General features: G+C 41.9%; 8 protein-coding genes across 59 annotated transcripts; 2 read left to right on the forward strand and 6 right to left on the reverse strand.

Moving 5' to 3' along the window:
* The first annotated feature begins 7,767 nt into the window (after nt 1-7,767).
* Nucleotides 7,768-717,035, forward strand: CELF4 (CUGBP Elav-like family member 4). 50 transcript variants are annotated; one of them, XM_031043795.2, is made up of 15 exons: nt 12,904-13,198; nt 108,344-108,426; nt 415,959-416,010; nt 447,508-447,523; nt 597,568-597,578; nt 616,320-616,448; nt 620,869-620,948; nt 636,947-637,087; nt 647,573-647,720; nt 652,690-652,839; nt 664,859-664,921; nt 665,184-665,189; nt 666,603-666,683; nt 672,670-672,753; nt 694,417-694,544. In XM_031043795.2, exons 1-15 carry the CDS (start codon nt 12,919-12,921, stop codon nt 694,542-694,544), a joined length of 1,452 nt encoding a protein of 483 aa, XP_030899655.1. In that variant the 5' UTR covers nt 12,904-12,918. The 50 variants fall into 50 exon arrangements, with proteins under 50 accessions (XP_033928487.1, XP_033928488.1, XP_030899655.1 ...); XM_031043756.2 differs by having other exon boundaries at nt 12,919-13,198; nt 636,947-637,090; XM_031043758.2 differs by having other exon boundaries at nt 12,919-13,198; nt 616,323-616,448; nt 636,947-637,090.
* A 47,574-nt stretch (nt 717,036-764,609) lies between these two features.
* Nucleotides 764,610-833,959, reverse strand: KIAA1328 (KIAA1328 ortholog). The gene is made up of 5 exons (XM_034073211.1): nt 833,278-833,959; nt 830,533-830,628; nt 813,028-813,209; nt 806,157-806,244; nt 764,610-767,988 (listed from the first exon to the last, which is right to left on the reverse strand). The coding sequence occupies exons 1-5, from the start codon at nt 833,904-833,906 to the stop codon at nt 767,772-767,774; spliced, it is 1,212 nt and encodes a 403-aa protein (XP_033929102.1). The 5' UTR covers nt 833,907-833,959; the 3' UTR covers nt 764,610-767,771.
* A 94,215-nt stretch (nt 833,960-928,174) lies between these two features.
* LOC115945514 (protein hinderin-like) lies at nt 928,175-947,216 on the reverse strand. Its single transcript, XM_034073213.1, has 5 exons — nt 947,159-947,216; nt 943,434-943,469; nt 942,087-942,226; nt 937,207-937,301; nt 928,175-928,365 (listed from the first exon to the last, which is right to left on the reverse strand). Exons 1-5 carry the CDS (start codon nt 947,208-947,210, stop codon nt 928,239-928,241), a joined length of 450 nt encoding a protein of 149 aa, XP_033929104.1. The 5' UTR covers nt 947,211-947,216; the 3' UTR covers nt 928,175-928,238.
* A 217-nt stretch (nt 947,217-947,433) lies between these two features.
* TPGS2 (tubulin polyglutamylase complex subunit 2) lies at nt 947,434-968,201 on the forward strand. Of its 2 annotated transcripts, none has more exons than XM_034073073.1 (7): nt 947,434-947,571; nt 951,910-951,989; nt 960,640-960,727; nt 962,329-962,460; nt 964,075-964,188; nt 965,645-965,805; nt 967,818-968,201. In XM_034073073.1, the coding sequence occupies exons 1-7, from the start codon at nt 947,499-947,501 to the stop codon at nt 968,043-968,045; spliced, it is 876 nt and encodes a 291-aa protein (XP_033928964.1). In that variant the 5' UTR covers nt 947,434-947,498; the 3' UTR covers nt 968,046-968,201. The 2 variants fall into 2 exon arrangements, with proteins under 2 accessions (XP_033928964.1, XP_030899658.2); XM_031043798.2 differs by lacking the exon at nt 947,434-947,571 and adding an exon at nt 959,380-959,458 and having other exon boundaries at nt 951,926-951,989.
* Nucleotides 968,202-972,465: 4,264 nt separating this feature from the next.
* LOC101873279 (aquaporin-7) lies at nt 972,466-988,161 on the reverse strand. The gene is given in 9 exon segments (XM_034072651.1): nt 972,466-972,988; nt 973,844-974,061; nt 975,687-975,805; nt 976,518-976,655; nt 978,619-978,745; nt 982,176-982,284; nt 985,478-985,536; nt 985,538-985,604; nt 988,001-988,161. Coding segments are annotated over 9 exon segments (1,158 nt in total). The 3' UTR covers nt 972,466-972,828.
* A 21,079-nt stretch (nt 988,162-1,009,240) lies between these two features.
* LOC101872114 (phospholipase A2 inhibitor subunit gamma B-like) lies at nt 1,009,241-1,015,765 on the reverse strand. 2 transcript variants are annotated; one of them, XM_034072950.1, is made up of 6 exons: nt 1,015,657-1,015,765; nt 1,013,616-1,013,730; nt 1,012,561-1,012,677; nt 1,011,265-1,011,414; nt 1,010,983-1,011,123; nt 1,009,241-1,009,613 (listed from the first exon to the last, which is right to left on the reverse strand). In XM_034072950.1, the coding sequence occupies exons 2-6, from the start codon at nt 1,013,662-1,013,664 to the stop codon at nt 1,009,390-1,009,392; spliced, it is 681 nt and encodes a 226-aa protein (XP_033928841.1). In that variant the 5' UTR covers nt 1,013,665-1,013,730; nt 1,015,657-1,015,765; the 3' UTR covers nt 1,009,241-1,009,389. The 2 variants fall into 2 exon arrangements, with proteins under 2 accessions (XP_033928841.1, XP_005143214.2); XM_005143157.3 differs by lacking the exon at nt 1,015,657-1,015,765 and having other exon boundaries at nt 1,013,616-1,013,927.
* A 33,278-nt stretch (nt 1,015,766-1,049,043) lies between these two features.
* On the reverse strand, nt 1,049,044-1,062,066 carry LOC101871826 (aquaporin-3). Its single transcript, XM_005143155.3, has 6 exons — nt 1,061,881-1,062,066; nt 1,053,656-1,053,782; nt 1,053,349-1,053,486; nt 1,052,243-1,052,358; nt 1,051,291-1,051,508; nt 1,049,044-1,050,625 (listed from the first exon to the last, which is right to left on the reverse strand). Exons 1-6 carry the CDS (start codon nt 1,061,986-1,061,988, stop codon nt 1,050,457-1,050,459), a joined length of 876 nt encoding a protein of 291 aa, XP_005143212.1. The 5' UTR covers nt 1,061,989-1,062,066; the 3' UTR covers nt 1,049,044-1,050,456.
* A 45,655-nt stretch (nt 1,062,067-1,107,721) lies between these two features.
* On the reverse strand, nt 1,107,722-1,134,727 carry NOL6 (nucleolar protein 6). Its single transcript, XM_034073077.1, has 26 exons — nt 1,134,588-1,134,727; nt 1,134,297-1,134,503; nt 1,133,232-1,133,348; nt 1,132,795-1,132,974; nt 1,132,040-1,132,208; nt 1,131,165-1,131,299; nt 1,130,864-1,131,027; nt 1,129,652-1,129,772; nt 1,129,273-1,129,331; nt 1,129,017-1,129,118; nt 1,128,395-1,128,510; nt 1,127,819-1,127,996; nt 1,127,295-1,127,417; nt 1,126,974-1,127,122; nt 1,126,151-1,126,226; nt 1,123,575-1,123,715; nt 1,123,167-1,123,284; nt 1,122,796-1,122,950; nt 1,122,407-1,122,570; nt 1,121,833-1,121,985; nt 1,120,569-1,120,666; nt 1,119,650-1,119,774; nt 1,119,399-1,119,488; nt 1,117,184-1,117,381; nt 1,109,289-1,109,390; nt 1,107,722-1,108,137 (listed from the first exon to the last, which is right to left on the reverse strand). The coding sequence occupies exons 1-26, from the start codon at nt 1,134,657-1,134,659 to the stop codon at nt 1,107,988-1,107,990; spliced, it is 3,462 nt and encodes a 1,153-aa protein (XP_033928968.1). The 5' UTR covers nt 1,134,660-1,134,727; the 3' UTR covers nt 1,107,722-1,107,987.
* Nucleotides 1,134,728-1,153,433: the final 18,706 nt, after the last annotated feature.

Raw genomic sequence — 1,153,433 nt, forward strand, 5'->3', positions numbered from 1 at the left:
TGAAGAAAGAGGGTACTTATTATGTAGATAGTTCAGGAACATCATTCAGCAGAAAAGCAATAGAAAATTTCAAGCAAAGGAAGGCATGAACTGATATTTTTCTCCTCTGTCACTTGCTTTTCATTATGAGTCATTTCTACAGAGTCTGTGTGTAAGCGTGTGTATATTTTTACACATAAAAACATAATATCTGTATGACTTATATAAAATCATGTGTGTGCTTCCCCAGTAACTCTGAAGGCAGGCAGGAGCTGTAAATTCTTTTTAAAAAAAAGGAAGTTAAATGAATGCATAGCTGACCCAGCTCAGTGTGCAGTGACTGAGGGTAGAATAGAATTTGGTTTCACAAATTGAACTTCCTTTCATAGCCAATGTGTCCTAAAGTGCTTTACATACAGTACAATGAGAGTGATGCCGGGAGTGAAGGCAAACACAGCAGTCACTGTAGGCACAAAAATAGCTCACGTGTAGCCTTCTGTATTAGAATCTGTTTCAGCAGGAGAATGCTGGTCTTGGGAACGTTATTAACTCTATATTCTTCTGTTTCCTTGTTGATGAGGGACGCTGAACTTCCCCCTGCATAGCCTCTGAGAGGATGGTTTAAAACGTGTCATATCTTTCACCCTCTTTAAAAAAGACTGTTAACATCATGTCCAAACCCTCCTATTGTACAATGATTTTCTGATTGTCTTTTGACAGATTGGTCTGATTTGACAGATTGGTCAGAATGTCTGATTGGTCTTTTCTTTCTTTTCCTCCATCTTGGACTTTGGCTGACTGAGTGTGTAATGGATTCCCGACTGTACTTCAATCCAAAAAATGGATAAGGGCCAACAACAGCATTACATTCAGCCCTTTGCCTTTATTTTATCTACAAGCATTGAGTTGTGTTGCAGAACAACGTTTAATTGTTGCTGAGATTCCCAGGCACCTCAGTCCATCATCATGCAAATTATCTCCCAGGAAATTATTGTGTCTAGGGAAGCTCTTATGTGTCATATGGTACTTACGCACTGCAGTGATCTTTCCTTTGTGAGTTCATGGACCACTTATGAGCTCAGGACTGAGGTGATTTAGTTCACTAGTGTTAGTGACTAGTTGAGAGTCTTGCCATGTTACATTCTGTATACTTTTGGATAGACAAAAGCATCTCCACCTGCAAATTTTGACTTGTCAAGAATGAAAATGTCATCCAAAGATTCATTTGGAGGCTCACCTCCCCTTTTCCGGTGTCTTGTATAAACCAGACCCTAAATTTCTTAATATTAAAACCACATAATGACTCTTCATTACTGAGTCCATTGCTTAGTACAAACGGGAAACTGGAGGTCAGCATATATACATGATGTCTCTATTGAGAGCAGCACTAGATTCAGAAGTGAAACTCAGTTTCTATCATTCACATTGTTCATTTCCAGTACAATGCAAATATAAGAAACCTTGGAGAGTCTACTGATCACTTATGGTTCATATTAGGCTGATATATATAAAGATCGTGTCCAAACTGACAAGCAAATCGTTTTGCTGTTGTTGCTAAATCATCATTATTCCAATCCCCTGATTGCCCAGACCAGAAAGATCTGAAAAAAAACACACAATAGTTTCCATCCAGACTGCATGTTTCACTTGTCTTTCCATGGAAACCATGGCACAGGAGCTTTGCTAAGGTCCTGAACATGAGTTCAGGAACAGAAGAATATTGTTGGGTCTAAACACTGTTTTGTACTCAGACTGGCTTCAACTCACATGTAAATCCATTAAGAACTTCCAGTTTATACAAGCTTAAGTATGAGAAAAAAATGGTCTTACTAATGTCACAATAGAAATTAAACCCATCGAAAGCTATATATAGCAGAAACGTCCCAGAATATTAAGGTCAATATTAGGGTGCATGTTGAGACTGTTCAGCTGACAAATTGTTTTATCAGAAGGCACATTGCCCTCACAAGCTCACATGACATTACTGAGTTCTGATTTTCAAACCTTCAATAGGCTCTACAGCACGTATAGTAGAATCAATGAAATGTGGTAACTGTGGATGATTTGGTATATAATCTGCTGCTGATCAGGTTGAGTACTTTGGAAGAAGGGAAAGGGAGTACAGCAGCTGAAAGAGTTCTTTAAAAATGTATACTTATATATTTGAAGTGTATATTTGAGGGGTAATAATAAAGAATTCCTTGCAACTTCCAGTGTTTAGAAAGACTTGGGATGAGCTTTCATATTTTGAAACCAAGGTGCATGCTGGGGGCTCTGGTGGCTTTGGGTCCTATGTGCTTAGGCAGAGATTCACCCTCACATGGTTCCTATTTTCATAACAAATGCAATAGGGGAATTGAATGGCAGCAAGATTTCTTATTGGATTGCTTGACACTAAAAAAAAATCAGATCCTGAGCTAATATAGATGAAGATAATTTATAACAATCATTGAGACAGGATTCACATTTGCTTAAAAAGACTCTTGCTTTCAGATTAAAAAGGGCTGTGAAACCTGATCTAGGTTTTCTGTAAAGCTCAAGAGAGGCAAAGATAAAGCTGATGGCCTTTGGACAGCAGCACTTGCTCCCTTGGAAAGCAAATTCCCTTCAGAATACTGTCACCAAAAATTGTACCTAAATCTTCAGTTAAGCATAAACTCCTATGTGTTCTAAACCCCAGACTAGTCCCCTTTCTGTAATGGAAACACAGAAGCTACCAGCAAGGCTCTTGCCTTAATTTGACCTCTTGAGATGACTGTGGAAGACAATCAGGCTTTCAGGCTCTTACAGCTTGATTGGACCACATGTTGTTGGACCACATGTTGCTCAGGCCTGAGGCTCACAGGCCATATGGAGTTACAGAAGTTCAACACAGCTGATTCAGCTGTGTGTGTGGAAAAAAAAGAGATCACCTAGAGATAGACATCTCTTTGCTAAAAAAGTCCTGTTCTGTGAAAACTGAACCCCAAGGATACTGAATATGTTGTGGAGGGATGTAATTTCATTACATGATTTTCAGCCATGTAAAAACTTTAAAGTATCTGATTTCCCCATGGCTTGACCCTGGATATTCAAAGGTTCAGAATTCTCTCTCAGGTGCATTGCTAAGGAAGCCTCTCTCCCCACTGATTTCATAGGCAATAGTAATAACACACATGGCTTCCACATGTTATGCATTTCTCTCTCTGATGAAAGAATGGTACATCCTCACCTTCATGTCCTATTCTGTGGGGTCTTGGTTTTGTTCAAGTTGCTTTGCAAGCAAACAGACATCATGCTCCCTTTTGACTAGTCAGTTGGAAATTTCCTGCAGCTAAAACCAAGAAAAAAGATAATATTTCCTTTCCTCTGCACAGACTGTGAAGAAGACCAGGCCTTCTCTGTTCAGAATCAATTGCCCCTGGAAAGCAATTGTCAGTCTGGGACTTAGCAGGGCTCTCCTAGGTCTCTTCTTAGTGCCTCTCTGGCTGAGCCCCAGCAGAAGCACAGCATGAGCCAACTCATGGAAGCAGAACTACAGGACAGGAACTTCCCAGTTTTGACTCTGAGTTGTCAACTCTTTGGATATCAGTATTTCATTTGCCTTTATTCATCAAAGTCACAACATCTTCAGACCCATTGCCTTATTTCCTGTCACAGCATGAGAGCTGATAGTGATAGAAGGTTTCCATGAGGAGCCAATGTGGTTGGAGCTGAAATGTTGTGTGAGACTTCTAGCTGACTTTGAAGACTCTGGAAGCATGGCAAGATTCAGAGACTTTTTATACCATTATGATCTCTGGAAATATCTACATTTTTTTGTTATTTCTTCTTATGCTCAGCCTATTTATGCCTTTACTGCTTCAAGCTGCTGCATCTGGTTTCCTTAAGCGCCTGTTCAGAGCTTCCTCAGAAAGGCCCAGTTCTTTTCTGTTAACCTCTGGATTTCTTATCCCCACCCATTTTCTTATCAGGACATTTCTACTTCTTCCAGGAAACTGTAGTTTTCACCTCTGCATTCCTTCTCAGTTTCAGTCCCTGCTTTGACCTTCTCCAAGTATTTTTCTCATCTGCTTCCTGCTAGAGATCTCACACTTTTGCTTTCAGAATTCAAATCTACCTTTTGCTCTTCAGCTAAAGGTCTGGAGGACGAACAGCTCTCAATAATACCTATCTTTCAGCACCAGCTACAGAGGTAACTGGGGTTCCTAAATTAAATAGGTACATGCAGAAAGCACAACGGATGAAAAACTGTCCGTTCTAATTTCAGTCCCAGCACAGCCCACCAGCTGGAAACACAGGAAAAGACCTCTTCACCTTCCTATTGCAGTCAACAGAAAGAATGAAGCCTGAATTTTGTATTATGCTGTCATTTGTGCTGTAACTGTTACTTTAAGATCATGGGGAGGTACGTACAATGAGTAGTTTTCCTGAGATGCTGAGATGAAAGCAGCTTCCAGGTAGAAAAATCATTTTGAAGTGACCGAGATCTACACTTTCCTAGAGAATACACACTTATATGCACACACAGCTGCCAGGCAATCTCTTGGTTTTGTTCCATAAGCTTATTAATGCTGGGTTGGATAACAGTTAACTAGAAACATAAGCAACCTCTCCCTTTGCTGTTGAAGCCCTGGATGGTTTGTATATCCTTGCTTATTTCCTTTATAGCCACCATCTGCATGTCTAGCCTTTAGAAGACAGCCCATGGTGTAGGTGATTTACTATCCTGGACAGTAAGGAACAAAAATAATACAAAATAGAAGTTTAAAAAGGCATAGGACCAGATCTAAAGTTTAGTACATTCATAAATTCTAGGATGGATTTAGAAAATTGACCATTAAGAATCTGACCATATTTGCAACACCAGTAACAAATAAAGCAGGTAGAAATATCATTTATCAGACAGCAAAGAGCTGATAGATTTATAGATATATACAGAGAGACATTAAAATAGTCAGAAAGACAGACAGACAGAGGTAATACAAAGTGTATATATATATACATGTATTTTTTTCTAAGGATACTACAAAATTCTATCAGAAAAATTAGGAGAACCATTTTTGTGCATCTGGCTGTAAAGTGCCATCCTGTCTACAGTATTTCCATACAAGTGAGTGTGTGGATGCATACATACTTGTGTGCACAAACACATCCCCACACACACACATGCTGTCAACACTTGGTCATCAGCCATGAATCTGCATTAGAATGAGGTACATGAAATCAGCAGCACTGATGCTAGACCCTGACTGACATTTCCTCCAGCTACTTAGAGAATAAAATAGGATCAGGAATGGGTTTTGTAAAACAAGTATTCATTCATGCAAACAATTCCAATATTGAGACTACTTACAACATCCGTTGTTCAAAGTGAGACTGGGCATACCTTCAGAAGTAAAAGGTGCCACAGGTTATCAGGGTGTGTTCTGAATCTGAGCACTGACTTTGTCATTGTTTCCCATGGGGCTGTAAAACACCTCTTGAAAAGTGAACACTGACTTGGGATTCTAATGTCACACACTTCACCTCCCTGTTTGGTTCTCTCTGAAGTTCAGCAAGCAGCTGGGTGCCCAACTATGAATTAGCTGCTTAAAGTAATTTTCAGACTTAGGCCTGATTTGCAAGAATATGCACTGACTGTGACTAGAGTTCTGGGAAGAAAACACTGTCCAAAAGCTGCTTTTAAATCCACCTTTAACCTAAATAAAGATAAAATTTCCAAATCCCAAACTGAAGATATATGCACATAGAAAAAAAAAAAGAAAAAAAAGGTTTATTTTTTTTCTTGCAGCTCTTTGCCTCATGTTCATCATCTTAATTAATACATATAATTGTGAACAGACATATATGCAAGCACAGACACACACAAAAACCTGCACACAAGCCCTAATGAAAAGGAAATTATTCTGGTTGCAAAGGCAAGCACTTAAATATTAAGAGCCCCCAGAATTGAGGTTACGTGCACAACCTGGATTTTCCTTTGTTGTACAGATGCATTCTAATTCAGCCTTTAATTACATGATCACTCACAGTGTAGATGGCATGTGCAGTGCCGTTTGTTGACTGCAGAGGACTGGGGGATTCTGCCTCCCCTTTCAAACACACAGGAGAGTGGGCTTTGTGGGGCAAATATTCTCCTCCAGGCAAGATCGCTTGTTCTTTTAATTCACCCCTGTTTCAGATCCACTCCTTCCCCCTCTGTACTCCCCCTTCCAGTTTCAGTCATGTATGCAGTTTCACTTTATAGATCTTTTTCCTGCCTTAGCTTCCCAGTACCCTGACCCGGAATTTACCAGCCTCACAAGCTCTCAGATCCAATCTGCTTTCCCACAGTTTATTTTCCAGTATTTTCTTACATTGTACTCTGTATATTAATCCCTCCCTTTCCCCTGTTATTCTACCACAGATGGTTCTGCATTAGATTTACCTCCCCTCCCATTTCTCTCAGTTTTTCCCAGAATCTTCTTTCTGAGAAGCAAACTGCTGTATCTCAGTACAACCTTTCCTCCTGAGTACTCCATGGCTAACAGAGTTAATACAAATAAATAGCTAGAGAATTCTATAACCCTAGGTCTAAACAGCAGGACACCACGTACCTACACAGCTAAACTCTCTTTTCCCCAAAACACACCTTACCTTGTCTGTAGTGCCTATAGGGAACACACTACCGGCCTGTGACTACCTCCAAGCTGCACCCAAAAAGTATCTTAGAGGCTGATATGAGGCAACTAAGATTAAGTCAGTCAATCAAATTCTTAAACCTATGCTCTGGTCTTGGTTCCTTTGCTCATACAGATACCACCTTTGAGTATGAACCTCAGACTGTTTCCCATTTGTGCCACACCAGTGTACTCCAACTCCCTTTGCCCTTCCAGCTTTCCCAAACTTCCCCCAGCTATCTCTGTTTAGTTTCTGCTCTAGTCTCACTGTGGATCACCCAAAAGTGCAGCAGAGACAGAACTCCCTGCTTTTGTCTCAGATATCCAGACCCCAATTTTTCCTGGCTTGTCCCAGGCCTGTGCTGTGACAGGAATAACTCTCATCTCTGCTGAAGAATACCCGGTGATAACAGAGTCACTAGGGAATCTGGTTTTGGAAATCTGCATCTCTAGTGAGCATGTGAAAATTGCCATTTCCCCAAGGCTTTTAATTGGACACTTTGGGACAGATTTTCCCCTAGACAGCCAAAAGACTTGAGAAAGAGCTTCACCTCCTGTCAGGTCTCAGTATCATGCTGTAAAAGCATGAGCTTTGCAAAACATATCATTTGACTTAGTTCAAACCAGCCGAGTTCTCCTCTGTGTTGTTTTCAGGGAAGGACAAATAACTCTGGCTGAGATTTTCCAGAAATAATTAAAGAATTTGAACTGAATGTAGGCACCCAACTTAGAGTTCCAGACAAAATATGTGCAGTTTATCAAAACTGAACAGGATTTTATTATACAATGTCTCAGGCAACCTTTGTAATTGGTGGTGCTACCATGTCCTATTAAACTGAAATCTCCCTTCCTCACAGGGGCGCTGTAAGCATTAATTTGTTAATGATTGCACACTGATTTGATGATGAAAATGACCATATTAAAATGAAGCATTATGGTCCCCACAATACAAGCCTTCCTGCTTTCAGTACTCATTACGTACAGGGACATACGTATTACGGAAAAGGATGGGGAGATAATAAACTTGATACTCTTTTCAAAGGACTACTACAACATATTTACAGTGTTCACAGCATGGGGAATAGGAATATTCTGGAGAGCTCTGTTTAAATAGCAAAATCCATTGGGTGGAATGTAATGATGTGTGTGTGTGTGTCTGCACAAATCCTGTGTCTAAACACGCATGCAAACACATGCATATACACTTTCTCCTATTTTCCTGTTCTCTGTTAACCCCTGGGACTTATGCAGCCTTCATTTTACCACCTCTTTACCACCTGGAACTCACCAGTGCTACTTAAGTAACAAAAGGCCTCCATAAACAAAGATCCCTTTTTATTACAGTCATACCTTTTGTTGCCTACATTAACTACAATCCTGTACTGAGCTCCTTTAGATACAAATAGTTTTTCATTTCTCTCCTTAATCAACCTCCTTGATTCTAACTAAAGCAGAGGGAAAAAAATAAAGAAAAAAGAAAACTCAACCCACACTGATTCATGCATTAATTCAGGGACCAATCTTGCAAATGTTCACATGAGTAATCCTTCCTCAAATGAATAACCCCTCTGACCACAGCAGACTGATTAACAACAATGCAGATTAAGGTTTTCAGGATTGGGCCCATCCCCTGATGCTTAGGTTCTCACCCGAAGTTCGGTGGATGATGGTCCCTCTCCTTTTGTTAGATGCATTAAAGGCCCACATGCAGCTCTCAATTATTTTATTTGATTACGTAGCTAATAGGCCCTGATCCTGTCAGCGCTCCCTATAAAGACTAACAAGCTGATGTAAACAACCCCAGCTGAGTTAGAAGACTTGGCAGGATCGGGACCTTTAATAATAGCTGAGAGCTGTATCTTTGAATCGTGATCAGAACATGTATCTTTGCTATTAACAGTCTCACGTTTTATTTGGAAAAACCTCAATAAAATAAGCTAGCAGAGAATCTGGGAGTATATGGGCTGACAGAGCTACCTAGATGCAAAAAGGATAAATTACTATTTAAAACCAAAATTCACACATATGATTTTTTTTTTAATAAAACTTGCCTACCATTTATTCTAAATCCTTCAGCAAACGATGGTTCTGTGTGCCATGGGCCCGGGGTTTTGAAGTTCAGCAGAAGAATCCCCCTCCAGCAACCTTTCGGCCTATTCCTGCCTTTCTTCTTCACTTGCTTGTTTCCTGGAGAATGAAGATAGTCAGGACTGATGCATCATTGTGCCCCCCTTCCCTGCACCAAGCAGTGTTCATTAAAAACTTGCTGCTAGCGAGGGCCTGATCCAGCCCTCCTGGAAGTCATTGGGAAGCTGTCTATTGACGTCATGGGGACGAGGAGCATACTAATGCATGCAGTACCTTTACTAATGCGGGCAGTCCTGTTAACAACACAGAAGTTGTTCACAGGATTAACAGCAATCAATCAGGCCCTTTGAAAGACACATTAAAAGCCAAAGCCTGGTCTGCAAGCCCTCTCTCAGACGAGGTGTGTGTGTACCTGTAGCTAGTCCTGCTGCATCTCTCTGCTCCTGGCCCAGGGTTATCAGTGCATTTTTCCAGCTGTGCCAATTTGGGGCAGCATTTCTTCCGAGGAGGTAAAAATTGCTGGCAATCTCCCCCAGAATAAATAGTGTTTGTGTTCCCAAAAAATGACACTGACCAGAGCGAGCAGCAGGAGCAAAATGGGCTGTAAATGGGCTTGGGAGGGGGTTGTTTTTTTTCCTGCAAGTAGACACATTAAAAAATAAAAAGAAAAAGAAAAAATTTAACGGGTTTTATTTTTGTTCCAAGTAGATAAATAATTTTTAGTCTCTGGTAGAAACTGAAGCTTGTTACAAAAGACCTTATTTTTACAAAAACTATCGACTGCCCTGCTTACGGTTTGCCGAACTGGACTCACTGTGATTACACTGGGAACATTTCTCACTTGGGAACTGTTCAGCAAGGGCTGTTTTATAGACAACAGTTTCACTCCTCCTTTTGCCTGTATCTGTTTAAAATCCAGTACAGCCCCTTGTACATGTGTAAAGGTGCTTATGGGGTATAGCTTATTTCCATCCGCAGCAGCAGCTGTGTTCATCTCGGAGCCCTTGTAGCAATATTTGTGTCCGTGTTATTTCATCCTGCCACCCCTCACAGCTGTGCCTGTGCACCAGGGGGCTGTACTTGAACAGCATCCATTTCTGAATGACTATACTTAACAGCTCTGTGGAAACGGGGCGTGGACCAGCTCAAAGTTTTAAAAAATATGTGTTGTTACAAAAGGGGCACCCTCTCTGAGCTGCAAAACGACTCTTTTCATCGCCCTGTTCTTTTAATTGGCTTTACATTTGGGATAAGCAGTGATTTCAGGTAGAGTGGCCTGCTTGTGAACAAGGTGTTAACAGAGCTATCCCTGGGATGGATCAGTGCCGGGTACTGTTTCACTTTTCAGTACAGCAGATATTCCTTCTTTAAAAAAGGTCTAACAAGTCGTATCTCAGTGAGGTCTGTGGGGTTTTAAGGTTCGGAAAGAGTGGGCGTCAAGATTTGTGGTGTCCTGGTTCAGGGTGGAGGGTGCAAGAAGATTTTATTTCATGCGGGTTTTGTTGTTTGTTGTCATTCTTTTATCACAGTCCGAGGCAGCAGGCAGGATGTGAAATCAGGTGAGTCACAGGGCTGGGAATTCGGGAGAGGGGCTGTATTAGGGGTTTACCCTCCCCGCAACTCCTGGGCTGTCAGATCCTCATGTCTTTAGCTTTCAAACGTTCTAAGTGCGTGCCCTGGAAGGGAAGACAGACAGTTTCCCCCTTTAGACCCCAATAAATAGCACGCCTGGTCAGACAGCAGACAATGCGAGGTGCCTGCCACCAGCCCTGCGTTCGGTGTCTGACAGCAGCTGCTTCTCCGTTACCGGCCAAAGAGATTTATTTAAAGAGCCGCTAAAAAGCAACCGGGGCTTTGCTCGGGTGTGCCCCCAGGTGCGAGTCCCGGGAGAAGGGAAAGCGAAGGGAAAAGAAGGGAAAAGGGGGGTCCGCCAACGGGGCAGCTCTGTGGGGTCCTGCCCGTGTCCCCGTCCGCCGCGCTCCCCTCGCGGGGCCGCGGGTTGCCCAGGGGAGGGGCGCAGCGCTCCGCACCCCAGGGATCGGTCCCCTCAGCGCTGCTCCCCTGGCAGGGGCGCTCGTTTAAGGCACGGGAGGACTCGCAGTCAGCGGAGTAGTTGTAACAGAGGAGCCACCAGCGCCGCTCTCATCTTTAATAAGAATTTCTTATAATATCTATTTTTTGAGGGGGGCGGACACAGTTTTGCTCTCTGTTATTAAAACCAAAGCCAAATAAAATGAAAACTGCTGCAAAGGTGTTGTGGTGAGTTGTTTATTTTTTTTTTTTTTTTTGCTTGTTTGGTTGGTTGGGTGGGTTGGGGGTTTATTTTCTTTTTTCTTTTCCGTTTGTTTTTAAAACAGAAATAAAAATAAATTCCGGTCAATAAAGCATGCAGGTACGTTGCAAATTTAAGCTGGCTACCCCCCTTCCGTTTACAGTCACACGTGTTACCGGAGCTCTGCCCGTTCGCTCCCGGGGGACGGGCGGCCGTGGGGGTCCCGTTCCCATTCCACTCCTCCCACTACCCCCCCTCTACTCCCGCTCCCCGGGGCTGCCGCTGCCTCCGCCGCTGGGATAAACCGGGGGCGGGGGAACAATGGCTGTGAGCCCCAGCGGGGGGCCTGCCAGCATCCCCGGCTACAGAGGATAGAAGGGGACCGAGCGGCTGCAGCCCGACCGGAGCCAGGGCTGGGGCGGGGGTTCAGACCAGGTAACTCGCAAGCTGCTCCGAGCTCGCCTGCTGGTGTTTCTCCGAGCTCCATCCCCGCACAGCTTGCACGGGAAGCGGGGGAAAGGGGAGGGGAAAAAAAAAAAAAAACCCCAGGAAAAAAAAAGAAAAAAGAAAGAAAAATTGCTCCGAGCACACGCAGAGCCTTGTTTTGTTACTGCCCGGATTACTGTTATTATTATTTGGGGGATAAGGGGGAGTTGTGTCCTTAATCCGAGCCTCCCTGCCCTCCCCACCCCCAGATGCTGTGAAAGGAGAGCTGATTTCATTTCCACCATACAGTACACTTTGTCTAGAGAGCATTGTTCGGACAAGCAACTCCCGATCCCTGATGACTACAAAATACAATTTATGTTTCCATCAGAGAGACAGAATATCCTGATGGCTTGAAAGTCGGGCAGGAAAATCTTATCTAATCAATCCCTTTCCCATACACCCCCCCCCCCCCCCCCCCCCCCTTCTGCAGCTCGTATAGGAGATAACGCCCGCACTGATCGTACATGAAATAAATACCGGCAGCATGAAAATTAACAATAGTCATCTCAGTATTTTTCGCCTCCCTCCAAAGAACTACAATAATACCGTTTGCGCTTTTCCTAGCTTGATGTCATCATCATAATCGGCATAATTAAAAAAAGGAAAAGCTTAAAGAGCATGCATGTATTTTTAGATGCAACAAGAACAGACATAGTAAAGAGAGCTTGTAACATCACAACCACAACAACAACAGCAAAAGCAACCTCTGAGCCCGAGGATTCGTCCGTATCTGAACTGCTTTTATTATCAATTGCGAAATCGTAATAGGAGTAAATAATAAGAGACACCATCATAACAGGAAGAAGTCAGAACACCTTGGGTTTGTTATATTTTTTTCCCCCTTCTCAGATAAAAAGGCGGATTTCACGATGATCACTGAAATTATAAAGACAGCGACTGAGCGGAGGGCTTGGAAAGGAAAAGGAAAAAAAAAATCATCATCATTGGTCCTAAAAACGCAACCGTTCCCCTTTGCTCACTTGGCACAATAGAAATGGACTGTCTCTCAAAGAGCCATGCGCCTAGTGCTATTTATAGCCAGGGGCTGTGTTGGAAGATACCATTCAGCTTCTCCCGGGCAGACAGACAGGGGGGTGGTTGGATGGGAGGAGGGGGTTTAGCCAGAGTAAAGGCAAAAGCGATCCCCCACCCCCAGCCTCCCTTCCCCGCACACACACACATCCACACACTCACACCCCACCCCCTAGTCTGGCTGGGAATTTGAACCGATCCAGCCTGTTTAAACGGAAAGGACACAGATCTTCAATGTAAAAAAAAAATCAGATCAGACCCAGAGAGAGAGAGAGACGGAGAGGGAGGAGTGTGTGTGAGAGTGTGTGTGAAAGAGGGAGAGGGAGCAAGAGAGCGAGAGAGAGGGAGAGAGAGAGGGAGAGAGAGGGAGGGAGAGAGAAAAGAAGAGGGGGAAAAAAAGGAAAGAAGATTTTCTCTATGTATATAAAGATGGCCACGTTAGCAAACGGACAACCAGACAATACCAGCCTGAGTAGCAATCACAGCAACCCCAGCACCAACGGGCATATGAACGGATTAAACCATAGTCCCGGAAACCCATCCACCATCCCAATGAAGGACCACGATGCCATTAAGCTCTTTATTGGGCAGATCCCCCGTAACCTGGACGAGAAAGACCTCAAACCGCTCTTCGAGGAGTTCGGGAAGATCTATGAACTGACAGTGCTGAAGGACAGGTTCACTGGCATGCACAAAGGTGAGTTACCTCCTGAACTTTCCCGGGAGAGACCGGGAGAGGAAGGCAGGCTTCCTATCCTCTCCGGGTCTCTCTTTCCCTCTTTCCTTTCGATTTCATTTCATTTTATTCCATTTTCGATTGGCCCGGGGGCGGAGGTGGCAAGCAACGGGGGCAGGGAAAGAAATAATAAACCTTCCTGGAAAGAGAAGAGAGAGATGCAGCGAAGGAAGTCAGCTCAGTTTGGGTCATTTGTCAGTATTTTTACCTTTTTCTTCCCGTTTTGGGGGGTTGAGGTGCAGCTGCCCACGGGCGCCGGGCGCCCGGGCGGGCAGAGAGCGGCGGCCGGGCTGGCGGGGAGCTGTCCGCTCGCTGGTGGTGCTGAAAACCGGGAGCAGGATTTCTTTATTTATCCGTGGGAACCGCACATTTTCCACCCAGGAGTGTGTATGTGTCCGTGTGTGTGTCCCTGTGTTTGCGCTGAGCTGGAAAGCCCCTATTTTACAACTGTTGTGTATCGGGCACCAGCACCTTCCCTTTTTCTTCTTTTCTTATTTTTTTATTTCATTTTTGTTTTTACTGCTGTTACAATTGGTATCTGCGGTCCACTCCAAAGCCAAAAGTGGAAGGGAGCGAGTTGCTCCAGAGATGAGGGGAGTATTTAATTTTGGCTTTGCTCAGTGTGGGAACAGGGATTTAAACAACAATAAAAAAGCCCATCTCAAGCGGGGCGGGGGTGTGTGTACGAAATCACGACTGGTGTGTGTGTGTTGGAGAGGGTGAACCAGGAGGGACAGGTGGCAGTTTAGTTTCAAAGGAGAGAAGTCTCCAAGCAGGCATATTCCAAACACTACTTTAATGTGCTTAAAGTCCATCCCGGGAACTTTTAAGATTTTCTTTAAAGGCAGTGGAGGCATACTCCCCATGCGATGCCTCACTCACTCCATCCCCTCTCTGTTCCTTCCTCTGCTTAGCTCAGGCTTTCCGGAGGTGCATTTCAGATTAGATGATGCTACGTTTTAGGGGTGGAGGAGGGTGTGTGTAGTGAGGGAAAGATGCTTGGATCCTCGGCTAGGAAAGTAGGACTCACTGGGAGGAAGTTGAAGATAATTTGAATGGTAGCCCCGCTTAGGAGCAGAAGGGACCCAGGAGTGAAGCAAGCCACTTTATTAACTCAGGTTCTGTATATACGTGTGTGTGTGTGTTTGTTTCATTGAATATGTAGTTATTAAGAAAAAAATAAAAAAAAAGAAAGAAAACTAAAACCAAAAAGATCAGATCAGAACTGGTTCGGGTGTGACTAGAGATTTAGTGCGGGAGGAGAAAGGGTTTTGCAGAGGATTACAGGGGGAGTGGAAGTTGCATGTCTTACATGAGGGATTCAATAACAGTGTCTACTCCAGCTTGGTGGACTCCTGGCAGGGAGAGTCACTGGTAATGGCATTACTGTCTTCTCAGCTTTCCAGATGCCTTGGCAAATTGTAAATCTTGAACTTAAAGGCATGTTTAGCTGACATCTCTTCCCCTTCCCAATCGCTCCCCTCCTCTCTTCCACCCTCAGGAAACACGAATGAAAATATACCCTGATGGTCCAAAGTACCATTTTCACACAGACTAAAGATAACGTTCAGGACTTGGGGACGGGGGAGTCAGTCTAAGTTAAAGGATATTTCTTCCTTCTTTGCTTGCCGGTTGCTCTAAACATCCTTCTTATATTTACAATTATCAGTGTAGCCCTTTCGAACCATGCTTTCTTCTCGGACTAGCTTCCTAGAAGCCACATAAAGGTCTGATGGGCATCATTTAAACATGACATCCATACTATAATAATTATTAATAACAATAAAAATACCAGTAAAAAGCACATGGAAGGAAAGGTCCTGAGAGGTTTTGTCTAATATACGAGGCATAGTGAGAGTAGGCACTGAGCTCGTGTGTGCGCGCATGTGTTTGCAAAAATTATCTAAGGTTTCTGTAAACCAAAAATAACAACAGTAAAAGCTGCACTAAAGGGAATCACTCAACATAGTGCAGAGGGTATCTTTGAGCTAACACCTTGATAAAGGATTTTTGTGATGAGAGAGGTTATTTTGATTTACTGGTGAGATATTATTCTTTTGTTATGTTCTATCTTAAACCTGTAATTAATCAATCTATGAGCTAACTTTAATTTCTAGTTCATAGATGTGCATTCTCCCTGTTCCAGTTCAGTTTGCTTTTACTGTATGCCTGCATTCACAGAGACAAACTCAGGAAGCGGAGGAGAGAAGAAGAGAGAGGGATCATTTATCTTTCTTGGATGTGTTTAACATATATTCCTGAATTAAGCAAGATACTAACTTCATTCCCCTTAATTTCATTTCTGTTCTAAAGCAGCAACCTAGGAAAAAAGCCAGGTGGGAAATCTTGTCACTTCATCAAACCAAACTGCACGAGTTCATCTTGACAGAAACAGCAATTTTTAACCTCCTAGAAGTTTTGGACTTTGGAAGGAAAAATGATGATGATGATTGTTATTTTGCAGGTTAGGGTTTGAGTGAAGCTTCAACAGACACTGAGTTGGCAGCATTTCAGGGATCGGTTTTATTTAGTACATCCGAGAAGAGTTTGAACTCCTTTCTAGCGATGCCGCTGATTTATTAGCTAATCCTGATCAAAATGTGCCTCTGGCTACCTGGAAAAAAATTACTTTCTTGCCAGTAGTGATTAATTACTATTAAGTCAAAAAGCATGATGGGGCTTTGAAGGATGAAGATTGTGTTTGGTTTTTGTTTTATTTTATTTTTCATTTTATTTAATTTTTAATCTATTTTTTCTTTTCCCTTCTCTGAATACAGTCATGTGAAGCATAGTATTCACTCAGATCTCCTCATTATGGCTTTGTTTTGCAGGCATGTGTGAAGAATTGTGTAAAGATAGTCCAACTTGTCTCTCAGGGGTAGGTTGGCAATGCGAAACCCCAAGATGCTTTCCATAAGTGATGCGTAATGCTTATACATTAATTGATCCATCACTCTCAGTTGATTTCATTCCTAATCCAAGGGAGGAGGTTGTGGCAGAGGTATACCTTGAAGGGTTAATACTGGGTTGTAGTTTATTTAAGTGTACGGAGAGCAAACCTTGGGTGTAGAGAGGGAGAAGGTGGGTTTGTGTTGGGAGGAGGCAAGAGACAGGAATTAGTTTCAAGTAAAAACATAGCAACCAGAGTAATTTCAGGTGTAAATACATTGAAATGAGAGTACAGTATGTGTATTCCTGAAAATGTTATGAAGAGATACTCTGGTGTTCCTGTATAACAGGAGGAAACTGAAAATTAAGAACCTGGAGATAAAGTACATGACTATGCCCCCTCCCAAAACACTATCACAAAAGGAGAGTGAAGTCCCAGGTTACTTCACCAGTAGCCCCGGCTGATAACAGGCCAGATACCAAGGAAGAGGCAGGGGAGCAGGATTCTCCTGCAGGCATAAGAAGAGAGAAAAGGGTACGGGGGAAGCAGCATGTGAGAGAAGGCGGGAAAGGCTTGCCAGATCCCCGAGAAAACTAGCTTTCATGGCACGAGCATTGCTGCTGCATATTACTCCTATCCTCACTTCTCTCCACACGGGGCAGGAACAAGCTTTTGCTGTGGTACTTTGCTGTAGGGTTGGGAAGAGGCTGTGTGCTGAGGTCCACGGGTAGAAATCTACCGGGGCTGAGCTGACCCACCCACATGCTCACACATACACACTCACACACACATGCACTAATCACACTTGAACCTTTTAGGAAGCCATTCATTCATAACTTCCCCCCTTCTTATCTAGCAGTGGAGTATGCTTAAAGGCTGAGTTACTGGGAGACATAAAGGTTAGTGCTCTCAGGACAGCCATATTATAATGCATTATCTTTGAAGTCATTTAAGGCCAATTTAAGTGGTATTTAGTATAATATTTATGAATTAATGTAATCTAAATATAAGACTGTCCCCATAGGTTTAAACAGCCTTTTCTATCTAAGCTTGCTTGTACCCAAGGCCTGAAATGCATTTTAATTTAAAACATACAGGTCTCCATAATATTCCATTTAGGAAGTCAGAAGAAATCAGCATTCCACACTTAACTGAGGTTTACTGAAACACATGCGTGTGAGTGTACTTAAAGAGTGGAGATAGTGTGCAGTGGGAAAGCAAGACTCTTCATAGACCGGAGATCTATAACGTTCTTTCAACCCTTACTTAGGAGTGGGGAAATCACAAAATCCCAAAACCTCCTTGAAATCCACTACTGCAGATCCCGTGGTTAGAATGGTGTTTCTACCTGACTCAAACCTCACTCAATAAACATTCAATGCACCTAGAAAAATGCAATATGAAAAGAATAGTTTAGTTTTTTTCCTGTTTTACCTTCTAGAAGTATAAATAATTTTTAAATTTAAGACACCTCAGAGGTAGGTAATCAAGGCTTCCATTCATTATATACATTCTGTTTGATTACAAAGATAGATGATAGAAAAATGAAAACCTTGTTAAGTCTAAAGATGTTTATGAAGGTTTTGGATGTCTTAGAAATTCAAAAGTGCCATGAAAATGAGCATTCAGTTAAGATGATATATTTATATATATGTATAGATTTGTATGTGTGCATACATACAGAAAAAAGAGATGTACACAAATTCATGCACATAGCCTTTGGGAAATGGAAATTCAGTTGAAAAGAAGCACAACGCAATACAGGTGCTGAATAAACTCCTCCATAATTGAAACATAAGGCTTGCCTGGCTGAAAGCAACACATACAGCATTTAGTATGGTAGTAAACCAAACAAGTCTTAGGGAGGTAAATGCACAAATAAACTGGAATAAAACAGATGAGGCTTTATGCCTTAGGTCTAAAGAATAACCCCTTAAAACAATCAAAATGCAATTGGATAGGTTGATGGAAAAGAGAGGAAAAAAAAACAACCCTCTGTACATTATAATCTCCCATACAGTTGAGATGCATGTGTTTAGGTAATATCAAATAGATAGCCCTGATCACTTCATAAATTAGAATGCTGCATGTTAACTCTTTTTCCAGGGGTCTGGACATGGATTCTGGTTTCTAAAAGCAGCTGCATCCAGTTATGATGCTGTTGTTACGGTTGTGTCAGCATTTCCAACACAAACTCCAATTTTCTGGGATCTCTCGCTTGGCTGTTAAGTTTTGCACTGAAAGCTGTTCTTCAGCTAGCCCCACTACCACATCAACTAATCACCCTTACAAGAATGGATTTGCTTTAAAGTTACATAATATGGGGGAAAGAAAGAAATTAAAGTTTGTGTTTCTAGAGATTTTGTTTCTTCTCTTGCCTTTCTTCAGATTAGACATATATTTTCTATACGTTTATGAATTACAATTGTTTTTATCCCTCAATATCTACACATACTGGTGCCTTCGGACATTTTAGGGTATGAGGAAAAGGTACTTCTTCTTTCTTAAAAAAAAAAAATAAAATAACATCAACAACCAGACTACATAGTATTTACATGACCAAAGCAAGGTTTTAGTTAAAAGGACTTTCTAATTTATAAAGTATAACAAGGATACTTTAGTTTTTGTTTTATACATACGTATTATTTTTCTTGTATTCAGCAGAAGAGATCATGAACATCAGCACTGAAGTAGGGGGAAAAATTGAGGATCCTTGTCACCTTGGATGAAAAGCGTGGTTCATCTGGTCCTGTATCCTGCATCGGCCAGTGGCCAGTGCCACAGACAGAGCCTTCTTTAGAAGGGGATTCAAACTGCATAGTATAATAAAAGCCAGGCAGATGATGGAATAGTCTTTTGAAGGAAGTTGTAGAGAGTATCTGGAAATTTTGCATGGGTAAAGAGTGAGTGAGGTTGCGCAAAGTGTCTTGTGCTCAACCAAAAAGTGAATTGTACCTGTCAAGGAGGGCGGGCAAAGGACTCTCTATTCAGGGTGGTCAAGAACAAGAGGAAAAAGGGGCTGGATGATCGAGGAGGGCATCCCTCAGCCTTAAGAGCTGGAAATACGCAGCCACATTTTTCAGCAGAACAACAGGGTGTTTTTTATCATTCATACCCTGTGTGTGTGCATACCAGCCGCACTGACCCGACAGACCATAACGACACTAAAGGAGCTGTTACCGTCCCTCCCGTCAATCAAGTGTGAACTGAGGCGGGTTTATGCGACAGGCATTAATGGTTCAAAGGGAGAAAAACTGGGGGAGATGATCTAGGCTGTTGGGCTGCTTACCTGCATTTAAAATAGAGAAAAAGCATCAGATGCCCAAAGACTCATGTAGGTATTGGCAATAGCCTTAAAATAATATTCCAAAAAAGCATAGGACTGCAGAGCTTAACATGACCTGTCCATCAAGTGCTGCCTCATTTCTGCCCTGTAAGAGTTTGTGCTAAGCAGGTGAGGTGTTAAGTGAGCTAAGTTGAATCGCAGCCTTAACAAATAGGCTGGTGTTTCATTAATCCCAGCATCATCTTTACTTAGGGAGGGAAGGCTTGTTGCCTGCTTGCTGGGCAGAAGTCAGTGAGATTTTTGCCATCGCTTCGTTCGTTTCGTGCTTGGAAATCCTGGTGCAAGCTCGCAGTTACGCAGTGTTTCACATTCTCTTTAAAATTCTGGATTGTGGATTTACATAGCAAATCATGACACTTACAGTTAATGCTACCAGATTCTGCGCTTTCTGGCTTGTCTCTTAACTTAGCTTTTTTTTCTGCAAGTGAAACTAAAACTAAAACAAAGCTGAGGAACTGATAAAATCCTGACCTCTACTGCATTTCTCACTCACTTAACTGCTCCACTGATGCCAGTATGACTGTTGCTGGGGTTTGTCATGGCAGACTGACCTTTCGGTATTAAAATTCTAAGTGAAAAAAAAGGAAAAATAATAACCATGTCAAGTTAAAGTTATGGGTTTTCTTCCACTGTCACTTCACTGACTGAGTTGGGGTATTCATATTATAGGGGATTCTCTCTCCTCATACCTCCTCAAGATGCTTAGTCGCATTTTGGGGATTGCAGGATCTTTTGAACCACCTTGTCTGCACTGCATCTCTTGGTGTGGGCTGGAGTCAGGATGTCACCACAGACACTGCATTTGTTTGCTTTTGTCACTCTGAGCCACAGCCTGAATGCACACACAGGTGAATGCAGCTTTTAATGGGCATTCATTATATCCAACTGACATTCCATTGAAGGAAGAGAGGGCTTATTATTGTCGCTCCTTAAAATAAAGATGGATGAGAGCTCTAAACCTCTCAAAGTGCCTGACCATACGTAGTAGCTAAAAATAAATAATATACGGCCATCTATTCCATGTAAATGAATGGCAAGACATATAGATATAGGCATTGTGTTAAGTTTGTCAAGCAGAAGCAGCCAAAAATATTGATCAAGGTAAAGGGGAAAAATTGATAATGAACTGGACTCCAAGAAGACTTTAATTGACAGTGACTTCTGTGAACCAGCTTTGGACAGTATATATAAACTGACCACGATGTAACTTTATTGCAATGTACTCTCCTTTAATTAATTACCACCTTTGTTAAGACTGGCTACAGATCAAAGGTTTAAAGATACTTAACAGGTTCTTAGTAACAAACCCTTCAGAAGCATTAGAAATATCCGACAGCTCAGCCAATGAGGCATGCAGATTTCGATCTACCTCACCCTTATCTGTTTATTTCTTCCTCCTTTGTTGAACATGGGCAATCATTGTTTAACATTAACTATTTCATAGATGTCTTTGTTGGCAGTGTTGATGCCTCCTGGGATATATATTTGCCAGTGAAAGGGGCCTTTGCCGTTAGTTCTCTAAAAGTATTTTAATGCCAGAAAGTTGCTTACGGTTCAATAGACCATGGTGCAATGCAGACACAGTTTGTAATGCAGGATATTCTTTCCTCTTTACATGATGAAGTTTGTAATTCCCTTATTTAAACCTGAAAACCATAAAAATACATAGTTTACATGAAAAGTGCAGCAAAGAATGAACTTTTACATGAAAAGCACATACACAGAGGTAGAAGTGTGCCTACCACATTTGTATATCGTACACACATGAAAACATTTATTAGATATGCGTATTAATAGAAAGGTAAACATGCTGATATAGGTCTTTAAATAATTCCTTTCTAAAAGGAAGAGATCGTGCTCTTGCTTGAAAGTGGCAGGTGACTTAACAAGTTATTCCTGGAATTATATGCAGAGTTTAGTATGATACATAGTTGTTTGTTCATTACTAATTTAATGATACAGTCACACTTAATTAATCTACCTCTGGTTTATTTGTACATTGTCTCCAAAATATTTTAGAGGCAACCAGGCTGACTTCCCAGTGCGCTGGGGCAGATAACTCTGGACATGAAGCTTCTTCAAACAGAATAAAAATGGACCTTTGCAGAGCTGGTATGATGAGATCTGACTGCGTATTTGGCCTGTTTCTAATTCAAATGCCTGTGTATATAATACAGAGAAACTGTGTATGCACACATGTATTGAGAAAGCAGACTTACATTTGCACATAGTTCCTCTCCTTTTCTGTCCCTAAGGATAGATTCACATCACATAATATGCATCACTCACTGCAAATACACACAAATATCTTTGTTGGATTCGGTAGCTTCTTGCAGATAGATGTATAAAGCAGTATCAGCCTAATAATATCCCTATAAAACAGTGCTTCCTTCCTAGGATCCAGAGGGATGAAGGTTGTCAGAAGATCAAAAGATATATCACAGTGTGCTTGTAGAAATCCCTTGATTATGTTTCCTCTCTATAATGCTCTAATTCACTATTTGATCAATTGTAAAAGGGCCGGTGCTTTAGGAGGGGAAAAAAAGTATTCGGCTACTAGATGCTTGAGGGTGAGTGAAACTCACACCTAAAATTATATGTAACAATACAGTAATGAGCTTATCAATACTTCTTTAAGGAATCTGACAGCCCTATAGGAGAGATTCAGTTCTATGAGCAAAGGTCACAATATCACAGATATTGCTTATTAAGACTATCAATAGCCTGGTTGACCAATCTAACTAGAGACTGTATAATGTACCTGCTGTTAACAGTCAGGGAGGAGAACTATGGAGAATTTACAGAATTGCCCCCATGTAATATTAATAATATTGATTGATTCTAATAATATAATAAGGTAAAGATGCACTTTGAAATGGTACATGGGAGGTGGGAAAATAAAGGGAAATACCTTTGTTGAGTAGATTAAACTGTCTTGCACGTCCATGAACACTAACCCAGAGGAAACTCAGTTTTCTTTCCTCTTATATACAGAGCTCTGTTTCTTGCCCATTGTTTCACCTGGCCCAGACAGACGCAAGATACCTCTTTCTCTAGGATCATGTCTTTGCCTGGCAGTCGCAGAGAAGCCGAGGGCTTGAGTAACTCAGGGCAGTCAAGACCATTTTTGTCAACCAGTTCAGCCCTCGTCAGAACAAGATTAATCCCAGAGAGCTCTTTTTCAACACAACAGTGCACTGAAAGTGCTTCCTAGATTTTATTTTTTCACACCTTTTTTCAGCATTTTAGGAATGGAGGGTGAGGCTGTGTGTGTGAATGTGGAGAAGTGGTGAAAGTAATTATTTCTATGATATGTATTATCTATAATTGATGGGAAAGGGCTCTGCAGAGCAGCTACCGACCTGCTCCAAAGCCTGCTGAAGTCTTCAGGAAAACTCTACCTTGCCTGCAGCAGTGTTTGGATTGGGCTCTAAGTTACGGGCAGTTCTGCAAGATACCACTCCTTGAGGCAGGAACAACTAATAGTACGAATGTGACTGCCTTAAGGTTGTTACTCATCTAAATCCAGATGCACAGACCTGCTTGCTTCTGAATTCCCTAACTACTCCCTCTTCAGCAATAGGCTGCCTTATCTAGGTAAGCTAGCTCACTGCTGTACCATTCAGCTTGAAGTGTCTCATTCCAGTTTTCGTATGGTAGTTTCAAGATGGTTTGCATTTCATTATGCCTTTTTTTTCAGTTTACAGGGGAAGTGTTTTTCTTTTGTGAGCTTTTAATTGCTTTTAAAAGCAATTTATTTGGTCGTAACCCATCTTCAATAATACACAGTTGAGGATGCAGTATTTCACCCTCTTTTATAAAGATATATTGTTGTTCAGTTATGCCATTCTGCTGATTTTGTTCTGTTTTGTGCATTTAGAGGGACTCTGGTAATATTTTTGCTTTGTTTTTCTTCTTTTTATCTTTCTTTTTTTTTATTAAGGATTTTTGTTTCTTCCTTTAAAGAAAAGAAATCTCATTCCAGATACTGGCAATAAATGAGAAAAGTAGGAGTGGAAGTGAGGAATGGGCAAGAGAGCCAACAAAAATCCTTTGGCAAAGTTTTTAAAGGCATTCCATTGCTGCATGTTTATTTGTAAGAGTCTGGATCCATTCAATTTCGATACAGAAGAAAAAGAGGGTCTTACAAAAGATTTAACACCAAGTTTAATCATCAACAGGGAAGAAAAAATTAAAAATAAGAGCCAACCTACAGAAACACTGAAAAGAAATCCACACTAAAGATCTTACAGTAGATAAGGGTGATGGAGTGGTGCTAAGTTTTACATTCTACCATGAGTTTGTAAAAGTTAACACCAAGTTAACCGAACAAATAAATAAACAAAAAAGCAAACATTGGGCCTCTTTTTCTGGGTTATTTGCTAGTGGCTAATACACCTCAGAGCTGCCCCTTTTAAATTGCTGCCTGTGTCTGCAGCTTCATTCAAAGGAAGGGCATTATCTGGTGGGTGAAGGCCGACAGTGAGGATGCCTGGGTCCTAATCTCGGTGTGGATAATTACTTACCAACACTCTCTGATGAAGTCACTTAAGCTCAGTGCCTTCAGGCCTGATCTGAAACCTGTTGAATCAGTGGAAATATTCCCATTGGTTCCAGTGTGCTATTGATCTTTCATTTCCTCATCTGCAATATTAGGCCAGTTGTATTTCTTTATTTTATTTTTCTTTTTTTTATAGAGAAGTTAATGACATAAAATTGACGTTTATTTTTTAATCAGTAAGGGTTTTGGTGCATCTCTAATGACAAATGTGTTACATCAGGGCCCCTTCCAGTGCAGATCAGGAAAACACACTTTCAAAAAACACGTGGTGGGGAGGTGGAAAATTAGCTTTGCTCATTTCATTTGTAAATACATATTTGCTCCTGCTTTGCTAAGAAAGGACCAATGGCAATTTTGTCAGGTTTTTTTTGTGTGTGTAGGATTCAGCGTTTGTAATTTCTCTGTCTAGAGGAATATCATCATTCACTGATTCAGGATCCTGATTTTTTTTTTCTTCTTCTAGTGAATCACATATATACTCTTCATTGTTATGGCAACTGAGGGAGCTGCAAAGCTCAAGGATTTGATGAAGGGCTGCATGCCACCTTTCTTCTCCAAGGGCCTGATCCAAACCTCTTGTTTGCAATATAATTTGTATCAAGCTGAAGGGATCTGCCTTCGCCGGGTCAGTAAAAAGACCAAGTTCCCTCTAGACAAGTGTACTTCTGCCTTTGGTATGTGCAGATGCAGTTGGCAGTTGCTGTCCATTTACTGAGAACCAACCCAACCCTCTCTGAAGTCAATAGTTAGACTCTGACCCAGCCTCACAAACAACAGACAGACACTATGTGAATCCTTAAGTACAGACATGAACGTCCCTGACTTTAGCAGAGCAAGGTAAACTAGAAGGGAGTTTTCACTGCTGTTATCCAAGAGGTATCTTATTGTGGGGAATAAATGAGATTTCAGTGACCTGAAGTACCCAGCCACAACAAAATTAATTTAGAAACCCTTTCATTTAAAAGGAGGGTTTCAGGAGATCATCTACCTTGAAGATCTGACAAGCAAACGAGTCAGGCTGCCTGTTTCTTTTTAATTATTTCAGTTGCAGCTTTAGTTAATCAATAGCAACATAGTTGGGGTAGGTTTTTTTGTTTATTTTTGTGTTTCCACCCCATCTGAGCTTATGTATTTTATGAAATAAATGGAGGATCTGGAGTGTGCATGTGTTGATTATCTAACCTCTAGTCTATTTGAAATCATCACAGTGCACTCAAGTCAATGGTATTCTGTCAAAGGTGGAGAGTAAGAGTGCTTGCAGTGTGAGTGTGTGAACGTGATGTTGTTTGATTGCCTGAAATCCAACTCAGTCTCAGTTTCAAAGGCCTGGGGGCAGCAGGGAAAGTATTTGTTTGTTTAATTATTTATATATTTACTCAGCTTTACTGTCAGTGTTTGCAGATAGCGAGGATGGGTGGGGGGGTGGTGGGGTGGGTGGGAGGGGTGGGGTGTGATGTGGAAATTGAGGAAGGGATGCTGGGCTCTTGTTTGGAGGGGAACGTGTTTTGTATTAGTCTCAATCTGTTCTTCTATACAATGGCTTCTTTGTGCTGTTAAATGATTATTTGTTAGTAACTGGTTCATTGAAAAAGGCCAAAAAGGTGTTGCTAGAATTGCATTTTATTTGTTTATTCATAAAAGGAGCTGCACAAGATGTGTGTGTTTCCCCTATCTTCTCCCCTACACTGATCCAGGGAGAGGACTTTTTGCAGCAGCTTCTTAATTCCTAATAGCTGAGCCATCAGTCAGTGCAGCAACCATGCTCCATGATACCTGAGAAAAGTCATTTATCCAACTGCTGGTGAGTGGCTCACTCTCAGGCTCAGTTCTCCATCCCTGGCCATTGTGTTTGCTGTCCAAGTGCTGCACATGGGCTTTTGCTGGCTGGGTTTGCCAAGGTGAGCTCCTCATCTTCTCTTCCCAAGCCTCCTCTCATTGCAGGTGTAGGCATGGGTGCTTGGAAAACAGGCACCATCCATCCCCAGGGTCAGGTCCCTTTCTCAGGTGCCAATCCAGACTCACTGCCCATTTCTCACATTATCCTTCTTATCCTACCTGTCCTCATAGTAATTTATTTTCCAACCTCTGCTGCTCCAGACCTGTTTCCTTAGCTCTTGTCGTTGCTGCTAGCACTCCTCTTGGTTCAGCTCTGCACCAATGTTTTGGCCTTGTGCTGTCGGTGGCTGTCACCCCTGTAGAGAACACTTCACTGGCTCATATCGCAAGTCACCACCCTGATTCTCTTAGACCATGTTAACTGCTTCTCCTGTCTTTTCTCAGTTCTCCCCTGAATAGGATTTGGGAAAAAGAAGAGCCATAGTGGGCAAGTATTTTCAAAAAAAAAACAAAAAACCAACAAAAAAACAAATAGGCAGTAGCAGAAAAACTCACACTCAAAAAGTATTGATTGATGGCTTGGCTTCGCAAGTGAAGATTTGGGAAGGGCTTTAATTGTGCTTACTACAAGCACGATGACCAAGGGCATGTGGGATATGCAAATCTGGCTGGAAGAAGGGTGCTTAGGCAATCAGGAAGTGTCTGACCAGGACTGTCATCTCCTGAGTAATCTCGAGTTACTCATGTGCTGGTCCATCTGCATGCAAGGCTGGATCTGCAGCTTCCCATGCACCTTGTCACCTATCCTTTTGATCCTCACCTGTCCATAGAGACAAGTGAGAGCAAGCCCTTTCAGCATGCACAGCGGATTTTTTTGGTGAGGTGCAGCTTGCACAGAACTGGCCTCACCCTTTACACCTGAGTTTCACCTGCCATGGCCTAGCTAGCTAGGATGGTGACAGAAAAGTCCACATACGCACACATGGAGATACACAGACGTATTTCTGTGCAAAAACCACTAAGAGAGTAGATAGTAAAGGTGTTTGGGTTTTTATATTTTATTTTGAGGTTCAAAGTACGATGTCCTCTTTCAAAGATTAAAAAAAGAAATAAACAGTGCAGTAAGTCTATAATTTCGCCAAGGCAATTACACCTTCTTTATTTTTTTTATTTTTTTACTTTTCTTGTTTCATTAAATCAGCAGCAGATTTCTCACACCTGAACAAAAATCCTGCATACATTTTCCTTTGAATTCTTAAAATCGTGATCTTATTCTTAACTATTTCTGGCAGCCACTTCTGGGACTACAGTTCAGCTTCTTGCAAAAATATTTTTCCCTGCTGTTTTGAAGCAAAACTACCTCTCAGCTACAGGACCCTTTTCTAGCAACCCCAAATTAAAGAAAGAAGGCAAAATAAGCCTTTGATGTAGTGCAACATCAGAGTCTTCTTCATTCAGAGGTAGGTAGGAAGGGATTAGAGGCCTATTTCTAGCCCAGCCCTCTTACTAACCTTAAGTGTCTCACCAGATCCTGCTCCTAGACCTTGCTCTTCTTCAGTTTGCTATGTGTAAAGAGGAATTTATGAAATCCAGCTTTGCAAAGAGCTTTGTGTGTATTTAAGGTAGAAGTCGTGCTGTAGCTTTAGTGGTGATGGTCTAAGGTTATAAATGAGACAACATTTGTAAGGAGAGGTAATATCTTTTATTAGTCAAGCTGATATAGCTGGAGAAAAAATGACAGACTTCCTTGTGTGCCTGAAAGCTTGTCTATTTTTTTCCGACTGTATCAGTTGGTCTAATAAAAGATATTACCTCTCCCGGCAAGCCTTGTCTCATTTGAGGTGTAAAGCATGTAGGCTGATTATTTAGGCCTGGTTTTTGCCTGTCTTGAGGGATCAGACATTTCCTCACCTAGGTGGCCAGGGGAAGAGCAGTTTGGGATGGTGGTCCCTTCTCTCACCTTCTGTGATCGGCAGCAGTGGCCATCTCACAAGCGTTAAGAGGTACAGAGAAACTGACAGCCCCTGTTTTCTGATCCTGGAGATGTCCTTTCTTTTTTCCTGTTCTGCTCCTTTATGAAGCACCACATGCCCTCTTCTCACCCCTGTGACTGTGATTTATTTATAAAATTGCTGTGTCTATATGTGTGTACGTGTGTATGAGGGCAATCACACAAACATCCCTAAGCTGCCGATCAAGCTGATGAGCATTTTCTAATGTATTTAGCAAGTAATAATGCAAGCCACAGGCGAAAAGTACAGCAAGAAGAACAGGTAAGATACTTAAGCCAGGGAAGACTTTGGAAGGAAGGGATTTTTCCCTCAGCTATGAATAAATTGCAGAACCCTCCATGTCTGGGAGAAGCATTTTGGCTTTTGTTGGTTGATTTCATAAAGCATAGCTGAAAATACTGAGTAGCTGAAAAGAATCCAGAGGCAGGTAGCAGGTTTTTACACACAGCAAAATCCTACTCATTTGCATAAGGCAGCAGTAGACAGAGGACAGCTATTACTTATGCTTGGCTTTATTACCAAGGAAAGCGTTGGATCATCTATTCAGATCAGGATAGTCAGCTATGCCAAAGGTTTAATCAAATATTAAACATGGTCAGTAAACTTAAACCAACGTTGGATGTGCAGTTCTGTTCCTTTTCAAGCAAGCACTCGAAGAGGAGAAAGTTTTCTCCTATTAGAGAAATCCTTTTATTGTTTTTTTTTTCTTGTGGTTTGGGGATCCTTTTTTTCAGTCAGGGACCCACACTGTTGTATGTCTTGGTAAAGACATGTGTATGTGGGGGTTTGTATGTGTATCTCTTACCCTGTCAAGTAGAGACTGAGTTGTTTTTCCCCGCAAGTTCACATCTTTCTCACTCAGATAATTTCCCGTACGCTTCTAAGAGTTCAACCCATATGCTTTCGCTGTCCATCTGTCCCTCTCCAAATACAATGCTTTCTCTCGCTCCCTCTCATCATCTGTTCAACAGTTAGAAAGGTGAGCACATGTAAATGTGCGTATTTGCAAACCCGTGCAAGTAGATGCTCGTATCTGGCTGCTTTTTGATAAATAATAAATGTACAAAGCCACATCTGCCTCCTTCCTACGTACATTTGGGTATATTTACACCATCCAGTCCTTATTTACTCTGACTGGGGGCACTCAAAGGTAGAACATTTTGTAGGGAGCTATGTTTTACGATGTTACCTCTCCCTTCTATTATTCATTCTCTCTGATTTTTATCTAATCTCTCTTTGATTGTCCTGGTGCAGCTTAAGAGACAAAGTGAATTTTTATTACATCATCAATATAATCTCCAGCTAATCAGCATCTGTGTGCATTACCATGCCCCCTTTGGCTTTTAATCTGTGTCCATAAATAATAAGAATAATAAACGGGGCTGTTTTTGTGTGCGTGCGTGTGTTTGTGTGTGTGTGTGTTGGTATCAGGGAAAGAGTCACAGCTGCACTTTTTCATTTCAGCCAGCTTGTTTTAGCAACATTGGACTCAGCTTTGTGCAGATTGTCTTGACTATTGCCCAGATTAATTTCCTGGTGCCTAATGCTTAAATCATGGAAACAATTATAGCGGATGAATCCATACACATCTTGCAACTGCTGAACTTTGCTGTTAACTTGTACATGCATTTCCATAGCATTACAGGCAACATGCCCAATGCTAGTGGAGTGTGGAGCTGTTAACATATCCCCCTATATGGGTGTTTAACCTCTAAATTTTTACTGCATACTTGCTACTCTTTCTTGGGTAGGAGGATTGTACCTTGCCTGTCTTTGAACAGGAAGCTCGGAGACAAGATTTTTGGCTTTCTATCGCTGATATTTTTCCACAGCTTGCTGTGTAGCACTTAGCCTGCCACTCAGGTCTGCAAATTTTGCAGAGTTGAGCTCTTATACATGTTTTTCTATTCCCTTTCCAGCTCTGGAAGAACAATGACAATAATACTTCCCCCAAAAGTGAGACTTGTACCACACTTTGAAATTCTCACTCTTTGTAGAGATGTCTTGTGCATCTTAAACAGAACCATTGTGCTTTTTTATTGAAAATACCCTGATTTGGAAGAGCAAAGCAATGGCACTGAGACTTCAGATTGGCTTTCTGGTGGCTTAGGGTGATACTTACATCTGATACACGAGCTGTAATGCTTGTGTTCTGTCCTGCAATACCAGAATTAGACCTTTCTGAGTTGTCCAAGACTGATCACAAACACTGTGCCAGAGTTCAATCAGATATGACAGAATCTTCAATAAAAAAGACACAAACACTCATGGACAAATTTTAGACCAATGTACTAAACAGGAGCAAAACCCCTTGGGAAAGGGCATGTATCTCATCCAGATGAAATGTAGTTACGGCATAGAGCTGTCCATCCAGCAAAGTGTGCCCTTAATTCAAACTGTGGAAAGCCTCCCAGAACGCAGTAGATTCTTAAAGTTGAGCAGGTGCTTAAACACTTTGCTAGATCCATGGAAATCTGCAGCTCAGATGAGATAATTAAGTGTAGAGGTTTATGGAAGCCAAGTGAAAAGCATAATTCTTTGACTCAGAAATAACACTCCGTCATGGCTGTGACCGAACACTGAAATCATGAATGAAACATATACCTTGAACACTTTGCAGTGTGGATCAAACCCTTTCTATGTTTCCAAATATTTCCTTCTTTTTTTTTTTTTTTTTTTTTTTTTTTTTATGGACAGATTTTGGTCAGATTTGGCCTGGGAATGGGATTTTCTCCAAGCAGGGAGAACAACAGACTTATTTTCAGTTTACATGATCCGTCTTCTTTTTTTATACCAAACTCTTTTCTCTGGCCCTTCCAGCTTCACTCCCTGTTTTGACAAACCATTTATCAGATGGGAAAAGAGGAAGGGGGGAACAAGAATATTTTTGGTTGCTTCTGTTTTGCATGATATAATCCCCCTCTCCGCTTAGCACCTCCGTAAATAGGAGCTCCGATCTGAAATTGGTCACAGCTTATCGCACTCAGGACTAGACCAGATTGGGTTCTGAGTCTCTGTCAACCATGTAATAAAGAGACTAGAGTTTTACACTTTAGACAGATAAAGTTCACACTTTGTATAACGTATCTTGATTTTTCTAGATCCATTATTGTTTTGCCTTTTGATTTTAGAGCTTTTTGCATGTATACTACTACGTACCTTTTTATTGTTTCACTATTTATCTATGCCCTCTTGCCCCTCCTTACACCACTCCTTACCCAGCTTCCCCAAACCCAGTGACTAAATCCCCTGGGCAGGTATGAAACTAACATCATTCCTGGATAAAATTCTGCCTTGAAGGATGAAGAGCATCCCCCGTTTGTAACTGGAAGGCATGAAAAAGAACACATCACTTATCTGAATTTGCTGTTCATCCAAGCACTGTTTATGGAGATTTACAGTACCTTGCCTGTGCAAAGAGCTCTATTGCATGGTGACTGCTGGAGGATTTTAGGTGGCAGTATTAGCTGCGGTATTAAAAATGCATCGGAAGGCACGGGGTGGGAGATTAGTTGGATAGAAAGACCCATGAATGAAGGGTTAATTACATTCAAAGAGGCCATCGTATGGAGCAGAAGAGGCAATAGGTTTCTCTTCTCAAAATTTACTAAATAGCTGGAAACACGGTTTAATGAATTTTAATGGGATCTTTCTGAATCCTATGCATATTGCATCTGCTGACTGTAGGAAGTCAAAGTATTGTTGAAAGGGAGGGTATTGCCCTACTTTAGGTTTCACAGTTCAGTATTTGAAAAAAAAATATTCTGCAACAAGCACTTTATTCAATATATATTTTTCTCCTTATTTAATTCCCCCCCTCCTTTCAAGTGGAAAAGACTTCCAGGATCTGTGAGACCTCAATACCATAGATTATTCTACTGTTATATAACACGTGCTTTACATTTATTGAGCCATCTTGTGCTGTCAAGATAAAGGAGGCCTTAGTATTTTTCCCTGCTTAGGAGCCATCGATGAAGACGTGGTGATGAATTCTGCTCTCAGTTATACCCATGTAAATCTAGAGGAACTGACTCCCGTGAATTTATTCCAGGATTACTGCAATATAAATGAGATCAGGATTTGGCCCAGTCTGGTAAGAGAAAGGAAGGAGAGAAAGAGTCAGAGTTGTCTTTATTCCTTTGCAGTGTGCATGGGCTGTGATGGGATTGTAGGCTGCACAATTCGTTTCTGTGACGGCTCCAGCAGGGGCAGCAGAAAAGCCTATTTATTTGACTCCGATGCAACGCAAACAAGATATTTACACTTTAGAGATAGCAGGTCACTTAACAGCATGTCAGAAATCTTGACTACAGCATCTTTATTGTATTGATTTGCAGCATTGTCTTCCACCGAAAGCTGAAGGGAAACTGAGGCAGGGACTGTAGAAAGACTGTCATTTCAGAGCCACTGTGTCTGGCTTCTGTCTGTACTTTTACATGTACCTTCGCTATGTGGAGGTTGCCGGTTGACTTGAATTTTCTCTGTTGCTCTTTCTCAAAATGCCAGGCACCCTCTCAGACAGCTGATAGGATAATGTTGCCCTACTTTTCGTTAACCTGGGGCCCAGTTCTCCTTCAGGGTGCAGAAAGAGTTGCTGAGACCCTCTCAAAAGAAGCTTTGAGGTTCCCTTGAAGCCAGCAGGAACTGACAGGGCTTAACACTTTGCAGGACTGTGTTTAGATCTGTTGAATTAGAGCAACTGCACTGTTTTGACTGCACCAGCATGACAGGGATGACAAAACTTCTCCATTAAAGGCATTACAATACCTGTATAGAAATGGCCATATATAAATACATATATACATAAATACATATACATATAAATTCACACAGGCACACATGAATAACAGGAAGAAAGTAAAAACATACTGGCATCAGGCATTTTTACACTAGTATGCCTGAGCCCACACTCCAGTGTCTACTGCAATAAAGTTTTCTGTGACAAGGTGCTGTTACTCTGGCTGTAAATACCCAGAGGGTATCCCAGCCCAGGAATCAGAGCTTCAGAGGAAAAGCAGAGACAACCTCAGATCTGGATCTGGAGTGAGACCTTTCAGATTGAGAACAGCAGGAGAACTTTGCACCCAGACTTTTGTAAAAAAGGCAGTTATTTCATTGTACTTCTCTGGGACTTGAGATCGTATCTCTTCCCAGTAGGGAATTGGTGTTGCTTTTTGCCCTTGTCTCCCCATCCCTTCCTCATGTGTTTCAGATCTTTTTCTACTTACAGACAATGTGATGGCTGTTTGAATGGCATAGATAAGTTAGCCACGCAGCTCAGAGCACCAGCCCTAAACCACCTTCCCTCCCTTTGATCAGAATCAAAACAAAAGACGTCAGCATCAAAATGATCCTTTGCCAGGTAGCAGTTACTTTGTGTGTGTTGCCTTAATTCATCTGCAAGGAACTCTCATCTCTTTGTATCGTGCCCAATCTGTGCTCGCCTTAATACTTTATCAATGTGCCAGCAGGCTGCTTCTATCATGGATAAAGCTGTGCAAAAGCTGTCAGTGTTTTTAAGTAAAGCATTAAACAATACTTCAGGTGACAGCAAATTTTCATATCTTTAACACCCCCCCATCCCCAATTCTTTCCTCTTCCGCTCCCTCACCAAACTCAGATGCTGAAGCCCTTATTTTTATGTTGGCTTTGTGCTGAAATTACGCAATCCAAATATGTATTCTTTTCTTTACTTTTTTCTTGATGGGAGCCGTTCACTCTAAAGCTTAGAGAAAGAGAAAGGTACGCAAATTCTTCTGAGGAGCTACAGAAAAAAAATGAACCTCCCCAACAAGTGGCCTGTCTTAGTGGTTCATACCCTCTCTGTTCCAGGTGAGTTGCTGAGGTGAGACCAGAAAAGCCATCCACCTTGCTGGGTCTTGCCACGAGGACAGCCCTTGATTCACAGCCCTATCACGACTTTTAACACACCATTACGGTGTTGTTGAAAGCTGGGAGTTCGAAGAGATGGGTTTTTTTTTCCTAGCTCAGCTGTTGGTTTACTCTGCAGACGCTGAGCAAGTCATTTCTAGAGAAAAATTAAAAGTGGCTGCCACTTTTTTTAGTGCCTACTTGTTTTGTATGCTTGATGTGTACATGCTTTGTGGAAGGGGGTCCCTACTTGCAATTGATGATTCAAGCCGGACTCTAAATTAGGGGCTGATTTAAAAAAAATCAAGATATTTAACTTGTTGGCACCGTTTCTGATCCTTGCTCTGCAAAACTGGATAAATAAAACTCCCCCATGAAGAACTTTTGAGACCTTCCAGATAGTTAACAAATTGGCATTCACTTGCAGCATCAGGGATCAGACCTTGTCGGACTTGCATATAGTGTATTTAAAAAATACTTCCTAACAAGCAGCATTTTGCCAGATTCTTGCTCAGGGGCATTGAGCTTTTTTTTTGTGAATAATAACCAAGCCACCCCTATTTTTATCTTCTTTTTCCTCTTCTTCAGAGAGGGGCAATAACTGAGACACCAGTACCTACAAGCAAACTACTCCTCATCTGTCTCCTTCAGCACTAACCCTCTTCTAATAAACCAGCTCAGATTTGATGTAGGCAGGACCAAGGTCAGCCTAGAGTGACTCCGGCTTTCTCTCCAGCACACCAGATACAATGCTGCCACATTGTGGCTCATTCCTATCTGTTCTACCACATATGGTCATCCGGTGCTCGGATCTTGCAAGAGAGCATCATGGCTTTCACTTCTTGGAGTGCCCATGGCACTCCAGCTTGCATGCTTCATGGTCACGGATGCCAGCCAGCCCCACTTGCCTACTCAATAAGCAGAGACGGAAAAAGACCCCCCCCCCCCCCACCAGTGGTCATAAATTACAAGATCCTTGCGTGCTCCTATTGGTTGCCTCGTATGGCTGTTGGTGCTTTGTACAAAGATGCTCCAAGTTGGAAGGGTGGGTGTAGGAATGACAAACTTCATTTCTGAGATAGACACTGCCTGCTTTATATTTTAAACTTCTCTCAAGACCCTTATAGACATAGCTGATGCGTTTACTGCAAAGAAAATATGCTCATGGGTATGTAGGCAGCATCAGTCCACTCTTTCCTTTCTTCATAGAATCATAGAGTCATAGAATAGTTAGGGTTGAAAAGAATCGTAAGATCATCTAGTTCCACCCCCCCTGCCATGAGCAGGGACACCTCACACTAAAACATCCCTCCCTAAACATCCCTTCTCTTTATTGGCTGTCAAGTTCTTGATTCTCTTTTTTTTTTTTCTCCCATTGCTTTTTTCTTTATTTCCTTCCCTCCTCTGGGGAAAACAAAAACACACACACACACAAAAACACAGCAGGGCAGGAAATTAAACCTTTCCACAAAGATGCTTTGGTAAGATGCTGGCTTTTAACTCATTTATTTTTCACTGATTATTTTTTATAGGGGAGAAAAGAAGGAGTGAGGGCGAAAAATGTGACAGAGAGGGCAACTGAATAGAGGAAAGAAGGACCTTTAATTTATTTTGAGAGCTTTGTCATTGGTTGTTGTTTTTTCCCCACACATGAGAAAACCAAAAGAGCTTTAAACCCATCAGCAACACTCACATGAATTAAACGCCAGGTGGAACTGCTCCCATTTCCCTGGATATGATAAAAATAATGGCTTCCTCCTGGCGTGATTCTCCCCATTTCGTCCTGGTTAAGAAAATCTTAGGTGTACTGCAGCACCACTAGGCATTCCAAGACTCCTTTTAATTAGGGAAATTAATTAATTGCTGTATACCAAAAAGTTGTTTCAAAACAAAGCCATAACAGCCCCCTCTTGTTCTTTTAGGTTGATATGAACTGTTACAGCCAGGAAGCACTGGATGTCTCTGGTTACCCGTTCATCCTCAGTGCTCCCATGATGGCACAGTTTGCCTCTGTGCAGTGAATCCTCAGAGATGATCTGGCCTTTGGGGATATTGAAATCCAAGGAGCAGGAGGGCAGTACAACAAGTTTTGGAACCTGCACTTTTAAAAAGTGCAGGAATATTAAGGGTAGTCGCTATTTCCAGGGAAAATATGCCACAGACAAGAAGAATCCAGTGCTTGCTAATAGCAGTTTTACTTTTTCTGGAAAAAGGCTTAGATTTTCAGGTTGGCTTTTAATGTTCAAGTGTGCTAACATACAGCTATGCCTGATTCCCTATGAATCCCAGTCGCTGACTGCAGGCAGGGAATTTTCCCACATCTCGTATGCAGTGTGGGGTGGCTTGGGGGAATAAAAACAGAGAAAAACTTCTGTCATTTCTCTATCTCTCCCTGGTAGGTATTAGTAAAGAATGTACCTGCCATCCTCATGCTGTGCAAGTATTCCCATACACCTGGTAGTGTATCTGGTACAAGTTTTAAGCGGCTTCTTATTCAGAAAGACTCCACAACCCTGAAAACAGTGGGTTCTCTGTGATTGTTTGGGTTTATGTTCCTATTGGCATAAAATCACATGAAGCACCGAACGTTGCCTGCTCTTACTAAAGGAAACGGACAATCTTAAAGTGAAGAATACTTGTATGAGAAGAACCAACCTAGTGAGGATGGGGAAGTGGTGGCAGATAAGAGTGGTTTAGTAACCAGAGGAGTGGAACTAGGACTCACATTCCCGTCCACCTGATTAACATTGAGATACTTGTACCTCTGACTGAAATAAGAGAACTGTGGGTCACTTCCAGGGTACCATTTACAGGGGTGTTTTGCTGTCTCAAGACCTAAGTACTTTTTATGTATCTTTTGGAGGGTCAAAGTTCTGAGACTCAGTTTCCTGAACTGCAGAATAAATGAAGAAACAACCCTATGTCTGAAAGGGTAGGATGCCAAGCTTAATTCATAGTTGTAAAATAACTGAGATATTTTGAGGAAGGGTCTCTGGAATGGCTGAATAATTTAAATGGCCACTGGACAGCAACACACAGCAGAAAACATGGCGTTTGCTAGTATTTTTAAAGCACAAGAGAACATTAGAATATAGACTGTAATATTGAACTCCTTAGATTATTTTCTTCCAGTTTAGTTCTCTTTTGTTATTTTTTTCCATAATCATGATCACATTTGTATTATATTTTTTTCAGCAATAGTTAAGATCAGGATCGTACTGTGCTAGATGCTGTACCAGCACATACAGACCTAACATATTCCAAACGGACCCAAACAAGCACTCATCCAGTAGAAGAAAGGAAGTATCAGATAGTGATCTTATAGGTTTTATTCCTAACCCAGAGTTGCACTGAGATTAAGACTCAGATCCTTAAAGGCACTTAGAGTACAGCTCCCATTGAAATCAATGGGTGTTAGATACCTAAATAGCTTTATGGATCTGAGCATAAATGACTTATCCAAGGGCAGAGCAGCAGTCTACAGCTGGGTTGGGAATTAAACACAGATTATACTAGTCCCAGTCTTACTTCTTAATCGCAAAATCATCTTTCATCTCCATATTTCATGCAATAAATCCCTGGCATTCACATCACAACATGGGTACCTAATGCCCATCCCATAAAAGCACTGGAAACCTGCAGTGACAAAAGCAGTGTTCTCCAAACCAAGCCCAGCTACAGAAACACCAGTACACTTTGTTTGCACTTGGGGTTGGCTTCTGCTTTCCCTTACACCATGGAAACTAACATGGCCTATGGAATTGCCTTTCTAGGTTTACACCCAGGTGGAAGAGAGCAGAATCCAACCCCAGCACTACATTTTTCACCTGGCTCTAGGGAGGGGATGGATTAGACAAACTGAACTTTCTGAAAAGATCAATATGGAACATCTCTTTCAATTACTCTCCAAGGTACTAAGCCTGTGAAGTCAGTTATGGTGCATTTATAAATCTTTCCAGGAGGGCCTGTCAGACATCCTGTTCTTCTACCTTTACTCCTCATATGCAATCCCTTATTGCCTGGGATTTTCTGGTAGGGTAGTGTTACTCACAGTGAATAGCAGGAAAGGGTCAGGCCCGAGTCTTTCAGAATCAGGACAGATGGGGACATTTTTGATCTTGCTTCCCCAGACATTAACATTCACATAATCAGAGACACAACTACAGAACAACAGGAGGGGCCAGATACAAACCTTGCGAAAGCCACTGCAAAGTCACCAGGGCCAGAAGACATTTCAGAAGCTGAACATATGCATTGTACGCTCCAAAATAATCACAGTTATCCTGATGGATAACTACTTTAGATGCAGTTATATAGGGGGATTGGGTGGGGGAAGCCGATACAGCTTCTTCTATTCATGGAACAGGTTTAAAGCCTACCCAAAAAATTATACTGAAGTTGTTGATTTAAGTTCAGGCATCTCCTACAAGCCTGCTGGCTCCTCTCTGATACTGCGGGGTTGAAGTGAGGATTTGGAGCATGCAGAGAGAGTTTTCTAGAGGACCATGAGTCACTCCACTGTAGCTGTGGTTTTCTGTACATTTACCTGCCAGGATGATAGGAAAACTGCCAGTTAAAAGAGCACCAGTGTCACTTGAGGTGCAATCTGTGCCCCTAACCATGCTTCTCCAAACTGAACTTTTATTTCATTTTCTTTCTTGGTCTGGTTAGGACCTTCTCTAGAGGTGTTAACTGAAAGGCAGTAACAGGCTCGGGCAGCAAAAGCTGTGAGTATTTGATATGTATATATGATTTAGACATGGCTTTAAAAAGGCTGCTGGATTAATACCTGTTAACTCCTGTCTTCAAAACTCTACTGTGGACCAGGGCTAAAGACACCACTGCCAGGGGAACCGGCTCCATTTCTGCAAGGCCATTTCTCTCTTGTCAGGTGCTGTGAGCCAGGTTTTGGGATGCACCCCAACACTCAGTATGAGCCTATGCCTCCTCTTAAGGTGCAAGAAAACCCACCTGATGGTGTAAAGAATGCAAACAGAGGCAGGGCAGTTCAACCCCTCTCTGCATTAAACGTACTCCCGTCTTTCACGCTGCATGGTCACATCTTGGGTTTGCCGTGACTCTGGGCTGGAGGTGTCCCCGTGTCACCTTCATTGTGTCCAAGAGCACCCCTGTGCAGGATACTGCACAGATGGGGGACAAAAAGACACCTCCTGCCTCAAGGCGCTGGGACGCTGAGCAGGGGACGAGAGACAGCAGATGGATACTGGCAGACGGGAGAAGTGTGAGGAGACGCTGAGATGTTATTCGGCAATGTGGCTGGCAGCCATCTCAGAGGCCCGACCACTCCAGGTGCCCAGGCAAGAGCCAGGGGTGAGGAGGGGCTCGGCAGCAGCTGCAGGGACGGCTTTTGGTCTTGGTTAATTAACCCAGCAAATGTGACAGCCACCCTGGGATGTCTCCCACCAGGTCCCTTCCTGCCCTTCCAGCTCTCTTTACCCCTACATGGGAGAAGGCAGGAGGGAAGGATGTCCTTGGATGTTGGCCACTCTGATAGGAGTGATGGGGATAGATAACTGGTCTAGGAGAGGAGGGGTTGTTTTACCCATGTGTCTTCGTACGGTGAATACCCCTGCAGCCCTTCACCATTAGCTTTTAAGGAATGAAGAGTTGCAGATGTGCACAAACAGGATGGGGCAGGGAATTAGGGGGAGATGGCAGTGAGTAAAAAAGGCTGTAAATACATCTGGGGAAAGTGTTTTCTTCTGTTATTTTGCTTCAAGATGACCAAACCTTTAGCAGGTGTACAGGTGAAGCTCTTGATTTTCCTTCCACCCACTGAGGATTTGGCCTTGTGAGAATAGGCAAAAGGGGTATTTAGGCACCGGTGTAGCAAACTTTCCCCATCAAGCCTGGAAGCTATGGCAGCCCAGAAGACCTCCTCACTGCCGCTGTGTGGAAATAAAGCTGCGGGGCGGCAGCGAGGAAGACGCTTCAGGAGCAGCTGCTGATTATGGCGAGTAAAACTGTTCATAACCTTATCCTAAGTGCAGGATCAGGCTGCAGTGAGGTTGAAAAGGATCACGCATCTGCGGTGACAGCATTTGGTGTAAGTGCCAGCCTTATTTTAACCCAACTGGTGCTGTTAATGAGGGAATGTATAGGCACCGAGGAATATTTGCATGCAGTGACTGCATAAGGATTGAATCTTTCAGAGTGAAATTCCTAGTGTGAGACAGCTTTGGTATATGTTATGAAGAATTAATATTTATAGACAATCTTAGCTGGGAATTTCTATACGGAGGAACATTTGCATTTCTGGGAAAGAACTTTGTAAGAACTTTTTTTTCTTCCTAAATAAGTAGAAATAACTTGTTGATATACAGCATAACATATGAAAGAGTGATTACTGTCATGTTCACAGATATTTGGGCAAAGTACATATCATAGATGAATTTCTACATGGTAGTGGTTACATCATCTAGAAAAAATAGACATGTATAAGACTACGTTAAAGATTTAGGGTTCTATCCTGTACCATTTAAGTCAATAGGAGTTTATCACCGATTTTAATGGAAGCTAGATAGGGTCTTATATGCCAATGCTGAGGAATAAATATCGACACAGATGGGTCAATATATTGGTGTCTTCAAAGTTCTAAAACTGTATTTCGTGATACCTATTGCAGTTTTTTGCAAATTCATTGTAACTGCAGTGCAGCCATCCTGCTGCTGAAGAATAGGACGTGGAGGGTACCAGTATTCATTGTGTAGTAGTGACACCTTCAGGTCACTACCAAAACCAGCCCCCTCTGTGCAAGGTGCTGCACATGCACTTGTGGAGAAATAAATCTTTAGTGAGGTATCTGAAGACTTGACCAAGGACATAGGGCACGTCAGTGATGGAAGTGGCAGTGATAGCCAGGGACTGCAGGTCCAGGGAGAAATAAGAGCTACAGACCTGTAAAGAGGTAATGGAGTCTGGCTTGGGAGGTTCGGGATATTTTTTACTGGGGGAGAAAAGGGGGAAAGAAAAGGAAGAAAAATAAAGTTTAGGTTAAGCTCAAAATTAATTTGTTTGAGTTTCTAAGTAAAAAAAAATAATCTCAAGGTGTTTTGCTTTTGAGCACTTTCGTGTTGGGGTATCTTCTGTACTACTGTTCAAAAACAACAACAAAAAAACAAGTCCTAGCTATTTAAGAAGAAAAATTATTCCCTCAGATAAACTCTATTTTTTAATAATAAAATAAAATGTTTTGACTTTATCCTTTTTATGTCCTGCTTGAAACAACTTGCCAAATTTCCTCTAAATCTGTGAACAGCTTTCCTTCCTGCTAAGCTATTTTTCCTCTACAAATATCAGCTGACAAAAAATCGTGCAAGTCTAGTCATCAAGCTAACGGTCTGCTCTCAATCTCTCCAAACTAAACAAAAAGTAGTCAAAATAAAGAAGAAATTAGGAAAGAGCCAAAGAGGCCAGAACACAAGCAAAAAGGAATTCTTCTCTTAATGCAGCAGCCTGGAGTACGGGTATATTACTCCAAGCTGCACAAGAACCACTAGAAACAGCCACCTCCCTATGAACAGAGAGAGTGCTGTACTCTGCCTCCATCTAATACGTGATATTTATAAGTGCTTCAGCTCCCCAGAGGCACTCAGTTATATTGCTATATATAGGACTGTTCCCAGATTACAGAATGCCTTCCCTTGACTGTAGCGTTATCAGACCACAGGGATTTTTTTTCTTTAAAAAAAAAACCAACCTAAATAAAACCACAAAAAAACAACAGCTCACTCCAAGCTATTTCCCGTTGTTTGCTTTGCCACCGGTGTTAATCATTGCATGGAAATGGGTACAATGTCCAGTTCAAAAGCAATCCTAGGCAAATATAGATAAATAGCTCCTCCCAGGAAGCAACAATATTTGTGGTAAGCATAATGTGGACGATAGATTTGTTTTCTAAACTAGTTAGCTGGAAAATCAGTTAGGGCTCTGCCTTGCATTGAGCCATGCTGCCAGTGGGGCTGGAGCTGGGCAGCAGCGGGGCTGCATGCAGATGCCGAGCTCAGGGCTGGTGGAAGTCCCCACTGATGGGGGACCATCAGCCATGGCTTGGGGTATACTGCATGCATCCCTTATACGTCAGATCAACAGAGGACATGAGTCTGTCACAGCTGCCTGCTCCCACTCAGGCTGTTTAGCTCAGAAAGTCGTGGTTTTAATCTGAAGTATTCACAGGACAGCAACTGTGGCCCCTGCCGGAGCAGTGAAGAGAGGAATTGGACACAGCTGGCTAAGAGTCTCATATAGGATGTTGTTTTACACCTTTTGAGAAAGGCATGGACATATCCTGCAAGGGTGCTGAGTCCTGTCTGTGTGGAGCTGGTTTCCCTTTCCCTTTGACCCATAGGGAAATTAGGTGTTCTGTCCCCCGTCACTCTTAAACCAGTGAGTGATTTCATATGCCTCTGCTTCTGCCATCACTGGCAACCTCCTCCATTTCTTACGTTTTTTTCATGCTTTCCTTCCCTGTCATTATTTTTGTCCAACAGCTATTTGCTCAGTAATCTCCCCCAAGAGATTAGCACACTAATAGGCAGTCAACAAAACAAGAAAGAAAGAAAGACACAGTACTTAAAGGATGAATACTTGGGAGAGAGCATCAGTCTTTTGATGTCCTGATTCCAGTCGGGTTTATTTGCTATATATACGTCTATAATAACTATATATCTTTGTACAGCTGTCCTACAGTTCAAACTGAGATTTCCAACTGCTTTGCAAACCTTATACTTCTCCTTTGCTTGCAAAGAGCAGGAAAGTGGCAGCATTCCCAGTACCCAAAGGAGTACCCTGGGGCACAGAGCAACCCACATATTTCATGTTTCGGACAGTAGGATGGTTAAGCTACAGTCAGTCCACTCATTATACACACTTTACTGTCCTCTACACTAGCAGTCCTCTATCCTGAAAACATCTCCACATCTTCTACTTTAACCCCATAGTTGTTCCTATTGGAGGCAACAGAAGTCTGTGTCCCCTGATGGTTGGATAAATAACATGGTGCAGAACTAGGGCCCTGTCTCCAAGCGTAGATGCTGTATTTCACTCAGTCATGGCTGGCTAAAAGAATATCATCCAATCTTTAGTGACCCCACTGCGCTGAGTGGATAACAGCCAGGCATTTAATACACATACAGGAAAGGTAGGAGAATTCAAGGGGGAAAAGATGGCTGTAACTGCGTCGCATTTTGCAGCATGGTCTGGCAACAGCTGCGAATATGCTTTGTAAAGAAAGTTCGATTTTTCAGGCATGCTCCTTCTTTGCTGGCTGCTTTTACTTTGTGTTTCTTCAGACAAATTCTTCTTTTAAACTGGCAGCAAAGACTTACTTAGGACTGCATTAGGGCTCTTGAAAACACCCTTTTTTTCTTCCCTGGAAATTGATACCACACACTTGGGCGATTTTATTTTTTTTAACAGATTGGTAGGCATTCTTTTCATGTCCCCCTTGTGATTTTATACAGAACACTTTTTCAGGCAGATCTTTTCGCACCCCTCCAAAGCAGTCAATGAAACCATTCGCGTGCATACAATTAAGCACAAACAGGGTGGGGTGGGAGGGAGGGGGGGGAGGCGGAAAAGAAAAAGCTACAACAGCCTAATAATTTCATCTGAAAAGTCCTCCAGATTGTTAATATTCTGAAGTAACAAATCCTTTTGAACAGAATTTCAAAAAGTCATGCATGCCTCTAACAGTCATTTTAAATACCCACAAATTTAGGAACATATGGAAGTCAATAATTTTAAAGTAATAATAACATCATTCATTCTGCCCCCATTTCAGCCGTGATCTTGCACAGCTGAAGCCAGTAGGAGCCTTATTATTGACTTTGCTGAGCATATGATGAAGTACATAACTGGGCGCAGCTTCACTCAGGTCAAACGGATTGCATGGGTATAGCAGAGTTTTTCCTGATTTCTGATGATGTGTAACATAAAAAATGCCTAGCAGACTCCAGTATCCAGAATCCATAGAGGGACAACAGGGGGACCTGTACTTCGAAAATGAAAATGCAAGAGGATGGATCAGTAAGAGTAGTATCTTCACAACAATAAAGGTCTCTTACGAACCCAATACCCTCCCAAAAGAAGGGGATAGAATAGTGCTACTTTGTGATTCCCAGTGTACACAGAAGAGGGAGTTGCTATTAGAGTTTGGAATGCCATGAAATTGCTACTTTTGATTTCAAAGGAAACAAGAAATTGAAGTTCAAAGGTTAATAGAGCTTTATTGCCAGCTCTGATGCATTCAGAAAAATGGAAGACAAGCTCCAAAATTATAATGTTGGATTAAAAGTCCTAAACCAGAACATATTCAATCATCTTAGCTCAAAACAGTGCATTCTTGGATTTTTAATTGTTGTTTTGCAATATTTCAATCTTTAAGATTCAGATTTTCTCAGTTAACACACAGGCTGGAAATGTACCTAAAAAAAAAGAAAATAAGTTGAGATTCTCATATATTCTCACACATTCTGGAACTGGTTGTGAGGAAGCACAGCAAAGCACACAGGCTTGTAGAAGCTGGAAGAGATAGCAATGCCAAAAAAAGAATAGCAAATTGGTTCTTTAAGTATGCACATGATACATTTACTTATTTTGAGGGTCAGGTCAAAATTATCCTTAAATTTTGATATGCATTGATATGTTTGTTATGCATTCCCATTCACCTACTCCTGAACTGCAATGGACAATAGTTACCAGATTTATAAATGAAGTTTAGATCTTTGAGGGTTGCTAAGAAAAAGCTTTTCACCATTAAAGATCCTAAGGGGAAATAAAGAAAAAGGAAAGAAGGATGTTTCCTTCTTAAGTACTTAAGTACAGTCATACTGATTTAGAGGTGTGGAGCAAGTAAAGCCATTCTGCACCCAGCAGTAGCCATTAACACATGCTTGGAGAGCAGCAAGATCAGGACAAGTGTATACAGTATTGTTCCTTATTCTTTCAGCCTCCCTTCATTTCCTGCCAAAGTGATTTCCAATGCCTGATGTTGTTCATTTGTTCATGTAATGAACTACAATGAGCTATTTATTTCATCCTTGTGTGGATCAGATCCACAATTCCTGAAAACTTTGTACTGTATGTGCCCTACATTTTCCACCTAAGACCATACATCTGGTTAATAGAGAAGAAAAGTAATTCAGAGAACACAATAAAGCCTTGAGCAGAGTATTTTGGAAGCACCCAAGAGAAAACACCAGTCCAAAGGTCTAGCTGGAGCCTACAAAGTTTGAATATGCTTTTTAGGTCTGCCTATAGGGATATATACCCCTAGTATAAGAAAAAGAGCCATTGCATAATTCTTTGGCGAAATGGTGTACCTGAAAACAAATCAAATTCCTGCAATAAAAGCTGAATCCATGTAAAAATCAGCCTGTTTAACATTTCACTTCAAGCTTCAGGCTCAACTAGAATAGATTTGAAGTCCATCCAGCCTTTCAGATGAGTCTGGAGTTTGAGAGAAATGGGGACTTTTGCTTTTGCAAAATTATCTTGTGGATGAAACATTGGTGAATCTTTCATTTGGAACCAGATATCGGTAGCCAGAACAAACTTTGAGCAGGTGTGACTGGAGAGAATGGAAAATAATTTCTTTTGTTCACATTTTTATCATGCCTGTACAACATTTCCGAAATGAAAAGTTGGTGTATTGAAAGTAGTGACTAAATTTGCCAGCACTCCTGTAAAAAAATCTTTATACCATCTAACATTCTACAAGGAAAGATTCATTTCTATGATTACCTTCCACAAACTGCTTATTTAAAAGTTTAATTCCCATTTTGTGTCTGTGAATTGTGCAATAATATCTCTTGCTATTTGTGTTTTCTGGCCCAGGCCAACATCAAAGGCAGCAGTATGAATTAAGGAGTGCTTTGGATTGCTATTCAAACCACTCTGTATTCCAAACCTGAGCTTCTACCTCCCCTCATCCCAGGTAGACATTTGCATCCTTTAAATGATCTTGTTTATTCTGCATGTTGGAATATAGTTATCTGAATATTAATTATGGGTTTAGTGAAGTTCGTCGGTTGAGTGCAGAAATTGAGAATTCTTCCTTCAGTTGCAGCCACCTGCTTAGATTTCTGTGTTTATCTGCTTCACTGAGTTTAAATCAGTTTCTGTAAGTGAAAGTCTGTTGCTTTGAGCAGATGTTAATGCTCAGAAATAGTGTACAGTCTGCCATTAGCATATGTAGCATAATGCTAATAAATAGAGGCATGTACCACCCTTGAAGGTGATTCTGATTTCTGTGGAAGATCTCTCCCCCCATACTGCCAGTCCCTTTCCTGAGGGAAGCCTCCAGTGTATACAGCTGCTATAAGTGAGGGACCTTTCTCCCACCCCCAGCAAGACCTTAGCAAATGGTCCATTCTGTTTATGCTACATTTGGATGATTAATGATATTGTATATTGTAACTAAATTGTACTGCTATTATCATCAGGTCACTGCTGACAATTAGATATATCATCTCTGGGGTTCATATACAGATAACAATTTTAACTATGTGGATAAGTAAAGGCTTGATGGTGTCCTAATGCTAATGTAAATATTACCGCATATTGGAAGTCAGTAATGCACCATATACGGGGATTGCATTACACAACAGCAGCCATCAGGTAGCTGAAGCAAAGGATTGTTGCAACAGCGGTTTTCTACTTTATCCTCCTTGTTAATTTTTTTTACCTTCCCTAAGGATCTGGAATAATCCATCTGTAAAACATGACAACCATGTAGGCTCAAAGGGACCCAGCAGCTTTCAAGCAAAACTGTAATCAAACTGATTTGGGATGGGAGTTCAGTTGCCTCGGTGCTCTCCAGGCTCCCTGCTCAATGCAGTACTTTGAGCTCCAGCAGTAGAGCAGCATCACTGGAAGAAATGTGAGGATATGGTCAGCTCAGCCAAGAGCAGAAGGAAATCTAAGAAAAAGAGGTACTGGAAGTGTCTTCATGTTTTGTCTTGAGAGCAGATCAATGCTCCTAATAGTGACAGCTGCAGGTAACCATTGGAGAGAGAGATTACACTGAGTCAAGATTAAAAATTTGAGAAAGGTCTTATTGGAGAAATGCAACATTGCAGCTCCTGGATAAAATTGAGAGGATATTGAAGAGGTCTGGAGGAGCAAGAATTCAAAGTGAGCAAAGCCTGTGTCCCTTTTACTGCTCATCCATCAGTAACTGGCACATGCCATGTTAGGGCTCAGCCTGGAAATTAATTATTGTCACTGATACCAAGGAACTTTATTGCACCAGCACTTTATAAATCCCGATATATACCAGGAGCAAAGAACACAGAAGTCATTGCAATAATACCAGCAGAAAACCGGAGTGTGAAAAGAATAAGCTTTACAGGCCTTGCATTTCCATGATTCTAATTCCCATTTGATAGAGAGGAAAACATAGCAATCTGCACTCAAAAAGAGAGGAGAATAGGTAGATCAGAGCCCCCAGCTGATTTACACTCACATTTTGCTTCCAAGATTGCAGTAGTGGATGTAAAAAGCAAAGTCTACCAATAATTCTGCTCTCCCACCAGGGTAAGAAAAGAAAGATTTTCCTAAATCCAAGAAATTACTGGAGTTAGATTTCATTGGACAGGAGTTATTTTTAAGTGGTTTGAGCTCTCGACTTTCATCATTTCAGACGGGTGATGTTTTTCATTTTCCACAGGTGAAGACATCAAAAAAGAGAAAGTTTTTTCACAGAAATAAAGGTACAAGCCAGAGTTCACAGCTCAGTGATTATAGCACACCCTGTCTGCTAATTATATGATAATTTTGTAAAATAAAACCAAACAACAACCGCAACAAAAACCACAATAAAAACCCCTAACAACCCCAACCCTAAACCAACCAACCAAAAAAACCCAAAGCAAGAAACAATAAAAAATTAAACATAATGATAGTTCGTCTTTTTAGAGAGCCAAGTTCATGCTGCAGGAACAGGTTTCTTGTTTTTACAGATTTTTACAAATAGCCAGAACTTGAAAAAGAACCCAAAGGAGACATTGAAGTACGCAGGACTGTGTTATGTGAATAAAGAGGTGGTGGCAAATCGAACCTGGTGATATTAGCTCCCAACTAATCATCACAGATCACAGCATCATTTCACTTGACAGTCTGTATTTCCTGAGCAAGGGATTAATCTTTAAGACAGTGTTTGGGTCTCTGAGTAGAGGCACCCAATATCTGCAAGCCTCAGAGCCAAAAAAGCAGAATTGCTCCCTCTACTCCAAGCACACCTCTGCTGTAAAATCAGCCCATTCAACAATTTAAGAGACAAAATAGGGACTGAGCTGTGTCAATTCATTTTTATTCCACTGATGATCCCTTGCACACTGTTTGCACTTATTGATCCAAAACTAAGGAAGAAGGCCAGCAACAGGAAAGAATAAAGGTAAGCCCGAAAAGTGCTGCTGTTCTAGAGCAACATAAAACACAGCTTGAAGCTGGAGGGCAGAGAAGGGACAAGAAAGCAGAGCAGCAAGAGAAAAGGAGAATAGAGAAAGGAAGAGAGAATTAGAGACAGAGCAAACAAGATTAAGTTTCATCTGACTTATTGGATGTACACTCTGAAAGCAAAAGGCAGGGAGAGGAAGGGCAGAGGGAGAGAACATGAACTGCAGCAAGTTCTGTCCTGAGGCTCCATGCAATGGTTTTGTCAGAGACTCTCTGAGGCTGGTGCCACTTCGTATGATGTGTAGCTTTAATGAAAGAAGGAGGGGGGCAGGAGCAAAGGGAAAAAGAAAAAGCGGCTGAGACTCTCTGTCTCTTCCTCAGTCTCCTTTTGCAGAGACCTATTGGCCATAACTCTTGCAGGGCAAATAACAAGCGTTCCCCATCCAAATGTAAGCACATTGGCACTTAATCCTATTTTATAAAGGTTATAGTTTTACATAAATCACTCTCTCTAAATGCACTTTAGTCATCCTCCTCGTGTTAAGTTTCCCTTTAAGCCTAACTAGGCAAGGAGGATTTCTCCCACTGGCCCTCTGGACATGACGCCACCAAGATTGAACTATGCTCTCCATCTTTAATATCCCTGGAGGGATTCATCTATAATGATGTCAGGGGCTAAGCATATTCCCTTGTCAGGGCGGGGGAATTAAATCTGTCCTTCCCCTGTCTCACTCAGGTCCAGCAGAGCTAAAAACAAGTTGTTTGGAGAGCAGAAAAAGCTGGTGACACTTCACTTCTGATGTCTCGCTCTGTAGATTCCCTAATGTCTACTAAAGGGTGAGCTTAGCAGCCTTTTCTTCAGTGACTTCACTATCAGTTATCCCATTAGTGAAGTTTATAATAGTCTCTGAGACCTCTCCTCTCTATCATATTGTGCTGAATTTGTCCAGTGAGTTTCAGCATTACATAGACAGACAGAGCCATCCGTAGGTAGGCAGACGGTATAGGTACTTGAAAAAAGTCACACTTCCTTAAGAAATCAGCTTAAAAGGTATCCACTAGCATAATTGCCACAAGTCATCTTTTCATGCAAATGCATCCCTGATGAGGAAAGCACATTCCAGCTCCTGAATATTTTCCTAAAAAGTTCAGTGCTTGTTTCCTGACATGGTTATACAAAGTATTGATTCATCAAGTATCCAAGGAACTTCATGAGCTTGGATCAAATTAGTTAGAAAGATTAAAGGAACCTCAGATCAGAGGTACACTGCTTCAGCTGCTGCCTTTGCATTTTTAGAGAGTCCATGAGGGTGAACTGTCCTGCCATGGACATTGAAGCTTCATGTGATAATTTAGAGTCAGAAGAAGAATTTAAAACAATAAGCATGAGAAAGTGAAGGAAATACAAGCAGGGCTGGTACTAGGCAGGGTGAAATAGTAAAACATTCATACAGTCAGTGGGAGAACACAGGCCATAGGGTGTTTATTTGTTTCTGTAGATTAAATCCATGCTGGTCTCTCCAAACTGACACACAACCTTATTTGGCCACCAGTGCATCCCTTCCCAACAAAGGCGTAAGTTAAGAGTGAGACCATGACTTTTGCTGTGGTAAGAAGTACTTGAAACAGAATGAGTGGAAGCACTTTAAGAGCACATAGCAGACCATGCTGCAGATAATCATGGAATTTTTAAATAAGTTGGGTTGGGAGGGACCTTCACAGTTCATCTAGTCCACCCCCCTGCAATGAGCAGAGACAAAAGCATAGAATCATAGAATAGTTAGGGTTGGAAAGGATCTTAAGATCATCTAGTTCCAACCCCCCTGCCATAGGCAGGAACACCTCACACTAAACCATATCACCCAAGGCTTCATCCAACCTGGCCTTGAGCACTGACAGGGATGGAGCATTCACAACCTCCCTGGGCAACCCATTCCAGTGCCTCATCACCCTAACAGGAAAGAATTTCTTCCTTATATCCAATCTAAACCTCCACTGTTTCAGCTTTAACCCATTACCCCTTGTCCTGTTACTACAGTCCCTAAAGAATAGTCCCTTCCCAGCATCCCTATAGACTGCCGTCAGATACTGGAAGGCTGCTATGAGGTCTCCACGCAGCCTTCTCTTCTTCAGGCTGAACAGCCCCAACTTTCTCAGCCTGTCTTCATACGGGAGGTGCTCCAGTCCCCTGATCATCCTCATGGCCCTCCTCTGGACTTGTTCCAACAGTTCCATGTCCTTTTTATGTTGAGGACACCAGAACTGCATGCAATACTCTAAGTGAGTTCTCACGAGAGCAGAGTAGAGGGGCAGGATCACTTCCTTCAACCTGCTGGTGACGCTTCTTTTGATGCAGCCCAGGATGTGGTTGCTTTCTGGGCTGTGAGTGCACACTGAAGCTGCCTCATGTTCATTTTCTCATCAACCAACACCCCCAAGTCCTTCTCCGCAGGGCTGCTCTGAGTTTTCTTTTTGCCCAACCTGTAGCTGTGTCTGGGATCGCTCCGACCCAGGTGTAGGATCTTGCACTTGGCATGGTTAAACTTTATGAAGTTGCCATCAGCCCACCTCACAAGCTTGTCAAGGTCCCTCTGGATGACATTCCTTTGCTCCAGCGTATCAACCAAACCACACAGCTTGGTGTCATCGGCAAACTTGCTGAGGGTGCACTCAATCCCACTGTCCATGTCACTGCAAAGACGTTAAACAAGACCAGTCCCAACACAGATCCCTGAGGGACACCACTCGTTACTGGTTTCCAGCCAGACATTGAACTGTTGACCACAACTCTTTGCGTGCGGCCATCCAGCCAGTTCTTTATCCACCGAGTGGTCCACCTATCAAACTGATGTCTCTCCAGTTCCATCATGCTGGATGTCTCAAATCACCAAATCACAATCCCTACCCATGCCTGGTCTGATCTACAAAGGCTTTAAGCTGACCCTTAAGTATGCAATATGGACAAGAAGGGTCCTGGTAGAAAGCAAGACTGGCTGTACCTACTTGTCACTGGAGCCACTAAGGAGCACCAGACTTGCTCTTGTCTTATTCCTCAGTGCTCTTATTATGAAATGCGTCGCTAATAACATTCCTTCAATTGGTAGTATCTGAGACAGCTAAATGTACTGGGAAACACAGAAAATCTGAAAGACTTTTTTGACCAAAAGTATTTGAGTTCTTTAAGCTAATATGGTTGAGCCATTCATATGGTTTCTGTCTAGAGCATTTTTAATTTTAATATCTCTTCTCTACCCAGAGACACATTTTCACAAAACTTCTTCCAGTTTAGTCATTCGGATTTTTGACTTAGTCAATTTATCTGAGGTTGGATAATAGGTTCAGAAATTATTGGAGTGGAGAGTCAGAGGCAGTAACACCACCATATAGGCCTTGTCTTCTGAAAACTAAGCTATAAATACACTTTCTCTCCCTGCAGAGGTGAGTAACATCAGCTGGCAGGCAGGTTGCCCTACTCAAGCTGTCTTGATCCTCCTCCACTGAACAATTCCTGGTAATCTGCAAAGATATACAGTACCTTGAGTTTCCCGTGAGCAATCCAGAAATCTTTTAGTTTTTCACATGCATAAAGTTAATCTAGTAATTGTGTTTAAGACAGGATTAGTGAGGTCTTGGTCTAATTGGGTGCCTCTGTCTAGCATCAGAAAAGAAGCTGGTATGCAAAGGGAAGCAGACCTTTTGGACTTTCTGGCCTTACAGCAGGTAGGAAACAGTATGTGACTTCCAATCAACAGATACAAAACCAAGAGTCATTGAACTAAATTCCGTGTGTCTGATTCAGGACAATGCTGTACAGAGGTGATGCACCGCTGATATCAGTGTTGTTTAATTCATCATGCCAAATATGATTCTAGCTCCAAACTCCAGATGATTTGAAGGGATTCCAAGTTCACCACCACATATCCCACCTTAAAGGAAAATTAACAGCAGATAGGAAATTAAAATCTTGAACTCCTTCACAGAGAACAATTGCACACTTTTGCAGTCTTTAAGCCCTTTACATCAGCCTCAGCTTAAGTAGCTATATAAGCCTAAACAGAGAGGAATGAATTTCACCCACAAACAATCATGAAGGAAAATTCTACTTGCAAGTCAGTGACTACCCATGCATTAGCAAATTCACAGGAAGTTCAAAGCTCCCTAGTTCTGTCACCAGCTTTGCACAGCTGGGAGGAACTCCATTTCCTTGCAATAGTAATGACATTCTACTACAAGAGAGTAAGAATAAATTTGTTTTCTATCAGACAACCAATAGAAATAATTCATAAGTTTTCCTTATGCAATAAGGTTGCATTTGGAAAGCTCAGCTGCAATCAATGCCCTACAGTGCAGGGTGCTGTTCATGCTTTAACAAAAGTGCAAGCCAAAAGAAACAGAAGAGAAGAAGTCATACACTCAAGGCCATGCAGCAACTCAGCAGCCAAGAGAAAAAATAAACCTAAGCTTTTTGACCACTAGCCCAGTGCTCCTTATGATGTGCCATACACTGTATCATCAGTGAGGTCAGCAGTTTTATATTCTTGTACACTTTATATCATCATCATGCAAGAACACCTCATAACCTATATTCTTATCTTGCCCCTAGAAAGTAAAAACTGCTTCAGTTTCCCTTTACCTAAAAGGGATTGAGATACAGGAAAAAGCCGGAGCCATGGCCACAGAAAATAAATAAATAAATAAAAAGCGGCTAGACCATAATTTGTGGTTCTTATGTCCCAACCTCAAATGCCCTGCTCAGTTTCTACTCAACCCCAAAAGTACCCATTCCATCAGCATAAATACGTCTTCTCTAACAAATCCATATTTTGGAACAGGGCCCAGATCTGAGGTCTCTTCTGAGCTGCGTAAATGCCCTTATGAGAACATCGTTCTCTCAAACTCTGTCTGGTCCAGAATTAAGGTACAAGAAGCCACAAAATATCTGTATCTCATGCTAATGCAGCATCCAAAGCACCACCTTGATTCTTTTTGGTGCACACTGTTTGCTTTGGGAGCAGTAGTAGCTGTGGCATCAAACCACTGCCACATACTTGGTGGGGTATTCACTCACCTGTACTGGTCCAGAGAGCCAACACCAGCATCCCCTAGCTATGCTTAGCACACCCAGATCAACTGCCTGCCTTCCCCTGTGCCTGAGATCCCCAATCAAAACCATTTTCTCTCCACATCCATAGATGAGACAAATGTTCACCTAAAACATTTAGGGCATTGGGTTTTTAAAGGATTTTCTGTTAAAATCTCCTTAGCACTAAAATACAGGCTAGGTCATGGAAACACAAAGCTTTTAGTTTCTCTAACAGCTGACAGAAAAAAGCCTTGCTTCTTTGCAGAGAAAAACAGGCTGGGGTCAAGGACAGAGAACCAAGGTGCTGTTTTCTAAAACATTGATTTGAAGCTGCTTTACACTTAAAGCAAAAGAGAAAGACAATAAATCCTAAGAACAAATCGGCTAAAACCACACCTATCATCTTAAAACTTACAGAGTTTTACCGTAAATCTAAACTGCTCACATTAAGGTCCTCCTGCTGAGCCAGCACAGGGGGACTATTCTCCTCAAAAGGAATGCCAGAGCCAAAAAAGTTAACTTAGTCCCCTCCTGCACAGAGTCCCACATGTTGGTTTATCCTCTTCCACAGCTGATGGCTGACTTAGATTTGAGACAGACACACACACTGGACTGCCCATGCAAGAGACCCTGTGCAGGTACAATGACAAGTCACACCTGTTCTGTCTTTGCATGTGCAAGTCCCAGACAGCATCTGAAATACATGGAGCCATTTCCATGTGCTGCCCCCCTTTTTGGCTGTATACCCACAGCTCAGAGTCATAAGGCAGGACAGTACATATGCTGTTTGGAAAACGAACAAAATCACAGCATCATCAGTGAAAAGCAGGAAAGACTTCAACACTACTGAAAGGTGAGTGACAAGAGAGTCTTCTCTCTTCCCTCTGTGCCAAAACAGCACTGATACCCTCCACCGCTGCCACAGCAACCCAAGAACAGGGAATACCAGTTTTATGCAGTCACAAAATAAACACCTGTTTTAGAAGACATTGTCCACATGTTGTCAATAGATATTTCATGTCCATTCTCCTTAACACTAGATACCTGCATAGGCCTCTACCTCCAAACCAGGTGTACCCGATGTTTAGAGTCAACCCCATTTTCCTTTTCTCTTTCTTTTTCCCTTTCTCTTTCTCTCCTGGTAAACCTCACCTCACTTCTGTAAAAGTATCAACCAGGCAACTGCTTTCTTTGCTATTCAAGCACTTTCCACTGTTTCTCCTAAAAAACACATAGATATCTCCTGAAAATTGCTCTTCTCCCTATCAGGATTACTTAAAGAGTGGGCAGCAATGCAGGGTTAGGGTAAAAGGTATTTGTTGCAGGGAATAGGCTTGCTTTGCTCAGAAGTGAAGGTGGACCTTGTCAGGCTTCTTTGCAAAGCTCTTCTGTCCCAGACAGCTTCCAAGGCTGAAGTGATTTCACCTGGGGGCAGAAGCTCGTAGCAAAATCAGACCTGGTTCCCACTCACTGCATTTGTCATGCAGATTCCCAGCTGGTGTAAATTAGCATTACTTTACTAAAGCCAATGAAATTACAGAGATCTTTATACAGTCTAGGTGTTGGTTGCAAGGCTGTTTTGGTTTTCTTGAGCTGTTTTTCCCTGGAACTGTTCTACATGAATTGGTGACCTATACACGATGAGTGTTATGTAGAGTTGCATCTCTAAAGTTATTTAGATAGCAGAGCTGCTGTTGAAATCCTTTTGGAGATAAGTAGTTGACTCTGTCTCTTAGGAATGCAAGTTTGTATCTATATGTCTATCTATCCTATGTGCTACCTAGAATGTAGTTTTCTAACTTTTTCCTTTCAGGAAAAATAGGAGCTTTCCTTGGTAAGTTAGAGCTATTGGTTAGTAACTGTTTTAACTGCTGAGGAATGCATATAAGCTTTGAAATTCACTTTCAACAGAAACAAGCAGAACATCGGGAAAGTTAAGTGGAAAAAACATTTGCTATTCTATTGGCAGCAGCATTTAAAAATGCTGGTTCCTAGACTAGCCCCTACCTCTTACAACTCTGTAACTCTTTCTATGTAAGAAGTTAGCAGAAATTTTAGCAAACTATACCAAAAAAGTTACTGCAATAAGCCTTACTTTTAAGCTTAACACACTTTCTTGTTCCTTGAATGTTTCTTAACATTATCGCTGCGAAAGTACTTATTTATATTTCACTGGGGAAAAAAAACCAACAAACAAACAAAAAACCCCAAAACAACAAACCCTCATAATTTTTAGCAAAGTCTTATTATAAAAAAAAATCTGAAACCCTCTCCCTTCATTTATTTATTAGAAATTATAACAATCATAGCAAAAGTCTACTGAGAGCACTTTAAAGTAATCTTTACAGTACTTATTAATTGTTTATATTTAATTTCCCCTAAAGACACTTGGAAAAGCAATTTACTCAAAAAGTAGGAGCACACAAGTTCAGGACAACCCCAGGAGCATCACATAATAGCATCTAAACAAGCCCCCAATGTCCTTTCTTTTTATCATTTCTTTCCCCAGGCTGTATCTTGTTAAAGTTTCCCTTCAATGAGAGCACTTTCTAGCCTCCTTTTTGGGGGGATGACCCTTTAAAATGAGGGGCAGAAGCACTGCAAAGGCCCTAAAGGGTTCAATTTGCAATAGGCAGTAAACTGCTAAATCTCTTTGTTCCAGATGGTGAGTATTCTTAATTCTTGTTTGTGAGCTTTGAGTTGGATTGAGTGTTCTCAAACAAAGCCAGTTATGTCTTTTTTTCCCCTTTCTTTAAAGCGTAGAAGTTCTGTTTTCCTTTCCTAACTGAATTTTTTTTCTCCTGAAAATTGCTCCAACCCACCTCCCTAACAAATCATCTCTGAGCAGACTTCAAACATGGAGGGTTTTTTTGTTTTCTGAAAGCTTTAGATAGACCTGTTCTTGCACAGTTGCTTGAAAGTAATTCTCATTAATACAATATGTTAAATCCTGATCTTGAGAAGACTTTGATGTGTGGGCTTAGGAGCTCCCGGGATTGGATCTATCCATTAAGAAGGGCTTGCCTTGGACAATGAGTTTGTGTATTAGGGCCTAGAGCTGTTAGTTTAAACACAAGTAATAAGATGAGGTTATTCCTGTGTGTAAGTCTATATATAGGACCACATTTTTAGGCTTGTGCTTTTACCTGTGCAACTGTGTTGCTCTTAAATCTCTGTGCCCCATTCCTGCACAGTGCTGGGGCACTGTTTTATCCCTCTAGGATGTTAATAAGCCTCACTGGCAAGGAACAGAGCATTAGTCTTTGATGGGTAGGTAGATTAAATATGCACGCATAATAGTAAATATTTATTTAGGTACCTGAGCTATTCTGATTAATGGCTGCATTTTTCTTTTAAACGATTTGAGTACTTTTTAATGGCAATTAATTAGTATTTATGGCATGATTATTTAATTTATTTCACTCTTCTGCTGCTAGTACTGTCAAAGAAGCTGGAAACTCCAGGTTTTTACAGCTTTTTCAGGTTGGTAAATATTAGAGTTTGCTTCTGTCTTCCTGGGGATGCCTGGGGATGCACAAACCAGCATGTCTCTGCTCTATTTCCTAGTACTTATTTACCAGGAGCAGAACTACCATCCAGGGAAATAGGACTCTGATCTTGCAAGCACTTCATGAAGTTTTTTAACTTTAAGTACACAAATAAACTTGTTGTGGTCAGCAGCAGCATAAGGATTACATGCATAAGTTTCCAGAATTGGGACCTCTAGGTCTCTCTAGTGACCTGCTTAGCTTGCAGTAATAACGGGGCAGCTCTCAATGGACTATGCTGAGAGATACCTAATGCTGTAATCTGGCTTTGTAGGCCCTATGTAAATAGTGGCAACTCAATTCATTTTTGACCCCAGTTGTTAAAATAAAAGTAAAATAAACAAAACTTTCATGAAAATGGAAACAAACCCCTCTGTGTATTGGTTGTGATAGGTGTGTCCACTGCAGAAACTATAAGCAAAGAGGATATAGCAATATTTACCTCTTTTCTTTGGCCTCAAAGGTCAGTTGCGATGACTGCAAGCATCTAACTCTGGGTCTTGCCATTGCTGTTCAGGGACCTGTAAAGGATCTCCACTGTTGTTGCCCTCACAAAAACCTACTGAGTTCAAAAACCATTATCATTTCTGCTTTGGGTGAGGATATAGAAGTCAGACAGGATTTGCTGTTGGTGACATAAACAGTTTAATTTCTCCTTTGGCTTTGAGGCATGCTTTGACAGGTTAGAGGGGTTTTTTTGTTAATGAGACCAATACAGTAGTCAAAACTTTGAAGAGCCCTGTTACAGGGCTGGCTGAGACAACTTCAGAGATGTAGGGCTCCTGAGATGATCTGGTTGTAGAAACTTCTCGCACCTATGGGAAAACTTTGTCTCTCTACAAACAGAAAGGGAAGGCTCAGCACCTTGCCTGGATTAGGCAGAGTTGGAGGCTGTCAGCCAGGAATGAGTTGATGAGAGCGGTCCTAATGAAGGAGTGGGTGAGACAATTAGTGCCAAGGGATAAATCTTACACAGACAGATCTCTTATTCTCTCATTCCCTACACTCCCCCTCCCTTGACAGCCCTGAGTCAAAGCAAAGCAAACAGATGGGGAAAAATACGATTAGTTGCAGAGCCACCAGAAATCCAAACAATATTCCATCACGGGTTCTAGGCCAGCACACTAATTTATCGAGTGCGTGGAGCTATTGGAAGTGGCCCGGTGTGCTAACTTGGCAATAGATCATGATAAAAAACGTAAGTGATCCGTTATCGCCAGGTTAATGCGCTTTACAATGCAATTCTGCCAGCTCGACAGAAACATCATTACATAACGATAATGATGCTCCACAAACAGAAGCCAGAGGAGGGGGAGGAAGAAATGAGACCTCAGGCTCTGGGTATTGCAAGAATTCCTGACAAAAAGGGCTGGGTTTTCAATTCATTTGAAAATAAAAATAAGGAAACTGAAGCAAGTTGAGTCTCAAAAAGTAAAGATGTTAAGGAATCATTAGTTCAGAGTAATGAATGCTTTTTTTTTTTTTCCAGTTCATCTGCCTGATTAGGAGTGTTGATAACCATGAAATTCACCAGATACTTACTATTGTTTCATTTCTCAGGAGCTGACAGGGCTGCTCAGATCTGGATGCACTTTGCTGATAATGTGGATGAATCAAAAAAACATCTTCCTGCCTGGCACATGGGCTTTTGCAGGCTTGAAAGAGAGACTGATGTCGGCAGGCAGGAGGAAGGGAGGGGAAGCTTAGATTGCACAGCACTCGGGACATGGATGCAAGGGGAACACATCAGTGTGTGCAAGTGTGGAAGGCAGAGTCAGGCAGGGTGCTGGACACAGAGATGGTGATACAAATGGGGACAGAGGCAAAAATAGAGTACAGGAGTGCGGTACTGATGGAACATGTGCAAGCTGAGGGCGAGCGAGTACACGCAGGCAGTGCCTTGGGTGAGATGAAACGCCTCTGTGCGGAGTCCCTGAGAGTAAGGAGGAATACATGCATGACGGAAAGCAACCACACGCAGGCGTGATGTGGCAGGTGATGTGGGTGATGCTCACGTGAGAGGTGGCACTACCATAGTACCAAGGGAAGGGAGTGTGAGTAATCACTGCATGAGCAGAGGTCGAGAGGGAAGTTATCCTTTCTTCACTTTCTCTTTCATTAGTCCCTGGGTGCAGGGTGGAGACCTAGTCTCCTATATGCTGCATTGCTTTACCCCGTATTGTTTTGCATTTTCTGTGTGTGACATGTTTGTCTCTGGCACTGAGAAAAGCTCTTGCAGTTGGTATGCTTGCCTGGGTATTTTTAGCAGGTGCTTTGCATTCTAAATCCTGCTGGCTTTAACATTGCTGGATGGACTTGGTATAATTTACCTTTGGTTTAGCAAGAAATAGGAGCTGACTCAGGGATTAAGGCGTGTCAAGTCAACACAAATAAAAAATTAAGCAGGGGAGGATTAACCAGAGATGAATGCAACACAAGAGCTGAGTGTTAACTGTGAGAATGGTGCAAAGGAAGAAGAAATTAAAACTCCTTTATTTGCCCCCTTCTCTGAAGACACAACCTGGCTTGAAGTCAGCATTGGCAACATATCCTGTTGATACGTGTCTCTGCAGCTTGCAGAGATTGCAACCCTTTGTTTAGAGCTCACTTTCTTTACAGCTCAGGTTTTGGAACTGCACCTCTTAGCTTAGGAAGTTCCTGCTTTGGTTCCTAGATGGCAGGCAAGGTGGCAGCCCTCAACCACATCTTGTGGTTTGCAGCTGCTGTGTGGTGTGTCTATGAGCAGAGGCTGGCTCCTGGCAGGATTACTTTGGAGATGGCTTATTTGACACAGATTTCCTTCTCTGGCAGCAGGACTTTGTTTGCAGACTCCAAACAGCTTAGCTGTACTGGAAAGTAGAGTTTCTGAAACACTAAAGCTCTCCATGCAAGCTTGTCATGACAGGGAGGATGCTGCTAAGTAAAGCTGTTTTAAAATATAGGTTCTTGTGACTTTACACAAAGGTGTAGTGGTGTTTGCAAGGTTGCACTGAAAAACCTATGGAAAACGAGGCTTGTCTTCCCTGGCCAATCCTTACTTCTTTTCCTGAAAATAAAGGACCCGGAAGGTTTCAACACCTGAACAAATTCTAAATCTTCTGTCTCTCCTGAGGATGAAGAGGGTTATTCTGTTCAAACTGCCAGGGTTCATGCTTTTGCCATATAGTAAATCCTCAGTATTTAGTCCTTCAGTGAGTGTAAGGTAAGCTCTCTTACATTACCACATTGTGTTCAGCATAACTGTTCCTATACACATATAGACTCTACAGAAAAGCTCCTACTGTACACTTCAGGCTTTCATGTTGCTCTGTTCATATCTCACCTTTCATAGCCAGTGTTGGGCTTTGGCCAGAAAATAACAGAAGTTAGATCAGTGTTTTTTGATCTTTTTGTTCCTATTCTACCTGTGCCCTCGCCTTGTCAGAAATAAATGGTTACAACAGACCTTGAAACAATATATTTTATAGCCTCAGGTTGGTTTCTTATGAATTATTGTCATCATTGAAAATCTCTTTATATTTCCTTTCTTTTTATACTGGCAAGAAGATGAGAGGACTAATTTAGAAGGAGATAATGAGAGCAGTTTTATGTGCACATGAACATGTACATATTCTCTCTGAAGGTAGTGTAAAAATTGTGATTAGTTGCTTAGATTAGTTTTGCTTCAAATTCCCAATCAAAATTAGATGTTTGTTGTGCTAGTCACAGCAATTTCACAAAACAAAGTCCTCTTCCTCCCACGGCAGCCTCTGATAGGGAGAGTGAGGGTAGGAAAGGGCTAAGGGCTCCACAATACATTAAAGTTAGCACAGGACAATTGGTGTGGATCCCTTCCCGGCAAGAGTTGTGTGGCAGCCCTGGAGTGACATCGCCTTGTTGAATGTGCAGAGTCCTAGCAAGCAACAGGGTGCAAATGAAGGATGATCTAGTTCCCAGACTTCTGAACTTCAGTGAATACAGAAGCTTGCACCTCGTATCATCATACTGGCCTGTATGATGGAATAGATGCCTGTGAGTTGAGATTCTGTGACTATTGTCCAGGAACACACAGGATACTGGTCCAAAATACTGCTTTCATAAAGGCTGGGTTTCCAAATTCTTTATGCTGTGTATTTAGGTGGGATGACAATGTACAGGTGTCTTCACAGTTTTAAAGACAACCTTGTCTAGTGACTCATTTAATTCATCTCCTGTGTTAAGTACAGCCCTCCTGTTGAACTACCTTCTCTGGTAGTATATGTGAGCCTAAGGGAAGCTGCTGCTAAGATTTCTTCAGCGAGTATGAAGTATTTTTTAATTCATTTTCTGTAAGAAGAGCAAAGAAAGAGTGGAAATACTTGAAATTCTTTTCCCCACCATGGTGTCATGAAGAGGAGATGGGAAGGAGGGATGATACTGGTGCAATGGAATATGAAGCACCTATCATTGTGCTTGAAGACTAAACCAATGAAAATCTCAGTCATACAAAATGCTTTATATCTGATCTTTTACTGTAAATGTCATGTAAAGAAAGGATCTCTGATATTTCAAGGAGCAGCAAAGTCTATGATGACATGCTGGTATCAAGATTTGCATATTTATTATAGATAAGCTGTCAAAATGTATGTTGTCAATTTCACCTTATACTCAGAATTTAATGATGCACATAAAGGACAGAAAATCTTTAATATTAATATTAATATGATTTTAGATTATAAGACTTCATTGTGGATATCAATCACCTAACCCTTAAGGACATGTCACTCAAGTTGATATAGTTTATAGAAAATTAATGTAATCCATTCTGTATGATCTATTGCAGGATCGGAGGGCTTGGGAAGTGTGCAGGAAGTAGGCAGGGGCATTTCATTATTAGTCTGCATTACTTTCTTAGATGCACTAAATTCCTTGAGTAAATTAACTCTCACTGACCTGCGCTCGTTTGCTGTCTTTCATGTTACTCTTGAGGTGTTATGTGACCTCTAACCTGAAGAGGAGTTTGCAGCTGCTTTAATGGTCTTCTGTTGTGTCAGTGTATGCATAAGTAGATTGTATTTCATCAATAAAAGTTGGTCTTGGAGAAATACTGTACTTCCAGTTGCTGCTTAATAGCTTTAAAGGGGATGGCCATTACAGCTTCCAAGCAACTAAGGGAGAAGGAAATGCAAAAAAGTAGTGAAGAAGTGTAAGTAGCTCCTGTGATTGGCATGGCTGGAGGTAGTTGCAGGAATGGGAGCTGTAAAAAGAGGTTTGAGGCCATCAAGTTTCTTAAACTTAATTGTTGCTCTATTATGGAAAATAACCCTGATATTTGGAGGAAGCCTTTAAAAAACATTTATAAGCATTGCTTTTTTAATTTTCATATCTTCTTCCTTGTGTTAAAAAAGGCTCAGTCATTGAAATCATTATCAAGTAAAGTTTTTTACACCTCCTTTGGGCAGAAGTTTGCAGATAGTATTCAGAGAGGAGGATTGCATCTTTCACTGGTACATGGGGCATTTGGTGCTGTGGTCTATTACCTGGGTAGTTGACACTAGCAACTCCAGTAGAGTTCACATGCAGGACCTTTAGAAAAAAACAAAACTCAGACCAGGTTGCAACAATTAAATCTGTTTTCCTTTGAGTAGGGGGTCTGAACAAGATCATTGCCAGCTTTCCCTTGCAATTCCTGTATGACTAGAAGAAATAATTTTTGGGTGAACTACCAAGGATCAATTTTAAGCTCTGTCACAGATGGGATAGAAGTTAAATATCTTAACAATGGCGCTCCTCTTTGTGTGTATCTCTGCTGTCTTGTCCTTTTTTTGCAAGCCTTATGTTCAGGTTCTAAATTTGTTGGGACATGGCTATATTTTATCACAAATATGCACAACTAGGTGTAGCCACTTGATCTTATTTTAACTTGCTAGTGATTGTGTAGCATGTCTGATCATCTCCCTGACCCTCATCTCCCTTGACATCAGTTCACAAGGGAGGAGAATTAAGCCTGCTGATGAAACCATGTATTCAGTATGGTTTAGTGTTGCTGGTCCAATAAGATGCCGTCCAACATTAGAAATGTGATGTTATTTGGATCCTTGACACTACCTGTGTTTGGGGTTTTAGGAAGTAAAACATGCATCACACACTTTTAGTGTTACCTTGTAAGCTGCAGGTTCTCTGAGGGGCACCTAAATTCATAGAGGGCACCTGGGCACTGGTGCCATGGTGGGATGGGGGAGAAGAAAGTAGAAACTACCATGTTAATATTCCAACCATCAGAGAATCTTATGTGAAATTTCATGTGTGAAAAGTAGGCAATATAAATGTCTGTCCTTTTTCCACTTCATAATACCTGCAGCAAACAGGTAGGGGAGCTCTTATATTTAGCACATGAAAGTACCAGGAAACCCTGACGATGAGGACTGGATCGATGTAGTTGCTGCTAGAATTTATACACATACATACTTATCTCTGAAAAAGGCAGTATGCGGAAGCTCAATAAATTAAAAAAAAAAAGAAAAAGAAAAAAAGGGCAGGTTGAAATAAAGGGTGTGACAAGGATGGCCTAAAAAAACCTGCATCTGCAGTGCTTTAGTAACACCTTACTTTCATCATGGCTTTTAATGGCGTTGAGTTTCCACATATCCTATGTTAGCAGCTTGGTTTCTGTCTAATACTGGGGTGGAGATGAAGAGATTGACTTGCATCTTGTTTGTATAAAGTAGTTAATGGATGAACACCTTGAGCATGTTTCCTTCTTTTAAACAGCTTCACTAGTACAACTTTCTCTGCACATTGGCAAAATGCTGAATAGGAATATCTTTCTCAATGTTTTCATGCCTCTGGAGCTACAGTAAAAACAATAAATTCCAAATTCTGTCCTATTTTGACTGCTGTTTACCTCTTCATTTTTATTGCATTTTTTTTTCTCCTTCTCCCTACCTCTTTTCTCCTCCTTGCATATTTAGGACACTTACTCATCTATGTACTTGTCTCATCTATTTCCTGCAGGCCTCCTGCATAGTAGTATAAACAATGAAATAACCTAATCAGCCAAAAACGCATGCTCTTCCTTGCTTTGTGCATTTTCTCCTTGTTGTATCTGTTTATCTCCTTGTCTCCAATATCTGCTTTTATCTATTAGTATGTCTTCTTTCCCATGTTTTATCCGTTAATACCTCTTGTTCAGCTGAGGATAAACTCAGTAATAATTGCACTATAAAATGAAGAGTACACTACATGTCTCTTATTGCTCAGGGGTCTGTTAATTGGAATTTATAAAGTTCAATAAACAGTAATCCAATAAGACCTAAACTCTTATTCATTTATCTTAGAGGTAATATCCAGCCTGCCAGCAGCATGCTGGAAGTGGCTGAGCCACAAGCCACGGTCACACATGCAGAATAGATTTGTCTCTTTACCTCTCCATAGTAGGTATCTGCAACTGTGAGTCTCCCAGCAACCATATCACCTTTGGTGGAGACTGATGGTGGAAGATATTTTTCTCTGTCTGGAAGGCTTTGAAGGGACATGGTAATAAGCAATTTATGCAAAGCATAACAAAATAGTGTTTTCCCTCATAACTGGACCTGCCTGGCAGATCCATGTAGAGATAGCCATAAGACTCCAGTTTTCCCTTTTTTTCAGTTGGACACTGCTCACTCAGAGTTAATCTAAAATGCTACTTCTTTTCTCTGAATTCTGCCTTTTAAATGTTTGCTATCTGCTAGTGGTATTTGCTTTCCTCTTTCACTCTGGCCTAAAGCACTGTTTATTAATCACACTGGGCATCACTGGTTTTTCAACTCATCCTCTGTTTTAGCGGAGGGTAAAGGCATTGAGCAGCTCTGTGATATCTTTCCATACTGAGCTCTGCACGTACAAGTCCTGTGTTTTCTGCAGTCCACTGCAGTTACAGCCAGTGGTGGAGTCCAGAGGCTAGTGATTGGGTCCTCTCCCTAAAGCTGTCTGAGGAGAGCAATGCAGATATGGGGTGAGATAGAGTCATGTTTCAAGGCCTCTTGTTGACTAACATGGGGCAGATTGAATAGCCCTGCATTTTGGTAGCAAACAATTAAGTCTTCTGTAATACAATCCCTGCGGATGTTGTACCAAATATATCTTGGTGATAATGCAACTTAAATAGCAATGTATTGATGGGGCAGGCTAAAGAGATAACATGATACCTGATCATGGGATCAGTGTATCTGCTTGGGAGCAAAAAGTGGTAGGACCTGAAAGTGTTTTTCACAGGATGCTGGGAATTGTAGGCAGCATGCAGGGGAGGTATCTGGCTGAGTCACAACAAGCCTTTTGAAGAGTGGTGAAACTGGTTTTTGGTAGTTGAAAGACGACTGTGGAAAAATGATTTGCCAAACAACTTTTTCTGAAAGCCTTCTGTGGTTTTTTTGTGTGGTTTTTTTTTTTTTGGGGGGGGGGGATTTTTTGTTTTTTCTTGGTTTTTTTTTTAACCCTGTAATTATTTCAGGCTTTTAATCTGAGTCTATAAAAGTAAATATATTGTTTAGAAAACCATTTGAAAACAGCTTTTCAGTATCTCAAAGTCTTTCCTAGGAAGCCTCACAGAAACCTTTCCAGCAGTGCCTTTGGTCCTCATAAATAGTAGCTCTAGGCCTGACAGAAGAGGACTGGACTGGGGATTACACAGCTGAGGGTAAGAAGTCTCATTGTTTCCTAACTCTTCTGCAACTTGAAGCAAGACAGCCTGTCAGCCTCTCACCAGCAAAGCAAGACTAATGCTGATAGCTTCTCTTATTAGAAGCACACATTGTGATTTTCCACTATTGGGTTGTCTGGGTGCTCAAAAAGTAGTTTGATCTTAGTTCCGTGGCAATTCTACCTCTACTTCCAGAGGCTGGAGTTCCCTAGTTGTAACTTGCAGTGGGCAAGAGCATCCTTCTAAGATCTTGAAGCAGTGGTATGATGGCAGCTGTTTCTACATTGTTGCCTATGCACTGATGAGCTCTTTGCAGCATGATGGGGTTGGCAGAAGTTCGTCAGTTCAAAGTGACTAGACAAATCTTCAGAAAACTCAGTTCAAGTCTGGCTTATTTTAGTCTAATGTTGCTACTTTGAGGTCAGCAAGTCTTCGAGATGCAGACAGCAGAAGTTAAGAGAGTATATTAGGGATAGAACATACATATTTTTTGTTTTCTTGTGCTTTTTCACTTAATAGCTATTACTGACCACTGCCAGAGACAGGATACTGGGGTAAATGGACATTGGGCCTGACGCAGCAGGCTGTGGTTCTAAACAGCTCTCTTGAGACCCCTCTTTCTGCATTCACTGGCTACATAAATAACTTTGGGCCATCACACTCTGTTCTGAGGGCCTCAGCTATACCTTTAAAGGGAGCTAAGAGGAATCTGTATCTCCAGGTTTACTCTAGTCAACTAAAGACTAGAAACATAACGATGTATAGCAAATGTTCTCCAAAACCCAGAACTGATGTTGGGCAAAGTAGTATATCTCATGCTCTTTTATTTTGCCCTGTTTTGGTAATGAAAAACTGGCTACTGAAGAATACTGGACTTGTATAAAGCCTTAGTTCATCAGTGTGGCAACTGCAGCAATACGTTAAATCCTTTCTTACTTCAGTGTTGCAACAGCTTAATATTAAGTGTTGGAACATGTCCCTGATTTAAGAGTATACACTTTCTTTAAGATGGTTGAAAAAAAATGCATGCTCTGGTGGTGAGGAGTGAAAAGGGATCTCAATTTTAGCAGCTTTAGTGCAGGAATGGACAAAAATCATACTCTTGATTCAAAGCTTCAAAGGTGTAAAGTGAAGTCTCATTATGACCTGTTGTGTCAAATGAAGCATGGTAGTTGTTCAGAGGTAATATCCTCATATATTATCATGCTTAAAAACAGGCAGTGTCATAAACATTTTTAAGCACCTAACACGCTACAGAAGCTGGGCACCCTGGTAAAGTCACTAGTTAACATCTCTAAATCATGTAAAGCTGTCAGAACTATATTCTTTTCTGATGTTTTCAAGGTGACCTGCCATTCTTACTTATAAACTGGATTTTTGTTTGTTTTGTTTTGTTTTAAAAAGGGAAATGCATCTCTGGGATGGTGCATAATAGCTTATTAACCATGTTGGGGCACTGTTCCTCATCACTGTCCCCTTAGTAGTTAAGGGCACATGGCCTGACCAGAATAACAGACTGAAGAATTTGGTTTTGACCATTATCACAATATTGCCAGCTCTTTCAGTAATGCAGTCAGGGGCCTTTCTTTCATTGTTCCTTTATAACCATGAAGCATAAGTTCAACACAAACACAGACAGGCCCATGACAACTTCCAGGAGTTTTTATAGCCACAACAGCAGTTTGAATGCTACCCTTTTGAGAAGGGCAGTAGGATTTGAAATGCCAGAGGCAGTGTTGATTCCTTGTGGACTTCACCTCTTTGAGAAAAGATAGTACTTCCAGGAATGTGGGTTGAAATTTCTGTAACTTATTTTAAATAGGTGTTTTAAGTTAGACTTTTAATGCTATATATAGACACCTAAGTGTGTGGCCTAGCTTTCAGAGGTACCAAATATGCAGCAGATCCCACTGAAATCAATGGGGCTATCTTTGAGCTCTGCAATTCTGAAAACTCATGCCACTGTTTTAGTAGGATCATTGATTTCTGGTTCCCATAATATGTCATGGTAAGATACACCTAGGCTGGGATTGTATGGAGCTCAGTGTTTTGAACAGCAGCTTCTCTCCTGCTTGTTTTATTCTCTGCACACTATAGTTAACCCCAGTCCACCCCTCAAACCTCCCTCCCTCTCTGAACTGCAGTACTGCTTCACTGACCATGTCAAAGGTTCACTTTGTTTTTGTAGAAGTCTTTTGGAGACCACTTAATGTCACTTAGTGTTTGGCTGCAGTGTTTGTTTTGAATCAGATTAATTAGATTTTCCACGACTGGTGTGTTAAGAGCTTCTTGATACATATGCTCTGAATGTTGTCTCTGGACATGTTTCATGGACAGTCTTTAGAAATGTTTATGCTATGGTGGTGTTTGTTGCTAATTGCTGTGATTTGTTGAGGCATGAGACAACTGACTGATTTTATTGTGAGCTAGGGAAGGCAGGAAAATAGTAAATTATATTCTAAGGGGAAAATAAAGTAGGAATCAAATGCATTGCAAGTTTTAATGAGATTTTCTTTAAGTAACAATTATTTTAAAAGGCAACTAAGAAAAAGGAGCTTTTCGAGAGCCAAACAAAAGTTGTCATGTTTTAAAAATAATAAAAATTTACAAAAGAAACTTAATTGCTCTCTGCAGCTATGTTAAAAGTGACAGATGCCTTTACAGGGAATCTGTGGTGTCCAATAATTGACAATGCTGTTGTCTCCCAAACTCCCCTGAAAACAACCCAACAAAATAACTCCTTGGCAATTCATTCCTAGGAAGTATAGCATCATTTCTAAAATCTTCAGTGACTGACAATGAGTTATAAAACCGTGTAGCTAAAAAAGTAGATTATGGCATCCTTGTTGCTCTCCTGTTTGCTAAACTTAAATGAATCTGTAAGAAGTGACCTATTACTTTGTTGATTAAGATTCTGCATGTTTTTTAGTGACGACATTTCCTTGAACTGATCAGAATGTCAAAATTGTGCCTGAAGCTGGGGTTTACCTCCAAAAATATGCTCATCTCCATCAGTGAGAGGAGTCTGGTTCTCTGACATGTTTTCTCTCCATGGATCAGTATTCTCCTTAATATCTGAAAGCTGATGGCTTCTGACGGAAGGTTTGGGATATAATATGGATTATAGTGCAGAGAAATTAATGGGAAAAGTGTTGTTTATGGAGCACTGGGACAAAGAGTGAGTCTTTCTTCCAAATACTGGGGAAAGTAAACCTTGTATGTTCCAGTTGTTGATAGTCATAGAGATTATGTTCATAACATAATAGATACAGACATGGAGTTGGGTATCTGAAGAGTCCAAAATTTCAATTTGACAGATTGCTTATATAGAATCATAGAATCATAGAATAGTTAGGGTTGGAAAGGACCTTAAGATCATCTACTTCCAACCCCCCTGCCATGGGCAGGGACACCTCACACTAAACCATATCACCCAAGGCTTCATCCAACCTGGCCTTGAACACTGCCAGGGATGAAGCATTCGCAGTCTCCCTGGGCAACCCATTCCAGTACCTCACCACCCTCACAGTAAAGAATTTCTTTCTTATATCCAATCTAAACCTCCCCTGTTTAAGTTTTAACCCATTATGCCTTGTCCTATCACTACAGTCCCTAATGAAGAGTCCCTCCCCAGCATCACTATAGACCTCCGTCAGATACTAGAAAATTGCTAAGAGGTCTCCACGCAGCCTTCTCCTCTCCAGGCTGAACAGCCCCAACTTTCTCAACCTATCTTTATACAGGGGGTGCTCCAGTCCCCTGATCATCCTCATGGCCCTCCTCTGACTTGTTCCAACAGTTCCATGTCCTTTTTATGTTGAGGGCACCAGAACTGCATGCAATACTCCAAGTGAGGTCTCATGAGAGCAGAGTAGAGGAGCAGGATCACCTCCTTCAACCTGCTGGTCACGCTCCTTTTGATGCAGCCCAGGATACGGTTGGCTTTCTGGGCTGCCAGCACACACTGAAGCCGGCTCATGTTCATTTTCTCATCAACTAACACCCCTAAGTCCTTCTCCGCAGGGCTGCTCTGAGTTTCTTCTTTGCCCAACCTGTAGCTGTGCCTGGGATTGCTCTGACCCGGGTGTAGGATCTTGCACTTGACATGGTTAAATTTCATGAGGTTGGCATCAGCCCTCCTCACAAGCTTGTCAAGGTCCCTCTGGATGACATTCCTTTGCTCCAGCGTATCAACCAAACCACACAGCTTGGTGTCATCGGCAAACTTGCTGAGGGTGCACTCAATCCCACTGTCCATGTCACTGCAAAGACGTTAAACAAGACCGGTCCCAACACCAATCCCTGAGGGACACCACTCGTTACTGGTCTCCAGCCGGACATTGAACTGTTGACCACAACTGTTCGCGTGCAGCCACCCAGCCAGTTCTTTATCCACAGAGTGCTCCACCTATCAAATTGATGACACTCCAATTTAGAGACAAGGATGTCGTGCACGATAGTGTCAAAGGCTTTGCACAAGTCCAGGTAGATGACATCAACTGCTCTACCCCTGTCCATCAGTTCCATAGCCCCATTATAGAAGGCCACCAAATTGGTCAGGTAAGATTTCCCCCTATTGAAGCCATGTTGGCTGTCACCAAGCACCTTGGTGTTTTTCATGTGCCTTAACATGCCTTCCAAGAGAATCTGCTCCCAGATTTTGCCAGACACAGAGGTGAGACTGACTGGTCTGTAATTCCCCGGGTCATCCATTTTCCCTTTTTCCAGTCGTCAGGAACTTCACCTGACTGCCATGATTTTTCAAATATGATGGCCAGTGGCTTAGCAACTTCATTTGCCAGCTCCTTCAGGATCCGCGGATGGATTTCATCAGGTCCCACGGACTTGTGTACATTCAGGTTCTTAAGACGGTCTTGAACCAGATCCTTTCCTACAGTGGGCCCAAGATCTTCATTCTCACAGTCCCTGCATCTGCCTTCCAAGACTTGGGTGGTGTGGTCAGAGCATTTGCCAGTGAAGACTGAGGCAAAGAAGTCATTCAGAACCTCAGCCTTCTCCAAATCCTGTGTAGCCAGTTCTCCTGATAGCTTCTGGAGGGGGTCCACATTGTCCCTACTCTGTTTTTTTATCTGCTACATACCTATGGAATCCCTTCCTGTTATCCTTAACATCCCTAGCCAAGTTTAATTCTAACTGGGCCTTAGCTTTCCTAACCTGGTCCCTAGCTTCCCGGACAGCATCCTTGTATTATTCCCAGGCCACCTGTCCATGGTTCCACCTTTTATAGGCCTCTTTTTTCCTGTGAATTTTTCTCAGCAGCTCCTTATCCATCCAAGGGGGTCTCCTGGCCCTCCTGCTGCACTTCCTTCTAGCTGGGATGCAACACTCCTGAGCTTGTAGCAGGTGATCCTTGAATATCAACTAAGAGTCTTGAGCCCCCCTGCCCTCTAGGTCTATATCCCATGGAACCTTACTGAGCAGGTTCCTGAAGAGCCCAAAGTCTGCTCTGTTGAAGTCCAGAGTCATGAACTTGCTGCACACTCTTCTTACTGCCTCGAGGATCTCAAATTTGACTGTCTCATGATCACTGCATCCAAGGCTGCCCTGAGTGTCATGATTCCAACCAGCCCTTCCCTGTTGGTGAGCACGAGGTCAAGCAGGGCAGCTCTCCTTGTTGGCTCCTCTATTACTTGCAGAAGGAGGTTGACTTCCACACAATCGAGGAACCTCCTGGATTGCTTGTGCCAGGCTGTATCCTCACTCCAACAGATCTCATGGTGTTTGAAGTCCCCCATGAGAACAAGGGCCTGCGAGTATAAGGCTTTTCCTATCTGTTTGTAGAGTGCTTCATCCACAAGTTCCTCTTGATCAGGTGGTTTGTAACAGATCCCCACAGTAAAGTCTACCATCATTTTTTCCCCTTAATCCTGACACACAAACTCTCTGTTAAATGATCACCTGTCCCCAGACAGAGTTCCATACTCTCCAGCCTATCCCTAACATAAAGAGAAACTCCCCCTCCCTGCCTGCTGGGCCTGTCTTTTCTAAAAAACCTGTAACCTTCCATTCCAACACCCCAGTCATAGGAGCCATCCCACCATGTTTCTGTGATGCCTATTATATCATACCCCCGTAGATGTACCCACATCTCTAATTCCTCTCATTTGTTCCCCATATTACAGGCGTTTGTATAGAGGCATCTGAGCTGAGCTCCAAATGAATATATTGAATAATATATATGAATATATTAGTAGCTTTTTAATTTTGATCATATTGTTGTCTGCTTGATGTATGTAAATTTGATAGCATGCATCTTTCACACTCTCTGCTTAGCTCAGGGCTGCTGCCAGTGTGGTCAGGGTGATATATTGCAATGAAGTTCTGGGATAGATGCTGTTGTGGAGTTAGTACAGTTTTAGCCTGTCAGCAGTTCTTGGGGTTCCTGTTCTTGGCATCTTGCCTATGCTCTGTTTCTTTGACTGTTGGAATGCCAACATTGCTCACAGATCTGTTCATATACCAGCCATTGTCTGAGACTGTTTTGTCTGAATTGTGTTGCATGTACACTCCTCAATTTTGAACACACCTAAACTGTTTTCTGGGTGGTCCTTTTCTCAATGGGAAAGAGGCTTTTCTCTTCCCTTTGAGAACAAGAACAAAAGATGTTTAATGGTTGGAGGCTTTCACACTGGATAATATATATCAAGAGAAAGAATAGAAAGGAGGGATCCTGTCTTGTACTTGAATATGCTTTTTGTTGTATTATAAAATTTACACTAGTTTGCAAATTTACCATTTTCAACAAAAATGTAACATGCTCCCTCTAGTTATCAGGTACGTATGGCATATATTATCTGCTGCTCAGGTAAGGGTTGTTACTTTGGAGTAAGAAGTGTATTTCAACAGTGCTTTGTGGGGTTTTTCCTCTGGAAGGAATTCCAATGGTAGGATTTGCAGGTGTGCTAAGAATAAGGTGCCAGGCCTTTTCCCCTTGCCTCTGCTGCACACCTGCATGAAACTTACCCTACCCATACCCAGATAATCTGCAACTCAGATCTCTTTTGTGTATCTGGAACAAATTGTGCTGGCCGTTTGCCATGCACTGAAATCACACAGTTTTTCATTACATTCTCAGAAGCCTTAATTAGTGAATAAGGCAGCTGTATGCTCTCAAAAATACATCTATCAGTACAAACTGCTGCCTGATGGTCCAAAATAAAACATGCCAAAATTTCTTTCATGCTTTCTGTTCTTTTTGAGCTCATGGGCAGGTAACTAGGGGGAGGGGAAGACCTGAGGATTTGTTACCTGTGCAATTTATGCTCATTACCAATAAAGAAGAAAAGACAAACTGCATCTTTAAATTGTCTGTCTGATTAAAATGATCTGTTTCTGTATGAAATCGCACTCTTTTTTTTTTGTCTTTTCTATTCATTCACCTGGTATTTTGCAACTCTTATTTTCATAAGCCCTGCTTGTTTAGAGGAATATTTTTGTGATCTTCACCCATTAGTTCCACAGTGCTGTTTGTCAGTGGAGCAGAAAAAGAATGCCTGTCTCCAGATACCTCTAAAGAGAGAGATGGCTTTAGGGTGGCCCTTATCTGTCTTAAAGATTTGACCAAAAAGAAGTGCTGGTATGTGTCTCTTCAAATGGATCTGGTCTTTTCTTAGTTGAATAAATTGGTCCAGGGGTTACTCTCACAAGCCCACTACCAATCCCTCTATCATGGGCAGAGGGAGGGGGCAAAATAGGTCCCTTCCCCTGGTTCCAAAGTATTTCTGATAAAAAAGTTTCTACCAGCTTTGAATCTGAGCTGCTGAAAAATGGTCAGGGTTTTATCCTCCAGAATTCCCTGTGGGGTAATGAAACACAATGCTTGCTTTACAGAGGGGAAAATAAAACCCACCTGTCACCTAGAAAGCTTGTGGTGGAGCTGAGAACTGAATTTGTATATTCCACATCAGCATGACATTGGTCTTATTTTGTGCCGTGTTTCACTCGAACACCTTAAAGGAGGGAGTGGGTTGGTTTAGAAGGGCATCAAGGGAATGCAAATGTGCATCAATTCCTCTGGTCTCCCTTAGCCAGGAAATTACCTAATCATGTGAACTAGCAGAAAGTGACAGAAAGCCCAAGGGAGGGGTCTAGAAATGAAATTAATATTTCTGATTTTTGCATAAGGGACTGGAAGCGTGGGAATACGTCAGTCATATTGTATTTTTGTCTTGTTTGTACTGTGTTTTTACAGCAGAGGCTGAAGCATCCTGCTTGAGAGGTTAGAGGGGGAAAGTTGTTTCCTTTGGAGACAGAGGGTGATGTGTGGTGGAACAATGAAATCTGACCTTGCTAATTATGTGCATCTTACATGTACTTGTTTACCATCTTTCTTTTGCCCCTCTGAACCCTCAGATCATCCCTCAGATCTTCCATGCACTTCTACTTCCTTGCTCATCCAGATCACCTCTGATCCATCTTCAACAAAGTTCTAGTACAAATCTTGGCTGCCCATGAAGGTCTCAATGCAAAATTCAAAGGTGAGGCAGACATTCATCTGGATGCTATCTGGGTCATCTGGAGAAGACTCAAGGTTCAGCCTATGAGTCTTGCTAGCCTGAGCTGGTGTTATGTCTCTTAGCTAGTCTACACCTCAGAGCTCATCTTCCTTTTGAAGATCTGTAGCTAGAGAAATCTTTACTGAGAGAAAGCTAATAAAAAGTTCAGCTTTTTTCAGTTGCAGGTTTCAGGAAATACCATACTCTTAAGTAGTACAGTGCAGGTAAAGGGAGAGCAAAAAGTGAACAAAATATCCTCAAAAAAGTCTAGATCTTGACCTCTGCCACCCACATTGTTTATCATTTTTTCTGCTTTCTGGACAGTACTTTGAGGTTTTAGCTGTAGTTACATAGGAACAAAGAGAGTTGGTAGTCAACAGGACTGATACATAGAGGGCATTGTTAATTATAATGCTCTTGCCATTGAATTAAAAAGTAAATTAAAACCAGCCCATCTGAACTTCTTGGTATGAGAGAAATACAGCTTCCTGCTCTGGTTTTCTGTCCATTAGCAGACTGGTAGCATCTCTCAGGTGTTATGTTCTTGCTCAGAGGTCTCAGTGGCTGTGTGAGGAGATACGGAATTAGACTTTTGAGACTTCTATTTAGCCTGAAAAAGAGGCAACATAAAAAAACAGGGTTATTCACAATGGCAGTAGTACTATTAATTGCTGCCTTAATAGCCAACGGGAAGAGTGGGAGTATGTATCTTACTACTAATGGTGAGCAGAGGGACACCATGAAAAAACCTTTGACAGCTCCAGTGGTTTCTGTGGTTTGCCTTATCCATGGTGTATTCATCTGACCTTGAAATGCACTTTGGTTGTGGGTAAGAGCTGAAGGAAACACAGGATGGTTGAACAAGCTGGACAGAGTATTAACCATGAGAGAGGTGAATTGCATACACAGCTTTATTATGCTTCTATTTGTTGACCCTAGCTATGTCACTTCATGCTCTTCCAAGCCTTTGTCTTATCATTAGCAAATAGAGTAAATATATGGACATATTTCAGTGTTTTTAGATTTACCTAGGAAAAATCCTTTCCAAGAGTGTGGTAGGATTAACACTGTAGGTAGAGAGCTGTACCCCTTTTCTGGATAAACAGGATGTCATCCTCTCAGGCTGTCAATGCAGTAGCTGTCACTTGTCAGAAGCACTAAATTCGGACTCAAAATGTATAATTGTAGAAAAAGTAAAATGTAGCAGGGTCAAAAGAGGGGGTGGTGGGAAAACAAGATAAGTTGTTTATGTGGAGAAGGAAGGTGTGTGTGTAGGGAAGTGTTTGGTGAGCTTCATAGACCACTTCTTCCCAGTTGCTAAGGGGTGGAATTGCTTTACATGGAGATTTCAAAGGCTAGCTTCTAGCAAAAAAACATTAGCTGCAATAGAAGCAAACCCATATATTATGGAACAGCACTTTCTGTAATTTTTTTGAGGCACACATTTGTAAACACATCTAAAATTAGAGTTCAGCATCAGAACAATGAGTACTAGCTCTTCATATTCTCTGCTCAGAGATTCTGATTATTTTTTTTCCTTCTCTGGATCATAATATAAGTGTGTGTGTATATAATTTATATTTTTAAAAGGAACTTTCTATATTTCCATCTGTTCCAATTAAACTGAATGGAACAGCTTTTGTAAGTAAACGGTGGGGGATGGAGAAGTGAGTAAAGAGTAGAAAATGGTTTAAAATGCAAACCTTGAATGGAAGAGGAGGAAGCATTTGTTGCTTAGCACCAGGATGAAAAATTATCTTCTCTGTACAAAAACTGGGAAGCAAAATTGTTGTTCTTGCCCCTCTCCCTTCTTGCCTCCTCTCAAATCACTTCCAACCATTAGCAAGAAATCTGAGTTGGGAGATTTGTATGCACAGAGTCACACAAGACGTTAGCATAGCATTGCTTCTGTAGCAGATGACATTTTCTGAAATAGAGATGCCTTTGGAGTTAGAGCAGACCCTACATCACCTCACCATGTTTTGGGTGAGCTGATACAGACCAAAGAGAGGGAAGATCACGGTCATTTTGCACAAGACCTCCTAGTGATTTTGGATAAGATGCTTTTAGTTAGAAGCTAGCATTTAAAATCTTCATGTAAAGCATTTCCACCCCTCAGAAATAAGGAAGAAGTGGTCCATGTCCTCCAAACACCTCTGGACCCATCCAGAGATCTCTTTCAGTCTTAACTATTCTGGGGTTGTGAAGATGGTCACTGGTGTGTGCACTTCCTTGGTTTTGAAAAGATTTAGGTTTGCTCCCTGTCTTGGCGATTTGCTGAATTCCTCTGTCCTGTGGAAATTCCTGACCAGAAACTAATTTTACAGTGAAGCACCTAAAAATCAGTCAGTCTACTTGGCTGGTGAGCAATGATAAGAGCAGGCCAACAGTATTCTTAAAGGAAGTCTGTTTTGGTTTTTTGGCTTTTTCTTCTTTTTTTTTTTTTTTTTTTCTCCTCTAAATAGAATATTTTTGAGTAGTTCTGACTGAAAACTTGTACTGCTTTGTCTCCAGGCTTTTTGGCTGCTTTGTAGCTCCACTTGCAGGTGAACTGAGGTTTCTAGAGCTAGTAGCAGCTTCTCTGTGTTTGTCCTTCTTCACCCTTTGTATGAGGGGCTCAGCAGAAAGCTGAGCAATGAGCAGAGGTGGAAGTTCTCATTCTCTGTCTTTCCTGGGGTTCTGCCTCACAGGGTGGTACTCTGAAGGTGCACCCATACTAAGGCCCTCGTTCAGCCAAGTGAGAAGCCCATCTGGGCTATTTAAGCCCTTGTCATTCCATGGGAGTGACTCGAGCTTCTTTAATGGATAGAAGTTGCATGTGGGTGGGCACCCTTGTGTTTTTTAGGTCTATAACCCCCTCCTTCCATTCCCCCTCTTCTCATGTCAGTGTTTTGTTGCCATGGAGACAGTAATTACTCCAGGAGGTTTCTAGACTCTGCTGAAGCTCCCATCAGTCTCGCCTCCCACCTGGGGAGCTCCTGACATTGAGTTAAAGGTCAAGTCCTCATGTAAATGTTTTCCTTTCCGAAATGAAATATTTTACCTATTTTGTGTGACTGTGGCAGCAGCACACAAAACAATTTGTCAGATCACTTACAAAGCCAGAGCTGGGACACTTAAATTCTATTCCCTTCAGGTATGTGGGAGTAGGGGTGGAAATGAAAAAACCTCATAAGTCATATTTTAGTCCAAGTTGAACGCTTGCTTCGCCTGCACAGAGCATCGCACGTGTGCCTTGCCATTCTCTTCCACCACCCTCCCTCCAGCTTTTCAGAGCTTCTTGTTCTCATTAATTTGTTGTTTGTGCTCCTGCCTACAAGTAAAAGCTGGGATGAAATAATTTTTATTGATGTCAGTCATAGGCTGACACAGCCCTAGAAAGGAGCCCCTGGGTCAGTGAGTTTGCCCCCCTGCTATTGCAGGGCATCGCATAATTTAATTATTTTCTTAAGCTACCTGCTAAAAGCCAGAACAACCACTTTTTAAATGATTGTGAAGAAGGAGAAGGAGTGAAAACACCTCGGGCCCTGATGTTTCTTGCACAGAGGGCAAAGAAATGGAGATGTGGTGTTAGAGCACCTAGAATAAAAAGCTGGAAAACATGGGTCTTTTGGTTTCTTTTCCTCAGTTAACCCATGCAGTTGGCTGCTTGGATGTTTTATCCATGTGTGTCAGGATCAAAGAACATCTGGTGCTGAAATACCAGTCCTTTTTCAAGAGAAAACTCTTACTGTCTCAGATGGTGCTCTGAAATTCATGTGCCCATGTTCTGCTTTTGGCTTTGTCCTGGACTCTTCCTAAGTAACCTCAGACAAATCATTTTCTTGTCAAGGTCTACACCATCAATCCATCCATGCTGCAGATCACCTACAGCTTTTCCGGGAGGGAAAGGCAGAAAGAAGTGAGCTTGTGGTGGGTCCTTCAGAAGTAAAAGCTCTGCTAAGCGGTCCTCCATCCAAACTGCTGCCTGTCCTCTGTGCCGCTAGCACAAGTGACACAGAGGTCGACTGTGCTCTTGTCAGAGGCAGACTGGAAAGCAGCAAGTGTAATTTATGAAGGTTTGGCATGCAGTTGAGTTTGAAGTGATGGAAAGCGTGGTGGATCACTGCACTGGTGCACTTGAGTTGTGCATCAGGCACGTATCTATGAAAGTTCACGTCCAGTTCATAGCCAGTCCTGAAAGCATAAAAAATGGCAGCACTCCCAGCTACAGCATTGTCAATGTCAGATGATGCCATGGGGTTTTGCTCTTGATACCTTCTAGAGCTTCTCAGCAAGGCATGCAACTGTAATTAGTCGACAAGCTGGCTGTGAGGAAACTCTACTCTTTTATAATACCCTTGTGTTTCACTGGCACCTTTGATCCTGAAGTGCTTTACAAAATTGTGCATATGCACTAAGGAAACCTTTAACTTTAGCACTGACATTCAGTTGCTGCTGGGGTGATGTGCAGTAGGTGGATAACACAGCAGTGCTGCCCAGCACCTGTAGTGGATGCTGGAGAAAGATGCAGCAATGCACAGAAGTGGGAGAGGAGTTTTGGGTAGGCAACTTGGGTGACTCTGGGTAGCATGCCTTTCATTCAAACATTGGAAAGAGCTTTTGAAGTATGTTAGCACATTGTTTCTAAACCAGTGTGTTGAGCTAGGAAGCTTATGATCAGGAAAGGTAATTCTGGAGGATCAAGTGTACTTGGCTAGTTTCTTTCAGGTACTGACTCAAACAACACAGGGCTTTTTTTAACAGCTAAAGCTCAGGATACAGTGTAAGATCAGCCAGTGAAGTTTAGCTGCAGAAGAAAACAACAGTGCAAGCAGATTTATGCTGGGATGTATAGACAGCAATTTTAGCATTAGTTGAGTTTAAAATGCATAAGACTGGACCTCTAAAGAGGTAGCTGTTTGAGCTGATTATTTTTTGTGAGACAAATATTCTGTTTGCAGTCTCTTTTAAAATAAAGCCAAAACTATTTTACAGGATTGTATGTGGGTTTTGTTTTTTTTTTTTTTTTGCAACTCAAGGCTCTAAGCAGAGCCTCTTCATGGGAAAGAGTTTACCCTGGAAAATAGTATCTTCCAGAATAGTTGTGTGGCTAGTTTAGACCCCTTACATCAGCAAATCCATTTGTTCTGGATAGAAATAAGCAGGATACAAAACAAAGAGAGTGCAAATGTTTGTCTTGAAGTCAAAATATGGTCTGGCCTACAGATGACCTGCTATCAAACAGAACTTACAATGCCAGAGGTCAGGGTTTGTTGGTCCAGTCAAGCAGGCTTTAAGCTTAGTAGTCAAGTACAGACTATTTGCAGTCAGGCTCCTTCTCTCCAGTTTTAGACCTTTATGTTGTTAAGTTAGGACATGAATGCAGCAGTTATGGGTTCACCTCCTCACAACCTTAGCCTCTTGTGTGATTTTCAGTGAGTTTTTCCAGTTAATACAATACCTTGGTTTCCTCATTTAGCAAGCTGAGATAACCTCTGTATTACCAGAATGTTCTATGGAAACTAAACCTTAGATCTGAACAAATGTCTCCTTTGACTTGTATTGTCAATTGAAAGCATAGTTTAGCTCAGTTGAGGAGGCCTGTATTTTGAAGCAGAAAAGATGAGTTAAATCTCTGAAGACTGAGCCACAGCACTGATTAAAGGCCTGAGCAGTGCTGCTGTGGAATAATACTCTTTACTGGTATGTGGATCTAACACTGTGGGGAGGTGGGCACTGATGTAGGTTGCAACTTGCCTAGATCCGGAGGATGTAATCAGCAACGTTGCTGGCTTCAAGATTTTTGGGTTCCCAGAGCTGTACTCTGAACCTTGGTCTCTCCCTAAACACAGCGTAAAATCATTGGACTGGACACAATATTAAAGTCTCCTGCTTCACAAACTATGATCTTCTCTGTGGTGTAGAGTTACTGTGCATCACACCAGCAGGCTGCTGTGTAGTAAATTCATTGTGTATTGTGCAAGGGACCATTAGTTAGCTTATTATTAATACATGTGTGGGCTTTAATATACTGGTACTGTATCTGTCAGCATCTCTACCAGGTTTAGTTTTGTCCTTTGTGTTTTCCCTAAACAAGCTTATACAATTAGTTTCTTCTTGTTTCCTAAATTATTTTTGCTGCTCCTAATTATTTCACACTCCATATAAAAGAATTATTGGGCTGGGTAATGGGAGACAAGGGATCATCTCGCCATTGCACTGCAGGCAGTGTGACGTTAAGGCAATTTGGATTTGTTTTTGTACTTCCTTATATTTGGTTGGCTGCTTAAGAAATAGGGGATATTTGGGATCCAATCAGGGTGTGGGTTTTTCAGCAGAGAGCTAGAGTTCTGCTGGGTTCTGTTGAAATAGGCTTAGACTAAATCACTGGCAATTCATTCAGAGATTTATATTCTTACCTGAGAATGTGGAGTTATTGGTTAGTTTACGAGTTTCTGTTCCTTTACAGACCATCATACTCTCTTCCCATCTTTAGGTATGTGTAAGTAGCATTTCCAAACATCCATGGCTATTTTCATCATGGACAGAAGAGAAGATAGGCTTCTGTTGAAGATCTCCTTCTCAGCCTCATATATATAGTGGAGAAGAAACATATGAGGAATGTGTGGGTAGGATAAAATTTACCATTGGGCAGTAAAAATACAGTTACATTCCTGGCTGCTGAAAAGACAGTCCCTCAAGTACTGGTTGAATGAGCTTGTGTGGGTCAAATATTTCTTATTTCTCAGACACTGATCAGCTATTCTGGTTAGGATTCAACACGTATACCAGCAATGGAGAGTGTCTGGAGACCCTGTGCACTGAGTGTACTGCTGAATTTGAGACAGTGCATCCTGCCCGTGTAGAGTAGTGATCCCTGCCCCGCGCCAAGCATACCTGTGCTTGAAAATTTCTACCAGAACTGGAGCAGCAGCTGCTCTGTCCAAAGCTCTAGGGTAAACAAGGCCTCTAGTATATTCATTGCCAAGTCATGCTTGGATTGCGGTGGTTAAATGCTCAAACACCATCTGCTTATATACTCTTGCTGCCTTCCACAGAGCAGCACCCTTGCTAACGTTTGCTTTCTGGTAAAGATGTGAAATGCAACATGCTTGCTTGTTCTTCCCAGGTTGAACTGGATCAAATGCATCCATTTCTTTTCCAGCAACCAACAGCACCGCAAAGATAGTTGCTTAAAATTTAAGGGCTTTTTTCCTCAATGGGTACTTCCCTTCCAGTGATCGCATCCTGTCTTTCATATGACATTATGCAGCAAGACCTTTGAAAAAACCTAGTTACTGGGAGGTGGGTTCTGAACTGGAGTTCGTAAAGAATTGGGGAGGAAACTAAACAGGGAAAAAGCTGTTATAATGAATATTATAAATATGTTTCTCTTAGTAGAAAAACATAGCTCTTAGTTTTGCCTTTTGTGGTGTGTGGGGAGGTGTTGAAAAGGGGAAGTTTAGTTTATCTGACTAATTTTATGGTGATTGAGGGCTGTAGGGAACAGTTCCCCACTAGTAAGGGGGTGATCTGTGCAGGGTGGCAGGGTTTTTCCTCTGCAAATGTCAATGAAACACTGGTGTCCCCAGCGTGAATGAGCCCTTGCTGCAGGGGAAGGGAACATCACAGCAAAAACAAGGGCATAAGCAGCCAAAATCTCTCTAAATAGAATATTTGTCAGTTTTCCACTAGGCACTAGTGGGTTTTTAAGCTCTTCCAAGCCTTAAACAAATTAAGACTGAGTGTAAAGTATAGATATATTTATATTTGTTCTATCTCTTCGTGGTGAGTTGAGGGGCTGGAGGAAGACTCATCAATTCAACGCATGTTCCATTAGAAACTTCTTGGGATTAGATCAGGTTAATGAAAGGAATAAATAGGGCTTTGACATGTTGTTTGGTTTTACAGGACTGTATTGTTTTATGATGTTTTATGAGAAGCACTTATACTACTCTTCAGGCGAGATATTATTGTTCCTTTTATAAAAAGTAAAAGAAAACCTACTTCTCTTTCTTTTTCTTTCTGTTGCTAAGTAGATGCTATGTTTATTTGCAGTCGTCATTTCCCAGTAGAAATGCTATGTTCTGGAGCACTGCCTAGAAAGAAATAGCTTCAGAACACAGATTTCAGAAGCAAAAGTTGTGATGGGGTGGAAGGTACCCAAATCATGAACAGCCAACAAAATCTGGGAGTATGCTCTCTTAGAGAGATGTTGAATAAGCAGTGCCCCAGAGAAATACACTTCAACCCAAAAAAAGCCCCTCAAGCCCTATTCTGATATATTGCTCTGATAATGCTTTCTGCTTCTTTAGAACTCTAGTCTCTCAAAAAAAAAAAAAAACAAACAATTAAAAACATTATTTTAGCACAAAATCCCTGGTCCTACAGAGAACATCTGCAGCAATGTTAGTGTTCAATTTTAATAGGTTAAGCTAAAGTACAGAAAGGTTATAACACCCACCTTCAGAGCTAAACTTTTAGTCTTTCAGTATGCTGGCTAAAATGGGGCAGTTGATCTTTCAATTTGTTTTGAGGTTTTGGAGGTCGTGGAGTACTTGTTAAGCTGCTTTGCTTCTGAGATCATACTGTTCTGTAGGGTTTTAATTTTTTCTGTTAGGGTTTTAAATGAAACCACAGTAGAAGTTTAAAACTGTGTCCTAAGCTCCATCTTCTCATGCTACTTTACTCTCCAGCTCAGCTGTGACATCCCAGTTTTCATACACAGTGACATCAGTATTTTAGATAGTATAATTTCCACTTGTAATATCCTCTCCCTTCCCCATAACAACAATCCCCAAGCATTTAATTTTACTTGTTAATCCTTCCCGCACTATGGAGATGCACAGGAATTACTATTTCTTTGCAGACAGGAGGCAGAGCTAAAGAAACAAAGCAGCGTGCTCAGTACCAGACACAGCTTGGGGGATGCACAGACTTGAACAGGGTCCTCTCATAACCTTGGCTTTATCTGAGGCTTTAGATGTTACTTGCAGACTGTCACAGGTTTTGTGATATGGACAAATGTCTGTTAGGCCTGTGTGACCCACTTATTCTGGTAACCTAATGAAGCTTTGAGTACAGACCTTTCCTCAGAGGCAAAAGGCCAATCCAGTCGCCCATGAAGTCTCTTTTCATTCTCCTATTCACCTTTAATATTTTGTTGTTAATGGATCATGCTAAAAAGGATTTGCCATTTCAATTTAGATTCTGCTGCTTTCTGCATTTAACGTTCTCACTGTAAGTGATGAATTATTGACTATTTAAATGTGACTACAAACATCCTGAAAGAGAAGGTGTGCTTTACTCTTTGCAATTTTGAACTCATACAGAACAGGTCAAAGCTTTCTGTTCTCCTTTTAGTTATCAATCGGTGAGCTATCTTCCCAGCTTTCACCTCTTATCCCAGTACCCTGGCCTGGTGTACTGTCTGGTGCTTAACAGCCCAAGAAGAGGCCCCAGGGTTAAATATTGTTAAGCATGTGAAATTTAACCTATATTATTGATATTGGGTTCAGACCAAAGTGTCTGCAAAGTGGCTTAAAAGGAACAGTTCATTATAGAATAAAGCACTTTGGCAGAAGACCAGTTTCACGTGCCCTAAAAATTGCTCTTGACTCCCCCTTCATATTTAAATGTACATAATTACAAAATTTGCCACACTTCAGAAACCAATATCCATTCTTTGAAAATAAGTTGGAAGAGACCTAGGTGTAAGGCAGGGTGCCATTATTTAGGACTTGACACTGTCTGCTGAGCATCTATAGCAATGCTCAGAGAAAGCTGTATCTCTGGGGCTGAAGTAGTCCTGTAGTGGCAAAGAGGGTACGTATGAAAGCAATGCTGAATGCATAGGCTTCAGGTAACAGCTTTTATAGACTGTACGGAGGTTCTAGATTTCCTCTGAGGGAGTAAGAGTCATCCTTACTTTGCTTTCTGCCAATCTCCTCTATGAGACACAGAAGACCACCTCAGAGGTTAGAGGTAATTCTTGGGCTCCCTAGGTGGAAACCAAGACACTTGTTTCTGCTTATGTGTTGAATTTTTTGGGGGTGGGGAAAGAATTGGGAGACCTGGATTTGAATTCCATGTCTATGGACCTGTGGAGCACTAAAACCTCCTGTTAACTGTCCAGTTCTTAACTGTAGAAGACAATGCTGGAGGAGCTGGGCAACCTCCTCTTGTACAAACATAGCGTATCTAACATGTGACAGTCAACTTCATAACTTTGATATAGATAACTTCTGTAGTATGTTTCTTCAGCTGGAGGTGGGGAGAGAAGAGGGTCAATCTTTCAAACAATCAAATTGACAAAACTCTCAACTCTCTTCTACCAAGCTACTTGAAATCAAATTTCTGCTTTCCACAGTTCTGCTCCCATAAGTGTCCTCTAGGCTTGGCACCGTGAGAGACCACCCATATCTGGAAAGCAGCCACCAACAGGAAGCCCCAACTCAGGCAATCAGAAAAATTAAATGCTTTTACAAACCAAGTTGCAGAAACCTCAGTGTAACAGTAAGAGGCAGGTGTGTATTGTGGGTGTAGGCAAGCTTTCACTCTCCAATGTATTCAGCCTTTAAAAAGTAAAACAACTTCCCCAGAGCAAATCCCCATGTTGCATTATGGCACTTGTGCATCTTCTCCTTTTGGAAGATCTGTGTAAAGGCTGGCGGGAGCATGGAGAGAAGACACACATCAATATGTTACATGAACTTCTTTTTCAATTTCTCCATGGCCTTGGAAAAAGAGCAGTGCAAAACTGCACACTTCAATTTTTTGATTGGTTTTATAAGATCCCTCTTAAAGAACTGGGCAGGTTGGGGATTTGAGAATAAAGTGGGAGGGGGAAGAGGACAAATATATTCATGTTGATCAGAAAAGCATGAAATGGTTAGGTTTTTGATGGCCTCTTTAAACATTCACCCTTGTCTGTTCTCATCCTCACACATCTACTTGAGAAACAAGAACCCCTGGTTAGAGAAGGCCGTGGCTGATGGACTGGTGTGGACACAACCATGTCTGTCAGATGGCTGATTATGACCTAACACTTAGCACTGAATTTACTTCTCTTTATACCTGTGCTATTTGTTCTCTGAAGCTTCCTTTAGCTTTGGAGAGTTTTTCAAAATCCTTAACTAAAAGGCACTACGTAAATGCTAAGCATTTGTGGTTTTGTACAATGTTGTGTATCTGCGTTTCTGCACACATTTATATGACAGGAGTGTCATGCATATAAATTCAAGCATACAACATTGTACAGTACTGTTAATAATAATCACCGCAGATTCATGCAGGGCCTTTTGTCTAAGGAGATCAAAACACATAAAGCTTCTCTCACACACACAGAAACCTGACAGACAAAGTTAGATAAGTGTTGACGGAGTTTGAAATAACTCTCTTCCACCTCCAGCAAGTCTTCTCTTGAGTTAAAGACGTAATCTTCAATGAAAGTTCCTAATATTTCTTGAAACCCAATGTAATCAGGTGTTCTGAAAAAAGAGGGATTTGAGAAAGTGTGTTCCTGTGTTTGGATTTTTTTAATATTTTAACTTATCACTTGATGTACTAGAGCACCATCTGAGCTCAGTGGCCCCATTGTATTAGCTACTAAACAAAATTAATTCTAATAAATTGTGTAAATGGAGGAGACAAGGGAAAACTGGCCAAAGACATTGCTTAGTGTAAAATTATGTAGGAGTGCTTATTGTAACTGATTAATGGCAGAAACTTCTTGCTGCTGCCTGTTTGGTTTTAGTCCCAAGTGTAACAATTAATAGTTAAAAATTAACTATGAGAGAATTAGCTACACGCATATATATATATTTTTCTTTTTTTTCTGGAAGAGGAAATGGATCTGCTGGAGGAGGGAGATCATTATTTTCAAGAAATATGCTGGCAGAAATGACTCAGTTCTGCAAATTTCCCTTTATTGCTTGCTTTTGAAAAATCTAAGTTCTTTTGGTAATGGGGAACTTATTTTAAGAATTTTTACAGTTGTGAGAAAGGAAAAATGACAGACCTTCAAATCATTTTGGGCCTTTCAGACTATGAAGCGTGATTTTTAACATATGGCTACAGGAAGAGGGTCTGGATGTGCTCTGGAAAATAATTTTCCACAAGCAATTGCCAACTCTGCAGAAGGACTTCCTGAACGGAGACTGAAAAGATGCTTCTGATTCCACTCAGGGTGTTCTCTTTAATGGAAATGTCTAACTTGCTGCAGTAAACCTTGAAGTCCCCATGAAAAATTCATGGAGGAGAGAAAGAAAAGCTAAAGACTTGCATAGTGCTGCAGGAAGAGACTGGCATTGAGGCTAGGTGACATGAGAAGTCCTGCCGTTCTGCCAGGTGATGCCCTGGAAATAGTGAGAAGTCCAACCCCCATCATGTTTTTGAGCTCTGCTGAGCTGGGAGCAAAGTATTACAGATGAGCCCAACCAGGTCTTGTAATTCAACTGCTTTTCCTTTTGGCCTTACGTTATGTCTCAGGGAAGTTCAAAGATGAGTAGAGCTCTGACAGTTGATGAGAATACTTTCTTCTCCTCTTGGAAGGAAGATGGATGAAAGTAGTTCGTAGCTTCCAACCATAGGCAATCCTTGTGCATTGGCAAGAAAAATTATCTTACCCCTTTTTTGCACAAAATCTCTGCTCTGTATGGGCATTGAGCTGAATTTACTCCTGATGGAGGTAAATGGAAAGGAGACCTTTCTACTGCAGAGTATGACAGGCAATATTTAGCTGTTCTCCTTGTGCAGGGTGACTATAACTTGTTCTTTTTCTTAGAGATGGAGTCTTAAAAGCAGAGTAATGATGCTGCAAATCCCGTTGGGTAATGGTATGCAAAGGGCAATAAGGCAATAAAACTGCTGGAGTAGCAATCTGAGCAATATGACCCTTATGTTAAGGAATTTGCCTTTAAAACTTGACCTAAAGAAAATAAATCTAATTGTCAGAGGAATGGAGCGAGATTTGAAAAATAAGTTTAAAATAAGTAAAATATTTGCCTTGTATCATGGGCAGTTGTGGGTGCTGTGTAGGACTTGTTTAGAACCCACAATTGGTGTGGACACTGGCATCTAGAAGGAGACAGGTTTTGTTTATGGTGCTTTGGTACATAAGAAGTTAAGAATACCCCTGAGGTCCAGTGATTGACATCATCAAATGCACTTGCTGTTCCTAAGCTCTTGTCTGTCTCAGGCTTGTTTGACAGCAGAGCCAAAGGTCAGAGAGAAATTAATCTGCTGTAAATGAAACTAAATGGATTGCAGGGTGCTGTTTGTGACAAGAGTAAGTGGTGAAAGACTTCAGCATGCAAAGGGCTGCAATTTAGACCTTGCCAGTGGACTGGGTCGTTCATCTTTCCCATGTAAAATGAGATGAACCTAATCCTTACAACAAAATAAGGATAACGAGCAAGAAGGGTGTTTTTAGCAATTTAACCCTAGGGCAGCTAGTATCTAAATAACTAACTATTAATGTGCTTTTCCTGCCCCCTATCAAAAGGAAGAATAATAGTAATACACATATGAAAAAAAAAAGAAAGGTAATTGTTGTCATTCTAGATAGTTCTAGCTGAACCTCTGGTAATTTATTTTTTGTTCTCTGAAAATACTGATGGTCAAATGGTAATAATAGCTGAGAGGTGCTGTGGATCAGTGGTGGGTGACAGAAAATCTGCATGCTGTTCCCTGATGGGTGACTTTGGCTGAGGCATCCTCTTTCTCTTGTAGCATTACATGACCTGGCGGAGGGATCCTTCATCTCTTTAGTCGTAGACGAGGTCATATCCTGTTTAACTCAATCCTTCTGGAGTCCCAAGAGCTTATTATTCACTGTCTCTCTCTTCAGTATTCTATTTAGTCCTCTGAAAAGAAATTGAGACACACATAGATATAAGAAATAACTTTGTGTTCAACCTGTCTGAATGTGGTCCCAGGTATGCATATGCCTCTTAACATGAAGAAACCAGTGACTCTGAGTGGGATTTGTAGGTATTAGAAAATATAAATAAGTTCCTCTTGCAGTGAAGTGAAATAAATGGGTGTACTTGCAGGGGAGTTAGCTTTCTATTGAGAAACATATAATGATCCCAGCTTCTGTGACAGCTGAGCCAAAATGTGTGTGTATATAAATGTATATCTCCGTGTTTAGATACATGCATGATGGATGCTCTGAGAAAAGGTAAACTAGCCAGAAAGGTATGAATAAATGTCTCGCCGGTGCTTTTCAGTAGGCAGCAACTGCTGCTGACATGCTGTGTCTCAGTGGGCAAACTGTAAGGGCTTTAAGTAAAAACAATTATTGAATGTATGATGTCTAAGTCTATTAGTTGTATACTATTATTGACTGACGTTAGATTAAAAAGCATGTCCTTATTACTCTCTCCTGTCATTAACTTGCCAGAAAAGGTCAGTCAAGAAGTATATTATTACTAAATTGTAGACTCACACATTTGTAGCTGCAGCAGAAATAAAGCCATGGAGGACTAGAGCCAAACTTTGGGCAGGCCCAGAGCCTAGTTTTGTTCTCACTCCCTACACTTTGTAACAAGGCCAGCTGCTCCCCATCCAGATCTGCTGCTGCTTTGTCTGTATTCTGTGCTGGAAGCAAGAGAATTTGCCTTACTATAGCTTTTCCTCAAATGCCTCAGGGTACCTCTACATTGTGTAAGGAAGCTGGATCTAAGCCCGCACTCAAGTCACAACCTGCTGGCCATCAATACAAGGCATGTGCAAGTCTGTGGTGTTCTTGATCTAAGGGACGGAGAGGTTAAAAAGAGGGAATAAAGGCCTTGTGTTCAAAGTGCATTTTTACCTGTGGCATGGAAAGACCGGTTTTGTGCGTCTGGCCTGTTTCGTTCTGTTATTTGATGTTTCCTGCAGCCATGCTAGTTTATCTGCATCAAACAGTGGAGAAGGTGCTGCCAAATGATTCCTGAAAGTGCCTGACGTCTGCTGCTGCAAAGCAGATGGGATCTGTAAGCAACCTGTCCTAAAGCAAATCTCTTTCAGTGGACATCACTAAAGCCCCAAGCAAGAGCATGGAAGGGTAGAAAGTGGGCATGGAAGGAAGTGGCCATCAAGCTTTTGCTGCCCCACATATCATAAAAGTAAAACCATAGTTTCAGTGACCTAGGATCCTGTATCTTCACTGATTTCAGTGGGATTCTGAAATGCCTAAATTTAAGTGCATGAACTCCATTCACAGAAACAGTCTCGAACTGCATAGAATGCCACTGAGCACAACTTACGTATTTCAGAAGTCTACTTTATGCTTCATGTGCTTCATGTGATCAGCATAAAACTGTGAGATTGGGAATGGGTTGGACTCCACTTCTTTTTTTTCTAGAGCTTTCTTGCTGCTTTAAACTTAACACAGAGATTTCAGTGCAAATCAAGCTCAGAGGCAAAACCAGGAGTTATTCTTTGTCCCACTATTGTGGACTTACAGATGTAGCAGTAGGTTACTAACCCAGAAGAACAACTTGCACTAAAATGAACCTTTGTTTAGAGTTTTTCTGTCCTTCTGCCTCCTGCCTTGGACAAACCCATTCATCACAGTCATTTGACTCTGTGATGACCCTTAAACTTCAAATCTGGGACTTTTCCTTCAGAAATAATGTGACGATGTTGGCCTTGTACCTTCTTCTCCCTCTTTCCCTATTCTTAACTAACCTCCCTGAAACTGTCTGGGTTAGCGTATGTTTTTATTCTTTGACTCTTGCATGCCTAAGGGAGTTGAGTCACAAATGGCTTGTGTTCACAAGATTGGTGGAATAAAGCCCAATCTTTAAAGATGCAACTTGGCAGCTTTTAAAAGGGCATAAGTAAAGGAATAAAACATTGGGTGAAGTTTCCAGAGTGATTGGAGAAAGTGATTCCTAAGTGAGTTAGGAGAATTTAAAGAAGATTCTGACATTTATTGTTCATCTCTTAAAGATACAGAATGATGAGCCATTACACATACATTTAAGCATCTTTGTAAGTGTACTTCAGAATATACGTTATTCTGACCCTGCAAGATTGGAAGCTGGGGGAGGGGGAGGAAGGGCAGGGAAGGAGCTAGGATGGTGTGATTCCGAAACAGGCTCATCTTTAAAGTAAAGCTCAGGAGTATTGTGTGGCAGAAGTAAAAGGGAGCTACAAAAAGACTTTGATATTGCAGTGGTAGGGAAAGAAGGAGCTGTTTGCACTTCATGAAGGGGTTTAAATGCTCAAGAACCATTTATGCATTTGGAAATATCAGCCCTTTTCCATGGAACAAAATCAGAAGGGTTTGATTAATCTGCTGAATGAGGGCTGCTCGTGTGTCGTGAAAGTGAGACAGAGGGCAGATTTTACAGAGGAACCCATTCTTTAATAATGTATGAAAACAAAGCAGGGGACACAAGGTGGAGAGACCTTAGTGCCTGCCACTAGGTCACTCTATATCTTTCCTACTGTCTATACTTCTCTCCAACACATCTGTAGTTCTTTTGGCTTCAAAACTCTTTTTCCTAAAAACTTTGGAAAAGTTAGTTTTTGAAGCTACTCAAAGATTTTTTATCTCTTGAATATCCTGTTTCTAGTCTGCTCTGTTTCAGCAGCGTCACACCAAATCCTGAAGCAAAGAGTGAGAATACCAAGCTCTGCATAATGCAGGTGCCCAGGAGAGCAGTAGGCAGGCTGGTTGCTATAACAGCTTGTAGCTGTAGAACATCTTCCATTCCAGAAAAGATCCCAAATCTCTTTATGGACTAAGTTGAGAGAAGGTAAAATGCTCTATGGACAAGTTGGGAAAAGCTGAAAGAGGCAAAATACTGGTACTAACAAACTTGGTATCTAGGATAAACAGCCCTGACCTACTAAGTACTCTAGATACACAGGTTGGTAAAGGTAATCAGAATTTTTCTGTTTCCTTTTAAACATTTTTTGAACATCTGTGAAATGGAGACAGCAATTTCTCCCTTTTCTGTTCAGAAGAGGAACTAAAATTTCAGAATACTCTTGCAAAATAGCTAGAAACTTGTTATGATTTAGGGTGTTTAACACACTGTACTCATCAGCTATTGTATTTTTGTATAGATGACATGTTATGTTAGGTGAAAGCTGAGACAAGAACTCACACCCTAGACCAAGTCTGTGCAGCCTGATTTCCTTGTGACAATGATAGAAATGGTCCTATGTCTTTAATAGCCATTATTGCAATGGTCTAATTCAGGAAACAATGAGGTGTTTGAGTAGTAAGGTTCAAAAAGTTCACAACTCTTGTGAATTATTTGGTGAATCTAAGACAACCTTAAGATCTCTCAAGAGTCCAGAGGTACTTGATTTGTATCCTATCAGAAAATAGTTTTCGTTGCATCCTGAGACTACTTTGCATATCAAGACTTTCCTGATCTCACCTGAAAGCCTTACCAGTTATCTTAAGGAAAAATAATGGCTAATGTCAAGACTACTGTTGAGGCAATCCTGGGACAGATTTAACTTTGCAGAAGTACAGCATAAGGGTCTTTTTATTGAAAAAGGAGGAATGCTTATGTTCTAAATCTTCTCCACCTGCCACCGTAATACTCAAAAGGATTCAGACTGAGCCAATATATACAGCATTATGATTCAAAAACATATTTTTTTTTAATATTTTTTTTTCTAAGGGCTTCTAGGAATGCATTGAACAAAAAGATGTTAATGCTGTGCATTGCGGTAGCTGGTTGGATGAACTGACCTCCCAAGCTCCATTTCATGGTGATTGGTATGAATTGATAGTTCAGTGATTCACCTACTATGCTATGTAGTCAAGACTGCTGCTCCCAATTTGTAGAGTCGAACAGCAAATATGGTTTGCATGACTAATATGCTTATCTGGATATGCCATCTCTTGCAACAGAAATTACAAATATATGGACTGATTTTTATATCAAAATGGTTTTCTGCTTATATGACTATTTTTTTAAATAATAGAGTGCTCTGCCTGAGTTTCCAATAGAAATAACTTTTCCATTATTTCCTCACCTTATTTCAATGACAAATTTCTAAGTTTCTCACTCTGCTTCTTCTATAAAAATTTCTAGGGGGTTTCTTCCCATTTTTCTTTTTTTTTTTTTTTCAGCCCAGGAGGATATGTTCCCTTTCACTGTAAACTGAAACCTATGCTTTTTGGAAAACAGAAGCCAGTCCTGTTTTAGAGCAAGGTAGTCTCTGTGATGCCTGGTAAATCACTGCACTGTAGCTGAGAATTTAGGTTGACAGGATGCAGCCTGGAATGCAGGACTGGGGGGAAAACCTGGCTCATCAGGATCTGTCCTTACTATTGCAGAAAACTGCATCACATAATCCCTTTCATAAGTTTATCGAGCTTCATCTTTAAACTAATTAGGTCGTTTGCTCTCACTATCCTTGTTGGAAAGCAGTTCCAGAGCATCACTCCTCTGATGGTTAGAAACCTTTTTCTAATTCCCAAATCAAATTTATTCATGGTCAATTTATACTTATTTGTCCTTGTGCAACATTGTCCTTTATTTTAAATGCTGCTTCTTCTTTTCTTCATAGTTACTGTAGGTATGCAGCTAGCAACCCTATCTATGCTGAGCTTTATTTCTTGTTGCTAAACAGAGAGGACAAGCTCTTATTGTCTCTGGCTGCAAGTTTTGTCTTCCACCTCTTGAAACACAGGTGCGGAGAACAGCGCACCTTGTTTATGCTGAGACCTACCAGACTTGTAAATGGCAGTGATACTCTTTTCCCTGATTTTTGAATATTCCTCTGGGCACAGGCTTTGTTTCTAACTGCTGGAGACAGGTTCAAAGCAGCACTCTGAGATGAAGCCACTGTCATTTTCTTGTTGCACTTCAAGGAAGGGGTGTTATCAGATCTTAAATGACCAGTCTGGGATAGCAACACCCCTCGACATGGATTTCAAATTATCATAACATGTCCTGTCATGTAATGCTGCTGAATGACCACTGAGTTTCTACCTTTCCAAGCAGTCTCTGAGCTTGCAAAGACCTATGTGGATCTTGGATACTGACCAAAACCAGAAGAAAGAGTATCTGCAAGTTGTTCTGGCTTGCTCTGCAATTACAAAGTAACATATAGAGCAAATCCATGTGTGAGAGAAAAGACCCATGTCATGTAGTCCTTCCTGGTGTGGGATGTGAGCTGCAAGTAAAGCCTTTACAAGTGGAGTTCTTCTGGGGACATAAGTTTCATGAGTTCTGCAGCAAATGTAGCCAAAGGGGTGTTGGTGGTGGTATGGCTGCAGGGAACTGCAGAAGTCCTAGACATGGTAACGCAGAACAGATGAGAGACTCTTGTGAATATCTGGCTGCGTTCCATGAAAGGCAATGACAAGGTAGAGTAACACAGTTGTCATCTATAAAGATCAGCCCCAGTCCAGTGTGTCAGTAGGTTGTCACTGAAGAATTCTCTGCAGCTGGACAGGCTTGAGCATGAGTCAACAAATGTCATGTTATCACACTGCTGTATTACATCATAGTATATGGATATCAAAGCAATATTTTGATATTGTGTGAGCTATAGATGCTACATTTTGTCCACTTAGCTGTTAAATTTTCTAAGATACTTAAGCCTTGAAACAAACATCTACAAAACATGTCCTCATCATCTCTGACTATGAAATTTTAATAAGATGCGCTCTTAGTAATGCATCTTTGTGAAGACAGGAGAGAAAAAAAAAAAACAAAGCAGTTCATGAGTGGAGTCTGAGTGGTGTGAAGAAAGGTTGTATGCATGTCGGTTTGGGAGGAAAAGATGTGGCATTTGGAGATATCCAGTATTGAGGCTGTTCAATAACATTTGGGATAAGAGGTTTCTGCTTTTCACATTTTTGCCCTTTTCTAGAGGTAAGGAACTCTGCCTTCTTAGGTATGGGATAACATTCTATGTATACTGATAAACCTAATTTGTTTAAATTAAATCACATGGTGATCATATCACAAGTTTCAATTCAGGCAGTGAATTAACTCAATTATACTTGAAAATGTGACTGCATGTATTTATTTTTATGAGGATGCTGATCTGCTAGGAGTTGTACAAGTACACAATAAAGACAGTCCAGTGACTCTGTACCTAGAGTACAGAGAATGAAAAAACAGTTTGTATTCATGTAGCTGACAACTCGTATAAGGCATACATATATTAATGTAGATTTGTTATAGGGGCAATTTAAATTATAATGTTTCCTGAATTCTGATTTACATTTAAAAAAAAAAAAAAGCCACACAAAAAAGCCCATACCACAAGAAAACCACCATAACTAAAAAATCCTATATTTTCCATTATAAAAATGAAAGGACCACACAGAAATTTTATAGCATTGGTGGGAAGAGGGGAAGAGAAGAAGCATATTGAATCTTTTTTTTTTTTTGCTTGGGGTTGGGGGAATATTATTTAGTATTCCTATGGGTATTTTCTTTATTATCATGCAGCAGGTATTATCAGGAGAAATTTGGTTTATCAGCAGAGGTAAAACTGCAGAAAAAATCCTGTGATAAATTATCTCCATATTAAACAACGTTGATTTAGTGGAACCAAAATATTTAACAAATGCTTAAACTCAAAGCTTCTGCCAGCTGATCTTCTTGGGTCTTGAAAGGTTCCCTGGCTGTTTGTAAATGGGTTAGTAAGATGTTGGGAGCCCTGTGGATCACACTTTAAAGCTGTAACCTCCTGATCCACCTTTTGGGCTGTTCAGTGAAATCAGATTATATGTCGTCCTGGAAGCATGCATGCTTTCAAGGCTGCAGTTTGTTGGGCAAAAGTTTACTACTTTTCCTGGAAAACTTTTTCACTAGAAATCATTTAAAAAAAAATCAACAAAATCTCCACAAAACAAACAAACAAACCTGCTTAAGTCTGTTTACAGGAGAAACAACTCTGTTAGAAATGGAATAGATGGCTGTGCAAAATGCAAGATTCAGTTTCAAAATTAATTACTGTATACACAGAGATGGCGTTTGGCCCAGAAGTCCCTGAGCCACAAGGCTGGAGACTAAGAATTCCTGGAGGAGACATACACATCCTTTTATACCCTTTTTGGGGCATCTGCTTCTAGCCATAGTTGGAGATATGGTGTTGTATGAGATGGCCTTTGTCTGACCTAGTACTGTCATCCTTATGTAATGTTCTAATCCACTCCTTTTGAAGACAACGCTATCTGTTGTTTGGGTTTTTTTAAACTCATTAAACTCTACTCTCCTACTTTCTGACATCAGCAGGGATTCTCCAGTGAGTTTCAGCTTCCCAGAGATGCTCAGCAGCTGATTCACTATTTTTAGCTTTCCTGATGGGAAAAAATAATAAAGTGAAACCACACCATTAATGTGTGTTTATTTCCAGGCATCCACTAGTCAGTGTTTCATAGACTGGTAACAGGGAAAGTTTTGGTAGGTCACTGTATTCAGGACATATCCTAGAAACTTTCTTTCATCCATCTTTAAGGAACTGGGCAAAATGGCTTCTACTAGTCTCTTTTGAGGAGACTGCACCACAGTCTGAATACTTTCCCATTGGGAACTGTTTGTTGCTACAGTGTTGATGGAGACATGCCTTTATTTTCATTGTTGGTTTAGAGCTTCTCTCATCTACGTTAAATCAATGAAGAAAAAAATACTAAGCAAGATGTCATACTAAATGTTTTAAGATAATAGTAGAATTATAATTGCTTTTTACAAATTAATTTATTTTCCAGAAATTGTTCTTTATAAAATAAAAAATACAACACTCAGAAAAAACTTACTGTCTGCTCAGCTCAGTCCAACCTCTTAAAAATTGTATGCAGTTGCCCAGCTGGGCATGGATGTATTGCATTTTAATACAACTTTCTATCCCAGTCAATTGACATTCTGATTTGTTTTCACCAAGGAAGTTTATTGAAACTGGTGTCTTAAAAGAATGGGTTTTCCCTTGGGTTAGACAATGTGTTAAACTGTTGGATAGAAATATAAAAGTTAGAAGTAGGAAGTAGGGGGGGAAATCGAGGTCTTCTGAATCCATTTGCTCTTGGATCAGTATTAACTTGTGTTTATAGTTTTGAGTAATAAAAATTCCATGAAGGACTGATTTGCTCTAATGGGTGGGAGAGACAGTTACTAATGTTTACTTTTACCTTTTGTGGGGTCATAAACTTCCATCTTTTAACTTGTAATTGTCCTAAATCTCATAAGGATCTGTGATCGTGATTTTGTTCTAAGGTTGCAAGCATTTCTCAATCCTTATGCCTCACAATGGAACAGGGAAACAAAAAGCTGTCAGATGGAACAGCAACATGAATGGTGTTGGAAAATTGCTGAGTTAAAAGTTTGCACCGAAAGGCACCCCTCCATCCCTCCCTATGTTGACTAAACTCTTTCTGACTTTTCTCTCCCTGTCTTTTCTACTGTCCCATCACCAGCACACACGCACACAGATATCTCTCAACTATTTTTAGGGGATTATACCACTACTGCATCTGATTATAAGATCAGCGAAATCTTAAGTTATATGGTCATGAATGACACTTGTGCATGAAAACTTATCTAAAAATTTAATTACATACATTTTTGACAGATCAGTTTGGTGCAAAAATCCCCTTGAGGTCTCTGTGTAGGGAGCAAACACTGATATTCCCAATAGTTAGGAAGTGTTCCTGATGTTTAGCCTAAATGTTCTGCTGTTGACTTTTACGGTGTTACCCCTAGTTATTATCCTCTAGTACCACACTGAACAACCTTTTTCCATACTCTGTGTTTACACCTTCAAGGCTTGTAGCTGGTTACCATCTATCCCCTTAAGTGATTATTTACCAAAATTGTACATATTTAGTTCTCTTAATATTCCCTCTTAAGCCAGTCCTTCCAACTTATTAAGAATTTCTAATACTCATCTTTGTACTACATCTTTTTCTTTTTTTCCCCTCTATGTGTTTCTGAACTACTTCAGGTGATCACAGCCGACAGAATCACTTTAAGATGTGGATTTTCTATTGACACCAAAGAAAGGAGGTGTCTTTGATCTGGAAGTAACATATACACTATTGTATGTGGAATTGTCCACTATCATCTGAAAATGTCTTTTGACATTACTGCCTTCCAGCTTCATATGTCTTGTTAAACATTCTGACGCTTGCCTCTGTAGCTATTCTTTACCTGTATTCTAAGAGCTGAACCCTGCAAGGTGCTAGGCATGGCTAACCCTCCACAGCAGGGATTCAGGTGACTGGACAAATCTTTAAGGGGTTTAGCACCCTTTAATATCAGTTGTGATTTAATCTCCATTCCTCTTTATATGTGAAATCTTCATTGCTGCGCTCTTCAGATTTAAGATCACATCTTCTACTTTGCTAGATAGCTCTTCCACAAACTGACATTTATCATGCATATTCCTCCCGCAGTCCTTAGTGCTTTGAATCTAATATGAATTTGGTTCTCAAAGCAAAAATTTCTCCTAGAAGCCATTTCAGAAGTTTAACTGAAACAATTGCAATATCTGCAGTGTTCACTATTTTTTAAGTTGATCAACAAAAAATAAAGTGATCAAATTCTCTCTCTGGTAGTGATTACTACACACTTTAACTTGTGCTCTCGGTTCATCAGGAAATTGTACTTCCTTCACTTCATGCAGACAAGAGCCCTTTTAAACCCAGTGCATTGAAGCTTTGTAAATTACACAGATCTAGTAATTAATTTCACTGTTGCTTTTTTCACTTCAAAGATTACATCGTTATACTTTTTGTAAGAATTGGAAGGTTTAGATGTAAATTCACATAATATTGTTTTCTAACTTCTTACCCAGCAGCTCAGTCCACAGCAGTGGATAGGAAAGTGCACTTGGATGCAAATGTCAATAGTGTTTCCTGTTTGCTTTTTTTTTGAGAGAATCTACTTGGGATGTAAAGTATTTGTGAGTACATGCAGGAATTTTTCTATGTTTTAAAAAAGCAGACTGCTAGTTTTCATAGTTCTGGGTAGCGTTTTGGGAGGTTTTGGTTCAAGGCTTTGGACACTCAGTTAAACTTCCTTCAAGCCTTTGTATGACTTGTTTTGTTTTTAAACAATTTACACCTGAGCCAGTCTCTTAAAGCAAGTTTGTACAATGCAACAATAGTTCAACTTAAAGCATTTTGTCAGAGAAGCAGTGGAGGCCCTTGTTCTTGACACCCATTTTTCCTGCCAAACTCCCAGAGCACCTCATTTCACCTTGCTTTTTCTCTTAAGTGCACAAGACACAAAGTATGTTCCTTACCCCTAAGTAGATGGAAGTCTTGATTAAGGAGATTACTTCATCTTTTACTGCTTGCATAAGTACTTGATCCTACTTCATGCTCTTCTACTACTTATAGTTAATGAACAAGTCAAATTGAGAAAGAAGGGTAAGGAGAAAGAAGGAGATGAGAAAATGAGAGATGTTTGTTCCTAACATCACTTAGAGGATACAAGAAACTATCCAAAGTCAAGACATGGAAAACAGCATCTGATTATGGGATCCTGGATGTTAATTTTTTTGACAGATGAAATTTTTCTCCAAAAGTGTCACAAAATCAGCCGGCTAACACTGTAACTCTTACAGGTTTCTGGAGACTTCTAGTCAGTCTTTGGATGATCATCTTGCAGGAACAGCTCCTGCTTAAAGATTTTTACTTCTATGTCAGCTGGAATCAGGAAACATACTCTTTGTGGGTTTCAATTTGATTTGTAATATAAAAGTCCTAAAGTGGCTTCAAATGTGCTTACCTGAATTGAAACTTCACAAAAACCTGTGGAACTTATCAAAGAAATTCTGATGTTGTCCTATTTACAGGTCTTGCATAGGAGGTGAGGAAACAAACTTGATTGTAAGCAACAAAAAGGTATTGAGGTTGATTTTGAAAGGTATCTTAGAAGTTCCATTCTCCAGTTCAAGGTGTTCATATTCAAAACCATGGGCTGGCAGATTTTGTAAGAACAATAGTCTCGAAAGATATTACATCAGTCTGTTTCTGAATGAGCTAAAAGTTGTCCAGTAGTAGATCTTTCCTGCAGTTGTTTTAGTGCCTTTTGCTTTGACCCTTGAGCTGGAAATGTCAGAAGTCTATATTGACACAGGTTCCCTGTCGCAGAGAAGAAAGAATATGAGGCTGTTTGGAGTACATACAAGTTTGTATATGGAACAGATGACTTGCATGTTTCTGAGACAAAAGTGTAAATAACTGATCATTTGATGATTCTATCAACAGCATGTTCACTGCATGGTCCTGACACCTCTTTAAGGGTGAAAATACCAACTTTTCTCATGTTTTTAAGTACAAACACATTCTCTGCACACAGCGTCGATCTTTTCCAAGAAATGTTTATTCTTCACTGTTGTAAAAGATGTAGTAGTAAATGAGTAGTAAAAACACCAAAAAAACAGAAAAGAAATGAAGCCCAAACAAACAAAAAAGCAAAACAACCCTATGTGAATGCAGGAAAAAAAAGACAAGCAGTAAAAGATGAAGTAACCTGTTACAACACTAAGGAAGAGAGGTAGGTGAAAGATGATGTGGCAGAACAGTCTAATTTGTTTAGGGATGGTTTTGCCTTAGTTTTATTTTGTGAAGATTCAAGGCATTCAAAGTGAATGTTGTTTAGCAGTAGCATAACCTCTGAAGACTAGTTGAGAATTTATGCAGTCTCCCCAAAAGAAATGGATCCAAAAATCAAAATAAAATGAAGAAGAGGGGATAAAGTTTCTGAAGCAGCCAAGTGTTTTAGAAAATCCACTGAGTTATTCATATGCTGCTAACAATAGAAAGAACTTGAAAGGCAGGACCCAGAACAGCAGGTACAGACTCTAATTAATGCATGTACTCTAAGGAGGTTTAACCCATAGCTGTCTGAATGTAAGTGGAAGTGTTTCAGTAGCAGGATTGTTTCTACCTATATACCTGACTGTCACAAGTGGATCACAAGGCAAAGAAAAGCTCCAACTTTTTATATTTAATTTGTTTATTGCCATAGTGGAAAAAAAAGAAGTCCTGCAAGTTCCATTATTTTTTTTTATTTTTTCCCCTGAGACTACAAAATAATGGATAACACAAATATGTTGGATTTTTCTTTGCATTAAAAGATGGGTTGAAGTGAGCCAACCCTAGAGGTAGTCAGGATTTTAACTTAAACTTGATGTTTTCTTACGGAGTGGAAGCTGGAACCTACTTATTCTCATTTGGTGATGCCTGGAGTTGGACCATGACTCTCATCAGTGACTGAGTTCTGAAATAATGGGAACACTGTTACTTGGTCCAGAAAACCACTTGATCATGAGTTTCACTTTAAAGTCAGCCTTTTTATACTTTAAAATAAAAAACATGTACCAGTTCTGTGATGGATAGGGCCTGAGGGTATGCATATTCTCTTACAACATGGAGTCCATAGTTAGTGGGTAACAAATGAGAATCTGGAGTGAGCCTGGTCTGTTTAAAAATAATTTTTTTACTGTAATTCAAAACACTTAATATTTTCAGGCCATACTAGGCACACCAGCACTCTCTTTGGCAGACAAGTACCTTTAGCACTAATCTACTTTATTTCTCTGGTTGGGAGTCTATTCACTAATAGTTTGCTGTGTGTATGGAATTCAGGCATCTGTTCTGGAAAGCAAAATGTTCTAGATGGCTAGACTGGCAGAAACTTGAGCTGTGAATCTTGGGTTGATGGACTCAGATGATCAAACTATCTCAGAAATTTTCAGGGTGAAATTTAAAGCTAAAATGTTGTCAACTAAGGGAAAACAGGACCTGGTATATGCTACGTCAAATCAACACTTCATTCTGTATCTTGACTGCACCAGTTGGCGAAGGACGGTTCAAAGCAACTTGCAAGGAACTTTCAGGACCCCCAGGGAAGCTCACACCTGTGTGGCCAGGAGCCAGAAACTGTTCCCTTATCCTGGGAAAGAAAGTTTAAGAAATGAACAGCTTTCCAGTTCTGCAGTGGGATGGAAGGAAGGTAGCTGTAGAATTACTTAAAAAGAAAGCTCCTCAGGGGTCTGCCAGTGGCAATGCACTCTGCTCTGATACATAGAATCCCTGAGCTCAAGATCCTGTTTGCCTGATTCAGACTCAAGTCTGGATTAGTGGCTGCTCTGGAGTAAGCTTCTCTTGTTACAGGCTTTGGTTAGAAATTTTATCATGCGGCTGAGAAACACTTCTTGGTAAAATATTTCACTGAAACTTCCTATGAGAAATTTTGGCTTTTTAAAACTGGTGTTTTCATTAAAAGCCCACATGCCATCAAAAATCAAGAGGAAACCATTGTTTGTGTTTTATTGAAATGTTTATATACGTTGTTACTGCTGTCTGCCTGGGCACTGGTAAATGTAATTAAGGGCTGCCTAGTCTGAGAAAGGATGCTGGTTTGGATGGTGCATATCCATGTCTCATTTTAAAATATCATAAACACATTTTAAGTGAGCAAATATTCTTTAAATACAGAATCTGGGTTTCCAGATTTGGACTGGTTTTGTTTGTTTGTTTGTTTTTGATTTTTAATATTGATTCATGGATTTATGAGTGTGCTTTGTACAGACTTTTACATACAGACCCCATCAAGTTATCTGTAGTAGGAAAATGACAGCATCATAATAGTTAATAGAAAATAACATAAGAGGAAAAAGAAAATTAGCATTCCACACAGCAGGGCATTTCGGATGTTAATCTGCCTTGCAATATAATTGACAGGGAAGCTGATATCTGGGAAGATTTTTATTCCTATCTTTTTCTGTAAACGGTTAGTGTTCAGTAGTTTTGCAGCAGGGGAGATGAAGAAAAAGAAAGTTCTTTCCAAGTGAATGTTCTTTAGCAGCAAAGATGTTAACTTTTGTCAGAAGGTAGTTAATCACTGAGAGAAAAACAGATGAAGAAATTGGATTAAACATTTCCAGCTCCAAAAGTCTTTATTGATTATGTCCCCCTCAAGAAAAATCAGTTCAATCTCTGAAACCCTCAAGTGATTAAACTTTGGGCAGTCCACTGTGGACAGAGCAAATGAAAATTGTTTCAAAACCAGATATGTAAACCTAGGATGGTCAAAGCAGAAAAAGATTTAGTTTTCACTTTGAAATCCTAGCTAGGAGATGTAATCTGAGATGTTGATTTTAAGGCAAGAGTTTTCTTAAGTGCTGCAGTCTTTCTCTGCATAACAGATAGCTGAATCTTGAAGCAAATACAAATTTTATTTTCAGATAAACAGCTGTCTTAAACAAAAAAACCTAGTGGCTGGAAGATGTGGGAGAGATCTCTGGTACATCATAGATAACTAGTACACCTGGGTCTAAATGCTTTAAAGGTAATTAGGGCATGGAGAGACTGAAGCATCACTAAATGAAATGTTCAACCCTGTGACCAATTTAGAGTTCCTGTCTTCAGATATGCCAGGGTTTGTTTTTTTTTTTTCTCTCAAGGCAGGTCCTCTACAAGACTGTAGCTATTCTTAAGTTTGAGTATGACTGTTAGCATGTAGTCTAAAGTATGCGATATTATTACTCTCTTTCATTTTCTGTATACAGCATGAAGGTCTGGAATAGTTGTGCTTGAACTGCAGTTTGCTTTCTAGAACGCTATAGCACTGTGCTAGAGTAAAGCCCGTATCTCCTCTGCCTTGGGGTTTTAGGAGGTTAGGTGGTATAGAAGAAAAGGTTCTACTGTAGTAGATGCTATGAATTGATTTCTTAGTTCTTTCTCGTGTAACTTTTAACAGAAGTTCACCAGTTCATGTGTTATATAGGAGTCTAACATGAAACAATATAGGTAGCCCAATTTAGGAAACTTCACCGTTAAGGTCTGTGAATGTTGTTCTAACTAGAAGTGTAACACTAACTGACTCAAACAAAGGCAAAAAAAAAAAAAAAAAAAGCAAAAAAAACCTGAAAGCCTTGGTTTTTATTAAAAAATTGGCTTAAGACCACTTAGACCAGACTTCTCAAAGCCTAGGATTAACCTAACTGTTTTGGATTATCACCAATTGAACAGAGTTCGGTGTCTGAGCAGTGGATTCTTCTGAGGAGGCAATAGATTATGGGTCAAATCATGAACCTAATTTTATGTTGGTGTAATTGCATAGTTCTGTTGAGTTACATGCAACCTCTCTGCTTGACTGGATTTACACCCCTGAGCTCAGAATCTGCTTTAACCTTTGGGTTTCATCCAAGAGTCTTAAAGCACCTAAGAAACTTTTTCATTTTCCCTTGTAATGCCAAAGAATAAACATAGGCCTATAAAGATGAAGGGCCCCTTCCCCAAAGCATTTTTCAGTCTGTAAGTATATTTTCATTAGATTTATACCAGACCTTTAATGCCTTATTTGGACAAACAGCAAATACCTGGAAATGGTCACAGTTATTGTCTAGCTCTTAGACAGTGCCTTTGGAACTAGAAGTATGGAAAAGCTAAAGGCGTGCTTTGTGTTAGGTTATCTAGCTCTAATAAAATCAGAAAATGTCACCAAAGCACATCACAGCACTAAAGGGTCATAAGTCGCAAAGTGCTTATTCTTTGATCTAAACAATGGACAAAAAAGAGAACCTGTGCCAGGATACCTGTGGCTGTCTGCCAGAATAAAACAAGAAAGGGGAAAATATCTCTTAATTACAGTTATTAATAAATCTCCAGTATGTAGCATATTAATTTCCCACTAAGTATAACAATCATTAATTAAGATATAGATAATGCATATACTTAAAGTAACTGGGAGGTTAGAGGTGGAGGTGGAAGCTGATGCTATGAGGATGTAAGCTGGAGGCAAAGCCTGCAACTGAGATGGATGCAGTTCCCCACATGAGGTTTCATGCTTCTTTTAATGCAGCCCAGGATATGTTAAATCCGTATGTCTCTAGTTCAGAGACAAGGATGTTGTGCAGGACAGCATCAAATGCTTTGCACAAGTCCAGATAGATGACATCATCCACTCATCCCTTAACCACCAGTGCTGTAACCTTGTCTTAAAAGAACACCAGATTAGTCAGGCATGATTTGACCTATGTGAAGCCATATTGTCTATCATCAATCACCTCCTTATTGTCCATGTGCCTTAACAGTTTCCAGGAGGATCTGCTCTATGATCTTGTGAGGCACCAGCATGAGAGTGATTGGCCTGCAGTTCCATCGGTCTTCTTTCCCTTTTCAAAAGCTGGGGTTTGGTTCCCTTTTTCTGGTTGGTGGGAACGTTGCTGGACTTTTAAAATATGACAGATAGTAGTTTAGCTGCTTCATCTGCTGTTTTCGTCAAGACATGTGGATGCACCTCATCACGTCCCATCGACTTCCGCACCTTCAGGTTCCTTGGATGATCTTGAACCTGATCTTCCACAGCAGGTGGAACTTCATTGTCCGAGTTTCTGCTTTTGCCTCCTGCAACTTGAGCTGGCTCTTGGTTTCCAGAATTTTTCTGTTCAGGTCAGAATATGTCCACTGACTGCTTTGTCTCCCAGACATAGGCAAAAGTCTTCAGGAAACTTGCTGTGGGGTTGAAGTTGTCATAAGCAATATCATTATCCTTCTATATTCTGTGCAATTATTATTTATGTTGTTGAATTCCCTTGAGATAAAATTAAAATATAGGGTTTTTTTTTATTTTTATTTTTATTTTTTTTTTTAGTTTTCATCTCAAGCTCTTGTTTTTGTTTCCCCCTTCTCTTTAACAACCTTGTTTCCCAGGAGACCACTTGATATGTCCTCATGTTTCTAAGAGACTGCAGTTCAATAGGTTGAGAGTTAATTGCCAGCTGGGAGTTTCCAGATGTTTATATGCTGGCCCAAAGAGCTGTCCACTGATAGCAAATGAGCAGCTGGAAAGACACAATCTAAACAAAGCACCTTTTGGTTGATTGACACATGCCTGGAAAACTTGGCATGTTTGTGAGAAATGGAATTGAAATTAGTTGCAGCTATGAGAAAATCCTTCATTATCAATAATTAGTCAATTAGATATTTTTGTTCAAATTCAGTTATAATTCTCAAGGACTGCACTCAGTCATTGCCCATACAAGTAGATGACAGAAATAATGTATCAACTTCACTTTACCTTTCCTTAAGAGATGTGTTCAGAAATTTCCATTATACTGTTAAACTTAGGCTTTTCAAGGGGGCTGGATGGTGCAAATGATTTGTAATGGTATATGAAGCCTTTCACCCAGAAATCAGATTCACATGCAGCCCAAGCAGCTAATGTCAAGTAGGTTGTTGAGCTACTTGAGAGCTTATTATCAAAATATGTTGTTTTGGTCTTGTGAGTTTTGGTTGTTTTGGGTTTTTTTTTTCAGTGAAATAAGTGGCTCTGTACACCAGCAAAAGTTTCAGTGGGAAAAACTGATTTTTCTGAAATTGTTTTGCAATTGAGTAATCAAAATAAGAAAGAAAAAAAATACCCATCCCCCCAAAAAAACCCAAACATAAAAAAACCAACAAATCACGCCAATTTTTTTCCCCCACTTTGATTTTTTTTTCTCTCTCTGTATAACCCGGTGTAGGTGCTTTCTACCCATTATTTCAATACTTGTTTGTTTAGTCCAGTAGAGTTAACCCGAGTGTTCAGTGCTCTGTTGTTTAAACAGCTGTCTCCAGGAAGGAGAAATCCGTTGTAGGGGTTATATGAGTGCCCATTGTAGCTTAAGAAAATTAACAACTGAAAAAGACACTACAGTTGTCATTTCATTAAGCATCACAAGTCAAAGGACAGGGCAAATATTTTAGTATTTCAGGGAGAGCCAAGAATTTTTATTGCCTTTTGTTCTAATGCACAGGAAGCAGAAATATGGAAATTCTTGAAGGATGGATTAACATGTATTATTTTACTGTAAGACACATGTTAATATTTTTGAAAAATAGTACTATGATTGCTGTAAAGACAAAAACCCCCACCATGAACTAGCCTTTTCAAGTTCAGGTTTGACGCCATTATGCACATTAATCTACTTTAATCCAGCTAGCCACTGAAGGGACAGAATTTCTTAATGTCTCTAAGCAATCAGGATTTACTTATTAATTTAAAGTAAATAAGTTATTTTTTTTTTCCAAACAGATTACCTTTTTGGCCAAGAAGAGTGAGACAATATGATTCATATGCATGGTGTATGAATGGCAATAGAAAGAAAGAAATGTCCAGAAGCCATTTTATGTCCCTGAAAGCTTGTTTTTTCGTTGTCAGTATAAGAGACTAGATTTATTCTTTTCCATTTTAAAGCCTTTCTGTCCTTAACACCTTGTTTGGGAAACCAGTGACGTTAGGAGGCATTCTACAAAGCACTATTTCTGTGAGTTTGGTACTTCTACTGCTTTCACAAGTATGTTTGGAAAGGACTTAACAAGGAAATCTCCCTGATGAGAACTTGCCTGCACAAATACTTTATGGGCATCTTGGAAGGAAACTTTGCTCCCTCAAAGAGGAGTAGTTGTCTGTTTACTCAGTCTGAATTACAGTTCTGGTATGGTAGGAGTTGCAGGACATTGTTACCCTGAACTGTTGTCATGACCATCACAATGAGGAGAAAAATATAGCTATCATTATGGGAGTTTTACACTGCATAGTTTATCTCTATAACAGTGTACTATGATGAGCCTAATTAGACTGTATCAGCTGCTCCATGTCTGCTACTAAAGGGAGAATTTCTTATTGTGTCTAGTCAACAGAGAGCTCTCAGCCTGTGATTTAGCACTGAAATTAAATTTAAGCATAGTTTCCCATTTGATTATCAAACTATGGGTGACTTTTAAGGATCCTTTTCAATCCATTACTTCTAAGAGCTATAAACTCTCTGCCAGTTTCTTCCTCTTTTCTTGAAGATGCAGACTAACCAAAACCTCATCTATTTAGAGGGGAACAAATCTGAATAATTCCAATTAGAGTATGCAAAGTTTTGCTGTTGCTCAGTTGCATTCCTTGACTGTCATCTTCTGCTTCTGAGTCTCAATTACTGAGAGGTAATATATGTGATTGGCTTGAATAAATTGAAAGTAACAAGACCTTCTGAAAGCAATATAGGGTAAGAAATAGAGCAAAACCCAGGAGTTTTTTCCATGCCAGATTGGAAGTCATCCATCTTGTGGCTTCATTGTGAGAGGAGTAGGAGTCGGGTGACTTCCACAAGACAATCTTTAAGAAAATTTTATATATATATATATGTATATATATATGGATCTCATTAGTCTCTTGTGCATGTTAATCTATTAAAAACATTGTAAAAAAGAAAACAATAATATTGTCTAAGGAACCAGCTTGGATAAAATAGTGAGCATTGAATCATAGCGATGATCAGAGCTGAAAAAGTTCGTACTCCACTGTTTACTCGCCTGTTGCATACAATTTATATTCATGGGGAAAAGGTGTGTGAGTCAAGATGAGGTTATGGGACACATTTGTTTCTTTGGCAGTCTCTCTGCACTTGTGCTGCTCTTGGAAGATGCCCGCAGTTTGATGGACATGCTGCCTGAACCTTGAAAGATGTGATACCTCCATCTCAAGGAGCTGGCGAGGTTGCAACATTCTGTAGTAGCTTCAGAGAAAATGTCCTCTGCATAACAAGCACTTCTTTTGCTGCAGGAACTGGCAGGTTTTCAGTATACTGCAGTAAGAAGGAATTATCTGATCATATCAGACACACACACAACTGGTATAATACATCTCAACACTGACCAGCTTTACCAGAAGGCAAGAATGGAGGTGGAAAGAGAAGGTAGAGCAGGGTTTTTTGCTCTACCCTACTGACAAGGCTTTATTTAGCCTTTGTAGCTGGCAAGACAATTTTGGGGAAGAATCAAATACAAGATCTTTTGGAGCTTCTCTGAAGTTCTAATGGTCTGTAAAGCATCATGGATGTTTTGGATAGATTGATTGGGTTTTGCTGTGTTTATGTTTTTTGTGTGGCTGGAAACCCATGAGACCTTGCAGCAGCAACTGCGGGATGGTGGCCTTGTGGTGTAATACAAACAGGAATACTACTTGTGTGCACAAGTCAGGTTAAATAATAGGTATTGACCACTGCATTAGGGAATCCCTAATCCTTATGTACCTTTTATCCAAAGTATTTGGTACAAAAGAAGGGCACGAGACCTTTACCATGATATAACAGTAAAAGGCCTCTTCCCAGTACTGTTGCTGGAGAAAGACTGGAATAACATGTCCCACCGTGTCGCCATGTGGGCTCTTTGAGACATCTAATCCTGTACAGCTCTCTGTATCTGACACTTCAGCATATATTCAGACAGAAATAAGCATTTGGAGCCACTGTGTTGCTGTATTTTTCATCAATGATGATAACTTCATTTCTTGACTCTTCACTATTAACCTACTAAAAAGATATTTTTACGATTGATTTACTGGGAATGGGATGATGACAGAAAAGTGGTTTGCTTTGTGTTTCAATTTTAAACAGATCCTCTCTGAAGCACTGCTCTTACCGAGGATGTGCTTTTTGTTTACAGGCTGTGCCTTCCTAACGTACTGCGAAAGGGAGTCTGCTCTAAAGGCCCAGAGTGCCCTGCATGAACAGAAGACTCTGCCAGGGGTGAGTCCAGATTGATAAATTTTGTTGTTTTGTTTGTTTTTTTTTTTCTCTAAATAAATAAAATGGGTCACATACGGAGTTCTCCTCTTGGGTTTGAAAGCATAATGTCTCCAATTGCTTGGATGATTCACTATGTGCATTGTGCTAATAAAATAAAGATACCACCAAACCACCCAAATAGTTTCCATGCACAAAACAAAATGCTTTTTGCTCCTGATCAGGAGTCAGGAAAATGGTAATTAACGGTTTGTTATCTGGATTTAGCCTTACTTAGCTGAGGAATGTTTTTTTTTAGGATTCTGACCACTAAAACGAAATATTAGAAGTGCTCACCAGGGGCTACCTCTGACTATTTTTCTTTTATGAATTAAGGTGTGGCAGCAAGAAAGCAAGAAACAATCTCTAACATTATTGAGTTATCACAGAATGAAAACATATTCCTGATGACAAAGTGGTTTGACTCAGTTACTTTAGTATTCAAGCAGCTGTAGCAGATTGGAAAGGCGGTGAGACAAGGAGAAAAGAGAGAGAGGAGAGACGAACACAAGATAATGAGGAAAATTATTCACATGAGCAAGATCTAAGGTTCAGACAACACAAGCAGAACTAAAAATAGAATCAGTATTTTGTGGGGAAGACCTGAAGTGCTGGGATGGGTTTCCAGTTTAGCAGTAACCTCAAGGAGGGGAGATAGAGACTATTTAGATTCAGGCAGGGTACATGGGTTGGAAACAGTCGAGTGCAGTACTCCTGCGGCTAGAAAAGGGCTGGTTCTACACTAACACAGAAGTCAGTGATCAAGAACCAAATAACCAATGAGATCCTAAGGGTTACATGCTGCATCTAAACTGGGAGGAAATTGTTCCATAAGTCTGCCTTTATTAGTTGGTGTTGATTTACTGAGCTCTGTGACACCATAACCTACCTTTCCACTAAATATAAGATACATCAGTAGCTCTGTATTGCAGAAGAAAGTGTTGATTCCACTCTGCTTGTTTTCATCATCTTGGATCTATTTACCTATCTCTATGCCACCTTGCCAGTATGGAGATGCCCACACACTTGCTCATCTACATCTATCTCTGCTTTAAAGGCCATACCTTATGTAAATATATACATACTTCATTCCCTAAAAATACATTTCTGTCAGCTGACAGCTCCTCCTGATTTTTTTTTCTAGAAACTCATTGGCTGCAGATTGAAAGTGACTTGATTCTTGTTTGTGTTTAAGTCGTTTTTTTTGTTTGTTTTTTTTTTCTCCCTCCTTCCAAACAAAGGATGCTTTCTTTTTACTCCTCTCTCCTCTGAATGATAGAACTGGAAGTACAAGAAATAAAAATACATTGAGTGAGGATGTTTCAGATAACTACCTGAATTTTTCTGAAATCTGCTTCAAATTAAATATGTACTTGTCAAAACTAGATATATGCTTGTGATGAAGAGGATGTCCTTTATTCAAGAGATACTAACAGTAATTCCAATAGTTTTTGTTAAGAGTGCTTACTACCCTCACTAGGAGCTAAACCACTCACATATGGAGCTCATATCTTCTGTTTGAGGTTAAAATCTCATCCTGAAGTTATATGATGGGAGTATCTTCAAGAAGACAGTGGGTCAGTGAGACTGATGACTCAGAATTTGGGAGGGAGGGCAAATTATGATTTAGGATTTCTTGTCAATTCTTTAATTACTTCTTATTATGTCCAAAGTTCTGAATCTTAGTCTGGATTTTCAAATCTCAAAACTCTTGAAGTCAAAACTGTTGGACAGTGGCTAAATCCAACCACCTTTTCCATTAGGATCAAGGTTTCCTTCAGACGTTATACTGACTGATTCTAGACTGCAGGCAAAACATTTCTTCTTTGGTTTATGTAATTTCCATCACATTTAGCTCATAGCGACCATGATAACTTCAAAAAGCTTTTTTGTTTTGCTTGACACTTGAGGTAACATATCAGGATCTGATTGAATTGGGGATGATGAATCCTCTGTTTAAAATAGCAACCAGGATTTTTAGTGTTCCGAGCACTGACTTCTCCCGTCTTTTTTATTTCCAGTTCTATTTGTCTCAGGATAAAGGTTTACTTTCCACCAGCAATCCAGCTCTGCATAGAGCTTTCTGCCAAGTTTCTGAACTCATCTTCTGAATGATGTCACTATAGTTTATTTAAGGAAACCAGTCTTGTCTCTTGATAAACTACCATGCCTGGATACTGTTTTATGGTTTCTATGTGCATGGCAGAGAATTATTTATGACTTACCTGACTCTTCTTGATAACATGTACCAACAATATCAAGCATAGTTCATCACCATAAAATAAAAAGCACTCATAAGGTCAGGGGTCTAAGTCCTCATTCACATGAGTTCACAAATGACACATATATAACACCTTCTCTTGACCCTCTACAGACTGTGACACAAACAGCACTACTGAGGAGGTATCAAAAATAATTAACAAGCCTGGTATAAGAAAAAACAAAATAGTTCTAACATGAGCTGTTGAATCAAGACACTTCTTTCCCATCCCCCAGTAACTTTGCATTTCTCTGCTCTTGCAATATTGCTGTTTGTGTTCTTTGTATTATAAAATACAGAATTGAATCATTTTTAATAATATGCACATGAATGTTAATGTATGGAAATGGTGAGGCATGAGGAGCTTGTGTCCAGATTCAGACACCTTGCCTCTTAGCTGTGTATCACTTTGTTTTTAGTGGAGTGACTACATGCACATATTTTACAGTAATTACTTTCTGGATGTGCTTTGTAAGATGACAGAAATATGTTTCACATATTTCTATGTTATATGTGGGACATAAAGTCATCCTCTGGAATAATCAAAAGACTTCCAAGCAGGTATGTGTTGATTAATAAAGTCTTTACAGCACTTTGGTTTTGGGCGGGAAGTAATAATGATAGATGTTTCGAAGCAACTAGAATGGAATGTAAACCATAAAATTATTAGTTGAATCCTCTTAATCTAAATTAATTAGGCTGTTTTGGACAGTTCAGAATTGTCTTGCCTAAACGAGAATGCTAAAGTAGCAGGGTGTGTATGCATGTGTAAAGAGCACTTTGTGAGTGTCAGACAATTCAAATTCTAGCTTTTACTTGTGATTGTTTATTTTACATATAATAGAATATCTGGATGATGAAGTATATTAGTCCTTTAATAATTTATAGAAATGCTTTGATGTTGCAGTAATTACATTAAAGGTCACATATCAAAGGTAATTTGGTTGAGCAGCTGTGATGGTTTCTCAGAAGCAATCAATATTGCTGTCCGTGGTGCTGATTTCACCAAGGGGACTGCCAGATTAAAGGAGGCTTATTACCAGACAGACAGACACGGGGGAAATCAAGAGCAGATTGGAGAGATGCACTATTCTCTTTCTCCACCTATAATTAACACTGTTCACCATAATCTGCACTAATCCTTTATAGTGGGAAACCACCACTACTTTATTTTTATATACATTTTCTTTTCCTTTTTTATCTCCAATATTGCAAAAAATAAATTAGGAAAAGAAAGAGTAATTTGGGGGAGTGGGAGAGAAAAAGTAGCAAAAGTAAAAGTTGATTAACTTTTGGTATTTCTGATGCTGATGTATATCTCAGTGGTAAAATGCAATATCAAAAACACAGCCTATGGTCTTGGGGGAAAGAACAGGGAGGGAGGGCAAAGTGATCTAGACAATGACAGTGCAGGGGATGTGAGAATTATCTGCCTGTAGATTTGGTATAATATTATCTATTTACCCCACAAAGCTGCACAGGAAATGAAATCAGAGAAATAAAATTATGTTTTAAGTGTAGTCATTTTGATTACAAATTATAGTGAAGCCAACTTTTTCTGCCTTTCCTTTTTTCTTTCTGAAGCAAATGGCAGAGGATAATGCTGAGAAATGTAATTACGCTATCAAGATCTACTTTTATTTATAGCACAAATAAACTGAGCTCATGTATGATAAGCACAGCAACATTTCTTTCCTCTAGTTCTTTGTGGCTCTCTCAGGCAATGGGATTGAATAGTCCATGTATACTTGGTGGAGGCACTGCCTCTTTGCATAATGTTAAAACCTCCTGGTAAGACTTGCAAAGAATAACTATGAAATTAAGTAGCTAAGAAACTGTTAACCTCAGCAATCTGCAGGGCTTATTCAGGCTGGGAAATAGACTGCATTTTTTTCCTGTATCCATTTCTCTTGAAAAAGAGAGTGGTACTACTGGTATGCTAAATTCTTCAGTCTGTAACATAATTAGTTTTCTTCCTAACTGTTCTGAGATCTTTTGTCTCTTCTGCCATCTAGAAAAAAAAAAAAAAACGCATTCTGCTTTATTTATCATATGCAAAAATATGCTTCTCCAACATTAGAAGATACGTGAGCTCATAAAACTCATAGTAAACCCAGTTTCAAACAAGCAAAAATTCTTCTCTAATGAAGCTAAAGTTGTGCTCAGCTTAACAAAGAAAAAATAAAGAAGTTTTTAAATTTTATTGGTCTCATCTGGCTCAAATTCTTATGTATATGTGAGAAAAGACAGCTGAGCATAGAGGGTTAAAGGGTGGATAAGGTGCCTTGCAAAATCTAGCCACTCTTGAGTCCTTGTAATAAAGCTTAGATGAGATGTGTGGACTTCAGAAGTCCTGTGCATATAGCATGTCTTTCCCTGTTCAAGCAGATCTTGCTGTAATTTGCAGTCCTATTGTCTTTTTTTAAGGTTTCAAAGCTTTTTCAAAAAGCTTGTTAGAAAACCATTAAACCACGTAACACCCTGCATACTGTGTTATTCCAAAAATGGTATTATATTCCACACCTTCCCATTTCCAAAATTTTCTCTACCAATGTAAATTGCAATTTGGTCAGCAGTGGCAGGCTGGACGGATTCCATTGATTAAAGTAGCCTGCTGAACACTCAGCCTGCTCACCATGCCCTTTAGATTTTGAAAGAAAACACATTTAATTGTTCCCTTGGGAGAAACATGTCTGTTTTCTGAAGTTAAAAATGAAGATGAAAAGGAATAAAACCAGATTTGAGGTAAGAGACTTGCAAAAACCAGTCGTGTAGAAAATCTCCAGTGCTTTAGAATCTTTGGGTGTCAATGTCATGGTTAAAGGATTTTTTTATTTTTATTTTTTTTTACCCTTGTTTTCTCTTCCTAACTGACCAGCCAGCAAAAGGACTTTTGGATCTTGCTTTAGGGAAAGGAGGTGACAAAAGAGGGAGAGGAAACTGTATGCACTTTTCATTTTCTAAAATCTGCAGTAGTTTGACAGTGTTGCTCAGTTCACCAGAAGAGATGAAACACCTGGGTCCTATCTGCTTGGTAAACATTGAAGTTCCATTTCACTAGTTAAAGATTAGTTTCTGTATCCCTATACAGCAGCCTCTAAAATACAAAGTAAACTCTCTCTCTCTGTCACCCAGCCCAAAGGGCTTTAGAGGAAAAGGAAACCGTACAAGCATTCTGAAAGAACCTGTGTGTTGGGTGCATGCTGTTACATCAGCTGAGACTGGTGCATTCATCACATTGTGGTGGCTAACCAAGCTTAGCCTGATATGTTAAATGGGAACAAGGCTTCTCAGTTGTGTTTGAGATTTGGTGGTAATTGAAAAATAGCGTACAATAAATAAATGATAAAAGTAGCATTGCCTTGTCCTTCTAATTTGAAACCTTTTGGTTCTTAAATGATGGTTTCCAAGTTATTCAACAAAAGCTTTTGCTGGACCTTCATTTGCTTTATGTGTTATTCAATGACAACTTTTCTCTCTGACGTCTCTGCCATAGGAGGATCAATCTAATTTTATGTTCAACTGTAAAGATGAATGATAAGTAGAAAGGATTCAGGCAAGTACAAGCTGAATAAATTATAAAGGGCAAATGATGACAGGACTGGGGGTCCCAGGAGACAGTGGTATGATAACAGAAACTAAAGACGAATTTATGATGGATGTAGTTAGCATGTACTGAGGCTGTTAATTCTTCAGGGTAGTTTTACAACTTCTTGTGATTGGAGCAATCAAAGTATTTCATTTTAAAGAGATGCTGTATATTTTCTCTTGTCTGTTCCACATATTTGTATGTATGGCCTCATCTATATGCATAGCAGTAAACTCCCATAGGCTAGTCAAGCTTACCTCCCATGAAAGGGCCCCTGCACTCCAAACCATAATGCCACTGTTTATGCATAAATAAATAGAAAATGTGTAACAATTTGAGGGCAAAGCTGGATCCCAGGAAAAAAAAAATGCTTTCATTTTCATAGAACACAGCAATCAAATCTTTTCAGATCCTGCAAGTAGCTGAGCACCTTCAGCTACCTCCGAAGCCAAGCCTAGGGATTGAATTAGCTCACAGATCCCTGATGAAAAATTATATACAACAAGTTTCAGGTAGGTCAAATTTTGGGGTTAAGCTACTTTAAGAGCAGCTGATGCAGCATCATAAAGTTAGAAGCAAATCTGATCTTGGAGCAGTTCTTGATTACATTTCATTCATACACTTATTTCTCTCTCTTGTTGCTTATTATTAAGGATATTTGCATGAAAATGATCTTTTTTCCTTCCTCTGAAGGGCTGTCTCTTGTCTGTGAGTAATGCTTACTCTGGCCTACATTTGTGAATGCTAGGGGTTTGATTCTGACTTCATTTACACAAGTGTAAATCAGCAGTGATCTGATTGAGGTCAAGGGATTTATATGGTGTAGGAAAGAGCAGACTCAGCTATATTTGTCACTGCTGAAATGATGTCATCGTGAACAGTACCATAGCTCTAAATGAGGAAACATATTTCTACTGAGAATCTTTGCATCCAAATATCTGATCTCATAAAATGCTGAGCATCCCTAATGCCTGCTGGGACACTCAGTAACTCCCACTGAGTTTTTACTAGAGAGATGTCCTATCTCCAAACCGTAGCAATTAAAGATGGTTGGTGCCTTGATGTTTCAACTGTGTTAGATTTTAACAAATCCAAACAGTGCACTACCCAGTTGCATCACCCTACTGATTCAAGTGATGGGGTACACTCAGAAATAATTTGCAAGCAGCAAGTCTTCATTTCTCATCCCTTGTTCTCAGACACAGAAAAATAGAGGAAGAGATGAATAGCCACATTTTAACAGGCAATTTACTTTCCATCTGTTCAGATCTATGGGTGATATTGTGTGACATTACCTAGTCCAGGGTTCCTTGTCCATAGACTAACCTTTTCTTAGACACCATCTTCCTCTATTTGCATTATGTAGCTATGGGGAAGCATGTGCTGGTTTTAGTCTGTAATGCAATGTAAGCTTGCAATAAAGCACTTGTATGAAGATTCTGTATAATTATATGATTTAGACTTCCATCTCTGGCAATATGCTAACCAGTACCATAAATTTACAAATGGTAATGGTACTACTCATAGCTTACATTAATGTAAGTTGCCTGTTCTGTGTTTCCTTATGCAGTGCATACATGTCTACTCAGTGAGACAAAAGTGATTTATTTTGTTTTTTTAAAGTACAAAGGTTGAAGAGCATACATGGCAGTAATGGATCATGTATGTATGTCTGACACCAAAATTATTATCTTTGAAACATATAGTGGTGCATTTTGGTTTAGATTAATTTAAATAGCGTGTACGATAGCAATGAAACACAAAACCATAGACTTTAATGCCATGGAGCAACTACATTACATGACTCCAGTTCCCGGAGGATAATGACACGATAAGGATTTGAATCTTGCCTGAAACATTAGTGCTACTTATGCTATATAGGTTAGGAACATCTATGCATTTGAAAACAGACTTTCAGTTGCAGTGCAGACAGACAGCAAGCTTTACTACAAGAAATCCAGCCACTGGCTGCAGATTTAAAAAAAAAAAAAGATCAAAAAGAAAAGAAAGCTATGTATCCCCTATTAAATAGTCTAAAATCACGATTCATGCACCAAGCTTAAAGCTGTGCTTGAAGTTAAAAATGCCTTCTAAAGAACTAGCTGAGCTGGAATGCTTTTGGGAGCTGCAAAAAATGTCCCATCTCTACAGTTATGAATAACTTTTGATATGACCTGACATGATGTAACCCATTTAGCTTCTGTGCTTTGCTTCTGCTGCACTTTTACTTTGGCAGGGGGAAAGTGGCAGGAAATGACTGACCATGAGATTGCACTATCAGTGCAGGCAAGTAGGTATCTGAAGTGACTTTGCTCTGTTGAGTAGCTGCAGTGAGAGACTTACAGTGGCACTGCATGTACGACTTGCTGCAGTTGGCCAGTTCCCAGCAATGTCAAATCTCTCTGATTAGTTTCTGTAAGTACAAGGACAAAATTAAGCCTAACCTATTTTTCAAAGAAGAAACGTGCATTTCCCGTTTTTCTCTTTAATGAGAACTTCTTATATCTTGTTTCCCATATTTTTCCCCCTGCCTTACTCACTGTCACCCTTAAAAAAAACAACAAAACTCATCTTTTTAAAATGCAGTTCTTCTTAAAAAAATATGCTGTCAAATTTCTTTGAGCTCTGAACCATATTTTGACCTTGATATGCATACATTTTCAACATTAAATGAATCCTAGAATGAAGTTATTTCCTTCCTTTACCCTTATCTATGGTAAACTACAGTCCTCAAAGCTTCTACTACTTTCTAGTACATATTTTCTTTAGCATGTTGCAAAAATTGACTGTTTTGATCACTGGCTTTGTAGGCAAGTTTTGGCAGAGCAAGTCTTGTCCAGCTATAACTAATCTGTTCAAAGCTCAGGTTTTTCTTTCAAACAGATGGAGTGAATTTATTTTTCCCTAGTTCTGTGAATGGCTCAGTCGTTTCTATGCTACTACAGTGACTTTGGATGGTAAATATGTAACTTATAAGACATGCTGGCATCAGTTTCTGATTTCGTTTAAAAATTTGATCAGTGGAATAGTATTTTGTTTCCAAGTGGGTAAAACTGGGATCAGATTTTTCTGGGTCTTTTTATTTATGGCTGGCTTAGTGTCAAGATCTTCCTTGGTAAACATCTGAGACATTGCTTCTGTCTTTTGCATTACTTTCTGGTGTCCTTTCTCAATAAAGTCACACTAGTATAGTGCCTCATGTCTGGCTGACAGCATTTTCTCCTTCTTTTCTTCTCTGACCTATCTTATTCTGCTCTTCTGTCCTTGCCGTCTCTTACTTCCCTTGTAGATTTGCTGGAAACATTACCCTGTGCTCACATAATGCCCGCCTGGTGAAATGAGTTGAGATTACAGCTGTTAAGGAGGAACACAGTACTTCCCAACTACTTCTGCCTGGGAGATCACTTTTTTTTTTTTTTTCTGTGCAAACAGAGAGATTCTTTCCACATTCTTTGACACTACACATATATAGATAGTAGAGTTGGCCTGCTGTAAATCTGATGTTTCTTGAAATTATGAGGTTTGGTGCATGTGAGCTTTTCAGTGTATGTTCGTATTGCCCAAGAGAAACAAGGCAGCCAGGAAAGGTTTGTTCATGTGGTGTTCTCTTGCCTTTTCTTCCTTAGAGCAACTGGGGAGTGATTAGGGATTGATTTATGTGCCCATGCTTATCCTGTGCAGTGGAAAGGAGATGGGGTACATGCCAGGGGGGTGAACATTGCAGGCTAGCTGTTTTGGTGGTAGTAGCCTGCTGCTGCCAGCTTGTTATTTTTTCTACCACTGCACCTTCATATCGCTTGATATTACATACATTTTCACCTGGGAAGGGAGAGGTTAAGACACTCCTGGGGTAGATATGCACAACATGTCAGTAGCATCCAACAAGCTGACTGCTGCTGAGGAGAGCCTAAGAAAAACCATATATTTGTGGGCTCTACATGTTCTTGGAAACTATAATACAGGCTCTACAAATGTGGATACACCACAAAAAGTAAAAGAAAGATGTGACTCCCTTCAAAGACAATGTCCCGTATATGAGTGGAGGTCCCAAATTTATCTATATTGCTATGTGTTTCTCTATAATTTTTATTCTAGTAAGCCTTAAACCTTTTCCATCAGCACTCTGAACCCAAGCTGCCATAGCACAGTGGTAATGCCTCTAAAGTGAGTCTGTCCAAACTAATTTCATTGTCCTTGTTGAGTGAAGTGCAACAATTAAGCAGACAGCACAAATAGGTCCAGATAAATTGGGTATTTACAATTATTTCACTTTGGATAATCTAATATGGTGTTCATTGTGCAGCTAAGAAATATGCTTTCCAGTGCAGGGGGAGCTCTCATTCTACACTCTTCTGTTGGGTGCAAATTCAGAGTAACTGCATGGACTCTTGTGGATTTTAAGATTCTTTACATCAGTGCAACTCAAATGAGAATCTTATCCTCTTTCTTCAGATGCCCTGTAAAGCTGCCTCCCTTCAGTTGTGCTTGCATTTTAGAGATACAGCCAGGGGAGCTGGAAGGTCATTTTTTTTTTTTTTTATTTTTTTTTCCTGGGCCATGGTTGTGTTGTTGAACTCATTTACTTTGGGGAATCCAGGTTTCTTTGAGAGCTTCTTTGCTTTCCAGCACTGAAACTCTGACTGACAACTCGAGTTACTCTCCAGATCTGGCATTGCTGCTAACAAAATGGATAGCATTGCAATCATATCCCCTCATTACCAATGCCTTTCTTTCATGGTATTAGCAGCTTGGGGCCTTATTCTGGCTTCCAGAATATTCAGCTGGAATTTTTACTAATTTTTACTAATTCCAGCTGAAAATCCATAGCAATCCCAGTTGAAAGGCAGGAGACTTATACCAGCAGATTGATTCTAAAAGGCAGATTGCTGCTACTTTCTGCTTCATTTCTTTCCTTCTCCTTCCCTCCTCCTGGTCCTTCCCCCTGCTAAAGCAACACACTATTCCTGGGCAATCTTTACCAACCTAATCATATTTGGGCTCAGTGTTCTTCCTGCAGATCCTGGAGTGTGCAGTGCTTAGGCCTTGGTTATTAGTTTACACAATAAGTGGAGCCTATTAGAAGAGGATAATCAGGGCTTGGAGAAGGCCACCTCACTCGTTATCTGAGGAGGTTATGGTAAGCCTCTGTAGTTATTAATCATACTTTCCCATGCAGACAGCTGAAGATTAAGAGTCACATTTATCCTCTTTGCTCCTTATTCTTTTGCTCTGATATTCAAAATGATCTTTAGAATCTTTGTTATGTTATTCATAGCCATCCAGTCAGCCAGGACTGGTCATGAGGCTTGAAGTCTTGCACCTATCCATGTTGGCCTGGTGATACAGATCAGAGCCACTGGAGGTCTCTCCATTTATATCTCGGAAAACATCCTTGAGAGTCCTAGAAAGTCTCTGATAGCTGTTATTGAATTGCAGTATCTTGTCCAGAGGCCAAGAGAGCTCTGAACAGAAGCCGACACTGTTGTAAGAGCCAAGTTTAACAGCAACCCTCTTGATTTCACTTGCTTCGCCTTTTAATACCAGCTCTAACCTTGAACTTAGACTAAAATGATATGCTACCCTGTAGTTTTTTGAAATCTAGCCTAATGTCCTTTTAATCAAAGTGAATGATCCTTTTTTCCTTACCTCATTTTTAAAGCACTTACAGGGATGAAATCAGATCTGTAGCAGGTGGACTCAACACTGATTAAAAAAAAAAACAAAATAAAATTTAAAAATGGAATCATTTATCCCATCAGAGAAAAATATCTTTTTAATTTTCTTTCTCTGGAAATATTTCTCTTTTCTGTCATTCTTTTTCTGCTAGCCTGTGCACACACAAATGTACCAAACAACACCCCAGAAAACCATCATCAAAACTCAGGTAATTGGAGAAGACAGTTGGAGTCTTTTCTCCCCATAAAGATTTTAGGCATGGAATATTTGCTTTAATACTGTTACAGTTAAAGCAACAGTTAGCAGCAAGCTTCATTCAGTATAGAATGAGTGCACAACCATCTAGTTGCAGATCAAATCAATGTATAGCTGCTTTCATCTGCTTGCATACCTATTTCTTTTCATTGTGTCCACTATCAGCTTTTAGAGAAGCTATGCTCCAACTTTCTTCTTGTTCCACTTGAATAAACCTGCTTTTCTGTATGTGGGATTAGCTTCTCAAGCAGGGGCCAGGTGACTGATATACAGAAATCCTAAACCACTAGGTCCATAGTATCTATTAAGTAAACAAAAATCATTATTTTGTCCACTTCCTAACACCTGGATTCACTCTTCTGAGCCTGGAGTGGGAGCTACTATGTATATCATTTGGTCTATTCTAAAATGACTTTTAAACCTGTGAGGAAAGGCACATTTCCAGAATGAACAGTTCATACAATTTCTTCTTTGGCTGAAGCAAATAAAACACCTAACCCTGATTGCTCCTTAAGAAGTCTTAAGTGGAAGTGAGTCTGCTTCTCTCACATTTGCAATTATAACACTTACATGCAATGCTTAAGTTTCCCAAATGCTGTGTTTAGATACTAATTCTACACCTCTAGAGGAAAACAGCATTGTTGTCTTGACTCAGAGGTCTACTAGTCTCTGCCATCTCATCTGGTTCTTCCTTTTATTTTATTTTTTTTTATTTTTTCCCCCCACTTTGTCCTAGCCTACACTGCACACTTACTTGGCAAAGCATGACTCTTGCTAGAACCTTATGTTTGATTTTTTTCTTTTTAATGAAAGTATTTTCTCTAGAAAATGTCAATTCAAGACCTTTCCATTTGAGGGATCATGGTGGTTTTGGTCATGCATTTATTTCAGACTGAGTTTTTAGATTTGTTAGAAAATTCTTGTTCAAATGATAAGGCCATAAAAGCAGAAATCAACCCAAACGGGCAAGCATGACATTTGCTTGACATACGGAGCTTCCCTGATACAAATCCCTGCCTTATCTAGTTCAAACTAAGAAGTGAACGGAGATTGACTTTCTTCTGTCCACCTGAATTAAGTTTCTTACTCACCTGATTCTTGGCTATTTGAGGACAAAACCTTTATTTTCCTCTCTATTTTTAAGGAAACTACTAAGCAATTTACCTTGAACTACAAAGGGTTTTTTTTTGAGTAGATAAGATTCTTGCATGCATCTCTGAGGTACAATATCTGACCTTGTTGATTTGAAGAAGAATATATAGGGTCTCAATGTGTTGTGACAAAAGGGAACCAGGCGTACTGTTTCCTGTAGCTGAACTCAGATTTCATTATGGGGTTGGCAGCTCCTCAATTGCCCATCGCAAAACTGGTCTTCCAAAAGACAAACTCTTTTGTCTTCCTTTAGACAGGAAAGTGAGGCCATGAGAAAGTGTAGAGATAATATACTGCTGAAGTGCGGGTTTGAGGGCTGAAACAGAACCTAGAAATCTAGTCTAAGTACTTTGCCATGTAAAAGAAGTCAATGAATCAGCTTCTGCCTTGATATCTTACCTACAAAACAGAGATAATTAACCTTCCCCCACTCTTCCATCTTTGATTATTAGACATTTAGAGTTCTCCATAGTAGGATTTTCCCTTTGATATGCAGGTGTGTTTGTGTACAGTGCATAGGAGTGACAGGTCCTGTTTTTTACTACAGTGCCCTAGACATTCCTGTGATGTTGACAAAGGATGATAACTATTGGGAGGGAAAAGCTTTCTTCCAATGTAACGTGATGGCTCAGGATGATTCTTGCCTTTTAGAAAGGGTCTGTCTCTTTCTTCTTTCTCATGATTGACCTGAAAATAAATAAGGGAAGAGTAACAGTCTTCCTATTGTGGGGTTGAGTTTTTTCTTTTTAAGAAAAGAAAATTTCTGTTGAACTCGTGCTGCACTTGTGCATACTGTATTTGACATCTGTAATAAATTTTGGATCAGATATACTTTTCAATATAAAGAGGCATCCTACAAACAGACTCACGCTTGTATTAGGGTCATGTCAAGAATAATAGAGACTATTGTCACTGTACTGAATCTCTGCATTGTATTAAGTATTTTCCACTTCTCTCTGGTTCTCTATGAGACATAATACAACGTGCCTATCATATTCCTCCATTTCTCACCAAAGGGCACAGAAAGGGAAGCTGATTAGCAGGGTGCAAGGGTCCTCAAAGTTACTTCCAGCATCAATGAGCACAGGGAAAAGGTGAAGTGTTCTGTTTGTCTTGCTTGATCGTATGAGTCCTTTTTTAATACCTTTATGAGGATTGCAGGAAGGAAGTAAGTAATGTTTTTGTCAAAGGGAATTTTAGGGGGCAGGTTTGCTATTACTTGTTGGAGAGATTGTGTGATGAGCTTTTTGTGAATGAACAGTGTCCTGGGTAGAGATGAGGGAATGACACATTGGCATATGAAAGAGGTGGTCTTAAGTTGTTAGGAAGACAACCACTGTTGTCTGCTGAAGGTCTTCCACACTGCTCACAGGTACACAAACTTTAAGCAGTTGCCTGTATGTAGAATAGGTCTGCGTTGTCTTGCCATTGAGATTCCTGTCACATCAGTATGATGTCCACTCACACCAAAGAAGTTCATGTTCTGTCACAGACCTGCACAGACCTCTGACCTACACACATATAGGAATTGGTCTTGGCCTTGATTGCTTCGTACATCTTGTCCTACCAATACTGGATCAGCACCCAGAGCAGCCTGGTGGCCCAGGGATTCTGATGTACTTACCTTTTCGTATATCAACATCCGTTTCTAGCCCTCAAGAACACTTTCAAAACTGAACTTTAGTGAAGCCTCATTCACTTTTAGTGAGACAACTGGAAATAAGAAGAGGCCACTGAATTTCATTTCACCTGTTAATCACAAAAAGCTTTGAAGTCAGACCGTATAGGCAAAGGAATTATTTGCTTCAAATTCCATGGCCAGAGCTGCTCTGAGATGCTTTCAGTGAATCTTTCCTGTTTCTGAATAGTATTTGCTGGGGTAGGTGGTGAAATCAAATTCCTTTCAAAGTTGTGACACCTGCTTTCCCCTGTCAAAAACCTGGTTTCACTTGACCAGTGCATCAAGGACTCAGTCACCTGCTTAGCACTGCACACCTGCACTTTCCTTCCCTTTCTTTCTCTCCTCTCCCTTTTTCCAAAGCCTAGTGACATCCTTTGCCGTATCCGAGGTGCTAGTGTAGATCAAAGTCCTCCCAGGATCAAACAACGTGCTGCATGCAATCCTCGTGGTTACAAACAAGGTCTTTCACTGACAGAAACACGTTTCAGTGCTGCATTTTCAGCAGTCTATCAGACTTGATTCAAAGGTAGCTTTTGATTTCACAAGGAAACTCTCTTCTGCCCTTCCCCCCAGTTCTTCAGAAGGAGGGGGAGGAGGAAAATAAAGCTCAGTTTGGCTGAAAGAAAAGGGAGAACAGCTTTCTTGAAACTTTGGAGAGAGAGTTAGATTACCATGCTGTACAGTTTGTTGTGTCAAGTAGAAGAGAAAAAACTTTAGTGGAGGATAAATGTGTTTAATGTGAAAAGCAAGAAAAGGAGGACTGAGAAACTCACCTGAGTGTTACATCATTCTGATGGTGGTTTTATTATCTGTGGTCCTCATTTCCCTATAAGATTCTTGCTGTTCAAATAGCCCTTCAGTATAAGAGCTTTGTTGTTTGAAGGAATAAGTGGGTGCAGAATATGTTTTGAAAGTTGGATAAATGGTTTTCAACACAGGATACTAATTACTATGGGCAACTATTTCCTATGAGTCTTTTCTTCGTACAGCTTCAACCAAACCTTCAAAGGAGATGCATTGAAAATATAAGTATTAATGTACAGCTTTCTGACTAACTTGGATTTTTTGTATTTTCTCTCTTGGGTCTTCTGAAAAGCTTTCTGAAAATTTAAGTGACATAGACACTAAAAATTGAATGCAAATAATAATTTTGCAAATCCCATTAGTAGAAGTTCACATTAATTTCCAGTACTCTGAAAACACTATTTGCTTGGGGCTTTGTTTTATTGCATTTTTTCAGAACACTTGGTAAAAATACTTCAAAAAATCTTTTTAAAAGACAATTCTGTTTAGACGTTGGAAAAAAAACAACATTTTTACTTTGCCACTTTATACAGTCAGGAAAATGCAAAAGTAAGGAGTGTAAACAGTGAGTAATATCCTCTCCACATTAATGCAAGAAAAATATATATTTTTGCTAGGGAAAATACTGATTAATATTTCTGAACAAATAATCCTTATTTCCCATAACTCACATTCTATTATTAAAAACCAACTAATAAAAAAGATATTTTTAATAATGAAGTTCAGGGATGTTATTGTTTACTCATAGTGTTACTGGGTTTGGTACTGTTCTTATTCATCCTGTTACATAGTGATAGAAAGAAGCACTTACTTGTAAGTGGCATACAGATGAAACATAGTGCTTTCAAGAAGAAAATTAGAAATCCTCCCTTGATGCCCACTTCATCAGTCTGTTTATTTGCCAGAAGAATCTTAGTTTCATTTCTAGCTAGTATTTCTTCTCTAATTTAGAGCATCCACTCTTCTTAGGGTACAAACAGTTGGTAGAAAGGTCCTCAGAAGATAAGAAAAAAATTTGATTATATCCTCTGAAATAGTGTTTATCGGGAAGTAAAAGTCACAAATCCATTTAAGTCTGTAATCATTCATTATGGGATCACATACTTGCTAGCTGGCCGTAATGGCTGCTCTTCTAGAGTGATGCGGGGTAAATAACTGTTAATTTCCTCGCAACATAAAGTGTACTTTTTTTGTCTTTTTTGATGTGAGGAGGTACTCATCTCCACTTTGAAGAGTTGTTTTGTTTATTGGGTTGGATGAGACATTCAGGAGAGAGCTTTCTAATCAGCATATACTTGAAGAAAGAGGCCAGCAAGCCTTTCTCTCCCACAGTTAATTCGTTCTAATTCTTTCCTCTTGTGCCTTGCAAAGTAAACTACACTAAGGTCTAAGTTTCTTTTGCAAGAAAAAGTCCCCACTGATCATTACAGATAGCTGATGTGGTAAGCCAGACTTGAAGCAGCACAGAATAAAAATTGTTAAAATATTTATAAACTTACATTCTTTAAAGTCTGAACTTTCCCAAGGCATGACATGGTTGCACAAAACAAGTGTTAGTGTGTATATATGCACTTTAATATGAAGAAAGGTACCTGCTACTTGGGAGACATAGAGTGAGTTGATGTGAACTTCAGTAAATTTATTTAACATATTTTGAAATCTATTCTATGAATGACTAAACACCTCTGGATCAAGACCTCACCTCCTTGCCTGCTCTCAGAGAAACACATTAAACAGAAAATCTAGGAAAACAGTTTCATGAGAAATATGAAAGCTAGTATGGTTAAATGGAGTTAAAATTTTACTTGTTTTAAAGGAATTCATGAATAGTTGTTTAGATTCCCTATGAAAATGAGCATTATAGAAACCTCCTTCAAAAGTACACTAGAGCAATTTAATGTAATGAAAATAGCTTCATTTAAATTAAAATACTGATGTAATTCTGATTAAGATTTAAATTTATGAAAAATAAAAAATTATTTAAAAGTAATTTAAAAGAAAAGGGGGACGCTCACTAAACTGGAGTACATAAAGAAGTGCTGAAACATCTTCCAGTGGGGACGGGAAGACTCTAGGAAGAAGAGATTCATAAAGTCCTATTATGTTTAAACTTTCTAGATTATGACTCGGACTGTGTGCCAGCTCATCATAGTCCTCAAAGGACTAGTACAGGAAACACTGACAACTTGCCACCACATACTTATTCATCACCACAGGCAAATCTCTCCACTGGTCAGACCTAAAACTGCTCTATACACCTAAGGTTGCTGAAGCATCTCTTTCACTAGCTGCCAGTTTCCTTACTTAAATAAAGTAAGGTTAGGATGCTAGGTTGGGTGAACTCTTTCATAATGCATGGCACTGCTCCCTGTTGTTCAGCACAGGCATTGGGGTGATAGAGAGCTAAGATATCTCTGGTGTCATAGGTAGATCAGCTTGGGTAAGGCTCTAATGACGTAAGGAACCAATTCTCTCTGGGTAGGCGGGGAGCTCTATGAACATGTTGAAGCCTGTGAGATCTACTACAGAAAGATGATGCACCCAGTAGCATATGGCCTGTGTGTACGTGTAGCATATCTGCTTACTGCTGACTCACTGGTGCCTCCGCAACCAGCACTCACGTGTCTAAGAGAGGTTGCCTCTCCATGTGGTGTCTGTTTGATGTCATCTCAGGGGTTCATAAGATTAAGCAGTTGTGTAGAAAAAGTAGAGGCTTTTTGAAGTTTGGAATTAAAGCACAATTTTACTTTTCCACAGGGAAGACACTAAGGAGGCTTTGCAGGCTTTTTCTATTGCTGATCCTGATATCTTTCTGCAGATTAGTCAATTCTGTGTAGAGAACCCAATTTAGTACTGGGGGATGGATGAAATAGACTGGATTTTCTAGCAATAGGTGGGTAGGTTTTTCTTAAATATATATTCAGTACCTGTTCTGTTTTCCTCCTATTGGACCCAGTGAAAAAACTTCATCTGGATTTCCTGGAAGTAAATCTAAGTCAATGGCATGATAAATCCCTCCTTTTGTGTGAGCTTTGGGTCCACTAGAAGTACACACTGGAGGAAGCGGAACAGGGATTAGTGAACTTTCTTCAAGTCTCACTAGTGATAGAACTCTTCTATTTCCAAGGAAGCCGTTTTTCTTATACTGGGAAGCTGGTGGGAGCTGTGCAGTGAGTAGGTGAATTCTCAGAAGCTGGCTTGGTGGTGGCAGACATGCAAGTTAAACTGGAAAATGCAGTCATGTGATTTGACTTTCAGATTAAGCTGAAGTGGGTGTGATATTCTGGGATTGCAGTGTTTTTGTGTGAGTTCACTGATTCCAGCCTCTTTATCCAGCTATTACCCTTCCCGCTCTCAAAACCTCTCTCCCTGGGATTTAGTACTTTAACTCTAGACTAGCTGGTTTGGCTGTCACAAGCCAGAGAGGGCAAAGTAAATTATAGGCATCCTTATAGATACTCAAGGCTATCCTATAGTTTCTTGGATGTATTTAGCATCAGATTTTTCTCATGGCTCACTGACTCTTTTATAACCTAGAGAGCCCTGATATGTGATCCTACAGGCTATGGGCAGATGTCATTTGTTGCCTTGAGTGGAAAGCGTGAATGAGATTATTGCTCATTGGTTTTGAAATCTCACCTGAATGTTCTCAAACTGGCTTTGCACATAATCAGCTGAGTGGTTAAAGCTTTTCAAATTGCTGATTTGTACAAACCTGCTTAATCTGAGTCTGAAAGCAAAAATGCTGCCTCCATGTACTTCACAGAGATGCATAGGTCACTGTGGCATTGCTACTGTAAGCTGGGTAGGGCTTTGTAGTTTAGATGCTCAGCTGTAGCTAGACTGGCTAGATGCCACTCACCTTGGGTATCGCAGACACTTGGGTAGGCTTTTGCTATTCTTTACATCTGCAGAGCAGATATTAACACTTCGAACTCCTGTTCTCACACTTGATAATCCACCTTGACAGATGACAACATTTCTTTTGTCAGTGCTTGTCTGTATTTCCCAGGTGGCCTTCTGCAGGGAGGGGAAAGCAGGGAGCAACATGGACGTAGTATCCATTTCAAGTGCCTATTCACAGGCTGCTGTATGCCATCTGAAAATGAAAGATTCAAGGCAGACTTTCAGGCATGCATTTCATGCAGATGGAAATAAAGCACTGGGAGTTCAGTATTTCTCCCTGTGCTTAGCAACTTAGAACTCTGTTCCTGTTCTGTGGTAAATAGAAGTAGTAAACCCATCTGCTAATTTGAGTCCCCATGATCCTGGAATAAAATATAACCCCATCCTGGGCCTTGAGGGTCAAGTTTTTTCCTAGGTTAACTATAAGAAATATGAATTAAATTGGGCAAATCACTTTGCCTTTCTAAAGCTTGGGCTTCCACCTGTGAAAGGAAGAAAAAGCTCTTGAAGTCTTATGTAAAGAGGCATAGAAAGTATTTATTACGAGTAGTGCTGCACACCCTGCACAGGAGGAATCATGGGGTTTTTTTCTTGACCATTTCACTGTTGTCAGATACTGGCACGAACTGCTAAAACACCAACTATTTTCCCACCTCTTGGCTCTTAAAAACTGTAAGCCCTTAAAACAAGTTTGAAAAACACTAACCAAGCGAAAACCTGAATTTATCATCACCTGATAGGTCTGGATAGGGCTATTCATGAGAACAATCCAAAGGCCTTCACCTTGACTTCCCAACATAGTTTGATGTGATTTTAATCTGATTATTATACTCTTGGTACATCTTGCAAGCTTGTAAAAGATACATTGCTGGCAGAAACATTTTCGTTACTGGGGAAACTTTTTGTTGTTGTTGATGTATGTGTTGCCTGCCATAAATACTCATCTGAGAGGCAAAGGTCATTTGGTAGCTGCTTAGCAGCTTTACTTTCTGAAATGAAACTCGAGTGTGTTGGATCTGCAGCAAAAAGTAGGCATTTAAAATAAATGAGGGAAGATCCATTTCCTAACATTGCAGCTGCCAAATTATTTTCTCGTGCTTTTTTATTTATTTATTTATTTTCATCTTGGTGTTATGTTTTGTTGTTTTTCACTTTTTTTTTTCATCTCAATGTTTAAGTTTTGGTAAAAGATGCAGTAGTGATAGCCCTAGTAACCAAGCACCCTGTTTCTTTATGGGTCTGCATAGAACAGCCTGTGGCATTAAGGAATGCACTCCAAGTGCCATGACCTTCTGTGTCAGTCCAGGGGATTTATCTGAAGATAAGCAGATGCAAATTTGGGTTTGTTGTTAGGCTAACCAGAACAATTTGGTAACCAAGGGCAGCTGGTAATCAAGCCTTGACTTAGGAATTCCATTATGTATACAGAAACAAACCTGAAGATCAAACTGAAATTCCAACATATGTTTTGTGTGCAACCTAAAGGCACCCTAAACAAAAAAATCATTTCAGCCCTGGGACATATTCACTTTCTAGTCTACTTTTCTGAAGTCTAGTTGTGTGGGTACTCATTTCTGCTATAGATTGTAGTATCTTTAGAAACCTCAGTGGCCTGTGTGATACAGTAAGTCAGACTAGGTGATACAGCACAAAATGCTCACTCTAAATGTCTATTTTATTCAGGGAACCAGCTTATTTTTCTGTAGATCTGCTAACCAGACTCAGTATATGATGGAGATATGCATACATGTGTGTATATATATGTATATGTACACATGTTCCAACAAATTAAACCAAAACCAAAAAAACTAAACAAAACCAAAACAGCATAAAAAAACCCAAACAAACAACAAAACAAACAAACACGAGAAGAACATTAAACCTGTCATTTAGAAGTTTTGGGGTTTTTTTAAGTGTTTTTGATAACGTGATTTTGGTCATGAAAACAGGTGCCATCAACAGCAGTGGCAGAACTGCCAGAGAATAGCAGCTCCTAGACATAAGACCAACCATCTACCCCTTCCAGCAGTGAGCAGCAAGTGGCCTGTGTTCAGAATCTGTAGTACAGTCCAGTTCACTGTTAAGATTGCAGCTATTTCCTTTCCTGTCTAAAACATAAACTGCTGCCAAATCTTACAATCAGAGATGATGAAAAAATAAGCAAACAAATCTCTTCTCCTGGAAAGCACTGAAATATTTTCTGAAACTATATTGCTTTCAGCATATTTCTTACTGTTCTCAGATCCAGGACAGTATTTTGACCAAGATGTTCTGTTTATCCTGTTTTGACGGCATCTGGGATTAAAAAACAATAAGCAAACCTGCTCTGAAAACAGTTGAAAACTCTTCTCTAAAACTACATCTAATCACTGGATAACATGCAGTCATCTTTTGTCTCTTAAAATGTCCATCTTTTCACAGGAGAGAAATGCACTTCAAAGCCTTGAAATGTTTGTTAAATGGAGCAGTTATTTTTTGGGCCAACCCTAATCATGGCTGGTTACACAGATCATCTCTAGCACACTAACACTGATAGGCAATTTTTGGTGAAGCTTGTGCGCTGCACACCTAAGCTGCTGACCGCAAGGAAAAATTTGCTGGTAGGTGACCTACTGTGACCCAAGCTGGCTAATGGATAATTGGTGTCACCTAGCTGCTAGAATGATTCTAAATCTGGACTTTTTTCTTTGTATCCTATCTAATGAGCAGCACCAAGCTTTCTGGTTGTGTAAGAGAGTTCACCCCAACTGCAATTATTACTTTACAAAAACAAAGTGGATGCCTGAGTCATAAAATGAAATTTTTTGACTGGGTGTGATTCATTTACCCTAACTTCAATCTAATGAAGGTTAAATGTCTTCCTTCTGCAGCCTTTGGAGAGCAGTAGTTGAATGTGCTGGTGATTCCACCTATTCTTTTCCATTAAATAGTGACCCAAGACCAAAGGCTTAAGCTGTCTGAGTGATGTTAGGTGAAACTGCTCGGACAACATGGCTTGTGAATTAAATCTGGTCCTCTGTTCTGATGCAAACCAGTAGCCAGTTTTCTAAAATGAAACTAGTCAGAAAGTGGGTTTTCATCCTATTAGCCCACATGCTTAGAAGATACAGCATTATGCTGCTTGTATAAGCTCTTCACTGCCTGTATTAAACTATTTATCTGAGGCAACTTCATATTTTCTTTTAGGATAAACTGGAGATAATACAATGTGCTTGTTTTAATTTGCAAGGTTAACTGATCTAATTATCTGTGTTTGTTTAAATCCTTTTGAGCACTAGGCCTTTGCAGGTGGCTGCTTTGTTTTCTACCAACAGGAAATCTCTTAAAATGAGATGATATAGCTCAGTGGGTCTTCTTGTATAAAGAATTTCCTCTTAATGCATTTATTAAAGACAAGGATAAATAGGGACCTTATTTACATGAAATAAATTCACAAGGATCTAATTTTTCCTTAAACTGAGAAGGCCAAATGACATCTACTTTTACTATGTTAGAGTAATATCCATATTCTACAAAGACATTAGACACCAACATGCTAGGTCAGAGGTTTTGGCAGACATTTCTATTCTTGTGGGAAGCAAGCCTTTTAGTGCTTGTGAGTTAAAACTTTTGCAAAGCATCCAAATTGTGAAAATTTTGAGGCTTCAGTGGTGCAAGGAGAAGCATCACAGCACAAACATTCTGCTTCCAGTTCAATGAGGGCAACCTTTGTGCTGCTCTGTTGCTATATGCCCAGTAATATGAAGAGAAGAAGCATGTGCTCTTGAAGATGTCTAGATAACATTTAAGTAAGACTGAAAGAATGGGGATATTTTTTTCTTCTCCATTCCTTACATGGTGATGACAATATTCCCTTCTAGCTTTTACATGGTTTAATGAAACAGTAAGCCTATTGGCTAAGTTCTCACCTTGTTTTATTGCTTCCACACACATGAGTTATTCAGTACTGAAGAGACTCCTGCAATAGACATTCTACTTAAAAATGGTGTTTTACTATCTGATATTTAAACCAGATGGTTGCAAATTAGAATATGATACAGTGATCCAGCTAGCAAGCTGACAGAGTTAAGGTGCATGGAGTGCTATCTGGGAAGAACAAGGGCTTGCTAGCTCAGGTACTGTGTGAATATGACCAGACTGCCTCCTGATCAGGGTAGGCTTACATCCATGCTTCTACCCTGGGATCCCTTGATCTTAAACTCTGGGATTAGCTTGAACAGAGTTAGCTTCTGCCTGTCTGCTCCTTACACTGTAGAGTCACCAAGGTATCCAAAATTTTGAAGGGCCAGTAAATTTCTTTAGTTTGTGCTGCAGAAGGCTTTTTCCTAGTAACTGTACATTGGCTCCTAATACTCACCGTATTAATGAATTACCATGTTCCCCCTATCAGCTCACAAATCCACCTTTGGGAAACAGATGGAGAACTCGTTTGCTCTGTTTCCTGAGTGAGCATTCCCTCAGTGGCCTTGGCACATCCATCTTATCTTTTGGGAGCTTTGTTCACTTTAGCAGAGCTGGTATCTTGTTTCATTTAAGCACCTGCCAGTGACAAACAGGAGAGAGAGACAGGTGCTAATCTCCCTGGGTATGCCAGTCCCATAGGAATGAGCCCATTTGATCATAGATGTGAACTGCTGATGGGTAACTCCATAGATGCTGCATCTCAACATAAAGGGAATTGGCAGAAGCCCTTCCCCAGTTTGGGATATTTTTAAAGCTTGGCTGGCTGGGGCACTGCAGAATATGCTGCACTGAACAGTCATGTTTTGGCTAGCATGCAAAACAGCACTGGTTTTCAGGCAAGATGTGTATGTGGAAGGACTTACTTTTGCTGATCCTGCTTACACTCCAGCCGGTCTTTTATAGGCTGTCAAAACACAGAGCCAAACTCAAGTCTTTGCTTGGGTTATATGTAGTCTTCACTTGAGCAGAGCCTGCACTAAGTGAGCAAAATCTAAATAAGGCTGTCAAGGCTTTGACCTAGAGTATTTACTCACACGAGTCCCAGCGAGAATTGCAGACTTAATACTACGTTGCAAATGTAAGCGCTTCAGCGCGTTCTCCTGTGCTCTGACAAAGTTAATTGTCTAATCTTGACACCAAATGCCCTGTACTTTTTTTAAGAGGTTTATGCATCAGACTAATTATGTGCTGTTAATTTGGCTGCTAGCAGCTTTCTGCTTTTAACATCCATTGGCTTCAGAAACTGTACAGGGTGGCATTTTCATGTAACTAGTGAAAGGGTTGTGAACTAGATGCTGAAAGACAAAGATGGCAAATACCAGTGGAATACACTGAAGGAGGAGGAAAGTGTTGATTCCTTCAACTTTTGCCCTGTTGGCCAGAAGTACCAGGATGAATGATCCACAAGTGCACTGCACAGAGAAATTTTGCAAGCGCGTGGATGATCTCTTAGAGTATGCAAGTGAAAATTACTATTTCTGGTAACAATTTGTAAATGCAAAAAGAGGTATAAAGGAGGAGCAGGGAGGCATAGGTTGGGACAGGCTATTTCCATCAGCACACTTGAAATTTTAGTTGTTTCTAATGCACCTTTAAAACTGGCATCTTAGGATTTAAGCTTTGAAATGAGGCAGATTTATGAGTTACCTAATTCTTGAGGACATACTAGTCTGTCATAGCTGAGATGCCTCCAAATCTGTGCAAAACTCTTGCATAGCTTCTGGAGATGCTCATCCATGTTCCTTCCCCTCCCAGTTTTCATCAGACGTTCCAGTGCCTGCAACTGGCAGGAAGAAAAGGGGCTCTGCACAGACTGCTTTTGTTCTCCCTCTAGAAAGTGCTGTGGAAAGATAGTCAGCTTTATACCATAGAGTTTTTACTGTACCGTTTCCCCAGGGCAGCAATATTTCAATGGTATAGTTAAGAAATGACTGGGCACTTACCTGAATTTCCTAATATAAATAAAAGGTGGCGGGCAAACTGTTGTGGCAATCAGATTAATATGATCAAAATTTGTATGTTTTGGCAGGAGGGGATTTTCTGAAGTCTTACAGTGTTAAGATCACATTTATCATTTCAGTTCTATCTCAGGTGAAACTTATGTCAAAGATTTGAAGACAACACTAAACAAATATGATCCAATTAGTAGAGGAAAGTGGCTGTCCAGTTTTATTTCAAAAGTGTTTAAGTATATCAGAGCATCTGTAATTGTCCTTGATTAGTAGCTACACAAACACACATTAGGATTTCGCCAGGACAGTCTCTGATTTGTAATTTGGGAACTGGCAGGACATAGGCTGTCCCATCACATAACCCTGATGAGATGTTTAATTCTGAGTTTGGGAATGATGAACCCTGACCTTAGGTTTCCAGCTGAAGTTCCCTGAGATTCAAAGTTCAGCTTCAGAAACAGTGTTGATCTCAGCATGATGCAGCTCTAAGGTGGTTGGTCTTTATTATCAACCTCAGACCTTCCAACAGCAGGCCAAGACCTTTCTGAAACCCAAAGCAAATAAAAGAAAGCAGACTTCTCTGCAAAGAAAAGTGTGAAACCAATTTCTCATAAGCTCCTCTGACGCTGTTGGGCCTGATTGTTAAAAGGATCCGTGACTGTGGAGTCTCTGATATTACTGCTCTTTATGTGGCAATTTCCCAGCTGGCATGGAAATCAGGCTGTCAACAAACCTGTTTTGATGAGAATTAGAAAACAAAACAAAACAAAACCCCAGGTGCCATTAGTTAGGTATTAGGATCTCATATTTTTATTAAAATCTAGGGTCTAAGGGATGAAGAATATCTTTTCCCTGAGATACTGTTATGTCTTAAGTCTGATGAGTTATCACTAAGCATCTGTGAGCTCTTTAGAGGCTATAGGTGTGGCTTTATCTGAGCAGGGAGGTAAAATATATGCATATGTTGATGGATCCATAGCCAGTGAACTTTTTAAAGCAGCAGGTGCTGCATAAAGTTGGAAAGCAACAAAATGAGGAGGCTTGGTTTCTGAAGAGCTCTGCTGGGCAGGTGAGAAGCATGAGCATGGGGGTGGCTGGTACCCCATGCTGAGAGGAAGAACAGAGAGTAGTCTCCAATGAGGACAGGGAGTAAGTGAGCCTGCTTGAGCCAAGCAGGAGACAGCAGGAGGAGGAAAGTTCACTGCCTGCTTAATTGCAGGGGGTGCCACAGTCCCACTGTGTACACAAAACCCTGTCAATAGCACTGAGGCACCACCGTGTTAATTAATGATTTACTTACACTGACCCTTAACCCTGAAGCAAATAAGGGGGATTTGTTTTGCTTCTATTAACTCCTCGGCTTGCTGAGCAGAGGCTCTGTAGTCCCCAGCATCGCATGGCCACACAGGAGCTCTCTGTGTCCTTTGTTGTGCGGGGGTCCAGCTTGTGAAGGAAGGAAATTCTTTCACCTCTTTCTCCTCATCCCTTTTCCTCTGGAGCAGTGGTGCCACCTCTTTGGCAGGAAGCAATCCTAGGTGACACTAGGAGAAGGGAGTCAGGCTTGTTTTTAAGTCACGATTGCAGGGCAGATAATCCCCTGCTCTATCTATGTACTTTGACAATCATTTGTCCCTGTGGACTTCCATTGGTCCTTGGGTTTCCCTGCCTGCTCAGTCTATGATGTGAGATCAAAATCCGGTTCTTTGTTTCCATGTGTCCCCAGTTATCTCCTAAACCTCGTCTACTTATTAAATCTGAACTGCCCAGGTACTGTGTGAGAAAGCAACCTTGAAACCGTATGAGGGCTTCCTGTCCTGATCCATGCTTTGAAATGGGCCCAGACTGGGTTGCAGAGAGTGTGAGAAGGATTGCAAATGAGAGAGAGTCACCACAGTTCCTCCCTAGGCATCTCTTGAAGGCAGAAACTACTAAGTCTCACCTTAAACACTGGAAGAGAAGAAGACAGACAGGGCAAGGGACATCTCATGGGGTTCAGCATGAGAGCGGGAGGCTCTGGGCCTCCTTTTCCACACTTTTAGTCTAAAAATATGTGTGGTGTAAGGGAAGTGTGTATAGCAGTGTCTCTGGAGCTGGACTTCATTTCTTAACAGTGACAACAGAGATAGAGGTCCAGCCATCTGCTACAATTACCACACTTGGTTTCACCAAATGGTTTCCAGCAGAGGCTGGAGTCTGACCTGTGACTGGTGTCAAAGCCAGCTATCAGCCACAGCAATGTCTTCCCGCATGACCCACAACCAAACCTTGTAGCCCTACTCCCATGGCAAGATTCAGGTGAATATAAAGATATAAGTAAGGGCTGTGAAAGGAAGAGGAACAGAACCAACCTTCCCTTCCCCTGAGTAGTAGCAGGGTAAATACATTACAGAATGTAAAGAGCTTGATACTATGGAAATAGGAACACTATAAGTTACTTACTTCACATACACACAACTCCCAGAGGGCATAACTAGGGTTGTTCTGGGTTTTTAGTATTATTGCTTCAGGCATTACACCTGAAAATGCCAGATACACTTAAATCAAGTGTGGTGGTGTCACTGCATAGTAATAGTGTTTTATCAGGAGGATGGACTGGCCTGCTTTCTCTCTCAAGAGTGTTTGGGAGAGCATGATGCAGAGTGGATCGGAAGGCAGATGGGTTCCTCTCTACTGGAGGATTACATTTTTATTAAAGTAACTGGTTGTTGCTTCAGTGGAGGGCCAGTGGCAGCGGCTGTGATCAATAGAACTGTGCTTTTTATGTAAGATTTACTCTTGCTCATCCCAGTTTTGCCGAGAATGTTCAGTTTGCAATCGATAACAAGCCATGATGACAAAGTAGTTCATTTCAATTGAATTTGATAACATTAAAAATGTAAAAAAAAAACCCTGACAACCAATATCCTTTCTACCTTTTTATAGGAAAAAGCTTTTTGATGAGAAAATCTGGTGCTGTTCTAGCAACCCAGCAGGGTGAGAATGACTCCCTGCCTCACTCCTGCTGATGCTGGTCCAGGGTTAGCATGGCTGAATTCAGCATCTTGTAGCACTGTGTTTAGGCTGGCCAGTAGACTGGATTACGAGTGTAATTTCCCAGGGCCTGGTATATACTAAGCATCAACCTGCACAACAACCTCCCTGTATTGCTAAAACTTCCCTCCCAGAAGTAAAAGACGTCTTATTTTCAAATGAAAAAATATTTCTAGAGGGAAGGGAAAAAAAACCCAAATCACACAACAAAAATCTCTCCTTGGCTTCGGATGTTCCTCCTCTGTCCACACAGATTTTGTAATTTTAAATTGTTTCCTGTACGTTTTAAGAATGCTTTGAAAGAGGAGCCTGATGGTGAGGGATGAGGAGGCCTGATGGTGAGCTGGGATGTGATACCAGGGAGGTAAGCTCACCTGATACACACTTCTCTTACCTGGAATCATGCTCCTTTTGGTTCTTGCTCTTAAGAGTCCACTTTGTAATTAGAAGAATGGCATTATGATAACTTTAAGCTCTGGAAGGTAACTGGTGCTATATTTTTTGTAATTTTCCATTTTCAAAGTCAGAACACACCAAGTAAAATCCCTCTGGTGCCTGAAATAGGTGATTATCTTTTATTCTGATTTGAAGAAATCCTGATGCAGGGACTAACTTCTGGAGACCAGCCAGCCCTTCTGATTCTGACTGGAGCACAATTGTGTTTGCTGGGCTTCTCTTGTGCATTTTGGCTTGTTTAATTTCCTAATAAGTTCCTTTCTTGGGCAAGGGAGTGAAAGGACTTCTTATTATGCCAGGAAGCAGTATCATTGCTGGCCTGTTGTGGTTCAGGTCAGAGTGACACAGCATGGAGGGATCCCACCAGTAACTTTCAGCATCACAATAAATGTCTGCAGAATTCAATTTACCTGAGAAGTGCTCAGAGTTGTAGATCTGACTTTTCCTCTCCAGCCTGCTGAAGTTTCTGCATTTCCAGTACATGATGTATATTAGGGAGGGCAGTCCTTAGACAGTAGCTTCTAATTGTACTTTTTTTTCCACTTTGTCCTTGCATTTAAAACATTCTTTTACTCAGAATCAGCAGAAACAGACTTTTTAACACCACAGACAAGTAGAAAGAGATGTATGTACTTTCAGGAATGTCCAGTACTGCCTCTTAGGTGAATGCATTGGGTTAAGTATCTTCTCAAAGCAGTTGGTCCCTCCTCTGAAAGCTTTCTAATGAGTGGCTGCAAAAGCAGAATAAGATGAAGGGGTGAACTAACTAAAGATGCAAACCGTTGTGCCACCTGTAGTCAGCTGGGTGCACCTGGGAGCAGCACGTTCTTCCAATGGGCTTAAAGGTGGTTGGAGCTGAAGTCTGACAAATGAGCTTGGAGATCTTGCACTGTGCATGGAGAAGGCAGGATGAAGTGACTGTAGGCCAAGCCGACGTATGGACTTTGCGCTGGTTGCTAGGCAAAGGCAACTCATGCCTGAGCCAGCAATCCCCAGCCTCTCCAGAGGAGCACAAGGGCTGGAGATGAAGGTTGCTGCTATTCCAGTGTCAAGGAGCAACACTTTCTTTTGTTAAGAGCATGGTCCTGCTTTATTTGTTTCCCCTCCAGCTGCTGGGCATTGGTGGCAAGGTTAACTCTGCCATGCTTGGAGAGAATTCCTCACTGCGCCCTGCTTCACATCTTTTGTTTTCTTCTGTTATAATTTCATAACCTCAGCAACAAACTTCTCCCCCTTCTCCCTCCTCATTCCCCCTCTCCCCTCCTCCCCTTACTCCAGTGGTTTATGAGTTTTGTGCTCTGTGGCCTATTAAGGTTCAGTTCCCAGCCAGTAAAAATGAGGAATTGGTTCCTGCCATTCTACGCAAGGAGTTTTAATGCACTCGGTCGCCTGGAAGCCTAAATGCAATAGTTTTGTATCGGTGATAGTTGTGTAACATAAAGCCTTAATAAAGGTTTATAAGGGAAGGGATATGAAATGGAGTGTATGGAGTCCAGCTATGTGTGCAGCTCTGTTGGGATGTTAAACAAGGAAGAATGTGTTTGCAGAGGAGCTGGGGAACTGCAATGTGCATGAATACTTACTGCTGTGACCCCCCTCTATTCCCAGCAGTATTGCCTTCTCCCTAAAGGAAAAAAACTCCCTGTCCTCTGGACTGCACTGGCCTGAAGAGTGAGAGTTGTGTTAGTTGGGTGGGTTTCCAGGGAGGCTGCATCTGTTTCATCCTGAAGCTGGTGAAAGTCCTCTGTTGTTTGCGTCCCCAGAGTGCAAGGGGAAGCACTTGCTTGTGCAGGTTCTCCCCAAATATGTGCATTCAGGGAAGGTGCCTGTGCGTGGAGCAAGCAACTAGAAAGACGCTTTCTCTCTCTCCACCTTACCCAAGGACTCCCTTGGGCTGACAAGTTGGCTTTTGTTTCTACTTCATCTTTTGTTTGACCTTTTGGCTGTGATCCTGGAAAAGCCGCTTGCTGTCACCTCTTCTTGCCATCTTACCTCTTTGGGTTGTAAGCTCTAAAAGATGCTGTCTGCCTCTGTGCAGCACCTAGCACAATCTTTCTTCGGTGGTCAGTGAGGCATTTAACACACATATTTAATAGTCTTGAGGGACTTTGATGGAAAATACAAAGCCAGCCTCATACCTATCTCTAGTCTTTCCTCCTGTTTCAGGGATGCTGGCACATGCAGTTATAACTAGCTTGCCTCTATCGACTGATAACATACAACCATTTTATGAGTTTTTCCATCAAGAGTCTTGAAAGTAGGTTCATGGGAATGCATATAATAGGGTTAGAGGGGTGCCCTTCAGCTTCCTTATGGTATGTATACCTGAAGGTATTTTTTGTGATTTTGTTCTTTAGCAAGGTATCAAATCTTTTCCTCTTCATTTTATTGAAATGCCTCATAGACGTAAGCTTTTAAAAGGGCAGAGATGATAGGGATTTGACATATTGGGGTTTGAGGTTTTTAACCCCAGATCTTTAAACAAATGGAAACAAAAACATAAGAGTGTATTTTCTTCTCAGTCAGACTTCTGTTCTTAATACTTTAAAGTTTGTATTTCCATTTAAGATTTAAGGGGAAGAAGGGGAAAAGTGGCACAGAAATTAATTTTACTGTTTCTGTTGCTTTTTCTCTTCTGACCTCTAGAACCAGTCACTGTCCCAGCCACTCCCAAATTCAAATCCTGTTATGGTTTTAGTTTTCCTGAAAAGGAGGAGACACAAGTATCTTACTTGAAAGACTTGCAAACATTTCACAACTCCAGAAATTTAAATTCAGATCTAATTACAACTGCTTTTATTGTCAATTTTTAATACACACATTTTTGGGTTTAGGTTGCAAACCCAATAATGTTTAAATGTGCATACGGTGATTTTATTTATTTTTTAGTAGGGTGGATGAAATATCTTGAGAATGTTTCATAAGGAATCTCAATTATCACCAGTCTAGTTCTTAATATTGCAAGAAAAATGCAGGAAGAGTTTAACCAAGAAAGGCAGTGAACTGTCTTAGGTGATTAGAAGCAGTACTTCTGCAAGGCGTGAATTCCCCATAAATGTATTAAAGGATATTAACCATAAAGCCTAAAAATGATGGATGAATATTGCAATGAACTTTTTCATTGCTGATCAGGTTAATAGATGGGGTGAAGAGGAAGGCTAGTATGAGGGCTTCTAAAGGTCCTCAGGAGTTATTGCAGAGGACAAAAAGTAGAGAGATGAAATAGAGAAAATAGATATGGATAATAACGGTGCTTCTGAACAGGTGCAGTTTTCTCTTGTGCTACAGAGGTGACAGAGTAATAGCAAGTGATAACTAAAATGGTGTTTCAGTAATTGCAAAGTCTTGGTACATGCCTTAGCATCCTGCTGCTGTCCTTGGGTTTCTCTGATGGGAGGACGAAGTAGTCTTAAATTGAATATACTTGTCTAATGTTCAAACTCATGAAAAGAACACAGGTTTTTTTTGTCGATGCTGATAGGCTGCCTCATATGTTGTTCATGTGCAGCTAGTTCAGGACAGTTTTAGTTCATCTAGCTTCATCTTCAGAGCTTCCATAAATTACACAACTTGTCTTACTGGCTTTCTCAATATTGAGGTCAATGTCCACAAAAATTTCAACCGTTTGTTGACCAGTTTTCACTGATGGATGTTACTTTGGCTTGCCACACACAGTGCCACCAGGAAACCATACCACAGATTGGAATGTATTTTGGTAGAAAGGTTAGTGATCTTAAATACCGTGCCCAGGGTTCACTTTTACTCCTTCAGCAAACTTCCTGTTTGACCTTGAGTAAATCACTTAGGGTTACGTTCTGAAGAGTATTTTAGATGTGTAGCTCATATTGAAATCAATATGGATCAATTGTAGATATGAGCTCTAGTTCCCTCTTTGCTTCATTTCCGTGTATGTAAAAGGGTGAGAATAGCAACTTCTACATGCCAAAGCAAGAGGACAAAATACATTAAATACTGAAAGCAGCTCAAATGCCATGGTGATGTCAAGGCACATAAGTACCAAGCTGCAAATGGTTCAGACTCAAATGCCAGCAGGAAGAACAACTTCAGCATTGGAAGTAAGTCATCAGGGTATCTGCAAGGCGAAAAAAAAGTGCTTGAAAGAATCCCCTGAACAAATTAAATCTTGAGGCCTAAAGACAAAGGGAGAGAGAATTAATTTTTCTACAGATATGAAATGTTCTGAATCAGATAAGTCTTGTCATTAGAAAAGGCACTAAGCAGCAAACGTCTGGATAATACTGCCAGCTCCAAGCTTCTCTTGGAACCTCTAAATACATTAAATCCATAAAACTAAATGAAAGCAGCTGCAGTTTTATAGAAATAAAAGGCTCTCATATTAAAAAGCTGAGAGCTTATGAAATGAAAGAAAAAATAATAATAAAATTTAAGGGGAGGGGGTGGAGGAGAGAGAAAAGTGGAAGTTAGAAACATAGGTTCCTAGGAAGGGATGATGCAAAAAGCTCTAAGTTAATATGTGAGAAGCCTTCAGAGACAAAATAACACACATTCAGTCTCAGTAAAAAAGAATAATAATTTTTTTCTTTTTTTTTTTTAAACAAAGGTTTTAATATTAAAATGTCATCTTGCAATAAAACCTTTTAGAGCATTGTGGCCTCTGAAATTTGGGGAGAGGCCCAGAGTGATTATGCTTTTTCTCATTTCTGCTTCATTATCCATCCCCTTTTTAAGTTACAAAAAAAAAATAAAAGATAAGTCTTTTTGTCCCCCTTTTATGTAAACTCATCAATGCATAGAAATAGCCAAGTATGTTTTGTGAGAAATTCTGCTGTTTTTTCTCCTTGTGGGAGCTGGAAACAATGTTTCTGTCCAGTAGTAATTCCTTGTGTCTTATGCATCCTTGAGGTTCTGAGAAGAGAATGAAACTGGAGGTGGGGAATAGTGCATACAAAAATAACTTTCATTTGTATGCAAATATGCTTTCATTAGGATCTTCGGTTCTTCTTTCTTAGATGTATTACAATAGTCTTTGGAGGCCTGCTGCACAAACACATGAATTCTTCCTCACTAGCATCCTTTTGTGCAAGAATGAAGTAAAGCTGTTGAGCCACGTTAGCATGATTTAAGCAGAACTGCCATTGTTGTGCTCACTTGTTGTATGTTTGTAGGCTTTTGTAGGGCTGTTTTAAGAGACTGATCTTGCCCAGTGTCTGATATCTAAAAGTCCATGCCTAAGTGGGCTCTCCTGGCAGCCCATTTTATAACCAGGAAAGGGACAGACACCTTCAGAAACACATTCTCTTTGTGTCTTTTCATTATCATTGCCTATAAGGCTAGGTTGACTCACTCAAACTTGAGGTCAAAGTTCAGATCATTGACTGATCTGGATCCCAGATGTATTGAAACCACTCTCAGCAGCTGGATACTTACCACTAGGGTTGTGCACCATGGTGCTGCTTTTTGTTATCTTTTCAGGAAAATATGTATGTGATCCAGAAGAACTAAAGTAGTCTTAGTGTGTGATGGTTTAGATATGTTATTTTCTCATGTTTGGATTATTTTTTTCATTTTTAAGGCATGGGAAGGAAGGACGAGGAGGCTTGTTTGAACATCTTATTCATAGGAATAATTGTTTGTAAAGTAGTTGGAAGGAAAGCAAATAATTATTTAATTCTGACACAGGGAAAGGCAGGAGTTTTGCTTTGTGACTTCCTTTCTAGGTCTCTGCTCCAAAGGGTTTTGTCCCTACTATTTAGTATTTTCTTAGCAATCTGCTGCTGAAATAAACAGTCCAAAAGGCTTCTTGTCTTTTCCTGAATCAGATCCATAACTATTTGGTTTTGGGTTATTTTTTTTTTGTTCTTAGCTCTGAATGTTTTCTAATGTTATTCCAAAGAATGACAGAATTTATTCAGAAAAGCTGTGAGACATAGATGAATGCATTTTAAACCAGCTGCCCTTAAGCAGAGAATATGGACTTGTAGTTAGAACAGACTTAAGTTCCCTCACTGTCTGTGTTACTGGTTTGATACAAGATGATGTGTGAAATGGGTAACATGCTTCTCCTGTCAGTCTTCTTACTTGAATAATAGCAATAAAAGATGTTACCTCTGATGATTTTGTGTATCAGACATATTGACGTTACCGATGCCTTACATATGTTAAAAAATAATGATGATAATCCTTTGAGATCTTAAGCTGGATTCTAATTCTCAGCAGAAAAAGTATTTTAAGTGCCAACATGTCTTAAATTCCTGTATCATTTTACTCTTGCCTTGTTCTGATGTGTTAGTCACACAATACTGTTTCCCAGCCCTTTTGCCTTGGCAGGAAGACACAAAGGCCAGGGAAAGTTGTGTGTTTTACTCTAATTTTCCTCAGAATCTCTTTCTTGGTATACTGAAACTCCAAGAGGGAAAACATTCCCATCCAGGAAGGCAAAGCTTGTCAGACATTACCATGACAACCTGAGTGTAATTAAGACCTGCTTCAGCTGCTAACAGCTGCGTGCATTTTATCTGTCTTGAAGACTTTATATATACATACATAGATAAATATATATCTATATGGAAGTGTACTATAAGGACATATGCATGTTTCTAGCTGTACATAAACCCACACCTAAATTGCTGCCCCTATGTACATCAATATTAATTGAGTTGGATGTGGCAATATGCAAAGTCCTTGCTGTTCCGAAGAATGCTGAAGCACAGGAGCTTCTCTATTGCCTTTCCTTTCACAACCACCCATTTTAATGAAGTGTGGACAAAAACATCCATAGCCAGAAAAGGAACACTTGTTCCAGGGTTAGACTTTCCAGCCTCTTTTGAGGTTAAGGATGGAGACTAATTTTTCTTCCCATTAAGGAGGAAATAAGAGCTGTTTCCAAGTGCCAAATGTCTCTTGCAAATGCATCGAGTTCTGAAATAAGTCACTTAACCTTTAGGTTACTCTTCCTGCTAGCAGCCATCCTCACACACACATTGCTTCTAGACTCAGAATAGTAAGTGTGTACTGTAGTGGGTTTTGACAGAGTGCTCCCTGGAGCATCACATCTTGAGGCTGGATGTGGACCTTCTGCATTTGAAAGCAGTCAGTGCTGCTCTGCCTGGTAAAGAGCCAGGGTCCTTGGTGCAGTGGACAGGAGTGCTCATAAATTACTGCAGATAGTCAATTCACTGGACAGGGAATGGGATCTGGGTGAATAGATACTCAGATGACTCAAATATAGGTGCCAGTCTGTGGCTGATGTCCTTTGATAGTAAACAGGGGCCAGGACCCCTTTGAGAACTATTCAGAGTGGATATGTTTCCTGTCAGCTTTGAAATAATTCTTTTGCACTAACTGGTTTTCTCTGCCTATTAGAGAAGTTGCACTGTGTCTGCTGGGATGGTGTGAAGACCTTTCATTGTGTCCATGTGTGTTATAGAAATATCACTTAATAATGCTGTGGTTTAGTTGGCTGTGCTTAAAGTAAATATGTTTGCTGCAAGTTTGACTGTTAAGAACATGGGGTTTTGTGAGATACCACACATAACTTGTCTGAGGCTGTGAATACACTAGACTCCCACACAAATTTAGTTACACATCATTTCTAGAAAAGGAGTTTAACTCTTTGTTAGTTAGTTTGCCTGTAGTAATGCAGTGAAGCATGGAAAGCATCATAATGTCATTCTTACCTGATGTCTGTATTAAGTGTCACAGATGACTCTTGTTTTGGTAGGAAACAATGCTCGAGGGCTTAAGCCTCCGATTTGTGGGAAAAAGAAGAAACATGAGGAGTTAAAAATGAAGAGTTGCTCTTGGGAAATATGATTCACAAAAATAAATGCAGTGTAATGAAGGCAACAGTGCTATTCAAAAGGCAATAAGCTCTGGACATGTCTTCTAAAAGCTAAACTTTTTTCAATGGCCTCTAGGTTTGCACCTGCTATAAACCATACAAATGTGGATGTCCAGATAGTGTTTGGCTGGCCTTTGGGTTGTTTGGTTTTTTGGGTTTTTTGCTTTTCTTTTTTTTAATTTATTTGAAATTATAATAATCTGTGCTGGTGAATACAGCTGTGTTCTCCTGCTCTTTCCTTTTGTGTGTATAAAATTATAGGTACCAAGGGACCCTGTGAACTTTCTGGTTTGGGAAAGAAACTCATTGTGATCTGCATTTTTGGGAATGTAAAATTTCCCCTGAGTAAGTGAATGGGGTTACGTCTCTGAATGCTTTTTGCCTGGAGACAGGGGTAGTTGGAGATTTCAGGCAGATAAACCAGCAGTATGTGATTATGGCCATAAGGGCCAGTGTCTAGGACACAGTTCTCAGAGGTCAGATAATTTCCTGCAGCTCTGTTTCAGACTACTTGGCTGCTGAAAAGCAAGTCACCTGGAATAGCTTTGTCTGAAATTAGTTATTTCAGTCCTGCATTCTACGGGTCTTGGTTCCTATTTCCACTGTAAATTATCATGTCAGGCAAACCATTCTTTCTATAGGAAGATATTCTGGGGTGATCATAAGACTTATAAGGAATATATTAGGGACTCTGATTAACAGATGCTTAATAATCCACTAAGAATGTGTTGAATCTATGTGTATACATGTGCATACATTCAGAAGCATAGGTAACTAGATATTCTGCTCAGGTTTGTATACGACAGTGCCCACATTCTGAGTGCAGGTGTACTACACTGAGCACTGATAACAGTCTAGCTAAAGCTACAAGGTAAATTTGAGAATAGTGTGCCACAAGTCAGCCTGAATCCAAAGAAATTAAAATCACCCAAATGCCATTATGTGGCTCTAGCAATGGTCTAAAGGACTCCTTAGAGATAAATTTGTTCAGCATTTCCTGGTATTTATATGAAGTACTTAAAAAAAAAAAAACAAAACCCAAAACCAAAACAAACACCCCAAAACCACAAAATAGAATTTCCTGGAGTTATGTAGGGGGACAAAAAAAAAAGTTGAATGGTGGGAAGATTGGGGTGACATGGGGTAGGAAATCTCTGTGGAGGGTGGAGATCATTGTTAGAGTTATTTGTTTCATTCGTGTGTGTATAATCAACATACTGCCCCCCCTAAAAGGACCTCAAAAACAAGTAACCAAAACAAACAATAAAACTAAAACCTGATTATGGAAATAGGGTTAGTTTTCAGTTAAAATGATTCCAAATTCAAAATACAAAGAATTATTTTCAGGTCCAGCTTTCACATCTGAACTTGAAAATCCTAATTTCAAGTTGGAACATACTTTATCAGACCAGAAAATCCACCTCTGAATGGAAGCAGAAGAAATAATAAACTGGCAATTGGGATCATATACCAAGATTAGCTTCCTACATAGCTGCGATGCTTTGAGTCATTTACTTGGGACTGGGATATACCCAGCTATATCCAAGTTTGTTTTGTCTTGATAGATATGTATGATGCACTTAAATCCCTCACTGATGTTTTTATAACTGGGTAGCCATTTTGTGAACTGTAAAGCAAATACCCTTAAAGGAAAATATCAGCAACACTACTTTTTGTGTGCAATTTTTGGTTTTATGCCACCATTGTTCTGCCCCACAAGAGATGACACCATCAGGAAGGTGTTTCAATGGCAGGTTGTGTGGGGAGACAGAGGAAGGTGAGGATGGGATGTGCAAGGGATAGAAAGGTCAAATATTTACAGAACTAGGTCACATTTTCCAAGCTTAACTTCTGGATAGCAATCACAAAGGAAAGCCTCATCCTTCAGAAACAAGAATGTGCCCTGAATAAGGAGAGAAGTCAGTAAGGAAATGAAAAACAGGCTCATCACACAGTCAAAGGATCTACTTGGAACTGGTAGATTCAGCAGTTTAAATGTGCCTTTGGACTGTAAATAGACACAAACCCCTATCTACCAGTCAAACAGACTCCAGTCCTTTTTAGCATAAGGTTCGCTTTAATTACGAAAGCATATTATCATTTATCATCACACTCTAATCCCTAACCATACACCTCCTTAGCCTCTCTTATCCAGTAACTTTACTTAGCCTGTCTTAACTGATATAAATCTATATCTCTATATCAAACATATTCATGCACCTCTGTCAAAAAAAAAAAAGGAAGGGGGGGAGTAAACACCCTCACCCCCCTCAAGTGCAGGCTTTAATTAGCCCTGTGTCTGTGCTTTTAATGCTCAGCCTTACTTTGCTGCTGCAGCTACAGCTCACCAAAGATGCCTCCATGCAACAGTAATGGACAGCCCCCCTGCCAGTCTTGCACGCTAGCCCATAAGTCTCTTTTTTTCATTGTGTAGGTGTTTGGTGTCACAGTGCTTTACGCATCTCCTCAGTTGCTGCTGAAGCTGCCTGAGGTCTGCCTCGATGGATCAGGGTTTTGATGTTGGTTTGCCTGTCTGTACACTTCGCTAATTAGAATAACAAAACTGATAGCAAATCTTCAGGCATCAACCATGCATTGCATCAATTAAAAACATCAAAAACAAAGTCTCTCCTGGTTCCTCTCCTTTTCACTTGATCTCTTACTCCATGGGATGGTGTAACTGTTTCCCTAAGTCTTTTTCCTAATTACTGTGTTCCTTCTTTTCTCTGTGAGCTTCCTTGCAGCCCCAATTCTCTCCTGACATTTTATTTGCTTGCCCTTTCTTTCACTGCTAGGGGACACCACTACTCTAATAAGGGAAAACAAGCATTTGCTGAGCTTACGTATCTGAAAGAAATGTGAGAGTTCTAACTAAATTTGTCTTCTTGTTTAATTTTATACTGACTTTTTATTTTCTTTAAAGTGCCAATTTTGTAGCATTTCTTCCAAAAGATACATAGGTATTATTATCAGTTTCATGTAAGGTAATTGACACATACAAGTTTCAGTTAGATGAGTTCATATGGTCTATTGGACAAACTCTAAGCTATTGTGCAAGTAGACTTACATCTTAGGTCATTGACCAAATGTGATTTTATGGAATTTGGATTAAAAACCTCATGTATATGAATTTTGAATTCAAATCTGAACTCTGCAAATTTAAACTAAATCCTCATGTCTAACAGATGCAGAAATGTAAAACAGTTAAAGGAAGCCCAAGACACTGCCCCAAATTTCTTCTTAGGCAGTTTAGTATGTACAAAACAGAAAGCAGAAGGAGATGTCTCACTCTAAAGATGATACTGTGTGCAGAGTCTGAAAAATGAGATCATGATATAAAGAGGCTACTTCTGTACTGATGTAATTTCCTTATGCCTTTCTAATGTAATTGTTTGTTTTTCTTTGATTAATGCAAAAATAGAAAGAGTGTATTGAATATTTCAGGGGTTCCATAATACACACTGTGGCTATTTTGGTCTTGTCGCCTCATTTTGTCCAGCTTGAATTCTACTGTGACACATGGTGGGGAAAAAAAGGAAGCCTTCAGTAGGATTCAACACCCAGTGTGCAGGCATAAATATAATCCCACACACCTCCCAGTGTGTGATGACCCAAAATTCAGACCATCGTTATTTTGTCTCTTTTAGCTCCTCGTTTAGTTTATCTTTTGATTATACTTCATGTATGAGTTTATGCTCTTGCCAATGCAAACTGGAATAAAAAATCTCATGCTAGAGGCCACTGCCTCCCCAATCATCATCTCCTTTTTGCTGACTTAGGCAGTTCAGAGAAGCCTCTTAAACACCAGGATGTTTCTGAATATGAACTCTAAGCATTTTGTGCCTCGATTTTCAGTCTCCTTGCTCTGCTTTCACAATATTTGTTTGCTTGGCATCACCTTAAAAGCCTACATTAACTTCTTTTTAAATCTCCCTGTCCAGTGACTGTGATGCACCTACTTTCTTTCCCTCCTTCTTCTCACTGTCTTTATTTGTGAATACTCAGAGCTGCTGTCGGGGGAGTGACTTGTACCAGGGCAGACTACATTTAATTCAAGTCACTCCTTACACCTACAAAGCTGCTTGCTGCTGCTCAGCATATGTTATGAATCCCCTCTTCGTGCCTGGTCCGTCCGCCTTGGCAATTTAATTCAGGTTGCTTAGCGTCATGCTTGGAGTCTCCAGTTTAGTCTCAAGTGTCAGCCAAGATGGCCGCTGTCATATTCACTTAAACATCCCATGTAGATGAGTAGATGAGCCCTTTGTATGACAGGAGAAAAGATTTGGTGGGTCAAAACCAGCACAGACCAGGAGACACAGCATTTCCTGTTTCTAACTGAGCTATCCTGACATTTCTGACTGGGCTTCAATGCCACAAAGGACTGACTGCAACATGCACTTCCATGATGTGTGCGTCTCTCTTTTTAATGAATTATTTCTCTTTAAAGAAGTGGTGGGGTTTTGATTTATCCGCACATGGTATTTGCAGTCAACCCAAAGTAGAACTCTGTTCTGAAGATTTTGGAGAATGTGTTATTCCAAATATCTGGAAGAAAATTAAAACCCCCAAAGTATTGCAGGCCCTATAAAGAAAGCAGTAGGAAACAGAAAAAGCAAAATGTAAGCAGTGTTAGCGCATCTGATCATGTGGGGCAGGATGCCTGCACTCCTTTGAATAAATCAACCCAAACTTACTGTCTAGAAGGAGAAAACAAGGGGGGGTGGGGGGGGAGGAAGAAGGAAGACGGAGGATGAAGGAGGATGGGGAACAGAGGGAAAGAAAGAAAAAGAAAAATCAATCGAAGCAGAGTGAGATTTTGTTTGCCAAGTTTCCAGCTGCTGCTCAGAGTGAATTTTTATGGCCAAGTTATAAACCTTTGAAAATAGGAGTTTCTAATGGAAATGCTGACAGACCCTTTATATGGTGACATTAACACTAGCCGCTCTGCAATTGTCCTTGCCTGCTTTTATTTATTTTCCGCTCCTTGTCCTTAAGGTCCTATCTCACTTATTGTGATCCTGATGAGGAAGGAAAGGGAGTGAGGTCAAAATGCCTTAGAAGCAAGAACTCTTTCTAAGCTGGTGAAGCAGGTTTGGGAAGGGTGATTTGACTGCGGCAGGGGGACAGGACAGAACACAGACTAAAAGTTAATGTACCCTCCCACCATCAGGTCTGTGGTAACATAAAATAGTGTTCAAGCTCTCAATATATATTGCTTTCTTTTTCTCTCTTTTTTTTAACTTTTCCTTCCTACCTCCAGTAAGTAAATGTGTTGTGAATCATGTTCCTTGCAGGCAATTAAAGAGGAATTTTTTTAAGCTAATAACAAAAGTTATCTTGACAGGAGGGGAAGAAAATGAACTGTAAGTTGCATTTTCATTTTGGTATTTTGTGTGTGTTTTGAATATTCAGGTCTCTTTCTCAGCTGAAATGAAAGCGGTATAGTAGGGGAAAACCAGTTCTTCCTTCATGTTTATAAAGACCTGAATATATTCCTATGGGCTTTGGAGTTAGTCAGGAATTTTAAATTTCCTTGTGTCTAAATGGGCTTAAAATGAGTCTCAAGCTATATTACTGAAGGAGGCAGTCACCTCTGGGCTGCTGAAATAGAAGTGGTTTGGAGTATGACCTTGTCCATATTTGCTGCCACAGGCTCTTCCTTCATGTGTGCAGGCTGGGACATGAAGCATCCATTGAACTGCAGGAAGCAGTGAGCTCTGTATGGAGCCAGCAAAGGGATTGACAGCACTAGGGACACCTGGGGATCTGGAACTCTCTGGCAGGCAAGGGAGAAGAAGACGTGCAAGGAGGGAAATGAGTCGATCTTGGCTCCCTCATCACCTCTTTGTGCCCTTTGACTTGCTGGACTAAAAACGAAAGTTCATACACTACCTGAGAGTAAGCCTTCTTGAAGAAGTTAAGCACAATAAAGGTCTTTTTTAATTAGAGAGGATACGCCAGTGTTTTAGAAGCAATGAAGAGGTGGGACATCACATTTGTGAGGAAATGTTTCTTTACAAACTTCAGCTCTTATGTGACTTCCTTACAATCAAAGGCACTTCCCAGCTGTGGTGGGTGGCCCCACAGTGAGAGGTAAATGTGTCTAGTTGAAGGATGAACGCATGTAGCATCTCTAAACATCCTCACTAAGAAAGTTTATAACACCTTATGATGGATACTTCTCTCAAGAGGAAAGGGAAGCAGTGTGTTTGCCTGGTGTCATGACCCTTTGAAATCTGTGTGTTTGAACTTCAGGGTCTGTGCCCTGACTGGAGCTGTATGCACCTGCAGAGCATTCGGCCATCACTGGATTTAATAGATCTCAGTCATGCTTCCCTGCACTCCCCAGAAGGTGGAAGTCAAATACATGCCGCATGCTTCAGTGCTCCTCAAACACATGTTTAGCATCTTAACTTTATTTCTTGGTTTCCATTTTGATGGTACACAAAGGGTTTGATGTTTTCATTGTTATACACAGTAGCTTAATTTTTTTCCTTGTAGCCTCTGGGCTGTTGCACCACTGTTATGAGATCCCTCCTAGGAACAGCAGGGCAAAAATGTTCTTATTATATGCTTGGATTTACCATTTCTTTTTTTTTTCCCTTCCCCCCTTTGTTCCCCCCACAGTTTCTTTTGCTTCTCTGGTTTTAATTAGCCTTGCTTTTCCAATTAACATCCTGGTCTGCTGCAGTGAGGCCAAAGGAGGGAACCAAAAAGGTATGGCAAGAGCCCCCTTTTCTGAGAGAGACTCGCGGCTGAGGCTTGGAGACTGGTTTTTCCCAAGGTGGAGCCGCATTGACTGATTCTTAATAAAAGGAGAATTTGGGGCCCAGAGGCACTGTGGGTTTGTAACGGGCATTGTTCCTTGAAAATATTAAGTTTGGTAGGAAGTAAGCTCCCCCTTGGCCTCTCCTAGTCTGAAGTACTGATATGGAAACTATCATCACATTTAGACCCCTTGCAACCTGTCCCTAGGTGGTAATGCTTTATGAATACCACTGAGCAAGCAAAAAGAAGAAAGGAAGAAAAAAAAAAGAAAATATTAAAAGAAAACGCTTTTGGCTTGTCCCACAGCACAATCATCTTGGCATTTTCAATACACTAAGAAAAATATAATTTAGGGATGGATGAATTCCTTAACTGGGACTTAGAGAATTTTTCAAATATTTGCTGAAATTTTCAGACTGCGATTTAGTGGTGTCACCTAGAATGGTATGGTTATCCTCTGTAGGCTAGCATTAGCTTTGGATGAAAGGAGTCTGAATTCACCTCGTTGTGGCCTCTTTCCTGTGTATGTCCAGGAAATGGAGGGATGCAGGCATTGCTGCAGTATGATCTCCTTGACCAGTGTGCTTCCCAAACAACTCGTTCTATTGATCCCAGACCTTCCATAATGGTCCCATCCTTCCACAATGTGCCACAGCAGGTCACAGTTGAAGGAAAAGGGGACTGCATCAAGCTTGTTCCCTGGAGTGAAGCATAGAGAGACAGTGATGGCGGCTTCCAGCTTTCTTTGTCCAGCCTACATGCCCTGGCTGTAACAGTACAGCTTTCTCAGGAAGATGAGGAACTAGGGTTAGATATGGAGTCACAAAGTCCTTACCCTTGTGCAACTTAGCAGAAACGAAAGCTAGTAGTGGCTGCTTTTCAGAATAGAGTTGTGGGAAGAAATCATGCGCATGCATGTTTGTACTCAGGCTGGGTACGTTTATGTGCGTGCCCTACATCTAAGTAAAGAAAGAATATCTTGAAAGAGTATCTCTTTCTAGAGAACGTTTTTGGTCTGATACAGACAATATCTACTCATTGGCTCAACCAAAGTGGTGAAAAATGGCTTTGATCAGGATAAAGAATCTACCTAAATTAGTACAAATTAACACTGCAGAAAACATTTTTCCACTGGTGCTCCTGAGCAGTCTGAACTGTCAGAGCTTTATTTTTTTCTCTCTGTCTCTGCTTATTTTGCTAGCTGTGATTATGCATCTTAAATTCCATTCAGATTTCTTTCCTCTGAGAGGATGAGACATTAAATATCTTTGCTAGAAATACAAAAAAAATTGTAGCCAATAGGTAAAGTACCCAGAGATTTCACACTTTACTGAAGTGCACTGAATAATTACAACAATGTGAGTCTCATTGCTTTGCCCAGCCCACCAAGAAATTAACAAGTCTTTCCCCTCTAGAGATAAAAATCTTATTTTGATCTGCCAAGAATATACTTTTGTTGCTGTTGCAATATAATTGTCAATGTGGGGGAGGAAGGGGGAGATCTTACTCAATGTAATGGATCTTGAATCTGAATCTTTGATCGCATCATCCTCTGCTGAGATTCTTTTTTGTTACTTTTAACAATTTTAATTTTCCCTCTTCCCACTAGGATGGCACAGCTCTAGTCACACTTCCAGAAGAGCTCTGCATTAGACCCTGCATTCAGTCCTGGAAGGATTATTATTAATAGTGATGTTTCTCAGCAAACCTGCCTCCCAAGGTTGTTCTAGCCAAGATTGTTTAGAAAACTCCACTGGGATACTTGTAAGGGACACCTTGGGTCTAATGTACTAGCGTTTAATGGACAAATCTATTTAGGTCCCTGTGTTAATATAAAACTGTTTTGTTAGTTGTGAAGCAGGAACAAAGCACTACTAATAACAGCTGTGAAACAGAGCTAATTTGGGCATCAGCGGCCACCTGAATACTGGAAATTCAGGGCACTCTTAAAGACTCTCTGTTCTTGATGAGGAAAATTAGATTGATGTATATTTCATTATTAAAACAGAAATGCTAGCTTCCTTTTTTTTTTTTTTTTTCCACTTCTTTAGAAACAAAAATTAAATTCTGCTTTAGAGAAGAGCACAAGCTGACAGCCAGGGAGACATATATTCCCTGTTTTTCCATGACTTGTTTCAGAAGGTTGATCCCAGGCTGATCTTATAATTCAAAAGGATGTGCAGCCTGTACTAATATGATAATAGCAATATTGGTGCTGTTAATTTTGTGATTCACTCTGCCTTATCCTGCTATGTCCTAGCTGTGGGACCGTACAGGCTTTCTGTTCTGTGGGGAGAAGGAGATGCTTGGGAGATGGTCTCTCCTTATGGTGGTACTCATTTTCCTTAACAAGGTGCTACAGTACCAGAGTTGCAACAGAACTGGGGACTTGATGGAGATTTCTGAGCAGAATAATTTTGTGCTTTCAGAGCTGCAGCTCCCAATGTGGCATGAAGTCATCTGAGTGTAGCCGGGTCCCCAGGCTTGCCCTGCTGTGACAGAGAGAAAGGGGGTTATTGAGAGCAGGAAGGAAGATAAAAGAGAGACTTCAACCCATGACCCAGCCACTTTTTTCCTATCTCCAATCTTCTAACTTTGTTTCCATAAATTCTGCTACTACTAGAATCAGCTTTCCCACAACAGATCACAAAGGTAGTCGTATTTTAGTTCCCATGAATGGTGTAGAAGTTCCAAATTTCCTACTTGCAAGACTAAAACCTCAAACACTATAGTTGATTCTGGTTAAGGATATGGCCCAAGAGTTGCTTTGTGTTCACTATGGGAGAGGAAGTAATGACCCTATTAGGAGAGGGAGTGGTGGTGGCGGTGGAGAGCCTTTTTCTCAAATATTTCTAATAGAAATCTTATAGAAGGGTAACAAGTTTTAGAAGGTTTAGTAATTTTCTCTGGGATAACTGGGTGGAGGAATGTTTTTGGGTAACAGGAAGCTAAAGGGTATTAGGAAGTTCATGGTATATATGTGTTTGATAACGATACAGCAAGAAACAACAAAAGGAGCCAAAGGTCAGTTGACCGGTGCATCTCCTGTTTCTGCACTGCTGTGCTTTGAAATGAAGCATTGCTTTATTTTTTCTTTCTGGTGTCTGTGGTGGATAATACTTACAGGTTGCATGCCGCCCCAGTAAACTGTGTGCATCAGCATAGCTCGCTCTAGCCATGACCCTGTGAATATCACTTTCAGTGGCATGGATCCATCCTGTTGCTTTTGCCTCTGTGGTGCCATGTAGGCTCTCCTGTAACTGACAGGTGCATTTCTCCAGGGACCTATTTGTCAACCTGGAATTCCTCTTCCTCTGCTTTAGCAAAATCTGTCAACATGATTAGCATGGGGACTGCTGATTCACCAAGTGGGAAAGAAGAAGAGATTGTCTATTTGCTAATGTCAGACATCAGTTCAAGGTAATTGCTGACCCTTGGTCAGGTCTCACAAAATGAAGCTAAGTGGTAGCTCAACCAGTTTACTTTGACAGAAGCAGCAAAAAATTACGATAAACTATATAGAGGTTTAAAGAAATTAAATATGGAAAATCCTTCCACCTAGAGACAGTTGGTAGCAAGGAATCTCCAGTGTATTATCTCATTGAAAGTGTCTTTATCCATCTTTGTGACTTTTCACTTAAAACACTAACTTAATCCTAACCAAATCCCTTTCAATTTTCAAGGAGAATTGGAAGAGGGTACAAAAAACCCTGCATCTCCAAAACAACAGAAAGCCTTAATGTTAACAGATGGGTAAAAAGTATGTAGAAATTACACTGCCAAAAGACCTTAGTTGATGGCAAGTTGGTATTTCCCTGACAAAATAATATGAAAGGTGTTTCATTTGTGGGAGAAATTAATTGTTGGCAGCATGAAAAATCCATACTGTATGCAGTATCCACCAATCTTTTCCTCTGTCAGATTTGATATTATATGTTGATAATGAACAAAAGTGTTGTGGGTTTTAAACAGTGGCTAATACTAAGCTTTTCCTGAGCTGATTACATTTTTCATGATGTGGGCTCTTTACATAAACAGGATGAAACTGGATATATTCTAAAGTCTGAGCCAGAAGATGACAGAAGTATCTCCTTAAATCCCTTGGACTTTGTGGGTACATTAAATTATTGCCTAACGTAGGGTCTTAACAAGCCATTGGTGCAAGTGCCTAGTGAGCAGCTGCTCCAGACCTCACTGTTGTTAGCAGGAATTCTGTTATTACCTTCAATGGGTTTGATACAGACCCTACTTGGTTTTTTATCCCCAAGAGGCGTTTGCAAGATCCAAACAGCTCCCCCTTGGTTTGATGAGAGACTCCTAGGAAAAAAAAATCTATTTGGCCCCAGTAGACTTTCTTTAAGATTTTGTAATTATACTAGTCTGGTTGTACTTTGCCTTGTGTTTCTACTCTTATCTCTCCGGATACTTGGCACCTACAGACAGTTATGGCAGAGCCTTCAAAGTACTGTGAATGGCCCATGAAAACAAGTGGCCTGGGATTTTCCTTCCCAGTCTGAAACTCACATGAAGGGAGTAGTGATAGAGATTTCCAGGCAAGTTTCCAACTGAGAACTGTGTTTCCCTCTTAGAGAGTGCTGTTCCCATCTCATTTTTTTATGTCTCTGGTCATTCATGTATGGTCCTGCTGCCTTTCTATGCTACCTATGGATGTGCAGCCCCTAGTGGAACCTCAGTCATGGTATTCTCAGAGCAGAATCTCTGACTGTAGCAGGTGGGAATAGGAAAGGTCTTAGACAGAAATACAGTGGCAGAGTTTGAGATAAATGAATCCTTGTCTGCTACAGTTCCCTCCTAAATTTCCTTACTAAGCATCCTGCTGGGGTGAGTCTCCATTTCTGGTCTGATGATAGAAACAGATGATCCTTTAATAGTTCCAGTGGTGGGAATGCTGTTCCCTTGCCTTCTGATGAGGAGTTTAGAAACCGACAGGTAATTAGCAGGAGCAGCTGTTCATCTGAATAGGCCTATGTCCAGATTTCCCCTCTTCAACTGTTGTACTCTGTGGAAACAGGAAAAAACGATAATCTGTTGAAGAGAAACTTCATTTCATATTGGGTTTTTTTCTCTTCATCATTTACAGTAGTCCAAATCTGATGATACTGCTGTAGCGGCACTACCATTTAAAGATGAATCCTGTAAAAGAACAAGACCTTTGACATTTGTGCCAATGAATGCAGAATTTGCCCTTTTGTTGTGCTGTGTGGCACCTAAATATATTTTGATCTCTTACTTGAAATCTAGAATTAAGAAATGTTACTTTGCAATGCTGTTTTAGTCCAGAGAGTTCTACTAAATGGGTTAAAACAATCTGTTGCACAGACAGCTCCAAAAGTAAAAAGATTAAAGCAAATCTTTGGGAATTTTTTTTGGGGGGATTTTCTGGTTTGGTAACTTCTATGTCAACATTTTGTGAGGCGGGTGGGAAAGAAAAGAAATATACTAGAGGTTTCAGTGTAAATTAAGACGTGCTTTCCAAATTGTTGAGAAGAACTGTTAATATTCACAGACACTTCCAGGGGTCAATTCTGCCTACCTAGGATTTGAATTGCCATCTGGCTATGCCAGTCTCTGTTCATTCAATATATAGTGAACTTAGGGACTGGGCTCCTAATATTAAGATGCTGTTTCCAATTCCACATTAATATTCTACTCAGATGTAAAAGATTGTACTTCCATTAGAATCATCTAATTCAAGGGATGTTTTTTTTAATGTGTACTGTTGCCTTGTCAAAATGAGTTCTGCTGATAACATAGTAATTCAGATTGTAAAGTTATGTGTCAATAATTGTTGCAGGCCCCAGTGAATGTTGGGACACCACAAGGTTTATTGTCCCACAAATACACACAGATATCTTTTGCCTTTGGGAGCTTTCCAGTCTAGGAAGAAGTAGGGAGAGATGGCAGAGAAGGAGGGTTAAAGAAGGTTTGTTCACAAGTAACCAGCAGTACAACTGTGAAGAGAACTGACGATACAGTCTTGTGTCTTTGACTGCTGCTCTCTGATTCACTCCTGCTGAAGTGTCAACTTAGGAGCTGATCTTCACTGTGCAGGCAACGAAATCCGTAGAGGTGTTTCTGAGGGACAGGTTACTTATGAGCCTGAAGTTAATGAGATAAATTGAACAGTTGGTGCCTCTTTCAGTTGCTGTCAGTTTTGCCCATTGAAATCTCCAACATGTATTTGATGTGCTCACAGGACAAATCCTAAGCAACAGTGATGGTGACTTCACTCTCTCCGACACCAGTTAGCCAATACAATATAAAAGTGTTAGTATTATGGGTTGTATTTTGGATTCAATATGCTGCTTCTCTATCTGGGTGAAGAGTTCCATGCAGAGCCACATCAATAACTCTGGAAACCCAACTCAAAGTTGCTAATTGGATCCTCTGCATTTTGCAAATTGAAGGAGAAATGCTGGAGCTGAGAAAGAGATTGGAGCACCTCTTTTTCCTGTTCACCCCGCAGCACTTCTGCAGCTACACACCATTGTTCTTCCAAGTAATTTCCAGGAACCCACACAAATGTGATTATGTGAACGCTACAGTGGCCTCTCCAAAGAGACAGTGTGATTAAATGTGTTGATTAGAAATTTGATCCACGCCTCCAATAGCAGTTGCATAGACTTAAAAACAAAAGAGGCAGGCATAGGTGAAAAAGATACCTTTCAAGAACAACTCTAAAGAAATTTGTTGACTGCTTACAGGAATATAATGTAACTAACAAGCAAAGTAATGAGTTAATAAGTTGTCTAGAAATGTTATTTAACGTATGCAAAACAAGTGCATGAATTTACATGTTCTGTGTCTATCCTGGACATTGTGGTAGCCACTGCCTACTGTGCTGCTGGCTACAGATGCTTAGGTACATCAGCCATCCTAGCCCTGGGCAAATTTTTGACCTTCATCTGTTCTGCCCCGCCTAGCAATATGGTCATTCTGGCAGAGTGTAAAGTAGCTTAGTTTTCTCTTAAAGAGAAATGTCTTTTTTTTACACTAAAGTACATATTTAGGGATTCATACTGTCCAGTGCAAGAGCGCGACTTAGGTATGACAGAGAACTGAGATGAAGAACTAAACATCCCTAAAACATTTACAGAACACAAAAAATTAGATGCCCAGCACAAAATCTACTCTCTTTGCAGCATATAAAGAACAGTGGGGTAAGAAGGCTACCTGCTGTGTTTAAAGCTTGTACCTTTAGTCTTAAGATGTACAATACTTGCAGAATCTGCAAAATCTAGAAACGGATATATATCTTCACAGACCTCATTGGCAGGCCTGTATTGCTTAGGTGTTGTGATCTGTTGCACTTGTGGTTCTGTAAGCCACAATGACTGCTCTGAAACCTTTTTTTTTTCTGTTTTTCTTTTCTTTTTTTCTTTTTTAATTATTGCCAGAGACAGTGTTCTGGTATTGTGTCATTGTTTTTCTTTCCTGTTTATCTTCTGCTTTTTTATCCTGAAATCAAGCTGTAAACTGTTCAGGGATTGTGAGTGTGCTTGCATAGTGGGGTTCCAGAATGAGCCAGAGGGCTGTACAAGCTAATATATGATGAACAATAAATTTCCTCATTTACAGAAAGCTAAATATGAAGCTGAGATTTCCCCATTTCCCAGTGATTTTAGGACAGAGTTGAACATTTCTGTTAAATCTTTAGCACAACAAGTGTGTGGGGCTTAACTAATTTGGGTCAAATTTAATAACTATTCTGGGTAATAACAAGATGTGAAATATGATAAAAAGCTTCATTTTGAAGGTGACAAAATGATTGCAAACTTATAAAGTTAATTTTATCTTTTTTTTCATAAACATTTTTTTTCATCTTTTAAAAGTGTTAAAATAACAAGAGAATCTGAAAGTAAGTCAATACTTTATACTCCTGGTTGAATCAAAATAAGTAATTTTATTTCAACATAAGGGTCTAAAATAATATTTACATTTTTAGTTTCTTTTTAATTGTCAGTCTCTTCTTCCCACAATACCTGGGAGACCTCAGCCTGATACTACGGTGTACATCTCTCAGAATATCAGTCTTTTTTAGCACTAGGTGGCCTCTCTCTCAACAGAAACTTTGCTGTTCTACTACCTGTGCATAAAAGTGTTGTCTTTGACCATGAACATTTTAACAAGACCAGTATAAGCTTGGTCCCTTGGGTCACTGAATAATTGAGCAGACAGGAAATGTCACAGAGAGTGACAAAATACAACTTTTGAGGCTGCTGTCATTTTTGTTAGACTGCACAGGAAAAGAGTGTTTTACTTTAAGAGTTTTACCAAGAGAAGACAGGTACAAAAAAAATTTATTTCTCTATGTGCTAGGCTAGAAACAGTGTTTTTCATTTCCAGTTTTTGTGAAACACCTATGGGCTCAGTACTTCCCCAGCTTGTTCCCACCTAAACTGGGGATAAGCTTCCTTCCACAAGTTAAACTCTGGCATGGCAGGTCTATACTTAACTTATTGTGTATGGCCAGAGGCTTTCTGTCTTGAAAAGAGCTCGATTTCCATCTTAGGCCTACAGAGTAATTTTCATCCTAGTCAGGACTCAGATCTCCTTTCTTTAGTGATGCTTTGACTTTCTCTATTGCTGCGTCTGCACTCCTTATACTGTTTCTTAGCCTTCCACAATTAAGGGTAGAAATAGCCATGTTTACCTATAACACTGCCAGCGGTTGCACCCAAGGCTCAACACTTCAAAGTTGTTTAGAAAGTATGCCAGACCTAGAAGATCAGCATGTACCATAATGAAAAAGGTGGACAACTACACAAGAGAGGGCTTAAGGCACAGAAGTCTTCAGTGCCAGGATTCTGGATATGACAGTGCAAAGTAGTTTAACCAGTCAACCAGTTAAACATCTTTTTTGTTTGAACTGATTATACATTTTTCTTGCCATGGTTTAAATCTATTTGTTTCCTATATTGCAAACTTTTTTAATCAAGTGAAAAAAATTATATCTGATATTATTAGTAGTAAGTAAGTCAATAATCTACATCTTTGAAATCACCAGAATACTTTTTGATTCTTTCTTAACCCTAGATTTCTAAGAACACAAGTTTTAAACTTTGTATTGCAGCTCTGTTTTCCATTCCTGTCTTCTTTCAAACCGTTGAACTGAGTGACCAAGTTGAGCTTGGAATAAGCCTTCTCGAAGGTATTCAGTTTCTACAAATTTAATGAAAATAAGACAGTGGATAGAGGATGGAAAGCCTAATTCCAGCTGAGTGTAAAGTCTCAGCTGGGATTAAGTACATTATTTTTAAACCAGGGAATCCAAACTGGAAGGAAGGCTGTGAAAATTAATGTTCATTGGTTCTATCATTTTTGCACCTACTTGAATAATTCCCAGCAGTCTCCTCTTTTAGAGATGCAATGTTATTAAGATAAATAATAAATTAAAAAAGAGTGGCACGGAGAGAAATGAGTAAAAGAATTGTATACTGATTACAGACAGAATCTCATACTTTTCACCTGGATGTCCAGTTTGACCTATCAAACCTCACAAAGTGGTTTCTAACCATGACTTTATGCAAGCGTTTTTACCAGGGTATGTCACTGCATCTTTCTTCAAAACTGTCAGGGCTCCATGACATGGAGAGCAGGAGCAAGCTATTTACTGGTACAGAAAAATACTACTAGAGCTTTATATGAAACACTTTCCCCCCTTTTAAATAAATGGGGGCTCTGTTGCTGACTTGAGAGTAGTTGCAAGAGTGTTTCCCACAGGAGCTGACTGCAGTGGAGTGTGAGACCAGCACCTAATTCTGCACAGAGGTGTAAGACGGAGGCCAAGAAGCCCACTCAAAGCTGTGGATGGGGGAACTTGTGGAGACACGATGCACCTACCTATTAAGGGGACAAGCTTGTACTTTTAACTTGAACTCAGTTTAGTGAGGTCCCATGCACTCAATGTGCCCTTCTCAAGCAATCCCCATCTAAACAATAAAATAGCTTTTCTGGACTTCCTGAATCTTAAGCCTTCACAGAGAGCAGATATGTTGATCCAACTTGAGCACATTATACCTTTTACTGCTGCTGCAGCAGAGCTGCCAGGATATAGCTGCCTTCAACAGAGCCATCTATCCAGTCCTTACTGGTAAATTGAAGTGTGGATCACATGTTGTTTCAGGCTAATAATGATACAAGGGAGTGCTACTGCAGCAGCTCCAGGCAAGCACAGCCTCTGCTATTCAAATATGAGAGAGGAGGGAATTTTCCAAAGCTCACCTAGGTTCTGCCCATCCCAAATGATCTGTTTATGCCAGTGGCTTCATATGTAATATCAGAGCCAAGAACTGCTGCCATTGAGACTTGGTAAACCTAGTGTAGCACAGCTGAGCTTTCGTTCAGTTACTTGGGATCCTCACTGGTATAGCAAAAGGTAAAAAACTATCTCACAGGAGTCTGGGTGCCTCTTTGTCCCTTAATTCTTTGTCCAAGCAATATAACATCGGCCTCTCTGGGCAGGGAAAAGATCATGTATTCGAGTTTCTTTCTTTCTCTTGTTGAAGTGAATGGGGAATTTTACCTTTAATTTCATGGAGTATAGAATTGGGCCCCTGGATTATAGAAAATCAACCTTTTAAGCCAAAAAGAATAAAATGTGAAGATGTATTTCTTTTTATCAGTGTTCTTACAACTTCGAGGAAAAGTATTAATCTGAATTATGGAACTGAATGTCACCTGTTCAAAGAGTTTTCTTAATATATTTGTGTTTTCCTCTCAAAACATCATTGCTGAAAGTTAAGAAAACACAATAAATATTAAAATTTATTTACTAAGTTATAGGTATTAATGTGAAGCATAGAATGAATATTTAATGTACAAAAGCCTTTGTTTAATATATGTGCAATCGATTTTTTTTTTAATTATTATTCTGTCATACTGATCATTGCTTATTTCACATTGAAATGTGCTTCTGATGATTAGTTCTAAATAGATACTTTTTCTGCGATTAGCATCATTGGACATCTCATTACAGGCAATCAAAGATTTTGATCTTAAATACCTTTTCATAATTAATTTGATGTTTTATTGTGTGTTATTGGCAATGTGATAGATGCAGGAGACAAATTCTGTGTTGTACAACACCAAGGCAAACTTGGACTAAATGACTTAGTACAAAGAATATTTACCATTCAGAAAAGAAAAGCTATCTTTAGCAGAAAAATCTCTCTAACTAAAAGTTCTTCTGTAATGTGCAATTTAGGATTGATATGTTATCTAATATATAACAGTGGATTACACCACCTTCCTTACTGCTGCATTCAAATATTGAACCTAGTTTGAAGTATTGATTCAGCTGCCTTCAGCCACTAGAAATATGACAGTTTATACCAGCTATCTGGTTAGTAATATCTCTATAAAGTGATAAATTTAAAAAATACACACTTAAAAATAGTACTTTAATTTTTGCTTGCTGCTTAAAAAGACCATCATAGTTGTCATTGAATGAAAATAAAGTGCTCTAGTTCTGAAAGACAATGTTTATAATTTTTTCCACTGCAGTCAGTCAGGTCATATGTAGAGTCCTTGTGCAGCTGATACTCTTGTTACAAGCAGCATTGTGGACATCTTCATTTTATTTTGACTTTTAAACAATTTTGCTCAAGGAAGCTTTTCATAATTCCACCTATATCCCATCACTGTGCTAGTTCAAATCTGGGCTTTCACATCTGAGGGGCAGATCTGTTTAAAAGCTCCTGTGTGTCAAAGCAGAGAAATAGAACTGTTAGGAATTATGCATACGGTGACAATGAGATTTCAAGCGGAAGAAAAATCCTATCTTAATTTTTGCACTGCAAGGTGGAGGCCAAGCTGACCTTCCCATCAAGAGACATGCTGCCAGCTCATGTCTTATTTCTGCTGTAGCTCTTCTGGCATCATATCTTGCTTCAAGCTTCTCTCTGTCCCATCCCACAGCAGATAACCCAGAGGATATTCCATCACTGAAGGGAAAATCTCCTGGGGGTGACACTATGCTAATACCAAATAAATAACAAAATCAAACCCAAACTTGTTAGTGTGTAGGTCACCCAAACAACCCTTTTAGGACAACTTCTAGATGCTAGAGGGAAAAGAATATGAATCAACAGGCAGGACAGAGACCTTGCTGCTGCTGAATGACTCATTCTGGGAGTGAATTGTCTTCATTAGCATAGTGTCACCCATTTATTTTTCTCTGTGGAGGGAAAGGGCTTCAGTTTCCTCTCTTCTCTACATGACCTTCTTCAAAGTTATTGTAGAAAACCTTTTAGAGATCCAGCACCAGCTTTGTCACTTTGCTGTCTTTTTTTATTTCCTTTTCTTTTTTCTTTTTTTTTTTCTGGTGATAATAAATGTTATTTGAAAGCAGAAGTTTTGTAGGCTGCTTACTGTATTCTGTATAGCTTCCTACATCAGGGTTACATTATGGCATTCTAATCGGGTTCCCACATCACACCCATTGCTGCTGAGTCCAAGTGATTTTTATTTATTGTTTTTTACCTTCTCTCTTGTGCTTTCCTTCATAAGAAGGACATAGGAGCTATCTGGGAAATGAAATGACTCACTTCAGCAAGAAATTCATTTGTATCGTACAGGAAGGGCAAAACAGATTTACTCAGCTCCTTGCAGAACATGAGGGCAAACCCTGGTGGATTTTCCACTGCCTCCTCTTCTGTTTCCAGCCTGGGAAAAAAATAATGTCAGAAATTGCCTTTTCTAACTCAGTTTGGGTGTTTTCTCTCATCTTTCTCTAGGAGGTAACTTCTTAGAGAGGGAGTAGACGGAGAATGAGGAAGGCAACTCAGTCTTAGAAGAGTAGAATGTAGCCTTGGACAGAACCTGCTGAGGTTATCCAGTTCATCTTTCTTATGCCAGAGAAGGATCAGCTGTTCTTTTCTGACTGCAGAATGGAAGTTTTATTGAATTCAGGGGATCTGAATTCCTGGGCCTTTTATTACCTAATCCCAGCATATGAGATTAAAATTAATAGCTCTAAAACTGAGAAATACATATGTGAAGAATAAAACTTTTAGCCATATTGATCAGACTACCAGTTTTATATGAGAATTAGTTGGTATTTAATCTATCTAGCAGCATATATCAAAATTACAAACTAAGGTTTGTAATACTTACAAAAAAATGGGAGGGGAGGTTTGGGGAGAAATAAATCAATGGGATAAACTGCAATTAGCCGTTTTGTTGGTAGATTACAGTTCCTTTCGCAAGTAAGAACTCAGTACAGCCACTATATATATTTAAATTGCATTAACTATCCTAAGAGCTGTAAAATACCTGGAGCATGGGAGATGTCTAATATAATAAAGAAAATAGTAAGTAACAATATATAACTAGAAGCTAGTGTAGAATTTTTATGGGTTGGGTTGTTTATAGGTTTATAACAGTGGCACTTGGTTGGAGCACGCACTAAGGAATACTTAACTAACAATCAGCAAAAGTGCCCTGTCAGACGATTTGCATTAGTCCTTTTCCTTTATAAGCATTAAGCATGTACTAACATAGTAACCTGATCAAAATATAAATGTTTTATTTGTGTTTACTTTAATAACTTTCATTACCAAGTTACACAAAGATTTTTTTACTGCTTCAATTTAGAAAATAATATCCCAGAAACTCTGAATTTTAAATTTTCATAAATATTCTGCAGAACATTCAAGTTCTTACAACTGAAATTTATTGTAACAGAACCTGTATTCTACTGGCAACAGAAGTTGTGGTCAGAAAAACAAGAAACACACAACTGTGTGAGACTGAAGTTTTGAAGAAACTTTTTGGCATTAATCAACCTGACATTTTTAGGATTTTTTTTTTCCTCCATCATGTTCTCCAAAATAAAAATTTTCAGGACTGTGCTGAAGAAACTCAGGCTAGTTCAGTAAAACTGGTTGATAGCAATCCCCTACAGCATACTCCATGCTTGGTGGTTTTATGACTGGCAGTTGACTTACTGGACTGTCCCTCCTCTTCACTGCCCTGCTTATTTTGCTTCAGATCCTGAAATCCTTGCTCCCCACTTTAAAGTGACTCTGCGAGATTACTTGGTGGCTTGGTCTCCCACCTGGGCCTATTTGAAGTGTATTTAGTAACACCTCTTTCGATACTGGTAGAGTCATAAAAACTTCCAAGAAGATTGCAGTTAGCTCATCACCTTCTAATGGATGTCTTATCCTGGTCCTGAAGCAAAGAAAGCACATACACTGCTTTGAAATGCACCTTGGCTATTCTGTGTTTCTAGTAATCAAGCATTAACACCAAATGTTTGCAATTAGACTGCCCATTGTAGAAACTTGGGAGTTCTTCTAATATGGAACAGCAAATTGCTCTGAGATGATGATATGCATTATCCCCAAAAGAAGAGATCCTATTTTCAGTGACATACTAACTTAATTCCGTTTTACAGATGCTATGCAGAAAAAAAAATAATGCTGTGTTTCAGTGGAGCTCTGGGCATTTGACTTTTGGTCTGTACTATGTTGAAGTTTTCTTTCCCCACACTGATCCCTTTTTTCCTTATAATCATGCACATAGCAGTATTCTTTAGCTAATTTAGGGATTTGCTTGCTGACATGTTTGTTATTAGTCTCAATCAAGCCATCAAGTTTGCTTCAAATACAGAGAAAGCCTGAAAGCACTTTAGGATGTGGTGAAAATAAGCAGCTTTGTGACAGAAAAGGAAGAGGGAAATAATAGGTGTCAGATTGGAATAAGCAAAGGGAAGTTCACATTTTTCTACTTCCTTTGTAGTCCAACAGAGAAAACTTTAATTCCAGAAGGACTTGTGTCAACTCTGTTGAACCACCTGGCTACAGCATACATCTTACATGACTTTAGAAATTACTTGGCTTGTCTGTGTTTCAGTTCCCCTTCCCTCTTACTTGCTTTTAGGCAGCACATTGCTAACAGTAAGATACTCATATTCACCTTCAAAGTGATGGTGCTGAAGGAGGCCTACAGGGATGCTGGGGATGGACTATTCATTAGGGACTGTAGTGATAGGACAAGGGGTAACGGGTTGAAACTTAAACAGCAGAGGTTTAGATTGGATATAAGGAAGAAATTCTTTACTGTGAGGGTGGTGAAGTACTGGAATGGGTTGGCCAGGGAGGTAGTGAATGCTCCATCCCTGGCAGTGTTCAAGACCAGGTTGGATGAAGCCTTGGGTGATATGGTTTAGTGTGAGGTGTCCCTGCCCATGGCAGGGGAGTTGGAACTAGATGATCTTGAGGTCCTTTCCAATCCTAACTATTCTATGATTCTATGATTCTATGATTGGAGTTGAAGAGAGGATCTGAGAGTGGTGACTTAACCCAGGGCCATGGCCAGTGCAGGAATGGAATCCCAGTCCTTTGAAGGTTGGTGGCTTCCTAGAGAGCTTCTAGGCTTGCCATGCTATGCTGATTGACAGAACAAAGGAGCCATATTGGTTTATGTGCTTCTGCAACTCACTTCAGGGTTGCCTAGCTTGTGTATGCATAGTCACCTCAGCAAACAAATTAATTTAATATATGTCTTGTTAGTTTTGCCATTTGGGTCTTCATGCAGTAGTGGGTGTAGGCTTAATATTGATTAAAACATTGGATGAAGCATACTGGACCTGAATTTCTGATCAAAAAAACTGACTCGGTCTTGGAGACTAATCCTGTTTGGTGCTCACTGTCTTCAGCACCCCACCAACTTCACCAGAATAAGAGCAAGTGGTGCACCTTGAAAGTTCAGTCTCCTTTAGTTTGTAGTTTAGCCTTTGGCAATGCATTAATTAAATGAGGATAATGCTTACTTTCCCCTTGAGGGTATTGTGGTGTAGAAAGGTATTTTGAGCCATTCTCATGAAAGACACTGAACAGAGTAAATGCCAAGTGTTATATACCTCTTGAGAATCAAAAGGTCACCCACTGAAGACCAGGCTAAATACCCACTGATTTTGATGAGAAGACAGGAAGGAGCCCAGAAAAACAATCCCAAGGGCGTTGACTGATCCTTCTGGCCTAGTCAATGCTGGGCTCATGTAAACTTTGATACTTTCTGGAGTTAAATAATTCGCTTCCTCCTTAGTTTCATTGTTATTAATTTAACCTATCTTGAGAAGCAATAGGTCAGATGGATTGCGGGTGAGGAAGCCACGTGGAACAGGCAAGGAGGAATTAATTAGATATGCTGATGGCAATGGACTGCTACCCTCTGTGGAACCCACAATGCTTAGAGCTATGGAACTAGCAGGCAATGAAAAATAAAACAAAAGGCTTTAAATTTACATTTCTCACTCTTATGTGTTCTTGCTGTTCATGTGGATTAGGACTTCAGTTCAAACATTCCCTGTAGAAACCAGGGCTTGCTGATGTAGAACAATCAACATTAGAAATACAAGTTAGGCAAACCCAGAAATATCCAGGTTCATCTTAAATTTCATCTGGAGCTGGGATGGGGTGCTATTTAATTTTTCACTCTGGTGCAGCAATATTTGTAGGATAAACAGAAACTGCTGTATCTAAATTAGCCAGTGTTTTTTCAGAGCTGTATCAGGAAAAAAAAATAAACTAACTACTAGTTACTACTCATAACACTGAATATTTTTACAATCCCTCTTCCTTGTCTGTGTTTTTGGTTTCTTCCAGGATCTTTCATTTCTGTTGTTGATTATCTCCAGGTTATTTCAAAATCACTCACCAGCCAGTGTTAACTTTGGGTTCAGGTGTACCAGTGACACATTCCTTCTTGAACATCCATCTAACTTAGATGATAAACGCAGTATCTTTGTATCCAGCACAGAGGAAGTGCACAGAGGTCAAGAATCAGAGCATCCCATGCAAATTGTGCAAGTTATGTTAGTCAGAGGGGGGAAAGCAGAGTCATTAAAAATAAGGGTAGAGTTAAGGACTAGAAAAAAAATAAGGATGACAGAGAAAGACTGCTGGTCTCTGTAACATAGAAAGTAGATGTGCTTCTATGGAGTCAGCTAACTTCTGTGTGTGGATGGTTTACAGATACTACTGGGAATAGTAAGTTTCAATACACAGAAGAGCTGCAGGAGGCTATCATCATGTGGAACTGTCCAGCAGAGATATTAGGTACAAGGGTGTTGCTTAAGGTTGTTGTGCTATCTGTCTGTAAAGGCTGTGAAGATAATGAATGATTGGAAGTTAATCTTTCATTTTGGTTCACCTGATCTTCTGGGCTTCCCCACAGTTTTGTTCACTAGGTTTGGAAACAGCAGCACAGATTTGACACCTAAAATTTGACGAAGAGAAGGAGAAGAAGGAAATCTTCTGTACCTCGTAACAGCATTATGCTTTTTGAGCAGGGCTGGAAACAAAGTCCAGATTTAAAATCCTGTAACAGCTGAAAACATGACTTTCAGCCTAAGTTTAGAGTTCAAATCCCTTTCTCTTCTGAGGCTGAGACTGTTTCCAGGGATGTTTGATTTTGTTGTCCTCCACATTTTTCCATCAGTCCAGAAGACAGAAGAAGAATTTACAATGAGAGTGAGTCCCATGTTCCAGAAAGTCAAAGGCTAGAAGGGATCATAAATTGTAAAGCCGCTCTCTAGTTGGCCCAATACTCACATGGGTCCTCCTTATCCCTTCTTGTTCTTCCTCGCACTCATACTGACCATGAATTTCAGGTCAGTTCAAATCTGTGTTGATACACAAGTCAGCAGGAGGCAATTTCTCTCTATTCACATCAGGTACAACATTCACTGGTGTCATTAAACTGGGAGCCTCTTTCTACAGCTTTGCTTCTCTGGAAAGAGCCTTCTGAATTCTGCTTTGGGGAATGCGTTAATGATGCCGGTAGGGAACACACTTCCAGGTTCTTTCTTACAGTGTATCAGGATTTTACTCTGTCAGAGGGTTTCTAGCTGTCTCTTAGGGCCCAGGAAGCATTGCTGCTCTAATTCCTGGGCCTGGTTTTCATCTGGTTTTATACTACTTGTACCCTGGTGTGACTCCACTGGCCTGCAGAGTCTTTTCTCTGATATATACTAGTGTAGTAGATTAACTCAGAGATCTGGAATTCACTCTTTCCTACCCTTCCTCTCGATTTCAGTTATGCAGGCCAGATACTGATTTTAGCTTAATCAGCATCAGCCTGAAACAATCTGATCGTGTACAGCTGTTGAATATATCTTGGGGGGGGGGGGCACCTTGGAGCCTGTCTGTGTGACCTAATGTCACCATTGAGCAGGTCTGGTTGGGAATACTCCTTCATAAATTTTCAGTGGTGTTCTGTTCTCAATCTCACCACCTCAGCAGCAAAACCTTTCCTCTGGGGTCTTGATTTAAAAGATTGTGCTACAAAACAAGGGTAAAAAAGTGACTTGTGCATTTGTGCAAAAGCACCAGATTTTGGTTGAAATTCTTGATAACAGGGATATGACTTTAAATCAATTCCTCTATTGTGGAAGATTCCTAATCCCTCTCCTACCTGGAACAACAAAACCAAAATTTTCTTCTAATGCATGCTATTTGATGTGAGGTACTGTTATTTGCTCAGATGCTGATTTAGAAGTTGCGAGACCTAACACCTAATCCCATCTTCAAAGCACTGTAACACAAATCAGGTTATTGTAACTCTATGCCTCAGTTTCTCATGTTATAAAAGGGAAATAGTTACCATTCTCCTAAACAGAATGCATTGAGGATCAGGCAAATTACATAAACCTAAAAACCTGAAACACAAATGCTGTTAATAAGAGATTAGTCTGTGTATTACTTAAAACTCTCAGAAGTTAATTCAAAGTAGTAGGTGTATTTGTGCGTGTGTGTGCTAAGAATGGAACTAATATAAGCATTTATGAAAAAGATGAGCAGGCTTAAGGTGATTTTACCTGAAAGACTGTCGTAAACATGAGGGGTGGCTCGAATTTAATGACAGAACTGTAGGTTTATTTGTAGAAGTAAATGTAAAACATCTGTTGGACCCATGTATTTAATCCTCCTGGGAGGGGCTTTGAAGCTATATCCCTCTGTATTTACATATTTTCTTTTTCCAGGTTGGTAACTAAAGATGAAAAGAAATCAAAATATGCCTAAAACAATCTCACACACCTATCAGACCATGGTGTTACAGGCTTGTGAAGACTGTAAGACTTGTTTATGGTTTATGTTGTCACCAGTGATCTCCAATAAAAACCCTGGCCTTTTATCGTACATTTGGTTCTTGTTATATCCTAGGTAATTAGACAGCAGATCCAGGTATTGAACACACATTCCTTCACTAGCTATCTAAAATTAAAGGTAATCATAAAGACATTATGGAACATATAGAGATTTCCTTTATTACGACATTAATGTGACATTATGCATCGCACACCATTTGATTAGCATATGGTGCCTCAGAGCAAATCAGTTAACACTGATGCATCTATTAAAGTGTCCAAGCAATATTCTGCATCTCCTAAGTGATGCACGATAAATATTCTGCTGTGTGGCTGCCCTCAGCCAGCCTTCTTTAGTGTCACACAGCTGTAAATCTCATGAATAGCAGGGTGTGTTGCGTATGCAATGCTGGGATGCCATCATGGGGGTTGGACGTCCCTTGCCAGAAGGAAGGGACAGAAACTTAGGGGCACATTTAGAGCCTGTATCATATAGCTAAGTACTACTGGCTTTCAGAGCAAGGTGCTTTTAAACTGTGTTATGGAGTAATGAAGGTTTTACCCACTGAGACACTGCTGTTAAATTACCTGATTCTGCTGCATTCGAGTAACCATTTAAGTATAGTCTTCTCATGAAGTTAGCTATGTAGTTTGGTGCCTTCCTCTGCTACTGTACAAGTGAACCACTTTCTAACTATTCTTCCTATCTTTTGTTAGGGAAAGATGGCAGACTTAAGTAGTGCACATTTGTGCCTGTTGTAGCCTGTAAAGTTTGAAATAAATATATTCATAGAATCACAGAATGGTTTGAGTCGGAAGGGACCTTAAAGATCATCTGCTTCCAACCTCCTTCCACAGGCAGGGACGCTTTCCACTAGACCAGGATTCATTTTATGGTTTGATAAATTTGAGTTTTGCTTTATGGCTCAGTGGTCAGGTTTTCATCTGAGATTTGGACTCAGTTCTCCTGCTCTTGTAGTAGAATTCTCATAGCCTAATTCTGTCTTTCCACATTGTTAATTATGCTTTTATTTAGAATTTATTTCTCTGTTTTGCAATTCAGAACCTCTATTATTAATTTTATGCAACACTGGAGGCATATGTCAGGAAGTACTATGTAAAATTTGATTTTTCTTTAAAAATATACATTATTGTATTGGTAAAAGAAGCAAGAATGACAGTCTTTGTTGAGTTCAGTGCAATTAAAGAGATTAAATATATATGAAAATATTTAAGAATCAGAATAAAAGTTGTTGGTTATTTTTTTTCTCTTCAGAAATTCAGCCACTGTTCTTATGAAATTCTAGTGGATTGTGTTCACATAACTTTACTGTGAGTCTTAAACAAAAATATATTAACCCTGTTTCCAGGATAGGAAAACTGCATCACAGGATAAATTACATGATATAATAGAAGAGCAGTAATAGCTTAGATATTAAATACGTGGCCTTGTTTGTCCTAGATTAGGTCCCTGGAAGTGTACATTATTCTTTAGAGATTGGTTTTTACTAAGCAATTTCTATTGTTCACATGGATATTCTGCCTGCAAGACTTCAACATCTTATCACTTACTCTGGATAACATAGTAGGAGCTAATCACTTTGCTCTTTTACTGTATTGGTCAGGCACTTCAGGAACATAAAGGACCATTTATAAGTGTGTCACATCCTATTTCCTCAAAAGAACAAACCAAAATCTCTGATGTTCTTTTGAACTTTTCCAAATTTTGCACTGCACTTTCTTTACCAGATAATTCTCATGCTGTGACAAGTTGGGGGAAGGCTGCTTGAAGACAGCTGAATCAGATATAAGTCAACAAAACTGTTCATTGGCAGGTCTATAAAGGGAGATCACCCTGATAAGAGAGTTGTTAGTCATGTGTGACCATTGGACTATTCTGTTCTGAGTTGACAATTGCCTGTCTTCCTCAATATCAGCTTCTATAAATTTATTTAATTTTTAAAGCAATAATAACCCTTCCTGCAGTGTTCACATAAATATATTTTCTTTTTAATGAAATACTTATTGGCAAGCAAAAGGGATTATTTAGGAAAAGTTCATTGAATTCTGAATGCTGCAAAAACTAGAGACACCTTTGAGTGTGAAGACCACAGTCCAGTGGGGAAGAATAAGGAAGGTGTAAGCGGAGAACAGAGGAAGAAAAAGTAGGTATTTAAGTTTAATAAAAATGATATAAGTGTTTCTTGATGTTCCTGCCTTCTGCCTTCCACTGTTTTCTTTCATCTGTGATGTTCCAAGGCATGCATCTCATGCACTCCTTGAACTGTAGTCATGTATGAAAATGTTTAGAGCAGGGACAGTCTCAGCATGTGGCACATGTAGATGAAGCTCCTATAGACAGGTAAGAGCAACCTCATGTTCACAAGCCCTGGGCCTCATGAGTGACTTCAATAACCCCAATATCTGCTGAAGGAACAATGCAGCAGGGCATAACCAATCCAGGAGGTTCCTGGAATGCATTGTTGATAACTTCCTTCTCTAGGTGACAGAGGAGCAAACAATGAGAGGGGCTATGCTGGTCCTTGTCCTCACCCACAGGGAAGAGCTGGTGTGGAATCTGAAGCTTGAGGGCAGCCTTGGCTTCAGTGATCATGAAATGGTGGACTTTGAGCTCTTTAGGACATTGAGGAGGGTGTGCAGCAAGCTCACTACCTTCTTCAGGAGAGTAAATTTTGGCCTCCTGAGTTACCTGCTTGGTGAAGTACCATGGGATTAAACCCTCTAGGGAAGAGGGACCCAAAAAAGCTGATTAATATTCAAGGATCACCTTCTCCCAGTTCAGGACTGATGTATCCTGACAAAGAGGAAGACAGAAAGAAAAACATAGAGGCCTGCATGGATGAGCAAGGAACTCCTGGACAAATTCAAATGCAAAAAAGAAGCCTACAGAGAGTTGAAGCAAGGACAGGTAGCCTGGGAGGAATACAGAGAACTTGTCTGAGCAGCCAGGGATCAGGTTAGGAAAGTTAAAGTCCTGACAGAATTAAATCTTGCCAGGGACGTTAACAGCAACAGTTAAACCTTCTGCAGGTACATTGGTGGTAAACTGAAAACAACAGAAAATGCGGACCCTCTCTGGTACAAAATGGGAGACCTGGGGTATGGAGAAGGCCAGGGTACTCAATGACTTTTTTGCCTCAGTCTTCACTGGCAAGTGCTCCAACCACACTGCCAAAGTTACAGAAGGCAATGGCAGAGACTGGGGGAACGAAGAGCCTCCTGCTGTCAGAGATCAGGTTCGAGGTTACCTAAGGAACCTGAAGGTGTACAAACCCATGGGGCCTGATAAGGTGCAGCCTCAGGTACTGAGGAAACTAGTAAATGAAGTTATAAGACTGTGGAACAGGTTGCCTAGGGAAGTTGGAGATGCCCTGTCCCTGTGCTCAAGGCCAGGTTGGATGGGAATTTGTGGAAGGTATCCCTGTCCAAGGCAGGATGGCTGGAACTACGTGATCTTTAAGGTCCCTTCCAACCCGAACTGTTCTATGATTCTATGAATTTTTCTTAAACCTAGTCTCAAAATGCACATATTCAGACACACAGGCAAGCAGCCCATTCTTGGGCTTTTCAGACTTGTTGTTTTACAGCATAAGGCTTGTGTGTAGCTTAAAGAAAGATGGAAAAAAGAATTTTTTTTTTTTATAGAAAGCTGTAAACTGCAAAGTATTTACTCAAGAAGCAAGAGCTGTTCCCAAGAGCTATTCCAATTGTTTTTAGAACTCTGTCTTTTTCTTTGTGTGGAAACATTTTAATATGTCCCTTTCTTCAGTTTTTAACATATTGCACGTGGATCTGTAGACAGATTGAACTCCCTGCTTAAGTTTTCCCTGACTGAAACAGCTGCAGGAAGGGTTGGATAAAATTTAGAGGCAGGGGTCATGGTTTTGATAAACACATTTCAAGAACTGGTGCTACAGGAATGCTATCTGTTACAGATAATATTTTCACTGATAGTAAAATTTCAGCTCAAATGCTTCTGTCTGCTTTGTCCAATATGAAATTTATCAAAATGGGGTAAAATCTTACTTTAAAACAAGCAGAAAAAGGTGATTGTCAGAAGTGGGTGCAAGATGGGGTGAGTTATATCCCTGCCCTACACACTCTCTCATAACATCTTTAACAAGAGACTAGATGGGGCATCTCAGTTACCCACTCCTCCCCTCTCCTAGTGCTACTACCAAAGTACAGCACTTGGTAAAGCTGTGTATTAATTCACTCAGGTTCTCCAAGAATTTATTCCTCTGTGGGTTGCAAATTTTCAGGTCTAAAGATGTTTGCAGTCCATTTTCATCTATTATTTTTTCTGGTGGTATTATGGATGACCAGCCCCACGAGCAGAAGCACCCATCTGCTTTATTGTGTCCTTTTAAACACCCAGGGTCTCTTCTGATGAGGCTATTTGTTTGTGTGTAACTACTCCAGCTACAGAGGTTTCCATGCCATCAAGGTAGAATGTGAGGAATAATAGTGGGGAATAATGCCTAATGGTGGGAATAGTAGCCAAGACTTTAGCTGCAGGGTGGTTTATTACACAGGATGAGAGCTTGGGTCTCTGATTCTTTGCTCTGGTGCTGATTTCTCTGAAACTATAAGCAATTTGCCTTACCTCTGAATCCTCTCCCCTCTGAATCACAGTGCTTACCTGCTTTGAGGTTTAATCAAGGAAGCTGTGCGAGTGCCAGATACCGTATAAAAGCAAGAGGCAATTATTAAAAGTGGGCTTTGACTTTTTAAAGTTAGGATAACAGATGCTGGGTAATAAATCTCATTAACGATGATAGGGAAATTGTCTTATTTTTGAACTCTGTTAATTTTTTCCTAACTTTCTTCACAGTTTAATGGTTATTCTGGTTTCACTGTTTGTTTTCCAGAAATGCTGGAAACAATTAAATGACACAATGAATTATTTTTTTCCCTAGGGTGTCCTACCACTTTCAGATCTATGTTTATGTTTAGAAATTATTGAAGCATATTGTTTTGATACGGCTTTAAGCAAAATGCTTGGCTTTCAGATTTTAAACAATGTTGAGGTATGAAATTTGTTAAGTGAGTGAATTAGCAGGTTTTTAACAAAGTTTTATATTTTGAAATTTATACGAGAGATTTCACTTACCTCTCATTTGTCATTATAGATATGTGCGCGTGTGCTTTCTACTGACATACAAATTATTGACTTAATTGATTGTGATTTCTCTCAATTTGGGATGGGAAAAAAATGCCTTCTGTTTGCTCATGATTGGAAATCTGCTTCCTGTCCACTTACATCAACAGCTTTGAACATGGAGCTGCAAATCCAGTCTGAAGTTGATTGCTGTCAGAAGTGCTTCTTCAGTTAAGAAGCTGGAGTGTAGCACTTGGTTCCACATGAGGAGAATCAGATGTGCTTTAGGATTTACTTTGCTGTTGAAGGCACCTCAATTCTGCAAGTTCAAAATGATGATGCATTTAAAGTTAGCTACTGAGTTTTACTTACCTGCTCTTCTTGGATGAAATCTGTCTTGCCACAAGCAAAGGCACAGAAAATAAGGATCCATGTTTGGGTAATTATTTGTTTTGGGATGATGGGTAAAGTATTCACATGGAGGTTTTTAGAAAAGCAGATCACAAAACTCTTGATTGAGTAGGAGGAGCCAAAAGTCTCAATGATAAATTAAGCCTCTACCTCAGTTTCCCTTTCCTAGATAATTGTAAGAGTCATAGAAATGCGTTTACGACTTGTGTGAAAGAAGACAGGTCTACACCAAAGGGAAATGCCATTACTAAGGGTATAGAGAAATACTGAAAGTCCAATGAAACAGAGGTCTGGGAGATTTTTATTCAGCCATATCTTGCTGAGGGAAAACTGTGATAAATATATGCGCAGATGGTGTACTCATGTAGTCCTGGGTTTGTTGGAGATGCTGACCCACTCAGATATGGGCACATCCATCTATCAGGCAGCTCCTCTCTGAGAAGTGTCCTGTGCTGATTCCCTGACTCATATTGTAAAGAGAGAGAGAGAGACCAGCCTCGTGCTTAGGATTTTATGATGGAGCATAAATCAGGTCTGCCTGTACTTGACCAAGGTTGAAACCCACAGTGCTGCATGGTAATTAGATTTTTAAAAGATTTTTTTTTCCCTCTGGTTTATTTATATAGCAGTAATTACCTCCAGCACACAGTCGGAGTGACTGCTTGTCTTTCATGACCATACTTTTACCCTTTCATTTGACTGTCCTGTGCTTCTGTGGCTAATACAGAGCTTCATTCATTATCCCTGAGCCCCTTCCCCTGCCAGCCCTTGTGCAGTGGCACAGTGGGGAGCACAAGGTTATTCTGTGGCAGCTTAAGTGGGAGTGGACCTGAAGAGCTGAACAGGAGACATGTCCCTCAGCACTAAGCCAGCAAGATTGCTCCCACACCTTCCTCAGAGTGAAAGCATACATGGGGGGAACAGGGCTTGCCTGGGGGCTTTGAGACTGTTTCCTTTTGTTACTGAGGTTTTCATCTTTTAGTCATTCTTCCAGCCCTGCCTCTTTCTGGGGTTATTCACCAGCTCTGCAGAAATCCTCCTTAATAAACATCTCATTTTCCAGCACTTCTTAGCTCTCTTTTTGCCTTCCTCTCCTTCTATCTCTTCCCACATCCCCTTCCCATGCAATAGCTTTTGAATTTGTTGCTGGATTTGAAATTAATTTGACAGCACTTTCTTTACTGGTTTAAAAGATGCTTAGTTCCTACATGTTTCATCTTGGTGTAAGAAAAAGACCATCCTTTAGCTTCCTGCAGAAAAACGAATCCCCAGCTTGACTTCATTGTTCCAGAGTTGTGGGAAAGCTGCTTTTTACATTGTCCAATTCCTGGAGCTTTTGTTGCTGCTTTATCTTCAATAAACATCAAGAAACCCAATGAATAAATACTTATGCACCAGAAATTAGGATTCGTTTGTTCAAAACTTGTGGAGATATTAGTACCTTGAGGCCATAATGCAAAGACCAACTTGTTTGGCCACATATTTGGGCCATGGAGAGTCCAAGCATTGCTCAGAGTAGTTAGTGCCCTGCCCCATTGGAAACAAGGCTGGGTTTTGGGCCTTGAAGTTTTGGGTGTGGATAATCAGTGATGCTTGTTTGCATCTGACAGCAATGATGACAAACCCAAGCTCTGACAGCAATGATGACAAACCCAAGATCTTTGCCCCATTGTCCTTTGGCCTCATGTAGACATTGAGGAGTTGGAGGAGAGAACTGGGTGTGGTAGCTGGAGCCTGTCTGCTAAATTATACTTCACGTTGCTCCTATTTGTCCATAGGCAGCTTCACTAGGTGTTTGGGGGTGTTTTAATCACAATTTTTTTACTGTATCTCTAGCAATGATTTCTTGTGTCTGCCATAGGCACCTACCCACCTTTATTTCCTAACCTTTAAAAATCTCAGTTTCAGGGCTGTGTTTTCACTACATTAACTGAACTGAAGCAAGAGTGTAGAAATAAGGGCTCTCTGAGTAGGGAAGTGAGGCATAGAGATTAGGGGTGCAGGATTTGCCTCCTTGAGCTCTAACCCTCTAAAAGCTGGAATGTTATTGAGTCTAAGCTAGTCATCCAGACTGCTCTGTTGTCTGCTGGACTAAGCACTTGGAGTGTAGGCTCCATCCCCTTCAAAAGTGGGGCAAAATATCTTTCAAGGTTGCTGTCTCTATTAACTTTTGAAAACAGCTAGATGACTGCCTTATAACAGAGGCTATGTACTGGGTGTAGGTGGCAAGGGTTTGGTAGTAGGGGGGCTACAGTGGTGGTTTCTGTCAGAAGCTGACAGAAGTTTCCCCTCTGTCTGATAGAGCCAATGCCAGCTGGCTCCAAGACAGACCCACCACTCGCTAGGGCTGAGCCCATCAACAGAGGTGATGGTGCCTCTGGGATAACAGTTAAGAAGGGGGAAAAGAGCCTTGTGTGATGATCACTGCAGCTGGAGAAAGGAGTGAAACAACTCTGCAGACACGAAGGTCACTGAAGGAGGAGGAGATGCTCCAGATGCCAGAGCAGAGATTTTGCTTGCAGCCTGTGGTGCAGCAAATGTTGAGGCAGGCCATGCTCCTGCAGTCCATGGAAGTCCATGTTGAAACAGATATACACCTGCAGCCCATGGAGGACCCCCAAGTCTGTTCCTGAAGGATTGCACCCCATGGAAGGGACCCACTTGGGAAGGAATCACATTGGAGAAGTCCATGAAGGACTGTCTCCCTTGGGAGTGACCCCACACTGGAGCAGGGGAAAGAGTGTGAGAAAGTTCTCTCCTGAGGAGGAAGGAGCAGCAAAGACAGCATGTGATGAACTGATCACAGCCCCCATTCCCTGTTCCCCTGTGTCACTGGGTGGGAGAAAGGAGATATCAGGAGTAAAGGTGATCTTGGGAAGAAGGGAGGGGTGGGGGGGAAGGTGTTTTAAGGTTTGGTTTAATTTCTCATTATCCTATTATGATTTGACTGTTAATGAACTGAACTAATTTCCCAAAGTCAAGTCCATTTTGCCCCTGATGGCAAATGGCAAATGATCTCTCCCTGCCCTTGTCTCAGACTACAAACTTTTGTTGTATTTGCTCTTCCCTGTCCAGCTGAGGTAGGGAGTGACAGCACATCTTTGGTGGGCATTTGGTGTCCAGCTGGGGTCAATTCACCACAGCCTAACTTCTATCTGGCTGCAGTTAGGGAAGGTGATTCCCATGTGAATCAGTTTGTCTGAGGTCATAAAAGGATCTGAAACCCAGAGTCACTGTCCTTCACCAGCATTTGATGTAGGAAGCACTGACGTGGATGCTTGCTGCAGCTCCCTGTTGCTTTACTCAGCCAGGCTGCAGAGGGACACTGTGTGCTCTTTGGAGGTTCCCAGTAGCTCTGGGTGTTCCCAGTTACTATTGCTCAATCTACAACAGCCTGCTCCTGGAGCAGCAGAAGCAGGGGGTTTCCAGGCAGTGTTTTTGTAGGGGTTGTCAGATGGCTTCAAGTAAAACAGCTGCGAAAGGGACTGTTTTCAGTCTCTGGACAAGGGAGATGGCGCATTAAGTGGTGATGCCGGCTACATCAGGCCAGCACAACCAAACAAATGCAACTCCCTTTACAGTGTGAAGAAAAATAGGTTTTAAAAGCATCACCAGCCTCCCAAAAAGCAAACAATGCTGGCGAGTCAGTAAATGATGGAGTTCATAAAGCACCATTTACTTTCCCATCCGTCTGCAGCAGTAAATTCAGATCAGACTCTTGATAGCTCTCTGGGCTCACAGGGGTCTTGATTTCTCTTTGAAAACCATGGATGATGGTCACTTCTCTTCCCCAGATTGTCAAGGAAGAGTTGGTATGATTGTCAGAGGCAATGTGCGCTTGATGGAAACGGTGATTCTGTTTCTAGTTCACAATTGTAGACACAGTTGCTACTGGTTGAATTTAACTCATTTCAAATTATTACAGTAACACTGAGCTAGCTTTCTTATTCTTATGGAAAGTGCCACTTATATTTCATAATTTACAAAGTTTTCTTTGAGAGCACATGATCTGCCTGTAGATATTACACAAGTCCTAGCTGCTGGTCCAGAAGACCAATGAGAAGGAGGAGAGATGCTGGTGTTTTATGTCTACGGGGAGGAGGCAGACAAAGCACTGCTACAGGGTGTTGTGTCAGCATCTGGACCTATGATCTTCGAACATACTGCTGAGCTGCTGCTGAATCTTGATGTTACTTTTTTGACTCATAAGCTTGGCTGCTTCAAAACATTTTCAGTGACCCATCTAGACCTTTAAGGCTCTTGTTTCTCTGCTGGCTGAGTTAGAGCACTCGAAGCTCGTGAGGAACCAGGTCTAGTTCCTTCTCTGCCTTGCTCAAGCTCCTCTCTTTCATCACCTCGCTGTAGGCCTGACCACCATGCCACATGTTCACGTTGCAGCAGAGATCCATCAGGGTCTGAATAGCAATATGCAACTTCTAACCATGGTACTGCTGTCAGATTGTCTGAGGAGCAGCACACCACAGACCTGTGCCAATACCACTTTCTGATAGTGATTGCGGGCTGTGCTGGGTTTTTTGTTTGATTTTTCAAGGTGCTAAAAGTACGCACAGTTTGAGCTCCCAGTGTTATTTTTCTACCCTCTGTAAGATAGCGCTTCACATTACTATTCATCTGCAAAAAGCCATTTTTAACAACTGCAGGTCAGGAGTCTGTTTTTCCTTCCCAGCTTCGGCCCACAGGGATTTTCATGATAACATTTAGTTTCAGAGCTGCGTGCTCTGTGGAGAAATGTGATTCAACAGCTGCCCTTCCTGAACTGTGTCCTTAAAGTAGAAGCAAACTTTTTATTAAGCCAGGGGTGGAGGGGAATAGTTTTGTATGTCTGCAGACAGGCTTATGTGTGTGTATATGCACATGTGAACAAAGTCTTTGTTTCCTCAGACAGCTTCTGATTCCAAATACCTTACAAATCTTGGTCTCTGGTCCTTTTTCTGCAGAAACAAGCTGTAAGCAGAGAGGGGAAGCATTGATAATTAGGTAGCAGGAGACATAAAGTCAGGGTGTGGGTAAGGAGGGGGATAAAGCACATGCTATTCTGCTGTTCTCTTTTCCATAAGATTGGATTTCACATTCCCACACCCTAGGGGACTTCTGTCTGTTTCAGTGCCAAGACCCAACCTGGTCCTTGCCCTGGCAAGGCTACTTAAGCGTGAAGGGACTGAGGATTAAATGCAGGTAGCTCCTAGATACCCTGAAGTACTGCCGAAGTCATCCAGACTGGTCTGTTACTCAGCCAGTTTTCTTTGTCTCCTTTGCTCTTTCAGCCCAGAAGTCTGCTGTCCCTCTTCTGTTTGTTTTGGTTTGGTTTGATTTTTTTTAGGGGAGTGTTCTTTAATTGCCTCATCCTTTCCATAGATTTTCCTTGTATGTGTTTTTTATAAAAGGTAATTTGTTTCCTCCTCATGCTCCATCTGCCCCCTAGAGAGAAGTTGGACCCGTTCCCTTTTCACCCACAGACTCCACTTCCCGTGTCGTCATTTGGTGCGTGAGTGTGTTTTAGGGTTCCTTTTAATTATCATTATTGTCCTGAAACAACCTACATGCAAAAGCTGCTTTGCATTCCTGAAGGCTGGCATGCAGTAATGCCTGGTTGGCTCTTCTTGGGCTGGGTGGGAGCTCCGTGACTGATCACAGCTCAGCTCCTCGCCTCCCTCTCTGCCCTCCACCCACCTGCCTGTGCCCCCGAGGAGCCAGTGTAGAGTCGCCTTCCCTGTCCCCCCCACAGCTGATTGAAAACCTCGCTCTGTGGATTAAGACACAAAGTTCCGAAGTGAATTAAATTCTTCAGTCTCAGCTCTTTCCTTTGATGAGAGACTGTGGAGAACAAAAATCTCCATGGGTGTTTTTTCACATGGTTCAGCACAACTGGGGCGTCTTGCTCTCAAGAGATGTGAGGCTGAAGGGAGATTGCAGGGTTGGTTGTTGGATCCTGTCCTCCACTCTTCCCTCCCTGCTTCCCACCAACTGCAAAGAGATGAGCAAATGCTCCAGTAGTAGAAATGGTGTGGATCTGTACACGAGTCTTTTCCTGCACCTTGGCCTGAAGGTACAGAATGGCCAGAACTGCTGTGGCCCCACATGTGTATTTCCTATCCTCACTGTCACTTGCATTAAAGACGGATGATTTTTACATCATTCCTGCCCTGGCAATGTTAATCTGATGTGGCTTTCACAGCTTTAGTTGCAAATCCAATCGCCTGATGGATGGGAGTGTTTACCCACCCCAAATCTCAACTTTCCTTCCTCCCCCACCTCCTAGCTAGTGTCAGCCAAGTCAGCAAGATCTCTGTCTATAAAATATACCAAGCAAGCTGCAACTTTGCAGTCTTACTGAGATTTATGGACAGGCTTAAATGATGGAGGATTTTTTTTTCCTTTTTTCATTTTTTGTCCTTTCAGGCTTTTATAAACAAACGTTTTCCATGAGTAGCTTTGTTTTCCTGAGGTTCATGTCAAGCCAGCGCGGCTGATGCAGAGACCTTGGTTGTCTTTCACAGTCACTTTAATTATAATGAGAATCGTAGAAAACAGAGGTGAATTTCAGTTTCTGAAGCATGGAATAAAACTCTTGCAAATGACTTTTAACACTTATAACTGCTTTTCGTCATCAAAATGAGAAAGAACTGGAATATTGGAGAATACTGAGGCAGGTGTAAAGCAACAAAGCAATGCAAAACTTCGACAAAGAAAAAAAAAAAGGAAAAGATACAATAAGCAGATGGATTTTGACCAGTTTTGGACAAAATAGGACTGTGGAGGGTTGAGTGTTATTTCTTTTACCATTGACTTCCTCATGTGACTGTAGCAAATTCGCTCTTTGAGGCAGTGCAATGAGTATTTGTGTTTTTCATAGGAATCTTAATCTGTGTACCACCTTGTATGACTGCAGGGTGTGTGGGGCATAAGTCATTGGTTGTGACTGCATAAGATTGATGTCATGTGGAGTGGTTAATCAAGGCACTTTTAATCTCTCTTAGTAGACTGAATGGGTCATGACTGTCCCTTTCTCTGACAACTGCAGTGACTTGCTGGCATTCTCCCTAGGCTGCCTAACCACTAACCATAAACCATTTACTTTCCAATGCATTAGTATCCTCTTTGTAATCTCTGTTCCCTTCTCTGACTTTCCTTGAAAGGACAATGTCAAGATAAAAATCAAATATTTACTCTTACACATGTCAACAAATCCTGTCTGTGTTACTTATAATGCTTCTGATTATGAAATCAGACACGATTTCTATCCTTTAATTGACCTGTCATCATTTAGGTTATTTACTTTATTTCTTGTGGTTCACCTTTTTATCAGATGGCAGCACCTGACACCATCAGGTACCAGCTACGAGTAAACTTGATGTAGAATCACCTCCCTAAAAATGCCATCTTGTTCTTTTGGTCTCTCATTGAAGTACTACAAAACATAATTTGAGGAAACCTTTAAGCACTATTTCACATTGATCCTTGACGTACAGCATACTGTGACAGAAACACTACGGCATGTGAGTCATGTGACCTGAACATTTCGTTTGTGGTAGCAGTAAAGTCAATTAATAGAGTAATGGAATGGGTTGGGTTGGAAGGTACATTAAAGATCAGCCAGTTCCAACCCCTTACCATGGGCAGGGACACCTTCCATTAGGCCAGGTTGCTGCATTCAACCTGGCCTTGAACACTTCCAAGGACTGCGATATCCACAGGTCCTCTGAGCAACCTGTGCCAGTGTCTCAGCACCCTCATAGTGAAAAATATTTTTCTAATATCTAATCTAAATCTACCCACTTTCATCCGAAGCCATTACCCCTTGTCCTGTCACTACATGCCCTAGTAGAATGTCCCTCCCCAGGTTTCTTGAAGGCCCATTTAGATACTGGAAAATCTGTTTGATTTAGTGTTATCTCTCAAGCTTTATACTTATCTATGTTACTGGGTAATTCAGCTAATCCAAAAGATGCATGGATGTTACTAATCAGAGGCTGAATCCCTCTGTGATAGATATTGGAAGGCCCTCCATTTTCAGCTGTCTTTGTTGGAAGATGGCCTTATGTTAATGTGTTTGAAAGGTGTGGTATGTAAACTACCTTTTTTCTAGAAAATCAAGTTCTAATAAACATACCCAAGTCCCTTTGAGAGATCTTGGCATAGGTTTTCCACCAAATTATTCCTTCTTGTCTACAAACTTACTCCTGCTGAAACTTTTCTTGGAGAGACTGAGAAGGGCAGAGTAAAGAGGAAAAGTAAAACCTTTCACCCTTCCCAAAGGTTTGAGAGGTGAGACCCACTTTTCCATGAAACAAAACCTGCAAGTTTCAGCACATATGTTGATATGGGGCTCAGGGTGCTTGGTAACTATACATATCATTTTATAGCACTGTCTGAAGTTTCTGCTGTTGAATGATGAGCGTGGACAGACTCAGGCTCTCTGGGATATGCAAGAATATTGCAATCTTTTCCTTTCCTTAGGGCTGGACGTTGGTGGTCATTATAATGGACAGGTGGCTATATTTGCATCACTTGGTGTATGACAGTCATTGCTTTGGTCAGCACATTGCCACCCTGAGCTGCCATAGTCTGACCTATAAAACCAAGAATGCAGCTAGAGTTGCACCCCACCTACATCAGGCAGAGATAAGTTGCTTATAGCTTGCTCCAGTGGACTATAGGAGATAACAACTAGTTCTGGCCTGGACCTTGCATTCTTCTGTCATCATACACTAAGGTTTAAGCACAGCTTAGAGCTTAATCCCAATGTATTTCATTGACAGTAGTTACCCTTAAAATGATTTTTACCTTTTACCTAATGACCATTGATAAGTAGGCTGTGCTTTGCACATGACAAGGAGTAAGTAATGACTGTAATTTAAATTGCTTGTAATAGATATGGTGAAGATTTTAGCATGTTCCCTTTTCTTTCTAGGATTTTTTTTAAAGGCAGATGGGTAACAAAATTCAGATGTAACCATCACTGCCTATGGCAGTAAACCATAGACAGAGCCTTGAATGCAATCCAGCTCTTCAATTTTGCTTCCTGTTTCTCTAACTATGACACAGTGGTGTATTAGCTGCAAGCATAAGATCAGACGTTGTGGGTATTACTTGTTTCTTTGCTTCTGCTTTTGCTGGTGTCTTTGGTTGAGTCCCTGAGTTTGTCTGCTCATGTATCTCACCAATGGAGAATGAAATCTGCCATCTACATGTTTTGTTGTAGCATGTTTTGTATCCTAGTGACCAAACATATCAAACCATTTAAGTCTTGCTCCTGCAAATTCAGTGGTATAACCTAAGAAACTTTTGAGGGAAGATTTTTTCACATCACTGACCTTTTTGAAGAGTTTCTTTCACAGGTTTCAAGTCTTACCCAGCCAGTTTCTGAGACAGCCTCCTTGGCCATTTAGGTGCAAAGCTGATGTGTCAGAAGAGGAGCATTGCTGGTTAGAGAATCACAATTAAAAGGAAAAGAAATGGCTTTTGCCAAATGTATTTCTGAAATGGAAAGTATCATTTTGTTTCACCACAGCTGTGCAGGGTGGGTAAACATAAGGATGATAATTGAAGGGGAGAGAAAACAGTTAAAAATTGCAATCAGTACATAACGGGCACGATCAGCTGAAGAGTTAAGTGACAGAGCCTTATTCACTCATATGAATTAATAATTAATTCAGTAACAAATCACTAATGTTGCAGTAGTCATGGTGAATAAGATAATAAATGTGTCCTGTCCAGGGAATGCAATGTTGTTAGAATTCAGCTGAAATTATTCATAAATGTGCTACTTTTCCTCATCTCCAACTACTGCTAGTTTAGCTTTTCTTTTTAATCTTCCTAAGCTGTCACATTAGATGGTGGAGCTAGTCACATTCTATATACAGTGGAATATTAAGGGGAACTGTGGAGACATTATGTCAAATTTCAATAGATAATAGACACAAATTGAGAAACAAAGTACCTCCATCCCTTTTTGCACTCCTAATCTAGCTTAATAAATAAATAAAATAGAAGCCCAAAGGCTATTTAACAATATTCAAATGTGACCCCTCCAGATTTTCTGCCCCCTCCCTCTCTTTCTGCTTAGACATGAGGCCTTAGAGTTGGGTGGGATACAGAAGAAGCTTCACAGACTTTTGTTGCCTTCTGGTAAAATACTCAGGCTCCTGTCCAGAGGATCTCCAAAGTATCTGGTCTACTGAGAGGATTCACAGCCCCTAAACACAAGTCTGAAAGAGCACCATAGGTTCTTCCATATGTAAAACACTTCACCTCAGTGAAGTGCACCTGGGTGGTGGGGAACAGTAAGTGAGGGTTTGTGGTAGTATCTGGGATGTCAGGACAAAGTTGTTAGCAGTGGAGAATTACTCAGTGAGCTATAAAGGAGAAGGTGAGGCAGATGGAGCAGGCTTGCAGAAGAGGAAAAGTGCTTAAGAGTTTCATAACTTAGATGATGTGAGCAATACAATTTCTCTAACTTATCAGAGAAAGTGACACTAAGAAGTAACTTCTGGGAAAGGAAGCCAGACAAAAGTGAAAAGGTATGCCTTTTTTTTTAATCAGTGAATGCAACTGAACTTTGTCATGACTTCACTTTTTATTGTTTGAACTTTTCAAATCAAGATTTGGATGCCTTAGAAAAGATGCTTTAGCCAAGAGCAAGGTGTTCAGTAATTGAGTGGAAATTGTGTATGGTGTCAAGGAGGTGAGATAGAGAAATCTGGCCTCAAACTCTGAACACAGTCTTTGAATACATTTGGAAAATGACAACAGTATGAAACAAAAAAACATCAGCATCAGAATGAAAAATGGGGGGTGGAAATTATCAAAATATTCAAAAGCTGCAAAGAAGGAAGACAGAAAATGCAGTGCAGAACTGAGGGCTAATGGCAGGCAGTCTAAAAGAAAGGATGGTAGGGTAATTTGCAGGGCAACAGAGATATAAGCTGTATAGGAGATCTCATGTTAAAATGAGGAAAACCTGAGGGATTCACATGCCTACAATGTGTAGAGCTTAGTCTGAATTGCAGTGGACACCTTTGAACAGCAATGTATGTCAGGAAGTCTTCAGTCCTTTTTTGTTCAGGTTCTTGGTATACAGACAAGCATATCCTTCAGACATAGACAGATGAATAGGTCTGAGCTACAGACCAGAGACATCACCACAGGACTGCCCAGTACACTATGAATACTGTGCTGAGAAAGTGAAGGGAGCACAGGAGAAACAGCTAAGTTCTCTTGAAACTGATTTCATCTATCCCTTGTAGCCAGTCATACAGTCATACATACATACACCTATAGCAATTACATATAAAGATCTCAAAAGTTCATGAAAAAACAAATGCCTTTCCAAGCTCCTCCCAGAAATGAGTAGTCTTGAATTCCACCTCCTGCTGAGATATAGTTTGCACCAGGAGACTCTTGCTACCATGCAGGAACACAATGACCTGCCTCTATCTGGAGACACAGAAGCCAGAGCTGGTTTATCCGTGCAGCCTGTGATTTCCCAGGCTGGATGCCAGCCAAGATGACGTTGTCAGATTGCTTGCTTTCAAAAAATACTGCTATGGGGTCCACAGTGATCACACAATAAGGGGACCTCCCACCTCCACCTCCTCTTTCCCCACTCCCTGGGTGCTAGCAGAGAACACTGAAGCCCAGCAGAATGAGCATTACTCCTCCTGTAATCACAGAGGAAAAGTCATGCTGTCTCTGCCTCCCCCCCAGGGTTACCTAACCAGCATGGTGTAAGGAGCAAAGGAGCTGTACATGTCTCACTGGGAATGATGTTGGAGAGAGGCGTAGGGGGCTGGGGTTGGTGCCACATGGCAAGTCACATGCAGCGTGCTGTCTTCACATCCTCCTCCAAAATGCTCTGTGTTTACTCGCTCTCTGCAGCACGTTACTTCTCTGTACAAATAAAACACATCTCACTGGGATGCTCGGGGAAGAGCATTCACACATGTGCGTGCACATGCCTGCAGATGGGTATGCATGTGTGTATACCTACAGGCTGCATTAGACAATGCTCTTCTCCCTTCCTCATTCTAGTAGCCGATTAATGGACATGCTCTGCTGAGGCTATAATGTCCCTTTAAGCAAAGCCTGAACTCTTTTTTCATGAAGCAAGAGGGATAAATAAAATGAAAATGGAGGTGCAGAGGACCAGAGTCCTTGGCTGGCTATTCACCCTGTCCACTTTGTCTCCCTTCACATCTAAGCTTCCTCTTTCTCCTGCCACCCAGCCCTCCCCCTTCCTCCATACACATAGACTCCTTTTATTCTCCGTAAGTTATTAAAAATGTAGACATCACTGGCTCCCAGGGTCAATATGTTGTTTTTAAATTTAAACATGAATTTCCATTTCATTGAGCCTTCAGGCCTAATGAGATGTGCTTTGACAGGAGCAGCTAGCTGGAAAAGGCATGATTGAGGGGTGAGCCAATAATATTAACTCACAGCAGAGTGTGCACACACAGCATCGGAGGCACGAGCCTTGATTCGCTACTATCCGGGGCTCCGGCTACAGCAGGCAAAGATTTCTGCTGCAAGCCCTGCAGTGAAATGTCAAATGCATTTAACCATCTGTGAGCTCTGCTTGCTTGGGCTGGCCCAAGTTGGACAGCCTGAATGGAGTTTCTTTCAGCTGGGATGACAGATGAGGCCAGGAGGGCTCTGGAAGTTGGGCGTGTCAGTTTGGAGGGCATCAGCTAAAGCAGAGGGAAGAGCATGAAGCTGTGGGGAAGGCATTGGTGTGGGACTTGGAAGATGTAGGTTTTCACTGACTTAGTGCATGAACCTGGGCAAATCACATTTCGAAGAGCATCAGGAAGGGGTGCTTGCATAGTTTAGCATTAGAGGTCCTTCCTTTCACTGTACTGTCAGTGGAGAGTGCAAAGTTCTCCTAGGGGAAAGCTCTCAGTGCACAAACTTGGTGTTGTTTCCCGTGGAGAACATGATTTGTCTAACTAAGCTCCTATAAAGTGTGTGTGTGAGTACGTGTCTGGATTGCACACTCTGAAGAGGGAGTAACTCCAACTGCTTCTCCACAAGGAAGACCTACCCCTTGTAGATTATAAAATGGCCCATATCACCATCACATTCTGAGTGCTGGCAGAGGACTTCTTAGATTGGCTGTGACACCAAACAGGTTTATCACAAATGACATTTTCCCATATTTCTGAAAACAAGCTTATTTGAAAATATGCAATAGAAACGGTACCTCTTACGCCCTAGAAAAATCTGTGGTCTACTATTCCTAATGTGTGTAAGATTATAGAGCATCTGTGGCAAACCAGCAAGGCATGCTTGAGAAAATGGTGATCACCCATGCAAGGTAAGTGAGGTAAGTCTGATTTTACCAGCTTCCTACCAGAAAAGGCATCAGTTGGAAAGACATCCTCAAAAAGAAAGTAAATAATTGTTTGTAAGTTGTGTCCAGATAAGGATTAATAAAAACCTTTTATGAGAGCTGTGTTTGGGAGTAAGTAGGTATTTGACCTAGCAACATATTTACGAAAATTTCCCTGAAAATAGTGATTTAACATTGACAAGTTAAAAGGGGAATGTGGAGAAGAAGTCAGGTTTTAGCCAAAACCATTATTTTGATTTTCAATGAAAAATTGATGTTTCACATAGATTGAATCCAATTAAAATGTTATTTTTCAACCTTTCTTTCTCTTCAAGTATATAGGAAAATCTATTTCCCAGTCAGACCTAATCCAGACCCCATGTGACTAAAAGTCACTCAGAAGGTCTCTCAGAGCGATTTCTAGGGCTTCCTGGGTTTTGTAGGGCTTCTTGGTTTTTGTTGACCTAGAATTAGAATTGAGACAATACTCTCTCATGTAGTTTACTGGGTTTGGTCCTGCTGAAATCTGCATCATCAGATTCTGACCTCTATGTGCATGTTTATAAAATATGAAGAAGAAAGGTAGGATGATATTAAGTGAAAGGTAAATCAGAGCACTAATCAGTAACAATGGCTGCTGAATATTCCAAATCTTTGAAAAGGGTGGTTCCTCCCTTCCCCTGATCCAGTGAGCACTCACTCATATGAATAACGTTACATGCGTGAGTAATCCCTTTGAACTCAATGAAACCCAAGTATGTGCAGGAGAACCAACCAGGACTGGGACCAGCAGCTTTAGCACTGAGTTAAGGCAAGCTGTAGTATTTTGTTTTGTTTGTACTGTTGCTTAATTGTAAAGTAGATGTAAATAGTAAGTCTTCCCAGTTCTAGTCTGTCTGGGCTTGGCTGGAAGAAATATCCTCTTGGTACCTAAACCCTTCTGGACTCATGCATTTCTGGCCTTTAAAATGTGATATTTAGCTTTCAGAAAGCAAATAACAACCATTGTACACTTTTTTACACCTTTCTCCTGAGATGCTTCTAAAGCACTTTTGACAACATTAACTGTTGAGACCTGGCAACTCCTCAGTTGAGGACAGGCTTTCAGATTTGCTGTTTCTCCTCTCCTTTTCTGATTCTGTAAATATTTTTCACCTGCATGGTGATATTTGGGCCTTCCATAAAACTTCACCTGATACAAGCAGGATTATGTAAAAAGCTGAATTTCCACTTCACGTCTTTTATAGAAAGAAATTCCTAACCTGTACAGTCTTAATATTAAGAAAGATTTTTTTTTGAGGGAGATAGTTCAGTATGTCTTAGTGTTTGGTTTTGAGGATACTGGGACCTCAATTCTAATTTTATAGACAAGTAGGTAGATATAGGAGATGTCTAATTTAGAGCATTGTGCCCCGTACCGCATTAATCATTAGTGTTAGAAGCAAGAATAAGAAGCAATGGTACCAAATCCTTTGCTTTATGTCCTGGCTGACACTTGTAGTAGGAGAGACACGAACTGCAGCAGCAGAGATGGTGTGAGGATTTGCTGCCTTAACATATAGAACGTTTTCCATAAGCTGAGTTTCATGAGTCAGCATTTCAGGGGGCAATAACTTACAGTAATAAACAGGGAAAGAACACCAAGTTTGTGTGGGTAAATCTGGTTCTAAAGTGAGTGATGTACTTTGTGGTAATCAGGTACACTTGTGATTCGAACCCTTTAAAATCTGTGAAATATATTCCCTGTTGAATGATTCCAGCTTGGTTTTTTATTTTTTTCCCTATCTTTTATTCAGTTTGGGTTTTTTTTCTTTCCCCCTCCCCTTCCCTCTGACTTTAGCTGTCTTTAAGGACAGGTACCTCTGGAGTATTTTGCATTGCCACTAGAGAAAAAGAGAATGAGTGCATCATGGAGAGGAAGAATACAAATTTCTCTGTTCTCTATTGATTTTTGTGAGTTGCACAGGGTAGCTGCTGTGGCCTTTATAGGAAGGCTCTAAGTGGGGAAGAGGTGGAAAATGATAAAGCAGATTCAAGAACAGCAGTTCCATGTAAATTTTTTCCCATCCTTGTGTCTTTCTGTTCAGTGGAGTCTTGGAGCAAATTCGGGCTTTTCATGTTCACAGAGAATTGGAAGCTTAGATCTCTGACCTTTTTAAAATCCATTTTGAGTCTCATCTTTCAGAGGTTTAAACAAAAGATTTTGACCTAAAGGGCCATTGTTTTACACTTTCGGATAGAGGGGATAAGAAAGACTAAGAGGAAGGAGGGCAGAAGCAGAGATTATCTGAAATGGGACCTTCTGATTCCAGCTGTAATTTTGCAAGTGGGAGAGGGAGGGAGAGACCTGTAAAGGATGCAAGCTGCTGCTTTAAATATGTAGAAGGAAATGAGGCAAGATTTGGGGTACAGACAGAACCGCTGCTGGGATAATACTGTTTTCCTTACTATAGTCCAGCTCAGTATTTAAGGACAAGGATCCTCCTGAATCATCTTTATCACCATAATCAACTGGTTTTATTGTTTTCATATTTAGACCGCAAAGAAATATCTCAAATAGCAGAACCTCAGAGAAGGACAAGTTATGGGATTCTACTGCTGGGCACAGTGGGAGTTGAGACCACTCAATATCTTAGCTTGAAATCTTCTTTCTTGATGGTGAACATTTTTCATGCAGTCCCTTCAACTTGATCATCAGTAGTAGCTGTGAAAAAGATCCCCCCAGTTTTCTTTACTTTCCTTCTCTCTCATTTTATTTTTAAATATGTCTGTTTCTGTTTAGAGCAGATTTTGTGTTACTTTTTGGCAAACAGACAGGATTAAATTCTTCACACCCCTTCTTTTCCCTACTGACCCACCCAAATACCGACCCACACAAAGAATTAAAAATGGAAATACACTGATAGAGAATCCTCCGTAACTGGGAACATTGAAAGGAGATGTGTCCTTTCCCTGCCCACTCTAGATGGACCCTTGTGGTAAGGTTACATGCTGTCATTGGAGTTTCATCTCTGCTTTTCCTCTTCAGTAGGAAACAACAGTGGGTGTAGAGAAGGGACATCTGACACACCAGATGCGTAAGGGGGAGGAAGGATTTGCTCCTCAGAGAGGTAGTGTGTGAGGGGCTAGTCCCAGATTGCAGAAAAGGCTAGAGCTCTGCTCCCTCTTGCTGTCTCTTGCAGAGCTGCAGTAGCCTGTAACACACATGAGCACATTCAGCAAATGCTTGGACTGGCTCCAGCTGTGGAGTGGTGTTGTGGGAAGAATGGAGTGAGTGAGGCAAACCTTCAGTTTGCTTGGATTTGAGCAATGCTTTTACTTTTCTTTCCAAAGAAAAGACAGCTTATTCAGTCATGCAGCCCACCCACATCTGTTTTTTCACCTGCTTCCACACTACCCCCATTTCTCTCTGCACACCTCTGTGATATTTTTGAACTTATCAATTGGTTTCGACTAGATTAAAAAAAAAAAAAAGCCATTAAATTTCTGGCGATAATTGCAATTCCACCACTTGTGCAAAAATTGGATGAGAAAAGGGATACAAACTCATTTCCCTGCTGATGAGATGGTGGGCAGAGTTCAGCCAGGGCAGCAGCTGTCCAGACTGCATCCGTGTACCCGCCAATGCAACTGGCATGCACAGTACTCCGTGCTAGCTACAGAGCTAGCAGTATTTAGGACATAGCAGAACTTATGGAAGAGGGTGAATTATTGAGATGGGAGAGCATGGGAGGCTTAAGATACAAATCTGTAGCAAGCCAAGCTTCATTAGTTTGTCTTCATACTTTGAGAAAGCAATTACTATTTCCAAAGCTTTCACGGTATAGGGAGGATGTGCCACTTAGCTTAAGAAAATGTGGTGTCCCTGAAAAATACCAATATTGTTGAAAGACCTGGGATATATACAGTCAGCCTTGAGTTTGTAGTATAGACATTAAGATGTAAATATAAGACAGAAGTTGCTCTATTGAAAAGAAGAGATCTTGACCAAGGAATAATAAAAATGTGGAACAAGTTGCAGGACATTGTGAAGATCAAAATATATTCCTGGAGTAGGATGTAAAAGTAAATCAATAGATAAATAGATAAATAGAATTCTAGGCAAATTTGTACTAGGCAAATTTCCAGTGAAGGAATCTATGGTGATCTCAGATACAATCACCCCCATAACCTCTTTCTGAGAAATGTCTGTAATTGCTTATATCCAGAGGATAAGAGGCCCTGGCTGGGAGGGCTTCACTTGTACTCATCCTTCATCCACAAACACATCCTGATTTCTGTCTGAAATAGGTGCTGAGCTTGAAGAATCATTAGTCGAGATTAACACTACTGTTGTCATTGTTTCATCCTCATTTGTTGGATAACGTGAGTGCTACTACAGCAAAGAGTGAGGTTTAATCTAGTATTCATTGGGAAGGAGCCATGAAGAGACTGACAAAGCTGCTGTGGGATGAGAAACCGTATAATTGTAGCAGATTTATGATGGCCTGTATAAACAGGCATTGGAACTTTGAATTCAAGAGGGAAGCCATTAACCCTTTTGCAGAGATTAAAAATAATGTTAGAGCGTGTTTTGAAGTGTGGAAAAATTTTCCTCCTGGTGACATACTTTCCTTTGGGTCTGATCTAAAAAGATCTCAGGGACTGAGCTTCAAATAGCAGAGAAGCATGAAGGGGAAGAAGCTACTCTCATACTTCATTAAAAGCAGGACAACTTTCCACCAGGGATCTAGCAAGCAGGGTCCCTGCAGGACCTGCAAAGGTGTGTTTTAAACAAGAGTGAGGCGGGGTAAGTGAAAACTGCAGTGATTAGATCCAAAGGGCCAAGTGTTCCCTGTGTGTAACAATCTGACTATTTAAACAGTGACATCAGCGGAGTTTCACTGATATATTCTGATATATTCTGTCTGTGGTTCCACCGAGTCTTTTTTTTGTAAAAACAAGAAATACTTGGTAATGAGGTATTCTCACATCATAAAATATTTCAGTACGACAAAGCTATCTGAAAATTTCAAAGTATTGGAAAATATGAAGCATTTTGCTTAAGAAAGGAAAAAAAAATGTGCAGCTTGATGAGAAGAGTAGCAGATTTCCTTAGGGTTTATAATCTTCAGTATACTGAAGCTGCTAAGACTTTGGGGAGATAGTGGAAATTGTTACTTCCCTAGTGCCTGAGTGGGAAAACTGAGGCAAAGAAGGTTGAAAGGACATCCTGGAAGAAGTCTGTGGTGAACTTCACAGTTTGCCTTTTAAAAAAATAAAAAATAAAAAATTCCCGTGTTTAGAGTCTCCTCTGTCAGTGTTGGGGCTAAATATATTTTTCTTTCCAAATCCAAGCTGAAATTATTTTTATAAGAGCTCAGTGGGAGTGACTTGCCACTTGCTGAACACAGTGATGAGCAACCACCAAGTAACTGATCAGTTAAAGTGAGAGGCTGTGCAGCACGCAAATGAATGGTTTTGCCCATTGTGTCACCTCTGTGAAGGACAGTGGTTACAGCTCCCTATAAGCTTTGGACTGATGCACCCCTAGAAATCCAGTGGTCCCAGCCCACAGCTTTTCCAGGTACTGTTTGTAGTCATGACAACTTTTGTTCCTGTGGTACAGCATACTTCATCCTACATTTCAGAACACAACACTGATGTGAAAAGTGCAGATGGACTGCACTTGACAAGATTAAGGAAGGGTGGCGAACCCTGTACCATACAGCATGGATTGTATAACAAATATGAAGAAGAAGACGGTCCCAATGGGGAAGCAGTACCCCAGATGCAGCCTCACCCCAAGGCCATTTCTCCATCCTGGATTCCAGCACCCCTCTGGAGCAGCCTTTCCAAGGATGCATTTCCACCCTCTCCACCACTGCTCCCCACCAGTTCTCCTCCAGCCAAGAAATGGGAATCCAGGGGTAATGCTGCTGGGACATTCATACAGACAAGTCAGTTGCAACACAGCACTTCAAACCTCACTGCCAGCAGCATGACTGGGTGCTGACTGGCTCCCTATTTCATGTTGAGGGATCCCTGGCTTGCCTGTTTCCCCAGACAAAGGGACTCTTTTAGAGGGACGATGAGGGGCCCAGGCACAGAAGGGGCTGTCCAGAGCTCCCCCAGAGCATGTCAGAAGAGCCATATATTTTCTTTTCCTACTCTTATAGCAAACAAAGCTTGTCCACAGTGAGCGGGATGTTGCAGCAAGGCTGTGGTGCTGCAGCAGCGGGGGTTTTGACAGCAGTACTTTTTCTGGGGTTAAAGTGAAAAACAAGCTGGTAGTGTGGGGCACTGGAGTTTGAAACAGGAGCTTATCATGAGCTCAGAATGAAAGCAGATGACAGTTACTTTTATCTATTTGTCTTCATTTCAGTGGATTCCCCCTTCACCCACTCCCACCCTCCTCCCATCTCTTTCTTTTGGGTGAATAGCAGTTTTTGAACAATCTGTAAGTAGTTGCCAGCTCAGCTCCTTTGCTTTTGAGCCATATTTATCACTCATTTCCTGTTTTCTTACAAAAAGAGTTCTGCTGCCTTTGAGTTTTGCAAAGGGGTCTCTTTTCTGCAAGAAAAGGAAGAAATGCAGGGAAGCTCTTTGCTCAAAATCTGGAATAGGAAAGAGCTTCCTCTCACCTTGTTGCTCCCACTGACCTTTTTCCCAGCTCTCGCTCAAATGAAATAATTATTTTATGTCTGTCAATCCCTTTTTGCTCTATAGATCATCTTTACATCACAGATTGTCATTACTGAGAAAAAATACTAGTGCAGTGCACTAGCTGGAAGGGATCTTGAAAGAGTATCTGTTCAGCTGCAAGGCAGGACCAGACATATCTAATTGATGGATAATTAGAATCCAGCAGTCTATGAGTAGATCCATCAGAAGATTTAGATTTCCAAGCTGCTCTTACTGAGTTATTCTTTACAAGGACTGGCTTCAGCTACTGCAGTTGCCATCTCAGGAATGCTTTACTCAGACCCACAGTCTCTTTGGTTCAGGCTAATAGATTTTAACCTGATTGTTCTGGGTTTTACTTTCAAAGCCATGACACATTTGTTTTTGATAGTTGGCCTGCCCTGAGAGAACTGGGCAATGCCCATCAGTGGAGTGAGCACTGGGACTCAAGAAAGCACAATGCACAATGGGCTTCTTTGCTGGCCTGCGTACTAGGGAGGCTTTTATCCACCACGTCACAAACACTGGAGCAGCAGTTCCCAAATGGCAGTTTTGGAAACCCCAGCTTAGTAGGTCATCAGGGGAAATGTGTGGGAACTTATGATCCAAACAGTAACGTGAACCATGGGTGTAAATCCGTGATGACACCCTGGGAGAGGGCAAAACCATGAAGATCCCAAAAGGGACCTGGCCATTCAAGAAGTTTAACCCAGCTGCAGAAATAAATCCTCTCCTTACTCTGTGGTTTATGTCTCTGAATGCATCCAAACCCTTACAAAGTCCCCATCTGGGCCAAGAAGGTAGAGAGAGAGGCTGGGAAGCACAGGGCATTCATTTTCTTTTCACCCTACCCACTACAATACATGTGTTGTATCTCCCAAAAATTCTATGGAGGGAAGATCTGGCTTTTTAGTTGCAGAAGAGCTGAGTACCAAAGATGGCAAATGACATTATTACACAGATACTGGGATATGAAAACAACCCAGGTGTCCTGATTTTCCCCAACTTTTCATGTTTTTTGCCCTGCTCCTTTCTGCAAAGCGGTTGTGCACTGAAGTGCATGGGAGCTGCCACACTTTATACTTGCTGAATCCAGCTTTCAAATTTGGGCCTGGCTAGGAGACCTTCCTCTTGACTCCCTGCAATTTACAGTCCTTCCTCTCCACATTTAATTGTGTTTGTAAATAACCAGTATATCTTTTTGTGGAAAAATAAAAGTGGAAAAGATCTGTTACAGGATAGATTTGCAAACTAAATCTTTCTTCTGCAAAAAAAGGGATAGAGGGGAGGAGTCCTTTGGTGTTTTATTTCCTGCACAATTAAAAAGCTCTCATACTGCTGTAAATAAAACTCCAGTAACCACAGTCAGCTGAAACTGTGAGGAAATCACTGATTTTCAAGCTGAACCAAACTGTCCTTTTATACACCTCTGCCATTTATTGGCACTGAGCTGAAACAGAGTTTGAATGTGTGTGGAGTGGCAGCTGACTGTTTGCTCTGTGCCATGTCTGTACAACACCCAGCAAAGGGATTTTCTGATTCAAAAGGAATATTTTGAGGACATTGCAATAGTAAAAATATACAATTGTGTGGTAGGTCATTACTGTGCTGACTGCATTTGTTCTTTAAGCAGCCGGAGAAAAGCCAGTATATCCCAATAGCTAAGAAAGGATTTGCACGCCTGCCTGGGGATCTCAGTGCTTTATCTGCTCTAGTGAACCAAGCCCCCGGCTCCCTAAAATGCAGAGAAATACAGCCACTCAGGACCTTTGTATTTGTCACAGAGTTGCACTGTCCTGGACCAAAAGGGAATTTAACGCGAGAAGGTAGGAGCAGAGCATAGGTCTTCTTGTCTCCTAAAGTAGCACGTTCATTAATTCCTATTCCTAACACTAGACCACTTTTTTTTGCTTGAGTCAGATGTTGATGAAATATGTTCTCTGGTCCATCAATGTTTTAATACTTTGAATCTTGACATAGAAAACACCTGCTTTTTTCCCAGCCACTTCATTTTCACATGAACTATCAGAGCACCATTTCTTGTCAGCTGAATATTATGATGGAGGAACCATCCTTCAGGATATCTGCCCCATGGGCTATGGAGGGATCCTTGTCAGTAGAGAGCTTACAGTACTCATAGTAGAAAGCAGCTCATCCCATGTTTTCATTTTGACATCTTCTCACCAGTAAGATGCGGGCAAATTGGAAGGAGTTCAGACAAGAGCCACAAAAATGATGAAGGACCAGTGAAGAGTTGACTTATGAGGAGAGATTAAAAGAACCAAATACATCTAGGGGTAACTGAGGGGAGGGGGAGGAAAGGAATGTGTTATTTATCTCTGTATTTTTGCAAGATGTAAATTCCAAGGCAGGAGATGAACTGGTTATGATGGTACAAAGGCAGATTTACTAGAAGTTGTAGTAGGAAATTAAGCAGAGGAAGTTTTCAGCTGAACATCAGGAGAATTTTGTTAAGGGTACGATAACAATGATAAATCCTTATATAGCATTTTGATAGCTAGATGGGGTAAATGGTGGCAAGCTGATTCTGGCATCCAATGTTTTTAGGCAATAGGGAAGAATTGCTTTCTAGCCTGGCTTGCTGTTTGAGAAAAGGCTTAGTGCAGAGAAGGAAAAGTTATCCATCCAATATGTGAAGTAGAGATGAGTAAAAATCCTTGTCTAAGTGTAAGTAGTTCTGGTACTGTAGCAGTAGTTTGCTAGGCATTACTGTGTTGCCTCGTTGAGTGTTGTGCAAACCAGTTGTTAGTCATCTATTACTGACATTTGTAAAGGCAAACTGGTAGAACTTTTTTTCTAGGCAGCCCAAGCACAAGATGTGACTTTCTTCTTGTAGCAGCGGTATGCAGAATAACATTGGAAAACTTGCCATTTAGTTGGTAAATAAACTGAAGTCAGCATCATTGCTTTCCAGACTGGGCTCAACTCACCACACAGCTCTATATTAGTGTTCACTGAACCTAACAGGAATTTCCTAACACCAGCCAGGGGAACACATCTTCTCAGTAGGGTGATGGAAAACCAGTAATTGAGGGCCTGAGGTGGCCATGTCACTGTTCTGGTGACAGTACCAGAATGTGCTTTGCAAGGGACAATCCCATATAAGTCTGATAGGTGTATGTAGGATGGAAAGCACTGGTGTTTTCTCCATTTCATACCAATAGCACTGGCCCTCATCTGATGCCTGCAAAAGCCACACTGGAGTCTTTCACTTGACTTTGTCAAGTAATGGGGAATCCCAAAGATCTTCCGATCTTTACACACTCTGCCAGAGAAATGTTTCACATGACTCAAGATGAAAGCAGGGTGGGTTTCTCTTAATCTTCTTTTTTTTTTCTTTTTTTAATGCAGTATTCAGTGTCTGGGACAGAAAAAAAAAAAGTATTGTCAGATGTGTAAATGCAAATTTAATGAGCACTTAAAACAATCCTTCCAAATCAATGCAAAAATATTCCACCGTGGAGTCATTTTGATTAAAAAAAAAAAGGATTGGGGGAGGAGGAGGTTGCCTGAAATAAGCAAAATTTCAAGCTAATGGGAATCTCATTCATTATTTAATCCACTCCTTATTTGAAATGTACAAAAAATGGAATCTAATATGGCGTATGTATGTTGTTGTCTTAGCGAAAAGACAGGGGCAAAGGCCTGCAATTTCACTTAATATATTAAATCCTACTGCAGGCTTTGAGCCAGATTAATAACTCTAGCGAGCTAGAAAATCCCAATATATATTTTTTCTAGCTCCATGCGTGATGCAGCTTGATTCATAAGCAGCTCTACCGCTGGGCTTTATTAAATACAAATAAAATATCTTTTCTATTGCAAAAGCCCACAAGGTGACAGAAAGAGGAGAAGCAACTGTCCTTGCTAGTTAAAATGTATTTTCTTTAGCTTCCTTCTCATTACGTCAGCCCCTAATTCCCAGGTCCCTAGAATATTTATAGTTATAACCCCATGCATAGAATCCAGGGAGATAGACTGAAAGGAAAGAATTTGTTCCCAATCACTGGGGCATGCTTGTGAAAAAGACCCTGCAGTATTTCTACCCTCACGTGGACACGACTCAATTTTATGCCCTCTCAGGAGAAGAGTTTGAGAAGTCAAATGTGTCCCCTTGTAGTCTGGTAGCCCTGTTTTGTGGCTGATTTACGTGTGCTACTGAATGGCTCTCTGGTAGGTCCACCATGGAACTTGGTCTGGAGCTTTTTTTGTCAGGCAGCATGTTTGAACCCCAGGCTTGGAATGCAAGAATAGTATCAGGGAAACCAAAATCACAAGGCTTGTTTAAGAATCATGAGATTGAAACATGGAAATAGAAGAGAGAGACTCTATACTTTTAAGGTTTTAAGCCTTTCCCTGCACATGCAGTGACAATAAAACAAAGGGCTTAGGAGAAAAAAAGAAACCGAAATTACAAGGATAGCATAGTCCTGCTTATAAATAGCAGCACAATTTAGGAAATCAAGGATGTACTTAAATACTGTCTTGAAGAGGCAAGAATTTACTCATGTACTTACCACCTTTTCCTAAATCTGGGTATCTGTGTGCATAATATAAAGCCAAGTTCTTGGGGTCCATACAGCAGAAAGTGGACAGGGTTTACCAGAAAGTCAAATTAGGTCCCATAAAAACTCATTGCTTCAATATCTTACAATGCTATAAAAAAACTGAATATGCCTTAAATTTAACAGTGATAATCCTTCCATGGGATGCCAGCAAAAATCTGGAAGCACCAAGTTTTTCATGCAGGTACATCTGCTGAACTAGATACAGTACAAACATGTAGGAGATGGATCCTGCTCTGGAGAGGTTAGGATCAAAGTAGGCAAGTGAAACAGTCAGAAATATATTATCTGTTCTGCAGTGGGCAAAGAGAGCTGGGTGGATGTAGGGCAGGGAAGAGGATATCAGTTAAAGGACTTTGGGGAAAGATGATGCCCTCTTAACATCTGATTTAAGCCATCACTTGATCTTTCTAAAGCAAACACAAGAATTATATCTAAGTTAATTTATTCCTCTAGAGAAAATGGAGCTTTAAGTGCACTGGAACAGGATAAAATAACCTCTCCAATGTAATTTCCTAACTTTTTTTTTTGTCTTTTTAAATCATTGATGGTCAAAGAGGTTTGTTTTGTTTTAATTAAAGGAAGAAGAAAAATGAGGACACAAGCTGGTGCTGCAGGTTATCACACATCTGACAGTGAAATAAGAAAGTAGTGGGTTTTATTGCTGCTGTTGTTTTTAGTGGGGGAAATACATGTAAAGTTATTTTTAAATCCACATTAGTAACTTAATGGATTTTTCCACTGTCTCCTGGCACAGAACAAGGATTCCAGTCCTGACTGTGCTGATCTGATGGAAGTGATGTCCAAAGGGACCAAGTATCAGGGCATGGCGCAGGAGAAGGGATGGTTTTCTGTCTGTATCTGCAAGTCATGTGTCACGATTCTGGTTGGGGGGTGCCTCTGAAACTGCCCTGGTGTCACTGCAGCATATCTGCTGTGCTGTGATCAACCAGTGAGGAGTGGATAACCTGAAGGGGTTTGAAACTGACATGGGCTACTCCAGTCCTATTCAATAATTGGGCCAGTACTCAGGACTATTGTTGGTGGTGATTTATTATAGCGTGCACTGCCATGAGAGCAGAAGGTCCTGTTTGAAGGTAAAAGACCTGAAGTACTTAGTGCTTACCATATGCAAAATGGAAAGATGGTCCTTGACCTGAACTGCTCAGAGATGTGAACGCCTGAGAGAGGCCACAGAAAACAGATGGAGGGAGAGCAGGGTAATATAGAATGGATTATGATTTGGTTGGGAAGTTGCAATGGTAGCACACTGGCTGCCTCATGGGTGTTGAGTGGTTTGGAAGTGTCACTGCAAAGGTGAGTTTCAAGGAGGGATGGCGAGGCGGACTCTGTAGTAAATGCCTCTGATGTTGGCAGGACTTTCACATCCCTGGTACACAAAGGTCTCTGGACAGTAGAAACAGCTGACATAGCTTTGGGGTTAAGCCAACACTATCATGCTGTTAGGATGTTTATCTGAACCAACCACTGCAAAAGGCTCTCCCATGCCTACCTCAATATTAAGGACTCAGAGGCTTTTGAGGACAGAAGGCATCATTTCTCCTGACCTTCTGGATGTAATAGAGGCTATGGGATTACAGTGACTCCTGCATCAGGCCCCCGTCATTTAGTCTGAATCACAGCAGCTCTCTCAGAAAAGCATGCAAACCTAATAAAGAGCCTTCAGGGGAGCTGAAGTCTTACTTTTATAGGGCCTGTATATGTGGTTGCACAGCATGTGAAATATAGTAAGTATATATTCTTGAGCTGGTTTTGACTGTTAAACGTGTATAAAAGCTTTCTGAAAAGCTCAGGGTTTTTGAGCACAATCATCTGTACTGCAGAGGCAGCAGCTGAAGGCTAATTTGAAAAATTCACACTGGACACTGGGCTGAGATGTGCCCTTTAAATGATGGTCAGTGACCCAGGAAGAATTTCCTGAGTGCAAGAGGACCTCAGCAGAATTGTTTCATGTCTGCAAGTGTGTGGCTAAGCAGTTTAAATGGAAATAGTACTAAGGGTATATTGCTTTCCTCTGGCTTGCATTTAAAGTGCTTACCCTGTGCTTCAAATGCCCATGATTTTACACAAACTTAAGTTCTGCAGAAGCACTTCCAAACTTTAAAAATAAAAAGTCAGTAAAATTCACAAATCTTATTTTAATTTAGGGTTTTATCCTCTTTGTGTCCCAAATGCCATGTTACGTTTTCCTCTTTCCCTTACCTAGTTTGCTACATTCAAAAGGTTCACAGATGTTAAAGTTAACTGAGAGCATAAGCAATGAGATTTTAGCTAAAGTAAAGAAGTTCAGAAGCAGGGTTTTGTCTGTGTACAGATTTGCTTTTGGAGCCCTGAGTGGGGCAGGAGAACTTTATGAAATTCAGGAGTTAGGGCGAAGGGTGGTATTTGTCTTCACAAATTCACTAGTTATCTTGTCTAGCTATATTCATTAGGGACTGTACTGATAGGACAAGGGGTAACGGGTTGAAACTTAAACAGCAGAGGTTTAGATTGGATATAAGGAAGAAATTCTTTACTGTAAGGATGGTGAGGCACTGGAATGGGTTGCCCAGGGAGGTTGTGAACGCTCCATCCCTGGCAGTGTTCAAGGCCAGATTGGATGAAGCCTTGGGTGATATGGTTTAGAGTGAGGTGTCCCTGCCCATGGCAGGGGGATTGGAACTGGATGATCTTAAGGTCCTTTCCAACCCTAGCTATTCTATGATTCTATGCTAGACAATGTGAATGGGAGGTTGTATGTTTTCTTTTGGGAACCATTTTGGACACATCAAAGTCCTGATCAATTTTGGCCACTTTAAATGGAACTGAAAAATAAAAAATAACTATAAATTATGGGAAAGTTTAAATTATCCCAGAAATTATGGCATCAGCTGAGCCTGATGTTGTTGCCAAAGTCCTCCTAAACTGCCCGCATCCATTACAACCCTTTTTCTCTGTTGAGATCATGTCTGTCGTGTTTGTAAGCTCTGAGTATACAATCCAAAACCACACTGTTTCAGGCATTGCTAAGAAATAGTACTAGGACTAGGACAGAAAATTGATTAGTCCCTTTTCTCTGTTCCAGCTCAAGAGTGATGCAGTAAATAGTGTTAATGCTGAAAAGTGAATGAGATTTCTAACACTGTTTCTGCTTTAATAGTTTTTTTCCATTTGCTAATAGCCCAGATAATAGCAACTGCCCTTCAATAACATGTGTTGGTTTGTTTGTATCTTTCTCCTGACAGCATCTTTTTAAAACAACACGTTACACTCATTCATGAAACAGTTATCAATTCTGTGCTTGTTTGTTTCTTTTTTTCTTCAGGCAAGCTAAATATGTCGCTGTTAACACTGGCTCTCAGGCATTGTGTACCTGCAGGCTGTGCTTAGCTCCCTCCTTTTAAGGGTCTCTGTCAATTAAAACTGCAGATGCAAATTTCGGGTGCTTTGGAACAGAGCTTTCAAATCCAAATGCTGATTTCACACTTGTTGTAAAGTAGAGCTGCACAGGACCAGTGTTGATGGCTAATTTTTCAGTGCATGACCGAGCTGTAGGCAAGAACAGGAGTGTCCGTGGAACACCAAGAATTTTAAGACAGATTGGATTCTGAGCTTTATAAGCACGATTATTTTAGTATTACCATTTCCAAAGCTGGTATCTTATTCATCTCATAAATTCCTCCTAAGCATACTTTTACCCACCACAATGTTCTTGTCAGTTCTAGTCTTCTTATCTCCTCATTGCTGTGTCTAAACACTTTCCAATAGTGTCCTAACCAGATGGACACTATTATGTCACTCAATTTTCTTTATCATCATCTTCCCAGCGGAGCGGGCTAGTGTTTTGATAGGGTTTCATTTATTTCTTCCTTTTCAATTCGTGTGCTGATCCATGTGAGCATTTGAAGGAGGAGGTTAAATTGGCTACAAGGAATTGATGTGTACATAATGCTCCTTTGTTCCCGTGTTTCTTCCAAAATACTAGATTTATCTCAAAAATTATTGTTCCTAGTTAAGTTATACACATGGAGAAAAAGTTTGTCAGGCTTTCAGAGGTTCTCAAATACAATTTATAACAGACAGCATTAGGTCTCTTGCACATAGTCCATACCTTTGAGGTGTTTCCCATGTGTCCTTTGATGATTAAGTGACAGTCTGTGATTTGCGATTGCTTGGCAAATTCCGTTTCTTTCATTGTACCACTCTTCCCATCCCACCAAATCAGTCTGTTTTATCGAAGCATTTCAATGCCTAAATTATTAGCAAAGTAGGGCAGAGATCATTTACTTTGGGGTGTCTATTCAGTACTTTTCCCAAGTATTTAATCTCAGATTGGTGGCTGTAAAGCTACAGTAAATTGTGATTGCAATTACTGAGTGGTGACAGTTAAATGGTATGTAAAAAGAACATTTTAGCTACACACTGTGTTTTATCCTAGTTTGTTACTGACATTTCATTCAAAGAATAAATCTCATGAAATTTTAGTTTTTTAGATATAGTCAGCTAGACCAGAAATGCTTGCAGAAGAGTACTACTCCATTATTTCTGACATGGCAACCTTGGAAAAATGTGTGCTTAACTATAATATGTTATTTTAAAATATTTGGGTGCGTCAAAAACCTATGCTTTTTATTTTTTAATTTTTGTTTAGATTAATTTAAGATTAATGAACGTAACTTCAAATTGTCAGTCATTTGGATCTCAGAATATCCATTTAGCTTTCTTGCTAAATAAAATATCTTAGTTTGAACTGCTATATTTAAAAAAAAAACTCACGTAATTCACACGAAATAATTATTTAACTAGTATGTCCTCAAATTCATTTGCACAGCCAAAATTCCTTGGTCACTGACAGTGTGCAAAGCCTGTACCTAATCCCTGGGTGACAGAACTCACAGTTATCTAGATGGAAAAGATCTCTTGCCACCTATTCCTGCAAAATACTCTTCTCCCCTTTGCTGTAATGATAGCTGTGATTGTTCGACATTTTCTAAGACTGGCTTACACTCCCAGTGCACTTGATTCTCATCAGATGCTTTGGCTTTAAGATTCTTTTACCCTTTTCAGATCTCTTTCTGTACCTCTTCTTTTGATTCAAAATTTTCCAAGTTGGGAAGCAAAGACTGCTGCTGTGGGGATGCCTGCTTCTCCCATCCCCAAGTGGGCCATCCCTTCCATGTTCTGCAGAGAAGTAAATAGACCTTGGCAAATAAAGGAGTGAAGGAAAAATTTCCAGAGTGTAAGTGGGATGGTTGATGAATTATAGGCAAGCATACAATTTGGTGTGTTTTGAGTGTGATTGGTCCAGACATCACTGTGGTTTCTTCTGAGGTTATATCCTTGAGATTAAGCAAAGCATAATAGTGAGATGGAGTTGAAGTTTATAGGGAAAGAGGTTAGAACATTAGTTAAACTTTTTGGTGTTTATCTCACTTTTCTTGCAAAACAATTTCTTTTAAAGCCAAAAATGGATACTTGAATGAAAAATGACCCATCTCCTTAGCCATCCAATACACTGCATTTCATGAAAATTGACCTCTCCATTAGATCAGCTAATCAGAGGAGCATAACCCAGGTTTAATGCTTGTCAAAGAGAAAACCAATTTAGTTTCAACTGCTTTGACAAGAGTGCATCTGCAGGACTTTGAGCAGACTGATCAGATGGGTTTTTTTATGGTTGTTGTGCCAAGTCTTTGTTAAACTTCAACTCACAACTGTTCCTTTACTACTGGTACTTTGTGCTATAAAGAAGTTACTGGGTGTTTCACAAGAGGTGCTGTCAAAGCCTGGACTTATGTGTATGCATGAGGACTATCATGTCACCCTCTTGGGGTACAGATAAGGGAGTATCCTTTCTTCAAACTGCTGAAAGTCCTGCATTTCTTATCTCTTTACAAGTGCCAAAGAAGCATCACCAAAAGAAATATGTCAATTTTCTCAAACTATTGTCTTCTGGATATAAAATTCATTTCAATCACAGAGAGAGTTCTAAAGTTAAATAAGATATTTTGCATGAATAATTTATTTTTTTTTAGCTAGCTCTGTGTGGTTCTGCCTCTTTCTGAAACTGATCTTTGTTAATGGGATCTAGTCTTGACCATATATAAAAGCATCAGTTATATGCTAGTGGTTGTGGTTGGTTTGTTCGTTGGTTACTTGATTTATTATTTGGTGAGGCATGGTTAAATACGTAGACATGGATGCAAGAAGGTTTGAGAACCTCCAGACTAGTATGATATGGATAGATCAAGCTGATAATGGTTGCATATTCCTGTGTGATTTTGGTCAGCATTCTTCATGAATAATCTGAATAGACTCTAACCTAGATCTGCATCCTAGTGTAAGGTTTCAGTGCAAAGTCCTTGTTAACTCACATTAGCCTCGATTTGTAAAGAGCTCATGATTTGTTTGTTTTGGTTTTTTTTTTTCTCCTTTGTTCATTCTATTGTTGCCTCTCTTTCAAACTTCCAGATTTAGTCTGCAACTTCTATGGATTTTGGATAGGATATAGGTTAAAAAAAAAAAAGTTATAATTCATTTGAGACCTATTATAAACATGCTCCCTATTCTAGTTCCAGGGATATTTGTGTCTCTCTAGACTCTGATCCAGTGGAAGTCATTGTCATATGAATACAGTTGATGAAAATAATTTTTGTAGGCTTTAAGCACAGAAAAAGAAGATAAAAATGCACAAACTGGTAAATAAAGGGAGGAAACATTTTAAGACAAAGTAATGCAGAGCTTCTAAATGCATTATTTAAACTAACCTTTTAATGATTAGATGTTAAGAGGAAAGTTTCTGTGGGAACGTGTTATCTCATCTGTCTCTACTTCAGTATTCATTACGCCCTCAGTTGAAACAGCTGGTACTAGCTAAATTATGCCATTTTGTTTGTTTTCTATTGTATGAAACTTTTACTCTGTATGTTTCAACTGCAACAAGATAAAATCAGTCTCTTTTTCTTTCCTCCTCCTTTTTTTCTTGGCCCAAAGAATGTTTAATTATTTATACAAGTGGAATACCTCCAAGAGAAGAGAGGGAGAGAAACAGGGAAGGGAGTAAAATGGAGAGAAATGCTGTTGTGGAGTTGATCCCAGACTTGAAATAAATATCACCCTTTTTGGACTTTATTATTTACCAGTTAGGGGGAAAGGAAAAAAAAAAAAAAAAGAGAAAAATCCTGAACCTCTGATAAATAATTCAGGCTCCTCCATCTGTGAAAATGTTGGATTTGGCCTGATTTTCCTTACAAACAAAGACCATCATCTGCTCCAGAAAACAAAATCGGCAGAATTTAGCTCTGAAGGGGCATTTTTGCCCTGCCAAGATCTGATATATTTTTTTCTCCACATGCATGCAATTAAAAATCCAAACCAGGAAATTATAACAGAAAATCAGGCAAGCTACCTTCCATCCCTGTTTCTGGTAAAATGTCAGCCTCTTAGGGTTATGTTGTTGAAAGACAGGTCAACACAAGAGAAGTTGCTGAGGTTTGTCATGTTCTATTGTTCAGTGTCTAAATCCCTTTGGCATCAAATGTTAGATACCTGATACTGACCCAGGAAGGAGACTCTATCATCAGGGGTTGTGATGGAGCTTGAAGAAGGACAAGAAGTAGCTCCACTTTGGTCTGCACCAGAATGGACATCTCTTTCAAATTTAAATTCCTTATGATGAATAGTTTTGGTGATTCCACCTTTCCCTGCAGATTTTGTCTTTAGAACTGTAGAGGGATGCCTGGATGCAAGTAAACGTTATTATTTGCAGGTCATCTGAAATTAATGGATTCATAGAGGCTAGCTAAAGCCCTATAGTTCCTGGGACAGATGTTTCAGGTAGTAAAGGACTGAGAATTAGAGCACCCTGAGGTTCAGGTGAAATGGGACCTCACCATGAGTCAGTCTGTGACCATAAAATGGCTGAAGTCTCATCTGTCTTCTACATCTGAAGTAGAAGGGGGGCAATGGCATGCAGCTGACCTCTCAGGGTTTGTATGCTCAGAGCGGTTAAATGCCAATGGAAAGGCCTCTAGGAAGTTGAGGTAGGAATGGAAGGCAGATGTGCTGAGCTGTATAGGGTAGGAAATAATCTCCAGACCTAAATCTATAGACTTTTGAAGGACAGGAAAGTTGCAAGGAAGAGAGGCTTGATCCACAACTTAGAAAAACGCAGCAAGAACAAATGGTTGAGGGAACTTTGAGAAGCTTTGGGTATAAAATGTAGTGTGACAAGGATGAGAACATCAAACCCATGGCGGATGCTTCTTTGCATTCATCTTCTTCCTCTGATTTCACAGAGGTTCAGGAAAAAACCCCAAACCAAACCAAAACCAAACCAACCTAAAAAATCCCAAACAAGCCAGTTAATTTGGCAATAGTATTCATGTATGTGTGAAATTTCTGATGGGAGCTTCTTGGGAGAGTTTGTGGTTAAATTGTCAGAATTTCCCTCCTAAAACTCTAAAAATGGTAATGAGCTTTGGTGCAAAAACTTGTAACTTTAAAATTATATTAGTCCAGCATAAATATCCTGAAAGTGTGGTCTTTCTGGAAAGCAAACAAAAAAACTCATGAAAGCAGAATGTCAGTTTTCCATCAACAGTTACAGCAGTGAACCTGGCTTTGTAACATCTGAAACAAATCAAGCTATCTTGCTCTGTCAGGCAGGTGGGGGTATCTATCTGCCTGCCACACATAGGAAAGTTTCTACTCAATAGTAAACACAAAAGACGTAGAGGAAGAATCTGTCATAAAGTGTTTAGGAAAAGGAAACAAAACCAACTCAACAGGCTTTAGTGTTCCTTTTCTGGATTCACATGATAATGATAAGCAAGCCACATTATAAAACAAAATTAAATAGATGTAGATTCTTGGAGAATATGCAGCTTGCTGGATGCTGTTCATAAGGCTGTGCTGAGCTGTGATATTACTTTTGGGAAAAAAAATCCTATCCATGTTACCATTTCTGATATGATTTTGATGTTTTGATGCCTTCAAGAAGGGTTGTTTGGATTTTCTTCCTAAACACAAGTGGTGATGTCCATAAAGCCAGACACTGTTCCTGAGGCTGCTGTGGTTAGATGGAGTAATGTTGTTGACCCTGAGCACCAGGATGCTGGAACGCATGCACATGTCGTGAGGTTCACTCAAAGGAGCAAAGTCAGGGCTGAGGTGAATAAAGTGAAGCCCAGAAGTGGAGAGAGGGAAGCGTAAGCATGGGGGTTTGGTGGAGTTCAGATAGGCCTGCAGTTTTGACAGCTCTCCCTAGCTGTCAGGTTAGCCTCTGATTCCCCTCCAGCTCTGTGGGGGTACAGTAAGCATTGTCTGAAGCTGTTGTGTCATGAGAGGGAAGTGTTAGTATCACCTGTGTTAGAGCAACAAACCCAACCGAATTCCCCAAAGAGAATCACACTTCTGTTTGGAATATAATTTTTTTCCCTTTCTCTTTCCTCCCAATGGTCCTCACAGTCTGAACAGCATTTTAAAGAGCTTTGGACAGACTGCAAAGAAACAAAGAGAGGCTTTCCTTGGGGTGCCCCTTCCAGCTGCTGCGCTGGTTTCTTTGATGGGGCGAGAGGAGTGGATGGAGACCTGCCTTGTCCCTTTCCTCACTGAGCCAGATTCAGTCTTGCAGGGAAGAAAAGATGAAATGAAACTTGCTTTTGGGATCAGGGGAGCAAGAAGGGAGAGGATTGAAACCTGCTTTTCCCCTTCTCTCGCTGAGACAGACCCTGTCTTGCAGGGAAGAAAGGAAGTAAATGAAACTTGCTTTCAGGATCAGGGAGCAAGATGGGAATAACTATTCAGTTATTTCCAGTCAGAGATTAGTTAATTTCTGGTGATGACACTCTGGTAGTCATTGGGGGATCAAGCTGTCCAGCACTGCACTGCCAGAAAAACAACACTTTCACAATGATCAACCTATTTTTATAACATCAGGAGTTAAATCCTGGGGAACAGCTCTGCGTGTGCATATATACATGTGTGCAAGATAGTTATGAAAGACCTGTCTTTGACCTCCTTGCTTTCAGCAGAAGGTTATTGTCTTAAATAGCACATCCAGATCACAATTCCCTTTGATCCTCTGAAACTTCAGCTCAGCCACCTGATATAATTTTCATCCCCCTCTCTAACTCCTTGCACTCCCTCCTCCCCATCCGCCTCCCCACAAGCATTCGAAGACATTATAGCAGGAACTAATTTTGTCTGGACTATTATTAGATCATGAGATCAGGGCAACATAGAGGTCGTAAAATGTTTCATTCTCTCTGAATGGCCATCGTGCCCCTATCAGGTACCATAACGTTAGGTTTGCTTATTGTGCAGATTGCTTGAGTTGCAAATTGCACATTATCCAGCTTAAACACCTGGCATTTACATTCATTATAACCCTGACACCCCCCCTTTATGGCCTCCCGCGAGGGCCTTCCAATTGGTCAGAAGCGCAAATGAATGTTTTATGATTATGATGAATAATGTGAGTGGCTGTGGAAGGGGGTGGGGAGAAAGGAAAGAACAAGAAAGAGATGGAGACAGAGGGAGAACTTTATAAAGCACTTTGATGTTGCAAAGCTTTTTGTTGGAGGGATGCAGTGATCTCTGTGGCTGGAAAAGGACTCACTGTAGCTGAATGAAGCTAAACCATAATACAATAGCTTTCAGAAATGGATAAATATGTGTCCTAGCTGAAGGAAGGGTGTGGGGTGGTGTTGGAGTCCAGGCACTGAACAAAGAGTTGGAGAGAGGGGTTAGATTCTGGGTGGTGTTTCTTGTTTCTCAGTGATTTTAAGCTAATACCTGCATAGATTTCCATTCATTAATTTCCCTGTAAAAATACATCAGAATTGGATTTGACTATCCACTACCCTCCTCCTTCTTTCCCTTCTACCCCCCACTCCAGTTCAGGGTATTTGCACTGAAATAGTGTCTTCCCCCCCCTCTTTCCACACCTCATGTTTTCCCTGAGATAAGGGACTTGGAGACTTGCTGGTAACTTGAGGTAGAGCCAAATGAAGTTTTGGGGTGGGTGACTGTAGCATCCAAATCAAAAGCTATCGTGTCAGTGTTTTCCTGCCTCGTTTACTGGCATGTGGAAGGGTCATAGCTTTGAATTAGGAAGCTGCAAACTAAATGTATGAAGCCATTTACTGGACTGCTTCTTGGGTCTTTGACTTTTTATTGGCTCTTTCGTTTCTGCTGTCAGTGGCTTCTGGGCCAACTCTATGTCAAGAAGTCACGCTGTGTTTTGAACCTAAGTGTTATATTTTCTATTTTATTTCCCAACCAAAACCTAGTTCCACTATCCTAATGCTGTTATGCCTCAAGATTGTTTTTCAAGGGATAGCTGAAGGTGGACAGAGTTTATCTCTTGCTTCTGAGGCCATCTTCGAAGCTGAGAATCCCTGACTATAATTTTGTTTTCAGGGAAGCTGTAGCTATTTTGCCACTGACTTCAGTGGAACCAGAACTTCAGGGCTAATTTCATAGTCTGTAGTCAGACAGAAAAGTTGCAAAAACAATCTCTGTCTTGTGGGTCCTTCATGGCCAAACAAGAGCCTGAAAATTGCTTCTGGCTTTGCTGGTGCCACGTTTCCCCTCAGGAGGCATGCAGAGATCATTCCAGGATGCTCCAAGCAGGCAGGGAGAGAGGGAAAAAAAAGTAAAAAGGTCTAAATGAGACTCCATGTCTCCAGAGATTGTTTCCGTGGCTTAAATGATTTTAATTAATAAATAAATAAATGGGATTGAAAGTTGCCAGGGAGAGAGACTGAGGTTCTGAGATATTTTTAACCCCCCGACTCCTCCTCCCTCCCCTGATTTTGTTTTGCTTTATCTCTGAATGGGGTCTGCTGGTTGCTGGGTTCTGTTGTGTATGTCTTAGTCTAGACTAATGAGACTTTGTTGCAATGGAAAGCTCATGGTGAGGGAAGAGATGGATTTGACTGTTGTATTTAGGGCTTGTGTGCATTGTAGGGTACCAGCTGGGTAAAGGAGGGCAATTTTAAAGGCCAGCTTTGTTACAGCTTCACAATTTAGAAGTAATCAAGTAGCATACTGATAATGAGAGTTTTTAAATGCAGTCTTGGGGGCTGCACAAAACTGATCTGGTTGAATGGCAAATTGCTCTGAGTTGCTTTCTCTCTCACTTTGTCTGCTACGGCTCACTTATTTATGATGTACACTGAGTTCAGGGAAGCCATGTACCCACAATGTTGGGCCCTACCTTCATATGTAAAGAAAAAGCAAGTCAGTCTGAGAAGACCCAAGCAGACAAGTCAGAAATACATGACAAAGACTAGCATGACATTCAGTATGGACAGAAAAGACATTGCTGGGGAATCTTCTGCCTGAGCTTTTTAAGACAACTTAGCAACACTTGAGATAATGGGATAGATGTCATTTATTGTCCTGTACAATGGACATGTATCTGTCATTAATCTTGCAACCTACTGGTATTTAACCTAGGATCTCACCATCTAAAAGCATAAGTGTAGCTGGATTGCATTGAAGAAGTTACTTATCTCATTAGCAGAACTACAAGTGGACGCATAAGCCTGGTGGCTGGTCCTTAAAAGTGATAGAAGGTGATAGAATCAGCAAGGAAGCTGAGTGTAGTCTTAGGTGGTTGTCAGCATATTTCAGCTTTCAAATCTACGCATTGTTTAATTTTTTCATAATACTCCTCTCATTTAATTATCAGCCATTGATGAAAATATGCTCTTTGCCTACCACAAGCATAATGAGACCAATTCAACAGTACTCTTGACATACCAATTTCTTATGGCAAAGTCATACAAAACACAATAGGAATGAAATAATCAGGATTTTATAGAAACAACTCTGAGAGGGCATATAATCTATTTGATAATGTTTTGACTTAATGGTTAGATAGTTAATGAATGTTTCAATACATCCTAAAGTTTTTATTATGATCATACTCAGTTCAATCCTACAGATGTGTATACACCCAAGTTTCCTCTCATATTTTCTGTAGACAGTATGTTTATCTGTAATATACAAGATACCTTTGCAAGTGAAAAAGACCAGTCCCAGTGAGGAGAGGACCTTGTGTGTTCAGCAGTCACTTGGAAATCATACTCGTACAATTGAATCATGCTAGGACTGCTTGACTGTTTCTACCTCCAGATAATGCTCAGCTTTGGGTGTTACAGAATAAGTGCTAAAATCCACATAAGTGCATAAGCACAGAATAAACTGAGTTTCTTCTCAACTCTGCTCCTATGCTGTTGACTTATGCCTAGGAGCATGAGGGTTATTTCCCTAGCATTTCTTATCCGAGACAGTGCAACTGTGGATGTTCTCATTATGCATATAAATGTCTAATCCTATTTGGAATAACAGTAAGGTCTTGGCTTCCTTGGAACCCTGTGGCAATTTGTTACATAGGGTAATTATGCAGTGTAGTTAAAAAATAAATAAAAATCTTTTGTCTGTTTTAAATGCATTCTCCCTTTCAGTTTACTAAGACTCACCCTCAAACTGGTAAAATATGCATATGTATATTTTATGCAGGAATTTCACAGAAAGCCTGCTGATCAGGATAATGGTTTCCTGGAAGAATGAGGACTATGCTTTCTGATCTCAGAAATTTCTTTCTGGGCACCTTTTTCTTCAAATTTTGAGCATATGTGTTTTCCTGAATATTGCTACCACATGAAAAAAGTATAGATTTAGGTACCTTCCATTTATGTAGCATGATTCTGGAGCTGCAGGTTGTGATTAAACAAAAAAAAAGGGTTTGAAAGATTATGAAAAAGGGATGCTGCTGTGCAGTGTACCTGGCAACATGATAGATCTGCCACCAGTAGGGGATCTTCACAGGAAAATTGAATAGTTTTTTGAGATATGCCATATCCTAGACAAAATAGAGGGGTCTGATGCAAAAACTATTGCTTGAGATTTGATAAGAATGTTTTGTGTATAAGATCAAACTAAAAATCATTGGGAGTTCTTGCATTTTTAGAGTTTCTGCTTTTAGAAGGAATGGTTAAATGTTTTTTGTTACTGATGTTAATTAAATTTCTTAGGCCAATTTTATGTTTATCTCTTGTTCCAAGTTGTTGAGTTGGTTTTTCCCCAGTTGTTATTAGCTTAGAAATTTATCGGTTGGTTTGTTTGGGTCATATAATGGTATTTTAAATAAAAGTGTTGTAGAAGTTGTTGTTCAGAATAAATTCCCTTTGAACTGAGTAGGATGTTATCAAATTTTAAGTGTTCTATAGAAAATGAGTCAATAAACCTTCTGTCATAAAATAAAAAGTAAGATCTTTTCAGGGGAGTTTTCATTATTCTTACAAGACATGGGAAACCTGATATGAATCTCTCAAATTTTACTGTGTGGCTCAAAATATTTAGGGATGGTTGATAGTTTGTGTTAAATTCTAACGGGTTGAGAAATGAGATAAAGATGGGGACTGTGGAAGGAAGTGGATGTCTTTTGGCCTTAATGATTTATGCTAGCTGATGTTTTAGCGTAGAGTTCTTAATGATAATTCAAATTTGCAATTTCCTCTTAACTGTTTTATACAATTGTTAACTTGTGAGTGCATTTGCATGGCAATCTCTGGGACAGCTCTCTGATTCAAATTCTCTTTTTAAAATTTGTTTTTCCATAGCTATATTGTTCCCCACTGTACCCACTTCCTCTTTTGTTATCTACAAGGGGCTAACACTTTGTGAAGCTACAGGAACAGCACAAAATTGTGACTCATAAAGTGATTTTCAAACATGAGAAACACAGCATTCAATTTCCCTGTCCAGAGCTGCATCCTTAAGTTGGCATTGATAAATCTTCTCTTTATTTTGTGTCACAGAATCCAAGCCCAGAAAGATTTTCTGATGCTTCTGGATCTTTCCCTTTCCATCTGTGTGGTGGCCAGATCCCTTTCTACCATGAGCGTTGGAAGGGCTGTGCCACAGATGCTGGGGACTGGTGCACAATTGGCAACGTAAACTGCCTAAAATCAGTTTATCTGTGCCACTTTATGCCAGTTGAGAGTCAGCAGAGAATGGGAGACACTTGTTGGGGTTTGCACTTTGGGCAGGCTCAGCTCTTCTTTCCCAGACTTTCTTGGCATCCTCTTATTCCCTTCTCCCTTCCAAAAACACATCCCAAACTACCATAGTGATGGTCCATTTCACCCTGTCCTCCCCCTCCTTTCCCAACTATATCACGCTGTGAGTCTGCAAAAGTTTAGCAATAATTAGTGCCGACCTCTAGCTGCTCACTGCTTGCTAGGAATCCCGGTTGTCAGCTCCGCCTGTCAGAGGGCTGCGAGGAAATGAAGCATTCGGAGGCACAGAGATGTGGGAAGGAGGAGGAGAGATGTCCCCGCGCTACAAAGCACATTGCTATTAAAGTGTCAGTTTTTTGGTTTACTGTTGCAGTTTGTGTGAAGAGTTTATGGATCAGCAGATAACAGTAATTATCACAGAGACTTTTCTGCTAAAGTCTAATCTAACCTTTTATAGTTTTGTACCACAGGGTCTCCTTCTCTTCACCCCCCCTTACATTTTAAGAGCTTATTGGGTGATTTTATTATTTTATTTTTATTTTTTATGGCCACTAAATCATCAAAGTTGACACCAGACACCTTCACACAAAAAAAGGATGCATAGATTAATTGAATGAGGGGGTGGATGGTAGGGTTTTATTAATAATACTAATCTAGAGAGTTTATTGTAGCAAAACCCTGGAGCAGATTAACCATATTAAAAGGAAATGGAAGGGGGAGGAGGGAAGAGTGAGCAAAGCTCAGAAGTGTTAGCCAAGGTGAGATGTCGTCCTCAAAATTAAAGCACTTGAAAATTTATTGAATCACATTCAGGCCTCACTAATACTGGTCCCAGTGCAGAGTCATTGTGTCAAAGGCAATGCCTTTACTCTCAGTTGGGGAACAGAATGGGAGGACTTATCCAGAAAGTGGCATAGTGAAGAAGAATTAAAAAACCCTATAATCACCATCATTGCTAGAAGGGATTCAGTAAGTACCCACAACACAACTTTTTAACAGATTTTTTTTTAATAAAAAAGAAAAGTGTCTGAGGTGGAAGTGCTGTGAACCTTGCTGAGGCATCTTTTGCTTTTCTTTTGTTGAAATACAATTTTTCAATGAAAATGTTTGAAATGCTTACAAAATATGGTGTGTCATTTCAGCTGAGAGACAAAGCCTTTCATTATTTTTATTGCTGCTGCCACAGTCTTTGCTGTGCAAGCATTATAAAGAGGTCCTGATGGGGTTAAACTCTCATTTTATAATACTTTATTCTCCTCTTTCTCTCTCTCCACTCCCACTCCTCCTGTAGAAGAAAAATAAAGGAAAAGAGAAGTAGCTCTAGAAACTAATAATGCAGGAGAGCAGGGGCCCATTCTACTTCCCTCTGCCCCTTGAGTTTTCCTTCAAAACACTTTAGAACTGCCAGCACAGGATTTTATTTTCTTTCTTCACAATTTCACAATATGATAAAAATCATCCCAAAAAAGTTATTTATTTTTGTTCATTTCATGTATATGTGTGTGGTTTTGACGGTTTCTCGATTCATAAATGTAATGTGGTGTTTTGCAGAGAATATACCAATAGTCAGAGCCTCAACACAGTAAACATTATTCAGACATCAAGGATGAGCTGGAAACTGCCCTAAAGAGCTTTCAAATCAGTGAGGAAGGCTGGAAAATCTTTGTGTTCAGGTGGAAAGTTGAGAAAGAATGGGTGAGACATCTGATGAAGAGTCAATGCTTGCAGCATGGTTGGCACTGGCCATCCTGAAGATGGTCAGTGCACAGCATTGTTGCAACTATCTGAAGCTATTTCAATGCTAAACTGCAGCCCAGATCTACCGATTCTTTGGGACCCTTGAGTCTCCAGACTTCTGCAAAATCATCCTATTCAGTTTCACTTCTGATCACATTTTTAAACAGGCAGTTGATAATCCTAAGGATGAGTGGGATAGGAATTGGAGTAGTATCTTTTGCATGTAAGATTTCAAGATCTTCCAGTCATGCGCAAGTTTTCTTGGTGTGATGCTGCCAACACAGGCTAAATGAGGCTGGGGTTAGCTGCTTGCTATTCCAGTGGGGAAAAGGAGAGTTAACCCAATATAAGCCACACAGTTATTGCACCCCTTTAAAAAGAAGTTGTAGTTAATGAATTTTACAGAGGGAACTAAGAGTGCAAGGAAGTTTTCTGTGATAGTAAAAAAGTCTTCAGTAGCTAATGGTTCCCACATGCAACAGAAAGAAATAAATCCCTTAGGCATCCTTATCCACCAGCACAAACATTGAAAGTAAAGAAAAGAAGTGGGGCTAGAAGAGAAGCTAAAGCCAAACTAGTGTTATCAAGACATCCGTGTGTCTAATGTAAAGTTACTAGGCAGGAGAGAGGCATAAATCATTATGAATCAGTTTAACCTCAGCCAAAAATATACAGCATTAAGTTGCACCAGAGTTTGAGTTAAATATGAGGATTTTAAATACAGTGGAGTGTCAGGGCTGTCTCCTCTCTGGGCTAGAGTTACAGTATTTCATCTGCCAGTCCAAGAAGCACTCATAGTAGGGGATCCATGCAGTCTATAGCTCTATATATTCAGATTTGTCATGGATGACTAAGGCAGTGGTAAGATACATTTTTTTTTTAATTGTGTCTTATACTGACTCTGTATTTCTGCTAATGATGGAGAGCATGGTTGGGTCAGTTCTGTCTCCGTTGTCCCACATGTTTGAATCACAGCTGGCTTTATTTAGGGTTTTACTATTCTGAATCAACTTCTAAGAGCTTTCCTCCACAGGAAACTCCCATGAGGGTTAAATTGTTTTCTAGTTAAGGTACCAACATGAGATTTGGGACATCTGGCCCCCTTCACTTTTGTGTTTGGTTCTTATTTATAAAGTGAGAGGATGTTTCACCACTGATGTATCTTGATGTTAATACACTAAAGGGCAATGTTTGCCTGGACACAGTAAGTCCATACAGTCAACTCAGGGAGCTTCTCTACTTTGTGTTTTGACCTGTCTCCATGCTCAGCAGGCAGAATATCAACTCCCCAAAGCTGTTGATGTAGAAAGTACCAACGAAGTATAACTGCCTGTAGGGACACCAAGAAACAGTCATGAAAGGGATAACATTGATAAGCAATAGAAACCTATCACTGGTGCAATTCATCTGCCATGTCCTGCTCACAACCAAATTGGTGGGAAATGTCCTCCATGTACAGGCCTGCTTGTGGTGCTCAGCACCAGGATAAACTCACCTTGTAGGAATATTAGATGTTTAAGTGTAATATCTTCCTGAATACCAAGCATATCACTTCTTTCCTTGTTTCTATCCTATCATCCAGAATCTTCTGGTTCAGCAAAAATGAAAAAGAAAAAAATCCCCCACAACAAAACATCCCCAAAACTTTACCCTTCCTCCTTATACTATATAAGCCCAAGTCCTCTTCAGCCTAAAACGACAGAGGAATGACACGAATAGTGAACAAAAGATGTAACAGTTCACTTAGCAGGAGAGCAGACTCCTGGTGTTTGAGGTTTCTGAGAATAATGTGTCAAACAGCAGATGTGCCATTGGTGATCGGGCTTTGCTCTTGCTAGATTTTGCACAGTTAGAATATTTGGACTGTTCTAGTCAACTGTGAAAATAAAGTTTTCTTTTTGTGTTTCATTCTAAGTCTGAGAGAGAGAGGAAAATAAAATGCCCCTCTTCCAGACCCACTGGAGAGTGGTTTTATTTATGTCATAATAGGAAATATATTTATCTTGCAGAAATAAAAAAAAAAAGATTTTCTCCTCTTCCCCAGAAACTTAAAATTGCTTCTCTTTTCCTTTCTCTGAATGCCTCAAATCTTGACACTCTTTATAATCTCTGGCCCCTTTCTTTGGCCCACAGCAGTATTCGCTATTGTTTATCTAAGGCCTCTCTCGCTCACCCAAATCTATGTTTTAAAGATTGAATTTCTTCCCAGAAGTACCCCTATCTATTGTCTCCAAAAACTGAAAATAAATTGTTTCTGAGAGGGTATATGGCAGCTTGGATTGCAAAGGCTACAGGCATCTTCTTTCCTGAGCTCCACACCATGTAGCCAGCGACGCCGTTATTGCTACTGGTCTTTTCATTTCTGAAATTAACCATGTAACCAAAGGCAGCAGCTCATTTCATGGCTTTGCTGGAAAGCGAAGGAGCCAGGGACAAATATTCAGGCCTTTTTACTTTGGCTGCAAATTGATTTCAGCTCTTGCTGTGGAGGTTGTGACTTACCTTTGGCATCGGGAATGGTGTTTGCTGAGGACTATCCAGGACAAATTAAAGCCTGCAAAAACTTTGTTTTGGACACTGTGGACTTTACTCCCATAGAGTGCAAAGAAAGGAAGGGGAGTTGACTTCTCAGACTTCTCCAAAGTCCATTCCAAGCATCTCAGCTCTGCACAGTAACCTTTTGGGATATACTTTTAGCTTCATTTTAGAACTGGGGAAGACAGAGCTACCTAAAGCTAGTAACAGACAAAGAGCATAAATACCTTTATTCATGGTTTGACACTCACAGGGCGACTAAAGGCCTTAAGTTTGATGATTTGAAACCTCGTAAGACTTATGGAGGTCTCTGGGATTAAGCACCCTGGTTTTGAAAGCTTTTTCATAATAGATTTGACAAAAGTGCTACTGCCATGTTGGGGACAGAAGCAGACACAAAACCTTGGAGTCTAGCTCTCCAGATGCCTCCCTGAAACATCAGTTACATTCCCTCTCTTCTCCTGCAGTACAACAGAGATTTGCAGCCTAGAGGGTTATGGAAAATGCATGGATTTCTGATGAAGTTGGCTGAAAGGAATTATATGTTCTTAAATACAGTAAGTAGGTTTTGATTTGGTTTGGCCTGGTTTATTTTGGTTGTTTTTTTTTTTTACCATCTTAAAGATCAAGATGTCTGCTAACATCAAAGAAATCAAAATCATTACTTTTTTTTTCCAAGGTGACTGGCTTATTTGAATGTTGAGGTGCTACAGTGAAAAATGCCTGAAAAAATAAAAAAGAGGGAGGTATCTTGAACATGTGAAAACTTTTCCCCAGAAATATCTTTAAAAGAGAAAATCCATCCCCAAAAGGTCCACATTAGCTGTGTTTCCCACTGCTCTGGGGAATATGTGAAGTCAGCTCAACTGGGTGATGTCAAATCAGTGAGATATCAGCCATGTAGTATGCATCTTCCCTCTCATTGTCAGATCTCTTCCCTTGCAAAAGCAGAAAGCCATGCAGCACTTCTCTGTGAAGGAGAGAGTATTGTTTTCTGTATATAAATACAGTGGTTCAGGAACCTCCCTCTGCAGTGGCACTTAAGAGTTGGAAGCCTCTTTAAATACTAGTGCCTCTGAGGACCATTCAGTCTGTAAGAGGCAGACAAACTAGTCAACTCTTTGCTTTGTATTCACAGGCATCCCATTTAACATGCTCCTTTGTACCCGCAGCAGGGAAAGCACTGAGAAATGGTTACCTTCACCCTGCTTTTTCTGCCATTGCTTGTACACACACCATGCCTCCTAAATCTGGCATGAACCATAACGTAGTGTCCAGAATCCCATTGTGTTCTCCAACACTGGTCATCTCAGTGACCCTAGAGCAAATTCATTCTGGCACTGTTACTTCATAAGGGTGCAGACTTGATGCTTCCCAACTGACTACACCTTACAGGTTTTATATAACTCTGAGGTCACCCTTCTGCCACCCTGTTCACTACTTCCCCCTACAAGTTTTCACTGAGAAACAGAGAACTCTTGATGTTAATGCTATTGATTAGTTAATTCCTTCTGGCTGCAGGTCTCTTTCAGCTTGAAGACCACTAGGAAGTACTACAGAATCTGAGAAAATCCTGGAAAAGAATAGGACTTTTCCAGTTTGATTAGATAAACAAAGTCTTGAAAGTTTTTCTCTTCTTGTAGATAGATTTCATTCACAAAAAAAAAAAGGAGGAAAATTCTTGTTTCATTCTTTCAAAAGTGTCTTTTGTAACAACAGTACACTAATATAAAATGCTTTTCCATCTCTCCACACTTATTGATTGGTTTGGATTATCAATACATCCTGATTATCTACATGGAATTGCTTCAAGAATTATCAGAGGTGACATGAAATTGATTAATTTAGTAAAGCTTTTCTTGCAGTTATATTCATCCCCTTTCCAATTACTTAACCACTTCCCACTCTTTTCTGTGGTGGAAGAGGAATTGCAGAGATGTTCTCATGTGCTGGGGGGACCTTTTTCCCCTTTGCAGAGGAGTTTACTTCAGAAACAGAAAATCACAATTCAGTGCTGTGTCTCCAGCAGTGAGAGGTCAGCACTTCCAGACCTTTCAATTAGAGGAGCAGAGAGTTGAAATACGGTACCAGCTCCAAGTCAAAGTTGTAGAACACAGTCAAAGTTATCTTTTGACAAATCTGATTAACTCACCTTGGTACAACTGCCCTTTTTATGATCTTGGGTGGGTTTGTAACTGGAGATGTTTTCTTGCACAGGAATTTCCCTGTGGTCTTTTTGTTAATTTCGTCTTGGGAAATGGACCAGGCTCTGGGCTTTCCAGAGCACTCTTTGCAAGATGAGCACTGTTTGTAAGACGAGCACTGTTTGTAAGATGGTCACTGATGTTTAATACCAGGGATGCTTTGGTTTTGACTCATTGGTTTATAATTCAGGCAATTTCTGGCTGCTCTCAGGACACTGATTCCATGTGAACTACTCTTCCCTGGGTCTGCTGTGTCATCTGTAATATGTGGGTAACAACTTTTCCAACATTTGCATGTTTTAATCTGGTCTTGACAGTAAATTCTTTGACTTCCAAGGAGCTATACTCATTTGCACCAAGAGAGAGTCTGCCTTGTAAATGTTATTGACCAACTCTGTGGGTGAATAACATGCTGAATTTCCCTGAAATTAGAGATGAGCGTAACTAGTTGGCTTGGTAAGAGCAGACTTGTTGTAAGATGCCCATCTCCGAAGGAGAAAAGCAAGTTGTTTTGCCACAACCTCATGCTGTGTATCTCGTGTATAAAGCAGGACCTGATAGAGTGAGATGCTTATCAGCTGCAGTGAAAGAAGAGGAAGAGCAGTGGAAGCAGTAGGAGGGAATCTTCACAACAGCTTTAAAGGAAACACATTTGAAATATAATGAAAGGTCTCATTGGGCTGTAAAAAAAAAAAAAAGAGAGAGAGGGAGAGAAAACAGCAACCAACCCTGCTGTTGTATTGTCTTGTTAACAGTGTGTCACTGAATTTAGCAGAAGGAAGCTTCTCCCACACATCTCCCCTTGCAAAAATGCAACTGTCACAACCTTCTGAGCTCTGAAGCACAGCTTTGATCCTGTGCAGCTCTGCCCCAGTTCTGCAATCCACATAAAGAAGAAAGAGGAATTACCTAGCAGATTTTCCAGGGGAATGAAGGACACTGTTGCCAAGACAGGGTTAATTGCCATGACGACAACACTTCCCCAGCACCTTTCCCTTCTCTGTTAGAAGGGGCCCCCCCTCCTCATGTCCTCCTCCCTTCACTGCGTGTGTTGTGTTAATCTAATTTGTTCAGCTCAGTGCCTAAACAAATAACTGCAAACCTGGTGCTTATTCAGATGCATGGCAAAAAGGGACACCTCTCCAAAATTATATTTACTTGGTTATCTGATGATACACAAGTTGTGTAAGAGAGGAGAAAGCCTGGGAAGGGAGCAGACAGGGTGCAATGTGTGGTAAAAGAGAACAGAATCCCAAAGTGCAGACTGATTTTTGACTGTGTCCTGCTGCAGTTGGGCTGATTGGACCCGGAAACGTTGGTCTTTGGAGCATGATGTGGAAAGAGTGTAGAGGAAATCTGCTTCTAAGAATTTCCACCAAAGTTCCAGCAGTGACTGGCAAAACGGAAAAGGAGAAAAGCTTCCTGGAATGACTGGGTCCAAAACCAAAATCTTATAACAAAATCTGTTCCAGGCAAGACCTGGGCCTCAGAGCAACAGTACAAGGTGTCTGAGACAATATTTTCCTGACTTAGTAGTTCCACTTGTACCATGCATCCTTTTTCCCTCTTTTCTTGTGATTTTTGAGTTCTCAGGAATCCTCAGGGATGCTCAGTCATTCACAGACAGGTCGTTTGGTTGGCCTAAAATTTAAGAATTGTAAATGCAATAAGAAGGAAACTTTTTCCACTGAAGTGTTCTTTACCTTGATTTCCAGAGAACATACACAGATTTAACTCAGAAAATCAGAAGTAAGCTGTTGGAGGCCAGCTTCCACATGGTCAAAACAGTCTGGGACTGTATGCCTTCCCCTGTGTGCATCTTTTCTTAAGTGTTAATGTTGCCTTTTGGATAGAGCAGGTTCTTCCTGGTAAGTGAGGAAGAGAGAGGACACAGCGGTGAGGGCTGGACATGGAATGTGGCACCTACATGCAAAAGTTGTCTTGCAAGTTTTTGAGCACCTTGAGCATCTGTTGCCTGTGTGGTGTGTGCAGGTAGCTCCTCATCTCTCGAAGTCACTTCTTTGTATTCTTTTGATTCAAGGATTTTTCAATGAACATGAATTTCTGCATGGATTCTCCATCCCTAGTGTTGTTCAAGTCCGGGTTGGACAGAGCCTTGGGTGGCATGGTTTAGTGTGAGGTGTCCCTGCCCATGGCAGGAGGGTTGGAACTAGATGATCTTAAGGTCCTTCCCAGCTCTAACTATTCTATGATTCTATGAATCAATAGCATTAGTTTATTTCCAACTAGACTGACTAGCCACAATTTTAACTAATCCATCCTTATCATTCAAATAAGTGTCCAAGTATGTTTGTGCTCCCTTTACACAGTGCCATCTGAGGGACAGGGCACAAAACCCTGTGACCTACTCCACAACCTCATCATCACCTACCTGCATTTTCTGTGCATCTGTTTCTCCTTCTAGCAATGTCTACGTGACTGTTATGCTTAGGATGTGCATACAACAGGTCCCAATGGGTGTTACAACACAGTGTTATGTATTACTAGCAATAAATAACAAATCACTGATGGGAAATATTAAGTATACTTTGTTTTCCTTTGTTTCACTGAACAGAAGGAACACCCATCAGCTCAGGACTGTTCAGATCCGTTAAGCAAAGACTTTCTTAATTTTACGTGAAGTCTTCTAGAGTTAAAAATGCTGGCTTGCTAGAAACTCTGCACATGCAAATAAGATTCAATGCCTCTCTGAGGGGTAGCATGTCCACACAGTTGCATGAGTCTTACATTTTAACAAGATCATCTCCTCTGTGTCATATTGGAGGGAAATCGAGCTGCAAAGCTTTTGGCCTTGGGATGACTGGGGATTCTTTCTTGCCAGGATTACAGCTGTGCATTCTGAGACTCTACTTTGTTTGGAGCTGGGTATCTTCTGGGGGAAGAGCCCTGCAGCAGTCCTCCTTTCTTCGTTTCAGCTCTGTTTTGTGTTGTGTTCTTGTTCTCCTCTGCCAGTGTTTCTCCAATTACGAAAGATTTTGGGAAAGTGTAAAAACTTCCCCTGTATCCTCCTGTTCCCCTTCCTCCTTCTCAGCATGAAATTTTGCCATCTCTGGCTTCATACAGAGAGTGGTGGCCAAAACATCAACATGCTAATCTCAGAGCCCTGGGCCATTTTTCTTACTGTTGGTAAAGAACACAGCCCACTGGCTGTGCCTTGAAGCTTGTATAGTGAGAAACTGAATTCTGTTACTGTCTTTCCCTCTCTTGCCCTTTTTTTCCTACCTTATTTTATAATTATATTTATTTGAAATTGAATTTTAAAGGTTCAGTCCCAAAGGCAGTGAGATGTAATTTCTGTTGGATATTAAAACTGTATAAAACTACTTATATATCCCCCCATGAAGAACAGCTGGTACTCAGAGAGGTGGAGAAAGAAAGAGGCTGACTCTAACCTTCTTGCCAGCTATGCAAAGAAATGATGATAATAAATAAAAAGTAATTCTTTTCCCTTACAAAAAAATAAAGCTGAAGTTACATGAAGCATAAATGTTTGTTGTGTAGATTATAAACAGGTATTCAACCATATAATTTAGAACAGTGCCATTGACTTCAGTGCCATAGTCTGCCTTGTGCTGGTGAAAGGTCTGGCATGGAACAGCTCAAGCTGTTACCGTCTGAGTGTGCAGGCTAAAGGACAGCCATGAAAACTGGAGCCTCACTGTATTTTGTACGGTGGAATCAAAGACCACATTTCTATCTCAAAGAAGTACTGAAACAAAATGATGTAGATAAAACTGCATTGTGTTAATCTGTGTAGAGGTGACAATAAGGTCTAAGGATTTACATAGAGCCATAGAGACAAAATAGAGAAGAACTTGCAAGACTAGATATCATTTGCAGCTGGAGAACTGGGACACAGATTGATTATGGTATTCGTTTGATCTACCTTGAGGGCCATGCAGTGTAGGCTTCCACTTCTCATCTCCCTTCACAGTTAATGGAAAGGTAGGAAAGACAGATGGTAAGTTTTAGGGCATGACTCACATTGGCCTTGACCAGATACCTGTGTTTAATTGGATAACTTGCACTCTAGACTGGTGAGGATCTTGGTCCCATCCTCAGTGTTTGTGAAGACAGCAATGGATGAGGCATGCACAGGGTGTACATTGGGTAACTACAATCTTAATGTTAATTACATTCAGTAGTACAATCAGTGACCTGTTCAGTGTTTCAGTGGCAGAGACAAGAAAGGATCTCAGGTCTCCTGAATGTGAATCTTTTGTTTATCCTTCACCCACTTCAACAATGGGGACAATATTTTTTCTGTTTTGGAGCAGCACGTATAACATTTTTCTTATACAGATTTATAAATTTGGCTTTTTTCTCAATTTCTATTGCCTTCTGCTTAAATTAATGAAGTTTAATTTGCAGACAGGCACTGAGAAAGCAATAGAAAAACAACAGTGGCCTCACCAGCCATGTACCTGTTAGTGTTAAGTGCTGAAACATCTCCACTGTCCCTACCAGGCTAGGGGACCATGAACGTGACTTGGAAAAGATGGATTCCTAGAGACCCTACAGAGGGCTACTCACCTGATCAATAATTCATTAGGTACAATTTGTAAATAACTGAGTTTAAAATATCCTTTCTTTCCTTGTAATCACTTCAACTAATCTGCTGAACCAGAGAACAGACAGCTTGCCAGGGAATGTTATCTCACACTCCTCATGTGCAGGAGGAAGAGGGCAAGCTTCTTTTACAAGTCACCTCACAGACTTTGGAAGGATTTTGGTCCAGGTGGTGTTGCCTGAACTATTCATTTGTCTCCAGCCACAACCTCATCTCCTTGACAAATTGCTCCCAAATCACTGTCCTGAGTATTGTACATCTTTTCTTGTATCTCAGCTATTAACAGAATCACGGAATCACAGAATCCCTCTCGTATAGAGCTCTATAGATCTTCATATTCGACCCAATGCAACCATGGGTGAGGTATTAATAGGTGGATAATTCAAACATGTTGAAGAAACAGTCTGTTTTGTATAGTGGACAAAGTGTACTCTGCCACCAATCCACTCTGTGGGCATAGTCACATTTCTTACCTCATTTTTCAATCTTCCATTGCCTTATCTATTTCAGCTACATGTTCTTGGACAGGACAGCTCAGCTACCACTACCGGCACGATATTGAAAACACAATCTGCCCCATATTACCCTAAAATAGTAGGAGTCCCTTCCTCCTCCACATATGTATGCATTTCCTGCTTAAAATGTCAATATTCCACAGAAACCCATCTGTTTTCAGACCTTTCTGTCTTGTAGGATTTTATTACAGTAGGACAAAAGAGAGGGGTGGAAAAAGGAACCTTTTGACTCTCCAAACAACAAGCTCTAGGGGAAAGATAGGGATAAAAATTTAGGCATAAGCTCAGTGTTTATGACAGATCCTCAGGTTTTGGCCATTAAGGTGATTAGTCCTGATTTAGACCAGCAAAGAGCAGCAGGAGCTTCTGGGGAAGGTGTTTTACTTTATGTGGCTACTTTTTACCACAAAAGCTCTATAAAAGAGCACATCCCAGGTTTTTTGCATGCCAGTACTTCTGGCTTACCAGTGTTACTTCTTGCCACGTCTTATAAGGAGGTAAATATTTTAAATTTGTGTATGGCACTGTGTCTTCAACCTGATGTGGCCATAAGCAGCAGCCTGTGACATCTTTCCCCTTTCCAAGTCTCCTGGGAGAGTTGGTTTCCTCTTCAATTATTGAGGTCAGACTGGGAGATCCAAGGCAGTGTGAAATCCCATGTCTCATTCTCTGGTACCAAACTATAAGAACAGTATCTAATGTACTTGTGTTTAAATATCTGTGTGTATTTCCATACACATGAGAAGCATATAGTGATACAGATGAGACACTGTTTGCCCTTTAGATTTTGGTCTCCTGACCTTCTTTTCCATTCCATTGACCTATAAATGCATAATAGTATTTAATTAGAAACACACAGGGAGAAGAACATTTTCAGTATCAACAATAACACTAAGAGCATCTACTTGCTTCTTTATTCCCTTTGTTTTCTTGGAGAAGTTAATCTGTAAATTAAGTCTGATTTAGCTTTTCTGAGAAATCTTGCTGTGGTGAAGATATTACAGTGACCTAAAGCATTTCACATTGGTTTGAACTCTGCAGCCCCCAGCAGAAAATGTTTAATTACCTTTATTTTAGCAAAAGCTGAACTGTTTATCCTTGGGGGTCTCTTGGACTCCCTCTGGTGGCTATCTACCACAACGTGAAAGGAAGGGAAAAAAAAGTTTATTCCATGCATTACATCTGGGTGCTGTTTGTGCTGCCACTGCAGTTTGCATTAATCTCTCTTACTATTTCCTAAGGCTGTGTCATCCTCCCTGTGCTTAGTGCTCTTCAGTTGAAACTCAGTAAGGGTGTGATCGGCTCAAGTTATTTTAATGCCTGGTTAGTGGAAATAACAAACCTAATCCTCACAGCAATTCCCAACAGCATTAAAAAAATAAAGAAATAAATGTCAACGTGCAAACAAACACCCAGATGTTTGCATCACTGCCTGGAGAAATCATCTGGGTAGTAAAGCTGAGAGGTGGGACTCCAGTTTAGTCTTGCACTAAGCAGTCTCTCACTCACTGCCATTGTCCACAAAGAGACACTCCTGTGGTTTGTTCCATGGTTTAAACCCGAAATGGAGAGTTTTGTCTAGGTACTCAGAGAAGCTGGAGGTTCATCTTGAATTAAGATACAGAAAAATACTAATTTTTCTTATTTTCTTGTTTTTATTTTATTTTGCTGAAAGAAACTTTCTACATGAAAATGAGAAGGACTGTGTGTTGTTTGCAGCACAGCTGTTTTGCTTTGTTTGGTATTTTTCTTCCCTAGTTTTTAAGTCAGCTTATTTTTTTCATTTGTTTGCTTGGTTTGTAGTTTTTGTGATTTGTTTTTTTCTGGCTGCTTTCACATGAAACTGGGTGCAGTTTTCTGTCAAACCCGTTCTGTGTTTTTTGGCTGAGCTCAGATGCTGGAGATCCTGCTTCGAACCGGGACTCAAAAGCCAGCGTATTCAGAGATTAAAATATTCTGGTGATAACTTTTTTTTCCTGAAATCTATGAATGCCAGTGCAATCTCATCCATGATAAGAGCCTTTACACATCCCAGAAACCAGGATCAGTTTTCCTGGTGCAGACACCCATGCAACAGTAAATCTGTTCGCAGTAGAGGAATAGCCAAAGACGCCCTTCATGAGCACAGCGAGCTCTCAAGTCGGCTAGAGTAGCTTCATCTGCATCATGGTGAGGATCACGGATCTTCTGCTGGTACCATTGTCCACAGAAATCTGAAGCACTTTTCCACTTGCAGCATATAGTCTCCCACTCAAGCTGAGTTTCAAGAATGGGATTTATTTACATGTCTGAAAGATATGTATTTAAATATGTGCTGATTATCTCCAGCTTTTCTGTGGTCTATGCAGGGTGTGAAAGGTCTGATCTTAAAATAATCATCTTAAATGCTTGGGTTCCATAACAGTTCACTCCAAATGAATTGTCTGTAATGGATGACTATCTCAGGTTTACATGTCAAAGATTCTGATGTCTACAGCAGAGTATATCAGAGGGTTCTTATGCTTGTATTTAGGAAAAGAGTGACTTTTGCTTTCTGGTTCAGGATGAAGTGGACAGTATAAAATACATTTTTCGTGAAATCTGTTCTATATTGCCAGAATTTGGCATTGTGCGGTCCATCCTTGCTTAGTACTATGAGCTGGTAAAGTAGCATGTGCTCCTGCACATCAGTGTGGAGGAAGGGACCTGCTCAGAATGCAGCTTCCTCAATGGTCCATTTAGGAAGCCTATGACAACACCTCAGGTGCCAAAGAAGGATAGCAACCTGATATATGATACTGTCATTTTTCATGGGGGACCCTACAGTTGACTCAGCTCTGGTCCCCAGAGTAACTCACCCAGTAAGTGACACTTGCAGCACCATGAATCAGTGTTATAAGAGGTCAGACTAGGCAGCTAATTATATATGTATTTCATTAAAAGAAATGCTTCAAGGTGTGGCTTTTTCATACCCACATCTGTAAACAAGTCTTGACTTGAGCATCTGTAACACATTTTTTTTACATTAGTGCAAAAACTGCTTTCTTTTTTTTTTCTTTTTCCAAAAGCAAAGAAATAAGCACTCTGCAAGTGACATTCACATATATTTTGTGTGATCCTTTTTGAGATCAAAACTGCACGAAAGTTCCTGGAAGGGACTTGGAGATACAGGAATGGCTTGACAGAGCTTGCAGTCCAAGCACTGCTGCTTTGTTGTGTTGTTCCCGGGAATACTGTTTTCATCTATTAGAGGAGGTCCTCCTTTGGGTTCACTGCATGGAAGCCAGTGCTGTTGCACTGATGGCCTGGTTTGCTGGCTGTGTTGAAGCTGATTCCTTATGGGAATGATAGTGAAGATGGGGATTCTCTCAATGGGCTTCAGTGGGCTTTGAATCAGGCTCTCATTAAGATGCAGCTCATGATAAGGAAAGCAGGAAATACCCAGCCAGGATCAGCTCTCACTTAATGTGAGCAAGAGCATGTGCAAGTTGGGAGGTTGGGATGAGGGTTGAGGTTCATGCCCTCGATTACTAAAGCTGACGATCTGGTGTCCCTTTCTGCTATCACAGCAAAACTCTACAAGAAGGTGTCTCTTCTTGGAGGGAATAACCTGCCCCAGGTCAAGGAAAAAACACTGGAGGGAAGGGTGGAAAGTCAGGCCTTGTGTTCCTAATGCATTTCTGTTTAACACAGAGTGAGCAATTAAAGTGTTTGAGTCAGCTGGTAATGCTGCTCGCAGCAGTTCCTCATCAGTGGCCAGTTGGTGAATTACTAATAGCCAGCGCGGTGTGCTGTTTATCGTGCACAAGGCTCCCTCCCTTGCAAAGGGCCATGGAGTACCAGGCAACAAACCCAGCTCCCCATACCAAAGATCTGCATAACAATCAAACAAATATATGGAAACGCCAAAATTGTACATGCAGGTACAATGACTGGGAGCAGGCCTGGGGAGCAGAGGAAGATGTAGAGCAGCCATTCCCTTTTCCCCACCGTCTGATATGTTGCAGATCTTGCTTGGTGAATTTTAAAGCATCAGCTTCCTTCAGGGAAGGACATGTGAGGGATTATTTTTCCCCATTTTCGTTTGCTTTTGGGTTTCTCTTGAGGAAAGTGAAAGGGGTTTGTCTTGATACTCACTCTCCAGGTGTTCCCAGTGGATTTTTCCCATGGCACATCCCAGTATGTGAGGTGACTTTATCTACCTCCCTGTCAGTACAATGCAGGACATCTCTTTGGTGGCTAGGGTTAAATAAAGAATAAGGAATCCAGACTTTTCTTGCCTAGCTATCGGAAAAAAAAGATGGTAGACAAAATACCTCTGTTTGCAGACGCAATATGCTTGGAGTGTTCTGCTGAGTGAAGGGTGCAGAAAACACTCAGTTTAGGAACTACTGACTTAAATTCTCCTATCAGGAATTTAAAATAACCAAAATCATTCATTTTAGCTCAAAACACAGCACTTAGGACCAGTAGCTTGTGGACATTAGACATGTAAGATCACAGCATTTTCTCTCTGCAAGGCTCTTAACATCAACCTTTATCAGATTTTCTTTGTGAGGTTTTGCATCCTTACTCCAGCTCAGGTTGAAATGATACCTCTAATCCTTCTCCTTCCAGTCACTGAAAAGCTTACATCTTCCCCAGTCTGGTCAGACCTCACTGGAAATACTTGTCAGTCTTTTATGAGATTTGCCTTAACTACAAGTCTTTAAGAAACCACAGTGAAGTGAGACAGACATGGTCTTCAGTGATCTTGCATGCATTTCATTACACCTCCTCTTATGGTGACAATTGCAATTGTCTTTAGGAGGAGCATCAATACTGATACAGGCATCCAGTTAATGTGGTTATTTGGAGGTATTTAATTACATCTTTGGAGAACTGTTTGTGTGCAACCCATGTACTCCCAGCCACAACAGGATCCACCAGGTCCAGCCAAATTTCTTGTCTCTCTGAGCTGTGTTTTTAGCTACACGTGCAAGGCTTTCATGCTCAAGGGGTCAAAGAACAGGCAATGGCCTGGTTTAGTTTATTAGCATATATGTGGGAGGCCAGAAAAGTAGGCCTGAGTAGTTTGTGTTGTCTTTCTAAAGGCAGGAATTCAGACCACAAAGAGGGAGGGTCTCAGCCTCACAGTCAAGAGCATGAAGTCACAGAATGTGGCCCTGGACTTGCACATGAAATATGGCTCAATCAAGATGTGTAGAGATTGTACAGGTCAAGACAGATTTTCACCATTATTAAACCCTATTTCAAGGGATCTGGGGGGAAAAATATGTCCTATAACATACCTTGCAAGGGCAGTGGGAAGCTGGAAAACTCCCCTGGACAAAGGAGAAGCTCACCAGTTGCTCGAATTTCTGCTCCTGAAGAATGCCTCCATAACTCGGCTCTGTTCCCCTATGCAACGCTATCACTATACAGTCAGATAGAATCTTGTTTATCCACTATGTGCCCTTCTCTCCCTCTTTCTGGGGCAAACATATGTGCATTTACATGCTCTGCTTTCCTGCATCCTCCTCACAGCCTCTGCCCTCTCTCACACCCACACACTATAAAAATCTGCCTTGGATCCAGTTAGTAAAAGGTAACTTTTTCCTGCCATCTGGGTGTTTCAGTGGCACAGATTCTTTTGGCCTGCCTACACACACTTGTGGGCGCATTACGCCCTCCTCTTTCCCCTTCCTCTTTCTCTCCCCCTTCCCACGAGCTGGCAGCAAAAACAAAAGGGAAATCTTCAAAACCACAATGTCAGCTGCCTGTGTCAGTGTGGGTTGAGAGGACGGATCACAGCACACTCATCTCCCAGTAGGCAAAGGGGACTGCATTTCAATAAATTTACATACTACAGAAGACTGTGTAAGAGATTGCTTTGGGGAGCTTTCTGCCAAGTAGCTTTGGGGACGCTGAGCCCTTGACTTGCTCAGGAAGGGTTTGATGCCACCTGCTCTAAAACTCTCATGTTCTCCATATCCTTTTAATTTCAATACTGAAGTCCATTATTTGTTTCACAAAGTGGTTTTGTTTTCTCCCAGTTTGAATGAAAGGCTGTTGGTTAGTAGAACTTAAAATGTTGGCTGTAGACTTACTCTAAGGGAGGAGCAATGCTGTATTTCCTCCTGTACTTACCTTTTTCCTCACCTGTCTGGTTACCACTCATAAATCATGACCTGTCTTGAGTGGGTCATTGAACTGCTCTGCTTTTCTTTAATCTTTTCCTTCTCTTCTGATTAAGTCCAGTGGAAATATTCTAATTTAGGAAAATAATCTGTGAAAAATAGAAGGTTTTACTGAAAACAGCATTTTAGTGTTCATTTCACTTTTCATGAACATTATATATAATTTTTTCCTGTGAAAAGATAATATTGAAGCACTTTGTGCAATTGGCTGTTCAGTGCAGATTACATCTTTTTGTTCAGAAGAGAAGTAGAAATGTTCCATAGACATTTCTTCTTCAGTTAAATATTTCGGAATTGTAGATTTCAACAACATACAAGTTGCAAGTTGTTGCTTTTTTTTTTTTTTTTTGCTTCAAGGGAAGGGGCAGCTATAGAAATAGCAGAATTTTGTATGTTTTTCAAATCCTTGTACCCCTCGTGAAAGGTTTCTTTCACTAGGAACTTAGCTGGCTTAAATACCAGCCCAGAGCAGTCCAAAGTGAAGGGTCTGCCTTCCAAATGGCTGCTGCTGTTGCTTATTGGAAGGGTCAGTGTGCTTCCCATTGTTCCACTGTCAGACTACCCTCATAGTGAAGATTTTTTTTCCTAGTATCTAATCTCAATGTATCCTCTTTCAGCTTGAAACCATTATTACTTGTTCTGTCACTACATGTTCATGTAGAAAGGCCCTCTTCAGATTTCTTGTAGGCCCCCTTAAAGTATTGAAGGGCCCCAATGGGGTCTTCAGGGCTACACAGTCTGCTGAAGTGTAAGTCTCCTCTAGGCATAAGATAGTCCTTCTGGGTGTTGCTGTGAGCTCAGGCTGATGACATGGAAAAGCCATCCTGCCATACCTACGAAGCAGATGAAGAGGTACTTTTCACCTTGTGACTATATTGGAATTTAGAGCTGGAGAAGATTAGTTTAAGGAACAGAAGGAGAAGGGAGCTAGTCGATATTTTATATATGCCCACTGTTGACATGAAAAAAGTGTCCCCAGACTCCTTCTTATTCATGAGCTTTCTGTTTGACAACTCAATTAGCCTTCCAATGGCTCTGCTCCCAGTCTATACGATGAGGATATAGCACACACAGTGCAGCAGTAAGCAAAAGTGCACAAATGCTAGTGAGATGTGCTGTGGGAAAGAGGATGGATGTGTTGCTAAGAGCAGGTTAAACAGGCGCATATGACAAAGAACCACATAAAATCCACCTCCAAACAGAAGTAGTGACTTGCTGCCTTTGCATTTTCGTGGCTGTGGAAGTGCATCATGCGCCCAATCCATGGGAGGTTAAGGCCTGGAGCAGGAGGCTCTGAACTGGGTCATTTTGGCACTTCCTGACAGAGGAACATTCATTTAATGCAGAGAGGGAATGGCTGAGAAGCTGTGTTCAGAGAGAAATGCTGTAATCTATTATGGGGCTTGGGCCACCATTGATCAATATGGCAAAGTCAATAATAGCTTTTGATTTCAGCATATTAGGCTGACTGTCAGATTCATGTTTATTGGAAGTTTTTACAAATAAGTCAGGCATATGACTTGAAAAAAGGAGAATATGAGTCAAAACTCCAAGTGGAAGACTGACTTGTTTTTCCCTCGGGGTTGTGTTTAAAGAACTATGCAGCTTTTAAGGAGGAAAAAACCTCACCTTTCCATATGCATGAAATGAAAGTATGAAATGCAAATAAAATCCATTAAAGTTGTTTTTTCAGTTAAGAAGGAAGAGGATTTTCTGAGGGTTAAACTTATAATGACCAAAGCCTCATAATATAATTATTTATTTTCCCCTGAAACTTCCATCTCTATAAATCAGCTGACTCCATTAGTGTCTCAAACTCTACTTGAAAAACAGGAGATACAAACACAAAATACTTTAGGCATTCCACATGACATCAAAAAAATCTTGTAACTTTGACATGAATTTATTTTAAAATTCCAGAAAGCATGAGGATTCTTATATAAATAATAATCCAATTAAAACAATAAAGTATGTTTTAAAGGAATAAATTTAGAATCCATTTTAGATCTGCCATGTAAGGTCCTGTTTCTTAGTTTTAACACAGTGAAGTTAAGATATTTGGACTTAAAAATATATTGATAAAATGCTATATATATAATTATTTCTGTTATTACAGATATTATACTGACAAGGAAAGGGGAAGTACCAAGATAAAAATACAGACCTACCTGAATTTAATCTCCTCTATCTTTTTTAATCAAGCATGTCCTAAAATACTTCCTGATAGTTAAGCAACACGATTACAGTGGTAGTGAATTAAAGAGAAAGGGAATTAAAACGTGTAAGGAAAGGAATGAGCTACAACAGAAACTAGTCGGAGTAGACAAGAAAAAAGGAAGCTTTTGCCTAATGTCAGGAAATGCAGAATATAGAAACAAAGTCTGAACATAGCAGTGGCAAGATTGACACAAAAGGTCTGTCCTGGATGAAATTAGAGTGATAAGAGCAAATGGAAGCAAGAGAGATTTATATGAATGGTGGAGAAATCCACAGAGCGACATTTTGACTTTTAGTTCTTATTTTTTAACAATAATAAATGAAGTTCAGCAAGAGAATTGAAGAGAAAAGTTCTTTAACAAAGAAAGAGGTGAGCAGGCCTGTTGGAGAATTGGTGAGGCTATGCATCTGAATTCAGCCTCAAAGGAATACTTAAGAAGAGTTAGTTGTGTCCTTATCTGAGTCTCCTCTGAGGTGTTAGTACATCCGATGCATTTTAAAATTTGATGGATTTCTGTGGGTCTTATCTTCTTTGTTCTGGTCGTACTTTGCCCTTCTGCTTTCCTTTGATCACTGCTCAGGATCAGTTTTGTGTAACATTACTAGGGCAGGGCACATTGTCTGCTTTGCTAGTTGATGACCCAGCTAGAGTGGTACAAGGACACTTACATGGACAAGAGTTTGTCTAGCATCAAGAGATGCTGGATGAGCAGATTTATCATAATTTATGAACTTTCAGAAAGCCTTGAAATCTTCCTGCTCCAGTAGTGTAATCCAGACTTTCAGTATGTAATCTGCTAGGTTCATGCATTTTGGCATCGTCAGATGGACATAGAGCTTGAGCGACATCCCAGAGGAAAACACCATGCTCTCACTATATGACAAAAGTGGTTTTAGTGAACAACCTAAGCTTGTTTGGAGTAATATTATCAAGCTGTCCACTTTTCATTTATTCTTATGACAGGGAAGAATTTTCAGCAGTACCCATGAACAGTGCCTGATTTTACTGATGGATTTTTTATCAAAAGATATGCGCAAACCTTATGAAAACTTCAGGAACAAAAACCTGTGAAGGTTCTAAACTGCTGACTGCAAACACAAGAGTACAGCCAGGGAAAAGATTAGTCATTATTTGCCATGTTTTTTATACACTTTCCCCAAACATCTGTTATAGGTCACTGTCAGAAACAGGTTATGTTGTTACAGAATTTTAGTGTGACCCAGGATGACAGATTTTACTTTCTGACTAAGAGCATTAATCCAACATCACCCACACAACTCTTATAAATCCTCTTACCTGCTCTTCAGCTCTTACTTACCAGAGCCCCAAGAATGGGGACATGACAAAGAAAATTCTTTCAGTTGCAGTGTGTATCTTCAAATTCATCCCAGTCTATCAGGATATCATTCATTCTCCTTTAAGCCCAGCCTTACGTGTTGCCATTCCCTTTCTCCGATCCAGAGAATTTTACTGAAAGCATAGCTGGACAAAACCTAGAGTGAGAAACAAGAGAGTTGTTACACTATCTACAAAGAAGTACAGAAAGGCTTGCATAGCATCACAGAACAAAGTGTGTCAATTCCCATATTATCATCATTGCATTATTCAACAGAGGATAATTCTTCTCCTTAACAAACAAACAAACAAACAAACAAAAACAAAAAAAAACCCATGAAAACACCAAAAAAAAAAACAACCCAGAGAAACGTATTATTTTTCAGCATGCCAAAACCATGTACTGAAGACAGGAAAGAGAACACACTCATAATCTTGCAATGCTTATGATGGTACAACATGTATTTTCATATTGAATAAGAGTTAAGTTTGCATCCAAGGCTTATTGCTGAATCTCTGTCAGGATATTTTGAATCATGTGTCTTGTGGGCATAAAGCTGTGTTCTGTAAAATTGGTGAGGCAAAGTGGGTTAGTGCATTTTTGTCTCCTGTGACACAAATTTGTTCTCTGCATTTGATGTACATGCATGAACTTGGAGCCATATCCTTCCTGTGTTACTCTTTCAAAATGAACAGGAATAGCTTAAGTTCCACAGTGTTGTACAGCAACATCTGGTCTTTTTTTGTTTATTTTAGTTGCAATTCTTGTCTATTTAGAATTTTAGTAGAAAGATTATGAAGTTTTGATGGTTTTCTTCAGGATATTGTTGAGTTTGATTAGTATATATTCATATGCTCTTTCACCTTTTCTCTGAGTTCTATAACAGTCTACATGCAGAATGGCTTTTTTGGAGCATCTTTCGTATGTTTAGCATGACTGAGTCTCTGTTTAAGGTCCTCAACTACTAGCCTACAGGCAAGAATGAGAGACAGAGAGTGAGAGAGAGTGAACACGTTCTTCTTTGTGGTAACTAACTCTCTATATAATGAGCCCCTAGCAAATTCTCCTTGCATACTTACCCACACCCCTGCAGTTACTTAAATGGGTGTTATTGGTCACTGGGTCCCAAGGTCATCCAACAGAATGGGCTTGTTAAAAATAGGAATGAAGGTTCAAGGCAGAGGGTCAAGAGAGATTAATTGAAAAATCTTCTGCAGGCCTGACATCATCCGTGGAATGGCAGTGCCCAGAGACCTCCAGCTGTCGTTGGGTTCCTTGCGAATGTAAATGAATGGCTTCCTTTGTGGCAGTGGGGTGGTTTCCTGGGTGGGTTGTTGATTTTCTTTATGGTTAGTTCCTTTTGTCATAGTCTTTTTTTTTATCTTTTCCAGTTCATCTTCTTAAGAAATCTTTCTCTGGGTATCTGCTAGTCTTCCTTTCTGCCTTTGTCCCTGACTGTAACCTTTGAACTTGTTGGACAGTTTCAATTAAATATGAAGTTTTGAATCAGCTTTGTGAAAACAGACTCCTGAGTAGAGGAAATGTTATTTTTTCTACTACCGCACTTTTTGAAAGGGATGCCTTAGTAGACCATAGAGAATGCCCACCGTCACACTTCAAAAAAGATTTTGCAAGAAGTCAAAGTTCATTGCTTCCTTTGCCAACAGAATTATACACATTTAGAGGTGTGTGGGTGTTGCTCTTCTTTATCCTGCAGAAGAAATTCAAAGATGTTGCCTAAAAAGGTCTGTAAATCTAGTCCTTGTTTCATCAGCACTTATCATACTCCTATTGTAACCCTCTGAGATCTAGCAGATCATGATAAAACCTGGGCTTTCTGGTGAGTCTTCATAGGTCAGCAAATATCCCACAGCTGAGGACCAGCTACAAGCCCAGTCATAGCTTATCTCAATGGTTTGAAGAGAGTGTCTTCTGCAAGGGGTCATAACTTAGAATTCATCAATAACTGTGTATAATGAATACGCATCTGACCTAATTGCCTAGACTCTATACACAGTCAGTGGAGAGAAACAGGCAATTCCAGAGAGTGATTCTCCTGACATCTACATTTGAATTAAATGGATCGTACTCTAAAATTGACTATTTCTTGTGGGTTGTGAAGGTGACCTAGATGACTATCTCAGATGTAAATGCCAATACTGTAGATGACCAAATCCGTAGTGATGAATCTTCTCCCAGTGTTCTGATGAAGATATGCCAGTACTGAGTTGCTTCTGGCTGTTCATGCTTTAAAGTATAAGATCACAGACTTATATGTCAGGAGAATACCCCTTTCCAAAGTTGTTTTTGTCTGAAGAAACAAGACAAGCAAAAGAATATGCCTGTTCAATGAATGTGGCTTAAGTTACATGCCTTGCCCAGTGTGACTAAAATTGTGGTTCTTATTACTATGGTCATAAGACTGAAGTGTCCTGAATCTTATTCCAGTACTTCTCCTTAAAATTAGCTGTTTTCTACAGTTCAGAACACGCTTTTTTTAGGAGTTTGAAGTCAAGATCATTTAAATTTTAGGTTACTCACAGAGCTGGACAGATTTTAGACCATGACTGCTTTAAAAGGTGCAGAATTTATTCTCTCCTCTAGTCAGAGGAGAGCTTTACTAGGGCAGAAGTCACACTGCAAATGACAAGTTCCCATCTAATTAGGGTATAGAACTGAATCTGCCAGTCTCAACTTTCATTAGTCACCTCCTCCTGCTCCGATCTGCTATGGAGAACCACTTCTCTCTCTCTTCCTTTCTTCTTTAAAGGAAAAAAATATTATTAGGCTTTAAGGGCCTAAAACTGTTGCTGCCTGCAAATCTCTAAAAATAATATAAATCAGTGCTGAGGGACCACTTGTATTTTGGCTGCATGAGGATGTTTAGCAGCAAAAGAAAAAGGGTAAAACTCATCAGTGCATAGATCTCAAAAACTAGGATGCTGTGTCTGCAGCCTCTCAGAAAGTTCAGAAACACATTAAAACCTTCATTTTTTATTTTCTTTCCTTTGACTTTTTCTCTCAAGTAAATTATTCTGCCTTAACACATCTCTCATTCACACTTTTCACTGAGCTTGAAATATAGCAAACAGGACCACTTCATTCTGACTCTCTCTAGAAACAGGTATGAGGCACAGACAGTGGGACTGAGTGTGTCCTCAGCAAGTTTGCCAGTTACATCAAGATGTGTGGCTCAGTTGATACACTGGAAGTAAGGGACGGGATCCACAGGGACCTTGACATGCTTGAGAGGTGGCAAATGCCAGCCTCATTAAGTTTAACCAGACCTAATGCAGGGTCCTACACCTGAGCCAGGACAATCCCAGGCACAGCCACAGGAGCAGATAATTGATTCAGAGCAGTCCTGAGGAGAAGGACTTGGGGGTGTTGGTTGATAAGAAAATGAACATAAGACAACTTCAGTGTGCGCTCACAGCCCAGAAAGCAACCGTATCGTGGGCTGCATCGAAAGTAGCATGACCCGCAGGTTGAAGGAGGTGATCCTGCCCCTCTACTCTGCTCTTGTGAGACCTCACTTGGAGTACTGTGTGCAGTTCTGGTGTCCTCAACATAAGAAGTACATGGAACTGTTGGAGCAAGTCCAGAGAAGGCCATGAGGATGATCAGGATGATCAGAGGCTGGAGCACCTCCTGTATAAAGACAGGCTAAGAACGTTGGTGCTGTTCAGCCTGGAGAAGAGAAGGCTGCGTGGAGACCTCATAGCAGCCTTCCAGTATCTGAAGGGGCCTACAAGGATGCTGGAGAAGGACTCTTCATCAGACGCTGTGGTGATAGGATGAGGTAATGGGCCTAAGGTTACACAGGTGAAGTTCAAGTTAGGTATAAGGAAGAAGTTCTTTACTGTTAAGGTGGTGAAGCACTGGAATGGATTGCCCAAAGAAGTGGTAAATGCTCCATCCCTGTCAGTGTTCAAGGCCAGGTTGGACAAAGCCTTGAGTGACATGGTCTAGTGTGAAGCATTCCAACCCCCCTGGCAGGGGGTTGGAACTGGATGATCTTAAGGTCCTTTCCAACCCAAATAATTCCGTGATTCTATGATTTTATGAACAGAAATGCAGGAGTTTAACTCTTTGAACTGAATTTCCATACTCACAGTTTACAATCTTAGGTACAAATGGCAGTCATACACCAGCCAGCTGTAGCTGTAGGAGGGAGAAGTTATTATCAGCACACAAAGAGAAACACAAAAGAGGCATGTTAAGGAGTGGTACTGAGGCAGAAAGAAGTCAGCCAGCATTACCAGGATGTGAACAGTTAAACAGAAGTCCTCTTATTTCAGACTTGACCTCTTAAGCCTTCTGCATTTTATCCAGAGCTGATGTGGCCATTGAAATTCACCTGGAAGAGCTGAAAGGCTCTTCCAGGCGTCTTCTTTACAGAATCATTTGTAAACACACATTTTAAAATTTCATGCTGTTAATGATTCCCTTGATGAACTGCTTGCTGAGGCAGCAGAGGATATTTGATGGATTAGAAATATCCTTCTGTCCAACTCCATCCTCATCCTCATATGAAACTATTGTCATTCAGGATCAAATCTGACCTATGATTAGGGTCTAATAAAGCTAATATTTAAGCCAGGTTCTCCACTGTTGCCATACCAATTTTCAGGATTCAAAGGACTTAATATGTTTAGCATGTACACATCCATCTAGCTGTTAAACACAAAAGGTGTTCTCTCACATGCAAGCTAGAGATGCAAGAACAGTGATACTGAAAAGTTAATCAATTCTTGAAGATGAGATAGCCAAAAAATGGAACGAGCAAGAAAAATACTCAGGTTGTCCCAGACTCCCTGCCCCACGTTCTACCTACCAGACAGGCATATTGGCTTGATTTAGACAGGGAAGCCAGTCACAGTCTTCTTAAGGTTGACTTAAGCACAGTTCCTGAATATCTTTCCTCATGGCTTCATGAACATCCCTCCGTTGTCCTGTTTTTATTCAAATGCACAGACCGTAAATCTGTTTAAGTAACACGATAATGACCAACAGAATGGTTATGATGTCACTAAAATGAGCTATATATAACCAACCTAGTGTATTAGTGGGAGCAGACAAGACAAGGAGATGGGAGAAAAGAGAGGGAGGAAAAGTGCTTGGAGTTAAATGCAGATGTTTATTAGCTACCTGCTCAGAGGCACTACTTGAAAGATAGCTGATCTGTTAGCTACCAATTCTGCTGTCTCTTCACCTGCTGTTGCTGATGTATTAGAAGTTTAATTTTGATAGCAGAAGTATTTCCTCCCCCCTCCCCTTGGTTTACACTAGAGACTTACACTGTCTGATCTGTTTCACTGACATAGCACAATGGAGATGATGCTAAGAGATATTAAAGTCAGGTATTATCAGTTCTGTAGCGTAATACTATTTCCATCTCATTCTCAATAGATTGTCTGCGTAGTGACATGCTGCCAAGGTGAAATGAATGAATGAACCTGGAGAGGTTCGTCGCACACTGAGCACAGGAAATGAAATAAATAGAAGGGAGAAAGATCCAATGTGAATTAAGAACAGGGATGTGGGATTTGAAAGGGTTGCCTTCTCTCTTCTGCTGCAGACTTGACATAGTAATGGCATGGGTCTGAGTTTGTGCCTGAAGACATAGGTCAGGCATTGAAATTTTTCTTGTTTGGTAGAAGTGGTCCTGTTATGTGGATGAATTAATGAGAAACATAAATAGCCCTGCTTCTGCTGTAAGCTGTCACTTGAAAGATCCTAATTTGATTGAAAAGAATCAAAACCAACCCTCAACACAAATCTCCAACTACTTCAGGATTGTACCAGATCACTAACATTTAAAAGATAGGATTATCATTGGAAGTACTAAGTTGATATCCGGGACATAAAGTCAGTTTTATGACACAGCTCTTCTTCATTCCTTGAACAACTCACATAACTCATCTTTCCCTTTCCCCCCTATTTCCCTATCTGCCAGTTAGGGTTAAATCCCAGCTTCTTCACTGGTGAAACTGTGAAACTTCTTCATGTTTGCCAGTCACATCCAAACATAGAGGACTACTTCTTTATATACATGGGCAGGGTCTGCCTACGTGGTGGGATCACACCCCCAGAGAGGGGCTGGCTAACTAGCTCAGCTGAGAAGTAGTCATTATGATTTTGTTATCTCAACCTGCTCATTGGACAAATTATATCACACTGCTATGGATATCCCTAAGCAGCTCTGACTTAGTCTAAAATTATAAATCTGGCTTCAAGGGGAAGGAAGACTATATGATTACAGTCTGTGTCTGTCCTTCAACTTTTGAACTGTGAGCTGATTTCAGATAAATTTAGCAGTGGGAGTAAGAAGTCATCAGAGAATCCAGTCACAAGCAAGTCATTGGCAAACAGGCTTTATAATTTCACAAAGTCTGAAATTACTTGTCTCTATTTAGGAATCAGATTAAAATATAGAGGAAGGAGCTTCCAGCTCTTTTTGTCATACCAGTAAACTGAAGTACACTATAGAAAATTAAGAGCATTAACAGTCAACCTTTTACTAATGACCAACACTGTAGAAAACTGATTTTATGGGTCTCTAGGCATCACCTCAAGACTGGTTTTGCATATGTGCTTGATTATGCGCTGTGATGGATTTAAGCTGAAAACTCTCACTTCAAAGCATTTCAAGCCTTTCCTCTGCCTGCCCCCATCTTCATCACTCCAGGTACAACTCCCACAGCCCATTAGTGAGAGTTGTCCCTGGTTCAGATTGCTGCACTCAGCCAAGATCAATGCAAGACAGTCCTGTTTCCCTCCTGTTTTTGCAGTCCAGTCTGTGCACCTGCTGTCCTTAGTTGGAAAAGCTTATCTATCTGCAGACTGTAGACTTTCTCCTGCAACTGAAACCTGGCAGGAATAACACATTAAGGATGCATCTAGTGGAACCAGCATCCAGAGAGGTGCCAATTGGTGCTTCATCCATTGCCTACAGGTCTTGAACTCCATCAGCCAGGCAGGAAGACCAGCAGAGAAAGAAACCACTTATCTGATTAAATCTTCATGAGCTGCTCTACAAGCTTCAGACAAGAAAGTCTTGCTCTTGTAACCCACCAAAACCAGAGTAAACAACAATGTGTTCAACTCCACACACACACACACACATACACTTTGCATCCTGGATTCCACTAAGATAATTCAAATTCACATTTTCATTTTGTCACAGATGTAGAATATTCAGCAGTGAATATCTCAGATTGCTTCCTGGCTCCCATGAGAACCTGGTCCCTACTTCATTTTCAGCTGACTGCAATAGAGCAGAGAAGAAAGCAAAGCTGCCTGTGTTGTATAGAATGAGTATCATGGTCCTGTGTTGCAGACATCTGAGCTTGTTAGAAGAGCAGTTAGATATAAAATTTTTCTTTGTCTTATAGTGACCTCCTAAAGTTGCTTTCAAATTAAGTGTGTTCAGAAAGTGCAATGAGACTGTTTTTAAACAGAAGTCTGCAGATAGCTAGAAGATCCATTAGCAGTTCCACATAAGTGTTTATTCCTGTTTTGGTCAGCTAACCCTCTGTTCTTACAACAGTTCAGGGTTGTTTCATAGAGCCTAATTTTGACTGCAAAGAAAGAGTTATACCCTGTGACAGATTTTTGAGGATTCAAGATGTTCTAACTATCATTTAGAATAAATGTATGATCAGTCATATTTACTAGTCACAGGGTAGGGGAAGAAGGGGGGAGATAAACCCACCCACATGAGAGAGATTGAATGTCGCTCAGTGTGGTACTGCTTTTGTCTAGGTGATAGGAAATCCTTTTACCTGCTGTTTTCTTCCTTTGGTGAAGAAGAATTTGAATCTGTGACTTCAGTCTTCCTAAATGAGCCCCCAATGACAGAGCTTTCATGCCTTCACCCCCTTTTCTTACAAATGTTTCATTATTTACACAAGATGAAACTCTTCCAACTGTAAGGACTGACAGGTTATGGTACACAGGATGTTAAAGCCTCGGGCAAAAGTTTCTGTTTTCTCTACTATAGAGGCTTGAACCCAGAGATCTCATTTGAGTATCTTAACAGGCTGTCTATTCAAGGTCTCTCTGACTGCCATCCATTTATTCTGGAATGAATAAAACCAAACTAGACATCAGCCACCAAATACTAAAATCCCAGGGGATTTAAAAACAAAGCAATACCTGACTGATTTCAGACATTTGTGTTTTTCTTCTCCACACTATTGAGGGGGATGGAAGGAGGAGCTGTTTGCTTTTTAATCAATCCTATTGACCATGACAGAAAATTAAAACTGCTGGTGAATTCTGTAACAAAGACATTAAAATACATGCACCTATCTTGCCTCATAGAATATACACTGATTTTAATAATTTATATCTCTAGAATTGTTTTTTATTTGTGTTAAACTCTTCAAACTCAAAGAGAACTTTTTCTTAAATTGAATGGCTGAAACTCTGTTAAATTTTATAGATATTTTCCGTAAGGTTAAAGGACAGATTTCAGGGGTTTAAACCTTTCAAGTCTATGGAGAGTTGCCCATGGGAGCTATTTTTGTGCTACTAGAGCTTGTCCTGGAATAAGAAGGACTAGAATAAAACTCTGTGACTTCATTCATTTTCGTTGCCTGCTGCATTATTGATAGTGAGGAAGAAGTGGGGAGTTAAATAAGGATGTATCAGTTGGTCCTAGTCTCTTACAGCCTGTCTTTCTGTCTGGGACTTTCAGCATCTCATATAATTTTGAAGGGTTTCAGAGCTCTTTTCAAGGACATCCTACAACTGGTTAAATAAAAAAAACCCAAACAACCAAACCAAGAAACCTATCACTATTCTGCACTTTAAGTAGACTTCTGGAGTCACAGTACTTCTAAAAGTCATTGGCTAAATTAAATTACATCTAAATTTGCAGAGGAAGTAAAAACATATTTTCATGCTGACGAAACCAGTTACAATTGATGATCCTTTGGTGCTCAGAGAAGTACCCCTTTCTCCAGAGCAAGAACTTTTCTAGGGCTTGGGAACCTCACAGAAGGGAGTGATTGCGAATACCTTGTCCATGCTGTACAGAAGTGTTTCACAGGGCTTGAAGAATTCTGATTTAGTGCAACTCTGAAAGAAAACATCAACAGAGAAACAAATATCAATTTAAACAAAATCAAACAAACAAAAGCCACCCAGAAGCCCCTAAAAAATCTCTACTCCAAAAAGACTTTGTTAACAAAGTGAATTGGATGTTGGTAGGCTGGATGTGGGTAGCTTGAAGAAGGGTCGGCTGCCAGTTGTTGATCATATGATGAAGCTGATGGGAATATTGGCTGAGCTTCTGCCCTGATTGTGTTCATTAGCATTCACACCATTCACTGGCCACCCCCTTGCACCAAAGACATTTTCTGAGCTTGCTAATTTTCATGAAAGCAAGTGGGGTCACTTTCCACCTTTTTTCCTCATCTCAACAAGGCTCGTCCCCTAGAGAGCTGAGAAGAAAGGCTCTTTCTTGTTGTCATCTGTGCAATTATCAGCTTTGAACACGATGGCAATTTGTTGTTGTTGTTGATTTCCTTTGTTATGCAAATGTACCAGCTTATTCTGTGAGTGCTTTTTTTTTTTTTTTCCCCCACACATAGCATAAAAAGGAATATTACACATTTAATTTCATGTTATCATTTGTTTCCCTTTGAGATTTCCTCCAGACATTTTTGGTGGTCTTCAGGCAAGTGGGAACTAAACAGTGGCATTTTGAATTCTGACTTTGTCACTTCTATTTACTTTTTATCATAAAAGGGTATTGTCAATAGGTCTTATGTGGCTCCTATAAAACCCATTTAAGAATTTAAATCTCCAGTAAAACACAGAATTTATGCTTCCTTTTATGATTTATGAGTAGAAGCCTAAATTCTGCTTTAATCAGTTTATGTGCTGCACGAGCCTTAAAGTTGTTAGTGCACAACTAAAGAGAATAAAAGCAGGAGGATGTAGACAGATGCCTGAGCCAAGAAGTTCAGAATAGAATTCAAATGAGGACTTCTCCAGGGCTTTAAGATACTGTATGTCTCTAGCTCTTATTATGGTCCCGCTCCTGTACGCATTCTATATTTCACCCTTTAGGAAGAAAAGCAATATCTGAAAGCAAAAATAAGGAATCTCTTTTTTTTTGACCAGATAACCAAACCTCAACTGGTTCACTCACAAATCCAAATCTCTCAGGTAGTCAAACACTTCTCTGACTGAGCTGTTCAAACCTCACCAGTCTGTACAGCTAAGCTGGAAACTGGTTGAACACAAACTTGTTTATTATTTTCTTCTTATCCATTTTCAGGCAAATTTAATGGTTGTAACATTTTTTTTTTTAATCAAAGTGAGAAATAACACTGGGAAGACTTATCTGTAATAATGCACAGTATCAGTGAAAGAGACTGATGAGTATTTAGGTGCTTTCAGGTTTTTTGATTCATTGCATTTCTTTCGTCTGGATTTTGAGAAAGAGTAAGTGGAACAGGATGAAACTCTTACCTCGTCTAGCCAATTACTGCTAATTTGTCCCTATCAATAGCTTCAGATTCGTATCTCTTGATTTACATATTTGGTAGGCTATTTATTGAATGTCAGTTTAATTTGTCTTCCCTTTGGTCTCACTGGAGTAAATCTAAAAGACTTCAGATAAATGAATGGCTCTAGAGTAATATTATCATAACAAAACTTAGAAAGTGCATAAGACATTCATAAAATCACCTATACCTCTAAAGAGTTAAAGTGTTAACGCAAATTTTTCCCTCAACCTGATGTCTTTTGCTCTGATGCTATCATCATTGCAAGCAGAGGCAATCTCTGAGATTGTATATCAAAAATGGGACCCAGAAGTTATCTATTTATTACAGAATACTTTTTGCTGACAAACTCAGTTATAGATGATTTTACGCCTAGTGAGTTCTAAAGGAGTTCTCACAGATCATTATTGAGGTTCTGAGGAATGAATATGAGAAAGGATGCATCAGAACATGGCCAGTTTAAAAATATCTTTTACTATAAGTATTAGTACTGTCTATTGATGAGAATTGTAGTGTGGATAGCAAGCTTTATCCTCACTAGATTTAACAACATGCTATGCTGGAGTTGAAATAGATTTATTCGTGTAACTGTGATGTATTCAGTTGACATACATAATAGTGTGGTATGTCTCCTGAACTTAAATACAGAAAGTTGAATCATGTAGCAACCTAGTCCCCTAAGTTCCTTTCAAAGTCTGCATTTTAGGTCCTTCTGAGAAACTATTACAAAACTGCATATGGAGCGATAATGTGGGCAGTCGGGTACCCCTGTGCTGTTTACTGCTAATTGCACCTTCTTGTTCGTGTTTTATTCTTGGGAATGATGAACAAATTCTATAGGAAAACAAGTCTATTGTTTCATTCCCATTCTTTAATGCCTCTTTTAAAGTGTTTCGGGGGGATTATTTACTGTCTTCTTGAGAAAAGATGATACAATTCAGAGGTTTACCTATATCTTTCCATAAAGGACTACCAGCGTTGTGAATGTGGACAACCGGGGGCTTCGAGGTATTCTCATTCCTGGCGCATGAATCAGGGTTAAAAGCTTGTACTTCTGGGGAGATGAAAGCAAAGAGGGAAAACAGTGGCCAGTCTAAATCCTCGAGGGGAGCTCATAATGAAGTTGTCTCATTAGAAGACCTACAGTCTGACTAGCACAAGCTTAGGGTAGTTCCTGTTGTCAGTGGATTACAAGACTGCAGCTGTGGACAGACTTCCACCTGAGGGACTGGTATCCCGGACCACTCAATCTTACATTAGCAGTAAGAGATGGCAGAGTCTGTAGCTTTTCTGGATTTAAAAGGGAATTAGTGTTACTACATACAGCCAAATGGGCTGAATGTGTAATTCTGTTGTCTGATGAAAATCTTTCACTAGGATCATGCCAAGGATGACTTTCACCAAAGTACAAAGCTTAAATAGACCTTAGCTTACCACATCCACTGCTCTGTAGACTTAAGCCAATCCTATCTCCATACCTGCAGTGGAACAAGGATGGGCTCCCTATTTTCAGGACTCATGAAGGATTTTTCACATTCCTTATTGCCAATCATGTGCTGGTTACCAAAAAAAGTTGTGACATCTACCCTATTTTTAAGATGCAGATTTTTCTAACAGCATAATCAGGACTTCCCTGGTGAATCCTTGCTTTGGATCTATACATTCACTCTTACAGTTCTGAGTGCTATGATAAAATGTCTTCACAAAGGACAAGCTATTTCCATAGTACCAGTCAGTATCATTTAGACTTCAGTGCCCTTGCTGACTAGGTTTATGAAGATGACAGCTACAGGTCATCCTAAACTCTTGGATCAGAAGAAGCAGCTGCTTCTGAGAATGGCCATTTTTTTCTTGTGCTATGTTCAGAGTGATAAACAAAGCCTCTTTTGAAATATTCATGCCACTGGCCCACCTGGGGTATAAAAGATCGTGAAGATAAATAATGAGCTAGTGTTTCACAAAATATATCCTCAGCAGAAGCCAGTATGGATCCTAATGACTTCTTAAAAGTCTCAGAAAAATAATCCCCTTAAACTTCTTCCAGCCATGGATAACAAGGTGTTTGCAGGAACACAGGATTTGACTTAGTGTCCCAGGAGATACTCACTAGACCTTTGACTCTGGAGGTATCAGATTGCAATGAGATATACCCATGAAATATTTTCCAGACAGATCTTAGTTCTCACACAACTTTGAGCTGGCCAAGCACAAGTCATCTCTAGGCTAAGTCATCTATGCAATCTAGTTGTGTTAGTATGATACTAGTTGCGTTAGTATGATACGGAGTTTGGCCTGTATTCTCTAATTTTCCACATAGCTGTTTAGCTTTTAGAATCATAGAATCAAGTAAGTTGGAAAACCCTGTTAAGATCATGAAGTCCAACCATTACCCAGCACTGCCAAGGCTGCCATTAAGCCATATCATGTACATGGTTTTTGAACATTTCCAGGATGGTGATTCCACCACTGCCCTGAGCAGCCTGTTCTTGACTACCCTTTCAGTGAAATTTTTCCTAATATCCAATCTAAACCTCCCCTGGGACTGCCTGAGGATATTCCTCTTATTCTATCACTTGTTTCTTGGAGGAAGAGATTGACTCCACATCACTATAACCTCCTTTCAGGTACTTGTAGAGAACAACTTGCTACATGGGAGATTGTGTGGAAGGACAATATCAGCTGGTTTATAAAGGGACAAGATGTTCATAGATAGTATGCCTGTTAAATGAAGACCAATAGGATGAGGCATGGGAGTACAAAAGGAATAGTCTGCAGAGAGAGGCTATTTTTGCATGCTTTCACTCAGTAGCATTTCTTACTACTTTTGCTGCAAACTGAGCAATGAGATAGATGAATAATTATTCTGTCTCAATGGAACAATGTCCCCTCAGAGGTAGCAAGTTTCAGAGGTTCATCAGCTACTGCATTAAGAAGCTTTTTCTTTTGTATGTTTAAAACCAACCTATTGCTACTTTCATGGTTCCCTTACTTCTTTTATTACATGTGTTGCACAACATTTCCACATTCAACTCATCCAGTGCTTTCACCTTTTGTAAATCTCAGTGATATCATGCCTCAGATTGCTGAATTGTTCCAGTCTTTCAATTTCCCTTCAGGAGGCATCTGCCCCATTACACTGATCCTCGTATTTGCCCTTCATTGTACCTTTCCTAATTTTAGTATGCTTATCTTGAGATGGGAAGCCCAAAAAATACGTGATGCTCAATATGTGGGTGCACCACACCTTTCCTGTATCCTGTCTCATTATCAATACCTTCATGATAGTCCCAAATATCTCATTGGCTTTTTCACTGCACCTTGAGATAAAGATTTCAGACACCTGTCAACACAAAGCCAAGATTTCTTACCTGAATTATAACTGCCAATTTGGTGCTCAGTATTGTGAACCATTAGTCATGTTTTAGGTATTATTTTTTTCTTTGCTGCATCAGCTTCAGTTTATCTACTTTGGAGTTCCTTTGTCAACCACTTATATAGTTTTATGAGATTTCTCTAAAATTCCCTGCCAACATGAAAACATTTTGACTTGTTTATCGTAACTACAAAGTTGGATATTCATCTAATTTTTTGTTTGTTTTTTTTTTTTTTTCTCCAAGTCATGGACATAGATGTTGAATAAGATTTCTTCCAGGACCATTCCCTATTGACTTTTTCTCTTGAAAAATATGTTCTCTTGAATCTATCTTTCCTTTCATCTCTGCGTTTCCTGTCACCTTGCTAGAAGTCCAGTAGGTTACTGAGATAGGGTTTCCCTTTAGAGGAATCAAGCTGACTATTTCCCAACAGAAAATATAATTAATATTCTCTATGATTTTATTGCTTATTATAGTCTCTGCCATCTTACCAGGGATGGAAATCAGACTCACCAGTGTATAGTTTCCTAGATTCTCCCTGGAGTTTTATCCAATCTGAATGAGGTCAATCTTTGTTTACAAGTTATAGCCTGTCAGTATTGGTTTTGATGTCTGGGTTAAGAATCTCCTCTCGCAGACTTTCTTGCAGTTAGCAGCAGAACTAGAATGAGAGAAATGCACTTATTTTTGGAGAAAACTGTCATTTCACTCTTCCCCAGTTTTTTGAATGAGTGAAATAATACTCAAACACTGACTTTATCATTAAAATAGAGTGAAACAAAGCTAGCTTTGTGACATGCAAAAGGGAAAGAGGGGAAAGGGAACACTACAAAAAATTTGCAAAAAGTCCCCTCTTGCTACAGTAGGAGCAAGAACTTGCTCCCAGGGATTTTTTGTTGGCTTTGTAGAATAAGAGTGTCATTCTTTATTCTGTTTCTGCTTTGGAACTAATGTATCTAGGACTTTTAGACTCTCAACACAAAACTGCCTCTGTAATAAGCAGACGTGAAATATGAATGAGTCTTTACAATTGATTACTACTACAGGGATGAAGAGCTAGGCCAGTCCAGCAAGACTTGAGATGTACCAATCACCTCTTATGTGTCTCATTTTGCTGATTCAAATGTCTCTGTAGTCAGGGTTGTTTGAACAGAAACAAATTTACTTGTAATGAGCCGTATAGTGATTCTCCTGTCTTTTTTTTTTCTTCCTTTTTCCTCTTGTCTCCACATTAATTTCCACAAAAAATCACATCTGATTTTATAATGAGCTAAGCAACTGTTTCTCATTTACACCAAATTTTACTGCTCCTCAGCTGAAGTTTAAAGGCATGGCCACCTCAATGTTATCAAAGGTTCTCCTCGCAATAAAATCTTCAGTAATTCTTCACCAGTTTCACGAAACTTTCAGTACCAAATTACTCAAAGAATACATAAGTTAGGAATACTTTCTACCAATTTTTTATAATTGTTTCTAGAACATCATAGATCCAAACAATGAAATACAAATTGCCCACAAAGGTATATTTGTTCTTTCTTTCGTTTTTTCCTGTAATCTGTGCCCTTTCTAAAGCAGCTGTTTTGGGTCTCTCATTTTCTATAGCCCTTCTCTGTCTGTCCATCACTCAGTATGTGTCTTTGCCAGCCAGCTCATTCTAGTTTCTGAAACTCTCTCTGTCCTGCCCTCAACCCCCTGCTGTGATATTTCCATATGTATGAAAGACAACTTCATTCCTATGGTTTCTCTCTTTCTTGTGCTTTTTGAGAATGTGGACTAGGAACTTTTTTCCTTGCTGAGGGACAAAGAAGCCTTTAAAACACTGTGAAATGTTTCTATATGAGCCAACACTTTTATGCTCAGATACTTGAGAAATGTGAGGGAAGATAGGAGGAAATCCCATATGGTCACAGTCTAGAAAAAAAATGTCGTCATATGTGAAAATGTCTCACCATGTCCTTGGTTCATGTCAAGGTCAGTAAAGACAACTGATATTGTCTAGTTTAGATTTCGGTTCATGAAAGGCTGTAGTGGTTGACTTCGTGGTTCCTGCAGCAGGTGGACAACCCATGTGGAACAGTCTGCATATTTAGGAACTGTTTCATCACTGTACAGATGATCATCAATGGTTATAGTCACAGATGCCTTTCTTCTCCTTTCTCCAGAAGGTGTATCTATGTTGAGTAAAATGAGTTTTCTTCTTGAAGCCAAGTGTGAGATGTGTTACTTATAGACAGAGTCGTCTTACACCTTTGAATTTCCTGTTTAAGCTGGAAGGGAACATTGCCAGGAACCCTGGCACCTTATGCTTGTAATTTTTTATAACCACCCACCTTCAGACCTTACACTTCCCTTCTCTTCTGCTTTTCCTAATATTAAACCTCTCTTTGCTATGATAAAAAGTAAAGGTATAAGAAACAGGCATTCCCATTATTGCTAACAGTATGATGACCTGTCCTCTGACATTCAAGATCAAGACAATATGCTGTGGGTTGCAGAATCTTCTCAAACACCACCAGCCATTCATCATCTGTCCTTTGGCAGAAGCACTGGCATGAATCTCCACAGCTGGCTGAATGTGGTGCAGTATTCAGTCATGCTGGATCTTAAACTGGTTTTCAACACATCTCTGTGAATCATGGGCAGCTGAAGAATCAAAAGTTTCTGTTGGAGACACCAGGGCAAAGAAACCTAAGTTTCACATCAGGTTTTGTTGGGTTTTTTTTTTTTCATTTGTTTACTGGAGGACTAAACTCATCAGAGACCTGAGTTCTCTAAATTGCAACCGAAGACATGTTTGGAAATAGTCTACACTACCTTCCTCATGGCCTTTCCCCTTTCTGGGACTAGAAGGAACTTGGTGGCCAGCATCAGTACCTGATTTGCTCAGGATGGAAATTAAAATCTTGTGAACCTGCCACAGTGGAAGACATTTGTCAGTGAAAATACAGTATGAGAATATAACATTTTGCTATTCCTGGACACATAGCCCCACTCAGCTGTCACAGGAGTAACCAGTGCAATGAGGTGAAATTCACATCTCTCAGCATAAGCTGAATAATGAGAGAGAAGTTTCCTGTGAATTCTTTACACTGAGTTAGGTTTGACCTGTCAGAACTCACATGGTACTTACAGTTCAGCTGAGTTCACCTGGCTTTTCAGTGCTGAGACACGTCCTAGAATATGACAGAAACTTTCACAATCACAGCCCAGCTTCAGACTTTTCCCTGTGGATGTCTGTCAACTCTCTCCATGGCCATGCAGCATCTTTTTAAGACCTTAGCAGTCAGTACAGTGTTAATGATAATTTTGACCTTTCTTAAGTTATTTGTTCTTTCTTTCAGAGTTTCTTTTTTCCAATTTTGCTGTAGTGGTCACTCTTTTGGTTTAATGATACTAATGGTGTGCAGTGCTTCAGTTCCCTAGAGATGGGTTCTTTTGAGAACAATGCACAAACAAGAGTTTTCAGCAAATCATTCATTGTTGAAATAGATACAAAATTCCAAACTTTGCCCAGAGGAACTGTCAATATGACAATTTTTACTTCCTCTACAACTCATGAAGAAGGTGTCTTCTTTATGCAGTTGATGGCTAAAGGAGATGTGATTTTTGCGTGTATTTTCTCTGGCAAATATACAGAGGTAGACAGTCCTTATAGCAGAAAAGGCAGTGGCTTATAAGCAATGCAGTAAGGAAGGTGATCAAGAAGTGACAAGTGTACGGACTTTTCTTAAGTTTCTGTCTTACTTGTCAAAATGTGTGAGAAGAAATGAAATGCAATTGTGGCTGAGCCTTGAGTAACATAGGAGGAGAAGATGGTAGCACCTCCAAGCATTTTTAATAGTTTGTATTTTCACAGTTGGGACAAAAAGTCAGGAAAAAGTTTCTGAGATCTTCAGCATTTCAAATTTCTCATCAAGGTGAAAGCAATGTGAAAGCAGAGAATTCCCTTGGTGTTCTGGCACTTGGATGCAAAGAATAGTCAGGAGGGGCAAAACCAATCCCCCAAAATTACATATAATAGAAAGCAAAAGGAGAGGTTGAAAAGTCAGAGCTAGTAAAGGGACCTCAGAGCTAAGTATGAAAGTGTTTGTTGTGAGTGTGAAACAAAGGTCATCACTGATATTCTTTAGGTTAAGACTTTTTCTTCTTTTTTAACCAACCCTAGATCTTCCTACACTGCTTCTTTACTTACTGCTTAAAATTTCTCATGGGAAATAAGTCCTCAGCTGCAGAGATGCTAGAAGAGCACAGCTGGGTGAGAAAGAATGGAAAGGCAGGAAGAATTAAGGCTGTAATTTCTCAGCCCTTTCTTCCATCGCCTCTATATTCCTTTCTCTAGGTCTAGTGATAGGTGTGCTAGGCCTTATGTAGGACAGCCTCTTAGAAGTCAAAAGGATGTTTCGCATTTACAGCAGTGCAAACACAATGAATATCTGCTCCCATTCATGTAGTTTTTCTAGGAGTTCATGATTCCTCTTCAGCTATTAGCTTTTCAAGAGAAATGCAGAAGCATATGGGAGGCATCATCATAGAGGATGTGTCACATAAAATACTGAGTCTCAGACTTCTCTGTCTCATATCCTACTCCTGTGTGAAGCAGAGGGTCAATGATAAAAGGGTAATGATGATCAACTTGAATTGGGATACATGGGATGAGATAAGGAACTGAACCTTCTGTTAATTTGAGGAAAAATTGCAAGGCCTCACCTAGCAAAGCTCCTGTCTATTTTACTGACACCAGCAGGTACTCCATGTTAGGATCTTAGATTTTCAAGAAGACCAGACACCTCTCAAGCCTTAAAACAATCCTCTTCATGTAGCAAAAAATTGGATAGCAGCTTAAAGCATTCACGTGCACCCTGAGAGTGTCCCAATGTTTTCTGACAGCTGACAAACTAAAAAGGACGAGGCTGTCAAAAGCAAAGAATGGGTCCCCTCCTTTTGGCTGCTGTCCCTCTGGTCTATTCAATTAGGATTGATCAAGCTGTGTCAAAGGTCCCTCCTCAGTTTCAGCTCTCACCGAGAGCTTTCATGATGACTAATGATAGGCTATCCTTAAAAAGAAAAGGGAAAGAAACAGAAAGGATAATACAAGGTTTTCTTTTTTGTTGTTGTTGATTCTTTCTTCTATCGTTATGTTCCAATTAGGCACATTACCTTTATGACCTACTAAATGAAATTCATGTAATTGACATTGTTGAATGATACATCAGCCCCCTCTGCCTTCCAACGTCTGCCCCTCAAATAACAAACACCACTTACTCAACCAAAAAGTATTTAACCATGTTTTGGTGAAAAACTAAAAAAGAAGAAATGTTTTTCTCCTCTGGAAGACATCTAAAATATTTGAATTCACATATGAATAGTAAAGGGAAACAGGGTAGCAATACTGATAAAAAAATATATATATTTCTTGGGTATCTTGCATAAATTTAAAAATAGCTGGGCTTCTGGCTTCCATCTCTGGTACTAGAATTCAGCTAGTAGTAGATGACCCAATCATCCTCTAGTAGTTCCCAGACCTCTTCAGATCATTCATAAAGGCAATATTTCTACTCTGTTTGGATGTTTAATACTAACATTAAGGTACCATTTCTACTTGAAGATATATACTATAATTTTCTTTGGGAGTATCTCTGAACTTATTTAGAGCATAGCAGCCATTTTCAGATTTTTTGTTGTCTGTCAATCATAAAATTGTATGTGATTTGTAACAGATATTTCCCAGATATTAAATAAGACCAGCACCAGAAAGACAGAATGATCTATGCCAAAGATTTTAGATGAAGATGATGGGATGATACCATGAGGAGAATTTGAATTTAGTAAAATAATTATCATTATTGAAATAGCAATGTAAAAACTGTATCTATCTCATTACCCTATAAACTAGACAAGGACTGCCAAAGGCTTCAAGCAAATATCAGTTATGTACAGAATTTAGGCCTCTATCTAGTTATAAATCCTTTATTTACATTAAAGGGTTAATTTTCTTTTAAAGCTAAAATAAATGAAAGAAAGGAGTCTTAAGAGATTTGAAAAGTAAATAAAGCCCATGAGCCAGATTCTGTTACAGTAACACAGGTCTAGGGATTTTCCTTTCAAAATCATACAGAACTTGATTTTCCCAACCCCAGCTTCTGTCTAGAATAAACCCTTGGCAATTTCTGCTTGGTCTTAAGAATGAATTGTTAGCCTGAGCATCTGAGTGAGTTCCAGTCACAACATGCCAGAAGTTAGTCAGGAATGAGTATCACTACTCTAAAGATGACTGAGCTGTTGTTTTTATCCTGCCACTTAAATTGTTCTTTAGGATTGGATAAACATGTGAATTTCTTACCATGGCCATGTTTAAATGGAAGTGACAATTTTTTCGTGAAATTCAGGTGTTTCATTCCACAGTGGATTATGCCACTTGCTGTTAGGATTTTGTGTCTTCTCTGACCTCAAAGAAGAATTCTTCATTATTGCTGGAAAGTTTTATCTGATTTACCAGTCTTTTTATAATACTTAGTATCTTTCTAAAAGGACAAAAGATGATTGACTTCCATCTTCATAAAATGAAACTCAAAGGCAGCCCTCTCTCTGCCTTTCCTTGAGGCCATTGAAAATATGCTCTTGGAAATGCAAAAAATCCACTAATGTTAGAAACATAAGTGAAATTAAAATAATGATGTTGTGCAGTATTCTGATTCTGTAGCATGACATTACATTTATCGGGAGCCTTTGTACTGAACAATCCTAAAGCATGACTGAAACACCACAACTTTAGTCATCATAGACTTGAAGCATGATCTATTATAATGGTTCAGTCTATGAGAAACTGAGGCAGACAGACTGAATTAATCCAAGTTCACAGACAGTAAAGAAGGGGCCTGATAATTTTGGTAATCAAAGGCTACAAGGATCATGTGCAGAGAGGTCCTGGAAAGGTGAGGCAGAGAGACAGCTATCTAATTACTTACATAGATCATCACTTAAAGCACTTATTATAATTGTGACTAGGCCCCCAGAAGTCATAAGAACCATCATCAGCAAGAAGATGTCATTACTGTGCATAAGAAGAGAAAAAACCCTGTCTCACAGAGCTTGCAGTCTTAATCACTAGCTCCTGATGTTGAAATGTAGCTCACTAAATGTATGACACTAAAACAAAGTCACAGAATCCAAGTTAATGAGACTTTCTGCCATTATTAACATTGATTACTTAAAGAAACAAACTTGCCAGCCCCACCAACAGGAGCTGAGGAGGTGGTGTTGTAAGGCAAGCAGGTTTTGGGAGTAGTAGAGGTTAGGGAGTATGGTAAAGGAAGAGGAGGAGAAGACAGTGGCAGGGAGGTCCAACCTAGAAAGAAAAAAGTGAGGAATAACATGTCCAAATTCACAAACAGATGAGGAGTGGGAGGGGAAATGGAGACAGAGGGGAAGGAGTAGAGCACAATTACATGATCACAAGCAACATTTTTGCCACTGAAGAAGTCACAACCACCTTGGTAATACAGCGTCCAGACAACCATGCTATTATTGCACAGTAGTCACCAAGTGAAAGGTCTGAGGTGAAGGCATGTGCACAAACTAGTAATAACTCAATACATAATGCACTGACGTGTTAGCTCATGTGACCCATGCGGCCAGCCTTCAGAACGAAGAAAATATGAAGCAATAAAAAGACTCTCTAATCTAAGGGACCAAGCATTGAAGAAAATAAGGATCAGAAGCTGAAACAACTGGATTTTTGGTTTTAAGCAGTGAGTACAATGGCTGTTGAAAAGCAAGTGGCATATATTCCATTATTTTGTGGTTTGCCTTTAAAAAAAAAGGAAAATAAAAAAGATTAAAGGCCTCTTTTGGAAGATAAATTTCAACTTAAAAAGTCATTGTACTTAATAAAAGCTAATGGGAAAACTCAGTGCCCAGATGTATGTAGAAGGTCAGACAAAAGCAGTGATGGAGAACTGTTGGCATTGGTGCTGTATCTGGCACTGGTGGAAACATGGACTGACATCAACCGGTCTATGATGCCATATTTTAACTAATTTGGCAAGAGGTCCCTGAAAACCTTGCAGTGGCAGTTGAAGGAGCTAGAGTTCTTCTGAATTTCTGAATGAATGCATTTACTTTCTAGAAACATAATTATGTTTTTTTTGGTCAGAGTTCTTTTGGAATGATGTAGGAAGAGCAGCACATCTTAACAACAGTTCAACATCTTGTAAATTATATATCCAAGCCCAATTCTTTTACAGTTATAGAGGAGACATTCCATCTGAAGGTTTAATTAATACTTATGTTTCTGAAGCATAGTAAAATTATTTCTGACTACAAACACTACTGTGAGCTACCTCTAGGGTTCACTTTTCCTTAATAAATAAATAAAGAAAGGACACTAGCTTTTGTGGCAGCTAACACTTCTTGGCTAGGCTTAGATTTTCTGTGTGTCATGGATTTACACTCTGAATGCCAAATGCTTCTAAAATATACATCAGGAAACTGAAGAACTGTTAAGCTTTCTAATCTTTACTGCTGAGAATCAACTTTTCATCACACGCAGAGAAACCAATTCCCATCTCCTCACCCTCCAGAAATTAGACTGTACAGGGAAAAAGCTCCAAGTCTCTGCTGTTTAATGGCAAATTGGCTTGGGGCACCGGCAGTACTAGTTCTAAAATCATTAAGTGAAACTGCCACCAATACATCTTTCACATTCAATCTAGAGACAAATGGATGGTGAGATTGTCAAAGATGGGCTTCAGTTACCAATGAACCTTATATATATATATATATATATATAATTATTATTATCTTTTTTACAAAATACCATTATTCCCTTCAGGGACAATGTATATTTCAAGGTGGAAAATAAAAGATAATGGGAGAACGCAGAGAATAATTTTGCTTTCTAAAACAATCAACTTCTCTCCCTACTGCCCCCTTCCTCAAGACCAAACTCCATTAGGTCTCCGCTTTGATGAGAAGGAGTAAGATTTGTAAAAGCTTCTGGGAAAAGCAGGAAAGAAACCTGAAAGGAAGAAAAATTATGTGTATTTTTGTTGAGGGGAGGGCAGGATGGCAAAGACGTTTGTGGCACCAGCAGTATTGATCCTGAGGCAAAGGTACCCCTCAGAATTTCCAGGTTACAAATGAACGTGTCTTTTCGTATCCTCATACCCCATTAATCGAAATAAGCTCTCCCCTTGAATCACAGGCTTGCTTCTGCTGCAGGTTAGTAAGAAACATTGACAGAGGGTTGGAAAAAAACCCTTCCCAGGGAGATTTGTCATGCACTCACCTCAAATGAGCAGACCTTGTGAAGGGGTACATGAACTGATGAATCCATGTCTGTAATGACATGCTTTGATGGCAATGGCTATCAGAATATTTTCATGCAGATCATGCCATTGACATTGTGGAAATCACATGAAGAAATATCTTCTGCCTTGCGGAGTTTGTTTCCTACAAGACACATAGCGGAATAAGATTCAGGGAAAACATTGACATAGGTACCTTGCCCTGTGGGAACTAAGCTAGGTTTTCAGCTTATTAAAGAGGCCAAGATGATCATGTTCTGATGACTTGCTATAGAGGCCTAATGCAAATGCTATGGCTTATGCAACATCTGAGTTCAAAGGAGTATTGAATATTTGAATCTTTGAACATTGGACTGCCATATCCATGCTGCCTCTGCAGCTGACAGAAGATAGTAGATTCCCTCTTTCTATCTGAAAGTCATATACCTAACTTTACCTGTGTTTCTAAGGCATCATCAATTTTAGGATGGAACAAGTGTCCTTCATGGAAGTACAGATGACTTTTTATTGATTACAGTGTTAGCTTAAATGACTAGCTTAGAGGGTAGGCTTAAAATCTGGATAGTTTAGATGACAGACTCTTCCCTCTCTCCTCTGAATCTTGTAAGAGAAAAAAGCAACCTCCTCAGTTTGGCTTAACCCCCAACCCCGGGATATTCATAGCAAGAAAGTCATTGGTGATTTTATGTGAAAAATAACTTTACCAATGGCATTTTGCTTCCCCATGAGGAAATATCATAGCCAAACATATGGGTGAAATTGCCACCATGCATGAGTCACAGGTGTAGAAGATAAATATCTGAGACTGTCAACAGAGTGATCATTTCATGTCCTTACAGATATTAACTCCCACTATAGTTAAAGTCATTGCTTGTGCAGAATGAGTACAGAAACACTGTTTATTGGCAAGAAGCATGTGGAAAATCTGAGTCATTGTACAGATTCCTGACATATGTAGGGTCCATGAGGGATGGCAGAGTTATAAAAGACGATGCCCCTCCAGCGCAAGACACATTTTATGCCACGCATTGCAGATCACAGGTTCTCAGCACCATCCAAAAGTCTTTGATGGTGATTTGTGTCTTGATTGAAAGGGTTTCTTATTTACTGCAGCAAAAAAAGTTTCTCAGCCTCCTTTAAAGTCCAATACATTTCTGACCTAAGTTGTTCCAAAGAAGTATGTATTTTTCAGGTATATAACATTAAAATGTCAGGTGTTTTTTTTGCATGATCTCATCTTGTAAGACTTTTGGATATTTAATATTTACTCCACATGGCTTTATTCTGTTTTATTTTATTGTTAACTATTAGACACAGTGATCATAAGGGTCCTTTCCAACCTAAATTGTTCTGTGATTTTATTTTAATACTGCTCCTATAATTAATTGCAAATTATGTTGTTAGAGTTCACATTCACCCCTTCCTTCCTTCTTCAGTCAACCCAACCTATGCCATGGAAACAAGTGACTTTTCTTTTACAAGAAGATAAAATTATGATAGATGAAATATAAGAAATAATTGAATTAGTGTCATAACAGCAGAGTAGATTTCAATTAGAAAAATACATTTCCATTGTAATAAAGTTCTGTCCATAAATTTCAGAAATCATGCATCTTTTTGTAGCCTTATATTTCTTTGCTCATTGAATGACTGTCACTGAGAACCTCAGTATGACTGTAGAAATGAAAGGTCTCCTTTCATAGAAGAGCAAAGGGAGGGGAACAAAAAAAATGTTCTGTAAATGGAATAACATTTTTAGCAATGAAATTAAAAGGTAAATGATACTTTGGCTCCCCAAGCATGCAACTGTTAAGTCAAGGTGGTTTGACATGCAAAGAGCAAAGCATGATTCTATACTACCTGCAGTACAGTGCATCCATGCCATCCTAACTAGATTAAAGCATTTCCTCCCATAATCCAAAAAGGAGGAAGAGGCCAGAGATTAATAAAATTTGAAGGGGCTGAATAGTGTAACATCTGAACTTCTTTAGATCATTGCTTACATGCAACAAAGCAGTGGGTATGGGTTTATGCTGAAGATTATCAGTACCACGTAGTACACAGCAAGGCTCCTATTATTACCTGGTTTTATCTGTCTGAGAAATAAGAAGGGGAATGTTGGGGTATTTTTTCCTGATGGTAACATGGTGTGCTACGCATAGTCCAAAATCCAAGAGAGATTGGTAGTAAGAATGGACTATGCTGCAGTGATCAAGATTTATCTTTAGTGAAGTATTAAAAAAAGCCTTTTACAACTGATTGTGTGCACACACGTGCATTTTGAGACATTAGTATCCCAGCAGTTAATTACAGTGTCAGCTGATCACGGAAAATTAATTATAGTGAAAGATGGCTGACCTTAGTGGCAAGTTAAAAAAACAAACAGCTAGACATTTTCTCACTGTTTCACTTCTTCATACTAGATTGCATTTATGGACAGGAATCCAGCTTAAATTTCTTTAGGCAGCAGCCAAGTCTGTACATACTGGGGTGGGCCAATATATTCCACAAAATTACTCAATAACTTTTCCCCCTTGTCTTTCCTGTTCCTTTCTCAAATTCTTTCACTGTAAAGAAAAAAAAAAAGTACATTTGTGATGTTTTGCTTCTATTTCATTATCAAAGATTGGAGTTATTTATAGAGTTTTGTCACTTTCAGATGGCCTGTATGGAGCTAGTATTCTGGGTAGCTACCAGGAGAGGACCTGGAAGGACTGTATCCCCTTTCTGTCCCACTGTTGCAACTGTACAAACACACCATACAGCTCTGGCATTGCTAGGAATGAGTGTTGCTAGTACCTCTTATTAGTGTTTATTATCATAACTGCTCATTGTATTGCCCATTATGTTAATGAATTAGAACAACAGACCTAAATGTTTGTTGTTGTATAAAGCTCATTAGTCTCTGAAAGGAACTCAATGCAACATGAAAGTTGAGGAGCTGGGTTGCAGGAATATTACCAATTAAGTCCTATATGAACATGCAATTAGGTAGGATGACATGCTTGATTTACGTTGCTTTATGGCTAAGCTGGATAAACAGCATATCGCTGAAGACTAGCAACCTGCTCTCTCTTTGCTCATCCCCACCCTGCTGGAACCTATTCTAATGTTTCCAGTGGGAATGCAGCACACAAGAGTGGTTGGGCAAGGTTATTGGTGCCATCCTGATGCACATTTAGCTCTCTGCTGAGCTAAAAGAATGGGTTCATGTTAGCAGCATGTGTTCATGTTATGGCACTTGTTAGCTTAGTTTCTCAACCCCTTCTCACTGACTTCTAGTCTTCATGGGGTATCTTTCTTCAGTACCTTGTGTAAGTCTGCAGTTATGACCAGTTTACAAAAGGCTTTACATTGCATCATGTTTCTTCAGATAGGGAATTGGACTTAATTTAGATTTCCACATCAGTCCTTGTCTTCTCTGACAACACACACAATTATTTGAGTCTGCTATGCTGCACATAATGCAGTATACACACAGCAGAGTGTACCATTTGTTGTGGTTCTTGTGTAACACCACTCCTCCTCAACCATTTTTTGTCCTAAATATATATTTGCATCATGACATACATTTATGACAACTGAGGGAAGATGCAATTGAAAGGCACTTTCAAAAGTTTTCACCTCCAGCTTCTCAGCCATAAATTGTTACTTCCCAACTGAGACTTGGTAACTGATCATATGAGCGCTTCTAATTGTTTCAGAGCAAGGTGAAACTTCAATAATGAATTAAACTATGGAATCAGCAACCATTAAATAGCGATATGTTGATTTATTTTCTTGGGTATTTTTTCAGTGTAAGGCATTTTATTTCCAAAATTAGAGGTTACATGCACAAGCAGAAACCCAACAGGAGCCAGAAGGCTGCCACTGAAAGACACACACAGCTGATCAGCAGTATCTTGCTGCTGTGTGAGGCACCTGTCTCTCACAAACGTGTCTTTCAAAAAACCACATCTCGCCACTCTTCTGGCTCACTCCATGCCATCTTTGGCACCTGCACAATCAGTTGTTGACCTGTGTTTTCAATGACAACATTTGGCATTGAAAGAAAACAGGAGAGACTGTAAGGTACAACTGAGAGACAGTTTAAGGTGCTGTCTCTTTATGCCTGAAATGCTGCACACAGAAAACCTGAATACTGGAGCTATACAGAGGGCTTCAGTTTACATCACTTCTTCCTAGCTGATATACGCAAACAAGATATTGCTACATTGGATGTTTATTATGTGGATATTCAGTGCCTTATAAACCTAGTTTGCTCTTGGCATTTTATTGACCAGAACAATATAAACATGAGGCATCTTCGGGTATGCGACTAGGTGATTACACACTTTTTGCCCCTAACTTTTCCTGTGTACAGGAGATGCAGTAGTAATGCATCTCTTGTTGTTTCTGCTGTGTAGCGGGCTTTAACATGTTATCTGTTTGTTAAAATTGAGATAGAAATGTCAAAATCCTGTCCTGTCCTAAATCATTGATAAGTATTACAGCTCTCTCATAGTCTTTTCCCTTATTCAGCAGGGAAAAATGCGCAACTTCCCCCCTTGCATTGCTTTAAAGTGCAAAGTTTTGACATTTCTGCTGGAAGAATAACAAGAAGAAACTTGGATTCCTAAATGGAGAAAAGAGTGTGCTTTAGAAACAAAGGTAGAAAGCATCTTGAAAATTGAGTGAGTACTTAAAAAGAAACCTGAAAGGCACAGTATGTCAGTTTTGAATGGAAGGAAGATGTGAGTATTAAGGGGATATCAGAAGTATGTTTCATTTTGGGGAAAAAAAAGAAAACAACATCTTGAAGGCAGAAAGGGGGAGACCAGGTGTTGGAGTAAAGGGTTAAAAATTGAAAAGCAGCATAAAGTGACAGGTAGACCTGCTGAAAAGTTGTGTTCAGAAAGCTCTCACCAGGATCTTTCATGGTGCTAGCCTGGAGGCAGAGAAGGAGCCAGCTCTACAGACTTCACCTGCATTTGACACCAGGAATATTGCTGGGGGCAATTCTAGAATTTTTTTCTGCTGTTACACATTTTGTTTTCCCAAATATCCTACTTGAGCATGTCTTTGTTGATGAATGGTTTGGGATCATCAGTTTTGGAGACTGGTTTTCTCTCCAGGCTGTTTTTCTCCAGGCCTCATTCAAGACATCTAAGGTCCATCCTGATGCACCTGTCTTCAACAATGTCATCATCTAGTTGTTTTCTCTCCCACAGTCCTCATGCAGCTGTAAGTGATGTGAATTGTTAGAAGCTCCATTCTCTAATGGAGAGCTCTCCATTAGAACTTGTGCCAACTTTACTTCAGATAAGTCACCTTAATATTCCTCTAGGCTATGTTTGTCCCTTTTAGCTTGATTCAAACAAGTCATCCATGGTCATAAGCTTCATAACAAGTGTAAAATATTCCAAAATCTCCTGCACATTCCTCCATTTTACAGAAAGTTTTCTAATGCAAGACAGAAATAGTGACATTTTTCTCTGACTCTTTATGCAATAGAGGTGATGAAAGGTAAGAGGAAGAGTTATTAGTGGGAATGAAGAAGGACCTCTTTTTGTTTTAATTTATTGTGTTTTCCATCTCCACAGAGGCTTTGTGGAAGGATTGTTCCAATCTGACTCTGTAGATGCTAGATCAGCTCTCCTATTCCATCTGCCTGCACTGTTTTCACTTGATTGAATAGAATAAAGGTGTGGAATGTCTAATATAGGTTGATGAAAGTGGAGGTGGCACTCCACAGCGATGGACTAGAGCTGGAAGGTCTGATTTTTCAAACTTGTCTAAGAACATCATTCCACTTTATCTCATTTTTAAACTTCAGGTCCAAAGATGGGGGAAAGGCAAAAAAGAAGGGGCAAAGACGCTTAAGGGCTAATTCTGAAACAGTGATCTTCACAAGTATAAACTCTGTGGTGATCATTTACATCAGGCAAGTTTAGAAATCAAAATTTGTCTTCTACCTGTTGCATGCAGATAAAGAAAGAGGAAACTTAAAAAATAAAAAATTGTCCTCCACCCCTGGTGCTTCTGAATGACAGCACGTCATGGCTCTGAAACTTGTAATAGGATGGGTATTTACCTGATTCAGCTCATCTCAGTTTGGGATCAGTATATCTGCCGTGCACCTTTGATTTCAGACATCATTCATGATTCATGGGAGGTTGCTATGAAATGTTTTGAACCTGATTTTTTGTAAGCTCTAATTTTTTATCATCTTTTCATTGAGGCTGTCATTTACTTGACTCTTTTGCAAACTGTAGGTCTTATTATTTTGTCACACTAAAGATCCTAAACCAAATGCTGCTCCACAAGGGCATCTTTGTTGAAAGAGCTGTCCCCAGTTTTCTAGCACAAGGGCTGTAAGACTAATTTGGACTGGATTTAAGCTATATGCAAAGTATGGATAATTATAATGAGGGAGGAAAAGCAACATAATCACTGCCATGTGCTTCCTAGCAAATCTGATGTGAAGAAGTGAATGAAAAAGAGTGTCAAGAGGGTCCTGAATAGGACTTTCTATTTCCCAGAGATCAGGATCCCAGACGGACTTGTGACTTAGCCTCAACACACCTAGCTTTAGGCAATTACCTGAGAAACTTATACCAGTTGTCTAAAAACTATAGCACATTAAATGTAGGAGAGGGTAATTCCCAGAGGGAATACAACCACTTAATATTTGAATTGCTTATTTTTTTCTCCACTGACTACACTGAGAGCTTAAGGTGGCTGAATTCCAAGCTTTAGTATTTTAGTTAAATACCTGAAGTTGCATTGAAGGATCTGGGCCACTGTGTCCAATTAAATCAGTTTTGAATCTAGATGGATTTTACCCTGATTGTAATTCAGAACCAAGACTATTTCCAAATTACAAATCTGTATGAACTGCATGGCAAAGCACAGGCTGTTATTTCCGAGCTGAGCTGAACAGCAGGATCTTCTGTGATATCTACGAGTGAGGTGAGAATACCTTTTAGTCACGGGACAAGTACACTGGTGGTGAAGTAGAACAGCTTAGAAAGGAAAGGTCGTCATCTTCAAAACCAAGCTAACAGCGAACAAACTCACTGCCTTAATGCATACCGATTAAAAGGAAATCAGGATGGGTAATTAACTCCTCTCTCAAGTGTTTGTACAATTCACTTTCCCTCTGCTACATTTCCTGAGCACTCCTGTTGCTAAGCTCTGAAGAAGTTGAATAATGACTTAGACCACTGAGTTAAAAGTTTATTTTCTTAAAAGATCTGTTCTCCCATTCAATCCATTTCACACACTGCCCTGTACTGAGAAGTACAATAAAATGAACTATAACCATAAATCCACGTATGTTTTGAGGTACCCCATTCATACTTTCTCACACTAACAATACAAGTCAGCCTGCAGCACCAGGGGAGATGTTAAATTTATGTTGTTGAATTTTCAGTCTTACCTCTATGGCTTCTTTGAATCTTCCATTCTCTGTATAACACCACCTGCTAATTTGTTTTCTGTTTATCTTTCAAACATGGGCTTCTTGCTTCTTACACCAGTCAGCATCCTGCCACCTTTCCTCCCTCCACCTCCCTCCTAAAGCAAACAGTGCATTCGGATCGAACCAGATTGATAGGTGTGTGACAGATGGATGGACAGAAAACTGGATCAGTCCGAACTCCTTGGCACTTGTGAAACTGACAACACAACCAAAGCAGTGTAACGGGGAGAGATAGATTAGCAAATGGAATAAATGGTCCCCGGGAAGTTTGCGATTAATCTTTGCCCTGTCAAGTAATGGCCTGATAATGCAGGAATTTAATGGGAACGACTTCTGGTAGTTCAGAAGCATCCATTAGTGTGGAGTAAAGCAGGAGACAGTAATGGGCATTGTTCCTTTTCTTAGCCTTTGCAAATGAGAGGAGACTATTAAAGTTGTACCATTTGCACCCCAGCTCCATTCTCCCAAATGACGAGTTCACACCTTTCTACTCTTCTGCTCATCAGGGATAACACTCACAAGTCTGCAACTCCCCTCCTAGAAATACTCAGCTTTGTTTGATCTGTTGCACAACTCTCTCCAACATGGACTCTGAGCTACCTAATGAAGTTGGCACTGGAAAAGAGAGATTGTATCAGCTGAAAGGTGTACACTTCTCAGAAAGGGATGTGCTCTCAATTCTGCCTTGAAAAAGTAGGTTTTGCTGTCTTCCTGCATCATTTATCTCTGCCTCAGTTTCTTTATGTGTAACAAGGCTGTTTTCAAACAATAGGGCACAGTGGAGGATTCTTCTAGAAAAGTTGAACATTTTGGGGCAGAACAAATGTTTGTGCCATCCCAGGCCTAAATTGTGTCTTGCATGCTATGGGTGTTGGGTTTATAGCATACAAGCTTAAGAGTAGTTCTGATTTGGGTGGGATCACACCACGTTCATCTCTGAGTATTCTACTTTTAAAAACAGTTGTAGGTGATCAGGGACATAATATAAGAATAGGCTATAATTTTTTTTCTCCTGAAATTAAAGTTGTAAGCATTTTCTGCTCTGAAGTCATTGCACTCAGTAGATAATGATAGACCTGTGAAATTCTTTAGTCTCTCTTTCTGAAGTCTGTTGCTGTCATTGGTTGCCTCAGCATCTACCTAATGCACCACTGAAGAAAAAATGAAGAAAAAATAAAAAATCATAAAAAAGACTTGCTTTCACCTTGTTTGTATTCTCACTTCATTAGCTTTAAGTATTTAGAGCAGGTGGTGACACTTTTGTCTTCAACCCTCCAATTCCAGCCAGGGGCTCATTTCACAAGATGTTGAGAGAGAAGGAAATGGAGCTGTTGGGCAAAGGAGCCCAAGAAAAAAGCAGGCAGATGTGTTACGTCGGTAGGGTGGTGTTTACTCTCCAAGGAGTCCGGTACAGACTGAGATACCCCAGGCCTAACTGACATGAATAACTGAGTCACCTTCACATTGGCAAGGAGGGGACGGGCTGGGGAGAGGAGAGAGGAGCCCAAGTGCTCAGTCACATCAGTGCAGCTGTAGCACCGGGGGAGGGAGGATGCAGGGGGGCAGAAGAAGCTCATTATGACTGATAAATAGAGGGCTCCTCTTGACAGCAATGTCATTGTGTTCACCTTTTTTTTACAGTCCCCTCTTTCCAGCTGTGTAATTAATTAATGGATTGGAAGTGCTTAATTTCCAGTGATCTACAGGTTGACCTTGCACCTTCCCTTGTCTGTCTGGGATTGTTGTCGGTCGGTCCAGCTTTAATGAAAGGCATCTGCCTCTCTAACCATCTTTGCATCAGACCCTGTGATCGCAATGGTGGATGTACTCTTCTCTACAAACTTGCTTCAATGCTACTAAGTAAAAGCAAGGGAAGTCCTTTTTTAACAAGTGTTTTTACACTGACTTTGCACTAAGATAAATGTTGGCAGAAGGTGCAGGTCTCCTGCACCCAGCAAAAGGGTAGAATAAAGATCACAACCATTTTATCTCCTGGGAGTAGGGATGATCATATCATCAGATTTCAGGCTGCTCAAAATTATGCATGCAATACAAACTAGCTTTTCTGTTTCTTCTGCAGACAGTGATAAGTAAGGTGCGTCTACTCTCACACTCACTGCAGCTAACTCTTTCAGAACAGGATAAGCCTATTCCAGGAGTGAAGAGGTCCTTATTTCAGGAAGAAGAAATATGGACAACTAGTTTAAAGTAGATACTTCATGTTCAAGGTAGTTAAAATTAGTTAAGACATGTTTTGTCCTCATTATTTCTGCCTGGTGTTTACAAATGAGACAAGTAGATCCGTTTCTTTACTTCTTATTTATATCTTTATGTACATATGTAAAGTAAAGGCATATAATGATGCAGTAGTTTACCAGAAAATTACAGCTGGTAATGGGGACTGAACAGCCTGTACCAACAGGGACTTTATGGCTTAAACCCATAACAGGACTCTCTTTATTTTTGCAGCGTGTGAATAAAATATCATTAGCTTTACAATCAACACCATGAGTGAAAAGTCTGGGTGAATACACTTGGTGACCTGGCTAGTAAATGTGCCTGATAATTTTGCAAAACAGACTTAGGCTATTGATCAAGTTGGTTGGAAATGATCTGTTCACCTTGGGGTCACTGGACTCCATTTGACTTAGGGCACTCCGAAGCAAAAGCGGCTGTTACCAAATGATAACAGCAAGTTGAAGGTCTCAACATAGTCTCAAGAGAAAGAAGTCCAGGGTATGGAGATCTCAATCTATTTAAGTTACACTAGGAATGGCTGACTAGGTTCACATCACAAAACCACTCTTCTCTTGATTTTAGTACTGAATATATAAGAATACAATTATTATGTCTGCCAGTCTGACATAATTCTGGAGGACTGTTTGAGAATCTTGCTTCAGTATTTCAGTTTCCCTATAAAAACAAATACTTTTTAAATTGAAGGTTCCCCAACCCTGTCAGTCTAAGACATCTAAAGCATTCAACTGCCTTAATAAAGTATAGTACCTAATTCAAGACTCTTCCCCAGCCTTACCTTCCCCAAGAGGAAATGCATCATACATAGGAGTATGATTTATCTAAGCAAGTTGCAGGAATGGGCCCATAATTACAAGGTCAGCCACTTTATTACTCTGGTGGTCAGCTCTCATGACTGCTTACAGATTTTGCTTCATATTTATTCACCTAAGCAAAAGCTCAGCCATTTTAAGAAGAGCTTGACTGACTCAGACCAAAAATCCATCTCATCCAGCTGCTTCTTCTCCAACACTGTCTGTAAATAGATGTGTAAATAAAAGTGTAAAAGGTATTTTCTGAAATGAGCTCTTTGCAGTTAGGAGCATTGGGTAGACTTTTCTTTCTTGAATTCTCCAGTAGCTTTTGAATTTATGCAAATATTTCGTATCTACATCTAGAAGCAAAGTGTTTAGTAAGTACTGCGTGAAGGAACAATTAATTTTCTGTATTTTGAACACACTACATGCTAACGACACATGACAGACCCTAATTTCTATGCTGAAAGAACATCAACCATTCACTGATCATCTGCTTTATATCATTCACTTTCTTCATGCTACTGATAATCTTACAGACCTCAATTACCTCCTGCCTCAGCTATGCCTCTTCCAACCTGAAAGGGGGTCATTCTGCTGTAACCTCTCCTCTCGTCTCCTCTCTTCTTCCCTCTCTTTTTCTCTTAACTCTTCCTTTCTTTCCTCCTTCCCTTCTTTCTTCCTTTCCTTCATTCCTCTTTTCCTCTATTCTTCCTATTTTTCTTTTCTCCTTTCCTTCTTTCTTTCCCCTGCCCCCTTCCATCTGTGAGCTATAGAGAAGTCCAACCCAGGAGGCAACCAGGGTGTAGGAAACACAAAACAGGCCACAGGAGAAAACAATCAGAAGTCAGTTTCTAAGACCAATTTCATTATGGTGCTGCCTTCTTTGCAGCCTGCAATTATGGTGTAATGATGGGATTTGGGGGGAAAGCATCTGGCAGTGGTTTCTCTCATACCCTCTCTATTCTTTCTCTCTGCCCTGTTCTCCACATCTGAGTTAGATGCTGTTTGTATTTCTCCTCTTCAAATGTGCATCAGCATTTCAAATGAAACTTTGGACCACCACCGTGGCAGCCTTTTAAAAGGATACAGCACAAGATTCCTCTGCCTCCTCTCCTCCGTTGGAGAGCAAAGGCAAACCAGAAGAGGGATATTAATGTGCAAATTAGCGCAACCTGACTGGCTCCAGATTGCTACTTAGAATTTGCATATTAATAAATGTTTTTGTGACAGCATTTAGCAGATCAAGAAGGGCAGAGATTAAAAAAAAAGTCAACAAGATTTTTAAGCTTTTCTTTTATATTTCCTTCTCCACACACTCTCAGCCTCCTGTATATATCTGTATCTCCTTATACCATATCCATATGTGCTTAGGTTGCATATCTATAGGTCAATGCATGTAAATCTGCCTCAGCTCTTGACAGATGTGAGATTTGCAGAACTGCCCTGTGTGAAGGCAGACAAATAATTCTGTGCTTGTAGAAGTGAGGACTGCTTTGCTTGTGTGTATATTTGAATTAGTGTGTTTTATACACACACACATGCACAGAGTTAAAGATAGATAGATGAAGGAACTGGACACTCTCCCTCCCCCACCACCTTTCAAATCTTTTTCCAACAGGCGCTTTTATCCCATTCAGTGAATAAATTGGGACTCTTGAAACTGTGATCTTGACAGATGTGAGCTTTTTTTCTGAGCTGCATTGGAGAAAGATAGATAGTGGAAACCTCCAGGGCATTTGGGCTTAGTGGAGCCAGTGAAAAGGGTTATTTCCAAGCATGCTGAATAATGCATCCCTCTGAATTCCTTAGTTCTGTCTTTCTGTCCTCTCTTCTGTCTTTCTCTCTCTCTCTCTTCCTTTAAATGCTTTGAGGATGAAATGCTGAATGCCCTCCCAGAGTTGTTCCACCACTGCCAGAAAGTTATGATCAAAATCTTTTCAAGCAATGGGCTTTCAAACTGACTCATGAAAGTAGTCTGGTGGTCAGAAAAATGGGGGAGGAGGAGGTGAAAGGAACAGATACATAAACAGAGCAACTTATACATAACTGGTGCATTAAAGGTATATTCCACATCTCCGTTAATTACTTGTCACATTAGTCTTAAGAAGATAACCTGGCTGATAGCCAGGCTATTTTATTTCAGAAATCTCTGTGTCAAGAACACTTATTCAAAGAGACTCTCACCCCTATTGTATTTGTCTTCCCGTCTCACTTTTGTTTATCTACGATTGAAAAATCAACTGCAAAACAAAAAGCAACTTGAAATTATCCCATTGTCAACTCCGTTCTTCCAAATTCTTTGATATATACCCAATTGGAGCTTGAAGTGGTCAAAGCAGGATGACAGTTTGAAGTGTGGAGAAACATGCTTTCAGTTTTAGTTGAATCAAGAGATTCAGTTTTTGTGTGAAACAAATAAAAAAAAATGTAATCTTTATAGTTCTAGGGGAAGCCTAAAAGCCTTTGTTCTTGCCCTGCTTACGGGACAGATGATGGAAGGTTCTGCAATTATTGTTGATCTTTTTTTTTTTCTAAATGCCCCTGGTCTTGCTTACTGTTTAAAAGGTTTGTGTTTGTTGTCTTTACTGGGGAGGGAGGGGGGTTGGTTTTGTTTTTTAGTGGTATTTTTTATTGTTTTTAACAAATATATTTTGATATGAAAAACCCAGTTTCCAAGCACAAAGGTTTTGTTCTGGTTTTGTTTTTCTTTTGGCACTTCCAGCATGAAGCACTTTGTCTCTGATTGTGTTGAAATACAGTGTTTTGACATTTTCCTGTGTGGATGTCAGCCTAAGCGTCTTGCCTGAAACCACAGAGGGAATTAAAACCACATCTCTTGAGTCTTTGGTTAGCCTTTAACCACTGGACCATCTTTTCTCCTAGCAGACTTTAGGAGTTTTGAGCAAAAGTGAACTCATGGATGGCAACATGGTGAGGGACATGTCCTTTTGTTAGAGGCTTATAAGCAGAGAGGACCCCAAGTAAGTTAAGGAGGTGAGAGAGGCAATCCCATTCCAGCTTTGGCATCATCTGTCTTTTCACTATTCCTTCACTAAAAAAACAAAGACTTAAGAGAAGCACAACAGTGGCATAAACACCCTTGGGCCACTCATCAGTGAGTTTGCTGGCAAAAGCAAAGCTGCCGTGTCTGCGCAATGCTTTTGTCAGAATTATCTGACTCCCAGTCAAGGTGCAAACAAACCTGAGATTTTCTGTCAATAGCAGAGTGTCAGCTGAGAATCTCAATGTCTTCTGAAAGAAAGTTTGGGAGCTGTTCCAAAAAAAATAAATAAATAAAAGGGGAAAGGAAGCTGGATTCCTACACCTACAATTAGAAAGTTGCTAGGACAGTCATAGTGAGGACAATCTGAGAGTATCTCCTGATGAGTATTTTCTAGTGTTCTATTTGGCTTGTTTTTTAATATCTCAAGTAAAGCAGCCTTTACCACTACTCTCAGGAATCTACTGTATCATGTCATCGCCATGAGTCTTCCCCCAGGTATTCAGACTTAATTTTTCCCATTTTTAATGCCACTCCACTGCTCTTTATAGTAATCCATCTTTGGTACAAATTGCTTCAGAAAGTTGTGGTTTTAGGTCTCTTTCTGAGTGACATTCATGTGGATGAGCTCCACCATCCCAGTGCTCCTATCCTCAAGCCCAATAACCATCTCCACCTATCTGAAAGGTATATGTTTGCATGTCCACAGCTCCTGAGAGACGAGGATTGTTAGACACTATATGTCCATACTGAGCTTGTGAGAGAACTGCAGGTTCATATGTACTTATGCCAGCCCTGATTTCACTGATCCTGAAGTCAATTTATTTGATCCAAACAGGATTTCCTTATAAGCCTTGCTTCCTTATCCTTACCTTACTCCTTGTTTCTTGCTTTACGATGGTTTCTACCTCCCTTTGTACTTTTGCTCTTTCCAGAGTACCCTGTAGTGTTTTGTTCCAGCTGCCCTTCATCAGTCCATCTTCTACAGCAACCCACAAAACACTTTTACCATAAAATCTTCAGATTGAAATCTTTGCTCTTAACACAAGCTTCTCCCTCGGGTGGGGGAGGTAGAAGAGAGAGGGCACAAAATATTTTTGACAGACGTCAGTTATGTCACTTTATTTATGGTTGGAAGGCAGTTAAGTGCTGGTGACAAAAATAACTTATATTTGTGCAGCAGAAGGAATAGAGCCTAGTTTCCAGTGTTATCCAAAGCAGTGTTATCCTGCTTTCTCTCATCACATCTCTTTTTTTGTGGGTTCTCCAATGTCTAATATAAAGAGATGAACATACTTCAGCTTTCTCTCAAAAGTGATTTACAGAGCTTTCCTTCACTCAGCTGTCTAGTCTCATAAGCATCTAGGGCAAGTAATGTCTTTTTTTGTCTTGAAGAATTTTCTTTCTCTCACTTTGTCAAATTTGGTTAAAATTGCCCAGTTGCTATGAGAAATGTTGACAAAGAGTGGGACAAGGAGATAGGTAATAAATAGTGTGGCTCTGTAAGCACTTTTTCCTTAGGAAAACTGGGTGCTCAGAATTCAACATGATCCTGTGGTGGACTTGTTCACTGCCTCTACCAATTCTTGTGTGGAGGGCAAATGGAAATGATCACGGTGATTTGTACCCTGGACAGCTCCATTCTGTCTGCATATGCTGAGAGGAACAGCTAAGTGTATGGTAGCCTTTCTTTTCAGGTCCTTTTTTAAGTCATAAGATTTCTGTTGTCCTGCTTGAGTAAGGTTTTTTGGAGGAACAGAAACTCACTGCAAAAATGTTATTTCTTTGTTATCAAATAGTGCATGAGTATAGCAGGAGGAGACCAGTCAGGGCCATCTATAAAAAGAACAGCTGTATAATCTTTCATTCTCACTTCTCCAACTACACTTTCACCTCTTTTTGTCTCTTTCCACCCCCACTCCGTCAGTTCTCTTTCTCGCCTCTCTCTGGTGTTCGTCAATAAATATTCAATTAATGTTTTCCTATGATAAAGATCTATGGGTGTCAGATAAGAACATCTTCACAGGATGAATGGTGCTGCTAAGTCTTGCGGCTAATTCTATGCAGATGCAGAAAGTCTGCTGGAAGTGACTTTACAAAATGGAGTGCTCAAGCATTACTGTTTTATTTTTTAATGCAGGTGAGAATTTAAAAGCCTATGTTTTCTACAATTAATTTTATGTACTATTCTTTTCAATTATTTATGTTCCCTGAATGATAAATGGGAGGGTGAAAAGTGAAAGGAGAATAAAGGTAGTGGGAATCTGAATAAAGAATCATTTTTCCTCATTAGTTATTTATTTATTTTAGACTGGAATATGACCTCAGCTGATAATTAAGAGAATGTATGCTCTAGATCAACTGGTGGTGGGAGATCAATTTATTACCTAGCAAGACTCAGAGAAAAGACTATAACAGAGGATGGAGGCTTAGTCCTAATTTTGCCATGGATTTATTTAATGCACTTTGCCAAATCCTTTAACTTCGCCCCTTGTGAATAGCAAGATGTAGCTGTTTTTTGCAAAACAAGAGTAGATAGCACAAGTAAGCACAAATTCTGTGGCTGATGGAAAAGCAAAACTTTCTTGAATTCAGCTGAACTTTTCTCACATATATATTGGTGTTGAAGCTGGCCCAGGTGAAAACGACATTCATTAGAGTCATGTATGTCCAAAGCCAGAAACATAACCCATTTTTTAGTGTTGGAGGCAGGCAAACACTGTTATGCTTTCATGCAACTTCTTGGGGTAGCATTTAAGCAGAAATAAAAATGTGCTGAAGAGAACAGCCTTCCTCAATAAAGCAATGCCTGCTTGAATCAGTGGGCATTTGAAACCTCTGGAGAGAGAGCTGACCCTCTCTGGTTTCCAGTCCATTTCCGAGGGTTTTGGAGAAGCAACGGGAAGGCATTTGGGGCCTTTGAGAAATTGATTCTAAAGACATAAGGGGATTATTTTAGAGCAAAAGGGAGGAGACCCCATTAAAATAGCACTGAAATGGAAAGGAAGCTGAACAAATGGAGATGTGTTAGGCTGAGCGTTGTTTGAAGTGAGACATTTTCCTTGAGTTATTGATTGGGTTTTATATCGTACTTAACCTAAATCAGATCCTTAAAAACACACAAAATCAACCTTTCAAAAAAAAAAAAAAAGAAAATAAAGAAAAAATAAAAAAACAACAAATAAAAAATATATAAAGGGTTATTTTAGGGCTTAGAATACAGCCAGGATTTTCCTTCTGCAAATTCTGCCTCCCAAAATAGTAGTGCTTGCTTGTAAGGGAAACATCTTGGCAGTAATGGATATTATTTTCTTTCAAGTTCATTTATAAGGTTAAAATCAGAAGGTTTGTGAGCTCTGAATGGTCCTTTTCTATTTTCTATATTTGTTTTAGCACAGAAGTGATGCTTTGGAATGAAAGCAATAGAGGTAAAAATTACGTGTTGAAAAAGTTTAGGAACGAAGCCACTTGAAACACTGCCAGCTTTCAGGGACAAATTCATGCCCATTTTAGAAATTTCAAACACTTGCATAAACATATTTTTATTCACAGTCATCCCATTGTGCTTTCACAGTCCTCCAAGGTGCGAGGGTAGTGGATCAGAGACCTTCTCCCAGTTTGAGAAAAATAAGGTAATCAAGCTGATTAATTTTATAGAGATTAGAATTTATAAAATTCACGACTATAAAAATCACTTATGAGAACCAAAAGTAAATATAAACTAGTTCTTTCTAACGTGTAGCCACAAGAGCAGTTTCTACAGGGATATCTGGAGTCATCTCTTCCACTCCTTCAGAGGTGCAAGTCCGCAACCATGACCTTCAGTGCTGACTGGAATTATGGCCTTTGTTACACCAGAACACTTCCCTCAGGCAAAAAAAAAACAGGAGAAACAAGAGAGAGTAATTTTTTTTACAAAAAGAAAAAATGATCCATCAGACTTAAAGAATAAATGTTTGTCTTTGTCATAGAGGCTGTTAGATTAGTTCAGCTTCCATAATCTATTTAACTATTGTCTTTAATGGGACAGCCATTTAGTGAACTAGTTAATTCCTGTAAACATGATGAGAAGGATCTGCATTGTTTGCATCAGCCTGCCACCTTATGAAACAAAATCATGTAACCATCTCAGTGGCATTTCTCTCTTTGCAGAAGAGACATTGTCATGAGGTGGACTATGGGAACTGATTCCACCACTACTGTCTATTCTACTACTATGATCCATTATCAGTTGGTGATGACAGCTGTGGAAAAATGTTGTCTTTGCCCTATTTCCCCCTCTCTTTGAGCATACTGGCATCACTATCAGTGCAATTTGTGAGTTCTGTGTAAAGAAACACTTGGAAGGTTGGGATCAAGCTGAAGCTATAGGTTCATTTTTATAATGGCAAACCAGATGTGTTAATGGAGTACTGTTACCCTGTTTGTTTCTGTGGCTGAAGAAGGACTTATTCCACTGAGTCATCAAAGAGTCATGCTGTTGGGAAGTGCTGACACTTTCTAGTGAAATAATAATTTGGCAGAATAAAATGTTACCAAAAGGGAACTGGGAAATGAAACCAACTTCTGAATCAGGAGCCAAATCCATAAAGGTCTTTTGAAACACTCTGCTCAGAATTGCTTTCTTAATAAATGTTTTAAGCTTTAAGGAAGGGGAGATCTTGACAGAACCTGGACCTGACCTAAATCCCAGTACACCACTCAAATAGCTTATGACTTGCAGCAGTTGGGCTTTCCATTTCTCTAAATGTTCTCTCTCCTTGTTTCTGTCCTTTTCCTGCAGATATTATTCCATTTGCTGTGCTCTTAGAATAAAAAGGGAGAAGAATTTTTTTTAATTCCTAGAAAGGGTTTTGACCTAGCAATTGCTGGGTGCTTAGATGTTTTGATGATGGTAAGTCATATAAACTGATAGCGAAAGCCATATCCAAAATACAGTCCAAGTAAGTGTGAAAACGTGGGTGATGAGCCTCTAATTTTATTCTTTTCATTTTTCTGTATGAGGTTGTGAGTTTACAGCTTGCCTGGATATTACCTAGATGCCTGTTGTATGAGAATGAGAGGTGCTGGAAAAACATAAGTTTATCTTCAAAAAATAATTCCTTAAATTCTCTTTAGCAACCAGTGACAGCCAAAAAAAAAAAAAAAATTGGAGCTCCTAATGAGGGTGGCAAAATTTGGAGAAAATTATCTTCTTGAAGTTATGCCCTATGCCCCAAAGTGATTTCAAACATGCTGATAGCATTCAGCTTTCCAGAAATCTCTCTCTTGTTTTCTTCTCATGTGTGATTTCTTCATCCTGATTTCACCATTTAGAAAAGAGGAAGACATGATGCAGAAGGACCACCACAACGCAAGCTTGCTATTTCTTGCTGGGTAGCAACAGGCTGCAGAATGGACATACAGCTTTTTCTGGATGTGGCAAAAGGTTTCTTTCAGCCCCTAATTTGCAGTGTCAGAGTAACCCATTATCAAGACGATTAAATTTAAAGAGACTGCAGTAAATGCTAGCATACAGAAGACATCAAGCATCATTAAAATGTAATTGGAAGCAAAGCTTAATGAGGTAAAAGGAAAGAAGTACCCAGAATCCTTTTGGATTTTCTGCCTCCCTCCCTTCCCCCCTTTACTTGCTTTGCCTGAGCCAGCAACTACTGTATTGAAAATTATAATTTGCAAGCTGCATTATTATTTGGTGTTCCTTGCAGTAGCTAAAAAGCCATGATGCTCCAGTGTAGCTTTGCAATGAGTGTATAAAGTTATACTCACTGCAATTCTAAACTAAAGGCAGGAATGCTTTTTCTTTCTCAAAGTCTAAAGTTACTGGTAGTAGGAAAGCTAATCTGGTTTTGCTCATCCAGAGCAGACAATAACGGCCAAATGGAAACATCTGTCTACAGTTTTGCATTGATTAGTAGGCAGCACTGGGTTTTCAAGTAGCAATGTCCCAGATTCCATGCTTCCTGAGGACATCAAGAACATGAAGCAGGGAAACCCAAAAAAGGAGAACTGAGAGGGGAACAGCAGCTACTGTGGCTAGCAAGCCAGAATGAAACCACATGACTATGGTAGGGATGTGGATAGTAAATGTAACATTTGCATAGGAGGTAATAGCTCAATAAGACAGTGGGCTGGCTTCCCAGGTCCTTAAGAGCTACCTGCTACACAGCATCTGCATCTCAGCTGGTACCATTGCAATGTGCACTGGTAGAGCCCTCCTGAGAGGGAATTGCTCTGTTCATCTCTGTCTTGCAGCAAGGTAGAGGCCAAGCCTGGATTTTGAAAAGCCTGAGCTGGTTTGGGTCCATCTTCCTTTTACTCTTTAAAAAATGTATTTATTTCCTTTTTTTTCCCCCTCTTTTCACTCTGAGTTATCAAGTCAACCAATGTTTTCTGGAGAAGAAAATGAACCAGTTCAGTTCATTGGGAATCACCATCCTGGGCTTGAGTTAGTGGTTCCTGCCCTTGTACACAGCTGCAGCTTTTCTGGAAGCATCATCTTTCCAACTCAAGGCTTATACAGAAGTAGGCAAACAACACAGATATTTTTCCAAAGCCATCTGATCCAGTTAAGGTGCCAGGACCTGGCCCTTTAACTAGCCAGATATATTAGCCTGAATCAGATCCATGACGGATTTTTGTTTGGGTTTTGTCATTTAAAATCAAAAGACTTTGGTTTCCAATACTGACTTTAGAAGTGAATTCTGCACCTTTGATAGGGAACATTAAAAATCAATCCCTGGAGAAAGCTGTCTGAGTTACAAATATAGCTTCAAACCTGCAGTGCAGGTTGCAGTTCAGCTCTACCTCACACTATTCACAGCAATAGTTTTAGTGACAAAAATCACCTTCTGAAAAACACAGTGATTTTATAGGGATTTCTTTCCTTCTCTCTCCTCTAATGTGTGATTTTGGCCTAACATATTGGAAGCCTCCATTCTGATCCCTGTTCTGATAGGATTTTGATAGTCAACCTTGTGCATTAGTTTTCTAATAAGGCTTCCAAAAGAAACAAAATGACCTCAGAGCTTCAGAGTGGTTCCAAGCAATGTCTGCACCAGAGGAGAGCTCTACAATACAAATGCCTGAGCTCATTTGGAGCCAGGAGGTATGTCCACACAGCAGCAAACCCAGCTGTCCTGTCCCCTCATCCAGAATTGGTGTCTGTACCAGACTACACTGTACTCTGCCCAACAATCAAAAGAAATGGTCTCCAAAGATTCTAGTATTTGTCTTCTCTGAAAATTATCCCTTCAACTTTTGTCCTTGCCTTTATTACTGTTCCTATTCTCTATCACGTCTGTTTTAAGTCCTCTAGAGACCAGACACTGTACCTTAATAGGAGCTTGTACAATGTGTAAAACAGCAGAGCTCTAATCTCATGCACTCGAAGACCAAGTAAACAACCCAAAGAAAGGAATTGTCTCAAAACATGTCAACAGAAGCTTTACTGAGTAGCACTTGTCACTACTGGAAAGGTAGAATGCTTGATATATGAGATTGCAACTGAATCATTGGTTGTTTGGCAAATAGGTTCCTCTTGTTTTGTTCCTCTCTCACGCTTAGTTTTAGTTGCAAATACAGCATCAATTTCTTTCAATATGAGGAAGGATTAGTAGAGTATAACCCACAACAACCAGACAGGTAGAACACTCTTAAGGATCATTAGATGGGCTGCAGTTAAATGGAGTCCGAGGATTTCAATAAGCTTCAGATTGAATTTTCCAGTCACCTTTAAGGTTGTTCTTATTGGCAAAATATTCTACACACTTAAAAAATGTAAATCTTCAAGTCTCCAGCTGCTTAAACAGGACCTTTTACTGCATAGTGTTGTCTTTAGACCAAGAAAAATGAAAAGTTGCAGGATGTTCGTAATTTTCCTGGGTTTATCAGAAGAGTATTGGCTTAAAATATAGAAATACAGGAAAAAAGGCAAAAGTCTACATTGCTACATGGTTCTGTTATAACAGTCAATGTATTTTGTATCCCAAAAGCCTTTGAGTAAGATCTCTAGATTTTCTTCAGTGAACATAAGTGCCATTAGTCTTTTTAGATCCAATGTATCTATGAGAGACGGAGTCAAGTTTTCTGTTTTCTGAACCTTCTGTGATGATATTATCAAAATAATTACTAGGGGGTGGGGATGAGAGGAAGATAGAACAATCATCCATTTTATAGTATGGTAGAGAACAAAAAGGAAACAGCTTGATATTTTACTGCATTTTGGTCACCCTTAGCCCAGGTTAAGATTGTAGTGCCAGCAGTTATAAAAATCTTGCTGTTTGGTTGGTTTGGGTTTGGGCAATATTCAAAAGTAAAAGAGAAAGAGTTGAGTTCATTCTTGCTTCCTCATTGCCTGCACAGGTAACTCTGGTTTTGACAGTGTTTTAAGGAAAATATTGTGTGCTACAGTCTTGATGCATAAAACTGAAGGAAATCTCTCCTTTCTCATATAGATGAGATTCAAAGAATTCTACAGATTATACATCAAAGTTTTGTGTCTTGATGTGATGATTATTTTTACATGCCTTGCTTAGCTTTGTAGGGCAATTCTCATTCTACTACACTTCTTGCTAAAAATAGGAATACTGTGTACTAGAAAACTAGCTAAGGTTTGGGATTTTTTCCCAAACAAAATTGTGGTTATCTTTTGAGACATCTGAGACATTTTGGAAGATTTCAGTTTCTTGCTTTATGTAAATTTTCAAAACTTTCATCAGAAAGAGGAACAGAGGGGAAAAGAGAGCATACTATTTGACCACCCTGTGTAGTAAGGAAATAAGCACTAAATTTAACTGTGTAGACATCAGTTATAATAGTTTTCCGTGTGGTGCAGCAACACATAGATGGCTCAGACAGAGATACTGGAAGTTTTGGATGGAGTCTGAAAAATTATTTAGCTTCATGTTTTAGCATTTTACAATTTTATAGGGTGCAGCTCCAGATTTCAACTTCAACTGTGTATCTATGGGAACTCTTGGAGGGTGAAATAATTTTACTGCTAAACCAGAGTTTTTCTGCAGTTTGAAAGCACTCTGGAATAGGTTGGGCTTTTCATTTTACCAGCCTAGTTCTTTATAGAGATTAACAATTGTACACTCATGATTTTGCAGTGGCAACACTGATCCTTATACAACTCAGTTATAGATAAATTCTTAGTCCCTAACAGTGGCCTATCAAGATTGGAGTTGTATTGTAATACTTGGGGCTCTGGGTAGACCCTCTAGAAATATTTAGGAGTAAGATCAGAGGTGAGGAGAGGGGATAACAGTTAAGCATCACCCTCCTCTTCTCCTTCGTCTACTCCCTCCCCCCCAAAAAAAGATAAAAGCTCTGTATACACATTATCATAGAAATAGGTTGCCCTGCAGCTGCTCCACTCCAGATATATTAACAGCTCTGGGATTCAAGAAACCATTGGACAAGCATAAGCTTAAAACCAGCAGAATGACCGCAATGGACTGTTTCATTAGCAACAGGATCACAGAGGAAGGATTTACTCAGGCGGAACAATTAAAAAGCATGGGGCTGTAATAAAAGTGAATAAGACTTCAACTCTTTCTCTGTCTCTGTCTTTAGGACTCTTTCTCCCTTTCTGTATCCCTCTTTTTTCCTCCTTCTCTCTTTTGTGATGTTGTTCTAATCCCAAAGGACTAGTATTATATCTTCCCTTGAATTAGCATTCCCATTCCCTGGGGAGGGCTGCTGTGGTGATGACTAAGGGAAGGGGTGATAAATGTTAACAGAAACACTTTTGCAGAGTGCTGATTTTTCTGTTTGTAAAGCATGCACCTGCACAAAAGATGCCGAGTGAGAGAAAATAGCTCCATCTCGATGGGAGACAAGTGCACCCGGAGACACACACTTACTTAACATACATTACAGGGATGCCCTGTAGTAGTATCACACTGGGAGTTGTATGGCAGAGCAGGAAGGGGAAGAAGGGAGGAGCTGTGCAGGGTAGATAGGATATTTGATTTGGAGTTAAGGCTGTAGATCATGTTTTGGAGCACTGGCACACAGACTCATTTAGCCCTTCCTTTCACAACCTTGTATATTTCATTTTCTTGTTTTCTGCCTCAGTTTGCCAGTATCAGTGGGGATAGGCAGCTGAGACAAAAGGATTTTGAGTCCCTGAATACCAGTCTCACTCCAGTGGTGCATTCACCTTTACAGAGCATTTTGCCTCATATCTGAACCCCCAGATTGTTACACATGCATTTAAGGAGATGTAGGGCACCCACAGGTGATAATTTAGAAGCTGAAGCTGTGCATGTGCTGTGGGGTCTATATGCAGAGATTACTATAAGCAAACTAGACTTATCCCTTCTGAAACTACACAGGATGTTCCTGTCCCACATCATGAGCCCTAACACAGGAATTTATCTGGACATGTGTATCCCCATCTTGCAACCTGAGTGAGGAAGAGAAGGAGAGCAGGAATTTAGCCTCGTGCTGGTGTATGCTCATCTTCAGAGAACTGCTTTGCTGCAAGGGCTGTTACTTTTTTAATAATACAGTAAACTCTGCTTTGGTATTGAAATAAAAATATTAGATATGAGCAACACATCTACATCTGATGAATTATAGGGCTAAATGTTCTCATGCATATGCCTGAACCACTTCCTGAGTCCCCATTCTTGGCAACATCAACTTTTGGGCTCTCTATTATTCATGGCCATACTGTACTTGCAACATTTTTAGCTGAATGGACAAAGTAAAGCCACAGGCATTTTCTGGGATAAAGGTCAGCGCACTCCCCATATTGTACATTCAGAAAAGAGTAACAAACCTGTTCATGGCAGTGATGGATGTGCAGAAACTTGGGAGAAATCTAGTTCGTTTATGATTATAACTATGCTAAGGATCTGATTTAAGGGTGCTGCACTGCAAGAACCTACAAGGCTACCACAAACTTTGAAAGTCTGTGACCAAATTTTGTAATGATAGTACTGAAATTTGTACAACGGGGGAAAAAGGTTTTTTTTCTTTTTCCTGTGTAAGAGTCACCAACAGTAAGAACAAATTGTGGATGAAAATGGTGGCTTTACCAATTAATATATTGCAAAGGTAGAATAAGAGGAAAAGGCTAGAACTTCCCTTTTTCATAGCGTGTCCTCTGGGTTTACTTCTTCACTGCTCTTAATCAGGGTTAGAGAGAGTGGGTATGACCTGGTTCTAGCATCTTTTCACAAAGCAGAGACTCAGCTCCTCAACATCATAGTACAGGCCTGCAGAAGGGAGGAAGAAAAGAAGGAAGAAAAGAAAATGTTATTTAATCTGCTTTCATTTCCTCAGGTAAACAGGCTGGTTCTTCAGAAGTGATGGGCATGGAGTTATAAGGAAAGGACAGGAAAACAAAGAGCCAATCTCCCATTACTTAATAAGACAGGTTCATCACTTGGTTTAGGTTGTACAGTCCAAAGTTACAGTTGGTGTTCTCATTCTTCTTCATGCGAAACACTGGGGTGAAAGAACAAATTCAGAGCAAGGAATATATGATTGAAATGTCCCAGCTGGCAAATTTGTTTTAAGGTCCTAAATGGCTAAACATACTTGATTTCTTCAGAAGTTCTTGGAGAACGAGTCACAGACAGGTGTTCAAAAGATGGGTCTGTCTGAGAATAAAAGAGGCCTTTGGCTACCAAGGTGTCCTGAAAACAGAAGCTGGGATGCCAGTCTCTGAGCTTCAAACTGCAGATCGTGCTGTTGTAAGATACTGGAAAAGGCATCTAAGCACCCTGCTCAGAAGGAGTTTCAACCCTTGACAAATAGCAAGCTGTCTGAGCCAGCAAAGCCCCTGACTTCATCCAGAGAGGGGAGGGGAAGAGAGGCAAAGGCAATGTTTAATTAGGAAGCTAATTTCATGACATCATGCCTCCTGGCCTTTATTCCATTAATGAAGCTGAAAGTAGGCCACAAACTACAGGGATTTATTCTTCCCTGTTGGGACCATGTTATATCTGTCTGTCTGCTTGCACGGAAAATGCAACATCATTCCCAGTTGTTAACTTATTCCATAAACATTCACCATCCACTCTGCTCTTCCTGTACCCTCATTTATACTGCATGCCTAATGCCCTGTATAAATTGGCTTTCTCTGCATACTAATTTGGGCATCTTTTTTATTTATATATTTATTTACTTATTTTAAGGCAATGGGTGTAGAAAGAGTAGATACACCCGTCTCTTGAGTATTCACCTGTGGGGTAAACTCAGAGTAAAAGGGCTACATCCGAAGGTAGCAAGAGCTCCCGAAATAGAAATGGTGAGATGGCATAACAAAGAATGAATGCTGATTTTACCTGTGCTGTGGGATGAACACTGAGGTCCTGATAACTCAGTCCTTATGTGGATGGGGAGGGGGAGAAGAGGATACTGAAAGCTGGACCAGTGTTTGGAAGAGTGCAGATTAAAATGCCTCGAGACCTGGCCCCTGCTCTGACTCAGGGCTCCTGGTGTTTTATGATAAGGAATCTGTAGCAGTGCCTGTCTCCCTCTCTCTCCAGCGTCTGCTGCTCCCCACAGACAAGGCGGTGGAGCAGAAGGCACGTCTGCTCCATGCTGCTACAGCTCACAGCCCGGGGTCCTAACACAACGTGCAACAGATGCCAGGTCTGGTTCCTGCCGGAGCTGTCCTCTGCTAAGATACTGGGAAAAGAAGAGGCTCTGGTTCTTGTGCTGTCGCTATCGAGCCACATAGCTGGGTTAGAGGAGACTGATGTCTGAAGTCAGCCCTGCGTAAATCATCAGAGCTCCTAAGCCACAACAGCAAAGGACAGGTTTTGATGATATAAGTAAATAGCTCCAATGGCGAGCTGCCACCAAAAGAGGCAATGCTGTTTCATTGCCCTTAGCTGTGAGTTTGTATTCTCTCTGCTGCACCAGGACAGCATTCATCAGGCTTGAGGTGAACCAGCTCATGTAGCTGCTCTGACCAGCTTTGGTGTAGCACCCATGTGAAGTCAGACAAGCACTGGTGCCATCCTGAGAAAAGGCTAAGAAAAGAGATTTTAACTCCTGAAAAATCAGATTTTACCAAGAAAAAACCTGTTCTGTGGGTCTGCAGTGACAGCTGAACTCCCATGCCCCTTTCGCAGACTGCACAGAAACCAAAGTGAAGGCTGGGAAAGCAAGTGAACTAGGATGTGAATCTCAGCACTGAAAAACATGAGTTATAAGTAAGAAATCACAGTCCTCTCAGCTCAGGCATGCACTCACCCTCTGTGTCTGACCAGTATCAGCACACGTTACATCAAGCCACTTTAAAGGCCTGCTCAGCAATCAGCTGGGTATATTCATATGTTAAAGCTCTGAGGACTACTGCGATAATCTGCTTTGACCTACATAACATGGGCTGGAGAAATTCACCCAGTAATTCCTGGAGTGAAAGGAATTGTTCTTCCCAGAGTAATTCCATTCAAACTAGGACTGAGTTGATTGTGTGTGTGTGTGTTTGTGTATGCCTGTGTTTAGCTGTGCATTATGTTGTGTCTGCTTTTAATTTTCTCCATCTCCCATTAGTGGCCTTTTCCCTTATTCTGAATGCTTAAGCCCCTGAGGATTTAACAGTATTCAGAGAATGCAAAATTCAAAGCTGTGAGCATGACAACTTGAAATATCACCACAAAAATGTATTTCCTTCACTCCAGAAGACAGAACCATAATAGCATGTGTCATACTCTGACCAAGCAAAGTGAAAAGCTGTGGTTCACATTTCAGATCTGCACCTCCAGAACTGGTTGAATAAACATCACTGTTGTTAGGTGCTTGCCTGCTTGGAAACACCAGCTAGCAGCGGCAAAGTCAGCACTGATGCTCTCTCTCATGGGTTCCCTTTATGCAATGAAAACTTAGTCCCAGATAGCTTCTGAACACAGTCACTGCAATAATTTTTTATTGTAAGGCTCCCTTATGATTGGCATCTATATATCCAAAGCAAGGCGCTTTTCTCCATCTGTCCTGTTCTGATTGTGGGATCAGCTGTCCCACATCTGCATGCAGGATGCAAGCCAGTGGCCCAGATTTGGGAAATTGTGTTTTCTGTTCTGGCAGACACCAAAAGGTGTATTTAGGCTGTGGTGAAAACTGTATGTTTGTTCAGGCTCTGACCACAGAGACTGTAGGAGGGATGCTTGCAGAGCCTACTTATTGTCATGTGGAGAAGGCTCCCTCCTTTGCAGGGATATTGTTGCCTTGAGGGAACATGAGCTGGGTGTTGCTATCACTTGCTGCAGGCCATAGATGAAATCCCAATATGATACAAAGCTCTGGGTAGAAGGATTAGCTCCTTCATGCAAAGGTATCTCCTTGCATTGTCTATTTTGTTGGAAAGTCCTATATAACTTATAGCATAGAGCTTTATTGTTCTTTCTTCCACAGAGTCTAAGCTACCTTTTGGCTGATGCTAACAAACAGTCCTTCATGTAAATACTGTCCTGCTGGTTCTTAAGCCAAGTATATCTTCAGGACAGTGCCGTTGCTTCTCCCTTGTCCTCGGACTTTGTCAAATGGAGGTGTCTGATGAACATGCGGTCCACTAAGCAACAGAGTAGGAAAGACAACTTGATGCTATGTAAGGTTTCTAGAGAGGGCTCTTGAGCTGAAGAATCCTTTTTATCTTATCCCTAACTCACACCAGCCCTGAGACAGTGGTCCTTCTTGTGTGATCCCAGGGAAGCCCTCTGCCCACCATCAGATGCAGGATTCAAAAAGTACCTCACATGCATCTCTCTCCATCCTCCTATAGGCCTTCATCCCACAATATAACCCCAGCATGGAGTGTTTTAGCCCTTCTTATCCCTGCCTCCTAGCTCTGAACAGCCTCCTCCTGCTCTGCTCCCATCTTTCAGTGAGAGCAATGAGAACGAGGAATCCAGCACAGGCCCTCCTGCTCAGCAGTGCAGAGTGTTACGACTGGGTCAGCCAGCCTGGCCCTCGTGTGTTGTTTTATAAATACATTCTTCAGTCACCAGGTCAGCCGCATAAAGACTTCTTTCTGAAATATGGGAGCCTGACAAGTGCTTAGCAGACGGCCCGACATCCTGAATCCGGTCTCTGTGAGATTCTCCTCTCAGCAGCGCCGGCACACGCTGTTCTGATGGTGCGGTGCCAAGTGACTTCTGGGTCAGTGCTGATCTTTGGAAATAAGTCTCAGTGGGGGATTGATGACAGAGTTCTTCTGACCTGAGGGAAATCGGTAGGAGGAAGGCACCAGACGTGGAGCTGGTCTGCAGGGGGGGAGAAGAGAAAGGGGGGTAGGGGAGGACAGAAGACAAGCAACTTGAATATTAAATCCTCTTGAGCCACAGAGCATGGTGAGGCAGCCGAGCCTTTAGCTGTGTTCCTTACAGGCTGTTTTCCAGGGAAGGAAAACAGCTTTAATCTGCTCGAAGAATCCCAGTTTGTGTTTGAAAGCATATGTTTGTGTTGGGAATCCAGCAAACAGCATTGCAGTGCTTAACTAGTAGGTCAATGCCGTGGACTGGGAATTCAGCTCTGCCTTCAGTGTGGAGAGTTTATCTACACAGATGTATGCTGTTGTGGTGATACTGAGGAACAGTATTTGCATGGGGAAAGCTTGGAGGACACTGGTTCTCCATAAGGCTTACCCGGACCTGTTCGTTGCTCTGAAAGTTGATGGGGTTCATGGGAGCTAATCTGCTTCTTGCTGCTGTTACTGCTCTTGCCTGAAACAAGGGACTCTCCTTCACCCTGGCCTGAGGACACTGACTTGATTCAGCTCTGACATTAGGAGAAGCTCTAACAAAGAGCTGTTGGTCAAACAGGTGAACATGAAGCAACGCAATGGCAATATTAGCAGCTGTGCCCTCAGGCAGGAGCCTACACTCCCTCCTCCCAGAACTGCTGGGGGTATGTAGATGAATGTCTCAGGGGTCTTGTTATGACTCATCTGGGTCTTGCACAGTTTTTGTTGCTAAAACCCTTGTTATCCTCAGGAGGGAATAGCGCACAACTGCTTCTGTGATGGACCCCTGTGTGTGTATCCTATAGGTGAACAAATGTTGCAACCAAAGCACACAGAGCAAATTCATCCTTCACCCTACTGCTGCTTCCCTGTCCCTGAAGAATTACCCTCTTCCTTGCAGACCAGAGAAATTCTTTATCCCAGTTTCTCACTTGGATCAGAATGGCTCTACAAATGGTTTCTCAAAGTGGAGAAACAAGAAATGGAAGGTTTTAAACTAGGGTGTGAATTATGTTAGGCCAACCAACAGCACAACCTCCATGTTGACCTTACTGTTTATTTTCAACTAGGTTCATTTTGGTTTAGTCACTTAGGGATAGCCTCATTTGGGATGATGAGCAAATGTTTACATAAGATATTTTTAACAAGCAGGCAAAACCTAGGTTTTTTTTTTAAAAAAAAACAGAGAATATGGATTACATCACTGTATCTTACTCTTGAAAGAAAAAGCTGTTCCTATGTGAGAGCACAGTACACAGAAGCATAGTGAAATAGTTACTCCTTATTACTCCTCTACCCTCCAAATTATCCCTTTGTCCCATAATACTATCCTTTACATTTAAAAATGTGGTATGGGAGCAGATTCTCAGCATTTCCATAAAAATGTATAGGCAGGCAGTACAATATGCTGCAGGCGAGACAAGAAATAAGTTGTTCTCTCATCCTTCAACTGATACTTCTCTGCATAGGATGAGACAAGGCAGGAGTTTCCTTCACCTCTCATAGTATGGAGCAAGCATGCACCACCTAAAGAGTTTGTGGCCATCTCCAGCTTTTCCTCTCTTGAACACTTCCTGAGTACACACTGGGGAAAATCTACAAGGGAGATCTGCACTGTTGCTTGGTAGCTTCAGCAGAGGCAGAAAGTAGAACATCAAAGATGGAGTAAAATTATGACTGAAATCTGATGTTGTTGCAGCTCTCTTGGCCAGACCACATCTGCAGAGATCAGGGCAGTTGTGTTACTTCAGGATTCTGGGAAGCCAAAATAGCAGTTTAGGCTTTAAGTAAACAGTAAGTTCGCATCTAGCATACTAAATTGCCTTAACTGCATGGTGAGTTTTAAAGAGGCCTGGCCGACTCCCACAACATCATGGGAATACATTGCTTGACAGCTAGGGAGAGGGGATTAATCCCAAGGCTTGAAGGCCTGGTGGTGCCTACTCAAACCTTATCAATCAAACTTGGAGCTACTTGTGTTCCGCATTAGGAAGAGTTCACTGAGACCTAATCGGCTTCTTCTCACTCCTTCTCACTCCATCCTATAATGGAAGAATAAAGGGTGACTTGGTGAAATTAATGGCTGGTAAATTTAGAATAAATAAAAAGAACCAGGATGCTGCGTGCTAGTCCCCTGTGGGATTTACAGCCACGGGAGGTCATTGAGACAAATACTGTGGCTGTATTATTAAAACAGGCTAGATAATTTTATTACCATTAATAACTTTTACAGTTATGTAAGCTGAGATAATGAGGCTAATCAAATCTCATGCTTCAGGGCATAAACTGATTGCCTGCAGGGGTCAGGAAGAAGTTTCTTTTTCCCCACACGCAGCACTGCACAATTGGCTAACTGCCGTATGCAGGGGAGTTGTTTTTGCTGGGACACCAGCATATTGGCTACGTTGGAATGGGTGACTAAGCCCAGTATAATGGCAGTCTCTCTCTTGCTGCCATCTCCTCTTCCTCCATGTGCTCCTGCTGCTTTTGTGTTGCCCTATCTCTTGGCACACCCCTCCTCCTCATTCCCTGAGCATCCTCTGCATCCTCACTCTGCACCCCAGGTTCTTGCCTCTGCCTCCACCTCCCTCTTTCCATGCTATCTGAACTTTCCCACTTCCCACACTGCCCACACCTTGCCTATGCACCCTGCCACAAGCTCCAACATGCTGGCTGGGAGCCCAGGCTAATAAGACTTCACTCAAATTGTCAGAGTCTGTCAAAGCTGACCCTTTGTTGAGAAAGAAAAGGGGTTTATGTGGAGCCTGGGATTCATGGTTCAGGTTGTGAACTCATGATATTTCATGCAGTTTCTTTGCAGCTTTTTTTTTAAGGGCTTAATGCATTCCCTGGTAACATTCTGCATCCTCTGATGAAAAGTTTTTCATAAGCAACCTCACAAAAACAAGGGCATACCTGCTGAATGTCCAGCAGAAAAAGGCTTCTTTCTTGGTACATAGAGAGACTCTGAGGAGAAAGGAGAGGTGATAAGTAGACAGGGAAGTGCTTTTGGATGTGTCTTCTGGGGAACAAGTGAAAATAACAGTCATGTCATTGTTATTTTAGGCGAGATGGGGAAAGGAGAAACGAGGGAGAAAGTGGCATCTAAGTCACATGCAGTGTTTTGGATCTGCAGTGATTACTCATGCAGATATCTGGGCTGGCGTCTGACAGGCAGATGAACAGTCTTAGGGCTCACAGAGCTGTGAGTAGATAAGATCAAACTTCAGGTGAAGAGGTTTGAGGTCTTCACTGTGCTGTTATCTATTTTACCAGAGCAGCTCAGTGCCAAATAGCCCCAGGGGCAGCTGCTCCTTCCCTGTTGGGGGGCAGGGAGGGGTGTGATGGGGTGTGGGGCTGGCTATGGCCAGGGCTCTTTCTGCAGCACAATGGTCTAAACTTTTCATCTGCTGGACACCACGAGTAATTATCAGGCCCATCTTCTCACAAATTCAGTGACAGTCACTTGATCATCTGATTTCCACTTTAAATGTATAAACAGGCCAGATGAGAGCTTGAAAGACTGTTAGGAAAGGACTTTTATAAAGTACATTTGCTACTGTTGCCTGAGTTGAGATAACTCTAGGGCAGACACAGAGCTATGAGCAGAATTGGTGCACACTCACTCTCCTCAGCCAGAACAGTGATATATTTTCTTCCTTAAGCATCCTTCCCAATTAACTCAATTAATAGCCACCCCATGCTAAATCCCTTATTCATATTTTGTCCCTGAAAATGCAGAGATGACAGTGAGAATAATGTTTTCCTCCTCAGCCGTGGGCATATACCCCCTGATCTCCAGAGTGCATATTCACCTCAGACAAATTGGGAAGCCACTATGCTTTGTCAAACCCTGTCTTTGACATAGCAAAACAGCCTGTTGTGTGTGCTTTGAAAATGTCTCTAATAGAGGCACAACATGGCTGTAACCTCGTCACTGAGAAAGTCTCCTTCTGAACTGTTATTTACTAACGTAGACAGATGCAGAATGCACTTTCCAATACCCCTTTCTAGCTGAATGCACTGAATACTAGTGCTTTATGTAATTCCATTCGGGCCACCAAGATTTTATTTTTTGCTACTAGTTGCTACAATATATGTGAATAAAAACGTATTATGGGGATGGATATTTTTCCCCTCCTCCTTTTTAATTAATCTTTCTTCCCTTAGATTTCTCTCGCTCACCTGCCTCCATAGCACATTGTCCTCATGTCTGAACTCACCTGAGTTGTGCGCCTCCCAGGAGTGATATTGTCAGTCCCAAAAATGTGAATTTCACAGAATGATTTGCTGGGACTGTAGATGTGAGACACCTTGTTCTGAAAGGGAGTGATGGTCCTAGACATTGTTATCACATACTTGGTAGCATGTTTTTCTTCCTCCTGTCTAGATAGATCCTTGGGATAGAGATTTCTGACAGCTGGTATGCCTTGGAGGATTTTGTGGAAGATCACCCTGTGAGAAACAACTACTTGATTTGGTATCTAAAGTTTCCCAATAAACAGAGATATGAGTTTCAATCCTGATGCAGTGGGGCTAATTCTTAAATATTTAAAACCAAGGCTGTAAGAGTCCTTGATTTTAAATTTATGGTCCCCTTTCACATATAAAATGTGGATATGGGATTTTGTACACCAAAAACTGGGCTGAAAAGCAGCAGGGCTTGTTTTAGAATTAGGAATTGAGAGCAAGCTGGAAGGGAAGGTTATCTTCTCTTAAATAAAAAAAAAGGAAAACTCTTGTTTCATAGAGCCAGGGAAGACTAGAAACATAAGCAGCGGTAGGGTGTAATTGCCCCACTGCAACCCCTAGGTAGGCAAGCTAAACTGCTGTTCACAACTATGGTGTTTACTCCAATTTTCAGCTCCACTGGTGCAAATACATGAGAGGTTGCACTGTTACAGCTATCCTGGTGGCTGCTGAAGAGATAAACTTCCTCACCCTGTCCTCCCCAGGACAGAAAACTCTCTTCACATCCAACTATACTGAAAGCCCTTTTTCTTACAAAATTATCTTTTCGTGAAGTTCACTGGAAGATTAAGTACCTCCTTCTGCTCCCACCCTCCCCTCTTTATATTTTTATCGCTCTGGATGGCCCAACCTTTCTCTCTTAAAGCTGTGCTCTGTGGTAATATAAAACCCAGATGAAAGCACAAAAGCACTGAAGACAGCAGCCAAGTTAGAATTTAGGTTGAGTCCTCTGAGCTCTTTTTCGGAATACTGCAGGCTTAATTTGTTGTTTGAGCATCTCCCATATTTATAATAATACCCTCTATTAAACAACACGCCGTTAGCCATAATTTCCTGTGTGATTTACATATTTATTATTTTTATTTTTTATATATATGCAGAGGGTGATTTTGTCTCGCAGAATCTACCACTCTCAGATGGCTGTGGTTGTTGCATTATTATTTTTTTCCACCCTTTACCAAGTGATTAGAGATGGATTGTGGTTTTCTTATTGCTATTTTTTAATAGTGTGTCCTGGCTAAAGATGGGTAGAGTGAAAATGGGTGCAATGCAGTAAACCTGGAATCGACACAAGGAACCCAGAAGGTCTGCTAGGTTCTTGCCTCATTAAGAACTCCATATCTGCTCACTGACTAACCTTGCAAATGAGTTCACGCTCAGTAAAGGAAATTGATTACTTTCCATTGCAATTAACATCTGGTCCTGGGTCAGATCATTAGGATAATTTGTTATAGAAAAAAAAAAACCAAAGAAGCTAGCTACAGGGTAATAAAGTTTCTTCTGGACCCAATTAAAGATGAATTCTCTGGTTATTTTGCAGGACATCAGCCATCTCTTGGGGGTAATACCAGGCAGAAGGAAGCATACAGAGTGGACAATAGGTGGTGGAACGCCACATATGAGAAAGAGATGTCAGGGGAATCATTTACTCCTGCCTCTAGGAAATGCTCCCATTTGCAGTTTGAGTTTCAGAAATGATGTATGACATCTATTTGGTGAGGAATGCAGGGCTGAAGGGTTAGCAGGGACTGTGAATCTCTAGGGATTCCATTCAGAGGAGGACATGTTCCAGTTTCAGACAGGTTCATGGACAGAAAAAAAACCCAATCTCTTTCTGAATTTCATACCCTTGTTTACTCTGACACTCATAAAGGTGTTGGGTTTCACTGGTGGAGTTTTCTCAATTTGAAACAAAACTCTGAATCTTACCCAAAACCCAATAAATGGTTTGCTCAGATTTGACACCAACTCTTTTTTTATCAAGCTCAAAAATCTTATAAATAAACAGGAGCCAAATCTCAGCCCCATGTGTTGATCAGGAAGAAAAAAACCACAAAACTAAGCAAACAGAAAAACCCAAACCCAATACCTAAGAAACCTAGTTTCCACTCATTTTCTTGCAACAACAGGTTTGCATGGCTCTAGGGAAAACATTTTAGGATCTGTGCTGAAGTTAGAAATAGAAACAATGCTGTTCATATTCCTAGCAGCAAATGCTTTTGTAACAGACCCGTTGGAGTCTGTGACTCTGTGGTGTTTCTTACACTTCTTTCTGTAGCTACTTAGAATTTCATCGTGACAGAAAAGCTCAAAAAATAGGTTTGTCTGTGTCAGAAATGCTCCCCCCCTTATCACTGACTTCAGGGAGAATCTTCATTAGCAACAGGATGATGGCTAAACGATGTTGTTCTAATTATATATCCAAAATTGGGCAGTGGTGCATCAGAGCTGGACAGGAATTGTTTCTTCCATTAGAGAAGACATTTTGTTATTGCTTTTTATATAGTATTTTCTGTTCCAGTGGTGATGGAAAGTAAAATTGGGAAAAAAATTGTGGCAAATAAACATTTTAGAAAATCAGATTAGATCAGGAGAATATATTTTAAGATTATGATTTTTAACTGTTTAATTTGCTTTTTATGTTTATTAGTCCTTTAGGTATGAACTGCAATCCAAAGCAAAAAGTAATTTTCTAGTGACATTTACCAGCACTTCTTGACTTAAAATTATTGAATCATGATTAAGTTTAAATTATATAAAAGTGAGAGGTTTCTTATTCTGCTGTTGGATTTTGGTGTTCTGGAGGGATGACGGGTGGGGACAGGGGGAAATTCCCCTTCCAGTTTTCTCTGCACAGGTTGGGAGATTTTCTTTATTAGCAAATATTCTTGCAAGCATTTTAATTTTTTTCTGATCAACAAAGTTCAAAAAAATGATGGGAAGAAAAATCAGATTATCAGCCTAATAATTACCCAATAAGACAATATAATGTTGAGGCATAAGACTGGTATATTCCACTCTGTTTTAATTACTTACTTATCATGTTAGCATGAAAAATAAGTAAACTCGACCATAAAATGAAAACCAATCTTCAATTTCTTCCTGAAAATTTAAACCAGATATTGCTGATGTTTACAATAGTTTGAGTTGATCTCTTTGCAGCACAGGATTATGAGACAGCAGAGCTCAGCTGAGTGCTTGGGAAGGACTCAAGTGACGCAGAGACTTCCTGACAGCTCTATGCAGGAGATGTAAATATAGGACCCCAGTGGCTTTGAAGCATCTTGCTGATAATTCATATGGCTACAGATCTATAAACCTGCTGGTTCTTGTGCACCTTTGCCACAGCTATCCATGTTAATGGAAATGGGAAATGAAGCATATATTTTTCTAGTAATGGATAAACATCAGGAGGTCCAGGGAGTTTGAATTCTTATTAGAGAATACTACTCGTGAAAAACCCTTCCAGCTCTGGAAGACTTTAGATCTAGATTCACTGAACTCTTTATAGCTGATACCTGGTTTTCTATGGATTTGATCTTAGATTTCAAAGCTTCTGAAAGCTGAAAAAGCCTTGTATTTTTAAGATCTGGCTCTGGAATTCAGTAATGCAGTCTGCCATCAGCTGTTGTCATGATTGTCTTATATTTCAAATCTTGTGCTGATACCAGCCTCAGCCTATGGTCATTTATGAAGAGAGCTCAGTCTCAACGCAGTGAAATTGCCTAGGAGAAGAGTCTTGTAGCATATATATTACATTAAAGAAATTGTAACATTGAGGTAGATGGTAACCAGAATATCTAGACTAGGGTTCAAATACAGACATCATGTGATATAATGACCTATATCTCTAAAAAGCTTTTGTTGTCTATGGAGAAGTGTTTGTGCTTACAAGATGATTTTCATATCAAAGCAGGTTTTTAAAATGTGGACTCTTTCCCACCCTGGAAGGTACTTGTTTTTCTTTAATGCCGCTAAAGGAAGCCAAATCCCACCAGCACTAAGGAAAAAGTTTAGATACGGTAAAAGGTTCGAGTGTTATCTAAAAAGAGTGGTTTACCTAAAATACGTGTGTGTTCATCTGAACAACTGACCCAAGATTTTAAAGTCAGTGGGTAGGTAGACAGGACAGTTACTGAAGTTTAGGCCACAGTTTACCTCACCCCCAAGTGGACATGCTTATTTCATTTGTGTGAATAGACTGAAGAGATTTCCACTGATTACCGGAGAAGCCAGACATCTATCTTCAGATACCTAAACTTAAGTGACAGGAATCCTACCCAAGATAATTAAAAAGCTTAGTTAATATCAATGCAATGTGAGCTGGGGTGCATTTAAATCCCTCTCTGGAAGGAAGAGTGGGTGAAGTTTCTGTTTCAGAGGGATTTGAGCATGGGTGGGCTAAGGAGGCTTGTATATGATCCTAGAACAGTTTTATCACTACCTTGGTAATTCCTCAATAAATAAAATTAATGAGTTCCGTTGTCATCCACATCCCTACTGAAGAGAATTCAGATAATTCTCCTATCTCTGGAACCTCTCTAGGAGTCTTGCTCCTCATCTGCTTTCTGATGATAATTTCGTTTAAAGAAAGGTCTATTTAATATGTTCCTCCCCAAAAAGTATTTGCAATTAATTCTTATCAAGGACAACAGCTGATTTGTAAGATTACTTCTAAATTGGTAATTAATTAACCTGTTACCAAAGGAGGGAGGGGTGCCCTGATTGTCAAGAGGTTAGAGCTGATAAGTGATGAATGGTTGGATTATATCAGGACCTTGGCTCCCCTCTCTGATCAGTTTGGATGTTACCTACCCATGCATTATATTTGAACATGAATCACAGCTCCTCAGTCTTTATATTTCCTAAGCCAAAGCCTGAAACACAGAACTATGGGTAGATCTCATTTATTATTGCTTAATTAAAGGCTCAATGCACAAAGAGACGCCTCTCGCTTCACTTTAGCTAGCCAACAAGATCATAATTGTACTGATGTCGAGGCCAGCTTTCTAAGTAGGTATTGGAAGTCACAGTGAGGAAGATCCGAGCTATTCTGTAGGGAATTATACACAACAAAAGTTACATTCATAATTTTTAATTAAGAAATTACTTTTTTTTTTTTTTTTTTTTTTTTTTCCACTGGGCTGTAACATTGATTCCCTCTCATTCTTCACATGGTTCCAAATTGGAGCACTACAAGTAACAAGGAACAATTAGCTATTTTTTTCTTGGTTTTATTTTAATGACAAAGAAAATGTATTTTAAAAATTTTTGGATTGACCAAAATGGTATCTTGTGGCCCTCCTAGCACAACACCTCTTTGTTTTCTTGGCACAATAAAATAAATATTTCAATTAAGCTGTGATAGATCCTTGCAGTTTTCTGATTTAAATATTTTTAAATACTTTCAGAGAGCTGTTTATAATTAAAATTTTCAAAATGAAAAGTTTAAATGACTCGGCTGTAAAACATCTGAAAAAAAAATACAATTCTTCTGTTCGCTGTCTACCTTTTCAGTTAAAATAGATTTCCCAAGGTGAAGTAGGTTCAAAGAAGCATTGGTGTATTTAGACTCTTGTTGCTCTTTGAAAGATATTCCACAGGTTTGCAAGGTGACAGACAAGGAGTAAAGATTAAAACGATCAAACTGCATTTTTTTGGCAGAATCTTTCTCCTCTAGGATGATGTAAGAGCTCAATAATACATGACCCATCTGTAGGGGAGTGTGCCAGAGCTGAATTTGAAGAAAAAAAACAGTTTTGACTTAACAAACTCAACTTGGAAACATTATGAGAGAAAGAGAGAATAAAATATGGAAAGCCCAGATGGTATTTTATACAGTCACTTTCCTGACTGTGAGTGTGTTTTAAGGAATTGTCCTGTACTCTAGGATGCCATAAATTCAGCTGGATATAGTGCTGCACTATTCAGTTCCTGTCTGAAAACTTGCATCCTCAGCTTTTGTTGTTTTTTTTTCTTTTTTGTGGGGTGGGGGCTGAGACTTGGAGGGATTGGTTTTGTTTTTCATCATAAAGAATCAAAAGCATTTTGCTTGTGAGATGGGAAAAGTACAGGCAGGAAGCATCCTTTCCTTGCTATCCCAACTCTGCCACACTCCCCAGTGAGCAGGGTATCTCCATCATATTCAAAGAATGAGAGGCCAGTTATGCCCAGAGAAGGAGGGAAGGGTGTAGGGGTCTGATGAGTAGTTATCTACCATCTTACATGGAAAATAAGCTGAAAGCTTCTTTGAGCTTTATAAGTTATTTGCTAGTGCTGCTAAATATGGCTTGCTGTCCCCATGTGAGGCATCCCACAGTGGTGCCTTAAAAGGCAGGATCTGCTCAGCCATGCAGACCAAGCAAGGGAGAAAGGTGCTTGTTCCCTGCAAGCACAAGTGGAGAGCAGCACCACGATCCCATCGGCTTCTGATATTCCACTGCTACCTGTCCCTGATACTGCATTTTGGTTTAGCAGGTACGGCAGGCAAGCTTACTGCAGGAGGTATGAACCTGTCTACAACTAAGGAACCTGCTGGGAGGAAAGGGAAAGATTTTACACATCCCTGAGCTTACCGTTTTTTCATCCTGCTCCCTACCATGGGGAAGGCTCTCACTAGTTGAAAACAATTCTCCAGACCACCAAAAGCCTTTTCCTCAGATTTAAAATCATTTGAATGTGCTTTTTCTCTGTGTGTGTTTTCATGGTATTTCATTAGTTTCATGATATTTCATATTTAATGATATTTCATTAGTTTCACGATATTTCTTTTGCTACCTAAAGACAGACATTAAGAAGAATAAATTGATGCAGCATTTGAGAGGAAAAATGGAAGCTGCCCTCTAGACACTGCAGTGCTTAGCCTTAAGATGAGACATGAAACAGGAGTCCTAGAGGATACTTGATAAAAGTAATAATAACAATAGGAGTTAAATTAATTAACTATATGGAAATGAAAGGTTGCCTACTATATTTAAATGTTATGACAGCTGTTATCGGCAGCATTGCAGAGGGCTCCCCAAAACACAGAGATGTCTTTGGAGATGTGAGTTCCTGCACTATTTCACAGGGTGCAAATGGTCCCAGTCCTGAATATCCCTATGCTAATTTGTAAATCCTAGAGGATATGCTCCAAATTTATATCAGCTCTCCTATCCAAACAGGACCTGTGGCTCTGTGTGCTTACTGTTTAATCTAGTTCCATAAGACAACGCAACACCAGCTGTGCTGGCAGATTTTAAGGTGTGTTTGCAAGGGTAGTGTACTGGAGTGTAAGTACAACTTTTAATTTTAATTTTTTTTTGTTTAGTTTTAAAAATTCACCCTCCTTATTCACCCCCCACAGAACGCAAAAGGATATTGTATGGTAAACTTATAACATGATCACAGCTTACAACAGCAAAGTAACTTGTGCATGAGCACGGCAAAAGGGTTTGTCTGCACTGGGAAACTGAGAAGTCAGGGAAGCTGGACTGGGAATTAAAGGGAGCACTGGTGTATTAAAAAATTTATGTTTATATTCTGAACTGCTTTTTAAGGGAGCCAGCAGAAGCCAGAGGCCTACAAGTGAAGAAACACTGCCTCACTTACTCTGGAAAGACCTTCCTGTGTAGACAAGCCATAAGAAAAAGGTGGTTTTAGTTTCTGATAACATGTCTGCAACATTAAACCACTTCATTTAGTCCTTTAACTAAAACTTAGCAAAGCTAACTGCATAAACAAATCCTTCTAAATAACTGCAAAATAACAGAAGATTACTTACCTGTATATAAGTGATGTTTAAATTAAAAAAGCATTTCTGTTTGAAGGATTATTTGTAAGGGGTCACACATTCAAACAATACCTGATAATCCTGTTGGCTTTTCCGAAAAACAATATTAGTACATCATAGGAGAGCAAGAGCCTTTGTTTTCCAAGCGTGGCTGCCCAGGGTTCCCCAGAAGTACACACAGCATACTGACCTAATATCCTGATTTAGTTTTAGTTAAAGAATTAAGCTTTTAGCAAATCTGGTGTACTTAAACTGTGTCTGTGGTCACCAACATGCTGTCTGCTTCATTTTCTGAAACTTGGGATAACTAACTTTATGATAGTGATGTTGAGTAGCCATTAATTCTCATTTCTTTCAGCTGTTCCTCAACTCCAGCTTATGAGTTCTTCAATAAAAATCTCCCAAAGTTACCTTGGCGACTCATACATTTGCCAAGCTGACAGATTTATGACAGTTACATATATAAATATTTATATGCTGCGGCAATGCAATTTTTAAAGGCAGATATATACACTCTCACCGAGACTTTCAAACAAGGCAAAACGCACTCGCACAATGTGACATAACCATATACAAGTCAGTGTGTATCAAAATGTGCTTGAATACACAGATATGCACGCTAATGATCATACAGACTTTCTGCCAAACATGTAGACTTTGTACTCACAGGCAGCCCTCAAAGACTTTTTCTAGCAAGTCATAACATGCTAACAGATGTGTTAGCCATAACATACACACACAAGCTCTCCAGACACCAGAATAAAACCTACTACCCCCTACATGCAACTGGACAAGGTAGAATGGGGATCACACCTCCAACAGGAACTGCATGCAGTTTGTATACTTAAACCTGACTTCTACATTCAGGCACATTTGTTACTGCATAAGAAAGTTGGATATAGGACATTCAAGAATCTCCTACTCCACAAACCCAAATTCAACTGTATATACATGATCATACACATAGAAGCCCCATGACTTCTAACATTTATAGAATAATTATCACTAGAAATTATTCCTTATTTTTCCCCTGTCACATGCTCATGTCCACATGCTGCTGCCTTCTCTTTAGACCTGACTGAACCTCTTTGTATTGCGTTGCCCTAGGCTGGTGACCAGAGCAGATCGTTGGCCTATAAATTCTGGTGATAAGTTCAGCTGGTTTATTGTCTAGCAGAATAGATGGAGATGATACAATGTCCAAAGGAAAAAAGAGGAGGGGGCTAAATAGAGAGGAGTCATTTATATGTAAACGATACAGCAATTTATAGGAGAAGCCAGTGATCTTTTATTTTTGTAAGGCTGAGGTTTTGCAATATCATAATGCTATTAACCCAAAACTACTCTGGAGGTACCATTTTACTAGCTCCATCTTCCTTTTCTTTGTCTGGAAGTCTAAATATAAAATCATTCCCCCTCCTCTTTCTTTAAAAATAGAATTGAGTTGAAGTCTTCCTCCTCCCCTGCTTTTGATGGGGAAATCTCAGTGGTTGTTTAGATTTTGCTTATACATTAATAAAATATTACAGGGAAGTAGTAGGAGAAAGACCAAAAAATCTTTTCTGTGACAACAAAATGCCTTTCTGTTCTGCTGTTTCCACTTGAATTGACTGCTGCTGCTTCTAATCTCCAAACCCTTGGCTTAGTGTGGAATGTGCAATGGAGGGAGAGACTATATACACACACATGCATAAGATATGTGTTGTGTCTTCCAGTCCCTTGCATTGACTATGGGGGAAGTGATGTGATGAAGGATTCAGGAGAGCCTATTAGGCCCCATCTTGCCACATTTGTCATGACTAGGCAGCTGTAGATGACAGAGCAACAAAAGTTGGCAGATTCCTAATTAAAACCCCAGCCCTGGAGATTTTCTTGTGTTTGGGGCACTCAGGACTTTGAGCAATATTTATCAGGGTGGGCTCTGGTTTTGTGTTTTTAGAGTGGGTTTCTTGAGGTGAAAAGAACAGAGCTAAAGCCAGTGCATAGTAAAGACATTGTTAGATCCTGAGAAGCATCAGGAATCTGAGCTCAGAGGGACACCAGGACAACCAGTAACGTTAATCTAGAAGTCTCTAACTGGGAATCCAGAACTACAATCAAAACCTGGAAAGGTATCATCTCTCTTTGTCTTGCCTTCCTATCTGCAAGCTCAAAAGCAGGCTTCTGAATTGCACTTATCTACCCCGCTTTTCATTCTGTGAGCAAGAGCAGTGACGGTAAAATGTGCTACTCACTATCCCGACTACTGACAACAGGCAAAGACATGGCAGTCTGGCTGCAAGTTCAGTCACCTGGCTAACCCTCAACCTTAGCCAAATCACACAGGGTAAGAGCTAGACATGCTGACATTAAATACTTGTGCCATTTCGTTCTCACCTGTATATGTCTTTCTAGATATTACTGCACTTCCAAAAGTCATAAGCAAAACTATTATTGCAAGATAATAGAAACTTTTGTAATTTCTTTAGCTAGGTTTTGGTTTTGAGGGAGTTTTGGTTTTTCGTTTTTTTTTTTTATCCAGGCCTTCAGATATGTAAATTCAGCTCCTCACTCTCAGTCTTGAAGGCCTGAAGTTCCTTCATCAGTCCTCCAACATTTTTCCTAGTTCTTCAGCCACAGCTTTCATTAGGATCTTGTTCAAAACCCTTTAATCCCAAGGAATATCTTCAATAGACATGCTTTTACACTCTATTCAGGCTTCTATGTAAGCTCTCCAGTTTTCCTTCCTTATGTGTATAACATTAGGAAACAGAGCGCTGCATCTATTCTTTTATTTTTCCCTTCTCTTTTTTAAAGGAAAGCATATTCATCACTTCTCTTTTCCATTACTGCAGTATTATACTGCATGTGTGAATATATATGGTCATAGATTTGTAGTTCAGCTGTTAACATTTCATGACTTCATAGCAAAAAATAGTTTTTAGAGTTTAATTTTATTTCATATTAAATATGAAGTATCAATAAGGCTACAAGCCTTACCAGAGCATTCAAATCTAGGAACAGGGACATGTTTGAATGGTTTGTTGCAAGTCACTGTTAGGAATGTTCCCACCTTAGAACATTTTCTAGGAATTAAAAATGATCATGTACTGTAAGTGCCCACTGTGCTTTTGAGGTTTGGAAATTAGGGAAGCACACTAAATTTGCTGAATAGAGTCTACTGTTTCTTGTTGTATTTTCTTCAGGGTAGTGAATCTTAAAATATACTGCCACATTTGCTGAATCTGTTTGTGTGTGTGTGTGTGTATAGCCATTTTGAAGTAGGAACAGAAGTACAGAGAATCCTTTAGGAATTTACTATAAGTCAGTAATGGATTTTGCTTGTTTTCAGGCCCGGTTTTAAAATGTCTTGTAAAAAAATAATATCCCCAATGCATATTGTGCAGGAATTAATGTGGGTCTAGAGCAAAATTACTCTGCCTCTTATGCATTAAAAAATCCCAGTGACACAGGGTTCAAAACATTACAAAAATGTGTTTCTCCCTCTTTCTCTTTCTCTAATATTTTAGCCACTCAGTATAATTTTTCATTATTGTGTTGTTTGATATATAAGAAAGGGGACCTTGAACCTAGAATAAGTGCTTCTAGTACAGTTGTAAGACATGTGATCTGCAAAGTATAATATTACGTAAGTCTGATAAAGAAGAATGCTTTTTATGCCACTAGCCAGAGTGGGTTTTGTAATAATGGGGGTTAACTCACTGGTGTACCATGAGTTTATACTGGCTGAGTACCATCACCCACATAAAAAAAAGCCACATATAAGCCTCATATTTGTAACTTAGCTAGATAAGATTTTTACCTTTAAGGGCTTTATTTTTTCCCTTTTTGTCACGCCACAGTTGCATTAATAAGATAATCATTCCAAACTTACACAAAGCACATTATCAAAGGAATAAAACTGTATAAAACTAACTCTTATATAGGTATATGTGTACTCTGGAAGGCTCTGCTTTAAGTGGAGCCTAGATCAGATGACCCCCTCCCTTCCAATCTAAATGACCCTGTGATTTTGCAACTGAGGGCAGAATTGTACAATTTTAAATGCTCCTCCACTGAATCCAGATATCAGCTCACTGTTTCTGGACACAGCCTAAGCTTGCAGTGACCTTCTAGTTAGGTAGATCACTGCAACCTACCAGATTTAAAAACAGGGCTTTATTTTTTGGAAATGTTTTTTGGATATGTTTTTTTTTCTGGAAAATCCTTCCACTCCATTTTGTTGCTGGCTTCAGTTTCAGGATATCTAGACTTTTATCCTTGTTCTGTTACAGATTCACAGTGAGACCACATGAAATTTATTTCTACTTCCATGCTTTACCTTCTCCATTCATAGAAAAGGGCTTATCTGAGCCTGGCTCTGAGAAGAACTGAGGAAAAGCATAGAGCATTATTATAGAAGGCCTAGTGAGTACCACTCAAGGTTTATTTTTCCTAGAACAGGACACTGCCAAAATAAGATTGTTTTCACCAGCAAGACCCACAGAAGAGGATCCGTCTTTTATATCTGCTGATGTCTTGGGTTTTTTCATACAGACATAATTCATTTCCTAGAAATATTGTAATTGAGTTAAGCAAACACGGCAGCCACTTTATGATTTTGTAGGAGGTGGTGTTTAGAGTGGGAGGATGACTAGAGGAAATAAGATTAAGTTAAGCAAGGAAAAAATTAAGGCGGAACATCAGGATAAATGTTTTTCCCATGTTGAGGTTTGATAGGCTCTGATTTCAATTTCACAATCCAAGAGAAGTAGTGGGGGGCTCATGGAGTCTTTGAGTGATAGAACATATCAGAAAATACATTTTTGTTTCTATTTACTGGACTTCAAAGTACATTATGATCTGGTCTGCCTTGAATTACACACTCTAATTAAAACAGGCCCTGATTTAATGGGCTAGATACACAGAACATTTAGGTACACAAATGCTGCTGTAAGCTTTGCATGCGGTTGCATTAATTTGCATGCCCGGTTACAAGAGTTCTGCTTAGAAATTGGTTAATTGCACCAATTGAAACGCTGATTGGGCATAATACTGAGCACAATAGCCTGATTTGCATATGCACTCATAGAGACTTGCATGTATAGTTATGTGTGCAACGGTGCTCATATTTTGTATATATAAGAGTGTATGTAAATTGCTTGAAAATCTGTCCCAGTAGATCTCTTCCATCTCTACTTTAGATCATTCTGTTTGCTAAGTAATATATCATCCCTCTCTGATGCAAAAATGCGTCAGCTCGGAGAGTGAATATCAATTAAAGGAGTAAATAAAATACTGTCAAAGGTGCCTTTTTGCTCTTAACTAAAAAACTCCATTTTGTAGCTATCATAACTAAAATTCTGGATTGTTTTAGGGCCCTTTTCTGTCTGTGAAAGGCAGCTTGTTCTTACAGTAATTCTCTTGTTTATTAGCCCCTTTTCACCTGGATTTGTTTATTAAACTATAAGCATGATTGAATCCCACATAAAGCACACCTATGCTATTACCATTAAATTCCATAAGACATGGGTTTAATTGAGGTCAAGGCTTCATGGTATTGGGAACTGTTGAACTGATGGTATCCTCCTCAAGACTAGGATCTGGTCTGAGGCAGCTATATTGTCCAGCAAACAAGTCCCAAACTGCAGACTCCAGAGGATGTCAACATTACATTTCTTGAAGCAGCAAAACTGTCTCAATTTATCTTTGGCATTTTTTTAGGGAGGGCAACAGGGTCACAGAATGTGAAGGTCACTCAGAATACTATTAACTAAGCCAGATCTTCTTGTGAACTAGATCGTGGTTCACTGGTGAGTCTCAGCTTTCTTTGCCCTCTCCTGCATCCAGACAACAGCCAGCTGGGGTGCTTGTTCTCTCCTGTTCAGCTCTTCACTGGCAGTCAAAAGAAATGAACCTTCCTGCAGCTTTATGTTGTTGTGTCATTCTTCTTTGGTAAAATAAAACATGACATCCAATAAAAAAGAATGGGAAGAGTTATCCAAAACTTTTAACTTAACACAATAGATGTACAGGATGATCTAACAGAGTATACTGGAGCTCTGATTTATTCATTCCCCTTATTGATCAGGAATGGAGGCAGGGCTTTGGGAGAGTTCTGAAGAAAACAGAGTTGAAGCTTTTGGACAAGTGATTCCAAAAGATTGGTGTTAGGCATGGACTTCAGTCTCAACACACAAATTAAAGGTCCTGGTTCTTGTTTTTATCTTATCTCCCTGTTAAGAAGAGAGATTATAGAGAAGAAGGAGTGTAGGATAAAAGCTGTGTATCTTTGTGTGTCTAACTCCTTGGGACTAAGCTAGAACATTCCTGTACAAGTCTAAACAAACCTTCTATGGTTTGTAACTTGGGTTCTACTTCCTATACCTCCATCAGGAACTGCATGAAGAAGAGCTGTATGGCCACGCTACATTCCTCCTCCTATCAGAGGTCTGAGGGATTTATCCTGCAGGGATTTCCACCCAGTGTAAAGTTATTTCAGGATGCCAGAGTGGATCAATAGGATTGGCAGGAGTTGGACCTCATAGACCTACTGCAGTAAAAAAAGACTGCAGTCTGTACAAGCAGAATGATCTCAGTTAAGGGACCTGACGCTCTTACAAGGAAAACATTAATCTGCACTTTAACATACAAACACTTTACAGAACAGCTTCTGAGGAATGAGTGTCCCAGAATAGCTAAAAATTGTCACACTCCAGGTGAATGAAATATCAGCTCCCTCAAGACAGGGATAGTGAGAAAGTGGATCATCCTTAATAGATAAAACATAAACTGACCCTCAGAACCTCCAGGTGTAGACCCATCATTATAGAGAAGCAGAAATACATGTTTGATTTGAAGGGAGTCCACAAGGCAGAAAGTAAGAGAAACCCTACTATTCAGAGAACAAGAGCTGAAGTGAGAAAAGCTTCCTCATCAATAGAGATAACCAGTTAATGTTTGATAAATAGACAACTAGAAAAAAAAAAAAAAGGAAGGAATAAACTGGGGTCCAGACACCATCACATACATTAAGCAAGAAAAGCTGTTTTAATGTAAAGCTGAGATCCAGGGTCTGTGGTGAAAGCATCTGGGTAAGCCCAGGTAATAACCAAAAAAGGAGATGCTACCATTTTCTTTTCAATGGAGTTGATGTGTCTAAGGCAGAAAATATCATTTCTCACTGGAGTTTGTTATTCTCCCTGTCATGAAAAACAAACCTAGTCCATCACTGACCCTCTGTCCTATAAAAGTCAACTCCTGCCATCGAAGCTCATGTCTTTGAATAATGAATCCTAAGAGCATCCGAAAAAGAATTCATAGCAAAGCCTACTTAGCTTTCCCATATGCCAGATTGCCAAGTTCAGATTTAGCCAGGAGTTTTGAGGAACTCAGGTAAAGAAATAAGAAGTGGAAAGCTTCATTATTATTGTTTGTTGTGGCTAAAGAAACAGAGAATTAATCCGTTAGCAGCAGAAAACTGACAGCTTTTCAAATCCCCTTTAAAAAATTTAAGATGCTTTGCAGGATATTTTTTGTTCATTCTAGTGTTATCTTCTCTGTTTCTTTCTATGTTTTGCTATTTCCACTTTGGCTGGTGCTGTAGTAATGTTTATTCTTGGAGGCCAAATGTTCAAATAACAAATTTCCAAAATAGTGGAAAGAATATTTCCACCAAGAAAACAGGAAAAAAGGAAATACCTTCATCTCTCAAGATAATGTCAAACATGATGAATGCATCTCTTTATCACATTAAAGTGTTTAATTCATGTAGAATTACAAAGGCATGAAAATGAGCAGGATTCCTTTTGAAGTCAAGACTGCTGACGTCACATTGGTGGTCATTTCTCAGGGAGACAACACTGGGCTTATTAATAATGAAACTGAGAACTGGGGGGAAGGGTGGGGTTATTTTGTTTTTTTCTCCTTTTTTTTCATTTCTTATGAAAAATAACCAAATGGACTTGCAGTATGGAGTATTCTGTCATTTAGAAGCACTGGTACCCCTTGAAGTAGCACTAGAATTTCTATTTGCTCAAAACCATTCTTGTCTCAGTCAATTGCTGTAGTCACCAGCATAATCTGCTCTCAGCCTACAACATTCTTGTGTTTCAGGTGAGCAGGTAGGAGGTTGAAACCCTGCCCCTGCTATGGTCCAGGAGTTTCCACATAGCCTTTACCCACTGACAGCAGCAGTAGTCAGATACACCACGAAGAGTTAGGATACCTCTGTTAGAGACTGTTCCAAGCTTTTGGGTCCTTTATGAGGTAATAGTAGAGTGTGAGTGTCTGAGATGCCAGAGGCTTACTGAGATCTCTGTGCTCTGTGTGGCTGCGGGAGGAAGGTTTGAATTCAGTGTAGGGCGGCTCAGCTTGGCACAATTGGTGTTAAGGTAAGATTTGCACTTAGACAGATGACAATGCATAGTATGCTGTTTACAGACATGAAAAAAGAAATAGAAAGATGTACTGGTTCACTGAAAAAAGGACTCAAACATAGAGTTTGCTTGGAATTTGGACATCCGTTCTTGTCTTCTTTTGTTAAGGAATATATGTCAGATCATAACAGGCAGTTAAATAAACATAAAATAGTATTCAGTATACTGTTGAAAGGATATTTTTAGCAAGAGGACCAAATACCTTAGACTCAATACCACCATAAATAGTATAATGACCTTAGCAGGTCCCTTAGCAGTGGTCCAATGGTTAAATTCATGAAGCTTTTTCTCTGGAAGTCTTCAGAGATTGCAGCAGACCCCACTGTAAAGTAGGAAGTTGATGAGTGTATTTAGAAATAATTCAATGTTTCCCATGCTTGAGTGAATGAGATTCCACACCACTTTCCTAAGTTTACAGAAGATGACTCCAGACCTTCATCAAAGAACTAAGAATAGTTAGGCTGAGAAAACTGGGGCTGTTCAGCCTGGAGAAGAGAAGGCTGCATGGAGACTTCATAGCAGCCTTCCGGTACCTGAATGTGGCTTATAAGGATGCTAGGGAGGGAGTCTTCATTAGGGACTGTAGTGATAGGACAAGGGGTTAAAACTTAAACAGGGGAAGTTTAGGTTGGATATAAGGAAGAAGTTCTTTACTGTTAGGGTGGTGAGGTACTGGAATGGGTTGCCCAAAGAAGCTGTGAATGCTCCATCCCTGATGGTATTTAAGGCCAGACTGGACAGAGCATTGGGTGACATGGTTTAGTATAAGGTGTCCCTGCCCATGGCAGGGGGGTTGGAACTAGATGATCTTAAGGTCCTTTCCAACCCTAACTAGTCTATGATTCTCCATACTCCCATACTCTCCAATTGCCCTGTATTAAAGATCTAAAATCTTCCCTTCACCTAGGGTGAGATCCATCTGTCTTGTCCCTGAAGGCCAAAAGAGAGACATCTAAGTCTGGACTAGTTATTCTAGACTCCCTGGATGGTCAGTGAAGAGAAATAGTCCTCTCCTGAGAATGATTCCTCACATCCTGAGATACACATCTCGGATAACTCAACCATTTCCAAGGCTTGCTTGTTTCTTTCCACTGACTACAAACAAAAGTCCCAACTGTCTGACTGCAGATGTCTGAGTATAGGTGAGATTCTTGTTAACTTGCACCCACCTGAGGAGTCCCAAATCTTGCTCCCTTCATATACTATGTTTTTAGTAATTTTAATCTTTTTCACTCGTGATACATGCCAAATAGCACCAGTATTTATGCTTCGAAAAAGAATTTAAGTGAGATAACCTGCACATAAGCTGTATCACATTTTAAGTGTCTCACCCACCAACACAGCACTTCTGAGGAGTCTGAGCAGCAGATGTCCTTTAATGGAAGTGCATAGTTCTCGCTTAGGTGAAACTAATTCTGATTTCTCTGTGTGTGTGTCAATGCTTGTGTACGTTTGTGTGAGTCTATGTGCAACAGCACATATAACAATGTAGTGTGTATGGGAAAAATAGGTGAACTTTGGCATTTCATCGAAGCATTGTATGCTACAGTAAATATCAGAGATAATGATATTGACTTTAAGGTATTGCAGCTTCAAATGTCAGTTCTACTCTATCTAACATTCTCTTGGATTTGATTTACATCTTTTCCTCCCACTTCAAAAACTGCAAAAGGAGGATGTAGGCAAGAGGGACTCTACACAGACACACTTTGTCTCTGCTTTTTGCCTTCTCTTTTGATAATTTTTATGTTACAGATTTTTGGCCAGGGCTGGAAAAAGAGCTCAACATCCCCTATTCCATGCTATAATTTTGATTGTAAATAAATGTGTTTCAGGTTAAGGGGTAAACCAAGGTATGAAATACCACCAGCTCAAAAGTGTGTTCTCTTGCCAAAGGTGCTGCAGCTGAATAAAAAGGTCAAGGAAGTATTAGTGACCATTTCAACAGAAATGAAACCAGCCCCAAAACTTGAAGAGTTCATAAAAATAACATTTAAACAGCACTTCCTAGCCGTTTACAGACATTAACAAAGTAATCCTCACTGCACCCTGGTGATATAAGGAGAAGTATGATGGTGGTATTGACACTGTCTAGCACTAAAATACACTTTGAAACCAAATCTGCACCCTATAATTGAATTGAAATCCTGTATTTTAGATCCTTAGAAATTGTAAAATATAGACTTAAAACTCAAAGTTAGCAAGAAACAGATTTTTAATCCAGAAAGAATTTGTTTCTTTCTGAGTCTATATAAAAGAAGTTAATGAACTGATAATTTTTAGAGTGGGACAGCACAAGAAGAGCCAAAATACTTGATTCAGCCCAGGTATTTTGCTTTGATACTTCCAAAATGCTGCATTTTCTTTTGGTCTTTGGTTTTATTTTATCTTTTAGGCAGTATAGTTGCAGTATATCATTAACCATGCAGGATAAATTAAAGGCTACTAAAGGGACCAATTCAATGTGGGTCACTTTTCCTAAGACCCCACATGGAAACAGTACCAGACAATTGCCTCAGTTATACCTTCAAGATTACTAGATGGATATGGTTACTTCAGTGTAAATCCTTTTCTTTCAGATATTTTTCTAACACTTCCCCTTTCAATATATGCCAAAGCTTATCCATTTTCTCTTAACTATACTTTGTTTTTATAAGCAGAGGAAATTACCTACATATCTCTGTGATTTTCATAATAGGAAGGCAGGAGGTAGAGACATCTCCTCTATATCTCGAGGATGAAGGTGCTGAAAGATTGTTTATTTCTTGAAGGGTGATTAACAGGAAAAGAAATAAATACACAAATATGAAGGGGAAAGATGCCAATGACTGAAGGAATTATTTAAGACGTTCCATAGGGGCATAACTAAGAGTAATGGGAAACAATTAAGCAAAGAAATACTCACAATAAATATCAGGAATAAAACAGTGTCATTGAAGTATATCAGCTCATGGTCTCCCAGAGAAAAGGATGGAAAGTCCATAGCTAAGACTAGCAGACACACTGGGTAAAAAAGAGTAGTATATGCAGGAAGGAGGATTCAGACACTGGCAAGGGAAACGGCTGGGTGACCTACACAAAAAATAAGTAATTTTTGTACTTCTGGTCCTGGCAATTACCATCCTATAAATAGAACTCCTCTTTAAAATAATCATGGAATCATAGAATCAACTATGGAAAAGACCTTTAAGATCAAATCCAACCATTACTCCAGGACTGCAAAGTTCACCACTAAATCATATCATTGAGAGCCTCATCTACATGGTTTTTGAACACTTCCAGGGATGGTGACTCCACCACTGGGCAGCCTGTTCTAACACCTGAGCACCCTCTCTGTGAAGAAATTCTTCCCAAAATCCGATCAAAACCTCCCCTGACACAGCTTGAGGCCATTTCCTCTTATCCTATCACTTGTACTTGTGAGAAGAGACTGAACCCACCTTATTACAACCTCCTTTCAAGTAGTTGTAGAGAGTGATAAGAACCCCCTGAGCCTTCTCTTCTCCAGACTAAGCCCCTCAGGTTCCTCAGCTGTTCCTTGTCACATTTGTGCTCCCAGCCCTGCACCGCCTCCATTGCCCTTCACTAGACCTGCTCCAGCACTTCGATGTCTCTCTTGTAGTGAGGTTCTTAGAGCTGAAGACAGGATTCAAGGTGTGGCCTCACCAGTGCCCAGTGTAGGGCAATGGTCACTGCCCTGGGCCTTCTGGCCACAGAATGTCATTGGCCTTCTTGTCTGCCTGGGCAATGGAATATAATCGAATGTAGAAATGGAGAAAATATAATGAAACTTCTAGAGGATGGTGGGGTCATGAGCCATGAGCAAGATGGGGTTGAGAATTAGTAACATCAGAGTGTAAAGCAAATGTGCAGGGAAGGTTATGTGATAAGATTTTAGTAATAAGTTTGATATAGTGTATTTGAAATAATGAAAAGGTCATTTAAACGTCTTAACCACCATTTCCCTGTTAGGACTGTCTGTGAAGGAAGGTGATGATAAACAGCAGATTTTCTAATAATGGATACTGGTCTGAAAGCATATTGCAATGCCTTTTCCCTTGTGGTGTCTTTGTTCCTGATGCAGAAAAGAACCAGCATTATAATGATGTTTCCTACTAACAGGAAGTTAATACTAGTCCTAAAAGCCTGCCATGGCACAGAAATGTTTCCAAGGGATGTACACAGATTTGCAGTGCCATTTGCTTGTAGGACTGTTATTTCAAAATTGTTCATTTTTAGGCTTCTCACATTTTAGATTATTTTAGACAGTGCTAGTCATAGCTGGTGGTAATATATTACTGTAATTTAGAGGAATATAGTTTTTCATATTATTATTACACTGTCTTTTTTTATATTATTAGAAAAAATGAAGCACAAAGAGGTCATTTCACTTGAGTATACTGGGGTCGATATAGCTGGGAACAGAAAGTGTGACTTTCAGGGCTGTAAAGGACCTCCAAGATCTTCTCATATCACTACAATGGTGCTCACTGGTCAGCGTGTAAAGGAAGAAGTTGGAGTGGGATTTTCCTAATGGATCTTTATAAATCTAAGTGATTAAAACCTCTACCCAGATTTCAGCTGGTAGCTGTCTAGGCTGGTCAGATGCATGGGATTTTCAATTTCTCTCTTTTGACTGTAAAGTAAAACTAGAAGATTAGTTCAAATACCAATATAGATGAATGAAGATAAGTGAGTTGACTCAGTTTTGTAACAAAGTCCAACTACTTGCTCTTGTAAGCCTTTCAGAAAGGCATTTCCAACTTCTACAGGATGTCTTTAGATGGTTGTTATTGTCATGTAGTTATGTTTGGTGCTTTTTTCAAGGCAGCTCTATTTTGAAACATGTACCTTTGGGCACCATATCATTGTATTTTCCCATAGCTTCCTACAAGCAAAAGTTGTGCTTTTTAGGTGAACTCCTACAGACAATAGGAGGTTCTTGCATTTAAAAGCTAGATACTTAATCTGGCCCATCCACATATCCTCTCATCTTCATACCCTAGAGCTACTATACTGTCTGACAAATGAGGAGATCAGCCCAGGCCAGCAACAACATGTGTAACCTTGTGATGGCCCTGCTGTGAAGAGCTTTCAGTTCTTCCAAAGATGGTTGTTCAGATCAGGAAACCCTTAGAGAAGGTCCTGGTCTTCCCACATACTTAATATGTTGTCTGTTGGATTCTCGCTGTGGCTGGGACCTGAAGGTGTCTTGTGCCCAGTGGGTAGGTGAAGCATCACTAAGGAGCAAAACTGCCTTTCTACTCTTCTGCCACTACTCCTGCTCCTGATTCAACATGGATCATGCAGTGCAATGAAAGCTCAGCTGGCCCAAGTAGAGGGGGAAGCAGGGACCATGTTTTAATCTGAGCAGACATGTCTTGTTTTATTGTGCCGCACTCCCAACACTAGCCATTTCCAGGGTATGGTGGTCTGTGCTGGATTCAATCTGAAAGGTCAGCTGGAGAGGGGAGGCCAGGCAGCCGCAGAGACCCAGCATGTCGGAACACTATGTTTAATTACACACAAATTTACTGCAGCATGTCAGGTGGGAGGCAGGGAGCTTGTCCCATGGAAAGGTCAGGCATTGTGTGGTGGCTTTACCTAAATTACACTAGGAGGAATGGAAGTAAGACCCTGACCTTGTATAATGAATATACAGCCAGACCCCAGTGGGCACAGTACATTCATGTGTTCGGTTCATCTTAACTTTAACTCCTTCTCCTGCTTTCCCAGACAAAGTAAAAGTAATTTTTTTTTCCCCCACACTTAGTGAAATGCCCTAGATTTTGCATTTAGCAAGAAGTGATAATATTTCAGGTTATAAGACACTACATAGATTAAGATGCTCAAAAAAAATTGAAAAACAAGGCTGGCTTTAGCTCTACAAAGCCTTCATTCTAGATATGAAATGGTTAACTGAAAGAAGGAAGAAAACCAAATTCCAGAAAGCTTAAACTGTCAGGATGCAGAATAATTTTTTCTTTGAGGGTAATTTGATGTTTTTTATCTCTCTTTGAATTTTAAATTCTTTGACCTTGGTATCTGAAGAATGCCTATATTTTTTTTTAATACTTTTTTCGTGTATAATTATCTGAAAAAGGAATGGATTTTTTTTACAGTTTTGTTGAGTGTTTTTTCGGTTAGTAGGTTGTTCAGGATTTTTGGCTTTCTTTTCTTCACTTATGCATTTATTTCTCCTGATTTGATTTTTATTTCTTTGTTGCTGGAGGAAGAGAAGGTGGAATGAAGCTGGGAAAAGAGCTGCCTTGACTGTTACTGTTGATCTGTATTTCAGTAGCGCCCAGTGGTCACCACGAAGATGAAGATGCCACTGTGCCAAATGCTGCATATGCACTCATTCAAATATAGTCCCCACTGAAAGACTGTCCAGTTCCATAAAGCTAACAAGCATTAAGTCAGGAATAAAAGCAGAAGTTGGGAGAAATGAAATTTGTTTTCCAAGGTTACAGTTGGTTACTGACAATCTGGATAGGAACTTTGTTCTTTCCTTTTCCAGTGTAGTTCTGAGTTTAGTTCCGATCTTGACATAGACCTATTCAAAGACATGATTATTATATAAACAGTCATCTAGGGAAGATGCCGATTAGAAATTCTTATGGGTAACTCACAGTGGCTAGATTGCAGTTTATATAAATAGCTGAACATTACTTAACTCCTTCTGTAACTAACCAAACATGATGGAGCCTATAGATTTCCTTTTTCTTGGAATGGAAAAACATAACTGATCTCATTTTATTCAAAGGAATTGTTCTACTACTGCCTTAAGCAATGAGTTTTGTATTGTTGTTTGGCAGCCTGATCTCCTGAGATATTCTTTTAGCTTATTCAAATGAGACGTGAAGAAAAGATAGCAGTGGTGACATCTACTAGTGCCATATTTTTGTATCTTACCATCATGCTGGTATTTACTCTGCATAAAAAGTAAGTGACCTGTCACTTATAAATGAAAGTAGTCAGGACCAATGAAGAATTTATTTCTGTGTTTGAACTTACCCATTTCATGGATAAAAGCAAACTAATCTCATCAGTCTCTCTCCTGATCAATTATAAGAATTTAGGTGACTCCATAAAAAAGAAATGATGGCATGCAAATGAAAAGTTACACAAAATGTTCAGAATGAGTTACACAGTAAGGAAAAAGAAAACAAAATTGTAATGAATAAATACATAAAATCCAATAATTAGGGACTCTATATGTCCATAGAAAGTTCTTCCTTAGCACCATCACACAGGTCAAGAACTACCAAAGCTTTTTGGTTGCTTAGAAATAACAGAAAATTAAGCAGTCAATTTCAAAATTAACAGAAATTTTGGGAGGAAAACAGTACTACACTAGCTGAAGGTTGGACTACGTGTCTTCAGGTGGATTTGTTGAGATTTTTTTTGACTCCATGTGCTAAATTTTGGTTAGTTTTAGGAGATTTTAGCATTCTCATGCCCTGCAAATTTTAAGAAACCTGGGAGGTTGTCAACAGCTCAGTTCAATACAATTGCAAGACAGCTTATTGAGAAAAGGTATGTTTTCCAGTCTCGAAAAGGGCGTATGCCTTTGGTGATGGCATATGAATGAACCAGTCATGCGTGTTATGGGGTTGTGAAATGTTACTGAAATAAGTGGAGGTCAAGATTACAGTTCAGAGCCCTCTCTGTTGAGTAGGGTATAGTCATATAATGAACATCTCCGTAACATTTTTAAATTTATAGATTCTTTCCACCTAACTGAGGAGTCTTGGTATTCTTGGAGCTCGATTCAGATCCTGGACTGAAGAGCTCTCTAGAGGGGCTTAATTCCCCCCATGTCTCTCCGTTTTCTATAAAGGCAAATGATGGAGTCTTGTCATCCTTAATTAGGTGGGCCAAAAACCAGTCAAAGTCTTTCATTTTTCAAATAGTGTCTACCTAAAGCTATTTTGCAGTTGCTTAATCTGAGCATCACAACATCATTAAATGTCCTGGTGAGTCATGGTAATGTTATTCATCTGTTTTATAGTGAGTGAGGGGAAGAACGAAATAGAGAAAGACTGATCAGCAAAAGCTTAGACAGCACTGAGTATCCAGGTCTGTAAGTTTTGTGCATATATACCTGTACATCAATAACTTAAGTTCCAGTGGAACAGATGTGACACTCCATTTTAACCAGGGAAGGGTAGAAGTTAGTTTCATTGATCTAGGAAGGATCAAAGTAAATTCTTTCCCACTATTCCTACCAATAGTGTGGAGTTTATTTCAGCTAATGGCTACCTGTATATCTGAGTTAATTGCGTGGAAGACCTCATCAACAGAAAGAAATAAATCATTTTGGGTGACATTATGACCTCTTTCATTTAAGAGATCCATATGTCCTCCTTTATCTATCATTGCATACACTGTATCCTAGAAACACAAGAGTTTAACTTCACCCCTTTTCATAATGCATCTGCAAAACTTCTGGTATTTCACTGATTTTACTGATCACTCACAGCCTTACTCATTCCCTTCCAATCTTGTTTCTCTCAGTAAGGAAATCAACACAAGTAGTCCTTGTATCTTCATACCTGGCTCAGGTCACAAGTTTGAGTTAGTGGCAATCTGAATCCATCACCCCCTGCAAGGCTGCTTAGGAAATATGACAGTCTGTCATGTACCTGTGCAGCGGTGGCAAGAACTGCCTGAGAGGGACGTCAGCCCTATCCCCGCCTTGCAACAGCCAGGGGTAAATACAACAAAGCCCTCTGGCACTTTCTGGGGGATGACATATTTAGAAAAAAAAAGACAGAGAAGATCACAGGTTTCTTATGCTATTTAAAAGTTACAGTCTGAAAGTTAAAAACCAAAAACTAAACAAAACAAAAAACCCCATCCAAACCTATCAAAGAGTATGAACCACAGAACCAGCAGAAAACCCTGTAAGCATAGACATGCACACAAAATGTTCTTCCTGCACAGAGTCAAAGCTGAATTTAATATTGAGAACACTTTTATTTTTTTTTCCCCTTTTAAACAAACCCCCCTAATAATTGCCTAGTGTTCGTAGGAATGTAAATTACTCTTTTTGGTCCCTATGTGGGGAGCAAGGAGATGAATGGGAGTCTAAATTGGTTTTGCTTCCTGTTCCCCGTAGTGGATGCGGGATTAGTCCACTGTGACTCTTTGCCCTTCCATTTCCTTGAAGACATGGGGAAACCTTCATTTTGCCAGGAGTTACTTACTTATTAAAATGAATCAAATAGGCCAGATTGTAGCAGGCATTTGAAAACCTGCTATCTGTCAAGAATTTTAAATTTAAAATTAACATTGAGTCCTCCTTTAAGACAAAAACCTTGACCTTAAGTTGCGTAGTGATTGGCAAGCACTCCCCATCCCCTGACTAGATTAACATTTAAATGCCATTTGTGTGAATATGAGTGGCGCCTTTGGAACAAACAAATTACTAATGTCTTCCTGCAGGAATGGAGCATCAGAAGTGCTTTATTAATTTGATATCCAATTGAAATACCATTCCTTATTCTGGAGAGGTCTGTGTGGCCTAGGAAAAGTAGCCAAAGGGATACATCTTGGCCCCTACAAATGATGTCCCCATTAACCTATTCTTCCTTCACTTACATTTCTGGGTATGCTCTGCAATGGGAGACAGAGCAAAAAAGGCTTAAATTTGTCTTATATGAAGATACATATATGTTTTGTGCTTGGTTCTTTGGGAAAGTGCAGTAAGGATCAATTTGTAACCATTAAGCTTCTCAGGCTGTAATATAGTACACTACTGCTGTACCAATGAATAAACAGGTCTGTTGAGGTATCCAGGTCTTTTACTCAAATTAACAGAACAGGTCAAAACTGGAAGTAGAGCTCAATCAAAAGTTCTGATTTGTGGCCTATTGAGCAGTTGGGATGTTGACGTTTTAGATGAACACTTTGTAACCCTAACAACTATCCATATCACATTCAGCTTGTACTAAATAGTGTTTTGTGGCCTCACAGACCACTTTGTAGCTCATGCAGGTTATAGCCTGTATGTCCACCTTGTTGGAGAGTACAAATAAGAGGTTCCACGCTATACATGATCCACAGAGAATAGCTTCATGCTAACTTATGATCCAAAGTTTGCAGGGTAACCTGCCAATGATTATGCTCCTGTACTGTGTTTCAGTGAGATATATGAGACCTGCGCACTTGGCAGGAGAGAGAAAATAATACTTCACCAGCCAGCACATTTATCTGCCAGCGCTAATTGTGCAAATGGGGAGAAATTTGTAAGATGCAAAGGTGCCACTCAGAGAACAGCAGAATTTGATGCTATATTGAATAAATAAATATGCATGTGCAAATTGTAAAATGTTGCAATTTTTTCTTCTTTTTTTTTTTCCCTAAGATAATGCCCACCATCTCCTTCAAATTATGTCAATTTGACATTGTAAATTTGCAAGATACTCACAGGAATCCTGATACACCAAACCTGGTGCTCATTCTGTTTAGAGTGTTTTTCCCCCTATCTCATTAACTCTGTCAGTTAATTGTTGTTAGTCTACTTTACCATATTCTATATTTAAATTTTGAATAAGAAAAGATGAAATTTTATTTAATTACTCCCTTGTCCCACCTTTTCTTACTATAACTCCCATTACAGTCTGTCTATACAGACGTCCTACACAGCATCTGTAGCTGCAGAGATTTTTATTTATATACATTGAGCTAATCAGCATGAGCTTCTGTTACGGTCAGTAGAGAGAAGCACACTCTTTTATGATGTGATGCCTCTCATCCTAATGTTGAAATCTGAAATCAGTCAAATGAGTTGTGTCCCAGAAGCATTCATTTCTCTTTGTTGATTATAAAGAATATCAAAAGTGACTAACTCAGATGGAGTCATCTATGTCCAATGACCACATCTGGCTGGATAAACTTAAACTTGCTCTGGCCTCCTGGAAATGTCCTAGAGGCACCAAATCCAAACTATTATCTGCTACACTTCAGCGGCACTCCTTATCCCATAACAACACTGTGATATCCGTGTTGTTATAAGTTCCTGCATGCATACAGTTTAGTGAAGGTGCATTTCCATCTGCATATGAAAAATCATGTAGACCTGTCTTAGGTACTTCTCTGGCTTCAGCTTTACCAAAAGGGGTTGGAGATATTTTGTTTTGAGTGCACCCTGCTCTTGGAAAGAACATCTGACTGTGTGGTGACAATATAATTGCCATTTTAGAGTTCAACCTCACATTCCCTGCCAGGTCAAAGATGCTTGCTCCAAAGAATATTTAATCTACAGGTACCTTCTTCATGCTTTTACATAGCAGCATGATGAAAAGCTCCTCCTGTTATGCAAAAAAAGACTTAGGGGAAATATGTTCTTGGAAGATTTCTAGCTCAGTCAGACTGAAACATTTATTTTTGTACAAAGTAAACATCACAACTTTCTTTAGGGGTGTTCAGTCTCTCAAGCTGTCTCAGATTTTTATCCCTGTTAAAAACAAACAACAACAAAAAACAAACTAAACCAAAACAAAACAAAAAAGCCCACATGAACTGTATATGTGCTGATCTGTGTCCAGCTGGATCATGTGATGATGAAGTGCAATAATTCATCTGCCTAACTTCAGCATATGACTCTTATTCACAAGTGCTGAAGAAAATACTAGTATGAGAACTTTGGGGGTTGACCTGTCAGCAGTTCTACTGTTTTCTTTAAATCCTGGGTTTGGTTTTCTGACACAGAGGTGATAAATCAGTGGACAGAGTGCAGGTGACCTAGTCAAAGGTGTGTAGCTAATGCAGTTAATCACCAGTTCTGCTCTTCATCATGTGGTTGCGTAATATATAAGATCACTACTGTAAAACTGTTGACAAACTTGCAGGCCATTGGTGCTAAAGATCTATGAAATGTGGGTAGCAGAGTCCTAAAATGAAAAAAAGTGTTCCTAAGAATTTGGCTTTTTATAAGCTGGATATATATTGCATAGCTTAACATGCTAATGTTAACATTTTTAAGTAAAAGACAAACGTAAAGGGGCTCCTTTTGTGTCAAAGCAGGATGATCTAGAATAAAAGTGGAAATGTGTGAAGAGGCTCTTAATGAGTAAATGTTCAATAACATGGCTGTGGAATGCCACATCAGGAGGTATTCCTGAAAATAAAAAAAGAGCTGAAGGAACAGAATAGATGATGTAGGATGAGATTTTGCCAGTTATTTTCTGTTATGTATTTCTTCTTCATCTGTCTAATTGAGTGTTCAAGAACCCAAAGAAAAAGGCTTTCTTTATTTTCCATGGTAGTTACAACCTAACATGCTTTTAATTTAAGAAAATTCTCCTTGGTGTTCATCTGCATTTTTCATTTTTCTTTTTATATTTGTGTATAACACTATGAGCAGATGTTCTGTTCAAAACTGATGACATTTTGGAACATAGTGCACCAGTTTACTCCTGCAGAATGGTCAGCCAATAGTCAAAAGCTCTTGAAGAAACCACTGACTTCCTTTAAGATTTTATCGTTCATCACTTTCTAAAGGAAAGTGAGAGTAAGCCAGAAATCTGAGTGGGAAGTATCTTCATGGATTTAGATGCCATGACTTCATCTGTCTGTGGAATAGCCTGTTTCAGAAGATTGACAGTATTTGGGAAGCAAGGGAAATACAAAGCAAATAAAAAAACAGCACATACTGGTTTTTTTTTTTTCATCCTCTTTTCAAGAAAAATGTACTTTCCCCACAAAAAAAATGCTAGTGATATTAAGGATTTCTTTTTACAAAAGAAGGGAGAAAGAATGATCTCAAAATTATCTTTTTTAAAATTGAAAAGTTGTCAAAAAAATCCTTAGGTGATATTTAACGTCATTGTTTACGAAACTGCTTTCACAAAGGGAACCTGATAGGGAAAAGAAAAAAAAATAAGCTTTAAGGAAAATAAGGAGACTCCTTTGCATATGAAGGTCTACTTCAAAATAAATAAACTTACTGAAGTTTCTATCACATCTATTAACATTCTGATGCTGGTTGTTTTTAGAAACAGCACAAATTGCTTTAGTGTTCATAGATGAAAATAAAAGAAAGTAGTGATGTGTGCTGTGAAATAGAGGGCAAAGTCTAGGTGAGTGCATATCTGCAGTTGGAAGAAGCAGAAAGATCAGGAAGGCATTTTGAAATGAGTTTGCTTTTATTCAATCACTTGCCCAGCATCTTTCTTAGTGCTTCAGAAAGCTTTCAATAAAAAACAAATAAAATGCATAATAAAATACGGACTCACAACAAAAATTCAAATGACCATCCCAGTACAAGCCCATAAATAAAAGATTCAGCTAGTGAGACACCACAAAATGCATTTTCAGAAGGCTTTTAAACTGATTAAGGAAGTTTACTTCATGTATATTGATAGTCGAGGGTACATTTTCCTACAAAGAGCAGGCAGGCAAGAAACAGTATACTAAGGGTAGCCCAGACTGCAGTTTTGCGAGGCTATAAAACCTGCCCTCCCAACAGGTTGTTCTTAGAAGTAGACAGATGTTAAATCTTAAAGAAAGATTCCTTTTCTTTCTTCCTCCTCTATTTTAATTCAAAAAAAAATTTTACAATCCTCAGAGTAACAGCTCATCTATCCACAAAATAAAATAGCATTTATTCTGTAAACCATGCATATGTGAACCTGGAATTCCTTTGACTTTGTTTCTGTTTATTAGATTTTTCAGATGTCTAAAAAGGTGCATGTGGTGGTTGAATCTTTTCTTGTCACAAAAGATGTTCGTGATGATTCTCAGTATTTTGGATTCTCTGGTATCTAAGAAGACTGAACTACTAACATAACCCTTCCCCTCAGTGACATTACTAGCTTGTGTTTCATTGTTTGAGGCTTTTTCTTTTTTTCTAGCCTGATGTACATTCAGCTGAACCATACAGTAATGTAATTGGGAAAGAGTCATAGACTGTCGCACACACAACTTGAACGTATCAGCTTAATTTCTTTAGAACACTGAACTTTGCCTACCAAAAAAAGAACTCTTGCACTCATTTCAAACCACAGTTGTCTCCAGGAACCAAAGATTTTATTCTATCTATCTTGGCTTTAAATCTATCTTGTGTCTTAGAGAAGATTGATTAGACATTTTAAGATCCTTTAAAATAAAAATGTTGTATTTTTAATGAAGAATAAGGATAGCATTAGAGTATTTCTTGACACCGTTATCAAAAACTGCCACAATACTGCCAAACATAATATATTCATACCACTAGTATGAAAGTCTTACTTTATACATAGGTGAGGATGGGTTAGGTAAATTGCTGGCATCTGTCTTTTTACCCTTTGTAAAATTCTTGCTCCCATCCTATCTGATCTTGTTGTCACAACAAGTGTAGTCTCAATATTGCTAAAATTAGGGATTTGTCAATCAGATATCTATAGCATAAGATGGGGTTGGCTCTGTTTTTCATGGGTCAGCATGGACCAGGATAGATATGAGAATACATTGACGGTTCTCTCTATACATATTCTATATCTCAGGAATCTCCTGAACTGAAAATTATTGGCATTTAGGAGATTATTCAAGATAAACATGATCTTTCTTACCTACATTTGCCTTATGCACCAGCTATTGGGAAGGGCTGATGAGAGAAACATTAGCTGGATGGGCCTATTCTCTGATCATGTAAAGCTGCTCTTGTTCCTTAAAAATACCTAATAGCATTCAGTATTACGAGTCTCCTGTGATAGCAGAATGGCATCCATCACCATAGGAAATGAGATGAAGAGAAACCTCAGGATACTTCACAAAAAACAGTAGATGTTCATGCAGAGGATGGGTCCAGGGTTACTAAATGCCCCAAAATAAATGTCCCAGCTCCTCTAATCCAATGTGTCTACAGTAATGTGGTAGAAACAGATGTATGATGGAGATGTGGTAGCCCTTTGGAAACCTTTATCTACATCCTCATTTACTTACTGGCTTTTGCTTATTCAATGAGAGACTGGTTTTGCTATGTAATATAGCAAGGTCCAGCTCTTATCCAATTGTACTATAGCACACAATGCACTTGCCCTCCAAAGCACTCAGAATATGAAACAAGACAGGCACAGAGTGGAGAATTTAAGCACAGGAAGATTAAGTGACTTGCCCACAAGCATCCCAGGAGTCTGTAGCTGAGCCATGGACTAACCCTTGCTGTCTAGCCCTACCTCTTGCTTCAGTCCATCACTTGCTTTGTTTTCATGTTTTTATCTGTCTCTTCTTTCCCTGAGGGCAAAAAAATTTCCCAACTCACTGGATCATTTTGTCAAGGGAGATAGATAACTTTCTAGTTCCTCCTTTTCCCCACCCTCTTCCCCCTATTAGCCAATCCAATTATAGAAAATCAAATATCTTGCTAGAGCCAGCCAAATTCAATTACACAGAAACTTCTGGGTAAATTTTGGCAGTGAATAGTTTGCTGGCTTTACCCAGACTTTTCTCTTTAATAAAATACTCCCAGTTAGTCAATACATCTTGTTATAAAATAAAACAAAGCCCCACATAAACATGTAAGCATATACACAAGTAGAGGCATATTCTTCATGCAGTTTCATGCATTTTCTGGGTATAGACTTTTCAGCCATCTCCCAGGACATCCATACCACTTTGGATTTGACCTCTTAAATCCTATCCACATTCTCATGTTTGGATGGTGGCAGGGGAAGTCCTGCCTTTTAAAGTTGGGACTCAGTGAGCAAATACTAAAGCATACTCAAAATATGTTCCTTGTTCACCTGGAAAAATATAACATTTAATGTGCAAGTACAGTTTAAAAATAAGACTTTTCATCCAAAAGCTGCAATTTTTTGATAAAGAATGCCAGAGCAGCATCTGGTGGGAGCTGGAATGACTCATACTCTCATTTACCTCTGCAGGCTCAACTCCATCTTTAGGTTGCATCTCTTGTCTCCTCTGCTTTAAAAGTAGCAGTTCATCGCCAGATATGAAGTACGTCTGGGGATAGCTGCCCACAGAATGGAAAGGAGACCTCATGCAATTGTCCAGTAGCTCATGAGGCCATATGAGAACAAACCTTTATCACAGTATTTTGTCTCTTTTGTAAAAACTCAAGGGTTCAAAACCAAAATAATATTTTCTTTAGGAGGCAAATTGTTTAAAAGGTTTTATGGGTAGCCAAATGAATGACTGGACAAATTAAAGGACATACTACAATAACAGAATGAATCAACCAGAAATGTAATACGTGAAAGGTGCAAGAAAAGTACCTTATAGGATTTCTTTAGAGATCCCTTCACTAAAAACTGAACCTACACACAAGCTTCAATGATTTTGGAAAATGAAAACAGGCAACATCGGCCAAACTAACAAGACTTCTACTGGCAGTTACAAGACCTCCACTTACATTTATAAGATACTGCCTAAAAGATATTATGTTATGCCTTTAAACATTTTTGAAGCTTCATGCAGAAAAATATTGCTAGTATCCTCTCTTCCTGAGACCAGTGGTTGTGATCTTGACCTTACACAACTCATCCAGTAAAATGAGACACTGGGCTGGCATTTGAAATGAGGCAAAGCTGATATCTTTACTTATTCTCTTGCATAATACTTCTTCCTGTTCCTCTCAGTAAAACCTTGTATTATTCAAATGGGGTATAAAGACAGAGGCCCAGCCAAGAAACATGCACTTAATTATGTCTAAAATAGAGAATGCTAAACATGTCTCCTGCATCCCTTCCAAGCTGGTTTAGTTACTAGATGTGTTTCATAAAGAAAATGTGAAACTACATGGAAGGACATTTTTCAGGTTGCTTTAATGATTACAACCAGATAACACAAAACTGGCCATCTCTGATTTCAGTGACTGTAGTAATTCTTTTCTCTTGTTTCTTCAAGGCTGGGAAGAGCTGCTGTACACTGTCGCATAGGTTTCTCAGTCTTGCCCAAGAATAAAACACAACTCAGTTTAAAAAAATCAAAATAATAATAAAAACAAATGTTCCTAGTCTATGAAACCAAGATTTTGGCAATTTAGGAGGAGGGGAAGCAGAAGAATGGGATTAGACTTCCATTAGGTAGCAAGAACATCCAGATTTACAATTGTGAGGATTTAAAAAAAATAATAAAAAAAATCCCAGAGCTTCAGAGTGGAGAAAAGCTTTCTTGCTTCAGTGCCTAAACCAACTTCTAATTATTGGGGTTTAGGAAGACGTTGTCCTTATGAGTATGTTATCCCTGTAGCTGCCTACTGAAGGGTGCTCTGCCTGTTACAGGAGAAGCATATAGTATTGACCACTGTCTGAGACAAGCTATTGAACTAGGAATGACTTGATCTGGTCTACTATTGTATGTACTTTATTAATCTAATCTCATCTCATCTAAACTAATCTTAATGCATTTTTCTTGTGTGTCTCAAAAAGTCCCAGGTATATCCATAAGTTTTTTTTTTAAATAAACTCCTCAATCTCATTTGCAAGTGCCTTTCTAATTTGAGACCCCCCCTACCTTATTAATCCAGATATGAAATCTTCACCCCAAAGCGTGATGTCACCCTTATGTACATTACATTCCTGTTCTGAACAGCCAGCTCTTCAATTCAGGGATCAATTACAAGTGCTTCAATATGGGATGAAACCCTCCTATGCGTTAGGAGCCGAAAGGGAGTAGTTAGTCCAAGTAAGTTTCAGGGAGACACAGGAGCGTATTTCAATGTTATAGAGTCAAGAAGAGCCATTTGTGATGAGCTGTTTGAGGACACTGCAGACTGTAGATGAGCAATCATTCCTTGGACACAAGATATAAAGGAGAGTCTGTGACTCGTACAACCAGGTATAAATCATGCCTTGGTATCCTTTTTTTTCTCCCACCAGTCAAACAGTCAGTGTTTTAAAGAAGACTGCTATATTTAATAGCACTGTCAACCTTGCAGGTTTTGTGGCCTGTTAATAAGAAATTCCAAAATGACATTTTATTTATTCCAAAATTAACCACTCTTCTCCGAGAGCTGAACAAAGCCAGCCACCATAGAATCTTACCTAAAATGGGGTGAAAATCTCCATGGCACGTTGCAGAAACAATAAGCTAAAGTCACCTGCAGGGTAAATGCAAAAGGTTTAAGAAGCAGCTCTACCACCTGCTTTCTTTTCAAGATTGATGGGGAGTGAATTTTAACCCTTGTGAACCGATATGGATGTTGAAGCAAACACAGTTTGAAGTCCTTCTTGAAGTAAATAATTTGTATTCTATGTATTACTCTTGCTTTTTTCTTTCTTTTCCTTTTTCCTCTGGGTGCCATCACTATGTGAAGATACACAGAGATGGCAGGAAATATCCTCTCAAAACAGAGCAAGAAAAGCCTTGAGGAACTTGATAGATAAAATTGCACTTATTTTTTCCCACTCTGCTGAGAGATTTACCCTGAAAACAAAGGTATGGCAGGAGCTCAGAGAGACAAGTCCAAATTAAGCCAAACTCATGCCAGAACAACTAAGCAACCTACATAGTCGTAATCTATTTCCCCTTTTTTCGTGAGAAATGGCTGTCCTAACAGATAATTTAACTTTAATACTTGCTTTTAAGAGGATATAGCATTGAGCTGATGGGTGTTTGCCCTGTACATACAGTCATTTTCTATTGTGTTTGAACATGCACTTTTGCCCTGTTCACCAAGCCATTATGCATTATAGAAAAAAGGAAAAAAAAAATAAAATCCTTCCCTGTCCACATTGTCCAAAAAGCAACTGACATGTAGTTGGAGTATTCAAAAGGGTTGGAGCTGTTGTTTTTGTTAAATCATTCACTCTTAAACGTAGACCATTCTCCTTCAAACTCTTCTGCCTCAGTCCTTCGATGCAGGTGATTTGATATTACGTGGAAAAAAAAGAAAGTGTCAGTTGAAAAATGAGGGGAATCATAAGCACCTAAACAACTAATTTCAACTTCCATGGAATCCTCTCTGATGCCAGTTCTATTTTTCATTCATCACGGTGTTGACCTGGTTAATTGTGCATTGAAAACAGCACCGTTTGCACCATTAACGTTAGGCTCATCTGTTCTATCAACAGAGGAACATAGTTCAAATAGATGTAAAACGCCTTTCAGCTGAAACTTGCTGTGTGAGATCTGGCTCCAAAATAGATTATCTTCCCTGTATTTTGAAGAATAAAGGGGTAAAAAAGAAAATAATTATTTCCTATTTGTGAAAACAGAACAATTTGTAGTATCAATAATAAGTAGAAGAAAGGAAGAGAGAGTGAAATTTTGCTACTGTTCAGATAATTCAACAAATGTTTGTTCCAGCATTCACTGAAGTCAGCAGGACTCTTTCTACTCCCTCCCTTGTCCAATCGCAGCATCATTAGCCACATTACTTCTGACTGTTGGGCATCTACATCTAGTATTGTCCTCTCAATTGCAGCATGTAAAAATAGAAAATTAGAGAACTTATGTTTCCACATCAGCCCCTGAGGAAGGGGACTGGGTGAAATTTCCACCTCAGTCACCCAATTACCTTCATGCCCAGATGCACAGGGTTTTGAGCATCTTTCCCTTGGTTCAGGAAGTATTTGCTGCACAGCATTTGCCAGGTGATGCTGTGAACGATAGACCTTCACAGGCAAGATGCACGTCATGTTGTTCCTGCAGCTATAACCTTTTCACTTCCTGTTTTTTTGCTGCCTCACATTTGCAACATTAACATTGCATTAACTTAGGGACTGCGTGTTTAATATGGGTATGCGGTTGTTTGCAAATCAGTTTGCAAAACACTTTGGGATCCTTCTGGATGAAAGGTACTATGAAAGGTCAGTCATTATTATTATTGTTATTATCTTTATTATCACTATCAGTTCACAAGGAGACAAACAGCTGCATTAGAATAACACTGGGTGTAGGTTTCTCAAAGCTACAATAGGGACTTGAGATGCATATGAGTTCCATGAATACACAGGTAGTGGCAGTCCTAATGGTGTATTCAGCATGAAGTGTTTTGGCCTTGTACAAAGGAAGAATAGATTCAGAACTACAGTTGCAGTCCTTAAACCAGTATATTAAGGTGATTTCAGCATCTTCCTTTCCTGCTGTGAAGGACGCTTCATATTAGGGCATGCGGTGGGGAATTCTGGGGGAAGTGATGGGAGTAAAATTTGTGGAAGCCCTGGAAGGCTGCAGCTGCCTCAGGATTTGCAGCAGGTTTTGACCCTATTGCATGGCATGGATATTCCAGGATAGCACTGGAGATGTTCATCTTCTCCATAATTCTGTGTGAATTCATGACAGGCTAAAACCTTTCCTCTGGGTAGGTGAGAAAAGGAAATCAAGAAGGAGTCTCTGTGACATTTTGAGAGATAGGGGTGTGTGTCAGAATAGATAATCATTTGCTGGCCTCTCAGAAAGGGGTTATATACATTGTCATCATACACTACCAATCCTGTGTTAGAGCCCCCTGTCCTCACCACTATTATACAAAGGGTTACTCTCTTTCGCATCTATACCAACAAAACTGCTTGTCTGGATAAACTTCAAACTAAATCTATTGGTGGTGACATTCCTATTTAGTACTGGATGTTTTGGAGGTGTGGGTTTTTTTTGTTTTAGTATTTTTTCTTTTATTTTAATACTTATTGTTTTGTCAATGGATAATTTCACAAACAGTTAAGTTCAAACTTTTTCTGAGGACTCTGTGATGGAACGATATCTACTGTGGAACCATGCTCCAACTTATGCATAGAAATATAGCACTGAAGTTTGAGTACCACTATAGATGGCAGAGTTTTTGCTTTTAATATTGCAATTTCATGTCGCAGTCTTTCTTTCTTTTGGCAGGATAAAAGCCAAGTGTTTGGCTCAAATCAGACACCACACTTTAAAACAATTATAAAGTAATTGACTGAAACTAGAAGTTATTGTTAACAGTTTGGATATCTGAAGTGGAAATGACCATAAAGGTTACTTACCTACCTACTTGAATGCACATAGCTATGTCATTTTTTAACATAATACTCTGATATATCAGAACTGAATGTGGTATATAAGAACCTATTTTATAAGAACAGTAACAGAAACAGCTACTATGTCCTAGACATATGTGTTAGTATTCAGGCACGTACTTCCAAACAAAATTAACCCTTGATCTGGATTTTAAACCAACTAATTTTTGTCCATTTTCTTAAGAAACAGTATTTATGCAATCAGCCTCTCTGTGTTCCTGTCCATCTGTTCCTCCTCCAGGAGCTGTGGAATCACTAAAATCTGACTGATCTGTGGTGTGTCTGCAGTCTCCCTGTTAGGTCTTGGATTTTAAAGCCTGTGGACCTAAAGCAGTATGAAATTTGGTCCTTCTGAACGACTTGGCTTGCTTTTTAGTTTAAGAGAGACACAAATCATTTTGTAATCTATGTGCTAATGAAAGAGTAGATGCTACAATTATCCTGCTGATTTTCTGGGCAGGACCATCTCAGATGACAGTTTACCAGGAAATGCCTCCCTTTTCACCAAACCAGGAAAGATTAAGGCCAACATGGATACCATACAGTCCAAACAAGGGGAAAGAACAACAAAACTTTTGCTCTTGTTATTTTTACAATAAACAACCTGCCTATATGCTGTTGTCTTATACTTAGGGTGAAAGCCACTTGAGACAGGAATTCTCTTTTCCTTTACAGTGCTGATTATGAAGGGGTTTTGGTTCAGTTCTGGAGCTCTATGTGTTTTTTTTGATACAAATAATTTAGAAAGCTTTTTTTTGTTTAACTAGGCTGAGTTATCCTACTGCCCTTTAGTTTTCTAATCCACAAAATAGAGCTGATAAATATCTCCCACATCCAGAACTGCTATTCAAAATTAACATTTGTACTGCTACTTTGAAAAGAGAAAAGTGTTTTTGCAAGTGCAAAGCAATTATTGAAGATGCATTTACAGATGTATGATGATAGAAAATTGTACATGAAAATCCAGCTGCAAATCCTAAACTTAACTATTTCACGATAACACGCTTCTTTGGTAAGCTTTATGGATTAAGGGACTAAGAGGAGTTTGGATTTGGAATGGATCAAGTCCCTTCCAAGGTTCCTACTGGCCATGTAGATCCAGTATAATCCCACTATTATCACTGTATTCTCATGTTCAGCTTGAAAAACAACCTTGATTTTCCCATCTCTTCAAAGATTCCTGGGCTGCAAAGTCGCTGATTATAATTGAGATGTTAACTGAGGAACCAGAGAATGAGTGGGGTTTTTTGCGGTGGATTTCTTTTTGCTAGGGAAAAGAGGTGGCAAAGGATGTTTTTGACAAATAGATGCCAATTTAATGCTGCTACGTACACTATTGCTACTCTCCCCTGCAGGGGCTTCCTTTTACAGTCCCACAATGTGCTAGTTTCCAGAGGCTGTGTCTCTGATTATCTCAAAGTTGACAGCATTTCAAACAGTCAGCAACCTTGTTTTAAACTAAGCTGTGTTGATTGGTCGAAAAAGACAGCCTGAAGGCCTCCTGATCCAGGAAGCAACTTACATGTGTGACATCTTCCCCATTCAGTCACTTCTTCAGATCCACTCAATACTAGTTTCTATCATGATGGTGCCCTCAGGAAATCTAACAATTAATAATAGCTAAGAAAAATGCAAAGTTTGATGCTTGTTTTACTATTCAATGAAAACTGTAGTTGCCCATGATAGATCTGCAATAGTATTTCTCTTCCTGTGTCTTACCTTTTGGCACTGCAAAATCTTTGGGTCAGAGGAAGTGATTTGGTAAGCCTATGGTTTAAATTAGCACTTCTGCTGGGAGAAAAAGAGCTTTCCCTTTACTACATTTATTTTTATTTTTATTTTTTTTTTATCTTGAAAATGCCTTGTAGGAAACTAAAGTTGACTTAAAGATTTTAAGACTTAGAAAGTTAGTTCACAGTTAAAATAAATTGTACTGTAATTTTAGACTTAGTTTGCTTGGTGTGATAATTTGTTGTGCTGTTACCGCCTAAACTAAAATGCCCTCTGCATTCAGATTTTTGTCTTTTAGTAAGCAATAATAAAAGACAATAGACTTTTCCTAAGTTTGCTTTGCAGAAGTTGGATATGTAGAATCCCTAAATCCATTCGTGAAGGAAGGATTTCAAGTCTCAAACTCTTCTTTAAACTCTTCTGGAGTCACCACTTTTTATTCGCAATCAATTTGGAAACTGGGCAGTAGGAAAAAAGCACTGTTTCGAAGTAGCACCCTCAGTAAAGCCATTCAGATAAGTCACATTTTCAGCCTTCATTCCTTCAACAATCTTCATGATCCAGGGAATTGCAGAGGGAACTTGCCATGCTAGAAATACTACTGATTTTTTTTGAGTGTGTTGCTGCTGCTGTGTTCTAGATGTACAGTCTTGCTTTCTTTTTGTTATAATTGTGTGATTGCACTTGGGGAAAGGAGGGAAGGTGACTGCAGGACCTTCAGGAAGAAAAGAGCATTTGGAGGAGCAGAACGTGAAGACAGGATGTTCCAAGCATAACAGGGACATAAAAAAGGAATGAGACATCATTTTGGACAAGCAGAAAGGGGGAGAGAAGACAAAAATGTTGAGTCGTTGGCAAGCATTAAATCAAGGAGGGGGTCCTTGAAGTCAAGGGCAATGACTTCCATTATATCAATACAATTAATGGCATCCTTATGTTCAGTTATTTGCATTAACAGCAAAGTTAATGCCGGCAGAGATCAATGCTGAGATTAGTGATGTCCAAATCAACATGCTTTTAAGCAAATTATTTCCACTGTCTGGATCCCTCCCCTTGTTAGTAGCATGAATCTTTGGTGGTGCCTGAAGTTCCATCAGCAGATGCCTCTTAAGGGATGCTGTCTCTTAAATATAGTCACCCTAACATTAGTAACACTTGCACAGTAAGCAGGAATATAAGGTCAATAGATCCACTCACTATGTGTGTCTTGTACATCAGCAGCTATGGCCAGAAGCAAAATCTTCCTTTTGCATTAGTTATTAATATTGCTCTTATTATTGAGAATATTTTAATTTCCTTTTCCTTTGTCACATAATTTGTTTCCTTTAATTCTTTAATTCTACCAAAAAGTCTCAGAGCTAAATCTCAAACCTAAATAGAAAGAAACACAGAAAATCCCATAAACCACCTCTATTATGTTGCAAAACCAAAATGATCAGGCAGCTCTGGCCAGTGGTAGCCCCATAATATGATGACAAGGTCCTTCAGATGACAACATGCTTCCTGCCAATAGATGGCCTGGGAGATTAAGGCCTTAAAGAGCAACTTTGAAAAGATTCCATTGGCAGGAAGGTAGTGAGAACAAAGATAAATCTGTCTGTCTCAAAGTATCCTCAAAACTTCTTAAGGAAAACATCCTTGACAGCAGGGACCCAGAGCGTTCTGCATCTAGCCCACAGTGAAAATTATTACTTAGTCCTGTGTACCTGGCTGGGTATTGATTCCCATCAAGTTCTTCTAATACATTCTTCTCAGCCTTTGGGCCCTGTTATAGAACTTAGAAATTCTCAAGATTTGCTTCTGCCCCTACAGACATTTGGACTTGACTGGCATGGAGAGCCTAGCATTTCAAACACGTGCATGTGCTGCAACAGTGCTTTCTGCAGCTCTACGGAGAACACACCCAGGTTAATCCATGCAGACGCTGGCAGTTCTGGGCTGGAAAGATGTTGACAAGAGCTAGTCAAAGCAATTTAGGCAACATTTTTCTATTGGAAAATTATGTTTGAAAAAAAATGCCTTTTTTTTTTTTTTCCCCAGAAAAAAATCATCAGGGAAGTCTCTTAGATTCAGGATTGAATTTCTTTCGAATATTAGTGGCATTGGGAGAGAGAGAACTCTGGAATAGCAAACTTTCAGGAAAGTATTCAAACAATTCCCTTTTTGCTGATCAATCAGCTATTCTCTATCATTTCCTTCTCTCCTTGTTTTTTTAACATTACAATATATCTCTCTGTTTTGTGAGGGAATTTTTCAGGTTACTAGCAAACGTGAAGTTCAAAAATTAGAGAGGATTCTTTAAGAATTACCTTCTGAAATACTGTTCTGTTGGAAGTCATGAAAACAAATTAATCTGACATGCAGATCATTGGCAAACTAATTTTGCTTGGAATAATGGAATAAAGTTTCTGGAATACAGGAAGGATACAAAACAGATGTCCAGAGCCCTGGGTTTACATATGAATGGAGCAGCAGTGGTATCAGCACACTTTCTGATGGCTGAATAGGCAGGTGAACTGTAATGTGTACTATTTTTATGTATCAGGTAGAATTGGATAAGCATTTCACGAAGAAATCTCTACTGTAATTAAATACTGTGGTTTTGGCACCTTAATGAACTGTATAACCTACTTGGTTTCTGATTTCTCTGATTTCTAGAGACTCCGTCACTTCTCTCACAGCACAACAAACCTCACCCCCCTACACATGATATTTCATGATGCAAGACATAGTGTCAGATAAACAGTGCTTTCTTGCAACCTTTTTATTTCCTGATAAGCCGCAGTCCTTGCTAGACTATTGAGAAAGGCCAGAGGAAGGTGAAGAGAAAGTCTTTGGGTTCTGGTTTAATTCAGAGCACCTGCTGTCTTCCTGGGTGCCAGAATTGTATAGCCTTGTTGGGAGCCAGGATATAATAGCTGTGTCTGACAAATAGCAGCACTGAACGTGCTACAGCAAAGGTTTTCTGTACTCTAATAATTGTAGGTGATGTCTTGGTGCAATATATCTTTGCCAGGGTGTAGTGATAGAATAAATATCTGGTTTTAACTATAGAATGAGCACAAGTTAATGCAGGATTGAAGGAAAGGATCAAGCTAAATGTAGTCTGTCTTTGATGTGTCGTCCTTCCAGCCCAGTCCGACCTGTGCTGGTGGGACGAATGACAGACTCTGGCCACTTGAACATCCAGTTCTGCTCCTGCACCCTGGTGCGGCAAGTTTGATACCAGGGTTTGTTGTCAGGGCTTTATCTGCCCTCATAACAGCTTCTAGTCAAAGTGGAGAAGCCAGAGAGGAAAGGAGTCTGAGAAATCAAACATTCCAGGATGCTGTTGGAGGGGAAATAAAATCAAGGTTGTGAGCTCACAGTCTTTGCAATCTGGTCAGTCTTGGTTGGCCAGGACAAAATTAATGTGAGTCCAGCCCAGCTCCTGGCAGGATTTCTCTCACACAGAAGGGTGTCAGAATGGCTGGTCACTGTGTTGACAGTCCTGCAAGGGCTAGGATTGAGAGGGGTCTGGTATCTAAACTAATGTCCACCATCTCTTTTCCTGCCCATACCTTGTATATTTTATCTTGCTTAGGTGATTGTAGGATATTTCACACATTCGTTTTCTTCCCTACTGTATTTTTTTTCTGGAAATAAAAATAAACAAAACCCCAGAAAAAGAAATCACATTGATACTATGCTTCAAGGGGCAGCCACCAGAAAAAGAAAACCAGGCTTTGCAAAGTGGTGTCAGGGAAGAAGCTGCCTTGTGGAGGGTCTGCTTGGGATATAAGAAATAAAGGTTTTCCCTCATGGGATCAGGAGTTTTCTTTAACTCAATTTTTCATTAAAGCTATGTTCAGAGTAACTAGTGAGGGGCCTTTGGACAGTGGTCAAGCATAGAAACAGAGAATCTTTGCTTCTGCTTGACTGTCACTGCAGCCAGGAAGGGTGACGTGGACACCAAGGGAGATAAAATCCTTTGCTTCAAGATGCATTGAAAGCCAGGTGCTGGCACAGGATGAGGATTCTCTCCTATTTTTCCCAAAGCCGCATTGCATTTACTCTGCCCTGCTTTTTCCTTCCATCTCTCTCTTTCTTATGGCTTTGTCGGCTCTTTCTGCTTGTACTGAGAGTACACTTTGTATAATTTATCTCTTTCCTAACGAGGAGATAAAGGCCTGGCTGCAGCTAATGGCATCAAATTAGCTCACCTGCAGTCTAAGTACTGGATCTCACTTACCAAACTTGCTCTGAGTGTATGAGAGCTCCTGTCAGCCTTTGAGGTGCATACCTTGGAGATGAGGTGGGGTGGTCAAGAGAGTATTCAAGAGGAAAGAGTCTTTAATCAGCTGAGAGTTAGTATATTTGAATTTTAAGTTGATTACTCTGCTACAATGAATGCTATACTCTTCTGTGTCTGCTTATGTGGAGCCAAAAGCAAACTGCCCTCATCCAAGAATAATACCTAAAGAGAAAAGGCCTTCTTGAACAGAATATCTGGTAATCACTTTACCTGTGTCCTTTTCATGCACACACGTAGTATGTTTTGGGCAGGCCAAGGAAACCACTACTTTGCTAGAGGGTTTAGTTGGTTTTAGTTACTTGTAAACATGTTTCTCGTGCAGCAAAGAAAAAGTGGTAACCAAAACAAATCTCACTGCAAAGGTGTGGGGTATTGGAACTTTCATGGGGAAAAGAAATAAATAAAACACAAAACTCCCCCAAAATCTACAGTGCACAAATACAGCTTCCTCTGTAAGGCATCAAAGCCTATGTATGACTCTAGGAATATTTTAAAAGGTAGGAAATTACTTTGTGTCAGACTTGGGCATTGTCATTTTACCCAAGAAGTCAAACTTTTATGAATTTTATAAATGGGTGTTGGAATATCAGGAATTTACAGAGTATTTAAAATGTGGCTGTCTTTTCTTGGATATGAATTCTACTGTCTGCGGGGCAAAAGATCTCAGATGAATAGTTTCATGTTCATGCTGCGCACATCAGTCCAAAGTAAATTCAGCGATATTCTGGTAGGGCTTTTTATGTGAGAACATATGTACTGTCCTGTTGAGTCAGATTAAAGATTCACAGCCTAGTGTCCTGTCTAACTGTGGCAAGTGGCACATACTCAGGGAAGAGGTAACAAAAAGAAAGTGCAGCCTGATAGTGATGGCACTGATTCATGAAACATTTGTATTTCAGACAGTGCTGTCACACCTGGAAAGGGCTCTCATTATCACACGCAAAAAATTAGGCATTTTGGCTACACTCGCTCCACAGGCTGTGGAGAGAAAGTGACATCTCAAGAAGACAGAAGCTATCTTATCCTAAGATATATAACTTTTCCACACAGAAAGTTTCTTACGTTTCAGTTAAAAACTCTTCATAACTGTTTTCTGAGTAGAGTGCTGTGCGCCCTCTAATACTTACTCTTCATTTCCTTACTCATTCTTTTCTTCTGCACCCTAAGCAGGCACAATTCTTTTCACTGTTTCTTCCGGGTGTTTTTTTAATCATCCTCCAACCCTTTCTCCTCTGAACTCACTGATCAATCAGCATATTTCAAGTACAGTGTCCATACCTCAGTTCAGCTCAGGTTTCTCACTGCAGAAGAACTGCAAAAACTGTTATCTGTTTTTTGTCTCCTGTAGCCGAGTTCTAGTCACTTGCGTTAAGGAGCACAGTGAACGGTGCTAATGCACTCCCCTATGCTTAAATACTGTGTCAGTGCCACTAGAGGATACTAAATATTTCATTGTTTGCTCTTGTTGATCATCATCATCATACTGTATGATTTCAGTATGTTCCACAGCATAACAGAGCTTTCTTTGCGTAATAAAGACTGGTTAATGCAAGGCAGAAGGACCCTTGGGTTGTTCTTATGCTCTTTTCTTGCCTTAGGTTTTTGAATTTTTAAACATGTTTGCTTGCTTTTCTAATCTACATGTCTATGTATTTAATGTATGTTAATGTAACACCTACCTGTGTATTTTTTCTTATAGCATTATAGATGTTTAGGTGATTGTATTCAGAGATAACTTCATGTGTGTCTGAGTGTATGAAAAACATGTATAAAGATAACACACCTGGAAGCATCTGGATGTTTTTTGCTCCTCGGATGAGGGGCTGGGTTTGGACGGGATACTTCTGTCATGGAGGGAAGGAGTGGAGGTGGGGGCAGAGCCCTGAAAATCTGATCTTACTCCTTGACTTTGAAGTCAACAGCTGGAGAGTGGTGAGGGGAAGATGAGTGTAACCTCTTCCCCACACACCCAACACCTCCCTGGATGAGAGCAGGCAAGCAGAGCCATCTTGTTGCCCTTAAACAATGTTCTGCTCTGGGCAAGCAACCAAGCTTGTGGCTAGAGCCATCCTTACGTATACCTGTGAGTGTCTGGGCATGAATTTCATCACACCATACAAACATGAGCAAGAAAGCAGCAGTCCCAAAAGTGGCCTAAAGAGCTGGAAAATGGCCAGAGCCTGCTGCATACAAGCCATATGCTGAAAGCATCTCTAACCTATTACAAGATCCTTGCATGCCTGGGCTTCATTTACTCCTGTGCCCCCTGTTCATATTCCTGAGTTCAGTGGCTTTCAGTGTGTAGGTCTAGCTCTCCCTCTTCTGCTCCACTTTCCAAGGCTAGCTAACCACAGGTGTTCTGTATTCACAGATTTCTGTTTATTCATGAGCTTGAAAGAAAATGTTAGAAAACAAAAGCTGTTTCTGGCTCTGAATGATCCCTCTGGTTGCTTGTTTTTTTGGATTCCCTATCACCACCTCCACCCTGTTACTTCCCCGCTCCTCCTCTCCTGTTGGAAATACAATCTCTAAATATGGAGACAAAAAATATACTGGAAATCAGCAACTGGGCACTTTCTCTCTGAATTTCACATGCTGATGCAGTTCTGTCTTAGCCAAAAATAGCAACAAAAACAACAACAACAAAAAGGAAAAAAAATGTTTAATGCAAATCATTTGCTACTGATTCTTTTCCAAAGTAGTACCATTTACTCTATAGTGTAGTGCAGCTGGCTGCTGGTCCCCTGTAGAGATCTCTGACTAAGGTACCATTTAGAAACAATTTGTCTGATCCATCATATATATTTTTGGCAGATCTTTTCCCTCATTTCTTCTAAGAAATTATGACAGATAAGCCTCAGATACAGAGATCTGCTGCTGGTAATTTTCTGCTACAGGATTATTTGAAGCTCAGACCATATGTAAATGTCCTCTTCATCCCTTGGTGCTTGCCCCAGGCTCAGGCAATGTGTGGCAGTCCTATGTGTAAACTGAGGACAAGGTGTGATAGGCTTAAACTGAAACAGGGGAAGTTCAGGTTAGATATAAGAAAGAAGTTCTTTACTGTGAGGGTGGTGAGGCATGGAATGGGTTGCCCAAAGAAGTGGTAAATGCTCCATCCCTGGCAGTGTTCAAGGCCAGGCTGGACAGAGCCCTGAGTGACGTGGTCTAATGTGAGGCATCCCTGACCATGGCAGAGGATTGGAACTGAATAATCTTAAGGTCCTTTCCAACACAAACCATTCTGTGGTTCTATTAATAAACATAAGGCTGTGTCCAATACTCTTCATTTCCTCTCCAGCTCCTCTTTGCTGTACTGTCTCTATAGCTTCATAGTACCGAGGTGGAAAAACTACTCATCTAAACCAACACGTACTGCTGACTTAGGAGCTGATGCTGTTCCCATTAGAGAGACTTTTCTCATTCTGATTTCACTTTCAAGCTTCCGGGTTAACTGTGGGTTCCAGTCACAATGCAATGTATATTTTTTTAATGATCTTGATCATGATTGCAAGTGTTTTAATGCCACTCTGATTCACAATTCATATGTGAGGAACTGTTGTTCTACCTTAAGTAGTGTAGCAGGATTTAAAGAAGGAACAAGAATTTTGCAGTTAGGTCACTGCACTGAGTTTCAGTAAATCCTGCTCCAATTCCCCTATTTTCCATGGACAAGATAGCTGTTATGACCTTTAGGAAGTCACTTCTCTCAGTTCTAGAGTTCCTGTAACTTTCCATCCTTTCCTATCCATCATCTCTGCTTACATTTTAAAGCCTTTATGCAGCTTAAGCTTCCTGGTAGCACTAAAATACAAATCATAAATTACAATCAGGTCATGCTCTTCAATATTGCATTTAAACAAAAACTTTTACTTTTTTCAGCTGCTTTCCAACCACTGTTATCTTAGCCACTTCAGTCTGAGGTGAGGGATGTTACTGGGTTGGATTCAACACACACAGCCTTTAGATGTCAGGAAGTCAGGTGCTGTGGCTAGTCTGGTTGTCTAGAATTTTTCTATAGTCAATGGAGAAAGAGGACTATTGCAAAAGGAAGTTATCTATATCCTCGAGCTATGCCTAAGAACAAATGAGTCTTTCTTTGGAGGTATGTGCTTCTCATTGATCATGAAAGAAGCTGGAATGATCAGGACAAACTAAATGCTATACCTTTAAGCTTGGGATTGACTGAGATGAAACAAATCATATGTTAAATGCATACACTGTTTAGTGTGTATACTGTGTATACTTTTTACTTTTTTATCCAATGCCCTGGATAAGCACAACCCTGCTGCTTTTTTGCTGATTCAATAGGATGTATGTTTCTTATTGATCATCTTTTCTTTCCCATATAAGCACAGGGCAGCATTGTTGTGAGTATAATTTTTTTAAATGAGGCTTTCTGAACAGGTGTTGTCATAATAGACCTAAGATAGAAAATGTAGCAGTAAACGTGTCATGTAAGGGGGAAACTGCTTGTTACTGTGAAATCATGAAACATTTCTTCTCATCCTGAGCTTATCATAGAATTCAGGTGTGATAATAGCCTGAAATTTCTTCATGTTGATTTTCCTTTTTAATTAAAAGAGCCCACTTGTACATCTCTGTTCCCCCTCTCCCCAAAGATATTTTTGTTGATATGCTTAAAACTTTAAGATTATGTTGGTCTTTCTGAAGGCTGAGAAATTAGCACTGTTGTACCAAAGTAAATCTAAGGATTTCTGCTATTTTTGCTTCATTTCACACATCATGTGGTGATTCTTGAAGGTGTAGTCTATGAAATATAGTGACATGATTATGCAAAGATTGCAGAATATGTTTTAGACAAGATTCATTACCAAGAAGCGTGAATAATCTGCCATGATGGAAAGTGAGATAAATTATTTCTAAGATTTTTACTTAAAATAAATCTATTTTAAAGGTGGATGCATACATATACACACATGCATAGCATTTTATATGCAATTATTTCAATGAACTCGGAGAGAAGAACAACAAATGCATTGTCAAAAACTGATTGACATCAAAGAGAAGCTATCTTATTTGAAACCAGCCTGCCTCAATAAGAATGAACTCAGACTTGCCAATTTGGAATTTTACTGTTCTGTTTTCTTTCTTCTTACATGTGTTTTTTCATATTCTAGTTAAAAACAGTACCGTCTTACAAGATTTACAATATGGGGGTTTTGTTCTTCTGTTAACTTATTGGCTAGCTATAAACTCATGATAAATTTGAGACATAAAATGTGCCAAAGTCTACAAACCCAGTGGATCACCACATGGGACAAATAAAAAACAGAGTTGTTATTTATCTGCCCTTGGAAATAATTAGTAAATGCAGCTCAATGCTCCCTCATACTCTGAGTACTCAGGCACAATCAGGACCTAGTTATATTTCAAGATGTCTACTTATGTCTCACTTATTATTCACTTATTCCTAAAAATCTTTCCTTTGCTCCAAACTGTGGATCAAAATGGTTCAGATGTCACTTGGATCACCCCAGGTTCCATGTAGCTGATATGGGAAGAGTTAGCTGCATACCCATACAACAAACAAACCTCCTGCCTACCTCCTGCAGAAAAAGCATTCATTTTTGCTAGTGTAGCTTGAGTTGATCCTGTCTTATAGTAGGGAAACTGACCTTTGGAGTTCCCTTCCAGCCTTGTTCTCTCTGATTTCCTTCAGGGAAAGGAAGCTATCCAAAGCAATTTAGGGTGGGGTCTCTGGAGACTGCAGTATACGTTCTGTAAAGGGCAAAGCCAAGAAGAACTCATTCTGCTAAAGTTATTCAGCGCTATCCCCTGCCAACATTTACTCAATTATCTTTCTGTTCTATAATAGCAATTAAGTTACGGCTCTTTCCTGGAACTTCTATATCCTTCCCTGGTGAATGTGTTTGTGTGTGTATTTTAAAGAAGAACAAATTGAGTCCAGTTCTGCTTTGCTCAAGGCAGAATTTATGATGGTCTTGTTGAAAAAATAATCCATGAGACAGGACAGGACAGTACGTCTGCTGTATTTCAGTTGTTAAATATACATTGCAAACTGAAGGCTCTACTCTCCATACTCTTAAAAATTCTGTCCTAGGTATATTGTTGACACTTGTCAGGATCATGCAATGCCTAAATGTTTTGCTCTTCTGTACTCACTCACTTTTTCCAAATTGCCTTAGTACTTGTAGACTGCATTTATGCAGACCTCAGGTGCATACATTTAATATTCCAACTCCATTTTCTTACTGCAGAGGTGGCTTGATGGTCATATATAAAGGAAGGATGATCACCTGCACAACATGGATGCCTGGTGAACTGAAGGCATAATTTACTTTCCTATCTGCTTTCTTTTGTGTTACTTTGGAGAAGATGGCTAGATAGGAATCTTCTCAGCTAATATTAGCTCTGTAAAAGGAACATGTTTGATCTAAGCTACTATTCTTAGCTCTTTGTATAGACAACACAGAAAGATAGGCATCCTTGTAAGGCAGTGGATGCCACTTCTTGCAACACAGGATGTTTCATTGCATGGGACAGCTGACTCCCTCTTAATGATATGGCAAGTGGAATGAACCCTGTGTTCAACTTTGGATGGTTAAGTTTAAGTGGGATGAATTTATCTGTTGGCCTCTATTGTGTACCTGGCAAACGAGGATAAACTGACTCCTCCAGAGGTGTTTTAAGCACGTATACACTCAAAGTTTTTGCTTAGTTAGTATTTCAGTGGGCCAGAGTAGGTGTTGAGACATCATGCCTTTTTTTGCCTCTAGGAGTTTTTCCCAAGGCCTAGTTAGCTCTACAAGTTAGCCATCAAAGTCAGATTACTCCTAGTTTTCATCGCTTACACTGATAAAATTACAGAAACACTGCTCCTGCATCAACCCCAGGAAGGCCATCAGCTGAATGTATGAGTAACAGCATAAAAGAGCAAAAATGATAGCCTTTTTCCTTGAAAGAGATTGTTTTACACTTAGGACACATAGGCACCATAAGTTTCAAGATTTAGAGGGTATTTTCAATCTGATTTTCATATATTATTGGTACACCTCTCTGCAGCATAACGATACCCCAGGTTGGGATCAAGGTCTGCTGTGCTGCTGTTTGCTAGAAGAGAATATATTCATGGCAACATGACACAAGTAAAGAGATAGAAGGTGATGAAATATTATGCCAGTGACTGATTTTGTGATCAGGAAAAAAATGCCATTTAAAGAAACACTTGACAGCCTTCCCTCCAACTCCCCAGTAGCAAATAGTTTCCAGCTCCCAATCAAGAAAAGACAAGGCAGAATGTGAGTGAGTGGAGGCCCAAGGTGCCTTTGCACTAATCCTCATGTCCTAAGGTTATTTGACTTTAATTTTACTTAGTGTCAAGTTTTACTTCTGTAAGGAGAAAGGGGAAAAAAAAAAGGAAAAGAAAGAAAAAAAGAAGAACTGCTGAATTTTCTGCTTCCTATGGAATGAAATGCTGGCACTTGTTGAGTTGCATCTTCATTGCTGCCTTGGGGGTATTTGATTTCATGAATCTGATTAAATTATTCTGCTCTCAGTATTTCTTTAATATTGCTTTATAAAATATACTCCTAGTGGTTTCAGTAGTGAGAGCACTTGCTGTACTTTCTTTAAAGATTGCACAGTCCCTCCTGAGGCTGGGGGAAAGAGCCCTTATTAAAGAGTTCAGTGATAAAAGCTTCTTCCTCTAGGAGAATTACTGTGAAACAACTGAAACCCACACATACTTTTTCATAATTATTACAGAGGCACCCATACTAATGCCTTTCAGCATAAGACATGGCCGTCTCTTATTTCATTGGCAGAAAAGCCTCTATCTGCAGAAATTCCAGAAGAATGTCATCTATTCATAGACACCATCTGATGGGAGCTGGTAATAAGCCTGTTTTCCCCTACAGTGGAAAATACCTGGAGTTTGCTCTGCGGTGAAATGCTGTATTTTAAATAATGGGGATTTCTGAGGCCCTGACCTTAGCTAGGGTAAAGCACTGCGTAAACATTCAGGGAGTGACAGTCGCTGTGGCAAGGACAGCATAGCCCTCTTGAGCAATGCAGATAAAATCAAAGTGTACAGGAAACAAGGCAGAAAGGAGGTTAAGTAAGGCCACACCAAAGGCGAGTGGCAGAGCTGAGTGAAAAGAAAACCTCTTCCCCACCCTTTGCCTGTCACTCATTGAGGATCCTGTTTTGATAGGAAATTAGCTGCCCTGCTGCTGTACTGTGCCCCTTGATCTGCTATCAGCTCTGGCCATGGGGGCTTAGGACACCGGGCTTTCAAAATCACATAAGAGTTTTAGGAGCATAAATCCAAAGTCAAGTCTTTGAAGCTGGAACTGAAGAACCCAGCCATTTTTTTTTTATGTATTACCCATGGAGCAAGTAAAGCATGAACAAAGGTACTATATACCAGGCCACTGTGTCGAAAGACAGGTGTAGTTGTAGGCAAAAGTCAAAAAGACTGATGCTAAGGCTTCTGATCAGGTTCTTTCCTCCTCAACCATATCAAGTGCTCTTAGAAATTTCTGTTTATTGTATTTCGTGGGTGTATGCAGGGTGATGTGCAATGGAATTTGACTTCATCCTCTACCTGGTTCCTAATTGAGAAACAGTCCATCTTGCAGCTGATGAAAGCTCTTTAGTGTTATTAAATATCTGCAAATAACTCTTAAGTTGTATTGTTTCTCTGAGAGTGACACATAATGTATATAATAATTGTTAGGAGCAACTCAGGCATCCACTGCTGGTTTGTAAGATAAATGACATTAATCAACAGGATGCCTACAGAACTTTTGGTGAGTCATTTGTTATGCTAATTGAGCCACTTAAAGTAAACTGTCAATGAATAAAGACTTTTGACAGCTGAGATGAGACGTGGGGCTAATTAGTCAGCTGCCATAAAAAAAAACCTGCCTGATTTTAATAATACAATATTTAAGAGAGAAGATAATGTTAATCATCTGACCAGACCTCTCTCCCAGAGGATATTGTAGCAAAAGGCATAGCCCATCAAGAAAATCAAGTTTCTCTAGGAAGAAAGCAAAACAAATGGCTGGCTGCGCAGAGATGACAACCTTTGCAAGAGAGCTGATGTGTCCCATAGGTCACAGCTAACTTTTTAATTAATACACAGAAGCCCAACTTTTGTTCTAAATTACCTGTGTCCTTTTAGATCAATCCCCTTGTTTTCTCTCAAAGTATTTTGCATTCACACCAGCAGCAGTGAGATCATTGGGTCTGACTGTAAGATTTAATCCTAACCTACAAATCAAATGGATTGATCAGATACACACACTGAGCGTCTAGAAGCAATGAGCAGCATTTTGGCAAGCCCTCTGGAGCTGGGCTGTAGCAGATGTAACAGTATGAAATTATGACTGAGATCACAGGACAAACTTCATGATGTTACCTCTGACTTTTCACAAGAGTGAAAAGTTTCAAGAGCTTATAATTGCTTCCATTGTTTATGGTACTGACACTTCCACTCTTGAAATTGTACCAATCAAGGGAAGGGAGCTTGGTCTTGGGATTGTCCAACATAGCAGCAGAAAGCTTTTGGAGTGAAAGCCTTTTGGTCATGGAGCATACCAGAAACTTTCTAAGCCTAGCAGATTTAGAAATACTTTAAAGGAAACTACTGTTTCTACAGCACTTGGCTGCTATACAATAAAAGTATCTAATCTTAATTCCACAGAGGATATTTCTTAGTCTATACATGTATACGTATCTACATCTCTACCATAATACATATAGTTTCATGTGTCATAACAATGTTAAAAAGTAAAAACATTTAGTTCTGTGGGTTGATTTTTATCTTTCTTTTTTCTGTCACTTTGACGTCCCCCTTTGACACATTCACACGAAAAATCTTGTGTATGCATGTTATTCAATAGACTTTGAATAAAACCTATACAGTGAAGTTAACTGAAAGTCTGTGACATGGATGTCACAAATTAGGAGCTGGTATTGTCACAAGCCTAAAGTGTTAAGATGTTTTTGCTGCTGCTTAAAGGAGGAGCTAGGGTGACACAGACTTCACTATGACGGAAAGCCAAGCATAGGAAGGACAGAAGTAAGAATAAGATTTCCCTTTGGTAAAAAAGACTATCATCTCAGTGAGCCTGGATCTGGTTTCTTCTACATTAAGCAGCAAAGGGATGTCTTTGTCTGCCAGCTAGCTCAAGGCAGACCAGCTTTATATCTGGGACTCGAAAGAAAAACTCCTTTGTAAGACTATTAATAATTGGGGTGTGGGGAAGGATTCAGAAAGGCTGACCTAATCTGGTCCCACCAAATTTCTTCCATCAACCACACAGAAAGCTTATCTTTCTCCAAGGCAATTCAGCTTAAGAAAGCATGAAGAACAAGTGCCATCACCCAAACCTCCAGACTTGCTTAATCTGACAGGTCTGAAATAGATCAAAGCTCTTCTTGCTTTCCTTCTTTCTGGAGTCCTGACACTTAATGTCTTGCCCTGTCTGGAGACTTGTCTGAGTTAGAGTGGGTGATGTCCTGTAAATTGCAGGGTTAGTGAGGTCTGGGAAAGGTGAAGTGGACATGGCAAGTCTTTAGATTGAGTTAACAAACTGAATGATCTGTGAGGCAAGGGGAACTGAAAAAGTGATAGCATCAGAAACACCACAGCCTCTGCTTCAAGCTCTGAGTAACTAGTAAGGCTATTTCCCCTCTGTGGCCAAACTAAAGAAGTGAGAAACCACAATGTGAATTGGCTCATTCAGACACACAGAAGTCCAAGTCTGTCCTGAGTCCAGCTGATTTGTCAAGTGTGTCCTATGTAGGGGTTCACTCAGAGTTCAGACATGGGCATCGATTACTTAGGACAGGTTTCTTACCCAGGATACAGCCGATTTCTCAAGGATCTTTCAAATTCAATTTTATGTGATTCTGTGCAGAAGACTTATTTCAATCAGTGGTCAGTGATACTTGTGTGTTCCCCTTTCAATCAACAGAAGATAAAACTCTTCCAAAGGCTCCTCTGGCTATTTGTCTCTGATTTTAGAAATATATTTTTGACTTCTGGCATCTGCATTATGTTTTTCCAAATGATAGCTATGGGAAGGACAAAGACAAAATGTGTCTTTTTTAAGCTCTCTTTTAAGCTCTCTTTCTTTTATGCTACAGGAACTTCATGCTATATTGACAGTTCAGAATTTTTTTTAAGAGAGACCAAATTTCAGTTTTTATTTTCCATATAAATAATCATAATAATAAACAAAAGCAAAACCAAAACAACAACAAAGCCCCACACACTTTAGGTGCAGAATTTTTATTCAGAAATCTACAAATTTCTGTTTAAGAAAGGCTGATTTCTCTGATCCTTGTTCAGAACTGCAAACCCTAGCTCTTGTGTACAACTTCTGTTTTCTTGCTTTTTCACTAATGTTGAGCTCTTTGAAAGAGATTCCTGAATAGGGCATGCTGGAGCATTGGAAATGCAGGGCAGAAGCCAGAGGTTTTCATGTGTGGAATAAGAAATGAGATTTACTTCACCTTTACCAAGTACAAAGATTTTAACTCCAGAGGTTGACATCTGTATGTGTTGGGAGGATCCTGCCTACAGATATTATCCTAGAATGCTTCTTTAACTGGACTCCAGACTGATAATGTATGCATCTGAAGTAATCCTATGCGTCGAATTCTGTGTGGGATTAAAATGAAACTCATATTTTGTCACTACCCATAGTCTCTATAACGACCTAAACCCTCCCAGGTTTTGCTGACAAATAAAGGGGTGTGAAGAAAAGATCCAACTTTACAGCTTTGACCTATTTCTAATCCTGTTCTGATTGCTAGTTACTGGGCTCCCTTCCAAACATACTGTTTACTTTAGGGCTGATTTTTCTCCATTCAGATTAAAATTCCAGTGAGTTTCTTTCATTCCTTTAGACTGTAACCCCAAATGGGCCATGGAATTTTATCCAGAATATAGTAGCTGGATAATGATGCTCTCAGAAACCCATAGAAACCAGGCAGCTTGTATATGAGGAGCTCGTATTGCACACAGAAACACTCATGCATATAATTCTTCCCATTCCCTCATATACACACATACAAATGTGCTCCCTAAACATGCTCATGGCTATTTCTGTGCTATGCACATATGGACTAAACAATTATACTCACCTATGAGCCTGTCATAAGGCAACAGAAATGCCAGCTGCCTTTGAAGTTTCCCGAAGAGCAAGAAAACGAGTCAACAGTGCTGGCCAGCATCACATCATTAATCATCTATTAGCCAAGGTTGTGTGCTCCTGTCACCTGTCACTTTGTAATGCATGCAAATCACTCCAAGAATAACATTTTCAGCCTGACATTTCCAGGGCCAGAGCTGGGATCAACCTGCTCTTTGTACTCAAGATGAAAAGGAAGTAAAGAAACAAGTGGTGAGATTGTTGTAAGGAGACAGGGAAAACTAAAGGAATACTGAAAAGTAATCAGAAATTGGTCCGGAGATTTGAATTAAAAACGTGAAGTTAAAACTTTGAGGCTTGTCCTGTTATCAGGAAATATTCAGTTTAAAATCGTATCTTTTGTCTATAGTTCTTAAAGAGGGGATTCCACAGAGATGATGCCATTTTCCTGCTAGACTGTAGAAACAGAGAATACTGCCTAAATTTATTGCAAAAAATAATTTGGAATTTACAAATTAGAAGTCACATCTACCTTTAGAAATCTGTATCTGAACTGTGTACTGTGAGTTCCTATTACTGTCAATGGATGGAAATAAGATTTTTTTTTTTTACATAATCCTCTGATCTTTAGTTTAGATATGTACCGTAGGAAGAAAATAATTGCTGAAGTGCATGGAAGTGTCTAATTCTTTCTTTTGATTAAAAAGGGGGCTAAGGGTGACTAGGTCAGATATATGCAACTACTGCAGGTATCTATGTTTAATAAGTTGGATCTCACCCCTATTAATTTTTAACTCAGTTTGAATTCTGATCATTCAGAAGACACAGAAAGTGTAATACCAAACTAATTTCCTTTATTATTTTTGTTATGATTATTGAAAGGGTAAGCTAATATAAACTTCTCGTAGTCTAGATCTGGCCAGCCTGAAAATGCAAGATCAAGCCTTTAGTATCTTTATTATGCATTATATTCATTAACCGGGTACCTTTTCATTAAATTTGTGTTGTATAACCAGCAACCAGAAAAGACCTACTCTTCTACTTACAAGTCTTACCTGCCATAGTGAAGACAGTTTAAATTCTCTTTAGGTAGGTTGCATCTGGCCAAATGGCAATATTACAGCAATATCCCTTTCAGTTGGTCCACAACGGCCTGTGAAGAGAAAAAGATGACTTGAGGGTTAAACATATCTCACTGTTAAATAAATATCTGGAATACATCAGCTGGAGATGTGCAGTAGTTCACGTGGAGATGTTCACAATTGTATCGCTTCAGATAGCAAAGAGGTTCCCATCCTTCATATCTGTTTTTCATTAGACATTCATGCTAGATTTCTGTCCAGCCTGTTCTTCATTATCATCTTTCCTTTTCAGTGTTTTCACTTCTCCTCCCAATGGCCCACTTCAGCAAAATCAGTCTGCCCTTTTCCATGTTCTTCCTTAAACAGATGAATGTTGCTTCAGTGTGATAAAAGGATACCCTCTGACTGCAGAGGAGTCCCGGGGCTTCTCTCCTGTGGTTTCCCTCTGGCAGGGATGGTAGCGCTCTGTACCTCACCACATCTTATTGTTCCAGAAGGCAGCCACACATTAATCTTGCTGCTGTGGAGGGGAGGCAGTACTGGGAAACCAGGATACGCCATCAACATACTCCACCAAGATTCAGTTCTTTGTCTTCAGAGGAAGCTGACTACCGAAATTTTCTTAGTGTCTGAATTTCCTTTCTTTTCTCTTCTGAGATAAATCAGCTTTATTCTTTAATTCCTTTGCTATTAGAGGTTGTGAAAGGGGCTATATTTCTGCAGGGATCAGCAGGGAGACTCTGTGGAGTCTAAATTAGGGTGCAGAACTTGAGGGATAGAGAGGCAATATCCTCAGGCAACCAACAGGATATGTATTTGGAGGAGATTTTGAGGCTTATTTCTTTGGATAGGTAAACTGCAGATCATGAAGGCAATTAATCACGGACTCATGGACGAGTACATCTGGAAGGGACCTCAAGAGGTCATCTCATCCGTCCCCCAGCATGGAGGCAGGATAGATGTACACAGACCATCCCTGACAGATGTGTGTCTGCCTCTCTCTGCTTCCACTCTGGATACTCTCACACCATTATCCATCTAGCGAAGAAGCCGAGTTAAGGCTATGAGGAGAAGCAGAAAATATAACTTTTTAAGCCTGAAGATTTACCTCTTGCTTCCTCTTGGGGCCTAAATCTAGTTTTTGGCAAGTGGGAGATCTGATCCTCACTGTAAAATCTTATGAAGGGAAGGTAGTGTGAGCAATTTGTTCATTTTGTCTCCCAGGTTCTGTTCTGAGATGTAAGACCTTTCTGATTGCTTGTTCAGTAGTAAAGCTCAAAATTAAATCTTATCTGGATGTGTGCATGTGTAAAAAATGAGAGCAGAAGAGGAAGAGGGAAAATTATGTAAAAGAAGAGTGAAGACAATAAAAGAGAGAAAAGGGACAGAGATGGAGATAAAATGTGTAAGATGAAGGGGAAAGGCAGAGAGTGGTAGGGACTGATACAAAAGGAGGACCGAAGAAACAGAAAACATACAGTCTGAAGTGAGACTGTGAAGAACTGCTGTTTCTTAAGCTGGCCATTTCTAACAGAGAGATCAGAAAGACTTTTTGTTGTTGTTGTCCTTAAGCGACTTCTCCCACTGGCTAACATCTCATTTTATGGCAGGTAAATGCACCCGCCTAATTGGTCCCTTGTTCAAGAATTGGAATATTGAGCTGAGCCTGCTCCTTCTGAAGTGGGATTCTGTCCAATTTATGGTCTTAGCAGATGTGATCTCTTCAGGGTTCCACTGTAATGATAAATTGAAACATTTGAATGCTGCGTTCCCAGGCCTGGGCATCCAGCTTTGTGAGTGGAGAGAGAGGATCTGATCAAGTTTCCTTCTGAAATGACAAATTGTGATTTCAAGAAACCTGACTTAGTCCCATTTCCAAACCTAACAGTTGTGGAGGCCTAGAGTGGGTTGGGCGAAGAAGGATGTATCAAGGTCACTTGAGTTTGAAGGACTCAGGTCTGGGAGTCAAGATGATCTTCAAGAAAGAAAGTCTGGAAGTGCACCTTGAGTCAGAAGCACTTTAAATTAAGGTGACACTTACAAACACTTTATTAATAATTAATAAGTGATTAATGAAAATTAGCTTTTTAGCTGATAAATTGCTCGAAGACATATTAGAGCATGTTTCAGAAAGACGTGGATAAATATTTTTATGAATTCCCATTTATAAATGCTTAGTAATGGGCTCTCAACTTTCAGGTGCCTCGGCATCATTTATCCCCATCATCCTGTGGCATGCTATAGAGACATCTTATAATCATTTATTTTCAGAATTTGTTCCTATTAATCATGTATTAATTATTATTAAGAAAACATTTGTGCACACTCCTCTTAATCTGAATTCTTGCTTGACTGGTTTTCCTAGGAGCGTGGAGACGCACCCAGATTACACAGCTCATCATCTTACTCTAGAGCCAAGCAGGTGGCATTCTGGCTGGTGCAGAATAGCAGTTTATTACATCAACATACTCCAGCTAAGGACTGAGACTAGCATTCTATGTCCTGGCTAAATTTTGTCTTATGGAGCAAAGAGAGTGTCTGCAAGGATGAAAGTCCACTACTACAAGCGCTAAGCAGCACTGCTATTTCTGTAGTACCTGGGCATTACAAGATAGGAATTCATTATTGAAATCTGTCCTCCTGTGAAGTAGACTGGTGGGGTTTGCTCCTGTTTGGTAGGTGGCAAACCAAAGTAAGCTGTACAAAAGTCCAGATGTTGGAAAGCTTTTAGGCACCTATGGAAATTAATGAGCTTGCAGCTGAAAACAGCTAATGTCTTGCTCAGTCCCATGCTGGTTGTTTACCCTCTGGGTCTTTCTACTGCAAGGTCAGGCTCGATCTGTCAGTGAAGAGTTTACAGAAACAGGGAGGAGATGGGCTGTGTACATCCTTTACACTGAGCTCTGGCTGAATATATTCCTCCATAAAAGTCAGAACAGCATGAAGGCTACTGTTATTTGTATTAGCCTTAAGGATTGACAAGACACGGGAAAGCCTGAGAAAGTTATGAGGATGGCTGAAAAATTGGCCCTAAATCACAGAATTATATCTGAAGCCAGACGGATTTTTCCACTGAGAGGCAACAGAGCAGTAGACATGACTGGCCGACTGGTGATTTCCAGATGAGTTTAGGCCAGTGATTCCTAAGACTGAACTCAGAGTCTGTTGTCTTTAAGATCCTTCAACATCGTTCTGAGCAACGAGAGATTAAAGGAGTAATCTGTTAAAGCCAAGTACTGGAGACAACACTTGCTAGGTACTTTGGTCTTACTGTCAGCACTGGGCTGGATGATCTCAGTTCTGTCCTGTGTAAGCATGGTAAATAGCAGCTATCTCAGTTTAGAAATTACTTCAAACAAGGACCTCATTTATTCACTACATTTTTAATAGTGAGAGAGGACAATATTCCAAAACATCACTTCCCCAGGAAAGTTTTTAAAAAACATGCCTTCCTTGGAGAGTGAAAAACAGAACAGAGCCCATTATCCCACATTTCATCTTGTGATTACTTTCGTATCTATCAAGCTGCAAATGAAGCCTCCTGTGCCAATTGGTTCAAAGTTATTGAGGGGAAAAGAAAAGAGAGAAAGATATGTAAATAGACATTATGTTACAGAATAATCCCCAAATCCCTCATTTCTTTAGGAAACAAAACTAAAAATAGTTTGGAAATTGAGTCAAAGTTCCCTGTGTCTGTCCCTGGATCCTGTGCAGAGCTCTGTGACAAAAGACCATTGTGCAGGACAGAACAGCCCTGTGACTCCTGAATTGAATTTGTTCTGCCTGTTCATGGCCAGTTTGCACTCAATTTTTATGCCTGTTGCAGCACACACGTTAACCAGCAGCATTTCTCACAGACAATGATTTCTCCATGAGCAGCTGTGGAATATGCACAGTGCAGTGACTTGCTGAATTCATAATTATGAATGCTCCTACTGGAAACACACAACTGCAAAAGTTGTGCTCTCCCAGGCAGAGAACAGAAACAATTTACCTGCCTGCCCTAAGCGCTTGTACTTCCCACGTCAGACTGTGGAGTACCACTAGATCATTTCACGACTTACTGCCCCAAAAACTTTTCAAAAGCAGGCAAATACTAATTCAAATATGGAGAATTAGAGACAGAAAAGTCACGTGGCTGAGTTGGGAATTGAGCTAAGAGCTAAAGTTGAGTATCCATTCTTCCGGCTGCAGTCCCTGTGTTATCAAATTCATCCACTTCAGTGGGGTACCCAGTGTGTTGCTTTGCTAACTAATGGCTGAAATCCGGCTGTAGTGCAAGAAATGTCTTTTCCATGGACCTTCGTAGATAGCTTTTACAAAGAGATAGAGTCAGTAGCTGCTCAAAAATAATTTAGTTAGAGCATGTGTATCAGAGAAATAAAACCTCAAAGAGCATTTCAGTCTTTTTCTCAACCCCACAGTTGTAACTGATTTTTAAAATGATGCATGTACTATAGGACTCAGTGTTACCTGATAGTAGAGGGAAAATCTAAGAAAAAAGAAATCTAGATTCTGTTCCCATTATGTTTTTCATTGGGCGTGTTGCATGACTTCGGTTATTCATTTTCCCCCTGCCTACCTGTAAAATTACGGCAATTTTGGGAAATTTGCTGAAAACTCCTTCCCACAGAAGGTGTGTGAGGCCTATGTGTTGCTAATCACTCCCATTTGGAGCTGTTATGAAAGAATAAAGAAAGGGCAGGTATGCAGAGGTAAAGAAATGCACATGGTGCATGCACATGGAGAGCTTGGAAGGGTCATGAGACTCGGGCTTGTCTCAGTGCATGAGCTGCAAAGAGCAAGCATGGATCATAGCACAAGAGCTGGAGATTTAAAGGTCTTTTACAGTCACACAGCTCAATCAGACTGCAGCAGCTGACACTGTGATCCCTCCTGCAGAGTAGCCATCACACATTCTTTCTCAGAGCAAATGCTGCAAGCTCCTGGTCTGAACTGATCTCTCCTGCCTTATGGGGACCGACATGTGCTCCAGTCCAACACCACCTGAACACCAGAAGCTGGAAAACCTTTGCATTCTTTATAAGATACTCCAGGGGTAGCTAGCAGTATGTCATGTCTCTGCAGGTGTTATGAGAAAAGAAGCAGAGACACAGGTGATTACAAATAAATTCAGAGATACAACATTCCATCCAGCTCCATGAGCGCTGGCCCTCTTTAATATTTAGCTATTTCTCAATAACTTAAAATGACAGCAGAGTTTCTCCTGCTGAGTCTTTAAAATATATTTGTATACATTATATACAGATCACTCCTTATTTCTTTCCCTCCTTATATCATTAAAATGGTGTTGTGTCTACTGCTCTGTAAATGTGTAAATGGCAGCTTCTCTTACTGATAGTGGAAAAGTTTGAATAGTGTGGTTTTGCTGTAGATGAAGGAAGGGAGAGGGAAGAGGAGGACTGTCTACATGTCTACTGGGTGATGAATGCGTGGTTGTGGGTGTTAAAGCAGAAACTATTTCCTCAGAGTCTTGGAGGTATGTTCTTTGACAGACTCCTACATCCATAAAAATGTTTATGTGTTTAAATTCTTCCTTAGGACCCTAATCTTCCTTTATTTTATTGGACTAAAATACCTAAATAGAAGTTAGGTACATGAATGTTTTTGCAGATCACTCAAATTTCTCCATTCCCAGTGTGTTAAGTTTTCTACATGGAGTCTTGTTATGTGTCAGGGGTGCAGAACTGCCTGAGGAGCACAACAACATACAGAAGGATGTGTGTTTGTTCTTCTAAGGCACATCATGAGCAATGGCCTGTGCTCAACATTCTTACTGGGCAATATGCCTATCACAGGATCTCCTCCAAGCAAGGAGCCAGTCTAGGAGAAACACCACCATGCAGTGGTTCTCTCACACATCACACAGATTACACACACCTCAGGGCCTACAGTAGGTCGGTCTACCGCAGAAAACAGGAGCCCACTGAGCACAAAAGGGTTTGTGGCACTTCATTGTGCAAGCATAATGTTGTATGCAACAGGAAAGCATCCACTGCAAGTGAGATGGATGAGTCAACTGGGCAGAGATTTGTCTACCCTTTGATAATCTGGGCATGGCTCTACTTCATAAAGGCTGCAGGACCCTCCTAAATAATGGAGACATTGCCTATAAAACTGGGATGCTGTAATTCTGCATGTGTAGATATGTATATCTAATGGAGAGAAAACACAATACAGATAAAAGCTCTCAGAATAATAAAGTCCACAATGAGCTATCAATCAATACAGAAAAACATACCTGTTCAGCCTCCTTTGGAGAGACATACCCAAGACCCATCTGTTCAATGATCTAAAAGGGAATGCTTAGAAGAAGCATTTAAGAAACAAATGTGGCATGGAGTGATGATTGCCTGCATTAACCCACTCCAAGTCTCTGACAATCACTAAACCAGAGAACATCCAACAGCTTTTCTGACTAAGGTATCCCAGAGAAGAAAACACATCTTGTGAGATCAGGATGCCTTTTAAGCTACACAGAGTTTGTTCTTTAACCTTTGAAAGCAGACTAAAGTTTTCATTTAAAATTGGCCCTGAAGCAAGCTTTATTTGTCCATGCAAGAATATCTCTAGTAAGGACAGAGCTCTCAGGTTCTAAAAGCCTGCAGGGGGCAAAGAAAGTCATGCACATTCACTTAGTGGGAGAAGGTTTTGCAGAGGGAGGGGCTCTAAAGAGAAAGTGGAAGAATCCACTCTGTCCTGGGGAAGAATTCCAAGACTGGAATGACTTGCTTCATCTGCACTCTCATGGTGCACTTCTGCTTCCAAGAGACTTTCTTAGTATTCCACCTTTGCCTGTTCATTATTATAGCTCTGGTTATAATTAAACTCTTTGTTTAATGATATACCAAGTCAAGATTGCAAGAAGTTTTCATCAAAGGGTTTCCAGAGGACATTTCCATTTACTCTGACTCCTGCCTCACCGCATCCTCTTAGGATAAGAGATGTCTTTCAGTAGCCTTCAGTCTATCCACAGGAAGATGAAGTCTAGATATACTTTTAGCCTTGTTGCAGCTGAGAACCATGACTATTGAAGGGGTTGAGGGTTGTTTCTGAGACTGGTGGAGTCAGAAGACTGATATTGGTTAGAGAAGAGCTATGTGCCTGGTGGTCTCATGGTTTAACCCTTTCACACGCTCAGTCATGAAGTGCTGTCAAAGCCTTTCAGACCAAGCAGCCTCTGGAACTGATATACTGAAATCTATCTTCTTGCTAAATACGAACCTGAGGAGCAGCCTTACTGACAGTGGTTTTCTAGGCATGGACTGCCTGGTTGCAGTGGGGAAGGTGTCCAGAAATGCTCAGGGAATGCAAATAGGATGACTATTAGCGTTTTTCCCTGTAAGACAAATATGCTCGACCTTGTGTTAGCTTTGTCCATCATGCAGTGGCAGCAATGTTCCCAAAGGCTTACATTCAAAACACCTGATCCTCAGCTGGTGACAAAAACAAACAGCAGAATAACTCCACTGATTTTAACAGAGCTGTGTCATTTTGTGCCAATTAAGCATCTACATCAAACCATCTTAGGCAGGCTTAAGGGGCTGAAAAATCACAAACTCCTAATTTTGTCTGAATAGTTCACTGACCTAAGAGACAGGCTGGATGCCATTGTCTTCAGATTCAGGATATTTACCCATTTCCAAGGATGAGCAGTACTGTCTGTATCAGGGAAATTACATCACACTGTAGCATTGTCATCCACTGTAAGAGACATGGATCTTATTGCTTTGACCAGGGTGGGTTAGACAGTAGGCTATGCGTTGCTATCCCGGGCTGTATGATGGCAATCATACTCAGTGTCCACATGGCCTGTATGTGCACACCATTTCTATGTGTGTGAAGGCTTTCTCTCTAGAAAGGGAGTACTCCTCATACACAGAAGAGAGAAAGGGTAATAAGGATAGGGAGAAACAGAAGTACATGTAAATGAATTCTGCTTCCCACTCCATTGCCAAATAGCTATAGGACAAGCCTAATTTGCCTCTCCTCTTCCAGCAATCGGATTTTTTTTCTTTTTGCTTCTGCATAATTGCCTTTAAAAGCACTTTTTACACTGTTTTCAATATTTCTTGAAGTTCTCTTGAACTATTTATAATTTTGGTCCCCACAAGGTTCTGTGGCTAAGAGTTCCTCCAGCAAAATATACATTGCATGAATAGGCAAACAAAAATTCTAACTTTGATTTCAGACTTATCCTTGGATAGTATTTTTTTTAACAAATAAATGACTATTAACTGTCCGTTTAAAATTACCTTTGACACATTGCATTCATATTTTTTGTGTACATCAATTTGATTTCCGCTCTGTTGTCTCATTCAGCTGCGGTATCTAGACCAATTCATCTTCCCCATCCTATGTAAAATATTCCTTTCCTCTGATCTTTACAGCCATCCTGTGCTCTGCCCTTTCTAGTTCTACTTTATTCTTTTTCCATATTTCTGGTGAATTCCATGCACCACCCTAGGAGACAGAAGCAAACTCATTTAAAGATCAAGACTTTGGAACATAATTTTGTTGCCTTTTCAATTCTATTAATGGACTTTGTGCTCACAGTTCACCTTCAAGAAGGAGAGGGAAAAAATAACAAAACATATGACAGAAGGTATTATTGATTGTTTAAAATAAGGGGAAAACCAAAAACAAAACTGCCCCCCCAAACTAACCCAAACTTCTGTCTTGGATGGATGGGTGTTCTCACTGCTAGGCTAAAGCTGAATGCACAGCTCCAGGGCATTACTCCAACATTTCAGTTCTTCAGCTAGGTGATACTTCTCGAGTGTTTGCACAAGAGATGCATCACGGAGTGGGGGAAGGAGGGGTGAAGAGGGAAGAGTCTGTCAGCAAGAGGCCCCATGCTAATCTTCTCCTTCAAGACAGGGCCCTTTTGGAAACCTGTTTTAATATTCATGGTCTTTAGGTAAATAGTCTCTGAGTCAGGCTGTCAGTTTCTGCAAATGTGGCTGTCTTGCTGAAGCTACTGCACATTTATCAGTGAGTAAACAGTGACAGGAGTAGGGGGATTAGAGAATTAAATTAGTGTGTAACCACTCTCCTTCTCAAGTTTTTGGCATTGCCTCATGTGTGTTTTGTTCCAAGAAGTTTTTTGTGGTTTTCTTTTATTCCTTTCCCAAATCTCTATCTCTCTCTTCCTCTCTTTCTTCCTCTTACACACGCCTATGTTAAATACCCTTGTATTTGAGATCCTTGAGATTTTCCTCTATTTCCATTTTTTTGTTTGTTTTTTCTTTTTTTTTAGTTTATTTTCCTTCTAAAATTAGATCTTTAAAGCAACAACAAACAAGGTGGTAAGAAAGGATTAGGAGATGCTTGCTGATGCTGACCAGCTCTGCTCTTTCCCTCCTAGTCCTTTGAAGTTTCTCTGGCTGGGTTTCCCAATTGAACAGCTCGGTTCCAGTGAGAAGAGCTGGCACTTCCCATCTGCACCAGTCTTATTTTTTCCTCCTTTCTTTCCCTTCCCTCCCCACTCCCCACAGGGCATGACATAGACTCTGCCACCTGCCTTGTACTCATCAGGTTATAAGCCAAATATGCAAGTGCCTTGGCAGCACCATGTTCTTGACATCCTTTGTTGCCATCCCCTGACACCGACACACAGACAGGCGGTGGTCACCCCTTCCCCCATCCCATCTGTGAAAGGAGGAGACGATTTACTCTCTTCTGGCAGCTGAAGGCAGACCGATTGCAGAGGATGCCAATTAGGCCTCGGAGACACTAACCAGGTCATGTCCAATGAATTCCCCACTGGCCATCAGAGGGGTGTTGATCCTAGTGTGGGTGCTGGGGGCTCCTGAGGAAAATGCACCCCTGATGTTTAAACAGCAGGAGCCCGATTAATCAGTGTCTTAAGGCACAGTGAACAATTTGGGGTGTCACCATTGCAGGTAGCACTTACATCGGTCCCATAACGTCTGTCCCTGTGTCATAGCACAAGCAGAGCATATGTTTAGCATCCTCTTCTGTTTGCCCTATCAAAGCCAGTCTATTGGGAGCACCATGGACATGGCACCGACTTCCAGGCTCCCTTCCCAGCTCAGAGCAGAAAAAAAGTGGGAAGGAAGGAGAAAGCAACCGCTTCCCTGTGTATCTCCTTGCCTTGTGTTAGGCTGATATCCACTGGCATGTACACTGCTACAGATGGGACAACAGTATCTTGTTGTGTATCCAGCCTACGGAGTTTGACTTGTATTTGCGTCTGCTGGGTTCAGCCAGGTTCGCCGAGGTGGGTGGCAGGGAGCCAGTGCTGTAGCTCTTTGGGTTTATTATTAACACCCAGCTCGAACCGATGCAGGCTCCTCTCACAAACCTCATAGTAAGCTTTCTCAGGGAAAGATTCCTTTACAAAGTACAAACTCTCCCCTGCTCTTTGGCAGCTTTTACTTCAAATTCAGTGGTTGACCAGGCTAGGATTGCTCCTGTGTGCGAGTCCTTTGCACTAAACCTTGTAAAAGCCACTGCATATGGTAGCTTGTGTATGATCAGTCCTTTAGCTGAAAGGGCTGGCCCATTTTATGCTCTGTTGGAGGGCTGGGGTGGCAGATGAGGCAGTTAAATTTGCTTCTGATGGGCAGAGGAGAGAGGCTGTTTCAGGTTTCCATAGTGTCCCTGAAGTCCATTACAAGGGATAAGATTGGACGAACTTCTTAATCTGCCCCTGTTTACCCTATAAAGAAAAGCCTTTTAAAAATGGCTGCTGGATGTTGCCATAAGGAAAAGGCATAGATGTAAAAAGGAGAACACAGGGCAAATAAAAAGTGTGGCTTTGGCATTTCTATCCCTGTGAACACCTACTGAAGTGTTAAAGCTGTGTAATAAGCCTCTGAACTAGGCAGAATGTCCCATTTTGGCAAATTTGCTATTGACCATGTGGACATCTTTGTGACATTTCCTACACCCCATCTCCATCACCATCAATCTCCTGCAGGGCAGGTCATCATTGAAGGGGGAGGAAAAGATGTCTCCCACAGATGGCTTGAGTTCAGAGGGTGTGTAGAGTGAGACGACTCTCATTTCCAGATGTCAGTGGAAGAAATAACATAAAATAAAGTAAAATAAAATAAGATAAAATGGAAGTTGCCCATGAAACCCCCTCCCTCCACACCCTTGTTTGCACACGCATTACTCTGATATTGGTATCTGCCCTTGGGGGCTTTACCATTTGGAAATTCCACAGTAGATGGAGAATACAGCTGCTGCCCCCAAGCAAGCACCCAGGTCAAACAAATGGACCTGCTGCTGTGGTGTAAAGGCCTCTAAGCCATGTGAGTGTGCTCCCTGCCCAGGATACGCTCCTCCTCGTGACACATGGCACATCTTGCTAACAGCAAACATGTAGAGATGCCATCCAGCTGGGATGGGAACAAGAGCAGATGCTCCTATTAAAAAGGCCGTAAGACTCAGTGCCCCTGTGCCCTGTTCAAAGGCAAAGTCCAAAGCAGCTTGTACAAACAGAGGTTCTTTTCCTTCTGTCACCTCTTCCTCTCTGGGGTTATGTGTAGTAATCAGACATCCCCAAAGATATTTCCACTTAGTGTCATGTTTTATGGGACATTGTTTATTGCCACAGGTCTTGTCTATGTGTTTGTAACAGTTGAAGCTGCTGCCAGGACTTCCCATGCTGGTTATGTTTATAAGGACCTAGCAGGGGATTATTTAAGGGGGTGGGGAAGAGAGTGTCCTGCTGATACAGGACATCACTCATGAGTGCAAACTTGAACCTCAGCTATGGGCTGAACCCAGAACAAGAACATTCCTGTGGTACCAGAAGAAAATCCTATATTCCTTGGCACAGGGAAGTGTCTCTGCGTGGATATTTTAGGAGAGGGAACTGAGATCAGGTGCATGGTGTGTCATCCCAGAAGACGTCTGCATTTCTCATGAGCTCCCCTGCGCTTTGTAGGGAGGGACTGTGTCAACAAGACAGTGTTCTTTCTTTCCCTGTACACTCCTATAATGGCCCTAGGGGGGAATTACAGACTCCCTAAGCTCCATATCTCCCAAGTGAGTATGGTCTCAGTGAGTCTGTTTTCCTTTTGCTAATGACCAGCCTTGCTGCATTGGGAGGGAGTGAGTCTGGGAGGATGCCCTGTCAGTCTTTACATACGTGTGTAAATCAGGATTGAACTGTGCCCTCAAAAAGGGATGAAGGTGCAGATAGCAGTCCTCCCTGAGCAACACCTGTGTTTCTTCAGGTCAGGTTAGAAGAGAGAAAGAGCACCACTTCCATTCCTGTATGTGGCATTAGCTCTTCCACCCCCCTGCTTTTAGAGCAAACAGCAAAGCAAGGTTAGGAGCAAGGTTCTTCTTAGCAAATTGGCATCTTTTTTGGGGATGGGAGGTGATAAAATTCCATCTTCCTCTCCCTTGAAAAGCTTCGTTGCTGCTCGTGGTTACCTAAAGGTTAACCACAGACCAGCCAGTCAGCCATTAAAACAAAACCAGAACAAAAAAGACTGTGTGTAGTGCTGCAACCTGAAAAATAGCCTGGGACGGTGCTGTAGCCCAGGGATGGTTGTTAATGTGATGCACTTGAGAGAAAACAGACCTCTGGCATAACCAGCAATATGATTAAGGGGTTACTTTGCTTCCAGTAATGCAATATTCCAGCCTAACGCAGGATTAATCAGCCTCTTCCTGTAGACTGGGTATGTGTGAGAAGTTACAGCCCTCGTTTAAACCCAACTGCAGAGGATTTTGTGGGGTTTTTGCTCGTTCTTTGCTCATTCTCATCTGCAAAATGCTGCTTTGGTGGTTTATATCAGTTGTAACAGCACCACATAACGTTTCCTGAGCCCAGCTGGCCCTTATTAAAAGATCAGAAGGTAATGAAGGTGCAGTGGAATGATATCAATGCGGCTGCTGAAAGAATTCAGTACGGGATTGCAGTTTGCTCTGGGGGGGTTCCAGGGAGGGAATAACAGTGGGTTAACCCTTTTCTTCTCCTTACCCCAGCCAGTCTCCAGCCCCCAGCACTCAGAGCTAGTGAGAAGCTCGTTTGTGGTGTTGCGAAGAAACTGTAAGGAGTGCCTTGACTTTTGGCTTGTTGCTCTTTTGCCATGTGGCTCCAAGGACAGTTTGCAGGTGATGTCCCCAGCATCAGGGTTGAACCTGCTGTGTGCACTGGGCCAGCTTGTCTTGCCTTTACTCCTCACTTCACTTCCTGGGATATTTCAGAGAGCAAAACCTTCGCCTTCGCAAAGCAAGGACTCTAGCTACTCAGGCTGATTGGATTAGCAGGAGCGATTGGATTAGCTGCTGATGAGTAGTTGTCACTTGAGCATACCTCACTACATTACTAAGCCAGCATCAACTGCCCTCTGCACACCTTCCCCCGCTTAATCTCCATTTACATCCTAAAGCACAGTTTAGCCAAGTCTAGTGAATTTTGGGGTATAGAGGGGATAAAAGTGGATGCCAAACTCACTGCAAATTTAGACGAATGTGGAAAACTGCATAGAACTGCAGGCTGAAGGAAAGCCTTAGCAAAAAAAAAAGGTAAACCAGAGCATGCCACAGCATATTGCCACATATTGGACATTAATATGTTAGGAAGGAAACAATGTAATACACAGGAACTAGCACATTTCCTGGAGTTCAGGGGTTTGGGGAATCCTTTGGATTTTTTTATTGGATTTCTCAAAAGCTGCCTAACCTCATCTTTCCTGTAATTCAGCTCATTCTGATGGTGATTCAGTTGAAAAAATAATAAAGAAACCTTTCCTCCAGCTAAAGGGGGAAATCAGCAGGTTGTATGTGTGAATTGTCAGAAGTCATGCACATGAGCTCACACACACCCTCGTCTTTGCATAATGTACAAACACCTATATCTGGTAATTAGCATGACAGATAAGATTAGGGGGAACTGTTAGGTAGATACAGGGGATAGCTTTTTTTTTCTTCTATAACTTTTTTCTCTTTCCACATTTCTAACACTTTCTTCTTTTTTTTTCACAGTTTCAATGTATTTTTCACTCTGCCTCATTTTTCACCATGTTAGTTTTTACTCTTACTTCCTTCCCCCACACACTTTCTGCTCCTTTGTTCACTGCCTCTCTTAATCAGAACATGAACTCAATAGCTTTAGAGATTGAACTGAAGTGTTCAAACCTGTGATGTTTTAGTGGCTTTGAAATTAAGCAAAACCAAATTGCTTCCACCTCCCCAGCTCATGAGCAGGTCTGGTAGCTTTGGTAACGTAACAAGCCAAAAAACTAAAAAACCTTTTTCCCAGCACTGTTTTGGTTCAGTATTTATCAGAAAAAAAGGTTGCTTTTCTTTTACTGTTTCCATGCTGGCTTTGTCCATAGAACTGAAGTTCCACTATCCCCTCCTTTTCCTCACAACAAAAGTTGTACATAGGAAACTCTTGGATCTGTAGGTGTCCAGATGGCAAGTGATCAGAGGAAATACTAAGATAGGCAAGTGGAGAGAGATTCCATCAGCTTCCAGAAGAAAAACAACCTGTCCTCTCATCTCCTTTCTGAAAAGAAGGACTACAGCAAAGCATCTTGAAAGGCAAACAGGTGGCCAATGTGTTGGCTGGACCAAAAAGGAGCGTAGGAAGTGTTGCCAGCCTGGTTATAATGATTTCTTTGCTCTTTCCTGCTCATCCTGTTTCACTTACATATGGTTTAGTTTTCCAACCCTTCTACCTGCTCAATCTTGCACATTCATTTGGACCTAAGATGCAGAGCGTGATAAAAACAATCCTACTTACAAGCACACAGCTCCTAGAAAGTGCAAAAACTGCTCTGTGGGGACCTGAGTGCCTCAGTTGTTTTGTCATCTTGCATCACTAATCTCTCCCACTACTTGTTAAGCTAAAGGAAAAAAAAAAATGTCACATTTCAGTCATCTCTTTTCCATATCAGATTCATGCACACATTCTAGGTTTGCATGATTGCACTGCTGAAGAGGAGGCCTTTGTGGCACGGTGATAAGGGTTTGCCCCATATTGAGGGGAGCAAGGAAGGCGAGATAAGGTCAGGAGGAGGAACTGAGCATAAACACCACAGTTACTGTTTCTGAAGCACTATTTGCCCAGATTAATACAATTTGTGAAATGACAATCCCTATGGTGGCTTTGTCCCTGCAAACATTTGCTTTTAGGATTAAGCCTCATTTGATTTTATTTTCTATTTCCTTCCCTGAGAGCCCCATGCCCATCTCCAAGTCCTGCTGACAGACATGGGGACTCTTTGTGCTGCTTCTTCCTCACTGAGGTGGAACAGGGAGAATTGCATTTCTTTGCATTTCCTCCTGCTGTCCTGGAAGAAAAGAGAGGATGGAGAGGGCTGGGGACAGGTCTTTTCTCATACAGATATCAATGGCCTTTACAATCCTCTCTAGGTTGTGGGGATTTGAAGAAAAGACCCTTATACCTATTGATTTCTTTTTTCCTGTATACGCATACATACATATATACACTACATACATGTTTTTAAATACAGCACCTTTGTGGAAGATAACTATATAAACACATTTTCATCTTAATCTGATAATGTGAGATGTGGGAATTTGTTCTTACAAAGCAGCAGCCCAAATGAGGGCTTTGAATCTGTAAGAATATTTCTACACCCCTCTCACACATCACTGCTCTTCTAAGATGTGTTTTCCCTTCTCCCTTTCCTATGAAGATTTCTAGCCTGGACATATACAGTGTTGTGAAATGTGCTCATCCCTCCCATCCATTCCTATGCATTTTCTTCTGGTTTATCCTTTTGTGTCTCTGCTCTGACACACCATTTCAGACTAGTCCTTATCCCATTATTCCTATCTCATTCCCCTGGTTACCTAGATTCACCTTAGCTCAGGTCTATTCCTATCAGGCTACCTTGCTTTCAGACCGGAAGCCCTACAGTAGTGAATATTCAGAGAATCAGAGAGGATAATAGGGAAAAAAGGGGGGGTTGCAGCCTTAGTGGGGTTGTACTGCTTGGTATGAATTGGGGCGAGAGCAATGGGAATACATAATAAAACTTCTAATCTTTCCCTAGCTAGATCTTTTTCCTTTAGGAAGGGTTTCAAGGACACTCATTCCTCTAGCCTTGGCTTTACCCATGCCTGGAGGCTGATGCCATTCCCTGCAGCGAGCACTGCTCTGCAGAGCTGTCTTGGGGAGAACATCATGCTGCTGTGCCAGTGAGGCTGCTCACCCCAAACCTCTGCCCCAGTGAGGCTGCTGGGAGCTGTCATCGAGGGCACAGGGCTCAGAGGCAGGGAGGATGGGGAGCAATTTCTGCCCCATTAACTCCCTTTTCCCTCAGTGAGGTTTACGTAAGAGGGGATGGCGTGTGCCTGCATGGGATGCACAATAGGAAGGACATCTGGACTCCCCTGCCTCTTGAGTAGTATTGTTTTGAACAATGTAACCAGGTAAATGCTTTGATAGACTAGACCACATCACCAAGATAGCATTACTAATTTGATTATGTCTCTGTGACATTATTAACCCACTCAACCATCCTTTGGATGCTTCACTGCATCCTCAACTTGCGCTACTTTTCCTTTCCAATGACAGGCTAAGGGTTCTCTCTCCCTAATCTATTGTTCTACATGGCTACTACTTTACACAATAATTTCTCATAATGCCCAGCTTTCCTAACAGCTAGCTAGCTCTCCTGCTTTTTTCTTTTATAGTTCAGCCCGTCTGCTTCTTTCTATCTTTCCCTGCCTGTGTAATCATACTGTCTTCCATAATTGCATAAAATACTCGTTTCTTATTTTGTAACCATCTACATAGGCTATACTCTTGAAGAATAGCTCAGCCTCTATTTCACGTTCTATTTTTTTAAATAAATCTCTAAATATATTTTACATTAAATTAGCACTGGATAAAAGGCAATTTCATTAAGTTTCCCACTCAAAGGTGGGATCTCTAATCTCCAAGCTTTGGAGATATACCGTTTTCACTTCCCTTTCTTCTGCTCCATGTATGTTTCTATCTTTATTTCACAGATTTCACAGTGTTAGGATGTAGAAGGTGCAACTGTCTCTCCTCTTTTATGATGTAGCTTATAGCCTGGTGGAAAGGAACTTTTCCCAAGTGTAAAGATTGAGTCCCTTTGGGACAAGAAAGAGACTCAGCAGAAATCGCCCATACAAGGGTGATCATCTCATCCTCGTAATGGCTAAGCTGTTTGAGCCTGAAGCAGATGATACTCTACCAGAAAAGTCTCCCCGTGTCTTGTGTAGCAAAGGGATAGCCACTAAAGAGAAGGCTCTCAAGCAGCCTAAATCCACAGTCTCGGTAATTGTGTTGTGCCTGCGTCTGCTTTCTCTTTGGGTGTAAGCTGCTATGTGGCCTGGTGTGGTTTTTGAAAGCTGTGGTGTACACACAGAAGTAAGCGTCACTCGAGATAGTGAGACTCAAATGCATTTTTAAGTCTGTGCTAAATCAGGACCTCAGTGTTCCTGGGAGGGGATTTCTTCTCTAAGGCGTTGTGCAGAGCTGTCTCTTCATATCACATGAATAACCGTGACATTGGGCTCTTAGTGTTAGAGATGCCTTCCTCTTTTAGTTATGCCAAGGAATCATTTTACTGGGATCTCAGCTCCCCAGACATCTCCCTTTTGCTCTGTTTCTCTGCTTCACGTCTGTGTTTTGCAGCAGCAATACTGTAGAGATAGTGGTAGTAACACAGTGGCTGGGATTTGGTGTAAGGACCTGGATACTTCTGCATTTGAAGGGCTAGGGGGTAAAAGACTAAACAATTAGCTCCATCTGCAGTAGTGCACTACAGGTTTTTGCACTGCCTGTCCTGTATTGACTCTCTAGTGCCCTCATGCCTATGGCATGAGAATTTGGTGAACACCCCTTAACAGGGGCATTGATACGATCCTTCTGCTCAACCTCAGCCACCTATGCTCATAACCCATTTCAGAAACCAGTCTCCTGGAAGCTGGTGGCACTTCGTCAAGTCTGGTTGGGTTTAGACAGGATTTTCAAAGCAGGCTCTGTGGAAGACAAGAGAGCAGGGCACATTTGGGTATACAGCAGGTGGGCAGATCACTGTATGGACAAAAGTCTCTATGTCTAAAAATCACCAAAACTGGATTAGGTGAGGGTGGCAGGACCACATGACCACAGGGAAACTGGAGGGGGACAGGTAGCTGTTAACACAGGCTGAGTTCCAGTGCCCAACGGCCCTCTAAAACAGAGGTTCAGAAATGAAAAGGTAATCAAAGGAACAACACTATGACACAGACTGCCATGAAGACTATTACCTCAGTACAGAGAAAGCCTCACCCCTGTGCTCTTTTCTGCCTTTAAGCTTTTGGGAGATTCACATTTAAGGGAATGCAGTGCTGAAATGATCCCTGATTGGAGCACAATACAAATATGAAACAATGATGGCTAATACTTAAATGAAGCCAGACAAAGCACCAAGAAAGTAATCCAGGAGGGAATAATCTTGCATCAATTCCTTGGAGCCCCAGTGCGGCAACTTATTAGATCTTTCATAGCTGGGGAAAAAAAAAAAAAGGAAAAGGAGAGAAAAAATCAAAGATTCCTTTAGCCAATTTGACTACAATATAATTGAAATTATTTAATAATAGTAACAATTAGAAAAATGGTGGTAGGAGTAATAAAAATTATAATACTAAGATGATGTCTAATAAAAAGGGAAATAGTTTCTTCACACACTCTCCTTTGAACAACACTGCACGTAAATCAGCAACATTTGTACCTTTTGTTCACTAGCAGCCAACAAGTAAAGTACCTTCCCTTACTGGCTGTAAGGTAGAGAAAGGAGACACTGGAGAGGTCTGGTGATTCCAGCTTTTATTTCAAATTGCTGATTTCTGAAGCGTGTTCACCCTGAGCTCTGTCTCATTTGCAGCATGCTCTGAGGAATCAGCCCTAATGCGTTCCCTGGCCTAGCCCATAACAGTGCAAGATGTGAAATAAAGGGGACTTTATATTATTTACAAAAATAAGCTAGTTGGTGTCAGGTATTGGGGATCAGCTCTGCGGGTGCTGCATTTTCTGCCAAACTGCAGGGAAAAGTCAGCGACTGGGTTAGATTTTTTTCACCCTTGTTTTTCCCCCCTCAATGCTGCTGAGCACTAGAGAACCAAGCTGAATGTTAACAGTTCCCCCTCCTCAAAATCACTCCTGCAGTGGGCTGTGAGCATCCAATACCAGCTGCATGTGCCCCCCGCAGCATTCACACATGTGTAAATCACACATTCCACAGACACATGAACCACGGGCGTGCTGATGCACTCATGGTGCGTGCTGCACCGCAGAGCTGAGCCAGCATGGCTATGGACAGTATGGCCACACAGGCACAGTTTGCCTGAATAATTCACACCCCACCACCATGCAGGCACAATCCTACTCCATGCCACAGAGCCCACAAGCCACAAGAGATGTCCATGCACTCACAATGCACTTCGATAGCTATGTCGCTTGCCACAGCACAACAAAAACAATGCACACTGCACCTACAACCATTTCCCAAGACAACTTTCCATCAAAAGTGTTTTCTATTCACAGGCAGGCAGACACACTGCAGACATACCACTGCACTGTGCACACACGTACTTCAGCAGCATAAACCTTGATACCTTCATGTAACTTACCGTGTGTCACACTGTTCACACATTTGTGTTCACCTTACACACTCTCTTGTTTACCATTTCCTTTGGTCCATGAGGCCTTACAGCAATCCACATGCCTGCACATAGTTACATCTGCAGCACATGGTGTGTTCAGACATGAAGCTTCTATCCTAAACACAGCCTCAAGGAACTACAGACTGGTGCCCCACACACCCCTCAAAACCAAGACAAGCACATACACCTATGGATGAGGGAGAAAATGGAAAAACGCCATACATTAAGAGGAAAATAACACTAACAAAGGCTAGATGGAGAAGCAATGCTCTTCTCTGCCTCCTGAAGGGCTTTCATCTGAAATCTTGGAAATGTTAATAAGAGTTAACCAGGTGAGACCGTCAACAGAAGGGACAGTGGCTGTGTTGGAAGCTGCTCCAAAACACCTGTCCCCTCTTACAGCGAGCACCGTTTGTTCTGCTGCTGGTAATTCCTGCTACACCGGCAAGGGGAAAAAACAGATTCCAGCACAGATTTCCCGTTTAATTGCTCTGTAATGCCATCTTGTGGCTTTTTGACTCATGAAGTCGGTTGTTTGTTACGTTCATTCCCAAATGAGGCAATTACACTGTAAAGGCGGAGATGAACAGGGACGGAGGGAAAGGGAAAAGGAGCAACTTATGATTATTCCCCCCCTGTGTCAGGGTCACGGATGATTGTGGGTGGTGGTTTTCTCTCCATACAATAACTTACACTGCTAAAGGACCCAAATAATGCTCTGAAACTACCTACATCCAGCTAATCTCAGCAGAGTCCTCTGAAACATTTTTCACATCAACTAGGGTATCAGCTGATATAATAAATATATATATATTTATTATTATTATGTAGAAAAAGTTCAGATAATTTAGCTCTGTAGTGAGAGGGAATGTAGAGAGATCCTGTTTTCGAAGGAGAAATGGAGAAGGTGGCATTCAGTTTTATCTCGTACGAGGCAGTAGCAGTACTATTGTGGGGGTTTCAAAACATGCTGCAGTCAGAGAGGAACCACACTCAGGGTGTGTTGGCCACTGTTGTGAAAGATGAAAGAGTTGTGAGGGAACCTGCAGGAAACCTGGAATGCTGGACAAGCTGGACAGCACACACAGATTTCTTTGTTAAAGCTAGAAACAGAACAAAGAGAGGGGGAAAATGTGAGTAAAAGAACGAGTATGGCAAGAAATCACATTACTCAGGGTCTGAAGTCACACTGAGTTCAGGATTTGTTCACCTGAGTGATAAGGCCAAATTCTGAACAAAAGCATGCAGCCGTAGGTTCAGACCTAGTGTCCTGTGTAGGCTTCTGGCAGGGGTCCTCTATGTGTGGTTGTGGTGTGGTTTGTGAATCAAGGTGAAGAACCTCAGAATTACAGTTCTTGTGTTGCTTCAAAAACTCACCTCTCCCAAACTAAAAGCAAGAACCAGAGCCCATTGTTGTTGTATTCAACACAAGGACACCAAGAGGGAAATATGCTTGCCAAATCTGAGATGCTTGCCCCATAAACTAAAAAAAACCCACCAATATCAGAAGTGTGATTTAATCCTGTTAACTCATAGCAAAAGCAGGAAGGCAGGACTACATCCTGGGTTGGAGAAGGTACCAGTACCTTTAAGAACACGTGTGCTGACTCCCTTTATGTCTCAGTTAACTTGTGTGTGTGTGTTGAAATGCGTCGCTGGAATGCACCTCTGTCTGTACCATGGATCCACCCTGTGCCAAAGACACACTGGGACTTTTCCAAACACACTTGCTGTGCTTTTGTTAAAGAGAGGTACCCAGAACACAAAATCTCCATCTTTCCTCTCCATCAGCTCCCTCCATTTCCCATTAGTTTTGGCAAGTGAAACCTCACATAAACAATGTTTTTTTTATGAGATTTGAGGCAGCAATCTTAGCAGAAATAACCATGTGGAAAGTTGGTTTTATTCAAGGGGAAAGGAGTCTTGAAAGGTGGCATTTGAGACAAATTTGAGGAAAAGAGAACAAAGAGAACCCTCACTACTGAGTAAGTCTCTGCTTCTTTATTTAAACCACCGCCTTGATTCATCTCTGTTCATTACAGGAATATTGGATGAAAATAGATTAATTAAAGAGAGAAGAGGAGAGAAGAGAAACACTGTAGTCTTTAGGTCTTAAATTCAGATTAACAGGGAAGACATAGTTCCTCCCTATCCAAACATAAACCAAGTGCTGCATTAGTTTCAAAGGAAAATATCTGGATTTTTATGACAGTGGTTGTGAGCAGTTTTCATCAAGGTAATTTTTTATTTACCAATTGTTGCAAGAATTTTCCAATCTGACCTGCAGTGGGTGCCTCATTAGAACAAGATGATTCATAAGCGACGGTTAATTCTCTCCGTTTGAGTAGAAGGGGCCTGGCTTAGTTGTAGGCATCAGCGTTTTTTCAGATCACTCCCATTCTTTGCTCTGTTTTGGAAGGATTTTCCACATCTCTATCTCCATTTCTAGCTTAAATTTAATCATAGTCAGTCCATATCCATTAGTTTAAACAGAAACACTCTCACTCATTTTGAAAAGGAGGCTCAGGGGAGGCCTTATTGCTCTCTACAACTGCCTGAAAGGAGGCTGTAGTGAGGTGGGGTCAGTCTCTTCTTCCAAGTAACAAGGGATAGGACAAGGGGAAATGGCCTCAAGCTGTGCCATGGGAGGCTTAGATTGGATATTAGGAAAAATTTCTTCACTGAAAGGGCTGCCGAGCACAGGAAGTGGCTGCTCAGGTCACTGGTGGAGTCACTGTCCCTGGAGGTATTTAAAAGACATGAATATGGGCCCTCAAGGGCATGGTTTAGTGTTGGACGTGGCCATGTTCGGTTAACAGGTGGACTTCATGATCTTAAAGGTCTTTTCCAACCCAAATGAGTCTGTGATTTTGGGCAGTCAAATAGCTCCAGGCTGCCATCAGCCTTTGTCAGCTTTGGGGAAGGTCAAGAGGGAAATGTTAGAAAGTGCCTAGGAGAGGCAACAGTAAAGGATAATTGTGGTTCCTTGTGTGCTACACAAGGAGCATTGCCTGGGCAATGTTTTACTTTCCAGGTTAGGTGCTTTGCTGTAAAATAGACCATGAAGTGGTGACGTCATCCACTGTGTCTAAATGAGGGGAAAAAGTGAGGAACTTTATACCAAAGCTTTAACCTTAGGATACAGGGATTTAAAACAGTTCTATTTTCTCACTGGGTGCAAACCTGGTTTTCTCTAACAAGCTACCTGTGAATTACCTATGAACCAGCCAAAAAGCCTATTTACCACCTGTACCTAAACATGTGGCAGGGAGTCTGGCACCTCTCCAGTGAGAACAAACATCAAGGACAAAATCATTTATAGGGTAGCTCTAGTCAGAGCTGTCTTGGTCTCTCGTTTGCAGCTGAGAGATTATACAGCATTGAAACCAAACACAGGCTGGGAAGTAATAGGCCTTGTTATCAGCAGCAGCAGAAGAAAGGGTTTTATTGTTGTTGGGTTGGGGTTTTTTTAAGTGTATTTCTCATGTAGATCTTATTGGGAAACTGCTCAATCTTTCAAATTAAACGCAAGATAAACCAAAACACTGTTCAAATGGAATAAAATAAAAGATCACCCATGAAATAGTCTAAATCCAGTTTAGTATTACTTTTAATTGAAAAACAGGCCTAGCATCACTGCCCAGCAGGCTGAAGATGTCTGGTATAGCCATAGTAACTGTATGTCTCTATTGCACTTGGTTATAAATGCTCCTTTATAAGGTGGAAGATGGGGTTACTCTCTGTGCTTTATCTAATCCTTTTCCCTGTGGTGTCCCTGCCAGCAGCAATACTGGTTGTTAGTAAATGTGAGAGTGACTTTGTCCTCTTAGATACCTTGTCTGCGAGGTCCTAGGAATGGTGATCAAACACCTGCCTTTGCTGCTGCATAGTTATTTGGCAATGCAGTAACTTTATTTCTGGTCAATCTGTGGAGGCAGAGGAGGGAGAACTGTGCAGAAACCCTTTTGGGGATGTGAAGCTTCTGGACACTTGGCTTCAAGCTCAACTCCCTTCAGGTGGTCATTCTGAGTGTCTGAATGTGCATAGTTTTGTGCTTTAAACCCTAAGTGCTGCTTGCCTTTCTGGCTGCTTCACTTTGCACAACTACAGCATCGGCTGTCATGCAGTTCCCTGGCTGCATTGTCCATCTTGCTCATCTCCCTCCCGTGTGATCAATCCATTCATTGAAAGGAATCCTGCATTGTAAGCTGTGCTTTATTGAGCTTAAATTCCACATTTCAGCTGTGATCCCTCCTTTCCTGCAATAAGTATAGTGAAAAAGGAGGCACTCCGCTGGTGAAAGGACATGCATAAAGCCTTTGCTGGTTTTTTAAACTGTGGGACAGAAAGTGATAAAGGAAAATGTATCACTAAGCCCTGCACTGTGTGTTGGCATCCTGCAGCATTCTCAGAGAGTTTTGGACTTGGTATTAGGAATATAGATTCAAAGTGGAGGTCTAATTTGGCTAGTCAGCGCTACCAGGAAGCAGTTAGCCTTGAGGAATGATGGAGGATAGCATAGATTTCTGATGGGTCTGGCTGAAGCAGCAGGATATCAGGTAAGTTTTTGTCCTAGGGTGGTGGTAGGGTTGCCAGACAGTCTGATTAAGTCAAACTCATCACAATTTGATTCATACAAGTAAGCAAGTAAAATGGTTAAGCCCAATTTTAAGGACTTATCATCTGGCACTCATAGCCTAGACCTGCTGTCTGAGCCAACCCTGACTTGCAGAAGGGACATGGTAGGACTGTTGTTTTCCCCAGATGACTCATGTCCTCAGAGAGAGCCCCTCTCTAGGGGCTGATATGAATAATAAGGACATGGAACCTGCAAAGGCAGCAGGGCGGTTTCCTATTCTAAGACTGATCTGGTAGTACAGGATGTTCCTTTTGTACCTTGAAGAGCACTGGCTGCTTCACCCCCTCCTTCTTGCCTCTTAAATTTGTTCTCCTCCCCACTTACTGCATTTAGCATCCCGTGAAGTAGGCACTCCAGCATTGCCAGTGAAATAAACTGCCTGCCACCTGCCTACCTATCTGCAGGTTCATTTTTTTTTCCCCTTCTCCCTGCTGTAAATATGTTGGCCAGAATCAGAGTTGGCCCCTACCATCTGCATCAGGTTGTATTTCAGCATTGCCCAGGCTTGTTGCAGTGAGGGCTTCTGGCTTATGGCTGAGAAGAACAATAACTCTGAGCTCCAGAGGAAGGAATATGAATCAGGATATCAGATATTCCTCTGTTTTTCTGGAACCTGAGGCTGGAAGAAAAAAGTTTGCAGGAGATAGATTGCTGCTTAAACTGGACAGAATTAGTAAAGCAGTAGCTACACAGCTAAATCAAACGGGCCAGAACCTGTTCTCTGGACCCAAGGGCAAGCAGCATAAAACAAACCCCAACCATGTGGCTAAATTCTCTTCCTCTCAAAATGGAGTGGCCTCATCCAGACTTCATCTGGAATCATTCCCAGTGTGAGCTATCCCTCTTATCAAAGCATTGTGTGGGAGAGCACTAGCTGGCATCAACTAATATCATGCCAAGGATCATACTAACAGTAAAACTGGTTGGGTGCTCTCAGTGCAGCGTCTAAACCCATGCCCAGACATATTTAATCTACTGCTGGAACTGTGGCATGAGATACCAGACACCTCAGGAGAGGGTTTGTCATAGAGCCAACATCACCAGCTTTGCTTCTGTTCTACTGAGAGTAAAGTCCAGACTACTCCAATGTCTCTGCAGTGTCAGAATGCTCAGACAAAAATCCTGTGAGTCTAATATTTCTCCTTAGCTCATTAGATTGTGTTGAAATACTTGTGTGGGTTCAGAACAAAGAGCTATTGGGGTAAAGTTTGAAGACCCATAAACTTGTCCAACACTGAAAGGCAAAGTGCAGGGAGCTGTGACTCCACACCTCTCTGGAGCTTAAAACCACTGGCTCTGCACTGTCCTTTTCAGGAGAATTTAGCCCAGAGGCTTGTCATACCAAGTCAGCCTTTGTCTGTGAGGCCATGCCTCCTTTAGAACACAAGGAATATCTTTAGCAAACCACGTGGGACTCACTTTTTCTCCACCTTCATTTCATATTCCAGCACTGTGATTAAATTAATTTTCCTGAGATAGACACCTCTTCACTTCTTCTGTGCAGTATACCTATTTCATTGTGCAGTAGTATTGTTTGCCAGGTTGAATCACACTGGGGATGCTTATGTAAGCCACACAAATACAGCACAAGTTTCTTTGTAAGCAGCCGGACCAGAAAGAGGTAAGATACAGCTGCCTGCAATACATCTGGTCTCAGATGTAGGTTGCAATATCTAAGCAAGTCATCCCAGATTCCCTTTAGAGCTAGTGGGGGATTTATCTGACTTACTTAGATGTCTACCATTAAATGAGACCAGTTGCAAGCTTGGACTTCATGTTTGCATCCATTGACTCTAAAAGGAATCTGGAGTGGCTCCTTCTGATGGAGACACCTGTGTCACAGATAACTGCTTCCATTCAGGTGAAACCCACTGTCACAGTGTAAGCTAACGAGATGCAATTTTACAGCTCAGGATGATCTGAAACTATTCTTCCTCTACATGTACAAAGGGTGGTAGATGCTAAGCAGCTTCCTTAGAAAATCTCACCTGGCAGGACAAGCTATGAGAAAGACAGAGTAGGAATCAAGGTGTGCTTCTTCCCATAGGAGTGTCTCTGTGTGTAGATGTTTCCCCCAACCAGAACTCCTCAGAACTTCTGTGTAGCTCTGAACAAGCCTGATTTCCAAGGGCTGCCTGTTGCTGAAGCAGACAACTCTGCCTGTGCTCCTCCATGGGAAACCTCACTCATTCAGTAGAGTAACACTCACTAAAGCAGGTACGGGTCTGGTGAATGCAAAGAGCGGAGAGGCACATAGGTGCTTAACAGCCACACATGGAACATACGGTTTATTGAGACATGCTGCAAATCAGGGATGGAACACCAATGAGGGTTACAGGATTATTTGTGTAAGATGTCATGGTGAACTGCCTCTGTTTATAGTGGCTGAAGAACAACTAAGTAATGGATTTGGCCTACCTCAGCTGCTCTACTGAAGGTCACCATGCCAACAATCTATATTCTGCTGAGCACAGGACACTGTCCTTCAGGCCTGATTACACAAACTGAATTCCCCTCAAACAAAAGCTGGAAGATGACTTGCTTTGCAATAGTTTCAGAAAAATGAGAATAACCTTAGACCAGTAAGACACTACCTGGGTCTGAGGCCATATTGCAGATGCTAATATTGGGTCAGGCTTAGCTCAGTTTCATCCTAGTCCATTGTGAGGGCAGCTGAGATTTTGCAGTAATATTACATTAGTCTGTCAAAGGCCATTCTGAGATGAGATGTTAGGGAATGGTCTCTTAAGAAGACAGGGGTGAAATCTGAAACACACAGCTATGGATCTGCATGCTTGTGTGGCACTTGTGCTTGTCTGTAAGGCCAGTTTTGCTCCTTCCCAGACACACACACAGAGCTAGCAGCTAGATTACTGATACTTTGCTTTGTGCATTGTCTAATTTTTCTTATTTGCTTCTCCCCTATTGTTCTATTTCTTATTTCACTTGTTTTTGTCTTCTTTCTTTCTCCTTTCTCCCCCTCATTTTCTCTTCCTTCTGTTTGATTTCCCTCTCCATCTCGTCATTCATTCTTTCCTCCCTTCTCTCATTTATTTGTTTAGAGCAAATTTTCAAATCTATAAACCCATTACAACAAAGAGACTGTGTTGAAGCAGCCTCCCAGCCTGCAGATGTAGTGGATCCTGGATTCCAATAACAGAACTTATTTGGAAAAAAACATTATCTGTAATGTGGAAATGGTTTGGCTTGAGGCTAAAATTTATCATCATTACCCTAATATCATCTCAAGCCTCATCTCTGGCAGCAGCTAAAGAAAACACCAAGGCTTAATTCAGTCAGTGCAAGGAAAGAGAGACAGAGGATGGAAAATATGATTTATGATGGAAATCAATGCAATCATAATACTTTATGCTTGTAAAATTGGGCTGTTCCAACAGTGCTCACAGATTGCATAGGCAGCTTTCACCAAAAAAAAATCATGGCAAGACAGAAAACAGCAGTGAGATGGTGCAGCTGGCACAAAGGGACCATACTCACAGTTTGGGGTGTGAATGGGAACAGGTTTTGTTTTGCTGGGGTTTTGTTTTCCTTCCTTCAGAGATCAGGCAACATCACTTACCAAAGGTCTATCTTCATAGGACAATAGAAAGATGCAGCTCCCAGAGGGTGGAGGGAGGGGGGGAAAGGAAAGGGAAGGATGACAATCTGGAATGCAAAAGGAGGGCTGACTAGTTCTCCAAGTAAATGGCAAGATCCTGGCAGGAGCAGTATCCCCAGTGTAAAAGTGAAAGCAACAACGTGACTCATACCTCTGCAGTGCGGAGAACCTCTCAGAGACCAGCTGAAGTGTATTTACAAAAATCTGAATCAGGCTATTCACCTCAGCTAAAGACAGGCAAAAGTGGTGAGGCCTGGAGTGGGGGAGAGGGGTTGCTTCTGATGTAGGAAACTAAAAAAGCATCCGAATTTCCAAATCTTACCAAATCTTGACTCCTTTCATCCTATATATATATATATGTATATATAAATTGCAGAGATGATGAAAAAACTGCTGATGTAAAGTTGAGTTAGTTCATCTGTAGTGTTAAGAACATGCCTTGTCAAAATGCTAGATGCAATTTCCCTGAACAATGCTTGAAGGATGTTTTGCACTTTGGTTGTATGGGTGGGAATATACCCCTGCAGCATTGCCTGTCTCTGGAGAAGCAGGACAGCTTAACATCCCAGCAGCCAGGATAATGAAATACACTTATACTTAGGGAATGAAAACCACTTTTTCGTTCATATCATTCCATCAAAGGTGAAGCAGGACTTTCAATTCTGTGTAAGCTGTGTCATAAAAATGGTCAAAAGTGACCATTTGCAATATTGTTTTTTAATGGAAAAAACATTTCCAAAGAAACCTACCTTTAGTAAGATGCTTCTGAAATTATTTTGATGTTTTCTGATTTCTGGAGAAAGCTGTTTGTCTTAAAGTTGGAAAAATACTTTTTGTGGATTCCTCCTTATAAATAATCATCATGTCCAGGTATCAATTATGATTCCACTCCTCTTTCTCTCCTCAGTGATGGTGGATGCATACAGTGATTTAGATCTATAGCCCATGCAGATTATGAACCTGTAACATGACAGACTTTGATCGTGGTGGTCTTGATCTGAGAACTGTCTCTCACAATGCTGGTATCCCTGAAGAAGTGAGCAGATATATAAAGTGAGCTCCTTCTTCCTCTCAGCCCAGCTACCCTGTTTCCTAAAGGAGATTCTTTTGAGGACTGACACAGAGGAGTGAGCTGCAATATGCAGTTCTGAACACCATACTTGTAGGGAAAGAGGGGACATGGAAAGCACCCTTCACTAGACACCAGAAAACCCGAATGGGGTCAGGGCTATGGTACAATCCATTAGGAAGACAGGCTTCATTGTCTTCAGAGCTCACAGGAAGTTTTTTCTGTGAAGCCTATGGCTGGCCAGACAAGGCAGATTCTTCCTGTCTCTTTTCATCCTTAAATTTAACTCCACAAGGGTTACATGGTGTCTACCTAGAACTAGCCAAGAGGAAATGTTGCTTAGTGTTACTCCATCCCTGAACTTTCATCAGGCTAGCTGAAGAGTACCTATTGTCATAGAGGGCTCCCAAAACACTCAGCTGCAGGCAGGTTCATGTTCTCAGAAGGACCATCACAATGAAAGGTGAGCAGTGCACAGAAGTAACACAGGGCAGCTTCCACTCACAGGGCCAGAGCTAGGCTTACCAATGACTTTGCCTTGTGCTGGTAGGGACATCCCTACCTGTAACTTTAAGTGCTTAAATCTTCCAAGTACTGTGCTCATTGCAGAAATGGATAAAGAAATAAAGGACAAGGGAGCCTTTATTCTTCTGCATCTCATCACACTGGCGCCTACAAGGACATTGATAGATGAGGCTCTTTGATGCCAGAGAACTTATGTTCCTCTCTGAACTGAGGTTTTCAAACAAAACCAATAGGAAGCTGGATTGCAGCATACATTGTTTTATTTCTTAGACACCCTGTTATTTCCTGTCAGGGTCCGGCTGTCATTTTCCTCACCTTTCACCCTAAAGCTTGCTGGCTAATTCCCTCTGTGTCCCCTCTCCTGCATCCACAGCTTTCCATCACCACCCCACAGATACACACACAGAGCACACATTCCCATTTCCCAGAGATCTAGTTTGTGAAGCAAGGTGTTGTCTGATGCACTAATTTCCCTGATGGATTAATAAATGGCTCTACCACCTTATGTAATTTTATCATATTTTCCTTACATTCTTTCTTGCTTCTGGAAAATCCTGACAGCAGTAGCAAGGGACTGGAGAGCAAAAGGTCTACTGAATGAAAGCAAATTGAAAGTCTCAGATACCTGCGGTGTCAGTGTTGGACAGTCATATTTGAAGGCACAGTTACTGCCTGCCATAGTAATATTGCTTGTCCCAGATGAATGTTAAGATAATCTATGGGCTAGGTTGACATACAGGACTTTACTTTGAAAACCTCTATTTTAAATGTGGAAGGAGAGATACTACACTGGTTTGTCTTCCAATACATTACTGAGATCAGAAGAGTAACACTTTATATTAACTCCTTTTGCTGTCTAGGATGCTAACCACAATATAAACCTTCTTTAACTCGCAGTGCTCTGTATCTACACACTGCCTAAAATACAGAAACATCCAACCAGATATGACAGAATTCCCTCTTCACACATACATGTCCTCTCCACAAATATGTATATATATACATATGTATATAAAATTGCTTGAATTATGCTAGACTGATACATATGCATACCCTCACACATGCACACACATCCTTCTCATGCATAAGTGATGAAATTTTTCATGAGACCAATGTGGTGGGACCAAAAAAGAACAAGAAAAATCTTGTTTGATGCGAAATTCTTAAGCATACTACCCATCCAAGTAAAACAAATAGGTCTTCAAGGACCTAACAGGTCTGGAAATTTCATCCACTAACAATGCAGTATCAGTTTAGCAAAAGAAAATCTTCCAGGACCAGTAAAGGAAGCACACAGGCATATAGTTTCTGTTCTCTAATGTATCGCTTACCTAAAAAACCCCAACCAATTATCCATCTCCTCACAGACTTATTTTTCTGTGTGACAGTTGAATTGGCAGTAGAACCACTGTTCTTGTGTAGGAGACACAGAAAAGCAGATCCTCTCTGCCAGTGTGCTTGAGAACCATATTCTGCTACTCAAACTGATAATGTTTCTCAGTCTATGACGATATTGAAACTGAGAGATATCAAAAGCTAGGAGAAAAGATTGAAGCAATCCAGCCGGAAAGACTGTAGGACCCTTGCTGGAAACTGAAAAGTGTATGTTGCTGAGCCACATACTAGCAGTCATTGTTTTTAATTCAGAGAACTTACTGTACTTCTACAAACTTGTCCAGACAAATCAGAATCCAAACAGGAATTAGTGGAGATGTTTAATGGCCTTTACCATCCAAAAAGTTAAGCTACATAGATCGAGTCATTTTGACAAAGCAGTGTCATTGAGCCCAATTATATTCTTGATAAATAAATGCCCATGTCACATAACTGTCACCATATTTAACCTTCAACTCTAAGTCTTGTTTACTTCTAAGCACAATGGTTAAGATTGAATAGTCAGAGAAGCTGTTACACCCTTGAAGGTTTATGTTCAGTTATACAAGAAAGGGGAGGAACATGAAGGTCTCATTAGCCAATAGAAGATCACAGGTGCTGTCAATCTAATATGTTTCTCTGCTGAAGTAATGAAAATATAGCTGATTTGAGTGGTTAATATTTCATTTTATATTACTCCAGGTTTTAAAATTATATTTTATGGCAGCTCAGGAATGGTTATCAGTAAAACCAGAGATAAGGTGCCTCTCGCTACCATCAGTGCTCTCTCATGGAGCTCTTGGGGAGGAAGCAACAGAGCAACATGGCTGAGCAAAGTGGGGAGTGACAATGTTTGGAAGAGATTTTATCAGGAGGGGGTGTTTATTTCTTTGTTGGTATAGGCAGGAAGCTTAAGATGTTATCTCCAGGCTACATTGTGTGCCATTTTAAACACAGTGCTCTTAATAAATACCGACAGCAAATCAGGACAAGAACAGACGCAAGTTGTTTCAGGCGACTTCTGTCAAGTGAACAGTAATGCACCAGGATTAGTGGCAATCCTCTCCATATTGAAGAGAGCAAGTTGCCTGCAGATGAAGTGCTCCAGGCATTGCAGTGGGTTTATCAAGGGGTCCTTGATATTCTGGAGCAGACATGCAGGCTGTACCATTATCAGTAGCTTCTCAGTTCAGCCATCTCCTGATGAAAACTGGGTGGCAGTAGTGGTGGGAGTGGAAGGCAGCTGATTCCAATTCCAGAAGCTTCCTAGGGAACCCACATCCTAGTGGTTCCCAGACTGCTTCCTTCACCCCTGGGACATTGCTAATGCAACTGTACTTGCTCTTAATACCAAAATGTTAATAGCAGAGTGTTGACAGGGCAGCAGTTTGAGCCAGTGAACCATCAACTTCCATTCCATCGGGTGCAATCAAAGTCAAAGTTCAGCGGGCTCAAAAATGCAATGGCAACTATCCTCAGTGTTATCATCCTCTTTTATACTGGTGTTCTCTGAAAGTCCCCAACTCAGAGGAAAACCCTTTCCAATATCATTTTACTACGTGAGTACTAACGTATTAAGGTATCGTATTCTTTTCTCCATTCTGACAAAGGGAATATGTGTTACTTGGTGTGGGTTAGCTCTGTATATAAGGAAGACACCTCTAACTTATTCCCAGATAAGGACTTATTTTGGACTGCCAATGCCAAAGTGTTACCATGTCCCTTCTTCCTTTGCTTTTCATCAGCTTTATGCCATCCCACTAGCTTAAGACTGCCTGGAAACTAGAATAAACAAATATTATTGAGTTACCGAGTTCAGGGAACCCTCATAAGAGAGCCAGCTGTGCTTTTTTTTATAAGAGCACCATCAAGGCTAGTTGCCAGAAAAACTTATCTGGTCACTGGCATCTGGTTTGAATTACTTTGCCCATTAACATGAGAGCTCACTTAGTCCCTGGGCACCTCAAAGGCTTTTTTCAGGCACAGATTGGATTGCTTGCTGGATTCCTGTCCATAGCTGAGCATCTAAATTTGTGATTCCAATTCAATTTAAAGGAAACATCCTGAGAAAAGCCTGTCCCTGTCCCTGTAGACTGGGAAATACTGAAAAGCCGGAAAATTAAGTTAAAAGCAGAAACTCACCTTCCATGAAGCCATTTCTTAAAAAGTGTCATCACTTCTTCTGGGATTTAGCTGTGCAGCACTTCTTGCTGGAGTTTTGAAAGAGGTAATTAACAAAATACATATTATGGTCTCTTTGAAGCTTCATTGTGGGGTCTTGCTAAGATAACTTCCACTGCGGAGCTCCCGTGTTCTCCCACTTCCATCTCAAGCTTAGGAAGCATAAGTAATAAGAAGCTAGTTTGAAAGTTCTCCCTATGTAAACTTCTAGCACAACAAGAGGTTCATATGGATTTGCAAGTTTTTCCCCTGCTCATTCTGAATTTTTACCTTACAGGAACTTTTCTTGGGTTTTTGTGGGTTTTTTTTTACCTTTTATTTAAAAAAAAAAAACAAAACAAACACTTATAGACCTTCCAGCAAAAACTCTGCATTACACATGATTCTGAAACAGTCTGTATTCTCCACACAGGTTTTATGCAGCATATAATATAACTTAATCAGACACATACAGAAAGAGGCGTACACACACACAGAGTGAGAGACAGCAGGCACACCTGAGACTGAAGTGCATCCTGTTCATAAAGGGAGATATAGTGCTGATGGCATTTCACACTGAGGTATCCAGGGACCATCACATGGCTTGATGAGACCAAGGAAGCTCAATAGACTTTCCAAACCTAATTAGTACTTAATGATCTGGAGAGACACGGATGTCCATCACCTCTGCTTCAGCCCCTCTGTTCTTCCTCAAATTCTTAATTAACCTTTAAGGAGATGATGTGCTGATGAGTTTCCTAAGATATAGCATTGATTCTTTTTTCCCACACACACATACACGCTCGTGCACACGTTCACCCACACTATACACTCCAGCACACATATTAAAGATGCTTTCTTACAAATGCTCAGCTTCGATGCACTCCACACAAGGGCTCTGCTGATCAGTGTTTATTAATGAAGCGCTGCCTTGAAAATTGTTAATTGATGGCAATGTACAGAACGTTGTCTGGAATTTAACCTTATTCATCATTTAAGTATGTTGGAAACTAGAGCGTGGTGTTAATTAACAGCATAAGAACAAAGTTGGATCGTTCTGCTGTGGATTTGAAAAATAAAATCATATGTGCAGAGAGAGAGAGAAAAAAGCTGTGATTAAATATAAAACCAGAGCAAGAAAGTGAGAGAAAACGGAGCCAAAGCCAGTGTCATGTTCAAGATGACTCACTTTGTGCCAGTAATGAAATAAAAATTTTCTTGTGTGCTTATGTAATATTTTACTGTTGTGTCATATTTAATCAACTCTGAGTTTTAACAAGCGAAGTTGAAGGTGGGGGGAAGCTGCTACCAATGGAGTGAAAACAGATTAATAAATTTTGAAAAGTTAATAGCCAAATTTTCAGATTAAAAAGGAAAAAAAAAAAAGAAATCAATGTTGGTAGCTCAAATCACCAGGGGGAAAATGACAAATGGAGAATGCCTTACTTAAAGTTCACTTAATAACAATCTGAATATGTGGTGATAATGCAGTATGCAGTACTAATAGCTGTACTCTTCCATTATTGTCTAGATGTTTTCGATGACTGTTCTCCAAGTGATATGCTTGGAGAACATATGCTTGATTAATGAAGAAGTATCTATCCAGATATTCATTTAACTGACTTATTACCATGGGGTCAGCACACTGCAATTTGAGTGTATTTAGCCCCTCAGTGACATTGGACTGTTGCTCTTTCTGAGGAGAGGCACTCAAACTATTTGAGTTTAGGCTCAAAATTTCGGTGTGCAGGTGTTAGCCACTGGTGTCCAGGACTGCTATGGACTACTCTTCTGGCTCATGCAGTAGTTTCTCCACCTGGAAAGACACCTGGCTTGCCCCACATCATAGCCAGTATAGAGGCTAATGGGAGGACAATGTGGACATCCCTGGCTGTGCAGAAGAGCCATGTGGTTATGTGCTTGTTTCTAGCATATGAAATCCGTTTTTCCATGATCACATAAAAAGTCTGTGTAGAGCAGGGACTGAAGTTGTACATCTTATTGGTCTTCTTGTGTAATTTCAGTGTTTACACCAATGTGGGGTCTTATCCCTAAATAGACATCTCTGTGACTCAGGTTCAAAAATGCTGAGGATGGTGCAAACACACATTGTGCTCCCCACTCCAGAAACCCTGTCGTCTAAAGAAAGATTGTGGTCTGAGAAAACAGGGGAAATTAAATACCACAAAGCATGTCAGTGACTACCAGATGCCATGAGAAGACAGAGATGTTGGCTTGACTAGATCTTGGTAGATGAGAAGACCTGGCATTGCAAGTCCAATTTGGATTAAACTCAGATTTCCTCTGATGCAATTAGTGACAACTCATGCACAGCACAGATCAATGGCTGATTGTGGTAAGGTATCCAAAGGGCACAGAAAGTTTCTGAGGTATCTGGATTATGTCAGTAGCAGGATGGTGTTTTGCAGAAAGCACCAGAGAAAATTTCCTGTTCTGCACTTCATGATCTCTAGCTGAGGTCTGGTTTTCTTGATATCACTCTGCTGTGCTCTTTCCCTGGCAGCTGGTTCACGCTTTATCCTTTCTTCTTCCACCACATGCTTGGGGGAGAAAAAGGAGTGTAAAGGACACAGCTCCCTTCACTCCCCCAATCACAAAAGCTCTTATTATTTCCTACTCATATGACTTTATTGTTCTTCTGAGAGCAAAAAACAAACAGCCATCCAAGAGACCAAGCTCCTTTCACATCTTATCTTATAGGAAACCTTGGCTGGAGAACCTGGTAGCATCTGGACCGCTAGAGGAGAGCTATTTTTTCCAACTATCTCAATTTCCTCTCTTCTATTGCTTTCTGAGAAGAATGGTTTTCCCAAGCTATGAAGATTTGTCTAGATGAGCAATGAAAAGAAAAATATATTGCCTAAACCAAGGACAAGAGAAGACTAATTAAAAAGAATAATGGCCTTATATTTAGGAAGACTGCTCAACAGCAGACCAGAGATCTTTTAGGTCTGGAAAATCAAATGAATAAATAAACAAATAAATAAATAAATGTAATTCAACAAAAGGAAAGAAACCCTCCTCTCCACTTTGTAGCTCAGGGTTATTATAGATTCAGGAGTGGCCATCTAGATCACCAAAGGCAGCCCAAAGCTGGCAGCTTAGTGACTGTGTTCTTAGCAATGCTTATACCCAGCCCTGGACATTAGAATCTGTTTAACTGAGCAAAACAAACATGTTAATCATGATCCTAGGGATTAGTTTGTAGCCTGATTGAAAACTGGTGCGGCATTTTTGGCTACCAGAATGCTTTTTATCAGAGCTGGTTTCATGCAGAGATTAGGCATCATCAGGGCTCTCTGAAGTGTACCTAGCCTACTCCCAAAGGCTTTTAGTGTCAGTGGTGAAGTACCTTGCAAACAAGCTCCTGGCATGGGTCTCTCAAAAATACCCATCCTCATCTAGCAGGGAGGGTGTTAAACTGTGGGCCATTGTCCTTGGTTCAGTTCCTTTCCTTACCACAGTGAGTTAAGACTATTAAGGGGTCTGCTGTATTCCCCACATTTCCCATCTATTGCATACGTAGGTTACAGACTGCATCCATGTTTGACTGTTGTATTTCAAACATAGGTCTTGGCATTCACTGTCTTGGTGTGAGTTTGTCCTTGGGGCACAATCATAATGCAGGGCAGTCCTCCTGCATGAGTCAACCCCATCAGAAAGGCCCTTCAGAATACAGTGCTCTTCATTTGCCAGGAGAAAAAGGGCTACAGAATAGCACAGCAGGACATCCCTTGCCTTTTAACCCTGAGGAAGAGGTCCTCCCTATCTGTCCTAGTTAATTCTTCAGTACTAATTCTTGTTTTCCATAGGGAAAGTGAGAAGTGCCTTTGATTCTAAAACCCGGTGAACTATCAACAACAATATCACCATTCAACCTACACTGGCTTGACTAGGGATCATGCCTTTACATGGCATGGGATCAGCATCCATTCCCACATATCCTGAAATAAGCAGCTACTTTTGGAAATACTGAAGGCTTTATCTGTCTCCTAGACCTAGAAAAGCTGTGCACAGAGAAGGTCAGAGAGGAGCCATGAAGCAAACAATTACAGCTCCTCTTGTGTTGTTAAGAGATACACTTTAATCAGGTTGCTCCAGTGGCACTGGTGAATGTGGAACTAACTGTTCCATGCACAGTACTATGCACTCAGTTCTCTGCAAGACATTCACAAACCAGTCTGAGCATCTATCTCACTGGTTGCTAGCAGGTACTTGCTGGAAAATGCGGGTTATTCCACACATTTGCTAGAACACTGTCATTTACATAAGACACACATGCTATCTTTCCCATTCTTTGGTGTCTTACTCCAGTGACTACACTTCTGAATGTCTATTAGCAAACAGCCTCAGCATCCAGCTGTGCTACTTGAATGACACCCTTGTAAGGAAAAACAAAAATAAAAGACCCAAACCTGAATGAGGAATCTGTCTCTTTAGGGAACTTTTATCAGTCTTTCTACCTGGACAAGAAATATGTTTTCATCTTTTTCCTGCTCCTGCTGTTGCCATGCCTGCTTCCTCCTTTCTCCCTCCATCCCTCCACAGTCATCCCTAAAGGCATAAATAACCCAAACCCCATGTAACTAACCATGACGTGTCAGGGCCCACTGTGCCAATTTCCCATCTGCTATCTCCTTGACCCACACTGCAGGTTTAATACATGCTCCTGCCTTGCTGAGTTGAATAGGTTGTATGTTTGAAATTAAGCAAGTGCTGAAGCCTTCTGCTGAATCTTGAACCTAGGCCATGCCACTGATGGTGTGCAGGCAATTGCCCCTTTACAAGTGGGGACCAGAATCCATTTCACAATGCAAACGCTGAGTGTTATTAAGATGAAAACACACAGATGTGAAAGTCATTGAAATAACAATGTTGAGAGCCTGCTGGTGACAAGGTAGAAAGGGTCTCTGCTTAATTTTCCTGTGACCAAGCTAAGGGCTGCTGGTTTGTATGAGCCCAAAATGCATGTTGATTCAATTCCCCATCCTTGTACTGGGGGTCCTTTGAAAAAGGAGTATGTGCTAAAATCAAATAAAACAGTCATTACAAATGCTAGTCATTAATGGCACGAACCTTCATATTCACCTGGCAAGACATCAGTAGCAGCTCAGCAGTGTTGTTCCCTGGGCACTGGCTGTTGGGTTTTAATGACATTATTCAATTAGAGCTGTTCAAATCAACAGTTTGAGAGCCGTCTGGCTGCTGTAGTAAAAATAACCAATAATAATTTGACCCTGACATCCTCTCTCATCTCATTGTCCAGTCCTCTTTGAGGGCAATTATTCATATGGTACATATCCTGTATATAGTCTGCCACTCTTCCTCCTGCAGTTCCTGTGTAATCAGTGTAACTTTCCTGGGTGTGCAAACTCCTTAATGCTGCACTGACTTGTAAGGTCACTCAACATCTATATACTACTATTGTTATGTGTGTGTTTTGTAAATGTTCACATTATAGTGGTTTCCATCATGGTTCTACACCTGTGAGCATTGGACCACCATGTGTTACCTTCTTCATGCTTTATTACTTTGATTGTGTACATCTTTGTTATCATGCAACTAATAACACTTATTATCTGTCTATTCATCTGTCTACTTGCTTGTAATCCAGTCTCCTAGCTGTCAAATGTAAAGACCCTCATAAATGTCAGGAGTAGTCCAACAAGACTGTGAATCTCCCCCGTTATGAAAATAGGTCTGCTTTTCTCCTTTCCATCCCTAAGTCAAGGCTAATAAAAGGCAGATGGACAGGTTTTTAGAAATCAAATTATAAGTTCATGCTGGTCTTTTATGGCAGACCCCTGAGAAGTTACCTTCTTCACCTTGGTTATTGAAGGGATTAAATACCACAACAGTAACGACACAAGTAGAGAGAAATTAGGTCTGTAGTAAAAATATAAACAGCTCAGTTTACGCTCCCTTTCCCCATTGGAAAAGAAAAAATGACAAAACCAATTATATAAGGTCCTTAAAATTATCCATGGAATATTTGGATTCCATGGACAAATAATAGGTGAATGCATAAATAAATATTTATTTTTTAAGAGGCCACCATGTTATGAATAGCCATCTTGGTAGCTTATGCCTGTATCTTCTTCCATAAACTGTAATCCTAAATTAGAGGATGCGGATATGGGATGTACAATAGTCTCTAGTCTTAGCGGGAAAGATAGTTCATCATTGGAAATTTTGCCTACAAAGTATCCTGAGAGGTTTGGTATGCACGGGGAAGCCATCTCGAAGCAGAGATTGATGGCAGCATAAGAAATGAAACCACACTTCCTCTGGCAGCATCTCCAGACTGAAATCTTTGGGGTGTTCAGGATCTGAAGAGAAAAAAAGATTCTTCATAGACACCAGATTTGTTTCATGGAAAAAGCCATAAAGATCAAACCCTAAATATCTCTGAAAAATGCAGCCGGATTTCACAGTAAATGGTGATCAAGATCCAAGAGGGGAGGCTTCCTCCAAAGTGCAGCCACCTCTCCCGCAGTTTCCTTTAGACAAAGAAGTGCTATGAGGAATAAGAGTGTCCCAATCTTGTTGAAAAGTCCCAGTGAGATCCTTGGGATCTTTATATACATCTGCAAGTCATATCTGGAAGCACTATCTTCCAGTTTCTTCTCCAGCCATAGGGAGACCACAAGGAAAATGAGCACTTTGTACAACTTCTGCTGATGTCCAACATCAGCATCCCCCTTGTCACCAGAAAGGTGATCTATGTTTTCATTCATTACCAACTTAAATTTAATTCTGGACAGTGCCCCTGAGGGGGGAAAAAAACAAAACAAAACAGAACAAAAACCACAACAAAAACCCTATACCTCTCCCATCACTATCCCTTTAGTTATCCAGTCCCCTACTGCAGCAAGAGACCTGCCACTAGCAAATTCCCCAACCACTCATTTATTTCCAGGGCTGTGCTGTGAAACTTCATTCTTCAAACATAATAAATCCAGCAGCTTCATGAGTTGAGCTATTGTGGATTTTTCCCTGTGACTGCAAATGGGAATGGTCTGTACAGATGAAAGCCCAGATCTCTGTTATTGCAAGTAAAAGACTCTGGGTGAAATATCTACCAAGGAGTATATTTTATGTGTTTTCTTTAACTGTCCATCCAGAAAGTGCTGAGTGATAGTCGGGTGCTGTTAGGAGGCACTGATAATGGCCTTACATTTATGAAGTACCATCCGTCCAGATGGACCCCCTAAGTACTTTATAAACTTTATTAACTGGTTGTTCCAGCTCCACATATCACCTTGTATCTATCCATCTGTTTACAGCTATAGCCATATAGAGAGCATTTCTCTCACCACTAAAGGGTGGCTATTTTGGGTTTGGGATGTAACAGATGTTTAAGAGCTCACATCAATGTGGAGTAACAACTTCATGGCTTAGCCTTGCTTCTCTTCTGCATCTCTGTTGACTTTGTTGTGAATTGAAACCAGGGGGTATCAAAGGAATCTAAGGAACCAGGTGAAAAAATACAAGCAGGTGATTTTCGATATAACAAAGCAGAGCTGGGCATCTCATTGCCATCAGCTGCTGCAGATGTTTAAAGTTTGAATAGATATGTGGAGAAGTTCACAAGTTCATGGTAAATCCTGGTTCCACACCCAGCTATAACACAGAGATCTGCAATGGCTCTGGGTACATTACTTTCAGCAGACCTAGTCTCCCTTATATCACAGCTGGATATTGGGTGCCCTTGGAAGCTTTCCCATTGCAAGGTCCACACAGAGGACACAGCAAAAAGGCTTCTTAGTTGGGCAGTGTTGCAACTGGACATCAGTCCAGTTTAGTGTGAGGTGTCCCTATCCCTGGCAGGGGACTTGGAACTAGATGATATTGAGGTCTTTCCAAAACTAACAATTCTAAGATTCTATTCTATCATAGGATGTCAGCTCTGTAATCTCTCGCTGCTTTATTACAAGGCTAATTTGCTCAGGTTTTAATCATTCTTTACTATCTCTATGGCTGTAAAGCCCTGCACTGAAGCCACCATTGCATTGGTATAGATCAGGAAATGGTAGCTGGGCCAACCAGTTTGTTGTTCACTGTAAAAGGCTTTTAAATTAGATAGCCTCTGCTCTCCCAAAGATCTGACACAACTGTTCATGGTCAGACTATGATTATTTTTCTTTTTTTTGTCCAGAGGATATGTCCAGACAGTGATCTGTATTTGTATGAAATTAGGATCCATTCAGTACCCTATAAAAATCTAAACTGAAAGATTAATTGTTAGGCATGATTACTACATTATTTATTATTGTTGTGTGATGTTGAGACTATGTTTGGAACAGATGGGAATTCAATTAACTTAGTTCTGCCTTTGTCCGTTGGATGAGACATTAATTTCAGGGCCACTCTTTACCTTTGAATAGCTACGAGAAAATAATTATTTTCATGGAACTTCATGGTTTTGAGGCAGTTTGTCACAATATATTTTGTTTTCTCATGAAAGGACACTACTGGCTGCTAAGCAACTGAGTAGCTCTGTTTACATGTACATTAATCTATATATATGCACATATATATACATATGCAGACACACAGAGTATTTATTCAAGGACAAAAGTCCTCATCAGACTAGCTTTCAACAGAGAGTAATTCTATTAATTAGGGCTGAAGTTACCGTCCCTCTTCAGCTTCCCCACCTTACTCCTCGTCTTCTTTCTTCTGTTGCGACTATTTTTTAATTAATGTGACAAAACGTTCACTCCTAACTAGAAGAAAAGAGAAAACCAAAAAGGCAGAAGTGATTAGAGGAGATCTGGTGAGAAAGACTATTTATTTGTCTAACCCTTTCAGAAAGAGGCAGGCTTGTCAATGATTTCTCTTCAGGATGGTGTCCCATAACCAGGGGAGGAAGCAAAAATGCTTATTAATGGGGCTTTTCTGCCAGCCAGAAATAATCATGCCTAACCAGATGTTTTTGAGAAGCCTCTGCTTACAGTCAGTTCTGTTGCACATCTCAATAGCATTTCTTTTTTGATATTTTTAATGTCTCTACTTTTTTTAAAAAAAATAAAAAAGTCTTATGAATCCTTAGACCAGGAATTATCTCTCAATCTGCCTATATTTTTGTTTTACACTGTATTGATCATTAGATTGTTTCTCCACCACAAATATCTATCCCTGGATTTGAAATGTTACTTACAACATCCTATGTAATTCCCACACTTCAAAATTGAGATTCCACCCCCCAAAGTTAATAGATGTAAATATCCAGGGTTCAAGATTATGTCTCTGTTCTTCATCTTCAAAGCAATTTAAAATGATTCATTTAATACCTGAAAAGGGGAAAGGCAATTAAGATGCTCAGTGTAGGGAAACTGAGGTATAAAAGACAATAATAGGGTTGAGATATAAACACAGAAACAACACTGGCAAAAATGTTGATTGAAATTGTGTGGGTATGGGTTTGAAAACCAGCTCTTCTGTCCAAATAAACACTATGAAATGCATGCCTTTTTTGCTGCTGTTTTATTTAAGTTGTCTGGGTGTTGATGAAATACCAGGGGAGGGTACTTCTGGGAAAAAAAAAACAGCTTTCAACTAAAAAAAATAAGGGGTTTGCATTTTCAAATGTTGCAATTTTTTATGGATATAAAATAATCTAAATGTTTGCAGGAAACTGGAAGAAAATAATTTTGCAAGTTTTAGTTTCTGTTGAATCTTTTTCCTGTTCAGCCTCCTCTCTGCCCCTTATCAAAATATGTGTGAGAAATTAAAAGCATCAGAAACTTGTGTGCTGTGAGCCCCATCATTTCTGGATCTGAGAATATATGAGGTTTTAAAGCCTCCAGCTGGCATCTGCCAGCTTTTCAAGGCAAGCTGTGGAGCTGGAGCCCACCTCTCCAGAGGTCCCTGATTCAGACTCAGTGGCTTTGTCAAGAGGGTGGTGACTGCTCTTGCACACACACAAATTGGCAGTTTTCTGAACCACACTGTGCAGAAATCCTTGACTTCTACTCATATGTGTCAGACAGTGCCTCTCATTTCAAATGACATTGGTTTATTTGACTTTTAAGTATCACGAACAGATGAAGAGATAATCAAAACATCTTTGGCCAGGTTTTTGGAAACTGGTTTTGAAAACTGAAACTCCTGAGCCATTCTGCCAGTTCTCACAATATTTTTGTCATTAAAAAACAACAACATTTGCTAATCTGTTTCCTAAATCCCTTGCCTTTAGAGGCATATGCATTGCTGCTGATTCACCTTAATAATTATTACATGTAACTTAAGTTTCTATCCACCAGTATCTGTAGAAAAACTCAACGTTTTCTTCCAAATCAAGAAAAATTATAAATGTGAGCATTTTCAAAGCCAAGCCTCAGAGCCGGCAACTGTATTGCAGGAGGTGTTCTTCATTTGATGGCACTGGCATAAAATCAAAAGTAAAATAAAAAGAAGGAAAACATTCCTGGATCAACAAATTTAATCCATTGCCACTGCATGAACTAGTCAAGGTCCATCTTGAACTTGTTCTTAAACCTTGCTCTCTAGTTTTCCTGTGAGGTTACTGGTCTAGGACTTCATACTGTTGATGGGAGACAATCCTGTTCCTAATTTCTAGGGTAAAATTATTCATAGCAGGTCCTTATATTTCCTCATGCCAACAAATTTATATTAATGCCTGTCTCATTTTTTTTAATTCATCCTTTGTAATTATTCTTAACTATAAGTTGTATTTTCTCCCCCATTTTGCATATTTGGATTGTTATCTACAAATATTCACTCTTCAAGGCTGTGTCAGTGAGTTGTGACAGATCAGTGAAATTATATGTTGTTCCATATTCCTGACTCAATAAGCAGACATATATCTGTGAGAATGGAGCACTCAGCTTTCTTAATATTTATATATATGTCTTGGAAATTTGGGGGAGTGTTGAATATTCATTGCTATACAACACAACTGTTCAAATCTTCATAGGAAGTGAACAAAATAGGTAAAGAAAAAGTTATAAGCAAATTGCTCTTGACCTTTAAAGAGGGAATTTACCTTCTCCCATCGCTTTTACTGTCTTGCACATTAGAATGGTGCGTGGTTAAATGACATCTGTGTTACCTCCTAGAAATGACTGCATTCCAACAGTGTCGTGCAGGAATTCAGTGCATTATAAAGTACCACAGGACATTTTGGAATGTGACTGTGGGTGTAGTTTGGTTGTGTCTAGACTGGTATGTTTTAAATGAATGCCAGGGAACAGCATATCTGCAAGGTGATGGTATTTCATAAGAATGGGTGGATGCTGTTGAGGTAAAAAGGTCTAGCAGCATTACTTAAGGGATTTCAGGGACTTTGCCAGGCAATTCCAGAACTTCAGGCCTTGTTTGCTTATATTTTTGGTTTAATTATCTGGAGTGAAAGGACATCTTTATTTGGTATTTGAACAGCAACTCATCACCTGCCCTCTCTAACCTCAGCTAACAGCATTATCTCCTCAGGTCAATTGAGAAAGGCCAGTGTTCTTGTTGCTGTAGGTGACAGGTTCAAACCCTTATAATCATCTGTGACAGCACTTGTTATATTTCTTTTTTTTATGAGACTTTTTTTTTAACCTCCAGCTTTCAGCTCCATTACACCACAGGTCTTTAGTTTTTGCTCTTCAACTCTTCCAGTTTTTACATCACTTCCTGATCCTCCATCACTAATTTTGCATTTCAATTTGTTTATCTGCCCGGGACAGCTTTCTTTACGTATTTAATTCACATGTCCATGGTCAAACTTTAATATCCATGCTCTTAATCTGGATTTGAAGTAAAGCCAGAAACATGTTACAGTCAAGTGCAAGCACACACAGATCTCTCATGCTTGGCCTCTTTTTCTCTAGCTTGTGAGCTGAAGAAACATACACACAAAAATACAAATACACATCCTCATGGCACAGCCATACCCTGTTCCTTCAGCTCAAAATGTCACTATCAAATTTAACAAGAAGCCATGTTAGTCCTTATCCCCCATTGCAAAGCCCTCTTCTTTCCTGTGGATTGGCAGCTACCAGCCTCTTATCTTAGACAGGAAGTAAATAAAAGAAAGGGAAAAGAAAAAAAAGACACCTTTCTCCTCTTGCATAAGCTGCACACCAACCTTCTTGTTATTGATATGTGGTGAAAGTGCTGTCTGGCAATGAAAATGTCACAGTGATAAGAAGGACTCTGGCTTTGGCAGTTCCTGGCAAATTGCTGTGCCTCTCTGGCTGGGCACAGCTTCTCTCTCTGCTTAGACTGGCACATGCTGACAGCATGGATCACAGGGTGAGGTACCCCAAGGTAATCTGATGCCCTCACTAGTAGTGTTTTATGAATGAATAGTGGATCTTCTCCCTCAGTTTCTCTCTTGCCATCATCTCTGTTTTGACTGGGGTTTGCTCTGCAAGGAGTGGAGGAAGGCATAAGGAAGCATAGTCACAAACTCTGACATTTCACATTTTCTGACTAGGAAAGAAACAGTATCATCAGGAGCTGGACCGGCTGGCAGAGAGCTGCAGTCACTGGTGGTACCTGATCTGAGCTGCTGGATGGAGGCACATCAGGGAGGATGGCCGTGCAGAGCAGACCAGTGATACTGGAGGGGAAAAGAGCAGTGAAGAGATAGCACACTTTGGTGGAGGCAGGTTTTCCATTGTTTGCATATACTTACCTACTCAATAGCATTCAGGTTTTACTGTACATCAGTAGTGTGCTTGTTACTGTACACTCAACTGGTTTGAGCAAATCCAAACCTTCATTTGTGTGAGGTGAACTATGAAGAGGTGAGAACAGCTGAACAGAGCACCAGGAGCACCAGGATAGATGTATAGTGGACACAACAGGCAATCAAACAGGCATTAAGCCTTGCTGGAGCCTTGTTTTTATCACATGCAATCACAACCTTTGTGTTCAGTCCCAGGCCACATGGATCATGTGAAAAACTCTGATGTCATTTGATAAAGTCAAATTAACTCTTCCCAGGACAGGGTGACAGGGCTGGTCCTCTTGGGGATAAATGTAATCCAGCCTTCCTATGGAAAGACAAGTACGGCCATGTGAGCTTAGTTAAGCCTGCTGCTTTGCAGCGGGAGATGAGGTTTTGTGGTCTGTACCACTACTTTGTTGTTTTTCTCAGGAGGTAGTTTGTTGCATTATTGTTGTTCCTGCTGCTGTTGCTTTAATCTTTCACAGGAGATTATATAAAAGAGCCTCTCCATGAACCAGAACACATCTCTGGGGAATATGATGACAGCATCCATATCTTAAAAAGCCATAAAGTAGAGATGCACTGTAGAAAGTAGTCGTTCCCAGTAATAAGTGCAGTATGACATCCAGGAAAGTACCCTATTGTGACAAGCTTGCACACTAGTGCAAATCTGAAGAAAAGTACATTTAAAAACACAGATGTTGCCATGCTTGTTATTTTAAAGGTTTTTTCTTTTGTAAACTACTTCTGCAGCCAGAATAAAGCCCCTTAACCCTTGGCAGACTGTAGCAGGTTCCTGATGCTCGCCAGCACCAGGACTAAGCTGATTTCTCTTGAAGTCTCCATCATAGATACCTTCCCCTAAAATAGCAGCTCCCCTGCCTTTTGCAGAATTCACACCTTGGTGTACTCCAGCCGTTGTAGACCCTGAACGGGTGAACAAATTGCTAAGGAGTTTTCTTTCTCCCTGATCTCAAACAGATTTTAGTTTATGGACTATATATAGTAGATGGGAGTCCCAGTAACAAACTTTTTTCAGGTCTTGCAGGAGCTGGGGCAAGAAGAAAGGTTAACTAGAGCTCTGTGGTTGCTCAGTTACACACCAACAGAATATCTAACTGCATTATTTGCAAAGTGTGGTGCACCATAGAGCTCATTAGAAACAACTGTATTTGTACCTGGAGCAAAAAGCACCAGGACTTGCTCCATCATCCATTCTGAAGCCCATTAGAGGGGAGGGGAAGGACTTTCCTTTCTGTGCTCCTCCACTAATGTGTTAGGAGAATTCAGGCCACTGAGCTTTAACTACATTGGGCCACACTTAGAGAGCTGAAATGTCACCTACATCCCCACAGCTAGTTAGTGAAAGAACAAGAGACTCCCAAGCATGATTTAGAGTGCCTAAGCAAGAAGATGTACAGATTCCTGTTTAGAGCCAGTGAACGGAAAGCCCTGGGCACTGTGCAGCTCAACCTTTCCAAATGTGACCCTTTGTGCCTTAACTTCCCCACTCTGATCAGTGGGTAAATGATGCCAGCAACCACTGTCCTGAGGTTTTATTAAAATCCAGGACCATTAAGTCAATAGATGCTGGAGAAGTGTTACTATTTCAACCATCCACAGCAAGGGAAAGCACATTCCCAAGCAGGGAGATCATAGAAGGCCTAATGAACATTAAGCAGAGCACTTGGTCTGCACTGGTGTTGTCACTGCTGGGCAACATCGTCCTGACAGAGCTCCTGTCCATCCAGGAACGTACATCCATTCATCATTAGTCCTAATGCAAGCTTGGGAGTTTTAAAGCCAGGGCTAAATCAGACCATCTTAATTTGCAGGCTTAATGCATTGCACATTATCCATATCCTTCCTATGGGATTTATCTTGATTAAGTGCTAATTTGTAACTGGTTGTATACCCAGCGAAGTGACTGATGAGAAGGGTACCTGGGCAGAGAGTCTGTTTTTGCGATGATGCAGACTGGGGATGGGAAGTGCTGTTTCCACCGCAGACACGCAGCCAAGCAACACATTTTATGCACATCCCCATCAGCCTAATACGTGAACTGTCCAGAAAGGTTTATTTTCTTCAGCTGTTCTTCAGCTGTGACAGAAGCAAAGGTCTGCTGTGAGAGAGAGGACCAGTCTTATAAAGGTTTTTGACTGTACTTGAATAATGTGCCCCTGGGCTGTTGTATAGCCGTGTCTGTGCAGGACAGCATGGGTCAGAAAAGGTTGCAGCTGCTTCAGATAACCAAGTGCAGGCAGCCATTCATGCATCCCAGGCTGCATATCTTTGGTTGCTTATGGAATGCCTCCTTTACATGCTGACAGCTGAGCAGCCACCAGCCCAATCCTCTGCAGTGACACTAGCCCCTGCCCAGCCCCTTCGTCTGTCTCATTGAGTCTACACTGTGATCATCAGCTCCAACTGGGTTAAATGCTGAGTGGATGAGACTTCTTTAGACATGATCACTATCCTGATTGGACCACAAAACAGCTGGGAGAGCCTATCAGCAATATGAAGAAACCTACTTGAGATGGGCAGGGCTTTCCCAAGGAGCTAGGAAGCTGAATTTCAAGGTATTTCCACTCCATTGACTTTTGCTTTCTAATGAGAAACAAACCTTCCACCTCCACCAGACAGATAGGCTAAATCTCATATCAATCCACATCAGCATGTAGATTTTACATGGTTTGAGGAGGGGACCTTTAAGCAGAAATGAGTTCTCAACTTTTGCTGTCACAGCACTAGCATTTCTCTAAACCAAAAGCCTTTATTTCAGCTGCTTCTTTGGTATCTGCAACTGTATATGGTTCTGTAGTCACCTGTCCTCCACAGTTCATAAAATCACAATGAATGTATGCATTAAACAAGTCTTGCGCACAGAAACACACACACAGAAGTCAGGTTAAGCTATTTCATAGACCTATTTTACAGAAGGGTGAAGTAAAACTTTATTCAACTCTCTCTGGCATAGTAATAAACAAACACAAGGAAGGCACCCAAAAGTCTTAATTTCTGTCTTATGCTGTGCAGAGCTGTTCTGCATTAGCAGCATTTCTTCTTCTGGCTATTTTTCCTAACACTGAAAATAGTGGACAGTTTCTCAGTTGATGGGTACTGCTTCCTTTTACTTGAGTAACTAATGACAGCAGTTGAGGAGAAAGGGGGGTGTTGGGTAGAAAGAAGTTAATTAATTTCGGGGGGTTTAATCTTTTCTTTTGTACCAAACCATAAAACAAAAATTCTTCGGGAGCCAGAACATGTACCTCCAGTAATCAAAAGAGAGGCAAGGATCTGACTAATAGATATTACGTTCCATTATATGGTCTTGAAGTCAATAAACATTAGGTTACCTTCATGCAGTGAAAAAAGACCAGATTTATTAAAAAATCTTATCTGGAGGGTTTGCATTTCAATAGGATGTGAATTTGCATATTTTAACAATAACCTCCCATCATTCTGTCTGATCTGTGCTCAGTTGGCCATACAGATCACTTTATCTTGAATAGATTATCACCGGTTTAATAAACCCTTCATAATATGCAGGTATAACAATGGTACTTCATTGGATAAAGGAGGTATTAAAGTTCTTTTTCTGGAAATAGGGGTGGCCCAGATAGTGATTAACTTTATAGCTCTGTACATCCCTGCACTGAATACACGATTGAAGGAGAGTATTTCCATTATTCACATTCAAAACGGACCAGATCTTCAGCGCTCCTGTTAACTCCTCCTTGCCCATGGGAGCTGTGCAGGAATGGTAGCTAAGGCTGACAGGGTTGCTATCCCAGCAGTGGCTACTACATGAGACATTAGGAAAAGGCAACACTTTCCCCCAAAGCCAAGTCGCTTTCCATGTACAGAGTATTACCAGTGCCAAACTGTCTCATAGAGGACAAACCTTCTCAGTGCTAGATGGAAATAGGGTCAACAAAACACTCAGCAGAAAGCCAAAATTCTTCTAGGCAGATAGCTTAGACACATACCCTGCTTTCAAGGAAAAAGCTGAATTATTCTTCTTGTCTCCTGTCCCAGGCTTTGACTTACTTTTTGCTTTCACTTTCCACACAGAAGCTCATTTTCCACTTACCGCCCTTTACAAAAGATGAGTCCGTCCCACAACTGCATCTTGTTGTCTCAAAATATTTGGTCAGGAACAGCATGCTCAGACCCTGCACAGGGGAAAAACGAATCTCTGCCAAATCACAGGGCTGGCTTTTGCCTCCTGCAGTCTCCACAGGGGCAGACTATTATTTATATATGCCTGCCATTCAAGGCTCCTGACCACTTTTCTTGTGAAACACAGAGTATCAATGTACTATCACATTAGTACTAATGCACTACAGGCAGGGGCACATGTATTTTCATGTTGTCCTGCAATTTTTGATTTCTTCATTTTTGGGTTTTTTTTAATTAATATTTGAACCATGACTTGGAAAAAAAAAACAAACAAAAAAAAAACCAAAAAACTGATACTATTCCTCTCTTGGGTACTCAGTGCAAAGCAAGCAGCTGTGAGCATTAACTGTACACACACAAAGCTCAGACAACCCACAGGCTACTGTGGCATTGAGCCCAAGCTTGTAGACCTTAATGAGAGATAATGTTCACCCAGGACCAGCTCTGTGGTCACGCAGCCCTGAGATCTGGACTGCTTCACATTTGACCAGCTGGGAGCACAGGAATAATGAATTTTGTGGCTGAGTGTCCATGCATGTGTGAGAAAGAGGATGTCACATACACGTTCCTCAAGATAATCTTGAGAGCAACTAGAACTTTTCACATTTTCTCCCAACTCTGTTTTCTTTTTTCTATGCTCAAGCTGTGTTCGTGCTTGCTTTTCCAAAGCTCCCATCATGAGCTTTTTGCTTCTCAAGAGCCGACATGCCGGTGTGCTGCCTGACAGTGGGAGCACAGCAAGGCTAGTGAATAATGGAAAGTTATTGACCTATAATAACCTGGCATTATTGACCATAAATGATTTAGTTAAAGCACACACACACACACGCGCACACACACACAGAAACACCACCTCATGTGGAGGAGCTGAATTTTGAGCTCCCTTTGTTCATTGCTGGCTCAGTGGAGCTTATCACAGGGCAGGGGAAAGGGACATTTTGAATCGGCAAGAAATTGTTAATCAGAACAGCATTTCTGATGATGGTCTAATAAGATTCTCGTGGGGAATAAGCATAACACCTGGAGCCACTAGCAAATTGTCCTGAGTCCTTACTCAAAGTTCTATGAAGGCACAAACCTTTCTTGAACTTCAGCAAAGTTCACAGATTTTAGGGCCAAGGAGGACAATTTTTATCAAGCAGTCTGACCCCTGCCCTATGGTAGGCTAGAGATTAGCAGCTAGCAGGACCAATAACCTGTCATTGAACAGGAGCACAGCATCTAGGGAGAAGGAAAACCATCCAGATTTGATGCCAGACTTCCCACTCTATTATTTTCCATTTCTGCTGAGCCAGCTCTTCCCCTCTGAAGTGGAAGCGCTGACATAAGCTCCTTTGGAGCCACAAAATGTTGGTTGTCCTGCCAGAAGCCCTGCTCAGGGCTCACACCTGCCCTCAGGTCCCCATCATCTGGTTGCATCTGCAGGGTCAGGCATCCCTGAAACCCCCACAGCATCCTGTGCCTGAATGGAGCCCTGCAGAAATGCAGATGTCTGGGCTGGAGTGCTTGGCTGGGTCAGATAAAGATGTGAGCGAGTAACTGCTTCATTGAGCCAGATTTCTGAATGAGATATAATCCCAGCCGCTAGCACAACTGCCATATGCCCTCCTAAGCTGGCTGTGCTTGTGTCAGGATCTGAATTTTGTGGCTGGCCCCTATTATGGAAAGTTTCTGCCCAGCTTTTGACAGATGAAACTTTGCAGCTTGGACCTGTTCCTGATTATCTATCAGTGCTCAACAGACAGCCATAAAAGCTTCTCATTAGTTTTGTGGGTGCTGTTCTTTATATACAAAATAGCCAGACTCACTGTGCCTGGTTCACTTTGTATTTCAGGTTCAGATGGACAAAAGAAAGGATTGATTTGGTTTCAGATTTGTCTATTTGGAGTTCTTGAGAGATGATACAAGAACAAAATTTTAACTCTCAGTGGTGCTGATCTGTGGTACTGAAGCAGCTATGAGTTGACATTTACAGCACAAAAAAAAGCATCAAGATGCAAGGATTAATTTTCTTGCTTTTCTAAGTTCATGGCGTATTTTTCTACTGCCTCCATAGGCAGTAGAGGTTCCTGGAGCTGCTTCCACAGACCAAAATCACTACAGACAGGCAATCGCTGGAGTCAAAGGTGTACTGAAGGTCTGTGTACTGAAGTAACTAACTGTTGAGTACATTTTAAGTACCTAATGAAGCAGGCTTCCCGGAGTAAATCCTTAATTTCTCTGTCTAGGAAATTGGGTCTGCATAATTTAGTTGTCTAAATTTAGGCAGGCAAGAGCTCCCTCTGGAGGTCTTTAAGCAGCTCGTTTCTCTTCATGGGCAAGGCCAGGTGCTTACTTCTGAAAGCCAATTTCACAAGTATTGTGATTTAAGTACAAGTTAAGTCTGCTCACTAAGCAAATAGGATCTGTCCCGAAATCTCCATTTTTTTCCATCCAGTATTAGAGCTAAACTAAGGGGTAAGGCAAGCTGTAAAGAAACAACTCAGTTTCTCTCTAAAGTCAGGCAAGGAGCATGACCTTTGTCTCTCAAAAAAAACAGTGTGAGTGGTGGGAGAAGCACAGTGTCCCATCTGCATGGTCACGCTGTTGCTTACTTGTGCATAGTCCTTAGAATAGACCAAAATATCTAACTACAGTGATACATGACGTGGGTCTACAGCTTTCTCAAGGGGGTCAGCAGAGCGGGAGGAGCAGATCTCCTCTTTGGTGAGCAACAGATCTCCTCTTTGGTGAGCAGCAGATCTCCTCTTTGGTGAGCAGCAACAGGACATGAGGAGATGGAATGAAGGGGAAGTTCACATTGGACATTAGGAAAAGGTTCTTCACTGAGAGGGTGGTCAGTCACTGGAACAGGCTCCCCACATTACCAACCCTGTCAGAGTTCAAGGAGCATCTGGAAGGTCCTTTTAGTCAAATGATTAGGGTGAGGAAGTCCTGAGAGGAGGCCTCAGTAATCTTTATAGGTCTCTTCCAACTAAAGATGTTCTGATTCTATGGCTTCCAGCTCTGTCCTTCCTTCCTCCCTCTATAATTGACTATTATACCGACATTATCTGTGCCTTGATACCTTGGATTTATGGAGCTTCTAACAAATATAAATTCCCCTTTGCACACACCCCATTTAATCAAAACCTTGCTGGTTTAAGCAGTCTGTTTTATTAAATTACCAACCTATGAAGCCATTAACTCAATTAGAAGCAGCAGTTCTGTAGTCTTGAACAACCAAGGGATAATATAGCAGTGGTATATGTTATGCAGAGTATGGCACGTTATAATAACACTGAGAGCTTATATAGCATTTTAGAACTTTACAATTTTGTAGGAATAATATCTAATTAATCCTTACAATGGGCCCTTAAGGTAAAGATTACTCTCTAACCCCTTTCTCCATGGAGGAAACTAAGTGGGAAAGAAGATGATAGGTTATAGACTTTGAAAAACAGTTCAAGGCCGTATCTTTTCACACTTTGCATTTACAGTAAGTAGACTTTAAACTTCCAAACTGCTTTCTTTCTGAGAAGGTCCATACCAAGTGACCACTACCTCCCTTTCTTGTCTCCATATTGTAATGTCTAATAGGCTACTTGTCTTAAAACATCTTTTCCTTTTTGGGGGGTGAAGCAAATAGGGGGGAAGACCACAAAGTGATACAGAAATCTTACATGAGTACGTTACACCCATTACACATAAGCACTTTTGGTAACTGTGTTAGTACTTCCTGTGGTCGTCTTGGGCTTCTAGGTGTTTTTGAGAATCAGATACAGTTTCAAAAGTGAGTGCCAATTCATGGCCATCATTTCCCACATCTGTGTTAAACCAGGAAATTCTATTTTCACTTCTCAATATAGAAACACCCACAAGTTCACCTGTGTCACCTTAGTTATGTGATCTGAAGGCAAATAAAGAGGATGATCGCAGGAGCTCATCTAATTAGACTAGAATGTTTTGGGTTGGAAGCAACCTTAGTGATCATCAATTTCCACTCAATCTCATAGGCAAGGACAATTTCCACTAGACCAGGTTGCTCAGGGCCCCATCCAACCTGGCCTTAATTTCCTTAAAGACACAAATTAAACCCCCTTGATTTGTAACTGGAACAATGACCTGCTGCCATCAAGAACAGATCCTAAATATAAAGATTTTGTCTAAAGATTTATGTATGTGTGTTTTTGTTCTATAAAATTTAGCAAAAGACTTATTTTGTTTTCTTTAATTTTTAGCAGAAAAATGTTTTGGGGACAATTTTGTATATTTTTACAAGGTTTTTAATAGTAAACATTGCAGAGAGGATGAATAGGAAAAAAGAACTGGACTTGATGTGAGTTTGAGAAACAAAATGACAGATTTAGGATTAATATCTGCTTTAAGCAAAGTACAGAGAGGAAAGAAACAGCTTAAAACAGTGAAAAGCCAATAATACTTCTAACAATGACAATTGTGTACTGCAAGGATGCATCAATCCTAAATTATCTTGAGCAACCATGTATGATAATACAAATAACAGAGATTTTATTTTCACATATTCATTTTCTTTAAGCTATATTTTGAGCATTAAGGATTTCTTTTATTTTGGAATTAAAATTCATTTTAAAAACTTGCTTGGGTCCAGAATTCGAGGATTTAAGGAAAGCAGATATATGTGGTGTAAAATTTAAAAAACTAGAAACATTGTCAGTGTTTGTAAGAAACGTTAGATAAGGGCTATCTTTAAATACAGAGAGGCTTGCACTATACCCTAATTCAAAGAATTAATAAGTAACTTATATAAAGTAGATGATTTAAAAAAAAAAAAAGACAAAAAAAAACCCCAAAACCGTAATTGTTCTCAGTGGTCATGGCTCCAATTTATCTCATTTCATATTTACACCATGTAACACCCAATTCACACTGCAGAGAGAGAAAGTACAATCTGGCCCAAATCTTCAAATATGCTTATCACCCAGTGGACCAAAATCTTTTAATTATCTGTCTGTGTATTTGAGAACATCCTGTGTTTGAAACAGAAGGTTTCCTAAGTAGTGTGATTTCTTGCTTGGTTTCCCTCTCTGAATTTTTTTTGCTTTGTGTCACATCTTCAGAATATTTCTCCGCTGTGATTTTGGAAGGACGCTGATAGAAAGCAGCAAGCCTTGTTTTCCTCCACGCTGTTTCAAACATGCTTAGGCTTAATAGTGATCCATGCAGAAATATCAGTCCCTGGGAGTTCAGACACACACTGTAAAAAGGTTAATGGTTAATACCACCAGAAAGTTTATAGCTGAACTTCTAGTGTATCTGATCAACGCTCTGTCTTTAACCAAATGCCACAGCAGAATAGGAAGGAGGGAGGAAAATGTAGCTGGATGAGTTGTCTCTTCTCAATGAGGCCTCTCTGGTTTGCCTCTTCCAACTTTAACCAAACTGAACACAAAATTAAGCAAGGGGGTCAAATTTGCAGGAAAGTGAAAAAAGCAAATGGGGGTGAAGAAGAAAGGAGTAAATAACTTGGATCTATTGGCTGTGATGCCAGAGGTGGCATGCTGCTTCTGGCCACTAACAGATGTGGACAGGTGAACCTTTACACCAAATCAATCATCATATTTATTCTAATTGTATCGTAATAGTCCCCCAGGAGCTCAGTTCAAATGAGCTTGACATTATTAAAATTTTAATGCCCAGTTTTCATAGCTGAATGAATATTTAAAGGGTATGTCCCAGGCTTAAGTTATGATGATGAAGAAATTAATGGAATGTCTTGTTTAATGCTTTGGTACATGTTGATGCAAAAAAAAAAAAAAAAAAAAAAAGAAAAAAAAAGAAAAAAAGTCTATGTTCAGGGTGGAAAAGAAAGAAAGGCAATGTTTAGGCATAATTAGAGGAGGAAAGCATCAGTGATTCATTAGTATCAGACATCACTCTTGTTGGATAGCTCTCAGCAGAGAGGAAATATTTATCATTCAGGAGGGGAAAAATGAGTGTGCGGTCAGGGACCAGAAGAGAAATAGCTGCACATGAATGACAGATCAGAGAGGAATCCCTGGGAGTCTCCAACCACATCCTTACATGGTGGAATGAGACTGCTAGCCTTTGTTGTGTGGAACAGACACAGAAAATCACCCTTGTTACCCAACCAGGGTGTTTGTTTATTGTAAGTACCCAGATTAACTTTGAAGGATGGCATAATTAATCAGCAATACTCATCAGTCTGGCAATTACGTTATAGATAATTGTCAAAACATAGGACCAGATGATACCAGTTACACATAGATGAGGGTGAGGGACAGCTCCTATTGCATTGGAGGGCCTGATTTTGTACAGGCAGAAACTAGTATAGGGGATTGCATTAATTCTGAGAATCTCAATTCTGGAAAGATTGAGGATTTTTTTAAGCTTTCCATGCTTTTCCCAACTCAGAAAATGTTTGGGAAGCTAAGGATTTTTTTTTTCCTCTCTTTCTGAAAGCTATGATAATACTTGTAAGGTTCCTGCTTGTGCTTATTATTTTTCTATAAGGAACAGAGGACTAACTGGGGCTGCCGGCTGGGCTTAAGATATCCCCACTATGGTTTCCCTAGATGTGAAAGAGGACTGAAGAAAAAGTTAATGCTCTAAGCCCTTTGACAAAAGATTTTCTTTAAAGGGGGACTGTCAAGATTAAGATAATCTTACCCTTGCTCTGAGTCTTTTCTTGTTTTGTTTTGGTTTTGATTTGTTCGGGGGTTTTTTTGTTATTATACATTATTTTCATTTTGCCAGCTCCTTCTGGAGCTGCAGCCCTCTTCCGGTACACAGCTAAGGGTTTTATCTTTAGGCAAGGTTTTCACACATCTAATTTGAGGTGTTATTTCAAATCAGTTTAGAGAAACCAGTGTAGAAGGTAGCATGGCTGCTGGGCTTTTTTCTGCTCAAATGGGACTTATTTCTGGTTATCTTAAAATAATTATACTGTGCTTGTTCATTAATAGAAGTGAAAGGAGAGCACAACCATATGACGTGTATAATGATAGAAATATGACTTGAGAAGGAAGCCCCTAAGATTCAGAAATGCCACAATGTCTTACTTGGAATAGGATTAGGTCTGGTCTACCTGGGGTGAGGACTGAGGAATGAACTTCAGTAATGGACCTAGGCAATCCGCTACTGAAGCAAGCTGCTTTGACCCTTGGGAGAAAGGAAATGGGGGTGGGAGGAAGCCAGTAAACACTTCACCCTTGAAAGAAGGACCATTTCTTTTTTTGGGGGGGGGGGGGAATCACTTTTTGGCTCAGAGTGGATCTAGTCCAGTACCAAGGAAAAACCTGCTCGCAACCTTAACCCTGTGAGAGCCAATTCCAGTTCCCAGGGAGGGTATGTTTCAGTTCTAGCCCTGGGGCTATCTGCACATTTATGTCAAAGAGAGAGCCTTTATTTCATGGTTCTGGCAGTGGGTGAAAGCAGCTAGTTAATTTACACTGCTTACTCAGTTGTTTGTTAAATGGCAGTGCTGTGGAAAGCATTTCTCCACGGGTAAAAGGGCTGGCTGTGGTTCTTATCTTTGTGGCCAGGCATACAAATCCACAAGCACAGAAGGTCTAATCTTCTTGGATGGACGGTGGCCAAGCTCCTTTTGCACTCAAAGCACTGAAGTCAATGGAGCTTGGCCTTGCCTAAAGTCTGCAGAATCAAGCCAAGCAACCATTAGTGGCAAAGGCGGCATTTGGGTCTTGCTTCAGAAGAAGTGATAAAGCCTACAGAATGAAGAGCACAGCAGGGAAGTGCCAACAGCCAGAGATCATGGGCTTAGGATAAGGAAAAAACGAGAACATTTGTTCAGCTCTAAGTGAGGGGGTATGGGTTATGTCTATAATGCCTTGAGTAATACATCTGCCTCTCTGGCCTGCTTGCCTGCCCCACTCACATTCATGCTGGAGAGGCCTCTGGCCTCTGTGCAGGGTGCCCAACATGAACAGAACATTGTGTTGCTCCACACAAAGAGGACACTTCACCTTTCCAATTGTCCACACTTCCTCACCAAGAAAGCTCCTGAGCATAATCCAAATGACAGGCAAGGCTAGGCAACCTCAGAGCAGACCAATGCAGACAGCAACTGTGAGACAATTCAGATACAAGGTCTGCGAGCAAGACTTCAACTAGGCATAGGGAAACCTACAACCACAAACACCCAAGCTGAGCACACATCTGGGACCTTGGCACATACGTCACTCGTTTCAGTTCTACATTGTCACCTAGATACACTTATTCATTAGCCATGGTGGGCAGCTTAAAGCAATCTTGGTTGGGGCTCCTTTCATATGTGTGGATTATGGTGTTGCTCTTCCCTGAAAGAGTTTGGGAGCACAATATCTAGGCTAAAAGAGAATGTGGTTTCTTTCTACTAAGTGCATTTAGAGCTGGCTAATAGAAAATGCCAAGGATATAGAAGAACTATTTTAGATAAAGGTGGTTTAGGCACTTTTTAAAATTGAATGTAAATTATCTTGAAATAAACTCAAGTGGGAAATTAGAAGAGAGGTGAGATTGTAGAATAGCTTATCCCTACTGATATTAGGGAAGAAAGGAGGAAAGGACAGCAAAAGACTTACTTAATTGTATATTAGAATTTCATGTGTTTATGAACAGAATTTCACATTGTGATTGTCCATGGTAACAGCAAAGAACTGGCTTTAATGAACAGGGTGCCCCTTGAGAACTTACACTATGATGTCAGGATACACAGGCAAATAGACCCTTTGTACAGCTTGCCATCACCAGTGGGCCAGTCCTTGGACTCTATATGCTTGAGTACAGTCAATGTAAAGTAACAATTCAAACATGTAAGGAGTCTGGGACTTCAGACACATTTCCTAAACTAAAGTCAGTATCCAGCAAGACACTTCTTCCCAAGAAAGAAAGGTCAAGTGCACAAACCAAATAAGATCCATGAGTGCAAATAAATACCCATCTGGATGTGTAGGGTATCAGTACCTTAGGGCATAGAGTGTGTGTGATGGCATGGTCTAGCAGGTGAAACACCACTTTTACTGTGTGGCTGCCAAAGCTTTAAGGGGATCTCCTGCTTTTTCTTTCACATGCAGATTTGTATTTGAAAATGATATTTATAAGCAGTGCTGTTTCTCTTGTTTTGGAAAATAAGGTTTTGCTGTTCCAAGCATCCTGTGTTTTGTTCCTCCTATTGACCTCAAACCTGCCACAAGTTGAGCTCTCCCTTTACCATTACAAAATTCATTCAAAACCAGAGGCACCATGACATTGATCACTACAGGCCCAGCTTTCCCACATACAAACTTGTTGTACTGGAAAGGTTTCATTTTGCTATTAAAAAAAATCAGCTGTTTCTTCCAACTCAAGCCCAAACAGCTTTGTAGGAAGAAAGTTTTGGATTTGAAATCATAGGCTTCTACACACAAACCTGAACTGAATTTAAGACTCATCTATACACGCAAGACAAGTGGAGAGATAAATCGATAGTTAGATGGATGGATTATAATGTCTTTTATATGATATATAGAAAATGCTCTCAGAGTTCAGGGATGGCCGGCAGCAATCATTCTCGGGGTAGGCACCAGAGCATTGACTGATTTGTAAAGGTCAGACCCCTCAAGATTTTTTTTTTCATATGTCATACATTCCCATTTCAGGTCTTCTCCTCTGTTTGTGTACATGTCTATGACACACATCTCATCAGGCAGGAAAAGAGGGTAGTAGGAAAGATTTAAGAGTCCGCTACCCCAAAAAGGCTTAGGATAGAGTCATTCCAGATGCAATGTGTTACTAGTGAGTGCTTCCCACAAGGCAAGCAGACGTGATTTTCACCAAATATCCTAGAATATTTCTTCTATCTGCTCCTTCATTAATCCAACACCATAACAGTTTCTACTGCCCACAAAAATGTATGTTTAATGTGTAATGATATAGCAATTCATTCAACCACAACTTACCTCTATTCCTGTGGAGGTAGGTTTTTGCTCTATGTGTTACAGTTGCAATATGCAGAAGGCTGGTTGTGTAGCAAAATTAATGTCGAAGCAGCTTTCCTTATTCTGTAACATTCACAGAAATTTCCTTGAGATGAGGCCCTGACTTTGCTTTTTGGGTTGGTTTATTTTTTCCTTCTGAAAGAGGAGATTGCTTTGGATTCATTCTTATGGCTATCTAGTTTAGATCACTGTAATTCAATTATGTCACTCAGTATCAGGTACAGAGTGATTTACTTGAACTTTGCAATTACACACACAATTCGATTGTGGGTGATTTTCTTGGCCTTTCCAACTTTGACACTAATATACTTTGCATTTCCTTCGGGCCTTCAATCACAGCAGGTTTTGCTCAATGTTTTAAAAGTTATGACCTGACCCTACAAACACATTCCTGCCACCACTCATATAAATAGCTGTGTTGACTCCAGAAAGATTGTGTACATGGCAAACCCCCAGAAAGTTGGCAGAAGTAGTAAAATGAAATTCCTCTTTAGTGTTTTGGAAGGGGGATTTTAAACAGAAAAATTCTCACACTGAAGAAATAAGTAATTATTTTCTGGAAATTTCCTTAGGAAGCAAGTTGTTCTGGGACGGGATTTTCTTCCATGAGGTTAGCCAGCATCTGCAAAGATGCAGCAGTGCCCAGTAAGCATTTACTAAGACCTTCTATGCCACATTGATTTAGAGACAGAACATCTGTAAGTGAGAAGAGTTTGTTATTTGACATTGTATCTGTCTACCTAATCCAGACATAGAAATGACTGGATGTTTGCTTGTTTGTTCAACACCAATATTTAGATACATTTTTTCATCAACCACATTCAGAGTACTTTTATCTCTATTTCACAGAAAAGAAAGCTGAGAAAAAGGCAGATGAGAAGGCTGAGTAAGAGACAGATGTAGTTGTAGTGATACATCCAGACTCATCCAGAAGGCCAATATGGAGCTGGAAACCCTAAGGTTAACATCTACTTTTTACACTCTACCAGAATGGATCTTTGGTAACTTCAGGAAACATGGGCAACAGAATATCTTTCCTCACAGTTTTTGATATAAAGCCTTAATCACCTCTCCTAATCTGTTCTTAAGGAGTGTTCAAACTTCTTAAGCCCTCTAATGAGAGGTGGAAAGACTGTTATGAGATAGATGATCCATGTGTTCATCTTCCATGGCCTTATAGATCATGCAAGCTCTAGAATAACATTTTTTTCTTCTGAAGTGACTTCTTTCTTAAGCTTCCTTAAGTGCAACCAGCAGATTACCTTCAACATGGTTCTCTTCTGCCTCAGACACCATCTTCCTGACCAGTAATGGCATTTCACTGATTTTCATCAGTCTCATCCTCACTTTTTCTTCCTTTCTCAGATATTTGAAGCTATTGAGGATATCTCTATCCTTTTTTGTTTTTTCCTTTCTTCTATTTCTTTCTGTGTTTGTCCATTCTCAAGATTGGTAGAGCCTTAGTCCTGGCTAGAAATATCAGGTATATTAATGGCTAATGTAAAAGTGAGTAAAACAAGAAAAGAAAGTGTAGTAGGAACAGTGAGAGGAAGAAAGATGGAGACAATGAGGAATCAGCTGTCTCTGCTTCCTACTCTTCTTTCCCAGGTGATCCTTCTACCTGCTCTAAATTAATATCAAAGCCAGAGGGAGCAGAAAAAGGTTGCTGGGGGAGAAAATGACAACCTTAGGAAAAGAAAAATCATGATGCAGAAAAGCGTCTGTCCCCTGTCTAATTCCTGCAGTGGCCTGTAGCTGATGGTGCTGAGAAAAATACAGTGGCAAGCTCTGACATTTCATTTCTGTGGAGAATTGAAAAAGGGCTTGCTGTAATTCATTGCTTCTTGTAACTCAAACCCTTTTTGACAGGAGTACCTGTGCTGTCTTTTAACAGTGGCACCACAGTGGCTGTAATTGGACATGAAAAATGATGTCGTGTTTCTACTTGCAGGGAGGATAGGGGTGGAGGTAGGTGGGGCAAGTGGCAAGTTGGTGTGAGATGATGACATCTGGCATTACTTGAATGTTTTGGTTTTAGTCAAAAGGAAGGAAAAGCCAAAATTAAGGGTATGAAGTGTAACAAGTACAATCATCTTGTCCCATGTGTGCAAAGGTCACAAAGTAAAGGTGGTTTTAAGCAGGGAAGAATGTACAAAGGATCAAAGAAAAAGGAGAACCTGATGTCCTAACTCCTCCAAGAACCAAAGTGCTTATGGCATTTGTGGCAACCCCTTTTCCTGTTATGGGGCCAATTCACAGTGGTAGTGGTACACAGTGCCCATAGTTCCAATGCAGACAGAGAATCTGTAGACACCAGCTTTGCCTGAGGCAACACTGGGAACACAGCTGTGAGTGAAACTCTGGTTTGCCATTCACTTGCCACTCTTTTAAAAATTAGGTCTTTCAAAAGTAACCAGAAACCCAATTTAATTCTTTAATTCTTTGTCTCTTGCCTAAACCTCTTTGTGTTTCCATGGTCCTCAGCACACCTTTGTTATGGCATCACTGTTGAGTGAGGCACTTCAGAGTAAATTTGTGGCCAGTTTGGATTCTGAATCATGAATGAGGAAAGATATGTTGTCCTGATTTACAATGCGTTTATGACTATTAAGCACTCTGGTACCACGGTATCAGGAATCTTCATAGTATATATAGAGAATAAAAATTTGTAGTCAGGTTTTAGATATTAGGAGGGAGGAGACAAACTCATTCTGGGTTAACCAATGGTAAATCAGTATACCTTTCTCAATGTGGCAGCCCAAAAAGGATTATGTAGAATAAGGAATCATGACCATATTTCAAAGGAAAACACAAAGACCACCTGTGAGCAGAGGAAATAATGACCACTGCAACACACAGAGGTGTAGCACATCCTAGAGAAGAGCCTAATAGAGTACAACCTGTCTGTCTCTCAGTTCAAATGTTGGATCAGCCCACCTAGGTCTTTCCTCATGTTGCCAAATCTCTTTTGAAGATTTCTAGTGGTAGGGATTAATAAAACCTCACAGCAGTGTCTGTAGTTCCTATGATCTCATGCAGATACCCATGGTATTAATCCTATTTGATGACTGGCAAAACTTATTCCTCCTATCACAATCTCAGAGTCCACCAAGACAGGACAGGTACTCAATTCATGACGATTCCTAGCAGTGAGCCTGAACCGCTAAATTCCCTTCTCCCTAAAAAGGCATTTCTCCAGACTGGGGAAGGTATCAGGAAGGTGCATCATTCTGCCATTTTATTTTCCCACTTAGCCTTTTTCTGCTCCCTGTGACACCTGGTTGCTCCCAGAATGTCTGTGTTTAATAAATAAATAAATGTTCCATAGATGAAGAGAGGAAACTTAATTATTTTCCTCTCAGTGTTTCTTCCTATAATTGGTGTCTTTCATGTCAAGATGATCTCAATTTGTATTATGGGCTCCGTGCAGGCAGCACTTTCTCTTTGGTCTATAAAGAAATTGTCAAGTGTATAAATCATAGTGTACATTAAATTACACTAGCCTTTTACTTATTAATTTCCCTAGGTTTTTCTTCCTCTATTCCCTCTCTCTTTTTTTTATTTTCGTGGGAATCATCTACTTTTTCTCATTTCCCAATCTCAGATAAAAAGACAAAAGAAACCCTAAAAGACACTCAAACAAATGTTTTGCTAATGGGTCTGATGATTTTCTCTGCCTTTTGCAAACTGACCGTGTGCAACTGTACATGTAGGAAGCACTCTGTCTAGTTTTAATAAAGACTGGATCTAAAGCTTACTGAAATTCAGTGTGGATTTTCATGGCCTTTAGCAAGCTTCCAATCAGTATGTACATTGGTAGATTTATGGAGTGCTCTGCATTGCAAAGCTGTACCCGTTTTGGATTCCAGACATTGCCTGTCAGGACTGTATGCAGCATACCTCCTATAAATTCCTGGGTACTGTGAGTATTTCTCTTAGTGACTGCTTAGGTTTGCGGTTTGGGCTGTCTTGGAGTGGGTACCAGGGACCTCTGCCCACTCTTCCCTAGCCAGTGGAGCTAGATTAGCCATTTTGTTCACCAAAGCAACCCCTGATATACAGTGTGAGTACAACTGCAAAAGTGAGCAGATATCGAGTCAGTCCTTGGTAAATAAATGGTGTTAATACCAACCTGTTGTAAATGCAAATCAAATGCAGTGATTGAGTAGCTGGCAGAAGTTAAGCACAGTAACTGGGTAGTTTGGCTTCATTATCCTGCATATGAGAACCAAGATGGGGTTTACGTCACCTAACTCTAACTGCATAGACTATCTTTATGACTAGTGGAGAGAAACAGCCATTAAGAAGACCACTCATCCTTGCCATCTCAGACACCAAGCTTAAAAGTGCCTTAAAATTACACTTTTTAGACATTTGAACATGACATAAATTACCCTCTTCACCTGCATGATGTCAGATCTTTAAATGCCTGTAACAGCTAGGTTACTGGAGCCCTGTGGCAGGATGTCCATCCTGTTGCCTTTAAGTATATCACCTCTGGTCCTGCTAATGTATTGCAATACGTGTGTGAGTGACAGGTCTTTATAGTCACAGAAGCAGTGGCTGATACAAGGTTTACCCAGTACCAGATTCTTTGTTGATTTTAATACTTCAGCTGTCTGGAGTTTTTTGGATGTTACAGGCATACTGGGGAGCAGAAATTGCTCAGTAGTGTCTGGAACCATTGATCCTTCTCTCCCAAGTGTGAGTCTAACTGTAGTCAGTTTATGGTTAAGTACATTTTCCTCTTGAGGAAGTAATGCAGCAAGATCTATTAGGTTCTCCATCGTCTTAACCTACTTGTCAGACAGCCTGATAACTTTTATTGCTAAATACGTGTGCAGAGCAATTAGAATAAATCTAAACTACTATTAACTACTTTAAAAAAAAAAGAAAGAAATTACAAAAAAAAGAAACTAAACTTATCAGCCTTGCTACCCATGAAGGGTACTGGGGGTAGCAAAAAATAAGGGAGGGACAGTATCACCTGAAGGTGCTCTGTGATACTCATCAGCCAGTCTGTGGTCTGACATCATTGAAAGCAATATGTTGGGAGACTCCCAGTGCCTTCTGACTTCCTGCTCCTTGTGATGCCTGTTTGCACTTTCCTTGGCTGCTAAATCAAGTGATAACTTCATGTCACTCATAGGTGGTCACACACAGAAAGATATTTTGTATAATCTGTTACACAGTGTATGAATTGCTCTAAGTGACATATAGGAAGAGGGAGGAAAGGCTTGCAGATGAAAATCTCAGCTGGTTCTGATCCAGTCTGCATCTCCAGCTACTAACAGGAGAGGTAAATACTGACCCCTGTTCATCAGATACTCACATCATGTTAGGCGCTACCAGTGAAGAGGATTGTGGACATCTGTTGCCCTCTCTCCTGGGAGTGAGAAGCTCTGGGGAAAATTATTGTCCCCAGTGCTTTTGTTGAGTGAGAGAGAAATAAGTTAAAGAACAGAAATCCTATTCACATCACAATGGCAAGGCTTTTGTACTTACGTCCTGATGTAAGAAAGGAAAAAGATTTTTGACAAAACATCAGAAGTTTTGACTCATATCCTACCCTCTCCAGATAATACCTCGATAACTAACACTCCTGCAGGATGTGGGCAAATCAGATCCAAATCCCATTCACCAAGTATGAAGCGGAGTCTGTTGTGTTACAGGTGACTCTCCTAATGAGCTAACAGTGGAGGTGGAATTCACCTTTCCATTTTCTTTTCATCATACCAATCTCAAGAAATCTTTGCAATTAACATTTCACTGGTTCCAACGCCTGGACAAAGCATTTCTGTTCTGATACAGTAGTAGTTCCAGAGGAAACTATTAGAAATTTAAAAATTTATGTTTAAAATTTCATGACCTGTGTGAAATGACTCAGATCTCCCTCCCACCATGATTCAACAGAGCCCCTGTCAGGTAAATGGGGTGACACTGATTTACTTCAGACCAAGAAGCAGCCTGCACTTTGTGGTTACTCCCTTGCTTAGTGTTTTTTTCCCCCATCATGGTGCAGATTCTGTTACCAGCTATGATGCATAGTTGAAAAAAAAAAACAAAACAAAGCAACCCTCAGTATATGAATACTTGATTCCACTATTAATTATGTGTTTCTCTTTGCTTTTTCTTACAGATGAACAGACCGATCCAGGTGAAACCAGCGGACAGCGAAAGCCGAGGAGGTAGTTGACTGCATTGCTTTCAGCCGTTGTGCTAAGTATAATTGTTGTCTCTGGCTTCTCTCAGGCAATGTGCTGATCAATTAGTAACGTAATCACTGCCAAAGAAATTCCCTCTGCAGCAAAGATTCTCTTTATTAAATCTCCTTTACTTCATCTCACTTTCCTCATATTCAATTATTATTTGATTTTAAAAGGCAGGCAGGTGCCAGCAATTGCCTGGGAAACAAATATCTGCCTCGTTAAGAAGCGAAGCATCAGGCCTGATTTAACAAAGTTTAACAGCGGTACTGCAATGTGAGTTTTTCTGACCCATGTTGGACTGAGCTGCAGAAGGGTTTACTTTTGTTAGGATGAAGCAGATATGTTTTCTCTGATTGTGTTGTTTCTGCTTAGGCTGAAGCACCTCTGCTTTTGGAAAAAGCAGATTCTGAGGTAACAGTTTTCTGCACCTGTATCAGCTTATCTGGATAAACCTGTTGTGGAAACTGAAGACTTCTCTCATTCCTAGGGAGTTATTCAGGATTTGCACAGGTGTAGCTGAAATCAGGAGCTGGTCTTTTGCTTTTCTATCCTGCACAGTGGATTTGGAAGGCTTTGCTAAGTGACTGTTCAATAGATCACCAGAGATAAGGTGTTTCCTGTAAAAGGTTTTCTACAAGAACTGATGTGGTGATACTTCACCGTACTCTTCTAATAGGGGCTGTTTGTCAGATCAAAACCAGAGCTTGCTGAAAAAGTGTGAGATGGCCTGTTATCCTGGATAAATTACTATTCTTGTCTTTTTTTCTTGTATCTGCACATTTATATATATTTGTATATATACACATATACACGCACACATACAATGATGCGGTGCTTCCTTCCTCTCTATCCCTATCTTTTTGGGAAAGAACAGAGACTTTTGCCCATATATGCAGTAAAAACATGACTGTTTATGTATCTTGTAAATGTGGGAGTAGACTTTGTCATCTAGTAATGAGATGGCTCTTAGATGTGTGAAAACTCTTTAATTTCCACCACAGACGTAAACTCTCCCTCATTTTTAGGACAACTGTCTTCATGCTGGCGTTAGTGGAAATCTCCAGCAACAGCTACTTAAGACGAGTAAAATGCTTCAGACAAAAAAGGCACTGAAATTATGTTCTTTTTTCAGTTGAAAGCTTTGGATTCCAGAGGCTCTGACTGCGTCAGTGTGAGGCTGAAACTCTCCAGTGACTCAAGTCATTGGAAGACTTTGTACATAGCTTGTAGTTAAAGGGCTGGTGTTACGGAGTGGTGAAACCAGCAGGATGACACAGACTCTGTGAGGAAGGGCTGTGGTGCTGTGTAATTGCAGAGCAGGAGAAGAGCTGAGTGCTGGAAAACTGCCAGGAAGCTCAAGGATAAATATTGCACTTTTAGTGTTTCTGTAAAGTAAATTTGAGGGAATTTGGCCAACAGTGGGCAGAAAGTATTTGATGGGCTCTGCAATGGCAAGTACTGCTATCAAGGGCCATGGCACATGTCTAAGTTGCTGCAAACACATCTCACATCGTGCAGCATCGTCGGTGGTTGTTAACAGAACCAGGTCAATTTGCCCCTTTCCCTTCCTGTCTGACTATCTGGCTCTGTGTCTGAGTAGGAGTGGGTAAGCCATGAGCAGTTGTCAATGCCAGTCTCCTAGGGGAAAAAGGAAAAGCTCAGCTGCCTGGGTAAATGAGGGGACATTATGCACATTCCAGTGAAGCTCGTGCCGACAGGGAGAGTGAAGGGAGGGCCTTTTGTCTATTTAATTAGACATACCAAAAAATAATAATTAGGCTGGCCAATTTGCTCAGTGCGCCTACAGGGTATATAGCTCCCAATCGTTCTTTTTGAAAAAAAAATGCAAATCACTAATAGAGAACACATGCCTGGCTTTCTGGGAAGGGTTTTCAACCTCTTTTGCTAAGAGCAGCTGCTTTCAGGGTGGGTGGTTTGAACTGCAGAGGGCTCTAGTGGTGGCTTGGTTCCACAGTCTCCATCACACCAGCGGTCCCTTTGCCGTTGTACTTTAGCTAATTATCTCCACAACACAAAGAACCATCATCTTTCCTCATCCCATACTGAACCTACCGGTGGTGATCACAATGCAGTAGTCAAGCGGGTGCACTCATCATTGATGTGAAAGGCACGTTGTCCTAATTCCCCAATGACTAGATGCTTCTGGGCTGGTGATGTTTCAGGATGGCATGACTCAAGGGCAACTATGGGAGAAAAGAACAGTTGGCACCCAAGGGAGGCATTGTATGAAAACTTACGTTCTCCATGAGCCCACCAGTTAAAGCAGGCACGGCAAACAGAATGCTAAAAAGGAGGCTGTGTATCTTAGGAACACATCAAAAGACTTCATTAGGGCTGCAAGATAAAGGTCAGCTTCAACAACAAAGAAACTTAAGTTGTAGCTTATTATACCCCATCCGTATATTAGGATGGGATGTGAGGGAAGAGTGGGGCTTGGCAGACAAAGCAGCTCTTCTGCACAGCACAAGAATACCTGAATACACCCTGAATATACCTAGAATTCTATCTTCTGGCTTATGGGTAATTTTGGTATGAGGTTAAGGTATTAAAGAAGGAATGCAGTGAATGCAGCCTTTTTTCAATCCGTATTTTGCAAGGAGGCTTTTATGGGAAAAAGGTGAGCAATATTCTTGAGGAAGCAAGATTGTGGTTTGTATAGGAGCAAATACCTGCATTTTGCTAAAACACAAATCTTCAAATTTTCCAGCAAGTTCTCCTTTTTTTTTTTTTCTCTCCCTCAATAAGATTGCACTCAGCATTTTTTTCCTGTTCTTCTGGAGTCTGGATTTTGTTGGTCTTTAACCTTTCATGTGTCTTTATTCTCAGCTGAGCTGAAAATGGGTGTATTAGCATTTAGTGTGTGTGAGCAAGAATTTAGACTATCAGGTTTGGGGAAGAATTCAAAATGTTGCTTGGCACACTCAACCCAACAAAATAGAAATGCTGAGTGCCCCTTATTAGTTGTGCTGGTTTTATTATTTTGTTTGTTAATTCCCATATTGGACTAAGAATAAGACAAAGCATGCAATCCTTTTCAATAAAAACTGGCATTATTTACATTTGCCTAATCTCATGGGAACTAGAAATGAATGCATCCTCAGTACATTTCTCTAGGGAAATAGTCTAAATTAATGGGAAAATTTTGCATTTTGTGTTCCTGTTTGTGCATGTGTGTGTATAGTCAAGTTGCAAAATTTTATATAGGGGTATTCCTACTACAAAATGCTCCATGAATCTTCAAATACCCAATCAGAAGGTCAGAGTCCTTTGACATTTTATAGAGACTTTAGCAGTGATGGAATTGATAGAATGTGATAAAAAGGCAACAAATCTGTATTTTGTTCTGAAAAGTCAGAGTGTAACTCTAGCTCTATTAAAGGTATCTTCAAAACTCTCATTGGCTTTTGTTTTGTCCAAATTTTAGCTTGACTATACAGAAGCTACTTTGCTGCAGATTAGGTAGTCCAGTATGTTTCTAGGGTTATTAAGTTATAGCTCCACATTAAATTCTGAAGATGCCCAATCTCAATTAACCTGAGAACTTTATTATTTGCATTCTGTTTGATTTTTCTTGGTTCAGCTCTAAAAATAGTCTGATGATATCAGTGACTTGAAGTTTCACAGACTTAAAGAGAGATTGCAAGCCTGTTTTGTGGTTTGGGGCAAAAGTTTGGAACCATTTCTTATTTTATCCACAATATCTCTAGCTCTCAATAGACAACTATCACTGCAGCTGTCAGGGTTAACCCATGATAAACACAGCCCCGAGGTCCCACTAGGTTGTACAGGGAGAAACATTTTTTAAAAGGAAAGGACTCTCCTGCTGCTCTACTTGCACTCCGTTAGTAATGCTTAGATGCTCCATTGCTCCCACATTCCTCTCAAAGGACAGAACAGGGTCCATAAAGGAAGGCATGCAAAGATGCACAGTGTGCTACCTCAGCCCAGAAACACTTCATAGTGGGTTTGGAGCCCTCCTGCATTTTATGGAAGAGATGCAGAAGGTCCCTAAACTAAAGAATACGAAAAGGCCAAGTTCAAAGTGGTTTAGAATTGAAAGGGTGCAGAGATGGTGTTGGGAGATTTCTAGGACGGTCTGCAGTTCATCATATTGCAGTGTTTTCTACATGCTAGACTTCACAAATCTACCAACGCTTCTGCCTGTGTTGTGCTTTCAAGCAAATTTTGTTGTGTATGTTTGGGGGAAGGCATGTGCAGTGTGTCTTTTTTTGTCTGCTGTTTGGAGGGCGTGAAAGCAGCAGCTGGAAAGTTTGGACTTCATATTTCAACTGAGTTGCCTTGTTTCTCTACCCATTACTCAATGTGCAGGCTCTGAAATTATCTGCTTGGTTATGGTTTATTCCAGCTTCGGAGTCCAAGCACTTATTTACAGTAAACAGCAAAAAAGTGGTGTCTTGCTCATGCTCTATGATCTTTTCCTTTTTATTCCCTTCCATCAGTTCAGCAATGATGATAGGGCTGGAATGGCCTCTCCTCAATTTCTAAACCTTATTTTCCCTTGGGACTAAAGTCTTATTTCATCCAGGTAATTTCTAACTTTCACCAGCTCTCTGCTACAGCTTGCAGGGTTTACTGTGACAAGCACTGCCCATGGTCCCAGTAACTATTTGGCATTTAGCTGCTTTCCATTTAACTGAACAGAACTCTGTGTCTTGTGCAGATGGCCAAAATCTCTCAGGAAGCTTCCTGTCCAGGAACTAACCAGATTCAGGCCTGTTTAGGTGCCACAATTAAGCAAGACTAGCTCCCTTCAGCTTAGTTTGGCTTCACACTGGAATAACAATGCCAGATGGAATTGTTTCCTTCTATCCTTTGGAAGTGCCATGCAAAGAGTAGAGTTGCTCAGACCTTCAGGCTATGGAAGGGTGTGAAGAAGAGAGTTAAAGATATGTAAGGAGATCCTGAACTCAAGAACTCTGGGCAAATGAGGGTCTAGCCCACACTCTGGGCCTTATATTCTTCTTTCTTTTCCTCTGTGCCCACAACATCTCTCTTCCCCTTCATCTTCCCTTGTCATTTGGAAGGAGGTTTCCAGCTCCATGACATACCCTCCTCCTAAGTCTCATATATCTCCTCATCCTGATAGTTGCCCCAAGCATAATTAATCCACTGTTTTTTTACACTTCTTGCAGGAAGAATGAAAAATAAATAAAAAATTATTTAAAACAACTCCAGCCAAACATCTAAATATCTTTCCTTTATTAATTATATATCCAGTATTAAACAACAGACTGGTGCTGAGTTGCAGCATCTCAGTGTGAGGGTAAAGAGAAGGAAGGATTGTTTAAAAATAATACCTTTAATATTCACTAAAAATGTCAACTAGGAGAGGAGTTCATGAATGAAAAGGAAAAAAATAAAACCCAGAACCTAACAAAAGGCTCTTGATATTAAATCGGAAGGCAGCTTTCTTGCCTCAGAGGCTATGGAAGTGTGAGGAGCAAAAAAAACCTTATGTTATTCAAAGGGTGGTCTCCTGAGGAGTGACTGTTGGAAGTGTTGTAGTACTGGGTGGGTGAGATGTCAATATCTCAAAGGATATTCTCCTCTCTGCCTATCTAGTCACGAGCTATGCCTAAGACATGAAGGCATCTTAGATATCCCACAGCTTTGAGCATCATTCTAGCCCTTTCTAGAGTATATGTCCTACTTTTCTTCCCGTGTAAACAGGGACACATCAAATCCAGGACAGAATCAAGAAAGTCAGCCAGATTTGGACACTCTTCTCTTAGTTCAGATCAAGTCTTTGAAAAGCAGGGATGAGCTTTAGACCCCATTGTGTGTGATGGACCCTTCTACAGCAATGCCCAAACCCACTGGGTCCTACAGAAATCAGTCCATTGGATTTTATTCCAGGTCTGAAAATCTGTTAAAATCAAGAATGTTTTTACTTCAGCCCTAAGACAAACCTGATATAGAAAGAGCAATTTAGTACTCACAGAAATCTCATTCTAGCTGTGTCTTGTTGTGGTCCTGATTACAGGCATTAGGAAATTAAAATCTTTTGGTTTATTGTGGAAATTCAGGATTGCATACCCCTACTGACAGCTGACATCCTGTTGTCCTCCCAGAGCTGTATTTTCATGCAGACAGAATGTACCAGCATGAAAATGAATCGGATAATTCAAAGTGGCCTTGGATGACTCCATTTGTGCTCTCCACTGTCTGGTAAAACTTAATTCTGGGGGAGAAAAAAGTCTCCAACAGATCCTTATGTGTAGTGTTTTATATTGGATGACTCTGTTGAAGGCTGATGTGCTCCATTCCTCCCCTGCTGAAAGAATGTGAGTGACATCAAACTTTTATTCACATCTGCCCTTTCCATTGTGGTTGTAATTGATGGAAGTGTGCCCATCAATAGGAACTGGAAAAGATCCACAGGACATTGCGTTCTAGCATATGTCCTAAGGACAACCTTTTGAAATCAAGTAGTAAAGGGGAAAAAAAACCCAAACCACAAACATTTTTCATGAACCATCTGTAACCTAATAGTTTACTGACAAGAAGGAGGAAAATATAGAGCAAAGTCTGGGGAGAGGCTGGGGAGCTCATCGCCTTGAGGTTTCAGTATTGGTTGTGTTCTCTGCTACCGTGTGATGTTTGATCAGCTACGTAACTTCACTCCCCTTCTGCCTCTCACCCTTCCTGTCTTACCTGCCTGTGTTGTGATATGCTTTTATTTGCTTATTTCTTGTGGCTAGTGCCTTTGGCATTCATGCATGTCAGGCTGTCAGTGACACAGGACTAAGGCTGTCAGTGTCATAGGACTAAGGCTGTCAGTGTCATGGGGTTAAGATATTAGTGAAAGCCTGTAGCTCTGCCCAAAATGATGTATACAGGATCAAAAATTAAGTAAGGTGAATGATCGAGGGTTGTCACACTGCAGAGTGAGTTTGGAGGTTTTTCAATAGCAGGGCAAAAATGGGGAAAGTAGAGGTGGGAAGGAGAGTAGAGGAAACAAAAAATGCAATGCTATAAAAAAAATTCTGTCTTTGTAAATACAGCTCAACCTGCTAGGTGAACTCAGGGACACATTACATTCCTAGTATCTTTTTTAATGTAAAGGTTGCTTGTCAATGGGTTTTTATACAGCATTAATAATACATTTATAGATACTCTCCACAATTAATTGCAAAGCATTTATGGTACTGAACAGTTAGAATGCATTATGATAATCACTCCTTGTGCATTGACTTTATTGTAAAGGTTTTGCTGATCATAATAATTGGCTTGTTATTACACCGGGATATAATAACACCTCTCTGTATAATAGTTTATAGCACATCAATAGCAAATGCATTCCCTTTATTGGAAGCAATGTGCATTTTATTAGAATATAGCTGAATAAGTGCAATCCATGTAGACAAATGAAGTTTCTAATGAACTCTCTCACAAAAGAGTCGAAATAGCAAGCCATTTATTATGTATTTTTCTATTGACGAACTTGTAGTTATGGTTACACGGGCATTTCTTTTAAAAATGGAAGGCGTGTTTTACTGTTTTTTCAGAGAAACATTTTGGGGAAAGAGAACATATAGGACATTTTTCTGCCTGATGAATAAATGATAACTGACGCACACGCCTTACAGATTTCATTTGCTTGTTAAGGTTTTCCAAGATTCTTCCTTGTGTTTGGTCTGACATTCACAAAGGATCAAAATGTTCTCACACTGAGTCCAAGCCCAGCTCTTGGAGTGGTGATTCAGCAGCACCCCCTATACAGTCAGCAGTGAGTTAGGTATGAGAAGTTTAGTGTTGTTCTTACTAGTGTGTGGATTCTTTTTCTGTATTTTACCAAGTGATACTTCGATGAAAGCACACAAGCAACCCCTAGGCAAGACCTGTAATGCATAATGTCCAGTCTCTCTCCCTATGCCAGAATTGTTGCTTATTGCTGTGCCAGGAAGGCAGAGGTATTAGGGGAGGTATGGTGCAAAATGAGATGTAAGGAAGAATGACAAAGAGAAGAATTAGTACCTATACAAGTCTACGTCAACAGAGCTAGTACAGAACCTACACCACAAGTGCGGTGAGGAATGACTGAGTGACCTGGGGGGTTTAGTCTGGAGAAGAGAAGGCTCAGGGGGGACCTTATCACTCTCTACAACTACCTGAAAGGAGACTGTAGTGAGGTGGGGGTCAGCCTTTTCTGCCAAGTAAGAAGTGATAGGACAGGAGGAAACCGCTTCAAACTGCACCAGGGGAGGTTTAGACTGGATATTAGTACCAATTTCTTCACCAGAATGGTGCTCAGGCATTGGAAAAGGCTGCCCAGGGCAGTGGTGGAGTTACCATCCCTGAAAGTGTTCAAAAACCATGTAAATGAGGACCTTAGTGGCTTGGTTTAGTGGTGGACATGGCAGTCCTTGGGGAACTGTTGGACTTGATCTTAAATATTCTTTTCCAACTCAGCTGATTCTCTGAAAGAAGACTGAGGCATCTGGCGGAAAACTCAGTGGTTACAGACCACTTAAAATTGGGATAGAAAGAAGCCTGTTTTATAGTTAACAACAAAAAATGCTAGAAGGTATACGAAGCTATTCTGCTGCCTTCCATCATTTCTCTAGGTCTTAATTTCAGTTCTTTCAGGCAGCTTACAGTTGCATGCATCTGATATACACATGTAATTAATGTGTATATTTTTACTTATCTAAGTCCAGCTGTAATCAGTGCCATTTATGTACCTAAGCACTTTTATACCCTGGGTCCAGATAAATAAGTGCTATTTTCAGATATGGTACTGCCCATAGAGTGATACTGTTGCCTGAAGTATTGCCAGAGTGTAAACTGAGTCCAGCATTTAGCAGCCTGTTTCTTCATGACTGCCACTTGTTTATTGCACACTTGCAAAGACCTTTGGCTCTGGAGTAATCCAGGGTCCTTCTGGAAACTGAGTTTTAGTGTGACATAGGAGCTAAGAAATGTCTGGACTGTAGTCAGTAACCTCAGCAGCTGGCATACAGAGGTTACAACTGAGCTATTTAAAATAAGACTGGCTCAAACCTGCAGTTTTGATATGGACTGAACTCTCTCTTCTCTGAGTGGAAATTTCAGCAAGAAGTGTTTTGCCCCTTGCCTGCTGACATCTCAGATTATAGTGTCACAACTTGGAGGAAGTTTCAAGACTCAGGAGATACTGGAGGTTAAGAAAACTTTTCTCCGTGGCATATACAACATTTTCCAATTTCTATGTTACATCTGCAGTATATATGTGAAATCACTTTGGGAGGCAGAAAATCTCCATGTACATAATTAAGCTCTCTCAGTGTACTGTATCAAGTACTTTTACCCAGAAACTGGGCCTCTTAAAAACGGTGGTTGTAGGGATAGAAGAATTTTTAGACAGGGCTTCTATGCCACTGTCCTTAAAATATTATTTTAAGCAGAATTCACTTTATCTAGCTTTAGTCCCTAAATATTATGCATGTAGTCTAAGTTAGTCACCTAGGCTCTTCCTATGGACAATGGAGGGAGATAGGTGATTCAACACTGTGATTAATCCAATCCTAAAACAGGTGGAATAGATGGTGGTCAAAAATTTCCCTTCTCTTTCTTCACTGAATCTAGAATGAACCTATGGCAATTAAGTCAGATTTAGATATCTCACTTTTAGACACCTGAAGAGAGGTAAGATGAATCGCAATGTTCACCTTTTCATGCCACAGTTTTCCATCTCTATCATATGAATGATGGTACTTGGCTTTTCTGAAACACTAGTTAAGATCTATGAATAAAAATTGCTATATAAAACCTATGGATTATAGGAGATGCTGGGGTTTTGTCCTAAAACAGAAAGAATTTTTCTCCATTAATATGTTTGCTTCATAATGTGAGAGGAAGAATAGGAGGGGTTGCATCCCGATCAGCCTAAGCAATACAAATAATCTGATAAATTTTAATTCCTCTTTAAAGTCAAGTTCCATTTTTATCTTAGTATTTTTGGCTTGCTACCACTCCCATTCTCAGGTCAGAAAGTGAACTGCAAAAAAAAGAAAATGCAAGAAGGAAAACAAAAGGCTTTGAATTGAAAGCAGTGTGTGACATCAGTATTTTTTAAAACGTGTTTTCATAATTGAGGAATATATTTTTATCCTTAAAACCTGCTTGTTTTGGAATCTGTGATGGAAAATTGATGTGGCCCTTGTAAGATCATTTGTAGAGAGGTAATTTTCAAGGCAACTGAAACATTTTTCCCCAGGGAAGATAAACAGTTAAGTTCAATTAATGAGGGACTGGTTCCTTTCTTTTCAATTTTAAGGACAGTCTTGCAGCCTGATCCTGAACAGAGTAGGAGAAAGCTCTACACAGGGCAATAGACTGCAGCTTGGAAGACTGAAGTTTAACTTCTTGACTTACTACAGATATTCCCCTTAACCTTGAAAAGGTTATTTAGGGTCAGGTTATTCTCATCCCTTTTCCAACTGGTGACTAATAACTATCTTTCACTGTCTGAATATAGCCATAAAATTGGCCAAACATCATGTTCCACTTTCCTTCTGTAAAATAGGATTGGTGTTTCAAGAATACATGCATTAAAGATTATTAAGTGCTCAGGTTCTCTAATTTGTTCCACGGAAGTAGCTTGGTTAGATAAATAGAGAAGTTAGAAAGTGTTAAATGTATTTCACTGCTCAGATCTCACATAAAGTCAATGGGCCTTGGGTGTCTATATTTTCCCTTTGAAAATCTCCCCATATAATGGTGTTCTTCCAAATAGTTGGAGACGCCTTTGTGGGCCTGATTCCTTGCACTTTTTCAGAGGAGTCAAATCAGACTCATTCCTGTAGGAGATGTTGCCTGCTCATGCTTGTGGGAAGTGCAGCATGACATGTCCCATGTCAGGATAGGTTTGTTTCATAACACAAGTCAAGACTGCTCCATGACCAGGACTAGAAGTATGTTATAAAGAAGGTATAAATAACTTACATATATTAGGACCAGCTTTAAAGGAAGGATTTTTTTCTCGTAGCATCAAACCTAGCATGTAAGAATTAATAGTTAGCAAAATACTTCCTGCCCATGAACTGCCATACAAACGGTAATTAATTCCCCCAAATCTTTATCTTATCCATCTCTTGAGTCATTGATGAAAGACTAAATTTATTGATTGTAAACCACAAAATACCAACACTTCCAAGCAGCCATCCAATTAACATGAAATTATGTTGCCACAATGTAATGCACATTGGATTACTTGCTTTCTTGGATTTTTTTTCCAAAATGACTATGACTAATATTATTTTGAGCAGCTAATGAAGAAGAGATGTGGGAGAATGGGCCAGAACCTCAGGCAAGGGGGAATGAAGACAGTGCAAATTTAATGACTTCAGAGATTGGACTAAACCAAAGCAGTGTCTCCAATCCCTAGATCAGAAATCTAATTATTTACTATCTATCTTGCGGCAGCGCTTGGAAGACCAGTTATGAATCATCACACCAGGTTCATTGTACAATACAAAACAGACAGAGGCCCTTTTTTTCTCGAGAGCTTACTCTCTAAAGATAAGACCAGATACAGTGTCTGGATGCAGATCTGTCGTATAGTGTCTTCTCAGATGCTGGTTTGCACAATTGGGAGTGAAACTAATACATAGGGCTAGGAGCTATGGAGTTACAGTCTACCTGGGGTAAGAAAACATTAAGAACGGCTTACAAGTCAAGCTTCTTTTGGTGGCACATTCTTTAAAACAAAGCAAGTGGCATCCTGAATAACACACTCAAGACCTTACAGTAATAGCATGGCCTCCTTGACAAGGACCCTCCCTTTCTGTACACACTCACACTGCATGGTCCTGGTTGGAGAATTTGGTCACAGCTAAGGTCAAGCAGCTGACTTTGATGTACAAGTTTGGTACTGGAAAGGAAACTGAAGTTCAGCTGATGCCTGAGAAACACATTGCACTGATGAAGCCTGCTGTGGCAGGTCAGTGGGTACTGTGGGAGAAACAGGGGTGATGGAGGAAACTGGGATATAACGGTCTATGAATACCAACTATATTTTTACAGGGAATTCTTCAAAGGGGCCACAGCCACTTAGAGAAAAACAGGGTTCAAACATCATGTCGCACAACAGAAATTCAAAACCTGATGCAAGCATATTATCCAGTGTTTGCAATAAGCTGAATTTATCCCTGCCTCTCCTTGATCTCAATGTGTGATCAAGCACTCTTCCCTGGTATTACAGGCAATGTGGTTTTTTATTAGAACCTGTTCCTTTATTGAAGTCTGGATTTTGAGAAGAAAGTCCAAAACACTGGAGCACTGGCCATTCTCCTGGTGTTTCTAGCTAGATTATAGGAAAATTAATAAGGTTTAGATCTAGAATGAATCGTTAGATCTCATTTAACCTCTGCATAAACTGATTATAAAATTTCAGCCAGATGTTCTGTGTTGAGACTTCTGACTTGCGTTTGACTGAAGAATAGAGAAATTTAGCCAGATAATGACTTTTTTTGAGGCTTCAGCACAACTTTGATATCAAACAGGTTGGAATTGTGGAGATGAACTTTCTGAAAAGCTTTTAATCATTTTGAAAATCAGTTCAATTAGCAAGGATACATTTTAAATATCAATCATATGTAACAAGTGAAGATAGCAGAATATATTTTCCAATCAAAATTTGAGTGGAAACTTGATTTTTGACCTAAATACACAAAAGTCCCCCACCTTCCGCACACAAAACTGTATTCAATGTTTTCCTGGGGCAAAGTTTTCCAGGTTTTTCTAAAAAAACCCTAGAAAAGGCACAGCAGGGTGATAATCCCAAAGCTGAACAAGTGAAAATCTTCATTGTGTCTATGGACACAAAGGAGCTCATTCAGAGCACTGAGAAGGAAGCTTCCAGGAAAGTGGGTAGTCACAATGAAGAAGAAGCAATTTGCAGGGCTCTTTCTATATGGTCCCAGATGAGCAATGCTGTTGTTTCCCTCTTACACATTTGCATATCAATACTAATGTTTCTTCTCCTTGAGTTTCTAGATTCCTAATCTTATCTTTTGCCAAAAAGGTGAGATATTTCCAGTGCTTTTCTAAAAGTTTTGCTGTCCCCATCTCAAAAGGAATTTCTCACCTAACTTGGTCAGTGCCCATAGAAAAGGGTCTTATTGCACACAGACATCGTAGAGTGACAGAATTTCCGTGGGCAAATAATCAGAGAAAAAAAAACCCTTCCATTTTTGCAGACATTAGTAACATGCTGACCTTTAACAACATCGCAAACCTTCACTCTCTCTTTAAAGTATTATATCCGTCCTTAGGGGGAAAGCTTGTAGCTAAGGATTGAAATCAGCAGTGGATCATAATGCTGGCTGTGCTATTCAATTGCCCTGCTGTATTTAGGATCCATTTATTTCTAGCTATTTTTTTTCTGTCTTGAATCTAAAAAAAGAAGTGACCAGGCTGGCAGTGACATGTGATTAATAGATTGCACCTTTAGAAAAGAGTTAGCAGAAGGAGATTAGCATTGCAGCCTATTATTTATTAATTAAATGCAGACACCCTATTTATACCAATGCTGATGACATTAGTTCATGTCCATGGTTTGGGACTGCATTATCCATCCAGTCTCCTAGCATAGGAATGATTGTAATTAAGCTGGTGGATGTTGCTGGGCTCCTTCTGTCACTTGCTTTCGTTTTGAGCAGAAAAGGACAGCCCAGAAGTTAAAGGACCAACACAAACTTTCTGTTAAAGTGTTTGCTCTGTCTCTGTCAGCCTGTGTCACCTTGGCCATATCTCTTGGCTTCTTTGGAGCACGGGAGAGCTGAACCTCCCCATAGCTCAGGGTGAAATGAAGATTAAGTGTGCAAGGCAGTACGCTGTGTGAGACCTTTCCCATTGCTTAGAGCAGAAAGGTTTACACCAGTGAGTGTATATATGTACCTGATGTTGCTATTTCAATTAGCAGAATGGGAAAGAACTCTCACAGGCAGTGTCATTTAACAGTGCCAGGGTAGAATATTCTACTTGACTCTTGTTTATGTAAGCTGGTGCTCCTGCCTGCAAAGTGTTCAAAGGAAAGTCCTGAAGCCAATTGCACCCTATGGTTTTCATTATTCCTCGTAGCTGTCTTCAAGATCCTGCCATTAAATGCAGGAAAACCAACAAATACGTCGCAGGACTCTGACAGCACCTCGCAGTGGCCCAGGAAACCCATAGACTGCTCTAAAGGACATGAAGCTTGGAACAAGCAGATTGCTATAAGAGTGTCCTCTCCTGCAGCCTAGAAAAAGGGAAAGACATGTTGGTACAGGATGTAGTTCTGCAGGCTTTATATCAAGAGATAATTCTTTATTGGCTCCAGGCAAATCATAAACAAATATATGGCCCTTGGTTGAACCCACTGCAATCACATGAGACATCAGAGTTCATAAACCACATATATTTTGCTTTTACAGTAAAGATGGAAATCCAGGGATATCCTCATATTCACCAGTTGGTGTCCTTGAAAAATTATAGTTTGGGTGTCCACAAGCCAAATGCTCAATTACGTCTGCAGAAGCATGTCATAAATGTTTAGATTTGGTAGTGTTTCTTGACAGGGTGCAATGTGCACTGACTTCCATGTTTTTGCCTGTCCCTTTTTTTCACTCATTAAAGAACAGGTGAAATGCATGGACTAGTCTCTTAGCAGTCCATGTAACCAGCTGCCTTCACTATCATCAGGTCTTTCTGCAGCCAGGGGAAGCAGTCTGATCTTGAATAGGGGTAAGGTTTTCTCTCTACTCTCTGAAAATTCATAAGTCTTCAGAATTACAAAGACAAGGTCTGAAACCAGAATGTGCTTAATGAAACCGTTCAGGATTTGCTCCAAAGCCTACTCAGACTCCAGAAGCCTTTGGAGGTACAAGTACCTGAGCCTTATATATTCTCCTGCCATCAGTTTGGTGTTGGCTGCTTTGAATTTTCGTCTGTCACGTTCCCTCCCTGAAAGCAGATCGTTGTAACAACAGTTAAAAGCAAATATTGAAGAGTGTTTCAGCATTATCTACACCATGATACATCTGAACACATGCAAAAGACACTCGAAAGATGAATGAAGAGAGTGAATGGGCTGATATATCCCGCACTGTTTCTCACGGTGTGAAGTCTGCCTTTCACAGCCTGATGAAGTGCAGAGACAGTTAGTGGATTTGCTACCAGGAAGGGCAGACATTTGTTTCCCCTCCTGAAAATTTATTTAGAGCTGAGATGTGAGCATAGGAAAAGTTACAGCCAAAAAAGCAACCACTGAAAATGCAAACTATTGTTTATTTTGGCAAGTTGGTGTTGAAAGAATAGGTTGAGGACTGCAGAAACTGGCACAGAAATTTGCAGAAAGGCTTCTCCCTGTATGTGTGTATGCTTCCAACTGTTTGGGGGTTTTTCTTTCTTTTTCTTTTTTCTATCCTTCATTTCTTGCAGCTTTCCACACTTAAACATTGTTTCCTATAGACATGCCTCAAATTGTAAGCCCATTGCAAACACTGGACCATAGGAAAGAGCAGGATGGAGTGCAAACTGAAGCTGCAGGTCCTTTGTGTCTCTGTTCCTGTAACCAGCAATGTAAAGCTCCTGTTTTACCCCAAAAGTGAAGAGGGCAGAAAGATGGCTTTAAAATGGATGCTGCTCTGCTGGTGATGTAGTTAATACTGAGCCCTTCTGCAGCTCTGTCAGTGACTCTCAAAGACACTTTCAGATGAAATCAGCCTCTTTGCCTTACTCAGTTATGGACAAGGAAACTAAGGAACAGTGAGTCATTGTGGTTTGGGAGCAGCACCTCATTACACAGCTTGGAGCAGAAGTCATGTCTTCTAAATCTTATTCTGTGCCTTACTTAAATCTGGCCTTCTTTATTCATTTTGTCTTCTTTCCCAATCTCATCTTTGCAAGAGCCGCCTGGCTTTTATAGCTGTTTTAGAAAGTGAATCAAAGGGCATAGGAATGCATCTGCAGAGAGTTTGGAAGGGAGTTCCCTGGGCCCAGCCTGTTAGGACTTTAGTACCCATCAATGTTCCTCTTCCCTGTGGATGGGGAACATCTTGCTGCTAGGATTGCAGGAAAAGAAAGGAAAGATAGTGCTATCTTACTGGACAGGTTGTAACCCCATTCCAAATGTCCCTGCATTCTCTGTGCTGTAGGAATCTGTCATCACTAGCCTGTCAGTTATATTATCTCCTGTGTGCAGCCGTTCAAACATGCAGTAAAACACATGAAAATGTCTGGTCACAAAAGGCTCAGCAACAGCTCTGTCCAAATAAAATCCCCCAGACAAACAGTGGGTTAGGATATTGTCCTTTCAAAGCTCCTTTGAAGGTCTGATCCCCTCCTCCCCCCTTTTTATGTAAATCTGTTCTACCTACACCACCCAAATGCCAGGAAATCTTAGAACAGTAAATACCCCTGCAGCACAAACAAAATTGTGCTTCAGAGGAATTGTTCAGCTCCTCAAAGCCACGGCCTTGCCCTTTAAATTGAAGGGCATGCTTCTGAAAAGCTCTCCTTCTCTTTCAGACCTTTGCTTTCAGCACACTTGCAGCTGTACCACCTTCACAGTGATGGTATCACAGCTTCTCAAGTTTAGCAAGGACACTTGGCCCAGGAAGGCATTAAAGTGACATCTTCAAAATCCAGAAGATGCTTTGCCATTGAGTTGTCATTAAAGCAACATCTTACGAAAGAAATAGGAGGCAATTTGCTCTAAGTTATACCATCTATTGGCTGAGACCAATAAAACCCCTGCTCCCTCATTCCAAAGGAAATAAGACTTGTACAATCAAGCTGTTTGTAAGTGTGTGCCTGGGCCCATCTACCAGTCAATCTGTCAAGGCTTCCTCCTTTGAGCTTTGAACCCACTGGATAATTCAGCCTACTGTTGATAGGGTGGAAGATGTCCCAGAGCTATTGTGTTCCTATAAATCTCATGAAAATAGGCAGCTAGGCAGAGCAGAGAGTTCTCATTAGTGCTTATAAGCCCATCTTTTATTAGACATCAATAAACTCATGGGGGTAGGGGCATTGGAAGAGGGTTTACACATTCGGCTGCCCATAAGCAACTTGTTTCAGTGTATGCACTCTGATACCCTGTCAAGAGGCCTCCTGTAGTAACAGCTTCTTGGTTTTAACAGGATGTCAGACAGATTTCCTAGCTCCTTTCTGCTGATTTCAACAGTGCTCTTCACACAGCAGAAAAGTCAAGACTGCTTGTTGCATTTCCCTTCCCTCCCCAGCCCAAGCCACCAGGGAAGGTTCCTGTGCATTGTTAAACAACTAGCACAGCTTCAGGGGTGGCTGCCTTTCAGTGAGGAGGTAACAGGAAAAACAGCACAGTCTTATGAAATTGTTCTGTTATATCAGCATAAAAAGTACTGTTCAAACACAAACTAGCATCTGTTTTTCAATCACATCTTCACATTGTATAGAAGGACTTGAAGGTTAAGAAAAGTGTATGAACAAATCTTTCTTTTCTTACAGGTCCAGCCTGTATCAGTTCTTCTTCCAAACCCTTTTGCATGAGTAGTGTTGAATTTTGTCTGTTTGTCATGTGGAATAAACAAATTTGAGCTGTTAATCAAAACATCTCTGTTTGTCACAGACTGAAGGAAAACATATTCTGAAGCAGACCTAAAAAGCCCAAGATGTGTGCCAGTATACCTAGCCTCAGTAAAGATGGTGTTCTAGCTTTAGTTCTGAAATCCCCATCTCTTCCTGGATGAAAGTCAAATCTCTGGGCATTACCTAAGCATACCTCTGGACACAGATATGCAGATGGAGGTGTTCATAGTATGTGGTGCAATGTACTACAGACAACCTATAGGTGAAACCCTCTAGCAAAGATTTTTGGTGTAGAATTGCTATACCTTGACTACAAAGTGCAAGAAAGCAGTGGACTTAGAAACCATAAATATATATATATTATAGAGTTATTTCTCTTTATGAGCATCAGAAAATTCTTCCTCCTCTCATTTCTTTAAATCAAAGGAGTTTTAAGTGCATACATATATTATTTGTTCTCTTTGTAGCTTCCTGCATAAAAGAAAAGTCAGCTTAATTCTTCCTTTCAAAGAAAATCATACTAATTTGGATATGTGGATTTGCACATAACTAGGTCCTATGTGGGCTGTGTGTGCACATGCATTGTTCAGGTCCTATGTCTTTTTAGATTTTTTGAAAGTAACAATTTTACAGAAAAATTATTAAGCTCATTTTAAATTTGCAAAAGTGTTTTTCTTTTTAGAATCTATTCTTTTTCTTTTTTTCTTAGAGGAGTAAGAATAACTTGTTTTCTTTCTTTCTTACCTTCCTTATTTTTTCTTTTCTTTTTTCTTTTCTTCTTCCTTCCTTCCTCCCTTCTTCCCTCCCTCCCTTCTTTCCTTCTTTCCTTCCTTTTTCCTTCCTTCCTTCTTTCTTTCCCTTCTTCTTTCTTTCTTTGCCTGCCTGCCTGCCTCTCTCAGGTAGTATCACTATAATTTCTAGAAGCTATAACAAGCAGGCAAAAGAATAGGACGAGGTTTTCTTCTTTTTAAAAGGCAGTGACTAAGCAGTAACTCCACAAAAGTTCTTAAAAGTCAGTTTGATTTACCGTGGGGTACATTAGAGCAGGCATTAGTATATATTATCCTGCCAGAGAAGTTGTTTATATGTATGGAAGACCAACAGGATGAAACTGCAAAAAAAAAGCTGGTTTCTATCCGTTCTCAATGAATGGAAACAGAAAATGGGAGAGGAGACAAAGGAAAGGAAGGGGAAGCCATTCCACCAGGTGTTAAAAGAGGATATTTCTGGTGGCAAGGATTCAATATGGTGCTCTTGCACACCATGGACTGCTTTCTTTGTGGATGGATGTGTGCAAAATGATGAACCAGACATAAACAAGCAGCTTGGCAGCAGAAGGTGTTGCCATCAGTGCAGTAGCCGATGTTTATTTGCTGAAGGTAAGCCACTTTCTGTGGCTACCACTAACACCCATACTTACAATTAGATTATTCTAATTATCTCCAATTATCTAAATATCTAATAATCTCATATTATTCACTTGAAACGTCAAGCTAGGAATTAAGTGAGGGATGTCTGTCTTGAGTATCTCTAGTGCTTCCTGACTGAAGAAACAAGTCTGGAGGAGGGCAGAGTTTTGTAGAGCTGCTTCTAGTTGCTTAAGCCTTATGGTTTTCCATTTTAACTTAGCCCCACTGAAGGGAGAATTATCTCAGAGCAATATCCAAGCCAAGCAGCACTGGATTATAGCCTTTGCCATTTAGCAGAGCAGCCAACACAAGGGAAAACCACCTTTGCACTCAGCTGATGTTAAAACAGTAATATTACTTGTCTTGTTCTTTGATATGCTGCAAAGATAATGTCCACCAGCCCCTGTGAGACATTCTATGGTAAAAGAACAGAACTATAAAAGCACCACAATCCATACAGCAGACAAAATCTCTATGTCATCTAGTACCTGGCAGAGCTTTCTGAAATAACAGGCCAAAAATGGCTGGGGGTTTGGGATAGTTTTCTGGAGATTCTTTCTACTTTCATACAAGTTCCCCTTCCCTGTTTCCAACCCTACACTGAGCCTTTGAATACTCTGCTGAGCTAGGAAACCAGGAGCAATGCTCTAATGACCAGCTTCCCTCAGGCCATGTTAATTATACCTGTTCTGACAGATCAAGCACATATTTTTAGGGGGAGTACATACTTCCCAAGATTAATTAACCCTTACAGTAATTGAGACTGATTTTTACAGGCTGGACAGTAAGTCCATGTTCAAGAAATATTATTGAGATTGCTTGAACAACTCCCTCAACCCTTTAAAGTTCTGTGGAAACTGTCCTCTCACTCAAATGGTGGAGGTCCTGGCTTGCATACCCAGAGTCTCCATATTCCTATGTGATGACGTATAACAGCATTGTTGCACTTGAAGATTATGCCCATCTTTAGGTCTCTTCCTTCATTAAGGATGAAATTCAGCTGGGACTTGGAAAGAATTCTTCCTCTCACTTGCGTTTTGAAGGGTTTGCTCAGACTCACTAGTAAGCTCTGGGATCAGTGAGCACTTTGAATTTGGGATGAACATTTCTTGATGTTTGCTTGATGCATCTTGATGGCTAATTTGCTTATCTTCTGGGGATATAAGCCATGAGTTAGATACAGGAATTAGATACAGGAATTTGTGGTATTAACTATTCTTGTGACTATCTTTAGTTCCTTTTCTTTTTTAATTTTTATGTAAAAAGCACAGTTCCTTCCCTCAAATTGTCCCATTTTTATAATTTGCTAAATAAAGAGATCCCATCCAGGGGCTGAGGAGTTTTTCCCATTTGCCAGAATCAGTCTTCAATGTTCAATATTCTTTTAATTTATTATTTTTTTCGTAAGTTAGGCTGTAAAACAAACCTGAAGATCTCATCTGACACCTAGTACAGTTCATGCTGACACAATGTGGATATCAGTAAGCTTTTTATCAAACCCCTAAAATTTTACAGAATGTCTGGGTGCACACATGTATGTTGGAGTTGAAGGGATTCTCCTCAGCAATTTTGATGTTGTTATTGATAAACTGCAGTAAACTTTTACTACTGAAGTGGAACATTCTCAACTGTAAGAGAAGTTGTTAGTAAAGAGGGTGCTAGGGATTAATGTCTATGTATGTGTGAGAGTGTGTATCAGGGTGAATAATAATAACCATTTTAGTCAGGTGTTCTTTTCAGTCCTTTTCTTTATGTCATCTGTTCTGTAGGTTTTAATATTTTTTCCCTTCAGGGGATATTTAAGTATGAAGCACTGTTAGCTATAAAGAAGGAAAACAAATGCAAAACCCAATGCAACTTGAAAACGGCATTCATTCCCAAAGGGTTGTGGTGCTTGGAATTTACCTAGCTTCTGTGTCTTCAATTATACTATTTCATAGAATTTTAACAAACACATTCACTTCAAAAACAGCAACAACAACGACAAAAATAACAACAAAATACCAAAGATGATCCTCTGATTCATCTCTTTATAGGAAATATCTTAATTATTTTCCTGCAAGGAGGAAATAAGGATCTGAAAGCCACTGATTTTGGAGGATCTAGATTAACATATTGAATCCTTTCTTCTTCCATTCTCCTTTCTTCTTTTCCCTCCTTCTTTTCCCACACAATCAAGTACTGCAATCCATAAAAAAAAACAAACTACATCTAAAATGTGACTCTGTGTGTGTTTTTTTGAGCCATACTCAGCACTAAACCCAGCTTAATAATGCTGAGGGAACATCATTGGGACTGTATAGTTCCATTTTCTGCAATGTGACTTCCAGACTGATTTCTATGTTTCAAAAGAAGTTGCATGACAGTTCTGAAAGTGTTGACTAGGTACAAAACATAACCCACAGGCAAAGTAGAGACTGCTGGAAATATATGATTCCTGGTTAAAAGGTTAACCCATGCCCGATGGAGCCATCTGGTGAATGCTCCATAAGAGGAATGTTTCAGTTTCAGTTCTTCCCCAAATAAATTTTATTCTTTCAAGTATGGGAGCTCATCAATCTGAGAGAGAAGTTTAGTCAATGAAACATCTTTCTGAAGGAATCCACATTGTTCAAGTCATTTAAAAATTGGCTGGACAATGAACTGCATGAATATAAGGGATTCATTTCACTCCGTCCAAGGAGAAGAGTGAACGTGTGGGACAGATGAACTAATAAGTCTTTTCTGTTGCTAATTGCTGTAATTCTGAGAAAGAAAATGGGATGAGACCATTGCAGCAGGAGAGCCAGGAGACCCCAGACTGGAGGGGTTACCACTTGTCATTCTTCATCATACATTCAGGGTCTCGTGATAAAAGGAGTGCACAAGGTATGAACACAGCTCACACAGCTCCATTTTCTCCATTGCCACCATATCTTTTTGAATTATGGTGTTAATTAACTTGCCTACTCTAACTTATAGCAAGCTAAATGTGTAGTGATTGTCACCAGTGGAAGAGAAGGGACTTTGTGCCCAGTTCTGGTAGCTTTGCTGTTCTGCAAAAGAGTGGTTTTCAAGGAGTCAGCTTTCTAGTCATCCGTAGGGAAGCAGAGTCTTCACAGTACGTGGACAGGGGGGTCCTCCCCTTCCCCTTGGTTTTCTAGGACTGTTCCTGGGCCTTGCTGGGATCCACTGAAGGCTGGGGAGCTGTAGTCCAGTCTGGAAACTTGTCCCTGCAAACACTTCGGCTCTGGTTCTCCACACATACTGTCATCAGCTTCAAACTGATGTCCTGTAGGCCTGGGGATTGAGGATTGTTTCTTTGTTTAAAGTAAAGCTGATTTCATTAAAATCAGTGCTTTTAATTAAAATTATATATATATATATATATACATTATATATATCTTTCTCTCCCTTTCTGCTTTTCCAATTAAAAACTAACCAAACTCAGTCCTGTCCTTAGGAGAGAGAATCTGTCAGTCTGGTACAGGAATAAGTGTGGCTCAGGGGAAGGAGTGTCCCAGACAGAGGATTGAAGGTTGTTATACAAATTAATGTGGTAATTACAGTATCATCTGGAGAAAGCAACTGTGACTATGTCCCTGTTCTGCTAAGTACTGTAAGCACAGTCATAAAAGAGAAGTCATGGCATGTTTATAATCTCAGCAGATGATTCAGAAAAAAATGTTCATTATTACTGTGTCATAGATAAGGAGCCATGCCTTGGTTAGGTCCAAACATGCCCCTCTAAAAGTTTGACCTAAAAGTAATTGGCAGGTCACATAAAGAGACCTCAGCAGAATAGTCTTGTTTAAGCTATGCTTCATAAAGGAAGTGATGTTAATAAGATATCAAATGAGCAGCCATAAAAAAGTATAAGCAGAGAGACAAAAAGTATAAGTATCCAAGAAACTTCTGCCCACGGCAAAATGACCCTATTACATGCAAAAAAGGAAGTTAGGCAGAGATTATTAAAAAATAATCCATTGTTCAGTAATGGCAAGCATTTCACACCTCACAAGGCAGAAGCAATAAATCCATTGATTCCTCCAAGACAATTTACAATTAAACACTGATTTGCAAATAAATAAATAAATAAATAAATGCAGAATTCATTGTGGCACCTTACGTCGCCAAATCAAAGCAATTGGAGTGGAATTGAGAATAATTACCAGATGTGTTGCTTTGTGCTCAAAACGGCATCCATTATTTACAACTACCAATGATGTTCCTTATTTATTCCTCCTGCTGGTCTAATGACTATTGCCATTCAGCGTTCTTTTATTTAATCATCAACATCCAAAAAAAGAAGTATCTTTTTTTCTCTTCTTTCATTTTTTTTTCTTTTGGCAGCAGTAAGAAGGGAGAAGTTTCCTAATCTACAACAATAGCAAATTGCTCTGGAGGAATGCATCATTTTTTTCAGCCTGGCCTGCAATGTAATTATGAGCATTGCCTTCAATTTATTGGCCTTTTACAGATGTGCAATCCAAATGGATGCTACTTTAACTCCTGGAGTAATGAATATTTGTTTTCTCCTTGCCTATTTCACATCTTTTCTATGGAGGATATTTCTGGATGGAAATTGACTGAGGGTCATAAGCATTAAGAGAGTTTGAAGTTCCCCAAGGGAACCCAGCAGAGTCATAAAGTTGCAGTACATGTAGCCGTGCATGCACAGAAAGAAAAGTGTTAGTAGGTGAAGACACTCCGGGGAAAAGGATTTTATTTTTTCTTTATTCTTCTGTTTCTTTCAATCCCATTTGCAGGCAGGGTGCTCTCCAGGCCCATTCTAGGTAAGGAAAATGGGAAAATATTCTTTGGGGAAAGAAGAAATGAAAAGATAGATATTAGCAGGCAATCTTATAATCTGGCCCTTCATATACTTTGTTCTGAATGGACCATTTCATGGGTGTCCCTATGCGTTTTCTAAGATGTATTTGCATGGACCTCTCTATTCACTTAGAGAAGGATTTCTGAAGGAATAGATGAAATCATGTTGAATTGTCCCAGCTATAGCTTGTTCTATAGAATGGCTCTCTTCTACAGTCACATTCCGATTTCAAGAGGTAAAACTTTTGGGACACCCCATTTTCCCCTACACTTCACTGATTGAATATTATTTGTTCTTATTTTATATTTTCTTATATTTTCTCTCTCTTTATTCAGAAAATATCACAGTGATTACATAGGACTTGGCATACTTATTGACCCTTATACATATTCAGATCACAGAATTGAATAGTTAGGGTTGGAAAGGACCTTAAGATCATCTTAAATTATGATCTTTGTCAGTCATCTCCAGGGAGCTCCCCAGGAGCAGAAAGTCCAGGCAGGTCTGATGCAACAAGAGGAGTGAATAAACTCATGACACAAGGGCACACAAGGAAAATCTTTTGTCCTTAATTTCAGAAGGAATCTCTTATGTCCTCTCTTCTCTATTCACCTCTGGGGTCGGTTATTGCACTTCCACTGTAAAGCCGGTATTATCACAATACACCTGCAGAGGTTTTACCCAGTGATGCAGTGAAAGGGTTAAGCTCATAGAGAGTAAACTGGAATCCAGATGACACTGGGGAAAGATGCAAGGTTGTAGAAACTAATGGAACTTCAGCCACTTCCAGTCTTCTGATGGGAATACTGAAAGTGGAAGGAGTATGCAAAGCATTTTGTATGTAGTAGGGGATTACAAGTCATCACTGAAGGGGCACAGACTGAGCAGCACTAACACATCCCTGTTAGTGTGAGCAGCACTGACACATCCTTGTTAGTGTCCAAATTCCGCATGGTGGGATCTCTGAAGATCTAAATGTGCAGAGCATAAGATCTCTGCCCTTTGATGGTATGTTATACATATAAAAGGTTTTGCAAGCAGAGCACTGGCTAAGAAATGTACAGCGATTTTCAGCATACACACACATACACAAAAGCAAATTCTTGAATGGCTCAAAATTTCCTGTCAGTTGGACACTCTCAGTGAAGACAGACATTGCTTCTCCTTGCTCTATGTCTTTAATCTTCCATTTTGCTCATTCTGCTCTTTAATCATCAGACGATTCATGACAGTAATTGTGGATGTCCCTGATAGTTCAGTAATAAATGTATTCTGAACAAACATGCCTGTCAGACTCTATTTAGCCTAGAGCATCAAGTTTATGACCTCATGAAAGAGAATCTTTCTTATGTTCTCCAAACAGCTCTCAAAGTTAATCTCTACTTGTTATAAACATTGACTATTTTTTGTTATTTTCCTCAAGCATTCAAGATAAGACCATGGAAATTAAATAGATGCCAAACTCTTCAGGTTTACACAGCACTTCAGACTCCAGAAAACACCTCTGGGTGAAGGTCTTAGTGTCTAGACCATTACATTTTGCCTCTTCAAATATGCCTTTTGGGCAGAGCAATGGTAGCAGAACAATATTGCAGGATATTGTTAATAAAAATATACCTCTCCCTCAAAGATATCTGCTGTGGCATGGAGGACAAGCTCCATTTCTTTATTCAGCTCTGAACATTGTTCATTTGCTGTGAGAGTCTGCTGGAATAAAGTGGAGTGGGAGAGGGGTTTCTTCTATTGTTAATTATTTGTGCTTCTGGTCTAGTGACCCAAACTATATTTAGGTCCCCATCAGAACCAAACCCTGAAAATTAAATGGACTGGAATGGAAAGGTGGTCTCTGTGTCAGTCTCTGGATTCTGTTTCACAAGATGCAATTTTCCTCGATTTCCAAAACCAATTTTCTCCCATCATCTTATGAAAGCAGAGGTCATCCTGTGAAATGTGATATCTCACCAGTTTTTATAAAGGAATGTGCCCTTCTCCACGAAAAGAGGGCTCCTTAAATCATACAACTGATCAGATTGCTGAAGCCTTGATTGGCTGACAGCCAGAGTGAAGAAATCCATGGGGAAGAGGCACATGGCACCATCCAAATATGCTGGACCTGAACTATGGTATTTTAATCACACCATTACAGGGAGGAAAGGGGAATCTCAAAGCAAGGCATTATGGGAGCTTTATTGACTTTTAAGGTCACCAGAAGATGGGAAATAATCAGCCATCCACATCTGAATTCCACAGTTTAGCATTTACTCCCAGGCACCACTTTACTGCTAATCTGAGTTCAAAAATAATTCATGACCTACCTCTGCCCTCATTGCATGCTTTCTCTCCACAGTGTCCTTACAGAAGCTGGCAGACTCCTGTTTTGTAGCCAGCACCAAAAGGCAGCTACTTCTTGAGTAAGTCACAGCAATGATGTGAAATATCTACTGCAGGACAGAAAGCCCAGTAAGTTCTGAGAGCAGGCCCATGGTCTGAGACAAGCTTCAGGCACAATGACGCCTTGGACTAGCAGATAAGACAGATAAGTGTGCTAGGCAGAACCTTAAAAGTGTGCAGGGACAAGCACAATTTTTGGGCATAGCTTATGTTTAAGCTGAACATCAGGTGTCTTTAAAGACCTAGAATGAGTGTTGTCTCGTTAGGGAGCTCATTTGTTCCCCAAAGTCCAGGTGAAATGAAAATGCAACAGAATTGGGCCTTATGAAAGGGGGTCAAACTTTTCTGACAGTCATACTTTAAAGGATGACAAGGCTCCAGGTTCTGCAAACATAGGTAGCACTTGACAAAGGCAAATGCTTCACTAGGAATAGGCAAGCTAAGTCAGTGCAGCACAAGCACAAACTACTTCAGGTGCAGCAGACTTAGTGGGAGGCCTATAACCTTGCCTACCCCATTGGCACTTTCTGATAAGTCTTGAGCTGCAGACCTTATCACAAGAAACTGCTGGATTAGTCTATAACCCCCTTATCATCAGTGCACATATTCACCCCAGACCCTACAAGAAGAATGTGGTTGTAGAATTGCAGCTGATGCATTTCCACTGGCAAAGTTCTGCACCATAAGGTGACAAACCCTCACTTTTGCATTTAATCTCAGAGCTGGTGAGAGGGATCTGAAAGACCAGGTAATACAGACCACATCTCACGAAACTTGCAGGCAGAGCCCTTGTTTTTTTGTATTGAGGAATACACAGTCACGTGAATGAAGTCAGATGATGGTCCTTCCACAAAGTGGCAACAAAATACGGAGCCATAGCTGGTGACTCAGAGTAGTCAGATCTGAATCAAAAGCAAAAAGCTCATTTCTCTGGATTTGCAATGCATAGATAACCTGTATCTAGGAACGGATAAGGCAAGCATAAGAGAACCTATTATTCTTCACAGCTGCCTGGGACTCAGAGATGAAATATGCTGGGGACTTCCTTGATATCAGGCAAAAAAGGGGAGTTGACAGGGCATTCTCTATTCAGACACCCATTCCTCAGGCTTGAGGGTTTCACACAGTTCAGACGATCAACCTCACTTCTGGCTTTTGATCTGAGTCAAACCTTTTGATCTGAATGAATTTCCCTCTGGCCAGGCTGTCCTGTTGACTTCTGCTTCCCAGAGGGTTATTAGAAACAGCCCCAGGCTGAGTGAGCTTATAGGTCTCCTCCAGCTTCCACTGCCAGCAGTGGAAAAGGGGATAGCCCACTGTCATGGTTTAAACCCAAATCTCACAGCTCGTTGACTCACTCCCCCTCCCTTGCTCCCCAACTCCCGGAGAGTTGGGGAGGAGAATCCAAAGAATGTAGCTCCCACAGGTTGAGATAAGAACATTTTAATAACTAAGGAATAACACAAATCACTACTGCCACTACCAATAATAATAATAATAATGAGAAAGGAAATAACAAGTGAAGAGAATACAACAGGTCACCAGCTGCTGACTCATAACTCACCCCACCCTGCCCGGCTGAGCAGCAACCCCTAAACCCTAACCTCCACCAACCCCCAGACTCCCAGCCCTTCTGGCTAAGTCTCAGTTACATCCTGGGTATGATGTGCTATGGTATGGAATACCTCTTTGGCTAGCCTGGGTCAGGTGTCCTGTCTCTCCTTCCTCCTGGCCTCCCCTCCTCCCTGGCAGAGCATGAGACTCGGAAAGTCCTTGGACAAATCAAACATTTGAGCAGTAACTAAAAACATCGCTGCTATCAGTACTGTTCCCAGCCCAAAAGTCAAAACACAGCAGTGTACCAGCTACCAAGAAGGAGAAAAAATGACTGCTACTGCTCAAACCAGGACACCCCCTTTAAACTAGACTGTCCAGAGGATGCGATTTACTGGTGTTTGCCGGTAGAGGTGCCTTTGCATCTCAGCCACATTAAACCTCTTAGGAGAAAAACAGTCTTACCCTGGGGGACTGCCTCTCCAGTGATTCCTAGACAAGCTGAGCACCTTACACCAACCCCAAAAGAGAGCAGAAAAAGCCTATAGTGGTGGCAGTTCTACACCTGAGAAACATCTACTTCTGCAGTACAGTGGGTAAGGCCTTCGGCTGAAGGGGTGCTCTGGTCCTGATGGATCCAACACCAACATTTGTAGGAAAACTATTACAAACACTATTAATGTTTTGGGGTTTTGCCACTGCTATGAAACATTTCACTTTGATTTTGTGGGAAAAGTAGACGTGCATTTCCTCTAAAAATCAAAGCTTTCATTCTGAGACTGCTCAGAAGTCCTGCTCCTGGGGACCTTATCCAGTCCGCTGTGCAAGGATGGTAATGTAAACTGGTAATCCCATTTTAGCTCTGTTCTGTGACAGGAATATTTACAACTGGTATTTATAACCAACCAAAGCATTGTTTACATCCATCCTATTTTGCAAGTGGGAAACTGAGGCACAGAAGGGCATAGGACTTGACTTAAGATGTCCAGAAATAGTAGGACTGAAAAATAATGCTAACAGAATTGGCAAAGCTTTTTTTCTCAAGTTGCTGCAGGACATCATTTTCTATCAAGGAGGGGATGAATGATTCAACTCTCCTCAAAGGGACCACTGGGCAGTATCATCTGCTTGCTCTTGCTTTCTCAGCTCCTCCCAGGAAAAGAGATATCAGTCAACAGCAACAGGGTCACTAGAACATTGTGGTAGGAGACCAAGAGTCTGAATTTGCAGAGAGGAGGGCACACTGGGGGTCCTTCACATGGGTACTTTATAATTTCCCAATTACTCCTCATTATCTGGTAAAAGCGAGTTCTGCCAAGTGATCCTGTTCCACTAAGCAAGCTGAGAACTGTAAATTCAGTGCATGAGTAGCTGACCCTTCATTGGTGGGAATCAGCACACCTCTAACCTAGGGTGAGGCATTCCAAGGCCATGTGCTTTGCTCAGCAGCTGTTGTCTGAGCAGTTTTTCAACACTTTGGAGAATATTGATATTGATTCTGGAAAACAAGAGTTAATCTGGAGAGACAGACAGACACACATAAATAAAGCACATTTGAGTTTAAAGAAAAAAGTTAGCGCCATGCCATTGAACTATTGACAAGGCTGTCACAAATATCATCTTGTCTCAGTGTAAATAAACAAGCTTAGTGCTGTTATTTTAGAATAAAAGGCCGGAATAGGTTTTGTATTGACTTTCTAATACCCACTCAAGAGTTGGAAGAAGAAAATTAAAGATAATAAAGTAAAAGTGCAAACCATAAAAGTGGAGACAGCCGGTGCATAGTAAACTGCGAATCTGACTCCTCTTCAGTGCAGGAAACCAATTGTGTAACTCAGTAAAGGTCAGCAGCGAAGATAAGAAATTGAGGTTGTCAGTGAATCCCCTTCTATATTTGGAAGGATGATGGTTGCAGGATGATATGATCTTGGTCTGCAGTGATTTAAAGGCTGGTGCTTTTGTCCTATCCTTTGTGCATGCACTTGAGAGCTGGATGGTGTTTCTGGGCCCTGTTTGAAATTGACCTGCTCCTGGGGACCTTATCCAGTCCACTGTGCGAGGATGGTAATGTAAACTGGTAATCCCATTTTAGCTCTGTTGTGTGACAGGAATATTTACAACTCCCAGCAACAGATCCAGGTGTGATCCCCACCTCTCTGCATTTTCCTTTCTTGCAAGAAAAGAACAAACCCATGCACTGGTGCTGCAGAAATCACTTGGTATATATTCTGGGGATTGTCCCTCACTTCTTACTGTGGGTGGTTTCCTAGACTGACCCCACCATCCTTATCCGGCTCTTCCTTGATCTTCTTTCCCTGGATACTTTCCAAGTTTCCACATTTTTGTGGACCTTTTTACTTCTTTTTGTCATGTAAAGAGGACAATGATAGGAGCATTAAAAAAAAAATGAGAAAACACTGGAAAGGGAAATCTGTTTCCCTTGGACCAGCAGTCCTCAGGTTTGTCCTTTGTGTCTCTCAGCATGCTTTACATGCTGCAGACCCAAAATGCTTCACTTAAGGACAACAAATAATGTGTGGGAGCCCACAGATCCCATCTGGCAAGTAATGGGCTGCTAAATAGTTTGAGGTGCTTATAGTGTGGGTGCTTTCAAAAGCATGTGCTGGTTCAGAACCTCTTTAAAAAAATCCTAAAAACATGTGTGTGCCCTGGAGTAAACCTTGAGCAGCTGCGCATAAAACAAAAAATGACTCATACGAAGGACTGAGAGATGTTTTAGGACCTCAGAAAGAAATGGACAGCAATAAGGAGGTACAGGAAAGTTTCAGACAGAAAGAGCACATTGATAGTGAAGTTAAAGAGGAGGAAAGGATGAGAGTTGGTAAGGAAAAGAGGTTGCATGAGGGACTGACAAGATTATGAGAAGTTGGGGCAAGTGGTCCAAAGATGTGACAGGAAAGTCAGTGGAGAGATTTTTTCTGACCCCTTACAAGCAGCAGACATGGAAGACGTTAACTGGAATCAAATAACATTAATTACTTTAGATTGCTGCTTCAACAGCATAAAAACCATCTCTGCCTGAATATCCTTTCATCCATGTGACCAAGGAATGGACGAGGCTTTCCCTAAACACGGTTAGTGTGTGTGATTTTGAATTGAATCAAAACATCTTATAGCTCTGAAATATTTCAGACTTCAGGTTCTGCTTGTTCAGCTCCATGATTTTTCAGTGAATGTCACCTCATAACATCCACCACACCAGAGTCATACAATTAGAGGGTGTAATAGCTCATGAGTTGTTGGATACATGCAAGGAATTAATGCAATCATTTAATTTTAACCAGTTTGGTTGTCATGTCCAAATAATACCATTAAATACACTTGGCATTCCTTTGTGAATTCCTTTGATATGAAGAGTCAAATGTGAAGCAAGCAGAGTGGAGTTTATTTATTATTATTATTAGTAGTAGTAGTATTTTTATGTTAATGGAGAAACTTTGGATGGAAAACTCAGAAATTCCAGATGTATGCAGAAGCTGAACTTCTTTGAAAAGAGAGAGCTGCAACTGTATGGATAAGCTCTAGACATTTGTATTGGGAGCATAAAGCAAAGGGCTGGTACAAATAATGACAGTTCTTCCCACTTTTATTCTTCTTCTCTAGTTTGACACTCCTACCTGGCCTTTCAGTTTGACACTTCCTACCTGCCTACCAGTGCAGAATTTCAGTTAGTGATTCCTACATCTGTCCCACAGTCTCTGGATCAGCCAGAGGTAGCTAGTTGCCTTGAACAGTCTCAAAGCAATGGAGAAGTTGCCACATCCTAAGTCTTAATGGTTAATTACCTTCACTATTGATTATGTTCACTAGTTCCCTTCAGTTATAACAAGATGGATATGAATTTGGATTCTTTTTTTCCTTCTGAATTTAGTTTCTCTGAGCTCATTTTACCTGTGTTAAAATAGAAGTAATAAAAAAAGAGCCAGATCATCCCCTGATGTAAACTAACACTACTGAACACAAAACCTTCTCTCTTGCCTGCTTCCGAGCAGCCTTCACACAGCAAATTTAATTGCCTTACTGGGTTTCTCAATTCCTACTTAAATTTGGTTTTGTGTTAGGCTCCATTGAAAATCCTGCCTGTGTCCCTCTGTACTTTTGGTAGACAGGATGCAAAAGTCCTGAAGATGACATTGTCTGTGGAATGATGCAAACCCACTATCTCTGCAGCATTGTTCTTACAAGAGTGTATCATATCAATAAAAGATTATCCGAGTGCAGGAATGAAAAAATAAAAATGAAGGAGAAAAGGATTGGGAATCATTCAGAGCAGGTCATTTTGGTTGGGCTGTAATCAACATGCCAGGCTTGATAAGACAGGTATTTGAGAGAGTATTGATTTCAGATCTTTTTTCTTTTTAATTTCATTTTGTATTTGTTTATACTTAACACTTAATAAGCTCCTTGCATCTTGCCGGTTACACGCAGCCTCTGGCCTGTGCATCTGTTGCTTCTTGAAAGTTCTGTAAAATTTCTGCAGCTACCAGGCCAGCCTTGAATTTCGTATGGCAGGTAAGGGCTCAGTTCTATGTTCCTCTCCCTCCATCATTCCAGTTAGTTTTGGCTTGACTAAGTAAATCCTGGTGTTCATGACTAAGACGAGTACAATTCCCTCACCGCTTTATCATTCTGAAATGTTCTTGCAATGGGGAGCATGCTTTAATACTGTGGTTTCTCTGCCAATTTGTGCATGTGTGGGCTCAGCATCAGTGGTTTTGCCTTCTGATAGCAACTCCAGGCTCTCTCTCCGAGTGGTTTGAGTGTCCCAAGTGACATATTTATACATAATAAGATACAGCAGTTATTGATCTGTAGATTTTGCCAGGCCATACAGAGAAGATAAGAGGGGAAGCACAGAGAAGAAGGCACAGAGGTGAAAATGACTTTTCTAAGGTCATATTACTGACTGTGTCAGAGCCTGCCTAGACCCCAGCTCTCCCAGTCTCTCTCTCTAGTGAGTTATCCCCTGCACCAGGAAACCTCTCCAGGGTGATTTAAAAGAGTGTGATTTTAACCAAGCTCAAGGCCTAGTGGTCTAATGAATCTTCTCCCAACGACTGGCATGCACATAATTCATCTTGTTCTTCAGGATTTTGTGACTAATACAAGAGCTGTTCACCCTAACCTGCCTCTATGATTCATTTCTGTTTTGTACAGCCTTTGTTACTCAAACTGTAACTCTCAAGTGCAAAGGGTAAAAACAAAATTAAAGGTGATATCTGACGGCAGATGGAAATTTAATAATATGAAGAGTAAAGGTTGTCCCAGGCTCTTGTTCTAAGTTGTGACAGTGTTTAGGATGGTTAGATATTGGCCAAAAATAGCAAAAATATTGAAATAAGAACTCATATCTGAACCTTTCTTGCTGTGTTTAATCCAGTCTTTCTTTCCAGGGTCAGTCTCTGTTACAGTGGTATCATGCTAGGATAGACATATAGAACTGTTTAAGTTGGAAAAGACCTTTAAGAGCATCAAGATCATCAACTGCTAATCTAGCATTGTCAAGTCTACCACTTAGCAGTGTCTCTAAGCAACACATCTACACATCTTTAAAATACCTCCAAGTATGGTGACTCCACCAGTGCCTTGGGCAGCCTGTTCCAATGCCTGAGCACCATTCTGGTGAAGAAATTATTGTTCCTAATATCCAGTCTAAATCTCCCCTGGTGCAACTTGAAAACATTTCCTCTTGCCCTATCAGTTATTACTTGGCAGAAGAGGCAAAACCCACCTCACTACAATCTCCTTTCAGTTAGTTGTAGAGAGTGATAAGGTCCCCCCTGAGCCTTCTCTTCTCCAGACTAAACCCCCTAAAGTCCCTCAGGCATTCCTTGTCACACTTGTGCTCCAGACTATTCGCCAGCTTTGTGGCCATTCTTTGGACACTCTTCAGCATCTCAAAAGTGTGATAGTAGGCAGATGGTTAATTTACACTGTGAGTTAAACCTTTTGTCGTTTGCAAATTTGATGTCTGTTCGCCGTGTGCTACAGGTGAGCTGGTACCCAGGTAGTACAAAGGAAAGACTAAGCTATACCTCCTTCTCTGCCTGTCTCCTGGTTTGGCACCACGTCAGATCCTTGAATGCATTCAAATTTTTCCTATTACCTTTTTTACTCAGTCAAATCTCTGCTTTCTGTGTTTATTTAATCAGCTTGATAAGATGATTAACAGTTTAAATATATGAAAAGTATGTTCTGCTTTAATATTTTGGGGTTTATTTTTTATAGCCTGCTTCAGAAGGTGTGGGCCTAAAGGAATGTAATAACTCCTGCACAAAATTGCATGCTTCCTTTTACTAAGGAGATGTCCATGAATTTCATGTTATTCTTATTAACCAAAGAAGATCAGTTTGGTTTTGAATCAGCTGTTTCACTCTAGAGAAGAATCAGGCTTCATGCTAAGAGATATAGAAAAACAGAGTTTAAACACTCAGTGACTTCTTTTATTATTTGAGTACAAAGCTGTCTGTTCCAAATAGCAGCATTGAGCTCAGCTTTGCTATACTCCACCAGCTGCCCTTTCCAGTAATGACTCCATGACTGCTAGTTAGCAGGAGGAATTTTATTTAGGACTCACGTTTTGATAAGATTTAAGACTTGGAAAAAAAAAAAAGCCAAACCAAAATCCCAAATGACAAGCACTGCTAAGTATGTGGTTAACTGATTACGAAGCTCAGATCTAAAGCAATACACGCTTTCAGGGAAATTGCACAACGTAAGCCCTTAGGGGACAGGCTCAAGTAAAACGAAATGGGGTTTGCAAATTCACTGAAATTAGGTGAAGCATTCAAGAGCCATCGCCATTTAAAGAAATTGATGAGCCCCTGTCTTTACGTGCAAGGCCACAGCATTAATCATTCACGCAGACAGAAATGGACTATAGTTTTCAAACAGGATTTGCTGAGAGGTGTTGGGTGGTTTGGAAAATCTGTTGTTATAGCTGGTGTTGCGTATAGTTAGGTAAATGTACAGGCATACAGCTCTCACAGCTCTCCCTACACCCAGTTACTACAATGCATCTATCTCATCCCGTAAGCAGTGCTGTTTTCAACTGACACTGACCATCTCTAGAGCCTTCATTCAGTTCATTTGGCATTTTTCTGAGACAAGGTTAAGGTGCCTGCCTGAACACAAACTATCCAGAACAAGTCATATAATGTAAGGGTGGTGGAGCACTGGAATGGGTTGCCCAAGGAAGCTGTGAATGCTCCATCCCTGGAGGTGTTCAAAGCCAGGCTGGACAAAGCCTGGGGTAACATGATTTAGTGTGAGGTGTCCCTGCCCATGGCAGGGGGGTTGGAACTGGATGACTTTAAGGTACTTTCCAACCCTAACTATTCTATGATTCTGTGATTCTATGTCCTTCTCCTTCTTGTCCATGCCTTAGTTCCATGATCTATGCAAAGTACAAAAGAGGTGTATAGATCTGACTTACAGAGTTTTCACAAGATAGAGGAAAAGAAGCATTTGCAAGATGAAATGAGTGAAAAGTCCCATTGGATTTCATTTACTATTGGATTTGGGGGAAGTCCAGACTGTTGCTATTTTCGAAGCTTTCATCTCGTTCATGCATTTCTTGGCTCCTTCCTCTCCCACCATTAAGGTCTGATCCTGATACCTTTTACAGGCAAAAGTAAAAACAACCCATGGAAACTGTGTCATTGATTGCCATGTAAAAATCTCACATTACATAAGGTATTGGGAGCAAGTAAAGATCTCAGGCTCAGATTTACAAAGCCTGCAGTTAACATTGGCCCAGGGAGAGGTGTCTCAGAGTGGAGGTCTGCATGCTCAGAACTGGTGTCCTTTAGAAAGCAGTTCACCAGAGCTCCCCTCTCCTGCTCATCTCTAGTGGCTGCTGTCCAAAAAGAGCTTAAAAAGATCCCAGTGTAACTTTCCCAGAAGAGATGTCACCTCAATGTCTTTGCTAATGTTTCGCTCTCCCTGTAACACAAGGCCCGTGTGTGAGCTGAGTGCATGATGACTTCCAGGGTTTAACTATGCAGAGCCAGACTGTGTCCTTGGTATACAGGCTCTGCAGAGATAACCCTCCTCAGTGACAATGTTATCAAATAGCATTCCATGCAGTGTCTGGATGGTGATCCATGGGATGAAGCCCACTCTCAAAGCCAGACCTCTATGACACCCATTTCCAAATCCTCTGCATTCAGTGTGCGTTAAGATGTTGCATAATCCCAAATTCCAGACTTCTTCCTGCCCACAAAAAAAAAGGAAAACAACAACAAATAAATGGGATGCTGGGATATGTGCAAGGTAATACAGCATCTATATCATAGAATCACCAAATGGTTTGGGTTGGAAGGGGCCTTAAAGTTTATCTAGCTGCTTCCATTGGCAGAGACACCTTCTGCTAGACCAGGTTGCTCTAAACTCCGTCCAGCCTGGCCTTGAACACTGGCAGGGATGGAACAGCCACAGCTTCTCTGGGCACCTTGTGCAAGTGCCTCAGCACCCTCACAGTAAAGAATTTATCATTTTATCTAATCTAAACCTACTCTCTTTCAGTTTAAAGCCATTCCCCCTTACCCTGTCACTACATGCCTTTGAACAATCTCACCTCTGTGGCTGCTGTGTTTGACAAATCCTCACTCATCCTGCTCTTCCCCAACACGGGTGAGCTCTGAAGCAGAAAGCAAAGTTATGGAATATGTCATGCTCAGATCTCTCATTCACCTTGCAATACTGGCATAGCCTATCAGTACTGGAGGTAGACCATTAAATTTTCATCTCTGTAGGCCTTCTTTAGTATAGCAGATCCTTAGTACTGGTGAAAGGACAGATGGCATCTTAGCAACAGTCACAAATTCCCCCTTTTCTTTCCCAAATCATAAAACCCTTTCCTTCCACCTCCTCCATCAGTCAAGGAGAAAAATTTTGTCTTTACAATTGCAGCACTTGGCTGTTCATTCACAGACTAACTGCTTCAGCTCTCTGCCTTATTGCTATTCAGATTTTTTTCCCCATCCCATCCCATCAGGCACTAATCCAGCAGAAGATATCAGCTGGTTAGCAGAATCATCTGGGAAAACTTGGGAGACCTTAATAGACTTCCCCTTCCCATTGCCAGCACCCTGCTACTAATTCAGATAATCCCCAAAGCATTGCTCATTTATTTTCCTTTCTCTTTGTTTTTTTTTTCTTGTGGTTTGTTTTTTCTCTCTCTTCTCCATTTTATTTTTTTTGTTTGTTTTTTTTTTTCCTTCTGGCCCCAGCTGCATCTCTGCAAATTCGATCTCCAAAATGGAAGCTTGGCTGAGCTGGAAGCTGTCAGCACCAATGGTTAGTAACTGGCTGCAGCCACTTGCCAGGGAAGAGGGAAGATGGATCCCTAAGCGTCAAAGCAGCATGAAAAGTGACTACATCTAAATACTTCAGCACATGATTTCTTTCCCATTACTTTGATTCAAATCTCCCTTAATCCTCAGCTGCGTTAATGCAGTTAGTAGGTTATGAGTGCCGCATGTGGATGCCACTGGATTTGATTCCTTCACACAATTGGTTGGTAAATAATTTAGTACCAGTTTTGCCTGGAACGGGACCTGAAAATAGCCACGCTGCTTATAGCTTCTGCTTTCTCTCTTTCTGCATTTCCCCCCCCTCATGAGCATCAGGGGGTTGTTTGTGCAAGCACAGCCTAGCAGAAACTGCCATTTTATATGTCACAGCTTCCCCCTGTCCCTGCTCATCAGAATCTCTCCTTATCTATTTTCTATAAAAGAGGGGAAGGAGGAGTGGGATCAGGCCAGAGAGCTGGAGCCACTTGAACACTCCTGTCGCAGAGGCTGCAAACAGTAAGAATTTGCCTCAAATTCTTTCATCAAACCCAGTTTTTCCTTTACATCTGGCGCTTTCGAGATAGTGTGGTATTAATTTATTTGAAATTCTTGCACTACTTAAACCCAGTCTAAGGTAGAGGTGGCAAAGGCAGACGGAAAATGAAAAGGAAGGAACTTCTGAGTTTGGGAAGAGTCCTGAATGAGCAAGGAAATAAGAATTCCTCGGAAATGGCCAGGGTTATCTGTGACAGAACAAGTGCTCTGATCTCTCTTTAGGCACAGCCATAGTAATTCCCTCATCCCCTTTCCTTTCTTGATACAATGCTTTTTCCTTTTATTCACCATTGACCATGGTGCACCCCACTGTGCACAGTTTTCCACCCTACTGCTTTGTACCAGACAGCAGCCTCCTCACAAACTCGGGACTGACTTTCACCCACCAGAAACATGCTGCAGAGCAAACTGTGAATCCGTGCCTCTCATCATTGCTCTTGGTTCTGCTGAGGTTCTACTTGATCTGAACCATGGAACATTTTCCTTCTCCTATGCTTATGAAATGCTCATAAAGGCAGCAGATGACCTCACTGGTGTTTTTGTGAGGCTCACTTGACTAATATCTCTGAAAGCAGTGCAGGGGACAAAAGAAACAGTGGACAAAATTTGCTGTTAAGTGTTCTGAAGAGAGGCTCTGGTTCAAACCGGATAGAAACTGATAGACGAAATATTTCAGTCTGGGTTATTCAGGAGATTGGACAAGATGAAAGATGTCCAGATTCTCAATTTTTTCATGACTGCTAAAATAAATGGTGTTGGGACCTCTCTCATTCACTAATGAAAACCAACATGGAGATATTGTGTTATCAAAGTCTTAGCTTCTAAACCACAGTGTTCATATCCACACTGCTGCTCGTAATTTCCCTTACCCCAGCAGCCTGAGGTGTTTGCAAAAACACTGCAGGAATGATCCCCATGCTCAATGGGGTGGAATAAACATTTTGCAGATAGGAACACTGGGGCACAAATAAACTCAGAAAGTGTCTCTTCCATTGCTTAAATGCAACAACCTTCTCTAACACTTAGGAACCAGAGGAGTGACCTGCTCATTGGAGGTGGTGTGCTCCACTGAGCATTTGCAGATCCCATTGGCTCCTAAATGAGCAATGGTTGCTTAGCAACTTTAAGATAAAGGCCAACTATTTTGATGCCTGAATAAGATTTAGGCATTAAATTTCAGGGACCCACATTTGAGAGCTCTGGTGTAGTAGAGGAAATGAAGAACACATATAGAGATGGTGGCTGAACAGCAGGGACAGATCCAAGCCTGCTCCTCAATGCCCATTCAAATCAGAAGCACTCACTTGCTCCCTCTCTAGAGATGTTCTAGACCTTCAGTGTTAGCAATCACACTTTCTGTCTTGGCATGGTTAAGGCTGGCTCACTGGAACAGAGTACTTCTGGAAACAGGTCAGGTGCTTTCAAAAGTCAGTGCTAGAAATGGCAGTACACCCTATGTGCCTGCAGCCAGAACTGGTTTCCTTACCAATAACTTCGGTGCCCCAGCAATGCCTTTGGTGACATGGGCAGTAAAGGGGCCCATAGGCTGGTGGTAGGGCACTAAGCTGTTAATTAGGAGTCTCCAGCTTGACTCCCAGCCCCTTCTCGAGGGTCCTGATTTTGCTCAGACTGCAAAGTGGTGAGAGTGATGCTTCAACCACCTTTGTTGAGAGCTTTGAGAAGCTTGTTTCTCTCCTACAAATGCTACGCAAGATCTAAATAGCACTGTTATTTCTAGCATGTTATCCTGATAGCGTGAGAGGCATAAACAAGATCCGCATTTGCTGATGGTGACTCACTGTGAGCCTTTGAGGGCTGTGTGGAAGGGCTTGCTCTGATGTTTTTGCTGTTCTGAGATAGATTATTGATTCCCTTTATCTGGTGTTCGTCTTACAAACTCAAGGTGATGAGCATCCTGTTAGTTTCAAGAGCACTGGTGCTATTTTTCCACTGCTTCAAGGGACATAGAATATGATTCAAGTACCCTCAAATGAGCAAAAAAACAGGTCAACCTGGTTCATATCAATTAAACTGCCAACTCCAGGGGAAGGCTAAAAAGTAAGATTGGGTAACAAAAGCAGAACTTGCCCAGTGAGAGGGTCACAAATTTTCCACTAGATTGTATTTTGCTTGGCTTGGATGATTCCTTTTGTTGCTAATTTTGTTAGGAAAAGGACAGATCATTGAAAAAAGTGTGGACCCAGAAAAAAATCTCAGAAATTTGTAAAGGTGTTGTATTTTGACATTGCTGCTAAGAGAAAAATTCTGGTCTTTCCAGTTATAAAATAAATTGTTACTTTAGAAATGAAAGCTTGTTCCCAGATAATTAATGTAAGAAAATGTTTGAAATCTAATAGATCTATGTATACAGCTATCAAGTTTAAAAAATAAGGGTCTGGCTTTAACACAATGAGGGTTTCACTATTCTTCTCAATTTCTAGCAGAAAAAGGTCTCTCCAGCAGCAGCTGCAGCATCGATATTCCTTTCTTTGCAGCAAACCCTCCAGACAGAAAATGCTAGACATAGAATTTACCATACCTCTTTATGAAAAGCCTGGCTGAGCTCTCCCTCTACACCCCACCTTCTGCCTGTCTTGAAAGCCATAAATATGAAGAGGCCAGCTGAAGTTAACTGCAAAATACCCACTTGCAAACAGGTGTAACAAAAGAGTCTGAAATGAGTGTTCTGCAGAAAGGAGAGGGAGAGAAGGAGGTGGGATGGGGGGCGGAAAAGAGGGGAACAGGGAAAGAAAAAACCCCACACATGATTGAAGGTCTTATAAATGTAAATGGTTTGGCAGAAAAGGTTTAGCAGCCCTGGGTAGAAGATTGCACTTGGTGTTCCAAGGCGCTTATTTTCAAAATCGCAGTGCTGGAGCTCTTTCGAAGCCCGTCCCCCTGTTTGCTTTTTCAATCAGTGAATATCAGGTTGCCTCTTTCTCTTTTTTTTCTTAATCTCTGTGCTTGGATGTGCCAGGCTTAAATGAAACCTCAGAGAGAGAGCGAATGGGAGGTGTGTGCTCCAGACCTTTGGAAAAGCTCATCCCTACTGCCTTTATCACTACTTATTTATGAATCTTCCCTCTCCTGAACCCCCTCCCTCACTTGTTTTCCCAAAGCAAATCCCACTTTCCTTTTCAGATGTTTATTTTTTTTCCCTTTACATTTATCTATATATTTTACACCCAGTAAGTCAATCAGTTTCAAATTATTGGTCCCCAAGACAGATGTTTGGTGAGTCATTTAGCTGCACGAAGTTCTTCAGACGGTTTGCTCTTCCACCTCCTGTTCATTTAAAGCATCTTTTGAGGCTGATTTTTCCTTTTCAAAATGTCTTTCACTGCCGAACGTGTGCTCCCACCGGGTAGTCTAATGATGTTGGACACAATATGTGTGAACATCTCTTTAGAGGCCATCTCCCCTAGGCTACATTCTTGCCTATAAAATCATTGTTTATTTAGTCCTTAGGCCTAGGAACCATCTGCAGTCCCCATGGCTCCTGTTGTTTTTAAAGTCCTATTAAGTTTCTGCACTTCTCCTCAGAGCATTATTTTATTTCTAAACAACAGACAACTTCCTGTCAACACGGCTTCTGCCAGGCAAATTAGAGATGACAGTTTCATTCTTCTGACTATGGCAAGCTCTCATCTGATGTTATTTAATGTGAAAAACAACTGTTATAGAGAGAGTGATTTAAAAACAATGAGGGGAAAAAATAATAATAATCTTAAAAGAAAAGATGGAAGAGGGTGGCCCAGAGACTGTGGGTTAACGTGCTCAGGTAGCATTTGCCAGTCAGGAAAACATAAGGAATTGGAAGGCTCTATATAATGGTTATAGCGAAAGAGAATCAATGAGTGTTGACTTGATGTCTTTTCCAATCTTTTTTTTTTCCTGGCAGGAACTGAAAACATTTTTGTTTGGCCTGGTAGGGTTTATTTTTGCTTTCTCTCCTTGCTGTCTTTCCCTCCTCCCATTCTCCCCTTTGCTGAGTAAGCATTCAACCAGGGAGAGTAACTGAGACTTGTTCCCTCAGGGAGAGCCCCTCCTGCTCACCCTCTCTTGGCCACAGCACCCAGGAGCTATGAGCTGACATTGGGTATGAGAAACTCAATCTTTGGCTGGCTAGCATCTCAGAAGCAGGTTGTTCTCAGGATCAAGAGGCACCTCCCCACTGCGAACCACTCTGTAGGACTTTGTCACTGTGTCTTAGTAGAGGTGCCTCACTTGAACAGCTCTGGTTAGAAAAAGATGAAGTAACTGTACTAATGTTAGTTCCAGAAGAAGGATATCTAAACAGCTACCTCTGCTCTAGCCCTAGAGCCCTCTTTTTCTGCAGGCAAGTCAACTAGCATAACTCATGTCCATGTATCTAGAAGCACACTTCTCCCTAAAACAAGATGGCATCATCTATTCTTCCTAATAGAAAGGTTGCTGGCTTGCAGTATCCCCCCAGAATGGACCCAGGTATTGTCTATGAGAGTGCTAGCTGGCCAGCCTAGCACCGTGACAGTCTGTACAGTGGTAGCAAAGCAATAATGGAACCAGAGCATAACACCTTACCCAAGCTCCCTCCTTGGACACTGAGAGAAGCATGGTGTTTTGTCGTTATCCACCCTCTAGATCTACTCCTAGGAGCACTAACCTGCTGGATATGGCTTCATGCTGACTGCTGCTGATGAAAGTGTAATCAGGGAGAAAGCAAAAAAAAAACAGTAAGAAAAAGAGGAAACCTGTGTGACCTCTTGAACCAGCCAACACCTTACTGCATTAGTTCTGCCACTTGTGCATCAGCTATGATAGCTGGGTAGGAAGGCTGCTTTTGGTAGCATTCATAAAGCTGAGACCTGTAGGGAGAGAACTGTAGATGGAAGTGGTTAGAAGGGGCTGATGTGTTTTAGGAGGAAACCACACCACAGTTATGCTGTGATTCTGGAGCCAAACACTCAGGCATGGAGGAAGGAGGTTACGATTGCTTCTGTAATCATAACTCTGCCTTCTTCTGAATGTGCGTCACAAGGTTGTGAATCAAACCCTCACTTGATGGAAGCCTGTGTAACTCCTTTGAAGTTTAAAAAACTGTGAAATTATATTGCATTATATTAGTGAAGAAATGGCACATTACACTACCAAGAAAAGAGGCTGACATCAATGGAGCTATACTGATTGACACCAGATGAATAGCTGCCTTTTGCAGCAATCACAGGTTGGTTTTTCAGATAGTACGATATCGCTTCAGGTGAGTGTTTCTGCAACCTTAGCTATAACATTGCCATATTTTCACAACCTGTTTGTCTCCTTGAATGCTCACACTGCTTCTTCTCAGTCAGAGCAGTCCACACTATCCTTATCAACTTAGATGGTTTATCTTCTCCTTATGGTTTGTATTCTAATCACCTGGTCTCCTACCATCAAGTCTAAATTTGCTTTTGAAACAGCAGGGTTTGTACTGAGGTACAATTCAGGGGGATATGGCAATTTCATTACTATGAAGCTCATTTAGTTACACACTTGGGTGGTCTGTATAGTCCAGTAAATATTCGCTGTTTATGCTGTGGCTGTGAATAATCTCTTGAGTGCTGTTGTGTTCTAAATAGGTTTTCATCCCATTCTCAACACCAGCATAGTAGAGTGCCTTCTAGTCATGCATTAAGTGATATGACTAGTTTCTCTCCAGTGCAACCTCTTTTGTCATTTTCTTCTCAGGGGGGCAAATTTAGGTACATGATCACTTTGGTTTTTGTTGGTTTTGTTTATGAAGTCTGTCTTTATGTCTACACTTGAGGTATGCAGTCAGGAAAGCAAGCTGAGGAAGCATCCCTATTTCTACAGCTGAAAGATGGCTGCAGTCTGTGATGGCCACAGTTTTTGTGGAAGCTGCTTCTATAGAGACCCTGAGAAACTTTTGACTGTGCTGCAAGCCTTTCTGTTTCAGAGCTGACACTGTCATTTAGAGCTTCTTACTTCAGTGGAAAGCTGTTGTTCATATGGCTCCAGATGAATATTCAGGCTATTGAGGGAGACCAAATGCATACAGGCTAAGAGGTGTAATAATGAGATTTTTCTCCAGTACTCCTCAGGAAAGTTGGGACTTCTGGCCTGAGGGGGCAAGCTCAGAAAAAGTTCATCATTCCACAGGAAGAGACAGTGGGGTGGAGAGCATTTGCAGAACTAAGTCTACCTCCACCTATTGTTCCTCCATCCTGAAGGTGCAGGAACCCTTCACAGATACAGAGTGGGCTCAGTAACACTGTTTTCTCTTCTGTGGTGTACTGACATTCAGTCCTTCTCTCTGTAACAGCCTTCCCAAATGACCCTGGCAAATCTCTTAATATGGATTTCATCTGGTTTGGTTTAGTATTGTGAAACCTTGTGATGGAGTTACAGGCAAGCTAGTCACCTGTGGCTCCCTTTAGAGCCAGCAGAGAAGAAAAGATAAGTCCAAATGGTGATAGTTCTCCACCTAGAACACAGAATAGGGCAGTTGACTTTTGGAGGAGCCATAGAACACCAGCTGTGACTTGGTAATGAAGGGCTAAATCTCAGGCATGGCCCCTCATGTGAAACCTACAACATGGAGAGCAGATCACACAGGGTCACGAAGGAAAAGAAATCCTTCAGATGGAGGAGAGTGTATTCCCATTCTGGGAAGAAAGCATAGAGGGGATGAGTTAGTGTATCAGTACATGAGAGAGATGGGGTATGTTTTGAGGATGGGGTGGGAACGCTGTGATGAGTAGTCATGTGAATCTGTTCCACTGCACAGCCAGACCATTGGCACATCCTCAAAGAAGCTTTTCCAGTTATCAGTGATGTCTCCACATATTGCGTATGTTTTTTTTTCCCTTTATACAGGGGAGAAGAGTAGAGGAAAAAGGGGGAGAAAGGGGGAGAGAAGGAAATTAGTTTGGGTATTACAATTGAACCCAGGCAGTATTTGGATGTGACTGCAATTAAAATGGAAGGTCTTTTAGATGTAGGAACTAAATCCTGCCTCATAGAGTCCATGGAGAATGCAGTATTCAGTAACCACTGAGGCAGGCATACATTATAAATACATCTGTAACTACTAGGATAGGTGTGAAAATGTAATTAACTGGAAACCTACTGAGTTTAAATGGACTTTTAGTTGGTTCAGGGCTTTTTTTTCTTCTTCTTTAGCCCTCCCCCTTCACATTCTTAAGTTAAGTTTAGACTTGTGGGTCCTCTAACTCCCACTGGCACAGTGTAATTTAGCAAAGGTTGTTCCAGCCGAATTTGAAATTAATAATTTCAAATAGGCAAATCAATGATATTTAAAAGCTCCCTCCTGTGTGTTTGTACAATCTGCACAGGTATAAAAGCTAATCACATCTTGCTGGGGAAGAACATTTGTTATTGGTTTTAAGTAGAGCTTGGCAGTTTGGGGGGGGATCAAACATCATGTTTCTTTCCAAGGTGTGCATGTGCCTCTGTAATTTAATATTTCTCATTAGCTTAGTGCTGGGGAAAGGTGTCAGTGCCGACAAGGAGGGGCCAACCAGCCCCCTGAGACACCATCCGTCTTGTATTACCATGAGATTTGCAAATAGAAAGAAGCGGATGTAAAGGGGATCTTGCAGGATCTGAAATAAACAAATAAAGATAAGTTTTCTGAGGGTTGGTTGGACAATGAAAGGCTAGGTTTAGTTCACCCAGCAGTTGTCCAGGAAGACGCCAAAACACAGACTTCCTTCAGATATCCATGCAAATGCTGTGTAATATCAGTTGCAGAAGTCCTTGTTGTCCTTTATCATGATCATAGCACTTTTAAATATCACATAGCTCATGAAAAAGTATCAGAAGAAATCTAGATTTTTTTATAAGAGCATTTCTTTCTAATACCGTTAATTTATTTTAGCATCCACCTGGAACTAAGATATTGTAAAACCACTACTGACATCTGTTCAGTTTAGTATAATTTTGAATGGTGTTACTATCTGCAAATATTACCCAGTTTCCAAGACCTTGAAGACCTTCAGCTGCAACAATTTCTTGCAGCAAGGAGTTCCATAGGTCACCTCTGCAGGAGGCAAGATATATTCTGATCTACGCCAACTCCAATGTATAATTTATATTCTGGATTAGTATTTTGCCTGTGCTTTTACATGAAAAGATCACATTCAGCCCAGTGCTGTCTCATATGGAGAAGAAAAGCCAGCTGGCTGTGCTGAAATACTCTTTCAAAAAGTTCCAAGAAGGAGGAAGACTCTCACATTTGTATTCTCCTTGCAACATCTCTTAATAATTTAATTCCCATTAGAAGTGCCTGTGTTGTAGGGGGGGGGGAAGATTTATAGAGAGATTTCACTCCAGGTTGGGTTTTTGTCTTTCTGTGTTTTCTTGGCATTTATCATGCATGTTTTAATTTGGATCTGAGTCTCGCTACCATCTGGTCATTATTGCAAAGAAATATTCATTTTCTCTGAGTGACATGGGCTTCATTCATCATGGAACTAGCTGATTGCCCCTTAGTTTTTTTCCCCATTACTTGGAATGAAGACTGAAGATACTTAGCACCAGACATAGCAGTAGTCAATAAAGTTTGCAAAGTCAGTGGCAGCTGATAACTGGGCATGGGGAAATTAAGAGACGTTTTAGGCCCTGATTCTTCCACTCATGCATGGGAAGTACAGCATAGAAGACTAAGACAGCATTGCAAATGATAGGAAACGAGTTAACAACTTCATTCCCCTTCTACTATCCAACTGTGAAGTGCTGTCATTGTCAGAGTGAAACTTTGAGGGGTTCGCTCCCATCTAAACACAGGGAAGACAAAATGGAGACAATTTGCCCCAGAGAAATGTTGTGACAGCTACACTCTGTTTTTCCCACAAAGGGAACAGACCTCCAGGCAAGAAAACCTCAGAAATAGTGGAAATTCTTCTCGAAGAGGTCTCATACTTCAAGCACTGGGGGGAAATTAGACACAATCACTTTTAGCTTCTTACTCTGCATGAGCCTTCCCTGGATGCCAGTCATTACAGACAATGGGAAGTAAGGAGGAAAGGGAGAGACTCTTAATTAGGTTTAGGGTTATTCAGCATGTGCATTGACCCATAACTGCATCTGCAAACTATTTGCAAATAAACTGCTTGTGACCATTCTTTCCCTTCCTTGGTATATCCCACATCCTGTTTTGTAGTTCTGTGAGCTAATCCATCTTTGGTTCCCTTTGTTTGCAAACAAACAGCCCTATGCAGCAATGCAAAGGGGGAAGCTGTATATGTGAGTGGTGATGGAGGGCTCAAGAGGGTGTCCTTCAGTTTCTGTATGCTGTGAAAGCCAGGTGTCAGACAGAGGCTTAGGCTACACAGTCTGAAGCCCTTGAACATCATTGTTAATATACCTTTGCAAATGGGGTATAGCTAAAAAAGGCTGGCCAGGGGCAGATGGCAACTTGGGATCAGTCAGGAGCAGAGACAGATGGCAACGTGTGACTGGTTGGAAGACAAATTATTGCATGAGATTAGCTGGAAATGGAAGGGAATTGTAAAATGGGACTGATTGGAAATGTAAGTCTGTACAGTCATTTGTAAAGTGCTGAAAATTAGACCACCATCCTAGCTCCTTTGGCTGTCTTGGACTACATAACTTTCTGAGCAGTGCAGAATCACACAGATCTGTAGAAAGTAAAGTGACCTCCTAGGGATAAGATCTGGCCAATATGATCTCACTATGACCTCTGGATTTGGTCCTAGAGGTTGGCTTCTCTTTTGGAGAGAACAGGACCACTGGTAGCAAGCATTGCAGTTTAGTGTTCATCAACAGTTGTCACTGTGCCCAAGGAAATATGTTTAACAGTTTTTGGACACACAGCACATTCTGTTGCACCATGTCTAGGATGGTTTCAAATGGAACAGCCAACAACTGGAGAAGATGATAGAACAGCTTGCTTCAATTTGGAGCATCTGCGTCAGTGAGATTTTGGGGTTATGAATACCCAGTCTACCTCCAGCTTATCAAGGCAGAGAGAGAGAGAAAGAAAGGAAGAACATCTGTGAATTTGCTAGAGGGTAAAACTAAGCCCCATATTGGGTACAGCAGCCTCAAAACATTAAAATGACTAGAGGAATTTGTGCTGGATCAAAATTAATTTCTATTCTTCCTAATAGGTGGTTGTTTAGAGGCTTTGTTCCTGTTCAAAGTGATTTAAAGTTGGTCATGACATATTCACACACAAGCAGGAGACTAAACAGAGTATTTATTTATTTATTTGACAGCAAAGAAGAGGAGCAACAGAATCATCCAGTGGTAAGAGTGGATAGGTAGGAAAGAACAGGGGGTGAGAGGCAGTAAAAATAGAAGGCAGTCCAGATGTTTACTGCACACTAAAATAGTGCCTTTCCTCTCTACTGATAGCATGGAATGTTATTTTGTTTCTTTGGAATTCATTTTCTGAAAGTGTCTGCATGAGGAACATCTGCTCCCTCAAATCCAGACCTACAATTTGAATAAATTATCAATATCTGGCAGCAGCCTGTTATTAATGGCTAGAGTTTTATAAGATTCTCCAGTATAATAATAGTGAAGCTAGCGGCTGGCATTCCTCCCAGAGAGACTCGTATTTGTCCCATTTTATTCTGTTCTGTTTTCTTTCTTTTCTGTTTTTCTCTCTGAATCTGAACATCATCAGTTGATTTTTACCATGGCTCTTGGCTCAAAAAAAAAAAAAAAAAAAAAAAGAGAGAAAAGCCATTAGTATCCTATACATCAAAAAGAAAAATGACATCCTCAAACATAAAAGACTCCCCTGAGTGTTTTGCTATTATTACCTGTACAAGGTTGCACATGTGGCTTCAGAAACATCTTCTTTCATCAGGAATCATCAGGTAGTAAGTTTCTCACTTCCATACAAGAGACAAGTTTTATTAACTTCCTCTTCAGCATATACCCTGGTAATTAATGATGCAGTGCACCTTTGAGGTGTCCTAATGTAGGCCGTTTATCAAAAACTGCAACTGTGTAGAAAGAGGACTATGTTCTTTCAATATGATAAATCCAAGCGCATGCTGGGATGTTCTACATCTCTCTTTTAAGTACAGCCGCTCCTTCTAATTGCAGGGTTTGACTTCCATCGCAAGTTCTGACAAATCACTGTCTGCAGAGAGCCCCTCCCATGCACATGTGAATGGCTATGCACCAAAGGAAAACCTAATCACTTCCCACATTCAACAGAGCACATGCTTAACCCATGGGAAGATCGTGCAGCCTATTTTTTTTTTACCACGCCAGGGAGCCTGTGACAAAAGTAATTTCTTTTAGAGCTTTCTACATTAATGGGGAAGAAGTAGAAAACAGCAGGGTGTCTGCATGGGGTTTCTGTTCTGTGTTGTCCCTTCAAACTAGCTTGTACTGTTTTGCTCAGTTTATTCCCCTGAGCTTGGCAGTGGAAGATGCCCCTTATGATCAATAGTGCAGGGTCAGGATCTGTGTCACTGAGGACATCACTGCATGTCTGGGCTTTTGGGAGGATTAAAACAGTTCTCCTAAGTAGTTTGCAGAGAGAATGGAGGTATCTTTATTTGGCCCATAGATATGGTAATTGAGTAAAGGGTAGGAAAACAGACTTCTAGGTGCTTTGGATTAGGTCGTTATACAAAAGTTCCGTCATCCCTTAGGGAAAAAAGATAAAATAAAAGGAAATAACGTGATCACACGGGGAAATACAGTTGCTGAGCAAGGAGCCTCCAGTCAAGTCACCAGCTTGCACTTTGTCACTGCTGTGATCTGTTTAGAAACACTGGTGCCAATATAAACACGAGAAAAGGCAGATTTCATATGATATTTCCTTGCATGAGGGTTCTGCCAACAGATCTGGACCAAGTAGCACCCTTTGTCTACCATCTACCATGGAAGATAGAGGATGGCTCTGAATGGGTCTGTAGATCCTCTAGATGTGGAGACATTGATGAGACTGGTAACACCTCCCAACTGCCCTTCAAGTACCCAGAGGTCTGGGGTGTTAACAGGATGCAGAAACAACCCTGGAAAGGGGATTCATCAAGACAGGCTCTGTACAGCATCCCTCATGGGCATGCAGAGCTTTGGGGTAAGTATTGGGGGAGCTCATGCCAATATTTTCAAACTAGATAATCCTTTAACACATATCCATGCACAACATCCTAATGCAGCTTTGTCCTTAGGACAGGTCAACTATTTTTCAGCCAAAAGTGGTCCTATCTGTGTAGCCTGATTGCTCTTGAACAGCATCAGTCCTGAATGCATGAGCTCCTATGCTGCCTCAGTGACAAGCTCCATCTCATGCAGGGATGGTAGAGATGAATTAGTTAATTATGTAAAGTGCTTTGGAGATGAAAAGTGACACCTGAGTGCTAAGTATTACTATTAATAACAAAACATATACCACCTACCAGGTATTATTTCTTCTTTTTCCCTAAATAATATAGTTCTGAAGTTCAAATAACACCAGCGAAAGTCAGTAGGAAAACACAAGACTTCCAGCAAAGAAGTATTTTGATCTAAGCAATTAAAAATTTCAGAGGAGCCCATTTTCTCCTTGTCTGCCTGTATTTTACTACATCTATACCACAGTGTCCCAATAGCGGTATCAAATCCTAGCAGACTGCAAGTCTTGCATAAAAATCTGCCCTTCCTTCTTCTGGTCTTTTGTGTAGACACCTGAAGCATCTCTGTTTAAAGTCAAAGAAGGCATCTCTGTAAGGTTAGCAATCTGCCTGATTCCTCTTCAACAAATCACTTATGCACATACTCAAAGTACACGCTTTAGGTTTGAGAAAGCTGGGTGCCACATTCTCAATGGAGCTCCAGTTTTACTGAGAGACGGCAGAGACGGGAAAGAGTGGGAGAAGATATATTTCCTCCAAAAGTTCAATACCACATGGAATGCTGGATTGTAGTGTATGAAATTAGATGAAAAGACTACAAAATAGGAAATTTTGTGCTGTACCAAGCAGAGTATAAACTACATTTCATACCTGTGTTGTTGTTTAAACCCATTCATTATGTTCTTGCTGAGTCACTCCAAAGCTAGACCTCAGTGGTAAAAGCAGCTGGTCTTACTGATTTTGGTCATTATAATAATTCATTAAAAAGACTCCAGGAGTGTTTTGTGAGACAATAGATAAGTTACAACCTCTGCTGTAGCAGTGTAGTTTGTTTTAAAAGGTTGCAGAGGATCCATATATATATGACAATCAAGGCAAATATTAATTAAACAACACTAAATCATACAGTGTATTTCTGCTGGGGGGGAAGATTTTACTCTGTATGCACCAAATAGCAAGCCAAATTTAATATATTTTGAGAAAAAAGTAATTTTTTTAATACATTCCTTTTTCCTCTTCTCTTCCCTGATCGTCGTTTTTCTCCTATTCCTTGTACAAAATTTGAAGGCATTCATGTAAAATGGCTCTTAGGAATATCACACACAATTTTATTTATGGTAAATGTATTACAATAAGTATGTTCTCTGTCATTGTCTGAGAGATTTATTTATTGTACCACACTTTTGAAACTGCTGATATTGATTGTTTCAAGAGGTTGCCTTAAAGGAAGAAGGGGAGAAAAACAACAACAAAAAAGCCTCACAAATGAAAAGAAATGGCCATGTTGCTATCAATTATTTCATAATGAGATATGAGGGAAGAATTTTAAACATTATCTCTAGCATTACAGTTGAACAAACAATATATTTACTGGAAATTATACTCCAATGATGAATGGCTTGTTTTAAAATAGAGGCTTCTCTAATGGAGGCCTTTCTGAGCAGTAGTGACACACAGTCCAACTCACAATTATTACTGCATTTTAATCAAAACTGAATTCCGTATTTCTGCCAGAGAGTGAGAAGAGTGAATCCCATTTGCAAATATCTGTATCCTGATGGTCCCCAAACAAGAACAAATTTTGAGCTGTCCAAAAATGTTCCAGCAATAATGCCATTTGCTAGCAATTCATCCTTTTCTTCCTGCTAAAATCCCTCTTTTGCTTGCTTTCTCAGTGCACAGGTACATTTTCAATTGCAAGGACTCAGTAAAAAGGAATGTAACAGTCACTTTTCCCACCACCACCAAACAAGTGCACCCTCCCCCTCCACATACCTCATCTTATGTAGAATAGGGAATTGGATATTAGTCACTGAAGTTTCTAGCTATGACAGACAGTAATTTACCATTTTATTGTGATTCAGTACCTTGGACAGAGGCACACATTGCCTGTCATGCTGTGTTCATCACCAACTGTAGAGACAAGTATTGCTTGTCAAATAGTAGAGCCCTTATAATGAGGACACCTAAGTGTAACATAAAAGATTCACAGGCAAAAGGACTTCTTATAGAGGGCTTAAAAACTCTAGTTAGATAATACACAAACTTTGTAAGTGATAGAAACAGATATTTCCCTTTTACATCTATTAGGCATACCAGAAATATTGCGAACAGAACAATATGTAAACCTTTGTGCAAAGAAGGCAAAGCAATTTATTTGCATTATCTCACCACTCCATAGATGGGACTAAGGAGAGGAGGGGGGGGCATGACATGCATAATAAAAACCCCACAGCCTAAAACAGGTGTGTGCAAGGGAAAAGCAAAAACCTTCTACCTTTCAGAAAAGCTGTTGGATGGTCACTAATGAGATTTCTGATGATTTTCATTTGTCTTCATTTCTAGCGAGCTTGACTCTGCATGGCATTTTTTCATAAAGTGAAAGGTAAGGTGGGACAGCAGGTTACAACACACGTCATGCCGTAAGCATCTGTCAGGGGGCAGAAAACTGACACTAGAGATTGGATTAATTCTCCATCAAAGATATTGGAAATAATGGACTGGATCCTAAGATGGGGTTAATGAACACAAACCCTGTGTTTTCAGTGAGGCTGTCCACTTTTACCTCTGTTGGGGAGCTACCCAACCCATGTTTTAGGGGTGTAATGCCTGTCTGTCATTGCCTGCATCTCTCTGAGGGTTAGAGCTGGTCCTCTGAACTTGAATTGCTTTGGGGTGTTGCTCTTGGCCAGTTAGGAAAGGGTCTCGAAAACACATGAGGGAAGGTTTGTAAAGCGTGCAAGCAATAGCTCGGATCATCTGCTGTTCAGGCCCATCAGTTTGCTGGAGAATGCAGGCAGCTCTGCCAACAGGAAGAACCTGAGACGCCGCAAGGGGCCTGAGAAGTTGAGCGTAAAGCCAGAGCTATGCTTGGCTTCAGACACTCTGTGCCAGTGGTGCACTTAAAGCAACCTCTGAAGCGCAGCATGTGTTTCACAGACTGGGGGCTTCTGTGAGTACAGCTCCCTTTTGCTTTTTATTCCTCTCCCTCCCACCCCAGCCCAAATGGGCTTTCTTAGCATGAGACTGCAAAGCATCCTCTGAGTGAGTACTTCCAAGTGTGAGCAGAGTTGTATGTGCATAAGTGGTCCCAGTGTACAGACCATATGATTCCCTTTGTGAGAGAAGACAGAGTGAGAGGTCCATGAGCTGTCTTTTCCACCTAGGTTATTCCTAGCATAGCCTACAGCTGGAACCATGTGAATAAACGTATGACAGCTTTTTACTGGCCAAAGGGACACGCTATAGCAGAGGAGGTCCTGCAGGAGATAGGAGTTTCCTCCCTCTCCTCCACCCCTATGCGATCTCTTTTTCAGAGCTAGGGAGATGAAAGGAATGAAGCTGGATACAAATGATGTTGCATGGAAGTTGTACCAGATGCTTTTATACTTTCTCATTTGCACAGTAATGTGAGCATACACAAGTTCATCTGTGTGCATCACAATATGCACTTTTTCAGCTTTAGGTGCTGTGTTGAAGAAATCTTCCTCCACACACAGTTCAGTATCTCATTTGCAGGCAAGATTATGTTTTCCTTTAAGGATAGTTAGAAACACAACCAATTTTAGGTACTAATACAAATTTAGGAAAGTGCGTCTTCTAATAAAGGCAGTTTAAATGTATTTAGAGGCTGAGTACTTGAACTTTTATATTGCCAGTATCAGATATACATTTGAATATTAGTGAAGCTAAACTGATTGATTGAATTACTTTAGGGAAGGGTGAGACACAAATGCAACATTTTAGTTAGCCTTGTTACATTTTCATTTACCTTAAGGGAAATCTTACATGCTTGAAGACTGGATATTAAGAACAGCCAGGTAAATTATTGCAAGGTTTTGTTTCATTGCTATATGCATATGTTACATGCTGACATTCATTTGCTAATGCTCTTTCCTATCTTTTGTCCCGCCTCTCCTAAAAAAAGAAAACAATATGTGAAATTGAAAAATGGTGCTCACTGAGGGGTTTAAAGACATTTGAAATTTGGAATATATTTTAAAGGTCAATTTCAGCAGTAATTATGTTATAATGGTGAAGCTTTTAGAGAACGCAAAACACAAGATTAATATATTGCCAGATAGAAAGTGGCAGAAGACTCTATCTTGTGTGTGCTTGTGAGTGAGTGTGTACGTGCGTGCACACGCATATAACATGTGTTGGAGCTTACAGGCTTCAGCAGTACATCAGAACAGCTTTCACAAATGCAAGGAACACCAATGCACTTTGTACATGTATAAAACTTGATATCAGGGGCACTTGCACAGAACATGGGTTCATACTTTTAGTCCTGGAAAGGGATTCCTTATTGCAAATTTGCTGTTTCGTTTAATGGCAACAACAGTAACATCAGCTGGAACCAGAACAGCGTGCAAGGTGCTGTACAGCCAGAGTAAAACCTGTAAAACCACTCAAACACATTTACTTAGTCAAGACAAAGTGAGACCTTTCATGTGCTTTGAGGGGAATTAGAGATGAAATTAGATCAAATGAAATCTTCTGTTTTATAATGGGTGTCTATGTAAAATGCAAATCTAATTAATTAGGTTTTAATTCTTGCATGGGTACTTTAACCACAGGATCATGTATGTAACTTTCTATTTTGTCAGATGATTTACTGGGTCACTGTACATTCCTTGTTGCTTGAAAATTTAATGCACCTCAGTTTACTCATTCTGAAAAGAAAGCCTCAAGTCATGGCAACGTTAAACATCGTATGAATTTTGAGCTCTCCCAGATTGAGTCGTGTCAGATGTTTCAGGTGCTCCGATGAAAATCAATGCATAAAGAATGGTGAGAACTTACTCAAAGTAGCCAACAAACTTTTTCCTTACAAAAAACGCACTGCTGGATGAAATCTCACCCCTCAGGAATGGCATAACTCTGAAAACTCGGTCTAGACTTTTCACTGGAGCCTGGTACAGATGGGCACTTTCATCCCATCAAAGTTTCTCAGTCGTCTGGCTTCTTTTTGGAAATCTGAGCTTGACAGCACATTTCTAAGATGGAAACAGCCACAGGGATGGATCAGAGCCTGAGCACAGAGGGGAGTGTTAATACTGTCTAGCTGTAGCTATCTGAAGCAAATCCTGCAAAACCTGGAGGCCTCTGTGTGTCTCTGTTCATTATACACGGGTGGGATTCATCTCCTTTATTTTTAGCATTTACAAGTCAGTGGAAGAAGTTTGAGCTGCTTTTCTTTTAGCACCAGTAGAGAAAAATGGGCAGGCAAAGAGTGTGGGTCACTCAGCTGGTCCTAGGCAGATATCCAGATTGTTGCTATTCTCTGACTACCTAGGGAGGACAAATGACAAGCTCAGGGTAGGCATCTAACTCTTAGACACTTAATCCTTAGATAAATCTTATCTGTATGCTACTGACCCCAGATGCTCCCATTTGCATGTAAGTTAGATGCCTAAAATTCCAAGAAGATGGTAAGGTCCCATTTCTACAGTGAAGGAGTGAATATGAAGGCACAGCCTCCATTGCACAGGCAATGTAATTGCTTGGGAATCCACAATGCACCTGGCCACTGCAGCAAGGCAAAGTAAAACAATAAACCAAAACGTGACGTAGATTGAGAGAACTAGTCATTTGCAAATGCACATCACAAATAGCATATTTATAACATTAATTAAATGTCTACAACTAAAATTATTTATAATAGAGATACAAGAACTCAATAGACTATTAGTGAAGTCGGCTCATTTCATTCCAGAAGGACTGGACAAAGACTTATTATACTGTATATGAAAATCTTAAGGAGTTGCAAGATTAGAAAAATTTATTTCCAAGATCCCTACATAACACAAATGTGTTATATAGCTTATGGTTTATGAGGGAAAACCTAGCTTGTCTTGACTCATCTTGACTTATTTCCCATATAAACAAAATTTTACTTGTGTCATAATTAAATCATAACATACAATGTTAAAGAAAGCTTCAGAAAACCTACATCTTAGTATGTTTTGGGATTATGTTTCTCAGCAGACTGTAAAGCAAAGAGCAGCTGCACGACTGAAGTCTAACAGGTTGCTGTCTTTATAGGCAACAATGCCTACACCTCTACCTATAAATAAACCAGTCAGGATGTTGGCATGAGCCCTGCCGTACAGTTTTCCACACTACTGAATCGTTAGTACATACTTTGGTAGTTTTGGCCCTTCTACATGAGAGCATAAGTCATGATAAGGACCATTCCCAAAAGCAGTGTGAATTAATTTCTACCAAGTCTGTCTCTTTTCACCCTATTCTGTCCTCCACTCTGTTCTCCAGGAGACTTCTTATGCTTGTGGGTGCTGACACATCCTTATATCATACCACATGGCATTAGCACATTCCCTCATTTTCAGGCTTTGAAAAACTTGGTCTGTTTTATGGGTTTTCTCTCCTATTACTCTGAGCAGAGACCATACAGAACAATACACCTGTGAGTGTAGTCAGACTATACCACTGTCCCTAACCCTGTTTTATTTAGCCACACAACCATACCTAGTGCCTCAGCTGCCTTTAGGAGGTAAGGACTAGTTCCAACAGCTAAAAATCTGTATCTGTGAGCATGAAGAAGCTCTTTTGTTCCTTCTCCAACTGTGATCTTAAGCCTTGAAGCTCAAGAGCTGGTTACCCAGAGCTAGTTAGATCATCTTCTTTCATATAGCAACCATTTACTTACAGGCCACTCAGCTGGACCAGCCAACAAATAACAAGGGAAATAAAGAAGAGCTGGTAAGAGCAGCTATAATTACCTGTTGGTTTTGTGATTTGGATTTCATTTTATGAAGCTATGAACACCCACCTGCCAGCTAAAATTAATAAAATAGGTCACTGCCAAATTTCGATGTTATTATGTTTAATTTTTTATTTTCTTTTCTTCTTCTTTCATTCTCCTTTCTGAATTTTCTTTGAGGTGAATGTGCTCATCCCTCATTGCTTCTTTGTCCTCAAGGTCAGGCATCATGAAAATTTCTTTTCACCCAATAGACCGAAGGGTAAATAAATCAGGAGAAATCAAGTCTCTTCATTCCCCGCAAGTAAGGAATCTGCCACCTGAAACTTCTCCCTGTCCTCTTAATAGCTGTTGTCCATTTAATAAACATCATAGCAAGGCAATGTCTCTTTATCATGTCCCTTCAGATGCCAAGACTCTGTGTTGTGCATTAAAGTTTGGAGCCACAGGGTGTGCCAAAAGCCAGGTCATATGTTTTGCTATGAAGTTCCTGCTATTTCAGCTTTGTCTATAAAGGGCAAATGGTAAATCATCTTCCTCATAGTTAATGGAGCATTCCTGCAACATGAAGGAAAAGGAAAAAAGTTTCAAGAATGGCTGATTTCCTCAGCCAAAATTTCCCCTGCTTCTTACCTGCCTAGGAGTCTTCATTTTCCTTTCTTTATTCTTCTAGTTACTTTTTACCTTAGTTTTCCTTCACATTATAAGCTATCCTGTAATTCCACTGCTGAAGTTTCAGATCCATACCATTTTTCAGCTCTCCAATTATTAAGAATTTGAACTATAACATTAAAACCATGCTACCTGTCTAGCCTCTTTCCTGAGTAGGTTTCTAAGCTCTTTGCAGACAGTAATTAACTGAACCTGACAACAATCCTGGAAGTTTAGGTTAGTGGAAGCATAGAGTGCCTGAATGGTCACATATTTAATTAGTGGCAGAGCTAGAAAGAGAGACCAGGTGTCTTGACTCCTCATTCCTTGATTTGACTGATGTTTTCTCACTCAAAGCACAGGAAAATATGGATCAGGCTATCCTTCTCCCCATCCCTCCTCATCTTATTGTAATTATCTATCCATATTTAATCTACTTTAACAATAACAGATTTCTCACCAGTCTTTTCTGGTTAACACTCTGCAATACTGTGATTACTCTCTAATACTCTGTCTTCTGATCCTACCCTTTCCCTTGAGATATACGCCCCTGCCTGCTATAGCATGGCGGAAAATAGGATTGGGTTATTAATGATTATTAAAGGCTCACCTTCAGCTACTCCAACTAGTGGGTCTAGCCAAGAAAGTCAATACTTTTACTTTTCCCTATTTAAAGTTACTCATCAGCAGGGACATCTTTGCCTGGGAAATGACTTGTTGAGCATTGTAGGACTCCTTGCTTATGGTGAGGTTTACAAGCACATTTGAACTGATTTTTCCCTCCAACATAAGCCCAAAGTTTATATCGTTCCTAAATCACTGTTAAGCTAACTTCCTTCCCAGATATCCTGACAAGTTTAAATGTATCTCTGACTTCAGGTAGGGACAATTTCTTATGACAAGGAAGACATACATCCCTTCTCTTTCTATCCGAAGTGCTCATATGGCTCCTGACATGCTATGTTCTAGCTTAAGCTCTTGTGCTCCCTTTTGTGTGCTTGGGATGGATGGGATCCCAGATGGACAGATGAGGAGATGGCGCTGCTGTGATGAGAGGAGCATAGGCTGCTAGGCTCAGGGCACTTGCACACATTCTTTATGCCTTCACAAAGACACACTTCAGATTACTTTGTCCATAGTTCAAAGGAAGCTGTACAAAGCTCGTCACTGTTTCCCTGCTACTGCTTCACAAGGGGTCCACCTTGGTGGTGGGGTCAGCCTTCTCCAGGCCCATGTAGGGTATCTTGGCATAAATGGGGACAGCTGACCCTCACATATACTGGATTCACTTGTCTCAGTTTCTGCTCTGTTTCTGGTATTCGTCATCCCTCCCCATGCTGCCATCTCCCTGCCTAATTAATAAGTGAGTCATCTTCTCTTGTGGCCCTGAAAAGCATTCAAACTGTCAGTGAGGCATTTATTTATTTATTTTGTTGTTGTTAAAGGCCCACACTTCTAAACAATGGAAGGATAAATAAAATCAACTCAGACAAGGTTATTTCACATTCCTAATTTCCAACACCTTTTTTTCTAAGCTGAAGCCCCACGATGCTTGTTCGTGTACTCCCCCCTTCCCTCTCCCACCTGCTAACAAAAAACAAAATACATTTTCGAATCAAGATAAAGCCATCAAAGAACTAACTAAACATGATTAGAAAGGACCTCTCCTTAATGGGAAAAAAATCATGATTTAGACCTGGCTGCTTTCCAAATATCCCTGTGCAATCAACCAAAGAAACACATTTTAGAAAACAGAATTGTAAAAGTAACTTTGAAGAATCGGTTGCCATGGAAACAGATCTGTAAATACTTAACTGCAAACATTAAGTGACACAGTGATATTCCAGAGCCCAGGATGCCTTAAAAGGATGGCAAATTTCACCCAGCTCTTTAAATAATCAACTCGGCTGTGCTTTGATTTTTCTTCTTTTTTTTCCTCTTTCCTTTCTTTTTTTCACACCATTCAGTGCAATCGCATCCCTGTTCTCAGGCGTGTGTGATAATAGAAATGCCAGAACTATTTTATAAAAGAGAGTCCTGATCTTTTATAACACGGAGGCAGAGAGGGAGGAGGGGGCACCAAATACGGAGTCAGAGTAACCTGTGGAGTCTGAAAATATAGCCCAGAGTCATTCTGTTTCCCTGTAACTGCAGGGTCAGAAGAAAGTGTGATTGATTGTGGCTTTTCACTGCAAGAAAAACCGCAAACGACCAGCAATTTCTTGTCAGGGAAGAATCAGATGCAAGGAAATAAAAGGGTTATGGGCAATTTTAATTTAAACAAGTGGGTGCATTTATGTTGTGCCCTAGCTTTAAATCTTTTCCCAGAGTTTCCTTATTCCTGAGTTCCTCAATATATTTCAGGACCCACCTCATGTTGCCTTCAGGACTAAAAGTGCCTTGCTCCCCAGTAGAGTCAGGGCCCCTCTCCTTTCTTGTCATGGAGCATCCATGGCCCATGGGCTTATCTGGTTCAATCAAGAGGGTGACTTCATCCAAAAGCCTCAGGTGTTCGAGGGGCAAACCTCTCTCCCCATGCTAAGATCAGAAAAGTCAATAGCATTGGTATTTCCTCCCACGAGAACAATGAAGGGTGGCTGCTGATAGACTTTTTCCAGTCACTGATTACAAAGACTTCTGCAAGCTTGCTTTTCCAAAATGTTGGATGTGTCCAGTTTTCAGATGTACTTCTAAAGGTCTATGTGCTCTCCCCAGCCTAAAGGAAAGTGAGATGGTCCATTGGTACCGTAACATGAAAGATAACATAAGGGATGGACATGACCCAGTGTGTGAGAGCACAGTGAACTGCCATTAAATATGTAGTCCCATCAAGTAATAGCCTTGCTCATCTGTTGAAGTTTTGACAATATAGGTTTTACTGCAGTTTTCAACCTTACATGGACAGAAGCTGACTGCAGGTTAATATAACTTGTGGAAATCTTTTGGGCATAGTGATTCCTCTTTGGCTTCTGACAGATTATGCTCAGAGCCTATGAGCATTCTACACTGCTGAAATAGCATATGTCTGTTCCAGTGTAAGGGGCTAGGAGAGAGAAGAAGATTTTTTTTTCCCACTACAATTCTGCTGTTGGCAAGCCCTTGGATTTGAACCAGAGATCCTCACTGCTGAGCAACAGCCTGTGAGTATCTGCAAACACGAGTTTAGCTGTTGCTTTAGGAGGACCTTTAATAACCCGCTTGTTTTCATCGTTCTGGTTGGGTTTGAGGTTTTCTCTTCCCTGTGGGCTGGCTATGTTATCCTACTGAAAGCTGAGCAGTATTATCCTTTAAGCTGATTTTTCTGCCCAGCTTAGGAAAAGAAAGGAGAGGCAGAGGAACAGAAAAAACGTAGAGGCCAAGGATGCAAGAAAAAGTGGAGGGGACAGACAAATGCAGTTTGAAAGGAGCTCTGATCTCTAAAGTGATCTCCTTTTGCTTACACATTTTATTTGCTGGCACTCTGTACAGGTGTAAGAGATTTGTCTCTCTTTGTGTTTGTGAGTACTGAAATGAACAGCGAAAACAGAAAGAGGGATAAGCCTAGATATAGATAAGTTAGCAATCGATTTGTATATATAGATATATAATTTTTTTTATATCTTTTAAAAAGGTGTCTTTATCTCAGACAGCTGAAAAGTTCCCCTCTGTCTCTCTCTGCCCAGCCTGCCTATCACTGTCTCTCACACGCATGCCATCTATCTGGGAACCTCTGAGAGAAACCTTTGTGATCTTTGCGGAAGGAAAAGCACATTTTCCTTTGCTTTCCTCCATTCCCTTCTGCCCCCTCCTCTGGGTGACTGCTTCAAGGAGATGTGTGTGTAGCAGGCAGAGGCCAGCACAGGGCAGGGAGAGGTGGCTCTCATTTACAAAATCCATAGTGGCATGGTGGTGATGGGGTGTGGGAGAAGAAGGGGGTATGGCATGTCACTTCGCTTTATCACTTCCTGGGCTCTCGCCTTGTCATTCGGCACTTGCCATGAATCTAAAGAGCGTTTGGCCTTAATAACTTCACACAAGTACTGCATTGCCAGTGACTTTAGAGACGGGTGACAACAGGCAAGGAATTATAATGAATTGCTGCAAATGCCCTCTTCACACAAATTATAGTTATTTTCCTCTGAGCTTGCATGGCTTCCAACATCAGGATTTTGGTTCAGAAGACAGGTTAAGGTGCTTATGTGTCTAGGGACAGAGATACTTTACCATCACACTTGGATCCGTTCTCTTTCTTTCCCTGGTATTAGTTTGCTTGTTGTTTGTTCATTTTTGTCGGTTTCACTGTTTTTTTACTCTAAGGCTGTCAGAAAACTGACTTCCTTTTCCTAGTGAAAGCAATACACTGCTCACACTTCATTCTGCACTTTGACAGGAAGTTTGGCCTTTTTGACTGTAACAGTTTAATTGTGGTTAGCACCTTCCTCTATCACTATAGTTATCCAGACTGGGCTGTGAAGGTCTCCTTCTCAAATGAGGACCATGCCACTTGGCTGTTTGGCCATTCTGTTAGGTGTGCTCTGGTGAAGAAGCTCCTAAATGCCATGCTTGCCTTTATTAGGACAACAGTTTTGGCCTCAGAAGGGTGGGCAACTATTCCTTCAAGCACACTTTGGCTGCTCAGCACCCAGTGTGCCCATGACTGTGGCGGCAGGAAAGCAGATTCAGGTCAACAGCCACTGCTACATGTAAGTAGAGTTAACTTAGTCAATCTATGGTGCGCTTTGGGTCCTAGTTATAGCAGGAAACAAAGTAAAGATCTCCACAAAACACCATGACTTCCCTGAGACTGGTGCTTATTGTCAGTGTATGGTCAGTACATAGTTCATAGCCATTTCTCACTTCTCCATTACAGTCTCTGGTTTATTTTAATAGGTATTTTGAGAAGTAGTGGAGCTAAGCAGTCCTTGGCATTTCTAAGAAAGAATTACCCAAAGTCTCCTCAGATAAATAAATTGCTCTAAAATGTCCTTGGTGTTAACACATAGCCAATCTCTCCATCTTAATGTTCATCCTGGATGGGTAGGCATCTCTTCACTAAGGTTCAGTGCATAGTTATCCTTAGGTTGAGGGCAGGAGAGTGTCTTACTTTGTCATTCCCCACGTTGAACAGCTGACTGGAGGTGGCACTGTCTCTCTGTCACCTTCTTTGTGCATGGGTTCAGGTGATTTCAGAGGTGGTCTGCAGAGAACAGAGGATATCTGCCACACAAAATCAAGAGTTACCTTCAGTGAGGTGTGAGAGCTGTTACGCAGTCACATGGTGAAGTTCTGGAAAGGTCATTTCTGTTCTTGCTGAGCATCTTCCAGAAACACTGGAGTAAATGGGAAGATATATTTTAGCTGCTCTGTTTTTTTATTATAACTTGGAAATATGAGTTTCTCCACATGAGTCAGAAATATAACTCTAACTGCACTTTAACCTGACCAACTTTAGGTACTCAAAGGAACTGCTGAACAGTTTTGATTGACAGCACAGATCAGCTGAACTTTTGGGGCAGTATAGGCAGCTTCTCCCTGATTCATTCTGCTTCAGTATAATCACCCATGCAATGAGGTCTTGCGTTAATTGTTCAATTCCTAGATTGGTTTTAAAAGACATTATTTTTGTTATTGCCTATGTTACTTTGTTTAATTAGCAGCTGTCATATGTCACAATCAACTAAATGATGATAATGCATGGAAGCACTATTTAAGCTGTACACAGGGATATTCTTAAGAAGTTAGAAAAAAAAAAGGGGGTGTCTGTTACTCAAGCCCATGTTATCCTGGAGATGTACACCTGCTGCTGCTGGGTCTCGGGTGCTTTGAGGACAGGCATTTGATCTCCTCCTGCTTTCATTCCTCCACATGGAAATGGGTTAGTCACTGTGAGGACTGCTGTGAGACCAGAAACAGTCCAGACACAAAGTGCCGTGAGAAACATGGGACTGAAAAGGAATAGTATTAAAGAGTGGGCTATTTCAGAAAAGGCACTGAAAGTAGCATGCTTGCATTTGCCATAGTCCAGAGTGTCTTTGAACAGTCACTGACTTGTTACTGGCAGCAAAAGCTCTGTGGTGTCAATTCAGTTAAAGGGACACTGCCAACAAACACTATCTCCTCAGGTGCGAAATGTGAATTACAAATAGTTTCAGGTGCTATATTTGCCCTTGAGTACCCTTCGCTGATTTCTGTTGTCTCACAAACATGTTTTAAAATGCCCCAAAGACTGACTGTTGGCTACTGAATGAGTGTTGCCAAGTCCATCACTGGTTGAAGGATGAGTTTCACTTCAGCAGCTTCCCTGTAAGAAGGTGCATGATGATGGTGTTCTGCATCATGCGCCTTGTCAATAAATTTATCAATTAAGTTTCAAGGTCTCCTGAGGCAGTATCAGTACCACACATCCACCACTGGCCTTTGTCAGAGATAGGATGTGTTAACCTGCATCTGATGTCTCTCCCTGCGTAGCCATTTGCAGGTTGTGAAGCATGGCATCTTTATGTCTTTACAGTTATGTCAAATGCTGAGCCAGGTGCTTCAGTGTTCAGATCACAATTGGATTGGGCAGCATTAGCAGTTAAGAAAATCTCTATTTAACTTGGAGATGACTAAACATTACTGGTGCCATCTCACAGTTTTGTAGTATTGTACTTATTTTTATTCATGGCTCTAAAATCAGGAATGAACCTTGATTTTCATCTGCAACTCATACTAGTGTAACCATACTGGATTGAAGTGTGATCACATACAGTCTAAAGTTAACGAGCTTGAGCTTATAAGTGCTTATAAGTTGTCATCTGCCTTTTGGGCTTCTCCTGGGGTGTTTTTACTTGCAGGGGTGGCAAAGGTAAAGACACTTATTTGATGAGTTATATCAGGCCAGCTGACAGAGGGCAATTGATTATGTATGACGCCAAAATCTCTAATACAGAAACTATGCAAAAAGCACTGCAGTGTTAATTTATCCAGATCAGGTGTGAGCACACAGTACATTTACATCAGTGAGCTAGCTAGCACTGCTGCAGACTTCAAGTTTTAACATTGCTTTTTCCGTTGGAGAATAGAAAATAGATTTTCTACAACTGGGCATTAATCTCAGATTCTATCAGAACCTTAGATTCAATCAGAAACTTTTTGAAACACAGTTAAAACATCAAAAACATCAAAGACATTTGAACCAGCAGCATATAAGATCAGCACTTTATTTCATGTGCCCAACGCTTTTCTAATCTTTTAGCTGGTGCCATATACCTGGATCACCGTACCATTTAACCAGGATCTTACTTAAAATAGCTAAATCAAACACTGTTATTCCTTTAAGCGGGCAACTGATTCCACCTTATTTTGAAACTTCCTAAATGAACTAAGCAGAAGTTCTGCCTTGCTTTAAACAAATGAACCTAAATAGGAAAGCTGACTTAAGCAATTGCAGTTTTGTCAACATTTGGCTTTGTCCTGCACTGGAATGAAAAGGCAGAATATCAAAACCCATCTTGGCACAAGCAGTTTTAGAAATGCAGAAACTTTTTAGTCTGACATCTTTGATTGAAGAAGAGCATTTAGACTTTTCTCAAATTGAAATTCAATTTCCAGGCAGCCAGACCTGAGCTGTCGCAGTGCCTCAGGCAAATGCTGTGGATGGGGGGCACCATGGGATTTGTAGCATGGCAGGGGAGCCCAGCCCTGTGAAGGATGGGGATGTGAGACAGCTAAACTATTGCTCTCACAAGAAATGGCTCTCAGCACTATTATTTGAATTGTGGGAAGATTCTGCTTTCATCAGAAGTCCTTCAATTATCTTTTTTCAAACAACAGAAAATTACCCCTATTTAAAGGAGAAAATGATCTGTGGGTTTAGCAGAAAAAAGGAGACATTTGACCTAAAACACATTCTTAAAAGGTAGAATTAAGTGTTCTGTGCATAATTTTGAAGAAAGAGGAGGAAAAAAAAAAGAGGAAAAAAGCCAACACTGATGCATCTGATGTGATGTTTGTGTTTTCAGTTTGTTTGACCAGTGCTCTTCCTTAAAGCATTTTGTCTACAAGGTTTTGAGACATTAATGGCAGGAACGCAACTTATTTTCAGTTGCATAATTTATGATGATGTGTTATTACTAATTAAATGCAATTATAATAATGAATGCAGTTCTCAGACTTGAGCAAACTCAGTGACCTGAGTAATTCAGGTTGCTTAGTTTAGACTTCTCCTGTAAGTCTTTGTTTTAAATGAAAAACAAAAATACCCTGAAGTCTCTCAGATTCCTGTTCCAAAGTGCTTTGAGTTACATCTCACCAGTAAGGTAGGCAAAAGTAGTCTAGGAAAAGGAAGTAATGGATATTCTTTACAAAGTGAGGAGCTTCAGAGTTGTAATTGTACAACATATGCAAGCACATGTCCTGAATGCATTCAGGAAAAGGGAAGGAGCTATATTTCACATCTGTGCGGTTCTTAAATCCAGCAAAAGATCAGTAATTGCAAGTGGATTGCACCATCTGCTTAGGTAAACACCTGTCTTCTTTATAGAGGAACCTTCTCTATGCCTCCTTCAAATTCCTTGTCTATTATTTCTTTTCATTTGCTATTTCCAGTACTGAGAGGAATTGCTGAAGAAAACGTACCATGGTGACTCTGAGCTATGCATTGTCTTCTTCTACCTTCTTCATGCTGGCTTAGCCAGGATTTTGACACCACTCAACCACACTGGTGATGATGGTGGTGCTGGTGGTGGTGAGAAATACAGTAAGAAAAAAAGAAAAAGAATTAAATACACAACTTGGTGAACTCAACCTCATTCCTCTAGACCCTCAGAGCAAGTGAGGGAAGTAGGGACTGTGTGAAGGCATTTTAAGGAGGTGGGAAAGGCAAGAAGGTAATGGGCTGGGTGGGATGGAAAACATTTTTAGGTTGTGTCGAAACATGGATTTGCAGACTAAAGTGAAAGATGTATTGTGTAGTGGAATGTGGATTTTCCAGAGACACAGACATGCCCAGCTTCTCCTCTATCTTTCCTTCCCACTGTTTTGCTAAAGTCCCGTCATCAGTGAGGAAAAGGAAAGATGTGCTTGCTGTTGGGAGGGCAGCACAGGAATGCTCGGTCCTAGATGGTAATCAGGCAAAGTCAATGCTTGCTCAGCTTAGCTTTGAAGGAGAAAGAAGGAAACTAAGAGGCAGAGAAAGAAGGAGAGAGATGACGAGAGACAATCTTGGTCCTTTGTTAATTTGTGGTAGCAGAGCAGACCCTGTAGTTGATGTCAGTGAGAGGAATTTCAGGTCTTTCCTTCTCAGAGAGAAACAAGGAAGGAAACAAAACAGGCAGAGATGGCCTTTAACCTTTCCCTCCATATAAAGCAGAGAGAAAGGGATGTTGGATGCAAGGAGGCCAAAGGAGTTCTGATCAGTACCACCCACCACTAGGAGAAAGGCTCATCCCTGCTTGTGTTCTCAACATGACAAAAGGAACTTGTTGAGAAAAAAGCCTATTACATATGTTGCTGTAATGAAGTTTAAATGCCCTTATTTACCAGCATCACTAGCTGAAACAAAGGCATCACCAGCTAAAAGTAAAGGAATCTCTCAGCTGGTGGTGCACAGGGTCAGGAAATAATTCTCTTGCTCTCTCTGCCTGGCTTTGCATTATTGACCCTGTGAATTATGGGGTGAAGTGAAGAGATGACTATCTCCCAAGGCAGCAAGCACCATCTGGGCAAAAGAAGGGACCAACACTGTACAGCTCAGTACAGCAAATTCTGTTGTCTCTTTTAATAACTACAATATTTCATCTGCAGAGACATCCACCAAACCCTAAAATGCTTAATGCTAATGCAGGTAACTATATGTTCTTTGCCAGGCTTTATCTCATCCCTGGCTAGGTTGAAATCTGATCAGTAGTGTAAATCCAATTCTTGAGAATGCTTGCTGGCAAATTGGAGAAGAAATTAACTCAACTGATAAATCTTATTTCTAGCTACCTTTACATTTTTAAATGCTATGAAACAAACTTAGATCCTGTCCTCTCTTTTCCCCCTCAGTTTCTAAAGATTGGTAAGCTAGGCTCAGTTTGTCACACAATGGTCAGGGTTGGAAGTGATCTCTGGAAGTCATCTAGTTCAGCACCAAGAGGGATTAGAGCTATTTTTACAGTATAAGTTACCAGAACTAAGGAGACGTGAGATAACCTGACTTTGCTGCTTTTGTCTGTTTAGTAAAACATTTCCTTGTCACACATCCTGCACTTTGTTCAGAAAAGAAAAATGCAGGGTTTACCAAAATAGAAAATACTTTCCTATTGCTGTCAAATGTGGGATCCTAAAACTCAGTGCCAGACAACAGTAGATTGATCGCTTTAGGTACTGAAGTACACAGCTTTTGAAGTAAGGGTAGAGGGCTCAGTAGAAAAGATTAGGTGTGGTCTGCAGGAGATCATCTCTGAATACACACTCCTCATTTTGGCTTTGCTCAAGCCAAGTGTTGACTGAGATACGACAAGATGCACATCTTGGCAGTTAGCAAATCTGGTGCCAGAGATGGTGACCTCAGCTTTCCAAAACCTTTCATACTTTTAGGAAATTTTAGGTCCTTCATCTGAGGGAGCTATGCCCACAGCCATGTCTTCTCTACTTGTGTGACCTTTCCAAATTCCACATAGGCTCCCTTATTCTTCCTTGGCAGTCTGAGGAGAAAGGTGACCTGTGGGCTTGCTCACATGAAACTTCTGTCTTCGACCCTCTTGGGATCCTGGAAAACCCTTGAAAGAAGTTCTGTGCTCCACCATCAGTACTGCTTTCCCTGGGCATGTTAATTCCCAACTATTGTACAACTGAAAAGAGAAAATTACACAAATCTTGGCATTTTACAAGAAAAAGCTTCAAAGCCTTTCACAGTTTCGCACCTGTGCCAACCTGCAGATAGATGTTCAAAAGTGATGAATAAGACCTCCTAAAAATCATAACACTGATCAGCTTAAAATGCATTACTTTCTTCTTTTCCTTTTTTTTTTTTTCATTTCATATGGTTAAATTTGTGATTTGTGGCTTCATTTCATTTCTATTGAGGTATTCAAAGTCTTCAGGGCCCTGGACATGGTTCGTATTTTCAAGCTTTTGTTGTTCACAGTACAACAAAATACTGCAAACAGCATTTTTTAACTGAAAGCTGTGATTTGCACACATAACAGCAGAACTCTGGGAGGAGTCATGGATCAACATAAAATATCCTGACACTCAAAGCAGTTTCTGGAGTTGGCAATATGGATTCATTACTGCTGTTCTAGTGGTTTCTTTGAAACCAGTAAGTATGTTTTTAAGGAGGTTAGAAATTCAAACTGAAAAAAAAGAAAAAGTCTAGCTAAAAGAAGTCAGTAGCAACCATTCTACTATGGCAAAGATGGTTCTTAAGCTGTGTAAGGATTTGTGGAAAATTATTTTTCATGAGGTATGTGCTAGTAATCTCTTTGATGCTTGCATCCCAGAGGAGGATATGCACATCCTCTAAAGCATTCCTAGAGATATTCCCTGTGAATTCATGCAAGAATTCACAAAGTTTAGCACCAATTTTCTTTAGCTCTGAGCAACCTCTTAGATGTATTTCACTTGCATTATAAGTGTAAAAGGCGGTGGCCACTCTGTGAACCTGGAGCGCAGGAGGGCTTAGATATATTTCCACCACACATCACTGCTAAAGAGAAGGTTTCCTCATGTAAGAGGGTCAAAAAAACCCTGAAGAAGAAAAGACAAAGCTTATGCAACATGCAGCAGAGGCTCCTCTGAGAGGACCCAGTGGCTTAAGAAAGACCCTTTGAATGATCAATTCCCTTATGTTGTTCATTGATTTTCTCCTGGTTTTCCCTTATCTTTCCTTTCCTGTTGATATCTCTTTAATTGATTTCTGATTACAGATTACACCAGTTACAAACCATTATTTGTCAGACAATGGAGCCAGGCTTCTCTTTGCGGCTTGTGGAAACACGTGCAGCTCTTGATACATTCAGGAGGTTCAAACTGTACCAGCTGTAGAGAACGTAAGATGATCTGATGGTAATTGGTAAAGAAGGAGTCTGTAGAGACACTTCTTCAAGCAACTACTTTGTTTACACTCCCTGGCCTTTATACTGTTAGGAAATCCTGTATCCTGCAAGAATTACAAGGCAGTAGAATCTGCAACTGAGTTCAAAATGTGCTTCTCGGACTCATTATCAACTCCAGCTCTGTTTGCAATGCTTAGCATATAAATTATTTAATTTAAACTAACTGCATAAATTATTCAAGTTTTTCCCCACCTTATCTTCAACAGACACTGCAGAAAGTTCAGTGGTGTCACACTTCACTGCCAATCAGATAGGAGTGCTAAAGGTAGCTCACAACATTGGCAGTGCCCAAATGACCATGAGGCTTTTAGGAGACAGCTAGGAAAAGCTAAATGATGGTGACACTGCAACAGCTCATCACTAGTGCTGGGCTGCATTCTGCTCCCCAGGGTAAATAAGGAGGGAGTTACAAAAGGAATTACAGGAGTGATGGGTATTCTGGAATTGGTGCAAGCTAATCCTCTTAAATACCTTCTGTCTTGTCTTTGGATACACCTGGGGCTTGTTGCCTCTGCTATGGGGAACCTGGGGGGGTCAACAGGGGCCTTTCCCTTATGAGACATTAGCTTGACCTGAATCCTTTATCCCATGGTGAAGTACTTACAAGGATGAAAATGAATATGGTCTTGATATCTACTGTCTTCTTCTTTCCTCTCATCTGCTGTATCAGCTCCATAGCCAAACTCCACGGTGGCTAGAATGAAACTCTGACCTGAAGGTATGTGCAAGCAGACTGCTTCTTTAGAGTTTCAGCCAGACATTTGGTTTAGGTATCTGGAGTAGACAAATATGGCTCTGAACTCCAAGCTAGCAATAAACTAGGGCCTGCTTTATAAGAGGGTCTGTCAAAGGCTGGTTCCCAGGCAATCATCAGGCAGAGCCAACAATAAAGGTAATTATAACAGGAAACTTGTACAGAGCCCTTAGTTTCAGTGGAACTTATCTGAATTTTTCTTTATACACATATGTTTCCTTTGGTGCTTTATTCTTTCTGTTCACTTAATTTCACATTTCAAATATGATTTGAGAAAGCAGCCTCCACCAGGTCTCCTAATTTTGCTCTGACTGATTTGTAGATCTGTGAGGACACAGTTGAGTTAGGTTTCTGACTATGCCCAGACATTCTGATACATCACTGCTGTGGGCTTTGTGAGGGCCATATTTCAACTGTGGGGAAACAAATTAATTCCTTCTTTTTTTTTTTACACAGTCTCCATGGACCATCCATGTCTAAACCATCCACTGGTCTAAACATACAAGACAAAATCCAAAATATTGATGACTACCTGTTTAGTCTTGAGTTACTGTAGCTATCAGTGACTGATATCAATCCAGGGTGCAAGGGAGTAAGACAGAGAAATATATAATAAATATATTAATTCATTTGGAGAACATATGAATGGCCATGGAATGATCCTTGTTGAAGGGAGAAAGGAGTATAGATCACATGGCAGAGGACATGACGTTAAAGAGACCTGCTGAAACATTTTGTGAAATATCAGAGCATCATCCTCTTCATCGTATGGCTCAAAACACCCTACAGACCAGGCACTGGTACCCCAGGGGAAAGCGTATGGTCTGTTTTGCCAGTTCAGCAAATTTGAACCTGCTAGAAAGGCAGGCCCAAGGCTGTGATGATTTGAGTGTGGTGGAGGGAGCAGATTGCCACCATTGTGATTTCAGTGTGTCTCATGATAGTTGGTGTTTTCCAATTAACCTCAGCCTTTACAAATGTGTGTTCATATGACAACCTGTTTTACTTTCATTTATAAAGCATAAAAGATTACATCTTGATCACAGAGTTGTGGAGAGCTCCTGGCAAACCTGAATTCGTAAAGCACAAAAGAACAGAAACAAAATTACCAGAAGTAATCCTTAAAAAACAAAGCAGAACAAAACCTATTTTTATCCATCCTCGTGACTCAGGGCAAACAGGGAGAACAGACTCTCCTATCTCATTTTTCAGCAGTTTGGGGTTGCTGAAATACAAGCGGGTGAGAGATATGTCATACTCATTAAAGATGGATGTGGCATGCTTCTTTCTTTTTTAGGCCACCAAGAGATGACATTCTGTGTGTGGTGATAACTAAGAGGATAAGGTGGTGTTTCTATTGGTTTCATGCTTGCCTGTATTGGACTAGATAGACGTAATCACCCTGGAGATACTGTATTTACTTCTCCTTCCTTATTTACTTTGTTCCTTTTATTTCACTTTAGGGGACTAGGCTGGAATTGACATTTCTTTCTCTTCAGCAGCCGCCTCCTCTCTCAATGCTGGGTCTCTGGGCACTGAGTTAAGCTAGACAGTGGAATGGACCTGCTGTAAATAGTGTTGATAAATTGGGTAGATAACACAGCGTGGCCCGGTTTACCCCAGTGTACAGAGTAATAAAAAGGAGCTTCTGCCTCTGAAAGGTCATCGTATCGACAAGGGGAACAGTTGTGGGAATGGCAGTTGTGAGACACTTGTCGGTAAAGCTGGTTTTCCACAGGAGATACTGAAGGGATTATGCTTAGGCCCTTTCCTTCCTATCCTCACCTCTGAGGCTGTCTGATTTAACAGAGCTGAGCACAACCACAGAGCTGACGATCTCTGATGCAAAGCATGTCTGAGCATCAAGGCTTGCAAAACCACACATGAACCAAATAAGCCTAAAACTGTCAACTGCATAAGAGCTTTTCCAACTTGGTCAAATCAAGTAGAAACCCCAGGACTACTCTAGCATATGCTTTGTCACCTCACCCTGTGTAGCTAGGAGGCCTTACTGAGAGGCATGGGATAATAAGAAACAGTTCTCCCCAGCAGATCAATGGTTTCAAGTGGCAATTCAAAAATGGTACCATATTTCAATTAAAGCAGGGGATAGGAATGTACTACCCCTATCAACATCACTGTACACCTAACAGACATTACTGAAACATCACTTTGGATGTGCCAGATCACCTGTGGGTCACGATCATGGAGAAAAACTTCTGTCACATACATCCATCACACAGCAGGTACAACAGAGATCAGCCAAAGTAATAGCTCCAAGGGAGAGCTAGGAAACTCAGAGCACTTGCCCGAAAGTGCTCAGACCCAAAAAGCTGGTCTGAAAAAATATGCCTTCCCCTTTGATGAGTGAGAGCAGTTGTGTATTCAAAAGCACCAAATCAGAGATAGAATCATAGAATCACAGAATGGGTTGGGTTGGAAAGAACCTTAAGATCATCCAGTTCCAACCCCCTGCCGTGGGCAGGGACACCTCACACTAGACCATATCACCCAAGACCTCATCCATCCTGGCCTTGAACACTGCCAGGGATGGGGCAGCCACAGCTTCTCCGGGCAGCCTGTGCCAGTTCCTCAGCGCCCTCACAGGGAAGAACTTCTCCCTTTTATCTAACCTAAATGTCCCCTGTTTCAGTTTAAATCCATTACCCCTTGTCCTGTCCCTCATGAAGAGTCCTTCCCCAGCATCCTTGCAGGCCCCCTTCAGACACTGGAAGCTGCTCTGAGGTCTCCGTGCAGCTTCTCTTCTCCAGGCTGAACAATTTTCTCAGCCTGTCTTTACATGTGATGATAGAACAGAAAGTACAGTGGGGTTGACATGTGTCCACAAGTAACAGCAAGTGGAATAATCTCTGCAGCCTTCCAGTCTTCTTTGTGTCACAACACTTTTAAACAGCTTTCCAATTAACATGCCCAATATCAGGACTGGAAATTCAAGTCTAATAAGGTCTCATTGAAAAGCATAGCATACAGCCTACTGACTGAATGCGATGGACCATGACAATTGTCACTAGGATGTGACATGATTATGTAATAGCTGCCATTCTGTGTCATATCGGAAGTCCACGTAGTCCAATAGCTTTCCCTGGCATTGGACAGTACAGCATGCTTAGGAAAAACTGTCAGAACAAAGTGTCTGCACAATGTTTTTTTTGCCCCAGTTGCTCTTCCAACCTCCAGCACTCCAGAGCTTATGGGATTCCTAAACCAAACGTATACATAAAGTGCTTTGTACATCAATGAGAGGGTATCCATGAAGGGAAGGCATTACTACTTGGTGGTGAAAAACATTTGTACTCCCCAAAGAAGCTAAGCAAGTATGACAAAATATTGATTCTATTGTTTCATTTCAAGAATGATGCCCATGGTGTATTAGGAAGGGGAGTATTTCTACAGTAGAGTGAGTTTCTCACCTCTGTAATGTATTGTCCTGCCCTAATGTTATTATACCAGAAGTGGTTTTCCGAATGGTGGAACAATGGGGTTTGCTCTGTGTTTTGACTGTTTACTTGGCAACAATATTGGCTTAATAGTAGATTTAAGCAGCACTCATGGTCTGCTCCCAGCTAAATGTTGAACTCTCTGCTGAGTTTTTTATAAATGAGAATGAGGTTTTGGGGACATTCCTATTTTACATTGAGAATTGGCCCATACAGAAAACTAGAATTTGATGTGTCATCTATTTACATCATTTACTACCATTCCAAATGCAAATTGACATGGATTTGGAAACCTCAGCTACATGGGGAACTGCGGGGACAGGGCTGAGTTTGGCCAGAGTGGGAAGTAATGCCTTGGGAAGATGACAGCAAACTGGCTCAGGGAATACCTAAGCAAGACCCAGACTATGCCCTTTGAAAAGACAATTGAATGATTTAATACCCCTGTACCTGGATAGTGGTCTTGTGAAGACCAGAATGGCAATCTTTGCTTTGGCCACGCAGCACAGTCTTCCAGGGAGCCAAGACCAGCTCATTAGATGGCAAGATCTGCACTCCTTGCAAGAAGCTGGTCTCCATCCAGTTCTGACAGTCTCAGCCAGCCTGTGCCATCTGGCTGGGACAGCTCCCCAGACTCATAGCAAAGCCCTTCTCAGAGCTTCAACCACATGGAGGGAATATTTCAGAGGCTGGAAACAGTGGTCACTGTGAAGTGTAATAGCTTTGAGCTCCAGTGGCCACTTTGTCACAGATGTTGCTGCAGTCCGTTGTGGTTTCCAGGCACTTCTGGAGAGCATGAAATAATTCAGTAATCATGAAATAAGAGCAGAAATAGGAAACTAGAATTGGTAACCACCCTCCTAATGATTAATGTGCTTCCTCTCTCCGGCTTCTGAATGCAATATCAGCAGGATGACCTGGACCTGAGTTCTTCTGAAGTGAAGTTAGTTTGGTTCAGTCTTGCAGGAGGCTGTGGGCTCTGACTGATGATGGGAAGCGAGATAATAGGGCCCTCAGCAACTCACCCTCACCATAGCCTCTTCCACTGGGCACATATGGGCTAATGCATTCAGCTTCTATTGCTAAGCTAGTCAGGGTTACAAACATGATTTTCATAATTGGGTTTTAACATACGTAGAAACCACCCAGCAGTGATAATAGTTTTGCACCAGAAGAGCCTTAAGACAGAGAACAGCTTCTCTGAAGTGTTAAGAATCCCAGCACATTTATCTTAATAAGTTTTATTACAGCCTGCCAGTTTAAACCTAATGACTAATTTATTGTATAAAATACCAGCAATATATTTTTTGATTTTGCTAATTAATTATCTCAAACAAAGGTGATATTTATAAAACTGTCCAGAAATTGTATGTGCATTAAAATTGCCTTGCAGCAGGAGATGAAATTATTACTAATATGGGATCAAATTATTACTGTATTGACTTAGTTACTTTATTACCTCATAATGGATTTCTTCATTATTTTCTCCGGGATTGTAGCATCCATGATTGCATTAAAGTCTGTTAATCTATGCAAATATCATTAGGAGCTTCTAATAACCATGGCAACTTTCTTCAGTTTCAAGGAATGTAGTAAGTACTCCCAACACATTGTTGTGTTCTGTTAGTGTGATGGGATTAACTCAGCCCCTGGTCCTTGGGACAGTGGGTGGGCAGCAGATCCCTTTGAGCCTTCTCTTCTGTAAGGATAGATGAAGTGGAAGGTGGGAATTGGTTTTGCTTAAGATATGGGACACCATTCTCAGCTCCACCGCTCTAACCCTGCCGGATGTCAAACGAACCACCTGTTAGTTTGTAAAAAGGCCACATTATATACTTTCCCTCTTTTTTCCCAGCTTTGCTATTTATCCTCAAAAGCAATAGCCCCCACATGAGCACATGTATTTTCAAACTACAGTGGAAACCAGCTATTTTGTAAAGGTCAGGCTATGGGCTGGCGGCTTTTCTATGTGCAGGACAAGGCAGAGCAAATAGGGTAGGTGAATTTTCAGCATTAGGCACAGCTTTTGAGTATCCCATGTGTGATCTAATGCCTTCACACTGATGTTTTAGAGGTGCTCAGTGAACCATTTTCAAGAAGGCTGAGTTGCTGCAGAGCTGTGAGTGCGTGTGTCTGTGTGTGTATCGACTGGTTAGAAAAACTGCAGACAAATATTAAGCCTTGAATTTTTCTCTTTCCAACAGCACTAAAAACTGAAAGATGCATGCATAAATAGAAGAATAGGCAAGGGCAGTTATGTATGCAGTAATAAGTGCACATCTGTTGAATGGTATAACTATTTATCTCTATTACCGATTAGTCCAATTTCATATTTCCCATGCTTAGATAATGAGGTTATAGACACCTCTGTAGTAAGGCACACAAAATTAAATAGAAGAAAATCAGTTTAAATTGGATCACTGAGTGGCACGGATGGATTTTCACCTCCTTACCTATATCTGTCTGTCTATCAGTCTGTCTAAATGATCTAGATCCGTAGCTTATGTGCAAGCAAGACAATCCTGACAGCAACTTTCCAGCAATGATTTCTAACAGATCAGTGCTATATTATTCCTGCAATATTAGGGCTTACATCGGGCTCTCCTGTCATTTCTGAATGACACCTGAAGCCTCCTTTTCAAATTGACCTTAGACTGAAATCAGTTTAGGTCCAATTATAAGAGCAACTGAACTCTGGGTGCCCTTGTTTTGCTCCATCAGCATGTACACCACGACTGAGAAGAATATAGGCTTTGAAAATGGGAAAGGCTTCATTTTTTTTTACACGGAAGCTACAATCCAAACTATAAACTGGCAAAACAGGCTTGAGATGATGGCAAGAAACCCCACAGTCTCTCGGTGGGGTTCCTGGGATCTTCTTTTCTTCCCTAAAAAGTAACAAGAGTCTCCCTCCCAAAATCTGTGTTTGTCTGTTTAAAATTAACAAACAAACCCACAACACTGCTGTGGTGTCAGAGCAAACCAATGTTGGATTAGGCATTTGTACCTCTGTAAATGGATTAACAAAATGTGATTGTTTGGTGTTTGGCTGTCAATCTGCATTTGGCTCAGAGGGGATAATTTAACTCAGAATGTGTTAAAAACTAATTCCGTAGATGGAAGCAGTCTTGGACCCCGAGAAAACTTCAGTTTTTGTGCTGATGAGCTGACATTATTTTGTTAAATAAAAGAGTCCCCAAACAGTGTTCAGTAAGGGAAAAAGCAGGGCAAATCCAGAAAAGGAGAAGTTATTTCTTGGGTATTATTTGGTTTTATTTTTCCCCTTTTCTACCTGTTTTTTTTTTTTTTTCCATAAGATGAGTGGCTATTCTTCATGGTAAGAGGCAAAAACAAAGGCAAAAGCAAACCCAGGAGAAATGCAGGCATTAAATTAGATGGATTGGTTGAAGCTGTTAGGCATTAATTGCGTTTCAGGATCACCTGGGCCCCTCTCCACAAGGCAGTGGAGCCCCTGTCTGCTGGGCTCTATAGAAGCACTGAACAAAGAATAGTAACAAAGCAGCGTTAACAGTTGTATTGAGGGTCTCTCTGGTTAGTTTCCTTTCCCAGCCCATCACAGAATATAAGCTCATTAATTCTCTGAGTTTAGGGAGGTTCTGTCAGTCAAGACTCTTTCACAAAACTGCTGAGCAAACCTCCCAGCTTGAATTGTTTGGGAGTTTTGAGAATAGAAACAAAAGGGATTTGTTTGCTCGTTTTTTCACAAGACAAGGGTCTTAACTCAGAAAAACACTTAGGTCAGCACTGCAGAGGGGTTACAGTAGATTCAGATATGAGGAGCCAGACTTGGTAAGAGGGTAAATATCTACCAATTACTACCTGAAGCATTAATTTGGGATGAAATAGGTCATACAGGAGAGTAGTTCATTTTTCCTGTGCTCAACATCCCTTTTATGCTAGATGTACACATAATACTCAATGGTTCTTGAGGGTTTAGGATTAAGAGCACTGCATTTTTTCCTATTTTAACTGAATGCAAAGATTTAACTCAAAATGGGATCAAAGCATCTGTCTTGGATTATGGGGAAAGTGGGAGGCAAAGCTTTCTCTTAATTACTTAAATTGGGCTTATTTGGACTGACAGACATTGGTTTTGAATAGCTTGTTGCCTGCTAATAAAAGGCTAGTTCTCAGTCTAACTGGGTGGCTTTAATGCAATTTGGAACTTGGAAAAAGTCTGTATCCTGGTGATGACCCCAATGCTGTCATCTTGAGCCCATCTCAAGCAGCGGTGGGGCACATAATTATCCCATGTAAATCAGAGTGGTTCCATTGGTGATGCTGATTTACACCATCTGAGGACCTGACTCAGCTATGTTATGGCTATGATCTGCACTGTCTAACCTCCCTGAATCCCTTGCATGGACTGTACACAGTAGTTAACATCAGGAAAGACTTTCTCACATTGTCTGAATACTAATTGTACTTCTGCGCTGCAGCTTATATTAAAATTAATATATAATTAAAAAAAAATACAGATAATTGAACTGACCCAAAACATAACCCCTTTCCTTATTTCTTAAGCACTCGAGTTTTAGCACAAATCTCTTTTACTTCAGGGGCTTGTGTTGTGCCATCAGCCAATGCAAAGAGCAATTAAACATTTAACATGATCACAAGGAGAAGAGAAAAGCTGCTGTTTAAATGCATCAAGAAAAAAAAAAGAAAAAGATTAAAAAAAAACCCACCAAAAATAAAAAACCTCAGGGAAACAGCTCATTGGCTTTGAAGTAAGAAAAAATTGCACTATGGTCAGTTCAGTTCTACAGCTTTGTTTATAGGGGATCTAGTATATTATTTTTAAAAGCAAAATACCTACTTTGCTGAGCATCTTAGAAGGAATGTTGGACAATCCTGAAACCACAGAGCTGCTGGGTAGACATAAAAGACTTCTAGAGAGTAAGCATTATGATTTTCACCTTCTTTGTGTCCTTACTTGGGAGGGTTGCCTGGAATTTGGAGAATGTCTGCTTCTAGAAGGACTCTACTGAATTTCTTCAAATAGAAAAAAGAAACAGACTTCAAAACTCTGCATCCCTACTGACATTCTTAATTTTTCTTTTTTAGCACATTTCCCACTCTGCTAAAAGCACATAATCCAGCCTGTGAATCATCTTGATCAGTGCTGCTGCCTATACTCAAAGTATTAATGAGTTAGTCCTGTTTGTCAGTATGTCTGTGAATGAGAGACATGGGATTAAGTCACTAGATGATATTTGTTTTCCGTAGCTTATAGAGAATGTTTATTCAGTTGTCATAAGGACATGGGGGTCATGCAGCCCAGTATGCAGCTTAGGCAGACAACTGCATTATACAGTCCCATTCATGGGGATGTTGAGTCCCTATCAAAAAAAGGATCCTGTTTTGACATTCTGATTGTCCTAGGAGCATGCCTGAAAAATGCCCTCTGCTTCAGCAGTACAGAAGCACTGCACACAAGCTCAGAGGTCTCAAATCCTGTTAAGGAGTGGATGGATCAGTGACAGGACTCTCAGACTGATGTCAATCTGACAATGTCTTAGCTAACATACAGAGGAGTTTTGGAGGCCTTAATTTATTAAGATTTTCCAGGTCTTTTCATGGGTCATTACCACTTTCACTCCAGCTTTTATCTGGACAGCCTTCTCAGTTCTAGTGAGAAGTATAGAAATTGGGCCAATGCCAGAAAATCGGATAAACAGGTAGTCATGTTACTTATCCACACTGTGCAGTGCTAAGATGAACGGTTTTGATGAAAAGTTTTTAGGTTGAATTCAGAGAAAGTGGGAAAACTGCTCAAATATCACCTGCTTTCTATCTGCAAAAGCATTTTCTTCTCAGCTCTTTCATGAACACCTAGACTCAGGCATGGCTGTGACACGGAGAGGCTCTCTATTTGCCATCTCAATTTTTTCTTGGATTGCAATATCAGACACAAAGCAACATTTTCTGTAGTAGATTGTGCCACAAATACAATAAGGGTCTAATATATTAATGAATAAGGATCTGTAATATGCTAATATTTCTGCATTACATTAATATTCTATTAGACTAATGCATTATTATGCTAATGAGTCTATTAAAAATGCAAAATATAATTATACGTTCTGTATGGCTCCACAGTTGAAATCTGATTCCTGCCCTAGACACACTTGTGTGTGTATTTCTAGAAACTGTATTACCTGCTGTGAAAAGTTAACTTGATCTACACCTAATGTATTTTATCACTTGCCCCAAGCAGCCTAGCCAAGATTGCCATATCTCCAATACCATTACCACATGAGACACACCAAGTGCTTTAGCAGGCCTGCATTTTTAGCTATGGGAGAGAGGAGCTTATAGCCATGCTTCATGCATTCTGTCTTGCTTTAGAGCCCGGTATTTACCTTTCCTTACACTGAGCAGGTGGCTGAGAGGGGGTCCTTCTCTGGCTGTGACCAAAAGGTCTCATTACCTGAATAAAACCCAGCATGTCGATCCCATAGTGAAGGGTGATATCTGAGACCTGGGGTTTAAGAAATCCCTTTCTCTGTAGTGTTTCATTTTGGCAAGTTTTAGCAGCTACCTATTCAGTGTGTTCTTTATACTTTAATGCTTTGATTCCCTTGACATCACTGAGGAAGTCTAAGCCACAGGCATAATTGGCTGTGACATCCCCTGGACAGTTAGTCTGCAACACTGCGATTCCTACATGCCCCATGATCCCAGCCTTGGTTATCCTCCTGCTTCACTGTCACTGTTGAGAGAGAATTTGCAGAGTGCCTCCCACTCTCTGTAAACATATCCACACTCCTGCACATTCCTGAATAATGGCACTCAGAGGAGAGGTCTCCTGCAGTTCTTTCTACCACAGCTAAATGTTCACTTGATTGCTTTTAGATGGGCCAATTAAGAATGAAAAGGGAAAGTGAACAGCATGGTTTTGTTTTAAAAATGTCAGGTTTGCCAAGTTTGTTATGAGGGAGCTCAGAATGAATATTGAATTTTCAAGGACTAGCCCTGATGAAGTTTTAGAAAAGAAAGTGGAAAGACATGTCCTTCCAATTGTCCCTTTCAGGATAACTTGCTGCCCCGTATCAATGTCTGTGTCTCATGGCACTAGTCATTTAACAGATGTTATGTTGGACATCCTTAATGAGAGAACGGGTTTTCTGTTGTTTGTCTGAAGACCTATTCACTTCCTTATTGCCACTGGAAAGAGGCAGGAAATTGAATGGAGAAAGATTCTGACTAAAAGAAATCTTTTCTAATGGTGAGGAAAGAAAAGATATAGAACTGGTTGTCTAGGGAGGCTGAGGCTCTCCATCACTAGAGGTAGATTTAAAAGAAGAGAAATGCAACTGTCAGTAATAGCACAGTTGAAGCTGCTCCTGCATTGTCTAACTTGAGCTAGACAGCTTCTCCAGGATCCTGACCCTCCTTCCATAAGCAACAGACCCAAGGCTTTGTGAAGAGCTTATTAACCTCATAGCCTTCAGGGTCTGTTTGGTATCTAAAGAGCAGAGAGTTTGGGATGTCATGAAATTGTCCTTAAGGAAGTGAAAAATAGGAGGAAGAGTTTACAAGTGCTTCATAAGACCGGGGAGCGTACTCAATTTCACAAGATTTAGGGCTACCATAACCATCTACATGCTTCATATAATCTATTGCACTGCATTGCTTGGTGTGTGAGTAACCTTGTACTGTGGTGGCTATAGCAAAGTTCCTGCTATCATCAACGGTGGTTGGATTTCCCAATTTAGGGCAAGGGGAAGAAGTCCAGGTCTGGGGTAGTGAAAATTCAACCATTTCAGCATAGCTTTTTATAGGTATTCAGTATGGTATGTATGCATGAGTGGTAACTTGACATGTAACTTTACACTGAATTTGTCATAGCAGACATGGTGAATGAGTTTGGTATGCAATTACACAAGATTTTAAATAGTTTCATTTTTATTGTATCATATAACTCATCTTACTTCCAAATGTCATGCAGTAACAGCAGAAACAACAGTGGAATGGTTATTTACTCAGTGAAGATACACAAAGCATTGAATTCCCAAGTCTGGTCTACAGAACAGGAAGCTCATATTCAAATGTTTATACTGTCCATATTTTCAACTTGCTGTTCCAGCGGCCCCGTAGCAAATTCCATTTATGTCATTGTCATTATTACCATTATTATTTTAATACATAGCCTGTGTGCCAACATCTCCTGTGGATTTTCCAAGATCAACACCAGGTGTTTTCAAGCTGCTTCATCAACTTGAAGTTCAGTGGAGCTACACTGATTTACATCAGCTGAGAATTTAGCCCAAAGTCCCTATTGAAAGTGACAGAAAGCTTTTTGCTGGGTTGTCCCTCCCTTGGAAAGATAAAGCTTTTCACAGGAAAGCTGTTATTTGGTATGTTCCTTTATGCAACAGCACTGTTAGCAGAGTAGAGACCAAAAAAGATGAGGACACTAATACGCATGGAACTGTTCAGAGTGCTGAAGCAAGCAACCTCTCCGCAGTGTGATGTTGGCTTCTGTTGAACAAGTCCACACAAATAATGGATTTTTAGGGAATCTGGTTTTTAGTTTCTTCAGATATCTTCAATCTAAATTTGCATAGAATAAAGGTTTAAATGTAAATTAAGACTCCAGGCTTTGACTATGCCTGTGTTAATCTGCTTAGCAAAATTCTCCCTGTCCTCCCCTCCATCCATCTTTCTGCTTCAATACATATCTGAAATATTCCTTTTTCTTTCTAATCCTAGTCAGACTAGGAGTTAGTTTGTCAAGTTGATTATCTTCCTGTTCAAGTGGCATGTTGAGTATTTTATACTTTTTCTTGACTCTAGCTGGTCCATCCACAAACTGACATTCGGATTTTTCCTGTATTTTAGAAGGTAACTCCACAAAGGGGGTAAGAGACCTGCATGTATGAGCAAGGATCTTCTGGCAAAACCAAAAAAAAAAGAAAAGTAAGCTTCTGAAATGTGGAAGGGACAGGCTATTTTGGAGGAATATAGGAATGCTGTCAAGAGTATGCAAGGATGCAAGGAGGAAGGCTAATTACATTTGGAATTAAATCTGGCAGGGGATATCAAGGACAACACGAAGGGCTTCTTCAAGTACGATCATAGCAAAAGGAAGATTAGGGAAAACAAGAGCCTGCTGCTGAGTGAGGTGGGTGCCTTGGTGATAAAGGATGCAGAGAAGGCAAATTTACTGAATGTGTTTGCTTCAGTTTTTACACCACTGCAGGCTGGGGGCTGACCTGCTGGAAAGCAGCTCCACAGAGAGGACCTTGGAAAAGAAGCTAACCATGACCCAGTGGTGTGCCCTTCTGGCCAAGAAGACCAATGGTATCCTGGGCTGCATTAGGAAAAGCTTTGCCCGCAGGTTGAGGAAGGTGATCTTCCCTCCCTACTCAGCCCCAGTGAGGCCACATCTGAAGTGCTGTGACCTGTTCTGGGCTCCTCAACTCAAGAAAGACAAAGGAGAGGGTGCACTGGAAGGCTAGAAAGATGAATAGGGGACTGGAGCATCCCTCTTATGATGAAAGGCTGAGATTGCTGGGCCTGCTTAGCCTGAAGAAGAGATAACTGAGAGAGGATCTTACCAATGCATACAAATAACTTAAGGGCAGGTGTCAAAGTAATGAAAACAATATTTTTAGTGGTGCCCACCAACAAGTTAAGGGGCAACAGGTACAAACCAAAACAAAAGAAATTTCACCTAACATGAGGAAAAACTTCTTTACACTGAGGGTGTCAGAACACTAAACAGGCTGCCCAGGAGGGTTGTAGGGTCTCCCTCTCTGGAGATAATCAAAACATGTCTGGACATGTTCTTGTGAAACCTGCTGTAGGTGACTCTGCCTTGGCAAGGTGTTGGAAAGGATGATGATCTCCAGCTGTCCCTTCCAACACCAAAACCTCAACAATTCTGTGATTCTATGACTTGTTGAACCATCATCATCTCTAAGAATTGTGCGAGACAAAGAGGAAGATAATCTTGGGAGGGGGAGGAGAGGGGCAAATTATGTTTCACATCTCTGTCTTAAAAACCAGTCCAGATATTCCTGTACAAGCCCCTGAAGTGAGGATTTGCTACAGGAATCCTGTTCTGCAGAAGCCCACTATCAACCTGTGAGTGATGTTGTCCTCTTGGGCTTGTTTCACATGAGGACCAGTAAGCAAAGATTGGCCTGTAAAGCTTACACAGATTGCAATTCCCTCTCCATCTAATGCTCTTCCTTTTGGTGGAGAAGCATTTTTTCCCCTCTTTCTCAGGTTTTCTCTCTCTACATCAAACTTTCCTTCAATCTGAATGCAGGCATGTGTAAAATATCAGGGTGAGAGGATTTACTCTCTAGGCACAGAAAACACCAGAGGTTAATTAAAAACAAAAGGAAGAATAACAAATAACCCCCATTCTCTGCTCTTCTCTACCCACGTGGACCCTTCGAACCCAAGGGTTCCTGCAGGAGTGAATTTAGCCAGGACCAAGATGGAGGCAAGAGCCCTGGAGGAGAAAAGGTTTTGTAATCTTTGAATGAAAGAAGGGGTGGAGGGAAACCATCCCATCAGTGTAATCCCAGTGGCAATTTCATCTAGGCCTGTTGTTTCTTAATGAGTTTTTATCCATCTTTAATTTGACGGGTCTTCTTTCCCAAATGAGGGCTGAGATGGCAAGGGGGAGGGAAAACAGAGCAGTAGGGCAGACAGCCAGCCCACTGACAATATATATTTTTCCCTTTGTCTCTTAAGCGATCGCTCAAATCTCTTTTTTCACACTTTTGTCTTTTCACCTATATTATGTTTCATTTCAAAATGCGTGTTGTACAAGAAACAAGGAAATAAGAACTGCTGCATCAAGTCAGGCTGCCTAACCCAGCACCATCTACCCACAGGAGCCATCCACAGCTAGGAGTATAAGAATAAGAACATGCTACACTACTTTCTCTGTGATACAGGCTCAGCATTTCCTTGCAGTTAGTTTCCAGGGTGGATTTTTCACTCATGAATTTCTCTAGTTATTTTTTGAACCCATATAAACTGTTAGTGTTTGTGCTTCCCTGCCCCAAGAGGTTCCATGGATTACTGAACAGTATTTTCCCGGTGTTCATTAGTATGTCCACACAACACCAGCATTTGGAGGTTAATTTGGAGATTACTATACTTAGTAGGCAATAAGCAATCGTAGATACATTTTGAGCATGGACATGTGAACTCATAACTATTTTTATGGCATACTGTCACTTTCTGTTATTTCATCTTTCTTTTGTACTGTTATTTTGGGCTGGGTTTTTTCGTCTTCCCCTGTTTGTGTTTGACATCTCTCATTTGTGTATGACATCTAGCATAGCTCAGACATGGAGGCAACAAAGTAGTCTTGAATGGGAAGAGACTATTTTGCAGAAGTTTCCAAATACCAAAGTCATGTTCTGTGTGTGAGGGAGGCAGGAAACCTAGAGTTTGGCAGTCAAACCCAGGTAGCAAGCAACTTCAAAATGCCTGTGCTATAAAAAGATTAGTAGAAAAAGAAGAAATCCTTTTTTTGATTTATGTTTTAATTTCTAGGAGCTGGGAAGCTCAACAAGAATAGAAAACTATCTTGTTTTTCTGGCTTGAGACACAGCAACATCAAACTGTAATAGCATTTACAGGGAAAAGTTGCAGAGTTCTTATGCCAAGGAACAGGCATGTCAGAGGCAGGATGAGCCTCGGGGATAGCCAACCTTAATGGAATGGCTTAGATAAGATCTAGTCCTTATGATAAAGAACAGGGTTATCTCTCTACCACAACATTTATCACAGATTGAACCCCAGACCAAGCTGAACAGCAGGCTTGTCCATTTTGGTGGCTAGGGTTTTCACACCTTCTCCTCCTGTCCCTCTGTCAGCCACACGCATGCCTCCCATTAGAGGATCAAACTTTGAATGAAATATTTTGCACATCTCTGCATTACATCCCGCTGGCCATGTCTTGACAGGCTGCATCAGTCAATAACAATGCAATATTAAAGGGTAATGACACAGCCATGCAGAGTAATGAGAGAAAGCAATTTCTCTCACTATTTAGCAATTTACTAATCGATTGAACTCAAAACCATTGCGTCCAAAACACAGGGTGTGGGCTAAGTCCAAGAGAGTCTAGCATGCATCTCTATAATGTAGTGGTTCTGCTCAGCTGGTGGACAAAAAATGCCTAAGCAAACCCACTGAGTTAAATTTTGTTCAGGGTCTGAAGACAGAGCAAAGGAAATAAACCTGGTCATGGACTTACAGTATGAAAAAACATTAGTAAAGTGGTGGAAGAAAGAGAACCACTGCTGTTTGGGTCCACACAGTGAGCATCAGTTGAGGCATGTGTGTTGTTTCTGCAAAGTAATTAATACAAGAATGTCTATTTCTATAGACTCTGTCTCAAGAGTGCAGCTCCACTTCAGAATCCTTCCTCTGAGAATCTCTACAAGCTCAGAAAACATCTGTGGTTCTCATGAGCTACCCCCAGAGAAGATTAGGATGGACAAACATCATCTACAATCAGGCAGAAAGTGAAACCCAGAAGAAACCTTGGCTTAAACAGCAGAATGAGAACAGGATTCTACCTGTATTCCCTCCTTGAGAAACAAGGGAAGGGCTTAGCTCTGCTGCAAACAGAGCCTGAAGACCAGCTGTGGCCAGGAATACAACATTTGGTAAAAGTGGGAGACAGATTTTATGAATTTTTTTGTTAAATTGAAAAGAAAGGTGAAATTTACAAATTGTTGCTCAAAAAAGCAGAAGAATAAAGTTGACGAGGAATTCTTAGGAAGCAGAGAGGCTTCTAGCAGTAGGGTCACTATTTTGGCTTCTTCCATCAGGCAACATCAGGCTGATGTGAGAGGACCCTTCTGCACCCTCATTGCTTCTTATTTCTAATGGAGGTATCCATATTCTCTCTCTAAAAAGCAGTGAATATGTCACTTTCTGATACGGCTCAAAGAACCTTGCAATTTTGCAAAGATATTTACAAAATGAATCCTACAAAAGGTGCATAAACCTTGGAGCAGCCCATCAGAAAGGTGGCAAATTCAGTATCTGGCTGATTGTCACATAGTGAAGTGTTCAGCTTTACTAAACCACAGGCATCCTGCACAAGCTGCATCCATATGGGGAAAAGGCAAATACTCATCATCCCAAGGGCACTCCTAAGTGAGGTGCTGCCCTAAGAGACTGTACTCAAGTAGCTGAGCAAGGGTGTGGGGGAAGATCAGGATGGAGACAGGAAGACAAATCACTGGGACTCCAGTGCAGAGATGGGTGGTTGCAGGTCTAGGCCAGAGAAGTGTGGGCCTTGGAGCACGGAGACAGGAGAGGGATGAGGAGACAAGGAAGTATTTTTTCTTTTCATTTTCTTTTCTCAGAGCTGTTTATAGGTGTAATCCTACAACTGCAGAGTGTAAATCCTATGCAAGCCCTAGCGATTATTGCAGCTGGAGTGCTCTGGGTGGTTTTGTAACCTCTCAGCTCTGCTTCAGCTGCTGAAATGTGGGAAGGAAGGGAAAGAAATGAAGGCAAGGGAAGGGAAGGAGAAGAGCTGTCTTCTAGCAAAACTCCTGATCCAAAAGCCCAAAGAATTTCCCAGAATTCTGTGGCTCATAAGCACTGTTTAAAATAAGGGGGAAGGAGGCACTGACAGCTTCAAAAACTTTTCCTGTCATGATGTCTTCCTGTACAAGGTGTGTGTAAATGTCCCATGTTGCTGCAAGTAGGAGCTGGGACAGCTTTTAACTCCAGCTGTCCTAGCACACAACCAGGTCCACCTGGCACATAGCAGTACGCTTTATGTGTGGCCCCCCCGTTAATGACGGAAGAGGGCAGTGCTCTGCCCCTTCATTTTGGAGCTTGGGACTTGCCCGTAGAGTGTCCCTAAGTGCTAGACAAATACAGGGGGCCTCTGTTGTTCTCCCTTGCTTCTTCAGTGGACCTTCCAGAAGGAAACTCAGGATAAGGGAGCAGAAAGATGGGGCCTTGAGCAACAAGATCTAGTGAAAGGTATCCCTGGTGTCAGGGGGTTGGAATTGGATGGGCTTTAAGATCCCTTGTAACTCAAACCAGTCTGTGATTCTGTGATTCTTTAGCCGGTGGAGTGTGATGCAAATGACAGAGACTTCTGCCAGGATTGCTGTTTGCAGGGCATGGTTTTGTCCATGGAGCAGTGCCAGCTTGGAGAGGGGGGTACATGAGCACATCCCTGCAGTCTCCTTAGCTAAACAGGCTGCTCATGCCTTGGGATGCATCTGTGCAGCACCTAACCCAATGGGGCTTCTAACTGCAACCATAATAGAAATAACATATAGTAATAAAGTAAATAGACAGTAAAACTGTCTTCTATAATGTTATTCTCCAGGCTAAATTAGATGCCAAAAATGAACAAACAGCCTCCAAGTGATATTAAAATGTCTTTCACTTTTAATAATTTAAGGGACATACTAGTGAGGAAGATAAGGAAACTTTAAAATATATTATTTTTCAGCCTGATGATCTCTCCCTCAGACTGTCTCCTGTCTGATCCACTGAGGACTCATTGATATATTCTAGGCTGAAGTAGAGCATTTTAATAAGTTATTAGGGGAAAAGTTGTCCTTTTTATTTTATTGTATTTAGTATGATTCCCTTTGGAAGAAATGGTTTGGTTTTGAGGGTTTTGCTTCTGTAAATATATTTCCTTCCTCCCTCCCTCCTACCTTCTTTTCTTCATTCTTTTCTTCTTCCCACATTCCTTCTCTTCCTCCCTACTACCTGCTCTCCATCTCGTCTCTTCTTTCACTGCTTTCTCTCCTCTCCATCCCTCCTTCCATCTCTTTTTCTCCTTCTCTCTCTTTCTTTCCTCCTCTCATTCTTTTCCCTGGTTCGAAAAGCCCTAGACTGTCTCCTTGAGTGTTAAGGACAAACAGGCAATAATTTATGTTATAGCGTGATATGAAAAAAATTACATTACACTATAAATTATAATATGAAGGGTGAAATGCCAGGAAGGATGCCAAATGCCGGTGGAAGTCCCATTAGACAACAGAGTTCTATTGCATACCGTTCCCCACAGAAATCTTAGAGGGTTTGCATGAAACTGTTTGCTGTGAGGGGGGAGAGGCTGGAAGGGGGAGGAAGAAGAAATATAATGTAACAGATAAAATGTGTAATCAGTCAACTGGAGATAGGAAATTCTTACTAATGCCTAGCAAGAAAGGTGACTTTTGTATAGAGCTGTAGCAATTTTGAATCTGGTCACCTGGGATATCGTAATGCTGCCTCAAGCTGGAACAAGGACTGTGGGGAGGAGCTGTGGGGAGTGTGTGTAGTGCTGGTTTTTGTGGGGTTTTGGATTTTATCCTCCCACAGAAGCCCCTGTGGGTGTCACATTGGGGTTTCAGGATGCCTTGGGGTTTCAGGTAGCACTGCTCATTGCTGTAAAGCTGTTGGGCTGCTGGGGGCAATGCAAAAGGCTACCTGAATCCATGCAGTGCTCTGGTGGTTCTTCCTTTAAGAATAAGACTGATTATAGCAGCCTTCCAGTATCTGAAGGGGGCCTATAAGGATGCTGGAGAGGACTATTCATTAGGGACTGTAGTGATAGGACAAAGGGTAACGGGTTGAAACTTAAGCAGGGTAAGTTATATTGGACATAAGGAAGAAGTTCTTTACTGTTAGGGTGGTGAGGTACTGGAATGGGTTGCTCAAGGAAGTTGTGAATGCTCCATCCCTGGCGTTGTTCAAGGCCAGGCTGGACAGAGCCTTGGGTGCCATGGTTTAGTGTGAGGTGTCCCTGCCCATGGCAGGGGGGTTGGAACTAGATGATCTTCAGGTCTTTTCCAACGCTAACTATTCTGTGAGTTTGTGATTCTATGAATTAGGGGTAGAAATTAAGAAGGGTTTTCAGAGGAAAATAGCATCAAGGGTCGTATGAGAGTCTGGAGCCCACCTTTGATCCTGTTGTGTGGGCTATTGTTTGTAAAGTCAGATGGAGACTGGTGAGGTACAGGAGAAAGGTCTTGCTGCTCCACACTTCTCTAACCACTCACCCCTACCCAGAACCAGAGAAGAACCCAGGGACTCATGAGCCATGAGTTAGACTTGTGCTGTTATCATCTGCCATTGTGCTGTCCATCCCTGGCTATTATTTAACTTAGGCTGCCTAAAACTCTTCACTTGCTGTTCCTTCCACCCCATCTCAGCCCATGTGTCTATCTCTTCCTTAGATGTGATGACACCAAAAAGAGAAGTTGGGACAAATGAAATTTTTTGGCAACAGGCTATAGACTGTCAATACAGAGAGAGTCAATTTACCCAGGGGTAGAACTGCTGGTGAAGCTGCTGTCTCATTCTTCTCTCTTGTCTGATGAAACATCTGAATCCAAAACTATGAGTCAAATTTTTTAACACTGCAGCGTTAATGGACACACTAGAATCCTTTCTCAATATCAAATAATGAAATGGGATGAGTTCATTGTAAGAAAGAGATTGCTTTCGTGGTGAACCAAGAATAAGAATATGTCTGGTTTCCTTTAAAGATACAAGAAATAAAACACAGAAAATTAATTATTATTTTATTTTCAAAAAAAGGCCCTAGAAAACCCAAAACCATACCCAGCAACCCAATCAATTGAGAGAAAAGCAGCTTTGAGTGCCTTATTGAACTGACCTACAGAAAAAGCTTCAGAGCTTCAAGCCCAAACAAGTCCCTGATAAGATGTGAAATGCAATGGAAAAATCATTTAGAGAGAACAACAGAGAAGCTGATTTTGCTCTAGTTTTACAGGTTGGTTCAATAAAAGTTCCTGAACTATTTTTTCTGTGTAATTCTAAAGAAGGGTCATTTAATTAATATATTTATCTGGAGAAAGATAAAAATAAGAAGAAAACAATCTTAAAACAAAGATTGTATTTTGCATTGAGCATTACAGGTCTTGGTTGAGTCTGTCTAGCACATGTGCTCTCTGGGTACCCACAACCCTTCCTTCTACACAGTTGCTCTCTTAGCTTCATCCTTTAATTTGGTGTATAAATTATCACAAAAACGATGCAATCCAGAGAGGAAAAACACATCCAAGCACATTTCTTACTCATGTTTTTCTTCTTTAGCTCTTTGTGATTCATTTACTGCATTTTCAACCAGCCCTCCTGGTTTTAAGAGAAGTTGAAAGACAGCTCAAATGTTTTATTATCTTGTTGCCAGCCTACGGAAGAGTATCTGGCAGTGCCCAGGATACCCCCTGCTGTGGGACTTGTGGATGAAAAACTGTGGGGCTCTGTCCTTGGCTCTGCGGCATCACTCATCCCTGCTCCAGTCTTTGCTGCGCATCCCCCCTGGGCATGGCACAGCTGTGCAAACCTCAGTGCAACACAGACTCCGGAGTCTGAAGCATCTCCACAGCCTCTGGTGGAGAGACCTCAGGCTGAAGCTGTCTCTCCATCTCTTGACAGCTCTATTTCTCATGCAGGCAGGGTTGCTAAGGGGACATGCAGCAAAACAGTTTGTCTGCTCCTAAGTTTGAACAGGGGAGCTATCCTCATCTCTTACTGCCCAGCCTGGGACACTGAATGGGAGAATGTGTTGGTAAAGATCTGGTGTCTCAACAAGACCCTGCTTAACCCGGGTGCTAAAGCCTTTCCACATCACCACTGATCTAGTCAAAGGGACAAAAGCGTCCTGCAGCTCCAAGTAAACTGAGAGGGTCCCCTTTGAGCTGTCATAGAATTGTAGAATAGTTTGGGTTGGAAGAGACTTTAAAACTCATTCACTTCCAACCCGCTGCCATGGGCAGAGACACCTTCCACTAGACCAAGTTACTGAAAGCCTTGTCCAACCTGGCCTTGGCCACACCTTAAGAATAATCTCAGTAGCAAGGTTTTGAGTGTAAGAATAGGGTTAAAACACTTTAAATGGTTTATTGGCCCTTTGGTGGTGCTCCCCATCTAAAAGCCATGCTGGTGAAGCCAGCAGTGTGTCTGAAGCTGGGCCTGGTGTGTTCGCATGATTGTTGTAAGTGGAGTTATTGGTGCCATCTGTGTTCCTATGGCTTTTCCACATTATTTTTGCATCACTAAAAGATGGAAAGCATTTCCCCGTCCCCTTTCCTAATAGCATGATTATTAAAAAGGCGTCCTGAACAGCAGGAGAAGGGTTAACAGAAAAACTTCTCAAGGTGAGCAGGAGAGCTAAGCCTTCATGCTTTCAGGGAAATTGAACTGTGGAGAAGTGGGGAAAAAGGCTTTCTTCCCGTACCCCACCACAAAATGCGGTCTGCCTCTAAAAAAATGAAAGACTTTTCCTTTTTTTTTTCATGTTCTTCCAAATATCACTTCTGCTTGTCACAATATTTATAAAAACCCTCTTGCTATCTCAAGCTGCACAGCCTTTGGCTCAGGTTCCTGCTTATGCAAAACAGGGTCATAAACATGTCACTGTGTATTTGATAAATCCATCTTCCTCTTGTCATTGTCACCAAGAAGCTGAGATGACGGGAGATTACTCCGTCAAATCGCCGTGGAAACGCCTGCAGAGTTTATGAATTTTCATAGGATGCAAGTCCTTTTTAATGGGAAGTGGGGCCAAGTGAAAGCTTGCTATTTTTAAGGAAAAGTGGTGCATCTGTGTGACTGCATCTGTGTTTTTGGAATATTCTCCATGGCCGAATCTTTACCTAACATACATTCGGAGTTATGCCAATGCATCCCCATTGAGAACATCGGCCTGAGTTTGTGCCCATTTCCTTGTGTCTGCTTCTCTCTATATGACCCCAATTCGTGTTTGTACAAGGGCTCCTTTAAGCCATACTGGATGTGTAAAAGGGATGTTAAATAAGTGCAAATGCCATTAGAGTGTATTTACTGATTTAGCACATTTCCTGTGAGCATCTTCATGACCGCATTTTGGAATGCTTGTCTTTGCCCCTCCTCCTGCCTTCTTTTTCTGCAATCTAGTGAAAATACCAGCCCATCTTTAGTGAGAATTGCCTCTATGTCAGGGTTCAAAGGCTAGGTGGCTTTTTCTTTCTGTAGCAAACCTTAAAAGCAAACACGATTCACAGTTTTCTAAATAGGAAAAGTGGATTTTTTTTTCTCAGTCCTCACTAGAGTAAAAGATTACTAAAGGTATTATACTAAAATATAGCAAAATAGGAGAAAATAGGTAAACAGGGATGTTAACCTTCAAATCTAGCAAAATAGGAAAAAATAAATAAACAGGGATATTAACCTTCAAAATGAAACTCATTTGCACGAGGTGCTGAACAACGCTGAGAAACAGAGAGGTGCTCACTGTGGGACTGAGCTCCTGCCTGGAGGATGTCAGTGTATCAGGATTAATGGCCAGCTCATGGACACAAACCAGAGCAGATCTGCCCCCTGACTTGCAGGACAAGGAGATGTCAGCTTAAATATTGCAGGCAAATCATTGAAATATTGGTAGGGAGGCATATCCAAAGGTCTCTGGTCCCTTCAAAGAAGGGTTGGCACCCACATGTGTTTGGTTTAGCAGTGCCATGGTCTGGCTGTGTCTCAAGAGTACATGAATGGGATTTACAGAGTTCACAAGTGTGTTACAGAAATTCAGTAAGGTCAAGTACCTAAGTCCTCTTTCTCTTGCCTTCTTTGACAAGATGGAGACGGAGAGCATCTGTTCACAGGTCCCAGGGAACATTGAGCCTTGGGGTCACACATTGAAGACATGCTGAAAGCACCACACAGGTCAGGCTTAAACTGAGTTGTTGCCCACAGTGCAGGGGTGCAGTCTATGTGGGTACAACTGACATTACTGTCCACCACATGACACAGGTATTGCTGGCAGCAGTGTATCCTACAGTCCCAGAGCCTTTTCACATTTCAGGTTTTTTTGCCTTCACTTTCCAGCATGTTCAAATAGCACAAGGTTCTGCTGGGGCAAGAGTATGAAAGACTTCCAAGTTAGTACCTCTTCATTAAACCACTACTACTGCAGTGCTAACAAAATCAGAACCCTCTCCAAATACCTGCCCATGTATGAAACTGAAAAAAGGGAAAGACATAGATGCTTCTTAGCATCCCCAGACTTAAAAGGAGCTAATCACACACCTTTGATCCTCATTGCAACAATTACATCCTCTATGTTTTGGTGAATTTACTCAAACTGGAATCTAAGTAGTAACCCTGACTGAGTCTTAACTAAAGTAACCACTATTTATAACCTGTCTGCACTGTGTATATCTGTGTATGTGAGTACAGCAGTGTGGTGTCTAAGGGGAGCTGGACTTGAATGAGATTTTCACCCAGTGATCATACAAGGGGTGAATTTGCCAATTTTTCTGTTTGCCTGTCAGGACCTTCAGTGAGTGATTTCCCCATGCAGTGATAGCAGGGGATGATGTTACCTGTGGTAAGGCTTGTATTACCAGTATCTGCGGTTCTGTGACTAACCCATTTGGTTTCTAACTCATGCCTACTGCATATTCCCATTGCTTCACCTCCACGTATTTCCTGTCAAAACCAAGTCTTGATCATCAGAGGCAAACTCCACCACACACACTGGATGAGACCCCTTTCCTGGTATCTTAAGATAGTGCCCTGCATTTCAGCAGTCTTCTGAGTGCTTTAGGGATCATGAACACTAAGTTGCATTAACAAGCCAATAGGAACTGAAGCAAGAATAAGAAAAAGGAAAATCTGGCAAAACGCTGCCTAATAACATACATTTTCTAGAAGCTGCTGACAGCCTTATATTTTTTATTTGGGGGTGAGAGCATACAGCATAAGGAAGCCTAATAAAAGCAGGAATATATCCTTGATTTGGCAATTTTAAATTTTCTGCTTTACAGTGAAGGCTGGGATTCCATCTCATCGTTTAGCAAGAAAACAGCAGCTTATCCTTATTGAACTTAGTGTTCTTACTTCTGGAGAATGGAAGTAATTTTCAGAGAATTTATGAGAGAAACCTACTCATTAGCTTATAAGTTAAAATTAATTAAAATTTTGATTCTTTAAGGAATGTAACATCTGTGCTCACATTCTATTCATCCAAATGTTGTCAATAAAAGAATAGCTCAGACTTCAAACTTCCTGTATAGTTGCAGTTAATTGAATTCTTATGCTTGGGGTATTCTTGAAGAAATTAGGAAGTAATTAGGCTATGGTATTAACAGTTGTATCTAATTGATCTGATGGCATAGACAACAAACAGACCAAGGTCAATAGCTTATTCAGCTCTTAATCTTGATGTGATCTCAGAGATGATGCAATAGACTCTGTCCTCTGTCATGAATTTTCTTGCTGGAGTTCTGCTGGCTGTACTGGGAGTTATGTCACCTTATTCAACCCAAATCTACCCTCTACGATGCAAAGACCACCACTGCATGCAGTGTGGGCATCTGTGTTTAAGAGACTTTGTATGCCCTTGAACCTCAAACCACTAGGCAACACTACAGCAGTTTCTGAACTCTGTCCAAGGCAGGGCATCCTGCATCTTTTGGTAACTCTGAACCAGGTCTCTATGTGTAAGGCTAAATAAAGTGGGCAAATCTCAATGCATAAACTAACCGAATGAGTGGAAAGGGATGTTGCAGACATTCACCTGCCACTTACCTACATTACCCAGTTGCTAAAAAGGCAGTCAAACAGTAAAGTCTAAATTCAGCAGTACAGGTTGGCTGCCTGCATGGCTGTAGCTCTGAGCAGCAGTTACAAATCCAGTTTAACAGGCCAGCGCTCTGACTCTTTGCATTGATCCAGCACACCAGTGGATTTGTTCTTAAAGAATGAAGTCAAAACTCCCTTTGGCTTTGCTAGGGTCTGGCTTTCACCCTGCAGAGCTACAAATCAATAGAAGCATTGGAAGGCAGAACTCACTGTAAATGCCTCTGAAGGGAGAGGTATGGAAAATGCAATTACCCAGAGAAGGAAATAACAAGACAAGCTTTTTTATTTGCCTTTTTTTCCCCTTTCCTTTCCTGCTGGAGAGCAGCATCCCAGGAATAGACAAGAAAAAGCATTTGGAGCATTGTACAGCTCTTCCAAACTGAAGTAGTAAGAATGCAGGACATTATTTTACAGAGTTACAAGGATACAGATGTGTGACACTTTAATATTTTCAGTTTGTTCAGCAATGTCATCATTAGAAAAAAAAAAAAACAACCCACATATCTGTTAACACTGTCTTAATACGGGATTAGAGGAACATGACTGTAGCTTCATGGTATCACTGATGACCAAGCATCAGTGTTAGTGGTGTTAGTAGCGGGTATGACACAAAAACTGAATCGCTATTAGGATGATTAAACCCTTTTAAGAATATTAATGCTAAGTTTCTGGTATATATTCTTAACCTTTAACATAATTTTAGTGGGAAGCTTGGATTCCTGCATGCTGTTCTGTTTTGCCTTTGAATGCATGTTGCAGTGGGCTGCTCTGATGTTGTTGCTGTGGTGCCGCTATTCTTCACTCAGAGGTAGCCCTACTTTGGCTCCTCTGGAAAAGGAAAGAGAACAGGGCATGGTTTTCTGCACATACATATCTCAATTTCTGTGTTTTAAATGCAGCTTTCTCTGGGGTTAAGCACAACAGCTTATTAACAACTTTCAGTAGTGAAGAATATGTTGTGCAAGTCAAACTGATTGAGGGCTATCTGACAGGGGGAAGGGGGAAGAAAACACGCTGAATTATAGATGGCAATTTATTTTATCATTACATATCCACTTTTGGACAGATTCATTCCTCTTGCACCTCCCATTGTTAGGCCATCCCTGTTGTACATTCATTTCCACTGTTTCTCCTTCCAAGTATTGTACATTCAAACCCTGTCTCAACTGTATGTTCAGGCTCCTTTTGCAGGAGATCCATCCATGGGCTCAGCTGTTTCACAAACAGATCTAATAGCTGTAGTGTGCTCAGATGAGCATGATGGGTAATAGCAGAGCAGATTGAACTATATTGTCCCAGGAGTTCATATATTTTTATACACTCGTAGGGTACACATCATCTTGCTATGACAATGAGACTAAGTCAAGCTTCTCGGGAACGCAATAAAGCAGATTACAATACTGCTCTTTCACTCATTTTCAATACACTTCCCCTCCCACTTTCTTTTAACGACGTTAATCAGTACCATGCTACTTTACACCCAATTCCCAAATGGTGGCTTGCTGTACATTTTCCCCTCCTTACTCCCCCTCCCAAACATCAAGCTCTTATCCCTCCTGAAACAGGCTTCCATGGTGATAAAACTAAGAATTTGTTAAATATCAAAGGTAGTTAAGGATGTGAATTTCAGCGGAAAAACTCCCAGCAATTCAGCTTAAAAATGGCAAGGTTAATAATTTTTTCCCTCCCCAAGCCATGTCACATTATTAAGAGGAATAAAGCTGACAAAGGATGTCATATTCAAATAGCCAGCTTTCTCATTTACTGCATCATTATTATTACCATACACCTTTCTCATGCAGACGTGCTAGGCAATTAAAAGCTCAGTTCTCCCCTCAGACACAGGTGGTGGGCTCCCCAGCAACTCGATATGAGCTATGATGTTCCTCCAGAGACTGAAGATGTGACCCTAGATGGGTGAATCACTGACTTAGCCAAAAGCTGCAGAAGAGCATTTGTGTCCTGTCCCCCTTCCATGCCCTCTTAACCAAGTGACAGCTGCATTCATCTCCTGTGATACGACACTTTGTGCAGCTTGTCCTGTTCCAGTCTGAAACATTCTGTTCTCATGTGCATCCAGCAGGTAAATTGGCCCATGCTTTTCTTTGCTGGTTCCCCCTGTAGTATTCCAGATCCCCAACATTTAAAATCAAAAAAGTCAAGCTTTACAGAAGCACAGAAACTGTTTAAAATCATTAGGTGCTTTTTAACAGGCAGGTATGTAATTCTTCAAGTTTGCATCATGTCTTGCCTTATCTGTTCATTTTTTTTGTTCCTCCAACAGTGATTATGATGTTTTGAAACTTGCTGTGAAAAAAGTGTATAATGCTCAGTTCATTATAGGATTGTAGGTGCTAGTTTTAAAAAAAAATTTGCTAAAATTTATGACGAGGTAAAATTTAGTACTTCAAACAACACACTGTACAATGGCAAAGTCAGTGAAAAGCTAAAATCCTCACACAGCCTCTCCAGGACCACAGACATGCAAGTGTAGGATAGACAAACTTTAGTCCAAAACAACACAGATATAGCTGATCCTGTCTTCTCACAAGAAAAATAAGTTCTTCCTAGGTGCCTTCTAGCCCAACAGTTGTGACAGTCTGTGCACTCAATTGCACTTTGCATTCAGACAGTTTTTCCCACCTTGAAAGATCCCACTGTGGGCAGCAAACCATATATAAGGAAACACATCTTCCCAACACTGACATCCGCCTGTCCCGAGGTAGCCACAAGCATCTATCTTAATGACCCGCAACACCACCAGACAACAGATATCAGAGAGAGTCTGAGATGATGGCCCAGTGTAAAATGAGCTGGAGCAGTCTCTGTATAGATTTACACCAGTGGAAAGTTGGGACCAGGGACAGAAAATCATTACTGCACACGATGAAAAGTAAATGTGTACCTTGGAAGGCCAAATACTGGATTGGAATTGGAGATTAATTGTAACATAGATGGAGCTTTAGAAAATGTATCGTAACGTACAATCATCCTTAATGATATTGACTTGTCTCACAAGGGTGTTGTGAAGCTTTTTGCGGTCATGTCAGTGAGGCATTCAGAGATGCTCTGCAAGCCGGAGCCATACGAATGACACTCAGAACACTGCCTTCATCTTAATGTCCTTAGTAATAAAGAAAAAGAGAGAAAAAGACAGATCTGAGAATAATGGAGGAAAAGGCTAGTTTGACAAACTGGCTGTGATTTCCTCTCCTTCTTTTCTACCCTCTCTCTACTCCACCACTCATCTTTTCCCTTCTGGACCCAAGAGGACAAACACAGAAGTACCAATTACTCTGTTATATCTGTCTTTTTCTCCCTTCATTAAAAAGAGATTGTTGTGTTCAGGGTAAAACACATGTAAAATAGACACCAACTAAGAATTAAACCATACTGAATTAAACCATTAAACCAACTAAGAATTAAACCATATGCAGGAGTCAGGATCAAATCTGAACTTGAACATAGCAAACATACTCCTAAGAAAGACACATTGCCAAGATCTTATAAATTGTCTTCCAAAGTGACAGAAACTTCCCAACACCATGATGGCAATTGGATGAAGTTAACATTTTTTGTGAGATTTTTACCTGATACCCGGGAAGTGGATGAAAGTCATTGGATCAGTGCTCCTTTGCACATCTCTGACTGAGGCCCTGTGTTTTACACACTCACTTAGACTTGGAGGGCTCCTTTATCCCAGCCACCAAGGTGAGTCACTTGCATATATATAAACTCAAATACTTTTCAGTCTCATTTTACCTCTCCTTTTTCTCCCTTCAGTGAACTGTCCCCACATGTTATAGTTTATTTCATTAGGAATAAGACATACATAGGCATTCTGGAAAAAAATATCTTGGTTCATTTAGTGGTTAATTCAGTGTTCTAGAAGATCTGCATTTGTTAATCCTTTGTGTCTCACTCAGTTAAACCAGTCCTGAATCCCAACCACTGATCAGAGTTTCCTTCCTCACGCTATACACACCAGCTTTAAAACCCCAGTTCTGTATCTGACCAGCTTCCCCATAATCAGCCTGAGTTTTTCTAACTGATACAGAGGTATTTAGGCTTCTTGTATCTGTTTGCCATGGATTACTATTTGGTCTGGTGTGCCTAACACAAATATGCTGGCTGCCCTGCTTCAGTGCTGACTTAATGTTTCAGATCCAGCACAGCAGCACCTGGTTATGCTTATTTTTCTTTCTTCTTTTTTGTAGACCATCTCATTTTGCTAAATCAGATGTGGCAGGCAGGGATTGCATCATGGGTTTACAACTGCTCTTTCACTCACTTGCCATGCGGCTGAACATTTAGTTAGTCTGGAGCAGCAGCAGCGCTGCATATATTTAAGTCCCACAGTTCCTCTAAGCAAAGAACCTGGCTCTTTTCAAACCCATTTCCAGGCATCCAGTGAGAAATTACATAGAGCATGTTGGCTTGGTTTCGGGAAAGAGAGAAGATAGGGTAAGAAATAAGAAAATGAACTGAAAGATACAGGAAAGTCACAGTGAGCTGTTAGCAGGACTGAAGAAGATACTGTTATCTTTAAGCTTTCATGTTTTGCTGTCCTGTTATCATTACCACATGATGCAATCTTAAAACATATATCTATTCCAGTAAATTAAACTAACCAAGGCCCATTTTCTGGCCCAAGGAACAAGTGCCACATTAAAGCTTTCATCCACCTACCTAAAATTCTCCCCCACCCAGAACAGGTTGAATGAATCTATATTTTTTCCTGGAAAGAATGCCTCGTCCGTGGTAATCTGTATGGCCATGTTACAGTGTTATGGTACATGCCTTGACTTGGTTTAACTGGTAGATAGGGACAAAGCCACAGTGTTAAGCTTTTGCCCATGATTTCAAAATCTGAGAGAGGAGGAAAAGCCTGCCCTACTACCTTTCATATCTGCAAACACCCCTCCAAGAGTACCTATCTGTAAATTCAAGGAAAATCCTAAACTTCATAAGAAGACAGTTCCAAGAGGAAAACCAGAACAGAGCCTAACTTATATCTAGATAGAGATTTGAAGCCCCTACATATGTGTATCCTGGGCTTTACATTTTTTCCTGTTATAAAGAACAGAGAACAGAATGGGACTGCAGCCGAGAAATATGTGTAACTAGTGAAGATCAGAGATGTTTCAGCCTGAAAAACAGCTCTCTGATCAAGATCACCCTGCATAAAAAAAAACCCACTCTATGTGAATATCACGCTACATCTCACTCCTGAGCAGAAGAGTGCTAGAAAAAGGGGAGATACCTACACATCTGTTAATCAGCAGAAACTAATGAATGGTAGTGAGGGGCTGAGGTAACTGTAAATTCAGAACAAGGGAAAACATTATCATGGTAAAAGCAATTCAGACGATGGAGTGAAGTGTGTGGGAATGTGTGGGAACCTCTCTGCCGCAGTGCTGCTTGAGGCTGGACAAGACACTAGTTTATCAGCAGGAGCTGATTGTGTCAATGTAGATTTCGCCCTTGCATAGGAGTGAGGTGCTCTGCTAACACCTAACCCTGCAAACCCCTAATTTTGCCCAAGCCCCTCCCAGAAGCTGGGTCTTTGCATCTTTGTGAAGCTGTCCACTTCCAAAAAAGTGCAGAATTTACTACAGGGAGAAAAAAATGGAGCCCATGTGCCATTAATAGGATCTATGGCAGCATTCTGTAATACATCAGTCCTACTTATAATAGCCGTATAACTCATACAAGGCTCTGGCTCATGTGAGGCATGGAGTTCTACATTACACAAGGGAGGAATAAGCAACATAGTCACATATCCTGTAGCTGGGTAAGATTACAAAACAAGCAGCAAGCTTTCCAGGCCTTAAATGCTAGAGGAAAGGAAAAAGCATAGAAGCAGTTCGAGCTCTGATTTTTATAAAAGCTAGGGCATTGTCTTTACAGGAGAACAGCAGTGGTACTCTGCAAAGCTCTGTGTGTATGTGTGTGTGATCAGCAATATCTCTTTGTTTCCTTAGCAGTGAAAGCAAGGAATGAACTTGTGATAAGAATTAAATTTTCCTTTTTCTTCTCTCAAGAAGTTTCACCAATGGAGAGGTGAAATGAAACATTTTCTCTGATGTTCCTACAGCTTGGCTGAATTTAAGGAATCTCTGTTCCTTTATACCAGCTGAGGATATATTAAAGAATAAAAATATGAGGAAAACTTTATTACTACAGACCAGGTTTCTTTAAGGAAATAGCGAGTTCTGAACTTGCAGTGTGGCAGCTCTTTTTTTGCAGCCCTCAATTCGCACGGTTAGGCATAGCGGGGTGACCAACTTGAGATCAGCCACAGAACATGTACAGTCTGAATCCAGTCCTTGTTTTTTTTTCTTTAAGACCTGAATTCAAAGCCTTAGGCTTACACTACAGCAGGTGATGAACATTACAGGTAGCTACAAGTGAACCTTTAAAGGCATAAGCTTTTCAGAGAAAGCAACCTTTGACGTGGAGACTCAGTATCAGACCTCAATAATTCATGTAGTTTAAACCCAGAAGAGACTGGTGTGACAATATAAGCTAGCCTGATACATAAAACAGGCCTACAAACTTCTCTGAATTATTTCCCATTCCAAGTCTAAGAGCTATTGTCAAAGTAAAATACATATTTTAGAGAAACACCCAATCCCATTTTAAAGTAGCTAGTGACCTAGTGACAGGTTACCTTCTATAGTAACTGGTAAAGACTTCCAGCAGTTAATTACTCGTTTATAGGGGCACCTTATTTCCTCTTTGCATGACAGGTTTCATCTTCTAGGATGTGGTTCTTTCTACATCCCCATCTGCTAACAAAAAGAGCCCTGTATTCTCACATTTCTGTTACACAGAAAGTGATTAACTCAGCTCTTAATTTTCTCTTTGAGGAGCTAACTGGTACATTTAATCTCTCATAAAACAGGCATATGACAGATGTATGTAAAACTGAGCGTCTTAAGTAAGAGGAACAGAGAATAGTCATCCCCTGCTTCTCCTGGTGTAACAACTGGGGCCATCGGAAATTTGTGGACAGCACACTTAAAATGGATCCAGGGAAGTTCATTTTTAACACGGCTCAGTCAGGTGGTGAAATTCCTTCCTGCAGAACATATAAATAAGCCAAAAAAATTCATTAGATGTGCTATCCTCACCTTGTTTTCTTCCCTTTCCCCAAGTATCTCTTCCTGCCAGTTCCATGGCAGTTTTGCATGTGCCTTCATTTATGTGTAGGTTTAGATGCTTTGTGGGTCAGCTCCAAGCTTCAATTTAGGAAATGCTTCGATAATAGATAATGAAGAAAAGCGTATGTGTCTTTAACAGGATTAGTTCTAGTATTTGCCAAGCATTCAAATTATCACAAATAGGAATGAGGAGGCTCCTTTCCACGCTGAAAAATTCATGGCTCAGGTCCAGCCCCTGACATATGAGTAAAGGCTACAGATTCTGTGGGAAGCTTGAGGTCCTGAGTAGGAGGTGAGAATTAAATGCTTTCATGGACGTGAGCTGAAGAGGCTATCTGAAAAGATAATGCTTGTGGATTGTCTTCTGCAGCACAGGGCTTCCCATGAGTATCCACTCTGGCCACCTGAATCTGTAAGCATGGAAGGAGCTGTGAGTACACTATGTTGCAGCTGGCCAGAGTGGATATGCACAGGAGAAGTCTTATCATTCTCCATCTGCAGCCTGGATCATGGGGAGGGTGGCTTATAGCAACAGAGGTTAAAAACTGGAAAGCCTACACTGAAATTAAGCCATAAGATCTGGCTGGACAGACAGAGGAAGAGGGGGGTATGGATAATTGCACCCGTAGGGCAATTAGAGTTACAAGGAGCAGTGGAGCTCCTCTTTAGTCCCAAGGGTGTGATTAATTGGCCCTAACAACCCCCCTGGAGTTGCTTTATTGCTATTATGAAGCCAAGTCTTTATTTTTTATTTTATTATTTTTTATTTATAAATGAAATATTTAAGTGCATCACTTTGATCGCCAGGATCTGCTAGTTAGTGCCGACTTCAGCCACAAGGTGCCAAGATTAAAGATTCATCAAAGGCAAAGGATTAACCCACCCTCCTGGAATGCCAAGTAGCTGGCCAGGGAGAGGATGCTGCTCTAAAGGCCTGAGCGAGTCCCTCTTTGCTTAGTTTGTTCTCTAGGGCTGTGGATTTGATGTCTCTCCCTTCACGCCATGACTGCTTAGCTTATTTACCCTTCTGTACCTGTAACTTGCCTAGAAGGAAGAGGTCGACACAAACATTAAAAAATACAAATACTCTGCTACCATGGAGTGTTACACTCTTAAAGAGAGATGATTGAAAAGAACACATCTCCAATGCCTAGGGTTGGGGACACAGCCTTCACTGAGAATGGGCTCAGATGCCACCTCATGCATAGACCACGTAGGTCCAAGTTTCTGAAGGACGTGAATCTCCTAATGAGGAGCATAGATGTCTGGTGGTCTTTTCAAAAGCAGCCAAAAAGGAGAAAGCAGAAACCCCATAATCCCTTTTTATATAGGATGAACATACATATACATTTTCCCTTAGACATCTCCTTTGTTACTGTATGGAAAAAGAATTTGAGGTGTCTGGACATTCATCTGAGGTTTCTGGGTGCTTGATTGTATGGACATGTGCAGTTTTATGGCCACATCAATTGCCTTTCTATGGATCTCTTCTTTTCTTTTCTTTTCTTTTCTTTTCTTTTCTTTTCTTTTCTTTTCTTTTCTTTTCTTTTCTTTTCTTTTCTTTTCTTTCTTTTCTTTTTTCTTTTCCTTTCATTTCTTTCTTTTCTTTTTTCTTTCATTTTCTTTCTTTTTTCTTTTCTTTCTTTTCTTTTCCTTTTTTCTTTTCTTTCTCCTTTTCTTTTTTTCTCTTCTTTTCTTTTCTTTTCTTCTCTTTTTTCTTTTTTCTTTTTCTTTTTCTTTTTCTTTTTCTTTTTCTTTTTCTTTTTCTTTTTCTTTTTCTTTTTCTTTTTCTTTTTCTTTTTCTTTTTCTTTTTCTTTCCTTTTCTTTTTTGTCTTTTTCTTTTCTTTTTTCTTTTTTCTTTTTTCTTTTTTCTTTCTTTTTCTTTTTTTTCTTTCTTTTTTCTTTTCTTTCTTTTTTCTTTTCTTTCTTTTTTCTTTCTTTTCTTTCTCCTTTTCTTTCTTTTTTCCTTCTTTTCTTTTTTCTTCTTTTTACTTTTCTTTTTTCTTTTGTTTTGTTTTTGTCCTTTTCCTTTTTCTCCTTCTCTCCTCTCTTCTCCTTCTTCTCCTCTCCTCTCCTCTCCTCTCCTCTCCTCTCCTCTCCTCTCCTCTCCTCTCCTCTCCTCTCCTCTCCTCTCCTCTCCTGCCTTCTTTTATCCTCCAATCTATTTTTCCTCTTTTTAACTGCCAAAATAAAACAATTGGCATGTGTTTGGGAGGACTAGAATTTTTTCTGGCATCTGGTTAGATAAGGTTTCCTTCCCTCTAATGTTCTTCCCATTTCTCTTCTATGATGTAGCTGAGGAGCCCAACAATCTGCCTTCCCTGCCAGATACCATCATGCAATTGGAAATACTATTGTTTTCTTTAGGCAGATGGTGATTCTCACCCTTTGATCCTTTCACTAAACTCATTAGAAAACCTGGCCTCAGATCAAACCTTAAAAAGAAGAAAAATCAGAGACAGAAATAAATGCCACAGTGATGAATGTAGTATGTAAGATGCTGGATAGAACAGATTAATAGCACCTATTTTCTTTCGCTTTTACTAATAATAATCTGATCATAGTAGTCTTTGTAAATACACACACAGACATATAGGTTTATTTATATAATCATATACACAGATATATATATATATATATATATATATATATATATATGTACTTGTGAACTTGTGTTTGTGTGCAAAAATAATCAAAGGCATTTCCAGTTGCTTCAACCCATATGTGGAATGTAAGAGCCTGGTGTGGGACTCACTGCACTGAAGTGTGTGTTCCTCTGGTACACTTTGCTGGATGTTGATAAGGGCTCTGCTGTATTTCTTGTTTTGAAAATAAAGGGTGTTTTCAGTGTTTGGGCCATAAGAAGTAGAATGAATCACAAAAAAGTGACAGCTGACATGGCCTCTGTGCTTATCAACCTGAGTCCAACCCCTCTACACTTGGCAATGCAGAGTGAACACAAAGAGTGTGCCTGGCCATGAGTTATCGGCATAGCTCTAAGCCCCTCCCTTGTGTAGAGGCAGATTTATTGTGCTGTGCAGAGAAAAGGTCCCAGGTGTGTATTTGAGAGGAGGCCAGAGAGAGAAAGAAGTCAAGCAACATACTCCAGCTCTCCTTCTTGTCTGCTGGAACAAACCCAAAGATCCACCTATAATATAGAGACACTGTGGGGTGACAACAATGCACAACAGTCTTCCTCTAGCACCTGCATTAAGGTGCCACAGAAGGCTAAAGTTGTGTCCATGCAGGAAGTGTTGCAACACAGCCTTCTTTGAACAAAACCCATTGGCACAAAGCTGAAATGGATTTGTGTGACTTTTGGCTTTGAATGAATTTGAGACGTGGGAGTGGTGGTCTCCACACCCTCTCTTTTCTGCTTAATGGGGAGGAATATGAAGGAATATCCTCAGATCCCTTAAGAACAAAGGAAACCATTCCTCCCAAAGGTGATGAATGTCTCCCTGTGTGGTAGTTTGTCTCCCAGGCTTCTAGGAGGTTCTAGACACCCCCAGATCCCGTAAGCAGGGGTACAGATGTGTCATTCATCCCAAATACCGACCTAGTAGAGTTTTCTCTGTAGCACACGGCTGGAGTCAAACACTGTGACTAGACTTTTTTTTTTTAATGGATTGTATAATTTTATGACTGTCAAGATGAACAAATAATTTGCAATGAATAATTTATCCAACAGATTTTGATTCTTTTGCAGCTTACTGAATATCCATGAGCAGACCTCGATTTCAGCTGGCTTATTTATTGTTTGAATTTATTTGACGTGTTCCCCCTTCTTATTTTTCCCTTTTTTTCTTTTTTTTTTTTTTTTTTTTTTAGCACTACCAACTGATGAGAGACAGCTCCTGAAAAGGTTTGATAGTCTGCAGTTGGAATTAGTTGTAGCAGCCATGAATCAGGGGGTGGACAGTCCAATGTGTAGTAATTTCACTTGAGCAATTTGGAATTAATTCTCAGACACTTTACAGACTTCCAAAGTGACTTTGGTCAAGGAAGTTGAGAACAATGTCACCACTACAAAGCTGTAATTCGAAGTCTGACAAAGGGAGGAACACAGTAATGGCAAGGCTGGTAGCCCAAGTATCTGCCTTGCCTGGCACCCTGTGTTTGAGTATGGCCAAAAGTATACGCCTCAAAAAAAAAAATAAAATCAGGCTGTGATTCTTCCCTAAAATATTCATTCCATCTCCCATGATTTGTATTTCAAAGACCTCTGAGCCAAAGGTAGTGTCTTTGTATTTGGTAGCCCTTGATCACAGAATTAGAGAATGGTTTGGGTTGGAAGGGACCTTAAAGATCACCCAATTCCAACTCCTTGCCATGGGCAGGGACAATGTATTGATGTATTTTTATTTCACTTCAGGGGCATGAACTGAGGCTGGTGAGGACATTGGCCTCTGGTGTAAATTTTACAGTTTATTTTATCACAGACTACCTAGGTTACTTTGATCCAGCCAATTAGGGTGACATTTATTTACCTTACCTAATGTTAGCCAGTTTAAAGACAGAGCTTAGTGTGAGCTAGCTGGCTAGATAAAGATGGGGAAGTGTTCAGATGCAGTGGTTAGGGGATCACCACAAACCCATTAGCCACATGAAATTGATGGCTCCCTAGGAGCATCAAAGTGCAGGCAGAAGTCCACTCATTACAGCAGGGAGGATGCTACCCCCATCAAGAGATTTTGATTATCTTCATGTCAGGGGTACACAACAAGTAAATGGAACAAATAACAAGACAAGATAACAAATTGACAATACTGAGAGGGAACACTGAAACTAGGATTATATCTGGCTTTGCCTATGAGAAGCAGCAGGGTTTTGAAGGCACTGAAGCAAAAGGTAGATTTTAATTCAGGCTCTTTCCATACTCAGGCTCTCGGCTGAGATGAAGGAGGTATTTTAATCCCTTGGGAGTGGAGCTATCAAATTGGCTGGATGGCTCCCTCTGTCACAAACAGCATATTTTATGCAATGTATCCACACTCTGATCTGTTATGGTAAATCAGCTTTTCCTTCTCTGATGTTGTGTGCAGTTTTGCATAGTTGGGTGGAGTGAAAGAGGCAGAAATGACCCAAGTAGACAGAGATGTAAAATGCTTTCTTGTTCAAATGAGGGGAAGAACTGCTTGTGAACAGGTGGAATTGAATAACACTAGATGTTAGATGTCTACACTGGCTGTTAAGGGTAGCCCCAAGTGCTCAAGACCAGGAAATCACCCTCTGTGCAGATAATGAGCCTGCAAGAATGGCCTAAGGTATGTCAAGTATACTTCCCTCACACTGCACAAGACCTCACATGCCCAGGGATACCTGGAGGGTTAGTGCGCTACCAGGCAGGCCCAAACAAACTCTCCACAGGCATGCAGTCTGCAGGAGGTGCAGTATGGCATGTTTCCTGCTGCTCCAGATGGTGCCCTTTCAGAGTAATGTAGATGTAGCCACCGAGGTCCTGCCGAGAGACAGCCTTCTCCTGCTGGGAAGCTGTACATAAGATTGGCAGTGCTTTCCAAAGCTGGCCAGTCTATCCTCTCTCCAGTCAGGAGAGATTGTTATCATCCCTCTCCCTGGGAGCAAGATCAGGTCAGTACAAGGTGCTTTTGGGAAAGAAAAGGTTCTGATAGGTCTCAAAGCATGATATTCTTTCCTTCAAGGATCTGTTTTCACAAGGTTGCTCCTCCCTTTCTGCAGAAGCAGAAGGAAAGGGCAAATTTTACTGTTGCCTTAGGGCAGAGAGTTTGGGTTTTTTTATTAAGGTGTAAATGCATGGGTGGACATGCTATCCATTACTCTTTCTATTCTCTCTCCACTGATGGCAAGGCTGACCATCAGCACCAAGGGCACAGCTGGAGGTCTCCAGCCTGAGCTAATTTTCAGACCCACTGCAGGCTGAGCTGAGACAAGAGATGCCAAAGTCACTGTGTTTTCTACTCTTTTCCCTCATCTTTCTGGACTTCCTTTTGGATTTTTTAAGATCTCTACAGGTTAGAATAACTAAAGCATCCTCAGCACTTTCCTCTACACCCTTCTTCTCCTTAGACCACAGAAGATCTCCCTTGTTATCCCTTCTGATAGATTTTTATATCTGTAATGAGTACCACTATACTAGGTGACCCAATCATTCCTCCAGTACAAGAAGGCCCTTTTCTTCCAGGTTGGTGTATTTGTTTTGGAGGTTGTCTTGATTCAAGTTTATGGTCTGAATCTATCAGCTACTCAGAGTTGCTCAAATTACTTTCAAAAAGTAATTTGTGGCTGATTCCCACATCCAAAAACTTATTGTCAATCTCATGTTCTTGGTGACTGTCTCGGTAAAAGATAGTCACGTATACAAAATTAGAACCCGGCTGTTGCAAACTCTGGGGAAATAAACCTGAGGTGCAAACGAAAAAGAGATTTTTAGAGACAAATATAGTCTGTTTCCAGTGCTCTCTTTGATGACTTGGAATAAAGCAGTCTCCAAACTTTCTGGCCATTCAACAGCACTTCTAAGGATGTTATGCATTGCAGGTGACATCCCTTGATACTCTCCACACTGCTCTCAGATACAAAAACATGGTCTCATTTGCCCATAACAATGTCCAGGAATCAGCAGATATCAGGGGATTTGACAGAGAATCATCAAATAGAATCATAGAACAGTTAGGGTTAGAAAGGACCTTAAGATCATCAAGTTCTAACCTACCTGCCATGGGCAGGTACACCTCATGCTTAAACAGAGGGATGATACATAGGGACATAGGCATGATGTAAAATATTTAAAAGCTTAAAATCATAGCACAGTCTCCCAGTATTCACATAATTGTGGAAATGAAAAGTCTCAGTGGGCCTAAGCTAAGAAAGAGTTCATTCTTATTCCTCGGTTTTGTTCTTCAAGAATTTTAGAAAAAATACTGTACCTTTTACGCCGATACATAAAGAAATTTTTGAAATTTCTAGAATTTACACCACTCATAATTTTCCTGATTTTCTTTGAAAGATAATAATATCTCCACTGAGTTGAAGACTCACTGCTTTATAGACCATTCCTGGTAGATAGATATGTAGGCATTACAAATAGATGACCAGTATTTGGCTTCCTATTGGTGTTACAAGTTTTCAAGTAAATCAAGGTCTTTTTGACAGCACAAGATTAAGGAACTTTTCTGAAAATCACACTTCTTTTCTGGAGAAAGAGGAATGTCTGTTCCACAGCATCTGTGCACTTTGATGGGAAAACTTGCCCATTAAAAGTCTGGGCTTCGATTGAAAAAACATGAGTGAAAATGGCAAAAACATGTACATAGAGTCCACGCTGAGGGAATTGCAATAGTGAACTATAGAGCTGAAGCAACACAGACCCAAAGCCCATCACTTACACTTGACTTGCGATGCTGGCAGGCTGGAGGCATTTAAATAAATCACAGGAACCAATAAAGACTGAGGGAGTGCTTTCCCTTCTTAAGGTCTCAAAACACAACAGACAGTTGTTGCTCCTCCTAACAACCGTGCTGGGAGGAGTCAAAATGAAAGCTATGCTCAAGGGCAGTGCTCAGCTCTCTCTGACACAAAGTCCAGCCCTGCCTGTCCTCCCAGCGAGGATCCTCCTCATCATTTGAAAATCACAAGCATTAAAATGCACCCATGGCATTTACATTACTGCTGTATCTGCCCATTACAGGAAGCCAGGGACCATTGATAGAACTGATCGGCTTAATCTCTCTGATGATGCAGAGCTGTGAGCTGGTACCAAAAAATAAAGTTCTCATTTACAGAGAAGCAGTTAAATTTGCCAGGTGAAAAGTGTATTGGATGGAAAGCAGAGCAGACCTCTCCATTGAGGAATTGTCCAGTTGCAGCTACGTCTGCTCTTTCACAGGTTAGGAGGTGCTGAGAAGGATGCAGATTCCCACTAGCAGATGCACACCTTCAGCTCCTGTAAACATCAGTGCACCCTGCAGAAAACAACCGCAAGATTAGGCTCTCTAGGAGAGATATCAACAGATCTCCTTGTCCGACAGTCAGGATACTGAATACAAGCATATTATGCAATGTTTTTTGGCCTGATCTGTATACTGACCCAGACATACTGCTGCTATTTTAATTTGCCATAGGTTTTCTTGGCTAAAGAGAAATATCACCCCCTACATCCATAGCTCTGTGGTTGCATATTTCTGCTGCCAGCCTATGTTCAACAGGCAAGCAAGGAGGTACAGCATTTGGGAAGGAATTCAAATAGGTTTGAGGCTAAACAGGGTTTATGTGAGTCAAATTAAAGAGCAATAGGAAACTGTGCCAGTTCCTGACCCCTTGTAAATGCTCCTATAGCGAGAACTGCACTTGGGTTTCTTCTTCCTGATCCTAAAAGGTGGTACATTTCTTAGACAGGGCATTTTTGTCAACCACAAAGGAAAAGAACCCTTCCTCAGAGTTATGCTTTACTTGCACACTTAAGAAAACATGCTGTTTACGTTTCCAAAAATGTGGAAGTGTGCAGATATGTACCTTGTGCAGTATCATCTCCCCTGTATAAGAAGAAGCATAAGATTGGCCTTGATCCAAATCATGTTGAACACGCCACCTGGAAGGAACAGAGACATCTGGAAAATCATTCCACAATCTCTGAGGAAATTATAGGAGAAATACTGGATGATTGGAAGAACAGCCCTTTGTGGGATTCTTACTTTATCAGCCAATTTCACTTGTTGGTTGTTTTTTTTTTTTTTCCTAAGTAGCATATGTTCACAACTTTAATAAGAACTCTTTGGGTTCTGGGGGTTTATTTATTTGTTTATTTAATTTTCCTCGTAAATGAAAAAAGTTTTAGAAATTTCACAGGTGGCAGGGCAGGGGGTGTGGAGGAGAAAAGAAATACCCAATAGCGTACACGTTATGATGCAACAGTGGAAAGGATTGCTCCCATGCCTGATGGGTGGAGCAGATTCACTGAGCGCACAAGGCTCAGTGTGCCTGGGCAGATCTCGCTGCAGAAGAAAGACACCTTAGCTTCCCAAAGTCCTCCTGCAGAGTTGTTTCAAAACCAAGCAGAGATAGCTTTGGTGGAAACGACAGTGTAAGTAAAACGGAGTCTCTGTGTGCCCATGCAGAGCATTGACTGCAGTGTCCTCTGGGTGTGGGGTAGGAGGGGAAGAGAACATTGCCAGATGAACTGTGCTCCCAGTTTCTAAGCAATACCTCTGATGCAGAGTTGCTTGATCATCTTGTTTGCAATCCCTCCTTGGTTATGCGGATTTTATATAAAGAAGAAACCAAAAACAAAACGAGAAAGTACACATCCCACCAAAATTCACCTTAAATCACTTAAGCACATATCTCTAATGGAATTAGATATCCTCTCTATTAAAAATATTGGTAAAGATAGATGTGTTATCCCTTCTCACCCACTTAGTTAAATATGGGGAATTGCATAGTATTTACCTTAAATGCCCCCCTGGCAATAGCAGTTAAACTTTACTTTTCCCATTGCTATTGTATGGTGAACAGGAAACATTAGCTGGAGTCATGGAAACATCTGAGGGACCCAAGCCATATGAAATGTAAGAAATTCACAGGGATCTCCACTTAAGCCTTACTTTTAGCTGTCATTCTGCACTTAACAGTAATACTTAAAATTTAGCTGAATTTCTGCACTATGTCTATTTATCTCACCTCAAGACTTACCTGAATATTCTGGTATCTACTAATTCTGCTTCTGGTAGACTCACACTGATGCTTTGTGCATTTTTCCTCCAGAACGCTGAATAAATTTCTGGCATGGAGTTTGTATTATGCCTCCATATCTGGGGCAGGAGTTATGCTCCAGAGTGAGGAGTCTGTATTTTTCCATTGATAGTAGAGAGAGCTTGCATAGTTCTGTTGCCTTTACTCTAAATTTTCAGGTAATTCAGGTGAAATGAGTACCAGAGACTCTCAGTGAAGAGTTTGGAGACTTCTTTCCAATGAGGGTAAGGGAAGGGCTCTATTAACTATATCAGACACTGATTTAAGCCTTCAACTTCAGATTCAGTTTCCTCTCCAAGTTGTCCATCACTCTCACAAACACCTCCTCAAACCTGGACCACATTTATGTCATAAAAATGCAACCAGGTGCCATGTCCACCCCCAGAGTTTTCAGGGGACACGTTTGTACCAGCACAGACACCTACTCCAACAGAAGAGTGGCTTCTTTCGTTTGCAGCTCTGCTCACTGGTGTGACCATGTGTTCCTTGTAAACTTTGAAACCTGGAAGAGCAGCGTGCAGACTGGGACAAATGATAATCTCTATGCACCATATAGCTGCCCACACACAGCCTTGGAGAGGGGAATCTGCTCTGCAGAGCTAGGGAATGATGGCACAGTGGTAGGACTAAATGCCTTTTGACAAGGAAAATGCACTGGGATCTTTTATCATCCGTCAGAAAACCAAGAGAAACAAGAGTAAGGATGCTAGCTGAACAAACCTGTTGTCTCTTTCATTTAATTTGTAAATCATAGAATAATAGAATTATAGAATAGTTAGGGTTTGAAAGGACTTTAAGATTACCTACTTCCAACCCCCCTGCCATGGGCAGGGACCCCTCACACTAAACCATATCCCCCAAGGCTTCATCCAACCTGGCCTTGAACACTGCCACGGATGGAGCATTCACTACCTCCCTGGGCAACCCATTCCAGTACCTCACCACCCTCACAGGAAAGAATTTTTCCCTTATATCCAATCTAAACTTCCCTTGTTTAAGTTTTAACCCGTTACCCCTTGTCTTATCACGGCAGTCCCTAATGAATAGCCCCTCCTCAACATCCCCATAGGCCCCCTTCAGATACTGGAAGGCTGCTATGAGGTCTCCATGCAGCCTTCTCTTCTCCAGGCTGAACAGCCCCAACTTTCTCAGCCTGTCTTCATACAGGAGGTGCTCCAGTCCCCTGATCATCCTTGTTGCCCTCCTCTGGACTTGTTCCAACAGTTCCATGTCCTTTTTATGTTGAGGACACCAGAACTGCACACAATACTCCAAGTGAGGTCTCACAAGAGCAGAGTAGAGGGGCAGGATCACCTCCTTTGACCTGCTAGTCACACTCCTTTTGATGCAGCCCAGGATATGGTTGGCTTTCTGGGCTGCGAAGGCACACTGAATCTGGTTCATGTTCATTTTCTTATTGACCAACACCCCCAAGTCCTTCTCCTCAGGGCTGCTCTGAATCTCTTCTCTGCCCAACCTGTAGCTGTGCCTGGGATTGCTCTGACCCAGGTGTAGGACCTTGCACTCGTCACGGTTAGACTTTGTGAGGATGACATCAGCCCACATCACAAGTGTGTCACTCCTGAAGGGCTGGCAGAGAACATGTAAACCTGAGAGGTTACCACTGCATCAGTCATCCCTCCAAAAGCAAGAACATAGGCTTCTGTCCTCTAGAACATGCTTTCCATCCTCGGAGGAACCAGCTCACTGCACATCTTCAAGAAAGACCTTTAAAAAGGGGCTTGGGAGTTTTCTGCACTTACCTGTTGCAAAGGTGCAGTGGGCAGCTGTACTCATGCTTTAGATACCCTTGCGTAGCTGGACACAGTGGTTAATACAGGTCTCTTGTGTGCTCAGATGCATTACATCAGAGATACATTTGGCCAAAAAAGCTTTTGTGTTTTCTATAAAGCACAGCCATATCTGTGTTTTAGACAAAGCTAATAACCAAAAAACCCATCCATGAATTCTTATTAGACTGCATGCTAAAGACTTCTTATATGGAGAGGGGGAGAAGATAAAAAATGGGCATCCAAAAGCCTTTTCTTAGGTTCATGAACTAAAGCAAGAGAAGATTTTTGCATTCCTTTTGCCACATTATTACTGAGATAGTCCTTGGACTGCTGTTCAGTCATTTACTTAGTCCTTGAGACAGCAAACTTGTCATCAGCTTATGTGGTCGTTCTGCCCTACTAAAGACTGTTAAAGGCCTCAAGGTTTCACCTATGATTGTTATGATTACTATAAATTATCTTTTTATTGCACATTGAAATCCTCAGACACCGAGTACCTACAACATCATGTTTCTTTCAGCAGCAGGTGCAGGCTTTCAGTTCCTGAACTGCCTCTTACTGCTGCAGAGACAGCTGAGACAGCCATCTGGAGACGTAGGAAGGAGCATACCTGGTTCCCCAGCTCCTCAGCTCTCTCACTGTCTTCACGCCTGACAGAAACAAGTCTTTCCTCTGCCTGGCAGCACATAGACTTTGTGGGTGGTGTGGTTTGTTCTGCTGGGTACCTCCCCTGCCAGAGATCCAGAGGCAGCACCTTTCCTGTACTCACTGAACTGACCAAAAAGGGGACAGAAATTTGGTTTCCTGGTCTTACTCTGACAAGTGTGCAATACTAATTAGTGGACACTTGGAAGATTTGAGTCTTTCTTTGGAAGGGGCGAAATATCAAATCAGTTCAGACTCTGTCAGTTAGTTTTTGATCATTTTCCTGGCTGTAATTGCGTTTAATTGAGAGTATGTAGTGCTGATGAGGCATTTTAAAAGAACCATGTTCATCCCCTTTGTGACAATATTATAACATGTTTCATGTCATCTTGATGTGTTTGGTCTGCTCTGGGATTAATCTTCATCACTCTGCCTTTGCACTGCTTTCTCCTTCCAGTCTTACAAACAGGGAAACTGAGGTGTAGAACCATGGGAAGGTGGCAGAGCTTGTTTTAGGAGTCAGGGGTCCAAACCCCTCAACTCAAGCACTCTGATCTCCCTAGCTCTAGCTTTGTTGTGTTTATTTTAGTTTCTCTATACTCTGACAATCCCACCAGAGCGAGAAACACAGTGGGGGTAGGAGAAAACTTTTGCAGGCAGCAGCATGTTCTCTTTCCTCTCCCTCCTTGTACCCTATAGAAATATGTTGTGATAAATACATAGAGGCAATTAGCACCTTTATAGACATCTGTCCATACCAAAAGAGATTTCGCGCTTGCCTGCCCCTGTAGGTTTGGCTGATTGGCAAATGCAGGTAAATCCATATCCTTTGTTTGACAAGATGGGAGAACAATGTGGAAAGCAAGAAATACCCACAACCCTCCCAGGTTCGAAAGCTGGGGCTGATTCAAGCCCTTTCAAGTAGTTTTGTCTACAGTGATTTGCACTTGCCTGCCTCTCAGCCCTTCCCCACAGTTCCCATTCCTGCTCCCAACTCTGTCTTGCCAAGTCCTTCCACCGCTGTTATTATTTGTGAAGCGTGAGGAGAGTTATGACAAGGGAGGGATGTCATTAAACCACGCCGGGAGGAGATGTCAGCCGCCATGCAAACATCTTCCTGACACTCCACTTTCAAACGATTTCAGAAACTGCACTCAGATGATTTCAGGTTGGGTAGGCCTGTCAACTTGGATGGACGCCACGCGTTGCTTTGGTGCCGGAGACAGCTCTGGAGCCTCTCAGCCGGCTGTTGCGCACACGCGTACGCAGCCCCATCACCGCACACACAACTGCACATCATTATTTTTATGCCACTCCAAGACAGATATCCTTGAATGCCGTTGGAAGCGTCAAACTTTCACTGCAAGTGAAAGCTTTAACATTTAGAGGGTTCTTGTGTAATGCAAATGAACCGTAAAGGTAGGAAGGCATCCCAAATGCCACTCAATGCATTTATAAAAAGATAAGGTGACTGTGTCCTACCCTACCATATCACTTCATTACCGAGTGTCAGTGAAGAGACTGGCAGCTTGATTGGTTGATGAAATCACATGACCTAAGTGTTATCTTGCAAAAACACATGAAATTACTAAACTTGAACAGCAGAGAAGTATAAATATCCCCACAGTTTATTCTCATCAGCCAATCAAACATTATGTATCTCTTTATTTCCTTTCATTTTTTTTTTCTCCCAGTGGGGGAAAAAAAAAAAAAAGAATTTTTCCATCTACTTTATAATTCAGGATATTTTGCTATCTAATATATTTATATTATTTTCTTCAATATCTAATTGAAGGGCCTTGTTTATGCATTATTCATTTGATCTTTGTTTTCCGTTCTCATTGTTAAATTCCAATGCAATTTTAATAGGCTCGTGGTCAAAGATCAGGATGGCAGACACTTTGATGCCATGTTAATTCACTGACAAAAAGGCAGGAAGAAAGTTGGAGTAAGGAAGCCTTTAAAGCGATTGTTTCTGATGCAGATCTGAGCTGTCCCGTATTGGTATGTGGCTAATTTTCACAGTGGGGTGGATTTCATAGCTCTGCTGTGGTAGTCAGTTAGGTGTTTGGGTGTCATGCTAACAGCAAGCAAGAAGAAAAATGTAATTGCCTGAGCTACTGCAGATGTGGGACATTAGACAGTGCCTGCTGAGGTCTGTGGAAAAAACACACTCTGCTTCTCCTCACCCTTTCAGCATCTCTGCTGAACTGCTCACACGAGTAAACAGAGATGAAAGTGATGGATGTGGCATGTTAAACAGGAAAATGGGTTAGTTTTCAAGATTTTCTAGTGCCCAAGGTGATGCTGCACAGCCAGCAGTGTGTACTAGACTCCAGTAACACACAGCTCTGTAGGCTGTGACTTGGCCACCAGTCTGCCAAGTGCCTAATCAGGAACCAGGTATGGCTTTTTAACTCAAGGCCCTGGGTCTCCATCTCTTGAATGTCTCACAGGTATGACTTTTGTTCACCAGTCACTCACTGACTCACTGCTAAGCTGTGTTCCATGAGCAAAATATTCAGAACTTTAGCTGAAATATTGCAGCCCATTTTCAGATGTGAAAGATTCAGGTTCAGTTCTCATTCCAGCCAAAAGCTTACTTTCAGTTTTATTATTTCTTCCCAGCTGATCCCAAAAAAAGATATTTTGCAGTAGCCAAAGAGTTAATAACAGTGTAGGAGCTGTAATTCAGCCTAGAAAAATAATTTATGGATATTCTTGGCATTTCTGGATATCAGCACAGCTGTAGCTCTGTCTTACCCATGAACAAATATTCTTGGCCAAGACACCAGCTTACACAGCCCATTAAAGGCAGCTTCTGTAGGAAGAAATGCACGCAGCAAGCAATGCTAACTCAAGTTTACAACTGCTGCCCACTGGAAGTTGGCATGGACAGGTAGTGGAAGTATTAAGTGATAAAAGGCATAGAGCATTGAAAGTGACAGGCAGCAGATGTAAATAGAGGTAATTTTGTGCAATAACCCACCAAATTCCATTTTAATGAACTTAGCTCTCCAGTCTCCATGAGATGAGACATTGCTAGACAAGAGAGAGTGAGAGGGAGGTGTCATGAAGACAGAGGCTGCTAAGGAGTTGCAGCAGCAATCCCGCAGAGTGCACACTCATGTAAGTAAACCCACCAGCCAGCTTCAGTTTGCACCAGTGACAGGAATGGCAGTAACACCAAGGATGCCTTTGGAAGAATCTGTACTCACAGGATGACGAAAGGAAAGACATGAGGAGTAAATTACGCATTGCACATTCTAACAAGAAACCTGGCAGAGGATAGTAAAAATAAGGGAGATTTGTGGGAGCAGTGTTTGTCTGGTACCAGTGTGCCTTTGCCTTCCTTCTCTCCTTTGTTTTGCACTTTTATTCCCCTTGAATTAACTCATGGAAGAGGAACAGATGCCATCAGGATTTAAAACATTTTCAGTAGCTTGAAAATAGTGCTTGAATGGAGGATGTCAGCATTTCTTCTGAATTGTACAAATCAGTGGTATTGTAACTATTGTTTATAGATGATGGGTTTCTATTAGAGATTCTTCAGGTCAGTTGCTTATAAAAATTTTGCAGAAAATTCTAGGACCATTTTAGTAAATCTCTCTAACTAATGACACATTAAAGAGTTGGAAAGAAGGTATTTCAGGTGTTCGAGAGTTTCTCACTGAAATAAAGAGCTGTATTTTCTGGAGCAGAAATTCCTGACTTTGATTCCATTTCCCTCATGTTTGACTGACACCCATTGATATGAAGTTGTGAACGAAGATTCACTGTATATATAAACTCAATGGCCTCAGATTTTCCTCTAAATGAATATTCAAATGATCAGAAACCCATAAATCTCAGAATGGAAAAGTGCAAAAATGGTATCTTCACTATTCCTATGTTTGTTTTCTCCTCATCAAGAATGCCAGGTTTTCCTATGCTGTTGCTGTTTTAAAATCAGCATTCTCACCCTCAGTGTCTGAAATTACCTCACTTCAGTCTTTGCATGTGCTTAGAAGAGATGACCATGATGTCTTTGTCAGAAAAATACTTTTTTTGTGAAAAATGTATCAAATGCACATAAAATAGTCTCATATAAGTCATTCTATTCTAAACATTCTCATATAAGTTATTGCTGGATATTTCAGAACCCTACTGACAAGTCTGGTTCTGAACACAGGAAGGAAGCACAGCATAGCTGGTGGGCTTACTGTGGGGGGAAAAAAGCAAACAAAATGGAAACATCAGTGAAAATATTATCCTTCTTTGTGGAAAATGTAATTTTAACTCAGCTCCCTTCATCTTCTATCTATCTGTTGCAAAATCAACTCCTTTAGGAAGACCATGTTCTTCCAAAAAAAAAAAAAAATAGCACTGGAAACTTACTTTTCTATCTCAAAAAAGTTTCGATGGGAAATTTTCAACCTTCCCTGAAACAGCAAGTGTGATGCTGTTTTAGTCAAGCTTCTTGTTGTACTTGGTCATTCTTAAATGCTGTTAATAGGAATACAAAACAGTTGCATGCTTGACATGTAAAAACGAAAAAATCATCAGAAACTTCATGTGTGAACAGAAAATGGATTGTCTCCATGGATATGGCCCTTTCCCAGGGTTCAAAAGAACTTGACTTGCATAGTGGGGAGCTAACTTTCTAGTATGAGAGCAAGAGTAAATCGCTGAACAAAAAGAGAAAGAAAAGGAAAAGAAAATTCTACTTGATTAGCTTCTTAGCATCAGTTGGATGTGACAACTCTTTGAATATGGATGAAGTCTACAAGAAGGATCATCTGCCAGCAGTAGTTGTTAGGAAGGAAGTAAGTGATGCTGGGGGTCAGAGGGCACCTGTCTCGCCAGCTAATGAAAGAATTGTGGGAGACAGAGCTTTTCTATCTGATTAATATAAGGGCTGTAATTCCTGCCCTTCCCACCCCAACTCCTTCTCTGCTCTCTCTTTTAAAATAATACCAAGGCTACTGTTATTGTAAGTGGGATGTGAAAGAGACTGTCCTAGGAAGAGCTTTGCCACTCATAAGTGATATTTTGGCCAGCAACTTGTGCCAATCTCATACGCCCACACAGATTCTGAAAGGGAAAAGCAACTCTTTGCTTTATTCTCTGCCAGACTTTTTTTTCCAATCTTGCTGAGAGCTGAAAGTCACCCTTGATTTTCAAGGGGGAGAAATGCAGTGGTTAGAATGGCCTGATTAAGTGGGAATGTATATATGGGGATGGAAGACTTTTAAAAAATAACTCAAGTTGTCCTTAAAGACAACAAAGGCATTTTAGGATGTAAATGTTGTCACAGTGCCTCTGACCAAAATAAAATGTAATCCAGTGCCCTTTCTCAAGCTGTGGACAGCAGCAGATTTTTAGCAAAATTATGTAAAAACTGGGGAAAATATAATGAGTATTCTGAGGTATGTCTTCTTTGTTTAAGAAGTTTATAATATGGATACTGCATCCATACAACAGAGAAATTTTGGGTGCCCAGGTAATTGCTTTATACTCACACTTAGAGTGCTCAGTTCTTCTTCATCGATGACAAGTGTGCCCACAGCCATACTGTGGACTGGGAACAGTTTCTGGCCTGTGCTTTCTCCTGAACCCTACCTTGGTGAGGTTCAGAAGAGTGCTGTCCACTGTGCTAGCAAAATGAGGTTTTTGACAATCATGGGCCTTAGCCTATTTTCTGGTCCAGTATAATCTATTAATCTAAATAACAACACAGATAGTCCTCCTTTTAATTGCTTTGAGACCTCCATTCACATCCTTGTGAAATTCACACAGGCAAAAGCAGACCTTTATGCAGAATGATGGTTATGGGACAAGAACTGGCAACTTGAGGGTAAAGTCTCTGAAAGTCTTACTTGAAAGTAGATCTAGACATATAGCATTGTATACCATCTGCTGTATGGTAAACAGTGCTACAGGAAGCAGAACACATAAAGGGTATAGATACGAAAATGGTCCTAGGACTCATATAGATCAGTGCATGTTTTCCAAAGCAAGATTTAAACCTGCATCTTCTGGTCCCTCTGGTTATCTCACTCTTAGATACTCTCTGGTTCAGACTTCTCTCAGCTGCTAATCCTTTACAGAAGCTCACCCTTTCATGGAATAAATCAGTAAGCTACAGTAAGCTACAACTTTGGTGGCTTTTAAGAACAGGTGACTTGGCCCGTGTATTCATAAAGTGACCAAAGATTTTGCTTGACCTCTCTATAGTAGTGCTAGGTTGATCCTCTTTTTTATTTACCTACTAAATGCCAGTCAGTGAATTTAAGATGCTGTCAGACAATTTGTATCTACAGACAGGTCTCCCACAGCAGAATCAGATTTCACAGAGTTTAATTAATGCTGAGGATGAGACATTTTCCCCTCCGCTGACAGAGAAAGAGAGAAAGGGAGTCTGAAACTTCTCCTCTGTTGAGCTATCACTCAAAAACTTTGTTACACTGTCAATCGATACCATGCAATTGAGAAAAGATGCATGTAGCAAGGCAGCTGCTCCCATGATAGCACCCAAACATGGATAGTTGTAAGGAGATGTAGTGAAAGATACATCTATCCCAAGGTACCATGACTGGAGCATGCTTCTCCAGCTCACTTTGAAAGGTACAGAGAGATGCTTAAAAACCCCTTTACCTTAACTCAGGTCCACTGAAAAGATGTCACTGCTGTTCTACTGAGTCTGGGTATAATTTAATCTCCAGGTATAGCACTTTATTGGTTCACACTTTCAAGGATATTGTAGCAGAATTTATTAACAGAATTTACACTCTACTGGTGTGAAAGTCTTTAACTTGCCACCTGATAAAGGCAAAAGCTGGAACGGAGCTACAGATTGCATTTTTAAGTGGATTTTATCTTTTGCAGATACATATATATAGTTTACCTCTCTTGAATGTGCATGCTTATGTAAGTGTGGGTGGTGGGGGAAGGGGAGCTGTTTATATCTCACTACTTCTAATTTCTCTATGTGTTTTAAGGTCTTGATAATATTAAGAAAAAGAAGAAGGGCTCAGTAGAGAAAGGATACAGCTAATAGTGTTTCCATTACAGAGTGAATATTTGCACTTGCACATAACAAATCGTGCACTGTTGTGCACATTTGGTGCCTCTACTCATAAGCACTCGATCTGAAATTAGAAACGTTTATTTCTATGTGCTGGCGCAGAGCCAGCTTTAGGAAAACCATAGCCCTACAAGGTTCTGTGTAATCCTGTTGGTGTCCTGAACAGCTTTAAAGAAAGAACTCCCTTTTAAACTAGTTGGGCAGGTTTGATGTTCCCTAAATTTATCTCCATCTAAGACATCTAGTTAAAATGTAGATCCTTCCATATGAGCCAGTTGGTCAAGATTTGCAGTATAGAACACACAGGGAAAAGTTCTTTTTTAGGGGACGTGTGACTTGCATGGGAGTAGATGTCTTATCTATGTCCAACAGATGTTGGCTACATCTGGTCTGCAAAGTTGAGAGTGATTATCTCAAATGGAGGCATACATTGTTGTAAATATGTAAGTTTCTCCAAGTGTGTCCCACCCTTTCTAAAGCAAGTACCTAAATATGCAGGTTCTTGAAGTCAATATTTAGTTTTCTTTGTAGGCATAACAGAAGATGCTATTAAGTATTACAAGTGAGGAAGGATTTTGGTCAAATATTTCACTCACTGGAAAAAAAAAAGTAGTTAAACATTCAGTGGAAATATGTGCATGCTTCTATCAAATAATAAGATACAACAATCTATTCATTTGAATAAAAATGTGAAACTACTATTTTGCTGACACGGTATTTTTTAAACAAAGCTTGTTCTTTTCCCTTTACTCAATTTCCTTTATTTTCTTCTTGCTTTTAATGAAAAGGGAACAAGACATAACAAAATGAAAAAAGTTCCATTTTGGGTCAGAAGACCCACTCTTGCAAACTGGAAAACAATTTTTAAAAGTTATTTTGTTTGTGTGCATTTTGAAATAAACAGTTAGGTGTTCACACACATCTCTCAATTCATGTGTACAGCTGCAGCACCTACCCGCAGACCTGGGAAAGACCTGCTTGCCCAGAGCAGACTTTAAGATCAGGGAAGGTCAGGGGTGGGGAGAGCCTGGGAAGTTTTAAACATATATATACTATGTGGATAGATATAAGATGTAAAGAAAAAGCACTCCCTGGGTACTTTTAACTATCCATTTCCTTTCACATACAGAGGTATAGTCTGCCATAGCAGATGGGACCAGTGATCTATCCAGCCAGGTACCATGCCTCCAGGCAGTGGTCTGTGCTTGGTGTGTGTGAAGAAGCACCTGGCTAATGAAATGGTGGGGACAGAAAGGACAAATTTGCCCTGAGGCCCTGCAGCACTGAACTTATATCTTATTGATACACATGAAGACAAAGCTCTGGCTAAATCTTTGGCTGATGCTGGTCATCTTTACACCTGCAAAGTCAAGGCTCAAGGAGTCAAGAGAGACAATACAACTTTTTAGTCTAAAGAGCCCCTTAGTCTAGAGTTTAGGCATAACCCATGAATATAGGCAAGGAGTCCCATTGGAAAAAGGCATCTGTGGGGACTTGAATATGGCCTTCAGGAAGGGTCTGCAGCAGAGGAGAGCACAGGCTCAGGCCATCTCCTTCCATCAAGCATGATCAGTGCTCAGCAAGAGCTCTTGAAATGGAGAATGAATCTATCCTTAATTTAGATTCTGTGAGGTTTCAGCTCTTTGCTTTGATTTTAGGATGATTGAAGTAGCTGGGTACTGCCAGCTGTTTATAGCTAGTGAATCCCAACCTCTATGCACTTGTGTGAATTTGAAGAGCAAAAGACCAGACCCTTGTAGACCTCAGGGAAAGAAACAGTAAGGGAGAAGAGGTGGATCACGTGCTAATTCCTGCCCAGCCCCACAAAGTCCAACTGCAAAACACTTGGGGCAAACATGTTTGCTGGGACATTCATTAAGAAAGCCTCATAGGGAACCTTTTGAGATCATACGTAATTGGAGCCATTGAGAAAGACTTTGAAGGAGAAAGGAAACTGGAGATTTACATTTACAAGGTGAGGATGCAAGGCGAAAGTTTTAGGAGGTAGCTTTCTTGATCATTTCATCAGAGCCTAAATTGGTGGGTTTTATTAAAAAAATATAAAAGAGAGATAAAAAAAAAGAACAAAGAAAAACCATCAATTCAGCAGTTCAGCTGCATATCTCTATAGTATTTTCAAATGAAGGCATTTCCACAGAGAACATTTTATTCCCAGAGACAGTCTTGAGGTTGAGCAGAGGGGATTTGCATCTGTAAAAAGGACGGAGAGAAGGATACAGCATGCCTTAGCCTTTGTATCCATCACTAGAGCTGGAGGAGGGTAGAGCCCCAGGAAAAAGGTGTTTGACCCTCACCTAGGTAGCAAAAAGACTGGAGACAAAGCAAAATCACTTTCCTCCAACAGGCCATCTCCTTTCTTTTCCCCCAGGTCTAGCAGGGAAATCAGAGCTACAATCTCTTATTGTCAGGGGCTAATAAATAAATAAGTAAAGGCCCAGATTAGATAACAACAGCCAAAACAACAACAGAACATGTAGCAGCGTCAGGGGCAGGAAGGATCAGCATCTGCTTTAATTAAAAAATCTGCCTCCATTGATTTTTTTTTAAAAAGAGCACATTTGTAGGGAGATGAAGAAAATGTTTCCCCTCCCTATCTTAGTTCAATGAATGGTGTATGTCCACTGTTAGCTACAAATAAGCCTTTGATCATTTTATTGCTGTCTGTAAAACGAAAATAATTTTGCTGTGTATTTTCTATTTTTTTTTCTTTTTTTTTTAAATGAGAATGTTAGAAGGGGAGTGGCAATAGATAGATCCGCTTGGGAAACATCCCAGTGAGGATAAGAGAGAGAACAGGGAGGGGAGAAATGAGACAAAACACACAGTATTGTAGCTAGTGAGGTGAGATCAGACTGTCAGCACCCAGTGGCTGAAACAACCAATTGTACCAGTCCCTGCTAAGAAAACCCAAAATGCTGTGCCTACTGATCCCAGCTGCCTACACTCCTCTCCAAATAATTATAATAATTAGAAGCATGTTGGTGTATTGAAATTGCAGGAAAGTAAGCTTTTGAGCCCAAATTCATACTGGAGTGCTTCATCATGATCACCCTCACGGGAGGACCCGAGAATGAGTGGTCTGGAAATAGCTGGTCCTTGGGGGGGGGGGGGGGGGGGGGGGGGGGCAGGACAGAGTTCTCCTTGCAAGATATGGCAAACACACAGAGATGAAGGTGGGAGGGGAGAGCTGTCCGCCTGTCCAGAGTAAGAGCCTCAATAGATGCGGTGTTTGTCCCACCTATACTGTCAACTTACTATAAGTATGGAAATCACTTGTGTTTCCTGCTGGAAAATGAGCTTAACACCACTTTGCCTGCCTCCCAGGGCCTCCTGAGGGTAAGCAGATTAAAGGTTTGGAAGCTAGTGGGCACCTCGTTAGTGGGGACCAGAGGCCAGAGCAGAGCATCCTGGGCTCGGGAAGGGGGGAACGTGGGTCTTACTGCATCCCCACCATGTTTAGTCCTGCTGAATCCAAACTATCCATGTTTCACATGCAGCATGATAAGGTCTTTGCAGGTGGTGGCACTGAGGTAAAGCTGGCTTGTTGCCTGGCCAAGAAGGGGATTTTAATGAAGCCTCCACCCACCTCACTCCTTCAACCTCAGAAACTGCAGCTGGCTTGACTTGCTGGGGCTGTCACTGCTGCTCTGTGCAAAATCCTTCCCCATCCTCATGATAGCATCAGTGACCCACCCTAGGGTTGGCCCTGTTCCAGTACCTTAAGCGGAGGGTAGGAAAAATGCCACTTTGTTCTACAGTGATGAGGAATCTGGAGTTGGCCTCAGTGGGAATACATAGAGAGCAGTATGGAACCAGGAAAGGCCAAAGGAGGACATCTCTGCTGGGAAGTGTGGGGTGGCATAAACTGATCAAAGATGCCTTATGCCCATTTTGGCTGTGGAAGTCTTTCTGAAAAGTCTCTGAAAAGCTTTTTTCATGGATATGCATCATCATGACTGTCAGTCCATGACTTCCAAGGGCTTGGGAGGTGCACATATTAGGATACGGTGTGCCAGAAAAAATATTACAACTTCTCAACTCAAAATGCCAGCCAACACCACCCTTAATCCGTGCATCTCAGAGGACAGGTTCTCCTGGTAGGTGCTGCCAGGGAGAGGAGCAGGGAGGCTTTTCTTTCTCCCCAGAATACCACGGCATGAGACACGCAACACAGGGTCAGGGCACCTTAACTTGCTCCTACATGGCCTCATCTCCATTGGCTTCATATCTCCCATTCATAGGCAGCAAAGACAGCATGAGAGGGTCCGTGCATGTGCATGTGTACCCACTATTAATACATATGTATGTGTATTTTTACATATCAGTTCTATAGGGCTCAGCAACATCAAAAGGAACCTGGATAATCAGAGCAGAAGATATAAAAGATCAAACAGAATATCTTTTAAACAGATCTGAGAAGCTTAATTTTCATCCAATGTTACTGCAGGAGTTTTTCCATCTTTTTTTTTTCCCTCTCTCTGTTTTTTTTTCCTGCTTCCATGAGTTTCTTTGATCTGTTTTGATGTCTTTTTCAGCTTCCCTTTCGAAAAAATTCTTTTAATTTTTTTTTCTTTTTGCTTTTCCTTTCCCCCAAAGTCATGAAGGCTTCTAAGAATAAGAAACTAACTACATGCAACATCTCCCCATTCACTTTCCTCTCCACAATGTACATGCATGCCACAGTCCCTGTTCTGCTCAGAAACCTCTGACTCCAGGGCAAAGGGATGAAATTAAAACTGTACCAAGTGAAATGTTATTTCCTTCATGTCAAGGGTTTTCAACTCAGTCACTTCTGAGTCCTGTTCAGGGTTTGAATTGGACTACATTTGTGGCAAAAGCTGTTCCCTCAGTTGTATGTCTAGCAAAAGGCCAACTTCATAGAGAGAAACCGAGTAGGCTTCATTTCAGACCTGTGCTATCAGTTCACATTGACAAGGATGTGAGCATAGGGTCAGGTCACCTGGGTTTTTTCCTTTGAGTTCCTTAAGGCCTGGACAAAGTCACTTAACTTTCCAGCCTAACTGCTGGAGAAGTTACTAACTTCTGCAAATCTGCTATGCCTATAGGCAACACCAAAAAATTAAATTACATCCATGGATGAAATACACTGGAGAGGAAATGCCCCTCCCTCACAACTATGTGGAACATAATCTGCTCCGATTTGGGCACCCCAGAACTTCCTCCCCTAGTTCTCCCAGGTGGTTTGAGATCTAAGGTCCCTCTTAGCTCACACACCCCGACACCCTGCAGTACCAAGCTCTCACACAGAGCATTGCCCCGTACCACATTCAGATCATAGAATCATGAATAGTTAGGGTTAGAAAGGACCTTTAGATCATCCAGTTCCAATCCCCCTGCCATGGGCAGGGACACCTCACACTAAACCATATCACCCAAGGCTTCGTCCAACCTGGCCTTGAACACTGCCAGGGATGGACCATTCACAACTTCCTTGAGCAACCCATTCCAGTTCCTCACCACCCTAACAGTAAAGAATTTCTTCCTTATATCCATAGAATCATAGAATAGTTAGGGTTGGAAAGGACCTTAAGATCATCTAGTTCCAGCCCCCCTGCCATGGGCAGGGACACCTCACACTAAACCATATCACCCAAGGCTAAATCTCTCCTGTTTAAGTTTTAACCCCTTTACCCCTTCTCCTCTCACTACAGTCCCTAATGAAGAGTCCCTCCCCAGCACCCTTATAGGCCCCCTTCAGACGCTGGAAGGCTGCTATGAGGTCTCCACGCAGCCTTCTCTTCTCCAGGCTGAACAGCCCCAACTTTCTCAGCCTGTCTTATATGAGAGGTGCTCCAGTCCCCTGATCATCCTCGTGGCCTCCTCCAGACTTGTTCTAACAGTTACATGTCTTTTTTATATGAGGACACCAGAACTGCACACAATGCTCCAAGTGAGGTCTCAAGAAAGCAGAGTAGAGGGGCAGGATCACCTCCTTTGACCTGCTGGCCCAGAATACAATTGGCTTTCTGGGCTGCAAGTGTACATTGAAGCCGGCTCATGTTCATTTTCTCATCAACCAACACCCCCAAGTCCTTCTCCACAGGGCTGCTCTGAATCTCTTCTCTGCCCAACCTGTAGCTGTGCCTGGGATTGCTCTGACCCAGGTGTAGGACCTTGCACTTGGCATGGTTAAACTTCATGAGGTTGGCATCAATCCACCTCACAAGCATGTCAAGGTCCCTCTGGATGGCATTCCTTCCCTCCAGCGTATCAACTGAACCACACAGCTTGGTGTCATTGCAAACTTGCTGAGGACACACTCAATCCCACTGTCCATGTCACGGACAACGATGTTAAGTAAGACCAGTCCCAACACTGATGCCTGAGGGACACCACTCATTACTGGTCTCCAGACAGACACTGAGCCATTGACCACAATTCTTTGAATGCAGACATCCAGATATACCACTTTAACACTGATGCCCTTGCCTTGCCTCCCAGCATTTCTCTACACTCTCTCCAGCCATAGGTTGGAGAGCTGGCATCCCCCACATGCTCCCAACAGCCTCCTCTCTCCCTGCTGCCTTTCCCATTCCTACTTTTACTCCCCTCGCAGTAGCTGGCACACTTACAGTAAGCCCATCTCTAGTGAAGGCAGTGCTCACCAGTACTTCAGAGCAGGTTCTTTGTAGCATACACCAAGTACAGGAAAGAGGTAAACAATAAAAATTAAATGAAACCAGGTTGAATTTTTGCAACAGGGCACTGCAGGGAATGGCCCTCTGCTGGGGATGGGGCAGATAAAGCCAAACCCCTCTTATATTGGCCCTAAGCAGGGTGCAAGCAAAGTCTCCTGGATGCCAAGGCTCACACTTCCTGCATTAAGACTCTCCCTCCTTCAACAGATAGTGCCAGAGCAGTAGGAGTGCTGGTCCTGTGCTTCTAATTAATGATTTCAGTCTCCCAGAGTGTCCTCAGAGCCCAGATAAAATGTGGAAATTGTAAATACTGTACACAGACACACAGACTCACCAGACTGCCTCGTCTTTCAAGCCAAGTTAGTCTTTCTTGCAGCGAGCAGATGAGCTCAGAGGAACTGGGGGAAGAAAAAAATTACAGAGCACAAGTTTTGTGTGAAACGAAAACTGCCCTGCAGATTGGAAATCTATTTTCAGTCATTCCAGTTCCTTCCAAAATACTAATAATAATAATTGAAGTTCTGAGGCTTTTCAAGTAATTTTTACCCATCAGCCTCCTCTGAAGTACAAAGCCAGCTCATGCCTGTCAGGCCAGCTGGGCTGAGCTCAATCCGAGACACAGGGTGCCAGAAATTTAATCCTGAATTTCCCAAATCTAATCGAAATGGCACAAGCCGTGATTAATAATTCACTACTTTATTACTGATACGATGCCTTGGACTATCACAGCGTCTGAATAATTGATTTGCCAAGAGGGGCGACATGTCCTTTCCTAAAGCAGAGAAAGTTTGACCGAAGAGTTGCTGTGTAAAGCTGGCTAAATGTTTTTAAATAGTTTTGAATTGAGATCTCTGACATTCGCTTGGTGTCTAAGGACAAAATGGGAAGAGGCAGACAGGATGAGTTTTAATGCCATCAACTACAGTGCAGATCATGCACACAGAAACACGGTCAAAGAGAGTTTATAAAGCACTGCTTTATACATAGGGAAAAAAAGATGGGAAAATACTAGAAGAGAAAGAAATGAAGTTACCAGAAGGAAAAATGCTTACCTTTACAAGCCTAGGCATAGTAGGAATATTAACTACCTTCAGACTTGATTCGTTAGGTCTATGACCCCTTTCTTACACTCTGATCCCTGTTTTGACTCACACTTAGATCTGCTGAGTCTAATGGATGCTGAATGCCAGTAACAAATGCTGAGTAAAACTTGGTGTAAGGCAGCCAGACTTTGCATTTTCTCAGCCTGGAAAGTTGACAAAAATCTTGGTGACAGTGCTACTTTGCCTTAGGATTAGAGGCAACTTTGGGCTAGAAATGGTCTTTCAAAGTTCTCCAGAACTGACATCTCCAAATCTGAGCCTTGAGAAACCCTAGAGGTAAATAGTCAGTATTTCAGCTTGAACAGTGAACAAATTTTCCATTTTCCAACAAAAACCGACCTCAGTTTTGACAGGTTTCCCCATTTATAAAATAGAGATATTGAGAGATGGTGAGCTGATTTCCACCCATTCCTTCTGATGGAGATTTTCTCAGAGAGTTTTAAAGCACTTCTATCATCTAGTTTGATGTGGGATGATGACAAAACCATGGAGGCAGATTTCTGAAGCACCAGAGGAAGCTTGGTGAAGGCCCAACCAGGGCGCACCATGGTACTGAATTAAGAAAAGTAGGATTTTAACTCTAAATTCCCTGCCAAATATACAAGGTGATTGCTCTACTGGGAGCCAGTACCACTTCCACACCATTTTACTGTAGTTTTCAGAGCAAAATGGCAGCCTCTGGCACTTTCAGGGAGCAAAACACAATAAAACAAAGCACTTTAGCTGCTAGATGAAAACCCACTCCTCTGCCTTTCTACTCAGTTTATTTTAACAAAGAAGTCTACCTATAAAGCAAGTCATCTACTGGGTTAGCAGTGAAAGGGTTAACATAATTGGGGCTGTTTTCTCTCCCTCTCCACTTTGTGTTTGGTAGTTAAATCAAAAGCAAGTGGTACTGCCTTATTACTATCATTGTGCTGAGATACTGCATTAAAGGAGTTTAGGGTTTCAAATTGAATGTCAAATATAATATCACCGTGGAAACTTGAAGTGCACAGCTGAGCTGCTCAGCTCCAGAGGGTTAACGCCGCCAGCCTATCTGCCCAACAGCACGCCAAGCAAGTGATCTCCATTTCAGCCCACTGAGCTATCTTCAGACACTCACCAGGACTTGCAGGCAAGAGAAGGGGGCCCTGATGGATGTCAGGCAGCTGCAGATGGAGGGAAAGAGAGTTTGGTGTAACAAATTGATTGCTGGGGAATTGATTGGAGTTCTTTATCGCTTCAGCTGTAGCAGCCGATCATAACTAATCTACCCTTTGTCACTTCAAACTAGAGCAGCATCATGCGTGGACCAGGGATGGAAAGAATGTCTTTCATTTTCCTTGGTAAAAAAGTTCCTTGCTGGAAAAGAATCGTGGCCAATACCATATGATTTTTCTATCTCAGTGATCAGAAGCTGAATAGTTTCAGTTTTAGAGTCATTTTCTAGGGGCACAGACATAATGTCATCAATGTCCTCCCCAGTTCTTAGGTGGGTTATTTTTTTTTTTTTTGCTTGCTTTCTTGGTCTGATTTATCCATTTTCTTCAGGGAATGTTAATGATGTGTGCTAGACAATAGGAAAAGTGCATAGTACCACATACAGGCTTAATACTGCACACATGTTTTTATCCTCTTGTAAACATGCATTAAAGTGTATTAAATTAAATCACTGAGAAAAGCAGATTAGGCCTATTCACAGTTTGGAGGCATCTATATGTAGCTTAGAGAGCAAATTCCCATTGAAGCAAATTTTTGTTCAGCTCAACAAGCTGACACAGTAAAGAGTTCCTGGGGTAAATCCTTCATTCTGGTACCTTTTCTTAGGTGGCTGGAGGACTGCCAGTGTTGTTCATCTTTCACAGGCTTTCTGACACCAGTGCGTTGTGTACTCTTTATACCAAAACTAGAGCTGTTTAGAAAACTCACCTGACACAGCAAAACTGTCCTTTTGTGCTGTGATAATCTTAGGCTTAGCCTATGCTTTTAGTCTGCTGAAATAATTTGAAAGTGCCCTAGGAGCATTGTTCATGATCTCTGGGTATGATCAATTTGAGGATCAAGAAAAATCTTTTCTCCTTCTCTCCCTTCTTTCCTCATAAATCCCCTCTGAATATAGCTCATGTAGGACTAAAAGGTGTCTCACTTTCTGTTTTCCCTGAAGGATGGTGTTTTTGGGTGTCAGGGCTCGTCCCAGACTGCCATCTTAGGCTGCCCAGAGGGACTAGACCATGATTTAGTGTGGGTAGGAGCTCATTTCTACCTTGTTCTAATAGGTGGTAAGATTACACAGAACACATACCACAAAGCACTTATATCCACCATATAATTCTGATGTACAAAAACTGTATAACTCACTGTTCTGCCTGGCCACTAATTTGCCGACAAGACAGGAGAGAATCCATGTCTTCAAATTCACTGTTCAGCAAAGAAGCTGGATGTGCCCCAAGTCCATCTCTGCTCCACAGAGGACTTTAACACATGCTAGACACAAAGTACATGTTACTTCACCCTCAACTTGAAGACAGGCTTCATGTCATGCATGTCTCTCAGTGCTCTGCTGAATAGGAATGGACCAAGTCACGTTTCCCTTGGAAGAAATGCTGTTAGTCATTGAAGAGTACTTTTGCACTTGGCTTCTTCTTTTGATTATAGAAATTTCTATAACAAGCAATTACCAAAGTAAAGTCCACTCTTGGCATGAATTGTGGTCTAAACTTTGTTAGCAAACTGAAAATCAAAAGATAATTTTAATAATGTAGATATCAGAGTATGCCAAACTCAAAGCAGGTGGAAACATACAGGTATAGCTATAGTGCAAGTCTACTGAGAATAAGTGTATGAAAGTCTTGGAGCAATTCCACAAGTGTGATACTATTTTTTTTCCATTTACTACTGCATGTCCTTGGAGTACAATGAGGAAAGATGGTAACTTTAGTTGATGCTGTGTCTTTGTGTTTGTTTACTGTGTTGCACATTATATTGTAAAAGATTAAAAATAAAAGAAACCTAAAAACCTGCAGGGTTAAGTTAGAATTTTATAGCCCTGTTGGGAAATAACATGGCAGGAGCAGCAGGCTCATCCTACAGACGCATTATATTTTGTGACAAACTCTGGTGCATGCAGAACATCCATCAATCATCGAGATAATTTTCCATCTCATCAATTATGCAAATTAAACCACAAAAACTATGTTCAAATAACGCTAAGGGCCTGACATAAACCCAGGAAAGCGAGGCAACTTGGAGTGAAGGTTGAGATCCTAGCCTCCCTCTGCCCGGGTGTGCACTGGCTTTTCAGGAGACACGCTGCACATGACTGCCATGGCAAAACAGGGTTTTTGTTCCTGCCAGCAGCTCAAGTATCAGCAAACCGCAGTATGGCTGATAACAGGAGCTTGAGGGTCAGAGCTTGTGTTTGCTTTGACTGATGCCCAGTGTCCACTCTTCCAAGACTGATTAAGGCCAGGACTTACCTTCCATGTTTGTGAGGGTGTACCATTGCCTTCAGCACCGTGATCCTGAATACTCTGATGCAGATTCAGCTATGACCCACACTCTGGGTGTGTGGAGCCAGTGTTTGTTAGGAGAAGTCTTAGCTCTCAGTGGCTAAGTTTATCACCCAAATAAGCCGCAACAGAATAAAACTCCTCCAAGTATGGTGGTTCCCCACTTCTCACATACTCCTACTTTTCTTCTTTTCCTCTATTATGACATAAATTAATGAATGGAGCTACATCAGGGGAAAGAATATTTGCCCATTTTGAAATAGTGATGTAGGTCTCACATAGGTGGCAGTTGATGCCCATGTGAAGATGTCATCATTCTCCTAACAGATCTTCCACAAAGGCAGAACAGCATAGTGGGAGTTAAATATCTCAGAGCTCAAAGCTCAAAGTGACAAGAATGACAGTGTATAAGACATTTGTTAGCTTTTCAGGGCTTTGGAGCAATCTTGCAATCAAAGCTGCTGTCTTCTCACTGATGCTGTGTTGTCACCACGAGGCCTAGAGGAACTACAAACACTAATGTGGGTAATGTAAAGTAACTGCTAAGTCATAGACTAAGGAAGACTCCCCACTATGGTGATTATTTAATAATAATAAGAGTAATAATAATGATGATGATGATGATGAAGACTGCATAGTAAGGCTTCATCTTCTCCAGTTTTACTTTCTTTAGAATAAGGGCTGTGGTTCCTTTGTTTGAATAATACTGGTTCAGTTGATATATAGAGCAGTTTCACTGCAAGAGTAGTTAAAAAAAAAGTACAGAAAATGAAATGTTACACAGTCAAAAAAGAAGATTTGCAGACAGAAGGAAAAAACAGTGTACTTTTCTTGCCAAAGGACAAGGTGTTTTTCAATTCCAAATGCAAGCACCATAAAACAAAAATCCCATTTAAAAAAATAATCTATCTATCCTCGTATTTATTCATCTATCCATTTGTGTATCTATTAATGCACCAGAAACTCTCAGAAAAATATAGACATTCAGAAAGATTGCTTTTATTAGTACACCCACACCAAAAAACTGATTTTCTCCTCCAAATTATTACTAGTGGAGCTGTTCCATTGTTTTTTCCTTCTGCCCCTCCAAATCTGATCACAAATGCATTGCTTGTACTCCCTGTTGGTTAAACTCCACATTTGGTATGCGACCACCAGCTCTTAAATGTAAGTGAAGTACTATACTCCACTGATTTGTGTCAGTGAAGCCGTATTTGGGAGATAATTGTTCACTGGGTTTATTTATTACAGTCACTCTCACAGGATCTGCATCACAGTATGGTCACAGCATGTCTCTGGAAATAAAGCAAAATGAATTGTATAAATAAATCGTGTACATTAACTCAACATGAGCTTTGCAAGCAGCAATATAGTCAATAGAACATACTAGTGAAAGTGACAGGACATTATATATTCAATGACACATGCTAACGAAGGTAACAAGAAGCATTTATTCCATAAAGCATACAAATATCATGTAGAGACAGAGGAAGTTTGAGTCACATCCAATTAAAATGGCTTGTTTCTGGCAGGTAAACTGCACTTGACAGATGTCCTCATATACAGCAGCACCTTGCAATGATCTTTGTACCCAGCCCAACTCATATCTCATTAGCAAGACATTTCATTACCAGTCTGTGGGACCATCCTCTCAGCATTGCTGATTTCTGTCTGCCCAGCAGAAACACTGTCTTAGCCAAGAGCTTCCTGTAGGTGACTGTCTAGCCAGAGAGGGAATTTGGCACTCAGTAAAACCCGCCAACTCAGGAGGCACCTGAGGCACTTGCAGTCATGTTTCCTGAATATTACTCACTGCTCTCTTTTCTGAGAAGGTAGCTCTACACTTCGTAAGATGATTGTTTTTCTTATCCATTCTTCACCTTTTGTCTGTCCTTTGCCTACTCTTCACCTCAGGGAAACCTCCAAGCAGGTATCTCTTGTGGAGGGTGACCATTGACCGTGAGATCTTATGGGCTGACTGACAAGCATGGGAATAGGGAGACAAAGGTACTATAAAAGTTTTGCTTCTCTCTCTGGAAAATCTGTCTCCTACTCTGTCCAGTTATGTAAAGAGTTACCACAGGAACAAGGGGAACTTCTCAAGTATTTTTTCTGCCAGGTAGAAGTAACCATCACCTCTGCCAATGACTCGTGACTGTTCAAAAATACAGGCAATTCTATATTGGAGCCTGGAACAGATCTTTGACCTGCTTGGGTATCTTGACTTTCAGACCGTTGATGGTCTGTGATACTTGACACTGTTGTTGGCCTCTGGGTAAATTCAGTCATGCCATTTGAGCTGGCTTTTTTTCTCAACTTGTTTGGGACAACTGCCTTCAAGACAACTTGCTAAGGTGTCTCCTGTGCTAGATAAATGTCTTCTGGTTTTCATCTCTACCCCACAGTGCATAATGCAAAGTCCATTGATGCTAAATAGCATCATCCCACAAATCCGTCCTAGACATAGGTCAGGACTCACTTACATGAAATCTTAACCCACATTCTTAACCCACAGCCTGCACCCCATTGCTAATATAAGCTAGCTGAAATTGTTCTCTTCAGAACACAGCAGGATGCAGACCAGATCTACTTGTGAAATGAGTTTAATGAGGCTCAGGCAAGGGAAGATTCCACAGATGAGGACCACAATTTAGAAAGTATTATACACCAGTGATTGCTCCTTTCTCAGGAAAGAGGTTAGCATCAGGTCATGGAGAAAGCTGAGATTTCTTCACCTTCATATATACCAAGAAGAGAAATGTCAATTTATCTCTGTCTTTTGTCCTTGTTACCTGTCCCTAATCCATGTTCATGCCTGACACTGTGGCATACTGAGGCAGTTCTCCGGCTCTATAGGACATATTCAGAGAATTAAGCTCTGGGAGAGCTGCCAGTGACCACAGAAACACCTCCACATTCACCAGTAAGTTAAATAAGAAAACAGCTGATTTGTGCATTGATTTTGCCAGAATGCTGGAGAGACAATATAGTTTAGCTAGTAGACCATAAAAGATAACTTGCAATTCTTTCATTCTCTTTCTTCATACTCAGCTTGATTCTCTCAGCCACAGGTTTTAATTTGACAAAATCTTTGCTTTGACTGTTTTCAGGGCATGAAAATTTTGTAGAAGTGGAACAGAAATTATTATGGACTTGATGAAGGAATGGATGGTTGTACAAAAAAGGAAGTATGCATGTGTGTGCACATATGCACTAATGTAGTTGACATAACTCAAATAGAAATAAAAACATCAGAAATATCCTGCTGCAGCTCCAGCCTACCAGGGAAGAGTGTAATTATATGTCATTGAGAAAACACGCAAATTATATATAGCATGGTTTAGTAGCACTAATTCCCCTTCCTTTCCTTTTCTCACACTTATCGTTCCTTTTAAGGAGTGATTTAGATTTGAACTGTTTTTACTTCAAGCTCCACAGAATGATGAACAAAGACATGAGTTCAGGGATTACATTTCCATTGTTACTTAGTGTAAACCATAGAATTATAGCCCAGGAAAGTCTTTATCCCATCAATTATCAAATGGTTCTGTTAGGCACTTTGTAGGCAGATGACCATGACTAGAGGCAGTTAGATGATTCTGGTCAAACCAGACTGAAATCCACGAGTTCAAAGCTTCCAAAACAAAGGCAGTTTCCAACTCTCTTATTACCGCTCGCTTTCAGCATCATTGTTACCTCCATCGCTCTTCCATCACTCATCCCCCTTAGCCAAGAGCAGGAGCACCTGATCTTCAGCACACCGTGAAGGGAGAAGGTTGATTCCTGTGTCTTTGTCCTCTGAAACAAATTATGCCAAAAGCACAACACATCCCTTTAGCTAACGAAAGCCTTCCCAGAGACACTACAGTTGGCCAAATCACTCTTTGATTTATGTTCATTAACATCATGACCATTACACTGAAATTTTTCAGCCTGGCACTGTCTTCTTCAAGCAATAAAAAGTGAATGACTTCCACCAAAAACTCTTTTGTCACAGAAACAGGAAAGCCATTTTCTGAAAATGTGGTTACTCTGCCTCAGCATGGAGCAGAAGTCCGCTGGTGCAGCTCTCAAGATTTATAAACATTCCGTAGAATTAATTTATCTGTGAAGTCCAACATCTTCCATGTAGTTGAACCTGTCAGACGTAAATGATTCAGCTATGCAAGATGAAATCCCAATATGTCGATATAATACACTGTAGAAACAGGTAGTTTTTTTTCTTGCCCTTTTTCCGATACTAGATAACTAAGTCTCCATCTAGAAACAAAGAAACAAAAGAAACCACACAATATACTCAATAGTATTCAAATGCAACATTTAGTAGTAGCCTAACCAATGGGATGAGAATCTCTTGATGAAAGCAATGCTGACTTACAGCATCTCAGCTCTGCGTGTTCTTCCAGACAACCATAAATTTCTTTGTTTCTGCCATGGGTTTGAGATTTTTTTTTCCCCTGACATGATTATTGTACTGCCAAAGTTTGTATCTCTCTTGCCCAAAGTTAGGTTCATCCTGGGGTTCTGTTCCTTTGTCACCCTTTTCACTTGCGTGATTTTTTGCAGATTAAAACTGTGTTTACTGGAGGATTATAGCAGATATGGCTTGATTGTACGGGACTTTTTTATCAATTTACAGCAGCAGAGTTAAGATCTAATATTCTGATTTGTGGGAGGTAATCTTCAGAAATGAAGTTTGTTGAATGTTCATTTTGTATCACTCTTATGTCAGATGCAAGAAGCACCTTGTTTCCACTTCTGTAACAGTCTAAGATTAGAAGGAAAAGATACTGCTTATTATTTCATTTTCACGTGGTCCAGGCTTTGAGGTCCATTTGTCTTCTGTTATTCCAGAAACACACCAGCTGTGAACCACAAAGCAATGAAAAGGTTTTGAAAAAGCTTCCCCCAGATTTTAAGATCTCTGTTGTAAATATGTGGCAGATGCAGAATAAAGGTCCAGCTATGTGTAGCTGTGATATGACACAGTGTGTAAAAGATTGTCCTCTTCTGGGGGCCAAAAAAAAATAAATAAGTATAACTGACTGGACAAGTCAGAGAAACACATAGCAAAAATATTCAGGGAGAGGTACTTATCACTTTAAGCAGTGAAGACATGATAACTTTATCTGAATGTGAAGGGGCAAATTTAAGCTGTGGTGCTGCTGTGAAGTCCAAACAAATGGCAATTAAGAGAAGGCTGAAAATGAAGAAAACGTCAGAGAGTATAAGAATGAGATGTTTTCAATGGTGAAAGTATGGTCCTTCCAATGAAGTGGCTGATGCTCATCTAATTATTTTGTCTAATTTGAAGTTGGATTGGACAAAGTAGACAGTTTCCAGCAACAACAAGCTGTGCTGAATCTTGAGGCTAGTTAAATCATTCTAATGGGTTTTGGGAACAGAAAGAGGGAAGAGTTTACTGTAATGATCAAAGACTTTCAGTTTGGGCACCACTGTGAAACAAATTGTTCATTAAAAATAGTAACAACTTCTGTCTAATCATTATACTTAAACATTTCTGAGCACCCGCAAGAAAAGTCCTGTTAGCAATGTTAGCCTACCTCTGTCCTTTGCATTTTACACCTCAATCACCTACGATGGAGAGTGAACTCTGATCTTAATAACTACATTATCTATCTTAAAATTAGCCCTTACTGCTCAGTATCAGAATTTACGCAATCATACCCTGCCTGAGGAAAATCTGGTGCCATCACCAGCACATCACTATTCACTGTGTAAATAATTAGAAAAGTGAGGGAAAAACACATGGTTAGTGAAGTTGAAGCTGTAATAAGTTAGTTTGCTTGCACATTTTATTTTTTTTTTAAATCAAAAAGTACAAACATTCAACTATCAAAGTCTGCACAGGCTTTGATAACATGTGTTCCCAGGATTTGCATTCTGTACTGCTTATTACTAGCACTATTAATAATACTGTTTTGAATTAGTGCAGCAAATAGAGATCTTAATCAGGGCCCAGAGGCCTCTTTCACTGGATCTCACAAACCTGTATAATTTAAACAATGAGGAGTTTCAGACCTACAGTTTTACAGGTTTTGGGTGGGATTTATCTCACCTAACTTTTCACTATCTAAAAGCAGGGATCACAAGGTTGTAAAATTAGCATGACTGGCATAGTTAGCAAGAGACAAGCTGTGCAACAGTCAGCCACAACTTACTGGGCTTCTGCAAGGACATGCGCATGTAGTAGTTTAGGATATTCAGAGGGTGAGATAACATACTCTTATAGGTCTGTGGATTTTAAATGTTGTAAATCGTTGAAATGCAGCAGTCCTGTTTGTGTGTGTGCCTGTACTTGAAACGGTTTGTGTGTCCTGCACACAGAAAGAAATATATATATAGATAGATGGATATTTTTATATGAGTCATTCCTATATTGCCATTTCTTAATGGATGTTATTTGCTTCTTTTGAAACCATCCCTGACTGGCGTATCAATCCATATTATGCAGACATGACTGAGAGAGACATAACAAGAAGCAATGGCTTGGATCCTAAAAGGAAACATTTAGCTTAGACATTAGTTAAAAAAAAATCTTAATGATAAGGCCAATTAGGCACTAGAATGAGGCACTAGAGGTGTTTTGAAAGGAGGTTAAAAAAGAACTTGTATAAGGGGTAAGGAAGAAAATTATGCTTGCAATACCAGTGTTTCAAGGAGACAGATAGACAGACCTCTGTGTGTATATACATATATATGTAACATGCAGAAACATCATTCTGTACTTTGTGTACGTATTTACATACAGATGTGCACATGTGCACATAGAATAGGCTCTTTGTGTATATTTACAGAGGCAAAATTGTATTTATATACATCGGCATCACAGAGTGAATTGGCCCACTAAATATTCATGAAATTCAACCTAGAAAATCAAGTAAAGTAGAAGGCTTTATTTGTCCCCCCACCTGACTGTTTTGGAACTTTTTATACTCAGGGAAAACCAAAGTGTTGGGAGTTTAAATGGTGTATGGTGAAGCGACATCTGTACTTCTGTACTTCTGTGATTCTGTACTTTTTGGTTGCCAGACAATGACTTCTTCAGTGTGTAACATTGTAAGGCCACACATAGTCCATATGTACTGAGCAACTATGTCAGAAATCCCTCAGCTTCAACTTCAGAACTGGACCACATTGATGTTGTATGTCCTGCTTGATTGCACTCTTTTAACATAGCCCTCGTTACCTGACTTCCTACTCCAGATCCAGTTGGTGTTTGCCCTCTTTAAGAACTGGGTTCTCCCTCTTCTTTGCCTCTTTCATCTACCTGTGATGGGTAGATGAAAGTATGCAGACAAGTATAGACAAAGAATTTTTTTTATCTGCAATCAGAAGCTGTTATTGGATGACTAGCTCAGGAAGTGTGATGAAGCACAGCACACTGCCTGATTTCAAAGTAGAAAGGAACTTTCATAGATTTTCTATATCTGTGAAAACTGTCACCCTTTGGGTCCAAGTTTCACTGTGGTCTTTAGGAAAGCATTTTCTTAATCTTGGCATGTTTAGTGATTCCAAGATGGGGGAAAAAGGTGTTGCAAGGTGTAAAGGAGATGTTTTTGTGCACCTGCTTCAGCACAACTTCCATCTGAAACAGTTATCCCCAGATAGAACCTACTCCAAAATAATTCATTTCTAGTTCAGCTTCAAGGCTACAGGATGCTGAACAAATCTCGCCTAGCCTAGCCAAGCATGTATAAACATACTTCACTACAGGGCTAGGGTAAATCCTATTGATTTCCAAGGAAAAGTAAGCAAAGCTGGTCACAAAAATTTGATTGCTGAAGCAAAAATGTGGCTTGCTCCAGGCCACAGAAATCTCTGGCAGAGGCAGAGACTAAATTCAGACCTCCTAAATCCCCAAATTTTGCCATACCCCATAGGAAGCACAGATTTTGCAACAGGAAAGGTATATGCTGCCTGACTGTGCCCAACACTGAGCATGTCTAAATGTCCCAGCCTGTGATCTGATAGGGGGAAAGTGGATGAAGAAAGTTATGTTTTGCTCACTCTAAATCAACCCCTTTCCCTAAAAATGAGATGGACTATGTAGATGTTCATGGCATTCCTAGACATCTTTCCCAAACAGCCAGTTCTTCTGTGCCAGAGGAATCTGAAGCCCAGCACTGGCACACTGCTTCACTCTTGTTTTCTTGGAAAGGGAGAGCCAAAAGAAATCTCTGGATGGCAGCCTCTGGCACTCAGCTCTTCATATTTCCCTCAGTTACTCTCCCCATCTCTCTTTTTTCTTTTTTATTTCTTTTGGACTCTAAGTTTCATTCCAGCTGGAAAGGACCAAAATATAGCTGTTGGATATGCATGGAAAAAGCCACCATTGTGGAGGAAAAAAAACATACAGAAATAGAGTCACATCTTTGGGCTCTGCCAAACTAAACACCAGGGGTGTTTCTGCATGCATTTGCATACAGAACATGCATACACAAGTGCATGTGTGCACAGATGCCACTTAATTGTCCAAAGCAGAAACAAACAGGCTTCAAACTTCCCTTTCTTGTGGGGAATAGCCATGAAGTGAATATCCAGCCCCAGCGGACTGATGTCCTCCATCAATACATTGAGTGAGCAGTAGCAGAGTGGTTCCTCTGCAATATTTCCCACCAATTTACCTGCACTACTTGGTGGTAGAGAAGAGTAAGAAGAGACATGGATGAATCCAAATCTTAGCTCTTGTTCTCTTTGCTGGGACTGACCAGAAAGATGCTAATGTGCTGGGGAAGTTTTGGGAATGCTATTCCTTGAAAGTTAAATGGAGTTATAGGCATACAAGCTTTGTACCATTTTTGGGTTAACACAAATTCCCCATTAGGCCAGTGCTTTTTGCCATACAGTCCAAGCAGTAAGTGCTCTGTCAGTAAACAGAGTTGTGCAGTCTTGGTCCCTGAGCTTGCTAGCACTGAGGCAGCCTGAGAACCTGGCAGATCCCTCTACTGTGAACAGTTATCACGTGTCATGCTTATCTAATTAACCAGGCAACACGATGGAAAATATGCTTTTATATAGTATAAAATTACCGCTGAAGGATCCATTCTTCTTTGAACAGTTTGTTTAGGCTGGTATAAATCCAACACAGCTGTCCTGAAATCCGTAGTGGTGTTTCAGATTTACAGCCACCAACACTTGGTTGTGTCATGGGAAATGAAATTCAGGATGGGGTTTGAATGGTGTATGATATCCTAGGAAGCCTTAGAAAGGATGTGATTGGTCAAGCTGACAAGTTCGTCTGTGCCCACTCCTTACCTGTAATACTAGACAATAAATACATTTCAGAGGAATGGGATTTCAGAGCTGTGGGATTAATATAATTTTTAACTGCCTTTTCTACAGTTCCATGACAGAAACTGAACAGTTCTATGTATTTATGGGTAAAAGTGGTGGAGACAGGTGATTTTGGGGCACTGTAAAATGTAGCAGCAGAGGTCTGATACACCCTTACATGGTGAGAACATTGCATGGTTTGCTCCTTCAAACCACTCTTCTGGTTCAAGAAGTCCCAGCTTGCAATACAGGACCTCTGCTTCAGTCACACTCTGATCCACAGAAGGCCAGCTCTGGCAAGGTACTTCTTTTTTTTCTGTTGTTCCAAATTCACATAGTGATAAACCCATGAGAAACTATAGTGAAAGATGCAAAACTGTGCAGCACTTTGCTGTGCAGTCAGTAGTTCATCTTAAAGTCTTTCTTTTCAGCACAAAGAAAGACTCAGTCATTTAAATCTAAAATGTTGGGCTCTTTGCTTTGGCTTCCATTCCTTCTGTCCTTAACGTTATTTTCCGTAATAGATGTTTTAAACAATTTTGGAACTTGGTAAATCAACTTCATTTCCAGTGCCATTTAAAATCGCTAAATAAATGTGCTTAACACTGCTTAAGAAAGAGCTAGACCATGAGTTCCCAAATTCTGACAGTGCTAAGCTCTGTGAAACTCTTGGCTCATGTTTTACTTAGTGGCTGAGCTGGGTTTTCTAGTACAGATTTTTTCAAATAGTGGTTACAACACCCTACATTTGCCTAGTCCTTTCCACTCCAACATTCAGTGTAGCACATCCCAAATGTCTTGTCAACCTCCAAAGCACAGATTCTTTATTCCCATTCAGCTAAATCTTTCTTCCCTGCCATGGGCTTTTGCTTGAGTTAGAACTTCAAAATATGCTTCTATGTACACTCTGGTTTTGTTTTATGAGGTACTCAGAGGCAATTTTCTCTGGGATGAAATACATCAGTTGTTTCAGCAAGGGAAAGCCACATGTCTGCTCTCCAACTGCTGTAAGTCAATGGAGATGCTCCACTGGGCAGAGGAGGGATCCCTTAAACACGACATGAAGAACAAAGCAGGGAAGCCTTTGCAGCCTATATAGTAAGGACATTCTGTGGGATTTTTTATTCCTGGACAGCAACCCACCTGCCTAGCAGACCAGCCAAAAGGCCTGAGGGGATTTGTGATTCAATTTGGACAGCATATTCCACCTTGGCTAGAGTTGGTAGGAAAACTTTCACAATTTTGATTAATATTTTCCTCTGAAAAGCTTGTGTTCCAATTAGAAATTGGAGAAATATTCTGACAGAAGTTCTCACAGGCATAAAGTTGGCTCTTTTGCTGATCTCCCTGCTCAAAGCCAGAGACACATTGCCACTGAGTCTTTCCCTGTCCCTCAGCCAGCTTAAGACCCTTTGTTTAAGAGCAAGTATCCTCCAAAAAGAGCATGCAAAACCGAGGAAGCCTGATGAGCTGCATTTGGCTGTTTGCAGAGCAGCATCAAGCATCAGGAGGATCTGCAAGGGACAACAGGCTAGAGTGGTGACGAAAGACTGCTCTCTGTCTCTTTCCAATGTCTCACTCCTCTCCCTGCTGCTTTCACCCATCCATCCCTCAGTAAAACTTTTATTTAACACAAGGGAGTTGCTACTGCAGAAAGCACTGGTGGAGGCAGTTAATTGACCCTAGTGTGCAAATCAGCTTCACTGGAGTGGAGAGGGAATAGAAACATACGAGCCTCAGAACAGTGACTTCACACAATGTTTGCCAGCAAGTCCCTGTGACAGCGGCTTTTTGGCACAACTCTGTTGCACCAAGGGCCTGCCCTAATGTGGAAGGGAGGGCAGGCAACAAGGAAACAAGACAACAAGGAAACCCTGTGACAGATCTAATAGAAAAGTTTCCCTGCATCTTTTCCACATGTTAGGATGAGCATCCTCTTCCAGAAATATCCCTCTTGAATGGGTACATCCATCCGCCCAATAAGAGATGTCACATTGCCTGTCCTATCCCCAGTTTCTTAAGGGCCAATACAGCTACAAACATTTCCTGCTGTCATGTCACCTCAAATTGTCACCCTGCTCATCTCAGAAATGCAAATCACTGCAAACTCAAGTGTTGACCTGTCATTCCCCTGATATACTGGGGAGCAAATGACATGGACATCTGCATTCTTATCTGCTGCTCTCTCTGCCACAGTTTGCTGCAGAGGAGAAAAAATTAGATATATATCTTGTTTATAGCCTTCCTTCTAACCCTCCTTTCATCTTGCAGCATGGGTGAATCTGGAGCCTCTCAGAAGCTCTCTGGTTGCTAACTGAACTGAGCAAACTTCAGAGGGAATAAAAGGGGTCATGTAGGATTTCAAGAGTTTCTCCACACCCTTACTGAACCAAAGCTCACCCCTCCCACTATACCTTGGATCCTGGGTTTTGATGTAGCTTTGCACAGACAGCCAAGCAATTTAGTCTCAGATTCAAAGTTTAAGGCATTTCTGAGGGTATAAGAAACCAGTATAGGAACTCAAATACGCAGATAGATAGACCTTTGTGAGAAATACCTCTGACTGCCTGTGCTTCCCTTAGGTTTCCTTTGTGCTGCTGGGAATATGTAACGTATTAGTTATGTTCTCATTAATGTAGCTCAGAGATGTGTTTGTGTTCTCCATTTAGCTCAGTCTTTTTTGTCTGGTTTTCTGTAGCTCCACACGCAAGCTGAGCAGGCTCAAACCCTTCATTGTTGGGAAGGAATGGGAGAGAGGAATTACAACTGCCTTTTGTAGGATCGTGGCTGTCCTCATCAGGAATCCACATGCTGGGGAAGTGAATGAAAGGACTGGGTATATGCTCCAGTTGAATATGTCTTTGTCCTCATTTGCCCTTTCCCATGTGCTGATGTGGTACTATCTCTATGGGCTTTGGAAACTGAAGTCAGGGGACAAGCAATGTGAGCAGATTCCCAGTATGCTGAAAGCTAAGGAATGTTTTTTTCTTTCATTACCACTTTCATTATTATTTTTTAAATGAAGGTTGGGTTGGGAATCCAGCAATGCTTGTTTCTAATTCAGGGACTGACAGAAGCACCCGAGTTTAGTTTCTCCAAGACAAGTTTGACACTTCTGGTCTGTTCACATCTCATCAACAAAACAGTGTTAAATCTGGCCAAGACAGAACTGGGAGTGCTTCAGGGGAGAAACACTGCTGATGTAGAAATCAGAGCTGGTGAATGACTGTACACCACTTCCCTGGCACACTTCTGCAGAGCAGCACTGGAAACATTGCTGGGGTGTAAAACAATAGTGCTTCAAAGGCTTCTCTTTTCACATGTGCCGTCTATTCACTGTGATATGAGCTGTACTTCAATTTGGGCTATTGTGTTTTGCCAATCATAAGTGCGATGGGATTTAATATTTTTCTTTACTTTCCTTCAAAACCGCACAGAAATACAACAGTTTTTAGTGCATCCCATAATACTCTTAGAAGCAGCCACATTCTGTAGGTGGCAAAACAGATCCTCTGAGTAAGGGGTTACAGTCTGAAGGGAAGAAAAGGTTCAAGGGCTGCCTTGACTCATACAACATGTGAAGGCAGCCACATTCTGTGGCAGGGAACTCTTGCACTTCAGAAACCCTGAAAGCTTGATCCATGTGAGTGATGTATGCATCTGTCTCCACTAACAAATATTTTGAGGTTTGAGAGTGTATTCCTGCACCAAAGATGCTTGATCACAGCTCCATGCAGGCAGCCTGCACACCACTCAGGGCATAGCGTCATGCCACTAACACAGGGAAAGAGAGAAACCAGCGCTGCAGATCAGCAAGACAAAATGTCCCACTTCCTTCCCATTTCCATCACTCGGCAGCCTCATATGCCACCCAAATTTGCCATAAGTTGTTATCTTGAAGACCAGTCTCTGTGGGATGCTGCAGTTTTGAAAACAGTGGGAAAGGATGCCTGTGTCCCTCTTCTTAGTGCAGGAGCAGTAGGACTGCCCCAGCCTTGCGCCTTCTGAGGCTCATGCACAAAAAAACCCACTATGAAGTATAAACTTCTTTCTCTCCAACATCAAGGTGGCAACAGCAAGGTCTACACATTTATTTATCAAAATCACTGTAGATGTTTTCTTCACTGGGAGTCTCAGTACTTTAGGCTGGAATCATCCATCACAACTGGGGAATGGAAAAAAAAAAAGAGGCTCTTCACCTTCATGGATTTTCCCCTTCCCTTCATCTCACCTTATTCATGTTTAAATGGGTAGAAATTCATCTTTTCCTCCAAAGATTCAGCTAGCTGCAACACACTCTTGTTCTTAAACAAGCCGCTTGCGTCGGAAGCATTTTTCAGGCTCTCTGTCTCCCCTCCCCATCCCCCTGGGCCCTGATTGACGTCTCATCTCATTTTTATGTTTGACACCTCAAAAAACAGCTTAAACGGATAGCCTCTATTTGTAAAAGAAAAGCAACTTTTCCCAAAGACAAAACAGTCCTCGCACTAGGAGGTATTTAAACGCCTTGGAAAATGGTCTTTGCTACCATCTTCAGCAAGGTGGACCGTGTGCATGTATGTATGTGTGTGTGTGTGTGTGTTGCTATTTTTGCATGCAGGGTTTATATGTTTGAGCATGCCCCATGTTTGCATCTTCTGTGATGTTTAATTTTGCCTTTCCTTAAAGCTGATATGGAAAAGCAAACATTCAGTAAAGCCGCATGACAGGCTGCTCTGTGGCTCAGAGTGGAATGTCTCTTTTATGGTAACAGCTTCGATGTAGTTGCCAGCAGCTTCTCCTGCAGTGTCCATGAATTCACCTGTGTTCTTAGAGCAGGAAACATTGGCTTCAGTACAGCTCATGCCAAATATGCTCATATCGCCTGGCAAAACCACTCTCAACTGGGAAACATGAGTTTTTTCTCAGCTTGCTTCAGTTACAGAGTGAGTGGAAACCGCTGAGGGATGTGATTTTATGCTGACAAGCCTGATGGTGCGATGGGACCACCGAGGCTTCAGCTGTCTCTGCGGGGAGATTGGGGCAGAGAAATGCCACTGTTTTTACTTCAGCAGCCATGAAATGGAGCCTGTAGACTTGATCGGTTATGAAAGGTTTTTGCATCCACATTTATTGCACTAGGGGGGAAATAATCACTTGGCAAGGGAAAAGGAGAAGAAAAAGATTGACATCCTTCTCCAGGGAACATGGGATGTGTGTTCAGAAATGAGGTCATTGCAAAGCATCTTTGTTCCCACCTTTCACCATGCCGGCTTCAGTTTTGAAGGGTTAGTCAGCTTGGGTTTGGATTGTCTTCCTCATGTTTTTATAGGTCCTGAATAGAAAAGTCCTGGAACTCTCACAGTTTCTCCCAGCAAACGTGCTCTTCCTCAGTGATGTGGGCACAATTGTTTTTCTAAAGCTCTGGATGGAGCAGGGAGGTTTTGATTGCCATAGATCCACATAAACAAGTGTTGTACATCCTCTTCCATTCCCAATCCACTATCTGTGATCAGGGTGCTGGGGCTGGAATCGCGATATTCAGACATGCTGGGCTTTCTCATCCTGACAGGGGTTGTGTGTATCATCCTTTCATTCATTTACACAGTGTAGTATCAGTTTTGATGAGCTATGTACACATCAGCAAGGACAGACAAATCAGCCTATCTGGATAAAATGCCAGGACTCTTAAAGATACCAAGAAGCAACAACAAACCCATGTTCTCTATCTTTGATCCCAGATGACTGCAAACAATGAAGCTTCCAACTTTGTAGAAATCAGTTTTCATAGCTCCAGTGAAACAGCTCAGTGCCTAATTCCTTGGCACAGCCTGCAGCCTATAACCATAAGCCTGTGGCCATTACAGATAACATGGCACTTTGGGGAAGGCTGCAATAGTTAACGCCTTTTCCAGAGCCAAATTCCAATTTGAAGGGTCCGTTATGCCTACCTACATACCCATTCGGCACCACACAACCACAGCAACTGGCTGCAAAATCACACTTCACATCCCACTCTAAACACTCAGTTATGCTGGTGCAAAGCGTTACCACAACTCCCCCAGAAGGAACTGAGTTTTTAGGCAAGAGTGATTAATCCTGAAAGAAGAATAAGGCATCAACTGGATTGACAGCAAAGTGACCTACAGGTTTTTGTGATATAGACTCTTCTCTGCTTTCCTCCAGTGCAATTCTGCACAAATTCATGTGATCACAGCAGCCCTTATAGGGAACATCACATTAGATGGAGCTAATAACAAGGAGAAGAGGTGGAACCTCAGTCATCCATATACTAATCACTATCAAATGTATAGTCTTTAATAGGGCATTGCAGGGGATTTTACGCTTTTCTTTGAGGCATTGATCTCTGCTGGGTACATAATAATGCTGGATCAGAAGGCCTGAAAGTCTTTGTGGTTTACATCTCTCTGCTTATTTCTGCTAAAATTATATAAATCCCCTGAACATTAGAGAGTGCTCTCTAGAGCGAGTCTGTCTTTTACTTTCTTTAAAAAAAATAAAAATTCAATTTTGGGTCAACCCAAAATGTACTTTTTACATTAAATATACATTTGTATTTAATTGGGGGTTATTTAACCCATTAATGTCCTTTTAGAATTCAGGTCAAACTTTAGATAATTTTTTTTTTCTTTTAAACAAGAATTCACCAACAATTATGCTTTGTCCCAGAATCAGACATTTGCTCCAAAAATGGTAATAATGAAGAGATCAGACTGGCCAGGATTCCTTGATCCAAAATCACACATAATTTAAATTTTCATGCAAAGTTCTGCTTTCCATTGAATGTGGCAGCTGACAAAAAAAATCCACAAATTCTCAGCCAGATACATATCAATGCATCCTTGGGTTTTCATATCCTATTGAAGTGTTCTTACTCTATGATGACTACTGAGAGTTAACCAAGTCCAGCTTCACAATGTTCTTACATCCAGGTTTTCTCTCACATCTGAATGTTCTGGTAAACCATGTGCACTGAGGTGCGCTAGCTATTTGCATGAAGGTCCAAACATATGTGAAACAACCATAGAGAATGCTGCACAATAACTCAGTTTAATAACCTAATATTAGGGTATAATTATCTGTTGTTGAAATTCTTCACTTAAACTTTAAACGTGCAAGATTTTCACTAATTCAAATCAGCTGAAAATCTTGACTCTGAATCTGGTTTAAATGCTTGGTCATTAAATTAGGAGCTCTCCAGCCCGGAAGCAAGTTGTATATGAAGTATTAATCCCTCTTCATTCATACAGGCCATCCAAGCTCTCTGACTTCAAAAGGGTCCTCATGCAAACAGCAGTGTGAAATGCCCAAATTGCACTATGGAAATTCTGTAAATTGAGAGCAAATGTCTTTGTTAAGGCCATGAGGAAGTGCAAGAAAATCCTATTTGCTGACGTGCAAAGGTTTTGTAAGGCAGAGCCCCCAGCCTGAAATCGCTTGATTTGTGGATCCTTGCGATTAAGTTGAACTGAATGACATGCAAAGCTGGCAATTGAGATAAAGAATCACTCTAGGCCAGGGAAGAGAAGCAGCTAAAATCTGAAAACAAAGGCTGTTAATCTCACACTCATCATCTTTAAGCAGCACAGGGTAAAAACACAGGTAAAACTCAGCCGATGCTTTCAATTTACTGAACTGGATGTTGTCTTTTGTCTCCAAGAAAGCAATTTTGGTCGAGATGCTGACAACTCCCTCCCCCCCACTTTCCTCTCCCACTTCCATCCCATCAGGCAGAACATCTCATCCCAGTGGAGTTGCTGCCTCAGCCTCACTCTCTCGCTCATAGGCAGGAGAGAGATCCTATCCACAACACAGGAAGTTCTTGCACATTTCCTGGCCTCTTGCAGGAGTGCTGTTTCTTTGTCTCTCTGCCTCTCCATCTGGCTGGGCACAGGGGTTTCTGTCCAGACAACAGTTTGCAGACAAACATGACACCTTGCTGTAGGACATGTGACTGATCTGTCTGTCAAAACCTGGAGACAGCCGCATAAAAAACAAAGTTATTTGTCCAAAGTAGATGTGCTAGAGCCGAATTACATTCCCAGTCTCATTTCCAAGAAATGAGACTGAAATTGAGTTGCAGGCTCATCTTTCAGCATCCCTATCAAATACCTGGGATCACAGGGTCCAGTACTTTGCATAGGTTGGCATAGGTGGTCCCAGAAGTCTGTAGACAACAAGTATTGTCTTTGTGCAAATTAGCACCATAGAAGGCTTTGGAAGCATCCAGCCACAGCAGGTAATTGGCAAAGGGAGATGCATTTAAGCAGTATTGGAAATATTAGAAGCATTCCAGCACTGCAGGTTAAAAACTGCTCCAGGATTGCAAGTTCGGCATTTTAGGGATCAGTGGGAGATTTCTCTGGAGATTAAGAGCAATTGAAAAGATCGACTTCCTCTCTATAGAGAAGTTTTAATAAGGCTGAAAAATAAAATGCTGTCTCCCTTAGTCTTCCTGGCAGAAGAGATTCAAAGCACCCCCCTGTTGTTTCATAATTCAAACTTCAGCTTTAGCTAGCCGAATAGGCCTGAAATTCACCTGTGAAAGTTCATGAGGCTAAGTGGGATTCAGAACAAACTCCTCTTGTTTTCAAACTCATGTATAATGCAGTGAGGAACTTTGCTCAAAACCAGCTTTGGCTTGCTGTTATATTTACGGTATTCCAAAAGGAAAAACAGGAGGCAAACCGATAACATCACATCACAGGCAGCAGAGTGGGAGGGGGAGGAAGGAGCACATCTACCAACATATTATAAATTGACATTCCTCTGTAGCCGGGCGGCACCTAGATCTGCCTCTTCTCCCTCCTCAAATTGAGATCGAGGCATTGCCCAAACACAAAGAAAAGGTCTGTGTCCTCCAGCAGAGAACAAAATAAATAGATATAGCAAGGACTGAGGAAAAAAGCAACACAGTAAGGAGGGTTGTTTCATTCTGCATTTGCAAGAGGAAACTGCAGCTGAACACGAGCACTGCAAACCTACGATTTTTGTTTGAAACCTTTCTATTTAGACAGATGTGGACTCAAAGGTGTGTTGAAGTCAAGCTCTCCATTTGCCAGTGCCAGTCTGCTGGAGAGTCCTGGGGCTGGCTCTGGGTGACTCAGTTACCCCTGGGAGAAGGCATTTTCTAGGTGTGCACATAAAGCACCACTGCCAGATGGTGTTAGGCTGTCATTGCCACTGGATGCCTGAATAAGGTGGCAAACTCTGTTGCTTGGTTTCATAAAGAGTGGTTCAGAGAGTCCAACATGCACCCTACTGCTTTCTTCTGCCACAAACCCTATGCAATAGACTGGGAGTAGGTCACATCTGAAGTCATTTCTTTGCTAACATGGGTGGCTCATCCTATTTATTTTAAAATCCTATCCTCAGATCATAAAAAGATTTCTGGAAACCTACTGCTATTGCTTATAGACAGAATAGGCATGCAAGTTTTAGGTAGCTACTGTTAAGTAAACTAAATCTATGACAGTGTAGTAGGAATCAGATTCACACTTTTATGTGGCTTATCATTGTTTCTCTGAGAAAATATATACAATCATTTTGTTTAATCCTCAATTCCAGTGCTGATCTGAGATTGTTTTTCTCTCCTTCCTTCCCTTCTCTCTTTAATTACCTCACTAATGTGGTAAGATGTTTGTTGTTGTTTTCTTTCAAGTATATGATTTTTGTAGTTTTCTGGGACTGGAGTAACTGAAGTGCACGAGTGGTACATTTGATATAGTAAATATTTAACAATAAAATGGCACCCTTTTTTACCAGATCCCTAGGTTTTTTTCTAGTTCTATTCATGCTGTATATAATACTACAATCTCTCTATGTATACTCTGTACCGTATACATGCTGAACAGTATATCTGTTTATATTTGTCTTAGAAGTATAAAGTGACATGAAAAAAAAGTAAATATTATGAAATTGTCTCTGAAGACATTTGACTATGTCACTATTAGGCTGACCTAGGCAAATTTAATTCTACTCAATTGTATTTCTGTTTCATTACTTCATGACTCACTTTTTAAATGCATAATTGCAAGGGGGATTTTTTTTGAGGGCTACTAACTTGAGAGTACAAAAGCCAGAACTGGAGTGAATCAGTTTGGTGTGCTCATTCTGAATAGCACAGATATCTCAGGTTGTGCTGGACACCCTCTCTAATAAAAACAGCAATCACTTTTCCAAATTATGCTTTTACTGGTGGCTTGTAGGCTGCAGTACATCAGCATAACATCCTCTGCAGCTTTAGAGGCCATGATCAGCTAGATGGGTTTAGAGATATGATTGCCTCCTTTGCAGCAGGCTTTTTTGTTGCTGCTTTGGCAGGATGTTTTGAATGCTGATCGTATTTGCAGGTTTGTTAAGTTTATCAGGGGAAGAGAGTACAACACCATACTTCATAATATATAGGAGCTAAAAGCTGACGACATACTGCAGAATTAGTTTTGGTGTAAACTTGTGAGAAGGAGGAACGTTGCATTTATATTTCTTGATGAAACTGTTTCCTGCAACATTTGCTGTATTACTGTTAGTGGAATTTATGTGAACGGCTTGTGATTCTCCAAAACTGCCTGGTGTGGTCATTTCAGCCAGCGCAATGTAAATTATGCAATAAGCCATCACCTTAATTAAAACAAATTGCGTTTACTGTATCAGTCCATAGTATAAATCATTCCCCAGGGCCCCTCTTCAAGGTTTGTGCTTGGCATATTCTTGAGAAATGTTGACAGCAGCTTCCATTACCAAAAGCATTTTTGAGCATTTTGTTCTAACATACTTCTCCAGGATCCAGCCTTTGAGATCACTGCCGTGATATACAAAGTGAATCTTACCCAGGAAAGCAAGACAGAAATCATGTGAAAAAGACAGAATACCTCATTTTGCTTTTCTCTCCTGGTTTGCAGTGCACACTTCGGTAGAGTGTGGCAGTGAAGATGAAGTTTATTAATTGTAATAATGATAGTAATAAAAGCCAAAAAAGAGGAAATCTGCAGACTAATTGTTTTCATCCAAAGTTAGGAGACACATGGGATTCCTCACACTCCCTACTATAATTAGACTGAACAACAAGACAACCAGATTATTAGTCCTTTGTGTAGCTCCAGTTTAATAAAGAGAATGACCACTGGGTATTTATATTCATTTGAGCCAAAGCAGCTTAAAATGAAGTGTTAAATACAGCATATCATACCGCAAGATGAAGTAACTCACCTTTAAGTAGAAAACATCATCTTGGTTGTGACCTCTGATGTGGGGAAAGATTTTTGCTGCATTCTCTTTGGATCAGGCTGCTGAAAGCATTCAGCTCTACCTAATATTTAAGTGACTGCATTTGCTCAGGTTTCTTTATATTGAAAATTAAAGTGGGGTAGTTAAGTACTTTGCTCAAAGGGGGTATAGCTAAGAGTTTCCTCAATTAAAATATTAGAAACAAACGGTGATTTATGGGTTTAGTCATATTAGAGAGGTACTATTGCGAGTCTAGAAGAGATGCTGTTAAGATAGTCCTGCAAAAGTTAAAATGCACAGGGGAATCCTAACAGAAGGCTAATGCAAATTGTGAAAGCTCAGGCAAGGCTTCATAGCTCCTTTCGCAGAAGTTGTTTAATTCTTGCTAATTTTGGGGATCCTGTAGGTGGAGCTGCTTTTGCAAAATTTATGAGGGAAGTGAACCATTCACATCTGAAACTGTTTGGCAACTCCAGTTACTTTGAAATTGCTGAAACCTCATCATGAATAACAGGATCATTGAACATAAAATCAGACCCTAGAGCCTGATTGGAAAGCCATTAAAGCCAATGAAAAAGGACCCACTGGCTGGAGCCAACTTTGGAGCAGATCCACAGAGAACAATCTGAATTGAATCTGTCTCTATATTTATTTTCCTCTTGATATATACCTAAAAGGAGCCCAGGTAGATCTGCAGCGGCCATAATATCTACCTGTTTGTTGTGAAGATTATTCAACTTTACACCAAAGCAGGTGTCCATCTCACCCAGCAGCCTTGCTCTGATGGTGTTTAGGTTTTCATATGAAAGACACTGCCACACAAAAAAAAACATATCCAAAGAACAGGTTTAAGCACTGAGAAGGAAACAAGACAATATAAATTTTATTTCCCTGAAAAGAAAAATAAACACAACTGAAAACAGCATATGCCCAGACTGTAACTACTATTCTTTAGCCAAAATATTTGGTATCAACAAGTATTATTATGGGAATCAACAAGAACTATCAAGTGTACTATAGCACACATGTATTGAGAAGTGAGTAAATACCTTCAGAAGAGTTGGTAAATACCTTGGCTGCATTTGCCTGTATATTTGTTGAGTGGCTATGACTGTTTGGCTTATGAATTCAAAAGGCATTTATTGATGCTGTTGTAAGGGCCGACCGCACAAAGCTCAGGAAACACAAAATGCTGAAGCTAGCAAAAAACATTCTTCAACCTCCAATGGGCATAAATAAATTTTCCATCTCTTACTATTAGGATTGCAATGTATCTGAGTGGTTTACAATTCCTCATTGAGTTTCATTTTTTTCTCTGCTCAAATTTAATCACAATAAACAGGGGTCTCATGGAACCTGCATTCACTTTATGATTTTGTGTTACAGGATGCCAAAAGTACATGCCTATTTTTTCTTTTTAATGATCAAAAATATTAAATCTTTTTTTCCTTTGTAGTTTTCTTTTCCTCCCTTAAGTTTTGATAATTCAAAAATTACTGCAGAGATTATCTTTCAACTTCTAAATAAATTCACTGCTGGTGTCTGAATAAGAAAATGTGGGAAAATTTCAACCCCCAGAGGTAATTTGGGGGGAAAGTTACAAACCACTGAAAACAGCAGCTTATAATGAAAGTGTCATCTCAACCATAAAAGGCACCTCAATGTACTGCACAGTCACCGTAAAACACGATTGAAAAGGAGTTTAGAGATATTGCTAATGGCTCCGACATAAGGAGTGTAGCTATAAAAGATGAAAAGATGCATGGCTAAAACTGCCCACTGCAAATCTTTGAAGAGCATCTAACTAGCCAAGCATGCCAGAGATGCACGACTGCTAACAGAGTTGGTCAGTCAAATCTGCTCAGACAGAGAGACCTTCAAACACTTCATGCTTTTATTTCCTCTGAAAGTAATGCAATTGTTCAGCAAAGAGACAGCTTGAGTCCCCAGGCTCGTGCTGGGGGCACTGTCTGGCATTTGAATGATGAGGATGGCCAACAGTGAGGCAGTTCTATGGCACTCAGTCTCTTGAGGAATAGAGTGGCCTGTGGTTAGAAACTTCCAATGTTTCTGTCTCAGCAATTGACTTTCCGGGTTACAACAGTCTTGTGTCAGTTGCATGAAATCATGTTGCTTTGGTTGGAATAGACCTCTAGAGGACAAGCAGCCCAGCCTCCTGCTCACAGCAGGCACGCTTCAAAGTTAATTTTGAAGTATTTCTGTTACTCTGATTTAAGCCAGGTGATCTAAAGTTTAATTAATATGTGAAAAATACTTCAACAGGCTGAAAGCCATTTCATTGACTCTCAGAGTTTGCATTTGACCATGATTACTCATTATGATACCTTTATGATAACTTTAATGCTGTGTTGAAGACTATGAGGAAGAATTCTTTTTAATCACTGGACAACAGCTGAAATCATAACAATAAATAGAGCTGTGTTTTAGGGGAAATCTTCTGTTTTACCTTGCTGCAATCTTTATGCCTGAGACTCCTTTGTTTCTCTTTTCCACTGACTCATTTTTGAGATATGAAAAACAATATGTGCATCAAGGCCTGTGTGGTGGGTCGACCCTGGCTGGACACCGGGAACCATCCAAAGAGCTCCACAGCCCTCTATCACTTCCCCTCCTCAACTGGATAGGGGGATAGAAAAAGACAATGAAAGGCTTGTGGGTAGAGATAAGGACAGGGAGAGATCACTCACCAATTAGAGTAATTGGCAAAACAGGCTCAACTTGGGGAAATTTATTTAGTTTGTTGCCAATGAAATCATAGCAGGATAATGAAAATTAAACCGAAATCTTAAAAACAGTTTCCCTCCACTCCTCCCTTCTTCCCAGGATCAACTTTACTCCAGATTTCTCTATCTTCTCCCCCTGAGTGGTGCAGGGGAGCAGAGAGCGGGGGTTGTGATCAGTTTATCACATGTTGTCTCTGCTGTTCCTTCCTTCTCAGGAGGGAACTCCTCATACTCTTCCCCTGCCATCCCACTGTGGGGTCCCTCCCACAGGAGACACCCCTCCATGAACTTCTCCAATGTGAGTCCTTCCTGCAGGCTGCAGTTCTTCATGAGCTGCTCCAATGTGGGTCCCTTCCATGGGTGTGGACCTTCAGGAACAGACTGCTCCACTCTGGGTCCCCCACAAAGTCACAAGTCCTGCAGCAAATGTGCTCCAGCATGGGCTTCCCACAATGGCACAGACTCCTTTAGACATCTCCCTGCTCTGGAGTGGGATCCCCCATGGGTTGCAGGTGAATATCTACTCCACCATGGACTTTCCTGGGCTGCAGGGGCACAGCCATGCACCACGAGCTGTAGGGGAACCTCTGTTCCAGGACCTAAAACCTTCCTCCATTCCTTCTTTATTAACCTTTGTGTCTTCTTGGCTGTTGCTCTCACATATCCTCACTATGGTTGTAGCTGCACAGCAGCTTTTTTACCTTCTTATGTTATCTCAGAGGTACTACCATCATCACCAATGGGCTGGGCTTTGTCCAGCTTGGAGTCAACTGCATTGGTTCCATCTGACAAGGGTGGAGCTTCTGGCATCTTCTTACAGAAACCACCCCTGAACCCCCCCCACTACAAAACCCTTGCTATGCAAACCCAATACATTCTAACTTTGCAAAGCCCTACTGTACACAAGCTTGCCCATACTTGAAAATGTAGAGAATTTTCTAAAGTCTCCAAACCTTGAAGAGTGTGTTTCTGGTTATTTTCTAAGTATTATCAGAGCTGAGTATCAAAGATCCAGACATTTTCTTGGTGTTTTATTAGTAACTTCAAGGACTCAGAAAATGTAAGTCAGACCTAAGGATGTCTTGAGGTTTTACTTATTTAATAATAGATTTGAGGTTCCTTTATTTGTCTCCTGCTGAGCCTTTAGCTTGAACTTGGGTCACTTTCAAACTTTGGTACACTCCTGAGGTCTAGAAAACCAGGGATTTATCGAACAAGAAAGAAAAATACCTCAAGCGTGAACATGACAGCAGAGGGCAAGGCCTCAAACAGCTTGAGATTGCTGTGAAAATCCTGATTGGTTTCTAAACCATTTCTAAGCTATCATTGCCACAACCCTCTAGCAGGCACTACCCCTCATAGCAGGTTACTTTCCTCCTGGGAGGCTGCAGAGCAGGCATCCTTTCCCCAGGGCGGAGTGGTGACTGTCTCAGGGAAGATGCTAGCTTGAGTTTAAGAGCAATTTCATGTAAATTCTTTAAAGACAAAAAGAAATAAGGAAGGCAAACTAAATACAAAACTAATTTTCTCTGCTGTTCGAACAATTTCTGAGTTTACCCTAGCTCCTCATCTTTGCAGTTGGCATCTCTTCCTCTCTCTTCTGGATAAGGATGTGCTTAGTGAGGAAAGTGATCTATTGTATTTCCCTACAGACTAGTGAGGGATGTGGAGGAGTAGGGCATTGAGAGGCTCTTACTTCAGTAATAAGAGCACCTCTGAAAAACCATAGAAGTGGTTTCATTTTGGGGATGATGCTGTGCTTCTTGGGTTGTATTGGGTGCTTCTGAGAGACCTTCCAGGACACAAGGGTATCCTGAGGCTGAGTATGCTGTGGTGTGAGCTTGCCCATGAATGGGTGGTCAGCTATTGGTCATCACCTATTGCCCTTCCAACTGTTTCCTATATCCCCTGTAGCAGCCAAATTAAGTTCTCCCTAGCTCCACACCAGGAGTGTGAGGTATCAGGGCTAGGAAATTATTGCGTAGAGCATGCAGCAGGATAACTGGGAGATGCTACTATCCTGCAGACCTTGGCAGGATGCTCTTCACTGCCATAGGGTCACCTCCTTGCCAGTCCCAGGGCTGAGCTGCTCACAAAAGTGACCTTCTCATTGCAACTGCTGTGATGCAGACTGCATGGAGTTATCAGGGTAGAAGTGTAAAACACTGCCTTTGAGACACCATTCCTCCGTCCTTCACCTCTTGGTGTTGCCTCAAGTTCTTCTGTGGGAGAACTCACGGCAAATGTGTTGGGATGTGTTTTCCCAGTATGCAACCGTTTTGTGTCCGTATGAAGAGGCTGTGATGCTCTTTGAGCTCACTTTATGCTCCTCCATCAGACAAGGGAGGGCAGCAGAACCACTGACTGCTCACCAGGTGCTTGGACGTGCTCAGGAGAAACAGGCAGCTCAGTGCAACTCTTTTTTTCCTGTGCATTAAGACTCAAAAGGAAACCCACACCTCCTCCTTGAAAGCCTCCTCTGCAAACCCTTGTGTTCTCTAATTGAAACAGGGCAAGGTCTGAAACCATAGGAGTCCACAGCTGCTATTTCTATTGTGCATGTCTGAGTCAAGGTGAAGAGAAAAGTCAGCAAAGTATCCCACAGGGTGAATCCTCCATGTGCCAAGAAAGCTGACTCCACATTAAAGGTGAGAGCCAGAGCTTGCAAAGCAGTGGTAGCTGGGGAAGACGGAGGCCTTGAACCCCTCCAGCAGCCTCCAAGTGTTATTCCCATTAACATTGGCACTAGCCATCACCCTGAATACCCCATGCACCAAAGGACGAGTGAGAGAAAGCAGGAGGGAGGAAGAGAGGTGATAAAGTTGTCAGGCTGTAGGCAAGGCTACAGCCACGGAGGACTGGCAGAGATTGTGTCATTGAGAGATACATCTTGGGATGTATTTTAAGGGCAAAAGGGCAGATCCAAGACACTCAGGATAGGGTGGGCTTGCTGATCCTGCAGACACTTCATCCTTTGTCAGTCTTAAGTTCATAGTGCTCAATAACTGGGACTCTGCATTTCTCTTCTTCTTTGTCTGCATTACACTTTTGAGATGACAGAGCCACTTACGTTAACTTCAGCACACAGTGATTGCTGCTAACCCTACAAATGATGTCTGGTTCTCAAGACACCTGCCCTGCAGGACACCATGGTTCAAAAGCATTTTCAGGCCCCCTCCAGCAGACAAAATCTGTTCTGAAGAGCACACCCCCCTGTTAGACCATGATGTTGTGAGACAGAGAGTATCACTTTTGCACTGGACACCTACTTTGGTGTTGAAAGAGCAGCACTTAAATAGACCTCAAAGCAACAGATAAGACCATGTGTTTCTCCTGCAAACAAGTCTGTGAGGCATACAGAAATCAAAAGGATCCTTGTTGCCAAAGACAAGATCCAACCTCTTTTAAGAGCAGTATGGACTTTCCACAGAAAGTTTAACAACTGGTGCAGAATCGACAAGTGAGTCATTCTTCCTTTCCTTCTTCTCATCTTTCTGCCACCTTGGCACTGAAGTACATTAACAAAGCCAGATGTCTGGAAGACATCTCCTTGGATCACTGCTGCTCCTGTAGCATCTTGTCTGCCTTCAGGGTCTGGCATCAAATAGTGATCAGCCCCCTTCCTCCATCCTCCAGCCCTGGAGTAGCAGTTTTTAGACATGACCTCCCACCTCTTCACATCTCCCTGTGTCTCTGAAATGTCCAGAGGTCAGCCCCTCACTGCCTCCACAAGGAGACCTGTTATGGAGATTTCTGCCTCGCATCAGCCCCATCTCATGTCCCTGTCATCTTCCATCATGTTACCGAACTGAAGGGGATACCAGCAGTTTAGATGGTGTCCTCTGTGGTGACATGGACTCATCATTTCACTATTTGTTGGGGAATGGCAGCCGTGCGCTGCTCATAGAAAGGTAGCCTTGACTGACTAGCTAGGAATCGGAGGTGACCTAGCTGTACAACTCACTGCTCAGGAACACTGTGACAAACTTCATCTTTCTTCGCTGCCAGCCTCTAAGGTTAGAGAGGGCCATTACTTGTCATGGTGGGGAGGAGAAAGACAGGGCTATGGATGTGTCTGTCTCTGCATGTGAAGGAGGGGGGCAGATGAGTGGGTATAATCTTATGCTTTCTTTCCTACTTCATTATATTGATTTTCAGTGGCTTGCATTCTTGGAATGCAATAAGGGAGCAATTCCCTTCTATACTGGCTAGTAAACATGGCCTGTAACTTTATTTTGGGTCAGGAAAGTCAGCACTTAAAATTAAAAGTAGTTTCAGAGGAGGAAAGCTGTATTTTAAGAAATTCCAGCTGGGGTTTCCTTGCTACTGTACTTAATTTGAGAATCCAGTGTGTCATGTCTTGTCATATATGCCTTTAAAAAAGCATTTAACTGATATATATTCTCATCTGCTCTTTACTTGCAATATTTCAAGCAGAAAGTGTTTTTTAAAAACCAGTTCCCTGGGTCTTTGAATTTACAGCAGACACCAGAGACTATAAAGTAGAAGGAGCTGAAATTAAGCCCAGGGGAGAGAGAAGTGCACTGGAGAGAAAGGTTCGTATGCCAGGTGCTTAAACACATGCACAGTTTAAATCCTGTGCCATCTCCCCAAAGCCAATGGAACTGTTCTTGTATTTAAGACTGACCTACCTGGCTTAAGTGCTGGGACCTTAATCTCTGAAAGAAGGTGTATAATTATGGGGCACAAACTGTGATGCCTATAAGCCACCCAAAGTTCAAGGTACAATCTGCTATGGCATTTCCTTTGTGCAGAGCTCCCGTGCTCAGGTCTTGAAAAGCCAAAAAGGTTCTCTTACACAGGAAAACATGCCCCACATGTTCAGTTTGAGGAATGGTTGTCCTTGCTGTCATGTGGCTTCCAGATGGGAATCCAAGATGGGATCTGGGTGTTTGGGATGAGGGCATTTTGTTGATGAAATTTCACTCGTTTCTGGAGCACTGGAGATTTTAGCCTGAAAGTTTCCTTCTTGTGGGGCAGACACTGAAAAAATGGTACATTACTTTTCAGATAGGTAGATACATATTTCACAAAGCTCTGATCCTGGCACTGTAAAAGCAAGGGGCTGTTAGAAAACAACCAGCTTAGAAAGAGGTACCAGTGGTGCAGGATGCTACTGTACAGGGTGCCACATAAATTGCCAGCACAATCTTATGCAAGCATCCCCAGTCCCCTTTTTCCACTCAGTCCTGATGCAAAAACATCCCTGTTAGTCCCCTCTCCACTGCTCTGTGCATTCACTGGCCCTGCAGCGGGGCTGTCACCGCTTTGTCAGATCTCAGGGACATCTGCGGCTGGAATCCCCGCTGGGGAGATGAAGGAAGCCCAGACAGTTTACGAGATGGCAGGAGGCAAAGTACATTTACCTGGCCCTGAACTTTGACACGTGGCCTCCCTGCTTACAACCGGTGACAAGCCCTGTCACCTGCCACCTGATGCGACCACCCTGAAAGCTGGGAAAGCCACACATGCTATTAACAACTCCAGCTTCCAAAAAGAAAGCCCCAGAGATTTACGACAAGGAACTGCCTTGACTCAGGCCAAATGCATTTGTGTTAGGAAACCTTGGCAGCTGGCTCCCTGGGTGAAACAGCCTGATGAAAACAACATGGAAAGGCAAGCAGACAGACAAAGGGAAAGACAGACGGTGCTGGTGTAGTCATCCCAAATCTCCTTCTCCCTTCTCCTTCTGAGAGAAGAGAAACCCCTGGCTGAGACACCCTTAACTCTGGGAGCAGCATGAGCAATTCTTTACATCACCCCTGTCTATGGCTCCCTGTGTGATGCTTTTCCTGCTTTCCCCCAGCCTGTGTCCTCTAACCACAGTGAAGACCCATGGAAGCACATGCCAACACCAAAGGGTCTGAGCTTACTGGTTCTTCATTGTTACTGGTAGTGAAATTGCTATTTTGTGCTGATAAATCACAAACTAGAATTTAGGGGTTAGAGAAGAAAGGCTGGGTGTTGCCTGTTCTAGGAAAGCAAACCTGTAGATCTGCAAATCTTCAACATCAGCAAAAGACCACCTAAATCTCCTAGATTTCATGATTCCCAAACAATCCTCACAGAGCAGTTACTTTCAGGACAAAATTATTCAGGCTGCTGCTGTCACTCAAGTCTCCATCTAAGCAGTCATGCAATAAGCAACGCTTTCAAACAATGGTCTATTGATTACTTGCTTCGTTAACAATGATGCAATTCCCTGGAGAGGGTTATTACTCTTGTTTTGTATTATTTTATGCCTTCTGATTTGGCCATTAATAGGTACACTTGCATTTCGTTTCATTGTGACTGACTTTCCTAGGAGGAATTCTCGATGCAGTCCAAGAATGCTCATGAAAAAATGTTTACTGGCAGGAGGTGTGTGTTGCAGGGCTGTATGGATATTTTCATCTTGACAATGCAGCAGTAAGTCAATTAAATACACTGTTGATTGTAAAATAGAGGCAAACTGGCTTTTACCTCTGGATTTCACATTACCTAAGTTAGACTGTATAAGCATAACATGTTTTCATAACATGTTTTACTCATGCAGTGATTGTCTTGCTGGTATCTACAGTGAGAACTGCTATACACACAGCTAAAGCAAGAGCGAGGACTAAACCCAGTCACAGCATATCCTGCAGCTCTGCTCCCACACAGAGCACAGAACCCTTGTTCCACTGGTGATTTAACTTTTGGCAACATTTGACTAGGATTCCCTTTGCCAGAGGGTAAAATAAATCAGAAGTGCTCCCTACACAGATATGTTGATTCAGGTTAAGGTATAATGTACATTTAACATGGAATAGCTTTTCTTAATTAATTCCCCGGTCTGGGTGCTTTTTTTTTTTTAGTCAGACTACTGTAGCCGAAATTAGATTAGTAGACTTCAGATATTTTTTGTTAGCAATTACTTTATCTTATTATTAAGCATTATTAATACTAGTTATTAGAAATTAATGATTCCAGAAAAACTCCCAACATTTAGTTATATCCCAGAGTCTCCGGTGACATACAATGGCCAGTGTGCTCTGACTTCAGTGAAAGTCCCCATGCTCCCAATTTAAAGAGTTTGCCAACAGCACTGGGTTGTGTCTGCTGTGCAGAGGTCGTAATTCCAGTTTTAAAATCAATTTTAAAATCTTCTGTCTTAATCTTCTGTCAGTTTAAAAACCTTCTGCAGAGAAAGTGAAAATCTTTGTAACAAGACCATATCCAGAAGCCACTGCTCAGCATGCAGCAAAGCAGGGGAAATGTGCAGAGAATTAGAGAGCATGAAAAGACACAAGCTAAAGAATGAAAACTGCATCCCTGTCTCCCACATACCTAACCAAAACCCAGAAATGTCAGTGTAAGTCCTTCTGTGGGCTCTGAATACAAGACCAGAGCCATCTCAAGGATCCTGCTGCACCTCTGTGTGTGAATCTGAAGGTAGAGGCAGAAAAACAGTGTACATAACTGTGTGCTTGAACAGAGATTTACAGTGTGCATAGATCTGGATAATTTATACTATGCCACAAATACAAACAACTGCCACCCCTCTCCCTTCACAAACTCATCTACACAAATGCACCTCAAGTGTGAATAATTCAATGACAAAGTGAGCTGCATTTGTATGGACATCGTTGGTATCAGCAGTTAGGAATAATAGTTGTCTAATTGTAGTCTTTCATTGTGTGGCATGTCAAAGCGTGGGCGAATAATTGCAATCATCAAAACCCTTTCAGAGTGTGTGCAATGCCCCGACCCCCATCACCTGCCATCAAGCCTATCTGATCCACCACACACATTCACTTACTGGGCAGATGAATTAGTTAGATGGGCTGGTCCCTATTTTTTATGATTATTATTATTATTATTTTCTCTTTTGTTTTGTGTTTTCATTCACTCAAAGTTGAGTCTGGGTTGTGAAGGGTTGATAGCCTTTTTTTATTGCTATTGTTATTCTTATTTTGCTATGTGTGTGATCGCTTTTGAGGTGAGATAATTTAGTTGACAGACATCAACAATTATACAAAATAATATGGTAACTGGCAACAGAAAAAAATAATAACTGATTCTCATGGGCTGCTGAGTGTTAAAGTGTGAACGTCTTTCTATTAAAATCCTTGTAATAGACACGCAGAAAAAGCAGGGAGGAGGGGAGAGAGAAAGAAAGAGGGAAATCAGTTCTTTTTAAAATACTACTCATTAGATGGAAGAGAAGATACTTTCAGAATGCAAGTGGGAATGATTTTCACTAACATAATCCCATTTCTCCCAATAATCTCCATTTATATCCCAAGATATAAACATCTTGGCTCTGGGAATGCCTCCTGGATCATATATAGCAGCACTATTTCACATTGGGTTTAGGGAACCCATTTGTTATATTCATTCTGAATTAGCAGCTGTACAGTACCTGAGTGGAGCAGCATATTTGATTACCATATACAATTTCGACTACACATGTCCACAGGTAAACACCTGCTTTAAACCTTTAGTGTCTCAGCTTTTAGTTTTCTTGTGTCGGCTTTTGTGTGATAGATCATATCTATTTATTAACAGTACTTAGTACCTTCAGAGACTCAGGAGGATAGTCCTTTTTTGCTGCAAGCATCTCCGATTGCTTAAGGACATATGTGGTTGTCATGGCTGGCAAACACAAGATCGGATGAGACGTGCGTGTGAGCTATTACAATAAGACAATTTAGAGGTCTGCAATTAATCCCAGGGAATACAGGGGGAAAGGGTACCCACAGGGTCATTCAATCACTCCTAAAACAGGTGAGGATAAATCCCTTTATGGAAGTTCACTTCCCTTTTGGAAGTGTATCTCTCCCCATTTCCAGGAGAGTCTAACCAGCCCATATTAAGTAAATAACTAGGTGTCAAAAGTTAGAGGAGAAGAGTACCTTCCTTAATATCTATTTCCACTCCATGTCAAAGCAATGGAAAAATTTGCTTCAATAAAGATGTTGGATTTTAAGATATATAACTAGTTTTTTTCTCATCTGTAAATTATCAGTAATAGAACAGAATCATACTTCCTGACATAAGAAGTGGCTTAATCTGTTCTGATGGAGTTTTGTAATGACCTTACAGTAAGGATATGTTCCTTATTATAATCCTTCTTGAGAAGACAAACCAGAGTATACCTTCATCTAGAAAAGTTGGATATGCTCTTTTCTTAATCAAAATGAGCTGTTACAGATATCCAGCTCCACTAACCACTGTTCTCTACCAGCAAAATTTGTTCTGGATACATTGAAACATTCTGTTAAAAAGCTACTTTCTTAAGTACTTATTATCCACATGAAAATTAGTGCTGAGGGAGATAATTCTTCAGGCAAAAATGTTATTTTTTCATGATTCAGACTTTGGGGACAAAAACATTGAATTTGATATAGCTTTTACTAGGCAGATTTCTGAGGTCCAGGATGAACTTTTTGCAGTAACAAGTGCTCCAACATGTAAGCCGTACTCTGATGGCATAGGAGATACTAACTCTGCTGCATTACCCTTATATTTGTGCCCATGTTTGTTCTAGAGGGAAGAGTGATGATGTCAGCCCAAGCATTTTTTAAAGGTCATGGTCCAGAACAAAAAATTACATATGAAAACTTGACATTTTCTGCTAAATAGAATTCTTGTTTTCCCCCTCACCCTAATTAAGATAGTGCTGAGAAATGCTTGTCATGGGGAAGGACTGCCTTCCTAGTGCCTTGATGGAGAGCAGTAAAGAGCACACCAAGCTCCAAACTTTCTATGGCACAACGACAGTAAAAGAGAAGATTGAGACAAAATCAGAAAATAGAGTGGAGAAAAAAACAAAACAGAGACAAGTTTCATAGCAAGATGGGAAATGGTTTCAACATACTCCTGGTCTCAGCACTATCAAAGTCATACATGAGCATCATAGCAAGGGGGACAGGTTTTGGAGAAATTTCAGAGCACATCCTGAGATGGGATTACAACTCTCTTTAAGGAGCTTCTACCATGCATGAAGGGGCAGCATGGGAAAAAAACAATGAGATACTTGTCTGAAAATTTCAATTACTGAATGACAGACGATGTTATGACAGGGTAACCAAAAATGGGAGTTGGCATTTTAATAGCAGATGAGAGATGTTAGGTAGTGGGAAGATAGGCTGTGAAGAGCATTTCAGAGGTCCCTGTATGGACATTGAACCCTAACAGCCACTCATCAGTGTTATGAAACTACCAGGAGAAGTATCCCCAGGCTGGGGAAGACTTTTCTTGGCAACCTTGTGTACCACACCATGCTATAAGATAGAGCCTGTCCTATTGAAAACTGAATCTCTTCAAGTTCCCTGGAACAGCAGCAGCTGGAGGGGAAATAACAGTAAAATTCTATGGCCATAATAAAACACATTAGCCATCTGAACACTCATTTCAATCAAATAATGCAGCCTTTTCATATTTAAACAGGAAATATTGTTTAATGTTTATGGTAATTTAAAATCAAATTTTAAAAATTAAACACGAAATTAAACATTAAAGTGAGTTTCCAGCATTTGGCACTTGGGACACTGTTTCCTACAGACAATAGCTGCAATCAGCAGGATTTACCCTCTTACCTTCACTTAGTACAGCTTGAGGTGAAGACTAGCATGAGGCTTTGGTGTCATACAAATGACCACAGCTGGGGTAAGGTAGCTGATATGGAGTTGATAGTTCCAGCCTCCCCCTCCATCCGTTCTGCTATCCATAACAATGAGAGTTAATGGCTGTTGAGGGGAAAGTGGAAACCCAAAGGAAAGTACTTTCATCTGGAATAACCTGGACGGGAGTTGTTTTTCATCCAAGTGGAAGACAGTTGTATGTTCTTATTGAAATAAGACTCTAACTTGTTCCTGAAAAGAACAGGGAGAAAAAAAGTTGAGAAGCTTTTTCCAAAACACCATTGAAACAGGAACAGAAAATGTTACTGCGAAACGGCAAGTTCTCAGACATACAGAATGTTCATAGGAGAGAAACTGCAACGTAACACCTAGTTGCTCTTAAATACTGTCCCTTTGGGGTAGAGCATAGCATCATTGTACATCAGTAACACACACCCATTTCTGCAGTGGTAGTAACCAGTGCAGAGCTCCTGATTTGGAAAAAAAAAACAAAAACAAAAAAAAAAACTATAATTGCTACAGAGCTCCTGATTTGGAAAAAAAAAAACCAAACAAAATACTATTTTACACCAGTGGGTGCATGAGCTTGGCTGATTAAGTTAAATTTTGGTAGGCCTGGCCAAGGTTGTGTTTCGTGAAGACCTTGGAGCGATGGCTAGCAATTAGGGTGTTGCTTTTAGACTACATCTTTTGTTACAGAAATCTCGGAGCCAGGAAATAACTTTCTCCTGCATCGAAACTGCAGTGATTTTAGTGATACTCATCTTAGCAGTTCTTTCCCAACTATCTCCACTTGAAGTCAGCAAAAAAGCAAAGTTTAAAACAAACACAATCTCTCTAATACCCCTATGCATTTCAGCTATGGACCTTGTCTGTCCTGTGAGCCTCTGTTTCAGTTTCTTGAGCTGTGCAATGAGGTTAACCTTTTGCTCTAACAGTTGCATCTTTCAAGGGAGCGTATCTTCAGTGTAAATTGATATCAAATTAGTATAAATTAATATCAAATTAGCAATTCTTGGGACCACCAACAAATTGCATGTTGTTCCTCAGAGTAAAAAACAAGCTTATCACAAAAGGCAGAATCAATCTGTCAATCCCCATTTTTGTGTCGACAGCTTGCCCAAATTTATTGAAGGAGCATGCACAGAAATTTACGTAGTATGAAAAAATAAATAAAGAGACTGAATAAATTATCTGGGAAAGTACAGCAAAATGGTAAGATTTATCTTAACCTGTGTCTACTGCTCTCGTCCCTGTACCATGCACTTTAAATTGGATTGGTATCCTATAAGAGACTGTCAAGGATTTCATTTGTTCTGCTTGACATACAGATGTACAATTGGTAAAACTGCATCTTATCTTAGTAATTGTCTACAGTGCTAAGTCTGTACCTAGTTATTGACTTCAAAAGTCAGGTTTCATCTATGCAGTTCCCTGATCCGACATCAGTCCAACAACCTCCAGCTTTATCTGTTCATCTTTTGGCTCACCTTCCTTAGTTAAACCACCCTCCTCTTTAAAATGCTGGGTTTCAGCTTTTTGCAATCAATCGAGACTGGGGTTTGGAGATAGAGGCCAGTTCCTTGTTTCTAGTAGCATCCTTATACCCAGCGTGTCTGAAAAAACTGATTGTGACCTGCTTCTCAAGAACTTGGTGAGCAATTTGAGGACTTTTAAAGCAAGAAGGGTTTTTCTAGGGTTTGGAAAGTGGTGTTAACTAGCTCTAATAGCATTTCTGTTTACTAAAGGAACTGTAAAAACTAGTGAGCACATACAGAAATTTCTGTCTCTCTGATAGTCTTTGAGCACATTCTGGTACAAATCCAGATTAGCACGCTGACAATCTAATGATTCAACAACATGCTTTTCCAATCTTGCAGCAACCTTTCCTGTTCACTGACACGTGCTGCAAATAGACTTGTTTGCAAAATGGGATATTTTTTCCTGTGGACCCAAAGAATTCCTATAAAACTACCTATTTGCTTTCCACTTCCAGCTGGAAAGACCTTTGGGTTTTGAGTCTTAATTTTTTAAAAAAACAAATAAACCTCCAGATTTTTTTTTTCTGGGAAAGAGGCAGTTCTGTAACATATTGTCTGTTAGTCTAAATGCCTGGTGCTTTCTCTGCAAATATTCTTCATGAAAACTTTTTGAGCAATTGTTGAGAGGAGAAGGTCAGAAAGAAAACATTCTTTTCTTCCACTTCTCCACCAGTCCTCCTCTCCAACAGATACTGGTGCCATCCTGAGGACCATCTGTGTTTTGCACTTGATTTAGTCCTACAAGTGAACGCTTTATTCCCATTCCTTGTTCCTGGCAGTGTGAGAAAGGACAGTCATAGGAGGCAGCTACAAATTTGCCATGGTGAAATCCTCTCCTAGGACCAAATCTCCCTGGGGTGCTGCAATAATTAGCTATTCCCAACAGCAGTGAATCACTCTTCCAAGGGAACACAGGAATATAACGTAAGAACATAAGAACAATTATAGTCAGATCAACAGTCATTCTCACACATATCCCATCTTCTACAGTAGTCAGTCATAGAAAGGAGAAAAAATTAGAGGAGCAAGAGTTTCCTAGCTTTCTGCAATTGCAGCTAAGGGGTTTCCTGAGCCAGAGGTTCAATGGAATTTTCTTCTACGAGTCATAGAATCATAGAATAGTTAGTCATCCTGTTGGTTTTGAGTTCATGGGGATGGTTTAGATGCTGGTTTTGCTTCAGTGACATTTCTCATTGTTTCAGCAAAACAATTTGTTCCTGGAGAAGGCAGAAGTTAGTCAAATAACGTCAAGACTAGAAACTTGTGCAATCACAAAATAATGCACTGAAGTCTCTTTTCAGTTTCCAAAGTGCTGACAGCTAAAGCGTAGATGTATAGTATGAGAGTTTCAGAAAGAAGAGACATGGGTCCTGGTTGCAGAGGGTGATGATGCTTACCGAATGTTATTGCCCAAGGTGGAATCCCAAATCAGTGATGGTTTAAACTTTGTAGGAGAGCTGTAACCTGCAGGAGATCAACAACAATTGAACAACTGCAATAGCCCTGCAACAGGGGGAAGCTCCAAGGCATGGCTGGGTGGATGTACAGGTGAACTGATTTCATCCTTCAGAATTAAAGCCACCTGAAGCCACATGTGTCTCTCTTGTGACTCACTTGACACAAGACAAAGAGGATGAGGCTTTCAGAAGGTCCTGTAGCACCTTTGTCATGTGCAAGCTGTTCAGATGCTGTGTTTTCTAACAGCTGGTGGGCAATGCTGGCTATAGAGATTGCAGGATGTGCCCATTCCTCCTGAACAGTATGCTCACAGGTAGGAAATTATTCTTGTCTTAAGAAGGGGTGGGTAGTTACCACATTTTGCTGGGAGATGAGGTGTTTTTTTTCCTTATTTCTCTTCCTTTGCTCAGTCTTCAAACTGCTTTTTACAATCAGTAACTGCACTGAAATGAAAGATAGTTGGAAGAATCTGAACACGCAGATAACACTTGCAAACAAAAACGGTGATTAGAATATGATGTAAATCTGGGATTGTCTCTTATGTCAAGAGCTGTGTTTGTGTGTTAGCTTTACTCCTGCTCCTCCTCTCTGAGACATCCTTATTTCAGGGCTTCCTGGGAAATGCAATGTGGCTTTTGTTGTCTGCTGTTTCTAAACTTTTTATTATTATCATTTTATTCTTTGATTTCATTATGGACTCCCCAGGTGCCCATAGCAATGTGGCAATCAACAGGGTTATGCACAGTAGCAGAATTTTCTCTTTACATGTAAATCTGTGCAAATATGACAACCTACCTCAGGGCATCTTTCAAACCTAGAGAAGAAATGGAAGGGAATGAATCACATGATGCTTCAAACAGAGCTTGCAGATATCTCTCACTTGACTTTGGAGGCTTCTCTTGCTTTTTCTCTCTCCCTTTTCTCTTACCTTTTCTCTCTCTCTTTTCTCTTACCTTCTCCACTACATATCCTTCCAGAAAGATAAATGAGTAAAAGTGGCATGTGATGTCTTCAGGGAGCCTGTGTGATGCCTAACAGTCAAGGTCCATCCCCACAAGGATGGTGTACGGGAAGGAGCTTAAGGACATGTCCTGCTTTTAGATATGCCTTCACATCCACTACTGGCCTCAAATGGGAACTCCAAGTAGCCACACCTGAGAAGTAGATTTGAAAGAAAACTAACTCATATCCAGAGGAATTTTCATCTTTGGAAGAATAGAGAGCACACATTCAAAGGGTGGAACTGACCACAGCTAAAGCCAGGATTTGGCTTTGAATGACTCTCACAACCTTCTGTCCTCAGGGCTTGCCACACACAAACCCAATTTCCTCAGTATTTACAAAGAAGGTGGACATATCCTAACCTCCACTGCAAAGCTGGCTGTCTCCTCATTTAGACTTAGATGCCCAGGAGGAAACGCAGGAACACAGGTTCTGCCCCATTGACTTCCTCAATAAGGGCCAACTGTCTGTATGTGGACAAGCGGGTCATTGCAGTTCCCTGAAGAAGTGGCCTTAGGGAAACTCCAGCTGCCTATGAGCTGCAGGGGAGATGCCTTCCTAGAGTTAAGTGGGAACTAGCTGTGAACTTCGATGTCAGCCCAAAATGCCCCTATGTGATGACCCTTGCAAGGTTCAATTACCTTCTTGGTGGTTTGGGGTATATGGTTTTACTTTGCTCTCTGCCACATCAGAAAGGAGAATATAATAACTCTGATGGAGGCTGAGCTGCCATACACTGGGGGAAATGGGTGAAATCTTGTGCCATTTGACAAGAATATACTGGGAATAGTCTGAAAGAGTATGAACCTTCAGGTTTCCCAGACAGATACCCAGATCCAGCGCAGCTCTGCAGGGACACTGCTGAGATCTTACCGGGTGAAAATAACTTTCCAAGTCACAGGGCAGTAGGACATAATATTATAAGAATACAGATAATTTTCACCAGAAAATTCAGACACACTGTTGGAGCACAGATTTCCATAAACAAAGGTAGCCCATGGAGGTAGGCTCCATGTAAGGAACATATCAGAATCTTGTGATCTGATAGAATTTAGTTTTGACAAAAACAGTAAAACTGCTCCTTTTTGCATGCTTTCAAAATGCATCACCCACCCAGTAAGTCCTTTTGTTACTTTAAGGAGAAAGGAGATTACCAGCTGCCTGTGCAGAAGCCCCTTGGCTCTGACAGCCCAAGTGCCTCCACCATATACAAGTGTTAGCACTGGCTACTGCCTGCATTTGCCATATGCCATCCCTTTTTGCTCACTGCCACTTACATGCTGGCAGGTTGACTTCGTTAATGTAAGAACAGGTTGAAGATTTCAGATATGGGTGCTTGAGAGACCCTCCCCTTCACAGCAAACTCAACTTTCTCAGTTTCAGACCAGGCTGACATTATATCAAACGGTGTTTCTCCCTGGTGAGGACAACCACAGGTTATTTACAGGATACACCAAGAATGTCACACTAAATGAAGATAAGAGACATGCAGGAAGCATGATTGCTATCTGGGCCTTCTTCTTAAGAACTGCTTATTAGAGAAATCATTCTTTTAAGGAGCAAAAGTCAACAGAACTGTTCATGTTTGATAGTCGGGATAGGATCTCACCTGCTAACCAGCAAAGTCTATTGATAACATTCATCCAGTGGTAATGATGCAAATGTTAATGAGCTTCTTAATAATAAATACTCTGTGCATTTATCATGCCCCTCGTTTAAATGGTGGAAAATGCTTTACCAGCAGGAAAATGTGAAATCCCAGAGCAGTACTCTTCTCCTTGTAGAGTCTATTGTTACCATAAGCAAAGGGACTTTTATTATCTGGGTTAACAAAGAGAAGTAGCAGTGGAACCACTGGATTCCAGTCACTACGGTGCTGCTGATTCACGGTGTGAACTTGCGGGAGTTATTTCAGTACTCTGAGTCTCAAGTTCACCATCTGTAAAATCAAGATAATTATATTTACAGTGCTTACCTCACAGAGCTGTTGTGAAGATTAATTAACGCATATATATTTACAAAGTGCTTTGAGATCTTCAGGTGAAACCTGCTGCATATGTGCAAAGTATTTCTCTAAAATATCTCAGAAACCTCAGGAGCTGAGAGTCTTGCTGGCTATCACCACAATGTTGAATGCTTTTGTTCTTTGTCTAAGGAAGTTGTTTTGCAGATAGCAATTATACATTGTGTTAGTGGTGGAATACTTTGCAAATATTTTTTTCGCAATTCCTTTTGACTTGTTTTTCTCTTCATGCACGATATGCAAGCAGATTATGGGTTCATCAAGCAGTAATTTCAGGTCATTAGTAAGGCACTTTGAGAATTTTTTATACCTCTGTAGATTTTATCACAAAGAAAATCCCTGTGTTTACTTGATATGGGTTGTTCCAGCTGTGTCGGTTGTTTGTCAGATCAGTCGGATAAACTGTGTTATATATATATCTGTACAACTTCTAGCAAGAGCATACCTGGAGGCACAGTTAGGGACTGAAGATTACATGTGTTTAATTTGTGCTATGGGCAGGATTGATCTCACCTAAATTTAGCCATTTGAATATTAACCGTTAAGTCTAAAGTTGTTGTTTGAACTTACTGCATACTGAGTTGAAAGAGATGGGCACTTGCTCAGAGCAGTTTGCCCGGCCTTTCTTAGATAACAGTGTTGATAGGATGAATCAGCCTTTGGAGGCACAAATACCTCTGTTGATTGTGAAGGAATATGGGAGTGATGGACTCAGATTTAGATTGCTGTGATATTAAAAAGCTAAATCCTGTTCTGCTCACCTTAGAGACACTCCTTGCCCTGACAGAAGAAGCTGCATTATACTGAAAGAGAGGTTGGTTTGCTGGTTAGGAGCTGATGTTTCCCACTGCAGTCAATGGAGATCTTGACAGTACAGCATTGAGCCTAGAGATTGATGCAGCTAACCAAATATAGGAATAACATGCTGAGCTCCCCTAACTGTACAACTCTCTCTCCACTGTCTATGGCAACCTAAATGCACAAACTATCTGAGATACAAAATGTGGTTATTTTAACCTGTGATTTAAATCTTACTCCAGAAGTATGGCTTCATTAAGAGGATGAGTACTGAGTTACTTGACACAGGCTGATGTGCACGCTTCTTACAGCTAAAAAGCAATGGCTTCTGCAATACTGAGTAGTCTGTAAGCATCACAGTGTTTGTAAATCAAACTCAAAGAACCAGATCTTATCTCTGCCTGTTTCAGCCATTCCAGAATTGTGCATGTTTCTTGTATTGAGTCTAAAGTTCTCAGCCTGTGGTATTCCCACCTCCTTTCTTTAAAGACAGTTCTTCAGTTTTAGGAATTAAATGCCAAGAAGGCATTCAGTGGAAGTTTTCTTTCTTAATTTCTCTCTCTTACATGCAGTCAAACTGCTATGAATCACATCATTCAATTCTTCCATCTGTTGATGCTTAGAGATAACATCTCCAGATAACTGCCACATCCATACTTTCACAAGTTTTCTTCCTAATCTTTGCCAACTCTAGTCACCTTTGAGAAATTTCTTTATTCATGATCTATGACAAAGTGCAAAGAATATTTACAAGTGCACACACCTTTTTACACAAATCACATACAGTCCATGTGTTCAACACATACATACAGGAAACAAACAGGTAATGAATGTTTAAGCACCCTCATATATCTTACCTACTTCATTAGACATTTACCATTGACTACCAGCTGACAATCTGCCTTTATATGCACATGCACATACAGATGTACATATTTATGGTTACATATAGATATATACATATATTTCCTTTGGAGTCTTTGGGAGAAGAATGCTTTTGCTTTTCTCTGGTCATCCGATGTTCCTTAAGGCAGTTGTCATCCTACATTAATTTGTCTTGTTCTGCCTCAGCTCACTCTTTTTTGTCTTAAATGCCATATTAGAAAATGTTACAAACCCCCTGCCTCCTTTGGCATACCCACAATCCAGCTGGGCAAGTAGGGAAGCATGTCATGATCCTTCCTGACACATGTCAGCAAACATCTCATCAGGGGCTCAGCTGTGTCACCCCCAATGATATTGCATGGCAAGATCAGTCCTTGGCTACATTACACTCTATCCTGCCCTCAAGGAAGGTAGGAAGGACTATGCTAATTGGTTCTGACCCTCCAAGATCGAAGGAGGAAAATGCCTTCATCCAATGCAACGTGCCATATCTGTTCAATAAAACCCAGGGTGCTGCAATGCTCATAAACCTTTCCAGTCCCTTTACAAGATAGCAGAATCTTGTGTCTGTGTGCATGTGGTGAGATGATATGGTAAAAGAGTTACATGAGCAACTCACCTGAATTAATTCTCAATAAATAGGAGAGCATCTTTGCACTCACAGCACTGGGGCATTTCTCAGACTGACTGTTGGGCTGTGCTTGGACCTTGCTGCACAGCTATTGCCTCTGTGCTGTTCCACATTCCCTCAAAAGACCTGGCTTCTCTGAAGGCTCTTACTCCCCAAGGACCTCAGGAGTCAAAAGGACTCTGAGGAAAAAACACAGAAAATCAGTATGTTTCAAAATACATGGCCTACTCTGTACTTTCTTGGAAGAAAGGAGTTTTTCTAGTTTGCTAGAGGGTATCACCTATTCTACAGCCAAAAGAATACTAAATGTAGAGAGACACACGAGTTCCTGCTCTTGCCCAAGACTTGCCCTCAGTCTCTGCAGAGCCTGACCCTGAATCAGTGGACCAGCAGACAAGCAAGGGGATTAAAGAACAGTTGTTCCCTGACCTGACTCTGTATGTCCACTTTATCAAACACAGACATCTTCACGACACTTGTCACCGTACTAAAAGAGAAATGCAGGACTGAGCACTGCAATCACATTCAGTCTCTCTTGCTTTCTTTCTTTCCAGTACTCTTTTTCCTGCTTTAATCATGCCTCACTAAATTCTGTAGGGTTGTGCATCTGATGCCAGATGACATGCACAGCTTTGTGGCTTTACATTTGCCTGATGTCGCAGACTTGTCCTTTGCTGGGGCAGAACCTCAGTCATCCCCTGCAACAGAACCAGGTCATAAATGCTTTGTTACGTTGTGGAAGAGAAATGAAGGTGAGCACATTACGTGAAATAGTTAAAGCAACACTGGATAAAGAAAACAGAAGTTGGATCTCGTAGTTTGTTTTTGATCAAGCTTTCTAAAGTGCCACTGCTCTAGAAGAAGCAGAAGGCAGTTTTAAGATATCCTTACACCGAACCAGTTCCTTGTCAGTTTTCCTGAATTAGAAGTTGGCTTTCATCCTGTGCAATAGATATTTGTCTGTTCCCAAGTCTCAGAAACAGCTAGTCCTTGTGGAACAAAATCTAGCAGAGAAAACTCATTTGCACTACATGCCAAGGTAAATAACTTGTTCTGCAATGCAGGGTAGGAAAGTAGGGGGTTAGTAGGACATTAATACAAGTTGGGGGCGGGGGAGTGTTGGGTTTTTTCATTTGGTTACCAAAAGGATGCTTAGTAGGTGATGCCAGATTTTGCTTGAACAGCTTGGGTTTAAATGCACACATACACACACATACACACACAGAGACGCATGCAGTCAGGGTACTTCACTGCTGGGTGAGTGCGGAGCTGTCAGGACTACGTCATGGCAAAGGCATCCCATCAGCTAGAGGGGGAGATTTGCTGGGCCTTGATTTGAGAAGCAGACAGTTGACTGACAGGGGTTAAAAGCTTCCTGCTTTCTTTTCCACATTGCCTCCTTGATGGTAAAGAGTTCCCTGTCCCTCACACAGAAGGTGCTATAGGATTTCAAAGCATTTTGCTGGAAATGCTGTACAGACTGTCATAAGCTATTGTAGCCCTTGGCAGAGATGCCCAGCTGAGCCTAATTCCCCATATCCCTATCTCATCAGCCTCTGATCATAATGCAGGTTCAGCGTCCTAGAGGACCATTAAATAAAAAAACACACACACAAAAGCCCAATTAGTACTTTTCATGATGGTAAGAGATGTCAGACTGAGTGCCCTGGGCATAACAGTTCTCTGCTTAGCCACAAGATAGTCAGAGTAATTTACCCCCAAGTCTCCTGTGGGCCTGACCCAGAGGACCCAAAACCAAAGGGTAAAAAGGAGCTCAGGATCCTCCAGTCTTTCACTTTTCAGATGCTTGGCTGAGGCCATTGCAAGCAAATATGTGCAAGGACTGAGTACAGCCAACACAACCTCAAACATCAGTGACAAGGAGGGGAAATAATGGTACATGTTACCAAGGAAAATTAGGAGAATGATACCCAGATGAAGAGAAAGAGAAACATGATTCTAAGTGGCTGAGGCATTCCTGAAGATCATCGTTGGAGCCAGTGAAAAAAGTGGTGACACTCAGCTCTAAGACTGTGATCAATATTATATGAGACCAGTACTGAAAAGCATCAGAGATTTCCCACACAGACGGAGAGAGTTTGGTACTCAGCTGCTCCTGAATTAGCCCACATTCCCTATAGGCTCCTTTGCAAATCCCCAATGGGTAAATTAATTGTTTGTCTTGTGTTTAATAAGTTTCTTGTCCAGAAAATGTGTGTGGGCTTCCTCCATCCATGCCTCATTTTAGCATGGAGCTGTAACATCTAATGAGCAGATGGTGGGACCTGTTGTCCTGCTATCCTTTTGTCCAGCATCACTTCCCCTAGAACAGACTGCATCAAAATTTCTAGAAGAAGATGAAAGAAACCTTGCAGATTTCATAGCAAAGGGAGGACAGGACCTCTTAAAGGTCTCACTGGTTCATTAAGCCTGAAGCTGAGATACAATCATGACGTGTGTGCTGTAAACACCTAAATAGATGAGATTTCAGCTCAAAAAATCATGCTTTCCAAGCTTCATTTTTTAAATTTTCTATGCTTGACAATAATTATGCCAGACAACTATCATGAAAACAACTTCTCCTTAGCCAGGAGACAGTCTTATGGGCAGCAGTAAATTAATGGCCATGACTTCTTAGCTCCTAAGTCCAGTTGTGAGCTTCCTGCTTAGTTGTTGCTTTAACTGATGCCATTTCCAAATGAGGGCGGGGTGGTTTGTAATGCTGTTCAGTCTTCAGCAATGTCAGGATGAGCTTTGCCAGCTAATGATGCCTTTGCAAAGGAAATACAGGTGCAGCTCAACAGCACATGGCTTAATGTAGACTCTGACACATCAAGTGTGATTAAATGGATCTCGCTTGGCTACAGCATATTAGCCTTATTTCTTTTTGCATTTTGCAAAGCAAAACATCCAATTAAGAAAACACAAACAGGAAATGAATAAACATTTTATTTCTGTGTCTTTCTTCTATGGGTTCATTCAATTGGCTTTTCTTAATAAACAAGATCCATTCAGGATCAACAGGTCTCAAGACTGATTTTCTCTTATTATCATCAAGGGGAGTCTGCTTTGTTGTTAACCTTTCCATTTATTTAAAATGCCCTGGATTTCACATTCAATTTTTATGTTCCCTGTTTCTGATTGTTTCCTTGAAATGGGGACTTCAAGGACTTTGATAAATGGATTGAAAGGTTGCCTTATTTCTCTGTCATTTCTGCCTTTGCGCCCTCTGCAAAATGCTGTTTTGCAAATCATAAAGCTGGGGATTGCAGTAACTATTCATCAGAGTAAGGCACAGAAGGCTGTAGGGGCATAACAGATTAGATAGTCCCAGTGAGGGGGCACAAGCAAGAGCTGATGGAAAATAGTTGTGAGATGAAATTTAGACAAAAGGACATAGGCTGGACATCAGTGCAGTCTTTTTGTCAGTGTTACCCGTTAGCTGAAAGGGGTTTTGCGCTGTTGTGGTCTGTGGTGGTCTGCAAGCCACAGGAAAAGGGCTTCAGTGGGTTTGTGAAACTCTCCTGAAGAATTCATTTACTTATTTGAAATGAATTACACTTTTTTCCTAGTAACTCCAATTGAAAGAGTGCTGATAGACTTACATGTGGGGCTGAGAGAGGGGTTGGTGGCTATCCATTGCTGCACAAATTGGCATCTAAAATGCACACTATCACCCATCCTCCCCCCTCAATAAGATAGGATGATCATTTCTGGAGTACTCAGTACTCCTTTGAATGGTGCACTGAAAATAAGCGTCTTCCTCAGAACAGGTTTTCTTGAAATAAGTCTTGAAATAAAGTCAACAGATTTAAACACTTAGACCTAATACTTTCCCCCTTCAATACACCAGCACACCCGAACAACACCTCCCTCTACACAGTCAAGCTCGAGCTTAAGGTAACTGCAGTTAGTCAGAGCCTTTAGCACTAAACAGGTTATTTCCCTCCTGGATTAGGTGAAATAGAGTTCTATCCCTCCTGCATCATTGCAGTCATGGCACCAGAGCCACAACAAGGAACATTCCTGTGTCACCACACAGGAGACTTCCCCAGAGGGCAAACCCCTGGCACTTCCTGCTTTCCTGCCCTTCTTGTGTGCTGCTTGAACAAGACCCCCAGAGCCCCTGGCTCCCCTCTTCACCTCCTATGCTCACCCAGCCCCACTGCAAAGAGAATCTCACAGGGACCGCTGAGCCAGGAGGTGACGCAATACACAGCCCACAGGAGCTTCACGAGGAGCTGCTCCCTCAGAGGGACGTGACCACCCTTCCGCGCCTGCACTCACATAGCTGGTAGTGAGAGTGCAAAGACCTTTCAGATTACTTAAATGTGTGATTATCACACTCGTCCCTTCACACACCTCCGTAAGGGCAGCCAGGATCCATGTTCCTTCTGGTTCTGCGATTTCCACTCCCTTTTGCTGTGTTACTATGGCAAACAGGGGAGATGTTCAGCTCCCAGCTCTGAGTCATTGCCGCCTTCCCAAAGACAAACATGTCCTGGACTGCTCTTTCACAAGAACTGAGAAGCAGGCAGCCCAGTATCCACCTTAGCTTCTTAAGCAGCTACGGACTACAACTTGTAGCAGGAACCATTAATACTACTAATAACCCCTTTTTACATGAGACCTTTTCAAATTGCAGGACCCATAGTCACTTGACTCATTTTACAACCTACGTGTTGCAAATATGCATCGTCCTAGAAATTTCACAGCCATCACTGATGCAGGCTGAGTTACTTGTAACTACAGAGCAAGAGCACAAAGAGACCTCAGGTTGTCCCACCCCAAACTCATAAATACATCACCGTACAAAAGAAAAACAGGTCTTCTCCAACACTCCAGCTACTTACTGTGCTTTGATGCACCACCAAACAGCTCCAGATCTGTGCAGACAGAGCCAAGATGAGCATTTCTGATCACCAGAGTGTTGCAAGTGGTGTGCAAATTTCCATCTTCCTGGATCATTTCCCCTAGCAGCAAAATGCTGGTAACTGTTCCATTGAGACTCACAGACTTACCAACCTAACATTACATCCAAAAGGAAATATCCGCAAGAGATGTCAGTCAGGCAGAGTGTGATCATGCTTAAGAACATGACTACATTTTGGAGTTATGATCTCCTGTCTAGTCTGCCATTATATTCAACTGCCTGTCTATCCATCCATCCATCCATCCATCCATTCATCCACCTATCCATCCACATAGCTAGTTTTACTCTCACTATAGGTGAGCACCTACAGTTTAGTGGAAAGTGCAATACACATTTGTTCATCGATATCCATCTCATCTCATCTTGATTTATATAGAATGCAGGCCTTGCATTCATTTTGCTTGCATTCACTTTGTATGATGCAGCCATCACCGACTTACCTGAGCATCTCTGACCTTTACTGCCTATGACCATTTTTTGCCAAATACCTCATCTGAAAGGGCTTGATTTTGCAAAGGCACCATTTGAATAGGAAACAGTGAAATTCTTTGTGTTTGCTTTCTCTGCCTGTGAGATGAAGTGTCAGGAGGACTGCTCTGCCAGACCCTGGTGTTTGGGAGACTTGAGCTGATCTGCATAGGGTTGAGACTGCTTGGAAGGGAGGGAGGAAAGGAGGGAGAGAAGGGGGAGACAGAAATGAGAGAAACTGCGTCACTTCCACAACTGCTACTGCTCAAGAGAAAGGAGCAAAAGAAATATATATCTGCCTGCCTATTAATTTAAATCTAGACCCAGGAAGAAGTCAACGAACTGTAATTTATGAGCTGTCAAAGCCTGAAAAATTCCTTTTGACACTGTATTTTCAGTTATTACATGCTTTCCTGCAAGACGACAGTGTAATTCTGTAGGGAGCCTTCTAGTGAACAGCACAATGGCAGAGGGCAGTGGGGGCTTTCTTATTATCTTTTCTTCCTTCTTTCTTCTTCTCTCCCCACTCCTTTCAATCATCCGCCTCTTCCTACCTTGCTGCTCACGCAAACAGAAGCGAGGAAGTAAATCAGCAGCAGTCCCCATCCTGCCAGACCTTCATCACCTCCAAGGCAGTGCTCTGTGCTGGGCTGGATCCGGCACCGTGCAGAGATTTCTGAGCACTCACTGGGTGATGGGAATGGAGACGAGGCAGTGACCTCAACTGCACCAAATACAAGGAAAACATGCTCTCTCACACTCCCTCTGGCATTTTAAATACAGTTGATTTTCTTCTGTATATGCTAGGCAGCTACCATGCCTGTTGTTGTACTATTAGGTTGGGTGTCTCTCATTTGTATTAACATTGATTAGAAACATCAGCTACCTTGGATCTTCAGAAGTTGGCAGCACTGCCAGCCTGGCTCCCTGCTCCTCCGTAAAGAAAAATGGAGAGTCCTGGCAGTGTCCTGAGTCACACTTACTTTCCTGGGAAGGAGCTGTTTCTCCTCTTTCCCAAGGCCTCCTGCAGGTTTCCTCCCTGGAAAGCAGTGCCAGGCTCTTGGGATGTCATCACACACCTGGACCTCATGTAAAGAAGAGGTTGGAGTGGCATTTTGATGGTAGTGTTTGATGGAGAGGAAGGCGTGAAAGGGCTGCCTGCCCATGGGCACCTGTCTGCGTCTCCATCAAGTTGTGTGGACACACAGGGTTGGAAAGTAATGGCAGTGGCACCATCACCCAATAACAGTTAATGGGGGAACTTAATCTAACGCCAAATGAAGCTTGACCTGAAAATGTTTCTGTTGCCTGAATCCAACCTGAAGTTCCCCTGGCACCCAGCTCATTTCCTTATCACTCGGGGACAGGAGTGGGGGAGGCTTTTCACAACAAATGTCATTTATACCCGTATTTCCAAAGATTTGTTTTTCTTACACACACAATTGATTTTTAATTTGAGTTGACGGTGGAGGTGGGAAGATTGCATTTTTGCTTTATTTTTCTTCCCAGCTTTGGTTTCTCACATCTCAGAAACCCCTTTTAAAGTCTATTCTCTGTGATAGGCACTTCGCCTCATATTTAGAGAGTGACGCCCACACACTGCATGCATCCATATGCAAACACACAGACATACACATGCATTTTCTGAGTGAACTGAACCTGAATCTTGTGCTTTAATATAAGAAGCCTTTGCAGAGGTCTCTGGAGTCAGGATAATGGGCTAGTGCTCTGAAAGAGCTATAGAAAAGTCCAGACCCAGAAAAAAAGATTGTGCTTTCTGCCAGGTTGTGTTGTAAGGCAAATGGTCACAAGTCCCAGAGTCTATTCCAGGCTGCTTTCCTCTTTAACTTCACTATGTATCAGTTTCACTGAACCTGAACTGAGGCCAGCACCACCACTTACTATTACTTGGGCAATATTTGAAAGAATATGCTAGAACAACATTATGGCTTTGCTATCATTTCTGTGACAACATGTGCTTTCCAAATTGGATGCCAAAACAACCAAAGCCAAAATTCCCCCGGATTGGAGATGGAGAGGTGAAAATATGAAAATAAAGAGATTTACCCACAACTAGTCTCACATTTAAGAGGGAGATAAAGGGCTTCTCTTGATTGTAAGACCACTACCTGCTGAGCTGTTGTATCTTACTCGTGAGTGGGTTATTGATGGGCAAATTTTCATTGTTTTTGTTAAAATTAAGGAAAAGCAGCTCCAAACCCTTCAATCCCCTGTTCTCTGCATTCTAACTCAGACAAGGTGCATGCTGTTACCTGAAAGAAAGATAAGGCAAGTAGATGCCTGTAATACCAGGGCAAGACATTCCTCACTCTGGGACAAAATGGCTGGAACAGGTCAAAAACGAGGCAGGACAAGCCAATAGTTAAAAAGTGGAAGAGTCAAAGCAGGGTTCAGGGTATGCTCCCTGACTTTCTTTTGGTTAACATTACATATGCTAAATAAATGTCATCCCAATTGGGACCTGGGCTTTGTTTCTGGCTCAGAGAAATGTTCAGGGAAGCTGAATGATAAGAATCCCATTCCCTTTATATTGCTTCACAGTTCAGGGAAATCTATGAATGCATTCAATACAATTACTTTTGCTCCAGGAAGAAGATGTTGGGATAGGGAAAGGAAAAACTTCCCTGTGTTTCCCATTGTGTGAAACACTTTCCAGATTTGTCACTTTGTTTTCCTTTAGTTGCTGGTCTCTCCAGATCTCTCACCTTCTGAGGGCATAACTTGTAAAGGCTTCTTCATCCCAGGGTCCTGCAGACATAATGGTGGCAAAGGCATGATAAAAAGGAACAGGGTCCTTCTTACAGTAGATGTATTTTCAAAGATAATGTCTACATCTGTATGGCAAACAAAACCTGTTAATGAACCAGGCATTAACAGTAAACTGTAATAGCTGACAGCAAAAAACAGAAATAACTAAGGTCTATGCCCAGCTTTTGTGGCAATATTTGGAGAACATGGCCGCTATATAGGAAAATACAATATTCCTTAAATGCTAGAGAACTGTGGTGAAACAGAGGTGAAGGCCTGCTGTGCAAGCTGGTGAGGAGGCAAGGGAAGAAAGAAGAGGGGTTATATGTCTTTGAGATTCTATCTTCCCCTTGGCAAAACTGACCGATTGTGTTTTCTTTATCAGTAGAAGCTATCATGAGCTGCAAAGTTTGGATCTCTAGAATTGGAACTTCCTTGTAGTTTCTGCTGAGTACAGTGTTCAAGGGGGCAGACATTAGATGTATTAAGAAGTGAGTAATGGACAAATCTCAAAATGTAGTTGTCAAAGAGAAAGCATGATAGAGTGAGGGCATTTGCAGCAGGGTTCTGCACAGATCAGTACCAGCTCTGACGCTAGTCAGCATTGTCATGAACGATGTGGAGTTAAATATCCTGGTTGATAAAATCTGTGGATAGCACAAAATGGAAAATTGTAAGGACAGGTCTCTGATACAGAGTCGTCTAAGTCACTTAGGTTGCTCTGAACAAACTGTGGCTTGCTGAGGTGTTATCTGCATGTGTCTGCAGGAACAAATCCAAGCTGTCTCATGGAGGAATAAAGCTAAATACAGGTCTAAAGAGTGAGGGGTTATATTTCATAAGACAGCAACCTAGAAAAGCACCTAAGCAATGACCTAGAAAGTGGTAACGCAGCTGAGGAAGTTAACATTAGCTCTCAGCGTGGTGTGGGGCAGAACTATCTAATGCGACCTCTTACTGTATAAACAAGGAAACTGGAGGACAAAGATGGGTTTTTAGTAGCAGTGTTGGTGGGGAAAGTACTGTGGCAAACTCATTCCCTTTTGGTGTTCACCTTTTGAAAACTGTAAAAGATTTTGAAAAGACCTGTATAAATGAAACAGGTACCTCCAAGTGTCAGGCTTAACGAGTTGTGCTTGTCCTTGCCTGAGAGACCTCCAAGAGACTTGGATCTTTATGGAAGTATCTTTTCTAGGAAAAAAGCCTATATACTAAAGAGCACTTTAATCAGCTGGAGAGAAACTGAACTTTTCTCCAAAACTTTTCTAATTTGAACATGGCATCAAACACATTAAAGTGAGAAGTCAGAGACAGGCTCTTGCCGCAAGAGAATGCTCATCAAAGCAAACTATGATGCTGACAGTTGTTCTGCCTGTTGTCCTTGTAGTAAGGCTTGGCCCCTCACCAGGACACGCATCCAAAACAGTCTACAGGATAACTGTGGGGCAGCAGCAGAATGATTGAGCAAGGTGGCTCAGCTGTGGGCTGGGAAGCTCCTGGGGTCAGCTCTGTGGGTTTCTCCAGTATAGAGGGGGAGAGACCAGATCACTGAAAATGCTTTTTTGATGACAAACCATGCGAGCCTTTGACCAGCTCAGGGTTAAGGGGTTTTGGGGAAGAAGAAGGGGTTGTCACTTCTATATTTTTCCCTGTATGAGGCCCATCTTTGCTTCCTGACTGATGCCACAGATCACTGGAGAGGGTCTTTAGCATGGGGAGCATGCCGAGACCACGCGCCGGCTCTCTGTGTCAATGTTATCGCTCACTGTCACATTTAGAAAGAGGAAGCGAGTCTGTGCCACGCACGCAGAGAACAAAGCCCTTGCAAAGCCGAGTGAGAGTTACAACTTGTCAGCACGTCTCTCAGCCTGCCGAGGGCCAAACATGAAACACAAAAAAGGCTTGAAATGAGGGGAAAAAAGGGGGAAATAATAGCACAGTGAGCTCTCAAGCTCAGAAAAAGCTTGCTATAAAACAGCACCTTCGCTCTCTGTCTCTCTCTGTGTCTCTGAGTCCTGGCTACTGATGAAGGGAAGAGATGACTCCCCTTAGCACAGTTACAGTACTGTTGCAGTAATAGGGATGAGAGCCAGGTTCAAATCTGGCTTGCATAGCTGCGCTTTCTCCATAGACCCCAAAAAGCATTGTTAGCCAAAAAACATTATCACAGTGATGAAATCTGAGGTGGAAAAAGCCTACTGAGGGTTGCTTTCCCACGTGGACAGTGAAACTTTAGCAGCTGGAAATTTGCATTTCTGACACTCAGATTTTACCCTGAATCAGGGGATGAATTTCTCCAGGTACTGACTTCAGGTAGGAATTGGGCAACTGCTTTTTATATTTACAGAGCTAGCCATAGCTGTGTTGGTAGGAGAATAATTCTATCATTGACGATGTGTGTCTGTGTTGTTTATCTATACCTACTAAAGATCCTTTTTCAGGAAGCATTTTAGGTTTATGCTTACTGATCTTTTGGTCTAGGTGTATAACTTTCTGTTTCAAATACTTTTGGCATGGAGAAAGACAATAGCATGGTTAGCACTATGCAGGAGTAAGACAAAAGACCAACTTCAGCCCACTTCCGTAAAAACAGACAAAAAAAGTAAAAGGAGAAAACAGACTCAAAACAGGACTCAAAACATCCCCACTTCATAAGGACTCAGTCTTATACTGCCAGTTGCTGTCAATATAGCTGGTAGTATATGCATGCTTCAGGCTCTCTGTCTAATTAAAACCAGATGAAATAGAGTGCTGGCAATAGAAAATTACTTATTTGCCTTGTTCCTATCATGCCATTCTGCTGCATCTCCTTCTTCTGGTACCCAAACTGATAAGTTATTGAGTTCCTTCCTATAAAACCTACCCGCTATTAATCTTCTGTGTAGACTAAGTGATATCCGTCTTCTTGAATCTTGAAGTTGTTGTATGGAAGTACATGGTCTCTCCCAAGCTCTCTCTCTTTGCTCCCCTTCGTGAGTTGAACAGCACAGGGTATAAGGTATGAGCTTGGGAATGACATATGTAGGACCAAGTTGTGGTTTAAAGCCAAGATTTTATCTAACACTTGGATGCGCAAGGAGACAAGTTCATTAAGCCTGAAGGAAAACAGAAGGTTAATAATGGTCCTTCAGAGAGTGCAGGGCCACCCAGCAATACCAGCATTAGGATGAGTTGTGAAAGACTTAAAAAGACCAGTGAAAAGAAGGAACTCATTACAGAGATAGTTAAGGCGGGATTTGGCCCAGAGCACTCCCAATTCCCTGCATGCTAGGGAAGAAAACAGTGGAGAAAACCTCTGTTGGTACAAGTCACCATTACACCGTATTCATCCACTACAGCCAATGCATTTTTGCTGTGAGTTCAGACAACAGCATCCAAGATCAGAGTCATGGGACTGTCACCACAGACTTGTCAAGCAAGAACTGACTAAACTATGTGAGCAGAGAGGTCTTGTGCCTTCTCCTGACCAACCTCACCCCTGAAACCACCTGCAAACAGAGCTACCAGCAATGGCAGTGCCTGGGGTAAACCGCCTCTGAAGCAGGAGGCTGTTTATGAACTATTCTTTAGAATGAGCATAGCACCCAGCTCATTTTCACCTTTCTTAAAGGTTAACCTCATTTCCCTCTATTAGTTGGTTTTAGCGAATGCCATTTGGCGCAGCAGTTAAAGAGCTCTGTCAGCGGATGGAAATGACAGTGGCATTTAAAGCCAGCCAGAGTTGAGGGTTGGGGAGGTGGGTGGGTGGAAGAAATAATCTTCAATAAAACGTTTGCAGGGGGATGTTAAGTGACATCAAAGGAGTCTCACTTCCCCCAGCTAGAGGAGAAATCTTTGTTTCAGTGTGCTGAGACAAGTCTCCCTTGAGCTTGAAACCAGCTCAAATACAGGGAGATGAAGTGTCTCGGGGGCTCCAGACCAGAGCACAGGACACCCACATTTATGGATAATTTCTTGCTGGGCACAGCACACCTTACTTCCAGCCAAGTGGGTGTTGAATATTGTTTTTGCCAAAGGAGGGCTCTTCTGTGAGTGTGTTGGTTATTTGGATATAAATTTTATTGCAACACATCCAACCCCAGTGTTGCTGTTGATGCCTGGTATTTCAGGACACACTGTCTGATCATGTTTTGCCTGCGTTCCCTCACTGCTCTGCACATCTGTTTTAAAACCTGTGGTCAGGCTTGCAAGAAAGTCTTCCACTCAGAGCAAGGATGAGTTTTGCCTCTGCTGAAAAATTCATAGGATTGTATTTTTCTTTTCTTTATTGCAGCAGAGTGGTAAAAATAGGCTAAGAACACAGGCCAAATCTGGGAAATGCATACAGACCCCCAAACCTTAATGAACCATAGGTGTGACCAACACCATTCAGACTCTTGCTGTCCTTCTGTTCTCTCCTCACCAGACCTCCTCTGGCACAGGTGTAATATGTTGTTCTGCATCAGGGAGAGCCTACAGTTTCCAGCAGCAGTAGGGATATACTGAGCAGTAGTTCAGCAAATCAAGGGTCTGATCCAAAGCCTGCCACAGCTCCATGGCACTATTTTTCATTAACTTCAATACACTTCAGCTCTAGCCTGAATCCCTGATGTTTTTTTCAAGCTCTGGTGTAGCATCACTGGAATATAATGTTCCGTCTACCTTAGGGTAATAGTCTAAATAACTGTGTGCATAAGTCAAGCCAGATCCTGCCAGGTGGCATCCTGAAACAGACCCATTCATTTCCTGGGTCATTTGTTGAGCTGGCCAAAGCATTTCAAAGGAACAGTTATCTAGCTGAATGTGTGGTTTTGTAAAAGGCAAAGCGCTCCCCTGGAATGGGTCTATTTCAATGAGATTTTTGCCAGGGGACATTTTTTTAAATTAATGCATTGAGTTCTCATTTCAGGAGGTACAAACCTGTCATTTTAACAGGATCTTTTTGATTAATTTTATTTCAAGTCTGCATTGTATTAAACCACTAAGAACATAAGAGCTTCCATTTTGGGTAAGACCAAAGGGTTGTCTAGTCCTGCATCTTCTGCTCCAGCAGTGCCCATTAGAAAGAGTAAGAACAGGGCTTTCATAAAAATGACCCTTCCCTTAATACCGTTAATATCCTCTGGCTTCCAGCAGGCAGAACTTTAGTGACTTAGATATATTTTGCATCTGGATATTCATGTTTAATAGCAGCAAGTGGACACAACCACCAGTAATCTGTCTCATTCTCCTTGAAGGTAATTTATTACTTTTACATTCAGCAACATCCCATAGCAGAAACGTTTTTCAGTTATTCATAAAGTGTGTGAAAATGTACTCTCTTTTGTCTGGCTGACAACCACAGCCATTCTGCTTTATATATTTAATGTTTTGAGGCTATTAAGACAAACCTATTTTTATTCCTCTGAGACAATGCCCTGTAACATTTCACAACTGAAGAATTTCTATTTCACAAGAACTTTGGCCTCTCCAGTTAAAAATGGAAGCACATTTTCCGAGGCATCTGTGTTTCCCATAGAGAGAAAATTATGTTTTCATGTCATTTTCAGTCATTTGATTATGTCAGTGTAATTAAGAGTGACAGCAATAAAAATAATAATAAAAAAAAAAAGAAACAACAACAAACATACTTAAGGACCTTAGGAAGAACTGGCAAGAATGAATTGAAGTTCCTCAACAGCAGCTTCGTCCTAATGCTGGGGTAGGAACATCACAAGGACAGTTTAGGGGGATCTGTCACCCCAGCCTCATCACACTGGCACTATGTCACACCCTCACCTTATAGATTAAATAAGGCACATGATATTCCATGTAGGAGAGAAGTCCAATTCTTACCTTCATTTTTATCTATGAAATTGACAGACTGGGACTTAGATAAAGTGAGACTGGTTTAAGCAAAGATAGATCTTCTTTTTAGGTGATCTACCCTGCGGGGAAAAAACATAACTTCTAATGTCTTCTTGCAGTCAGTAGGATGTCTGAAGAATTTAATTTGTAGATCCCACTAAAGTTCATATCTTGAACCTGCAATTGGGCATATCCACTGCATGCCCAGCTCCACTGCTCATATCCATAGGCAAATCCTTACAAGATTTCAGGTCTTCCTCTGTAAAGCAGGGTGAAATCATCTTTTTTTTCCAACCTCCTTATTTTTCTGCTTACAAAACTTGGTTACCAGCAGCACTGCCTCTTTCCACACTTACATATATAGCCTGGCACACTCCACTTTTGATTTTAGCTGAGCATTCCAGGTACAAGCGTCAAACAAATAATACACAAAACTTCTGTGTGAAATACAGCTTCATAACTGAAGTGAGCATTAGGCCTGGAGCTGTATGATGTAGGAAAGGTGTTATTGAGACCTACAAGACATGCTGCTTGGATTTGTTTATTATTATTGTATTCCTTTGCCTCTCCTTCATTTTCTTTGTTTGTAGACAAGGGGATGGAGAGGAAGAAAGCCAGCAAGTTTATAAAAGCAAGAGGAAGAAGGAGTTGAGGCATTTTGTGGAGATCTTTAATGACATTCTGTATAATTTGAAAGTGGGGAGGGAAGGGGGAGAGAAAAAGGGAATTAGCAAAAAAACTGGCAAAAGAAAAGTGGAATGTGGAGAGAAGCGTGTGGATGAATTTTAATGCAATCAGAAAGCTGTAATAATGGTAATAAAGGAATATATTCAGACGTCAAGAGAGGGAGAAGGGAACAGGACCCGCGACACCAGAATTTAAATTAGACATAGGCGTATAATTCTCTTTCCCCCCACCCCCCTTTCTTCAAATGAAGGAAATGGAATTTTTAAGCACAGCGAAAGAGGGATTAACAATTGGCAGGTTTTCAGCCCTTTGTCTTTTGGCGAATCCCATTTAATCACCGTGTTTAATATTAAGGAGGCTGTGGCCATGCGGGGCTGTCTCAGGCTTGGGGGAAAAGGGATGATATACAGAGGAAAAAAGAGATAACACTTAGGTTCAGGCAATTGTGAGGAAGTGTTTCAATTACCTCCACTGAAGTCTTTAAAAACTGAAGTTTAATTTGATCTGAAATGTCGTCCCAGCTCCTGCAAGAGAAAATATGTCCTTCCCACCCTCCTCCTGCCCATGTCTGTGCTGTTTCAATAGTCCTCGGTGCTCAAGGCTGGAGTGTTACCATGGATTAATGTCCTGGCCTTCTAGGCTTCTGGAAAAGGTTTCAAAGCCCTGACAGGTCACCAGTGAGATGAGTTTAGGAACTGAAACTTATTTTCCTGACATACCAGCCTTGACACCATTGACCCTGCGGAGTTTGTCAAGAAGCTTCTAAGCTTTACTCTGAGTGAGCGTGAAAACCAAACGGCCCTTCAGGCTCAGCCTCAGCCTTGTGTGGCCACAGAGTGAAAAGGGGATATTACACATAGGAATTAAGATGTGTTAAATTCCCCAGAACCAAAGGCGGTAGGAGTTGTATTCAAATCCTAGCTGTTTCAAAAAAAAAAAAAAAAAACAAGTGTAAAAGTATGATTCAGTGTTCATTTGAGGTGTCATTTGATAGTACAAGACAGTCTTCTCCTTCACCTCCTTCTTCTTCAGGAAATTCGTAAAGTTTGGCCCAGCAAAACATCCATAGATTTCCAGGAGGAAGAGGCCCAAGCATTCCTGGAGAATCCTTCAGAGCTCATTTACAGCACAGCTTCATACATCTGCACTTCAATGTTAGGTCTTCTTAGGTGCTTTTCTCCCATGAACATTTCCAGGGGTTGTTCCTAGGAAATGGGAACTGTAAGCACAGGCTACTCATATCTAGGGAAAGAGGTTTTGTTGTGTTGGTTTTTTTTTTCTCATGATTGGAAGGCTGATTTGAATTCAGATATTCTTCTTATTGTGTAGGGGTGGTGAAGAGAAAGTGGGTGATTGGACTATACACTGAATTTAGAAAGATTAGATTTTTACTCTTGAGTCTTTTCTTAAAAGCATCGCCTCATGAATAGTTCTCAAAAATATTCCAGTTGGGTGTTTCAGATAATGAAAAAATGCGGAAGAATTATGATCTGTCATGCACAAATCAGGCAGAGTCTTTGTGCTTTGCATGGCACCAGGTTTTAGATGGCTCTCACCATCCAAGCAATGGCTACTAATAAAGTGGGTTCTTGCTTGTTGTTTCCCCAGCTCACTGTCAGATACCATAAAACCTGTCATTTATGATCTGCACAGGGAATGGCATCTCTTGGCAATGGACAGTTGTGACGGTGCAGTTCAGCAAGTCAGAACTACTGATATTTGTCTTGGGGTTATAATATTCTCAGCTGTACAAGAAGAGTTTTCAGTCAAAAGAATTGTTTAGGCTATGTCTTCATGGCAGGGTTTCCTTGGCCTGTTGGCCAAGTTTTGTCCATAACCTGTCTGCACAGACGAAGCCTAAGTGTTTTTTCATCTGAACTGTCCAGATGAGGCTGTAGGTTTAAGGTTGATTTTCAGCTTCAGTGAAGGTAGACAGCAGATCTTGCCACAGGAGCCCAGACCAGGCAAGCCCAAACAGCATTCATCCTCCTGGTCTAAACCACCTTCTAAGTCTTCTTCCAGTTTTTTGTCCTAGTCCCACACCTTATCCATCCTGCTCACATGCTTGTTCTCCCAAACAATATTTAAACATGGTTTAGCAGTTCATGCAGACCAAGAACCTCTTCCAGTTCACTGCCAAGCAGGTCTTCTCTCAGGAGGGCAGGACTGTAGTATAGATGAGGACCCCAAAAGTAGAGAATAGGCCCAGACACATTTAGTTTAAAAATATAAACTTAGACATCGGGTTAACCAGTTGGCAATGTATTGAGTATCTTCCCAAATGCTCATAGAGTCAACAGCAAACAATACCTGTGTTCTCATGGCCACATGCACCTAAATGAGTGTGGCACTGTCTTTAGGGATCACACCACTGCAGGACATAAAAATTTATTCCTGGAAGACAACTCCAAGATCTATAGTAATTGTCACTTGCAAAAGCAGAGTTTTCCATTCAGAATAAAACCTGCCTTTACTACCACACCATGGACTTCTCCTGTAAGAATAAGATGTTACAGAAGTTCCAGCCACTCCAGTCTGATAGCAACCATGAAATGGTTCAGCCCTAGATTGTCAAATCAGCACCAGCCTGATGGGTGTCTTTCATTATTACTGCCAGAGCTCCTTGTATTACAGTTTGTGGCAAACAAGAAACCTCAGCAATGTTTAATTTTGCCTCATGTAGGCACCAATAATTCTTTTTTTGCAGATGGGGAAACTGAGGCTGTCTTTTGCACTAGTTAGTTTATGTTGCCCATATTTCCACTGAGGCCACTTTCTTTGGCAGAGATGTATTTTAAGTGTTTAATAACAGTAACTACATGGTCATCCATCTCACTATTACAAGGAATAACAAATCACTCTAAGGGAAAAGTGATTTTGCCTTCCACAATATTTGAGAGCATTGCTTGAGATGGGACCCAGGAGTCCCAAACAACAGTCTGAAATGTACAGACTTTGGCGGAGCTCTTGTCTATCCTCATGGGTCACTCTTCCATAACTGGATCAGGAGTGATTTCCACCCTTCTCCAAAAGAAAGTCTAGGGCCTGTCTGCTGAAAGTAGCTTGTAACATGTTCAAATTACACAAAAGAAAAAGATTCCTAACTCAATGCGTGATCAAGTTGCAGAATGTTTTGCTGCAGGATGTAGTAGATACTCACAGTTCACATGGGTTCTAAAGACAACTGAACAACTACATCAAAGAAAGACACTTTAAAAACTATTACATATGAAGAAAAAATAACAGACTCTATAAGTCCCTAAACTGCACATCACTGGGGTTTAGGAGAATATCTGGGGGGACTAACGAAATTTCTTCCCCTGTTGTATGTAGACTTTTCACAAGACATCCACAAGCGGCTACTGCCAGAAGCAGCACGCTGAGTTAGACCTGGTGTCTATTGTACAGCTGTTCCTTCACTCTGTATGCAGGATCCATGTCCAAGTCAAGGCTTACATTGAAGCCAAGTGATTAAATGAGTGAAATCCTTCCAACTAAGTTTTTCAGATGTAACAGTGGAGAGTAGCGCACCTGTGGGATGAAGCTTCCTTCTTTGTGCAAGAGAATTATGTTCCCACACCTGGTCTTATATTCATCTGTGCTTGTCCCCATCACACAGATGTTCAGATTAGCTGCTATTCTCCCTAGCCTGGGTGTCTCAAAGCCTGTCTGCAGCAGTTGGAGACCAGCAGCTGTGCAATCATATCTGCTAACGTATGGGATATACAGAATCTGTTAAGTAAAACCAACCTGGAGAGGGAGGAGGGGAAGAGATCAGCACAAAGAAATCACTCCTGCTAAGATGTGATTAGGGATGCCCCACAACACCCAGCTGCAAGGAACAGGTGAACTCAGCAAACATTTTAAAGCCTGCAGCAGAATTAGCCCCTTGTGGGTGTTGTTTGATATGGGGAGGAGGAGTGAAAAGGGGGGGAACAGGAGCCTGTGCAGGCAGAAGGAGGGCTCAGTTGCCATTGTTTGGAGTTAAGTAGCAGTAGGTTTCTGTTGTTTCCAGAGTGGGATCGGCTTTTTTGGTTGTTGTTGTTTTTTTTATCCCCATCCTAATTTTTGAAACACCTCCATTTTACAAGGTTCATGTATTTTCTAGCAAGGTACCATGGAGAAGATAATTAGCTAATTTACAATTAACTACAACAGAATTTTTAATCGCTTCCCCTGTGGAAAGGGCTGTAATCATCATCATGGATCTGTAGGACTGCTGTGAAAATGGCAACAGGAGGACGCAGCCCAGGCCCCAGGAAATGCCCTGCTTTTAGCCTATTGATCCACCTGGTTAGCAGGGGTTGAGAGTGGTGCTGGGCCACTCTGGATGAAGAAGGGATCCGGCTTGTGCTTGTAGATTTAAGTTCAGAACTCAACAAAAACATTCATAACATCTGGGACATCTGCAGATCACCCCTCTGCTCTATAGCTCTTCTTTTCTTCTTTGGCCTGGGAAAGATATGTTGTCTCTGATTGTCTATAAAACCCAGGTTTATAGCTTTTTACCACCACTGTGACTGTCAGATTCCTGATCACACTGTGGGACATGAACCTGTTGGAGTGGATTTGGAGGACAGCCACAGAACTTATATGAGGGGTGGAACACCCTATGTGAAGAAAGTCTGAGAGAGTTGGGGATGTTCATCCTGAGGAATAGAAGGCTCCAATGAGAACTTACTGTAGCCTTTCAGTCCTTATCTTTATAGGGGACTCCTAAGAACGATAGGGACAGAAACTGAAAGAAGCTATATTCAGGCTAGATACTAAGAGGACACTTTACCATAACAATGCTGAACACTCCAAATGCTTGCCCAGAGAGCTGGGAGATACCTCATCCCTCGAAACATTCCAGGTTAGTTTGCATGGCTCGGAGCAGCCTGATGTAATTGAAGACATTCCTGCTCATTGCAGCATGGGTTGGACTATATGACCTCTAAAGATTCCTCCCATCCCAAACGATTCCATGATTCTGTATTATTCTATGATGGACACCTTCAGTGCTGCCTCCTTTGCCCTCTCTGACAAAGACCAGTCAGAAGAACGGGTAAGGAAGATTCATTCTGCCTCTTGCATACTCTGTGGTAGATGTGCTACTTGGTCTTATGCACCAGCATTTTCTTCTTACCCACGCTTGCACTGTTTGTTTTGTTCTGTCATGGTGCCAAGGAGATAAGCTTAAAGCCCTTCCCAATGCCTGGACCAAGGCACTGCAGCTGGTCCCTCACTGTGTGTGCAAGCAGTGTTTGGGAAGGAGGGGAATAGCAGCAGGGACAAATAATTATTAACTATATAAATAAAGGAATTAATTATCATCTGGTTTCTGAAGCAGAGCCATACAGCAACCTGGTCCTGAAGCTTAGAAAGCCAAACGCACCGGATAACATCAGAGAGCTGCTCTGCTGAATATCATGTGCATACAGAAGATGGTGGTTCCTATACAGAAACATGCAAATACCAGTTTTGCTCTTGCATGAATGAGCACACACACCATCCATGTGTGGTGCCCTGGCAATGAACTCGGGATGAAACAGAGAAACTCATGGGCTTTAGAATAAGGGGTTTCATGGCTAGAAGGGACCATAGAGATCTTCTGGTTTGCCCTCCTGATTAGCCTGGGCCATGAAGGTGATAGATCTGTCCCTCTTTATTTCCAAGGCCTTGGATGTGATGTTCAGACAATAAAGCTGGCTTATGCTTTCCTGATACAAGGATTCAACCTCTTTGTTTTGCATAAGGAATATGAGAACACAAGTGTATTTATATACTCTTATCTAAATGTACCCCCGTGCACGCACATACATTAGCGAGAGCTATCTGGATAAACACAAACCTGTGTCATGTCTCTCTGTGAGTGACCCTAATTTTCCCCCATTCCCTTCACAATTGCTGTGATTCTTGTTCTTGTCCTCTTGCTCAGCAGAGGGTCAAACATCCTGCATCTCATTGTCCCTTCTGTCTCTTTAATTAGTGCCCGTCCTCCCCCTTCTCCCCCTCACTCCATGTCCCCCCTTCCCATCTCCTCTCAGCACTTGGTTTGCAATGCTCTATTATTTCACCTTTCATGCATGCCGTCTCCTTCGTCTGGGCCCATCTGACACCTCTGCCTTACACTTATCATAGAAACATAACATTTAAATACAAATAGAACAGGGAATAATTTAACCCCTATTTGCACTGGGGAAGGTGATGAGGCTTTGTATAAACACAGGCAGGGAGATTTATAATCACTGTATATTTATCTGACGAGTTACATTTCTTACCACTGTGCCTTGCAGCCAGCTTTCTTTTCCTATGGGTACGAACCCCCATTGCTGGTCAAGAAGAGGGAAGCTTGGTTTCATGGGGGTATTGGAAGTATCACCAAGGGGTGATATCTATGAACCCATATGCCATTGTTGTGGCCTTTCTTTACTTACCTGTCCTCCTAGGAGGAACAGAGAGGTGCTGGCTCCTGTTGTTGCTGTAGCTTGTTTATGATAAAATGGGGTAAACCTGGGATGAACTTAATATTATTGGAGTGCCTCACTTTACTCATGGTGAGGGCCTTCTGGTGCACCAGCAAAAGCCTCCTCAGCTTTCCTGGGTGCCACAGCACAGAGAAATAGCCATCCATGCTTATTTCCATGGGCCGAGCAGTCATGATGGACTCAGGTTGTGGGGAAAGACTGATAACCACGTGGGGAAAACAAAAATGGAGCAGAGGTTTAGACAGACACCACACTCAGCCCCCACACTGCAGGGCAGTGGCACTGCTCAGGCTGCTGCTGACACCAGTGCATCCTGTCATCATTTTATTCTGTCATCTCATGGCCCTGTTCAGACATATTTACAAAGTAGGAGTAGTTGCCCTGGTGCATGATATATCAGCTTTTTATTTGGGACCTGGAAGGGCAGTGTATAGAAGCACTCAGGGTGTAAAATGCTTATATAAGTCCATTAGAGGATAAACTCATTAGCCAAGACCTGGAATGTGCTGAAAGGTCCAGTCTGCTGGATACTTGCTTCTCTCTTCCCACCCAAGATGTGTGAGGAGCATTGTTAAAACACACTGCTGAGCTCCCTGGCAGGGCTGGGATGTGGAAGGTAACTGCAGCACTTTGTTAGAAGCAGCTCTCAGAGACAAAAAAGCTTGTTAAACTGACTCATTTATTATCAGCTGAGTGTGTGATTGTGCAGATTTCTCAGATGGCAGATGTGACAAACGATTCCCCTGACAACCCAAGGCATGGGTTTTCAGGAGACAGACAGGGTGCTGATTTGGAGATGGGGCTGGAGGTGATGTCCAGGCAGTGCTGAGTTCTGGCTACCTGCTCTTCATGCTCCCTCCCTTGGAGCAGCTGGACCAGCAGCTCCTAAGAAAGGTGATCCTCATCATGGCAGGCAGAGCCTTTTCCTGGTGGCCTGATGGCCACCTTGTAGGCAGCTCAACAAAGAACCACATCTACTGCCAGCCAGCTCTGTAGAAAGGCATCATCACTCCCAGTGTCCTGCAGAAATGCTTAAAAGGGGGATAAAAAACCTAAACTAAGTAAAATAGAATGTAAAATTAAGAGATTTCCAAAACCCCTGGTTGTAGCTTTGCATAAACTAAACCAGACAAGGCAGTTTCAGGACAGTTCCACACTAGAGAGTTTTGCTGACAGAGGAGGGATGTGATTTTTTTTAATGATACATTTATATTAGCAAAAAAAAACCTGGTGAAAATATGGTTACACAGCTATAGGACTGCTTTTGCTGATGCAGCTTATTTGAAACAGGGAAAACTGTATGAAGTACAATATAACAGCTTCCTCTGTGCTGGAAGTATTTACTAGACACAATCTTTCCAGGTAAAACCTTTTCCTACTGGTGTTTCTAGCTTGTTCCCACTGCTCTGCCTCATTCCTAAAATACCTCCCATTTTTCCAGAACAGCTGGTCTCATTTACTGGGTAGGTTTTCCTCCAGTGTGTGGACAACCACTGGAGCTTGGACTGAGCTCTTTCTCCAAAGCTTTGTCTAGGTCTACGCTGAAAGACATTGTGTCCCCACCCTCAGTTTCAGTAGGTGCTTCTCTAAGGCTTGTACCTCACCTCTGAGAGTCTCTTTTGAAGGTCAGTTTGGCCATCAAGGAAACAAACCTTTTAGATGTCCAGAGCACCTTCTTTTGAGAGGGGATAATGTACACAGCGTCAGTTAGGGCTTTGTGCATCAGTAAATCCTGAACCTCGTGTTGTGAGCAAGGACCTCAGGAAGTCCCTTTTGCTTAATCAATTCCAGCATAAAGCAGGCATATTTCTTGCTTTAACATGTCTATCACAAGGCTATTCTTGTTTTTCTCCCCTATCAAAATGCACATGTATCCTCCTCAACCTATTTTTCCTACCATTTCAACAGCCAAACTGAAGGCAGCATAACTCTGTTTTCTGTGGGCAGTAAACTTTAAGTTCATGTGGATAATTTGGCTGCAGGATTGAAAACTCCTAATATCCTCACTCAGTATCCACTACATGAAAAATTATCCTCATCCAAGGCTATAAAGTAATTTCCAATTTACAGGTGCATCATGGAGAGGGGAATTTTGATCAAACACTAGTTGAATCAGGACAGATTGCTTACATGAATGATTTCTCAGTGAACAAAAGTGACATAAATCACCCAATTAGTCAGCCAGGAAAGGTTTGCTGCGAACCAATGTTTTGTTAAGCTTTAGTGTGACATGAGCATTAAAAATAAATAAATTTTTAAAAATCAAACTATTTATTTATTTACATGTATTTATTCAAATTGGTTACATCTGCTCTGTAAGCTGAAAAAAAAAGTCTTGGTTCACACATTTACATAGTGTTTAATGAATGATAAATACGACATTTACGAATCATGTGCAAATGGCCTGTTTACATACACGATGTAACCTACGTAAATTTCTTTTTTTTCTTGCTGTAATGGTACTAGTCTCTGAACATAAACCTAATAAAAAAGCATCACTCAGTGCCTTCTGAAATCCTTCTGCCAGCTCAGTAATCATTAGTTTAGTCTGTTTTCACCAACATTTTCTTAATGCATTTCATTCTGGACTGAAGATCCCCATACTGGTGTAAGCCCAAGTATAAATCGTAGAACCACCGAGTAGTTTGGGTTGAAAGGGACCTTAAAGCTCAGCCAGTTCCAACCCCCTGCCACTTGCAGGGACACCTTCCACTAGACCAGGTTGCTCCAAACCCCATCCAACCTAGCCTTGAGCACTGCCAGGGATGGGGCAGCCACAGCTCCTCTGGGTACCCTGTGCCAGCGCCTCAGCACCCTCAAAGGGAAGAACTTCTGCCTAGGACCTCATCTCAATCTCCCCTCTGTCAGGTTAAACCCATTTCCCCTTGTCCTGTCCCTACTGGCCCTTGTCAAAAATCCCTCTCTAGGTATTTTGTAGCCCCTTTAGGCACTGGAAACTAAGTTTAAGGTGTCCCCTTAAGGAGCCTTTTCTTCTCCAGGCTGAACCAGCGCAGGTCTCTCAGCCTGGCTCCAGAGCAGGGCTGTTCTAGCCCTCAGAGCATCCCCATGGCCTCCTCTGGCCTCGCTCCAACAGCTCCACATCCCTCTTGTGTTAAGAGGACAGCAGAACTGCACACAGTGCTCCAAGTAGGATATCATGAGAACAGAGTAGAGGGGCAGAATCACCTCCCTCAACAAGCTGGTCATGCTCTTTTTGATGCAGCCCAGCATACAGTTGGCTTTCTGGGATGCAAGCGCACACTGCTGGATCACATTGAGCTTCCTCATTCAAAATACAATTATCTATCTACTAGCAGACCATGTCTTGTTTTGACATGAAATACCACCTGCCTGAGCTAACTCAGATATTAGCAATCATATAAGTTTATTTTATGTTTCAAAAACTTTTCACTTTTTTAAATAAGTTAAAAAATATATTAAAAACCTCATCCAAACTCATATGTATATGTCTGTGAGTGGGTATGAATGACAAATCTCCATTTACAGGCTGTGGCTTCCTGATTTATATCCTGATTATAAACAGCTTATGTTAAATCTGCTTTTTTTTTCCCTGCAACTTATTTAGTATTGCGAGGGCTACTAACTTATGTTATTTTTCATTTGGACTTTATTCCTATATGCTATCTTTATCCACATTCCTCTTGGATCGCAGTCTGAGCAATGTTGTCATCTCAGTTACTGCAAACTGACTGCAAAAATTGATCAGAAAAAGCTGATTTGGAAGACTTCGGTGCCTAGATTTTCAGAAGCAGTCAGAGATATAAGTAAATCTTTCAGGGTTTTATTTTTTTTGCTTTTTTAAATTGCCAAATTATTTTCAGGTATTCACTGAAAGTCAAATGCTGTTAAGGTTTTTGAGCCAGCCACCTGAAAAGACTAGCAGCTTCTTAAACACATCACCTCAATGAAATCACCATTTGTTTTGCATGTGATACTGAGCCATCTTGGCTTTCACATCCCTCCTGAAATATGGTAAGCATCTCTTTATTTTGTTCCAGAAGATAGAAAACTCTTTGTGGGCATGCTCAATAAGCAGCAGTCAGAAGATGATGTGCGCAGGCTATTCGAGGCATTTGGCAACATCGAGGAGTGCACGATCCTTCGGGGACCCGATGGCAACAGCAAAGGTAAGGTGATGGCTTGTGTCAAGCTTGACCCAGTCTCAGGGTATATATCAATTTCTGGTGTGACAAAGTCACTGTTTAGCTGCCAGGAATCATCTCTTACATTAAGAATGGTCACATATGCCAAGGAAGGCCATTACTTTGCTGGCTGCTGGCTGCTTTTGTGTGAGAGTTAAAAACATGCTCCTTATGAGCTATGTCTTGCCATGTGCAAACTGATGGCTATTATTTGCTCACAGGACAGAGCTTATATTCTGAACACAGCGCCATCACCTTCACTCAAGATGTGCTCTCCCCACCCTGTTGAACAGGGCAGCTCTTTCTTTAAACAAAGCCAGGGTTGATACTTTACATACTGACTTGATGGCTCAACCATTAGCTCTGCTTATTTCTCACCCACTGGCCCCAGATGTTCCCACTTCTTTTCTTGGTCTTTGCATCAACACATGCTAGCCGGTGACCACAATTGCAAAGGTATAGGTGCCTATTTAAATAGCACACCCAGCAGACATTTACCACATGAAACACGCAAATTCCTTATTGCAAAAATAGGTACCTTTCCTCCTTCAAGTTTTTGGCATCAGTTGCTATCTGGAGAGCACAAAGGATCCTCTGCTAGAGCCAAAGTGTAAGAATGAGGTTTCTCTCGTGAACAGGAGGGTCATTTTTTTCCCCCATCAGTCTCTAGACAAAGTAACTTCAATTTGAATAGGAAGCCCTTTTCTCTTGACAGTGAAATGTGTCCATTAAATATTGATCTGTGTATAATATATCATAAGCTGTGTTGGATTGTGCAGCACCAGAGAAGAGACCAGTTCTGCAGGTGCAGTTCATATCTCAATGGATATTTTGACATGTGACAACATCAGCCAGCATATTTTTGCAGTGGGAAGGCAAAAAATCCAAATCACAGTGATACACTGGAAAACGGTATTACTGTTCCATAAAATCATTGGCGGACAAAAAAGACTTCACACCAGCATTACAGGGTAGCTGTTTGATATACACCAGTAAAGCTCAGCCTTCCTGATATAAATGGCTGAAAATAAACCGTGGGTACCTTCCTTCAATTAGATAGCTACTTCAGTTCCCATGAGACCCAAAGACAGGGGCTGCCTCACTGGAAAGCGGTAAGCTAGGTTGGACTAGAAGACCTCCAACCATCATAACGGCAGGCAGTTAAACACTTCATTCACTGAACAAATCAGTAAATTGGAGAAGAGCAAAAAAGTATATCTGTCTGCCTCCGCTTAGAATTGTACGGAACAAAATCTAATGACAAAGGAGTTAAACAGAGTAATAATAAAGGCAATAAAGTCTAAGATCTGTATGAAACAGATTTCAAAGTAAATCCAACCCACAGAGTTGTATTCATACTTGCTCTATCTTTTTTTATCTTTTTCTTAAACGATTTCATTACAAGTCTGAATCTGAGTGGCAGCTCCATATTGCTAACCAGTTTAATTATTAGTGCTAGCGGGCTGCAGTCTCAGGCTTGCGTTTCACCGAGCTGTTCAGGATCAATACTGAGCCTTGACAGAGTTAATATTACCAGCTTCCATTTGCTGGTGCTATTTACTGAGAATGTGAAGCTCCTAATTTACACACACAGAGTTACATACACGCACACACGCACAGGGAGCAGTCAATCCAAAAGAAAACTTAAGGCTAGTGCCCTTATCTTAGAAGACAGTCGGGCAAGCCACAACTCCCACAAAGTTATTCCCAGTCTGTAATGTTTTCCATCTGCTAGAAACCAATATGTGACACACATGGCTTGTGAGCTACTTATTTTGGGTAAAGCCCATAAGGCTGAAATTCTACCTAAATTAATATCTAAGCAGACTGTCTAAGTGCCAGAGAGAAATCAGATCCCATAGACCTCAATCCCACCCAACCATTCCCTGAAGGAGTTCTCAGGTGGGGAAGTTGAAGTGGATCCAGTTCAGCAAGCCAGCAGGACCTGCAGGGGCTGCATTGCTGCTGTCTGGATAGCATCTTCCCCCAACCACCCCTTTTTTCCCTCTATTCAGCAGTTGTCTAGTTCAGTAACTCAGAAAGCAAAGATTTTCCCAGAAGTTCCACGAGAGGAGTCTTAACACTCTCTGCAATTATAACCTTAGGCCCTTACTCTGCAGTCTTGTCCAAGCTGACAAGACAGTAAGAACAGCCCTTCCAGCTCTATAATCTGGAAGTAAGGAAACAAAAAAACTTAAGCACAACTATGTCCCTGTTCCGCACAGGTTATACATCTGTGTGTCAAAACCCCTTCAAAGGTCAGAGCTGCTCCTGCAAAAGAGTCACCACTTTTCTGAGGAGAGTGGCATGCCTCATGTCCCATGGATCGTGAGTCCCATAGTCAATGGGAAGGAAGGAGATTCTGTGCACATTTGGTGTTGTGTACAGAAGCCATCACATTGAACACACAAACAAAAGGACATAAAAAAAGTTGGGAACTCTGTTATTAACTTGCCACCATTCACCAGTAAAAGCTGAATTTTCCTTTGTCCAGCTACCTCAAAACGTACTGGAAGCAATAAGAGGAAGCAGTAGGAGGGAAATCATTAGCATCTTGGCCATTAAAGAAGATAAATGCCGTCTACTCCTTTTATTCCCACTTTTATCCAGCTCCACGGATCTGTCAGGTTCCTCAGCACAGGGATGAATTTCACCTGAAGAGAGTGAAGCCTTCAGTATGACAGCAACACTGCAGCCAAAAATCCTGCTCTAAATGCAATGGGTGACTGGAGCTGGAAAGCTTTTGTATATTTGCTAATCAGCATCTTCTTTTTAGAGGCAGAAAGTACAAAAGAATCTCTGCAAATAATTAAACACCCTAATTCTGGATTATCTCTGATTAATGAAGAGGAAGGCACAGTATCTCAGGAGCCTGGGAATGCTGGGCTGCGATTATGTCATAATTGATCCCTATTGTTTCCAGCTGAAGTTTATCTATCTCATTTTCTCATGATTGTCTCCTCTCAGCTCCTTATAAATTAGATCCAACTATTAGCAACAATCATTGTGCTTTTCCTGAAATGCAGTCTGAGCACAGTGCTGAGAGTAATGCAATGTGAAGGGCTCCTAACTGTAAGCTAATTTCCTATGTCTGCTTATTTTTAGAAGGGGTGATCACCGCTTTTTTTCAATCTCACTTCTATCAGCCTGCAGTGATGGTGCTGGGGACCTTTGGAGTTCATTCTTCGTGTTTGCAAGTGGGGGGTTCTAATGCTTCAACTTTTACCCCGCACTGTATGGTTCCACGAGGGTGTGTGGACCTTCTAAAGAGTCTGCAAAGGGGATAAAGGAGAGCTGTCCCATTGTTAGGACTGGCACTCCCTGTGCAGTGATCTGCACCCCTTCAGGGAAACAACTAGGGCTTTGCAAATTGATTAAAAGCTCAAATGTCTTTAGTAGTAATAGAAGAGGATGGAAGCCAGAACTTCTCAGATCTCTCCCAATCTGTTCCAAAAACCGCCTTAGCATATGGAAATTACTCTTCCTCTCTCTGAGTCAGTTTGCTTGTAGCTAAGAGTGTTAGCAATACTTTCCCCCACTCCAGTGGTGCATGTGACCCTTTGAAGTGTTGATCATTTCTGCACACTGGCATGTATTCCTAAAAGCATCTTTCTGCCCTAAAACCTTATGTAAGAGTTTGGTATGAAAGTCCTCACATGGCAATGCAGGCTGGGGATGCACTGCCTACATTTCTCTAATGTCCAGAGGAGGGCACCTATACAGGCACTGGCTCTGCAGCTATGAAAGTCTAAGATCCAAATTTTGGTGCTGGTGAGGTGATAATCATCACATACAGGTCTCTCCCATCCCTCCGTTTCCATTAGAAGCTCTTAGACTATGTCAGACAAAAGCTGCTTGGATTCAAGACAAACTATGACCAGTCTGTCATGGAGCTTTACTAGACAGTGGTATGATAAGGTACCTTGTGGGTCTGGAGTAACCTGAATGCCTTCTGTATATTTGGCTTGTGTTTGTTTGCAACAAGTGTGTTTTGCTTTCTGATAACTTTTATACACTTCCTTACTGCTCATCACAACCCCAGAGGGAGAAGCATTCAGCATTAAGTCCAATACAAATAAAACTCATTTTCACACAATAAGTGGTAAAATTGTGCAGCAATGTGCCATGGGAACCTCCAGAGGTCAAAACATAAGTGGATTCAAAATGTACTTGCTAAGTTTGTGTCCATCAGTGCCCATTACACAAAGTGTGGGAATTCTGGATGCAACTTTGCCTTAACAGGTTCTCAGGCTGCTGATGACTGGACTTTGAAAAAGCACATTTACTTGTTATACTTTCTCCACAACCATCTTTATTGTCCAGTTCTGAGGTCAGGATATTCAGCTAGGTGGACTTTCATGGTACCCATGCAACTTGTCTTATGTTCTTCTATTTCTTCTTCCAGGGTGTGCATTTGTGAAATACTCTTCACATGCAGAGGCCCAAGCAGCCATTAATGCCTTGCATGGCAGCCAGACAATGCCGGTGAGTAGCTCTGTGACACGAGCAAGTGAGGATTGGTCCAGCCTTTGCTTCCCTGTGGCCTGATGGAGGAGGGCTGATTTATTTGTGTTCTGCAACTCATCTTCCAGGAAAGATGGGTAGAAGCTCAGTCATGTAGGGCATTAGGTGTTCTTAACTCATCAGGAGAAAGGCCTGGATGTCACTGTTCCAAATAGGTGCAGAACACCAAGGGGTGATGTGCTCTGCTACCTGCAATTTTGTTGACCAGAAAAAATGACATACAGTTCACAGATGTGAAAAACTTTCAGTGAAACTCAATGTAAGTGTAACCTTCCAAGTTGCAGAGGGATGAATGAAGTAGACACCTTTGTCTAAGAGCTTCTTTTTCTCCCTTTCCGAAGAATCCCTGCCTCTACATGAAGCTTAGACAGCCTTTTGCCAAAATATTCAGCAGACAGCAGGTTGTTCACTAGAAGCTAGAAGCAAATCACACAGTAATGGCCGCCTCTCACTGTTACTACAGAAGTGTAGCATAAGTGCGGTCCCTACATTCAACTTTTGAAAGACAGTCAGGCTAACTAATGCATCTTCCAGGAAACATTTGAGAGATCATTCCACTTGGACAAATATCTAATAACATGTGGTTTGAGCCTGATACTTCAGGAAAGCAGAAATTAAGATGTTTTTTCTATGTAAAAAGATATTTAAACACAACCACACAGACCCAAAGGAAAGTAAGACAAGCCACTGTCAGCTAGAAGGACAATCTGGTGCAATATGTTTTGGTTTATTATAATACGATATTATTTTTATTATTAATTATTCACAGTGTAAATCATGAAAGACTAAGAAGCATGTTGACACCTTGGAAAAGACACAGGAAAACTCAATAAAAGATATTTAACAGTGTAAAATCTCCCTTTCAGTAAAAGACTCTAATGTAAATTCATTAATTTATCCAAAATAAGATTAAAGTAGGCCTGGCAGATTGTCTCTAGATCTTTGCAGAGACAAAAATGGAATAGTCTTTGCAGGGGAAAAGGTTTCTAAATGCAGCAAATCATCAAGATCTCATTTTTTGGAACCCCATCCTAGACAAATCAGTTTAAAAATGGTACATATTTACCAGTGATAGTACTGACAAAATCTCCTCAATGATAGGGGTCTCAATTTTTGGAAGCATTGCGATACCATTAGAATTCTCTTTCTAAAAGATTCTTTCGAATAGAACCAGATGTTGACCTTGATGTTGACATCCCATAGTGAAATATAATGGACATCTTTCCTGAGACAGTTCAAAGAGGTATTTTTAATGACTTTCCTTCAGACTTTGACACAAAGTGGTGATGTCTATAAAGGCAGGTGAGGAATTGAAGTTCCATAGGGCGTGGTACCACAGAAAGGAGTAAGAAAAATCCAGTCTCTGTCCCAGAAATCTTGCAAACTCCTGTGATAGAAGTGGAAGGAAGACAGGGTAAATCAGACTAAACCCAAAAAGAGGTGAAGATTTTATCTAGATCTAGGGTACCCAAAATATCCTTATCATTCCCGAGCCCTTATCCATCCTACTTTCAGCACATTTTACATGAGAAAAAAGGAAAAATACTCTCAACAACTTGGGAGCACATTTCTGTTCAATCCTGCTGATACCTACTGAGCTTAGAATGTGCAAAACAATGAAGAATTTGGCCATTTTGTGGGTCAGGTTCTTATGGCACCATTTCTACTGTTGACTTATTTGGCTGAAATACCTGCTATAGAAATGTTCATGAATAACCAGATATGAGCATCTGGAAAAGTGTCACAATTTAACTCTTTCCCAGACACACATCCCAGGCTCACAAGCAAGTTTCCATGGCTTGACAAGTTCCCATGAATTGGCTGAAACTCAGCAATTTATGGAAATTGTGGAATTTGTGCAAAAAGTCCACAAACCTACTTAGTTCACAGGATAAGCAACCAGAAAATTATTAAGTTCATCCTCTTCATTATAAGCTCAGTTATGTGGTGTTGTCTTGTATCTCCCATGAACTACATTCAGGTGCATGGGCAGTTACCACAGTTCAGCAGACTACTGAGGACCTCTTGAATGACCACCCCTTGATTAAGACTTGGAACACACATGTTTTTTTCACAGAACCTCAAAATTTCTCAGGCGTTTTGAGTGAGATGGGCCAGATCCTGCAGATCTCCGTTCCCATTCTCATATTCATGGTGCTTCAGGGTATACAGCTTCTTTCAGGGCTTGAATGTTCACAGGGAAATGCAGCCACCTCGTGGTGAGATGGCGATGTAGCCCTCGTCCTTGGAAAGGAGGGGTGCATTGCTGCCATCTTCCTTCAGTCCCCCCTCCCATTTCTCTCACCATTAGGACTGGCCTCATTTGTCCGGCTGCGATGCCAACTCAAAGTTGTTCCTGTGGTTCAGCCAATTTAAACGTCTCTTGCTGTGTCCTTGTGTACTACCAACGGGGCATCCATCATCATTCTTGTCAGGTCTCGAGCCGTTCGTTCCTGCGGCAGACTCCTGTTTCTCCACAGCTGTCAGGATTATTGCTCTACTGTGACTTCCTGTTCACACAACATATGTTGCCTAATAGTTTCAAAAGGCAACTTTCTTTTGTGAAAGTTTTTTTGGGGTTGTTTTTCTTTTTTTAATTAACCTTTCCTTGGACAAGTGCCTGACCACCATCCATCACAAGACCACTTCTCTGTGTAAGGCACTTGTTTCTCCTAAAGCCTGACCAAACAGATCTACAGCTTTACAGTTTTCACACAATCAGTTAATTTTAAACATAACTTTCCCCAAACCCGTTGCTTTTGAGCAGGCCCAAAGTTCCTTCAGTATCTACCTGCCAAAAGAACTTTTGGGTTTTTTTAAAATCATATTGCCTATCAACTCATCAGGTTTATAATAGTGTTTTACATGACCTCCATGTCCTCCTTTATGAGAGATCATAAGGTACTTTTGCATCTATTTATAACAACTTTTAGCCCCCATCAATATGGGGACCTGTTTATACAGGCCTCTTCACATGATTCTTTTCCCTTCTTTGTCCAAGCCATACCCCTAGCAGCCTTGTCCACCAACACAAATTCAGCTACTATTCTATAGTGACAGCTTGCAGATCCAAATTCTCTACTGCAAGACTGACTCCTGACCAAACTAAAATCTTAGCCTGTCTTTCCAGCATCTCCTAATGGATGTCTAGCTGTCAGATCAAGTTTCTCTCCTCTATCCTCTGCCTCCATTCTCAAACAATGTGGACAACATTATCATCCTACCTGTCAGTCATGTTTCTATCTAGACATCATCTTCATCTTGGTTTTCTCTTTTTCTCCGTGTCTTCATAGATAAGCATCAGCCAGATGTTGAAGAGTTGTTCTGTAAAACACATCTAAAGTGTCCAAGATACGGCCTTGTCCATCTACCCACACAGAATAAACTCTGCTCTACATGTCATCATGCACTCCTAAATCACAGTAGCCTTTATCCTGCACCCAGAATGTACACAGGGTTAAAAACTATGCTACTGTTGCATATTTCTCACTATCTCTCCCACTGTGGCACTTCAGAATTTCTTTTGTTATGAATTGACTCCTGGAAGGGGTACAACTCTACTGTTTATCTACTTTTTCTGCATAGGGGTGAGAAGTGAAGAGTGTGATTCAACTGATTTACCTTTAACAGTCTAAAAGTTTGTAACCTATCTTAGACATCATCTAGCATTCCTATAAAAGGAAAGAGAGAGAGACATTTCTATATATTTGTGCATTCTTCCCGTTATCCACCTGTGCTAGGATAAGCTAACTCACCTTCTGGGCATGCCTGTCCCATTCATTAATTCTATTGAAGATCTCCATAACAGCATTACACTGAATAGCTGAGGTGGGACTCATCTCACCTAATTTGAAACATCCAGAAGCTAAGGAACTATGTCTGAGGTTGTCATCTAAGTGTTTGTCATCTAAGTTTCTACTATAATAAATAGAGAGAAATAGATACCTCTGGAGGAATTTTATTTTACAGAAATACATTTTGAAACCTGTCATACCAAAACCCAAATAGAAGTGTGCTTTTTAGCTAACTTGAGGTGTCAGATTCCTGTGGTCTGGCAGTTCCAAAATAATGTTCTTCATCCAAAGTGCAACTTAGAATGAAAAAGGACCCATACTTCTTAAAAGCTAAAAATACTTGTTTCCTGCAGCTGTCTCAGAGCCTACAACTGCCTTTGCCACCCTGAAATTATTCTGCTGCATTTGTCACTGCCACAGCTAGGGCTGAAGCTCTAGACCTCAGGTGACTCTATACCAGCAGATATTAGCCACCTACAAGTCAGATATTAAAGCTGTTGACTTGGCCTCTTGTCTGATGGTGATTCTTCACACGTAGCTCAAACATGTAGTTTGAGATTACCTTGACTGAGCCATGGAGGCATCTGTCTCCCAGCTGAGTATGGAAAGAGCTGAACTGATTGTGCACCTAACTTCACGTCCAGTGTGAAGGGAGCTGAATCCTACTTTGGGTGCTTGCTGCCCAAGCAAAAGGATTTGGGATTCAGAAAACAGGCAACCCACATCTGAGTCTTCTGAATCCTGATCTGCTAGATGTACTGTTGATTTGTCTAACACACTAATTGTCAGCACTACGTTCATTCTATATCTTTCTGCAATTCATGACATTTAGGGCCATTAAGACCTCCAGAACCCTGCAAAGTGGCTTCCAACACCACACAGGCCAAGTCCTCTTCTGTTTTTTATATAGAAGTCTTCAGCATCTTCGTCAAATCACAACATTTATTCTGGGCCCAGGCAATAGCATCCCAAGTCTATCTATGCCTGGCTGAATAACTTCCATGAAAATTACTTTTTGAATGGAATGCTTAGTTTTGTGAAAAGAAAGGGAAATGCAGGACTTGGATTCAAGCACTGAACAGATGTCTGCTTTTCAGAGAAAGATTCCACTTAGCTGAACTTAAAAAAAAAAAGGAAAAGTCTGCAACCCAAAACTTTGTTAACTTGGGGGTTTTTTCAACATTTCTCTGTGCAACTCTTATCAACACAAATGACAGAACCAACTTCAAGCCTCTGTTCAGGGACCACCTCTATCAAATTATGCAATTACAGCTCAGTGTTCTTAGCCTACAGACTGATTAGATCTCTAATTGTTGTATCTAGTATTTTTTTTATTAATTAAGAGAGTATGAATGACACAACACTTTGAACAAGGTTGACTTTCAGCCTCCACCCACCATGTTCTTTGGAAGTCTGACCAGCACTAAAATACCCAGAGAAATTTGATTATAGTCAGATGAAAGGATTACTTTCTTGCCCTATACAATGCACTATCTACCCTCTCTTACCATCAGAAAGTTTTGCCATTAATTAAGCTGGAGTAATTTTTTCACCTGTTTATCAGGTGGAAGTGACTTAAATGTGTAATGATCAAAAATTACCCCAGGAAACAAGTGTCATTGTCAGAACATCATGTGCAGTGGCCCTCTTTCAAACCAATGGCAAACGGGGCACCAGTTCTCATGTTCCTGGCTTGAATGTTCAGTCACCCTGGCAAAGGGAGCAGCACCAGCTCTCATTTGTGACTGCTGTTATTATTGCTGTGCATTTCTATGGTGCAGTTGCAACTTTACAAAGCACACAGCACCACAAAGCTGTCTTCAGACACAGTCTCATCACAGAACTTGGTTGAGCAGCTGTTCTCACCCCCTGTCAACACAGCAGAGGAGCATCTAGGTGAATTAGGGATGGGAAAGAAACCAGTGAGAGCCTGCAGAAGGAGCTCTGAGCAGGTGGAGGAAAGAAGGAAAATAGGCCTTTGTGGGCATGATGAAGTTGTATCCTGGGCGCCTCGCTTGTGGAGCAGCGGGAAGCGGCTGTTATGATGCACGCAGGCTGGCACCAAAGCGCTGAGTCGGCAGAAACTCCCTGAGAGGAGTAGCGTGGCAGCTCCGGTGAGTGGGGGGCCACAATGCCGTGGATCAGCTGAGGTATTTTTAACAATTATTTTGATATAAACAGCTCTGAACTTGAGGAGCTCCATGTAAATGGGAAGCAGTGGGGCTTGTAATTAGATTTGTGTACACTTTCATAAATTGCTGGGAAACATCAAAGCCGTGATAGAAGGCTGTGGTGCACTTTATTTCCTTCTTCTGTTCTTCTGTTAATTGAATGGTTGATGTGTGGATAGGAAGTGTTGGCTTCGCGGAGTACTATTTACAGACCCGCTGACAGCTGCACTGTGAAAATTAACAGGAACAGAGCAGCCTCTGTCACAGCTCTTCCCATGAGGGACTTGCTTTAAATTAGATCATTTCTTTCATAGGAGAAACTTTCCTTGTCTCTCCTCCGTTCTTCACAAATATGCATGCACATCCAGCTGCACACTCCTATTCTCCCTTCAGGCTCATGGCAGCCTTTAGTGCTCATAAGAAAGGTTTGTTATTTCCACAAAGTTGGGGGAGTTCGACTCCAGTTCAAAATTTGCAGCATATTCCACTTGCAGCAAGACACATCTTGAGGAAGTCAACCAAATCTGTGAGCTGGATGTGTGGAGCCACAGCTTCATGTTCTCAGGTCTCACCTCAACACAAACATGCTCTTCACCCTCTTAGAAAGGGATTTCCTCTCACCCTACTACTGTTGGAAAGAGTAGGGTTCAGTGGTTATTGTTGATCTTACATGGAAGTACTGTGTGCTAAGCACCGTGCAAACCTCTTACAGGAAAGTTCCTAGATTCATCAGCTTACCAGCTAAAGGCCAGGACTGACCTCCTTGAATTAGATCAAACTGTTGGTCAAAGTATAAAACTTCTGGATTGTCCATAGTCTATACTACTGAATGGAGTCTATACTGTTGAATGGAGAGAGACTAGGAGCTCAGAGAGACACATGTCTGTCTAAACTAATTGATGGTTTAAAACAGATGCCCCAAATGGTGGCAATTAGGTCATCTTCGTGTGTCTCTAAGGGACAAGATACAAGAGATAAGCAAAAGATATAAGAGATAAGCAAAAGAAGCAACAACACAATGTCTGGGAACAAACTGGTCTTACACACAATTAATCAGTATATTTATGCAGTTGATAACTAAAGTTACAGAAATTCTTATTCCTAATCCCACTAGGCAAATAATAACCAGTGAACACTTGAGCATCTAAATCTTAGTATTTACTGAAATCTAGAAAATGTAGGAGTTCAAACATGAAGCCATCAGTCCATCACCTCTCTTCCCATGGGTGTCTTCAAAATATCCAGGTAGCATCAACAGAACCTTAGACAAACCAGTAATACAAATAGACAACCATTAAACAAACCATGAATCAGTGTACAGATTAACCAACAAAATTTACTCTCATTGAGGTTCCAGCATGAGTGCAAGTTTTCAGTTAATAAAAGCCTCCTTGTGACAGTCAGTAGAGAGATAGAGTCGCTGACCCCCTCAGGCTGCCAGGATAAATAGGAAATGGGAAAGTCATAAGAATTCAGTTTTACATGATCACAGAAACATAAAGGGAGGGTTTTCAAAGGTAATTCCAGATGAAAGTTGATTAGAACCCAGTATCTAATTGCCCTTCGTGCCTTACAGCTGAATTTGCCCTAAAGTTACTTGCCCAAAGTCATTAAGTCTAGGGCTCAGTGGAATATCATCAATGCATGTCCATCTGCTCAAGTTAATGCAGAAGGCTGCAGCCTTGTTTTACATTGTTGATGTTGGAGAAACTAATGGAAGAGAATAGGGATGCCAATTCAGGCCCATTTTTTTTTGTCTTCAGTGTTGATCTTCCGCTTCCTAAAGAACACGCACTCCATGCAATGCCTTTGTGTAACAAAGAGACTGGCGTCTTAAACTAAGGCACAGCACACACATTCCTTCTATCAGGAACCCATTCTTAGCTCAGCAGCAGCAGAACCAGGCCTCCTTCCAGCAATGAATGATTTTTCTGAATATGCTACCTAAACACTATTTAGAAAGTCATCATTTGGTATGGAAGAAGCAATGGATGTGAATATCTAGATGTTAATTTGAAATAATTTCTTCCACCAAAATCCAATGGCTCTTGATAGCTCAGCCTTGTTTTCCTTTGGTCAGTGGGTTCTGGATGGAAGGGGACTAAGCTTCATAGGCTGTCCTACCTAAGTGCTACCACCAAGAAGGCAGGTTCTAGCACATTTGAGCCAGCAGTTTCCTGGGGTTACCCAATTTCCCCTAATTCTTTCCATTAAAAAAAAATCATAAGACCATGTTCCCTGCCTCTTCCCTTGTTGCATAAATGAACTAATAAATCACATGTCTCAGGGTCCCAGAACAGAAAAACAGGCAGCCTGGCTGCCTGACAGGGGGTATGAATCATACTGGCGCCAAAGATGCTCTTTAATTCTCAAGCCACAGCATCATAGCCACACAGGCATCCAGCAGGACAGCAAAGAGACCACTGGGATGTGACAGACTTCACTCTCTGTCTTCCGAGGGCTTCCTTGCTCCCCCTGAACTGCATCATTCATTGACTCCAAATGGGATAAGAAGGATAACTACTTACAAGGCACATGGCCTCAGTCTAGACAAAAGGATTTAATTGGCACTGTAATGTCTCTTTACGAGTCCAAGGGAAGTTGGGAACTAAATCAACAGTTACGGAGGTGGACAACAGAAAGTGGGAGCAGGACAGTGTTATTGCCAAGCATTGCTCAAGTACTGGTGCCAGCAGCAGCCAGCAGCAGCCCCTGCAAGGCTCACTGCACTCAATACTCATCTCATTTGGATAAGATTAGGACTTGTAGTGGCTAGAATAATTCACAAGAACTGAGCTTTCTGTGATACCAGAGACATTGATAAGCCTGGGAGGCATAAACCAACCCCAGCCTAGCAGGAGTGTTCCAGCCCTACTGGAGGGCATCACCCTTCATTGGGCATCACTACTCACTCACTCTAACAGGGACCTCCTTTTCCTACCACAGAGAGGAATGAGGATGTCAGCACTAGGTCTTTACTTCCCTGCTTGCTTTGGAGGGGCTTATTTCTTGTCCCCTCTTCCCTTCATCCGTATTTGGCTCCAGAGATCTTCCCTTTGATTTAAGTGGGCTCTGTACCGACATTAAATCAGTCTGGATACTTTGGCTTGTTTCCTTTTAATCCATTCCTTCCCAGCCTTCGTCAGGTGTGTGGTCTGTATTAATAACGCATATTGTAAGGAAAACAGAAAGACCTCAGTAATGGGTAGATTGCTATCCCTATCTAGAACACAGACAACATTAGTGATTACCAAAATGAGTTTTGCAAAAGTTAAAACAAGTTTTGAAACTACTAATGTTAAGATCAGCTTTCAGAGAACACCCTCAGTTGAAGTCCATAGTCCACAGATTCAAAGCAATCTACCAGACACTAATATCTTCGCCTCAGATAACCCCTGGCAAATGAAATCAGGTAGGTGAATATGCTTGACTTCCCATCCCCAAGGTCTGTGTGGTGCTCACAGGAGTCTTACCTGGCAGCAAGGAGACACATTTCAGTCTTGGTGGAGTGGAATACAGTAAGGGCAGATCCTTCAACATAAACTAGCTTGCTCCACCAAAGCCAGCAGAGCTTTGCTGAGTTTACACTATCTTAGAGCATCAGCTGACCACCTGCTTCACCACACTAAAGCATGAGTGATACCATGCTGCAGGCAGAATCGTTTATCCATTAATGACCCTTTAATTTGCTATGCAGCGCTAGGAGAACTTGAGTTTAAATATGCTGCAAAAATTCAAACACTCCTCACTATGCTATTCAGGCAAAAAACTTTACACCACGTCATAGAACATGACAGAGGTCTGGGATGACAAGTCATATGCAGCATGTTTGGAACACAGTGCTGCTAAAATGTTCCTTTATGTCACATGCACCGTTGAAATGTATCTGCCCAGCTTGCCAGCCCTTTCTCAACATCTGTTTCTTTCCAAGTCATCTTAGTTTTTTCATCTCATTCTGAACTGCTAAGGAAGAGTGAAGCTCATGTGAGCAGCACCCTGAAGTATCAGGGGCTCCATACCTGATTGTGATGTTTCCTTGCTGTGACAATATACAATCCACTTTATGGTTCTGAAATTATTCCAATTCTCCTATTTTCACCCTTGCCAATTTAACTAGAAAGAGAGATCAGGTAGATACGAGCTTTCATGACGCTTCATTCTGCAGGCATCAAACATTTTCTTAATAGTAATAGTAATTTATAAAAATAAAATTATTTCAGCCATCATTCACTGCTGTAAGAATATTTTGAAGGGAAATATATTTCTAGTAAATATGGAACTAAACACACCTTATCTTCCAACCATGTTACTCCTATTGCATAAGCGAAACTGTAACATTATTTTTTAATTATGGATTGTAAGTTTTTCTCCAAAAGACACAAAAGAATTATTTATTGTTTTCATATTCCTAAATAGCAGGTAAGAATTTCCAGTCTATTGGTATAACAACATTTTTAATTTCATAATACATTAAGGAGGGTGAATGATTCTGTGAGGACTTTTATCATCCATAGACTGAGCTGGAAAATGCAGAGCTGCTTGAGGAACTCTGCTTTGAAGTTTAGGTTGTTTGAATGTCTAGCTTTGATTTGAGGGGCATACTAATACCCAGGTTACATATTGAGTTCTTTCTAATTAGAACTAGGTATGATGCCATCCGGAATCAATGATTCTGTTGCCCTGTGGAAAGCAATAACTTTAGCTCGGAGAGGAGAGACACCTGCTAAGTAGTGTATGGGCAAGTAAAACCTGCATCAAGCTTCCACTCCAAATAAATTACAGCTGCAGAGACTTCTGAAGGGAAGTACCAGCAGCAACTCTCTCTGCTTACACACTGCATAAAGAATACCCTCTACTAAGGGAGCAGTATTATCAAAGGGTCCGTCACTCCAGCCCTGGATGAATACTTCCTTTCCCTGTTCTGTCTCTGTCACTCTCATCTCAAGTGTGTCTAAACCAGCTCTCAGGACTGTACAGGGGTAATAGCTCCTAGTGACTGCCATCATACTCATCTTTCAGACGAGACATGAAATTGAAGTCATGAGTACAGAAAAACATAGCATATTTCACAAGAGGAGAGGGATGTTAGTACTGTTCTTCTGGCCATCTTCCAGCATGGGTAATTACATTTCTACCTAGATAAAATTCCCTCTGCTCTACAGTTTTAATTGGACAGTAGTTTGTTTTGCACTTGTCTGAAATCCCAGATTGGGGTCAACCCCCCACTGGTTAATTCAACAGCACTATTTTCAGTAGAGCTACACTGTCATTTCAGAAAAAATACCTGGTTTTGTTTTCAGACTTAGGAGGCATCCCACCAAATAGCCTGGTCTGACAGAGCCCAAAGCAAAGAAATTCTCCTCTGGCTTTAAGGCCCTAATATCAAGGATCCCTTTGTGGAAATGCTACCCTGAATGGCTTGCCGAAGGTCAGCATCTTCTCAGCTCCACTTTGCAGTTGCAAAAGGAGTCCTAAGGCAAAATTTCCACCTCAAGCAATCCCATTCAGGTGGTGACACCTAGGAAGGTAGTCTGATTGCCCCAGCGAGAAGCGTCCAGCAGCACACATCCACTTAAGCGTTTTAGCTGGTGTGTACAGCTGACATTTTGGAAGGTATTTAAGAGGATCTGCACCTTCAGATCTCTTATACTCAATAGTTTCATTCATTCATTTAACATTATAAGCTTCTTTAAAAAATATTTTTGACCCAAAACCTGTAACTGGCTCCATTTGACATAAACAAGGCATAAAAGTCCACTTGTATGACAGAGACACCCTTTCAGTAAAGTTCTTAACTGTATGCTTACCTCCATAGGTAAACATAAGTATACAGTACTCAACTGTATGCTTACTTCCAGTGGGACTTTCATTAAGCTTAAAGTGAAATATGGTTTAATGTCTTTGTCAAATTAGGCCCAGACTCAGCCATTTTGCAAGAAAGAATGTGTAACAATCTGTAGAGATCAGTAGCCTACTCAGTCAGAGGAAACTTAAAGGGATGACAGGAAAAGTAAATTCAGACATATATTTTGCAAGAAAATATCTTCACAAAACTTTTCCTACGAATATTGTTCTAGAGAGAAACAACTTTCCCTGAGGCCATGCAGTATTATTTGGTCTCCTGAAAAGCCTTTGCTTAATTTGTGTATACACTCCATTTGGAAGGTCATAACTAATGGGAAACAGTCCCAACAACCAGGCAAAATATTTGTTTTCCTTCGCCTTTAAATTAAATATCAATGGATGGATATTTTATTTTTAGTTGAATATGAAATTTCACAAGCGACCTGTCAAGCTCCCGTTTTCAAGAATGACTTTATTTCACACATCAAGACAGGCTGGGAAATTAGTTTTTCCCACAGAGGACTCTGATTAGGGATTACAAAGTGAATGTGGTGCAGAGTGATTTTTCCTCCATCTTTTCCCTCACCCTGCCAGCCTAGAGAGCACGTGACTCTGCTGACTAAGGGGAGCAATTCATTACCGCACATGGGAGTGGGACGGGAAGCGAGATAGTTGTGTTAAGTAGACTTCTGGCCCAAGAGAGAATAGGGAAAGCATAATAATACTTAGCCCTTTTATTATTTTTTTCATCAGTAGATATCAAAGCACTTGAAAAAGGAGGTTGATTTGATGGGAAAGGAGATAAATGCCAATTCCAAATAACCTATTGCAGAGGCACCTGCAGGAATGCTCACTTTCATGATACTCTTTTTTAACTGTAGATCTGCAGGGTAAAGAAATAAATAGGTCCTTCCCTCAATAAAATGCAGAATTAACACAGAAATCTCAAAGTACATTTAAAACATTATTGACTTACCCACTGTGACTCTCTTGGGGGCTGGCAAAATATAGGGTCCAGTCTAACAACTGGAGAGAGCAAAAGGGAGATTATGTATTACTAATAAATGACTGAGCAGACAAGACCTGTTGCCTTTGTCAGCAGACAACAGCTGATTTACACCATGGTTTAACTGCTTACAGAAACAATAAATAGTCCAGATGAACGGCTCTGCAGTTTTCACTCCCTAGAAAATCTGGCCCACTCTGGGCTATTTCTAATGTTATCCAGTGGATTAGTAGCAGTCACTGGAGTAGAAAGTAGTTTTGTCCTGCTGCAGGTAAACAGCACTGTTTGGCTCCTCTGCTAAAAATCCTACACTGGGTGATCTGATAGAGTTTACTGCCTGATTTACTTCAGGCCACATGAGAAGGATACACATGAAGAACTACATACAGAAAGTGTCAATCGCAAGGTCAATCTTCATATTCAAGTGCAATGCAGCTTCTCTACTGGATACGTATCTCTAACTGCTTACATGCACATGTCATTGCAGAGAACTCTTGAAAACACATCATTTTTCTCCTCTTTCTTTGTAGTGTGGCCTCTAACTTTCTTCTATTTGCTAATGGCCTTTCTGCCCTGTGTTTATGACAGTGATGTTCAAAGAGGTCTGAAGTCCTGCTGCGACAGGCAACCCAGCAGAAACATCTCATGAGAAGCCATCCTCAATCCCATCAGGTCAAATGGATGCTGTGCAGTCACTGTGACTCACATCAGGAGGGAAGAACACTCCAGGGGCAAGAACTTCATGTGGCAGTTACCCATGTTTTCATGATGCCATCTACAGTAATATCTTAATTTTCAACAGTGTGAGAAAACAGCAGTTTCCTGAGGCAGTTCTCTGTCACTAAGACTTCCAGGGCTAATAGAGACAGAAAGAAAAGGGAAGGGAAGAAAACACTAACTTGTATACACTTTTCAGTCCTGCTAACTAGAGCAGGTCACTTCTTCAAAACCCATTTGCAGAGATGAATACCCACTCAGTCTATTCAGTTTCAAAATCCTCCATGCCGCATTGTGCCCACCATAATGCAGCCTCTGCTCTGCAACAACAGCAGCTCTGAACAGCTGAATCTGCTGGGGACCATTGCCTCCCTCCAATACAGCTGCAAATAGGTTTAAATCATTAGATTCAGGTTACCAAACAGTCTCTTGGATCAGGGTTAATTAAATGAGTGCTGAAATCTAATTAAAGACTGGTCCAGGTGATAATTAGCAGGAAATGTATGCATTAAAATATTCATTTGTCGATGAGCTGCAATTAAGAGTGTGATTTGGGAAAGGATCAATAACTACATCATGTGATTTAAAAAAAAATTAAAAGTTGCCCAGCCTTTAGCTGAAATGCAGGAAAATTTTAGCTCAGTGTTCGGGGTTTTTTTCTCTTCCCCTCACCCTCTTTCTGTTTTTCTCCTATAATACCTTCTGTAGACTGTTTTCCACCACTGAATAGAGCATTCATCTCTCCATCCCTTTGTTTTCCTGAAGCACTTCTTTCAGCCGCTTGCTCTTCACCAGATTGTTTGAGTGGGTTATAGATTTATTACAGAGGGACAAACAGGTCAAAAAGATTCTTTGCCAATGAAAATCACTTCCTACCAGAACAGCCTGCTAATCCAGTGGAACATTGCTCATTGTGTAGCCTTAGATTGTTTTGGGGTGGGTTTTTTAAGCAAGTTAATTCCTTAAGTCTTTATTCATAACTGAGGATCTGGAGAGGCTATTGCATATGCATAGCTTGGACTTATATATATGTACAACCATAGTTGTGGTTTGCTGCTCAATTCCCAATTTGTAGGAGAGCAACTCTGCTTTCACCGAGATGTTTTTCTGGTTACAGATACATCGAGGTGTATGTGAGCCAGTTAATAACACTCCTCCTGTGCAATCTCACCTCCATCAGAAAAACAAGGGCCCCACAAAAGACCAGCTCCTCTAGCATGGACCTAGTCTTCCTCTACCACTACAGCCGAAGGCTGAGCTCGCAATTTCCCCACTGACTGTATTTCCATCACTGTGTCAAAAGGGATGCGCACCATGGGAGCGCAGTAATTTCGGCTGCTCTTTGTCAGTCTCCTGACAGCTCACCTGCCTGTCTCCCCAGGGTCAGTGGCAGCCCAGCTCCAAAGGCAACTGTCTGCCTGCTGTCGGGGCTGCTGCCGCATTCCCCCGCCCTTGCACCCCACTTCCCCAGGGGAGACTGAACTATGGGGAATCAGCCAACCCATGAAGCTGGTGCCTTTCTTCCTAAGCAGATCTGTTTCTTCCCATCTCAGCCTCCTCTGAGAAATTCTAGCGTTGCACTTACTGACCTTTCATCTCATCTGCGGGAAACCAGAGATTTCTTTCATTCCCAAAAGGTCTATATTTTTCACAGACTTCTGAAGTCTGATGATCATCTGTAGCTCTCCACCTGTGTTGACTGCAGACATAACCCAAACATTGTAAAGCTCCCCTGGAAACATTTAGCATTAAATGTGGCCTCTTTTGTGGTAGCCTCTATTTCTTACTGTTTATGGAAAGAAACTCAGGTCCATCAGGTACTATTTTTCCTCCTCTAGTTTAACAGTGCTGAAGAAATGCTGCTTCATGATGAGATGTACACTCTGTTCAGTGTACTGAATCTTGTCTCCGAGGGGCACAGATTTCTCATTGGACATCAGGGTTTCAAGACACAGCAATGTGAAGGGGTGATCCAGCTCAAGGGATCTGGCATGTATTGAGCTAACATATTCCAACAAAATACATCAGTTTTCAAATCCTAACATTTATTCAGCAAAAGCTTCTACATTTTGCTGCAGTGAGTCCAGATTCTCTAGTAAAGATAGCCTGCTGGTCCGAAAGGTTGTCTATAGATTGAATGAATAAGGAAACAACTTTTGCAGAGAGAGTATTATTGACAACCTGGAAACTCAAACTTTGGAGGAAACTAGGAATTTCTGGCCTCGGTTATTTACACTCCAGTGTCTTTTATTTCCTTCCTGATGACCTCAGCCTATGGCAGAGGTCAAATTCAAAAGGCCTGAGAGGTTACATGGAAAAGCTAAGCCTCAGCTGGATCCCATGCTACTAAATGTGTGTTAGACATAAGCATATGTGTACCAAGCTAACTCCCTTGTGTGTCTCTTTTTTTTTTTTCATGTCCTGCAGGGAGCCTCTTCAAGCCTGGTGGTGAAGTTTGCAGATACAGACAAGGAGCGTACAATGAGACGCATGCAGCAAATGGCAGGACAAATGGGCATGTTCAATCCCATGGCCATCCAGTTTGGAGCATATGGCGCCTATGCACAGGCAGTAAGTATAGACACTGGCTCTGTGCATGTTCACGGGAGTGGTGGGGCCCTGACACAGTTTGCCTGAGGAAGTTGTGAATACCCCTCTCCTGGCATTGCCCAAGGTCAGGCTGGGCTGGACTTGGAGAAACCTGGTCTAGTGGAAGGTGTGTCTGTCCATGAATGATCTTAAGGTCCTTTCCAACCAAACAATGTTATGATTTTATGATTCTGTGGTTCTAAGATTCTATGATTCTATGAATAGCACCTAGAACTGCACAAAAGCACAGGAGCAGAGGAACAACTGAGCAGAGAAGACAGAGATTTCTCCTTTAAATTGGTTACATGATGGGAGAAAACTAAGCTATACCATCAAGGCTAGAGAAAGGGATCTTAAATACAAGTCTCTGAGGTGCAATAGGTAATTCTAGCAGTAACCACCCCATGATCATGTGAAAACCTATGTAAGTTGCTTCCTATTGGGTATAAGCCATTGCTGTCAAATCTAAACCCAACTAGCCATTGAAGATTTGGATGAAATAGGTCTGGATTCAGCTTATCTTAGTTCTTTGCCCTATGTCAGAACTGTCGGAAGAGGAAAGTAGCGGTGATCTCAGCAAGCAGGCAGACACATCTCTGCCAGGTGACTATGGCTGCCTTCTCTGGAGCAGATTTGCAGGCAGTGACAGTGAGTCATGTGTCCCTCGTGTACTCTGCTAGATTTGTGTGCAGGAGGGAAATGCCATTAATCCCATTTTCCAGAGTGACACCTTCCTGAACGACAGAGACCACATGCCTTGCCTTAGGGCCAGCCCAGGAATCACACTTCAGTGTACCTGTTCTCCCTTCTAGCACACTGACTGCAAGGCTCTGCTTTCCTGCCTACATATTTCTTTCTGTTGTGTTGGCAGCATATATTTCCCATCACATCCACATGATCTGTTTTTAACTTGAGGGCCTTGGCTGAGCGTCTTTTGCCTCACTGAACACTTTGTACAGCCCAGCCCTTGAATGTGCTGTGTAGAGTCCTGAGGACGTGCCATAGAGCTCCACAGAAGTTCCCGTTCTTCTCCCACCTGCACCTCCTGGTGCTATTCTGCACTTTATTCTCTCTCTACTAGACAAATTCTATTTTTCCTTTCTTTTTGCCTTCTTTATTTTTGTTCACAAGGACTTTACCTCTTCCTTTGTCCCCTGCTCCCCTCCTCACATGATAGAAGAGCTGTCCCTCTCCAGCCTGGCTGTTTTTAACTGTCTTTCCAGCCAGAGAAAGCTGCAGGAAGAGGATAAGAGAGGGTAAATCACAGCTGAGCCCAGGTCAGTGGCCAGAAGCCTGGCAGAGGAATGCAGCATCTGTGCCCCCAGGTAACAAAGGAACTAGCAGGATGCAACCCACAGGCAGCTCAGGACAAATACCTACAGAGTTTGTCAGGAAGGAGATGTGGCTCCAGTGTGACACTATAGGCACTGATCAGGGGAGTGGTAAAAGCACCACTGTCCTGCTGCTCTGGTCCAAAACCTTTTGGTGTTATTTTTAATCAAGAGTAATTCTTCTAGTTGCCAACCTAGTGTAATGTTGATATAAAAGAGGATGCAGCCTGCACCTTTACACTCTCCATCTATTTCTTACCAGGTAGCACAGGGCATTATGAAGGTAGGTGCTTGAGTGAGGATTTATTGCTGAAGGAAGAGTGAAAGCAGCTTCCACTCCACTGGAAACTAATGAATATTTTTCTGTGAAAGCAGAATTGGACCTATCCTCCTCCTTTTTTTTTTTTTTTCCTGGTAAATATGCTAATAAGGAAGAAAGAATAAGTTTTAGATCTTGACCCATTGGATATGACAAGCTGGTGACATCAGTTACCCTGGGGACTTCAGAGCTGTCTAAATGACGGGATCACATTTCCGTGTGGTGCCTGTACACCCAGAGCGTGCTCGGATGCAGTCTCTCAATCAGCTTCCCTATCTGCTTCATCTCACAGTCTCACACAAAAGAGAAGGAAGGGAGTGCTGGGGCTCTGTGACGTTCCCTTAGTCCTGATTAATCCACCCCGGACTGCTGGCTCTTAGATATCAGGGTGATTGGCACCTTGCAAATGCCAGCAGGAGATGGAGGGATCGATAGGGGATGGAGAAGGGGGGGCAGTTTTATTCAGCCCGAACTGAAGTTGAAGGGCTAAGGCAAGTCAAGAGGAGGGAAGGTGAAACATCAAGAGCATGGCTGTGATGACAGCTGATGCCACTGCCACCAGCAACTTGTGTGACCTTGGGTGAATTGTTTGACCCCGTGGTTTCATTTCCCCATGTCCAAATAAAGCTGGTGATCAGATTTATTTATTTTCCTTCTCCCTCAGGGACACAGCTCTCTCTTGTGCTGTCTCTCCGTGCAGTATGACGGTGACATAAGTTTAGAAACTGCCTCAGTGCTTAGCAGTAAGGCCAAGACTAGCATGAGGCATACAGCTCTCTGATTTGTACTCATAACCTGTCCTCCCAGCTATCCCGCTGCAGTCTAAGCCTGACTGAGGTCTCCGTATAAGGATCTCAAGCAATCCCATGAGAGCTTCTAATGGTCCGTCCCTATGGAGAGGGCTTCTAAGTCCCATTGGCAGCATTTTCTTGTTGACTCTCCCCCAGAGAGGCATAATGCACATCGCCAGCAGTGGATTAGCTCCTGGGAAAAGGTCTTCGTGCATCAACTGGTGTAGAAGGAACCCACATAACGCAGCTGTTTGAGAGACTGGTGGGCAGCCATGGATTTGCAAACCAACAGCAGCACTGCGGGGTGGCAAGGGTCTCCATCCATCAGTGTTTGACTGATAGTGTTAGTGTTGCCACCAGGCCTGCTTTGGGCCCCAGCTCCTCTTTAAGTTACCTCCTTTGCAGCTCAGCAAATGGCCATGTCACAGTTCATTCCCTGCTGCTGCTCGCTGCCAAGCCACTCAACCTCAGCTTGAGTAACTTTAACCTTGAGAGCAGCAGCGGCACCACATCAGCTAAGCAAAGAGTCTTTAGGTTCAGCAGCCATATGGCCTCAAATCCAGAGGTAAAACGAAAGTCAGGAAGCAAAGGGAGCTCTCAGTGTGTGGTTTTACCTCCCCTCCTAATGTGCCACCTGCAAGCACACCAGACAGAGCTTGGCACCAACTCTGTGCGCTGTTTCAGTGACACAGAAAGTCACATCAGACCCACCTTACCTCTTTTGTATGCAGCTTAAGGCAAGTCAGGTTTCATGTCTCCCTAAAGCTCCCAGAGCCCCTATACTAATTTGTTTCAGGGTTTTTGGATTGGTTTAGTGGTTTTTTTTTTTCCTTTTCAGCACTATTTTCCCATACTCATTTAACTTCCCCTTTTAGTGGGCTATTATTTATTTTGGTTCACACATATACAGGTCACCAACCCTTTTTGTTGTCAAGTTGCTGTGGATGTACATCAGCTGGGTATTGATAGCTGTTTCTGCAGTCTCAGTTACGGCCAGCTTAAGGTATAGATCTGAGCACAGCCTGGATAGAAGGAGACTGATGTTAAGTGGTACTACCCTTGATTTGCTGCCAGTAGAGAATGAACCTGGAGGCACACACTCCAGCTCAGCAGCACATCTTCTTAGACCCTGGTAAGTGGGGTGGCCAAGGCCAAAATCACAGGCTGCAAAAATCAATCCAGATTATGAATGGTCATAGTATAGTCCTGGCCCAAATAAACAACAGTGGCAAAACTTCTTGCAGGTCTTCTTTCTCTGAAGAAAGTGGCAAGAAGCTAGCTGGTGCCTCATGCCACTGCTGCCCCACCATGCAGTAAAGGAAATGTGCACAGATCAAAAAGGGTTGGGAAGATGGGAAAATGCAGAAGAGCAAAGCAAGAACAAAGGAAGGAGCCTTGGAAAGTGACAGATACTGTATAAATTATTTAATTTTTAAATTATTTAAAATAAGATCAAAGTCATAAATCAAGTTTGCATAAAAAATGGGGTGGGAGTGTTAGCCATGGTCTCCTGGCCATATTCCAGCTGTGGACTGATTGCATCCTGCAGCAGGGGACAGGCATAGAGGTAGTGAGTAAAAACAGACAGATGGGTACAGTGGCAACATAGGCAGTGGTAACATTTGCTCTCTGGCCTGGAGCAAGTCCTTTCCCATCAGTAAATCCCCTCACTGAAAAAGTACAAATGGCTGCAGTTTGTGAACTGTAGACAATAACTGCAACAAATATGGGAACATCCAGCACAGGAAAGATCTCACTCATCATCCTAAGTGGTCACCTTGGGAAGCTAGGGCAGAAGCAACCACCATGCTGACCATAAAAGCCTCAGTGCCCCCCTCTGCCTCCCTGTCCCAGCTCCTGTGGAGATGAAAGGATATTCCTGCTAAAGCTGAAGGGAAGAATCACTTCTTCCCATATTTTTTCAATTCATACTGTGAAATTATTTTGGAAAGATACTTAAAAAAATCCAGCTAGCCCTATGAAATCAGGGAAAATTTACTCAATATGTCTTCTGCATATAATAGCTATTATATTTAAATGGCCAAAATGGGACAGTATACTACCTGTTATGCAAATCACTTGTTCTGATCCTTTCCAGAAGAGGAAGTTATTTTGAAGCCATAAGACTTTGCAGCAGGGCTGATACCATATTTCTGATTGTCAGCTCCCTCGTAATTCAGAAATAATGAACGCTCAGGTTTAGGGTTTTTATACCTTTTATTTTTTTCATAGCTTTTTGTATTTTTGCAGAGTTCTCAGGAACTTAGAAATCCAAACTATTGTGTATCAGGCTTCGGAAAGACATCAAGACACATGAATCCGTGTGTTCCTTATTTGTTTAGTTTTTTAAAAAATATTAACTTTGAATATTATTTTCAAAGCAAAAAATTCTGTTTCCCAAAAGACATTAAGAAATATCTGAAAAACCATTACAATTTTTTTACAGAATATCTTCTGTTTGCTTGAAGGCTTGGGAGGTATTTTTGGTTATATTTCCCAATGGCCAGTTATGTAAATCAGACATGAATCCATCAGTTTGGTGATTTTATCAAATATGAGTCCTCTTACTGCTTGATTGATCACTTACCTACCTCTTCCTATAGCTAGGACTCCGTGAGGATTAATTAGCTAAGTGGGTGTATAAATCTTTAGAGGTGGGAAGTGTGGGATGTTGTTTTTTATTTTTATTATTATTACTGAAGGAAGAATGTGAAAAGTCAAAGAAAAACATTATATAATAGACAAAGATAGAAAATAACACTCAAAAAATGAGGACATCAGCTCATTCAGAGTAAGCTTTCTGCAAGGGTAATGATCATGCTATTTCAAAAGGATCATCAGAAATGATCCTTCTTTCTCCTCTTTCTTCAGTTTCACATGCAGTTCTTTGGGGGGCTGGAGAAAACAAGCAGTAATATCCTTGTCCTTTTTCTAGCAGGAGTTTTGGGCTTTGAGAAGGTTTCTTCATCTCTCCGTATAGCTATTCTCCCTGTGAGAAAATGATATTCCTTGTGTGGCCCTGCCATCTAACAGCCATCACACGTGGAGCCCTCACATGCCCTCACCCCACACTACTAGACTCCCTGTGGCCACATAGAGACCACTTCTGGGAGGAAAAATGGCACTAAGTGCCACATTTGTGTAGTATGGTTAATGCAACACTGGTGTTCCTCAGCTGATGCTCATCAGAGTCAGGAATGCATCTGTCCTGATGCAAGATGTGGAGAAGGACCTGTGCATCAGCAAGCTTTTGCATTGGTACAACTCTGCTGCAAAACTTCACCCCTTTCTGGTTTTCATCTTAATCTTCCATGCTAGGATAGAGTGGATAAACCTGTTGAAGGTACCTATCTACTCACTGGTGGCAGAGGCGCCTGAAGTTTAACCAACTCAATCTGAGGTAGCAAAAAAGTGTGTGAGATAAATCCTCTCGTCTCTCTCTGTTAACAATCCATGACCACCCCTTTCCATGCTTTGGATGGCGTTGCTGCTCCATCATTTCTCCAACATTAGGATGGGGACTGCAGGTTTTTAGCTCTTGAGGAGCTGTCCATTGGCATGAACCAGTTTGTTAAAACCTCTTGGTCTCCTGAGAAGTTAAATATTTGAGCAATAGTAAAGTCCAAATTGGAGGAAAGAAGGAATGAATCTTTAAAATTGCATGGGAAAAAGCTCTAAATGCTGAGGTATAGATCATGGCAAGGAAGTAAGAGAAGCAAAAGCTGATACATCCTTCCAGCTGAGGAAGCTGAAAAGCTCCTCTCTATCCCCTTGGACCAGTCTGAGATAATAAGGCTGCTGCCTTTCTGATTAGTGCTTTGTGGCCCCAGCCCAGGCAGGGAAAATCTGCATTTCAAATGGTATATTTTAAAGAAAACAATACCCAGGGCTCTGCTGTTATTGATTTGCCTCTGGTGGGGTCACTGCCTCACTTTCTACAGCTTTATTAACTGGGACCATACACTGGGCCTCTTTCAAAGTAAAAGGAGAGTGGATGGGACATTTGTCTTCAGGGGGAGCTGGGGAAGGAGTGGGAGACTTTTATAAGGAATGCCTGGAGGTTTTATAAGGGACACTGGTGACCCTCACAGGACTTTCCTTCCTTTTGCAAATTTGCTCAGAGCCACCCTGAGGGGAATGAGGTAGCTCTATTCTGTCAGCTTCTTTCAAGGTGAGTGAGTCCTTCTCTTCCCATCTCAGTGATACCGCTGCACTTGGCCAAGCTTGGCCATCAGCTGCTGTGCTGGGAAGGACTTCCTTTCTCTACCCCAATAGGAAACGTATGAATAGGAAACCTGACTGCAAAAGCATGGCAGGAGTACTGTCAAAGACTGAGATGTCCAGACCTGTTTGGTACATGTTTTGGGTCCCCTCTGAGGCAAAGAAGCAAAGCCAGTTAAGTGGGGTACATGGCTATGTTCAGGTATGGGATGATATAATCCTTCCAGCTCTGAAGGATATCCTGGCTTACCCCAAGGGCTTGCTCTGAAGGCTGCAGAGGGGTGTACATCCTCTGGGTCATAAGGTGTAGGGCTCCAGCTCATTTCAACATGACAAATGGTTTGCCAGGTCTCCAGAGCATCTTGGAGTGCACATCCTCAGATCATTAAGCACGATAGAAATGGGGTGGCTGTAGCAGAAGCAATTGAATCTTGTTTTGCAAATCACAGGTTAGGTTCTTATTTTAACTGCACTAGCTTTTTAACACCAAGCTAAACTTAACTTCTTTCCTCTAAGTTCCTAAGTCAGTCTCTGTGGGAGTTTGGCCAGTTTCAAGTGACTATTTCACCAAAACTCACCAGGCTTTAGACTGCAGACCCTGCACCTTCAGCACTAATCAGGAGATGAGGATTATCTAGCTCTTTCCATAAGGAGAGAGAAAATATGTTCTTCTTTCTGAAGATATGTGGCAGAACAGCACGAATGACATTGCACTACAAAAAGGAGCATGCATGTAGCATCTTCCAGTGCAAATTTATAAGCCTTCCGAACACACAAGAAGTCACATATTCAGGTTACTTGGTTTGCAAACAGGGAGGAGCACCTTCTGTTGTGGAGTTAACTATGAACAGTTTAGAGATATCCATAAGGCGGAGAAGTTGCATAAGCCATCAATAATATCACACATGATTTCCTAGTGCAAAATGAAGATTGTCTTTAGAACACCACAGTCATTTGTAATACTACTGGCAATGTGGTATCTTTTAGATAGAGCACTGTTTCTCTTGCAGCACACACAAACGAAAAACACAAACCAAAAGAAAGGATTAACACTTTTCTTTTAAATGGTTGGGAAACAAAGTCTGAAAGTATCTGCTGAGGGGCAGGTAAGGGATAGGAATGATTTCATCCAGCTGTGCTGCCATGTGCATTGGAACTGATCACTTTGAGCTCCACATACTCTTGATAGAGAGAAACAAAGCTGCAATACAACTGCACAGAGTTTTTAGCGTACAAAAGGGAGAGATGAGTTTCAGCCTAGAATCCTTTGCCCATTATCACATCAACCATAACAGGTGCCCAGCTCAGAGAAAACCTCATGTGTATTAAGTTTACTAAATCTTGTGGTGGGAAATGACAAAATAAGAGTTTCCTGCCTGTTTTAGAAGGTTTGTGGTGCAAATACCTGGCTGTTATCTGACAGCAAGGCTGACCACAGCACACACATGACCAGCCACATGTCACTCCATGGTTTGCAGTGGGTTTGTTCATGCAGCTCTAGTCAGCTTGGAGAAACACAAACAAAAGTCAGCAAAGACCAGTCTGGGCTGCTTCCAGCCCCTGCAAGTGTGTCCATATCAGAGACATGCTTCTTTGATCAGCAGCTCTGAACAGTTCCTATAGGCTATCATTTCTGCTATAGGCTACTGTTCCTGCAACCAGCTGTTTACTTCTTCAGCTGTCCCCAAATGAAGATACCCAGCACAGAAAATAAGGTACGAGTCCAGACTCCCAACACTGGAGTCAGTCCAGTGTTGAAGATGGATTCACCCTTCCTTATTCACCTACATTGGCATACGTACTAAAATCACCTACTCACTGCCTCCTCTGGAGAATAAACTCAAATGATGCCTAGAAACAAATGTACTCTTTAAATAGGAATCAGCATTGTGCTATAATAGAAACGATTGTCTAATCACTCCATCAGTAATTACAAAGAACAGGATATCACTAATTAAAATGTGAAAGTGTCTTATGCAGGGTATAATAAAAAAAGGGTAATTAACAATCAAAGGGAAAGCCACCACCTTGCCACCGATCTGTATTAGGCTTCAAAAAATAATAGTATTCAACTCTAGTATAGCACTTTCCATCTGTAGACCTGAAGGCACTCCTTGGTGGGAAAGCAGGTGTCCTGTGTCCTTTTATATCACAGAAGAAATCAAGACAAGTTTACACAATTTGTGCACAGTTATACTACAGATCAGTGGCAGAGCATCCTTTACTTTGGTCTCTTTACCGACGGTGACAAGGAAAGTTTCAGCGTTAGAATAAGCACAGTGATTTCAAGGATTTGTTTTAGAGTATATGTGTATGAACAGTCAATTTAGATAATATTTCAACATTAAAGTGAACAGTAGGGAACAGTCTGTTCCTCCCCATGACTTTTGAGGGCTGTTTAAAGTTGAGAAGCATGTCCTGTGTGCTTAAACAACAGCATCACAGGATGATTTTGTGATGGAAGAGAGTGAAACCACAGAGAGCACAAAACCAGTTACTGCAATTCTGGAGATAGCAGAGACATAGAATCATAGAAACACAGAATCACAGAATCATTTAGGTTGGAAATGACCTCTGATATCATCAAGTCTAACCGATAACACTGCCACAAGTCACTTCTAAAATCACTGCAGAAAAACTTTCCTTCCCCACGATTATCATCAAGTCATGCATTACCAGAGGCTTGGAAATGAACAGAGATTTTCCTCTCTGCTGATACTCTTTCCTGCACACTTTCTCTAAGGATCCATTACTGGTCACTAGTGGAGGTTGTATATGGACTCAGACTTACTTCTTTTGGGTCTTCATATAATGCCAGGGAGGAAAACAAGAGGCAGCTTCTATCTCCTTCACACCGGGAGCATTTTACAAACCCACTTCAGCCATTCCGTACTCATGAACTGCACTGACTTCCGTACTAGGTTCAGAGAGTAAGATAATGATAGCAAAGCCTGGTTTTAATGTAAGAGGCATTTCCAGCATGCATAAACATTCATCATCCTTCCATTAAAAACAAATATAGACTGGGTTCATTTTTTCTGCCTATCTGCCCTTAAAAAGGCAGCATTTTTACCACTTTCTGGAAAAACTAAAATAATTGGGGAAGTCATCCCAGATCAAAACCACAAGGAAAGGATTTTCCATCTACACAGTGTTAATCTTGCTAAAGTAGGAGAGCTCTCTTCTCTTGAGCAGCTCCTCCAGAATTCTCTGCTTAGTTGTGTTAGAAATAGATGCTATAACCTTGTTGGAAGGTTTGGTTATGGTTTTGTCCAGTGCCCTCTAAAGACTTCCCAGCAACATATGAGAAAACTATTTTTGTCACTGACAGAAACAAATCAAGCTTCCCCCACAGATCTAGCTAAGCTTGCTGCTCTGGAGAAACTGTCTCTTCTCCTCATCACTCAGCATAGACTGGTCTCCCATCATCAGCCCCAGTGCTTTCCCAGAGCTTTGATACAAGCACCAAACCTCTCTGCTCAAGATCATATAAAGGCTTTTCTCTGCTTTTCTCAGGGAAGTACTATGGACTCAGAGGGTTGAGTCCAATTCATGGGAAACCTCCACACTGGGCAATACTTAATGGGATGGGAAGTATAAGATGCAAAGATGCACTTTGCTTCCAGTTCCTGCATCAGGAAGGAAGGCCAAGGCTGTGGTGTACCACAGGCATGCTGAGCTGGCATCTCATAACAGAGTCTGCCTCACACCCTGCCCTGGTCCCCATGCTGGTGCCCATGCCATGGTCCATCTTACCAGTGACCGCGTGATGTTTTTTCCCTGCTCTCTCTCTTTGTTCCAGCTGATGCAGCAGCAAGCCGCGATCATGGCGTCAGTGGCGCAGGGCGGCTACCTGAACCCCATGGCAGCCTTTGCTGCAGCCCAGATGCAGCAAATGGCAGCCCTGAACATGAACGGGCTGGCTGCTGCTCCCATGACACCAACCTCAGGTAAGGGGGCAGTGGGATGGAGAGGGGAAAGGGAGGGAAAATCCCAGAAGAGACCTGTTAACTGATAGGTCCTCCCTCAGTGGTTGTCTATTGAAAAGTTGGTCTTGTCGGTGAAGGCCACCAGAAGTGAGGAGTGGAGCCTGTCAGATCCTTTTGTGGTCTGGGAAAAGAGGAAAGTGGCAGAGGAAGGCTGTCACTGCCTCTTCCAGGGCTGGGCAAGCTGCATGTCAACTTCTGCATTGTGCAGTAGTTGTAAGGGTAAAGACAAATGGCTCACCAGCAGTGGGCTGTTGGGCTATCTGCCCCATGCTGAATGGCTCTTACTGGTGGGTGAGGAGAAGAAGAGGGTTGAAACCCATCAGAACAGAGACACAATGGGCTTGCTGGGGAGGAGAAAGGGTGCTGACAGGGAAGGCACTGGAAAAGGCCCTCAGACATAACCCTTCCCTTCATCCTTACCCCTCACAGAACTTTCCTTTAGCTCCGAGTACCCTTCAAATGTCACAAAACATCCCCCAGTGAGCATAGATATCCAAGGGATAAGTGCTGGTGCTGTCACAGACAGGCTGGTACAAAGACGAAGGAAATAAGGTTTGTTGTGAGCTGAAATATCGTTAACAAGATGAGCTATGTCATTGGGACACGTAAGCCTTTCTCCTGCTGTGAAATAGAACAGGAGGTACTCAGGGAAGATCTCTAGAATGCAAGTGTTTGGAGAGAGCATTTCTGGCTGCTGAAGCAGAGACAGGTAGTCAGTGAAGTGCTGCCAGGATCTGGCTAGGCTGCAAGGTGTCACAGAAACTCATGGTAGGAGCTGCAGTATGTGATTCAATGAACAGAGAACAAAGATGAGATGGAAAGAGGAGTGGCTTTCCTGGGACAAGGAGATCATATGGGCAAGAACAGGTCAATGACCCAGGAGGGACAGGCTGGGATAAAAGGATCCCTGGGAGTGATGCAGGTTGCTCCTGTGAGAGGCACTAGGGATGAGACTGTGTTTAGACAGATGTGGCATAGCAATGCCTTTGTGTGAACCTTAAAGCATCAAGCTGGCCTGGAGGTGATGAGCTTGACAAAGGTTTGGGCTAGGATGCAGGAGGAGTGAGCTCTGGCTGAGCCAGATGTGGTGCATGTAGCACTGGCAGAGTAGGATCTGGGACTCCAGAGCAGAGCAGTAAGAGAGGATGGGGCAGCTTGAAGCCTGAGACAAAGAATTCTGCAGAAGCCCTGTAGCAGGAAAAGACTATCTCAAAGAAGCCAGGAAAGGTGCACAGCAATGGTGTTTGACCAACTGGTTTGGCCAATGGTCCTTACCAACTGAGTTCTGCTAACCTATCTGCTGAAGAAAACCTCCCTTAGCATCTTTTTGCACGGGGTGGCTGGGAACAATGTCAGAAGCTACTGAATCAGATACCTATCTTTTCCTTTGTTTGTGTTAGCATATGAAGAGGGGAAAAGGGGAGAGAAAGAGGTATAGTTCCACACAAACTTATGAAGACCCAAGGAAAAACACTTGACTCAAAAATCTCATACCACACATTTCAAAATATATGTTTACACAACGATAAATGTATAAACAAGTCGATGGAGCTACTGCAAATCCAAATAGAAAAGTGGCTTAATTATATGTGCACCCTTTAAACCCGCTGCCTGAAAGATTATCATATTTGCATTAGCTAGATTTGTTTTGTGTTGGTGGGAGCAGAGAGAACGTCAAACAAAGACTGCCTGGAATTCAAATGTACTCAGGGCCTGGAGAACTGAATCCAGTCGAAGGTTTATGATATCCCCACCACAAAAGAGCACAAACTCTTGTGCATATAAATGTCCTGAGGATTAGCAAATTCTATGAAATAAGTGTGGAAATACCAATACAACAGCCAGATCCTGTGCCTACCATGATATCCAGGACATAAAAAATATCCCAGCCCTTCTTTGGTTTAAACCCTTTCTCCCCTTCTGGTGTGCCTTGTGCCTTTTGGGGACTGTTAAACTCTTACTATCAGACTATATGAGAGAAAAGCTCATGTTTTTTACATGCTTTACAGAGCACCCATGACTGGTCATTACTGTAAATAAGATCCCTTGATCTTGTTCATGGTGGCAGATTTTGCAGCCTCCTTATGACATTATTTCAATCGTGGAATCTATGCACTCTGGCATTATTGCAAATTTATGTTGAATGGGTACATTCTTTCATGAAAAACCTCTGTAACGGGTTGTGGAAATGTCCGTTGACAATTATTCCTTGGGTGAAATGTTTATACTTTGAAATGACTCCTTGTATTAGTACAACACTCACAAAGCTTGTGATAAGATGCATAGAAAATGTTTCACATAACGTCTGAGCAAGCAAGCCTACAACACTAGCAGCGATTTCTGAGTAGCCAGGAGATATCTGAAGCCTAACATGAATTCTCCTGCTGGCTTTTGTTAGCATTCAGAAAGCCAAATGGAAAATGATCATTCTGCTTCATAGCAGGATTTCCAGTCATTGAAGTATATCTTTGTTCTGACTTGGAATGAAAATGAAACATTTCAAAGTTCTCTGAAAAACAGACATTAGAAAAAGCGTTTGGAACATTGAAAAAAAATGAAGTGTTTTGATCTTTCCTAAGCAAAAGAAAAATTGTGCTAGAAAAAGGACACTGGTAACCCAGAAGTCCTAGAAGCTTTGGAGCTGAGCACAGTGCCTCTGTGCTTCTATCTTCAGGCCTCCTAATCCAGCTGTTTTTCTGTGTGTCCTGCCTCTAGGAGAGTGGGTTCCTTGGGACATGGCCATGAGTTCATTCAGGCTCACGAGTTCCCATGGTACGTAAGAAAGAGTTTTGGTTCCAGGCAAACCTATCAGACTAGAGACAGGATCCATCTCACCTGGTTTAACCACACAAAAGTTAGGCATTTAGTTTAAACTAGTCACTGGGTTTGCTTGCAGTTAGTGGAGTGCAGTAGGCAGTCCCAGTGGGTAATTTAGACCATAAAGATTGTATGCCGTTTGCTGGCATCTAGACAGGAAGAGTCAGGTTTCCTCTCAAGAGTCAGGCTTATCTCACACAACAGCCCGTGATTGCGAGGCAATTAAATTGATGTATCTGAAAGTTTGGTTGAAGTTTTGCATTTCTCCCATCATTGGTGTAATCTGGGTGAAAAGTGGGGCTGCTACTCCGTTAACTGCACAGAGACTAGAAATGGTATTTCATTTAAACATCTCTCCATCCTTATCTTCTCTCTCCCTCCATATTGTGAATCTGCATCTGGTGTAGCTGCAGCAAGAGACCTCAAACCAAGGGTGAAATCCACAACTGGCATGCACCACCAACATTTGTTCTCTGCGGTGGCATTATGCCAGTTTTAACTCCTACTACAGATCTGACCTCTCCAGGGGAGATCTTTCTTTATGAGAAGAAAATTAAAGAATTCCAATGAATATGCCTAAACTTCCTTAGACATGCAGAAAATAGCAAGCACAAATCCCTTGCTGTAATTTTAGAAAAAAAATACTTACATTGTCTATGCAAATAAAGGAGAGATCTAGAAAAGCAACTGAAATTTTAACTAGCCTTTGTGATCTGCAAGCTGATGGCATATGCTAAGAGCATTGCCTTTGGACTCCAGTTGCCACTGCTATCTCCCTGTACCTCCACAGAGGACATTTTTAAAGGCCAACACCATTTAAATAAGCAAAGGGGAAGCAGCAGCTTGTTTGCTCAGGGTATAGGAAAAGAGCAGAAATATTGCCTTCTTTTGGGGCTACTCAAATCAGAACATATTAAAGCATCCCATGCATCTGTATTGGCTTTCTTAAGGCACCAACACAGATTTAGGTAGTCATTAAAGTGTGTTATTGGACTAACCTATCATGGAAAGCTGCTTTGGGGAAGAAAATCTCTGCAATTGGTTTAAAAAAAGGGTTACTGCAAAAACGGTGCTTTCAGTCAGTAGTATACCCTGACACAGAAAGATGTTGGTGGAGATAAGATAGTTTAACTTCCCACTCACAGCTAGCAAGAGAAAAACAATTTCTCACCCATTGAAAACTCATTTTATGTCCCTAAAAATGTCCTGAATACATTGCAAGAAGCACAGACTGCCCAGTCATTTTAAACATACATAGGAGCAGGCAGTGAGGTAGAAGAGGGATTTAATTCTCCCCTCAGAAATTCAAAAATTCTCTACCAGTGGGTGACAGGATTTTTGCCCAAAACATAAAGACTACATTTTTCTTCTGAATAGCAGCATTGCAGTCCCCCACAGGATGTGCCTGGGAAGAGGGAGAGGAGTATTATTCCATGAGAGAAAGAAATCTAACCCAAATTTTGCCCCCGTTGAGTGGGAGATCTCTGCAAAACTCTACAAAAGTCAAGTTACGGCCAAACATTGACAAAAACGAAAGTATCACTGGCTGCCTTTAGGCTACAAGTCAACTTGACAAACCTTTTAAATCCCTGGTGCTGAGAAAATTCAGAATGAGTTTGTGCATAAAATGCACATTCATGAGGGAATGCAGACAGAGTAGTCCTGGAAATCAGTATACCCACAAAGCTGAGATCTCCAAAGGGAAACTGAGAGGGACTGCTGTAGAAAGGTGGGACTGAGAATTTGCTTCTGGTGTTAAATGATATCTAGGAAAGAAACATCTGCTTATTTAGCAATTTAAACAGGTAATACTCTAGGGAGAAAGTTGAGGAGGAAGGGTCATATTTCTATACTTTTTATTGCTTGATGTTAGCTGTGGATCTAGCCTAGAGAGACTGATCACCAAGCAAAACCTTCATTCTGTTGAAGAAAGTTTTGCAAGCCTTTCTTAAGTGCTTTCCAAACAGAGAAACAATTGGCAAGAAGTCCCTTTCTTTGCACAACAGCTTGGGAGATCTTTCATTTATTATCAGAAGGTTTCTGTGTATTTTCACTATGCAGTTCTTGCTTCCAGCACTCACAAGCTCTGGTTTTGTGTCCTCCCCGCTTGCAGGTGGAAGCACGCCTCCTGGCATAACTGCACCAGCTGTGCCTAGCATCCCATCTCCAATTGGGGTGAATGGTTTCACTGGCCTCCCGCCGCAGGCTAATGGGCAGCCCGCCGCCGAAGCCGTGTTTGCTAATGGCATTCACCCTTACCCAGGTAAGTCAGACCAGTGTTGTGCCCACAGCCTGCTCAGTCAGTCTTAGGGAGATTGTCCACATCCACAGGCTTCCTCTAGCATTATGCACCTCAGAAGGATTACACCCCACATCACTTCATCTTACTTTACCATTGGCGTAGTTAGAACTTACCCAGCTGCAGTTGTTATACACTTAAATCTGGATGAGAAGCATCAAGGGCATGTTGTAGGTGGAAAATTTTATGCTGAAGAAGTGAGCACTCATCTGATGGATTATTTTCCTGAATACAGTCAGGACACCCAGCAGGTTTTGCTTTAGCTAAAATTCAATCTGAGGCCTGACCAGTTCATACTGACAGATCTCCCAGCAGCATTCCCAAAGGTCTTGATCCTGGCTCACCTTGTAAGAGCTGTGCTAGGCCTGTTTGCATCTCCTATCACCCACCATCAGTATCTCCTACTGGGATTCCCTTGCAGCTGCATGGCTCTGAGAGGTTGACTCCAGGGAGTCCACATGACTGCTGACCAAAACTGTTCCATGCCTCAGACTGTGTGCAAGTAGCACGTGTTGGTCTCCTAAATCCTCACTGCATTCAAACCCTATTGCCTTACCTGGCCGGGTACCTTACTTTGAAGTACCTTTAATACAGCCACAGAATGGGCTCAGTTTCACCTCTTTGTGACACACCACCAGAGAACTGCTGCTGGGATACAGACTGCGACTAGCTCAAAAGATGGCAGCACTGAAGGAGTGATTTTGCAAGCCCTGGCAGTCAGAATTGAATGAGGGACTTTAAAGGATACATACCTGCCTCTATACCCTTACCTATATATATGGACACTCTGGTGCTGTAATAACAAAGAACTCAGTAGTCCACAAGACCTTAATGAACACCTACATTTTTTCAGCATCCTCAGTATTTGAGGTAGCCATCTACTCCAAGCTGTACTTCTGCTAGGAAGACATTCCTCACTATAGCTGTACCCATACTAATGATAACAATTATAACAGTAAAAATTTGAGTAAATGTAACTAATTTATCCTAGCCACCAACTGGCAAAAGAGTGTTTTATTCTGGGGCACACATAGATTGATCTAATTTGTTAGGGAATCAAATACTGACTCAGATGGTCCAGCCAAAAAGCCCACAAAGCCCCTAAGAAAAAGAATTCTTTCAATCTCACCAGCCCTGAAAACTCAGAAGATTTGATATCACAGGGGACTTTGTGAGCTGCAAGGAAAAATGCCACATAACATAGAAATACAAAAGTTACAGCCTAGTTACAGCTCAGTGTCACTGAAAAAAAAGCCACCCTGTGAATGCAACAAAGCCCAGATATACCAAAAGTACTGTAAAATAGTTATCATCCTCCCCACATACACTTTGTAGACACTCAGCCATGAGTTCAGCTTTAAGCAGAATTGAAATCAAGGGCCTTACTGTGCTAAAACTTAGGCATGTATATACATGTTTGTAGTAGCTTAGAGGGATGGGGAGCCCTTGGAGGTTTATGGAGGCATTAGAACACATTAGAACCCTTATGCTCTCTGAGCTCAACCATGGTAACCTGTCTCTAAGGTTCTACAAACACAACAATCTGTTCAACTATTCATCTGTCTGTTTGCCAGTCTATCATCTCTCTGTTTATTCATCCATTTCTGTCTTTTTCCTGGTTTATCTAGCTCTTTTTAGGCAATCTTGCATGATCCATTACTGAAGGTATCAAAGAAAAGATGGTCATCCTAGATGAATCTTAACAACTTGAGCTTTTGCTACTATCTCAAACTACCCCCCTTAATTAAAGCAAGATTTCAGTTAGGTATTTCATCCATGACTATATAAAAGTCAATGGCCTTAGCCTGATTCTCTCTGAGTTGTGGAGAGACTTGCTCAGCCAGCAATTCACAGTACATCCCTGCACAAATACCAGCAGCTCAACACACTGAAAGGTGACAATCAGTCTCACTCCACTTTGCTGCAGGCAGAGGCCCCTTTCTACCAGTGAAGCTGGCATCCAAATAGTCTGCTTTGTGTAAAGTTCCAATTTATCTCAGTGTGTCTTCAGCAATATATTGGTCTTTCTTGGTGCTCAGTTTCCGTTATAAGTTAATGACATCTGAAGTTATAGCAGAGGTATAAAGGGAACAGTGGTAAGCTCTCTCCCTCGCCTTTCTGTTTACTTCTGCCAGTCCACACCAGCAATGAAACTCTGAAAGCAAGCTCCTTTGTAGCAGTCTGGGTACAGCTCATGAGCATTATGTGTTTGCTCCATCTTACTTTCTTCGTTCTCATGAGCATTTATGCAGTCTCCCAAATGTTACTCCTTGCTACAAGCTTTATTGAGGCCTGGAGCTTAGCAGCATTTTAAAAAATGAATTAGACATTTATATGGGTAATGAGAACATCCACAGCCGTATTAGACTGGATAAAAATGTAGGAAGGACACAAACCTTTATGTTTTATGATATAAGACAGCCACTAATTGCTTGGGGTTAGAAAGAAATTTTCATCACTGGGCAGCTTATTCCATCATTGTTCATTATGGGATTTTTCACACTTTCCTCTGTAGCTTTTATTACTGTCACTGCCCTGTGATTCTGCATGTTGGTGCTTCTAAACGCAAGGATAGGAATAAAATATTAAAACTCAGCATGCAATTGCACTAACTTTATAGAGAAGAAAAGACCATGCCAGTCCCCATCCAAAGTCAGCATCTTCCAAACAACTTTATTTTATGGTATATTTCTCATTTTGAAAGTGGCTAAGAGTGTTGCTGTATTATGTACATAACCATAGTCTTGCTATGATTGTGGCTTGCCATACATATATTGTTTAAAGCCTGAATTTTGCTCTCAGATACTCTTTCATACTCCACAAAAATCTCAAATGTGGGCTCACACCATTCTATGCTGTAACAGAATGTTCTTTGCTGCCTGAAAATAGCAAAAACAGAACTATCAAAATCTATAGAGGCATGACATACACATAATTCAGACCCAAATAAATCCCATTAATTGTGCAGTTTGTCTACACATCCACCTTTGTGTCTAGCTATAATATTTTTGGTGCTGCATCTAAAGGACTCCAGAACTGCAAAGTCTTTGCGCTATAAAAACAGGTCCATATCATGTAATTGTATTTACTCTGTAGTTTCATTCCTTTTTTTTTTTCTGTCTTCCCCTGAGCTCTTTTTTTAAGATTCCCTTTATCTGGAGCAGGGACACACATGGTAGCATTTGATTGCTGAATCACCCGTGGCTTTGAGGCAAAGACAAGAGTAGGATGAAAGACCTCACTCACCAAGTCTCTGATCACAGCCCCAGTCCATACAGGAATCAGATTTTTCTGTGGCTCTGGTGAGGTTAAGGGTCCATGCAGTAACACTAAAAAACCATTCCTTGTAGGCATCTCTTAGCAAACCATGCTCTCACCTTCTCCAACCTCAGCCAGTACATAATGCCTCATAGTGCACATTTTGGCATGAACAGAAGGGAGTAGAGATTTCCCCTTCCACTAGTCTAAGCCCCTTTGGAGAGCTGACCTTTTTGTATATTAATGCCAACCCTTTCAGTTTGCAGAGCTATTGAACATGGCAATGTATCACAACATATAGCTGGGACAAAAAAGCACAATCTGATGTGCCATGATCTTGTGAGTCACTTTGCAGCAGCACAAGAGCGCTTGCCATTTCCACATTAACCATAGTAACAGGGATTGTATTTTTCTGCCAAAGATTCTTACCCACCCATTGCCCAGTGCCTCTCCTGTAACAGTGTGTGATGTACAATAACAGTGGAGACCATCTGCACTGGTTTGTGCTGTGCCTCACACCATCAGCACTCTGCTCTCCAGTAGCAGGTTCTGCCCTACAGGATTGCATTGTGAGAGAGTGGATAAAATGCTTGCTGCAAAAATAAAGCCTTCTTTGAAAAGGAAGGGGAGGGAAAGATGAAAAAGAATGAAGAGACCAAAGGGCAGCAAGCAAGAGAGAGGAAGGTTTGGCTGTCAAAGGAGCAGTGAAATGGGGGAATTGGAAGGAGGTACAAAGCAGGCCCCTCAGAAAAGAGTGAACAGTGCTTTGTGGTCTTCTGCCCGTTGATGTGCCCATAGCATCCAACAGCTCCCAGACAAAATTATTCCTCCTGGGCCAAGGGATGTCCAGATTGACCCAAGCCAGGGATGGACCAGTGGTATGGCAGCTTTGTGGAGGCTCAGACAGGGAATGCTTTCCAGGATGCTGAGTGCTTCAGTGTATTTGCTGAGGAAAACAAAAGCAGTTCCCTCAGTTGCTCATAATACATTAAAAACATGTCATCTCTTTTACTGTTCACAGGCACACAGTGGTTGCCCACCACTGCCAGGACTAGCTCTGTCTGTCCTCTCTACAGAGACAGCAGAGGTTCCCCCACTCCTCTTTGGTTACACTGTGGGTACATCTGGGCTAGCAAGACAGCCAGCTCCACTCCATGCCCTACTTGGGGTTCAGCCCTCTCAGGTGAGGACTAGCTGTCAGTACGAATGGGCAGCCAAGCTTTTATGCCCACATATTTACAGGCCACTGCTGAGATTGGCAGTGAAGGTGTCCCCCACGGGTGAATTCCTGTGCTGTAGAAACTCATGTCTTAGGAACTGAACCGAGACCATCAATTCATTTTCCTTGGCTCAACAAATTGCTATCAGGCAGCAACCAACTTCACTCATTGCCAGCAGAGACAGGATTCAAACTCCATCTGTAATTATTATCATTACACAAGCTAATTTTGTAGGGGAGGAGTTGCCGGTAGGCTAATATGACAGGCTTACCTATTAGTTTTTCAATCGGCTAGCAGTGCTGTTGATGGGCAGGGTGCTGCTCTGGACCAGTCTGTCCCAGGATCAGTCCTGATCATGACAGACACTATTCAGGGGCATTGGGCAAGATCAGAGCTCCACTTGTGCAGGAAGAGAAGGGGACATGTAGCAACAGGACAAGGAAGAATGGATTTAAACTCACAGAGAGGGATTTAGATTAAACATTAGGCAGACGTTCTTCCTTGTGAGGGTGGTAAGGCCCTGGCACAGGTTACAGGTTACAGGTAAGACCCTGGCACAGGGATGGTTGCCCCATCCCTGCAAGTGTTCAAGGCCAGGTTGGACAGAGCCTTGGGCGACATGGTCTAGTGCAAGGTGACCCTGCCAATGGCAGGGGATTAGAACTGGATGCTCTTAAGGTCCTTTCCACCCCAAACCATTCTATGATTTTATGTCAGATGAAAAGAGTTTAGAGAGAAGATGACACAGGGGACCAGAAAAAGATTGACTTGCCTGCTGCTGTAGAAGACCTTACAGTGGTCCTGAGGATAAGTTACTACTGGAAATCTTTGGCTGTGTTGTGTTTGTCCAACCTGAATCTCTGCGTGGGAGCTTTCCAATTCATATTTTGTATCAGCAGTTCCAAAACTGCAACAGTGAGCACCTGAAACATCATTATGACCAGGAAGCCTTTATTTGACCTATTTGTAACAATCTGCCACATGCCATAAACCACAATGTACTGGTAAAATAAATAAGTGAAGGAATGCACTCATTAAAAATATAATAGGAAGTTGCCATCTTCAATTGTAGTCTAAGCTACTTTAATGATGCCATGTACTTCCAACGATCATGCTGCAGCCATAATGAATGGGGTTGTTTAAGGCAGTTGTGTGAGCCTTTCCAGAGCCAAAATGTTTTCTCCTCCGATCTGGAAGAAGGTGTAAATACAAATCAGGCTCTGTGCTGATGTTTTCAGAAGCATCTAAGTGAGTTAAGACCTTGAGCTTTATTTTTAAAGGTGACTTAAACTGAGCTCCCCAACAATATGGTGTTAGAGTGCTACAATAGCTTTTAAAACATGACCCTGACTTATGTCTTTATGGTCATGGTCCTGGCTCTGCTGCTGAATTAGTTTGTCACCTTGGCCAGCCACCTCTTCCAGTCTGCATCTCTGAGTATTCTGTGTCTTTCTTTGCCCACTGGAATCCCTTCACTGAAAGACACAACCCCTGTCATGTTTTTGCAAAGCATCCATCTCAGCAGGGGCTTTATTAAGGATGGTGGGACTATTAAGAAAATAATAAACATAATCCTGATTTCCAGGAATGAACTGTATGAATTTTATAGTAGGCCCATATGTTGTCCCAAACAAGCAACTACAATACCTTGGATGCTACTAAAAGGGTTTTTCCAACTAACAGGATGGAGTAGAATGCCCTGGATTTCTTGTCCCTTTGAGGTAAGGGAAAAGAAAGTGTGGGACAACATGCCTTTGACTGAGTGGTGTCCAGCCTCTAAACGGTGAAACAAGACTATAAAGCACAGGATCAGTCTCTGTTTTCTGCCGGATCAGCACATTCTTTCTGTTATTGCAGTTATTGTTGTGTCTGAATACCTAATTAATTACAACAGTAAACGCTGGCTTCTTTAATCACAGCATCAGCTGTCCTAATCAATCTTAATAATATGGAATCTGTACTATGGCACCCATGAATTTTAATCTACATAAATTTCTTAAGACCTCTCTCAAGCTTGTTGTACGAAATGATGTAATTATGGATATAGATTAGGGCTGTAGAAAGTGATTTAAATTGGATTTAAGGAGAAGGTGAATAGACCCCTCCCACTCAGTTAGTTATTTATTTATTTTATCCCTGGCCTTCACATAGATTTTCTTTCCTATCGCTTTTTTGTTCTCCTCACCACTGACTGAACAGCCTGGCCTCTGACCACCCTCCACTTCATCCACCCTCCCAGAGGTGACAGTGTTGAAGCTGCAGCTCCTGAGAGAGGTGTAAAATACCTCCAGGGCAGTGAGAGGAAAGAATAAATGGGACAGAGAACAAAGCTGTGGATCTGGGTGTTAACATGTGTTTGTAGACCAGTGCAGGGAGCAGCGCTACAAAATAGGATGATATAGATGGAATAAAACATGTCTGTTGGGAACCACATAGGCAATCAGAAGCAGGGACCAAAGAGGGTGTCACATAGGTGTAAGGTTTGCTGCTTCCTTCCACCAAAGTGAAGGAAAACCCAGGGATCTTAGGAGCTGAAAATGTGCCAGATACTGCTTTTGTCTCTCAGAAGCACTGGGCCTCTCTGATTCTTTGGCTTTCTCATACACTGACACTATCCCATACCCCATTGAGGGGGATGCAAAGACCCTTTTCGATGCCTTGGACAGCAATCATCATCCTTTTGCCTCACTTCCACCACTGGCTTCAGTGCAGCTCCTCCTGATTTACACCCCTGCCCATAACAGCCCTCTGTCCCCTACTGCCATTATCACCTGAGCACCCATATAACAGCTCGTCCTGGCCAGACACTGTAGCTGGGTTACAGGCATCTCAGGAGAGATTCTTTATGGAACATCACTTAAACTGATTTTATTTATTTTTAACAACGTGCTTCATTCTGCTACCTCCATCCTTTCATCCTCTGACAAAAGTTAAATGTCAGGTCTAACACTAGCTGAATGCCCCTTTAAAAAGTTTGATTTCAATCTTGAGATATATCAGTAGTAAGAAAGCTTCCTGGTGTTAATTTTAAAGCACTGGTATTTCATGCTGACTTGGGAAATCATCCTTGGGTTTTGGCATCAGGCAAAGGATCTGGAAAGTGACATTAACGGATCTACTTTCTTTGAAGGACTAGGGAGTCATTTCTTGACTTCTGCCTAATGAATAAGTGCTGCCTTCGTTAAATTTATATTTATGGCCACATAGTAGGTCATTGGCTTGTTTTATGTCTCCAGGTTTATGGAAGGTTATCTTGCCATGGTCACCTTGTGGCATCTTGGCCAGAATTGTCTTGCAAAGAGACAATTGTATTTGAGCAGGATTTTTCCCGTGGAGATATGGAAATGATCAAATTAATATAACGGTGATGTCCAGGGATAAAGCTCTTGCCCTGAGCTGCCAAATGAAGTTACTGTTAGCATCTGTTTTCACAGTACACCTTTAGTTTGCCCTGGCAAGGCCAGATCCTTAGCTTCTGCAAAGAAACAAGGCTACATTAACTTCGCAGGGCTGATGTGATTGATAGCTGTCCTTTGGCCTCTCAGCAGCCTTTCTCCTTTCACTTCACCAGCTGATCCTTAGTGCGCATCTTACATCATGTTTAATCTCTTAAATGTCCGTATGTTGGACATAAGATCTCCATGAGTCTGACCACAAGGAAAGCTATTTCAAATGTCAACTTATAGGCATATTTGCACAGATTGTCACCAACACATCCGGTCTTTTGATGATGGTAAAACTAGATACATGTTAGTACTAGTCCAAAAATCCATTTAATGTGCTTTATGATATCCATGTCCCTCATCTGGTGTCTTCTGTATCCCTGTAGATGGTACCAGCGCACATTCAGCTATTTACATCTGGGTCACAGTGGGCTTACACCCTGGCACAGACAGCATGCAGAGGAGCTGGGGTCTGTTCCCAGCCCCACATGCCCATGTTCAGCTAATACTTGCAGTACAGAGAAGACTGGCCAGCTGGATGGGGAGGAAAAGTAGCTGACACAGGGTAACTCTTACTTTAGCAAAGCATGATCTGTGCGAAGGCCACAGAGGTGCAAATCCTACTAGGTTATACACATCATATGGAGGAATAAAGCCACCTTCCCTCATCATGTCCTTGTGTGGAAACACGGAAATGATTCATGCCTCCACATCACTTTGAATTTTAGCACACTGTCTGCTCCTTCCTGCAGCCACACATAATCCCTGGGGCAGTCTGGCTCTGGATCATGAGTCCCTCATACATCTGAGCCCTTGCTGAACTACTTATGGGTCATTAGTATGTAGGAGGTCTGTCACTTTGCTGAACACAGTAGGGCCACAACTTCCTCAAACCTTTAATCTGTGTCTTGAGACTTCTGGATCAATACCAGCCGTTGGCTTCATCCACACTACAGCTGGAAGTGCAGGCAGTTATGCCCTTTGCTAGGTTTAATTCATCTGGCAGAGTGAGCAGCAGCATGAAGATATGCTCATGGCTGCCCAAGCTACCTTGGCTTCATGCCGGCGTACCCAGCTGGCCCTGAAGTCTGTGTCCCTGCACCTTCACAGGCCATGTTGGTCAGCATGGGCACATCTACTATGCTGAATGCACATCCTCACTGGCTGAGTAAATGCACTCCTCAAGCTAAGGAAGGCAAGTTCTTCAGTGAGAAAAGGTCATCATTTCTGTTTTCAAGAGCTGCCAAGTTAAATTTCTGCAGGTGGTGACTCACCACAACTGCTGTTCCCAAACAGCCAAGGTAGGATATGAGACTACAAGTAAAACACAGAGCCGCAGACCAGGGTTGCTGGCTCCTGTGCTGTCTGTCCCTAGAGCCCTGGGGTGCTTTCTATTTGCTCCTTTTCAAAAGCACTGAGGAATGCTTGTGTCAGTCCTAAGGTCATGTGTGTTAGATCAGCCACCTTGATGTTCTTCACCTATGAGTAAGTGATTCCCAGCTTGGAGCAATGCTGGTTAAAGCCAAGGAAAAGTCTTCCCACTATCATGCATGTGCTGTGAGCCAAGAAGAAATTTCCTGTGTGATCTAGGGTACAAGGCAGCTTCCTAAGAAAGAAACATCCACTGAGATGTTACTCCTGCTGACAAGTTGCTAAGATGCAGGAAAATAATGAAATTTGAAAGCTTTGTGTGGGAGAGGAAAAAGGCTCCATTTAAAAGCTTGCTGTCCCAAACACTTTAAATAAAGCATTTGTCCAGTTTTAATATTTAATTTTAAAGGTGATTTTCAGTGTATGTTTCTTAAGCAGAATGGCTTAGTTATGATGGGCAGAGTATAACTCCAAAGGCAGGTGAGATATACAAAGATGGGGTAAGGCAAGGAGCTCGGTCATAAGCCCAGCAGCCCTATTAAGGACATAGACTCAGCTACAGCTGAGAGACTGAACAGTTCCCACATGTGTCCCGCTAAGGCAGGGAATAAGGGAAAGGACCACAGTCTGACAGGTACTGCTCAGTGACGTCTCCCATACCAACAAAGAGGCAATCGTTGCTAATCATCAGAATATCAGGCAGAGAATGAGCATGCTTGATCCAGCCACAGCTGGAGAGGAAAGAAATGCTGTGAGTGTAGCTCCCAAACAGCAGAGACAGTTTCTTCTCCTAGCTCTATAAACTATAGAGTGCAACCAAGGAAAGGCAGCTGCTTTCAGGGCAGATACAACAGATCATCTTGTTTACTGCAGACTGAAAAAACATAGCCTTGAAAAGACTTGCTTCCTTTACTTCATAGCCCCTCACCTTCCTCAGGAGATATCTTCTACCTGACAGGACTTGGTCACTTTGGGAGTTCAAGATATTATGATCTATTCTCCAAAAAGGGTGCAAGAAGTGGTGTATCACTTAACCTTTTATAGCCATTCAGTTTTCTTCCGGAGCAATATGCTCAGCGTTTTGTTTTAGAGGAAAACAGTTTTGAGCAGAGATTAAAAAGAACAGGATTTAGTTGTTTCAAGATGACAGGAATAAGTGGAAAAAGTTTTTACATTTTCTAAGCATTTCCTCCAGTTTCCTGAAGTATCTACCCTTTAAAGATATGGCTTTGCACCTCTACTATGCCTTCCACTGATGTCCCACATTGCAATCCCACCTATTTCTTCCTGTGACTTCCCCATCCTCAGAGACCTCATGATTCAGTTATGCCCTAACGAGCAGGAGCCTCTGAGCCTTAGCCAGCTAATTAGCTTTTCCCCTTCAAAGTCTGGTCTTCCCAAGATTCCTCATATTTTGGGAGAAAAGGGCAGGATCTTACACGCTTCCATCACGATCAATGGTGGTCTTTGAAAAGCTTCATGGTAGCATTTACATATGTAAGAAAGAACTTTACCCATGTTCCCTGGGTCCTGTAATGCTCATGTGCCAACCTCCCCACATTTCTGCATACAGCCAGTGTCTCTCCTTGGATAGATCAATGCACCAGATTTCCTTACAAGATTCCCACACCTTTGCATCTTCCAAGCCCTTCCCTCCAGCCACACCTCTATACTAGCAGGAAGGAAAAAAGTGGGGTTGGGGGTAAGTAGCAGCTCCCTAAGGGATTATCCTCCAAGTAAGAAACTGGAGGGAACACATAAATGTAGAACTGTGCAGCACCAATAAATACAAATTAAACTCATAACAAGAAGTGAAATATTAGGGCCAAGGTGACATTTGGACTGGAGGTTCAGCCAAGCTTTGCTTTAAATTTTTTATTGCTGCAGATAAAGAAAGAGTGCATACAACACCTTTTTCTCTTTCCCTCCCTATCAACCAAAGGGGAAAGGAAAACAAAAATCTTAACTAGCTTTGGTTGTATTTGAGCTAGACTTCAAAGTTTCTCAAAAATAAACAGTTTTTAAGGGGAAGGAATGCACACTTGTAAAGAGAGAAAATGCACTTTGAAGCCAGCAAGGGACTGCATGCCTTATGCAGCGATTCACAGCATCCTCCCTGGAGCAGACAAGTGGCATCCTCCTCCCCTCCAAGCAGCATTTCCTTTTTCATGGGGGGCTGCCTGGCAGCAACACAATCCCTCGAAGTGATGTTGGGATGGCAGGAGCCACTGCTTTGTTCTCTTCTCCTTCCTCCTGCTATGCCCCTCTTGTTTTGTGATCTGATTGAAAGTTCCATGTGATTGTAGCTGTCACTGAGATCTGAGTTTGCACAGCACCTAGCACAGCGGCAGTCCTGGCTTAAGATGAGGGCTCTTTGGGGTTCATTATTGCCCTGCCAAAAATGCACATGATCAGAGGTGGGCTCCATAAGCTTGGGAAAGGAGGGGAGAGGTTTGTGTGTCCTCTGCTCCAAATGTCACAGGGTGGTTGGTGGCTGGGTGACAGAGCCCTGTTGGATATGATGGGGAGCCTCTGTGCTGTCCTGTCTGTCGGGTGAGTGAGCTGCTCCCATTCTGGGACCTTCAGCCCCGGGTCTGTCTGTCTCACACCACATACTCATAGGGAGGGGAAAAGGAGAGTGCCTGTCATGTTTTAACCCCTTGATTCCTTCTCTCTCTTGTGTCTCCACAGCACAAAGCCCCACTGCAGCAGACCCCTTGCAGCAAGCCTACGCTGGAGTGCAGCAGTACGCAGGTCGTTAGTATTAACACTTTCTCTCAATAAACTTTTATCTTCTGTAAAACCATTAATCTCTGAACACACTCGAGGAGCCTGGGGAAAGGGAGGTGTTTGGTGTTACAGGGGCAAGCTGGGCGCCACAGACTGTCAGGTTAAATTTGCACTTCTTGTTGAAAACGTAAAGCCCATTGCCTTCTTTCCCAGTGGGGTCAATGTCCCCCTTTCCCTCAGGGAATGCCTTCCATTGCCATATATCTTGGTGCAGCTTCATTGGCAGGACCAGGTCTGGTCTGCTAAGAACAGTGCACAAATGCCAAGTCAACCCACTGGTTTGGAGGCTACTTTCTGTAACAGGTCTCCTTGCTACTGCAGAGAGGAGGTGAGATGGGTAGCTAGAACCTGCAAAGCCGCTGCTGCTGTGCCTCGCAGGGTATGGTATTTCCGAATACAACCATATTTCAGGGTGCATCTACATTAGTCATACCCCAGCTATGTAGTTTGAGGCTTACTTAAGAGCTATGCAGACACAGGTCTTGCTTCTCAGCAACTTCCTCCACAGCTCCCAATAAGTCAGCCTCCACTTATATCGCCCTGTCTGCTGAGCAGCTCCTTTGCAGTTGATGGACTGACACCAGCCAAAGTGACCTGGTGCAGACCATGACCCCACTGTGTTCAGCCTCCCCTCACGAGGTGTCCATGACCAGCTTTGCAAGGAAGCTGCCACCCCAATGTCATTATTTCCTGTGGTAACTGGAGCAATCGTGGTCTCCCACTGAGGAATGGCTATTATCTCATGTCAGCACTGTATCTGGAAACTTAATTTAATTCTTCATGTAGGGCTTCATTTGCCAGTGTTTTAGTTATTGTCATTTATTGCTTGTGAGGTTTGATAGATGGGAAGCAGCTCAACCCTTTGAGCTGTTAATTAACCCCTCTGCACACACATGGCCCCTATCCCCCTCTCTCTGGGCTCACAGGCGACCTGTACTCTGTATTTTTAGCAGCAAGGCACATCATCTACCATCTGTGGTAGTGAATGGCTCCCCTTGTCTTCTTGGTGGGGGAGCTGAGATGGGGAAAATTGTTTAATTGCTGCACACTGTTTCCACCGTGTTTGTGTTGGAGAGAGGAAGTCTCTATGGACGTGAAAGAGAATGTATGTCTGAGAACATATGTGCAACTGTGCTTATACGGTGTGGGTATACAGAGGTTTGAATAAAGGAGGAAACACAAGTATGAACTCTTTTTATAAGCATATAAACTAACCAGGGTGCGAGAGAGCTTAGACAGGGAAAAGTGTGCATGCACTCTGCGTGGATGTCAGCATGGGCATCGACACACTGAGCTCATGAATGAATGTGTTTGTGGTACCATCTGGGATGCTTACACATCTCTGCTGGGAAAGAACTCAGCAGAGACCCCCACTTACATGGTATGGTTGTCCTCAGTGTTATCGCTGATGAAATTGAAGGGAACGTGGGTGCTCAGGTCCATGGGGCACATCCTGGTACCATAGTTCTTCTGCCATATCTCAGGCTGCCCTTCACAGAGAAAACATGCAGGGGAAAACCCACCTCTAGCTCGGTATGATGGTTTCAAAGCCATCATACACTCCTTGAAATGAAAAATGAAAGCTCCTTGCTTCCCAGCACTGAAATCTGTTCCTCTTTCTTCTCTCTCTTTCTCTCCCCTGTAGCTGCTTATCCTGCTGCTTATGGCCAGATTAGCCAAGCCTTCCCACAGCCACCTCCCATGATCCCACAGCAGCAGAGAGAAGGTAAGTAAACAGGCTGTCCTCCTTTCTGGCCCCAACACACCATCCTCACCACATTGTTTCCGCTCCTCATACACCTAGAGAATTATCCATAAACACCCAATTTCTTTGAATCCTTGGCCCACTGACTCCTTTCCCTGTTTCCATATGTGACACAGCACCATTGACACTAACAGCAGTATGCAGGAACACCCTCATGGGCAATTGTGGCTAAGACGTCCTCAGTCCCCCAGAAGGGGAGCATGCTGATGTGCATGGGCCATGGAAAGACCTGCTAGCAGCATAAGCAGTAATGTCCAGTGGGAGTCTGTATTCAAGAGAAGTGACAAGAACGTGGATAAAAAAGCAATTTCATTGGCATAAAGAATTTAATAAGGAACAAAGCACTGGTGGCCTTTATTGGAAGCCAGTAACGTGATTTCAGACACCTGCTGTTTAGAGAACAAGGGTCTGCTATTTAGAGGAGCTGATCTGGTCCTTTCAGCACCCTTTGATAATCTGGAAACACCAATCAGTCCTTTTAGAGCAAAATCTCTACATCAGGAGGAGATGAATCATGTAGTGAAAGTACCTATTTCTTTACATTGACTATAAAAGGAGCTAAGTTATCTAGGCCGCAGGACTGGATGGCTTCACTGGAGACAAGAAATGTAAGGAGATGTGAATTTCCCACAACTGCATACAAATACTTTGGGGACAACCATGACATGTGATGTTCCCTTTACAGGCAGTGGGGAGCAGTGGGATCCTCAGAGGCAATCCGCTCAGGTGGTCCCAGTCATCCTCCAGAGAATCACTGCTCCCTTTGGACAAGAGGACCCTGCTTGCCTAAGTGAGGCATTTAAGTCAGGTGCTTCAGTTTAGAGTCCCTCATTTTAAATAATTACATTTCAACTTTTATCCTCTAGTAGATGTCTAATTCGGATATACTCTATGATATACGTGTTATTACATATATATAATGACATCTAATATTTTAATGTAGTGTAACAGTCAGAATGAAATGAATCAGGACTACACCATCAAACTAAAATATTCTAGTGGACTAGAACTACTTTGGAGGAAAAATCTCATTTTGTGAGAAAATTAGAAATGTCAGCATTTCGATCTAATTTGGAATTAATTTTTTTCCGATGTCAGAATTTCCTGGGGAACACAACTTCCAGCTCCTGATTAGCTCTAGTACATGTCCCTGCTGTGAGAACAGATGCACAGACCTAACGTATCATTACAGAGATGTTTCCCCCATGCTGAAGGACTTTGCTTTTTATTACTTACTGGGGTTAGATTAAGCACAGGACAAAATGGTGAGCAGATCATTGTTCAGCACAGCATTGCACCAGGAACCGTCAGAAGCAAAGGAGTGCTCTGAGCATTTTGAAGACCCACTTCCCAAAGCCCCCTGTGTTACAGTGCATGGTGTGCTGCTGTGGGTTGACGGTGAGTGTCACCCAGTGGACAAGCTGTCTCATAACTCCTCACTTCTTCCTGTAAGCAGCTGGTACTGAGGATGGTTGGGGACCAGACATATGAGATGAACCACCAGTCCGATACAGGTCACCATTCCCAGAGTTCTCCATTTTCCTGCAGTATTTAGATGTTGTGGCTTTCTTTGCTGGTTGTTCAAGGGAGAATCTCTAAGGCATGACACTCCTTTTTAGCAAAGATTTTTAAGCATCTCTAACCCTTAACAGGAAAACACAGCAAGAGGGAACTCTAATAATAATAACACTCAGTGTTGAGAAGAGTACTTTATGTTTGCAAGGATGTGCACAAACATTGATTCGTTAATGAACCAGCCCTACCACAACAATAACATCGATGATCACATTGTTAATAACAATGCTAATTCTCCGCTCCCAGATCCCGGTTGGATAACAAGCCCAGAGCCACTTGGCTGCTGCAACATTCCTATAGAGACTAGTCATTACTTTCCTAGAAGCACCAAGGCTGCCAGCAGCTGATGGGGCGCATAGGGTGGAACAGATTCAGAACAATCAAAGCCATAGAGATGAAGTCTTGATTCAGGCCATATCAACCAGGCAAAACTTGGGGCTAATTTTAAATTTGAATGGTATTATTCATTTTGACATAACTTCTTAAACTAGAAGTACAGTTAGATATTAAAATAAAATGTTGCAGGCTTGTGATTCCCATATGCTCTATGCTCAAACATGCTGGGACTGAACAGCAAGCAGATGCAGAACAGGCAATGAAATTCCAGCCTCTGAGTATTTGTTGTAGAGGTGAGGTGTGCAGCTGACCAAAAGACTACAGACTAACTTCATGCAACCTTATGGGACAACCCATTTTTTCTTACTTTAGGAAAACCAGTCTAGTCATATCTTTCCTTAGAACACTGATTCTTGGTCTTGAGGATGCAGTAATAGATAGCTGATGTCAGTGCAGGTATATATACGTATGGAGTTTACTCACGTCTACAATGGACATGCAGGGATAGGTTTGGTTTCACAAACTAACAATGAGCTGAAAGATGAAGAGCATGGACAGAGTATGGTCTGCCTGTAATTTACAGACTATTCATAAACAGTGTATTTCTCAAACAATTTCTTTCATTTTTGTCTGAATCAAGTCTACCTGTGCTTCTTATGTATTAATGAACAGAAATATCTATAACGTAAGGCCATAAAACCAAGAGCTGTTGTAGGTGTCGGAGTAGAAATGGACCTTGATACTCTTCTCATGATGTGTCATGAGGGTTAGTTTTAGTGCTGACTTACATACCTTCTGAAAACCAAAGTATGTGTAAATAATTTTAGTACTGTATTCAGCACTGAACTGCCAAGTATTCCAATCTCTGATAAGTACAGAAGCATTATAGAATGGTTTGGGTTGGAAGGGACCTTAAGGATCATCTGCTTCCAACCCCCATGCCATGAACAGAGACACCTTTTACTAGACCAGGTTGCTCAAAGCCCCATCCAACCTGGCCTTGAACTCAACAATACCTTTCTCTCCAAGAAGATAGTTGGACTCTGTCACTAAGGTTTTGCCACACCAGCTGTGATCTTCCTCTTGCCTCAGTGACCCTAACAGAGTCCTTTAAAACTCATTGCATATGTACACTGAGAGCTAAGTTAGTTCTTCACAGCATTCTGAGGTGAACACCTCATGCCTTTAAATTCTTAAAAATATATACAAATGTATGAAGAATTTGTCATACACATAAGCATATAGTCTTCCACAGAGTGCCCAGATCAACTTGGCTTAGGCAAAATAAAAAACCCAAAACACAAGGTAGAAGAGCTGAGGAATACAGATCTTGTTTTGTGCATTCTTTATCAAGGAGTCTAACTGTGATAGGTAAGTTATGGATGAATAGATTTAACAAGAAATTGCCTGTTAAATTCTAATGGCAGAATTTTCGTATGTGAGGATGGTAAAACAAATCAAAATACCTCGTGTTTTTCTTAGTAGCAGGTGGAGTTTTCAGCATTAGAAATTACTGAAAACCCTCTGTAGCTGGGAACAGGGCAAGACTAGCCTTGAATGTCTGAATTGATACGGGAAGCCGCAGTAGGGCTTTCCCAGACACATTTCAGAGGTGAACTGGGCTTTGAGGGTGGTCTCTGCTTTTCCACATCTTCCCTGGTCTCTTCCTCTCTGTCTCCAAGGGTTGTGAAACAAGGCTGATTTCAAGGTGAACTAAGGGTTGTTCTCTCCTTGAGACCAACCTTTAAACCCAGTGTAGATGAAATTGTGTGCCTCCTGGTTTGCCTTATGCCTTAGTAGGTGGTTCTCAGCACACGCAGGCAGAATCCCTACTCATGCACAACACATCCAAGACCCCAGGAAATGCAGCTGGTATTTTTGAAAGAATTTGCCAGTTTTACAGAGCAAACTGCTGGCTCTGGTGATGTCGGTGGGAATTTTGCCACTAATTACAACAAAGCCAAGATTTTACCCATTCTATTATAATGTGCATCTCAAATCCCACAGCAGAAGTGCTCTGGGGCACGTTCAGATGAAGGAATGAATTTTTGCCTGCTATTCTGGCCTGTGGTCTTCTCCTGGGCAGAATTTTGTCAATTCTAACAGACACCTAAGGGGGTCGGTGTTTGTTTAACACTTTCAGACTGTTTCAGATCTAGTTTACTGTGCCAATAACTCCACATTTAGTGGAAATAAACTGCAGCAAGGACTGAAGAAGGGATAGTTGCTCTGTGAGGAGGCTAAGGAAGAGGCAGACAGGAGGAGGAGGAGGATGGAAAAACTTGGCATGAAATAAGGGAGCCTGATTGTGGGCCACTGAGGTTCAAAAGTAATTTAGCTAAGCAGATGACCGGGTGCCTAATTAGTTAATTATCCCACAATCCCCCCCATTTGGAAGAAACCCTGTTACCATCCTCATGACCTCTAGGAAATGCACAAGATGCAAAGGATCAGCTGTTCCTTCGTGACAGTCCTTTTAGCAAATTAGTGGGGAAAATTGTGCTTAGCAAATATTCATTAGGGCTTCATTTTCCATTAATCCAAAAGGAAATGTGGAAAGCCTGTGACTTCAATCACGCTGAGGCCCAGGAATTTTAATGAGCTTTAAATGGGCATCTGCCAGAATCCTGACTTCGCTGTACTTCTCCTGCCAGCCGGGGGGATGAGTAATGGCTAAAAAAAGGTGGGAGCATCTAGGTGAGCTCCTCTCCCTAACAAGGAAAGGCAAAGTTGTAATTTGCTGTGTTATGACACTGTAATTGTGCCCTGATGAAGAAAATGACAATATTGAAAAACCTTTTCCTTCCCCATACTGTGTCCCAGAGGTAAATGTGGGGAAGTTGGATGAGTCAGGTCACAGGGTTGTATGCACAAGGGCTGGAGTAAGGAGGAAATCCTCCTTCCTTCTGCCTTATTATCCTTGCATCAATGAGCACATACAGTATTCCCTTCATCTTAACCCCCTGAGCAAAGCAGGGATGGAGTTACCTGTTCAGGTCAGTGCAGAGGTGGGCAGCAGCTGGAAGTACTATTGAAAATAAGACCATGAAAGAAACCAATCCTTGCCTCCTCAAACTGTGAAGTTTTCTCCTAGTGGACACTGCAAGGGGTTTAAATATTTATTTTTGTCAACAGAACCATTTGGACACTCCAATTCCTTTTGGCTTTTGTCCAAATACAACTTGCTTAAAAATAAAAGTCCCACTGAAAAGCGTCATTCTTGGTTATTTGACCAGATGCAGGTTTTTCCTCTTTTTGCCCCAAAATACAATTTCCACCAAACATTTTCTGAAGGTCTGTGTTTTAACATAACTGAATATTCCAGCTAAAGAGTCCTCTCAGGATATCTTTCCATGCACCCTCTGAAGTCTGTAAGAGTATGCATTACAGCACTGAGGCAAAAAAAAGCAACTCCTCTTGTCCAGTAATTAAGATTTGTAATCTCTCTTTGAGACCCTCTAGAATGGGAGACATGCTCAAACTGTGCAGATTTGGTGAGTCTTCAGGCTGAGTCGAGCTGAGGGGTTGAATGTAAAATTATACAGAACAAAATAAGCCTGTGGGTTTGTGCATATCTGTCTACTTGTTTATACAGTTCTTACACAGATACGAGACAGATAATGAAAGTTCTGCATGCAGACACTGAGAAGAGGCAAAAGTTAGTGTGGGTCACCCAAAACTTTATGGGTTAAATAAGATTGTGAGGAGCAAATAAAAACCATGGATGGCATTCTTGAATTCTTTTAGTTCTTACTCCTCCATTCTGTCTTTCCATGGCCACATGTGCTGCTGCATTCCTCTGTCTTTGGGTTTTATCCTAGTGTCTGTCCTGGGAAGGTTAATGAAGTTAGCATAGCCTCTGGGTGACTTTCTGAGCTGCTGGTCTTCTGCTTTGTCCATTCTTCTGGGAGCCTACACACTGCTTCCTAGAGGTGACCCTTTAACCACCAGAAAGAGGGGATGATAACATAAATCACCATGTACTTTCTCATATCCTATTTTTCTTCATTCATGTGTCTTCTTTTTCTCTTGACAGGACCAGAGGGCTGTAACCTGTTTATCTACCATCTGCCCCAGGAGTTTGGGGATGCTGAGCTGATGCAGATGTTCCTGCCTTTCGGTAATGTCATCTCCTCGAAAGTGTTTGTGGATCGGGCGACAAACCAAAGTAAATGCTTTGGTGGGTAAAGATAACAAAACAATTAGATTCATCCAGGAAGGGGCTTTCTCTAAATACTTTACCTTTCAAACCGCTTTCTTTCTGCTTAAGCTTTATGATTTCTCTCAATTTACTCCTGTCAATACTTTCCCCCTTCCCTCTTTCTCTCCTAATTGTCTCATGCTCAGAGTTGTATGCACTGCTTAGAAGTGAAGGACTGGCATCTCACCAACAGCAAGGTGTTGAGGCTGCTGGTGGGGTGGAAATTGTACCCCCCTTGGAAAGGGAGGTGGGGAGGGTATAGAAAAGACTAAAGTGTATGGAGCAAAATGAAGAGGGATGGAGGGGTAAGTGAAGTGCTGACAGGGTCAGCAGAGGGAGCATGTGGCAGAAGGGGAATTTCTATACCTAAGCAAAATGAAAAACAGGTCATGAGGCTGAAGGGAATACAGAGCTGTGATTGTAGCTCCCATTAGACTGCAAGGGGACAAGGGTTGAACATCAGCTGAAAGCCTAGTCTTCTGAAGGGATGGCTGCTTGGTGGACTGCAGGTAGATATGGACCCCAGCCAGCACCACAGCAGATACAGACAGACTGAGCTAACCCTGCATGTTAAGAGGCTGGGTGGGAAAGCTGCACCATGCTCACACGTCTCTGGCCCTGCTGCTGACTCAACCCTACCAGCTGGAGAATGGAAAGAGCCATCTGTGAGCCACCAGCTAGGAATGCTCCCTAGCTGGTGGCTTATGAATAGAAGGGCTCAGCCAGCCAGCAGCCATGTGGTGATGTGTCCATAGTGCCTCAGTAGGATCCTGCTGTCTACAAAGGTGTTACTGTGAAGGGTCCCCTATGGCAGTATGGCAGCATGGGGACCCTGCTGCACTGGATCCCATCCCACCTGGTGGACAGTGGATCTCCCCCATCCATATGCCCTCCACTGGGATATGCAGTTCTTGGTTCTCTGCCATCTCTTTGCAGACCTTCTCTGAGAAGTGCAACCAGACAAACTATTGCTTTTCTTTTCCTGTTACTTGCAGCTAACTGGAACTCTGTCTCTCAGACAAACTTCCAGAGTTCAGACCCACTGGAGTTTCATCTGATCTTAAAGCCACTCTCAGTCTCCACACTATGCTTCCTTTCCATGCTACCTTTCCCTTTCGCCTTCTGAGCAGCTCACACCCCAGAACACTTACCTCATTCCTTTCTAGCTATGGTGCATGTCAGACAGTATTTCCAGCTGTTTCATGCCCCTTCTCTATCCATAGTTCCTCCTGCCCATCCACAGAGGGTCTGGACAGGCTATTTCTCCCTTTGATTGAAAAAGCTCTGTCCCCTGATGTGAGGGGACACACGGTTTTCCACCAGTAGTCATTGGGTTGCTGCACTCTCATGCACTAGATGAATGAAGGACAAAGAGTTTGATGTAAAGATGCTGTTGGGAAATTCAAGTGAGACATTATTGGCCCCATTCTCTCCAGAGCCCACCTGCATTTCAGAGCTTTAACTACATAAAAGCTTGTAACAACATAAGCAGAGCAGCAAAGCTCTAGGTGACACTGAGAGCTAATGCTTCTAGGATATCCACTAGTTGGACCTTCGGCAATGAAATTGCCATTCCTATCATAAATGTTTAGGGGACTACTGAGCCTGGTTCTCCACATTTCGACAAGTGGGAAGACCACAGGTAAATAGAGACATAAGATAAGAGTCAAGTCCAGTAAGGGAGAGCATCTTCTGGACAGGTATTCACCTTACCTCCTCTTAGCTCAAGGCTTTCTGGCTACAAGGATTCACAAGGATAGCAACACATATCTAGCTTGTTGGGCAGGGTTGTGGGGCTTTTTTATGGCTGTTTTCAGGGTACTTGGAGATCGTGATTGGCAGCTGAGCAGGAATTAAGGGATCTTAGCAGAAATTTCTCTTAACATTGAGTCTTACTGGAAGAAACTAAACAGTTTGCTTGATGAAATAAACTCAAAAACTAATGGTGAGCTATTCCAGCCCAAAAGTGGGAAAGGGCTCTTTGGATGTCTTGACTCAACTTCATAGGCAAGAAAAAGCAGGAATTAAAGGTTGCCAGTAGATCTTAGTCACCCTATGTTAGCTTTAGAGACACAAATATCCAAGTACAGTCATTTGGGGGTCCCAGGGATCAAGCCTCAATTTTCTCTGGCTTTAGCTTACTTTCCCATAGTGCCTGCTTTGACGGCTGGTCTCAGACAAACATTTTGACAATGCTGCCATGTGCACCACCTCCAGAAGGACAGAAACAGCAGAAGCACAGGTAGCATGTCATGCTGCTCTTCAAACCCTTGCACCCAGCTGACCCTCAACTTTAAAGCAATGCAAAAAACATGTATTACAGAAAATCAGGCCTTTCATTTGTTTTGTTGAGTCCACTGAAAATACCAATTATTATGATATCTTTTGTTCAGAAAGTCAACTAAAAAAAAATAGAATTACCTTTTCTTAAAGGTATTTTATTAACTTTGAAATGATTTTACTAACTTTGAAAGTAAGAAAACTCTTTCCTTTTCTGCTTAAACATTTCCCAAAACTCAACATGTAAAAACATAGCATTTGCATTCTGTTTCACTTTTTTTTTAACCCAGCTACAGCTCTCCAACTGGTAGCCTGGGGGGACAATTCTGTCTGGCCCCAGAAAGATATTCCACCATTATATGACCTTTTAAAATGTATCTGCTATGCAGATCCCAAGTAAATTGCCATAACAGAATCTAGCCCCAGGTTGTTGAGAAATTGTCAAGAAGTCCTGCTTTAGACAAACTTTAAAAATTCTGTGGAGAAAAATGTCACCATGTTTTTTTCCATGGGAACAGAAAGTATTTCATTTGCTGCTCATGTCTCACTGTTGGATTGCTGCAAGCAGCTGGTCCAAATGGAGTGAGTCAGTATAGCAGCATCTCAAAAAAGGATTTTTATTCCTTTCTGTTTGTTTCTGAATTCTCCCCTGCATTTCCAGCTCAGACTGATCTCCTTTGACCACTACTGTCAGGACGGTGTAGGAGCAGACACCAGAGTGTTAGGAAAGAAGCAAGATCAGCCACAGGCCTTTGTCCTGGTTTCTGAAGTCCATGACCCTGCAGAGAACCTAGCACCTGAACAGGCTGAAGAAACCAGGCTGTGGTCATGAAGCCTTTGACTTTCCCAATTCAGAGGCTGCTGCCTCCTGGGTGAGAAGGAGCAGCAAGGAATGCAAGCAAATACCAGTTACATGTATAAATGTGAAAGTGCTTAAAATATGTCTATTGTTTTTCATAGCAGGACAGCTTGCTCTAGTGTGTAAGATTGGCTTAGAAACAACCCTTACTTCTTAAGTTAAAAAAGTCATTTAAAGCTTCTTTGCCTTTACCTTTTCTCCCGCTGCACACATCCAGGCTAGACCTAAATTCTTCATTTTCTTTTACAATATTTAAACCTCTACCTTTTATTTCCCTCCCTATCCTGACACAGCTGTAACATGGCCAAGTGCAGATCACACTCACTCCTTCCCACTCACTAGCACCCTGTCTATCCCTATGGCCTGAGCCTCCACCACACCAACTATATCAGCATCTCCTTGTGTTTGTCCTCAGACACTGCCTTATACACCCTCTCATATTCAGACTCAATAAGTTCTCCTTCATACCTATTCACTGTTCTGCCCTTCTCTCTCCTTTTTCACTAGTCCTTCACTCAGTGCCCATCTGATACCTGTAACCTCTATCCCAGCTGAAACCAGGGCAAGCCAGCATGTTTCTCCCACTGGGCAATGCTGATCATTCCCAGTGAAATGGCAGCACCACAGCAAGGAATCACTGTCTCACTATGCAAAAAAATTACACTTACACACTCCTTGAAGACAGTGACTCTCATTCTCACAGGATGCTGGTTTAGGAAGTCTTGCACACAAGGTTTAGTGTGCCACAGCCTGAACATCAGCCTCTGCAGGACCCTGGAGCTTGTCTCTGTGCAAGGCAGAGACTGCACTGGGTCTCTCATTTTCCCATTGCATGTGTTTAGATTCTTCTGTGTGTAGGTATGCTAAATATCAGAGGATGTGAAATATACATATGTGCTGGTCTCAAAGGTTCTGGTGATAATTCCCCTCACAGTTATGTAAATAATAGAAATGTGACCAATTCGTGTAAAAGGGAAAAAAGAAAAAAAAAACCCACAAGAAAACCACAAAATTCCAATAAAATGACACTGCTAAGGCTGCTAAAACATGTAGTCAATATGAGAGGAATGCTCTTCACACTGGGCAGTCATGGCTAATTCTACCTGTATTAGAGTGATGCGACAATACAGTCCTAATTTCAGGAGCACTCCCTGTTGTCACACAAGACACATTTTAAGAAGACATTTGAAGACATTAAACTAGTGAAATACAGAGACAGATGTGTTCTAGGAAAATGTTTTAACAGAGAAGAGAGAGAAAAGTGTAGGTTTGAGCGATATTAATTAGGAAGACATGACAGAAATTAGAAAAACGAGGATATGGATGGAGCAGCAGAGGCCAACTAGTTACCCCAAGGTGTCAAATAGGATGTAGATAAATTAAAGCTGGTGAAATTGCTTTACTGGTGCACTTGGAAATTCATTCCTCCACTTTCTGAGAGCAGTGAACACCTGGATCTGCTGGCTCCTTGCACACCATCAAGCAGCAGACACTGTCAGGAGAGTTCTGCACCGTACCCTTACCTTGTCCCCACATGTGCCTCCTTGGCATGTGTCTGTTCCCAATACCCACTGGTGTGGCAACTTCAGCTTCTCCCCATGGGGAGGCTGTGAAGAACCTCCTTTATGCCCACAGAAACCCCACCACAGAGCTGGTTTCCCTCTACTTCAACTCAAGATGGTCTGACATCCCAGGTGTGAGCAACCACAACTGCTGTATGTTCTGCTTTTCTATGAATTCCAAATGGACTTTCACACTGCAGAGGGATGTCCCACCCCTTTTTGAAGTGCCCCACATTAAAAGTAGCACAGAGTATTCTAGCTTTGACTACAAACTGTTGGGTTTTCTTAGGACAATAGATCTATATGGCCTAAAGGAAATATATTGTTTGGCTCTTGGTACAACATGGACATCGAGTTTCATCGCAGATGCCTGTATGAAGTCCACTTGAAAGCTGCTAGTTGGCCACCCCATTTGGAAAACGAGTCTTCTCTGAAGACACCAAAAGAGAAGAAATAACAACGATTGATGGATAGTAGTAAATTATGTTAGTTGTTACATAGTTTAATTCCCCCACTAAAATTCTGCTGGCTCCTAGCTTATGAAAAGAAACGGGAGAGCCAAAGGGGAGAGATTGAAGGTGAGAAATGCAGTGAGAAATGAGGACTGGACACAGGAGGGTGTGAAGCTCAGGAGAACAGCTGAGGCATGGGTAGAGCTTGTATCATGTTGTTAAAAACACACCGACAGTTCAAGATTGCAGTGTGGTGGCAGAAAGGTGCAGTGGGAGATGCAAGGCAGCAGGCAGGTCATGATGGTCTACAGAGTTTCAGCCTGGAAGCTGAAACAGAAAGAAGAAAGGAACGTCAAGGGACCAGGACACCGGCAAAGCTATGCAGGACCTGGGAACAGGGGCATTGCAGATGAGGTCTAAAGTGCATTGGCAGCACTCCATAAGACACAGGAGTGGAACAACAGACCCTGAGGTACATCAGAAAAATATTGTTCAGCACCTGCTCACAATGTGCCTCCAACATGCCCTGCCAAAGCTGGCAGTTTCTCATTTAATAATAAAACTACAGACTTTCCTTAAATTCATCCAGGGAAATGAGCAGGTCCAGGATTAAGGTGGTAAGAAATAGCGGCCTCATGTGGGCAACCATGGATCAGCCTAGATATTGGGTTCCCCTTGTAGCAGGACTGACTCCCTTTCACAGAGCTTTAGGATCCCTGGATGAGGAGAGTTATTTATCAGCTCAAAGGTTTTGGGGGTTTGTTTTCTGATTCTTCTTTTTTTAAATAGGAAGATTCACATCAGATAGATGAATTATGAGGAAACACCTGGGAGAAAGTAGGATGGTGGCTGTTACCAGTACTACGATTAATTGTACTTTTTTTCTTCTTTCTCTCAACCTGATTTCAAATTTCCTAAGAAAAGTCTCTACCTGAGCGTTTCTCCCTGTAGCCCACCAAATTAGGTTATATCCTTTACTTTGCTTGACCTGGTGGCAACACATTGTGTTTCAGGTGCCTGAACAATGTCAGATCGTCATAGCTACAGACTATGGACCAAATCTAAGGATGTAATGGAAGAAGCCACTACTTTGAGTGCCTGAGTTGAGGCAACATGGGAACAATTTTCCAGGCTCATTAAGCATGCCTGCCCACTGGGATGTTTCTGTTCAGATCAGCACTTGTTGTGGTCCTCTCCACTCAAAAGTACCTGGCATAGACAGACAACCAAGGAGATGTTAATGAGGTGTCCAGCTTAGTTGGAAAGTAAGGGAAGGGAAGGAGGTGCTTAATGCTCCTATAGGAAGCATTAGAGGGGTGCTTAATGCTCCCATAGGAAAGGGGAAGGAGGAACAATAGTTTATTATTTGCTAGCTGCCCTCTGTCACACTCCAAAGCAGCCACACTCTGACACTTCAGCTCTGCAGAGTAAGGATAGGACTTTGCTCCAGCTGATAAAGGAAGAGTAGTGTGAGTAAGAAAGAGAAGGAGCTGTTCATCAAACTCACTGCACAGCACAACCAACCACTGCAGTTTGTTGGGGGAGGCTTTAGAGGGAAGAGGAGGAGAAGGAGAAGTATTAGGGCTGTGAGCCACTATTCATTTACAAACTATAATTAATTTGATGTTTAGATTAATTTCTGATGCACTCTCAAAGGTGCACTGAAAGCATTTTTCCTTTATTATAATGTTGACTGCTTATTGGGGAGATAAATCTAACTGTCAGTTATGCACTGACTTACCAAAACTTTCAGACCAAGCAAGCATGTATGCATAAGGAACAGCTGTTTGCAGCTCTCCCATTAAAGGGACAGCTCTGTCTTTCCCCAATAACTCACAGTAAAGAAAATCTATACACTGTACACAGGGACTTCTGCTTTCTTTTGTAGCGTAACAATTTATTAGACAAGAATATGCTTTCAGAATCTGTCTTCTATTTTCTGTCTGTCCATGTGTCTATCACAGTTCTATCCATCTCTCCACACAAGTGATAGACAGAGTCCATCCAGAATATTTTCAGGTTATGGATATGTTTGTGCATGCCTACTCACATGCACACTTACAAAATCATTATAAATGTTTTTACTTATGGGGTTAATTAGATGGAGGAGCTCATTACTGTAGGGTCTTTGTGGCTACATTTAAGACCCTTCAAAAGGAGGAATGGCTATTTATGTGACTAATAGAAATGACTGATGTTAAGAGTTAATGCCAGAAGAAAGAGAGGAGGAAAAAATAAGATAAAATGAAAAGAATTTTAAAAGAGATTAAAAACTTAATGCTCTGGGCTTCGTGTCAGTCCATCAGTACTGGGACCTGGGAAAAGAACCTGACTGATCCCTCATGTGCCTTGTCCGCTAAAAACCCTTTGATGCTAGATAGGGTATATGAACCCAAGTCGTATACATCTGGTCCTATGTGTGTTCCAAGGCTATGATTGTTTCGAACATGAACACACGTGTGTATAAAAGTGACAGAGAAGGGTCTCTAGTGCTACTTTCATTCAGGCCAGAAGTTTTGGTTCAGAAGTCAGAAATAATGAGCAGGGCAATTTCTGAGCTCAAAGTGATTGATCTGCAGAGCGCAGACTTACCACATCCTGGTCTTGCGAGACTTCAGACCCACCACAGTATTTTGGTTACCCATTGCATCTGGTTTTATTTTCTTTCCCCAAAGATCTCTCTGAAGAAAGGTGAATTCAAGCTGTAGAATGGATGAGTCTCTATAAATCCATTCACCCATCCATCCCTCCCCCCGTATATCTGTCTTCAACTTCTTTATATCCATCTATCCTGTCTCATTCACTGCACAGGGCTGCTTTTCAGCATTTTGAAGTCTGTCAGCTAACTAGTAACTGAGAAGCTGTTCAATAGATCCTCACAGCTCTGTGCTTGGCCCCAGGCCCTCCTTCCTGCACAATATTCAAACCCTGCTATGAATATGAATTTATTATTATTTCCTCATCTGTTTTCCTAACGTCCTTCCCAGCAGAGCATTTGAGAGGTTCACAGAGTTAAGTAACAGCATTTTCACAGTGCTCATGGTGTCTTCATTTCACCAAGGGGGTGATGAGGCATAGAAAGATATTTAAAACTATTTAGTAATTTTGAGTGACTAATCTGAGATGCATGAGCCTGATCAGTCTGTTTGCTTGTTTTCTCAAAGTATTCAGCACAACACAGGGCATGCTATGTTTATGTTCACTCCAGATGCAGGTTTGGGCAGCAACTTTTCCATCTGTGAAATCTCAGATAGTGCACCAAGAAGAGGAACACACACTAAAGCTTTATCTTCTCTGGCAAAATAAAGAGGCATTACACATTTGCTCAAACACTGTGCCATAACTACCCATATCTTCTTAACATTGTGTGCCATTGGCTCTATTTGAGTCATGGCAATTAACCCATGGCTGGACATTTCTTGGACATGGCTCAACAGTGGCAAAGGCAGGGACTGTCCTTAGACAGCAGTATAGATAAGGCCACTCTCTTTTGAGGGACAAGAGGGTATAGTCATGTAGATTCCAGCCATGATGTACAATTTGCACTCAGAGGCTGCACTATTTTATTTACTAGTATAAAAGAAGCCTAGATCTTATTAAAGGAATTTTGTGATATATGATACACCCAGCAAATCTGGGATTGTCATGGCAGAAATAGGGATCAATTCCAGCTCTCCAAGGCAACATTTGGTTGTACAACTACAAAACCATCCTTTCCCTGCCTTATTTACTGTCTACATTCCAACACATGGAATAATGAGTCTGATACATTGCCATTTTCCTCACCCTGTTATGTTATTCATTCTCTACAGTAATTAAAACAAGGATGCCATGAAGAAGAAAAATACAGAAATGTGTAGTTAGAAGCAGCGCCTTAATGCATATACAAAACAATACAGAATTAAAATTTTATAGGTAACATAATTCCTTGCATTTCTAACTCTAGTGCTTCAATTTGCAACCTTAGCATTGTTTTAATGTACTGGTGCATGTGATATTTTCCCTTTTCAAGTAAGCACACCAGCATAAAAACCAGTCCCTAGATGAGATTAACATCTTCAGATAGAATATATTGGTATCTTCAAAGGTTATAAACAGGGTGACAACTTGCAGGTCTCCATAAAAATATGTATGCCTTTCTTAACCATATATATTTTCATCTGTTTCAAATCCCCAACTAAATTTAAACCATCCCCACTCTCTCCAGTCTCGATCTGTAATATATCACATATGTATAGGTGTGTACATTATATAAGTACTATATATATTTCTGCAGTACCAATATGTCTGCAAGTTATTAAAAACAATGAAAGCGACTGAGCATGTAGTTTGAATTTGGGCAACATGCTTCAATGCTTGTTAGCCTTCAAGGTGGAAAAGCTTTTCCTTATGTCCAGTCTCTTCATTTTCAATTTGTGAATCATAGAATATCTTGAGTTGAAATCAAGTCCAACTCTTTGCTCCTCACAGTACTACCTAAAATTAATCCTTATGATGCTAATCCAGATGCTACTTGAATTCTGATAGTCTTGGTGCCATGACCACTTCCCTAAGGAGCTTGTTCCGTGGACTGACCACCCTCTCAGTGAAGAAACTTTTCCTACTGTCCAATCTGAACTTTCCCTGATGTGAAGAGACTATCTCAGTCTCCTTACTCTGACAGTTCTCCTTGTCCATGCTGATGGCCCTGTGATGAACTCACTCTGCTTTGTCACTGTCTTTTCTATGCTGGGGAGAAGGTATATACAAAACTAGATGTCCAAGTGTGATCTAATGAGTGCTGTCTAGAAAACAGTAGTCACTTCACTAATTGGCTGTTCTTTTGTTAATAGAGCTCAGGATGCTGTTGGTCTTCCTTGCAGGCCAACGCACATCTCTAATGACATCCTCAGTGATGTAAGCCATGGAAAACCTACAGACAGTGACACTATGACCCTTTCACCAGCTGACCTCCAGTGCCCAAATATTTAGCCAGGCATGTTCATTATTATAAAAGGCAGGCAGTGCATCTAACATACAAGAGCTGCTGCTGTCCTCGGCTCCTTCACAGGCAACAAGTTTCCTCCCTTTTTGGCAACATGACCTGCAAATCTGATTGAGTTTTGACAATTTAAGGGTGAAGTTATATGATTCTTGTAAAGATAGATCTCTAATGACCCTTTAAAATCCTTGTCTAGAAGGTTTTCCAGAAATTCTAAAGCATTAGCCTTGGTCATTGTGGGTCTCCTGGCATGGCTGAACAGGATCCAGGAAGATTATTATGCTATTGGGCTTTTGAAAACGCTTATGAGAAAAGAATTTTTGCTAGTTGATTTTAGGAATCAATGCAAGAGCCACTTTTGGGGGGGCAACTCATATTTTCACCCCATCTCTTCAAATTAAGAACCCTGTCCCTGCCTTTCTCATGTGTTCAGTTTTTCTAATCAAAGGCATTTTCATAATTTTTTTTTTCCAGCAATATTTATATTCCACTCTATTTCAGCAACTAAACCAGAAGTTAGTTTCCCCTTGTCCCACCCAAGGATGGATCAAGTGTTCAGACAGGTCATTGGGCAGGGGGTCCAGAAGCCAGAATTTGATCAGGTTTTAGTCAATCTGTGAGAAGATTCAAGTCCCACAAACTAAACATAACTCTTCTGAGGGACTGCAGAAGTTCATGGAGATCTCTAGGATTACAAATACATTTTTGAAGGATTCAGGATATGCTTTTGACTGCTCTGCTGGCATACCCATAGGAATTTATCAACACCCACACTCCAATATGAAGGTGTTTCATTCCCATTGATGTTGATAACAGAAGAAACCAGCTAATCATTTCCCTGTCTATTGTGGGTAGTTGAAAACATTCACGCTGAAAGGACCACAGATGTAACAGCTGGTTAGATCTGGAACAGTATGTTACCTTCCAGCTTAAAAAGCATTTGTCTAACTCTTTTCTTTCTCCTTTTTTAGTACCCAGCATAGTTCAGTGTCAGTTCACAACCTCTTGGAATAGACTGGAGATTTTCTCTTTTTTTTTCCCAATGATTCACCGTGTATGAGAAGTTTCTTTCACATTTAGTTTTGTTATTTGGTTTTCATATAGTGGCCTTTATAGAAAGTTAAGCATTGGTTTGAAAAGCATGGCTAAAAACTATTCATCGCTATTTCTGGCTTCTGAACAGGAACTTCCAGACTGTCCCACAAGAGAAGCTTCAGGTCTTTCTATACGTATTGGGTTGCCTCAACCTACCCATAATGAGGTATCAGTTGTACCACAACATAAAAGGAAGAAGTGGTTAGTCATCCATCTAAGCAACAATCATGAGGAGCAAAATGAGGAGATTCTGTAGTTTACCACACCAAGAATGGATCTATTTCAGAGACTTTCCAGGGCATGAAAGAACTGACAAAAAATAGTCACTAGTCAGCAGTATAATTCACAGTGCATCTTCACAATTAGTTTCTTTGGGGAGTTTATGGATGTTTTGGTTGTTTATTCCTTAATCAGTCAAGGAATGAATTTGTTTCCCCACTATAAAATGTTATGAAAAAGAGGGTCACCTTTTATGATGATTGTTTCTTATAGACCAAGAATGATGACCAGTCATTTCTGTAGCTGAAGTGTTCATACATAGCTTCTTTCAAAAAGCCACAAATAACAAGGAGTGTTATCCAAGAGGGAACTTGGGAGCAAAGATATTAAGATAAGAAATGGATTGTGACATGGCTGGTGGGAGCTTCAATAGTTATTTTCATTTTATTTATGTTATACAGCTCAACAAAAACAATTAAAAAATACCTTCATCTTGATTTAGCAGTGCATCCTTAACAGAACATTTACTTAAATCCCACTCCTAACTTGTGTAAAAAGCACACTAAGCTCAATCTTTGCTTCTGGTTTTACACTGGCAAAGATATGGACTTGTATCATCAAAAGCTCATCTGCTTTTTCCAACCATGTACTTTCCCCATAAACCTTAGATTGACCAATGATGATGCCAAATATATACAAGGAAGGCTCAGAAAGCAAGTTAAGAAGAGCTCCTTCCATTTCTGAAAGCATGTAGGAAATCACTTCAGTTCTAATCACCATTCAAAGAAGACCAAATGCTATTCATTTATCTATGAGTAATTTCTCACTGGCTAGTTTGTTCCTTGTAAGGAAGACCATTGCTATCATCTGTGTTGGAAAATTATGCTTTCTTTAGAAGAATCACAATGCTTTTTGTCCACAGCACAATATGTTGGTCCGATATTTGATTCATGGGGTTTCTAAAGAATGGCTGAAACCTGAGTCCTTCACTTATGAGATTTATTCAGTGGATGACTTACTTCAGCTCCTACTTAGCAGAACAGGTAGAGCCACAGTCCACAGAATCAGACAAATAGTTGCTCATCCTTTAAACAAGCCCTATTTAAAGGAAAAAGATGAGGGTTTAGGGTTAGCTCCATTCTTAGGATAGGAAATCTGTTGTAGTTTTCTATATGAGACTTTTTCTGGTTTTATGTCTTTTCAGAAAAAGCTGTTACTGATCAGGAGCCCTGGTTCCAGATGTACATGTGAATCAGAACCTTAGATCTGACCATACAGTAATTTAAGCTGTCAAAATTCTAGTTTAATCTTGACTCTCAGCCTTGTACTTTCAATGTGAGTCATACAGTACTTTCTATGCAAAACCAAACAAACTAACAAAAAAAAACACTAAACCCAAAACAACAAAAAAAACCAAATTCCACTCCCCAAGACCCCCCCCCCCCCCCCAAAAGAAAAAAAAAAAAAAACAAAAAAAAACAAACCAAACAGATTGTAAAAAATAACACTCATAGGAAGAAAAGTCCTTCTTGGCTTGAACCACCATATTCAGGGTCAGCATTTACAGCCTTCAACCTTCTTCAGAGAAGATACTGATTGTTTGAGGCTCTATCTGGAAAACTTCCAACTGACAGTGCACAATAACAGGGACCACTTCTCTGCACATTCTAGCTCACCCTGCCTTAACCTATAGAAGTAGTTTGATGCATGGGAAGATGGGAAGGTGACATAAGGAAGATGCTAGTGTATATCAAGCTACCTTCTGCACTGGGTGTTCTGACCTTTAGAGAAAGTTAATCATGCCATCTACTTTCACTCTTCATTTAATCTCCCCTTCCCATCTGTTCAGTTTGTCTCAGCTGGAAACAAGATGAAGAACGAGTACCAGTCAGCTGTCTCAGTGGTCTGTAGCCCACACTTTGGGGCCATTTATTATAAGGCATTAACATCAATTGTCACCTCTATCATGACTGTTACTAGAGTCCATGCCAGATTAGTAGGCAAGAATTGATTTTCTAAATATCTGAAATGTGAAATGAACAATAGACAGACAGATATGCAGGATCAGAAGGGACCATTCTGATCCTTTGGACTGAACTCTGAAATAACATATGCCAGATACCTCAGCTCATGTGACAGGTTCAAACCTTCTGCTTGAGTCATAGCATCCCTTTTAGAAAATATCTTAATCAAGATTTCATTTGATAGGTGCTCCACCCCTACTGCTAAACAAGATGTTCCAAAACTGTTAATTACCTTCACTATTTAAAAAATGCAGACTCAGTGTCTTATTTCCATTTTAAATTTGTCAAACGTCTGCTTCCATACAGAAGAAATTACCGAGTCCTTTTTTTTTCTATATTAAAAAAAAATAACATGTTCTATTAGAAATCACTTATAGTATATGGACTACAGTCAGAAGATTGTTTAACATTCTCGTCTATAAACTCATTAATTTTTCAGATCTAGAATTATTCTTATAGCTCTGAATAATTCTTAAAACCACCAGAACTAAATGAAGAATTCCACTGAGGATTTTTCCTGAGCCATACTCAGAGGTAACATCACCTTCTTATTCATAGGGAATATTCCTCACAGACTGACTTCATCCCAAGGCTGTGCTGAATATTTCAGCATAATCCTGAGAGCTCACTTTTGGCTGTTATCATGACACCCATGTTCTTCTTAGAAGCACTGTTTTCTAGTGAAGATTTCTCCTTCTTATGCGTGACCCACTTGATTTCTCATGTGCATACTTCATTTTGCATTTGGTTGGATTAAAATGAACACTGAGTCCATCCTCCACAGTGACCCAGGTCAACATGACTTATTACTGTTATAATTTACTTCTTCACCATTTTTGTATGATTGGCAAATTTTACCTATAATTACTTTTGATGTATTCTGAGCGATGTTAGAGAAACAGAATAGCGCAGAGCTTTCAGCATGCTCCTGGAGGAGCCTACTTGAAATTTGTCAATATTGTAAGTCACAATTTTCAATTTTTTTTATGATCTATTATCCAATTTTTAAGAAATTTGGTGTGGGTTGCCTTCATTTTCTATAAAGAAAGGTTCAAATACTACAGAAATGTTTAAGTATACTCTAAGTAAACCTACTTTATTAACCAAACTTGCAATTTCATGCAATCAGTTTCATTTGATAGATGTTATTTTCAATGAAACCACAGTGATTGGATTCATTGTACAGCTTTTAATTCTTTGACATATCATCTCATATCAAAATTTTCATAGTTTTACTTAGATTTATAAAATATTAAATGTTTACCAGGTCATCTAATTTACATCCTTAAAATTTAATAATAGATTTTTTCTTATGGGACACTGAGGGTTTTTTAATATTCCATAGATTTCTAAAATGAACATTAATGTTTCAGTAAATACTAAACCAGTACTTAACAATCTAAAGTTCCAACTATCTCATCCTACAGATGTAAAATATTTAATAATAGTTGTTTAGCACAGTTACCAGTTACTGACTGTTCATACATTATAAAAAAAAGGGATGGACGGATGGATGGATGGATGGATGGATGGATAACTGGATAGGTGGATCTTTCCTGGTTGTGATTAAACATCAGTGGGAAGTTAAATGTTCCAAAAAGTCATACAACCCTATTAGACACTGGAAAACAGCTGAAGTGCTATGCCGTAGGTCTGCAGACATACTGCTTTATTGAGTATTGCAGTACCCATAAATCACCTTACAATATAATACCTTTCAATGCACACATACATTATAGAGCTACTTACACACAGATTGTATCCTGAAATTCTTTACAGCACTAGAAAATTGCAAGACAGCAGCTAGTACATCATGTAAAGAACACAGTGCAGTAAAGACCTTGCAAGGCAATTAAAGGAAAACCTCCATTCTTTGATAAAACTAAAATAAGCCCAAACCATGGAGTAAAAGAAATGAACAGTCTTTGGAATAAAATGACTGAAATAGCAAGGCAGTGCAGAGGGGTAGGTAGCCAGGTTTTGATGGGAGGATAAAGGTGGGAGCAGAGGAGAATCCTGGATTTGAACACCTTCTCATTGCTCTCACAACAGCAAATACCTCCCCAATGTTCCTAGATCTCACCTTTAACGAATTAACAACAAAAGCAAGGAAGTCATCCACTAAAGGGACAGTTATATTAGAAACTAATTATATCAATAACTAATTATGTAATTACCAACTTAAGTGTTTTGGGGAAGGAAAGGAGTGGAGCCTCAGGTATAACCCATGTCCAGCCCTTTATGCAGCTTAGTCCATCTCAGTAGTCTGTCTGAGGTCCCTTCTTATGTCCTGGGTAGCAACACTTCGAATGCAAGGGAAGCAAGAGGCATGGACTTCTCCTGTGCTAGTACTCAGCCCTTGTGAGTGACATTTCTTCTCTTTTACCACATGACATGGTAATTTGCCTTCCACAGGCTGAAGAAGATCCCTGCTTTTCTGTTATTCTCATTTCCCTCTAGTGAAATGAACATGGGTTGAATGACCAAAGGGAAAAATTTAGAAGAATGAGACCTTCTCCTTAGTGACTTTGATAACTGGAGGAACAAGAAGGGCCAAGAAAGATCCCTCTTAGCACTCAAGCAAATACACTGACAGAATCAGAAAATATATCTTTGGCCTGAAAAAGGCTAATAGACACTGATTTGTTTCTATTGTAATCTCTTTCAAAGCGTTTCTCTGAGGTGGCAGTACCTGCAACAAGTATCTGGAAAATGTATGCAGCAAGAATCTGGAACATGAATCTAAAATTTCTTCTGAGTTTTAAAACAACTAAAATGCTTCTTTGAGGTTCCTCTTTTCCTTTCCATTGCCTGAGACCAGCCTAGCTACATGAGTGGACCTACTGTAGGACCGTCTGCCCCCTGTTCAGGACTCTGAATCAAAAGCTTGCATATGGACCTGCAATCCACTGTGTTCTTGACTTTTGATTCAGGGAATGCTCAATGTAGTTACCAATCTTTGGGCTTCATCCAGAGGAAAGCTTCTGCTAAAGAGAGGCAACATGTTATTCTAACCTGGTAGCAGATCATCAAAAGGCTGTTTCGCACATTAACCGCTAATTCTCCTTGCTGCATGCAAAGAGAAACAGCAAACTCAGAAAGATCGATTAAGGATCCATGGGAACTTAACGATGTGCTCATTCAGGACTGCACTTAGTACACAAACTAATTCATGGCCATGCAGAGACACTACTTACTGTGAATGGAAAGTTTACAGTTGCAAAACAGTCTTCAAATTCACTCCAAGATAGATTGCTAATTCCCTCCTTTATCATCTCAGCTGATTAAAAACAGAAAAACAGCCCTTGAGTAATATCAGTTACCTAGTTACACTTTACTTTGATTCTATAAACCCATTTTTGATCATGCTGATGTCATGAGAAAAGCCTGCATGCTCCATGATCAAGACTTCCTGTGGAAGAAATGGGGTGAAAACACCCTCCAAAATGCTACCCCAATTTCTTCTCACTAATCATTTACACAGTCATGCAGGAAAAGGACAGGCCAGAACACGTAATGGACTCCAACGTCAGTAGCTTCCTGGAAGATGCTTTGCAGATTCAGGAAGATCAGATACCCAGAGCTGCAGTCCTAAGCAGATTTCTTCATTCTTTGCTGCTTTGATAAATCATTTATTAGAACAGCTTTTTTACATAATCCCGGGGTGGAGAGAAAAAAAAAAAAACAACATCCCCCCCATAAAATAGATTTATCACAAAATCCTGTCCTCCTACCAACCATCTTCAGACCAGAACATATATTTCTCTGATTATTAATTAACTGATGCACAGGAACAGCTTCAAGCTTTTTAACCTCTCCTTTTCTCTTTGTCCTTCAAGACGTAGATAACAATGCAGTGGTCGTGTTCAAAATGCAGATAATTTCTTGAGTAATTGTAGTACTATCAACATGCTTTGAGCCCTATACTCATGGGCTCAAACATTAAGCCATTCAGAAAGCAAGTATTTAAGTTATTTTCCCACTACTTGCATTCTGTTCCTTGCCATACATGTTTAAACCTGCACAGCACCATTAACACTGCTGATTTTGACATGGAGAAGCAAAGATGTTTAACAGCCAATAGTGCATATCACAACAACAAAGACATATAATACACCAGTAGGTATTTGACCTGTAAAGAGAAAGGAATACGATATTGCCAGCACAGCTTGTCTGTCTGCCTATCTGCCTATCCCTTATTACTGTGACATTCTAACTCTCAGAACAGCGCATAGCTTTTCTTCTTTTTGGAGTCCATCCAAATACCTTCAATAATATGAAATACAGCTCCACATAAATAACAGGAAAAGGGGGAGAGCCAAATGCATCAACAACATCTGAGCATGTCAAGCCTCTTGAAACTAAAACAATGAAATGGAGACACAGGAATTAGCTGCTCTGTCCCTAAGATGTGCTCACAAGATGCATTTGCCCTCTCACCCCAGCCCCCCAAACCTCAGCAGCTAGCCAGTGAGGATTTTTGTATTATAGCAGTGGATATCAGAACAACTATGGAGAAAAAAAATATAACAATCCAAATGTGGTCCTAATCCATAGGTAACTAATACCAATAGCATCAGAGTACAACTCCCAGCTTCATTATCTGGTCCAAATGAAATATAGTGAGCAAATGCACTTCTGATCTCTCTTATTAGCCCCATTTGTTAAAACGCTGTATTATTTACAGCTTTGCACAGTGTAAGGAAATGGCCTTAGAATTCCATCTCGAAAGCAAAGTGATGACAAAAAGTAGTTTAGCTTTGTGAGCTTATATAAAGGCAAAGTTCTTGCAAAGATGCAATTGTACTAGCATCCCAGCACCAGGGCTCATGACCCAACTAAATGTCCAGTCTTGGCAAAAGTGGATTTTTATCATACTTGGCAGCATTTCTGGTGCGGTTTGCATGCATTAGGAGTTTGATTCAGCAATTAACATCATTTTGAGGACTGACTCACCTAGGCATTAGTCATTTAACAGCATATTACTACCTTGAGACATCACTCCCAACTACAGAAACAAGTAAGTCCCACAACAGATTTAAGCTAGATGCCAGCTTTCATTGCAGTCAACACTGGTCCCTGCTACACAACCAATGGAACTTGATGCATTTAGGCACATCTAGGAGTGTTCTGAAAAAAGGAAGAAATCATAGAACCATAGAATCAAGTAGGTTGGAAAAGACTTTTCAGATCATGACATCCAAGCATTACCCCAGTACTTCTATTGTCTTAGAATCATAGAATCATAGAATATTCTTCCTTGTACATGCCTAGAAGGTGAGCTGGTATGAAAAGTCTGGATTCACTTTGTCTTTTAAAATGTGTATATGACATTTAATAAATGTCATTCACTGTTTCAAAATATTTCAGAGAGGGTGTGTCATGAAACCTAGAGCAGCTGCTCAGCTACTTCATAACCTATACTCCACTGACTATATTGGCTGGACCTACACTCATTATTGTATTATATGACTTGCTCACAAATGGAAGCATGTGTAGACACACTCTATATGTGCACATTCAGTCAGTAGGAGGTGCCTTTCAACAGGACCTGTAGAAATCAAAGAATAGAAATCAAAGTTCCCAGGCAAGCTAAGTTCCCTATAGACATGATATAAACTGCAGCCAACTCGGCTTTGATGTTTGATAGCTGTGTATATATTAGTAAAGTAAACATACCTGGCACTTTCCCCTAGCACTGGGGCCAGCTGGCACTGAATGGCCCACACCCAATCTATTAAATTTTCTCACTTTCCAGAATATTATGGCCACATCCAAGCTAACTACTGAAAGCAGCCTCTGTTCTGTGCTAATAGTTAGACTTTGTCCAGGAATTGTTTATAGTTAGGCACAAGCCAAAACTATGGCAAGGACCTTTTTAAAAATTCAGTCATACAGATTGTTTGTTTCCAGTTTATCAGAACTTCCCTGGCACAGTTTTAGTTTACTTTTATAGATGTAGCTGATAGGTCTTGGACAGCAGTATTAGCAATCCAGAGGTGTTTTTAAAAAGAGCTGGTTTTCGCGACATTCTGTATTGAGAGGTTTGGGGTAGCTAGACAGCAAATTTCAATTTTAAATTCAAGTAAAACATTTACAAGGATGCTTCCAGCAGTATTTAAAGACTGAATCAGTTCAAGTGAAATCAGGAGGTGTTTAGTTTATTCCTTTGCTGAGATCAAGTCATAGGACCTTGTTGACTAATAGATTATTCAGCTAGTCAGTTGTACACTGGGAACATTACCAGGTGCTTACTGGCTAAAAAGTGATTGCAAAAGCAGATCCATTGCCATTGAATAATACTACAGCTCATTACTCACAATAACTCTCCAGTTTTCTGTCTGGAGATTGATGACTGCTGCGAGGCTTGAGCAACACTTTTGCTTATGTCTTCAAGCTGCAGTGTTGTTGGTACCTCCTCATCCAGGTGGCTGGCAGGAAAGCTGCATGGACAGCCAATTAATTGGAGCCTTGGCTTCACGGAGAGGACAAAGAGGGATGTCTGATTATTCCATGGACCTCCTTTTTAAAACCACATTTGCCATATTCAGTAATACTCTTTGTCTCACTTTGAGGCTAGGACCATAAGTTTTATGACTTCTCATAAACTTATGCTATTAGCTGAAGCAAGGAGTACAGTTTAATGCAAGCGTGAGAGGTGTCTTTTGCAAATGGAAGCTACCCTGTGTCATATGTGAGACTAGGAGGAACTAGACCATGGAGGAGGTGCTGCTGAATGCATTTGCAGTACAGCCCAAGGCTGTCAGCCATGCCTGGTTGTCTGGAGCAGGTGTATACCTGGCAGCAAATGCTCAGCATTAGCTTTGTGAAGGGCTCTCAAACTGTTTCTTCATTTCAGCCTGTCTGTTGAGACACACTGGGTTCCTAGGGTTGATTTGTGCCGCCAGAGCTTTGCAGGGGTGGGAAAACAGATGGCTTTGTCTGGAGCACAGACTGGCCTAGGCAAGTATTACCAGGGTTTGTGCTCAGAAATACTGTTGGCACACAGGGACATTTCTGGCAATGGTAGAAGAGGCAATTCTTATACAACGTGATGGCCCCTGCCTCACTAATATCTCAGACCCATGGTCACCCCAGATAAAGTTATATACAGTCTGGCTAAATAAGACCTTTTTCTGGAATTAACATCGGGGTCAAAAAAAAAAAAAAAGAAAAGAAAACAAAACAAATGAAAAAAGGAACAACCAAACACCCTTCCTAAAGCTTCACGGCTTGGATGCATTGTATCCTATGTGGTCCTGACCTATCTTGGGTCTTCTCATCTCCAGAGAGCAAGACTTCCATTGAGACAAAAAATGTCATTTCAGGTGGCCTGCAGGTGCAATATTCAGTCACTGTATGTTTCTACTGCTGGGCACACTCCATGGCTGATTGGATGGTTTGCTGGAAGGGTATGAAACTACTTATGGAAGCCATGTTTGGAAAGCAGCAGTGTTCATCTTTCTCAACTGCAGAGTCAACATAAAGTCTGCAGAAATTGCCAGTTAATAAAGCTCCTTATCTTGCTTAAGTGGCCAACAATCAGACTATTCATGCCAATGAACACCATAATGGAGAACTTATTAAATTCACATTTTACTTATATTGCCATAATAAAGATGTAGCAGTAGGTGTATCAGATTCCCCTCATAGTGAGTATTGGAAGGCAAAGGAAAGGTTATGCTGGTGAGTGAAGGAGGGTATAGAGATTTACCCCAGTCATGATGGAGGGATAAAGAACAAGACAGAGCTCCTTGAGGCCATGCATCATATCTGCTGACACCCCAGCTCAAACATGACCCAAATCTCGTGTGTTCTGGTTCTGTGGCACCAACATTTGAATCCTTGTGCTTCACATGATCTTGTGTCCAAACTGGCACTCAGACCAGCACTACATCCTGGGACCCTGATCTGTAAAACCCCTCCTACCTTTTGTCCCTCATTGGCAACCATCCTCTCCTCACTCTCCTTCCCACCCTCCTCCCTGCTTAATCCCTCCCTCCCACCACCCTCACCCCTTCCCCATGTTCATTCTCAGTGGTCGTTGCATGTACTTGCCTTGGCTCCCTTCAGATCATTAAGCCCTCTGCCTTGCCTCATGTTTCAACAGGTTTTGTGAGTTTTGACAATCCTGCCAGTGCCCAAGCTGCTATCCAGGCTATGAATGGCTTCCAAATTGGCATGAAGAGGCTGAAGGTGCAGCTGAAGAGGCCAAAGGATGCTAACCGTCCCTACTGAAGAGTTGTGGGAACCACTGGATACAAAGCACTAGCACAGGTAACTGCATGGGGAAGAGGTGTCAGCTATGGTTGTAGCCTCTCTTTGTGTTGTAGACCCTCAAAAAACTCTGTGACTCTCTAGCTTCTACCTTTTCCACTTAGGCTTCTGGCTAGAGCCACACTCCACAAATACGCATGCACACATAAACCAGGAACCATTTGTGCGTGCGCCTGTTTAGAGAAAGAGGTGGAAGGATGCTTAACAAGGGATGAGCCAAGTTCCCCAACCCAAGGGCATCCTACATCTCTAGAAAGTCTTCCTGGTCACTAGAGGAGAGCCAGAAGCTGTCTTGATTCCACTCGCTCAGCCAAAGACAGCATTTCTGATGGCTGAAGAAAACCTGCAATTAAGAGATGGGACTGAGCTGCAGTTTAATCCCAGGTGACTGGTCTGGGACAGTGTCTGTCTCAACAGCTCTGTGTTGCAAACGTTTCAAAGCATTCCTCATTCTTCATGCGGTATAGTCTGTATCCAATTTCATCCCAGCATAATAACTTTATGTAAATATGTCTCTCTGACAACTAAATAACCCCTAATTTCTTTCTTCCCAAGACCAAGAAATAAATAGAAGGACCCATGCTCACTTATTCGTCAGTTAGCGTTAACTTTGGTATCTAGATAAAACCCAAGCAAAGGCAAGGAAGATTTGCTTGAGTGAGGACCTAGACAAATTTGATCAAGGGTCATATTGTTAGACTCATGTACTTTGTATTATTGGAAATGAGCCAGCTTGATGCTCCAAGGGACTAACTTCTAACACATTTAACGGTGTCAAAAATATCAGAAGCAACAGCTTGTTATGTTGGAATCCCAGTAATAAAAATTGAGATGTTTCCAAAAGTGGAAATATTTTCCATTATTGGCTGGATTTTCTATTAGAAAATTGTTTGAGAAACAGAAATATAAAATTGCATGGTTTTGTTACAGAGACAGGAATTTTCCCTGTTGTTAAAACTGTCTATACTAAGGATTTCACAATAAACCCAAGCACCCAGGGTGACCGTAAACTCCAACAAGCAGTCTGTACTCTCAGATTAGTGACAGGGATATGGGCTAGGTGACCTTCCTAGGCCATTAGAGCTGTAATGTCTAAGATTCAGTGATTTTGATTCAGAACATTTTCGAGCCATCTAAGGTGTAGGCAGGAAATCCCTCTCTTCAAACTTCCAAAAGAACTATGAAGTGTTCTAATTTTTCACTGTTATCTCTAGTATCTTTCTAAAATGTACTGTTACAGTCTTCAGAGCAGTACCCTTTCCATGGAGAATTAAAGAATGGGATGAAAATGTGTTTGAAAAAGTGCTGTCCTGAAAGCAACATGAAGAAACCTTTTAATAAACATATTAGATGCATAAGCAGCATATAGCCTCTATAGTTCAGACTCTCCTTGATATGTGACTAAATGACGATAACTGTCAATGCATTATCCCTCTTCAAATACCTCTTTTCTTTTCCTTGCTCATGACAAGGCCTTTTGGAAGCTTGAAACCAAAATATGTTTCTATATCCAAATGCTTTTTGCTTCATCACACTGGCTTTTTTTATTGCAGGTTTTGCTGGGGGAGAGTGGGAGATGCATGCATGCAATTTTGTTACAGCAGGGACTGCCTTTGTCGGGGACATTTTCAATGACAGAAGCAAAGAGATCAAGGAACAGAAGTGCCTCCCTAGTCTGATGCCAAACAATAATGTTATAGCATAGCATAGCCATAACCACTGAAAATATGCTTGTTTCTTATGGTCATGTAAGAAACTGCAGAGCTGTAGGTGCAAACGTTGTTAAAGATTCACTGGTATGAGTCTACAGTGTTTTCATTATCATGGATCATTATGAAGGGCTCTGTCTCTAGCTTTTCATGATCAGGTTGCTGTTGAGGTCTCAGGTTGTTTCCTATAAGAAAAGATGACTCAGTAGTAGAAATGAGATTTATTGCTTGGGTTTTGATTTTTTTTTTCAACAGTAAATGATAAAAAAAGGAATCAGCTGATAAAATGGAAGTAAAATTCCATATCTCTCTTTGGGCATTTGTTTTCTTTGCTTCTGCAAAGCAGGAGAACAGTCTTTATTTGCTGTCTCTTAGATAGGAAGTCCTTTTGTTTTTTTGGATTTTACTTGGATTTCAATAATTTTCTGTCCAGTAAAATCAGTTAAGTTGTTACCACCAGATCACTCTCATCTTCTGCTTATAGGAGCCTTTATTAAAGGTACAATCCCTGTTGAAATGGAATAAATGCAGATCACAGGTCCTTTTTCTCTTGTAGACTCCTAGCTTGGTCAGCCCATCGCAGGAGCTTGGCTCAGCACAGTGTTATTGTACCCCCGTGGTTGATCGGATGGGCACCTTCCAGTCAGCCTCCAAAATACTACTGGAAGTCTCTGACTTGCCCTTTCAGTGTCATTAATGCCACAAGAAGTCTCCTAAAAACACCAGGACAGAAGGCAGCTAGTCCCATGGGTTCAGAACAGATAGCTATTGCAAAGCTTGAGAGCAGGCAGCTCCCTTACCTTGCAGAAACACAATAACTCCTGTATGTTTTTCATCTAGTTTTACTTTGGTTGCAGCTCTTCGGGGTCCTTAATTCCAATTTGAAGCATGCACATAACCATATTGACATCAGGGCAATTACTTATGTGCTTCAAGAGGATGCTCAAGAAACTTTTTAATTGTGATCTTTCTAAGGAAGAGCTTTGTTTTATTGAATTTCTTTCCAAAAATGAGAAGATGACAATAAAAAAAACTGGGAAGCACCCAGTTTGATGTAATCCACTAGAATGTTATTTTCTAACCAAGAAAGATCTTCACTCAATTTTTGTTCTAGATGCACATTTTTTTTTTTAACTTATAAATCTCCCTTTTGGGACACAAGCAGTCTTGGCCACAGTCTTTTGTTTTCATTGCAAGTGCTATCAAACATTGAAAGGGTCTCTGTGATGTGCCAAGAGGCATATGTGAGCCCTCTGCATTGCCAGCACCACAGAGGACTACTAGGACAGGCAGAAAGATGAGCTCCTCTGATCTTCCCCATGGGAGCAGCAGTAATCCATGTGATTCCAGCCCTCCACACTGGGGTCTTGAAGCTATTTCCCCAGTGCCACATCCATGCTAAATCAGTAGGAGCTATGACAGGACAATATTGCCTAGAAAGCCCCATAACTCTTCCAGTGTTAAGGACTTCACAGAGGAGCACAGAAGAGTCTACCTGATATATCAATAAAAGACACTGCACAGAAGAGCAGAAAAAATCCTGACCATTCCCCTTTGTGGCTACACTGCAGTAACTGATCGTTAGCAAAGTATTACCACCTCAGATAGATACTTTGCTGTTGAGGCTTCATTTGAAGCTGAAGATGGAGAGAAATTTGTTTGGGACTGACCTGGAGAACTGCCTGGCATGAAAGAGTGAGACAAAGTGAGTGTGAGTGAAGAAAACTGAATGAGGCAAAAGTGAAGCAGAAGAGTGCAAAAACTTATCAACAGTAATATATTTTCTTCAGCTGTGCTTCTACAAGTAGTGCCAAAACATCAAAAGAATGCATTGCCCAGGCAGCCTGCTTCTCCAAAATGCCAGGGGAAATAACAGGCTAAAGCTTGAATGCTGAACCCCAATGTTCAGGTCCTCCTTCACAGCTTCCTGAACATGAGCTTATGTGTGGTTTATTGTAGATGGTGTGAGATGCTCGTCTCTGCAGCTAGTTGGAATAGGTGATATTTTCTTCCCAGAGGAAATGTTTGGTTTATTTTCTTTTTACTGGAATGTATAGTTTACCAAACTGGAAAACTTTCCATTTCCCTTTTTTTATGCTCTGATAAGAGAAAAGAACCAAACAACCTTGTTTTAAAGTAAGCAAATGTGATCAGCCGAAATTAAAACAAACAAGAAAAACCCAAATGCCCATAAACAACAAGGTTGTGAATGGAGAATTTCAGGTTGTTTTTTGTCATTTTAGATCAGTTCAATGCAAAGCCTAGTGAAAGAGTACTTTTTACTGAATTTTTGGTTGCTTGTACTTCTCAGATAGGCTTGCATTACTTCCAGTGAGAGGCTATTCTGCAGCTGCATTGATCTCACTGTTTCTTTTAGGCTGTTTGTCTTAAGATTCACACTAAATATCCTTTATCAGGTTCTAATACCATTTCTTGTAGTTATGCCTCCTACAGTCATGCTAACCAATTTCTCTTCCCCCTGTACAAATTATAGTCTTTTCCCTCCTTTAGTCATCACTTAGATCATTTAGGACTTGCTTACATTATGGAAATCTGCACTAGTATAATTACATCAAAACAGTTATCTAGCACAAGCTTTAGTATGAGTGAATAAAGTGAGAACAAAATCAGCACAGCTTCATTTGGGAAAGTCTGTTTAGGTACTGGAAAAACATCAATTCAGCCAATAATTTTTGCTTTTCTTTGGATTACTTTTGCTTTTAATTTCTATTGACAATTGTGATTAAATTTAACATCCTTCACTGTGTTTGTAGCCTAAACTTTGTGCTATTGTGCTCATACATGAAAGAATGGAAGTGAATGTTACTGGGGAAGGCTGAAACAGAACTACTGAAGGTGTTTGCAAAACTGACAAGGAAACTCTCTTCTTCTCTGGCTGATCATTTTTAACCTGTCTGCCCATTTGAATTATTAATAACTTTATTATAGTAAAATTCTCATGTCTGTTCTATAAAACACAGTTTCCATACCAGAGCATGCAAAATCCCATTTGCTAATTATTGTAGTTATTCTAAGATTGGCACACAATATAATGCACTGATGGAAAACGACAATAATTAATTACTGCATTTACTCCAAAATTACAATCAGTAATTACTGCTCTGAGACTGAATTCTATTCAGCAATATTTGGAACTTGTTCTTCCTCAAAGCAGGGCAGCTTTTCAGGAGTATTGCTGTGTTTGCATCTAAATGAGTCCATGTAGGTCACTAACGGATCCGCACTATTTGTCATGAGAGTGATAGAGCAGCACAATGCAATGCCATAACACTTTCCTTCACTTCAGAGCATGAATTCTTCATTAAAACCCATGTCCCCATTTTTTCAAAATGTTAGATAATGCAATTATTTCAGAGTTAAATAATAGATAAGAAGCAGTCTCTCATTTCTCATCCCACTGTGATGCTGTTGGTTCTAATGCTCTAAAGTAAACTTTCAGATGCTTGTAAGAACTTTTCCCAATGACTCAGCCAGCAAAGAGCCTGCTGAGTTGTCCCTGCTGTGAAAAGACCATGAGCTTGGTATGGTTGTGCCACGTCTGAAGGCTTCCAACAGCAAAACCTCCAAAGCCCCAGGGTTGACTGGAGGGTGGCAGTGTTACATTCAACCAATTGACCAACAAGATTACTATGGGATCTCATATGGGCCGTGTAACATAAATTACCAGAGAAGGTCAGATTTAAAGCCTTTCTGAGTTAAATGGTGTGAACTTTGGTTGTGTCAGTTAACGGGCAGCTGCAGTAACCTGAAAAGAGTAGCCTTTGAAGGAACTTTTTTATTAGGTTCATCCAGCACAGAGATTTGCTGGGGCACTGCACGAGGGACTGCAACTTGTAGAAAAGCTAGGAAATAAAATAAAGGAGAGTAGATTTTTTAAGCAGCCGTGATTTGAAATGAGAGCCAAGAAATGGAAAAACACAGGAGACACCCAGAGCTAAAACATTTGTTCCAGCAGAAGCAAACATTGACCGAATGAATGTCTGCTAAATAAAATAGGTAGAAAGAGAATGGTGGGGGGGAGGAAAGGCCCACAACATAAGAGGCTAGTGATAATCCTGGGTGAGATTTAAAAACAAGTGTGGTCATTTTCCTACAGGACCTTAGAATAAGAGCAGAGTCAGCAAAATCGTTTGATACTGGGACACTGGGGAGAGCAGTACACAAAAAGAGCAGACAGGAAAGAAGCAAGTTACCAGTTTGCAAATACAAGTACTTGGGGAGAGAGCAAAGGGCAAGCTGTTTGAAGCTCAGTGTATGAAGCCATAAAGGTCTAGGACTTAGGACTTCAGGCAAGAGATGTTCTTCTTAAGACGACCCTATGCTTCATATGCTTGAAAGCTGGTAAATCTGTCTCTGGTGTGGTTAGTCAAAAGAAAACATCAGTGTCATGAGCATGCTTTTTTGTCCAAATAAAGATGATATGGACGGTATAGGCCAAAGGCAGGGCACAGCCCTCTGGCCCCAAGGAAAAGTGAATTAGCAGAGAAGGTTAATGCAGGAAACTGGAAACTCTCAATAAAGTTAACATTATAAGTTAGCTCCAACACATGGTTCACAGGACACAGGTCACTTGTGCATCATTGATCAGTAGGCTGAAAATTATCTGATCTTTTTGCCAGTGACCTTTGAGAGCTGCTGCAGAACCATGAATTGAGGCTGTATGGGGTAGTGTTTGGCACTTACACTGTAAGTATAAAGAAAAGGGAGGCTAAAAAACTCCATGAAATTTGCTCTGCAGGGGAAAACTGCTACAGGAGTTGGCAGGAATCTTAATAAGGGGTTGCAGAGTGCTCCATCACTGTGAGCACCTTAAAGTGATGTCCTTATAGTTTGGAAGGCATATACAATCAGCTGCACTAGAACACTGTTTCTCATTCCCACCGTTATACCCAGTAATACATCAAATGCAATAATTGCATATTTGAATAATTCATGGGTACGGTAACTTTGGCCAGATACAAGTGAATATCAAAACTCTGGTCTCTGAAGTGTTTGATTCAGCTGTAGCAGAGAATTGAAGGTTTACTGTGCAAACCCTGTTTCTCATGTGTCTTTCATCCTGCCCTGTGACTGCAGCTAGAGAAAAGACAGGTTTTATTTCAAATGGTTCATTTTTCCACTTAGCTGAGGTTCATCCAACATTTTTGAAATATTGGTAGAAGGATGAGCTGGAGGGGAAAGGAGATCAGCAGTCAAGTCATTTCCCAACCAAGAAGCACACTAAATGAGAGCTCAGTGCTCTGCCTGGAAAGGTACTAACCACAGCCATGATCAGCCAAAGTTCTCAGCAGCGTCAATCACCTGCTCCTCTGAAGTCAGTGAAGTGACGCTGATTTATGGCAGCCAAGGATTCGGGCTCACTGCTACTTATTCAACTCTAAATGTTCTCCTAGCAGAGATGTGTCAATTATTTGTGGTTCTAGAGAGAGACACAATGGTACCATTCTGCATCCTATCATCTTTTTAGAGCAGAGAGACTAAGGAATGAACATGCTTGTGTCCAAACACATCACTACGGCTTATTTTAAATATCTCATTGTACAACAATGACTTAGAAAGAGAATAAATTCTCTTGCATTCCTGGAAAGCTGCAGTTGCACACTCAAGTGATCCTCTTTAAAAGAAGATTTCTCCCATTACCGGGAGAGATACTCTCCCTCCTCGCCTCTCTTCAGATGTCCCCTTTTTCCTCCTAGGACAGATCTAAGAGCTGGTTTGTCTGAAGCACCATTCTATGCAAAGCACCATAACTAACAGCCTCACAGCAACAAGATGTCTACTTTTAAGATTTCTGCCTATATGATGCCAGTACTTGAAACCCACAGGCATCTTTTGATTGATTTGGGTGTGGACCAGGGCCCTGGTTGTCAAGGCAGAGTCTTAAAAAGCAGGTTGTTGTAAAACAAATAGGTTTTCATTACGTTCATTTCTAAGGATTTGGAAATGATTGGGCAATGAAACTCATGGGCTGTGCAGTCAGCTACAAATTAGTTTTTCATTGATAAGATACTATTTTTTTTTCTCCTTTCTTGAAGCATCTCCACTCATCAGGAGAGGTTGCATCCCTTCTCCTGTGACATATGACCAGCAAATGTTTTCCATGCTCAGGCTCTCTATTACTCTCTGTGCATTCTGTTTGCATGGCACACATTGCTCCATCATGACAGACTGGGTCCTGGGAGAGGGAGCCAAGCAGGCAGCTCAACACCTGATTAGGAAACTGAGCTCTAACATGTCAGCTCTTGAGAGATTTGGCACTTTCTGTAGGGAGGTAATTTGAGTGGGTTTTGCCTTCTCCTCTTAGCTTTTACAAGGACATTATTTGGTACAAAGTGTACAGACCATGTTAGAGAAAATCCCATCAGGAATTCTTAAAGGTCTTTCTCCTGTTCCCCATGAAGACCAGTGTAATGTAATTTAGAGAAAGGTATTGTCGTGGTTTAAACCAAGTCCCCCAATTCCCGGAGAATTAGGAAGGAAAATCCAAAGAATGTAGCCCCCACGGATTCAGATAAGAACGGTTTAATAGCTAAGGCATAACATAAAACACCACTGCCATTACTACTACAAATAATAATGATACAGCAAGCAACAAGTGAAGATAATACAACACCCCACCAGCCACTGACCCATAACTCACTCCACCCTGCCCGGCCAAGCACCACATGCTCCCTCCTCCATTTTTCTTCTGAGCTCCACCCCTCCAGCTCTCTCTCCCAGTTGCCTCCTGGGCATCACGTGCTATGGTATGGAATACCTCATTGGCCAGCCTGGGTCAGGTGTCCTGTCTCTCCTTCCTCCTGGCCTCCCCTCCTGCACCTGGCTGGAGCACCTGCTCAGAAAAGGCCCTGAACAAAAACACCCTCAAAACATGCTTTCTATCAGCAACTGTTCCCAGCCCAGAAGTCAAAACACAGCACTGCACCAGCCACAAGAAGGAGAAAAATGACTGCTACGGCTGAACCCATGACAGGTATACAGACCCTGATCAAGAGCAGAGGAATACCCCATTCCTGGAGAAGCATTCCTAAACTTAACCTGAATGTGGGACTTCTCAGTAGATGGCTTTGTTGAAGAGCATTTTAAAGGGCTGTTAGTAAAGGCATTGGACTGTCACCATGGTTAGCTTTGGGGTCTTTTCTCTTTTAGCACAGCCAGACGTTCTGACTGGTTTCTGGCACTCACCAGTGATTCCTGGAAGTAACTCCAGGATGCTGCTAAGGATTAAAATGCAAATTATTCCTTCCTTCAGAAATGCTCTGAAACAAGTTGTCCTGAGGATCGCATTAAGCTGGAGAAGTGCCGGGCCTGTGTTTCACCTGGGAAAAAAACCCAGGCTTTAACGGAGTGACAGTGATTTGTGCCAGCTAAAGACTTGTTGTGGGATTTGGCCACTTACATTCAGGGAGAAGAAATCTTCTGCTTTTTCTCTTCTGATCTTTCAAATTACCTCTGTAATTTTTCCCCAAGTTATGTGTGCTCAGTGTGTTCTGTCGATGTGAGAAGTGGTAATGTCACTCTGCTAGGAGTTTTATGGTTCACAGAAGGTAGGATTTGTATTGAGATAGACAGATAGATGGATGTCTGGTGCCTGAACACAATGTATTACAGAGATTGACCCAAAATTTTCAACACTAAAATCCCAAACGATAGACTAAGGGTATCTCTGGGAGATTTCAGATGGATTTTGTCTCTTTTCTCTGATTAATATAAGCCTTTAGAAGTGTATCATCCCTGTCCCTTTGCCCAAATAATTGCAGAAGATCAGAGTAAAGAAGGATCATGAGCAGATAAGTAGTCTTCATTTTCTCAGGTGTCAATGTAAAAGGAGGTCAGACATGGCACACTGGGAAGAATACACTGTTAGGGGGTTCTGATTTGCATTCAGATAAAGAACTGTTCACCATGAAAAAGAAGGCAGCAAATCCTGTGCATGTGGCAAACACAGGAAGGGTAGCAGTGATGTTCATGTCCCACCGATAAGCCAGGCTGGGGGCCACATTGAGATCTGGGTTCTCTCAGTACATGAGGGGAAAAGGGAACGGAGCAGAAGTGCCAGCTGATGGGAGCGGTAGGGACAGCACCCTGCCAGGCTGCCTGCAGAGCCTGGAGCTGCCTCCTAATGAACGGAAGCGGCTGGTCACAACTGGAGGCGAGCTGTTCCCCATTTGTTTGTGCTCCTCGGAGTGGCAGGGATCCGCTCTCCATCAGAATAATCCAATTAACAAAATGATTCATATTAGCAGGCACATCTGTCTGAGGCCAGAGCAGAACCCTGGTGTTAGTTTAATAAATGGTGTTCATTAAACTCAACTGAAAATATAATCTGGAGAGACTGATGGGGTGAACAGAGCAAAGAATAAGCAAAAGAAGTTAGCAATTATCAGATGTCATTTGTTCTACTGTTACCACGGAATTGGGGCTTGTTTGTTGAAATCTTAATTTCATTTAGCTGGGGCAGAATCCATCAGAGAAGCTTATGCTGCAGCTATGATTCCTGTTTGTCAGACCTTGGTAGGGAATGGGGCATTTTTCTTTTCCTGTTTTCAATCAAACCAAGCATTGATGAAGCACAGAGCCCAGCAGAGAGCCCAAGGGCAGGAAAGATGGAGGGAGCACCCTTGTCTTTGCCATGGAAAGACCACTGAGTAAAGTTCCCTGTGCTGCAGTGCAGAGGACGTGGGTAGCACACGACAGGGACACTCGACAATACCCATGCAGCACCAATTGTAGATATTCTCAGATCCTCTGCCATTTTCCCTTCATACCAAGGGGATTTATAAACACTCCTCATTTGCCTTCAGGAGCATTTTACACTCTATAGGTGCCAGTGGAAAAGACTCTACAAAGGTTGAGATATTCCCGGTGGCCAGGTCAGGGAAATTCCTAGCAGCCGTGCTCTGGTGGCTGACCAAGATGGCTCAGCATCAACTTGTGGAGCACAGGGGTGGAGACACAGGTACTGGTGTGCTCCAGGCAGCCCACATGTTCAGAGCTCATCCATCAAGGTCCCAGCCACCTCCCTCAAACACAACTTACACCCTGTTGTTTGGCATCAGCATTCCTGGCCATAAGGCTTCACATGAAACATTGAATCTAGAGGGCTTGTTCTTGGGAGGGGGAGCTGCCTTCCCCATTTCCCGTTGAGCAGAGACAGGCTTCTTGGGCCTGACGTACAGAAATTTATGGTCAGCACTTGAAGATTAGCTGGACAACCTGGGTTTTGTGAGTTGCTTTGGTGTTGTTTAGTTTTAACTTCTCCCCATAGGTATTCAAATGGTCTTTGGTGTACCCCAGAGGAAGGCAAAGAAAGGCTTTTATATTTATAGACTTGCCAGGGCAGCGCTAAAGTCCCAGCCAGTCAGAAAAAATCAAAAGAATAATAGAGGAAAAGGGAAACCTTGACCTCATAAGCTTTCAGCGTTGATTAGTTTGTTGGTGTCAGGAACCTTTTCTTGTTCAGGGCAGAGTAGATGTGAAATTATTTCTTTCCCCCCCTTCTCTGTAATCTTCCTCCTCTACTCCCATGGGGAAGAAGGAGCCAGTACCTGCCTTCCTGGAGTTCTGCTTCAGAGGAAGCAAGTGAATGGACCTGCACACTAGCAGTGAGGGCTAGTTTCGTTTATTTCAGAGGCTCATCTTCTCAATGTGCCCTTTGCCAAGAAGCTGGGTGCCTTCAATTTCCCTTTAAACTGTCTGAGAATCAATTGCAGACATGAGCTTCTCTGGAGATAGTCTAAGGTTTATCTTGCTCTGGAGAGTGCAGGAGAGGGGGAGAGAGTTGCAGAGACTGGCAGCATCTTTCTGACATTTGCTATGGACCCCACCATCACTAGCAGGCTTCATTCACAGCTATGGAAGAGGGTGAGACTTGCATTCAATCCCACCACTACCCCCTCACTCAGGTAAAACCCTAACCCTTAGGCACAGGGAGGAGCATAAAGGCTTAGGCTAACATGACCCTGTCCTTTGTAGGAGACTGGTGAGAAATTCACTGAGTTAATTGCAGCACAGAAAACATCAACTGACATCTCACCAAGGGCTTGGGTGAAATGAGCTCTTGGGTCTCACCTTGGTTCCTCGTAAACACATCTCTATAACATGTAAGCCCTGACTGCTACTCACGTTGGCAAGGGCATTTGAGACCTGAGGACTAGAAGAGGGAAGAGAGGTGAGAACCTGCTGTGCCCCTGGGGTAGCCTCTCTAGGCACATAGGCCATTGAAAGCTCTCACTGACGAAATCTATCCATAGCCATCTTTCTTTGTCATGTTGGTACTGAAAATGTAAACAAAGCAAAATAAAACAATCCAAATTTACATTATATAGATCATAGTCTTAGAAATTATGAGAACAGGTATTAATCCTTTCTGCAGTTCTTTCGAGGTCTTCTGAGGTCTTTTGAGAAAATTGCAGTATCTCAAGCAACTACAGTATTTTCCTGAGTCTCAAATCAATGAGACCATTAATATTAGCATTAGGAAGTGAAATTGTGGACATGAAACTGGAACATCACACTCCCCTCTACAGCTTAAGGTCATGGCCACACTTCAGCTTTTAGATCAGCTATGGTTTTCACTTCCAGATGGTCAGTGTCTCCCCCACCACCTCGCTTCTGTCAGCTGAATGGCTTGTGTGATAGCTTCCTGATGAGTTTAAAGTCAGCTAGACCAGCAGTGACCCACTGTATCAGTCACTTGAGGTGAACAGATTCCTTGAAATTAAAACAGGTTACAAAGCAAAGCTCAGCAGCAGAGCTGAAGGGGTCCAGCCTTGGGGTTCATCCATGTGTGATCAGGGAATGATGGCATATCCAGCCAGCACAGCTGCAGGCACAAGGGGATAGGCTTCATAAGCATAGGCTGATGATGAATCAGAAACCCAGAGGACAGAGACTGATCAGACTCCACTGGATGCAAATGGAATTTGGGGTTTATTTTCAATACTTTTTTCAAAGCATATTGAAGTAATCTTATGAACTTGCCATCATGGGAATGAAGGAATCAGCACATTGGTTTTCAATGCTTTAAAAGCAACAACAAAAAAAATCGTTTTGTTTTGGTTTTCTTTTTAAATTCTCAGACAAAAAGTTTTGATTATTTTTAAAGCAATCATAATGTTTGACTGATCACCTGCATTTTCCACCAAGAAAGGCTTTGAACAAAAATGTGATCTAGCTCTAAATTAGAACCATATAAATACCTCAGCTATAGCAGTGAAATGAGTCACATACATAAGTCACACACATAAGTGTTTTCAGAATCAAATTCTGAGATACTAAAATTTGCCATGAGCTGTGAATACTTCAGAGACGGAAACTGCTCCAACTACAGGGAGGAATTCTTGTCATCTCTTTCTAAAACTCAGAAAGAGTTACCATCTCCTTAGCAAAAGTATCTTCTTTCACAAACATACAGAATGTAGCTTCAGGAACGTGTTAGGCTTTTTTTTTAACAAAAAAAAATTAGTAACATTTAATAATTAATAGAACTATGTAAGCTTATTAAGTCATCGTGGGCTTTAAGCAATTTGAAATACTTGGGGCACTGATTTCTACCTTGCTGCTCCTCACTGGAGGTACATTAGAGTTTTAGTGCAATTAAAATGAAGCAGGAAATATTTTTAGCTAATTGCACTGTGCACCTTGAAGGTAATTTGAAGCTGCAGGCAAAAAAAATAAAATATCAGAAGAAGTAATTGAGTGTTGCAAGCTGAGAGTACACGTTCCTAGCTGCATTCTGATTTAGAGGGGTGTAGAGGGTAGGGGAGGTGCTGAACAGGCTTGGCAGAAAAAGGCTGAAATCTCACCCCTGGGGAATGGTCCTGTTATAGAAGCAGACCCAGAAGTGCAAGGCTTCTTGTCGGAGATGATGCAAGGTGCACATACTGACATGCAGGGCAGTAATGCCTGTGGATGAGTATTTGATGTGCTCGGGGAAGTCTTGCATGATAGTGGGGCACAAGGTGACCCCACCACTCCAGCTATGGGAAGGCCAGGTATCTCTTGTCTCCTTGCCACTGGCTCTGGGAATCACTGAGGACCCCTGCCAGGGTTTTGAGCTGGGAGAATTGGGGTCTTCTCTTTTCCTGGATGCAACCCAATAGAAGCACCACCCTAAAAACTCCTTTTGCTCCTGGTGAGCAATTACAGACCCAATTCCTCATCCCCATCCTGGCAGATACCTGTGTGCTGTAGTGTCTCAAGGTAGGCATTTGAGACCCAGGTAGGGTGTATCAGGCAACCTGCATGGAGGTCACTGGCAGCATAACTCTACTTGATGAGATCCATATGATGGGCTTCATTAGCAGTCTTGAGATCATCCTGGGAGGTGCTGTTGTCTGGTGGGGAAAAGGAAGGGGGGAATGGGTATAGCATCTCTATCTAACTCTCAGCAATAAGAACAGGAGAGTGAAGCATTGGGTTCATCAGCATTTTGATAAGCTCGAATCAATCTACAAGGGGAAAAAAGCAAAATCAGAGGATACTCGGCACAGAAGCTCACTTACAGCTTCCCAATTAAATTTGGTTCTCAACCATGTACATTTTTTTAATTAAACTGTTTGTACAATGCTCAGGAGATAGCAAACGCCTTGAGGCCCCCTTGTAATAAAGAACCTTTCATTATGTGCAGAAAGGTAGCTACTACCAAGCTTAATTTCTTCTCCCACCTAATGTTCACCAGCAGCAAAAACAGGAGCAAGTGCTCTGTATGAGGCAGGGCAAATACTCCTTGGCGCATGAAACCCACCAAGCTGGCCATCAGGAGTGAAACAAGCTACAGGCTTTGCTGGAAAAGTAGCCGCATAACATACGTTTGAACTTTACCATCACTGCTTCCCAACATGACCCGAGTTTATTTCAACTGGCCTTTGCCTGCAAAGTCCTTGGTTGGTAAAACACAGCTGAGAGAGCAATAGGGAGCCATAGGTATGTTTACATGAGCAAGTAAATGCTGGATATCGCTGAGGAAGGCAACTGGGGCTGTGAATGCTCAGCCCTTTTCCCTATTTCCATATATTTTATAGCCCTAATTTCCCTATTGCAACCCTGGTTCTGGGCAGACTGGAGCTCCATTCTGCACCAGCCCACCCTGCATCCTGGTTCTGTCCTATTGCAGCCCAGCTCTTCCTCCCAACACACATCTCTTTTGGGGTGTCTCCACAACCTGTAATCCCCATCATACTCTTGCCACCATCAGGGACAGGATGAGAAAAAGCAATACCATGACGGGAACCAGAGACGTTATCTGACTGTCCAGGTTGGCTTCTCCATGAGTGGCTGCTCCATTGTGGTGCTTTTTCATCTGCTGCTTGAGACTAATGGCTCTAGAAAAACAGATAAATCAGAGATGACATAGCTATTGCTGCTTGACATTTTTTCATCAAAATGGCTGGGGGAGGGGAGGGTGACCAAAAAGTGACATTTTGACCAAACGGGATGTTTCTGCAGCAAATTTACATTCTAGCAGATTAAAAAAAAAAAATGCCAACAGCAGAAAAAACAAAACTGTCTTGATTAAAAATGTTGGCCTTCAAAAACACTAAATTCCTGTTAGAAATTGACTGGATTTCAGATTGATTAAAAAAAGACAAAAATTAATCCGTTCCTCTGGCTGTCTCCCCCACCCCAGATTTGTTTTGGGTTTTAACTTAAATATTCACAGGAAAGAAAGCCAAAATAATGACAATTTTCCCCAGGAAAATAATTATCATTTTTCAACTAGCTCTTAATGTAACATAGTTAAATGAGAACAATCCTAGTAACAACACTGCACAGCAAGTAAGTCATATGATTATTTGAAGAAAGGGCACTGCGATTTAAGAGCTAATTTTTATCATCACCTTTAATATATAAAAAGGAAAAATGAGACAGGGTCTCCAAGCATCCTAAAAAGACACCCCAGAAAACATTAGCATTTGAAATGCTGGACTCCCATCTCCCTGTTAGATCACAATAGCTTCTCTGTCTGTACATGTTTAATTGTCTCTGTTAATATGTATGTATAGTACCTCTGTATGTATACATATGTATGATATGTATGTGTGCATATTCATGTATATAAAGATTCATATATAAAATCTGTCTCTTTTTTAACCTTCAGATGTTAGAACTGAGTCATCCAACAAAAACATTCTTTCCCCCTTCCCCCTAAAAATAGCATCCCAAGAGTTCAGGTGAATGTATTGATTATGAACAGCCCTCATTTAATCCTAGCATGGATGCAAAGTCCCCTTCACTACATTGTCCTTCCCACTCTAAAACATTTGGGCTCCTGATCTTGAACTCCCCATGACAGCCTTTGCAGTGGTTGCCACAGGGATGGAGCCTGTTTTGGAGGGCTCTGTCTCTTGCCTCCACCTCTGCCCAGCAGTCATGTAGGAACCAGGGAAGGGGACATGGGTGCAGATTGGTGTCAGGGTATGGTGAAGAGGAGGGCTGAGTCAGAGGGAAAGAGAAACAGTGCAGCATTGGAAGAAAGTTGGTGCAGAGGCATAAAACAGAGAGAGAAATTGCTATAGAAACAAGGAAAAGGCAAGGGAGAAAAACATTGGTTGGAATTTTAACAATATTGATCAGCCTCAGATGCAATAGCTGTAAAGATCTGTCACCTGCAGGGAAAATATCTCCATAGCCTGATTATAGGTGTACTAGGGCACAGACTCCAGCAGATGGAAGGATAGGATCCTGACTGCAGGTTTGGATGGCCTTACAAACACACATTCATGTGTGTATATGTGTAAACAGAGCATAAAGGTAAAGAAGTCTACATATGTGGCGGGCACATGAGCAATGCTCAGCACAGGAAGAGAGCACAGGAGGCTGCTCGTTTGGTACTGGAAAAAGTGATGGCCTTTGAGTTTCTTCAGAGGGAGAAGAAACTCCTTGTCTCCAAAGCAACACATTAAAAGGGATAGAGAAGGTGATCCATGGAGACTTGACTAGGAAGGACTAGGGGGAAAGGCACAGTAATAGCAAGAGAAGTAGGAGGTAGCAGATTTCTGCAGTAGAAGAAGTTCAACATGGTAGCTGACCGTGATGAAGGCAGCACTGGGCCAATTCTGTGGTCCTGCAAAGACAAAGAGCAATCCTGCAGCTGTAACCGGTTGTATCTGCAAGCTTAGCAGATGCATTCATATCCTGACAGCAGGTAGATGACCTGAGAGGTGTGTGCATACACGTAGCAGTCCCTATGCTATATGGTGAAAGTCACAGAGCACAGGAGCTGTGTACTTTCAAAGGAGATCTTATGTGGTTTCTTAGCTCATAAAGCTTTTAGGAAAAACATGACCACTTGCTTTCAAAAGTTCATTGTACATATGGACACAAATATTGGTTCATGTAACAGCTTGGCTTTGCCACACTAACAAGAATAGCCATCCTTCTCACATTGAAGCTGGGCAGTAATTTGCTCAGATGGAGATACCTGCATCTTGAATTCCGTCATTAGGACTTCATGCCATGATCTCAATATAAGGTTCAAGGGGAATAGTTTCAGGCTTCATTTATATGCTTCAAAGAAGAAGCTGGCTTGGAAGAGTGTTGGCGTTTACCAGATGTATTTGGCTATGGTTTACTCAGTGGAGCAACTTCTTAATCAGTGTTACCTGCAGCAAAGATACTTTTCTTAATCTGTCTTTGTGCACAAACCCTGACTGCTTGGGAAGTATGCTGCTTTTTTACCTCTGAGGCACCATATATGAACTAGGGTGTATATACTTGTCTTCATAACCTTAACACTTTTACCCACAAATTTACTTCAGCAATACCCAAAGGTTATATCTATTCCCAGAAAAGTGAATTGCTTTCCTTTAACAGATGAGTTTGGCTGGTGTTCAGCTTATCTAACACAGATGCTTAACTTGCTGTTCAATTTCAGACCACTGATGAAGCAGTCCTCATAAAATAGGTATCTAACTCCTATGCCTAGTCAACAGAGAAACGCATTTGCCTCTGTAGCCTTCCAGAAGAAGTCTGTCTGCCCAAGTTTGAGGCCTGAAAAAGGGATTGTGTACTTGAAACCCTGTTTCATCTAACTCACTTAATCAACCTACATATATTGCTGTTTATTACAAATCTTGCCTAAACTCGGGTACAACATCTGTGTGGGCAAGATGTGTCCCTAAAGACCATCGTAGTCTTTTCTCTACTGACTAGGGAGGTGCTGTAGACCCATGTTTTCAAAGGATTGCTGCATTTGGTGCTTGAAATACAGACACGAGTGAGGCAGACAGGACGATCACATGTGGCTTTTATGTGAAACTACATTTTCTGGGGTTTTTTTGTTGTTGTTCTTTCAGCTTCAGCAAGTCCTAATCCTTCACCTCTACATATATGTTTGTGTGTATGTACATGTGTCACATCCACAGTGTCTGAGGGTGTATGCAGAAGACAGGCAGAGGGAAGATAGTAACCCTTCCAAAGCCACTGGTGAAGGGCTGACCAGCCTGGTCTTTCCCGCTCCACCCTTAAGGGAAAATACTTTCCCCAGTCAAGATTATGTCAAAGAACCACTTCTCATCTTGGTAGTTGCCTGGGGTTTGCAAACACCATTGCCCATGGTGCTGCTATGCCTGGCACTGCAGCCAACACCATCACATATTCCAGTCCCAGACTGGAGATGTGTGCTGCTGCCACTTCCTGGGGATAGAGCAGGAAACTATTTGTTCTGGCAGATATCTCCCATTCCTGCTGCCTCCTTGTTCAATTCAGGGGAGCAAAGCCTGTTAGCACCTTTCCTCATAAATCCTAATCCATGTTCCTGACATGGCCAAGGTAAGGAAAGAGACAGGTCTTGCTATGATGGTGCTGCCAGCTTTCCTTCCTCCCCCACCTGCTCTATTTCTTGTGGTATGACACAGCCAAAAAACCCTGAAGGATAAGAGGGATGCTACACAGGCCTTTTTCTCTTCCTCATGCACAGCCTGGACTTGAACAGCTGACATTACTTATCCTTGGATACCCAGAAACACAAGTGACAACAGCTCTACCCTGGGCCATCTTCAAAAAGACAGTTTTCTCCCTCTTGTCTTGTGAAATAACTGTAGACCCAGTCTTTACATCTGCCTTGGGGTTTCCAGTCTTTTTCCTTCACTTAAACTCCAGGAAGCTCCAGTTGACACTTAGAGCTCATCAAGGGGCAGGTCACTGAGGCTAGGCCATCAAGAAAGAGTTGGCTTCAATGAAGACAGCAGCCAACTGTGGGAAAAGTGTGGACCTGAAGCCAGTGCTCAGAGCTGGGGCTTAGTTCAGCATCATCTTTTGTCAGCGGAGCCCAACTGCAGTAGCCAGAAATCATGTTTCATCTCAAAAAAAAAGTATAGAAAGAGTGAAATATAGAAAACCAGAGAAAGAATCTTCTCTAGCCAATGTGCATGACTTCAGGCTGAGAACTGCCAACAGGATTCTTGTAACACCCCAATGCAAGGCGAAATCTCAGTCGTGTGCAGTGACTTTTCAGAAATAGGCTGGGAGGAGAGATATGAGCCCTGCCAAGGGGAGAAAAAGGCAATACCTGACGAACAGGGTGCAGAGCTACTGACTGAGACAAGTGTACTCTTGTGTGCAGTGATTTTTGGTATTTACTGAGGCAAAACTCACTGGGCCGATAAAGGGATATTTTCCTTTGTAGGAAAGGAACAGGGTGTTTCTGGAGATTGTAGCAACCAGCCCATGGCACTTTCATTTTACTTTTTATTGGTTTTCTTCCTCTCCTCTCCTTTCATCTGCTCTCCTCCTCTCTCTACTCCTTTCCTTTCTTCTTCTCTCTCTTCTCCTTTGCCTTCTTATTCTCTCTTTTTTTGTCTTCTTCTATCTCTTCTCTTCCATTTTCCCTTTCTCTTCCCCTCCTCCTCCCTCTTCCTCTTCCTTTCTCTCCTTTTTTTCCATCATTTTTTAAATTCAGGCCAGAGCCAAACACCAAAGGAGTAAATGTTCTTCTTTTAATGATGCTGACTTAGGGACCATTGTACCATCCAAGTCCTCCTACAAGTCTGCTTCCCACACCATGCCAGCATTGCTGTGTTTCAAAGTGCGCCGTCCTGTGAACTGCTAAATGGACATGCAGCAACGAGCAGCAGTTGCTTTTCTTTTTCTTTTGTTTTATTTTAGTTTTATATTTATTTATTATTATTATTCTCAGTAGCCAAAGCAGCTCTTGGTCTATTACTCCCCCATTTAAAACTTGGGATGTAATTGAATTAGAGCGGTACCTGCTCCAGAGTCCATCCAAAGAAGTGGAAAGGCTCCTGGAGGAGTTTGGCTAGCTGTCCAGCAAAGCCCAGGATGCTGGGGGTGGTGTGGGAAAGGCTGGTGCTAACAAAAGCATTCTGGTTGCCAGCAAATGTATTTATTTTCCAGACTTTGCAAAACAATCTGTGTCTGCGCTCATTCATTCAGTGCATGCTCTCCTCAACAGCCGCTGCATAACTGTTCACTGTTGATCGTGTGTCTACATTTAAGCGTGTGTTTTATGTGTGTGTCTCTGGCTAGGCCTCCTCCATCCTTTTTTTTTCCCTTTTCTTTCTTTTCTTCTTTTTTTTTTTCTTTTCTTTCTGTTCAGTTAGCTTGGTTTGCTCTCTTTTTCTTTTTTTCGTTTTCTATAGTTTAATGGCAAGTATTTCCATTAGATCTTTTTGACTGATGCTGTGTTTGTAACTTTTTTTCAGTTATTATTTTTATATATATCTTCTTTCCCCACCTTTCCCCTGTTCCACACTATATATAAATATATATATAAAAAAAATCTTTTCTTCTTTTGTCATTCAATCAAATTCCAACAAAACCAACCAAGAGCCAGTCAAATCCACCACAGTCTCGCGCTGAGCTAGGAAAAAAGTTCACGTAATGACATGAAAGTGGAGAATACAGTCCCCCAGGCCGTAAGTTCAAATCAACTCGAAGTTGAAAGTGTGACATGATGGCGTCATGTAACAAGCTAAGAATTGGTTGCATGACATGCCGTCAAGTTTCGTGCAGGTGCCGTGATTGAAGCATTTTTCTTGGATGTTGTATCAGTTGATGATTGGCCAGTCATGATCACATGTGCCTTTTTTGACTTTGTGCTGCCACAATTTTTTGCTGTGCTCATTTTCGTTTCGTTTTTGGTGCTTGCAGTGGTTTCTTTATTTGTTGTTTGATTTCTCGTCAGCGTTTTATGCTTCTTTAGATGTCACATAGAAAGAAAAAAAAAGATGGATTCCTAATTATTTAGAAAAAAAAATGGGATTGTTGTAACTACAGATAATTTGGAAAAAAAGAGAGAGAAAAAATGCGTGGTTAATTTTTTTGCACTGAAAATCTTGTGATTAATTTTTTTTTTCCGGAGAATTGGGGGCCTTTTTCAATTGACACCATTTTTTTTTCTTTAGGATATTTCAAAACGCTCTCTAAAAATTAAAAAAAAAAAAAGAGTAATGATAAGTAATGATAGTAACAGTAGTTTGAAAACTATAGCAATGCAAAAAAAACCAACCCCAAGAAAAGCCTCTTTGTATGTCTTTTCAAGAATTCCTAATTCTAAGGTTTCATATTACAGCAACTCCAGCCAAAATTAATCGCTCGGGGGAGGGAGGGAAGGTTTTGAGTGGGAAAAAAACCCATACAGATCAAAAAGCAAAATGCATCTTTTTGTTTACAACTGAAAAAGGGTCCTTGACGAGTGTTTTTATTTTTTTATTCTATTATTATTTTTGGTGTTGTAATTGTTTAGACTGCTGTGTACGGTTTGCTGTTTGTTGAACCAACAGTGTGAAAACCTGCCAGCATGGATTGATATTCCGCATGACACTTTTCCACCAGAGTGGACCTTTTGCAGTTTCTAAGTTTCTTGATGTAATAAATCACCAAGTGTATAAGAAGAACCTGCTTGCTAGAAAGAGATAAGAGCTAATCCTTAATGATTAAGCATCCTACTTAAATGTCAAGCCTAGTCGGATCATGATTACATTTTTTTAAATAACTTTTTTATTTAAGAAATGTTAGCTTTACTTTTTTTAAAAAAAAAAAGTTTATTCCAACAGTCTTCTTTTTATTTAACCTCCTATAAATTGCCTGTTCAAAGTCTTACTTTCTGACATTCACAAAGGAGTAGATGTTATTGGCAGCTATGTCTCCACAGAAAGCTCATACACTGTCATAGATGGCACCCATTAAAATGTAGAACAATTCTTTGTCAATGCCTTTCACACTGCAAAAGCTCATCGAGTGAGATTGTGATCTGGCATTGTAAAGTGTCACTTAAAAATAATTAAAATGCAGCTATCTGCACATACAGATTTAAGTAGACATACCCTACTATTATTTTGATTTATTATTTTCATTACAATTATTAGGAACAATTGTATTTTTCTCTATCATGATCGTGACTACCTTGCTCACTTTGGGTTTGATCCAGTTCTCACTGAAGTCAAGGGGAATATTTCTGTTGACGTTAAGTGGGAGCAGAATCAGAGCCAATGCCTCCAAAAGTAAAACACCAAATCACATGCCCCATCCTGTCCCAATTGAAGGGAGAAGAAAACATCCATGACTTTCAAAAGGAGCAGGATTGGGCCCAAAAGAACAGGCTTGTTTAAAATTTCATTTTCATTTTAGGTCTTTTTTCCCCCAGTTCCAAATATCCCCCCTCCTTCCCTACTTCCTCCTCCCCTTTTTGATTTAATTTGCAATGATCTGCTTCATTTTTTAGGGCAGCAGCTGAATGGGCTACATTTAGAAAAAAAAAGTATATATATATTAAAAAAAAACAGGAACTTTTGGATTACACCTTTGACATATCAGCAAATATCAATCAAGCTGAAGACTTCAGAATTATTCTCTCTTTGATTGTTTAGACTGTAACATTTCTTCAAGGAAAGTATCACATCTGCTGACTTCGAAGGACATGCGCTTGAAAACAAACAAACAAATACATAAGTAAAATCAGAACAGGATCAAGATCAACCAGGATTTCTGAAGAGACACTGATATCACCACAGCGGCTTTTCTTCAAACAGGAGATGCAAACCTGGATACTGGCAAAGGAGTGCCTGTTTGCCACCAAGGATGCGGTTATCATGTGTGACCCATGGTAACAGTCACTGAGCATCTTTATCTGTCATTCCTTAGCTATATGGGGACCAAAGGACAAAACTTTTTACCGCAGACTTGTAGCTGTATGTAAAATATGGAAGTTCTTTCCTTTTCTCTGAGCTGTTCCTAAAACAGTTTTTGAGAGCGATTATAAGAAATATGTAAAAATAAAAAAAAATAATAATAACGCTTAAATGCTTTTAAAACGGCAAGATAATAGTTCTTTGATACTTTGGGAGGTTCTTTGGTTATACATTAATTAGAGTCTATGAAGCTTTCATATGGTTTTCTGTATAATACGTAAGGATTGCGCTGTTAAAGGCAGGTAAGATGGATATCTATGAAAAGCAAAAAAGTAAATAAATAAATACATAAATAAATACATTAAAAGGCATAGAGAAGAGAAAGGAAAGATGGTTGATATTAAATGGAAAACAAAAAAAGGTTTGTAAATGCTTCTAACTCTCCCCATTTAAAATCCTAATAGTTGTACAGAATTTAAAAAAGAAAGTTTAAAATACCTATATAATAGAAAAAATTAGACAACATAAAAAGAAAAAAAATAAAAAAGCAAAAAAAAATAACTACATAGAAGTTAGCGTTAATGCTAAAAACAAAGATGTTGTAGAACTGTAATTTTTTGTAGAGTTTAGATTGAGCATAAATTCCTACTCTCTGCCAATTGCTGTTGGATGCTGTTATTTATCGAGGAGAAAGAGGAGAGAAATGGCTATTTTGGCAGCTTTTTTAACTGCAAGCATTCCAGCTATTAAAAAAATAAACGAAACAAAACTCAATTCTGTAGACAATGCAAATGGGAAAAAAAGAAAAAAAAAACAGCTGTCTTTTTATCAGACGTTAGTTCTAACTTGAACAATGAAACACAGCTAAACGCTTCATGTCTTCATGATCTGCTGTCCGCAAAATTCCCATCATCCTATGCTTTAGTAGCTTCCATATTTGCTCTAGAAACCTTCAGGGCAAGGTGTTAGCCTAGAACCTTAATCTTAAAAAATAAAAAAAAATAATAAAAAAAATAAAAAAAGAAAAAATAAACAAAAAAAAACATAAGGAAACAATCTCTTTGAAGAACTTCTGAAACTGTTTACAAGGAATTTTGAAAAAACAGGGGGATGTTTAAAAAAAATAAAGATGCTGGCTCTGTTTCTCTGTAAATAAATTTGCATATTTTGTAGGACTTTTAATTGTAATGATAGAGAAAAAACAAGGAAAACTATTTAATGAAAGCACGATATTTATCTTTGGTAAATGACTTTAGAGCAGTTAAAAAATAAGACATTGCTTTAAAAAATCTGACTCAGAAAAACAATGAATTATTTAAGAACACATATATTTTAAAGTATATCATATTTATTATAATTTATTTTCACAGTCTTAAAACTTGATTTACATCATTCTCACACTTGTTGCATTGATTGAGCAGTGTGATAATTGTTTCTGATCCTTTATATGGTTTTACTGTTTTAATGTTCTTGCTTGGTTTCCTTACTGTTTTTTTATCTTGATCTCAAACTTTCTTCCTTTCTCTTTATTTTGTTTTTTTTTTTTAATTTTATGTTATTTTTATTCTAATTTTAATTCCCTAATGGGCCTCATCTTACGAGTCCTTCTCCTGTCAGAACTCCCATGGGGATTTAGAGGGTTTTCTACATGAGTAAGAACTCAGTCAGACTGAGCCCACAGCTAGGAAGTACAGATGTGTAACGCAGCTGCAGTTCCATACAACTGCTCTTTCACTCTCAATTCCCTAAAACTCCTTGTAATCTTCTGTAATTATTGAATGACGCTTTCCAGCTTAGCCCTAAATAAAGCACAGTTTAAAAAAAAAAAAAAAAAGGCATGTTCTTTACTTCTTGATGGCTTTCCTTAATGTGTTTGCTTTGAGAACAAAATGAATCTATTTCAACTCTTTCATTAATATACATTGTTTGAGTATCAGAACAAATCCCTTTGTTATATGAAACGTATCTCATTGGATTGAATTAATGGCACTGTTTCATTTAACATCTGCTTGATATTCCACTGTGGTTTACCTTAAACCTAGTAGGTTAGAAGATCAAATAACGGTACATAGAAATTAGAGTCATTGTAGCTCCCATTTGAAGCCTGTTGTTTGATTTCACACTCATGGTTTTTTCATGCTGATAAGTATAGAGGCCAAAGCTCGGGACATTGCTCCTTTTGCTGCTCTGGGAATACTTGTGAAATTCAGCAGTCTCCAGAGATGAGGTTCAATTTCTTCCTGAGCATCCCTCATATCTTGCCTTTTGAATGATTATGTTTCTCCCCCGCTCCCCAAATGGCTGTACCAGATGAGCTGAGCTGAGGCTGAAAGCTGAATCCTTTGCATTTTCTTCCTGATTCTTGCAGCCGCATCTGCATTTGGACAAGTTGCACCCGCTAAATCCATCTCTAAATGGGGCTAATGGTGCTTGTCCATAATTTGAACTCCACAGATGGAAGGAGTTCCATTAGTAGAAACTCCTATTATTACTATTATGAGTTACTAATGTCTGTTCAGGGCTATAGAAATAAATGAAATGTGAATCAGGTGGTGAACACAAGGAGATAATATGGTCAGTATTTTCTTTTCATTTGAAGGTAAAGGCAAATAGAGAAAAGCATACACACCAACCCCATCTCTGCCTTTTGGTATCTCTGCTTTTCAGCAGACAAGATGCTCTGGAGAGGGCTAAGTAGGTTAAAAATGTGGGAATTGGCCTCAAATGTAACCAAGCTAGAAAATCAGGATTAAGTCTCTAGTAAGAAGAGTTTTTCTCTCCAAAGGCCATTCAGCAGCCTGCCCTGAGCTGTGGGGATGAAGAGAACAGAGACACATTCTCTAACTGGGCTGGGTTGAGAATTAAAGTGGAGCTAGAGAAGATCACCGTCTGAAGATAGGAAACCTTGCAACAAATTGGGAAGGCTCTATTTCCCACAGTGGCACAGCAAACATACCATTAGAAGGTGCTGCCTGATTCCCTCCCCATTTCTCAGGCTGCCCTCCCCACTTTCCCTTGTGACTCTCACTCTCCCCAGAGCCCTTCCTTGGCCACTTTGAGGTAGATGCTATGTCTCTGCAGTGGATTTGGGACTGTGAGGTATATCCTGATGCATCTGCAAGGATACAGCTATAAGGTCTGAGCAGGTTGTGCTGCATCCCTGGGGCATCCAGCTGGGTACACTTCTGGCCACTGGAACACAGCTGGGGCTAGGGGCTGATGACTGTGAGACAAGATTTCAGAGTCTTGTACCCTTCAATACATGGAAGACAAAATACTCAGTGCAGGGGAGAAACCATTTCCAAAGAGGAGGCTAGAAAACATCATTAAAGCTGCCCCTATGGCATGGGTCAGTACCCCAAAAATAACTGACTTTGCAGAAACACCATTGGAGTTACTGAATTGGGGAATGTGACTATGGGGACCAGTGGGGACAACCAGTGACACAGGAGAGAGCATGCACGGTGTTCACCTTTCTCCCAGGACTTCCCCATGAATTGAAATGCAAGCTCCAAGAGAGGGCATATCTCCAAATCCAGTCCCTAAAAATGGAGGGGGACTGATGTCAGCCCATTGGAGGTTCTTTTACTCTGGTGTGCTGGGGAATAAAGCACTGCTGTGACCACACTGCTATCTGAACTTATTTGCCACACTCAAAACTTCATTTATGGTAGACACATGGACCAAAACAGGGTGAGCTGAAGCACAAATGTAGATATGGTCTTATGGTTGGTTTAAACACCCTTCTCTGGGCTGTACAAACATATCAGCCCTGTTCTAAGATTTAACTGTTTGTCATACAGATACTCCATGCTCCTTACCAAAGAAAGTTCACCCCTTTACACTATAGGTGCTGTAAAGCAAAGCAATAGGCCCATTTCAACATGGGACTGTACCTGTGAGGCCAAGAAAGCAGACAAGAAAAACCTTCAGTCCTAAGTAATGAAAATTAAGAGGCTGAGCCAACCTGAAAGCCTGTAGCTGCCAGCCCATGTGCACCAGGATACAGCAAACTGGGCACCACACACTATTACAGAGGTTCTAAAGCCACTGGCTGGCTGATGCTGGCTCCTGTCCTTTATCTGAGGCGGGTAAATCACATTACATGAAACTAAAGGTATATTAAAGGTCAAACATCCATCCTTCGCAACAGCACTCCATGGCATCAGTATAATTACAGTAAACTGCAATCCCATCCCCATGAATAGCTGGGGGCAACCTTTGGTACAAGTACACGGCATGGTTTACAGTCATTCTTTCTGGAGTCCCATGGAGACACCTTCAGTCACTAATCACATTTTTGTGTCTCTAAGAAAGCTGTAAATGCCTTCCTTGAGTCACTTCTTCATATAGCATTTACTGACATAGCCACTCTTTCTTTGCACAAACACAAGAGGAAAAAATTCCTCTCCCCACTTCCACCCCATCCCCACTCCAGGTAGATGTCCATGAGAGAGCTTTCTTTTATTACAAGATGATCTGAGCTCTGCCTGTTTTCCCTTCATGTAACTAATACTGTGATACCACTCAGAAATGTCCTTGTGAAGCAAGGTGAGGACTTTTACTCCTTGAATATTCCGTTTCCAACAATATGTTCATTCCAATCCCAAATACACGAGGGCAGTGACCACCCCATGGGTCTAGAAGCATGCACAGTGCTCACGTTTGTGTTCCCAGGAAGAACTCACACATCACAGAGGGTTGGCAGATGGGGAAATGCAAATCACTGGGTGCTTCAGAGCAGATATTGCCCAAGCAGCTGGTGCAAGCTTGTGCACAGAATCACTTGGAAAAGGAAGGTGCTGATGCTGTGGCCTAGGAAAGTCTCTTAACAAACTTCTTTTGAAACTACCTGGCTTGTCCTTGTCCTACTGCTTCAGAGCTAATGAAACAAGAACAGGCCACAGTCTCAAGTCAGCCTGCCGCAGTCTGAAAATGCCTTTTGGAATAGCACTGCTGTCCTACTTGTTGATTAAAATCTGTTGAGAGAAACAGATTTTTAATCGCACAGCTTCCTTCTCATGACAGTAAGCACAAGAGAGCAAACACATCCCAAGAAGATATTCAGAAGGTGACAAATCAGAGCCTCTCTGTTTATTAAGGGAATGAGATCACTCTGATGTCTCACAGAAACATAGAATCAGCAAAAGCTTGGGTTGGAAGGGACCTTTAAAGGTCATTTAGTCTAAGCCCCCTGCCGTGGGCAGGTTCAACTAATACTAGACCAGGTTGCACAAACCCCTGTCCCTTTGCACACTTACACTCACCACTGCTATTGTAAATGCTTTTATTATTGCCCATCCAACCTTAATCACACCCAGTACAGCAATGTTACTGGTAAACACACACTGGGTTCTGGTGGAAAGAAACACCTTGGGAGCACAAATCCTCTGACCATGGCATTCATAAACTATTCTGAGTTCTGGGTCTCAATCTGATAAATTCTGAACTTGGCACAGGCCACCTCAGGTGAGCACAGTCTGGGGAAGGAGGTTCCTTGTACACATACAGGTAAGCATTTCCTCTTCTTGTTAGCTACACCCTCATGGTGTGCAATGAATTCACATGAAATATAATGAGCGTAGGTTCAGATTCTCCTTTGTCCAGCTGGAAGAAGGAATTTGTCCCCTGAGACTCCTATGACATAGAAGCTGGCCCTGATAATATAGCTGCAGAGCAGCCCAGATAGGTATTCACAGTTCCTCATTTGGTTTAAAAGGCGGAAATAGAAATGGAAACTGGGAGTGAATGACTCCATAACCTCTCCTAAGAGAACCAACCTCCTAACAGTGCTCCCATGAATGTACATCACACAGGCTACCTTGAAGGAGCATAGGACACAGAGACCCCCATTGGTACAACTTAACCTGCTGCTCATGGCACTCTCCGGGGATGTATGCATTTGCTGGGTGTCCGCTATTGCTTTTAAGCTGTTAAAAAGAAGAGATACAACACACAAGTCTGTAGGCAGCTGGTGAGTGGGTGAGTTAACTCTCCCCAGTGGAGAGCCACAGCAGCACATCCCAAAAATGGGAACCTCTCCTCCTGGGAGAGACAGAGGCCCTAAACTTTTCCTCATCCTTTGAGGCACATCGGATCATGTGTTTCAATTTTCCATACTTAGCACAGAGAATGCAATTACCTAATTCAGTGTTGTGAGTCCTAGCAAATAGCAAAGCACCCACAAATTAGGCGTGATGACTGTGATGCCTCCTTTGTGAGTCCCTCCTCCAGGGGGTAAGGGAGATGATTCCAGTTCAATGAGCTACAGAACAGACTCCAAAACTGGAACAGTTGTCAGAAGGCACATTGTACACAGATCCTCCTACCACCTCCTACAAGGAAAGATTAACTTCTTTCAGCTAGAACAAAGAGCTATTAAGTGAGACAATGGTCCTTGCAGTATTGGTGAACCATCTGTCATCAAGTGCTAGATATTCACAATAGCTTTTTTAAGCCAAGCCAAGAGAAGCCCCAGCCCTGTTACAGTGGCATATAAACACAGATGAAAAGTGTCAGCCCAATGTTTCTTTGTTTTAACTCCTTCTCCTTGGTCTGTTCTGTTATTGCTGCTTTCTGTAGCAATCAGAGCACACTTTGAGGAGTATTTCTCACTCTCATTCAGCACAATAATCATCAAGCTATCACTTTGTATCAGGTCTCATACAAGTGCACTAGAGTTGGCTCTGGGGAGCCACCTGGTTTGTTTTGAGGGTAGGTAACCAGGGGACCGATGACAAAGAGATATTCCCCCAGCCTCAAGGGACAGCTATCCAGAACATCTGTTTTAGCTTTCCACAGCCCAAATGCCAAAGACAAGGGGGGTCTGAGTCCCTGTGAACACTTCTGCTAGCTGATAAGCAGCAAGCAGCCAAGTTTTGGATATGAGAAGAAGCATGTGATTAGGTTGAGACAGGTTGCAACCAGAGAAGAGCAGGCTGGCCCTATGTGTGGGATCAGTCATCAGCCTCCCTGCCCAGTATGAGCATCCCACTCAGGAGGTGGCTTGGTAGGTGAATGTCAAAACTCCTGTTGTGCTGACTGGGCTGCACGGTGCCATCCAAGCCAAAACAGGATAAAGAGCTTGAGAAAAAGCTGGCTCTGCAGATTAAGCTCTGCAGTTTAAAGAGGAGTTTCCCTATATCTGGCTTATTTATACCTTTCAGTTTCCAGTCCAAAAGCCTGATCTTAAAGCTTTACCAAGCAAATATTTTCTCTCCCTGAGTACCATGCTTTTGGAGTGGAGGGAGAGAGCTGAGTTTGGGTGAAATACTGGACACTTAAGGTGTTTTATTTTCTCAGAGGTAGAGAATCTACACAAAGTAACACATTTGCTTGAAAGACTTACAGTCCAGATCCAATTTAATTGAAGACTAGGGAATTTTTCCTTCCGTGAAAGGGTTGATGCCACCAAATCCAGCCTGTAGGAAGGGTTTTAATCTGTCAGATTTAAAGATGACTGTAGGTGGTGAAGAAAAGTGGGCAGAGGTCTGTGCAGCTGGGATGAAAGGACAAACTTGGCCTGACTGGACCTTCCTTTGCTTCTATACCAGGTCACTAGTGACAGATGCTTGCCATCCAGCTGGTTAGTAAGCCTTCCTATGTGAAATCTTTTGATGGTCCTAGATCAGATGGGTCTATACCATTGTTCATGAGCCTGCCTGGTGAGTTCATTGCTCTTTTAGCAGAGGAGCCAAGAAATGAATTATAGAATCATAGAATGGTTTGGGTTGGAAGGGATCTTAAAGCTCATCCAGTTCCAACCCCCTGCTACGGGCAGGGACACCTTTCACTAGAGCAGGTTGCTCCAAGCCCCGTCCATCCTGGCCTTGAACACTGTCAGGGATGGGGCAGCCACAGCTTGCCTGGGCACCCTGTGCCAGAGCCTCAGCACCCTCACAGGGAAGAGCTTCTTCCTGATATCTGATCTAAATCTCCTCTCTTTCAATTTAAAGTCATCCTCCCTTGTCCTGTCACTACAGGCCCTTGTCAAAAGCCCCTTAGAGGTTTCTTGTCAGCCACTTTGGGCACTAGGAGCTGCTCAAGGCCTCCCCAGATCCTTTTCTTCTCCAGGCTGAACAAGCCCAATGAGTGAGGTCTCATTTCTCAAGGGTTAGTCCTACAAGGCTTAAGCAAGCAGACTTGTCTTGCCTGTCCCAGGGTGATGGATGGTTGATCATGGCCAAGCATTACACCTGGCTGAATTAGGAAACACTTTTGGTACAGACAGAAACCACTAAATTTCAGCTGGAAGGCAATAACTGAAAGAAACCAAGTGCAGTGGAAAGTAAAACAGATTAACCATGGTTTGTACCTACAGTTTGAAATAGCCTCAGAGGGTACACACATGGTCATGTTCTGTGTACTGAAGAGAACTGATGGATTTTCTGTGCATCTCTTCCCTGACCTGAGCAGTAGTGACTTCTAGTCAACAAGCCTAAGCAGTGTTAAGGTAAAGAGAGTATAGCTTTGCAGAAAGAAGGTTTCAGGGCAGTCAATCCAGCTTCTCTCACTGTCTGGAGATGTACATTTAAATACAGATCAGTTAATTAAAACAAAATTGTAATATGAGCCAGAGGGGCAGTTATTGGTCATCGTCATCTGGCAGGAACAGAAATTATATGAAAGAGGGACTTTGAGAACTGCAGACACTTGACTGTATGACTAAACTGTACAAAGTGACTGATGCAGAGACTGAGAAGGTGTGGTGGTGGCATGGATCATCGTGTGTAAAATAGATACAAAGCTCTTACGTGACCTGTCCTCATCACTGTGAAGTTGCGCAGTTTTTATGGTAACTAGAAATGCAATGAAGAAAGCACTTTATCTATTTTTTTCCAGTGGCTGGTCCTTTGTAAAGGTCCTCCCAGGTCTGTGCAAGTGGGATTGTCAAAAGCATTCAGCAATGGCCTCTTTCTGCAGCAAAAAAAATGTTAACAGGAACACTTGCAACTGCTTTCAGTGAGCACTTTACAAAAGTCAACAGGAAACTGCAATTGCTTTCCAATGTAAAGGTCATTTAGCATTCGATACAGGCATTTTAGTGTGTCAAAGGAGCCAGAATATCCTGTCCCAACATGCCCATCTTTTACCCAATAAAAAACATGACTGTTGTGACAAGTTGTAGTAGACAAACAGCTATGATCTGCCATTCTTCCTTGTGAAAACCCCTTCAGCCCCTTACTTTATCAGGCCTAAAGTCATTCCTTTGGCAATAAGATCAACAGAAGCCTCTACATTTTTCTTCCAACAGTTAAATTATTTATAAGCTTTGAAAATAATCCCACTTTGCCTTCTAACCTTAGGTTTGCATATATACGTCTTTTTCCATGCTGACCCCTGTGAATTCTTCAGCTAAAATATGCATTCATTAGAAAAAACATTTGAGAGCATTTTTTTTTCTTTCTTCTTTATCTACTTGCTTGAATATGTTGCAAATTTGATTAATGTTGCCTTCTAATCTCTTTTTTTCTAGAGAGAACACCTGGAGTCCTTTTAACCTCCCTCGAATAAAAACTAAAACCCAAAAGCCAAACAACCTAAGCTGCAATGCCACATCTTCACAACCCATTCCTTTCCCTGCCCATCCATTGCTCTTCTTAGAGGGTGGACACATGGGCAAAACTCATGTCAGCAAAGCTACAGAGCTATGGGTTTCTTCCAAAGTCCCCTTCCTAATGTTCCCGTTAACCTGCTTAGTTTTCAGCCTCTCTTTTACTAGAATAGTTTGGCGAGATTTATGACAGCAATTCTTCTGGTTCCTTTCACAATGTGTTTTTCGCTATCCTTATCTATCGCTCTGCCAACATGCATAATTTATTTAATACCAGTCAGTAGCCACATTAAACATTTTTTTTTCTTTTTGAAGACAATCCTCCTGTACTTGGAGAAATTGTGCAGGTAAATGAAGTCTGAGCCAACAGTCTTGGACCTACCTTTCCTGCTTCCCTCCAAAGCTTTCCACAGGCATCAATCATCCTTGAACTAGGATTCTTCTCATTTTAATTATGCTAATATCACCATAATTTCATTCTCATTAACAGCAATTGAGTTTCAGACTCTGCAGATGGTGGGGCTGGACAGTTACCAAACCACATGCCATCCTGACAGGTGTATATGGACCGGTGCTTAGCCTAGGAGAGTGTTACACATCACCATTTCCGGGTTGCATCACTTCACTATACCCATTTGTGAAATGGCAAAACCTTTGCTTAATATTAGTTCTGAGGTTTATAAATGAGATTTTTAAAAATACAAAAAAGAGTCCATTGCCCAGTCAGCTCATTCTTGTTAAGATGCAACATCGCCTGCTTTGATAACTTCAGGTGAAGGCTATAGAGAAATATCTTACCAATTTGAAGTGTGGCTACAAAAAGGATGGACATTCTCACTTCATAAAGAACCACAAGGAGAAGATGAGAGAAAAACAAAGCACTGGTTATCCCAAGAAAGGTTTCATTTTTTTTACATAAGAAAAACATTTTTTACTGTAAGAACAATCAATTACTGGAACAACCTCCCCAGGGATGTGGTAGATTCACATCACTGGAGATTTTCAAGATGCAATGGGACAGGATGCTAGATAATTTCATTTAGTCTCTCTTTCCCACAAAAGGCTGAACCAGATGATTTTTCAAGGTTCCTTCCAATGTGGGATGTCCATGATTCTGTGACTCTATAATTGCTGTAGAGGTGTGTAAATCTATGGGTGTGTTCCTGCTACAGACAGCACTCAACTGATCTACCCAACAGGGCAGGTATAGAATCCAAATCACAGCATTGCTGAGGAAAAGGGAACTCTATGATTTTCTCATTCAGTCTCCTACTCACAGCAGATCAGACTTCTGGCCATGTCCTTTATTATTCTCATGAAATAAAAGTATCAAAGCTTATACAGGTAGATTTGCACAACTGCAGTTATACCTACGCTGAGGGACAGGCACCCAGTGCTGCCCTGTCCTCACCATTGTCCAACCTCGTAGATCTACCAGGGTTTGCTACATCTGCTTTCTGGACCATGTTTCTTTACATGGATAACCAATGTGGGTAGAAAGGGTGGTGAGAGCAAACGATTTACCCAAATAAATGTTGGGGTGTATAGAGGGACAAGGACTTCAGTACAGATTGGGGAACTACTCTGCCCACATACTAGTTCCAGTTCCACCCAGTGGAGAACAAGCAATTTCCCATGTGCTCACTGAATAGCTTATCACTGGCTGCCCTCATCAGGCCAAGTCCAACCTTACTACCTGTGAACTGAATCCAGCACAAGTTGCATGCACAGCCCAGATACTAGAATTCATCTCTAAGTTAAGAGAAGGGTGACTTGAGGAACTGTCACTACCCTTTGGCTGATGCACAGAGGAAGCTTCAACTTAGACCCAGCTACAAGTCAAAAATCAATACAGCATAAATCAAACTGCACCAGTCCTTCAGGAAGGGCCTGACATTGTGACTGCAAGCATGAAGAATGATATTACATGGATTCAATGGGTTTTTTTATGCTGAGTACAAAATCTGGTACAGCTGCTAGAAATTATGATGGACTATTACAGCTTTTTGGACTAGAGAATACGTTAAAATCTCTTCATGAGGTGATATCTGACCAGCTTCTGATGCAACTGTTGCCTCTTATATTTCATCTGACAGCTGACCTCCCTGATAATATGGTAATATACAGATGGTGGCTGCACAGCTGGGGTAAACATGAAATGGTCTCTGTGATAGCCTGGAAGAGTCACTATTTTCCCATCTCTGTATGCTTGGAACTCCCTAAATCAGATGTCAGTCTAGGATCATTGCCAGAGCTATCTTGCCCCAAGCATTTAAAGCATGCAAAAAAACTGAGAGGCACCATAGCTGTTAGGGTGAGAAAGAGTTTCACTCAGATTTTGTGTTCTGCAGACATCTTTAAGACACATTTTTAATCCATGGCAAGGGCTTTGATTTTCATGAATCATTTCATATATGTTGTAAATGAGAAGAACTAATTCAGATACAACCATATGCAGTAATAGTGAATAAATGGTCTAGTATTGCTCAAAAGCTGGTAAAGGTGTGACACAAAGAGCAGCACAAACACGATTGTCTTTATACCAGGTATAAACCAGTGAAATGTATGTCTGTACTTGGGGTTGCTAATTTGTTGGGAAATTAATGAAAACCTAAGAGAGAGTCACCTCTTAAGGGCAAAAGGTCTTGAATTCTGTGTGCTGATCAGGATGACACCAGTATTTATGCTGATGGCCAATAAGGGCATTTCTGACTCCAGTTTCGTTTCCAGAAAACATTAATGTTACCTCACAGTGCGTTATTTGAATCAGTGCACGTCGCCAGAGGTTGAATAATACGGTTTCTCCACACTCTGCAACGGAGTATCGACACTTACTAAATTATGCTGTTAAATACTGTAGTATGGCTATAAAATACAATGAAGGCCCGTGGAAAGATGCCAGCCCTTTTCTGAGAGAGAGCACTTTTTGGAACCCTGCCTGTGGCCTGTAATTTTCACTTCCTCCCACTACAGTGTGAAGTGACATGAAAGGACTTGTAAAGTCAAGTCCAGGAGACTGGTGGGGATTTGAAGGAGTAAAGCTAAAGTTAGATCATCAGCGGTAGCATCTGACCTACTTGAACTTTGTGGGGAAGGAAGGAAGAAAGGAGTCGACCCTCCCACATGTCTCCTAGCAGACCTCACTGGAAAAAAGATCGAATTCCAGCCTACAAAACGTACATTTTTCAGCCCATATGGAGCCAAAACATTCAAAATATAGAAGCTTTTAATGAAGTAAACTGTTGATTCACTAGCAGTAAAACTTTCCAGAAAAGTTGCCAACTAGGAAGATATTTCAGTATTTTAGGGGAAAGAGCATTCACTGAAAGAGAAAGACCGGTGTCAGAGTATGGAAGCACAGCTTGCACAAACTGAGTTTCCTGTCAGGTACTGCAGCAGTTCACATGGACCCCGACATGTGGAACAAATACCACTGTCTTTTAAGTCCAACAGGCTTAAATTTGGGGATTTTTTCTTACTAGAAATTCCCAAGGATGTGAAGGATGGAGAAGGAATCAAGATTGACCTTTCTTTGTGAAAAGTATTTCCGCAGGAAAGGTTTGTCCATCTCTAGCAGCCATAATCTCACTCATCACACTGTAAAGGGTGCCTAAAACCCTTCATTGCAGGAATAAAGACCACAAAGCTTAAGATCTAACCAAGCAGCAGTAACAAGAACAAAAAAAAATAGATACCAACTATTCAGGTCAACAGAGAAAGACCCTGTGACTGTGCCTGAAAAATAACAGATATAACCTGCCTGTTTGCTACCATATTTCTACAGAGGGTGGCTAGTTTGCTGAAGGAAGGGTGAATCCAAGGAACACAATTATGAGGTGGAGATGGGTAAACCAAGTTCCACAAGACTAATCTCACTAGATCCATATGTTATCTTCATGTACTTCTTATGTCTGTGCATCTATAAATTTATACACAAATCCAGCATCCAGTCATTTGCTGGAAATAGAACAACCACTCAGCTTAAAATGCGTGTCCTTAGTTATCTTGGGTGTAGCTTTCCTGCAGGTGGTCAAAACTTGGCAGCAGCAGAATTTTCTTTGTGGCAATGTTTAAACAGGGGAGAACTTGGACTTACCCAAAATTACCTATCTCATTTGCTGGGCCTGGTGTTAGCTGGAGCTGACTCTTCGTTAAACACTGTCTCTGGAGCAGACCAGGCACGAGGCATGATTTTCAAGTTCATTACAAATTCAGAACAGTTCTGGAGGCAGAATAAACTCTTCACACAGTTCCCAGGGATAACTCCGTCAGCAAAGCACAGAGCTACATTATTCCAGGGAACCTACTTCTTAAAACTCTGTCCAGTCACATGTGAACCATGATTGCCAGAAGCACTTATCAGGAAAAGGATTTGAATGGAGTTATTAAGGTTACTGATACAGAGCAGCCTGTAGAGCTCATGCCCAGCCCCTTCTGCCATTACAGTGGAGGAAAATAGCACTCAAAAGTGCTTTGCCTCAGTGCCAGGATACCTGGCACACTCAGAGAATATGCACGTGGGAAACACCAGCAGCTTCCAGAGAGCACAGGCTCTGGTGGGTGGACCTGAAATGCAGGAAATGGCATTAATACACATGTTAAGCCTTGTCACCCAAAATAAGGGTTATGTCAAACAAAATCCTCCATGCTGGTAATGTAGGAGTTGTTTTCCTTACCTCTCTTTAGTTTTTTCCTCATCTCCACTGCACTCGTAGAGCAAAATTCTCAGTGCAATTGGTCACAGCAGTTCAGCTGGGAACAGAGATGGGAATCAGGAAAGGAATGAAGTATGCAGGAGGGTCCCTTTTACATTTTCAGACACGCAGACTGCATTTTCCCCTTTCCCTCAGGCTCCATCACTTCACTTTCAACTCCTACAAGTGGCACTTGGAATGCAAAGAAAGTGGGGGAGAGGTGTGAGAAAGCTGAGCCATATGCCTGGAGGAGAGCAAGGATTTGGGGCACTGGCAGATGAGCTCTGCAGACATTGCCATGGTGTCCACAAGTCCTGCCACGTGCTCCTGCATCCTCAGGCCCCATCATGGGCTCCCTCAAATATCAAGGGTGGTGGAGGCATGTCCTGGAGTGCTGATCAAGGCAGATTGGTAAGATTCCAGACTGCCTGGAGTCAGACTGCTCCTCTGACTGGAGGCAGAGGTTTCCCTGTCTGCTGCAGGAATGAAGGGCTGGTAATAAACCGCTGGAGATAAATGGCAGCACCTTCCATCACTGCTGCTGTCTACTCCATGAGCAGCTGTTGGACCGTGACAGCGAGGGCAGAGAGAGGGATTTAGTGAACAGCTATGGCCTCTCTGACAGCATGCATCAGAAACTCCCCTACGCCAGCTGCCTCCAGACAGGACCCGTCTTGGCCCATAGTTTGTCTGCTGTAGGGTGTCATTCATTTCTCTACCTCATACTTCCCCACTCAACAATTTCCTTTTAGCACAAATCTCTTCCCTCCACCTCCTTCTCCCCATTATAAATATAAGAGTATGTGTTTCTTGTTTTTTATGTGATCTCTCATAACTGCCAAAAAAAAAAATAAAAATCTCTTGACATAAATCCTTTTGGCTCTGATTTCTTGAAAAATATGCACTAGTTTTTCTTTCTTCCTCAACCTCTCTCCTCTCCACAAACTCTCAGCAAGACTTCTGCAGACTCTCAGCTCTCAAAGTCCTCTTCCTGAAGCACCTCAGGAGAACTTACTGTGCTGAAGCTAGGGCAGGGGAACACTTCCGCTGCCTGTGGAGAGTGAATCAGACAGGGAGCACAGTCTTTATAGACATTCTGGTTTCCTCTAATGTATGCATTCCTCCAAGAGTAGTTATGATGAAAACGGTTCCATGTAGCTTCCAATCCCTACATCTGAGCCTGAGGCTACACTACTATTTGGATCAGCAGAGCTCTAGTCAACAGACCTAGCTGCCTCATTCAATGGCACACACAAAACCTCTAGCAAAGAGCAGGAAAAGCTCCAGACCGCAGACATTTGCATCCTCATTGAGTGAGGCAGCCATTCTTTTCTTGGATGTAAGTCTGCATCCAAGCACTTCCCTCTAAGAGCCAGAGTTGGTAGTAAAGTAGAGGGGAATCACAGAATCACAAGGGTTGGAAGGGACCTCAAAAGATCGCAACAAGTACAGCATGCAGAGAGAGAAAATAAGGTCCTCATCCCTGGCATCAAGGTCTTAACAGAATTGCTTGGGGTACAAGAGGATCCACTCAAGAACTTCATATCCCATTCTGAAATTCAGGCTGTACTTACAGACTTCATTGGTGCAGAAGAAGGAAGCAGGAGAAGGGTTTTGCTGGGACTCACCTGCATCCGAATTCTGAGCAGTGAATGAAAGAAATGACTAAATTTCTTGCCTAACCAATGGGGAGGATTGGTGTTTTTCAAAGTTTGAGGAAGACTTCTGATGCTTGAGCTGGCAGGCAGGATCTTGAAAAAACACCCTTGCAGATGGCTGGCTAACAAATGCCAAAGCCTCCACAAGGGCAATGGCTTCACTAGCCACCTAAAATACAGATGTCAGCCCAGTGCCTGAGCCAGGCAGACCTGCTAATGCTCAGCTTTTGTATTTTAACCTCACCACAAGCTGGTGTTATGGTGAAATATATAGGGCAGCAGAGCATGGCAGCAGAGCTAAAGCCCATAGATCATGGAGTTAAATATCCTACTGTGGGCTAGAAGTGAGCATGAACAGTTTCAGCCCACGTGTTGGCTGAAGTTATGAGCATGCGAGGAAAGGGGATTTATAATGAGAATGGCAATTCAACCTCAATTATAGTGCACAACTGTCTGCACGCTATAAACTGGAGGTTTAATAACGAGGCAAGTAGGCTGAAGGAGAGAATTTCATTGTGTCTGTTTCACAGCCTGGAATTTTTACTAAATTCATCAGATCACTTGAGTTCTCCTGACAACTGTAGCAGTATAACTAATTTTAAAGGGGTTTATTGTACATTTAGACTGCAACAAAAGATACAGGCAGAGAAAACCTCATAGCAAAAGAGAACTCCAGATTGAAGGCTATAATGTATATGAGATTTGAAAGAAGTAAGTGCTAAAAGATGTAGACAGCAGTTTTTCAGGGTCCTTAACCTTGATGAATAAATGAATAAAATCCCTTAAAAAATTGCAGTGTTTCTTTCAAGTGGTTTCCAGCATGTTAATGATCAAGAGAAACTGAGAAAATTGCTGGGAAAGGAGATGACTTTCCTCAATATGCTCTTACCACAGAGACTATGAGACAGGCCTGAATTGTAAGCAAATAATATGCATTGCAAAATATGTCAGAGGAAGGGAAGAACAGAGGCTCTTTAACTGCCCATAATGCATTTGCATACAGGTGTGTTGACTGCAGGACTTTGTGATGTTGCCAAATCAAACCTTTAATGAATACTTGGAGCCTTCCAGTTCTTCCATATCCACGTACTTAGACAGGGCTTTCCTATATCTTATTTACATACCTTACTATGCCAAAAGAAAGAGAAAAGGATCTAGATTGAAAGAGGGCACAGAGAATACACAGAAGCCTTCCTCTACCACCAGAAGCATCCCACTCACCCTGTATTAGCAAAGGCTGAATGCCAAAGGGGCTTGAGTTGCCCTCCTCCGTCATTTCTATGAACAAAGTCTCCTAGGTATTGCTGGAAGAGATAAAAACACACCAATAAAAATCAGCTCATCCCTCAACACAGTCCAAAAAGGAAACATCTCCCCACCAGGGAGCAGGAAGGGAATGTTGTCTTGGTATCCTTTCATGGCCTTACCCCAGGAGATGCTGAAGACTGCAGAAAGCTTCATCTGAGACAGGGAGCATCAGGCACTGATGGGCAACTTGGTTGCTGAAAATGTGGGTGCTCCCAGATGTAACAAGCTGTCAAAGGAAATGGTGAATGAGAAAGAGGTACAGAAGAGTGAAATTTTGGAGGTATCATCCCCAGCAATGTTTTCACCTCTCAATTTAACTGTCTGACAGTGCTTGCAGACAAAGCTCTTGTCTCTCGCTGTGTTTGAACCCTCCCCAGCACCCACATCACCCACACATCCCTTTCCTCTCCTGGCCCCACCAACCTCTAAGCTAATAATGTAGCTGATTAGATCTTTCATCATTTTTATTGTTATCCACCCGCAGATTAATAAAACAGCTCTCCGGCTGTTTCTGGCTGACCACATTCCCTAATTTATCATAAAGGCTTCGCCTGAAATACTTCTTTGTGACATGTGGGGAGAGTTGCAGTCCCTCCCAGCCAAGCATATCTGCGAGACAGCACAGCACAATGGTCTGCAGTGATATCCACTGTATTCTCACCACACAGAGCAGAAGTTAACACTCCGCAACCAAGCTGCTAAAGCAAAATTACCAGAGATTGGTACCAGAGGCACGGAGGTAGAAAAATGGGGAGTTAACTCCAGCTCACTGGAGCACACTGCTTCATACCTGTACAGTCCCTTAATATAAGGGAATCTGCTTCTAAAGCACTCCAAATTTTCTTTTTAAAGACAGTAATTGCAAGGGTGACTTAACATAGCCTTCAGGAACTATCCTGCAAGAACTGGAAGACTTGATCCCTTAAAAGTCAAGAAGCTATAGGAATCATGAAACCGGCAATGGATTTTCTCCACACACACTTGCTTCTTCCCCTTTCTCCCTTCTTTTCCCTTTCCCTTTTCCTTGATGTTTTTTTCTTCCTTTCTCCTTCCCCTTCCTGCTTTTCAGGGTACTGATTTAAACTCTGAAGAGATGCAAAGCTCAAATATCTTGCAGTCCAAAGGAGTACCTGAGCCCACAAATTCAAAACTAATCCTGTCAAAAATCACATAGAGCTCTACTGAACTGATAGTTTCATCCATTTACATTAAGCACATGACATTCACTAGATGAAGATGAGTTCATCTCTGCCTGGCTAGTCTTGTACTGGAGGCCTATTCACTACTCTACTTTCAAACCCAAAGTAAGAAAAACGTTAAAAACTTCTGTCAGTTAGACACTTTTGTATGATTTTCAGTTTTAAACTGAACAACATAAACAATTTTCAAAATGCCAACAGAAAACCAAAAAGATAAACAACTTTTTATTAAATAAAAAATTGAAAGTTTCTACAGAATTGATAATGCTTTATAGAATGATCCCATTTAATGAAAAAGTCCATTTTCTGATGAGAAATATTTTCAGGGGATTCATTTCAGTCAGGACTGTCAGTTGTTTCTTGCCTTTCAATCTCTGACTGATGCCCCAGCTCACATCCCCTGTGCTAGATGCTGTGCAAAGGAGCAATAATCAATCTTTGTCTCACAGATCTGGGGTCTCGTTTTGGGAAGAGCTGAGTGTAACAAATAATGGGGTGGAGGTACAATAACAAGATCCCATAGATACAGCAGCCAACATAGGAGAACAACCCACTGGTGCAGCACTGAAATCAAATAGCTGCCTCACAGCTAGCTATGCCTTGGCTGACTCCATGCAGGTAACTCAAAAGTGACAGAGTCTTTAATGAGATCTTATGAAAAGATGGAACTCAGAAAGGGTCTGCAACTTTCAAGGCAGTGAAGAGCCAGGACATAGACATGGATATAGCAGGAAATAGGCAGCTGGGGGATTGTGAGCTGCCTTCTCTCCCAGGTACACATCCAGCTGACTTGCACTGTTCCTTGATAAAGCTAGGCATCCTTATACCCTGTAAGGCAGGGCCATGGAGAACTGAATTGTTGTTCCTATTAGGCATCTCTGTGTGAGCTGAGAACAAGCAGGGAAAGCCCTGAGCTGTCAATCCCTTCCAAGGTAAAAGATATTTTCTACTCCAATGGACAGTGGGATTGAGTGCACCCTCAGTAAGTTTGCCAATGACACCAAGCTGTGTGGTTCAGATGATACACTGGAGGGAAGGAATGCCATCCAGAGGGACCTTGACACACTTGTGAGATGGGCTGATGCCAACTTTATGAAGTTTAACCATGCCAAGTGCAAGGTCCTACACCTGGGTCAGAGCAATCCCAGGCACAGCTACAGGTTGGGCAGAGAAAAGATTCAGAGCAGCCGAAGGAGAAGGACCTGGGGGAGTTGGTCGATGAGAAAATGAACATGAACCGGCTTCAGTGTGCGCTTACAGCCCAGAAACCAACCGTATCCTGGGCTGCATCAAAAGGAGCGTGACCAGCAGGTCGAGGGAGGTGATCCTGCCCCTCTACTCTGCTCTTGTCAGACCTCACTTGGAGCATTGTGTGCAGTTCTGGTGTCCTCAACATAAAAAGGACATGGAACTGTTGGAACAAGTCCAGAGGAGGCCATGAGGATGATCAGGGGACTGGAGCAGCTCCTGTATGAAGACAGGCTGAAAAAGTTGGGGCTGTTCAGCCTGGAGAAGAGAAGGCTGCGTGGAGACCTCAGAGCAGCCTTCCAGTATCTGAAGAGGGCCTACAGGGATGCTGGTGAGGGACTATTCATTAGGGACTGTAGTGATAGGACAAAGGGTAATGGGTTAAAACTTAAACAGGGTAATATAAGGAAGAAGTTCTTTCCTGTTAGGGTGGTGAGGCTCTGGAATGGGTTGCCGAGGGAAGCTGTGAATGCTCCATCCCTGGCAGTGTTCAAGGCCAGGTTGGGCAGAGCCTTGGGTGACATGGTTTAGTGTGAGGTGTCCCTGCCCATGGCAGGGGGTTGGAACTGGATGATCTTAAGATCCTTTCCAATGCTGATTATTCCATAATTCTATGATTCTATATTCTCCCCATTTGTGTCAATTTCAGTTCAGTGTCAGTTTCATTTCTGCCTTCCCTCTTTCATTTTTCCTTCTTCCTGTGTCTCCTCATCATGCAAATCACACAAAATAAGATTTTCTGTGAACTGAAGAACCAACACTGTTTTCCCATGACTCAAGGCAAAGATCTTTTTTGTGTGTATGTGTATATTTGTGTGTGTGTGTTTCATTAATTGTCTTATGGGAATTCTGTGCTTTCCATGGCCTGTCCATCAGCAGGAGGAAACTGAAGGGATAATATCTGTGAGCATCAGTAGCAGTTATGGGGACACCCTTCCTCCATGAAGATGCCTGTCTTCACAAACTTCCAGGAGCTTTATAACTTTGACAATTCCTTCTCCTCTACCTAAAACTTCTTTAAGCAGATTAAAAGTTAACATGAGTGGGGCCCCAAGCAGCAGATCACCACACACAGTACAACTGCATTAACCACTTCATCCTTTAGAAGCCTCTTCCATCTGCCTAACAGTCAGTTCGTGTATCCTGCCTCACTGTCTCCAAACTTGGGTTATCTTCTATCAGCTTCCTCCCTTCCCTTTTACCCCTTCAAAAGCCACCGGAGCCATAAAACAGCAGTTAAAAAGATTATCACGACACCATTTCTAGAACAGAGACCAAAGCAACTAGCCCCTCATGAACAAGAGATACTCTGAGCAACCAAGCCGAAAAGAAACCTCAACAAAGTCAGCCTAAAATGAACTAAATGCTGCTTCACTTAGCTTCCCAAGGCCAGGGAGGACATGGGTCTAATTTTCAGCTCACAGCCCAGCTCTGCAGTGACAGATGCTGCCTGGAACTGAAGGAGAAATGATGATGCAGGGCCATTTCCTTAGAGGCACTGTTCTGTCACCATGGAGGCAGACAGCACGCTCTCAACAAGTTTATCTGCAAAGTAACATGAAAATTCCTCACAGCAGGAGAGATTTGATGGTATGTGCCTAGCACAGCTTTATAAAAAGGTTTCTTCAAATGCTTCCAAATCCCATGCATCTTTTTCTTGCTTTATCATCCTTTTCAACATCTTTCTTTCCTCGCTTTTTCTTTTTTCTAACGCCTCCACAAGGCACGTTTATCAACATCAAAGCACATTCTCGTACAGCTCAGTTTTTTCCTCTGAATCCACTCTTGCAATGTCCAAACTATTAGTTCTCTCCACACCCATAAACTTCACCAGGAGCAAAACTTGCCTCTGTGCATGTATTCTCCTTCAAAATCTGGGCATTATCAACATCCTAACACAGGGACAAAATTCTAGGTGAATTCCTCAGAGGCAGAACATTTGGCTTAGATACTCCTGCATCTCTCTGTGCCTGGAATAAATGTTGATGGCTTTCCCACCCACAGATTTTTCTTGCCTCCCCAGTCAAACCAGAGGTGTGCACTGGTTGTATCTGTAGGCTGCATTCAGGATGCTCACCCCATACAGCTCTCTAGCTCTGTGCTAGAGAGCTAGGTCACCAGAGAGATGCCTAAGGTTTGGTCCTACAGCCACCACACTGCCCTGCAGGCAGCCTGATCTTGGATAACCTGCAAATCTCCTCTCCCATAATGGAAAGCAATGTTCAAGGCCTTCCAGACCAATTTCATGACCAAGCACAGCACACGTAAGCCTATCCACACTCCAGGACATGGCTAGTGCATGCTGAAGGTGTTGAAAACATGTTTTTCCTTTCTATATGGGTCAACAGGCTTCCTCAAGTGTCAATCTAGGATTATGTGTCTACACACTTGATATGAAGGTGAACTTGGACTCAAGGACAAGTGCCTCTAGTCCCATACCCTCAAAGCTGAGTATCTGCAGTTAAAACTACTCTTTCTCCCCTTGAATTTTTCCATGGTAAGGAAGAGCTCAGCCATGCTCCATCAAATTTAAGAAGCATGAGTGTGTTTGCATGGCATAGATAGGAAGATTTTTTAAGACCAGGGCTGATCTGTAACTGTGTTCCAGGCAAAACTGCTTCACACAGGTCCTAGTGTGTTGCTATCATCACAATATCAAGGCAAGTGTCTTTAAACTCCAAACCTGGATCCCAGCTGGATGTTAAGAAAGCTTTTATCCCTAAATTCTTCTCCTCTGTCATGCTCGCAGCACATGACTTGGCTTTGTCACGCCAGTGTTTTCATCCCAGGAGAACAGGTCTCTCTTCTTCCCATCCTCACCTAGCAGAGACTTACATCGCCTCTCCTTGGCACTGGCACTGACATGGGGACAGGCTGGGCACAGGAGGAGCCTCAACACAACTCTCTCCATGTTTTGGCAAATGCCAATTGGCCATGAGAAAAACTGAAAATGAGCAGAAGGATGTATACTCTCTTTCCTCAGTTTGTAAAGGGCTGTGTGTTGGGGTGGCAATGGGAGGAAAGAAGGTGAAAGGGGAGTTGGAACTGTGAAGTTTGAAGGTGAAAAAAGTCTTTATATCTGGATTAGTGGAGTCCTGGGGCCTTCAAAAATAGTTAAAATTCCCTTTTTTGAGTAATGGAGAAGTAGTTTGCATTGATCTTAAGAATTTGCTTATAGTTTTCCCTGGAGTTCAATGTACTGGGGAGCGCAAAGCTGACACAGCTCAAAAGTTTTATGAACCTCAGGTAACAGCGTGAAAGGAAATTTTAATAAATATTACATTTATTTAAATTTAATTTTTTTTCCTTGTTAATAATAAAAGCCAACCTTAGTCTTCTGGGCTTTTCTTATATGCCTGCTTAATACAGCAGCCAAATCGTGGAATTATTTATATTTTAACTTCATTTTCAGTAAATCGTCAATCATTCACCTTTCGAAAGCATTAAATTCAGAGACGAACAGCAGGGGAGAGGGAGCCTGAAAAATAAATATTGACTTTCAGGGGTTTGTTTTGTGTTGTGTTTTTTTTTTAACACCAGGTTAGAATTAGATGTTATTGTGGGTGATGAGTAAAATTGCAGGAAAAAGGAAAAGACATTTCTGCCTATAGATTTCTTCACATCATACATCTGCAGCTCTATTTTTTCTCCATTTGCAGGAAGCCACAGCAGTACCAATGGGTAGTGGCCCTTGCTGGTTTAAAGAAACACTTGGCTGAAAACCTGGAGTCCGGTCATCATTGAGTGTATGGTCTTCCTTGCAGAGGACAACTGGTACTAGACATGGATACTGGTATTGTTAACAAAAGCTGAGATCCCAAGGAAAACTTAAGCAATAGAGGCATGAGTTGAGAAATCCATTAGAGGCCATGCAGTGACCCTTACACCATGCAAGGACTCCAGAGATCCTTCGTTTTAAGTTCAGCAGCCCAATCAAAGCCTAAAGTTAATGACAGACTCTTGCAATTGATCTTTCCTGTCCCCAGGGACAGAAGGACTGCAGCCAGACATCTATCCCCTTGGGTGCTCTACAAGCCTTTCTCTAGGGATCTTGCCTTCCTGTGAATGAAGGCATCTCTTCAATCCCCAAGTAACGTCTCCAACATCCACCCTCTGCACCAATCTCCCCTGTAATTTCACCCTCTGCTTTACCTGATATCCTAGCCTACGCATGCTAAAATGCAGTGAGAGTGGGTACCCACAGCCTGTCAGCTACATAGGGAGCAGAGAAATGTCATTATGTCATGTGTTGAGTTGAAGACCACTTCAGACAAAGATAAAGTCTACAGCAAGAAGAGCCCAGCCTGCAACCTTGGACATCCCAAATCACACCACAGTGAGCCATGGGGCAAGTGGGGTTCAACTTCAGTCACGAGTCTTGACTCAATGACATCAGGTGATTAAATCTCTACCAAGGTCATTGACAATTTATTCTGAGACATAATGACCAACAAAACAAGTGCTCGGATTCCTGCTCACATCCATTTGTGTTCAGTTTGCAGGCACTGGTCTGTCTTGTGCCTTTCTTTCTCTTTTAGATTTAAGAGTCCCTTTATAGCAGGTGCATGCACACAGCAAGTTGCCACTTGAGCTTGCTGATGAGCTGAACAAATTGCTCTCTTGGAAGCATTTTCTCCAGCCCATATTTGTGTGGGTTTCTGATTCTCTCCAGTTTCTCATGTGCACTGAGCACATGTCCCAGAGCTGGAGATGGTTTTCTGTTGTCTGTCCCCTTGCGACTTACACTGAGCTAAAATTAGTCCTTTCATCGGTCTTTTTCAAGGTGGTATTAGTTGGTCCCACCACCTTACTGAGAATACAGGTCAGATGAAAGACCCTTCTTCTGGACCTTTCAATCTTCTTTGAAGACATTGCCTTCCAGAGGGCCTCATGCACACCACTGCACACTGGGGGCTTGGCCAGCTGGCAAGTAGCTCTGCAGAGAAGGACCTGAAGGTTGTGGTGGACACCAAGTTTACCACTAGCCAGCAATGTGCACTCCTGAGCTGCCTAAGGTGGAACATTGCAAGCAGGACAAGAGAGGTGATCTTTCTCCTCCTCTTCACACTGGTGAGACACATCTGGAGTGCAGTGTCCAGTTCTGGGGTCCCCAGTATAAGACGGTACAAGACATACTGGAGCAAGTCCGGCAAAGAGCCATTCAAAGACAGTGAATGAACTGGAGCATCTGACATGTGAGGAAAGACCAAGAGCTGAGACTGGTCTATGTATGTTCAAGGGAAGGCTCAGGAGTTCAATATGTATGAATATCTGGTGGGGACAAGTAAAGACAGATCCAGACTCTTCTCTGCCTTGCCAGTGAAAGGGCAAGAGGCACAAATTGAAATATGGGAAACTCCATTGAAAAGTAAGAAAAACCTGTTGTTTTACTGTATGGGTGCTAAAACATTTCAACAATTTGCCCAAAGAGATCATGGAGTCTTCATCCTTGGAAATATTCAAAACACAGCAGGACATGATCCTGAGCAACCTCTTCTGGTTCACTCTATTCTGAGCAGAAGCAGTTGGAGTAAATGATCTCCAGAGATATCACAGAATCATTGGGGTTGCAAGGGACCTCTGGAGGTCATCTAGTTCAGCCTTCCTGCCAAGGCAGGGCCACCTATCGTCAAACTTCAGCTGCTCTGTGATCCTGCTGTCCATCACTCTGTAGCTTCAACCTGCCCTCCTGGTTCCTATTCTGTCTCCCAGTGTGATGCTGTGAAAATGTATGCTCTGCATGCCTGGACTACTGAGGGACGCAGAGTCCTTTCCACACATTCTCAAACCATATTAAGTACTCCTTCAAACTTCAGGTTATCTATCTATTTTAGCCAGCAGCACTGTTTTTATTTATTTCCAGACCATTGATGGAAACATTAAATTGCATCTAAGCTATGACTTATGCCTTCTCTGGAACACCATAAAAAAGTGCTCATTAAACAGATTTCCTGCTCAAGGTTTCTGTCCAGGATCTGTCAACTACCCATTGCTTAATCTATCGAATATTAGCACATTAAAACCCCATAGATTTCCAGTCCATATAATTTCTATGTCCTGTTTCTACCCATTAACAGCAACAGACGTTTAGGAAATGACTGCAAGAACATCCACCCACTCCCCCACATATTTTTCCACCTTGTGACAGCGGGAGGTTTAGGAGTTCTTGTAGCAGTGGTAGCAACAAAACCTTTTTTGTCCTATGGCCAGCAGTGAACCTGAATGAGTCTGCTTCTTTTTAACCTGTTTACACTTTACTTCTTCACTGTCAGGGTGAATGCTCTGAGGATTGAATGCTTTGAGGAACACTACTTCTCATCTTTTCCTTTTATGTCTTCTCATATCTGGTGTGATGTTTCCTCTGGATGTCCCTTCCTCTCTGCAGTATGGAAGCATTGGGTCATCTTGCCTTCTTCATGTAACCTCTAGCACTCAAAGTTTCATTGCCTTCGATGCAGGTCACCTTGCTGAGACTTCTCAATCACCTTGTGATAGACTTGTTCCCAGGTGTGTCCTTCACACTGGGTCCTCAGAGTTGGTGTTACACCCCTGCAGGTAGACAAGCAGGACTCTATCCTTTGCAGCCAGGGCTGCCATCCCTCCCCACGGCCTTTCCAGCTTCAGCTTGCCTGCAACTGCTTCTATCTGGGTTGCATCCAGTTGGGGTAACACGTTTCCTTTGGAAGCAGGACAAGAAACCTCTTTGATTCACAAGGAAACATAGGCTGGAGCCCTTGCAAGTTTCTGCCCTTTGTAAAGAAGCTTTCTCCTTCCCTGCTGCCCTCCCCAGGCAGGCAGGCATCATCTCACCATGTGAGCATGAGAGCAAAAGGGGAACCTGAAGTTAAACGGAGGTTAAAGGAATAGGAGAAGAAAAAGCAGATGACCCCCCAGAGTCTGGGGCCAAGCAGCAGGAGCAGTAGGAGCCCCCAGAAGCCAGCTCATCCATGCACGCTGCCCTTGCTGCTTCCAGTTCCCAGGAGGGGGCCTAATAAATTTTACAAAAGAGCTAACAGCTGAAAAATGCTCGTATTTAAAAATATATTGAGGGAATTTGCATGTTGTTCCCTTTTGTGTGGGGATGGCATTTATACACCCTACGTTTCAGCAGCACCACATCTCAGAGCACTTTACATAGCAATTAATTACACACTGGTAGTGGAGTGACTGTCTACAGGCAACCTCATCAGCCATTATCCACTCAGCAACATCCAGTGTACAGCTGTGAACATTTGCATTAGCAGAAAGTCGTCTCAGCTGCCATTAGCAGGGTGCAGGGATGTCAGGGAGGATGTTAGGGGTCGGTTCACCCTCTGCTCCTTCCCAAAAAGCCTTTAACAGCTACTGTCACAGCTTTCACAGTCAAGTCTGTGACCCTTCTCTTGTTTCACCCCAGCTTTGGAGCAGGGAGATGTCATCAGCTCACAGTACAATGCAGTCCAGATCCTGCACCATGATGCCATCTTTTCCTGTAGCACAGGAAACACTCTTGGATGGGAGACTTCTTAGCACATAAAAGTGCAAACACAAACCTGTACAAGGGACAGCTTTATGGGATAAACTTTGTCCACAGCCTGTGCAAGTTTGCTTCCCATCTCCTTGGTGCGCTTAGCCACAGTGCAGCCCCTGTGCCCTACGATTACTTTCAGCACTGCCTAGGTCTCTCTATAAATCAGCCTGGACAGACACTGCAGACATGAACAACCAACTTCCAACAACTCCCACTGCTCCAGTGCTATTGCAAAGTAGTCTGCAATGCCAGATTCAATCCTGAGTCCTCAGTGCCTCTGCTTTGCCCACACCATGGCAAAACCATATGTGTGACTGCCAACAAGAGATTAGAAAAACCTGCTGGCAATGGGTAATGGGAAGAGTCCCAGTAGTGCACTGACCTTCAGAGGGGGCCTGAGGACAAGAAACTGATCAGCAGTACTCACAAAGAACCCAGAGGTATTCTTGCTAGAGCTGTAACATAAAGTCCCAGACTACATCTTTACCACCAGAATGAACAGTTGCAAAAATGTCCCTGGACATTAGAACTTATCTTCTGTATTGTAAGTTGTTAAAACACTACCTGGCATGTTCTTGGCACAGTCTAACTAGCATTTTCCCAAATGATGCCTAGACACAGCCTGGGAATTAGCACAGACTAGTGCACATTCTCAGTAGGCAATTTGGATGCAAACCCTCTCCCCTCCCCCTTGTGAGAGAATTTAATAGTACAGATGCAGGATATCCTGTGCCAGCTGGCCTCTGTGCAAGAGAGCAGACCTAGCTACAGTTAATTTACAGGTATAGATGCAGCCTCAGAATCCTGGACAGCATCCAGCTGATGATTGCATCCTCCTTTCAATTCCACCTACCTGAAATGCAAAACAAAGCCACAATGCTTCCAATCTGTAATTGCTTCTGTGTACCATTGAAATGTTTCTGGTTTTTGATCCTGGATAAGGTGATCTTTGAATTTCTGCAAGTTAAGGAACGAAAGAAGTGTTTGGGGTTCTTTTGAAGGGCCACAGGAGATACGATTGCAGCACAAACCACTTCAGTTCCTCTATTTTCTATCTTGTTTTTGTTTTATGTGTGCTAAAATATGCAAAACAATACTTTATTTTGCAAGACTGGCACGTCTTTCTTGTTGAGCCCACAAAGGCAGCCCTAGTCACCTAAAGACCACAAAGAACCAACAATTAGAATCATTACTGTAATTTGGCAGATAACAAATCCTACCCAAGCTGGAGAGATAAGAACAACTTACAAACCTGCATCATGGTAGCACAGATGTCTTTCCAGTTTATGATTTATAAGAACACAAGTTGGATGGATGGGGAAAAAAAACCTTAATGGACTTGTAGGATAAATATGGTCTGCTCACCAATGCTGTCTTTGGTGTGCAAACCCAGCTCTCCAGTACCGGGTTTCCTCTTACCTAAAGCCCAATAAACCATGGTGCTGGCTGCATGGGACCATTGCCTGAATGCAGAATGGGTCTCCCTGCCAACCCTCCTACTCACTTCACACTTGCTATGGAGGACTGCAGGGCATGTGCAGTAAAGGTGAGCAGACACAAACTCATCCCAGGCCCTTCTGCAAAGGGGGGAAGAGAACTGATGTTTCAGTGACTGGAAACTGAGGGAAATTCTTCCAGGCAGCTGGTTTACAGCAAAAGCACAAAGTCTGTGGAAACAGAATGAGATAATCTCTCTGGGGTTTCCTTTATCTTCTCTTTGCTGCCAGAGGTAATTTCCTGATTTCTAACCCCTCCTTGAGATATGCACAGGCACATTTTAATGAGCTTCTGGAGATAGGGTGCTTATCCCATTCTTTAGGGCAGGCTCAATCCCATTCTGTGCTCGCTTCCTATTAAGTTAGTCTGCCTTTAATTACTCACTAGTTGCCTGTATGTGACTTCCCAACTTCTTCCCCAAACCCTAAATTCCTTCAAAACTGTCAACCCACAGAAATCACTAACTGCCATTTGAGGTTTCAGTGGTGTGTCACTTCCATGGACTTCAACACAGGCAGGGAAACAAGCCAGGAAAAGGAAAAGGATTTTCCTGAAGAGATGGAGGAAATGGGGACAGTAAAGCCCACAGCTATTTGTCCTCAAATGAGATGTCCATGCAGATCTCTCCTGAGCAAACAGCCACCAAGCCTGGCTTGGCAGAACTCCCCTTGGCATGATGGGTTCGCCTCCCATGGTCTCATGGATAAGTTTCTACAGCTAAAGCAATGTTTTTCATGTTAGCACTATAGGAACTGATACCTAAATAATGTATTTTCCTGCTGCAGTAATTATATGAAAACAAGCCTGTATCCCATGGCTGTAGGGAAGAATGGCTGATCCCCTGGCCCATTCCTGCTGGTGGTAGCTCTCTCCACAGTTGTCTTCCGGACAGAGAAGGGCTGAAGCTGTTTTCTGTAGCGCACACAAGGAAGCAGAGCTGCATATAGGGATGTACGTTGGGAAGCAGAGCTAAAAACCACTGGGCAATTTCACAGATTTCACTAGAGACCATTCCAGACAAGCCACTGGGCTTGATAATGTTGATTTACATAGTGGTAAAGCTTCCCCGCTGCAGGAATTGTCGAGTGGCATTCTATAGCCTGCACAATGCCGGAGGTCAGGATGCTGATCAGAACGGTCCCATCTGGCCTGAAAATCTATAAATTCAGATCTGGATGAAATTGGGCAATTTTGGATTTGGATAAGCATTCATGAATTTAAATGAATAAATAATAATATAATAATAAATCATTCATCTCGCTGTCTAGCGGGCAAGTCCCCTCAAAGACCTGCAGTTCAGATGCAGCCAAAGTTTGACTACCTCTGCAATTAGAGCCAATGAATTTCAAATGAGGTGGAGGGAGGGGTAAAAAAACAAGGGAAATGAAATGCTCTGGGAGGGCATTTATCCAAAATGACCTCTCCATCCCTGTAGGCCACACAAGAAGTAGATGCTAACAAACCCATCCCACTGCTGGCTCAGGTAGTGACACAAGAGAAAGCTTTCATCTCCCACTGTGCACACTCAAGACAAGCATAAAACCAGTTAGTGCCAGATCTGCCAATAGAAAGCTTGCTATCTTCACAACTAGCTTCACTGGGCTAGAGACTCAAGAGTCCCTGATTCAATCCCAGGTGACAATGTTGGGGAAGGACATTTCCTTTTGGTTAGTTATTACTGAAAAGGGCTTTGAACAGTGATTTATGCTGCTGCAAAGGCTGTAATGAGAGGCACTCCACACTAGGCTAGAGCAATGTTATGTACTGCTCAGATTCAGGCTCTTTCCTGTGAGCCAGAGGAAAATTTACAGGCAGTCACCACAACAGAAAGGAGGCAACAGACTGGGCTATGCTTATCATGAACAATCTGATCTCTCTCCACCAAAAGCTGTCTCTTCATGCCTACCCTCTGCAGCCCAAACGCCTGGCACTGCTTTACGCACCTTAACTTCAGCCCTAAAACCGTTATATTGCCTTTTCCCATTCCCCAAACCATCCTGTCCTGATTATTCCCAGTGTGTTTCTGCCCTCCCAAACCTTTGTGTTTAATTTTCTCTCTAAACCAGCTCTTTGCAGCGCTCCCCAGTTTAGCCTCCTCCACTCATTTCATTAACATGCTGTTTACTTCTGCTTGTAGATCATTAGCAACAATATTAAACAACTGGCAATTTGCCCAGGAGGCTGCTATCTCTGGGGTTGATGACTTGTTTTATTTTCCCTCCCTGAGAGAGCAGCAAAAGCAGCAGAGATGGGTGGACGTGGAAAGGACTGAGCCAGGAGCAGAGATGAGAGAGGCGTCGTGCTTGCCTTTACTACTAAATCATTCTCTCGGCTTTGTCTTGAAACTCCTCATTCAGGTCCTCCTGTCGTGGATGTGCTTCTGATACCTTTATGTGGACTTTTCGCTTAAAATAAGCTCCAGCCAGCTCTTCAACCCCTTAAAATTCCATGTCTTGGAGTCAATGAATCCATATGTAGTACTGAATTTTAGGGCAATCTCTTTCCAGGCTCCTTGTATCAAAAATCCCCACTGCTTTCCAGCTGAAAGCTGAGGCAACAAACTCACTGACCAGGTGCAGATCATCATCTAACCTGCTTTGGTTCAAGGATTTAACTCCTTGCAGGAAAACTGACCTCCACAACTCAAACTCCTGAGGTTTTCATATACTTCCCTCAGGCAAGTTCCTCCAAGGATCTTTGTGGAGATACAGGAAAAGTTTAGGTTTAACTTAGGAACTCAGAAAACCCTTTTAGTAATCCAGGCTGCGTATGAAATGAATCCAAGACAATCTGTGGAGTGAGGATAAAGCCTAGTCAGGGGCAAAGGGGATTGATGCCATGCAACAGCTCTTTTTTTGTGACCAGAGCAGAGAACTGCCTGCAAATTTTCATTGAATTATTAAATATTCATCCTTTTCTTTCTAATATGGGATGGATTTTTTGGGTGGTTTTGGCCATGAGAAGCAGGAGGAAAGGAGATATGAAAGGAAACTGACACATTAAAAGTCTTCCAACATCTACCAAAAATGTCAACAGAAAAGTCATTGGAAAATTCTAATTCAGAAGATTTTTACCATCTCTGTCCATATTTCCACTGCAGTCACATTCGCTCCTTGGGCCACTGGCCATCTTCTCTTTGTACACCTAGCCTGAAGGCACTATCCATATGGGTCTTGCAGGGACCTGCTGTTGAATCCATTCATCCCCTGTTATTGTGATGATTACCAGGGCTAATTCTGAGTCAACTTCAGAACATGCTCCTTCTTCACTCTTCTCTTTTCAAGACAAGGCTGCTGCCAACCATCACCTCAAAGGGTTAGAAAACTACATCTAGGATCCTCACTTCACTCATAACCCATTTACAACAGCTTGTTTCTGCTCTAGCATTGCCACAAACCTTTTCTACTCCCCTCTGCCCATGAGGGTACTCATGGAGAACCACTGGATCCCCTCTTGTCCCTCAGTTAGTTAAGGTAAGCACGCTAAATTCTTTACCCTCTGTACCTCAGGTACCATGACTCTCCTAATAGCAGGTCCTGCCATTAGGAACTGACATGGTGCATTCCTAGTTTTATACAGCTGCTTCTAAATGTCCCTGTTCTGCTCAAGTTGCTCTCCCCCGATGTGCTGCAATTTCAAGCAGGCTTGGCAGCGTTTTTCACTCAAAGGCCTTCCATCAAAGGCCACTCATCTGGGACACAGACCTATTATTGCAGTGGTTTATGACATTTCTTACAAATTTTCTTCTCCTACACCTCGCTGCCAGCCTTCCCAATACCTTCCTGGCCAAAGGCACTATTCCAGATGTGTGCTCCTTTGTCCATCACCCTATGGACACTTTCAGCAGTTTACAGCTGAGCTATATAACAGATAGAAGTTGAATTTGTTCTCCACGTCCACCCCCAGGCAAATTATTCCCAAGTCAAACATCAAGCTGTAATTCCCTGCTTTTCTTTCCAGCCTCCCCACATCCTTTTGTTTTATTTCCTCTGTCCAAACCATCCCCTCTGGCTCCTCCCTGTTTAGCTTCACCCACAAATTTGATTAACATGCTGTTTACTTCCACTTCTAGATGATTAGCAAAGATATTAAATGACTGGCAACCTGCCCAGAGAAGCCATTACCTTTGGGGTTGATGACTTATTTTATGCTTCTCTCACAGTGGTGAAAGCAACAGAGATGGGGAGATCTGGAAGGTCCTGAGTCATGTAAAGAAGAGCCAGAGGAAGCTGCACATCGCTACATGTTCATATTTTCAGTGCAATGGGGTATCAGTGCTTTCACTCCAGCACTTTGCAGAACCACAGTAAGCCTTGGAAAGCCCCAGGCAGCAGCCCTTAACTGGGGGCAAACAGACATAGAGAAGATAGGGAGGGAGAACTTCTCTTTGTCAGCAATTTGTCTACTCCCCAAAATTGAGGCAAAAGGAGAGTGGCAACTAAAAAAGCACCTAGGACTTCCTCTGGTTTTGAGGCTTTTATCACCTGTAAAAGGTGGGGAGCAATGTAACAGGGTGACATTTGTAAAACCAGTAAAACTTCACACTTCCTCCTCCACCCTGATGGGTCCTAGGACAAATGTGGGAGTTGACACTTTAGAATCATAGAATCATGGAACAGTTTGGGTTGGAAAGGACCTCAAGATTATCCAGCTCCAAATCCATGCCCATGGGCAGGGACACCTCACTCTAGACCATGTTGCCCAAGGCTCTGTCCAACCTGGCCTTGAACACTTCCAGGGATGGGGCATTTACCACTTCTCTGGAGCATTTACCTTGACGCCTTCCAAGCTACAACCTGAGATCTCTGCTTCCAAGCCACTTCTGCAGAGGAAAAGACCTTCCCCTAAAAGAGCTCACCAAAGCACTGCCCAGCACAAAAAGCCCTCCAGAATGTAAGTTGCAGCAGGACAACCTATTTCCTGATGGAAATCTCACTTGATCCAGTGGTCTTTGGAGCCTCTCAGACTGCAGGATTAGTCTGGATTGCCACTGGAGTGTCTCAGAGCAATGATTTTGATCAGCAGCTCCGAGTAAAAGAGTGGTTCCAGGCCAGAGCTTTTAAACACATGAGGTGTCACAATTCCACTGGCCAGGCTGATTCAGTGCAAGAAATATGCTGGTTTCTCTTCCAGAAAAAAACACTCTTTTTGGAGACTTTTAGAAATACAGCTCTTACCTGCCTTTTACACTCTTTTAAAGAACGAGATGCAAAGCGATCTCTTCCCCAATGAATAAAATCACAGAATTGAGAAAGGAAATGCACCAGGTGGCTCCCACACTTTCCCACCTTTAAAAAAAAAAAAAGAGAAAAAACAGGAAAAAAAAGAAGGAAAAAAAGCTTTGAGCTCTTCTTCAAAGGCTGTCTGATTTGCTTTGAATAATATAAAATGATGATGGAGGGAAAAAAGAGAATATTAAACTCAAAGCTGTAAAAGCTCCGCTCTCAGCTTCAGCCACTGAAAAAGATCCACGTACACTTTTCATAAAATAACCACAATGATCCCTTCTTTTCCCTGTAACAGCTGGGGTATCAGCAGCAATGCAGAGATGGTCCAAACACGGCATGAATAACAAAAGCCAGGGTGCTTCTTCCCAGGAGATGCTTCTCCTGGTTGCATCCAAGCACCCCACACCTTGCTCTGAGTTTCTCCACCAGCCTCCCCAGTGTGGACTCTTCCTATGGCAGAGCTCCTGGAGATGTGAGGCCAGATGTAGAGAAGGCAAAAAGGAGGGACACAGGGAAAGGAAGGGAACAAAAAAGTGTTTTCTTCTGAGCTCCCCTGAGAAAATTAGTGCGAAGCAGGAAGGCGCTGATTGCTGTCAAGGCCTGCCTGAGCCCAGATAGCCGCCTGCAGTCCCCAGGCACAAATGTGATAATAGCCAACAAGCTAAAATCATTAACAGTAACGATTGCCTTTGAAAATACCCTAACACCTAGGAGGAAAACCAGTGACAGCAGAGGAAGAGGGAAAAAAGAAAAGAGGGGTGGTGGGAAGGGAATAACTGTAATTTCATCTTTTGCATTTTGGCACTCCGTTTTCCATAACCCTCTGATCCCAATAAATTCTGCCTCACTCAGATATGGTTCAGCCCAGCTTTCCCCACCTGGAATCCTATAAGCATTTCATCTCCCTTTATTTGCTTATAGGAGAACAGAGGGAATAATGGTGAGGGAGGAGAGGGAAATATTTGTTGAAAACAACCATTACCTTTAGCTGGCTCTTAAGGAAACTAATAAATTATAAGAAAGGGGGATCTTCTAGCTTTTGGACAGATGATGTGACAAATATCTAGTTTGTCCCCACAGTCTATATTGTGGGATATAGAGGGATGGGAAAAACTGATCCTGCACTAGCTCAGATCTACCCGCCTGGATTGAGTATCTCCCCTTATCAACTCTGAGCTTCACCAGCCACGGTGCAGTAGATGCCTTTTATGTCAGTATTCTTGGATCTGAGCTAGGATGTGCAGTCTGGATGGTACACAACTAGAGAGGTAAAAAGGTGGTTGAACAGCTGGGCTTAAAGTGTGACAGTGGATGGGTCATACTCTACATGGAAGCCAGTGACAAATGGAGTACTGCAGTGGTCTGTTCTGGTTTGACTTCCATAGCGACTCAGAGGAGGCAACAGACTTTACACATGATGCCAGATTAGAAGGGCAGTCTGAGCTAAACTGAGACAAGAGGTGTTCAGACGGATATAAGAAAAACTTCTTCCCCATGAAGTCAGTCAAGCATTGGAGAAGGCAGCCTGGACAACCAGACATCCCAGAGCCTGTCATCTCCTTCCCTGGAGGCAGACAAGACTCAGTTGGATAAATTCCTGAGCAACTTGGTCTAATCTCATATTGGACTAAACACATCTTGAGGTGCCTCCCAACCTGAATTATCTTGTGATCCATAACAGATGCTGATGCCTCTCAGGTCACTCAGACAGGGCATCTCGGTCCACTTCAACATCCTGATGGTCCTGGGAATCATATGGTTCTTTTCTACTGAGGACTTCTCTGACAACCAAAATTGTGAACAATAATTATTATAATTATCAGCCTGTATGTTCTTCCTGTTCTGTGTCAAAATGAAACATCCTCAGATTATCTCCTCATTTGCATAGTCAGCTTAAATCTTTAGTAATTCATGTACCAAGCTGCAATAGCTCAAAGAATTGCTTCTTTCTTCTCGGCTCTTTACCCTGTCCAGCCCTTCTCTGTTTCCTTTCTTCCCCCAAAGCAAACTCAGGCTTTGGTCAGTCAACTGCTTCTGTAAGGAAAAGAAAATACCATTAGCATTTGAAAGCAAAAACAACAGACTCTGTCTCCAGTTTAATTTCTGAGAACATGTCTCTGGCACTAAGATACAGGATGTCTGCTTTATATTGCTACAGTCCTATGTACCAAGCTTTTGTATCCCATCCAAGGGTAGATGTGCCTGGCGATGGGAAGGGAAAAAAATACAAGGCTGCTCCTAAAGTGTATGGCTCAGAGCACACTCTGCACAAGGCAGTGCTAATATTAGGGGGAGTATATTCACCCTAAAGCTCCCTACTATAATGCAAGGCTACATTTACTATGTTCTCTTTGGATCCATTTGCATTTTTGCAAGCTATTCCCTGCAAAGTCATGACTGGCATTCAGGAAAGAGACATGAAGTGGAGCACCAGGAGCTTTTTTACCAGCCACTGAGCCCATTTCTAAGCTGCTTTGTGCAGAGGTTGTAGAAATCGCATCCCACACTGATGCTCACCTTCTCAGGGAGCTGGCGGGGAGGACTGGGTTCTCTTTCAAAGATTGTCAGGGCTCAGAAAAGCATTTAGCAAAGCCACAGTGAACCTGTTTGGATGCAGCTGGAGTCTGTCAAATGGGGAACCTTTCTTCCAGAATGAATTCCTGGCTTTGGCTTTGGCTAATATAAATAGTTTAATTTTCCAGCTCAGAAAACTCTGTGCTGTGTTCCTTTAATGAAGGGATAGAAAAGGTTCACAGCCTCCTTTCCCAGGACCAGCAAAACCACCAGTTCCCAGGCTGTTCTTGGGAGGATTTCCCCCGCAGCTAACCTGCATCTTTTAATATTTCCATGTGCCCTTCAATCACAGGTTCAGTCTTGTGCCAGGGGAACACTGTACCAGTAGCAACAGGAATCATAGAATCATAGAACAGGTATGGTTGGAAAGGACCTTAAGATCATCCAGTTCCAAACCCCCTGCCATGGGCAGGGACACCTCACACTAAACCATGTCATCCAAGGCTCTGTCCAACCTGGCCTTGAAAGCCGCCAGGGATGGAGCATTCACAACTTTCCTGGGAAACCCATTCCAGTGCCTCACAACCCTTACATTAAAGAACTTCCTTATACTTAATCTGAACTTGCCCTGTTTCAGTTTAAACACATCACTCCTTGTCCTATCATTACAGTCATTGATGAAGACTTTCTTGTGATATGGTAACAGAATAAAAAGATTTGTCCTAGCTCCTCCATAAGCCACAGTATGCTCATCAGATGCCCCACATGCACTCAAACTCATTAACAACTTACTTTGAATATTAAGAAAACCCTACACAGATATGCATTGGCACAACAGTAGAAGGAACAATCTCATGAGCTTCCCTTACTCTCACCACACTCTGACCCCCCCCGCCTCAGAAAAGTGAGTTATCCTTTTAAAAAGAAATGTTCATGGATACCTTACAGGTTGTCTCCAAGACACTGAGGGTCAGGCTCAGATCCCCAGTTTGAAGAAAACGGAAAAGGGTAAAACAAAATAAATTAAAAAAAAAAGAAAACAAACATAAAATTTATTTTGTCTTGAAATGAAAACCAAAAAGGTGAAGAAACCCCACAACTGTGACTCCATTCAGAAATCTTGTCAAGACTGCAGGCATCAGACTTCACAGCCAAGCAACTGATGGCAGAGATAAGAATGAGAAACCATTGGAAGTGTATATAGTGCACACATCACCTCGATACCATTTACCTGATTAGTTAAATGAGTCCGAGTCTTCACTCAAAGGTAAACTTTTCCCAATGTTCAGGAAAGGCAATTAAACTAAAAAATAAAAAATAAACAACTTACATAAAAAAATAAAGAGACCCCAATCAAAGTGATATTGGACAAAATTTGACCAGAATAGGAAACATTCTGGGGCTGTTATCTCCAGTTTACCTGCTTTATTGAGATTTCCCATCCTTGATGGAAGACTTGCAATTTTGACTTTTGTAAGGGTATGTCTGGGCATTTGCTCAACCTGTGAAAGCTCTATGGCATCACTGTGGCTCTGCACAGACCAAGATTGATTGCCTCATTTTATAGAGCATCCTGCTTCTTACACCACTTCTATCCCCTTTCAAAATAGCTGGGAAGGCAGATATTCCCAGTACCATATCCAGTCTCAACAATTCAGGGCTTGTCTACACCAGGTCATTCAGTCTGAATTAAATAAGGTATAATGTAAACCGGACTAGTCAAAGCACACCAGCAGCCCCTCAGACAGTTTTATTTGATGTCAAAGAGGTCTCTCATATCTTTCAGTTAATTAAAGGGGTCTTACTTCAACTTATCTTAATTCCAAGTGTTGAAACAGAGTCCTGATGCAGTTTAATTAAACCCCTCTAAAAGTGAACTTGAGTCAATTCTCCCTTGGGTCTCAAAGTAGACAAGTGCCCCACGTCACTGTATGGTTTAATGTTTAGCATGAAGTGAAATTTTTTCAAGGTGAGCTACTAAACCCTACCTGAAAAGATTTGTTTTCCTTATTGCTGGATGTTGGAGGAAATGTTTTAATTCAGAAAGCATTGTCATGACCATGGTTTGATCATAAGCCTGATGATGAATTGGAAAGGTCACAGCTCTTGCAGTCAAGTGGTAGGATGAGATTCCCACCTGCCTCACGAGTTTACAGCTCTAACATTGAAAAAAGCTCTGAAGTGTGATCATAAAAGCAAAAACAAGACCTCAAATGTATTAGTATTTTTCTAAATCACACATTTTTTTCGTACTTGTGGGTGGCAATGTAACATACAATAGCATCTGCAAAACACCACGTACTAGTTGAATAGACCAAATGCTTAGGAATGGAGCCAGAAAAATGTTCTTCACAAAATTTACCAGCCTTTAAATTTAATTAGAAATCCAGAACTAAAACTGCATTCAGTGAAAAATTCACTGTGGTGGGTATAGCAGAGATGGGCCTGAGCCAGAATGTAGCAAAGCAGCAAATCCAGACTTCAGGAGCCTGGACATTGGTCTGAATGTCATTACTGTGTAACAAGACTTAAATACATGGACCTGAGCACTTGGAGAACTCAGGGTCTCTGTCACTCCTGAATCTGCTCAGCTGAATGAAGCTAATTTGCCCCAGCATGAAGTGAGGCCATGGTATGAAACAGTCCAATGAGACAGCTTTGGCTGTACTTCACATCATCTGCTTTCCTGAAGAACCAGTTGAATAGCGAAGTGTTCTCTCACCCAGATTCATGATACATCACCTCTGCTAATCATGTTGGTGCACATGGGTCTGCACCATAATATATTGACTCACCTCCAGCTTTGATGGGGAAAGTGTCATCATGTTTTGTACTCCTGATGGAAGCAAACACCAGATTTGCTTCTGTTTGGTCACCAAGGGTGGCCAAGGAGGATTTTCAGGGCAGAGGGACACACTGCCAGCTCACGCACACAGCCTGCACCACCCCTCATTTCCACAAGAGCCACTACCAGCTCCAATGGGGACTGCCAAGGCCACTGCACATTGGAAACTGGGCAGCACCACATGCACAGAGGAGGCAGACAAGTGAGATCTGGCACATACCAACAAACCTGACTTTTCTTGGCTCTTTCTTGTTCTACCTCTCCATTACCTGCCCACCTCCCACCCAGTGCCCAAATCCACTCCACCTTCAGTGACTTTAATTAGAAGACTCTTTACATTTCTTCCTGTACCAGATCTCATGGAGTTTTCTGCCCAATATCCCTGATCAGGGAAATTAAAACAAGAAAACCACAGGCAGGTCTGTCTGTCCACCACAGCCAATGAGCCTCAGCTGAAGGTAACACTGGGCACTGCATCACGTGCAGTCCTGTTGTACAGAAATTGTCCAGCAGAATAGATGGTGGTGTAGCTCTGCAAGACTGTCTACATTTATTAAGTGAAATCACTGCCTGTTTTCTGCAGCATTAAAAGTGAGCTTGAGTACAATAAATTTATTGATCGCTAATAAACACACCCCAGACTTTCTTCCAGCTCCCCCTCTCCTGTTTATTCAAGCAGAGCCCAGAGCACACACAGGCTCCTGCATCCCCTAGGTGAGACACTCGCTGTCCATGTATAAGGGGACCCAAAGCTGCTGCCCTCTGGTTCCTCTCTCAATGGTGGATTTCCACAGGTAGGAAACAGTGAGGTGGATTCACAAGGCAGAGAGGGAGAGATGAGCTGACAATGGGGCAGGAAGGACACATCTACCAGAACTGACAAGGAGGAGGAAAGTGAGTGTTAGACCCCTGGGATTAAAAGAGAAGCAGGAGGAGGATGAACCAACAGAGAGGGTGATGGAGGCATCTCCACAGCTTCCCCTGGGCTGGGTATCAGGAGTAAAAGCAGGGCTGGACTGAACCAGAAAGGACACACAGGGTGGAGGGCAGAGAGTGGGGAAGCCCAGGTCCAGGCACAGCTAGCAAGGCAGTGACTCCTCCTGCTCTGTTACTGCTTCCTGACACCCTGGGGACCCGCAGCAGAGACAGGAGCCCCTGGATTTATCCCCCTTTTCCAATTAGCCTCATTCCCCCTCCTCCTCTCCCTCCGCCCTCCTGGAATCAATCCTTGTCCTGGCATTTTAAAGGGCAATGTGCACGTTTTATGGCCATCCCCTATAAAACCATTCTACATGATAACACATCCAGCCCTTTATTAGGGACGTTTGGCAAGTTTATTGGCCAGACATTTTTCTGCGCTGACAGATGAGGTCCTGCCATCACTTCTGTGAGCACGCAGGGCCCTCTCCCATCCCCTCCTCCCCTCTCCTGAGCCTCCCAGCCTCGTGATGTGGCAGCCCATGGACATCCTCTGTGCTCTGCCAGCACCATCCCTGCGAAGATGAACTCTGTGGGTGTTCTACATCTCACCTGCAGCCGGGTAAGGGGCAACAGCAGGGCTGTGCACCCCACCACAGAACCAGCATTGTTTAATTACCCCCTGCTGCAGCCACATCCACCACGGACCATTTAACTCTTTGAATCTGGGGAAGTGCTCATGTCTCCATGGGTGTCCTGGAGGGTCAGATTTTCACAGCACAGAGGGACAGCACTGCAAAACTCCTCATTTCTCCACATCAAAGCTGTGCACTGGGGAGCTGGTAGGATTTAGGTATCTCAGGGAGGGTAATCATTCTCATTAGATATTAAGGAGTCAACCAGCATTTGCCATTTTGGGCACTTTGATGCTTTGTCAACCCCAATCCCAAGATCATGTCAAATGAGAACCCGTTTATCTAATGCACCATAGCGAGATGCAGTGGCTGGGACACAAGCACTCAGCAGCTGTTTACATGAGGCAGAAGGCTCCTTCTTTCCAAGGTAGCCACAACTGTGTTGCAGAAGCAGATTTGTCTCATACCACAGACACTGGCATCACCGAGGCTGACTCCATGCCCATCAGGTTGCCTGTGAAGCTGGGAGGACTTGATGCAAAGCCAGTCACAGGGCTTATCCTCTTGCACTCGCAGCCATCCATGTGTGTAGCAGCAAGCAGCAACGCCAGCAGAGGTTTAATGAGGGGTCAAGGATTAACAACAGAGACTGGAATTTATCTTACCTCTGCTTATCTGACACTTCCTCGCCACACATCAGTGTGCTGGTGAGATCTGCTCCACATACACCATCGTGTATGATGAGGACCGTGGGAGAAGGAGGTCAGGAAGGAGAGAATGGCCCCAGGCTGGGAAGCAAACCCTGGCTTAGGTCCTGCTCCAGTGAGGAAGCAGTTCAGCAGCCACCCGCGCAGCTCACAGAGGATGCTCTGCACCACCTTTTGGGTATTTTGATTGTGTGTTGCATGGTAAATGGGCTGGTGCAGCCTGGAGAAGAGCAGGTTCCAGGGAGATCTTAGAGCAGCTCCCAGTGCCTAAAGGGGCTATAAGCAACCTGGAGAGGGGTGTTTTACAAGGGCCTGTAGGGACAGGACAAGGGGAATGGCTTCAAACTGACAGAGGAGAGATTGAGATGAGCTCTTAGGCAGAAGCTCTTCTCTGTGAGGGTGCTGAGGTGCTGGCACAGGGTACTCAGAGAAGCTGTGGCTGCCCCATCCCTGGCAGTGTTCAATGCCAGGTTGGATGAGGCTTGGAGCAACCTGCTCTAGTGGAAGGTGTCCATGCTCGTGGGAGGGGATTGGAACTGGATGAGCTTTAAGGTCCCTTTCAACCCAAACCATCCTATGAATATAAGGCTGCACTGCGATTCCCACCCTGTGGGGAGCTTTCCACCCAGTCACCAGCTTTGCGCATTGACCTGCTGTCACTGTATAACTCTTGGCTGTTGCCACTGGGAGCAGTGGTGGGCTCCCTGCTCTCTCCAGCCCCCTGCCCTGTGTTGGCTCACATGTCACATTCCCAGGCTGTGTTATTCTTAAGTACTGTAAATCTCTCACTATTATTCTCCCACTTGATATAGTGAGCTGTGTCATTTTGAAAGGAAATACATAACAGTATATTAAAGAAATCATGGATCTCCTCATTCATGTTTAAAACAAATTTATTACAATGTAAGAAACACTGAATAGCATGAATTTATTATAATGATTTAAAGCTCCTGGCACTTGAGTTAAAAATGTCTCTCATAAATAATTTTTTCTTGAAAACACAGCAAATTAATATAGTTTACCATTTCCAAAGTTATATAAATCCAGGAGGCTTAAATCAACAGTATGCTGGATAAGATTACTGTTGCTTAGCTAGAGCCCAGTATCACCGCTCAGAAGGATGCAGAAAGTAGCAAGAAATGGATGGGTTATTTTTTTCTGGTCACCTTTCTCTCCCTTCCACCACCCTAGGCTATGTCTGTTCTGTGAAAGTCAGACTCATGTGAAATGGATGGAAGCAGCTGTGGCCTTTGCACACAGGTATCATTAAAACAGAGCGGCTACTCCGCCACCAGACTCAACAAATGCCGCTCTGGTATTTCCCCAAGTGCCTCTAACATACACAGCCCCATTGCTTTTGGTAGCAGTGTTTTAATTTGACTGCAGGAACTGAGATGTCTCCAGCTTGGCTGCCTCCAGCTCTGCTGTGGTCTCACATGTCCAGAGCAAACCTGGGCTCTCTGCTCTGCAGTGCTGGTGAGCATTCAGGCAATCATGGTCTGAGTCTAAGGCTTTAAATAACCATCATCAGAAGCTGCTCTGTCATTATATAGCATATTATACCTTCCCTCTTCTTAGGGGTCTCCAGCTTGGTAAGAACAATGCAATAGCTGCTCATGTTTGCAGGATGTGTGTAAAAACACGTATTTAGTGGTTTGTGCAAAGAAAGCTACAGAGAAACTATAGGCACAGAAAAGCTGTGTGCGAACAGCAGCAGCCCACATGCAGGCACAGGAATCCCCATGGGTGAGCCCATGCCAAGGGGGCTGCACATGGGCAGCAGAGAGGTAAGCAAAACCCCATGCATGATCATAGCCATCAGTGGGACCATCAGGGCTGTGGCTGGCACAGAGCTTGCCCCTAGAGCCACCCCTGGGGCTCAGCAGCAGTTGGGGACAACAGCCTGTGCACATCTGTGCCTATTGGGAAGCAGTGGACTTGTGCAGCTGCATGTACAGCTGCGTGCCACCAGCACTGACCCCACAGGGAAGGCAGCTCACACTTGCTCCTTCTGCAAGGACCAAGCAAGAAAAGGTCAGCATTACAATCTGGAAGCCCTTCCCAATCAGCCCTGCTCTCAGCACAGTCTGCCATGCCTTTTTGCTTTATGGAGGTCTAATTTCTTTCCCTTTACTGTCAGTGTGTCAATTTTTCCCCACAGCATGGCTGATAACTATTTTTTCTTTACACAATGTACAGTACCAGTGACATTCTGACAGTGTCAATACAGCCACAGAACACCCACCTGAGCTTTTCAACATGAGAAGTTAGGGCTGTTAAGAGTCAGATTGACAGCCTTGGTAAATTCAAGTCCTCTGTACAGCAGATGACGAGAAGTTATTAGAAGCAGACAAGGCTTTGAGGTTACCCAGTCCATCTCCCACCCCACCTTTTAATTGTCTCTCTCACCCAAGCTATAAATATCTGACTCTTCTCATCTTGTTTCCTCATTATGTCAATTCTAGCAGTCCCTGATCACTTTTATTACTCCTCACTGAAATCCCTCCAATCTGCCAGTAAACTCTCTGGTAATGAGATCCCTGTGCTGAAGGCTTTATTGCAAATAGAGGGGCACCAGACCCACTGACAAGGAGCCATTTCCCCTGCATTATCATCACCTCCTCACCCACAGCTCAAGAGTCTTCTTGTCTGTTTTTGTTGCTATCAGACGTCATCGCCTTGTGCTTTGATCACTTTTCCCTTTCAGAGAGTTTCTGCTGTCGGGGTCTCCCCCATCCCATCAAGCATGTCTCTTCCACATTGTTTGCAAGGTGGCTGAGTCCACAGATGCTACACCCCAGCTTCGTGCTCCATCCCAAATTGAATCTCTCAATCTTGGGCATTTTTCCTGCCTGGCATTTCTACTTCACATCATTTCTTTCCCCTCAACTCTTCCAAATAAGAGGGTCTCCTGGTTTCACTCACATACTTTCTGCTTCCAAGAAACAGAATTGTAACAAGACCAAGTATTCAGCCCAACACCTCCAAACACAGCTCCTGGAAGCGTCAAAACGGAAACGCTGTGCAGAATGGGGCCACACTGCACCATTCACAGCAACAGCACCTGGAACTGGGCTTTCTGCTCTAGTGTAAACACTCTGAGATGCATAAATGCTGGAGGAAGCTCAGAAACAGGCCCCAGAAATAACCCAGGGGCTGGAAAACAAACTTTGGGATGCAAGGTGTACAGGGTTCCATCTCGGTAAAGAGAAGGCTGAGCTGAGTTTATCTCTGTGCTTGTGGTACTGACAGCAGGGGAACCTTGCATCCTGCTTCCAAAGGCACAATGAAATCCTGCAGCTGGGAAGTAGATTCAGACAAACTCAGCCCCAAAATAAGGCAGTTTCGTAGCAGCAGAGATGGTTAAATGCTGATAGACTTGTTACAAGGTGCTGTTAAAGTTTTAATGTAACTTTCTCACTGTCAGCTCTAACTTGAGAATGAACCAGCTTTTGTGCCTGTTAATTCATCTTGTCCTTTCCTTCCTTACCAGGTCCAGCAGAGGAGAGGAGTTCCCACATTGTCATTAAAACTCACGACACTTTGTCTGGACAATGGCTTTGATCTGATCTGCACTGTGAGGTTTTGAGTTGCAAGTAAACAACCAAGAAAGATATTGTTTTCCACTTTTTCACTTTCCTTCTGACTTCAGACAGGAGCCCAGAAAGAATGAACTTACATGTTGAGACTGGTTATTGTATGTTATGAGTGAATAGGTTTTTTTTGTCACATATACAGGCTGACCCCTGAATCAAAGAAGCTGGTAATGTATGGCTCCCACAGTCATTTGTGGATTGGTTTGTCTGTGGGACCACATGGGCATCTCTCACCTCACGTACATCAGGGCTCCACTTGTCACTGACTTCCAGGCCTGTCCAGTTTAGTCCCCTAGTGCCTAGAATGATCCCTTCAAGCCTGAATATAGATGAAATCTAAGAGTTTTGGCTTCTTTTAGATAGGAATGACTGGTCGATGTGCCTCTGCTCTTGCAGCTTGCAGTTCACAGGCAAATTGTCCCTGGGTATGTCCAGCAGCTTCTGCTGTATACACTAACAGTAAAGTCACAGACCCTCTGAGATGTGATAGTAAGCACAGCAGAACCCAAAGATGCTATTGTGAGAGGCAAAGTGGCTTCCACAGAGCTAGGAATCAAATCCAGGATCTCCCATGTCCCCATCATTTTGCTGCAGTCGTAATGCAGTTACGTCCCTGTGAACAACCTGGGGAGTCATCAGCCTTCATCAAGCTCCTTACCACATCAAGCACCAACACTTACCAGACCAAGCTGGGTTTCTTGCTCTTTTTCCGCTGACTTGGGCTTCCAAATCTGACTTGGGCTTCATCCTCCCCAAGGACCACACTGAAAACTCTGCCACACAACCATGCTAGAGGTGCTCAAGATAGCCTGTTTTCTTACAGCTACATGGATCCACAATATTGTATTATTGTCATTGTGTGCAGGTAAGCCTTCAAGAGATGCAGGGAGCAGCTATGGACAGGGAGAGACATTATCCAGAGGAGAGGCACCAAGCCAGAGCAGACTCTCCTGCTTCTGCTGCTTTAAATCACCTCATTTGATATTCTGTGCTGTCTCATGTAGCACACAGTTATGTAAATTTATAAATCATACACTAATTAGCACACAATTTCATAAATTTGGTAATGGTGAAAAAGGAGGTTTCCAACCAACCTGGCTGTGCTTCGTCCCCCTCAGATGGTACAAATTCAAATGCTGCCTGCAGGTTGTATCTCAGTAAATCTCTTCTGTAACTTTCAGAGTTTAACCCTGGGCTCATGTGTGCTTTCAAGGGATATCTTTTAGATATCTCATGCTCGATCTTTCTCAAGCATTAGCTAAACCCTTTCCTCTCATTCCTTAACAGTAAACCTCCACAGTTCATTGGGTTACTGCAAATTTTTTTTGCTTGTTTCTCCCTTATTCAGATTCTTGCTATATCCAGTCTCACATTCCCCTGTCACCTATGTCCACAACACTATCCCTTGCTAGCAGCTAAATTCAGTTCATGCCTGGATTCTACCTGGATTCTACCTTATTTACCTTCCTTGTGCTCTCGCCTCCCTGTCTTAGCTACTCCATAGAGGAGCAGCTGAAGCTAGGTAATTTTCTTCTTTCCCTCATTTACCAGGTATCCATTGGACAGTAGCTCTCCAAATGTAGGAAGATCATCGGGAAAAGGAGGGGGGAGTCATAGGCCCCTTATGGGAATCATTGCTTGAAGACATTTTTCACTCTGGGATATAAGCACAAAATTCTTCACTGACTTATCTCATCTCTACCATTTGGCTCAGCTCCACTCAACCTTCTATCATCCTATGGTACAGCTTGCTGCCTTGCATTCTTGTCCTTTCTTGCCTTTACCTCCATCTTTTCTTCCTTACTTTTTAATTTCACCTTTTTGTCCCAAACCATGATGCTGGCTCTCTTTGGTATTCTGAGACCTCTCATCCACTTCCTGATCCAAAAGAAGTCTTGCTCCTCATCACAGCAAAACCCATGTCCTGGAGAGGATGAGAAAATGATATCCTCACCTGTATTAGCAAACTGGAGATTCACAAGATATATAGTGAGATGATGTGGAAAGTGGAACATATTGTCAATGGCAGAACTGACATCTGAGTTTGACAAAACAAACCAGAATATAGGTGAAATAAAACTCTAGAAGAAGAAATAAAATTTGCAGATAATTTATTAGATTAAGACCTTACATACATACATAAATATATGCTCAAGATGGGATTCAACAGCAAGACTGGAGCAGCTAGAAATGGAAGGGTGTGATTGCTATAGCTCCACGGCATGCGAGGTGCACACAAGCAATGACTACACAAACACACAGCAGGGGTGCGTGTATGAGCCACTCGGGAAGAACACGAAGTGAAGGCACGGGTGTGAGCCTCAGCAGAAGTCATGTTACTCCACAAAGCCACATGTAGAACACAGCCCGATGTGTAGCTGAAGCATATTAACTGGCAACACTCTGGACAACAAGCTGTGGCTGCACTAACTCCCCAGTGGCAGCTTCCTAACATAAGGGCTTAAACTTAAAAGGACACTGTCAAGTGATTGCTTTTGCTAGTTTAATTTTTGCATTTCCTCTACTGTTTTAGCAGATGGAAAACAATTCCCCTCCCAGTCCCAGCTACTGATTTTGTCCTTTCCCATTTGACAATCATTGATTTTTTTTTCTAAGGCTATAAATGTTTTAATAACTTCAACTTTGTAGTGCCTCATGGCAAAATATCTTTGCTTGCGCTGACTGCTAAACACTATACCTAATGTACTGCTGAAAACTAGAGCAAGAGCCAGCATTATAAAAAATTACTTTTCATAGGGTCTACCAAATTAATAACTTTTGTTTCTTCATCCACATCTCACAGAAACTTAAAACATGCAAGTCTTTACCCATCAGACATTTCAACGATCTTAATTCTAGAAAACTCTGCTCAGTAAAAGTATGCCTCCCATGTAGCTCTGACTGATGGACAGCACTTTGTGCGTGGAGTCCGCAACCCTGACAATGTCCTTTTAGAAAGAGTTACTACCAAAATATAGATTCAAGACAAAAGTCACCCTCGGAATTAGAATTGTTAATGAACAAAATGAGCATAAGGAATTCTAAAGCAGTTAAATATTGGCACCCACAAAGAACCAAAGAACAGAATGTTCCCACGCAGTGTTCTCGACGGGGTACACAAAGGCACCTTTCAAGAGATATACATGTATTTTTTGCTGTTTCAAAAGATCAGTTAGCACTTGTTAGAAAAGGCAATTAAAGTTTCAGTCAAACTGGAAAAAAGAATAGCAATTGGACTGAAATCAGAGAACTCTTTCTTTATAAATGCCAAACCTCAACAACATCACCATTCCCTGAACAAAACTAAAAAACACATAAATCAACCCCAAACCCTCAGATCTATGTGATGGCATTTCTTCATAGTTTTACAATTTTCTTGGTGCTTCTTGTACAGTTTACTCTTCTTTCACTTCCTTTTCCCTGCCCTTTTAAAGAAGCAGCCTACTTACACAGCAGAATGAGAAAACCTATTTCCCCACCTGCTATACTTGGGTCAGGGTACTGTATATATCTTTAGGGCTTTAAGCAGAAACCTGCGTCTTCGCGAGAGGGCAACATTCAACAGCAAATGGGCATATTCAAAAGAACTCTAATATTCCACTGACAGCAGGACAGACCAAGTAGGGCCTTCCCACAGTAGTCATTTTCTGGTCCAGCAATGCTGCTTCCGTTCTTTAAACTCCCCCAAGCAGCTTTTAATACTCAGCTGGGATGCACAAAAAGGCTATCACCTAATTTGTGATTAAGACTGAGCCTGAACAAAGCAGCTCAGAGTAACTTGAGGTTCATCTTCCCCCTCATTCTCCTTTTGTTTCATTGCTGTAAGAGCACAGTGCTGCCAGGGGCACGTGCTACATAACCTGCACTGATGATCTCATCAGAGATGCACTGTGGGTCTCATTGCCGAGACTTGCAAGCTCCTCGCAGAGCACCAAACAGGAGTAAGAGTGTACGAGGCATGCAGCAGCAACACCCCAAGGACTGGTACAGCAACTCATTGCCATTAAGATAAGCTGGGTTGCCTAAAGAGACTCTCAGTAAAGCTGTACTGGCCCACGACGTGGTGTTTGGGAGCAAATGGCCTAGAACTTGCCCATACTGGCTCAATTCTACCTTTCCCTTGCTGCAATTTTACTGTGCAAAATGAGTATTTTAGCCTCATATTTCTAGGAACACATGCCGGTGGCTACTGTTACAATAAAATATGAACACTGCATTGTGCAGAAAATGATCATTAATCCTGTAATCTGCAGTCATTTTTACCAATTCGGCACATTTCTTTAAATAACCAAGTACATGCAGTAGATGGAAGTGCATTTAAATAAACTGAAATAGATACAGCATGAATAATTAAAGCCGTCAGGGAAATGTGCATTGTGAGCCGCTAGTGGAAATAATTACTGATTTGTCTTATTTACAATGGAGCCTGGGTACAGGATCAAAATAGTGCAAATTAGTGAAAATGTCTTAAGACTGTTATACTACCACTATAATATATTTTATCTTGAAAAGTACATCAGATAAGTTTTGAACCACTACAATGTCTGACTGTGTTCTGCTATTTCTGGGTTAGGTTACCCAGCACATAAACTCTGTCAAATAGCACTGATTTGAAGAGGAACGTAGTTCAAACAGATGTACAGTACATCAACCTGCAACTCTTCTATTAATGTTGTTAGACACTGTATACTTGAGCTTACAACATATCCCCTAAAACCCCAGAGTGTTAAATATCAGAATGCTGATGGAAAAAGTAGACAATAAAATCACCAGAAAAAAAGTACTAAAGTGCTTGTACCTCTATAATATAATATGCCAGGTTTGAAACAGACTTGTTTAATTAGAAAATAATCTACTTTGAACCTAGTGGTTCTTGAATGTTAGGCAGTTCTTGCAAACTGCTTCAGAGCTAAAAATCGATAATGAAATATACTTCTGATATGAGGCTGGCAAAACTGTGACTTCAACCTATTAGAAAATGTTGTAGATTAAAAAAATCCTATTTTAGAATGATTACTTGGCAAATGAAAGGTTTAGGAAAAAAAAGTTAACACTTTCTGACTGGTCTACCCCAACAATGTTCTAGCACCATGATCACTAAATCTAAAATGAAACTGGATGCTAATCATCTATGTTTTAGAAGAGAGAAGACAAAGAGTTGTCACTCAAATAATTTAAAAATGGCACTTTAACACAAACAAATCAGCAATAAAGAGGTCCTAAAAAGACATAAAAATTAAAGACCAATGAGGCATGTCAAATGAAGAAAATCTCCTCAAGGAGCCGGCTCTCCTCCAGCTCATCCGCTCTGCTTCTGGGGCTGCAAGGGGTCTGGTACCAAGAGGATGATGGCCTGTGGCTTACGCGATGAGGCGTGTGCATTTTATTCCTGTCATAAGATTCTCTGCAAAGGTGTCCTGGGGCAGATATTGGATTCATTGCTTCAACCATTTTAAGAAGACAGTCTTCGTACCTACAGAAACACACCAAGAAAATGGAGCTCCATTAAGCATCACAGCACTACACAGAAATTCAATCCAGTCTTCCTGCTTTCAGAATTCAGACTAGACCTAAATTTGTCTGATGGGGGCCACTAGCACAGAACCAATTTTGTTGCATGGGTTCCTATGAGGAATACCAACACAGAGGCAGTGAAAAAAGAGGCAAGCAAAGCATGGGTGCTCAGGTTATTTTAAGTTGTTTCATCAGCTTTTCCATTTGAGGTGTGTAATGTCTTAGTTGCACTCCAGAGACTGAGGACAGACTTCAGAGATATGACAGTGAAATACACTGAACAGGTACAAGGTAGACCCACACACGTAATGGTAAAGTGACTTATTCACATGCTGCACTTTTTTGAATAGACCTCTACACTTGATTTAGTTTCTCAGGGATTTGAAAACAGCAGGAGACTTTATTATTATTGCCACAAACCACACGTGCTTCCTGTAAATCTCTGTGCACTATATGGAGTCTGTTTGGTGGAAGCACAGAAGGAATATAATCTAAGCAAGGCAATACAAAATCAACACTTGAGGCACCAAGAGAAAAGGCAATGGTGCTAAACATTATTCAGGCTGTCCTTTAAGTGGGAGTACGGATGTGGGGGAAGGTTGCAAGCCAGTGTTAGATGGTAATGCATGCTGAATAATGGCAGTTAGTTCAGACAGAGACTTCCTATTAATATTCACACAAGACAAGACCTGATCCAAATACCAGCACAGGATTGATCATTACAATATATTTTCTCCTGTCTAATTTTAAATGTCTTAAACAATACAATTTCCAGTTTCCCCAGGGATTCTGCTCTCCAGTCTAAGAGCTATCACTCAAGAGTTCTACCCTAAAGTCCCCTTTGTTCCATCCTGTTGTTAGCACCGACCTACCTGATGTTCACAACTCTGAAATAATTCACACATTCAGTGAATTACATGCAGGGAACATGCTTCACCAACCTAAAATATCAGTGTAACTGGTTGGTTTCCATAGGGTCCCTCTCTTGTAAGCAGAAAGAGTTCATTCACAGCATGAGGAAACACCTCAAGCAGTTTCCTGCTTTGAAAAAACCCTGTTTTTACTTCCAGGACAGTGGGAGCATAGGAAGACTAAACAACTAGAGACAGCTGGGTAGGTTCCTCAACTCAGATGAGATGAAAAGTTCTTCAGTACAAACATTCACGGCAATTTACTGATGTGGAAGACTAGTACTGGCCAACATATCTCCCAGAGGCAGAATAACACTTGTGCTGTCCAGTAGCATCGTGAAGCAGCACCAGCATGCAAAAAGACTTCCATCTCCAAATTAGCAACTCTGTGCAAAATACCCTTCATTAGCTCCAGTGGTGACTGGTATGTCTCAGCATCATCAGAAAACTGGCCACGACAAGGTAACTCAATTATGTCTGAGACACAGATATACTCTCTCAGCTCAAAGGAGGTGGTACTGTTGTGCTGATGGGATAATATTGACATTAATGACAACCACTGGAGTCATGCTATGATTGCTTGCAAAAGCCAGCTCTTACATTTCCTTCAGTTCTTACGGTTTCTTCCAATTTGATGATCACCATTGTTGCTAGCACAGTCTGACTCGACACTACTGCCACACAGGGCTCTCTCCTCTATTTGACTATCTATAGATTGTTTTATTTTCCCTTGGATGTACTAACTTGAATTTTACTCAATCAAAAACCCACTTTGCAAATTTCTTTTTCACATTTTAAAGCTTGTCTACATGTCTTCCTATTATCTGTCTGTTTAAATCACCCCTCATCACCAAAAATGTGTGATTCAAAACAAAGAAACCATAGCTTTGTTTTGTTTCAGTTGGATCATGTAAGTGGCTAACCCTACATAATGCCTCATGGTCACCCTAATCATTTCAGAAGGACACAGGGGTTTTAGGCACCCAAGCAAGCCTGTTTTAGAGGGGTCTGTTGCCTGCATTAGCATTCAGAAAGTACCCTCTGAAAACTGAGGCTCCTTAAAGATATCCCTAACCTAAGATGGAGTAAGCCGCACTGATAGTGAGAACTATCACATAGCTATATTAGACTTCTCACGTAGAAAAAGTTTTGGACTAGACTCTATATAGATATACACAGATGCTTTGAACCCCGAAGAAACCCAGTTAACACATACGCCGGTTTCATTAGCCACACCTAAAACTTCTTTTTAGATTAATCTAGTCTAGCATACAAATGCTTATCTCCTCTGACTTTAGTGCTATCATAAAATTTCAATTTCTCTAGCAGCCACATTCAATCACAGATTAGGTATGGGGAAACCAAACCAGCTAGTGCATTTACAGCAAACGTGCAGGCCCTAGATTTCAGCAGTACCTTCAAGTTCATTTCTTCTGCAAGTTTATCTAAGTTTTACAGCATTTCTGCTATCAGGAAGGCTAAATGATTTGGCAGATTACAAGCACAGCAAATAGCGAAGATTATGTAAAAGACCAGGTGTTGTAAATCAGTCTATTTGACACCACAGTTATATATGCAATAAAGTGAATGAACTCTGCTAACAGAGCGCTATCTGATAAAGAGAATGCTCCTTGCAGGTATTTAGTGTTTAATCCCATGATAATGGTTTGCCCTGGTTTGTCTAGGCAGCATCAGACAGCATGTGGCTGGAGGCAACACAGTAGACTTAGAATGGTTTGAAGCTTGTAAAGATAATTTTCTCACCATTTATTCGTATCCAAATATTTAAAGAGACACAGTCAGAATGCTCAAATCCTGAAATGCAACTTTCTCTGAAACCAGGATATGTATTCCTTGCACTATTTGAATAAATGCATAAGTAAAACCAGGCTTCATTATTATTATTAACATGACACATAATGGCTTTAGTGAAGTCAAAGCTGCAGATCAGGTACCCAAGAGTCAGAGTGTGTCAAATGGGAAAACTGATCTGGCAAACTTGACTTGTGAATATCCAGTGTTCTTTTGATGCAAATTAACAGCCAAGGCTGCACTCTTATTGTTCATGGTTCCCAAGGAGAAAAAGTCCCCAGACATTCCGCAGAAGTACCAGTACTGTACATTAAGCCACATAGAGAAATCCCTCATGTACTGGTTCTAGCTAGCAACCAAATGTTCCATCTGTGCTAGATGCTTACACACATTTTCTTTGACTTTTTTTTCCCCTCTCAACAGAAGCAAAATGAGGGGGCCATGTGTCCCTTTAAGGATGTGGTAATTCACTCTGTATTCAGCTTTTGGTACATTTGCCAATGTACTGGAAAGTCAGTGAGCACCTCCATAACAGACTGGTAAACAATCTTTTTTCTAAGCCTGGTTTTGACACTTCCCCCATGTATATTTTTTCATCTAACTTTCACAAGCTTGAAAGTCTGCATGTTTCATCATGGGAGAAGAAAACTTGTAAAACCTACAGGTTTGGGTTAGAAGTCTAACTATGTGGACAGCTCAAGTTTACTTAAGTATCATAAAGTCTCCAAAAATTCCACCTGGAGAAGAGATATAAGGAATTAGTGTACAAAGCAGGAGGAAGGCAGGGCCATGCACAGTAGGACAGAGATGGGAGTAGAGAGACTAAGGTAAGCTTTGAAGCTCTTCTTTTAGTGAAGAAGCTTGACCTTTGTTTTTAATGTAGAAGGTAAAACTCCAAATACTGCTCAGAGAGGAGCCTTAATGAACTGAGAGGTAGGTACCACTGGGATCAAGCCAGCGTAACTGGGTCAGTGCAGAATTGTGAGCTGCGTGGTTAAGTCCATCCTGTCCAGGCATTGCACAGTGCTGTTACAGTATTCCCTTTCTCTCCTCTGTACAATTAACACAGGTTGTTGGAAATTTGGCTCCTCTGCCGCTAAAGTGCTTTTGGAGATTTTATTGGAAACTTTCAGCATTGCCTCCTAATTAAATAAGTATCTAATAGAGTTTATAAACTCTTAATATCTGAAGGGGCCTACAAGGATGCCCGAGAGGGACTCTTCATCAGGGATTGTAGTGACAGAACAAGGGGGAATGGGTTAAACTGAAATAGGAGAAGTTCAGGTTCGATATAAGGAAGAAGTTATTCCCTTTGAGGGTAGTGAGGCACTGGAACAGCCTGCCCAAAGAACTGGTGAATGCTCCATCCCTGGCAGTGTTCAACATCAGGCTGGACAGAGCCTTGGGTAACATGGGCCAGTGTGAGACGTCCCTGGCCGTAGCAGGGGATTGGAACTAGATGAACTTAAGGTCCTTTCCAACCCAAACCGTTCTATGATTCTATGATTCTATAATGTAAAGGAGTTTTGTAGTCCATCACTAAAGTAACAGGAAACATCATAACGCATTACAATTCAGAACAGCTCATTAAATGTTCACATTTTAAAGAGGAAAACAGTACAAAAAGTTCACACAGACCCAAATCCTTCCTTCCACAGTATTGCTGTTTCACTACCTGTGCAGCAGGAACACAACTCTCTGAACATCTACAGGTGAATTTTACTTTGCACTGTGTTTCCAAAGTGAATGGGAAGTAAGGCTTTCGCATTTTTATGACAAACAAGCAAATGTGGCTGTTGCTCTGGGAACCATAAGACCACTTATTCCCAGGATGGTTGCTAAGAAATCACCTGAAACCACCCGGTATTCATCCTAATAAAATCTGCTAGGAAATCAGAATTCAGACAGTCCCACAACATACAGTATCTAAAAACAAAAATAGTCAGATTATGCAAAAGTAATGCACAGAACTCATTACTGCACAGGATATTAGAGGGAATGGTGCTCTTGAAGGTAACCACCGAGCATTCTCACGTCAACTGGTTGAACAGCAATGTTTGCTTATTTATTTATTTAGATATTTGGGATATGTCATTGAATTTTTAATGCTTGTCTATTTCCCACTGCTGGTAAAATGTATTATATTTCTTACATGCTGTTCAATTTTTAAGCTGCACTACTGTATTTTCATATTGCGCAGTCCCATTTAACTAATAGTATCATTTGTTCCTTCATGAAAAAACAGCACAACCCCAAACAAGTCTGATATTTGGAGGAGCAGGAATTTCCCCATAGGGCAAAATAACTAAACTTATTAGAGTCATAAATATTCTGGTGGTGAGATATATGTATATTTCTTTAAACAAGCAGTGTCAGATATTATTTGATCACTATGTTCAGAGATATCTTTTCATTTACAATCTCTGAAAATTTATTTTTCCAACCATAAATGTGTACAAAGCACACAGAATGTCTCTTCTGCAAGGTGATGGCATTTCAACAAAGCATACTGGCAATACATTTTTGGAGATTAGTAGCTATATAGGCTTACTTTATTTAACTGTATATACCAGAGGAAATAAAAAGGTTTATTTTTATACTACTGCTTATATTTTCAACATAAAGTTCAAAGTGATTTACTAATGTTACATGAATTGGCTTTGAAATATGGTACAGTATTGTGCCTAAGTACAAAGCCTAACGCTATTCTGTATTCATAAAACACCGCCTGACTCCAAGCACTTTAGAAATGCTAAATACAGCTAAAAACACATTCAAGGGGTAGGGAACAGACCCATTTTACACAAAATGAAACTAAGCTTATTGTTATTATAAGGCATATCAAATCCCTTTTTGATTTTGATCATACTAGTGATACAACCAGGGGTTATTTGGAAAAACCAGCTGAGATGATTGATCCCCACCCCTGAGCTAAAGCAGGCTCTATGGGTGAAGGGCAGAACTCTACCCAAATTAAATACTCATAACCACTTTTTGCCATCTGTACTTTTGCATCCCCTATTATTGCATTAGGGATGCTAGAAGCACCTCCATGCCTTGTCCTTTCAACATCCATATACCAACTTGTGCATAAATTTGCCTTATTCCTTTCTCAACCTGCTGCTTCCAAAATGCCCTGTGACAGGAAGTTCATCACTACTGAAATACATACTTTTGTTTTCTTTTAATCTGAAACCCTGTTAGTGCCATCAAGTACTTTTCAAGAACTGACTGCAGTTAGTCTCTCTCATGTGGTGGGATCTGGTGAAAAACAGTGCCACATCCAACTTGTCCACAAGCTTCACAATTTTGCAAACCCTGATTTTCTCACTCAGTCTTTCCCTACCCAAAGTCATAGCTTTTTGGTCTCGTTATATAGCAGCTGCTTCATTCTCCTTGATCAAATTAATTGTCCTGTGCACCTTGTTCTAGCTTCTGCTGTCTTTCATGAGAGGCAAAGACCGAAAGTAAACTACACTTCTGTTAACTCAGTTTTGCTGCCTTTTTTGAGTTTCTACCTATTGACATGGCATTCAACTATCTGAAAGAACTTAGTATAACCCACAAATTTACTATGTCACCCAGGAGATTTTGCTATTTACTTCTTGCTCCAGGTCAGCGATGAGGAACCAGGTCAGTGGGCTCCAGGGGGACCACACTTCTGCATAATGAAAAATGAATATTAAGTACTTTTGCCTGCTATCATTTAACCAGCAGTAAATCTGTAAGGACTTCCTCCAGTCCTGCAGAAAACTTGTTTCTTAAACAACCTTTGGTGTGGAACCTTGCCAAAGCCCTTCTGAAAATCCAAATACTACATCCATTGGATCCTCTTTGTGTCACCAGATTTCTGGATTCGCAATCCATAGGTCTGAGCTGATATCTCAAATTCTTTCTTCTCTCCCTCCAAGCTGTATAACTCAGATTTTAACCAGCATGGTATTTGGCCCACGTGCGATAAACACGCCAATGAATGTAAGAGACTAGTTGGTTAGCAAATGAAAGCTGAGAAAGAGCAGCTGACTTTGCAATCATGCCCTGAAAGGTCTCAAGCCAGCTCCCAAAGAATGGTGGTAAATGGTGTCACGTCTAGTGGTGACTGGTCACTTGTGGTGTCTCTCACAGCTCAGTGTTAGGGCCAGTGTTGTTTAATATCTTCACTGATGATCAAGTGCACCTTCATTTGCAGACAACGCCAAGTTAAGTGGGAGTGTTGAGCTCTGCACAGGGATCTGGACAGGCTGAATCCATGGGCTGTGGTCAGTGGTATGAGGTACAACCAGGATCAGAGCCAGGTCCTGCACCTGGGCCACAAAAGAGCCATGCAATGCTCCAGGCTTGGGAAGAGTGGTTGGAAAGCTGCTCACGAAAAAGGACCTGGGGGTGCTGACTGACAGAGCTGAAAAGGAGCAGCCTGGGCCCAGACAGCCAAGAAGCCAACAGCATCCTGGCCTGTACCAGCAATAGTGTGGCAGCAGGGCCAGGGCAGTGAGCATCCCCCTGCACTGGACACTGGTGAGGATGCACCATGAATCCTGAGTTTTCAGTGCTGGGCCCCTTGCTACAAGAGAGACATTGAGGTGCTAGAGCAGGGCCAGAGAAGGGCAACGGAGCTGGAAAAGGGTCTGAAGCACAAGTGTGATGAAGAACTCCTGAGGGACAGGTGTGTAAGGGGGCTTATTTTGGAGAAGAGAAGGCTCAGGGGGTAACTTATCACTCTCTACAACTGCCTGAAAGTTGTAGTGAGGTGTGGTCAGTCTCGTCTCCCAAATAACAAGTGATAGGATAAGAGGAAACGGCCTCAAGATGTGCCAGGGGAGGTCAGATATTAGGAGAAATTTCTTCACCAAATGGGTGCTCAGGCATTGGAACAGGCTGCCCAGGGCAGTGGTGGATGAGTAGATGAGGCCCTTAGTGACACGGGTTAATGCTGGACTTGGCAGTCCTGAGGTGATGGTTGGACTTCATGATCTTAAAGGTCTTTTCCAACCTAACTAATTCTATGATAGCAGACCCTGCCTTTCATGTGCAAACTACATCTTCAGTGACCTAAACACACTCCTGAGGGATATTCCCACATACTGACTCTCAGGATGCCAAAACCAAAACAAGAACAGAGGGAAAAGCAATTTTTGAGGTTGAAACATCATGAGAATGAACAAGATTAAATTGAGAAACAAAGAGGTTGTGCCAGTTGGCCTAAGATTCCCGTTTTATTTTCATCCAGGCTGAGACTCAGAGCAGACACTTCACTGTGGGATACAGAAGCAGGCAAATTCAACAGAGCTATATATGTAGTTAAACTAACTCAAGGTAAGGACATACTTCTTGCCTGTAATGGGTCTGTATTTTCCAAAGGCATCTCAAAGTTTCTTAATTCTTAAAGAAAAAGATCAGACCGCATAATATTTCAAAGCAATTAAAAAAAGATCTAAGCCTTTTATTTAAAATACATCACACAATGTAAAACAGAATATATTTACACAGTGTCCTTAGCAAGAGCCTCCCGGAGTGCTGTAAAACCCACACCCACATAATAGAGAGCTTACAGTATCAGAGACTTTTAGAGAACTCTCAGAGGCAGTATTCACAGAATCATAACCTAGAGAAGGAAAAGACTTATTAAACCATCCAGCCATCTCCCTGCTGACAGAGAACCGTTCCCTACAGTGTGCTTCCTCACATTTGTTGCTAACAATCAGCCTCTCATTATTCTCCTTGGGAAGCCATACCACAGCCAAATATATCTAACACTATCATTACATTATTACTTATTTATAGGCTACGGTATAACCTAAAGGGCCTTGATCATGATCAAGGGGACCAACTTTACCACCACTTGTAAGAGCCATCCAAAAGAGCACACAGTCTAAACAGGTCAGTCAAAGTCCAGTGGGAAAGTTATGACATACAACTGAGGAGAACAGGAGAGCATGGAAAGTGCCACAAATGTTCCATGAATTTTTGGAGTTTGGTAGGAGGAAAAGGTGTGTGTCACAAACAAGAACACGTTTCTGATAGTCAGCTAGAGATAAACAAAGAGGATTTTCTTCCTCCCAGCTTCACACTATTAATTATAGCTAAAGATCTGGCATCGTACTAAGAAATCAGTGTCCTTCTTTGGTGTAAATACTCCAAAAGTATTTGAACAATATTGCATCTCTCCCTTCTGCTCCAGTCTCAATCTGAGGCACACATATGTTAATCTTCCCTCATAAATCAATATCTCTAGCATACCAACAGCTTTTGCCATGCTCCTCCATTCTTTGACAGTATCTTTCCAGTAAGTGATCACCGAGAAATGAGCATCATATTCACCTGGTGGGGTTACACAGGAGCAGGGAGGAGATCACCTCACTCCAGTACTCACACAATGCTTATCTGCACAGACTCAGGTGACAACAGCCTTTTTGCTTCAGCTTCATGGCTCTGCAGGTCCCTCTCTCATTTGTATGTATTGATACACCAAACCACAATACACTGCTGTTTGCTGCAAGACCTACAACACCTATGAGCCCCATGCCTCATTTTGTGGGGTTACTAACAGTTATCACTAAATCTTGTGGAAAACGGCACCTGAGATTACAGCCTTCACACAGGAGAGAAGCAGCAGAATTGAGTAGCAACATCATGCCTTTGCTAACCAAAATGACCTGTGCTTGGCAGCGTTATGGGACAACTCTCCCTCCCTAGTGTGATAAACAGTAGTAAATAGCTAATGTGAATTTGGTCTTGAAAGGGGCTGAGCATTGCTGGTTTGCCCCTGGCCACCTGCATACCAAGCAGAGCCAATGCACTAAAGGATACAGCAACAGCATCTGAAAAAAACTTGTGCCCTGAGGCAGGGCTGGTAAGAGATTTTTCTTCCTCAGTTTTCACCCTGGCTTCACCTATGATAGCACCCAACCAGCTGTCATTACTGAAATAGGAGTTACTGCTGTTCTCATTCCTCCTTGCTACACAAACAGACCATTTTCACTTATTCAGTCGTCAGAGACCAACACCTGCCTTCCTCACCTTTCCACACTTCCATCTCAATGCTCCAAATCCTCAGTTATCCTACCTATTTGCTCCTGGTAACTAAGATTTTTCTATTATTTCCTTATTGGACTTCTGTTCAGACCCTGCTGCTATGTTACGAACCTGTCAAATACAACTGAAAAGGCTTCTTAATTTTAGTAGCTAAAATAAAAACAACAACAGCAAAAAATACCCACCCCAGATAATTTATTTTAAGCTATGGCTGCAGGGAGCTGAACTGGCATAAGTGCAGTTGTAATAATTCTACAAGGGGGAGGGTGAACAAAGACACAAGCACTGGTAAGTAAAGAAACCTTTTAAATCAGATCTGCCAGTGACAAGAATAATTTAGAATGAAGTTTCAGTACAAAAGAAAGAAATTACAGAACCACGGAACTACCACAGAGTTTAACAACCACCTCTGCAATCACTCTGTTTGTATTGTCCTTCCCTCCCCTCCTACACACCCATCTCTGTCTCATCAAGTCTGAAAGCCCTTCAGATCAGAAAATGAACCTTGGTGTATGTACAGCACCTGGGGCCCTGATTCTGCTGTGATATTACATAATAACTTTGCACTTCAGAGCACGCTTAGCTTTTATTCCCTTTAAGCACTCTGTCATCACAGCACATCTTCAGCAAGATCTTCACCCTTTATTGTTCTGGGCCAAAACTAAGCTGTCATCATCTTTCCTGCCATACCTCATCCCCCTACTCTCCTGCCTTAACAACCTTTCTTCTCAATTTTTAATCTTACAAGTTTGTCCCCAAGCATCTTGCCCCTCAAAGCAAACTCTAATTCAGTGAATCATCTTTAAAACTGTGCTTTTTCTTTTATAATGTACTAAAGCCTCTGACAAAGGGTTGCATATGTAAGTCAGTGCAACTCTGCTCCTCCTCTCTGACAGTCTTTTTATTTTTTTTAAGTTTTGACATCTTTTCCCTGTTTCATCTCTATTTCCTTGTGTGCTTTTGGCAAAGCTGGGAATACCTTACACACTGTACACTGTCTACAACTTTGTGGGTACTAAGTAAGAACAACACAACGAGAGGCATGACCTAGGAAGGAAAAAACCCTACCACATAAAGCTTGCAAAGACCATCACCATTTACATGGATTAGCAATCCATCTTTTTTCACAAACTCAGTCCAAATTCCCAGCCTGCCAGATAATAAATCAACTTTTTGTTTCAACTGTACAGTCACTGTGAGATCTGCATAGTTTTAGGTCAAGCACTTATAACCATTTTATGATTCCAAAGTTTCTTAACTTGTCATTTAGCTACTGAACTGTAAGCTTTCATTGACTTTCTAACCATTGTGGCAAGAACTGCTACTAGCCATGCAAGATTTAAAACCTCATTGAGCAGAGGAGCAAAATCAGACTGTGGCAGTTTTAAGTATATATTGGGGTGGAATTGTGACCCCATGGAAGCCAATGGAAGTTCTGCCACTGGTTCACTGGGGCTAAGTTTCTTCCCTGCCTGCTGCCATTTGTTGTGTCAGGGTGAATAGATATTGCAAGCTCTCTTTTTTACACCCTCAAAATGAGATGCTTGGAAATAATTTATTTTATGCTTTTCTTTTTTTCCTCTCCTAGTGAAATATTTTACATACAGTCAATTGCTGTACCTAAACACCAGCTCTTCCATGTGGATCTGTATGATTCTTCCTCTCCTCCTTGTCAGCTTAATTTCTTCTGCTGTGGCATGGAGTGTTTAATAGCAAAATCTAGCACTCGGATTCTTCTGTTTCTTAATTATCTGTGCCCTGTCAGCTATATCAGTGAAAATAAGTTACCATTAGACAATTCAGATACCAGTAAACACCAAGTTGTGATAATACAGAGTTCTGTATTACTGTCATTATAGAAAAAGCTGTTCCAGGGACGTTTAAAAAAAATTAAATAAGCCCAGCACTTCTAAATGGCCAAAACCCTAAAGATATCTTAATTATTCTTCGATATCTTAATCATTCTGTAGAATCATGATCTTGTATAATGGCCATTTTAAATGAAAGGTTTGCTGCTCTGCACAGTTGCCACTTTCTTCTAATTGTGAATTAAAGCATAATTTAGAGTGGCTGTATGCCAGCATGACTAGAAAAATTTACAGACACTAACTCTGGTTGAAATAGGGGGGAAGAAGCTGTTAGGTTTCTTTAAGCAATAGAAAATCACTCATCAAGTTGTACTTTAAAACAAAACACTAGAGCTTTAAGTTGACAAACTGACTTGAATTAAACCACATAAAAAAGTGCTTGCACCATAAATCTTAAAGGGCAGAAGTGATGGTAGGTTATCATTCTGTTTATTAGCATGTACTTTGGAGAGTTCAGGGCAAGTATGGATACGCATTCATTCAATTTTATGCTGCACATTACTGAAAACACATTCCCCATAAATAATTCATAAATGCATTGTCTGAAATTTCAGATTCCAAAAATACAACATGGTTTTCAACTTTATGGTTGCTTGGTCTTCAAAACAGAAATAGACAATTGGATGGATGGACTTGGCAAACACGGTAAGAACCCATCAGTTAGAATTACACTCCAGATGTACGTGCAAACATCTCCCAGCTCCTGATTCCTGGGACAGCAAGGCCACGACGATAGCCCCTGTGCTTGTACTAGCTGTTCTTTGGTAAGGAACATGGAGGAAAAGAAAAAGGGAAGAAGTCACCAAGTAGTAGGAAGAAAGTGTTCAGTCAGATGCGTGACTCTGAAAACAACACTTATTAGGGGAAAAAATGCCTTGCTCTCCCCAGTGCATAGCAGGAGAGTTCACAGAGAAAAGGATCTTTTACAGGATGATGTGATGAGGAGTTAATAGGTTGAAACTGCCTAGAAATCCAGAGGATTAAAATTAAGATAGTAACAGCCAAAATACAGAGAATAGACATACTTTGCCTTGCAAAAAAGCCCATTTTTTTCTGGGCAGACTGCAAACCATGAACTTGAGCTCTGCTTGTTGCTCTCAGCTTTTAATTCGTATCACTTAGTTAATGCTAACGACATAGTACCTGGTCATTATCTTTTATGCTAGCTATGTTAGCATAAGACGTGTGAATAGGATCTTGCAGCTCATCTGAAGTCCAATTTCTGCAGGAAGCAGAGTGACCACAACACCCACTGAAGAAACTTAAGTATGCTGCAACACTTAAGCTTTACATGCCTTATGATTCTGCATCTTGCTGACACTATATGTAGTTTACGCTCAGTTGCTTGGGCTTTTTTTCCTTCATAGATATACAGAACCCTCGCATCAGACAGCAACTGCTTTTTGCCAGATTTGCATTCACTTGCTCTATTCCGTGCACCTCTTGGAGACAGACACACAGAATTTTAGGTACCTTATCTAGTGAAACCCTTGATGCCTTGCCCAGAAACAGCCCACAACCTCCCTTTTGGCCTCTCTTCATTAGAACTTACTCCAATTTGTATGAGAAGAAACATTGCAACTGAGCTCAAATACTCGGCACCCCAAGGTATGGATTGCTTGGGCACAGGCCTTACATGAAGAAACAACGCTCTCATAAAAATTGCATTCCAGTACCCAACTGCTGTAAAACTTTCTCCTCGGCACTCTGTGTGGAAGGGTTGGGACTATCTGCAGCTCCATTCATTTCCAGGTGTGCTGAACTCTCTGGGGTAATCTTTAAATCAGCTGAGATTTCATACATCAAAGATGAGGATACATAATTCAAGAGGAGCCACCAAGATAAAACAGTAGCTGTAAAAAAAAAGTACAGCATGTCGGTGGTGCCTGGTTTAGCATGTCAAAGAGGGGCGACTGCTGGTGAGGAGCCGTGTGGCAAAGCGGGTAGAGTTGTTGTAAGCTTCATAGGGACACAGGCACTGAATAGGCTTGACACTGTGCAAGTACGAAGTTAGAAGGCACCCTACAGAAAAAAGCAGCAGTAAAGCACGGAGTACAAGGCGCTGAGGCCTGATGTCCCTTGGCTGTAGCCATCACACGCTAACAACCTCTTTCAAAGAATTTACACAGGTGGTAGGTGTCCCACTGAGATAAATTACCTGCTTTTGGTTGCTGAACAGATGGGCAGGGAAGTGAAATTTTAGTTTGTTCATTCCCAGCAGTAACTAGCAAAGATGATCTCAGGCTCTGCAGGATTGTTTTTCGATAACCATACACCTGTGGACAGTCCATGTTTCTGTTAGAAACTACATAAGGTCACTGATACACTACAAAATAAGGCTGGGCACTGAACTGCTCGCTAGACTGATGCTGTGTCTCACTCCCTTATTCTTCTGAGTATGTTTGAGGCTGAGGAGGGCCACAAAGTGGACAAAGAAGGACATCAATAGGCAGGAGAAATGGGCCCACAAGAATCTCACAGCATTCAACAATGGGAAACATGAAGTCCTGCATGGGGTGGGAGGGTGGAGAATAGCCCCAGGTACAAGCACATGGCACATTTTACCGGCTAGAAAGCAGCTTTGCAGAGAAGGACATGGACACTCACTGTCCTGGTAGATAAAAAAATGAATATAAGTCAGTGAAGGCCAGCACTGCCAGTAGATTGAGGGAGGTGATGCTTCCTCTTGACTCAGTGCTGGAGGGACATAGCACGACTGCTGTGTCCAGTGTTAGAATCTCCAGTACAACACACTCAAGCAAGTCCAGTGAACAGCAATGAAGATACTGAAACAGGTGACATGATAGAAACATCTTAGAGAGCTGGAGCTGTTCAGCTTGAAGCAAAGGCAGCTCAGAGTGATCTCTGTGAATAAATGCTTAAGGAATGAAAGAAGATGGAGCCACAGTCTTCTCAGTCATACTCAGTATAAGGACAAGAGGTAATAGGTACAGACTGAAATACAAGAAATTCCATTTAAATGGAAGTAAAATAACTTTCTTGCTATGCAGGTGGTTAAACACTGGGAGAGGCTTTCCAGACAGACTGCAGAATATCAGTCTTTGGAGATATTCAAAACATGACATGACACAGTCCAGAGCAGCCTGCTCTGACCCTACTCTGATGATCTCCAGAGATGCCTCCCAACCTCAGCTATCCTATGACTTCATAGGGGGGTATTTCCCTTCATCAACACATTAAACCTCATGGACAGCAATACGTCAAAAGGGCAAGGACTGACTAGCAAGGACTGAAGTCTGACTTATCTATACAGTACAGGCATGGTACAACCAGGGAAGCTTAAAATGCCAGTGCCTGCAAACCAGGAATCTCCATAAATCGATCCAAACATTAACCAAGGGCTTCTGCTCAGAAAGGTTTGCAACTCATTAAAACCAGAATAAATGGGAAACCTGATGACATATTTGAACATGGGTTTTTCCTCTCATCCCCACGTTTTACCAAATCACTTGCATCTATTCATATACAAATATATCCTAGCACAAACCTCCACACACTTTTTTTTTTCTCCAAAAAGATGATCACAGCCACACTGTAAGAAACTTAGGAAAAATATTTTCACAGTATCTTCATTTTAAGCCTGCAAATATTTTCCTGGCAGCAATCCCCAGCTAACCTTACAGAGAGATCTCTCAAAGGAAACAGAACTCTTACTTTAAAAACAAACCCAAAACACCACACTACAAAATGAATGTGACCCAGGGACTTACCCTTGTATGCAACAACACCAGCAGAGTGCACAGAGACAGTGAAGTCCACAGGGCGTGAAATTAAAATTTTCACAGAGATACAATGAAGTAATGATACAAAGATACAACCTTGGCACAAAAATCTTCTGGTTTGAGTAGAGTCAATGTCATGTGATGTCACGGTTTGTGCACTGGTAGAAATGGTTTGCTGCTAAAAAGTTCATAGCAAAACAGAAGGAGTGAAAGGAAGAAAATTGCATGGATAATTACAATGGGGCCCATACATTCTAGAGATCTAAACGCTCCTTACGATGCTCGTCACAGTGGTATCCGGCTGTCATCGCTGGCTGAGTTAAGAAAGCACACTTTTCTTTCATGCCTGGAAATCTAGATGCTGAGAGGCCATTAGGAGATAGGAAAAAGAAGACTGAAAGATTTGAACTTGGCAAGGAAGAGGGGAGGGAGAGGGCATCTCTCCTGTTAGAGGGTGGTTTGTGCCTATGAATGAGATGGATATGCAGGTTCCAAATTCCAAGCATATGGATAAGAAGAGGGATGCACAGAGCAATTAACAGAGTCAAGCAGAAGCTGGGATGAGCAGCAGCTGGAGCACTGTTAAAGTCCTTCTAGGAATTGCTTCACCTGTTACAGTAAAAACAAAAGGCAATGCTGGAAGAACATAGGCTCATCAGCAAGGACAAGGTCATTGGAATAAGAGTGGAGCTTGAAACATTCTAGGCAGAACCACATGCAGAGTGGGGTACAGACACTATATTAAAAAGAACATGCCACATTGGACTCGAGACTTGCAAAACAAGTTACAAACTGCACGTTTTAATACTACAAATACTCCTACATAGTGCAACACTGAATTATCTGATCACCTGCATGGAAGCAGGAAGCATTTTATTTCTGAGTATGAAATATTCTGCAAACTCATAGATCATAAAGCTGCTTGTACATTATGATGTCTCACAGATACCTGGCAGACTGACTGACAGAAGTGCATGTGCTCTGCAAAACATATTTACAGGTCTGAACTATGGAGAGAAAGAAAATCTGAATTCAGTCCTACCGCTCATTTCAAACGAAGGCTTCACGATCACTAGCAGTGTTACATACACAAGAGCTATTGGTAGTGCATTTCCAGGAGCCCTTCTGGAAATGGAACAGAAAAAGTCACTAAGGGTGCCGAGGTCATTCCTTACAAGACATGTTTCTCACCCTACTGATTCAAGACAGTACACACAGAGAAACATACAGCCAAATGTGACTTAATAAAATCTTCAAGTCTTCAGCTTATTAATTTTTTAAATTTTTCTCATTTCATTCCAGTGATTTCATTAGGTTAGACTTCTTCATCTTTATTAAAAAATAATCAGAACTGAAATGTTTCAATAAACCCAATTTCTGTTTTAAGTAGCAAAAGATGATTCGATGCAGATGAAGCAAAAACGAAAGTTAAAAGTACAATGGTATTAGCAGCTTTGAGAATCTCTTTCAGAAGGTTTTAAATACATAAATTATAAGTTCCCTAAAACATCTTTGGCTGTCTTTTATATTAAAAAGAATCTTAAAAGCAATCTGTTTCATAGAATCATAGAATAGTCTGTGTTGGAAGGGACCTTCAAAGGTCATCTAGTCCAACCCCTTGCAATAGAATCATAGAATCATAGAATAGTTAGGATTGGAAAGGACCTCAAGATCATCTAGTTCCAACCCCCTTGCCATGGGCAGGGACACTTCACACTAAACCATATCACCCAAGGCTTCATCCAACCTGGTCTTGAACACTGCCAGGGATGGAGCATTCACTACCTCCCTGGGCAACCCATTCCAGTACCTCACCACCCTCACAGTAAAGAACTTCTTCCTTATACCAAGTCTAAACCTCTGCTGTTTAAGCTTCAACCCGTTACCCCTTCTCCTATCACTACAGTCCCTAATGAATAGTCCCTCCCCAGCATCCCTGTAGGCCCCCTTCAGATACTGGAAGGCTGCTATGAGGTCTCCCCTCAGCCTTCTCTTCTCCAGGCTGAACAGCCCCAACTTTCTCAGCCTGTCTTCATATGGGAGGTGCTCCAGTCCCCTGATCATCCTCGTGGCCTCCTCTGGACTTGTTCCAACAGTTCCATGTCCTTTTTATATTGAGGACACCAGAACTCAATACTCCAGGTGAGGTCTCACGAGAGCAGAGTAGAGGGGCAGGATCACCTCCTTTGACCTGCTGGTCACACTTCTTTTGATGCAGCCCAGGATACAGTTGCTTTCTGGGCTGTGAGTGCACACTGAAGCTGGCTCATGTTCATTTTCTCATTGACCAACTCCCCCAAGTCCTTCTCCGCAGGACTACCATGAATTTCCTTTTTGCCCAACCTGTAGCTGTGCCTGGGATTGCTCCCACCCAGGTGTAGGACCTTGCACTTGGCATGGTTAAACTTCATGAGGTTGGCATCAGCCCACTCACAAGCATGTCAGAGTCCCTCTGAATGGCATTCCTTCCCTCTAGTGTATCAACAGAACCACACAGCTTGGTGTCATCGGCAAACTTGCTGAGGGCACACTCAATTCCATTGTCCATGTCAGCGACAAAGATATTAAACAAGACTGGTCCCAACACCGATCCCTGAGGGACACCACTCATTACTGGTCTCCAGCTGGACATTGAGCCATTGACCACAACTCTTTGCATGCGGCCATCCAGCCAGTTCTTTATCCACCGAGTGGTCCACCTATCAAATTTATGACACTCCAGTTTAGAGACAAGGATGTTGTGTGGGACAGTGTCGAACGCTTTGCACAAGTCCAGGTAGATGACGTCAACTGCTCCACCCCTGTCCATCACTTTTGTAGCCCCGTCATAGGAGGCCACTAAATTGGTCAGGCAGGATTTTTCCCTAGTAAAGCCATGCTGGATGTCACCAAGCACATTTCTCTTTTTCATGTGCCCCAGCATTCCTTCCAAAAGAATCTGCTCCTAGATTTTGCCAGGCACTGAGGTGAGACTGACTGGTCTGTAATTCCCTGGGTCATCCATTTTCCCCTTCTTGAAAATGGGGGTTATATTTCCCTTTTTCCAGTCATCAGGAACTTCACCTGACTGCCATGATTTTTCAAATATGATGGCCAGTGGCTTTGCAACTTCATTTGCCAGCTCCTTCAGGACCCGCCGATGGATTTCATCAGGTCCCATGGACTTGTGTACATTCAGGTTCTTAAGATGGTCTCAAACCAGATCCTCATGTACAGTGGGCCCAAGGTCTAGGTTTTCACAGTCCCTGCATCCGCCTTCCAAGACGCGGGTGCTGCGGTCAGAGCCTTTGCCAGTGAAGACCGAGGCAAAGAAACCATTCAGAACCTCAGCCAGTGTAGCCAGTTCTCCTGAAAGTTTCCAGAGGGGGCCTACATTGTCCTTAGTCTGTTTTTTAGCCGCTACATACCTATAAAATCCCTTCCTATTATCTTTAACATAAATTGCCAAGTTTAGCTCCAATTGGGCCTTAGCTTTTCTAACTTGGTCCCTAACTACCCTGACAACATCCCTGTATTCATCCCAGGCCACCTGTCCTTGTTTCCACCTTTTATAAGCCTATTTTTTCTTGTGACTTTTTCTCAGCAGCTCCTTATCCATCCAAGGAGGTCTCCTGGCCCTCCTGCTGCACTTCCTTCTGGTCGGGATGCAACACTCCTGAGCTTGTAGCAGGTGATCCTTGAATATTAACCAAGAGTCTTGGGCCCCCTTGCCCTCTAGGGCTATATCCCATGGAACCTTGCTAAGCAGGTTCCTGAAGAGCCCAGAGTCTGCTCTCTTGAAGTTCAGGGCAGTGAGCTTACTGCACGCTCTTCTCACTGTCTTGAGGACCTCAAATTCGACCATCTCATGATCACTGCATCCAAGACTTCCCTGGAGAGTCACATTTCCATCTAGCCCTTCCCTGTTGGTGAGCACGAGGTCAAGCAGGGCACCTCTCCTCATGGGCTCCTTTATTGCTTGCAGAAGGAAGTTGTCTTCCACACAATCGAGAAAACTCCTGGATTGCTTGTGCCAGGCCGTACCATCGCCTCAACAGATGTCAGGGTGGTTGAAGTCCCCCATGAGAACAAGGGCCTGTGAGCGTGAGGCTTTTCCTATTTGTCTGTAGAGTTCTTCATCCACAGGTTCCTCTTGATCAGGCGGTCTGTAACATATCCCCACAGTAATGTGTCCTGTCACCAATTTCCCCTTAACCCTGACCCACAAACTTTCTGTTAACTGATCACCTGTCCCCAGATAGAGTTCCATACTCTCTAGCCTATCCCTAACATAAAGGGCAACTCCCCCTCCCCTCCTACCAGGCCTGTCTTTTCTAAAAAGACTATAACCCTCCATTCCAACACTCCAGTCAAAGGAGCCATCCCACCATGTTTCGGTGATGCCTATTATATCATAGCCCCGTAGATGTGCCCACATCTCTAATTCCTCTTGTTTATTCCCCATGCTACGGGCATTTGTATAGAGGAATCTGATCCGAGCTCCAGATGAAGCCAGCTCAGTGGCTGGAGCGGCTAGAATATGACTACATTCCTCAGAGGATTTATTATAGGTGCTGGCAACTGACTGGGTGTGTTGGGATGGAATGATGCTCCCCTCCCCCAACACAACTAGTTTAAAGCATCCTTGACAAGTCTGGCAAGCCTCCCAGCAAAGCCACTCTTCCCTTTCTTTATCACAGCAGTTCCACCAGACCCCAGTAGGCCTGGCCTACAAATGTGGGCCCCATATCCAAGATACCCAAACCCTTGACTATGACACCACCCTTTTAACCATTTATTAACCTGTCCAATCCTCCTTGCCTTTGGAAGGTCCTCTCCCCTGTGTCTTTGAGAATTGTCAAAAAGACTATCTGAGCTCCAGAACCCCTGACCACCTCTCCCAGAGCTCTGTAGTCCTTCTTTACACTTCTCAGGCTACTACTATCTATATCCCTAGCACCCACATGTATCACTAGAAGCGGGTAATAGTCCGTGGGACTTACTAGAGCAGGCAGCCTCTCCACAACATCCCTGATCCGTGCCCCATGTAGACAACACACCTCCCTTGCAACCGGGTCAGGGCGACAGATGAGTGCTTCTGTCCCTTTCAAGGCAGAGTCCTCTACTACTACAACCCGACGCTTTTTCCTGGCGGCACCAGTAGAGATGTTCTGTACCAGTGCACCAGCTGGTTGTTCATGGTGCAAGTGCATTTCCTCATCAGCTCCCTGCAGGACAGCAAAGCGGTTCTGGGTGGGTACAGCAGATTTAGGAGGAAGCCCCTTGCTTTTAATTGCTCTCTTCCTCCTTTGGTTGTTTTTTTTTTTTTTGTTACTAACTCCCAGCTTCCCTGATCAACAGCCTCCTTCTTTCCTCCATGAGTTAGAGGCGAATCTTGAGGCCCCTGTGCTGTTTGGGCCTGGAGCAAGCAGTCCTGCTTCCTCTCAGCTTTCCTGACATCTTGCAGCTTACTGACAGCATGCCATAGCTCAGCCACCTGCTGGAGGAGAACCTCCATCAGGGAGCAGCGAGTGCAGCCCTGCCCATTCTGCACCTTTCCCTCACAAGACCAGGGACATCTTCAACTAGATAATTTTCACCATATTCTCCAGCTGTTATGTATCAAAACAAAATCCACCTTTACATGCGGGAAGAACAAGGAGAAAAAATAAAATAACAGTAAAGGCACCACTATTGAAACAGAGCTAACTTTGTACAGGGCAGGAAATAAAGACACATTATTATTTTCAGTTAAATATTTTTCCATTATGTTTTAAAATTATTTCACTCCCAGCACATTAAGTCTAACACATTTGTTTGTTGGGTTTTTTTTTCAGAGGGCCATAAATGAAATACCACCTCATAAACAACACAGAATGGATCAAAATTATCATACATGACCCCAAATTACTTGGGAGTCAGATGCACATTGCATTGATAAATTTAAATTCTAAGTGTAATCACAATTAAATAAATGCTTAAAATAAAAAAAAGGGATATTGTTTTCCTTTAAGATTATTTAAATGCTGAGGAGAAACCTTCAGTGCTCTAATCAGAGCCCACCACAAAGCCAAACTGAATAATGCTCAGTATGTGTCAATGTTCGTGGTCATTGCTGAGGTGAGCAGCTAGAGAGAGGCCGCCTTCACCACCGGGGAGGGGAGAGCCCAGCGCCCAGGAGCCTCAGAGCGGCAGCAGCCACCGAGGGAGCCTCAAGTCCTCGACAGGACCTGCCCAGGAGCCGCAGCTCCAATGAGGCGAGCAGGGACTCACAGCAGGCGGAGCCAGGAGGAGCGGCACCAACCCTGAGGGCTTAAAAACCTGCCCAGGGAGCGCCAGTGACCAGGGCGGGCAAACAGGGCGAGTCGAGTCAAGGCAGTTCATGTGGGCAGGCGAGCGGCATGGTGAGCATTGGCTTTATGAGCAGGGCCTGCTCTGGGAGTTCTGCACTGGCTGCCCTGGCAGTGGCCAGCGTAGGCACCCAGACATTGCCGATGAGAGGGGAGGCTGCAGTGCAGAGCTTGGAGTGCAGAGAGTGCCTGCACTGGTCTTGTGAGGGAAAGGTGCAGAATGGGAAGGGCTGTGCTCGCTGTTCCCTGATGGAGGTCCTCCTCCAGCAGGTGGCTGAGCTATGGCATGCTGTCAGTAAACTGCAAGATGTCAGGGAAGCTGCGAGGAAGCAGGACTGCTTGCTGCAGGCCCAAACTGTGCGGGGGCCTCAAGAGTCCCCTGTAGCTCATGAAAGAAAGAAGAAGGCCGCTAACCCAAAAAGCTGGGAAATAGTAACAAAAAAAACCCAATAAACAAAGGAGAAAGAGGACAATTAAAAGCAAGGGGCTTCCTCCTAAATCTGCTGTCTACACCCAGAACCGTTTTGCTGCCCTGCAGAGGGCTAATGAAGAAATGCACTTGCACCACGAACAACTGGCTGGTGCACTGGTACAGAAGATGTCTACTGGTGCTGCCAGGAAAATGCATCAGGTCAGAGTAGTAGGGGACTATACTGTGAAAGGAATGGAGGTGCCCATCTGTTGGCCTCACCCAGTCTCAAGGGAGGTGTGTTGCCTATCTGGGGCACAGATCAGGGATACTGCAGAGAGGCTGCCTGCTCTGGTAAGTCTCACTGACTATTACCCACTTCTAGAGGTCCATGTGGGTGCTAGGGATATAGATAGCAGTAGCCTGGAGAACATACAGAAAGACTACAGAGCCCTGGGAGAGGTGGTTAGGGGCTCTGGAGCTCAGTCAGCCTTTTCATCAGTTCTCCAGGATACAGGGGAGGACCCCAAAATGGCTAGGAGAATGGGTCAGGTTAATAAATGGTTGGAACGGTGGTGCCATAGTCAGGGATTTGGGTGTCTTGAACAGGGGACCCAAGTTAGTAGGCCAGGTCTACTGGGGGCTGGTGGAGCTGGTCTGGCACAGAAGAGGAAGAGTGGGTTTGGTAGAAGGCTTGCCAGACTGGTCAGGGATGCTTTAAACTAAATGTGTTGGGGGAGGGGAGCATCATTCCATCCCAACACACCCAGTCAGTTGCCAGCACCTACAATAAATGCTTGGAGCAATGCAGAGATATTCCAGCCATTCCAGCCAATGAGACGACTTCATTTGGAGCTCAGCTCAGATGCCTCTACAAGCACCCGTAGCATGGGGAACACATGCTTGTGAGGTGGGCTGATGCCAACCTCATGAAGTTTAACCATGCCAAGTGCAAGGTGATATGGTTTAGTGTGAGGTGTCCCTGCCCATGGCAGCAGGGTTGGAACTAGATGATCTTAAGGTCCTTTCCAGCCCTAACTATTCTATGATTCTATGAATTAGAGTTGTGTGCACATCTACAGGGGTATGATATAATAGGCATCACAGAAACATGGTGGGATGGCTCCTATGACTGGAGGGTTGGAATGGAAGGTTACAGGCTCTTTAGAAAAGACAGGCCTGGCAGACGGGGAGGTGGAGTTGCTATTTATGTTAGGAATAGGCTGAAGAGTATGGAACTCTGTCTGGGGACAGGTAAGCATTCAACAGAGAGTTTGCGGGTCAGGGTAAAAGGGAGAACAGTGATGGGGGACATTATTGTGGGGATCTGTTACAGACTGCCTGATCAAGAGTAATCTGTGAATGAAGCACTCTACAGACAGATAAGAACAGCCTCATGCTCGCAGGCCCTTGTCCTCATAGGGGACTTCAACTGTTAAGTTGAAGTCTGTTGGGGATATCTGATATATGCTGGAGAGTCTGTACGGCTCAGCACAAGCAATCCAGGAGGTTCCTTGATTGTGTGGAAGACAAGCTTCTTCTGCAAGTAATAGAGGAGCCAACAAGGAGAGGTGCCATGCTTGATGTCGTGCTCACCAACAGGGAAGGGCTGGTTGGAAATGTGATGATCCAGTGCAGCCTTGGTTGCAGTGATCACGAGATGGTTGAATTTGAGATCCTCAAGACAGTGAGAAGAACATGCAGCAAGCTCACGGCTCTGGACTTCAGGACAGCAGACTTTGGCTCTCAGGGAGGATATATGGGATATAGCCCTAGAGGGTAGGGGGACCCAAGACTGTTGGTTGATATTCAAGGATCACCTACTGCAAGCTTAGGGGTGTTGCATCCCAGCTAGAAGGAAATGCAGCAGGAGGGTCAGGAGACCCACTAGAATGGATAAGGAGCTGCTGAGGAAAATTCAAAGGAAAAAAGAGGCTTATAAAAGGTGGAAGCAAGAATAGGCGGCCTGGGAAGAATATAGGGATGTTGTCCAGGAAGCTAGGGACCAGGTCAGGAAAGCTAAGGTCCAGTTAGAATTAAACTTGGCTAGGGATGTTAAGGATAACAGGAAGGGTTCCTATAGTGTATAGTGTAGTGAATAAAAGACAGACTAAGGACAATGTGGGCCCTCTCCAGAAGCTATCAGGAGAACTGGCTATACAGGCTTTGGAGAAGACTGAAGTTCTGAATGACTTCTTTGCCTCGGTCTTCACTGGCAAATTCTCTGACAACACCACCCAAGACTTGCAAGGCAGACACAGGGACTGTGAGAATGAAGACCATAGGCCCACTGTAGGAGAGGATCTGGTTTGAGACCATCTTAAGAACCTGAACGTACACAAGTCATAGAATCATAGAATAGTTAGGATTGGAAAGGACCTCAAGATCATCTAGTTCCAACCCCCCTACCATGGGCAGGGACACTTCACACTAAAGCATCTCATACAAGGCTCTGTCCAGCCTGGCCTTGAACACCGCCAGGGATGGAGCATTCACAACCTCCCTGGGCAACCCATTCCAGCACCTCACCACCCTAACAGTAAAGAATTTCTTCCTTATATACAATCTAAACCTCTGCTGTTTAAGCTTCAACCCATTACCCCTTCTCCTATCACTACAGTCCCTAATGAATAGTCCCTCCCCAGCATCCCTGTAGGCCCCCTTCAGATACTGGAAAGCTGCTAAAAGGTCTCCACGCAGCCTTCTCTTCTCCAGGCTGAACAGCCCCAACTTTCTCAGCCTGTCTTCATATGGAAGGTGCTCCAGTCCCCTGATCATCCTCGTGGCCTCCTCTGGACTTGTTCTAACAGTACCATGGCCTTTTTATGTTGAGGACACCAGAACTCAATACTCCAAGTGAGGTCTGACGAGAGCAGAGTAGAGGGGCAGGATCACCTCCTTTGACCTGCTGGTCACGCTCCTTTTGATGCAGCTCAGGATACGGTTGCTTTCTGGGCTGTGAGTGCACACTGCTGGCTCATGTTCATTTTCTCATTGACCAAGTCCCCCAAGTCCTACTCCGCGGGACTACCATGAATTTCCTTTTTGCCCAACCTGTAGCTGTGCCTGGGATTGCTCCCACCCAGGTGTAGGACCTTGCACTTGGCATGGTTAATCTTCATGAGGTTGGCATCAGCCCACCTCACAAGTGTGTCAAGGTTCCTCTGAATGGCATTCCTTCCCTCCAGCGTATCAACAGAACCACACAGCTTGGTGTCATCAGCAAACTTGCTGAGGGTGCACTCAATCACACTGTCCATGTCAGCAACAAAGATATTAAACAAGACCGGTCCCAACACCGATCCCTGAGGGACACCACTCGTTACTGGTCTCCAGCTGGACATTGAACCGTTGACCACAACTCTTTGAGTGCGACCATCCAGCCAGTTTTTTATCCACCGAGTGGTCCACCTACCAAATTGATGTCTCCAATTTAGAGACAAGGATGTCATGTGGGACAGTGTCGAACGCTTTGCACAAGTCCAGGTAGATGACGTCAACTGCTCCAACCCAGTGCAGGCACTCTCTACACTCCAAGCTCTGCACTGCAACCTCCCCCCTTACCGGCTCTGTCTGGGTGCCTACACTGGCCACCACCGGGACGGCCGGGGCAGTGCTCCCAGACCGGACCCTGGTCGTATGGCGAGTGCTCACCATCCCGCTTGCCTGCCCGCGCGAACTGCCGTGCAAACTGCCTCGACCCGCTCTGTTTGCCCGCTCTGTTCGCCGCGCTCCTTGTTGCCACACTCCCTGTCGCCGTGCTCCCTGGGTAGATTTTTAACCACTCACAGTTGGTGCCACTCCTCCTGTCTCCGCCCCCGGTGAGCCACCTCCTCGCGGTAGCTGAGCTCTTTGCAAGTCCTGTCAAGGACTGGAGGCTCCCTCCTCCGTGGCTCTTGTCGCTCTGTGGTGACGTTTCTGGACGCTGATCTACCCCGGCTCTGCCCCGGTGCCACAGGCATCCTGATGAAATCCATCCACGGGTCCTGAAGGAATTGGCGAATGAAGTTGCTATGCAACTGTTCAGCATATTTGAAAATTCATGGCAGTCAGGTGAAGTTCCTGATGACTGGAAAAAGGGAAATGTAACCCCCATTTTCAAGAAGGTTAAAATGGATGACCCAGGGAATTATAGACCAGTCAGTTTCACCTCGGTGCCTGGCAAAATCTGGGAGCAGATTCTCCTGGAAGGCATGCTAGGGCACATGAAAAGCAACAAGGTGCTTGGTGACAGCCAGCATGGCTTTACTAAGGGGAAATCAAGCCTGACCAATTCGGTGGCCTTTTGTGATGTGGCTACGGAACTGATGGACGGGGTGGAGCAGTTGACGTCATCTGCCTGGACTTGTGCAAAGCATTTCACACTGTCCCACACAACATCCTTGTCTCTAAATTCGAGAGACATCAATTTGATAGGTGGACCACACGGTGGATAAAGAACTGGCTGGATGGCCGCATGCAAAGAGTTGTGGTCAATGGCTCAATGTCTGGCTAAAGACCAGTTAAAGAGTGGTGTCCTTCAGGGATCGGTGTTGGGACCGGTCTTGTTCAACATCTTTGTCGCTGACATGGACAGTGGGATTGAGTGCACCCTCAGCAAGTTTGCCGATGAAACCAAGCTGTGTGGTTCAGTTGGTACACTGGAGGGAAGGAATGCTATCCAGACGGACCACGCTAAGAGTTCCAGTCAATGGTCAATGTCCGGCTGGAGACCAGTAACGAGTGGTGTCCCTCAGGGATCGGTGTTGGGACCGGTCTTGTTTAATATCTTTGTCGCTGACATTGGACAGTGGGATTGAGTGTGCCCTCAGCAAGTTTGCCAATGACACCAAGCTGTGTGGTTCTGTTGGTACGCTAGAGGGAAGGAATGCCATCCAGAGGGACTTTGACACACTTGTGAGGTGGGCTGATGCCAACCTCATGAAGTTTAACCATACCAAGTGCAAGGTCCTACACCTGGGTTGGAGCAATCCCAGGCACAGCTACAGGTTGGGCAGAGAAGAGATTCAGAGCAGCCCTGCAGAGAAGGACTTGGGGGAGTTGGTCTATGAGAAAATGAACAGGAGCCAGCTTCAGAGTGTGCTTACAGCCCAGAAACCAACCATATTCTGGGCTGCATCAAAACGAGTGTGACCAGCAAGTCAAAGGAGGTGATCCTGCCCCTCTACTCTGCTCTTGTGAGACCTTACCTGGTGTATTGTGTGCAGTTCTGGTGTCCTCAACATAAGAAGGACATGGTACTGTTGGAACAAGTCCAGAGGAGGGCCATGAGGATGATCAGGGGACTGGAGCACCTCCCATATGAAGACAGGCTGAGAAAGTTGGGGCTGTCAGCCTTGAGAGGAGAAGGCTGCGTCAAGACCTCTTAGCAGCTTTCCAGTATCTGAAGGGGGCCTACAGGGATGCTGGGGAGGGACTATTCATTAGGGACTGTAGTGATAGGAAAAGGGGTAACAGGTTGAAACTTAAACAGCAGAGGTTTAGACTTGATATAAGGAAGAAGTTCTTTACTGTTAGGGTGGTGAGGTACTGGAATGGGTTGCTCAAGGAAGTTGAGAATGCTCCAACCCTGGCAGTGTTCAAGGCCAGGTTGGACAGAGCCTTGTATGAGATGCTTTAGTGTGATGTGTCCCTGCCCATGGTAGGGGGGTTGGAACTAGATGATCTTAAGGTCCTTTCCAACCTTAATTATTCTACGATTCTAACAGCATGAGTTTTCAACAAGGAAATCTAGTCTAGGAAGAGAAGAACTTCATGACTACAGTAAAAATCTGTGCACTAAGCTTGAATAAAGAGATGTAACCAGTGACTACACCATCAACTCTTTGTTTTCTTCAGTCTGTTTCAGAAAACTAGAAGGTATGTTACACGATTCAGCGTTACCAAAAGTAATACCAAAAAGCCTATAAAAAATAAAAATGTATCAAACAGCTAAATATTCTTACACTGAAACACTACAATGAGTTACTCTACCCAAATGTGGAAAATTACTTTGTTATTTCATTGCTCTACCCAGGAAAAATCAGGGCCCAAATCTTCTGCTATTATGTCCTATTTAATTTCAGATATGTAACATTATGAGACTGAGACTTAAACCCAGATACTCGGGTCCACATCAGAAATATATTAAAGATGTTAAGATATGAACATGTAGTTATTTAAAAACCATTATTATAATCCATATATCATGTATGACTGTATCTAAAAAGCTGTACAAGTTAGAGAAAGCTGCAGTGACAATCTTGGAATATGTGGAGTTAAGAACACAGTAATGATAAGAACTGAGGATGCAAGCTATGTGGACCTCTGGTCTCTATCTAAATGTTGCATGCTCTGAATGTGCCATTTCACAATTCTGTCTGATGGCCAGCAGTTTCTCCAGCAGAAAAGACAATAAAGAATCATTCCCTACTCATTTTCTGCATGTCACTTTTGATTTTATGAAGTTTTAATAGCATCCTAAACTTAGTGACCTCTTTTTCGAGCTGAAGAGTCTGTTGTGTTGTTCATTCCACAAAACTGCTCTTGCATCTGGGAACAGTCCATTACACTGCTCAGAAGTGACAACCAAAGAGTATATAGACTCAACACATCTATGGAGCAAAAATTTGCTACTGCAGACTTTCACTTCAGTAGTGAAAATAATATAAAAATGAGAAAGTTTGTTAAAAAAATGAAAAAGGGGGTGCTAAAAGGGTAAAATATTTGCAAATGCATATGTTTGTCTAACAGGCATACTAAGGCTCTAAAAAAGGACATAGAACCAATGGCAGAAGTCTTCATAAGGATGAAATGGAGTCATACAAGTTAAGTGGAACAGTAAAGGAGTCAGTTAATGGCCAGTCAGGTCCAAATAAAGAAAAGAGCAAACTGATAAATGAAGAAAACAAACAAACAAACCAACCCACAACCAAAAACCCTCACAAAACCAGATCCCACAATAAGCTCCAGCCAAAGACTATGGATTATCCTGCCAAAGCATATGGTCTAATAACAAATCCCACTTTAAATATATGAAAAATAGGAAGCCTGAGTATCTGTTAAAGCCAAGAAGAGATGAAAGTTATACAGGAGCACATAAAGATGGCAAGGCCATAGCAAAAAAGCCCAATGAGTTCACTAATATTCATCATGAAGGAACTTAGCCACAGAGTTAAGGTAGGGTTAACTGAAGCCACAGTAGAAGGCCTGTCTCAAGTTGAAGTGTTGTATAAATAAATTACAGAACAAATCAACATGAATGGACAATAATAAATTGCTGAAATCAGCTGGTACTCGCTCAAACTTCTGAAGGAGCTCAGGTATAAAACAGATTAACTATTAACTCTAGCATGTAACTAATTGCCTAAAACTGCCTCAGTTCTGGGGCAAATGTTTTTTAAGTGGAATAATGTAGAATGATGCAGAAAACTACAAATTAAGAGATTTGATGTTTAGAGCAAGCATATTGATAGAAATTATAATAAAGAATCAATAAGCTTGACATATTGGCAGAGTTTTTATATCAAGTCTTAATTCACTGGGGACCTCTGTTATATTTTTCGAAGTATTACGCATCCAAAAAATGAAAATACAGTCTATCTGGAGTTCCAAAAGCCTCCCAGCAAATCTATCACCAAACACTTTAAAGCTGCCATAAACTAAGAGGAAAATCCATTAATGGGTAGATAACTGATTAAAAGACAGGAAATAAGCAAAAACATTAAAATTGGTCTGCTATAAAGTGGCCACGGAGGTCACCAGTGGGGCCTCACAGAAATCTGTTAGGGCCTGAACTCTTTAATGCATTCATCAGTGGCCTAGAGAAAGGACAAATAACAGGACAACATTCACTGCTGATACTGTGTTATTCATGGTAGTAAAAACAGAAGCCGGAGGTCTTTATTGAGGTAGAGAATTAGAATATCACAAAGGGAAAAAAGTACATTAAAAATTGGAAACGGGGCAAATCAAATAGCATAAAATGCTGGTTAATGTCCTTAAGTAATAGAGGCAAGAATTTCTTTTGTAAGTAGGCAATTTATGAGTTGGAAATAATTGAGAAAAGAGAGCTGTGACTGTGCTGAGACTATCCCCTGGTGCACAGTACGACTGACTAGCAGAGATGGGATGTGGTTCTGCTCAGACCTTTGACACTACAGTATCCTGGTCACCTAAGTTTGAGTTACAAGGTGTCTACACTTCATGTCACTTCTATAAAGGGTTCTTGAAAGCAGTCAAACTTCCATCCTTTCCAGCCTCCCACCACCACAATTTTTATTAAACACATTACCATGTCACAAGCTCACGTGCTAATGAACAAGAGGCTGTATGTTCACAATCATAAATATCCACTCCCTCTCCCAGAGCATTCAGTACCTCCCCTTTGATTTATCACACAAGCATTAAAACTGTGTTAATAATCAAGGCACTGACCATGCAGCACAGAGGTTAGGCTTGCATTTGCCTCCAATCCATAATCAAAGTATGAATGACAAACAACTTATTTTTGGTTCCACAGATTCAGCTACAAGAGGAACAAGGTGTCATTGTGCATTACTCGAGGCTTATTTTACAGCTCATGGTATGACAGGTATCACCAAAAGGTGATTTAGCTGATCCTAGAATAAGTCATCGACCATAAAAGGAGCTGAGGGTAACTAGCTCAGTTGTCTCACGATAAACAAGATGAATTCCACCCTAAGTATACTTTAGCATCACTGTTAATCATCGTTATTACATGGAGCAACTAAGCACGGGGCTGTACTGTGCCAAGATCCTGTCCTAAGGAGCTTTCCGCCTGAAAATCTTGTGTAGGTGAAGAAGAGAGAAGAAGGCTTGTTTGTTAATATATGACAGAACCATAGAATCAGAATAGTTTGGGTTATAAGTAACCCTCAAACGTCATCAGGTTCAACCCCCCTGCAATGAGCAGGAACATCTTCAAATAGATCAGATTGCCAAGAGAACCACATCCACCCTGGCCTTGAATGTCTCCAGGGATGGCACATCCACCACCTCCCTGGGCAACCTCTGCCAGGATTTTACCACCCTCATTGTAAAACATCTCTTCTTCACATGCAGCCTGAATCGCTCCTTTGTTAGTTTATAACCATCACCCCTCATCCTATTCCAAGAGACTCTTCTTCTGTGAGAATGGCTTCTTTAAGATGTGATTATTCTGTATGTACTAATCAAGTCCTTCTGTCTCACAAAACGTCCCCCAAAACCCAAGAGGAGATTCCTGTGAAAAAGAAGGAGCAAAGAAGTGAACACACTGCTATAAAGAGAACCACAAAGAACAGTTCCTTCGACTACCACGAAGAGGGGAACCAAGATTAGTCTTAATTTGCCAGGTTCTGTAGGAATTGCCATCACAGTAATTCCAAGCTACAATGCAGAGCATTCAGAGTCAGTGCAGGCAGAAAAGACAGTCAAATCACTTTTTTTGACAAAGAAGTAAAGGAAAGCACAGAAATAACCTGAAAATTTGAAATGTAATAAAAGAAAATATTTTGAGACTAAGCTTTCATTGATGTGATTGCAAGTGCAAACAGGAATTACATCCAGTGAACCAACATTCACTTAAGATTTAACATAGTATTTGAGAACCTGCAAAAGGAGGGGGGAGGGGAAATGTAAAAAAAAAGTAATTAAGATAACAATGAAAATGACATAAAGAGTTAAGTCAGCTTCATAATATGATTTGTTCTCTATTTTCCTTTGCTTATTATTGCTTTCAAACTACAATCAAGTTATTGTCATACCACTGAATGATGGAAACCTTGCCAACTACTTCAAAACTGACACGTTTTCTGTTGCACTGAACATTCCCAGAAGACATTTCCCCTCATTTTAATACAAAATCCTGTCAGATCCACAGAGCTGAAAAAAAAAATAAATGTGCAAAGGATATGTAGCTGTAATAGACCTCCCCCAACTAGTCAAGTTTGGAATGAAAGATGATCAAAAAAGACTCAGAGATCCAACCCTAGATTAATGCAAATATCTGCCTGTTTGCAAGTGTACTTTTTGATTAAACTGGCATACATCAAGTACAATTAGAAAGGTTATTTATAACTAAGAAATACATAATTCTGCATTTTAATGAGGGTGACAATTACAGCCAACAGTTGCTAATTAACATTAATCCTTTTGCATTCCAAGACAGAATTTCCCAATATGATTTTTCTCATTGTCAGCAATGGACACACCAAAACTATTATCGCAAAGCAGCTATTAGGTAGGCTGCTTTGACACAAATAGGCGTTCCTGTTACACACAGTAAAGAAAAAGAAGCTGATGATGTGTTAAATTTGATAACCCCAGATGTAAATACAGAATGTCATTTTGAAATTTACATGATGTCTACAACACCAAATATAATCAAGGCTTATCATTTTCATGGCTGAACCCAATTCCAAGTTTCCCAAGAGCCAGGCTTCACAGGTGAAATCTGATTTTAACACACGCTCGAAATCTCCCATTGTTAAATTTGGTTTTGATCCCAGTCCTGGGTTCACATCTGCATTTCACCCCTGAGACTTCAAAGCTTTGAGTGGCCGTAAGCGAACAGCATAGATAAGGAGTAGTGTGTGCCCAGCCTGTATCAGTTTCTGAAGCTGAACTCTGGAGCAAGTACTGAAGATAGGAATGATTACTACTGATTGACTTGCTACTCTGTTTGCCTCATTACAATTTTTTTTCTTACACAGACTATTAAGAAAATTTTCGTTCTTAAATTCACTGATTTTTAAATACTAATCTTCCAAAATTGCTCTCATGTATTTCTATTCATTGATTAAAAAATTCTCTGCAAATAAATGCCATGACTGCAATAACAACTGTTGACCTAATTAAACACTTCTATTTCTGATACCCATGATCCTCTAAAAGAGATGAATTAGATTTCCTGTGCATGCCATTCCAAAAGAGAAGATATCTCTGTTTTAGCCTCTCAGGCACTGTCTTTTCAGATAGAAGCATTAGAAAACTATCCAACAGTCTTTTTTCATACTGGTCTTTAACAGGAAGAGAGAACTGGCTGAAACATCATCAGAGGCGCAAGATCATAATGCAGCCAGCAAATAAAGCCTCTAGAAGAATGCTGAGGTGCTCAGGCAACTGGAGTGGGATCAATGTCATATACAAGCAAATGAGAAGGCAGAAAAGGAGAATTGTGAGCACTAAGCAAAGAAATCTACAATGCACTTCTTACAAAACACTGTAAAATTCACATTTATTTTGTAAGTATGAGATAGATGGTTTATTTCTACATACAGAGGTGCCCAACTAAAATCAAGATAAGTGATATTAATGTCCTATGGTCAGTATTATTGAACCTCAAAAGCAATAAACTAGGAGTCGATAAATATTACATTTGCAACATAGTTAACATTCTTCTGCCGTCTCTGGCACTTATTACACATTGTAACCACAAGTCTACAATACATTATTCATATTTGGGGTGTCACTGAGTGATGGATTGCTGTAAGAGAGGCTGTCCTTTAAATAAATCAACAAATAAAAATGCAAATGTTAACATTTTCAGCCACAACTTTTTCCATCTTGAATGGGGAATGAAAATTTCACATTATATCGACAGCCAGCAGAGAGAACAATTAACAACCTACACTGTGAATAAGAGAGATTAATTTGCCAACGTCTGGTTTTATCACTTGAATATGGAACTATATTGGACTTTTTGTGCTGCTGGCTTTTTCAGGGAGAAGGCAAAACTCACGTCTCCTAACACATTCACTACCTAACTCACCACTCCACTCCAAACTTTTAATGCTTTTAACTTCTTAACTTTAAACTTTTTAACTCTTAAGTTAGATCTGGAATGAAAGTTTTCTCATCATCATCTTCCTCATTCTCCTTTTGAATCTTGAATGGTGTCTGATCCTAAGGGGAAAAAAAAGTATCTATTTCTTTGCAGTGCTTGCTTATACTCTACACTAGAAGAAACTCCATTGTATCATCTTAAGAGCAAAACCATATTTAAGCACCCAACATAGAATCATAGAATAGTTAGGGTTGGAAAGGACCTTAAGATCATTCAGTTCCAACCCCCCTGCCATGGGCAGGGACACCTCACACTAAACCATATCACCCAATGCTTCGTCCAGCCTGGCCTTGAACACTGCCAGGAATGAAGTATTCACCACCTCCCTGGGCAAGCCATTCCAGTACCTCACCAACCTACCAGTAAAGAATTTCTTCTTTATTTCACAGTTCTGAAAGACAACCACCACATATGTAAGGCAAAAGCTTAAATCTCATCACTATCGTATTTCCTAACACTCACCGTAACAGATCTACTCTAGACTATTCCAGTGTGCATTATTAAGTATACAACTCTGCACGTTATATTTTACATCAGATATTAATTTGCTTAAAAGTCCCTGAATACACATTCACCTGAGATATGCTGGGCAATTGGGTAAATAGTTTTGTTTTTAAAATGTCCCTAAACACAAATTTACACATTACAATCTGTTTGTAAAAACTCCAACAGGCCACTGTAGTCTAACAGATAATAATATAGCTCGAATATAGTATTCATATTGCAGGAACTTTTAAATCACTTATTTTAATGGCTACAAGAAACTTCACTCCAAGACAATGGATTCAGCTAGCATTAAAGCTCTTGATTTAAAACTGCAACAAGAAAACATAGGCTTAATGCTGAAATCCCAGACTATCACTCAATCCCTTAATTTACCTAACTCTTCTTAAATTCACTTCTTAGATGCCCGAAGTGAAAAATGCTACAGGAGAATTATCTGTTTCCATGGTGAGCAGAACAACCTTTGCTGGTAACTTTTTAAGTGCTTGATTATCTGCAGTGTTATAGGACTTATTGTGCCAAACTCAACACTACAACTGTTTCTGCGTGGGGAGAGCCTGACAATTGCACCAGAGCTGTAATCAAATTAAATGGTCTTTCACAAGGCACAATTTATAACATTTTTGTAGAAAAAAAAAATAGCTTAATACTTTGATTTAGAGCAGTCTCACTTCTGTTTTGCAGCACAACACTTGCTTAGCTGAAATCAGTACCTGATTATACCAAAGGTAAGATCTAGTTTATGTAAAAAGTACTTCATTACTAAATGAAAGCATACAAATGCCACTACCCCTCACTTTCCATCTCCTTTCCAACTGACGGCCAAAACGAGTCTTCCTTCTAGGCAAACAACAGTTATGAAAAAGATATCCCAAATCACCAAAAAGGTAATGTTTAAATAGTCAAGAGGAATCATGCTTTTAGGGGTAAGGAACAAACTTATTCTTCCAAATTTGAACAACCCCAAACTTGCCTGTTGGAGTTTTTTTATCCCCAGTATATGGGCTCTGGTCTGGATAAATAAGTACCTGAGTGGAAATGCTTTCCAGACCTGCTGTGAACATATTTTCAAGGGGCTCATGCAGGTGTAGACGCTGGCTTAAGAACACAGGATAATCAAACATGCAATGCTTGGCTCTATTATGAAAAGCAGTGTCGTATTTCCTAACACTCAGCATAACATACCTACTCTTATACATAGAGGCACGATGAACAAACAAGTCCACTATTAGCCCAACTAAGGATGCCAGATAAAGAAATGCTACTTTTCTTTCAGAGACATCACTGAAACTACCTTGTGCACACTCATTCTGCAAGCCTGGTCCTTATACAGGTCTAGCACTAAGGCCCTCGAAGCACACACCTTTACCTTTTAGGGACACATATTTCTTGTCCCAGACATGATTCATTCCATGACAGAGAAGAAAGCAGGACTGCAGTGATTCTTCCTCAAGCAGGAGGTAGCTGTAACACACTGAAGCCTCCAGTCGAGCGCTGCCAAGACAGGCTATCAAGCCATCGCATCTTCTACCTGCCATGCCTGCTTATCCAGCCAGCCCTCCCCAGAATCTGTGTGAGCACCCTGATGCCTCGTGCTGGCAGGGAGCTTCTGTCGCTTTCCAACACCTTCTCCCTGGCAGGCTTTCCATTGCTGCTACTGCCGGGTGCCAGGGTTCGTGCTAGTTAAAGCTGGCACAAACATGAGTTGAATCTAGTCCTATAAATTTAAATAGTCAGAAGTAATTAGGTTTACACGTACTGCTGAATAAATAAATTCACTCTTGGGCTAGGGCTTTGTGCTGTAAGTTTCAGGCTTGGGTCAACTCTTGTGGTTAAGCTGTTAACTCCCTCCCCCTCCCCACAATCACAGATTATAACTAACATGCTGACAAACCTAACTTTAGTGGCACAAAAGCAGCAATAATTCTCAATATTGATTAATTTAGTTAGTTAAACCTGCAGTCTAAGCTTATTACCATTGCATGATAAATTGAGACTGACCTGCTGCCCAAGCAGGTTTTTTGATGAAGGATAGGATCAGCTTTAGGTCTCCACAGAAATACTTGTCCATTTACCATTTTCAATTAGAGAAGGCCATGAGTAAGGGAAAGCACAACATGGCTGCTTAAACTGGTCAATTATACTTACAGCACCAACAGAAAGAAAGAAAGCAAGGAAGCATGCAAGACAGCACCCAGAAATACAGGATTTTTCACAATTTGTCATCAACTGGTACAATAAACCTTTAAGGATGACAGCTAATCAGACTCCTTTTACTGATCACTTTATCTGATATGATTTCTAACTGCATATTTCAACAAATGTTTTACTCCCCTCTGTGGAAAAGAATGGACCATCAATCCTCTTGAATAAAATTCCTTTTTCTGAGCAGTTGTGTATGATGTGAATAATTATATCTACTCCTCAGTGCTTGAATGGAATTTCAACTTATCACTATTAGACGGTATCATGCAATACCTTTACACACTCTTTATCTGATATTACCACCCTGCAGAGGTAACCCTTCCTTTTAAGAGAAATGCTTAGGCAATCCTGTAGTTTCTATGGGTTTAAATATACAGTTACATGTGGGAAACATAGCACAATCTATCCCAGTTCTTAAATCCTCCCAGAATTACCATCCCTTCCTGGATGGGATGGTAATTCCATTAAAAAAAAAGAAGTGTTTCTATAGCAAGTAAGTACAAATTTGTCAATATTGGTAGTAGTTTACCACCTATTATATATTGCAAGTTCTCTCAAAAGATAGAAATAAACTGCCAGCTGCTGCCAAGAATAGAGGGATGATATCAAGCATACATTCTCCTAGCCCACTGGGCCAAGAGAAGATTAAATCTGACTCAAGCCCTCTCATTCTCCAAGAAACATTTAACTCTTCCTAAGAATGGTCATATATTCTTGTCATCCCACTGCACAAAATCATCCAACCAACAGTGTAAAACACAGCAAATTAATACTTTTGAATCCGTTTACTTTGTTGTTTAACTAAAGATATTATTATGAGAAAATGTGGGATATGATAACAAAAAACAAGGATTGTATGCTGTTTTTCTAGGCACTTGCTGCTAGAACTGTAATCCTACCTAAAGAAGGCAAGTTGTTTTTTATGTCGTAAGTGTAACAACAATGCTGCTTTCTATTTCTTCATTGGAGCAGAAGCGATAATGCTGCTTTTCCAGTGCGTTTAGTGCAGATATATAGTATAATCAGGAATTGCTGACTTAATGTGATTTTGTTGCTTGTCATTAAACATAAAACAACCCTTGTACAAAACATTTTAAAAGAAATGCCATTTGATAAAATATGAGGGGGGGTAAGTACAGGGGGATTAAGAACTTCAAGTGGATTTAAAATCTAACAGGGGTTAACACCATCCATTCAAATTATTTACAAATGTATTTAATGTGTCAGGACTTGGAACATAACATACTTTCTGTTCAAAATCTAAGTAAAATTAAAATGTTACAACTTGGCATATTCCTGCTCTTCTTATTCTAACAAGTAATTTAAGGCTTACTATAAATGTCAAACGGATATTTTAGTTTTTAGTTTGTATTATCCAGCTCGTGCTAGTATGAAATATCATAGAAATTCAGCCACTTCCACGCATCTAGGAGAATTTGATGGTTGTGTTTGCAGAATTTTAAACCAGAGATTACCTAGTGACTTACCGTGAAATGTCATGCTGGATTGGGGATGTGCTGCTGCCTATCAGCACGGGAGATGTGGCTGCATCCTTCCTAGGTCCTAAAGTTGTCTCTGTGGAATGAAGACAAGCCACATAATCAGAGGCTAGGAATTTTTGGACAGATGTTTTGTGATTCTGCATTATTACAGAACACTGGGACTAAAAGTTGCAACACTTTTGGGTTGCCATATATACAGGGAAATGGCTATCAGATAACTTATCAGGTGACAGTAATGTCCATAGCATGCATTTCAGGATCACAGAGACTCAAATCTACAGAATAAGTCACACTATAAGCCTGATCTTGCTGCCCAAAGTTTGAGAGACTTGTACTGTTATCATTTCATATAGTGGTTCTCAGGATTCAGCTTGTTTCACAAATGCAGTTCTCATGACATGCAACAAGATGCTAACATTCCAAGTGTAAATATCCCTGTGACAGTATTTTCTTCCAATAAAATAAGACTGTTTGTCCACTCCTTTCTTCTACCCCAATAACTCCTGAATTACAGAGTATTCTGCGTTGAAAGGTGAAATCTGGAGGTCATGTAGCTGAATCCTCCATTCAAAGCAGGGCCAACTAGACCAGGTTTAAGGCACTTGTCCAGTTTGGTTTTGAATGTCTCCACTGATAGTGAACCAACCTCTCTGAACAGCTTCTCTGGTTCCAGTGTTGACCATCCTCACAGCAAAAAATGTTAGCTGATCAGAATCTCTGGAGTTGTAACCTTCACCATCGCCCTGTTGCTGATGACTCCCAACAACAGTCTGATTCTCTCTTCTCTACACCCTCTCCTTAGGTACCTGAAGACCTCAGAACAGCTGTGCTGCATCATCTCTACACCCAGCTTCCTCACCCTCCCCCAGCAGTCATATGCTCCAACTCCCTGACTGTCCTGGTTGCCTCTGCTAGACTTCCTACAGCTTGTCAATGTTCTTGCTCTGTGAAGCCCGAAACTGGGCACAACACTTCAGAGATACAGTTTCACCAGAGCTGATCAGAGGGGATGTGTCACTTCATCAAACTGATGACCAGAACTTTTCTGTTATAGCCGAGGATTTGGTTACTCCAGCACACAGGCACACTGCTGACTTGTGGTCACCTTAATGTTCAGCAGGATACTCAGCTCTTTTCCAGCAAAACTGCTTTCCAAGTTGCCCTGTCGGCCCTGTTACGTGAGATTGGTCCAACCTTGTTGCAGAAATTGGCATTTCCCTTTGTTTAACCTAAGCAGGTTTCCGTCAAACCATTTTCCTAACCTGTAAGGTCACTTGAACACTGTGCCCTATCCTCCAGAGTAGGTACCACTTCCACAGTTGGTGTTACCTGCAAATTTGCTGAAGGTGGATCCTGTCCCACTATCCAGGTTGTTAATGTTAAGCAATTAACCAGTACCAAGTGTCTGCCAGCTGGACTGATGACCATCCTTAGAGGCTGGTGGTATTGCCAATTTTCCACCTATCTTTCCACCTCTTACCCACCCAGCTGAGAACTGGGCTTTATAGATAGGATTTAGTTAAGACAACTTGTTTACAGGTAGTCCGAGGTAAGTGGAATAAGCAAATTAGGAGTAATGTAATCTACCATGCAACAGCCTGTGAGTGCGGGCTTTTATATTCTAGCCTTATTAGTTCTGTCCAGCCAACTTCACTTAACTAAACAGTAACTATAGGGAAATCTCCAAGTCTCAGCAAAAATTAAAGTCAAATCAGTATTTAGCTCTTTAAGTAATTCTGTCATGCCTAAATATTTCCCAGCTCTGTGAACAGAAACATTATCTACCATCCATGCTGAAACATGAAGCAACAAGGTTGTAATTCCAGTGTCAGTGCAAAATTTACGGATGTCTAAGAGATTAAATACTGCATTAAGATTACATACTGCATTAAAATGTATACAAATACATACAATATAGTAAATCCACATGTTTAAAGGTGCATTCCAGGGAGACTAACAAAAAAATACAATGGGCTCTTATTGCCCTTCTGTCATGCATTGTGCTTCAGTACCATGCAGTGAAAAGATCTCGCCTTACAAAGAGTTAATTATCAGCAAAGGAACTCTTAGAAATATCATGGGGATATATGTTGATTGTGTGTCCCCGGTAACTTGATAGCATGCCAATCCAGGATGAGAGAGTGGGTATGCTTATAAAGACTGGAAGCCTCTTGCTTAGACTCTTGGCTTTAAGATCGAATAAGAGATATTTAGAAATCATTTCACATGACAGTGGAATGAGGCAGCTGGATTTTAAGAAAATAAGACCAAAGTAATAAAAACCTGGTGAGTAGGAGAATATATTCAATTCCTACTAAAAGAAAAGGCTGGCACACTGTCAACACACTACATTCATAGTGAAGTAGATGTATTTCTCTGAAAAACAAAATATATGAACTCGGAAGTGGCCAATACAGCCTCAAGGGGACTGTTCGGAGACCCAAGTCTGCAAATATTACCAGGTCTGGAAATGGAATGCAAGAAAAGGAAGTAAGTAGGAATATACTGAGGCTGTTATACTACACAGACATAAAACAGGGGTGGCAAAAAATCCTGAATAAGTGCATATCTAAATAAAAAAAATATTTAAAAATACATCTTGACCAAAGGCATGCAAGTCAATTTTGAGGCAAAAGAAACACCAAAGAGCAAGCAGGTCTATGAATATGTGAAGAAGATTAAATCAATAATGATTCCAAAGTGGCCAAGCTCCTAATAATTTTAAAATATACTATGAGAAAAAAAATAACAAAAAGGAATATTGGCAAGTAGGAGATAATGAAGACCGCGTTGATGTATAATACCTGCCTATATAAAGCTGATTAAAAGACATTACCAGGGAAAAAAAAAAGAGATACAAATTCTTTAGTCTGAAGGATATATATTTCAGGGCTAAGGGAATTAGTTAATGAATTTATGAAGTGACTGGTAATTATTTATGAAAAGTCATAGAGAACTGAGGTGATACAAATGACAGCAAATTAATTAGATTTGCAGGTGTTGGAAGACAGTATGAGACTGGAGACCTTGCAGATGATCTAGAGAAGCAACAAACATGGAAAAAGAACAGACACATTCACCCTTGGTAAAAAAAAAAAGCTCATATATGGTGAGATAATCTGACAGCAACAGAAAGAACCTGGGGTAGCAAAGATTAGCAAAAAACAAACTAGATATAAGCATGCAAGGCAAGCTATCCCAAGGCAATTATAGATGTCTTCTAAATGGTAATGTTAAAAATACTATTTTCAATTTGGTTAACTTGGTATGGGAATGATTTAAAGTAGATTAAAGACTCATTCGAGAAAATTCAAATAGCTGTCTATTTCTACTTGAGGAACAAACAACTAAAATATTAAGAACATGGAGAAATACAGCAGTCCACATTTTGGAAGTGTAAATACTAAGAATGAAGAAATACAGTTAAGGCTGGTTCCAGCAGTAATGGGATGCAACTAAGCAAAGGGAAATCTAGGTTCATAATCATAAAATAAATCTTTATGAATTGAATAATACTAATATTCATAATACTTAACATTTATATAGTACTTCACATCTTCAAAGTGCTTCACTAATATTAACTAATTGCTCTGTTCGATTGTAGGGAAGAGTCTTCCCCCTAGGGAAGAAGTTCCAGATTCTAAATCCCTAAGAAGCTCTCTTAGAAAACCTACTCAAAAACAGCCCCTGGAAAAGTACAGATTCTAAGAGCCAAAATAATTTTCCTTTCCTGGCTTTTTTCTTTTACATATGGAAAGGAAAGCTATGCATGCTATACAATACCATGCAGATGCTATATTCCCCTAAAAGAAAGGGGGAAATTAGTTCTTTCTTTGTTTCAATATAAAGGTATTTCAGGAAGTGTTGTGAAGAGGAAGACTTTAAACAAAAATGTAAAGGAGTGTCCAAAATTACAGAACATTGTGGATAGAATCTAGTTTAGTTTCCCAGCCTAGAAGTAAAATTTTCCAGGGCAGAAAGGAAGAGAAACACTTCTTTCTGTACTCCAGTGCTTTTTAACCAGAGAAGCTGTTAGATTTTAGTACAAATTGACATAGCTGGTGGTGACACCAATAAAAACAATTTACTGCTGAAAAGATCTAAGACTTCAGGATTTCTTCATCTGTTTAAAGTTTTCCTGGTAAAACTAAAAAAGTTTGTCTAAAAGACTAAAGCACCTCCTAAAGCACAGGAATAAAATTTAAGGAGCAAATAGAAACAGGAGACAAAAAGCAACAGTGAGAATAAAAGCTGGTTGCCTAAGCTGATTCACTAAGCTTCTGCCCTGAAAAGAGAGCAAAAGTGCCTCTTCCACTCCATCAGGTGATGGAAACAGGTTAACAATGTTCTGCTTGCTCTCCTCCCCATTACTAAACATCTGCAGGGAGAAAGAACTGGGTTTGGAATGTGAGCCTTCCATACATACTGTGCTCATAGTAAGTGAGCAGCCCTATGAACAGTAAAGCCTTCCACCATTCTGGCATGGGAATGCTTTCCTTTTATCTTCTCAAAAAAATCTAGTCAGAGGTAATTGAACACCAAAACCTGGTACAACTGCGTATATTGCTGTGGAGGGACACTATCATGAGTTGCACCATAGCCTGGATACCCCCACGATTCCCAGTAGTGCAAAGAGATTACATAGTGAACCCAAAGATTCACATCACTACTGGCACTGCACTAAGGTGTGCTTGGAGAGAGTCCCCATCCTGAAGAATATACAATTTAAGAAGTTTTCAGTGGACATGCTTCTGTATACAGTATTCAGCGCTGCTGTTTTCTGACCAAAAGGCCACCTTAAGGTATGGGGCTAAATAATATCGAGTTTCATTCCTCAAGATGTCTTGCTGACTTCATTCCCCTTTCCCACATCACATGGCCTAGCTAGAGGGCTCAGGTAAACACACTGCAACAGTGGGATCCAAGATACCCAGGCTTGCTGGTTCAGCACTCTGACACAGTAAGGCAAACACCATATTGTTATAAATTTCACCACAGTAAACAGTGTTAGCATCCCTTATTTTGTTTTTGCTAGATGCTATATAATTGCTTTCCAATAAAACAATAAATTCTGAAGCAGAAATCCCAGGTCAGCAACAGATGGGAAGATCCAGCAGAAACAAGGACAGAGGCAGCTACGTCCAGAGCTAACTGGAATTAAGAAACAACATTGTGCCCTGGTGATACCCAAAGATGGAAAAAATACTTTAGAAGTATATGTGTATGCTTGTTAAAGAAGTCCAAACATATAACAGAAGGAAGCCAATTAAAAAGATACTAAATACAGAAGACTTCAACTTCAGTGATTAGTGCTAGGTAATTTGCCTCGTGATAAACAAGCCATTCAAATCAGTAATAGACCTGAGGTTGTTCCACAGCTTGAAAGCATTTCTCGGAAATTTATCTCGTATCACAGCAAGTGCCAATGTTTGCAAGTTAAATTTTGCCACACAGCTCTGCATCTTCAAAGCCAGAAATCCCAGTGTTTGCGAAAGACTCCCACCATCTTCAGATAATATGCTGACCACTACAATCACTAAATCAGCATATGTGCAGCTCAATTGCTATGCGCAATAGCATCGTGCAGCTTGTAACTTCTCCTAAGTACTACAAAATGAAACGAATGAAGAAGAGGCCAGCTTGGATTTTTTTCCCCCGAATCTATGGCAAATAAATTACTTTTCTAGAGACTATCCCTATCCAAGGAACAAAACCCATGATCCAACTGTGAAAAATCTCAATTTCATCACTACACTATTGAGAAGGAGGGGGAGAAGGAAGAGGGAAAGAGAAGAAAAAAATAATGATAGCTAAAAAAAAAAACCATAAAAGAAAACCATCAGTGAAAATTGCCCCTGAAACTTTGCAGAATTGTAACGGCTTTCTCTTGCTTAAATTGATTGGTGTAGCAATGTTATAAAATGACTATTAGGATTCATTGTGCACAACAGAAAGTGTGAAATGTCAGCAGACTATACAGCAAAAGTAATGGGTCCTGAACCCCTGTTAGTCAAAAATGATTTTGTTTCAAATTAGAAATTGATTTTTTTGGACACAAGCCCTTTACAGGCTTCCAACTTTTGTAGCTGTGCCTTGGAAGAGATTAACCTCAGCCACTGTTTGGGTCCAGGCTGATGATACCCTTTTGAAAGTTTCTTCACAGGGACTGCTTTTTAATGTTGGTACAGTCTTAACCAATAACACAAGTTATTTGTTCCTTTGAGAACTGCACCACATTTCTTCTCATTTTGCCATTTTCTTTATTTTTATGCTGACATATACGGCAAACTGGCTGACAAGTTAAAATAAAAAAAAAGGTAGCTCATAATTGAACCAAGGATTATGTTCAAGGCTCAGCAGCGAAACATCCAAGCTGCTTTTGTTCCCAACCCTTTCTAAGAAAGACTGCTTCTCTGCTCCTTAAGTGGAGGTACTAAGCCAAGGGCAGGATAGATTCTAGCTGTACAGACAACCCTGTGAGGCAAAATATGAGGTTGTGATGGTGGACCCATTACTTGGGGAGGAAAAGAATATGAAGAAGATTACATTTCATGAGCAAGCCCCACTGCACTTAATTCTCTCTGCTTGCTGGGAAAGAAAAAGAATTGTTGAAGTAGCTTTTTGAGATTAAAGGGCTATTTTTCTCCCTTCCATCAGGAACACCAGCCAAGAAGATCACTTGTTATTTACAAGGCTTTCTATGCACTTTATTATTTTAAATGGAGCTCCCTTCTTTTGGATTGTTTTAAGCCACTTGCAATTCTTTCCTTCTGATAAGCTCTTGAATTCTATATCTAAAATTTCTAAATGCCATCAGCACACTCATGGCCCCACAATACAGTGTGCTTCCCCTTACCTTTCCTTGACTTGATGCCTTCCTTCTTGGTTTGCACAAGAAGGGCTCTCTCATCTTGCATGTTTGCACCAAACCCAGCCATCTTCTTCCCCAAACTGCTCCCACCACTTCCTGGTGTTCTGGAGGTTGTACTCACTGGAGGTGTCCTTGGAAAATAATCTTCATGTTTCGACACTGGTACACTGGGGGAAAGAAAGATCACAGTGTTAACAAGATGCATTCAGACCTTTCAATGCTGCACACAGCCCTCTCCCTCATTTTGACTCTGGAAGCATTAAGTCCCGGATTTCCTGAATTGTTTGGACAGGGTGAGTGGGATGAAGATACAGAAAGGACTTTGTCCAGCACAACGGAGCAAGGTTGGAAGAAACAGTAACTAAAAAATTGCTCACTTTGCTAAAAGGAAACAGAGAAGATTAAGTGAAAACTGGAGCCATGGCTTGCAAAAGGGAAGCAGATCATAAAATGGTAGAATTGTTTAGGTTAGAAAGGACCTTTAAGATCACTAGGGCCAACAAGGAAGGAAACACTGCCAAGCCCACTGCTAAATCATGTCCCTAAGCACCACATCTACATCCTTTTTAAATATCACCATGATGGCAATACCTCGATTCAAGAAGAAAAGGCATGAAATACAAAATGAGGCAAGATAAATGAACAGAGCTACTTGTAAGTAGAACAGAGAATGTATGAATAAACTGGTGCAAGAGTATCTGGTGAAGTGCGTGCAGCAGTTTAAGAAGGCTAACCAAAACCAGTATGGCTCAAGATGATCTTCAGCACAAGATAGTAAACACAGCACAGACAGCGCCAGGAGGCAAATTTGGTGGTGCAGAGCAAGCATTTGGGGAAGACAGGAGCCTATGGAGACACATCTTTCCATCAGTGAAGACAACCTGCTTTCAAATTCTGTCCTCTTGAAGACAATTGCTGCTTTAAATGAGGATTCCCAACATATATATATGTCATTAGCCCCCCACTGTTATAAAAAAAAAGCAATTAAAATACCTACAAAAAGAAAACTTTGTATTATCCCCATGAACAAATACAATTCAACCCAAGATAATACTGCTTTACTTGCAAACACTGAAGTGACATACAACTTTCCTAAGTTAACAGAAGATTAAACAAATCATTTTCCTGTTTAAGCACTGATTTTAAGCACTGACGTGGGCAACCCAAAGACTGCCACTGAGTTTGTGGAGGCTGATTCACAAGAAACTTTTATCTGAAAGCTTACACTACTGAAGTTACTGTACATGTGAAGGAAAACGCAGGTATTTGATGTTCCCCTCAGAAAATGATAGCTAAATTAAGTTTCAAATCAATGTACTGTATAAGCCATTGTTTAATAGGGCCCACTGCGCCTGTTGGACAATTAGTATTACTCCTGTATTATTAATGCAGAACAGTATTTAATGGTTTATGACCTGTAATAACTGGCTGAAGTGTTGGATAAAACTTCTCTGAATAACCTCCGTTTACTTCAGGGCCTCAAACTGTGTGGCCACTAATAATGTTGCAAAGTGTTATTAAAATTTATGGTGACTAAATTAGTATCTTATTTGAATGATATGAAATTATTAACCTACTAATTCCTGCAACCCAGCCAGAAGTGGGGTTAGACCCTAGTAAATGTTTGAAGAGGCTTAAAGGTGCAATACTTGACCAGATTTCTGCGATAATACAAGACTTGACATTCCATTTGCCTGTACTTGGATGATTAGAAGTATTTAAAACACAATGAGGTTGTCATTATTTAGATGCTTTCTGAGTTTTTAAAGTACATTTAATTACAACCTTCAGATCCTCTGTGAAGACAGTGACCTTTGGCTTGTAGATGAGGAAGCGATTATTCCACTTGTTTGCTGTGATACCTTTTACACGGTGCAGTTAACTCTAGAATACTGAGTTCTGGTTTAAATGATGCTAAGGCAGAGACAATTCAAAGAGGAACAGACACTAAGAAGAAGTTACAGAAGGTAATTTGTGAAGAAATAACAAAAACAAGTGTATTTGCACTTATAGATCACTAAACAATTAATAACAGCCTGAACAAATACCTAATCTGAGAAATGTGCATATCAAGGAGAGAAAGGGATAATGCAGAGAGATACAAAAAATCAGTAATTAACGATGTACCAAAATTAAACAAAGAAAACATAAGGGGGGTTTTGTGTGGCTATTTCAGAACATAGTTACTCATTCACCTGTGGAATAATCAGTAAGATAAGTGATGTGACTACTGCCATCTTGAAAATTTAAAACTAACATATGGTCCAAAGGGGTCAGTTATGCATAGCTACACAGATTAAGTGACAAAACAGTTCCTTCTCTATTTTCAAATTCAGCAATCCATTGTATCACTCAAATGCAGAGTGGTTTGTAGGACTTCCTGCAAGGCACCATGATATCCGATTAATCTTCATGCTATTCCCTGGAACTACACAACAGAGAAGACTGTCTGAATAAAGACCTTATTAACCTACCTAGCCTACATACTAAGGAAGAAGTTGCAGAGTAGCACGGCCAGCCTCATCACTGGTGCTTCCTTATGAATATCCAAGTACATCACCAACAAAGCAAAACACACCTTGAATGCTTTTTTTGCATTTTGTCTGTGCCTCATATCGCGATATCCCCGCTGAGCATGAATGGCAAATTTTAAATGTCATTCAGGACCCATTGAATAGTGCTAGTATTTGCATTCCTTAAAAAGTAGAAAAACATTAACCTTTTGTTTTATTGAATTAAAATGCCATGGAAATGCTGATGTAGTCTTCAGAGACTGAAATACTTTTACAAAGAAGAATAGCTGTCATTTATTAGACACAAAGAACAATTACTTGATAGGATGCTTTCTGACAAAAAGCAGATTGGTATTCTCATCATAGAAAAGGCATTGTAAAAAAACCCAGCACAGACCTCTGAGACTTGAATAATTTAAAGCTGCATTTGGTGCAATTTGAATTTTTCTTTAGGGAGGCAAAGTTAAATACCTTTAATTTGTTCTAATTATTTCAAATTTGCAAGTTAATTATGGCTGATCATTAAATAACAAAAAGGACTATCGTCTCCATAGAGTTTTACCTCCTACCCTCTGCATTACTTAAGCTAGATTTTAGTATGCATGAATTAACTTTCTAAATAATCACACGGTTTGACTAAATGGCTCAGTAAAATGAGCTCTGATCCTCAGAATAAGCATTAATGGACATTAGAAAGGCTACTGGGACCCATGTTACTTACATTATAAGTATTTTTAATGGGGTCTTATTTACTAATCTTTATGTACTGTTCAAGTTAGGGCACCATATAGATACATTATTCTGCTTTAATAGAGGAAAGTCAGTTCTTCAAGATACTAAAACAAATGTCCATTTAGAACCAACTAAATTCATTTTTAAATTCATGCAGGAAAACTCTGATAGAATTTAACTTGTTTTAGCTGCTCATCCTGATGAATCAATCCAACATAATGGTAGCCTTGGTCTGCAAATGGAGTTTTACAGATCTATTGAATCACTAAGCAACTCAAGCAGCTGAGACTCTTGCCAGAGAGCAGCATTTACTATCAGCATGTGTACACCCACGAGGTTTCATCTCTTCCCTGCTCCGTGGGATCTCAGGCATCGATCCCAAATTTGGATACTCACCTTTCACTGAACTCTGATCTTTCCATGCATTTTCCAGTGTTAGATCAGTGGCATCCACAAAACATGAATACATTATAACTAGTCAGAAACCCAAACCACGAGGCAATTCATGCCTCCAGTATATATGTTCAACAGATGGCTGCCTTAATGGTACCCTACTGCACCCTGTTGAGGCAAGGGTTTAAGAGTTTAACCATTATCAAACTAACAGATTGCCATGGTGGGTTAGCTCCAAAAGCAAACATGTTGGAATGTTATTTTCCTGTTCTGCAATTTCTGTTTTAAAAATAAAATAATTAACAGTTCATGTGTGCAATCTGCTGCAATTATATCAGGCCAAGAATGCATAACACTTAATGATGCAAAACTGGTGATAAGTAGACAACCCAAGCAATACGTTTTTGTAGCTGGAACATGAATTGCCATTTGAGATGCAGTTTGACAAACAGGCTGAAAATTGCTTCTCCTCCCGCCCCAGACTTTGGCTGGGAGAATGTTCAGCCAGATCAGCTTCCGGAGTCAGCTCAGTCTATCACAAGTGCTGGGACAAAGAAGAAGGTGTCAGTGTATCATGAGATCTTCTTTTCAGCAGGTGTCCAAACTTGGATCAGTTTAAATCAAGTTACCAAAGCACACTATTGAAAACCACCAGTTCCAAACTAGGACTGTTTGTGAAGTTGTCTGCCTACATGGCAAATAGAAAAATATCTGTGAGCAGAAAAGGACTACAGACTCTGGATGTGTGGATCTAAGAAGCAACAACAGTGGTCTCCTGCACTACCACAACTTTTTCAGTCCACTCAAGTGTACTGTGTTACTCTGTGTAAGCTCCTACTTCCAAGGGCCTCAGATATTTCAAGTGGGATTTTTTCCAACAATGTGTCAGGTAGAGCAGTGTGATTATCCTAATCCACAAAGCAAAGATCATAAGGAACTGATGCAGTAAAGGACCAGGACCCCTGGACAGCAAGCAGGTCAGCAGAAGCGGAAGACAACCAGAACCTACCCCAAACACTCAATTCACTGATACCCGAAATTGGTGCATACACCACATGTGTCTGCTGAGAGCTAATTATGAGGAAAACCCTGACAAGAGGTAGAGCTCACAGCCCTTGTTAGCACATCTTGACCTGCAACCTGGAGTTCTCCTCACAGGGGACACAGCTTGCTCTTTCTTTCCAATGGAGCTGGGGAAAAAACGCATCCAGATGTACAAGCCAGCAGAGCAGCCCTGGGACAGAGGAGGGAGATTGCTCCACTCACTACTGCTTTATGCAGGCTATGCAAATACACAGGATGGCTGAGTTAGAGCTGGAAGGGAGGCAAGAATTGCAGGTGAGGAGGAGAAGCACACCATGAACTTCTGGGCAATCTCTCATCCCTGAATGCCATTGCCCTTCCGTTCCTTGCAGCAAAACCAGTCTGCTCGCATCAGCAGATTAATCACCTTAAAACATACTGTTAAAAATCTAAAGCCTATCACACTGAAACATACAGTGCTTGAATGAAAAAAATCTGAGCTCAACATTTTTCTCCTCCTTTAAAAAGCAGAAAAAAAAATCCTATTCTAATACAGACCTTGAAGGCCAGATTCAAGCCTAAAGTGAGATTTCATGGGCCAATTATGAAACCTGGCATTTTGAGACTTATGTTAGATGCATCAGCATGTTAATGACACTGCTGGGATCCAGTGCATGATAATAAGAAACAGATGCTTTCCTTGCTAGACCAAATGATCACTAATAGTTTCAAGAACATAGACTCACAGAATAGTTTGGGTTGGAGGGCACCTTTAAAGGTCATCTAATCCAGCTGCCCAGCACTGAGCAGGGACACCTTCCATTAAACCAGGTTGTTCCGAGCCCCGAGCAGCCTGACCTGAACAACCCCAACTCTCTCAGCCTTTCCTGATACGAGAGGTGTTTCAGCTCTGAGGTCGTGTTTGTGGCCCGCCTCTGGACTCACTCCAGGTCCATAACCTTCAGGACTGAGCCTATCTCCTTTCTCATGCGTTTTCTAGGCAAAAGGCAGGAGGGCAGGGACAGGTAAGGGAGCACCTCAGCAGCCAGTGAGCATCCTGGAACTGAAATATAAGTATTATCAAATCTGCTTGTAACAAAAGGATTTTTCATCACAGAAAATAGACAGTGATTACCTACAATCTACATGTTATTATGCACACACAGTATATTGCTGGGGAGTGATGCAGAGCTTTCATCTCTCACAGTCCTTTTTCAGGCTCAGCAACCTCAAATCCAGCAATACCTGTGCCTGTATCAGGTTTCTCTATTGGCTTTTTTTCCCCCTGTTGAACTGTGTCTCCTTGACCTGCTGCATTAGGTTTACTTTTCTCTCATCTTGGAGGAGTTACATTGGTAAAACGTTTTCCATATATCAAGCTGCACCAGGGTACAGTAATCCATAGCATGGCTTCTCTAGACCATTCTTTCAGAGACCAGTTCCTTCCCCATTCCCTCAGTGACTGGTACTTAGACATTTCATTCTACCAGCAAGAATTGAGGCCACGTATGCTCTTAATTAGCAATGACCTATTAGATGATACCAGCCAGAGGTGAAACCTTGGCCTCATTGAATCAATCAGAATACTGCCTTTATCTTCAATGAAGTCAGGACTTCACTTAATATACACAGTTAGAGGTCCATCTGTAGCAAGTACTAAGCTAAATTCCACCTAAAATTATATTCTTGCCTTTGAAGCCCTGTCCTCATTCTGCTGTAAGTTAGCTGTATTTCAGCTCCCCATCAGAATCTTTCTCACATATCTTAGTTTTCCTAATAAACAGCAAAATGAGCTTTGATTATTTTTCTTTCCTCTTTTCCGAAACTGAAGAAAATTCTAACATAAAGGTTTTCAGACAATTATAGGGAAATGGCCACAGAAAACAGACTGGCAAAGCTACAGCAGGACAAAATGCTGTGATTGTGTGTTTGGCCTTTCTTATAGAGCAGAGCAGAGCAGCTGTCGTTCCAGCAAGCAGTGCTGTCAGCCTTCACAAAAGAAAGTCATGTAAATGTCAAGTCATAGGTATAAAAACAATCCTTCAAAACAGCGTCTGTATATCTGAAAAGCCTGCCTAGCTGTCACCAGTGAAAGTACCATAAGGAATGATGCAAAAATCCTGTTTAGGACAAACAAAGTTTTTGAACTCAATCCAAACTTCCCCAGTAGATCACGCTGCATCACCCTCTCCTTCAAAAGGAGAATCACATGCTCGTCAGCAAAGTGAATGCCTGTCTCAGTGCCTTATACAGCATCACTACTGTTTGGCTGAGAGCCAACCACATTCACAAGGTGCCCATCGAAATGCCATATGCAAGCTATCTCCTGAACAAACATCCCCCAAATTAGACTCCAATTTGGTTGTGATAAAGGCATAAGAACAATGCATCATCCCTTCTCGACTCAGCTGGGACAAAACACTTCACAGCATTGGGCTGCACTGCAAAAAAGGCTGTAGATGAACTGCTGCTGCAGGGATCGGTCCGAGTCTGCAGGTAACGTGCTTGGTGCAGGAGTCCTTGTTTTCCTTCACTGAGACTCCTGGTATAGAAGCACTCTCTCCTCTATAGATGTTTCCAGACAGGATGATGGGTGTTGATAACAGAAGCTTTCAGTAAATGAGCAGCAATTGCTTTTTCTGATCATGGATCACACCATGGAGCAGTCATTTGCAAAGGATAAATGGCAATGTAGCAAAGGAGGGACACAGTGAGAGTCGGAAAGCAGATACTCTCAGGGTTTCCAGTATGCCCTACTAACAATGCATTCTGAAGAGATGCCTGATTAGAGCAACAGATATTTAAGAATGCACTCTTGTGTGCAGGTATTATGAAGAGTTACATATGCACAGACAATTAAGAGTTTTGGAGGATCCTGCAGTGCCTATATGCAGACAGAAGAGTTATAAAAGACATACCATCTACAGCTGCTTCTGTTCACTGACAAAGTTGCACTTGATAGGTGCTAACTTTCAATACTCAGGATAAATTATCATCCCTGGTTTCTAAGTGGGGAAACACGGGAACATAAGGTTACAAGCATCTCACACTGACAGCAATGAAAATTAACAACCACTAACCTGGGCAAATACACACAAGGATCCTGAGATGGCCTTCAAGGTCACTGACAGCTCCCCTGATATCAGGGAACAATCTTCATAAACACATCAAATTCCATAATAAACACAATTACAGGTTTTTTTCTGTTCTGTTTTTCTGAGGCTGCTGCTCCTGTATCTGATTTGTGTAATGTTTACTGAAACCAATATGGGAGCACCCTTACAGGACACATCTTTTGCCATAAAAATGCTGTCCTCTTATTTTAAGCACAGATTACTATTGGCTTTCAGGGTTACATAGGTATGTTTCTGTCAAAGTGAATCTGGAGGCTAATACTTTTCATATTCCAAAAAAGACATCAAGGGCTCAGTGTGTTGGCACAAGCTAAGTCCAGATACAAGGCACATGATACCAGCATGCCTCCTCACACCACACTGGCTCCTCACACTACAAACCTGAAGTGGAATGTTGTAATGATTGTTGTTTTATAGTGATCTAAACCAATGACATGCTAGAATATAGCCAGGTCTGCAACTATAAATACACATGGCATCCTAAATTCTCACCTATTAGGGTCTTTTAAAATGGTGTCATACACTACTCCTCTTCTGTTGGAAATACCACTCCTGATGCATCTTCAGATTTCCTCAGCTTTTTTTCCATGATTAAATCATATCTGTAGGACATGGTCAATCTATGATTAAGGAGTATATTAATGATTTACTACTACACTAGTTCTCATGTTTATTATATTGCTTAGTAAAATGAAAACACTGAGATTGTTTATTGATCTGCTTAAAAAAAAAACAGCCCAAAAAGAAGTAAATAAAGAAGTTAGACTTTGGACTTTACTCAGTTTAGTGGATTACCATACCCAGATGTAGATTTGACGAAGTAGCTCTTGATAAAGATTTAAAACATCACTTCTAACCACTTCAACTGCCTTAAACCCAGCGAAATTACATATTTCACAGAGCATGCTTGATGGCTAGTGACTGAAAAATCAGGTATTTATGGCAAGTGCAATATAGATTTAGTGCCTAACTCATGGCATACAACTCCGAAAACCAAGGCCTGAGCCCCACAAAACACAACATACTAAAGATTTCCTTTCATTGCTTGGATTTTACAGAATGCGACAGCATCACTGACTATTGACTCAACCAGGATGTTTACGGAACAGCTTTAACACATTTTTGTACTCTTATATTCAGGAAATAAAGAAATAGAACTGAAACCAGACAGAAAACTGCCTCACTACGAGGTATGTATCAGTGAGATACATATTGAGATGCTCTGATATCCAGCATCAAGGGAAGCTACAAAAGGAAGAAATCCTGGTATGAGGCTGTATGCAGGGAAGGTGTGGGCTCTGTCCAGATCCTGTCCTGCCAGTTACCTGCCCCAGATACTGAATGTGACAAATACACCATGTACTTCGTTAGTCCAGATATAACCAATTCTTCCCATCTTAGATCTACTGCTACTGATTAGGCCCTGGGAATCTACTTTTGCACCAGTCTGTTATAATCTGTTTGGAGATGTCTGTCCAACACCGTTGTCGCCGGTGCCCTTTTCACACTGTGACATGGGTTTAGAGGCTTGCATTATTTACATTGCCAAACCACCTCAGTCCTACTGAGTACAGCCAGCATGTAAATTCAGCCCACCTCTCAAAGGCATGGTTATGCAAGATGTAGATGGAAGTTAAGGGAGCACAAAAGTTAAAAAGAAAAAGGGATCAACTGCACATCAATCAAACAGAAGTCATGTAGTTACACAAAGAGATGAAGCCTGGCACTATTGACAAAGTGAGATACTTGCTTATTGTCTTATTTCAAACTCTTGTGTGCTAGAAGGCATATGTAAACTTCTCAGCATGGAAGAGCTGATGATTTGTCACTGCAGTTGAGTTATAATATTTCCCTCCCTAGATCACTGGTAATATTTTTTGAGTACAATTTGTGTTTTAGGTAGGCTTTACCAGGCAGAGAACATCCTTGTGGTCAGTCAGAAGAGATGCATTAGTTTGAAAGTAATTAAATGAGGATTGAAAGTGGTGAGGAAAAAAAGCACTCAAACTCGAAAACAAAATCTGGGAAAAATAGTTTAAAAAAAGGCTCAAAGTGGTAAGAGGTGAAACAAGAAAGACATGATCAGAACAGAACAGAGGCAGAAGTCACCATGCTATGACTCAGTGGTTGCAAAAGCCAGAAAGAACTAGGGAATGTGGTAGGAGCACAGGGCTGAAAGTTCATGCAGAGCCCAGCATAGCATTGAGTCCCAGATAACTGGAGGAGTAAAGGTGCTAGAGAAAACAACATAAGAAACAAAATAAGAACAACTTTGTGACTTTCTGCAGAGCCCTACAGATTGATAAGACAAGCCTCCAAGGAGGGTCTCGGAGAAGCAAGTGGCAAGATCTGAGCAAGTAGCCAAGATACCCATTTGGAAAAATTATTTTGAAGAAGAATGAACATTAAGCAGTCAAAGAATACATTAGTTAAGGTGCAAGATGAAGGATTAGATCAAAGGGTGCTGTTTTAACTGTTGACACACTGAAGGCATGTCTTTGCTGCAAAGGAGAAGGAAGCTGCAATAGCTGTCAGTAGACAGGATGCGTACAGAGGAGAGTGATCCCCAGGTTATGAGTCTGAGTGACAGGGAGGATGTGGCATTATCAAAATCAGAAGTGAAGAGAGATTCAGCAGCAGAAGTAAGGAGTTCTGTTTTGGTCAGATTAGGAATGATCTGAAGGCAAAACAACCGGGATTATGTGTCAGGGAGGCACTCAGATATGCAAGACTAGACGGAACAGAGCAGAGGCTTTAAGAGTTATTGGCAGGGAGATGATAGCCAAATCCGTGTAACTGGATGTTGTCACCCAGGGACATGGGTACAGAAATCTCCAGGCAAATCAAGGAGTGACTAAATCCTTTCCCTGCCACCTCACAGAGGTTTCTACCTAGCTCCAAAAGAAATTATCTAAAATAGTGCTGCAAAAACATGCATGAAAAAACCCTGTCTCTCTATAAAATCTAAAGATCATACTGTTTCTAAAATTAGGGCAACCACTAAATGAAAGTTAACCCGAACAATAACTTTAGCTAAACTTCAGGTCACATGCATTTAATATAATGAGATGAAGAATATGAAAAGGCCATTCATAATGGAATTCATCGAGTTAGGAATGCCATGCTTAGCTGCCTTATAACATATAATTAATGATCCTATAAAAATCGAGCAGTATGAACTCTCCCGACTGCCCGCAGAACTGTTCTTTATGCTGGGTAGGGCAAGCAAGCATCTGCTTCCACAAATACTGCCCTTTGAGAAGCTGAAAAGCTTTTTTTCCCCTGCTCCATCAGGGACCACACTGCCATTTCCATGACACGCTGAGCTTTGAACCGTTACCCAAATCAGACTATAGCATTTGGCAACCCAGTACACATCTGTCATGATAGACTGGTTATTGGTGAAATGTTAAAGAAAAAGTCATTAACTCTTTTCCATTGCATCTAATACCCCACATTCCTCTAGATTATTTATAATCCCCACTAAACCCACCCTCTGTTTACAGTCTTTCAACACAACAGCAAAATATATACTGTCTGGAGAGCTTTCTTGCCGTATACCACTCCCTACCATTTGGTACAACAAAAGACATTCTCTCTCCATCAAAAGGCCTGATCCCTCCTGAAGCCTTGATGCTCAGATTCAAGGTTAAGGGATTAAGGCCTGAAACATTGAGTACCAGAGGAAAGGAAGCCAAATATCAAAAGAAACACAAAAATCAATCCTCTTCACCGCAGGAGCAGTGTGAAGAACAAATCAGCTGGGCTGAATCTAAAATTTTCTCTGCATGGCTCTCAAAAATTAGCACTGTTGTAAAGATAATGGGTAGTTCTGCAAAGCCTCAGCACCCATGCAAAGCCACAGAGTTCAGATCAGCACACCAGTACAGTCTGGGAAGTTTTATGTCAGAATAATTCAGTGGCAAATACCAAAGTCCACTTCTGAGAAAGTGAGAGCTGGAGAGCGTGCGAGAGCACGCATGCCCTTATCTTTATATGTAGCCTGTACATCTGCAAGTGGCAGAATCTAATATTTACTGGAGTTTGCCTTTTGCTTCAATTCTCTGTGTGCTGAAGTGCAGCCAAGGTCACCGCAGGGTGCGGAAGTGGGTTTTAGCTTAGTGCAGCTGTGATCATGGCCAGAACAGCAGGGTACAGAGGATTTCTTGCTTAACTTTGTAATGTCAATAGCTTTTGTTCTTAGTCTTGCCTCATCAGTTCTGATATAAGCTTTTAAATGGCGTGAAAGTTGAGCGGGTGGGTTTAAAATCTCTTAATTTAAAACTACCTTCCAGAACATTTTGTTTTATCAGATTTTTCTTAACTTTTCCAACTCACAGATTTCTGGGACATATGCATATCTAGATTAAACATCTATTTCTCTTCATCCAGGATTACATATCAAAATAAAAAGTAATGAAACGATCTGTCTGAAAAAGTAATCCACTCCAATTTACAAAAATAGAGTTCAGGTTTTCAAAATTCAATTCAGGCAGTAAACTAACAGTGTCTACATTTTTCTGTAAAGGAGGCATCTGCAAATGACTTGCAAAAATGTCTCTCACTGTCTGCAAGTGTTGGCAAGGAACAAACTCCTTCAGGAGATGCATGAATTTTAAATATTTCAACCCAAAGAAAAAGAATCTCTGAGCATTTTCAGTTCTGATATGTGATTTTGCAGAACCTTACCTATGTACAAAACTGGCAAGAAATGCAACTTTTTTTTTCAGAAAATACCAAAGCACTTGAGTTTTATTCACTGATTGCTATCCTATGCTTAGCAGTGTTCTAACACCAAAGTTCCCATGCTTTCTGAAGACCTCACCTACAGGTTGGCTCCATCTGCCTATGGAGGTTACTTATGATATCTCCTGCTTACACCGTATACCTCGTCTATCAGTAGGCTTCCTGCTGAAGGTTACTTTGGACCGTAATGGGAATGATGTAATACTGCTGTGTGCAGCATATGTGATCATGAGAACCTACCACCTTCAGAGTCTGCACGTGGCACTAAAGAAGCAAAAATGTACACCTCACTCCAACTACACTCTCCTGTTAACGTCACAACAGACCCTGGCAGCCATCTGTTGGAGGGATGCGGTGACTATATATAGCCAGACAACACCACGAGAGAAAGAAAAACTCATTATCTGCACCTAATTCAGCATTTGCGCTACTGGCAGTTCTGCAAGCACTTTTTTTACTGGCCAAACAAGTGTTCGTTCCACAAATATCCTATCTAAAAATGATACAAACTTCAATGTAAAATTATCTGGAACAAGAAAGTAACTTGGGTGTTAAAAGGAACACTAACAAGTGGGTAAGTGGCTTCCAGCTACACAGATTTTATGGGCCATTTGTAAGCACAGTTGATTTCAGACCGATTTAATGTGCCAGTCTGCCAGAACAGCAAAGAGATGAAAAATAAAAATCCCAGCAAACTGTATTCAACACATTCCTAAAAGTTGGCCAAGTACTAAACAGACCAAGGACATCTCACAGATGAACAGAAGCCTGGGAGGCCACTTATGGCACTGGTGACGGTTTCCCCTCCAGCAACTCAGGACAAGAGTAACAGGAGGTGACACACACTGCCATGAAGAACTGACAATAACATTCCAAATAGGAAACCAAATGGGTGCTACCATTGCCACTGGTTAATTATCAACTCCCTTCAGACACAGGAGTAATGGGGATGGTGCAAGTCAGGTCAGAGGTGATAAAGCCATGTGATTGCATGTGATTTTTATTTTACTTCTTAAATTAGTTGGAGGGGGGTACTGTGTGAACAAACCCGGTTGGATATGCCTGGGACAGCAGGGGGAGCTGCGAGTCTGCGTTCCTCTGTCTATTTAATTGCATTGGATATTTGGACAAAAACACTGAAGTACGCTTGCACATCACCATAGAAAGATGCCTGCATGTCTAACAAGCCTCAGAAAAAATCGAGTTCATAACAAAGCATTAAACAAGGAGCAAGAGATAATTGTCACCTTCTATCACAAGATAATAAAAATAGTTACACCATAAACATAAAAATCTTTTAAAAGACCCCTGACAGCATTCCCTCCTGGAACTATCACCATAGCAATGTGCATTCAAAGAGTGGGGGAAAGTACTGATGAATCCTGCATTTGATATTTTCAACTAACTAAAAATACAAACTGGAAAGAAAATACATGCGGGTGATACAGAATGAAGCACATGAACATAAAAAAGCCTTCAACAGAATTAAAGGTGGCAAATTCCCCTTGCAAATCTTTAATACTCAAGGAAATAAATCCTTTAACCAGGTAGCACACATTCAAAGAGTGCCTGCAGATAACTAAAGCCATCCGATAGCTGCCGTATTCCTATTTATAATGTTTTGCACAGGTCAATGTCAAGGTGCAGTGGCACTGTTGTGTGAAATCTCAGGAAAAGACGCCGGTTAGAGAGAAGGCCAGTAGAAAGATGCACTGGCAGAGCCATACAGCAGGGCAAAAAGCAGGGCATGTTAAGATTTAGGCACAAAGCACAACTCTAGGAAGGGGGGTTTGCAAAGTAGCAAACTGCATCTTCTTTAGTCGGTGCCATTAAAAAGGGCTGATTTCCATGACATTCAGATCCATCGTTGAGATGAAATAAAGGTGAACAGAGTGGATTGTTTTGAAATTCCTCTCCCAGATGCAGACATCAGGAGCACACACAAAAGCAGGTGCCGGGTGTATTGATCCTACTGAATACGCATGGAGTGGGTACTTGAGCATGTACCAAGCATCTGCGTCTGGGAGATGGAAAGTGCTTTGTAAAAGGCTGTTTTATGCTAAACAAATGCATCAGGTTATGTTTTTATTTTGAATATTTTAAAGCGTCTTGCACACTGGGGCAGATTTGAAAAGAAATTATACAGGCAGACAACTTGCCATTAACTGTACAAGTTACTATCTCTATAGCTGAAAATTGGCTGTGGGCTCAGTTAGGAGCACTACAAGCTACTGAAAACCATCCTCAATAAAACCTGCTCTGACTGCTGCACCTTAGAGAACTGGAGATCCTGCATCTGAAGACTCTTCAGGCCCCATACGCCGGCCCAGCTGCAGCAGGAAAAGGGACGGTCACATTTCTTCCCAACAGCTCCTCAACATACCCAGCAGGGAAGTGACAAATTCAACACTTGCAAATACTGCAAATTCATACCAAGACCATACAAAGAGGCTGAGATGGACAACACTCGCTGACTTTGATAATGAAAAGATCATAATGATCATAATTCAGAAGAGAAAATTAAACAGGCATCTGTTAGAAAATTTGGCTATGCTTTGCAGTAATCCCTGAGATAAAAGTTCCCTTTTTCACAGACAATAACCAAATTCTGTACCAGGAATCAACCTCTGTATTGTATTTGTTTGTGGAATCTTTTTTCCCCTTTTTCAAGGAGGGAAAAAATTAATCCCTACAGGAGATGACAAGATGCCTTTTAAAGTATGTATCTCATTTCTGACTACAATTACCTTTCAATACCCTGGCACAGCTGCACATTCCTATTTGCTTTTTGTTTTTCATTAAGGGCTCCTCTATTATTTCTACCCATCCTATAGTATTTATGCCTGGCAGTGATGCACATTCCCTTGCCTACAATTCTTCCCACAGATAGTAGAGAATAAATTGCAATTAGATTTTCGTAATTGTAGATAATTAACTCAAAATGAGCTGTTAATTATAAAAAACCCTATGTTTTTCAGTTCTTGATTACATTATTTATTTTACTTCTAAACTCCAGTATCTCACTTCAGCAAGTTTAGTGTTTTAAAGGACTTTCACCATTTCCTTTAAAACACCAGGATAATTTTAAGCTAAGATCAGCTTACTTGAAGACTGAAATCAAGTTACATGCTGTGAGGTTTGCTAGAGGGGCTCTTACGTATGAACTGGAAGTCAGAGAAGGCTGTTTTTCTATTAGGGTTCTGCTAGTATTTGCTGTAACAAGAACCATTTGGCAGGTCAATTAAAAACCAAGTAACAACTATAATAATAATAATAATAATAATAATAAGCCCTCCAAAAGACACTGTTAGAAGATGCAGTCCTACCAGTTCTTCCTCCTTCTAAGCTCAAGCCACACACTTGCAAGCTCTCCCTCGATACTGAAGAAAACACATATTCAAATGCATAAAAGAGACAAATGGACTTGTCTTCTGTAGCCTCTTTCAGCCTTACATTAGAGTAAATTATTTAGGGAGCATTCATCTGGTAACCTTTGCAAAACTGAAGATGGCATACAGGAAGAAAAACTTCCAAGTGTTTTGCTGCCAAACTTCAGAACCAGCTGGCATGGCAACTTAAGACTGCGTGAACACATACTCACTTTGAAAAATTACAGTAAATTAAACGAGGGGAATGAAGAGAGGGAGGGCAACCTTCTGAAATCTGGAACTCTCGTTTTGTTAATGGCACAAGTTTTCCTCATCTCCCCTGCTTAGGCTGTGTACATTTCTGCAGGTTTTTGGTAAACTGTTGCCAAGAAGCCCTACAGATGTTCTAGGTTACATTTTTCCTCCAAGGCACTTAATGTTACTGCATTTTAAACATATCAGTGATCACATTTCGATCACTTCAGTCGGTGTGAAAACAAAAAAGCATCAGAATGTAATGAGGATATGCCAGTAACTCACAGCAGCCAAACACCTGGCTAAGCAGTGAAGTATTCCAAGGAAACTAACAACTCCTGTTGTTATGGAGAAAGTCTTATCCCTTTTCAGTGAAGAGGGATCTCAAAAAATAAAATCAGTATCACGATGATTTAAAAAAAGAAAAAAAAAAGCATTGGATGCTTAGTTTATAAATAAATTAACAGTTCTTCCAGTATTCTCTTAATGGATACAAAAGGGTATTATTTTGAAGTCCCTAAAGAAGGGGCCATTCAAAGGACAGCTGTTCATCTTGTCCACCTGAAGGTATTTCGTTCAAATGAACATCTATAGTTAAAGCACAGAACAAAGAGTTGTTATTTCTTGAGAAAGGGAGAAAAACCCTATCAAATTCAGTTTTTATTTGTTGCTTTTCTAATGAGCCTGAATATTCTTCCAGTGTTAACAGGAAATGGATGGGACAGAAAGAAAACACAATCGTATATTGATTAAAGTTTTAAATAGCATGCAAAATTGAGATAAAGAGCTGGAAACTGGCTTAACTTTAATTCCAGTTATTGCAGTGTCAGTTTGCTCTGATCACACTGAAGCAGAGGTGCAACTCAGCACTGTTTGAGAAACAAGGAACTTTCACCAAGTATAAAGGATCATTTCTATCAGTAAGTCAAAGGGTAATGTATTTTGTACATCAGGTCCAAATCCAAACTAAAGAGATATTCTGATCATAATTGAAAAAAAAATAACAGGCAATACCTAAAACAAAGAACAAAAGCTAAAATTTTATTGATTTTGAACTGGCCTAGGTTAGTGTCCTTAAGAGATGACACACAAAACCTCTACAGACCTCTACAGAGAGTCAATCCCTAAACCTTGAGTAATAACAGGTCAGCATAACTACTGAGTTGACTCTTAAAATGCAACAGCCAATGAATTTTACCCTTCCTGCAGGAAAAAGCTCCTAATCTGAAACAAACACATGAACAAATACACTTGGCAGCCAACAGCACCACTGTCAAAAAGATATACTGACACTGTGAAGTACTTAGAAGTGAAAAGAGAAATTACCTTAGCCCCATGCTCTTGCTGTTCATCATCACAGCAAGTTCTCCTGGTGCTTCATCAATGGGCACATCTTCTGAAACAGGTATGTGGCCTCTAAACCTGAAAAAGCAGAATTAGGTGTTTTTGCAGCTGGTCAAAACATCACACCAGAAACTCGTCACAGCAAGGTGAGTTGTGTGCCTACAAACATAGCACTTCATCACATTAAATGCAGTTTTCATGACTGTTTGCACACTTTCAGATACATTTTTGTATTGGAAGGTTGACTTATGTCTGGTGCCTTTGCTTCTAAGGATTACCACTGGGAAAAAGATCAGCAAAATTTCATTTACTGATTTTCAAGGACCAGCTCCCTTAAGAAAATGGCCACAGTATCCAGTAACAAACATTCCTGTTGGGTTTAGCTTATAGCTGAGCCTTTTTCTTCTAGCTTCACCTTTTATTTCTCTCCAATGAAGATAGAAAAATCAACAGTAGAGGTACTTATAACATACCTGTTTACCCATATGTTTACCCATAATTGTCTACTCTGGTGTGGCTGGTATCACAAGGAGTCACTGAACTGCCCCTTTCCCAGCAAACACACCATTTTTGAGAGCTGAGCAAGCCTTTCATGTAGAAATTGCAAACTCAAAGCACTATGCTTACTTGAGGCTAAATAGGGATATGTGGGAAATTAAAATGCAGTTATGATGCAGTGTGGCCAAAAAAAGGATCTGTTTGTACTTCTGATAAAAAAAAGAAGACTTAATAGCTAATAATTACAAATGGCCAGACCTTTACTTGTCATTCAATGACAATACTTTCAGCAGCTCAGAATGGACCTTAACCAGCATTCCACCCATGCAGAAGGACAAAAATAAATGCTATCTGGAAATGGATTTTTGTTATAGTATTTTTTTAAACTGTCATGATATTAAGGCATGAACTAGGTTAGAGCCTCGTGACAATGAAGCAAAGGGTATTTGAGCTTAGCTAAACAAATTTTTATTGTTTGTAGTATATAAAATTACCCTGTTATCGAGTTATACACCTAGAACTGAAACAGAACTGTGATGCCCAAGAGATTTACCTGTAAATACCAACCATTTAATTCTAAAAACACTAAATATTGCTATATTCTAGATGCTTTTCTTAGACTGAATATGGCAAATGTGCTTTTACCTGCACCTCTAAAAAGAGATCACAAAAATACTGAATCCTCAGACTGATCATCTGTGATTTTGTTTCCCAGAATTCTTTTAGGTAACTAGATTTCTGTAAATCCTGAGGCTTTTTCAGGGGAAAAAAAGGCCAAAAAAAGGAAGCTAAACTAGGCATAATGGCATTAAGAAGCACATTATCATAGATATCTATTGTAAGTTCATTTTTTTCTGGGCTCAAATGCTGAAAAATATCCATCAGAAACAAAACCACCAAAAACCTCAATCTGTATGTCCTTCATATTCCACTTGTTTTTATTAAAGAGATGCATGCACAGAATTAAGGTATTTGATGATTAAAAATCCATCTGTTCCTACTTAATTCTCACCTGAAGTCATAATCCTTTGTTTGTAACCTCAGTCATTTTCAGCACACAAGTTTGTGATTGCCTTTAAGACAGTTATTTTTAAAGCCATAAAACACCTTATTTTCAATGCAAGCCACAAACCAAGACAACAACAAAAAAAACCCCAAACAAACACCTAATTTTCCGTATTCTCTGTCACAGTTTGTAAAGTAACCAGGTGACTGTGATTAAGAAGAAAAAGTGATAAATTCCTCCATGGTGGTTATAATATATGAATGTACAAAGTGGGTCATGTATTGCACACTCAACACGGGATGCTGTCAGCAATTGCCATATTAAAACGGTATCAAAATAAGCATCCCTGTGAAACCCTCCTATAGCTTCTTCCAAAAGACTGCTAGAGTTTTCCCCATTTCTTTCCCTTCCTAATGCTGAAATGCTAGTACTCAACTGAGTTACACTGGCTAATTCAACTTGCTTTAACCTGTTCCCTTTAAGTCATCCTCTCCACTCTAGTAATGTGATAACCAATAAACTATTTTCTCCCTCTTTCCCATTTACATTGTCACTTAGATGTTACCTCACCTCTGCAACTAACTCACGGGCCTTTAAAGTTACATCCCATGTTTCTATTCTTATAGTTTCAGTCATGTATTGTGCCTCAGCCTTGACATTCTCTCTTCCACAAACACCACTGGAAAAAAAAGTCCTTGCTACACAAAGCTTCACTGTGTTTCTATACATATATATTCAACATATATATAAAATTATCTCCTTTCCTGTAAAATACACTTTGTCCAGTCCCTAACTAGGAAGATGCAATACTTCAAAACTGACCTCTTCAAGGAAAGAAGGGGGAATGCCGTATATGTCTTCTATGCTCACACTGCTCCCTCGGCAAATGTCTGTACTCCTTCAATACCTGCAGTAAGATCGGCCTCTCATTTTCTTCTGCTGCTTCTCTTTCCCTACCTAGTCTTTTAGCACTGCTTTTCTTGCATCTTTCTTTCTACCCCCTGCTGTTTTCCTCTGCTGCTTTCCACAGCTGTCATGCTGTTTCCCAACACTATATGCTAACATACTAGTAAGTCTACTCTCCTCTAAATCACGGTTAGAGAAAATTTGTGCTATAGGTCTTGATTATTTTATCAGTTCCATTCTCCCACTTTAATTAACTATGGTCCATGTTTCATTAGGAATTTTAGAAATTTGTTATAAATTAGGAATCTCAAGATCACCTGTTATAATCCATACAGGATTGGTGTAGTTGCTGTTGTTTTAGGAGCAGTTTTGCTTCTTGCTCAGCCATTAAATGTTGGAGTCGTTCCTTTTCAATTTCCAGCTCCATTTTCTGCAGAAGCAGCTTCTGCCTTCTTTCTTCATGCAACCTTCTAGCGGTCTCTGTTTCTTTTTGCCTTGAGTCCACACTGTCATTCAACCCAGAAACTTGAGAGAGCCTAGAATCATCACAGGTTTTGTGAACTGGTGCCGGATGTTTTCTAAGTACCTGGCTAACCTGGTGGCTCTCCTGCATGTTCCCTGAGCATCCTCCTTGCCTACAGGCACAACCATGACTGACTTGTTGAGGGCACGTGCTGTGAAATTCATCTGCTTTCTGGTCAGGCTCCTGAGATGGTTTTATATGGCGAGGGCTCCTCTGTTTGGCTGCAGAAATCATGTTGTTCCATTTCCTGTGCAAGCCATTTTCTATCGGATATTCTTTCAGAGATTCCTGATGGTTGTAGTGAATTTCAGTCCCGTAATCATGGTTATTTCTGCAAGGCTGAGGCAATGCAGCATGGGCTGGGCTTCCAACCTTTGATGCTTTACTGTTCTTATGCAAAGTTTGAGATCCCCCAATACCCATGTAGGAACCATTCAGCTCCAAAGACGGTTGCTGGCATAAGCTTTTTTTACTGGATACCTGCAATAAGAAAAACAATTTCCTGTGAATTACCAAAATTTACCTTTACTCATTAATTTCACTTTGTAAATGAGTTCTCTTGGAAATAACTTGCTGCATCATGCAGATGGACATACAGCCAAACCCGAGAAAATGCTTATCAGAAGACAGATATGAATCTGCTATCAAATCTACATTTCATTCCATCTACACAATTGTAATAAATGTAAAACTACTGCCTGCAGGATCTTCAGCATAAAATGAGTCACTTCAGAGTATCAAGTAGTTGTGAGCATCTAGGGTTACATAAAATCAACTTGAAGAGTGGCAAAAAACATTAAATGTTAAGGTTTGAAAATGTTTAATTTTGAATACCGAGCCAAAAAATCCATTCAGCCACTATAAATACTCTTTGATTGGCCATTACACAGCAGGAGATTTGATGTAAAACATTTCACCTTGCACTGAATAGGATATTACTTACCGCTAGAAATTTGATGAGAGTTTCTGAAATATCTTTACAGAAACACAGATAAAAACCAACTACTTTCTGTAAAAAATGGTTGTACATCAGAAGCTGTCATTTAAATACAAAACATGTTTAAGTTCAGCTATAAACGTAAGTGATTTTTCAATTAAGCTGGGCAAGTGATTATACTCTGATAAAACTCTGAAGAAAGGAAGCAACTGTAATTCACATTTGTCAACCCAGTGCAAGCAAATTCTAGTGGTTTTGTTATACTCACGGATATTATGTAAGAGACATCAAAATCCTACTTACATCCTGGAGTATCTTTGCACTATGGTTCATGTAGGCAGTTAAGCATTTGAGTTTTCATGCACATCAGAATAGCAGTGAATCAGGTACTCGCGTTTCTTTTGCTAGACGTGCGCATTAATTTCAATAACGTGCCAAATTTAAATTCCTACAACCTTTGGGACCTTCCACAACAATCTAATTCTTTTAATTACAGAAGACAGGTTTGGTAAAGATTACAAAACTGCTGCAGTGAAAGTGGTTTAGCAGGGAAATTTGGTATCCACTGATGGAAAGAAAGGTCTTATTTGCACTCTGTCCGCACTTACAATGGATAGGTATTACCACACAGAGTGGAAGACAGTCAGCAAGCCTCAAAACACTAGAATTCAGGAATGCAAGCAAGCGTCCAGCGGTGATTAGAAGAGAGAAATAATCTACATCTATGCAGTGTTTATATGTATAATTTAAATTATTTTTATAAACAAACAAAATACCAAATATACTCTCTTGCCCTTCAAGACAACCAATTACAAGTTTCTTGCAGACTTCACAGAATGTAAATTAACATGGATTAGCACCTGAATACTGATATTTTATTATTTCCAGTTTTGTGGCTACAAATACATCCTCTCTGCCATGTGATTGAAAGCCTAGGATGTCACGGTTTGCTTAAAGAGCCCAGTGAGTTGGAGGCATTTGCATTAATGTCAGTGCTAAATGTCTGAGCAAAGTCTGGTGCTTGGACTGGGTGAAAAGTGCAGGACATTAAAATATTTTAAAGTCAGAGGGGCTGGCAGGGCAACTGAGCAGGAAAAGACGGAGTTTGGTTATTTATTATTTCTAGCATGCCATCCTTGTCTGCCGCATTTTGTAGAAAAATAAAGGCTACAAAGGCTTTTAATCTGAATTAGACAATGCATAAAGGGATGACCAGAAACAGGAAGAAATATCACAAAAAAGGGAAAGTAGGAGAATCACAATGGCTATGCATTGTCTCTCATTTCATACCTCACCTGCTTGTGCTAATGAAGCATTTAGGGCACCGACAAAGAAAGGCTTTCAAAACGGCCAGTTTCCCAGCCTCCAGGACAGCAGAAGGTGGCAGATCTGGAGGTATTCTTATAGTATGCTACCAGAGCTGGCAGCTTAGGGTGGTCTACAGGAAGCATACACCTATCCTTCTGCAGCCCATAAAAAGAAGTAAAAAGGAGCAAAAAAGAGAAGACTCAAAAGATTAAATAACTGAGAAATTCTGTATTTTAGCAGTTTGGTTTATTGACTGAAGAGACAAGAGAATGTTAAGAAAGCTAAGCACACAAATGAAGATGGTACAAAATAATCATCAGTAGCAGATTTAAGAATAAAGGTCCACATCGCAAATTAACTTCATGGTTGAGACTCTATTAAGAGTCCCTGAAGGCCCTAAAAGAGAGGTACCAGTTAGCATTTGTTGACCTTGGCCACCATTAAATCTGCCCTGATGGTCTCAGAAATGGCATTGACATTTAAAGACTTCATAACAAGGCAGAGAAACTTTAATGTTATTTCACAGTTACAGTATGTTTGCAGGGGGGAAAAATTCTCATTAATGTCTTTGAATGCAAGTGGGGCTTTTTTATGCTTTTGAAGGAGGTCATGTTAGGCAGAAGACTAAGTTCCAGCATGCCTCTGACAGCTACTCAGTGTTTTACAGGGTCTAACCCCACAGGAAAAATAACTATAAGGAGTCAGAAGCCAGTCAACAAATTTTTCAGCAATTTGTGTTTTTCTGTCAATGCTTTAACTAAAAAACACAACTGGATGGTAGAGGTGGCAGAGAAAAGAGACTTTCACACTTTTGAGGGATCAGATGAGACGGAAGGATGCCATGACAGACCTGTAAGATGCAGGCCAGGTGAAGGGGAAAAAAATAAAGACAAAAAAAAGGAAAAAATAAAAATCCAAACACCCACCTATTACTGTGAGTCTGAAGACACACAAGCATAAGGAATCGGGTAATTTTGCAAGATGAGTTTAAGAAAGATAATGCCTATGGGACACATGGAAACCATGACGGACCATGATGGAACAGCTGTGCTCTCCCCTCCATGGAGCTCTTCCAGGCTTGCTGTATGGTATTTAAAGATCCAACTTCTTTTAACTGAGGCTTAAACAAACAAACAAACTCAGAGTGTTCCTTGCAACATATGGAGTTAATAAGACTTGATCAGATGTGAAAGTCTTGCATGGAAACAAGGAGATATTAAAAAATAGTTCAAATAATCTTCAGGGGGGTTTAAAGAGAAAGACACTTGGGGAGCTCTAAGAAATCTTAACTGCAATCCCAGTAATTTTTGCTCAGGGATTCAGAGCAGAGCTTAAACAAACATCCAGTCCTTAAAACTTCCTACAAACAGACAAACAGTGCACCAGTTTTATGCACACAGCATTGTAATCTGTGCAAGTTCTTCTTAAATGCAACTTGTGTGCTCTGCAATGTTAATTCACAGCACTGGCAGAGGAGATGCATTTACAGACTGACTCCAGTACACAGAGCTTTGTACTGCAAGAGGTGAACTAGTAACTGATCAGATCTTACAATCTTAACACAGGCAAGGTCCTGACAGACTTCACTGGTAGCTCTGCATGTACGAAATATGTTTAAGAAACAGCCAAAAATCATTATCTTGAAAAGTCTTGCATTCTGAGGACAAAAGCTAGGGTTCTAGTAAAATACTGTGAACAACAGAATGCCTACAGATGTTAACAGTGTTAGCGTTTAACCCACAGCACCTGGGTTTGCAGTTTGTAGCTAAAATATATTTGAATAAAAAAGAAAAAAAGAGACAATGAACTAAAACTGTCCTCAGTTGTATCTTTAGAACATTTCTCTAATATGGGTTTTCAGCTCTAGGATTTCTTTAGTGCGGGAGAAACAGAGTGAGGAATATGCAGGTTCAGAATTAGTTTATTGTGCTAGTCTGAGCACGGACTCTGGACGAAGACAAGAACTAATAAAATCAAAAACCAGAGGAGAAATCCAGAGAATTGAAAATATTTAAAGATGATGGAAAAACTTCAAAATGGACAAATGAGAGGCTACCATACACAGGGCACCTTTAAGAGCACGAAGGGCATGTATCTCTACCCTCTTCACCAGCTTCATTGCTTTTCTTTGGACAGGCTCCAGCAAAATATATTAGGAAAAATGTCTTCACAAAAAGGGTTGTCAAGCATTGGAACAGGCTGTACAGGGAAGTGGTGGAGTCACCATCCCTGGAGGTATTTAAAAGATGTGTAGATGCAGGACTTATTGACACGGTTTAGTGGTAGACTTGGCAGTGTTGGGTTAACAGTTGGTCTCAATGATCTTAAAGGTCTTTTCAAACCTAAATAATTCTATGATTCTATTAGTGATCTAGCTGACTCACTCACTAGGGTATACATCTTAAACCTGGAACTCAGTCTTCACTATGCATTGCTGATGTATGGGTCTCGCATGAATAAAGCTTGGCTTTCGGTTTGCAGGTCTATCGACAGTATAAGCACTTGCTCTTGTCAGTAGAATGAGAAGTATATATTATAAATAAGCTCAGGTAGAATATCGGGGCAACAGAAATGCCATTTTAAGGACAATTATTTCAAATGATAGGACTATTTGAAGTGCATTACGAGTGATTAAGGAGCTATTCTTTCCAAGAGTCTGTAGGAATTTATCAAGGAGAATATAAAAGGTAAAGATTTGGAAGTAAATTAGTAAGACCCACTGAAGTCTATCAATTATATTTTTTTTAAATCACATAATCCTTTATTAAAATCTCTACCATAAGTAACCTAATATCATTACAAAGTGCCCACATAACAGTTCAGCAACTGTCTCTGTCAGTATCTAAGATAAATACAATAGATAACTTGGAAGGTAAACTGACCATTTTTCGAGCAAGAAATAAAGCACCATTTTCTGTAGAAATTATGTATGGCTATGATTGCCATATTCACTGAATAAAACAAGTTCGAAGAATCAGTACATGAATGACAGTCATAAGCCTGTATTTTTCCTGTAAAAATCAACTGAACTCAATATAGTGAACAGGTGTAGCAAATAATAAAAAAAGAAATAATAGAATAGGTTCACATCACAAAAAAGTGAATCTGTAGCTGTGAGCTGACAGCAGAGGAACACCTCCTATGTTTGTGTTGCCTTCAGTTTTTTTCCTCCTCTTTGTTAAGAGGGTTTGAGCTGGAATGCCAGGTGCACAAAAAACCTGCAGTCAAAGTGGCATGTGAGCATTTGCTGGCACTCAGCTTTAAGTGTATATTTTGCATTAATAAACATGCCACCCTTCTTCTGCAGCTACACAAATATTGTAGCTAATCTCTAACAAATGCTTCCATTTCAGATCAGCAACCTGGTTTTAAGCTGGCTGATAAGGCAGTCATTAATAATACAGTGCTCCAAGAAAACTAAAGCGAGGAGGCTGTACGTTGAGCCCTGAAGTCACTGTGAGCAGAATGCCCATTAAGCCCAAACAGTACCTACATATGGCAATGCAATACCTGACCACTAAAATTAAGCAAATATGTTTGCTTTCCAAAACAAAACTATCATTCCTGTTTGCACTATAGAAAAATGCCAATATACTAATGTTGACAGCACCAGCTCTATTAACATTCAATGTGCTGCCAACATTATAAAAACAAAAAAATCACAATTTTCTGACTTCAATTTTTTACTTCTGCCCTTTATTTTACTGAAGAATCAGTAGTTCAAGACCTAGATAAATATTTCAAAAACTATACTATATGTGAGCAGAGCAGGTCACTACCATTTCCCAGTGCATTTGGAGTTCATGTGAAATAAGGGCAGAAGAGTGATGAGCTGCATTTTTAACATGGGCATACACAGAATAGTTGTCTAGCTGATAGAGAATGTGTAATGCAACATCTGCACGGTATGCCTTGCCAAAGCCCATCCCAAATAAATGTAGTGCATTCTCCCTAGTGCAATTAACTCTCGTACTCTGGCAGGTTTTGCTAGAAGATCATCAAGGTAGATTACCTTCCAGCATATGAACTAAATACTTACAGGTGTTATATCATCAGTTATTACTTACAAACTTCTGCATTTAACAAGACATCCAGGCAAATGAATGATCTAATTTATGAATTATTTATAAGAGTTTCACAGCATGCTCCTGGCGTCATCCATGGCCTTTTCCAGGTCATATGACACCAATTAGAGCTGAATTTTAAATTATTCAATAACCTGAACTCTCTTGTCATTTAACATATAGATATCAATGCAGTAAACAAGTTAAGTCTAATGGGCCCTGGAGGTTTGCGTTCCTCCACCCGTCAGCAGCAGAGGCTGTATGCTACCACTGGAATGGAAAATAATAGAATGCAGCAGTCAAAAACATTTGCAAGGTTTTAATAAGTTATTTTGGCTCCCTGAGGGATTTTAGTATAACTTACAAGCACTGAATCTAAAACGTATTAAAGTCCTTAGCTATGTGCTTTTAAAACAAAATTAGGACATAGCAAAAGAGCAAGTCTGACACTAACCCTAATTTAGGCCCTTAACTTGAAATGCAGTGGAAATTATGGACTAAGCAAGATTTACTATGCACAGCTCATTACCTTCAGGCTTTCCTACAGTACAGCCAAAAATAGCCACTCTCCCAACACATATACACCTGTGTGTAAAGATAAGGCTACACACAGGGAAAGGGAAATGTTAATTTAACAGCTATCAGTTGACAAGTATACCTTGCATTTATTAGCACTTGGGTGGAGAAGGGACCTCTACCATCCTCCCATCCTAACAGCACTGGGGAAACCCATCTAGATTTGGCTATCGGCTTCAAGACGTACAACTTCAGTGCAGAGGTTAAGGACCTCTGTAGCACATTATAAGAAAAATAGAGGGAATGTAACACCCTCCAAAGCACAGATGCAATAAATGGTATCTTAAAACCATTGTTTTCCATGATGATTATGAGAACAAGATATCAACAGCAAAGACACCCGAGATGGTGAGCACAGTTAGGTATCCGATTCCACCTCAGTGTAAAGTCTGCAAGAAACACACAGCAAACATGCCCCATCCTGGCTCTGAATCAGTTGCCCTCTGACATCTCATGAACCTGAGACCATGGCTGCATGACTGAAGGGAGGTGTACAGACCTCTCCATTTAGTGCTGATCTAACCTTAAAAGTCCAAGACATATAGTAGAAAACCTTTGAAACTCAGTGCAGCTCAGTACAAGCCTAAAGTGTGCCTCAACAGGCTTATTTTTATAGTATCTGTGCCTCAACCTTCTGAATGCTGCTGTAATAAACCCCAGACCCACTCCCGCAGAGGGGTCACTTGCAGACCCCTATGGAGGACCCAGCTACCCCACTCATCTGCAGACACGTTTCCTTTTCACTTTCACTGCTTTGCAAGGATTAAAAAGTTTCCTGAGCTCTGTCCAACAGCAAGAGGAAAAGATGGAAAGGAGATGTTCAGTTTATCCTTTTAAATGCTAGCAAGAAGTTCTCTATCTACTGCTGTCAAGATGAAAGCCAAAAAAACCAATGACATTGAGGAAACATCATGCCAAATAAGTAAAAGCACACCTTTCCAAAATGTCTAGCCAGATTAGGAAGGATGAGGATTTAGATAAAGGAATATAACACTGGATTTACTGCATTTTATCATAGGAGGAGACCGCAAGACAGATTTTTTTTAAACTTTTAAAGAAAAATAGAAGGAAAAGGAAAAAAAAAGACAACTGCCTAATCTCACAGCACACATTTAAAGAACATACGAAAATAGCTATAAGGGATTTTATTTTGGTTACCAGCCAGATTTAGTTTCATTCCTATGCTGAGCAGCATTTGATTATTTCACATTAAGGGTAGTAACATGTTGAATGATAAGAGGAAAGTTCATATTGGTTTTCATTAAAGAGTAATATCCACCATGTATTGGGTCCTTCAAGGTAACTTTTTCAAAGTTATTTTAAAAAGCAAATAGTTTTCTACTTGGAATCATAAGTTTACCATATCAGGGGCTACACATGTTCCTAGCTACTGCCAGTCTTTCTCGAATCCAATAAACATTCGCTCCAAAGCCACTCTTTTACAGCTCCAGACACAAGACAAAAGGGCAAATACACCACGACCCTTCTAAATAGCCCTGATTACTGTGATCAAGCAGAAGCCAGATACTTACGTGGATAAGAATGTATAGAGTTTGATATGTGAAGATTATCACAGGAGTAGACATTGAATCGGCATTTGCCAACAGGTACCTCACCGTGACAGCTAATATTCACCTGTCCCCCATATTTACAGTAAGGGTAACTGTGGTACCCACTGGTCAGCTATGAATTTTAAGTAACAGGCACTACTCACTCAGGAAAATTACCAGAATGTTTTACTTCCTTCAGAAGGGAAGCATCTCTTGGGGTACGAACACAGACTTTGAAATACCTTCGCTGCACAAACAATAAAAATGGAAGACATCAAAGAATTATAAGCATGTTCAGAAGTAGTGACAGTGTTTTTGGGAAAAACAATCAGAAACATATTTATAAGTAATACAGAAATCACACAAAAGCAGAAACACATAATCTTTTGACTTTAAGAGTGGAAAGGTGTACCCAAGCAAGCTCACTCTGTCAGGAGTGTCCTTGCACTAAGACGCAGCCGGCATTTAGATTCTGCTAATGATCCCATCTCTGGGAAATAATTCATAAAAAGTAAACAGTAATTTTCATGTGCCTGCCCTTTTGATCTTACATTTGTAGGGAGTATCCTGAGGCTAGCCGTGGGCGCCCCAGTGGCTGTGGCTGATTGACCTCTAATCTGCCCCTCAAGTAACAATCATGCCAAGGAATGACAACAAGAGTTGCAGACATTTCAATGCAATCCCATTAAAGACAGGCTGACTCTCTTCATCTTGTCAAAGAAGAAGTTTCATATAAGAAATAAAAGCTTTTTAGGAGGACTCTTTTATTTTGTAATGAAGCTGCTCTTCAGAACAAAGACTGGAACAAGACCAATGCACCAACATCTGGCTTGTAATGGACAAATGCATGTGCAAGACAGAACAATAGGCAGCTCCACAATTATGTGTTAAATAGCCTCAGCAGCAGAAAATTAAGGAAATCCTCCAGAGAATCAAGTCAGAACCAAAGAATACAGAACCACCTGACCTCTTCACATTTCTAAAAACCAGTATATGTGTCATTTATTAGCAGTTGTATAAAGGCTTAGACACCAACTGCTCATGGTCTCATCAGCTTTGAGATCACAATTTGCATGCTTTTAGCCCACAGTAACCCACAGTAAACACAAGAGTAGTATACCTGGGGTAACTTACGCCTCTGTCACTAGAAATGAAGCTAAAATGGCCAGTCCACAGCACCTAACATGTAGGAACTTGCTGTCATGCCAAAACTTGATGTCATGCCAAGGTGACTAAACTACCAGAAACAACTTATTTAAAGAAGTGAGGAAATAACAAATTAACCTGTTAGACTACATAAAAATGGGAACACAAAATATTTCTGTTTTACAGTAATACTGAAAAAAAAACACGTATGCTCCTTACACATTAAAGGGTACAATGCAACATACAGATGGATGAACTGGTAGATAAATAACACTGAAGTTGCTACCAAGGAGCTTGAAATGCTGAGTCTTCTCTGAATGATGGCACAACTCCATGACGGGCAGATGTTACATATATATTATGTTTCCAGTTCCTGCTTCAGTCTTTTCATTCACTGTTAGTTCACATACCTTTAATGAGTTTAAGATTTGCATTAGCAAGCACTCCATTTCTTATCAGAAGTCAGCATCTTAGTTTACAGTTACACTGGAAGTTCATGAAAGTGCAAATGGCACTCTACAAATGGAAAATACATGACCATTTTTTGACTAAGAAAACATGTAGCTGGAAGTTTCATGGAAAACACAATAAACCCTGGAGAAGTTTCACTTAAACAGCAAGGTATCTCAAATTGTTACCTAATGTGACAGCCTCTGCATTGGACAGGTATCCCCTGAGACCTGTGAGCAACACAGGCAAACTATCTCACTTGAGTCTGGAAGGCTCAGTCCCTGAACATAAAAATTCAGGTCATCTTGGCATACAGGCTGGGATTTCAGTGAGAAATGAAATGTTTTCTATTTGGCAGGCTTGCAGTACCTCAAACAGGTACATAAATTAAGTAATGAAAGATTGCAGGAAAAGTTGAATCGAGGAGTAGGAGCAAGCATGAAGCAAATACCAATCTCTCATTCCCCGGGGGTAAGCCAGCTGTTATCTTTTGAAGCTCACCATGAAGTTGCTGACTTCAGAATACTCTCGCCACACTCGAAATGCCACTGAGGATCTCCCAGCAGACTTTCTATCTATGGCTGAGATTCCTTCAGAGCTGAGGTCATTCTGCAGTGGGTTCAGTGCTGTTCAAGGTAGCAACAGCTGACAGAGGGAAATGACCTCTGATATATCAGGCTACAAAGATCAACTTCCTCTTGACCCACTGAAATGATCTTTTACAGTCCTGCTTGACACCATAAAGTATAGCAATGGTATCACAGCTATTATTTGCATAAAATGGTCCTGGATGTGGTATAGAAGTTTGACAGTCCTTCCTGATGGGTCTCAGCTGCAGAATATTGATATAAAGGCTCTTCTATAGTTACCATAGGCCATTAGGTTGTCTGAATGGACATCCATCACTAGCAGCTTGTGTGAAGGAGAACATTAAGTTAAAAGGGCATGACCAAGCATAAATTGAAAGGCCCTCCACTACTCCAGGGCAGCAGTGACCTTGTGAGGCTATCGCTTTCACTCTGAGACACTGCAGTCCGGAGAGACCAAGTAAAATCCCACCCACAGGTTTATTTAAGTGAGTATACTTTAGAAAAGCTCACAAGCCTAAAAGCATTTGCAACAGCCTGAAGAGAAATCTTTGCACAAACCCAGACCTTTGTCATAAGCACAAAAAACTATGAAAAAGAATGAAGTATGTGTTTATAGTGTTACATTAATAGTTACCAATATGCCCTGCTTAGAAACTGAAGGACAGGGGACATGGTGGGACAGTTTACAACTATGAACTCCTATGGTACAGTCCAAGTTTGAATGGAGATACACACCTTCCTTTTAATAAAGGACTATTTTATTGTTCTGTGCCAATCTAAGAGCACTGGCTCTACAGCTATAACCAAGTGTTTCATACCTCCTGTGCTCTCTCCAACCTGTATCCTAACAGTTATGCATTTAAAACAAAAAAAAAAATCTGTTCTCCACTTGATTGAAATTAATGTAGCAGATACAACAACCAAAATTTAACATTAATTATTCTTAAATAGGGATCCAATTTTTGAAAGGAAGGCTTTTTTTCTCCCCTGGGAAAACTGAAGAAGTTTGCATTTATATATTGCACCTTTGCTTTGATTTACCATTCCCCAATTTGTTAACTCAATCTGTACAATAAACCTGCACAAATGAAGAAAGCAGAAACAGACAGTGATGCAGAAAGCAGAGACACTGCATGATGCAAAAAAGTATCAATTTTGGAAATTCTGACAAAATTCTGTCACAGAGTGAAGGTTCCTCTATCTGGGCTCCCAGGCCGCTTCTTTGGATAGAGTTAGTTAATAAATGTATTCCAACTACCAGGCTTAAGCCTACTTTATTCCATCTGAAAGAGCTGCACTTCAGCTCTCCTTCTTAAACTCTGGATTCAAGAAAGAATAGTAATGCTTTGAGGCTGAAAATCTCTAAAACCACTCAGTGCCAACTCTAACGGGAGCAGAATTAGGTCAGCAGTAAAATTCACTCCCTCCAGGAAGAGAGCTGAACCATCCAGTTGAGCCGAGAGAAGAAATTCTCACCATGTTTCCACATTTGTAAAGACACTTGGGATTTGTAAACAGTAAAAGAAAAATAAAATACTTTTTCCCAAATATTGCTGTAGAGCAGGAAGGTCTACGTTAATGGAGAAGCAAAAAAGGGATTGTAACATTTACATATTAAATGCATCTTTTTAAGTGCCACAAACTTGCTGAGAGAGAAGATACGAAACTGAAAGTATTCAGAACTGAGCAGAGAGAAAAAAAGGGATGGCCAAGAGTGAAGAAAAGAAGAAAGCCAAATCACATTGGTTCAGTAAGGTATTTGAAATGGGTTTTCTTTAATTAGCTGAACCGTAATACAAATTAAAACTGAATTTCTTGTTCACAACATATTTCATTGGAGGGGAGGGGATGCAGCTGGCTATTTCCAGAGCAGTTCAAGCTACAGCAGATTCAGTTCTGCAGGACTGAACAGGAGCCAGTTTCCATCCTCCTCAAAAGACCGAAAAGCAACTTGGCAGCAGAGAGTCTGACTGCAAGCTCCATCTCAGAAATACTTATGAAGCACGACAAACCTGTGGCAATTGTGACTGAACTCATTAAAATCACTACAGATTATTTAAAGCCCTCATGCCTGACATTCAGGTCCTTTATTATGCTTTAAATGCCTCGGAAATGAAGCTGTAGACATAGAGCAGAAATGAGGGCTTTAATACCGCAGCTGATCACTAAGTGACCAGTAAAAGGAGTTTGGTGCCACACGGTATTTCTGGCATGAAATGTTAAACAAGATTGATTTTAGAATTTCTCTTTGTTTTTGAAATCTTTTGCTTTCTGATGACAGAAGTGTTGATGATACAAATGCCCAAGCCCAGCTTTACGTCTGGATAATGACCAGAAGCAAAATAATCACATCTCTTGGATCAGTGTCTGTTTCATGATACGAGATAAGATTAATAGTTTCATGCTGATTTGCCATTTCCTAGAGTGGTGTTAAATTACAAATTTACGAGAGGGTGGGGGGAATGTGTACTGTATGAAACCCTTAGAAAAGGGCAAAACCAAAGCACAGTTATCATAAGATTAAACCATAAAACAATCACAGCCCTTGGGGAACCAGAAGCTCTGTGAAGCCTCTCATCTGTCAGATCATCATGGGGTGCCTGGTTATTTCATGATAAGATTATCTAATGTTAATCTCACCACTAGAATTGCTTGCAATAAAAATGTTACCAACTTGTGATTTTAATTACTGGGTTCCTGAAGATAACTACTTCAAATCTGCTTAAAAAAAACCACTCCCCATGGTTTCTCTGAAGCTGGGAGTACTTCAAATATCAAACTTGTGGATTGGATGACTTTCAATCTCTTTAATTCTGTGATTATTAACTCCTCTCTTCCCTCCTATTTTCACCTAGTTGACAGTATGACACAGGACAGTATCACATGCATACAGCATAACACAATTTCTTGCATTTAATTTCACAAACTACATCCAAAAATTGCCAAATGCCTCAAAAGAAATACAAAACACATCTGCAAGCAGCCGTTCTTGAAATAACAGAGAAAGGGAAAAACTATTTTCTAACTCAAAATTGCGAATGTAATAACCTTAGTATTAGCTAGCAGAAGTGGCAACCACCACTAACAGCTTCAGCAGCAGAAGCCAACAAGCCAATTCCCTGGATGAGGTTTCGGTTGAGCAATCTCCTCAGAGCCCACCATTCACCCTGCCAAAGAGATAATCTCAGGTATTAGTTACATCAGCTGGTGTTATCACACACACACCTTGCATTATAATTCTCATACCTGTAAAGGTTTTGTTAGTAAATGTCATTCTCCCACCAGTCAATGAACAGTAGCAAACACCTGCAGAGCTACGCAAGCTAATTACTGTCATAGGACTCCAACTGCAGACAACAAATCTCAAAAGGAGGTATGCAAAAACCCTTTAGAGAAACAGTTTTCAGTGACAGTGTGGGGTGGGGTCCCTCAGGAACAAAAACGAAGTGCAGTATTAAATAGGAGGAAAAAAACCCCAAACAAATAGGAGAATTTAGGCAATTTCAGAACCACCCATTGTATCACAAACTAGAGCTTGATCTAGTCCAAAACCACACCCTCACCAGGGACCCCAGTTAACTCATTGGTAGTCCACTGTTTGGGTCTATGTTTTTAATTACAGTTTGGGTCTGACCGTGTTTTTAATCAAACCTTAAGACCACACTAAGGACACACTGTTTCAACTGAGGAATACAGAAAAAGTTCATTAGAAGATTCATAATATGGCAAAACCCAAACAGCTGTGACCTAATCACATTGTCCCTGGATATTATCCCACTATTGTATTTTTCTGTGGATGAAACTAGAGAACAAGAACAGTTGAACACAATTTAAAGAACAGATTTGTCATGTTACTCACTAGTACGACAAAATCTGCTTATACATCAGTTATTTTGTATAGGCATACATAATCTACTGTCTGCATTTCTCTTGTGCTTTTTAACATAAAAATGGTTAGAGAAAAATCTAGATGAGCATTTCTCCCAAGTTCACCAGTTCCTGCGGTTTGTTTCTCACCTGAAGTCATAATCCTGTCTTTGACATCATAATCATTTGCACAGACACCAATTGAGATGTCACAAATGGAGGATTATGGCCAGGTGGGGAATAAGCAGCAGGAGCAGATGAACTCTTAAGAAACAAAAATCTTGTTTTCATGCAAATGTCCTTCATAATACAGAACAAAAGAACAAAGGAAGAAAAACACAATGGAGAGAAAATACTAGAAGCCAGATTGTTTCTAAATACGTGATCTCCCCAAAGTTTCCTCTGAGGACTCAGTTGCTGATTAACAACTGCATAAATCATTATAAAAATAAAACAAAACTTGACACTGGATGATTGAACACCCCCACCCCACACCACCACTACCACACATACACACGGTTTTCTACTTAACATAAAATCAACAGAAATACAAGGCACTTTAAGAGAACCTCTAACCTTTAGAGGTATTTATATACATTATGCCTGAATATTCCTGGCAGTAACTAAGCACTGTTATCCTTGTTCTATGGACAAAGAAACTGAGGTCAAGGAATAAAAAGGACCTCTCTGAATCTCAGTCACAATCAGATTGCTCAAAACATAGGCATTAAAAAAACCTCAGAGCTGAAGTGGCCCAAATTCTGGAACAACAGAAAACCAGTAGCTCTGGTCACAGTCTTATGGAGGCTATTACAGAAGGGCTACTCTGGGTTAGCAGTTCCAAAGAGTTAAGAGAATTACGAACAATTTTTACATTTTAAAAAATCATTCATAAATTAATCAGTCTGAAATTGATTGTACCTATCAATCTGAATGCCAATAATCAGCCACTGAAAAAAATAATAATAAAAAAAATAATCAAAACTGCAATCCAGACCCAAACCAACAGAATCTTTACATGCAAAGTGAAATCCAATCAGCTACACTGATATTGCTCACACTGTAATGCTGCTGCAAAAAAACATGTACCAGAAATTCGTCTAGTTCCATTTCTAATTGCTTCTTTTATTCAGCTTTGGGTAAGCAGTGCTAAATTGTAAATTGGTTAAATTGCCATGTTCTTGGCACTGCTGCTACACCCATATCAGCAAAAAATCAGTGTTTCTGCACCAGTCTAATAAATCTAAGAAATTCATTTCTGGAAAGAGCAAAAAGCCATGGTACTTCACATACTTGTGTTCTGCCTCACTATTGCCTGTGATGATGCTGAGCGTATGCCATTAAATGTGACAGCACAGACAGCCTACAGCTCAAACAATTCCATCATCTGCCTGTATTCCAGTTCCCATACAGTCTTCTGGACACATCCTGTCCACATCTTGTCACAGCATAGCAGATGTGGCAGCTCATTTCCTCATCAGTAAAGTAGAGGAGGAACCTTAGCATGAAAATTGTGCCTTCTGTCCTGCTATTTTCCCTTTTCCTATTTGCAGTGCTGAAGTAATAGGGCTATTTCAAGTTCATTTGAATGGTCCAAATAGCCTCCCTGTATAATAAGTGTACCATTTGACAAAGGAGTTAATTCAGTAGAAAGAATTTCTTGGCTTTGCCAATAATCACCTTGTATTGTGGAAGCAACCCCCCCCTTTCCTCCAAGCACGAAAGAAACACAAGCAGACTTATAAACAGCATTCTAGCTTTTAAACACTAACAGGCATGAGAGCAGACTGCTAACAATACATAATAATCTGGATAACTGTACAACACAATTGCACTTAAAAAAACTCACAAAAACCCCAAAATAATCAAAAAACAACCCCAAACCTAAGTACTATATGTGGCATTTATTCATTACTTTAAGTATATGAGTTCCTGAATAACTTGAGGCTAACCTAAGATTTTACACTTTGCAGAAAAATACCTGAACATCCTAACCAGATATTAACCAAACTGTAATTGCTGTCAAGTTGTATTTAACTTTGAAATCTGTTATTTCCATTTCAGACCACAAAAAAAGTTTGGCTACCCAGAACCTTATTAATTTTCCCAGGTATACCAGCCCAGTTTAATAAAAGACAGAATGCCTACCCAGAAATTTTGTCCTATATTTGCCTTATACCTATGTTGTATTTCCTGTAAATAGAGGTTTTATTCATCCACTATGTGTTACTGAGCATCTTCTTAAAACCTTTTGCTTTTACAGTCCAGCTAGCAAAAAAATGTTTTGCTCTTGTACAAATTTATGTTTTATGTATTAATAAGTTTCAAATTCTATATTCAGAAAGCAGGTATGGATATTAATGAATAACCTAAAGAAAAATGCTTCAGAGAAAATACATTTAAAATCCCCCTTCCACTTTTTTTTTAAGGATGACAGGCAGTTTGTCATGCTAGTAATCACTCTGAACATGCAAAGTGATGTTTAATTGTGCTCATGTGCCTTTTGGGTGGCAGTTACCACACTCGCAAAAGTTCTGTTCATACCAAAAGTGACAGACATAGAAGAATATGGTCAAGTTAAGTGCAGGTAGCAAGCAGTGTGCAAGTCATAGTTTCATCTCACCCATACTGAAGCTTCACCTCTTATAGGAAAACACTTATATTTTTTAACTTTCACTTTTCTAAGAATTTACAATTCTGTACTGAAAGCAAAAGTTCTATTATTTTGCAAAAAGTAATGCTGTGTTCATATTGAATCTTTACTTTTATGTGAAGGGAACACTGGGTGGTATCAATTGTACACTAGATATACATCCAAAACCTGTATTTACTTAACACCTTTGTAAGATGAGCAGCACCCATGCTGAGAACTACCCATAGAGGATTCCAAGACACAGCCTATACATAACATACTGCAGTGACGGTTAATGGATACTGTAGGAAGAGGCTGATAGAAAAATGCCAGCTAAAACATTTCAACAAGGAGACAGAAAACCTTTAAGAATGAAAAAAAAATCTGTTAGAAACATAAGTGACCAACTACACTGGACTTTGCTCAAGGTAAAAAAAGAACACAGGATGCCAAACCCTATCTGTGAAACCAAAGACAGAAGGCCACTCCAACCACATCTGTACCTAGTCTGATGTAGCAGCATCTCATTCTTAAAGGCCATTGAAGTCTACTGTTAAAGAGAAACAGTCGGCTAGGTAACAGTATAACCGATGTCTCCCAGCCAAAAAACCTTACCGTTATAAAAATTATTGCTAAGCAGAGCTTTAAATAAAGTTTGGAAGTGAAATGTTCTCAAATGTTAGCCTGTGATTTCTGAAATTAGAGGTCAACTCTATTACCTCTTGATGCTTGACTTCAGAAATTCCTTAAAATATGGCACTTGCTTCCCATTTTCAGGAATGCACCTCTTGCAGCCAAGCATACAGAGTCAATAAAGGTGTCTCTTCATCTGCCATCTGAAGCTTTATTTTTCTTCACTTATAAATTACAACTGGTTTTAGCAATAGCAATCCCTGCACACATTTGAAATGAACTTCCATTTTCACATTGCAAAGCTATATGGCTTAGTAAATACATGCAATTTAGGTTCAAAACCATAGCTCCAGGCACTACATATCGAGAATTTTATATTACTGAAAATTAATGCCTTTTTTGCATATGCTTGAGCAATAAATTAAAAAGCTATGTTTTATATGTATCAATTGGGATTTTCTTAGCCTTCATTTTAAAAAAGAATCATGCATACAGAGTTGCATTTCAGTTTCTTCTCTGGGCTTTTAATAAGAGAATATGAATTTATTTCAATTCATCAAAAGCAACTAACTAGAACTCTAAGAGTCCCATATTTTGTACTGAAATTTGTATGTGTTCAGCTGCATCAGTATCAACCTCTGAATTCAATTTTCTGACTGAAAAAAAACTGGCACCTGCACATACTGCACTGATGGCAGTACCCAAGTAGAATAATCAACGTAAGAGTCATCATTTCTTTCAGCACAGAAAACTGAAGTTCCCGTACCAGAGTTGGGTGGAAAATGAGGTTACGATAGTTGATGGAAGGGGGGCACAAACTCTAAATTATCCTTTGAAGCTGTTCCCTCTTGGGAGAGCTCTATTCCATCCCAAAATCAGCATTCTCACATGTACATGAATGGAAATACTTCTCTCCTGTCACTGCCTGCTCAACGCAACACACGACTAAGGGGACGTGCAGGATCTTCTCAGGCCACATGAAGAGGAACTTGGAACAGACAACTGTAGTTGAGCTTTCCCTTCAAAAGTTTATCTTTCAGGCTCCTTGGCAGCTCTGGCCTCACCGCAGCCTGCTGGACCAGTATTGTCCCTCCAGTTACTTTTACCCCAGCTGCAGTAAGCAGCAAAATACCAGAAAACGGACAAGTTTTGTCTAAGCATCAACCACGGAGACTGTTTAGCAGCTAGATTTTAGCATTTACTCACCTACCTTTTATCCAGTGTATGTTCTGGTAGACTGTGCTACGTATTTACTATCTGGCTACCTACAGAGCACATCTATCAATTCCCTAATCTTTACACATGGATTCCTGTCACTGTCTGAAGCTATTTCATCTCACAAGTGACATTTGTTCTAGGCATTTCATTTATATTTCACAATTAACCCTGCCTGCTTTCACTGAATGAAAGGCCTTTTTTCATTAGTCTTTCAGGATCACCCGGTACTACTCAACATTATTGCTCCTGTTTAGAAGCCTCTTAAATGCATTATTTTGTCTGGAGTTGCTATACCTAACATTTTTTAAGTCCACACCGACCACCAATCCCTTCAAAACAAGTGCAGATCTATAGATGTGTGTGACCTGAACATTTGGACAAGACAAGGATACCATAACTCGATAGTTTAGGAACATGAAACTGCTGTATCAGGACAGAGCAAGCACTTGTCCAGCCAAGTAGCTCTTTTCCAGCCTAGTACCTCTCAGCATTCCCAATGATGACAATAAGGAGGAACCAACTGCTCTTGGTGTAGAGATACCATCATGCCTTTGGTTCCCACATTGCCTGCTTGCCATCCAGACAAGTGTTGCTGGGGTGAAGTATGGGGCTTTGCAAATACCATCTATAATGGAAGATAAAACAAAAACCAAACCATACAAAACAGCAAATTCATTGGTGCTTAGAATTAGCTATATTTCCTGTTCAGCCTGCACATTTCCATTTAGCTCAGCTAAAATTATAAAGAAATAAGAAGATTCACCAAAAGACATCTTGCTTATGTTTTTGCAGCAGTGGAATCTACTTAGAACTGCAGCAGTGCCAAAATGCTCCATTACCACATGGCTTGATTGCAGCAATGGAAGACTTACCGCTTTCTGAAGGTAACTTTCAAAGCCTTTCCTATATTACAAATATATTAAATGCACCAAAACACAATTTTCTCTAAATAAAATGTTATTCATGAAATCTTCAGACTATTATCCCACGTTTTCTTTTGGAACAGACATGTCAATAGAACAGCATCGTCAATCAATCCAATAGATTTTCAGTGTATCCACAATGAATCTACCCTGCAATAAATTGGCTTGAATCATTTAAAAACTTCTATCTTAATGTTAGGGAGAAGAAAAATTATTATTTTGATCTACTTCTCCTCCCTTTAAAGCACCTTGGGCAAGGGCTAAGCATTAAAAGGAAAAATAACCAACAGCTATATTATAGCAATCAAGCCTAAATAAAAATGACTGATCAATCCAGAGGAGAAAATATAAAAGACATCATCCTGTATAAACTACGCAGGATGATTTTAACTCAGAAGTCTTCAACTCTTGTCAAATGCGTTACAGTAATTAAATAAGCAGAGTGCCAAAACTGAAGGTACTTAGAACACCTACATTTTACCCCTTTTCAATCCTTCTTTCTAGATTACCAAAGCATTTAAAATTGCATCCTTTTACAAACACTGTTCTATTAAGGTACTTAGCAAGAGCACCATAGGAAATTATGACCCAGAAACTAGTGTATGTACTTCTCTGCTAGTATCTACAGCACCACAAGAAAAGAGCCCAGGATTCCCTCCTGCATTAGGCAGGAATTTGCAGTTCCTGTACAGAAACTACTCCCATTACACTTCCTCCTCAAATGCATGTTTCATTACTTCTCTTGGATGAATCCCAGCTATGTTGTACTGCATCTAAGACTCCTATCAGCTCATTTTGAAAGCTTGTTTTCCTTCATAAAATGATTGTGCCGGAAAATACATAATTCACTACAATTTGATCAAATGGCACTGAGCAATTGCTTAGCTAAAATTATAAAGAAATAAGAAGGTTCACCAAATGGCATTTTCTGCTGGCCTTATAAAATACACATCTAACACTAAAGCAACTCAGTACTTTTGAAAGGTGCTGAGGAGCTGAGTGCTTTCAGCTTTCACCGGTTTCAAAGAGTCAAGAACACTCAGCATCAGCAGTAATAGTTCAAATCCATGTCAAATCACTTTATCTGAATACATATTGGAACGTGTAAAGCAAGCTACAAATACACCTGAAGACGTGCATACAACAAAATTAAGAGAGCACCTTTCCAAGGGAGACGATCACCTGCAAGGGAGTAGTAGATTACCCTTCCAAGGGTTAACCAAGAAGTCCTTCAGAAGAATCCCAAGACAGCATCCTTGTACACATGAAGGCACACAGACTCTTCTGATACTGCAAGATCATGCTAAAAAGTTTTCCCAAAGTAACTTTTAGACTACATCCATCATGCTGTTCAAATGAATTCTCTACAATGCATTGCACTAGGAAGACTGGCTGAGATACGGCTGGCATCAATGACAGCACCATGAAAACTGAAAAATTACCTCTAAAAGGGTTTGAGAAGAAAATGCTCAACGCTGCACTTTGTATCACTGAGCCTGAAACAGAGCATGCTGTTCTATAATGCTTTTTCAAAGTACTACCATTAAAAAAAAATTAAGATGTATTAATGATAAACGATAATTTACAACACCAGTGAGCCAGTTAAAAGACAAGCACTTAAGAAGCAAAAACATCATAGTATGAGCTAACAGGTTAACACCTAATAACAGGCAGCAGTTACAGAGAATACTAAAAAATGAGTGTAATATGATGAAACAGGAAATAAGGACTACAATACCACTTTCTGATAGCAAACCAGAAAAGAAGCCTTCCATGGGAAACAACGGAAGTCAATTTTCATGGTATACAGGCTGGACAAAACTGTTTAAAAAGAGAATTGTAAAGAAAAACATCCTGCAGTGTGAGCAAGACGAGGAAGATATAAAGTTTGGTCAGACACATACACCAAGAATGCAAGGATTGGGTGAATTACCAAAGCAACACTAGAAATTTCGGAGAAATGAGAAAAACTGAAGAGAGGATGGGCAGAGAAAAAAAAGGATAGAGAAGTACTTTGTCTCTGATGTTTCTGATTTTTATATCATTTTTCCAATTTGATGAAAGCATTCAACAATCTCCAAAGAGAATTAATAACCCCACACAGAGGTAATAAATATGGATTCAAAGTGGAACATCTAATAAGAAAATAAAGTCTCTCTCTTTCCTGCAAATGGAAGATGATGACAATTCAAATGGGGGAAAAAATATCCACCATAGCAAACAATATTCATAATATACGGTTTCTGCAGGCTACAGAAATCATTGTGAGGTGCTGTATACTGCAGAGTTTTATGACATTTTTTGGCTGAGTTCATGATTAGGAGATTACATAAGCTGTTTATTACTTGCTGCAGCCTATGGAGCGCAAAAAATGAACTGTTCATTTAATTTGCACTAAATTTGTACCAGATAGCAGAAAAAAGCAAAGCAACCCACTGAAGACAGAGCAAGCATTAAAATGCTGTGACTGAGAAAACGGCATGACTTTCCAATATTGTGTTGCAAAAAGAAAAGAAATAGTTTGGTAAAAGACAATTAGGATTAAAAAAAGCTCCTGAACTCTGCCTGGACCCATGGATTAATGCCTAGCAACAGAAATGTCTGCATGTGTATTCACATGCATGCATGCATGAGCACAGTGGTTGTGGATGGACGAGGGAAGAGCTGAAGAACGGCATGGGGGAAGGGAGGAGAACGGCAATTCAGTTTTCATGTTTCCCCAAAGTCTCAACTAGAACTAATCAAAATGAATTCATCTGAATGTCTGTGATGGCCAAAAATTTAGTCACACACAGTCTGGCTGTCCAAATGAATGGTGAGGAAAGGGCTCACATCAATCAGCTTCATCTAAGAAGATTGGCACAACTTCAATAGGGATTGACAGAGTTCAGTGCCTGCCAGACTGATGAGCCAAGCACCAAGCTGAAAATGTTCTGACTATTCATAATGACATTGTAGTCTAGGGCCTTTGATTAATTAATTCAGGAACTAAAGCTTTCAGTTACTGTAAGAAGAATATTTGAGGTAGCTGTTTCTCACCCTTTACAGTATATGAAATGCACATCTCCCCTCTCCGCGCTCAAGCCTGAACTGGTACCATTACTGGAATGTCTTTGACTGCTTCTACACAGAGTCTATTCTACACTCCAGTTCTTCCCCTCCCTCAAACAATTTATTTTCCTACAAAATAAATAAAACAATGTAAATGGTCGGTACCTTGCCTTTGAGGGACTTTGCTAAACGAGCCTTCTTCAAGCCACAGGAAAAACATTTGTCTTAATTGTTACTAATAATGTTATCTTTCAGTGCTCTCTAAAAATCTCTGACCAACAGCAGGGTGCTTGCACAGCACTGCTAGAGATGTTACTGGGTGGCATTACACATGCAGACAATTAACGGCTTAAAAAAAGGTTGATCATTTTATTGCATTATTGTTCAGACAGGAGAAAATTCATTTTCATTAAGATAAGACCTTTCCACTCATTCTCAGCCTGAAATCTGGTTAGAGGAAGGCAAGGTGTCTGCTATATTAATGTATTCCAATTAAACAAAACTGGGTAACACAAACAGGAAACTTGAACAACTTGTGCTGAAGTTAGGGGCTGGTGCTATGCTTTCTTGGGAATGCAGTCAGTCATACCGACTGTTTAACAGAAAACTTGAAGGATGGAAGACATTACGCAGATGCCAGACTAAAAAGTGATCTCTCTCCAACCTATGTTATCTCACCCATATTGTCCACGTACTTGAACAGAGTACCCGATACAGACTCAGTCCCAAGTTAGCTGCCATCTCTTTCTTCCACTGCACATCATTTTTTCTGTTTAGGAATGCCACTTTCTGTAGCAGGATGCTTTGCTAAAACTGCACAGAAAAGCACTTCAAAGGGAAGCAACAAGCTTGACATAAACAGTACAAGTGAGATGCCAGATAAACAGCAGCAAGGATAAAAATGACGATTAAAGCTGGAAGAGATTATTAAATTACCTTACTTCTCTAGTATTCACTTTGCACCCAGCATGCATTTATTTGTGAAATTCCACTTGTTCAAAGGTAAAGTCTTGCATGCTGCTTGCTGGAACAAAGTCAATCATCAACAGGATTGTGGCCCATGTAAAAGGAGAAATTTAGTTAAGAGTCAGACCTGAACTGCTTTGATATGACAGTGAAGAAGCATTTCCTTACTTTTCATGGCATCCTAAGTGGTCTTTCTGTTTGAGAGTGTCACCTGGCAGAAGACCATTAAGCTCCAAAGCACGAAAGATTCACAATGCAGTGGCATGAAGGGCCCCTAAAAGGCCACACACAATGAACACCTAATGGAAATACACCTGGCAAGAGAGGAGGATACAGACAATTCACTGGATTCACAAATGATGCAATTCTCCAAATTACAGTCCATTTGTAAGGGACACATTAAGACTACAAGGCCTGCTGTAACTCAAAAGATGCATTTATAGTCTTGTGGCTGTTCACGGATTTCAATTTAGATTAAGAAAGTTTCAGGTTTGATCCCATTGTGAATCAAATATTCCCTATTAGAGACTGTTTTCTTCTCCTTAGCATGGGAAGTGTGACCTTTAGGACATTCTGGTTTTGTTCAAGGGATCTGGCAGCATTCTTCCCTTTCCTCATTCCTTCTCAACTGAAGCTCATATAATTCATCTTCACCTGCAAAGCGTAGGGAAGCCTACAGGTAGATAACAGTGTACTAATCTTTTGCAAAGCAATGACAGGTAAAGAACTATTTATACCCTCTTAAATACATAATTCCTAAACAAGTGGTATGCAGTAGTTTTTTCTAGGAAGTAAGGGGGTCAGTAATGCCAGTACCTAATTCTAAAATCAACTTTAAGAAACAGAGACAAAACAGAGTAAAAACTAAACAGAGTAACAGTTATTCCAAAGCAGACGGATGTGCACAAGACACTCAAAGAAACAAGACTACTGCTAATTTAAACTCAGCTATTGAGACTGAGCAAGTCTCAATGCAAATGAGACCATGAATGACTAAAGTGAAGTCATCCCATCAAAAACGTCTACACACAAACCTGTACTCATTTCATTTCGACCATAGGTAGGGTGACACCTTCCATTAAACTGCCAACAGCTGACATGGAGAGGAGGCTTAAAATCTGTACTCCCTTCTTCTACACTGCTGTCACCACCACGCACATCAGCCTCCCTGTCTCTTGGCACAGTCACCTCTGTGAAAGCTCCAGAAGTATTGCAAATTGACTAACAAGATTAGCAAATCTGCGCTTGACTTGTTCAGTAAGGTGTTGATGCATGCAGATATATTTGCCGGAATGACTTCATCCGAGAGGCATCGAGTCTCACCGGAGCCCCTTCTATTTTCAGTCCCTAATCCCTAAACCTTTCTAACCTGCATATAGCACAAAAAAAAAGGAGAAGGAGCTGAAAAGGAAGGAGAGAAGATAATGATGCCCGCCGCGAAGGCAGCCCCTGCACACACAATCAGCGCCAGCTGTAGGCCAATTAAACCCAGCCGCTCACAGGTGCTCGCAGAAATGACTAACACAAAAGAAATTCGCACTTCAGAACTGCAATATTTAAAAGCTTTGAGGTGGAACCAAGAAAGATAAAAGCCCGAATTAAGTTTATTGCCACCTTGTGCTTCACTCTAATGCAGGTTTTGAACAGGGCCTCCCATCGGTATTAAAAGTTGGATGAACATCTGCATTTAAAATACAGGAAACCAAGCACGTGAAGTGCTTTTAAAACGCCAGTTGCCATAGTAGATAGGGGGCTTTAGTATATGTTCATTTATTATTATAGTTGTACGGCAATATGGTAAAATATATTTGCCAAGTGGGCAATACAAGCTTAACTCTAAGTCAACATAATATGCTAAATTGCTTAGATTTTCATAAATATTTTTGGTGCTTATTTTCCCCAAACATAACTCTCATTTCCCAAAATAACAATTTCTTTAATTTTTAATGAGAACAAAACCATGGTAAGATCTTATCATACTCTCTTACTTTCAGATTAAAAACCACAAGAGGGGAAAAAAAGGAAAAAAGAAAGCAGGCCCCTGACAACTCTCCATGTTCTCTTAAGTGGCTGAATGACAGAAACTATCCAGTAAGTGAATTCTTTCCCTCTCTGTGTAAAGCAGCAAACAAAGTATCTGTAAAATTAATTTCTCTATATGGTCTTGTACCAAAAATATGTATACAAATTAACATCCAAATGTCTTTAATTCCCATGATATGTCTATTAAGTAGCAATTCTCCACAAGGCTGTTTAGCTATCCAAACAGCAGCCTAAAATCATTATCTCTGTAAGCTTTCCATAACTTATCACTCAGTTCCTATGAAAAGCCATTAATTTTGGCCTCTCTCTATCTTGGTCTCACAGGAAATATTGTGCAAAGGGATGTAATAAAAATGTGATTTCTGCCATCATTTCATTAAAATTCCCTGTTAAATTTCTATCTGAACAGTGTACATAATATAAAAAAACTCAGGGCTCTTATTAATGGTGCTGTTCCTTATGATACGGACTTTAAAAAATAATGAAGACCATTTCTTACTTGTAAGAATATTGTTCATTTTTCATTCCTATTAAAATTTAATCTGGAAGTTGTTTAAAAATGTTTAAGTTTCATTACATTTCAACATCTTAAGAAGGGGAAAGAGCCCGCAAGCTCATAAGCTGGAATGCTGTCACTCATCTGTCTCTTCCACTGATATCTCAACAGTAAATCACTCAACCTTGTCTATGACTCAAGATATCCATTTGCAACAGTTTACTACTTACCCATCTTTTGAAAGCACTGGGAGACAACGTTTTCTGAAGACCTTCAGCTCCATGGATGGAATGTAATACAGAACAGAGGTGCAAATTACTTCCTCTGCTTCACAGTTTCAGGCGAGGGGGTTTGGAGGTTTGGGGTTGGGGTTTTTGATGTTTTTTTTTTTGTTTTGAGTTTTTTAGGCAGACAGTGGATATTTTTGCAAGATTTAAGCACGCTGAAACCAATGCAGAAAAATGTGGTCAATACACCACAAAATACACATTAAAAAGCCACTGAGTGTTCAGTCTGAGAGCATTATTAGCAACCACACTAATGAGATGCAAACTGGAGCTGTCCTTTTGAAACTGGAGAGCCAAGTTGTGTAGAAGCATAGCTCGGTTCTCAAAAGTGGAAACCAGACCTCACAGCCTTTCACACTTTAGGAGCTTTTTAGATGGCAAGAAAGGTCTAACTCTAAAGAGTCTTCTCTCTGCTTCCTTACTCCCCCTAAATACTCAGTGGTGAGACAAAGCTCCACACATAGGCCACGGAATTCCATCTACCTCACTGGCTCTGCTGCAAGGGCACAATGCACGTCCCCACACTGCAGCAGCACTCAATGCACTTAAGTCAACAGAATTAGGTGTTTTATGGCAAAACTGAGTTAAATGAACTGACATTAACCCAAGAAAACTAAAACTATCAGAACTAGGACATGCATCTCTCAACAAACATTGTGCTTAAGCACTTTCTACAATCAGGTCTTTTATTCAGGCGTTTAATTTTAGACATCCAAGTATAAAAATTCTGGCCCATACATTTAATGGAAGCGCGCGATTGCCAAGCTGAGAATGTTAAATCTAATTTTAGTTTTTCTTTGCATACTTGGTTTTTTTCACACCATTTCTGCAACTGAATAGAAAAATATCTGTGGTATTTTCTGGACCATATTCACAATACTCATTTCAGTCGTTGCACTTTGTGTAGTTATAAAGCCTACTTCAATGAATTAGAGCTTTTTCAGTATTGCCAGCGAGACTAAAATCTCATTCTCAGCAATCAAAGTACTTGCTGGTAAATTTTTTTAGTCCTGAAAATATTTCTATTAAAAGTAATGCTAATACACTGTGATCTGCACACATCCTAAATTAGAAACTAAAACTTCCCTGAAAGTCTCCCTTTCAGATCTTTTTATGCAATTATCATCCAGCTATTGTGCTACAGGCAAATTTTTGAATTTTCTTCCTCATGTAGATGGTTTCATAACAGGCATATATTGATTTAAACTAGTTTCATTACTACTAATGCTCTGCTAAATTTTAAAGACAATGCAATATTGAACAGAATAATGTGTTCTATTAATAAGCATGCTATTGAAATACCGAGCAGATTTATTGCATTTGGAAGTTCAAATAAACACTAGGATCATTTTCTATAAATCATCTCCTGCCTAAAAAGATGACTAAAATGGGTTTTGATTTTTTAAAAAAAGTAACAAATGCAGTGGAAACTCGTTTGAAAAATTAACCTATGGGTTTTCATAACAAAAAGTATTCTCTAATCAGCCACATTTGGCCTTGTTTAAAGCAGTGGTTATTCCCACAGGCAAAAAGGACCCCTAAAAGTGGATGTAGCAACAGTTCGAGGAAAGAGGTTTAAAAGGAGACTCAAGCTCAGTTTCGTAAATGAAATAAAGCAGAGACAGCAAAACTTTAAGTCCACACTACACAGCGCTTGGCTCTCGCACGCATACTTAAGCTGGCTCAGGAACCAAGAGCTAAGTATCCATGTCAGCACAGTATCTGCTTGAGCCTGCTAATTAAGCTTACTGAGAAGAACTAATTACTGATGCAGCTCCACTGCTTCTGGGAGCTGAGCTAATACCACTATGCGGTACAACATATCAGCCCATTTGGAGCAGGCTCAGGTACCTGACCAAACAGGGCACAAGCATGCCCTTAAGTAATTCGCTTCTGATACCAAACAACAAATAAAGACTGTTTCTTCAGCAGTGACCCAGTATGTGAAGTCCCACAGGCCCCCTCCTCCCTGATTCATCTGCCACATACGGAAAACGCTCTTGCAAGAGTGGATGAGCAGGGAAGGACTTATTGAAAGACAGGAAAATAAGCGCCTTCTGATCACTACTGTAACTGTGACTGAGGGTTTGCACACACTGAAATCTTCTTTATTAACTCCACAACAAAGCATCCTCATTTTCTACATTTTTTTATTGCCACAAATATCGCACTAAGTGCTCAGGTTAAAAGAGAATGCTTTGAGCCATTTTCCAGCATGGATTCAAGCTGCCATAAAACATTCACTTCCTATCTTGCTCTAACAGTTCTCCATAAGAATACTGCTAAAATTACATGGGAATCCAAGCTGAGGGGAAAAAGCAAGATTGTAATCAGAATAGCAAGCCCTGCTAGGACTAACAACAACTGCTGGTTACTACTGCTAGAAGATAACAGCGAGGCAGGCACAGAGCACCACTGTGCACTCAGCAAGCTCGGATGGCAATATGAGTCCATGGTCACCCTGTCTTTCCATCCCTGCTATCATCACTACATATTTTCTTTCTCTGTTGCCTGTACCCCAGATTGTCAGCTTTACAGGACAGGAACTGTGTTTCATTTACATGTGCAGCATCTGCCTAAATGACTCCAAGATTAACGGCTGCAGTCCCTCCATCTCCCAGCATCTCTGCAGTGACACAAATAAACTAAAAAATCTCAGAATTTGGTTTCTAGTTTACTACAGCAGTTCATGAAGCCTGGCAGCTCTCTCGGTAGTTTGTACGTATTTCCAGGCTCAGGATGCTGTCACCCAGAACGGCACCATGCTTAGCAGCAGAACACCACTAGCTCCTTTGCCAAAGTGCTAGATGTCACTGCCTGACTGCCTAGGAAAGTGCCGATGTGCTGGTGCAAGCATCAAGCTGTGCTTCTGCAACATCGCAGCGTGGGCCAGAAGCCTCTATCTTCCTTTAATATTCATGTTAAACCTGAAAGAATGGAGCTTGGGCTTCTAAGCACTATCACAATACAAACAACAACAATGATTTTTTACAACATGCCATTTCTGCTTGCACATGCTGTACGGCCTACTAAAGGTTATGCATATAAAATTGTTAGGTTACAGTTATTATCCTGTTAGAAAAAGCATTTTAAGAGTGTTTGAGGAATGAAAGGACTTTTCATTAATATTTTAGTAAAACTATGAGTGTGTAGTACTTCCTTCTGATGTTGGAAAAACTAATTTCAACTCAGTAATCCAGCATAACTACATCGTCAAATCCCAGCATGCCTTCAAAATCTTAAAGACATAAAACTGGGCCATGGTCAAATTCTAACCCAACCTTCAGTACTTCAGCAGAGATCTTCCTCTGCCTAAACAAGTTCTCTAATTACAGCTATGTGGAAATCTCAGCCTGTCAGATATTAAATCTTTATAATCCCAATACTGATTAAGTGTATTTTAAAACCTTCCTAGTAATTATTGTCATTACAGAGGAGCTCTCATTGACCTGTGCTGCAAACTTTCTAGTGTTCTTCCAACCGTTTTACTCCCCACCCACATCCTCTCTCAAGCGTACCACAAAAGCATAAAAGCCTTATTTTTATTAAATGCTCTCATCTTTGATGGGAAGCTGAACTTGGCAAACTTCATGACACACATTGTGTAGGAAAAGTGCATACTTACCCTGACTTACAAAGCAAGTGTCAGAGCTTCTTCAAGTTTAAGAGAAATACTAACTCTAGATATCCAAAAAGCCCTCTTACCAACATTACATGCACTTACGGATAATTTTCACAATGCTTATCAGAGAAGATTACCCTCTCAGGAAACAATAACCAGGATGAATTCTTCTCCTGGGAGTATCTACTGAGATAGCATTATCATAGTCTATAAATATCATCAACAGAGCATGGCTATGTCATCTCCCCATTCCTTTGATTGAACACATCTACCTGTTTCAAACCCTTTTATTTTCCTCATTCTAGTCTTACATTCCCATTTACTGTTAATCTCCAGGTAATAAGTTCTGTAACAAACAAGTTACAACGAGTGCTCTAGGTAAATATTATGTAAATATCAGAGGTCTCCTGCTTGTCTTCAATCATTCTCTATCTATATTGGCTTATTGAGTAAATTATTTGTCAACTACCATTCGCCCTCTTCTCACTATGTACTAAAACAAGCTTTGAAAGTTAAATTAATAAAATAAATGAGTATTTAGCTTCTTTTCTAAATCAGGTTTCTTTAGCAAGCCACTCAAGATTATTCCATGTACTCTTCTTTAAGGGGGACACCCTTTCCAGTCAGCACGCTGCAGGATTACTTCCTCAGCTCCTACCCTCTCTGAAAAAGCGACTGGCAATGATGGAGTGGACCTTGCTAAGCATTCACTGGTCATTAGCCCACTACCTAGCCAACACCACTGCCTAAGACTTTGATTTCCATGAACAGGCACAACTTAGGCACATTACTGAACAATGAATTTTCTGAGATGTGAAAACTCAGGTTCTCACCTGAAGTTCTTGGGCTTATTTCTGACCAAAAGGAAAGCAGCGTTCAAAAGCAGCAGTGTGATGAGACTAACGACCCTGTCGGCATTTAAATGGTTTGCCATTTTGCATGAGCACTTCATATGGCTATTTTATATCTCAAAAGTAGAAAAAAAAAATATTAACAGATTTGATTCACTACTTCAGCACAACTGTGCTTATTTCAATAGAGGGCTTGGGAGTAAAGGAGTAATGCCATTATGAATCATGACAATGCTTTGTACTTGTGGTTTTCATGCACTGAACTTGAAAAGCTTTACAAGCATTGGTGGGAAGCACTGTTAACCTCACTGTACAAATAGAGAACTTAGGTACAGAAAGATGAAGTAATTATCCAAAGGTCACAGAGTGAGTCGGTAGCAGATGCAGGACAAGAACTCACATTCAGTTCCAAATTCTCTAATGGAGCATCCTCCCCACCATACTGCAACGAAGTTTTAAGTGTAAATCAATAATTGAGGTAACTGAAAACTTTCTGCATGCAGATCATAGTGAAGTCATTCTCCAGGAAAGCACTGACAAAAAGGAAGGCGCTTCATGAATTTTTCAGTGGTCCTTACATAAGGACGTGGCATTCCAGGAGGAGGTGAAAGGAGAGGACACTTGCTCAGGAAGTCCTGCAACAGGGCTGCAGTGACAAATCATTATTCCCAGAACACTGTTCAAGGATATTCTATGCTGCCGTTTCCCAAATGCTGGGTTGTAAAACCTTTCACACATACAATATTTAAAACCATGAATTACCTTCCAGAATGTATCCAAACATCTAACAGTATCAAGTCATGCTAACGGTTATCTGTTTATAGGTCAGAAGGGCAGTAAATTATTGCAATGGAAAGTAGTAAAGCTGGCATTGTATCTAGTCGTGCTGTTTAACAGGTGATAGTGAAAAGCAGGTGATGCACGGAAATCTCAAGTTTTTATAGCTCCTGTCTCAATCTGTATTCACTTATATAAAGATATCACATTTTAAAACATTTAAAAGTCAAATTGTCTGGAGAATAGATTCATATAAAATTTATTTTCAGAAACCGGTATTTAGCCTACTGCTATCAGAGCTGATTGCTCTTATGTATAAGCTTTATTCAAGTTTCTACAGGTTTGAAAATACAAAGACTGACATTTCAGATCCCATACTCCAGTGTGTCATTAACCAGAAATTGAAATGGGAACATTTCCACTTTCTCAGAAATACTCAGTTTGTTAGGGTGATAACTGCGTTAACTGCCTTAAAGTTTTTGTGAAGCGACTAAATATGACTCTACATCAAAGCAGACAGGAAGGAGGAGTCACAATGGCAAAAGAAAAACCCTGAATTGGTGCCTCACCCCGCACAATATACCCTGAGAATTCAATAGTTTCAAAGCTCTGCCAAAATCGCTATTTGTAAGTGGCTAATGGCAAAAATGTTTTATTCTGTTAATGTCAAAGACATGTTTGTCAGACAGTGGACAGCCAGACAAATCAGGGTCTAATTAGTTCAGTCAATTCCCTCAGTTTTATCCTTTCAGTCTACACTGAGTTATTAAAGCATCAGAAATAAAATGCTACTGAGACAGCAATAAGGGAAATAAGATGTCAGAACTCTTTTTTAACAATGGCATTTTCAGGAAGCAATGTAAATAGAAAATCAAATTCATGCAAGAAATATATCAGTAAGCAGCACTTAATATAATCATCCTACATCTATCTTTAAAGAAGCTTTCATCTCCAGCTGGTCTTAGAAAAAAACGCTTCAACACTTTGACATCGTGACTTCTCTGGATCAGTGGCCACCTTTCAGATTTAGATTTAGATGCCTACATAGCACAGGATGGTACTGGTCCCTAACCCAAACACTATAGTCGTACAAATAACTGTATCTGAGTAATGATTTATTCCACCCTCGACATTTAGGCAGCTCAGAGAGAACATGTGACAGTTAAGCAGTAGCAAGATAAAAAGAACCGGAAAATGCCACATTCAACTGAAATGACAGGAAATATTTAGGTAGACAGAACGTATTAAATTTGGCAGACATGGGAGTTTAATTGCCCCTTTGTGAAAAGGGATAAGTACATGTAAAAACTGTAACTATGAGGACCAGTTTCTGGGAGGAACATCTTTCTTTTAAGGGTGTCTACATCTTCATTACTTGAATATGGCATCACAGAAGGGGAATTTGTCATCCCACAGAGGTGACAGTTGTGTTGGTGGCAGCAGCTCCCAACTCTGTGGCAGGTTTTGTGCGGGCACCAAGAGCACAGTGGCCCCTGGCCCTAGAGGGGCTATCAAATGTACCAGCAACTTTCTAGTCTTACACTGGCTCACATTTGCTAGCACAGACACTGAGAGGCTTCCTACTTCAGGCAGCATCTGCCACCCAAATAACTGAATCACATTTGCTCTCAGAAGAGAGTAAAATTCACTTTTTTCTCACCTTACCAGAGTGAAACCATTCATCTATCACGATGGCTGGATAGTCCCACTTTAGCTCTCACTTGTGTCTCAAGTCAAACCACGATATTGAAAGATTCCTTCACTAACACAGATGAAAAAACCCCTGGTGATTTCACTACCACCTACACTAAACAAGGAGAGATTTTTCTCCTGGGCTTTTGTTTTAAAAACAGCCAGCCACACATTTTACAGTATTTCTGAGATCTTCAAAACATTTTTATAATATCCTTAAACTCTTTCTTACTAACTTATTATAACAGAAGCATTTGTCTCTTACTTCAATCTAACTACTTTCTCCTATTAGGGAAAAAAGAGTTAAAAGGGCATAATGAACATCCCTAGTTTCGCCAGGCCTGTCTGGCAGCCTGCCACCTGGAATATGCTCCCACACACAAGTTTAGACTCATGGGTCCAAAGGTTTGACAACAAGTTAAAAGGAACACTTACAATATTTAGTAATTTTAACACAAGGGATTAGTTCAGCATGTATGCAGCATTAACGATATGTATGAATATCAACAAGCCACACAAAAACACATGGTCTTATTAGGATTGTACACTTTGCGTTCAGCATTAATCATCTACGTGATGATGCCATCTAATCACTAACAGAAAAGTAAAAGAAGCACCTTGCTATTCAATGACATAATGAGGATTTCAGAAAGAAGATGCCCAGGTTCATCTAAACTGAGTCATCTGCTGAAGGTGCCTTGTACTTTAACTGCTACCTTCTACAGAGAGACCCATGAGTGACTGAGGCTCCTGTCACACACGTTGTTAGGAAGAAGCAACTGGGAAGTAACTTTCTAATATGCTAGTAATCACTGAGTTACACAGCCTCACTGACAACGGGTTAAAAAAATCTACAAGTTTTGAAATACTTTTTTAAAAGCAAGTCTGTAATCCTCTACATTTACTTTTCTTAAAGTATGCTACAATGACAGTATTTTGAAAAACTTTTAGAATTAACACTTACAGAAAAAGATAGTAAGAATGCATAGGTGTGTGTGTAGCTAACAGAGGACTCTAGCGTTTTCTTCCTGTGTTTTACTCACAGAAGTGCAGGCTCTTCATTTCAGACGATGTGACCCATTTTACCTCTGATGAACAAACACAGCCATGCACTGAATCAAATAATTTGTGTATCTGCCTTATGTCATACAGCATCAGAAGGTTTTCTGCCATGCTGAGGACTTTTTTTAACCCAACATAGACAAAAAGACTACCTTTTTACATGAATTAACTCATGGATGGAGAAGTCTCAGACCAACTGAGCTCTCCTTAGAGTATCTTATACTCTTAACTAGATGAACAATTAATCTTTCCATTTATACAGAATTTTAAATTCACTGACCTTACGTGTTCTAACAAACAGTGGGTATCACCCGCTATTTAAAGAGCAAAAAACTAAGCCAGAAAGCAATAAGATAATTTGATGCAAGACAGTAACAGAACAGAATTAGATCCCAATTAATCTGTTAGCCAGCCCTCACCTACCTGGTAGACCACAGCAGTAGTCCCAGTAGCACACTTGTATGCAGAATTCTCATGGGCAGCACAAGTAATAACAAATATTAATCAAAACGTTTCATGTCCCTTTAACATTCCCATGGATAAAATGAAAAACTAAGGCCTAAATATTTAAAGACCTTTCTGCATATGTGTCTGAACTCTCATTTCCTCAAGTAAACAGGACTACCTCCAGACATACTGTGATTTTACCTCAAGAACCCACCAAAGGACCTAAGATAATGTTTCAAGAGCCTGACATCTGTTGATTAACTAGTATGTTCAAGTTAAAAATAAAACAATTTATAACAAAACCAAAGCAAAACAAACTGGCTCTTATTTCTGTGTTCAGATTTAGAAAAAGGAGAAAACAGTTTCACAACCAGACAGTATTATATTCAAAGCTCACTTACAAGCATATCAGGTCAAGTGAGAATCCTGAACTTGCACTGCTACTCCAGCTGTAAGCTTGTGTCTTCACCAGGAGCCACATATTGGTTTGAAAAACAGGAAGTTACTGACAAGTCAATCTCTTTATATATCCACAGGATGGCTGCACATGCATCCAGTCACACAGAACAGAAAGACTTTTGCATTAGCAGGGCTGCTCAGAAGCAAGACCCTCCACATAGGTGGACCTGAGCATCCTGGATCCTCTGCCCTTCTTGGCCTCAAAATCTCTCAAGACTCCAAGGCAGCATACCCACACCTCAAGCAAAGGTTCCTGTTCTGTCTCCTTCAATCCCATGCCTAAATATACACACTCCTTACAAGGGACACTTAAATACTTCACAACCATGAATCACAAAGAGTCCTAGAGTGCCTAACTGAATGACCACTGAAGGATAAGAGTCCAAAAGGAAGAGTTTGTGCCAAGAAGCTGTATTAACAGTGAAATGTTGTGCTTCATGTGATGAATGTAAGGATCTCAAGAAAAGAAGTCATCTCCACAGCTGTCACTTGAAATCCAGAAGAGTGACCTCAGTTGCTCACAGGTTGTTCAATCTTTGCAGCCTTATGTGCTCATTTAATGAGACCAGCTCTCTATTAAAATTTTCAGTCTTGTTTTCGGTAACCATGAACTTAAATGGTTCCTGACTCAAATGCCATTATTGATATGACTGTGAGCAAAAAGCTTTCCTGCTGAGGTTTAAAAGTAGTATCAGCCTGCAAAGAGCTGGTCCTTGACCTAGCTGTAGAAGGTGCCAAGACCTTTACTTCTTTGTGAGAAGTCCTCTGTCTGAAATTCTACAGCTGAGACATTCATCAGATGCACTGTAAACTGAGTCTTCAACTAAGGTACTTATGTTAATGACCTAAATCCAGAAAATAAGAGGAGTTTTTAAAGTTACACTCTGGACAACAGAAGAAATTTGTTTGGCTTGTTCCAGTCAGCAGGATTGCTGTTGCTTATAGAGAATAGAACAGATGGGGAAAGATGTCACATGGAATCATATGCAACTATTACATTTCTGTCACTAGAAATTACTTTATTTCAAAGCAGAGACCAACCTCAAGGTAATCCAGACTTCCAAAACAGGTCAGGAGACATCACTTGCTTGCTTTCCCCTACTCTAGATCTTGAGAAGCAGTTCAGTCAGCCTGAGAAACCATGTAGCTGTGTGGTTAGTTTTGACTACTTTGGCTTCAGATGGACAGTTTTGTTGCATAGACAAGAGAAACTCATGTACTCCTGTTTGTGTTGATGGTATTATGAATCATTGTTGCCACACGAGGGTCCTGACTGCATGGCCTGTTTCTACACAATCATAAGAGTGTATTTAAAAAATTAAGAACATATATATTATTATACATGTGAAAGTGGGACATTCCAGACATTTCCTAGCAACTTCTGTGAATACATGGCAACCAAAAATTGTTAGGCAATGATATTTAATGCATTCAGTGGATCAGAGACAGGTAACCAGGCTGTTCTAAACTATAATTACACGCGACATGTATGCAGTCTTGCAATAACTGCCATAGGTACACAGTCTGTGCTCATACCACCTCACAAGATATAATCTGCTTATATAGGGAAATTAGTCCAGCTGTGTCTGTCCTATGGTGGATAAAAATCCCAGGAGGAGAGTCCTTATAAACTTCAAATGGCAAACTGTGCATCAGAAAAACTTTAAGTTTTAACTTCTTGCAGCTCAGAATGAAAAACTCAAGCTAAATCTTAGGGTATTCAGAACTAACTGGAAGAGATATTTCTGCAGGCAATCATTCTGGTACAGACAGATAACAAATTCCCACCTTCATAGCTGAAAGAAAATTACAGCCCTGGCTCTCATGAAAAACCTTTCTGCCATACAAAGACCAACCTATATTGCCCTGAACTGATAATCACCTGGCTTTTGTTAAATAAAGATACTTCTAATTAAACAACCTGATCAACATAAAAATGTATGCTTTTCAGGCAAGAGATGGTAACCAATTAATCTTTTGAAATAATAATCACTAATATCACACTATGTGGAATTTAAACTGATGGATAAGATATGCAGGCTCTGAAGTCCAAGATTAGTTTCAACAGCAAGAAGTAGCAACACTAATCATTTCCATTTAAATAAATGTACTATTGCTACTGACCCAGAAGCATTTTCACTTTTTACCAAAGCAGGTTCTCACAAGATGACCACCCTCTTGAAGCAGTTGGTAAAGACAGAATATAAAACACAGTCACAGAAAAATTTAGATTGAAAAGGGACTCTGCTAGTTATCTGGTCCAAAACTCACCAAGCCAAGGCCACCTTCAAAGTTACATTGGGTTGCGTGTTCAGTTAAGCTTTAAAACACTGGTTTTCAACAACTCAGGAACTTGAGGAATGTAATCTTGATCCTAACATACAGGACGTGTCCACTTAAAGGAATTTAAGAGGTCCGTTACCAGGAAGCTGTGAATTGAGGAGGCTGGAAGTTCGTAACAAACTCATTTTCCAGAGTCTCAGCTTTTGAAAAAGGCCAAAGACAACAAAAGCAAAGGGCATATGCACAGGTCAAATGGACTATACAAACAAAAGCGCCAGCGTATGGGTAGGCAGCTGGGATGTTTGCACTCTTAACGGCTGTCAGGTAAACGGGTAATGCCACAAAGCAAAGGGTAAGACTGAACTTTTCTTCCTCAAGCATAATATAAAACCTCTGACTGCAATTGCAGTCTTACGAAGCCTTGCATTCACTGAAGCCTTACTCTTCCTTCAAAGGGAGACTGAGAGAATGCCGGTGAGTGGTCACAATGCTTTGTCTCTCAAGGGCCACTACAAGGGTTATACTGAAGAAATTGCAATATCTGAACTGAGTTTGTAAAGTGCTTCTCAAGGACAGGCAGTCCTGCTACAAATTTCCTAAATTCTCATAAAAACCCGTTTCGCAATAGTAACAGTATCATCAGAAGTCTACAAAGCCAGGACAATGTTTTGCAGGAAATGAGGCACTGCCTTTCCAGATTTATCCTCCAAAGGAAATTATACACCAGAGATGAGTGTCCATCTAAAGAAATGATTTCCACAGGAGGGACAGTTTTCAAAACTAAATGGAAGAAACCAAAAGAGGCATTTTCAGAGAAAAGAAAAAGAAAATCAAAAGATCCTAAAGAGACTAGAAACAAGGCTGATTAAAGACAATAGAACAAAGAGATGGTGAACCAGCACAGATCTCAGTTAAGCAGTGAACTGCACAGAATTCACTTAAAACAGTGAACTGAGGGTGAAGTGCTTATCACCACGAATACACAGCATCATTCACAGCATGCAAGTAGAGGGGCTTCTGTTAGGGTCTACTATGGCACACACTTCCAGGGGAGTGAATGCAGGTGGAATTCTGTTGTGAATGCTAGCAATATGCAGATATTTCAATCCTGATGTTTCCCTTTCGTTTAAATATTTATGATTGTCTGCACTGATGTTTGGTGTTAGCATCTTTTAGAAAAGACAGGTAAATTAACTATGACTTAGTAACCTAGAGGTGAAAGGAAAAAACAATATTTTTTTAATCCTATTACAAGATAGTCTACTCCAGACAATCCTAAGTTTGAAATATTATTGCTAATCAGCACCCAAAACCTGACATTCTCAGCAGAAAAGAGGAAGAATAAGGACAAAAACATTATCTTCTTTTTACAGATAAGAGAAGCACAGAGAGAGATCAGAGGATTTGCTGAATGCAACACTGGTAAGGAAAGGCTATTCCCGGTATTTACTCATGCTAAAACTCTGTCTCTGTCTGGCCTCTTAAAATTATACCAATACCCTTGGGTCCCCAGCCAAATTAGTTCTTTATTTATTATCCCACTTCTCAAGTATCTTTCAGATGGGCTCATCCATTGTTCCCCTACAGCTGGGTAAACAGACATAGTCAATTCTGTCATGCAGGTTTACCTTACAGCATTCAAAACCCTTTTCATACGTGGGATTTTCTCTTTTTTCTTTAAGCAAGTAAGAATGTGTTTAAAGGTGATCTGTGCTGAAAAAAAAACAACAGCCGAGGACTGGGAAAAGCTGGGGACAATCAGAAGAGAAAGATCTCTGAAGATTGGCTTGTTTCAATATCCTCATCAAAGAAACAAAAAAAAACCCAAAACAAATGATCAATGTTTGAAGACTTAGCATGTAATCACCCTCAAAACAACAAAAAAATTACAATGATACGGACAAGAATTTTAGTCACTGACATGGAAAGAAAGCAAGGCTTGATAGTCCTTGTAGGAGAAGGCTTCCTTTGGGCTTTTCTTGTGAAATGACACCACAACTGTGTCAATGATATTAAGATGAACAAGAGATTCAAGAGAAATAGTAGAAGAAAAAAGTAAATAAGCAAAAAAAATAGCCTCTCTCAAATGTTAATCTTCTTAAGATTTCACAATCTTCCCAAAGCAGACCATGTCTTTCAGTATGCTTGCACAGTGTTTAGTACACAACAGTACCTTGTTCCTGATGAGGGCCTCTAGTGTTACTGAAATATAAAACACTAAACAGGAGGCAGACAACATAATACACAAGAAGAGGGTAAAGCAGACATCCCAGTGGAAACAGATTCTTGGTATTTCTTTGCGTCTAAAATCCCACTCCATATCTGTGCCATTTTTACACAGGGAGGGAGAACCAAAGCTTAAAACACACAAACACAAGAATCTATGTAAATCAAAGGAATTAGCAAATGCATTGGTAATCTTCCACAAATAAGAAGCAAAAGCTACCGTATGTACTTGTAAATTCAAATATTAATGTAAATAGGCAATGCTGAGCCTACAGGTATTATCATTCTTTAGGTGAAGTAGCTCAGGAATCCCAGTCCTGAAGAAACTCAGCCACCCATCCAACTTCTGTGACTCAGATCCCACCTTACACTGCAGAACACCTATGGATTCATCAGCCAGAGACTTGCCAGCATAAACGGGATTCTTGCCACTATTAGAGATGGCAGTGAAGTACTGACTCTGTAACTAGGTCAGACCTGAACACCTAAAACAAGGGCAGTTTTCTTTACCTCCCTGCATAAAGTGTCTGAAAATGGCAAAGACTGAAAATTTGGGAGCTGCAGAGAGAACGTCCAAGAATCATTTCTGTTAGAAGACGTTTAACTACATTTTAATATGGATGGTATTTTCTATTACTGTCAGGGCAGAAACCTATTGTTCAGCATAGCTCTCCACTTCCTTTACACACGAGCTATCTCACTGAATCTGTCTGAGTCAACCTTAGTGACCACTTTAATATTCACTTTACAATTAATGCTTCTTTTTATGGGTTGGTAGAAGGTAAACCAATTTCAGTTCGGCTTCTAGGTATTGAATTTATTATAAAAAGTTATGTACTTAAAACTCCTATAATGAAACCAGAGGCATCATGAGATATTAACCTAGAGTTAATGCTGAGAAGGCCAGTTTGAATAATTCAATTCATGTCACCTTAAGTATCTTTTCAAATGGAATTAACTTTATCTCACAAAAAAAGGAAGCTCCATGTTCCAGTTACTGATTATTGACTCCATGAGAGTTCAGTCTTAAATCATCTCAGCACCATTTTCCAGCAATTTTATTTCACTACTACCAGAATGCTTCTTTAAATTTTGAGGGCTGACTTTTGTCCTAAAGAAGCAATAGTAGGTAAGAAGAAAGCATAGTTTCAGAATTATTGCTACCTTTAGGTGATGCTAAAACAGGCTCTCCAAAAAGTTAACACCAGACTAGCTGCATTGGTTCAGTTTAGCTACAATATACCTGCATTTCAGCCACATGCATCCAGCTACTGCAGTCTTTCGCCTCTCATACAACTCCACCTCTTTTTGCAACAATGCCACAGATGTTTGCTGCAGTTCTCTTGACCTGTTAATTGTCATATTCTAACACAAAGCCCAACATTTAACCACTGAAAGGAGATGCTTTCAAATACCTATTGAAGCCCAAAGGACAGTGGCAGCTCATGGTCATCATTATTGTACAGTAACAATGGGGAGCCAGATAGGTTTTTAGCAGGGGATGTTAGGATATAGGTGTAGCAATAGAAATGAATCAAAGCAACCAAGTAAGAAAATGAGGGGAAAATGAAAAAAAAAAAACAACAAACAAGCAAAAAATGAACACAAAACCCCATCTCCTAACACACAGAACAAAGAGGCGTTTCAGTACAGTGTATAACTGCATAGCCCCACGTTTCTGCAAGACACAGGAAAATCAGAATGACACTGAAGCACAGATGCCCTGGTAACATCGGCAGTTACCTGAAATAGGGAACACTAATTACCTCTCCTAGACAGTTCAAAGAAGCAAAAACTAGGTAGCAAGCTAGCATCTATTGATTTAAAGCCTATCCAGGATTTCCTTAGCCCAGTCAAAACAAACAATAGGAAAAAGACTCCCAAAGGATTGGGATTCAAACAAAATTCACGAAGACTTCCTTTAGCCTAATAGTTAAGCAAGGTGGCTTAAAAGCATGGATTAAAACAAAAAGAGGAAGAACACAAGAGCTTCCGCAGTCCAGAAAGACCTGGTGTAGGCAGTATTAGAGCAGGAGGAAAGTCTTCTGAGTCCACCCCCCCTCACAATTCTTACCTCCCAAAAATCCCTCCCTGCTGCATTCCCCTGTGGTATTCCCCATGGAGGCAGAAACCAGAATGCAAGCCCTATGCCTGCCTCAACTACTGTGTTAAGACAAGACTCAGAACAAAAAGAGACCAATGAGGTCCCTAAGAGCTCACAGTTCAGGTATGAAGAGACAAAAAGACATCAACAAAAAAAAGTGTGTTAAAATCACACAATAGCCCAACAAGAAGCAGCCCAGTGACTCTTGATAGCTATCATGTGAAGGAGTGTGTTAGGGAAAGAACCAACACAATGAGGCAGTTCTGTAAATCTCTCCACAGTTTCTGAGCTGTGAGGAAAAACATAGCAAGAAGTGCTTGTTTGGGGAAAAAAAAGGTAACAATTTATAAAGCCAAAAGCATTCAAGATATAAAGAGCTCATAAATATCAGGACTGCACTGAAAGAAAATTGAAGAGGAAGACTAAAAATACTTTAGAAATAGAAATACTCTGCAAGCTCTAAGGAAAAAAAAAACAATTGAAACATGCTTTGACATTTTTTTGTCTACAGCTAGAAAGCTCTGCACAGGGCAAGAGGACTAGAGTAATTTCAGACCTGGTTGGCTGGAGCTGTAGACCAGGTAACCATAACTGAAATGTCAAGGCAAACCTCAATACAATCTGAATTTCTGTTTGTGGACAAAAGTAGACAAAAGAAATAACGGGATGGATCAAAGACAAGTTTGATAGAAGTTTGCACATGAAATCAGAAAACAAGTTCAGAGAAGTCTGTACATATATTGATGGAGTAATTCAGAAGACAGAAGAACAAGAGATGAATGTGGATTGCTGTACCATCAGCTGCTGATTTGACAGCTAATGGTCTGTAGGTTTCCTACTATCTGCTTCTATACTTTTGCACTGTAGATGTGATTACACCAGATACCTTTACAGTAGGTGCTAACCTAGTACAAGATATATGTATTTAAAGTTGAAAGGCTAACAGTGAAAGGGTAAGTGCAGCAAAACCTGAGGGAAAACGCAGCTCCTATGGTGCTGCTGGACTGCATGGTCTCTTCTGGACAGTTTTCTACAAAGACAGCCTGCAAGTTGCATATCACAGACAAGAACACAGGCATCACCCATTCTCAGAAAAAAGGTTCTTGTTTTGAACTCAACATCCTCACAAAATGGATGGCAGACAAAAATACAATGGAGTGGAAATGAAATGTTTATAAAGGCTAAAAGCCTGACAAACTGCTCAAGTCCAACAACATATTCTACAAAAAAAAATACCATCAGCAGGATAAAAAGCAATTCCTGATGCCAGTGAAGTCAGGAGTATTTTAACCTGCTTCCTGAACAGAATTAACGATTACTCGTTCCTTCACAGGAGTCCTGAGAAGTAGGATCTGTGTGTGTAATTCTGTCAGTAGGGAAGCCTAAATCAGGCCACCTTCTGGACACTCTGTGCTGATGACCTTACTTCTAACCACTTACAAGCCTTTAAGACTCTTCCAGCAAATGAAAGGATCAAGGACCCAGCCTAAGAGAAAAGGCAAAGCCTTAAGTAGGATAGACTCTGAAGATCTGCAGATGGAAATTACTGGAAGGGAACAGCAAGGAAGAACATCAGATACAGCACTTGCATAAGTAGCCTTCATTTCCAGGGTATAATCTGTTATCAGCAGGGATGCAAATCAAGTACCTAGCTATCAGAAAAAAAAACACAACAAAATCAATCTCAGGCAACCATGTTTTCAAGGCTTGGGGCGCATTCATCTGAGAAACATTTTACCACTTAATTTAACATACTGTAGCTCTAGTCAACATTTTCTGTTTTTAAACTGCATATATAATTATAGGTCTTCTATAAACAGCTCAAATCAGATGGGCTGCCTTACAGACTTGAGAGAGCTCTTATTGACCACATACATCATCTGTAATGTCCTTTTCAATCATCAAAAGCCACAGTGAAACTCTGAAAGGCTGTATCTATAGTGACTGCAATTATTTTACCATTTGAGAAAGAGGACAGCAAACAGAACAGCATCTCAACTTTTTCCTTGGCAAAGGCATGGGTTCCTATGATTCCTACTGCACTACCACATGGACAGTTAACTTCACCCACTTTATTGAACCAAAATGTGCGGGACCTTTTTGTTCATTTCCCTGAAATCTATGTATTAAGGGAAGGAGTCCTGGGAGGCCAATCATAAAAAAGTGTTCACCACTGCATAATGCAAGACAATGCACCTAAAGTTCTAGTAAAGGACAAAAGATGTTTCAAAGATGTTAAAAAAGGAGATGGGGAAAAAAGAGCTTACCTTCTGCTCCTTTTCCTTGGCAGCACTGAGTTCAGAAAGGGAGAGCGATAGTTTTTCCTGCTGCTCAGCTAGGTACTTCTGATAAAGGCTCAGAAGTTCCTGGCATTCTCTGTACTGCTGCTGCAGAGGTAAGACATCAGAAGTTAAGGGAAAAATACTCTTTAGCGAATAGTTAGAATCAAATATATACCAGCTTACTCTGTGTAAATCTGATTTGGATCCATAACAGCTCAATTTAAAAACAGATAGTGTGTGTTTGAGTACTGCCTAATGATGATAAATCTGCCTAGAGATGAATGTTCAAGCACAACTTTCTTTCTACTCAGACAGTGGAAAAAGAAGAATTACACCAAATTCTTTTATCATTGGAAAAGGGACAGGCAGGAGGCAGGTGATGACATTGTTTCAGTTGGAACAATTACAGCCTCTGATTTGTATTCAGCAAAGCCAGCCACTACCAATGTTTATTTATAAATAAATAAAAAGCCAGCCAAATAAGTAAATAGTCCATTTTTAAGCACAGAAATGGATTCACAAGCCCATATACCCAAATCCAATCTCTTTGCTTGAGCACCAACGGCTCCAAACCCCACAGCCAAGATGCAGTGCTACAGGCCTTTTAGACACTAGCAGTGATTTTTGGACAGTGATCTGGAGAAGCAGCAACTGTGGTGTTTGCAAGGATATTAACAAGCAACAGTGTCCTGCCTTGCTTGCAGCATTGAAATTCCAACAGGAGACAAATCTGCTCTTCACCTGTCATTGTGTAATTCCCTCCCTTGCTCATGTAGCATGGTAAACCATTTATGCTCCCCTCTCTCCCCCCTCACTTTTAATTATGCATGCAGATGGGATAAGGGCTCGCTGTCCAAAGAGATTACTCTGAATAAATACTTTAATAACAAGTCACTGCAATTAAGGTAGGAACAAAAACTTCTTCAATCTATAAAATGGTGTTGAGTTACAGATTTCCTTAACATTTTTATGATCTAATCATTGCTTCTGGGCAAAATAATGTTGCAATCCTTTTTGCCAATCATGGCTGCATAAATAACTCACTGCTTTGTTATTCCCCATTATGACCCTGATTTTTTTTCTTTTCCTTCTATTTCTTGTTCTTTTGGGGGGGGGCTTGCCAGGTTTTCTTGTTTGTTTTTCTTTCCATTAAAGAAAAGGCTACACAGAGAATAAGCAAAACATTTCAGGAAGGAATGGGAGGTTATTAAGCCCCAATGTTTAAATCGATCAGGAGAGCTCCTAGAACACTTTTGCTCAGCACCTGGAAATACAGGATGGTACAAACAATGGTCTAAACAAGCTAATTGCTTTCCAGAGCCAGCCTGCCTGAAGCCTGAGCTGTTTTACATTTCAGTTCATTTCGTCAGAGAGCACACCAAAAGGCTGAAGTGATTTGTGGTGGTCTCAGGAGTCTCTGCCAGCTATGATGTATATAAAAAGAATTTTTTATTCCGGTTGTAACCATAGGCAGTAATGTTTATAGTAGGTGAACATATTAGCCTGGACGCAGGGCATGAATTTTACTCTAGAAAAAGCCAGTTCATTTATACAGTCTAAGAGTTAAATGTCGGTATTTGAAGACAAATTATAGGGAAATTCATTTAAACCCATGTTATGTGGCAGAATATAAAAACAGACAGCCCTATCTTTATCAATTTTTTACAGCCCTCTTATTTCACTTTGCTTCCAGCAGCCCCTTCCCCACAGAACAGATTTTACCCTCTTCTCCCACCAGCTAGTACTGCTGGCACAAGGAAGGAGTACCCTAAACAGCCTTATGGCACATTACAGATGGCCATGCACCTACCCTCACTCCTGCCACAGTGTTAGTGTAAGTCCCGCTGGAAAGCTAGGCAAGACTGCCCTCGCTCCCAAGCTTAGCACATACATGGTGCAAATGTACCATAAAAGAGATGGCCAAATTGTGTTTTACAGACTGCAGAACCCTTGCTGTGCACCTGAGGCCACCACCTCTTGCTTGCAGCTGCCAGATTTAAAATACAGCTTAAAACTTGACATGCAAAATTAACATAAGGAAAGCATGCAAGCAAATCCTGGTTGTCCAAGGGTCAGTTACGTGATTATGAGTGGGAAGGGTGACAGTTAACATGACCCTAAATGGCTGCTGAGCTATCCCTGAAGTTGTAAGATTCGGTCAGCACTGTAGCTGTTAAAGCTTCCTATATTAGAAGATTAAATCCTTGTTCATTCACGCAATCACACTACATTAAGCAAAGGATTGTTACAACCATCATAGTCTGAGAGTCCAAAGCCCTGCTTTGCTTACCAAGTCAGTAAACATGAAACTTCAAATAGGAGAGGGAAAAGAAATGTTCATTTGTTTAAGATACATGCAGAATAGCTGTAAGTATGGCAATTCTCCATAATGTGCTGGTACATTTACTGCTGAATATGTTCTTAGGAAAAAAAAAAATAAAAAATAAAAGCCATTAATATTAGATGTTACTCTTCCATTCTATTGAATTTTTGCTAAAAGCAGCAAGATGATTTCTTTTTTTCCCTTACAAATTAGCCAGGCAATATACAACACTGCCACAAAAATATTTAAGTCACTCAGATATAACAAGGGCACACACATACTATGGCACTACATTCTCTAGACAAATACACGGGTAATGCTAAGTATTTTCATAAACTGTTTAAAAAAATAAGGTAAAGATGAAAAAAACCCTATGTGACAACAAGTCCTACAGAACTGCATTCCACAGAAAAAGTAATGTGCCTAAACACTCACATCAGATATTTCTTCATGTGCTCAGGAGCACAAATAATGGATTTACAAGATGTTAGTTACCTGAGAGAAGTGGTACTTGGCATTTTACTGAACGGTAGTTTTATGTCCAAGAAATATGCATTTGAATGCATCTAAGTAATACATTTCATGTCGTTTATTAGTAAAGCATTAGGAGGGGGGACAAAAAAAAATAAATTCAGAAATGCAAATGTTAAGATTTCAACAGCTACATTTACATGTCATACTTAGAAGTACTATATATTTTATAGAATAAATTAGTTAATTTCATCACTGAATGAAAGTCAAAGAATTAAGAGTTCGTTTATGGCTCTTAAGAGATAATAACCTCAGTGAAGATAGAGTTGGCTTTGAGAAGAGGGATTGCTAGCATGCAGCAGTGGCATGCTTATGGAAACCGGGAATGGATTTCCAGGAAGAAGGGCATTAAGCAGGGAACAAAGCTTCTTCTTAAGGGTGAAGCTTCATGAGATGGCACAGCCAATCTAATGCTCAACTGCTGCTGAAAACACGTCCGCGCTCAGCCGCTCAGTCTCACTCACTCCATCTGCACCAGCTCTCCCAAACTCCTCACTCCAAGGGCTCAGCAAACTGGCCCAGCAAGCCAAAGGGTCCACCAAGCACAAGCCCTGGTAAAAAGCAAGCAGAGGGAACAAGCAGCTGGGAGAGGAGGACACCCCCTGAACAGCAGCGACCTGTCTGGTAGTGTCCATCCACCTTGCAAAGTCTCTTCCTCCAGTTCCACTCTTCAGCCTCAGGATATCAGGTCTGCTCTATGACTACAGCAAATACTCACAGCTTACTCCTTGCTGAAATAGTTTTAACCCTCTCACAAGACAAAGTGGGACAAACAACAATTCCTTGCTTCTCCAGAAACAACGGGGGTGAAGCCAAATGCCAATCTCTAGCACACCCACTGACCTCCTGCATTGTTCCCATTGTCTCCTTGACTATAAACTCAGAATCTGAAGCCCAGCTTAAAACCTGAAGTGTTTTGGTTTGAGCATTCAGCAACGTCCTAGAAAACTTTTCCACATCCTTCTGTGAGCAATGTTCATGCTAAAGCAGTTCAAACACCCACCGGTCTCTTGAACTATACTCAAGGTTTTCAAATGAAGCAAATACCAGGTTTCAGCAAATAACCCATGAGGGTTATTTACTGAAATTCTGCCTTTCTTAAATCACTTTTTGTAAGAGGAAATGAAAACAAATAAGGCAGAGGACCTTATCTTTAGAAAAAGGGAGTTTTAGGCTGTGTCATTCAAGAACAAAAGGTTTACCTCACTTTATTTTAAAGAAAATTAGAGCACCCTCCAACCACGGATATCTGGGGCTGGAGAAGTTTTCTGGAACCTATCAGTACAGGAAAAGAACTCTACTAATGAGATTTTTTTGCAATCAACCTAATAACAAAGGCCCTTCCAAATTTCCAGAGTGTTTGTAAGAACTCCTCACCAAGCGATGCCCTTTCTCCATGGCTCATCACAAGCATTTTTGGGGACAGACATAAACGCTAATGTTTTGTTTTTACACACAGAAAAACTGCAGCACAGGGAGTCTTCAGGCATGTCTGTGCACCCTGGTGCAAAAACCAGCAATCCTATGCTCCACAAGCCAGCTTCAGGACACAAGTCTTGCAGCTGTAGCGTAAATTAGCACAGTTCAAACACAGCACTAACAGATCAGATTCATCTTACTCCCAATGCACTCAGAGTGCAAGCTTGCCTGTATTCACATCCATGCAGACAAGCCCTAATAGACTTCCCAAGCACCATACAAGATGCCCAGGGATGACTGATTACTACAGTCCCTGACTGTAAGTCCAACTTGAACCTTCCTTTCATTCAAGGCTGCATACTCTGATCCACGCCCAGAAGGGAACACAAGAGCTAAATCTCCATCTTCAGCAGCAAGATTCTCCAGTCCCATAAGCCCCTGTGTCCAGTGGAGGATTCACTAAAGAATCAGAGCTGTTACAAAAATATGCAAAGATGAATAAAGCAAGAAAAGGAAGGAAAAAGTCAAACAGGCAGAAGTCAGATTTAAAATTAAGATAGCAATGACTTACTCTTCATAGAGATACAAGAAACCTGCAGTGGTATTGTTTCAGCACCTAATGAAGAAGACTTTTTGACATCTGTAATCATGACCTATACAAAACACTATCTTTTAATCCCTGCTTAAGGACAAGCATCTAGAAAGCCTACTAGTTATAATCATATTTGCAATTTCAGCAAAGACCATACTCCCTGCACTGCTTCAGGTAGTCCCTTCAAGACAAAGGCTGTGAAAAAGATACACTGACAAGAAGATGCTGAGGAGGTGCCACTCACACTAGGCTGATTAAGCTAGGCTGAACACTGAAAGAGAGGTCTTTGGTCTCTAAAGAGAAATCTACTCAGATAAGTTGCAGGCAGACCTGAGCTTGCCTGTCTGCCCTCCAACCAGGTATATGAGTCAGACCTATTCAAGGAGCCATGCACAGCCACAGTAGCACAGCATCAAGCCTGATCTAACACCAACACAACACCATTTCCAGTACGCGGCTGGACTGTGTCTGGCAGCTTGAACAATGTCAAAGTAAGCTCGCATCTGTTTAACAGACATACTGCATCTATAAATTTGGCACTGCAGTGTTACTCAGTAGCCTAAAAAATGCCTTAAAATGCTGCAAGAGTAAAAAAGCATTTCACTAAACTCAAGCAAAGCCTAAGACCAACACAGCTGGGTCTCTGAGGTCTGCTATCCCTCTACCTACAACTAAGACTCCAGCTATATTTAAATGCTCATAATACAAGTGAACAGAATTTGCAGAGTCTGCAGGGCCCCAAAGGCCCGCAACAGCCTCATGGCAAATTCCACTACAAGTGTGCTCAGTTTTAAGAGGGACCACATTTTTCCATGCATCACCCAGCATATATTTTTCAGTATTTTGACGCATGAGGCAATGAGGCTTATTTTCTACCTTAATATTTAGCATATCCACAGCAGAAAGATACCATGCCTTTTGGGAAAGAAGCAATATGTATGTCATTCTGATTTCCACCTGCAGGCTCTTTTCTTCCTAACCAAAGAAAGGATTAAAATAATGCAGCTTCAACTACTTACATATGAAAAGTCATATGAATAAAAATAAACTGCTGGTATTAATGAATTAACATCTAAAAGGAACATTTTAAAATATAAACTAAGATATTCTAAGCTCTTTCCTTTAGCATTTAACAATTACATACTCCACTGGAAGCTGACCCACATTTACTTTTATATTACAACTTGTGTTTAATACCTATACAGTCCTGCGCTTTGACAATCTCATCTCAGAGATGAGCAACAACAGGACTGCATTTAGGAAATCAAACTCTCCAGGCACAGATCACAAAGCCAACACTTTCTTCTGCCTTTAAAATTAAGAGAAATAAAATAAGTGTCTTGAACCTATGTGAATCATTGTTCTGTGAAAGGGTAAAGACTAGTAACTTCTATGAAGGTTTATTATCTAAACTCTGAAGATGCTGCAAAGACTGAAGGTAATAAAATGTTTTATGAACAACTTCACTTTGCTCGTTCTTATATAACTGAGTTTATGTGGGCTCCTTGGCACAGTGATGCTAAGAACCTGTAGGGAACTTTCTGCACATCCACTTTTCAATGTATTAAATAAATCATCTGCTGTGGGTCTGTACCTTATGAGCCTTCAATTCAAAACACAATCTCCTTCTGATCCAAAATCCTCGGGAAGCACATTTCTGAAAACACTATAAAGAAGCAAGTCACATACAACAAGATAGAGTGATTTCCAATCTGAAGCCCAACAGTTACATTTCAATTTACACCTGAATATTTTAATGTTGTTATCCAGTCAGTAAATTAAGTCAAGATGCAAGAATAAGAAGGGGAGATGCATAGGGGAAAAGGTCACAAGGTCCACCAAAGTTAAGAACTTCACTTCTGTTTGAAGCATCAGCATTTGTTGTTGAATGCCACAGCTCTCATATAAAGGAATGGCTTAATACATTCCCATTCTGTTTGAAGGGAAATTAAATTTACATTCTTTGGGAATATGGTATTGTAATTAGTTCATGACTTGATTACACTTTGAAGTGAGCGAGGACTGCATATGGTGCATATAAATTAGTTAAGTTACGGTTGCCTACCTGAAGAAAAGCTACCGAGTTAAAAAAGAAAGTTAGGGACAAAGCCAGAGCAGCCCTTCAGAGCTTTCAGGAAGCATATGTAAAACATCAAATTCAAATCCGAGTCTCAGGACTCACTGATGTCAGGGGGAAGCAGAAATAAAAACAGCAGTTTCCTAAACAGCTGGATGGGTTGTTTTCAAAAAACAATCTTTCCATCTCCACCCATACCACCTGTAGGGCAACTGTTAAAATTGATCCTAAAAACAGCAATAAAAGATCTGAGATTTCCTACCCTGTTTAAATGCACCAGTATGATTTATTCCTAGTACTTGTAATTTCTCTTTTATTTCTTTTATAGACAGCCTGAGTTTTATAACATCTACCAACATGTTCTGTTCCACCCAGATGATGAAATTCCCAAGTTTGCTTTAAAGATACTGAAAAACATTGAGATGCACAATATAAATATAGTGCATCTAAAACTGGCCAAACAAAAAGATAGCCAGTATGATATGAAGAGAGCAAGGAAAGCATTCAAAGCTAAAGCTAATTCTCAGCTCATAAACTCATGACATGAACTCAGAGAAGCCTCTATCATACTTCCAAAATGCCCAGGCAGTTTAGGGTACCAGATTTGATCCTATATATTGAAAATCTTTTCCACAGGATATGCCAATCAAACAGGGCAGCTTATCTGCCATGTGCTCCAGTTCAAAGGTGGGTAAGGACAAAAATATCACACACCATCATGTGCCAGCAGATGTGCCTGGATCAATAAATGCAAATACCACCTCAGAGCTTGCATTTTCCATTCCAAATGGAAAACACATCTCCAGCCTTATCTTCATTAATACAAACAAAAGGATACTTACAAGCAAATTAAAAAAGAAAATTAAGGTTTATTCTGCAGCTTGGATGTGCTAACAACTTTCTTCTAGTGAAAAGGAAGGATTTAACACACAAAAGGAAAGTTATGCTGCTACACACACTCCCAAACCCATGTGTTTTCATAATAATGAACATAAGAAATCTGATGACAGAGAAACTACGAACCTGAATACACAAAATACAGTCCCCTGATCATCATAAGAAGCTATTGGTCCTGGTGGGCCATAAAAAATTCTTACTTTTGGCTTAGGAACTTCAGTGGCAGGAGATTTTCCTCCCTGGCAAGAAAGAGTTTGTTCAGAACACACCCGCTCCTTTCAGGGGAGCTCTGCCAATGTCTGTAGCGATTTTCAGGATTTAAAGATTTCCTTTGGCATTTGTTTAGATGGCACAGCTACCCAGCCTCTGCCACTGGAAACTGTTAAGGAACTTGTTACTTATTTATTTGTCTATCAGCCACCAAATACACGATCCTTTTTTATGGAAAAAGGGAGCCTGGAGATTCAACCATATACAATTTCTGTGCAAAAACAGTCCCAGCATCAGAGAACACCACAATACATTTCATCGCGTACAAAAGAAAATGATCTCAACCTGTGCTGTGTGAAAATACGAAGCCAAAAAAAGGTATTGCACCTATCACCATCCACACAAAAAGAGTGCTATTTTTTCCTTTTACATATTTAGAGTGCAAAATTAAACAAATAAAAGGAACACTGCATAATTTAGCTTTCATTTTCTATCAAATTGCTCATAATTGTAACCATAAAATGATAATATTCTACCATATGTGCATCTGCAAAGCCGACAAAAGCACTGGTCAGCCCCTGCGGCACGAAAAATGGACCTGTTGCTCCACCTAGTGACCGTGATGGATATTACACCTCTCCTAACTTGCACGGAGCGCTTGTCACATTCTGAGGTTAATTTTGTTAGAGCGGGGGATATAACGCATCACTTTGAGACACGAAAAGCCGCCGTACAATCCTCCTGCTACCGTTCTTCCTCAAATTACACTCCCCTCCATCCACATAAGCAGTCACAGCTTTACATAAAATACACATCACTGGAAGTACTTGTCGTATCAGTTGCAGACCTTTGTGAGAAATTAAAACATCTTTCATAGTAGTCACTGTTACTGTTTACACAAAACCATTTGTCATATCAGTACTACTCGATATTAAAACGGTTGTGTTCTTTAATTTGACAATGGTGCTCCTGGCAGAAGCCCGAGGAGAGATAAAGTGCATTTAGCCTATACGGGAAGTGAGGTATCTGAGAAAGGATGCTCAGCCTGTTATGTTTAGACACAGTAACAGGAGTTACTTAACAGGATAAATGTGAGCTCAGAGTGAGATGCAAGGAGGAAATGGGATGAAGAAGCAAAAGAGAAATAGAACGCAAAACCTGAATGTACTGAGAGCAGAGCTACAGCCACCTCCATCTCAATTAAAGAATGTACATAGTAAATCAGAAAGGTGTCTGCTTTGCAGGGAATGAGAATGTAAGATCACAAAACATCAACTCACTTTGTAACAAAGCTAATCAGGTTTGGTCTCCATTAGTATCAGAATAGGGATCACCTGAGAATACACAGTGGTGTCTGTCTTGTTGTTTCCTCGCAGGAAACAATCAATCATCGTTTTTAATTTTATATACTTGATGTCTCACACTGAACCTTTTCTTTACAGCCCTCAAATGGGAATAATGCTGCCAGAGAAAAGCAGACTCTCCTTCAGCTAAGCTCCCACCACTCTTGGAAAGAAAGAATCCTTGCTTGGGTCCATACTGGAAAGGAAACCTGGCCATTACAGGGAATTCTTTTGTTTGCTGCTTCCTCACGTGAGTGCCTCTCTGTATTTTGCACAGTCAGCATCAGGCTTGGGCATTTCAACTTACTTTTTTCCCCTCCTTTACACTAGAACACACTCAGAAAGGAGCACACAGATCTTAATCTATTGGCAAATGGTGCAAGTGGTGAGATGAAAATCTGTAAATGCTGCTGGACCAAAATAGTAAAAAAATAAATATCGGTGAGCCAAGAAATCTTGCCCTTCTTAAGGAAGTGCCTTCAGTGTTATAGTTGGAACAGCACAGAATGTATAAATTGCAGATCATTCTAGAGAATTTATTTTTTTCTTTTAAAACTATTGCTATTTTGACAGTCTTTCTAACCTTGTTAGAACACAATCTGTTTGCACGCTGCTGATGAGAGAAAAGCAACACTCCTTCTCCTAAAAGGCAGCTGAGGTCAAACCAAACTCCATACAAGCGCACCAGTACTAATTTTAAAGGAGGTGTCCCCAAACCCAAAAAGGAAAGTATTCCATGTCAGAGTGCTCAAAGAATTTCTTTTCCATCACGTGCTGAACACAGATCTAATTAGATAAGTGTTTCAGAATTACTTCAAAGGCCCAGAAAGTTAGTCCTTGTACAAAACTGGTCTTAAACATGCCAAACTGAGAGGCACTGGTTTCACTGAAGCCAGTGAAGAAAAGATTTACTAACAGCATCATTATAAGGTTCATTGTTGTAAGACTACCTAATATAAAAGATTAACACATCTTATCTCCCACTTCCACTGAAAACTATTACACCCCTCATTAATACATCCACATTTCTACATCATTTACAGTACTAAGGTCTCAAATAGCATTATCTAAAACAGGGTGTGTCCTGATGCTCTTCCCAGTGGTAGCCTCTTTTTCCAGTAACACTACTCAAAAATAAAACCTCACAACTCAAAACAAGCAAAATTAACAGGACTGCTTAAAACTGAGAGAAATTGCAAATAAAAATCATTTGGTTTGCAACCAAATTGATGATTTCCATTGGATTTCCATCTGGATTTCATTTCTTGACTTTGGTTCCATCACATGCATACCAAAAGGTGAAACATCCACATATTGTAAGATGGGAAATGTCTACCTTTTGAAACTAATGAGTAATTATATGCTTTCCTCCTGACAATCTGAGGTGCAGAAGTAAGAGAACCACAGCTCCTAGAATTAACAGGGACTTTAAAATTCTCCAGATCTGGATCACTAGAGAAGAAAAGGAAGCTGCATGATACAAACAGTACAACAGCATCCCAGATTATATACTTTTGTGCCCATAGGCATATCAGGACAGACCAGAACAATGTACCTTAGTATCATATGAAGGGGAGGATATCAGATAAGGAAAAATACACATTTTTACAGTCTCAGTAAACCAAAATGACCAGGACAGCCTTTATTCTTTCTCAAGCAGGAGAATTGTTATGAACCTGATAAATACAGGATTTAGCAAACAGAAAAAATCCTAATGAAACTGCTAATATTTAACAAAGAGGAGGAAAACAAATTACATTAAATGATTCTAATGAGAAGTACTGATAGCAAAGACTTAAATCCCAGGAGCCAAACATACATCTCCTGGGATTTTTCTACTGTTTTTGAGGATAAAGGTGCTCACTTTGGTCACTTAGTTTTTAGAAAAAGGGTCTTGCCAGGACAGACCTATTCCCAGAGTGACAATGACTCACACTTCTGTCTTTTTGGAAGCTGTCATGCCTTCAGGTAAAAACAAGTTTCATGAGACTGGAAGTGCTATCTGCTGCAAGAAAAACACTCACCCCTATATCCTCACATTTATTACCACAGAAGAATAGATGGCATTCTGGAGGTCTTCATAGCTTCCTGCATGAAGCATACCAAGACATCTGGCTGGATATACAAAAATCTAAGGAAGTGTAATGCATTGGTGAAGAAGAAAGAGAATATCTTCTCCATATCTATGATGTTTTTTTCCCCATTAGAGTTCTATATTCCTTTCAGAGAAAAACTGGTAGGTGTTAGCCTTGGGGATATCAGCGCTGGAGGGCCGTTACTCCAGAAGACAGGAATTCCAAAATCTAAACTCAGAAGTACTCATCAGAAGAAAAAAAACAGCTGAAAAGAGTTTGCAGAAGGACAGTTACTGGCAGCAAGAAAATGATACTTTCAGATATCCTTCTCTCACAGGATTAATATTTGAGTAAGCAAATAGTTCTTCAGCAAATTCTTTACTTATAGCAATACAGTCAGAATTGCAGTCAGACGCCTCCGTGCATACAGCCACTCTCTGTAAAAACAGAACCAGAAAAATCTGTGATCCAGGGGGTATGCAGATAAAGCAGGGCTTACCACGGATGCTTATAAGAGCTTAGCCAAGTCAGGTACTGGAAAGGCCGTCTTGTAAAATACATTCCTGTGATTATAATAAATTTCCAAGCCATCAAACCAAAGACCCTCAAAGGAAATGGGGAAAAAATATTCAACACTAAAGGATTTTCAACAACAGGGACCTACAAAAATCATGGAAATTAGGGTTATTTTCCAGACCAACACAACATGAAGGTAACCTGCACACCTGGCTATATGGGAATGCCTGTTTCATGCCAAGGTGTAGGAAAGTAAAATTAGGTATGTGAACACCTTGCAAAGACCCTAAGCTAGAAGTGACAACTGGCTTTCAAAAAAGAAGGACTATATAGAAAAATAGAGAAAGGAATCTAGAGAGCTACTTTCCTTACAGAAGTTCAAAACACAAGACAGGAGACTGTGCAGTGAACAGTTCAGTGAACTGGAATACAAAATCCTACAGGTCTCAAGTGATACTTCTGCCAAGCCCAAGGCACAAAAGCATGAACATTCAGTGAGGTGTTCTCACTGCTAAACATCATTGAGTCCATGGAGGAGTGATAGTCCTCATAGAATTAACTTTTGAAGTACAGGATTCATTTAGAAGCAGAGACTGGAGCACAGCTGCTCTGCACCTCTGCTTAATTTCAACAGATCAAGGTAACACACGTATTTCTTCTAATTCAAATGGAAACTTACTCCTGTGCTAACAGCTAGGAGGCTTCATCACTGCAGTATCTCAACAGCTTACAGGCATCAACAGACTTACTGTCATCGCCCTTGTATGTTCAATCTACAAAGAAGGTCACATTTCATAAAGGGGGAGGCGAGCTCAGAGAAGGTATGGGATTTACATAACATCACAAAAGTCTGCGCAGCCCAAGTAACAGTATTCATGTGGTCTTAGATATGAGAGTGCTTCCATAGCAGCTTGCAATGCTGTTATTTCAGGACCATTTTCTGAATTGCTGTGCCCTGTATGAGCAACGCAGCTCTGTGGTCAGTCTCCTTAACAGTCTGATCTCCAGCTAAACCAGAAAAAAATGAACCTGTGCTCTCCTCTTTTTCTTGACAGTTTTCACCAGTAAGACATTTTATATATTCTTGCCTTTCCCTTCCAAGTATTAAGGTGAGAGAGAAGTGAAGCAAGATAGGGGCAAAAATTAAAGCAGTAACTGTACCATAACACATCTGCTTCTGAAGGGAAAAGGAACAGACAACACCAAAACATCTTAAGATCTGACAGGTTGCTCTGCTACCAATCTGCACTAGCAGGTGAGACATGTCACTCCATGACAAGTACCAGAAGTAAAGGAGCTTAATGCAACTGCAAGTGTTTTAAATGATTTCTATCATGCTACAGGATACGACAAGCAGTTCTAACAAAAATGCGAAGATTTTTCTCCCCTGAGCTCAAAGCTTTAAAATTAGCACTTTGTGTGTGCTTGTTCTTTTAATGTCTGCATTTATTAAGAAGCAAAACAACTATGCATCCGAAATGCCAGAGAAATATGGATCCATAAATAATGCCACATTCCTATTCCCACCTAATCTAAATATTTATGTAGTAATTTACCAGCAAAAGATGCAAACTATTCTTTAAATGTTACATTGTATTAAAGGTTAACCACATGACATGTTTTATTATGAATCTCTGAATTATGTTTAAATTTTGATTTTCAGTGGAAGTTCTGATGTTGAAATGGATGGACAGAGGCAAGTTATTCTAGTCGTCTCTTAAAGATGAATGCTGAAGTTCAGACTTCTTCAATATTTTTGCAGTCTGCACAGCCATAGGCCATGCAAGTTAGCAGCACAGTGATTGAGAGAGGAAGGGCCACCTTCTTCACAACTAGAAGAGCCAGAAATAGATGTATTAGAGAGGCTTGGTTCTTACAGCAAGACTGATGATGCCGACTTTCTCTTAGAAAAGCAGCTTTGACTGAAATCAGCAGCAAATCACACACACCCCTATGAGAAATGTTAAATGTAAAAGCAGAACTGCCCCCAGTGTAAACACATGCCCTCAGATTTCATAAGTGCCTCATCTAGTCAGTGATGTAACGCTTCTCATCCCAGTACCTTACACAGAAATTCATGATCCACTCCTCACTCAGTCCTACAAAATTCAGCTTCTTTTTTTTACTTCATATCCTGCTACAGTCATCATCACATATTTATGGTCTTAACTGTTCCTTTTGGTTCCTCCTTGAGCTTTCACCTTCATGCCTTCTGTTCCTAAAACCTTAATATTAGACATAGCTTCCAACTTATCTTCTATTTTCTCTTATACAAGATTTTCTTTAGAAAACTTGATTTTTTTTTTACTTTGCTGAGTTCGTTTTCAATTCTCTTGATCTCTACATGATCTTCCACACTGAATACTTTCTTCATGTCATCACGTTCCTCAGATGCAAGACCTCTGAAGCTCACTACAGACTTAGACACATAGGAACCAATACAAAGATTTTCTTGTGTTTTGCTTTTTCACTACCAGAGTCACTATCGTTTACCCTACACTCAATAAGATGCAATTGTTCTGAGCCCATCAGTCTGCCAGAGTTTCCAAGGCTGTAAACTGAAGCAGCAGAAACACAATCAAGTTTAAGTGGTATTCTAGGAGGTGTTTTCCAGCTCGAAGCATAAGAACAAATGGAACGCTACTGCCAGTATTACCACTTCCTACCCTTGAACCCTTGTGAGAAAGAAATCCCCAGCTCTAAAAACAAGGTACTCGCAAATAAACATTACAACCGTTTTTAAATGTACTCAGATAAGGATATAAACAACAGGAATGGTTAGAAAGCACTTCCCAACTTCTTCACATTTCCTTTGTCACTGTCAAAGCACATACCTCTAACACATCAGCAGAAAAGACTCATTTTTCCAAGATACAGCTAATCAGACAGAGTAACACGAGGAGATCTATTAATGTTCCCTGCTTCAGTGAGACATGAAGTGCAGACTTACTGATAGAATCTGCATTTTCGGTTCTCATTTGTTCTGCTTGAATAAATTTACCAATCTGAGGCAACGTTTTCAGAGAGGGGTATTTTGAATACTATTTGTCTCTGGGACTATCTTGTTTCTCCACCTCACCATATCTACATCAAGGAAACCTTGGGAAAGAAAAAAAAATACGTAAGATGCTGGAAGCATAAACATTCATTCTTAAAATGCAGTACAGTCTTTCATTTCAATGATATACAGAAGTACTCAGAATGTATTACAGCTGATCAATGCAGAAAAGAGGTATGGAATGCTACTGAAAATAGAACTTATTTGTATGCACGCCATACAAATATGTTAAAATATGTAGTTAAATATGCTGTTGGAGTTAAGTAGCTTTCATAGAAGAGAATCATTGCAATTATCAGTGGCAACAGCAAATCCTGTCTGATACAGATGTTTACTTCCTGTTCCAAGAACTGCAGCAGGAAACAGCCCTGTTAAAAATATTTGTCTGGCACCAGCCACATAGTTCCTATTTGTTACCCTTAAGTGTACAACTCGTAACAAAAATAGGTAGCTTTTTCCTCCCTCCCAGCATAAATTAATGTATTTAAAACATTTAGTCAACAACTAAATGCCTGCTACCACATTTTGTTGCAAGGCTCCTCTGACTACAGCCCTATCTCCTCAGTTTACAACTGGAACACAGAATTAGTCATCTCTAGGAAACAGATAGCATTAGCTTTTCATCATGAAAAGCTCAATTAAAACCCATTTGAGAGAAGCTGAGCCACTACTTCATGTATTTTTTTTCCTTTCCCTGCCTCTGAACCTAAGTATCATTAACTGCTGTGAACACTAATATGCAAAGCCTATGTTCAGACCTTTCCATAGCACGAGCATCTATCAGTTTTGCTGCACAGGGGAAAAAAGAATAAAAGAAAGGAAGCAGAAGAGGCAGAGGGAAGACATAGGCATACAGATACAGTTCCTTCCACATGTTTACTTCTTGCCAATTTCTTCTGGAAAATGGTAGAGGTGGAACTGTCTATTCAATTTCTTAGATTTCTGCGCACCTTCTATTTCTTAGAACACGGCAAATACTGTCTCTACACAATATCCCTAGTACTTATAATGCAAAACACTTTATGACACTTCTAGCTCTGGGAGAAGAGAAAATGAAGCATGAAATAAGAAATATACTAGCAGAACAATATTCATTGACACTGGTAAGTCTGTATACCGCTGCACTGGGAAAGTATTAGTATTTAGGGTTTTAGGGGGTTTTTAACATGTTTGCCCAGCTTTTCTGATGTCAATAGTATGTCAGTCCTTGCAGCTTTTCTCGTGTAACATGCAACCCAGAAGCCAAATTCATCAAATCACACTCAAATCCAAGAAATCTGTATGTTCTTATTTAAACGACAAATGCTTTTCTGTGTATCTGAAGTAATTCTCCTTACAGTTCTCCATAAATCCCCCACCCTCGTAAAAAGATGATCCCGTTTTTTTAAAAGTCTGAGCCCAAACACAGACCTAGCAATAATCTTTTCTTCCCTAGCCAGAGTCAAGAACTAGTAATAATATTTTCTTTCCTAGCAGGAGTCAAGATAACAGATTCACAAACAATAAAGCCATAAACACAGAACAAAACCCATAAAAGAATACCCTGACTGACCAAAGATTGACCTTGGTTGAAAAAGTTTTTTAAAGATTATTCTTTGCTTCTTGTAGCCTGTAATAAAATAGAAAGAAAATGCCACCAAAAAAATATGCTGTTCTTAAAGTCCAGTGTATACCAGCAATATACAATTTAACCTGTGCCAATTTGCTCAACCAGACACTGATATTGGATAATACTCTCTCCCATACTGTTTTTAACGTGCAAATGCTAAAAACCCTGTGTGCAGGAACACAGACAGGCAATGAGAGAGCTCTAAGAATGGTCCTATCCAACAGGTAAGAGTTGGGCAACCTGCAACTAAAAGAAAATGTATTGCAGACACAAAGTAAGTGTTTTTCAGGGCAGATTTCTCAACCTTGGTCCCTAAAAGGGAGTGATCCAAACTAGCTATTTAGAGCACATTTTTATCTGGCCTTTGACAGGAAAGTCTGGGGCGACTGCACATTACTGCACCACAGAAAATGTATGGAGGCTGGCACTTCTTTACTTTCATCAGTTAACGAAGACTGGAATGCATCATAAATGGCCACCTAGTGCCTCACACCACAAATTCAAAGTTTGAAAACCACAACTTCCCTTCCTTTTGGACAATAATAACCAGTACCAACCCCTCCAGACTACCGCTGACACCTTCCTAACAGCTCAAGGGAACACATTCCTCTCATTTTCTTTTTCATGGGAAAACCCTTCCATATATTAGAGGAAGGGACAAGACAGATTCAGCACATCACTGGGTGAACTGCAGCTCGAAATTTGGCTGGAAGTCATTACAGCTAACTGACAAAGGCTTAAATCTTTTATTACTGATTTGCTTGAATAATACATCAGACTCGCACTAATGAAATAGGCAACTTAGAACACACAGCCCTGATTTACCAAGGATGCTATCATCAGAAATTATTTAAAGTAAAAAAAGATATAAAATAAGTGACAAAAAAAAGCAAAGATGTTACAACATTCATTACCACCAGGCCCAGTACAATACTGACAGTGTCACAGCTACAGCATTGGGAATTTATACTGTGAACAAGTACTAAACATTTAAAAATCAGTCTGTTTAGCTCCAATTTCTTGTTTTCTTCTATTGGCTTTGGGCAGCATCACTCACACTTGCAGTATTAACTCCCTTTCAAATCTACCTGGACTTTTTTGAAGGGAGAAATTGATATTTCACAGCTTCTAAACCATTTTTAAAGCCTACCAGTTTGGTCCTGATATACATACCCAAAGTACAAAAGGAACTATGCCAACCACCCTAAAAAAATTACATTAACTACACAATTTAGGACATCAAACGATTTTTCTCACACTTTGCAGCAACCTTATTTAGATTGCCACAAATGGACAATAGCATTTTATTCAGCTTCCATAAGGCAGGAGGGATGGGTTAGTGCCAGGGAAGGCTGCAAAATGAAAAGACAGCTTTCAACATCCAGTGAGGGTAATGCTACATAGGTTCATTTTTCATTTTGCTCTCAAAAAAATAATGATGGGGTCTTACTCGTAAGAAGCAGTTCTGGAAGGAAAAAAAAGGTGCTTAATGCATTCCTTACACTGAGTGTAGTTTACATTTGGTGAAAGCGTCCTGCATTTCTTGCTACATTAATGACAACACTGACTAACCACCCTAAAATAATCTCATGCCACAAACACCACACACGGCTCATCACAGCCGAGACGCTGACATTTGCTGCAGGGCTAGTACGGCCGCACCGAACTTAGGCGCATAATCCACCTCTTCTTATTTAACTAGAATCTATTCTAGTCTGTAGAAGAACTGCAATCTTAACTGCACAATATGTATATTTCTCCCTTGATTGCGCCTACTTGTTCTTTCAAGGGCATTCCCATTAGGAACAAACACTTCTCCATCCTCTCTCCCCCTTAAAGCAGAGTGAAAATAATCCTATCAAGGGAAACTTATTACTGTTTCCAAATTGCGTCTGGCTCTCAGCAGGCACACTCTCCAGGCAACAGTTTTGCCGCTACATTATGACTAATTCTTTTTTTTTTTCCAGATGACATTTTGTACTGTAAGTAGGTAGAGGAAGAACAGATATATGTGATTTGGGATAAGCCAGAACCGCCTGAGTCAAGTGAAATAGCAGCGTCTCCCCTCACTCTGCACCCTTCTGCAAAGTAATTTCATTTTCACTCTAGAGAATGATTTCTTAACACACCGCACCATGCACGAAATACAGATCCTCTCACAAATTAATTTTTTAAGAGAAGGATGAAACCAGTAGTTTGTAGAAATTTGGAGCTCCCGGTTACTTTGTATAACAAAGAAATAAAAGAAAAAAGGGAAAAGGGGAGAACAAAAGAAACCCCAAAAGCAATCATTCGATTTCTGGTACCTGGACAAAGCACATGTTGTCTAATGCTGCCATCTGCTGTCTGCACAGAATGGCAATGCAGCTTTAGCTGTAAAAAACAATTTTCAGGAGTATTATCCAAGCTGTTCCCTTCCACAACCAGTATCTCCTGGATCACGTTTTGAAAAAAACAAAACAAAACCTCTCTGGTTCCTTTTCAATTTATATTTATGGCTTTCCACAATCCCTACAAATAGATGTACCAGAGTGTTTTAAATGAACTGTTTCTACTAAGCAAAAAAACAAACCAACCCTGAACCAAGAAACAAACAAACAAACCAAGCCACGTTCAACAGAATAAAAGGCTGTGCATGTGATTTTAGGGAGTAGATAAAAAGCAATTTTAAAATTAATTCAAACTAAAGCCACTGAGCCTGCTTCAAGACCAATTAACAAAAATGCCTCCAAGTCACAGGCAATACCACTGAACAAAGAGAAGCTTATCCAAATACCTACCAAGGAATTTAGGTATAATTTCTAGCTATTTAAGGAGAACACATACACAAACACACAAGCCTTTACCTGCCAAGCCACATGAAATTTAACAAGATGAAACAACCATTCAAATTAACAGAAAGAGCTTCATACTTGAGAAATTCTTCTGCATAAAATACGCAGGGGAAATAGATATTTCTTTGGGAATAGGTGAGATCATACCCAAGAAGAACTGTACATTGAGAACAGAGAGCTGTGTACATCTGAGTGCCACCTCAGAACAAAGAGAAGTCAGGAGCCAGGTTCCAGCCTTTAATCTGTAAACCTAATAGCAACTCTCAACCTACCTATAAGAAAGGTTAGATATTGCCATTCTGTTGACTGGTCAGCCCTATAGCCCAGCTCCTACTTGGAAGTCTTAGCTTAAGTGCAGGCTCAGAGGTATTAGCCACATCACACTGAACATTACACTATTTTGCATTTCATCAGCCTCCCAAAGGAATTTCACTAGCCACATCAATGTCCTTTCCTACCACATGCTCCTGCGCTCCTAACCTGAATAACGTACCTGCTCTTCACCACATCTCCCCAGACACCAGTAGGATCCCATTCCCCATGAAGAGGCATTTCTGAATAGCTGGAGCACTCCTCTTGATTCCACAGCTCTGGCATGCTACCCTCCCAGATTCACAGCATCCATACTCCTGCTCACAGAAATGAAAAATAAAAGGCTCACAAAATCCACAGCTTGTTAACTTTTAGGAAAGTGTACTACAGGCTTGATATGAAATAAGGACTTAGCTAAAAGACAGCTAAGTAGCATCCCAGACCTATTCTCTAGACAATGCTTAGATCCAACTTCCCACTTCCCACACAGCACCTTTTCATGTCAAATATAACATACTTATAAAGCCTGTTGCTTAAAAATCCTTTCGGCCAACAAAGTAACACTGTGGAACAAAAGTCAGAAGAAGAAAGTAGTAATAACAATACCATAGCTGAAGTATCAAATTAAAGAAATTACTGGTGCAGTCAGTTTCACAGCCACAAAGATTGTCAGGAATGACAAAGCTTTGAAGCCACCAAATCCTCTTCGAAGCTTGGCTCCAAGCAACTATCACTTTTAAGTTTCTGCTCCTCTGTATTGCAGTTTTAAGTGAAAAGGCCTAGCAAGCCTGAAGCACTTTAAATAAAAAAATAAATAAATAAAAAATAATAAAAATTGAGACCTTGTGATTTAGCTCCAGCTTCAAAAAATACAAGTAAGATCACTTATGCCAGGCTTACTTCTATAACTGTATAAAGGGAAGGACTTTGTAAAGCACATGAAGATTTTTCTATGTAATTTAAATCCCGCAGATATGAAAGGCCATATTGGTGCAATACAGGCCCTTCTAATTTTGATTTCTGTTTCTTATGACTAGTAAATATCACTGAGCAGATTTAGTTATTTCTTCTTCTAAGTCTCCAAAAATAGGCTGACCTTGGTCACTAAAATCCCTGCTTCAGTTAAGTGAAACACTTTCTCCTTACGAACTCACTGCATCCTTCAACACAGCACACAGCCCCTGTACCCTCCTCCTGATGCCCATTTGTTTCCAAAAATGTCACAAGTCAGGAGGACAATCAAAATCAAATCACTTTTCCCTCAGCAGGTCTCCATAGCACATTGAGCTTGCTGTGTTTTCCATTGTTTTAAATCTGTAATGTCCTCTTCAATTTGTAAGTTTTTAATTGGAACCGCAAGACAAGCAATTGTTCTCCCATTTCTGTAACTCTTGGGGACCCTGTACCACTAAAGTCTTGTTATTGAGCGTTTTACTCCATAGGGTCTGCCAGCTTGACGCAACTGTTTTCAACCCTGTGGTTTTTTTTGTCACAATCACTAAACTCAGATTTCCACCGTCCTATCCACTCTTCTACTAGAGTCAGACTCAAGTAAACTTTCATCACTGTTCACTGCATGTATCACTGCCTAAACACCTTAGAAATTCAGACACTAAATGGAAAGATCATACTCGCTGCAAATAATTTACACTTGAACGTAAGCTTTGCAGTAAACTCTCCACCTTGTTCCTCTCATCATGAAGACAACTACTCAAGTTTGTCTTTTTTCTGAAGATTCAACCCTATCCTGAAATAAGTCATGTAAATGAATCCACTCCCTTAGTTCAGTCTGATGTTCAGTCTTGATTGCGTCTGTCTCAGCTGTCACTTCTTGGCTTCTTCATCCCTTCCTATTCCTTCAGTGCTTTGATACTCACATTGTTTCCAGCCTTTACTGCCATTGATCTTTGGACCTTAAAGAGAACCTACATCTGCTGTCAAAGACATTCTGCATAAGGATTAACATCAGCTTGCCCTCTTCATTAATGCTTACTCTACTATCTCATCTATTAAGTTGCCATTTTTAATTATCTTGATTTGCAAGATCTTTGGACAGCAAATGTACTTGTAAAACACTGTAAATACGCACAACACAAAAGCAGGAATATAATTCCAAGCAAGTCACATTTGAACCAGAAAATATAAAGCTGCAAAAGTAAAGCACGAGTACTTTGAATTATATTTCAGATGAAAAAAGGCAGTAGATCAGAGATCTCCAGTGTGCCATGCTCAATATAGCTCACATTGCTACAATAAGCAGCAAGCAGTGCTCTAGCAGAATATTCCAATTGGCTTTCAAAATAAATCTCAAGTAGGGGGTGTAATAATCAAGTTGGTAAACTCAATTTGAACATGAAACGTATTGATTTCTTCTGTGGCTAATCACCATCATGATTCTAAATTATAAAGATCAGAAATTCTCTTCTCCCTCAATGCATACAGTAAATTGCAAACCAACAACAGCCCATAGAGCTATAATTGCTATCCTGACAGGATAAAAACGCCTACTTGTCCTACTGTGTTTGTCAGTCCATCTCCCCTCTATCCTGTTCCTTGCTTATTTTATATGTTTGTTCCCAAGAAGCACAAACTTTGGGGCTAAAAAAAAGTAGACTTCTCCAGATTTTGCCACAAACCAACAGACAGGACCACGTTCTCAAGCCACAAACAGGGTACTTCTTGATTCCTCTTCTATGATTACCCCAGAATCTGCTCTTTCTTGCAGTAACACATTACACATTCTCAGAGTAGTCAATTACCAAGATTAATGACTAATGTATCCCACATAGTCCAGTATTACTCCTTTATAGCTTGCAGTCCATTTCAACTGAGTATATCTTCATGCACTCTGCTAAGCACATCTCCCTTCTTTTCAGCCATCCCATTTCAAGTTGCTCTTAAAATACAGATTTCCCCTGAGAGTTCTGCAACACTTAACTTAGCCAGGAAGATAAACATCACCAAAAGTATTCATTCAAACACAAAATTAACAAGATCTATCATAAAACTTATTACTCAGTTTGGGATATTTTGTCACATTTCAGCCACTAGATTTCACTTCCAGTATCCATCTGGTGCTTATTCTCAATATCTGCCATAAGATAGCTTACATCTTCTGTATTAGCCTCAAAACTAGTATTTCAGCATAACTACTTTAAACAAAACAAAACCAGGTCCTTTGAACAGAACATCCTGCCCTAGAATACAATATGGCATTCTTCTCCTCCCCCTTCAGAAATCTCTTACTTGTGGCGTTTTACAGTTTCTATAAGAAAGCCTGAGGACACAGTGACTATCTACTCTGCTGCATCTTCTCTGTTCCCTTTCGTTCTCATCATTTTCACTCTGTGCATATTTATGTGTCTCTCCCCCTTCCAAAACATGAGGTTGGGACTTTAGCAACTCCGAAGACTTCAGCAGCTAGATACAGCATTAAAAAGCAGAGGGATGATTTTACTTAAAAGGAGTCTGTTGAACGTCACTGCCCTCAGCATTTGAACAGATGAACTGCTAAAAAAAAGAATTAAAGCATGTTGTCATTTGAAACATCCCTAAAACATCCCCAAAAGCTCCAATTCTGTGCCAGAAATTTCACCCTCATGGATTTAAGCGAACACAAAGAGGAAGTTATTTGCATTTTCCATATAAACAAGCTTTAACAACCAGAAGAAAAGAAAGCCCTTCCCTGATGTCTAGCAAAGAGGACTACTTTTCAGATTACTTTTTATACACAACTGGCACCTTGCTCACATGAGGGCCAAGCCAACTTAATAATTCCTAAATTGTGACATTGTGAGGAAATGCTGCTGAAAGTTTGTTTCCAATTTTAAAAAAGAATTCACATTTTCCATACCTTTCACTGCCTACGTACCCCAAAATATATCTCTCCACCTAACAAACTGGAACTTTTGCATTTTAGAAGTGCTCCATTAGATCCCTACAATTCAGGTCTTCTGTTAGGTCTGGATCTCACCCAAAACTGCCTGTCAGTGGTCACTCCCCTCTGAGACACCAGTAAGGAAAAGTGCCGTAGCATTATCCCCTTGGTCAATTTTCCCACTACATAACTACAGCTCCAACAGAAAATCGTGCACCTCCCACCAAACTAGTAGGCTGGGGTCATAAATAGCTCTGCTGGCACTCAAGTCTTTGCTTCCTTGGGAAGGAAGTAATGCTTCTTAATCACTGCAAGAATACAAAGAAAAACTACAAAAGCATACTCAAAATATTTGGAAGACGGAAGGTAGAGGAGTTACTCAACAGAGCAGCTGTAATCACTGGTAACAAGCTAATCATTCTCCCATCAGCAAAAGTAGGATTTTCCTTAACTGGCAAGAATTTTAAGAACAGATACCTCGTTTCACAAGAGTCCTGGGCACAACTTGCATATAAGCTTCATAATACAGAGTGCAACCAACCAAAAACAACAACAAAAAAAATAACCCCAACACTTTAACAAAGTGAACATAAAAGTGGAATTATTAAAGCAAAAAGAAGACTGACTCTTGTAAATGTGGTCCTGAACACTCTGAAGTAACTTCCTTTAAGGAAAGTCACACAGGATCGCTAGACAGAAACCAGAAAAGACATCCCTCAGCTTCCTCCATGATTTAAAATTACTCTATCCCTGGGAAAAGAAAGTTTCAACATACAGGTATGAAGACATTTTCTCTGATGGAAATTCCTACACCTACTCAGACAGGCCATGTTGCCAAAGATGACAGATAGCATATTGCACTTACTGTATCTCAGCTAGGTAACAAATCAAGTTTGTAATATAAAGGTGTTCAAGAACAAGATAAATTATCAACATCCACACATGCAAACAGATACTTAACATGGAAATGGCAAAAGACACTGCTTCACTTTTCACCATTTGATTTTGTAGGAACCCTAAAGCTGTCTAAAGAATTAATGTCTATGTGCAGACAAACGGAAATGCCTAAATGTTCCACAAGGAGATTAAGGCCAAGCCTGAAATGAAAATACAGGAAGATAAAAGCAGTAGCAACTTGCAAGAACCTTTCTCAGATAGGTTCTCACAAGTAGCAAAAAGATATGGTTCAACACAAGCAGGTTTAATACAACCAAAGCATCTTTAGATCTTAGGGACTTGGAAGAATAAACAAACTACTGAATGGGGAATCTAAAGTTCACTCTTTCTGTGAACAAAACATTATTTTTTTTGTCTACTGCAGGTTGCCCTAATTGGCAATAAAACTCATCTTCCAATGTTTTTCAATTAAGTCTTCTTCCTTTTGCCTTCAGTAAAGGCAGTTTTCACTCAGAGTCCTTACTGTGCAAGCTTAGAAAGTAGACAAAAAGCAAACGGAAACAAAAGTGCCAGAACAAAGTTATCAGAGTTTTAAACATAGTTCTGCTGCGGCCTTCCTTTATGTTGAACAAACTCTTTAATTTCTACTTCACTTTCTTCATTTTTATGAAGATGAGATGACAGCAATACATTTTAACTCACAGTATGAGGACAGAATTATGAGCATTTCCAAACCACTCTGATCTCCTTGAATGGAAGGACCTAGATTAGCACAACACATTATATTAGTCCTTAGAATAACCTGATTTTAAGTGAGCAGCATCATTATGTAAACTAGTTACAAGAAAGTAGAAATCAGGACATGATTCAAATACAGTCAAAAGGTTGAATAAAAACAGTATACAAAGTTTTGTACAGATACAGACCCATTGACTCCATACACACATTTTCTGTTGGCACACAGACCCATTGACTCCATACACGCATTTTCTGTTGGCACACAGAAGACAGAAGTTACTGCATTCTTAATTGTATTTCAAAAGAAGTTTACCATTCAGTGAAGATTCAACTACATTATTTTAATTCAGTAACCCTGTATGTTGTCATAAAGCATGAAGCATTTATAGAGACGCACACATCACCATTCTGATTTTATAATCACTGAGAGGAAAAACCACAATGTGTACAAAATGTTATACTTTTTTCATCAACTGCAAACTACAAAAAAAACCCTGAGATTTCCCATCTCCTTGACAACACTACCCCTCTTCCACAGAAAACTAGGTGTAATTTTGCACTTTACAACACACACGGTAATTTCTCAGTTCATGGAAAGTTCTATAGAACATTATCACAAGCCGAACAATTCTGAGAATTACCAAAGTTTCTGTACTCACAAGCTAAATTGCATAGTGCTGACTATGTCCAGAAAGTAAAATTACGCATCAGGTTGATTTTATGGTTCGCCCTCTAAAAAAGGAGGAAGTTGCATGGGAAAGAACATAAAATGCTAGGTACGGTTTAATATCCACAATTTCATGTTTATGTATGCTTATCCAGATCACAAAAAAAGGGATAGCAAAAAATAAATCAATTTGACCTGCATAACCAGGATATAACTGAGAAAAGGTCTATTTTCAGGATGGTCCCAGGGAAATTATTAAAACTAGTTACAGAAATTAAAGATGTGTGAAGGTGCCTTTCTATGATGACAAGCTTAGAATTATTGCCTAGACAAGCAATAATGACAAGCTTAGAATTATAGTTTTAGAATATAAATTCTTGGATATTCTCAAGCATTTCAGTGAGATACACTAAAGTGGTCTCTTTCAAGACATTGAATACTTTTTCTGTGGCTCTTATGGCAATAATGTAAGGGTTGTCAACTTCACTGAAATACATCAAAACCTGAGGCAAAATAAATGCAAAAAAAAAAAAATTACTGTTAAGATTAACTATTAGAAAGTAACAAGCAGTGGGGAACACAAAAATAGAGATTTCAGTGCAAATATTACTAGAGTCATGCCATATATTCTGTATGCTTTACAACATATAATTCACTAAAAAAAATAGATTAATGTATAACTGTATAACTGAAAAAGGAAACACATCCAAAAAAAATACAATAACTGTATTAACACTACTAGCAAAAAAAAAGTTGGCCATAAACAGGCATAAAATTCCTGGAATGGTTCCACTAACATTCACACACACACTCTTGGGGCATTTCACTTCATGTTACTGCAGAATGAGATAAACAACCAACTACTCATGCTCCATTGCGCATCTGTCATTAGCTGTAGCTAACATCTCCATAAGTCATGTACCCTGTCCCAAGCTTTCAAAAGTTCTCTGAAAAGGAATTGAGCATCTCAACTCCTACGGCTTCCAACAAAAGTCATGGCAACCTGGGAAACATTAACCACAATTTTTCTGCCACCCTGTGTGCGTTTATATTCAGGAGATTGGCTGAATTCTTAGATTGGGAACCTTGACTCAAGCAAGGAGACACATGCAGCGAAGCAGTATAAATCAAGGCATTCTCCATTCCTGTACGTATGCCACAGCCATAAATGAATGCAGCACACTTTCAGAATGAACAGAAATCTTTCGAAAGCCATTGAAAGCAATACAAGTCAAACCCTTGCACTATTCAACAGAAACAGTTGCAAATATGTTTCAGACCAGCATTTAAGGGCAAATTTGAAACGACATGTTGAAATGTGGCTTTGATTTTTCTCCAACCAGTTTTCTGAAAAAAACAAACAAAAAATCCAGCAAGTTTATCTTTTAAGACAGAATATGTGTGCCTATCCTCACATACTTGCTACCACTTAACCAATATCCACAGTTCCTCTCCTTCCCCCTGCAAAACTCAACCTCACATTTGTGATCTGGAGCAGCTCAGGCTTGGAATTCATGAGGCTGAATACCAGCCCAGAGTCTTTAAAGAAAGATAAAGTTATGCTTGGTATATCAGATCCTCCTCCTAAGACTGTTGGCTTCACCTTGCTATCATAAATTGCTAATACAATGCAAATAACAATACTCACACTGCTGCAACCTGACTATATTTGGTTCACACATGTATACAATTAAACAGAAACAGCAGCTACTACAGCATGAGCTTCTGTCATAAGATTGATGTTACTATTTTAGAAGACAATCCCCGATTTTTATTACAGTGGTAGTCCTGTAATGTGACTTGAAACAGATCCTTGTATGCCTATTAACGATGGAAATTTCTTTTATGCCCACAATGTTTATTACAGGATCTCGGTTCTGTTCAAACAAAAGCTTCAGACTCTGATTTTTCTTTTTTGCCTAATTAGTAAAAGATAAAGCTACTTTGCTTTGAAGGATAGGTTTGCCATTTGGATAAATTTCTGTAAGGCAGGAATGGAAGCTAGAGAAATATAAAATAGCATAAGAATTGTATTACATTCACATAAAGGGTAGTTTAATAATTCAAGGTTTATTTGGAGGTTTGCTTGCAACTGTAGAAAAGGTCACACCTTATATGAATAAGGTATTAAAGTTTGCACATAAAGTCTAATGTAAAGATAAGTAACAAGGCTTGTTTACCCTCCAGTTGCTCAGGGTGCAGAAAAGAGTGTGCAGAGAGTTAAGATTTTTAAATCAATGCAGTGATAACAATATGGATTACTAAGAAGATTCTGCATAGAGGTCAGCACACATGCATCAAGAGTTCAACTGGAAATCACAAAATCCAATAGCACACAGTTTGTGCAAGGGAAGTTTTATTGTTTTAAGAGATATGTGGCTTCAAATTACACTTAGCATCCTTACCTTAAATTTCTCATTACTCTTCCTTGCACTTCTTGGATTTAATATTTTACCAGGCAGAATCCCATGCTTTTGCATTAAACATTTCCCACACTGTTTAGTGGCAGTCAGATAGAAGAAATTGGTAGGTTTGGACCTGGCCTGTGCTGTCCAGAAACATCTCATTACACCAACATGCATCTACTTTTGGGCATCCATAAATGCATGCAGATATAGATTTATCCAAGAGGACGCAGAAATATATATATATCGCACTGCTCTGAGACTGCTAGCTAAGTATTTGAATGTGTTCTTGTGCATATTCAGATATGTGCACATTTTCAAGTTTAGCTAGGCTCAGACTGATTAAAACAAGCAAGGCGGTAGAACACTAAAAATAAAGAGAGTCTAGTATGGGCAGGAACCCAGACATTTCTTATTAGTAGCCAACAAAACACAAAAATATTCCACAGCTGCAGAAAACACAGTAAGCGTGTTTCAGGAAAAGCAACACGGCTCATTCAGAAATGCTTCTACATCATCTACTCTATCCTGAAAGGAAAGCAAACATGGACATTTCTAAGGTTGGGTTTGTTTTTTTTTATGGTAGATTTTTTCTGTTCTAACCTAAGCTCCACTTACCAAATTCACAGCAGTCTTAGTAACATAAATTCAATTTCATTAAACCCTTTTTGCATCTTGACATAACAAACAGAAGTCACTGCTTCTTGTGCAAACCCCTAAACCTATCTGCACCATCCTCTCAAGCGCCTTCTAGTACAACAGACAGCAGCAAAGGAGATCATACACTAGCAGAAGGGGTGTCCTGGTTTCAGCAGCACTAAACTGCATCTAGAGAGTTCATCTGCTGGTAGAAATAATTTGACTATTTGCAAGGCCTCTACCTCTCTTTCAGGTCTGAAGCAAAAGCAAAAGCCCTTAACAATGCTGGTTCAGCTACCTGCCAAGCTGTCAACCAGAACACGGAGTCCCCAAGCCCAGCTTCACTTGATCAATGCAGTACAAATACAAAAGAGGTACCTTTAACATATGGTAGTCATCATCTGCACAAGCCTCGCATTTATCATGAAAGATTTAACTAGTCTAACCTACTTTAAGAAGCAGCAATTCTTTTATTCTACGGTTTCCTCTACTTCATTGCACTTTCACATCAACATGACTTTGTTCTGTGCTTTAAACATGATTTATACCCTCAATTTAACTTTGATTCATAGTTTGTAATAACATCAGTCCATTGTCCAAACACTACAAGGGGATATTAAACAAGTTTAGATGGTCTGGGGAATTTGCCCACTTAAACACAGAGTAAGTGGTTACCATAACCTTGTTTTAGATAACTGTTTCAGATAAGCAAAGTGCAATTGTAATGTGCCTGCTCTGAACAAACAAAAATAAAAAATAAAGATTTTCCAAAACTGTAAAACAATACTGCAAAACCTTGTATTATTAAAGCACATAACAGGTTATAGGTTATGCCAAAGAACTGTTACCCAATTTCAAATTATATAAGAGCAGAAAAACAATCACAAATAAAAATTATAAAATTTATGAGTGGTTACTGTCCACAGCTCAATATGAAGCTCTACTGGCTTTGTCTAAACTCTACCTCTGCAAAATGTCACCCTTAGGAGCTTACGTTAAATTGCTTGTATTTTGAAAAGCCAGGCAGCTGGTAATACATATACACAGACACACACATACACATATAGAAAATTAACACCTTGACTAATAGGTACAATAAACAGGTTGGTTTTGAACCCTCCTTATTAATGGGTACATTCTCTGTAGAATAAAGAATGACCTCAAATTAAGTGCTTAACAGATGGCTTTTTTAAAGTGTTATTTAAATATGTGGCACATGCAGACATGCACCTTTCCTTGATTTTCCAGCTGCTAATGTTAAATAAGACTTCTGATATACACATAAATGAATGGAATTCAATAATCAGCAAAGTATTTAGACACAAAAGAGAAGTCAGCAGAATTTTATGGACAGTCAAAAATGAACTTATCAAAACTAGAATATCTTCTGTATTAAAAACATCGTCAGCACTATGAAAAAATATTTGAACAATATAAGTGCTTGTGCAAATACAGACACACAAATGGAACTGTTTCCATTTCACACCTAAAAGCATAAATATACTTTAGAATTGCACTATTCCCTATAATATCTAAATTTGTCCCAGCATTACGATACTTGTTTTTAACCTTCCGTATTGAATATTCAGTTACCTTTCATCCACCATACAGCACACTGTCATCAATATTTTGTGAATATACATTCATCACACAGTGATTCCAAATACAGCAAGCAGACGTACTCCATACTTGCACATATATCATTAGGAGACTTTTAGGACCTTATCACGTCAAACCATATTAAAGTGACATTTTTAAGGCTGACATTCCATTTTCTCTAAGCTTGTTTTGAGTAGACATTTAGTAGAAACCTCAGCCCATTCAGGATTTTAATCAAGAGAGAAAATTAAGAAAAAGTTAAGTCTGCTATCTAGGAAAAAGATCTATTAGGTCTTGTCTAGACTAGAGAAATGTATTCTACTAAGAATCAATTTAGTCTTTACAATGCACTTGTAAAATGTCACACGTTCACACACAGAAAGCATTGCAGATACTGTTAAAAGTAGTTTCATTAACTCTAAATGCTATTTCAGTCAGGCTGCATTAATGCCAGCTAAGCTAAAGGTTTACTGGCATTGTAGTTCAAGCTAATCAAACAGCCTACCCACCACTTTCCCCATATACTCATGGCCCTTTGAAGTCTCACCAACTTCACCATTTCTAATAACTATGCTAGGAATCTGTGGGATGGATACCCAAACTGCAACACCTTTCACAAAGCACAAGTGAGGACAGAGCAAACTGGTGACAGGTTGGAAGGTTTATCAGCAGTGGACACTGCAGAGCTTAATCTGTTGAATGAGAAAGAATTTAAACTCCTAGGCTTGAGAAAGGCTTACAGCTACGGCAAAGACTCCAAACTGGAGTGAAAAATCTAAACTTCAAACTCATGTTATCTGGGCAAAGAACTAGAAGCCAGAGAGAAAGGCAGGCTGTGATTCATACTCTGTTGGGAAAGAAAAGATTGCCTAGGATCACTTTCAGGTCGGTCTTTCAAACTTCTAACACAATACTGACTTCTAACACGATACTGACCTTTTGTCAAAACTACTTTTCCACCAGAAAAAGGTGGGCAGAAACAAAAGAAAAGAACACTGCTAAAACATAAGAAAGTCCTCTCTATTTTAAAGATGAGGTTATTTTCACTTTGCATCAGATGTTTAGTCGCTTGCTGAGATTTTGTATCACCACATACAAAAATTGTCATGTTTTGCTCATTATTAAAAAAAGCCATAATGATATGGCAGTAGCTGAAGACTAAAAGAATGACTGACGTTCACTATTTATATACTATGTATGTTGCAATGAACGACTGACACACTTTTTATAAACATAAATAAATCACTTCCATTATGTCAGAGCATGATTATCAGGATAGCAGGATCACAACACACATCTCTCACTGTCATGGAAGAATATAAAACCAAAACATTGCATCACAGTCTTTAAATTTGTTTGAAATACATTTTAGTCAAACAAAACTGAATTTTGAAGTCTTAACAATCCCTGAAAAACAGAAACTTAAAATTTTTATCAGCTCTAAATGAAAAAATAGTTGCAAGCCTTGATTTGATTTTCATTGGCTGCTCAAGAAGTAACACTCCATAATCAAAACGTCTACAGCTTTCTAGTCCTGATATGTGAAATAACTGAAAGTCAAAGAATACAATCTATAAGAAGTTCCTTTCTTTGACTACTCAAGATGCATCATAATACAATGTTACAATCAATTAACTGCAGTTTCCTAGCACTGCACCAGAACTGCTTAACCATTATACATTTTGTTGTAATTTCTGCATATTAGTTTATCTCACCAAAACACTGTTGGTTAAAGACCATAAAAACTGTAAAAAATTCCTACTGTAAATGAACCTCAATCAAAATCTGGGGGTCTAGCACTACTGAGTTTTCCAGGACTTCTACTGCATCCTTTTCACAGGAGAGCACTGTAGAGCACTCATGATAAAACTATAGCAGAACTGACATTGTGGCAATGGAGACTACATCTCTATTAAACTTACAGAACAAGAAGCCAACTGAGTTTTAAATAAAAGATAAAGCACCACATGGTTATACTAGGAGTCTCATGTCTGCCAGCAAGCCTGTTCCCAGCTGACCAGGGTTGTGACAGATGATTTGGTATGCAAGTTCATTACACAGCCTGTCCAAACTCTGTACCTTTCATACTGCAGCTCTGCCAGGCCAATGAAAACAACCAGACAAACATCTTCCAGGGTGACACCACCCTCTCTGTGTTAATAACGTACATCTAGTGCAGCTTAATGTATGAAAATGTTAGATTGAATTACTCTGCTGTTATAATAGACTTATCTGGAACTAGTCTTGATATTGTAATTGATTCTCAAATTGGCTTTGTACGCATGAAACCCGCATACCCTTAAAAAAAAAATGTTTTAGAATTATAGAATAGTTAGGGTTGGAAAGGACCTTAAGATCATCCAGTTCCAACCCCCCTGCCATGGGAAGGGACACCTCACACTAAACCATGCCACCCAAGGCTCTGTCCAGTTTGGCCCTGAACACTACCAGGAATGCTCCATTCACAGCTACCCTGGACAACCCATTCCAGTGCCTCACCACCCTAACAGTAAAGAATTTCTTCCTTATTCCCAATCTAAACTTCCCCTGTTTAAGTTTGAACCCGTTACCTCTTATCCTATCACTACAGTCCCTAATGAAGAGTTCCTCCCCAGCATCCCTGTAGGCCCCTTCAGATACTGGAAGGCTGCTATGAGGTCTCCATGCAGCCTTCTCTTCTCCAGGCTGAACAGCCCCAACTTTCTCAGCCTGTCTTCATACAGGAGGTGCTCCAGGCCCCTGATCATCCTCACGGCCTCCTCTGGACTTGTTCCAACAGTTCCATGTCCTTTTTATGTTGAGGACATCAGAACTGCACACAATACTCCAAGTAAGGTCTCACGAGAGCAGAGTAGAGGGGCAGGATCACCTCCTTTGACCTGCTAGTCATGCTCCTTTTGATGCAGCCCAGGATACAGTTGGTTTCTGGGCTGTGAGCACACACTGAAGCTGGCTCATGTTCATTTTCTCATTGACCAACACCCCCAAGTCCTTCTCCACAGGGCTGCTCTAAATCTCTTCTCTGCCCAACCTGTAGCTGTGCCTGGGATTGCTCCCACCCAGTTGTAGGACCTTGCACTTGTCATGGTTAAACTTCATGAGGTTGACATCAGCCCACCTCACAAGTGTGTCAAGGTCCCTCTGGATGGCATTCCTTCCCTCCAGCGTATCAACAGAACCACACAGCTTGGTGTCATTGGCAAACTTGCTGAGGGTGCACTCAATCCCACTGTCCATGTCACCAACAAAGATGTTGAACAAGACCGATCCCAACACTGATACCTGAGGGACACCACTTCTTACTGATCTCCAGCCAGACACTGAGCCATTGACCACAACTCTTTGCATGCGGCCTTCCAGCCAGTTATTTATCCACCAAGTGGTCCACCTATCAAATTGATATCTCTCCAGTTTAGAGACAAGGATGTCATGTGGGACAGTGTCGAACACTTTGCACAAGTCCAGGTAGATGACATCAATTGCTCCACCCCTGTCCATCACTTTTGTAGCCCCGTCATCGAGGCCACTAAATTGGTCAGGCAGGTTTTATCCTTAGTGAAGCCATGATGGCTGTCACCAAGCACCTTGTTATTTTTCGTGTGCCTTAGCATGCCTTCCAGGACACAATCTGCTCCAGGATATTTCCAGGCACAGATGTGAGACTGACTGGTCTGTTTTGGCAATGAACTACTTTGGTGATGGAAGAAAAACTTCAGAAGCTTCCTTCTGCTTCGGATAAAACTGAGATGCAAATACCCAAACCCTAAAGGGGAATAAAACCTTTAACAAATTCTAGGGGACATATATCTATTCTCTACGCTAGTATTAGTTTCTCAATTCTTTGCATATTCCACACCATGTAATTGACAAAAAGTGAAATAAGCAGGAAAAAAGTAATACTGTGTGTATTCACATTGCTTCATAGATGAGTCTCCCCAGTAAAGAAGAACGATTCCATACACTGCATGATTTGCACTGTTATTGGTTGCTGCACTGCTTTCTGGACATCTCTACATTAGAGGCACAGAAGGCATTCTCTGAACACATCGACAAATACAGTCCTTCCATAGCACAGCATCACAGAAATGGCTGGGAACAAGCTGACCAAGGCAAGCAGTACAAAGTGTAAAGGGGAAGAATAAGTGAATGATGCTCCAATTCATCTCTCCAATGAATTCAGCACAGCTTAGACAGCAGAGACAGTAAACGGATCATGGTTGATCTTTACTATTAAACAGGGATAGCAGAAAGTCCCAAAGATGTATATCCAGAGAAATAATGTTGACAGAATGTTTAAAGTTGAAACTCTTAAGAGGTCACCTCTTGTTCTCTTCCTGTGATATAACAGCATAATTGCAGCCTGCAAAGGAGAGGACATCTTATCCTCATCCACGCAGTTGCGCAAAGAAACTCTAGGAAGCCTTGCACAGAACTCCTCCTGCAGGCTTCACTGAAAGAGATGACAGGAAAAGCCATTACATGGCTTCCAAAAAGTGTCTTGAAACTTTGTACACCCTCCTACACCCATATTTCTTCTGACTAAAAAACTTCTTCACCCAAATGACAAGCACTCAACTTCAATAAACTAGACAATAAGTTCCAAAATATAGGTGACACAACCATAGTGATTTATACATTTACCTTGCTGAATCAACCTATAGCAAATACACAACTTTTTCAAACAAACATCTAGTACAGAAATATAGATCCACATTAGCCAATACAGTTCTAAGATGGTTAGACTAATTATCTCCCAGGAAAATTCAGAGAATATGCCTACCATATTGTCTTCCCAAACAGAATACCCCTTTCCTAGAGAATAAAGTTTCATATTACCTAGCAAACATATCCAAAGAGTTAAGAAGAGTTTAACTATGTATAATCACATGTATTCTTCATGAGCCTTATAAACTTCTGCCAGATTTACTAATCTTCCATAAGTCTCCAGAATTCACAAGTCCTATTAAAATTCTTGACATTGGAAAAAAAAAGAAAGTAGAACACCTTAAGCAGTGCAATATTATAAAAAGAGAAGGAGAGAATTAACTATCCTTTATAACAGCTCACAAACTCATTTTGGGTTGCTCTCAAGGGCAAAACATTTACTAGAAACAAAATATCACTGATTCAGCATGCCTGCAATAATTTTATGTCAAAATTGTACACTCTAAAGCAAAGCTCCTGAAATGCAAGAGTTACTCATAGCTCATCTATTTTCACACAGCAGCAGCAAATAATGACTCTTTCAATGAGATATAAATTGCAGAACTTTCCTTTCATATGTTTTTAATGAAATATTAGCTAAGAATCTATTTCAGTGGCTACAAAGAGAAAAAGGCATGCCAATGGAAAAGGGTTGAAAATCATCCCCAAGAGGGACAGATGTAGACAAAGACTGAGTCCAGCACCCAAGGAGAGCATTTAGCAACTTTGAATTAATAGCCAATTTTCCTGTATTTTCTTTCAGAATGGTTTCAGCCACATTCATTTCCTCATGCACACTGCAGAATACTCAAAAACATGAAAAGCAAATATATGACTCACTAGATGTGTAACATGAAATACAAATCTGTTGCAGATCAAGATCCCAGACTTTCGACTACTTTATTATTAGTATTTAAAATCAAAAAACCACGATGATGGGTAATAAATCCTGATTTTGCTGTAGGCAGCACCATTAACAGATTTGAGAAGCCAGTAGCTAGCTACACAGCTAATGCAGATCCAGCTACATGCTGCTTTTTCTCTCCAAATTTAAACCCTTCACAACAGGCTTGATGTCCTTGAACAACTATGAAAAGAAATCCTGCAGTGGTGCCCCATATCCTTCCTGGATGAGAAAGCAGGACTGAACATGATTCCTAACAGGAAGAAATGATAAGACACCTTTGGTATGGTGGAAGTTGAGAGACCCATTTGAAGTCACACCACAATTTGCGTGCTCAGTAACTTAAATAGACCAACCTTTAGAATTGTAACATATACATGCATTTATGCTTGACTTTTGGTGACTTTCCGTAACATCAACCCAAACTTTTCCTATGTAGCTTTGCAAAGATGAACTTTATTGATACAACTTCCATATGCAAGAAATAAACAAAACCCAATTAGTACACATTACTGTTCTGACTTTGCTATGCTCCCTGACCTTTCAGTCATACAATTCCTTTCAATTTTGTACCACTCACCAGGATTTCTAGCCTGTTCTAATCTAGAAGTCAAGTAGCACCCATCATTCATACAACATGCATCCAAGCAAAAAGAGAAACTTCTCTCACCTTGTCCTCTCTTCTCCCTTTGAGATGAGGAATGTCTATTGCTCTAATCCTTTCTGTGTAAACATTAAATAGAAGGAAGATCTATTTAAGCAAAATGCTGGCACAAGAACAACCATGTTTAAGCTAGCTGTGACTGTGCCTAGCTTGGAAATTAAAAGGTGTCAAAAAAACATTAGAGGATCTTGTAAAACACCAATCCTTCAAAAAAATGTCACAGTGAACAGAAATAATAAGTGAACCAAGGCAGAGTTACAGCTTCATGAACAGAAATACGTTATGAGGATTGTCTGAAACACACACAAGGTTCATGATGGGCACCTGTCCCCTGCAGCTAGGCCAAGAGAATCTCTGATTCTCCGATTCACTGCTCAGTCAGAACAATACAATTATAGTGTTGTTAAATCCTTTGGACTACCTTTGGCAGTTTCCAGAAAGAGGAGTGTAATATACAACATGAATTTTGCCAACATGAGAAGTTCAATATAAACAGTTCATTAAAATCAACTAGGATTCATTGGCTGTGCACAGATTCCCAGACATCACAACATATGTACCTAAAGGGTTTTTCAGGGTAACTAGATCTAGTCTGACACTTCCAGACCATGCAATCCCTTCCACAATCAAATTCTGCCCCAAAGTTTAAATTACTTGCTTCCATATTTAAGATTTTTAATTCTGCTCTATTCATAGGCCAATTTTTATTCAGATCTATTAAGAGGTTAAATCATTAGGAAGTTAAATGTGGTTATTTGTATTAAAACAGAAAAGTAAGGCCTCACAGCACTTGTCCAGTTACCTGAAGTGATAGCTAGATGTTAAGAGCTGTATTCACTTTAGTCTTATTGTGCACTGATGATGAGTAACATCTTGAAAAGCATCTAAGGATCTTTCATCAATGTGGCTAACTATTTACAGCAACCAAAAACTCCTCCCTGAAGATAATGAAACACGAGGAAATCTACACAAGCATGTGAGGAGCATAACTAGAAGAGTTCATGGACTTCAAAGGCTGTTGAGTGCTTTGCTTGCATTTTGACATAATTACTAAAGTTCTACTCTCTGAAGAAACTACATGAAAGCAACACCCTCTTACTTCAGTATCCTGTTCCTGGATGTAAACAAAATTAGATCTGCCAATTATTATGACTACAGTACATTGTATTTACCACTTCTTTTATTTTTGTATTTTGGAACATCAGCCATATTCCACTCCTCCTCTTGATGCTTCATAAACAATTTCAGGGTGTCATAGCTTAATGTGCACAAAGCTGCTTAAAACAATGTTTTAAGAGGATTATTAAATGCCCAAACTGCACTCAAAAACCTCATTCCCAGGACTTCAGAAGACAGCAAGGTGCCACTTCACTGTCAAATTCCAAGCAGAGTTTATAGAAATAGAAGGTGGGGGGAAAAAAATTCATTTATACTAAAAAGGACTTAAAATATGCAGAAGTTAAATGACAAACCTTTCACAATGGCATCTGCAGATTTCTAAAATGTAACACTAAGTAGTTCAGATGGTAAATATGTTGTTTCATGTATCAAAACGTGCCAATCTACCAGAAATGAAACTGTACAGGGATATTAAGAAGCCTGGCTGACTCCAAACTGCTGAAAGAAAAGACACATTGCTATATCAATCATACTTGAACCTTTTCTGGAGGTTGATGAATCCACAAGCAATGCATTTGGCCTGGCAACTACATTTAAACATAATCATTATCTGGCAGGCTTAAAATCATAGTTTAGGATGCCACCACAGCATGATGACTACTCCCTTGCTGCACCTGCACTGGCAACAGGCAGGATTCAGCCACTGTAAACAACATTACTTTTTGATTTCCTGGTTCCTTCAGCCAGGATACTTTGAGAAAGTTTTGATAGACATGATTGTTTTATTCCATTTTATTCTTGATATTTGGGATATACATCCTTCAGCTGGCTCATTTTTAAATCACTTCAGTACTTAAACTGTCACACTTGATGCATAATCTGACACTGCAGAGTCATAGTTTGAATATTTCAGTTCTATTACTTTAATTCTGTACCAGTTAATCATATTTTATTTAAAGGTAAAATGTTAATCTTCTGATGTTGAAAATCATCATACTTTACCCTTTTATGACTGCATATTAAAATAAGGATACTTGCTGATTACCTAGAGCCTTCTTTTCAGGATTCAAATGAGAAGTTGACAAGAGGTCAGCTCAGAATCTCTGCAGTACAACAGTCCGATCTGCATGCCAGCAGTGCTCTTTAAATTTCCCAGTCCTTCACTGTTGAAATTAGCACTGTCACTAATTGCTACCCAGTTTGATGCATCCTATTTTAATCCTGAGTAAAAGGTTTACCAAAAAGTACCTTGCTCCAAATTGTTCCCTATAAAGCGATTGCATGCACTACTGTAACCTCAAAACTATAACAGAAATACTTTTAAAAGCCAATGGTTCTCTCTGAGATAACGAAAGCAATTTTTTGTTGTTGTTTTAATATTGCTGCTCCTCATGACTTAAAATATAGCTCTACACACACCACCAGAATGAGGTCTTAGACTGCAAGCATTTCCCAGCAGGGATTTTTGTCTCTATACTTGTCTGCAAACCAACCAGCAAATTGTTAATCATCTATAATTAAAGACACCATAAGCCCAGAACCCATCAGAGTATATCTCCAGTTTGCTCACATGGCCCTTTATGCATAAAATATGCCTTTTCATTTCAGTCCAAGTACCCTTTTCCATTTGGGTGCCTCCTTCAAACCTTCTTCAAAGACATGCCCAAGAAGAGAGGCATTTTTAAACATTTATTTGTATGTATAAAACACAATGAAAATGATAAATCTGTGTGACATACTTCTGTCAGCCTTTTGCTTGACCCTAACATTTTTGGTTTTGTTTAAGACTTTCAGAGATACACCATGTTTGCAATGTTTGAGGCTGAGGGTGTCTGTGAAATGCTGTAACTAAGCACACTTTCATGTAACACAAAGGCCCGGAAGCAGTAGCCCAAATTTTTAAATAGGCAAGTTGGAGAGAAGACAGAGTTGTCCTATGCCACATACATTAAGTCAGTAAAACCATAGAACTGAGTTGGAGATTCTCTGGGCTTCCATGCTCATTCACATGGGTGATGTGTGGCTAGTAAACAACACATTATAGTCCTTGATATTGACTTGTTCCTGTGACCACCACTGTATACCACAGGCTCTACCCCTCTGCTCTGCCTTTGGCACTCTGCTTACAACTGTAAGCAAGTCATCCTAAGATAAAGTTTATACAGAACAAGATGTGACATACTCATTTTGAAACAGAAGAAAAGCAGTGTGGTTTTGGTGGCGGTGCTGATTTTACTTATTTATTTTGTTATTTCCACATACGAAACTGCAATTACTGGCACTATCTCTCAGGTTTTTGATGCTCTGCTTCCACTGTTAACTTCAGTACAAGTATCAAAGCTCTTACATACATATAAAGAATCACAGCAACACTGATCATACAACAACCACCATCCCCACTTAGCAAGAGCTCACATACTTCTGCTTGCAGAACTACAAAACAAAAAAATTCTATTTTCAATGTGAAACTAAAAGCCTGACAATGTACAAATCCAAATGCACTTCTGCTGACAAGCACCGAGTCTAGCAGCTGAAACTGCTCCCGTCCTCAGCAATGATCTGCCGCCAGGAAAGCCAGCCCATGAATCACCAACTAGATCTGCAACTTGCTGTATAAGGCATCATGCCTCACATACAAGGAAAACTCAAGGTTACAATCTTTATTTTAACACATAATTACCTTGAATTTTAGAAGACACTTCCTATGCCTTGCCAAGGAAAGTCCCCCACCCTTCATAAAGAAGCTATCTGTTACGACATTTGGAAGCGACTAGTAGGGGTGAAAGCCAAGTTTCATTTCTTACAGATTCTTTCGAATGAAAGAAACTATATCTAAAAAGTGCAGATATGCTTTTTTATTTCTTTTGCAGTTCAGAGGAGGGGGGGAGGGAAAAGCATCTCTGATTTGTATATTAAAGTGCAAGCATCTGTCCTACTGATGACATTCTAGGGAAGCACATTAGCATAAAATTTAACGATGTCAAATAAGTGGATGTGAAATAGGGACTGCGTAAAGACACTATTTCCAAGCCTGACAGAAACATCACTGTTTAGAAATGCAAATGAAACCATTATGTTCAATAATTATATGAAAATATGAACAGTTCAGCATGTTTTCCAGCCCTGATGGCGGTTAATGGGATGTACGCTTATGTAAATAACTACTATTAAAGCTAATGCTGAAAAAAACTAATAAATTCATACTAAAGCAACTGATTTAGTACGCTTTTAAACCCCAGCAGTGCTCACTTATTAGAAAGGAGTGCATTCTTATGTTTAGAACTCATTACTGTTACAAGTCACTGCAACTCCATCAATTACCATGCATTAATGAAAATGGGACACATACAAAAAAAAATTATTGCCTCTCAGCAGTTTTCTTTAAAGACAAAATATAGGGGTATTACCATCATGGGGCCTTGAGGGGAACTTATCAGCAACATAATCTTTATTACTACAACTGTACTCCCTGTGCTATAACCCCGGGGTATTTTCTGTCCAAAGAAGGGGCTAGCCTGTACATAAAGCTCTTGACACATACTTGATGAAAGTGACCATAACAAAGTGCCATCAATAAAAACTTAGCTTTTTCACAATTAAAAATGCATTTAAATAAACATACTAGTAAGTGAACTGAAAAATGTAGATGTGAAATGAAAAACCACAATTCCTGAAACTAGAGCAGGGAGGTGTAATGCACACAGAACTAAGGATAAAAGGTACAGGTGGAAGTCTTTCATGATGATGTTGTATCTGGATAAATTCCATCCAGTCTCACACATTTTTAATGACCTCCTAGAAAGCCATGGTATTAAGACTTCAAGAATGCTATTCATTCCTCTTTGGATGCTTTCTCCAAATCCTAAGCATTACTTGAAAAATTCTTAGCCCTGGTTAAACATCACAATTGATAGAGGAAGCAAAACCAACACAGTGCTGTTATAGCAATGAATCCCTAAAGAAATTAAAAGCTGAGATTTATTGAATGTCTATAGCTCTACAAGTTACCCACTTTCATTTTCTAAGCAGTCTCTGAAATAAGATATTAATGTAACATCCGCTAGGATCCTAAGTTTAGCAAGGCTTAAAATATTTTTTTATTAGTTTGTATTTGACTGGCAGTTTAAAATTAAGGGTGGTTTTGAACTGCCTTATAAGAGACTACAGACAAAGAACTGACACCAAAGGGAGAAGATTCACATAGTATAGTTATCTGTTCAGCCTCAGCTGCTGTAAAACTTCAGTTCAGGATGGCATTCTGCTACTAGAAGTGACAGCATAGACTCAGAACTCATCTGGCAACACAAGCATTGTCAATAAAAACTATGTGTAACAATAGAAAGGAATAAATAGCTTAAAGTTTTCAACATGCATGAACAGTGACATAGTTCAAACAGACCAATTACCGGTGTAATAGCCAATATCAAATCAATGCTATGTTTAAGTGCAATGTACTTTCCATAGCATAATGCAAAAATAAGACTATCCCAATCTGAAAACAAATTACAGTCTAAAAGCAGGTAGTAAAACTAGCCTTTCAGAGGGCCAGCAGCTGACAGCATACAACAGTGAACACATGATGACAGTCACCATGACAAACGTTTGATGGAGAGAGCGGTGGTAGAAGAGGAAAAACACAAAACTATATGATTGCTTTCACTAATCTCTGTTGAAAGAGAGGTATGAAGTGTTTTGCTATCTAGACCATTAAAACTATTTCATGAGCGAAGGCCACTCTAAGGTTAAAAACAGTAAGACAAATTTGCTACTGATTAATAATAAAGCCATTCATTTTATTCTTCAAATCTAAAGTAATTACAAGCCAGAGCATGGCAAATGGATTTAGCAGAAGCCATTACGTCAGAAGAATCCTTTAAAGAAGAACAGTAATTTAAAAGACTAAACTGAATAATGAACTCTCCTGAACAACAATTATTATGAGATTGATTTATTGAAAGTGTATTTAATCATACGAGAAATGTTTAAACTTTCCAAAATAGTTCAGGAAGACAGAAAAACCAATAGCAGAGTCAGCCCAACGTCCTCATTATAGTTGAGAAGCTGAAGCAGATGGAGAATTCATTTATTTTGGAAGGATAAAGTACATCAATTTCTCTGAATCCACATTTCTAGTCAATTTGTTACAGTACCAGCTTCAACAATTAATGATCTCATTTTCCCATTTGTGCCTCCTTTTAAGAGATCTCAGTCTTTGTTTCCAAATGAGCCAAATGTCATAAAGGAAAATTTAACTCAAAACATCACTTTGAAAGCTCACATGTCTAAAGCCAAATGTTTCAACAACTGCCAGAAAACCATGGGCTAGATTCAGTCAGGTACCTAGCCTGGTCAGTCTAAGTGCCTGAAAAAAGATCTGCCTTTCACACGTGAAGCATTTCCTTCTCACCAGCCTGATTTCTACAGAGAAATACCTTTCACCTGAGCTGCTTCAGGTTTTTTCCCCGACGTCGATATATAAGATTGTCATGGCTGAAGCTGTGTTTCTAATGACAGGTCTCTCCCATTAAGTTCAGAGAGGGGCAGCTCATCATCATATCTGGTTCTGAGATCAACACCAGTTAGCTATTATAGAGAGTATCATGTCTGTGATTAAGATACCATTCCTCCTCCAGAGACAGAAGACTGGCTGTCTGTAAATCATATACCTACCAACAGCTATCAATAACCTGGCAAAACATGGCTCTAGCTCTTTAGCTAGACTGAGGCTCAGAAACATGAAGTCATTAGTATCATGAAGAGATGACCGCAGCACAACAATTTCATGACACAGATAGAATTCTACTAGCCCTCAACATGCAACTCCATGAGCTCCAAAATTCTACACCAGAGATGCTGGGTGGGAAAGCCTTCTCCTCTTCAGTCAGCCATAGGCAGAACAAGTTCATTCTATGCTTTACAGCATAAATAACAAAGCAGCTCTGCTTCTCTGACCCCACAGCTATACTTCTGTATTGACAGTACCATCTCATAGACAATCCTGCACCACTGAATGGGAAGCTGTAGGGTAAAAAGCCTACCTAGCTCACATTGTACAGAGGCTGAGGTTGATTGTTTAGATGCTGCCTGTTGATTCTGGATAATTTCTTAACATGGACAAAACCACTAGCTCATGCTCTAAAGTCACAAGCTAAGAAAAACCACAGAAAGCTGAGCTTGAAATGAATCACCAGTCATTGATCCATTCAAACACTCAACACTACGATATGTTTCACCTTGTTTTAGTTTAAAAGTTCATAAAAAATTCAAAATATCTTATTTACCCAATAGTCTTTGACTGATTCTTCTACATTTAAGAAGTTCTTAAATACATACATTATTTAGCCAATACTGCTGTTACAGAATAGCATATAAATATTCAGAGACTTTTTAATAAGTTCAGCTTTTATTCAATCAGCCATAATGGTTGCTTAGAAACATTTACCAGTAGGATACCTATAAAAACAGTAAGGGAAACACCTTCAAAGAGTGAAGCAGTTGGATAAATTGGAAAAAAAGAGCAAAATACTCATTTTTTATTCTCCTCGCATGCATTCAAGCAAATTATGATGCAGAGAAAGATATATAGTGTGCATTTACATATGAAAAACGGGAAGGGAAAAAAATTAAAACAATAAGCTGAGGGAGCCAAGTTGAGAATAAAAAAAAGCCAATTATGGTCATTCCAGGCCCTCAGTTTGTAACTTTTCAGAAACTATACTACCAGGAACCACACTTCAGAAACCGTAACAAAAGCAAAAATCACCCTCAGACTTAGCCAAAGTTAGACCTAAAATTGATACTGAGTTTTAAATAAATAGCTTGACCTTCAAAAGCACTAGGCATGAGTTTCCTGAAAATGGCAAATTTTGTCCCTCTACAGGAATTTCTTTCTTGCCTTTTATTAATTTCAGGGACAGGGACAACAAGGCAGGGATCCAACTTTCATACATACATGCTTATCTATACTGTTAATTTCCATACTCCATTTTCCTAGAGAAACTCCGTATTGTCATTCTGAGTTCTGGCTAACTGTCCTTTCGCAAAGGGCAGCCCTAGAGAGGTACACACACACCCCTATCTTAAGCAGGACACAAAGACCACGCATTGAACTAAGTACATTGTCAAAGGCTTTCTATGCAAAGCTTTTTGGTTTGTGTCTTCACCTATAACAACTTGGTGGGTCAGATTGAAAAAAAAAGAGAGGAAATGGATGAAGTGCCTATTTCTCTCCCCATTTTCAGAAAAGAAAATTCAACACTATAGAGAAAAGAATGACAGAACAAAAAGGTATATTCTGTACTCCAATACGGGCTTTGTAGCAGTTTGTTCTTTAGTATTAAGCAAGTCAACAACTACTTTTCTTCTGAAAAATACTAATTCTACATTCTACCAGCACAGAAAGATAGGAAAAGCAGAAAATACATAAATACCACTAATTTATGAGTATATGCAAGTGTAATGTAATGAACAGTACTATGGCAAAACTAAAAGCATTTTATTAAAGACTCTAGATACTGCTTATAAAAAGCCCATTATTCTTCCAGCAAATTAATACCCTCTCACTAACAATATCAGCAAATGAACTGTTTTAGTTAAATTAATATTCATGTTAACTGCATGCAAAATCAACTAATTGAGTAGTCCTAAGTTGCAATATTAAAAGCATATGTAAACAGAGTCTGTGATCAATTTTAAGACTAGCCAAGTAAATCAGATGGGATTTGTTGTATGAACATAACATGGTCTTCAAATCGACAGACTGTGTACAGTCAGAAAACAATTTCAACAAAAAACAATTAATGCAGGTACGTTGTTAATAAAGACCAAAACAGCTCTTTATTAGCGCTGAAGAGTTTAAAGACAAAAAAGTTTGCAATGAACAGAATCTCTTCTTCCCTTTACCTCCCCATTCTTTGTGTCCAAAATTATAATTTCAGCATAGCTTAGAATTCAGTAACCATCTTTTATAATTTTTTTTAAAAGAAATTTCCTCTCCCTCACTTAATAAATCTTCACAGAAATGTTAAGGCTGTTTTTGCTTCTTCATTTACGCAACATCATCAAACTTACATTAAAAAAAAACACCCTAATGGTGATAACAAGAAAAGCTAAAGACCATAACATAGTTTCTTTGGGCTCTGAAATAACAGTAGTATTTGTTTCTTAATAATCTCATTATTATCATTTTTTTCCTAAGACATTTATCATAACAGTACTGGGGCATCTTACAAAAGCTATTTTCCTGTTTCTTAAATCATATTTGGGACCTAAATTAATAATAGGTGGTTGAAAATATGACAGGGAAAAAGGAAAGCCAGAAGCTTTTCTCTTAACAGCTCCCAGCAGAAATGGAGGAAGGGGCAGCAGTGCACGTAGCCTAAGAACATAACGTGGTACATGCTGCTCATTCCTTATTCTAAAAAGGCAAATGGAACAACAAAACTAAGAACATTGAAGCTGCAAGTCAAACACTCCAAAGGCACTGCCAGAATTTAGATTGCTGCTAGAAGCATAGTTCCATCACCAGTGTATATCCATCATAATCTGGGAATAGGGAAGCAAAGAAAAGGCAAATACCAAGAGTGGATACTGAGGAAGACACAGAGGTAGGTTACATATAGCAAGCCTTCTCTGGAAACACTGAGCATACTCCCACATTCTGCTTCAAGGTTTGGAGGGTGCTTGGATACACTGAGCAGACACATCCCTGCTTTCATCAGGTGTCCCACAATCATCTGACTGGTCACAGTCCACCTGCCTTTATCCTAGATCTTCCTTAACCTTGTCTGCTTAATTCATCAAAGGAGTAAAGCCTGTGACTGACATCAGCCATGCCCAGCCCACCCTCCTTTTCCAAGTCTCTTCTTCCAGCCAGGTTCTAGTTCTCACTTCCCCAGTACAGCTTCCATACGTTTCCCCTTCTACTTCAGGTTTCATCTTCCCTTTCAGAAGATTAAATCTACCCCCCCATATTCTCATACTTACAGCTAAGATGCTTTCATTGGGGAGAGTACCAAAAGAATGGGAGCAGCTGTTACTGGATTTTCCTGTTCTGCCCAATTGGGCAAATGTTAGTAAGAACAGCCAAAGGTATCATCACAGCATGCAAAGCTTAAACCACTAAGCATCACATCCCCAACAAACAGCAGCACTAGAATGTTTTGGAGAAAAGGCTACAAGAGTTTTACATGGGCAAAATAAAGATTTGATCCTCTTTTGGGTTTGGAACTGTTGAAACACTTTAGATCATGTTTCTTTTGAATGAAGTTCAAAGAGGCTTCAAATAGGAAGGCCCGATAAAAAACTAAGCCAACTAAGGCTGACTTTCATAAGCCAACCAAGTTCCACCAAAATATTTACCTCTGGTCAAATTATAAGAGAATGACAGATATAATCGAGTCAAGGAAAAGGAATAGGCCAGACGACTACTTTAAATCCCTGATTTTCCTTAATTCTCTGGTAACAAATATTGGGCAACCCTGACAGCAAGCTGGCCTATTTATGATTCACAGTGTGCTTGCTCATCAGGGTTGTCCCCCATTAACTGCACACCCTAGTAAGAACTACTCAAAGTAAGGATAGAACTGACTTTCAAGTTTGCATTAAATTTGAGTTGTTGTCTATCCAGACAGCACTGACCAATCCCAAAGCAAATACAAGCTTAGGCTGCAGACACTGTTTTATCAATATTATTAAGTTATTACAGTGAGATCACTGCCTTCCACCAACTCCTTTACCCCCCAATGCTTTTGTTATAGTCCATCAGCAATTAATTCAAATAGATGGGTCCACATAGTTTCTTAAAAGGAAAAAAAAAAGAAAAAAACCCAACACCAAAAAAACCCACCAAACACAACTAAATGAAGGAAATCTGTCTTTAAAGCAGGGATTTCAAGCACACAAAGTGTATCTTCACTGCAGGATTCTCAATAAGAAGAAAATCAAACAACAAAACTCCTGTTACTGAGGGAAAAAAAACAACCCACCTTCCCTGTGCTATTCAATTTAAACCTTTGCCAAGCTGAAATTACACTTCACCAGATAGCTGCTGTTATATCAGAAGCACCAATTTATTATTGTAGGATAATTTTAAACACTGGTCTAGATAAAGTAATTTTACAGAGAATAAATTAGCTTTGGGAAAGGGGGGAAAGAAAGTAAGTAAAAATCGATCTACCAGACTAGGTTTTTTCTTGTGGTATTATATTCCTGCTATCTTATTTGTAAGTGAACTCTACATTTCAGAAGAACTTGAAGAATTTCAAGTTGCTGTACTTGAAAATAACCAGAATCTGTATTCAACTTTGGCAAGTCATTTCTACCATTTCTTGTCTCTGCAACAAGCTTTAAGATAAAAAATTAACTGATCAGAGGTCCATTGAGGATCTTGAATCATCCATGTATGATAGGCAAGTATTGCAGTAGTTAAAATTATATTGTTTAAAATTATAACCTTGTTTTATATTTCTAGGTTTGCAGTTTTATGAAGTGTAAAATTGCATGCATTAACCTTCTGCCATGTCTACGAGACTTCTGAAAAAGTACTCATGCTTATGCAATCTATTTCTAGTAAAGAGGGGAAAAAAAGGGGGGGGCAAAAAAAACAAACCATGCAAAAAAACCAAGCAAGCATGCCTACTTCCCAGTAGCCAAATAAACCTCAGATGAATTACTGAAAGCTTTATGTGCATATATTAAAAAATATTAATCTAGAACATACATCCCACCCACATTCATGAGCCGACTGAATGCATAAGATGTAATATATGACAAAATACTGGCTTTACTGAAATCAATGTAAAAGAGCTGTAGCCACATTTAATGGCTCTTAAATACATCAGATTTAGTATTTTCCAGGAACTGTTCCATGGCTGGCTAAGCTTGTTGATGTGTATATTATTTAGTACAAACAGACCAAATTCTATCAATGTAAGTGCCACTGTGTTACAAGAGATCTTCTGGGTCATCAAGGGCAAGACAAAATATCACTGAATTCCTTTCATAAGCCAACCAAGCTCCATCATAAAAGCTGTTTCTGTGTTAAGTCTTCATGTGTTGACAGTGAAATATGATTGCTTGAATTTTCAAGAGTTAGCATGTGATTCATATTTTAAAACTTCATGGTTTGTGGACCATTTATCTCCATATATATTTCTGTTTTAAGCCAGGCCTATACCTTGAATAGTCCCTTTTTGTCTCAGCGCTGTATGTCCCCCTGTTCACCTTACCACAATCTCAACTTACTTCCACACGGCCAGTCACTATTCATAAGCATACATACAAACACACTTAAGTGTCTTCTCATAAAATAGCTTCTCCAGGCTTTCACCATCTTATGTACCCTTCTCCACAACTGTTCTCACTAACTTCATTTTTTACATGAACAAGGAATTACTCGGGACTGAAAATGCTATTAATACTAGGTTTCATCAATGCTTTTTAAAATTGCATTAGTATCCTCCCTACCTGAAATACAATCACTGATGAACCACATACTATTTGCAGCACTGTCTCTTCCATGTCCCACTGCAGTCAACCATTAGCCTTATGAGGAATTAAACAAGGAAACATCAACATCAAAGATATAGAAGTGAACAGGAGGATTTTGCAAGGGTCTGTCACACCACACTGAGATAAAATTGTAGTTCCTGCCACACTGACTTTGCACGTGATATTCCACAACTGGGACTAAGCGCATGCAGCTTAATCAAAATGGAAGTCTCAGCCTGCAAGAAACTGTATTTGCCTAACTTTACATAAAAAAGCCCATCAAACAAAAACTACACCAAAAAAGTCTGAACTGGCTAAATTCTCTAATATATGTATACAGTTTATATGTTTTCATATAAGTTATCTTCTTGTGGACATGGAGAACACTGGAATACCATGCAAGTTTTAGAACTCAATCACAACAACTTAACAGGATTAAGTAAATTAATAAATAAAACTATAACCATATTTTAATGCACAAATTACTTATTGTCAGTTTTAGTTGACAAATATCTATTTCATAGCAAAACAACATCACAGGAACAGCTGGATGGCAGTTTTAAGCTCAAATGAACCAGCATCACAGGCTGACAAGTCATCTCTCTGATTGCTTTTGAATGGCAGCACATGCAGATTTATTCTCTGCCGTAAATTAGAACAATTATTTCTCTGCAGTTCACTTTTTATTTCAGACAGTGAGCCCCCGCACATATTTTAAAGGATATCTTCCCTTTCCTTGATGATAAGTTCATTCTGTTCCTCTAGCTGTCTGATCTTCTTCTCGAATGACTCCTGTTCAGCTTTCAGCCGTTCTTCTGTCACCTCCTTTTCTTCACTTACCCTGAAAAGAATAGGAGAAAAATAAAATATATGCCCATAACCACAGTGCCTGACTTTCAACTCCTCTGCTTCCCAGGTAAATGGATATCACCCTCTCCACCTTTAAATAGGTGAGTTCCTCATAATGTTTATTTTATTGTATTACATTGGAAGATGCATATGACTTTAGGCAATACATTATTTTTCCAAAGACACTGGTCTCACTAGAGCACATGCACATTAATGGGCTGCATGGAACACCAAAGTAAGGACCTAAACACACAATAAGATCTGTGCAATTTGGTTCCCTGCAGCATAATGAAGAAACACTGGGATCTTTGCAAGCCTAGGGCACGTAGGCAGGCAACCCAAATGGGAGAGTTTAGCTACCAAGACAGGGAAAAAAATCTGGAAAACTCTTCTGTTTCTTAGTGCATAAACTAATTCTTTCATATTTACTGGTCAAATATAAGTCCAGGAAAAGAATAATTTTTCTTTTTAGCTTTCTACAAAAGAAAAAGTCTGTCCTCTTCTGAGAATTTTAAAACATCAGGCTGCGGGAGTAAATTCTGCCTTCTCTCTGGGCCATGGCACACTGTATCTTGCTGCTCAGTGTAAATAATTGGATCAAGATTAAAAGATTACTATGTGAGAAAGGTTTACAATGATCATTTATTCTGCACCTCAAGAGCAGCCTGCAAAAATAATTATTCCGTTATCACGTAGGCAAGACGACCATTATGCACAAATGATCCAGTAACTATGCTAAAAATCACGGCTTAGAAATCACAGTTCTATAAAACCTCTACAAAAATATTAAGTAATGAGCTTAGACTAATAAATATTACTACTCTGCACTTAGGCAATTTCTGTTGCTGAAGGCTCTTAAAGTTCAGTCTCTTACAATGATGAAACAGCTGCTACAACACAGGTGACATGAGACCGAACTAGTACAACTTTAAGCAAACTTCAACTTTAACTTTCTTTAAGTGGAATAATCCCATAGGAAGAGTAAGGGAGGGAAAGTATAATACATATCTATATAATACACATATACTAAGCCTTCTACTCACTCATTAGACTCATTAACATTCTTAACAGAGAAATTCCATTCAAAGACTTAGCCATCCATTTGACATCATGACATTTCCCTTAGGAGGACACAGATTTGTTTTGATAATCCAGTAGAAAAGCCATAAATACCACAATTGGGTCACCCCTCTGGGCGTGAACTATAGATAGGCAGTATTCCTCAACTCTTAAGATCAACCCACAGCCCGTCCCACAACAGTTGAAGTGGACTGCATGAAGTTGGAAATAATTAATAGTACCAAAGCTCACACATTTTCTCTACGACCCTGGAGGCAGAAAAGTAACATAGAGCATATAATCAAATTCTGTAAATTAGGGTAGTTTGAAAGTTTGGAACAAACTATTAATTGGAAAGTTTGTAAATTACATAAAAAGAGACACGGGTTTAGCATAAAAACATTACACTCTTCATGTGCCCATGGTCTCATTTATAATCCTGTCTCTGGAAGTATTCATCAACTCACTCTTAGGCCTCTTTCCCGTCACTCAAAGGTTGTCAAAAGTGGTGTTGACACATCAGAAAAATAACGAAAACAGAACCAGCTGTATTAACTCTGGATCCATCCTAACACCTATGTACTCCTTAGTTAAGCAGGCAATAAACTTCTGAAGACTATCTACTATCCATCTTGCTCCCTGATGCAGTTACAACAGTACATATGCAACAGGCTGCAGGCTCAGGCCTTTTCATCTAACCACAAGCAGTTTGTTTTCTCTGAATCTACAGCAATCATATAAGTGACTATAGCATATATGACTTCCCTTCATGTAATCAGTGAAAGATGAAAGAATGTCCTCTATTTCTTAGAGTAAAAAAAAATAAATAAATAAGAAAAAAGTAGATAACAGAGAATAAACCACATCAATTGGAAAAGACAATGAAGACAGCAATGACCATGTAAGATGAAACAGGAAAGAAACAAGAACAGTAGAAAATAAAATCAGAAGGGAAAGGCAGAACAAGCACCATCTCCAGGACACTATATAAGGAAAGAAGCTTGCTTCCTAACTGCTGGAGTGATGCTGCACTATAAAAAAGGGACAACTGAAACACCAGGCACCAAAGAATATTAAAATCCAACAACAGCATAAGAAGATCACAGAATAGTTTGAATGTGAAGGGATCTGAAAGCTCACATGGTTCCAATACCCCTGTGATGGGCAGTGACACCTTCCACCAGACCAGTTTGCTCAAAGCCCCATTTAGCCTGGCCTAAAATAAGGTAAGAAGGAACAGAGCACTAAAGAAATCAAACTAAACATAGCAGATTTTACCCATCTCCACATTCTCCGATTTGCGCCTTGTATCAGTCTGCATCACATGCACGTGCTGTGTTTGTATTTAACACAGATCACAGCAAGCTGTCATACTCCCAGACACATGAATATATTGTGCCACATATCTTATGCAGTAAATGACTGAGAACAGTAAGTGATCTTAGAAGAAATGTGGCAGTATGTGTTTATGTATCACAAAGCAGGAGACAGCCCATAAAGGGCAGGCAAGATATAGAAGACAGTTACTCACAGGAGGTGGCAAAAGGAAGTTAGAGAAAAGGAATACAAGAATGTCATCAGATTATGTTGGATTTATGACACATCCTATACATAGCTCAGTGAGATTTTTTTATATACTTATTTCTTTGCTTCTGGCAGAAAAAAAAAATATTTTTAGCAGAATTAGGAAAAACTTCACTGATGCCAAACAGAAACATTACAAGGCTCCTTAAAAGGATTTTTACCTGCTTTTCATCTGCCCATGGTCAGAAAAGAGCAGTAAAAGAATAAAGACACTACAAAGGGCACAACTGCTCCCCTGGGCAACATGCTGGTGTTCAGCTCCATTATCGTTGTTTGCAGGAACAAACAGAGGACCAATAGCAGAAGCAAAGATGACAAATCACTAGAATTATTCCAGCTGTTCAGACTTATTCTAGCACCATTTTCTTACTTCAATTTACATGCACTTATGTCATCGGATACACACCAGGTTTGTTCTAAATTCAATACTTCAAAGTTTACATAATTCTAGACATCCAAATAAAGATTTTATTTTTATTTTACAGAAAAAAACTCCTCTGTAGGAAATAAAAATTCATAATGCAGAGATATTGACCAAAAAATATCCTCCTAGGGCATCAGCTTTAGGTTTCACATTAATTCCTAATTCACCAGTTCCAACTATTATGGTGTGCTCCTAAACCCACCCCTGATACTAATAGTTCTGTGTTATCTGAAGAAGGAATTGATCAACAAGCTTGCTGATGACACTGATTCATTCCACTGAGTAACACAGGCTTGATGCTCTCAAGGTGGAATTTTTGAAGTACTGCACAGGTCAACAGCACTTCAAGTTTCACTTGTCTATTGAATACCTGGCATGCACAAGAAAGAGCCATAACACATCAACGCTAAGCTAGGGACAAAACTCAAGAGAACTCTTCCGGACTGAAGGCTCTTACAATCCTTACAAAAGAAAAGAGCTGAAAAGGCAAATTAAACATAGTGTTTCCTATTCTTTAAAAGTGTTAGAAAAAAAAAAGAGCTTTTACAAAGAGAAGTCTAAATGCATTAAGAGCTGCAACCAAGGAAATTAAGAGAGAAGACAGCATAAACAAAAAGCAGACACACGACACTGGAAAGTTCACTGATCAGTCCTAAAGTTGTTGGGAACATTTATTTTTTAGGGAATATTCACCTGATATTAGTCTGCCAACTAGCTAGCAAAGATGGAAAAATTTTGGTGACCATTCTCAAAAACCAGAAATTTTAAATTCCAAGCAAAGAATGGCAATTGGAACAAGCAAGGCCACAGGGGAAGGAAAAATGGAGCAAGGACTAAGTAAGAGCATCATCCAAGGCCCAGCACACACAGAAATCATGGAATGAAATCAGGTATCCCAAGGGAAAGATGCACTCCAGAAAGATGAAACAAGAAGTTTCACGCCAGAGTTGATCACAACATGCCTCTGGCAGAAGTGAGCACCAAGTGACTTTTAATACAAGCACTGCAGGAAGAAATAATGGCAGCACTTTTGTCTAAGGACACTTCACAAATCTGATATATTTTACCCAAGTATCATGGGCACTTTGTATAAATTAAAAAAATAAAATAACAAAACCCCTAACGATCCAAAGACATAATTAAAATTGCCACAGAATGGATAAATTTTATGATATGCAACTTGCAAAATACAAAACTAGATCTCCCAGCATGAATTTATAGCTACAAATGACTTTTTAAGCACAAAAGGTAAGTGTGATTGGTGATACAATAATCCAAGGCATGCCTTCCCTATCAACAAGAAGCAATTTCCAGACAAGCTTAGGGATATCTCATTTGCAGTCTCACTGCCTGACCAATTAAGAGAACTGCAGCACAATATTGCTGCTAAAGTAGCACAAACAAAGAAAAAAGAATAAAAGATCTTGACATTGAAGTTAAAGCCAGGTTAAATACAAGGTAGTGTAACCCAGGAGAGAAGGTAACTCAAGAGGCTACACACTGCAGATCTGTAATATGGGCTTCCACAGGCAAGTTGTCCTTCAAAGATCCTAACTGCTGAAAGAAAAACACTTAAACAGCAGATATACGCTACAGTAGTTTTACTGTCCTCCTTTGTAATGCTTTCCAGTTCTGTAACCAAATTAACCTTCTGTTTTGATTCCCATTTTCACCTTTTGCTGAAAAATTTCAATTGCAGTTGGTCAATTTTATCTTCATATCAGGATGAAAAGCAATGCTGGTAAAAAAAAGACTAGCATCCCAGACTGCCAGCAACTTACAAAGGGCTTAGGAATCCAAGGACTTGGGAAGGAGGAAGCATTTTCTTCATAAGGGACAAAGGGCTGTCTGAAGTCTGTTTAACAAGCTGCTGGGGGTGCAAGTCATTCTGGGCATGTCAGTGGTCTTTCCCAGAAAGACACTAATCTGGCAGCAAAAACCACCTTGTATCTCATTTGAAAAGGGCAATCATTCCCTCCCTTGGGTGGATAAGGGCATTATGATACCTTTCTACCTAAATTGCTTTCAAAGATTTGTTTGCAAAGACAACAGGGAGGCAGCTTTCTCTGTGTTTATCTTATCTGAAGAAAGAATACAAACTAGATAGATATCAATTCTCACCACTAAAAACAAAAATTAAAATTTCATGAACTATTCTACCTCACCTAGTCAATGCCTCTGTTCATTCAAAAGCAAACTGAATATGTGAGTTGTACAGGCACATGTGAACTGTGCAGCAGGGAAGAAGTATTTATGATGTACATGTCATAGTGGGAGCTAGAAAATCACAGTACTATGGCTGTATATCAGTCAGGAGTGAAGTAAATGCTTGCAGGCATGCACACACTCACTCTCTCTGCAAAGGAAGTTATGACCCTCTCCATTCATCCAAATGCTATGACAGAGAGCACTCTCAACATCTGCATATCACTTCAAATATTTCATTCCACAATACTTCATACCCATTCCTGGTATGGTGTCTAGCAAGTCCTTAATGCTTAAGAGCCAAATGGCTGAGTCCCAGAGGACCGTGTGCCGCTCCCTCTTGGAAGAGGCTAATGTGTGCTGACACTGGCTCAGAGTACAAGGGTAGGAATCCTTCAGTGTCTTCACCATGTCATTGCTCATTTCATTAAATAAGCTAATGACTGCTTCAGGAGTACCCTGCAGTAATAAAAACTCAGAGAAAGTATTTTTTTGCCTCTTAAATGGACTCTGCTTGTAGGAAGAGCTAAAATTTGGTCTTACCATGCTGGCCACTTTCACCACCATGCCAGCAGCACCTTGCTGAAAACACAAAGCTGCCATGCCGGTTGTTTTTGACAGTAATGGCTTATCACACTAGAGAATTTCCCATTTACCACAAAACACTTTGGCACTCATAGGCCTGGCTCATTCTACTCAGAAACTGATCTACAAAAACAATTCAAAAAGAATCTGCTAACACAATTAAAACAAAGTTCAAATTTATAACATTCAAGTCTTTTACAGTTCGGATCCAGTTTGTCTCTCTTTTCACATAATGGAATTAAACTGGATATAGAATCATAGAACAATTTGGGTTGGAAGCGACCGTCACAGGTCATCTAGTCCAACCCCCCTGCAATCAGCAGTGACACCTTCTATTAGACCAGGTTACCCAGAACCCCATCCAACTTGGCTTGAATGTCTGCAGGGATGGTGCATCCACCGCCTCTCTGGACAGCCTGTGCAGGATTTTACCACCCTCATTGTAAAAAATCTCTTCCACACATGCAGCCTGAATCTCCCCTCTTTTAGTTTAAAACCATCACCCCTCCTCCTGTTCAAAGAAAGGCAAAATAATGGTTACATTTACAGGTGGCAGCACAGAGCAAAAACTAAGATTATTTAGCCTAGACAGGAGGATTAGAAAGGATCAGCTGAGTTCATTCTTTCAACCCTGTCTGAAAATTGAATTTCATAAAGTCCCTAACAGCTAACATTGATGTCAGCTACGAGAAGCCACAGCAAAGCATTACAGAGCAGTAACTGATTTTTTTTTCAAGGGAAAGGTTAATAATATAGCCAGTATTGTAATACACTCACATCAAGACAAAATCTAACACAGCAGCTAATGCACAGGCACACACCTTGCCAATGTTCAAAAGTATAACTGGGATGAGAGTTGAAGGAAGAGAAAAAGAAAAAGAGAGAGAAAGTACATTAGGTCTCCTTCTGCAGTCACAGAAGCCAGAAGAAAGACCAATATCCTGAGCTGCTCAAGCAAGGGGTTAATTGTATTTTGCTACTGGTTTCCACAGAATTTTACAACTGTCTTCATGCAGACAGTTACTGACCAATCTATTTCTGTCCAGCATCCTGCAATAAACATGCAGAATTAGTCAGGACTACCCTCATTTTCATCATTAATTTAACAACTTCAGGGAGAGTGAAGTATAGCTCTGGTCAAGAGAGGTCTTTATTATTCCAAGTATTTACTGCATGACAGTCTTCCTGGAAAACTTTCAGCATCCTGCTGGTTCCTCTTCTTCTCCAAAACAGCAAAGAATGTTTTACTGCATGTAAAAACCCTCAATCATTGCACAACTAGGGATGAAATTTATGGAGAGTTTTAAAAAAGTGACGAGGTGAGCGGAATTAAAGTTCAACTTCCCTATTACTCTGCAAAGGACTTTTAATAACATCCAATAAAAATAAGATTAAGTTTAAAAATAAAAGAGAACTAAGTATAAAATAATAGTGTTCCACTAATTTTACTTTTCAAAATTAATGTTGCTGCACTTTCTATTTTTCTTCGAAGAAATGTCAGGCAGAAATATCAAACTGTCCTCAGGGAAAAATCACAGCATCTGAGATTTAAGAAGAATCCCATGCTCAAATGAGTTAGTGTACTACTATTCACCAGGGAGCAGTGTATTATGAGGAACAATGTAATAAAAGGCTTTTTTTAATATTAGAATATACCTCTATATATCAACAGTGGCAACAGTGTCCGAATAGCTCCAACATCTGACAATTTGTAACCAGCCTTCCCAGCAATCTACTCTTTATGACAGCCTTAACTAGACATTTTCTAACACATAAGGTAGGATAAAATAGCGTTGCAAGCATGAAGAACTTCAGAAATTACTAAAATACTGTATAGCAAGAAATCCTATATTGGTAAAAATTATTAGCAGGCAAAATGGTCCACTGGATGAGGATAATCAGAGAGAAAATATTCCTAGCTGCACCCAAGACTTATTGCATGACCTTGAGCAAGTAACTTAATTTCACTGCCCAAATTTTCTAATATAAAAAGGGACAGTAATGCTTGCCAATTATTGCAGACATATGAAATCTATGGCAAAATGCATTTCATTAATACCTGAGAACCTACATTTTGTTCTAGAAAAACTTTGCCTTTATAAGTTTTCAGAATCTTTATAAATTCTTAGTATGGACACTAACTTTTAGATCAAAGGACCCAAGAACATCTCACAGGACATTCCCCCCTGATGTGCGAGGGCCTGATGAAGTCCCTGCTAAAAACTGAGAAGCACTTCTCAGTTTTACAGCCCTTATGTAAAAAGCAGATTTCCACAGATCCTTAAGTGTTAGGGGTACAGAGGCAGAGGCAAAAATCTCCTCTCTCAAATTCAATCTTTCACATCATTTATCTTCGTAAATGCAACAAGCACTGGAATGAAATGTCAAATAAAATGTTTGCTGCAGGTGTGAAATTTGCACTATTTCAGCCTCTCACAGTATAGGGAGAACTTTAATGAATTAATCAAAGCAAAAGAAAATTTGGCTAGATGAATTAAAATTATACTGCATTCTTTGCTACCCTACACATGCAAGCACTTCAAATACTAACATGTATCAGCCACAAGATCACCAATCCACCTTTAACATGGCATGCCATGCAAGAGCTTACCCTGACAAATAAGCACTACATATTTTCTTATCAACAAAGCCTGTCATTTCCAAAAGTCAATATGTGTTTATTTAAAGCACATGATACAGCAGCAAACAAAACCTAGCCCTGTGACATGTTTTTTATGGATGAACTACTGCAGGCCATAAAACTTTGGCTTTTGTACTCCGTGTATTTAGAGGGGGGCTGGGTCAAGAAGCAAGGAAAAACTGATCAGGCTGCTTCATTACTCATATCTCTTCCAGCGAGAAAAATTACCTTATGCAAATATTCAGTTCCATGAAGCAGTTTTACATTGCTTGATGTTAATTAGAGGAATGACTCTCCTTAAACATAATGCATTTTCAGGTGATGCTTATTCTTACCTGGCAAGTTCTCTAATTAAGTTTGCAATGCGCCTCTTGTCCTCAGGACACAAATCCTTTAAAGAAGCACTCTTCATTCTTCCTTCATTTGTGACCTGAAAATTTAAAGTGACATTTTAGAAAGTACTCTTTAAAGGAGAACAAATATTTAATAAGATATTAAAGCATTTCAAAACCTAGTAACTAGAAGCAGACAAATTCCACCTGGAAATAAAACATGATTTTTTTTTTAAATGTAAGTACAGTTCAGTGAAACAAATTACCAAATTGTGAAGAATTCTTTTAATAAACTCTTAATTCAAATGCAAGCTGCTAACTTTACTATTAAACATTTGGGTAAAGTTTTAAGACATACACTACCTATTGGTTCATACTAAAAAAAGGGCAGTAAGCTCTCATGACTTAGAAATCTAGTGCAGCAATATCAAGATCTGAGTTCACACCTTATTATATTAGGATCCTAAAAAAATTTTAAAAGAAAACATTTTTTTTAATAAAAAAAAATAATTCTGCCTTAGCATTTATGACCAAAACATTAAAAACAGCAAAAAAGATAAACAATATATCATTAGCAGATTGTATAAGTCCTTATTTGGAAAGATTTTTTTAATACACGCTTTTTCACACGCTTTTCCTTTTTTTTTAATCACTTATTTGCTACCATCGTACCTACTACTTCTCAAACCGAACCTTTAACAGACTCCAGTACTTCAGTGCATTCCTTTATCACACTGGTATTTGCTATCAATGTCCACCAGAGGGCACGTTGCTGTTCGTGTTTGCAGCAGCTCCTCGGATTACCGAGGTTACTGACGTTATCTACTTCGAGTGTTTCCAAATAGAAACAGTTCTATATTCTAAATTGTTTTACTTTATCAAACACTTTAGACATCAGTGACTCGGTTCTCCAGTGCTAGTGCTAACAAAAATCCCAGCGTGAAAGCTGCAGTAAAAACTGTTATTCTGTCAAAAACAGTTTTAAGTATTTCCACTTAACCTGATTTACTTATTCTCAGTTTAGATTTTTACAAATCTTCCAAATATTACACACCTTCCCGAAGGCACACTGTGCTGAACATGAGATCCAAGAATGCTACCAAATGCCTCGCAGGTTATTGTCCAGGTTATTCAGGACTGTCAAACGTGCTGCAATTAAGGAAAGCACGCTGCTCTCTCTGGCTGGTATTTTTCAGTGTCTACTCAGTCATCTGGCCCACGATTTCTTTAATAGTCATCAAAATGCTGATTTATTGGCTCTCAAAGTTGTTGCTCTTGATCTCATAATTTCAGCATGTCATAGAATCACAGAAGCATAGAATAAGGGTTGGAAAGGACCTTAAGATCATCCAGTTCCAACCCCCCTGTCATGGGCAGGGACACCTCACACTAAACCATATCACCCAAGGCTTCATCCAACCTGGCCTTCAACACTGCAGCCAGTATTTGCTCATTTAGCGTTTATCGGCTGGGGGGTCTGGGCTAAGGTTCTTGTTTCACTGTACTGCATGGCAACAACTTGCAATACAATAGACTCATTGATCATGAACCTGTGCTGGTATTTGCTCCCAGGGTGGCGTGGCCATAGGCTGAGTACATGCACAACTAAGCAAAGCAAAACAAAGCTGAGATGTCCAGGCTCCAAAAACAAGATCCCACCAATGCGTTGGCCAGACACACTGGGAGTCTTGGGAACCTGGAGATAGGTGCTGCAAAGGTCCATGTGGATTCAGGTCCTTTAAGTCCAAGGTGATTACATCCTGCTCATCTTTTATCATCTTTGCAAGTCTTTGAGGCTGGTAACAACCCTGCCATCTTTAGTGAGAGGTTTTCAAGCTCTGGTATGATGTTCCCCTCTCTTTACTTCCAAAGACACAGTCCAGTAATCAAGGTATAACACAAAGCTACCACCAATAATAATAATGATATGGGAAATAACAAGGGAATAGTTAACACAAGTTAACACAATACATCACTGAACCACCTCTGAGCATACAAAGCAAACACTGGGTTGCTCTCCCCTCATTAGCAGTAATGGCAGCTGATCTACATACACCAAGAAGGAAGTGCCCCCTTCCATTCTTTGCTAATTGCTTCTTGAACAATAGTTTGAAATAAAGAACTACATCACTTTTGAGATTTTGATTTTATACAGATTCATGTTACACCCACCTGATTCTTCAGTACACTCTTATTTTAACGTGGATTTCTCAAAGGGATGGGGAGTGGTAAAGTAAAAGGCTGGATTTTCCTAAGTCAAATCAGATTTCAGGGCTTTTCTTGAGGACATTTGATTTCAGAGTTTCCTTCCAAAACATATGCTATTTACAGTCAAAAAAATTAGGAGATAATATCTTCAAGTTAACTGAATTTTAACTAAACATAAGGTTGAAGGATCCGTATTTCCCATGCCAAAAATATCTGATTTATTTTTATTTTTAGCAGCCTGATGATGGAACTTAAGAAAAATCAGAAGTAACAGGGCATTTTTCACTCATAAAATAGGCACAAGCTTGATCACGTTAGTGAAGGAGATTTAAACAGAAGGTACTCAAAGCTATTACTCAAACCTATGTACATACTGTCAGACAAGCATCAGTGGTATGAAAATTAAAATCTAAAAAGGCAGGCTTGTACCATAACACATGTCAAAATGAAGCTGTGGAATTATACACAGCAACAGCTCTACCATCAAAATAAGATGAAAAATGATACAGAGGCCAAGACTATTGTCTCCTTCCACATTTCTGTCCTTTCTACACAGCTCAGGGTAGAACTCAGTTTCATAACTCAGTATTTTCTGGATGAAACACACTACATAAATGGGAGATTCTCTCACTTTATAAACCATGCCTTGGAAGATCACAATTTGTGTGAAAGAAGCAGACAACTTCTGTCAAAATGAAGTAGGAAGATGAGAAATCTTGGTCAAGACCAGTACAGCAAACCACTGATTCACCAGAAAAGCTCCATAGCTAACAAGACCTTTTTGAAATCTTCTCCAAAATTCTAATTCACCTTTCTGGTACTCAAGTCCACCTGAACAAAGAGAAGGTAAATCAAATCTGCCAAGATTCATACTAAAGCAAAACTCAATCCATTCTCTTCAAAAGAGGATTCTGGTAAATCAAAATGCTGAGCTAACTACCAGTACAACAGTGTAAAGTGTGTTAAAAGTAAAGCAATCAGCTCTCCCTAGACATGTACACACAAAACCTTCAAGAGAATTTGTTGTGTGCTAATGAGAGCTCCTTGCAAAAAGAATTTTGTGAAACATTCTTCTTCCACAATAAGCAGAATGTACTTGTTCTGTTTGATTCAAGTAATTCACAGCTTATCTTCAAAGTCAGAATATTAAGTTTCCAGGAGGATTTGGCAAGGTAAAAAAAAAAAAAAAAGGTTAAAAGAAATGGAAAAGAGAAAAAGCTTCAAATATATTTTATTGTCAAAAATATAAAAACATGTTTGAGTCTCCAATCAAGATTCCACATATGAGGCATTCTACTAAAAAAAAGAAAAAGAAAAAAAAGGAAACACAAAAACCATTTCTGTCCTAAGAGCTCTCAGAGAAAGGGGAATAAAAATTCTCTGAACAATGCAATCAACACACCATACAACAAAACAGATTTTAATGTGACATACGAAGGCATCTGACTTGCAGATACTTAATAGGAAGAGATACTTCTACATAAAGATACTGCATAATGGGGGCTATTTGTGAAATTCCTCTGCATGTTACTTAAGAGCATCATCTGCAAAGTGGGTCTATATACCAGTCTACTAAAAGCAAGTACTGATAAACAGAGACATGGAAACAGGTAAGTCCGAGAAGGACCCTAAAAATGAATAATAGTTATGAGGATGCCATGCTAAAGGATGCAAAGGGCAATGACACTGTCAAAGCAATGACAGCTGAGTGATGTCTTCACACCAGAGTTTTGAATGCACATGTAAGGCACAGAGCATTTACTCAGCACACAGAAGACACAAACAAGGACATCTTATCACAAAAAAACAAGATTTAACTGCATGATAATACAACAGTGATTCAAAAGCAGTCAGAAGTTTTGCATCCAGCCTGTAAGGGAAAGCATACCAAACCCTAGTGAGTAACAGACTTGCCCAAGACGACTACAATGCAAGGGAATTAACAGTACTCAAATGACTTACACAGTCCCTGTACTACACAAATCAGGTTAGAAAAATGGCACCTCTCAACAGATTTATGAGTATCACAATACAGAACAGCCTTCCAAAGGAAACCCCACTGCTCTGAAACTTCTAATGCAATAAACTGTAGAAAAAGCATCACCTACTGCAGGAGTATACCAGAAAATTCAAAGCAAAGATAATATCATCTGATAAAGCTATTTCTACTACTCAGAGTTATTTTTAAATTTTACTATCAAAAACAGAAACTGATTTTATACTCCTAACATGAGCAGACACACCAAAAAGGTCTCTAAACAGAATCTTGCAAGTCTTGTTTTTAAGTAATATGACTAGTGCAATGAAATTGAATAGACTGAAACAACCTCTTGTGTGTTTGGCCAGTAACATATAAGTAGATATGGGGCTACTCAAAGCTATGCTCTCTGTACATATACACACACAGAGAGATATATATTATCTGTCTTACATAGTCCCAGTTATGTATCACTTACATAATTTGCACATTCAGCTTTTGTTCTCTTTAGGTGGGCAAGCAATTTCAGTGGAAAGGTAATTTTTGCCAGCAAGCCACCATGTAGGTAGGCAAAAAGTGTAAGAGACTGCAAAAATAATAGCACATTAAAGCTGTTTAAGTTTTCAATCTAAAGATTTTTCTGCCATTTTTCTACTATGCACACTGTTAAAAGCAAGAAAAATTTGCCTTTACTGACCTGCTGCCCTGTCAGATCTCCTGTGCTTCTAACAGGATCCATGGGAATGGAAGCAGCAGCTGCAGGCACCTTTAGTTCAGTTTCACTTTTCTGATTTTTTGGCAAACACCTTGTTCTTAAATTTCCTTTTGTAGCCACTCCTGCAGATGGAAGACAAGAACACAAGAGATTAGAAAGTCAAAAGGGTCCCGTCTCTTGCCCCTCGCAACAGGACTTCCACAAAGGCATCCATGCCTTTAGCATGATTTTTTCAAAAGAATGAGCATTTCAGGTATATGTTTGCAATACTCCCCAGCCCTTCACTCCACACTAAATTTCATTAAGATCAATATATGAGCACAGCACTGAAGTGCACTCAGTCACATGAACACTGAAGTAAATTCTGAAAAACACATGTTGTCTCTGACTGACCTTCAGTGCTAAAACCTGTGTTTTTTAAGTTGCAAAAGCATAAACTTGAGCTTCTGTTTATAGGCTTTAATATCCCCATGTTCATACACAAGGGAGAATAACATTTCTGAAAATCTCTTCCATGGAAGTGGAAGAATTATCTCCCAGAATGAATTTTCATTTCCATCATTTAGTATCACTGCTTTCTTTCCAGGACAGAGCATAATGATCTGACATTGCCTGGCTTGAACTATGTTAGCTACAAAACACAGGCAGAGAGTTTTTTAATTGAGCTGTTTGGACAGTAATTTTGAAGAGTAAATATGCTACTCCAAACCTAGAGAGCTTAATTCCTTAAAATTTATAATTGCTAGACACAGTCGGGACACATACACCATTTTACTAATCACTCCACATTATTTTTCAGGACAGGTTGTCACTGCAAAAGCTGTGCTTGAAAACAATTAGAAAACTCTTAAGGGGAACTAGTAACACCCATCTTTTCCCCAGAGATGTGCATAACCATGCAATCAGTAAATCAAGGTCAAGAGAATGAATTAGAAAAAAAATCTAAAAAAAAAAAAATTCTTTCTTTACAAAATAAATCTTCATTTTAATTGACCTCTTCAAAATCTACAAAAGACCTGAAGATCTACAATGCTTCAACATTCTTTAGAGACCACATTAAAAATTCAGCTTACCTTGTAGATTGGATAAAACTATGCTGTACCTGCAACAGAACTCCCCTGAAACTGTTCATCTTATACTGTATGCTTATCTAAGCAGCAGAGTACAAATCTTCTGCTATTGTCCTGTATGTCCCGTTACAAGTTGTGATGACTTTAAGGTACTCTCTGTACTTTAAATACTTAGGTACACAAAGCAGGTACCTGAAGAGACATTGCAAAGTTCAGCATTCACAGGAAAAACCTTTTGTTCATGATTAGCAGGTCATACCTGAAACAGATACCATTGGCTGTTTTCCATCAGAAACTGCATGTGGTTTTGTTAAAGGTAATAAACAAAGAGAGCAAGCTTGGCCCCTTAAAGGGAACTACAAAAGTAAGTATTTTGTCTTAATTTTAAAAGGTTGTTGATAAGAAAACAAACAGGCAACATACTGGGAGCACCAAAAGCATACAAAACTTCACAAGAGAAAACAAACAACACAGATGGCTAAAACAAAAAGCATTATTCTTTCTTCACTATGCATTAACTTTCAGTCTGTAATCTTAGAGGTCACCTTCACAAAAGATCCCAGGGACCAGGCCCAGTTACAAGTCCAATTCCTCAGATAATTAAGTAATATTATTTATTTAAATTAAGCAGGAACCTCTTGATATGTAGGGAAGACAAATCCAAAATAGTGTACATTCATACTGCAATGAAATACATTTTGTATAATATATCCTAAGAAACATGAACGAGGAAAAATGGAAAAGTTTTCAAAGGAAGTTGGTCATTCTCATCTGACCATCACATGGTGAGTAAGAGATAAAAGCCTTAGGACTGTTTGTCTTTATGAAGTTTCAGGAACTTTCAAATAACCCAGAGCCTTAACTATTACATTACTTAACTGCAGAAAGCACTAAAAAAAAAAGAAAAACCACAAAGGACTGGGCACCATATTATTTGTGCTGTTAACAGTTACTAAACTTGAATACTTGCCTCCTAGAAGTCACTAAAAGCAGAACTTGACACAGTTCAGGGAAGAGTGTAAACTACAGCATTTTCCTTCAAGCAACAGTTTCATTTAGCTAAACATAAAGATTTTTATTCCCACATAAGTAACTAACATACTGAAGTGGAAAACAAAAAGACAAGGCACAAAATATCTTTAAACTCCTTCACTTTCCTCAACCTGCTAAAGTTGGCAAGTTAATTCAATTACCTAACTCCTGTACTGTTTAGAGTTAAATGTATTTAAGTTGTAGTTGTCTTCATGTGAGAAAGTCAAATTGTGGAAATATTTCAATTAACCTAAACAAATTATATCCTTAACTAAAATTTGATTTTGATAGTAAAATTTCAAAAACTTGATTTAATAAATTACCACATGGTGGAGAAAATTAGCAATAGCCTAGATATCTCCTTCTGTGGACAGAAACTTCAAACTCAATCAATACCCACTATCTTGGCACAATGGAAGGGCTGATCACAGGCTTACTTGTGATCTTGTTGATCCACTTTATCACTTGTAAACAATTAGCACTCATCAGTCTCCCACCCGTTTGAGAATATGTTCACTTAGTACTACTGGCAGTCAGCTCCCTCTCTACAAATGCCAAAAGCACTTTTGGTTTTATTGTGCAATGAACCAGGTGAGGAGCTAAATAAACTCTGAAAGTAAAGCACTACATTCCCTCTTTCCAAAAACACCAAGGTAAATCAAAAGTTCAAGTCTGGATTACAGCCCAGCCCAAACAGCTGTAAGAGCACAACTGCAACAGCTATCTCCAGGACACTTAGGGGACAGTCTTCAACCCATCCTACTACAGGAAATAACAAACTTCAGCACTAGCGACTGCATTGTCAACTGACATTTGTTAACCTGTGTCAACACAATGTTGGGTAGGAAACAAAACAGATTTGCCTAAATAACTGTATTGAGTTTGCATGCCAACATTTTGATAGCAGGGGAGCCACAGCGGTGGTTTCTGTGAGAAGATGCTAGAAGCTTCCCCTGTGTTCAGTGGAACCAAGGTCAGCCAGCTCCAAGACAGACACGTTACTGGCCAAAGCCAAGCCCATCAGCAACAGTGGTGGCACCTTTGGGTAACATGGTCTAAGACAGCTAGAAAGTTGCTGTGCAACAGCAACTACAGCTGAATAAAGTGACAGTATGTGAGAGAGACACCCCTTCATACACCAAGGTCAGTGATGAAGGAATAGAAGAGAGGCTCCAGCCACTGGAGCAGAGATTCCTCTGCAGCCTGTGATGCAGAACAGGGTGAGACAGGCTGTGTCCCTGCAGCCCATGGAGGTCCAGGGTGGAGCAGATACCCACCTGCAGCCCACGGAGGAGCCTATACTGGACCAGGGGAGGCTGTGACCCCATGGTAAGCCCACACTTCCCCCAGGAACAGGCTCCTGGCAGGACCTGTGGCCCATGGAGAGAGAAGCCCATGCTGGAGTGGGTTTGCTGAAGGAGCTGTGACCCCACGAAAGGGACCCACACTGGAGCAGCCTGTTCCTGAAGGATGCACCCCATGGAAGGGACCCATGCTGGAGCAGCCTGCTCCTGAAGGATGCAGCAGAGGCATGTGATGAACTGAGTGGGACCCACATTCCTCATCCCTGTGCCACCCTGGTGGAGGAGGCAGAGAAATCTGGAGTAAAGTTAAGCCAGGGAAGAAGGGATGGGTGAGGGGAAGTTGTTTTTAAGATTTGGGTTTACTTCTCATTTTCCTATTCTGAGTCAATCAGTAATAAATCAAACTAATTTCCCCGAGTAGAATCTATTTTGCCTGTGATGGTAACTGGTGAGTGATCTCTCCCTGTCCTTATCTCAACCTATAAGCCTGCCAGTTCCACCCATTAGACTCCATTAGATTGGGAAAGACCTTTAAGATCATCAAGTCCAACCATTAGCCTAGCCAACGGCTGGACTACCACCCTAATGTCTTTAAGTAGCTGAGCCTCTAACTCAGCCACATGATCCTAAACGTCAGTGCCAACTCCTCCTGGTTCTCCAGACAATGCAAACACATCTCTATAACCAGGCTTTTACAGACTGGATCCCCACCACCACCAAACCACCACCTACTCCATCTATGTGTCCAGCCCCACATAGTGTCTCATAACTGGAGCCTGCACATCTTCCACAGATGAAGCCACCACAATCTCCCACTTGTCCCTCACAGACAGAATCACAGATTCATAAAACAGTTTGGGTTAAAAGGGACCTTCACAGGGCACCTAGCCCAGCCAGCCTTTAATGAGCAGGGACATCTTCAGCTAGATGAAACAGAACCCTCCAGTCTTCATGTCCACCCCAAATCACAGAATCACAGAATAGTTAGGGTTGGAAAGGACCTTAAGGTCATCTAATTCCAACCCCCCTGCCATGGGCAGGAACACCTCACACTAAACCATATCACCCAAGGCTTCATCCAACCTGGCCTTGAACACTGCCGGGATGAAGCATTCACAACCTCCCTGGGCAACCCATTCCACTGCCTCACCAACCTCACAGGAAAGAGCTTCTTCCTTATACCCAATGTCATGCTTTCAATCAAGTTTTGACACCTGTCACAAAAATTACGTATTTTTCTTGCTGCCTGTTCAGTCTCCAGCTTCCATTTCTTTCTGTTGACTCCCTCACAAGTTTCCATAAGACAAAGTTTCCTCATTTCCAACATATGTACCTCCCCCAGGACCTTATACCCTGGTCACAGAGGCAGTGGATACGCAATCTCCCCTCCTTTTGGAGGCTACCTTTGCTTTTAAATCTTCCGTAACTCTCCCTCAAACAGGATCTCCACAGGCCAACCTCCCCAAGCTCACAAGCGGATCCCCCAGCGCCCTGTACCACAGCCATCATACCCCAGCCGCCCCACAGAAACAGCTCTTCCCATACCAAAACCCCACTGCAGACACCCCCATCGCCTGCCCCACAGAGCTCCCCACAACCACAGTCCTTCCCGCTCCCCTCCACACCGCCCCGGCCCACACAAGGATACTACCCCGACTCCAGTAAACACCACCGACCGGCCCACCGCCGGCCTCCGCCATCTTGAAACAACCGCCACTCCCAGAGTGCCCCCCGCCACCCCCCCATTGGCTGCCCGTGCAGGCGGAGAGGGGCATGCCGGGAGTTGTAGTCCTAGCGGCAGGTTCCTTCCGCCATTATGGTGGGCGAACCTCTGCTGGCAGGACTACAGCTTCCGGTGCACCGCGCAGCGCCGCCGCGGCTACGGGGTGCGAGGAAGGACAAAAAGCTTCCTCGTTGCACACGCCCCCATCGGTGTCCCCTGTGTGCCGGGGTGCTGGTGGTGAGGGCAGCCGGCTCCATCCGGGAGGATGGAGGAAAAGCCGTCCGCTACCATTAAGCCCTACCTGGACAAGCTCACCCTGGGGGTCACACGGATACTGGGTGAGTGCTGGCGTGAGGGAGCGGCCCGGGGTAGGCCGGGGTGTGGTGTGGTGGTCACTGGGTTGTCACAGAAGCCGCCTGTGGGCTGGAATGGTGCATCCCTCAGCGCCGCCCCACCATGGCCCTGCGGTCCCCGCCCCGGCCCGGGCCGTGAGTGCCCGAACCCCGAGAACCGTGGGGTGTGAGTGCTGGGCGGCTGCTGGTGGGACCCTGGGCACAGGGATGGCGAGGCCCTCCTCTGGGATCACATACACACACACCCTCCCTGTTTCTGTTACTTGAATCAGCAGCAGGAATCATGATACTTAAAAGAGCCCCGAAGCGTCACAGAAATCATAGAAAGTGGTGTTTTATTCAAAATTATGCATAATTCTTAGTTTCTGTTGCAGTGTATGGCAAGCAGGTAGCGCACCGAATGGGAGTTCAGCCTAGTGCACAAGCTCTGGTAGGTTATATGTAAATCTGCTCAGGACCAGCGCCCCATAGTCACTCTGTAGCTATTCCCATACCATGGCACTTTCTCCACAGCATGCCCTGCTTGCTGTCTCCGGGTTTTGCTCATATCTGGAGGCGTCTTGCATCCCTGCGGTTCGCTTTGAAGTTCAGCTGGAGTGCAAGGAGTTCAACACCTAAAGGAAAGCTTCTCAGGCACAACTTTGCTCCTGGCTGTAGAATCACAAGAGCTGGTGAAAGGATTTGCATGTGTAAAGGATGTTAGCATCAGACCTTTCATCTATCAGCAGCTTGGGGCACAGAGCTGTCATGTTTGTATGGCTGAAAAGCAATACATCTCTGCTAATCCCAGTGTTGTAGGGTATGACAGCATTACAGATCGCAGTTCCAGAACTTCTTCCTATGAATTTTAAAGCCAGAAGTGTCTGCTGTAATGCTCTCACCCAGCTGCTGTATTGCAGGACAGTGAGTTTCATTTGGTAACAGAAGAGTATTGCCAGTTGCACGTGCTTTTAGATAGCTGCTAAGACAGACAAGATTAAAAGATCAAAGGAAAATTCTTCCTGTGGGCTTCGGGGAGGACAGGATTTTATCCTCAGTATCTGTTAAGCATTCTCTTACTGACTTACTATTGGACATCTTGGGGGTCCTTGTTTGTTCTTTCTTGTTTTCCAGTTGGGAGGTCAAGACAACAGCATCATTCTACTCTGTGAGAGCATTAGAAAGGTGGAACTACTGCTGATGAACCATCATGGCACATTCTTCTTTAAAGTATCTCTTCTTGAAAACTTACTAGCCCTGCCCTCATTTTCACCACCCAGGTTCAGAAGTATGCAGTCTACATGATGTTATCTGTGTCCAAATGTAATGTCACCATATAAACTGTTTTGAGTAGGTGTGTTATTTATACCAGCAGGCTCTGCGATGCCAGCTGGACTTGGAAACTCCTGCAACATCCCTTTCACATGGAAGGTGTTTCCTGGTTTGTGTTTGTTGTCACTTGCATTGTGCAATATGGTAATGCACACCCCAGTCAATGATCATTGCAGTGATGTTTTACTCTGCTTCTTTTCTCTGTCTATTCACTCCCTAGGGGAATTTTGCACATTTTTTCCCAGTGAAGTAGTCCAAAGCATGTAAATTGTACCACGCTATTAATTAGAATTACTGAGCTAATTGGGAAGCATTACCCATCTGTTCAGTGTTTGCTTCCTTAAAATTACAAAGGGTATTTCGTTCAGAAAGATGCCTTAGTTTGTGGCCCTAGAAACTATCTTATTTTAAATCTTCTTTTTGGAACTCTCATGAAGCCAGTAGATACTTTTCTACCTGATATAACATAAAAGCAGTAATAAGCTTTTAACTCTGTTGTGGATCTTTTTTTTCAGGAGATAGAATTAAGTATGTAATGAAACTCAATATACTCCTCTTAAGCAAGAAAATTTTGCATATGTGGGATATGGGAGCTTAAGGCCCCATTTTCCAGTACCTTTGTAAACAAATGTTCATGGCACCATTTCAAAAACCCTCCTTTAAACAAATGCCATATATGAGGCTGTGGGGGAAGGATGTTGTTTTGTTCTTTTTAACTTCTAGTCCCGGTGAAAGGCCCTACAAAGTGATGGTTTTCTCACAGGCATTATGGAGGTTCTAATTTGAGGAGAAAAGAGAGGCATCTTCACGTTGCCACTAGGATTAATTTTGCTGGTGATCTATGAATAACAGCAAACTTCAGAAACATTGAATGCTCACAACTAAATCTGAATAGGAGATGTTAGCTGTTCTGGGCTGCCCAGAGCAGGAACATGCTTCACTATTTACAGTCTTCATTAAAAAAGAATGTAACTATTCACACATTATTAAAAGATACTGAGAGTTTATCCAAGTTATAGACAGTGTTAGCACTACTGTAAGGACTAATAATGCTGTGATGGTTTCCCCTTCAGCTTTGTGTCATACCATTACATCAACTCTTTGTAATTAACACTGCAGAGCATTTTTGGAAGCTTCCATAGGAAATGTCCTAAAAGTAGGACAGAGTTTACTGTGATCTTGATTCAGGATAGTTATAGAGAGGGGTCACCTGAACTAGTTAAGCTTTATCCTTTGGTCTCACCTAAGTGACTTCTTTATTTCTTCCACCTGAAAGAAAAGGCAACTTATGGCAGACTTATTTGCCTCATTAATGTTTAATGGAGCTCTCATCCATACCTACACGCATCTGTTAAACATGGTCATCAGTTTACCCACAGAATGGATATTTTTAATGTAACATTCAGGCTTTTAAGACTGAACTTCTCTTTCTTTTGATCTTGGATTTGGATCAGGCCTCTTCAGAAGTCACAGTTTTCGCATTCCTAGACATCTTTGACTGATATGATACATAATTTTCCATCATCCCAGCCAAGTTGTTGTGCATGATGAATTAAACATCCTTGCTGTTTTCTTTGATCACAGAAATAACAATTACTGTTACTGTTATTAGCTTGCATAGCTTAAATGAAAGAGACCAGTTAAGGTTCTTCAGAAGCAGATTACTTCTTTAGAAGCAGAATACACATGGATGGCTTATATTTGAGCAAGAGACAGATTCCCCTGCATTGCATCCACCTATTGGAAGGCACACTTGGCCAAACATCAGAAACTTCTGTATGTTGGGACAACCCTTGGACAGACATGTTACCTAGATGACTCACTGTGATTTTTCTTCTTTTTCTTTTTTTCTGTCTTCAACTTGGAGTTTAATTTCTAGTGCCATGTTTTGTCTTCTAAATTGTCTGACAAAATACCTATCAATACTTCCAATTAAGTGAAGTTTACACTTCCTGAAATTGAGTGCTGCTCCTCCATCAACAGAACAGGCAACACAGGACAACACTACTGCTAGAATTAAAAGCCCAGCACTAGAGATAAAAAAACAACCAAAGCTCTCTCGTGCCTGCCTTTCCTGTCTAGTGCATTGCATATGTTTTACCAAAAAGCAATTATAATACATGTGACTGCTTTGGGAAGCTAATACTTTCACAGCAGAGCTGGTCTTGAAAGTCCTGCATAGGGATCACTTCTATTTCATGGCGGCCCTATGTGCTGGGCTCTCAGTTCCCACAACAAGATGTTAGTAGTCTTTCTGGACCTGATCCAAAGTGAATGATGTCAGTGGGAACTCTGTCAGTTGGCTGTAGATGAAGTAAAACATCATAAAATAATAAGTGCAAGGGAGACTGTACTGCTACACACACCTGCAAGGATAGCACCATGTCGATTAGTATCTGCATTTACATATCATTCTTTCCCATAAAATATTCAGATGACTTTTATAAATTGAGCTTGGTGCTCATAACAAATTCACGCATGTCCAGCTGGGATCTGCATGAGCTGATGTTTGCTCATGCGGATCCCCTAAGCAGGATCAGACTCTGCATCTGTACAAGCCCACTGAATCCAGTGCTGAAGTGTGCCATCTTTGTGGAATACAGTTGTTAGCAATTCACAGCGATGCTTCTGTATCTTCTGTCAAACTAAGAATATCCTACCCAACTGAACCACAGGGCACACTTACAAAGAAAGAGTTGCAGTTTGCTAGGAGCCCATGGTTTATTTTCCCATAAATCCTCTGCAAAAGATCATGCCTTGAATACTAACTATGTGTATGTGTGTGTATATATATGCCTATAAAAACATCAAAGGATGACATCTTGTGCAGCCTTAGGCATCCTTATGCCAAGACGCGCTGAGTACAGTCACAGACAAAAGAAAGTGACTGCTCAGCCACTAACACAATGCTTGCAGTCATTAGTGCCTTTTCCCCAGCTGTCAGTCACAATAACTTGCAAAATTGTCTGGCTCACAGTGCCAGCTGCAAGCATGCTCTTCTTTTCCTTTTAGAGACTTCTCCAGGAGTCGCTGAGGTGAAGTTTGTGGAAAAGGAGCCAGCTGAACGCCACACAATCATTTCATGGGAGCAAGTGAGTATTTCTGTGGCAATATTTCAGTGAGGTTTGTCTGAATGTACAGCAACCCATGGAGAATATCAAGTGCAATGGCTGCCCTTTGTTTTATTGTGATACAGCCTGCTATCAAGTTTGAGGCACAGAGGAGCCTAAAGAGATGTTGGTTGTTTGTTTTCATGAGGTATTACTAATAGTCTTTTAGGCTATTGTGTGCATCCGATCTATTAGAAAAACTTCTGTTGTGTGGGTATATTCAGAATGACAACTCTAAAAAGAAATGACATAACTGTAGTAGGCAGAAACAGTGGTGACTCAGTGAAGAACAAACATTGTTCTGACTCAGGTCTGAAGCCATTTTCTTACTCCCTTTCAAACAAAATGGAGCATCTCTTCATTATTCATGACCATTAAAGGTAAAGTCCTCAAGTTGGAAAATATGACTGAGCCACTCAGTTCCTTCCAGTTATCTCTTTCTCTTTTCAGTCTCAGCTGTACATCTCCATTTCTCACAGCACTTTCTTCTACCTCCTCTCCATCTAACCAACCCAATCTTTTGGCCAAAGCATGTCCCATTGGCTGTTCTAGAAGACTGTGAAAGACACATACTACCTTCACATTAGCTGACCTCACTGCATCAAACAGTGTGACCAGAGGGCTCCTGAATACTGTTCTGTGACTCTGCTGGGCAGAGATGGCATTTTGGGTCCTTTTTTTTTGAATATACATATGCTTATCAATCCCACGACCATGATGGATGTCATGGTTTAACTCCAGCCGTCAACTAGGTACCATGCAGCTGCTCACTCACTCCCCTTCCTCTGCAGTGGGATTGAAAGGAGAATCAGAAAAAAGGTAAAAACCTGGGGGTTAAGGTAGGAACAGTTTAATAATTGAAATAAAAGGACAATATAATAATACAACATTAATAATAATAGTAATAATAATACAATTTTTCAAGGAAATAGGGAAAGGTATAAACCCTGTTCCCTCTATACTCTCTCTCTAATCCCCACCCCCAAAAAAAACAAAAAAACCCAACAAAAAAACAAAAAACACAACAACCAAGTGATGAACAATGCAAGCTATGGGGTGGAATACCCCTTTGGCTAATTTGGATCTGTGCCCTCAGGGCTTCTTGTGCCCCTTCTCACTGGCAGAGCATAAGAGACTGAAAAGTCATTGATCAGAGTAAGTGCTACTTAGCAACAACTAAAACACAGGTGTGTTGTTAGCATTGTTTTAAGGCAAAAGCCAAATACAGCACTGTACAAGCTATTAGGAATAAAATTTCAGCTGGGATAACCAATACCGTGGAGTAAGTGCTTTCATGGTGTTACTCAGATGTAGTGAAGGGACAGCTCAGAAGCTCACTGGCCTTTGCATGGCAGAGGATGGAGATAAGTAAATCATCCTACTCCTGCTCCAGCCCTGGCTATGCACCAGTGCACAGGCTCTCATGTGTTAACCATGCTGTCATGCTCTCACATGTTACCACTGCTTAAAGTAACTTCCCCTTTGATGACACCTTGCCCTTTACAGTTTTTCTTAAACAGTAGCAAAGAATCTTGCACTAGTTTTGGTAAAACCCTATCCCAGTTAGTGATATATATCAAGAATTTATAAACCGGTCAGAATGTATATGATATAAACCTATGGTATTTACTGAAACTTGTACAGTAACCAGCAACTGTGCTGTGGCAGAAGTGTCCAGTTTTTCAGGTTCATGTGAACTGTTTCCTGATCTCCTCCTGTAACTGTTGTTCAGGTGTCAGATTAACTGAGATGGGAAGTCTGAAGCCTCTGACTGTGAGCCAGCTTGGACCTGGTGGCAACTACAATGACATTTGTTTGTTCTTCTGTTGAGTGGAGAGGACTGCTTCTCCTGAGCACAGTACTGCTCTCGTATCACATCTTCCTACTCCTCCAAAATAAACTGGGCTTGTTTCAAAATTGAACTGTTCTTATAAAGCCAAACTCAGAAATGCTGTAGCCAAATCACTTGGCTCCAAAGATGTCAAAACAAAACTTCATCTCCATCCCCAACCCACCAGTGATGGACTAAGTTCATTGTGAAAGTAAATGATTAAGATTAAGTAGATCAGTTGAGTAGACTGCTAATGGTGAAGGACTTTGCAATCTGTTTGATTGCATTTGCTCCCAGTTGCATTGACAAAACCTCAAATCTACTTCTTGAATTAACAGGTAACTTCTTTTTTTCCTATTTTTTTCTTGAGCTTTGGAGGTGAAGTCTACTATCTAATACAGTCCATGCAATTGCAGTACTTCCTGCAATGATGATTAAGGGCAGAGCATTCAGCACCTCCCAAGGGCCTTCCAGGATAAACTTGTACATCACTTTTCCTCAAATTCATCCTGCTTGAATGTGAATACAAGTTTAAGTGTATCCAGCTTTCACATTTATCACTGAGTTTTTTCATAGCCACTAGGTGGCAATACTTATGCACACACTTGTCACAGCCTGTATTTGTAACTCACCTCTACAATTTTGGTTATGCAATATTTGCAGGGGTTTTTATATGATGTAGGGGAAAGTGGTTTCATTGACACCAAATAAAAGCTCTACTTTTTTATTCTTTTTCTCGAAGCAATTTTTCCAGTCCTACTTCAGTTTTGCAATGGAACAGTATTTCTGCTAAGAGAAAATATATGGTATTCAGGAATTTTTAAAAGAAAGTCAACTTTTCTTTAAATTATGAATCTTAATTTTTCCAGCCCTAACCATTCTACAGTTAAAATCATGTTCTGATAGTACTCGCAGTGTGCAAATTTTTGCCTCTGTCAGCTACCCTTGTTAAATTGGGCTGTGCTTGGTTTGTGCTAGTGTTTAAGTGAATGCTGTGATGGAAGTTTTAAAATCCTAGATCAGCTTGTTGTATGTCCATTAACTGCTATGAGGCTTCACAGAGGAAGGTGGGCTTCATGACAGGAGACAAAGCAGTAAGACAGTAAGGGAGCTGAAGAGATTTTTTTTCTCAGGCCTTGTGTACAGGCAGAAATTGCTGCTCAGGAAATCAAACTTGAAATCAATCCTCAATATTTTATTGGAAATCGACACACTCACTAAGGTACGTAAGGTATATAATTGTTACATATATACATCAATTCCCCAAGACTTTAAAGCAGTTCAAAATATTTAAATAAAATTTAGGCCTCACAAGATAATACCTTTTTCTCAAGAAAGTAAGACAAACAACTGAACAGGGGTAGAGACAGAGTTCCCAGGTCACTGGAACACCAGTGCTAATAACCACCTTGTCCTATGAACCCATTCCCACTCCTAAAATTAGGCTGACAATTGCCCTGCCCCTTTCCATGTGCAGTTTTTAAAAGTATGTGTTACACTAGAATAGTGATAGGAGGCATTCTGGTATCAGCTGTAACTGTGTCTGAACCACATTTTCTTTTTTGCCTCAACCAGAAGAGAAGCAAATCCCTCACATCGTTGTTTTGATTGTCAAAATCAGAAAATTGTATTCTGTTAGGGGGAGCTGGAGCACCACAGTGCTCAGCACCACAGCAGGCCAAGGGAAATCAAGGGGGTTGTTTTATTAGCTTGTTAGCAGTGTCTGAACTGCCCCTTGCTGGCTGTAAGCAATCCCTGCCCATCACGTTGCTGGAGCTTTGTTCTACAGCTCTATAGGGGAAATATGTTGTTTCTCCTTAGGCACTTTGTGGACAAAGATTTAGTTTTCTGTAATAAAACCATTAAAAAGGTCTCAAGCAGCCTGGTGCTTCCCTGTTGTGAACTGTCTTAGGTTGCCAGACAATTTGGAAACTCTCTGTGTGCAAATCTCAGTGGAAACTGTGGTGGTTGTTCCTGGCTCTTCTAGAAGTCTTCCATATTGCTTCTGCCATATCTCTTTTAGACCCAAAAGTATGCACATCCATAAGGGTCCTTCTTGCTGCCCTCCTTGTAATGTCCTCCCTCAGCATTAGGTAGGCCTTCCATTCTTGATTTCCAGAAACACAGGATCTGCCCATCTTCAGCCTGCCTCGTGGCCCTGACCATGAGAGAGGTGGGGAAGTGGACCCAGCAGATATATTTCTTCAAGCCCCATAATGGGGGAGAGGCTGGAGGACTATTGGGAGGTAGATAGTGTTCCTGTCCTGTGAGGCTTCATAATATTCTGGTTAGAGATAGGTCTACCCCAACTCCTTGCCTTTCAGGGAAGGAAATCCAAGCATGATGATCTCCTGGGAGCCTCCCCGGTCAGATATATAAAAGGTGCAACAAGAACATCTCAGTATGTTAAAACAACATCTGCATTCACTGGCAGCTAGGGCAGGCCAGACATTAAACATCTGGGAGAGAGAAAGGAGGCTGCTGATGTACTATAGTACTTATAAGGCCTGAAAAGTGACATAAATCCCTTCCTTCTCTCCACAGAAGTTGGATAAAACTCATGAAGTTTTTAAAAGTCTCTCTCAAGCTATAAGCTTTGACTGTTGTTCATTTCTTTAGGATATTAGCTTGGGAAGCCTTGTTTCAACAGTGCTTTAAGTGAATTGCCATATGTCAGTGTTTTAGCTGTGGATCCAGTGTTGATGAGGGCTTGGCAGCAGAAATAACCTGGTTCGAATACTCTTCTTTATCCTCAGTGGACTATGCTTTCTTGGGAGACTTGGGGACATAATATTTGGGAATATTACAGACAATAAACAAAAGAAGTAGACCTCACGCACCATATTGGGCACTTGGGATATTTTATTTTATGAGCTGATGAGTGTAACCAGATGACTGTAGTGAAAACAGCTGCTTGCCAGGTCTGTGGTTAAGCCACTTCTGGCACGTTATTAGGAATATTGTATTTTATGGAGCTGGAGATCACAACACTGAAAACTACCAGTTGAGCTGGAGGAGCACAGAGCTTCAGAACCCATTTTTAAGCTTGAGAAGCCATTTTTAGTATCTAGTAGTGGCTTGTTTCCCTAACTCTGCTGTCACAAGACCACTGTTTTGACGCTGTAGGGTCATGTGGCTGAGCGTAACATGACAGATCAATTAATCTTTTCTGAGAGATGGTTATTAGTGAAGCACTCTATAGAGAGTTCTTTTGCTATAGACCCCAGATTTGCTCTGGTACAGCATTTCCCACCCATGTGTTTTGCACTATCATTTGGAGAGTCATGCAAAGTGACATGAGTAGGAGAATCCTAAAATAAAGTGGGGAACACAGCCATTTGGCAAAACACGCACATGTTAATCTTTCCATCCAGAAAGGGAGGTTCGGGGCAGAAGACCTGTTCAGATGTGATTTTCCCATGTCCTAATCAGCTATGTTTGTTAAATTGGGCTGTGCCTGGTTTGTAGTAGTATTTAACTGGATACTAGAGTGGAAGTTTTAAAAACTTGGATTTTGTCATCCCTGTGGATGGAGAACAGCAACTGAAGTCAACAGAGCTGTTTGCATGTGTATTTTTACTGGTGGGATAGATTAGTTAGAACTGCAGGGCTTGAAATGGACTGAAAGTGCTGTGTAAACTTTTGTACTCTTCTGAGGCTCTGAGGTCTGTCATATTTTCTTTCTTCATAGTTTTAAACCTAGTCACTGTGCTTACAGCAACATCTTGAAGCTGGAAGTGGTGAAAGCGCAGCATGAAATTGTAAATATTTAGGACTGAGAAGAACCCACAGAAGAAGGCGTGTTTGTTAAAGGCATCTGAAGAACTTCAGATATGTACGTGTGGCTTAGTAATCTGGAACTTACCACCAGGGCCTCAGGCATCAGCAGACTGTTATCAAAGGACAATAAATTCTCCTTAATACAAAGTTTCTGCAGTATCAGATTCCCTGCTCTAATAGCTGTTGTCTGCAGATTTTCCCTACCTGGCTTAAAAAAGCACTATACTAGCAACCAGGCTGCTGATGGATTAAGTTAAGTGGCCTGGCCTATTGCAAGCTGCAAAGCCATTAATATCTGGCACTTGTCAGTAGCAGTCTACTTGCATAAATGGATGTGCTTAGAAAATAAACGTGCAGTAGAGGTTGTGGATGTGTTAGAAGGTTCTGCACGGCAGATACACCACAGCTTAGGGGACAGGGACTGTAAGAACTCAAACAAAGTGACTGAGGTTAAAGATTAAACAGGCAGAAGGGCTGCCCTGGTCCTAGGGGGAGGTAAGGGATGTGGACAGGAGGAGGCCAACACCTTCCTTTGCTTGTGCCAGTCATTGGTGACTGAAGGCCAGCACTGCGTTTGGATGCACAGCTGGCATGTAGGTCCCACTGATAGATGCATTGAGGCAACATTAGGGCAGATAACTGGACGTGTACAAGTTGCAGACATGGAGAAAAATCAGATCAACATCTCTCAAGATATTATAAATTTATGTCCCTAAATAAATCTACATGAACAGCATGTGCATGTTTCTTTTCCTTAGCTACAGGTTACCAGAATATTCTTCATTTATTTTATGAGACTTTGAGTGTTACATTTTATAGTGGCTGTGGGAAAGTTGTCCCAGCAGAGGCACAATATTGGAAATATATTGTCTCCAAGGGGCATCTTACAATAGGCATCTGCTACTCACCTCCAAACCAAGACAATAAGGCCAATGACCCTGTATTTGGGTTACTTAAGCAAGCTTCAGGTCAACAGAGCTTGGTTCTCATGAGGGACTTCAGCTACTCAGACATTTGTTGGAAATAATGTGACTAACATCCATCAAGTTCTGGACTGCATAGAGGACTGTTTCTTCATACAGATGTTAGATGACATTGGTCAAACCAGGAATGATGCACTGTTGAACTGCATGCTACTCACAAACCAAGAAGACCTGCCTTGTAATATCTCAGTGATGGCCTTGGCTGCAGGGATCACTATATTATGGAGTTTGTGATCAGTTTGAGCATACCGAAGTTTAGCACTAAGACAAGGAGTTTAGATTTTGCGACAGCAAACTTCAGCTCGCTCAGAGTTCTCTTGGGAGGGATTCCAGGGAAGCTTCCATGAAGGATAAAGGACCTAATGAGTGCTATGAGATTTTCAAAAGCACTCCCTTGGAAGCACAAAACCAATTCATTGCATTTAAAGGTAAGGGAAGTAGACAGACCAAGAGACCCCCTTGTCTTAACTGTGAAATTCTGAGGCTGCTCAAACACAGAAGATAAACATACCAGAGATGGAAAAGCAGATGAATACCTGTTGAGGACTTCAAGGGTATTGCCAGGGTGTGCAGAGACACAGAAAAGCAAAAGCTCAGCTCAAATTTCAATTGGCCAGAGATGTCAAAACTACAAGAAAGAGTTCTTCAGGTATGTGAACAACAAGCAGAAACAGAAGAAAAATATGGGCCCACTGATAAGCAGCATAGGGGAATAAGTCACCAATAACACTGAAAAGGCAGAGGTTCTCTTCATTTTCTTCCCCTCTGTCTTTACCAGCACTTTTAGGCTCCAGGCCTTGGGAACAAAAATCCAGGTTGATGCAAACACAGACCAACCATCAATGAAGGAAGAATTGGTACGTGAGCTGTTACAGAGGCTTGACAGCTGCTAATCAATTGGCCCTGATAATATCCACTTAAGGGTCTTAAGAGAGCTGGCTGATGTCATTGCAAGGCCACTCTCCATAGTCTTATGAGAAGTCTTGGATATAGGACATGTCCCAGAAGACTGGATGAAGGAAAATATCATCTCCATCTACCAGAACAGCTTAAAGGAGCTACACATCAGTGTTACTTCAATCCCCAGGAAACTTACTAAATCTTACTGGGGCCCATCACAAGTCAAGTCAAGCACAGATTCACTAAGGGCAAATTGTGTTTGACAAACCTGATTGTCTCTACAACAAAGTAACCTGCTTGGTTGATGTGGGGCAAGTGTTGGACATTGTCCTGGATTTCTCAGAGGTTTTCAGTATGTTTTCCCACAGCCTCTTCATAGTAAAACTGACACATCACAGCCCAGACAAGTGGTCTTTCTGTGTGGTGGGTGGGGAACTGGCTGACTGGCTACACCCAGAGGGTGGTGTTGAGCAGCCCCTTTTCCAGCTGAGACCTGTCACTAGTTTTGGTTCACACTATAGACAAAAGATGTGGACAGGCTGCAAAGGGTGCAGAGAATGGACACAAAGCTGATCTCAGAACCACAGAATCATTAGGGTTGGAAGGGACCTCTGGAGATCATCTAGTCCAGCCCCCAGTGACCAAAGGACTGGGCAGCCTTCCATGTAAGGAAAAAGCTGGGTTTGTTCAGCAATGAGAAAAGAAGGCTTGGGGGAGACCTTCTCACCATGTTCCGGTACTTAAAGCATGGCTACAAAGAAGATGGAGATTCCCATTTTACAAGCAGTCATATGAAAAGACAAGGGGTAATGGGAGCAAGTTACTGCTGGGGAGATTCTGACTGGACACATGGAAAATTGTTCACAATGAGAATGTTCATCCATTGGAATCTCTCCAGGGAAGTGGTGGATTCCCTAATGGTGGACACTTTTAAGATTCAGCTGGACAGGGTGCTGGGCTTCTCTTGTGTCTTTCTTATGTTTTTGCCAAGAAAGGTGAGACCAGATGATCCTTGAGGTCCTTTCCAACCTGCTATACTATGGTTCCATGGTTCTATTATGTGATTCGTTATTCAGTTGTACTTTGGGTTTGGGGCACATTGTGCATTTCCCCATAACATTCTGATTGTTGTTTGCAGAAAAATTCCTGCGTATTGCCAGAGGATTTAAAGAACTTCTATCTAATGACTGATGGCTTTCAGATGACCTGGAGTGTGAAGACTGATGGCAAGTCAATTTACCATGCACCAATACCCTCATTTCACTCCAGCCAGTCTTTCCTTGCAGGATCTCTTTAACTTCAAACTTACTTTCTACATAGTCGGTACACATCTGTCAGCATCCTGCATTAGTCTGAGCAAAAGCACATGTGGGAAGTAATTTTGAATGAAAAAATAGCACTATTCTTTAACTTTCAAAAACAAGAAAAACACTAAACAAGTAGTTTGTTTCTGCTAGGCAGCTTCATCAGTGACTACAGAAAACTGACCTCTGAATTAGTGAGTGTAGTCCTGTGTGGGATAGTAGACTATATTAAGGATGTAAGGAAAAAATTATGCCTGCACATCAAGGATCCCTTTCCTGGTGCAAAAGGAAGTGTGTTGTTTACATGTGCTGGACTTGCACAGAAGAGGCATGTACCCTGAACACTGGCTAGAAACCAAACAAATAAATACCATTCTTTAATATGCTGGCCAGCTGTTGACACTCAGATTTAGGTATCTAATTTAAATCTTGTACCTACACTGCCTCTATAGTTCTTGGAGAGAGAAGCAGCTCTAGCACATTATCCAATCAAAAAACAATAAGAAGAGTTACCCTCTGATAATGCCACTTTCTCATTAAAACATATATGTATATGCTAGAGCATGATTCTGCTTTCCACCAGCTTTACTCCATTCACTGGAGCAATTTCTGGAGGCTGTGGTGGAACTAAGTACAGGATCAAACTTTATTGTCCATCCTTGTTTGGCAAGAATTAGGCAGTTCCTCTTCTGGAGGCCTGCAACTATTATCCTAGCTCTTGTTGCCTTCAAGTGAGGTTGTCAAATTGCGCTGTGGACCCTGCTTACTTCCACAAATGGGTGTGAAATACAGGGGTTTTCCTCAGGAATTGAAATTTCATTTCAAGAAACAGGCTGAAATCAGGGCTCTAGCACCTGCACTGAGTCCCATCATGTTTCAGGACACACAACTGCAGAGAGACCAACACAGCTCACATGACTGCATTGTTTGAGCAAGCATCCATTAGTGCCTACAGACGCCTTTTACGTTGACACGCGATGGAACAGGGTGGTCAATGTCTGGTAACAGTGCTAATCATCAAGAGAGACAAGTGATAAGTATTGATTCAGGAGCACCCACATGTTGACAACACAGTTGGAGCAGGAAACAAGGGAAAGCACCCTGAGCAGGTATATGGGGTGGAAGAGGATGAGCTACCCAATAAGCTATGAATGGGTGGAGTGGTTTCTGGTAGGAAGGACAGCAGCAAGGAAGAGTTTTGAGGAGGTGGTTGTAGCTAGCAGGATTTTTAATAACCAATTTCACAGGACTAGGCTACCAGCCGCAGCAGAGCCTTAGACAGCAGCATAATTCTCGTACCTGCACAGCTCTCAGATGGTGTCACATCACCTCTAAGTGTGATTCTATGTTTGAAAAAGCCTAATATTTGGTTCGTCTGGAGCCTGACTTGGTTAAGTGCCCAGCCCTGCTGGGTATTCCCACCTCTTCTCCCCATCTTTCTTTTAGAAGAGGTTGAGTTGATCCATGGAGGAAAACAAATACCTCCTGACACTATATGTGATTAATTGTCAGTCTTATTGCAGATACACCAATGCCCCTGGGCTCCATGGTGATTAATAGTGTCTCGAAGCTATGTCGGCTTGGAGGTTCCTCTATGTACACTCTGCCTAATGCCCCAACTCTTGCTGACCTGGAAGATGACACAGGCGAGGAAGGTAACATCCTATTAACAGGTGGAAAATGTTCTCTGTCTCATTGCTTTTGCTCTGTTAGGATGATGTTAGGATATAGCACATGGATATAGCAACGGCAAAGATCATTCCCAAGTAGATGGGGTTTTCTTTGTCTCCTGAGCTGGATCTACTATATATTCCTATTAGTACCCTATGGCCTTTAGAGGTAAGTCTGTATGCTGAGAATCTTGTGAGGATTGTTAATGCTGCCAGTTGCCAGTGTTACTTGCATCCTCTTTTTGACAATATGGCAGGCTCCTATTCTGCCTTTTCCCTATTTATTTTTTTTTAACTGAGGCTTCCTCCAGTGATTCACCTTCTAAAGTCTTTGTGTCCTTGTAGTGTCACATGAGCAAAAGATAACAGTTTATGTGTTGGTAATAAAAAGGCAGCAGGATGTGCTCTTTGGAATTGGAAAAGTCACTCTGGTGCATACATGTAAGTGTGAGGTCACACTGGAAAATGTGTGTTTCCAGACCACATAAAAATGCTGGGCACGCTGCAGTTTGGAGAGGAAAAGAAAAAGAAAAGCCCACTCCTTTTCTTAGACCTCTTACAGTCTAGCAAGACTGGAAGAATAAAGGTGAGAACAGAGCCAGGTGTCATGCTGACTCCTTAAAAAATAGCTATTTGATTGTAAGTCTTGTCTCTGAACCTCTATAGCTCTTATAGCTGCTACTTGGCTGCAGTTGTGATCTTCTAGACATTGTAATTAAATGGGCCAAATTCTGCTTCCGTTTAGCCACTCAAACTTCCACTGATGCGCTTACAAGGTACACTGAGAAAAGGTTACATCCCCACAAGAGATCTTATCCTGACTACCATGGGAAATTCTTCTGAAGAGTACAGCTCTTATGTCTCAAGCAGCTTTGAAATTCAAACTGATGTCCTGCAAGAACTTGCAGCTACACATCCCAGAATGGTCCTGTAGAAATGCTCTGCAGTGCTTGTGGGTCACGAGTTCAGTATGAGTCAGACCATGTGGCTTTTGAGGACACTGATGTCACACTGGAATGTATGAAGAAATGTATTTGTTTCCAAGGTCATCAAAGACTTCTGTCAGAGAGAAAGGATAAACTGTTCTCCCTGTCCTCCTTAGAAAAGAATAAAGTAGGGCAAGAAAGGGAGGGTGGATAGGACAGAAATAATGGACTTCAGCTACAGCAAGGAAGATTTAGGATTCACCTGAGGAATACTTCTCATTGATAACAATGGATTTGAGTTGACTGTCGGGAGATTGTGAGATCTCCAACACTGGAGAACTGTAAGAAAAGAGTAAGCAAACACCTCTCAGGAGTGACATTTGTAAACCTGATCTTGCTTTATGCCAGGGAAGGACTAGAGACAGGCTTGGTATATTTTTTCAGTCAACTGATTTTGACTCTGGTTTGTTTTCCTACCAGAGATTAACATTTTTCTCATTTTCTGGTTTAGGTCTTTTATTTTTTCAACACAGGGAACCTAGTCAAGAAGTAAATACAGATTTAGTTGTTCCTTGGCTGATTTATTAATAAGTATCAAATAAATTGCCTTTTGGCAGCTGAGTCACAGTCAGTTTTCCAAATATGTTTCATCAAGTTTTTTTCCTGTTTTCAGGCCATGGAGACAAACCAGAGAAGCCACACTTCGATTCTCGTAGTCTCATCTTTGAATTAGACCCATGCAATGGAAATGGGAAAGTTTGTCTTGTTTATAAGCATGCTAAACCAGGTAAGACTGGAAAGAGCAAAGTTAGCCATCTTTCATTGTGGATTGTATCTGCAGGCCACATGGGTAGAATCATCTTCTATTTCTCATTATCTTTGCAATTTGTAAATGAACATTTACTGGGATGTCCTGTCTCTATTGAAGTCATGAACTAAACCTCACAGAGACTTTACCAGAGCTAATGTTTTCCCCCCTTTTAATGTTGGAGTCTGAGTTGTGATTTCTGCGTGCATATAAACAAGAAAGCATTCACATATAACGCACAGACAGCCATGCTGAAATAATACAGAGCGCCACTAGCATACCTCTGGTTACTTACGTGTCTGGGAACAGTTCCCTTACATTTTGATGAGAAAGCCTGGAGCTGTTCTTAGAAGCAATGGATAGGTGCTAAAAATGTCCTGATTGAGACAGACTTAGACTAGTTCTTCTACCCTGTGCATGGGTGCAGAGCCTCCAGATGCTAACTAGGTCAACATTTGGTAGTAAGTGTTGAACGCAGGGTGAAAGATGTGAGCTGGGCTGTTTCTTCTGACAGATACAGAGAAAAATGCTAGTAACCATTAGTGTAACACCTGAGTCACTGGTAAAGCAGTTCTTATCGGACACAATGCACAAGTCAGTAGGTGTACATACATTCATGTATTGTGTAGGGGTGTGCAATTGCTATATACCTGTCCTTAACAAAACTCCCTGGTTGTTATCTTGTGTGTTCATTGGGTGTGACTGCAGCTCCCAAGGCAGAAACGTACCTGACCTCTTGCCTTGCAGCATTAGTGATTTCAGCACATGCAGTGGGTAACCAGGGCAAGGGAAGGGAGTGTTGTTTCCCAGTGTTGCTGTCAATACAGGGGGCAGTGTGTTTAATTAGCAGTGTTCAGCATCTCAATTTCACAAGTAAAATCACGTCTTTTTATGTTACAAAGGATGTAGCCACTAGAGAAATACGTGATCACTGTGGAAAGATTTTGCAAAATGTGTTTTTATTGGCAGCGCACGGTCCTAAGACTCCCAGACTCTGAACTCTATTTAGTAATCCAGATGACTGACAATTGAGTTAGTTGGTTTTACTTTGTGGAGTAGATAAATGTTTGCCATAATTGTACTTTGAACTTAACACTAGAAAGTTGCTGGTGTCCAAGTATGTTCCATGCAGTGTACCAGCCCCAGGTTGGGAAGGAACAGCACTGCATCCATTGTATGGTGGGGAAAGTCAGTATAATGGCTGTTGCACAAGAATTTTTGGTACAGCTGGGAGCAGAACTATATATTTTTCAGTCCCCATGCTCTAACCATTAAAACACATTATTCTGGATAATCATCTGTGTTAGTCAGGGATGCTGCATTTTAGAAGCTGCAGCCTTTCTGATAAGTATGTTGTGTCTCCCACCTGACAATGGCCAGTGGTTGATCTTACCACTGCAAAACAACAGTGTAATTTGTATTTGTGTTGTTCTAGTTGTCTCCCCAGAAACAGAGATATGGTTCCTGGACAGAGCTCTGTATTGGCACTTCCTCACCAAAACCTTCACAGCCTACTACCGCCTGCTCATTACCCACCTGGGTCTTCCACAGTGGCAGTACGCCTTCACCAGCTATGGGGTCAGCCCCCAGGCCAAGGTAGGACAGCAGGATCCAGCTCATCAATATTTTGCATAAGCATAGATGTAAAAACATCTTCCCACCTTTTGACAAGCAGTCTGTAGGCTTGAGTGGGCCTCCTTAATGAGCTATGGAAGGGGACATGAGTCTTTCATATCCTGTAGCATGTTAGCAGTCATTCATTTATGTTAGTAAATTCAATAACATTTTGTGTTAACCCTATTTTCTTCACCTGAGTTGGACTCTCCCTTTGACCTTTAATAGCAGGTAGTAAAAGTCCAATTAGTTCTTTGCTTTCTTGACTTTGAAGCAAGCTGTCATTTCCGTGACTCATCTCCCTAAATGAGGAGATGCAAAGCCATTCATCCCCACAAATTAATTCTTCCCCATCCCCATCAATACGTAAGATTGTCTCTGGGCATAGCACCAAGCAAAAGCCTACTGCTCTCTGGGTAAAGAGGAAAGCCCAAGTACAAATTAGATAGGAGCCCAGAGAAGACTATGAGCTTGAGACTTGCCAAGAATACCAATTCCTTTGCATCCTCCTCAGTCATGAAGGGATGCCTTGATAAAAATGATGCCAAAAAAGGGGTAATCTAAATGCCAGCAGTCCTACAAGTAGTTGTAGGAGAGCTTCAGGTACAGCCTTGTGACCGTTCCAGCCCTTTATTATTATTAAAATTGCTATTCTGCTCTGCCAGGACCCTGCTATGAGAAGCACCTTCCATTCCTCAGTGTCTGACTGGGCCCTCAGCCTGTCAAACCCTGATTCCACCTTGTGAGAGGTTGAGGAATGGAACTGATAATACTTCTGAACACAGCACATAAGCGAATATAATGTCTGTGCATGCTGGCAAGCCCAGGCAGGTCTTGGTGAGTGTCCTGCACTTCATCTAGACGTGCCAGCTGTCTTAGCAGCATGGCGTTCCTTGGTCCTGCCTTGATCTCTGTGTGCATCAGAACTATTCACTAAAATCACTGCCAACTTTCTATCAGTGGCTGTAGAATGTTGTTCTTTGTGTTTCTAGTGTCTTCCCTGTTATACTGTCCTGTGCTTTGTCAGTGGAGGCTGTGTACATGGTCCTCTTAACATATGTCTGTGCTCTGCCTTTCTCTAACTTTCCTACTAGAATATTTTATGTTCAGTATATTCACAAACCTTAGTGAAATCATTCATGTATTCCCTAATCATTTCCAGCCTCTGCGAGTTAAAATCCTCCTAGTGTGTTAACCATTATCATTTTAAAGGTCTTCAAGGGTGGCATATTAAAGCTGTTTTCCAATAAGCAGTACATGAAGAGATTGCCATCTACATTTTCATATTGATCTTTTGTTCATCTTGTTCAACATTTTGCTCATGGTTTCAGTGGGATTTGTAATACCATAATGCCCACAGTTTCATTTCCTGATTTCGTCGATGGGAAACTGATAGGAGAAACATCAAAGATGAGGACTGCATTGTGGTGGCGTCTGGGAACCAAAAAAAAAATTACTACTTGTGGTCACTTTTAGATGTGAAATCTAACTGAAGAGAAACAAACACAAAATTCTTTGTGTAAAGAGTTAAAAATCCTACATTATTGCATGTGTGAAGAGAGGGAGGGAGACTATATCTTGAGAGTTCAACTAGTTTGGTTCCACTTTATAAGTACATTTAAATTCCAAGGATTTTTAATCTTTTCTGCTTGTTTGAATCTAAGTAAGTGTGGTTTAGTTTCAACCCCTCCCTTTGTTTTTCCTCCTGTTGTTTAAATCAAGAGTTGCTCCTGATAGGAGTTATACTGCAGGAAAGGCAGTTTTAGGTTTGCATCTGGTTCTCCTCTTCCATGTCTGGAATGTGGGGCAGTTCCAGGACTGTAGCTGTACCTTGTGTATCCTTATCACAAGGCACTCTTTGCAGTCCTGTAAATTGCAAACTGATAAGTGGTGTATGATCAAAATCAAGTCTCAGGAGGGAGGGGGAACAGGGTATAAATGTGTAAGTGCAGTTTGATTTTAACCTCTTCCTTCCCCACCATCCTGCCTTTCAGCAATGGTTTAACATGTATAAACCCATAACCATCAACACGTCTCTCCTCTCTGAAGAAGCTGATTCCTTTGTGAACAAGTTGGACCCCAATAAAGTATTTAAAAGCAAGAACAAAACACCAGTGATCAAGAAGAAACAACCTTCCCAGCCATCAAGCTCACAAAAGAGTCACATGAGCACGACCTCCTCCAAGGCATCCTCGCTAGCTGGGAATTCTTCAAGGAAGTGAGATCCCAGATCTGACCCTGAACAGTATTTTCAACAAGCTTTGATGTTCTCTGATGCAAAGTCAGTGGTTCAGATGGAGTTCCCTGTGCATTAATAGATGTGCCCATGGAAAATACATTGCAGCATTTGCATGAAATAAATCCACAATGTACTTTGACATGGGAGGGATGTAGTTCCTTGAGACTGGGAGAAAAAAACTTGAGACACTGATTTAATTTCCTTCTGCTACTTGCAGCATGTACTTTCCAGCGGGAATCAAGAAGCTGTTGATGTCACTGCTGTATTGGGAAGCTTTTGTTCTTGTACAACTACAGCAGTGAAATGAAAGCAGATGTAAGTCACCATTACTTTAATAGACCTATGCTGAAGTACAGTGTATGAAGATATTTTCTGCCATCTCCTTTGAAAGAAACTTGTCCTGACTTTGCATGCTATGGATTAGGCTGGAACCCACTGAACAAAGAAATATCTTCCGCTTCTAACAGAATCAAACTCTGCACTTCCCCATGCTCCTTCCAATTTCTGCCCTCAGAGTCATGGTTCAAAGAGACCTTGGGTTTTCCTGTCTCTGCACAGGCCTAGTTGCTTGCTCTACAGCCCACACCACTCAGAATCATACAACTAGGTTGGAAAAACCTTTTAACATCAAGTCCGACCATTACCTCAGGACTGCTAAGACCACCTCTAAACCATGTCACTGACAGTCTCATCTACATGGTTTCTGAACACTTCCAGGGATGGTGACTCCACCACTGCCCTGCACAGCTCGTTCCAATGTCTCATCACCCTCTCAGTGAAGAAATTGTTCCTAATATCCAATCTAAACCTTCCCTGGCACAACTTGAGCCTGTTTTGTCTTGTCCTATCACTTGTTACCTGGGAGAAGAGATTGATGTCCATCCTCCTTTCAGGCAGTTGTAGAGAGCAGTAAGGTTCTCCTGAGTGTTCTCCAGACTACACCCCCCAGGTCCCTCAGCCATTCCTCATCACATTTGTGCTCCAAATCCTTCACCAGCTCTGTTGCCCTCCTCTGGTCCCGCTCCAGCCCCTCAGTGTCTCTCCTGTAGTGAGGGGCCCAGCACTGAACACAGGATTCGAGGTACAACCTCACCAGTGCCCAGCACAGGGGGATGATCACTCTCCTGGCCCTGCTGCCACACCATTGCTGATACAGGCCATGATGCTGTTGGCCTTCTTGGCTGTCTGAGCACAAGCTACTCATACTCAGCTCCATCAGTCAGCAGCCCCAGGTTCTTTTCCACTCAGCAGCTTTCCAGTCACTCTGCCACAAGCCTGGGGCAGCGCATGGGGTTGTTGTGGCCCAAGTGCATGGGCCAGCACTTTGCCTTGTTGAACCTCATACCACTGACCACAGCCCATGGATCCAGCCTGTCCAGATCCCTGTGCAGAGCATCCTATCCTCCAGCAGATCAACACTCACCCAAGTTGGTGTCATCCACCGATTTACTGAGGGTGCACTCAATCCCCTCATCCAGATCATCAATGAAGATATTAAACAACACTGGCCCTGACACTGAACCCTGAGGGTCACCACTAGTGAACTGTCTCCAAATAGATGTGACATCATTTACCATCATTCTTGTAGGCTCAGCCATTCAGCCAGTTTCCAGCCCAGCAAAGAATTCACCTATATCCAGGCCATGAGCAGCCAGTTTCTCCATGAGAATTCTGTGGGGGACAGTGTTGAATGCTTTACTGAATCCAAATTGACAATGTCCACAGCCTTTCCCTCATCCACCAGGCTGGTCACTTTATTGTGGAAGGAGATCAGGTTGGTCAAGCAGGACCTGCCCTTTGTTAGCGCATGCTGGCTGGGCCTCATTGCTCCATTTTGCTGCATGTGCTTTATGATCTCACTTAGGATCGTATGCTCTGTGACCTTCCCCAGTACTGAGCTCAGGCTGACATACCTGGAATTTCCAAGGTCTTCCTTCCTCCTCTATTTGTAGAGAGGTGTCATGTTGGCCAACCTCCAATCCTCTGGGACCTTCCCAGAGGACTGCTAGAGACCAGACTGCTAGACTAGACCAGGACTGCTGATATGTGATGGAGAGTGGCTTGGCAAACTCCTCTGCCAACTCCTTCATCATTCTTAGGTGTCACCTGTCTGGCCCCACAGACATGTACATCTAAGTGGAACAGGAGGTTGCTAACCATTTCTTGCTGAATTATGGGGACTTCAGTCAGCAGCTCATCTCTGACATCCAACTCAGGGATCTGAGTACCCTGAGGGTGGCTGGTGTGACCAATAAAGACTGAGGCAAAGGCAGCATTTCCTTTTTGGAAATGCTTTTCCTTTTTTGCCTTTGTGCCATATCTTTTCAGATAGTCAAGCCTGTGTGATGTCCCTCCCAGTACGCCCAGAGGTAGCCAGAAGCTGCAAGATCCTTTACTGCCTCTGATTTCTCCTCCTGTAAGAATTGCTGAAACACTGGGTCAGTAATGTTGAGAGTCCCATACACCAGGAGGACCCCTTGGTTTGTCATGCATTCATTTGCAAAGTTGACCATTCAAACAGCCTTTGTCACTTTTCAACTAGGCAGGATCTGACCTGGCACACTGAGATCCTACAGCCTTAGAAGCCCCTGATGCTGTTTTAATCTAAGTTGTCAGGTTAGAACCGCACTTTAACCCATGCAGTGCTGGTTTTTATTTACACCTGAAGGTTTCCACTACTTTTCTATCTTCTTAGGTGTGCTGGAAACACTTGGATAGCCACCCACACAATCAAAGTCACCATTTTCAAGTAAGCATCAATTATTTAAACAGTATCATCTTTTATTTGTGAAACAGTCACATAATTACATAATACCTACCTCACAGGGATGTTGTGATGCTTTCACAAGTATTTGTATGGCCTTCAGAAAGAGGAAGCCTGTAAGTGCTTAGTAGTATTTTAATAAATAATTTAATATTTTTCTCCAGAGTGACTGGGTATTTAAAGTTGCTTTGGGGAGCACATGTACAAGGATGCATGGTAAAAGCATAGCACAGGCTGGATTGGTTTGTTGGGTTTTTTCTAATGCAGTGAATAGTCTCACTGAGAAGGGATGGATTACAGTGTCTTTTAGCTAATCCCATTGTGAGCTACTCTGAAGTTCCCAGTTCACATAGACCAAAAGACTCAGCTATTTGACAGCTGTCCAGCACACCTCTGTCCTGCACTCATTGTTCAATGTCTCTGCAGCCATCAGCCCCAGACCTGGCATGCTTTGCTTGGTTTCTAGCACTGTCCAAGTGCAGTTTCTGCATCGCCTTGCTGAGGGCTGCCCTCTGCCACCTCCAGGTGAGAGGAAATCCTCTAATGCTCCTCAGCCCTCTGAAGCTGACATGCATCTTGTGCCAGGTAAAGATCTGTTGTAGCTGCTCTGCTAACATAAGGTCAGCTCAAAAAGGAAGCAGAGATGTCAGTACCTGCCACCCCACACCATATTAATGATCCTTTTAATAGAATTATACAGTACCAGGTTGGAAAGGACCTCAAGGATCATCTGGTCCAACCTATTGTAATCTATCTTATTATAGAGACCTATCTGGACCTGCTATGTTAGTAGTGAGATGTGAATGATCATTAAAGACAGTAAATGCCATTTTCTGGAATTCTGTGCAGTAGTGATGTTCTGTCACTTCCTACTTGTGGAGATCCCCATATTGTGTGTTCTCGGCACCTCAGGACTGCAGTCATGTGCTTGACATAGACACCATACTTGCTTAAGCATTGCTTAGGGAAGTTAAGAGTCTTGTTACCCCACTGGTGCCAGTAAGCTTCTGATACTGTTTTCCTTTTATTCTGATACCTCAGTTGGGGAAAGCTCTTGCATGTCCATTTCCTCATTCAGATGGAGGTGTCAGAATTCCTTCAGGAACAACGCAGCCTCTTCCCACATTTCTTATGCATTCAGAGTGCGGAAAAGGGCTTCAGTTTTGTTTTTTGTTTAATTGACCATTTGGGTCTCAATCCTTTTATGGTGGTAGTTGAAGTCCAGCCTATTGGTAGCACACATAGTTCCATGACTCCAACATGTTCCAGTAGAGTGGTGCCAGAAATCAGGAAACTGTGATTTAGTTTACTGATTTTTGGTGCTTTCTGAATGTTCAGATCAAAAAGGAAAAATCAAAAACAAGCAAAAAAAAAAACCACACACAGGTGTATTTCAGACTATCCTTGGTCTTTGTGCTCTGCCAAAACAGGTGTTTGTTAGGGCTTATCAAATGGAAGCAAGCTTAAGCCCCTGATCCATCAGTATTTACCTCTTACCAAAGAATATTCCAGATTAAAATTTAAGTTAATTAAGCTGTTTCTGCTGCTTTTATATAATGTATTTTGCACTAGTGGAAAGGGTCCTTGCCCACAGCCAGGAGTTGGAACTAGATGACCTTTAAGGTCCCTTCCAACCCAAACCATTCTATGATTCTATGAATGCATAGTTATCTGGAGTCTTGCAGCTCTGCTTTGCTTTTCTCCAGGATGTGATGAATTTATCTTCGGTGGACATTTACACAGAGAGACTGAAGAATTTCTTCAGGTCACAAACAGGTCTAGCGCTAGCCAGGCCTGTCCAGCGTGTTAGAGACCCAGTTTGTCTGCTCAGGAAGAGTTTATTGAAGACCAGTCCCACAGTTCTCCACCAGCAGGGTAAAGAACTGGTGTGTTCCAGCAGCATTATTGCACATGCCCTTACCCACTTGTTTACCCTTTGACTGTCAGTCCGTACATCCACGTAGGCTTCGATGTCATGTCCTTTCCTTGAAGCATGTGGCCATCAAAATGTAGAAACCTCCACTGCTGTCTGTCCTTTCTCATTTCCACATCCTGTGACAGGTGGGTTGTGAAAATCAATGAAGATTTTGTGGATGAAAACACCAGTCAGGCTTCCCAGAATTGGTGCTGTGATTGGGACCCACCACCAGTAGTGTCCAGCCCTAAAATGAAACAGGAGAGGCAGACAGTGAGCCAGATTAGAATCACTGCCCTGCCGCTGAATGGCCACAAGGGCAGGAGTGAGCTGTGTGAGAAGAAGTGTCTGGTCCCACTTCACATGCTGGGCCCTACAGCTGGCCTTGACACATTCCCTACCCACAGCATAACTGCTGGAGGGAGGATCATTTCCCCCATCAACCTCAGAAAGTGTTGCTGCACTCTCTGAAGGTTTCTTGCTGCCCTACAGAAATGGTCTGTGTGATCCTGATGATCATGACTATCAAGACACACACCTCTTTTCCCTCCCCATTTGCAGTAATATTGGCACCACCTTTACCAAGCTCTCACACTTATTTTCTGGAAATTTAATTAAATTAATGGGCAGGAAACCCTGCTTATGCCCTCAGCCATGGCAAAAGCCATAGTGTGGCACTATTGCTAAGCAGGGAAGGCAGGGTTTCATCTCCAGATTCAGACATCTAAATTTAAGAGAGCTATTCAGTAATCCATCTATAAGTACCTGCTTTCATGCGAGCTGAATCAGTCTCTGGCTTTCCATTCACTGTGATACAACCACCTAGACCTCCAGCTAAGAGGTGGCCGGTTTGCTGCCCAAATGGAGGTGTCCATATTTCAAGATGAATCCCATGCTGGAGGATTAGTGTGCCCTGGGTTTTGTGCACATAATGCACCAGCCTCCTCTATACACAACTTTTGCTGTCTGAGAATGTAGGATGCACTCTGCACTGATACCGTCATCACTTGACCCAGAGAGAAAGTCTTTGTGGCCATTCTATCCTGGGCTTATCTGCTCTCATTGCAAACTGAGCAGTGTAAAAGCAAAGAGGGTCACTCACGTGAAGACATCAGTTCCCCAGCCAGCAATTGCTGTGAAGATCCTGGGGGGCAGGTCTCGGGAGGGGTTTATGGCATAGCCTGTGTTCATCCCCATCCCCATGCCAATGCCCAGGACAAGGATACCCGTGAGCAGGGCCTCTGTGCCTCTCAGGGCCCTGTTGTTTTTCTCGTCGTGGATGATCAGAATGCCCAAGTGCAGCATCACTGTTGCTAGAAACTGCAGGAGCACAAAAGGGACAACAGGTCAGGAGGGAGAATGGGGAATGCAGAAGGACCATCCTCGGCAGAGAGGAAGAGACTTCACAGATTGGAAGAGCAGGTAACATTTATGTTCTGATCAAGGCAGGGAGGATCTTGTTCTTATTCCCACCTCACAGGTGGATGGAAGAAAATTCTTGACTCATTTCCCAGCAGCAATACCTCTACCTCATCACCAAAAACGCCCTAGGACTTATACAAACTTCTCAGCACTGTCCTCTCCATCCACCTTTCAAGTTAGGGACGTATGTTATTTTAAGTACATTCCATCTGACAGAGGCTAAGAAGACAATATTCCATCATAACAGACTGCTAAGAAGACAAATCTGTTCCTCCCTAGAGGGAGTGATGTTTTATATAGCCTGCTGCATCAGCCCTTTCAGGACTAAAAGCAGATTCTCCTCTGGGACACTGAATCTCCCTTTTGTGACAGTACATAGCTAGAAGTTGTAGATCTGTAATGCCCAAGATGTCAGGAACTGTTGTTTGAGTACAGGTGATTGCTGTCTTTTTCTGCTTCAGAACATGCAGCTGGAGAGCCTGGGACTGATGCAGACTTGCCAGCAAAAGCAGAAACTCCGCAGCTCTTGGTAATACACTGTCACTGTCATTTGCTTTCTTGTATAGCAAGGACACTGCATGTTCTATGGGAGTTGTCAGGTCCCCACCTGTAGGCTATCCAGCTCTCACTGCCATCCTCATCATACCCAGGCAAGAATTTTGTCAGAGACAAGCACAGGCTTCCTCAAATTTGAATTGGGAGTGAATCTTCCGTCTCCAGCACTCCAGTGCTCCATGTCCGTGGAAGCATCTCCTTCCTATTTCTTGGCATCTGGATGTTGTGTTGTGTGCTGCAAATCAACTGTACACAGTCTGAATTGGACTGTTCAGACCCCAGAGGTTCAATCCAGACAGCCTGTGGTCTGAAGGGGGCCTACAAGGATGCTGTAGAGGGACTCTTTGTCAGGGACTATAGTGATAGGACAACGAGTAATGGGTTTAAACTAAAACAGGGAAGTTCAGGTTAGATATAACTAAGAAGTTCTTTGCCATAAGGGTGGTGAGGCACTGGAACAGGCAATAAATGCTCTATCCCTGGTAGTGTTCAAGGCCAGGTTGGGTAGAGCCTTGGGCAACATGGCCTAGTGTGAGACATCCCTGCCCAGGGCAGGGGGTTGGAACTGGATGATCTTAAGGTCCTGTGCAGCCCTAGGTGTTCTGTACTGGTGAGGGGCATCAGGCAGAGCTGCCCAGGAGAACAGAGCATGTGTAGGATCCAGAAAGGGGAAGAACAGTTTGGAGAATGGCACAGAGCCCAAAGGAGATGCTTCCTGATACAGCTCAGCTTCCCATTGCCTGGGCTGCATGCAGGGAAGGTGTTTGGAGGGCACTGGGACCAAGCCTGCAGGCATTACCTTTTAGACTTGCTCAGCCACCAAGGTGCCTTTCATCCTACCTGTCAGTCACCTGCTTTGAATGGTGGGCTCATTGGAGCAGAGGTTGTGGTTGTGTCTGCACACTGTCTCTGGCACTCACACTGTTATCACCCGCCTTGCCCAGCACATCCCAGCACTCCCCACTGACCTCTGTGAAGAAGCTTCCAGGCAAGGACATATAGGGAGCAGGGTAAGTGGAGAAGATGGATGCTGTGGCAGTTGGTCCTGTCACTGTGAAGTTCCCCTTGCAGTAGTCATACAGAGCATCTAAGGAGAAATGGGACTTAGAGGAGTTAGCAGAATTCATCATGGCACATATGTGAGACCATGCATTGCAGCCAGCGTGGACACCAGAAGGAACAGAGGCAATGGGAGATACGGTGGAGGTGACACATCCCAAGCAGGGCATGATCTCACTGATATCTGTCACCTGCAGGCTTTGGTCTGCAATTGCTCCCTTAAACCTACCGGCTCCATGCCCCTGCTCTGGGAGCCTGAGGTAGGCTGGATGCTCTGGATGCACTGGATGCATCCATTCCCTGCTGCTCAGAGAGTGGGACAGGCTGGGGCCAGTGGGTGGTGTGTCCCTCATAACTCAAAACCACAAATGTCTGCTGTACTGTTATACACGGACCAGCAGAGTCCCCCAGAGCTCCATCTGTGTGTCATACATGGTAGTTCATTTAACTTCAGCCCTTGCAGACTCTTGAACACAAAATGCTGACAAAATGCAGCTCCTGGCCTTGAGCTTAGGACAGGTTTTGGTACTGGGAATACCACAAACGAAAAGGAGATGTGTTCTCCAAGAGCTTCTCATCCTTCTCTCAGATATCTGGGCCCTGCTCTGGCCTGGAGCTATGAAGGTCTGTCCCACATGCCAAGAGCTCACCCTTCTCACTCAGGCATCATTCTGGGTACTGGAAAAGGAAGACTGAAATGATGCCCACAGCAAAGCCTGAGATAAAACACACAACCGTACCATAGTAGATGCCAAAGACAGTGGCTGCTGCTGTAAAGGAGCCCAGGAACTGGCCGATCACATAAGCTGGGAGCTTTATCCAAGGCAGGTTTCCTAGAATGCAGTGTGTGATGGTGATAGCAGCATTCAGATGAGCTCCTGCAAAGTCACAAAGAAACTGATCTCAGACCTGACGGAGCTGTTCTGGAGCATGTCCCACACCCCACAACAGCCACTCAGGTGTTGTTCCAGGACACCAAGAGTCAGTCAGGGCAAGGTCCCTCAAAACTAACCTGTTTTCTCTGGGCAACTGAATGATGCATGACAGAGACCTATTAGCTTTAGTCTTCTAAAAGCTCTGTAGACCACAGGCTGCTTTCAGAGAGTGGCTCATCCCACCTCAGAGACACCTCTCTACATAGATTTCACCCTATTCAGCTTAAGGGGAGTCCAGAACTTAGACTCATCACCCAGCTTTTATGTGGCTGCAGGTAGATAAGGTAAATCTTGTTCCAAATAGTTGCAAGAGAGAGCCTCATCCTGGCAAAGCTGAGCACCTCAGCTGATGGGAGCTGCAGGGACTCAGCTGTTAGATACCACTACACTGAGCAGAGAGTTACAAGGATGTTCAGTCCTGCTCAGACCATGGTTGCTCCCACTAATGTGCAGTAGACCCTGTCCTTCCCTTGCAGAGTTTGTAATCTTGGACTGGTTTTCTTTACATCCCTGTTTAGAGAGGCACTTTCTATGGAGCAGGTTGGTATCCAGTGGTGCCCTCCATGCAAACTATATTTGTTCTCTGGGCCTCATCTCCCCATGAGTCCAAAGGAAATATTTGCTTTTCCTGCTTGGTAGGTGTAAACTCTGTGGGTCAATAGATGTTCCAGCCTCAGTGGCCATCTCCAACTCTAGACTCAGAAAGGGGTAACATCCAGACACACAGCACCTCATCAAAGTGCAGGACAGAGTGAAGTGAAATCGCATGTACTGCCACCACTGACATGGGGGGAGATCCCTTTTTCTTTGATCCTTTGCCAGCATGACCAGCTATTTCAGAGATCACAAGAAGCATCTTGTGACATAAATGTTTCCATATTACAGTGACAGGAAGCCCTGAAGCTAGCTTTGGAACCAGACTCTGGCTGATTGGAGACCCTTTCTTCTACCTCCAATCCCTCCATCTCAAATGTCAGCTGGAACTGTAGGGACCTGTTTTCCTCAGCTCACTTTCCCAAGGATGTCCCCACCTGCTCCAAAAGGACAGGGAGACCATGAGCTGACTAGTTGCATGGACAAATTTTCCCTTCCAAGCCCCAGCCTTGGACATCTCTATGCTCCAACAGTTCAAGAGCAAGGACTTGCTTTAATTTTCTGCCCTCTGGAGCCTTTAGTTTGTTCTCTTGGTACAAATAAATGCAGAAATTCCACAAGGCAAAGGTAATGCTCTTGTCATGTGAGAGATATCACCCCATGGCCCCAAAACACCACCTCCTGAGCTCTTGTGGGGTGTGTGCCCATGGATGTGGATGATAAGGAGAAAATTTGCATACCATTCCTTGTTGCAACATCAGCAGTAAGCTCTCCTTTGCAATAAATTATTTACTTCCCCATGGGTCACATAGCCAGCGTGCTTTCAGACCTCCTTGGCTGCTTGGACAGTGATGCTATATCCCATATGACTAACAGGGACACTGCTGAAACCAGGCTCTGTTGACTACAGCAGGAGGGAATGGCTGAACATCCACCACTATCCCTGTCCTGCTTGCCCTGGTCTCAGCTCAGGACATGGGTTTGGGGTCAGCATTCTGTAGGTAAGCTGTGCCTGCCTTGTTCCCTGCTTCTAACCTTGCTGCACCATTGGGACACCTTGGCTCGAGCTTGGATCTGTCTCCCTCCCATGGACTTGGCTGTGGTCACTGGGTCGTGAGGCTGACCCTGGTTATGGTCACCAGACTTGCTCTGCTCTTCTTGCTTGAGAACCCTAGGACTTCCCTTCCTTCAAGTGAGGGCACTATGCCACCTTGCCATGCCATCACCCAGCCCTCCACATCCCACTCCTGGTGCCCTGATGCACATGGCCTTTGTGGGGCACAGATGTCCCAGGCTCGAGTGTCCTGCTCACCAGAGATTCCTCCAGCTGCATGGATGCCCAGGGTAACACCAATGCCAAATGCCAAGTTGATGCTCAGATACTGCCCAAAGTTTTGTCTCCCTAATACCACTTGTGCCACAGAAGACAAGCCCAAGACCTAGAGCATGGAAAAAGAGAGAAGAGTTAAAAGTACCTTCGTTGCTGTGATGGATTAAGCTTCTTTGCTGCTTTTTCTAAACTCAAAACAGGAAGACTCTGAGGTGCCCATTGTCAGGAGATGGAGAATGAGCCTCCCATGCACAGACTGAAGCAATATATGGGTTATTTTTCACTGGTGCCCATCACACTGAAACAGCACTGTAGTCATCATTGGCTATGGGGAGACAAACCCCAAACCCACACATAGAGATCTGGGGCTCAAGAGGGGTCACTCACACAGCCACAGTAAGGGCATCTATGCCTGAAACCAGAGACATGAGCCAGGGGAGCATCACCATTGACCATCAGGAGACAGTGTCCATGATGGGTGGAAGGACAGCAGGCAAATCCTTTTTGTCTTTCTTTCCCTGGTGCGTAATTTGTTCACTAAGAACATGGTTTGGGCAGCACATAGGTATTCACCAAACCCAACTCTAAGTTTGTAACTTACCCCAGCAAAAAATAACGAGGAAGGAAATTCCGGTTTGACTTTTCCTTTCAACGCATACACATTTGGTTTGAAAACAGCCAAAGTTTCAATATTTTGTTAGTGACTAAAGGGGAACCAGGAAAAAAAAAGAAGCAAAGTAAACACTTTCCAGCAGGAAAAGGCATATTCAAGAAATTGCTCTGACCTGAAATTAAATTCTATTTCACTTTTATATGTGGTCAGAGGGTGGAAAAATCAGTTCTTTGCACAGCTCTTACACTGAAATCTGGAGGACAAAGCTTCTCTTGAGGTCCCTGCCTCACAAACCGCTTGGCAATTGAAGAGTGTATCCTGCTTCTTGGACTACACTGCTGTTTATCTAGGGTGGTGTGTCCCTCCAAGACAGAAATGGCAGCATGCTCTCCAGCATCTAAACTTGTGCTCTGTCTTTTCTGGCTGTGATCTTTTCTATCCCCAGAGACACTATTCTTAATTGTCTCATATACATAGAGCACACTCTTCTGTGTGGGCCCTTCTCCATCTGCCTCAGCAAAAACCACCAAAAGCCCCAAAAACACTGTCTGGGATCTGCAAAAGCCTTACAAAAACTCTGTCTACTCATCTCTGACTTTCCAAAACCACATCCAAGAGAAGCCAAATGCATTTATAGGTTTTGTAGGACAGTATGGAGGTGCAGAGAGAAGAGCATAGGTCAGGAGACATGGCTGAACACCAATATCCTGAAATACATGTATTTCAGCACAGATCCAAGCCAAGTCTCTTCCTCTATTCTCACAGTTCCAAAATACCTTGTTGGTTTCCCTACCTCCCTACTCCTTCTGCTGTTTACTGCTGCTGCCTGGTTCCCTCCTTTGTGAACACTGCCTGCCCATTAAAGTAGGAAGCCTGGACTGGGCACTGTTTTCCAAATAACACATATCCAGGCATCATGGAGATGCATCCAGCACATTTCTGGCTGCACTGAGGGCCCTGGGGCTGCTGGATGCTGCATCTGAATGCTGGATGCTATTTGTTGCCAGCCCATAATAGGGGTCCATGTGTACTGTCCCTCCTCCTGCTTTATTCCCTTGCAGGGATCAGTGAAAGAAGAGCCAATGTGAGCTGCAGGCTCTCAGAGCACAGGGGAAAGACTCCTCCTCATGCTTCTTTCTCAAGACAGCTCAAGCAGGACACCTCTGAACTAGTTCCTTATCACTTGGGAACTTCCACCACCAAAAGGCAAAGGGGATGGAAAGGAAAACGGTTTACTCAGCTCCTCCTGAGGAGCCAGAGACATCTGTGCTCTGACTTCCAATGTGTGCAAAGCTACCTGTGTAGTAGGGCTGAACTTCAAGGAGCTGGATATGCAATAATGTGATAAAATGCAAGCATCCTTTGCATGTGCAGTCGTTGCGCATGAAAACAAGCATCTTTATCTGTCAGCAGTGTCTTAAGGTCCCCATGCTCACAGAAACCTTATCTTCCACCTGTGCAAATCTCCAAGTACAAGTTTTTGGGGCTATCCTCAGCCCTTCCTCGCCTACCTCTGTCCAGTCCTAAGTGTCCCAGCCTCGGCTAAGCTCAGGTATAGTAGGTTGGCACAGACAACTTCTGGAGCTTTTCAGAGGGAGGATGTCATCTGTATGTGTTGGTCCAACACATAAAGGCTCTGGTCCTGGTGGGCACTGCATCCCAGCCAGGGGTCAATTCTGACTGCAAAGCCTTCCTCACCCACTCCCCAAACACCTCCGAAGCAGCCCAAGAGCTCAAAACCATGTCTATTTCTCTGCATGGAATAGATCCCTCAGGCAAGGGATGAGTTTCTGTATGATATGGATAAACACTATCCATCTGACAGCATAAGAAAACCAAAAGTGAAGTCCTAGCGTGCTTTACCGCTGGTAATTACAGCTGTAAAGCGTGCTGTAATGGTGGGTTGTGGGTCCAGAGAGTATCACAGGTACTCATTACATTGGCAACCCCAAGTGGAAGACAGGTGAATGCTGCTCTCATTTCACAGAGGCTGTCAGTGATAGGAGTTGGGGTCTGCTCCCCAGACCTGTGCAGGACCCCTCGACCACAACATCACTTGTGGCACACCAGGTAGAAAAGCCTCAATTCACTGCATGGGATCTCTCAGGAGGCTGGCACAAACATTGTGTTGCCCCATCTGACCAGGCTCTGCTCTGTGGTCTCATTCACAGATGTTCCCTCCTTTCATTCAGAGAACTGTTTTCAGAGAACTGAAACAATGGAGGGCTCAGAGAAGGGCAATGGAGCTGGTGCAGGGCCTGGAGCACAGTGTGATGGGGAATGGCTGAGGGACCGGGGGGAGTTTGGTCTGGAGAAGGCTCAAAGGGGACCTTATTGCTCTCTACAACTGCCCGAAAGGAGGATGGAGTGAGGTGGGGTTGGTCTCTTCTCCCAGGTAAAAGTGATAGGATAACAGGAAATGGCCTCAAGCTGTGCCAGGGGAGGTTCAGACTGGATATTAAGGAAAATTTCTTCACTGAAAGACTGTCAAGCATTGGAACAGGCTGCCCAGGGCAGTGGTGGAATCACCAACTCATTTAAAAGATGTGCAGATGTGGCCGTTGGGGATATGGTTTAGTGGTAGACTTGGTAGTGCTGAGTTAATGGTTGGGCTCAATGATCTTAAAGGTCTTTTCCAGTCTATTTCCAAGCAATTCCATGATTCTATCCCCAGCTACTTCACAGACTCCCAGTGACAACCTCCCACCCTCCACATTGCTTTTTTCCTCCATAAAGCTTAGGCAGATGTGTTCCTGATAGGAAGCTGCACCCTATCAGAGCAGAAGGATAAGCATTAGCAACCAAATGCTGAGCAACCCTGAGGATGATAGGACACCATTGACCTTACAGCTGCTAAACACTCTCTCACCCTCCCTGCACACACACACACACATGAACATGCAATCTGGGCCCATCCCTTCCTTACCATGAGGATGTACATCCCCAGCGCTTCTGCCAGCATCTCCCTGATGGTGACACTTCGAATCGTGAGTGCCTTCTGAATCTTCTCCATCATTTTGCTGTCTGGCTCCAGCCTGAAGCCACAGCAGCTCCTGTTGTGACAATACACTTATTGCTGTGAGCCAAGTACCCTTTGAAACTTGGCACCCTCCCTTCACCCCCAGACACCTTCATTCATTTGGTTAACGATGAACAAGCCAATAAACAATGAGATGGCTTCAAAGTCTTCCCACACACAAATTCCATCCTTCTAGAACTATATGGTGAGGATGCAGTACTCCTGCTACCAGGCTTTGCAAACACTGTGTCCCTGCCCAGGAGCAGCCCATCTCCAGGGCAGTGGAGCTGTAAATAGCCTTGGTGTGTTCCTAAAGCCTGTCTTTCTTTGTAACCTTTCCCACAGGTACTGAGCAGGACTTTTGGCTCTGCTCTGCATTGTAACCCACTGGCTGGTGGTCTGGTACCATTTTTTGTTATAACAGGTGAGATCAGGACTATTTGCTTGTGCTTTGCAGGATATTTGGATGCCCAGCCTTCGGAAAGGATGCTGTCCTAGAGCTGATGTGCACCACTATCCACAGTTGGGAAGAGCACAATGCCTTGAGTGTTGCTCCAGGTTGAATATTTACTCTTGCTGAATGTACCTGTGTCCACTCACACTAGTGCAGAGCCTCCCTGCTGCCCACCCTGGTCTGTCCTTTCCTCTGGGGCAAGGAAACACCCTTCTAGGCAATTGTCCCAGAGACCTTCAACCACATCTGTCTGCCAGAGCAGAGCCCTGATTAATCCTCCTGATTCCCTCTGCTTATCTCCCTGCTCACCATGTGCTCTTACCTCTCTACTGGGAAGAGGTTTTAATACCTTTGCTTAATCACTAAAAAGTTAAACCCATGAACACTGAAGACTCTTCCTGTGAGCCTTGTCTGGTTCCTTGTTGGTTTTATTCACCTTCCTCTCAACCCACTGCACCTTCTCAGTGTAGCCATGGAGAGGACACGATGCACAGCTCCGGAGGAGTTACAAGTCCTGCTGCCCCTGGGGTTGTCTCCCTCTGCATTATCACATTGCAAATGTTCATGAGCTTTTCTTCCCCCCACAGGACACTGAGCAGATGTATGGTAGAACATGGGAAGCTGATTCTCCTCTCTGCCCTGTAGAGTCATACAAACATAGAATGGTTTGGGTTGGAAAGGACCTTAATATAATTCAGTTCCAACCTCCCTGCCATGGGCAGGGACACCTCACACTAAACCATATCACCCAAGGCTCTGTCCAACCTGGCCTTGAACACTGCCAGGGATGGAGCATTCACAGCCTCCCTGGGCAACCCATTCCAGTGCCTCACCACCCTAACAGGAAAGAACTTCTTCTATAGATCCAGTCTAAACTTCCCCTGTTTTAGTTTAAACCCATCACCGCTTGTCCTATTGCTGCAGTACCTGATGAAGAGTCCCTCACCAGCATCTCTGTAGGCCCCCTTCAGATGGATGACTATTTTATGGCATGGGAGGGTTTTATGGACTGGGGTAAGCCCTCTTCCAGTGACAGATCAGCTATTGACCTTAGTGAACACTAGGCTAAACATGCAGTAATTTACTCTGTCTCTCCTACTAAGGCCCATTTAATCGTAACGGGTGATAATCTCACCCTCTAAAGGGTGTTCCTACAGCATATTTCTAGGTGGAAAGGCTTTCCTGTGCTGTGAGTCTGTGTACATGCTGTGGCACAGAAAGTGCCAAATAAATCTTTCCAGGTCTTTCCTTTCTCTGCCATACTAATGTTTATTGGTTGGTTCTTACAGAAACATGGTCCCTGCAGAACCAGGCTGGAGTGGTGACAAGAGCCTCAAGTTTCTTCTGCACATGGTAATTTCCAGCTGACATGTAAAACTCAGGCCCTGGCATCAGCTTGTATTGGAGATCTCACAGCCTTCCTCACATGGATGAGGTGTGAGTGGGTCAGTATTCCCCACAGCTGGACCTACAACTTTGTTGCTCACTCCTAGCTCTCAGGGAGCCTTACAAGTGGATTCCTCCCTTGTGGGCACACAAGCTTCTGTGTCTCTAAAAGGTTTTGTCTCCTGCATTCAAACATTACCTGTAGGTATCTTCATGTTCTCATTTGGTTGGAAAATGGAAACAGGTTCTTTCTGGGAACACCAAGCTCCCATGGATTTGCAGTTTACTCAGGGAAAAAGGCTTTGCAATAGAAACCTTTGGTTTGGTGATAGTATTTGCAGCATAATCCCCAGTATTACCACTAATTTCCCTAAAACTCCAGCACACTTCTAGGATGGCATAATGGGTACGTCTCTTGAACTGAACTGCTTGTTCTTTTACACAGATCATTCCACAAGGTGGCACTGAGACACTGATTTCCCTCTTGGAGGTGTTCAGAAGAGCTCTGTTGGCTGCTGAAAGTGTGAGTACACACACTAGTTTAAGGTTTCTCTGGGCATTTTTAGGCATCAAAGTGATCTGCCACTGTTCAAGACGTTTAACAACAGCAACACCTTTGTTTCTATAGGTCTTGTAGGGCAGCACACCCCCGTCCTGACAGCACACACAGCAGAAGTGTGTAAGCCTGCGCCTGTCGCCTTCCTCTTTATAATTAGCAGAGAAAACTGCTCATTGTAAAGTGGAGCAGCTCCAAAGGGCAGTTCATCCCCACCTCAAATAAGCATCTGAGGCCAGACCTGTGAGTCACGCTGGATGCTGGGACTTTCCCTCCAGTGCCTGCAATGGGATTGGAGCTCCAGTGCTCACACCCATGGAGGTATCTAGTGCTGGGTGAGCTGGACTGCCCATCCTCCCTGCATCCAGAGGTGGTGATCCTGGAGCAAGGATCAAGATCCTGAGCACAAACAACCATGTGAGCCACACAAGGGCTGAAGCGGTTGCTCAACATGACATGTTTGTACCTGCATGGTTTCACTTACCTGCAGGGCTGACCAGGATCTCTGGGTCACCACATACAGTCCCCTATTAGTATGGGCAACCACACCACACCTTCGCTTTCATGCCTCCATTCTAGGGATAGTGCTTTTTATCCTAACTCCTCCTACTGGAATCCTGTTACCAGAACTTGCTGCTCTCAAAATTAGGGGTTTTCTTCTATTTTTAAGCAGAATTCTCAAAGCCAGCTTTAGCCAATCACGGTCATGAGTTAATATTTCCTATAGGTGCTACCCCATTAAGTTTTCCTATGAGGTTTGTTAGAAGAGCATTAGCTGCTCGTGCTTAGCTCGCACCACCTCCTGATGTTTACCTTGACTTGCTCACAGATTGAAACTTCACTCAACATTGACCCTGCAATTATTTTACCATGTTTTCCACTGCACATTAAGCAACCACCTGCTAAACCAAAGCCATTGTCTTCCTTAAGGCAGGTGTGCCTTCAGCACCAATAACAAACACGTCTGGTTGGAGAGGAATGTATTGGCACAGTCAAATGCTGATGTTGATACCCATGGTAGTGAAGAGCTGGAGGAACAACCCTGCAAAGGATGAGCACCCAGGGACTTAAGGGCAGTCACGCTTCTGCAAGGAACAGCTTCTCTGATTCAACTGCATGTTTCCTCTGCACCCACAACCTCATTTATCTCTTAATTGTGCCAATCAACAGCTGGAACATCACCACTCCATTAGCTTCAGCCCTGCTGGTGGATCATTAACTTCTTCCCAGAGGCTGAGAGGAGCATAAGCAGACAGCACAGCAAAGGACCTCCTCACCATGGATGAGGACAGCTTGCTCCTCCATCAGGACAAATGAATGTGGCACCGAGACATCTCCAGTCCCCTTTAGGAAACAAGGCCAGGTCAGACAGACCAATACACTGCTATGACCCTAGCTGTCCAAAACAGCCTCCACTCAACATACCCTAGAGCACCTGCACCATATGGTCTCACATTTAATGCTCATGGTCTATCTCCTTCTTTTCTATGGATGGCAGGCACTGAGTGAGTCACAGACACCCCACATGGCTTTGCTCCTCATACTGTTACCCAGCTCCCCAGCCCACCATCACCCCTTGCCCTGAAGCCAGTCCCAGGTGCATCACCTGTACCTGTTCTTCTCCAGTGAATCTGGGGTAGCTTTCTCAGTGTCAGATGGAAGCAGGAACTGGTGGGACCAGCGAAGGGATGTGTAAGCAGCAATGGCAGGATTCTACTCCCATTTTCAGCCCTCTGCTTTCCTCCCCTGTGTAATGGTGCCTCCCCCAACCCCCAACACTGCTAAAGCTCTCTCAGCTGAAGTAATCTGCGAGGTGATGGTGTCAGCAGGAGAGGGATTACATGGCTTTGGTTGGTCGTTATGGGGACAGAACCAATGCCCAAGAAGGGTTCCCTCCCTCAAAGCTCTGGCCCCATTATTGGGTAATACACTCCCTGTCTGGGACCCACCTTCCTCTCCAGCCCTCATCTGCTTACCAAGTAGAATTGGGTCTGTTTTACAGGTTTTGAGGCACCCCAAAAGCTTTGGCATGGGCAAAGCCCTGAGGAGTGTCCCCTGTGCATGGGTACAGAGCACGTAACAGGGAAACAGAGGCACAGGAGCACCCCAGGGCCCACAGGAGACTTGGGGCACCTGTGAGGTGTCCACTAAGGTGCTGCCAGCTCCTCAGCTGCTGTCATACCCCATTGCCTGCCCTATGAGCATCTTGTTCTCCTACCATAGCCCTGTGTGTGGGAGCATCCCATTTGCCCATCCTGGTGGGCTCCCCCAGACCCTGATAGAGAGCAGCAGGCTCTGTGGGTGTAAATACTCCCACCAAGCTTTGAGATGCTTTCTCAGGTCTGCTTTCAATCCATAGATAAGGCTAAACCCAGGGAACCCACAGGGCTCACAAGACATCGTCACCCTGGAGATAAGGGGAGCCAGGCAGGCTTTGTCTTGGAGGAGTGTGAGCATCCATGCTCTGAAAGGAGAGATTAAAGGGGGAAGGCTGCAGGCTGGGTGGGGGATATTGTATGAGATGGATGAAGCCCTGATGTTGCAGACCCTGATAGAGCCAATATGCTGATCTGCATGTTTCCCTGCCTCTGACTGTAAGCCAGAGACAGCACAGCATGGCTATGTCCTCCCCTCAGAATGCAATCAATTGGCTCTTACTAAATGGTGCCACTCAAAAAACCCTGGTGCTTCATCTCATGATGTCTCCCCTGCCTTATCCCTCCCAAGGGCACTTGAAACCAGGACCCAATCTCTTTAAGGAGCCCCAAAAAGGTACAGACTGTGTTAACTGGCCCAAAGAGCAAAACCAGGGCAGGAGCTGGTAACAGAGACATAACCACCCCTGTTTCCTCTGCACTGCTGGAGTGAGGCTGAGACAATGGTCAACACAGTCCTTTCACAACCAGGAGTTGTATAAGGATGGGCTACATCCATACATGCCACTTGCCTGTAAACCCTTCAGGAGATGATGCTAAACCCATAGGCAGACCATCTTCACTGATAGCTCTGATACAGCTATTTTGTGGAGCGAGGAACCAACTGGTGACACTAATCACTGCCCATATACATAATCAGTTCCAGTCACTCAGCCATGCTCTCCCATGCCATACCCACCATGGGGTGTCCAAAGACCAGCAGTGAATGGTGAGCAATGCCTGCCATGTGGGATCAGCCATTGCTAACAGGATGCAGGCAGTGGGGTTGGATTTCTCAGGGACAACCCACTTTAGCCCAGAGGGCTGCTGCTGGTGCGGACGTGAAGGCATCCAAAGGAAACCCCTGATAAGCTCCTACTATCATGGCAGGGAGGAGATGCCACAGATTCCTTGCAGATACCTGCACAGATCCCCTTGGACACTGCCCAGGAGCTCCACAGGCATTTGAGTGGGGGTGGAGACCCCATCACCCTCATCTTCCTCCCCAGTCCCATTGGCCTCTTGTGCTGTTTCAGGAAAGAGGGGCCGGGTGTATCTGTATGGCTTCCTGGTCATTCCCATCCTGTCAGCTCCTATGTGTAAAGTCATTGACACAGAGAGACCCACAGAAGCTGAAAACCCATCTGTTGGTGTCACCTGAACAACAGCCCATTTTCATTGCTCATGTAGTTTCCCAGCACAAGTCCTGCATGACAGAAGTGAATGTCATTTATGGAGATGACCTTCAAATCACAGAATCACAGATTCCCAAGGGTTGGAAGGGACCTCAAAGATCATCTAGTCCAACCCCCCTGCAAGAGCAGGGTAACCTGGAGTACATCACACAGGAACTTGTCCAGACGGGCCTTGAATATCTCCAATGTAGGAGACTCCACAACCTCCCTTGGCAACCTGTTCCAGTGCTCTGTCACTCCTACAGTAAAGAAGTTCTTCCTGATGTTAACGTGGAACCTCCTATGCTCCAGTTTACACCCATTGCCCCCTGTCCTGTCACTGGACATCACTGAAAACAGCCTAGCTCCATCATCCTGACACCCACCCTTTACATATCTGTAAACACTGATGAGGTCACCCCTCAGTCTCCTCTCCTCCAAGCTAAAGAGACCCAGCTCCCTCAGCCTCTCCTCATAAGGGAGCTGTTCCACTCCCTTCATCATCTTTGTGGCTCTGCGCTGGACTCTTTCAAGCAATTCCCTGTCCTTCTTGAACTGAGGGGCCCAGAACTGGATGCAATATTCCAGATGCGGCCACACCAAGGCAGAGTAGAGGGGGAGGAGAACCTCTCTTGCCCTACTAACCACACCTTTCTAATGCACCCTAGGATGCCATTTGCCTTCTTGGCCACAAGGGCACATTGCTGGCTCATGGACATCCTCCTGTCCACCAGGACCCCCAGGTCCCTTTCCCCTTCAGTACTTTCCAGCAGGTCAGCCCCCAGCCTGTACTGGTACATGGGGTTGTTCTTCCCCAGATGCAAGACTCCACACTTGCCCTTGTTGAATTTCATCAAGTTTCTCCCTGCCCATCTCTCCAGCAGAGCACCAACATGCATCCATTTCCCTAAGCACAGAACAGTACATATCAGTCATTACCAGCACTGCAGATGTTTCTAACCCATGGCAAATACTAAATGTTGTCACTGGTATTTATTGGCCCCACACACATCCGTATCAGCCATTTCCTGTTGGAGAAGTAACTGTTGTAAACCACCTTCTCATTTTGACTTCACAGGAACATCCTTTGGGTCAAAATACCAGTTTATAATCTCCTGAGACTGGCAGAGGGTCTGTTACTCCTGATGTGAACCAGTTAAAGCTCTCCAGAACCACCTCAGGATCTGTTTGCACAGGACCTGATGAAATGACCCTCTGATCACAACCCAGTCTCCACTGTTTCACCACAAAAACAACATATACACAAATCACAGCAGGTCTGTGAAGCTACAGACACTGATTTGTGCACCTGAAATGTTCATTCATATGTCAAACTGCAGCATTAGGCAAATCAAGTGCCTGGCTGGAGCTCTCCCCTACAGGAGCAGCCATTCCAATTCATAGAGTCTACTTGGAAATACGTTGTTTTGACATGGCTTTCACTGCTCATCCTCACAGTAGGATCAAGCTGCTTTTCTTTCTTCATACTAGGGTATGTAGAAGGTTTTGGCACAAGATGCTGTGGATGCTAAAAAGGGATATAAAAATAGTTAGACAAATTCATGAATGTAAAAATCCACCAATAGCTATTAAACATGGACTCTCCTCTGTCACAAATGACCCCTGAGCTGTGACTTGTTGGAGCTTGTAGAGTAGAGTCATAGATTCACAGAATGGTTAGGGTTAGAAGGGACTTTGAAGATCATCTAGTTCCAACCCCCAATAACCCAATTGTTCTCTTCAAACCAAATTGGTCTGTTCCGAACCCCTAATTTGTTTTGTTCACACACTAGTCTCCCATCAGGCCTAGGATTTCCTCCATGGATCCAACCCATCTCAATGACCACTGTGATGTCCATCACTCCAGCCACAGGAACAGAAGACTTGCATGTTCTTGCACTGCTCAGTTGTCCTGAGTTGACATGGCAATACCCAAAACATATTACCAGCTCTACTGCTCACCAGTGTAAGTCCTGAGCATCCATTCCTCCTCCCTGCATAGCTCCCCATCCCCACGGGGTCATAAAGACACCTTGTTCAGCAGCAGCATAGGGTAGGTAGAGGATACATTTGCAACTGTTCAGTGTGCTGTGTGATCTTTCCTGCCCCAGCTTAGTGCTGGCGGTGCCATCAGCCCCAAGTCATCCACCTCCTCATTGCTCTCTCCTCTTCTGTGCAATGCAGGTAGTGACCTTTTCCAGTCCCAGGGCAGCCAAGGGATTCCACTTCACCACTGGTGAGGCCAGTGGTCAGAAGAGCAGGTAGGGGCATCCTTCACACACACAAGAGGTCACACACACAACAGGTCAAGCCAGAAGAACAGCTCTCTCAGCTTCCCAGATCACTCACTGTAGTGCCTACAGCTGTGCTGCAATTCAATGGCACTGTAGGTAGAATAAAAGCCTTAAAAGAAGGAGATATGTTGCACTGTGGTAGAGCCCTCCTTCTCCTTCCCCCCAGGAGCTGGAGGAAGCCACACCATACACATCATTTAAAAGCAGACTGGAAACAAAAGGCACTTAAACACTCACCATGAGGAAGAGTCATGCCCTCTGCTCTAGGACAGTAAATAATTGACTTTGTCTTGTTCATCTCATATTGTATTGCCTCTGCTGTTAGTGATTCGCTGGAGAAAGAGAGCTAGTGGAGCATGTCCCCTCCCCAACACAGGCATCATCTCCCCTCTGGTGCTTTCTCTTCTGCACAGCACCATGAGACGGGAGCTTTGGATGTGGCACCAACACACACAGTCACACACCTCTATCAGCAAGGACCTGGGGAGAAAAAGCAGTGCCAGACACATGGGAGCACTGCAGGCACCCTCCTCTGTGCTCAGGGTGAGGGCTCACACCTTCATCCTGGTTAGTTTTCCTCCTGGTCCATATGGGAGCTGTGGTTTGTGGGAAAAGAGCATCAGAGCAGGGTCTCATTCGCTTGCATGTGCTGTGGGGTTTACCATGTCCCATCCAACCACCCATTCCCTTATGCTGGTGGTGTCTCTAGATTCAGGACATGAACAAAATCCTCTGAACTTTCAAGATCTCTTTTAAGCCCACATCAGCAACCACCTTAGAAGCAGCAAAGGGGAAATCCTACTTGACACTAATCACAGTGATTCTGTGGGATACAGCATGTTTGTTGTATGTCATCACAGGGTGCTATGTGGGAAGAGAGATGCCTAGCTTCATAACAATCTTCTTGGACTGCAAAGCATCTGTCCCTTCAGGAGCTTTAGTTCTGCTTGTTTGTTATTTCTGTAATACAATTACCCCATGTGTTTTTTGGACTCTGACTTGTTTGGAAGCACTGCCAAAATAACCCATTACAAATGCTTTGTACAAGTAGGCAACAGCCTGATTTAATACCTTCTGCCCTGATGGGCATGTGCACAGAGTAAGATAAGAGCCAGCAGTGACAAAAACATGTTTTGCTCTAGATTGTTGGCACTGAGGAAAAAAACATGCCCATAATTTGCACTTGTTGCTAACAAGATAACAAGATTGATCAACACAGAAAAAGCAAGGTTCATAAATCATAACCACCTAAATTGTCAACAGGCTGACCCTAATCTGTAACCCAGGGTCCAAGTATTCTGTCTATACATCCATACTAGCTAACTGTACCCATTTATCTCTTCAAATGAGGATATATCCTTTATGAAAGCAGTCCTGCTGCCCATGAATTCTCCCTGCCTGCTGACAACCCACAACCCAGAAGAAAACTGCAAATCCCATGGAAGAGTCCTACAATGTCAGCTTGTGATTGACTTTGATAGCCACAAATGCGTGATGAAAATGGTTCGCCCATGCCCAGCATCCACCCAACCAGCTCTGTCTAGAACCAGTGCATCCGTCCCCAGATGCTGTCACCACTTGCTGTAGCTCTCAGTTTTAACCACAGGTTTCCCTTTCAAGCACTGCCCCGTCCTGCCGGATCAGTCCTGCTCAGCTTTCAGCACCTGATAGGATCATAAGTCAAGGGAAACGTAAGCAAAGGATAGAAACAGCGGATAGAGATCTAGAATAGGAATTACACACACAGCAATGCTATGTTATGCACAAAGGTGCGTGAAATATGCCTGAGAAGAAAAAGAAGTATTAATCTGTATAGATAGGAGAGTTGCTCAGAGTCCAGGACGTTATCAGATCTGGAAAAATGCCATGTCAGTGAGTCACTGGAGCATCAGTCAATGGCCATGTACAGCAAATGCCACAAAGCTGGCTGGTTTATTCCCTCTCCAGCGTTCATACAGTATTGTTTTATGGTTTCCATAAATGATTTACTATAATGTGCCATGGGCTCCTTCATTGCTCCTTCATTGCATCTGTCCCACTACACTGCTCTGGCCCAATCCCTGCTCACACCCTCCTTCCTTCTAATAAAATGTGTTTTAATGAAACATATTTCTCAGCTTGTCATTGGGGAGCCAATGAAGGCCCTTTGGAAAACATCTTACATGTTCCTTCCTCACCTGCTCTCCAACCAATTTGCCAGGCTGTGGAGCATCCAAACAGGGACACCAAATGTGGTTGACCCAACAAGTTTATAGATGCCTTGTTCCTTCAGGAGCTGAAGCTGAGTTCCTCAGCTCCCCAGTATTTAGGACCTGCCCAGCTTTAAAGCACAGCAGATCAAGTCTGGAGTCCTGCTGCCACCAACAGGTCCTGGGGCACAAGGAGCTTGTACATCACAGATGGTGCCTTCAGCGCCAGCTGGAAGCAGACAGTGAGATTGCATAGATCCCACAGCATTGGTATCATCCATGGTACATGCAGCAGCTCAACACACAGGTCTTGGCTGCCTTTCTGCTGCAGGATTGGTCCCTCCTCTGAGCTGTGGGGTGGCCTCAGACAGGCAAGGACCTTCACAGCAGGGCAGGTTCTGGCCCAGCTCCTGTGTCAACCACCCCAAATGGGCACAGGTAAATAAAATGAGACTGTGATGAAAACAAAAGGTGATCCAAGAGGGGCTGTGTGATGAAAGGCTGGAAAGCAGGAGGTCCCCATGCCCAAGATCAGTTTGGTACCACTTACGCAGCAGCACGATGGGAGGCAGAACAGGGCCACAGATGGTGGCTTCCAGACCCTGTGCTCTGTGCTGGGAGCTCTAAGTTGTACTGCAATGCTTTTCCTTTGAGTCCCACAGGAGAATGGGTGGGAAGGATCAACAGGGTGAGATGCTGCCTGAGTCTGCCACCACTTTGGGTGGCATAGGTCAAGTGATACCTCTTATGCTGCCCCTCAGAGCCCAGAATTACTGTTCCTACCATTACAGCTTGAGTCTGGAGGGGGTCAATGCCTGTGTCCCACTATGGGAGAGGCAGAAGGGCAAGGTCTGCTCTCCATTCTGCATGCAGCAATATCTCACAAAACTGGAGGTGCATTCCTCCACAGGGTCTTCCAGCCAATGTAGCTGGGAAGACCAGCTTCTGGCCAATCTCCTGGCTCCAGGACCCTGTTCATGACTCCAGAGAGAAGTATTTGGATTCAGCATGCCTTCACACTGTAATTTTTTATCAAGCAGATGCTCAGATGTCTTTAAATGACTGTGGGGCAGCAAGTTTCTCACGCAAATGTGGACATGGGCATTCTAAATGCCAACCTGTCTAGCCCTAACTCTTGTGCCATGGCCACTTGGCCACTCACTCAATCACCCCAACTATCCATGCCTTACTGCCAATCAGCCCAGATCACACCGTGGTAGCCCTATGTCAAGGCAGCCTCCCAGCCAGGACCTGCGTCATGTACATCTGACATGGACTGGGAAACCAGACCATGCCCAGAGGCAGAGATGGGAGCAAGATTTCACATACACAAGTCAGCTGCAAAGGCTGCCTCACTGTTTGCAAGGCAGAACTGGTCTGCTGGCACTAGGAAACACTTAGACAAGTTTGACTGGAAAGCACCTTGATGTTATTTGCACAGATTTCCTGCATATTTTGCATTTGAGCCTTAGCCACAAAAAGAAATATGCAAAACTTATGTGTTTACACACAAAAACACAGGGCAGTGAAGGAGTAATTTTCACGACTGGGATACTTTTACCTGCCTGATTAATAAATATGTCCTTCATTTTTACTATTGTAAGTTCAGTTGATGGAGAATTTATGTCTTGTCAGAGGATCTGCCTTCTATCTCTGTGTCACAAATTGGTTGTAATAAGCACTCTGGAACAAGGACCAGTTCTCTTAATGCATGTGTGTAGGTCTGGCACAGTCAGGCAGGGCCTGGAGGTACAGCTGCAATAGCCATCTGTGCCAATGTGAATTGTAGCGAGGAGGATGAACAAAGAGATTTTTGCATCTGTTACAAATGGGTGAGTATGCAATGCATGGGTTCTGTATTCAGCACACTAGAAGAGCTACAGTACAGCCTAGGAAACATGTTTTGCTGCTGTGGCATTGGATGCTGGTGGAAGACCCACATGTGTCTCATCCTACTGGCATGTTATTTCCCCTCCAAGTGCTGCTGCAAGACCCCATCAGGTGATGCCCACCAAGTGTGGTCTTCAGGCTCCACTCAAGTGCCAGCTTAGTTCTCACTAAGCCCAGCTCAAATCAGCTTTGGGCACTCTTGAGTCTAAGCATGCCACATGCACTGCCAGCTCCAAGCCTTGCACACCTGATGGGCAGTGCCACTCACCACACTTTGTGTTTGCACTAGCCTGTTTATGATTAGGAAAGGCAGAACAGCACCATATGACATGTGGGATTGTCCAAGAAATGAATCCATGCTGGGGTCCTGCAACACTCTCTGTCTTGCCACCAGGTCCCCATGCTTTAACCCTTAGAGCAGTTGGAGGCTCAGATGTACCAGGACCTTCTCTACCTGTCCAACCCAGTTGAGTGCTGTGTAGACATGACTCACAGACTAAGCCAGGACCCATGCTGCCAAATTTCAGTCCTATTTTGTTGCAGTGAAAGTCAGATCCTCTATACCTTATTCACCAGAATTTCCACTAAATGAGTATCACAGGTATGTATGTTTACAGGCGATTACTGAGTATCATGGGATGTTCCTGAGCTCATGTGAATAACCTATTTAGGATGGAATTAAATAGTTCATTAGAGTGTGGACTTAAAGACATATGGAAAACTCCATGAACTTCACAGATGGTAGTGACCTGAACAGGAAATATAAACAGCCTCCCCTAGCTGGCCAAGGAGAGACCCACAGTACAAAGGGTACTGGAGAGAGGTTTGGACACCAACTCCTGGCTCTGGTCTGGGTCAGTCAGACACTCCTCTTGATGACCAGGAGAGGGGATCACACTAGACAGTTCCTCTTGCCTATTGTACATGCTGCTGTGCACCCTGAGCTGTCTTCAACAGCTCTTCAGGGTGGTTTGCTGCTTTTGTCAGTCCGGCTGTTGTCAGACTGCCACCAACAGCTACATACTGCAGGAAAGCATCAACTCCTGTTGCTGAACAGGTCACAGAGAATCAAGGATTAACTTGAGCAGTGAGATCATCTGCACTCCTTGTAAAGTGTAGACACAGGAGTCCTGGACAACGAAAAGACAATCAATCTCATCAAACAATTGCCAAAGTTTATTCAGATACAGTGCTCCTTTTATACCCTTACACCCTTAGGTTTCTTATGTAACAGCCTTGGATACTGAGCTCTAATTGGTTAGTCTAGAGGTTACTACCGTTTACAGAGCTAATGTTTACAACTTGTTATAATTGCGATTAAATACCTTAATCTAAAGATACAGTGGGAAACTACAACCTTGGCAGAGATCATTCTCTGCACGTTTTCAGTGGAAAATTACAGAGGCCTAACAAGACAATTGACTTTGCTTATACCTGCCAAGAACCTTCTTACTTTACAGTAACAAGGCTCAGGGTATCGGGATCGCTCACTACGTGGCCTTGGCTCTTTAAGAATTCCCACAGTAGAGTACGAGCCCAGCCCCTCCAAATCCAACCTTTGCTCTTCCCAATTCAGAAACTGCAACTAACATTTGCTACTGCTCCCAATTGGGATAGGCTATGTGCAGGTGAGGGAAGGAGTCTTCCCTTCCCCACTCTGAGCCATTACTCCCAGAGTAACTCAATGAGTAGATGGACATAGAATCATAGAATCATAAAATGGTTTGGGTTGGAAAAGACCTTAAGATCATGTAGTTCTAACCCCCTGCCATAGGCAGGGACACCTCACACTAAACCATCTCACCCAAGGCTCTGTCCACTCTGGCCTTGAACACCACCAGGGATGGAGCATTCACAGCTTCCTTGGGCAACCCATTCCAGTGCCTCACCACCCTCACAGTAAAGAATTTCTTCCTTATATCTAACCTGGACTTCCCTTATTTAAGTTTAAACCCATTACCCCTTGTCCTGTTACTACACTCCCCAATGAAGAGTCCCTCTCTGACATCCTTGTAGATCCCCTTCAGATACTCTGTGCCTGCATGGACACTTTTGACCATGGTACCTTCCCTCTCTCCTCTGTTTCAGAGGAGGAGTCTGTGTGGGGCCAGCCGCACACTGTGGAGCAAAGTCTCCCCAGAGCTAAAAGCCATTGTCAGCCTCTCTACCTCTTGGTATTCCTCCCTGAGAGCAGGATAGCTCTACGTGTGTGTTTGTGTGAAAAACCAAGGAAGGGACTTATTTGGTGCAATGAAGATTTCAAATAAAACTATTTAATTACATGTATTTTTGCCCATGAGCAGGTTGAGAACTAAACATGTAACGTCTGTTGCTTAATGCATTCCTAGGTAGCACATTGATATTACACTGATAAGCACCACTTAAGAACTGAGATAGCAAAAGGGAGGAAGAGAAGTAATGTTGTTAATTGCACCGAGAGCAGGTCAGATCTCAGTGTGACTTTAAAACAACCTGGCTTCTGTCCCTCCATTTATCACAGCATTTACAGTAATACATATAGCAGTGAAGCATTTTAATAGCATTTTTGGCAGTAAAAGCTTCAGAAAGGTGACATACATGGCACTGCTGTACAGCTGCCTCCAGAAACTGAAGAGAGACACAGCACATACACCCTTTAAAACCTGGCTTGAAAAAGTACCTTTTGGAAACCAGATGCTGATATGAATCCTGTGCTGGTTGAGACTGGATAAATCACACTTATTTCAGACCCTTGGCTTTTACCAGACCACAGTTTACCAAGGGAAAAGCATGAGCAAAATGAAGAGGTGACCATGCTGTGCTTCACACACTCTTCCAGTGCACCATCATGCCTCTCATGCTGGGCTCATCCCTTACTCCAAGCTCCAAGAGGTGGCAGCAGCACTCCTGCCTTCGGGAAACCACTCCTGTGTGGGACTGGCATCCTCTGCTGCCCTTGGAACAGGATTGACACCCTGGGGAGATGCTTGTACACACTGACCCACTCAGAGATCCTCAGCATCTCCAAGCTGAACCACCAGTTTCAGTGGGCCTAGTACTGTATACAAATTGCATCTGGCTTAGTTTTTCATGTTAACAGAGGGGGAAAACTCTTTCTGGGACTGAGAAGACTGCTGAGTCCCTGCTCATCATTCCCAATGGGAAGCTTGCAAGCATTGGTCATTATAAGAACCCTTGCAGAAATATCAGCTACATTGATTCTCCCCAGACATCTCTGAGACTAAGTGTCATAGACAAAGCCAGAAATGTGTATCAGAGAAAGAAGAAGGTATAAAGTAAAGAATATAATCCTTGTCCTAAAGACAGTACAGCCTCAACAGACCAAACAAAGGATGGGGGGAAAGATAATCAAGAGAACCAGGAATAGACAAAAGCCCCTTGCATCCTGCTAAAGAAAATCCCACCAGTTCTCAGTACAGCCCTGCAGTGGTGAGACTTTCACCTGAGGAAATTAGCAATGGTGTGCAAGTCATGAGAGACATCAATAATGACTCCACTACACTGATGGGATGGGTGAGCAGGAGCAGCTCTAACGTGACCGCTTCTGAACACAGATCTCATAGACTCACCAAAAAGGGTCTTGTGGTTCCTATGTATAATGGCTTTTTGTGTTTGGGGCCTTCCTCTTGCAGCCAAAAGAAGGGTACAACAAGATTTGAAGGTCTGTATCTGTCAAAGTACTGACGTGGCCCGATAAATACAATTCTTAAAACTGTTAGTGAAAGACACAGGTTTTAGCATCTTGGGGTTTCTCAAGGCTTACCTTGACCTAAGCTCATGTTAGTTTACTGTAACAATTGCTTATTGTCAAATAACTTCTGCATAATCCACTCTAGCTTTATCTCTATGATGCCATGTATGGTAAAACAACAGTAATCACTGCATAATAAGAAATAGCCCTTTTTGTGAATTGAGGCTGGGGAAAGCTATTGCTCAACTTTCAAGCTTTTCCTGGAAACCATTGAGAAGGAAAGAGAGTGTGATGAGAAAAAACCACAAAACCAGCCATAAACAGGCTTAGGGCCAGGGGAGGAAGTGGCAGCCACCACAGACATTGTGCTTCTGCTGGTGGACTACACAGGACACTGATGGCTCACATAGACAACCAACCTCTGCTTGGAAAGACCAGCGAAACCAACTACAAGACTGAGAGAGACATCAGGAGGTGAGGACAGCATGGGAGAGGAGGATTAGATATCAGTAAGTTTTATAAGGGTTTTAAGAGTATTATTATTAAGGAGGCTTTTATGTATTAATCTGGATAAGTGTTAGTATTATTGCAACTAATTATTGCAACTAGTAATAGCTTCATTGTGTCTTGATTAGGCTAAGATTATAATTAAGCTTTTGGTTCTGTATGAATATAATGCTCTCATCTTTGCCTATAACAGTGTTTCAAGTGTAACACAAGAGAAGCTGCCAGAAACCCAAGGTTCATTTTCAGGCTCCCTCATAGCTCAGAAATCCTCTCCAGACAGTGACTTCAAAGACCTGATTGACCCCTTCGCAAGAACTGGCTGGATGGCAGCATGAAAAGAGTTGTGGTCAATGGCTCTGTGTCCACTTGGACACCAGTAACGAGTGGTGTCCCTCAGGGATCAGTGTTGGGACCGGTCTTGTTCAACATCTTTGTCGCTGACATGGACAGTGGGACTGAGTGTGCCCTCAGCAAGTTTGCCGATGACACCAAGCTGTGTGGTTCTGTTGATATGCTGGAGGGAGGAATGCCATCCAGAGGGACCTTGACACACTTGTGAGGTGGGCTGATGCCAACCTCATGAAGTTTAACCATGCCAAGTGCAAGGTCCTACAACTGGGTGGGAGCAATCCCAGGCACAGCTACAGGTTGGGCAGAGAAGAGATTCAGAGCAGCCCTGTGGAGAAGGAATTGGGGGTGTTGGTCAATGAGAAAAACTGAACATGAGCCACCTTCAGTGTGTGCTTAGAGCTCAGAAACCAACCGTATCCTGGGCTGCATCAAAAGGAGCGTGACCAGCAGGTCAAAGGAGGTGATCCTGCCCCTCTATTCTGCTCTCGTGACACCTCACCTGGAGTATTGTGTGCAGTTCTGGTGCCCTCAACATAAAAAGGACATGGAATTACTGGAACAAGTGCAGAGGAGGCCACGAGGATGATCAAGGACTGAAGCACCTCCTATATGAAGACAGGCTGAGAAAGTTGGGGCTGTTCAGCCTGGAGAAGAGAAGGCTGCGTGGAGACCTCATAGCAGCCTTCCAGTATCTGAAGGGGGCCTATAGGGATGCTGGTGAGGGACTATTCGTTAGGGACTGTAGTGATAGGACAAGGGGTAATGGGTTAAAACTTAAACAGGGGATGTTTAAATTGGATATAAGGAAGAAATTCTTTACTGTAGGGATGCTGAGGTACTGGAATGGGTTGCCCAGGGAAGCTGTGAATGCTCCATACCTGGTGGTCTTCAAAGCCAGGTTGGGCAGAGCCTTGGGTGACATGGTTTAGTGTGAGGTGTCCCTGCCCATGGCAGGGGGGTTGGAACTGAATAATATGAAGGTCCTTTCCAACCCTAAGTATTCTATGTTTCTGTGATCCTGCCTGGTTTGCCTGGTTTACCTGTTTGAGTATGCATAGAACAAATGTTATCCCCACAACAGCTACCAGCCTCCAGATACCTGTTGGCAATAAGGAGCCAAACTTTCAGTGAACAGCCTATAAAGAGATGCAGAGATACAGCTATTCAAGATGCTCCTGCTGCCCCTTTTCCAGGCATCACCCTAAAGAAATTCATCACCTGTTCCCAGTTTGTGCCCACACAAGCACACCTACTCCCATCATTTCTCTGGCTGCCAGTTTAGACCTAGGTAGGATGCCCTCCATAGGAAATAAGTGTAATCTCCCAAGGGTGTACAAGTAATTATTTCCTTCCCAAATAAAGGAAAATCATTTCCCAGCTGCCCAAGCATTAAGAGCTGGAGCAGATTTCCCAAACTGATCAATTGCCATTCAGTTTGACAAGCAGTTATTCAAAGTAGCTCATCATCCAATGCCAAGGAGGGTCACAATGTTATCCTTTCAAAACATTTCCACTGTCCTCTTGCTAATCCTTTGGTTTTCTGCCCATCTCCCATTTTGCTGTGGATAAGCAGTGATTCCAATGGGAGCCAAAAACAACAGCAAAAGGAAGTAGAGATCAGCTCCAGTAACAGAGGGGACATTTATAGCACCTCTGTAGAAGCCAGCTTCCCCCTCTGCCTCCACTCCTCATATATATATTAATTACAGCTTGTGTCAAGCAGCAGCTTCTCCACTTTCACGGCTTTTCCCTCCAGCCTATGACTGCTTCTGGCACCATGCTGCATGCATCAAATGCACTGCCCAAGAATTCAGAGCTGATGGAGCTGCTAAAACCAAGAGAATTATGTCTGGAAGTGGAGAAAAAAAGGAAAATACTGCTGGCCTTGTGGGGAAAAGGCACTATTAAAAATAGGTTGTTCTATAACTGATCGAGTTAATAATATGTTTTCTTTCAGTTCCCTTTCCAGTCTCCTCCACCATGATACTCCCAATTACTAGTAGGGCTGGAGATCTAAGTCCTGTGCTATGGTTGGCTGGCTTGGAGCTATGTTTGCCTTGCTTTGTTAGCCAGGATATAAGTGCTCCTTGGCCAACAGGCATCAGCTCCACAGGGTATATGCATCATATATTGTGCTGAACTCTGCCTTTGGCTTGTGGGGAGGGAGCAGGGAGCAGCATTAACATGGATCTTCCTGCTCTATCCAGCTGCCAATTTTCACAAAATAGTGAGCAAATTCAGATCTTGAGTTGTCTTACCAGATGAAAAATATGGGTTCAAAAGCTTTTTGGTGACATAGGGGAGAAATAGGAGACAGCTAGAAGAGAAAGAGTAAATGCAAAGCTTTCTTTCCCTGGGCAATTAGGTTTTGAAGTACTGGCAAGCAGCACTACAAATGTATTTCACACACTAATTTAGCACAGTGTAGTGAGCAGATTCAATAGGAATCCATTCAGGATACAGCAGACGTGAGAGGTCATGCTTTCTGAAACCTGCAAAAAGTCTGCTGGGCCCATTAAAGTCCCTTTCAAGCTAGCTTTAACCAAGTGTGAGTAATTACCAGCAAGGCCAAAGAGGGAGAGGGAGAAAGAGAAAAGAAGCACAGTAATAAAATCTAGGCTGAAAAACTGCTAAATAATGTGTGCTCCTAAGCAGGAAAGGACATGGCTGAGAGCAATGGCAATCACCTTGCTCATGAGTAACTGAATTGGCACTGGGCTGGGGTATTTATCCTCATGGGGGTCCAAGAGAGGTGAAGGTGCTGTGTGACCCTGTTTGGGAGCCCACTTGATTCCCTAGAAACTCTGTTTTCCATGGTTAGCACCTCTCTGGAGAAGCTCCAGAGAAAACCAGTGAATCCAGACGAGCTGCAGCTTCCAGCACTGCAAAAGGCTGTGATTTCTGATGATGACTCAGGTTCCCCCACCTCTGTTTTTATGGGTTACTGTGTGTTTTCCTGAAGGTGTTCAACACTTGTCATTTGAAAAGCAACTCTTAATTGCTGGAAAAGGAGATAGCCAAATTGATGTTAGAAAGCTACTCCTTCTGCATCTTCTGTAGTTATCATCACTGTGCTAATTTAGGGCACAATAAGAAAAAGCAGAACAGGGAAGGGACCTTTAGCACCCTTGGCACCAAGATCTGCCAACTGCTTAATCCACATCAGAAAATATTGTAGATGTCAGGTTGATTTTATTTTTTGTTTGAAATTTTGACTTTTTTTCCAGATTTATGTCATGTCTTTGCCCCCAAAAGTGAAGTTTTTTTTTAGTTTTTTTACTCATTTTCACTCCTGTAAATAAGACACAGCTAGGAGGAGAGTACTCCAGGATATCAAAGCTCAGTTTCTTTCTATGAGACTCCCTGTGGGCCTCATGTCTCAGTGAAGAACTCCAGCTAAATTGAAACCCAAAAGCCAAAGCACAAAGGGAAAAGGTGAAACTGGTGCCAACCTGTGTCCTCCCAGAGAATTCTCCTGGAGAAAGCTGTACTACTGGTTGCAGTCAGCTAGAAACCACATAGGTAGGGAGGTGCTGACACAAAACAGGATGAGAAATGAAGGGATGAACCTTCCTATACAGTTGCCAACAATAACAAAAGAATGGCATCTTCTAAGAGAGAAAAGAAAATAATCTACTTTTCTCTTCCCTGTTTTTCTTAGAGGTTTTTGGCCCATTATTTCCCCATCTTGAGCTGCCAGTCAGCTCCCATTTCATAGAATCATGGAATAGTTGGGGTTGGTTTCAATTAGAAACCCTATGCCAGCATAACTGCCTGGGTTCTAAATAACGCTTCCTTGCTCTGGTTCTTTCCTATGGGTTGTGGTGAGGCATCAGAGAGCTGACAAGCCGAGCTGATGTGGGTTTAGTGGTTTTGCAGCAGTGCCTCTCAACCTCAGTGGGTTTGCTCCAGAGCTGGGAGAGAAGCAGCAGGATCTGTAGATGTAAGGGAAGGAAGAGCCTGTGCTAGAAATAGCCGCAGTGCTCCAGCAGGCCACACAGACCACCAGCACACACCATCTTCTTGTAAACTACAGACAATGGAAAGCTGAGCAGTTCCTCATGTGGAGCAGATGGGCTGCAGAGAGAGGAACTGGCACAACCAGTGTGTCAGCATGGGTGGAGGCAGGGGAGAGGATGGGTATGTACTGGGAATGTGCCTCGCAGAGCCCAGTAACTTCTGATCCCCTGTCAGTCCTTCCCCTTTTCTGCTAGGGACTATTCTGAACAGCAAGGGAGTCTCTATAGGGGCAGTGTGGGTCACCATAGTTGTTGCTTACCCAACCATGAAACACCAGAGTAATTCTTCATGGATAATGAGTGAGAAAGATGTACAAAGATGCACAATCTGTGTCTGGTCCAGAGCGATTGGGTTTTCTGCAGTGACTGAACTTAACCATCTAGATGCAAGCCAGGAGCTTCCACAGCAATCTGTCACATCTTACCTTCCAACCTTTCCCACCAGTTTTGTGTAAGCAGAGCCCACAGACAGGAGTTTCTGCACAAAACTGGAGGGAAGAGAAGCTGGAAATGGGGAAAGATGATGGTTAGTGGCCAGGTCCACTTCTATAGTACATGGCTGTCGTATTTCCTGCAAGCATTAATGTCATGAGCACCATGTGCTTTCAGCCTGGGAATATTCATGGCATGTGGTACATGTTAGTAGTTTTGGCAGCTTATAGGTACCCTGGTGTGTAATTTCCAGTATGGCCAGTTCCCACAATCTGATGAAACTTATAACGCTATAATGGATTTCTTATGGCATCCCTCTTGTCATCACGCGAATATTGAGGACCTCAGTTCCTGTTTCAGGGGAGGAAGAGTTTCCCACTCTCGTGTCTGCAAATTTCTTTAATGAACCATAAAGATGTGAGTCCACAAGGCAGATAAATCAAACCACAGTGACAGTCTTACACCAATGAGATCAACTGAGTCACAGTTCTCAGAAACTTCTGGCCAGCAGCACTGTGCATCAGACCACTGTCACTGTGTGTGAGTACTCAGCCATGGACCCAGCAACACAGTGAAGGAAAAGGGAGGGATAAATCAATCAATTAAAACGTCTTTAATCGATCATTTTACAGACACATTGTAAGGGAACCTAAGCACATATTAAAAGCCTGACTTCTTAAGCATAACCTGAGCCTCACACTGATGCTATAGATCAGCATCCTGCAACACTACCTGCTAAAGCTCACACCTCTCCAGAGGGGAATCAGTGCCTACAGCTTGAGCAAGCTCCCCCATGGGATTGAACCTTCCAGACAGACATTTTGCATAGGCTGGGAGAAGATACTTCCAGAATTTGGATCCAGCAGACCCTACAAGATGGGTCCTCATCTGGGGGCTATAACAGGGTTTGTGGTTTACTAGAGCTGTAACCTCTCAGTTCCTTTCAACCTTCATAGGGCCCAATACCTACAACCAGATAATCCTTTGGAAATCAGTTGCCAGTTGTTTTCATGTATTCTCTGGCTATACTTGCATTGCTTTGCTAGCCAGGATATATGTGATCTTCTGACAGCAGCACCACAGGGTATATATACATCATATATTGTGCTCAGCTCTGCCTTCGGCTTGTGGGGAGGGAATAGGGAGCAGCAATAACACAGGCCACACCATCCGAGGAGGTCTCCAGCATAAACCTACTTGGAAAATGTGTGCCATGATCTGTTGTTTCCTACTTGATTCTTCTGGAGCAGAAAAATCTGGATTTGTCACTGCAACAACACTGGGCAGGAGGCCAGAGAGCTTGCTCTGGAGGTGGAATCACACATGAGGTGTGACTGTGGAAGGAAGGCAGTGAACCATGGAAGGAAACTTTCCCTCCCTGTGATCTGCAGTATCCTATACACAGAAAAACTCTGTCTCGAGTGGCAGCAACCAGTTATCAGCCAGTCCCAGCGCTGACTTGCACATCAGCTCTGGTCTTAGTAACTGGTAAATCTTAAAGGTATGGTTTGGTTGGAGTGACTTGTTAGGTGATTCCAAAATGGGTGCAGGGGTGACTTTTATTTTCATTCTCTCATCTGCATGACAGCTCTGATGAGAAAGAAGATGGTCTGCTGCAGTCTGGATATGTATATGGGGGGAGAGGTGTTTCTTCCATGTGGCAATATAAATGGGAACCAAATGTACAATATGCAGTCCAGGGAAGAGTAAATATGTGTGCTGGTTTGGGAAAAGCAAGCTTTCATCCAATAGAGATATCCAAGGAGTTAAAGATGAGACCATGCAGCTTTTGACACAAGGCTAGCTGAATCCTTAGTGAAGTGGTGCATTTGCTGACTGAGATCCGTATCTTTTCCTTCTCCAAAGGGAAAGACAGGACCCTGGGATGAGATCCTCTCTGCCTAACATTGTGTGCAGAGAGTAGAGATGCCTCTGTCAGTGGTGTGCCTCCCAGTACAAATGGGAACCTGCAGAGTAATTAGAACCAGAGAACCAGCTCTCCAGGTACTATATTGAATCAGTCATCCCAGGAGTTTGACGACATTCATGGATGGAGACATATACCCACTGCAGAATTCCACATTTAGGCAGATGGACCCTGTCCTGCTGTCCTTTCCTGAAAGCAGTGAGAAAACTTAGTCTCTGCTATGGAGCAGGACATATGTTCTTCCTGTCTGCAAGAAGGATTGCTTCTTATAATCCTTCTGTTGTCTTCGTTTTGCCTTTGAAGAAGTGTAATCCCCAAAATACCTACCAGACCTGGTGGTCTAGGATGCTGGACAAACTTTCTTATAAAAGCCCTGGCCTTTTATAGGGGTTTCTATAAAAGAAACACAGCAAGAACTTTGCATTCCTCTGTAAATACAAGACCAGGCCATGCTCTGGCAGGATAACCTGTGTCCCAGTATTCCAAAATCCTGGTGTGAAACTGGTGGGGGCTGGAATGCTTCTTGAGAAGTGGAAGGAAAACCATTCCTCGCACCAGATACACTGGGAAGCTCAGGAATCAAGGGGTCTTAATATCTGATAAGATTTGCCTTGCTCTGCTCCTCCCCAGTCCAGCCACAGGGCTGTGTCCACCAAATGTCAGCTCAAATCCTCACTTTCCCCCCATCCTACAAGACCACCAGCCTGTTGGGCAAAATTCCTGCCCATCCGTCTCCATGTTTGGGATCAACAGCAGATTTTATGGCTGCCACCAGGTCTCCTGCATTTTGGGAATGAACAGAAACTTCACAGAAGAGAGAAGGGATGTCAGGAAAGGGCTAATTTTCCACTGTCTGGGGAGAGAAGACAGGGGTATGAGTCCTCATTGCTATGTAATGGGGGAGATCAAAGCTGCTGTTGACATGGTGGGTATTGTGGGTAAGGAAGGCAGCGTCCAGCCATCAAGGGCTGCAAGCATCTGCATCTCACATGCCTGGTAGCTGAAGTATCTGCAAGATCTAAGGGAGGATCTGGTATTTACATGTCTGTGTTTGTGCGTCTGTGTGGGAGTAGTGTTTGTATATATTATAAGAAGAAACTGCAGATGGAAACAGCCCATTTTGACATCTGAGGCCTGGTTCACAGCTCATTGAAGTCAGCAGAATCCCTCCACTTACTGTGATGAGTTTTGGCCACATGTCTCCTTGCTCCTCCCCAACATGCCTACAAGCTTAGGGCTGCTCCCTGTGGCTTATCCTCACCTAAACCCTGCAAGCAGTGGGACATCCCATGTGCACCTCAGGAAATCACTGGAGATGACCCTCCTCTGGTGTCTGCACCCTGCAGATACTTAAAGGCAATTGTTGCTCATTCATCACTCCCAGCTCAAGATACCGAGATCCCATTGTTTGATTTGTGTTTGCAAATCGGCGCCACCAGGTTTTATTCCATCTTCAGTGTTGCTTTTATCTCAGCACACTCCAGCATCATCTCTCCTCCCCAGCAGCCAGATCTGAGATCAGAAGTGCTCACCAGCTCATCACCTTCCTCCATATCCCAGCCTATCGTGTTTCTATCAGCTCTCCCTGAACTGCCTATAACCTGTCTGCAGCTATCCACTTCTGAGAGGCCTTCATGCTAAAATAGACATCAAAAGCTGGTGACCGCTTTGCTCTCATGGCTGCAGTCTGTGCACAGTGATAGTGTCGCTTCTCCTTTGAATTTGTCAGTTTTCTGCTGCATCCTCATGGATGAAAGAGTCCTTTAAGATCTAATAATTTCCATGGAAGTGTGTTTATAGCCTGTAAACAAGCCACCTCTCTGTGTTCCTTTCAGTAAGATCACAGGTTTATGCTCTGAGGACTTTCACTGTAAGGCATTTTGCTTCACAATTTCCATTTTTAACAGCCTTTAAAGATATGGATGCTGGAGCAGGTCCAAGCAGCAGTGTATCAGTAATAAAGATGCAAGGCTGCTTCCACTCATCACCCTCCGTTTACACAAATACAGATTGCAATAGCTTTGTTTGCCACAACATCGAGCTAAAGGTCAAAACTGAGCTCCTTTCTGCCATTAACACTGCTGTCTGCTCTCCTTGTCCTTCCCTGAGCACCACCCCAGCACTATGGCTCTCTGGACATGTCTCACCAAAGTCTTGGCTAGGTTGAACAAATCCATTTAGCTTTTCCGTCCTGATAACATCACAGGTCAAAGTGGAACAAACAGAAAGCGAAGGGTTGAGCTATCGAAGCGGATCGAGATCTGCCATGGGGGTGCCACTGACAGTAATGTAATGTTCTGCATGAACGTGCAGGAGATGTGTTCAGGGATAATGTACTTGCACAGATAGAGGATTTTTTTAATTCCAGGGTGTTATCAGATCTGGAAAAATGCTGAACGAGTGGGTCACTGCAGTATCAGCCCATAGCTACACCATGAAGGGGGAGCTGTATTCCCTCTCTAACTGTAATTGCACAGCCTCTGCAAATAATTAACTGAGCCTAACAAGACTCTTTTCCCTGTATTAAATCTGTATTATCAGTTCACTCCCCACCCTGAAAATTAACCTTCTTTCTCAGACTCACACCCCTTTATTATAGCAGACAATGTGAAATCGTTTCCCAAATAATTTGGTGGGAATAAGAGGGAAAAATATAATTGGTCTGTTTGGGAAGAAGAGAGTATCTGGGGGAGACAGAAATTACAAGAATATTCAGTCTCTATGCTGCAAGTTAAAATCTGATCACATATATGTTCACACATACACATGTAGGTGTAGTCATCTCATCACTGATGGTGGGTTTATGGTCTGCTTTAAGCAGACAAGGCTTTCCATAGTGCTTTGTGCCACAGCATTAAACCAGGAGGTAAAATTGTGTTACATGATCACTGTACCTCCATGTTCAAAGCACTTCATATTTACATTGTGATCCAGGGCCATGAAGGACAGACACGATCATGAAGTTTACTTAATTATCCTTTACTCTGCTCCAAAAATGGGCCATTCATTTGAGGATAGATGTATAGTAAAACACTGAAGTTAGCTAACACCTCTCCCACAGCATACACCTCAGCATCTCCCAGAGCTCCCACTGCTTCATGGTTTTACCCACAGCCCATATTACCTCCAAGGTACAGAGATGTTTTTCTTCAGTACCTTTCTGTGGGACCAACATAAAGAGACCCATTCAGGTGAGTGATGTCTGAAGCATAATAGCCAGGTGGTGGTGAATGTAGAAGAGGGAGGCTACAGCAGCCATGGGTGTAGTTTGGCCTACAGAAGGGAAATAGGCATTGGTGTAAAGCTTCCTGTTACTTGGTCTCCCAACAGCCTGTGACCATAGAAAACAGAGGCCACAAGCATCCCTTTGACCTGAGGGACTCCTCCTACCATGGACAAATAGGATACAAGGAAGGAAAAAAGGGGCAAGCTTTCTCTCTACCCAGAATGAATCTCTTAGGAAGAAACCTCCAACCCTTTTCAGAGCCTGGAAAAGTAGGTTTGAAACTTATCATTTGTCATGAGACAGAGGATGCAGACTCTAAGGCTGCCTTGAGAGCTCCCACTGCCTGTGCAGTGTACAGGCACCCCGTTTAGTGTGTGGACAAAGCGCTCAGAGCATGTAACATGAAGCCCACCACAACTGAACCTATGAAGGTTTTATTCAGACTAAATGAGGAAACAGAAGAAATGTAAGCACTGTCTTTATTCTGTGAAGTTATAGAAGAGCCAGTCTGAAAATGAACACCCCATGCGGGTGAAGCCACAAACAGGACTCTGTGCACATCGCTGCTGGAGTCTGTTATGGGCTTTGCTTAACCCACTAAAGGTGAGAGTCAGAATAGTACTTTCTCCAAGATGAACCCTGATAGGACAGGAAGGAAGAGGGAGCCCAAAGGGGCAAACCCAGAATTCATGCTGGCCAAAGTAGTAGCTTGTTTGCATTGGAACCGCCTTAACTTTATGTCCATCATCCCCAGATTGTTTTTTCCATCTCCCACAATACTGCATTCAGAAATGGTGGTGCAGCCCTTCATGGCAGCTTTCAGAGACAGGCCACCTGCACATGAGAAGTACATACCATGCATTAGGAGAACCAGTTTCCATAGTTATTCCATCCCTGACCAATGAGGTCCCCATTTCCACTCCAAGAACTGCCCATTCCTCATGTCCAGTTGGCTCCAAACCCACCAACCCATTCTTGTCTGTGCCAAACCAATGGAGAAATGCCTCTCACATGTCCTCTGAGTGACTGAAACCTCAGCTTATCCTTTACCAACACTGCCTGAAAGAAAGACCTGAGAAGGTGTTGCATGCATAACTCCCAGTTCAGATATCCTTGCTTCCATTGCTAACTTTTGCTCACATCGCTCATGTTTCTCTGCTGCTCAGGATATGGAAGTCTGGAATATTCTGGTGGACATTTTAATCTCAAATACAAGTAATGTATAAGCATGTTTCATTAGATCCTCACCTTCCTTTGCTTCCCTATGCTGCTACTTCCCCTGCACAGCTAATCACACCGCGCACATCTCCTCTATTCACAGCGGCCGATCAATCAAGTCAAGACAAGTTAGGAGCATGTTTTATTTCAGTGGTACACTGAATTAATTGCACCACTCTATTTCCATGGCTGTGACTAAGAAAATTATTGTTTTCCTTCATGTTGTCTCTGTGAAACACCTTCTCATTCAGGGTTTGGACAACACATCTATAAAGTGTATAGCAAAGACCTTCAGGCATCATATCATCACCTAGCAATATTGTCAACCATGCACAAGATCATTTTTTCCAGGCTATTCCTACAGCAGCTGCCACTGTTATTTTTCCTGCCTGCTGGAGCATGGTGGGACTGACATGAAGTCTTTTATCTGCAGCTTTTATCTGACCCCATTTGTTCAAAGGCTGGAGTTCCCTTGCAGGATCTTTGGGTACCCTATGCAGCACTCATGGGGAGGCACTTGTCCCTGGCTCTCTAGGGGCACAGGCACCACTATAACAGCGTCTTGTCCCCAGTGGCCAGTGTCACCTCATGAGAAAGCCTGTATTAGATTCACCTGAACCTCCAATAAGTAGGCAGCGGGCTGAGATCCAGATTCATCTTCATACATCTGAGCTAGGGCCAGCAGATTCAGCGTGCTGGTCAGATTTATCACATACCAGTCTATCAGATTGCTTCAGGAGTCCAGTGCTGCCCTTGACGTCAGTTATGCCATGCTATGAGGAATCCCAACAGTTATCCATGCATGATGGAGAAGGAGGAAGAAAAAAGCATCCCCTCCATTTTACTGGCTTTAAGAATGTTCTGTGTCAGTTCTGCACCTAGTCCTATATTTCTCTGTGATGCTTCATCCCAGTAGACCAGTTTCACCCGTTTAACCAAAAAGGTGAAATACAGACACCTCCCCCCCCCAAAAAAAGGTAGTTACCAGAATTCATTAACCCAGCAAGGTCAACACACTGGGTTTCAGATCCAGTGCAGTTCACGATTTCATTACCACACTGAAAGGAGTCCACACTGTAGCACGCAGGACACTGGTATCCATTGGGCACATTGTCCTCTGGTGGCACTGGAAGGAAAGAGATGGACTGTAACTGGTTTTAGTGAGAGAATGAGAGGAACAAACCCGGTGATGGCTTAGCTTGGAAGGCCTCACCTCAGGCCAGGGCAGACAGAGAGGGGACAGGGTATAAGGAAAAAGATAGCTTACATGAGACAGAGATGGTTCGACAGTCATCGCCTGTGCAGCAAGCCAAGTGGCTCCTTGCTTTTACCTTCCCATAGTTCATGGTGATAGGGCCAAGGTGGCACATGCTGGAGTGCAGGCAGGACTTGATAGATGATGGGATTGCCATCCCCCCTGTAACAAAGAGGCAGGCAGCAATAAGACATTAACCACAAGGTAACTCTCATCCTTGCCCATTAACTCCTACAGCAACAACTGCTAGGCAGCTGGCCTGGGGTCTGAGAGGTGTCTGTGGACAGCAGAGCTGCCCCAAAAAGCAGCACTGGTGGCTTGGGTGATCCCCTCAGAGGAACGAGGGTGCCATCACATCTGAGACACTAGTGAGGAATTTCTCCTTCTCCACATTGTGCTTAAAGTCAGGGGGAGAGCATGACTCCTCACAGGTGTCCTGGTCACCTTAGCCAGGATATCCTAGCCACAGAGCTTATGGGGTGACACATATGCCTCTGACCTATGCTTCTTCATGGACAGGAGCACACAGTCCATCATAGCCACAAGCATCCTGACACAGGCAAATCTTGTCCTCCCCATCAACCAAACACAAACAGTGTAATGGACTGTAGGACAGTTACACTGAGTTTACTGAGGCCCCTCCAGCACTTCAAGGATGAAGGGTGGCTTTGCACAAGCAGAAGGAAGATATGCACTGGAGCTGCTAGCACCAAAGCTGGTAGGATATGAGCCAGCTTCCAGTCTAAAAGCCAACAGTCACATCACTGACAATGGGCAGTGACTAAAACCATGCCCTAATATAACCAATTGTGCAGTTATCTCAGTGCTCACCACTCATCTTTGGCTTATCAACCATGGGGACAAGGTGATAGCTCAGCCCTGGTAGTGCCAGATAACTGCCTGGTGTCCCCTTTCCTGTTCAAGAAAGGGAGCCAGATGCAGTGCAATTTCTTCCTCCACCCATGACCAGTGCACCCTCAACACTAGATGCCAGCAGCCTCATGTCCCTCATGGTCCAGACTCTCAACCCAACTATTTAGCTTAGCCAGAACTAAAAGCCCATGTCTCCTCTCAGTGTGCTGCCTAGGTCCTCCTCTCCACAACTGAGAACCCAATAGGAAACTGCTGCTTGAGACAGAGGCATAGAGAGTTTATTCCATTGCAGCCCATCACAATCCCTGGGTCCTCTGTCACTGAAAAGGAAAGTGAGCAGCTTATCCAAAGACTCACCATAAAGCCAATTACAGAGGTGGGGAGAGACACTCATCTCCCAGCCCAGCACACAGCCACAGTGGATGTCCCACCTACCTATCATGACCTCATGCAGAATGATGCCGCAGGTATCTTCACCACCATTGCAGTCTTTCATGGGGCCAGAGCAGCTTTTTCCTATGCTGTGACAAACCTCACACTGAAGGGAAGTTCCTGTGGAAAGAAAGAGGACACATTTCTGGTGGCAGTCATGAGGGTTCTCACTCCCCCTTCCATCAGAATGCTTAGCTTCAGCATTAAATCAGCACTTTTCATATTCCTCTTCCCTTATTTCCTCTGTTCCATTGCTCAATTTGTGGGTTCTCTTTTTATTATTTATATTATCACTTATTCTAGCATGAACTTGAATTCAGGCAAGTGAAGAAGGCCATGTTGGGATATTTACATTAACCACCAGTACCAATCCAGCCTCCCTTGTGTGCTGTACAATGATGTTTGCTTGGTTTTCCTGCAGTTGCTAAGGGGAGCACCCCCACCCTCTGTCATGGCAGGCATTCAGCTATCCCTGGATTCCAGGGCCCAAAATCCTCTCTTTGCTGCGAGCAGGAACACCCAAAAGTCTGGGGATCAAGAGGCTGACAGTGGGTACTGACTCTGTGTTTTCAAACTGGGGAATGACATATCTTTTGTAAGCATTAGGGGAGACCAGTTTATCATCTGCCTCCTGGAGCATCTTAAGCAGACCAGAATATCAGGCAAAAACCACTTAGAAAGGAATAAAGTGTTTATCAAAGAAAACAACCGCATGTCTTCCCTGACACACGCTCAGTGGGACCCGAGGGTATGTGTCAGTTTCATAAACCCAGGTGCCTTGCAGTGACTGTGATATCTACATGGGATGACAGGGGACGATACAAGATCTCCAAGACATCAGTGCTCTTCTGGAGCAGAGCTGAAGGACATACAGTGCCTAAAATGTGACACAACCTAAGGCATGGATTAATGAGCCCATAGCCACCTCTCTGCAGTACAAATCCCTCCAGATAAGGAGTTCACGTGGCTCAAAAGGAAGAACAGATCCACACACAAAGCGCCCATTTCCAGACCTTTTCCATGTCTCATAGTCCCACAGGTCCCAGTGCAAAACTCACCTGGGTCCAGGAAAGCCAGGAAGAAGCTGATGATAATGGATGCTTTCATGCTGGTCGGGTGCAAGCAAAGGCAGCTGCCAAGTCTTACTGAACACAGTACTGTGTGCCACTAAGGCTTTATAAAACAAAAAGAGAAAGCGTTTTGTTGATGCGGAACTGGTAGTCAGGAAATGCTCCGAAGAATGTACACACTGCAGAAACACAGCCAGGGTTTGGGGTTTTTCATTTAATGTGGAAGTTCTGCCTTTTCCTCCACATCAGCGCTGCTGTTTGTCTTTCCCCAGTGTAGAGCATGCAGCCTGTGGGGAAAGGCTGTCTTGTCAGGGGTCTATCAGTTATGTCTCTGGTGCAGACTTTGTTTAAACATACAGCCTCTGCCATACATATGAATGATGGAGAAGAAACCATTTGAACAGTCGTGTTGTGCTCTCACTGTTAGGCCCAAAGAAACAAAGTACAATAAGAGCCAGCCAGGAATTTTCCTCATGGCTGAGTTTTTGCTGGCTGGTTTCCCATCTCCCTTCCCATCAGACAGTCAGGAGCTCTCATGCCCCAAGTACAGCAGCAAAGCAGACAGTGGCAAAGCAATGAGCTTCATCTCCAAGCTGGCATGCACCTTCTGACTGCCTATGAACACCTTGGAGCAGGCTCAGTTAAGAGTTGAATACATCAGAGCTGCAAAGTGGGTCCTCCAGGGTGGAGTGTTTGGTATAAACCACTTGGAAGTTGATAAGAAAGTCTCCTATTGTACCTCTGGGTTTTAAATCAAACCAGGGAGAAAGCATTGATGTGCCTATGAGACAGCCTGGTCATGGTCTAGGTAATGTTATAGCAGGTTTTCAGTGCTGTCAGATCTCATGATGAGCTAATACTACGCAGTAGTGATCAACTTGACTCTAGCCCAAAGGTTCCCTGCTCCATGTGCAGGTTTTATCAGGATGTGCTGCCTCACTGAAACCATTCCCTATACTGAAGGTGTCTTCTAAACTCCTCTTGTGTACCAAATCGCACACAGCCATTTAGTTTATGGTCCTCCAGGACTCTTTGCACTGACAGCAAGGAAGAACTGAAATCCCTTGTACCCTCTTTCAACTGCAGTATGAGCTCTTTGGGCAAGATACTACTTTTTGCTGTGTAGCACAGCAGGATGCTGGGCTCATGTGGCCTCCAGACACCACAGAAGCAGAGGGGTAATGAATCACAACTACAAGGTTCAAGGATCTTCCAAGACTCATCTGGTCCATCCTGCTTCCCAGGACAAAGGCTGCCTGTGGGGATACATCATATAGCAGGGAAATCCAGTATGGTGGGAAAGGAGTCTCACCTTGAGCCTGGAAGGGCTAAGTGCTATGTAAAAAGCAGAGGTACTCCTATTGATGTGCAAATGAGCTCATTGCTGTTTCTGGTTCTACCAAAGACTTCCTGCAAAGCCACAAAGGAAAATCACAGACCTCAGTTTCCACTCCTTTGCTTTCATTTTCTGTTCCTCTCTCCCACCTTAGTATCTGTTTCTCCTGTTTCGGACTAGGTTCTTCAGAGGAAAAGTGATCTTTTGACGTTTACAAATATATTGAGTAGTTTAAGCTAAGCCAAGAGCACTATGAGGATGGAAAACAGTGCAGTCACACTGGATAAAAGCCTGAGTCCCTCAAAGTCCACAAAGCTGATATCACAAGAAGATAAGGGAGAATGATATCAACACCTTGAATTTCTTTTTCAATTCAGAAATGGTCTCGTATGCCAGTCCATATGTTAGAACGAAGTCAAACTTCAGCCAGTCTGGGATTAAAATTTGTCCCTTTTTTGTCTTCAACCTCACTGAATAAAACTCTATCAACAGGCAGGCTGGGATAGTCAGATGGGGGCGATTGTGCCATTTAACTACATGTGGGTCTGCAGACATCTGTCAAATCACCAAAGACAGATGTCTTTGGTGATTTTATTTTCATGCTTTTTCATTTAAGATGATTACTGGAGTGCCTGGGGGATCTTCCCTGAATAACATGACTGCACTAGCCCCATTGAATTATATTCAACTCACCTGTTTCCCACCTCTCGTGGAGGGAGGGTGTGAAGCTGCAGCCTTTTCATGTACAGTTTTAGAGATGAAATCAAGCATAACAAGCAGGAGCCACAATTTGCAGTAATAACACCTGGAAAATAAGAGTTAGGAGAGAAGGCAGAGACAATAAAGGTGTCACCCAGTCATATTTGTATCTGTAGAAACAAGAGCTGGGTAAGAAAGACATCCACAGAGGGCTTACACTGGGAATTGGGAGAGTTTTCTAAGTGTCAGTAGTGAAGCTGATTGCCTGGGAAGGTGTAGATGCTCCATCCTGGGTGGCTTGGAAAAACAGGCTAGACACAGGTATTATGAAATGATTTAAGCTGATAGGATCCTGCTGCAGGGCTCAGAGGTGGATTAGATGTTCTCTCTCAAGATCCTCTCTAAACTGGTTCTTATTCTTTAACTTCACAGTGCTCATGAAGCCCCTGTCTCCTGCAGCCGTGTCCATGTTTCCAGAAGCAGAGAGGGGTGACAAGGACTGTCACACACACAGGGAGGTGAGGCAGAGGCTGGGGAGGCCAGAAGGGGAGGTGAGAAGTCAGAAATCCAATCCTGAAAACAGCATTGGCCATAAGGTGAGAAGAAGGGGATGTGCTGAAGAGAAAGATGTCCAGCAAAGGGAAGATGCCCATCTAGGCTAGAGCTTGGGTGGAAATCACTCATGAATTTCTCATGCAAGTTCATGGTAGAAAATAACAGTGGAAATCTATGATTTTAAAGAATCATAGAATCATTTATGTTGGAAAAGATCCTCAAGTCCAACCATTAACCAAACACTGACAAGTCCACCACTAAGCCATGTCCCTAAGCACCACATATACAAGTCTTTTAAATACCTCTAGGGATGGTGATTCCACTGCTAATCTAGGCAGCCTGTTCCAACACTTGACAACCCTTCCAGTGAAGAAATATTTCCTAATATCCAGTTTAAACCTCCCCTTGCACACCTTGAGGCCATTTCTTCTCATTATAAGAGCCCAAACATAAAGATACATCATCAAACCCGCATCAAAAAGCTCTGGGAAAAGGAAGTAAAGTGGCAAAGGTGCAACAAAGAAAGGAAAATACAGAAAAGGAAAATAGCTTTGTAGGACTACAAGAAATCTGAAGGGCCTACAGGAAATCTGTAGAGGGGCTTTCTATATGGGCATGTAGTCACAGGACAAGGATGAATTGCTTTGAACTGACACAGGAGAGGTTCAGATCAGGTGCTAGGAAGAAATTCCTCCCTGTGAGGATGCTGAGGCACTGGCAGAGGTTGCCCAGAGAAGCTGTGGCTGCCCCATCCCTGGCAGTGTTCAAGGCCAGGTTGGATGGGGCTTGGAGCAACCTGGTATAGTGGAAGGTGTCCCTGCACATGGCAGGGGGCTGGATCTGGGTGACCTTTAAGGTCCCTTCCAATACAAACCATTCTGTGATTTTATACTGGGGAAAAGCCTTGTACTGACCTAACTGGGGTTGAAACGGAAGGAGATGCTCAAAAGGGGAATGACAATGACGGTTTTAGGAAGAAGCAGTGAGATCCAAGCTCAGGATGATCTGATGGTCAGATCAGAGGGGCTGGGCTGAGCAGCCTGTTCCTGTGAGGAAATACTTGAGAATGAGCCAGGAGGATTGGATGTTTCCGGGTTCAGGGTGAAGCTGACACAGCCCTGGACCAGGCAACCGGCTGTATCCCTCATCCTGCACAGCAGCTGGGGCCCTAATGGCTTGGAACACTATGACCAAACTTCTCCTCCTAACCCCTGGGAAGCCAGCAAAGCACTTTCTGTAACAGAAGGCAAAAACAAGAACCCAGGCAGAGCCACTGGCAATGCAACTGGTCAGTTTCAAGACACAGCTCACTCTGACAATATAAAACCAACTGATCTGTCCCACTACATGTCTTGTTTGCAGGTATCCTGGTCTGCAGACATCCTTTGAGGAACTGGTTATATGTATTTGGGATTCGCTGGGATTCACATCTGATTCAGGAAGTCCCAACACTGCAGTAGCTGAGGCTGACAGAGTAATACAGAGAGAGGACTTTCTTAGATGTTTGCTCTGTTCTTCAGAGCTCTGCTTACATCCACTGCTCCATTGTTGTTGGGGATGGTTTTCTGCTGATTTTGAGGATTTCCTGCCCCTCTACTCTGCTCTCGTCAGACCTCACTTGGAGTATTGTGTGCAGTTCTGGTGTCCTCAACATAAAAAGGACATGGAACTGTTGGAACAAGTGCAGAGGAGGCCACGAGGGTGATCAGGGACTGGAGCACCTCCTGTATGAAGACAGGCTGAGAAAGTTGGGGCTGTTCATCCTGGAGAAGAGAAGGCTGCATGGAGACCTCATAGCAGCCTTCCAGTATGTGAAGGGGGCCTATAGGGATGCTGGGGAGGGACTATTCATTAGGTACTGTAGTGATAGGACAAGGGGTAATGGGTTAAAACTTAAACAGGGGAAGTTTAGATTGGGTATAAGGAAGAAATTCTTTCCTGTTAGGGTGGTGAGGTACTGCAATGGGTTGCCCAGGGAGGCTGTGAATGCTCCATCCCTGGTGGTGTTCAAGACCAGGTTGGACAGAGCCTTGGGTGCCATGGTTTAGTGTGAGGTGTTCCTGCCCATGGCAGGGGGTTTGAACTGGATGATGCGAAGGTCCTTTCCAACCCTAACTATGCTATGATTCTATGATTCTATTTCCCAGGTTCCTATCCGTAGCAGAGCATGAGTATTGCACCCTGAAGCCAGCTCTCCAGAGGAGCATCTCTTGGGTGATGGTCAGCCTCACACCAGCAGCAGCCTGATGGGGTTGGGATGGCTGAAGAGGAGCAGAGCAGCTCTCATTGCACCTGCTGTCACTGTTTGTACCTGAGTAGAGACAGGGAGCAGGTGATGCTCAAATCAAAGCAGAGACCTGAGGAAGAGTATGATCACATGCATGCTCCAGGTCATGGATGATATATTCAGGTGCATGTCACCATGTCAAGTTGAAGCCCTGTACACAGGGTTCTTGCATGGTTTGGGTGCTCAGCTGGGGCCAGAGGCTAACCCAGACTGGTGGCAACCAGCAATACTGTCCCCATGTTACCAGGACACAGCACCAGCACCAGGATGGAGTGGCCGTCATGACCATGATAGCCATTTTAACCATAATCTGCCTCTTTTTCTTCTGCTGGTGGACAGTCCTGACTCTTAAGCCCCATTAGGCTAATGCTACACTAATACAGGACTATATGTGGCTGCATGACTGTGTACACTCCCAACAGCTCTAACACCATCAGCAGGAGAGAACAAGTCTAATAGTGTCCCCAGAGCCAATGGACAGCTTCTATGGGAGTAATAGAGCAAAGACCTTACCTCCCTTTACATGCAGTGCAGGAGGACAACTTGTTGGGACATTTAAACAATGAAGTCAAGGGCAAGAAGACTCAAACCCACCCATTTTCTGAGCCAGTTCCTTGTTCTCCAGAACAGTGACTGACAAAACCTGTGGGTCTGGTTAACCAGGCAAGGAACCATAAAACAGCAAGCCTAACAACACACAGGATAAGTATGCCTGTCCCAAAGGGTGAGAACAGCAGGAGTCCCACTGTTTGCTTGCTGGCTGCAGGCTGAAGAAGCTTTTGACAGTCATTTGTTTCAGCTGTGATTGCACAAATTCATGAGCCAGGCAGGCAGTGAAAGATCAATATAAATGTGATTTCCACTCCTGATCAGGGTCTTTCCAACAGCTCACAAGGGATCCGCTCTGCTGTGTCCCCCCCAGTGCTTCATGGCTGTGGTTCAAAGGATCAGATGCTGCCTACATGAGAACTCACAGTCTCAAGGGTCTGTAAGTGAGGAAGTCAGTGTGTGCATGGAAGAGCAGTGTGGCTGCAGCAAGGTGCTAATTGGCACTTGTTAATTTCCCCATGAGGATTCCTCCATGCACAGCCATGTACACACTTTGAAAGCGATGCTGCTGTTACTAATGGAGCATGAGCAATGTGGCAAGGGGGAACCACACTCCAAAATGGAGCTCATGCAGAGACTTATGTGGAGCTGCAATAAGAATGGGATAAAGAGGGTCTCCAACAGCCTGGTGCCACTATTGGCTTCAAGGGGTCTGCCCTGTCCTTGCTCCTGTCTGCACCCAGAAAACAGCCCTAAGGGGTTGGTTTCCAGCCAGGCCAGTCCCCTGAGGGAAGAGCTCCTGTTGGTAGAGGATTTGTGAACCAAGGTGAAGTTGAAGGATGGAAATAATATGAAAGTAATAACGTAAAACTGCTGCTTAAATGTTCTCTTCTGGCACTAAAAAAGATGATATTTAACATTCTGTTGCACATGTGCTTGTGAAAATACACACAAATTACTGAATATTATCAAAGCATATAACTTTGTTTTTCAAGAGATCAAGATGTTTAAAGAAGTGCAAGGGACACTTCATTTTACCTTTGGTCCTACACCATTTATGGCAACAATGGCATTAACAATGATGATTTTTTTTGTACACTAGCCAGTAATTACCTTTTCAATTGAAATAATTTCCAGGGAATCCAGCTGCTTTTCAGGTACTGTGGAAAGAAGATAAATTTGCATACACATTAGCATGTTCAACGAGGTTTCTGTTCTGGCATGAGTGATCAGCAATGTCAGCTTCAAGCAACCAAGACAATAGCAACTATCTAACCCAAGAGCGGCTGATGTAAAGAGTAAGTCCTTCTAGATACAGTACTTATTAGACATTTATATTTCAACCTCCTCTTCAGTGAGTTGCTTCAATATGTGACACAGTTAGCATGTGCCAGCAGCAGAGTTTGTTTGCTAAGGTAGTTCCAGGATAGTAGCTGGGGCAGACCAGTTTACCGCTTTTACTGGTCCCTTAAGATAAAGCTAATGCTGCCATGGGCTGGTGTCAATGGACAATGGATCAATGAATGTATAATAGGAGGGGAAGTTTTTAATATAATGTTAATATCTACACTTTTTACTTTATGGCAGTAGTTTTGGAACCTCAAAATGGAATAGAAATTCAGAATCACTCCTAGTGGTCACTCAGGTGAATTGTGTCTGCTCTTGTACCTTGGAAAACTGGCCTGACCCCATCTCTGCAACTTGGCTCAATGGTCCTGAAAGTCTCTGCATCTTCTGAATGGCTTCCTCACTTCTTGCTTTCTACAGACAAAAAAGAACCAACCCCCCTTCCATACAGCTGAAGCTTGGGATTGGTGATGAAAGCCCCAAGTCCTGGGAAGCACAAGTGATTCCTTTTGCAGCATGCTGGAATTTGTGAAGGAAGCAATGAAGAGAACTGGAAAGGATAAACTACCTTTAAAAGCCTTTTTTTTGTGGGCAAAAATGGAGCCAGCCCAAGCCAACCTGGAGATGAGGCATCCGTGGATTGCAGATGCTGGGCTGATCTGGGTGATATTGGAGAACAAGGATTCATTCAGTCCTTTACTCACCTGCTCCTTCCCTCTGGCTATGCACTCGTCCCATCTGGGTACCTCTGGCATGGGAAGCCTCCCTAAAACAGATGACATTGTATTTGGAAACAGGAAATGTGTAATGAGTAAAGGGATTAATTTCTCTCCTTGACTGCTTTTATTCTTCAAAACATGACTTTATCATTTCCCACCCTCTCTTCTCATCCAGTCAATTGCTAACCAAGTCCCACTGGCAAGAAGCAAGATCTTATCATGGAAATGGTAAGTCATGGCTGAGTAAGACCCACCTTGGAAATGGGCAGATTCAGCCAAATAACTAAAAAGGAAATAAATATAAATGTTCTATCAATAGGCCCAAGACAAAAGGCTAAGTTGTGGCTACAAACTCTCCTCGTGGTGGGAAGCATTTGCACACAGGTATTTCTTCTCACCATCACACAGATGGAGATGCTGTGTTTGTACCAGAGGTATTTGAAGATCCAGACAACCTTATTTACCACGTTTTCTTAAGTTAGTGATCTGTAACTGACTGAGCCCTCATTACAATTTTTGCCATCCCATCTCTGAGATGTGTGACCTCACTCCATCGATACCATTGATTTCTGCTGTATTTTTCATGTGTGTGCAAAGAACATGTCATTCCTAATGAGCCCAGGTGTTGTGTGCTTATCAGTGCCAGATTCAGCCTCCTCTTTCCACCCCTTTATTGAGAAACATACCACATTGCATAAGGAAGAGCCTGGAAAGCCATGCCTTGAAGCACCAAGACATGATCCCAGCTTTCCGAATGATGCTCATCTTTCCCAACACTTTCCAATCCAACATTATTCATTGTGTGATAAGCATCATAAAATGAAGCTATTCCCAGACGAGTGTGTCAGACAGCACTAAGAGCACATTTGCACAAAGCCAGCATTGGTCTGGGCAGATTTTCCAGTCAACAGTCGCTTTCAGAAAGCAAATGCTATTGTGTGTTGGCCTGTTTGGTCTTAAGAGCTGACAAAGACATGGTCTTTATTGTATTTTCTCACACATTGATAAGGAAATGCATCCATTGCCCCATGCAGGGTTAAACCCCGAGGAAGAACAACTGCTTGACAAACTGTAGTACTGTGGGATGTGCAAATATTACAGCAAACATCAGGCAAATACCCAAAAACAGCAAACAATGCATGTCAGGGAAAAAGGTCCAAGCAAACCTCCACAGAGTTCAGTGTGGAGACATCTGTGGTAGCTCAGCATGAGCTGGTGCAGCTCATAGCACAGCTCTGTGTGGAGACACCAGTTCAGGCCCTGGAAGCAGATGGATGTTGAGGTGCCATGCTGACCTCCAGGATCTAGAGCAATAGAAGCTGCCACATATGGCATGGAGATGCTCACACAGCATCTTCACACCTGATTGTACTGGTGAATGAGGGTCAGAGACCAGTGGCAAATTTGCTGGTCAATATGCAGAGATGTGTATGCAAAGAGAGAAATGGCTTTGACATTGCTTGTCCTTAGGTGGGGAGATTGGAAAGAACCAGGCAGAAGTTTTGAGCAGAGAAAGATGAACCTTGCAAGGGACAGTCAAACTGCTGCCTATTGTCCTGGTTTCAGCTGGAATAGGGTTAGCTTTTTTTGTAGAAGCTAGCACAGTGTTGTGTTTCGAGTATAGTCTGAGAATAATAGAATCATAGAATAGTTAGGGTTGGAAAGGACCTTTGCATCATCCAGTTCCAAGCCCCCTGCCATGGGCAGGGACACCTCACACTAAACCATATCACCCAAGGCTCTGTCCAGCCTGGCTTTGAAAACCACCAGGGATGGAGCATTCACAACCTCCCTGGGCAACCCATTCCTGTACCTCACCACCCTAACAGAAAAGAACTTCTTCTATAGTTCCAATCTAAACTTTCCCTGTTTAAGTTTTAACCCGTTACCCCTTGTCCTATCACTACAGTCCCTAATGAATAGCCCCTCACCAGCATCCCTATAGGCCCCCTTCAGATACTGGAAGGCTGCTATGAGGTCTCCATGCAGCTTCTCTTCTCCAGGCTGAACAGCCCCAACTTTCTCAGCCTGTCTTCATACAGGAGGTGCTCCAGTCCCCTGATCATCCTCGTGGCCTCCTCTGGACTTGTTCCAACAGTTCCATGTCCTTTTTTGAGGACACCAGAACTGCACACAATGCTCCAAGTGAGGTCTCAGAGAGCAGAGTAGAGGGGCAGGATCACCTCCTTCGACCTGCTGGTCACGCTCCTGTTGATGCAGCCCAGGATACGGTTGCTTTCTGGGCTGTAAGCACACACTGAATCTGGCTCATGTTCATTTTCTCACTGACCAACACCCCCAAGTCCTTCTCCACAGGGCTGCTCTGAATCTCTTCTCTGCCCAACCTGTAGCTGTGCCTGGGATTGCTTCAACCCAGGTGTAGGACCTTGCACTTGGCATGGTTAAACTTCATGAGGTTGGCATCAGCCCACCTCACAAGTGTGTCAAGGTCCCTCTGGATGGCATTCCTTCCCTCCAGCATATCAACTGAACCACACAGCTTGGTGTCATCTGCAAACTTGCTGAGGGCACACTCAATCCCACTGTACATGTCAGCAACAAAGATGTTGAACAAGACCGGTCCCAACACCAATGCCTGGACATTGAGCCATTGACCACAACTCTTTGCATGCAGCCATCCAGCCAATGAGTGGTCCACCTATCAAATTGATCTCTCTAATTGATGCTGATAACGCAGTGATGTTTCAGTTGTTGTGAGGTAGTACTTACTCTAAATCAAGGACTTTTCATTCTCATGGTCTGATAGTGAGGAGGAGGACAAGAAGCCAGGAGACAGCACAGCCAGGGCAGCTTACCTGAACTATCCAAAGGGGTATTTCATAGAACATCATGCTTAATATATAAACTAGGAGAGCTGGCCAGGAGCCACCAATTGCTTCTCAGGGTAAGCTGGGCATCAGTTAATGGGTGTTGAGCAGCTGCACTGTGTGTGTAGCATTTGTGTTTCTTGGAGTTTATTCCTCCATCTCCCTCAGTCCCTCTCCTTATCCCTCACCCTCTTCCTCTCCTTTTCATTAGTATTATTATTAGTAGTAGCATTAGCATTAGTATTACTACGACTATTACATTTTAATTTATTTCTATTATTAAATTGTTCTTACCTCAACCCATGAGTTTTACCTTCGTCCAGTTCCCCTCCACATCCCACCAGTGCTGGGGGGAGAGAGCGGCTGTGTGGTATTAGCTGCCAGCTGGGGTTAAACCATGACACCTACTCAGCCCAAAAGGATGTGAACCAGTTTTCCCTCCCTAAAATACACCCTGGTTGTCGAGATAAAACCATCCTGGCACAGAGCTCTCTCCAGGGTAATGTATGATAATAAATGTATTTTCACACATAGCCTCTCACTCTTCTACCACAACCAAAAAGTGACTGGTTTCAGGAAGTCAGGAGACTAAGCTACAGACATCTTGAGGTCCTTTGCAAAGTGTTTGTTTATATGAAATCAGGTTTACAAAGTGTTTGTTTATATGAAATCGGGTTTACAACAAGAATATCTGGCAATAAAAAGTTTATTAACATATCTATCAGTGGCATTGATGCAAATAAAATTCCCCCAACACAGTCTCTAACAGGTTTGCCTCATATCTTCAGACCTGGGATATTATAAATATACCTGATAGGAGTGATACACTGATAAATAGGCAGGGTTTGTGTGTCTTTTAGACCTCAAGGGATCATCTGGGAAACCATAAGATTTTAATGAGCCTGCACAGAAACATTAGGTTTTATGGAAACAGATTAAAAGAATTTTACTTAACAGCTTAATTATGCAGTATAATGAGTAAATTAAAAAAACAATATTGTACAGATAAGACATGGGAAATTCCAGTGCTAGTGGTATGAAATGTATGGAAATGATAATTAAGTGGGTGCAGAATGAAAATAAAAACAAATGTGAAAGAAGAAAAGCAGATGCATAAAACAGGGATTGTAAGATTCATTAAAAGACTAGGGTAGTTCCCTATTAGTTCCCAAAAAGTCCTGCATAGCATAACTTTATTCAGTAAAGTTTTTGCCATCTTTATATTTAAACTATTGGATGAACACAGGGTGAAAGAGGGAGGAATACAACTGGGATCTGTATCTCTGTGTTGTCTTAATGAAGTCTTTCAAGTATCTATATCCCAGTTTGAGGAAAGCCAGAATTACATTCACTGTTTATATTGAAAACCTTAGTGTGAGGGTGACACAAACCAAAAACCTTGGTCACACTGATGCTGCCTCCTGGAAAGGCACTAGGGCAGATCTGAGGGCTACAAGAGGGGATGTAATGTCAGGAAGGACCTTGATGAGACAACATTCCTCCTCTCTATGACAGGGCCTTCTCCAAGTCATGATCCCAAGGAATACCTGTTAACAATGCGCAGGTATCTGATGTCTCTTGGGCTGTGCCTGGTTAAGAGCAAGCCAGTAATGCAACTAGTGAAAAGACTGATCTTTCTACTCTTTCACTTCATTAACCAAACTGATGAAAAGAGCAGTGTCTTTTGGATCTAGAGAGAGATTCAGTTTCACTTCAAAGAAGTGTTTTAACACCTCTTCATGAATAAAATCCACATTTCTCCCCTAGGACTTTTATCTGATGCCCATGACAACTCATGTACTGGGAAGTCTGCAGCAAGCAGTGAGGAGCTCTGAGCAAGTGCTCTGAAAATCAGAATATATATGTATTTTAATAGTTTCTGAAGAAGGCCCCGAGCACCCTAGGTGGAAAGACAGATCCCATACAGGTCCGTTCCCTAAGGTCATGTAGCCAAACCCTACAAGTGTGTAAAGTAAAGGCAAATGAGGAAAAAAATCATGAAGGGGGTTCAGCTTCTGCCTCCATCCTGTGGTCGAAGGCAGTTAAGGGAAACAAATTGCATGTACTGGGCAAAGGGAGCTGGTGTATTATCCCTTTTCTCTGGTCACTGGAGGGAACAATGGGCCTCCATGGGGCTGTCACACACTGCCTCATGAGATGACAGCACTTCAGGACCTGTGCCCATGGTCAGAAATTATCATCATGACCCTCTTGCCAGACAGATTGGGAACAGGATCCAACCAGCCAACCAAAAACAGGCCATCGAGTGGCCAATACTGCAGATCCAATGGTCCAGTAGCTGAGCTTGTGCTGTGGGGCACAGATCAGGTCATGAGGCCAAGGAGAGTCTCCAATGAGACCACAGAAATGCTGTTTCTCTCCTTCCTACTCGCCTGCCTGACTCAGGCAGAGGAGCTCAGTGTAATACAAGTGGGCAACAGGCTCAGAAAACACTAGCATGAAGCACCACTGCTTTACGATCTGTTAATTATGGACGCATCTGCACTATAAGGAGCAGTCTGAATACAGCTGCATCCTTAGAAAAGAGCATGACATCAGTGGTGAGAAATCTGCACATGCAGCTCCATGTGCAGAGGCAAAAGAGGATGCAAATAGGCTTGAAAGCAAAGATGAAGCTGGGGCTTTGAAAAGACTTACACACTCTTCCTATCAGATATCCCAAGACCAAACAGGATGAAGCATGGACTCCTCACACCCCAGCAGTTGGATCTGGACTTCCCTGTCAGTTTTGTGGCTGAAGATCAAAATAGGTGCTTAATTTTGGGGCAGGACAGTAGCAGAGATGGGAACCTGAGCAGAGCTGTTGAGACAGGGCTCAAATCTGCTGAGTGCTCCTTTCTAGATGCTGTGCGAAGCTGCTGATATGGGCTTGCTGTAGTTCCTGTGTCAGGTCTGAGAGTGACATGAGGACTTTTCAGATCCCGTAGGGCATTTCCAATGACATCTAATGCATGAGCCTTAGCCTGCAAGCTGAATCCCATCTGAGGAGCGTGTGCATTGTATTATCCCTGGAGGCCTTACAGCGTTGCTCATATCAGGTGATCCAAAGTTATTAAACCCACAGATTCACAAGACACTTTAAGTGTTTGCCTTATACGGTCTCTAGGGAAATATAACTACAACAAGATCTAGTTATACCAGCACTGCATGTAGGCATAGAAAGAGCAGCAACAGGTCCTAAATATTTTAGCAAAGAGATCTGAACACAGAGAACTAAGTGACTTGCTCATGGTCTTACAGACAGCATAAGTGCCCTGCCAAAAGAGATCTTGGAAAGGGTCTGCTGCCTGGACTTACATCTCTCAGTCCCCATGACAATCCCATTGCAGTGACAACCCCGTGTGACAGAGTTAGAGACAGAAATAAGCCTCTGTACCTCTGAAATCAATGCACAGGTGAGGCAAAATACACAGCATCACACTAAGGTTGTTCAAGCTACTCTGTTCCAAACACATCTATTGTTATACCACTGTTGCTAAGGGAATAGCTTTTGTGTTTCGCACAGGTTTGCTTCCATCAAGGCCTGCTATTTATGAACCAGGCAGAAAATAGCTGTGGGAGCACAGGTCTTGACCTGCCTTTTGTCTGTACCAAGGAATAAATGCTTCCTGCCATATTGGCCTGTCAAAGCTGAGTTGTCTTTGAGAATGGAGGTGTGTAAGTAGAAAGCTATTGCCCTCTCCATAGGCACCCAAGGATTCAAGAGGGCTCTTAGTACCAGAAAACAGAAGCTAATTCCAGTGCCTGTGTCTAACTTGACAGGCTTTGTTCTCAATCACAACCAGCACGGTCTGTACTATGCTGTTTTTAGCTCAAATCTGATGTCATCTGACTGCATTAAGCTCATATAGTAACACACTGTGGGAGTTAAGCCAGGATCACTACTTCCTTCTTCAATACTATCTGCTCCCTATGTCCTTGTCCTTTTCCTCCTCCTTCCTTCTCCTTCTCCTCCCTTGCACCACCATGGTAATGCCCTTATGCTCCCCTAGCAAGGCAGCTCAGGGAGCAGATCCATCTATCAATCACTCACCCAGTAACAAAGAGGTCAATATGGTCAGGCCATGTGGCCAAGCTGGCAGGGACAGAGAGGACAAGGTGGCAGCAGTACACATTTGGCTTGGTTGACGTTGCCAGGGACACACCAACCCCGTCTTTGGCAGAGCATGTGCTGGATCAGGCACATACAAAAGCACTCCTGCTGCCTCAGGTCTGTATTATGCATCCTGGCTGACTGAATTTAAGTTTAATCAGGACTCAAACCTGTTTTGTTTCAAATCTGTGTTGTGACATGACCCAGCAGCACATAGACCTGGTACTGAGGATTATGGAAGCACAACCGACCTCCATCATTTCTGCCTTCCCTGGCTTTTTTGCTGGGACCTCTTGCAGGGTCCCAGGTTCATCCTTTGGGATGTGGGCACACCTCCACCATGGAAAGATCAACTCAGTGGCCTTCCTGCAAGTGAAGCTAAGAAATTAATTCTTCATCACATGGGGCTATGCTGAAGTTACTCAATATTTGGAAACTCAAATATGATATAGAACTCTTATGACATCCCCATTCCAGGAATGAACTAGTGATTCCAATTTCCTAGACCTTCCTATGCCCCAGGCTGTCCATGGTTTGGCTTCCTATAGATTTAAAGCTAAGTACACAATACTTAAGCTTGTGACCAATAATACAACATACATGTAACATAGGATCCCCCCTTCTGCTGGACTGGCTGTGCTGACATCCTTTTGCTCTCCACTATGGATCTGTAGTGTCATACCAAAGGACGTTGTTTCCAGGAGCTGGAAACTGGTTTAAACCAGGAGCTTGAGCTGGTTTCCAAGAGGAAGGATGAAGAAAATCTACATAAAATCAAAGCCAGAATTAAAACAGAGAAACTATGGACAACAGGCCAGTGCCTACTGATCCAAACTGCCTTTGGTCCCAAAGAAATGACTGTCTAATTAATGTCACTGGAAGGAAGGCATGAGGATTGGTCATACGTGCTCTCTGCCAAGGTTACAGTTGGCAAGAGCACAGTTTCCCAAGAGCAGCCTGCTGTCAAAGACCCATTGTTTTCCACAGCCTAGATGAGGTCTCTCCTTACATTTCAGAGGTACCTTCCACCACCAGTGGGCTGTTCCTGCTGTTTGGAGAGCCCCAGCCCAGCACACTGACCCCTCCAGATTTAGCCCCTGCTTCCCTTAGAGAAAGGCTCTGAGTCCCTTATGCAATGTTTAACAAGCCCTCAAAGCCAGAGATGCTTTTGTCCCCATTTCAGCCTAGAGCATGGATGCAAGACTCAGCTAGCCCAGAACTTTAACAAGGCATCACCAACATGAATCATTACTACCAAGTTATGCGATTACTTAACATTCTGTATGCATAACTGGATGAAATCAGCTTTCTCCACTCTCTTCTTTCTCCTTCATTCAATCCCCCCAATTATCTTCATCTACCGAAGCCAAGATCCTTTCAGTACCTCCAGCTTGCCAGCAAGAGCTGTCCCAGCTTGCTAGCTGAATTATAACACACCCTCCAAATAAGACTGGCTCAGAAATGTCTTAAGTGAGAATATCCCTTAGGTGTATAACAAGGAAAGCACAGTTGGATGAGTAATTGATTTAATTTGGATTGAAATGGAAAAATCTAGTTGGGTCCTATTCTTAGCTTCCTTCTCCTGTACTTGCACAGATTGGGCCCAGAGACAAGTTGAAGGCTCTGGGGTAACATTCCTGCAGAGGTTTTCTGGCTCAGGGTCACTACCTGATGTCCAGAAACAGCTATTCTCTTGATGGTAACAGAGAGCTGGGAGAGGGAACCCCAGGGTTGCATGGGTGGAAAGGAAGTAGCTCTGCTTGGGAGCTGATCTGAAGGGCTGTTTTGCAGTGGGATGATGCTCAGACATTGAGTACTTGACTGTAAGATGTAAGGTTGGGAATAGTCCCAAGGCCCAGCTTAGACATGGTTATGGAAAGGAGGGGGGTTCTGTCAATAGGGGAAAGGAATGGCCAACAGGTGGCTCCCAGAGGACAAAACAGGAGGATGACAGCACTGCAAGAAAGCCTTTTATTCAGGAGAGGAATTGTAGTGGTGCAATTCTTCACACCAGCTGCACTTATCTGTGTACCCGTGCAGCACCCAAAGTGGCTGAAAGCAAACAAGGAGAAGCTACCATTGTCCTCTTGTCTTGCCCTGTCCTACATGGGGCTATAGGATCTCTGACAAATCTTTCATTAAATGCACGTGCAGCTCCTGGCACAGAGGAAGTTGGAGCCCAGCAAGGCTGCAAATGTGTTAAGAAAAGTAGTACGAATAGTAGATGTAATCTCAAAGAATGCAGAGCAGAGAGCACAAGGCCCTGCCAGGGCAGGGACTTTTCCTTCTGCACTGCAAGGGAAAACCAACCCGTTTCAGTTCCTTAATGTGTGGGGAGGAAGGACTGTACAGGAATACGCAACACAGGAGCAAGTGTCGACTTAGCCATATCTAAGACAGGACAGATCTTTTCATCCCTCTGACCCGCCTGTCTCCAGCTATCCTAGCAGTGTTTCCATTTTCCTTTGCAGATAATGTGCTTGGATACTTCAAGATGGACAGAGGGTGTTAATGTTGTCAGCTCTGTACTCAGTTTGCACCAATAACCCCATAACAAAAGAGTTGTATGCTCACATTAGTGCTGCACTTCATTTCTCCCTAGAAGGGACAGCAAGCACATGGAAACAAAAGTCCATGGTCCATAGAACACCTGCCAACAAGACCTGGAGAGAACGTGGGGATCTATTTCATGAGGTTTGTGAAGGGCTTTGCAGAACAAATTGTGGCATCATTGATGGCACCATCCACCATGTAATCCTTCATAACATCACCCTTCTAGAAGAAGCACAACCCAAGGTTTCTTTGCACGCATTCAGGCTGGCACAGCTTGAAGCAGGAAACTGGCCCAGGACTTCCTGGGGCAGGGGAGGAGGGTTTTTCCTCAAGCATTGATTGTCAATGGATTTCCATCTCTGCTTCTTAATCTTCTTTCTGTGTACTCTATATTCCCACTGCTCATCCATCCTCGGGGCATTCACTTGAGTGTTGCCACTCTATTAGATGTGAATTGAATTAGGCAGGAGGCAATTATCTGTGCTGGAACTTTCCCAGGGTATCAGAGCTAACATCCTCAGCAATATCTGATGTGATCCTTACAGACCACAAGCAACACCGGCATCATTCCCACACTGCTCCTTAGTATGCTTTTGGGACGCTGTAAAAGAACAAATCAGAGGGAAGAGTTAAATCACAACCTCTTAATGAACAACGCTGAGATCCCTTTGAGTGCAGGTCTTCTGCTGTGGCTTTTTATTCACAGGAGGCTGGAAAACAACCCTCTGGCATGAGTCACATTGTGTGTGCAAACTGAGCACCCAGGTCACCATTATGATATCGTACCATATTGTTAATGTCAGACTGATTATGAGCCAAAGAAGCGCTCCCATTGCAAACTGGGCAACTGGGCTACATTAGGACAGTTGTGGCAAGCAGACTGAGGGAGTTAGTGTCTTCATTGTCGGGCTTCAGGTTCATGGTGACTTTCAATGACACTGGAGGAGTGGAGAGGTCTACCAAGATCAGGAGGCAAAGCACATGTCCCAGAAACAGAGACAGAAGGAGCTGGGAAAGTTTGGTCTGGTGAAGAGGAGATGTAATAGCAGGCAACAGCTACTTGAAGGGTAACTACAGGGATAGTGCAGACTGTCCCTCCTCATCAAAGGGCAGGTAATATAACAAGGGGCAATAAACTGGAATTTGTGAGGTTCAGGATGGACACAAGGAAAAGATTTGTAGCTGAGAGGACCTGCTCTGGGTCTGGCCACTGGTTATCTCCTTCCTTAGAGCTTTGCAGCTATATAAAGCCACATCCAGCCTGATTAAGCATTTGGGATAGCCCAGCTAGTCAGAGCAGGGCAGATCTCCAGATGCATCTTCAGACCAAAGATCCTTCGGTACAACCCTTTGCCTTTGCCAGCTTCTTGTGTGGCCAAACAGGGGGTTGGTGAGCTGCTCTAGTTGAAAAAGGAGCCAGAAAATTACTTATTTTAGGCAGATCCATTCTAAGAGTTCCTATGCCAGCCAGGGAATGGAGGTGAGTTGTCTCCAAGTTGCCACCTTTGCCAACAAAATGTGTATGGGATCACTGGTAATCTAAGGTAACATCAATCTCAAAAGAAGCTGGGACTAACACAGCTTCCTAACTGAAGCAGTCTCATGTCCATGCAGAGTATGAGCAGGGGGCAGCAGCCCTTAAAACTTAACTTAGAGATCAGTCTCCTTCAGCTAAATCATCCTTGACCTGTTTGTCAGCCTCAATCCAGAGCTCAAAATGTGCCACGTGTGGGAGTACACGTAGGAGAAGAGAGTCCCACCTCACTGTACAATAACAATACAGCTTACAGGGAAAAGACTGCCTCCTAACCAAGCCAGTCATGACAGAGGTCATTTGTGGGGAGAGGAAGAGAGGTTTGAATCTGAACAGAACTTCACACTAAGTTTGATTACAAAAGGAAGATAAATATTGAAATGTGCATTTGCTCCCATGAAGGACAATTCAAGGCTGCAGAGTTTGCATAAGAAAAGAATAGGACAGGTAGTGGAAAGGGTCTTGGGCTAGTTGTGTGATGTACAGCAAGACTGCTTATGCAGGCCAGCCTTAGGACTACTAATACAAAGCATGGTTTTCTCTTACTCATCTCTTCTTCCAGCATATTCAACTCTTCTGTTTGTTTTGCTTTCATAGACAAATTCTCTGTTTACTTTTCTTTAGTTTGGCTGCCATCCCAGTTCTTGCTGAAGTAATTGCTGTTCCAAGAAGACCATGTCAATGGGTGTGATAATGCTCCCTTCTGCCCTTGGTACTACTATATCCCAGGAAACTAAAGGGTTACAAGCTGTACTTCACCCACCTGCATGGACTACAAGGGGTAGATAACACAGAGGATCTGAGAATGATGTGTTAGCTAGGAAAGCTCAGTGCAATGCTGCAGTAAGTGGGGACAGCCTCTGAGGCCCCTCAGGAAGGCTGTACTGTGAGTCTTACAGTAGTTGCAGTAGCTCTGGCTCCATTTGAACAGCATCAAGATACAAAATGTGGGTTTCTGGTCTCACACCATTCCCAAATTAAACCAATTGCTCCTCTTTTTTCCTCCTTTTGATTTAGAACATTGCCTAACCCAGAAATAGTGGATCATTTGTAGGTATTGTGAGCTCAGTAGAGTTCATCACCAAAGAGATGGTGACACATGATGCCTTGAGAGATGGGACAGACTAGGGCCACACAGCTGCTGCAACTCCACACAACTTGTTAAGCTGTAATACCTTGGTTACTACTGTTCACGTCCCCATAGTCCACTGAGTACTGACACGGAAAGAAAAATCAGGAAATCAGGATCCTTATCACATCCCACATCCGCTATCAGACCAAAAGCACTAGCCAATGTCAACAGAGATGCACTATAGAGTGCTAATAACTGCTGAAGAAATCACGGAACCATAGAATAGTTTGGGTTGGCAGGGATTTCAAAGGTTGTCTGGTCCAACCCCCCTGCAATGAGCAGGGACATTTTCAACTAGATCAGGTTGCCTTGGGTTTTCCAAGCTAGATTCCATAGCAGCAGGAGTGTGAAGGGCTGGAAGAACAAAAGCCAGTGATGTATGAATAGTGCCATACAAGATCAGCAAAGCCTTTGCACAGTCTGGCTGCACTTGAGGACCTTGACAACCATCATTCTAAGCACGGAGTACAGAGCTGGAAGGATCTATCAGACACTGCAGTAATGGGGAGCTATTGCAGTCACCAGCATGCATGATCACTTCCTCCATCTGGTCAAATCACATGTGGGAAGCCATCAGTGATCACCACAAGGCTCCCAACCCTGGATAATTCAGGTCACCTGTGCCATTGCCTGCTGGTTTTCAAACATATCAATTTATCTTTTATCTTATGCTCCTAATTCCTGAGGGAATTTCTTCAGAGACAGACCCTGAAAGCCTCACATCCCTGCCCCTCACCTTCTGCCACCACTCTGTGTTCAAACCACCATTTGTCAGGCTAATCCTTAGGGTCTTACTCCCTTCTTCTACTCCATTGGTCTTCATCTAGGTCTTGATTCTTGTTTGACATCAGCTATAACCACTGTGAAATGGGCATATGAAGCATTGCTCCAGACAGACAAGGCTGGAAGAGACAATGTGGGTCATCTCATAGCTGTCTCTAATCCAGGCTCATTGAGGCACATTCGTTTTCTGCAAGCCACAGAACTGTAGCAGCTGATAGATCAAAGTTGCTTGAGACACATATTGAGCTGCTCCAATGGGAGACCTTTGCAGCCTCAAAGACAAAGAAAAGTGATCAGCTAAGGAGGTGAAAAAACAGAACGTGAAGGGGAGGAGAGAGGAGCACAAAGTAATAGCTGCTACCTTACAACAGAAGTATAAAATAGACTATTCAGTTGGAAGGGACCTACAATGATCATCTAGTCCAAGTACCTGATGAATTCAGAGCTGACAAAGTTAAAGCATGTCATTAAGAGGCATGTCTAAATGTCACCTAAACTCTGACATGCTTGGTGCACAGACTGTCTCTCTAGGAAGCCTGTTCTAGTGGACATGTTCTCTGCAAGGAAATGCTTCCTGGTGTCTAGTCTAAACCTTCTTTGTGCAACTTTGAACCATTCCCAAATGTCCTGTCACTGGATACCAGGGAGAAGAGCTCAGCACCCGCTTCTCCACTTCCCCTCCTCAGGAAGCTAAGGAGAGCAGTGAGGTCGCTGTTCAGCCTTCTTTTCTCCAAACTAGCCAAACACAGGATCCTCAACCATTCATCCTTGCACACGTCTTTCAGCCCTTTCACCATCTTTGTTGCCCTCCTCTGAACACAGGATCCATCCATCAAGGATCTATCAGTATTGTGTGCAGTTCTGGTGTCCTCAACATGAAAAGGACATGGAACTGTTGGAACAAGTCCAGAGGAGGCCATGAGGATGATCAGGGACTGGAGCACCTCCTGTATGAAGACAGGCTGAGAAAGTTGGGGCTGTTCAGCCTGGAGAAGAGAAGGCTGCATGGAGACCTCAGAGCAGCCTTCCAGTATCTGAAGGGGGCCTACAGGGATGCTGGAGAGGGACTATTCATTAGGGACTGTAGTGACAGGACAAGGGGTAATGGGTTAAAACTTAAACAGGGGAAGTTTAGATTGGATCTATAGAAGAAGTTCCTTCCTGTAAGGGTAGTGAAGCACTGAAATGGGTTGCCCAGGGAGGTTGTGAATGCCCCATCCCTGGCAGTGTTCAAGACCAGGTTGGACAGAGCCTTGGGTGATATGGTTTAGTGTGAGGTGTCCCTGCCCATGGCAGGGGGGTTGGAACTGGATGATCTTAAGGTCCTTTCCAACCCTAACTATTCTATGATTCTATCCATCCTTCTTAAATTGTGAGGCCCAGAACTGCGCACAGTATTCAAGATGAGGACACACAATTGCTGAACACAGTGGGATAATCACCTTTTCTGACCAGCTGTCACGCTGTGTCTGACGCAGCCCAGGATGGGGCTTGCCCTTTAGTTGCCAGGCACCCTACTGACTCACACTGAGCCTGGTGTCAATCAGCATCCGCAGATCTCCTTCTTCAGGGCTGCTCTCCAGACAGTCCTGTCCCAGTTTATACTTGTGCCCAGCATTACTCTCTCCTAGATACAGAGTATGACATTTGGACTTGTTATATTTCATCACATTAATCATAGTCAAATGTTCCAATCTACCAAGATCCCTTTGCAAGGGCCATTTTCCCTCAAGAGAGTCAACAGCACCTCCCAGTTTGGTATCATCAGCTAAGCTGCTCATGGAACATTGAACTCCTACACCCAGATCATTGATAAATGTATCAACACTCCTAGAACCGAACTGTGAGCAACACCACTGGTGACTGGTTTCCAGCCAGATGTAACCCCATACATTAAAACACTTTGAGGTCTGCCCTTCAGCTAGTTCTTCACCCACCATGAACCCACTCATCCAACAGCTGGTCAACATGTCCAGAACTGAGGGACAGTATCAAAAGACTTACTAAAGTCCAGAAAAACACTATATCCAGCACCTTCCCTTCATCTACCATGGAGGTGAACTTACTGTAGAAAGATATCAGATTAGATAAACAGGACTCTCCCTTTGTAAACCAGTGTTGACTGTGCCCGATGACTGCATTATTCTTTAAATAATGCAATAAAACCAGAGTTCTCCATCCTCACCAAACCACAGCCACAACAGTCAGCCAGTAACTAACCATAGGCATCGCTATGTTTTCCCACATATGTGTCTTGTTACAGACCTAAGAAGACCTTTTGGCCAAATTACCCCTTGAGCTGTGAGTGGAGGACATACCTGAGGGTGTTGTTCAAAACCCTGGAGCAGGAGGACTCAGGTTTTGTACATTGAGCAGAAAGGCTGAACACCCTGGAGCTGCAGCTCTGCAGGACATGGGCTGAGGCATCCAGTAATGGGAAAAGAGATGTGGAATAATCACATACCACTTCCCCAAGAAAAGTCTTTTTTCTGCTATAAATTTAGCTGAGAAATTGATGTGGTTTATACCAATGGCTTTCATACCTTGGAGACATGAAGGAGAAGTCCCTGCCTATGGCAGGGAAGTTGATACTACATGATCTTCAGGTCCTTTCCAACCCAAACCATTCTATGATTCTATGTCTGCAGTGCTCTAAAACTAACCATGCATTAGCCTAAATACTAAATTATAGGGTTTGCATTACCCCAGCTGCACTCAAAAGCTTTGGACAACAAGCCCAGAAGAGTGACCCATCAACACCAGAACTCCAAGTCCCCCAGGTGAGCATTGCAGCAGGGCTCAGGTTAGGTAGCAGCAGCAAGAAAATCACTTTCCTCCTCTATTCTGGGGCTTTGCTTCACTTCAGCCTCACCAGAGAGCTGGCCCCTTCCCTGCATGATCTCTGCAGCACCCTGATGACATGATCATGTTTGCCTAACATCTGGAGAGGATCCATGTGATTCACCCACAGTGCCTCCAGGGCCTCGAAGCTTTGATCCTTGTCCTCACTGCTCATTTTTGTTCTCTCATGAGAGAGAAAATAATGAAGACGACTGACAAACACACAAGTCTGCCCCATGGTCACCACGTGCCAAAGATACGGGTTTGGGCACCAAACAGCACTGGGCAGTGGGCAGGCAAGTTCGATGCTATGCCTTCATCTTGCACCAGCATCTTCTATGAGTCAACTCTGTTCCCTGGAACAGCACATATCTTCCTTCAAAACCAGAAAGACCAACATGATTGCCTTCTCCTATCCAGGAATGTACCACAGAATGACAGACACTATATGAGCTGACTTAGAGCAGTGATTCAAGGTTTAGTGTTTGCGCCTGGTTTGCCCAAAGGGGAAAATGATCCCCCAAAACAGCCAGAAGGCTCTGAGGATAGGAAGGTTTGACCCCTGCTCTGGGGCAGAGCAGAGGGCAGGTTAATCAGCACAGACCCTTGCTTTCATGGCTAAAAGTAAAATAAAGTCCTTAACTATTAAAATGAAGTCAGACAGCAGCTTTAGTTTGCAGAGCTGCTAAGAAGCTGTCATCATTAATTTTGCTTTCTTTTCCCCCACCCTCATAACTATCCCCTCTCTTTTCTTTTTTCCTTTTTCCTTTTTTCTCTTTTATTTTTCCTTTTTAAATAGGTGCATTTCCACATAGGGTAAAATAAGCAAGAACTGAGCTTCAGCACCCCACTGCTGAATATGGAGAGGATTGTGCCTAACCAGACATGTCTAACCAGATGGGAACTTTATGCAAGACTTATGCTTAGCCAAAACAGGCTTTTCTCTTTGAAAAGCCCAGTCACCTTTTTGCCACTTTAGTTGTAAACAGGAGAAGCTTTAAGAACCGCGTTTGTAATCAATAAATATGTATATCTTTCCCAACTCTAGGATACTGTTATCACAGGTGACTCCTTCACAATACCATCCTAGGAGATTTACACAAGTGTGATGTGATTACTTGGTCTTGCCAGTTCTCCATCACTTTAGGAGATCCAGTGTCCCTGACTGAAAATGAGCTTTCCTGTGCCTGGCAGTGACCTGTTTTCACATGGCTTGCATGTGTGTGGAGTCTCTGTCATCCCATATATGTAATGCTTGTTACTGTCTCCATCAGTGGGGTCAATAACACCATCTCAGTCCTCTGTTCAGGAATGCATCACTCCTACTGCATCTGCCACTGCTCCATGTTTGCCTATAATGGGTCAAGTGGTTCAGAGGTGGCAGTGGAGCACACACTCACCCCCTTGCACACTCAAACGACATGGTCACATAGGCCTGGTCTCCAGAGGAAACCAGACAGAATCGGATAATCCTCTCCTTGTTCTATATCTCCGAGAGTAAATTATCCCCTGCAGGAGAGAACCTTTCTTGTGTGCATAGGTTTTCCTTCCTGCAGAGAACTCATATGCTAAAAACATGAGATGAGGGGCACTGTGTGAGCTCCGGACTGAAGGTAGACATGAAGCTTGCTTTGAAGCCTCCAGCTTGTTCACACACAGATCACACTAGAAGATTTTCCTGGGTTTCCTTTGAAGAACCTAAACAAAACCTCATAGGAAAAACTGCTGAGAAATGTCTGCCTATCTGCCTGGTCTGCAGCTGGTACTACAAGGTATAGCCAAGAGGTCATCTGCAACCCAAACACCTTCTCTCAGAGACACCTCTCTGCTCCCTTTGACACGGGACATTTGAGGTGCCAGAAAGGAAGAAAATAGGAGACTGAAACTACCAGAAAGGGCATATATCATGGAAGAAGTTCCTCCCTGTTCCCTTTTCTCATTCATTTCTTTGTTCAGGCTTTCTCCTGTCTTTGAAGTGGAGTTTCCCTGTGTCATGCTTCATGATGTTCCCAAATGCGTACAAGGGAAAGAGAGTAAGGAAAGGAAAAGAGATGATGCAGGAGAAAATAACAGAGGCTCTCCAACCTTCAAGTCCTCTCAAAGGACCCTGAGAGCCTCCTGAAGCTGTGCTTATACACATTCAATACCTGCAGACATGGTGATGGGAAGACAGATCTTCAGCAAGATGACCCAGGGGTTGAGGCAATGTGGGAAATGTGTTAGGAAATAGAGATAACAGCACAAGTGCAGCAGCTCCTTCGAAAACACTGGGAGGGTGCAAAGTGACAACTGTGGAGAAAAAACAGCCTGAAGGCATGGGGTGAGGAAGATCTGATCTCATGATGCCCCAGGCAACACCATGGCATGGGTACATGGGGCAAAGGCACCAGCAGTCAGGACGTCACCTGCCTCCATCCTTTCATCTGCTTCCACCATGGAGAAGCTCCTCGTGCTCCCTGCATCGTGAAATCCCCACTGACCCAGGCGTCAACAGCAGAGGAAGGGGAAGGATTTAGGCAGATTCACTCAAAGCTCAGCTGAAAGAGCTGAGTGGTGCACTGGGTGAGACATGAGGACCCCGCAGAGAGGGAGGTTTGGCCATGGTAGGAGGAGAAGCCTGGTCAGGGCCAGAGACCTTGGAGAGAGGGGAACATGTTGAGGACCAGAGCCTACAAGGTCTATGGGACAGCACATAGCCTTTGTCCCTGATCCACTGCCATTGCTCTTTCCTCCAGTGACCAGCTCCCAGCTCAGCGTCCTTGAGGGCTGATCTCGGTTCCCACATGTTTAGGGCATAGGTGACCATAAAGCTGAGTTACCTTGGCTCAGGAAAGGTCTCTCATTACCCCTGTTCCCTTTGTAGCTTACTTTCCTCCCAGGGGCTGGTTGAGCTGCAAGCGTTTCCTTGTCAGAAATGAAAGGAAGAAGCTGTGAAGAGACCAAGCCCTGAAGGGAAATAATAAACCAACCCATGACAGCATGACCTCTTTGATAAAATGCTGGGAATATTTCATGAGAGCTCCTCAGAGAAACACGTCTGGATATTAGCCAGGAGCAAGAGTTCCCACATCCCACATGCTCCCAAATTCCCAGCTTGTTTCATAGGGGCTGGTCCTCCCCTCCCACCTCCATGACCAGCAAATATAAATGCAGCTCATGGGGTCTACTAGGATGAGGGGGGAGGAGAGTAGAGGGAAAACACTGAAGAGGAGGAAGAGTGCCTTAAAGAAAGAGGAACAGGACAAAACCTGGAAAACAAATTAATCTCAGAGACACTAAAATGCGGAAGAGGTGCATAAAGGGGCTGAGTGGAGAAAGGGTCATGGGAAGCGAAAATACTGAGCCACTTAGCCGAGATGATTGAAGAGCAAATGCTGTGTACAGGCTGTCCCCATCCGTGCACAACACTGTCTTCAGCATACACCTTCTCCCTGCCTGCCCAGGGGCAGGGTGTTGCTGCTCGTTTGACTTTAAAGGCACACAAAGGCTCATGCCCAGACCAGCAAAGGGTCTCAGGTGTGGGAAAGCTCTGTCACCACTCCTCACTTCCAGGCACCTGGCACGCACACTGCAGGAGAGACACCAGTGCCTGTAGCACTAACAGGGAGATACACCCCTCCCAAAATCAGCTCCCATCTCCTGAGACCAAGGGTGGTCCCTGAGGTTTTCTGTCTTGTGTTATCCTCCCCTTGGTTATAGACTCAAAACATCATTTTTCCCTTGGTTCTGCAGTTCAGGAGAGACCCAAGAGTCCTGGGTTTTATCTGTTTTATTTGTGGGACTCAAGGTTTTAAAGCCAGTGAGCTAAAATCAAGCAGAACAATTGCTGCCCTCTCACCTTCAGGGACAGGGTCTTTCTTGATTTGCTTCTTTCTGTCCTTCCAGTAAGCCCAGGCTCAAAAGGAGATGGAGGACTCCATCACCCGAACGGGTCTTGCACACAAAGCAAGTAGGAATCACACAGCCCTCCACAAGACTGCTAAGCTTATGAATCTCAGCAAGACTGGTATGGAAGCCAGCTCCTTCCAGATAGAGATACTCCCAATGTGCTGGAGCAACAAGTCAAGGAGCAGGAATTTATTGGATTGTGGGTGTCCTATGGATCAGATGCTACTACTTCTGCTGCACTGGCTCAGGGGAGGTTTATCAGCATGGTTTCTCCTATACGATCGGCTTCTTCCCTCCTGAAAGGCCAGTACAGATGTAGACATTTCCTGAGTGTACACAAGGTAAATGAGAGGAAAGGACTCAGACACGCAACAATTTGGCTGGAGATTAGCTAAAGCAATGCAGTGAGAAAGGGAAAGCAAAGTTAAAGGGCAACAACAGCTCTGTTGTTCTGTGCTGGGTGGAGTTTAGAGGTTGTGAGTGAGCCCAGGTTTAAGTGAAAATGCAATTGTTTCACTGACTGAGCTGATGCCAGCAATGGCACAAAATTAACTATTACAAGTTGTCTCAGTGACTCATCCCCGAAGTGCTGCTCACATATAAGCCATCTGAGTTACTTTTGGGGTTGAGGCTCCTGGGCAGGGATAGGGCACAATCGCAATAAAAGCCTGATACGCGAAATGACATGTTTGCAAGACTGACGCCTGAGTGTGCTCTGTTCAGATAGGACAAGGAAACCAGTCTATTTGACTCAAGCAACGTCTCTTTCAGCTCCGATAGCCCAGGCTGAGCCTTAGCTGCTGCCTCTGGCAGGGAACGTTCACCTTGGGCCATTTCTCAGAGATGGGAGCCTGAAACTCCAGCATCTGGGGTGTTCTATGGTTCTATGTTTCCCTGCAAGGTTGTCCAGAAAGGGGTAGCTATATACTGAACTTAGAACAGCTGAAGATCTCCTTGGACAAGCCAAGCCTGCCTGACAGGGAAGCTGTCTGCCAGTGAGAAAATTAAAGGAATAAAAGTGTTAATTATGAGACAACATCAGTGTTTCTCCTTGGGACAGTGAATGTGGTTGCCCCTCCCAGTATAAACCAACAAATTCCTTTCAGCTGGCATGTAAATGCATTGTTACTCCAGCTCCTCAAGACAGTTGGTTTCAACCAACTCTGTCACAACTCAAGCCAAACCAAGGAGAGTGGGAGCTCAAAAGACACCTCATCCATGTTTTTTCATTGCCCTCTGTTGCAGCATTCCTAAAGAGGGCAGGGAGGTGTAAGCGGCTGTTGCTGGAGGCAGGGACACAGGGGCAGGCAGACTGTTCCCTGTGCCATTCTTAAGCCTTTGTGCAAATGTGCAGCCAACTATGAAAGAAGTAGAAATAGGGAGATCTGTTGAGTTTTTGCCTCTGCCCAGGCCCAGTTTCACATACGTAGGACACTCAGAGGTGTCTACATGGGGATTGGAGCTATGGCCCACAGGAGACTTCAGCCCTTCTGAGAGGCAGCTGGAGCAGGGCAGTACTCCACAGGGCACCTCACTTGATTCCAGACCCAACTTAGGCATCTGAATTGAACCCATACTCAGCACATTCAATGAAGCAATTCAGTTCTCCTTTAAAGATGGACTCAATGAAAGCTCACTTTCTGGTCTGATCAGTCATGGGCTCCCAGACTTCCCCCAGCTGCTGTTTGTCCCTCTTGCATTACACTTGTCCCATGGACTGCTGGGCTCAGATATGAGCACCTTTTGCCCCTGTGCTAGACCTTCAAATACTTTTGCACATTCATCCCTCAACACTCTAGTCCCTGAAGGCAGAGATCTTCTCAGTGTTTCCACTTTCACGCCTGGAGGCTTAAAGACACCATTGTCTTCATCTCATGTCTGCAGGGACAAACATCATCTCAGTATCAGGAGCATTCATCACTTCAGTGTGTTTTTGAAGCTTGGTTGTCCATCTGGGTAGGCACAGGGCTGGGCTCAGCACTGCCCTGACGTCTGCTTAGCACTGGGAGACACCATGAGATGTTTGGCAACACGTCACTTCGTGTCCCTGTTGCTCAGAGATAGAGGAGACTCAGTTATCTTTTATTTCCACCAGGGAGAGTGATGCATTTAAAGAGTTAGTGGTGTTCCAGGCACTAAGTAGGTAAATGCTGAACATCACACATTAAAAAAGGGTAAATCTGTCTGCAAACATATACCTACTCTAGATTCAGTACTTCTCCTGGAGCAGAAAAGATTTTAGGACTACAACACCGCACCAGTCCCTTATCTATCTCTCTACCCCACTCCATTCATCCCCATTACAACCATACTACAGGGGTATGAGGATCACAGGACTCAAAGACACATTGTCCTTCTTGGTGATGGTAGGTATGAGCACACTGGCCATTCTTTTATCTCATTACTTATAATTTGGTTTTACATATTCTGGATTACAGTTTTTCAGCTGCACCAGAGTAACACATGAAGGGCACCAAATCACCCCACAACACCAGTATAACTGGTTGTGGGCACCCATGGACAAGCAGTGGCAGCAGGTGAGGAGCTCTTATCTGTCCTGGAGGCAGGAGGAAGTCCATCACAGAATCCAGGCAAGAACTATCCTCTCTACCCTTGGGTCATTATGGTTAGTGGCATTCAAAGGATGCCTGTTCCCTTGTGTCCTACCAGTTACAAACCTGGCATCACCTAGCCACACATGACCTGGGCTAGACTCATGGACAAGTACAGATAAGTTGTGTGTTGTTGCTTTAAATAAACTATTTAATCAAGCAGGCAAATGAACTCTAAAGACACGCTCGTTTGAGACAATCAAAGCACAGGTGAATGAAGGATGTTTTAGAGAGCATCTCTCCACATCCCAAGGGAGATGATCCATCCAGTTCCAGGCCAGCAACAGAAATCAGTAGAAGGTAAGTTGATAACCTGGTGAGATGGGGGGAGCAGAAGGTGAGGGAGATGGAAACTGCAAATTCCCTGCAAGGAGCTAAGGTAGTTTGTGATCCTGCAACCAACAAACCCACCATCTCAGGCAGCACATTTCTTGTCATGTTTTCAGAGCTGTATCCTTCTTGGCAGTCTTTAGCCTGAGAACTTGTTCTCCTTGTTGTCCTCTTCCCAGGGCATTAAGCAATGTCCCATCTTGATAAGGGTCCCTATGGTGAGAATGGAGAAGAGCACTGGCAGGGCAGAGAGAGGGCTGTCCTCTCTCACCAAAAGGAGCAGTTCAGGTAGTGAGCCCTAATAAATGCTCATGGTTATTGCCACAGGGTGTCTCCAGAGTAGAAAGTAAGAGTGGATCATAAAAGACCCCAGGACAAAGGTATTCGAGGGTGGTTACTAATTTCCATGTTCTTGACACAACCTAAGAAAGTCCCTGTCATGCAGTCACCAGACATGGAGGAAGTACAACCAAAGGAGAGAACACACCATGCTAGTCCTACCTCCTGGGCTTTTCCACCTCAGCACCAGGCCCACTGTGATACACCAGGCTAAAGGAGATGGGGATCAGACTTCATGTCCCCGCATCCTCCAAACCCATAGATGGTGATGGGGAGGTTAGCAAGATGAAGCTGCAGCCAGCAAGCACAGGCAGCTCAGGTACCAAGGGGGAAAGCTGAGCATGAGAGGGGAGAAACTCAGCAGATGAAGGGCAGTCACTTCCTCCCATGTAGGAATGAGGATGTTAGGGGGGGTCTCCAAGGCAGGGTCCCCTGGCAGGGTCCCCTTTTAAGAAGGCACCTGAAATTCCCAGTGTGATCAATGAATGATGGGGGAATTAGAGGAAATCTCACAAGAACTTAGACTCCCCCATCACTTGCATCCAGGTTTACCAGGATACGCTGTGTGAGTGCAGGCACCCACCCTGTGGGATGCTCAAGCACATCCAAATGGATATGACCACACTCCCATGGCCTTCACAGATGCAGAAATCTGGTGATGCTCTCCACTTCCCCACTGGTATTGCCAACATACCACTGAGCACCCTTCCTGGTAAGGGAAATGATCCAAATTTGGCTCTGTCTTCCGATTCATGTTGATGGAACACTTTTTAGTAAGTGCCACTTATGTTGGATTTCATAATTTGCATAATTCCACGTCATAAATACCCTTGAGTGTCTGGATACCTCATTCAATACCTGCTCTGTGCAGCCGGTTTTACTTATCAAATACCAGACACTTCTGTACACCTACCGCTTGTAAAAAAGAACCCAAACACACAAACAAAGAAACAAAATGAGCCCCCAGACTCAAGGGATACAGGTATTGCAGGGCTGCCTGAAGCTGTGGTAAATAGGGGATCAAGGGTTTCCTTCAGCAGAACAGCAGCCCTTGGCTCACATGTCTTTGAGTAGCATATCTGCATAGATCTATCCAATGTGAATGAAGGCTTTGAGCTATCCATGCAATCCATGCTGTTCCACTTGCACAGGGAAGGCTTTGATGTTAGCAGAGATGTGCTGCTTTCAGCAAGCAAGACATTTTGATATCAAGATGGGTTAATGGAGACTGGGAGCTGATCCTTTTCAATTCCTTAGTAATTTCAGGAGCAACAGATCAAAACCAGCCTTTTGGCCTTAAGCTGAACACCCATTTTAACAACAATACTCTACTTTTCATTCTTCAGACTGTCATTTGAGGGTTGGGGGGAAACCTTAAATAGTCACCCCAATTCTGCAACTACAAGAATATCTTGAAATCTTTATTGACTGCAGTTTGAACCTATCTTTGCACTCAGATAATGATAAATACAAACCACACCACAAAACTCTGATGGCAGAATATTTCAGCTGCTTCACAAATAAAGTGTTGCCCCTTAAAATGGCTGTTTCTCTCTGTGGCTTTTACACCTCTATGGTATGGAACTTCCTTTTTCCAGTGTGGCTTTTTTTGTTACTATTATATGGCTAGATACAGAAATACTTTCAATCTGATAAGCTCAATTGGCTGTATAATCATTTGAGCCCACAGGAGTGAGGTGGTTGTGCTCACTTCTCCAGCCAAATAGATCTTTTACAGCTGTGGCAAGCCCCATGACAGCAGCTGGGTTGCAGACCCATTTGCCTGAAGCTCCTCATGTGCATGTTCTGCACCAAAGAAATCTCTTGAGGGACACTGTTCTCTTGAATGGGGAACAATGAGAAGGAACCTCCTGCACAACAAGGAGCTTGTGGTGCCAGGATGGATTTCTGTTATTCTTTACACAGTAAATAATAAACATAGTGGTTTAATAAGACATGTGTCCGAGGCTGGAACAAGGTTACAAAGGCTCCTCGAAAGTCAAATGCCCACAAACTCAGAGGCCTTGGGCGCACCAGGACAGCAGGGATGCTGGAATTGGGTGATGGGCTGGGACTTCTTTCTGCCTCAAGATACTGGATAAGGATAAAATCCCTGCCTGCACAGGAGAGCCGGGATTATAGCATGACCTGAGCATGCAGAACTACCAAAGCCTTACAGGAGGCAGCAAAGAATACAACAGCCTTCAGGGCCCAGTCTTTGCCAGTGTTGCTCCTCTATAGACCCCATCCCTGACCTTCTTTTTAGGAAGGCAGGCGAAAACCCATCCTTCTCTTCTTTGGTCTGTTCTTGGATAAATATCTTCTCCTAGAGAGCTGCCTGGTGGTTCTTGTTGATGGAAAAGGATGTCATGAACCGAGGTGAAAGTGATGGAGAGAAGGGAAGAAAGAAAGCATCTGATAGGTCAGTGCTGATCTCCTTTGGGCACATGTGGTACAGCCCCATCAAACCTGCCTGGAGGTGGTCAGCCATGTGCCAACCAGCTCCTGCATCCCCAGCACCCCACACTGTCAGATAGAGAGCTGAAAATCCCTTTGAGATAGAACTGCTGCACAAAGGGAGCCTTTGTTACCCTCCCATCCACACCTTAATGCCCAGCACCGTCAGCCCTTTGATTCATGATGCCACCTTGCTCCCACAGGGTGAAACAGAGCAAGGTCTGGAAGAGAAGGGCAGTGCTGCTGCCATTTCATGGATAGACAAAGGAAACAGACCTGGAAGAGCCTCCTGAGGCAATGCATCTCAACACTAGAATGGGGAACCAAAAGTAGATTTTGTCAGGCATAACTGATAAGCCACAGTATTACAGCACCTGTAGCGAAGAACTTAGGCCAGCTGGGAATCAAGAGGAACTGAATATTAGGCCACTTGTCCTTATAAATATAATAGGTTTTAAAGTCAGAAGGGACAATTCCTGTCAGTTTGACCTCCTGTAATACAGAGGTCTGGGAATTTCCTCCAGTGGGACTTGCTCTCAAGAGCAGGCTTTGCGGTTTAACTGAGAGACCTTGTTGCAAGACAACCAGTCTTCATCCAAAAACTTCACACAACAGAGAATCTGCAACAACTTTCAGTGACAAATTGCTCTCCCTGCCAAGCGTGAATAGTTTAAATTGTAGATTTATTTCTTCCTACAAAGTAAATATATTTCAATAGCTTGACAGCCGGAGTTAATCTGACCTAACACCCGTATGATTATATGTGGCCAGATGAGTCTTACCTCTCCAGTGACTTGAAAGCAAGGTATTAACTGCAAGATGATTCATTGCCTTTGAAATTTGTGTATGATGGAAAAATAACTTTGAGTTTGTATGGGCCTGCCAGGTGAATAACACCCAGAAGCTCTCTCAAGGCAGCTAAGTTGAAAACAAACAGAATCCCAACTTGCACCAATGTAAAGGGAAAACGACATCTGCAGTTAACTCCATCTTTTCCTCCCCACACTTTAATAACATTGAAATGGGCATATCAAACTATTCTCTGCATTACCTTCCTTACATAGTCAGCAAAGAGCTGCCCAAACCATGCCCCAGAAGGGACAGACCCTTCTGGAAGGTCAGGTTAACTTCTCCAGTTTCCTATCTGATGATGGCATGCTGTGCCCTTTCCACATGGTAATGGATTTACTCAGCAGTGCTTGGCACTTCTCCAACAGATCACAGAAAAGCCAAAGCTTTGCACAGTGGGGATATGATTAAGACACAAAAAATAAGCTGAAACTGGTATGTTATTTCATTGCAGTTTTAATACAGGTAATAGCATATACCATTGAGGCACAAGTAAGGCAAAAGTATAAAGGCAATTACTACCTGCCAGGTGGAAACAGAAGGAATGTGGTAGGTAATGTGCCAAAGGAAAAAAGAACCCACACACACAGATAAAACCAAAGCAAACAAAAAAATGCCTCAAATAAAAAGTCTTAAGGTCTGCAGTAAGAATTTCAATATATGATCAAGTCATTAAAGATGTAATGTGGCAGGAGACTAGAAAAAGGACTAACAGCCCTAAAGGGAAATGGAAATTGTTAGCTGATCTACAGCTATGTTAGTTGAACACAGTACTATGCGAGACTTGACTTACACACACAGATTTTGAGGGATAAACTGTCAAGATAAAAATGTAATAAAGCAGGATGCTGACTACAGGTAGAGTGTATCAAACTTCACAACCTTCTCATTAAAAGCCCTGTGATTTCTAGTTGGTGAATTGCAGGAAACCACATTCATCCAGACATCACCAAATTGTTCAGTGTGGCACCATATGGGAAGTTATGAGTTATTTTAAGGCAGTTACAATTAATAGAGGAAAAATACAGCAATACACAAATCAGCCAAAGAGCAACAATAGCTTACAGAGGACATAGGCTAGAAGAAAACTGTTTGTGTAATTCTGTGAGCATCGGTTCAGGTCTGTAATACCCTTCCTTGCGTGGCACAGCTAATAGAAGTGACAAGTGAAATATGGTGGGTGATGCTGGACAGTACACTGAATGAAGAGTAGAACTGCATACACACAACTGTGTTAAGTGAGAGGGTAGTAAGAGAATTAAACAGTACAAAAGGCAAGGGACAACTGCTGACCTCTTGGTTCTTCTACCTTTCAGAAAGAGACACCTGGTAAAACACCTTCATGCTGAGCACAGCCACCCCACATCCTCCCACCTGCCCCTAAAGACAAGTCCAAAAGGGAAAGGAATAAAATACAAATGGAACATAGAATGACACAATGGTTTGGATTGGAAGGGACCTTTAAGATCATCTGGTTCAACCCCCTTCCACTAATCCAGGTTGCTTCAACTCCCATCCAACCTGGCCTTGAACACTGCCAGGAATGGGGCAGCCACATGTATATGTATTGCTTAAAAGGGTTAATTCGATTTTCCTCCTATGGGCTGAAGAGGGAAAGGGTGAAGTTTACTGACAGCTGCTTAATAATACAACCAACACTAAAGTTTTGCAGTGCGAGTATCGATATTTTATTTTTTAAAAAGGCAAAAAAAAAAAGAATACATCATTTTAGCGACCGGAAATGTGCACAAAGTTACAAGGAATTCACACATTAAAGAAACAGGCTTTGAAAGAGTTTCTTTAATGCATGGGACTTATAAATTCTTTCACAACCGATGCTGTTTGTTTCAAATACTCCGTAGTAATATGGTATTGGGAGAGCCAGAAATCCCCTAAGATGCCAGCACTGCTAGTACAGGAGGTGCCTGACTTCAGTCTCTCAGCCATGAGTACCAGGGATACCCCAATAAGTCCCATAGGTAGAAAAAGAGGCACTTCAGCAACATAATGCCACAATCTAAGGCCACCCCAAGAAAATCAACAGTATCTCAAAGCTGTCAGAGACTAGGCAGTTCCCATGCATCTTTAAATGAGCTCATCCCAACCCTGGTATTTAGTAACAGCTTTAAGGAGTATATTTATATAAATCTACTAAAAAAAACCCAAACAAAAAAAAAACCACTATTGTAAAATTCACATGAACACACACCACTGTAGCAACACCATGTTTCCAGTGGAACTTGGCTATTAGCTGCTTGCAGTTTATATACAAAGCTGGTTAATTAGAAAGTCTGCTACAGGGTGCCAAGCTTTCTTTCCAGGTTAACCTCTGGCTAGAACAATGATTTCAGATATCCAAATGTTATCTTCTAGGAGTTGCCAATGTTAACAATTCCAATTAGAACACCAGGGCGCAGTGGTTTGTAAACACTTTCTCTTAATATGAAATTAAAATCCAGAGCATTCTCACTCTCTGCTCTAACACTATAGATCAGCTGATTGATACGATGTTCTAGGAATTCATGGGAGATACTGACAGTTTGGCCAATAGAAATCCTTCAGACAAGTTCATTCTTGGTGCCAAGTTATTGAATTTAGAGCAACACCAAGCATGAATTTGATCCACAATAGATTCATGGGCAAATTCTTTTCAAGGATGTAGGAGTTTCCATTCCATGCTAGCAGAACAATTTAAGTTTTACATGGTCCCCACTCTACAGGGAAAAGCAGTTTGCCAGGTTCACAGGCAAGGCCAGCAACACAGACCAAAAGAGCTCCTGATTCCTGAATATCTGGCCCATGTTGCAGGTGCTGGGCAGTAATGCCCACTTGTCTGACTCCTACAGTCCTCCACTCCCTTCTACTAGGGAAAGATTACTTGATACTGCATTTGGGGAAATGCTCACAGGAAAATGCCTAAAGAAAATGCACTGGGGATATACACAAAAAAGGCTAAAATATCTCAAGACAGGAAAAATAGGTCTTCCTGTTGTTCTTGAAGCTCTTCTTAACTCCTTCCTCTTTGCCAGCTGCAGTCCTGAGTAACAAATGTCTGCCAGATCTGGATGGCAGCTTCCTCAGACCCTTTCCTTGTGCTTTACGTTAGACAGCTTGACTGTTTCCTGCTCACAGGCAGGTGGAGAAGGCTCATCATGGCATCCAATCATCAGCTGGTAGACAGTCACTCCTGCAATAGCCCCAAGGAAAGGAGCAACAATTGGGACCCACCACCACTGATGTCCAGTCCTGGAAAACAAGAAAAAAGGGAATAAGGTAAGAGCCTAAGCCTTAGGATATTCATGTTTGGGTCTGGAACAGTGAAAGATCTGGTCATCTCTAAACATCATCATTGACTTGCAAAAGACAATACTATCCGCATGTCCGTGTCAATTTCCAAGGCAGATATTATCCCCTCTGCTTCTCAAGGTGACAAGCTATTCAAAACAGCTACTTCCAGGACTTTTAATACTCTCTCTCCAACAAGAAAGAGAAGCATTTGCAGTGCCTGAACTATGCACATTCGTTTCCCTCCCACCACTTGCAGGAAAACCAGCCTTTAATGACACCCTGTTTTGCTCTCAACTGTCTCCAGCAACAATAAAATTCAAGTATAAGAAGTGAGCTCCATTTTCTGGTACCAGAAGAATGATGATAGGCTTATGTTCAAGGTGTGCCTGAACTGCTCATGGATGCTTCTAGATTTCTTGATAACAAAGTTGGGTCATTTACGTTCACCACTGGAAACTGTCCAACTTCTGTAATTTCTTAAGTAGTTGGAGTGGAGCAATTGCCTTTTTTGAGGATTTATATGAGCCAAAGATACCTTATGAGTGCTGAAACCCTTTATTTTGCCATAGCTCCCACCTATTTGGACCCCTTACTGCACAAGGATTTTACTGGCAAGCACTTACCAAAACACTTTCGTGCCCCAGCCAGCAATGGATGTGAAGAGACGAGGCCCAAAGTCCCTGGCAGGGTTGACAGCATAGCCAGAGTTGAAGCCCATGGAGGTTCCAATAACGAGGACAACAAAGCCAACTGTGAAAGCCTCCAGCCCAGTGGGAACAGGGTTGTTGTAGGGGTCGACAATAGCCAAGACACAAACAATCAGGGCAGCAGTGCCAATGAACTGAGGAGAGCAGGAAAGAAAAAGAATTCAATCCATATTAGTATTTTAATCAAGTTATTTAACTGCTCTGAAGTCCATTCATTTAGGACTTACTCTCTAAACTGGAATATCTTCACTAAGTCATTTCATGGCATTATCAGACCATAGTAAATTGAGCACCTATGGGAATGGGAGAGTGAAACGTGCTCTCCTGGCAGCCCACAGGCTCAATCAAGCCCACACCTTTTTCCTTACTCACTGAAGAGCTACGAACAACTATTTGACCACCCTCTTCTTGAACCTGCTTTCAACCCATCATGGCTGAGAGGCTGCTGTCTCTTTATGATGGATGGCAACTTTAAGGAGGAGACAGTCATCTCCAGCATCAAGCATCACTCCACACCCAGCTGACCTCTGGCCTGTGCAACAGCCACAACAGTACAGTGGGAGGGAAAAAGAACCATTCTTTCTCATACTATGTCTCTTTGGAGCCTGCAAGCAAGTGATATCCTTTTCACTGGTATCCTGGGCAGCGTTATACCACTTAATCTCCTTAACACAAGCCTTCTGGCTGCAAGGGTCCTTTCTGGCTTTGCTGTTCCTATGAGCTAGTGAGATACATGTGTCTGCTCTAAAAACCTTTCTGGATATCTTCTCTTTAAATTGCAATTCATTCTCCAAGTAAAGGAGAGGCCCATAGCCAACCCAAAAGATCTCTCTTCCAATGTACCTGCATCCTCCAAGCTCCCTCTTACCTGGTCAAAGAATCCATTCACAAGGTTCAGATGCGGAGATGGGTAGGTAGCAAAGATTCCAGCCGTGCCATTCACTCCTACACTGAGTTCAGCCTTGTCAAAATCCCAGATGGCATCTGAGAGGGATGGGAAGAAAGACAGGTCAGTCATATTCCAACATGCCTCAGAGAGAGGACCCTGCTTGGAAGATACTACAATGTAGGCTCCACAGAGACATGAATATTGAGATAGAATTCCCCAAGTATTCTGTGTTGCAAAATCATTTGCTGTAGAGCAAACACTCATTTGGAATATTTAGGGTGTGATCCACCACAGCATTTTACCAACCAGGCTCAGGTGCAGATGGCCCAAGTCCCTAATACTAATCTTTCTTGTCATACACCAAAGAGTTAGAGCCAAAAAGTAAATACTAAAATGACTCCAATTACTCAAAATGCCTGTAGTATGAGTCTTAGTACCAAAACATGAGGTATTGATGTAAATACGATCTGCAGCAAATAGGATTTGGGGCTATTTATGAAGCTTCTTTTAAACCAATACACAATTAGTTTCACCCCGTGGGGTTGTCTTGTAAAGCAGTCAGCCCCTTTCCTACCACTGCATGGAAGATAGCTAACTAACCTAGGTTTCCAAGGTGAAAACCAGTTGGTGCTGTTGCTGGGGTGGCAGTTTTCCCAGGAACATCAGTCAGGAGGAACAGATGCATAAAGAAATAGATTTCTACTATGCTTTCCAAGGTGCACAGATATGAAATCTCCATCACTATTAATGTTTCATTGGCTTTTCTGAAGGATCTATTCTAGTGCATACACTAGATACAAAAAGGGCCATCCAAAGGCCCATTGATTGCTACTCAAGGACAAACACTTGCACAATGACAGTGCTGGTTGGCCTCCAGATTGGAAAAGGCTTGAACCCAACATCAAGAGAATAGGAACAACACACCCCAGCCCATCTCTCACCCCCCCCAAACATGGTAAGGAGGTTTGTCCAATCTCTGCTCTGCAGCAAAATGCCTCTCTCTGCTCTGCATATAAGCCCTTTTGCAGTGAGTCATGAAGAGCAATAGTCTCACCCCAGTAAACACACAAGGTTTCTTCACTTACCATGGTAGAGCCCAAAGACTATGCCAGCTCCAAGGAAAGCCCCCAGGGTTTGAGCTAAGGCATAAATGGGTAGCTTGATCCAGGGCTCCCGGGCCAAGAAGCACATGGCAAAGGTGACAGCTGGGTTCAGGTGTCCACCTGCAGAGAGGTTGGTGATTAGTGTACTTTTACAGCCGGAATTTCGGTCCCAGAGACGAGCCAAGGGACACTGTTTTCCGTACCAGTGCCAAATAGGAAAGGTACAGTCATCTAGGTCTACACTACAACTGCCACAAGTGAAATCCAGCCCACATGGAACACAACGTACCTGATACCTGCCCTGCGATCAGGATGCCAAGCGTTACAGCAAAGCCAAAGGCCAGGTTGACAGTCAGGAAGCCTCCATGGGACCCTCTGCTGAGGAACGTCTGTGCCACGGAGCCACAGCCAAACAGCTAGGAGAGAAAAAGGGGTTGAAATTACCTTCTCCATTTCACATCAGGACAAGTTGCTGACCAATGCCTGCAACAGCTCCACTTAGAGCTGCAAGCACCATCACAGCCCACGCATGACTCAAAGCCTTCAAAGCTTCAATCTTTGGTCAGAGTATCTAGGTGGTACTTCTAGGGACAGCAGGGAAGGAGAAAGGACACAGGACAAGCCTATTCCTGTCAAGGGGAATCAAAACCAGGGCAAAAGCCAAAAGCAAGACCGTCCAACCATCTGATTTTAAGATGGTAGGTGAGAAGAATGAGCCAAAGAGCATCCTGAACCAAGTGCAACTGTTCAGATGAGGGGTCTGGGTACATTATTGTTAAAATAGGCTAACAGTTGTGTGACACATAGATTGTCAAAGGATAATTTTGCTACTGCCTGGAAATATAGACATGATAGAAGGACATATTCAGCCTGATATTCATGCAGCCTTCTTTCAGGTGGCACTGGTTGACAGTGAGGGACTGGAGCTGCCTGCTAGAGCTCAGGTGCTCCCATTTGTCCCAGCCCCAAGGTGCACTCTGCTGTGGCCACTCTGAGTACAGCCTACAGCATCCCCATGAGCACATTCCACACCACCCATAGCCTTCCTATGGCAAAGCCATGTAACAGATGACCAGGGCAACACAGCTGTCCTGTCTCAGCAGTACCAACATGGCACAGACACCATCAAGAAAGTCCATTTTCCAGAGAGACCACCACCAGCACAATCAGAGGCTTGGCCTTCTGTCCAAGAGCAGGTGTGTACCAAGCATCCTGGGGAGCAAAAGCTGTTTCTTTTGGGTGATAAAGGGTGTTGTAGTAGCTAATGGAGGCATGGGCTCACGCTGAAAGGCATTTGCTCCAAACAGGTGAACCTTCTCTTTCCAACCACATCCAAACACTATCCTCCTATGCTTCAATCCAAACTAGAATCTTAAGAACCCAAACCAGTTTTCCCTGGCAGCTCAGTTCACTCACCCAGCTGGAGGCCTTCTGCTTTGTCAAGTCTTACCAAAACCCATCTTGTAATTTAAGGAGCCTTAATCCTAAAATCTGTATGCTTGTGTCTTCCAGTGACTCCACCTGAGCTGATTCTTGGTGTTCACTAGGGATTATCACATAAGCAGGTACTGAGAGCATCCTTAAACTAGAACAGGAATTACAGCTTTTTCCAGAGATCCTCAAAACTAGGGGTCAAGGATTAACTTAAATCTTCTAACTGCATAAATATACCTATACACCCACAAGATTTTCTGCTCCTGTGAACTCCATCATTCCAGAATTACTCTGTTGCCACAGAGGCAGTATCTGTTCTTAGGGGACAAGCCACCAAATAAGCACGAAGGCAGCAGGGGTAGCTGTCTTCACCTCTCCTGCCAATACTGAGCATAACCATTGAGCAACACACAACCCAAATTGGGGGCAAAGCCAAAGCACACCTAACTATTCCCCTCCCATTCCCTTGACAACAGATGAATTACTAACAAAGCAAACACTGCACACAACCTACAGGGAAAGGAGCAGCCAGGTAGGCTGCAGGTTGACTCACAAGGTGGACACTGTACACAGGTCCCCAGCACAGGTCCTGACATGGAAAGGACAAAGAAACCTGTAGAACTTGTTAATGAGAAGAATGGCCAACACTGCTTTATAAAGGGTGCAGTCAAAACAGGCCCTTTAGAGTCCTAACCCTCAACTGCCCAGCTGGGAAACCATGGCAGAGAAGACACCCCAAAGGCAGAAAAGATGGGTCTTGTGCAGCAAGTAGAGCCATCATTCCCAGTTATACCCAACCACCAAAGGCAGCATAATAGCTCCAACTGAGCAAACAAATACTGGACAATGACATCCATTCCTTCTCTTACTACAGATGGACCCCAGCACGCTTTGGAGAGAGTACTTGGCCATGGCTTTTGCCTCCTTAAGGCCACACAGCACACCAGCCTGACCATGGAGGGGTGTGGGTCCACGGAAAGCTGCAGTGGACATCACAGTTCAACAGGGCTGACCCCAGGTTCTTCCTAGTGATGAAGGTATTTATGTTATTCACTCTGAAAGAACTGGCAGTTCTGCAAGCGGATGGTGGTTGGCTCGTTAGCTACATACCTTTGGTTGCAGAAACCACAGAGTAAAGCTTTTTTCCCCCCCTCCACTTCCCTGTTCACCCACAAAGGTCTTCCCTTAACCTGGAGGAATGCCAGCTCTGCCATTTCTCAAGAAGTTATTCCTCATCCTCCTCTGCCCCATTCTGCACCCGGCAATAGCTCTCCAGCTTTTCTGCAGAAGGGAGTCTATGGGCCGTGCAAAAACACCCTGGAGCTGCTCCACAGGAGCATTACAATTATTTATCAGATGAGCCCTGAGCACTATTTGGCTTAATTCAGTGTAACAGCAGAAAACTTGACCCTCAGCAGATAAAAAGTGTAAGCGATATTCAGGAACAGGTTTGAACCTTGACATGTATGCCTGCAATTCCATCTTGCACCAGTGACGTCCACTCAGCATGAACATATATTCCAATGTATGACATCCACCCATGGTATTTGACCTTTAAGAACCATTTCAAATCATGCTCACCCCTGCTTTTACGGCAAGTGGCTTGGCATTACAGAGGGTTTTTTGTGGTAGTGGTTATTCCAATTTTTAACCACATTATTTCCACTTCTGTTATTTGTTAGTTTTCTTTTCAGTTCCTTTTCTCTCAGCAGAGAGGGACAGGAGACCCTCAGCATCCTTTTCTTAAGTCTGCCTTCATCAGTGCTTGCAGAGAAGTGTTTAGGAGTTGCTTGAGTACAAAATCAAGGAAGGCCATATAAAAGCACTTCAGTGTTCATCCCAGTGGTTTTTAAGTGCATGCAATGGATGGAAAAGTCCTAGGCAATATTATACCACTATGGACAGGGACAGTGGTGCACACCCAAGGGAAAATGACTCATTTGCTCCATTTTCTCATTATCTTGATTTTAGTAGTCTGCCTCCAACACTGCTATAAAGAAATGAAATAAAAGACCAAACACATTACTGGAAGAACATCCCCAACAGAAACCCAGGTTAGCACCTCTCATGGCAGTCACCTGTTATACTCCTGTGATACACTACCCAAGCTCAAAAGCACTAAGAAAATGACTACAACAAAACACTCTGATGTATTAAAACCACTCTCATAGGGATTGAGGTCAATGCATCCATTAACCAGGTTAATGGAAGCCTGCTCCCTAATTTCATCTTACTGGCTCTAGCACATCTAACGCCTTCTCTACCAACAGGAAAGCTTCTCACGCCTCGTGAGCTGATCCTACTCCTTGTACTGCAAAAAACAAGGAAATCCATGTCCTGCAGGATCCATGAGCTGAACTGGTTGAAGGGGCTGACAAACACCAGAGGGGAGCCGTACCCCCCAGTACAAGGGAGGGGACAGCCAGAAGCAGAGAACCAGGAAGAGGTAGCAGGTCACTAGGTGAAACTTCATACTATGGGGAGCTTTAAACTTGCTTTGTCCAGGGCATGGAATGGCCATTCTGCCTTGTCACCAAGGTGAAAACACCCTGAATCAAAGACTGGACATGAGAAAGACCCAGAGCCAGTCAGGGCTGGTAGGAAAAGACCTCGGAGGACAAAGAAATCAAAAGGCTAATGAAGGAGAAAGGCCATCTGAGCATATAGGCAGACCTTGCAGAAAGCACCTCAAGAGGAATACAGTGCTCAGCCAGGTTTCTTCTCTTCATTGCATTCTCTTTTCTTTGCCAATGCTTTTTCACACCTTCAGGTGCAACACAAAAGGCCTGGGTGCATTTGGTCTCAGACTTCAAACAAACTGATCTATGAATCAAGCTGGGAAAGTTTTGTTGGCATAGCCCAGGAGGAGTGTTATTACCTGAATTACATCTTTCCTCTTCAGCCAGCAAATAAAGAGGAGATTAGGCAAGAAGCCTGCTGTAAATCTACCCTAATCAGGATGGGAAAGGCACTTGTTGCCCTCTAGTTAGTGGGGAAGATGCCAGAAGGGCAGTCAAACCCTGAGTCTACTCTCAAGGTTGCTGACCCTTGAAGGGAGAGACCCCAAGATATTGATGGAAGACTTTAAGCATCAGACACACAAGGGAGCACTGCTCTTCACATCGGGGTGATGTGTGTAGGACTACCTACAGTCTGTTCAAGGGGAGGCTGAGAGGGAAGGAACAGAGAGTTATCACTTCACATTGACTTCAGAACAACCTCCCAAGTCCTTCTCTGCAACCCAAAGCAAGAGGGGGTTAAAAACACTGTAAGTCTCCCTATGGCCTCTTGCTGCCCTCCCATAGGAGCAGAACCCAGTTCTGGGTAGGTCTGAAGACACTTCCATTGCCATTAATGTTTCTGCTCAAGCAGCATGCAGGGATCTTCCTCTGCTCCATGGCCCGTGTGACTGGGATGACCAGCCACAAGGAGCACAGTCATTTTTGCCTTTCCCCAAAGCACCTCTCCAACAACCAGAGTGGTCATCACTTACAATTTGCAAAGCAAGGAAAATCATTAGACCTCCACAGGCCATGTTCCTGCCCAGTATGGCTGAAGCCAGCTTGGACAGAAGCAGTCTTATGGGGAAAGGCAGTGGCAGATGGTCTGCCACGTTACGGCTCTTTCTGCACCACACGCTGTCCCAGAGCCAGGCAGGGCTGCAGGACTCAAGAGATAAGAGTGCCTAAGGAAAGTTGTGCCGCACATAGTATCTCATGCTTACAAAACTGCACTACAGATCCTTTGCAGGGGAGAATCAGCAGTGCCCAACATGCTGACAGCAAAGCTTTCCAGCCCTTTTTAAAGCCTCAAAAAGCATCAGCAGAGAAAATACATTTTAACAATTAAAAATACAGTAAAAATCACATTCTCTGAATGCCACAAGCAGGAAAGTCTGCACAAACTGAACAGTGGCTGTGGGAACTGCTGTACCTCCCTGGATGGCTGCGGGATGAGCAGCAATGTCAAGCTCTACATTGCCGACAGTTAAATGAGGCTCCCTTTGCCTTGATCATCCCAACCACTTTGCCATTCTGGTTTCTGTGGTCTGCAGCACACTCATACCCCAAACAGCTCCCACCTGGCTACAAAGTCAAGGCAGCCCTGATTGGAAAGCAATTAGGAATTGTTTTGCTCTTTCTTTGTGCCTCAACAGCAGTGAATCAGTTAGTCAGACTTGGAAATCAATTACAAACAGCAATTACTTGTCCTGCAGATGCAAAAACTGAACAGAGAGAGCTTTGGTATTTATAGACAGCAGAGCAAGGCTAACAGATCAAGCCTTTAAGGGAGGCACAGAGACCTGCGAATCTGGCTTTAGTGAGTTGCTACAGTAATAACACAAACAGCAAGCGACTTGGAAAATGCCTTCAGCATTTGCATTGCTTTACTGCCAGCAAGCAGTGCTTCCAGCCACTTGGAATGTGAGCTCCGAACACTGGAAATAGTCACCCTAATTATCAAAGGAAAAGTAGAATCATCATTACTATTTTAGCAACAGTAAGGACACTGCCCATAGACTAAAACCACATTGTGCAAGGTGGTGTACAGAGACAAAGCAGCTTGCAAGTAGAGAGCACCTCGCCTTCACACTGCTCAGGGCTTGGCTGCCTCAATTGGATTATTCTTATCTTATCTTAGAAAAAGAGCACTGTTCTGTCTTAACGTTCTCTAACTTTACAACCCCCTTAGAAAATTGAAGAGTCCTTGGTTAATTCTTGCTGGGAAAGAGACTTTGCAGGGGTCCAAAATGGCTTTGCTGTACAACAGTTTGAGCGCGCTGCGGTTGTTACGCAAGTGAGAGGAAGGAGGGAAGAAGCTGAAGCTGTGCCAATATCCACGGTGGGACAAGTTTTACATTACACAGTGAAATTTAAAGTAAGCTGCAGACTTCCAACAGCTTCCTCGGTGCTCAGGAAGTTGATTTCAGTGTGAACAATATCAAACATTAAATCCCTTCTCGATGTATTTGTGATCCATCAAGTCCATCTCCCTTGGAAGATGGTTTCCTGGACCCAGGTCTTTCCTCAGATATTGCAGGTTTGCTGTCCTAGAACCCACTTCCCTCTCTCCATCCCCTGTTTTTGACTGACAACCCAGGAGCATTCACCATGTTTGGGATTCCCATTTCTCCCACCAGCCCACCCCCTTTTCTCCCACATGGACAGAGTGCCCACAGCCCTCCATCCACTGCAAAACTGCTGCAGGAGATCCTAGGTGACTTTTACAAGACCTGTGAAACAGAATTGAGTGTGTCACTAAATCCAACATACTCATTGCCCGGGAACACTCTGGAATTCCTGAACAAGGAATCTGCTGGTACACACACTTTAAAACATATCAGGTGTGATGCCCCCGAGGACAAGGCATGTGCTGCTCACTTTTGCCAGCCTGGCTGATGGGTGCCCCTTACCACCCTCATTTTGGAAGCTCCTTATGGTTTTAGACCAAACTATTCCTCAGGCTCAAAGCACATCACAGCTCCTCTCTGCCTTGGAGCAGCAAGGCTGTCAGGAAAAGTAGTCTCTGTTGTGCAAACTAATACTGTCAGAAGAAGTTCTGGATCATGAGCTCTTCTGAAAGCTCAGACACACATGGCTAAAGAGTTCCCTTGTTTCTCAGAACTTGGCTAGCAGGAGACTATTTCACTTTACAAGTCCTACCTTACTTTAGTCCTGAGACTAACTGCAGCAATATCAATGATTCACAGACAGCAACTTTCTACCTCTTAACCACTTTCATCTTCTATCTACCTCAGTTTCAAATAATCCTTCTCTGAAAAATCAACAGGACTTGTTTGCATATCAGCAAAGCTGGGTCACTCTGACAGTAAAGCCATTGCATGGGGTGAAGCAGCTCTCTTAAGAATGGTGATATTTTACAGGGTCTTCAGAGTCCCCTGTTCTCCCCAACAAGAGTCAATAGCCCACTTCCTCACCAAAACAATTATCTGATTAATGAAAGCATATGTCAGCCTTTCTTCATTCTTCCCCAAGCACACATGTAGCTTCATCAAGCCTTCATCACCTTTCAGCTCCTCCAACCATTAGATTTCTCCCCAGACATTTCTATCATCCATTACAAAGGTATAAAACCACATTCATTGCACTGAAACCTGTAGGATTGGTCTGGATTTACATCACTTCAGAGGAGCTTTTGCCTGCAGATATTCACTGTGGGTACACCAGCTCATTTCTGCTGCAACACCAACGCACAAAACCTGTGGCCCATTGGGCAGTCCTGCGTTTTTAGATAGGGATGCCCAAAGCCAGATATCCTTGTCACAGTTTTACTATGTGAGTATTCTCCCCACCACTCCCTCACACACAGGTGTCCCAGCTGTTCATGTCTGCCTTTGACTTCAAAGCAAGCCAGAGCAGCTCAAAACATCTACAGACTAAGGTACTTATACATTTACCTACCCTGTTTTATCCCTTATATCCCCTCCTTTTGGAAGCCAAGCACTAAAACAGGCAGGAGAGTTTTGCCACCATTCACCACCTAAGAACACATAAACTAGCAACTTTGGCACTGTCACATACATGGTGAGCACAAGGTCCCCATCAGCTGCCAGCACAGGCTGCTGTGGTGTCATGCAGCCCTGCTGATAAGACCCTGAAGAACCCGCAGCAAAAAACAGTCAGTTTAAATTCTGGCTACTTCTTCTCCATAGGATGCACAAGAAAAACAAAGCGAGGTGAGGAAAAGGTTTTCACTTCCCCGGATGATAACACTTGCAGTATTCCATTGCCAAGAAGTTATTCCAGGGCAGACGGAAAGGAAGTTTTACATACTCACTCACAAACCACTTGCTGCTTACACAGAAGCTTTAAGCTCCCTGCACTTCACAGATACACAGAAGCCCCAAACACTCAACAAGCTCCGCAGAGCCCACCCTTTGCCAGCAGCCCCTAAAGCAACTTCCATGGATAACTTCCCTGACAGGCAGGGATCTCTCCTGTAGCTCTGTCACAACAGGTTTCACTGGAGCTGGGCTCATCCCAACAGGCAGCAGCATATCCCCTTCATCGGGACAACCTCCCCTCACACCCCGTATCAGAGAGCATCGCACAGACTCACCACCAGGACCAGGGTCCCCAGGCACTCAGCCAGTGCTTGCCGCACTAGCTTGTTCCTGATCCTGAGACGCTCCTCGATAGTAGAAAGGATGTCCTTTTGCCTCCCCATCGCAGCAGAGGTGCAGGTCAAGCAGTGTCAGAGGAAAGGCAGCAGCTGATGAAGTCTCAGCACGGTTTCTTGCCCAGTATATCTGCCTTTGCTTATAAGTAAGTTGAGTGGTGCCTGACACACCTCCTGGGTAACCACACCCCCTCCACCCTCTCTTCAAACCCAACTTCGTTTTATCCCCCCCTCCTTTTCAACATGAGCTGGTGGTTTTCCACTTTGTTGCTCGCACAGGTGAGCAAAAGGTGCAAGAGTTTCAAAGGAAGGACAAGTTAAAGGTGGCAGAGAGGTCCTGCTCAAACCCCTGCTGTTTTCATCACGGGGCACCTGATAAATGGGGCTACATCTGCTCCTCTCCACTTCAGCTGGAGAGATAAAAGCCAAATGCATAGCCTGAGCAGTGTGTTAGCCCACTTGTGTGAGCACAGTGTCCTGCTTTTCGAGTGCTTTACCTCCTAAGCTGCTGCAGGATGTCAAAGTGAAGAGCACTCCAGTGCTGGTTCAGAGCCTGCAGGGGCTGTTGCAGTAGTGGGGCAGGAGGGTTTGATACCCCATACTTGTCCTACCAGCTGACACCAAGGCACCTCCTGACTCCAGGAATTACCCAGTTGAAACCGGTACCAAGAAGCCAGACCAGATCTCCCTCTATGAAAATCTGTCTCTGGATCCAAACTCTTGTGTGTTGGCAGATTATCCCCATCTCCCAGGGCTTTGAGAGAGCATTTGCAGCCCAGTCCCCATGAATGATGGCCATGAGAGATCCCTAGTGCAGAGCCAGTCCCCATCACAGGACCTTGACAAGGAGCACACAGGCAACCAACCTTTGCTGCCTTTTCATCCTCAGTAACATCCCATGTCACCCTGGGACAATGCTATGGGAGGGCCTGAACGAAAGCTGTCCCAGTCAGTACCATCTGGGGTAAGGGCTGTTAGCAGGATGCATGCCACTGGTGGCATCTGGTTTCTGTTAAGTGAGCAGTAAAAATTCCCTGGGCTCCTTGACTCACCAAGGCTTGACACAGAGCAGAATTGGAGCATTGAAGGAGACCCCTTTCCTGGGTTTGTTCCCCTGCCTCCTCTGCAAAGCCACAGACAGCTGGCTTTTCTTCTTCCCCTTATTTAACCATCAACTTTCCTGTTAAAAGGCAGGGATTTTAGTGCAGCAGTGAATGAACCTTTATTTCACACAGAAACTGCAGCCAGCCCAAGAAGCAGAGTCAGGAATGTCATTAAGAAAGCAATAATGTGAGAGGAATCAAACGCAGGGAAACGCTCAGGTCCAAACATAATTACAGGAACAGGAAGATTTCCTCATTTCTTTATGCTCAAATCCAGACTGTTATAGCCATCATCACTGGGGTCTTCTGACCCATAGCAAGCACTCCATCAGCCCCATGTGTGCTTGCTGTAGCTGGTGCAAACCAGCACTCAGGACACCAATCTTTCACCTTATTTCCATACCTCTCCCCTCAGCCTCTTGCTGCGCATCACCCAAACAGTGCAGGATCCACAGCCTCCTCTTCCTCCTGCACCCACCTTTCCTTTATAGTCTACTCCATCCTTTTCACCCCACAGATAGAAGTGAAGCTGTGTGCTGGTTTTATCCCATTTGGCCTCTCCCCAGCTAAGGTCTGTGCACTGTTTTGCCACTTGCTGAACCACCAGTGTACAAACGCTGTGTTATGTGGTGTAGTTTTATTCAGGCTTATTTAGACTGAGTTCTTGGATCCTGTTCTTCCCCTCCTGGTGAGGAAAGGGCCATGAGACCAGACAGAGACAGGTGAGGAGCAATAGGCATGGAGAGGTGTGATGTTCTCCAGGTAGGTATATTTTTCCTGTCTGCAGCATCCGAGCCCCTCTGGCTATGAGCTGAGGATACAGACATTACCTCTTGACTGGTGAAGGGAGGGGAGATGTCTCGGATCCCAGGCTGATGGTAGAAGATGGTGGTAACACCAGCATCAAAGCTGGTGCTTGGGGAAGTCTAGACAGACACAAACCCAAGGAGCCAGGGTGGGGTGGGTGCTCCGATACCGGCTTTGCGACTGACTCACTGCCTGACCCTGAGCAAATCCTTCACCTTTCCACACCTCAGCTTCTCCATCAGTAAATTGGAGAGAGTGACACCGGATTCCCTTCTTGGGGCATTGTGAGGGTGAATCACTGCAGCCCAAGATCCAGTGACTTCAAATGAGCAATAGGGACTTATGCAATTGCTTTCCCAACAGACAGCCGTATTATTATCTAGGAAGAAGCTTGGGGAAGGGACAGTGATGAAACACTAGAAGAAGTGGAAGATTTCCTTCAGAAGCAATAACTGATCAAAGTGTGGGTGAGGGCTGAAAGCCCCCAGTGCTGGGGCTTCTCTGTGCTGAGGCAGGGATTGCCTGGTCACACCATGCAGCTGGACTCCATGGACACACGATCTAACCATAAAACAATTCAAGATGTGTGTCAGCAACAATAGGTTTCCAAACAAGCCCATGTCCTGCAGTAACTGGTGCACAGGGGGTACCCATCCTGGTGGTTAGAAAAAGTGCACAGGTCAGTAGAAGCAAACAAGGAAAATTAAACCAAGGACAATCAACAAGGTGACCCTCAGAGCTTAGTGCTGGGTGGACACAGCAAGATGTCCATGCCCTTAGTGTTGCATGGACATTCAAAGATGCTCTTTCACAGCACAAAGTCTCAAAGAAAGGACATTTCCATAACTCTTGTCCCAAAAACCCATCCCTCACCTCCTGGTGATCATGCCAAAGCTATTGAAGCTCAAGCAAGGGGATTCTGTTGTCAACCATGACATGATTCAGACATCAGGTGTCAAAAGTGCCCAGGGTGAGCTACAGTTCTCAGTCCATACAGTGCCAAAAAAGCAAGACATTGAGCAGGGCAATGTACTTCAACTTATGGAAACTCATGGTTATACAGAAGAAACTCAAAAGGGAAGGTCAGCTCAGTAGGGAAGTAAGAGACATTGGTCTGTTGTGCTCCTTCCATAGATCTCTACCTTTCCTTCCAGTATCTTCTGAGGCCAACAAATACGGCAGTACCTAGAATAAACCAGGATTTGAACCCATACCCTCTGACTATGGTCCAACAGAGCACTTGTCTGTAACGTTTTTCACCTTTTTGTTCCTTTCCTTTCCTGCAGAACCTTGCAATGTGCCACAAGAACCTCACTGTGCTCAGGCTGTTGTTTCTAGACAAGTTCCAAAACTAACACCCAGGTTCCAAGTTTGCTGTTTGTGTTTCAGCCTTGCCGCTTGGCTCCCTCCCTTGTCACTCCACTCCAGTGGAAAGACACAGGTGAAACCTTAAAGGAAGAACTGATCCTTGGCTGCTCCCCTTCAGCTGTATTCCTAACAGCTCTTGTGAAACAAAATAAACTCAGGCTCATAAACTCCTTGGCTTCTGCAGGAGGAGTTTACGAGCATCCAGCAACATAACTTTTCCCATTAAAAACCAAGTTTAACAAAGCTGCCAGACTTCTTCCCAAGCAGCCAAATAGATAAACCTGGACAGAGCAGTTCCATATCTTGTCCAAGCCAAACTGATTCACCTATCCCAGGATGGATGGTGCAATCCAATAAGGAGAAAAGCATGAATCACACCAGTCTGTAATGAGTCACTCATTGCACTTGGTGGCTGGGTCACCTGGTGCAAAAGCCGTTATGCCAAGAGAGGTCACTGGGTCAAAGCATGATGGGATTCATCCTTGTGCAATATCCCTTTGGAAGATACCTATAACCATCTCCTTCCCATGATCTACTCAACAGAGCAATACAGTGACATATTCAGAGGATTTCATTAAATATAAAATTATAGCTTGCCTAGCAAGGCAGGGTAGGAAGTGAGTGGGTAGGAAGTTTAGACGCTTTCTAAACCATTCTAGCTGGAGGGTTGACTGCAGTGATTTCAACATCCTGCCTTCGTTCTCCAGATTTACATAGCCAGATGTCATTTCATGTCTGGGTGTGCTTAGCCCTGCACCTTGAGTTAGAGAAATGGAGAAATTCCTTCAGGGACCTATGGTAGTCTACACAGAAAAGGGTTGTTGACAGCATCTGTGTTTGGAGTAATGGGAATGATACGTATAATGCCTGAAAACAGCTCTTCATGAAATCCACTGGTTAGGACATAGTGGAGGGAAGAGTGACCCTGAGCTGAGTCTATAGCTCATACCATTCAGAAGTATTTCACAGAGACACATCCCAGTGTTACACTGGAATATGGGCCCACAGCCCATTCCCACTGGCAGTTCCTTGTCATGTCTGATTTCCTCCTCATCCAAAAGCTGCTCCCAGTTTACAGGAATAAACATTGTTCATCACATGCCATTCCTGTAGAGAAGCCATTTTCCAGTTTAAGCAGTTGCATACCAGAATAACAACCGTATACTGGAAAAGAACCAATTGCTCCAGAATAAAGCTTTTTAATAACACATCTGAAAGGAAAGCTATTAAAAAACAGCTCTCCTGAAATAGAGTTTGGGCAGGAGCTTGTCCCATAAACTGCTCTGTGTAGACAGTTGCTCTTCTGAGAGCTGCAGAGCCAGTCCTGACTTGGAGACACTGCTGCTGCTACGCACCACAGCAGGAGAGTTCAAAGACCCTGAAGGCAAGAGACACAGAAATGGGGTGAAACTTCACCAGCCCAAAGTGTGAGTCAGGAGCAATGACAAGAACTTTCCCTGCCAGGTGAGGACGTGTCCAGAAATGGAAAGTGTGCCTGTTCTCCACCTAAATGCAGGTAGTCTCACCACAGAGGTGCCTTGGCAGAGAAATGATCACTTTAAGAACAAAAAGAACATAGAAGTCATTTTAGTTGTTGACTCCATGTGATGACTTTAGCAGTGTCTTTTTGTTGGCTATAATGGAACCCTAAAACAGCAAGCCCATGTTGAGAGAGATACACACAGTGTAACCCACCCCCAGTCTCTGAGGAGGTGAAGACCTGCAAAATGCAAAGGTCTTTGTTCCATTGATGGGGTAAGGTATTTTTAATAGGAGCAGGGAAGTCTCAATACTGTTCCACTATTTATAGCAGGGGCTGTCACTACAATACCACATGGACTTCAGATCACCCATGGTCAAGAAAGACAAACTGAAAGAGGAAGAGGTGCAAAGAAATATCAGAAGGACAAGCAGGTGAATGGAGTCCCTTCATTCCAGTATGGGTGAAAAGTGCTCAAACAAGGTAATACATGGAAGCCAAGGTCCGTTTTGAACATACCATTGTCAATAACTACATCAGGAAGCAAAAGAGCTGCTTGTGTTGGCACAAGTGCAACCAGGGATAAACCAAACATGGACAAGCTCAGGATGGAGAGTAGAAACCATAAGAACATACACATTCTGTAGATATTTTCCAGGAAGATGTCTTCTTTTCCAAGGAGATGCAAAGGCAGAAAGTATACGAGCTTAAATCTGAAAGGAGGCATAGATTTCCCTGAAGCAGTCCATTCTTTTCCCCTGATTTCTGCAGCCTGGTTGAATTCTGTACCCCCAAGTCTTGCATGCCTTCATATGGTCTCTGCAAGGGGATTCCTACTAACCTGCACCCTCAAAGAACTGGGTTCCCAAACTATAAAAGCATCTTTGGACCAAAATAGACTCTTTGCCTCTTATGATTTCAGGGCTGCCAAAAAACTTTAACTACCAGTTCATCTGGACTCTCCCTAAATCCACCTCTGCAAATGCAAAATGAGCTTGCCTATACTTGCCGTAAGTGACAACAGAGTCTGCTGTCCTCTTTGGGACATTTATTCCTTCAACTTATTTTAAACCAACCTGAATCCTAAGGGAATTTCCATGCTGGCCTATTTTTACTTTTTCTCCTGGGTAGTTTAAGTATTAAACATCATCCCTAAGCAAACAGGCATTAAGGAACTGAATAGTAATGGGCATTTCTGAGATTCCATAATGCAACAGGGATTTGGCATGGACAAGCTACCTGAGAGGAGTGCCCGCGGCTGTGGAGATAACAGAGCTGTAAACAGGAGGGCTGGGCTGTGCAGTGGATGCAACACCCAACATCTGAACAGACATGAGCATCCACCTCTCAATTCGCTGTGTCTCTCTCCCAAAGAGGGAGCTGACAACTCCTGCACAGACAAACATCAGTTAGCATGGGACATGAGCTAGTCTGGAGTGTGACCAGCAGGTCAAAGGAGGTGATCCTGCCCCTCTACTCTGCTCTTGTGAGACCTCACTTGGAGCATTGTGTGCAGTTCTGGTGTCCTCAACACAAAAAGGACATGGAACTGTTGGAACAAGTCCAGAGGAGGCCACGAGGATGATCAGGGACTGGAGCACCTCCTGTATGAAGACAGGCTGAGAAAGTTGGGGCTGTTCAGCCTGGAGAAGAGAAGGCTGCGTGGAGACCTCATAGCAGCCTTCCAGTATCTGAAGAGGGCCTACAGGGATGCTGGGGAGGGACTATTCATTAGGGACTGTAGTGATAGGACAAGGGGTAACGGGTTGAAACTTAGACGGGGGAAGCTTAGACTGGATATAAGGAAGAAATTCTTTACTGTTAGGGTGGTGAGGCACTGGAATGGGTTGCCCAGGGAGGTAGTGAATGCTCCATCCCTGGCAGTGTTCAAGGCCAGGCTGGACAGAGCCTTGGGTGACATGGTTTAGTGTGAGGTGTCCCTGCCCATGGCAGGGGTTTGGAACTGGATGATGTTAAGGTCCTTTCCAACCCTAACTGTTCTATTATTCTATGATTGTATGAATAGCATTTACACTGCTCTGAAGGCTTCAATGAAAGCTTGATCTCATCAAGGAAAAGCAAAAGAACTTGAATGCTGTTGCGATGAGAGCCACTGTCTTCTCTCTCCCCTTCAATAGAACTATATTGCTTTACTGACCCTGCTGCAGCTGACCTGGAATGTCCCATGGGAAAAGAGCCAACACTTCCTTAGAAAAATGTCTTGTCCTCTTTTCCTTGGCCTGCCCAGAAGGAACAATAGTGGAGATTTACACACTGAACCCCCTCAGAAGAGTCATCAAGAGTAGATGCCAAATAGGATGTAGGAGATATTCAGAATTTCAGTCCTAAATCAGGACCACTGAAATGGGGCAAATCTTGTTCCCAGCTATATATTTATTAGTTCACATGTGTGGACACAGGAAATCCAAGCCTCAGTTTGCTTCATGACCCAAGACATGGGTGGGTTTTATCTTGAGAAACCCACTATCGAATCAAAGTGTTTTGTGGAAGGAGAGAGACATGGCAGGGACAATCCCTCTGGCAACAGGCAGCCCAACCTCTCTAGTCATCCTGTACCCCTAAAACCTGAAGGCAGGGATGGATCTTGAGAACAGCCAAGCCAGAAGCCACAGGAGCTGCTTTCCCTGGCACAGGATGGAGTCCAGGAATCAGGCAGGCAGGAACAGATGCTTGGGCAGCAGCCTCCAGTTCCAATCACATCCTCATGGGGTCGGACACCCTTTATCCCTTAAACAAGGAAACCCCCAGTGAGAGCAGGATGAGACCTGAGAGCAGCACAGGGTGAAGGGAAGAATGGAGTGTACCGAAGGGATGAACAAGGGGTCCTCTCCCTCCACCCATGGAGAACCCTTGCATCCCTCTTCTCCTGGGATGCAGAGGCGATGGATCCCATGGTTCTTGCAGCCCCACATCTGCCACATCCAGTCCTCACAGCAAATCCCAGTAGTGGAGTCCCATACCCACCACAGCTCTTGTTCACTTCCAGTCTGGAGAGGAAGGAGTAACAGGTAGGTGACAAGAGCAGCAGTGGTGGTCAAAAAACACAGAAAGGAGAGGTTACCCCTACTGAGGCTGGCACAGGCACTTTACTGCACCACTTGCACTGTGGGGTGGTAAGAGCAGGGCAATGCTGTTAGGGTGCCAAAATGCCCACCCTGTAGCAAGGTATCTTGCTACATACCCTGCTTGTGAAACTATTTCCCAACAGAATCTGTCAATGGAAGTCTGTTGTGTGTGGTTGGGGTTTCCCAAGTGGGTGCTCTGGATCCTTTGGGGACAGGGAGCTTTTCAGAGAATCATAGAATATAGAATGGTTTGGGTTGGAAAGGACCTTAAGATCACCTACTTCCATCCCTCTGCCGTGGGCAGGGACACATTCCACTAGGCCATGTCATCTAAGTCTCTGTCCAGCCTGGCCTTGAACACTGCCAGGGATGGAGCATTTACCACTTCCCTGGGCAACCTGTGCCTCATTACCCTCACATCAAAGAACTTCTCCCTTACTTCTCCTTCTTTGCCTGTTAACCTTCCACTGATGTACCAATTCTTCTGCTCCAGGCTTGGGTTGTGAAACCCCCCTGGCCCCTGCTGGGAAGTGCATGCAGGTGATGGGTCTTTGATGTCTACCCCTGCTTCCCAAGCCCTTCACTCAGACGTCGCACCCACCCCTCCTGCCACCACATCCTGCAGAAAGCCCACAGAGACCTGAATCAGACTTGGGTTGGGCAACTGGAGTCAGCAAATTGGATGCTTATTATTGAAAGGCAAGATAAAATCACTTACACTCATGCCGTTTGTGGCTTGGGGAGTATCTATTGCAGGCACCCATCTAGGGCATCCGCTTAGCTTTGCAAACCCTTATGAAGAGGCACCAGCCTTGGCTCCACACATGCTCTCCCACCCCTCCCACAATAAATACACTCAGCTGTCAGAAATGACTGTGAGTGGAAGGAGGGAGTGGGGCTTGGCATTGCCGTTGTGTCATTCATTCATCCCTCTTCCTGGCATGTCAGCACTGACAAGGGAAGCAGAGAAAACCTGGTGGGATGGATACTGTAGTGCAGACCACTGTGGAGGAATAAGACATCCCACTCATTTGTGGAAGGTTTCTACAAGGAATGTGCAGGAAGACTTGACCCTGTCAAAGAAATCACAGGAAATCACAACTTAAGCCTATCATTAACCTCTATGGCAAACTTCTTGCCTTGCTTCTCCAAATGTGTGTGAGGGGAAAGAGGCAGCAGTCTTCCTCAGGTGGGGTCTGCCATTCCAGGGCTTCTGAGATCCCCAGGAGGCAAGAGATATGTCATCCGTATGTCCACTGCTGGAACAGGCAGCTCTGCAGCATGAAGCAGAGCACTCTGCAGCTCTTCCAGTGTGCATCCCTAATGCCTTGTGGACACAGCACCAAGGTGTAAGGGTGGTGGTTGTGCTCAGCAGGCTGTCAGGCACTGACTGTCTGGAGCCAGCTCATGTGGAGAGCCAGCAAACTGATGGATTTTCAGCTGAGGGCCACAGGCAATGAGCAACACACAGGGATCAAGGCCCAGGACATGTGAGAGGGCAAAGCTGTAGCAGAGGGAATAACCTTGGTGGTGCTGGGACCTGTTTCTGAGACTACAGCCCCTTGCTGGTGTGTCTAACACTGTTCCCAAGTGTGGCCACAGCAGCCCATTCAGAAATGGGCCAAGACTGTTTGTTTAGACTCTGAACTCTGTCCAGCCAAGAGACAGGAGATCTGCAGCAGTGTGGACCCATGGATTGTAGCCCACAATAAGTCCTATATGGATGCTGGGGAGGGACTCTTCTTTAGGGACTGTAGTGATGGGACAAGGGGTAATGGGTTAAAACTTAAACAGGGGAAATTTAGATTGAATATAAGGAAGAAATTCTTTACTGTGAGGGTGGTGAGGTACTAGAATGGGTTGCCCAAGGAAGCTGTGAATGCTCCATCCCTGGCAGTGTTCAAGACCAGGTTGGACAGAGCCTTGGGTGGCACGGTTTAGTGTGAGGCGTCCCTGCCTATGACTGCAGGGGTGGAATTGAATGATCTTAAGGTCCTTTCCAACCCTAACTATTCCATGGTTCTATGATAACCAGACTGAAGACACAAGGTACCCCTCAGATGGGACATATCTTTCATAAAGACCCATGTTCCAGATGTGGCACCAGGAATGCATGCTACCGATGTCCCATGAGGCTAAACTCAGGTTAAGCATCTTGGTGGGTTGCTTCAAGTTGGATCACATCAAAGCCCTGTTGCCAGCAGCCCAGGAACCAGGGCAAATTGCTAGCAGCAATTCCTGAGGCCCCATTTCAAGTAAAGGATTAATATTTGCTTACTGAAATGGAGCTCTGTCAGAGGCCAGGGGGGAATGCTGCACCCTCGACTCCAGCCCTGATTGCCTTCTGCGTGATACCATTTACCGTATGGTGCTTTGGAGATGTTTCTGGAATGTGCAGTGCCCTGAGGATGACTCTGGGCTGTGAAACTCTAAATCAGTTCAAGGACCTCCACAGTAAATGATCACATCTGTCATTATTACCTCCAGCTGCTGGAGCTGTTCAACTCAGCTTTCTCTTTCATCACTATCATTTTTGCCGCTTAGTAAACAGGCAACTTTCCATTCTTGTGTCTGGGACAATGCATCACTCAACGAATGTGCTCTCAACCAACACCTTAAGGTTATTGTTAACTTATATAACAAGGAATCCTGAGCTAAATCATCTGTGTGTGTAAACTGGTGTGTCTTTGGCTTTCTGCAGTAGAGAACTGGGCTCCTAAAACTTGGTTAACCTGGGTCCCACAATGCTCCCTAGGTTGTGCTCTGCACCATTGGCTTGTGAGCAACACTGCAAGTGGTTTAAGACATGTCTGGGTTCTGCTCTAGCATGTCTAAGAGCTCTGGTCACTGCCTAGGATTATAGTTTAGGTATTGCCTCCTTTCATGGGAAAGAAGGAGGAGAAAAGCAGAGACTACACATGTACCAAAGCCAAGTTTTGCTGGCTACACATTTTAGCTGCAATAAAGTTCAAAGAGCCCTGCTCATAAGTCTGCATGGACATGAAATGCACTTCTTAGTGCTGGAATTTCCAATAACAATGATGTTTTGGTTCTGTATCCCCATCACAGGACTGCGAATGCAATCTGCATGTAATTGCAAGAGCTGAACAGCCAGCACAGACCTCTCCTGTCCTGAGGCATCTCTGGCCACCTGGACCAGCTTTGGGAAGGCCATGGCAATGAAAAGGTTGCATTGCAATGTCTCACCTTCTCATTGAAAGTGCTTATGTAGCAGATATCCACTAGTTTGAGGTTTGCTGGAGAGCATGGACAGGAGGGAAAGGGGACCTCACGTGATGGCAGATGAATGAGTATCTGCACCCAGCCAAGATGAGTGCAGGGCTCTGGGCTTTCAGGTTTTTTTGCTTTTTAAAGCATGTTAAAAAGTTAAAGGCAGTGAAGACAGCACCAGGAAATTCACCTGAGGGTAAAGCAAATAGCTTTTGCAGGGGGAAACTGAGAGTTCAACATGTTCAGCCTTTCAGAGAGAAGATGGAGAGGCAGCATGATTACAGGGTACAAATACCACTTTGGGGAGAGAAATACAAGGTGTTTAATTTCCATGGCAGGCCAAATGGCTTTTAGCCTTTAGCCAGACAAACACAAATGAGAAGCCCAGGCTTGGGGATTCACACTTCCACAGTGCAAGTGCTGGCTATCCTGGGGCAAGGTGAGCTCAGCAGGGGGTGTATCTTGGGATAAAGGGAGGACACCAATGCAAAGAGCTGGAGGATCCTTCTAGCTGCCCACTGACTGTGGATAATGCTGCTCCACAGCATGCTTCATCACATCCCCCTTCGAAGAGAGCATACACATGAGTGGAAAGAGAGAGACGCAAGCAGAAGTGATTTGCTAGCCTGAGGCTCAAGCAGGCTGAGGCTGTGCTGCACTACTCATGTTGTGTGGCATCCTGGAGCTCCAGGGATCCAGAACCAAGCCAGAATAATTAATTGTGCAACACCTTTATGACTGGGAAACCTGCCTCCCCTCCCTTACATAATGGCAGTCCTCAGGGGAGAGTCATCTCTTGCTGACTGCAGAGCTGCATGGCACTGAGCCACCCCCAAAGACAGGGGACATTCATTGCCCCAGCACAGGGCATGGGCATTCCATATCCCCCTGTGCAAAGGACAAGATGCCTTTTTAAGGTCGTGCACTGAGATGAGAGACACTTCTCTGATCCCACAAGGAGATGAGAAATATGCTTAAACATCCCGTCAAGCCCCAAACAAGAATTTCAACCAACCCAGCAGGTCTGGCTGATTTTCCTCCTTACCCCTTCCACTGCAGGCTCCTACAGTCATCTTCCATTCACCCTCCCTTCGCACCATGTGTGTTCCCTGGGACATGGCCAGGTTGCTCACATTAGGAGGCATGGATACTGGTCTGCCTGCCCACTTAGATCAGGGGTATGGCAGGAGAAATGCCCAGGGCAGGGCAGGGACAGGTGATTCCCAAGCTATACCTGCACTGCAAGGATGCAATTGGGATGCACTAGGTACTCAAGTGCCCACTTGGCATGGACAGCAGAGGGACCTGTCACAGAGCAAGCAAAGAGTTCAAGGTTGTTTTTCTCTGTGTGGCCCAAACATCTGCCTTCACAAGTGCTTCTGCAGTGCCTTATCAGCACTGCTGCCAGCACACCCTGTTGTTCTGCTCATAAGCTTGCCCATAGCACTGCCAAACAAACACTGCTGGGGGTTGAACCTTTTCTGCCTTGCTTGCTCTCCTCACACATATATATGCTGTCTCTGCCAATTTCAAGCTCTCCCAGAAGCAGGCTTGTAACACACCTGTGCTTTTGCCTGTCTTAAATCTGTAACTAAAAGTTCTGGTGTCCCTGCCTTGGATCATGGATTTGAGATACAGTCAGGAGGCAGAGATGTTATGTAAGTGCTTTTGCCCACTGCTGAAAATCCACCAGTGTGATCCCAATGCTGCTCAGGTGACCTCAGCAGAGACTTGGCAGATTTTTACTCATGGGACAACCCTGAAATCATGAAATTCATCCACCTTTTTATTGACAAATCCTGAAGCTCCTATAGAGGACAAGAACAGTCACCACACCATCCCCATAGAAGAAATGGGTCTGTTCCCTCAGGCTCCTCATGGCAGAAGGTGGGCTTCAGCAATGAAAACCAGGGACAGACAGCCTTCCCTGATCATGCTCTTCTCTGTCGTGGTGTCTAAGAGGAAAGAAGATCACCTACCAAAGGCAGATTGGGGTTGAGGGGCAAGTACACCATGAAATGAACACTAGTGACAATGGCATGGGGAAAGTCAAGGGAAGCTCTTGGATTTAGAGCAGAGACAAGGCAAGGAGATAGAAGGGAAAAGGATAGGGATTACAATGGGGTTTGGAGTGTGATGCCAGGGAAAGCCTTTCTTGGAGAGACAGCCTCATGACTCCCCAAAGAGAAACCAAGACAGACGAGAAGGGGGAAGAACCCAGTGGTGGCTGGACCATTGAGAGGGACTGTGGAAGACATGGGAAGGGACAGGAGGCAGATGGGAGAGCTGCAGAGACACTGGCATTGGTGACACAGCATGTACAGCAGGGGCCAGGGAGGAGGTGTGTGTGCTGCTGATAAGGAGCTCAGCAGCAGAGGGACTGTGACCAGCAGGCTGTGCATGAAGGCATTTTAAACCAAGAGTTTAAACTGGGAGGTGAGGCTCAGTAGGTTAAGGGTCTGCCATTAGGAAAGGGAGATGGGGGCTGCTATTGCAGAAAGGCAGAGTCAGGGAGCAGGCACTAATTCAGGGTTTAATGGTCTGGGAGCCTTGGACTGGACAGGAGCACATGGAGGAGGGCAGAAAGACTGGAGTGAGAAGGAGGAGATGCTCCAGAAAGGAATTAACTTGGGAAAATGAGCATGTATCAACCACAACAGGCTCTGGTGCTGAATCCCAAGAGCTGTGAGTCTCACCCTGTTCTCTGCTGTCAGCAAATGCTCACCAAGACCTTCAGGCAAAACATGTTTCAGCCCCACATCATGAAGAGATCAGGGCCTCCCTCTGACCAGTTATCCTGGGCTTCTTCTGCCCCAGTGAAAGGAGAGGGGGTGTAGTGAATCATAAGGACTGAGTAAGACCTGTGTATTGATCAATTGGGTGGGATTTTTAACCATAGAGAACTGCTCCAGATGCATGCATTAAGTTTGTTAAGGCTTTCAAGTCCAGGCCTTCATCAAAAAAAGCCAGACCTAAGTTTACCCACACAGCCTTGGTTTAAACAAACCTTTCTGAGTTTACACATGATGATACAGTCCCCACTATATTTCCCTCCTTTGGGGTGTGCAACAGGCCATGCTCAGCAGATGAGCACCTCTTGCATCTTCTCTTTTCTTCTTGGTGCCCTTCACTTGTCTTCAAACAGTTCAACTCCACTCTAAAGGACCATCCTGACCTCAGCTTTCCCAGCTCGGTCACCACCCTCCAGTTCATCCAGGTCCGTTCACTCCCTGTGATGGGAGCATGGGAAAGAAGCATTACCTCTTCTTCAGATGACGACAGAATAAAGTCTTGTAGGTCCCAGTTTGATGCTCCCCAGGTCCATTGTATCAGAGGACCCAGTACTGCACATTCAAGCCCAGCTCACACTGAAAACCAGCATTGTACACTGGCAGTAAGACCATTAATGTAAACTTCTGTTAATTTAACCATCTCGGAATTGGTCAGTCACATACATCATTAGTGAGCAAGGTTAATTCTTGGAAAAGATGACGTGCCCATAGCATGCAGGTTCCCTGGCATATGCCTCTCTATGAGATTGCCTGGATGCTCAGGAGTTCATGGGAGAGAAAGCAGATCTACTCAGTTATTGTGTGCACTCAGCTATGAAGTATGGGGATACTCAGCTGTCCTTGGTCTTGTCATACCATTGGCATGCAGACCTTCTAGAACAGGGCAAGACACATACACAAGCAAGTAATGAAGTCCAATCAGTTGGTGTTGAAGGAAAACAAGATCACGACTGACAACCTTGGGGACCAGTGTCTGACTTGTTATTCAAACCTCCTGGTTTCAACAGAGCCAACACTGGTGTGAAAAGGACACTGGAGGAGACAACCAGTGTGCAGTAGTCCCTAAGGATGATAACAGGGGGATTGAGAGCTTGAGGGTGGAACAGTAGGTCTTGAAGCGACCCTGTTCCTAGTGCACAGTGGTAGTAGCAGTAGGCAGAGATCCTTTCCAAAGCTTTTCCAGGCCTGGAAGTGAGAGGTAAATACAGGAACTGGCCCAATAAAGTACTTAGACTTCTCACAGAGGGAACTTCAAAGACTTTCCAGAGGGTGCTCACATCATGTTAGTCAGTATTTGAGATAGGCTATGTCCCTAGAGAAACGGACCCAGATGTTGTGAAACACATGTTGGACATGCACTGACAACATAGGCCATTAAGGTGGACATCTGGGGCACAATTCAGTTATCTTAGGTGTCTCTGAGTGGCCTGAGGTATCTAAACTGATTGGCAGATTTGACATGGGGCCTTCAGGAGAGCCTTGTACTTCCAAAGAGCAGCCAGAGGTCAGGAAGGGCATCCAGGTCATCTCAAAGAGCATTGAACATCTACTTTTAGGCAACTGAATCAAGCCCCAGATGTGAGACGTTGGTGTGAGTTTGTAAATCCCACGCAATGTCTAGACACATCTTCCTTTACCCAAACACTTTGATCTATATCTGGCCCTTCAGCTGCCATTACACACTTCTGAAAGGACTTTGATTCCTAAGTCATTCGGATGGTTTGGCAAACATTATATCTATATGAAAGGAATGTCTTTAAGATATCAGATGAGATCCAGCCAAGGTCTAGACCTACCCCTCTGGTTTGGTTCTTTTAGTTGCCCATCTCACCTGTTGCACTAGAGTCTTTGTGATTTGTAAAGTATCAAAGAGCATCAAAAGTAGGAAGAACCAGGGCAGTGGACAGGCACATGTCAGGAACTGAGGTCTCAATTAACACTGTGGGTGTCTGTCCTGAACACTGGGGAGGCAGGATTTTGTCCTTTGGATTTTAGCCCCCATTTTGCCTTTGGTGTCTTCAGAATGGGGCCATAGCAAGCTTTGGGTAGTACCAAGGCTCTGCAAACCCTTCCAACAGAAGTTCAAACTGCCCAATCCTGGTATTTCCTTCTGCCTCAGTTTCCCCTTCTGCATAATAAAACCTTATCTGCCTCATGTGGGCTATGCAGTGATGACTAAATAATGTTAATTAAGTGCTTTCAGATCATCCAATTCTAGGAGCTATATGATTGCAAAATATTAATTACTGTTTACTTATTATCATGAAGCCAATAGCACAACCGGCTGCTTATCTTCTTCAGTCATGACTCAGAAGGAGGATGATGGCTGATAAAGCTAGAGATGTAGAGTCCAGTTAATCCTGTACAGTGATACACGTGTATGTATGTGCATGTGCAAAGGCATCTGACACAGTAGGGCCAAGGCCGAATTAGGCCATACTCGTGTCAAAGCCATGCAAAGAGAAGTCCATAGAGATGAGCAAAAACTCATCATGTCAAGGATCCAGTTGGGAAAACAGATGTTTAGTAATGCTTCAACTGTTGGAAAATCACATAGTGAGAGAGATTGTGGGTCACAGAGAATCAGAATAGTCCAAGCTGTAATAATGGCTGAGAATGACTAAAGAGTTATTGCAAGCATCATCCATCTTCAGTGTGTGTGAAAACCTCATTGCCGAAAGTAACAAAGGACACATGAAGGGCAGGAGAGAAAGAGGCAGGAGAACAACGAGGAACAGAGGACTTACTTTGTAGACAGATGGAGAGGAAATTGAGCTTAGTATTTTGTCATATTCTGACAAGTTCTTGCAGGATGATGGGAATGAGTTTTAGGTTGGACTTTGAGCCAGCTGGTGATCAGAGAACTGGAGCAAGGTGGGTATTCCACAAACAAGGATCACGTAGGTGATACCCTCTGATTAATAGGTGTTTAGGGCTGGCCATGCTGATGGAGGTCAACAGATCAGCTCTACTGGAAAAGAGGCAATTCCAGGCAAACTGTGGTGGACTGATTTAGGAAGGACCTGAAGAGGGATGAGGGGCACTGAAGGGCACTCAGCACCCCTCTTAGAGCAGGGGTAAAGGACTCACACTGCTGGATCAGGAGGAGTTGTGTTTTGCAAGGGATACTGGGGAAGGGAGGAGGAGAAAATACACAGGAACATAGTGTTGGGAAAAAGATGGGCTCTGTCCTAGAGATTCATGGAGGAAAGAAGAGGTTGGCTTTGGGAAATGCATGCCACAGATGATGAAGAGGTTTACATTACAAAGGTTTTCAGGCATTTACAGGTGCCTCCAAATTACCATTTGACCTCAGAGGACCTACCAAATCCCTTAGGCATTCTAGCATCCTTAAACACCTCAAACTGCAACATAAGACTTATACTGACATGGAAAATCACCTTCCCTATGAGGGCTTGAAAGAGCAACCTGGAATCCTGGGGCTGTGGTGCCTGTGCTTGCAGAGCACCAGGTACCTCTGAGCCATGGTGACTTTCTGTGCAGGTCAGTTCAGAACCAGGAGCATACACTGCCGGCAGCCTGAGCAGATCTCCTACTCACACCCCCAGGGAAGATGGATAAACTTCCCTAAATAGGTCCTCAGGAGAGCAAGAATGGTTCTGACCTACAAAAGTGGGATCCACAAGTCCAAACCCATTTGCTTTCAGGTGTCTTTAGTTAATGTAAGTGACTATGACATACTAGTCGAAGGGAGTTATGCAAGTTGATCACTCAGTAAAGCAAAAGATGGGGTAGCTGATATGCCATGAAGCCAGATGAGGAGCAGGAGTGTGCACAAGTCAATGGCAACAGCCAACAGCTAGCAGGACCCAAGCTGGCTTATGGCCTGGGGCTCATGGGGCCCTCAAGCTGTTTCCTCTCTTCCAACCAGAACCCCAAACCAATCAGGCCTAATCTAAAAGTGCAGTGAAATAATATCCTCCACAAACCACAGAGCAAAGCCAGAGGACTCCCTAGAGCCCATGTGTTGCTGCCTGGAAATGGTGATGCAGGTCCCAGTGCAGCACTGTTTCTGAGCTGTCCTCCATATCATCCAACATTCACCATGGCAGACAGCAAATGGAAAGCAACCATCAAATACTTTGTTCTCTTTTATCTCCTGCTTTGTGACTTCTGCCTGGCTCCTCAGAAGAGATGCACAGCAAACAAGCCGCTCCTATCAGACAATCACTGCTCTGCTCTGAGACAAAGTGACATAACAATGTCTCCTTTTCAATCCTGGTGTCAGGATCTAGTTCCTGGTTCTATCCCCACCTCAAAGAGATCTAGCCCAAGGAAATACTCGGTAAGCTTCAGGGTGTCTCTGTGATATGATCAGTCTGGAAGGCCACAGTCTGATGGGGAAGTCTCCTTCTTATACTGCAGATGAAAGTTCAGAGGAGTATTTGCTCCAAGCTCTTCAGTCAGGCATTCAAATGTCTTTTATCTGACACCTGAACCACCACATTGATACCTTTTGAGCCTGTTGTGCCCATTCTCTTCATAAATTGTTTCCCAGTGACTCTAGGCAATGGTGGAGTCAGTTTGTGCAGACTGGACATCACAGAAGCTAAGAGACATGTTCTTTGGTGGCTGTGGTTGGTTCAAGAACATTGCTTGCCCTTGGTCACAGCATTGCTTTTAGGAGCAGTACTCTTCCTTATTACTTTCCAACATCCCCTTGGATTCTCCCGAGTCTCTCATACTGTCAAGATCTCATTGTTCATCTGGAACAAGCTCAACCATTCATAAAGAACAATTTAAATATGGACTGGTTTTTCAGAGGTTCTATTTTACACAGGTACAGCCCTTTTTGTTCCCATCCCTGAAGCATCCAAAGCATCTCATACAACCAACTTTCAAAGCATTGCCAACTATGTCTGAGCCCAGATTTCCAAAACTGACCCACATTTATTGCATTGCCTTCTTACAGAAATCAGCTGCTTACCTTCATGCTTAGTGCTTTTACTAGCTTTGGCTGAAAATCTCAGACTTTACAAGCAGAATTTATTCTTGCATCCTCTTACCCTACCTGTTTTGTAGCCATGAATAAATCTAGGTCATGTCCATATTATAACACTAGCTCTGTCATAAAATGTAAATGAACATCTTTAATGGCTTTGGTATAAATAGGACTAAAGTGTGATAAACAGAAGTAAATGGATTTAAAGTTATGTGTTGTGCCCCACTCTAGGCTTGGAGTCTGATTCTTTTCTGTCTCTTCTGCCTGGAGGTCCTGAGAGGAGACATACTAGTGGCCATAGACATTACTAACTCATGGGTGTGGAACTTGAGATTATAGCAGGGATCATGAAAGAGAGAGCTTGCCTTTGACCCCAGTGAATGCACAGTCAAAAAGTAAATTGCAGACATCCAATCTGTCTCTTATTGTCCAACAAGAAGTAAACATAAATAAATTATGAGTTACAGCATCTTCCTGTTTAGGCTTTTTTAGCTAAGAGGAGGTAGATTTCCATCTGAGCAACTCCACCCCATCTGCATCTATTGTCTATTTGTCCTGACTCCCACAGTCACTACTTTTACACCTTCTCACACCCCTGCAGCATCGTATCTCCTTCCCTGTCTCTATGTTTGCCAAACGCTGACCTATCTTCATTGCAGAGAAGCTATGTCCCCTAACTGCCCATGCAAGACAACCCACCAGAAACAACGTCACACCAGTGCTACAGATTCAGTCCTAATAGTGGATCTACTTTTAGTGTTTCTGCTTCCCCCAGCACAGATCTGCTGATGAAGATAGACCAGACCTAGCCACACTTTTCAAATGGCATCTGTATATTGTCCTAGACCCTTGGATAAGCTGAGATCATGCAAACATCTGAGCTGTTCATGACATGGATCTCTGCTCTAGCTGGGTTTCTTGCCACAGGGAAAGTTGTAAGGTAAAGGCATACCAAGACCCAGAGAGGAGAAAGAAGAAAATACAGCTGTCCTTGTGAAGGTGAGGCCTTGTGTATCTATCAGATCCCACAGCTTCCTTCTCCATGACATTCCTACTGGCTTTGACCAATGACTTCGCATGGAAAGATGCCATTATGCCAAAGGGACAGGACTGACAGCTGCCCTCAGGGTGTCAGGTGGAAACTGTCCCATGTTTTGCAGCTTTGAGGAGTTCCACAACAGAAAAGACACAGTGAACTTTGTTTTTCCTCATACACGCCTCAGCTCAAACTGGACTCTCCTACACCAGCCTTCCCACAGCACTTGAACTATTGGATCTGGTGTGGCTGTAGCGGAATAAGGACCATGGGCTCCAAAGAGTAGAGTTCAAACATGGATAATGGGTTTCAGAAAAGGAGTAGTCAACACACTTGAGGGGCAAACATCTACATCAGTAACACAACTGCAAGAGAGCCTGTGTGCTACTAAAAGACATTATGGATGTGTTTACTCATCACAAGAGATAAATTAATACATCGGAAGGCATTACTGCCAATAAACTAATGTGATAATTGTCTGTGTTATAATTGTCTATTTGCTAATGACTAGTCCATTGCAATGTGATAAAAAGGGTTTGCTTAATCCAGCCATGATGGTGTTTAAACTAACCCATTTAATTTCATAATGAGGACAGGCTCAAACAGAAGGAGAGAGTCAGTTACTATGTTTCATCTGACAGGTAATAATTTCTTATTATGTGTTGACTTAATTCTCTTGCAACCACATGAGCATGACCATAATTAAGCACACAAAGGAAACCTGTCCTGATGAGCAGGGGAGAGAGGAGTACAGTAAGAGATGACAGTGAAGGCATCAGACGCAGGCTTGTGACCTGGGAATCAGAAAGGAATTGTACAACAATGGAAGTGCTGTCGATGTGAGTAACAATGAGCATGATGGAAAGGCAGCCAAGGATAAACTCAGACAGGCTAAAGAACCTGCAAGGATTAGAGATACATAAGGGGCTCTATAGAAGAGGCTGTTCAACTATATTGGAAGTAAATGGAAGATGATGAAATGTGGACCTGCTTTTTAAGGGAAAAGAGAACACATAGAATTGACTGAGCGAAAACTGGGATGTCCCATGCTTCAAATGTAGGAAAAAGTTAACTGGGACAAGCTACCAAAACCAGAAAGTGTTAATAAGGGATGGGAGAAGAGTCCAGAATAGGAGGAACACAGGCTGAAGCCCAGTGAGCAGAGTTTAATAAACCAGGGGTGCTTAAGGAAGCACCTGGAGACACTTTGGACCCATTAGTAATTATCTCTGAGATCTCTTGGCAATCCCATAAGACTGGTGCAGCATAAACACAATACATATATTCAAAAAGCAGGCCCAGGAGGACACAGGTCAAGCCACCTTCTGTACCCGGAAATATTCCCTCCTGCCCTTAACTTATCCATTTGTAAATGCTAGGACAGTAATGAGGTGGTAAGTGCAGCCCAGATGGGTTTGTTGAGAAGCCACATCAAATCAAGCCTGTTTCCTGGCAGATTACTTCATAGTATGGGAGGGATAAGGAGATGAGATACTATTCATTAATTCCTAATATAAAATCAAGAGTGAGGCTGCAGTTCTGGTTAAAGAAACCCAAACTGCTCTTGGAAACTCTATTGTGCAAACCATGCTCTCAGATATGGGAACATCTCAGAGGGATGCTCAGAGGGGCCAGCCTTGGGCATCCTTTTGGTCTGTACTTATAGTGATTCCCAGGCTGAAAAACAATAGTCTTACAAGTGAGTCTGGGAGGACTCTGCACAACAGGCTCAGGTGGGATATAAATGACTTTAATAAACCAAACTTGGAGGCTGTAGTGCCCAGGGACAAAAAAGGTGGCTATTGTGTGAGTGGTAAGGATAGGAGAGCCAGAACTGAGGCATGGCACTGCACCTCTGAAACAGCACAGACAAGCTAAAGAGAGTTAGGAGAGACCAGCATCAAAGGTTTCAAATGGAGAGGTTTGGTGTGGGCTGCAGCCTGCCTGGAGCACAGCATGAAGACCACAAGCATTGCAGGTGGTGTGGATGTGCGGACAGGTAGAATGAGGGCCCTGCAGGCATCCCTGGGGTGCTGGGGGCAGTATTTGTGGTCTCCCAGCTCCAGCATGTGCTGGTATCACTGATCCCACTTCATGAGCCCTCCCCAGGGTTTCATGCAGTCACTGTGCTGGGGAAAACAGCACTGTGTGAGCAAGGGCTTTGCATGGCAGAGATCACTTCTGCCCACACAGACCTGGACTTGATGGTTTTCACCAGTGAGTACCCATTTATAACACAAACCTTTCTCCCAGTCCTTGGCCAGAACAAACCCAAGGGTGTGAGCCCCTGTCTGGGAACCAGTGATGCACACATTCAGCAGCAGGCACCTAGTGGGGGCTGATGGAAAGCCCACTAGAGCAAGACAAGCAGAGTAAACAGAAGCAACAAGGATTTGCTGTCACCCTGTCAATCCAGTTCCGTGACTAATGCCCTGCAGTGACATGATGCAGGTGATTCAGCAAGGAGGGATGGGAGCAGCCCCCTTCTGCTGAAGCTTTCCATAGGGTCCCTATTTCCTTTGCTACCCACAGTTCTGCTGCCAGACCCAGCTGGGCTAAGACACCAGGCACCCACCAACACAGCACTGCCTCAACTTGTCCTCAGTTGTTCCATGCCCGAGGGACCCCATTTTGATAACACAAAAGCATTATTCATCAGTAGATGGATAAGTCAGGAAAGGAAAGTCAGGTTTTACTTTCACAGTGGTATTTTATGCTGTTCCATCCCTCAGGGGATGCCTCCACAGCTGGCGTTGAGTAGATAAGCCAGAACCATCAAGCAAGATTCACATCTTCATGGGGCTGAAGGACCTTTTCCCAGGCCAGGGATGTTCACTGGTCACATCAGGCTGCTGCTGCCATTGCTGAAGGAGTTCAGCAAGGAGACCTACACAAAAGGTGGGCAGGCACCCAACTAATAGGTTCATACTGACATATATGGCATATATGACATATATATGACAAGCCTAGTGTCATCTCTCCCCAGCTTGAGCCACGTGAGCCACCCCACCTTCTCCATTTATATCACATAGCCAAGCTGCTCCCCAGTGCCTCTTGCTGGTGGAACAGAGTCCTTTGGAGATGGGTCCGTCCTTCAGGAAAACCCTCTCAGCCACAACAGGTCACTCAACTCCAAGCTACATGTGTTGCTGTGCCCTTAATCTCAACTAATTTACAGTCTTCCCCCCTTCGGTGTCCCCATGTGGGATAGGCGTCACCATCAGCTTCACACATTCCTGCTCCTGAGTCTGAACCCTTCTTCTTCATGTTGTCTGAAAGCAGACAGGTTTGATCCAGGAGAGAATTCAACCCTAGCCACCAGCTAGTACTGGGTTCTAGGATGCTGGAATTTCTCTCAAATAATGAGCTAATCAGGCACATTTCCAACTTCTTTCCTGTTCTCATGCTCAGCCCAACATCTCTCTCCCCATGCTGTGCAGGGATAGGACTTCATGCTGCCAACCCCAATGTACCCAGCAAACTGCATGATAAAAGGCCTCACAGTTTAATTCCTGCTGCAGAGACTCATCCACTAATGCTCCCCAGGACATCCACAGCACCTTGTCTCTAGCTCAGTCCAACAATAAGGAGCTCAGTGACAGTCCATGTGCTGTGTCCACTGGGCCCTGGCACTCCCTGGATATCTGATGCTAAGACCTGTCCTGCTCAGCCTCAAGACCAGTCTTTTCCCAGCTCAGATGTGTGTGCAAACTGGTGCAGTGCTGGGACAGAGCTAAAAGCCCCAGTCCTGGGTTATTGGTTTTGGAAACCATGAGGAATGCAAGCTGCTTTGTACCAGGGCGGATAAGGAAACCCAGACAACCACAGGCAGCTTGCTGTGTGGTTTGGGAAACTCTCTGTTAATTGCTGCTTCTCAGATGCTATGTAGTGCTGGACTGTGTAGTAATTTAAGTGCAAAACAGCAGATCAAGACATACACCTGAACTTGATCACAAGCCAGAAAATAACTTTCATATGCAACTTACAGGTTATAAAACCAGGGACTCTTTGGTCCAAAAGGCAGAGAAACAATTTACGTCTTCTTATGGGAAAGCAACTCCTACACATGCAAGACATCAGGTTTAGTGCAGACATGACATCTACATGAGGAAATCAGCTTTGTAAGATATTTCTTTTTTCAATGAGATATTATTGTGCAAGAAATATTACATGGTTTGTTGGCTGGGAGCAAAGATGTGGGAGGGTGTTATTAGAGCCATTAGAGCCATTAGCTATATCAGAAAAACACGGGCCTATGTTCTGCTTGAGAAAGATGCTAGTTTAAGAAAGATGCTCATTTGAGAAAGGTGCTTGTTTGAGAAAAGAACCAGTTTAAGCATGACCAAAGGCACTGCAGGTTTTATATGAACAGTACATTCTTCTAGAGGTGCTTTCTATCCCCCAGGTATCTTAAGCTAATAGATGGCTAGAGAAGCTACTACTGATGTTGGTTATCTTTCAGATTGAAGATTCTAACTAGCCTTGGTTATTCCTTAACTGATTGTGGTGACAAAACTCTTTGCCAAAATTTACTTGGGATTCTTTCACCTCATATAAACCTTTGTATACTTACCCCTTCATTATATTTTAATGTAATTCTGTGAGGGTTTACGTTGCATATGGCAAACTCCCTAAAGAAACCCAACTGTTAGCATGATCACCCCCAGAATAAAGTCTGTTTATAAGGATCAGGAAATATTTGTCTGTCAGAATGTAGGGAACTTCCTTAGAAAATTCAGAAAGATGTGAAGAATGTTAGGAAGAAAAGATGGTGGAACCTTCAGAAAGGAATTAAATGTTAAGGTTTTCTTCAAGGATTCCTATAATTAAAAAGACAACTTGTATGCTGGAGGCCTTTTATACAAATGGTGAAGTTTGACAAGTTTATCTAGAACAAAGTCTCCACTCGGGTAAGACCCTGAAAGATCTAGAATGGCATCTGACCAAATTGAAACCTATTCAGATAAAGAAAACCTACTCACTCAAGAAAAAAGATAAATAAAAATCATTTCTCTAAGAAAGAAAGAGTCCATAAAGGCATGAATTGAAAATCTCAGCAAGTTAACTGCACTCGTTCTTAACTTAACTCATGAGTTAAGCTGACTCATTCAAAGGACATGGAGGCAGCACAACAGTTTGCTTCAAATCCAGACAAGTATAAAAGAATTACATGTTCTTTCTTCTTCGGGTCTTTGGAAAGAAGCAATCATGAAACCCTCTCTGAACAGAATATGTATATGTGTCCTCTCTCCTCATCCCTCAGCACTCATCACACCCTCTCTGCAAACAGCCTTGGCAAGAACAGAAATAAAAGAGTTTATCACATAGCCCAACTGTCAGGCTCAGCAAAATGACATGTCAGAGACTTCTGCACTCTGGGTGGGGCAAAGCATTTAAACCACTGCCCAAGAATCAGACTGACACCTTTATAGATGTTAATGGGGGTTTAAAACGTTCTGGTTAATTCATTATATCCCTGTTAATCTTGTCATTGGGATGTTTTCCTGGAGATGAAAAGCAAACGACATTTCAATAGGAAAGAAAACCAGTAGAATTTGATTGTGCACTGGCTACTTACTGAGATTTGGTATCTCAAGACAAGTCCTTAGATGACTTCTGAATAACAGGCTTAGAGGATTTCATAGGACTTGTTAATAGTACCTATGTTTGTCCATTCAAATTAAGACTTTATTCTTGACATGCCCGTAAGGATTCCCCAGCAAGAAAATGGTACTGCTGCTTATGAAGCCTCTAAACTACTGACAATAAATGCAGCAGCTCTTCTAATAATCTGGACAAAAGGCTGAGCCCACTTAGAGCTGTAATAATCCCTGTAAATCCTTCCTGCAAAGGGGTCACAGCATGAAACTCCATTCACTTTCTGCCTACTGCAACACTCTACAGAGTAACTTCACCTTTGCTTATGTTGCCTTTAAGTCCTGGGCAAAGAGCTCCAGAAACCCTCTGGAATAGAAATGTCCTCTCTGTGAACCAGGATTGAAAATGAGTCTGTTAAGAGAAAACAGGCAGCAAGTGCCCCAAGTGGTGTCTGTATTGGGGTGAGATGCGTTTTCATCAGTGCTGGGAAGCTAATGCGGGCCAGTGAGTTATTGCATGACAGAATGACTTCTAAACAGTGCTTTACCTTAGCAACACCTTTCAGACACATCAGGCAAGGATTTGAGAGATGAGAAGCTTTTAAAACTGCAAAAGCACTGCAGTGAATGTAACTGGAATAGGATGAGAATAGCAAAAACCATTAAAATTAATAATAATAATAATAATAATAATAAATATTCTGCCCTTGCGTTGTAATTACAGAGCTCCTGAATCTGCGATGTGAAATACAAGTGCCTGACCTCTCCTGGCTCACCCCTGTTAAATATCCTGTCCTGAAACCACATTCCAAGTCCATCAGCTCTTTCACTCTTTCTCCTGCCTCTTAGTGAGGTCCTCTGCAAGAAGCGAGGCCTGTCTTATAAAGCTACACATAGGACAAGGCTTTGACCTGCTTTCAGGCATGTTTTCTCACTAGCAAATAGAGGTGTTACAGTGCATAACCGCAGCTTTGCTTTCTTCAAGCTACAGCAAGCATTTTAGAGGAATCGGATCCTTATCAAACAGCAGCAGTAGCATCACAGCCCAGGTTTCTGCCTGCTCTTCCTGGAATTACCTTTTGTCTCTGCCTCCAGGTAAAATGGGGGACAGTGCTGATTAGGGGAGAGGTGGATGACGTTCAGGAAGGATTGTTTGTCAGCACTGTGCAATGTTGGGATCAAATCAGGTGCTGTATAAAAAGACTATCTGAGGGCACTGCATTTACACTCCCAGAATCAACGTGCCAGCCTTGTGATGCAGAAGCATAGAGAAATAGACCTGAGGAGGTTTGCCTAACAATTTGTCAATACCTGGGACTGGATTAGTGAATTAGTATTGCTCAATATACTTTTACTAATCCAGAAAAGGAAGTGAGCAGCTGGGTGACAACTGCTTCATTACTCACTGCCTTCTTAAAGAATATATTAAATAACAATAAATTAGCAGTAGTTAGTTACACAATTGTAGAGAACTGGGATGCAAAGTTACCTGGAGGGAGCCAAGAAGGGGTCAGCCCTATCCTTGTGATTACAGATAGATGGTTATCTAGCTTGTTCTTTGAGATTCCCATGCTGGGAATTTCAAGCCTGCACAGATGACACATTCCAGCACCTACTGATCCTACTGTTCGTAAGACTTTGCTCCCTCCATCTCCATTGCTTCAATGCACTCACCTAACTTTCCACCCCTCTAAATGACACAACAGCTTATACCTTGTATTTTATGGATTTGAAAATTGGCACTGGGCCCCTCTCAGTCTTCTCTATGCAACAGCAGTGCATAGAGACTGTTGGACCCTAAATAAGCTCTCCTGCAAGTGCAGATCTTTTTAGAGCTATTTTATGGGTAGACAGCTCTAAAGCACATAGAAACTTGCTTTCCTTAGTCACCTCTTCCAGACCTTTTCAAATAGACCAGAAGACAATAGACCACAGTCCAAGAAATCACTGCTCTAGACAAAACAACCCTGGTCACATCAGTCCTTCTCTGTGCGTCATGTCCTCTCACCCTCCAGTCACTTCTGTTGCATTCTTCTCAGCTCTCTTCCACTAGTACATACCTTTCCTGAGGGCTGGCGACCAGAGCTGGTCATATTACCACCATGTACACATGGTCTACACTAACACATTGTTGGAAACACTTCATGTGTCCTATAAACAATGCTGATGTTGACACATCCCAGGGATATTTAACTTTTCCTTTCTTTTTTGCAACACCATGACGCTGTTGACTTACAGTCAGCTGATAATTACTGCAGCCACCTCCAACGCCTTTTTCTATACAGCTGCAGTCTATGTGACTGTTTGTCCACCTCCCCCCTGTTTGTACAGAGAATTATTCCTGCATCCATACCCAAACCTGCACCGAATTGCATTCCTTCTCTCCAGGCAGAGCTAATACGATGAGAAAAGGTATGACAGGGCTGGGCATGGTGATGCTACAGTGGTCTATGACACTGGTAGATGGAACTCCATAATGCCAATGCAAGGAAAAACCCCATTTTCAGTGTTCCTAACGTTGCTTAGTTCACCCTCTCTGCAGAGTCCTGACCAGCACAGTACACAACTGACTGTCCATATGCAATGAGTAATATTGTTAATTTTTAATTAAATCTCATCTTCCCAGTGTGAAGCTCTCCCAGCACCTCTTGATGCTTGCTCATGGTCTGCACGAGCCCAAAGAGCGCATATCTCATAACAACATCTGTCTCGTAACAGCCCTGATTATCCAAGGGGAACAAGGAAGTTCAGGCACAGATTCCCAAAGCAAAAGTGAAAAGTGCAGCTTCTCTAATGCCCAGGCTGTTATCCAGCTCAACCTGCCTCACTGCAAAGACCTCATCCTGGTGCAACACCCATTTTCACTTCACATTTCACCTGTGAGGGAAGTGACCCTGAGAGACTCCAGCAAGGTGGAGCTTCAACATCTACATGGGGCTCTACACCTTGGATGCTTGACAGGTGAGGTAGATAAAATGAGTGACGGAATCTCTCAAGAACAGTGATGGTCAAAACCATCAGAGTCATGCTGCCTTTCGTACATGCTTCAATGAAAGCTGAAATTCAATGCAAAATAGCAGCAAGAAACATGTTCTGGGTTCTGCTGTGCTTAAACCACAACAAAACAGGAGGTTAGATGAAGAAGTGTTGGGAATTTTTCTAGCTTTATCAAAAGAATTAAGTCTGGAGACTTTTGACTCAATACCTTTACTCTGAAATGCCCCATGGACAAGAGTTGTGAGGGTTGTCTCATGTAGGGTCATGTACAGATCATGGTCCCCAGTGAGACCAGAGCAACTCATGCGCTGCAGTGGTGCTGAAGACAAGCCAAGTAGGTCCATGAAGGATCCGGTAATGCTCATCTCATGAAATCACTCTCTTCTATTCCTCTTCATTCTGAAGAGTATTTTATGTGGCATCAAGCTTCTCAGCTGGCTCAGGTCACAGACTAAGAGCAAATGCCCATCAAATTGTCTATATATCTTTCTTGCTTCGTACCATGATCTCCTAATCACTAAAATCTCCCTTACCAATGAGACCTCCACTGAGTGAGGAGTGTTTATTTTTGTGAGGACTCTTTGCACCAAAAATCCCTACAGACTTCCCAGTGCAGTTCTTTGTGCAGGACATTTTTCACATGCCTGAGAGCCCCGTCAGGCTCCCAGCTCACACACAGCCGGATATCAGGTTCTTCTGCCATTGTGAAATACTCTTAATTTAAGGGAATACAAAGGAATATAAAATCCCAAGTTATTCCATGCTCACAGCTGCTGTAACAGGAAATAGTATTGCAAGGTCCTGGTGCTCTGTGAGAAGGACAGGTAGTCCCACCTCACCAGGCTGGGCAAGCCTCACTTACAGCACATCACTGGAAGTCTCAGCAAGAAGGACCTGACTTCTCCTTTAACAAGAGGGAAGAAAGGCTGGAGAGGACTCATAGGGATACAGGAAGGCTCTAGGATGCTGAGCACCCCATTTGACCACCCTTTGAGGAAACTCATGAGCTGAGCCCAATGAGCCAGCAGTGCTGCTGAGCCAGAGCCTGTTTCATGAGAGGGCCCCTTAGCTACTTTTCTTCCATTTGGCATCATTGTTGGCTGTTTCCAGCCCATTAGCTGCTCTGTTGTAGCTTGGGTGTGGATGCTTCCACTTCTGGCACATGGATGAGGCCCCTTTGATGGATTAACCACCTCAGTGGGCAGCATGAATGACAGGCATGATTTGTAGGCTCAGGGTGCAGCTGCCAGGATGAACTGGGTGTTAATTTCATGCTGCAGGGGTCATATCTTCAGTTCACAGCCTGAACAACATCTTCACCTCACATTCCTGACCCACCTTCTAGCACAATCCAGCCCCATTTACAAGGAAATCATGCGGGCTAACTCCAAGCACATCAGTGCAGCATCAAAGGGGAAAGCCATGCCTGAGACTCCCACCATACCCAGTGGAAAATGGGGGCAGCTGACCCCACTTTAGGCCTGACCCTCAGCAGCACAAACTCAAACCCTGCCTTCTTAACAGCAATGGTGAGACCTTGTTGGAGATGGGCATGGACCAAATGCCATCAAACCCACAGCTGCATGGATTTGCTCTCTTGGCCTTCCAACACTACACCCTTCCAGGAAGCAAACAGCCCAGAAGCAGCAAACCCATATGTGAAGCTCCACTTAGTCGTCTCCCATGTAACAGGAGTCAGGTCTGGTCCTTGATTCGGTAAATGCCCTGCAAATAAATTACACAAGAAACCTCTGATTACATAAAGTGCATTGCACAACACATTATATAAATCCCAGGTCATGGCCCAATCAGCCAGCGCTCGTCTCTCTTACATCAGGAAAGTGATAATGTGAGGAGTAGCAAGGAAGGGGAAGAAAGAGGAGGATGCTCTCCTTCTCTTAAGGAGACATGTGGCACGCACACAGCAATGGTGCCCATTGAGTGTATCTCCATCCCTGTGCTGACCTGAGAGGAGCAGATCCCAGTCAAACCCTTCCTTTCAGCTCCAAGCCCAACTGCAGGATACCCAAATTGGAGGGAGGGTTATGCATCCTGCAGAAAACAGCCCTACAATCACTACCACCTCACCATTAACCTCGTCTGGCTCTAATCAGCTTGCCCAGAGGCAGGGGGTGTCCATCCACCACCTAACACACCTTGGAGGGGAGAAATGAGAATCTTCTCTTGAATTCCATGTTAAAAACCTCAGTTTTCTTTAATGACTTCAAATCAGCAGGAAACAGCAATGGGTAATGTTTGAATGCTGACAGCAACAAATTAGGTGGAAACCAGAATGAAGTGGGAATGCTATACCGAGTCCAATGACAGAGATGCCCCCAAGTCATACAACAGAAGCCAAAGGTCCCATTTCTGTGCCCCAATATTCAGATCTTTTAAGTAAAAGGAGTTGGGATTCATAGGTTTTAACACACGAGGATCCCACAGAATTAGACCCAGTATTTCCAATCAATCCACCATAGGGACGGCAGGTAGGACCTGCTTCATCCCTTGGAAACCCTTACTCTTGGAAATCCCTGAAGCTACCTGTGGTTTTTCACAGCCCTTTCAATCAGTCTGAACAGGTCTTTGAGAGGATTTTTGGCTTGCAAGCACTTCAGGGCAGGAAGTATCTGTTAAACTTCCCACCATGCCCAGCAGGATCAGATCAAGTCAATAGGGATCGCAGTGAAATTAATTTGCTGTTGCTGCTGGTTTTAATGATAATAATGTGCATTACAAAGGAAAAACACCAAGTCTATAGGGAATGTACACAGTAAATAAACAGTGAGGTTTCAGACGTGTTTTGAAGCACCATGGAAGGGCTCAGAGGCAAAGAAGTTTGGGAACTGCATGGTTCACTGTGCCAGATCTGCAGAGAAGTTCCTTGTAGCAGTGGGGAGACTGAAAGGTGTAAGGGGAGGAAATGCCTTCTTTGAGGGCTGGTTTTGCTGCTGGGCTGGGCTTTTAAATGGAAGGTGATTGATACATTGAAAAGTGAAATGGGGACATAGGAACAGCACAGGCAGTGCAGAGAAGTCCTCACAGGGTATTTCTGAGCCTTGGAGGGAGATAGTTTCTAATAGGTCTTCCCAGGAGAATGACCATAAGAGAATCCAGAGGGAGCTGGGATTCTGTGTAGTGGCACATTTCCCTTGGGTCTCAGAAGCACCAGATGCACTGGTTCAGAACCACTGGTTAACATGGGAACAGAAAGGTGGGCCAGTAACACCAGACAGAGGGGGTCATACCTCCCTGCACACCTCAACACAGCTGGCAGCAGACTTAGGGTAAAATAAGAACCAGGAACCTTGTAATAACATCAAAAGAGGTGTAAAGAGAGCCAGAGCACCATTCCCTGGAACCAGCCCTGCCCAGGGAAAGGGTTCCCACTGTGTCTCCTACAGAAATGAGTGAGTCAAGAAGTTACCGCAGGCACGACAAGGCATGTGGCTGTGCACAGGCAGGGCAGGGAGGCAGCTTTCCTCCTTGGGTGATGGCAATGGAAAGGATAACTCAGGAGGCCTTTTCTACAGCCAAGGTCTCCATAGGCTGGGTCAAAGAGGTGCTCTGGAGTGGAGGTACCACAGATAGACATGCCAAAGCCAGAAATTCATACACTTGGAGCCTGCTTGAGCTCAGTGGCTGCTGTGATTGCAATGAGTTTGGGCTGTGGGACAAGTGGGTTGCTCCTAGCTGTTCCTTCCACCCATCCTCCTTTCTTCCACAAACCCACGTTATCTAGGGGTTATTGAGTACACAATGGGTTTTCTGTGCCAAGGTTAGTTCACTGAGTCACTGGATGGAAAGTAAATCAGTGCCACTGGGGAGATAATGCACGTAATGCAAGGGTGAGAGGGTTCTTGCACAAGGCACTGGATTCCCAACAATGACTGTCAGAAAGCTGCAGGCTTTTACACTCCAAGTAAAACTCCATGGGCAGAAACGAGATGCCAACCTATGGGATCCTCAGTCCAGCCTCATGTCCTGCTTGTCTGGTCAGGAAACTGGTTTTGCAGCGTGACCAGGAGAACGGGGCCCCTGCGATGCTCACACCAAATCCTTCTATTGCGTGAAACAGTGTTGAACAGGCTCTTCCATTCACACTTTTCCCCAGAAGACTGATGTGCACCCACACCATATGTGTTCAGGAGATACCCACTTACTACCAATGCAAGCAGGCTTTGCACTACGACCTGTGCAAAATGAAACAGTCACAGAGTCATGTTATTCTTTCCTAAGATGAGGCTCGAAGCTCACACTAACACAAAGCTCCCATAAAGTCAAACAAAAGGCAGGGTTTGACAGTATTTTCTCATAGCTGTTCCTGTCAAGCCTCAGTGACAGAATCCAGAATCCCATTTGAAACACCTCGCAGGGTGCTTTGTCACTGTGGGTAGCAGCACACAACTGATCAGATGCAGAGGAGAGGTGAGACCCTCTGGGTGCAGTGGGAAGGCTCCATGGGCCATGGCAAGGGCAATGCAGACCAGCACCAGCCTTCCTGTACCAGGGATTTTCTGGGTCAGGGAACCAATGGTGATAAATACACTTTGCACCAAAAAACAAGAGAAAAGCATTAAAACAAAGAACAGGTTCATTAGATATAAGGAAAAAGTTCTTCCCTGTGAAGGTGCTGAGGCGCTGGCACAGGGTGCCCAGAGAAGCTGTGGCTGCCCCATCCCTGGCAGTGTTCAAGGCCAGGTTGGACACAGGGGCTTGAAGCAACCTGATCTAGTGGAAGGTGTCCCTGCCCATGGCAGGGGTTGGAACTGAATGAGCTTTAAGGTTCCTTCCAGTCCAAACCATTCTATGATTCTGTGATTCTATAACACTTCAAAATCTCGTGGTCAGACCATTTGCCAAAGCCAAGCAATGTAAATTACTAATGGTGTGCTCTTGAAGAAGCAACAACTATGTTGTTACAACATAGGCACTGCACAAGAAGGATTCCTGGCAAGGCACTGGCCCATCAGTCCATCTCCCAAAGCTTTGCCAAGATATAATACAGAGGAGTCAGTGCTTACATCTGTCACCCAGTGCTCTTCACCTGATGATCAGGAGTATCCATACTCAAATCCCTTCTCTCCCTATAGAAATCAGATCTAAGACTGAAGACATCAGCCCCTGTGTCAACAGCCACCCTGACTGTCAGATGGCCACGGGTTAGATTTCCACACCTCTCTTTTGGAAAGCTTTCCCATTTTGTATGGAATAATCCAAAAGAGAAAGTGCAAATCACCTCCACCAGAAAGGACATTCAGCAGGAAGAGATGGTGAGACCCCTTCACATCAATGTCCTCTCAAGTCATAGAATCATAGAATCATAGAATAGTTAGGGTTGGAAAGGACCTTAAGATCGTCTAGTTCCAATGAGACACTTGGGTTCAGGTCTCTGCAGATGGGGAGGGACCTGGACCTGATTCTCCTGCAACCACAGGGTGGGATAGAGAGGTAAAAAAGGTGAAAATAAGGAAGTAGCTGTGGAAGGAAAGGAAAGTAAGTGTAGGAGAGAACGGACAAGACTATAAACCCTCCCCTCTCTGCAGTTAAAGGGGATGGAAATGGTGGGTATTTGACTTAAACACATACATTCTCAGACTGGAGCATCTGGGGAATTTTGGGAATTCCCTGCTATTCACTGCATTGAGGTCAGGATAATTAATACCATGCTTCCTAGATGAGAATGGCCACTGGAGTTAGAGGCATCCCTGTCCCACAGCAGTCCCCTTCCCCAGGCAGCATGAGAGGCTGTCCATGGCTTGAGACAGCCAACAGTGGTAGTTACCACTTAAGTATACAGACATTGTTGTATGTTTCTTGCCACAGTAAAACATTTGCAGCATTTCTCTGTCATATATATTAGTTACCACAAACATTAAGGCATTTTCAGGGCTTTGACAACATGCACAAGGTTAGGTACAGTGTAAAGCCATGACAGAAACAACCCACACCATGTGAAGGGAGGAAGCACAAGGGATTTGTACCAGGCAGGAGCTTGGCTGCTTGGTCCAACTCAGACCTCTGCTTTTAGTGCCACTCCTGCTCAGAAACTGTGTCTTATAGGGGATCTATTGCTTGATGCAGACACTACAAATAGACCTCATGAGCAGACCTCGGTTTGACCAGAGCAGAAGCAGCAGTGTTCACCCATAGCCCATGTGAGGAGTGCTGCTGAACCAGCCTGGTGATGCCCTGCATATGGCTGGAGGCTTTCTCTGCACCATGGCTCTTGCTGCTTTCCTGCTATAGCATGGGAAATACATCAACATGGCATCAAAGGCTGTGGAGGGAGGTTCTTGGGCAGCTCAGAAAGCAGATCTCTTCCATGTCATCTTCTTCAGCCTTTTACCTTTCTCAATCTATTGCTCATCTGCTGCCAGAGCTTTGGTGCACCACTTGCTGCTCAGCCACCCCCTTATCTTCCTCTATACAGAGCCACTGGTCAAGGCCATTGATGTGCTACAGGGCAAGGGAAGCTGACATCTTCTCAGAGGCATGAGGTATAGGCAGCTATGGGCAGAATATGGGCTGAGGATGTAACATGGGAGCACTCACCTTCCCTTCCTTGGGTCAACAAGATCTTTGCACCTTCAATTGTTGCTGTGCACTCTCCTATCTTTGTGTGTGGGGTTGGCTCCTTCTCACATTGAGATCGATGATAAAAGCAAGGAATAAATAAATAAATTGGGAAAGATCAGCTCATCAAGCCAAGTGCAAACACTAGCTAGTCATGCAGAGAACATCTTGAAATGTGCAAATAGGAACTGATAGAGATCCTCTTCCAAGGGCTGAGCCTACTCATAGCTGGCAGATTCCCTTGGCCAAAACCACCTCCTTGCATATCTGGGTGTGAGCTCTGCTATCTACTGCTGCATCGTGCACAGCCCAGATCTCTCGTGGGCCGTGGGCAATTCTCAAGTTAGAGAGAATGGAAGCATCAACAGCAGCAGGTCTGTTGCTCTCAGTAGTCCAGCATGTCAGGGAGCATTTCAGGATAGAAGTGGGGAGAAGAACGTGCATCTTTATCTTGACACATTCTTGCATATGGAATGGAAGAGCTGAATCCCTGTGATGACTTCTGCCTAGCATAGCAAGCCCACCTGTAGGACCAGCCTGTGGATGTCACACTACAGCCCACCAAAACAGCACCTTGGGAGTATCAGTTCTTGTTTTCACACCACAGAAGGGCTCAGTGCCTTGCAATGACAACTACAACAGAGGAATAATGGCCTCACTTAAAGAGCCAGGGCTCTCAAGGCACTGTATCTCTCTGTACAGGTAGTCTCACCACTGAAAGAAGCTAAGCCATGGGAAGCCACCTGAAACCTCTCATAGGAAGAGCTGGGATGGGGAGGATGCCCAGCAAAGGTGGTCTCACTGCTCACCTCCACTGCACAGGGCACAGCTGAAGGAAGGGGCAGCTTGGGATCAGTCAAGGGGAGGGTAATGGGGCAAGACAGCAGCAGGATGAAGCAACAATGTGGGCAGCACAAGGCACAAGCAGGAAAACCTGCTCTTGGGTCAGATTAGTCCAGGCCAGGACACACAGCTCTGTCCCATTCCTGGCATTACTGCTGCTGATGCCTGCAGAGCAAACCCCATCATTCAGAGATGTGCAAGGCAGGTGGACAGTAACCATCAAGGCTGACCGCTGGCATCACCCATCCATCCACATCCAGCAATTCCCATCCTGAGCCTGACTGTCCTGCTTGGTGGAGGGGACTTTGCTTTGACAACCACACCAGGTCCTGGTTGAAAGGCTGTGCAACCCAGTGCAGTGCAGGGATACCTCATGCAGCCACTGCTTGGTGAAGGATGGAGGTAGGAAGGAGTTAAGAGGTGGCACAGGCAGAGCAGGCAGCTGACAGTGGGGTACAGCCCCCAGTGCCCAGCCCTGCTTGTCCAACCTCCTCTCAGCCCCACACAGCCTCCTCAGCATGCATGAGATGCTCAGGGCAGCAGAGTGGTGTGACTGTGCTCAGCTTGCTTGTGAGGGCTCTGGATGAGTCAAACCTCCCAAGGGTGGATAATGTTTTACATTGAAAGTGTAAAGCAATCATTTATTGGCCAACACACACACGCAGAGGATAGCTAGGACCTTCTGAGCTCCTAAGCTATCACAGTAGCTTAGGTGTTACTGTGCTCACCACCTTGAAAGGGTGCCCAAAGAGCCTTTGCTGGCCAAGGACTGTCTGTTGGTCCTCACACCTCTTAGGGATGTCCCCACCATGGTGCCCAACAAACCCTCTGACTTCCTGCATTTTCCCCTTAGGATTTTACAACTTTCCTTGCTGCTGCTTGACCATCCCACCTCCATCTGCAGTCTTACCTTTCCCAGCATGGTCATGTCCAGAATATGGACAGGGTATGGCAGGGTCACACATGGGGCTTTGGATTCAGGGATCTGAGAAGTGGGAGCAGGGGACTGTCCATAGATGGGGTTACAGAGAGATGGGGCTGGGGTGGAGAGGAGGGACAGCCTCTCCAGGCCTTTTGCTTCGGCTGTTCCACCTCACAAGGTAAAAGAGTCCCTTGCACCAAAGAGAATGTAGGAGCAAGCACAGCTCCACTGTGAGTCATCTCTGCCTTAAGACAGGAAGGTCAAGTTGTTTCCCACCCTCTGACCACAGAGGACAAGTCTGTCATTCCCCCTTCATCCTAGGGGAGCATCTCTTGTAGGGTAAGAGACACAGAACCTTCAGAGACTGCACAAGGTGAAGTGCAGCCCAAGAGGAGCAAACCCCACAGCAAAGCTGATATGTGGTCCCCAGCTGCATGTCCTGTGTGACATTCAGCAACATCCCTTTGACGTGAGGCATCCCTGCTCATGGCAGGGGTTGGAACTGAATGATCTTCAGGTCCTTTCCAACCCAAACCATTCTATGATTCTATGAAGTCTCTGCTTAATGAGGTCAGAGAAACCTCCCTGCAGAGCCAGGACCCAACCTGCACACAGAAAGTACAGGCAGCATCCAACTGTCCATTGGAGACCACTCCTTGGAGGTGTCACCACTGCAGTTCTGGATGGATTAAAGAATACAGGAACTTCACACTATTGCCACATTCCCACTAAACTCAAACCCACCTCCATGTTCTTTGTGCTGCTGCAGAGAGGTCACCACCAGCTCTTCCCATCCCAGCCTTTCCCCTGGTGTTGCAGCAAACGTGACACAAGGGCCTGGGATAGGGCCTCTCTGCTCCCACCCCACAACCAGACAGTGGTCACCCAGCCCCACTTGAAGGTCAGTGGGATGGAAGATGCTGCCCTCCATCCTGCCCAGCTGGACACACTCAAGGTTCGAGCTGATGGGCACAGCTCATGCAATGGGTTCTGAGGGCTTTGGAGATCTTCTTGGGTTCAGGCTCTTCTAGCACGCAGTGCATGAGTAACCCAAAACACAAGGGTTCAACTGAAGATGGGTTTTCTACAGAAGGCAGCACAGGCAAAGCAGGACAGTGCAAGTTCTTGGTGTTACATCTCTGCCCATCATCCCTACTACCAGATTGGGTATTTTTGTTGGCAATGCACATGGCCTGGATTCATGTCTTTATAAGTCGGTGTGGGTGATCTCCAAACAGACCTGGCACCAGCATGTTGCAGCACCCCTGCCCAGTGTGCTGAGCTCATCATTACTGCTCAAACCCAGCAGTTCAGGGATGAGCAAAACAGTTTTCCCCCATAGGGAGCCCCAGATGGCTGCTCCAGAAATGAACTCACCTCTGCATCTCCCAGTGGAGACTGTTGAGTTTCATTTCTGGGAGGACAACACCTTCCCAAGGGCTGTAGCCCAGACCCACGTGCCCCAGGGGTACCTGTTCAGACTGCAGATCCCAGCCCAAGAGAGGCCTTGCCAGAATTCCTGAGGAAACACTAACAGGAACAGCTCAGGATTGCTGGAAGCGCTGGCACAAGCACTGACGTTGGACACTCCTGAGCTCACAGAAACCTCCCAACAACACTGTGGTTTCACGTGAAACTCAACACACGTGAGTCTGGGTTTCACCATAGGGTTTCAGTGTCACCCTCAACAGCAGGAGCTGGACACAGCTGCAGGATGGGGCTGAGGCAGCATCAGGACATCAGGATGGTGGCAGGGAGCAGGGAGCAGGTTCAGGAGGCAGAGGGGATCTGGTCTGCCCTGTACCTGTGATAATTGGGTGCTCTGGCAGCCGGCAGTCCCAGGTTTCAGCTCTCTCCCCATGGCAGGGAGGCAGCACAGCCCTCTCCAGCTCGCACTGGGAATGCAGCAGAGGCATGGGATCAGCATCCCTGGAAGCGTTCCCAAACCATGTAGATGTGTCTGTCAGTGACATGGGTTAGTGGTGGACTTGGCAGAGCTGGGATAATGGATTTGAGGATCTTAAAGGTCTTTTCCTATTCCACTGATTCTATGATTCCATGTGAGGATGGGACCTGGCTCACAAGCCACAGAATGTAGGTGGGACCTGGGCTGGCAGCCCATGCACCTCTCCACTGCTCCACCACTGCGATGCTCACCGGACCCGAGGCACCTCCATGATCTCTGCCTCCTCCATCCCTGCCAGCAGCACTGCCACTGGGAGCTGCAAGCAAAAGCATCACCCAGCCCCTCATCTCTCACCCTGCATCCCCAAACCACTGTGGTTTGCTGCTGTCAGGCTCCATTTCTCACCATCAAATACAATACAGCAGCCCCTATTTCCAGGGGTGATCGCCTTGCAGGAGCAATCCCTGTGCTCTGACAGGGCTGTTCTGCCCCTACTGCAGGAGGTACAGCAGCTTTGCAGCATCCCATGTCCATGGAGCTGCACACCAGTGCCCCAAATGCAGAAGGGGCCTCACAGAAGCGTGTTAGAGGCTGATAGTTTATCTTGGATGGCTCCTGAGCACTGGCAATCCCACACCCCTTGGAAGAAAACCCTCTTGGCAGCTGTGAACGTTGTTCTCCAGGCACATGAAATACCTTCATGCTCAGCTCTCTGTGAGCTGCTGCACTGCTCTTTCCAGCCTGCAAAGACCAGAGAGTGTCAGCTCTTTAGAAGGGGGAACAAGAGTGACTGGAGCCATGTCCCTGCTCCCAGCCCCAAAGGCAACTCTCCCTGTGACTGTGTCCCTGCCACTTCACAGGCCTCACAGCAGGCAGCTGAGGTGGGAAGATAAAGGCAGCCACGTCCCTACACCACCAGACCATGGCTGCAAGGTGTTTTCATGATGCTTTTCATGCTTTTCAAGTCCCACCTTGGGATGGACAGCACACTGATGGGGCAAGACACACTGCTGGATGCTTCTGTTGAGGTAAGAGGTGAAGTCCACGTTCACAGCAGGTTAAAGAGCAGTGGAAAGGGCCCTGCAAGTCCATCTCACTGTGAGCCAGGATAAGTGAGAAAGGGACCATACAATCATAGAATGGTTTGGGTTGGAAAGGACCTTTAGATCATCCAGTTCCAAACCCCTTGCACTAAGCCATGTCACCCAAGGCTCTGTCTAACCTGGCCTTGAACACTGCCAGGGATGAAGCATTTACCACTTCTTTGGGCAGCCTGTGCCAGTGCCTCACCACTCTCACAGTAAAGAACTTCTCCCTTACACCTAAACTGATTTTCCCCTGTTTCAGTCTAAACCCATTACCTCTTGTCCTGTCACTACAGTCCCTAATGAAAGGTCCCTCCCCAGCATCTTATAGGCCCCTTTCAAACTAGAAGGCTGTTATGAGGTCATTATGCAGCCTTCTCCAGGCTGAACTTTCTTCTCCTTGTCTTCATACAGGACCATCCTCCTGCCTCAGATGACAGGGACAGGTTTCCCCCATTTAGTGGCTGGAAGTAGATGAGCCTTAAGGTCCCTTCACACCCAAACCATTCTCTGATTCTATGATATTTCCCTGTGTCCATGCAAGGAAGGGACATTGACAAGTGCACAGGTGAAAGGAAAGGTCCCTGCAATGGGACTGCCAGGGGTAGCACAGCCGCAGGAGGAATGTTACCTTTCTGGAGCCCCAGGTTGTCACAGGAGGCAGCTTGGTGTTCAGTTGCCCATTATTCCACCTGGCTGAGCCTTTAGCAAAGCTAATCCCCACTGACAAGACCTAACAGAGAAATCTGGCTCAGCCCTGTGCTGTAGGACAGCCTCCCACACCAGGCAGTCCTGCCCTGTCAGCCCTCATCCCACTGGATGGAGGGAAGATCCCACTACCGGCCCCCTCTGCTGTTCCTTTGGTTTGAGAGGGTCAGGGTTAGGACAGGGTCTGCTGCTTCCTGGTGTCCCTAGGAAGCTGTCAGCACATCGGGAACACAACACCCCTCATCCCTTTGCCCTGTAACACCAACAGGGTCTCCAAGGACACAGTGACCTGATGGCAGCACCTCCATCATGACCATGGTCTTGCTCTGCATTAACACAAAGCAAGTCAGCATTCAGCAAACCCAACATGCTTTGGCAAGGAAGAGCCAGCAAGTTACAAACTCACAGCCCAGCAGAGCCATGGCTGTAGTTTTCCTCCCAAACACTGCAATCCTCAGCACTTTAACACACATGGAAACAATGGGAAACTAAGCCAAAAGGGACGAACTCCAGCTCATAAATCAACCCTGTTCCTGGCTTCCGTCTTGTCCCTTGTTAGCACCTCCCTCAGCCTTTGCAGGCACATCAAGGAGCAACACAAACATGAACAGTTCACCTGGTACCACCAGCAGCACAGGAGCCACCAGCACAAGGTTTGAGGGTTTCTGCACCAGCTCAAGGCTCAGCATCCCATTAGAGACTGCAGATGAAGCCCTGAGGAGCAGATCTCCTCTCTCCCACTCTGGTGGGCAGAGGTAGTGAGTTTGCTGAACCCGATCATGATGCTCAGCAAGGAAGAGAAGTAATGGGGAGAGATCCTTGATGCACCCCTCATTCATTCCTCTGCAAGAGCCCACCACAGCATCACCAGTCACACAGACATGCTCATGGCCAGTGCTTACTTTTCCTCCTGGCTGCTGAGTCTTTAGCACTTGAGTCTGCCACAAAGACTTCATGACACTGGAGGCTCCATCTTTGCACCAACTCATATGGTTTAAGCAACTTACAGCTTCCTCCTGCTTCCTGGACTGCCATCAATCAGCATCACTTCTCCCATTGCCAAACTGATCTTTCCTTCCCTTTCCAGGCCATGTTTCTCCTATTATTTCAAATCCCCCATCAGACCTTTCAATTTCCCCTTCCCTATGGTGCACCCTGCATTTGTGAAGTGCCACCTTCACTCCTTGAGCAGCATCTCTCTGCCTTCCCTTGGAGCCTATGCACATCAAACACTGCTGTTTTCCTAGTTAACAGGAAACAAGCCATCCCATAGCCAAGTAGCGTGGCCACTGTGGGACCAGCAAACTAGGAGACAATATTCCCTTTCTGTATCAAAAAGCGGTCACTGCTTCCCCAGCCAGCAATGGGAATTTAGCCTAAAGGCTTTCAAAAGTGACCAGTGACTGTGAGTGCCTGAGTGCGATGGAGACACATGTTTGCCTCCAGGACATGAGCCTGAAGTCAGACAGCCAGAGAGACCCCAAACCACAGCTGAAAAGATCTTGGTTTGGGACCCCAATGAGCTAGGGCTAAACAGCCTTGGGTGACATGGTCTAGTGTGTGGCATCCCTGCCCATGGCAGGGGGTTGGAACTGGATGATCTCAGGTCCTTTCCAACCCAAACCATTCTATGGTTCTATGATTCAGCAGGCAGGAAAACTCCATAGCACTCAACCTGTTCTGATCATCCCATCACCCCAGCTGTGTTTCATCCAGCTTCCTCTCAGAAATCTTGTGCTTGCCACCCAAAGCTATCAAGGGCACTTGGCAAACAGGGGTCTGGTTGCAGAAGAAAGGTTCCTTCCATCACCCCTTCCCCTGAACCAGCACCTGCTGCCTCACAACAACTGCTTTTTCCTTGCAAAGCATGAGCTGATCCTATTAGGAGAAATCTGCCCAAAGGGTGGCTGAGGTGGACATAAAGCTTTTGGGAAGGTCTGCTAGAAAGTCACTGTCTTGACTGAACCCATCCATCCACTAAGCACATCAATGTGCTCCAGCCTTGCATTTGAAAACCCATCCCCAATTGTGCTTGTCTCCCATGCATGGAAGACTCACCATAAAGAGCTTCAAAGGTTGCTCTGCAAAACCAACATGCTAGCAGTGGCAACATGTCGAAGCCCATTGATATTGCCTCAGCTCCAGCACTTCCCTCCCTTTCCCCTCATCCCACCTCTTGTGACATGACGAGGCATGGGCTCTCCAGGGCAGCTCTGTTTGTACAGCTCTTGTTTACGGACCGGACCACAGCTAAGCAAACACCTGCAACCAAGTGAGTGCCCACTCACTGCTCTGGAAGTGGAAACCCAGCACTGGCTGTCAAACAAGCGTGCTCTGAATAACCCAGGCCCTACCCCACGTTTCACAATAGAAATTAGTCACAGCACAGTAAATAAGTAGTAAATCGCGCAACAGGGGATTAAGTTCCAATGGGGACCTCACTTGTGCATCCAAGGCATGTCTTTTGTTGGATCCTGCCTCATCAGACCCCCTAGAGGCACTGGGACCCTCTGCTCCTGACACAGAGGTGCTTTGCATTTTGCTTCAGGTAACAACCATTGCTTAAGAAGTCAGAGGGCACCAACACCCAATTCCTAAGAGCAACCACAGGCTTTCCAGCTAAATCTCAAGGTGGTTTTGTCCACCCACATTGGCCACAGGGATCTGCCTTAAGTGGATGATAAAACATGAAGTGTCTGACTATACAAGCAAGGGCTCCAGAATGGCTAGAAGGTGCTTTTAAATGTTTGGATACTGGGGAATGTGGGGCATTGAGAAGTTATTCTTTGCATGAAAGAGGAGGCAGGAGCCCATGGATCAACCCTGGGTTAACAGTGGTCAGCTTTGCCTGTCCTGAGTGCATTTCTTTCAAGGACTTTGATGAGGTATCAGCATCTGACACCAAAATGGACCTTAACAGCAGCAAACATCTGCAGCACAGGGCTAACCTGGGCTCACATCCGGCTGCTGAGCACAGTGGCGTTAGATTGTGAAACACTAGCAGGCTGGTACTTGTAGGAGGGTTTGGTTACCAGTGAGTTCATTTTAGAGGTCGCTTCCAGCCTGGGCTGTTCTGTGATTTTATGATTTATCATCAGTTAACTTGGCATTGTTACTTCTGCAGAAGGCTAGCCTGGACACTTCCTGCCCTTTGCTGCATGCTGCAAATAGCAGTGTTTTATCCAAGAATGGAGGAGCAGAGAGATACTCAATACAGGGTACCTTGAAGTTAAAACAGTTTTACATCATTCTAAAGGTAAAAAGGAAAAGGAGTAGCAATACAATACTTGGTGGTGTAACAGAAGCAGGTAAAAACAGAAGTGCTGCAGGGCTACCCCTTCAGGGTATATCCTTCACATACCCCATGAGCTACCCCACCAGGGGAGTTGAGCTTGGGAGGAGAGAGTAAGGGGAATTATGGCACTACTCAGGTGCAAAAGCAAAGACCATCTTCCTGTAAACATTCCCACACAGGGAATGAGTGGCTCCATCCCATGACAGCCCTGGTGAACAGGAGCAGGACGTTCCAGTCCACCACGTGTGGCAAGGGGCTGGAGCTCTGCTCCCCTGCTAGCTAACACAGGCTTCAGCATACACCTCTGCCCTAGGGAAAAGCACAGATACAAGCACGGAGGAGAGCGCCCTGGCCTCAAACCATTCACATCCACAACATACAGCACGGAAAAAAGCAAGGGCAGGACAGGGCATGGAGGGAACAGGCAGAGCCCTGGCACAGGAACCAGTGCAACAACTCGAGCGCTGTCCAATAGTGGTGATGGCAATTTGCAGGCAGGAACCCAGTGTCAAACTGCATGTTCAGAATGAAGACAATCACAGAAAGCAGCAACAGTCTGACAACCAAGGAAAATTACAGCCACTACTGAAGGCAGATTGGGCGATTCCAACATTGTGAGGATGACAGAACAGAACAAAGAGGAGCTAGAAAATAATCCCTACTTAACCGCTTCTGAAACATGTTTAAATCACTGCCTGCATCTTGTTTACTAATGGACCTGTCACCAGCTTGTCAAGCTGCTGGGGTCATGGTGACAACAGAAAATACTGCTTCATTCTCAGTTTTGCCCACTAAGTGCTTTTGATGTTTTCATTTTAGGTGTACTCAGTCTATTGCAAGTAATGGATTTCACCCACAGCCTTCCTCAGCCACGGGCACAGGGAAGAGAGACAAATGTTTCTTGCAATTTTAATACAGATGTATCCCAAAACCAGAAAAGCTGTATACATGTACCTATTCTGTAGGACTCGCTGTACCTGCAAACACTGCATCAGTGGGCATTTGGTGGACAGCACCAGTTCATTGTCCCTCTCTGTTGTGTTCTGTCCATCACCTGCTTTTAGATCCTTCAGAGAAAACTGAAGATCAAGTTGTGGATGCCCTGCACAAAGCCCCAGGCCCACTTCCAACAGCTGGGAAGGCCAGTAGGACTTGAAGAAACAGATTTAACATAGCATCTGAAATGCTGCTTAAAGAGCAACAACTGTCTACAGTTAAACTGCATGAACATCCACTTGCCTTGCCAAGCTTGATCTGGTTTTGGTTTCTGCACTACTTACACGTCATGAAGTCTGTTTTCTTTACTCCACATGTGATTCCCTAGTGCTCTGATGCTAGAATATGTGTGCTGCTGCTATCAGAGGAGAGAACAGAGTTAATGTATTTGCTCCCTCTTCCCTCTCTCCTTTCCTACCAGGAGTCCCCGTGATAATTTCACATGAGAGAAATAAAGAGTAGAGGCACCTCTGGCACTAGGAACCACATCCAGCTGGATTTTGAGTGTCTCCAAATGATGGAGAATCCACCACTCCCTTGGGTGCCTGTGTTAAACCACCCTCACTGTGAACAAACTATTTTAAGTATATTTTCCTGCATTTCAATTCATCCCACCATTGGGCACCACCAAGAAGAGCCTGACTCAGTCTTCTCCACTCCACCATCAGGTATTAAACATGTTGCCAAGGTCCCCCTAGCCTTCTCTTCTTCAGGTTCAGCAAGCCTATCTCTTGCAACCTCTCCTCGTAGGACAGAGGTTTGCATACCAGAGGTGTCCCACCAACACTGAGCAAAGGGGAATAACCTGATCATTTTTGAATGGCTCAGTGTATCTTTGTTCTTGTTAAACACTAGAACAAGCAGTTGATATAAACTCCCTACTGAACTAAGCAACTGCCTTCCTAATGCACGCTTCAGATGCAATTTTCAGGCCTTGCCATTCTCATGTGAACACAGCTTTGTTTCCTACAATGAACAAGAACACCTTCAAAAGCTTTCTCCTCTCTTTATATTTTCTTCAAAATAAAAAGGCATTTGTATTCTCAAAAATAGGAACAGGTCTCAGCCATTTTCTGAACATGGCATATAAAGATAAATAAAATAAAACACACAGTTCAGAGATTTAAAAAGCCAAAAGCCTTTCCTAGGACTGATTTATAAGAAGGAACGGTCCCAGAGTGAGCAAACTGCTTCAGGATGGGTCCCTCTGACACCTCAGATAGCGTGACCCACACAACAATGTGTGAGCAGTGGCCTCAGATAGTCCATTTCTCTGTCCGAGCCTCCACACTCTTCACCAGACCTTCTCCCAGAACCTCAAAGTCCTCCAGAATTGCCTCCACGTTGGGAACACAGACGAGCTTGTCATTCAGAGTTGTGACCATCCTTCCTTTCATGTTGGACGCCTGCAGGACACACACAAATATTGCACAAATGGGAGGACCAGATCAGAGCTGCTTTGCAACCTCTGCAAGCCCTTAGTAAGAGAATTGCTCTCCTGCCTCATCATATCCAACCCCTGCCACGCCACTAAACCCTATTCTCACTTCTCAACACCATCAGCGCTCATTATTAGAGCTAACAAAGTTCAAGAGTGGCCCTTCTAGCCCCTTTTAGGGTTTGCTTCTGGAGCCACAGTCCAAAGATCACAAGGAAGAGAACTAATGGCCAGGAGCATGGTGGAGATGGGAACAGTGTGCAGATGCACAGCAGAGCCTCTCTAAGCAGAGCAGATGGGCTATGCAAAAGGGATCACACTGTAATGCTAAGAGCTGCTGTGGCTCTGCTCTTTGGTGGGTACAAAGACATTGAGTAGTAAGAGACCCTTGGCTCCACCAGAGGACAAACTCTCCATGTTTAATCAAGCCACCCTCAGCTCAGACACAAGCATCTCCTCCTCTCATTTCACTCCTGTGAATAACTAGGTTTCACAACTGCAGCTAGGCTGAATGGCCAATGCCCTCTGGCCATGAAGACAAGGGGAGGTAAATCATCCAGAGACTGACAGCAGAAGAGCCTGGGATGCCAACTCTGAGCCATGAGTCACTGGTTTCTTTGCGTCTTTCCTTCATAGAAAGCAGCATGAATCACTCCAGCATGCCTCACACCTAGCCACCCTCTAGTTTGCCAGCCCACACAATGTAGCTGGAAAATACTTCCATCCATCGATAAGACTTAGGCTTGACACCTTAACTGGTTGTGGGTCGGGTATTTCTGGGTAAGACGCCCAAAGCCACTTGGATGGGACAGCCTGCTGTACACAAGAAATGTCTCTAGCAAACAAGGCATCACCCACCTCCTAGGAGAGGACCAAAGAGCATCTGGGACAGAGATCTCTATTCTGACCCATGATTATGGTTGTTGGGGCTTGTCCAGGGACACACATTCCCTCCTCAGCTCTGCTGTTTCACCCTTTCTAAGAAGGGGTAGAAGTATGAGCTCCATTTCTCAAACAGCCTTTGGGCTGACAGGAGTTAGACAAAGCAATTACAATGCAGAAAAAGAAAAGCTTTCAGGGTATAGAGTAACATGCAGCTTAAAGCAGTCAAAAACTCACCTTAAAAGGCTGAGGCTGAAAGCTCAAAGGTTTCCACAAAACTGCAATCACTTCCCCACCATGCTTGTCGTAGAAGAACAAGGCAAGGTCACTGAAGGCATCCTAGATAGAAAACAAATAGCAGTTGTGCCAAACATCCCATAGCCAGAGCCCATCCCTGATTGTCTCCTTACACAGGGACACACTGGAGCTCCACATCAGCCAGGACCAAAGCTGCAACTCTTCCAGTGACTTCCCAACAAGGAAAGCAACTAGCAGTCCACAGACAAGACTTAGGTGCTTCTTACTGCCTATTTTTCCCCAGACTTGACAGATACAGTGCACTGCCTCCAAGTTTTGCATGCAGAAATCATCACTAGTTACCTCTTGCTGTCCTAGAGAGCACAAACATGATCCACCACCTCCCACAGTCTTGCAAGAACACCCAGACATCAGCATCTAGCTTGAGGACACTGAACCCACTAGGTGACAACCCACTGAGTGTTCATCAGTCCATGGTCCCCCATCAGATGGATCTGGCACTAGCTGTCTTACCCCAGCATCCAAACAGCCATGTCCAACACTTCACAGTGCATCAGATGGCAAGAGGTGGGTTCCTGCCCAGCCTGCAATCCTGCTACAACACATTCAACTACCTAGCAGCAAAAAACAACAAGCCCAGTAAAGGACCTTCACTGGAAGCCTGCATCTCAAGCTCTGCAGTATGCACAACCAAGGTATCAAAGCTACTTCTTCCCACAAGATACATCCCACATCAGGGGGTGCTGTCAGCACACAACACCCCAGAAAGAAACATCAGCAGAAATGTTAAGTAACACAGCCTTGTGAGGTGCAAAGATATGGAATGCTCAATGGAGGCACTGCAGGAATCTGCCCTCCTTGCCTGTGTTTCAGCAGCTGTGTCATTGAGTAGCTCCTTTGGTGGTGCTGAGCAGAAAGAGACCCTGCAGAGGGAGATAACTGAAGTCCACAGTCTGGTCTTCCGCAAGCTGATGCAAGCTGGATTTCAGTGCTGCAAGGAGGCAGGTATGAGAACTGCAGCAGGAGCAATGCTGTGTGCAAGCAACTTTCCTAACCTTAATGTCTGGCCTTTCAGCTCAGCACCTGGCACCTGGAGAGCCCCAAGCACAGGTGACCAAGACAGCCAAGAAGCTGCTTTCTGACATTTGTTCATCCTGGAAGTTAACATCAGGCAATGGTACCTGCTTACTGGGCTGAGCAAACAGCCCCCAGTATCAGTACAGGACAAGTTTCTCCACATGGCCTCACCACTTCTGCAGCAATCTACTGGAAGAAATAGACTTCTGTTCCTTCTTCAGTCCTCTGCCCCATCCCCTTTAGTTTCCTCAGCTGCAACTCTGCCATGCTGTTACAAAGAGAGGTCTCTTTTGGCATCACTGTATTGTGAGGAGGAGCATGAAAAAACCATTAACCACAAAGGCAAGCTTGGAAGGGTCTCATATGGGCATACCAGGATTGCACTAGGAGGAAAAAAGGTGGATTTGGCTGGTATTACCAGTGATCCCAAAGGGTGGGGTAGCATTTTAAGAGTAAAGACCTGATAAGCAGGGAGGAGTGGTGTTGTCTGCAACCTTCAGAGCCAGATTTATGAGTCTGGACTTGAAGCATCACAAACAAGAGGGCAAAGAGATTAGGCCATCAAGCTGGGAAGATCCTGAGACCTGCCAGCTCACCCAGCTTCATGGGATCTTCACAGGGGCAAGGCTGGTCAAGGCATTATCTTGCCAAACTGGCTAAGAAAACCACTGTCTAAAAATAAGTTGAGAAAGAGGCAATCCACCCTGGCATTTCTCTGCTGAGAGCAATGGGTTATGCTCAGAGCCCAGGCAACAGGGGAAGACTCCTCCTTTTACCAAGAGGCAAACAGTGACTGGGAGGGAAAGCTCAAAGAAGGGCAAGAAAGCTCAGGGCACACTGACTGCCAACATGCTGCTTTCTGAAACATGGGAGCAGAGTATGTGAGAATCACAGAAAGCTCCTCTATGGGGGAAGGTCTTGGGTGCCATGCAATGCTCCCTATGAGAATGGTGGGTTTTTTATAGGAACATCTTGCTGGGCATGAGCCAGAATGCCAGGAAAGGAGCACTCCCAGTTCATTTCCCAACAAAACTACTGGGCAGCCTGATAACCAAGCACCTTTTATCCAGACAGCAGAGGGCAGATGTTGAAAGGATGGCTTTGCAGCCACACTGTTCCCAGCATCATCCCCCTGGTAGTGCTTTGGGCTGGCTGTACATGCAACTCTTGGGAAACTGCAGTATTAAAAGGGTCTGGTGTATTAGTCATTGTGCTTCAGTTTGTACAGAGGCCTGGGGAGTAAAAACAAACAGTTCGCCTCCCTTTCCACATCCCATGCTCCATGCCCAGTGCCACTGGGCTTGCCTGAGCCTGCTAACACCTTCCTTAAGGGAAAGTTTAAGAGAAGAGGGAGAAAAGGCATGGAGTGCATTTAACTCCTATTCCCTTCTCAAGCTGCTGTATCTTTGTTTACACTCCAGCTTTAAAGGCTTAGGGAAAGCTCTCCCTGCTCAGGGGGATCCCTGCCATCAGCACAACCTACAGCAGGTCCCCATCTTGCAGAGACATGGAGGACGTGCATACTCAGTGCTGTGTTTCGGAAGAGCCTCATTGTCTGGGGAAGGGGTACATGCTGCTTGGAAGAAGATTAGCTCAAGGTCTGTAAGGAGGCATCTGTGCTGTAGGAATGAAAAGATGGAGAAAGGTGGTGAGTAAAACAGTACTCTGATCTAAAATGGGATTACTGGATTAAGCAGCTCCAGCCGCAGCATGGATTTTGCAATGAGGTAAGCACTCACTGCTAGTTAAGCAACTCCACTTTTGTTTAGGGGTGGGTTTTTTTTAACCTAACCATTTTCCCACTCATTTTTTCACTGTTCTTACCCAGAGATCAGGCTTATTGCATAACAGCTGCTGAAAAAAGAACATTTTCAGAGGTCTCCACACCCAGAATGTTCAGGTGTCAAACACATCAATCAACATTTGCTCAGGGCTTACAGCATTTAAGTGCTCTCAGCAAGGGAGCTACCACTATAAAATGCTATTAAAGCTACTTAATTCAAACAAACTACATTTGTGGTTAACACTTTGAGGGCCCTTTCATCCCACTGCAACCTGCCCTGATGTTCACAGGCTACGTGACACAGACAGAGCCTTCTCCTACACCCAAACAGAGCAAGGAGCACTGTCAAGAAAACCAGGCTGGGGTTACTTCTGCATCAGATGTGTCTTAAAAGAGAAAAGAAACATGAGTGCTTGGTTTGGGATTCAGCCAGTAAAAGATATTTCAAACTATCTAAGCTTTTTCTTCTCAAGTGCCCAGGCATAGCCACATAAGCATCCCTGACCCAAGATTTTGGGGCAGCAGCAAAGAAATATGGCACAGAAAAGAGCCACCCATGTTCTCCTGGTTGTATTGGCAAACATGCCTTGTCCACTAATCCAAAAGTCACCTGAAACCAGTCTTCAGTCACTTCCTATGGGACAAATCCTACAGGACCTCTAGGAAAGCATTACCAGAAGAAATACCACCATAGGTACCCCCAGAGCTCACCAAGGAGCTAAGCCAGTGTGTGCCCATATATGTGCCACACATGTGCATCCACTTCCAACCCTGGGCACTATGCTAAGGGTTGTAAGAGCAGGTGATTTCCTGTCACCTCTGCTGCTCCAAGCAAGCAGATCCAGACAGGAAGGTCTCCTCCATGCTACCAAGAGTCCACAGAGACTTTCAGGTCATCTCTGCATGCCTGGAGCTGCCATGGGAGTCAGCCCTGTCAGTCAAAATAGGAAGGGAACAGTCTGACTTGAAAGGATTTCACCACTTCCAGGTACATCCCATAACCATAGCTTATATACTGTAAGAGGCCGAGGATTTTTAGTATCGTTAATTCCTTCCTAACATGCAGTAGCAAGATACACATTCCTACACCGTGGGAGGATGAAAGAAAAGGGCTGCAGGTCTTCCAGATAGGTCTTGTCTGAAGGTACAAGAAATACAAACATTGTTTTAGAGGGAAGGATGTTTACAATAAAGCAGGAAACATCCTCCAGGTACAAGATGGGCAGCTCCATTGCCAAGAGATCTTCCACAGGCACATGCAGCCAGAGAAAGCTAAACCTCAGTGAAAGAAAGCACCTCATATTCAGTGACCTAGTGAGACCAAAGACCAAGTACAAAATGTTAGATCTTTTAACAGCCATTACAGAAATGAAGATGGACATTGCACAGGCAGCTTCATACGAGTTTCCTCATCATGAGAAAAGAGCTCTGGATCTCAGGGAGGCCTTTGGGCTTTCTGAGCTCCTGAATGCATGCAGATGGGCATGGCAAGTATATCTACAAGTCCTGTGTCCTCTTAAATGTGGAGGACAGCCAAGCCACCCTGGTGCAAAAGCAGCACTGACCTGGATTGGTGGGTGAGGTTCTGCAGCTCAAAAGCCACCACAACACAGACCAGCAGACATGATGGAGATCCAACTGGAGCATCATTTGAGACATTTAAACTTAATTTAGCCTTGCAGCAGAATCCCCGCCAGGACCAGACACAGGGTTTGCCCAAGGACCATAAGGACTCGGGACCATAAGCAGCTGGGAAGCTGGCGATGGACTGAAGCTCCAGGGAAGCCCTCTCTGCAGGATGTCTGGCACCTGCTTTCCTTCAAAAGCATATCTGCAAAGCTGCCTCATCTGGACAGACTCACAGAACAGGCCTTTTCTACCAGATCTGTCCTGGAATGAGAGAATTTGCTGTCTGAATCCCATGCCCAGCCTTTCATCTCTACCCAGAGGCTCCCAGGCACCAGAGCAACTCAGTCAGACCTGTTCCTTTTTGGAGCAGGAAAAATTATATCAGTCAAGACTCAACACTTCCCCTCCTTTCATTTTCTCTTCTGATTAGGCTCCCTGGGGAAACCACTCAATAATCCTTTGGTTCCAGTGCACTCCTGCCTCGCTAACCCCTTTGATTGCTCTCTCAAGAGCAAGCAGATTGGACAGAAGAAAAGTGGGTCTCCTGGTTACTGGGCCAAGGACACTGAGGAAAATGCTACTCACTGCTCTCTCAATTAAATCCATATGCCCAGGCATTTAAATCCCTTTTTCATATTGGAAACTCAGAAAAGCGCAGATGGTTTCTCTTCTGCCCACAGAAGAGAACAAAATCCCTCAGCATCACTGTGCAGCAGATGTCTCCCTTTGTTGGTACAAACCCACCACAGCTGCACTGTCAGCCTAGGCTACAACCCTGTTGCTCAATGCTGTGGTTTGTGCGATTAAGGGCAGCAAATTGCTCTGAGTCAAAGCCAGCCAGTTCCGCATCCAAGTGCCTTCTCATCCAAAATCTCTCATAAGGATCCACCACTGTCATCACACTCCTTTCTGGCAGCAGCTTCTTGCTGGGCTGACCTCCCAGCCTGCAGGACAAGGAGGAGCTGAACCCCCCTTACAGCAGAGAAATACAAGGGTGCTGGACAGGCTACCAACCAAAGCCAGGTCAAAGTACAAAGCTGATGCAAAGGTCTTGCCTTTAAACCACCACATCAGTACACCAAGACATGAAGCCAGATGATTTCTTATGAAGCAGTTTCTCCAGACAGTTCAGCACAACTGCTTGTTGGTGAACCTGCAGTGCAAGGTCAGCTTTTGAGGCTTCCCAACACAGGTGGACACGGCTGAGTTATCTGGGAGTATGTTGCAGCATCACCTCTTTGATATTTGCAGGAGCAGAAACACCCATTGGCACAGAGAGATACTCATCAGCCCCTTCAGGTCTGCCTGCTGCTGACCTGGAAGCTACAAGAAACAAATGAACTGGTACTGCAAGATACCTCCAATACAACAGCTGCAAGGGAACACAGACATACCTATCCTGGAGCCTTCAAGAGAAAGAAAATCCCCCAGACTGGGTTGCTTAGGCAGATTTCAGGCTCTTCACCCCATAGCTCACTCTTCAGAGAAACCTGTGACCAGTTCCTGTTCTGATCCCACCTGAACACCCTCAGGTCTAAGAACATGACATCAAGTGAACACAACATTACTTCTAATAAGTCAACGTGACCTTTGCTCATATCCATGTTTCTGCATTGGGATGTTAGCATATTGCATTTAGAATCAGCTATCATTTGTAACCCAACCAAACCCTAGTCCAAATCTGTTATTACCTGTATTAAAGAAAACAGGCAGTACAAATTCAGACAGCTGGGATGTCACTATTGACTGGACCAATTAAGTCATAATTGCTTAAAGGATAATGAAAGCTGCTTTCCAGGGAAGTCTCTATTGCACTTTTTACTTCCATATGCTTAGACAGAGTTAACTTCTGAGACTTTTAAAAGCCTTGTGCAAGGTGCTTCTTGCACTCCTTGCATATCCTGGACACCAAGAAATTCCCCAGTACTCTCTACCATGCTCCTGCAGAACCTCCAGCTTCTCAACCACCTTCCTTTTCAAAGGCAGGAGAGCACTGGGCATCGCCTCTCCCCCATGTCCTTGAAGCTAAAGCAGCAGTGCTACTTGCAGGGAAATTGTGAGACAATTTTAAGGTCTTCCTCAATTTAAAGAGGCCTTACATGCATCCTTGTCATTCATTTTCTCACCCCTCAAGACTGTTCAAACCTACTGTGGATGACAGGAGGACTGAGCCTGCACCTTGCTAGACCTGGCAGCTCTACTGAAGCATCTGGCAGGCAGCTTGGGAGGCAACAGGGTGAGGAAACCTTCAAAGAAACCCTTGCATGTTTTCTTTGCCCACCTCCTAAGCTATCTGGGTTAAGGTGAAAGGGAAGCTCAAACTGAAAGGGCCCAGCATTTTCCAGACTGAACTCGAATTTCAGTTCTGGCACCTCTTTCAAAATAGTGGCCAAACACCAGGACCCTGAAGACAGTCAGCAACCAAAGAACTGGGCTCTGTGCAGCCTGCCCTAATGTCAAAGCTGGCTCTGCCCTGAGAGGGGAATGGGCTGAAGACCTCTGCAGCATGTCCTGCCAATCCAGCCTACAATTCCTACTGCACTTCTGACGCCGCTTACAGCACTTCTGTGGGTTACGGATGATGGCACTTGGAAGTCAAGCCAGATTTTGACAAAAGGTCATGGCAGCCTCACCTCTCTGCACATTAACATTTAACTCAGCTACCACATGTAAATCCGGTAAAATCTGGCCAAAGAGGCAGAGGCTGCACATCTGCAAAGCACTAGCTGTCCAGATCCAGCATGGATCACTGCTGTCACTTAGCATCTTGCATATCTCCCCAGCTTGCTAAGGCTTTGGCATGGCCACAGAGTCAAATATAAAGGGAGTGATGACTTTGGATACTGATGTTCTCTATATATCCACACTAATAACTTCCTCTGTCATCACACAAGTAACCAGACACAGAGTAACCACCCTATGACCAATATTCAGCTTCTGTGGCCCACACAGCCATTGGCCTAACAGCAGCAGCCCTACTGGTAGCATGCCTTGGACTCCTGTACACTCCCCAGGAAATATGGGTACCTACTGTCCATCATGCACCCCAGCTAGCCAAGAGGCCATGAAAAGTCTATTAAATAACTAGATAAAATTAGATAAAGATGCTTTTGCACTGATATATAACAGCCTTGAGCAAAAGCTCCAGGTGCTTTGTATCTAAGGTCACCCTCACATCAGCAGCACTCCCATCTCCATGGAATGGGCAGTGCATTCACCAGGTCTTCTGCTGAAGCAGTGGTTTCAGATGCACACAATGAGTAGCCATCACATGCAAAATACATAAAGATGTCACCCACTAGCTGCTGTAAGCAACACAAATGCCAAAAGACACTTCCCCCTTAAGCAGGTAGCACCCTGTGCTTCCCCAACAGGCTGTGCTTACTCTCAGCTCCCGGAGGTAGCACTGTACAGGGTCATAATCCACCACAGGAAAGAGGATCTTCTCAGCAGAGCTGTTCTTCACCACACCTCGGGAAAACGACTTCACAGGCTGGTCCACGCTCTCCAGGTGCCGAGGAATCTGTTTTGGATTCAGGTGGATCAGGACATCATAGAAGTCCAAAGGAGGGCGAAAGACCATCTGCAGGGAGAAAAGACCACTGTTACTCAATATAGGACACAGGTGAGCAGGAGAAGTGAGAGACATTTCCCAAGTCCTTACTTGCATTTTATTATCTCCTCTTCAGCAGCAAACCAAAGCAAAAACTTTTTCCTAAGATTAATATCATAAGTTTGCCAAAACATCCACAGGAAAAACAGGGCTGTGGTGGAGCCACAGAGAACTCCAGCCCATACTGGCCACCCCATTTCCTCTGGCCTGAGACACACTCCATTCCAGCATGGGTTTTCACTACTCTACACCCCTGCAAGTGCTTTAATAAGGACTTTGTTGAGAGCAAGGTGGTTCATAGAATCATAGAATCAATTAGGTTGGAAAAGACTTTTAAGATAATTAAGTCCAGCCACATCAAGTTCCCTCATGTAGGATATACCCATCTCCTTATGGCCATCTCCTGATACAGCCTGGATAGGCTACATGTTCTCTGGGCCACCAAAGTGCACCAGGAAGGACATACTTGATTGCCACAGGCCTACTATTCAGCAAGCTCAACACTCAAGAGAAAGGAGCTGCTCCCTTCCCACATCGGAAGTCTAGCCAGAAGGAACATGGTCTCTATCCTATTGGTTTCCCAGGTGATCAGAAAAAGCTTACTGCTGTCCCCAGGACTCAGAGATGGTACCTGGAGAAGAGTTTTCCATAGGGCCAAGGAGGTCCTCTCCAGCCCTGATCACAGACCCCAGGAAGCCAACTTGAGTGCACAACTGCAGTGTGTGGGCAAAATAGACAAGGACAGACAGTGAGCAGAGACAGGTAACTATGCCACACATGGCAGAGTCCCAGGAGTGAAGAGGGGAGCCAAGAAGGTAACAGGAGCTGAATGACACCCAGGGACCACAAAGAGCTGTACAATTACAAGACAGTCCCATCTGTCCAAAAGAAGTTGTCCCAAGACCAAGCAGACAGAGGGTGACAGCATAGGGATACCCTGGGGGTGGGAAAGGATCACTCTACAACAGCTAGGTGGAGGGGAGAGGGAAGTAGGACCAAAGAGACTGAGTCAAAGGATTGGGAGGATGCTATGGATGGGCAACAGCTCATTTTGGAAGTGAACCACCCCCAGCTCACACTGCACCTCTTGCATTTCTGTCTTGGGTCCACACTGAGGCACACCAAGCACATCTCTCATAAGTACAATACTTCACCCCTTTACAGCCCTGTAACACAGACTGCTACTGCCTCAAATAGACCTCACTGCAGTAATACTTTCCAGAACTGAAAGCAATGCCAGTAAATCCTTATATTGCCTAGGCAGAACAAACAATCCACTATATGAGGTTGGTTGTTTTGTTGATGTGAATCTGTCATATCTAACTACTGTTTGGCTTTTTGAGTCCTCTCAGCTTCAATTGCCTTGGTGACCACTTGGTACACATACAAACTCCCCTCCAAAAGACACATCTCTCCTCAATGGGCAAATGTGTCTACAGCTCCCAGATCCATTTCAGCAAGGGATATTTTTACTTAAAAATTAAATTACTGAGCAAATGAAGACACATATGGCCTTGCTCCTCCACTAAGACCATAATAACATCTTCCTAAAGTCTCTGTTAGCATCCTGCCAAAACCATCCTGGGCCTGGTTAGACTCAAGCACACAGTCCAGACTTGCACAGCTACACTCAGACCGAGTCTCTCAAAGAAGCCTTTTGCTCCAGCTGTGGACATGCAACTGATTTGGTACAGGAATACTGCACATTCACTCATGTCCCAAGAAAATCAGAGAATACAAAATAAATCTGGGCTAGTCAATGATATTTCACCCCAACTTGCTATGCAGAGCTGGGTCCCCCAGAAAGCAGGGTAGGACAGCCTGGCAGCAGCCTCCACAATCTCATCTTTGCTGGTTTTCATAACCCAGGATAACCACATATGGGCACAGTCTGAATCCTACAGATATACATCCTAGCGATCATCACCAAAGACCAGTACACTTTGCCAAAGCAAAACCACTTGTGCTAAGCAGCCAAGGGGAATACCTTCACATCCTGGGTCTTGAGTGGGTCCATGAGCTGCTCCTCCAGGGCATGGAGAGACTCTGAGGCCAGCACAGTAAGTCGCTGCAGGATCTGGGGATACAAAAAAGCCAAGAGGATGAAACCTGTCAGTCCTGGATGCAGCAGGGACCCCACTCACTCAGAGGGCTGTTGGAGCTTGCTCCAGCACTAGGAGAATGAAACAGCACCAAGCCAGCAGCTCCCACAGTACAAGGACAGAGGGCACAGCTCACCTGAGCAGAGGGCCGCTCCTGGGTCCACATGGAGCTCCACTGGTCTTTGGGGGTGGCGATGAACATGACAGGGAGGTGGGAGCGAGCAGCTGTAAACTTGCTCTTGATCTCTGTGCAGTCAGCATCTGGAGAGGGGAGGAAGGTGGGCAAGATGCTCTGCCCATCCTTCAGCAGTCCTCCAGGCTCCTCACTCATGTACTGCAGCCCAGACAAGGGCAGTACAACAGGCTTTATCCTCTCCCATCCTCTGACCCCAATACACATGCCACCAGAGCTCCATTCCCTTGTATCCAAAAGACAATCAACAGACCAAACACAAGAAGAGGCCAGGACTGCAGTTCTACATGAGTGCACCAAAGTGCTCCTTTGGAAACTAGAGACCTTTACCAGGAAATTCTTAAGGCTCAGGATATAACAAAACCTAGAGCACTGCAGCCCTTTTCCCTTGTAGGTTTTGAAACTGAAGACTAGCAGATCATTTCTATAATCTGAGTGGCTCAATGAGGCTCTCCAAGCAGACACAGCATAGAAGACACTGAAGCTTCAAGAGCCCAGCTGCTATCCCAGAACTGAAGGTTTGGCCCCAAAAAGCTAGGGCAAAGCCTTGATCAAAAATAGTGGCTACAAAGGAGCTTCAAAGACACCACCACATCCAGCATCACCCAGACTCATCACAGATTTCATCAAGACCAGAAGCAGCAGAGCATCATTACCTCTTCAAAGGCAGGCAAGAGGCAAAAAAAACCCCATGCCATGACAAAACCCACCCTGAAGCCAAGTTAAGCAAGGCAAGAGAAGAAAAAAGGACCCTTGCAGAGGCTGTAATGCCTCCATATATCCAAGACCTTGCAAGCCAGGCACTGACAAAGGATGGCTCAAGAACCTCATGCCACAGCTTTCTTGTATCCTGCCTACTCACCTGTCAGGCCACCATTCAGGTTGACAATCAGGGGGTTGTTTTTCCAGTCAAAGGTTGCCAGCAAATCAAGGAAACGCAGAAACCCCACCTGGGGAGAGCTGCAAGCAAGACAAAACAATTAACATTGACATTTGCTCCCCTGGCCATAACAGGGGCTACACTTGGGGGTGACTTAGTGATGCCCAGCACACACACAGCCAAGGAAGGGGCATCTGTGGTGAGAAAGAGAAGTCTGGGACAAGAATGAGGCACTTCCCCTTCTCCAAATCCCCAGGCAAAGTCCTTGCCCCTTGCTCCTCCCTCTCCAAGTAAAAGAAACCTGTAGGAAGTGAAACATTGTCCCCTGTTTCCTGATGCTCTCCCTGCCCTGACTCCTGGGATAGGAGGAAGTGGGAGGTGGAAAGAGAGGTACATCCATCTCTGGTACAGATCTGAATGGCAACCCACTATGCTGTTCCCCTGCAATACAACATGGCTGTGAAGCCAGACAGCTAGAAAGAACTGAAAATACCCTCCTCCTGGCGGGGTATTTTAAGAGACAGGAAAACATTGCAGGCATGAGGCTGTTACTCCTGCTACTTTATGGGGGAGAGGGAAACCAGATCCTGATTGCAGGGCACAGGACTTTTGGCTCTACATGGAGCAAAATCACTTTCTTAAACTTCATTTCACTCACTCTGGGCCACATCTCATTCACTTGCCAGGTCCCAGCAAGGAATTCACTCTGTGGGGTTTACTAACGTGATACTCCACTCAGCTTTCAGCAGCTGACCTCTAGCCCTTCCCCTAGGAATCCTCTCCAGGAGGGAGGCTGCAGGTACATATAACATGGTAACATCCCTCCTGTGGAACCCAGGAGCCTCAGCCTGCTGGCAGCCACAATGGAGCCCTCCTCCCTGCTTCTCCTGGCCACCACCCACAGGAGAAGGGGTCCTGCCAGGCCTTAATAAAGGACAAGACACCCTGTTGTTGTTTCACCAGCATCCAAAGACCACGAGAGCACTTGCTGCCGTCCTTACCTACTTCCCCATCTTTCTCTGCAGCACACAGGGTAGGTGAAGCCACAGTCCTGCAATACCAAGCATCTCCATCCCTTTTGGCCAGCCACTCCCAACAGGGCTTGGGACAGCATTCTAGCAGCACAGCTTCATGCTAAACCCTCCCAGCAAGTCCTGCCCTGGCAGTATCCTGTCCCTCCTTCATTCCAGGTAAGGGAAAAAAGCACTAAATCCCCACTGAGGCAGCCTGGGATCCTCGTCCTCACCTGGGTGGTGTGAAGGGGGCTGGGTGGAGGAAGAGAAATGCCACAAGGAGGTCCACACACTCCTCAGAGATGTCGTCACTCAGGAGCTGGGCACTGACCCATCGCTTGGCCAGTCGGCAAGCACTGCCGAACACAGGGTGCTGCTGCTGGAGTCTGCAAGGAGGGAGACAAGCCACTATTTAACCCACACATCCCAGGACCTAAAACAGCCTTTTGGCATCAGCAAGAGAACAGAAGGCAAATATCTGCTAGGAACACGAGCACAACACCTCTGTAGGTGCTGAGATTCTGGGGCACAAAGGTAAAACGCTGACAGATGCTACTCTCTAACCATGCTGCTCTTTGGTACTTGTCTCCCCATAACAGTGACCTCAGATGTGACAACAGGTGCCACCCCAACCCACATTCATCCCTCCATCGTCCCACAGGACCTCTCACAAGGTGAACTGAAGGGCCACTTCCCACAGAGAGCTCCTCTCCCCATCATTACTCTCCAGCATCCAAGGACACCTCCACACTGGCTTCCAGCCACGTTCTATGTCCTGGCCCTCCAGGCATCCTCCACCTCACCTACCCATGCAGGGAGCTGGTTACATAGGGCATATGCTGTATTTCCAGCTCCAGCTGCCGAGATTCCTCAGTGTCCTGGTACTTCAGCATTCCTTCCGGGGTAACCACTTCTTTCAGGATCAGGGGCTCCCGGTGGTAGGCTACTTGGAGACGGAAAACATACCCATCCTGCGATGGGAGCAGAAAGTGAAGTCAGGCTTGTTAGTAACATAAGCTATGCTGCACCTTAGGGATGCAACAGCAGCATCCCAGCATCAACACAGCCTCGCCATACTCTACCCCAGGCCCACCATCCAAATCCTTGTTTTCCCCAGTGGAATCACTGCCACAGCCCCTTGCCTGCCTCCCAGGTGACAAAGTCAGGTCTGGAGAAGATCTCTGTCACTCCTTTACCTTGTACACATCAGTGTGGGTCACCGCAGGTCTGCAAACCAGCTGGTGCTGCTGCTGGAGGAGCTCAGCCAACTGCAGGTGGAAAGCTGCCTTGATGCGCTTGATGGCATCTTTGCTCTGTGGCCACTGGCCACTGCCTTCCATGTGGCAGATCACTGGGGACAAATGGACAGCAGGAGGCCAGTGAGCCCCACACTGAAATGAGGTGTTGGGTGGGGATTGTTGGGATTAGAGGTCACAGCAGCAGGGCAGGAGAAACCAGGGCTCTGCTTCCACCTGCACCACACCAATGCAGTAGTTATGGAGCCACCATCATTGCCTGCCTCTGCTTTTCCACACCAAATCATCTCCTGCTCACACCTCTGACTTACTCTTCAAAGGGGTTATGTAGGCTGGGCAGGGCTTCTCCTCTGAGGGAAGCAGCAGGTGTTTGGTCTTGATTCGGGTATGGAAGGAATAAATTGGCTTCATGGGAATGGGAGGAAAGACCTGGGAGAGAACAGAAAGACCAGGGACTGAGAACAGACAGCAGAAAACCCAGGGCACCATGCACCCCCTCACCCCGAACCTCCCACCTCAGCAAACCCCTATGGCACAGAGGGCTTAGCCAACTTGTGCACAGCCAGCCTGAGGAGCAGGACAGCAAAGCAGAGTCACCATATCACCCTGAGGGCTCTCAGGAGCCACAAAAGCAGAGCAACTTATTCTCTCTGTCCCCCTTCAACCCAAGGCATTCCCCAATAGACCCCCATGCATGGGCTGTGCCCAGGAACACTCACATCCGTGTACCGGAGGGCTGGATGGACACCCTGCACAGACGTCACCATCAAGGGCAGCTCCTTCAGGTGCCACAGCTTGCGGCTCAGGTCGTCATAGGAGCGGACAACACTGACCATGGCTTCTTCACCTGTCCCTGGTGCCTGCAGATACACAAGAAGCCTCTTTGTTCACCTCTTCACCTCCTGCACAAGCACCCACTTTGCCTGCCTCTGGGCCTGGCATCACAGCCAAACTCCAAGGAGCCAGCAGCTTCTGGCAGGAGCACTAGGCAAAACCAGGAGGTATGAGAAAAGGGAGGACAATGGCAAGAGTGCCTGTGATTCCCCAGCAGCCACAGGCATCCCAGGGGCTGTGTTTCAAGTGGCAAATCAAATGATTTCCTGTGCAAGATACTAAGGCAGCACCAAGAGCTGTACTGGCAGCAAGCTACCTAGGATGGGAAAAGACAGGAGTGAGCTGGGAATAAAGAGATCACGTACTGGGAAGGTGAGAGCTCTGCTACTGCCTCCCTGCCAGTTACCATGGTGCCAACAGACACAGCAGTTAACAGAAAACTGCTCTGACTACATCCTTAGCCAAGGCAGAGCTATGAAGTATGGCAAAAGCAAAGACAGAAAACAGCCAGAACTTTGCAGAAGCCCTGGGGAGGGCAGACGAGAAGTACCAAAAGGGGAATTGTTGTTGCCCTTGCTGCTTCCATCTCCCCAGAGCACAGCAGAGGAGCCTGAATGAGGAGGAGACATCACTGACACCAAACAACTAAGCTCAGAGGCATTCAAATTGAGTTGCACACATCAAGCCAGCCTGGGGTTTGCAGCAGAGCAGCAGCACCCTCTGTTGGGTGCACCACGAACAACAAACCTGTCCTGCCTGTCTCTAGATCTGGCTGCACTGTCTATTCCCCTCATCCCACACATCCCTTGACCACTGCAGACTCCCCAGGAACCCATAAACAGCAGTGAGCTCCTCCTTTGTATTCCTAAGTGCCTCTCAGGCTCCAGTAAAGTGCACCCCCTCTCAGCATGGGGTTTATCAGCCCTGCTCACCCCAGGCTGCCTTGCAGAGACATGGCACACACAGATTTTGTTGCCTCAGCAAACAGGCCATACATGCTATCCTATCTGACATGTAGGTCTGCCCAGACAGCAACTGATCCAGGCACAGATGATTCTTTGGATCAGATTTCACAGAATCACAGAATGGTTTGGATTGGAAGGAACCTTAAAGCTCATCCAGTTCCAACCCCTGCCAGAGGCAGGGACACCTTCCACTGGAGCAGATTGCTCCAAGCCCCTGTGTCCAACCTGGCCTTGAACACTGCCAGGGATGGGGCAGCCACAGCTTCTCTGGGCACCCTGTGCCAGCGCCTCAGCACCCTCACAGGGAAGAGCTTCTTCCTAATACCTGACCTAACTCTCCCCTCTCCCAGTTTAAAGTCATTCCCCCTGTCCTGTCCCTACAGGCCCTTGTCCCAAGCCCCTCTCCAGGTTTCCTGCAGCCCCTTTAGGCACTGGAGCTGCTCTAAGGTCTCCCCTTCAGGAGCCTTCTCTTGTCCAGGCTGACCCAGCCCAGCTCTCTCCATCTGTCTCCAGAGCAGAGCTGCTCCAGCCCTTGCAGCATCTTCATGGCCTCTTCTGGACTCACTCCAACAGCTCCACACCCTTCTTATGCTGGGGTCCCCACAGCTGGACACTGTACTCCAGGTGGAGTCTCATGAGAGTAGAGCACAGAGGGAGAATCACCTCCTTTGACCTGCTGGCCATGCTCCTTTTGATGGAGCCCAGTATCTGCTCCCTTTTGCTCTTAAAAATGGGAAAGGGAACAACTTCTTCCTCCATCCAGCAACTATAATATCAATAATAATAATAAGAGAAATAACAAGGGGAGAGAATATAAAACTAAAAGGGGAAAAGGAAAAGCAAACAATAAGCACAAGTGATGTACAATACAATTGCTCACCACCCACTGACCAATAGCCAGCTCAACCCCAGCAGCAATCTGGGCCTTCCAGGTGACTCCCCCCAGTTTCCATACTGGGCATTAAGTGCTGTGGTATCGAACACCCCTTTGGCCAGTTTGGGTCAAGTGTCCTGTCTCTGCTTCATCTCAGCTTCTTGTGCCCCTTCTCATGGGCAGAGCATGAGACTGCGAAGTCCTTGATCTGGGTGTTACTTAGCAACAACTAAGAACACTGGTGTGTTATCAGCACTGCTTTCAGACTAAAGTCAAAAACACCCTTTGCATTGCACCAGCTACTAAGGAAGGGAAAAAACTGTCATAGTCAAACCCAGGACATGGACACAAGCAGAAAGAGGCCAGCGGGATTCTTGCAGGAGAAATGGGGTGCAGGGACTGCCAGAACAAGATGACTTCAGCAGTGGCCTTAGCTGGATAAAAGAACTGGAAGATCCAAGGAACGCACCATGCTGCCCATCGAAGCATCCACGGGCAGGAATTTTCCTCTTAGGAACCAGCCAGCTGCCTCAGGACCACAAAGGTAAAATGACCTCCCTGTAGTCCTCCCCATACCACCCGTCTCAAGAAACTGACAGCCCCACTGGGGAAGCAACCATACCTCCTTCCCAGTCCTAATCACAGACTCCAGCAGGGCTCCCATGTAGCAGATGGAGGATTCAGGAATGTCTGCATGGCTACAGGGAAGACAACAGCGCATTAGAGCTACAACATGCCAACCCACCAACTCCTCCATCCCACCACTGTATGCTGTGCCCACAGGCAAGGGTCAGTCCAAGGATGAGGAATCCCTTCCTACAGAAAGGTCACTGTGAGAAGACCAACCTGTGTATTCCTCCCATGCCCAAGTTACCCACACAAAGGAGCCAGACAACTCATGCTGCACCACAGGATTCAAAGCCATAGCTGCCAATGTTGCAAGCATTTCCTTACAAAACCCCTCCTCAATTCAGGACAAAGAGGCCTAGGCAACCTCTCTGTATTGTGCAAGAGGATCTCATTTTTGGCAGAAGGTATATACTTCTACACAGAAACCTTTCAGTGTTACAGGGAAATCCAACCTGTGAACCACTACAGGGTCTCAGAGGATTTCATTAAATATCCTGCAAGCTCCAAAGAGCTTCCCTGCCCACTCTGCCAAGGAGTGTCCCAACATCTCGTCTGCCTGTAAGGGCAGGACCACACTGACTCCCTGCTCTTAGCATTACCATCAGCAGAAGCTACAGCACCTGCTCTCCTCACCTTCTCTTGGGAAACAGCTCACAGCATCAGGACCACAACTAAAATGACTTCACAAATTCCAAGCAAAACCAACCCACAGCATCCCCCAAAGCATGAAGTTGGCAATGGGGCTACCAGGGATGTGGCACAAGCAGGGAGAGCAGCAGTGACCCCCACACAGCTGCAGGGTCAGCGCAACTTACAGCTTCAGCAGGTGCCTGACAATCTGCTCAGGAATGAGGCGTTTCTGGTAGGCAGTGTTGGCCTCCCACACCACTGCCTCACGGATGCTGCCATCCTGGAACCGCCGCAGCTCTGATTTCTCCCCCCAGAAGGTCCGAAAGTCCAGGGCCTGTGGGGGGACATTGGCCAAGCCAGGCCAGGGACACAGGTCAGCAGTGCGGCTGGCTGAATCACTCCCATGACCATCAGCTAGCCCCACAGCCATCTGCAACCATAGTATGGAACCTGCTCTGCTTCACCAGGCTTGGCACAAAACAGGCCCCAAACGGGGCTCCCCTCACCTCAGGGTGATCAGCCTGTGGTCCCTTCTCCAGCACGCTGGCAGCAAAGTCAGGATAAAACAGGAGCCCAAATGTCAGGGGTCCAACATCCTTGTGTTTTGGGGGCTCAGCATCAATTGGCCACTGCAGGAAAACAAGGAACATGGAGCACAAAAAGAGAGAAGGTTGCAGGAGCAGCAGCTGCTTGGATATTGGGCTGCTAGATGAACCTCCTGCTACATGCTCTCAGGTGCCTGGATGAGCACATATGGAGAAAGCCCAATGTAATAGGTCTACCTGGTGAAAAACACAGCTGTCTTCACCCTGCCCCATTAAGAGGCCAGGACTTCTACTCAGACCAAGCCTTCAGGTGGGACCCCACACCCCAGTGTAGAGCTTCAGATCCTCTATTCCCCACAAAGAGGATAGGTTTGTCTCCTTCCACAGCGAGAAAAGATCCCCTTCCCATGCCTAGCAGTGCCACAAGGGACACACAACACCCCGTATTCTGCAGAGGATGCAATATCATTGCCAATCTGCATTACCTCAGGGATCTGTGGCAAGGAGTGAACCACAAGCAGTGCTCTCCCAGATAGCCCACGGACCAGCAGTGAGACAATGAAGGGAAGGGCTGCAGCCACATAGTTCCCACCACGATCCATCAGCTCATTCAGGAGCTCCATCTTCTTGCAGGCACCCTGCAGCTTGGAGACATGTTTCAGGCTACAGGAGAAGTAGAGAAGCTAGTCATCCACCTCTGCCACCAAATCCTTTCTCAAAGAGGGATATAGTAGATGATGGACAAAATGGGGAACTGAGGATCCTGACCCAGGATGGTGGCTAAAAGAGACACTGCATTCTGGCATCTCACCACAGGAGATGCTGGTCCTTGGGACAGTCATCATTCCCAAAGCTCTCCTCCTCATGGAAGACTACCTAGACAGTAAAAGTGGAATGGCCAAACACAAGAGACACCAACTATCCCTGAGCTAGCAGGGCTGTCTCCCAGAAGGCAGGTCCAAATCCATGCCAATCCAAAGCCAGAAAAAGCCAAACCCTCTCCAACCAGGCTCCTCAGCATTAGCCCAATTATTCATCAGCACAGCAAGACCAAGACTCACTGGAAGATGTGGTCAAAGGCTCTGAGCATGGGCTTTGGTGTCATGAGCAGCGCCTGGAAGCCATCCACCATCCGATCATCCAAAATTTCCATGGAGTACCTGGCTTCAAACTGGACCTGAGCAAGGACACAAGACAGAGCAAGAGCATGAACAGAGGGGAGAAGGAAAGAAACCCCTCCAGCAGTGGTCACCATGGTACCTATCAACCACAGCCACCATGGTCATCAGAAGAACCAGAACCCAGACAGCCTCGTTCCTCAGCATGAAGCCAAGTCACCAATAGCTGCTGCTGCCATCCATTGATATCTTTGGTATGACTCCCATCAGGTTGGATTTTTTTCTGGTCCTAAACAGTTCTGCTAAACAGTTGTTTGGCTTCACCCAAAGGTGAAGGGAAACTACCTTTCTCCATCATTCAAGCATGACAGGTAAAGCAGTAGTACATCCAAGCCTTAAAATTTACTTCTAAGTTTCAGAGCTGTATGGATGTTAAAAGCTTAAAAAGCAGCACTGAACACTCCCCATGACCAATGGTCTCCTCCAAGAGACCTAACCACCCTCTGCCTGCCTCAGATCACTCCTAAGACAGCATTTCGGGATGCTTTCAAAACCCGCTCAGTACCTGGTGATATTTGCTGGCGGTCATATCAGCGCAGAGGTTCACCAGCCCAGAGGGATCCACAAAGACCACTTCAAATGCCTGCTGGAAGTCGTCCAGGACAGGCTGTAAGAGCAAATAAGGTTGTCAGTGCCATGGTGCAGCACAGACACCACCACCTCATTGTCACTGACATCCCTTAACAGGCACGATCCTGCCCAGCCAGTGCTGGCAGGACAGCCAGACACAGACAGGAGACCCCCTCTGGTCAGCTGCTTACCAGGGAGGGATCCACATCCTTCACTAGGCTGATCCCTGTCACACTCAGGTCAGTAGTGGCTGTGGGCAGACAGGAAGGGACAAGTTACACCACCATCCATATCTGTCCTACTGATAGAGCTATGTATCAACACCTCACAACATCAACAGTGCTCCAGTGCGAAGCTGGCCTCCACTCTGTGATGGGATCCATCCACCCTGCTGCAAGCTGCTCCATCCAACCCTATTCTGCTGTCTCCCTTTCCTGTCCATCCCACCCATAGGGTCTCATCATCAGAGAGAGAAAAGCCACAATTCCACCTTCCCCACCGTGCACAGGCTTTGAGCACAGATTCTGCTGACACCAGCCTTTCCCTGCCCAGAGGACCCTGGAAACTCACCCAGGAACTGCAGGGTGCTCCTTAACACCTGGTACCCACTCATCATCTTGACGATTTTACGCTTCATCAGCAGATAGGCAACCAGCATGGAGACCAAGAAGCCACTGAAGCACCCCAAGCCCTGTCAAAACAGAGAGCTGCGTCAACAAGAGCTCCACGAGGCACCATGAGCAAGAGAGCCCACCCCATCTGACTGCTTCTGGCCTCTGTCATCACCAGCAGGGCAGACACCAAGCCCAAACCCCAGCAGGAAGACATAGAGGAGGCAAATCCCTGCACAATAAGCAGAGATATGGACCCCCTTGCAGGAAGGCAACACCTCAAAATTATTCGGAAAGTGGAATGAATAAAACCAAAAAGTACCCAAAAACCCATTACATCATTCCAGGGACAGTAAAGAAGCATGACTGCCCAGCACACACACACACTGCAATCCACAGAGTACAATCACAGAATCACAGAATCCCAAGGGTTGGAAGGGATCTCAAAGATCACCTCGTCCAACCCCCCTGCAAGAGCAGGGTAACCTAGAGTACATCACACAGGAACTTGTGCAGGTAGGCCTTGAATATCTCCAACGTAGGAGACTCCACAACCCCCCTGGGCAACCTGTTCCAGTGCTCTGTCACTCTCACAGTGAAGAAGTTCTTTCTGATGTTAACATGGAACCTCCTATGCTACAGTTTACACCCATTGCCCCTTGTCCTATCACTGGACATCACTGAAAGAAGCCTAGCTCCATGATCCTGACAACCACCCTTTACATATTTGTAAACACTGATGAGGTCACCCCTCAGTCTCCTCCAAGCTAAAGAGACCCAGCTCCCTCAGCCTCTCCTCATAAGGGAGCTGTTCCACTTCCTTCATCATCTTTGTGGCTCTGCGCTGGACTCTTTCAAGCAATTCCCTGTCCTTCTTGAACTGAGGGGCCCAGAACTGGATGCAATATTCCAGATGCGGCCTCACCAAGGCAGAGTAGAGGGGGAGGAGAACCTCTCTTGCCCTACTAACCACAGCCTTTCTAATGCACCCTAGGATGTCATTGGCCTTCTCGGACAATGCAGCTCTTTAAAACCTAACACAGCTGACAACAGTCACAAGCCCACTCCACAACCCAAAGCACCACCTTTCTACCCCTAGAAAGTAAGAGCAAGCCAAAGGCAGGTTGGCCAAGAGAGCAGAGCCTGCCCTCTCCCCTGGCACAGGACATACCTTACTGAGCTGTCGCTGGTTAAGCCAAACTTTGAGAAGGGCCACGCCATCTTTCATGCCTGGGAAGTCAGTGGCTGCACTGGACAAGAACTGCAGGTGGGAGAGCAGCATTGTGTCACAGAGGATCGAGTTGTTGTAGTGTGGGGTCGGGGGCTCGGAGGCTCCTGTGTGAGGAGACAACACACTGGCTGCAACTACAAACCTGTTCACAGAAAACGGCTGCAGCAAACCATCTCTGGGCGCTGGGTTCAGTCTCTGGCTGAACAGAGCAGCTTCATGTTCCCCCAGCCCCAGGCCCTACCTTCTTTGGGAGTGCTCTGCTCCACAAACCAGGCTGTCCGGATATTGTTCTTGCTAGGGTAGAAGCGGCTCGGTTTGAAGAGACCAGGGACAGGACACGCATGGAGTCGGACTGTGACCATCTTCTCATCCTTGCCTGTAACCACCAGAGGGTAGATGTGCATGAGGAAGAGATGCCAGAGACTAACTTGAAAACACAGGGAGCATCCCCAGTTTGGTGAAAGGAAAATGCTCTTTCCCAGGAAAGCTCAGCAGCAGTGGAAATCATGCAGAGCAGAGAGTGACCATATCCCATAGACAACAATAACCCTGCAGTGACACTGCTCATGTACAAGTCCCATCTTCATCCCTACTGTCCAGGCTCGTACTCCAGCACACTCTTGCCTGCTGTGGCCTTGCCACAGCACTGCTTGATCCCATTACCACCTGGGGTCTGCAGAAACAAGCAGCACCCAGCAGCCCATGCATTCCATGTCATCTCAGAGAAGAGCCAGACTGCACACATCTGTCTAGAAAAAGCAAGAGGATAGCAGGGAGCAGGGGTGGGGAGAGCAGGCAGGGAGGACAGACACAAACATTTTTTTATGCACAATCTCCTTTACTCCCAGAAGTACTATAACATGAATCAGCCAGCAGGGCCAAGGCTGGATAACTCAGCCAAGCTGGAGAAGGGGATTGGAAGTAGAAGAGATTGTGAGGGCTAGGCTCTGTGTGGAAAGGACAACTGGGAGCATCAAAACTTCAAAATTCATCAGTAATTGTGATGACAGCCCCAGACTGATTGCTCTCCAAAAGGGTTAAGAGACCACCACTACCCCCTGCACTTAACACCAGTACTCACACACACTCCCCACCAGAGCACAGCTTAAGTGTTACCTTGAGGCCTCAGGAGCAGGATGGGCTTGAGATGGTTGCTGTTCATGTAGGCAAACTTGACACTGCCAAAGAGCTGCTGCTTAGATAAGTGCTGGGCAATGTGGGCCAGGTACAGAGCTCTCTTCCGATGGTAGCGCTGATTTAGGTTGTCTTTGTCCTGGAAGATTTCCTGGGAAGAGAGGGACAGGGCAATCCCACCTCACTGGCCTGCAGAGCCCAGCTCAGCCCAAGAGACACCACCACCCACTACCCTCTCTAGTACCACAGGCATGTGGCTACAGCCTCAAGGAGCTCCAAGTCAATCAGGAGCACTACCTTTCTGCTAGCACACCAGGCTCTGGAATCACAGAAGCCAGAGTAAAGCCATGCAGGCAAACAGGGTGTCACTTTGCCTCAAACCCCATAAAAGCAAAGGGAGGGAGTTCTTGAGGAGTAGTACCCTGCAAACATCACCCTCCCTGTAACACAGTCTTTGGAGCTGGGTAGAAGTGCAATGCAGTACAAAGCTAAACAGCATCTATCACCCCAGCAATGTGGAAGAGGCTCAGCCCAGGCAGAAGGAAGATCTTCATGAGGAACTAAAATCAAAGCAGCTGTGAGCAAGTGGTGAAACCACACTCCCCAGCTCCTTGCAGGAGTCACCACACTGCACATCCAGGTGCTATAATCCCACTCACGAGTGACGAGGACAGGGCAAGGGTGGTGGCAGACAGGACAAGACAGGGCCACTCGAGAGCAAGCATGGATAGACTCACCCGTGGCATGGTCACAGCCACATCCACATTGATCTCTGGTCTAATGCAGGTGCCAAGCAGGTAGCTACCCACCACCTTCAGTTCGGTTGGAGGCATGAAGCGGAACCTTCCCTTCACACTGAATGGCACCTGCAGGAATGGGACCTTCACATCTTTGGGGAGCCACGCCTGGTCAGTGAGCTGAGGACAGGACACACAAAACACTATAAGCATCAACAGCAGATGTGCAGGAACCAGGACCCCTCTCCCCACATAGCTGCAGGTGTCTGCACCCACAGCTTAAATACAATGTCCCTCTCTCTTTTCCAAGATAACACAAAGTAGTATTTTTTCAATTCCTACGGGGGATTGCCCATCAGGACCTCTGCCTGTACAGCAACAGCAGAGCCTGCTCCAGACACAGGTTTTGCCACCTTCTCCATCCCTTTGAAACATACTTCAGTTTCTGGTGTCTCTGGGATGGCACTCAGCAGACTGTTAATTTCATGTAGGAAGGCATCAATCTTCTTCTTCTTTGTCTCCTTCAATGTTACCTCCTTCAGAAGCTCCTCAATCTGTAGGAGGAAAGGGGACCATCAAAGGCAGCTGCAAAACTAGAACTGCTTTAGCCCTTTACCTTGATCCCCAGTGTCAACCACAAGCCTGGTAAAGAGGGCAGCAGATGAGCTAGGGAGCACACATGCACCCCTCTGCAAACCCTGCCTGGAGCTGGGAGTCCAGGCAGCCCATGGGCAGAAGGATAATACACCTCCTATGAAGTGCTGAATGGCAACCAGTTCCATCCCACTGGCTCCTGCATGAGGTCCAGCCACAAATAAAAACAAAAGTCCAAAAAAAAAAACACCCACCAAACCCAAACCTGGTATAATTGACATAGAAACAGAAAGGCTTTTGTATGGCAGAGTATCAGCTACAAGGAGCAACCATTCAGGTTCATGCCATGAACCAGTCCCTAAAGATCCCACCACCAACATCAGCAGGTAGCCAAGAGATCTAAGCCACTCCTCACAAACATCACAAACGTTACAACCAGCAGAAGCTATCTATCCACCAGCCTGACCTCCCCCTAACACAGTCAGCATGCTTGCCTATAGAAAGCATCCTCCTGTCCCATCCAGAAGCTGATCAAAGACAGCAGCCAGGAACAGACACTGATGTTACTTCCTCACCGTTCTATGCAATAAACCACTGCAGGGAGAGATGCAATGGTCACACTCCAACCATACTGCACTTACGTGCTGGAGGGGTTCAATTTTAATGGTGTAAAAAAGGCACAGAGCCTGGAGCGGGTCGGTAATAGGAATTACGATGGGAAATGAGAGAAACACACTGCGTGCATTGTGAAACCTGTCTCTCCTGTCCCTGCCCCGTGCCGGGCTCCCACACAGGAGCGGCCTATGCCCGGATTGACATGGCAGGAGGGCTCAGGGGCCTGCTAGAGACCACCCCCTGGAGAGCTAGGAGCCTCGGGTCCTGCCGCTCCCGCCGCTTAGCCGGCTGACCTGCAGGCGGAGCAAGCTGGAATGGAACAGATCCTCGGTCTCCTTCAGCCGGTTCAGCTCCTCGTTGGTCGGTGGCTTGTAGAGCTCGGCGCGGCTCAGCTTCGCCGGCTGCAGGGCCTCGGACGGAGCGTTCCTCTTCCCTTTCCTCGCCGCGCCGCCGGGAGGTGGAGGGGGGTCCGGGCCCTGCTCCGCCGCCTCCGGAGAGCCCTGCGAGGGGAAGACAGCACGGATGGATCACGGGCCCCCGGGGCACCGACCCCAACATCCCCCTCCCTGCCGCCGCCTCCTCACCGCCATGGCCGCCGCCGCACTGCCGCGTGTGGCACCTCGCGGCCCGCCGGCCTCCGAGGCGCCGCTCCCCATTGGCTGCGCTGCGCCAGCGCTGGGCTCCTATTGGTCCAGCCGGAGATGGGAGGGTGTTTTCTCTCTTTGCGGCAGGTCGTGCTTGGAGAGGTGTGTTTTGCAGCAGTTGGCGGTGCTTGACGGCAGGGACGGTTCCTCCCCTCATGGCTGTGGGAAGGAGGGTTTACCTGTGGGTCGTCGCGGCCCCATCGTGGGGCTTAGGCCCAGGTTTAAGCACCGGCCCAGGTTTAAGCCCCGGCCCAGGCCCTCCGCGCCCCGCTGAAGGGACCCAGAAACCCGCCTGGGCCGCTCCGGCCCCCTCCGTTAGCTGGGATAGAGCCAAGGGCAGCCACATCTGCCGGTTGTCCAGCACCAGATGGGTAACCTAAATTCTCAACTTTTAGCCCCAAGAATGCAGTTCTCTGGGCAGCTCGGCGTGGTTTTGCATTCGGGAGGCTCAGGCCGGCTCGTGTGGGATGAAGCTAGCCTGGAACCAGCACTGCCCTGCTGACCTCCTGGGGACCCTGGTACAAGCAGGATGGTATTTTCACATCACATTTGGATAACTGGGGAAGAGCAGGTGGAATATACTGGTGTTTAATAAACACACCGGACTCCATTGTTCAGCCTGGTGTGACTTCAGGCTCAGGTTTAGGACTGTTTGGGGATAGGTGGATAACGAGGGCACCAGCTGGGCTCGGAGCAGCTTATGCAAAAGCTGTCAGTTGCAGATAAACACACAGTAAAACAAGCTGTAGTTTGCACAATACACAGATCCTGGCAGAAATCTGAACTGAGGGCTGGGCAATGATCCCCCCTGCTGCTTTGAGCCTCGGGTGGCTCAAGGACCGGCCTGTGTGCCTTATGGCGTGAAGATTTCCACTTGACACTGAGTTGCTTGACCTTTTCGAGGTACAGTGAAGATGCAACCGTTTCTGCACCCAGAAAAGAGCTGCATTCCCCAGAGCAGCCGGGTTGATCCGGGGTAGGGCTGCCTGCAGAACCGGGATCTGGTGCTTCATGATTAATCAGGGTGGACATCCCATACGTGACCTGTAGAGAGCACAAGGCAAAGCTGCAGAAGCATGATCTGGCTTGGCCTGCTCCACAGGGGTTGGGATAGGCACTGGGAGCACTGGGCCAGCAGCAGCCTATGTGTGGATTATTGTAGCAGGAAAAATACTACCTTTATACATGCTTTTACATTTATATGTCTTTAAAGAAGCAACTCCAAGGGCAGATTAGACCTGATTGGAGCTGTCAGGGTATTTAAAAGTCCACCCCATGTGTGTTCCTGAATCCAAGATTTGTGACTCAGATAATTTTAGTTCTGTTTCTAGCAATTTGACTGGCTTTTGTATAACTATAGACAGTTCAATTCACTTCTTTGCACCCTGCTGTGAAGCAGGGACGTTATGACTCCAGTGGAACTGACCTTCTTCAGGATGACTGCTCTGCCTTGGCAGCCCAATCCAGAGCATGTCACCTCCACAGCAGGTCCAAATCCTTCTCCCTGAGCCCTGGTCATGCTCAGTTCAGTTTTTCCTGCCCTGGGGGAATGCTGTATCAGAATATCTTCAAGAGCAAATGTGTAGGCATGTTAAGACAAAGGGTGGAAGATTACATATCCGTTCTAAATGTAAATGTAGAGAATTTCCCCATAAGTTGTGCTGAGCTCTGTCCCCCACTGTTCATGGGCTGTGCTTGCAGGTAATATGAACAGATTAAAGGAAAAATAGGCAGGTTTGGCTTGAAAAAAAGCAGGCTGGGTGTTGCAGGGGGAAAAAAAAACAATATGTGTGTTCAGATGATGTTTGCTGTTGGTTTTGTGTCTGCCCTGCAGGTCTTTGCTGCATCTGGCTTATGATGAAGCCGGTCAGGCTCTCACCTCTGCTAGAGACAGCAGAGCAACCCTGCACCCACGGCTGCCCAGTTTCACCCTGCAGAGCTCATTTCCACATGCTGCTGCTGTGCAGCACCTCTGCCTGGGAAATCCTGGTGCTGAGCTCCTGCTTGAGGCCAGGCATCATTTCTGATCTGAAGAAAGGTTGGCATCAGCCCATGTGTCACCTGGCCTGCTGCCTAGCTGGACACAGTCATCAGCATCATTTCCAAGAGCTCCTCAAGCCTCAAATCTCTGGTATTTAACAAATTCGATATGGGAAAACCTGTTGAAAGTGGGCTCTCACCATTATATCAACCAGGGGACCAACAAAGTCTTTTCCAAGGAAAGTCTTCTGAAATCTGAGCTGACCTAGGGTTGTATTTGCACACAAACACTTGTGGCAGGGATGCAGGTGTCAGCTGTAGGTATGACATGAGGCTTCTGGTTCCTGTTACTACTCATGGCAGCTCCTGCGTGGCTGCTGTATCACCCCTCTTTCAATCCCAGCCACCAGGAGCAACTTTCACATCCCTCTCCAGAGCATCCCAGTAGAGGATTTTTGCCATTGTAACTTCTGAATGGCCTCTTCCTCTATCTCAGCAGCCTTTGTCAGGTCCCACAGGCTTAACTCTGCCCCTTGAGTATATGAACCCCCTTCATTTGTGCCCACGCACTCCTTGCACACCAAGGTCACCTCCAAAACTGACTTCCAGTTAGTGTAGATGTTTAACTCCTGTCCAGTTTTGCAAGTAATTCTTGTGCACAGCCCCAGAGATTCTGCTGAGTATGAATTACAACATCAGAGGAATTTATCTTACATGTCCCTGACAGAAACAGCTCGTTGACTGAAGGAGCTCTCGTTCCTCCCACTTTCACAGAATCACAGATTCCCAAGGGTTGGAAGGGACCTCAAAAGATCACCTAGTCCAACCCCCCTGCAAGAGCAGGGTAACCTAGAGTACATCACACAGGAACTTGTCCAGGTGGGCCTTGAATATCTCCAACGTAGGAGACTCCACAACCCCCCTGGGCAACCTCTTCCAGTGCTCTGTCACTCTTACAGTAAAGGAGTTCTTCCTGATATTAACATGGAATCTCCTATGCTCCAGTTTACATTTTCTTCTTGACCTGTGCTCCAGCTCCACTCCTCTCCCCCATTCCTGGTCATGCTCCATCACCACTGTTCCACACTGCTACCCAAGTCATGATTCATTGCCCAACACCTGCAGGTGCTGTGAGCATACCTGTGGTATCAGGCTCTCCTCTGATTTAAGGTGAGGGTAATTACAGCCCTATGTAGGATTTTAGGCTGGGAAAACCAGTTTGGTCATTCCTGGCCCGAAGGTCATATTCCTGCACTGCTCAAGAGAAACAGGGGAGGAGGGACAGGGCACATGCACATGCACACGCAGAGATACATGTGCACATGTGTGCACACACAGCCACATACATATATATACCCACACCCCTACTCACACATAAACTTCCAGGCATGCATGTTGGACGTGCATACACACACGTGGACACATAAACACATATGTAGCTATACATACATGTGTACATATACACATATATACAAACATACATACATATGTACCTATAGAATCATAGAATCACAGACTGGTTTGGATTGGAAGGCACTGTAGAGATCATCTAGTTCCAACCTCTGCCACGGGCAGGGACACCTCCACTAGAGCAGGGTGCTCCAAACCCTTCCAGCCTGTCCTTGAACACTGCCAGGGATGGGGACCTGCTGGTGCTGGGGGAGGTTAGAAGATGGGGGACCGGGTCAGGTCATGTCAGGTAGCCTGACCAGCCCAGCAGTGGGGAGCAGGGGCAATGATGTCTTTCCCAGAACAGCTTATTAAATAAAGTATTTCAGCACAGCATGAGTCATTAATTAGGCCCATCCTGCAATGTGAATACTAGTAATAATAATAAAAATACTTTACAGCACTCCACACCCTGCACCTGCAGACATCACGCACCTCCTACCATCCCACCTTGCCCAAAGACCCATGGTGTGGTCCCAGCAACCCACCCACTGCCGGGTCCTGTTTCCAGCTCATCCCATGCTCAGAAACCCCTGTGGAATTGGAGGAATCATTCCCCTGTCTTGATCCCAGAAAATCATGTGGAATTGGACAAATCCTTCCCCTTACTCAATGCCCAGGAATCAGGGTTTTCCCAGCCAAGGTGAAGGCATTCCCAGGTGGGTTCTCACCAAGGGTGAGCTTCCTCAAACTCTGCATCTTCTCAGCATGACATCCTGGAGCTCCTGCTTTCATAAGAAGGACAAAGGGATGCCAAGCCCCTGGGCAAATCCCACATTAACACCAGCTATCCAGCACCACCATGACAATTCAACAGTGGCATCTCAAATGGCGAAATTCCCCAAAATAACATGCATACTTCCTTTAGTAGATCTATTGCACTGCAGAAGCCATGACAGACCCTGGATGCTGTCATGGCAATGGCCAAGCCACTAACTACTTAATGCTGGGTCCCACACAGTCACCCCTGAACCCCAGAAGGTACATGACCACCAACCCCAGTGCACACCTGCATGCACACACATCCTTCTCTCTCTGCTCCCACCCTGGAATGCTGCTGGCATGGCACACAGCCGGTGGAAAGGTGCTGCCAAGCAGGTTTAGCTGTGATTCTGAGCACGGCTCATGCTGCATCCACCCTCCCTCCACACTACCTCATCCCACCCTGAGGCCTTCCTGCAAAGCCACTGCTGTAGAAATGCTCTGATCCCATGGTAGCTGTGGGGAGTTAAACCTGGAGCTAAAACCTCTGCTCATCCTGAGGGCTTGGCATCACCTGCAGATATCTCATGCTTCCCCAGCGGCAAAACCAGCTCCTGTGTGGAGCCCTACCCACCAGACCTTTGCATCCATTCCCTAACCCCCTCTTGGCCACTCTATAGCCATGGCTGCTTTTTCCCAAGCTCTGGGCTAATGCCCAGATCAAGGCAGAAAGCCTTTCAGGGATGCAGCACTTCTCACTGCAGCTTTACCCATATTTGATGGTATTCCTTGCTTCTCCTGGGGAGAGGGAGTTCTGTGCTACCCCATCAGAATCTGCATTTCATTGTAGAATTAGATAGTTCTTCCTTTTGGTTTCTGAAGTACTTTTATGTGCTTCAAATTCTTAAGTAGTAAATTGATTGATTTAGTAGTAAATTTAGTGGAAAATGCTCCATCCCTGGCAGTGTTCAAGGCCAGGTTGGACAGGGTGTTGGTGCCATAGTCTAGTGTGATGTGCCCCTGCCCATGGTAGGGGGCTGGAACTAGATTACCTTAAGGTCCTTTCCAACCCAAATAATTCTATGATTCTACGAAGTATTAACACATGATAGAGTTACTTGTAACAAAAATAACCTGGTACACAGGGTAATGCACAAGTAAGCACTTCCTTAATGTTTGACTGTCCATCCCAACTATGGCCATGCAATGGAGACACGTAGCAAATGAGCAATCTTCACAATGGCCAAGAAGTGGGGGACCTCCTCAGGGCAAAGAAACAGAGTAAAGTAGATATTTGTAACCACTGAAGCTTTGAACAAAACCCAAAGGGCTTCACCTGGGATTCAGGCATGAGCCCAGCATGTTACTGGAAGCCACCAGAAGTCCCATGAAAGCTGCAGTCCAGCTCCTGGCTTAGACAACGCCAGCTCCTCTCTGGTGGGATGGGGTCAGAGGGATGCCAAAGTCTTTCCTGGTGCTTGGGAACCACCAAGGCAATGCAGTGCCACATTGATTAAATGAGCCTCAGCCATCACATGTTGCTTGGATGGATGGTGGTTCATTAAGTCTCACTTGGCTGCATGGGGATGCTCTGTACCCCCCACAACCAGCAGCAGCAGCTCCAGGGCTTTGCCAGGGAAAAGCTGAGGTTCATTGGATGGTACCAAAGACAGAGCCCTCCTCAGTGGGCCATATGCTGTGAGGGTGTGTTATATGCTCCTCCTTAGGAAGAATGAAAAGCCTAAAAGGTCAAAAATTCAAAGAGGACTAAACCAATTCATAGTGACAGGTAGGGGTGGAGAAGGAGAGGCTGATTTTGACTGTCCAAAGTCAGTGGCTCTGGCAGCTGTATTTCAAAACTGTGGTGACCTGAATTACATGGAGAGAACTAATGCGAAGTTGATATGCTTTGTCATGCACAACCATCGCTCTGTTCTCTTTTAAATCACCAGTCTGCTCTTTGCATAGGTTGCTTTGTGCCCTTGTTTTTATTTTCCAACCACTTTTGTTTGCTTTCTGTGGCAGGCAAGAGCAAATTTATCCAATTTCCTGGCTGTTGCTGTGGGCTTTACACATAGCAACAAGGAGAAAAAAACCTGTTTCTTTTTTTTCTGATAGCAAGAAACAACCTGCAGCCTGCAAAAACCACACTGGAGACACTGAGAGAGGGGAGAAGCTCTGCTCCTTTTCCTGCAGTCGTGCCATATTTTATCAGTGATGGCTGATTTGCCTTCTCTGTCCCACCAAAGCAGCCCTCGGCAATATTCCTGCAGAAGAAAAGTGCTCTTTTTAACCCCCCAAAAATATAAATTCAGTCTCCTGAGACTAGATTGAGTGGAGAGAGCCACGAACATGCAAATGCAGCTTTTATTTATTCACAGCTTAAACCTCCTAGTGCCAAACCACACAGCAGTGTGAGTGCCCTCCCTCCCTTCTTCTTAGCCAAGCCAAACGCACGTGGTGCTGGGCACACGCAGCAGAGGTGATGATTATGATGATCATGATGACTTGATTAATTGAAATCTTCACACACACCTCGGCCAGATTTAACAGCTCTGGCTCTTTTGTTCTTTGGCCCAACCCCATCATCCCAATGACCCTTTAAGACAGGTATGGTCCATCCTCATTCCCCTGGTGAGGAAACAGAGGCAGGGCAGTGATGGGCTTTGCTGAGGTGCAGGAAAGCTGAGTCAGAGCTGACATGAGCACCTGGGAAACCCCCTTGCAGTTCTCCATTTTGGTCTTGCTTCCCACAAAAAACAGAGATTATGCAACTGTGTTGTCTGTCTCTCTGCCAGGTCTGTTCTCCTGTGTGGTTTTTAACCCACGGGGCAGCCTCATCCGCAGATGTGAGTGTTACAGGCATGTTCTATAGCGTTTTAGTCAGTTCAGCTGTGAGGAGAAGAAACAGCACAGTTTTCCTCCTCTGGGAGGAAGGCAGAAGGGCATACTGAATTGCATTACAATCCACCTGAGACTGCACACAAGAGGGTACTACCAGAAACCAGCTTCAAAGCTCTGCTGCTCCAGGAACATCTTGCAAAAGTCTTATCCTGTGTGTGTTGAGGCTCTTCTCCTGAGCCTCCTGCTCCACAGGGATGAGTCCCAAGTGTGTGGCCTCACCTCAAAAGGTTCTTTGGGCCTGGCAGGACAGAGGGGAGTACCATGGCTTTGGGCTGGGATGAACCCCTCTTCCCTGGCCCCTACAGCTCCTGCAAGGCAGCTCTGTGAGCCAGAGCTGTCATCTGCTGAGGTGGGAGATGTCTTCCCCCTAAGGGAAGACCCTGTTGAAGTTTACATGAGGGTCCTTCCATCACAACAAAACCTGGGCACCAGCTTTGGGCAATCTGGGCAAATTGGCTTTGCTGCCTTTAGCCAGGTTTGACCTCAAAAGGGTAGGAGTTGCTTAGACACACACACCCCAAGATGAGTCAGGGGAACAGAGGGTGAGGCAAGCTGCCTCCTGAAGGCTGCACAGGGAGCTGATGGCTTTGTGCTGTCTAACATTCAGATGGATCCAGAAATCCCAAATGCACAGACCCAGAGGTGACAGAGATGCTTAAAATTCCCAGCTGGATGCTCTTGCTTGGATACCCCATCCTGCCCTGCTGTGGGTTTCCAAGTCATGAGCAGAATGCTTCCTTGCCCCCTGGGTCCTGAAACAGGTTGGTCACTTCACCCAAGTTTTATGGAGATTCATCACTTTGCAGTCATTTGGGATTTCCTTTGCCTCCTGTCTGCCTAGTATAGGAGGAAACAGATCCCCCAGGCAGGAGGTCTTGTGTTCTAGGTGAGGACAGCAGTGTACCTGTACTGTTTCAGGGGAGAAAACACACCTATTGCACCATTTGAAGTCATCTAGGAGATGGTGGACATCTCACTTTGGGGCATTTTCCCTTGATTTGTCTTTTAAACAATCTGGGGTGTGTACCCAAGCCTCCTGGTGCTTATTCTGAAAGGGATGAAGGCAAAAGTGAAACTCTCCCCAGGTAACATCTATGGGAAAGGTTATGGCAAAGCATTCAAAATTACAAGAGGCAGAATAAGAACAGGACCATTCACTGTCTTCTCCACTGTGAGGATGAAAGCATCATAAAACAATCTGGTGACAGGATCAAAATAAACAAAAGGAAATGATTCTGCACCCAAAACAAGTCACAAGATTGGGCAGCTGCTTGCCACAGGATGTTGTAAACACTCAGTTTACCTGGCTTCCAAAATAACTTGAATTAATGGGATAAAAATCTACTGAAGGCTATTAAATAAAAGGACATTTGTGACTCAGGGAGTCTGAGTCACAGAAAAGAATGGAAGTCAAGGAAATATTCTGGGGAGCTATCACTTATCTTTACAACCTTCCAAGGGCCGACTTTAATGAAGAGAGGGTCATTGCACAGCTAGATGGGCCACTGAGGGCTCTACTAGGTTCAGGAATAGAGAAGAAGACAGTGCTGAAGCACAGTGTCGGTCATGATAAGTCTGTTATTCCCCTGGGTGAAAATGCCCCAAGGTCTCACTGCTCTGCTGTGCAAAGCATCTCTTGGAGGCATGAGGTCTGGTGGAGGAGATGTGGCACCTGACAAGTGGGGAGAGGAGATAGCACCCAGGGGGACCCGTTCAGGCAGGTTCCCAGAGATAGGACAACAAGGGGGGGACCCCCTCCATGTGGTGCCCCGATAGAGCACCAGCTGCTGGCTCTCAAGCTGAGAAACTGAGCCTGAAAGCTATGAGATAAGGTGAGAGCAGAGGGAAAACAGCCCATGGCCTGGCAGCATGAATTTCCAAATCACCCTTTTTGTCCATGGAACACAGGAAAACAAGATAGAAAAGGAATATATTCAAAGTAATTAATAAACACCTTGAGCAGCTACAGCTTAGCCCAGCTGCTGCAGACCCAGGTGCAGAAACAGGCTCTGAAGTGGGGAGCAGGACACAGTATATGCAGTATCTTCATGGTCTTCATGAACAAGAGGCCCTGACAGCCTGATGGTGAAAGCACTGGTAGGAACAAGATTCGCAGTCATCCCAACAGATGCTAACATCTTTCCATATTTTGGGCCACCCTCATGTGTGTCTCTATAAAAGAGGTAAGTCCATTGCAGCAAAACAACCTCCCAGTCTTTAAGTCACCCATTACCCCCATATTAGGATACAACCACTGAATGGAAAGGATGCCATCTCCACACCAAGGGCTTTGCAAAGCATTGGCATCCCTCTCTTTGTGTTCAAAGTATCTCTTGTGAAGCCAGTGTCAGTACCAGCAGAGAGCCTTGAAGTCTTGGGTCTCGCTCTGCAACTACCTCCAATATCAGTAAACTGCTGGTGGCCACATTGCCAACCTGATGCCCAAGAAACAGCCAAGGGCAGGATGACAGAGGGACATGGATAAGCTTGAGAAGTGGGCTCAATGAGCCTACTCATAAGGTTCAACAAGGCCAAGAGCAAGATTCTGCTTCTGGGCCAGGGCAATCCCTGCTGTCAGTACAGGCTGGGATGAAGGAACTGGGAGTACCTGTGAGGACATGTACCTGGGCTACTGGTGGGTGAACAGCTGGACATGACCTGGCAGTGTGTGTTTCCAGCCCAGAAAGCCAACCCTATGCTGGGCTGCATCAAAAGGAGTGTGAGCAGCAGGTTGAGGAAGGGGATTCTCTGCCTCTGCTCCACTCTGGTGACATTCCCCCTGCAGTCCTGCATCCAGCTGTGGGGGCAACAGCGCAAGAGGCACATGGAGCTGTTGGAGCAAGTCCAGAAGATGCTCAGAACACTTCTATGGAGACAGGCTGAAAGAGCTGGGATTGTTCAACCTGAAGAAGAGAAGGCTCCAGGGTAACTTACTGCCACCCTTCAGTCCATACAGGGAACTTCTGAGCTCCCTGTACACACTTTTGAACAGGGTCTGTTGAAACAGGACAAGGGGCAAGGGTTTAAACTAAAAGACACTAGATTCAGGTGAGCTACAAGGACACTGTTTACCATGACAGTGCTGAAATACTCCAACAGCTTGCCCAGAGAGTTGGGACATGCCCCGTCCATGGAAATATTCCAGGTCAGGCTGCCCAGGGCTCGGAGCAGGCTGATCTAGTTGAAGATGGACCTGGTCATTGTTGGGCAGATGGATTAGATGACCTTTAAAAGTCCCTTCCAACATAAGTTATGATTCCATGATTCATTGAGAAAACTTTGGTTCTTTTTTCTTTGCCAAGCCTATGTAAATATCTCCAAGGATGAGAACGGCCGAGAGCACCACGTGTTAGATATATACATGTGTCCTGTCTTCCCAAGAGCTCCAGATAATATATTACTCAAATGTTAATTTATTAATCATCAGAATAGTAACAGCAGGGTATTTTCATTGTGCTCTTTTATCTGATCCTTTGACAGCTTTTGCTAAGTTTTTAGACAGCAAGTAGGTGTAAAAGATGTATGCATATATGTATACATATACATATATTTTACAGACATGTGAAACACATGATGTTGATGAGTGCAGACAAAAAGGAGGGTAGGGCAGTAAAATCAATGGCACAATATTATCACATAGCTTGGAAATGGCTCTGAAAGGAAAACTTATACTATTAGAAGACAAACTAGGCACAATGTTACTGAAGCCCCCTTCTAATTTGTTTTGCTGATAAGTGATCAGGTAAATTAAAATATGCCTCACTCTAGGGAAGAACTCTGTGTTTCTGAAGCTGAGCATGTTTTCTGCTGCTGAGGGAAGGGTCTCAGTGTCCTGGCAATGCTCACCAGCACAGAGATAAATGTAATAAAAATAGATGCTGAAAGAGCAACTTGCTTGAGGTGGAGAAAAGCTTTTATTCAAGTTATGTGGCCTTTGCAGTATTTTGGCTGCTTCTTTTCAAAGACAAGGATTCACTCCCTATAAGGTGCTCACTGCTGCTTCTGGATCCCATTCTGCAGTCTCTGCACCATACATATTCCCTGTGAAGGGACATGCTTTCAGGGCTCCAGCCCAAGGGGCTTCCCTGCTTTGCCCCACTCACCCCCTCTCACACCAAAAGTAAAAGAGGAATAGCTAAAACTTGTTAATCTTTTGGCAAATGCATTGAGGTTTTTTCCCTTCCCCAGGGCAAGAGTAAGGAAATATCCTTCAATTATGTTGGAGATGAGGAGTGGGCAGAGCAGACAGGACTGGGCTGCAGCCAGCTCACCCAGCTGAACACCTCCCCTGCAGTGCCAGTCAATGTGTCACCCTCTCCCACCTGATTCCCACCTTGTACCAGGGACAAGAACACAAACACTTTAATTTAAAGCACTGTGCAAATGAGGGTCCAGGAAAGGCTTGAGTCAGCTTTGACACTCCTTCTCTCCTCCTCTTTTTGACCCTTGCTTAGAGACATTATTTATTTAGCTTATATGAGTAAGTTCTAAAAAGAACTATTAACTTACACTCAACTTAGAATGAGTTATAACATTGTGTGGCTCAGTATGCTTTTTGCTTTGCTTTACTTGCTTAGCTTGAGTAGGCAGATCTACTGAAGCCCTGGGCTGTAAGATGTGGACTTTCAGATAAATAAGCTTTTGGCTGTAACAGTGTTAGCTTTCCTAGTGATTTTCCTAGTAGCAGGTACAGTGCTGTGTTCTGTCTCCAGTATGGGAAGAATGTTCATAACACACTGATGGTTTAGTTGCTGCTAGGCAATGTCTAGGAGGTCTTCAGTGTCTCATGCTGTGCCCCAAAGAGCTGGTGCACAAGAAACACAAACCATAAAATAAGTAGGCAGAAACTGCAACTCAACAAGATAAGAACAGTTCACAGACTGCCTGTGAAGAGATGGAGAAAGAATCCAATAAAGTGCTAGAAGACCCCAGAGTAAAAAATCACTATTGGACTAAAAAGGCATATGAGAGGTAGGTGTATAAAGCATTAGGGTATAGCTGCCATGGGGTTTCTTCTTTTCCTTTTCTCTCCTGACACCCTTGGGATGTCCATGTGCACACAAAACAGACCCATCTGAGATAAAACACAAAGCTTGTAGTTTGGGGCAGCATCAGAGCCTTACCCACCTTTGAAAACAAAACAGAGGATGCTCCTGCAGGGCAAACAGGCACTGATGTACCCTCAGATGCAAACATGCAGCCAGGTATTGCTTCCCTCCACATTCTGCCAGCCCTGGAATTGACAGCCAAAGTCTGGAGAAGAGGAACAACTAATCCTACAGGTTAGGTAGAGGATGCTGAGTATGTGCTAAATGGGACAAGGATATGGGGTGTGCCAAATCAACCGCACATTGAGACCTTCAAGTCAGTGTGGCCAAGGGGTTTCCTGCAGGATGGAGAAGCATGTGGATAATTAATGGCAATCTCCCAGCAGGTAAACAAGTCTGGAGGACCTGGGCCTGCAGGCAGCTGAAGATGAGGGCTGAGATGTTGGCACAGCAAAGCATTGAGGCACAGACAGCACCTACAAGGCACAGCCACCCTCTGCCCTGTCCACAGCTCCCCCAGGGACCCTCTTGCAGGGCTGAGCCCTCCAGCCACATCCAAAAAGCCAGGGCAGGAACATAACTGGGGTTGCCTCATGGTCAGCAACTGAGTGCTGATGGAGCAAGGAGTGGCTGGGGAGGACATGGTAGGGATAGCGGGCAAATATTCATCCTCCAGCTATTGCCTTCTGAGCCATTGTCCCTGCAGCCTGGTGTTCATGCACTGCTCTCCCACACAGACAACGCAGGAGGGTTTTGGACCAGCCATACCAGTGATGATCTGGATGTTCTTTCCCAGACCCCTTAGAATCCCATTGCTGGTTTCCAGAGGACTGCAGGCCCCAGGGTGAGGATGCCTGCACCGCTCAGTGCACACGGGTGTAGAGAACAGTTTGCAGGGACGGTGCAACTGTCTTCCCCTTCCCGATGCTGCTTCACACCCACCACAGTGTGTCTTCCAGAGCTCAAACCCTCCTGTGCACACAGAGGAGTGAGATACTGCATCTGCCAAATGATCCCTGCAAACGGCAGTGTTAGAGGAACATCCCATTTTTAGGAGCTGGAGGCGGAGGCTGTAAGGGAACATCTCCTATCCCAATCCCTCTCTGGACCTTCTCACCCAAGGAATTCTCTCTGGTTCAGCCACCCAAGCCTGATACCTGTGTCACATAAAAGGGAGGAGGGGGATTTTCTCAACCCATAGTGTTTGATCTGTCTGTTAGCACCCAGGAAAGCCAAGACCCTTGTGCCTGACCAGTCCATCAGTGTCCTGTTATAGGGAAGAGTCCTTCTGGATTGGAGGGTGATTTGCCCAGCTCGTTCAGGGCATAAAGGGGACCTCTCAGTGGGTCTTCCCACTTGGTTTGAATGTGCTACCTGCTGCCAGTGACTGTTAGTGCTCACAAAGGACTAACACTAGCAGCTTATGGAGTAACACTCTTTAGCAATATAAAATTGTGACAAATTGAGGTTCGTGATTGCTGATGATAGAGACTGTCTGCAAAACCAAGCTTGAAGTGATGCACAACCAGCCTATAATCACTAATAACAGCTGGCATCACTAATAACTAATAATCACTAATAACAGTTGGGCATTTAGCGCATATAACATAAAGTTCTTACCCAATAGGTATCTCTCTGGGGGAGAAGCCCATTGGCTGATCCCAGAAGTTACAATGGAATCTTCCCCATCTCCCCGTCTCTCTCATTCACTTTCATACTTCTCTCTACTCTCAGGTGGAGCTTGAGGGACTCCAGTCTTACATTCTTTCATTGCTGATTGGTGTCAATTCATTAGCTGCTCATTTAAAGATATAACGAGTTATATGTTTGTAAAATATAAAACATATGCTCGGTGAGGGGTGGTTGTACCTTGGAGGTGGGTAACTTCAGGATGGAGGTGTGCGTTAGTGTTATAATGAGATTGTAATGAGCAAGGTTCACATAAGAAAGGTAATTTTGCCACAGTTGTTGGCTCAGCAATGGGCATCTTCTCTTATATTTCCCATTCGACAGCTGCTATGCAGCTTATCAGCTGTATGGTACCATCAAGTTCCCAGTCCTGCAGGGAGTACAACAGAGCCTGGCTGCAGTGTCTCCACTCCCCTCCACCCTCCATTGCTCCTATAGGATAACAGGTTGTGTTGCCTAGGGAACCATGGTGGAGTAGATTCCGTGCATACCAACAGGCCTGAAAGTGGCAACTCTATTTTACCTTAAAAAGGTTTCTGTAACACTACAGCTTCTGTTAAACCTCAGTTTCATCCCCTACCCCCACCCCAACAGTGATTTTCCCACACTGTGCCTGGGGTTTGGTGCTTACACTTCAGTTTGCTTTCCTCCCTCTGAATCTGTTTGTATTTATTGTTGGGGAGGGCCATGAAAAGGCCAAATTCAGCCTCAGCAAAACAAGGTCCAGCTCAACCCACCCAGCCCTGCCTCTGTTTGCTAATGGGAACTTCTTCGTGGTCAGTTTTCAGTGCTCTGGGCAAGACTGGAGCTGTGCATCTTCAGCTAAGCCTGTGCATCTTAATGGAGCTACTGGCAGGATCTGACTGTATCGCTGCTGGGGACCAGCCCACAGAGACCACCAGAGGTACAGCAGCAAGTTAAAGCACTCATCAGGTCAGCTCATAGGGGCTGATAATGTGCTGGAAGTGAAAGGACTCAGCCCAGCACAGATCATGGTGTTGATGTGCACCCAGCCCCTGAACCTGGAGTGATGTGAGATGCAGAAGGCTCCATCTTTCCCCCTTCTGCACAATGTTGTCCCTTTGCACTGTGGCTTCTGACAAATACAAGACACTGGTTGCTCTGAAGGTAAAACTGGAGTCTGATGGACCCACTCAAAAGTCCACCAAGCAGCTGCTCTGTGGGCTCCAGCTCCTTCACCCCACTGCTAGCAACTGCCTAAGCCAGATGGCTCATCCTTAGGAATGGGGAGCAGGTGGGAGGCCCTGCCTGGTTGTCACCCATTCTCAAGAGAAGGACAGTACTGCAGAGCTGACACTGCAGCAGAGGTGAAGGTGAAGCATTGGGGATGTTGTTTAGGTTGGTGTCTCTCCCATAGTGCACCCAGGGTCCCACACCATCTCGTGTGGGATGAGCCATTTCAGTTACACCATAATGCTTGAGACAGAAATGACTTGTGCAGCAAGAATAACCTAAAATGCCAGCCCCCAACACAGAAACTATGGCTGGAACTGAACAATACAGGTATCTCGTTACATCCCCATCAATAAAGCAATATGTCCTCCACAGAGCTGCTTTGGAGGGTGGCAACGTTCACTTCAGGCTTTAACAGGAATCAGATCAGGAGCCTGTGAAGACCACAGCACGTACCACCACTGCTGTGTGCAGATGAAGGACTGCCCCTATAGCTGCTAGGCTGATCAAGCTCAGATGCTTCTGCACACTGAGCCCAGAACAGGAGGTGTAAGATGACCTGAACAGTTGGTTACACGAACTCTTTGGAAATGCAAACCACTGTCTGACAGGCATAAGGTCACAGCCGTCACCCTCCCCAGGCCCTGGAATCACAGCTGAAATAGCATTGTAATGCACTTATAATTTATTCATCAGCTGAATGAGAGCAGCAGCAGGCATTTCGATGGCACTCTTTCATCAGACCCTTGTGGGGGACTTCATCCATTTTAAAAGAGCAAACTAGAGTGGAAAGGCAGAAAAACGAAAGCCAACTTTATTCCACTCAAATTTAAACAAGCACGAAAAAGGGCAAATCAAAATAAGGTTAGGGAAAAAAGAACTCCACTAAAGATATTTTTTCTTCTTTTCTCTTTGTTTTTCTTCTGCTTTGCTCTGAATCTCGCAAACTTTGCATTCATCTGCTGGTGGCTACTTTGATGCAGGAGGCTCCCTAGATGCTGATGACTGATGCTCAAAAGCACCTTTTCATCCCTGTGATGAGTTCTGCCTGAGAGTCAGCTAGCCCCATTTTTAGGTGAAACACAGCCAAAAGGTGAATTGTGGACAGACTTCTATTCTCAGAGATTCACAGTTGCTCCCCTTGAGTCACTCAGATGTTATGCTCCCCAAGTGTAGGAACATATATAGGTGCCAGTGTGATGGCAAGGATTTTTGTATGCCAATTGTGTTTTATGAGAGGTGGGAATCAGCCCTGTGCAATAACACTGTGCTGCTCACTTGCGCAACAGAGCAGATAACTGCACTTTGATTTCCCATGTTAAATGCTTGGGGAGGTTATTTTGGGGAAATCTTTCCTTGGCAACAGGGCATTAGTGCCTGGGCTGAGATCCATCACCATGATGCTTGTCTGCCCTCTGGTCTGGGACTGAGGTATCTTGTGTAATCCTAGATTACTCTGTCACTGGTTTCCTATGGGGCTGGGAAACTGAAACCTGTGCTGCTGTGGTGGGAATGGTGGGGCTGCCAACACCAGTATGGACTTTGCTGGAGGTTTGCATCTAGCCTGAGCAACAGCACTCCAGGAAGGACATAGAGGAAATGATCCTGGTTCTTCTCTTTATCTTCCATATCCCCACAGTGGTCTGGACAAAAAGAAATGGGATGAGATTTGGGCAGGGGTGTACTAAGCACTGAGACATGTTGACCTAAGAGCAAATCAATCTCCAAACTGGGTAGTTTGAAGAACAAATATTAAAGAACTGTTTGGGCACACATGTCCTGGGCTGCTTAGGAAAAGCTGATACTGCCTTTGGGGCTGAAGGATGATGAAGTGGACCTCGAGATGTCCTGCTCTGTTTTAGTACAGCCCAAGGAATAGCTGTCCGTGGTCTGAGTGTCCAAAGGCTCCTTGTAGGGGCTGTAAGCTGAGCAGACCTCCTACCCACTCCCTGATGTTCATCACAGGAGCATCCATCTGATATCCTGGGGTGAGGCAGTGTTGAAGTCCAGCCCAGAGCCCCCATATGCCAGAGCACAGGAGCAGGGAGGAGGCAGCAGGAGAGGAGATGGTTGTGTCTTTTAGCCCATACAGATCCAGTTCCCTAAGGGAAGGACCGGATGTCTCATTCTTTGAGCCACTCAAGAAAGAAATGGTATAAAGTGGCAAAGAATATCATGTGAGAGGATCCTGCCCCAAGAATGGAGTCACGCAGGGAGGACCTGCCCCATGTCCCCACCTCACTCTGCCAGCTGACAGAGCAGGAACGCTCTAATGTGACAGCAGGATGACCTTTGCGTTCTCAAAGCTTCTGCTGTTGCTAAGCAGAGGAGTTAACTCCCAGTTTGTCATCCTTCATGAATGCAGCTTGCAGGAAGGAGGAGAGAGAAAAGGAAGGGGGATATTAAAAATAGATGATGAGAACAAAGCAGAAAGGACTTGAAGTTTTCATCTCAGATTTACATCTCCAGGTCCAGTTTACAGCTGCAAGTTCTACTGCTGGGGCTGGATTAATGGCACGTGTAACCTCCTCCTCTCCTGGTGAGACTTCCCGTTCCTGGAACCACATGTTCCTACACCAGACTCTGTTATTTGTTCTCTGAGCCCAAGGAGCAAATTGATTCCTTCAGGTGGGGAAAAAAACAAATGGAGATAAAGAGGAAACAATATTGTCTGTGGCAAAGCACATCCCATGGAGAGCCCTGCTTGCAGGCAGGCAGATACCATCCATGGGAGAGCAGCTAAAGGAAGAGGCAAGCAAGGCTTCATCCTTTCATTCTGATGTATCAGAGCTGATTAGGGGAGAGAAGTGCCATATGATAAATGAGAATGATATGTCAGCCTCTGGGCAGCCTGGGCTAGGGGAAGGGGGCACCAGGCAGAGCAGATGAGCCTCGGAAGGGGCAGCCCAGGTTGCAAAGTCCTCTGTTACTTCAATAGTTTCTGTCTCCTGCAAGCAGTGGATGGTTTTGTAGCAAAGGGGAAAAAGAAACTGGGGAGAAAAATACCAATATTCTCTTTAAATGCAGACCTGATGGAAAACTTTCAGCCTGCCCTGTTGAATACACCAGGGTTTGCTTCCCTTTCTGCTTTACTTTCTGCTTTGCTTGATTTCCTCTTTCATTAATATTTGAGACAGGCAGCAGGTGGAGATAAGTCCTGAATAGCTCCAAACTTCACTTCTCCCATCTCTCCTGGCACTAGTCTGGTTCAGACAAAGCCTGGGCTGGAGGCTGGCTGGAAGGAAAGGTGTTTCAATTACCATAGCAATAGGGGCAGCCTGATCCTGAAAGCAGTCAGCTCTGGCACATTGAATCAACCCAGCATTTTCCTCTGAACATGAGCAAATCCATGTTTCACTGGTGAGCCGACACCAGGTGAGCAAGTCTTTGCTGGCTGATGTCAACATGAAAGGTCACAATGTTCCTGTTTCTATGCATTATTAGACTTACCAGCAATGAAAATGGAGCACATATTGGGGCACCTGGAAGTGAATGATGGTGCTGAGGCATTTGATAATAATGATGATTTGTGACATTAAATCTGAGTGTTTGGGAAGTGGGGGTGGAGGTGTGATTGATGCTGATGGTGTTTGTGCAGCAGCTAGCAGTAATGCAGCACAGGACTGGGCTGGTGGGACTGGGAAGAACAGGGATGAAGCCAAAGACTGCTGACCCACACCATGGAGCTGGGTGGGATGTGGTGGGCAGAGGTGAAGTGCTTTCTCTCCCCCAGAGGAAGCACTGCTGAAAGCATTGCACCTGCAGCCCTCCCAGATGTGGCCCAGATGTGGCCAAACCCAACAGTGATGGAAGTACCTAA

Source organism: Melopsittacus undulatus, chromosome Z, assembly GCF_012275295.1.
Source record: "Melopsittacus undulatus isolate bMelUnd1 chromosome Z, bMelUnd1.mat.Z, whole genome shotgun sequence".
Lineage (NCBI taxonomy): Eukaryota > Metazoa > Chordata > Aves > Psittaciformes > Psittaculidae > Melopsittacus > Melopsittacus undulatus.

What these genes read in the sequence shown, in the direction of transcription:
- CELF4 (XM_031043749.2), top strand. Translation starts at nt 12,919, where the DNA reads ATGTATATAAAGATGGCCACGTTAGCAAACGGACAACCAGACAATACC. An exon ending in TGGCATTCACCCTTACCCAG is followed by an intron (nt 652,840 to 664,858) that starts GTAAGTCAGACC and finishes GTGTCTCCACAG; the next exon opens with CACAAAGCCCCACTGCAGCA. An exon ending in CCCACAGCAGCAGAGAGAAG is followed by an intron (nt 666,684 to 672,669) that starts GTAAGTAAACAG and finishes TTCTCTTGACAG; the next exon opens with GACCAGAGGGCTGTAACCTG.
- KIAA1328 (XM_034073211.1), bottom strand. Translation starts at nt 833,906, where the DNA reads ATGGGTATTGGGGGATCTCAAACTTTGCATAAGAACAGTAAAGCATCA. An exon ending in TCCTGTATGGATTATAACAG is followed by an intron (nt 830,629 to 833,277) that starts GTGATCTTGAGA and finishes CTGCTTTTTCAG; the next exon opens with GTTTAGAGGCCACATACCTG. An exon ending in ATCCAGCATGACATTTCACG is followed by an intron (nt 767,989 to 806,156) that starts GTAAGTCACTAG and finishes GTGTTTCTGTAG; the next exon opens with GTACGAAGACTGTCTTCTTA.
- LOC115945514 (XM_034073213.1), bottom strand. Translation starts at nt 947,210, where the DNA reads ATGGCGGAGGCCGGCGGTGGGCCGGTCGGTGGTGTTTACTGGAGTCGG. An exon ending in TGTTTACTGGAGTCGGGGTA is followed by an intron (nt 943,470 to 947,158) that starts GTATCCTTGTGT and finishes AACCACATGCAG; the next exon opens with TTTCTGATGGAAAACAGCCA. An exon ending in GCCAATGGTATCTGTTTCAG is followed by an intron (nt 942,227 to 943,433) that starts GTATGACCTGCT and finishes TTCCATCTGCAG; the next exon opens with GAGTGGCTACAAAAGGAAAT.
- TPGS2 (XM_034073073.1), top strand. Translation starts at nt 947,499, where the DNA reads ATGGAGGAAAAGCCGTCCGCTACCATTAAGCCCTACCTGGACAAGCTC. An exon ending in CAATCATTTCATGGGAGCAA is followed by an intron (nt 951,990 to 960,639) that starts GTGAGTATTTCT and finishes TGTTGTTTGCAG; the next exon opens with AAAAATTCCTGCGTATTGCC. An exon ending in TTATAAGCATGCTAAACCAG is followed by an intron (nt 964,189 to 965,644) that starts GTAAGACTGGAA and finishes GTGTTGTTCTAG; the next exon opens with TTGTCTCCCCAGAAACAGAG.
- LOC101872114 (XM_034072950.1), bottom strand. Translation starts at nt 1,013,664, where the DNA reads ATGAAAGCATCCATTATCATCAGCTTCTTCCTGGCTTTCCTGGACCCA. An exon ending in TCTGCATGAGGTCATGATAG is followed by an intron (nt 1,011,415 to 1,012,560) that starts GTAGGTGGGACA and finishes TCTTTGTTACAG; the next exon opens with GGGGGATGGCAATCCCATCA. An exon ending in TCGAACCATCTCTGTCTCAT is followed by an intron (nt 1,011,124 to 1,011,264) that starts GTAAGCTATCTT and finishes CTTTCCTTCCAG; the next exon opens with TGCCACCAGAGGACAATGTG.
- LOC101871826 (XM_005143155.3), bottom strand. Translation starts at nt 1,061,988, where the DNA reads ATGGGGAGGCAAAAGGACATCCTTTCTACTATCGAGGAGCGTCTCAGG. An exon ending in AGTCTTTGGGCTCTACCATG is followed by an intron (nt 1,052,359 to 1,053,348) that starts GTAAGTGAAGAA and finishes CATCCCTCTCAG; the next exon opens with ATGCCATCTGGGATTTTGAC. An exon ending in TGAATGGATTCTTTGACCAG is followed by an intron (nt 1,051,509 to 1,052,242) that starts GTAAGAGGGAGC and finishes TGCTCTCCTCAG; the next exon opens with TTCATTGGCACTGCTGCCCT.
- NOL6 (XM_034073077.1), bottom strand. Translation starts at nt 1,134,659, where the DNA reads ATGGGGAGCGGCGCCTCGGAGGCCGGCGGGCCGCGAGGTGCCACACGC. An exon ending in CCTGAATGGTGGCCTGACAG is followed by an intron (nt 1,119,775 to 1,120,568) that starts GTGAGTAGGCAG and finishes TCCCCTCTCCAG; the next exon opens with ATGCTGACTGCACAGAGATC. An exon ending in TTCAGCCTCAGCCTTTTAAG is followed by an intron (nt 1,108,138 to 1,109,288) that starts GTGAGTTTTTGA and finishes TGTGTCCTGCAG; the next exon opens with GCGTCCAACATGAAAGGAAG.